This window comes from Lasioglossum baleicum, chromosome 1 (genome assembly GCF_051020765.1).
Source record: "Lasioglossum baleicum chromosome 1, iyLasBale1, whole genome shotgun sequence".
Classification (NCBI taxonomy): Eukaryota; Metazoa; Arthropoda; class Insecta; order Hymenoptera; family Halictidae; genus Lasioglossum; species Lasioglossum baleicum.
In genome coordinates, this window is record NC_134929.1 from 6,636,555 (window position 1) to 7,771,507 (window position 1,134,953).

At 41.0% G+C, this 1,134,953-nt stretch overlaps 31 protein-coding genes, 4 long non-coding RNA genes and 3 other non-coding genes across 97 annotated transcripts; 15 read left to right on the forward strand and 23 right to left on the reverse strand.

Moving 5' to 3' along the window:
* Positions 1-256: 256 nt before the first annotated feature.
* Positions 257-101,190, reverse strand: LOC143210442 (cysteine-rich secretory protein 2). The gene is made up of 7 exons (XM_076427332.1): positions 100,220-101,190; positions 65,920-65,991; positions 32,515-32,612; positions 24,886-25,022; positions 16,004-16,149; positions 13,925-14,128; positions 257-6,233 (listed from the first exon to the last, which is right to left on the reverse strand). The coding sequence occupies exons 3-7, from the start codon at positions 32,594-32,596 to the stop codon at positions 5,978-5,980; spliced, it is 825 nt and encodes a 274-aa protein (XP_076283447.1). The 5' UTR covers positions 32,597-32,612; positions 65,920-65,991; positions 100,220-101,190; the 3' UTR covers positions 257-5,977.
* A 20,138-nt stretch (positions 101,191-121,328) lies between these two features.
* On the forward strand, positions 121,329-121,401 carry Trnat-ugu (transfer RNA threonine (anticodon UGU)). Its single transcript has one exon. It is a non-coding gene; the product is annotated as a tRNA-Thr (tRNA).
* A 5,767-nt stretch (positions 121,402-127,168) lies between these two features.
* Trnat-ugu (transfer RNA threonine (anticodon UGU)) lies at positions 127,169-127,241 on the forward strand. Its single transcript has one exon. It is a non-coding gene; the product is annotated as a tRNA-Thr (tRNA).
* A 5,681-nt stretch (positions 127,242-132,922) lies between these two features.
* Positions 132,923-139,677, reverse strand: Dnaaf6 (Dynein axonemal assembly factor 6). 2 transcript variants are annotated; one of them, XM_076427342.1, is made up of 5 exons: positions 139,318-139,677; positions 139,030-139,157; positions 138,068-138,270; positions 135,688-135,815; positions 132,923-135,544 (listed from the first exon to the last, which is right to left on the reverse strand). In XM_076427342.1, the coding sequence occupies exons 2-5, from the start codon at positions 139,142-139,144 to the stop codon at positions 135,415-135,417; spliced, it is 576 nt and encodes a 191-aa protein (XP_076283457.1). In that variant the 5' UTR covers positions 139,145-139,157; positions 139,318-139,677; the 3' UTR covers positions 132,923-135,414. The 2 variants fall into 2 exon arrangements, with proteins under 2 accessions (XP_076283457.1, XP_076283466.1); XM_076427351.1 differs by lacking the exon at positions 139,318-139,677 and having other exon boundaries at positions 139,030-139,308.
* On the forward strand, positions 139,443-142,297 carry Lysrs (Lysyl-tRNA synthetase). 4 transcript variants are annotated; one of them, XM_076427123.1, is made up of 10 exons: positions 139,443-139,535; positions 139,602-139,782; positions 139,870-139,934; positions 140,012-140,150; positions 140,219-140,668; positions 140,748-140,993; positions 141,073-141,495; positions 141,576-141,769; positions 141,850-142,012; positions 142,084-142,297. In XM_076427123.1, the coding sequence occupies exons 2-10, from the start codon at positions 139,777-139,779 to the stop codon at positions 142,201-142,203; spliced, it is 1,806 nt and encodes a 601-aa protein (XP_076283238.1). In that variant the 5' UTR covers positions 139,443-139,535; positions 139,602-139,776; the 3' UTR covers positions 142,204-142,297. The 4 variants fall into 4 exon arrangements, with proteins under 4 accessions (XP_076283238.1, XP_076283221.1, XP_076283244.1 ...); XM_076427106.1 differs by having other exon boundaries at positions 139,602-139,934; XM_076427114.1 differs by lacking the exon at positions 139,602-139,782 and having other exon boundaries at positions 139,452-139,535; positions 139,807-139,934.
* An 8-nt stretch (positions 142,298-142,305) lies between these two features.
* On the reverse strand, positions 142,306-144,530 carry LOC143210434 (deubiquitinase OTUD6B). The gene is made up of 4 exons (XM_076427319.1): positions 144,094-144,530; positions 143,486-143,897; positions 143,199-143,418; positions 142,306-143,113 (listed from the first exon to the last, which is right to left on the reverse strand). Exons 1-4 carry the CDS (start codon positions 144,161-144,163, stop codon positions 142,928-142,930), a joined length of 888 nt encoding a protein of 295 aa, XP_076283434.1. The 5' UTR covers positions 144,164-144,530; the 3' UTR covers positions 142,306-142,927.
* A 128-nt stretch (positions 144,531-144,658) lies between these two features.
* Positions 144,659-149,749, forward strand: LOC143210327 (sphingomyelin phosphodiesterase 4). Its single transcript, XM_076427092.1, has 14 exons — positions 144,659-145,008; positions 145,379-145,678; positions 145,754-145,856; positions 145,926-146,157; positions 146,238-146,448; positions 146,513-146,625; positions 146,698-146,856; positions 146,923-147,094; positions 147,539-147,724; positions 147,788-148,006; positions 148,078-148,170; positions 148,419-148,595; positions 148,672-148,901; positions 149,417-149,749. The coding sequence occupies exons 1-14, from the start codon at positions 144,982-144,984 to the stop codon at positions 149,538-149,540; spliced, it is 2,346 nt and encodes a 781-aa protein (XP_076283207.1). The 5' UTR covers positions 144,659-144,981; the 3' UTR covers positions 149,541-149,749.
* Positions 149,750-155,039: 5,290 nt separating this feature from the next.
* On the forward strand, positions 155,040-166,418 carry LOC143213818 (adenosine receptor A2b). 3 transcript variants are annotated; one of them, XM_076434129.1, is made up of 5 exons: positions 155,040-155,262; positions 155,725-158,427; positions 161,770-161,981; positions 162,818-163,288; positions 163,906-166,418. In XM_076434129.1, the coding sequence occupies exons 2-5, from the start codon at positions 157,992-157,994 to the stop codon at positions 164,311-164,313; spliced, it is 1,527 nt and encodes a 508-aa protein (XP_076290244.1). In that variant the 5' UTR covers positions 155,040-155,262; positions 155,725-157,991; the 3' UTR covers positions 164,314-166,418. The 3 variants fall into 3 exon arrangements, with proteins under 3 accessions (XP_076290244.1, XP_076290235.1, XP_076290246.1); XM_076434120.1 differs by having other exon boundaries at positions 155,040-158,427; XM_076434131.1 differs by having other exon boundaries at positions 155,040-158,427; positions 162,824-163,288.
* A 2,811-nt stretch (positions 166,419-169,229) lies between these two features.
* Positions 169,230-206,058, reverse strand: Rdgb (retinal degeneration B). Of its 12 annotated transcripts, none has more exons than XM_076434024.1 (21): positions 185,958-186,227; positions 183,974-184,158; positions 183,470-183,806; positions 183,244-183,380; positions 182,524-182,641; positions 181,949-182,330; positions 181,293-181,468; positions 180,758-180,787; positions 180,134-180,181; positions 179,869-180,054; positions 179,632-179,794; positions 179,168-179,545; positions 178,785-179,068; positions 178,352-178,480; positions 178,011-178,273; positions 177,607-177,715; positions 177,379-177,535; positions 177,161-177,310; positions 176,733-176,913; positions 176,232-176,506; positions 169,230-172,796 (listed from the first exon to the last, which is right to left on the reverse strand). In XM_076434024.1, the coding sequence occupies exons 2-21, from the start codon at positions 184,049-184,051 to the stop codon at positions 172,604-172,606; spliced, it is 3,774 nt and encodes a 1,257-aa protein (XP_076290139.1). In that variant the 5' UTR covers positions 184,052-184,158; positions 185,958-186,227; the 3' UTR covers positions 169,230-172,603. The 12 variants fall into 12 exon arrangements, 10 of the variants coding, with proteins under 10 accessions (XP_076290139.1, XP_076290130.1, XP_076290208.1 ...); XM_076434015.1 differs by having other exon boundaries at positions 180,134-180,184; XM_076434093.1 differs by having other exon boundaries at positions 169,230-172,748; positions 180,134-180,238.
* Positions 184,916-195,265, forward strand: LOC143213887 (uncharacterized). 3 transcript variants are annotated; one of them, XR_013010060.1, is made up of 5 exons: positions 184,916-185,544; positions 185,759-185,959; positions 186,210-187,365; positions 187,443-187,711; positions 188,786-195,265. It is a non-coding gene; the product is annotated as an uncharacterized LOC143213887 (long non-coding RNA). The 3 variants fall into 3 exon arrangements; XR_013010059.1 differs by having other exon boundaries at positions 184,918-185,544; positions 186,210-186,711; XR_013010058.1 differs by having other exon boundaries at positions 186,210-187,711.
* Positions 206,059-214,675, forward strand: LOC143213843 (contactin-1). Of its 3 annotated transcripts, none has more exons than XM_076434141.1 (7): positions 206,059-206,198; positions 207,257-207,538; positions 208,355-208,645; positions 208,820-209,010; positions 209,228-209,357; positions 209,448-209,588; positions 210,692-210,731. In XM_076434141.1, the coding sequence occupies exons 2-7, from the start codon at positions 207,496-207,498 to the stop codon at positions 210,712-210,714; spliced, it is 819 nt and encodes a 272-aa protein (XP_076290256.1). In that variant the 5' UTR covers positions 206,059-206,198; positions 207,257-207,495; the 3' UTR covers positions 210,715-210,731. The 3 variants fall into 3 exon arrangements, with proteins under 3 accessions (XP_076290256.1, XP_076290263.1, XP_076290247.1); XM_076434132.1 differs by having other exon boundaries at positions 206,062-206,198; positions 210,687-214,675; XM_076434148.1 differs by lacking the exon at positions 209,448-209,588 and having other exon boundaries at positions 210,687-214,675.
* A 1,336-nt stretch (positions 214,676-216,011) lies between these two features.
* Rrp40 (exosome complex component Rrp40) lies at positions 216,012-217,662 on the reverse strand. Of its 2 annotated transcripts, none has more exons than XM_076434169.1 (3): positions 217,254-217,662; positions 216,922-217,024; positions 216,012-216,656 (listed from the first exon to the last, which is right to left on the reverse strand). In XM_076434169.1, the coding sequence occupies exons 2-3, from the start codon at positions 216,996-216,998 to the stop codon at positions 216,113-216,115; spliced, it is 621 nt and encodes a 206-aa protein (XP_076290284.1). In that variant the 5' UTR covers positions 216,999-217,024; positions 217,254-217,662; the 3' UTR covers positions 216,012-216,112. The 2 variants fall into 2 exon arrangements, with proteins under 2 accessions (XP_076290284.1, XP_076290275.1); XM_076434160.1 differs by having other exon boundaries at positions 216,922-217,440; positions 217,522-217,660.
* A 137-nt stretch (positions 217,663-217,799) lies between these two features.
* LOC143213874 (uncharacterized) lies at positions 217,800-218,318 on the forward strand. The gene is made up of 3 exons (XR_013010053.1): positions 217,800-217,935; positions 218,040-218,109; positions 218,179-218,318. It is a non-coding gene; the product is annotated as an uncharacterized LOC143213874 (long non-coding RNA).
* Positions 218,319-218,615: 297 nt separating this feature from the next.
* LOC143213811 (uncharacterized) lies at positions 218,616-220,846 on the reverse strand. Its single transcript, XM_076434107.1, has one exon. It carries the CDS (start codon positions 220,328-220,330, stop codon positions 218,621-218,623), a length of 1,710 nt encoding a protein of 569 aa, XP_076290222.1. The 5' UTR covers positions 220,331-220,846; the 3' UTR covers positions 218,616-218,620.
* A 377-nt stretch (positions 220,847-221,223) lies between these two features.
* On the reverse strand, positions 221,224-223,196 carry LOC143213883 (uncharacterized). Its single transcript, XR_013010055.1, has 3 exons — positions 222,615-223,196; positions 221,694-221,784; positions 221,224-221,619 (listed from the first exon to the last, which is right to left on the reverse strand). It is a non-coding gene; the product is annotated as an uncharacterized LOC143213883 (long non-coding RNA).
* An 18,400-nt stretch (positions 223,197-241,596) lies between these two features.
* On the reverse strand, positions 241,597-242,537 carry LOC143210570 (uncharacterized). Its single transcript, XR_013009288.1, has 2 exons — positions 242,190-242,537; positions 241,597-242,065 (listed from the first exon to the last, which is right to left on the reverse strand). It is a non-coding gene; the product is annotated as an uncharacterized LOC143210570 (long non-coding RNA).
* Positions 242,538-244,137: 1,600 nt separating this feature from the next.
* On the forward strand, positions 244,138-264,814 carry Srrm234 (Serine-arginine repetitive matrix 2/3/4). Of its 4 annotated transcripts, none has more exons than XM_076436173.1 (10): positions 244,138-244,376; positions 245,127-245,368; positions 245,631-245,735; positions 254,331-254,609; positions 257,093-257,218; positions 257,762-257,840; positions 258,683-258,738; positions 259,114-261,090; positions 261,259-261,429; positions 263,902-264,814. In XM_076436173.1, the coding sequence occupies exons 2-10, from the start codon at positions 245,139-245,141 to the stop codon at positions 264,050-264,052; spliced, it is 3,174 nt and encodes a 1,057-aa protein (XP_076292288.1). In that variant the 5' UTR covers positions 244,138-244,376; positions 245,127-245,138; the 3' UTR covers positions 264,053-264,814. The 4 variants fall into 4 exon arrangements, with proteins under 4 accessions (XP_076292288.1, XP_076292306.1, XP_076292297.1 ...); XM_076436191.1 differs by lacking the exon at positions 263,902-264,814 and adding an exon at positions 261,739-262,976; XM_076436182.1 differs by lacking the exons at positions 244,138-244,376; positions 245,127-245,368; positions 245,631-245,735 and adding an exon at positions 248,197-250,711.
* On the reverse strand, positions 263,858-267,700 carry LOC143214799 (peroxisomal membrane protein 2). 4 transcript variants are annotated; one of them, XM_076436233.1, is made up of 6 exons: positions 267,278-267,700; positions 267,091-267,186; positions 266,869-267,016; positions 266,671-266,790; positions 266,226-266,321; positions 263,858-264,069 (listed from the first exon to the last, which is right to left on the reverse strand). In XM_076436233.1, exons 1-5 carry the CDS (start codon positions 267,373-267,375, stop codon positions 266,235-266,237), a joined length of 549 nt encoding a protein of 182 aa, XP_076292348.1. In that variant the 5' UTR covers positions 267,376-267,700; the 3' UTR covers positions 263,858-264,069; positions 266,226-266,234. The 4 variants fall into 4 exon arrangements, with proteins under 4 accessions (XP_076292348.1, XP_076292338.1, XP_076292329.1 ...); XM_076436223.1 differs by having other exon boundaries at positions 263,858-266,075; positions 267,278-267,699; XM_076436214.1 differs by lacking the exon at positions 263,858-264,069 and having other exon boundaries at positions 266,109-266,321; positions 267,278-267,441; positions 267,528-267,697.
* A 450-nt stretch (positions 267,701-268,150) lies between these two features.
* On the reverse strand, positions 268,151-269,514 carry LOC143211175 (uncharacterized). The gene is made up of 4 exons (XM_076428639.1): positions 269,507-269,514; positions 269,152-269,416; positions 268,623-268,775; positions 268,151-268,486 (listed from the first exon to the last, which is right to left on the reverse strand). The coding sequence occupies exons 1-4, from the start codon at positions 269,512-269,514 to the stop codon at positions 268,271-268,273; spliced, it is 642 nt and encodes a 213-aa protein (XP_076284754.1). The 3' UTR covers positions 268,151-268,270.
* Positions 269,515-269,813: 299 nt separating this feature from the next.
* On the reverse strand, positions 269,814-270,917 carry LOC143214814 (uncharacterized). Its single transcript, XM_076436248.1, has 3 exons — positions 270,804-270,917; positions 270,162-270,518; positions 269,814-270,083 (listed from the first exon to the last, which is right to left on the reverse strand). The coding sequence occupies exons 2-3, from the start codon at positions 270,494-270,496 to the stop codon at positions 269,909-269,911; spliced, it is 510 nt and encodes a 169-aa protein (XP_076292363.1). The 5' UTR covers positions 270,497-270,518; positions 270,804-270,917; the 3' UTR covers positions 269,814-269,908.
* On the reverse strand, positions 270,909-275,471 carry Ccdc151 (Coiled-coil domain containing protein 151). Its single transcript, XM_076436262.1, has 5 exons — positions 274,208-275,471; positions 271,968-272,089; positions 271,754-271,906; positions 271,582-271,683; positions 270,909-271,186 (listed from the first exon to the last, which is right to left on the reverse strand). The coding sequence occupies exons 1-5, from the start codon at positions 274,296-274,298 to the stop codon at positions 270,938-270,940; spliced, it is 717 nt and encodes a 238-aa protein (XP_076292377.1). The 5' UTR covers positions 274,299-275,471; the 3' UTR covers positions 270,909-270,937.
* Positions 275,472-276,277: 806 nt separating this feature from the next.
* N (neurogenic locus Notch protein) lies at positions 276,278-585,549 on the forward strand. 3 transcript variants are annotated; one of them, XM_076429298.1, is made up of 14 exons: positions 276,278-276,651; positions 332,441-332,519; positions 391,785-392,056; positions 395,004-395,199; positions 415,554-415,687; positions 462,607-462,963; positions 466,981-467,136; positions 482,472-482,654; positions 576,409-576,952; positions 577,566-578,120; positions 578,646-578,878; positions 579,101-580,946; positions 581,252-583,020; positions 583,102-585,549. In XM_076429298.1, the coding sequence occupies exons 1-14, from the start codon at positions 276,534-276,536 to the stop codon at positions 584,160-584,162; spliced, it is 7,503 nt and encodes a 2,500-aa protein (XP_076285413.1). In that variant the 5' UTR covers positions 276,278-276,533; the 3' UTR covers positions 584,163-585,549. The 3 variants fall into 3 exon arrangements, with proteins under 3 accessions (XP_076285413.1, XP_076286172.1, XP_076287030.1); XM_076430057.1 differs by having other exon boundaries at positions 577,590-578,120; XM_076430915.1 differs by lacking the exons at positions 276,278-276,651; positions 332,441-332,519; positions 391,785-392,056; positions 395,004-395,199 and adding exons at positions 409,093-413,300; positions 413,850-414,493.
* A 4,368-nt stretch (positions 585,550-589,917) lies between these two features.
* Pcl (polycomb protein Pcl) lies at positions 589,918-602,231 on the reverse strand. 2 transcript variants are annotated; one of them, XM_076447365.1, is made up of 11 exons: positions 601,874-602,231; positions 601,359-601,480; positions 600,672-600,817; positions 600,140-600,340; positions 599,872-600,063; positions 599,537-599,709; positions 599,267-599,462; positions 598,924-599,165; positions 598,615-598,806; positions 598,302-598,518; positions 589,918-598,222 (listed from the first exon to the last, which is right to left on the reverse strand). In XM_076447365.1, the coding sequence occupies exons 3-11, from the start codon at positions 600,801-600,803 to the stop codon at positions 597,293-597,295; spliced, it is 2,475 nt and encodes an 824-aa protein (XP_076303480.1). In that variant the 5' UTR covers positions 600,804-600,817; positions 601,359-601,480; positions 601,874-602,231; the 3' UTR covers positions 589,918-597,292. The 2 variants fall into 2 exon arrangements, with proteins under 2 accessions (XP_076303480.1, XP_076303389.1); XM_076447274.1 differs by lacking the exon at positions 601,359-601,480.
* A 1,514-nt stretch (positions 602,232-603,745) lies between these two features.
* LOC143207536 (leucine-rich repeat-containing protein 57) lies at positions 603,746-606,022 on the reverse strand. The gene is made up of 2 exons (XM_076421193.1): positions 605,677-606,022; positions 603,746-605,301 (listed from the first exon to the last, which is right to left on the reverse strand). The coding sequence occupies exon 2, from the start codon at positions 605,220-605,222 to the stop codon at positions 604,506-604,508; it is 717 nt and encodes a 238-aa protein (XP_076277308.1). The 5' UTR covers positions 605,223-605,301; positions 605,677-606,022; the 3' UTR covers positions 603,746-604,505.
* On the forward strand, positions 605,985-722,562 carry C3g (C3G guanyl-nucleotide exchange factor). Of its 15 annotated transcripts, none has more exons than XM_076439180.1 (19): positions 606,225-606,240; positions 623,130-623,538; positions 676,122-676,172; positions 698,879-699,290; positions 700,482-700,706; positions 701,567-701,752; positions 704,227-704,534; positions 705,792-705,908; positions 706,331-706,647; positions 708,361-708,568; positions 708,851-708,874; positions 710,230-710,425; positions 710,499-710,751; positions 711,152-711,401; positions 711,497-711,511; positions 711,621-711,795; positions 712,133-712,777; positions 712,860-712,991; positions 713,514-722,562. In XM_076439180.1, the coding sequence occupies exons 2-19, from the start codon at positions 623,355-623,357 to the stop codon at positions 713,650-713,652; spliced, it is 3,837 nt and encodes a 1,278-aa protein (XP_076295295.1). In that variant the 5' UTR covers positions 606,225-606,240; positions 623,130-623,354; the 3' UTR covers positions 713,653-722,562. The 15 variants fall into 15 exon arrangements, with proteins under 15 accessions (XP_076299338.1, XP_076300793.1, XP_076295295.1 ...); XM_076437545.1 differs by lacking the exon at positions 606,225-606,240 and adding an exon at positions 606,247-616,806; XM_076436738.1 differs by lacking the exon at positions 606,225-606,240 and adding an exon at positions 606,247-616,666 and having other exon boundaries at positions 622,911-623,538.
* On the reverse strand, positions 688,284-688,356 carry Trnav-uac (transfer RNA valine (anticodon UAC)). The gene has a single exon. It is a non-coding gene; the product is annotated as a tRNA-Val (tRNA).
* Positions 722,563-722,889: 327 nt separating the features above from the next.
* On the reverse strand, positions 722,890-730,594 carry LOC143221907 (mediator of RNA polymerase II transcription subunit 15-like). Of its 2 annotated transcripts, none has more exons than XM_076447603.1 (12): positions 730,272-730,594; positions 730,001-730,088; positions 729,788-729,839; positions 728,584-728,778; positions 725,059-725,318; positions 724,804-724,962; positions 724,596-724,714; positions 724,426-724,508; positions 724,192-724,353; positions 723,822-724,107; positions 723,375-723,477; positions 722,890-723,291 (listed from the first exon to the last, which is right to left on the reverse strand). In XM_076447603.1, exons 1-12 carry the CDS (start codon positions 730,331-730,333, stop codon positions 722,962-722,964), a joined length of 1,899 nt encoding a protein of 632 aa, XP_076303718.1. In that variant the 5' UTR covers positions 730,334-730,594; the 3' UTR covers positions 722,890-722,961. The 2 variants fall into 2 exon arrangements, with proteins under 2 accessions (XP_076303718.1, XP_076303807.1); XM_076447692.1 differs by having other exon boundaries at positions 723,147-723,304; positions 730,272-730,592.
* LOC143207431 (uncharacterized) lies at positions 725,325-727,856 on the reverse strand. The gene has a single exon (XM_076420928.1). The coding sequence runs from the start codon at positions 726,820-726,822 to the stop codon at positions 725,962-725,964; it is 861 nt and encodes a 286-aa protein (XP_076277043.1). The 5' UTR covers positions 726,823-727,856; the 3' UTR covers positions 725,325-725,961.
* LOC143207054 (uncharacterized) lies at positions 730,422-733,578 on the forward strand. Of its 6 annotated transcripts, none has more exons than XM_076420288.1 (7): positions 730,422-730,886; positions 731,004-731,107; positions 731,565-732,304; positions 732,421-732,579; positions 732,790-732,984; positions 733,105-733,368; positions 733,431-733,578. In XM_076420288.1, exons 3-7 carry the CDS (start codon positions 731,676-731,678, stop codon positions 733,495-733,497), a joined length of 1,314 nt encoding a protein of 437 aa, XP_076276403.1. In that variant the 5' UTR covers positions 730,422-730,886; positions 731,004-731,107; positions 731,565-731,675; the 3' UTR covers positions 733,498-733,578. The 6 variants fall into 6 exon arrangements, with proteins under 6 accessions (XP_076276403.1, XP_076276322.1, XP_076276651.1 ...); XM_076420207.1 differs by having other exon boundaries at positions 731,568-732,304; XM_076420536.1 differs by having other exon boundaries at positions 730,422-732,045; positions 732,118-732,304.
* LOC143207316 (uncharacterized) lies at positions 732,704-736,450 on the reverse strand. The gene is made up of 5 exons (XM_076420672.1): positions 736,390-736,450; positions 735,972-736,309; positions 734,695-735,015; positions 734,382-734,609; positions 732,704-734,306 (listed from the first exon to the last, which is right to left on the reverse strand). Exons 2-5 carry the CDS (start codon positions 736,158-736,160, stop codon positions 733,857-733,859), a joined length of 1,188 nt encoding a protein of 395 aa, XP_076276787.1. The 5' UTR covers positions 736,161-736,309; positions 736,390-736,450; the 3' UTR covers positions 732,704-733,856.
* A 144-nt stretch (positions 736,451-736,594) lies between these two features.
* On the reverse strand, positions 736,595-739,180 carry LOC143207602 (mpv17-like protein). 3 transcript variants are annotated; one of them, XM_076421467.1, is made up of 4 exons: positions 738,737-739,180; positions 738,017-738,286; positions 737,318-737,449; positions 736,595-737,232 (listed from the first exon to the last, which is right to left on the reverse strand). In XM_076421467.1, exons 2-4 carry the CDS (start codon positions 738,272-738,274, stop codon positions 736,966-736,968), a joined length of 657 nt encoding a protein of 218 aa, XP_076277582.1. In that variant the 5' UTR covers positions 738,275-738,286; positions 738,737-739,180; the 3' UTR covers positions 736,595-736,965. The 3 variants fall into 3 exon arrangements, with proteins under 3 accessions (XP_076277582.1, XP_076277491.1, XP_076277424.1); XM_076421376.1 differs by having other exon boundaries at positions 738,659-739,180; XM_076421309.1 differs by having other exon boundaries at positions 736,596-737,232; positions 738,854-739,180.
* A 146-nt stretch (positions 739,181-739,326) lies between these two features.
* Positions 739,327-742,169, reverse strand: LOC143207370 (transcription factor E2F5). The gene is made up of 7 exons (XM_076420805.1): positions 741,968-742,169; positions 741,533-741,642; positions 741,150-741,420; positions 740,849-741,069; positions 740,504-740,613; positions 740,381-740,428; positions 739,327-740,299 (listed from the first exon to the last, which is right to left on the reverse strand). The coding sequence occupies exons 1-7, from the start codon at positions 742,073-742,075 to the stop codon at positions 740,190-740,192; spliced, it is 978 nt and encodes a 325-aa protein (XP_076276920.1). The 5' UTR covers positions 742,076-742,169; the 3' UTR covers positions 739,327-740,189.
* Positions 742,170-742,592: 423 nt separating this feature from the next.
* Taf2 (TATA-box binding protein associated factor 2) lies at positions 742,593-748,339 on the reverse strand. 2 transcript variants are annotated; one of them, XM_076447163.1, is made up of 20 exons: positions 748,274-748,339; positions 748,006-748,205; positions 747,685-747,739; positions 747,450-747,613; positions 747,148-747,364; positions 746,803-747,041; positions 746,514-746,735; positions 746,226-746,439; positions 745,881-746,156; positions 745,594-745,802; positions 745,279-745,518; positions 744,956-745,205; positions 744,736-744,876; positions 744,466-744,656; positions 744,164-744,375; positions 743,860-744,079; positions 743,638-743,791; positions 743,401-743,568; positions 743,140-743,313; positions 742,593-743,044 (listed from the first exon to the last, which is right to left on the reverse strand). In XM_076447163.1, the coding sequence occupies exons 2-20, from the start codon at positions 748,086-748,088 to the stop codon at positions 742,799-742,801; spliced, it is 3,675 nt and encodes a 1,224-aa protein (XP_076303278.1). In that variant the 5' UTR covers positions 748,089-748,205; positions 748,274-748,339; the 3' UTR covers positions 742,593-742,798. The 2 variants fall into 2 exon arrangements, with proteins under 2 accessions (XP_076303278.1, XP_076303189.1); XM_076447074.1 differs by having other exon boundaries at positions 744,460-744,656; positions 748,274-748,338.
* Positions 748,340-749,026: 687 nt separating this feature from the next.
* Positions 749,027-750,706, forward strand: LOC143207761 (uncharacterized). The gene is made up of 3 exons (XM_076421570.1): positions 749,027-749,381; positions 749,541-749,708; positions 749,796-750,706. The coding sequence occupies exons 1-3, from the start codon at positions 749,356-749,358 to the stop codon at positions 750,169-750,171; spliced, it is 570 nt and encodes a 189-aa protein (XP_076277685.1). The 5' UTR covers positions 749,027-749,355; the 3' UTR covers positions 750,172-750,706.
* A 406-nt stretch (positions 750,707-751,112) lies between these two features.
* LOC143207482 (neuferricin) lies at positions 751,113-752,703 on the reverse strand. Its single transcript, XM_076421062.1, has 4 exons — positions 752,179-752,703; positions 751,952-752,092; positions 751,541-751,727; positions 751,113-751,480 (listed from the first exon to the last, which is right to left on the reverse strand). The coding sequence occupies exons 1-4, from the start codon at positions 752,498-752,500 to the stop codon at positions 751,291-751,293; spliced, it is 840 nt and encodes a 279-aa protein (XP_076277177.1). The 5' UTR covers positions 752,501-752,703; the 3' UTR covers positions 751,113-751,290.
* Positions 752,704-753,338: 635 nt separating this feature from the next.
* Positions 753,339-758,377, forward strand: LOC143221851 (gametogenetin-binding protein 2-like). The gene is made up of 12 exons (XM_076447481.1): positions 753,339-753,613; positions 753,845-753,936; positions 754,768-754,958; positions 755,246-755,389; positions 755,461-755,673; positions 756,058-756,261; positions 756,337-756,505; positions 756,579-756,743; positions 756,820-756,909; positions 756,987-757,253; positions 757,336-757,737; positions 757,817-758,377. Exons 1-12 carry the CDS (start codon positions 753,565-753,567, stop codon positions 757,991-757,993), a joined length of 2,163 nt encoding a protein of 720 aa, XP_076303596.1. The 5' UTR covers positions 753,339-753,564; the 3' UTR covers positions 757,994-758,377.
* Positions 756,764-761,252, reverse strand: LOC143221993 (3-oxoacyl-[acyl-carrier-protein] synthase, mitochondrial). Of its 2 annotated transcripts, none has more exons than XM_076419912.1 (3): positions 760,772-761,252; positions 759,831-760,211; positions 756,764-759,761 (listed from the first exon to the last, which is right to left on the reverse strand). In XM_076419912.1, the coding sequence occupies exons 1-3, from the start codon at positions 760,968-760,970 to the stop codon at positions 759,019-759,021; spliced, it is 1,323 nt and encodes a 440-aa protein (XP_076276027.1). In that variant the 5' UTR covers positions 760,971-761,252; the 3' UTR covers positions 756,764-759,018. The 2 variants fall into 2 exon arrangements, with proteins under 2 accessions (XP_076276027.1, XP_076276107.1); XM_076419992.1 differs by having other exon boundaries at positions 759,831-760,709; positions 760,832-760,972.
* Positions 761,253-761,651: 399 nt separating this feature from the next.
* On the forward strand, positions 761,652-931,345 carry LOC143212692 (telomerase-binding protein EST1A). 5 transcript variants are annotated; one of them, XM_076432154.1, is made up of 28 exons: positions 761,654-761,957; positions 762,781-763,213; positions 763,295-763,583; positions 763,662-763,931; positions 764,016-764,263; positions 764,326-764,526; positions 764,602-764,734; positions 764,808-764,980; positions 765,058-765,279; positions 765,500-765,832; positions 765,898-766,074; positions 766,150-766,674; positions 766,749-766,827; positions 766,902-767,012; positions 767,096-767,107; positions 767,804-768,028; positions 768,250-768,311; positions 789,698-789,843; positions 852,215-852,396; positions 854,475-854,548; positions 861,629-861,741; positions 870,702-870,805; positions 870,889-871,062; positions 871,973-872,176; positions 906,915-907,077; positions 919,276-919,496; positions 922,197-922,281; positions 923,746-931,345. In XM_076432154.1, exons 1-28 carry the CDS (start codon positions 761,909-761,911, stop codon positions 923,880-923,882), a joined length of 5,145 nt encoding a protein of 1,714 aa, XP_076288269.1. In that variant the 5' UTR covers positions 761,654-761,908; the 3' UTR covers positions 923,883-931,345. The 5 variants fall into 5 exon arrangements, with proteins under 5 accessions (XP_076289897.1, XP_076288269.1, XP_076291594.1 ...); XM_076432975.1 differs by having other exon boundaries at positions 761,664-761,957; positions 764,329-764,526; XM_076434638.1 differs by lacking the exon at positions 761,654-761,957 and adding an exon at positions 762,140-762,164.
* Positions 931,346-1,134,953: the final 203,608 nt, after the last annotated feature.

Consider the following 1,134,953-nt stretch of genomic DNA (forward strand, 5'->3'; position numbering starts at 1 on the left):
TTCGTAACAAAATTAAGTAAATGTTAAAAGGCTTTGATCTTGCGTAAAAATGATGATTCAACTGAAACCCTTTACAATTTCAAATCTGAAATAAATAATAATAATAAAGAATAATTTTATAATCTCTAAAAACATGCTCGGAATTGTTTTAGCTCCCTTCGTGTAAAATGCGTGTGAATGTGGTAAAAATGAAAATTATTAAAATGATCGGAGAACAATAAGCTGTCAGCCACACTGCACACATTAAGAACAAAGATTAATATTTACAGGATCTTTATTTCGGTAAGTGAACAAATTACGACAGCTTACAACGTTTCTCTTTAAGTTGCGTAACTCCGCATTACATGGTTATGTGTAACATTAACCTCTTAACTAGTACTTAACACGATTAAGTGTGTTCTATTATCCGCAGCTTTACGTCTCGCCTTGCATATATTGTTCTGATTTAACAGCATCCGTTATATGTGTACCTTACGTGCTAATCTGTTACTCTGCACCCACACAACGAACAGGGTAAAGTGATCAGCTCTATTACTTTCTCATCCTTTCAATGAATCGATCAGAATTGTTTATTGACCATCTGACAAAGAGAGAGAGGGAGAGAGAGAGAAATCTGCAAAGTTCCAACTAAGATTACATTTAGGGTAAACTGTACAACGATTGGCACCCTGAGCCAAAATCGTGGTAAAAACATTTTTATCTTTTTACGAAATGTTTAAACGAGCTTCACTTTCTATTATTATAAATAGACTGCGGATTTTATGCATTTATGACAAAAATGGGCACGTGTAATTTAAGCAGAGGACGAATTACGAAGATTTAAGGACATCAGTGTATGAATTTCAGCTTGATAAGACATTTGAATGAAAAAAGAATTTTCTATTTCGCTCCTGTGTTTTGCAATCAATTCAAACATTTTTTATTTTGCATAAAGATCCGCAGTCTAATTATAAACCAATAGAGATTTTTGGTTATAAATCTTTTACTATAAAATATATTCAGTGGAACTCTGTTACGAAAACTTACAACGTTGCTTTGAAATATAAATACGAAGCAGTAAAAAAATGATTTTCTATACCAGGAATTCTTAATATTTGCCGTTTAAATGAAAATTGCCAATCACTGTGCAAGCAATAATACAGTTTACCCTATTGTGAATTTATATGAAACATCGAATTTTTTTAGACAAATTCAGGGAACCCCAAATTAAGTAAAAGTATACATATTTATAAGTAATTTAGGAAAAATCTGAAATTAGATTATTTTCGTGTCCCTTTTGATAATTAATTCTCGAACTTACGAAAATATAAATGATATAGATTTTAATATGAACTTTAAATTATAATATTTATGATAATTTAGATTGATTCCAGTGACACGAATGGAAAGCATCAATGTGTTCGCATTACCATGTTCACCCTGTATATTGCACACACCCTGTTCTCGCTCGTGATTCGGTATCATTTCTATCCGTTCCTTGCTGTAACGTGACTTTTAAAAGCCGAAAACTACTTATTATTCCATTCATACTTTTTGCATCGGCTTCTCTGATTCGTGTCGTCACATTTGCACACACGAGTTACGATTACGAGTCGAAACACCATAAAATGCGATGAAAAATATTACCTCTGGAACGCGCTGAATAATAAATGAACTCTACGAGGATACAGAATACATTTCCGGGATCCGACGATATATTAATTACGACTTCACGCTAGACGACCTTACAAACAACGTTTCGTTCGTTCGGTAAACTCTATTTACTCGATCTTGTCGAGCACTTACGAATGCACTGACCATTTCGTGGAATTATTGTTCTCGTTGCCGGTTCACTCATTAACAGTCGATATTGCTTACTAGAATGAAGATGTTTGATTAGTAATAAACAATCGTTTCTCATAAATAATACTTCTGTAATGTAACTAATACTGAAAATAAAATTTAATTTCTATATTAATTTGCTTCACAATTAATCTTAAATGATTATTTCGTTTCTATGTAAACTTATTTCAAGTACATCAAATCATCTCTCATAAATAGACTGCGGATCTTTATGCATTTATGAAGAAATTGGTTGGGTGAAACATAAAACAGGAAAAGATCTAAAAAATTCAAGAATGTTGTATTGTTGCTTTTAATTTTTATGTTATTCCTGCTTCCCACAATCAGTGAAAAACATTTTTATTTTGCATAAAATTCCGCAGTCTACTCGTAAATAATACTTCTGCAATGTAACTAATACTGAAAATAAAATTTAATTTCTATATTAATTTGCGCTTCGCAACTAATATTAAATGATTATTTAATGTCTATGTAAACTTATTTGAGGTACATCAATTATGAATCACTTTAGGCAGGTAACAAAAATTATGTAGCCCTTTCGCTGTTAGTATACTCGCGAATTAATAAAATTCTGTGAAACAATAACACAAAACAACAATAATATAAAATTTGTTTTAAAATTATGTAAGCCTCTTTTGCGAGATATAAAATTTCTCAATTATTCTCACATAAATATAATCAAACACTGATTTCGCGCGATGTTAGAAATTATAATTTATTATAGCACTGTTAACGTTAAAATTTATATTTTCGAACAACGCTTTGTTCAGATATGTAAGAAGTTTCGCTTTATATTCTTCGTTGATTTATAATCCATTAAATGATTTCTTGTCATAGAAAAAGGAATTATTTCCTGCGTCTGTGTCCAATGCACATGCATTCGTATGCACTCAAATAGTCTCGGGCGACATCACGGGAAAATTGTTCAGCGTCGTGTTTTTTTTTTGTGCATACACTGACTGTTTTAGAACTTACATCTCTAAACACGTTTTAGATAGAGCTTCCTCTTACGTTTATACATTTTAGTCCCAGGTTTAGGCAACACACGATACCGCCAATAAAATCTTTACGTTTTTTCACAGTAATTCGCCTTCGAAATTCCGAAATGAACATATTCATCTATGCTTGCATTCTCGACTAAATAATAACACTGTCCAACACCAAATTTGTTCCACAACTACTGTTGGATGGTTCTTATAGAGTTGTTTTTAGCGCTGATTCCGAATCTGTTTTTAATTTTTTTTTCCTATACGCACAGTTTTTGAGAAACATGACTTTGAAAAAAACCACATTTTTTAACTTTAAACAAATATTGTGGTGTTATTATAAAAGATATTGAATTGTTCTTTAGAAAGATTCTGTAGACTGTTTGTGTAGACAATATTTGTTTAGAGTTGAAAAATATGTTTTTTCTCAAAGCCATATTCCTCAAAAACTGTGCGCGTATAGGGAAAAAATTAAAAACAGATTCGGAATCAGCGCAAAAAACTCTGTACGAAGGACCCAACAGTAATTAGGGAACATAAGAAAAGTTGAAATTTGTTGGACAGTGCAATTGATAGTGGCAGAATAGATCTTGAAGAGAATGTAGAAATTACCAGAAATTTAATTGGCTGCTCTTTACTTTACCGGACTCAAAATTTTTGCCTTTCTCCTACGAATTATGATGTATTCGGTATGTAATCCCGTAGATTTGTACCCGGCGCGGATGCAGATCGAAGTTTCGAATCTCTAGGATCAATAGTTGAGGAGTTATGGTCGCTTAAAGTTGAGCAATCTGCAGTGTTTTTGTTTTACAATGTGTTTCCCTCACCTGTCAAAAATGCTCAACTTTAAGCGACCATAGTTCCATAACTATTGATGCTAGAGGATCGAAACTACGATCTGCATCCGCGCCGGGTACAAATCTACAGGATTACATACCAAATACATCATAATTCGTAGGAGAAAGGTACTAATTTTGAGTCCGGTAAATCAAAGTTTACCCATTCAATTTTGTAGAATTGTAATATGAATCAGGAATTAAATCCATACTTTTAGATTTTCTAAATGGAGTACAGTCGACCATTTTATAACACGTTACTCTGAGAACATCGTTTCGACGTAACACAGTGCAGAAACTGCGCCAGTCTTTCTATAACGCGATATTTTTATAACACGGTTTCCAAATAGCACGATTTACTACCCTTCGACTACCCTCGTATAATACGAATGTCTCCGTCACACTGTTTCCCCGACGCGACATAAACAGAGAGGAGTTTACAATGAACAAAAATACTTATACCTAAATTCTTTGGCTTTGTTTCATTTTCAAGTGTCACGCGAAACACGATTTCGAGGTAGCAAGGCATTCTGGCCGATATAACATGAAATCTGTTTCCTTTATTCGTATTACTTTTTGATTTCGTTAAATACGGCTTCGATAGAACACGATACTCAAAAACACGGTTTTATTAGAACACGAAACACAATCCCACGATTTCTGTGGCCCGTATGGTGTGTCCGCGCGACGGGGGACTCGTTTGTCGATCGATATGATCGATATAATCTTAAGCATCATTAAAAAGTTCGTTTTTGTATAAACCCTAATGGAGTTTAAGAAACAGCACGTTCTACACTGTATTCTTTTTGCATTTGAGTCAAAGAAAAATGCTGCTGAGGCTACGAAAATGATTTGTTCCGCATTCGGTGAAAATGCAGTAACCTATAAAACACGCAAGAAGTGGTTCCAAAGGTTTCTTGGTGGAAATTTTGATCTCGGTGATGGAGAACGCAGTGGAACCGAAAAAGAAGTGCAGAACCAGGAATTAGAGCAATTATTGAAAGGGAATCCTTGTCAAACGCAACAGAAACTTGCCGAGGAACTTGGTGTAAATCAACAAGAAATTTCCGGTTCGTGTGTTCCTTTTTTTATAAATAAAGATCAAAAGTATGCTCAAAAGGCGCCGAACTTATTCGTACGCTTAGTATAAGACGAAGACGGGTCATAGTATTATTATCATATCTGTGTATTCTCTGTTTCTTCTGATTTACTGACCCACGATTTACATTATTTCTGGTTCCGTTTAACACAGTTTCGGCACGATGCGGAACGAATTAACCGCGTTACAGGAAGGCCGACTGTATTTTTAGCCATGTTGTACAATTTTAATACAGGTAAGATCTGTTCAGGTCACCGGTTGACGTAAAAGGATAATGTTTATTGACGGTTCGGGAGCGTCCAGAATGAAACGGTGATGAATACAGCACCCAGAAACACTCCGTCTACATACACCTTCTCTTACTTATATGTATGTACACACTGCATGCACATTTACATAGACAACACTCTTATCGTTTAGAAATATCAAAAGGATTCGCCCCATATTCTCCAAGCGAGGCTTCGTTACATTTTCCCGAGCTCCTTAACCACCGAGAACATAGGTCGAAAGGCGAACCACGAGAATGTTCGCAAAAAATAGAATCAATTTCCGGGGCGACGCGACACGTTGCGTTGTCGAGAACGATTACCGAGCAAAGGGAAATCCTGTTCCAGCCACATGGTCGACCACAATCACACTGCGATCATTTACGTGAATTCACATGAAATTCTTTTAGAAAATTGTTGTCTCCTTTGGAACCTCATTGTTAATACTAAACCCACCACTACTGGACAAACCAAGTTATTTGTTTGGAGAATAATTCATGGAGAATAAAAATGATCTTTTGTTATAGGAATATCGAATAAGAATATGAAAAAGTGAAAACCACCAGCACAATTTATGGTGACACCATACAACATCGATCATCCAGCAGGAAACCAATATAATCAGACTGCATTGGTGAAGGATTAATGCAGATCAGTATGCAAAAACAGTGTCGGAGAACGCGGTGGCCTTGTAACAGTGGTTAGAGAACGGATTTCCCTTCGACCATCGATGGAGCTACGAAATGCGTGTACCGATGGGATAACGATCGGCAAGAACCAAGAAGTTTCTTTCCATCGTATATGGCGCGACGTAATCTTTAAAAATGATTTCGTACCTTGTAGACACGCCGATGATGGTCTGCTGTGTGCAGCCGCAGATCCCACGTGGATGCTGATAGATCAACGAAGAAACGGCGGAACGATCGACACCGATGCGATGGTCGTTCACTACCAGTGACGGTAGTAGATTTTGCCGTTGCAGTTGCAGGTGGCACCGCAGGATTGTCGCCGTTTGTGTCCCTCTTTCGTGTGCGTATCACAGACCCAGGTAGAAAACGATTTTTTCAGATCGGCGCAGTTCGACCATAAATCATTAAAGTAGCAGGCGTTCGTGCAGAGCTTGTTGCGTGAGCAATGGTTCTTGCACATGCTGCATGGCTCCCCGGTCTCGTACGGACGACTCAAACCATGCACGTAATTGCCGCTGCAAAAATTCGTTTACGATTCAGTGGTCAGCAAGCACCGCACACCCACACACGTTTACTATTTAAAGGTGGGATCTCCTTTGCGTGTCTGGACGCAGCGCGTTTTGTTATCCCAGCGCCCCTTTTATATGTACTCCATTCGTTATACTTCATCGTGACTGTGCGTCTAGACGCGTGCATCTACGCCAAGAAACAATATCACACTATCCTCTCGAGGAATATTCTAGGACGGAGGTTCCACTCAACTGTGGAACAATTTTCACGTTAACTTTACATCCCCCAACTTTTCGCTTTTATTCAAATAACTCGTTTAAGAAAAATCCTATATGGTCAAGACTTTTCGCGTATTTGTCGTTACTTGACTATTGGGTTCGCAAGAAAGTAATTTCGATATTATAATAGAGCCGAATTTTTGTATTCAAGCAACGAACTTTAATGAACCAACGAGTATATGGATAACAAAACGCTGCGTCCAGACGCGCAAAGGAGATCCCACCTTAACGTTTACACGTTTTACGATTTTACTATTTAGCCGGTTTCTTAATTAGTCGGGAATTTGAACCAAGAGTTCAGCGTTTCACCTTCGCCGTTCGTTGGTTTTGCAACATAATTTTGTGCGTTTCGTGCCAAACTCGCGAAGCGGTGGAAAGATAAATGCAAGTAACCCGAACATAACTTGGAAATTTCTGACATTTAACTGTTTCTGTCTGATTGTCCACTCTGGGGCATCACTAAAAATTATTATTAAATACGGGAAATACGCGTTCTTGTTATAGACCATGTATGGCAGAACGAAGTATTGAAATTTGCAGCATATCTTTTTTAACAAGTATGACTGATTGGATGTACATGATTGGTGCGAGAAAAGACTAGCGGAAGACATAAGCCATCGAATAATACGACGATTCTCAGCAACGACGCGATTATTGCTGCCTCTGGTGTACACTCGCCGGGAAAGTTTCTCCCCGCGGTCGACGGAGATGTGTACACAAGCGGATCATTGCAATCGAAAAGTTTGTTACACGAATCGCGGGATTCGCGTGGCCGAGCTGGAAGGCCGCTGGGAAAGCATAATCCGGAAAATTGCGGCGGGGAAACAAATTTATGACGACACTCGACTCGCGGGAAAGAGAACAAGGAGGTTGCGTAATTTAAACTCTCTCCGTTCGTCTTTTTTCCTCGGCGCGGTATCGTGCCCGGAGAAATGCAGGGTCGCCGAGGTAAATCCGGAAGAGTCATTGAACAGAGGGAAACAGTTCAAATTCCAGGAATATGTCGATATATTCTATTGCCAGTTTGCGCGAAAGTAGTGAATGATATGAAGAATGGGATTGCTCGATATAGCCTCAACTAGCTGCCGCGACCTTCTTGAGTTTGTGTTATTGGGAGCTGAAAAGAAATCACTTGGGAGGAATGCGGGAAGGGCACGTAACTCCCCGAGTCACACGTATTTTCGACTCTGGCGAAATATTGGCTAAACGGTCACACAACTACGCAGACACCTGTGCCCCTACTTCCTTGCTATGTACACAGCGACGTAGGGGAGCGATCCCCACCACATCGATCACTTTGATCGGAGGTGGCGTGCTTCTTCTCTCTGCCGATTCCCCCATTTAGCTGCTGAAGTCTACACTTTTCTTAGTGGGGGAAGTGGCAAAGTGGCAAAGTGGAAAAGTGGAAAAGCATCTTGTGCGGCAGAGTTGGGCAAAAATCAACCAATATTTAAAAATGACTAATAGTCCGATTGATTGTTAGTCAAAGCTTAAAAAAAGTAGGTTTAATTTTTTTTATAAAATTTTTTTTTCAGTAAATCATCTAGTAAGTCCTTCCAACTTGGATAACAGAAAAACCGAGGTTAAGTTTGGCCTATGTATAAAAAAGAAGTTATTCCGATTTAAAGTGTGTGCCATCAATTACGTGGCTGACTGTATGTAGGTACGTTCGCACGTGGCCGGAACAAGCCGAAAATTTCCACGATAAAGTACGAGAATATTCCCGGGAGAATAATGTCAGGACAAACGAATGATAATGCCGGGGAGGAGTGTTATCGAACAAAGTCGAAAAGTGTAAAGACATTTCGGGTCTTCTATTTTTATCTCCTAAGAACTTCTGTAAACTTCGGGAACCCTCTCCCTCCGTGCGATTAACGCTCGCGATATATCAACATTGACCCGAAAAGTACACGAGAGATCCTCGTGTAACGCTTGAAAATTCCCCACGAAATACTACATTTGACGTACGAGTTCCGCGATTCATGGCAGCGACTATGCGATTTTATGGGAGCACCAGTCGTCCACCACCGGATCGAGTATTAAATCCATTCGGGAAGATCCATTGTCCTCAACCTGATACCCCTGGCCGGCGCGGCGCAGCGGCTTGTTCCGCCACTTTATCGCTGGTTCATTTTCTCTATTTGTAGTTTTCCACATTTCTCACTTTCATTATACCGTATTAAAAGGTATCCGATATCGAGGCGATCCTGCTTGCAGGAATAAATGGATATAGTATATCCGTAATCGAAGCTTTCCAATGGGATCAATTTCGTGAACGAAGATTCAGAACTGCGGTTCATAATTGATCTATTACATTACGTTACGTCAGTGTTTTTCAACCTTTTTTGGTTGACGGCGCGCTAAAAATATTTCGAATTATTTGCGGCACACTTGAATGTAAAAAATGTAAAAGTTGTATTGCAAAACAAAATATTTAATTACAAAATTTATTCGATGAGAGGGCTGAGCCTGTTTTCTTGAACAAATTAAACCGAAACGAGGTTCTAAAGTCGATAGAAAAGTTCGCATTTCATCGTCAACTTTTAAAAGTCTTTCTCGCTTTTTCGACTTGATTTCTGTGAATGCTGAAAAATCCAAATTCACAGAACCATGAAGATGCAGAAGGCAGAAGAATTTTAATAGTTTTCAAGCTAAGTGCAGGGTACAAATTTTTGACAGAAAGCCAAAACTGATCCATATTTTTTCCGAAGAATTATCTGTCAAAAATCCTTGCGACACATTTGACAATCTCTCGTGGCACACAGGTTGAGAAACAACTGCGTTGTGTTGTAATGGAATTCTGAATCAACTAAGTTTGTGTCGTATTTGAATTTTAACGTCAATCTTCAAGAGAATCTCTCGAAGAGTAGAACACCATACATTTATATACACTATAGCACATGTATACGATACTATAACAATACATGCTCAACACTAAGAATGAGAGTCTAAAAAAAAATGTGAAATTTTATTCTGCAAAATTCACGAAATTTTAAACTACTGTAATCCATAAAAGACGCTTCTACAAGTGATCGTTTTGCAATGTAAATTCTTTTCCCGGTTTTCCCAATCAGAAACCAACCACGAACTTGTATTACTTTAACTAAGGCAGGCCGCGCATTGATGATTTAATTGTACCGTGATTAAGAAGTTTTCCGATTAAAAAGTTGCCTACAGCTTCGAGCAACGAGAACTGCTGTTAGTATGGAAATGGTTTTCATAGAAACCGTATACATCGCGAGGCTCGCCTTATCAAGATGAAAAATAGCAGTTTTGCTATTAGATAGCAACTTAAAAACTCTTTAATGCTCAATTTTACATAGAAATTCGGTAATGTCGGAGAAGAATAGATTTTTCTACTATTTTTATTGTCTACACAATTAAATATAATTCTCCGAGCATTTAATGACCAACCGCGCAACAATTCTGCTTACATGAATTCCAGTTCACAAAAAAATTCTTTTACAAAGTAATTTTTGTGTCGCAGAAACAGTGGAATCCGCGTTTTAATTTAATATGCAAATGGCGATTTTCGTTTAGAATTTTCATTCGTTCGAGCCCGATGGAATTGGCTGCTCTACATGCAACGATCCATTATATTCTAACACAAAATTAATTAATCTACCATAGACTAACAAAAAGAACTTCTGGGAATATATGTGTTTACCGTATGCACTCCGGTCGCTCGAGAACAAACTCTCATCGTCTCGGACAGCTTCTTTTCCCCAGGGGCCGTTTAATTCTTTTAATTCGAATCGCAATGCCTCCTCCGCGAATAATAAATAAACCACGTCACGTGGCGGCGTTCAACTATATTTCTTTTTTTTTCGTTCGCGCGATGGCGGGCACGACCTCGTAATTAATTTCGCGAACACAACCGCAGCGCGGGGACCGGCCATTTGAATTCAAAACACCGTACGATGATCGCGGCCGGAATAGCAGAGTCTACCGGAAATACTCTAAATGTAAATTAATTGTAGCCGCGGATCCGTTTGGGTATCGGCTGAAGACCGTGGCACTTTGGCGACGCGGGAAAAATATGAGATGCGATCGAAAAGAAACCGGATTCTTGAAATTTAAGGTCAAGGATGATTTTCAAGGACGAAGATGTAGGATAGGCCTATGGCAGCCAAGACCAAACAATTCTTTACACCCTGCACTTTAGAAAAACGAAACTTGAAAGAATAGTGTAATAACGTAACTTTTTTTATGTACTTCTTTAAATTAATGAAATGTCAGAAAAACTTTTTAAATGTATAATGCTCATAATATCGCGTTGGATAAACACGAATGATACTTCTGTTTCTACCGCGAAATTGTCCTTTGAAACCTAACATTTTTTAATTACATAACATTAATATTTCGTTGCATTTCCTTGAACATCTATATACAGCGTGCAGACACTTACAGAAATGGAATACACTTGTAGTGTGTTGTATTATTCGCGGAAGCTAATTCCCCCCGAGCTCTCGGTTTTGACGCAGTGAGAAATGCGGGAGTAAATTAATTGACTTGACTTAAGAACCGCGTTTCGAAACTTCTTTCAAGTTAAAACGATCGAAAGGGAATCAGACCCAATCTCATTAGACGCGTACAGATTCGCGTTCAGTCTTTAACTAAGCCCGTGGTGGCCAAGCTCGAGCCCTTTATATACTAATGAAATTGCTCAGAAAATGGTAGTGGGGGGTAAACGGAAATCTGGAAGATTGTCTATGTTTCCCAGATGTATGCACTTTCTCATAAGGGAAAAACTATTTATTTGGGCATGCGAGCTGGACCTCCTGCATGAACACGTGGTTTCAAGAAAGCAGCAAAACTCACGTAGGCAAAGCCTCCGTACGTAACACCGTATTCGTTGCGATTCCGTATTTAGCTACGCCGCTCTTGCATGCTGTTTGACCATTATCCATAATTTCGGCCACGTCTGAAATTTGAAGACGGTCATTGCGTTCAGGTTGAAAGTCGGGCAAATTAAACGAGCGTTCGCGGTGCCCGTAAACAAAATAAAAACAGCCAGCCGGGTCTAGATGTTTCTGAAATAACTAAACCACGAAAACCAGGGAAAATAACAGAAATCCGGAAATTAGAGTGCACGGTACGTACGCGGGTAGCTTCGAAGGGAACGCACGGGCAAGGTGCTCCCAACTCATAGATGAGTGTATTATTGCCGCCCTACATTGTATCTGGCTTGCTTTACCGGCCCGCTTTCTGCAATCCCTTTGTTCCCTGACAAGTTTGTTCCCTAATGTGCTCAATCCTGATAACGCCGATCAATCAGTCGAGATTTATTTATTAAATATTATTTTCTCTTTGTTTTCTGGGAAAAATATAATCCACTATCAATCAAACTGTGTTTGATTGCGATGGAATATCACTTGTGAATAACGTGTCCATTTGTTACGTATTATTTATATTTCAATTTATCAACGTTAACTGTGCCGTGCCGCTATCTGCTTTTCACAACAATTTCACAGATTGATGGTTAAGCGACAACGAAATCGATACGAGACAAATAATGCTATCGCCGATATATGTTCAGTAAGTAGAGATAGCGTGCAATGGTCAGACATGCCAACCAGAGCATGAATATCCCATCATTTCTAGGATTCAATTGATTTCTATACGGAAGTTTTCGAGCGGACCATGTTTTAAGAATTATGCTTTGAAATATTTTGCAACTTTTTATTTTTAAAACTCGGAGATTGATATTCGCTTGAAAAAATTGCATGTTCGACATTTTTCGCTAAATTGTCAACTTCACTACACGATGTCCCCAATAATGCCCCAATTTTCATTCCAGAATAAAATTTTATTTTTTATGAAATTTGACTTCTCAGTCTATTTATGACATGAGCCATTAATTTTCCAAATCGGTTAACTCCATGAGATAGAAGGTAAAGAAAATTGATGAAATGTTACACATGCATTTTTAAAAGTTGCTTCAATTTTTGTTATTAACGCGTTGATTGCTGAACAATCACCCCACAAAAATTATTATAATAAAAACTGTCTTCACCTTTGGATTTGTTAAGAAAAAAAGTATCGCATAATTGACCTTGACCAATTTTCAAACTTCAAAGTCGTTTTCTAACCAGGGTTCCTTCGAGACCAATTTTGACTTCGAAAAAGGGGCAAGAATAATTTTACGGTTCAATTTTTTAAACAGATCTCCGCTGATCCAGAGGTGCAGCCTGTACGAGAATCCCAAATATTAATTAACTAAACAATTAAAATAAATTTAATGGAAAAAGTGAAGCATCAACCAAACGCCTTGGCTTTAAAAATTTTTCTCGAAAGATGAATTCGCTTGGCCTTTGGACGGCTGACACCCCGTTCGAGAAAGTTCAAACTTGTTGGACAGAGGAATAATCGAATTGATATTATTTCCAGTTATTTAGTATTCTCGCCCTGTGTACGAGAACCCACGGCGTTCGAATATACGACCGCGAATTCCAAACCGAAAATCCGGAAAGCATTCTGACTCCCAAGAACGGGAAAACTGCATAGCACGGGATTAAAGCTGCGCTTGCACGGAATGCCAGATCCCGCGAACGCTTTCGGTCGTTCGAAGCACGCTGAGCATTCACCGTTGTATCTTTCAATAGCGAGATAATCTTATAAAAGCTCGCGTCGCGATTGTTATTCTCCCGGCGAGGTACTTTCCGCCGAAGATCTCGCTTAACCGTCATAAAGCGAAGTTCCCTCCATGGGGAAACAAACAGGGATACATACATAGAACGATGCGAGGCAAACAAAGCAATAGAGATTGGTTTCTGTTGCATACAGGGTCACCTGTCCAGTGAATAAACGTTTCATATCGGTGTATGAAATAAACGCTTAAAATAAAGCTAATTTCGTAACTGTCACAACTCCCCATCACCAATTGTTTTAGGAATTTCATTGTTATGTCACTAACCAGACTGCAGATTTTATGCTTTCACGATAAATGTGAAAAAATATATAAAAAAACTTTTTGAAAACCACGCTTATATTAAATTGCACTAAAAAGGAGAAAATAATTTTTTTACACATTAGCAACTATAAATAAAAGAGTGGAGCGCTAAACTATATTGACGCAATCTCTGTGGGCGCTCCACGCTTTTATTTATTGTTGCTAATGTCTAAAGAAATTATTTTCTCCTTTTTAGTGCAATTTAATATAAGCGTGGTTTTTGAAAAGTTTTTTTATATATTTTTTTATTTTCTACTATTTAGTCTTTACATATCTTGTAATCGATTTTAATTACCACTTCAACCTGTAAATTCAACCATCTTTTGTAAAAGGAAAAATATTGTGTCATGGCGACTGTAAATCGAAATTTCCATTCTGTAGGATCAATAGTTCAGGAGCTATATGCAGTGTTTTGATGAACCAACACGTTCTCTGGATGATTGTCTCTTTCTTCTGGTTCACTCACCTTGGCGCGTAGTTGCAGACGTAGAGGAAGTAGTCTTTACCAAGCGGACCGTTGCTGTTGGTGCAATGGTTAACACCGCAGCCGACAAGATGCGTCGTGGCCCACACGACTTGAGTATAATGACCGACCTTGTGTACATCCGTCGATTGGCTACCGTATTCGAAGTCCTTGTCCTCCATGGCCCACGCCCTGACGGCGAATTGCCTGAAAATAAAACGAATTCATCGAATAACTCTATGAAGGTCATGTGCAACACGAATATAGGTTGGCAACTATGTTCTCGACCTCCACATTTTCCCAAACAAAGTGATTTCTATATATATTTTTAAGCACGTGTATTTTATATCAAATTAATCGCAGAATTCCCAGCTTCCCGATGATAAACAGTTCAGAATGGTCACTGAATGAGGTTATATGTAATGATACAATAAAAGAATTACGAAACAAAAGATCGCGAACAAGTTGTCAACCTAATATATTGTTAAAAAAAGAACATATATCGATACCCTGAAAACTACCAGAAAAAAACAACATTTAAATAAAATTACACAATCATTTTCCTATTTATTTTCCACAATATGAAAATTCAAAGATCTAACATTATATAATAATTTTGAAAAAATTAAGTTTTAACTGTTTTTAGCGATTAAACTATTAATTTTTTCGGGATAACGAAGGTGGATTTTGCCTCATATTTTCGTTCAATTCTTTTTCCGTCTGTTCTAAAAAAAATTGTACATACAACTCTAAGGATTTCATAATTTTATGCAAAACTCTAGATCTTCTGGGAATAACTTAGGGGGATTTGAACTTCCCAATGTGGAAGCTTGAAGATCTAATAATTTCGAATTTGAGACAAACTTCCCTGAAATGCGAACAATTTATGGAGAGTCATAAACTCGCTCTTCCGGAAAATATCAGACTCTCAGAGGAGCTCGACCTAGACTCGAAGTGTTAAATAATCCAGGAGATATGTGCTCGAGTATTGTTGAGCCACGTAGCGAGGAGGAGTAAATTTTCATAAAGAAAAAAGGAAAATGTCTATTTTCCATAAAGATTCACGGTTTAATGAAGTAAAAATCCTATAAAAGTTTCTAAAATTTGTTAACATGCTCAAAAATTACATAATCATATGCGTTATGAACGCATACAATAATTTGCGATGTAATGATGGCTTCTTAGCAATTGTATATGAATTTCGTTTAAACTACAATCTAGATTTAAATGAATTTTTGAGAAAATTTGTCGAATTCGTGTAATTTATTGAGAAATTCCTCTTGTCCATGTTTTATCCGCTCTGAAAAGATCAATATCCGTACAATCGTTCGAGGGACGAAAGCAACCGCATGGAACGCATTAAAAACGGAACGCGGTTGCTTTTATAGCACCGTCGGCATTGTTTCTGCCGCAAGAAGACAGGAAAGTGACATCCGCGACAATTGTTCATTGAACATCAACAGGTGGCTCCCAGAAGAGAGCAACGCACGTGAAAGCAACTTATCGTTACACAGAAATAGAACAATAGCTCAGAATTCTGACTTTAGATCAAACAGAAGTTCCGTGTCAGAACAATGCTAGCCTTTTCTACTTACCAGCGGAAATACCTAACAGAACCGGCTTTAGAAAAACTGACTTTGACAAAGTACGTACGGATAGTCGTCAGAATAATATTTGTGATATAATAAAAACGATCTACAAAGTTAATAAATATTTTATAGATATTTAATAATATTTCACATAAATATTTTTTATCCAAACTGCATGGTTTAAAAGATGCATTAATATATCCAAGATTCAAGGTCTTTTTTTAGAGAAATTTTCAGTAATTGGTTTTGGGAACAATTAGTTATTTTAATATTAATAATCATCGAGTTTTTGCTTCCTTTTACTTCATGCAGAGAAAGTAGAAAGAAATAATCTATTATTAATGAACTCGACTGAAAAAGTCACAAGTCGTATTTTATTATTTAATGATTATTTTTAATAATTTCAGACGCGTTGATTCTGTAATTTAAAAAAGTAATAGTATACGTGATTATAAGTTTCGAAATATGAGAAACCAATTTTGTCATTACTCACCAATATGTTCGTTCCGTCGTCATGAAAAGATTCTGTCCAGCGTTGCCAAGATCATTTATATATCGATTTGTCGCGTTATCATGAACCAAGCCGGGACATTTATTGGCCCATCTCTGCGCTGCTTTGGCCAATCCAGAGTGCCATGACTGAAAAACCACAATTACGTTACAATTAGTTCAGTCACCGATCCTAATCACATATCGTAACAGTCAGTGGAATATTGTTAAAACTATATTCGAAAAGAAATTGGAATTCACCGTACCGAGAAATAGTCTCTAAACCGAATGCAATTAGTCTAATTGTCCCGAGGTCGCGGTCGTTTCGCTGAAATAATTACATCGTATCGCAAGGAGGACGTGTTAACAGAACAAACCGGCGCGGCGCGATTAATAATCCGCAGAGAAATCTAATTCCGCAGTGAAATAGTCCACTTAGTCAGTATTAGGCAGAAATTTCGAACGGAAGTTCCATTAAAGTCGACTTTGACTGTCATCGCGAAAATTACTGGCGATCTCACTTTCATCGTTATGGTCGTCTATAAGTGGCCTCGGGGAACAAAACGAAGAAAACAAGAGAAAGGTAGGGCCGCAAACGAAGTATAAGAGACTGGAAAAGGGAAGCAGGTGGTGAAGGGTCGAAACGCGGAAAAATCAGGAGAAAAGTTCACTCTTGGACGAGGAAACTGATCCTTTCTAAAATATACGAAATACGAAACCGACTAAATTTGTGTCAAAATCAAAGAACTTTCGATAGAAATGAGATGGGGCGATGAAATCTTTTTCAAATTAAAGCTGAAACTTTGCAGAATATGGGACAATTATGGAGATTGTGGTACGAACGTTTTTTAACCTTGAAAGAATTCGTTAAACTTGCTCAATTTCAAGAAAATTGTGGTTTCTCCACTACCACACGCGGAATCTGAACACTCGAAATAAAAATTAGGAGCAATGTTTTTAATTCATTGTTTAATGTAATCCAGTTTTTTGATAATAAATGTTGCATTCTATATTTATTTTCTTTGGCTACTATTATTATGGGACAAATTTCATTCATCAACTGCTACTATCATTATGGGACAGCGGGGTTTACAATTTATGAAAGTATAACAGAGATAGTGGACGTGTATCACGGAAGTGAAACTCTTTTAGAAGGATTTCTCATTGGCTTTTTCTCTTCGAGTCCAAGGACATTTTTATCCTCGAAGACGAAGCGGAAGGTGATATTTTGACGGGAACGTTATTTATACAATGTCGTACACCAGAAAATACAAATTTAACCCGCTTCGATAGGTAAGGCGGGAAGTTGCATTTTAAACGCCTTCATAAAAATGTATTCACGTATCGCCGAGTGCACACAGAATCCATCCATTAAATTCATCCCCTGCGGAGACGTACTCACGCTACGAAATTTCGTAACCCCGAAAAGCGGAGGGGAAAATTATGCCTGCGCCAAATATTCAGACGAGTACCTTCGAAAGACGCAACATCCTCGTTCTCGAAAAATTCAAAACATTTTTGGGATGTCGTGTACCTGACACGTGGAAATGATGCATCGTTCGAACAAGTTCTCGGCAGTAGTATATAATTTATTTAAGAATACTAGATTATTCTATTTTTTCTGCTCATAATTCTACATATATTATACTTCATTTCATTTATGAGAAATTCTTACTTTCTCGCGCAGATAGAAGAATTTTATTCTGCAGAAATGTCATGTATTTTTCGATGCATTTATAATAGAGTTCCGATGTTTTCGATTTTATCGTAGAAATATTGGATTGGCAAGAAAGTGATTTCGGTATTTTAAGGTGAATAGAGCCCAAAATTTTTTATTCAAACAATGATCTTTAATGAATAAAATATGTTGCCTTTTGTTCGATGATCTTCTGCCGAAAAGAATAAATAAGAAAATATTTTATTGATAAAAGTTCAATGCTTCAGAGTTGGGTATTAATCGATTAAAATTTCAATCAAGAAACCTAGGAGATTAATTGTTAATTGCGATTAATGGTTGAAGTAGAAATTTATACAACAATCGTTGATGAAATTTTTGGCCCAACTCTGCATCGCTTAAATAAAGAAATTCGGTTTAGTTTCACCTTAAAGTATCGAAATTACTTGCTCGCCAACCCAATAGAAGAATTTTCGTATTCTATCTACAGAAACATGTAAATATGTACATTGTTCTGTGCATTCATCGTACAGTTCCAAAGCTATGTCCACAAAATAGAGACCGTGAATCCCTTGAGGGTTGATTTCATGCTTTCGGCGAGAGTTTTTACTGAAAAAGAACACCCTTCGTGTTGTAGCTCCATATACTGTACAATCTCGCAAAGTTTCATCAAAATTGGTCTCGGGTTGGGAGTTTTTCCACGTGTCTAACGTTGAGAGGCTCGTCTAGTGAACGAGCAACGTGGATTTACTAAAAAATTATGACAAATGTACGAAAATGTTAGTGCACCTTCTTATAACATTTTTATATATTAGATGATAAATAAATCTTTTATATTATTCGTACTGTATTTCCTATTAGGAAAAGAATATGGAACACATTTTCTAGTTAATTATTTAATTACTGTCGTATCAAACAGTCAATTTATTTCTTCATTATTTATTTATGTAACTTTAATTTATACTTATTAATATATTATTGATTTGTGCTTCTTTCATTTGTGTTTATTAATGTATTATTTAAGGAAACAATCGGACCAAAAGCTGATGATTGTTTGCGTTGAAATATGAAATGAAGATTGATTTAATTAATATTTTCATTGTTTCACTGTTTCGTTAAACATTAACTGAAAACATTAGAAGCAATTAAACGTACTGTTATATTATTTTCAATCAATTAAAATGATTAAAAATGGTATATATTTCTATCAGAAACTAGTTTGATGCGATAATGTTATATATTACTAGACTGCTGATTGTTATGGAATTTTCAATTTTTATAGACAAATTTGAAGAAGTGGCATGAAATAAAATTCTATTTTTAAAGGAAACAGCCTTTGTAGATTCGGAACAGATAAAAATGTTACTAAATTCTATCGAATTTTATATTGTAGCATTTTTTGAAAATTTTCATAAGCTATAAAAATGCATAAAGTTACGCAGTCTATGGATTACATATTATTTTAATTTACTTATGCGAACGCGAGAATAGCAAAAGTTTTCCGGACACAGAGTGTTCGAATGCATCGAGCATTGCAGAACATTTTCATTATCAATGCAAGGGTTAAACTGCTATTCAACTTGAATTTCATCCTGTCAGGAAATTTTGCACATGTAACGAGGGTCGAATAAATTTCTCACAGTAGTTTCGCCGATAACGAGCTCCTGCATATCCGTCAGTTAGTTCGAATCGAATCCGTGGAATGCCGGCTGCCACGACCAGATTCCGCAAAACATTGCTACGGATAACAAACTCCCGCATTTTTGCCGTTTAATTTTAATTAAAGCCAGATTGTCTGCGCGCGGCAACAACAAAAGTTTTTCGCGCTGTCGGATTCAATACATATATGCACAATGTACACCTTTGAAGAGTTGATAAATGACGGAAATTCCACATTTTTTTAATACATATGTCGCGGCACTAACATTTTGGCACGACCCGTGCGTCCCGGCGTTAATACGTTTCATCGTCGCGTGTCGGCTGTCGAGTATTCTGACCGTTTGACTCTGCGGAGACGCTCTCGATCGTTCGAACGCTAAACAAAATCTGCCGGCCGGTCTCGGGCCATCGAGGCATCGAGGGCCTTGCCTGACCTTGCCTCGCATTTTCCCCACTCCGCAGAGTCACTCCGTCCACGTGCACGCATTCTAAAAGGGCGCCGATTTTGTTTGTCGCAGCCGCTCAAACGTTTCGGCTGCGCGTAAGAGAAACCGATCCCGACTCTTGCGGCCGATCAAACGTCTCGGCCGCGCTACAATGTAAATGCACGTGCGAGCACTCAGCAGCCAACTCCGGCAACCTACAACGGCAAATGCTCAGCCCATGCTTATCGTAAAAACATGCTTAAATCTACGACACATAAAATCATACATATTTCTTTACAAAATCATTATCTACATCTTGTTGCTTCAACAATCGATTGAATCAATCACCGATTTTTCGACGATTTCTTCATTTAATCAACGATCGATTCTTTTTTTAATCGTACACATTAATCAATCAATCATGATTAAAATTTTAATCGATTAATGCCCAACTCTGCTGTACGTCCTATTATAGTGACTTATTTATCGTTTCATTTACACAATTTAATTAGATTAATAGATTAATTGAATAAATAAAACGAATGGGTAGAGGACGTACCTGCAGCGGAATTGAAAATAGAAGAAAATCTTCAACGATTGGATTGTTCGAGAGGGCAAGTGTGAAATAAATGAATCGAAAAGCCTGGCCGTTCCAGAAGCACGCGTGAATCTATTAAGAATACCAATGGCTCGTGTGGAATACGATTATTGTCGCATTCAGCGAATTGAGGCAGGTTCTAAGTCGAGATCGCTCTGCCAACCCCGAGCCGGAACTATCGAATAGCGTTTAAGCGGGTTTCGAAAGGATCGCTGCTCGTTTGAGCGAGCGAAAATATTTGTTACGTGGGAACACCTAATGACGGTGTTCTCTTCAGCGGGCAAATTTCGTCTCGGCGACGCAATGAGCCGCACAGCCCGGCTCGTCACCCGAAAAAACAAACCGACCAGCTGCTTTTGTCGCACCAGCTAACGAACCGCGGGAAAGATACAAAGGAAATACGGCGTTCCAGTGAGTTAACCCTTTATTTGATAACGCTACTGTCCCGAGAACATCATTCCCATGCGGTTTAATTGGAAATTCCGCGTCGGCGAACATCCCCATTTCATTTCTTGCGGGTTTCTCACTTTCCTCGCCCTTTCGGAATCGACGATTATTTAAAATGTCATTTGTAGGAGTAATAAAAATGTTATACAGGGTGAGTACACATAAGAAAAGCCGCCTGAATAACTTCTACACTTTTTGAGAAAGGAAGAAATGCTTCAGACAAAAGTTGTTTGGTTTCTAGAGGCCTATTGCGAGGTCTACATAACTTTTTATCAAGTGGAGGTGCTTAGGAGATTAGAGAAGGTCAACTTGGATTTTTTAAATGGAACCACATATTTTTGTACTCCTACGATTATAGCCCATTCCGAGACAATTTCAACGATGTAGTCATTCAAGGTCGTAAACTTTAAAATTGATCGAAAACAGAAATTTGTCGTCAATAAAAATTTCACCCTTCTTTTAAATATCCTATTAACGTGAAACTTATAAACTGGTGGCCTCAAAATTTTTGAATATTTCCTCCGTTTTAAATTGTACAAAAAAATTGTATAAAATCCGCAGTCTAATTATAATAGAGGAGAAATCATATATTGAAATCTTCAATTTTAAAAATTTCCCAACAATTTTGAATTTCATCTGCTCAACTTTCCTATAAATGCATAAAGATCTGCAGTGATCATTATATATATTGCGGAGAAGAATTCTAAAATTATATAATAATATTATGAGAAGTAATTTCCACGTCACCTATTTGTAAATGATATTTGCATTGCAATAATAAATTTTTAAATGTTTTCGGCGCAACACGGTTCGATCGTTTATTACGAATTATAAAGCAACTTTGCTAATTGCCAAACAAAATCAACGTTTCGATCCTACTTTGGATCTTTCTCAAGATTTATTTGAATCGCGTCTGTAAATTAAATATGTTGTAGTAATTTTGAAAAAAAAAACAGAAATATTGAATGATTGAATGATATTTGCATGGCGTTTAGTACCAGCGATAAATAAAACACCGTGTAAAGTAGAACGCCAGAAATGAATGAACTTAACCGAGACACCCTGTACATCTGGTTAACGTCAAGACAGAAATGTATCGGCAAGATTAATCGATAGAAGGGAGACAATTGGACAGGCGAAACTGTTGATAAATCTCCTACAGATACACACTTCCGAAATCGTACATATGTCATCTGATAAATGGTCGAAGAAATGAGGTGCATATGGAAGGAGAGAACCTCGGAAATTTAGTTGAATGGAACCTGGAAATGGAGAGCCGGAATTCGTAACGTGTGTGATAGAAGTTGGATGAGGGATGCACGGCAGTTGCGATGTATTAGATCACGTAGGTAAGAATGGGAACATGATGCGAGGGTTTTATACATTAAGTAACACAAGTGAAGGATCCATCTTCGAGACGTGTGAAGCCATCCGAATTCGACGGGGAGTAATACGATTACACTCGGGCCCACGGAGTAATGGATATAATAGAGGATGGATACAACTTTTGGATATAAGTGAGTTGCGCACGACTGCACCTCTCCGGGGACATGCGAACAGTATCGCATGCGCTGTACAGAGGAACAATTTTCTATTCGTCACAGGAATAAAAAGGGCAAAAGGAACCATCGGTCAAAGCTCGATCGTTCCCATAAATTTTATTGTTGACCTTCTCAGCTTGAAATGAATTTTGCGACAGCTTAAATCAATTTCGACCAAACCGAGAGCGTAGAATCTCGTTGTGAATTTCTATACACCTTGTACCGTATAAATTATAGGATTTTCGAGGAAACAAATGGAATCCATTGAACCAGTTTTCGCAGAACCACTTTCACAAACGTGATAACTGTTAAATCAGAAATATAAACGAGTAATTCCGACTGATCTGATTATTCTACTGTTAATAATAATTAACAGTAGAATTATAATTAGTAATTTACAAAAATTCTTGGCCTGCGAGTTCTGTCTAAAACAGATGATACCGAAGATATTGAGCAGAGGTTCCGTCGCATTACCGAAACCGAGCCATAAAATCGAAAGGGGTACGACATTGTTTATAGAGAAAGTAGTTCCGGAGTCCTGATTATGTAAACTGCAGTTCCTGCGTAAAGTTTAACGTCGGTATTACTGGGATATAAACATGATCCGAAAGTAATTTCCATCCCCGCGATAAAACTCACCGACTGCTCGGCGTTCTTTTTGTCGAAGGGCTCCGGGAAATCGTGCAACTAATAGCGCTCTTTGCACAGAGTCATTCTAAACACACCGAGGTCCTTAATGGAGATTGGGAATACTTCTCCAGATTAATATCGGAGGAGTTAGAAGTAATCGAATGCAATATACTGGGGGGGGGGGGACTTACTGAAACGACGGAGCACTGTATGTATATACAGGGTGTTTCGTTTAACATGGATTCGGAAAATTGTGTCAGGACAATTGAATGAATTGAGTGAATTTTTTTCAAGGTCATCGACATTTTTTGCAGATAACATGTGTTTTTTTCATTGACTTCATGGTCAATTTACCAGCTCCCCACTCTCTGTCTATCTCTCCCTCCTTTCTACAATTTATGGATAGACCGTGTGGCGATTAACTTCAACAATTGATTAAATCAGTCTCCGATTTTTCGATGATTTCTTCTTTTAATCAACGATTTACGATTAACTTCATCGATCGATTGAATCAATCGTCCATTTTTCAATGATTACCCTTTTTAATCGAACACATTAATCAATCATAGTTCAAATTTTAATTGATTAATGCCCGACTCTGCATACAGTGAATTAGAAGAGCGACATTCATGTTTTGTGTAATCAACATATAGGGGTTGAATATTCGCTAACAATCGATCCGCCCCATTGAAAAAACCATTCGCCAAAGTATATGCGACGGAATAAAAATCTTCCACGTGAACCGATCACGTTAAATGCAGTCGAACGTAATTTCCATAAAAAGGAAGACCGAAGAATCCGGATTCGACGGGGACGATTCCATCTGGAGGAGTGCTCGAAAATTACCGACGGTATCTGCGCCGCGGGATTTCGTTCAGGAATCCGGCAAAATCGATGGAACTTCAAAGCAAGTGAAAGAGGCTCGAGTAAAGGTTGAACCGGCCGCGGCGGCGCATGGCCGATCCGCATCATTCACCTTTCAGGGTTATGAACCCGTGCCGCATTCACAGCACGCGAACTAATCGGAAGACTATTCACCCCCTGAGGAAGGTCACGTTCGATTTCGAAAAATCATACCCTCTATCGATGAATTCCAAAATCCACAAATACGATTTCTTGCTCGGACTATATACAGTAGAACAACATTCAATATGGACAACCTTTGAAAACTAAATGCTCTAAAACAGAGTAGTACAGTCAATGAATGCTCATAAGGAGGGTGTAGAGGGAAATGGAAGGAACACAATTTTTAACTATTAATTGATCGAAACGGTAGCGCCGAAAGCATTTTCAAATTTGATAACATTTACGATCGATAATTCGAATTATTTTTACAAATTTAACTTTGGGACTTTATTTGGACTAGTTAGGAGATAAACATACTAAAAGTCCCCACTCCTAGGAGGTGAGCAGGGTGCAGGGAGCACGTAGAAGGTTCCCTTTTTCGGTTTTCCGCTGATATCTCCGAAACTATGTGTCAACTAATGTACCACAACGTTATTGGAGCAAATGTAAATATGCAACCACTACATCTTGTGATCTAGAACGTACTTTTTCAGCATATAAGTCGATATTAACTGACAAACGGCAACAACTGCTACAAACATGGAAAAATTACTAGTTAAATTATTGTAACGCAAATTATGGAGTTTCCGTAGAAATATTTTTGCATTAGTTCCGATCATATTTTTGGTGCATATTTGCATATTTTTCGAGCATATTTGCATATTTTATGTGCATATTTGCATATGCTTTTTGCATATTTTACGCGCACGGACATCCGCAGTCTACAAATATGTAATAATGTTCTGAGGAAATGGGATTGATTTTTCTGTATGCCCGGTTGCATACCGACCGGATAGTCGTCGGTATTTGTAACAAAGCTACAAAGGAAGATCATGAAGCACTTACCATTTTGAGCATGTTAGCGGCGGGTGGATCGACCCGAGTGCGAAAGTAATTGTGGATATTGACGATCTTCTGCTGGACCCCCTTGTTGCTCGTATTGATTAGGTTGATAGGCACCTTGTCACCGAAGATCCGCGGCGCTGAAAGCAGAGGCAAACGATCCTCTCAACAACGTCTCGATAACCGATATTCGTTGTCAATAAAAGCCTCTTCTCCTCTCTCTACGCGTTGCTCCATTTTCTTCCCTTTCTTGCCGGGACAAGTGCCCGCTTTAAACGAGAATATCGACTGCGCCGCTACGTCCAAACGGGCAATAACATTCTATTTTCATACCCTTTACCCTCCCAACCGTCTCAAAGATCAAAAAGGGGGGAGGAGGAGGAGGAGAAGAGTCAGAGAGAATCCGTAGCCCGAGAGTACGCCGTCGGGAAAATGTGTTTTCCTTAATCTCGTATGCGGAAGCGTTTCGGGCCACGGAGATTCGTTTCTTTCGATGCCACGAGTGAAAGGGAATGCGTAAAACCCGGGACGTTCCAACTGGCCCCATTACTACATTTCCCAGTGAAATGTCTTCTCCTTCTTTTTTTTTTCCTCCTCTTTTTCGCCCGTGCGTGGACCAGCAAATAGGAATGCAAATTCTACTGTGTTGGATACGAGAAGGGACTCTGCCAGCTCAGGCCCTTCTTTTTACTGAAACGCTTTATTAGATTCTACGTTACTTTTCGAGCCTGGACTCATTTGAAAGTTTCAAGCTCCAACGTCAACAATCCGTAGCTCATTTTTTCACCATGTTTTTGAGCGATATGGCGAGTGAACATATGGCTGAGTCAAGTCACAGTGTTCCCTCAAGAGCCGAACCTCCGTCACAAGAATGGTGATGCTGCAGTCATTAAACACATTGATGCCAACCTATTTGAAGTAAATAGAATGAATATAAAAATGATTCCTCACGAGCAGTCTGATCGCCAGAATGTTTTTATTTGTTCGACAGTGTTATCGGAAATCCTGAGAAATAGGTTAAGAACAAATCACTGTATTCGACTAACTCCCAACTAAATATTGGTAATCGATAAAGGGCTGTTCTACATGCGGAAATAAGTAAAAAGTAGAATTTTCGCGAGGCCTCATATTCGAAGAAATCTAGTGCGGGATGTAGCGAAATGCAAATATTTTCGACTAATTTTTCGTTCGGTTTCTCTCGAAAACGAGATTTATAATGAAGAATTTTTTCATACAGTTCTCCGTCGAATTAATTACGAACGCAAGCTTGGAAATGATGAAACATGCGCAATTATAAATTCCAGTGGAATCCTCAATTTCATTGCATTTCACAGTAGAAGTACATAATTGTGTTATACAAAATTGTGTTCGTAATTGTAACTACATTTTCGAGGTGAAAAAAATTACAAAATTTTAATTTAATGCACAGAGTATAATAAATTCTTTCTGAGTTTCTCTTACATTTATAAACAATTAATTCCATTGATATTAACATTCTCGTTGACAGAACGAATAAGATCCAGCGTTCGATTGTCTTTGACGTTTCATGTCTTGGACTCAGCATAATCGTCGTACTTTGCATATTGTGCTACGGCAATCCTGCCGTAATCTCTATTACGGGGTTCGATCCATTGTTAGGGAGAATTCCTGTATCCACAAATCGAACATCTAATCGTGATGTCCTAACAGAGAACTTACAACGCACAGAGCAAACTAAGCAGCTGCAGTTGCCGAGTGATCTTATTCCCAAGTCCTTCATAAAGAACATTATGGAATTCAACAACTCCTTGTCGTTATGTTCACAGACAATTCAAGTCTGCAACTATACTAGACAAAAATTAATGATGATCTGCGAATGCAAAGGCTTCTAGCTTTAAAATGAATCCAAATTTACAATCGTACTACTTCTCTTAACGAAACCAATTCGATTTCATTAATAAAGCTGAGAATATTCACTGTGAATTTATATTTTTCATCCCGTTTTACGTTTATCACCTTCAATGACCCTGAATGATTATATCGTTGAAATTGTCTCGAGAACTACTATTATCGTGGAACATTTCTCAAAAGAAATTATTCAGATGGCTTATCTTACGTGGCTCACCCTGTACGTAAAACTAAAAACTTTCAAAAATTTATACAGAGGTTAAAAATGAAGGATCAAAACGGAGGTTAAAAGATATATTACGGAATCCCCCGAGTCGCAGCACCAGGGGAATCGAATATCCAGAAATAATGCTTAGGATCATGTGTGTCCGAAGTTATAAATGTGTCAAAGACGTAAACAGAAGCTGAAATGCGCCCTTAAAAAATCAATATTGCCAAAAAGAATGTGTGATGTCATCGATATTTCTACCGAACGGAAGCAGAAATTTATTGTCGAACCTGTGCCAGCGACTTGTTGCGAAATGATAGGACAAGTTTACGAGACGCGAAATACCTCGGAGAGCACATAACTGAGGGATAACATTGTTTGATACTCTTGATGGTGGAGTGTGAATTTCTTAAAAAACAGAAATAGAAAATGAAATGTTTTGTAAACTCGTATGAATTATATACGTTCTGAAAATTTCATTGAAATTGGTTAAAATTGGTTTACGAATTGTAAACGATCAAAAGTGGTGGAAATTGCAGTTTTTCATGATTTTCGGCCTTTGTACCACTTTTGGTCGTTTACAATTCGTAAACCAATTCACCAATTTCAATGAAATTTTCAGAACCTATTGTATAATTCATACGAGTTTACAAAACACGTCTTTTAACTTTTCGTTATCGGCCCAGCTAAAAAAGTTGTAAAGATCAATTTTTGCTATTGTTTATTAGACGTCATTTACTAAACTAATTCTTCTAGCCTCACAGAGAAATTGGAGTCGTTTGGTCCATCCATAAAAAAGGCTATTCTGATTTAAAGCGTGTGAAATCAGTCACGAAAGTATTCGAACGCCCTTTAAAACAGAATAACTTTTTTATAATTGTAACAGACGACCTGATTTTTTATAATCAATTAGAAGCACTGGTTTATGAAATGATATGCAAAATAGATTTTCCAAAAAATTATAATTTACAAAGTTACATGCAAAAATAAAAAAGGCATTTTTTAAACTTTTTTATTAGGGCCCTTAAAGAAAATTTAAAATATAGGTTTTGTAGATCTATGTTAGTTATACACATGCTGAAAATTTGTTCTTTTTACTAACGTCCTATTTAAAACAGATATGATTTATGTTAAAAAAATTTTTTTCAGTTACAAGGTAAACTTTTAACTAAACATTAATTTTCATCCAGATATGACAAAAGCTGTGATGTGCTTTCTGCACAACATTTACGTTTCGCAAAATATAAAATAACGTTCCGTTAGTGGATGGTGCAATTTAATAACCGCTTCACGAACGTGACACTACAATGTCATTTCCCAGCGAATTTCTTACAAAATGATAATCCAATTTCGCCTAATGGAACTACAATTTTCGTGGCAGCAGAAACGCGCGGAGGACGTACACGCGCGTCTATTTATAACCAGCGAGATTCAATGTAAACCCGGCCTCATAATTTCCTACGAATTTTTTGCCCGTGAACCTCGACGGATTCGCAGAGAAGTTCGTCCGTACATTCGCCGAAAAATGTTCCTACGGTTGTCCGGGGGGAAAAAAGAGGATCTGTCGTTCATTTCGCTCGGCGCGGCGCGGCGGCGAATTTCCCGACGCGGTACTCGTCGAATTCGTGCGAGGAAAGAAACCCGCGATTCATATTTACTTAAATGTGCAGCTGGGCTAACTACGACGACGTGCGGTGGTGAAGTAAATCCGTAGCGAGTTCATGATACAACTATGGTATCGTCGAAGGGGAGACTGTGGAATATGCAAATTTTCGGTAACATTTATTTCAACACATTACGGTCTTGTTATTCAATTACCTATTTAGCGCCGCGCACGTATCGAAACTGTCTCTTTCACATTTTCACCTTTCTCGCAGTTTAATCTTTAACATTTCCAAATTTATTCTAGCACGTGCAATCACTGTATTCACGCTAGTGAAATTAGTTCTGGATACTTCAAAATTTTTACTTAAATTTCGCATTTATTTAATAAATGATCATTTATATTTTCAGTGTTTTCTAATTTTAGGGCGCCGCTTATATTAAAATATCAGTAAAAAGATCATTTACAGCCATACTTTTAATATACAATAAAAATTACAATTTCAACACGTTTCGAGGTATTCAAAGTTTATTTAGTCGTTATTCACACGTTCAAAAACTTGACTAAGGTCCTCCTCTTCTGAAGACACAATGCCTGACTAAAACAATGATGAAACTGTTCGTAAAGACCGTCAAAGTCTTCGTGATTGGTTGTTACAATGAACCCACGTCATCCTGTGATTGGCTATTTCACATCATGCGACGTTCCGTGTTGCCAGGCGCAAAAACAAAAATGGCATCACAGTTTAGATTTTTTTCATAACAATTTTAAAACATTTACAAACCAAATCATGTGAAAATATTAAATATGAACATTACAGAGATTACAATAAATATATTATATATTATATACCATATAATATATTAAATATATTACGGTATCATTGTTCTAGACAATTTCATCTATTCAATGATTAGATTAGATTGATTGACAACGTATGTCAAGATGATATTAATAATAATTGGTCTTTATGCGTATTTATGTATGTGGCAGGTTCTCACGAGAATGTTCGTCTTACTTAGTTCAACGAAGCTGTCCATGTTAGTTCACGGCTAGGATAAACGTAGCCGAGCAATGAATAATTCCTCGAACTTTGTTTCGATCCCTAAGAAGGATCAAGCATTTGACCTCAACTTGCGAGCGGGGCTATTCACTTTAGCTCGAACCTGAGCGGAGACCGGCTCAAATGTTAAATTAGGGTCAGAGATTGTTCACGCCGAGATTTTATCAAGATACAAGTGGATAACATCTGATCCCACGAATTCGTACGGTCCCCCAATAAATTAGGGTTGCGGGTAATTTACAGGGAGATCAAGTTATCGTTGCTTACGTCCGACCGCTTAACCACCGGTTGATAATGTAGATCCGTTGATTCGTAGATCGTTTAAACGACAGATAACTTCACGTTTCCTATAAACCGGCGTGTTTACAGCTAAATCGTTGTTTATTCCATGGCACCTCTATTATAATAGTTTGGTAAACGAGAAACGGCTGGTCGAAGAGGTGGTACGGTTTAAGCAACACGCGGTGATCGAATTTCTCGCAGCGAAAGGCGTTGCTTCGAACACCTTTGGGACTCCGCACTGGTTTGAAACCAATAAAGACTTGGAAAGAACTGCGAGGAACTGTTCAATAACAAGTTTCAAGAACTTGTCCATCGTCCGGCGGAATGTGTGGTGGACGGTGGCGACTATACGCGAAAGTAGATACAGGGAATGAAATGGTAAGCAACACGCATAATTTCTGTTCTTTTATTCATTAAAGTTAACTTTTGAACGAGTTGGAAAAAATCCATTCCAAGAAGAATTAAATTTGTCAGATACTACATGTGGTAGTAGACTAGTTTTGCGACAAAGTAAATGAACATATAGTACTGAGCACTTTAACATCCTGAAGTCTATTAACATATTTTTATATTAAAAATTATTCATTCAATATTTACTACTTTGTATTTAAATAAAAATAAAACAGAGATAGCTGTGCTGTGCCAATTTTTAAAGGCGTTAGTTAGTTTAAAGTTACCGGACTCAAAATTTGTGCCTTTCTCCTACGTTTGCGCTCGAGAAAAGAATGAGATTATTTTTACTTTTTAAGGGAGAACGATAGAACGCCGGAATAGGTTTCTTTGCTTGCAGAAACATTCATTACGCGCAGCTGCTACACACACCCTGAACTTCACTGGCTTTAATTTTTGAGCCAAGGACGAGTGCTGACATAAAGTTGCTGTAAACAATGCTCCAACTTTTGCGAGTGGTGCTTCGAAAATTCTATTAATCTGCGATCGTGAGCCAAATTTATACGGGTAAACGTGTTTTTCGTCATAAAACCAGGCACAAATGTGTATCCTTTTAACATAGTATTCATGATATCCCCGTTTAACTCACTTGTTTCCACACTTCTGTGAGTAATATAAATTTTTACGTCGCAGCCGATGCTTCTCATTGCTAGTAAATGCACGCATCAAAGTGGTTTTGCAGCTCTGCCTGGAATATTCACCAGTGACTTTAATGACTTCATTCTGTCTCATCGAATTGGCTGTATGGAATAATTACTCGAAGATAATTTACTCACTTTCATTCGTTAGTATTATTTTGGGTAAACTTTACTTTAACGGACTCAAAATTTGTGCCTTTCTCCTATAAATTATGAGGTATTTGATATGCAATCTACTAGATTTGTACCCAGGGCGGTTGCAGGTCGAAGTTTCGATTCTGTTTGATCAATGGTTCAAGAGTTATCTTTGTTTAAAGTTGTGAATTTTTCAGTGTACTTGACAGGTAAGGGCGCAGCCCTTTTTTGTTCTAACATGTTTAGATTCGAATACAAAAAGATATCGACGATCTGCTTTAGTGTCTCAAACATTTGACGACCTCGTTTACTCGAACGTTAGCTTCAGCACAGCTAAATTTATTGCCGCTCCACTTTCCCCGAGATTTTCTGCGTCTCATCACTTCTTCGTTTGCTATCTATCTTTTTCATTTTTCACTGGTCGTTCCCTTTCCTCTTCTTGAAGATTTCACGCAAACTTTTGCGAGCGATCCGTCATCGGACTTGAACGTTCTCGGGTACTTGGTTTATAAACGAACGCGCATGATACTTTTATTACACGTTTATTGTTCAATAAATTCAGCGAAACTGATTATGTTGATTTCAATCATGTTAATCAATGCTGTTTATTGAAAACAGTCAGTCATGACAAAAGATCTCAAAAATACGACGATTCTAAAAATTTATACTGCGTCTTACAAGTACCACTTTAAAACACATGTCACGAAATTATCTTCATTTCGAAAATGAAGCTAACAACGTGTTCAATGCATCACGTGCTTTAACATCCATAAAATCAGGAATGTAATGCGAACATGAATACAGATTTGCGCGGCGCGCGATGTGAGTATCGCGAGCGCAACCTTTGCGCGAATAATCTGTTTAAAAACCATGAAATTACTCGAAATGAATGCATTTATTTTAAATGCTGAATATAAATTGCATTTAATTGTCGCATTGAACTCCGGCAGGGGTTTCATTATGAATCCATTGAATATTTAACGCGGCGGTTATTCGAACAGTGCCGTAATTAGTGTTTGCACAAAATGAAGTCGTACTAAGAACCGGAGTCAGCGAATCGGGGGAATTGACCCGAATTCAGGAGAAAATGTTTACCCCTCTCTGTCAGTACCGGATTAGTCAGGTGACGTTGTGTCACGTGCGAATGGCGGGAACGTGGGGGAATAGCGGGTCGTGGAAGGGGAAGGGGCGACTGTATGCTAAAAGTGCGCAATATTTTCACGTAAATCGATTCCTCGAGCAGAGTCCCGTGGGAGAACGTATAAACAAAATGGTCGAACGCTTAATAGCTTCGCGTGGCCATTGTTCCTTTAAATAGAGGAAAGAAAATGGTAGCCGCGATTGATTAAAATAAATGATACTTTACTGGGTTTGTTGCGATGCGTCTCCCGTGGCACGGCTGCCGGCAGCGCCACAGCTATCAGCACCATAATCCACAGCCACCTCATAATTTCCGATTAAGACCTGCAACACACCACCGAACATGTTATTCCACGAAAGAACACCATGAGAAAATTACGGAACCTCGGAGAGGGTGATCGAATCTTAATCAAATAAATCATTAGACTGCGGATTTTATGCATTTGGAAGGAAATATTAAAAAGATTTAAGGCAACCAGTGCGCGAGTTTCATCCTAATAAGAAAATTAAAAGAAGAATGAAATTTTTATTTGGCTCCTGTCTCTTGCAATCGATGCAAACATTTTTTATTTTGCATAAAGATCCGCAGTCTATAAATCATTTTCGGGAATGGCAAAAAAAAAGGGGATCGGAGCTATTACTACGGTAATGCCTCGATACATGCAGCTTGTCTAGAAAATGTTGTACTTCCTTGAAAGTCATTTCAAGCGAGTACTTTATTTATTTACAACCCGGTAAAAAAGAATCTCGATTACTCTGTGATCCCAATCCCGTGTAGCAGCTCCGCAGAGAGCCAACTTCCCGGAAACGTCACGCTGGTTGAATATGGTAACGCGCATTCGTCACTCGACAGGGGCGGAAAAAAGCCGAGGAATAACTCGATCAGAACGACTTCGCGAGCGAAACAATTCCATTCGTTTAACTGATCGACGAGCGTCAAATGAATCGCAATCACGCGCCCGCAGAAGCTCAATTTGTCCCGTTATTATTTAACAGGAAAAACGTGGCCGTCCTCATTTCGGCGGGCAAATCCGGTCGGGACATTTCGAGCACGATTTAAATTCAAAACACAGAGCGAGTTCGATCACTATATTCCGAATTCCGAACCGACACTGCGCACGGCGCGTAGCGAAGCGACTCGTTCGTCGGGACAGTAGCATGTCCCGAACGATATTTCCCGTGTCCAACAAGATGCCAGATTTCCGCGAGAAGAAGAGAGACAGAGCAGCATCACGCGCGGGTTTCTCCCTTTTCGGATCCGTGATGTCGAGCCCCGGGAAAATTTTTTATCCCACGGTGAAATCGGTGTACCGAGAGTCCATTCGAAGCTTTTGTTATCGGACAGGTCAACGCGTGGAGTCTGCAGTATCTGGCTGGCGACTACCCTAAAATGTTTGCGTGTAGGCCTGCGGGCTATCCATGACCTCATAAACAAGATCTCCGGTTTTTCAAGCGGGAACGGAATGCCAAGAAGCAATGCGTTCGCTTCGCCATTAACTTCGCCGCTTCTTGGTTCAGGTCAGCCTGTCAAACGATTTTTCAAACGATTTTTAGAACTGGATAATAACGCGGAGTGAATAAAAACATTAATAAGTAGGCTGCGGATCTTTATGCAAAATAAAGATGTTTCGCATTGATTGTGGGGAGCAGAAATTACATAAAATTTGATTTGATCCCTTAACGACTTTGTTGCACTAAAAGCATCATCAAATTCACTCACTGATTGTGAGTTCTTACTTTCAATAAACCGTTCTTTCAAATGTTAAGAAGTTCTTGATACAATAAATTCTGGTGTTGTAAAAAGTGTTCTAAGCGAGATACGTGTCTCGGAAAAGGTGAATCGACTTTCAGAACGTTGAAAAGAGAAAAAATAGAAGTGGAACTCCAACCTACGAAGTGCACTCAAGCGTCACTAGTCTCCAATGTAAAAGCTGCCGCTTTTTTGAAACATTCTGTCCCAATATCCGCACCACAAACGGAAATGGATATGTGCAAAAAAACTGAGGATCTATTCAAGCGTCTATTTACTAGACAAATCAACTGAACGTTGATTAAATGTCAACAACCTGGCAAATTTATTAGGCATTATTTATCCGTTGTTATTAGATTCCGGAACTTAGAGGTAGAAGCTTTTTTATGAACTAGAAGCTGAGTAAAAATGTATTTGAGTTTTATTATACGAACGTTGGTATATAAAATTTATTTGACGAGTGTACCAAATCCGCTATTTCATTTTATAAATTAATTTAGATATATTTAAAGGTCATGAAAAATACTAGATGACTCACTGTAATTCGTTTTGTAAATTAATCCTAGTTTTCGTTAGTTCAGTTCAGAAATCATTAATTAAAGTTCTAGTTTATTTATAATATATACCGCAATGTATAACTACGATTATACTTTACAGAATTTATTAAAACACACAATTTCTTCCGCACATTAAATCACAACGACAAGAAAAAAACAAAATGAGCCGCACATAAAAAAAAGTCAATATTAAACCAAGAGCGGCCATGATTATTCTTGCAAAGAGTGAAACCCAGAACGACAGAGTCTATTTTGAAACCAAACGGCGATTTTACATGATTTAAAACCGTATAACGTGGACTAATATTGACTTTACATTCTTTCCCGGGTGAAAATCAAAGCATGGTGGCATAGCAAAATGGAGGTTTCGATACGGGTATAATATTCAAAAGAGAACGTACAAGAGAGGACATAAATAATAATTTATCTACCGTCGCATCTATACGCCGAGGGTGGAGGAGGAAGGGAGGACGGGAGGTTGTTCAATGGAGAGCTATCTGAAAGAGCGTGGAAGGTTCACCGCGGGAGTATTCGATTTTTATCGAGAAAGCGATCGAGCAATTACATCGAGATCCCCCCGACTTTCCCTCGGATCGCTTCTTTAACGCCCGCCGTCGCCTGTAGGTCTTCTATATTTTCATTTCCTGCTCTTTTCTGGCAGACTGCTTTACTTTTCGTCTCAGACATTCCGTTTTCCCGCACGTACGGGGCCGCCTATCTGAAGCGGATACGAGCACGCGACGTCGCGTCGTTTCGTCGCGAAAAGAGTCGAGATAAGAAGCCCCCGTAAGAGGCTTTCTTTAATGAATACTTCGCCACTCACGAAAATATAAGCTCAATTACACGAAATGGTCTGTCGCGGCTGCTAGCCGTGAATAAGGCACGGAATACTCGGCCTTAATCCAGATATTCACTGTAAAGTCGCTGATATTATTACATATTATTAAGTTGATGCACGACGTCGCTTACGCTTCAAATGCAATCTCATTTTAAAAATAGACATTTCCTATACATGTGTTTTATAACAATTTCATACGTTCACTGTCGGGTCACCCATATTCGGCTGATGAAAGTATTTCTCGAGACTTGATATTTCATCAGTCGAAGATCATTTCGACAGTAGAAGATTTGTTAATTTTTTATTTATATTTGACAAAATAGTGGGAAAATGAATAAGAATCGATCGAAAGAAATCGAATTAATGTCTGGTACTTCTAAATTCCTCTGCCCTTTCATTGCATTCTAAAGGGAATTATGTAGAATATTATAAATGCAAGTCTGCTGAATGCTTTTATAAAAAACAATGTACAGCATATTATAAATTAGATTTGTCTGTTAAATACGTTTAATGTTTCATAACATGGATGCGTAGCATTTAATAAATTAGACTTCTCTGCTGAATGTTTCATAAAAAGGATAACGCAACGAGTAATAAAAATGCGATAGCTGCAAAGATTGTTACCTAAACAAACGGTGGTGGTGAACGTGTTAAAACATAGCATTGCTAACTTCATTTACTTTTAGGGAATTGCGAAACTGAGTGTGTGCGAGCGTGAAGGGTATGAAGGCGTTTGCTCCTTTGAAAAGAACCAGTCCGGAGGAAGTCGTGCGAGTGAAAACTGACCTGTGAGGTACGGTCAAAGAGAATTATATTGTGAATGTGTTCCAGCTTTTTCTTATTTACAATCTCTTAGTTTGAACGTATTTCTATCTCAAAATTCAGATCACGGTATTAATTCCTCCCCATTCATCGATTCAAAAATAACATTTACGAATGCGTGAAAATCATGAGCTCCATTTCTGACCTCGTACGACGTTGAAGGTCATTGCAGTTTCAAATGATATAAAAAAATACTGTATAGTATTCCGTTTAAAAAATTGAAAGTCACTTCAAACGATCGGATTTCTTTTTAGCAATTAGAAGAATTGATTTACCAGATGACATGCAAAAAAGATTTTGAAAAAATTGCAATTGCTAAGAATTACATATTATTAAACTGAAACAAAAAAGTTTCAAAAAATGCTTCTTTTATTTTTTTCATGCAGCCTTGTAAATCGTAATTTTTGGAAAATCTTTTTTGCAGATCATTTAGTAAACCAATGCTTCTAATTGCTTACAAAACATCAGGTCGTTTGGTACAATGATAAAAAAGTCATACACTTTTAAAGCGCGTTCGAATACTTTCGTGGTTCACTGTAAGCATCCGCAGTCCGATAATCACTTTCACATGAGACTTCGTCGAGGCGAGGGAGTGAAGGTTATTGAATCCATTAAAACTGAGAAGACAGAGTAATCGATGGCAGGTCGTATTCATAATCTGCTCGTTTTCCACGCGAGCTGGCGAGGTGTCCGCGCGCGCGAGAAACGTCCTGCTGTTGGAAAATTCGATTTGGCCGATCGCGCGAGAGCCGTGCTTTCCCGATTACGCTTAACACAATCTGTCTTCGTTTGTGCCATTCGCCTTTGATACTATTCCGCGGCCATTGACGACGACGCAGCCACTGCGGCAGGTGGACATTCCCGTTCCGCGTTCGAGAAATAATGAAATTTGCCGGTGAAGCGGAGAATTGTGATTAATGAGACGTGAGCTGGCCCGTGAAAACACGGACCAAAGGGCGTGGCGCACGCACGCAATTTTCCGCGCCAACGCGCTCGGTCAACTCGAATCCTATCGTTACGCGAGCTTCTTCGGTTCACGGACACGTCTGTTCAACCTTTATCACTGGCATAATACTTTTCCGCGTTGTTGGGTTCGAGCTGTGATCAAAAAGAAACTGGACTCTGTCAGTTTCCTTGAAGACGGCATCGGAGAAATTTTCACGGATTCGCCGGTCACATCTTTGTATGTCACTTCGTGTATCAGTCAGTCTTGAAATTAAAAAGAAATTGGAACACACCAGGGTTGAACTCAGCTCAGGAATTTTTGTATCAAGCTAGTAGATTTTGACGAGGAAATGCCGAAAATCCAAATTTTAATGTTAGGAAACCACTGGATCTAAAGTTATGCGTGTTTAAAGTTGAGCGATTTTAGGCGTTTTTGGCAGGTACGCGCCATATTGGAATGTACTCGGACATCGTCCAATGAGCGGAGCCGCGAGAAGGTTGGTCAGGGTGCATGGATTATGCTTGGAAATCTACGTTATCATACATACCGACATGGCGGCACCCTTACCTGCCACAATCGCTGATAATCGCTGAACTTTAAACACAACATAACTTCTGAACCAGTGGATTCCTAAGATTAAAACTTGGATTTTCTGCATTTCCCCCTCAAAATCTGCAGAATTACGGTACAAAAAGTAAACAACTTTTGGTTTCCTCAGGTGAAGTTTAACCTCCTTCCTCCTTTAATAGATCTATAATCCCTTAACTAGTTGTAGGAAAGTATTTCCTTTGAGTCTTCAATACCGAAAGATAGGAGCGGAATAAAATGTTGTTTATCTCTGTTACGATTTTAAAATGTTGCAAATAATACCCCGCTATCCCTTGTTTGAAATTATACCCACCTCCTTTCGTTATAAATGCATAAAATCCGCGTGATCAATTAAGCAACAACATCCGAAAGCATAGTATCGGTTTCTACGAAAAATTCCACTGGTTTTGTAAAAGGCAAAAATCGACTCTGGCAACTATCGATGTGGTAGTTCCCTCCGACAAGAATAGAACATCTATCTACATAACCCTGGAACGATACCCTAGGGTTTCCAGGCGACACCATGAAATTTTAATCTTGTCTAGAGGCGAAGTCTTATTTAGTATGTATTTCAAGATTTCCATTTTGTTTCTTTCTAACAAGATTGCGTGCACGGAATTTTTTGGAAATATTAAATATTAAGGTTATATAGCATCGATGACGAGCATGATGCGAAGCGTGTCCGTGCCAGGGTGAAAATATCCGGCGATAGAATAAATAATTAATTGTTGGTACGAGAGTAATATCGGCTGAATAAATATACGACTTAATTCACCGGGGATCAGATATGTATATCGTATGCGGGTAATGCGGAGTTCAAATAAATGTTATCTCCGATCACAATGATTTGATCAGCCGGGTGCAGATATTCCCCAGTTAGACGTCGCAAACATAAGCATTTGAACACTCGCAGGAGCGATTCGATGTAGAGTGAAAACAACCATGGGACCCCCATTCCCCCAAAAACATCAACCGCCCGAGATTCCCCAGTTCGATCAGTCAATATACGGTTCCGATGTTGTGCTTTACCAGTTCCAGACTGCTTATTCAGCAAACGAAATTCCCGTGTTCTTCCGAGTGTTCACCGGGTGGGGGGCGGATGTGGGGAGCGTGGGAAGGCTGAAATTCGAGCAAATATTCGTCGCTTAAGGTACTGTTAAGCATTCAGCTTCCGATACCAGAGAGCGAATGGTTCATGAGTCCGTATCATATCTCGATTTCAGGCCCGACTGATCAGAAGCCGGCAAGAACCCGCCCGCAAAAGGATGAAACGATGCGATACAGAGAGACAGAGAGAGAGAGGTAGAAAACGATAGCGAGGGGGCGCGTATATCTGCTCTATGTTTTAAACCACTTTTGCATACGCGAACTACTAGTTCGATTCCGCGACAGGTCAAATTCCGCCGGGGAGAGGAGGGGATAGAATAAAAAGCTGAAGACATAAAAGCGCCTGGCATGGTCGACGGGACAGGAACGCAGAGACGAAAAATATCTTTGACGTTCGATTCTGAGCACCACTCCGACCGGTGAACTTTATTGCGACGAGGATTTCATATATGCATGGAGGAGACCCCCCTGAAGGAGAACCGTCAGCCTGAAATTGGACGACGTTTACTTGTCGAGCGAACAAAAGCGCCTTTGTCCCTTTCACTCCTTTGTCTTTCTCTCTCTCTCGTGTGCGCGAGCGCGCGCGGACTCTTTTTATACAGGCTCGATGCCACGTCGGTCACTCGGTAATTGTAGAAATTTAGGCCACAGGTGCAAGAAGGCTGGCGCGAACCCTTCCAGATCGGAACGCCTCGCGGATGAGAGAAAGAGGAAATATATACCTAACGAAACTAATGAGAAACGAATGGAACAATTCGCTGGTAAAATCAACACACCTCCCTGCGCGAAATAAGAAAAGGCAAACGCGCCAGTGGGCACGGCCGGACACAGAAAAAAAGGAAGCAGTCACGAGAGTAACTAGACTCGCGAGGAAACATACCGAGTCGGTGTACAATTTTTATGAAGCCGAGCTTGATGAAATTTGCGTGAGAGCAGTTCTAGGGGGGACATCGTTGACACGGCATTTTTAGTTGCACAATTGTCTGGGTCGAGGGGATGAAACTATCCAGTTAGGGGTAAATTACAGCTGTATCTGCGTATAATTTATTTACAACTCGATCACCAATAGCATAGTGTTGCCAGTAACGGAGCAAGCATATATTTCGATCTTTGAGAATTTATTCCAGAGATATTTGAGTAACATTTATTTGAAACAAAAGCCAGATATGCATAAAAACAATATTGATGTGGAAATGCAAATTCTTAATGCGAGATCATTGTACATCGTGATATGCAAAAAGTTACCGCGGCTGCGAGCTATAACTCAAACGAAAATTAATTTCGCCCAGCGTTCCGAACGCCGTCGAGCGTACTCCCCTTTTTCCCCGTAAAATAAATGTACACACATCCAGCCGCGTTTTACCCGATGCCTTCATATCGTAGGTTATTTAGCCGCATCTATCCAATTAGGGAAACGAGGCAACGATGAATTACATGGGGTTACCGGTGGAAATTGTTGAATCAGACGGGAAGCGGAAACTGCGAATTATTCATAAACTCGTGTGACGATATTTACCACGTTCTCACTTAAAACACGATGAATATACAGAGGATCTCTCGAAAAATTTGTTGATATTTAAGCTGTGATCATTTCGTGAAACCAAATATGTAGTACGATAAGGCTGAACTAATTTTCACAAGTTTCTTTTCCTGTGGTAAGATATTTTTACTTGAAACTGAGGATTTTTCTTAAAAAATGTCTCAAATTCAAACGTCTTAAGAAACTTTAAAAAAATCTTAAAATACCGAAATTGCTTTCTTGCCAACCCAATAGTTGCTGAAAACGAAAAAGTTGATACGACTTTAAATCAAATCTGAGAAAAAAAAATTGGATTATTGTTAGTTTGTAAAAATATAATACACCTACGGATATGTTATCTTGTTTTATATCGCAGGCACAGCACATCTGTACACAGAAACAAGAAACTTTTATCCCATGAAGTCCTCGTGACCGAGGAAAAATAGTCATCGTGAACATGTTTTAGTAAAAAGTTTAACAAAGTTCGGCCAAGTTTTTATCTCATTTGAAACGTGGTGAAACTTGGTAACGTTACGGCCAGAAAATACATTCGCATATAAGAAAAATAAACGCGGACAATAGTTTTTACTTTACATAGGCCACACTTATACTTAATAAATCTAATCTGTTCCAAAGCATTAAAAAAAAATTGTTGTAAGCTTTTATGCATAGATTTTAATCATTTTTCTCCGTATCCTAAGATTTAATTGAGCAAGACGAATCTCAGGTGAAGAGATTTTTAATTACAGAAAATTATCAGTAACGTTAAACGAGTTTCTTTTCACAATTTAGGTTATTCAATATTGTCACTACCAGCGTAAATGAAATTGTTTTACGCAACTTTTTCACTGAATAAAAAATGTTTAGCTTTATATTTACAAATATTAGTTCGCGATTAAATAACAACAAGTGGTACAGACCAAATAAATTCATAATTGTGATGGGAGATGCACAGTAAATACTTCATAAGAAGCTCGATGCTTTGCTTTATGTTCTGACGACGTAGATTATATTCTCTAAGGTGGAAATTGCGGTGATGTGCCGCTGCGCAAGTAGTTAAAACGGAATAAGGTCGGCCGGGTCTGATCAAACCGCACCTCATCTACTGAAATACTATACGTACCCGTCAAACTACCATCAAATGACCAGTTTTCCAAATATTATAGAAATAGTAATGTAAATAAATATTACGTTGACTTTGATATATATTGTCAAGGTTATCCGACCAGCTTCCGTAATATTTACCGAATATTCACATAATGGAGATCATAAAAAATTACACAGAAGACAAAAAAAGAGACATCGTTATCAATAGCAAGAAATAGTTTGCTCGAGCGTTCCTCGAAGCACCTTCGTATTTCGATGCTATCGATAAAAACTGTTCGCTATCGTACACACCGCTGTAATTACATTCGCTGTTTTAGCAACTTCCACGAGACCGGCCGACTCGCGCCGGCATTTCCATCGATACTTAAACCGCCGGATCAAAGGGGAGGCAGTGCTTTCGCCAGAAGTCCTTCTCCGAAGGTCCTTCCCGGGGAAAAATATTAAAGTAGATATTTAATTACGGCGTTGTGCCCAATTCGACGGCGAGTCGTCTTTGTGGCCGGCTTACTGTCAAAGGCTCTCGTAATTAAGAGAATCACAAGTTCGACGGTAAAGCTCCATCGGAAGTTCGAAAATTCCCTGATCGAACGACGCCAATGGATCTCTGATTGCTCCTATCTGTGTGGCGGGCATTGAAACTCTATAAAGGGTCGTCCAAGTGTCAGTCCTAGATGTCAACACTGCATGTTTACACGTCATGTCTTTTCAAATGTATTGAGCAGACTGCGTATCTTTATGCAAAATAAAAATTGTCTGCATCGACTGCAGGAAATAGAAACCAAATTGAACGTCATTGCTTCCCTTAATGATTTGAATACAGCAGAAATCATATACTGATATCTTCAAATTTTTAAATACTCCAACAATTTTGAATTTCATCTACTCAGTTTCATTGTAAATCCATAAAGATCCGCAGTTTAGTAATGAGCCATTTTGTTTTAGTAGATGATAGTACAATTATAACATTCGAAGGTCACCTTCATTTTTCTAAATGACAGTACATATTTCTTTAGCACCAGTTTTGTGTTAAATGGCTCAAACAACAATGCTTTGTATACTTTTCGTGTTTCGACGATTTTGGACCACCGCGCGCTGTGTGTGATGCCGCGAAACGGAGATCTATTCTGCGGAACACAACGCAACTACGGCATACACGATCCAGTCGAATATCGGCGTGACTCCAGGCTTCATTTATGGAATGGAATGAAAATATTTACCAGAGGCTCGCGCGCACTCGGCCGTGCCGCGTGGAAATTCTACGCGAAAATATTTATCGCTCCGCGAATGCTGCTCCGGGATTATCAATCACGCCGCGTCGATGCTATTGTGAAATTTAGTTGATGATTATTTACTCGCGGGTGCTAACTTGGAACAGATTTAATAACAGTGCCTTCGATTATTTTGATATTTTGTTTTATAACTGCAATCACACATTTAACCCATTGCACTATCGCATCGAGTCTGATCAGTGTCATCAGATCAAGACTCGTTTCGGCACTATACCATCCCCTTCTACGACGCTATTCCCCCACATTTCTCATATAATTATTACAATATAAGTAAAAAAGATTGAATATTGTTTTTGTCTGACTTTAAATAACATAGATAATAACTATTAAACAAAATATGTTACACGTTGTATAGTGAGAGAGCCGGTATTTTTAAAATATTTTTCTGTAACAATTTTATTTCGCTATTCCTTATAGTTCGAGAGTTATGTGGGCCATGGCGTAGCCGGATATCGATAACCGGTGATACTACGTTTTTTTACAATGAATAACATAAAGCGAGTGCCATTCAGCAAAAATTTTTGAACAACATGTAGAGGTAGATACAGCAACACAGGAATTGATAACAGTACGAAATAAAAATAATGTTTCAGGACAAAATTAAATACCGCAGTGCAGTATATTCGTTTTAAACAAATATTGGCCTATGACAGCAATAACAGGAATATGTTACCTTTTCTGACCAGTTCTCGGTGCCAAAAATAGCCACGTTTATCCCGTAACGAGTTTCATTTCTCACAACACTGTGTAACGCGTATCGAAACGATTTAAATGAAATTTGTCACAGTTATAATAATGGAAATTCAATTGTGGCCTTCGGGATAAAATATATAAAGTTCGCGCGACGGTCAATGCGTTAACACGTTCGCCACCGGCATCACGTATTTGTCACGTTCACAATTTCAGGCACACTCTGCGTGGCAGAAACCATTTGATAAAAATCGCGGACATGATTGTTGAATTAAAAATATCATCGTTTGTTCGTTATACCATAGAATGGATACGAATTTCCATTTTTTTTAAAATAATTTCAAGAAGTCAAAATTCCACATCGATACCTTCTAATACTTCTAATCTCTGTACTGTTTCTTTTTCATACTCGTTTTCCTTCAATTTCTATCCATTAACTTCTTCATCATTAAAGTCCATAGACCCTCATCAAGCAGTAGAAATTGAACAAACGCAGGCCCGGATGGTTGACTTTCCGCAAAATATCCGCGCACAAAGGGCGAGGTCTGTTCGCCATGACAGTCGACGTGTTAACGCGACACTGATGGTGAACTGTTGGCTACAATCGACTTTGTCTAGACAGTCGCGGACAAAGACCTTTGTCTGGTATTTTTCTAGGCAAATCGATGTTTCCGTGACGCGGTTTCATGCTTTGTTAGCTCGTGAGATCATTCGGCGTAGCGTGGGAGCCCGGGAGGAAGACAAAGGGACAGAAATCCGCGATTGGCCACCGCCGGTATACCCGAATAACGAGGAACGGTGTGAGAAAGGGAGCTCGAATGGGCGCAAAGGGTACGAAAAGAGAGAAAGAGTAGGAAGTAGTAGCGTAACGAGAGCGCAGAGCGAACGGGAACAGGAACAATGAAAGAGGCCGAGACACTCGTTGACGGTCTCCCTTTGCCGCTTTTGGGGGGGGGGTGGGGGTCCGAAACCGGGCCACCTAAACTTTTTCCAATGCGCGTTCATTCGAGTAAAATATCGGCCAAATAACGTCCCCGGCAGCAAATGGCCATTAATTCGTGGGGAGAGGCTGCTACGGACCAGTCCGAGGAACTTCGCCTGTTTTCCGATACTGGCCTCTGGTAACGCGGTCGTCTCTTTCTCCTCTCTATCGGCCTCCATGCCTCTCTGCCACCGGCTAGCCCCGGTGTCCACTCTATTCGAACACCGAACTTCTGTTCGCCAAGTCGATCGAACGAATACCCTGACCGCTATGAATATGGAAGGGGTGAAATATCGTCCGAACTCGAATGCCCGTGGATTCCAACGTTTCTACACGACACGGCACCGCCATGACACCCGTTCCCCTAGCCCCGAAGTATTAATCTTTGAAGATTACCGACCCCCAGCGAGACTTCCATGCTGTAAATTTATTGAATTTACTGTCTCTCGAAGGAGACCGTGACAGACACGATTCCTAAAATTATCAGACGCTGGATCTTTATGCAGCATAGGTGCAGTGTACAGGGTGTCAAGAAATGATGCGTAGAAACGGCGAAAATCTGTTCAAAAAGATGACCTAATATTGCCAAATTTTTAGCTGAATCATCCTTTTAGGAAATAACTTTTCAATTCAGCCACCCTTCCCGAATACATCGGCACAGAGGTGGAATTGTATGAACGTAGCACGTGCACGAACATCAGTATTGTTGTTGTGTACCTAATTCATAGAAATTTCGGTTTCGGTATTCCTGCGGCTTCGAAAACGTGGAGAATAGTTCGCGCTACACAGGATTAATAAACTTCCCGTTGCCATGGAGAATCAGCAGGTGTAATAGAATAGGAAATGCGCAGAACTGTACAGAATTACTCGGTCCTATACGTGTCGAGGAATGTGGGAAATTACATTTCCAACGTAAACATACTAAAAATGGAAGTTGGAGATAGATTGAAACGCTAGAACTTCAATTTTAGCTACATCGGAAGAACGTTAACGAACGGCGAATTCATTTTAGCATGGATTGACGGCAGCGAAGAGAGAGAATAGTTTTCTTTGATAATTTTAGAACTTGAGAAATATCTGCCATTAAAAATATCGTTACTGAATTTTCCATGTGTGACGTGGTCAATTCCGGTAACTCTTTCAGATTTAATCGAATCCGATCTTCTTGAAATATTAATTAGTAATTCACTCTTTGCAGCAAAGATAGCCTGCTAAAATTTTCAGAACTTTAGGAATAGAATGATCTGTTGCATTCTAACAGAGTGGCAATATAAATATTCTTAGTCTGAATAAAACTGTAACACACATGTGTAATAATAATATTTGTAATATTTATAATAATATTATTTTATAATAATATAATGTTTGTAATACCTTCCAAACCTACATACAGTATTCACAGACATTTCTAAGTGAAGTAAACGATGTAACAATTCTAGTAAATTTACATATTTATTTCCACAAACCGATTCAACAAGACGAATCGCTCGACGAAGTAAAACATTTTTGGGACGCCCTATACATATACCTGTATGTTGTACATTAGAGAATGGTTTAATTGAATATTTTTAGTATTTCTACATCGCGCGCGAAAGTATGAAAGATATTGTCGACTTCTAGACGAAAAATTAAAATCCGGACGTGGATCAACTTTCACAGCTTCGAGCCGGTTGAAGTAAATGCTCGTAAATCGTGATCGCATTTTTAGAGTTTAACTTCCCTCCTATCGTAATTATGATCGTCCAAGCTGAAGGCGGTGTGTAAACATTTACGAGGTTATAATAATGAAACGGCGGAGGTAGTAAACAATTTCATGTCATACTTTGAATGCACGTCGCAAAAGTTTTACCAAAATTCCGACGATGTTTTACGAGTATGTAACAATACTGTGGTCATAGATATAATTAATTTGATTTATATAAAATATAAAATTGTTATCATTAATAAATTTTGAGCGTTCATGTAAATTTGAACGATTTCGATGCTTCGTGATGAAAATGGAAAAATTATGAATTAGTTTAATTGAACCACTCTCTTAGGTGACTTTATTGTGTCTTTCTGAATGAACTATAAATAAATTCGTTCTGTATTTAATAATAGGTAATATGTATTCAATTACTGCGATGTTAGCGTGCAGAATTATGTCTAATAGAATGGACACAGTGCTGATGGAGGATAAGGGTAAACGAAAATGGTTTTTCCCCATCGAGTCAACGTGTCGTATTTCATTTCAGATTACAATGCTTAAGAGAACTAAAATGAGAAACGCAGACTCCGTTTCGTAGTTTGGCCCGACAGCATAAATCTTCCTCGAAGAAACTAGACTGTGTGTTCGTTCGTTCCAAAAAGCCGTGGAGCTGCGAACAACCGGTCGGCGAACATTTTGTGTTTCTTCCCGACAATAATTTCATAAAGTGTCTCGGACCAAGAAGTCGACAGAGCGGAACCGTTCTGAAATTATACGAACACACGTCGCAGACTCTGCTCTTAATTTTTCTGACCTATATGTTTATAGAGCTGAACTATATTTCGTTCCTTCCAGGTCCACAAAGGGAGAGCGAGCCGAATTAAATTGCGCAGGACGTAAACACTTATTTTCTACAAACTTCGTATTTATACAGGGTGTCCCCTTTAAATCGGGTCAGTCGAATGTCGCCGAAACTGTTGATAATGCTAAAAAATGTTCCGGACGAAAGTTAAACGGTATCAGGGGGCATGAGAACATGTCTTTTTTCTGTGTGGACGCGTAGCGGTCATATGGAGGCCAACTTTGTTTATTCAATTGGAATCGTATATTTTTTAATGAAATATTTTCGCTTTTCCTCACAAAAATACGTTGCTGTTAAATGAAATCGTATTTTTAATAATTTTTCCAGAATGTTCTCTGATTGTAGGATTTACATTCATTTTTACAAAGCATGATAAACAACGTGCTACAATATGATTAATGTAAAAGTTCCATCCAGTTAATGTACACATTTAAATTTCTTATAATGAATTAAAATCGCATTAACAGATGCAATTATCCTCAGTGTGGCGGAGCGAATTAAAATTTCTTCATAAATCCAACCTGTTTAAAAACAACCATAAAAGATGAAGTCCTGTTTCGTTCTCTCTGAATTAAAAAATGCGAAAATCTTGCTTCCGAGAGATATTTAAAGTACTTGTTTAATATACAATAATATTTAACCAGCTAATGTTCAATAATTAATCTCCTACAATCTATAATTTTATCAATGAATTCATTTTGTTCTCACTTACGAAAATTTGAAAATATAACTGACTTATTGTATTCGTAATATTCAGAATGTATTTAGAATATTTCATATTAGAAACAATAATCATAATTGATGAAATAAATAACTTCGTACTCGAGCGAAGCATTCACGAAGTAGTTTTGCACGTAGAATTGTGTAAACAGCCGCAAACCAGTAAGAACGGCATACTGTTCGCTTTATAGTTCTCTACAACGAATAAACTTTATGATGTAGAGTTCCGAATCGCCCTCGTGCATGATCTGTATTACGCGTACACTGTAGTAGCAATATAGCAACAATGGCACAATTCGCAGCCGTTGATCTAGTTCTATGCGGGAAGATATTTAACGGAGTAACTTTCGGCCATAAATTTGACTACAACTTTTGGTTTCTTGGTCGGAATGTAACTGTCGGCCTCGAAGTTTCGATGGCAACTATTGGTTTCTTGGTTTAATCGCAACCAACTGTGATGTGAATAATTGTTCCCAGCGAAACTTACTCGGAAATTATCCTGCTTGAGATCGAGCCACTGAGCTGGGGCACTGAGAAATTAGGGATTTCGCTGCTCGACGATCGATTACTGCAATTCAAAATATATAGGATGTCCAAAAAATTTTATTCTTCCTGGAAATGATTGTTGAAGTCATTCGAAGTAACTTTTCACTGTGCCAAAATGTCCTCCGCGGCTTCGTTCAGGAGTTATTAAAGAAAAACGCGGACCAATCAAAGAGCGGCTAACTCTAATTGGTCTGTGTTTTTGACTAATAACTCCTTAACGAAGCCGCGGAGAACATTTTTGCAAAGGAAAAAGTTATTTCACATGAACTCGAGAATCACCTCCAGGAAGTACGATATTTTTGGGAGTATAATGTTTGTTTAACAAATTTTTATTCTTATGCGAGCACAAATAAATATATCTATATCCATTATAAGCATTTTTAAATTAAAGTCATACGATTGTCTAAATTATAGTCGCCATCTAGCGGTTCTGCTCGATATGGCGGCGCCCTTACCTGTCAAAAACACTGAAAAATGCACAACTTTAAGCAAGAATAACTCCTGAACAGATCTACTGGATTACATACCAAATACATCATAATTTATAGGAGAAAGTCACAGATTTTGAGTCCGGTAAAGTAAAGAGCAGCCAAAGTTTACACTAAATTAATCACAAATTATGTGATGTCTCATTTTCTTTTAGTGGACTGACACCACTTCGAAAATAAACGGTCCATTTCATGGTTCAATATTTCGAATTCGATCCCTTTATGGTGACTTCGATTCAACCTTCTTCCGGAACGCAGATTCGATTTTCCGAATCGCCACACAAAGGGAGTGCATTAATATCCGAAAAATTTCCCTTTATAAATAGTCTGCTACTGGGGACAGTAAGTAAATGCTGGTTTACGAATAATTTATGGGCAATATTATGGGGGCCAGAATATTAAATGTATTCCATTCATGTACGTGAAAAAGTTTGCGGAACACTTTCGAGAGCTTCGTTTCGCATAAATAACGTCGGAAAAGTAAATGAACTACGTGTCGCAGTCTTTTGCATTCGATCGACACCTTTTGAAAGTTAATGATCAAGCGCCGCGTTCCCGATTCCCTGCATTGTTATACCGGGCTCCTCTGCTCGACAGTTCTGTCTCATTTCAGACAGCGGGGGTTGCTTGGAATAGCAAAGTCTGCATCGGCAATCAATTGCATCCGTCCACTGTGCAAAGGGTGTCCTGAAATAAGCGATGCATGCTATTTCCATACACCGGAAGCAAATATGCCGGTTCAAATCGCTGCTTGGAAGTCGGGGAATATAGATCAGAGTATTGTGAAGGTCACAGTACTGTCTCGATATGTATGTGAAAACTTCGGAACCGAAATGTTGCTTATACAGTGAGCTTATACATTGAGGGGAAAAAGTAACTCTCCCTCAAAGTACCGCGCTGTGTTGCTTCGACGGCCTTCGACGATCCCGCCGCTAAGAGGATAAAAATGGTCCCTTAAATATTTTTATAAAGTTATTCAAATTGAAAAAGAACGTATATGATACAAAAAGTATTAATATATGTTTAATCAAGTTGAGCGGTGTACGAAGTGTGCAGTTTTTAAAAACGACTTTTGCAGCTTACCAGAAGGTATGCATATTTCTGTCGATTGTTACTGAAATGAAAAAAACGAAATAAAAGAGAAAATGGTCATTTTTTTAATTTTCATTTTTTCGTAAAACCGCAGTCGTTTTTACTGAAAAATATGATATTGGATTATAAAATCGTTCGTTTTTTTTTTGTTTCCAAAAAGAATTAGGAGAAACATGAAAAATCCCGTAATAAACGCTAGATAGAACTGTCGAGAACAACCATATAAAATGTTCAGTGAATCGATTTATTCATTTATTATATATAGAAGTTCGTATTTATTCAATATAACGTTCTAATAATTTTAGACTTGTTTTGGAAAAAGCTTTAATGTAAAAATCTATTTTTGATATGCGAGTGGGGTGTTGTGTACGCAGACGGGTTGTTTGATCTCGAGAAATTAGCCTTTCTAAAATTAAGCAAACCAATCGGGGCGAAAAGTAATGAAAACCAGGTCAAGCGGCAGCGTGTGGTGAAAGTTTGTACGGCGTTCAATTTTCGCGTCCATCACCAAACAGAGAAGCAATGTCCACCATCACCCCTCCGACAGCGCTTGCAGAACGCAATAAAATGGAGTGTCGTGTGTACCTGAGGGTACCAAAGCACTGGCACGGCCGACCAATTCTAAAAGCCATCTCCCTAACATCGGCCATTTTCTAAACAGTTTACACCCCGAGCTGGCCGCTCGCAGTAAAATCAAGTGAATCTAATATTTACGAAAATGTTGCGATGCTGCACAGTTGACAACAACCATCTTACAACTTAACCTAGAATAAAGGCAAATTTAGAATTCTAAAAGCTATGTCCCTGACATCAGCCATTTTCTAAACAGGAAATGGTAACCCCTGTTTCTCAAATTCTTAACCCGTTGCAAACATAAAATTTTCATTTTGTTGAAGAATTATAAACTTGAACTTGTTTGATATAATGTGGTTACATTGATGACATTAATGTGATGACATTAAGCAACATCTAGTAAGATTCTAGTTCCCTTCTAGTTACAATCCGAGCCTATACTAGCCCCTTAAGGCAGAGATGAATAAGCGAAGTTCAAGTTTGCCATAAATGCATGCAATCCACAGTCTACTGATGTAACAGCAGTGCAAGCTCTACTTATGCTAGTTTATCCCGAAGAAACAAATCCACTGACGTCAGAGATCCGACGAACGTGTTAGGTAAGACGTAACCATTACGTCCAATCCAATAAATTGAGAATTTTCAATTGAGTACTTGAGCAGCTGCTCTTGAATAATGAGGTGAGTAGTCGCTATCACGCATTTCTGCTCCAGCTGGAATACCCTGTATACTACGATCAAGTAACAACCATGTTTTCCCTCTAATTGGATGTCGACTTCGATCCAATTTAACGGAATAGCAACTTTCTTTTATGACTTCGAAAAGATATGATATGATGCACTCTTCCATCACATGTATCTATTATCGATAGCAATATTTCCAAAACAGTTGACATCCGTGTCAAAAGGTTCGATTTGTCTTCGACTTGAAGATAGTTCAGCTGAGGAGTCAACCCCCTACACAGCCAACCCTCTCGTAACAAGATGTTCTGAAAATACGGTTTCGACATAACACGATGCAAAAATTGCGACAATCCTCTAATAGTGGAAAAATATAAATAATGTCGCTCTTAAACTTGAATGGGAAGTCTGCATTTCTCCGACTGTTTTTGAGTTTTTATAACCAGGATTTTCCCAGGAGCTCCCAGTCTAGATACTGAAAAAAAGTTGAAACGAAAGTTGCATGGTACTATTGCGTCTACCAAACTGCGTGAAGAAAGTTTCTTGAAAATGCATTGTTCCAAAAAAAAATTCTTTTCAATTTTTTGGATATAGAAATCGAGTTTATTATTGTAAAAGTGTATCAGAGTGTTTCGGATGTACTTTTTATCTGCATTCAATTAATATATCCGGAGATAGTACGCTTTTGTCGGGCAAACTGTATGCAAAGCGTCTTATTATTTTGTACAACACTAGGAGGGTTGACTGTATGTACTCGCAGAAAGTTAATATTTTCTCCAGTGTCGCCAGCGTTCGATAGTAATACCTGAGGCGGTGGTACGCGAGTACTCGTATACCAGTTTCCCTCTTCCCCTTTGTTTCAGCATCTCCAGCATTCCCCCTCCGCCGGTGTTCCCGGTTTCCGCGTTAGGGAACCGTAATACCTCATCCCATTTACGTTACTGCGGCGAACCCACGGGATTTTGGTGTTGTATATGGGGCTTAGGGGAGACTCCTTCAACGGCGCGGTGGCGCGGTTCCACATGCGTGCAGCTCGCGGAACATCATTTAAGCGCAAGCATCTTTGCTCGTCGACGAAACTTTCCTTACCGCTTCTTCAAGTTCCGCCGCATTTTACTATAGACGAAATGCGATCTAATAAGTCGAGATAGACCGAGAACTCACCGGGGCTTCGCCGAGGATCTGAATTTATGCGGGTGCCACCACCCCACTCTAACCCCGCCCCATCTCTTATCCAGAAGATCGTCGAGTTTAAATCTTTCTCCGGTTCCGCTTGTTTGCGCGCGTTTTAAGCCGTTAATGTACGTCTTCCGGTAAACAGCGGCCCGCTGTAAATAGATTCCCGGCATTTTTCTTGTTAACGAACGCGCCACGAAGATCTGGACATGTCGAAGCTCTTTTCCTTCGGATGTTTGCTCTAGCCTTCCTCCCTGCCCGATGTCGAGACAAATTCTACGGATTACGCATACCTGCAAATATTATTTCGATTCTTCGCTTTCCTATTTTGCCGGATCAGTCAATGTTTAATTTTTCGGTGCAGCCGGGAATTACCGGTTTTAGAAAAATCTGAAAAAATTCTATGTCTACAACCATAACGAGATGCTAAAAGTGTAAAAATATGAACTTAGTATTCCGTAACTTCAATGAAAAATCGGCATTCCAAAATATTTCGAAAAAATTCATAGACGTGCATTTCACTAGCTAAAATGTGTCTGCTTGTTTTAGAATTTTCAATTAAAGGGGATAAGAGAAATTACGGAAAAACCGAATTCTTCTTTGTTACCCCATTACTACCTGTCGACATATGGGGATGAAAATTGGCACAAGCTATTTTCTTTGGATAAGCTATCGAATGGTGTATTGCAAATATAATTTGTACGTTGATTAATGTTCAGTTGAGTAATATTGTAAATAGTTGTGTTAAATGCAAGAGTGCATAAAGAGTGTTTTGCAACTGCATGTTGGAAACTGAATTGAGCGCCGCGCCGGTAAATATAAAATGGAGTTTGTCAGAAACTGTAACTATGACGCAGAATATTCACGATGTAAAATGATCCATAGAAATTTGTTATTATTTTAGCAGCTAAACCGTGTTACGGACGACGATGGATGTCATTTAATAATTCAACGCCGCTCTAGTAAACCTCGCGTTGCAATATTTAATTTACTCTTTCCTTTGAAAAGTTCACTGTTCCTGGTCGGAAAATTTGCATACAACGTGCTGTCGCGACGAAAATCCAAAGGACGAAAGTCGCGTCACGTACCTGCCGCACCTGGTGTCGCTACGTTTTTTAATTTTCATTGACTCACGTAACGGTAACTCTATCGTCGCGTATTCCTAATGTTTTAATGAAACAACAGATAGGACTTAACATTTAATTTCTTATTTAATGTTCATAGTAATGGTGGAAGATCTCGTTCGTGTTAAAAGTGTTTAAATTGGGCTACTTGTACATCAGACATGCTTGGAAGTGGAGGTTGCAATCATAAATTACCATCGAAAAGAAGGTTTTTAGAACTATAAAACTTCCTAACTTTTTAATGGCAATGTACGATCGGAAGTTTTATGATAAACTTTAGGTTACTCCTGGCAACGAGTAATTTAATCAGTGTTGCCACGAAGGAAAAACTTTCTACATATAATGTGGATTACATTCTGTTAATGCAATCGATAATAGACGACAGAATCTTAAATAATAAATTACATTCTAAAGAAGATAGAGACAATTACATTTTCAGGTTAAAAATCCATTCAATTAGTCGTGTATAAGTAAATACTTTTAGACTACATTCTTACTATGAAAAAAAAATACTTTAACGAGGAAACCTGTAACGCTTATTTTTACTTGCATAGTCTTCAAATTTAATTCTTCGAAAGTGCTCATGTTGCATGTGTAATGCAATAAATTTAAAAATCGAAAGTGGAACACGAGTGAAACATGCACAGAAAAATCACCCTTAAAGCGATACCCAATTTTAATTAATTTATCAGTATTACGATTTCTATCTCAGTCTATAAATAGAGTACGATGTACAGAGTTTGAATACATCTCGTGGTAAAGTACGTTTCTCACGCAAAATGTCGGCCACGGCGAGCCGGATTCGAAATATTTCCATCGGAATATTTTCATTTAACGTCGGCAAATGTTCTCGTGGGCTTTGAATCGATTTGCCGCACTGGGCGATATTTAATTCGACCCCGAGCTTTGTGAGCCCCGTCGATCGCAGAATTTCCATGCAAACGGAAAGGAGCGACAGTTTAAACGCCCCGCTTCAATGCAAATGCGTTTTTGCACGATCGGTCTCTAAGCGGAAGTATCTTCGCCGAAGCCGCGATTTTTGCCCGTCAAAGCGGGAACGAACGAGCCACGTGGTTTCACGTAAAATTATGATCCGCGAAAAAATTCCTATATAGGAACACGATGATTTACGCATGAATATTCATCCGAGGAGAAAGAATTTGTATCTTCTGGACTAATTGATCTGGACTAAGTGAAAAATGATAAACATACAACATGAAAAATAACCAAATTTGGTTATGGTTTTATACAGAAATTGTTGTACAGGATGTTGATAAGCGTTGATGTAAAAAAACAACTTTACCAACAATTTTCTTTGTTATATACACATTTTTCGGCAAGTTTCTCTTGCAAATGTCCACCGATTCAGAGGTGTAGATTCACCCCTAGGATGGATGACCATTCTTTTTATTCACCCTGTAAATACTTGTAGACGTTGCTCGATCTTTCCGAGGATAATATCAGCACGATCATTCCTAAGCTGGCGTTCAAAAGTTTCATCGATCTTTTTGCTAACACGATTCGAGTTGGCGTTTCCCGCAGATAAAGAGTCTTTGAATGCAAGGAGTTAAACCACAAATGGAGGAAACTTCTCGTTTCGAGATTATAAGGAGTTGTCCAGTAATGCTATTAGAAATTGCAACGAATCCACAGCTTAATTAGATCTCGATGAAAGTACTGTAATACCAAGACTTCCTCCATTGGATCATTCTCATCAACGGGCAGTGTTTTCCTATGATTGATCCTCAACCTACGGTTAACGCGGCTATAAAAATACTTTTATCGCTACACTATACAGGATCTTCTAAAAATGTATTTCCTTGGAGAAAGGTGATTCCTATGCTATAGTGATGATTCCTATTGGAAATAACTTTTCCCTTTGCGAAAATGTTCTCCGGGCTTCGTCCAGGAGTTATTAGGTCCGTGTTTTCTGTTAATAACTCCTTAACGAAACCGCGGAGAACATTTTTGTGAAGGGAATTGTTGTTTCAAGGTTCTGCGACATTTTTAGGACACACTGTAGCGCAAAGAATATTCAATGTAAACTTATTTCTCGCGAAGTAATTAGAATTTGTTCAGCAACTCGCTCTTCGTAGTAAGTTAGGAAAAGAGGAAACGTATGTAAAGGCGTGGTAACGACCTCAGAGACGACGATGAAGGCACAAGGTAATTTTGATAAATCGGCGGATGATTTACGGACTCGTCGATGGAGTAGCAATTTCCTTATTCCTTTTTTTTCTGTCGGGTATTATCTGCTAGCTTACTCGTTCACAATGATTCATTTTCTGATTCGTTCGGAGACGGCAACTTCATAAATTTCCCTTCCGCATAAATCCCTACATCGCATAAATGCGATCTTATCTCGGAAGCGTATCTTCTTCTAGTTACAAATGCGTATAAATAATTCAATGTCCAATCAATCCGACCTCGAATCAGTTTACTTGATTATCGAGCGTGCTACTATTATACTCCCAAAGAATGTTTATAAAAGCCTAAGACAAGTTGCAAATTTTTTCATTTACGCGACGTATTATTATGCAATTTATTTGTCTGAAATGAGACAATTTTGAGTCATTTTCTTTTAGGAAAATTATAGGCTGTTTCTTTATAAATTAAAGGGTATATATTCGCATTATATAAGCTTTTTAATATACATATATAATTATTGAAATAGTATATTTTCATAATAGAATGTGAAAATGATTGAACGTGATTCATTCTGCACAGAAAATATGTTGTTCAGATATGAAATGTTACCTTATCGGAAAATGATCTTCCTTACATTATTATCCGTTATTAATGTATGCTCTCGTATTATTTAATTAATTGCATTAAATTCATGGAGTTTGATATTCAATGATCTAATTGTTATTGATGTTGCAATGAACTCGCTAAAATAATACATCAAACAGAACATTCAGAATATAATATAAAAAACAAGTATTTTGCAGATTGTTATTAAACATTATCAACTTTATATTATTATTAGTTATTATCGAATGCCCTTGTGTTGTTTAATTGGTTGCATTAAATTTGAAGAATTTGATAATCAATAATAATACTAAATTACAATGAATTAATTACTGAAATTATAAATAATAATAATATTCAATCAACAATCATTTCTACGCACTGTTATTATATAGACAGCGGATTTTATGCATTCATGAGAAGATTTGAGAAAAAGAAAAAGAATATTTTTGTTATTTTAGACAATCCTTGGTAAAATACAGAAGATACAAGCTCAACGTTGAATATCTGTCCCGTTCAGAACTCGCAGCAGAAAGTCAACGTTATCGTAACCGTTCGGAACGTTCCGCGATCATGACTGCGAGGGTAAACAAAAAGTGTACAGCTCTAAAACGTTTATAAACTCAAAAGAGGGGCAAACAGATACCGAAAATCGAATAAATCAAAAGAAAATCCCTACGAAGAATACGATTTCGACAATCCATAAATATCCTGCTGCAGCACACATTTCGTCGTGCATGTTTCAGAAGATAAACCTCTCTCCACCCTCTTTCCATTCCCTTTCTTCCTCACTGGAACCTACGATACTTTTAACAGACTTCCGTCACGAGAGCTATTTACGATCGTTGATAAATACATGATTTTTCCTGAAACAGTTCTGTAAATAGCAGAAGGCGAACGCATTCGTCGCTGCTAGAAACGCGGAATTATTTATCGGTTTATGGAATGCTGCTGCTCATGAGTATCCGGACCTGTCGTATATTTGCACATTAGAAAAACACGTTAATAAAATATGTGCGCTGCACATTACGGTGGCTGATCAAATTATTATTAGAGGCACTGTACGAAAAACGTATCTCGCCAAAACGCGCATAAAGCCGAATGTTTTCGATTCCAACAACATTTAATGCTTGACTTTCTATTAACCAGGTTCGCGTTCAAAGAGAATAAGGGATGTTTATACGGCAGGAAGAAGACCGCGTGGTCCCGCGAAAGAAACGGCAGTCCTCAATGGTATTTGTTAATTTAATTAACGAACCGGATTCGTCGGAAACGTAAGAGGAACATTCCCATGAATTCCAAGATCCTTTGTTCCGGTGTAGCCTCCGAGGAATGTCCCTCGCTCCAAGATGTCGCGTGGTTCGCTTTGTCGAAGAATGCCCGGAAGAACGTAGCAGTCGGAGCAGCCTTGCTTCCGTGTTTGTTAAACGAAGTTTACCGGCTCGCCTCAGCTGTTTCGCCGTGTTGGGTATTTTGGATTTGTTTATCGCGCGCGATCGCGATGGAATGCGGACGGCGGAATCCGCGATTCCCGTGTGTTTAAGAAAATACGTGGGCCGGCTCAGCTTTTAAACGTGTTTCTTAATTGTTCCTCGAATGGCTGAACGCAGGAATTTAGTGGCAGAATACACTCTTCGGTCGACGAGTACGTACTACCCCCGGGAGGAAATGTTTGATTAAAACCGCGAGTATAATCACTGGATTTATGATGAAACGGTAAAGCACAAAAATTATTTTCCTTTGGTTCCTAATATGCAAGGCCTGAAAGTAATTTATAATATTTTTAAACAATGAACCTTAAGAATTTAGAATTTAGAAGAAGTTGCCCGAGCCTGAACTAGATGACTGCGGATGTTCATGCAATTTTCAATAATTCTAAATAAGTTAATAAGTTTTCCAGTGGTAAAAAATACCGTGGGTACTAAATCCCGTGGAGTTTTATATTATAGCACTGCTTGAAAATTTTCAGACGCCATAATTGCATAACAATCCGCACTCTAATAATATCCAAGTAATAATATAATTCCTAAAGAGAGACCGTTCGGTTCAAGGCATTGGTAAATAACTATTAAACGAAGAAATTCCTGCTTCTATTAATTAACAATTTTTATTTCTCATAAAAGTCCGCGGTGTAATTAGAACCACCCCCGGGGGTTCAATATCCTCGAAGAAGCTTCTCCCTCGAAAATTACATATTAGCGACTCACGTTTGCGAACCGTGGAAACCAGAAAAAAATTGCCATGAATTGGAAATTAATCGGTGTAATAGAAAGCTGCTTCTAACGAGTATGATTTTTTCCTTAACCGGAATTGCAGTTCGCGGTGGCATCGCGTGTACTGGCGCAACTATTATCGAGGGAGAGGGACCGGAGGGAGAGACCGTTTTTCCCCGTTGCATCTCGTCGTGTACCCGCGCAATTTGCCATTCAACCCGGTACCACTGTTTGCCGAATAGTTCGGTGAATACGTGTACGGTCGCGGCGGCAACCTGATTGGGTGCATGTGCAATTCCATCAGCCACTGGCAGCGCCGAAGATGCGACCGAAGCGTCCCGTTCCCCGACGTGAATCCTACAGGATATCTCCCCTCGACCGAGACGAACAGGAAACATCGCTATGTGACGAACTTCGCTGCGAAATTAACCTCTTCTTCGCGGAGAGCATCGTGCTCAAGAACACGTGTGAGCGAAGAGCATTATACAGTCGCCGCGGGAAGTACGTTGACACGTCTCAAAAATGTATATTTTCTATTTTAAATGAATAATTTAGGAATTAATCGAAAATATACATTATGTATGTTATTTAATATAGTACAAACTAATATGTGTAGCACCAAAGATGACATAAAGTTGATAATAATGACAGAAAAAATTAAATAACTTTTTTATCGATTGCGGAAAGTATGTTGACAGCATTGAATTAGTATTTGACTCTTTTTATTGTGTATCACCAAGTTAGAAATGTAAAGTAATTTGCTGTTATTTAGATCAACTGGGTCAATTGTCATAAATTAGTTATAAAGTGCACCACAGAGAGTTTATATATTCATTGTTGTACTTTTCCTTAGAAATACATATATTTTGAGTTGTGTCACTTTTCTTACGAGCAAACGATATATCTAAGGAAATGCATAACCTACATTCTCGCGAAAAATCAATCTCGAATTTTGAAAAGGTATTGTGCATATACCTGAACTTATATGAGCGTGCACGTGCTCTAGGTACAAAAAGGGGAACATAAAGCAAGCGACAACGCCAATTGGCAAACATTCGCGACTCGAAAACACCAAATGGCGTCATCCGTAATCGAATCTGTTGACCCGAATGCACACGCATTCGGGTGAAAATTACCCCACAGGCTTTTATAACACTGTCGCACGAAAATGGATATTGTCCAGCTTATCCACTTTTCAATGCCTTTCAACTATTCCTAATTCCTAATCACAGATCGATAATATTTTGAATCGCATACTTTGCTATTTTCATCAAATTTAACACAAAATAAACTTTATGGAAGTGTTCGTATACATTTAATACAGTAGCACATTCAATTCTATTTTGTGAGAAATTTACAAGAAACGTGTCATACTAGAAAGATGTAAATGAATGTTCTCGCCAGTACAAGGTAGTACAAGGATAGAAAATGGCATAAATAATGGAATTACTCGATGTAGCCTTCACTAGCTGTCACGACTTTCTCGAGCATGAAGAAAAATCCTGTAATCCTAAACAGGATTACCACCTCGTCAAAAAAGAAGTTAGCCCCTACAGCGTGTCAGAATTTCAGAATTTTCTTGAAGCCCAACCATCCAATGATATACATATATGGTTCATGGCTCGCATTTCCCCACTTGTTCATCACTGCGGATGTTTACGCAACTTTCAATTTTTGTAGGCCAATTTTGAGAAAGTGCAATTAACTAAAATCTTATTTTCAGTGGTGATAGCCTTTGTAGATCTGGAACAAATAGAAATCGTACCAAATTCTATCGAATTCCAGATACGTAGATGTAGATGCATAAAGTTCCGCAGTCTACTTATCAACAATTGCTTCGTTTACATTGGTCTTAGCCACGTCTTGTTTATGGGATTGTCCGAAAAAATTCCGGATTTATCTCGACGAGCTTGTAGCGTCAACACGTGGGCGGAGTTTTACGGTGATCCCGGCTAATAGGATTGAAGGCGAAAAGGATGGGGTTGTGCAAGAACATAGTTCAAGTCTTCGTCGAGCCGTTGTAAAATGGCGCCGAACACGGAATCGAAGTTGTCTACAGACTGTGCAGTAACCGGAACGACAGTAAACAGTTGTAGATAGAGTTATACTCGATGATGGGATCCGGGTGGGAACATCTTCGCCAAAGTTCGCCAGCGGCGGGCGGACGGCGGTATCGATTGCGGAACTCAGCCGAACTACTTAAAAGTTTGCCCGCGGTACTCTTTTACGCGACTCAACTCGTTTACAGTTACACCGAACCGCGTCCCTTTCACACGATCACGTGCCCTGTAAACCCGACTGGCTTGGCCGGCACCGAATCTTTTTCTCGGACGCGTATTCGTTGGACGCGGGATTACGATCCGTCTCGAATTCTTTTCTCGTTAACCGGGAACTTAAGCTCCCTTAAATCCAGCCGCCCGCCGAGTCCGCAAAATAAAACACTAATGAAACGGCAATTAAACGACTTTCCGGGGCCGGATCAAGGGACGCGGAACGAAACACTGTACCGCGCTTTCGTAATTGGTACCTTAACACGTTAATTAGCCCGCGGAAACCGAACGTGTGCCCGTCGAAATAAATAAATCTGACCGCGCACCCCTTAACGAAAGTTCAACACTCCTTTTATAGCGAAGACCAGGCGGACCATATTCGTTAAAACTGTTTGCATAGTTTTCAAGAAGAAAAGTAAAAGACTTTGAACGACTTCCACGGACAATGGTGGAAAATGGCCGGGGAAGATGCAAGATGAATAGAGGGTATTTGACACGTTCGTTACCACCAGTTGTCTCGCTGATAGGCTTCCGATGAGGGGAATTTCAGAGAATTGAGGAATTGGGAAGGTAGAGTGGGGACACAAGTCTTAAGGGGCCTATTCACGATCGAGCATATCGCGCAACAATTATTGTGCAGCATGATGTTACGCAAATCCACATTGTATTAATTAGTCGATCACTGTCATTCACGATCAATCGTGTTGCGCAATAGGCATTGTTGCGCAACATGCTTGATCGTGAAGAGGACCCATCTCTGAGTGTGCCAATCTCACACATCATTTTCACGTTTTTTCGTTCAATGTCTTCACAGTTCTGCATTTCTCTCATTTCTCGAATTTCGTCGTTATATAAATGCATAAAATTTGTAATGACATACTATTATACGTAGCATGCTTTAAAAAATGTGTTTCTCACCATGGCTCTAATAATTTGATCATCCACTCTTTCTGCAACGAACAGAAGTCCGGGAAGATTGCGTTGCTATATGAATTTTATAATTTAATCATTACATGTGACCCACTTTGAGAATTTTGTTGAGCAATATGAAAAAGCTAGGTATAATTGGAATACCGCAGACTGAATTGGGGCAAGTAGCGACTGATATTGAAAAAAGATTTGAAGAATTCCATTTCCTGTTCAAGTTCCGCTTCTGGAAGTTGCGGCGAAGGTATTGTGTCGGAATAGGATGCAATTTCAGGATGAAATCCAAGTTTCAGAACTGCAGCATGGCTCGGTGCAATAATGTTAAAGACGTATTGTTGAAAACGTTGGTACATTCTTGAATATAAACTTTGGCATATGTTGTATCTGTCATCGTCAAAAGCGACAGAAGACGAAAAAAGGAAATTTTACAGGAGAGCCATTTGAGAATGACCTAAAATTGCCAATTTTTTTATTGTGTATAACCAGCTGTATACATTATACATATAACCAACCAAGTACACCATAATTTATACAGTGAGCCACGAAAGTATTCGAAGGCCCTTTAAAACAGAACAACTGTTTTATAATTGTACCAAACGACCGATTATTTATAATCAATTTACACAATTTACCCTATTTTCATTCAGGGCCCAAATAAAAAAGTTTCAAAAAATGCCTTTTTCATTTTTGCATGTAATCTTGTAAATGATAATTTTTGGAAAATCTTTTTTGCACATCATTTCGTAAACCAATGCTTCTAATTGATTATAAAAGATCGGGTCGTTTGGTGCAATTATAAAAAAGTTATTCTGTTTTAAAGAGGGCGTACGAATATTTTCGTGACCCACTGTATATGTATATCTATTATTATGCTCGTTTCAGAAATATATTTTGAGTTGTGTCGCTTTTTTCTCTCACAAACGAACGATTTATGCATTTATGGCAAAAATGGGTGGGTGTAATTTCAAGCAGTAAAAACAAATTACAAGCCGATTTTGCAACAAAGGTTGTCGCATACTTTTGTTTCATGGTTTCCTCTTAGCGATACTAAATGAAATTTCATTTAACCCTTTGCACTCGAAGCAATTTGAATTCCAAAATCAATTTTTACATTGTGCACATAAAATTGAACCTGTTTCCTTATATGTGACAGTTGAGCTTTTTACAATTTATGGAATACAGACAAATTTAATAATGTTAAAACCGTTTTGAATAATGGTATGGCAATTTTTAGTGGCGCCTCAAACTCGCCGTTCGAGTGCAAAGGGTTAATATGTCAGATCCATTATGTTCCACAAACGGCATCATAGTATCGTCCGTTACGTGAAAAATGTTAAATTGACACGAGGAACGGATGACGGTTAACAAAAAGTAGCCTGAATATCCATTGAATATCGAAAACAAAACAAACTTTCGGAACAGCAGAATATTTCTATTTTTTGTTCAGAACAGTGTACCATCGATCATGGATCCTCTTTGTCTAATGAAAGTTGGGGTATCGGGCGTGCCCGAAACTCTTGTGTCCGATGCAAGTCACGTTCGCTATTCTGCATCGCGATTAGGCTGGGAACAACGAGGTACACAGAGCGTCCGTCTTGTCACGAGAGTGCAACGAGGCAGAGAGCGAGAGAGAGAGAGAGAAAGCGGTCGGTGTTGAACTATGAAACACCTCTGTCGGTCCGCACCCTTTGGCGCAAGGAATTCACTTGGAATGGATAAAATCTCTTATAAAATCCCGCTCGGCGTGTCCCAAGGCATGCATACATGTATGAAAGTGGTTGCCCCTCGGCCAACAGGCGTACTCGTGAACATCAGAATGTGAGCACAGCACTGGGCTGCGAGATACCACTTCAAATTGCTCGCGCGCCGCATCTCAAACGAGCCTGCGGCTCCGTGAATCTCCGGGGAATAAACGTTTTCGTTTCCTTCATTTGTGCGAAAATATATCCAGCTGCGGGGATCTCCCGGGGTTTTACTCGAGCGCGGCACCAACCGACCCTACGTGAACAATTTTTCCCCGAATTTTTCATGCCCCTCCGTCTTCCCGAAACGACCCCTACCGTCTTCTCGCCGTCCGCGCGCTGCGGACTCGTCGCGTCTCCCTGTGTTGCATTGTTCCAGCGCGGAATGAAGTTGCGGCAATGCTCCGGACAAACCCTTTGGGTGCATAAAAGTTTTCAACGAAGATACGAGGAACGTTCGATGCCGGAAAGTTTCCGGTGCCGACACGTGAAACCCTTGGCGCTCTCCACCACGAGCTCTCCCGAGTACTTTCAGGTCACACTGATGAAACATAAGTAACGTTTCTCAGCGTTTCTTCAACGCGATTCTAAAATCTATTGTTCTTATAGTTTTTTCAGTGATGTAGACAGGTTTTAAGAAACTGGAATTTGTAGATGAAAAATAAATAAAAACCGTATCGACTTCTGTCGAATTAGATACTCCAGCAGTTTTTGAACACTTTTGCAAACCATAAATACATAAAGATCCGCAGTCTAATTATTACTATAAAAATACGCTTCAAACAACTGTTCCACATTCTGAATAGAAATAATTCTAATTAATTCAACTCTCCATAATCGTTGTTGAAATTTCATTATATTCATCGCGGCAACTAGATGATTGAATTAAATTAATATATTAATTCAAGTAAATAATAATGTGTTCATCTAACGAATATTAATCATACCTATCATATATTATGTATATGTATGTACACTGGTGGAGTTAATTCTGGACTCTATGAATAAAAATATACTTATGTTACCTTTGTACAAAGCATGAGGGTTCATTAGATGTATAATTTAAATGTAACTTAATTAGAAGCGTGTTATAAAAATTGAATGTAATAAATTATAATCAAATGTATAATTTAAATTATTTCGTTTGATAAGCGTTTATTACTTTTCATATATTTTATAACACTTGTTTCCGTAAAAAAATATGAACGCTTAAATTCAAGACATATTATTTTAGGGATGAAAAGCAAGATTGTCGTGGAATGAAAGGCAGAATGTACGTTTGGAAAGTGCATTAATTACGTGGAACTCGCACGTTTTAATTGTAAAAGTAAAATATTTGCAGAACATTTTATCCATGTTGAACGTTTTAATCCTACGTGATGCATTAAACAAAAGAACTGCTTAACTCTCTGCTCTGCAAATTACATTTTTCCCAAAGCGCAGTAGAAGTTTTGTGATTCAGCGAAATTTTTCATAAGCGAACGTTCCGTTCAAGTACCTTCGCGTGCGTGGTAATAATATTATATTTCTATGAATATACAGTGAGTCACACGAAAGTATTCGAACGTTCTGAAATGGAAAGTTTCACGCTTCAAAAATACGAGTCGTATTACGAATTACAAAACATTTTTTATCTTTATAGTAACGTATAAGTATCAGGATTATACACAGAACGGCGCTTCTTATAATTTACATCCCCACAATTATTAATTCATACTCATGTTCAAGCGGAGGTTAGCAAAACTGGAAATAACCCGAAATAATCCTTCAAAGGTATCCACGAAATGATTCGTGAAATTTTGCCAAGTGATTGAAAATATGAAAACCAGTGCAGGCGATAAAGCATGCGTTTCAGTTAATCAAAATTCACCCCTCGGCAAAAGCGCGTACATGTGAGATGATTGCGCATAGCTCTGTTTTATGAACAAAGAAGAAGCATTGGAAACATTACGGTTGTACCGTAATTAAATTGAACATCATAACAGTTCCGTTTCATCCGGGGCGGCGCGGTTCAAAGCTGGGGAGTCACTTCGAAATATGATGCGTGGTATCTTTCGCTCACAGGCGCGCGCGGATCATTGTTGAAATGTAATATCGCTTGAAACGGGCCGTTGTAAACATTGCGCGTTTCTTGTGTCCGAGAGCTCGGTATCCCGCATAATCATAAAACGTTTCATCGTTTGGCCCGTTGTCTCCAGACAATTCTACGCCATAGCCCATTATTCGAGGAAAAGCGCGGGGCAATTCAAATATGCGATCGTCGTTGCCCGCGAATAAACGGACACGGACGAATTTCAAAAGCGTTTTCCAGATACGATCCGTCGTAACGGAGCGAAACACACATACACACACGCACGCGCACAGACAAACACCAGACCGCTTTAATCTCCGGAGTGCAATACGAGGTTACGGGATCACGATTCTCGTTATTGACGAGTAAACAACGAAATGAACGGTCCTCGCGGCGGCGGCGGCGGATGCGTAAAATATTCTCAATTAACGAGTATACCCGAGAATACGGAAACGACGTGCTTTTATTTCCGCTTAAAAATCCGCCGCCCGAGGAGAAACCAAACTGAGCTTACCGGTGAATTATCGAACGCAACCAATTCGTTTCCTGTTGCTCTCTCTCTAGCCGGAACTTCGGAGGGACCGAACTGAAACAGAAACGGACTGGTTAAAGGTCTGTGGAGATTCGCTCGATTTGAAACGCGTTTCATGCGTTTGGAGCTTTCTCTTTTTCTTTAATCCTTTTGGTAGGTTAAAAGTTATTTTCTGTACTTTTTCATTCCTCTGATCTCCGTACTGTTTCAAAGTATAAATATTGTTATTTTTCTCATAAATGCATATAAATCCGCGGTCTTGTTATCAGGTTGCTGCATATGAAATGTCCGATTTTAGAATGCAACTTTTAGATGCAATCAAGAAATGCTATCGATGACATTTTTCGAATCCGCTGTATACATATGTAAGATCGAATGTATGCGTATGAGATAATGAATAATGTAACGAGCGATTAACGATAATTTTGATTTTGAAACGCTGAATATCACTTTAACATTTATCATTCCATTGCACATTTAATTAAATATTTATACTGCATTCATTAACTCTGATACTGTCTTTATATTGACACACAAAAGCGCAGTGAATTCAAACAACACGAAGTACGAAAAAGTTGCATAGCACACGAAGTAGGTTGACATTAGTGCACAGTTCTAATCACAAGTTGAAGTACGACTGCAACTGTGCTCCGCCAGGTGGTCAAACTACGAGTTCTAATTACTAGTTCAAAGGTGTAGTTCTGTTCTATATCGAAGCTCTAATCCTTACAGTTACATTGCGCAGTCATGTACTAATGTTAATGGGATGAACTATGAGTTAAAAACAGAACGAATCGCTATTCCAAGACGTGGTCGTCGAGAAATTATGCTGACTGACATATGTATAGAGTAATAAAAAGGACAAAATTGAATTTATTTTAATTTTACTCACAGTTGTACTCTCCTTTGAAAAAGGAAGAAGTAGAATAAAGGAAAAAGTTACTTGAAACGATCTTAGGAATCACTCCTCTCAAGGAAGTACATTTTTAGGACATCAAAATACAGATACAGTGAATCCTCTATAGTCGCAAAAATATTTTTACATGTAATAAGCATGTAACCCATTAATTATTTCTGTGAAATTTTGATGAACATTGAAAGTTCTCTCCTGTTATTCAAACTTCTAATAACAGTTGGAAATAAAAGTGGTGAGCTCCTCGGGTACGTAACAAATTCTCATCCGGCGTTAATTAAATCTTCAGAATGTTGGGGAACTAATTAAGGTAAATGGCATTAATTGCTTTGTGCTTCTAGCTGACGTCCACGAGCAAGTATGTAAACAGCCGTATTATGTATTGACATCGGTGCGGGATTCGACAGACAGGAGTTCGCAAGCCCGAACTTGCTGTAATTAATTAGTGGAGCAATTATAACGCGTAATGAAGCCGCGCGAACAAATTCGGAGACGCGACACGCGTCGAATTCGACGCTCGTGATTCTGATACTAATGCGGGTGATAATCCTGCCAACGAAATAGCCCTTGGATAATAGTTCTCTCTGCTTTTTACGAATAAAGCCGGGAGGTCGCTGTATCGACAACGTTTTCAAAAAGCATAACGTGTTATTATATTTATGGGTATTCATAAACCTGACATGAAATTTCACATTGTTTTAGAAGGCAGGGAGATTTCATGTAATCCTTATCTACTTGACTTTATTCCTTCTTCCTAATTTTTATCTAATTAATGCATTTACTCTAAAATACAGGGCATCCCAAAAATGTTGTCTATATTAGTGCTTACTTTCAAGTTTGTAACCTGTAATATGAAATCTGTTTAACGCCGAGTATATTCCCACTTAAAATTAACACGACTCGTTAAATTAATTAAACAACGTTTGATTATACCGACCACTGGTGTACAGGCATGTCAGTATGTAAAATGAAAAAATTTGAATATGAAAAGCCATTGAAATGGAAATAGGCAGGAGCTTGATTACAATTCGCTTTCCACAACTGCTTCTCAGAGAATAAACTATTCAACTAAGTTATAAATGAATATTTTTGATTCTCGGTGTTTCCATAAGGATTTAAATCAGAGTTTCATATTCCACCATAAATCGTCCATATATTATACATTCGTGCAGTAAACCCATCATTTTGGATCCTGCTATATTTATTGCCGGGGGGGGTTCACATTTTATTAGACGAATTTTTATCAGCTCTGCAACTCCAGCAGACAAATAAAAACGAAGAAAAGTGAGGGGAATGATTTAGGGTGGCTCATGCGATACCCGAAGCCCTTGAGTTTTCTAACATCGACGAGGATTGTTCGCATTCGTCGTCTTGCGATTTCAATAAGAATTATACGGTCGTTAATCCCTGAATCTTACGAGAGCGCATATATTGACCAGTTTTACCAACCCGTCGCGAAACAAGAGAGCGCAGAAAATATGAACGAACCAATCTGCAGCTTAATTAGAAAGCATTAATATGGATAAACTCGGCAGCTCACCCCGAAGGATTTGCATATTGGCCAGTTGCCGATGAAGACACCTTCGGAGATTTCAAGCCGTTTTCCCTTCCTTTTCGACAAGCCTCGGATTTGCTTTAAGACCCCACGGATTATGGACCAGGAACCCGGAGATACTTCTGGATACACATATTGCCTGCCAATGAGAACATTGGGGTGCAAAGACGGCGATTTCGTCGCCCGGAAATCGCTGCCGATAGCGAGTACCATTGGATTTCGATTATTGCGAACCGATGACAGCTTTTGGGCAGACGGGAACCAGGCGACCAATCTTTTCGGTCAGCCCCAGCTAACCATAACAAAAATTTGTTATCGAATCGTATGCATGAAACATCGTACAACTGATATTCGAAGCAAATATAATACTTTGTACGATTTCCGTAACTGTGGCACCATTTCCCGAGCGACAGTTATAGTAGAGGTGCTACATTCTTTGTAGTGTGCCGAACGTGGAGAAGGATCGCGATTCAAATTCAATTCGATTGTTTTAAATTTAAAAATCAGAATTATTTTTGGTTTCTCGTCAATGTGAAACTTTTACCTTCTGTTCGTCTTGTTTTTCTGATAAAAATGACACCAAACACCATATAGTTAGAATGAAAGGGGAAACACTTTTACTGAGAATAATGTGTGCAAATTTCATGTTCATAATATTTTCGAAAAAAACAAAGGAGAACTTGAATTTTCTCGCATTGTGTGAAGAACGAATAATCAAATCAAATGGGCGATGCAATGACCTTTAAGGTCATAAAAGCTCAAGATTCAACTAAATAATTCGAATATTAATATTTTCAAATTCTTCCGACATATTCTGCTATTTTCCACTTCGAACGAGAATAACAAAGGTTCGAATTTGTCATCTTCAATTTGTTTTTGCACGCGAATTCATTTCCTCGGTCGGCGCCATAAATAACAACATCTTAATCAATTTATGGCTCAGGCTTGATTGAGGGATGCATTTTCCACGAAATCCCTACTTTAGCCATTTTCTGTGAAAGACGCGTTGCACAATGGTTCAGAGGGGATCAGAATTATACTTATTAGAGCTCGCAGACATGGCGAGCACCTGAGACAGCAACCGACTCGGTATCTCAAGGAAATCGATTGTTCCAGATCTCTTGATCGGCCGGTACCTTCAGGTGCAGTTCCCAGTCACATCCAGGTGACGTCTAATTGATCCCAAGGGAACGATGCCGGCCCGTAGACACATCTAGGCTACGATCTACGTAGCCAATTAACTAAGTCGTCGAACTGTACTGTAAATACGTACAAATGGCCCGTAGTGATTGAACGTTAAATTTAGGATGAACGAGGCGTCAGAAATTCGCTCCAGTTTCGTAGCTCATCAACTACAGGCGACAGTTTCGCTAATACGAAAAGCTACAGGAATGCAAGGAAATACAAGGTGAGAATGGAAAACTTATGCTTCGCGGTGATAGTGAGACATCTGATCGTTGACGCGGCGTGTCTTTTGGCTCTGTCTTTCAAGAAATTAGATCTAATTTCTATTGCAGTTGACCTCGAATGATCTTGAATGAACTTCCTAATAGATCATTGTATTTCTCTTCAAATACCTCCTCTACACCTCATACCTTGAATGACCTTACTTAACGAAGCGGCGAAGAACGTTTTCTCGCAAAGGAAAAAGATGCTTCTAATGACCTGAGGAACTTTCTAGGTTTCCGACCCTTTTGGATTCTGTATAACGGTCTCCATTATCAACAGACATCGAGCTATCAAGAACATTGTTCGCCTCGATTGTATCCGATGAAGGAGCGCTATAACACAGTGCCAGCTAAGAAACAGCGAGAAACGAGGAGCCAGGACTAGATGATTGGTTTCCTGGAGGGAATCGATATGACACCAAGGGACTGCTTTACAATTTATCGATAGAACCGTCCCACGAAGACAAGCGGACCGATAACAACAAATCGACGAGCCTCGAGATAACAACACTCGGCGAAGGATCTCGATGGGCTCGCCTAATGATTGGCCCCGTGGTCGAGACCCGTTCCTTCTCGAACGAGCTGCATCTTGTTCCAGCTTCCCAAAGAGCGAGGAAGAACGAGCGAAAAATCTCGAGCGCTCCCAAGATCGCGACCGGTCAATCGAATTGGCTCTCACTTCTGGCACTTTGTACAATCACGCGGCAACGAGCGTCCCCCTTCATCTAGCCGGTTTGTCCTCCTCGAACGGCGTCGCCGCCTTTGTGCTAAAGAGGAATTTTTGATTCACAAATGCGACAAATTGAACGACTGATGGAAGGTGGCGAATTGATTTTACGAGCTGCTCTTGTCGACTCGCTTACGAAGGACACTCAAGGTGACTGGCTAGTGGACGTCCCACGGTGGGCCGGAATTGTAAAAAACAGGACTAAAGTTTCTCTGTTACGTTTACATGATCAGCAGACCGCGGATCTTTATGAAAAATAAAAATTGTCTGCATCGATTGCAAGAATTACACGGGACATCTCTTTATCCATCGTATTTAGAAAAAATACTTCAAAGATTAAGAGAATTTAGGAACATCGATTTATTATTTTCAGTTTAGTAAAATGATGAAAGGAAGAAAGAACTTTTTACATGACCCCTCATTCCACTTACAATTAGTATAAAGATGACCTTCTAAAAATACTTAAGACTGTGCCTAAAATACTGATTGATACAGTTACTCTATAACTTTGGCGAGACAGACAATTAAAAGTTATGGATCTACTAGATGTGCAGTGTGGATGTACATAAATGGGAATTAACGAGGTTGCGTTAACAAAGTGAAATGGTGTGTGACTGATAAAGCGAAGGTCCAGAGTTTCGATTCCCGTTGACCCGGATTATTTTTTATTTCACGATGTTACCACGGTTATGGGATTCATGATATTCGATGGTTATTGTGAAGCACAATAAAAAAAAACTGGCAAAAAATTGAAGTGAATATGTACCCAAATAATAATAATTTTTATTTTGAAAGAAAGGTCCACAGTCTCGTAATTCCACGACACGTAGAACTTTCGAAAACTGTGGAAAAGTACGCGTACAATGAACTGTTACGACGACGGGTCAAAATGACCCGTAACCCGTCCGCAGTGCTGGCCAAGCACCCGTAGCCCGCGGGGTTAATGATCGATAATGAAAACCAAACCTTCGGAACCTCCTAGTGCCCCCAGACCGACTGTGAAATCACGCGAAACCGAAACCAACGGGATCGTTTATTAAATTCTACATCGGCAATTTGCACGGCTCAGCGGGAACACTGCAAATCCATTTAACAATTAACTCTGTCTAATTGCCTCGCCTTGTTTTCACGAGCGATTTGTCTATATCCAGCCTGACGAACACCGAGCCGTGAACGAGAAAAAAATGGTGAACAATCATCGGGGTCAGGCAAATAAAACGAAGCCTGGGCGAAACCGTGTCAATCAATCATACGTCTGTTTAAGTAACCTTTTTCCTCTATCCAAGCCGATTCCGTTGCGAAAACCCGCTCTCGCCCGTCACTCTTCCAGCATTTCAATATTGGGTGAGCAGGGAGCGTTCCTCTTAAGCGGTTGCAATCTTATAAATCATCGAAACACATCTCCGCTCGACGTCCACCCACGCCCCACTTGCTACTATCGTCGACGCGGATCCCGTTCACCTTGTTATGCTCCAAGGAAATATGGTTATCGAACGTCGCGTTCAATGGAACTTGAACACGCCGAGTGTTTTCAAAGGAATACCATTGGCTGTCAAGATTTCGACCAAATAGGCTCACTAGGGTGAACCTTAGCTATACCTGCTGAAGTTCTTTTTGCCAGATTTTTTTCACGCCGCGCCACCCCTTAAAGTTGTGTCACCGGCTAAGAAAATAATTCTTGCAGAAGGTCACGATAATCAGATAAGAGGAAGTCGTGGCACATTCGCGTTAAAGTTACGATAAATATGTATGAAATTTTATGAGAATGGGAATATATGTGCAAAAATATTTATGATCATAGTACCACAATGTAATTACCACGCTTATATTAGCTTGCCGAGTTGTCGTTATCGTTGTATGCGTCAAATCTTGTAATCGAATTTTAAATCACTTCCCTATGAGCTAAAAACTTGAAACTTTAAACATAGCTCAGAACTGGATGACAATGTAATATTGAAATACAAATTTTAAAAAAAGAACTGTGCGTCTAGGAGAAAAGAAATTTTAATATTAACGTGTGCTCACATTTCATTGGCGATAGGCATCGGCAAGTACTAAGAATAGAATCGATCAATATCTTTCGAAGTCCCTAATTATCGATGTTCGATAAAAAAGTAAATTTCGTTTCATGTCTCAGAAATTCTGTATAGTACAAGGGGTGTAAACACTACTCTTGCGTCGGTCTTAACCCCCGGGAATGAAGCACGAGCGACGCTGGAAGCGTCTAAATTGGACCGATGCGTTGTACACGACCCCGGTCAATAAATCGAACACGCCCGCGCACAGTTTATTAAAAATAATGACCCCGTGAGAAATTGGTACTTTGCATCTACTCGGACGAGTCTGAAATCACGGTCTGCCGAGACTCGAGAGGCACCGCGAGAACTGCCAATCAGTTTCAAACTGATTTTTATGGAAGTTGCCGTGTTTGCGAGGCGACCGATACCGGCGACAGACATTTATTGATTTTAGCCACGATCTCTCGTGAGCTGGAATGGAGGACTGGAAATTATATAAAATTGTAATATCTCCATCTTCGTAAGCACGCAAAGCGGCGCCATTTTTATTCCGAAATTATTAACTAGCTGTTGCTTATGAATACATCATAGCTTCTTGAATTCTTGCGTGGGCAACCAAAACGTGTAATTATAAAGTAATTTTAACGTTGATTACATTGTTAATTAAAAGTGGACATATTCTGTAAAATGACGATACGTCCTATGAAAATGTGAAATTTATTACACAATCAGGAAAGGCATATTTTATTATTATTTTCATCATTTTAATAATAATTTTAATTGATTTCAATACATCTGTGGTAATTGAGAATAGACATCGCACATTTCTCGTTTATTTACAGTGAGTGTACAAAGTACTCGTACACCTTTGAAAAACTAATAACATTTTTATAATTGTACCAAACGACCTGATTTTTTATCATCAATTAAAAGCATTGGTTTATGAAATGATGTGAAAAAAGATTTTCTAAACACTCACTATATACCTCCTCTTAAAGTTTAGTAAGCTCAATAAAACGATATAAACAACTCAACTAAATAAACGTTTAAAAGATCCTAATCTTCTCTGTTCCCAATATTGACATTGTAAAAGTGATCTGTTCGACTGATATTCAACTTTCAGAATTTCATCAAGGAGATCAAAGTGCAGTTAGACGATCAGAATCGCGGAAAAAAAATACCGGGGCGAAGCATAATCACACCAATCAATCGGATTGCCTGTCGACGAGGCTCTTTGTACAATCAGGACATGTTCTGGCCTCCGCTCCGGTTTCATCCTGCGTCCCCCCTAGTATCTCTTTCCCTTTCCATCTGCACGAGGATTGGAGAATCTTGTCCAAGATTTCTGGACCCGAATTCTCGAATGTCAGATCACTAGGCAACGTGTCGCAACTGCAAAACACGCGTCTCGAGGGGAACCACTTCATTGGTAAACAAGTTGTCAGTCGGAGATGATGTTCGAAAAAGACATTCCGAGATATTGCGGTGCACGGATCGCTGTACCTTTTTCCTCGATGATAATTAGACTGCAGATTTTATGCATTTATTTAGAATCAGCCACCGTCCACGTTTATACAATTTTAATGTTGTTTTCAACTTTAATGTTGTTTTGGTTTTAATGTGGCTTTTCTTCTTTGAACGCGATTAATACTACAGGATGCAATGAAAAAGATGCTGTCAAAGTTGTCCATTTTTTGAACAGGCCTCCGCCTATTCAGAAGCGCAGAAATGATTTTGAACACCCTGTACGCATCGCATAAAGACCGCAGTCTAGTGATAATTCAAAATGGTGGACGTGACGTGTAAACGAGAATCACGGAGATTGTTTGCGCTTCTATTTCAAATCGCTTTCGAGCCGTGTGATTTGTTTGATCATTTGAGCGCGGAGCGTGTCGCGCGCAGCTGGCGCAAACACACGGCACGAATGTCGTTAAAAAATTAGAAACCGGTCGGACCACGATGGGAATCTCGGATTCGAACGATTTTCCAGAATTCTAGGTAGATCGATTCAAACCGATTCATCATACGATGCTTTTTTTTCCCTGACGCGAATCCAATGGCGGCGAGCCAAAGTGCGCACTCGACGATCGCTACGAAGAAACAGAAGTACAGGGCCGTCGAGATAGGTCCGGAATTTTTTCAATTTTTTCAGGCTGTCTCATAAATAAGACGTGGGCAAGGCAAACATAAACAAAGCAACTGCTCAAGTGCGGATCTGTATGCGAAATGAAAATTTTAACGTGTAAGTAGTGATGGGATTCACTTCGAATCGCTTCGATTCAATATTTACGACAAAATCACATCAATCGCGGGAACACTGTATTGCAAGATAGCATCACATAATCGAAGAATTAAGAAAGTTATATAAAAATAAACCCACGACGGATATAAAAACCTGCACCGAGGGACGCAGCCGTATTAAATTGCGAAAGCATCTTCTTGTCGAATTAAGAATAGTATAATTGACGGTGGAGAGCTTCGACCACGAAATCGCATAAAATAAATGAAGAGTAGTACCAGGATGTCCCTCAGCGTTCCACCCCCGTGCGAATTGGTCTCTCGATTGAATTCGAATCGTGTTGAGCGCAATCCCGCACGTTACGTTCCCAATTAAAAATCGTTGAAAATAATTTAGTCGTCGACCAGTCGTTTCAATTAGATACAGTCGAAAATTATTTCGGAATAATCGAGTCCAGTATTTCTTGAGACCATCTAATGGAAAGGAAAATAATTAACCCTTATGTGGTACAATGTTTACTCGAAATATATGAAGTACCTTTCTAAAATTCTGCATAAATGTTCTCGGCGTATATGTAATCTCTACGCGTACCGAGACTTACAGGGTGTGGCCAGAGGGGTGGTACAGCCAGGCAGGGGGTGATTCTACACGAGAAAATAAGTCGGAAAGAAGGAATAACATTTTTTCGTTCGACGCCTTATTCTCGAGGAGAACGAGATTGAAGGTACAGCGAGAATACGCGTGGTATTAAATAGGAATCATTCGACGCGTCTGACCATGGCCGACCGATACTACTTCCTGCATACAGAGCGAGGCACCTAAGACAAGCCACCCGAATAACTTCTACATTTGTGGAAGTAGACAGAAATGTTCCAAATGAAAGTTGTTTGGTTTGGAGGGGCCCATTACGTAGCGCACGTAGCTTTTTTCAGGTGGAGATGCTGAGGAGATTTGAAGGTCAATATATGTTTTTAAAATAGAACCACATATTTTTGAACTCCTACGATTGTAGCCCTTCTCGAGACAATTTCGACGATATAGTCGTTCAAGGTAATTCAAGGTCGGTCAAGGTCATAAACGTGAAAAAGGTTCGGCCATACCTGCATAATTACAGGAGCTAAGAACACGTGTGTAAACAGACCTATGCAAGCAAAAATAGACCTCCATAGAGGTGTCCGAAATAAAAAGGATAATATTTAATTATAGAGCAGCTCGAAATTTCGTCGCGGCTGGGCTTAGCCGTGAGAGGAGGGAGCGAGAGAGAGAGAAGAAACGAGGGAAGTGTTATTAAAATCTTCATCGTCCAGCTACATCGATAGAATTTCATTAACGAGTTTCAAAGCAGACACCGCCAAGTGGATTAATTCCGGCGGGCTCCGGAAAGTTTCCCCGTCCCTCGTGGTGATATTGAAGAGAGAGAGAAAAAAAAAAGAATATAGAGGGTAAGAACGAGAAAGAGTGGATCGATGTGAATACAAATTGACGTTTCGATGCAAATTCCCGGCTCTGATATTATTATAATGAACTCCCGGGGGGGATCGACGGCTCTTTTACCGGCCGAGACGGAGCAAATAATAATAATAATGGAAATAAAGCACGACTCGCGGCGATAATGACTTCGTAGAGCCGCAAATAATGTAACGCTGAGAACACGGCGAATCACGCGACCGGGAGAGAAAAACCAGAGAAAAGAGGAGAGGGGGGAGGAGAGGAGACGCGAAACCCGGGTGGTATGACACTGCTTTAATTTTCATTATTCACGTTCACAGATAGCCGGAGCTCTACGCTCGCGAGAACAACGGGCTGCGAGGAAAGAACGAGAACAGGTCGCGGGTTGATGATCTCGATGTTACACCGCGGATAGCATTGTTTCTATTTCTTGCTTTTGACGGGGAAAGTCAGGCGACGAGCACACGGAAATTTTCATGCACTTCCGGGTCGATATAGTGCGCTAGAAAATACTCGATACCTGTGTTTTCATTGCTGCGATCGTTCGCTTTGAACGGCTCGAAATATCCTTTGAAGTCGAGAGCGAAGAATATGTTTAGTTGTTTATCGCGGAAACCATTGTTTGCAGTGGGAAAAAGCCATCTCGTTCGTGTGATTTGATCTCATTGAATTATTTTCTTTCGAGTTATTTGAAAAGCAAAGTTTATGCCAACAAACCAGCAACAATTCATGGCGTGAAAAACAACATTGGAAATGAAATTGATGAATTAAACGAGCAAATATGCCAAAATGTCATCGAAAATTTTGATGTTCGAATTGATGTCTGTAAACGTGGTCGTGGTGGTCATTTGACAGATATCGTTTGTCACACATAATTGTCGTAGATGATACGTGATAATTAAATACAAAAAACAGTCTATTTTGGATAATCATCATGTTTGTATCATGTTTGTAGCATGTTTGGGGCTCATGTTAGGCAGTATACGGGTCGAGGGACACTTTGGTGCAAACACAAACGAGTAGTTTTAAACAATAGTGCTCTCATAGTAAATAGTTTCTGTTTTCAGACGATATTATCAAGCAGCACTTTAATCAATATTTGATCGACGAAGTGAAACGCGGAGACTTCGCATCAAGTAGTGTGTAACAGAGAAACCGGTTAACCAACAATATCGTCGATAGTTCGACTAGCGAACCACTCGAAACAATCAATAGACCAATATGGTTAACCGGACAGTAAAGTTAATCGAATCGGTCAAGGTGCCAATATTCCGTTTCGGAAACTGCAAGGCGAGTTAGCCTGGCCAATGTACGCTAGCGGGAACAATGCGATGAAAATTGTAATTGCTGTAAAACCTCGATCGCGTAAATAATGTTAAGCGGATGTGTAATCCGCTTTGAGGTAATCAAAAAAATTATTTCCTTTGAACGGGAGATTCTTGGGGTTATTTGAAGTAATGTTTTGCTTTGCAGAAATGTTCTACGCGGATTTGTTAAGAGTTGTTAACGAAAAACGCGGACCAATCAGAGCGCGTCTACCTTGGACGGATTCCAGATCAACCAACGACAGCGCTACGCTTAGCGAGACCTGTGATTGGTCCGCGTTTTTCGTTGATAACTCCTTAACAAAGCTGTGGAGAATATCTTCGTGAAACTTTTCATTTCAGAGCGTTCAAATACTTTCGTGACTCACTGTTGGTTGCTATAATAAATCTTGTCTTTTCTATTTTTACATTAAGAAATAGGTTGTGTGTGGCATTCGACGTGCTAGAGAATAATAAACACACAAGGTACATCTCAGAATTTTTACTGGAAGGAAAATACAAGAAAAAACCTCGCGAAAACGGGCCGGCGCGTATTGTAAAAGCCATAAAGATTAAGGGAATGTAAACAAGTAGAGAATCCTTGAAAAACTGGTGCATAGAAATTAAGAAGCGCAAGATTGTTATTTTATAGTAATGTAAACGACCACGTTTAATGAGCTCGGCAGTGATAAAGGTACGAATAATTAGCGTGCATTATGTAAGATCGATGAATACCGCGTTTCAACAATTATTAAGACTTTTTGCGAAAACAGTTGTTATAATTACTGAAGCAAACCTGTACAGCTCTATTACTTCTCGGAGGCTGACCTCATTCCTGATTTTGAGTTTCTTATAACATGAATTTGTATCTCAATTTTCTGTGGTATTGTTGTATTATTTACTGTAGCACCGAACACATGCAAATTGACCTGGTATCCGACGACAATAAATTATTTAGAGTAGGATGTTTACGTTAACAGGTATATTGTGATATTAAAATTACTCATTGAACATTTGGACTTGCGAAATCGAGATCGACGAAAATAATTTGAAACGGCTGGCTGTTAAACAATAAATAAACTACACTGCTAGTGCTGGACTCAATCATTGAGTTGATAATTTAAATAATTTTGGAACAAACAGTGTGTAACGTTAAAACGACAAAAGAGGCGAAAATATAAAACGTTAAACAAATTAATTTACAGCCGCGCAATCTACAATAAAGGTGAATCGAAATTTTAATAAATGCACACGTGGTATTGTGTACGAAAATACACAAAGCCTCCCGTTGAATGGCCAGCACTACAATGGTATTCCACCGTGTTTGACAAATGACTGGCTAAATTTGTCTTTCTGCTCGGTCTTCGTTACGACACCGAGTTAGCAGTTTTCTTTCGTATGCCTGACAATGTATAATGTGCAAATATTAACTTAATGAATCCATGGAAAATGCTCATCCATCATTCCCCATGGAAGCCCGTTCCACACATGCTTTAACTATCTCTCTCTCTGCCGACAGATACTCCGGAAACTTAATTCCGGAGACACGAGAAAGACCGATCAATAAAGTTCTCGAAGGATTCGGTTATGCGTTTCATATACTAAACGATTTGTTTGCTTTTTAACACTGTAATTTTTGATTAACAGGTGTACACGTACTACTCTTGAACGAGACAGATGAAAATATTATTATATTATGTTCTGGCCTCATCAGAATGACCACCATCTTTGATACCTAAACAAATTTTTGACATTCTACTTTGTAATTTAATATAATATACTTTATAAAACACTACACAATCCTACACAATATAGTAACATTAAATAAAACGAAGAATTTTATAAGTTAGGTAAATAATTATATTTCTTAAACTATTTAAAAAATATGATCGTATCGAAGTTTTTCATTTTATTCTTTTCGAGCCATTTTATTTTGGAAACGGTGTAATAAATTGTCATATGAATACTTTATTTATGTCTGAATAATAAAGAAGCAATAATAAATCAGGAATTATGACCGAGGAAAAAATCAATATTTAGTAAACAGAAAATACTAAAATTATGTGAACGGTCACTGTAATGAAGATTGAGTTAATTAACGCAAAATGTCTCGAGTCATTCATTTCAATTAATTAATTCCGTCGCAGGAATGAGTAATTAGTTAATGAATTTAGAAGTTTGAATACGTTGGCATACTTCAAATAAAGTTACTTAATGTTTGTAATAATTCTGACGACGTGCAGTACCAATCTGAATATGAATATGCGTAGATTGCTTGAATGTCAGATATTTGGACAATGGCTTAATCGTTATTAAACATATGAATTCTATGTGTCAATATAACTATGTAATTTTCTATTGACCATTCAGCACTGAAATCGTTATCATGATTATTAATTATCAACCTCCTGTATAGATAAAAGCAATTACTGTACGGCATTCAGAATAATACACCTTGTTAAAGAATTTCTATCCATCTTTTGTTATTATTATTATTATATTGAGTATTATAGCAATAATTATATATATAATTATTGTATTATAATTATTTCACAATTATGATTATTAATATTATTATAATTATTTCACAAGAACTAAATTCTAAAAGATAACGATGTCTTGTTGCAAATAAATTTATAGTGACTTTAAATATGAAAATTGTAAATTAAATTAAATAAAAATCAATAACTAAATATGAAATTAAATATGACTTGAAATATAAAATCTTCTTGAATAGTTCTTCAAATTTATTTGATAAAAGTTAATAATTTTAATAGAATGAGAGAGATATTGTAAATATCATATTTAATATTAATTAAACGAGTATTCAAAGAGAATCCTTTTGCAATCAGTGCTCTACCTTTCCACGCATTGCATATGTGTGTGTGTATATGTAGAAAAACTGGCAATTTCCAGGAAATCGTGCATCGTTTGCTGCATCGCTTCCGAGGTCTTTGCTTATGTCACAGGAAATATTCTCGAGGGAACAAGTCCGCCTTGAGAAATCTCCCAGTCTCCTTTGCAGCGTGCAAATTATTAATTAAATTAGCCACCTTACTGAATTAACTTTCCAGTGTGTGTTCGAGGAAACAATTTTAGGATAAACCGCGCATCGTCGACAGCGAATTTAGGCTAGCAGAGTCAGTCTGGTCTTATCGCATGTTAATTAAATAAGATTTGAGACTGCGGATTTTATATGCATTATATGAACAATCAATTAACAAGAACATATATCGGGCAACTCCCTTCCCGTGACTTTAAATCAATCGCGGCGTCACTTCAATTGCGAAGTTCGTAACTTTAATTACTCTCGGTCAGGTTTTAACAATCTAAGTTACCGTTCAACTATAAAAGTCAAGAAAATAAAGTTTTCAACAAACTTTCACCCCCACGCGTGCCACGTCCAACTGAACCGGCTAAAACCGCTAATATAAGAAATTAAACTTTAATCTAATAATTTTTCTGTTAACATAATGTCAAAGATAATGTGGATTTTTTATGCAAAATACAATTTTTCTGCACCAATCGCGAGACATAGCAACCAATAGACAAATTAATAGAAAATAAGGGTAAACTTTACTTTACCGGACTTATTTTTGCCTTTATAAAGCTAGCATAAAAATCTACAATGTAATTACTGGAAGTTATACGAAGTATAAAATTGTTAACTAACACCTGGTTCGTTTCTGCATTGAGTCATTCATTTTTTTATGTAAGAATCAAGTGTATAGTTCAAGAGAGATAACAACGCCAGGCCTTGGAAAAATTAACAACAAACCATGAAGGTGCCTATACCCATCAAGTTTCATTGTTTTCATTATAAGTTTATGCGATTTACGACACGTTGAGTTATACGAGGTATCCGGTCGAGCAGTCAATAACGTTAGACGTACATGTGACTCATATCGTATATGTAGACAGAAGAGCATTAGGTCACACGTGACCCATGTGTTAACTCTACTTTATGTTGCAGTTTAGACTCTCCGGTTCTGTGACTTGATCGGGCTCAACAGGCTTGTAAAAGTGGACAAGATGTTATATTTACGACCGAGGCAATAATAAATATTGGGTCGACCCGTGATCCATGCTGATGTTTGCTAAAGTGGTATCTCGTCGTAACTATTATTAACGAAGACGTTGGGTTGGCTACGACGTCTTTGCATTTTCTTTTTTAGTCTACCGATGCCATTATTTACGAGAATAATTATTAATACGAAACACAAACACCGCGGCAAAATGTTTTCGAATAGAATCGGTAACACTTACAGTGACTCCCACTAATTATAATCGGACACTCTTAAGAAGACGATAACTCTTTCAATATTGGACCATACGATTCGAACTTTCTTCAGGAGTTAGAACAATTGGTTTCCGGCACAACGTGAGCAAAATTTTTGACGAAAATTCCAAGTTGTTGGAATTGCAGAGAAAATGCTAAAAGTTATATTTTGAATAAAAAGTAGCAAAACGCAACTTTTGGTATTTTCTCTACAACTCCGACCAACTGTAATCTTTGAAAAAATTTCTTTTCACATCATGTAGTAAGCTAGTTGCTCTAACTTTTCAAAAAAGTTCAAACCGTATAGTCCAATATTAAAAAAGTTATCGTTCTTTTGAGGGCGTCCATGACGTAATCATTGTTTTGTGATAGATGTAACATTTCGAGAGTTTCAATTCTTACAAACCTTCGAAAGTTTTAAGGCTTTCAAGATTTTCAAGACAGTGAAGACTTTTTTCAAGACGTCCGAGAGTTTCAAGAGTTCTAAGCTTCGAATTATGTTGCAAGTGATTCGAATATGTTGTCGTAAATATTGAATCGAAGCGATTCGAAGTGATTCAGATATCCCATCACTACATGCGGCACAATGTAACGTGACTATGTAGTCCGGTACTGGCAGAGAGAGTGTAACTGATCGATTGCTAACATACTCTGTGACTCGGACCGTTTAGGATGTATGACCGAATGCGCACTATCTTCGAGTTTTTTTTATGGTCACGGGAGTATTTATTTCTCTCTCTCCACAAACAGACTCATATTTCTGATTGAAGCTGTAAACGTGATGCGCGCTCTTTTATAGCGCCATTCCGGTGAAAAATATCCTGGTTGGAATTTGGGTGAGCTTTCAGGCGAGACGAGATCTCTAAAAAAAAAAGACTTCTCGATGTGACGGAGATCTATTCTCTAGACTGCGGATTTTTCTGCGAAATTTAATTTCCGCAGTCGAAGACCACGGAACTAAGATAAAATGGAGCAACTGAAATAAAATACCGTAAAGAAGAATGAAAGCTCTGTCTCTCATTGTTTCATAAATATCTTTAAAGATAATGAACCTGATAAGTAGACCGCGGATTTTATGCATTTAAAATTTTATGGATTTTAGACACAGATTTAAAAAGTGTCTCGACGCGACGCTCCCAGTGCTGATTTCTTCAAGATGTGTCGCATTATTAGAAGTTCCCTGAATTTCGCAACCGAGCTAGATCGAAACTGTGTCACGGGAGTGCAGTATTATTATTACACCTGTACAGCCGGTCGATTTATTTTTCCCTATCAGCGAGGAATGCCGTGGAAACGACGACGCGACGTCGACGGGAGAGCTGCCATTACAGAAAGAGATTTCCGACCGTCGAGCGCGAATAATGCGCACTCGAGCAGAGACAACGAAGAATTTTGTGTGACCATTTCGAGTGGATATCGGGTGATTGCGATTCAGAGAATGCACTCGACGCGTGAGAGCAAGGAATGCGAGAGAGACCCGAATGTGTTTCAGGTGTGTGAATGGTTGTAAGGATAAAATTGCACGGTCTCTAGAGTTTCTCGCCGGTAGTACTCGTTAGCGTCGGTGTCGTTACTCGTTAGACGTCGTTGCGTGTTGCTGTTATTACGTCCTCGCGTTCTCACATTACCGTTGAATATTGTTCAATTACATTTCAATTAAATCGGCATTCGGTTCACAACTCGCGTCCGCTCTTGCTACTTTCTCATCATTATGCAAGGGAATACAAGAAATTTTGTTGCAAACAGTAAACATTAGAAAAAGGAAAAAATAATTACGTTTTTTGTTAGCTCTTTTTTTCGCGTAAACAACGCGATGCAACACCAATATACATTTTATTTAAAAAAAGAACAAAGACCTTAACAATTACGAGAAATTACTTGGAGATGTTCTGGGGGGTCAGATTTAACCCTTCGCTGCATAGTGTATCATATCTGATACAGTTAACAAATCTGGTATATGTACAGTAAACTAAGAATGTGTTTTATTATTTGTTTTAACTTTTTAAAATATTTTTCCCTTAAATAAAACGCAAAAACTGACCTTCTTTCAACTTTTTTCATCCCAATAGAAAAGACCATGCAGTGAATGGTTAAGCGAGGCACCCTGTACACAGCATTTAAAAGTAAAAACGAGAAACGTGATGCTATTACTGGTTTCCCAGTAGAAACGAAAATACGAAAGCAGAATATCCATTTCCATTCGGACATCGGCAAAGCGAATTTGTATCTGTAATAAATGTCGTAAACAGAAGGAAAGGAGTTTCCTTTCAGCGAGAACGCAACTCGAAGAAAATGTCATTACAGGAAGCTGAAATAACGAATCCCTTTTAATTAGAGTACGCTCGATACGAAAAGAAATTAGCTCCCCGTACAATCAGTTCTGCAGACTCTCTCCTGTTCGACTGCCTTTTAAGCACGACTAACAGCAAGACTGGGAGAGATGGGTGGGAGGGGAATATTGAGAAATTAGAAGCGGAATGAACTCCCCGTGGCCACCACGATGTTTTCCGCCATGCCGCCAAGGATACACGGAAACGAATTAAAAGTAATGGCCGGGTATAAATCAAGAAGAACGTGTTTCAATCACCGTCGATAGAGTTTGAGCATCTCTGTATTTGTTTGCGCGGATATTAGAGTACCGTGCTCTCGCTGCCTTTAATTAAAAGTGCATTCCATGAAAGGCCAAACTCCGCCGAACGAACGTCTCGAACTCGATCCAAGGGACCTTAGACTTCCCCGGCAAGCCTTTCCTGTTTGCAATTTCTTTTCGATCACCACTTCAACAACTTGGCCCCCTGTAATTAGAATACTTCGCTGAAAGTAGTCGGTATAATTCTCTTTTGGGGACCAAAGAATAGTTCAAGCATTAAGAAGTTCAGACCGGCTAATTTCGTGGCTGATTTAATATTTGTGCAAGGATCTGATAATGCCAGGTTGGTTTTCACGAAACTTCAAAACTGATCTGATGTGTTTTCGTAGGAGAATTTATTATTGAATATTCGTATCCCGTTTACGATACCACAAGGTTACCCGTTTTATTTTCCTCTGTGGACATGCATTACCTTTCTCAATAATTTCATTAACAACATCGTGCATTAAAAATACATAAAATCTAACTAAATTTTTCATCTCAGCACTATAATTTTACTTGGTATTAATATTGTTTTGTTAAAGAGATATTTGAAATTTCGTTCAAAGTGAACATAGCCGCTTTTGAAATTGACTTACTTGGAAATCCCATGTTGAAATGGCTACAGTTGGACCATGTTATTTCGTTATTTGCAACCTTTCCAGAGTCAATGTTGCCAGGAAAAAATTGACAGTACTAAATACTAAATGCCTCGTCGTGGAAACGTTTGAATATTCACGAGTTAATTACACGATGCGCCTTAATGCTCTGAAAACGTCGAAGTTTAAGGAACGTAGGTTGCGAGGGAACAGAAGAAAATCCTTTAAAGAACCGATTCGACTACGTGTAAGTGTGTTAACGACGGTAAGAAACGACGGCGTGGAATAGCCGGAGAAACGAGGCACGTTTTTCCGTAACGAACCGACGGTCCAGAATTTAATTTTGAAAGGCCTCGCTGCTAAGAGACTTCCTCTCCCCCTCCACTCGACTTTATACATATAATCTGCGTTGTAGTACACTAGCATTCAGAAGTTTGGATCTTTCGCGAACGATACTGAAATCGAATTACTAAAACATTTTCTTTGGTTCCTTTTAAGATCAACAATGTACGGGGTGTCCCATTTAAATCCCATTGAAACGCCATAATCTAAAATAGCAGATATCAGTGACACCTAGAATTCTAAAGCCGCGGATGTGCGAGAACTATCCTGCGGGCAGGCCCCCGTGGAATTAAATTTCACGCTTGCTCACTCGTCCTATCCATCCGTCTTTCCTTTGCCATTTTCTTGGTGATCCCTTCGACTCGTGTGTCATCTTATTTCGCGATCGAGTAAACTGAGTTGCCCTCGAAAATAGTACAGACACTTCGCGATGATGTGTCACGATAAAAAATCAATTTCTCGTTACCGGTGTTCGATTGCAGGATAGGAGCTGCATAAAATTCATATTAACATCAAAGTAGTTTTCTAAACGCAGCCTGTGATTTCTGCCAGAGGGCGCTAGAAAATTACCGGTTTTTTATTTTTTGCAAAAAATCATATGTTAGCGACCATAACGAGATGCTAAAAAACTGTGAAAATATAAACTTAGTATTTCATAACTTCTACGAGAAATCGGCATTTCAAAATTTCTTGTAGTTGTTAGAATTCGATTTCGAAGCTGAAAATTCTGAAAAAATTTGTAGATGTGCACTCTAATAACTAGAATATGGTAGATTTTTTTCAGAATTTTTGATTGAAGAGGATGAGAGAAATTACGGAAAACCCGAATTTCCTTCGTCGCTCCATTACTATCTCCCCTGCCGAAATGTAGGGTTGAAAATTGGCAGAAAATGTTCCGTTTGGTTTAGGGCCACTTTGTGTATTTGCTCCCTGCACCTGATTATTTTGTCCAGCACTGTATAAAGTACTGTCTTGTGCGAATGGCGATTTACATCGAAACAAAAGAATATACGAAGAACGTGTTAGCTACGTGTTAAGGTACGTGTCCCGCATACAATGTGTTAAGTGAAACGATGCATGGAACAATCCCCTATAAAATAATCAATAAAACACAGCCATGAAAGCAAGGGTGTGTTCGCAGCCTATTGCACTTTAAATTGTGATTACCTCAAGACAATTTACGTTCCTTTCGTATGAGACAAAAAATCGAACAGGCTCGAATCAATGTATCAAGGCAAAAATACGAACGATGTTTCTTATCACATGGCGTTTCGCGGCAGCAAACTTCCGCCGACGTTACACGCGAGATACGCGTGCGAAGGAACAAACACGAGAATAATGTATGAATATACTTCAGCCGCAGTTATAAATTTATTTCCCCATTTTTTTTACGGCTACCCGTTCCGTGAGCACGCCAGTAAGATACACAACGGGTGTAAAGCTTTTCATGCTTTATAACGCGGCGCTCTCTCCTTCGTCGCTGGCAGGCAATAACGTCGGTTCAAAAATAAATAAACGCCGACAGTTTCCCCTCAGCCGATTAATCGAACTTGTTACGTTATCCTGTAGATTTTCGCGAGAAGATGCCGAAAATCCAAGTTTCAATGTTAGGAATTCAGTGATTCAAAAGTTATACGTGTTTAAAGTTTACGTATTTTAAGCGCTTCGCAAATCTACGTTATCGACATTACCGCTTGCTTGTGCCGCCATCTAGCGGCTCGTTAGACCACGCGTGACGCCGAGACCTCTGCCACAGTTAGGGAAATAATATTATATCTCGGAAACGAAGCAGAGACCGCCGCTAATATGCAAAGGAAAAATCGCAGGGTAGATAGCTGTTCCACGAACCCAACTATTCGAAGAATTTCTACGGTCTCACGAATAACCACGCCGAGGAAATTCTGATCCTTTTACCGGGCCGACGATGAAGTCGCGGAACGATGTCTGCGACAACGACCGGTAATCTCCAATAATCAGGATGATAAATGAAGCTGCAAGTTCTTTCAGTAATTTTTTCCACGTCCAATACCTGTCGACAACAAACGCCAAGTATCGGGAAACTTTGATCGCCTTACTGCAAAAAGCGATACGCATCGGATTACTTTCGATATTCAGTTCGCCGGCGAAATTAAATTCTGTTGGCCAACGTGTGTAATTATATCGCGCAGTTTTCTGCGTGAAACTCGATTCGCCTCGAGTGAAGCAGCCATTTGCGCCGGCTTATGAAATAATCGCGTTAGGTAGTACCTAACGTAGCAGCGTGGCCCTTAGCTGTAGGGCTCAAAAACTGTTCTCAGCGCCCCAAATTGTCACACTAAACGTTTTTCGAAGCTTTCTAATTTTCCATTATCCAATCACAACGAAATGTCGGCGAGCTAATGCGCGTTGGGAAATTCGTTTGACCGTGTGCGAGAAACAAGAATCGTGTGACCGAAAAATCAAAAAGGACCGCAAGCAATAAAAGCTTCTCGCTTATTACCATGGCGAGCGCGAACACGCACGCGAGAACCATTACAGTCGGCACACGCTGGTTGATTCACCAACGAACGCGAACGCGCAGCTCCGAAGAAATTTATAGGTCGGACATTGGGTAACACGATCCAAAACCGGCGATCTAATCCTCCCCTAAACGTGTCCGCTTTAAACCCGATACAAACAAATAAAAATTTAACAGCCGGTTTTAAACCGACACCTGGACGGAGGCCGTCGATATATCGCCACGCACTTTTACCAGCCGTTCGACGCGGATTTAATGTGGATTTAAACGGGCTAGAATATCAGCCCAGCGAAATTTCAACCTACCACCCCCACACGAATTTCCATCTTTATACTCTTTTAAATGGAACCACTGCTCTACATGCTCCCGGCCAGCCGTGGAAACGAGTCGGATGCTCGGCAATCCCGACGAACCTAATCTAACAGGAAACACAGTTTAACACGTGGCAAGCGTTAGTAACTTGTAACCAACCCTCCGCCCCAAACGTGTCCCATTCTGAACTTGCACAAGCTGCACGCAATAAATAGCGAATAAGGAACGGTTGCTTAAACGCTCGCTGCGATATTAAGTTTCACGCGGGTACCGACTCGTTTAGGCGTTTAACGGGGATGTACAGTCACCGGCAATAATAAGTGGACACCCTTGAGAATCACATAACTTTTTAGAAATTGGTCCAAAGGACTTGAATTTTTTTAAGATGTTAGACCAGCTAGTTCGCTAGAGAATAAGTAAACAAACATTTATTACGATTGAGCAACTTTTCCCTATCGATCAACGCGCTAGTCGCTTTCGGTGAATATAATCATGAAGATGCATTAATAATAAAACAATTAATTGCGAAATGCTGGTGCAAGGGCAGCAGGGATCTGGAATAATTTCGGGTGAACTGCGGACAGTCGGGCGCGCATTGGCACTTTCCCCGAAAGTCAATAAAGACGCGTACGAACACGGCGTGGAAACCAGTTCAGAAGAGTACGAGGATGGAAGTACGGGTGTAGCTGGAGGTCCTTTCACAGCCCCTAACACGAAACCGCACTCCGGCGGCATTTGCGTTTTAACGCGCAACGCTTTTACTCCGGCCAAATCGGCCCCCTTTCTCGTTCCGTCCCGCCATTGCCGGCTGATCCTCCGATTATTCGATTTATTTCAACTTGTTTTCAACTGGTTACCGCCCTCCCCCCGTCGCTCTTGCTTCTCGCCAACAAAACGCAACATCAAACAGGTACTCGTTACAGCCACCGAACGTGAAGCCTCAAAAAACCAACAGTTAACCTCATCAAACGGTGCTGCGAACACTCTTCGTACGCGCGTAAGTGTCGCATAAAAGAGTTTTAAAGTCACTTTCGAAACTGAAACCGTTCCCTTTAAAAGGATCATCTTTCTATAAAGAAAAATGAGAAAATGTACAGGACCCGAAGAAAAGTGAAGTTTAAGACTTTAAAGGGTTTGTAATACCTAACGAGATGAGAAAACTGTGTTTAATACATACTAATGGTAATATTAGTTCTCCCACAATGAAAGACGAACTAATTTTGTAGGCTACCGATCTTATGCATTTGTGATCAAAGTGAGCGGTGAAAACACAAAGCAAGCAAGAATATGTCAGAAAATTTTCAGAATTCGAATATAGTATTTGTGACTCGTTAAAATTATTCAAACGAGAGAGAAATTTCTATGCAATCCCTGTTTCTTGTAATTGATGCATTTTACCACGTTTTTATTAGCTCGCTTTCTTGTCTGTCCGTCTGTTTGCCTGTCTGTTTGTTCGGTACAAATTTTGCAATTGAGTTTAAACTAACTTCCCGGTGAGATAGAGACTTGAAGTTATACGAAAAAGTTTACCCCATATGCCTGTTTATTTCAACATAAATTGCACTTTCCGCCGAGCAGGTGACATAACAAGTTTTTCCGAAAATTCATACCCCCCCCCCCCTTAGGGGGTAAATGGAAAAACGCAAAGTGCAAATATGCAAAAGTTAGTTTTTCTAGTGATTATGGTTGTCTCTTGAGGAACCATCGCCCTCGAAAGTGAAATTGTTTTACACACATTCTATTCGCCGCCGGGCTGAGCAGAGCTTTATTTGACTAATGAACTTGCGCGGCGTACCATAATGTATAGGCATAACTTTGCGGACACAGGCATAATGAAAACAGCTAGAAAATAAATGTCGGTTTTATCTAACTTTTCCTCTATTGAAAATTATTGTATTACAGGCTTACACTGATTTTTGAAATATAGAAACATTGAGTTTCTCCCTTTGTGATTTAGATTACAGTAATTCTAATTTAATTTTGTAAAACAGAGGGAAATTAAACAATTAAAAATTACTGGACGCGCGTGATTGAAAAGAATTGAATTAAATTCGAAAGAGGAAATGTCTCGAAACGAGAAATAATCGACTCGGAGCGTATAATCGACTTCACAAGAAACAAGGAAATGCTCCTAGTACAAAGATTCTGATATTAATGATACTTCCTTGGATTGTAAAGCACGTTGAACACTGCAAGAAACAATTCTTCCTTTCAGCGATAATTCACTCTAAAAGCGTAAAATCAACCCTTAAAATTGATTGCATCGTTACTGTGCTTGTTGCCATTCTCAGTGTAGAACGTGATCGAAAAACAGAGTTTTCTACTTGTATAACAAAGGAAAAGCTTTGATAAGTATTATACAATTTGAAAAATGCGCCAATGTAAAAGTTTTAATTCAACAATAAAATACATACAATCATATTTTTCCATATTTTGATAAACTGCTCAATTTAGCGAAACGTTCAATAAAAGTCAACATGTTCATACATTCGGTATCTATAATTTAACTGTCAGAATCGATAACAGTTTCGATGAAAAGCAATTAAATTGAAACTGCTTTTTTCGTTGCGCTTTCGTGCAGCACTGTAGTAAATCGTCGGAATGCACTAACAAAGCGAGGCAAAACATGAAATACGAATAAATTATATAAGGAAAATATTTATACAAATAAATAAGCTGTCTTTTAACAGTATTTGTGAACGTGGTACTTTTTTGCCTGGATTAAAATTCGTGTACGAACAATTTTACATACGAACGTGACGATGAATACGAATGTCAAAATTCGAAGAAAAAAATGATAGTGTCCGAAATATTGTGTCACGTTTTGCTAACTTTACAGAACGTAGCTATTCTTTTTCATAACCATTTTCAAGAGAAATATCTGTTACAAAAACCAAAGTAATACTATCATAAATTATTTGGTAAACTATCGTGTGTTTCTAGTGCCGTCAATCAACAATTATTGCAGCTTGTTGTTAATATTTTTTGCACTCTTCTAATTTTTAAATAATTTTATACATCATTTACACAAGTTCAGTTCTTAATAGACTGCGAATTTTATGCATTTATATACAGGGTGTTCACACACATTTGAAAAGTATGATAGACATTAAAAAAGTGTAAAACACGTGTCCAAGGATTTCGAGGGGGAAAGAATCAGTATTTTTATTTGGGTGGCGTTTTCAAGGTCATTTGAAGGTCAACTTTGTTTTTTTAAATTATTCAACCTTATTTCGTTGGGAATTATTTAAAAAATGGCTAAAAATATAGGCGTTCTTGTTATTTTTATAAAGTAATTTGAAACAGTTACTTTTACTGCTTCGTAAACTTAGTGTTAATAGAATTATTGTAACTGCGCTGCTGAAATAAATGCCAGGGGTAATTTCCTGTTGTTGTACTTTTCTGTCGCCGACACCTCGACTATTTTTTAAGCCTGCGTTTGGAAGGTTCGAGTCTGGGACTCAAATCAATTTCGAAATCAGTTTCGTAATCCCGCATTATTGGGAAAGGAAATTCCGCTCGAAGCGTCTTGAAGAGAACGGAAAAGGTGGTAATCCGTCGGAGCAAGGTCTAGCGGACAGGGAGGATGCTCGAGGAACCTTCTACCCGAGATATTGAAGCACCATTTTTGTTAAGTTTGCTATGTGTGTTGGAGCGTTGTTGGAGATGCTCGTTTTTATTCACTCGAGACTCCATAACTTTACCGAACGCTTTATTGTTACTAATGCGAACGATACACTCCCGAAACAGTTCTGCAACTTACTAATTTGGAATTAGTTATTAGATTTTAATGTGCAATTGTTACAAGTGCTCCAATTATTTAAGCACTCGCTGCACAGTTCTGGTCTAGTAAGAGCGTGTAGAAAAACTCTGAAAAATAGTCCGACACTACAATGCAATTTAAGCACATACTACATTTTTAGTAATTATTCGGCTTTTATGAAGACAACATTTATAATCCTCGTCCGCTTGCCAAAAATAATTACACAGAGGACCCTCAAAGCGATATTTTCCCCTTTTTGGCATTGCATTTGAACTCAACAAATTTTGAAACGAATTTGTTTGACAAGAACAAAAGAAAAATCATTTATCAATTTTTTATTTATAGATCTGTATATATTATTTGTTTATATATGTATATGTATATATATATATATATATATATATATATATATATATTAGCTGTAAATATTATTATAATCTGAATATTTACCAATAAAAAAGTTTTCTCGCCAGAGTCTGACTTTATGATTAAATTTTCCACGTATCTGTCAGGCCAGCCTCGACTTCCACAAGGTTGAATACGCTACGTTGCTACATTCGCGACACGTTTCGCAGAAGTTTTCTTGTACATGCAGTCAAGAGGACCAAAAATATCGACCAGAGCTGCCGCAAAATACATGAAAAAGATCAGGACATTCGTAAGCAAGTGAGTGAAGCGATACAATGATACAAAAAGTCGTCGTTGTTCTTCTATAACGGATCGTGAATATGATTTCGACAAATCCTCGACCGCCTTTGCGTCGAGCAAAATCCGAATTGTGGAAAAAACATATAGATTTATTTTGCGAGAGCGTTTGCGTCCGTTTACGGTCTCGCAGTATCGAATTTCGAAGACTAATAAAGAATCCTTTGCTCCGGTGAGGGAGCATAGGAGAATTTCGGTCGCAGGAAAATGTCACCCGGAATTGGAATAACGTAATCTTTTCTGATGAAACAGAAGCTTCTCGGTGGGAATTAATATTAATCTGCAACGAACAGGCTTATGGAGTCGCGAAATTGTATCCTGGAGATCCGCTCAGTTTGATATTTTTTAAGAATGTATTAGTAATGCAATTTATATATATTTTCCCTTATAAAAATAACAAGATTGATTTTGTTTAGACTTTATGCGGTTCCTATTGTAATATGTGCTCTACTGAAGATATTTATACAACCATTTCTTACGAAATCATTTTTATAATTTCAATAATTGTAAAATAGACAATTTGAAACCGGTCAAATTGACCAGTGGTGGTAGGTTTAGTGTTAAGAAAGTGGAATTGAATAAAATCTTATTTTCAGTGGTAGTGGCCATTTTAGATCCGAAATAAATAAAAATCGTACTAAATTCTGTGGAATTTCATTTTCAAGCATTTTTTGTAAATTTTTGGAAGCCATAAAAATGTATAAAGATCCGCAGTCTAATTATAATGAAAGCGCAAAGTAATCGAACAGCCTAATGCATTTCCTCTAATCAAGTTTGTAATGACTAATTGACGAGAGTTTCGCTAGCGGATTAATTGGCGCGATCCCCCGGCAAAAGGTGTTACGTTGTACACACAACACGAGCCACATTAAATAGCCTCAAACAACGTATAACACAAGAGGCCGTGAACATGCTACAGGATATGTTGCATAGTCATGTTGTGCATTCGAAATTCGAAACCAGTTCAAGCTGATTGAGCAGTTTAACAGAGGCCAATCAAAAGATTTACTTTTTCAATGAAAATAAGCGTTCTAAGAAGAAATATTTCATTCATACTTCATTTATTCGTCGTAGATTATTCATATCGTTCAGAAAATTATTACATCAAAAGAGATGCACTTCTTCAATGAAAATAGACGTACTAAGAAGAAATAATTCGTTCAAATTAAATTTTATTTATTCATCGTAGATTATTCATATTGTTCGAACATTTGCAACACTTTGCATGCTCGTATATTTCTATTTAGACACACTTGAGCAGCACGTTGAGAATATTAATAAGGCAACGCAGTAAACCGAGTAAAATGCACAAGACAGGTGAAATATAGCGGACGTTATCGAAGAATTTTCATGAGCTACGCATTACAGCTGTTGGAATAGCCAGAACACACACGTATTTATAAATTTCAGTAGTAGCGCACAGTGTGCCACGTCATTAGACGAAATTCAGAATACGTCATGTACGATCCGTAACCTGGTGTTCGCAACTATTCGAAAAACGATTTTAATTGTTATGTTCCGAAATACGAGCGAGCTGTACAGTTTCACGTTTATTTGTGTTCGTTTGATTGCTTTCAAGTCGGGGAAAAATGCTTCGGTGCCGTAAGAGGCCAGCGAGGGAACTGTTAAATCTGTTCCGTGACTGTGAAACACGTTGGTCCACTTTCCCGAATAAAAATATTGTCGAGTCCCCCCTCACCCGTTAGAGCTTGGAAACTTGCAGCATGGTGACACAAATTATCACCTGGGATTTTTGCACTCGCGATTACGTCCTGGCTCCTCTCGCACAATAAAATACAAGCTCATAATAGTCGTGAATATTGTACGTATATTTAGTAACGTTATGCCCTCTCGTTATGCGACAGATTAAAATGTAAATTTACGAATATGACGAGTGTTTAGGTTAAATCCTGCAAGGAATTACAGCGCGCATTTACTAATTAATTTTATTTTACTGTGCCGTAACTTTGGATGCTTCCAATAAAACATTCGATCATTTCAGTACGTAAATTAACTCACTGACGTTTAGGATACATACATCATACTTTTGTTACGGCATTGTTGTGACTGTGGATCTGTGGATCTAGGATATAAAATATGACAGATCTGAAAGGGCTACTATCACGGAAAATAAGATTCTATTTTATTCCACTATCTTAAAATTCATCTACAAAAATTGAAAATTGCATGAACATCCGCAGTCTAGTTATCATGACAGTGCAGATGAAAGATCTTGAAAATCTTTTTAAAATTCTCGGGTAACTGATACTGCCATAAATTTAAAGACTATACCGTCCTCTTTATGACTCCATAAAAATTGATAAATTATTTTTTTTCATTCGAACAAAAATAAGGAACCAGCATTCGTAATTCAAATAATCTGTTAAAAATGGAAATTATGAATATGGGTTTGTACACTTTTAATATTGCAATTTGACCTGTAATCAGGCGTTTGAGAAAAACGTTATTTGGATGAAAAATTGAAACATTCGATCGGCATATCTGTGTAAACAGTATACGCAGAAAACGAATGGAATATACGCTGAACGAGCATGTTTTTCGTATGACCTATATTTTAAATACGTTGAAAATTTGAATTCACCGAAAGTATTTTATACACTGGTTAAAATAACATTCGCATATTGACGGACTTCAATGAATACCAAATTGCGATACGGGAGAAGGGTGAATAACTCTCTAACGAAGCAAAATTGAAATGGACGAATTATCATTGACCAAATCGTACGTTAAAAGCTTGCAATTCCATCTGGTAACCGATCGAGTTGCATTTGCAAAGGAATGTCGAATGATTTCACATTAACACTTTGACTGCCTAATCAGGCTTGGTTCAATATTCACCGAGAATCGAAATGTTTCTCGTATGAAACAAAAATTACTAAAACTCAACATTATTCGCTATTTGATTTTATTATGATTGATTGTATTATTTATTTTACGTAACATCAAACAATAAAGATAATGTCTATAATGTAACTGTTATGTTCGCAGCTTCTCTTAATATATTTGAGAGGTTCTGCGTTGTAAATTTCAATGAACGACAGCTCGACACCCAATTTGCCTTAACGAACCTCTGGATTTATTCACTATATTTACAATATCTTACACTTGTATGAACTGGAAGTTCTGTCTCGAATCGAGTTAATCTTTTGCGGAAGATTGTATATCTTCAGAGAGAAATTGTATCTGGTCGCTGTCCCTGGGTCAGCTCGTTCCTCACCTCGGTGGTGAGATTGAAAAGTGGGGAAAATGGTACATTTTTTGGGGGAAAGAACATCCCATTCGTTGACTGACCCGAGGGAGGAGCCATTCCTATGCATCCCTATCGGCGGGGGAGGACATCCCCACCTCAAGCCAATCGCGGAAAGCAAATGTACAAACAAAGACGGTACTAGCAACGGACCCAGAGTCGCGTAACAACGAAAGGCCCAAGTGGCCAACACGTGCGTTTAATTTATGACCCCTGGTCTCACGCGGACGACGACCATCGACTTCGGGAACAATGCGTCTTTGAAAAACGTACTTTCCAAGGACTCGGCAGACAGAGTTATTTATCCGAAACTCTCAAGGAGTTGCGCTTAATGATGGTCCCGAAGACGATGGTCCAAGGGTGTGCAATTTGAGCCTCGAACCCTCATAAAAAATAAGAAAGTGCTGGCCTCCTCGAGACCCTTGTAGAAGTGTCCCGAGGACTAACGGTATTTTACAGGGAATTTTCCATGCATGTCATAACAGTAACTTTTGTCAATTATATAATACACAAGCAATATCATTTTAAAACATTAATTATACTTCTTTGTACATTAATTAAGTCACGTCACTTCAAGTTTCAACCGGAGATGACGAATTAATTCGTCATTGGAGTTCACTATCACCTTTTAGAAATGTTTCATTTTCCTCTTAATCCAATAACTTAATTGTGTCATATCATTATGATTGAGCGTGGTCAAATTTTTATCGTAGCAAATTTTCTTGCGCTTCGTTACATCTTTGTATGTGTTCATAATTGCAGAGTCACTTGACTAAGTTATTCCGAGTTTGTGCAATTTTTATGCACACTGATGTGCTAGTTATTGTATTAAGACGGGTAGACTCGTTTCCTGGATTGCAAGGGTGTGGGATTCGCCTTCTCATTTCTCGATAATACGAACACGGGGTTTTTCAGTAGCCAAAAACGCTAGATACAAGATCGAATTTGCATTATTCGTTGTATTCTTCCGAATAATGCAATTTGCGCTGCCAAATAATGCAAATTACGCCTCGTAAACGAAAAAATAGGACTTTTGACGGCGATAGCGGCCTAGATCGATCTTTTATCTAGCGTTTCTGGCTACTGAAACCCCCCATTTTTGTATTATCGAGAAATGAGAAGGCGCATCCCGCACCCTTGCAATGCTGGAAAAACGAGTTTACTCCCTTAATCTGGCGACTCTAATCGTAGAGTTAAGCGCGAACGATACAATTCTGCTGTAATACAGTGTGCACAGATAAATTCGACACGTGATACGAGGAGAAACGAACTTATCTACACGCGTCTTCCCCGCATATAAATGTGAATGCAGATGCGGACGCGGTTTCCGGCGACCATGGTCGCTCGATTTGAACACCAGATGCAGGTCATAGACTCAGTCAGTAGTTAGCTACTGAATTGCAATAGGAGCTTTTTACATTTGACCCGAATCGAGCCTGGCATACAGATACGAACGGCGAACATAATATTTTCATGGAACATCTAATACGACCTACTCCGAATAAGTTATACCTTCTTCCCTTTCGGGTTCGTCCCATCACTGTTTATAAGGTCTGTTGCTTAAATTGCCGTTTATGCTCCTTGGGCTGCACCCCACCACCGCAGACCAAAAGATCTTTATTCATAGCCACAATAAAGAACGTGTACGAATGCCAGTTTTTGATGTGATAGGATAATTATAGTTTAAAAATGTTACGACTTTTTTAATCTATTGAAACAAAATTAATAGACTGTGGATCTCATGCGTTTGCGACAGACATGAGTTACTGAAATATGGAACAGTGAAAGGAATTACTTATACATGCAGTGGATGATCGAATGGTTAAGCCACTTAAACTTTTAAGAAATAGTGGTTTCAGATTTAATGTACAGGATGTACGTAATTATGATTTTTGCAAAATCTTTTCTGCATATCATTTCGTAAACCAATGCTTCTAATTGATTATAAAAAATCAGGTCGTTTGGTAAAATTATAAAAATGTTATTCTGTTTTAAAGGGCGTACGAATACTTTTTACACCTACTCTGTACATATGTATATTTTATTATTTATGTAGAAGTATGATTTGCATCATTGTACGCGTTGGTACTAGTTTTTTAATATTTCCACTACACGCGCAAGTATCCGTAAGGTAGTGTAGATAATATTATTCTTGTAAAATAATGTCAGGGGATCAATATCTACATAAAAACCCATAGCCTGGTTATCGCGAATAAATAATTCGATCTAAAAATAAATCTGTGAATGAGTTTAAATGAAATTAATGTTTAAATGAATAAAATCAATCCCACATTTCGTTTGCTTATCGCGCCATATTTCGAAGCACGAACATTCAGTAAATACAAATTCAATGAACAATATTAAACCCACAATATTCGTACTATAGATATTATAACTTACAACATACGATCATAGTAATGTTCGGACACTTTTACTTGTTGAGATGTTAGAGAGCAATTAGTTTATTACAAGACGTGGAAAAAACTTTTTGAAAAAATTGCAACTGATCGGATTTTAGAGGGAATACAAAATTTGTTGTTCGCGACTTTTGTTTATGTGGTGCTATATTGAAAATTTGAAAAATACATTTTGTAGATCTGTGTGAATTATACATACACTGGAACATTTAATTATATTGTCCATAACATTAGAGATACTTTATATATTATTTACCGTCGATTAAAAATGTTTCACATGAGTCGTGAGCTTTACTCAAACGAACCGGAACTGTATAATTCATGTTTACAGTTAATATCAACGGATGGGAAGAGTAAACAGCAATAGCTTTAAAACAATTTTGTATGCAAACATCCGCACCATGCGACAGAGCTGTATGTCCGTGTGCCGGTTGAGAGTCGAAGCATACATTCTTCCTCCATTTTGTCAATTGTAAAAGAAAAATCGAGAAATATCTAGCATGACGCAGATACGTTTTTTATTCTAACAAAAATTGTTGAAAATCGAATGACGACATTTTTGAACAAAAAACGCATAAGAAATATCAGTGAAAATGTTTATATATAAAAGACAAAGATGAAGCTAGTTTCATATTTTTATTACAAATGCGTTAACCTTCGCAAGGTAACGTGGGGTCTCACAGACCGCAGTTTCAGATTGTTGAAAAGAATTTTTATATGTATGAAATTAAATCTGTTTGTTTAATCCTGTGTTATTCTTCATCCCAAATTTATTAAAAACGAGGCTATTTATGCAATTCATTTGTCGTAATAAAACTATAGTGAATAATTCCCGTGCGACGGGAAATGTACCGTGGGTTACAATACATTTTCGTATTTTAAGTTAGCTGTATTTTTGTTTTCGAGAAAACACCGCAGATTGGGTGTGCTCGAATTATGAAACAATTACGGATTTAATACATTTGTTCCACTTGTGTATAAAATTTCGCGCGGCACAGTGTACAAATTAGTAAGCACCAAATAAAAAACATGTTTCGTTCCGCATCTGCAGTGGGTGATCAATAGCGTAATTTAATGCAGATAAACATTCCGAGGATTTAAACATACTGAACATAATAAGAAAATAATTAATTTCCTTTTTCCATTCCAATCTGTTGCAATTCGGGTAAATACGATTAGAGTCATTTGCATAAGCTGACAATTTTACTAACAATTCGTTTTTCTGTTGATAATTTTGTACTGGAAATATCAGTTGAACGATATGCAATTGTTTAAGAAGAGTCGTGATTAAAATTCGTAACAGAATGGTGTAGTAATAATTTTAATATAGCACTGTAATTTTTTCAATTTTATATGGGCCACAGATAACAGAGAAAAATAACATATTTATTAATGTGTTTAATAGATTGGAAACAACGTAACAGTATTTTGAAATTGTTTTGATGTTTTTACTCTAAACTACACCTACTCATGTTTGTCATAAAAAATGTTTCACAAATTGTTGTACGTCGTACTAATTTACATAAAATTAGTAGTTACCGATACGAGATAATGAACCTAATGACCTCGATGTTAACGCGACCGTTATAAATAGACAACCTTAAAGAAAGATCTTCGACCTGTGTATACCCTCAATGTGATCACAGAGAACCGTAAAACTACAACATGATCGATCTCCGACGCACCGTCAACGATCATTTCAGATCTGATTAACGATCCAATCGCATTCTTCACTAGCAACATTCCACGGTCCGCGTGATTATGCTAAGTAACGTGTAATCTGAAAATAATATTCTCCCGGTGACACTGGACACTCACCGTAATCCCCGTGGAAACCGTTGAAACCTGACTGACAGCCGCAAAACCAGGCGGTCGCAGTCAATAATTAGGAACAATCGTCGCGGCTTTCAGACAATTACTATTTAGCCACGCATTAACCTGTCCGATCGCATGGTCACCAGTCCGAAACTGTTTTCCGTCAGCACAGTACCGACTCGATTTTCACATTAGCCGGACACAGATTCTCCCCGACCTTGCTCAACATTTCCCCGGTCAGCTTGTGTCAACTGCGAATGCGTTTCCCGAAGACAACAATCTCGCACACCGAACAACGACTCGATACACATCACAGGAAATCAACTATCAGTGAGTTAATCCGCAACACAAACTCCACACAAAAGATCTGCCCGAGCCATCGAAAGTCTTTCTATCGAACAGACCCTGGAAACACCTTGGAGACCGAGAGGGTGTCGGTGCAGAGAGGTGTTGATTCGTGGACACCCATCAAACTTAAATGAAACACTGAAACGGAGGAAACAAGCCAGAAACGGCCAGCAGACGTCCGAAGATGCAAATTTAGGATCCTGTCACGGAACACACACAATCCTCATTGCTCCTGTGCGTCTTTGTTGTCACTGTACCGAACAATTTCGAGGATACCGATAATCCCTAAACGATACTTGGACAGTTTTCGATTGAAGATTTTTCTCCACTGGATCCGATCGTTTCGAGGAGTTTGAACACACACGAACACGGTGTCCCCGAATCGATTGGGAGCGATCGCGGTGAGATCGATCGTCAAACGGGCCAGCAGCGTGGTCTCGGCGAATTATCGGTCATGACCACCCACAGAGATGATTCTTCTCCGATCAGTTGAACGAAACTGGCACCGGGTGCTCGCGTGCCACTACGAAAAGGGTCACCTGGCCCGAGGAGCGTTCCGTTCCGTGGCGCGTCGCGTCGCGGCGCGCGTCTCTCTGTGCGACGCACACCAAACTGGCGCAAGCTCCTCCGTCGACGACGCGACGCGTTGGGGAGAAAACTACGCGAACCCTCGTGCTGTCCCGAGCGCGCGAAAACCGACGCGCCCGGCGTCGTCGGGCTCGCCAGATACCAGGCTCGGATCAAAAGCACAATGGCAGCCGGACCGAACCTTCGGAATTAGAACCAGGCACTTAATACCGGTCAAATTTTCATACCGGTATCCTGCAAAGGGGCTGTACCGAAATGGATGAAAACCGAAATCGTTAAGACACCGAACGGTTTCGGCATAACCGATATTCTACCGAAACCGAAAAAGAATAAAGGTATTTTTTCCAATGCTTAGGATGCCCCAAATAAAAAAGGAACTGCATACCTTACCCCAGAACCATCAAGGTGCACAGTCACTTACATTATTTAAGTACAGTGTTCCCGCGATTGTTGTGAGAACCTCGAGGGTATCGAGTGTCAGGTCCTTCAGAGACATTTGACGTATCTTGAAAAACAACAAAGATATTTGAGGTGGCAACGTTAGGTGACTCACCCTCCTGTATATTGAACAAATCCACAATTTTATTTCATCTAAAAAGAAAGGCATTCATATTTGTTAGACTTTGTTAAAATCTTCGTCATTAGTCTGACTCGTTTAAAATACAGGCAGAGAGATTAAAACTATTATTTGTCAATGACACATAGTATGAAAATAATATAATAATTTGTAAAGTAACAAAGAGAGGATTTTCAGTTTTCGCAGAGAATAACAAACTATACTTTAACCAATGCATGCATGTGTATGGATGCTGGAAGAAGAACGTATAACAGCCACCTGTGTTCGTTCCCTAATCCTCTATTCAGAAATCCAATTACAGTTACACAGAGAAGTTTCAACTTCAATCCATATGGAACATATGCATCATCTTATGCACAATATCAAGAATCGTGGATTCGATTCGATATTCGTATCGTAATCCACGAGAATGAAATTACGAATATACATATACAGCAGCGAAGGGGATCGGTTATGCTATAAAATTCGATATCGTGCCACAGCACGATAGGTCATGCTATACTAACACGACGAAAACGAATAAAAAAGGAAACAGTTCTGAATATATGAATATATATTTTAAGAATTTATTCTAATAGAAAATAGGGAATGGAAGAAAAAAGGAACTATTTACCAATATTTACCAGCTAAGATTGTAACTAATCACTTTATTGAAAATATTAATGGAAGTATTGATTATACAGGGTATCCCATTTAAATCGACTCAATCGAATATCTCCGAAACTGTTCATACGATACTATAAAAAAAAATTAACGAAATTAAAAATATTCTGGGGTTGACACTTGAGTGAGACACCCTGCATATGTATAATAATATAAATCGACACGTTGACTACATGAAAATAAGTGCAGATTAATATTCATTGCAAGTCACTCCCATTCCCTATCGTGATGTATAAACAAATGATTATTTTCCAAAAGAAGCCTCTGCACTGATTCAATTCTACTCTCCGCTGTGCACGATGCTGTATTGTTAAAACCAGAGAAACAAGGATATACACAGGCTTCTACTGCAGAACGGTTTTCACCCGAAATTTTTGTTATTTTAGAAAAGTTCAGTTATTTTCGCGGCGAGTCGTGCGCGCACGGTGGTCTACATAAGTTCGGGAGAGGAAGTTGCGAGGGCACACGAGAGCAAATGAAGTTGCGCTATCAAACTGTAGCCAAAGTGAAATAAAATTATCTGCGAATATACAGTGTACAAGGTGTCCACGAAACAGCAGTTTCAGGAGCAACTTGGACAGAAATAAATTGAAAGAAGCGCATCCTCCAAATGATAAGGGCTTCGACTGCGGTGCTTTTAAACTTTCGCCACCTAATCGCGCGAGAACTCCTAAATGGCCGTTTACATCACGATGCGGGGACATTTATGCTAGTGAAGTGGAACGAGTCTGATGCTCTAAAAATTGTTTCGTGAAACACGATGCATCCTGGGGATGAAACTTGGGAATTACATTAGTGTTCGTTGAGTGATGACAATGAACGTACACGAATTTTATTACGTTAATATTTTCTTAAAGTTGCAATACATATGTATATATAAATACATATAAATTTATTGAAGATTCAATATTTTTCTGCAACGAATTTTACAATAAAATGATAACTAAGATATCTTCTATTTGTCTAGAAACATCCAATAGTCTATTAACATTATTTAATATAAAACTGCGTAGCTATATAGCAGAAATATCACTTCTTCTTCGACACGAGTCTGAGTCAATGTCGCCAGATCAGGGGAATTGACTCGAATTGAGGAGAAAAAAAATACCGACTTAGTCAGAACGGAGATGGAACGCGTGGGGGAATATAAAACGTATAAGGATATAATAAATCCATGATCGCAGTACAACAGCCTACGGACTATTTATCTTGTTCTAAAGCTGAATGATAAAATAGCTATCAAAAAAGGAAGATGATATTATCGACGAGACTATGGTAAAGCACAAAGCACGATTTAGCTTGGCATTCGAGAAATCGATTCGGTCGACGGTAAAATTGTATGAGAGAACACGGGGCCGATGCGAAAGCAATTAAATACCGTATATAAATTCAGAACAGTGTTCAATTATTTTTCAATCGCCGTGCATGTCCGGATGACAAATCGCCGAGCCTCAAAAAACAGAATCCGCCCCGTTCCGTCGGGCTTGAATCTCTTAAAAATCGAACGGCGAGAGGCGTCGATTCTATTTTTCGTTTAATCTGCGAACGCGAATCGAATTATAAAAGTCGACGAGGTACTACAAGGCACCGATGTAAAACCGCATTACAAATGGAATTGAATTTTTCTTCTCGTCTCCTTGTTCGGCGCGATGCGCGACGGGCGAACGGGTGACGATATTTTCTCGCTTTGTATGACAATGCATCGCGAGAACGTTCCGCATACACGATAAAAAAAAAGAGAAAGAATCTCTGCTGATCGTAGCAAAACTTCGAAAATGACAGTCGTCAGTCCGTCGGCTGAACTAACACCAGCCTGACTGTGCGTATGGCAGCGTTACAAACCCGATATGCCCGGGAGGTACATACGACCGATATACCGAGGACGATCAACGTCATCGAATCACACGGACGTATTGCTCGCTTTTGAACCCTCCTCCCCTATCGCAATGGCGCAGTACTTTCGCGAGGGGAGTTTTCAATCGCACCCCTCTCCTCTCGTTCGACTCAAATTATCCGCGTAACGTCTCGTATCAGTAGAAAATACTCGAATATTATTCATCGTCTCGAAATCATACACAGTAGAACTTCGATTATCCGTGCTAATTAGCGGAACATGATTGTTCGGATAATACAACAATTACTACGTAGTTTCAGTGCTGAACTTAATTCCTATTGAAGCGTGCAGTAAATCGTGTAGCGTATGGGTTGGTTCAACGCAGACTGATTCTTTGTGGAAAGTAGGATAATTTCGGGATAAATGCACCATTGGCCGAGATGCACCAGTTTTTATCGTGACAATACTGAACGATTTGAAACTACTTTGATCGCGCGCCATTTACATCGTTTTAACCTATGCAAACAACCTACGACATATACATATTAATTTATGTAATCCTCCACCATGCTTTACTGTAGGCGTTATCACCGTTTATTTAAAGCATTCATCTTGATTCTCCATCACATTTTCTTATATTACAACATCGAAGTTCAAATTTTGACTCGGCGCTAAATAGATCCTTCTTTCAGAAATCTGGTGATTTGTTTTTTAACAAAATATGTATCTGTAATTCTATTTATCTGCATTCTACGTATCATTCTAGACATCAGTAACGCAAGATGATACGAGCAACATGCCGAATGAACAAGATATACATACGAAGAAACAAGATACAGTAGCAATGCTACCCGGCCCATTATGTTTGTTACAAGCATTACATCGCATGCATTCGTGAACAACGAAGCGATACTAGATCTGTTGCACACACCTGTATGTACAAGACGCGATACAAGAACGTCCAGAAAATTTCTACAGCGATACCAACATTGATACAAATTGGGAACAAGCCTTCAGGTAGCAATTTTCGTTCAACTGTGTGTTATTCATCGAACTAGAACAATCTTCCAGAAGAAAATTAAAAACTACGAAAATATGAGCAGTAAGCAAAGAATTTGAACGAGTTCAGAGTAGCGTCGAGAAAGTAAAACAAAATGAAGAAGCACATTAATAAATGTTTTTGATTAGAGTGTGCCTAAATTCTTTCTGCGTAGTTAACGAGTAAATATGGAATTATTAATAGGCTTTGCTGGTTATTTATCCTGGCTTGAAATTTGCTAGCGTTATTTGTATACGTTTCGAGAAGCTCAATAAGCAAATCTTGAGGCGCTTGGTCTCGAGTCTAACGAAACTAAGCTGCTACCTAATTAACACAAATATATATATGTACATATATATATGCATGTATAAATGATATACATATTCCAGACGCTCATTACTGAATAAATAGATCTCGCTCCTGTACATCCGTCACGCGAAATGAAAGTTTGAAACAAACAAACGACAAATGCTCGACGATCTTAAGTCTACATCGAGCAATGATAATATTTTGGTTAAATTTCGTTTGCGAAAAGAATGTGGAATTTTGTGAAAATTTTTCTTATGGTGAAGAGAGACTGACATACTAAGCGAAGGTTAATGGAGTGAAAACCAAACGTGACTTTCATCTTATGAACACGACGAATGATGTTCCCCTTGCGTTTCAAAACTTTCACTACTTCCTCACGGCTGTCGAAAAACTTTTCATTTCAAGAAGTTGAAGTGTTTTCTGCGCAACTTGTGCTTTTGCAGAGCGTACGTTCCAACAGTTTGCACCTCCGATATATGTTCATTGACAGCAGCCAACTGCTCCCTTATGCGTGAAATACTTTTTATAATGGAACATTGACAATGTGGAACATTGCGAAGAGACGTTCTGTAACGCCAGTTTGATTTTGTCTTAAATGTTTTCAGTGTTACGTCTATCTCAGAAACAATAGTTATTGTTCTTTTTATTACGCCATTTCGTTCTTTTAGCACTGTAATAACGTTTTCTGTACATGTAATTTGCTTTGGAACTAGAATGGACATGGTGTCTCAAAAATGTCGGAGAACCTTGAAAGAACCTACCAAACACTAAAAGCGATTAAAATGTTCTATCTTACAAAAATGACAAGGCTCTATTTATTTAGATTTTGTGCAATTTTTATTACAATATGTGCTTGGATAAAGAAGTTGATCGAATCAATTTCCATGTAAGCGACTTCATAATTTCAATAATTCCAAGATGAAAAATATAAAACCGGTCATTCGACCGGCAGTGGTAGGTTTAGTGATAAATTGTATCCACCATTAAAACCAATTTCCTCGTAGAAATTGTTTATTATTACAATCGTAAATAATTTGTAATATTACGTGATAATATCACAAATATAAAAATAATTCGTGAATAATATATCTTTACAATCAACACATCAATATCATGCGTCATTCAATCGTGCAAGGTAAATAAATTCGTCTTTTGGAATCAAATTAACATAATAACAATAAAAGACAAAATAATTAACAGATTGAAAATAAAATTTTCTTGAAAATTAAACATTGACATTTAAAAATGGAGCTTTTGTGTTTCACCTATTATGCAAAATTTTGCCCCTAAATACATAAACTCCGTAATCTATTATTCATCTACTGTACCTGAAATTTGTCCTCATGACTACGCAACGTTTCCGCAAAACCCAACAGCTTTGTTTACGCGTGCATACAACATAATTATATTCATATCCGTCGAAAAATTGCAATCGTTAACTTACTTTCCGCGGCGAGTGTGCGTCACGTCGCAGTCTCTAATCGAATAATCGGTAGAAATGGTTAAGTGGTCGAAAAATAGCCGTTGGAAACCTGCGCCGTAAATCAGTTTCGCAATAATTGAACGATGGACCGAATACCATTATAATTTCTAGGGGCTATTGGTGCGCGCGGAAATTTGCGGCTGCGACCACGTTTTCCTTGTTGCAGCTTCGGCAGAAACTTCATCAGTTGACCACGCACGATTTAGGAGCGGTACGCCACCCCTAGAGAGACCACTTTCGTCCCAACTATACAGAACCGACTAAACCCGGAATTTTTTGGGCGGTCCTACAAACACGATGTAGGTAAGGCAAATATGTACATACGGGGTGTCCCAAAACTCCTTCAAATCCCGGAAATGTCGCTTCAAATGACCTAAGGAACCTCCCATTTCCGGGAGTTGAAGGAGTTTTGGGACACCCTGTACAAATAAATCAATTGTTAAACAAAGTAACATTGAAATATTGCACTTCCTCGAAAGGGGTGACACCTGAGGTCAGTTGAAGGAACTTTGACCTTTGCGAAAATGTTCTCCGCCGCATCGTTTTCGAGTTATTAACGAAAAACGCAGGCCCAATCAGAACCGAACACCTTCGACAGTAGCCGCGCCCTGATTGGTCTGTGTTTCTCGTGAATAACTCGAAAACGAAGCGGCGGAGAACATTTTCGCAAAGGGAAAAGTTACTTCAAATGTCGTCTGGAATCGCCCCTTCCAAGGAATTATAACATTTTTCTCGGACGCCCTGTATACAATCGTGCTTTTACTTTAACGAGCATCGTAATTATTAAATAAATTTGTCACATTTTCACATGCGACAACCTGATACAAACTGACGAAAGAATATACTGACATTCACCTGGAATTTCAACTGTTTTTCTTTATCCAATGAGTTTCCCGGATTTACCGCCACGACCCTGTACACAGGGAACGTTTTTACTTTCTACACGCGATTCTTTGCTCTCTGATGTGCTAGCGCTCTCCTCATCCTTCCGGGCCGACTTGTTAAAAGCATTTCCGGGCGGGGGCTGACTTTCGAACAGGTCGTCCGGTTTCCAGCAAAACCGGATGTCTGCTTTTTTACCATTTCGATGGCCGAGCTCGGTATCTTACAGCGCCGTTAATTTCATTGTATTACGAAAAGGTTTCACGAGCCATCGGACGCGATCACAGCACTGTTTCAATGGAGCCGGCCTTTGTGAAACATGAAGTATGTAGTGCACATAGTGAGAACTCTATCACTCGAACCGCTGCACAGCGGGGCATTTGCAACGGAAAGGTGATCAAAACTATTTTAGCAGTATTTTAACTATAATTTCATAGGGTCATTGGATCCGTTTTGACGCCAGCTTTAACAATATGTGTGATCGAACATACATACTGACATTTAAAATATTAAGGCGACCATAATATCTTATTAAAAAAACTGGTTGTATCGAGATTCGTCTATGACTGAACTTATGACTAAAAAACAAATCTAGTTGTTCTATCGATGAAAAATAAAATATTGATACACTCACCGAAAAAATGCAGAACTCTGTTTCACTTCCCTCTCCTGAAAACGAAAATTCGATAGTCCATGTGAACACGAGAACAACCCAAATGATTTCTATGAATAGCACGATTCTTATTTATATTTTCACTTTTGAATAACAAGTTTATCAAAATTCGGACAGCTCACTTTTTATTTTGTAATTGTTTATACGAAAGCAGTTATTACTTCAGATGTAAGTAACAAAGATTATTTATATATTACTGAATTTAAATAATTTTCTTTTAATTTATGGCATAGAGAGATTTGATTCAATTATTCAGAGTTGGTATACAACTGCAATGTTAAGTGAGCTTTCCAAAAATTTGATAAATTCGTATAATCGGTTTACAGATTTTAAGACATACGTTTCTACATAGATAAAATCTGTAGGATTTTTCGTAAAAATACCTACAGTTTAAAGATGAACAAAAAATTGCGTACACCGATTTCGAATGCACTGCGCGCATTGGAAATGAAAACTGACCACTGACAAGTGACCGAGTCTAGCGTATCTTTTATACGCTTTGGAACCATTGGCGTTTCCCTCTACTGATGCTCAGCAATCAGTCAGGAACCTTGAGAAAAAGATACGAGGAAGAATATTGAGAAAGAGAAAAGGATATACTCTGCCGCTATCTATGACGTGGCGATCGGTTAATTGGATATGGACGCTTCTTTACGCGAACGTCTGATAAATTACTTATAATTGGTTGATATTTTTCTTCTTCCATTCACGATATGTTGCGCGAAGTACGTATCGCGGGCCACACATCCTTGCGGACAAATTCCGTGAATTTTAATTTGTATCAAGTTCTCTTGCAGCAGCTCCTTTCACGCAAACACAGTAGGGACTCTCTACATTGATAGCATATTAATTAATGGATTTGCGAAGTATTCCTCACATTGACTACAGCGATAATTCATATACACGGTGTCCCAAAAATGTTGTACAGTGTTAAAGTCTTTGTGCACACGCACACATCATAAGCTTGATATAAAATTGTAATTAGCAGGGACCGAAAATAACAGAATTACTAATTTTAATGTAACATTATTTTATTAGTTTATAATCCAAAGTAATGTTATTAAACATTGTTATTGAAACAGTTTTCTTACATATACCTACTTAATATGTATAACCAACAAAAATTTATACTTCTTTAAATTGATGCAATTATCACATCATTAAAATTTGAACTTAATGCACTTTAAAATAAGTATTAATATATTGCGCATAACGCGAATGCTTTTCGCGCAACAATTTATTATTATAGCTTTTCCAACCGCGGAAACGGATCTCACTTGCTTAAAAGCGATGATAAGCTTTTCCTTTGCGGAAATCATCTCCGCCGCGCGCCGCTTCCTTGAGGAGTGGTCAACGAAAAACACGGGCCAACCAGAGCGCGGCTACAGATGACAGTACCCGGGCTCTGATAGGTCCGTCTTTTCCATTAATATACTTCAAATGGCCTAAGGAACTACCCCTTTCAAAATCCTCCGACATTTTTGGGGGACCCTGTGTTGAAGCAAGTTCCGGAATAGAAGTTAGAAAAGTTGCTCCGAGTCTGTGCGAATTGTACAAACACTGGTGTGGCATAGTTCTAAGTGCTAACAATTTCAAGTACATAGCACACACTACGGCCAATTCGAGTCCATTAATTTCCCAGAAACTAATGTTGAAACTTGTAAATACAACGTGGATACCTGAGAACGGAGTTGTCAATTACAAGCTAGTTCTCTGTCTATTATAAGACCGGGATCAAGAGACGGGAAAAAAGAGATAGGGGAACGGGGTATACACGTTCAGAGCAGCCGGGAAGCAAGAGGTCTCGATACCTGCTATCTTAACTAATCTTAACTTGCCGGAAACTTCGTAACCAATCCCATAGGAACTCGGAGCCTGACTTCGCTAACATGGGAACCGTTACCGGCCGGTACAGGACTTCAAATTCAATCAGTAATCAAACTACTGGCCGATACAATAATCTGCCGCACGATAAAGTGAACCAATCGAACCTGGCCTCGATTGAAATTCGAATTTGATCGTCCGTGGATATTGATTATTTTTAGGTGAATTAAACATTTCGACAAAATAAAGCATAAAATCGCGTAGCCGCGACGAATCACGTTAATTGGAGATATCGTGGCGCGCGGTCATAGCTGTCGGAAAAATTAAACTCGGTGTGAACAATTTTTCCATATAAATATATAGAAATATGCCAGAAAATTCGGCTTACCAGGTGATTTTTATACGAAAGCCACGATCATGTACAGCAGATTTTTATGAAAAAAAAACTTTTTAGAAACCACGCTTATATTATCATAAAATGCACTAACAAGGAGAAAACTATTTTTTTCCTGGTTCTCCATAAAATACCAAAACCGGTTAAATGATTAATAATATTTTTCCCAAAAATTTTAAGCAATTAGTTCAAAATTTCTTCTGTTATAAAATTAGTGTCGGAATAGATAGAAAAATTTCATGTAAATTTGAATAAAATCATGACATTAATTATTAATAAAAGCGTGGCGCGCCCACGAAGTCAATATAGTTTAGCGCTCCACGCTTTTGTTTTTATTTATAGTCAGTAATGTCATGGTTTTATATATATTTAAATTTATATGAAATTTTTCTATCTATTCCGACACTAATTTTATAACAGAAGAAATTTTGTACTAATTGAGACAGTTAACGATTTTCGCGCAGCACGTCATCAAAGTATAGTCCTTCACGAACATTTAAAAAAAACTTCCAATTGAATCGATGAAAAACTGAGTTGTCGGCAGATTTTTGTCCAAAAAGATCGGTTTCTCGCCCACTGTTCGTCGCCTCAAAATCGTTTGCGGCTAACGGAGGGTGCGCATTACAACGCCCCACCTGCCACAGAGTTAACCACTCCTGTTCTTGGCTTTTCAATACCACGAACATGAATAGGCTAGTATGTTAAAGACTACACTAGTTTGAGGGTCCCAAAATTTTTACCGCTCGGGGGGCTTACACTTGACTTGAACCGCCACTGAATCAATTTAGTAGTAACTGCATTAAATCTGCAGTCTAATATTGAGGAATTCCTTCTCAGGAAAATATTTATATATATTTAGTATAGAGGTGTGCGAGAAAATTTTGAAATTCTCGATTATGTCAAAGCTCCCGAAAATGTTCGAGATTCTCAAAATAATCGAGTTAGTAACCAGTATGAAAATCGTAGACGTTCGAAAAATGATGTTACGATTTTTACCATAAAGCTTTATAAAGAAAATGTCCAAGGATACGGTAAATCAAATAGTAATTACGTCTATCGGTCATATTGCAGGGGAGCAATTATTCCGTGTATGTTTGAACTGCCCATTTGCTCGTTTACGCGCGTACATTTATCGCAAATACGAAACTCGATAGAAATATATATTTGGATCAACTCATCTGGGATACATAAATCAATGAGTACATTGGTTACAAGCACCAAAGCCGACTGGCAAAAGTTTGAAACACGAGCCAGAGACGGGTCCAGTGATATCGACTTTACGTCTTTGTGTACTTTTTTGCGAAAAATATACTATAAAAAGGGCCGATTCGGAAGCAATTTCGCAAATACTCTGTGTAATTGGACCGGGAAAGTAAAGAAATCTAATTCCTCACTCAATTATTTAACTATCTATCTCAGCGGTCAACAACTATAGCGAAACTGTATTATAATTGGCAATGCTTAGGACCGTTCACAGCTCTAATTAATAATTTTAAAAAATGTCTGTAGAAAAAAGACTGTAAAAAAGGTCACTCTATATATGATACACTTCCATATTTACGACGTGACAGTGGCTATTCGTATAAGCTCGACAGTAATTCTGAATTTTAAATGCAAAAATATAAGTAGTTGGCTAAAGTTGAACAAACAAAGAAATAAATTAGTCACTTCGTATGGCAAGCGTAAAATCGGAAGTCCAACTTCGAAATAAGCTGCGCATTATTCATGAACAATTTTACAACATAACTTTTTAATCTGGATTACAGCTTCGCTGCTACATACATATTTGTTATAATTACACTGTGGATTTTATGCATTCATCAGAAAAATCAATACGAGAAATTAAAAAAGGAAGAAATATTGACAGAATCAGATTTTCAAATTTTTCAAATTATTAAAGAAACTCTTGCAGCCAGTTTTACTAGTAATTTGTATCTTGCAGTAAATAAATGTGAAATGAAAATTAAAATTTATTAGAAAATGTAACGAAGAGTTTAGAAAGGTGAATAGAGAGATGAAATACTGGACGGAAATGTGTCGAGAAATGATTTTTGAATGATTCTAAAGAAGACATTTTCCGATGTGAAGATTTCGAAAACTACATTAGATCCGGATCGTACTTACACAGACGTCCATCGACGAATCACGTACGCAAGAAGCTCGAGTGCACATCCGACGAGGAGGCGAGTATGTAAATTGGAAATGGGCGTTACTCGGATCCATGTGAACGTGAGACGTATATAAATGCGTAATGTATCAACCCATACATACCCCACATTGGAGTAACTAATTGCACGATGAAAAAGATGAAAAAATAGCCTATGATAAGATAGGTTTTGGTCGAGGAAGTTAAACACTTGGAAGTTCTTTTTATAAAATTTCTTCCACGTTGACGTAAACTAGACTTACTTAGTACATTATCAATTTATATTTAAAAAGGATTATCCTATGAAACTTACAGTTAGTAATCTTATCTTATTATGTCCATTACTACGTATTTCCTTATGAAGTGACTCGGTTAATATTCGGACGCTCTAAAACGGACGATAACTTTTTTAATATTGTACTGTAAGATTTGAACTTTTTTGGGAAGCTTAGAGCACTTAGTTTACTACAGGATGTGAAAAGAAATTTTTTCGAAAATTGCAATAGATCAGAATTATTAATTGAATTTTCGAGAACTCGTGTCTCGATCGCGAAAAAAATTCTCGTCTCTTTTCGGGTTCTCGCACACCTCTACCGACTATTAATTGAGTTGACTACACGCAACTGTTCGATTCCCCTTCGCAGTCACATAACAGCCAAGTTCATACCTGTGATTACACTTGATACTACTTCGCCGTTACATAAGAGAGTCTTCAGTTTAACATAACAAAAGCGACAATCGCGGTGCCTACGATAATTAAGTAATCAATATACCACTTGATTACTCCAGAAAGAAAAAATGGCGAATCGATTGATTGATTGCGCAGCACGCGCAGGAAAGTATACAAACACCACCTAAACATTCCATTGAATGCTATAAATAATAATTCTTCGCGTTATTATCACACGCCACTCGATATAATCCGACGATTTCAATGTTGTATCCCTCTTCTATTAATATTTATACAGGAACTGCAACTGTCAGATAAACATTTCATAAATCGTGATAAAATCATTCGATCATCTCGAAAAGGATATTCCAACATCATTCAAATCGTGTTCACTATTTTTATGAAAAGCTGTTCATTTTATTGACCAATATTTGCTAAGTATTAGATATGATCAACTTACACGGAACCCGTAGTACGATAAATATATTTATTACCCATGTGATGGATAATGTTGCATATATGTACTGTTGTTAAACGTGTATTCGCATTTTAGTACTCCATAAAATAGTTTAATGTCAAATATAACACAATAAACACCTCAAATGAATTTTAAGTACATACCATTACGTTAATTTTACACACTCGTTTCTCATCCAGAAGGTGTGCCTAAAAAATCATGTGAAAGCAAATAAAATTTACAGCAGTCACGTAAGTATTCATACACCCTTTAAAACAGACTAACTTTTTTATAATTGTACCGAACAACCGGATGTTTTGTAAGCAATTAGAAGCCATTGGTTTATGAAATGATGTGCAGAAAAGATTTTTCCTACTACAGTCCATCCGACCGTGTCGATGAGACAGAACTTTTAATTTTTAACATTTAGTTTTCCTAGCTTTTAACATTTAATTCGAATGGAAGAACATTTCGAATGCGAAATAGTGCACGGCGGAGTTCTCAATTTTCATTAGGTATCGTCGTTACACGATTCGACGTGGTGCGCGTGACATGTTCGAGTCAGCTGAACCGTTTCTGCATAGAAAGCGGTAACATGTTCCTACTGATCCATAGCCGACGCAGCGTCGCGGTCTATCTGGGACGAAGATCGCGTGAAAGAAGCTGCAAGAATGAGACAGAGGTCCTAGATCACTTCTGGTGCACGGCACCATAGAAGAAGCCATCCGTTAAAGTTTATATTCCACACTCGACGCTTCCTACGCCACCGGAACTGCAGTGTTCTTGACGATATACGTACAGCTGCCGTAAGTCACGTGCCGGCACGACTTCTACCCACCTTTCTGCGTATTTCAACGGGAGTCTGTCCCTTCGAAGAAACGAACCTAGTTAACCCCCCCGAGTGCTGTGCCGGAGTCATTTTTGACCGGGAACATCCAAATTGTCATTTAAGTACTCCATTTGGGGCAATTAAACTAACTGAATAGCTGTTTCATTGAGGAAGCCCCTTATTTGTAGACACTTCATACTTAAGCTTTAAAAACAACAAAGACATTTGAGGTGGCAACGTTAGGTGACTCACCCTGTATATCAAAATTATTGTATATATCATACCGTATCCTAGTAAATTACAATTGGAAGCGTCTAATAGATCGTAACAAACTCAATAAATCTGCAGGTTTATCGCGTGTGATTCGAAAATGACTAAATCGTACTATAGGCTAAGGGTGGTGTAAGTGGAACTATACAGAGTGCCAGGAACTTGGAATTACCGCGTGCGCATCTGGTAAGGTCGCTGTGCTTTAGCGTTGTTTTACGACACGGCTATTGTTCGGGTGGACAGTTGGTGGAATTGGGGACATACGTGAGCAGCAGACCTTGGGGATCATAAACCAATTTGACTAATTCTATCCATGGAGTGTCCTTCATTTCAGAATTAATGGGCATTCGAATTATCTTCCTTTGAACTTTGTCGACAAAGTTCAATTCGATTAAACATTTCTTCCGACCTAAGAATAGTTCCTACATATACGGTTTTTTTTTGTATTTCATGGATATGAAATTGATACAACACCTCATGCAATACTTAAATGTTTAGCGATTGATTAGATACCAACTTATTTAATAATGTAAAAACCAGGGGTTCCCAACGGGGTCCAGGTGGACCGATTGCGTCGATGGAAGTCTAAAAAGGGTCTATAGCAGAGTTGGGAAAAATTTAATATAACGATTGACGAATAAATTTCTACTTCAATCGATAATTGCAGCTACAGGGGTCGATGATAAATTTTTGTTTCTGAAAAGTAAGCTGAAATGCTGAAATTATTCTAAGCTGAAACCCGATTGTTGTTCATCGAGATCTTCATTCTCCGAACAACGTGGCCCCTAGAGTACTTTTATGGTGTACTTGTCGAGCGACGACTTCATCATATCGATTGCAATTTGTCTGTGTAATCCAGACGCAGCGTGCGCGGAACAGCGGTTGTCGGATGCAGAAAGAGAGATCGGGCAGATACTAATTGCTTTTTCTGTATGAATGTTTCTCCGGCGAGTTCCTTGTTTCTTAACCGTCGCTAAAAAGAACACGGACCAGATTCCCATTCTTTGATGCTGTAATTTAAATTAAAGCCGTACCATGGTTCTAAACTGTCCATTCGCCGTCATTGGCAGGGTTCTTCAAAAGGAAATAGAGCGGGCGAATTAGGATGTTCCACTCGCTGTCTAAACTTTAAAGGGTCCTTTGAACTTTTACAGCTTTCAAATGTTCACAGGCACACAGTAGTTTTAATAGATGGTTTGTGAATCTTTTTATCAATATATCCTCAACCCCCGTTGATAATAAAGATTAAATTAATCTGTTGTTCTCCCATTTTTACAAAAACGTATTTTTATTTAATGTTTGTATACGTATAAGATAGAATAAAAATAAAATACGTAGCATTAAGATCAAAGTTTTAGCTTCTCAAGAAAATTTTTGTAAATTTTCCATTCGTCAACTTTTTATTTTCGTTTTTGTCAGCCTGGGGTACACCCTTTGCACCCTATACGCAGAGAAAAAAAAGGGGGTAATAATATCTTATATATTAATTTCTATAATCGCTAAGAGAGCCCTGGAACGCTTTTTCCTGCTTGATTACCTGCGGCTATCAATGATCAATAAAACATTTTCCTGGTAATTCCGTATCTCCGAACGAAACGCGCCCGTTTCAGAAAGTGAATGGCGGAACAGCAAAAAAAAAGAGGTTAATAAACGGTTCCGGATTTCGTAGGAGGAAATTCGAGGGAAATCAGAATATCACGATAGCTGTGAGAAAACATCGAAGCCTGGGCTAGATCGCTGGTGCCTCGATAATCCGAACAGGCGAAGTAACATGCACGAAATAGCTGGCCCGGCCCGGCGCGGCGGTCGGTAGGACAAGGAAATTCCCGCAGTAGTTCGTGTGCGGTGTCTCGACCGATAATTAGGTATCGATTTCCACGTGCCCGGAGAATGCCTGCAATAATCGACTTCGCACGTTCCACTATCCACCCCGCCGATGCTGCTGTTGACCGTGCTACTCGGGATCGAGCTATTTGCTGCATTTTTCGATGCACTCGTGGGCCGCCACTCGTGGAACTCGCCCTATCCCCCTACATCCATTAATCATGAAACACGGCCGCGGGATTGGGGAGGATCACGGAAATGAGGCAAAAATACCGTGAAAGAGGCCGTGCATAATTCACCCCCGGTCGAACTCACCCCCGTTCGGAAAATATCCTCGAAGGAAACGATTTGTAGCGCAATCGCGGATTATCGCGACCCGGTATCCGATCGGACGTCGAATTAACGTTCGTTTCCTGTGATTATCCTCGACGTTACAGGGATTCCCGCGAACATTCCTCCCGTTTTTACACAGACCATTTCTTTTATCCTGCACTTCCTAACATCTTACTGTACGATCTCCTTCACCGCTGGAATGATCCGGATTTCTTTGTCCTCGATCATTTCACTGAGGAGAAAAGACAATCTAGCTCGTCGCGTAGGAAATGTCGGACTTTAGAAAGTATTCCACGATTCGATATTCACGATTGAATCGGTAGAGTGCAAATCTGTTCTCGATTTAAGCACTTTGTTTACATTTTGAATTGACCCAGCGCGATTTCATTGATAAACCTGAGAATATCGTTTACGTAGTAAATATTCAAATTGCTAGCTTGATTTTTCTCGAAAATGGACTTCGGCCACTTTCAGAATAAACGGCTCAATTATTAAAACTGTCCGCCTCCTGAGTGTTAACGCAGTTTCATTTCGTATCTGACAAGCGGATGAAGAGACTACTCGAAAATATACAATATTTCTCCTTTTATATCTGAAGGAAACCTGTACGTCTCGACTACAGCTCCTTCCTCCCGTCACAAGCAGTCAATAATTCGCAATTATGTAACCCACTACACAGCTGTTAGGCACAATCCGGTGATCTGTTTCGCGAGGTTGCGGAACATGCTTGTTACGCATGTAACAGTAAACACACTTGACCATGCAATTAATCCAAACTGTTATTGTCATCCACCACATTGTATGACACATTCCGATGCTCGCGCTGGCGATTAAGGTCTTGCGATCGTGTAAACACATAGCACCGGAGGATGTATCGAGTTAACCATCATTTGCACTAGAACTAATTTGCCAATGATTATAGCTTGAATGTGCCTAAATGACCCACTGAGATTCAGCAAACGGACGCAAAACTTGTGTGTGAATAATTTACATCCTCGACCGTACTTGTAAATTAGCATGTGCAATTGGTTGCTTAGACTTAGAGAGACCTAAAGAGTTATTTAGATATTATCTTTCGTTTGTTTATTTTTATATTGATAATTATCTAAAAGTTCGAATGAATCGGTAATAGTATTCAGAAAGGAGGATTTTCGTTGAAAATTCGTTTCAAAGGTTCGCTTACGTTTGAATAATGAAATTATAAGTAAATTTAAGGCGTGTAATACGTATCTGCTGCACGTGGAAAAAGAAAACATTTATGTTTGTCATGGAAAATTAAAAATGCAATGCGGAAAATTTTAATTTTCCGTAAACATCTTTAAGAAGTTACAACATAAGTGTTGATGCGCCTTTATCTAATTTTAATTTACACGAAACACCATAGAAAAGATACGCAAGTCTTTGATAATTAAAAAATTCTCGAATAAATGTGAACGTGGAAAAGATAAATCGATGCGAGATAGATAAAAAATTCTACGGCCACGTATAATAGACTGACGTGGGATGAATGAAATGCTAATTAGTCGGCGATCGCGCATTCTACGTGCAGTATGAAAAAGCTTTTAAAGGAAATGTGATAAAAGCAAAAGGAGAGAGAAGGGAGAACTGCTTGACGTGCCGTTCAATAGTTTTCCCGTCTCGAAGGGTCTGTCCTTAACGAGTCGCATATTACAAAAACGGATGTTACTAACGTTATTATTTATATCGATTTTACGTTACTTTTATGACATTTCAAAGCAAACGAGATACTGCGGAACAAAATATATAGTCTGGCTGTGGAATACGTACAAAATGAAAAAGTATGACAGACTTTTCAACGAATGGAAACGTTACACAATACTCTTGCAACAATCTTTCGGAACAATTAAAAATGTTACCACAATGTTCTTGTTCCATTGCCCTTTTTATTTAAGATTATTTACAACTTCGTTAAAACGTAGATTTTAATATGATCACCTAGAATTTTGAATAAGTGCAGTAATGCCTCGATATTTTTAATTATTTCTTTTATGAAACTCTTATCAACATATTAGAGACATTTTTCTTATTACAATGAGACCAAACACGATACAACTTGCATCATATTTACTTGTTTAATTGACGATTAATCAAAGATCTGTTAAAAAAATTCTGTGCAAGAATGATCTTGATTGTATCGTGTTCTACTCGTCCAGAGGAACAAACTTCTCGCAGGAATCATAAGCCAAAACTGAACAGTTCTCTTATAAAATAGATCAATTTCCCACATTACCCCTCAACTTTTCTAACAATAAAATTAACAATCAAATTGAAACGAATAGAGAGCATTTCTGTAATCAAAATGCAACCGTGCTAAACTCCGAATAGCACCTCACGATATAGCCTCGAATAACTTTGTTTCAACCACGAACAGTTAAAATAAGAGATCTGGGAAGTTGAATTCCCGCAACAAAGCTGATATTCACTCCTTCGGAGAGATTATGATTACGGACCGTCGCGCGTCGTCGCGATATTATCGGTCTCCTTTTTCGCAATTTGCTTTTAACCGGGAACTTCGCCGAATTCCAATTATTTATGCCGAAACTGCGGAACTTCTGTATCCCTAGCGCACCGGCCCGGCTAGAAACGCGAATTTACATTCGGGACATCTGCGGCCGGTTTTTGCTGGAGATCGTAACAATTAACTTCTAATTGTAAGAGCAGACAGCGGCAGATGTCTTTGTTCTTCGACGCGAAAGAAGCCAGCCGAAGCTCACGAATGCCGATTAGCGCCAGAAATTTCGAGGGAAAAGGTAGACCGTTTCACGCATAATTTCGCGACGATATCGGGTCGTGAAACCAAGACTGTTTCACGAACCAATGCCACAGAAACCGGCAAATAGCCCCAATACTCGGTGGGGATTAAGTGTCTCCCTTCCCGCTGAGCACCGCCATTTTCGCTGATTCTTATTTTTGAACGGGAGCGAGCATTTGGAAAAAGTACGTTCTCATATACAGGATGATCGATATCTATTTATGTGTTATCATTTATTTCCGCAAATAAAACTTTAGAAACGTTCACGCATTATATTTTTTCACATTTGCGTATATACCATGAATTAAGTCTGCGATCTAATAATTAATCATTATGGACGCATTCTCCGGAAATGTGAGCGTATGTATAACACTGTAATTCGTTCAGATCAATTTAATTAGATTAGCTGCGGTTCAATATTCGTTGTATTTCATACAGGCAACATTTATGACGACGACACGATATCGCATATTGATGTCCTATAAAATATACAATTCAAGCTATTTATTGATATTGTTGAAATTATCATAAACCAAACAAATTGCTCTACAATGAATCATTTGATGGAAAACACAATTATCTCTCCGTAAAATGTTGAAAAATGTGAAAAACTCAATCTCAAACGCGATACAGATCACTAAAGCTAAATGATTGCAGATATAAACAAAACTTGTTGACTTGCAATTACTTGCTTAGTCCAAGGCAAACTAGAGGTTTATGAAACTTGATTAGCCTTGCAAAATATGAAAATTGCATAACCGAGTCGAAATAGCCAAAGTCTTCGCATCAGCATGGAATATCAACAGAAGATATGGAAATTACCATAATTCTGTGCAATGAGTTCGAATTATTCGAGTACCCTTTCATCGGAATATCCATCTGAGAAGACGTATTTAATTAAAATATTTTTATTTTTATAAGAACGGGTTCATCGTAATTATTTAAAAAGACAATTTTCAGTAAAATCGAACTAGAATATCAGCACACGAATGAATTGCGTTGACGAAGCAGAACTTAAGGTCAAGGAATTTGGTAATAATTAACATCTCTCTTATATAAAATGAATAATGAAATTGTGGGAATATAAATTACCGACAGAAATCTTTGATTTTAAAAAAGGGACTGTTATGCGGGAAAGTTGAGCAGCCGAGAGCTCGGATACATCCGGACGTGCAAAAGAAAAAAAAACCTCAGCCGCCTCCATAGCTCAGGGGTTAGAGCACTGGTCTTGTAAACCAGGGGTCGAGAGTTCAAATCTCTCTGGAGGCAAATTTTTTTCACGACCCTTCCTTTTTATACTTTTGATGATACTATCAGCCAGATACGCCTCGTGATAAAAGAACCATGAAAACTGAGATTATACATAAAATACTAAATAAAAATACACCTCTTTGTGCCGAGTCGTTCTTGCGAATTCTTAGTCTTGAAATCTTTCTCATGCGACCTCCAACATTTGTACAAATTGTACTCTTCATAATCCTGATGTTAAACGACGGCAATTATTGAAAATACGAAGCACGTATTATAAGTGAGAACAAAATCCAATCTATATATTACTACTTTGGATTTTTCCTGTCCATCTCTATATGTATATCTGTATTTTATTGATATAATTCTGATAAGTAGCAAAGAACAAATAGCAGGAATGATTCATGTTTCGCATGTAGCGTTCACTCGTATGATTCATATTTCACATATAGCAAACGTACATAGATAATATTTCTACCAAGAATATCCTACAGTAAAAGGACTTCGTTATAACTTAACAGTTAAAATTAATACGTGAATTACGTACACAAAATTAAGAGGCTAGGCTTTCTTTCCTAGCTAGTGACGACCCGGTGGTGCAACAGACACCGGCTAGTCCACGACAACCCATCCTGTGACACCCGGTTACGAAACAGGTACCAGCTAGTTCGCACGAACAAACCTCGGTCACGTAATATCCGCCCGCCCTCGGCTCGTAACATCCCATTGGATGGCAAGTGGGCTCAACATTGTTAGAAGACTCTCGACTAGGTTCCGTTTGTTCGATAATATAAAAGCTCCTTACGTTCGCCGATACGTGGCAGAAATTATTGAGAATTTCGAAACACATTGTTCCGCTTCGGATGAAGCTCAGTGTGCGCGTATTATTACCATCTTGTAAATTTAACAAGGTATGATATATCCGCTTCCGTTCTACATCAAGCAGAATTCAGACGAATCGACTTGCGTCCCAGAGATGCACTCGTATATGCATAGAAACACTGTTATTTATTAATGAAATAGATGACCGGTGCTACCGTTGGCTGTTTAACATCTGATGTTATATATGATGATATATAGCTTCTGTGTCTTGCAATTAAGAATGACAATTTTTATTTTGCTATTAGTAGAATTTATTCAACAACCAGAAAATTAAAATTCTCAAATGATTTTGAAATTGGTATTTAATAAGATTTTATTCTTCAAACACAACAAGCATTCGTGCAAGTGTTTCCGTAGCTAAGCTTTTCAAGTACCAGACTAAAAAAGAAGATCGTTTTCCCGCGGTTACGACGTTTGCTAACACGAAAATAACAAAGAATCTTAATGAATGCATGTTGAAAGCGTCGTTTCATTACACTTCACACTCTTGTGTACGCCGTTAATGCAGGAAATCCGCAGTCCGCGGATTACCGAAATGTAACTCGTTAATTGCCGTTGGCTTTTAGTGAAATGAGCTAATAAAACCGCATATCACAATATCGAGGAAATTCGTTCGAAATAAACGTGATTCATATCGGTGAAAAGGACTCTCGAGTCTTCGTTTACGGAGCGAGAGACGCGAAAATGCTGGAACTGTTAGAGTTAATTTAATACGAAGTATGTAACGCAGTTTCTAGAGAATCCAGCAGATTCGGTCCAGTTTCACCCGGCGACCCGCATGCCACGGTCTCTGATACGTGGTTAGAAATTAAAGTGAAATTCGCATTAGTTTGCTTTCCACGCCGTCGAAAACGAAAGATTCCCCCGGTTTCATCCCCTTGATATTAGTCTAACGAAGCTGTAGTCACCCAACTCGAGAATTCTCAGTGGCGACATCTACCGAGGAAAACGACTGGCCACGATCCTCGGTGAACCACTTAATTCAGATTCCGAAAGTTCCGGCAAATTAATTAAACACGTATGTAGGAACGAGATGACAAAAGAGTCGTCGGAACACTTCCGACCGCTTCTAATAATACAAAAGTTTTCGCAGGTTCTTTTTAATGAAATCATTGTTCAAGTGAACTACATAATAGTTTTGAATATGGAATGAAGTCACACGTAACAAATAAGATACCGTTTCATTGAACAGATAAGGCTATTAGAGACATTGCGATAAGATAAACCATTCGACGTAGTTCTCGTACTGTTTTATCTCGCAAACTAATTACTTATCCTAGCTATCAGTATATGCATCGGTTTAAAATTTCTGATTTACCATATTCGCTCGCAAGTTGCTATACGAATTGCTTACTAACTTAATATTGGGAAGTGGCCCATTCTAACAATAAGTAAAACCCGTGGAAAAATAATGGAAATTATCAGATCAGAAATACTGTGGAAAATTTTGCAGACTACAATCGTAACATTCCAATCTAATAATCTTAATAATAAATCTTTAAATAGAAATAGAAATTAATTTTCTTTCTCAATGCATTTAATATTCCAATGGTTTTACTATTTTACCACGCTTATATTAGCTTACCGAGTTGTCGTTGTTGTTGTTGTTGTTGTATGCGTCAAATCTTGTTTTTAAAAATTTTTTTTTATACATTTTTTGAATTATATGCATTCATGTTTGTCATAAATGCATAAAATCCGCTGTCTAGTTATTACACGGTTATCAGAACTCATTTCAACCTACTGGGAAAGACCCATTTCCTTTGAAATCAAAATTCTCATATTTATTCAATAAAAAGAGCATGCAACCAACTCCGTATGTTTTATGGTAAATTGAAACCCTCTGTGTCAATAAAGAACCCGTCGGTCCATAATTCAGAGACCGAAACCAGCCTCCATAAAAGAAAACTGTCCTCAATCTTGATTACCAAACGAGCGTTGGTTCCTCGTAAAAATCACCTAAAATCTCGATTTTTCCGCCGTCAGACAAACCTTCCCCCATCGCACGATAAAACCGCAAAGAGAAATGAACACACTTCGTGTTCTTGGACACATCGAGACAATGTCCCCCAGACGCTATATTGTCGAGGGTAGATCATGTTGGGGTGCGCAAAACGATTTCCATCGTTCGACGGATTAGGACCGAACCAGTACGGTTTGTTGATTTTACCCCCCTAGTCGAAAACGACGACGATTTGTCCGCAAACATTTGGTTTCCGAGGCTATGGCACTCCACAGATCCGTCCGTTCCCATTTTTCCTTCCGAGCTTCGCCCTACTACCCAACCGGTAGTGCTACTGCCTTTTCCACGTCCTTCGGGGACACATAAACGGGTGAGTCACCTATTTTCATCTGAAATGCAGTAGTCTTCGAGTCCATTTATTTAAATTAAATTAAGGAGGGTTAAAACTAACACGAGGATTACGTCATTATAGTTTAGCGCTCCACGCTTTTGTTTTTATAGTCACTAATGTCACGATTTTATTTAAATTTATATTAAACTAGAGGGGAGTTGTTGCTCGCTCGCTTTGCGAGCTCGTGAGAAGTTTAGTGGTACGCATTTTATTTTAACAGACGTCGATAATGTAAATTTCTATTGAAATATTGATTAAAAGCTGCGACGTTCTATTGAAATATTGATTAAAAGCTACGACGTTCGTTTTTTTGTTGTATTGAAATATGATTCTAAAAGCACTTTTAGTTTTTGCCGAATTTTCCATTTTTCCGAGCAACTTTTCCAATTTTTTTTAAATCTAAAAACCTGATTCGGACTACAACGAACATTAAAAAAAAATTAGCCAAATCGGTCCAGCCGTTCTCCCGTGATGTCGTGACCAACGAACAGCATTTCATTTTTGTTATATGTATAGAGATTTGTCTATCTATTCCGACACTAATTTGATAACAGAAGAAATTTTCAACTAATTGCTTAAAATTTTGGGGAAAAATATTATTAATCATTTAACTGGATTCGGTATTTTATAGAGAACCAGGGAAAAAATAATTTTCTTCTTTTTAGTGCATTTTTTAATATGAGCGTGGTTTTTAAAAAGTTTTTTTTTATATATTTCATTTGACCACAAATAGAATACTTTCGAGGAAAATTTTGAAGAGACCCACCCTATATAGGGAGGCCGAACGTGGCGATTAAACACGGGCAAAAATGGAACACAGGGGTGCGCTTCGAGTCCTTCCCGATTTACAGACATTGCGCAACACGCCGGCTGTTTGCACGGAAACCGGCACTTATTTCACCGATGCTTCCCACCAGCGCGACGTGCCCCTCGTACATTTCTCAGATTAAAGATTCAGGGCTCACAGCCGCCGTAGTTCGCTCCGTTCTTTCTTCTTGAAAAATCACCCGTTTAACCTGACCATGCTCTCCCTTTTCTAAGAAATAATTGAATTACGCAGCAAAGAAACACGTGACTTCCATGTGCTGCCTTTCTTCTATTCATCATAGAATTTCTTGTAGTTCCTTGCGTGGTTGCTGGCAAGTCGAAGGTTAGGGTGGAGCCGCACTTGGTAAACTGAACTTTTGTAGAATATCGTGATAACTACGTTGCGAATTTCATGCGTTTACAATGAAAATAAGAGAAACTTCAGAAGAATTTAAAGGTACATACCATTTGTCATTTTATAAGCAACAACTCTTGATGAAATTGTTTCAAAACGACAGTAAGAACATTTTCATCACAGCAATATTGCTTTTGTGTTACAAAAAAGTTTTTAGTTTTCATAACCTTTGACACGCGACTCCACTTTGGATCGGCACGGAACAATAATATATTCCATGAATTCTCAATTTAAGTAAATGTTTATTCGTATTATTTTTGTTTATTTGGAAATACGTGATATTAAACGAAGAGCTATGAATAAAAATGTGTCGAATATTTTCGCAAAGTTTATTATTTCCGCGCGAACAAAGCTAGTGTAGATCGACGAGCGATTTATAGATATTGTTTATTATTCTTTTTATTCAACTTTTAAAATCTTGTATACTTATCTATTTTATGTAGTAAATAAATCCTTGTAAGACTGATTTGTTCCTATAAATTACGATGAATCCCTTGAAATATTTTTTTATTAAAACTTAATTATTTAAAGAAATTATTTCATTAAAAAAGAGCAGTTTAAAAATTGTGGTCAGTTATTGCATTTCATTATAATCGAAGGGAGGATAAAACGAGTTTAATATTAAGTAATGTGGTTGAAAAACGTAAAGAGAACGCCTTTCCAATTCTTTTTCTGCTTTGAATGTTGCACGAGGAAAGTAAAGAGCGTCATAATTGACTTCCTGCCGCAGCAGAGATGGAAATTTCAAAAAACCTAGCAGAGGAAATCGTGGATAACGGCTAGTGTATGCATAATAAATTATGCACGACGTCGGAATTTGCTTAGATAACATTATCATCGCCGAGCGCCACTAGTAATTGCTGTGTAATAATGTAATTAGGTAATCTCTAACAAGATCGATGCACGATTTACCAATCGCCATTTCCATCAATCTATCTTACAAATGAATTATTACGAATTGTTATTGTGCTTACGGAACAGTGTTAAATTTAGAGCTCAGTCCACTTTTATTACAATAAATAATTTATGAGCGTGATCATAGCAACAATTGTATGTAAATATATAACGTAAAACAATCTGTTATAGCACGTATATACAAAGATCTATTAATTAAACAAAGACTGTACATATATTTCGTTCTTCTAAAACGAACAGAACATCATAAAATAAACGACGTTTTTTATTTGTAACATGATTGTGTTACAATATAATTAAAGAATACACGATATATTTACATAAATAACATATTTTCAAATGATTGACGTGCAACAGAATGTGAAAGAATATTTGTCAGATTCTTCTGGAGTCTGAAACGAGAGGAAGTCCGTGAGCCTCCATAGCTCAGGGGTTAGAGCATTGGTCTTGTAAACCAGGGGTCGAGAGTTCGAATCTCTCTGGGGGCAACCTTTTTTCTATCTTGTTATTTATTTTATAATTACTTTACACAACACAGGAAACTATTTCCCATGAAACAAGTAAAGAAACTAATCATTGTACAATCAGAAGTTAGCAGTTTTGTAGAAATTGCATGGACTTATCAGTTATTATCAGCAGCTCCATACATTGTGTTGTACGAGTAGACTGCGAATCATTATGGAAAACAGGATTTGTCTACCTGAAGTGCAACAAAAACTGGAGTAAACTAAAAATTTGTAGAAGTTTATAACCTAATAACTGAAATTCTACGTGCCGGTATTTAATCATTAAAACGGTGAATTCAAAATGTAATTCGCAGAAATTCATACCGTGATTTCGTATGCAATTAACGTTGTTCCTGCGTAAGGACAATCATATGTACAAATATTTGCGATGTATTGCTGAATTTTTCACTGTTCCCACAGAAATTCTTCTACCTGAATCAGCCGTGCCTCGCTATCGATCACCGGGATAAAACGTGGTCCAATCCATGTGTGAGCAATACTTTTTCCGGCATGACCGATTCAAGTCCGCCATAAATACAGGGAGAAATAGATACATCGCTCGGAAAATATTTGTCCCTCTTTGACGAAGCAAGACCGAGACATTTCACGGTGGAATCGTATCGTAATTTTCGAACAAAATGTGTATTTTTCCCAGCCTTCGTGTATCTATAATATATGCTGTATGAATTATCCATGCGTAAATTGATATTTAAAGAAGGTATTACTACGAACAGAATAGATTCCTCAATTTTTTAATTTCCCTTAACTTTTATATAAATACATTGTGGTGTTATACAGAGTGTTTGAAAAATGATAAATATTTACCAAAATTAACCCTTTGCACTCGAAGCTATTTTAACTCCAAAATTAAACCACTAAATACAGTTCTTCACTCGTAATTCTATTTATGCACCATGGATTTCAAAGTAATCAACACTGATGAAACTTTACACGAATTCACGCTCATTCAGAAATTACTGCTTCTAGAAAACCAGTTTGTAGGACTATCTTTCATAACAGACTAAACAGACTAACTACTTTTGCTGCGTATATTCACTTTTGACACGTTCGTAACAAACCTACTTCAGATAGGCATTCGTTTACAAAACTTTAGAAACGTAATTCACTAAGAAATGTATATACGATTGTGACACTAGAAATACCATGTACATACTACAACATCACAACTTTGGTTCATGCGAAATATGCTGTAAATATAATGTAGAATCTCATATGTATGGGTTGTATACTAATTTTTTACTCTCACTGTATGTATGTACAGAATTCCTGCATTGCGCTGTAAAACATCCCTAAATACATTTTCTCGTGAAAATAATTATTTCATTGCCAGTTTTCGCATCTTTTCAAAAATTCTCTCTCATTTTCCGCTTCTTTTCAAAAGTATTCTTTCATTTTCCGCTTCTTTTCAAAAATGTTCTTTCCCGTGAATTTTTCCGCTTTTCAAAAATGTTCTTTCCAGTGAATTTTTTCGCTTCTATTAAAAACGACTGTTTCATATACTCCGCTTTCATTTATCACTTTGCAAAGATTTTCGTTTGACCTTTGAAAAAATGGAGCCGTTAGCGGCCAAATCAAGTTTTTGTTTAGTTTCTTGGAAATCGACGGAGAACAAAATAAAAATTCACAGGCTCTCGTTGCTTAATTACTCGAAAACTATTCCCGTTCTTCTCTTCGGTTATATGCATTGTAATTTAGTCGCCATATTTTTCCCCAGTGCGTTCTTTTGATCGTCAACTGTCAGTTGGAAAAAACAAGGTGAAATAAATCACGGTACTAACTTTTTTAGCGCTACCGAGTCGTTCTCTTTTCAGTTAGAAAGCGCGCGCGACTCGTTTCAAAGCGTCCGCTCAAGGGACTGTGCGTCAGTGCAGCGTCCAGTTTAAAAGTTCACCAAGGCAATGCACTTCCATAAATCTAAATAAACGCCGAGAAGAAACTAGAACGCTTAACGCAACGAAATTGATGCGTGACTTCCCCACCTTTCAATTTCTCGTGGCCGCGACACTGTTTTCGTTTCACTTCTATTGGACGAGTGCGAAAGTTCGTGCCCGATTTCAAGATAAAACGGAAACGGGGTCGAAGATGAAGATAATGTTGCTGCGACTTTATATTGTCGGTAGTTGAAAAATGATTGGCTCCAAGGTAAACGATGATAGAACCACTTGTTGCCTTAATAAATCTGTCGTATAATTAGAAACCCATCTTAAAAATGTTGATATGAAAGACAATGATAGAAAAAGTTCTTTCTGTTTTGTTCGTCTATGAACGCTGCAAAAAGTATACGTGTGACCTTCGTATTGGCTTTCATTGATAAACATAGTTGATCCAAAGACAGTAATCCTGCAAAGTTGACAGGGGATTAACATAGATGAATTACTGACCAGGAACAACGAGTGGAGTTGACGAACAACGCTAGCACGCGTTACGTCTGTCCGTGTGTATTATCTGCCGGTTAATTTATCGATCCGGAGCACGCAGGAGGCTCCAGGCAAATGATAGGAAATGTGTCAAAGCAATTTCAGAATATCCCACGCGGCTGTCCGACAATTTATCGAAATGTTCAGTCGTGAATTGATCATACCTGCCGTTGATTTATCTTTCACCGATCTAACGCGCCGTTCCGGCTGTTCGATGTTAAAACAGTAATTATCGTGTGCAAATAAGAACTGTTTAGCTATTCCATTAAGCTTTCTGGACTTGATTCTATTGCAGAAACATTCGCGCGAAGGAAACAATGCCTGGCATACCGTTGCCAATGGTTAAGTAAGCTTAATCAGAGGTATATTTTTATTTTCGTAAGCTTTCTCGCAGAAATTGGAGTAGACGGCAACCATATTTGGAATTGAAAAAATATTTGTATGAAATACCTGTACATATAAAAACTATATTGTAAATTAAATTAATGGGGATTTTCGTTTCGTCACGATATTTTCACAATCGCTTTTGTTGCAACTGCTTCATCGGTTTTCTTTTTTAGCATCTTGGAACAATGGATTCTACAAGGACACGATACTGGTTCAGTTTATAAAGATACACTATTTATAAACTAGGTCAAGGAAAACACGATTTGATAAATCTTTATTCTTATTTTAGCGTCCATCATATTTTCTTAAACATTCTTCTTTAAACAAATATAACCGTTGACGGTTTTAAACCTGAACTACACTTATGTATTTGTTATAATTTAACATAACGTCGCACCTCACCACGCGAATGACACATTTAATATTTTAGCATAAAGAAAACAACTAATTGTGTTGCTCGAAAAATATTACTTCGCAGTTGTCAACGTTATGCGTATATCTTAAATAAATGACAACGAAGATAATTAAAATTCACTCCTCGTAGATTTTCATGACCTTGACAACATATTTCAAGGTCATTGAGCTAGATAAACATTTATTTCTTCTCTTAGATAGAGTTGAAAATAACACAACAGCACGTTATTTGTATTCGTTAAATGTTTTTACTGTTTTGCATTTGACTGACTCATACAATCGATGATAAAATTAATTATATCAGTGAACCGTGAGCTTCTACAAACGTTTGCGACGTGACAGTGCGTTAGAGAACAATATATTAAACATTACTCGGTGGGATACGCCTATTAGGCGTTTCGTCGCGTCGCAATATGCGAAAAGATGAATATTTAATTTGTAACGAGACCTCGCAGAGCCGCGCTGAAAGCCTTCATTAAAAGGCAACCGCAACATTATTAATTTCTCAAGACAAGTTGTGCCGCGGCTGGAACGGCGCCGTTAAATTTGTTGTCACGACTTCGCCAGTTCTATTACGCGGGACCAGTTTCCATCCTCATAACAAGACTTATAATTACCCGAATGTCACGCATCGTTGCACATTATCAGCCACACATCAAACACGATCGTCGTCTAAGTATTGCCCGTAAACGCCGCATCGCGTCGCGAGCAGCATCCCGTTATCTACTATGTTATCGTGGCAGCGATCATCGCGGTGACGCGGTATTAACAAAGAATGGATCAGGCTCTCGTTAAAAAGGACGTTCAATTACACCATGTTGCGAGAACATCTATCGTTAAATTACCCTGCCACAATAATAACATTCTTTCTATCTGCAGATAAGTTACGGTTCGTTACGTTTAATGTAACATAAAGTACTGATCGTCCATCAGGAAATGGCAGTAAGAAAGTAGGGACCGAATCGCTTTGATCGACCGAATCGCTGTAAATCCTCTATAAACGCAAAAGCCTCGAGGAGACACTATTTTTTTGAGCTTCGAAGTCCGAACCGAACGTAGAGAAAGGCAGCGCGTGTAAAGAGAGACCGCGCGCAGCTGACTCTCCGCGTTTCTTTCTTTCCCATACGCTGTCCTTCCTTGCACCCGAAACTTTCATCGTCAATTAAACCACTAAATACAGTTGAAATTATATCGTGTTTGGTATTATTTTAATCAGAAAAATACCACTAATATATTGGTGAAAATTTCATTAAAAAAAAAGTAATAATAAAAAAGATTGAATATTGGTGTTACATTGTGAGGACGCGCGGGTCTTTGAACTGTGCCGGCGACTGCGACACTCCGCGTCGCATTAGTAGTGGTTCACACCGATATACAGGGTTTACTGTAGTTCGGTTGCAAATATAAATGTGTCTTAATTTTAACGATTTAGTTGTGATTCATTGTAAATATACACAACTGTGATTGGTACAAAATATTATCAATGAATAAAAGGAGGTAGCGGATATATGTTTTAGTAATTGTACACCAGCTGAAAATAGTACAACAGTATTTTTAATTTAAGTAAAATAAATCCGCAGTCTACATATCAGCTAACATTCATCTACCCGGTGTCTTTGTCTAGTACGAACATTTCCATTCGTACACCATGGATTAAAGACTCCTCTGATCTCGCGCTGCAGTTTCGCCTGACGTATTACAGAGATGCATTCTGAAAGCTGTCTGTCCAATTATTTTCGTACCTACTTCCAACAACTATGACTACGATATCCTTTCTCTAGTCCAGGCTCGCGTGTATTCTTTTCCCTCTCCTCTCTCTCCCTTCGTCTCCCTTTCACGTGGATATCATTCAGGAAATGGGAGAACCATAATGGCTTCTGAAATGCTGCCTCAGAAAATTTCAACGGCTACGTGTCCTCGTACGGCTGCACACGTATCGTAACCCTCAGTGAGATCGAAATCGGAAAAATCCGTAGACCTTTTCAATGTAATAGGTGATACAAATGGTTCGAGGCTTTGGACATTTCAATCAAAGAAGCCTAGTAATTCAATTATATCACAAACTCATCGACAGCCGTAAAGGAACAAGATCATTCAACAGGCCAAGTGTGTAATGTACATCTTTTTTCATTAACCCTCGGACTGCTGCGAGTTCTAGGCCTATACCGGGGTCGCTTCTGACCCACGCCGATATTTCACTAATACATAAATTTTTTATAACAGTTTTTATAATTGTGCCAAATGACCTGATTTTTTATAATCAATTAGAAGCATTGGTTTACGAAATGATATGCAAAAAAGATTTTCCAAAAACAATAATTTACAAGGTTACATGCAAAAATAAAAAAGGCAAAACATATATTTCAAACTTTTATAAAAAGCCCAAATAAAAAAGTTTTAAAAGATGCCTTTTTTATTCTTGCATGTAACCTTGTAAATTATAATTTTTGGAAAATCTGTTTCGCATATCATTTCATAAACCAATGCTTCTAATCGATTATAAAAAAATCAGGTCGTTCGGTAGAATTATAAAAAAGTTATTCTGTTTTAATATTGTAATTAGACTGCGGATTTTATGCCCTAATCACAAAAATGAATAGGTGAAATTACTAGACTTTAAAGACATTAGACAATTTTAATTATCGACCTATTAGAATTAGAAGAAATTCATTTTCATTTAATCTCTGTTTCCTTGAACATTTTTATTTCGCGTAAGGGTTCGCAGTCTATAATAATGTAAAAATTATTTGAAAAGCGATGGAACTCGTTAAAAAATGTGTGCATAGATTGCGTCATTGTGCTTGGTGCGGCAGTTGACACGTTAAAGTTTTCGCTAATTCCAGTTTATTCGGAACAGATAGAATATCGGAGAATGCATAGAAAAGCGCTCGCGGACTTGGATTTTTCGAATGCAGTTTCTACGATCGATTCGCGCGGAAGAATCGTTCTCGCTGTATCGAGGACACGAGGCGGTCCCCGCGCAGCGTTGTGCATCTCTCTTCATGCATCGCAATGTGTTGCTGGACTGCATTACGCAATATGTCACCGTCGGATCATTCGGGTCGACACGCTGAGGGAGGTCTGTACCGAAGTTCCCGAAACGTTCAAATTTCCGGGGGAAATTGACTGGACGCGCGCGATGGACGTCCCCGTTTCACGGATAACAATTACGCTTTCAAATGAAAGCTAAAAATCCAATCGGCCACGCTTAATTTATAATGAATAATAGAAGAACGTGACGGAGTCGGATACTTCGTTCGGACATCCCTCGTTCAAAATTAAATACTACATATGCACACAGAGTGACCCGCGCAACTGTCGCCACGATTTTTCGGGCACTTCCGGTAGCCAGATAAAAAAATGCTTGGAACAAAATGAATTAGTTTTTCATCGGTCACAAAATGCAATATAAAAAAATTCGAAAAAGAAATTTGTTCGTGAAAAATGAAGGTCACCTTACTATTGCTTCTGCCTGGTTCTGTTAAGGTCGTGTCAAGGTCACGTCAACTCGTCCTGACATAAGGTGAACACGAAGGTGACCTCCATTTTTCATCAACACATTTCTTTTTTCAATTTTGCTTGTAGACCGTAGAAAATGGTTCGTAAAATGTTGGCGAAATTCTATCGGGCGGCTAACATTGTGTTACGGTCACTAACTTGCTTGGAACTTCCGAGCAAATTACCGGAACATTGTTTAGCCAACAGCGTGTACACGTCGATAGTGAAAATCTCGAAATACGTTCGCTGTATTTCTGGTATGACTGGATCTCGCGAAGGGATGATTGATGGGAGAGGAGCGTAAAACCTCGAGACTCGACTTCTAACCCTGTTCTCTATGGTTTGCGTCGAGAACGTTTGGCAATTGACTCGATCCGTCGAGAATCGGGGCAATTTGGTGAAGTGTACGCCGAAAGCACGCGCACGTTTCCCGACTGTTTGAACGGGCTGCAATGTCTGCATTCGTTACAGTGACTTTCTTTCTCTGCTACTCGCATTTCCTTCCGACGAACAGCGTTCAGCTACTTCTCATTTCACCACACGAACCCATCATGCGGGTGCAACCGATCGGAATCATTTTGCGTCAACACTATGGGCAATATGATCGCGGATTCGTGGAAGCGACAGATTGAGAAACTGATTTTGCCCTTATTGTTTATCGGTACCTTATCCCAGGCAGCATCGTACATCCGCAAGACGAATTTATAAATGAAACAAAATATTTTTAGACCAACATTTTTTTTTTTTTATCCTGGGAAGTATATTGAAATTATTTTGGTTTTCAACTGAACTTTATATAATCATTTGTACGTATTACAATGCAGTTGTAGATCGATAAACTTCCTAACTGTACCATTATCACGAATACAGTGCCACGGAAACGATAAAAATGTGAACGCAACAAGAAGATCGATTCTTCTTTGCCACTTACGTGCTGCGGAAAGTGTGCTACAGATCAGAACAGCTCATCTGTCACGTTTATCCCAGATCATCCGTCATCCGTGAGTTATAGTATAACGAAGAAGTTAAAAGGTTGACAAATGATCCTCAATTTCACGAATGCTTGATTCGCGATCGTGTTTCTCGCGAGCGTAAAAATGTACCAACTCTCGGCCACGTACAGTAGAGTCTCGCTGGTTGCAACCATCCCCGCCACCAGTTTCAGAACTTCCAACAACTTGTGCCGGTTCTACCATCGCCTTCCACGACGTAACTTTTTCCCCTCGATTCGTCCTCCCATCATCCGATTATACTCTGTGTATTCATCAAAAGAGAATCGACGCGCGAATCACTGTGATTGGTCACCACGATCTTTGCACGCATTTGCGGTCCCGTTCCGTGCAACGAGCGAGGTTCTATACTGTATGTGTGTACACAGAGAGAAAGAGAGTTGGTCAAGAGACAGACGGAACGGTCGATTAAAAATTTACGCCGTCCAGCTCGCGCACAAGTCTCAGCGTAACTTCTAAGGTGGAAGTGTCGCCGTGCCATTTGGCGGACGAGGTGCAAGGATCAACCGGATGCGGCGTCGCAAGGTGCAGCCGATATCTGGAAAATCGTGACTGGCTTTACGCCCCGGCAGATTTACAGCCTCGTAAAATTGTCAAAGAAATTCCGCCCCTGTCCCGAAGTCAAAGCAATGAAACTTGGCGGGAATCGCCGATAAATTCTCGCCTCCATGGTTCTCTCACCTTGGGCTGCGCACGTCGATCGCCTCGGACTCCACGCTAAGCTCGACTTTGTCCCGCGACTCCTGCGGCATCTTCACAAACACGGACAGCCACTCGCAGGACGCTGTGCCTGGCGTTTTGAAGCCGATCTAATTCAATATGTCCTCCATTAGAAACCATTAACACTTTGATGCCCGATAACGTATTACTATAACGTGCCGAAGCCGCGAGGTAAGCCAGGGAAATCATGGTGAGTACAAGCGTTTCGTGCTGGGTACGGTAGAACCTCGCTCGTTGCACAGCACCAGAAAATGCGTACGAGAATTGAACTTGTGCTCGCTCTGTTTTTCCAATTCCCCACTCCGGGATATTATGCACCCACCACAACCCCCACCACGGACCTTGTTGGAACTTCCAACAACTCATGATGAGAATCGCTAGCAGGGATGTGCATTCCTCCCGCTAAATGCTTCCCCTTCTACCACTCACGTAGCTCGACTCTCCTCGAGTGACTGTCTGCACGAGGGGAATTCATGACGTCACATTATTCCCACTTCCACAGCTAATACCTGTTAGCCAACCGCTGTCACATATTCTCCTCGCGCGGAAAGTCGCTAGAGGGGAATCTGATGGTGGAGAGGGTGGCGCAAAGACTTTTTTCTAAATTATACCTTTCTTGTACATGTGCATAATTCAGAATGACACGCCGTAACGTCAAATTAATTTTAAACATAAAGTTTTACATGCGCTTGCAAAAATTAATGTGAACATTTACTTTGCACCGTGGCGAATTAAAACAATTCTATAAAGTGTGCTAATGAACACACTCTACACGTGCACACTAACATGTTAACGTTAGCTTGCACAAACACCTTTTTAAATCTCATTCTGCTGCCTCCACTGTAGAGAAAATGTCTCTGCACCCTTGAATCGTTTCTCGCTTCTCACGTAATTTCCAGAATTCACTCTTCAACCATTTTTGATACTCCCAAATTGAACACAGTTAGGCACAGAGAATATAATGTACGCGATACGTAAAAACGTCATCAAGGAATTGCAAATGATTTCTGTTGTATGTTTAACTGTGTGTGTTCAGGTTTCCAATTATTTTAACGAAAGACGAAGCTTTTAGAGGAAAGTGTACTATGAGCTAATAATAAGAAGGCAAAAAAGTCGGGAATAAAAAATAATATAATAATAAAATGATATTTTCAATGGCGTTATTGCCTGTAGTTGAAAAAAGACCGATGAATACCAGTCGAATACCAGAATTGCAATTGCCAAGAAGCAAGGCAATGTTACTGCGATCGATTATTAATAACCCGTGCATAATCACTGGGTATTAGAAAACAGTGAATAATACTCTGTGTTGTATCATGTCATACATAACGCAGCATTCCAATCGCTAATGACCTGCAAACATCTAACGGTATTAATCACGCTGATTCATTATCGCAAACCAGAGTTTAAATACCGCTGCTGATATAATAATGTATACCTCGTCTATTATAACAATATATGCAGTTACTAAATGGACGTTGCATTAATTACAAATATCTCGAACCGCTGTTTGATCATGCTTAACCCTTGTATGTTCCATTCATGCGGTTTATGCCAAATGAACGAATATTGATAATAATATACAGACAACTTCTACTTATTCGATACTTTTACGTAATCGATGATGCAACGCAAAGAGAGATAGAAACACTATTAGCTGTTTTCTCTTTTAACTACATATTGGGTTGTCCGGAAAGATCGTGCCGATTTTCGGGAAGTGGTATAAGGACCAGGCTTGCCATATTCCGCGCGTGCCAGGCCCCTTACCGCTGCGCCCCTCGCCGCGGTACTAAGCTGAGCCCGCTCCACTCTTCCCACTACACTGACGCGTACCGCGTGGAGCAAGCTAAGTTAGCGGTACGCATCAGTGTTAGTGGGAAGAGTGGGGCGGGCTCAGCGTAGTACCGTGGCGAGGGGCGCAGCGGTAAGGGGCCTGGCACGCGCGGAATATGGCAAGCCTGATAAGGACAGGTCTGAATATATCAGGCCAGTCTTAATCTAAGCCGGATCCTCGTCGAAATCTAAGTCGGCGAAAGTCCCATAAATAAATAATGAAAATGAAGAAGTTTTGTAATTGGAATAGCAATGGTTCTTCACACCGCCATACCCGACGCGACCGAAGCAGCTCGAGCTTCTCAGTCCCTCGCGGGATATGCCCCCACCCCAAGTAGAGGAGGTAGGCGAACTGACTAAAGTCGTACAGCCCTCTGTTCGGCTTAAATCAAGACTTTCCTGTGATAGAAAAATCTGGACAATACAGTGGCAAAATCAAACGCAAAGGTGGACAGAAACATCTTGAATAGTGAATCAATTTCATGCTAGCAATTATAATAATACTAACGCCTAAGAAGACATCCTCCGGCGCTACCGCCTGCTTAAATTTCATCACATATTCCGGCACTTCTCTCGGATCATAAGTTTCGGAATTTTGTGTGGCATCTGCCTCAGACGGATGCCAAATATCATCAGTCTTTCCTTTCAGCGGTGCATGTGGCCCGACGTGTTGCTTGGACGCAGTCGTTTGAGCCCCTATATCGCCAGGTCCTTAAAAACATCTACTATCCGTAACACGTACTAACCTCCTTATTTTACATGCACGAAATCTGATGATTTCTAAGTGAAAAAAAAGACCATGTAGTCGGGGCTCGAAATAAATAGTTCTCTTCGGTTATTCAATAAAATATCTGCCGATTTGTTAACCCTACAAAAGCGAATTTAATCGATGCATTGGGCTAATAATAAATCTCAACAAACCCATAGCAAAATTACACAGTTCACGTCCATTTACCCTGTAGACTTATTCTATTGTTTATTCACTTTTGAAGAATTTCTTATTTATTTGTATTATTAATAATAAAATAAAAAGACGAAGTAGTCGGGGCTCGAAATAAACAATTATCTTGGGTTATTCAATAAAAAATCTGCCGATTTGTTAACCTTAAAAAAAGCGAATTTAATCGATGCATTGGGCTAATAATAAATCTCAACAAACCCATAGCAAAATTACACAGTTTACGTCCATTTATCCTTCAATCTAGACTTATTCTATTTTTTATTCACTTTTTAAAAATTTCTTATTTGTTCGTATCATTAATAACAGACCACCCCCCCCCCCCCCCCCCCGTATACGCATATGAATCCAATTGGAAACAAAAGTATCAGCACACCAGGCTTTTAATTATACAAACGCATATAAATAATGATATATCCATTCAATAAAATGTGATTTTCTTTATAGCGATTTAATTTATGATACATAAAATATAAATAACATTCTCGTGACTTTTTAAACTTTCAACTCACCAATCTTCTGTGCACCAGCCTGCGGTAGATCATCCTCGGTATCCGAGTCATCTTGCGTTGGATTGACTAAATCTTGCAGCGCCTTTAATTCGTTGTACCCCAAATAGCTGTCCATTCTTCTCCTAAAACTATGAAATAGCTTATTATTAATCTCTACACCGTAAGTACGTATTTACGTATCAACAGTTATGGTTGCCAAGATACTGCATTTAAAATGTTGCTTGTGACAACCGAATTAGGAGAAAATCATTATTTTCGCATGTAATTCAGGACAATGTATTTACATACCGTAATCACGCTGACACAAACATCAAGTAGACATATTAGAAACTGACAAATTAATTTGAAAAATGTCGCGCGAAGGAAGAGTTGGCTGTATAACTTGACCAAACTTGACACATGAACGTGCGTTACAGGTTCGACAACTGTATAAATAACACAGGAAGATCCTTTCTACGGAAGTTTACCAATATGGCGGAATCGGCAGGTGAAACATTATCGAAAAAGTGAGTAAAATAACGTTACTAAGAGCGAATTAAATCCACATGTTTATTATTTGAAATCTATGCCAGATTACTTCTTATCTACATCTATAGTTGTAACATAACCTATAAAGGACAGTAAACGATGTCATAATCTCGCCACCCACGTTGTTCCATGGGCAACTGCCTCCGTTGATATACAATTTTTAAATGTAAAATAAAGATATCTTATAAAAACGTATGATTATAAACTATCGCTGTACACATGTCCGTACGTATATTGTTGTTACAATAGGAAAAGTACTCGTAATTAACTATGCTGCGTAACATAACCAATACTTTTGTTGGCCTGGTACAGCCGGTAATCTCTCATGCAAAGCCAACAAAATTGCATCCAATAATTGTACGCCGTTTTTATACGAAGTGCGTACAACTTCAACAGGATCTCGCCTGTTCGTATGAATATGAAAAACATTCACGTGTTGCTATCATGATTACAGTGAATTGAAAAGACGTTTGAAGGCGCAACAAAAATTACAGGAAAAAACAGAGAATCAAGCTAAAGCGTCTACCGCAACAGCGAGCAAACCTAAATCTCGAGAGACTAATGATATCAAGGAAGAGGAAATTAGTCCGAATGTATGTAACTATTAATTATGAAATATAATATAACACGTTAACTTACATTTATAATGTTCATTTTATAGGAATATATTAAACTTAGAACCAATGCAGTCAACCAACTCAAAAGTAACAATGAAAATCCATACCCACACAAATTTCACGTATCCATGTCGTTGGAAAATTTTATCGAGAAGTTTAGCGATAACTTGAAGGAGGGAGAAGTATTGGAAAATGAAGTGCACAGCGTTGCTGGTCGTGTACATGCGATTAGGGAATCCGGTGCTAAACTTATTTTCTATGACCTCAGAGCGGAAGGGGTGAAAATACAAGTTATGGCCAATGCGAGACAGTATGCTAACGGAGAAGAATTTCTAAAAGATACGTCTAAAATTAGAAGAGGTGATATCATTGGCGTTATCGGTCATCCTGGTAAGACCAAGAAAGGTGAATTCTCCATCATGCCACATAGTATTACACTTTTAAGTCCGTGTTTGCATATGTTGCCGAACCTTTATTTTGGATTGAAAGATAAGGTACATGCGACTTATAAAATTTGCATTCTGGTACGCGTACGATATAGAATGTACAATCACATGATTTTTAAATAATTAGGAAACAAGATTCCGACAACGTTATTTAGATCTGATATTAAACGACAAAGTAAGGAAAACGTTCCATGTGCGAGCAAAAATCATTGCATACGTTCGTAAATTTCTCGATGAACTCGGATTTTTGGAAGTTGAAACACCGATGATGAATATGATCGCTGGTGGAGCTACAGCAAAGCCGTTCGTCACTCATCACAATGAATTAAATATGGATTTGTATATGCGTATTGCTCCAGAATTGTATCTTAAAGTAATAGATAATTTTATATAACCGTGCTTATCTGTTACATATTAGGACTGTACCACTAAAGTATGTGTTTCACTTGTAGATGTTAGTCGTCGGTGGGCTCGATAGAGTATATGAAATTGGAAGACAATTCAGGAACGAAGGAATAGATTTAACGCATAACCCAGAATTTACTACTTGTGAATTTTACATGGCTTATGCAGATTACAACGACCTGATGACCATTACAGAAGATATGATATCTGGAATGGTGAAAACCATACATGGCAGCTATAAAGTAACATACCACCCGGAAGGACCAGAAGGAGAAGCGGTGGAGATTGATTTTACTCCACCTTTCAAACGTGTCTCCATGATTAAAACATTGGAAGAAGTATTAAAGATTAAATTTCCACCTGCAGACGAACTGAATACGCCAGAAACAAATCAAATGCTTAGTGAACTCTGTGTTAAACATGAAATAGAGTGTCCGGCACCCAGAACAACTGCCAGATTGTTAGACAAGGTATAACTCTTGAACTTCAAAGTGATTAACATGCATTATTATGTATACACACATGTACTAAAACAGTATATTCTTAATAGCTCGTGGGCGAATTTATAGAGGAAACTTGTATCAACCCTACATTCATTTTAGACCATCCTCAGATTATGTCTCCACTAGCAAAATGGCATCGTTCTGAGAAAGGCCTTACAGAACGATATGAATTATTTGTTATGAAGAAAGAGATTTGCAACGCGTATACAGAATTAAACGACCCCATGGTGCAAAGAGAAAGGTAAGTACGATTTTTATTATTCATCCCTTCGTACCACTGTGATCTTTTAAATAAGCCGAATTTTGTTTGTACGTATACAGGTTCGAGGAACAAGCTAAGGACAAAGCAGCTGGAGATGACGAAGCACAATTAATTGACGAAAACTTTTGTACTGCTTTAGAATATGGTTTACCACCAACTGCTGGTTGGGGACTGGGTATTGATAGACTTACTATGTTCTTTACAGATTCTAATAACATCAAGGTGATTATTTGCAATAGACTGGATAAAAATGACAAAGATTATAGTAATACATGTATAACATATAATTTCAGGAAGTGCTGCTGTTTCCACAAATGAAACCAGACGATCCGAATAAGAACAAAGATGTTCAAGAAGCTGATAAAACGACAAATGAGAATAAAGAAACTAACGTAGATAAGTTAAACGAATGAGATCTTATACTTATACTCTTAATTTATGTATCAGTCTTTTCACATTGAACATAAACTGAAAAAAGAAATAAATAAATTATACTTCTAGAAACGAGTTACGTCTACGTTTATACAGTCTTTATTTCGTATGTACTTCGTATAATGTATTAGTTACCATCAAAATAGTATAAATCTATTAAGAATACACATGAAAAGTATGAATACATATTCACACATACAATCTTGATATATTTCAGCTATAATAAGTTTCCTTAAAATATTTCATTACTAAAGTTCAGTGAAAAATAACATTTATTATAAAATATGTAAGCCATAATTAAAAATCAATACATATTTACAATAGAACATTGAAAACAACAAGTACTGAACATTGTGTACTTGCAGTTTACTGGCAGCTTCTTTTATATTGTCGAATATTTAAGTAATAAATAAATCGAATTTTTATAAAAACGGTATAAACCATTCACAAAGAAAACTCAAAGGAAGACCTATGGATATCGAGTTATCTTAATAAATATTATTCACTATAATAGACGCTACTACTTTCTAAAATAATCATCAATATTTAAGTTACCAGAGAAACGTTGAAATATTAATTTGAGTTTGATATGTTTCCTGGACACTTGAATTGTGGCAGCTCTTTAAATGGTTTGTACATATTATCTTAGTAAAATGTATTATGAAATTACATACTTCGATTTCTTTAGGAAACTATTTATCTTCATCAGCTTTCTTCTTCTTGAACATATTTCGTGACAGAATTGTAATGTGCACCCAATTCGTACATATGACGGTGATAAGTCAGTGTTATCTTTTTACCATTAGTGTAGCCATCTCCGATAATGTATGGCGCGCCCGATGCTTGAATCACTTCGATCGGACATTTCAACACGTGCGAAAGAACTTGTAACTGTTTCAGGGAAAAGTAATTATGTACATACATCAAGCTTTAGAAGTTTATTGCACATATGTATATATGTATGTAGATAACTTACCTCAACTGCGCCACCCCAAGCACTTGTATCAGCCACATCATTACAATATCTTTCATACTGTTCTGGCGAAAGAAAGTCGTCAGACTCTGGATTAGAAATGAATGGTAAAAATTCATTCATATTCTCTTTCAAGTATATAGCAGTTTTTACTCTTAACTCATGAAAACTTAATGGTGCTTCCCCTACAATCTTCAGTTGATGCGCGATAGCATTATACAAACTGTAAGAACAATGCAATATAAATATTTTCAATTAATAGAAAATGATTTGACGAATAAGTAGCGTACCAATGGCCATCGCTTGGAATTTCATAAATCATTAGACCACGTTCAGAAAGAATTTTCTTTATGGTTTGCGTTTCGATATTTCTTTTACCAAATACATTCAAAGCTTCCTGCTCTATTATTCTTTGATTACGTTCTTTCTCTGCATTTGCTTTCTTGTCTCTTCTTTTCTGTGCCTTTGAGATTCTGTGCGTCGATTGCTCAGTATGTTTCTCGTCTATTTCTTGATTACTATTATCTTCGGTTTCTTCAGCTTCCGCATTATTAATATTAAGATGCGCTACTTTCCATCTAGTCAATTCCTCTTCTTGCTTTTTATCTAGAGCTTCTTCTAGCTGATTTATTTCTTCTGTGACCTCTTTTTTCTTCTTTTTGTCCTTCTTGCAAATTGACTTTTTCAAATTTTGTATTTGTGCTAAGATAGAATATGTTTCGATTAAAATAAGTTTATGTCGCGAACGGTTATTTCATACAGAACATTTTATCCGGTATGATAAAAGCATTGATAAAAGCCAATCATAATGTAAAGAAACAATATATTTTAAGAATGCGACAACATATGTAAATTAAATACTAAAATATACGAACCAACAATTATCTGGTTTAATTACCTTGCAGTTCTTTCCGTTCTTTTTTATGCTTTTGTGTTATTTCTTCTTGCGTTAACATTAACTCAGTCATTTTGAATTTAGAGGTTACTTAAGTAGACATTTATTTTAAGGTTAAGAAGAAGAGCATCGGGCATGACGGTCACTGATTATTTTATATACTATCAGTATATATATCAGTGATGTGACGGTCACCGACGATGATGACCGTCCATGACCGTCCAGACGGGTCACCTTTTCTCACGCATGCGCGTCCAAAACAGTAACGTATCTATAATCTATGATGAGGCGATGATGTAGCAGAGCTCTGAGGCAGCTATATCGGCGGGAATATACCGAAACAATCTGTTCCGGACTCCAGGACGTGTCCTACGAGTTACAAAATATACAGAAGTACACTTGTCATACATTCGTTTTTCATAATCAAATCATATCAATTTCTTAAAATTCTACGGGGCGCTCAAGGTGCCACATTTTCTCGAGAATCGTACTTTACTGAGGCTAAAATCGCCGCGCATGCGCGAGAAAAGGTGACCCGTCTGGCATCACTGCTATAATACACCATGACCATATCGGAACACTGACCTAACTCCTCATTTGCAGATAATTTATACATATTATTTTCAATTATTTTAATAATAATTTCTTATCTATAAATATCCCCAATTTATTCTTCATATGTATATTTTTAGAAATTTCATATTTCTATAGTATAACACAACCTTGTATTGGACATTTGCTTTCATTTGCTTGGTTGTACGGTTGTACTTGGTTGTGGTTGTACTGTGTTGTTCTTTGGCGCGAATCAAGTCGTGACTGGTCGTGACCGAGTAAACATTACTTACTAAATGTTGTTTCTAAAAATTCGCACAGTAACGAGTGAACATAGTCATGGCTGCATCTTCAGACGTTGCTACGGTATTGATTATGTATTATTTTTTGTATTAAAAGTCTCGATTTTGGAATTGTTACAAAAGTATAACATAACCTATGTATGCTCAATCTAATGTGTCAGCCGGTGTGTTTAAAATGTGATTAAAAATAAACTTTTTACGTCAAAGTTATATTATCAATTGTTTATTAAAGTTATATGTTAAAGTGGTTAAATCTTAAAGTTATTATATTATATTATAACTTTTTGTAAATAAACCAATTTGCAAAAAATTGTACTGTATTCTTTTTGTAAAACTACACGCTTATTGTAAATCGAAGTAGGATGATAAATAGTACATTGTTATTTAATATAATATTTTTTTTTAAATTGTTTATTTGTATATTACATGTATAGATCAAAGTTCAGAGGTATCTGAATTTTTCATTGGTTCAACGATGCAAAGAGATAGCATCGTTAATAGACGAGTCCAGTACAACGGAGTTGCAGCATGTTCTTCCGATATTGGTAGACTCGCTCTTTGGAACGATAGATAATATTGGCTGGGGCCTACACAGTATCACTTTTAAGAAGAATCCGCAAGAATACAAAACACTGTGCGATTTCCTTAATCCACAGGGACCAGTTTTCTCTTTATGCTATAAACTGCTACCAGACTGTTATTTGAAATATAATTTCCCGGTATCGTATTTGCCGGTAAGTAAATATTGTATATGTGCAAAAAAACTAACGGATAGAAAAAGTTTTAATTGTTTCTCTTTCGTACCGTAGGTAAAAATACGTTCGATGTTGGAAGAAGGTGTGATACCGCCATTTTATCTAGATAAAATTCGGGATGATCAGGGTACACGTGCTGTGTCTGCCTTAAATATGAGTATCCTTTAACTAATTTGAAATCTATATGTTCGTCGGTGTTTAGATCGTTTCCTTAACGCAAGTATAGATCCTTTCGAATATTACATTTTCCATTTTGCTTATCACTTAACCAATCCATGGTTACAAGTGCAACAACAGGAGAACGTTTGGGTCAATTGGGAAACTGTGTACGTCCAATTAGCTCATTGTTATTTATATCATTTTTTACCCACAGACAACTCGCCAGTTTTGCCAATAATTGGTCCATACATTAGAAAAACACCCCAGAGAAAGTTAGTACAGTCACCGGAAACTAAAAGGTACATTGGCATGAATATAAGCGCTCTATTCAATAAGTTGAATAATGTAAAAGCTCTAAAATCACAGATATTTATTGCAGGCTGCAAACTCCGCGACTATTGAGAACATCTATATTACAACCTGGATCTCCTAATACCACTTCTACAGTACCACAACAGCAATGTCTGCCACAAGTTTGGAGAAGCGAAACTGTAGTTCAAGTCTTTCTCGACTTTTGGCTAGAGTATACAGAAGACGATCAATTAAATACAAGATTCGGCACATCTTACTCTACATCCGTTCCATGCAGAGTAAGTTCATTTTGTAAAATATTCTCGCGACAAGCATATATTTGTATTTCACTTTATGATACAGCACAGTATTCATTCTGGAGAACACATACGCCTTGTACGAGCATTCATAAAAACGTTACACGAGTTTGCGAATAGTGCTACAGGTGCGAAGAGTGCAATGGACGAGCTAAAACGGTATTTATTAATATTACGGTAGTACACTTATTTCCGTAGTTATTTCTATTGATTAAATATGAATATTTCCAGAATAATTTTACCTTCTGTCCAAGGCAAAATCTACACATTCCTCCGAAAAGCTATACACCATTGGCCTTTAGATAGTTCATTTCGATTAATTCTTGAGACATGGTTAAGCTTTATACAACCATGGCGATATTTCCCTGGTATATCTTATACTAAGGAAGGGTAAGTATAAAATTGAGTAAGAGTAATCTATGTAAGTTCAGCTCCAATAATTTGTTTTACTTTCAGTAAATTGGAAGAAGAAGAAAGGGGAAAGATACATGATGCTTATAGGTGGATACCTTTCGTTGCAAATAATCTATTAGCTTACACAGCAATATTTCAACAGTTGGTTCCACGTTTTATGAGAACGGATCTGGTAGCCCCAAAAAATGCCTTGATGTTGTTCAGGGTTACAAAAGTATGCAAACGGCATAGTTAGTGTACAAGGTAGTTCATCCAAATGTAGCCACCTAAATATCTTCTTTATTTTGTTGACATAACAAATGTTTCTAATGTAATGTAAATGATATCGCAAGGTGAATGCTTCGCAAATGTTATTTTGTTTCAAGGTATTTTTTCCGGAGTTTTCAAGGTCGTTGGTATCTTTTCCTTGCATATCCTAGTTGACTAAAAATTGATCTCATCCTTTAATGACTTTGCTACACTAAAAATATCACGAAATTCTTAAAAATGCCAATCTTTTACTGCTTTATATTTCACCCAATCAATTTCTTATGCATAAAGATGTGTAGTCCAGTCATCCACGAATAAAGGAGACATTCAGGTAGCTACATTTAGGTGGACCACCCTGTATAGGGTTCAGATGTAGATTAATCACATTTGATTAAACTGAAATGTGCAGGTGTTTTCGCAACCACACTTAGCAAAAATGATATGCGAAATAGAGGGTCTAATAGACGACGTTGGACTTAGCAGGAGTCGAGTATCTACAAATCAATGGTCTTCTATAGTAAGACAACAGATTTTGGAATTAGAAGGACCGACATACCAATATATTCCAATGTTTTCCATGGCTACCGTTTCACAGGTATGTAAATTGTCTGATGGCTGTAATTCCATTAAACTGATTTGAAATTGCGATCCTTTTTAGGTGGTCTGTTTATTAAACACTATCAAACAAGCACATCTAACAGCGACTAGTTTAATCGACGCGTTAGAAAAGAAGAGAAAAAACAGAAAGCTTTTGATAACTGTATGGGAATTCTTTAACGGTGACGATTATTCTACAGACGATATTAGTATGGATGAGCGTCGACGAGTTCCTGTGTATTTAGCGAATGCACAGCAACAATTGATTGAAATCTTCGAGGTAACTATCCGCATAACAAACACGATATTTCTTTATGTGAAATGATGCAATTTTTTTAAATACGATTTCAGATCAATGTCGAAGATATACCTCAAGTAGCTATCGAAGCTGATCAAGAATATCACGATAGTATTTTATCTACATCCTTCTGCCACCAATCGCAGGTACCAAATTAATCCTGTGTTCATAGCAGACAGCGGATATTTATGCAAAATAAAAAGTTTCTATCTAAATTGCAACAAACTGGAATGAAATAGAAATGTATTTTCTTTCTTAATATGTTTAATAGGTTGAAAATAATATAATAGTATTTTTACCATCTATTCATTTTTCTCATAAATGCATAAAATCCGCTGTCTAGTCCAAAGGTTCTTATTACTCAATAAAATTTGGTCAATTGTTCACTTTTCAGATGGATTCAAGTTTGGACACTAGTAAGCCTGGTATGTTCGTACCGATACAGTACAACAGACAAAATTGTAAATACATTGAATATTTGGGAGATCCTGAGCTACAGCCAGTGAGATCCGACGAGTGTACTATCCTAGTTAGATTTTTGTATAATCAATGCAGCCACATAAACATGAAGGTACTCGTAGATTGTGAATATTTTTCCTAACGAAAAGTAAAGCGAATTTTATTTAATATTATTTTACTTTCAACAGTACCGGCATAAGTTGGCTACTATGTATCACCAGCAAGGATTCTTGGGAAGTATTTGCCGACAGATCTTGGAACCACCCACCAAAATTATTAAATTACAAAAACGAACGGAAGCTGGTCTTTCCAGTCAGTACGAAGAACGTATTCCACCCCGATTAAGTCTACGACCACTTGCCAATTACAGACTTCTCTCAGCACTAGCTGTAGGAATGTTATTCGCGTGGCTTCTGAAGTAAGAGATGTCACCAATGTCATTATGTTTACTTATGAATAGACTGTGGATGTTTACGGAATTTTCAATTTTTCTAGACAAATTTTAAGAGAGAGCGGAATCGAATAGAATCTTATTTTCTGGGCTCGGGACGGCTACTCGGAACATTTCGAGATTCTCGAATTTATCGGGATTCCCGAAAAAGTAGGGATTCTCGAAATAATATATTCTTTATATATTTAAAAATATACTATATATTTAATTATTATACAAAATTCTTTTTTCATGGAAAGAATGTTGTCCATCACGAATTCTTTTCAAAAGTGTCACATGTCATATTCTCGAAATTTTTCTGCGAGAATGAAGGAACACACCTCTAGTAGATAAACAATTCATAAAAATCGTAGCAAATTCTATTGAATTTCGTACTCTAATATTTATTGAATATTTTCGAATACCATAAATGCATGAAGATCCGCAGTCTTATGAACGTCAATACCGAACCAATCGCTACTAACGTGAACTTCATTTTACAGCTATGGTGTCTTTAGTTTCTTCGGATTTATCTTTTGTATATGGTTTGTATATATAATAATACGCGCAACGTTGGAGCCCTGGACTGCCTGGAGTCCATCCAGGCATAACGCATCAACATTCTGAATAAATTAAGAAGAATTTAATTGTTTGTATTATTTAAGACATATGACATATTCCACTGTATGATATGCCATGTAATTCCGCAAGTAAATTTTGTACGCGGCTTGTAATTTTTGAAAATGTTTAAATAAACCCGGTTGTGGTTTAATATAATTGTGGTTTAGCAATTTAATAAATTGATACGATTGATAAAAATGTGCACTTCCGAGATCGTAATTTTTTTACCGTAAATAACTGCGACTTTGCAGAAAATTGGCTGCGACTATTCTTTTTGTCAAAGTTCAACCTACTTTTCTGTGTCCTACGGATGTGACCCCTTAGTACATGCAATCCCTTATCTCTGTTGTAGGACAGACAGTAAGGTTGCGTGTTCCAGGCTGTCAATTTTCGCGTGTAAATGTAACTTTTCGCTAGAATGAAATTTACAACATCTTCGCACGAGGTAAAATGTACTTTTCGAAGCTTGTCGCGTAGATGGCCAGAGTGGTTATTATTTAATCGATATCGCGTACGAATAACCGATCATCTTTGTCAATCCCGAAGGACATAGATAACCATTATGTACGACGCGACGGTTCGTTAACGCCGATATTGTGAGGAAATTGATATCGAACTGAAGCGGGTTCGCTTCGCGAATGAGGAATCGGCAAAAAGGTGAAACAGATGATATATGTAATTACAATTTTTCTCCTGGTTCATATCGGCTTCTAACGTTTACATATCGTTGAACAAAAGTAAATCATTCCAGCGAACTATACACCGTGCATACGCCCTATGAAAAAAAGGACCTTTTTAATTAGATCTTGCCACCGGACTCCACAGTGCTTTTTATGTTTCCCAGGGAGACTATAAGGATACATGTATACCACGCTGAGCTAACTATTACCTTAATAAAGTCTGCTACAACAAGCTGATCGTGGCACTGTTAACCGCTAACACACATATAGTTATACAATAATAATTATACACGACGCTTTTTATTAATTGTTCGACATGATATGATATAACATTCTACACAAAAAATTTAACAGCGTTTTTGACTGCGCCACTGTTTCTAAGACCATTCGTATTTCCAATCACATTAGTCGCATTAAGTCATTAAATGTTTAATGCGATGGTCGACGGGTGTTGCGTGTTCCATGTTCCATGTAACACGAGCATGACCCGTTTTCGACTCGGAACCCTGCAACTTGCACACATCTTGCATTCTCGAGTGGCCCACCTCTATCATGCATTCAGCTCTGCGCTGCGGTTAGGCGTCCTTTTATGCCTCCACAAATGACCAGTTGTACGCCAGTTATGAACAATAATCACGTTCGAATTACCTCGAATAGGACCCGTTCACTATTCGTTAAGAGCTCCTTTGCCGACGAAGTGTCTTTTTAAGCCGGTGGACACGCGTCGCTTATAATCAATGTCTATCAGGCGCGCTGTTATTATCCGCGAAGACTTAACACGCGATCGCCGCCACCATTTCTCCCCCGCCGATTATTCGCAAATGATCTCCGACAGCTCATTGTTAAAAAATCTGTGTTTAGGTCTGTATCTTGAAATTATCAAATTAGCCCGATTCATTTCACTGCTGTAATAGATCGCGAATGTATAATAATTTTTATTGTAAAATGTATTTCTTTTTTTTCATAGTCTCAATATGTTGAAAGTAACATACAGAGTTAGTGTACAAAGTATTTGTGCACCTTTTAAATTGTATAATATATAATAATTTTTCAATTTTTCGTGGTGTTTTTACTACTCTGCATCTTATTTATGCGTTTTTGTTATAAAAGAACACAGTAGCAATCTGTTAATGGCGTGATAATCAGACTGCGCATTTTTATGCAAAATAAAAAATGTTTGCATTGATTGCAGGATATGGGAGCAAAATAGAAACTTTCTTTATTCTTTCCATTGTTATATTAAGCTGAAATGAATGCAACGATGTTCTTAAATCTTCTTAATTCGTCCACTGCTTTAAATTGTACGTGCCCATTCTTGTGATAAAAGCATAAAATCCGGCAGTCTAGTGCTAATGGAAAAGAGTTAAGTGGATTGTTAACATGTTTCAAATGATTGCGGATAGACCTCGGTGTTTTGCCTGTCGAAATGAATTTTTTAATAGAATTTAGGACGCACGAGACGTTCTAGAATCTAGAACAACTTAATACATTTCAGGGTTGTTCTCATCTTGTACCTTGTTTACGAGCTGTGTTTTCGAGTCTGATAGCTGTGCCCTAAAATACATCGATGTCATCCGGTAGTTCTCCTAGGCAAATCGAGTGGGCGCCATCGATATTTCGAAACGCAAATTATAACGGACAAGGTCATGGAAACTTCGTGTTTAATCAAATAACGCGAAGCGTAATGAGAAATGAAACAAATAGGATTGACCTTGGAACATCCTTGAACCCCTTTCAACTATTTTAATTTCATCTAGATTACTTTCCTCCACTTACTACATTGTTCGCGCACACGGTACACCATCCGAGAATGCGCACGTTCAATTAGATTGAACTAGGCTATATTATATGCCGAAGAAATGTGTATTAAAATCCGAATTATGTATTTCAATTAGCCCTCTCCCCCCCTTTCTCCTTAACGCACGATCGCGAAGTTCATGGAAGCCAATGGCTCCCGCCGCGTATCAGGCTAATTACGTAATTGCCTGCTATTAGAACGATATAATAACAGGCGAGGGTCGAAGACACGCTTGAGACTGACCAGACAATTAAACTACATCGATAATTTTATTGCGCCGCGTAATTTTCGCACCGCTGCGCTCCTCTTGTTTGTCGTTGTATCGGAGCTCCTGCGGTATCGTGACAGTACAGGTTTTGCACTCCAAATTCATGCTTTTGCAAATCAATTTCAACCAGGGACCATAACTGTTATAACCAAGAAGAAAAAAAGTCATAGGATAACAAGTATTTCATCGACTAGAATCGTAGTGGTAAATGTTATCGTTGAGAGAAATTCATTTTGATCACTCATAACAATTATCGATGAGATAAATTTATTTCGATCGCCCACAACAGTTATTGAGGAAGGAAATTTGTAATAGTTATTATTAAATAGTACAACTTTCAAACGGTAGACAATCAATTATTTCGTAAATTTTTTATCCGTAAAATTAATTGCTATGTACAATCAAAATTCAATGTGACAAACAAATACAGATTTTGTGTTGTTCTTATGGTCTGTTGATTCGTCTTGTTGTACGAAACCTTCTCAATGAATTTCACAGAGGCTTGTCCCATCCGAAAAAGAGTGGACAACTCAGTAATTAAATAAGCAACAAACAAATTAAATTTACAAAAGAGTGAAATTGGAGTGCAAAACCTATAATCGATGAAATAGAAAAAGAAGAAGTACATTATATCAAATACGATTTTCCACTTGAAGAATTATGATCAATGCGAGCACAAGATATCTCCAGTTTCCGCGAAAGGGAGAACGAAAAATGTGCGAAGTCGCTTGTCTCTGGTTCACCTTGATAGTAATTCGATCGAGGCTAGACGTCGAAGAGAGGATAACAAACACCTGTTTGTTTGCGAAGCGATCTGGTAAATAGACGATGCGGTGTTTCAACGATTTCTGTGATCAGGAGCTGCGAATAACGAATCAGAAATATTGTAATAACGACTAGCGAATCTCCAACGAAACAATTGATACCGTTGAATAATATTGATGTACGTATCTTCCGACATATTTGGAACGGGTATAAATAAACCAAGGAAAAAATAATGTTCCTTATTTTTATAGGTGGGCCATGTGGCAGCCACATGCACGCAGGACGATTAGGTACTTTCTACTTTGCACCTAATAGGAAAACATCTTCTTCGGAAAACGAGTAAGCTTCTTCATTATTATGTGTAACAAAATGAACAATAAATTGGCACAGGTATGAAATTTCAGTGAAACTGTACTGCACAAGCATTCGATCATTTTCGTACATCATATACGTACTTACGTACAGCGAGAAGAAGGAATTGAAAAGCTCAGAATTGGTTCTGCCAGCAAACAAAGTTTCTTATATATCGACGAGATCGAAACTTTCAGTGTCGGGAAATGCCACGCGAAGTTGCCAGCGGAAAGGAAGTCTTAATTTCGTCGAAGAAGGAGGACTCTAAACTAATTTCTACTACTTACTCCCGCAATAGGTGAACTTGGAGTATTTCACGCGCGTGAACGTGCCGCGTCTCGGCGGCTTATTAAATTCTCAGACACTGTACGTTCCTCCAATTACAGATACTGCCATTATTAATTCAAAGGAACGCGGATCTAAACAAAGAACAGTCCATAGTTTCTAACTATTTCTGTAAGGACGTAAAGTTACACAAGCCGTCTCACGATCCTCGAATAAAGTCATTGGAGGGTACCAAACTCGTTGTAATACTTTGTGTTCTGTTCAGTATGATGCAAGTCTTCGAAATGTCGCCCCTTAAATGATTATTGAAACAGACAACTGTACGAAATGTACGAATACCATTCTAATTCTGAAAATATAAAGTACTTTAAAATAATTATATCAACTACAACAATCTACATACTACAGTTTTACCCTTCTAACTTTAACTTCAGCAAATTCGTTAATTAGGGATGCGTAGTCTAGAGTGGCGGCCAATGTAGATTCAATAGAAATGAATGACAGATTTCTAATTTTTTGTTCGGCTTATCGAACTTCTTAAGTAGTGTTCTGTTAATTTTAATTTGAAAAACTTCTTTTCCCACTAGCTACAGAGACAGAGGGAGTGTTAATAAAATTCTCAGAGCTACAACCGTTATTCGAATACAAAGTAATTCGGTCATTTTGCAGGTATAACTTAAGACATCCAAAGGATATTCGGTAGAATATGGTAGCGTTCGAGATACATCGCGCAATTCTTGAAGATCATTTGCAATTGACAACGATTTGTGCAAAAATAATGTTTCTGTAGTGTTTTGAAAATGACTTAATCTCGCCTATGAGAACACGTAATCAAAAATATGCGTATGAAACTTTAAAAGTGACTTTCACAGACATCACTAGACTGCGGATCTTTATGCAAAATAAAAATTGTCTGGATCGATTGCAAGAAATAGAACATAAATTGAATGTTATTTCTTCCCTTAATGATTTTGACAGAGGAGAAATCATATATCGACAATTCAATCTTCAATTTGTAAAATTTTCTAACAGTTTCGAATTTCATCTACTCAATTTTCCTATAAATGCATAAAGATCCGCTGTCTAATCATCGCATACTCTTCCCTATACCTTACAGCTTTTATTTGAAACATTTTATCACTTAGAGTGTTTAAGGCGTGTAATTTTTCTCCACAAAACGGGCATTCCGCCGCGCCGTGCGGCGCAATTATTCGAATTAGCCGATCGATCGAACATATTAGCGGGTCTAGACGAATTCTTCTTCCGTGTCCTCATCCATCGCCACTATAATCTATAATCCGCTTCCATTCCACCTCCACCGTCGCCGTGTCCCCCGTGTTGTCACGAAGAGGAACTCAGTTACGCGCCACGGGGTTGAGAAGTCGGACGCGTTTCTGTCCACGGTGCACAGTTCGAATCGCGACGTTTAATAACAGCAGGATTTTCCGAAAAGCGACGCCGGAAGGTATCAACGTCGATCGTCGACCGATCCGTGACTGGTCCCGGAAACGCAACGCGTCGCGAGCTTGATTGACGTTGATTAGCGAGGGAGGAACCAGTGTGCACGTTGATTGCTTATTGGTAAAAGCTAGAAGAGAAACACCTCTTTAAAAACAAATAAACGGTAGCCCCTTGTAGTAGAAACATTGTTGTCAATCATCGCGGGAGCGGTTTAGAGATTAATCTTTTTTGCAGTAAAGATATTCGGTTATAATTATGTTGAGGGCGTGATACGCGAAGCCTCTATAAATAAAGATGGACGCAGAAGCTTAGAATAGAGTACCCAGCACGCGTGATGTTAAAACGTTATTATTTATGACGACTTTTATATCTCCCCCTCTCGACCTTCAACGCTGAACCTAGCTTTCACGATTTTTAATGGCTCGCGATAGAAAGAAAAGCAATTCGAGTTTCTAACGCACGAGGCGAAGAAATATCTAAATTCTGATCGTCTGTTCTAACTGTGATCGTCTTATACTTGAACGAGAAGCAGGAACAGATTGTTCGATCGCTTTTTAAGTACTTTTTCAATACTTCAACTAGTTGCGAAGACCGGTCGCCATTGTTTCGCTGTGAGAACACCTCACGTGGAACGCCTCGGCAAAAGTTCCCGAGCGAAACCCGGAGCAGCTCGCGCGGGTGTTCAGCTAATCTTCCTCCCGTCAGCTGCTTCGTATTCACTCTCAGTCAGTCAGTCGCGGGACGGTCGCAAACTTGGAAGTTACGTTGCGACGCAACCGCGATCGAAGTGGTCCTCGCTGATCCTCCTTTTCGAACTGGCAGCGACGCTGGATCCGTGAAATTAAAGTCTTAATCGGTTTACGCGAGGCCGGCGAAAATCCTCGATCGTCGATTGTGAAGGGAAGAAAAAGTTGAGAGAGATCTCCGTAGCTCGAGCAGCTATGAATTTTAATGTAGGCCGAAGGAAATCTCGAAGACTGTCAAAGGAAGAAGACTTGGATGTCAAAGCAACGCGCCGATTGAACCTTTTCTAGAATTCAGGAGAATTCAGGAACAAAGAGGAGTCCATCAACAAGTGTGCGATTTTCGGGAGACGAACGACGATCGATTGCAATCTGGAGAGCGTCGTTCTCTTCCAGCAGAGTTGGGCAAAATGTAATCCGATTGATGATTGAAAATTATGATTAATATAAAACCCAATTATTAATCGTGGCTACTGATTACTAAATAATCAGTAATCCTTGATTAATGAATAAGAAAGGAACCAGAAGTGCGAGAGGACCGGAGGCTAATCGAATTGTGCGGTGAGACTCGGAGGATCGTTGAATCATTCGAACGAGGCGCGAGTTGTCGGGAGAATGAGGATAATTGAAAAGCCGCTGAGAGCGGCTTGCGAGACTCGTCGATCTCGCGAGGATCAGCTCGGCGATTTATGATAGAGGAGCGCGGGTTGTGACCCTAATACCCTTGAAACGGAGGCACGCGTGACGCTTACACCAGCTCACCCTCGGATGAACATGCGCCGCAAGCTCGAGGAAGTTCGTAATAAGCTCCGCAACTACGCGGCCGAAACGTGGCCGGACTCGAAACGCCGACACAATGACCGCGGCGTCGTTTTCACTGTCATTCGTCCGCGACCAGCGGTCCGTTGGCCCATTGTGCGACGAAATCCGCGGCAGATTGCTTGAGGCCTCGTCCTAGAGCTGTTAAAAGGCGCGCGACATCTTTCAACGAGGCTTATTACATTTATGGAAGACATAACGGGACGAGACGCTCTCGCGCTGACTAGCCCACAAAAGCTGACCTTCGCCGAGATTTCCTGGTGTACATAGAGTCGCGCCGAGACGTTCCAGAGGATTCGTATGATTGGTGAAGTGACGATACACCTAGCCCATTGACTTTAATCGTTCTCGCGGAGGAGCGGAGGTGTCGGCGAAAGTCCTCGCAGATCGGTGTCGATTGCGCTGGTAGAGTGGACTATTGTGATCTAGTGTTGGTATCGAAACCAGCGTCTTATTCCTCGGATCGTAGAGATTTATGATCTGTGTAGATTTTATGATCCAGCTAGATATAGAGTCTTGTATCATTCTCGGGAAGTGTGGCTCTTGGCGGGCAACCAAATCTTTGGCTTCTCGGCGCGCAATAAATACACCTCGTGTGCAGTTCAATGATTAATGTGCGCTATAATATTCTTGAAGACGATGGTCCTGTGAATTTCATCTACGAATGGTGACGCTTCTACTTATCCGGATTAATGTGCGTCGTTGAATAGAGCTAGGACGATCGTATCGAAAGTAGAGCACGCACCGGGGCCCATACGAATCGGCAAATGCCGAACGCTTGTCTCATAGAAGAAGATCGATCACCGTGAAACGTGCCCCGTCTACCGGAAGCTACCAGCGGCTCTGCTACCCGGAAACGAGTAAACGGAAGTCGGCATTCCGTGGACACGCGACTCGAGCGTTCGCCGTTGACCACGGATGATCTATTAAAAATTGTGGCATCAGTCTCGCGTGACACGCGGCCCGTTCGACGTCACGGACGCTCCGCTCGACGAAGATTAAGGGTATCCATTAAAAAGAACGGCGAGGAAAGCGTTCGTCACGCGACACCCGCCGGATAGTTGTTCCAATTAGCCCGGGGAAAACAAATGAGCATCGATTATCAATGAGGACGATGGCAATTACCCCGATATCGTGCGCGAACGCTCGTTTGTCAAGGTACATACGGAGACGTCGGATCAAGCTGGCCGAACAACGCGATCAGAGCAGACTTTCGGTAAATTAATTAAGAGGGGAGGAGATAGGTACATAGATGACAGAGAGAACCGGGCATCAGCTTGCGTCGTGATGGAATTTCCATCAAACGCCACCGAGTTGGCCGACGATTTTACTACTCTGACCACTGTCACCGCGCCCACCAGCTCCGAGCTGAATTTACCGTACACCGTGTGCGAGATTCTGGTGGCGGTGTGCGCGATCTTTGGCAACGGTTTGGTCATCATCGTCTTCAGCAAGGAGAGGAAACTACGTCGACGGACCAACTACTATATTATATCGTTGGCCACGGCAGATTTATTGGTCGGTCTGTTCGCCATACCCTTCGCCATCCTAGCCAGCATAGGGTTGCCCACCAATCTCCATGCTTGCCTGTTCACCGTCTCTGTCCTGATCGTTCTCTGCACCATCAGCATCTTCTGTCTGGTGGCGGTGTCCGTAGATCGTTACTGGGCGATACTACATCCCATGGGATACTCGCGCACCGTACGCACTAAAACTGCCATAGGTAAGGGATGTGATTCAGTGATCCGTGTGTGACTGTCGTACCCGTAATCGGACACGCTTGTTTATCGTCTGCATCACGCTCGAGCGGAAAATCTTAGTTTTAAGGGCGATACTCCTTTTCTTTTGGGCAAAAGTCAATTTTCCCAGATTAACATATCGAACAAATTTTTCTTGCAACAAAGTAAGAACCCTTCGAAGTTTCCAAATCCAGATTATCTAGATTCTGTTATTCTCGCAGGCCGGGGTGGTACAAACAATTCGTTTATGGTGGAATTAGTTGTAATCGAACGAACAGTTTTTTGTAAATATCTAAAAAAAGAAAAAACTAAAAGAGACCGCCTATTAGTTGTAAAGGAAGAAGATGTTCAGAATGTCGAGATTTATAACATATTTAATTTTTATCAATATCTGTGAGAAAGTGACGCGTTTTGACAAGATTACTCATATTAATAATTTCCCTGGGATGAGAGAGAGATTTAGGGTCGCGATATAGTTTTGAAAGTGATAGCTTCTAACTAGACAGCGGATCTTTATGCAAAATCAAATATCTTCTACCTGAATTGAAATTTATCTTGTTTCTTAATGTGTTTGACAATAATATAACAGCTTTTTATATCAGTCACAATATTAAAAAGCTCAAACAAAATATAATTAAGGAAAGACGTCTCGAGTAGACTGAAACGAAATTAGCAAAGTCCTATTCCGGATCAATTTCGCGAAACGTGCCGCGGAACGTCTTATTTACCGAGAACAACTACCACCTGTTGCCACCGCAATTGCTTACCGTGATTCTACATCGATTCAGTCGCATTTAAAATCACTGCCGTGTTGTTTGTACTACTGACATGTACCTTCTTCGTTAAACTATTGTTATTAAGTTGTTCGGAAAGTATAATTTCGTTTTTCGTGTAGAAATGGCATTGCTTCCATTTGTTATTACTAGACTGCGGATCTTTATGCATTTATAACAAAAATTGGTATGTATATTTTAAAAATTTAAGAACATCAACGTATTAATCCCGAGTTAATGAAATAATTAAAAGAAGAAACAAATTTTTCTTCAGCTTCTGTGTCTTGGAATCAATGCAGACATTTTTTATTTTGCATAAACATTCGCAGTCGAGTTATTAATTAAAATTAAATTTTCAGAATATGTTTCATTGACACAGATTTACAAAACGTATTTTGTAAATTTTCAATATAGGTCCACATGAAGAAGTTGTATGTTAGTATTTCTTCTACAATTCCGATCAATTGCAAGTTTTGAAAAAATTTCTTTTCACATCCCGTGGTAAACTAACAGCTCTGGCTTCCCAAAAAAGTTTAAATCGTATAGTAAAGTATGAAAAAATTTATCGTCTATTTTAGAGCGTCCGAATATTAATTCGTTTCACTGTAATATTTCTAATATTGCACCAAACAAGAGACTTAGAGCCTGCAACAATACCACGTGGGAGGTCGCATCAGCACAATGTTGTCTAATCAGACACGACGTAGCGCGAAATCCCGTGTCCTGCGTTCTGAGACGTGACAGTCATTCATCATTATCGCGTGCGTTCATTGTCAAAGCAGCCGGAACACGCAATGCTACATTGCCGTCTTGCTAATTCTTGAAAATAAAAGTCTCCACGTACAAAATTGTTAAACAAAGGTTAAGCCCCGTGTGGTGTTCCTATCGTTATTGGAACAGAATAATAAACAGATCAGACGATTTCAATGGAAAACGTCCACGTACGGTGATACATGTAACAGACCCCCCCTGGGTAAACAATTCTGCAAATTATAATTTGCCCGTGAACGTTGTTTCGTCTCTGTTTAATTAAACGGCTACGCGCACAGTTCTTCTGGGAAACGTTATTACAATTGGTTCGGTGGATTGTGCAACGACCATGGTGACATCTATGCACCGGGCGATTCCGCGAATTTTTAGCTAGTCCACGATACGATTGACTCATACTACTTGCTTCGACTTCGTGTTTCGCTCCTCGCTGACGAGAACCGCCTTTGATCGATACTGTCGCCGAGCTTGCTTTCGGAATTACTAAGCAACAATCTTAATTGGATTGCGTCGATTTCTAAGACATTTCTATTGCAAAATAATTCACAGTCTAGTTAGAATGCTATTGGGACACAACTTAATTGCCAAGGGAACTTCAAAAATGTCAGGATACCTGAAACGCATCTACCCCTACGACCATTCCTTCGATTTCCCATAGGACTTCCCCTACCTCTATCCACCATTGATGGAAATCGCATCGTTACATCTCCATACGTACCTCTGAATTCAGAATATTCAAGTAACAAAATCTCAGCAGATTCGCGAACAGAACTATCAGACGATTGTAGAAGTTCGTGTCCGATTTTCATAGATAAAAGAAACAAATAATAATGCAATAATTTCTTTTCCGACAATTGTAAAAAAGAATGGTGAAAATCCTTTAAAATTTAACCATTGCATTTTATTTTCAAATCGAGCACGAACTTTTATGCTCGATCATCCGACATTTTTATCTCCACTCGAATATAATTAATTTTTCAAAGACCGAGTTGTCTGAACAATTTTTCAATACGAATTTTGCCGAGGCAAAAGTAACAGTAAATACATGTATTCTTTATTTTCTAAAACCTGTTAAGCAAACCCTTTCCCGAGTGAAATGCTTAGTAATGAACGAACGACGTGACGCGACGCAAATGTTCATTCGAAAAAATGGCCTCTGTGTTATCCCGTCACTGTTATAAATTGAAGACAGTTCGTGGAAGGATTAATCGACCGATTAGACGTTCCTCATATCGCTAACCGGATGGTCGTGATTAATTCAAGCATTTCGCCTGTTTATGGCTCGAGTGATTTTAATTACGACTAGGCTGACTGATACCATCTCCCTGGCGAACGAAAAAGGTGCGTTTATTACCCTGCTCTGTGATCGATAATGTTCACGTGCGCTGCTATCATCGATACCGTTGACCGACTTTCCGCCCTACTACTTTTTGCTACACAGGATCCTCTGTACATAATCGGTTTTTTATCAAATACGTTTGTACTCAAACTTCAATTTCGTGTTCGTGTTTTAAAGGGCCATGTGCACTGCCGTTTTCTAACGGGGGACTATACAGTTTTGCGATCCAAATTCAGCCCCTTTTAGCAGTGAAACTCACCCCTTGCAAATCAATTTCGCTCTTTTCAAGATCAAATTCAACCGTCTACAAATAAAGTATTTTTATGTGAGTTTATTGAAGCGTATTCAGTATTGGGTCTCGTTTAATAGATTTTTGTTCGACCGACCTTGAACGTAGAAAATGGCTAATCGTAAAGTAACGATACCTTTATCTGCAATGATTACAGGTATAATTTGCGTGTGCTGGATCGCCGGGACATTGGTCGGTTTTCTGCCGCTGTTAGGCTGGAACACCGGCAAGAAATCGAACGAGAAATGCATCTTCACCGAGGTGATGGATTACAATTACCTAGTGTTCCTCTACTTCGCCACGATCATCTTCCCAGCGCTATTAATTGCAGCCTTCTACGCCCATATATACAGAGTGGTCGTGAAACAGGTCAGACAATTTTCCGTAAATATACACGTTGACAGTCCGTAAACATGGCGACGAATTAATAAAGATGCGATACACGTTTGCGAACCCGTCCTCCACTTCCACCGATAGTTCTCATAAATGGAGTTCCTCGTTATTCGTATAATTCGAGTAGCAATATGTATACCCTGAGCCCCATTTTTCTTCACTCGAACTTCTTTCGTTCAGACGACCTTCCGATCGAAATTAATGACCCTAATGGCGGCTGCATAACTTACTGGAAACTTAGCGCTCCTGTTATTGATCACGTGTATTAATCAGACTTTCACGCTGCTACGGTGAAGAAACGTGTGGAGGACGGTCCACGAAAGTTTGCTAAATCATTTTTGCACACGATGATATACAGGATGTCCACCCACATGCAGCCACATAAATATCTCCTTGATTTTCTATGACATAACAAACGTTTTTAATGTCTCGTCTCTAGACGCGTGTTGGTTGATCCGTGTTTTTCGTTAATAACTCCTTAACAAAGCCGCGGACGCCATTTTTGCAAAGGAAAATGTTGCTCCAAATGATCTCAGGAACCTCCCATTTTCGGACGTTGAAGAAATTTTGAGACACTCTGTAGATACATGTTCCGATTCAACTGATAAAAGCAGTAAACATTATGGAGTTCATGTGAAACAGTTTCTCCACTTGAAAAATTAAGTTGTTTTCATGTTTGTAATTTTTGCTCACATTTCATAACAATTTCCGACAGCAGCATGTCCAGGACGTATGAGGATGAACGAATTAAAGATTTTTTTCGTTAAGAATTACAGCTCGTGTGTGTTGGTCGAATAATAATACATAAACAGTTACAGCAAATAGTAACAATGAATCCTGGTCGTCGAATCGGAAACCAAACGTCGGCGGGCCCAATGCTGCGGCTTCTCGGTGCGGCTCGTAAACGTGAGGTGAAGGCTACGCAAAATCTCTCGCGGATCGTGATCTTCTTCATCATTTGCTGGTTCCCCCTCTACACCATCAACTGCGTGATGGCTTTCTGTCCTCGCTGTAAAGTGAACGACATCCTGATGAACTTCTGCATCATCCTGTCGCATTTGAACTCGGCTGGGAACCCGTTGCTCTACGCTTATCACTTAAAGGACTTCCGGGCGGCGCTGAAGAATTTCATGTGGAAGCTTCTTTTCCCTCACAGCGATGTCAAGTCCAGCGTAGTCAGCGTGATCCATGAACGAGGATCTTTGGTCGGTTTGCAGAGGCAGTTGCAGAGGCAGGCTGGGTTGTCTTCTGCGAGGAATCATCGTTCCAGCTTCCTGCACCAGGTTGGCTGCCATTTAAACTTAGCTATGAATGCTGGTTGCAAGTAGAGTTTGGAGTTATACATAGAATTGGAGTTAAGTAGTGTTTTGCTACAATTTCAACTTCAATTTCAACTTTCAACTTTCATTTCAATTTCCATTTCAACTTCAATTTTAATATCAATTTCAATTCTTTATAATTTCAACTTCAATTTCAACTTCAAATTTTTATTATTTTTATAGTGATTTTAATTGCAATTGTTATTTTTATTACACTTTTTTAATGTCAATACCACATGCGTTCTCCTGATGAAGCTAGGTTTAACTTTAAACTCGTTTCTATCGAAATCTATTTTTACTCTTCCCTTCTTTTAATTTAATTAACATTTATGGACCTACGGAACACGTCTTTAAGACGCGTTCGTGCTATCTGGGACATGCTAAATGGTCCAAGGTAAAAATTGTTATAGTAGTGTCGTTAAACTCGATCTATCTTTAATGATCCCGCGGCTATCGGTACTCGACAGCTTTGTCCAGCTCCGGCAGACAGTGTGGCTATTTATTATCAGTTCCCACTGTTTATTGGAAATGTATATGTCTTATCTTATCGATGCATAATAATGCGTGTTTCACATATTCAGGTGAGCGACGTCAGATCGAAACTACCAGCTCTGTCGAAGAATGCGTCGATTCGCGAAAATGAAGCGAACGAGGAAAATGGATCGAGTTCGTCGCAGAGCGACAAACAGGAGGCGGATGGCTGCAGCAACGGTAACACAAGTCAAAACAGCAACGAAGATCATCAGAGCGAGAGCGACAATTACGTGAACAATCGGTTCGACTCGAGTTTGTTGAGAACACCATCTTGTGTGTCCTCGATGGAGCTTCAGACCTACAAGCCGATGGTGCCGCTACTTCCGGCGGAAATCGATCGCGTCGAAGAAACACCACCCGCGTCAATATTCGTGATCGAGGTGGACGTAAATCATGTGGATTCGGTTCGCGAGGTAACGGACGAAGGATCGATAGAACGCAAGGATGAAGGTTGATTATCTCTTCCTATCGTTCGGAATTGATGATCGTTGATAAGAATTCGTGCATGCCCGAAATAGACATCGTACGACGAAAAACGTGTTTTTCGATGTTTAGCGTTAGTTCGACGTATGATATTCCGAGACCTGATGTTAATACTCATTGTAAATCGCGTACAAATTATTCTACGGATCTTATCACACTACATAGTTCGCAGTAAGACTGCGAACATCCGACTGAACACGATTTTTGAGATTATGTTTCTCCGCGCTCTCGTCGCTATAATGTTATTCTCACAATCAGTGCTATGAGTGTACTGTGTACAGCTGTAATGCTATAGAATAGCGGGACTGATTAATTCACTTTTTTACCGGGATCAAGTAATATTATTTCGTGACTGTGTTTTAGTAAGGCAACTTGATTTCTGTCGTTCACACATGGACAACTGTAGATTCGTTAATTAACATATCTCTGTAACGTCATATCTGTAATATAACGAAAGACAACGATCTCTACGCGAATTATATTTGATCCTGATATAGAAGTCGAAGGATATAATGAAGAAAGACGTGTTTCGAACTAGAGATCATTCGATGTGAAAGAATAATGCGTATTTTTCACAGTACCAGAGGAATTTGCCGTGTATGGTTGTTTGTATGTTTAATCTTCATTCCGTATGCTGTATATTATGTACAAGCCAAGCAAAATAAATGTCACAAAATTGTCACCCATATGTGTTCGATTCAAACATTTTCTAATTACTAATTGGTAGACTGCGGAACTTTGTAGATGTCAATATACATGATTTCTCCTCTAATAAAATCATTGAGGGAAGAAATTTCTATTTCTTGGAATCGACGCAGACAATTTTTATTTTGCTTAAAGATCCGCAGTCTACTAAATAGTAATTAGTAATTAGTGATAGCACCTTAAATAATATATTTTGTTCTCAGTTGTTTCTTACATGTAGCATGTGTTACATTCTAGTATACAATATCAACGCAAATTCGAAGTATGCAGCTATTAGCTCGATATTATCCTTTATTCATAAGACACTAGAAGTTCTTACAAATAAAGGATAATACCGATTGCCCAGGTCTCACCACGAGGAGGTTGCTGCACAAGAGACCCGAAAGGGAGTCAGAACGAATGCAATATTCCTTCTGGCTCCCTTTCTTACAACGACAAACTTATACTAAATTACGCAAGTATGTCGAGTAATTATTGCGGGGCAAAAGGTGTGAATCGGAGAAGAAGTCTCCGATCCACGGGGGGATCGAAGGCGAATCAGGCAGAAGGCTCTGATTCTTTCAAAGTAAAAAATAAGAGCGAACCAGAGCAGAAGGCTCTGGTTCGAAGGTGACGCGGCGCGTACAATGCTTGCAGTGCAGCTCCGGTCAGAGCCGATACCTGACGTGTCCTCACCAAGAGGAATGGACAGTGAGAAGTGTTCAAACGTAACACCATCTCTCTGCCAACTACCTGCCACCAGGCAACGCAATGCATTGAGATGACGTGGGTAGGATGACGAACAGAGAATTTCTCTGCCAACTACCTGCCACCAGACAACGCAAAGCATTGAGGTAACGTGGGTAGGATTACGAACAGAGAGAATGGCAATACGAGTGAACAGGTCTCAATGAACCACCCCTCTCAATGTATCGATGCCGAATACCGGCTCCAATCGGTCTGGTACATACAAGCAAGGTCCGACACAGCAGAAGGCTGTGTCGGAATCAAGAAAACGAGTAACGTGAATTTAAGACAATAATTACTCGACTTACTCGGGTGCGGCCTATCGGCGATTCGGGTACCCCGGGGACGCGACTCCCCGTACTCACTCACGGATGCGGCCGTGAGTGAGCCCCTGGGGGACCTCCCTCGGCGAATAAAACTACAACTTCGTGGTACGTCCTCTTCTTGGTGTGTCCTCTTCTTGGTGTGTCCTCTTCTTGGTGTGTCCTCTTCTTGGTATGTCTTCTTCTTGGTATGACTGCTTCTTGGTGTATTCTAGCTGAAACAGACTAATAATATAGTTAGACATAACAATACATAACCCTGCACACGAGTGCGAATCTAACCAGCTCACGAGAGTCAAACAAACCCCGCACACGAGTGCGAATCTAACCAGCTCACGGCACCATCCGTGAGTGAGCCCCTGGGGGACCTCCGATCGGAGGAATACCAATTTCAGACAAGATATGAAAATGTTTCGAAGCGGGACTTGTGAAAGTTCCGATGCAAACAATTGGAAATTTAATTCAACAGTCAGAAGACCAATCATAATTCTGCACATGAGTGCGAATACAACCAGAGAACCAGTTCATGAGAGCAAATGTAATCCTGCATACGAGTGGGACGCTCAAAATGTAATTTTTATAAAGAATAAAATTGATAAATTTGAAGAGGACTCAATAGTCATCATTGAAAGTCTCGATAAAAATTTCAAAAGTATGAAGGACGAGTTTAAAAAGACAAAAGAAGTTTTGAAAAATATTAGTAATCAAACTTACCGTTGTTCCTTGAATTGACAGTTAAAGGTAGGCCAGGGTAACTGTAGATGACCTCTAGTCCACCTCTGGTTCACCTCTGGTCCACCTCTGGTCCCTCCGGTTCTCCTGGCGCTCCTGGTCCCGCAGCACGTCCGCTCACGCCGGCCCCCCCGCCCCGACTGACTGACTGACGGAGAGCTCTCGCCGAGCCGCCGAGCTCGAGCGGCGTCCCCCACTCAGCCGAGCTCGAGCGGCGCCCCCCACTCTGCCGAATATCGATCGATGTCGATCGCCGTGACAATTATTGAAAAATTTATTATTTCCAGCTGGTTAATGTTTATAACAATTCTATTTGACAGCGATGTCCACAAGCAATCCCTTGGCTATCTGACCACCTAATTTTTTAGTCAAAGTGGCTAATAGTTTTCGTGATACGTAATAACTTTTAAACCATAACATTCGCACGCATTAATTTATTCGATACAATTCACAGATAAATTTATTATATCTGGCTGTTTAATGTTTATAACAATTCCTTTTGCTAATGATGTTAACGAACACTCCTTTGAACACCTTGCCATCTAATTTTTTCGTAAAAATAGGCAATAAAACTCGAGATACAGAATAACTTTTAAACCATGAACATTCGCACGCATTAATTTATTCAAAATAATACTATGAGACATTTATTGATTCTAGCTAATTAATGTTTATAATAATTCCTTTTGCCAACGATGTGGACAAGCACTCCCTTGACCACCTTGCCATTTAATTATTTACAGTAAAGTCTTTTCAACATACTTCTGTTCTCACAGATCGATCCTTGGAACATTTATGTATAAAAAGGTGTAAGATAATAATTCTCGTTTATGAAATATTTTGAAATTACAAATTGAGGTGCCTCGTATAAAATTTGAAATGGGAATTGTTGATTTTCCTAAAATTATGCTTCAATAATATATATTTCTAGGAATTTTTGTCCTTAAGTTTTGCTTTTAATATTGAAACCAACATCGTCTGAAATATCTGCTCGGTACAGACTGTAACAATTCATGATGATCAATATGGTTCCGTGACAATTTGCCTTCTCACCGACGAGAATCTCCTCAGTAGCCTCCTCAGCCAGAATTATTTTCGCCTAATTTGTCGGTAATTTTCTTACTCTACCTTATCCCACCGCAATAGAGTCAGAATGTTCTGAGCGAAAATCAGCTCTTTTTATTAGGAGCACAGAACAACGATGGAGATTCAAATTTTATCTAACGACTAGGATAAAAGATATGTGAGAAGGATAGGAACTCGTTACCAACTTTGGTTATTGACTCTTGTTACTTTAGCCCGAATATTATTAGGAATATAGAATGACGGTGGAGCTTTTAGACAAAGAGGAGTATATATTGCGCGATAAGAATAGACAAATGGAGTTTATCAAGTTGATTATCAGCTCCTGTTACTTTCGCCCGAAAATTATTAGGAGGATAGAATGATGGTGGAGCTCTGAGATAAAGATGATAGATTGTGGGATTCCGATTAAGCATATACTAATGTGCTACCAGCTTTGGTTATAAAATCCTGTGATTTTTACTCGCGAGTTATCAGGATCGCAGAATGATGGTAGAGGTTGTCTAAAGACAAGAAAGACAGGCTTTTCGAATTTAATATGAATAGAAGATTTACAATTAGAAGGATAGATAGTAATATTGTAATATATTATGTAATATATAGTAAATATATAGTAAATTTGTTTTGCGCCGGAGAGAATAAGGGTTTATACTAAAATGAACGTAACAGATTTCAAACGACAATGATTTATCATTTATTGCAATACCCAATGAAGAAAGGTAGACTACAGTTTTCTCAGCCAGGCGTTTTGTTCAGAAATCTCGAGATCCAATTCCACAGCGGCCGATTTTAAAAAAAAGGTCACGTGTCAACGGTATATAAAACAATCGATTACGTTTAGAGCGAGGTCGCATAATATATATAAAACAATGACCCTTGATTAAGTATTACAATACGTCATTTAAGTTACGCTAACAAAAATATAACTCTTATTACCAGTGAGAATAATCGTTCATCCGTATAAGTAAAATATTTTCGCAGTCACTTATACGCCTACGAATATATATATATATATATATATGTATATATAATATATCTTAAACATTTACGTCGTCGTATACATACATATACAGGGTGTTCTGCGGACAACGTCATTGGTTCAGCAACAAATAACGCTTTTAATACTCGAGTAAAGATTATTATCATTCTTGTCGATATTGGACTGCACAGTGTAAAATCTAAGATATACGTTCTATGACGAGATCTCTGCTAAAACTTTGTTACTTAAATGTTGCTCCGACATCGTCGATGACGAACCAACAAAATTGTTCGCGTCTCAAACACTCCGTACATACATATATACACAGTTTATATACACACATATGTATACATGTATACATACACACGGTCAAATTCTGATAGACGCATACGTATACATATAAATACACCGTCTCGTTATATTTCTCTGTCTGTGTATATATTATATAATAGAGCTACGTTCATGCCACTTTACAACGATACAAACAGTCAATATAGTTCAATAATTAGTCAATTAATCTGTTTCGTGTACCACATCACAGCAAAGACAGCGCGGATAAATAATATACACATGGAATTCTTTTTCTTCTTTTTACGCAAGGACTAGATCAATGGCAGATCTTCAACTGGCTACACAATATACTTTTGAAACAGTCAAGGAACAATGATGGCACAACAATGAGTTAATCGATAATATTTAATCTAATCCCGTCTCGGATACCGAACCACGCAGAGAAAGAAAGAAGAAAAGAAACCAAAAATAAAGAAATAAAAGAGGAAGGATAGTTGTCCGTCGTTCGAGATAATCCACGGGCGGATCGTCGCTGATCTACGTTTCCTTTTAGACATCGTTGCTTAAAGTAGTTGAAAAATTCCTTCCCCTATTGCTCTTGGAGTAACTATATATCGTCGTAATGATAATTAGTAGACTGCGGATGTTTATGCACTTTTTAATTTTTGCAGGCAAATTTCAAGAGAAAGTCGGAACGAATAAAATCTTATTTTCTGTGGGTAGGGACCTTTATAGATCCGAGATAAATAAAAATTGTATTAAATCCTGTGGAATTTTATATTCCAGCATGTTTTGAACATTTTTAGAAGCCATAAATGCATAAAAATCCGCAGTCTAGTAATTAGTCACAGTAATAAGCGACGCGTGGCGATTCGAATCGTGACAGATTTACAAAAATTATAGATATATATACTCTTTCCCCGGTCCTACCAACGATGCCGGACGATAATTAATCATCTAACCACAATTGTTTAAGCGTACAGTTCTCAAGAGAAACGCATCGGTAACTAACGGTGAACGCCTACTCGCCAAAACCGCCATCCGGCTTTATTATCATCTGGACAGCATGACCGTCGACGCGAAGCGCACGGCTAACTAGTTAAATTATACACTATATGTATATCGTTACCCATGAACATCGTAGCTACTTATTATGTACACTTTCTGGTTATTATTTACATTGCCGGTGATGCCGCCGGCAACATGGAACTATGCGGTAAGAGGGAAGCGTCTTTGTACCAATGTTTTCGGAAATCGCCCCCTTGGGCCTGCTCAATAAACAACATACAAAACGGTGTTACACTCTTACTATAATCTTCCCCGCTCTTCTTCTTCTTCTTCTTCTCTCTGTTCTCCTTAGAAATCGATATGAAGAGATACATTGAAAGTATGACATAGCACCAGTGGTGAGATTCAAAACGTTTGCAGACCGGTTTCATACTTTAGCGATTTGGAAAACGACACAGTACACGCATATTTGAACGTAAACCAGCAAACATCCTACATTATACTTAATGCAAATATTACGAGTTTTAAGTAATACGAAACTTTAACTTTGTTCACGCCTTCTGACAATTAATTTGAATTGTACATTCAAAATGCAATCAATTTGAACGAACCTAGGCATCGTTGTCTATAATGTTTAAAACTGTTCGTCTTCGAATGGTTTCGAAAACCGGCTGAATCTCATCACTGCATAGCACCGAAGGAACTTGGCCGCGACAGTATGCATCACTATAGTTCCTGGTAATAGAGTACTAACAAGGCTTACAGGCTAATCGTTAACGCTAACAATGTAACGATGAATGTCAGTTTCCCCTCGGCTTGAGGGGCTCTCAGGTAACAATTTCAACGAATTTTTATACTCCTTACGAACTACCAACAGAGGAGAAGTTAACGCTACGGTAAAAGATGATTGTACATACATACATCCTTTTTTTGTTCGCTAGACTGAGACGGTGGGTATACTCTTCTACAAACCGTGCCTCGCCTCTAAGGAAACGTGCCCACCCCCTCTCTCATTTTATTCGTCATTCACAGTAGGAACTAAGTCGCATTCACTCGTTGCACCGTATTATCAAAAATTTTGATCATGTTCGATCACGGTTTGCAAAAGACTCGCTTACCGAAACAGTATATTTCTTCATATACATATACCGTGTTTCGCCGCAAGGTCCCTATAAGAAAACCAAAAGCCCCGATCGCTGATTGAAGAACGAATTGCAACGTATGAAGTTCCAGTTTTATCATAACAAAGGGCACCGTGTGATCGTCTTTACGCGGGGGCGGAGGTCCTCGTACGTTCGAGCCGTTCTTGCCAGACTGCGAATCTTTACGCGAACGGTACTTTATTTTATGCAAGGCCAAAGTGAAAGAAACAGAATTTTTCGCCAATTCACGTTCTTCATTTGCAAGATTGTCATCTTTATTTTAGAGTTCTTTCTACCATCGACAAACAGTGCGTTCATTTACCACCGTATTTTGAAATTCACATTGAAATAAACTTGATCTAAATGTACAGTTAGATATCTAAATAAGAATTCTAGATAAACTTCTTCGTTAAAATATTCTACTAACAAGTATAACGTACCTCTTTTACGAAATCTTAAATTTAAATCAATTTAGCAGAAGCAAATCGTGAATTCTGCGAATACTATGCTATGTACAGCTTGTCAAATCTAGCTGTGCGGTTAACCAAAACTTAGGAATGCGCAGAAAAAAACAAAGACCTCACTCGACGAGAGAAGGATGCAACATTTGAACGGTAAGGTACACACCTCGTCGAAAGTGCGTACTGTCCATTATTTCTTGCAGCAGTAAACATAAAAAACAACTGTTTACATGTTTGGCAGCGGGGTCATTTCCCCTCGTGGGGGACATTCAGCCGCACAGCTAGATTTGACAAGCACCTCTTTTACGAAATCTTAAATTTAAACCAATTTAGCAGAAGCAAATCGTGAATTCTGCCAATACTATGCTATGTACTATGACTGTAAATAACAAAGTGTATAAAGTGAATCGAGTAAACTGCGAGATTGTGGTTGTCGCATATCGCCTGATAGTGGTATTTTAGAAGCGTGTGTGTGCACCGTAATCGCGCATAAAGATTCGCAATTGAGCGGTTGCTATCGGAGAGATTATGCTTGCCCGGACGTTTTGTAGCGCGCCTCGACTTTCGGAAGCCTCGGATCTGATCATTTCCAACGACCCCGGATTACAATTTACAGGTATAGATAGTGGATATAAAAGTGGAGTAACAAAGTTAGATCTTCTTTAAATTGTTGAGCATGTGTCGATTGAAATGTACGAGGACTTCTTCGTTCGGTCCGCACCGACTCCGTTCCAGGGAAGATCCTCGCGAGAATACAATAACAATACCGTTCACCGCCGGGATTCGAAGAACGACCGGCAGCGAGCGAACCGTCAGAGTTTCTCCGGTGCCGTGGATCTGATGGCTGGCGCGGTTTGAGGTGAGATTGGAGGGCCGACGCTCGTCGATCGTTCCAACGGCAACGTCATGTTGCTCGGGATCGGCTGGGATATCGCACGCTTCGCCAGTCTGAAAGAGCTGTCAATCATCCAGGTTAATGCCCGAGCAATCCGCGATCTCTTTAATCTAAATAATTTGAAAAAAAAAGACTGCGTGTTAATGTATAGAGCGTTAATTCACTTGAGAGACTTGTTACACTGATCAGAACAAATTAGGGTAATCCTGGAAGCGTTAGACTAGTCCCAATTGTTCTGAGCATAGTACTCTGCACACTGACCGTCGATCATTCGACTCTGTTAGGCTTTGTCAGATCGGATTTTTTGTTAGACGCTGATCTGATTCATCTTATCGCCGACAGTCTGTGTGCCGAGTATATGTTATTCTAATGTTAAGAAGACATTGAAATGGTTAAAGAAATTGGCAAACAGGGTAAGCATCAAGAGAGTTAGATATACTATCAGCCGCAGGGATTCATGAATCATGCCTGAAGAATCAAATCGTTGTTAAGTCCTATATGTATAGTTTTGGGGATACTGAAGCGGACATTGAAATGTCTCGGGGCACGAGGTCGAATAAAATCTGTCCGTTTGAACGTGGATAGAAATATAGATCTGTCTACTCTCTAAGTCTAGATCTAATCGTGAGATAGGTGAACGTTCCATATAACCTCTTGAACGTTATCGAACTTGTAGCAGAGATCGTGAGAAGTATGCTGCATCTATCAACGAGAGACAGGTGTAGATCGCTGGTTGTGGAAGCAGATGAGAACATGGATGTATTAGCAGCGTAGTAGAACTAGCAGTGTGTTTGGATTTTTATACTGAAAGCGTGACATAAACATCTCCGTACATAAGAAGCACTGGTGAATGATCGGATGGCGGTGAAGACGAATGGCTGTCCTGCAAAGACAGTGGTGTAGACTGGGTCAGTTAGTCGTTGCTCAACACTCCGAGTGCCACACGTCGGTTATGTATAAACCATTCCTTTTTTACCAGACTTGGAAATCAATTTTTGGTACACTCGAAAATGTTGGAACAATTCATAGTTATGATGAACTTTGTTCTGATCTTGTGTAATGTTTATGTGGCACTCAACGTGTTAAACGAAGAGACAGAGGGACGTCCGCATCCTCCATTGTGAGAATGAGCGTTCAGATTACGTTATACATTTTTCTTGGCCGGACAAATGTCCCGTCGTTGGCTTCAGGCCAGTACAAGCAGCAATATACTTCTTACAATAGAAGTTGCTTCAGTCCAAAGTATGCAACAATGTATCATGAGACAAGAAAAGACAGTACAGTTTGATCTGAACAAAGCTGGTTGACTCTGTGTCAATTGCTGCAGGGTCTGCACATCTGCTCCTGCGAGGGTCAATAGCTAGAAAAGATGCTGGAGTACTTGCGAAATAGACTGTAGAAGCTTAAACGTACGATCACTGTGCGAGCCCTTCGTTCTATTCCACTTTCAATAAATTAAACGTCTACAGTCTTTGTACGTCGCACAGTGGATTGAAAACCTGTTTTTTATTAACTTTTTTCTAATAAAAAATCGAGGTCACCTTGATTATTTAAATGTTGATATGTATTTTCACCTTTGGACCTTGAAATAACGCTGAAATAATTTTGACCACAGTGAATCGGGTTTCCAGCCCACTGTGCACCGGTTAGGTCCGTGAGTAGTGTCATTCGAAATGGCATTCGCGTGTAAAGTATCAGTAAAGTGCATCGTGTCAGAGCTTTGGTCGCATGATAGACGTGCTGTTAGTCTTTCGTACAAGCAGATGTCTTCGTCTGATCTACCACCAAACCAAAGATTTAAACAGACTTCCATCGAGAAGAAGAAGAAGAAGACGAAGAAGAAGATAGAGAGAGAGACTACTTTGATGGTGGTGGATCTAGCTGAATATATATGTATGGTATTTTTTCCGCAACACGCACGCACGCACATTCACCTAACAGATTTGAAGCGGTATAGGGCTCTGTGGTTTACCTTGGTCGCTATAGTGAGATCAGACCATTTCACGGGGTAACGAAATAACGGTTTTTTTTGTTTAGGTTTCTCTATATCTAGACACTCATACGTTGATTTAACCGCAAATTCTGGACATATGTACGGCTGACAGATAAAACATTAAGTTTGAGCGTAGAACGGCGGCGGATGTCGCCGCGTAACACGACGTATCTTCATAACAGGTACCTGGAACGAACAGACTAATAAGCTTCAAACATTGTTCGGCTGAAGAATAAGGAGAAACGTATGGAGAAAGATAAGAGACAGAGAGAAAGAGAAAGAGAAATAGAAAGAAAGGGGAAAGATCAGTTTCTGAAAGAGATCAGAGAAACAAGACGTTACTTCTATCTGTGAGAGCCCAGCATCACTCTAACACAACAAGCAAAAAGAAGAAAAGGGAAATGACGATGATACGAACATGAACGACACTGTACATAGATCATACATAAGCTAGGTGGAAACTACAGAAGACTTGTTTCGAGACGAAATCCGATGCAGTCGCGAAATCAACTGCTGCATCGTTCAGGCTTCACGTAGGAATGATACCTATGCATCCAAACATACGATATAGACCAGGCTTGGGCATTGTACGAATATAAAAATGATTTTTCTCTTGATTATTTCATCGTGTTGATATCGAATCGTTTTACTTTTGCATTCAAGTAAACTTTTACTAGTGATCCACACAACTGAATTGTAAGAATTTGAGTAATTAAGTTTTAATACTCTGAGCCGATGGATTAAACGTAACACTATTATGCTATGGTCTGTTTCTACGTAATGGATGTGTGTATTTAATATAATTGAGAGAGAGAGAGAGAGAGAGAGAGAGAGAAGTAAAGTTAGTCAAATAAAATAAATTCCATCGCAACGTTTGATGCCAAATTATTATTTATTTTATTTGAGTGGTTCGAGTGATTCAAATAAGGAATTCTAAATGAATTCAAATAATTCATTTTTGCAAATTGTATAACTGTGCCCAAGCCTGATGCAGATTAACATTCTACGATGTAACGACAGGAGAACCGTTGGTTCGTCAGTCTATATCGTTTGCCAAGACTCTTATGGATTATACCATGCGACTACTTAGATTATTCGTGGTTTATGTACCTTGTTCTCGTAGTTACGATTGTTTTTACAAATCTCTCGACTATATTGGTTTAGTTAACATCGATTCGGGCGCGAGTACGATGAACGCACCGTCGTCGCTTCTGAAACAACTACTTTTTTGCTTGAAACGTTGTCTTATATGTATAACGACGTCACAGTACACAGTTTATAAAAATACAGCATTATCTATGTACAGATAACAGAGAGCTTTTTGATTATGATCTCCGAAATGCCTTACGCCCACTCTGCACACGTCTTCTCCGTCTAGGAGACAACATTTATCACGACACATCCGCCGTTCTGCAGCGATCGAAGCGTCTGAACGTCGGGGTTAGCAAGGATCGAATGAATTATTACCTTAAAAATGTCCACATCACCACAACATGTAATCTGATCGGACAAATAACTGCGTCGAACGTGCATCCAACAATTGATTGCTCACCTTCTCCGCCGTAGCGAAGCGTTCTGCCCAGGTAAACCAAACTGACCCCTTGGGATCACCATACGAGCGTTACCCTGGGCGGGCCTCGAGCCTCCATGAGCCTGCAGCATGGTCAAATGAGCGGCATAACCTTCATGGAGGATCGTCGCCAGAAGGTGGTGCTTCTTCGGCACTTTACCGATGATGAATATTTGACTCGGTTTAAGATTGATCGCCGTGTACACACTTATGTCTTTGCTACTGCCGTATGCGTGATGGATTATTACACCGTGTTCCTAAACGGAAATAATAAAGTTATAGTTTTCCACTTCATGGTAACATAAAAGCTCCCTTAGTACACTGGCGTGCAAAGTTAACACTAGATTTACGGGACGCGTAAAAATGACGCGTTCCAATATTCTTAATTTACGATTCTCTATTACTATAAATTCAGTGATCCTTTAATTCTGCACGCCGGTGTAGTTATAGTTGCATAAAATGTATCTGTAGCCAATTGTTTACCTGGACCAGTCTGTTCAAGTACGCAGCCTTGTGGCCCAGAGGGTCTGTCGAAAGGCCATCCGCAAAGGACACAAGCCCGTGAGGGAAATTATGTTGAGACAGCCAGGAAACGACCTTTTGTTGTTGCATGTCCGGCCTCGCGGTAATATAAATAATTAAGTAACCCAGTTCTTGCCAGTGCCTAAATCAACCAAACAAATGTTAGCTTGTTATAGAAAAAAGGAGAGGGTACATAAACGTGGTCATCCGATAACTTTAATATAAAATTAGCAATTTTAAGTTTCTGAAGATTTCCGAAAATCGATTTTCCGGTTAAAAATTCGGAAAAAATGCACAGTCATGTGTGCAAAACAGAATAAATAGAGCATAATTCATTGAAATCACGATGTACCCTTTATCTTAATCTTAAGAGGATTGCAAGGTAGTACCTGACAACATCCACAGCTCCCGCTCTAACTTTTGGATCCTTCCCGCTGACAGACATACTCGCAGTGAACGAACCGTCTATGCTAAACACCACGCACTCCGTTTTCGGTGGAATCACAGCCATGAAAAAGTCTACCGATGTATGATCACCTCTAGAAGAAGAAATTCGTTCGTATCATCTAGTACACCTTCTCAATACTCGCTTGATTGGTAGCGTTACCTGACAATCATTTTAATAGGATGCAGTCCATAGCCCAATGCTTTGTCGTCCGGTATCCTATAAGTTATTCTACCATTTTTGTCAGTTGTCTCTGTGGATAAGTACGTCCATTCTCCTGCCGGAGAATCCTTCATGATGTGGATGTCCACTTTCTCGCCTGAAAGAATCGATCGCAAACGTACAGTGCCTTTGTAGTATGTAATTTATGTGATACAGTATTCAACACACCTTTCAATGCGATAACGTCTATGGGACTGTACATGAATCTAGCAACCAGCACTTGTGGTGCTCCTTCTCTAACAATTACATCGTTCGCTCTATGATTGGCAGCAACATTCTAGTTTAATAAAGAGAAACGTGACAAGTGATTGCGGATTTTATCATAATTTTAAAAAACCAAAAGATTACAAGAATTTGAGAGTATCAATACATTTGTCACAGCTTAATAAATCTATTAAAGAAATGCAGACAATTTTTATTTTGCATAAAGATCCGCAGTCCAGTAATAAGTACAACGAAAAAATATGTTTAATGATTGGAGCGTGGATCTTTACACAAAATAAAAATTGTTCGCCCCAATAGAAATCTGAAACGGAACATTTTAGTTCGTCTAGTGGTTCCAGTGTGAATACCTTCAGTTTAACGGAGGTACGTTTCTTGTTCCATTTTTCTCTAGGTTGACCTGGACGGAAGGAAGATAATTCTTTCTCTTCGTTAGAGAGTATCGGCAAATCGAATCTGCCCAATTGTCGTAGAATGAACGCTATTACGTCGTACGATTCCCAGTAGCTGGCGTGGAAAAGATGAGGCAAAGCATTCGTAGGAAAATTCGACAAGCCTTCTGGACAGTAAAGCGCGTAATCCAGTCTTTTTGCACCCCACCATTTTTGCGTCACTGTAACAAGTCGTCGATTACAAAAATAAAATATTCCTGTCTGAAAGATTCAGTAATAAAAATTTGCTTTTTACGTACAATTGGTTACTACTTGGATATTTTCTACCATACCGGACATCGTACTGTGGATCGATATATCAGATAGCCTTCTTATATGCGACACATTCATATCCGTGAATAATTGTGCATTTGATTGAATCGCCTCCACTGGAAGCAACACACGATATATAACATATTTCTTCGTCTCCTTTATCTGTGCAAGGAGGAGAATTTAAAATAGGTCATTTGATGAATATCTCGCTTGTTATTGATTATAATTAGACGGCGGATCTCTACACAAACTAGAAATTTTCAGCCCCAATTGTAAGAAATAGGAGCCAAGTAAAAAGTTCTTTCTTTCCTTAAATATATAAATGCATAAAATAATAGCAAGCGAGATATTTGGATAACTTATTTCAAATTTCCCACACTGTATAGAAAATAAAATTGTGCATGCATATTGAATACATACAGAGATGGTAGGGCTGACCATTCCCAAGTGGATACTTTTGATACCGAGCCACGTTAACTGGCGGAAGAAGAGAAAATCTTGCAGAGATCAGCGGCTCTAATCTAGCAGCTACAGGATCAGTAGGATGGAATAAGTTGTACAGTTGATTCACCGATGGTCTCCTTATGTTGCTATTCTTATCGCCGCTCGCAGAAATTTTTCTATACGCCAGAACTAAAGCGAGTGGAGTACCGAACATAAAAAATTCGCCTACGTCAAAGTCCAGTTTAGAATGTTGGAGATCACTGAAACAAAAAAGAGAGAATACATTCGCATAATCATTGAATTTGCACACCGTCTCGGCAGACATTGACACACGCAAGTCATGTTTCCCGGGCGCTTACTTTACACTAGAAGATTTTCTTCTGGGAGAAGGCGCTGCCAAGTGTCTCCCATCGTCGTTACTATCTCCTTGACTATCCAAAATATTATTTTCACTATTATGTCTAGAGTGTGTTGATCTACACAAAGCGTCGAATGTTAAAATCGCTCCTACTGAGTCTCCTATGAAGGAAATTTGTCCAGTAAAGCCGCGACCTTCATCGCTCCTTAGAAACTCATGGTACACTTGATTGGCTCCAGTTATGACTCGCGAAACAGCGTCCTGGTATTCAGGCGTGGAACTAGCAAGCAGCGGAATCGCTCCAATCGGAATCGTGTCGTTGGTAACTGGAGGTGCATCCACACAAGAAGGCGATATATCAAAGCTGTATGGACTTAGACTGAAATTGAATGCATTATGACACTGTGAACACTAGATTGCGACACAGGAACGAGAGATCCGTAAAAGATAGAGCATCAAATTTACCTCGATAAAATACTAAGACCTTCGGTGCAGATCGAAGGGCAGGAAACAAACCTAATAGCGACATGACCGACCATGCTAGGATAGTGTTGTCTCATGACCGACTCGAAGGCCCCTTTGAACGTTGTTATGTCCGATTTTTTCGCAGTTAGGTCCACGTTAGCGTCTGAAATATTTCGAAACGTGTGTTATTTTTAGACCGCGGGTCCTTAATGCGAAAAATTGGTTTCTGTCAATTACCCAACACGCTTCCAGCGTGCATCACTATAAGGAGCACGGTGGTCTTGCATGGCTGATGGGTCGGGGAATGTTGTGGCGTAGTTGGACACGAGACGTCGATGCTGGTTGATGTGGAGATCTGCAACCTTTTGCCGCTATATTCGGAAGCCATTCGTTGGTGGTAAGAAGACGAGAATATCGTGTCATCTGCGAAGAGAGATTCAATCGTGAGTTTCACGATGATTGAGAAAATAACGGTGGTAAACTGAATGGATCGTGGTGTTACCTTCTTTGTCTGCGGTAGCGGACGTAGCAAACGTGTTGTCCTCCTCTTCTGCTAGAAGATCCAAAGAACTCCATTTAGCTAATGAAGAGTTATCGCCAAAGTCCTCTGTGCAACCAAAAATTTTAACATTGCTTATGCATTGTGCCTTTTTAAACGTCTGTGACACGCGTCAACAAAAGAAAAAAAAGAATACGAATTCAAGGTCTCGGCTCTCTCAGAACAGGCGGTGACAAGAAGCAGAAAATAGAACTGTAGTACTGCAGCATTTAGTTGCGTTAGATACAGGAATGGTATCTCTTTTAAGAAAGAGATCCATTACTCTTGTGATCTACAGAGTCATGCTGATTCCATGCTTTCAGAATCGTTGTTAGAACTTCCATGCGTAGAACTCTATGCCCATGTCTGCCTATAATACAACTGATCAGACTTTCCATGGGTATAAAAATTTCTCTAAATTATAAATTCGCTCTCCCCAAAAAGGCATAAATGCAATCGTACAATGTCATAAACTCATACACAGAATACTAACACTGGTGTCAGTGTTGATCTTTATCCTTGACGTGAATGTCATCCAACAGTCACTTCAAAGCGTCGGTAGTTCTAAGATTTATCTACATGTCCTACCTGAACGTATAATAGGTATAATGAACCCAGCTGCAGTGTCGAGTGCAAGTTAAAAAAACAGAGAGGGTACACATAAACCAAATAGATGTCGAAAGATACCAGCACATGCTGTATTATCTACTGGCCAAGGTGCGAATCTCTGAAAGACTCTTTGCGCTTACGTTTGCGTTTGTAAGTAATTAAGGTTGCTAATTTCTTTCAGTTCGGGCCATAAACACGTTCATACTAATTAATAAACAGCTTCATTCTTTTTCAGATCAGCAGAAAGAGCGAAAGCATTGCGGTCGTCGACCCATGTTTTTCAAAACATACTGTATAAAAAGCTTTCTGAAAATTCGCGCAAAAACGGCCTCGAAAATAAGAATAACAATCCCCTTGGAGAGACAAGAACGCAGCGTCCAAGAAATTCGCCGAGCCACGGCTTCAAAGTTGAGTATCGTCAGCCAAAGTGTTACTTGTATGCAAGTATCATAGATTAGAGATTATTGAAAGAGTTAAAAGACACCATGCTAAACAAGATGAATGGACATTTCACCTTGACAGTCGAAGAACTCTTCCTCGCTACCGGACTCCGATTCCCTGACGATACTCTCCATCCGCCAGTTCGCGATCTGCATGTCAAAACTTTTGTTCGAGGAAGGCGAGTGAATCGTCGCTTTGTTCTTTTTCCATGATTTCTTAGGATCCGCTTTGTCCTCAGCTGGAGCGCTCCTGAAACAGATACGGTCACCGTAAATATCGTAACAACACCGGACGGATAAACATTAGGGGGGTACTTATTTCTCCACTTTCGATTTTTTCTGGTCAAACCCCCCTAAATTGTGACAAGTGGTTTAAGGGCTGTTTTTATCACCCTTTCAACATGGCCGATGGCCAATATAAATATTTTTCCGTGAACTACCTATAGAAATTTAAATACAAAAATTTTTTATATATTCTAAGAAGTACTTATTCATCTAAGACATTGACCTCATTTGAAAACGTTTAACGATACTTCCTAAATAACGAAATACAATTAGGTTCGAAAATGAAACGAAATCATTGAAATTGCTTCCATTGTTTTCTCACCAAGTGTCACAATTTAGAGGGGTAAGACGAAAAAAATTTGTTGCGCCTTATAGCATAGCTAAGGACCACCCTAATAGACATCCACCAAAGTAAAAAGATTTCTGATTTTACTTCGAGTTTTACCTAAGTTCAGGTACTTCGGTTGGGGAGTCCTCGGGACTGATTTCGCCCTCGGAGCTGCCGGCCGTGTTCGACATGCCTATGTCGGAGGATTTCCTCATGCTCGGTGGACTCTGAAGATCTTCGTTCTTCTCGATGCTTCCGAGGGTAGCCGCCAAAGTAGCCGCAACTTGCCGCTCTGAATCTTGAGGAGTCGTGTTGGAGGTTGCATTGTCCTGGTTGTCGTCCGTGGACTCTTCGCCTCCTTCCACGGCGCCCATTCTCTTCTGCAATGCCAGCTGAGTTTGCTTCTCGATCTCCCGGATGTCCTCCATCGTCAAACCGTTCCACTCGTCTTGCCAGGCCCATGCTTGCTTGTGCGCCCGCACCATAGTCTTCCGCAGAGCTGGAAACATTCTCAGTGTACTATTGACTGCATTGCCAAACGCTTCATCTCTACTTCTTAATTCCGACTCTATGTAGTAGCTAAAAAATGAAATAAATGACTATGTATTTGGCATAAAAATCTGCGGTCTAAAGGGTTAACATTTCTGCGACACTGATGAAAAATACAATACGCATGATAACACGATACTGACCTATATCGTGTATAAACTTTTCCAACTTGGTCTGCACGCCCCAATAACGAAACTCTACGCGACAAAGCTTGTAGGCGCACATTAAAGACTTCCCGGACGGCGTTGGCTGTTGCTTTCCCTAAACAAGAGTCCTAGCGTATCAGCATCGTTGATAAGGCGAGTTAGACGGACGTTACAACGTGCACTGTTGCGTTAATCATTTTAACACATTACCTACCGGTGATTATTCCATAATCGTTGAAAGTCTATGGTTCATGGCTGAGGATTTTTTAACAGAATCCTTCAATAGCCACAGCAATTTTAATCACAAACCAACAACTCACCCTCAATAACAAAATCCAATAATTTCCTTCGGGATTATTGTGTAAAAGAAGATTTTTAAGATTCCGTTTGGTGCTGCACAATTATTGAAAAGCCTATTTATAGGCTACCGGCAGGTAAAGTGTTAATATGCCGATAATACCATGTCTTTACATTCTTCTAATGTCTTTGCAATATTGTATTTGACCTATTCATTTTTACCGTAAATAACGTGCGTCAACATGACGTCCGCCGTAACGTCCGCCGCGTCAACGCTCGAGTGAAACCGGCTTGAGAGTCAATTGACCATTTAATGTCACCTCAACAGATATCGTATCAGTTGGAGATAGTTTCCTATCGAGTGATTTAAACCGGTCAGCTGATTTTAACGTGACTACGCGCACATAAAAGTGTATATACTTTCACGTCTGCCCAATAGTCCTCCAACCATGATTCCGTCAGCGGTCCCCTTCCGGTTTTCTCAGACACATACAGTTTTGGATCTTCCTCCTTTACGTAATCACCAACGTATTGGTCCTTGACGATGTCGATTACATCTAAAATTCAATAATACAAACAATCTCACATATGCAATTTAATATCCGTATTACGTTATATCTTTCAATCACAAGCTACATGTATCTACCAACGATTCTGTTCCTCAGGTCACTGCCACTGAGCTTGAACACATTTTCCTGATAGCCGTTATCAGGGAAATAGTACGTTTCAATCTCGATGGAGAATTTCTCCACGAAAGGACAGGTGTAACGGGTCTTCGTGTACGGGTAGGCATTCCATGCTTCCTCTTTGGCGATCAACGCCGACCTGGGCAGCAGGCTCTTGAACCATTCTGGAAGATGACTGCCCACGTGGTAGATCTTGTGTGTGTACTGTCCGTTCCCTCCTGGACCGTTGTTGTACGGTTCGTTCACTATGATCTCGACACCGCTGCCTGCTCCTTGACTCTCTTCCCGGGACTTTTTCTGCAGGAAGACAGATGTTTCAATCTCTTCGCGGGAACTGATTTATAGATCGCGGATTTTATGCGCTCGGGACAAAATTCGGCACAACGAATTTAAAGTAGCGGACATCATTGATCTTTTAAAATTGAGAAAGAGAAGTTATCAGTCAGGTTGTTTATTGCCGTTACCGATATCATGTACAGCTGAGCGATTCGGTATTCCTCCACTGTGAGAGGCAGCGGTATCCGGTACTCCTTTATCAGCATTTTGCGGTCGTTGTTTATCCTGTGGCCGACCTGAGGAGAAGCTCGTGTCGTTCCAAGGTCCCTGCTTCCGCTTCAGCGTGCAACCTCATGGTACCATAAGCACCGCCCTGCGAAAAGAAAGAAACCACAGTCAGAATACGACCGATCATGATATACAGCTCCTACGATCGAAACGTTTCATAAAACGACCGATGACCCCTCGATAAGTGCCACCATGATTAACGACGGATCACAGGGAACCGACGGTACAAGAATGTTTTTATCTGCGACCAGATGGGAAGATAAGCAGTGGGAAAAAAAACACGGACGATCGCGTGCTATGCGAACAGACAGGGCCTTCCCCAGCCATCGACTTGCCTGTTTTTCTCAGTCTATAATTGAAGCACATCAAATGCTGAATCGCCGTGTTTGTACCGCACAACTCCACGCAAATCCCCGCTCGGGGTCGACCGCAAGTCGGTTCGGTGGACATTAATAATGATGTTCTAATCGATTTCGGTAATGCAATTAACAATTAACAAATAGACCGTAACATCCTTCCCAGCTACATTTTTATAAAACCTAAACATTATTTTCCGTATCAATATACCGCATAATTATAAACATAAGCGTACACGCGTTGATGCATGGAAGTGCTTGGCAACGTAAATGCTGTATGCGTTTCATTTATATGAAATATGATTCTAAAAGCACTTTTTAGTTTTTCCCGAATTTTCCATTTTTCCGTGATACTTTCCCAATTTTTCTTATCCTATCACCTAGTTCGGACTAATACGAACATTTTAAAAAAAGAATTAGCCAAATCGGTCCAGCCGTTCTCAAGTGATGCGCTTACCAACGAACAGCATTTGATTTTTATTTATATAGAAGATTAATAACAGGCCTCGTTAACTTGTTTATAAATATATTTAATTCGTTTATGTAATTTCTACGCCGGCAGCGTGCTCATAAACTATTTGTTTGTAATTATAATTTCTCAACTAAAACGTAGATTTCGTATGCATTTAATTTGCATCTTCAATCACAAATTCGTATATGTAATTTGATTAGATGCACGAATTACAAATTACACGCACATCGTTGAAATATGCAAATGCGCGATTTGTTCGATAAAAAAAATAAGGTATGTGATCAACGTATAACGTAGTCAAAACCGGAAGTCATCTTGAGCGGACAGGAATCGCGAATCAATTTGCCAATAATAACAATACGTGACGTAAAATTAGTCGAGGCCCGATTCCCGGTCGAACTCGCAAGCGATTTACAGGCCGGGAATAATAATGCCTGACGTGGAATCGAATTACTGGTCCTCGTCGAGGCGCGGTTCGGCAATAAACAAATTATTGCGTAAGCCACTTATTTATATACCCACCTGTGCTGCGTTGGTTATACGCGAGCGAAATTGCTGGTTTATTGCAATTTCTGACCCGATCCTTGAAAGTTTGAACGGCAACATCATCGGGAATAATACGTCTATACGTTTCGAGCCGTAAGTAAGTACAACAACGATTAATGTATTCACGTTGAGACCACGATTCTATCGGAATTCGTGGAATCGGACTACCTTAACCTACGAAATTGCAATCCGACGGGAATCCACGATTCGTATTTATAACCGTGGAATCCCAATAGAGCTTGTATTCGCGTTTAATGTCGCGACGCACGTTCTAGGAGCATTGGAATTGCATTTGAAAATATTGTAATCAGGTTCACACAGTCCGGGATAACGGTCGAACCGGGTGCCCCTATTGGACCGCAACCTGTCAGATCCGAGCCAATCGTTTCCAGCGTAAAGACTCCAGCTGACAGATTCCCTGCGAGTCGAGGGGCGGTCGGGTCTTCTACACTCGCGGTAATCGGACAGGGACTTCGAGAACAGATTCGACGGCGTTATCGACGTACTTACAGGTAAAGGGTTTCCTTAACCTTGGGGCGTCACGGAAATGGGGCAAAGCGACGGACGAGAGCTCGTCCTATCCCCTGGTCCGCCGTGTGCTTTTCGCGCCACACCTTTGCGGCCGAACCGCGGGAAGTCTACATGCACCTGGATGCACCTCTCGATCTCGATGAAAAACCGGCGACCGGCAATGCCGATAAAACAGTCTACCAAGATTATCTACCGAGACAACCAATGTGTCCCATTTATGAAATCTTTCAGACGTCACACTTCAGCCTCCTCGAAGAAAGGGAGCACTTTCTCTCGCACTTCCCACTTGTCTCACGTCGTCCGAGTGACAAGATGAACTGACAGTTCCAGACGCATGGCATACGGGTCAACCGAATCACACCTGCGACAAGATGACGCGATATCAGGCAAGATTGAGTGGATACAGGTGAGGAAAATGTTGCAGAGGATGTTTCGGCGATGGTTTGAAGGCGGAAAGAAGTTTATTGAGTCGACCAGGGGAGGCACAACCAGAAAATCGTACGATGTTACGTGGGCAACGCGCGGCCACTGACTGACGGCCTGGAGGTCGCTCCGATTGGCGGGCCCGTTAGCACGCGCGACTTCTCGAACCCGCGAAATCGAGCTGGACCAATCGGAGCGCCCCCTCTCTCTCTCTCTCTCTCTCTCTCTCTCTGCTGCCCCCCGTGACCCGGCAGTCCTGAGCCAGGGACGGAATCGTGGGGCGCGAGCCCTCTCTCCGGGCCACGTCGAGGTAAATATTCAATTACCAACCCCTTATCGTGTGACAACTGGTCTGGCTCGCGATTCAGATTTCTAAATCTACTGTGGTTCGTTTCTTTTAAGCTATTCTTCTGTTGGCAGTGTTTAAGCTTTAGAGCGTGCGTAGATGCACAATAACATTAAATAATCAGGTTGATTATCTACAGACTATCTCAGCAGAGGTTAAAAAAAATTCATTTTACGTATACACAAATACAATTTCTAGTTTCTATGAATGACTGATTAATCTTGGTTATTAAAAGATAGATTCTAGGAATTATAATTTCCATAAAGTTCCACAGTCTAGTCATAAAAGTGTGATGTTACGTCACAGTCATAATAGCTGTCCACCCCACTCCGTGTCACAAGCCTGAACCGAGAGGAGTGGAGCGGACAGCTATTATGACGACCAGCGTGTCCCGAGTTTACTAAACCATGTCAGTCTAAAAATTCTGAAACGAGTTACGTCAAACGAAATCTTTCCAGCCTCGATTTCTCGGACATCGATAACAATCTCAATTACGAAATAAAACAGTATTTCGTTCGGTATGGAATAAAGAAACTGGTACATTCTTCATCCAATGATTGGTGAAGGCAGTTTCACAGGGCGAGTGAAATCTCGGTCGGTTCCGCGTAGGATAACGTTGTAAGAGCGATTGGATGAAGACGCTGGAGGCGTCGCCGGGAGTATTTCAAGTAATTCCACGAGCTTCTTAATTACAGGCGATTAGCAATGCAAATCGTCGGAGCCGTCACTGGACGGACAGCCGCCCGTTAGCCGCCTCCGCCGCCTCCCTGGCCTATTGATCGAAAACCCCCGAGCGAGCAAGAAGACGCGAGACCAGATGCGCCACGACACCAGAGAGAGACTCTCTCTCGGAGAGAGGCGGCTCTCTCTTTACGACGTAGGCTGGTACACGCTGGAAAATGTGCGACGCTTCCCCCCGTAGCGGCTCGCGACGCTAGGGGGGAACGTCGCCACCCAAACAACGGTAAAAAATGTTGTAGGCTTGAGATATACCGGGTGTCTCGAAACAGGTGACAGAAAATCTACGGTTCTCGATGTATGTGCACAATGAGAATTCACTATAATTTTTGTTACTTTAAATTAAACAAAAGAAACGTTTGGAACAACATAAAGCAGAAAACAGGTGGCACAAAATCTAAGTGAACATACGAACAACATTTTATCAATTCGCGCCTTGTTTTTGAGAAAACCGAATTTGATTGAATTAATGAATACCAGCGGTGAAAATACACCTATGTATTGACGTGGTATGTACGTACGATGTAGTACGTACTGATTGTATACAATTCTTTTTTATCAAAATGCTTCGGTGCAAGGGACTTTTTGTCACGTTCAGGCCGCTTCGAAAGCAACCCATTAAAGCATGCAACCGTTTGCACAGCGGAAGATACCTTGCAGCGTCTTCGGCTGAATAGTTTAACCCTTTCGCCACTGCTAGGTCATGTGCAAAGTACCAACGGGGCTAGTAAGTAAAATCTGTAGTTTTTCTTCTCGAAGAAATTTGTCACTCCAGTGCCTGCACAACTAATTTCTTGAAATAGAATATTTCAAAGTGTTTACGAAGGTTAAAAGAGTTCAAATGTTTGCTCCCTGTGAACTGAGCTGAGGATCTTCTAATGTAAATTCTCGTTAGCGACGGCAATTTAATATTTAAATGAATATTGCAAGAAATGTGATCTGGTATTTCCTAGCATTTGCTGAAGTTGTCGAACTTCTTTCTAAATCTGTTGATTACAGTATCTTTTTTATGAAATATGCAGCAGATGTTGCCACAGAAAAATTACAAGTTTCAAGGCACATTACAATTTTAAATAAAGTCATTTAAAGATTTTAAAGTACTTTCTATTATTAACGGAAATACATGATGCATTTTTACCATGTTTCGATGCACTTTTAATGCACCGTGGACCGGGAAAAATGTGTTATCAGCTAGCGACACCTAAATACCTTTTTTCTAACGAAAGTTAGAAGTAGTGGGGGTAACTTTCTCATTGACCGACCTTCGTACTTTCGTTTCTAAAGAATATTCTCGGTGCAGGAAGCAAGAGGACACGGATTTTCGAGTGAAAGGAAGCATTGTTACTTCGAGAATGGTTCCTCGGGTCTCGAGTGACCCGGTACTCTTCCTCGCCGAGGATCAGGCAGGAAAGCCGCACACTCCATTCACCGCCGAAGTGGACGAGCAAGAACGAGGCTTGTTTATTCTCGCTCGACACCGCTTTCAAACGCCCTTCCGAGTATCATCTTTTTATAGAGGAGAGAAAGACGCCTGTTAAGGGCCGAGGGAGGATTACCGGTAGCCGAGTAAAAATAGCGAGCACCATTTGAATTCTTTAGGTTCTAACGCGACGGTAGCGTGAGATTAGAAACGACCGGGCTCATTAATAGATAATTCGGTCCCATTTGAAGTTATTGCTCGCCTGAGTCTCAATTATTTAAACGACGTGGCACACTTACCGTCGCGTCGGACAGAAAATTCATTGAAACTGGAACGGAGAGTGCTATAGTGGAATTCAAACCTTACAATAATAGCATCCGATTTTATTATGTATTAACAAAATTATAAGTTAGATTGAAATGTGTTTCTTCCTCCAATCAGTTTCAGTAAGCGAAAAATATAGACATTCTTAAAATCCTCGAAACGCCTTCAAAATTGTCTTCTTCGCTCATCTATTTTTGCCATAACTTCATCAAATCCGCAGTCTATTTATTCACCCCCTGCCATCAAACGACGTCTCAGGGACGTCATGGAATTCGGACGACAAACTTGATTATTTTTAGCTGTACATTATAAACTACATAGCATACGTGATAGAAACCTAATCATTTCAAACCAATTTAAAGCGTCTGATAAAATGAGACATTACGTTCTAATCTGAAACCTCCGAATTAAATTGTGAGGCAGTGGGATTCGATTGAATCTGGGTAAAGCCTCTGTTTCGAGGATTTAAATTCTGCTTCTCGTCCGAGCTCTGCGATTAGATCTAAAACTTTGTTGCGAATGAGAAAAACACGTTTGTATCGCTGATGAGTTGCTTCAACAACGCGCGAGGTCACAGATTTATCCGGGCATCTGAAAACGTGGGATTGTCGCAACTATGCGCGGCGGACTTCGAGCTTGTCAGCAGGAGCAACACCGAAGGCTATATTTATTCAAAAGAGTACGGAGAAAAAGTAACACGGTTAGTGTACAAAGTGCAAGGTTTAAGTTGATGAGAGCCGGATGATGAAACGGCGGTATATCAGGCGCCGCCGATGCGGCAAGGTGAAATGCATTCGCGCAAATTGAACAGGTTAGAATGCGCGAGGTTACGTTGAAATTTGTATCGAGGCGACCTGGTCTGCCGCGCGTATGCGTCGCTGATGAAGAAAACTGACCTTTGACATTAACGGAGAGCACAACCTGCCAGATAGACGTTCTCTCTCTCTGACTCTTACTCTTTCTACCACTGAATATTCGTCGACGTTGGATCCACAATGTTACCGTTGCAGGGCCGATGAAATTCGGCCGATATACGGGCGGCGAGAGAGAAGAATGAAATTCTCCTATCAAAAGGACAGAGATTGCGGAAGGTTAGCGACGGCGTTCCCTGTGATTTGACACAAAAGCCGGCGAGGGGGTCGCTCGATGGACGGTAAATACCGTTCTCTCTTTTGTGAGCCGGGGCGCGATACAAGGGACATTTTTATGAATAGACAAGCGCGGTTTGATTCGCACAAAAGGCTCAAACGCCGCGCCGGGACCAACAAAATATTGCTCCCGAGGAAAATGCCTTTGGGTCGTTTCAATGGTTTCGCGAAAAACGGGGAGACGTAAGGCCTGGTTCATAAACAGACTCGGTGCAGTGGTCTACTCCTTAATGAGTATTAACCCTTTGCCGTACGATTTTCTTTGGGGCTACAGTCAACGCAACATAAGACACACAATGTTTACAATCTTTTAAATTTATTTTTATGTTCTGTTTCATCGCTTCTTCCTTCAGTACATGTATATACTATGAAATAGCGAAGACATTAAAAAGAATTTTAAATCCTGTTATTCTTCTTTCAACTGATTACGATTTTTAAGAAAACAAATAAATGTCTGTACGACTCCTGTATCTTGCAATCAACGCGAACAATTTTGATTTTGCGTAAAGATCTGCAGTTATAATACTAGTACATAGCGCTGTATATCAATTTATTCGTTCTGATTTTAGTGTAAGGGTGCAGTTATAGTGGAGCGGCGAGCATCGATGATAGCGGCGCGGTGAAAACAAACCAACATTCGTGACAACATTTCGACACATTCTAAAGAAAAAGTACATATGTATTTTCTTTGTTATCCGTTTGTGTTCACCGCACAGCTCACCTCGCTGCTCCACTATAATTGTATACTAAGGTGCAAATTTCATTTACCAAGTAACTGATAATACAGTATATAATTGTTATTAACTCTGATCGCGTTCATACTAATGAAGTAAGCTTGTGCAAAACACTAAAAATTCACGGGGCGATCAGCGTGTTAAGGATCGCGGCTTGTCCCAGATTAATGGCGTCAAGGACACGCGAAGGTCGCCAAACTCATTCAGAGGCTTCGAGATCCCCGTTGTCCACGATCTCATTGAACAGGGCGGGTGTCGTTTAATTAACCCGAACTCGAGCTCGGCCGCTAATTAGTCGGCTCGCAGCTATGGAATCGCGATGGCGACAGAGGCGGCGGTTTCGCGGCTGATTCCGGCGGTTCCGGAGAGAGGAACGGACTCTCGAAACCATCCGTGACGGCCAACAGAGACGACGTCGTGACGTCAAACCACATTAGGAGGTATGCACATGACGCAAAACGAAAGATTTCTTCGGGCAACAGAGAGAGGGGACGATGCTCGTTCAGCGGTGACCTTCCGCCTTCCAGCCTCGAGGATCCACTCTTTGTCAACCGTAATGTCCCATAGGATAAAGAAGATTGGTGTCTGTTTGTACAGGATGTCTGAGCTAAATGTGTCACCTAAATAACTTCCCCATAAACAGTGAAGAGTAGTAGTGAATTTGATCTTTCAGCAATACAGGGTCCGTCCGGAAAGTAATGCAACCACATCTAAAAAAAAAATCTATTAATATATGGGTACAAACCTTTAAATTTCTGCAAAGTACGACCCTTGGGCGTCGACACATTTTTTCCAGCACGATTTCCATTCTTCGTATGCTCCCTAGAAGGCGTTATCTGGAGCCTCTTGTAGTACTCTCGTCGCAGCCTCGTCGAACACTTTCAACCAAAACTTTTCCGTAGATTACGGGGAAAACAGTAAACGGTACTTCTTAGTTGGATCACAACACTTCCTCAACCCCCGTACAGTCCCGACTTGTCTCCCGCCGACTTCTTCTTGTTTCCAAAAATTAAAAATGTGCTAAAAGGATGCCATTTTGAGAGCGTGGAACGCGTCAAAGAGGCTGCGACGAGGGTGCTACGAGAGGGGTTCCAAAAAACGCCTTCCAGGGAGCATACGAAGCATGGAAATTGCGCTGGAAAAAATATGTCGACGCCCAAGGGTCCTACTTTGAAGAAATTTAAAGGTTTGTACCCATATGTTTAATAGATTTTTTTTTTTAAATGTGGTTGCATTACGTTCCGGACAGACCCTGTACACTGTGGATCTTCGCGCGAAATAAAAATTGTCTGCATTCACTGAAAAACACAGGAGCCACTTAGGAATGTCTTTCTTCCTTCAATAATTTGAGTAGGTTGGAAGTGATGTATTGATACTCCTCGGTTCTTGAAATCTTTTTGCCGCCTCAAATCACGGTCATAAATGCATAAAGTCCGCAGTCTGGTAATAAATAAGGTGGGGTGATCCCAGTTTATTTGGGTACACTGCAGAAAAACTAAGGATGACTGTTTATTTGAGTGGTCGTGTTCAAGCTGCTATTGGCCTTCTCTGTGAGCAGAGGGTGTAATAACACAGCAGGCTCGTTAGATCCCCAACACCACTTGTTTCGTTGTAACGACGTCTCGAGAACAGTTCCAGATGTTTGTGTCTCGTGGCAGCAATCGCTGTGCCAAGTTCTTTTCCTCGGGTTTAACTCCTTCCCCTGAAATGACGTCGCGGAGACGTCATCGGTATCGTACGCCACACTTGCCTATTTTTAGCCTACGTCATAAACCCACATATCTACACAATCTAACCAGTATGGCAACCTAACCGTTTCACAATGGCTTTAACGTAGGACCTATCGTCACCGGATCATCGCATCAAATGAACCGGGTTTGTTCATTTTATTATAATATAATAAATTATAAATAGTCCATAGGAATAAAAATTATGGAAATTTTTGGTAAATCCAACCTTGTCATTTTTATAGGGCAACAGTTGCTTTCGATGCTCGATAGGTTTAGAATTAAAACAATACGGATTATTTTATTTTAGGTGATATGTATTCTAATTTCAGCATTACCAGAGAAAATCATGATTTTCTCATCAACGTGATTTTATTTACAGAAAAGGTTCCTTTAACCGGTATAATCTGCGAGACCTATTATTTCGGAACGAAAAGAAGAAAAAGTAATTCAGCGATCAGTTATCCAGATCCAGGTATAAAATAAGATGAAAAGTAGCAGCACCGCACGATTTTCGACGGAAAGTTAAACAGGATCCACGAGTTTACAATACTGTTCCGCTTACATTTCGCAGATGTTGACTGAATTTAGAACGTCACACGTTGCGTTAATCTTCTTTTTCTTCGCCGGTCTTCGCTGCGTACGGGTCCGGCACTTCGTACCCGTGCGGCGATATCGGATTTTTTACGGGGTTGTGGAAAAACGAGTGCTTGCCGTCGCCCCACGGGAAAGGCTATCGAAGGAACGTATTTATAAATTACTCGGCAAGGGACAATCGATCCCGAGAAAAAAATGTAATATCATCGAACGGAACGAGAACGCAGAAAAAGAGGAAGCTAGAGTGAGGGGGAGACGGAGAGACGATAAGGAAACGCGGAATTCTTGCGGCAACGGCGAGCGAATCGGTAAGACTTCGTTAATCGATCGCTGGGACGTGCAAATGGATTAACTCCGCGCGGACAGCGTTGCGAAAACGAATCGGTGGAAAGCCTGCGCTTTCCAGACGGAAATGATTAGAAACCCTCCGTTACTTTTATAAAATGCGGACTCCATTTCAAGGAATCTTCTACGGTGAAATTAAACTTTGTTTTACCAGTTCCAAACTTCGAACACTTTCACGAACTATGATTGAAGACCGTGTTTTTCGTTAATAACTCCTTGAAACATTTTTGAGGCACCCTGTGCTCAGATACAATTAACCCTGCATTACTCACACAGAGTATCCCCCGTGAGTTGAAGATAATTCTTAGCAATCTGATTATTTTTACTGTTGAACAATCAACTAATAGTCTGGAACGTCTGATAAGATTTTCAAGAATTTGATATTAAATATTTCTCGCATGGGCAATGCAGAGTTAAAACAACTTTCTTGCATAAAATAAGCACTGTGCCTAATTTCAATGAATTAATCAGCGTGGATGGTCGTTTTCGTTAACTGTCGAGGAGGAAGGCAGCGCATAGGAATGGTAAAAATGGCACACCTTAACTATTCGCCGCAAATACGGGACATCAACGAATTCCTGTCTCGGCTGCTTCCTTTTGCGGTTCACGTTCGAGAATGTGAGGGCGGACACGACGAGCAGCACCGGGAAAGCGACGAAAAGCACCAGATACTTCCAAAGTCTTTCGTCGGAGGTGTCTACGCTCATAGAAAACCACGCACCGTGTTGTTAGACGCGCGCGGAACTGAAGCATCTTTCGCTATCTCTCTGTGTATAGCCAATTTTTCTAAAACCAATTTATCTGATACGCTATCTCCGTGCATCGTTTATCTATGTTATTCAACACTTTCGTGCAAGTCGGGAGTAGGGCAAAGGGAAAAAAACGCCTCCGGGGAGATAGCGTAACAGTCAAATTATCGATTAGGTATCGGGAGCATTGGTGATAACATGCGACGCATTTTATCTGTGTGACACACAAAATTTCCCAAGTAACTTTCCTAGACCGTTCCTTAAGGAAGAAGGTGAATGCATTCTGCAAAATACACTGTCGTGACGTAAACAATTTCCTTTTATGTATTATCGGTTTTGTTCATCTAAATGATATCTCGATCGGTTGTGCTTGTCGTCATGTACATGCAATGACTTGTTGCTACTTATCGAGTTGCTCGGGAGTGATGAATCACTCGAGAATGATAAATGCGTCGCCACCATTTCTCTCACAAGAGTGAAAACTATTTGCGAAACTTTGGCGAACATATTTCTGGCATTTTTCTGATTAAAACGAGTCCAAACATGACATAATTCGGACCATTTTTGCATGTTCAATTCTTCTATCGTGGATTAAACAAACAAGTGAGATCCTAATGGTGTCGTGTTTGGACTCGTTTCAACCAGAAAAGAGTCACAAATATGATGATGACTTTTACGAGCAAACATAACTAAAAACAATTCAGTTTTATAGAATAAAAATTACTATACAGGGTCTGTCCGGAAAGTAATGTAACCACATTTAAAAAAAAATCTATTAAACATATGGTACTCATATCGTTCATGTTCAATAGATTAAAAAAAAAATGTGGTCGCATTACTTTCCGGACAGACCCTGTATTTTGCAGAATGGTCCACAGTCTAGGAGCAACAATGTGTAATGAAATTTTACCTATGTCGGGGCAATTGAGACAAGGTGAACAATACTTGGGGGGCTCAGGTTCTTCGACTTGAGGAGCGCATGGTGTGCAACAAGGATCGTCGACAGAAGTCGCGCAAGGACCCGAGGGCTTGGGGTCGGCTAGCGCAAGATCCGAGGGAGGACAGTCCGACAACTGATCTTTCGAACACTCCTGCACCTTATCGGAGCAGTCCGACTCGGATTGTTTCTTTTTGCAGGAGTTGTCCTCGGAGGATAGGCCACGAGCGTTTCTCCGTCGAGATTCTCTATCCATTCTGGCGAAATCGATCGTGGAAGAGTAAGATAACTTCCTCGCGAATGGAACGGGGCATCGAGTTGAAGGACGAACAGCCTTGGAGAGGTTCCAAGTATCGCGAATCGTCGCCGAAGCGGATGCTACGGGAACCAACGAGCTCCTACCAAGCGGCAGTGCCCTTCTTCCGGGCTGCGTTTCAAGGCGACGTTCGTGACCCTCGGTGTAAACATTGTTAGACGATAGCGTGCTGGATCCATCCTTCTCTGAAAACCACTTTTGCAGTCACGTGAACCGGCCGGGATCGTGAAACATTAGACTTCTCGAGATCGTTTTCCTAGCTGCTAGGGCGAAACCAATTGGAACCCGAGGGTCCTGCAAATGGTGAGGGTCGAACTTTCGTGTGGGAGAGTTGGATGGAGCGGGTTGGGTCCACTGACCTTGGACAGTAGATTTATTATACCTCGACAAGGAGTGTGAATATGTCGAAACGAAATTCTGTATCTGGAGATTTGTTTGATTCTGATCCATTATTTTAATGGAAACGCGTCTAGCTACTTAGCTCGCGATGGTTAATTTAAATTGGATGCTTTCTTGTGCCCTTGACCAGTAAAATTATCATCTGACTTAGAATTTTATGCACTTTCTGGTAAAAGTCGGTAGGTATTTCTCACCCAATAAGATTGTTGAGGAAACAGATGTCTATGTAGTATCTTGAAAGTAATTTATTATACGTATCCTATATATCATACTTCAACAAGGAGTACGAACAGCTAATTGTGTCTCTGAATAATCTTTCAGAGTTTCAGCGAAATTGTCTAGCTACTCAACTGCTGAAGGTTTAATTCAAATTGGATGCATGTACCTTAGCAAATCTGTGTAAAAAAATTAATGAACAATTATTCAAGCGGATGGAAACATCGTGATGTGTGCGATCTCAGCGGCTAGCGAGCTTTTACCGAACACGAGTATCCTAATGATCACGAGCAGGTTAACCAAGGGATCTCGCGTACCTTCATTTATCTTCAACGATCCTCTCGACGACTTGTTTCTCGAGAGACTCGTAATCCCCTTGAGGATTGTATTTTTCTTTTTTGAAGACGCGTGATGACTTTTAATAATCCAATTAGGAGACGCTTCCCTCAATAGCCAAACCGGAAGCAGGATTCCGGATCCTCGAACAAGAACAGCCATCATCGACTGACATTTTTCTCCTCGTTTTGGGCCGAGGTCATAGCTACTTTTAATTCATTTTTCTCGAAAAGAATCGCGCGTTTATCGGATCGGTTATGTGACAAAAGTCACGCGTCCTCGCTCGCTATTGTTCCTCTGAACATAACTTCACGTGCACGGATGTTCAGAGAAGTTTTTCTGCGACGCACACACGATAAATGCCATTCGTCACGGATACCGAAGTTTCTTATCTCTTTTTTATCACGCGATAGAAGGAACGAGAAAAATTCTCATTGGAAAGTATATCGAAACCAGTGTAATTTCATTATTAACACGATGAGCGACATGCCAGCAGACTCCAAATTCCCGATAAATCTAATCGATTCTTTAATTGAACTCGCAAATAAAATGCCGTTATGTCCAGGTTTATTATAGTCATACATATCAGAAAACGGGGATTCGCGTTATGTCCGTTCCACAACGAGAGCCGTGCTTCCGGTGCATGAATGTACCTCCCATGACGTTCGCGAATCAGACGTATTTATAGAGATCTTCCGGCTCTTCCGCTTTTATTTGCTACACGGTTCCCATCTCAGTCTCGTGGAAAATCGACACGCACCGTGCAGAAATAAGTGAGTACTCCTACTCTTCAAACGCTTTCACAAATCCGATCGAAAACTATACTAATCCAATAACATCATTTTCTGCTTTTTCATTGTTTCTTGATGAAATCATCGCCAATATATTCGTGACATTTCCCTGATCAAAACGAGTCCAAACATGGCATAGTTCCGAGTGTGTTCACTTGGTAAGATCATGGTTACGATGGAGCCCCGATTATGCGAACCGGTGATGTCTCGATTAAACGGTTCAAACTGCTTCAATTTAAAGTGATTCGTATATTTAATCTAACACTAGCTAAATAACTTATCTATCATTCGAACACTCATGCACTTCACTGATTAATTCGCATAATCAAGATTCCACGGAAGTGATTCAAACTGTGTCGTGTTTGGACTCATTTCAATCGGAAAAATGTCACGAATATGGTGGTACAGGTTGCATTCATAATTTGATCACTGGATCAGTATTGCCTTAACAATACACTTGCGAAGATGTCTCGCTTACTCGGTATTCTTTTCTGTGAACGATACATATAAGCAATTTCTCGGTGCCGAATTTTCTACATTATCGGGACATTACTAACACGAGGATCATTGTAACGCTAAAGAGCGTTGTAACGTTGAAGGACGTTGCAACGTTGAAGAGCACGAGATCGCACAATCAATCAATTCGGCTAGCCGATCTTGCGCGAAAGTATCATCGGCTGTTCATCGTGAATTTCTATCGCGGAAGATTAATGGCGATGGGACACCTCGCTCGGATAAATGTACAGGCGGGATAAATGGGACAGCGCGTAGCTGAAAATGTATTTTATCGAAGCGCCAGCGTGTCTGAGGTCAGTGGAAACCAGTAAACACGAACTCGTCCGTATATTACATTCTAGCTGGCTCCGGGAACATCATTGTCTCATTAGTTTTTGTTCCTGAGCCCGGCTTTCGCCGAGATTTTGGCGTTGATCCGCGAACTAACGAAAATTCGGAGCTCCACCCCGTGTGAGCTAATTTAATGTGTTCGCTGCCGGCTCAGCGTCCACAAAAATTAGATAAAAGCGGAACTAGCTTCTGCCAGACAGTTATTTAGATGCGTAATATAATATTTCTACTAGGACTCACGGTTAGGTAAAATTTGGTTTTATGCATTTGTGATGAAAATGAAAATAGAAACATTTTCATCTGATTTCGTTTTGCAGTAAAATCCGGAGTCTGCTAATGATACAAATAGACTGTGGATTTCATGCATATTTGAAGATGAATTGGTCAAATTCAAACCCAAGGAAACATCAGAAGCGTTTAAAAATATTGTTACACCTTTAAAAATAAAGGCATTTTCATGAAACTTCCATCTGGCACGATCGACTCTGACAGTTTATATTTTGCATGAAGATCCGCAGTCTATTACATTTGATTCCCGGGCATTGTGCGATTCCAGTTTGCTCGGTTGAAGCACTTATCGAACCAACTCCATCGACAGTCTATTCTCGACTTCTACTCCATTCCTCCGGCTCTATTGTTAGAGTGCAATTGTTGTTTCGCGTCATTCGGTAATTTCCGCGCGTTCTCGCTGGCCGACTGAATTATTTTCGTGAAAAAGGAACGACGCTGTCTTTCGCGGGAAGACCTTTAAAAAGAAATAGAACAGCATCGAACGGTTCTCTTTAATTTACGATCTCCGACCTTTTTTTCGTTTTATTTCAGTCCAGGCGAAATAACTTCCCAAATATTTACGGTCCTTGAAGCACGATTTATTGCGGCAATTAAGAATCGATAGAAATGATGTTTGCTCGCGGTAAACGCGGCCAGATCCGTTCCGGTAGCCCAACAAAAAAAAAAGAGATTAAATTACGGCAGGTTTTTTCAAAGCTTGTTTTGTAATTCTATTTTTTCTCTGGCTTACGTACAGGTCATTTATTAGATCTTTGCGCGAGCTTCCGAATTATTTGTGTAATACACTGCCGGACAAAATGATAACACGTTTGATGTATTCGTACATTTCATACAACACAATAGGAGATACTAGTAATGAAAAGAAATTAATTTGGACGGTCCCGATGGCTGGAATTACTATTTCCACGATCTAAGGAAAGAAGAGCACATTTAAGCCGTCGACAAATGGGTGGGTCGACGAAAGTGTCATGGTGTGGGCTGTTATTGGATATCGGGGAAAATCTGACATCAATTTTTTATCAGGCCATGTAAACAGCAAAAAATATATTGAATTAATAGACGATCAATTAAGTAAGCACGCGACTCGTATTGCAGGCAGTACGTGCGAATGCGTTAATTGAAATATTGCATCTATTTTCATATTATTTCCTTATTAACCTCCGAAAGCGATTACTGCAATAAACGCTAGCAAACGCGTAAATTATTTAACTCCCGGACAGTGCTCTTATCGCCGGTCGAAAGCTGCACAGTAATTTTCGACGGAGGGGAAGCATACACATCGAAGAAGCCTAGCAACCATTTAATGCCGGAGGAAGGACTCGAGAGATCCATTTTTGCCGACATACACATCCATCCATCCTCCCGTAAAGTTCCGAGCCTTCGATGGAGCTCCTTTGACATTCCACGAGCAATTTCCTCTCTTCATTTTAAAATTTTTACGACCGTTCTCCAAGGCTTGAAGTTCAAGGAATACGCTCGCGTAAATACCATCTATACGGAACGACGCGACGACACCGGAGAACAATTAAATAAACCGCGGAGGACAAAAGGACGATCATCGTCTCCCAGATGGAAGATCATAAAAGAGTAACTCCGGCGTGTGTCTCGGTACACAGAAACCACCGCGGGCGATGGCAGCCATTAATTCCCGGAGGAACCACTTCCTTGATGATATTCGATTGCGCGGCCGAACCGAATGAAAACAGAGTAATTAATCTCCGAGCGATTCACGGATTCCGCGCGGTTACGTTATCGAGTGCACGCAAGCCTGCAAATGTTTGTGGATCAAACAAAGTAGAACCCTGCTTCTGCAGTTTATGGGAATTAATGGAGCACTTCAGCCTCTGCCTGAGGTCGCTCGATGATTCCCAAGGATATTCGGGCCTCCGACAGTCGAGTCATTAGTAGACTGCGGATCTTTATGCAAAATACAAACTTTATGCATATCGATGAAATGTATTTCCTCTCTGAATAATTTCAACGATCTGGGAGTCCTTGAATTTTTCGGATGCGTCAAATCCGCATCAGAGACGATTGTGCGAGATCAAAAATGGTGGATGAAGTCGCCGAGAATTTTTAGAATAACAATTTGAACAAGATGTTCATGTCACAAACCATTTCCACCTATCATGTTCTGTTAAAGACGTAGAAGATAAATCAAAATTTTACGAAAGTGAAGAGGTGTCTTAGCAAGAGCCAAGAGGCATGGCGTCACAACGATTAATAAATAAAATAAATAGAATATTATAGGACAAAGGGTGAAAAACGAGAGCCCATTAATCTTTTGATGTGTATACTGAACCCTACATTTTGCGAAACGCGTGCTCCTTGAGGTATCGAGGCTCGCCGAGCAATTAAACACCGCGAAAGAACGCGATGATAATTATTCGCCGACGATAGAGCAGGAACAATGGGATCGACGAGTTTCGTCTGGGCTCCTGGAAAACGAGGATACGTCGATGCGCCTTGCGCGGCAACCTTTGACATTTCGAGAGGACGGGTCGAAGTTTCCACCCTCCTGGCCTAGACGCCTTTTAGGTACCTACATAGCCAGCTGCCTCTCTCTCTCTCTCTCCGGCAGCCAAACATCCGAAATTCGCGTAGGTCCAACAGCGAGACGCCTCCGAAAAACGAGAAACAAAAGGAATATTCAAGTGCAAACTTCCCTGGGAACAGTCTCCCTCCTTTTCTCTCGCAATCCGAAGTGGTCAGGGATTAATTGGAAAGTTCCACGGAAATCCTTCGGCTCCCAACCAAATTAGGGACCCGGGGCGAAGCAACGAAACTAGGTCGATAGAAACTTTTTTTTCCTCTCTCTCCCCCGTTCCTTTTCAGCAAATGCTCCAATTTAAATGTAATTGGACGACGGTAACAAAGACTCGAAATCACGTTAGCTCATCGAATCTGTCCTCCGCCGCGTCCTCGTCGCCAACGGACCATCCGAAAGTCCTTCTTCTCTCGGGCAATTTGGTTTTTACGAGTCACGGACCCTAACTTTTACGACTGCGTCTTTACTTCGTCGCGATAGCGGCTGAATGTTTAATTTTCTTGCCTTGTTGATGTGCTCGAATGTTTATTTTCCTGCCCGCCGGTCGCTTTTCGTTTTTATACGACGATACGATACGATGAACGATGCCGCGTTTGTGGGGGAAGTGTCTTTCGAAAATGGCTTCCTGTTACGAGGTACCGCGGCGATGTTATCTACTTTATTGTGCACTTTGGTACTTTGCTGTGTACAGAAACGATATGCTCGGTTAAAAATATTAGCAATTTGCTGTTCGAACGTAGTACACGTACAAGAAATAGGAAACTCTCGTAGTCAACAAGTTTACGTAGTCAATTCGAATGTACACTGGCCATTTGTATAATAATTATAGTGTAGAAGTGACTTTAGAAGCGTCATGAATCATACGAAGTTTCAACATGCTGTTTTCGTGTTATGCTATTTACATTCCTGTCTAAGCATTTTTCTCTATTTGTATTGTAAATTACGTGTTTTCATAAAAATTCTTCGTCCACGGGGGCGACTTCGTAAGACGAATTCCTGCGAGGATATGACGGATACCGGACGGGTACAAATCGCCTTATTATGAGTCGTGGATCATGCAGACGCAGTCTTCCGGGATCGATAAATTCCTTGAAACTGGAGCGAGAGCCGGCTCTTTGAAAATGTTGCGGCGCGTTTACATTCCGGCCGCCGAGTATATCGTTGATAGGTCAAAAGATTGGATCAAGATCTAATTTACTTTGCCGCGTCGCCGCCCCCGCGAGTTACGTCTGAACGAGACATATTTTCGCCTCTGTTCTCCCAGGTACCAAAATGTCAGGCACGTGCAGAGCAGCCTTGTATATCTTTTCTCTGTTCGCGGCCGGTAAACCGTATCAGGCTCAAAGTGTTTCCACGCGTTTGAACTGGAGCGATTCTCGGTTTGAACACGCGGCGGAAAGGTGACGGACGAGATAAAAGATAAAACTACCAAGGCTCCGATCTGGATGGTCGAGGATCTTTCAATCTACAGCGGTGCACGGTTAAATTTCATAAAATGAAGTATGGGAACATACTCGCACGCATCCCCTCTCATTCCTTGGAGTTCGAATCGCGGACGCTTAACCTTCGCAAGGTAATGTGGGGACTCGGAGACCGCAGCTTCAGATTTTTGAAAAGAATTTTCATACGAATCAAATTAAATTGTTTACTTTTTATCCTGTGGTATTCTTTATTCCAAATTTATTAAAAACGAGGCTATTTATGAAATTGATTTGCCTGGGTCCGAGAGACCCCACCTTACTAATTATTTATGTGTTATTAGACCTCACCTTGCGAGGGTTAAGTGTGCACTATTGTGAACAACAGTCAATTCTTGGAAAAGAAGATGTTCTACTAAATTTAACCGTGCACTACTGTATTCGCCAGACACTGTATCTGTATCGTTTCAACTCTGCGACGCTCGGTTAACTACCACGTGCATTTGTTCATCTTCACTGACCCGACTCGTTTTTTCTCGTATAAGAAAAAGACGCACGTACGAACACGTACAAGTAACGAGGCATCGATAAATTATTTTTAGACACGGTTTTCCGGGACTAACAGCCACGAGGGTTCACCGAACCCGCCGATATTGACTCGGTACAAATTCTATAAGAGGATTACATTACCCTGATTACGCGCTATCGTATGACTGCCTCGCGTTAACTGCTTTTACAGTTCATTATCGGCGGAGCGCGTTAGGCTGACATTGAGGTGCATTGTGGGCTCTATTCTCGGGCTGAAGTCTCCTGGGCTGCTTAATGAGCAATAAGCTTAACGAGCAACGCACCAGGTAAAAACGAATCGAATTAACGCGTTCGCTGACAACGGGGTCACCGGTGACCGGCGGGAGACCTGATGGAAGTGAGTCTTCGGTGACCGTGTCATAATTAACAAAATTACACGAGCTAGGTGAAACGAATCAAATTACTACGTTCATTGCCAAGGAGGTCAACGATGACCGACAGTCTATCGTTAGTGATCGTGGCATAATAAATTAAACTATACGTGCTAGGTAAAATCAATCAAATTCACACGTTGGATTTCACGGAGATCGCCGGTAACCGTCAGTTAGTCGTTGACGACAGCGCCGCCATAATAAAACAAAATTATGCGATCCAGGTAAAACGAAATAAATTCACTCGGTGATTTTTAAGGAGGTCACCGGTGACCGGCAATCAATCGTCCGTGACCGCGCCGTAATTAATTAAATCATACGAACCAGAAGAGAATGAATCGAATTATCGCATTATGTACCTACAAAGGAGGTCACCGATGACCGGCAGCCAATTTGCCGGTAATCGTTAGAACGCGCTGCAATCAGTTACGTTACAGTGTTTGCAATCTGTAATGCATAGTTTCTTTCAATGAATTCACAACTATGTAGATTACGACTGTTACGTATTTGTAACGTTTCGAATGCATAATACGCTTTGCATAATAACCATTCATTATGCAAATACGCAAAGTATGTATATCTGCATGAGAAATCTATAAAGATCTGTAGTTTAAATTCGAACACCCTTCCCGCCTCTTTCTCTGACAAATGGCGGAGGGTGGTGTCTGCACTGACTTTCGATTTCCTTCGCGAAATAAAGTACAATTGCTAAACAATAATACTAAACATTGCGAAGCAATTAATATTTCTATTTCATAGAACCTATGACATAAAGTTGTTCAAAATTCGCTGAACAGTCGACGCGTTAACCTACGGTACTTGTACATGAATAATTGGCATGATCAAGCAATTTTGCTTGCCGGCAAATAATCTTTAATCGTCTAAATAGTAGTGTTTTATTGAGCGATCAATCAAGTCGGCCGCAAAACCGTCGTAAAAGTAAAAGTTTGTGCCACGAAGTTCGAATTCGATCGATCCCCCAATTGGTTGACGTCACTAGTTACGTCATATAGACGAAGATGGAGAATGGCGGGCACAGCGTCAGGTGCACAGCGGGGTCCTCGAAACCCCCCCTCGAATAATGACACACCACAATGAAAATGGACCGTCATCTCGATAAAAATATATCCTTCGCTACAAACATTTATTATCGCAATCTTTTTACCCTGATTTTTCAATGACACTTTAATTGACCTTGAACTGCATCTTGAACTAACGATCCTACAATTTTCTATCAAGCGGTAAATAAAAATACGAAAATCAAAATTTTCTGCGTCAATTGCTAGACGCGGCAGCTAACTCGAAATGTATATTTCCGCTTTTAACAATCGCAATACTTGATAATAATAGAACAATAATCTTCGAATACACTGATACCGTGCTGTCTTTCGTCTGCTCGGTTTTGTCGTGCCGTGATAAAAGCAGCAATCTACTCACCATGTTTTTATCTCGATTGTCACGGTGACACGATAACGAATGCAAATAATTACAAAAGAAAAGAGCTCCAATAAAAATAGCCGCGAAATGACGAATCCTAGAAAGATCACTACTATCTCAACAGATTTGAGACATTGACGAGTGTAAACACTATATGGCGACACGCTCTAGGCTAACTGCTCACTTCTAAAGCACCGTCGAGTATTCAAAGAAATTAACGACTTTCAAGTACACGTACGAGTCGAATATTAATTTACCAGAACGTAAACTGAAATTACACTCGACTGTTTTCATAACTTATAATCTAATAATAACAACAACTCTGAACCTAGCGTTTATGATAAAATAGACACCGGTAAGATGCGCACATACTTTTTCCCCTTACTGTGCATCATGCACATATAGTACCTCGCAGAAACATTCGCACACAAGAGCGAAGATTATTCAATAAGATTATCCTGCTCTTAAAAATTCTTAAACCTCAATTTTCTCGGCTAAGAAATCCACTTTCAGCCAGGTGTAACTGGTGTAACAACGCCGTGCAAAAATCAATGAAATCAAACCGAATTAATATGATATACGCGTGCACGAACACTTTTGCGGTCCGCTGTACATTTCCCGTGGAAAATAGCGGACAAAAGGACTATCCGAATAGTTACATAAAACCAGGATGTTCGATGCATGAAAATAGATAATCTCCAGCAGCATCTGACCGGCGTTTTTGTATAACCGGAAGTACGTAGTTGGTAATAGATCCGACTACTAAATTGTTTGAAAAAAACAAATCGATCGTGGTTACGTTGTTTCCGTGCATGCACAAACATATACCTACCAACTCGCCGTCAGGATTCAATCAAGTCCTCTTTGTTTCCTTGGTTCTCTGGTACAATGGTGTTTCACGTACGCACGCACACACACACATACACACGCGCGCGCGCCAGCAATCATACGCAACTACCACGATTATCCCATTGCGAGGTGTCTATCGTTTTTGTCTAGTTAATCCTGACAGAGATAGCCAGACACACAAAGAGAGACGGAGAGGAAGAGAGAGAGAGAGGGAGAGAAAGGACGTAGAACGGCTCTTCCTCAATCAGTAAAGCAGATTCAACCAGTTCTACGTTGCGAGTATCGATGCACTTGTTCCCGCGTGTGCAGTGATCCAATTTAACAAGGTAACTAGTCATTTCTAAACTTGTCGAGTCGTCCAGATTAATCGACGATTTCGAGTACGTCGATATCGGGGCTGTCTCGATCGAACATCTCTTTCTCTTACTTCGAACGTTCGTTTTGCTATTCGACGGAGCGAATTCGTTGTCACGAGAAAACGCGTGCCATAACCCGAACAGCTGTTACGTTTGTTTTCGCTGCGGTTGCAGGCCCTGATTTCTGATCGCACTCGCAGGGTCGCGATGTGACGTCTCAATCTAGCGGGATAAAATTGAATTTCGATGTGCGGTGCGTGAATAGAAGCTTGATCCAAAAAGCAGAATCATCGAATTGTTTTATTAAATAAAAGTTGCTTCGATAATGATACTGCTCAATGCAAGGGTTGTATTTTCGTATACAATGAATGTTGTGTTATTTTATAGTGCTCTGTGTCATTATTGAAATTCAATTTTGCACCGACAGCTTGCTGAAACATCGCAATCGGTTAACGTGTCGATTGCTATGTTAATCTCTGGGGACCGACGGTATTAAATTTAAAAAATTATTTACAATGTGTAATTCATATACGCAGTATACAGTAGAAGCATTTAACAAAAAATAATTAAACGTATTGTAAAGATACATGCATGGAATTTTATTTAACAGATTTAAATATTTCTTTGAGCATATATTATAAAAAAGATTTGGTGTTAGACACATTCTCGTTATTTTTATAAAGTAATGTAAAATAGTCACTTTTAGTGTAAGCCTTGTGTTATATGTATAGAAGATGTCCCAAAAATGTTGTACTTCATTGAAAGGGGTGATTCCTGAGGTAATTTCCTGAGGCCAATCAGAGTTCTACCTGAATTGCAACAGACTAGAGCGAAATGGAAATTGATTTTCTTTCTTAGCATGTTTAATAAGCTGAACATAATACAACAGTATTTTTAAATTCCTCTAATGTCTCTACTGTTTTAAATTGCACCATGCATCAAATCCGCAGTCTAAAGATGACGTTTCAGACCGGAAGAGCCCGTCCAGATCGGAACAGCTGTTACGTTTGTTTTCGGTGGGGTTGCAGGCCCTGTTTTCGGATCGGATTCGCAGCGTCGCCGCTAGAGCGCGGCCCCGGCAACTCAATAAAATCCAAAGAGCGCCGGACGGGCGGTGTTCCGCGAAGCGTGATGAGTTTGACAGCTCCCGCGTACCGTGGTTCTCTCGAAAGCGGAAAATAGGATCGATCGGGGAAAAGATGCGGCCGCGACGGGATCCTTAACAAGCCTCCGTCTACATCCACGCGAGACCGTCTAATATGGCAGAATGGCTGAGCATAGAATCCTCACGCTGATGCTCTTCCTGGCAGGTGAGCAACCGAGAGACAGAAAGCGAGACAGAGAGAAATCCGCTCGCTTCTCGCAGCCGTGCGAGCGCACCTGCCGATCAATGTGACACACACCGAGCCGTCCCGTGCTGCGCCTGTATACGTGCACACCGTGCAAATCGGGCCGACCAGCACACGATCGTTACGATTCAGGGTCGAGTTATGCAAATTTCACTAAGTATCTTGTTTTTTCCGCGGTCCGACACCCGCCGAGATCCTCGCTCGAGCGCCTTCCGGCGAGTCCATTGATCGGCAGAAACGTCGATTCTTATATTTTCGTACTCGATCCGTCAAACGCATGTCTCATGTATGTATATATTTAGACGGTTAATTCGTGTACAGGATGTACAGTTTGTTTATGCAAAACCGTACCCCGCGCGTCGTGAACATACAAACGATAAAGCGTCGCGTTTCGATCGACCTGCCTGTCATTCGAATCGATTCTTTCGAACACACATGCTTTCCGAAAAAAAAATGAATTGACAGATAGAAACTTACACGCTGTTCGTGTCATTCTAATTGTATACTGACTTTTTAGTATGTTGACGACTACGAAACATTTTTTGAAATTATTGTTCTTCATATCGTAGAATTTTAGATAATAATCGAAGAAGTTTCGCACCGTGTAGATTTTTCAATGTGTAATTTTTTTTGTATAAAATTTGTAAATAATTGTTCTTTTTACTTGGTAGATTTTGATATTAACGATGTCGATTATTGCAATTTTTATTGTATTCTTGTATTTGCGTGCGTAACGCGTATAATTATGGTAGTCAAAGGACTTGTTGTGATCTTCAGCATGGCTGGAAGCAGTGACTTTGGTGCCAGTGCATTTTGTCGCTGTAGATGTTGGTCAGAACTTGACTGTACCTTGTGCAGAAGAAGATGCACCACCACAGTCAGGCGGATCTGTTGGTGTGTTGTGGATAAGAGAGGGACGCGAGGACGAACAAATCAGACGACTAAAGGTTGAGTCTAATGGAGCTTTGGAACTTATCAATGTTAGCGTGGACGATGCTGGGAACTATTCGTGCAGCTTAGACGTTGATCATGATGCTGTCAAGATTAGGATTAATGTACAAGTTAGAAGTGAGTCATTAAACATCCAACAACATCTTCGACACTTTATGGACCTGTCATTCTGAATATATGTTTCAAGTATCCTTAATTTTCTATAGTTTAAATATATAATCGAAATCGCTGGGCCGTAAAGTGTTCAAATAATTTCCATACCGACATTACCATTGTTATATTGTTCTTCAGCTCCTCCTCCAGCTTTACATAATGTATGGGTCAAACCATCCACGATATTGGCAAATATTCTTTGGGAAGTAGTCGACACAGGTGGTTATCCTATCATAGATTTCACTGCCGAATATCGTCTTAAACCGAATGTGGGTGAAGAGCCAGAAGACTGGAAGCCTATTGTTCCAACGCACATTCCACCAAATTCTGTAATTTACTCTGTGTCTCTCTCTCTCAAAAAAAGTATTCATTTCACGGGTATTATTGAGAGCTAAAAAGAAGTCTTTGACTTAGCCAATATTTCGTTACAACCGAAAATATGTGTGGCTCGGAGCATAGCCTCCCGCATTCATTTCAAGAGACTTCTTGTTAGCTCCCAATAATAGCGATTCTTAATTAATTTGACTTGAACCGATGATTTTATAGAGGCAAATTGATGTTTATCACTTGGTGCCAAACACAACGTATTCGTTCCGAGTATGGGCAACAAATCAGCTGGGGCGAGGAGAGATCGTCGAAGTCGAAGGTCACACGCATCACAGTATCGAGGAATTAGGTATAGAATTAGAGCGTTTGGCGATTGTCTCAGAGTACGAACTCTGCATGTACAGAATGTATCGTTATTTATAATTGCCGATTATTTCAGAACTTGCAAGACATCTCTTGTCGGGTGTAGAAAATTTTGACACTCGTGTCTGGGTGGCAGCGGTAGGCATAGTTATGGGTACACTTATGATTCTTGGTATAGGTACTTGTTACCTCCTCTATCGTGAGTGCAAAGTACCCTGTAAGCATTTCCTGGTAACTTTATCTAAGAGCTTTTGCTTCTACTCTTTCTCTTTCATGCTATTTATTTCTGCTGAGGAAACTCACTTTCTTCCGCACGAGTAAAGCCGAGACACGATAGAATAATTCATCGTAACGTTGGGTTAAATCCACGAGCAAGTGCGAATGCGTGTAATGCATTCTATCTAGTGGAGAAGATCTGCAGCAGAAACGATAGCATCACTAACCACTTGACTTATCTATGGCCCTGATCTCTAGCTTTTTCTTTACATCAGCCATTCTCCTTTCAATCAATTTAGTGCTATTCTAATACAGAACCAATTATCTTCCACTGATATTTCCCTACTGCAAGCGCTCTGCAAATTTTATTAGTATTTAACAAATTCTCCTAGTGTTTTAACTTTTATGAAACTTACTAGCATCTTATTACGAATCTTCCATATCATGTACCAGTTTAACAATAAACACTCTCTTAACTTCTGCACCGAACACATTTACAACATAAGGCACTAAAATTAATCTGTAACATGTTTTTTACCTTTTTTCTATACAGTTTGCCTGACAGTAGCACCTTTTACACTCCTCATAGGAATGATACCCGAATCTCTTACGAATAGACTACATCAGCCACCAAACTTACTATCTTACTTGTTTACTAAGGAACTTCGTTTGTCCTACTTCTTCTTACTAATTCTTTTTTCGTAAGATACTTTACGTGTCTGATTATTAAGCTTTGGTGGTTTGTATAAAATTTTTGTATGCAGAATGATTAGTGCAATGAATAGAAAGTATTGTAATAGTGATAGAGCATTATGGCCTAGATAATATTATGTGCTATTAGTGGAACTTTGACTGTACAAAATATAGGTCAAAGGTAGCACATACATTTGCTGGGTAAGCAATGCGTTCACTGTACAGAATGAACTCTGATGTTAACTTACAAAATTTGATTCGTTGATGTATATATATATATATTTCGAAATGTTTCTATAAATGTAATATATGTAGCCCAGCAAAATATTGGTAAAGGGAGAGGGTAGAAGCTAATATAACTCGTGGCCTAGACCAATGAAAATTAATCTCCGTTCCCGAATTGCAGCGCAGCTGGAGGAGCAGGAAGTGATTGAGCTGGTACCCAACATCATTCTGAATCCAGGATTTTTCGACGAAAGAACAGAGCACATTCCGCAAGACGAGAACTTCAACAACCAAACCACCACGCGTCTGAACAATAACAGCGTCGTGCAACCTAGGCGACTCTAGTAACTATAAATACTTAGGTTTTTTGTGGCTTTTTTTATTAACAAGTGGCTTGAGCACAATTTATGTGTCACCTTAAACGTAAGTAAAACCGAGAATTATCGGAAACGATGGCCTCGAATAAAATCATTGGTGTATATCGATGACAGGCACTATATATCTAAAAAGATCAGGTAAGCGATGAAACTTATACCATCATCGCGGACACCTAAAACACCTGTTCGTGTTTGGAATCAGTACTGTCGAGGAATCGTAGGGATTATTTGTACGCTCTGAGCGTGTAAGTCGTTCGCGTGCGCGAACAAAGAAGTTAAATTTTTCACTTCACAATACAATGTAAAGTGTTCAAAACGCGTACGTAAGACTCTGCTAGGTTTTGTGAAAACGGAGTAGCACATTTTTGAGGAAGTTTACTGGGACGTTCCAACACTGAAATTCGATAATGTTATTGCTCATTGGTCGAGCTTAAAGTAAACGAACTCCTGTAAGCCAAAAGGAATATTCTTAGTAAGACTGTAATTCTAAGAACGAACAAACAAACAAAAGAATCGTTTTTTGTGGAAACTGAAGTCACACGCTAACATTTAATCGTAACGTCGAACGAAACGCATTCATCTTACATTCTGCATGAAAATCGAAACGTCTTTTGTACGCAATTATTTTTAGCCGTTACCACCGAGAGGAAAAAAAATGAAATTTTCAATGGACAATATCATGCAGAAAGTAAGATTTTTGTCTGCAATACAAATCATCCGATCGAAACAGATTTTCGTCGAGTACGACGAAAAAAAAGGCTTGCTTACTGCCGTTTTAAGGTGTGCAGAAGTCGTTGGGTGGAAAAAGTTCCTTTTTTGTGTCTTTCTAAAAAGTTATCGTTTATTTATTGTTGTTGTAAGAGCGCGTTTGTTTTTCTTTTATTTTTTTGTAAGGATATTTTAATAATTTCTTTCCCGACAGAGAGCTTAACTGTCGTTGAGATCGAGGCACACATTGTTGTATGTTCTTTCTAGGGAAAATCCTGTGATTCAGAGAATGTGCAATTGTAAAGACCATAGTACTCTAACTGTAAAGATAATTCTACTATGTTAACGGTTATTTATAGCAGTACGCTGTTTCCCATACTTTTAACTTTGCATGTGATCGATCGAACATCGTCTATTGCTTCGACATGCTTTTGCACCACCTTAAGAACAAAATGCAATACTGCTATTGAATTATCGATAATGTGTAAAATCAAATTGTCATCAAAAGAAATTCATAAACAGATAGCACAACTCCATAACGAATAAGTTCCAGTATACAGTGTTAGGAAGAGAAGCGAACAAAAAAAATCCATTAGTCTCCGTGATATCGAGCAATTACACTTCGGACACCGTGTATTTCGGTTGAGTGAATCATTCCATTCGTATTAGCAGTAAATATAGGGTCAGAGAGGTAGAATAAGTTAAAATATTTTGGATATATCATCTTTGATAGGATCACGTTTGATAATCGATCATCGAGACAAGTCTTTTCAGAGAGTATTCATTTGTAATGAAACATATAATATCATCCTACACACGAATCACATAAACGAAGAAAAATATTAACGTAGTCAATCAATAAGGTTGATGATTTCAATAAGAGTTCTTCCTGTACAAACAAATATACAGTTATTTTCCACGATTTACACGTAGCACCATATCAGATTTTCTCGTTGTGTAAAATTCAGTAACGAAACAAGAATTATGTGACGAGTGCTTAGCGTGGAGGCTCCTTTTGTTAAAAAGAAAGGGAAAACAACAGTATTATTTGATATTTATTTTGAACAATTCGAAAGACGTTCTTCGCGAACAAAAATAAGTCGAGTAGTGTACGATCGTACATTTTTGTTTCATTCGCTATTCGCTATTGAAGCACTCGTGAAGTGATAAATACGGACATGGTTGTGGAAATTGATTCTTGTCTTGATTAGTCTTTCATCGGTTATTAGTAAAGCTCATGTTGTCAGAAACATAATACCTTAACGATTCTACTTAATACAAAATATGTAAGTTACAAAAAAAAAGGTCTTGCTTTCGTCGACACGAGGTGAGACGACAGAAAGCAATTTGGTGCACGCAGGTTGTATAAAAATTGGTTGTGTATTGTTACATTGAGGCTTCGTGATCTGTTCCTCCCTTGTACGTAATCTGATTAGGGGTGAACAGATTCAGTTTGGCTTCGTACTATGCACTCTGTGTTGTGAATGGTATATATATATAAATATTCTATGCGCTAATGAAAAAAAAAAAAATAATACGATAATAAACAATAATGATAATGATATAAATATATATATACATATATATATTTATATAGCCGAGGCATCATAATATTTTAGCTATAAGCAAAGACAATTTTTTATATAACTAACGATTACGCCGGAACGCAATGATAATATTTATCTACATATTCATACATAGGTAATTTTGTGCTATGATATCGAGCTTGAAGAGTGATCTGGTAGGTTTGCTCGTTAAGAAAAGAAATCTCACGTAGAGAATCATGTTCCTCTTTCCTTTTAGACGAGTCGTATTTCGCATTTCTACTTTGATAGAGTTTTTTTTACAATGCAGACAGACAGATTGTTTTTTGTCAAATTTTTCAACAGCGATGTACGCTTTTTGATAAATCCGTAGTAAGACACGTACCGATCGGATACGGCCGGTTTTTGTTCCATGTAAAAGACGTTAGCATTGCTTTACAGAGATTTACAGAGTTTAGTATCGACGATTTAACTTGGTGACTCGAAACTTCATGTCTCATGCACATTTTCAACTATAAATATAATCAATGATTTCTGCTGACATATATAACAATAGGTGTACCCGTAAGTTAAATGTTTAACTGTCTCTATCAAAGCTATCTGGTGAAGGCATAGGTTTTACATTTAGTGGCATTAACACGATGCAGCCTGATAAAAAAGAAGTATAAATGTAACTTGGTATATAAAGCGAAAAATTATTCTTATAACTACCAGCTGCTACAAGAACTAACAATAATGCTTAGTCTTCTGTGTTTAGAGGTCTGCCATTGCATACCGTAAAAAGATCTGCATATCTACCTATGCAATATAGGATGTTCACAAAATGACTTTTATCACGTTAGGAATACAATCAATAAAGTAATATCATTAAAATGAAAAGCAAGATTATATAGTAAGGTAACGATCACGGTTTCTTTCGTAATAGGGTGAATAGTATTTTTTTAAAAAAATCACAAGAAACAACTCTCTTTTCGTTATTTATTACTAGGAACTCCAAATTGACATTTGTATTCAAATCGAAAGCGCAACTCTGAGATTCATTCATCGCGATAGAATGTTTTCTTATCGTTTTTATATCGAAAATGTTGTACCGATGTCCTAACAATGTAACATAGATATATTTTTATGAGGTAGATCAAGATTATATAAACCGAAATCTATACCTACAGTGATAATGGCAGATATTTTGCGTTTATACCACAACAAAAGATATTTGTGATCTGTCGAATTATCAGTTTAAATTTCTACTCGATTTGTTCGATTCTTTCCTTCTGTTGATTGTGTTTCCTGCATCTACAATCATACATTTCTTAAAACTGAGAAGCTATGAAACGCAACACGTGCGTAGCATTCGTCATTTTACATCTATAGTTAACGGTATTGCATTAATATATTTACTTCACATAGCACGCTCATGTGAAAATATATACTAAGTAAAGCACTAGACCATAGAATAGTATAATGGTTGCCAGTAGCACCATGGATCGTCCCTAACATACATATTACCTGCCTATGACATACCAGAGAGAGAGAGAGAGAGAGAGAAAATAACGCAACGTGGTTTTTACAAAAAGCTTCTGCTCTTTGTGTTCCGCATGTAAGATTTTTATATGATACGTATTTGCAAACGGAAGCAGTTGTAAATACCGACATGATTTGAAGAAAAAATAAACCCACTTTTTGTAAAAACTACACGTTTGTCGCGTGTCATTGTCTATTAGAGTAATAATATTAGTTTTATACCTTTAACTTAAGTGATAGTAAATGATATTTATAATGGTAATTGATTGATGGTACTCATCATCTTTGTATTAATTCTATGTATACTCGGTTACGATGTATTATGTACGATCTGCGATCTAAAGCGTTTTTGTTTTGTTGTTTCTCGAAATGATTAAGTTAATTGTTTATCTTCTTAAAAAGAGAAAGAAAAAAAATGTGAAAATAGATATGAAGCAAAATTTGTATATATATATACTGTCCGCGCATTATTGTTTCGTTTCTATATTTTGTATAAATTGTTAAAGAGGAATGCTTCATTATATATATATACACGATAATTTCTTTTATTTATTATAAATATACCGTGTCGCTTTATTGTTATTTAATATCTAATAATACTCCACATACATATAGTATTGTTCACACGCTGAGTCAGTGTTAATATTAGTTTTAAACTATTGTACGAATTCATTCTATATAGCCACTAGACGTGGCTATGGCGTTTAGAGAAGTGTTTTCCTGACATGTTCACAGTTTGTTTTACAAACTATATACAATGCACATTTCATCACGTACAAATCCTGTATTAGAAAGACAACAAAATATGGAAAAAATGTGTAACAATGCTTGATTTAAGAGTTGTTTAAATATTTTTGTGGGAAAAAATAAAGAAAGTCAAGATTGTGCTTGAATATCTGATACTATCATTAGTTAGAGTATAGCTTTCACACTACAGGTAAAAAAGACATTATAGTTACATATCAGAGAAGTCATTTTATTCACTTCTACAAATTACATCTATACGCTGATTGCAACAATGCTTTAAAACATTTTGCAGAAGAGTGACTTCTGTACTGTCACTCTTCTATACGAATACTGTTATTCATTCTGGATCATTTGTTAATTTGGTTTCTTCATCTCAAATAATGTTCATTATCAAACTGCAATCCGAATGAGAAATACAAGTAGTACCAGAATTTAAGTATATACATATATATCTTTATTTTCGTAGATATTTGCCGATTCTTTCCATTACGTCACTATAACAGTGTACAAGACCAATATACTTAATGGTACTCTATGTACTACATGTAGTTCTAATTCTACATTTTTATCACGATGGTTGTCAGAATGGTTGTCACTATAATCACCGCATTTCATATAAGAAATCATACAGATTTATTTATAAAAATCATTAATAATATTGGTACAATAAATAATCATTCATAACAGCTGGCTCTGTCGATTTACATTTTTTACTGCATCTCTTCGTCGTTACCCGACTGTGTTAACAGCAAAGTTTTCTCGATATCTGCGCATATCTTCTTTATGTTATTCGGAGTAGCATACTCCGCAGCTAAAATAGCATTAGCTACTGCTATCGTTTCCCGAATAGTCCTCGCTTTCACCCACACTCTACCGTTCATTCCAGCAGCTACTTCGAATGCCTGACTACGTGCCAATGTATTAAACAACAGAGAACTAGGATTCAATATCTTCCTAATGAGGCTCAACGAACACGTAAAAAGCATGCCATCGGAACCCAGAACACCCAATTTCTTTTCTTTGCCATGAGAATCTACGCATACAAGTTCCGGTTCCATATCCTTGCTGGCAACTACAAGTTTCGCAAAGACAAGGTCCCCCACTTGAAGATCAGGACGGTTCTTCTTGGTGGCACCTTCGAAAGCAAGATACGAAAGAGATGCCTGCTCGCTGGCCCCGATATCCACTTTAAAAATATCGCCACCCTTCTGCACGACTATACCGACTACATTTTCTCCACGATTTGGTATGTACCTTAAAAAGAAGCTGGAATTAGTAACATAATCATTTGGCTGTTTCGTTAACATTAGATTTACGAGACTCGTCAAAGCGATGGGTTCTAATATTTTTAATTTATACGATTAGTGAGATTATAAATCAGCATATACATTCAAAAAAAAAAATGGCAAAAACTTTTTACAAAAATATAAACGATTTGTATAGCGTTAGATAGATATGTACAACAGTATGAATATAAACAAGTTCCGCGGAAATTATCTAAACAATGAATTGACATTACCGTTTCTGATAACTATCTACATAGTACACGGCCGGATTCGTTTTCTTTAATATTCCCGCCTTGTACGCAAAAACCATGTCAGATTCGCGTCGAAGACCAGGCCCTAAAATGATTGTCTCCTTCTTATTAATTGTTGCAATATCCTTCATAATATCGCCGGGCATAGCAACATCTCCCACGCTAACTTCCATTATCGCTGCAAGCTAAACAACTATTTACAAAAATTCACAAGCGCATACCACTCATCAATTATAATCTACAACACTACACACTGCACATGCCAATATAAATTTAATTCAAAATAAAATCGCAAAGATAGAGTTTTTGGTTACATCGTATCGCACCACGTGCGTTTCCGTGTGACAAGCTTTCTGCTAGCGTCCCGCGCGCTCGTTCAAACGCGAACGCGAGTCGTGGCTGCGCGTTATACTTACATGACTTGCATAAATTGATGTAATTATATAATGGTGCAATCCTTTTGAGGGAACATTATAAAGCTGCCGTTATTTTGCGTGACGGCTGTATAACGTTCGAAATAATTTATTTGGAGAAGATTCTTTTAGATGTAGTAAATCAGGGATACCGGTGAAATTTTCATACCTGTATTATTCCAAGAGGCTGTACCGAAACCAAAATAATACCGAAATGGATAAAAACCAAAATCGTTAAAATACCGATATTTTTTTTATTTTTCCAATGCAAAGGATGCCCCAAATAAAAAGAAACTGCTAGCCACTTTGCACTTACCCTACAACCGACAAGAAGCACGCAGTCCATAAGTATGCACCCAGTAAGCAAAATGCTCGATTTTGGACGGGCATCTACGCGCACATAAGTAGTGCTTTCTGTTGGCAGAAAGACCAGGCATCTGCCCGACAGAAACTGCTCGGGTACAATCAGTACTGCGATCAGACTATCAGACTCTGCTGCGATACTGCGATATGGTGCAACATTTCACGCGCATACGCGGCGATTTCAGCCTAAGTAAAGTAATAAGATTCTCGATAAAATGGGGTAAGTACCTTGAGCAACCCGCAGAATTTTAAAAAGTTGGTATGATTTGATTCAGAAAAATGAACGTATGACATATGTATTTGTGTATATTTTGTAACTCGTAGGACACGTCCTGAAGTCTTTTCGTCCAGAACAGATTGTTTCGGTACATTCCCGCCAAATAAATGCCTCAAGGTTCTGTCACCTCATCATCCTAATATACATAGATATATGTAATAAGTAATATGTTACTCTGCCGGGCAGACGCTGACGGCAGGATACCATGCAGCTACCATACCTAGCAGGGTGTGCCCGGCAGAATCAAGCAAATTCCGAGCATCCTATGCTTCAAGCAGCTCGAACGTCGTTCTGACAGGATAATGCCCGCTATCTGCTCGCCAGGTTGTGCTCGATTTCTGCTCGAGACAGGCCTAGCTGACTGGGTAGTTAGTTACTCGATACATATACTATGTCTTAATTCTAATTAGGTATATATAGAATAATAAGTAGGTATAAGCGGTACATAAAAGAGATATGAAATAAGATTAAATAAAGAATAAATTTAAGTTAGAAATAAGGTTAGGGTAGGAACGGCGTGAGGAGATTGAGGAGATAAGGCGGAAAAAGGAGCAGGTGTTATAAGAATTGTAGTCCTGAGGACAATAAGAGTACAATAAAGTTATATTGTATATTTATCGAGAATCTCTCAAGTCACTAATAAAATTTTTAAATCTTTATCGCTTAGGTAGCTAAATATTTTGTCAGCACAAAGAAGTGGTAATTCGGGAAGCCTTCCGAAGAGAGAATGTAAAAACTTTTTCCTAACTTGTTCCAGTAATTTTTCTCTTTTTACCTCCCTTCTAAATCGACTATCTATCATACTAGCATATATTGGAAATTTTGTCTTATAATCATTTGATCTCAAAGCCCGTACTATACTTTTATTTTTTGCTAATTGACTTGTATTGTTTGTCAAAATATCGTAAAAAGAAGCACAGCTATTATCAATCTTCTCGCTTTTCATGATTTCTATTTCTGCTTCACATTTGTTCAGAAAATTGTTGATTTCATCGTCATTACTAATCCCCAGCAAATTTCTTTCACTTATATGTAAACCTCCAGCTTTCATCTTAGCTATGTGCTGTTTCAGTAGCTTAGTACTTGGAGAATTATTGGTATAATAACGTGAGTCGTTATAATGACGCACACAGTAATTATAATCATTACGATCCGTAAAGTCGACAGTAAGCCCACCATACTCAAGTGGTGTATGATTCTTTATACTTATAATGTTGACATCAGAACCATATTCTAGAAGAGTCCTAATAATCTGTTCGTGTTTTCCTCTAAAAGCAAAATGAAGCGCTGTTCTACCATACATATCTCTAGAGTTAACTTCAGCACCAAATTTTAAGAGAATCTCAACAATTTTCGAATGACCTTCTACAGCAGCAGCATGAAGAGGTTTTATATCTTCTCCAGCTCCAGGATCACATTCTGCACCATATTTTAGCAAGATTCCCACAATTTCTTTATAACCGCTTCGACTAGCAGCAAAAAGTGTTGTCATACCACTTTCACTTTTGACATTCACATTAGCTCCCTTACTTAGAAGCAGTTCAACAATTTTTTGCATACAGCGCCTGTCATAGCGTGTTCTGTAGCGTGAGTCGTAGCACGAGTTGAAAAAAGACGTCAACCTGATACATGTACAATTATAGCAAATTGGATTTATAACAGAATAATGTAGTAAGTTAGGATTATTTTTCACATCAACTCCATTAGCGACAAGCAGTTTAGCCATTTCTGTATCCCCATTTTGAATAGCATAAGCTATTGGAGTTGTTCCCCAACCATCTGTAACATTAATATTTGCTCCATATTTTATCATTACTTTGGCCATTTGAAGTTGCTTCCCTATGACTGCATGATGTAGAAGCGTCTGATCTCTATAATTTGAATTGTCTAACATGTTAACATCAGCACCGTACTTCAATAGGTCTTCCACCATTTTTAGACTTCCCATCTTCACAGCAGTACATAGTACCTTAGGATCTTGTTTTATATCGGCTCCATTAGTTAAAATCAGCTCAGTCATTTCTATATCGTTATTTTGAATAGTGTTAACTATTGGAGTTGTTCCCTCACTATCTTTAACGTTAATATTAGCTCCATAGTTTAACAATAGTTTGGCCATTTGCACTTGCTTCCCCTTCACTGCACTATGTAGAGGTGTGAGACCTGTACTATAGTCATCGACTAACATGTTAATATCTTCTCTATACTTTAACAGATCTTCAACAATTTTGAGACTTCCTTTCTCAACTGCAATACTTAGTAAACCAGGATTATCTACATCATTAGGGTTCACAATAAGACCATGTTGTAGAAGAGTCTCAATCATTTTTTTTCGCATTTTTCCTCTGCAGGGTACTGTGGTTCTGTTGCTTTGATTATTAATATCAGGACAGTACTTTAAATGACTTTAAAACAGGCTTGAACAAGCCTCAGAATTAAGAGCAGTGCTGCTGCTGCATTGTACTGCGTGCTGCGATATGGTACAACATTTCTCGTGCATGCACGGCGATTTCAGCCTCAGTAAAGTTAGATTCTCGATAAAATGGGGTATCTTGAGCACTACACAGAATCTTAAAAATTGTTATGATTTGACTCTGAAAAATTTTTTGCGTATATTTTATAACTCGAAGGACACGTCCTGAAGTCTTTTTGTCTGGATCAGATTCAATTGTTTCGGTACATTCTGACTGATTCTGACACATTCCCGCCAATATAACTGCCCCAGGGCCACTCTTGGCCGCGCATGCGCGAGAAAAGATGGATGCACCATATCCAACCATACCCTGATAGCACAATTGACTCCACGGGGAGTGACGAAAACGCGCATAAGTTGACTCCACTTGGACAACCTGGAACCGTCTGGATGCAGCCCACGTGAAATGCAGCTTCTGCAGTCTAGCTGGAACGCCACTCTATCCTGGATTCCGCTTCCCCGCAAGATGGCAGCACGGTCGCACTGATTAATGCGGCGAATGCCGTTATACAGGGCAGCGCCGTCGGTAAGGGCAGATCGCACTAATGTGGCAGATGTCGATAAAGTAGATTTCTATTGTACAAATACGTAGCAGTTTCCCTTTTTACCGACAATACTGATTTTTGAATGAATATTCAGTCACATGCAAGGAGAGAAAACGAAAAAAAAATCTGTGCAAAATAAAAATTCTCTGCATCGATTGCAAGAGATGGAAGCTAAGATTAAAATGTCAACATGCAAAAAAAGACAAAGTGTCGTACAAGGGACAAGAAAATTTACTTTTTCTTATTTTTTAATACACCGCAGGGAGTTGGTAAAGACACATGGACAATGACACAAGGAATATATATATAATAAATATTATAATTTTTTATTATTACTATGCTTTATTATTGGACGAACACCTAAATATCTCTTCAGGTTATTGTGATGCAAAAAATATTTGTTACGTAATGTGCACGGTGTGCCAGATATTTGGTCCATTGACACCATGCACATTACGTAACAAATATTTTTTGCATCACAATAACCTGAAGAGATATTTAGGTGTTCGTATTTAAACGGAACACCCTGTATATTATGATTATTACACGTTGTTGCCTCTGCTTCCCAAAACTTGTGGCCCGTAGCACGTTCTGGCATAGGTGGGATACCTAAAAAATACAAAGAAAATCAGTAATGTACAATATATGCATGTGTGTTGAATGGCATAATTAGATATACGTACCACGTGAAAAATTAGAGGTCTTCCTCTTCCCCGGTTGCCGCAGCTTCCTTCTCCTCCTTCCCTGGATAGCACATTATATTTATCCTCCGTTCTGTAAATTAGATTTTTAATTACACAGTGAGTAAAGGTGAGTATTTAATCTTCTTCGCTTATTGCTCATCTCAACGAATTTTCTAATTTCTGGTGCTACAATTACAAAAGGTCTTCTGACGTTTTTCATCAACTAATATACCTAACTGATTCAAACATTGCAATGATATTTATAAAAAATCGATTAAAGTTGAACTACAAACAAAAGAATGTACTACCAGAAATAAAAAAATTCGATGATGAGAAGCAAGTGAAGAAGATTAAATATTAGGTTGTCCCAAAAGTTCCTTCCGCAATGCCTTTCTTTAATATTGCTAAATAAATATTAGGTTGTCCCAAAAGTTGTTTTTCGATGCATGCACATAATGCAAATTCATATTAAGAAGTACTAAAATATTAACATAAAGATTATCGTATTGTTTGTATTTATTTAGCTACATTAAAGGAACACAATGCGGAAGAAACTTTTGGGTCAACCTAATACTTGCCTTACTGAATTGGTTTAAGCCATCATTTTGCCGATTTAGAATATTGCTAAGCTAATTCTAATCTGAATGGGCCAAAGCTGAATTGTGTTGGATTTGTTTAAAGTGATAAATGATAATAATGATAATGAAAAGAGAGTGATAAAGTGATAAAGAAACAAACAATTTACTATTTTGGACTCTACATTGAAGTGAACATACTCGCCCCGTAGCACCTCATACGTGATGGCAAATGGCACTGTCGCGTGGTGTGCCGACAAGCGTTCTCACGCTTTTTCACGCGAAGATTCTGGGAGACATTTGAGCAAAATGAAACCGATCAACCAATATAAATATGTACAAATACCTTCCGTTCTTCCTTCCTTCCACGTAGTGCACGTAATCCAAGTAATCCACGTAATCACATAATCCAAGCAAGTCAATCTAATAAATAGTCAAATAGTCAAATGCCGCAACGCAGACCGCACCTGCGAATGTAACGTGTAACCACAGAGCGAAGCTATGTAAATATATCTGTGATTGTGTCAAGAAAAACGCTGCATGTCACAATTTCAAAAAATTTCAGTTTATGCATTTATTGAACTTTATAGTGTAGGATTAGGTATTTACCAGAAAAAACGTCACGAAAATCAATTCAAAAGGCTCGAAAAAATAATACAATTTAACCAATGTCCTTGTCAAAGCATTAGTGATCAAAACTTTAAACGACAATATCTCGAAAGTGAAAGTACAATGTGACATGCGGCGGCGTCCTCCTGACAACCACAGATATTACGACCGAGCTAAGCGAACGAGAACTTGAGAACTGTTGAGAGTTGAGAGAATAACTGAAAACTGCTGAAAACTGAACGGCAGTTTCCCCTTCCCTGACGTATCGTCGTATCCGTGAGCGGTGTCGACCGCGCTTGACCGTGTTGGTGCATGTTCGATTGCACGCGCGCTACACAACAAACGTACCTCTACCATGTCCGTGTGACTACCTGCTCGACCGAACGCGTCGGCGACGCGTTCCTTCGATTTTCACGTTGCCGAAGTTTCGGAAGCATGAGGCGAAAAGTCGGAATCTGGAGACGGCGCGCATTTGAATCTCGGGCACAGCACGCGGCGCGACGCACATTTTGCTATAACTTTTGATCTAAAAGAGATATCGAAGAGAAATTAGGCCTAATTTTTTTTGAAAAATCGGTTTTAACGATGTAAAAAGAAATATATTTTGTATTTTTTAAATAATGTTTTCGTTGATTCTTAAGGTATAGCCGGAAAAGATGGTCAGAAGTATCCAACCAAATTTGTTTTTAGTCACGTCATGTTCAACAGAAAATTATGAAAAAATTCATGAATATTCTACCGAATAGCATACACTACTGAGATTTTTTTCAAAATTTTTGGTTGCAAAATCGATTTTTAAACAAATCGGAAAACATAAAATTGCCGATTTTATGTATATACATACATCAAAGTCTTCAGTTGACCACATTTATATTGTTACGTTAGTTGTGTCTCATCCTGATTATTAATGTGTATTTTTTCAGATTTTTCGGATTACGGAAACATGTTTTAAAAAATTGAAAACCTCCAAAAATTCCAAGAAAATGCATGTTTTGTATTGTAGTGTTAGAGACTCCAGTTTTATAAGAATTCAGTACTTGGATATTATTGAAGCAACCGTTCTTAATTTTTTTATAATTTTTTAGAGGTTGGGTAGCCGTTAACAAAACAAGTACATATATACGGCTGGGAATCTTCTGGCCCCGAATCGAATCCCGCATCTATAATCGTTTTGTTCGGTAAATACTTATTGCTTCGAGTTTTAATGAAAAGTTTAACCAAAAACATTTTTTAATTGTCTACATTTATTTTCAACTTAAAGAATTGATGCAGTTCGCGCTGTCGACTTTCGCTGTCCACTTTCTGTAATTGAAAAAAAAGAAACACAATTTAAGTTATGATTGCGAAGTGCAGAATGGTTTCGAGGTATTCGAAAATACCGCTACAGGTGGTCCCCTGTGTATCTATATCTTCGAGTAACTAATTACAAATTATGTATCTATTATTCGTGATCCGAAATTTGTATCTAGGAGAAAAATTAAGGGCAGATTCGGAATCAGCGCAAAAAACTCTATAAGAATCATCCAACAGTAATTGTTGAAGAAATTTGGTGTTGCGGAGACTGTAAATCAAATGGGAAACTTTCTTCCAGCAGATCTATTAATGGGTCTATTAACTTTTTTCCGTGTAACATTTTGTTTATTGTCTCGTTTCTTTGTTATAATAAATGGAAGCTTATGTTAATTTGTTGTTCTTCATTCTTTAATAAGCCCCTTTTAATTTCCCATCAGTTTCAACTCCATAAAGTAATAGTTTTCTGTAAAATCCGTATCAATGCCTCCGGATCGGAAACTTTCTGCCAGGGGTTGTATTAATTCGAGTAAAAAAGTTATTTTTTAATGTTGGACTATATGGATTTGGACTTTTCGTGAGAAGTTGGAGAAATTAGTTTACTGCACGATGTGAAAAGATATGTAGTGGACATGGCGCGTTGGAAAGAGGGACTTTCCGGACGCATCCTTCTCAAGTGCGCGCTGTGGACGGTTGCGTTGAGGGTTCGGTCGTAAAAGTGACGATTACCAGAACCCTGACTCAACCGTTGCAATGTCCTTGGCAGCGACGACTTTGAATTGTTTTGGGGAAGGAAACTTTCTCCTTACTCTTGAGGAACGGAGAATTCCTCCCCTTATTTTAACGGTCTTTCTCACGTTGCTAATCTTCCCACCAAAACGGATTTTTACCAGTGGAAAAAAAGCTTGTGGCACTCGTTGAGAACGCATCGCTCTAGAGTTGCCCGCGCTACGTTAATTTATATCTCTGTACTTTGTTAGTACTCGATAGTCATTAACGTTTATAATCTAGTTTTCTCGTTATTGTTATTATTATTACATCTTGTTTTGTTATTGTTACGTGTTATTGTTTTAATAAATATCTATATCGTTGTCTGTTAACCACGCGAAACATCATAGACACTGAATTACCCGTCATCCTAAAGATATTTTTCCAGAAATTGCAGTTGGCCGGAATTGTAGAGAAAATAGGTACTAAATGTTGCATTTCACAACTTTTTTATGTGGGGCCTATATTGAAAATTTAAAAGATAGTTATAATAATTAACCATTTGCAGCTGTTTTAATTTCGAAGCTGTTTTAACTCGAAAATGAAACATCTCGTTCTAGGTAGAATAATTTCGTTCTATACGATTCTTTTCATTTGATGGATATGAAATTGATTGTAATACCTCATACAATAATTAAAGGATTAGTAATTGATTAGCTACCAACATGTTTAACAATGTAAACAATATTTTGCATAATGGGACAGCAATTTTTAGTGGTGATTTCGAGTCACCACTGGAGTGCTAAGGGTTAAAGATGGTAGAAATTGCAGGATATTACAACAATGACAAATATTATAAAGCAGATACGCTAACGTTACCGTTATCGCGTCAGAAGGAATAGCTGCAAGCTGCAAGTACAATTGTATAGAGTATAGAATTTCGGGGAAAACTAGGAAGAGAGGGAGGGTTGCCGGAGGATTAATTATGGCGTGGAAGAACCGACGCGACGGTGCCCGTAAGGATAATCACGGTCGCTTAGAGTGGCCGGACTATGGCAGGGTAAGACGTGGTTTCCCTCGGGTCTCAATTATCCATCGGGCCTTAATTGGTCCGGGCTGTTTGTCTCTCGATCAAGCCGGTTCGTCGAGGTCCTGGTACTGTACTTTGGAAATGAAATGGATGATTATGTGAAAATTTGCTTGTCAAACGAACATTCTGGGAAAAGGTTCAGGTAATTTCGTGCAGAAAATCCAGAGTTGTTTTGGTAACTACCCAGGACTTATTGGCCCTCGCGACGGTCAAAGTAATTGCCCAGTTTTATCGACGTTTTATTACTTCGTCGCGTACCCTGGTATAAAGCAGCGAAAGCAATTTAGATATCGTGAAACGGTTCGAATTTCTTTTCTTGCTGTTCTTGGAAATTCTGAAATTGTCAACTCAGTGGTCGGCACGTATGAGACTTTTCAGGCCGCCTCCTTTCACCGGCCGCACGTCTCGTTCTCCGTAACGGCCTTTATCCTCGAGACAGCTCAGGCCCGTATCTATCCCAGACCGTGCGAACTGCGTACAAAATTTCTGTTTATGAAACATTAGAAATTCCATTTCTTTATACACATATTTTTAGCGTGTCTTTCTTAACATGTATGAATTAAATGAAACGAGGCTTCATTAACTGATCTATTTTTATTGAATGGAGTAGAATTACACTGTCCAACAAATTTCAACTTTTTTTATGTTCCCCAATTACTGAAGGGTCCTTCTTATAGAGTTTTTCGCGCTGATTCCGAATCTGTTTTCAATTTTTTTCCTATACGCACAGTTTTTCAGGAACAAGGCTTTGAAAAAAAACATATTTTTCAACTTCAAACAAATATTGTGATGTTATTATAAAAGATATTGAATTGTTCTTTCTGGCAAAAGATTCTGTAGACTTTCCCGAATACAGTGATATCCAATATTAATACATTATGATTGATTAAACATGTTTAAACAATGATTAAATACGGAGAGATTTCGTCGCGTCGGCGCACAGTGGAAAATTTGGACCAGACTCGATTCAAAATCAAAGAACTTTCGATAGAAATGAGGTAGAGCGATAAAATTTTTTTTAAATGAAAGCTGAAACTTTGCAGAATATGGGAAAAATAGGGAAGTTATGGTACGAACGTTTTTTAACCGAGAAAATTCGTTAAACATGTAGAATTTAAAGAAATCGATTTTGCAATGTCCTGAGGTCGTAGACAAATTTTGAGACCAGATTTGAAATCGGCGTGAAAAAATCTACGGGAAATGATATATAGCAAAAATTTTAAAAAAATTTTCCGCGCGTGGTATTGGAAAAACCACAATTTTCTCGAAATTGTGCAAGTTTAACGAATTTTCTCAACGTTAAAAAACGTTCTTACCATAATCTCCCTATTTTTCCCATATTCTGTAATGTTTCAGCTTTAATTTTTAAAAAATTTCATCGCTCTACCTTATTTCTATCAAAAGTTCTTCGATTTTGTCTCCGATTTGGACGAAAGGTCACACTGTGCGCCGTCTCCAAATTCTGACTTTTCGCCTCATGCTTTCGAAACTTCGGTAACGTGAAAACTCAGCCCGTCTGAGTGCCTGTTCAATTGCTTGCGCGCTACACACAAGCGTACCTCTACTCTGTCTGTGTGAACTACCTGCTCGACTGATCGACGCCGACGCGTTCCTTCGATTTTCACGTTGCCGAAGTTTCGGAAGCATGAGGCGAAAAGTCGGAATCTGGAGGCGGCGCGCATTTGAATCCCGGCACAGCGAGCGACGCGGCGATAACAGAACATACGGACAATAGGACGTCCTTATATTAGGGTATGTATTCGGATAATGGGGGTACGGATACGGGAGTCTCTACTGTATTCAAAGAACAAGTAGACATAATTGAAATCGTAATTCTAATTGCAATATTTTGTAGGACTCAATATAAATAGTACCGTATACTCATCTTTTTTTATCGATGAATATGATCACTAACTAAAATAAATTCCTAATAAGAAAAAAAAATGTTAACAACCCATTAAAAAGTGTTAAAAACGCGACTGAACATGTTGGTGAGAGTCCCATTTGGGGGTGAACGGAACTTTTAAGCTAGTGCTTGAAGCGGACCCTGGGATTCGGCAAGACCGCAGATGTGGCAACCAAACCTTGGGGTTTTCCAGCCATCTGGAAACTATCGAAACGGTGTAGCTTCGAATAATTTTCTGCCAGGGCGGCGAAGACTTCGGTCGCCGTGGCCAAGTGGTGCAATAAACACGGCCAGGTAACCCGACGCGCGTCGGCCAGCCAGACATATCGGCATGAAACCACTAACAAGTTAATTGCAGACCTTGTTTATTTTTCGTAATTGTTTCATGTAAATGACGCTAGCTGCTTCGTGTGGCGTTCTTCCGATTAAAAAAAGACTAATCTCAAGATAGAATTTGGACTGTGGATAGTGGATTTATTCAAAGTCTTCGAATAACGGCACAATCAATTTTCTACCGAAACCGAAATAATACCGGTATTCTTTCGGTTTTTCCAATGCTTAGGTTGTTCCAAATGAAAAAGGAACTACAGGCCACTTAATGTTCCGTCGTAAAACCCTCCGCGCGAAGGAACAAGCGCGAGTCCGAATTCACAGGCGAGGCCGTCATAAAACATTCAGCTAAAGACCTTCCAGATGTACCTCCCAACAAAGTGATTTTTAGCCAGCCGAAAGAAGCACAGCCGATGTAGCCAGATGTATTTGGACCTTTTATACCGTTAAAGTACTAAACTTTATACCGTAGCTACCTGCAACCGAACATACTCCTTGGTTTCAAATTCTTGCTTTAGTTTATTAAAAGGAAGTAGACTCGTTTTCAGGATTGCAAGGGTGCGGGATTCGCCTCTTATTCTCATCTCTCGATAATAATACAAACACGGGGTTTTTCACTAGTCAAAAACGCTAGATAAAAGATCGATCTAGGACACTATCTGCCTCAAAAGTTCTATTTTTTCGTTTACGAGGCGTAATTGGCATTATTCGGCAGCATGTAGCTATGAAAATAGCTTGTATGCTTCCGAATAATGCAAATTACGGTGACGACTAATGCAAATTTCGCCTCGTAAACGGAAAATAGGACTTTTGAGGCAGATAGTGTCCTAGATCGATCTTTTATCTAGCGTTTTTAACTAGTGAAAAACCCCGTGTTTGTATTATTATCGAGAGATGAGAAGAGACGAATCCCGCACCCTTGCAATCCTGGAAAAAGGCTATACTGGAACTGCAATTACTCGAATTAATATTCGGACGTTCTAAAAAAGACGAGAACTTTTTTAATATTGTACTAAACGATTTGAACTTTTTTGGGGAGCTGGAGCAATTAGTTTACTACAGGATGTGAAAAGAAATTTTTTCAAAAATTGCAATTGATCGGAATTGTATGAAAAAATACTAAGAGTTGCATTTTACAACTTTTTTATGTGGGCCCATATTGAAAAATTGAAAAATACGCTTTGTAGATCTGTGTCGACTAAACATATTTTGAAAATTTCGTCAAAATCGGTTGACGTTGCAATGAGCTACAAACGTTTGAAGATGGTAAAAATCGCAGATTTTCAGCCTACATCGAAGAATTCTTACATCTTTCAAGGCCTGTCGTTTTTTCCCGCATCAACCGATTTCGATGAAACTTTCACAGTGCACATTATTTACGCAGGCCTACAAAACGTACTTTTTAAATTTTCAATATAGGCCCGCGCGAAAAAGTTGTAAAATGTAACTTTTAGTATTTTCTCTGCAATTCCGACCAAATGCATTTTTTGAAAAAATTTCTTTTCACATCCTGCAGTAAACTAATTGTTCCAGCTCCCCCAAAAAATTCAAATCGTATAGTACAATATTTAAAAAGTTATCATCTTCTTTAGATCGTCCGAATATTAATTCGTGTAACTGTACGTATTAGGGGATAATTAATGTATTACTAGTTTATTGATTTATGTGTAGGTTTACTCTTAATGTAACTGTAAAGAAAATTACGGCGAGGGGGGAAGAACGTAACATTCAATTTGTACATATACCCAGACAACCAGGGCTGCACCGGGCAGCAATGTCGCGTTTTGGATCCCTGCTGCCGCGAGGCTGCACGGAAAACGGTGGGGGATTTTGCCTCACCGTAAGAGGGCAACACAGTCGCGCCAATGTTTCGAATGACGTACGCAGCGCCATACAGGCACGTACAGGCCTTGTACTAGGGAGCAGGGGGTCTCTCGCCCCGGTAAGGTGATACAGAGCTGGTCGCGCTGATGTGGATCTTCCACATTAAGATGTCGGTAAAGTAAATGTCTATTGTACAAATGTGTAGCAGCAGCAGCAGCAGTCTTTCTTTTTACTGACAAAAATTAATATTTTTATTTAAATTACATACTATATACTATCAGGTCGTTCGGAAAATAATTTTGTTTAGCGTGTAGGGATGGCAATGCTTCCGTTTGTCATTACTAGACTGCGGATCTTTCTGCAAAATAAAAAATGTCAGCGTCGATTACAGGAAATAGAAACTAAATTGAATTGAATGTTACTTCTTCAGCAAAGGAGAAAACGAAATGACTTTCCGAACGAGCTAATACATTAACATATTACAATAGGAGAGCTGCATAAAGTCTAAATAACATCAATCTCATCATTTTCATACAAAGAAACATTTACCAGTTACTTTTAAGGTTCGGTAGGTGTAGAGGGTTGAAACGTCTTCGTGCAAAAAAAATGTGTCGTAGAAGGGAAAAGAAACTTAATTTATAATTTTCGGCTCGAGCGCGTTTCCAGCTACCCGAGTGCATCGGGCTGCCCGGGAGTGTCTCGATCTCGTCGGGCGGGTTCGGAAAGAATCGGACAAGTTCGGGCGAGCGAGTTTTCGCGCTACTCGAGATTCAATTCTGCGTTCGCACGAACTTGTCCGCTTCTGTCTGACGTCTGAACGCGCTCGACGAAGTCGAGCCACTCTCGGGCCACCAGGCCACCCGATGGTGTGTCACGGATAGTCTGCGGATCTTTCTGCAAAATAAAAATTTACTATATCGATTGCAAGAAATAGAAATCAAATTGAATTGAATTGTTTCTTCAGCAAAGGAGAAAACGAAATGACTTTCCGAACGAGCTAATACATTAACATATTACAAAGAGAGCTGCATAAAGTCTAAATAAAATCAATCTCATCACTTTCATACAAAGAAACATTTACCAGTTACTTTTAAGGTTCGGTAGGTGTAGAGTGTTGAAATTTATAATTTTCGGCTCGAGCGCGTTTCAAGCTACCCGAGTGCATCGGGCTGCCAAGGGGTTTCGAGCTGCCCGGGAGTGTCTCGATCTCGTCGGGTGGGTTCGGAAAGAATCGGACAAGTTCGGGCGAGCGAGTTTTCGCGCTACTCGAGATTCAATTCTGCGTTCGCACGAACTTGTCCGCTTCTGTCTGACGTCTGAACGCGCTCGACGAAGTCGAGCCACTCTCGGGCCACCGGGCCACCTGATAGTGTGTCACGGATAGACTGCGGATCTTTATGCAAAATAAAAAATGTCAGCGTCGATTACAGGAAATAGAAACTAAATTGAATGTCATCTCTTCCCTTAATGATTTTAATAGAGGAGAAACCATATATTGACATCTTCAATTTAAAAAATTTTCCAACAACTATCAATTTCATCTACTCAAGTTTGCTATAAATGCATAAAGATCCGCAGTCTATTCGTGACATATCAAGCGGCCCGAGAGTGGCTCGACTTCGTCGAGTGATTTGAAAATTACAGTCAAAGCGTGTTGGTCGAGGAAGTGTCGACTTCCAGCTCAATAGTAATGACCTGTCATAAATCTCTCTGTAGAGAACAGCCCCGGGAACGGCACTGAAGAAATCGAGTCTACCGGGTTCGGTCTGCCTGGGTCTGCCTAGCCCGACCCCAGCCGCGCGCCCGTAGTCTCAATGTGTTGACTTCGATGGCGCACGCTGCGTAGTATGTGTGACCGCTGTAATAAGTATTTCAATACAGCCGAAAATGCGTGTGAAACGAGTCCTGCCTCCTCCACTCTGATCCAATCGTCCGCGCATTCGCACCTAGACACGTCACCGTAATCCTGCCTGGGAACCTTCTTCTCAGGCTTACACCAAGTACAATGTCACCAGTTCGAATCCATGCGTGTTGGCGTCTTGCCGCCATCCCCTACAATTGCGTAGTATGTAGTGGGCGGTAACGGTATCGTATCCTAACCCACTGCTGTTCCGCTATCGCTCGTACTTACGAGGCAGTGTATTGGATCACTTGTTGGACATAGACAAATCTAAAATGTTTTTTCACTACGTGAATGAATTATGTAATTTCAGAACCGACGCTGTCGATCCTTACGTCAGAAAATGTCTCTTCCAGGGTTTTTCCCCGTCACTTAAAAAGGCATCGTTGGTCAAGACTGGTTGCTAATATTATTCTCGAGGTGTAAATGGGGTTATTTAGTCGTATACAGCGTCCGTTGCCAGCTCCTTGTGACGCCAATTTTTATATCTCCATTTCTTTTGAAGGGCTCATTTTACAGTGGAAACTCCAAGGAATATAAACATATTTTGTTCAAAATTTAAATCACTGACGCACAGTGGTCTGGATTGGAAAATCGTGTGCCATTTTGTTATAACTTTTGAACCAGTAGAGATACTGCAATGAAATTTTCACTAAAAATATTTAAAAAATAGTCATTTTTAACTATAGGTAATTAAATATTTTTTGCATTTGTTAAACAATAATTTTTTATAAATTTTCATTGATATTTTTGATTTAAAAAAAAATTTTTGGAATATAATCGTACATACTATTTTTTACTTTCTAGATATGTATTTTTTATATTTATGTTTCACACATGTGTAACGTTTTATGGAATACGTAAAATATAAATTTGAGAAGTCTTGTTGCAATCAACATACACAAAAAAAATTACCGTAAAGGTAAAAACGCATTACAAGCGTGTCAAAGATATTTTTTATAATAATTTATAATGATTAAAAAACGAAACGAGCCTACTACCTTATATCTTTATTTTACTAGAGGTGAGCGAAATATCAGAACGAAACAGTATTGAAAAACTTCTATTATATTTTAATACTAAAGAATTACCTCGGATGCAATATTTAACACTAAAATCTTACATTTTTCGCTATGTGAAGTCATCTGATAATAATTTGTACCAACAATATACCTCGCAAACATTCTATTACCAACTTTAATGGCTTTAAACAATAATAATTTGAGCGGGCGGAGAGGGGCGGAATTAATTTTTTCATGATTATTTAGAAGGAAGGTGTACTAAAAATATTCAAATTAATTAGAAAGCTAAACTCGGCTAAACTTTAAAGATATACCATCTTAAATTGAAAGGACTTCACAAATTTTTCTTACGGCATTGAGCATTATTATATAAATAGAGTATTTACGTTAATAAATAATAGAAAGATATGATTTTTATCACAAAAGTCTGCTCTTCAATATAAAAAAAAAGCGAGAGATAATATTAAATAGGAACGTCAGGGCACCGCATCACAGAGAAGCAATTTTTCTCGTGAAAAATCCTCCTCTTAAAATGTCCTATTTTCACTGTTTATTGCAACTATTATATTTATTAAATTGTACTATTTTCTTCATTTCCGAGGTCTGTGAACATTTGGGAAGCAATGTTTATAGATATCGATACGAGAAAGTTCGTTTTTGGGCAGAAAGGCACACGATTTTCCAATCCAGACCACTGTGTTACGGCTCATCGAAAAAGACGTAAAAAACGAATTAGTTTAAATTTTTCGACTCCATACAGTTGATGGTCGAGGTTAAAAAAATAATTTTGCAATAGCCCAATCTTTTCCTAATAAAACCACCAAAAAAAAAAGTGTAGCTCAATCGGATTTCAACGAAAATATGATTTCATTTGTTTCGTTGACAAAAAATTCGATTTTTTGGAAAATCCTGAGGTGGTAGACAAATTCTGAGACCAGATTTGAAATAAGCGTGGAAGAATCTACGGGAAATGATGTACAGCATGTTGCAAAAAAGTTTTATTGAAATTGTGCAGGTTTAACGAATTTTGTCAAGGTTAAAAAACGTTCGTACCATAATTTCCCTACTTTCCGCATATTCTGCAAAGTTAGAGCTTTAATTTAAAAAAAAATTCATCGTTCTATCTCTTTTCTATCGAAAGTTATTCGACTTTAACACAGAAACTTGCGGCGACCCGTGCAGCGACCCTTGCAGCGACCCTTGCAGCGACCCAATAGCTGCACGGGTCGCTGCAAGGGTCGCCGCCTGTATCGCGACGGAATGGCCAAAAAAGGTCTGTCACAGCTCTGACCGACCAGTCCTGAACCGCTAGAGGAGTCATCAGTAAGGCGGGCCCTGCCCGAGACGCTGCGATATCGGAAGGTGGTTTAAGACTGTATATATAGAGATCGGTGACGGATCAGGTAGCAGCGAGAAAGGTCTTTCTTTGACTATCTGTCCATCTTGTGGCAAATGTAGGAAATTAGCTGCCACAAAAGAGAGCGAGTTATTATTGGCCGCTTCTGTCCGAACGCGCCCGACGAGGTCGACCACGTTCGGGCCACCCGCCCGATGTGTTACGGATAGACAGCGGGTCTTTGTGCAAAATAAAAAACGTCAGCGTTGATTACAAGAAATAGAAACTCAAAAGAATGTCATCCCTTTCCTTAATGATTTTAATAAAGGAGAAATCATATATTGACATTTTCAATTTTAAAAATTTTCCAACAACTATCAATTTCATCTACTCAATTTTGCTATAAATGCATACAGATCCCAAGTCTATCCGTTACACATCGGGCGGCTCGAGAGCGGCTCGACATCGGCGAGTAATTTGAGGAGTTGGTGACTTATGGATAGACCGTATGGCGATTAACTTCATCAATCGATTGAATCAATTCGATCAAATTTGTTGCCGGTCAAATCTGGAGTCGGTGAAATGTCGGCGAAAACCGTGTGCGCCGTCCGGCGCAATGTTCGTCGAAATGTCATAACATCTCCAAAAATTCAAGTCTTTTAGTCTCGAATCTAATGTCGTTAATGCTTCGTACAGCGCTGAACATTTCGCTTTGAAACTTTAATTCACTGTGTGAAATTAGGGATTTAATCCCGGTAAAATATTTATACATACCGGACAATACCGGTAACGGTACTATGCCAAGCGGCTGAAATAACACCGAAACCGTTAATATACTTTTTCGAGCAAAAGGTCCTGAAAAACGAAGTTTGGGCTTTTGTTGTGCCATGGCCGAACTGCAATGTGCCACCAGCCGTACCCTTAGGAGTTAATAGCCGTAATAACCATAAAGACATTAAAGACCAAATCGGTCTAACCAGATCCCTTGGGGTTACCGTGCGCTCGCTACCCCCGCCATATAAAAGATTCTGTAGACTTTTTCAAATACAGTGATATCCAATATTAATACAGTATGATTGTTTAAACATGTTTAAACAACGGTTTTGGAAACAGCGGGACAAACGATTTTTTCGAATCCATATTTATTAAGCTTAAGATTTTTAAAACTAAGAAAATGAAAAAACTCTATCCGATTACCCGAAATGTCATCGAAAACGGTCAACACATAAAACAGATATACATAGTAGGCATTGAAAGATGTAAAGAAAAGAATCTTTGAATTTTTCTGCTCACGATTGATCTAAATCGCAGTTTCTTATAATTGTTTTAATTTTTAATTGTTTTCGAGTATCCATATTTCCATGCGAAATAGAACTACTGTTTCGGATTTTGTTCAAATTTGGATATGTAGCAGTCTTTAGTGAAATATGAGAAAACGTATCTCAAACAATTCCTTGAAGTCTTGAAAATTGTTGGTTTTACGGACGTGTAATATGAGGTGTCACAAGTTTTTCCTTAAATTATAACGGCCAAACTAACTGTTTACCCCGACACGAGCGCTTCGTTTAAAATCAGGTATGAAGGGTTGGATCAGTCCGGTAGTGGAGAAAGTGTAAGTGGGTGAATTAAAACCACTGGTTTAAACAGGGAAGCCGGGTTTCTGCGACTTCGAGATCACTTTTAATAATAATTTTAAACACGCGGTACAAATAACTGACAATTGAGATGTCGTTTCGGGACTCACGGTTCTCGTTTCGGAGATCTCTCTCAGTCATCAATCTCGACTGTTGCGGATCGGGGTCCTCGCGTAATACGCAGGCATCCCCACCATACTCTCATACTGGGGAGCTCGTTAGAAATCGTTCAAATTGAACGCGAACGGTAAAGACAATAACACGGGACGAGACGGTAGCACAATGCTTTGAACGTATTTACAATCGCGTGTCAAACACTAACAAAACGATGAAAATTACTCGCTGATGTCGAGCCGCCCGATGTGTAACGGATAGACTTGGGATCTGTATGCATTTATAGCAAAATTGAGTAGATGAAATTGATAGTTGTTGGAAAATTTTTAAAATTGAAAATGTCAATATATGATTTCTCCTTTATTAAAATCATTAAGGAAAGGGATGACATTCTTTTGAGTTTCTATTTCTTGTAATCAACGCTGACGTTTTTTATTTTGCATAAAGACCCGCTGTCTATCCGTAACACATCGGGCGGGTGGCCCGAACGTGGTCGACCTCGTCGGGCGCGTTCGGACAGAAGCGGACAATAATAACTCGCTCTCTTTTGTGGCAGCTAATTTCCTACATTTGCCACAAGATGGACAGATAGACAAAGAAAGACCTTTCTCGCTGCTACCTGATCCGTCACCGATCTCTATATATACAGTCTTAAACCACCTTCCGATATCGCAGCGTCTCGGGCAGGGCCCGCCTTACTGATGAGTCCTCTAGCGGTTCAGGACTGGTCGGTCAGAGCTGTGACAGACCTTTTTTGGCCATTCCGTCGCGATACAGGCGGCGACCCTTGCAGCGACCCGTGCAGCTATTGGGTCGCTGCAAGGGTCGCTGCACGGGTCGCCGCAAGTTTCTGTGTTAAAGTCGAATAACTTTCGATATAAAAGAGATAGAACGATGAATTTTTTTTTAAATTAAAGCTCTAACTTTGCAGAATATGCGGAAAGTAGGGAAATTATGGTACGAACGTTTTTTAACCTTGACAAAATTCGTTAAACCTGCACAATTTCAATAAAACTTTTTTGCAACATGCTGTACATCATTTCCCGTAGATTCTTCCACGCTTATTTCAAATCTGGTCTCAGAATTTGTCTACCACCTCAGGATTTTCCAAAAAATCGAATTTTTTGTCAACGAAACAAATGAAATCATATTTTCGTTGAAATCCGATTGAGCTACACTGTTTTTTTGGTGGTTTTATTAGGAAAGGATTGGGCTATTGCAAACTAATTTTTTTAACCTCGACCATCAACTGTATGGAGTCGAAAAATTTAAACTAATTCGTTTTTTACGTCTTTTTCGATGAGCCGTCACACAGTGGTCTGGATTGGAAAATCGTGTGCCTTTCTGCCCAAAAACGAACTTTCTCGTATCGATATCTATAAACATTGCTTCCCAAATGTTCACAGACCTCGGAAATGAAGAAAATAGTACAATTTAATAAATATAATAGTTGCAATAAACAGTGAAAATAGGACATTTTAAGAGGAGGATTTTTCACGAGAAAAATTGCTTCTCTGTGATGCGGTGCCCTGACGTTCCTATTTAATATTATCTCTCGCCTTTTTTTTTTATATTGAAGAGCAGACTTTTGTGATAAAAATCATATCTTTCTATTATTTATTAACGTAAATACTCTATTTATATAATAATGCTCAATGCCGTAAGAAAAATTTGTGAAGTCCTTTCCATTTAAGATGGTATATCTTTAAAGTTTAGCCGAGTTTAGCTTTCTAATTAATTGGAATATTTTTAGTACACCTTCCTTCTAAATAATCATGAAAAAATTAATTCCGCTCCTCTCCGCCCGCTCAAATTATTATTGTTTAAAGCCATTAAAGTTGGTAATAGAATGTTTGCGAGGTATATTGTTGGTACAAATTATTATCAGATGACTTCACATAGCGAAAAATGTAAGATTTTAGTGTTAAATATTGCATCCGAGGTAATTCTTTAGTATTAAAATATAATAGAAGTTTTTCAATTCTGTTTCGTTCTGATATTTCGCTCACCTCTAGTAAAATAAAGATATAAGGTAGTAGGCTCGTTTCGTTTTTTAATCATTATAAATTATTATAAAAAATATCTTTGACACGCTTGTAATGCGTTCTTACCTTTACGGTAATTTTTTTTGTGTATGTTGATTGCAACAAGACTTCTCAAATTTATATTTTACGTATTCCATAAAACGTTACACATGTGTGAAACATAAATATAAAAAATACATATTTAGAAAGTAAAAAATAGTATATACGATTATATTCCAAAAATTTTTTTTTAAATCAAAAATATCAATGAAAATTTATAAAAAATTATTGTTTAACAAATGCAAAAAATATTTAATTACCTATAGTTAAAAATGACTATTTTTTAAATATTTTTAGTGAAAATTTCATTGCAGTATCTCTACTGGTTCAAAAGTTATAACAAAATGGCACACGATTTTCCAATCCAGACCACTGTGCGTCAGTGATTTAAATTTTGAACAAAATATGTTTATATTCCTTGGAGTTTCCACTGTAAAATGAGCCCTTCAAAAGAAATGGAGATATAAAAATTGGCGTCACAAGGAGCTGGCAACGGACGCTGTATACGACTAAATAACCCCATTTACACCTCGAGAATAATATTAGCAACCAGTCTTGACCAACGATGCCTTTTTAAGTGAAAGGTAACAACCCTGGAACAGACATTTTCTGACGTAAGGATCGACAGCGTCGGTCCTGAAATTACATATTTCATTCACGTAGTGAAAAAACATTTTAGATTTGTCTATGTCCAGCAAGTGATCCAATACACTGCCTCGTAAGTACGAGCGATAGCGGAACAGCAGTGGGTTAGGATACGATACCGTTACCGCCCACTACATACTACGCAATTGTAGGGGATGGCGGCAAGACGCCAACACGCATGGATTCGAACTGGTGACATTGTACTTGGTGTAAGCCTGAGAAGAAGGTTCCCAGGCAGGATTACGGTGACGTGTCTAGGTGCGAATGCGCGGACGATTGGATCAGAGTGGAGGAGGCAGGACTCGTTTCACACGCATTTTCGGCTGTATTGAAATACTTATTACAGCGGTCACACATACTACGCAGCGTGCGCCATCGAAGTCAACACATTGAGACTACGGGCTCGCGGCTGGGGTCGGGCTAGGCAGACCACGGGCGCGCGGCTGGGGTCGGGCTAGGCAGACCCAGGCAGACCGAACCCGGTAGACTCGATTTCTTCAGTGCCGTTCCCGGGGCTGTTCTCTACAGAGAGATTTATGACAGGTCATTACTATTGAGCTGGAAGTCGACACTTCCTCGACCAACACGCTTTGACTGTAATTTTCAAATCACTCGACGAAGTCGAGCCACTCTCGGGCCGCTTGATATGTCACGAATAGACTGCGGATCTTTATGCATTTATAGCAAACTTGAGTAGATGAAATTGATAGTTGTTGGAAAATTTTTTAAATTGAAGATGTCAATATATGGTTTCTCCTCTATTAAAATCATTAAGGGAAGAGATGACATTCAATTTAGTTTCTATTTCCTGTAATCGACGCTGACATTTTTTATTTTGCATAAAGATCCGCAGTCTATCCGTGACACACCATCAGGTGGCCCGGTGGCCCGAGAGTGGCTCGACTTCGTCGAGCGCGTTCAGACGTCAGACAGAAGCGGACAAGTTCGTGCGAACGCAGAATTGAATCTCGAGTAGCGCGAAAACTCGCTCGCCCGAACTTGTCCGATTCTTTCCGAACCCGCCCGACGAGATCGAGACACTCCCGGGCAGCTCGAAACCCCTTAGCAGTCCGATCCACTCGGGTAGCTTGAAACGCGCTCGAGCCGAAAATTATAAATTTCAACACTCTACACCTACCGAACCTTAAAAGTAACTGGTAAATGTTTCTTTGTATGAAAGTGATGAGATTAATTTAGTTAGACTTTATGCAGCTCTCCTTGTAATATGTTATAATGTATTGGCTCGTTCGGAAAGTCATTTCGTTTTCTCCTTTGCTGAAGAAACAATTCAATTCAATTTGATTTCTATTTCTTGCAATCGATATAGTAAATTTTTATTTTGCAGAAAGATCCGCAGACTATCCGTGACACACCATCGGGTGGCCTGGTGGCCCGAGAGTGGCTCGACTTCGTCGAGAGCGTTCAGACGTCAGACAGAAGCGGACAAGTTTGTGCGAACGCAGAATTGAATCTCGAGTAGCGCGAAAACTCGCTCGCCCGAACTTGTCCGATTCTTTCCGAACCCGCCCGACGAGATCGAGACACTCCCGGGCAGCTCGAAACCCCTTGGCAGCCCGATGCACTCGGGTAGCTTGAAACGCGCTCGAGCCGAAAATTATAAATTTCAACACTCTACACCTACCGAACCTTAAAAGTAACTGGTAAATGTTTCTTTGTATGAAAGTGATGAGATTGATTTTATTTAGACTTTATGCAGCTCTCCTTGTAATATGTTATAATGTATTGGCTCGTTCGGAAAGTCATTTCGTTTTCTCCTTTGCTGAAGAAACAATTCAATTCAATTTGATTTCTATTTCTTGCAATCGATATAGTAAATTTTTATTTTGCAGAAAGATCCGCAGACTATCCGTGACACACCATCGGGTGGCCTGGTGGCCCGAGAGTGGTTCGACTTCGTCGAGAGCGTTCAGACGTCAGACAGAAGCGGACAAGTTTGTGCGAACGCAGAATTGAATCTCGAGTAGCGCGAAAACTCGCTCGCCCGAACTTGTCCGATTCTTTCCGAACCCGCCCGACGAGATCGAGACACTCCCGGGCAGCCCGATGCACTCGGGTAGCTGGAAACGCGCTCGAGCCGAAAATTATAAATTAAGTTTCTTTTCCCTTCTACGACACATTTTTTTTGCACGAAGACGTTTCAACCCTCTACACCTACCGAACCTTAAAAGTAACTGGTAAATGTTTCTTTGTATGAAAATGATGAGATTGATTTTATTTAGACTTTATGCAGCTCTCCTATTGTAATATGTTAATGTATTAGCTCGTTCGGAAAGTCATTTCGTTTTCTCCTTTGCTGAAGAAATAACATTCAATTTGATTTCTATTTCTTGCAATCGATGTAGTCAATTTCTACTTTGCAGAAAGATTCGCAGTCTAGTAATGACAAACGGAAGCATTGCCATCCCTACACGATAAACGAAATTACTTTCCGAACGACCTGATAGTATGTAGTATGTAATTTAAATAAAAATATTAATTTTGTCAGTAAAAAGAAAGACTGCTGCTGCTACACATTTGTATAATAGACATTTACTTTAGCGACATCTACCACATAGCACGTCCTACATTAATGCGACCTGGCGCGACCGTGTTGCCCTCTTACGGCGAGGCAAAATCGAGCCCCGTTCTCCGTGCAGTGGCGCGGCAGCAGGGATCCAAAACGCGACATAGCTGCGGCGCAGTACAGCTGCAGAACGGAGCAGTTGGTTGTCTGGGTAGTTTCCATCTCTCTTGCGATCAATGCAGACAATTTTTATTTTGCACAAAGATCCGCAGTCTAGGAAAAATAATATAGATATAATAGAAATAAATAAAATTTAATATTTTTTTATATCGGGTTTATTATTTCGTTTTCATTCAGAATCGGTATTTGGAATTGTCGGTAAAAAGGAAGACTGCTACATATTTGTACAATATGTAGAAATTCATTTCACCGACATTACCAACATTACTGACATAACCTCACCGACGGTGCTGCCCTGTATAACGGCATCCGCCGCTCCACGCAGACTCCACCAGGGGGTGCAAGCTGCCGTGTTAAAGAAGTGGCCAGTATTTCAGCGCCACCTCAGTAGTAGGGCCGAACTGGGCCGAACTAATGGCAGTATATATAGATATAAAGCGGTAGACGGTTGTAAAAAAAACTGTTTACCCCAACAGGATTCGAACCTCGGTCTACCGCTTGGTAGTCCAACTCTTTAGCTGATTGGCCCACCGACGATCTTATAAAAGCATTGAAAATTTTGGTATATGTATCGCAAAAACTGCAGCGACACCAACGCCACCTCAGTACTAGGGTCGAACTACATATACTGGACCAACTATTTCCTTGGCTGTGGTTGGCTTCCGCTTGGTGACGTCACGTCGTTCATGATCAGTGCGCATGCGCTGGCATGCCATCAACGCCACCTCAGTACCAGGGCCTGCTAGGGCCGAACTACATATACTGGACCACCTATTTCCATTGCAGCTTACACCCCCTGGACTCCACGAGCTGCCTTCCATTTGGACGGAAGAAGCTGCCCTCTAGATGCTGTGACGGCGGTGGACGGCGGACTTTGTTACATCTATGCGCATTTCTGGAAGCCCAGGTGGCATGAACTCCACACTCTTTCTAGATGTACTCCAACCGTTGCTCCGAGCAGCCAATAAGCGGCGTCTGGAACCATACTGCCCTCCAAATTCACTCCACGCTCTGGACTATTCCTGGCAGTTCCAAACTGTGCTATCAGGGTATCATATCGGCCCAGCCAACCAAAAATCTAAATTTGGTCGACCTCCTGTGCGCGCATATGCCGAGCTAGTGTCGACCGTAGGACCAGAGTTTGGACATGGGCATGAGGTCGGCATCAGGTCGGCACGAATCGGCCGAATGTGCCTTTGTGGCAGCACTGTCGCACTGATGTACCGCATGCCGAATATCGTTTTACAGGTGAAACAAACAATTCCAATGCCGCTTTTGCAAAATTCACATGTTTTTCTATAAGCGAGGGTGAAACTAATATCCTAATCGCGATATGGAGCAACAAAAAATGAGTATACACATTCGGAGCTAATATCCCGTACATTACTACCGGGCCGGTATATAAGAGAAATTGGCGAAACTCGGTCGCTTTAAAAGTTGAATATTCTTCTATTGGCCTCGGGCGTCTAGAAAAATCAGATGGACAGTACTTATCGAGTACTGCCATTCGCGCGGAGATGATAAAATCATTTTTATTTATCATCTTTAAAATATAAGTGTATTCAATTAGTTGAAATTGAACTGTAAAGAAAATTGTACGGCAATGCAAATTTTAGATTATGTCTCTTGCAATCGATGCAGACAATTTTTATTTCGCATAAAGATCCGCAGTCTAGGAAAAATAACAAATGTGAGAAATAAATAAAATTTGTATTTTTTTTTTCGCCAATTTCTCTTATATACCGGCCCGGTAGTAATGTACGGGATATTAGCTCCGAATGTGTATACTCATTTTTTGTTGCTCCATATCGCGATTAGGATATTAGTTTCACCCTCGCTTATAGAAAAACATGTGAATTTTGCAAAAGCGGCATTGGAATTGTTTGTTTCACCTGTAAAACGATATTCGGCATGCGGTACATCAGTGCGACAGTGCTGCCACAAAGGCACATTCGGCCGATTCGTGCCGACCTGATGCCGACCTCATGCCCATGTCCAAACCCTGGTCCTACGGTCGTCCAAAATTAAGCCAATCGGGACTTGAGCACCTCCGAGCGTAGATTGGACAATGATTTGCCGATCTGTGCCCTAGGCACGGCTTGCCCAAGGCACGCCTGGTTAGCTGGGGGAACAATCGGAACACTGAACCACTGAACCAGGCGCGCCTTGAGCCAAGCCTGCCTCAATTTTGGACGATCTCCCGCCGGCGCATATGCCGCGCCTGTGCCGGCTGTAGGACCAGGTATTTATTTAAAAATACGAACATCCGCCACATCAGTGCGACCGGGCTGCCTTCAAAAACAAAGGCAGATTCAGGGTCCAGCGGCCGGCATTGTGCCTTCGTTCTGCCTATGTCCAAATACCTGGTCTTACGGCCCGCACAGGCGCGGCAAATTTGGTTTTTTGGTTGCTGGGAATCTATACCAGAGAGTATATGAGAGTGCTCACGCCCGGGTTTTGCCCGTGCCCATTATAGTGCTGCCCCCTACACTAGTGCTAAAAGAGATGATGGCAGCCAAAAGTGGCACGGCCATAACCCGGGCGTGAGCACTCTCATATACTCTCTGTCTATACCTCATCTGTGCTCTTACTTCATGGTTCTGATCGTGACTAGGGGTCAGCACTGGTCAGCACCAGTCAGCACTGTAGCGGGGACACCGAAATCCCGGGTGCGAGTGCGAGAGCTCTTTCATTTTCTCTCTGTCTCTGTCCTACGCTCATGCGAAATAGTAGCGCCACCGCACTACGTCGCGGGCAGGCTGTCGCGTGAAACGCTAACGCCACGGAAATCGCGGGCGAACTTGTGTTTTTTTCATTGATCAACCCATCCGAAGACAACTCGCGAAATCGACGGTCCTGTGGATGGCAGAGCGAGGTCTTCGCAGGTCTTCGCTGTTGACACTGATGCCAAGGTAACGTTTCACGTTCACGCGAGATCGGCACGACGAAATATTTGCGCAGCACTCGCCGGATCGATAATTGATTTGCGTGCAGTCTATTCTAACCTACCTTCCCGCTCCCTCCGGAGTTATTAGTTCAATCACGTCATATTACCGATCGATTTGTTCGTGATTTAACGGAGATTCGATGCTTGGCGCGAGACGAGATCTCGTTGATCTATTTCACGATCCGGATAAACACGATCTTTAGTGAAGTTTTCGAACGTAACCGCAACGGCTGTTGTCCGCTTACTGTCATCCGTTGTCGATTCGTTCGTAAATGACCTTTGCCGTTCTAAAGAAAACGAACTGTGTGTCTTACAATCTTAGATACTTTGTCGAGGTATTCTGTAATCAACAATAATTTTAAGCTTACGGGTCATTCGATACGTGATAGTATTGTTATTATTTGTATGAAAAAGTGTGGGACATCTTGTATGGTATGTTTCTATGAAGTTCGAATTAGTTTGGTCCCCATTGCCAATATTTTTTGCAAGAGCGATTCTCGTGATGCGTGTAAATAAAGCTGAACTCACTTGCGAAGGTTGCTTTTAGAGAGCATAACAATATATTTAGAATATTTGCGAACAAGTGTACACGCTTCTGCAAGTTGGTCTTGCGAGGAAACGTTACAAGTTACTAGCTGGTGTATTCGCACCTTAAACAGACCACAGAGAGTGCTGTTCTTTAACTTGCTAAAGGGATTCGATGGTGTTCTTGCAGGGGTGATACAAGATGTACAATGGTATCGGACTACAGACACCACGTGGATCAGGTACAAATGGACACGTCCAAAGAAATTGGGCAATTGTACGCAAAACAAAAGAGAAGGTCACCTACAAGTCAGACGAAGGGAAACTAGACCAGCTGAACAAACAACCTAACAAAGAGATTCTCGATCATGTTAGGAAACGGAAGGTTGAAGTTAAGTGTGCAGAGTTCGCTGACATACTAGAAGAACAAGGGTAAGCATTATTGTATATAATTATCATTACCACAGAACATTTCCAATATTCAATAATTATTTCTCTCGACGAAGATAACGCATAGTAAAATATGAAGCTTCATTGATCCCTTGAACCCAATACCAAATGGGATTCCAAACTCCAATTGGATTTAGCTTACTACTGGCTTCAATGTATTCTCCTAACCCAATATATTGCTTCTGCAGCTTATAGTACCGCCGATGCTAGAGCAGTTATTCACCCGAAGTTTTATGTTTTGTAGTTTTACTACGGAGGAAGTAAAAGAGAAAGTAGAGTCATACAGATGTATGCTAATGGGAAGCGAAGCCAAACCGCCGGTACCCAGAGACGAATTTGGCCGTGTAAAGTAAGTACTATACATTTTATCTGCTTCTTTAATTTCACACTTTCGTATTTGTATCTTGTACAATATTAAAATGAACGAAAGCACGGGGAATTAAAACTCGTTAAAATCGTACGGGGTAAAAATACAGAGAACACCACGAATTACATAATTAAATTGCATGTGCAGGCGCGAGTTAGAAAACACGGAGAAGAATTATTTCTGGTGACTCCTCTAGTAATCCAGCATAGTATCTATATATAGCACCTAGATGATAGAAGGCCAGCATCTATATCTTGTGTGCCCCCAAGCTTTCCTTTCGAAAGGCTGAGATCTCTTATGAGAGGGAAGCTTCAGATGTTTGCACGGCGACGCGAGGATAGAAGCATCTCAACCCTTCGTTTCTTAACGCAACTACAAAACCAATATCCTCGTTTAATTCAGTACTTTGTTCATTGCCAGCTGCCTGACAGGTCTTTTAAAATTAGCAAGATCTTTGCAATTTCATTAATTGTAAAAGTCAGATCTGAAATGGATTTACTTGTATGGTAGATCGATAGTGTTAATACTCTTTTCTTACAGTAATAATAATATAATTTTTATGTTGATACTCTTTTAATACAGTAGAACTTCTATTATTTATTTCTGTTGGTAATCAGAAAGGAGAAATAAATATCGTTATTTTTCGGTTTCTCCAATGTAAAGGATGCCCCAAATAAAAAGGAACTGCGTGCCACTTGCCCTATAACCGTCAAGAAACACAGCCACCTAAATTAGTTAAATATACGCGATATATATATACGGTCCGTCGTAAAACCTTCCGTACGAAGGAACAAGTATCTACCGTGGCCGTCATAAAACATTAAGCCAAAGGACCTCCCAATTTAGTGATTTTCAAACATATTTAATAATTATATTTGATAAATAATATTTTATCTCTATATGTATATAAAAATGCAGTCCTGACTCATTCACTCACTCACTGATCAACGCCCAGGCTAAACCCTTGGACCTATACAAAGCTGAAATTTTGCGCAGAGATTTCCTTTATGATCTATACAAGGGATAAGAAAGGATATTTCGAAATTCAACCCCCAAGGGGGTGAAAAGGGGTTGCAACGTTTGTGTGAGGAATATTTTGTTCGTGGTCGGATTTGCTTGAAACTTCGTCTTAATGCTCTTTGATATAATTAATCAAACACCTGTTTCGGCATTTTAAAAAATTGATCCCCTAAGGTGGTGAAAAGGGGTTTTGAGATCTAAGATGGCGGCATGACAAAATTAAAACTCTATAGGGGTGAATGGGGGTTTAAAAGGTTTTATATCGAGAAACAATATCAATTTCCGAGGGCATTAAACGGTTTTCTGTGCGAGCGAAGCCGCGGGCAAAAGCTAGTTATCTATATAAATCAAATTCACTAAAAATCACTAAAATTGGTATCAACATTAATTATTAATACATGTGAGTCGCGGAATACCTCGTTTATGATCGTGAAGCAGTTAATGTATCCTATACATTGGAAAAACCGAAATTATTACCGGTAAATATGTTAATAATAAATATGAGTATGACGTCACATTGGTATTCTGATATTTCGGTTTTTATAACGGTTAGGAAGAAATAACCGAAGAATACCGGTATTTTACGTACTGGTATAAGTCCCTGTTTGTAACCGAGCATTTATTATCTATTTGTCGGTTATCAGAAAGGAGATACTACTGTAATTAGTATCGCATTAATACAACATTAGTCATTACTCATTAAAAGCCTGTTCATAGACTGTCTTAAGCCTGTTAATGGACTATATACTTAATGCGAAGAATAATCTTTAAAACTTTTATTGCAATTACTAGACTGCGGTTCAATTGACCATTTTAATAACCAGCTTTCGTCTTTGCTTAAAGATCTTTGCTTAAATACTCTATGCAAAACGCTCTGCTTATGGAATACCGAAACAAACGATTTCAAGTTAGAAATAAGAGGCACATTCTTCCTCCCGTAAGGTCGCACGACTCGGTGCTCGCTCCGACCCATTCCAGAACACCAACAGCTATCCCAGCTTCCATTCGTTGGCCGTTAACTCTCAGCAGCTTCGCGATTAGCCCGCCTGACGAGGGGGTGGTGGGCAGTGGCGTGACGCTATAGGGGAAACACAGTTTTCCGCGTTCCGAGAGGGAGACAAGCGATTGTGAATTATTTTCTAAATCCACCCTAGGGGTCACGAGACCGAGAGATAAGGGCAGAGGACATTATATGGGGTGGCTAGAACTTGTTATAAAAAAAGCTGTTCTATATCGGGCACATGGAGGGTAGGAATTCCGAGGCACCCCCGTGAAAACTCCGCGTTTCCCGGTAAGCCCAATATTATTGGAGGGCGGAGACGGGCTTTCCAGGGGTGTTGCGCGGCCGATATCGACGTACCCCATGGCGCCGGCGCCACCCACGAAAAGGAGGGGGGTGGGGGACGAGCGGAGCCGCAACGGGGGGTGGCACGGAAAGCGAAACAGAGAAGGCGGCGCGCGGGGCCGAGGGTGAGTTTATTCCAGCATCTCACTCGACTTTTCCGCCTCAGTGCGAGGATGGACCGGCGTTGCGACGCTGCGCGTCGTCGGCTCTCGTCGGGTGCACGAGTCTCGAACGAGAATAATCTCGATATCCCCGTGTAGAAGGGACGTCGGATCGGACGAAGGAACAAGGGAACATGTAACGATCTCGTGATACGCTCGTAAAGCCAAAACAAAATCACAAAAGTCTTCCACTAGCGCGTAGTTCTTCGATATTAGTCTATAATCGTATAAGTAATCGCTACTCTCGTCGTCTCTAAACTAAGTGTTAAGTACCCGGGTTCGTAATAAGTGTAGTTCTGTAAGCAGCAGCCAGTTATAAGATTCCAGAGGATCTCGCGAGCATCGAGAGCAACACGATTCCGCGACACGTTGCGGGCTCGAGAGGTAAGACGAGAAGAGAAGAAACACATAAAGAAAGAGCTTTACGTCAGAGTGAACGATTGCTCCGAGAGGATTCTGCAGGCAGCCCACGTGTCCGTGATCGATCAATAGAGAGAGAGAGAGAGAGAGAGGGCGACTCGCAACAGATCCATTCTTCCATAGAAAAATCCATGTGTCTCCAGGTGTCGGCCGACCTCGACCGACGATATATAGTAATCGTTAAGGATTATCGAAGCATCGTTGCTTCGCGTACGACGATATAGTGTGCCTCTGATCCGAAGTCTTCCTTAGTCTGGCTAAGTTAGAGTAAGACCGATATATTCTTCCTATATTCTTACACGAGATATTCAGAGATATACGTACAAATAATATATATATATATATATATACATACACACATACACAAGCGGTGTTAAAATAGATGAGAGTATAAACGTTGAGATTTATCGAGTGTCCCGCTGCATGGAACGATTCCAAGCGACACGAACGGGCCGCGGGGGGTGATTTAGGAGAGAGAGCCTGGCCGTGTGTCTCGGCGTTGATTACTTTCCGAGGAGAAACAATCGAGACCCTTTCTTTCGGCCCGCGAGAAGACACGCGAGAGCACCCGGTTACGGAGAGGGGAGGAGAGAAGAGGGGCACACAGAGGCGACGTTTTCATCATCTCTTGCCGGATGATTGTTCTCGCGTTGGAACAACAGAAATTCTGAACACAAGGGGCTGTCGTAATCGGGGGAGGAAGCCATTACCTTCGCCTCGAGCCTCCAGCAGCCACCCCCGCAAACCAACCAACCGACCAACCCCCCCACTTCCTCGCCCCTAAACTATCAAAGCCGCCCTCGAGAAGGGATTAAGCCGCGTCGGAAGCTGCTTGCACACCGTCGCACCGACCGGCAGAGCTCCTTAGCGTAAATTAGCAGCCGATCGCGCTTAATGCCCGACTAATTACTCGGGGGTTAATTATTCAGACCCGGAGATTGCCCCGAGCCTCCGAACACCCCTCCCCCTCCCTCTCTGCAGCCGCCGACAAATTGGATGCTGAAGAAACGAAGTTTATCGGCGACCGATACCGGGAAATTCGTCGACATGCTCGGCTCGTGAGAACGCACGAACCTCGGGGACTCTGAGAACACAAGGCGGTGTCGCTTGATCGAGGATTTTTATCGAGGATCACAACCCTCGAGGATCGAGGATTTTGTCCGAGCGACTGGGAGGAAGGAAGTTCGTTCAGTCTCTGGATAACTGTTGTCTTTTTTAAGCGAAGACATTTTGTAAACGTCTATTTACCGTCGGAGATTGAATTATTACCTGAAGATTCTTTTTTCATCGGAAAATCACTACCTTGAGGAGAGGGGGATATTTCGAACCGGAAGTTGAGGACTCGGGAGCTACATATACATTGATTTATTATTTTAGAATAAGCCGTGAGAAAAGGAAACAAGGAAAATTTAATTAAATCGCACTGCGAGGAAGGATATTTATTTTCAACCGGAAGTTGAAGATATTACGGAGCTGTTCAAAGGGATTAAATATTGGTCTACCAAATTACTTTAGACCGAATTGTACGAGCAGAAAAAGGATAGAAAAATTGCATCGATCTGTTCCCTGAAGCGTGGAAGAGTTATTTTCAACCGGAAGTTGAACAAGGAGCCAGTCCTAATCAAAGGAATTAACAGTTGGGTTACCACTTGACCCCAAGCTGTATAAACAGGAAAAATTGGAGAGGAATAGTATCGCAGGTGGAGGAGGAATTATTTTCAACCGGAAGTTGAAGACCAAGGAATGACCATGTCCGTGACAGTCCCATCTCCGCTGAAACCAGCGCGTGGACGCGGTCCAGCCGACGGCCGCGCCTTTTTCGAAACTCTCTGGCGTGGAAACTTCTTCCTAGATCGGCAGAAGGTGATGAAACGGTCCCGGAAACGTAAATTGCAAGCGGCGAACGGAAAGAAACGTGCACAGCTGCAGATGCGACAGCACTGCTGCTGTTGCCAGCGCATACAACTTCATTTGCTCGCCGGACGGCGAAGCAACATGCGCTCCGTTGTTAGGTGAATCTCTTTGCTTTTCAGTCCCATTCTCAACCTCTCACCCTTTCAAAAACGTATATAATGCCTCAGAAACGTTTCCTTAACGAAGTAGATCAATTCTAAGATCAGACAAACTCTGAATAAACGTTGGTAAAGCTATTAGGTCAGTGCAAAAGTACGTGCCCGATTACGTATTAATTATTCGTTTATTATACAAATTTATATTTAACCCTTTGGTAGAGAGAGCTTGAAAGTTGACTTCAAAGCTAAAGTATTTCTTTTCTTTTTCTGGATATTATAACGAACAGCGTGCGTCTGTATCTACTTAATGAAAGTCAGAGACAGAGTCAAAGGGTTGAATTGAAAAATTGATTAGTCTGCGACTCCTTATGCAAAATAAAACTGTTCTGCATCATTCGCGAGAAAGAAGAATCGAATAATTTTATAATGAATTTCGGTGAATCGTTTTTGTCATAAATGCATAAAAGCCGCAGTCTAATCGACGAAATATCCTCGGTAAAATCTATCATAGCACATACGTACGTTGCTCGATGACCCTCTGATTGATTAAAAGGCAGCCACTAATCCCCGAATAATTAAAACAACGTCACAAAACGGAAACGTTGATCGGCTCCATTGACGAAACCCGGGCAAATTCTGCGCATTAGAAGGGCGACAGGGGGAATTGGATTTCTCTGGCCGCAGATTATCCTTTCCACTTGTCCTGGCAGGATATCTGATACGGTCGGCGGCACTCACTCGTACAGCAATCAAGAGAATGGTCTCTCATGTATCTGTTTCTAGCTTGTTTGCCGGACAGCCTCGCTTACCGTTTTCCCTCGCGAATGAATTTGCTTCGATCCCACTCTACCATCTTGTCGGATCTCGACTCTGGGACACCTCGAGGAGGATACCATAAAAGATTTCCGCCGATCCAATTTGCGACAGCGCGGTAAGCCTCCCGTGTAATTACTCCGGGCACCGCCGCGCCGGTACACGTGTACTTCGTTTAAAAAGCGAAAATTCGTGATCGATCCGCGAGAAAGACACATAGGGGATTAAAAAGGCAAACAGTCCTCCTCTGCGCGCCGAACACAACGCACAACGGGGGTGAGTCACCCCCGTTCACTAGCCAATCCCCCGCAAAAGAGAAACATTTACGCGTGAACAACCGTTACCCTTTCGCACGCCGTAATCTCGCCAATTAACCGCAGTTTGTACGCTTTTTTTCCGTCCCCGTCGACTGCGAGAAACGAAAACTGAAACGGCTGCGCCACTGGTCGGCGGAAATTAGGGGTGGCGGCACGTCAAAAATGGGAAACGTTAGGGTGAACTGTAGGGTAAACATGCTTCTCAACCTGCTGATTGTAAATGCTTGAAAATCGAGGATTGTGTAGGAGGAATATTTCAGGACTAATTTGTCCCTTGAAACAAATTCGTTAGATAAAAAAATCACGAGCCTCTGCAACCAGCATAAAAATTTAACAAGAATGTAACTCTCAATTTTTATCTCAAGATGTAGATTCCATCCCAACAGGTTCGAATCGAGTGAAGCTCGTTAATCGTAGTCCTCTAGAGTCATTATAAAATCAGGAATAGGACTTCCGGAGAAAGTTCGTCATCGGAACAACGTTTCTAATCTTCATCCGAAGCTGCAGCCTTTGTATAATTCTCCGTGTCCACTGAAAAACAGCATCCCTCTTTGGCCACCCACTCAGCAACTCGCCATCAAATTAAAAACCAATACTCCGCTAACACCACCATAAAATCTAAACCGAAAATCAGTCCATACGAGCTGGATGTCCATCCCAGTATCAAACTATATGGATGAGGGGAGAGGGGGATGCTAGGCAAGGGGGATGCTCATCAGATAAGCGATCGAAAGGTTATTGAAAAATAGAAAAACGCGGGCGGTTCGATCGATCCTGCGACAACGAACGACGACGGTACGGAGGGTGTGTGTTGAAGGGTGAAAGAAAAAAAGAAAAATTCTTTTCCCGTTGACCCGTGGCGCGGGGTAGGGAGAGGAGAGGGGGTGTTGGTAAAAGAGGGTGACTCGTGCAAGAGAGTGGTTGCCTCCTGAATTTGAGCGTGTAGCGGGCGAGTGGCGCGAAAGGGATATACCAGAAAAGAGAACAGCTGGATTGTATTGATCGGCGCTCGAGCGTTGGCGTAGGGGTGGCTCGGCCGACCCCGGCCTGCCTGCTGGTTTTCACTCGCGGGGAAGAACAGGGGCCGCCACGATATTTCGCCTCGCATAGTCCTCTCTCTACGGCGTGTTATGTCACTGGTTTGCCGCATTGTCCGGACGCCTGGAGCTTCGTCGCTACCACGGGACGACCGGCGTCGTCACCCTCCGACACCCTCGGATAGGAACGTACTCGCGAAACCGCCTGCGATTCCCGGGACCCAGTGAATTCCGTTTCGCGAGACGATGACTGTGAAAATCTCGACGCGGTACGACACTCCGTTCTTTTCCCGAGACAATCTACTCCGAAATAGGTCATGGTGTACCGCCACCCCCTGTATATTTATTTGTCTTCGACACGTATCGCATTTATTTCGTCGGAGTGCCTCGTTCGAGAGTCTGGATCCGTGCGTGGACCGTGGATGGAAGAAACATAGTGATCTTGCATTAAATCTAGTATATTCGATTTTCATCCCCTTCTCTGAGAAAGAAAATGCCCTCCCTCTTAATCTGTGCTTCTTTGGGTGTACTCGTCTTCTTTCTACTTTTTTTTGCTGTCGAAGTGCATTGGATCATTTGTATGCATCGCGGGTGGAAGTGACGCAATAGTTGTAGTAGATCAAATCTATTTTCAATCGTCCGGTTTAGTTGTTTCTTTTTTTGATTCGTAATCTGTTTTGTTCTAGATGTACTCTGTACGAAGGAGATACAGTGCAATCTTCATGTTCATTGATCCTCAAGTTGTTTCTGATCGAAGTGCATCGATTCATCAATTTCTTCTTTAAATACTGTTGCTGAAGTCGTTTTCTTTGGGTGTACCTCACGTCTAACAAACACAATGATCTTTGGGACCATGTTCAAACTTCAATTTCATTACTTCGTAGCCCCCGAGCGGCGATTCTGAGGCGTCATTAAAAATTGTTGTATTGTTGCTCAAAATATTTCTTATCTTATTCAATTTCATATGCATAAAATGAAAAAAAGTCATATAGAATGGAGAAACAGTCGAGGTCGGAAGAAATGTTTGGTTTCCGCGGGAAAAGGATTAATTCTGAAATTGTTTTCGCGAGTGTTGTCGATAGAAGAGCTCTTACACCCTTGGATCAATATTCTTCTCGATTCTAAACTGATTTGCTTCGGTATATTACGAACAGAAGGATCCTCATTACTTACATTTTTCACTCGCCTGTAACTCGTGCCTTTGTGGACGAAACAAATACAGTGAGTCCAGAGTGTCCATGAGCGGAGGCCGCCAAGAGTGCCGCTCTTTCCACCTAGCCGACTCTGAAGTGGCCCTATATTGTTCCACCCACAATGCCTCATGCAATTCAACGCTTTTGTGCTGTGTCAATGAATTTGTCTGGGGGATGATCAAACGCCTGGCCGATCTAGAATTTAGCTTGTCGTAACTGCGTGATATCCGAGAGGACTAATAAGGAATCATTGTTTCAGTGTTCGCGAGACACATCAGATTGCCGAGGCGCAGCAAGAGAAAAATGCGAAGCTACGCGAGGCATTCGGTATATCGGAGTTCTTCGTGGAGGGAAGTAGCCTAGATCCGGAGAGACACGCGCGAGAGGCCGAGGCGAGAGCTGCTGCGAGCAAAGTGTACGAACTGGTGAGAACGCCGAGCCCGGCGCCGGACACCACGTCTGCCCCGGAGAAGAAGAAGAGAAAACGCTCCGGTAGCACTAGCAAGAAGAAAAAGGGGAAGAAGCACAAGAAGGAAAGGTAAAAGACAACGTAATGGTGCACGGGTCAGTGGAGGCTGAATTCTCGGTGCTGCTGGTTACTATTCGAAGACGATTGCGGCACTCTATAGTAGTCGTATCACTTTATTGTGCTATGATATATTGTATAATACTGTGGAACGTACAGCTGAGTGTGTTACAGTGAAACAGCTGCGAAGTAGTCAACCCCTTCCCTTGTGGCAACGAGGTCTAGCTAAATGTTATGCCTTTATTTTAGGTCGGCATCAAATTCTATTCTTTTGTAATCCTTAAAAGGGGTATTCTTATTTTCGAGACCGTTCTCGCGCGAATATTTAGCAATTTTTCTCGGAATAACTATCAAACCTTTAGTACGTGTCTGATTATTTTTAACTTGAAATCACGCGAGTTATAACATAAAATAAGGGTCGACGGTTGCCATGATTCCGGCCGAAGTTGTTTATCAATCGGTATGAATGTAATTATTGCCCGAACTGAAAGAAATGAAGAATCTGGATTAGAATTGGAAATTTCAGTTCGCGCGATAACAGGTTATGTGCCTGATTTTGATTTTCTCAAAATTTCAAGTCAATCAGTCAACTAGAACTTTGAGGTATCGGTGGCAACCGTCTTTCGAGAAGAACGCGTTTAAAGACTCAACTATTAATATCTCGTAACGTGAGAATTCGAACAAATCCAAGTAACTGTAGATATAGAATAAATGATTATTTTCGGAAAATCATAAGGCAAGGGATTGAACTTCTGGTTTTTGTGATGTACATATGCGAAGATGATGTGTACTCTTGCCGATCCGTTGATCTAACCCAGACTGTAACAAGCTTGGCAGTGTACTATAGCGTAGCAGTAGTACTATCGTGTTATACTACAGCAGACTATAGTTATGATAGTATCACGATAGAGAGTGTTATATTATAGTACAATGGTGTAATACGTGTACCATAGCGAATGGATTGTGCCAATCTTTATTGTTTACGGTGGAATACAATTGAAGGTGTACAAGAATCCAGGCTCCAAGACCGAACAAGCATCCCCCTGTAGTAGTTCCTCTCCTCCCCCCCCCCCGAATTAATTATTCATTTACCGCAAGTCCACACTCGTTCATTTGCTTACTACACACCTCTTGTCAGATACTGACTCATGACTCACCTACTATTTCATGTCCCATACACCTTTCTCTGTTTCAAACAGAACTGAGGAGGACTGAGTGCCTACCCAGTAGGCTCAGTAGGTAAGTGTGGTCGTCGCGTCTACTATCCAAAAAAAAAAAAATCAAAACAGAAAATAAGAAAAATTAAAACACTCTCGAAAGCAATCCAAAATGAGAAAAGAGACCAATCCAGTCGAGTCCGTTCGTTGCCTTAACGTCTTTTTTAGGTATTGTCTCTCTTAGGCCAAATAGAGGGTAAATGTTTGCTGTACCGTGGTTTACCGTGAACACGTTCTCAGTGATACGTTTCCGTTGCTCCGAATAGAACAATGCTGGTCTGCACCGTTGCAAATAGGCAAACATTTACTTGAAACATGTAAAACAAGATATCGAAACGCGGGATTTTTTGAACAAATAACATAACAATCTGATGCGTAAATCATGCATTTCTATCTTTGTTGTTGTTATCGATAAAGCTTGTTGTTAATGTCATCTCTCTATTTTTTTCTGACAAGTCCGTCCCTATCGATGGTTATCAAGGTAATGCTAATCCCATATTATATCAATACTCCTCATATTTTGTATACTTGTCTTTTGTGACGATTTGAAAGATGTGGTTTTTGCATGTATGTGCCCTGATCGGCTGGTTACCATGAACATGTTAAGCGGCTATGAGAAACCAGATCTTCCAAAGAAATAATTATGTAGTCGGTTTGTTAGCTATAGCCCAATCTTGTGAGTTTCACCTGTATATGTATCGTTGTACTTTTTTATATATATATATTTATACATATAAATATTACTTTTTCTTTTTCTATTACTTAATTCACTTGAGATTGCAGTGAAAGAAAGAAAAAAAAACCGGGAAAAAAGAAATGCCTTTTCGTTCTTATTTGATATATACATATATATAAAATGTCCACACACTGCATTTCCTATACATATACATGTACGTGTAAGTTAGTTATCTACTTTTGAACTTACGAATCCTGATCCAGACGCTGAAATAATTCAGTCCGATGCCGTGTTCTTCCGTCCGAGTAACACGTTCTCTGAATTATTTTCAAACCGTTTGTTCGTTTTACTTTTGATCGAGCTCATTGAAAGCAGGTAGCTTGTATCATTAGAATAAAGTATTTGTTTCACACACGGATACATTGTACTACAGCTTTCTTTATTGTCAGCACAAGGTATGCACTTGTCGACAGGAAGACGCCCACTGCAAGAATTAAAATATAAATATTATATTAAACAAAACGAAAAAAAAAGACAAATATAAATAAACTAGACACCACACACGGTGAAACACTTGGAATAATGTCGATGGCGTTCCCTAGGTCGGAATCTCCAAAGGCCAGCAAGAAAAAAGAAAAGTCGAAGAAGAAGAAAAAGGAGAAGAAACACAAGAAGGCTGAGGCTAGTTCCTCTGATAGCGAGTCCAGCGATGCTTCGGATGATAGCAGGTAACAATGCCCAGCATAACAGAAATTTTCTAAACTAAATGATTGCGCAGGGTGTCTCGTTTAACTTTACGAACAAAGTTATTAGGTAATAAATTTTTTAATGTTTTCGGCGCAACGGTTCGATCGTTTATTACGAATTATAAAGCAACTTTGCTAATTGTCAAACAAAATCAACGCTTCGATCCTATTTAGTTTGGATCTTTTTCAAGATTTATTTGAATCTCGCGTCTGTAAATTAAATATGTTGTTGTAATTTTGGAAAAAACAGAAATATTGAATGATTGATTGTAAGAAAAATTGTTCATAAAGACACACTTACTTGCTTTGGGGAAAATAAATTTATGATAAATGTGCGACACGTGTGTTGCGTGCGTCGTACATGCTTGTTGTCAAGATACTGATGTACGAACGTATTTGAAACCGATCTAGGTTATATCAATCGATGTAAGGCGGTAAATTTAAAGTTATTAGGGGTGGAAGAGTTAAATGAGACATCCCGTAGAATTCATTCATTTTCTAACACGATGTAATTGTATTTTACAGTTCGTCAGAAACTGAGTCAAAGAAGAAAAAGAAAAAGAAGAAGAAGAAGTCCAAAGCAGAGGCAAAAGAAAAGCATGAGGTAGGAAAAACAATAGGAAGGACATAGATATCGAATTTCTATCTTCTTGTCTATTTCTATACATACATATACATATTTATAACTATATATATATATATATATATATATATATCTCCATATATATACCTTAGCACGTGAAGCAGGAGCATGTGACATCTACTTTGCGTTCATTTTTCTTCCCTCCCCCCTTGATTAGTTTGTCAATTAACATTGGAATTATCAGAGAATTTTGTGTTGCTGCCTATCTTTGAATAAGCATGATTCATTGCTTGTTTCTGTAAAGATTTTTATCTGATTTCAAGTTAACAGTCATTATTTCAAAAGTGTAAATCTCAGTATTGTTTGTAATTATCAGCGCCATTTGACAGGATATATTCCCTGAGTGAGTACCAGATATGCCGCTACTCAATGTAATAATAATTTGTGATTTATATTCGTACAAACTTGCGATTGTTGTTGCCTTTCACTCGTTTTGTGTCAAGCACCATCACATTTACGAGAGAGTTACTTAACGGGAGACTGCTTGTTCTTTGGCATAGGTGCAATGCGAATAAATTAGTCTAATAACATTGAGACGTTTACACGGTTCACCTGTGATATATCTCTTCTCCGTTCTCGTCAATAATTCTTTTTGTTCAGCGATCGTTCGCGATACAAACTATCGATTGGACGTACATTTCAAATTTACTCACGCTACATGTGTGTTAGAGCGAATGAGCAGACTCCAGGACAAATTTTTGAACATTTGCAACATCTTTTTTTATCCTACAAATACATATGCATGATTGATGTTCACTATCCAACCTTATCTAATTTAGTAATCCGTACTGTTTTTCTTTTAGAAGAAAAAAGCAGCTGTCAAGAGGAAGCATCAGTCATCTGAGAGCTCGTCCGACAGGTAAATGAATTTTAAATATGCAACAAAGGATCACTACGTTTTCGCTAAAAAATTGTGCATATTCAGTGTTTGTAACAACTTCATGAGAAAACATTGTAGCAGATTCGTCTCACTACATTTCTTTTGTGAAAATGTAGCTAACCTTTAATTATGCACGATAGTGTAATTAATAGACTGCGGATCTTTATGTATTTATAGCAAAATTGAGTAGATGAAATACAAAATCGTTGAAAAATTTTAGAGAAGAAATAACATTCAATTTAGTTTCTATTTCTTGCTATAGATGCAGACAATTTTTATTTTGCTTAAAGATCCGCAGTCTGGTAATTAATATTCATATTTACCCAAATCTAAAATCAAACTTGATACTTCCAGCTCCCCAGAGAGACCCAAAAAGTCCATGAAACATGACAAAGTCCTAGAAAAATCAAAGAATGACGAGCCCGAGACCACGGCGAAAGAACTCCGATCGAACCGATCGCCGAAAAAACAGGAGAAGGGTCGAAACGAGACTCCGCCTCCGAAAAAGAAAGATTCTCCAGTGAAAAAGATAATTCCGGAGAAGAAGGAGAAGTCACCGGTTGCGCACAAGAGTCCACCACCACCGAAGCGTCACAGATCACCGTCGAGAAGCAGAGTCGAAAGAGGAAGGTCTCCTAGGAGGTATTCAAGGTCGCGCCGAGTGAGTCCTTCGCCTAGACGGAGAAGAGTGTCGAGGTCGCCTAGAAGATACACAAGATATTCGGTATCCAGAAGCAGGAGTCGGTCGAGGTATGATCGCTATGGATCTCGGCGCAGACCGTCTCCTCTACCTAGACGCAGGAGATCCGAATCGAGAAGAAGGTCAAGATCCCCGAGAAGACAGAGGGAGAGACGGGAAAGGTCTAGAGAACGTCGCAGAAGCCGTAGCAGGACTAGGAGCAGATCTAGACGGTCTACATTGAGCTACTCCCCTGTAAGAAAGAACCCGGAACGATACAAGCATATTCTGGAGGACAAGAAGAAGCGAGATCAGAAGAAGACCAACGACACCAAGCGGAAGTCTCGATCGACCTCGAAAACCAGAAAGATTAGAACTATAACACCGAGAGTGAGGCTTCGCTCCTCCAGCGAGGATGAGACCGACATGGCTGACGACGAGCCGAAGCCCGAAGACGAAGAACGGCTGAAGGAATTGCACACCTTAAAGCGTCTACAAAGTGGTCTAGCAGCTAAAGCTAGGGAGTCTATAGGGAAGAAAGTGATCAGTCCCGTGAAGATAAAGATAGAGAAGAAAGAGGACAGTGTCCTTGATATCGCTCTACCGAACGATCCACCTAAAATGGTACAAAACATTGTTGTCGGCCCAGTGCGGGAGAAATCTAAGTCAAAGTCGCCCATCTCGCATCTACCTGCTATCCAATCACCGGTGTCTAGCAGGTCACCCTCGCCAGCATTGCCGCTCACGCGAGAAGAGGCAGCTATAAAAATAAGATCGCCCAGTGAATCTCCTCCTCCGTTGCCGCAATCTTTGAATAAGATAAACTCTACCTCGCCAAATCTGGCTACCAAGACGAATCATCGTCCCAAGTCTCCAACCGATGCTAAGAAGAACTCCCCGGTTCGGTTGAGGAAGAACTCGTCGGAAAGCAAATCATCCTCGCATTCTCCACCAGTCTCTCACAAAGAAGCTCCTATAAAGCTGCGTTCTCCCAGCGAGTCTCCGCCTCCGATACCGACAATTACGACCAAAGCGAAACGGTCCGCTTCTCCGACCATCTCCAAGAAGACCTCACCAGCTTCCAGGAAACACTCTCCGAGACAGAAGTCCTACTCCAGGTCGCGGTCCAGATCCTACACGAGATCAGTGTCCCCGGAGAAAAGGTCTTCCAGATCTCCCAGACGCCACTCGAGGTCACCTTCGAGAGAGAAAAAGTCACGTTCTTTATCGCGAAGTAAGAAATCAGCGTCCCCAAGTCACAGATCGCCGACATCTCCGTCGAAGTCCAAGAAGTCACCCAAGTCTCCGGCGAGGACGAAGAGGGTGACCAGATCAAGGTCTTCCTCGGAGTCGAAACACTCAGCGTCCAGGTCGCCATCGCGCTCCAAGAAGTTTCCCTCTCATTCGCCAGAGAAGTCGAGGTCCAGGAGCAGGACAAGGTCGTTGTCGAAGAGGTCCAGGAGTCGGTCCTTGTCGAAGAAGTCGAGGAGCAGATCGTTATCCAAGAAATCTCGCAGCAGGTCACTGTCGAAGAAGTCCAGGAGTAGATCGTTGTCGAAGAAGTCGAGGAGCAGGTCAAGGTCACTATCCAGGATATCACGGGATAAAGAAAAGAGAAGTCGCAGCAGGAGCAGCTCACGGTCTTCTTTAAGGTGATCCTCGATTAAATGCTGAAGCGTGGGATCAGAGCTGGGTAGAATACTATTTGAAGTAGTAAATAGTCTATTTTATATTTGAAATTAGTGTTTTAATTTTATCCAGCTCTGCGTGGGATGATTTCTTGCGTGAACTTGTTTCAAGATGATTTGTTTCTGTTCTAGTTCAAGGCACAGTCGTAGGAGTTTTTCTAGTTCATCAAGATCATCCAGCAGCGTCTCCAGTAGGTCCTCTCGTTCGACGTCAAGCTCTTCAGCTTCCAGCAGATCTCGATCCCCGTCTATACCTCGACGCCACGGTTCTCCTAGTTTCTTAGACAGGCGTCGAATCACAAGGTAGGTAGCCTGATCGGTAGCCTCGATGTCGTAGCCAGCTAATTTCTCCAACACACCATGGCAAATTTTGTAAATCCACTGCATCGGTCGTAGACACGTACATATCTCTCTATCAATCTATTCGGTTTCTCCTCCCTTTTTATTTTTGCATTTTTGATTTGATTTCTCTCATCAGTTGTGTCGCTATGTCGTTATTCTTTTTTCACGTGGTCCCGTAAAAGACGTCGGACGATTACCGATACAATTATCAAACCCGATTTGTATTAATCTTGATTGTTTAATCTAATGGCATTTTATGTTGTCCTACAGGGACAGATCAAGGGACAGGCATAGAAGATAAAGTTACGGCTTCGCACAGATGTTTCTATTACTTTCCTACAGTTCACACACGTAGTTTAAATACAGACGCATATCGAATTTCGATTTCTTTTCTTTCCTGTCAATACAAATAGCAGATATGCGTGTACAAGGCGAAGCAGTTCAACTGCTGATGCGAACATTAGGCTAATCAATGAATAAGTGCAACCGAATATATCGCACCCCGGCAAGAATAGTGATATAACTAAAAGATGCAGTATTCTCACAATAACGATTTTAAGAAAATTATCAAATTTCCATCGACATTGTACAGACCTCTTTAATCTTTCAGAAAAATATTTTTCCAAGTAAATCCGACTAGGCTCTGTAAAATGATATTACGGATGTCTTCATCAACTCTAAAGTGACACTGTTCCTGTCACTACAGATATGAACTAGCTCAAAAAGAAAACCTGACGTAACTGCCTTCTAGCGGTTCAATTAGCAGTTAGAAATATGACGTTTTTCTAGCACATAGAGGCCAATTAAACGCTTCTATCACTGTTCCAACTTCAAAATCGTTATTTTTCGAGTTGTGTCATTGTTCTTGCCGGGGTGCGATATGTCGTTTTATTAAAAAATATCTCGTCGATTCGATGATTATATATTATAAACTCTATCAGTGTAACTTCACGCGGACGTTGCTAACACGTTCCATCTGTAAAACGTAATCCGTATAATTAGGGAAGCCCGGTATTATTTCCGTTTCACAGAGTATAGCTATACTTACTCTAACACATCGAGACATACACTGCCCGAAATTACCATAAAGCCACCTGATTTTTTGGTGAAATCTTATAATTATGTCATAGCAATGAGAAGCTGATGCACGATAGCATTTTAGGATTAATAAAAGGAACCATTTACACGATTACATTAATAATATATCTATGAATGTAATCATGTAAATGGTTTCTTTTATTAATCCTAAAATGCTATCGTGCATCAGCTTCTCATTACTATGACATAATTATAAGATTTCACCAAAAAATCAGGTGGCTTTATGGTAATTTCGGGCAGTGTATGTACACACACACACACACATACAGATTCAATTTCGAATACACTTACGTTTGTATGATTTCTTTTCCCCCTACCTTCTCTTCGTTTCTTTTTATTTGTATCAAATATGCTTATCGAATTACCGACATTAAAGTAGACGTAGCATGCGTGTATCCCCCCCGTATAAATTATTGTAAATTAAGCGTTTACAGTAGAAGTCCTCTTTTATTTTAATGTCAGTTCACAAATAAAATGTATTTACCGCTACCAAAAGCAAGCCTGATTCTTTAGTTCGACGTTTCTTTTTGTTGTAATATTTGCGAATCGTTTTTTCACCACTGCCTGCATTGATAAGACAAGGTAAGTGACACCATTTTTATTTTGCATGCCGGTCCATAGCATGGTTTATTTCGCACGCTTCTATTCTGATGTTAGTATGATAGTGACAACTAGCGGTATCAATGACACTGTTCAACTATCACTTCGAGTACAATGTTCTGTAAATTTGTTTAACTCCCGTGTGAGAAAGCAAATTCTCAACTTTGAGAACGTCTTGTGCTTCAACGGTCATATTTATGCAACTCGAAATCGCACAGTAGTATTCTGTAGACCATCCTGTATAAAGTAACGTAGTTGTAATATTAACATTCGGTTTATGGAGCATTAAACATTACTATTTTACGTTGAATTTCTCGTACTTTTTTTCTATTATAAACTACTGAAAATTTTCGAAAGATAAATCATTTCTTTTATTACATAATTGTCGACTTGTTAAGGTTATCGAAAGAAGAAATACATTTCCATTTAACTTCCGTTTCCCACAATTGACTTGGAAACTTTTCTATCTTGCATAAATCTCCGCAGTTGAATTATTACCGTTAAAGCACAGAAGTCTTCGAATCCGAACATACGATTCCACACACGAGAATTGGACAAATTCACAGAACATTTTACTCAGAGTCGAGAAAGCGAAGAAAAAGCTGAAGTTTGCGAAACAGTGGACTCGCTGAAAGTGCTCTCCGACGACTAACAAATCGCGTTTGTCTGAGCGAATTGAATTTCTAACAAATGTTGTTCTCGAGTTGCCAGAATATTGACGTCGACTAATTTTAGTGCCAGGAAGCGACCAATTCCATATCACCGACCTACTCCGACACCACCTTCTTCACCGAGTAGCTCAGATAGCAGCAGACATAGTAATTGGTCAAGTCCGAGTCACCGATCAAGTTGTTCCCCGAGTCGGAGTCCATCGTACACGCGTTGAAGCGGTCGCAGCGGATCCTTAAAAAACAAAAAGAAAGAGAAAAAACTAAAAAAGACATTCGACGTTCCTCTCACGTATCAGATTTGGAATGGTGCGGATCACCAAAGATTCTCTGATGCTTTTTCTAAAAGTTCTGCATCGCTCCGAGAGTCATATGTCCACGAATCGAAACTCTGTTCAACCTGCGGTAGGAAGCATGATTTTAAATGGGGGATGCAGGCAGGGGGGCGCGCCGGCAAACGGCGGTTCTGAGTTTGGTGCATGATCTTTTAAGTCTGTATAAAATATTAATACGCATTTACACCTCTGATCTCATGACTAAAAGTAATACTCATCGATGGTGGTTCACCTGTTAGTTTCAGTATTAGTACATGTATCATTCGAGAATAGACTCTTTTCTTGTCGGCTAACTAAAGCTACATTTCTACAGGTCTTGTTTCCGCGTAGAAATTCAGATCGGAAACGTTTCACCGATTCGAACTGTTAGACATTCTCTCTCTCTCTCTCCTTCTCTCTTTCTCCAGGACACCGGGAAACGAAGTCAGATTTTAGTGTCAATTAATCGTTCTTTTGATTTCACCGATTCGCAACCTGTACAAGAAAAACCAAAGAGGATATTTTACTAATAACTATAGCGACGAACGTTTTTTCATACGGTCGTTTTTTGAGAAAGGATATTTATTATTACCCCGTGGCTTTACGTTGTCCATGCGATCGTTGAGTTTTTTAGAAGTCTCTTTACGCGATGATGTTCTTTACAAACTTACATCCACCCGAGTACGTATAAGCAATAAGAAGGCAAGGATTATTAACCGCGCGCCATTAACTCTGTTGATTACAGCTTTTTCAGATCTCACATTAGTATTATTATTATTATTATTATTGATTCGGTAGCTATTTATTTAACTACTCATTTAAGACTACTCTAATAGTTCCATGTGCACGTGATTAATTAATCATGTAATTGTTTGTTATACAAACATCAGCTAGTCGAATTTCTAGACATTCCATTAATGGTGAGAAGAAGGGAAAAAAGAGCACTAGCATTCTTTTTGATCGATCAGTTTCTCGAGGGATTAGCTACGGAAATTTTAGTGCAATGTTCTACAAACCTGTTCCTTTTGTACATAGATATATATTAATGTGCATAACGATGCTTAGTACTTTGCTCATATTTACTTTTCATTATTTATATCGCGACGTCCAAGATTTATTGTATATTTATTTATACACATATTTATTTTCTAATTTATTTATTTATTCATTTAACGATATATTTTCTAGTCATTTGTCGACTTTAACGACAAGAAAGAAAGGCGTAAAAGTGATGTTGAACTTTTAAACTTTCCTTTACTTGCAATACTCGATTTTACCTAACTAAATACTAGTCGGAAGGTTTTTATTTCCTTGGCCACAAGGCCAGGCAGCATACAAAAAGACATAATTAGACATAATTAGTCTTGATTATTCGAAGTTAAGTCTTGAGAATGTATGTATAGGGTTACAAGTCATATTTGGAAAGTCTACGTTGTTTATAATTAGAAAGGGAAAACTACATAGAACCTAGCTCTCGCATAATGACTGAGTCAGTTTTATTGAAACGAAGTCGTCAATTGCTATGGTGTCGCAATGTTCACCTTGCATCAATGCATATCTAAAATGAAAGGAATACTGAAACATAAATGCATACTTATCACGGAGTATTTGTTTGGTAGAGGTAGTAAGCATGGAGAAAAATGTCATGCATCGATCCGATCGCGTGACAAATTCCAAGTAAAATTTGTTGAAACTTGCTCACCATGGCTGTTGACTTACTATTTATTATTATTCATAATTTACAGTCATCGAATGTTACCATCGTTGAAATGGAAAAAATTCTGATTATATCTGTAATATACTCTGTATTGTTGTTGTGTGATTAAATCAAAAAGCTTGAAACAACCGAAGTTATTTCGCCCCTAACATGTTTCCGGCATTTATTTTATACTTGTTATTTATTTCGACTCGTCTAGTAGTTCTAGTGCTAGATGTGTAAAATAATATAAAGATTTAATCAATATGAATATCTTTCTATATTAATATTAACTTATATACACTATGTTTCATACAAAATATATTTCCTTTTAATAAATGTGGTCCCTTCCGACTCCGCCTTTAAAAATGCCCAACTTACTTTCATACGTTACTTCCTCTTTCCTTGCCTCGACCGTTTCTGCGCAAGATATATAACCCAGAAGAAGCCGATCAAATTTACAACCAACACACGTAACTAAAAATTTAAATATTAATTTAGTATACACAACATACGAATGTCTAAATAATTATTTAACCCTTTGCACGCCGAATTATTTTTCAATGTTGTCGCCAACAACTCCCTGCTATTTTAACTGTTCCTCGACTGCTACTTATTTGAAACAATTTTGTTTAGTAATTATATTAAATATACCTCTCAAACTTTGTTGTAATTTATATTTGTCCTTAACTAAAAAGTACGATTTAAATATATAAAAGAAGAACCAAATGCATATGAAAAAACATTCCATTTACATTGTGTTTTCTCCGATGTCGAGTCACACTTGACGAAGGAGTGCAAAGGGCTAATAGAGATTGTTACATACCATTGGCGGGACATATTTCAAGTTAATAAACTGTAGCAGCGTTAAATATTTTAAATTTGCATTAAGTACTGGCCAGTACAAATTCTTCGCTTGTTTGACTGCATCTTTGTGCGAGTTACCCTGAAAAGAATCAAACTTAAAAATTGATCTACCAAGTAATCGGATATTAACATTGGCATGGAGAACGAAAGATTTTACCTCGAAGAGGGCTAACATGTATAATGTTAAAGCTTGATATAACGGTGTGTACAAACATCTTTCTATTAACAAAAGTGCGAGAGGGCTCCTCGCGAAAGGATGTATGTATTTATAAAAGTAATGTGGGACCGGACCTCCAAAGAATAATCTATAAAAATACGATATTATTCAATATAGAATTGGATGTAAATAAATTAGAAATTACAATTGTATGGAACTTACCCGAAGAGACCATAAGCCAGTAAGCTATCCCCATTGATGACTTTTGCTCCCGCGATTTTTTGCGATAACAAATTTCCTAGCGACGCAATTACGCAGCTATAAATAAAGGAACTCTCGGTAATTATGTGAATGATTTCCAACTTGTCATTTACTCTGCGTGATGATAATTCGGAACATTAATATATACCTGGTGATTGCTTTTGTTTTCACTGGATTGGTGTACAAACGTTCGAAATAACCACTGGTAAGCTGAAGAATTAGATCCATCGGTTTTGACAGCGCCATCGTTATGGTTCTATTGTATTTACGTGTATCGCACGATTAATTCGAAAAGAAAACAATAAAAGCTATCTGCACAGTAAATCACGAATTAATGTTGTACACAACGCAGACAAGTTTAATTGAAATCGCAAGTCATTAGGTTAATCTTTGCATACTCCATTCGGTGATAAAATTGCCAACGATTTACCCCGTCTTTGAAAGTATTATCGTATCGAGCAATACCCGCATTATCTCACAAGTTTTTTTTTACTATGTAATTGGCGAGTTTCAAAATTTACTTGCACTCTACCACATACGTTCGATAAATCGAACGTAGCGATAAGAAGGGCCGTGGAAGGAGAACTATCGATAGTTTTTGCTGAACCATCGATAGTCGGCGACAGTTATCGATAGCGTGTAAACACAGACAGAGAGGATATGAGAGTGCTCACTGTCAGTATGTAGACAGAGACAGATAAGCATTACCAACAGATGGCAGCACGTATCTTAGTAAGTCGTCAACTACAATTTGCCACTTTCACTTCAGATGGCTCTTCGATGACGAAATTTGTCTCTCGCAGATTTGGAAATGGTATTTTCAAAATGGCGATCTTCATAATTTGAATGAAGGGAATAATATTTCGATATTGCGTCACCAATTAACGTTGAAGATGATTTTTGATTGACTTGTCTGTTATAAAAATAAATTCACATAGGTTCTTGATCGTGCATGACATCGTAATTGTAATTATCTGTAATTTTAATAAAAAGAGTTTTAAGTTTATTCCATATCCTGTAACATAATAAGTACACTGTTTTTAGATATAATACAATACGCAAAATATAACATACATTATTATACCGGAAAATTAAGTGAAATCAGAAAACCGCTAAAAAGATTATTTTTGAAACTAAAAATTCATCTTCTAAATGTAAATCCTTTTCTACGACTTTTAATGTCGACTAATTGTTGTGCTTGTTTTTTTAGAATACTCCTAGACGGTACGTCTTCCTCATCCTCGGACGGAGCCGCGGCTGGCATTGCCGATAATGGAAATCTTGAGAAAAGCTGCCCTTCATTTGCACGTATTGCCTTCCCTTCTGCTGACGTGGTTGCGATTGATATTGTCTCTACCTAAATAAATGTAATTTGTCAAATACTCTTCAACTTATCATATCATTATTAAAAGAATACCTTATTCAAAGAAGCTATTAAACACTGTACACTATATGTAATAGCTGCATATGCACTAACAAATTCGAAAATTTACCTTATCGATCAACATTTCGTTCAATGCTTCGAGATACTTATCCGGGCCGCCCAAGGTTTCAATTATAGTGTTGACCTTATCATTGATTACTTCTACAAGTTGCAATGGATCTTGAATATCTTCTTGATCTTCGGGTAACGTTTCAAGTATGTCCTGTAAAAAGTGAGTGAGAATAGAAGTAAGCAGAGAGGAGAGAAGGTATTTCCGAACTCGTGTCTCTTCAAGTGTCAGATTCTTGTAGTCTTTATTTTTTCTTGTGTTTATAGACACGTAGCAGCGAAGTGAAAGAAGAAATAGAAGAACGAAAAGCGAGTTAGAGTGGTCGGTACGGATTCTAGGGATCGATTGAATCAATAACTGATACTCTTACGCCTCGACGTGCTACCGAACTATTTACTTTCGATCAGCCTGGCAGGTGTTAATGCGCAGGACAACGGCTTCTACAGGTGATAATTACAAGCAGAGATTGTTGGAAGATATTCATTGGTGGATGACCAGAGAATAGGATACGGTGTCAGGGGTGTTAAACCTCCTGAGACAATATACTCGGTACGAAAACTCGAAGCGGTTCCATTATGGCGGGTCCCATTGAACAGAACTTCTCTAATTTAATTAGGGATTTACATGGTATTTCCATCGGCCATTTTAACATGACACCGGCCGATGGGGTTTGATTTTGTGAACTCTTCGCCTTGGGAAGTGTTAATTGCGATCTCTTCGGTTTATTGAATGACTCCATGTTAATTGAAAACTCCTGTTGGGACGAAAGCTGCATATCACATTTTATGGAGAAACTGAACAATTGCCATAACATTAGTTAGCATTATATCTCACAAGTAGGGTGTAAGTTGTTTATATTCACAAACTTTTTCTATGTTATGTACAGGGTCATCCGTTTTTAAACGGCCAAACGTTAATCAGCTGTAGATGACCCTAAATGGAACAACTTTTACCCCTATCACTTTTTTTTTATCCGAAGGTCATACAAAAAAGTTTATTTAATAAAAAAGATGCCCCTACTTATTTTAAACTAAACAAAGGAAAAACCATCAAGATTCATCATTGGAGTCCTAAGATATTTAATTTTATGTAAACTCAAAAAATGATGGTTTTTTGCAATTATCTGGAAATCAAGGCCGAAACAAAAAAAGTGATAGGGGCAAAAGTTGTTCCATTTGGAGTCCTCTACAGCTGGTTAACCTTTGGCCGTTTAAAAACGGATTACCCTGTATGTTACGCACAGGAGGTATAAGAATTACACGCGCTTACTAAGAATTTCTAATTGGTTAGCGTGAAATTTTAAAGTGACGTCTCACCCGGAATTTATCGCATAAATTCCACAACACGGAGCTGATCTCCTGAAGAAGTTCTTCGACCCTCCGCGTTTCCTCTTCAGCTTTTAATTGGCGCGCGCGTTGCTCATCGATACTACAATTCAATTTTTTCACTTCTTCCGCGTTCCTGAAGCATTAGATTGTACGAGATATACTGGGAATAGATGTGTTCATCTTTGGTACTATAACGAATCAGACTACCCACTGCTCCGCATTCTTCGTTTCGGAGAATTTTCTGGTCTCCATCTCGGCGATAAACTCTTGCCTCTGCTTTTCTAAGGTCATTTTCTCCTGCTCGGTAGTCACCCGCATTTTCTGTAGATTATCCTTGGTCGCCCGCTGACCCAGAAACCGTTTCAGAACGTCCTCGGACCTGGACACTCCGGTGGCGCTGCACAGCTTAGCGAACGCCACCTCCAGCCGTGTCACCTCGTCCTTGGTAATGTCCTCTGCGGTCTGCACACGGCTTTTCCCACGCGTGTCGAAATCATCTCGCAGACGTGAATGGAATATCATTTTTTCCAGCCGCTCGAGCTCCATTTTTCGTTCTAGCACACGCTGCCTGGTTCAACGGGGACGTTTCATATACACGGTGTCAAGAAATGATGTGTAAAAACCGCTACAGCGTAATTCTACAGCTTAGAATCGGGGGAGATCTGTTAAAATAGTTTTCTGCGAAATTCACCTGGACAGACTTGTTCGAGGTGATACTTTTTACAATTTTGTCGCGTTCTACAGTTGAAAATTGACGTTGAAGTTCAAGCAACACATACACTTACTCGATTCAGAATTTCATTACAACATAACGTAGTATGGCTTATTTGAAGAAAAATCTATTTGTTCGAACCTGTATTCTTCGAGAACGGCATTCCGCTCTTTGCTGCAGTTGGTCACTTCGATTTCTTCTTTGATCAACGTCTCCTGCGTGCTGTTCCTCAACTTAATCGCTTCTTCCCTCACTGCCTGCGCATAGAAGTAAGTTCACGTCGATTTTATATGTTTGCAAGGCATGCACATACATATAGTCCAACGATCATGCCTTGCCTGCAGACGTTTCACTTCGTTTTCTTGCTCCCTTATCTCATCTTCCAAGCTCTTCAACGACGAAGCGTACGACACGGACTTTTCTTTCAAACCGGAACGTATCGATCGGTACTTCATCCGCGTTAGGTTTGCCTTTATTTGTTTCATTCTAATGTGCTCCAAGTGCACTTCCAACTTGACGATTTTCTACGAAAGTACGCAGAAACTGAAGGGGGTAGACTCTCGTTTTCAGGACTGCGATGGTGCGGGATGTGCCTCCTCATATCTCGATAATGCAGAGATGGGGTTTTTCTGCAGTCAAAAGCGCTAGATGAAAGATCAACCTAGGCCGCAGTCGCCCTCAAAAGTCCTATTTTTACGTTTACGAGGCGTAATTTGCATTAGTCGGCAGCATGTAACTGTCGCAGCTTGATAATAAATAATGCAAATTACCTATCTAATTAAATATCTTTTATCTAGCACTTTTGACTACTGAAAAGCCCCAACTTTGCATCATCAAGAAATGAGAAGGCGCATCCCGCACCCTTGCAATCCTAGAAACAAGTCAGTCGCGGCAACCTCATTCTCGCTGTTCAACTCACGTTTCTCAACGGGTTATCCATCTTTCTCTTGAACAGTTTCTGCATTTTATCGTTCACTAATTGGTCATACTCCTCCGACAGCGATCTTAATTTTTGCTGTCGCTAAGGGATATATGTTCGTGTTGGAATATTGTGTTACACAGTCGCGCGAGATTAATATCTAGCTACTTACCTTCTCGCACTGATACTTAATTAGATCGTGCTTCTTTCTTAAGCGTACATTGTCCTCCCGCGCTTTAGCAATTGTCTCGGTTAAATTACGTTTTTTCCCATAGGCCGAGGACTCGCGACTCATGTGAACCTTCTTCTGCGATTTTCCCTCGTTCTGAAACGTATCGCGTTAATTCCAATTTCTCCCGGGCGAATTTTTGAGTTTCTGCTATTACGTTTTTCGTTCTCGCATACTCCGTGTACAATTCCCTGATGCTCTGCTTGAGAGTTGTGATTCTCTCCGCGTACTCATGCTTCTTTGTCTCGTACTCTTCGAAATTCGCTTTCCTTTGCCCCTCTGTGAAAAAATGTGTATTCATAACGCGGTTGGTTTCAACCATGTTTCAATGCAGGAAGAAACGGTGATAAAATCTACATATACTTCCACGGGAAACATTTATGAATAAAATTTTCCTATTTAGCCTTTAGAAGTAATTTACAAAGTCATTTATTCGATGAAACAAAAACTGAAATGTTAAGATTTGATTCTGATAAAATTGTAGCAATATAAAAATTAATTGTTAAATCTGGATGAATATACTAGTCATTGACACTTTTATACAATACATTATTTCTGTAGTTTTCATTGTTACGTAATTAGGAAGTTGAATTTAAAGTCAATCTAAATTATTAGTTATTGTTCCACTATTAATATTATACTGAGTTGAATTTAAAGTCAATCTAAATTATTAGTTATTGTTCAACTATTAATATTATACTGCATTGTACACAAATATGGCAATCTCAACGAAATCAAAATTGTGTTTTAGAAATTTTTATATTATTTTTTATCCAGTTTTATAATTTTTATAGTATAGTGTTAAGTTAAAATCTTATAATAATAATAATTATAAAATTTATGTAAGTTTGTATGACTAAAACAGGTTCCATTACAGTTTATTGTATGTAGAATATAATAAAAGACTGCAAATTATAATAATATTGATGATAATACATGTTGGAACTTCACGATACTCTTATCCTAAGAGAAATTAGGTATTTATTAAATAAGTAGAGAATTCTTTACAAATGTAGGAAATATGAAAATTGTTAAACTTTCATAAAATGCGGTTAGCTAGTTTAGCCACTAAAAGACTCAATTAGGCTATGAAATACGAAAAAATGATTTCCGTAATAATAGACCAAAGTATAAAATGAACACAAGTCGTGACTGTACTCAAGATTGCGATGGAGCGATCCTCATAACCATGATCATCGTATTTTGCATGAACACCTTGAAAAAAACTGAATTACCTAGATTACTTAAATTGACGTCACGATTTTCCTTAAAAGACCAGAACGCTTAAGGAAATTTACTAATGTCGGGTTGCTGGTTGTCCTTTTAGGCGACTTCTAGAATGAGGACAATGTTTAGATGTTCGCGATGTCTCCCCGGTGATCACTTTGTCTTTCGCGTTTACTGAAGGGTATTCGAATTGCAATACATTCTATTAGCTTAGGATATTAAATTAGATAATTAATTAGTTTTTAGTTGGCTAAGAATGCAATAGAAAAAATATAATAAAGAAATTTATTCATGAAGGTCACCTTCATTTTTTTAAACGGCAAGACAAGTTCAACGGCTTACAATTAGTATACTATAAGGTCCTAAAAGTAAGGCAGGCTTGTCAGTAAGGATCTTCATTTTTCATGAACTAATTTCTGTTTTGAATTTTCTCCATTGCATTTTGTAGCCGACTACAAACTAATTAATTTTGTTCCAATCATTTTTTATCTGGCTACCAGAAGTGTCCGAACAATCGTGACGACAATTACGTAGGACTGTAAATAATTGATTACTAACCAATAAATATTAATTAATATTACTCGAAACGAGTTTCGATTTTCAATTCGTAATTTTAATTAGCAAGACGCTCGCATTAAGTGAAGAATTATTCATAAACGATCTAACTCATTTGTTTACATGTAATATATTAGCAAAACCTATGTTACAAAATATAGTTTATAAATCAAGTTTGCATGTAGAATATTAGAAATCATTCTCAAATGGGAAGTATTCAATCTTCGCTGGAGAGTGTAACCTAAAACTTGTTACCTGCCGAGTTCGGAATCGAAAATAGAAGCACTCGTTGGAATATCCGTTTTATAAGTTACGTTTTGATAGCAACATATCGATAAACCAGCGGAGATTCTCTTTTTTTCTGGAGGGAACCACTTATGCGACACGAACATTTCTTTCTAGACTCTAGTCTTTCCGGTTAAACGTGTTCTTATATATCTTCACGTGTAATCAGGAACTGGCTTGGAAAATAAATGTCCGTGAATTTTCGTCTTTTTCTCGCGGTGTAATCTCTTCGTGCAGCGATCAAGCAAACATATGAATATTAAACTATGATTAAGAAAACTGATTACTGCTTTATTACTTTCGGTGGTGTCGTTCCGTGCGCGGCTTTACCTGACAGCTGGATCTTCTTCTTGATTTCCGCAATTTTCTTGTTTAATTCGTTCAGCTTGTTTTCAACATTCGGCGTTGAGTGGTCGGACATCTTGTCTCGATTGTGTTCGAAACTCCAGGTGGCGGTTATTGACTTAACAATGCGTTGTCAGGGCGACGAGATCGTCCCGTACGATGGTTGATTGTTGTCGATATATCGAAATGAAACATGTGCGAAAATCAACATGTTCTTAGAATCTATTGCACCAAATATTTTTGTAATCTCAACTCTCTATTAAGAGGTATACAAAATTTCATTCGTAGACCATATACATCCATGTACAAGGAAACATTTTGTATGAATAAATGTCATCAGGAACACGAATTGTTCGGAAAAATTTTAATAAAAACTCGCAGTCTAATAATAAGTATTTACAGACTATAATGAAACTAGATCACGGATTCTAAGAATTTATAATAAAAATATATCAAATACAATTTCGAAATATTGTTCAAGTCATAAAACTGATTAAAAAAGGAAATTCAACTTCATATATAACTATTTCTTGCAATCGCAATCTAATGATAACGAACGCCCTTATTCAGGCATGGTATAAAAATATATGATTGTAATTAGCACTACAAAAATGTAGTTAATAAAATTACAGATGGTTACTTCAACGCGTAACGGGTCTAGAAAATTAGTTACCGGTCAAGAAATCGATAATTCGAGTCAGCGAAAAAGAACATGTGCTCTCAGCTATGCAACATTTCGCGCGACAACGCCTCGCCCGCAGATGTTTGCGGTACGATGATAGGGTTAATAGTTTCATTAATAAAAACTAACGACCGCCGGGTATTTACAGTTCCGTGCCTTGTGTATCCCGTGTTCGGGGCACAAAAGGGAAAGCAATTCGTAAAGCTTCGTCCGTTGAATGGTCTTAAGGAGAGGGCACCGAATTATAATTCCGCATTTGTATTCGTTAGGGCAGTAGCCGCGCCTGGCGGCCGGCCATGCCGGCGATGAATTTCGCGTTACACGCAATCAACCGCTGGAAGGTTAATTAATGATCAGACATGCCCCGCCAGTGCTCGACGAAGTTCATACGCATCGGCGTCTTGGTACTTTATAACTGACCACGTTCGCTGTGTTCCGTTTGCCGGCTGAATTCTATGCAGAGAACCGTCTCTCGCGACGGTGTTGGATTTCAATCCCACGTCGAATCGACGATGCCGCTCGAATTTTGCCAAACAATGCCGGATTTTATGCGTTTATCGCGAAATCGTTTAGCTGCAATTTGAAACGGAAAGATTAAAAGAATTGAACTAAAGAATTGATCTAATAGTTATTTATTCATTGGTTTATTCAATAAGAGAATATGTTACTGAATAAATATCTTAATTTTATATTTGAATTTTAATTGAGAATCGGTACGAAGATATTTTATAGGTTTATTCAATAAGTGACCTCAGAAATGATGAAAAGGAGTAGAACAGAATGGAGAATATGTCATTAAATAAAAGATATTTGTTCATAAGTCTATTCACTAACATGTTAAGTAACCTCAAAATGTCAAAAAGTAACAGAACCGAATGGAAAATATGTCATCGAATAAATATATTAATTTTATCTTTGAATTTTTATTTGCAAAACTACGTACTTTCGTTCCACAAAACATAATATACTTGTGCTTCTTTTGTTTTCTGTATTCCAAAGGACGTAACATCTCCCGCCAACCTGATTGCAACAGTAAATGTAAATCACCCATTGAGACTTGAAATATTCTTATTACAAGTTGCATGCGTAGATTTCTGCTCGAAATAAATTGAATGTGTCTAGAATAACCTTATTTAGTCGCAGGTATTCATTAATCTCTACAAAACGCTGCGTTTACAATTTCTAATAAAGAAATATCCTGAAGTTTCTTCGGAAGAAGACGATTTCATTTCCAACAGTGCGCAAGCGGCGTTCTGCGCCGCCGTTCTCTTAAAGCCGCGCTGTGATTGGATCACGTGGTCAGCCATCCCTTGCCGGCGCATTGATACAGCGACGGTAGGTAGGTGCGCGCGCACCGGGGAACTACTTTCAGCGCGTTAAGCGAACAATAGGGATCCCAGAAGTGTTTCGGACGCGGTCGTGTTCGTATACGGTTGCCGCATGTTTTTTTCTGGTTCTGGCTCGCGTGTACGTGTATACAGATTAGTTGGACGTATTCGGAGGTACCTATAGATCTCGGACGATGTTTGTGGTCAAGTGACGGTACGCGGATTTAATACTGAAGTGTACTAAAGTGTTGGTTTCTCTCTAGTGTGTGCGCCCGGGCCCCGATGAGTGTGTGTCTGCTCGATGTGTGTGGATAAAATTCACGGCATCATGTTGTTGCCACGCCGAAAATTGGATTACGCATCGATGGCGTTTCTCTCGCTGGCACTGCTCCTGTCGGTTTCCCTGCCTACGGTGTCCGGTGAGTTTACTTTCGTTTCGTGTTCGAATCCAGCAGAGTCTCTCTCGGCTAACGTTTGAAGTCGTTGTTCGCCACATGCCGCTGCTAGGCAACAGGTCACGAAACAACGCCAAGCGCCGGCGCGTTGGACGCTCGCCGCGTTAACTGACGTTCCGCGTCTTCTTTGAATATTCTCTCTCTCCGTGAAATGTCGTCGGAGCTATTCGAGGTCAACGCGTCCGAAGATTATTGAACGATTTCGGCTCCGTGCAATTGGTATTCCACGACGCTGTTTCGGCATCGGCCTGCTCGCTTTCAATTACTACCTGTTTCGAAAATATTCGCTCCTCCTCCTCGATACACGACGCTTTAGACCAATTCAAAAATTCTCTAACAGACGCTTCTTTAATCTCGGACTTTATTAAGAGGCAACTTAGGCAAAGGCAGTGGGTTTATCCGGCTGAAGACGCTTTCCAACAAAATAATTAAGTCAGAATATTGGATTTAGACGGTTCAACGATGTTTGTTAATGAAAAGAAGATTTATTGCTGTTGTCCTCGTGATAGTCGCATGCTAGTCTCTCGAACACACGTGGTTATGTTACTGTCACAGTGGTGCTCAATTTCGATACTGCTGTCGATACTGCTCGCGCGGAGGTTGGCAATCCCTGAAGGACAGGTGCCCAACCCTGCTTTCCAGGAAACGAGCCTTTCTTCCCTCGTGTGCACGTAAACATTCGAACCAGCATTTCGCGTCCCCGTTTCCTCCCGACATTGTGCACAAATAACAGCTTAGTTTTCCTTTCACGATAGCCATTTTTATTTTTTCCGACTATTTTTACTTGGTCGTTACGAAATATAACGTGAATTTTTTCTCTTCGCCGAAACTATTCCAGTTTTACTAGTTTTCTTTCATTCGGATAATCATCTATCTATATATATAAAAGCGAAGTCCTGACTCACCTATCAACGCCCAGGCTAAACCCTTGGACTTAGAAAGCTGAAAATTTGCACAGAGGTTTCCCTTATGATTTATACAAGGGATAAGAAAGGATATTTCGAAATTCAATCCCCAAGGGGGTGAAAAGGGGTTGCAACGTTTGTATGAGGAATATTTTGTTCGTCGTCGGATTTACTTCGTACTTGGTCTTAATGCTCTTTGATATAATTAATCAAACACCTATTTCGGCATTTTAAAAAATTCAACCCCTAAGGGGGTGAAAAGGGGTTGCAACGTTTGTATGAGGAATATTTTGTTCGTGGTCGGATTTACTTCATACTTGGTCTTAATGCTCTTTGATATAATTAATCGAACACCTGTTTCGGCATTTTAAAAAATTGATCCCCTAAGGGGGTGAAAAGGGGTTTTGAAATCTAAGATTGCGGCATGACATAAAATTAAAACTCTATAGGGGTGAATGGGGGGTTAAAAGGTTTTATATGGAGAAACAATATCAAGTTCCGAGAGGCATTAAACGGTTTTCTGTGCGAGCGAAGCCGCGGGCAAAAGCTAGTTCTCAAATATGAACGTATGTATATCGCAAACGGACTGCGGATCTTTATGCGACGTAAAAATGTTCTGCAGCAATTACAAGGTACCATAAGCAGAATAAAAATAAGAATTTGCTTCCCCCTTTTAATTCTAATAATTTTTACTGTTTCATGTTTCACCTAATTAATTCAATTTAACTTCCTATAGCTCCGTGTAACTTGAAAGTGATGTATCAATATTTTTCAGTCTTATTTCTGTTTTCAACCACAATGTGATGCAAGTATATTGTTTTATTATATATTTGCTGTTTTCAAGTTACAAAAATTTGTTTACATTCGCAGATGAATATTAAGAGTTATCATTACCTTCTTTTGGACTTACTAAAATTATTGAAAGAAGAAATACATTGTTATTTTTGGCATTTTATATTTTGCATAAAGATTCGCAGCCTGTTCATAACAAAATTCTGGCTATAGAGGGTCAATTCATAAGCCTCACTTAAAGAATTCATAAAATAGTAGACGTTTACATAATATCCTGAATTTGTACAACTCGTATAGTTTGTCAGAATTTGAATGAAACATTAACAAATTCAGCTGGTTGTTAGAAAGTCGGTAAAGATTTTTGTGTACGGTCGTGTGGAAAGTGAAACATCGGTACTCGTACTTATTTTAGAAAATAACATGGCACTTTATGACCTCGTGAACGCTTTCGATCGTGAATTTTCATTTTCACTATTCCACAACGCATAAATCCACGATGGATCATGACGTAACGCTGGTTCGGACCAATGAGTACTTAGGCGGGAAGAGCGTGTAGCCGGCACAAAGCAGTTCGCCGAAGAAAGTTAACAAAACTGTACATACATATATAGGCAAACCTGAACTTCAGTCTATTTCATATTATTGCGCAATAAATATCAGAAACTTGCTGATAAAACACTGAAATTAATCAAAGTCTACATTTTTATCGTATTTTGCATAGATTTTTCAAGATGATTTGAGTTTTTGAATTTTTTGGTTGAAGCCAATACTTTCTTCCGCGTATATTTGTTCGAAATAATTTATACTTCTTCAAATAGAGAGAATGATAGTTACGTAAGAAACATGTCTGGGAAGAAGAGAGACAAATATAAAGGAATTTACATAAATTATGGACGGAGTAATAACAATTATTATCGCTGGATATTTCTTCTCCCATCAATAAACTACATTATTGAAAGTACATGTAGTCGTTAATCACGAAGACAGTTAAGGAGACTTCGAACGTCTACAAAAAGTCCTTTTATATTTTCAATCGATGTGTCACGTGACGGTAGTGGATAAAAATTTTATGTTACAAGCTAATATAATTCCAATAATATGTACTCTATAATAATAATAATAGTGTACATATCAAATATAAAAAATAATAAGTTTATCGTTACTATTAACAAGTTCTGAATGTACCTTTAATCGATTATTTGCAACTTTTAATTGTTGTTACGTCAACTGAGGGGGGAGAACAATGCTGTCAATTATTTTCCATTGTCGATTTCTTTCGCAGAAGCAACGTTACTGAGAATGGTAGGAAAAAAGTGGTTAATGGCTGATATCTTTCGGAATGTTCTTCGATTGAGGCGGGCTGACAGTCGCTTCCGAGAGTAGATCGAGGTCCTCGCCTTCGACTCTGTTACTTTGCGTTGAGATACTCTGAATGCGGCATGGCGGCAGTTCTCCAGACGCTCGCTGTTCTTACGTTCTCAGGCTTTCTCTTCTCTCTCTCCTTAGGAAACGATTCGCCCGGACTTAACGTGCTTTCACACAAAATTACGCGTCCCCTGCGCGCCAATATACGTATCGTATTTATTTTCGCCAACTCAAACCGCAACGGACTCTGGAATTGTTCAAATTGTGAAATTAATTTACGAACCACCAGATTACTCAAAAATATTCTCCACGTTACAATAAGCATCAAGTTTCTTTCTGGCTTGAACTTATGAGATTCAAATGAATAATTAGAGTAGAGCATTAGATTTAGTAACATTTTTCAAAGTGCTTTTTTAGGAAACCGAACGTAATCTTATGATAATTTAGAAATCGATTCTCTCGCAATGCGGATATTTATGCATTTAAAGTATTTTCACATTTTTACATGTGTAGCAATAAACATCGGTGACGTTTTCACTCTACGCTTATCACATGAAATTTTCTAGGAGAGATAAATTAAACTTGTTAATCATTGATCATTTATTTCAATTAGCATTTGAAGAATCCGACATTTTGAATTTCCGAACTATGTATCGAAATTATCATTATGAATACTTTATAAGTAGTTTTTGAAGTACATTATTTCACTAGATGCATAGTCTCATGACACTGTTCAAATAAAAATTTAATTTTTAAGGAATGTTAAGCTGTGTATTTTTGAAAGTACTTTCGAAATAGTTGACCAACAATTCTTCAGAAATTCCGTTGCTCTCTATCATTCTCGTACCCAAAGACACTTGAAACTGGCATGACTTAGAATCCGATGTACGACCGACCTGCAACCGGTTCCTCGTTCCCTTTCATCGATTCAGGGGCCACACGAGCCTCCCGTGCATACGTGCATGCACGCCGGTGCAACTTGAGAAACGCGTGCTCGACGATACCAGTCTGCCGCTTGTCTCTCTCGCCGTTCACCTGGAGGGAACGCGTTCCCCAATAAAGGTCACAATTCGACCATTACCGGATTTCGTTCATGGCAACATCATCAAGCTGAACGTTCGTCTTCTGTAAACAAATTCTTCTCGATCAAAATCTTGCGATCGACAATTACTCAATAAAAATCGCACAGAATCGAAATAAATGATTTTATTAACCCTTTAACTGCGGGTGTGGTTTATCAACAACATACTAGAATTATAGCCAGAGGCGAGTGTGTGGCATACAGTAAACAACATGTTAATTTTTGCTAATATGAAATAGCGGCTGGGGTTATATATCACTAAAATAAAAATATAATAAATACAATAAAAAAATCTTTTAAAATAGAATATCACTTCAGTAATCGTCGCGATCTTTAGAGCGATTAGGGTTGTGCTAAAAGTACCCGCAGTTAAAGGGTTAATCAGTTATTACGTTGTCCTAAAATTGACGTTGTCAGGCGGCCAACGTGACTATCTTCTTGCTAATATTTTATTGGTTCTTACGCTGCCGTTAGCTTGCTCAAAAAACCACTCAAATAGGATTAAATCACGTAAATAGGGTCCAAACTGTGTCTTGTTTGGGGTAATTTCGATTAGAACTAATAAAAACGTGGTAAAAATGCCACGAATATGTTAGTAAAAGTTTCATAGAAAAATATTTAACACTGGAACTACCAGACCAGTCAAAGCTGGAAGACTACTACTACATAATATTTTCAAAGACATATTCGGGCCCATATTCCTTTTGTAAGATAGTAATATAAATCAATAAATATAAAAATATTCTATTATTACATATTCTTTAAAGACCAGTCATTTTGACTGGTTTTGGTAGAACTAGCTTGGTCTCAACCTCGGTAGTTCTAGTGTTAAAACGCTAAAATATTTCGAGGCTAGCTGCAAGAGATGAACGAGTCCACATGGGAAGTTTGCCCATACATATATCGAGACATTAGTGTGCTCGAGTCCATAGTTATGGCGCATCTGCTTCCTGAAGCCTCGCTTGCCCCAAGCCACGGGAGGGGTTGAAAGAGTACACGAGTCACTTGTAGTCCTGGGATGGATGGATGCCAGTACTTTTCCCCGGTGCCTCGATCCTTCGGTTTTCTCTGTCAAGAGGTAGATTGAGGGAAGACTAGAGATAGTTGGTATCTCGCGGCATCTGGTAACTAAAAGGGTAAGATCGCCGTCTCCCCGTTGCGCATGCTGACCTGGCCTATGGGCCACGTGGACATTTGCATTCGTTTTAACCCTCCAGTCCCTTTTCATCCTGTTGTTGGCGCATTGCGTAAAACCGCATAATTAAGGACCTTCGCTACCTTTACGTATGTCCATCCGTTCCTTCTGTTCTTTCGTTTCCCTCAGCGAGTTACGTCGTCCCCGTCGTACAGAGATCCGCGGTGCTCCTCAGTATCGCGCAAGGATCGAGGATTGTGCCGTCAGTCAACGGCGGGACAGCCTCGAGCCCTTATAAAGCACGAAAGGATCTATCCTGCGTGACAGTATGTAGATTCCATGAAGCTCGCGCGGAAGAGGAGCCTTTTTTTCCTCCGGCCGGGGATAAAAAGAATCCTGCGAGAGAGCTTGCTCAAGCATCCCTTCTAGCATCCAGTTAGAGGTGCACCTTGGCAAATAAATTGCGCCGAGGGAACATGTTTATTTAATAACTTCTGCGTCGCATTTTGCGTCCGGTCTCCGCTAAGCTGGCATAGAATACGGATTACCGCCTTCTATTTTTATTACCGAGTCCTCACCTCAACCATGTTTCAACTCGAATCTGCAAAATGATTGTACACTTCCCTTTCACTGTGCAAGATTATACAGCTACATATTTCGTTTCCAACGATTCGATACTTCCTCATTGTATGTATCATATTTTTCGCATTCTCGCACGTTTTCGAAAGATATTCGAAAATTCTGCATGCTAATTTCATCATCGGACTGCGGACCTTTGTGTGTAAAAGACGTAATCTGTTCATAATTCGATCATACAAGCACACCTACCTTCCCCTGGTCTAATCCACATCTATCTACGTAATCTACTGGCACATCAGGCGACTCTGGTCCTCGGTACAGCGAACGTACTGTATTCCTTTATTAGTGAATCGCAATCTTTTAAGGTGCAGCTTATGGAACAACATTGCCCCCATTAGTTTAAGTAGAATACAAGGAGCACCGCTACGATTGCAAATCTCCTCTCGTACGATGATTAAAATAAATTTCGAAACCTATCCTGAATCTTTCATGCGCCTTTCATTCACCTCGATACTTCTTCGCCGACTGACTTCGCGAACGAAGAATTCCGCTGTCGCGTTCTCACAAGCATTAAGCGTTCCCCTCAGTGCGGCGGATTCATTTCAATTCGCGATCGCTGCGGAAGATCTCTCGGAAGAAGCGAAAAACACGCGAAACGCGGTAGCTACTGGTTGGGGAAAAAAGTGAGACCAAAGGGGACGCGGGCAGACCACCGGGGAAGCTGCTGATCTCGCAAAGACACGTGGAAATGATTTCACGCAGGTCGGACTCTGAATCCGTTTAAAGCGATTATTCATCGCGACACAGCCGTGGACAATGATTCTTCTTATTCCGACGACGTCGATTGCGACGTTCTTCCCAAGGCGCGTGGGGGCACGAGAGGGACCCGCGTGTTCTATCTTAGGTCAATGTGATCGTATCTATTAATCATTCGATTCTGCCTCTCCTCAACTCCGCGCCAGCGCAACACTGTGTACACGGTCGCTCTTTTCCCTGATAAATGGAAATGAACGCCGAGGCTAATCGCCGACTAATAACTTTTCTCTCGGCGGACGATCATGGGAACCTCGGCAGGACCTTAGTTCTCCTGTTTTCGGGAACAGGTGTCTTCCCTGACAACGATCAGCTAACTGTTTTCTGCGCGATTAACAGTATGTTTCGTGCATTGTACGGCACGTTTAAGATTTCTACAAAATTTTTACGCAAACTGTATTTTGTTTGTCTCTACACTTAGGAGCATAACTGATCACTAGAGTGCGGGTTTTATGCATTTATAGCAAAATTGAGTAGACGAAATTCAAAATCGTTGGAAAATTTTAAAAATTGATTATGTTAGAGATAACATCGAATTTGGTTTCAATTTCCTGCAATCGATTTTTATTTTGATCAGTTGTGCTCCTAACGAATACCCAATATGTATCTGAGAAACGCGCGGACACGTGAAATTCGACACGCCGTTTCTAGAAAAATGGAATTGTAGTTCGTTTAATGGAACGTTAGCCGCGTAAGTGTGGCTTTCGATTGTTCCGTCGTGCGAGCATGTAATACGAACCAACAAGCGTGTCTGCGAAGGGGTTCTTACTTTCAAACGCAGGCTTCGCTGACCGCGTGAAAAATTAATCAAGGCATCGTTCCAACACGTTAATTGCTAAATATTCCACCTGCCTGCGGACCTGTTAATGCGTACACCGTCGAGTAAAATAAGTAACGAATAGGCAATGTCATTACGCAACTTTCTATTCCTATAGATTACTCCATACGACTCACGGCAAAAATAAAGGAAATATTTTGTTCAATTTTACACGCACCCATAAATTCCACAAGTGAATTTATCTTATATTTAACTCGACAAAACCTGAGATCTGTGAGAAATCTAATTAATCTATCACACAAGAGATTAGCGAACGTGGAATTTTCAAATGAAACCTATTGCGGAGTTTCCGAAATATTTTGATTCAATATATTTAGATGTACAAGTATCTTTTCATTGGTATCTTTGCGAGATCGTAAAAGTAAAAATTTATAACGTGTCGAGAACAGTCGAACGTGTTTTCATCATTTTATGATACGCAATGCTACGCTGAACATTGTACATTCATTTTCGATATTAGTTTGTCGGTATTAATAAGATATGATAAAAAAGACACCGGGTGGCTGTAAAAGTCCATCTGCTAGGACGCTGGACGACTGAAACAAACCGGATGGCAGATATACATACATATTTCATCGCGCTATTAACCAACGACAACGACGCCAGACGGTTCATAAATGCCAGCTCGTTAAACGAATAAAATAAATAAAATAAAATATCTTGCATATAAAATCTCGCATTACAATCTTATTCGCGAACATCTCAATCCTCCTCTTATATGTAGCTTGCTTTTCATAAAGGTAATCAAATTTCAGGTTACTTATCAGTGGACATTAGAATTTCTAAGATTGTGTTCTTTCTTCTAACTAATTTTATATATTTATAGGCAAGTTTTATTAAATGAGAGTCTAAGGAATGTATAAATTTATTGAATTCTCCCTTTAAGGTTACAATTCTTCTACCATTCTTCCTCTATATCCGCTCAGTCATTCTTACAAACTATTCTTACTTCTAACTAACTTATATCTATCTTAACCTACGATATAAATGAGTCTAAGGATAAATCTCAAAAAATGGGTTGTTTCACAGTAACTCAATGTTGAAGTAATATCTGTTGTTTTATAGATATTCTATTCTTTTTGCAGCATAACGTATTTCTGTATTATTTTATCTTAAAGCTGCGATCTACCCTTAATCGATATCGAGGCAGTGTCCCCAGATCAAGACTTGTGTCCTCACTCTACCTTCCCCCTTCCCCACGTTCCCACCGTGGCCCGGTCACGTGACCGAGTACGGTAGTGGCAGAGGGAGAGGGTAATACTCCCTGTCATACTTCTCGTTCACTTTTCAGGGAAACATCATTTCCATAAGTGATTACATATAGCAAACTTTGTTTATCTAGTGTAATAGAAAACATGATTTGATTTAGGAAAAGTTTCCAACAAAACAGGCTTTCGATCCAGTAATGTTCTCGTCAGATCAGTTTCGGTATTATCCATGCACAAACAATTAGAGAAATAAAATTTCGTCGAAGGCGTGGCGTCGGAGGTTAATTGCATCCGAGGCGAATTTTCCGAAAGTTAGCCTGAGCCGATTCGTTCTCGAGTGTTCACTGTCACTCTTCCCGTGGAGTTCGCGCGCATAACAAGGAAGGATCCGCGGCGGGTATAGAGTCTTTCGCAATTTGTAAGTGAGAAACGGCGTTCTTGCCGAGTCCCAGCGCGCGGTACGAACCTTGCTTGAACTTCGTCGATCGTCGCATGCTTGTCTCTCTCTCTCTCTCTCTCTCTCTCTCTCTCTCTCTCTCTCTCTCTGTGTGTATGCGCCGTGCACCTACGACCATTCACCGGAGGCCCTCTGTGTCGGCGCGACCACATGCAACCACCATGCAACCACATGCAGCCAGCCTCGCCGCGGATTCGTTTGCGTGCACGGCTGTCGAGCATCGCCGGCGAGTTATCAACTACCGTTCGCTCCCACAAACTGGTCGCTCGTGATTCTTGCGAATGATAACGCATCGCTTCGCGCGTTGTCCCGCACTTTCACGTTGATTGGCTGTGACTTCGCTCTAATTGGGTCCGCGTGAACCGACCGGATCATCCATTTACCTTTAAATTCGTTCATCAGTCGGTTCGATATTCCTCGTGACGCTGTACGAGATGGATTTTCCATTTGCAAAGGTCATTCCGATGATGGTTTCTTGCATTCGGTTCGGCATGCGAGAGCTGCTCGTCACGATGAATGCGCGCTAACCCTTCAGATCTGTTTGGTGGTTCAGTTTTGTCACCGCCAGCCACTCGGATTAACACCGAACCTATCACCACCGGTCACAATGACCGGTGCCAGACTTTTTATTTTACAATTATTGAAATAATAAAAATGATATAGTAAGAAATGATTGTACAGATAGTTTGAGTGGAGCAGGTATTACAATAGGAGCCGCACAAAGTCTAAATAAAATCAATCTTGTCATTTTTACAAGCGACTTAGAAGGAAGTACATTTTAATTTAGCCATAATTAGTTACAACGCTGTTTCAATAAGTAAGATCACAAATGACAAATTAATTATGAGAAATTTAATATTTGTAAACACGGTGTTATACCGAGGTAGGTACAGGTACAAGAAGTATGGTAAGAACGCTTAGGAATTATCCACGCTAATCACCGCGTCGCGAAAGAAATTTCTCTACCTGTTAATTGGATACACTCGTCAGCTGTAGCCGGTACACGGGGCCGTGCCTACTTCAGTTTTCCGGGAACGGTGATCCTTCGTCTTGTTTTTTTTTTCGTTTCTTGTACAAGCCACAGATTCCACGGAAACGTGGCTTTCTCGGCTAAAATCCACATTCATACTGTACGTTGCTATTGTGTAATGGTCCTTGAATCAACATCCACCGGCGGTTGGTCGACGGTCTCCCACGCCCTGCTACCAAACGGCACGAGTCCTCGCATGATTCCCAGGATTTAACACGCTCGTGTCGAAGCAATTTGTTCGTGATTTTTTCGCCCGTCCGTTTGATCACATTGTGATTCGAATCCTCCGCGGGCGAAGCTTGTTTCTTCATCGAAGCATCCTGTCAGTCTCGCGTCTATTTTACACGCGTCTCAGAGTTAATTCCTTTGTAAGCTAATTCATATCTTTTACGCGTTAATTAGAATTGTGTCATCGTCGTGTCCCGAGTTACTTCACGCTTTGTAATTAAAGCTTCTTATAATTTATTATAACCTTATTCCGGACCACAACATCACAATAATGCCTCGCCACATACAATTTAGATCTGTAAACTTCTCGAATGCGTGCAGCTAACTGTAGAAAAATGAAGCAATTTCTTTCTAAGCAATATTTTAAGCGAGAGCAATTTTTCATAGCTTACAACACCGGTGAACCTGAGAAACCTCACCTCGTAGTCCTCGTAAGATTGATGCAGTGATGATGTGCGCTCCATGATCTCACTCGTGCTTCGAACAAAAAAGGGATACGAGTTCGAAACCCGACGAAAACAATTTTTCATTTCCCAGCCTACTGAAGTGGTAAAGACGAATTGGAATAGTAAGAACTCTTCGCGCGATTTATCACTTCCGTGGATGCTGAAATATCCGTAAATTCAATTTCGAATTCAGGATCGTAAATTCATCGCGCCGCCGCCGCCGCCGCGTCGTGATTCAATTTACGCGGGCCCCACAATTCGCTATGCAAGAATACACTCGTATGGAATTCCGTGTAATGACGGCGGCGAAAATACAGGCGAAAGAAAATCCCGCAAACGGTTTCGAGCCGCTTCATCTTGTTTTTCCGGTAATGATCATGCGCGACGCGACATCAATCATCACGGCCACTCGTGCATCTCCTTCCTTCGTGCCTGGAGGATCTACGAGTGGCCGGATCAACGATTTTGGGGTCGATCATATTCCCCTCCTTCGCGGGCTACAGTCCCGTATAACCAGAATCGCAAGATTAAGACTCGTCCCCCACTCTACTTTCCCCTTCTACTCCGCGCTACTCCCACACTTCCGCTACGGTCCGGTCACGTGACGCGGCTCATCTCTGCACGTGTCCGGTACTGGTAGAGAGAGGGTAACTTTTTCCCCTGAATTCTTGCACCCTCCCCTGATCTGGCCACTCTGTAACAGTGTTTTCTTAGTGTTCTTTTCTCTCGCCCGTTACCGTGGTGCACGCACCGTTAACCTTTGAATTTTCCTATCGACGATCGCGCCTGTAATTACATTGATAGGAGTGCGTTACGCCGTTTGATCGTGGCCGTGCGCGCTGACGCGTCCAACCGTGTAAGCGCATACTGTTCGGCGCATGTTGCGGAAAGTGTTTACACTATAAACGGGGAGCTTCAACACGGAGGATTTGTGAACGTAGTTGTCGTCAACCCGACAGTTTCATTGCCTTAAAATATGATAATAAATAAGAAGCCATTCAGCTTCACCAATTTTCAGGAACCTTTTTCAGGAGAACAAACCCACTTGAAATTTAATTTCAATGAAATATTCCTTACTAGATTTAACTATCGTACAAATTAACCATATTTTATTAAAAGTCACTAAGAATATAAAAATTTGAAGGAAATTTTATACTAAACTTTTTGCATTAGGATTTTGCACATGTTTATGGCTATTTACTACCTAGATACTGGCGATATAACGACCGTGACCGCCATAAAGGACGAAAGTCACCGTGGCTTAAAATATTCGACAAACCGTAAGGACACGCAGCTGACGAACGCATGCGGAACCGTTTTAGCATTAGTGTGCCGAGGTTATAGCTGTAGCCGCCCGTAACCGAATGCACCTCTACTTCTACTCTTCCGAATTTTCCACTGCTTCCACCGCCGTTTAAAACACACCCTCCAGCCAATCATATCCAATTTCCCATGACCAACCCTGCCTTCGAGCTTTCCTAATTTCTACGCGATCACAACAAGATCAGAACTGTTTCGACTACCGATCCACTAACAATCCCAAAAGCACAGCCGAGTCTTGTAACTAGCAAAATAAAGAAACGTGTTCTCCGGAGTTTGACTACACACTCAATCGCCGTTAACCTAGTCGTGATACGACCTCCAATTTTGAGTTCGACCCGACACCACACCGCTTTTTATTCATTTCGCTGTAACTTCTGTCCGAAGAAGTGTAAATTGTTGAACTTGTTCTTCCCGTACCTGTCTGTTGAAACTTCTGAAAAATCCTGTTACAGTTTACTCGCAATTTTGTAAAACATTCCTCCCGAATTTGCTCCGTGTTTCGACAAACGTGCCAAAGTTAGCACCATCTTGCGAACTGGAATTCCCGGTATTAACGTTACACGGATTGGATGAAAGATTCCGGGGCTTGTGGGCTGAACTTCAGGAAGTCCTAGCCCACTTTAACCACCGTTCAGTGTACTTATCAATTAGAGACCATTTTTCTGGTTAGTCGAGGAAGCGTGACTTATCAATTAGCGGGGCATAATCTAATATCTCCGTGTGTCTCATTGGTTGATTTTTTTTGAAAATGGCCGCACGTACTTTGCATGTCGATGGACCATCCATGTTGCTCATTTTGGTAGTCTGAACCGTGTAAAAATCTTTATCTTCTTGATTTTAGTTATGTTCTTAACTCATTGTTTATCAATTTCTATGCTATTTTCGTACCTCTGATTTTCCCCTGTTGTTCTTTATAATATGTGAAATCTCACCAGGGCTTTAATGTTTATTATCATATCAAATTGTTGATAAATGATCGTATTAGATTATAGATCGATGAGCAGATTTAGAAGGGTACTCCTTAAATTGATCTTAGACCTCCCAAAATTTTATTTGAAAACAAACAACAACATTTTTCAAACGAGTGGTGGAACGTGTATCAAGCCACAGGATGAAAATTCACGTTAAACGTGTAACAGTCGTAGAACGCTATACACGTGGGTACAGGCTTCACCCTCCCTCTGGATTCCCGGTTGTCCGTTTTCGGTCTACGGGTACCTTTGTACCATTATCGATTGCCAGGTGCGTCTCCGATAGGTCTCGGAGCGTGACTGAACGCGTTGCAGAAGGGTGCCCGGTCGGTTTGCAGGGTGAATAGTATGCCGAGGCGGTCTGAAAATGCAACTGCATGCCAACGGCGAAACGTTGCTCGGTTCCGATGCGTTTGTGCGACACGAATCTTCGGAGAAAGTGGCAAATGCAATGTAACCGATAAATTCCTGTAAAAAGGACGAAATCTTCACGAATTCTGGCAAATATGCCTGATATCGCGTGTATGCACTGAACACGCGCGATAAAATGCTATCTCAGATTATTGATAAAGTTGAATCATTTAACGGCGAAGATAAGAACGTACACTTGAACAAAATTTTAGGCTCGAACAGGGTTATCGTAATTTTGAATCATACAACAGATGTGTGTTTTACAATCATTTCTGTATATCCAGAAGTAACAATGCACAATATTTTTGCTTCCGACACTTATTTGAAATATGCAAGAATGGCGATATGAGAAACAAGTGAAATTTTCCATCTCCCAACGAATATATAGTATCTCTGAATGTTTGGAAGTCTCGGAAAACTTTAAAGAGCTGGACGGCTAGATCAGGTTTGACGACTCCTCTTCCTACTCCTGGGTCCTCCCCACCAAACTCCTGTGGAGTGTAGGAGGAGGATGGCAAGATTAGGAGTTTACAATTACATATACAAGGAAGCCGCGAAGCACTGTAGAGGAAATAAGAAATATAGTTGATAGTAGGGAAATAAAGTTGCTTGGACCTAGACCGCAAGTTCTGGCCAACGGCCTGCAGTACATAAAATAATCGATAAATCTGAATGGCTATAATTATGAAAGAGTCGAGGAAACAACTCCTTCAGCTTTCGCGTTGATTGCTCGAAGCGATTGAATATTTTCGAGCGAGGTTGTGCGTGTCCGATGCAAATATTTTCCTCGGCAAAAATTAATTCGAATCACAGCGTTTCGAAAGGTTCGGCCACGTGCACCGCGCTCCACTTTTCCACGGGTATTACTACCAGTCGAGTTCGGTGTAATTACGCACTGTTAGTGCCGGTAATTCGAGTCAAAGGACGACGCAATCACGTCGAAGCACCTTCCGAAAATTGATGGTTTTCGCGCATAAGGAATCGCAAGCGCGCGCGTGTTTGCGCGAACGATGCTCGCTCAAACCGGACGTTTTCTTTTACTCCCGGGCAACGTGCGAATACGAATACACATACGCCGGTAAGGCGCAGGTATCAAGAAGATCGATCGGCGAACTTCGCGGAATTCTACGCCGGTTTTCGTAAGGTGTCGCAATCAAAAACGTTAATTGTGAACATCTATATTCGACACGAGGCGAATTTTTCCTCACCGAAGGAGGAAGTCGGCTGGAGGATATAATTGTCCGTCGTAATTCTCGAGAAGGAAGTCGTCGAATTCCTCGCGCATCGGATTCTTCGAGTTCCTCGGGGAACTTTGAATAGTACATACATTTTTTCCATCGCGGCAGGCGCAGGATATGCGGGCTACGCTATTTTCGTACGTCCTACGTATCCCAGCGAATACCTGTGCATTTATTTCGCTCCGTTTCTATTTTATCATCGAACCCCTGCATCCTGCTCGCCGCTAAAACGACCTTTCTTTGCCGCGACACGTAGGTACTTGCCCACAGTGTCACCAGATTAGGGGAGGGAGCACGAATTCAGGGGGAAAAGCTACCCCCATGCAGTAGAGAGGAAGGTAGAACGGGAGGACCAGTCTTAATCTGGCAATTCTGGTTGCATTGCATCCAAACTAGTTCAAATGCAAAGAATTTTGATTTTCCATGAAGATCAGTCTAGCCATAAATAAATTTCAATTCAAATAATATGACGGCTGTCTCTGTTCAATATGTTCAGAACGGAAACTCAGGGGATCGTTTAATAGTTTAATAGAACTTCGGACTAAATGAATAATTGGAAAGAAGCCTGCACGTGCAATCGCGTGCGCAAAAAGGAGAGAAACTGGCGAGTGAAAAACCGTGGAATATCAGGTGAATGATTTTCAAGAGATATGTGCAGCCCGAGGCAAGGAAAAGAAAACAATAGAAGTGCCTCGGATACCGCAGGGGTAACGTTACACCAGACTCGGTTGCGAAAACTTTCCATCGTCACTGGATACCGGATGAAATAATATAATAAGAGGAGAAATACGTGCCAGGGGTAATTATCCGCGTCATCAATTTCGCCGGTTGATTTCTTCGCGTCCGTTGATTTATAAGTCGGGTTCGAAGCGGTAATAACGGGCCAACGCGTCCGATAGAACACACTGGACCCGGTGAAATCAGTATTTAGAGCTCGTTAATCGCACGGCACCGAACACACCGTGCCCCGTACCATTTTTCCTTCGTTTTTGTAGCCGTTATTTTGATAATTTGTCCCAGTCTCGTTATTCCTACTGGTTCTACGGCGACCCCGCGTATATGGTCATCGGCGAATTATTGCGGCAACCCGTTGCAACGGCCCGGATTGTCCCGACCGGGTGGTGGCTGGTGCACTCTCGATCGGCGCAACAGACGATGCTGCGCAAAAACGAAGCTGACCGCCGTCGCCGGAGAATACCTCCGCGTTCTGGTAACGGCAGGTGCGAGATACGAAGGTAGCGGACGACGACGTTTTCACCGTGACTCGTCCCATCCGGATAACCCGCGTGCCTCGATATCCGATGCAACACGGCCGAGGTGTACGCTGGACGAGGCCGAAATGCCTGGCATCTCGATTTACTCGGCTCAACTTCGCTGATCGATCGTACAATAATCACTGGCCAGTTCTGCGTCGTTATCTGCTACACGCACGGTTTTCAAACTGAAAAAGTGTCCACCGCTGTCTCCAGTTGGCAACAGGTCACATTTTACCCCATTTCTGCATTTTAAACTCATCTTTGCATACGTGGCAAACATCACTAGGTGAAAAATTAATGTAGTACGGTAAAGCTTGATCTAAGAAAAAGGAAACCGTAGGATCTACGGAAAACGAATATCCCCTCCACTAAGAGAGAAGCTGCCTCGATCGCCGAGCAGTGTAAAATTATACAACTTCTTTATTTTTCATTATTTTTCTACGGGACTTTCGCCAACTTTCTTCTGGCATTTTTCTGATTGAAACGACACCAAACACGACCTATATTGGATCACATTTACCTGTTTAATTGACGATATACGACGTACAACGCGATTTACTGTACGAGTCAGTAAAGATGTAATCAGATAATCAACAATTTTATGATATACAGTGTTGAAAATCAATGGTTTTGTTTGTTATAAGAGAATAGAATTTACAGCTTGTTGTACGTCCACATTTACTGTCAATTTAACAATTGAAGGGGTGGATGGATAAAGGTATCAAGTTTTGTAATTGATTTGTGTTATCATCTTTATTCGTCAAAAAAGGACAACATACCTCGCTAAAGACTCTTTTACAGAAAACAAACAATTTGTTACTTGTTACATTTGTTGTTTGTTACATCCACCCCTCCAATTTATATGCTGAATGCACAAAACGTTTTCTGCGATGTTTTTGGAACGGCTTGAACTTGAAAATATCGTGTTCGCGTAAAGGTGCATCGAGGCTTGATATCGTCGATTCTTAATCGACGCATTATCAACAGGACATTTGATAATGCAATCGGAGAAGTAGACGCAACTCGTGCCAGACCTTCTGCTTTGATACGTAGCTGAGCTGGTCTCGGAATACGATTCCTTGTATGAACTTCAGAATTCGTAATACCCTGACAACTGCATAATTTTATCGTCTGGTTGACAACATTATGTAAAAAAACGTGTTCGTGCAAGATGTGCATATCGATGAAAAGGATTTATTATTTTTAACTGTTTAAGATCGTACAGGCTCCGTCCGGCGTAGATCAAGACATAATTAATAATGACAAGAGTCCAGCAAAAGTATATTTTTTGTTAATAAATATATCAACATTGAAGGCAAACCAATACAGAACATAATTCTATTCCACGTTTTAGTTTCTCTCATATTACAGAAATATTGAAAATTGGGTATTCAAATATAAATAAATTTAGCAGGTCTTTCGTTAACGAACAGCTTGTATGATATCACTAAAAATAATGTATTTAATCAATTCTGGTGGTCATCGTTACCGATGCGACGCCTTTCTCTTAACAAAGCAACGCAAAATATCGAAAAGGCATTTCGGACGCGAAAATATAATAATTTCTCGGCGAGCGCGTTACTTTCGCCGAAAATATGTGTTTAACGACAACTTTCAAGACCGTGTGATCGAGACAGTCTGCGATAAATGAATTCCCCTGTTCCCTCCGCATTAATGAACTGCTCGCGCGTTCATTCACGTTCGTCAACTCGGCGCGGACCGGGACCGGCCGAAGAGAAATTCACGGGATAACTTGTGGCGCGGCTCGGTCCTTGCTCTTTCTCTTATGTCAGTGCAATTGCTTGCCGTCTTCATTCGCATACGTATGGACATTTATATCGCGTGGCTCTCGGCGGTCGCGCCGGTCACGAAAGAATTGTCCGCGGTTAATAGCGCGTCGGTATTTGGGGTCAACGAGACCGAGCGCCGATAGAGAAAACGAGTACAGTAATGTCTTGAAGTCTTGATATGTTGGACACAGATGTACACGATATTTGCGAAATACTTATCCTAATTATAAATAGACTTAGGGACAAACATTTTTTTTCTCATATATACATATAGGGGATTTTGTACTACAATAAAAGAGATACTAATCCGATTTTTGCTATGAAACGTTCACCAACATGTTTGCGACATTTCACTGATTGAAACGAGACTAAACACGACATAGTTCGGAGCATATTCGATATACAAGGTGACGCAATATTTGCACACAAATGTTTCTTAAACTGTTTTCAATTCAATTGTATTGTATTACATACTTCATGTTTATAATATTAAAATGGGAAAGAAAGAGTCCGCGGAGGGGGAATCAGTTGTCTCGCGCTACAGCAAACTCTCTGCACACGTGTATGGCTATTGATCCTTGAACCATCTCTGCCACGATTCAGTCTATTCGTACCCGACACCTTTCTCTCGCGATTTCATCCTTTTTCTTCCCCTCGGTGGCCATCTCGTTTCTCTCGTAGCCTATCCGCGATAATAAAATTATCCATTCGGGTCTGTTGCCGCAGTCAAAGTCACGAAGTCTCTTCCTGCCGCTTCCTCCGGCGCTCGCAATCGAGTGTCGAGAATTACTTGCCATCGATTACCCCTCCCCTTTATCGTCCCCCCGCCCCGCCACGTCTCCCACGCTCTTTTCGATTAATCATAACCGGGTTTATCCTTTATTTCTCCGCCGATCGCTGAGGTTGTTTCGATTCAAGTTGTTCACCCTTGCAATCCCGGGAAAATGAGTCTACTCCCTTAAAAAGTTGAAAATAACATACGTTTCAACATCTGTAGTTTAATACAATGAAGTAAAGGACAAAATTCGCTTCCACCATTTCGATAAGCTAAACGTCCAACGTCGTAGTTACTAATTCCCATACACTTTCGCCATTTTGTGGACTATCAACCATGTTTTTGCACGCTTCGCTGACGGGGATAAGCAAATTAACTGACGGATCCGGTTCTTTTACACAATTGCCACGTTAGTATCAAAATTTCTTGTCACACTGTGTACATACGTATGTATGTACAATGTCCGGCTGCGTATTGTCTACGCGTTGCCCGCGGCAGTGTCCGCGCGTTTTCTGCGCGCACGCTGGTACGTTATGTTATACGTACTTATTCATAACGCGCGCCGACTCGAACCCGGCATCGACTTTATTATCATGAAGCAAGAACACCGAGGGGTTACTAAGTATAATGGCCGCCGGGGTACCTTGTAGCAACCTAGAAGAACAGCCCTTCTAGCCCGAGATATTCGCATCTTGTTCGAGGCTACTCCCCGTTCACGGTTAACGACGCAAATGATTATGATTCGCCATTTTCAGCTGATCTTTTTTTCCATCCGCGGTCAGGAAGAAGAAGAAGAAGCCACAGTCGTAAGCCTGGTAAATTACATTACACCTCGAACACGTGGATCAGTTTTTTCATCGACGCGGATTTATTAGCGCGTTCGGTTGCAGCACTACAACTTCTTTAAAATATCAGCTCACTTTGATCTGCGAGCGAGCGAGCATCTCGCCGAGCGATCATTTGATTAATGACGAGTTACACGACCGGCTTTATCGGCGAACAAAAATATGTCGATGGGAATAAATGGGAAATGGAGATCGCGACGTCGATTGATTTCCGCCGGGGATCGATGAAAGCCAACCGTAACGAGAGTCGACGCGCTGATTCCCGGTTTGTGATCGATAATATCGGCTAAATCTTCCTGTTTGCGGATACTGTACTATTACACACCTGTTGCTACCCTAGCGTTAGCAGAAAGTGCTGATAAATAGTTGAGGTCGCAGGAGTTTAGATCAGCCCCGGGAAAATTCTTTCCCGCTGTTGTTTCACGACTCCCACCATCGTTGTAGAGGTTCCCCCACTATCCTCCTTTGCCTCACGTGACTGCGAGGACACGCCGTCTCCCCAAGCTCCTTCTGCACTTCACAGGAGTTTGGTGGGGAGGACCTAGGAGTGGGAAATTATTGTTTTTCTTTTAAATTTCAGTTACATTTCCTGCAGCGTTCTTTTTCCTCGGACAAGTTTTCTCAGCGTTTTTCGAATCAAATGAATTTTTCTGTGAAATCGAGTTTATCAACAATCGTGACCACAGGCACGATAGTGTTCGTGACAGCAAGAGATATACAGTATTACCGGCGTGCTCTCGTTGGATTTATGCCCGACAATTTTCGAACATGATAAGTAGAAAGCATTATCACTTCAGCGAATTGCGGTGGGATCGTCTGTAAGAAAGGGCAAGACAATTGATGGACTAAATCCACTGAAAATAAATAATTTGACGTGTTCACGACGGCGGACACAGACGATGCAAAATTGCTGCGCTCTATTTTAATTATGGTTCATAAATCAACTCGCGAGCTCGCCGCTCTGTATCTTCATCGGAAATTAGCCTCGCAGTGGATTATTTAACCGCCTCGCCTCGGGACGCGAACTTTCTCCGCGGCAACAAGACACATTTCAGAGCAAATCTATTGTTAGAAACTCGCGAAGAGGTTTACGACATCGAACCACTGTACATGTATAACCGATTGTCGACAATGAGGCACTTTTTTTGTACATATATGCTCCTAACTCTCAGAATGTTAAGTAGACTTCGAAAAATTAGATTGCATAGTTGAAATAATAGAAAATATGTATACGATACCTCAACGCAAAACAGTCGTCTGGTTTCTTTACAAACATTTTCAAAAACGGCCTACAAAATGACGCTTTAAGGTGGAATCTCCTTTGCGAGTTTGGACGTTGCGTTTTGTTATCCACACTCCGTTCGTCGTATGTAGCTGTTTTCTGTGCCTCTGGACGCACATGTTTGCGTTCCTATGATGCGATTTGGTATGTCTTTCCTCCAGATCCCACCTTTAGGCTAGTAGAGCCCATTCATTTTTTGTTTTTCGAAATTAATTTCTGAAACTGTACATTCGCATAAAGATTTAGAGTTTAGGTCTGGGTTAGATTAGGACTGGAGAATATACTACAATATACTAGAAAATTCCAATTTATACGGGAAAATTCAGACTGAGAAAATACGGGGGATTGAGAGACACTGGCAAGCGTCGGTATTTAATAGGTAGGCCGGCATGGGGGCTGTTACGCAGCCAGGCTCCCCCAGTTTCCGGTGTCGATGATGCACTCTAGCTCCATGCTGCGGTTCCTTTCTGGCCTCCACGCACACGCACTTATTTGAATCACACGCGAGGCCTTTCGTCCGTGTCTCTGTTTGCTCTCCTCCATGTAGCCGAAAGGCAATGTCCTTTCCTGTTGTTAGAGAGGAACGTGACGAAGATAAGCGGTGACGATATTTGACAATAGTGGTATTACGAATGTACCCACATGTCGTCTTTTGTATTTGCTTCATCGACTTCCCAAGAAATTCCCCCGGATGTAGGAGAGATCTGACGCTGCGACGCCGGCGCGGCGTGCCGGCGCGCTCGTCTTTGCAAAATCAAACAAATCTTCAAAATACGAGCCCTTGTTAACGTTTACCCGCGTTATCTCGTCTGTGTTAGCTTCTCGGAACGATATGCGGTTTAACAAAAATTTCCAACTCTGGAGTTTCCACTCTGAAAAAATATATAAGATAATTCTACGGAAAAATAGTAGGGTGGTTTTTTAAAATTGTGCATAGTAATGTTTTGCACTTATAGCGAAGAGCGAGCAACAATTCTTTGAATTTCATAAAAATACACTTGTCTTGTGGCTCTAATCTTCTTTCACATAAAATTACTTATTGAATAGAGATTCAAAGAATTGCTCTTCACTATAAAAGAAACTGTTACAACACTTTGAGGAATTTGTTCGTACGTAATATTGAAAGCAGATTTATGTATAGGAAACATGATTGCTCGAAACTAGTGAACAACGACGTAGACGATCAAGGAGAAAAACGGTAGGAAAAATACGTGAACCCGATTCGAGTGTGGGAGGGACACGAATCCGTGGAGCCCGGGGAACCTGGCCTGTGGAGGGTGGCTACAATGAGAGAGGATCCTGCAGGCGAAGGATAGTAGCGCGATCTTGAAGAGATAAGGTTCGCGAAGATGAAACCGGATAACCCACCTTTCTTTTTACAAACATCTTCTCGCCGAGAGAGCGAACGAATTTCAGCCGAGGGTGCACCTATTGTACTGCAGAGCATATCCTGGTTGAGATACATTGCCTGACATACCGTTTCCCTGCGATAAGGTTAACAGTTTCCGAACGGAGATTTAAAATATCGTCCAATATACTCGCTTGCCCACATCTTCACTTTTCAAGAGCTGCAATGGACTCCATAACCATTATGTATCAAATGGCCAATTCACTGTGTGGGTCGAGCAGCGATAGAAAAATAGCATAATTAAACTGATATCTCACTACCTTTTTCTTTCCTTTTACAAAGCAACGTTACTACTTTTGGAAGAAGTTATTCTAATCTTTCCGTTTTTCATTTGATTTTCTATGGAACCAGAGTCACCATTAAAAATTGCTGAACCATTATTTATCTAATCAATTCCTACACATATAATTTATTTAACTACATAGAATTTTATATTTATGAAATTAAAAAAATCATACACAATGGAATTATTCTAGATCGGAATTAAAATAGCTCCGACTGCAAAGGGCTAAAGGTTTCGATATCAAATAAAATTCGTGCTGCTTCATCGGTGCTTCCATTCATCATTTTATCATTTTAGAAGGCACATAATGTTCCGCGGTTTATTTATCTAACTAATTCGCGAGTCATATAAATTCTGATTTATATAAATCATTTCACAAAAACCCAAATTAGGAAATCATTTTATTCTATTAGGTCTTGTTAATCCAGATGAAAACACTGGAAGTAGAAGGGGAAGGTAGAGTGAGGGCACAAGTCTTAATCCGGCGAGTCTGCGCAAATTGACGAGTAATCGCGACTCGAAAGAAAGCCCAGCGTTCGTCGGAGGCTGCGCAAGAGAATATGTACTTTGTTGCGGAGGATTAGAGGCTGCTTGGTCGCAATCAGGGGTGTATGATCTTCTCCTCACAGTTTCGCTGTGTCATTTGATTACCATATCGGCGGATCTGTTGGCTGGTCTGTCGCTTAATAACGATTTCAGAAAGATGCCGGTTAGTTTCGCCAGGGTATCTCAATCTGGGAAGGTCAGCGCACGGAGAAGAAGAAGAAGAAGAAGAAGACGAAGAAGACACCTTTCGGACGTGCACGCTTAGCCATCGGCATCGTTCGCGCATTAACTTGTTTCCGTTTACGAGGTGGATGTCGATCGGTCGCGAGCGAACGCGAACGATTTGCCGCCGCGGTGTCGAGAGATCCCCGGCTGAATTTATGAATCGTTTTCTTTACATCCGGGATCTCACGATACTCTGGTTAACGAAATTTATGCGGAATCTTGTTCGCTTATCGTCCGAACACCGTCGGCTCCTAATACCAGCCTGAAGGGGAACACGCTCGCTCTCGCTGTTACTTTCGGAGCGGTGCGGAGCGGTGGTGGAGCGGTGCGGAGCGGTGGTGGAGCCGAGCGGAGCGGTGGTGGAGCGGTATCGTTACCACACACGTAATCTCGGGACACAGTCGAAGTTGAGGTTACGCTTGCATAATAGCACGTCGCCGGTTCGTTACCGACGAAACGGCCGCAGCCATGTCATCCTCTCTACGGTTCATGTCACCTCGGTACGTGGACGGAATTCCAAGCAACCAGACGCGACGCTCGATCAACCGCATCCAGCCTGTTGAATGTTCCGGTCGCTCCAAAACTCGATTCTATTTCGCCGAACCGCATCATGCCGTTTTCCTTTAGTCTCGTCGTATCTATTTATCCGTGCCGGCGGTACACGTTCTTTAATTCGATTTACGAACCGCCTCGGCGTTGAGCTGTCATTTGCCTCTCGGTTTACGTAAATGGCTTCCGATGCATAACTCTCGTTCCCAATAGAGCACCTGCGCCCATCGCTTCGCTTATTAGGCGCACGAGATTAATCAGCGGACTGCGTGTACAAACGTACAATTTCAAACAGTCGAAATTTAATAGAAATTCGTCCGCCCCACATGCACGAAGTCAGTGTCGTATGAAGAATTTATTATATCCTCAACTGTGTGCATCGCTAGCTGCTTGTTGAATAGTTTCAGTGTTGAAGAGCAAGTTTAATTTCTTCAGAATACGAAGCTCGGGATTATTCCTCTTTCTTCTTTCGTTTGAATCGCACGCAATCGATCCAGGATCTGTATTTCCTCCCTTTAATATTCGAACTCGGCCACACGTCGTATTCGAATCGTTTCTTACAGTTACGTGACGAAACAAATACGGGATATTCCTCGGGATCAATTTGAGATGAGTCTGCACGAGACTGCACCTGACTTCGCGGTGAACCTGCACGCCCGAGCTCCTCCGAATAACTGTACTTTCATTCTAAAGATCCTCGAAGATACTTTTAACGCTTCACCGATTCTCAATTGCCAATACTATTCTTGCACTCGACGTGTAAGTCGCGCGGGCGTTTATTAAGCAGCTGACCTCGTTGCGGTAATTTGTATATCGCTTCGCTGTGCACCTTACCATAGTCATTGAAACTCAACGGACTAATAATAAAATCAAACCGCTAATTAATACGAGAAACGATTAACATTAATATATTTAATATATCAGTAAAGCCTTGATTCAAGGAAATGGAACCAGACCACTCTCGTGGATTCTTTATTATTAGACTGCGGATTTTTATGGAAAATAAAAGTTCTCTACATCGATTACAAGCCACAGGACCCGAATAAAAAAATTCTTCCTTCTTTTAATTATCTTATTCAGCTGAAACTGATACACCGATGTCCTTAAATCGTTTTAATATGTCCACTGCTTTAAATCGTACGTATCTATTTTTCTTATAAATGCATAAAATCCGCAGTCTATTTATTATACATCGAACTTTGTGCGAAATAAAAATTTTCCACCTGAATTGCAACGAACTGAAATGCATATTTTGTTTTAAAGGGTGTCTACTCATTTTCGTCATAAATGCGTTAAATCCGCCGACTATTAGTACTGATCGTCCATCATGGCAGTGAGAAACTTCTACGGACCACGTGATATCCTCAGTCCGCGCGACGCATCTTCCACCTGGCGTCAAGAGTGGGTTCTCGTCGAAATCACTAGCATCTCCTGATGGACGATCAGTACAAATATTCCCGCGGCGATACAGCTCGGCGGCAATAATGCTTCAAGAAATCAGCGGGACCTCTTTTTCGGTGTGCACAACGGTATTTGCATGTCCGGTCCCGATGTCATTAATCTTCTGACTCGACGGAAAATTACTCGGTACATAATTCTCAATTCTAATAAAACGCGCGCCGAAGGCGTATCCCGGTTAGCCGGAAGGGCGACTCGATACAAATTAAATCGTTAAGCGCCGTTTATTTCTGTATTTTTTGGGTCATGAATGGCCGAGAAATTGATTTCTCCTTTGATACTTTCGAAAAAAGAGTAACCCGAGCACCGAATTACTGTCATCTCCGTCGCAGCCCTAATTACGAGCGATATTAATTCAACGAGTAATGATTTCGCGAGATTGCTAACTGTAAAGCGCTTACTACAATGTGGTCGTGGAAAAACAATCCACTGGGGTATAATCAGTTTTTAACGTCGACGTATTTTCCTAGTCGTAGCACTGCAATGACCTCCTTTCCTGGTGATTTGAATGCCAGCACGTACTATACTCTCCGCCGTCGTCGCCGTGACAAGAGAGAAGCAGAGACAATCGCCACGACTGATTTCCTCGTCCAAAAACATATTGGCTATTGTAGTTACTGTTAACCCTTTGCGACGTGATTTCTTTCGTGACTACGACCCACACTGTTATCTTATTGTTTATAATTAGACTGCGTATTTTATGCATTTATGGCAAAAATGAGTATGTGCAATTTAAAGCAGTGGACAGATTAAAAGGATTTAAAAATATCAATGTACTCGCTACAGCTAATTAATATCATTAGAGAAAAAATTATATTTCTATTTGGCTCCTATGTTGTGCAATTTATGAAGACAATTTTTATTTTGCATAAAGATCCGCAGTCTATTTTAATGTATTTGAATTTTATACTGAATGAACACAATTTATCTCCGCAAATTGAAATAGGTGTATTTTCTTTAATAATTAATCAAATACTGACTTTTTCAGTAAGTAATATACATTTTCTTACGTATAAATTCGTCTGTAAAAATATAATATGATTCATAGAAATATGCAGCTTTTCAGTATTGCTTAGCTGAACAGAGAAATAGTATGTTGTCAAACTCATATATGTAGAAAATAGGATTTGCAGTTTAGTCCCATAATATTTGGAATGTGGTGGATACAATAAGTCGAGCTGCCTAAAAACTGTAAAACAGGCAGCCAAAAAATGTGCAGAAATTGTTTCGCGTATTAAGGACAGAATCGCGAACAATTCCGAATGAAATTTTGAAAAATTTTACGAAATTTCTTCTTCCAGCTTATAATGTTTTCGTAGTTTATTTCAAGCTTAAAATAATATGCTTAAGATAAATTGAAATTTGTGAATTCTCTTCCTCGGAAAAAATGTAGAACTATTATGATTTAGATAACCTAAGACTGTTCTATATTTACAAAATATATTTGTAAAATATGGATCAATATGCTTGATAGTTTTGCACGCGAATGACATTTCTTGCGATACACCTGCTAGAAATGAGAGACAGTATTATTGTATAGTGAATTTGAAATTAAAATTGAATTGAAGTTGAGATTAAACATTTTCATACTTGAATTTGGATGATAGAATTTTAGTTATGTACCAAGTTTTTGGGACGTAATGAACGTTTCAGTTGATATAGGAAATGTGTTTGGGAAGGAAAAGTTCTAGAGTGTAATCGAGATAAGTCAATGTCGTCGACACAGTTAGTACATCGTTAGCCCCTCCACCGTAATAAGTGCAAGGTGGTGGTGTTTGGAGAAGGGCCTCGACCATCGGCAGATGTTCCATTCACTCAGCCGCCCGCTACGTGGGCCCCTCGCAGGGCTATACAAAGTTACGGGTACATACGGCGCGTCGTCACATGCAAAGAAATCATCGATAGCATCGAAGGGAGCAGCTGCGTTTTTCCGTCGATCGTTCCTCAAGAAACCATTATTTTCCTTTACCTGAGTCGTCGCCGGTTTTCCGAACGCTCTCCACTTACAGAGAAAAAAATTATCCTCGCCCGCTTTATTATATTTGAATCAGTACATTCCATTTCTCTCGTTCAACTGTTATCATTATTTAATTATTGACCATCTAAACAATTTAGCACTGAACCTACCACAGTTAAACATTTTTTTTTAAATTACAGATCCATATTGGAAATAACCGAATCAATCTCATTATCACAGTAAATTCAATTTTTACAAAAACTTATTACTTTTTCAATTCATTCTTCAATTCCACTTAAAACTCTTTTTCATTAATGTAAAGCAGGGGTGGCCAACCTGTGGCGTGTTGAATCCTTGCGCCTCTATTTATTCTTTTGAAGTAGGCGCGATAAATAAATCCATCTTCATATTTTCAACACCTGAGAGCTCTCGGTTAAATTTACACAGTCTTCTTACTCATCAATTCGTCGCAATTTTTTGACAGTTTACAATTATAGGATAGGAATTAGAGTGTTCATGACAGCGATCGCCCTCGCGTCCAAAAGATCATTTCTCACTATTGTAGATTGGTGCTCCAATGAACGTGTGTCTTTTCAACTGACTTAAGTTAATTAATTCAGTTGCGTGATTGAGTTATCCCTTTTCCTCCCCTAACCGAGAAGCAGATCCTACCCCCATTCCTATTTTCCAACCGCAACAATGAACGTAAGAAGGTAGAAAAAGTGCTCGAGTTGTATGGAGCATCTGAACTCGTATGTGAAAAACATTTACGCATGGTACGCAGAAGGTTGGCCACCCCTGATGTAAAGCAAGGACACCTGAATTGAATTTTTATTTATTCCCAAAATTAAGTAACGCTTTAAACAGATAAGAAATATAATGAAAGTAAGACGATAACGTGTACAAAGTTTAAACTCGATAATACCATTAACGACAGGTGGTTCTGAATGGTTTAAAAATGGCTGCAGTACAAAATATATGTTTATTTGGGCTATGAATAAAATTAACGTTACCGATACAAAAACCAGAAAATTGACGCGCGAGGCCAACGTGTTAATTATACACAATCTTGCGTGCACTGGAAGATTTGTACTTGTAGCCTTGGTACGAACTCGATTGCTTCCAATATTTCAAACAGTACATTTAATTAAGATCCACTGATCAGATAAATGTCATCGATCTATTTGCACTGTTCAATATAGCCCGCTCTGCTATTACTTGTACACACACACACACATGTAATACTTTTTCTTATATCGTAGCGTTTAAGAGAACGTTGCTTCATTCATTTCCCGATAAAACCTGTTTCACTAAATTTTAATCATTCGCGAGTGGAAATAATTTTTACATAATTTAGTTGCACAAGATCAGGCGTCTACCATATTGATATTTTATCGGTATTATTAGTCAAGTCAGATAGCCTCCATAAGATTTGCACCTACTTCTAAAGCTGAGTTTAAACAATCTTGTTTAATGACAGCGATAACGTGACTTAAAACTGGAGAGCAGTAACGAGTTTATCCGGTACAGCATAACTTTGTCACTATCACGAAAGCAAAGATGTAACAGAACCATCAGTGCTAATGGTAATTCGTGCCAGAACTTGTTCTCCAAGTTTGGCGTCTTAACGCGATAATAATTCCGTAATACACTAATCATACAAATTTAAGGAGCTGCAACGAGAAAGTAAATACTGTTTTGAACATACGTGATGTACAAAAACATTCGTGTTATTAATAGAGTGCGGATTTTATGCATTTATGAGAAAAATGGGTACGTACAATTTAAAACAGTGTACTAGGCCACCAGTGTACTAGTTTTACCTTGACAAGATAATTAAAAGAAGGATGACATTTTTATTTGGCTCCTGTGTCTTGCAATCAATGCAAACATTTTTTATTTTGCATAAAGATCCGCAGTCTAGTTATTAAAAACTAAACAAGCCTCTAGCTCATCGGGAAGTTAGTTTAAAATCAATTGCAACATTTGTACCGAACAAACAGACAAACAGGCAAACAAACAGACCAGAAAGCGAGCTAATAAAAACGTGGTAAAAAAAGAGGTTCTTCCCTTAGTTTAATTTATAATAAATAAGCTATAAAAGTGAACAATAGAGATCTTCAATCTACTTGAGGATCAACGAAGTATACGATATCAAAAAATAGAAACCTCTAAATTGTCTAATGGCGAACATTACGTGAGAATAATGTTTAAATAAAATCGTGGGAGCCAAGTGGCTAGGGCCGTGTAAATTGTATCCGAAAATGTTACGTATAGGACCACACAAGCCAGCGCGTATCGGGGGCTACCCTCTAAAAACAATATGGACGACTAACGAAGATCCATAAATCGCGCAATAGGACTCGGGGTACGAGCCACTTAGGTGAATATCCGTAATGCCCATTACAATACAATAGGGTCCCGGGTCCGCTGTCTCTTCCTTCTTCCCTTTCTCCGATCGGTTCCTCTCAATTCCCGAAAAACAATGGCGACCGAGCGTCTCCGTTCCCGGTTCCAGGCCTCGATGCTCGAACGTGTGTCGTTCGATCGTTTGAGGCTGTTGGGCTGCCGAAACGAGACCCGGGGGAGACCCCTAAAGCACCAACGAGAGGAGTCAAAACAAAAGCCAGATATACGACCTCGTGACTCGGTCCCGCATACCTGGCCCGTGAACCTTTTTCGGGTCCTCTGCTGCCTTCCCAGGTTCTACCCCAGGGTCAACTTTCTGGCTCCTTTAACGCGTGAATCGTGAACAATGAAAATTGGATAATTCTGATTTACGAGCGTCGCGGTCTTTGCTCTCTTCTGCCCCCGTTGCCGGCAATATACTTGTCCGCATACTCCGTTATTCGTGTATACGCGAGTGTAATAGGATTACCTGGACAGGCGGCCACCTATAATAGCTGTGTATTTCTTTCTTTCGAAAGATCACGTCCTTTTAAAAGATCGTGGACAACCGAGGCTTGTGGTAGGTGTTCAATATAGTTATTAACCCTGGAACTCTGCACTGTGGGTGTCAGAAACCCAGGGCGTCACATTAATAGACTGCGGATCTTTATGCAAATTAAAAAATGTTCGCATTGATTGCAGAACACAGAAGGCAGATAAAAATTGAATATTTTTAACATTAGTCCAGTCGATAAATGCTCATAAGGGGTGCAGAGGGAAATGGAAGGAACACAATTTTTAACTTTGGGTCTTTGTTTGGACTAGTTAGGAGGTAAACATACTAAAAGTCCCCACTCCTAGGAGGTGAGCGGGGTGCAGGGGGGCACGTAGAAGGTCCCCTTTTTCGGTTTTCCGCTCATATATCGGAAACTATGCGTTCTAGCGATAAGACCATTCTATACAAAATTAAAGCTGACAATATGTGCCATAAGATTGATTCTATTCAGTTTTTCGCTATCTCGCATAGTTTCCGAGATATCCGCGCTCAAAGTTCTCTAATTGTGAAAAAGAAATGTTTGCCTCACGTGTTTTGCCTTATTTGACTAGCTAACCCTTCAACACAATTAGTGCACTTTGAGCGCGAATATCTCGGAAACTATGCGATCCTGACAAAAATCAATGTACATATAAGGTTGTCCAAAAATGTACTTTCTTGAATTCCTCAGGTCATTTAACAAGTGTCTCTAAAATAAATTGCATTCTTGCAAGATTTACATGGATTTTCATAGAACAAATAGCAATGTAAATCGAGGAGAAACATGTCTGCCTTCGTGCGCCGTCCTTCGTAGCGAGTCGTTTCGCCGAGGGTGATGAGGTAGGACAAGCGGTCAACAATGCTGTAAGGAAAAATAGAAAAAGGTTCGTCCGTGGTCTTCGGTCGGGGTAGCGGTAGCAGAGGCAGAGGTCCGGACCAGTTAGGTATTGAGTGTCGAACGCAGGTATCGAATACCGGAGAAGATACCTCTGCGCAAGTCGCAACCGAGATTCCTTGTGCACGTCGAAAAGGCCTCTGTCTTTTTGAAGACTCGTACAACTTTTTCTGACAATCTGCACACAGTGCGGTCAGGATTTTTAATCGCGTGAAACGTGCGCTGGCTTACGTTACAGGATCCCTAAGTGATACCCAACACGGCTTCGAATGCAGCTTCAGAAGCTTCTATTTCCAAGAAAGCCAATGTAAAACTGTCTACACGATTCGGCTCGAAATCACTGCCGGTCTACTCAAGTAACACTTGGCAGAGAGTATTGAAACTTGGAAAAAAACAGATACACCATGTAGGATATATTATACATTAGACTTCAACATACGTCAACTTTATGAGTATGTACATATATATTTTACTTGCAATAAATTCGAAAAAATAATCAGTAAGATGACGCCAGGAAGTTCTTCCTTCAATCATATGTGCAACATATCTGAAATCAATATTATGAGTACAAATATTTTACTTACAGTAAATTCGAAAAATAATTAGTAAGATGACGTCAGGAAGTTCTTTCTTCAATCAGATGTGCAATATTTTATTATGTTCTAGACGTGAAATATTTTATCTGTTTTTAAACAATACGATTTTAGTCGATGAAATACTTGTTATTCTATGACTTTTTTCGGTTTGGTTATAACAGTTGTGGTCTCTGATTAAAACCATTTTGTTCAATGAAATATCAAGCGAAAATAAAAATGAGTCGGAAAAACAATAAATTCTTCTCATGTCTTCAATTTAACAATTAATTCCTGCCATAAATGCATAAAATCCGCGGTCTAATGATACACTCCGTGGCTCCAGGGCGGACAGAAAAGCAATATACATCGAAGTTATGCTAACTTCATGTCTGTTCACGGCGAAAGGATCAACAGGTTTGGTTTGCATGCGTTTTTACGTTGCCCGGACGGCTAGAGGCTCGCCACGGAAAACGGGCGAACTCGCGATTATTATGCGCCGAACCTGGAATTCCCGAATAATGAAACACAATGGCGTGTCTCGAGGTAATGGGAGAAAAAAGTGGGCAAGGTAGGAACGGTATGCGGACTCTTTTATCGTTTATTGTCTGGCCTCTGCTGGTTCGTGAACACGCTGAGACAATATACGTACCAGGATTTCTGAATGAGCTGGAGGGAGTTAAAGTATCGGAAATAATGGGATCGATTCGTTTGACTACCCGATTTTTATTATTATTATTTACTGCTCGTAAATTATAGATGTTTACGTACATTTTTATGTTCTGATAGCATTTCACGTACACGAGGATGAAATATGTAGAACATCTACGGGCAACTTAAAAATGATTGAGATTTAATGTTTATATTTTGTACTTATAGTGTTTCTTAGAATGCAGCTGATTCATATAATATTTTGTTTATGAACAATAAGTTTATTGAAAATCTAGAAAGTTTAATTCTCAGTATAATTATTGGACTGCGGATTTTTATGCTAAATAAAACATGTTTGCATTGATTGCAGGACTCGGGAGCCAAATAAAAATTGTATTCTTCTTTTAATTATCCTATTAAGCTGGAACTAATACATTGATGCCCTTAAATATGTTTAACATGTTGAACATGTTCACAGCTTTAAATAGCATGTACATTTTTGTCATAAATGCATACGCAGTCTAGTAATCATAAAGAAAATAAGTTTCATGTTATTTCAAATCTTTGTTGTGCTCAATCAGATATAGAGGTTTGAGAAAAGAATTCATTTTTGCTATAACAGATATCAGGGAAGCTTTAAGTCAAGCTAAGTTCACTGTATTAAGCAGCGAGTAATTAGTGAATCAATTAAATGAACACGCTACTCAATGCATTCAATTCAATTGCATAATCTAGCTCGTGCATAAACGGTTTCTAATTGCTGTCCGCATTAAAACTGGTTTCAAGTACACCGCCTCATTATCCTATTATCAAGTCCATAGAAATAGAAATCGATTGTTTCGCAAACAGAATACGAAAATGATCGTCGAGTTCGAATTTCCGTGATCTCGCACGCGACGGTTCCGGTTATTTCGCGTTCGCGATAATTGAAAGTCCCGCGCGTGAATTCGTTAATTATGCGATCGGAATAAGAGTACGGGCGGGGCGGATCGGTGTTCAGCTGAAAGAGTTAACGAACGAATAAATAAAAAGAAAGAAAAAAGAGAACACCGTATCCCGTGACCGGTTCATAAATCGTAATCACGCTGGCTGCCAGTGGAATTCACGACAATTTAACAAACGGTTCAAAGGCCCAAGACGAATAGTCGTACACGCGGCGGGCCACCTCTTGTCGACCTACCCGGCTTATTAAAAAGGCTGGTACGTTTCAGCGTAGCGAGTGCCCATTAAAATAATTCCGTTCATCATGCCCAGTGACACTCGATAATGAAATCGAATTTATATCTCGCGCTACAAAGTAAGTAAGTATCCATCGTGAAGAACAACAAAAAGAGATCGGTTCGACGTGTTTCTGCGGATCCGATCTCGCGCGTTTCATTTATCACTTGTCAGTAGGAGGGAATCGACGGGCACACGCGATGCAACTTGGCTGCAACAGAATTTCCGAGCAATTTTTCCGGCGGACAAAGGAACACGGGGCGAAAGCGGAGCGAAAAGTAAACAACCGTCGTCGTTGACGGTGTGCAAGGGAATCGTTGATGACGAGAGATCGACGGAAAAATGTAGCTGAGCTTCTCGAGGTGAAACCTCGCCTATATTTAAGCCGGGGAAATATATCTTCCGGACAGTTTCACTGCTGCTCGAAGCTGGTCTGACAAGGGTGTACGAGGAGAAGTTGCAACGGAGAAGGGACGCGCGTTCAGCGTAGAAAACCGAGGAAGAAAGAGCGTAATCGTCGGGGCGCTTTACGAGTGCGCTCGTCAAAGTAAACACCGAGGACTACCGCGGCACTCCGGCATGTAATGAAGGAAAAGGTGAATTTGTGCGATGCTGCCCGCAGCCTATACGGATACACAATGGAACGCCATGAGCGGCGAACGTGTTACACGCGGTTGCAGCCGAGCCGGGAACTCTCTCAGCTGCATACAACACGTGCACTCGCGAGGCGATAGCGGAGATGCGCGCTCGTGAACTCCGATGCTTCTGTGGAGCTGTAAAAGTTCACCGACAAGCAAATACTACATACGTCTTCGACGCCCGCTCAAACTTCACCTTGTGCAGACCGGGCTCCGCACTTTACACCTGCGGGGTGCAACTTATCGCCGAGATAGGCTGCACTTGGAAATTTTTATCGGGCTCTGATGGTCGAGGAACATAAAATGACAAAAAACAAAATGAAATTTAGACAATTTTTTGACTAAACCAGACTTTGTTTTATCATGAACAAATCCAGTTTCATCAAATTTTTTAACCAAATTTCGAATTGTTTGAAAAAATCTGAAGAGATTTGCAAAATAAATTTTAATAGTTTTAACACGCTCTTCAGTCGTATACGTCTCCATTGTTAAAATTGTTTATCAGTTTGGATCATATTATTTGTTTAGTATGAACACGTTTAAACATGAATTAAGAGAGTGAACATGTGTTTTTATTATTACTTTATACATTTCATCAATTATTTGTTTAGCGGCGCAAAAGAAATACCTTCCGAAACGTTTTTATCCCCATAAAACAAACAGGATTCATAAAAGAGAAACGTATCATTGGAGGGAAATACTAAATGAATATGTATGCCTTAAAAAAAAGTAAACGCGGTTGCAAACTTTCCGAAAGCAGCGTAGTACAATCCCAAGACGTCTTAAAAGGCAATCGCAGTTTTTGCGTGATCTTCGTTTTATAGAGCCATAAATTCCAGGAATATGTGGCCTGTTATGTTAAAATGGAATCAGCATTCGATTTCCATGTTTTTATGTGTATTTTATAATTCTATCGATTTTAACAATAAAAGATCCACGAGGTAAATGAGATACCTGTGGAGATTTTTCTACTTATTTGATATAACTTATTCAAGGTATTGTTGGAGAAATACACACATACATAATTAAACAAAATAACAATATTTTTTGTACGCATTTGTTCATTGCCTTAGCGATTTCTCGACGCAATCAATTAATTATACATGCATCAATAAAGAAAACTATGTAGCTACCTTGTTTCAAAATAGACTTATTTTACATATTCAGTATTTCATGAATACACATTTTTCTACTAATCTTTACAAGACACATGCAGGTATAAGTTATTTATCAATGCTTGCTGAGAAGTGTATAAGCTCTACATTCTTGGATAATTACAAATTGACGCTAATTATAAAAACTACAATTCTGTTAAATTGGGGTTAACATTTTATCTACCGGAAGCCTATTAATAAATTCTTTCACAACTGTGACACGTCAAAAAAATATTTGGGTAAACTTTACTTTAAGTATGTCGTTGAAAATAATTTGTTGATTTAAGAACGGAATTGCTGTCGCCATTAAAAAATTGATTAAGAAGCCCTCAATTAGCAATCCCCGATTTTTAGAAGACTATTGAATCATCCCTGGTAGATAAATTGTCATCGTGCAGCTGTAGTATTATTAAAGATATTTGTCGTCTGCCATCTGTAGATTCGTGTAAAACCAAGAACACGACTATATTCGTTACGCGTCAGTCGAAAATGATCGATGCGATGTCGCAAAGGTAAAATTCTGATCCGTGAAAGTGTCGTCTCGTTACAGTAACGGTCGCAGAAAATTATCGAGCGATCGAGTTCGGTCCACACTGTTCGTTTCTTCTGTTTCATAAGAAGTCGCGCTCGTTTGCGCCATATTTGGCCGAGGAGACGTTTTCCAACTCGTCTTGCGTCGACGATAAGTACATACCTACGTATATACATACAACGTTTCATGCTAAAATCGGAGAAAATCGTCGCCGGGCAGATCCACAAAACTTCCAAACGAGTTTTTCTTGTTTGACTTATCTGGATGCAGACGCTCGTGATTTCGAAAGTTGTTTGTTGTCGCGTGGCGATCACGTTTAATATATGAATTTAACGAGCATATTATACGGAGTAATTTTTTCGTTAAACACATTTCAAGCTGCATCGAGTGTCTTGGTCGTTAGCGACTTCGCACACTGTCGTTCAAAAGTATCCGGACACTACTGTGAGTGTAAAAAGTATTCGTACGCCCTTTAAAATAGACTAACTTTTCTATAATTGTACCAAACGACATTCAAAGGTCAATTCTTCTCTTCAGATATGTATAAAATAATTAATAAAAATACGATTTTGTGTGTGTGCATAGGGCTTACAATGTACCAGAGAAATGACTTGTGTCTCGTCTTTTTTTTGTCTCATCTGATAGTTTTACGAAAGTCTGTTTAGAATCCAGGCGCACAAGGAGCTGTTATGCGAGTGCAATGGGTGACCGTTCGATAGCGTCCTTCAGGTGGCACATTCACGCCGCTATTTATGCACGGCAATGTGCTATAACATTTATCATGCGGCTGTGACTGCTCGGCTCTTCATTCAGAACTTTCATTCAACCAAGGGAATAGTTCATTCTTGGGGTGCGTTATTGCGCATTGTTATGTGGAAGAACGTATTTACCGCTTTGTACAGCGCCGAACACAATAGTGGAGTACATTCTAGTTTTGAAGGACATTTGAATTCAATGCCAATATACATCTATTTTTAAAAAACCCATTTGTTCTTATCAATTGTGCTAGGATCATATACTATATTTTGGGTTGGCAAATAAGTTCGTTCGGTTTTTTAGAGTGGAATAAATCACAAAAACCAAACGAACTGATTTGCCAACCCAATACAATCATCGTCAAGTAATTTACAATTGGCACAATTTGAAATATTAAATTTTGAAATGTACAACAGCAAAAGATGAGAAAAGTCGGAGAACATTGTAATGTTGTTTTTAATACGACAAGATCATTAAGGGATGAAATCAATTTTTATATTCCTCCTGCTTCGCACAGTCAACACAGAGAGCATTTTTATTTTGCATGAAGGTCCATAGGTTAGGTATCACTTGACAAGTTACTGTGGGTGCTCAAATGATTAGGACAGCTGTGTAAAAAAATGTATTTTCTGTTAAAATCATGATCTAACATCAGTATGCTGTACTGATCGTGAGCAGAGTCGCCCAGAGGAGGGAAATACTAATCACCCAGTATTTATTGTGATCCGAACAATTAATAAATAGTGACGTCACCGAAAAACACAGCTTCCTTTTCAAAGCAAGCAACGACCCTAAGAGAAAATCAGCCCAACACGGTGCAACGTCCATGTAGCTCGAGAGTTTCACAGTTCGGTGTCCGGGGAGCTAGAGGCGCTATCTCCTAGCGCAAAGCTTGTTCATTAAATCGCTCGGTTTATCCTCCCCGGATTAATCAGTTCCTGCATGGCTAAGATTCTCGAGTGGTGTAACAAGAAGTAACTTTTAAAGGCGCTGCGGACTAATGAAATATCGGAGCGAATTTCAAAGCGTGATACGGTATCGGTGGGTGCGATGCGAACAGGTTTCCTATGCTGGCTCCAGGAACCTGTTGCATCGGCCAGCTTCTCCTATGGCGCTGGGTTAGAGTCCCGGAGTGCGAATCCCCGATTCGAGGCAAAAACACGCGATGCTCGCCGGGCATTCGGTTAATTTAACAAAACAACATACTGGATAAAGCAGAAACGAACAACAAGTCGCCGGTGGAATGTCTCGCTGAACGAAAGCGAAGTGTTATAGGCTCTACTCTGGGCTTTAGCTATACCTAGTGAAAGTTTGTTTGCGAAATTTGTTTTTTATTTGATCATCCAGCTCGCCTCATGCCTCAAAGCTAGTTGCGACTCCTCAGAAAGTCGATTTGCAACAACGAGCAATTTCCAGTCGATGCTGCACGTACCTGGAAAAGCAGGACAACAACAGGCGACGAGAAGTCGCTCGACGTTGCTTCGGTGTGGACACAGCTTCAGCTGAACAATTGGTAAACCGGCGAGCGCTGATGAGAATTATTTCGTTGGCCGGAGGATTCCGTGAGCGGTCGTCCGGCGCGAAAGCGTCCGAGCAGAGAGTCTTCCTGTCCCATCGAAATTCCACGGTGGTCGGGGATTATCCACCCGCTGCGAAAACGACGACAACAGGGGTTTGTTGCCGGGCATCGGCCCGGTGGGCGGTATTTTTACCTCGGTGACTCGTGCATTTCTGCAGCTCGGCTCGTGCATTCTACGGCACACTCGTGCATCGCGCCACCCCACGCCACGCCACGCCACCATACGCTAAGCCGCCCCGGACAAATCACACACGCACGAACGCCGCGCGCACGCACGTCGTGCCAGGACCTGAATTCACGTAATTGTGATTAATGGGCCCGCTAATGCGAGCCGGTCGCCTCGAATCGTGTCGGCGATGACGTCGAACGGTTTTGAAGAGATGTCGACGTGATTCCGAAATGCAATACGTGTGGGTTTGAGCGTTGCTTGTGAGAGTACGCTCCGTCAGCTCGATTTTAAATCACCTGGGCGACGAAGAAATACAATAATTTTTTCGGAAACTTCAGGACCAATTTTGTTACTTACATCGTGTAGTAACCACGAATTCCTTGATCTCTTACTGCTAGCTAGTTGGAAGGTGATAGTGGAACCTCTTTGTCTCTAATTATTTAATTATGAAACTTTCCTTATTCAAATAATATCAAACATGACACAATTTGAATTATATTTAATTGTTTAATCCTAGTTGTGGTCTAACCTAGTTCATCGCAGTATTTTGAAACTATCACGACGTCACCAGGTTAAAACTTTTGTCCCCACCCTTCCGTCGTGCATGTGTCCAGTTAGAGGGCAGCTTTTTCTCCTCAACTCGTGCTCCCTTCCCTCATCTCGATTACTTTTCACTTTATCGTATCGCGGGACCCGGTCTCGCCCTCTCCCGTTGCCGATCGGCGTTGTCAAGATCGCAGAAAGCCAGATGAGAGGAATCGTCTCCCACACACCTGGCGAAATTTACGTGTTTACAGACAATAGCGGAGCCGATTGACGCGCACGATAAGTGCGCTCGGTGATTTGTTTCCTGACCGGCGCGCGATGCGTCGAAAGCCACGTGGTAGGCGTTTAAGTTGTTGCGGCGTGGATAGAGGATCGTTTTTAACACGCCACTCGTCAGATAAGTTTACTTATCGCGTTGGAATTTTGCTGCGGATATGTTGCTAAACTTTTTAAGAACTTTATCCTGTGGCTATTTGAATTCAATGTGTTCTCGTGATTGTGCTTGGATCGTGCCAACTCCTACGAATATTTATGTAAATGTATTTGACGAAATAGGTGTCCTTTCGGTTTTATTGATATCTGTATTTTTCTTTATTTTTGTAGTTCTCAGATATGTTTCTCAGCTTTCACTTTTACTCCTAACTTCGTGCGGAATTTAAAAGATTTACTTGCATCATAAAAATGTCTATTTTGTCATTAATCGTGTCGAATCGTATCGACGAATATTTTCCCATTTGACGCGATTGCCAGTACCCTTTTCTCACGAGGGGGCAGCGCACGTCCGCAGGAATCGGCGTGGGAGTACATATCCCGAGTGCAAGACGCTGTGACTTGAGCACGTCCAGCTTTCAGCGAATAAAATCGCGGGTCGAGCACGTAATCTTCCGTATTCTGCGTCCGCTCGTAGAAAGGGTGAGCCTAGTAATCGCGATTGCACTGCCGAGATAGTGGTTATTTGCAATCATAACGGGGACACTTTCCCGTCAAGTATTAAACCCCATTAGCGGAAGTGAACCGTGCTTACAATTCTGATGTCCGACACTAGAAACGTGAAACAAACCTCTAATGCCTAAATTCACGCAGGCTGTGGGAAAGTTGTGGAGCTTTTCGAACGCTTCGGCTGTGTCAAATAACTAGTCTAACGAGGACGTTAATAAATGAGTTCGACTAGCTGCGAACGTAGCGAGATAAAGAGACACAGGAAGCAATATTTAACGTTGAAACAGTTCAAGATATCCGCGCCAACGTGAATGGTGATACCAATTAGTGGACTACTACACAAATTCCCACTTTTATGGGATATATTATTTAGTTCATGACTCCCACTACCAGTGAATCGGTTTCCCCACTCTCCAACCTCCTGCTACACTGTGTAATAGTTTGGTAAAGAGGACGCAGGACTGGAGAGGGGAGTCACGTGGCTGAGCGTGATGGAGGCGTGGGGGAACAGCGTGGTAGAAGGGGAAGAGGACGCAAGTCTTAATCCGGCAACTCCGAGTCTACCAATTATTGCACGTTTTCGCGGCGAGTCAAGCGTACAAATGTTTGGACGAAATCACTGATATGAAATGCACGTAACAGGGAAGTCAACGCGAGGATGTTGAAGTATGGCGATGCTCACGGTTACGGAGCAGGTTAGAGTCATGTACCTGGCATCGGCGCCCTGATTTGTTAGGAGCGATACCGGGGTCGGCGGCGAGGCTTAATGGGTTATCATTTATCGCGTTCCATATTCCGCGTTGCCTAGCCGTCGACTGATCGTCACTAATTTATTGGAGCCTGAGTGATGGAGCACCTGTGTGCTCGGGTTAAACGTGTCTTCAAGCGTTCTCCGAGCCACATCGTTCGCTAATAAATAAGGGTGAACAACGTCCCAGCACACCTTTCGGATCTCTTCTCTTTCGACGAGGTTTCGCTTATCTGGAAGAAAGCATGTGCAATCTGCAAACATGCCATTGACGTTTTACATCTCGCCAGATGAGGGGAGGGAGCACGAATTGAGGGGTTACCATCTCTCTTACCATCAACGGAGGCGACACGTGACCCGGCCGTGGCGGAAGCGTGGGGGCAGGTAGAGTGGGGAGACAAGTCTTAATCTGGCAACTCCGTACAGCCTAAGTTTTCCAAGTTTTATAGGTTTCTACCGAATGGATATGAGCGACAAGGTGCAAGAGCCGCGAAGCGCCCGTTAATTTACGATCATTCTGCGACTTGCGTAGGCAGCTATGAATAATTTAGCACGGGAAAAAGCTGGCATGTGGACACACTTGCTTACAGGATGAGCACACTTGCAAATGATAATGCACACCGCGTTAACTCACCTACCCCGGTGTACCAGGCTGATTAAGCCTGAAATAATTCCCGGAGATAGCTGGATAACGGATTAATGATTTATCATCATTTCGAGCGGACATTACCGATTGCTGTCCATTCGCCGAGGTAACAGAACGCCGTAAATCAGTTAACGTTACTTTAGACCAGTTTACGAGCGCCAACGGACCGCCGCGCTGCGCCGCATCTGCTACATTTCATTCATCTCTATTAAACTGCCTGTGCAATGAGAGCTCATTGAAATTACTCTATCGAGTCGTGTGGTGAACTCGGAAAAATTGCTGCCTCGGAAAAACCGTCTTGAATAATAGTGTCTCGGAGATTAGTCTCCAGTTGTACGGGACCGTTTCGCGCAGAAATTGCGCGCCGAGTTCGTAGGCCAATGATTGAACAGATGGCGAATAAAACTTACACAGTAATAAATGTGTTTTCAAGTATCCATGCTATGACTCGTATCTACTGCTGAATATGCAGTGGCTGATCAATTATGTACCGAGTTAGCTGTTTATTCGATGTTGCTTGGGAAATATTGCTGTTTGTTGCTGGGAATGTGATGTATGCAATAATAATCATTCTTTTTGCAACTCGTGCTCGCAAAGACAAGGGTTGAAGTAAATTTTAAATTAAGTTAGATACAGACCATGTTTTTTATTACTGCTTCAACAAGTTGTTAGCATTCGACGATTTATTGTCAACATGCTTCCCAGCGTTTTATCGCTAGCAACTCGGTTCTTAGAAGCATAACTTTTCCACCTGATCGTTCCACGAAAGTTTATTGCGAGCAACAAGGAGCGTAAATTATTCTAATGAAGAGCCGTTTCTGCAATTATACTTACCTTTCGAAAGTGAGCATAAAATCTCTGCCATTTAAGCTGCACGTCTGCGCAACCTTGGCGCAATCTCTTGTCAGTTCCATTCATGTTTCCAGCGCACCGTGAATTAACCAGATCGAGCGGTATCAATGATGCGAAAGTTCAAATGGTGTCTCGCTGAGGAGCGAATCTCGCTTCGCAGGGAACGCGAGGCAGGCTAGTTAGGAGAACTAGTCTGAGAAACTTTTCTCTCTCCATATCGCGTGTCTGTTCCGGGAACGCATACCAATTGCAACGGCAGGCGACATCCTCGCGGCTTCCACGGTCGTAAACTCGATTCCACTCGGCGCCGTTTTGTTTCGACGATAGCGCAAACTCTAAACACCAGAATTTAGTTCCGCCGTGACCGTATTTAATATTCCAGTCGTTTAATCCAGTCGACTGATCGAGTCGAGCAAAATCGACCGGTCGGTCCAGTTCGATACATTTTATCTTGCTTCATGATATCGATGGAGATATTTAGTCTGCTAAATATTTTGAATAAATTTCAAGATCTTCATCTTGAAACAGCATTGAGCTCGTACAAAGTGGGGGTAATATCATCTTAGGAATATTGAATTTGAACAGTAAATGTATCTATCCCCGACGAATATATAATTTCACTAAAAAATCTTCAACGATTACTTCTATATTTATTGGTAATTGCTTCTTACATAGTTCCTGTTTAGTTTTGTGATTATAAAGACAAAGAGATTTATGTGAATGTATAAGTATGGATAACTTAGGACCCTGGGATTGTTTTAGCAGATAAATCACGATTAGCAAAGTGGATCCTCCACTTGTCGAGGGTAGCTATCTCGAGAACAGTGGATTCGTTCACGAGGGGAAGGGTCGTCCGTACTGTTGCAAAACTGGCGGAGGCAAATCTGTGTAAATCGGGGAGGTATCGTATCGGTGTTCCGATACGCGCACACGTTGCAACCGATTACGTAATCCACGAGGTCACGACTTGCACTACCTACCTCCATTAATGCACACACTGCGCCAGATCTACGTGTAGCAACGTGGAGCAACCGTGCTCGTGTCGTTCAACTGGATCAACGGAACACTGTTGGTTCAGAAATCATTTTGCCGAAACATTCGCTGCAGAAGTATATATTGAAGAAGTCGAATTTTTTCAAGATCTTTTTTCCACGTCACTTGGTAAACCAACTAGCTTCCACTTGCTAAAAAGCAGGCCAGGTCGTGGTAGTCCGGTTTGAAGAAAGTTCTACGGTTTCAAAGGGCGTTCGAGCACTGTCATGAGCCATTGTACGTACCAACGAGTTCGCAACTATGAACTCTTATCACAGAAAAGCTAAACGACGGTTTACCTAACCATCGATCCACTATTTGCCGTGGCAGAAGCCGCGATAAACCCAGCAATATGCACTTCATCGTCCCCCCGTAAAATCGTACTAAACATCAAAGTCGATTTAGCGTTGCTCATAATTCATTGAATGGTTCATTGTTGCGTCCGGGTGATCCGACAACGATGTAACTGATATCAATGCATATAAAGTCGAGGGACGACGGGGCGAAGTCGTCTAGCTCTGAGAATAGCTCGCTCTCGGCACGCCCGCATCGCTTCTGATTTATGCGTGGGCGGTTCGAGTCGAGTTCGCGATGTATCGCGCAGCTCGCCGTAGCGAGAAATCGTCGCCCACGCTGATTGAGAGTACATCCTTCTTTGTCGAAGTTCATCCTCGACGAGGGCATAGGAAACACCGGCCGCCTGCCCCAACGCCACAGAAAGAGAAGAAAATATATTTCTTCGTATTAGCGGCGCGGCGCGGCTTCTCGAGAGAACTCGAGGCAGCGTACGCTCTCGCGGCATTGACACCGTCGTTGCCTCGGCTACATCGCACACGAGATTCAATTCGGGATTTCAATTAGCTACAGCCCACTGAGAGTACTTTTCAAACAATTCCTCCCTTGTACTTGGAAAAGCCAGGACATCCTCTCAGCTAAGATCGAAGGTCAACGAGTAGACTGCCGGAGGCGTTTGCCAGTTTGAAGTCTTCGGAAAGTAAAATATCAACTTCGAAAGAATTTTACAAGTTCTGCGTTAGTGGCTCACTAAAATGATTAGTTATTTATTATAGTTATTCTTTCACAATGGTTAGAACTACCGTCTCATTCTGCTACGCTATTCCTCCACCCTTCCGCCACGGCCTAGACTCACGTTTCTAGGATTGCAACGGACGCGGGTCAAAAGCGCTAGATGAAAGATCAATCTAGGCCGCGATTGCCCTCAAAAGTTCTATTTTTACGTTTACGTGGCGTAATTTGCATTGTTCGGCAGCATGTAGATGTCGCAGCTTTATGAAAATACACAGTGGGTCGGGAAAATAACGGAACTTCCTTAATTTAAACTACTAACGCCATCTATTGAAACAATATATGAATAATCTGAAAGCTCTACGTTTCCTCTACAAGACGAGACCACTATCACTGCAATCGATCAACGGATTGGCAAGTTATAGCGCATAAAGCAACCATAGCTCCTCAACTATTGATCCTAGAGGTTCAAAACTTCGATCTGCATCCGCGCCGTCTGCATAATTCGTAGGGGAAAGGCACAAATTTTGAGTCCGGTAAAGTAAAGAGCAGCCGCTGCTACCAATATCATCTATGTGTCAGGCTACGAACTTTCTGAATGACCTAGTAGATTGATCTTTTATCTAGCGCTTCGAGAAATGGAAAGACGCATGCCGCATCCTGGCAATCGTGAAAACGAGAATCTACCCCCTTCAGAAATCCACAACTGTTGGACCATTACAAAATGAATGACATTACAACGTGTCTTGAAGCGTACCGTTCACCTGCGTTCACCCGGACAATCGGACGAACAGAAATCAATGAATCTTCCCGTATGTTCGCTGTCAATGGAGTCGCAAGGTCCACAGAAACGTCAGTGCCGCTGCAACATAACTACACGCAATTCCGACAAGAGGCGTGATGGCATGCACCCGCACGCAGCCGATTCGAATCTCCGATTGTGCACCGTACGTTCATTATCGCGTTATCGCCGCGGCATAGTGCAACTCCGTTGCGTTTCAACGCCGTGCGCAATCATTCAACCGCGCCGCGATGATAATCGGCCGGCTAGTCATTAATGAGTCGTTGAGCCGCGAGGATCGGTCGGTCGACCGCGAGATGGATCGGTTCCGGATAGATCTGACTCGCACATATTTTTCTTGTATTGCTTTCGAATCTCACTTCCTCGTTGTCAATGATCGTGAATAAAATTAAACTATCATTAGCGGAAATTAAAGCTACGTTTGCTGGAGCGCTGTTGGGCAATTCAAAGTGCAATCCGTGGGTGCTGATCAGCTGTACCGTGATCGACCGCGGTTCATTGGTTCTACATTTGATAATGTTATGCATAAATCTTGGAAATTTGTCAATTTGAAGCATGAAATTGTAAATTTCAATGATTTATTATCTCTAGTTAAAATACATGAACTCGATATATAAATAATTATAAATGTATTAAATAAGCATTAGGAGTCTGTTAGGCAATAAATATAATAAATCACTATGGTATTAGATTTTGATTTCCTACGGTAAGTCATGCTCACACCAATAGTCTTTTCCAATTTCGATTTATCGCTGCGCAGAACTGCAACCTGCAATGATGAATTGCATTTCATAGATTTGATATTAATTTCGTATATGTTGGATCGAATGCAATTTTCCGAGTCATCGTTCACGAGTTTCTGTGTTATCGGAAGATTATTTTGTACTGTTATGAGTAGACAGCGGATGTTTATGAAAAATAAACATTTTTACCTGAATTATCATACAATTTACAATCTGAAGTGGAATAAAAATTTTACTGTTCCAAATTACTTATTTTCGTCCTAAATGCATCAAGTCTATAATTATTCATAATATTGTTACGATGAAGTTGCCTTTCCCCTGTGATATTCTGAAGTTATCACAGAGATCGAGTGAAGTCGCCTGTCAGATCGATATTGCGGTATCCGGACAACGAGTTTGTTGATAAGAAGAAGAGAGATGTTAGATCCTCTCGAGTGATTGAGACGAAAGCACACATTATCGATTGTTCTCCTTCTATTGTACATTTAATAAAGTTATAGTTTCGTTTATTATTATTATGTGTTCTCCGGCAAGACCACGCCGAAGCCTTCGCAACATTGGTGTCAGAAGTGGGATTACGGGAGATAGCACCGCAACAACATCCACTTCGGGAGTAGAAGCGATGATGTTGCTGACGCTTTTCGAAGCCCTCCAGAGGAACATTTCGGGGCAGTTTCAAGAGCAGCAGAAGATCTCAGAACAGAGATGGGAACAGGAGAGGACCCGGTTTGAAGAGACGGAAGCAGCAAACAGGGCCGCTCAAGCTGCGAGGGAAGCTGCCTTGGAAGGACGTTTCGGGATCCTGGAGGCTCAGTGTCAGGTGCTCTCGCAAAATCTACACACGCTTGTACAGCCGCGATTAATTAACTCTACCGAGAACCGTGAACCTCAAAATGAAAATATATCTGTTCTTAACGGGTCTACGTTTCCGGTTCTTCCGCTTTCGCAGCAGGATCCTCCGCGCGATACGGTGGGCGGGTTTCGTAGTGTTTCAGAGTTAGGATATACCGTGAAACCGCCTAAATTCGACGGTAAAGCTTCGTGGGAAGAATATCGGATTCAGTTTGACACGATAGCTCGCGCGAATAGATGGGATGAACCGAGGAAAGCTTTGGCCTTAGTTGCATCTTTGGAGGGCCCTGCTCGAGGAGTGTTGACTTCTCTTTCTGTGGATAAACAAAATGACTTCCAGACGATAGTTTCGGCATTAGAGTTCCGTTATGGGATAAAAAATTTTCGAAATTTAAGTTATGTGAAGTTTCAAAATTACAGGCAACGGAAAGGGGAGTCGATTTCTGAATTGGCGGCAGAAATTGAGAGGCTTGCTCAAGCTGCATTTGACGAATGCCCTTTCGAAAGTAGGGACAAACTCGCGGCCTCTCAATTTGTAGCAGCATTGGCCAACGAGGAGATCAAGCGAATATTGAGACTCGGTGGTTTTACATCTCTGAGGGCAACGGTTATTAGAGCCCTAGAGATTGAAGCTGTTGAGTCCATTACTGAAACCTCATATAAAAACCGAAACGATCGCTACAAACCTTATTATTTTCCGGAACGAATTATCCCTGGACGGAGTTGGAGAGAACGGGAGAGCGATCGAAGACCGGAGGAGGCGTTTCGTCCGAACAGGAGCTACCAGCAGAGGTCGAGTTTCGTGAATCGGAATACAACGAATATTAACAGTAATAGAGAAGATCGACCCAGGGAGTGTTGGAGTTGTCGGCAGCCTGGACACTTTCAGAAGGATTGTCCGAAGAGGCAAACGCAGAAGATGGGAAACGCAAAGAAGTCACAGTAGAGGGGGAGACTGTGACTTCTTCTTCTTCTACCCCCGTCGTGCTGAAGACTTACTTGAAGAAGAATTGTACGGCCATCGAGGGATTCATCGATGGAGAATTGACTTCGATAGTAATTGACACAGGATCGAGTGTGAATCTTTTAGGGACAAATAAGTTCAGTCCCAAAAGTAAGCTTGGCGCGGCGGAGGGACTTCCGGAAATGAAAATTGTGTCCATTTCTGGAGAGAATTTACCGATTCAAGACAGGTGCAGATGTCTGGTTAAAATTAACAGTTTTGAATCGGAGGAAGATTTCTTCGTAATTAATATGGCGGAGGAGTGTATTTTGGGAAATGAATTTCTCCAGAGACACGCGTGTGGGCTCGATTATTTGGCAGGAAAATTACAAATAGCTGGGAAGGAGGAGGTCAGCTTTATTGGTCGAGGGATGAAAAATAAGGCAGAAGTAACTTTATTGGCGAAGAAGAAAGAAGTTACTCCGGAGGAGGAAAAGATGGTTTCACTTGTGCCGAAGCATTTAAAAGATCTTTTCCAGCGTTGCTCTACCGTCTTATCTCCGCCGCGGAAGATGGCGTTTGCAGAAATAGCACATGAATTTCAGGATGTGTTTGCAGAAAATCCTGAACATGTTGGAAGTTGTGACGTTGTCCAACATAGAATTGATACAGGAGATTGTGTACCAATCAAACAGGCACCACGTCGCCTTCCTTTCCACCGACGAGACGAGGTTGAAGAGTTACTCGCAAAGATGGAAAGGCAAGGAGTAATCGAAGAGTCGAAAAGTCCATGGTCCTCTCCTATCGTTCTTGTGAAGAAGAAGGATGGAAGCACTAGATTCTGTGTGGACTATCGCCGGCTTAATGATGTCACGAAAAAAGATTCTTACCCATTACCGCGAATTGAAGACACGCTAGATGCCCTAGCTGAATCGTCTTGGTTTTCAACGATAGATCTGCAAAGTGGTTATTGGCAGATTATGTTGCATGAAAGGGACCGTGAGAAGACCGCGTTCTGCGTGGGTAAAGGACTCTGGCAATTCAAAGTGATGCCCTTCGGACTTTGCAATGCCCCTGCCACGTTTGAACGACTTATGGATACGGTATTAAAAGGCCTTTGCGGAAAAATCTGCTTGGTGTATTTGGACGATATAATTGTTTACGGGCGAAGTTTCGATGAGAACATAGAAAATCTGAAGATTGTTTTCGTACGCCTGCGTCAAGCTAAACTGTTAGTGAACCCGAAGAAATGCAATTTCTTCTGTAAAGAGGTGCGTTACCTTGGACACATCGTTTCCGAATGCGGAATAAAAACGGATCCGGAGAAGATAAAGGCAATCCAGGAATGGCCGGTCCCGAAGAATAAAACGGAACTAAGAAGTTTTCTTGGGCTCTGTACGTACTATAGGAAGTTCGTCAGGGATTTTTCTGCCATCGCTAGGTCACTACATCGTCTGACGGAAGAGAAAGTTACCTTTGGATGGTCAGAAGAATGCCAGGAGGTGTTTGAGTGGTTGAAACAACGACTCTCTGAATCTCCGATACTGGCTTACCCTTTGGTAGATGCAGATTTCATTTTAGATACTGATGCGTCGAATTTTGCCATTGGAGCTGTTCTCTCGCAGGTTCAAGATCAAGAGGAGAAAGTTATTGCGTATTTCTCGAAAATGCTAGGAAAAGCTGAGAGGAATTACTGCGTGACTAGAAGAGAACTTTTGGCAATAATCAAGTCTATTGAACATTTTCACCACTATCTGTATGGTCGAAAATTTTTAGTGAGGACTGACCATGCTGCGCTCAGATGGTTACTGTCGTTTAGGAATCCAGAAGGACAAATGGCTCGTTGGATAGAAAGACTGCAACAGTACGATTTCGAAATTAAACATAGGGAAGGAAAGTTGCATATAAATGCAGACAGTCTGTCAAGAAGACCATGCGAGGTTTCGCAGTGCAAATATTGTCATCGCCTTGAAAAGAGAGAGTTGAGAGAAGAAATATGTAACAAGGAAGAACACGTTTACAGGTCGATCTGTGAAGATGCCGGTTCAGAAGAATGGAAGAGAGCACAAGAGGACGACGGAGAAATTAATTTCATATTACAAGAGTCAAGAGGAGTGGCGAGGATTGGGCGGAGTAGCTTCATTAAAGAATTATTAATTCCTCCTATCAACGTCCTGCTCAGGGTTTTTGGGTGGTTTTTCCCCTGAGACAGAGGACAAATGTCGGGACGTTTACTGTCTGACTGAGGCCACCAGGGTAAATCACTTAAGTTTTCGGTTATTGACTTTTCAGACAGTGGTTGACATGTCAGGGAGCTGTCATTCTGACGTGAAAAGGTTAACGACTACGTATTGAAGATGCTGGTTAATTAGAAGCGTGAAGGTTGAAACATCTACAGAGGTGAACCTAGTCGCGGACGGGACGCCCGCTTTCTTCGAAGGGGGGAGTAATGTTACGATGAAGTTGCCTTTCCCCTGTGATATTCTGAAGTTATCACAGAGATCGAGTGAAGTCGCCTGTCAGATCGATATTGCGGTATCCGGACAACGAGTTTGTTGATAAGAAGAAGAGAGATGTTAGATCCTCTCGAGTGATTGAGACGAAAGCACACATTATCGATTGTTCTCCTTCTATTGTACATTTAATAAAGTTATAGTTTCGTTTATTATTATTATGTGTTCTCCGGCAAGACCACGCCGAAGCCTTCGCAACAATATTTAATTTTGTAGAGAGCGATTGTAGAAACAGGAGCACATACTCCTATAATGACAAACAATATCTTCATGTAGAAATTGTGTTGTACAAAGATTGATTTATTGCATTTAAAGTATTAGATAATATCCGCAATAACACATATTCCCAGAACTATTTAATTAAACAACGGAATCCTTCTTCAAAACTTATTGTGTTCTTCTTCGATTTTTTACGCTTTTCTATTAAACATGGCCGGGAGCTCCTTTCTTTTGCACAGTAGTGTACATGTGAGGTACGACACGGAAATAGAAAGTGAAGTGGACGTGACGCGCTGCTCCTTTTAATGGTCTTACGATTCGCCTGATGACGCAAGACCGCTAATTCTCTCTTTGCTTCTGCGACAATTTGCACGGGGTTTCCATTATTAGCGCGGGCGCGCGCGAATTAATTTCGCGGACGAGCAGGAAGGAAGGCGTAATTCACCAGTGGCTTTCTACTGGCGTTGCAATTTACTCCGAAATTGAAACAATTAAAACCATTTTTTCCAGCAAGTGATGCAGATTACTGTGCGAGTGTTTGCTCAGGCGGTTCGGTTTCCCTCCAGAAAAGGAAATGCCTGACTGGTTACGACACCCTAATGACTGAACCACCACTGGATTTTACCGGGACTTATTTACGGAACAATTCATTTCCGCGCATTGTCGAAATCGCCATTATTTCCTTCCACGTCGCGAACCGTTTCCTCCTTTCTTCCGTATGCTTGAATCATACGTTTTACGAAAATCATTCGTTTTCCTGCAGTGAATCACTTTTCTAGCTTTTTAGAGTGCAACCTCTTCCTCGATGTCGCTATTACTAATATATTATTATGATCCGACCAAATGACCTGACGTTCTTTGAGCAATTAGAAGAATTGAAGATTATTGTTCAGTGGAGAGACTTCGGTGTGCCACCGCTTTGCTAGCAATCAGTCCGATCCAAGTCGTAGACGGAAATCCTGAGGAATCACACTAAAGCCGGTCGTCCTACATAGAAATTACCACGATAGCCCGTGTCAAGGCGTGCGTGTGCAAGCGTACACGCAACTGCGTCAACGACAGTAAAACGGAGTCGCGAACCGACAGAGGAAACGGAGGATTTGTCACGAAGGCAGTTTGGTTTAACTGATCTCATCCGTCTTGTCGCGGACGTTGCTACGTTCTGGCAGCTGTCTTCGTCGTTGTCTCGACGACAACGTTGCCCGACTTTCATTGTGTGCGACAGCTTGATTCACCCCTCCCACCCGTCTTTTTCAAAGTGAATTGAATCGTCTCGTCGATTCGAACGGGCCTCAGACTTTTAATATTCGACTGTGGTCACCATACTTAGACTGTTGCACTTGAAGAAACACTCACGGTTTCAAGGTTACGCTAACTGTATAGTTAGTAAGACAGAAATGAACAGTATTGACGAGTCCTTTCGAGCGTAAAACAATTTTTGAGATGTTTAAACATTTACTCGATTATTAGATAAGTAACGTCCATACGTTTTGTTTATGGTTAGCTTATCATGGATTATTAGACTGCGGATGTTTACACATTTTCCAATTTTTGTCGACAAATTTTTAGAAACTGGAATGAAATAAAATGATATTTTTAATGGAAACAGCCTTTGTAGATTCAAAACAAATGGAAGTTGTACGAAATTCTATCAAATTTTATGTTCTCGCCTTTTTCGAACATTTTCACAAGCCATAAATGCGTAAAGATCCGCAGTCTATTGATTATTAATGACTAGACTGCGGATTTTTATGCAAAATGAAATTTTCCTAAGTCAATTGTAAGAAATGGAAACTATATAACAACGTATTTAATCTTTCAATAATCTTAACAAGTCGAAAATAATGTAACAACATCCTTAAATTACAATTTTGTTTTTCACCCATTCATTTTTACTATAAATATAATGTATAAAATCCGCTGTCTATTAATGACAGACACTAGCAGTGCCGATTAGAAGGTTATCTTTTATTATACATAATAATGTGCGCCTCGAATAAATCAATTAAATTAAATTATTGTACATGAAAGAAATATGAAAGAGATAACTCCTTTAGTCCTTTTGAGTGTATAGCATTCATTTTTATTGTAGAGTCAGCACGAATGAATCGACCACCTCGGATATTTTTAATGACTGTAAAACAAGGAGTTCACTTAAAATTGACTTACCTTCGGTCCTGTAACAACGTCGAAATATAACTCTCGTTCCATAGTACGTATTCAATATGCGTGAAACTCGGTGAACTCACGCGTGTCATAAGTGTCACGGTTCGCCATTGCGTGTGGACGTGTCCAAGTCAAGAAATGTGTGCCATTAAGATGACATTTACAAACGTTAGAACCACGTTCTGCGTCCCACGCGTCACCATCAAAGAGTTCTGATTGTTACGTCACGTGCTTTATTCTATTAACATCCTTTTTTTTTTGTGCGTGCTGATATTAATTGCGGAGCATCACGCAGATCGATATATCCTTGTCTCCCATTCATCGTTGCGACACATACCATAACTTGCTTAATAATCACCGTGTAATTAGCGGAGAAATAATCAACGAAAGTAATCTCCGCGTCGCGTACCATTTGCATATCAGAGCAACTGCGTCATTTAATACGAAATTTAATTAAGGATGGGATCAAGTTCGATATGTACTCACGAATCCGAGTCAATTTCAATAACCAAGTTTTATTTCATGGGTTTCGATCACTACTTAAAAGCAATAATGTTTCAATGATCATATTTGAAAAATATTCATTTCATACAAACTGACATGGAACCTCCGAATGAGTACTTACCAGTTTCTACGCGTAGTTACATCTTCAAAATTTCGTAAAAATATATACTTTATCACAAAGAAATTCCTAAAACATATAGTACCTGCAATAGATTGAAGAATGATGAAATATAGGAGTTTCACATGATGATCTTCCAATCAATCGCTTGATCGGATCAGCATTTGTACACCGATTACAGAGACCTTTTAAAGCGCGCCAATACGTCACGTGCGATCCATATTGTTGAATTACGATCGCGAATTTCAAGATCGTTATTCATTATTGCTGTTCCGAGCTGAATCATTAAATCTGCCTGAACAGAGGAGAATATTACAGGAAGGACGACGTGCATCTTTGCATCATGCGGAGCTCTGAAACGAAAGGTCACGTAGGATAACGCGAATCCGTGAGGCCTCCGCGTTCTGTGATAAAACATAAGTACATACACCGGAGAGCTGGTCTTGTTGGTTTCCTCTCCATCTATGTTAAACAGTTATTTGCTACGTTGTTATGGTCGTGACGCGGTATGTGTGCACCTCTGCATTAGTTGCTCGGTGTACTTTACGCTGAGCAGGGCACGTTAATCGAACTTTAAGTACACGCTAGGCCGAGTGTGTGATTGAGCACGAATGTTGTTTGAGAATCGACATTAATGATTCCAACGAAAACGAATACATTAACGGTGAGATATACAAATGTATGCGGAATCGAGCCTCGCCGGAGGTTTCCTCTCGTTGCAGTAAATACATACAAAGTCCTGAAATACATTAATTAGAATTATGTAATGGCGGCGACTCACCGCGCCGGCTTCTAGTTTCACTTCCCAATTTATTATTAATTCATGCAATTATCGAAAAGCCTTTCTTTCGAGACAGAACTTTATGTGACGCCACTTTAAAATTTCAGATCATTGCATAAGTTCGTGCCCGATTTTCATAGATGTCCATCATTCATAGATGATGTTCTTTTCTAATTGTAGAGAAGAATGGTGACCATATAATTTTATTTTTCTAATTGTAGAAAAGAATGGTGACTATATAATGTTTTTTTTTAAATTAAATTTATTTTCGACCCTATGATTTCATCAGAAAATTTTCTTTCTTGCATTTCACCCAGCCAATTTCTCCACGAACGCACCAAAAAATCTGCAGTCCAGTGTTACAACTTGAAAGTTCATCTGCGAAACAGCATTGCGTATCTGAGAGACCTTTAGAGTCGCGCGCATAAACCACCACGTAACAGGCCGGCTGATAACGTATAAGATGAGATAGCAAGATGAAAACAAATGCGGTTATTGTGTAGAGGCGGCGGAAAGCATCGGCTCTCTTGGTCGAGGTTTGTTTTATTAGTAAAAGGTCTTCTGTTTTATGCAAGTGACGCACGTGTGCGGTCGCGCTCCTCGGGCTCGTGTGAAATTATTCAGACGCCGCGCGCCGGTTCCGGCAAATGGTTGAGCAGGATGTGCACGGGTGGTTTCGCCCGGACCCGGTTCTCTAGTTCGGTCGCGTTTACACCCGAAGCGGGTAAGGATCTCCGATATTTTCGCTCCCTTAAAGGTGCCTCCTTTTTCCGTTCCCCTCGGTCTATCCTTATCTCGCCGTATTCTTCGAGGGGGATACACGAAAGTTCACTTTGCACGGCGTGTCAAAGGTTTTCCCCCCCGGGGATCCGCCGCGCCGTAACCCGCGTTCACCGTTCTCCAACTGGGCTTTAATTGCTAACACGATAAACGGACGTCGGGTTGCGCCTCCTCCTCTTTTTCAGCGGAAGAGCCTAGCGAGCGGATATTCTGCGTTTTCGACAACCTGACTGTCTTGTCCGGCGAAAGGAGATATTACTTTCCACTCCTCGCGAGTCTCACTTTCGTTGTGAGGACACTTTCGTTGGACACTTTCAGAACAAATGTACCATACAACTATGTACCGAGTGGTGATTAACTGACTAAAACCGACACTGCTGGCCAAATGACTAGTACAGGGTACAAAATTAATTTTAATTCTTTCTTTTATTGCACCGTATTCTACTCATCACGAGGATGAAAAGTTCAAAGGAAAAATTATGGGTCAAAGTTCAACCGTTCTCTTAAAAAGTTATGATAAAATTTTGATCAAACTGATTTTACGTGTTCGATATATTTCACGCGCAAGGAAATAATTTCCAAGGGCTTAATAAGAGCTTAACCCTTTGCACTCGAACAATTTGAATTCCAAAATCAAGATATTTGTTTCAATCCAGATCATTTTTGTCCTATATAATCTTTTTTGCATTGTGCACACCAAATTGAACCTGTTTTCTTGTCTATAACAGTTGAGCTTTTTACAATTTATAGAATACAGACAAATTTAATAATGTTGAAACTGTTTTGAATAATGGTATGACAATTTTTAATGGCGCCTCAGACTCGCCATTCGAGTGCAAAGGGTTAATATTATATAAATTCCATTGATAATGTTGATAACTTTATCATAATGTTTTAAGAGAACGATTTAGTCCGATGGTTGCACTTGGTGGATGGACTACGATGTAGTGAAACAATTGTTGACCTTTCGACCTTAGAATTGAATATTGGTCATTTCTAATTAGACTGCGGATGTTCAGGCAATTTTTAATTTTTCTAGACGAATTTTAATGATCTTCTTGATACAAAATTAATACAATAGCAATCGTACCTAATTGAATTTCGTATTGTAATATTTTTTAAAAATGTTAGTACTTCATACATGCATGAGAAGATCCGCTACCTATTATGTATTCTGTAAAAATCGACTCTCATCATTTTCCATGAGGATCGTTCCCCACCTCATGCATACATAGCTGATTGCGTTTCTTTGATTGTTTCAGGTTTTGTCTCGTGTTCGCCGAGCCCCTGCAAAAACGGAGGAGTGTGCGTGTCATCGCCGCGCAGCGAGTCGCATTGCAAGTGAGTGCATATATTTCACCATTTCAATTATTATAATAGCGCGTTGTCATAGCCCAGCCCTATGCGACCTCAAGGATCGTTTGACGCGCGTGTCAAATGGTCGTGCGCGAAACCGTTGAGTTCGCCGTCTTGACGATTGGCGAGTGTCTCGAACGAATAGAAAGAGAAAGAACGTGCAAAAGAGGGAACTAAAGATAACGCGCACTCGAGGGCGCGCCAGGGGGTAACGGCGGCGGGGAGGGGGGAATAAAGAGAAAGAGAGGGCAAGAGAACCGGACGTCTCGTTGCGTCCCACGCGGAAAAGACGAGAAACAGAGGAAACACCGGGAAAAGGGATGTCGTGAAGAATGGGAGGCAGGAAGATAAATGAATTTAAAAATACTTTAATCGAGATTAATCTACCTTTTATCTTGTCTCATTTTTTTGCTCGAGCTAAACCCCTTCTGAAAAATTAGTCATAATTAGACAGCGGATTTTACGCATTTATCAAAAAAATAACTAGACTGCCGATTTTATGCGTTTATGAAAAAAATGGGTACGTACAATTTAAAACAGACTTAAGAAAGACTTCGAATGATCTGGGAAATCAAACCTTTCAAGATTTTCCGACATTTTTGGGACACACCGTGAATATTTTAGCAAAATCGGTGACGTGAGAAACAATTAAAGGTAAAAGTAGGTTGCACGCGGGACGGTTTAGCAATCATCGATTTTTTCCGAAAGGGAAATCAGTGTGTCCCCGTCCCCGGTCGCGATTGACCGCACGATTCGATCGCGCGAAATGACGCTCGGACTCGCATCGATAGAACATAATCCCAACAGAATGGCGTGGGATGGTATACATAGAATGAGATGGAACGCGATGGGCCGGGATCCGGTAATAGCTGTAATAGTTGCCAGTCGTGACCCAGCAACGCATCTAAATTACCTTTATCTCGAACCCTCGTGGGTTTCACTTTTGTATCAGTCAGCTCGACACCTCCGTTGATCCGTTGTTGACCCTCTTATTACACTGCCCACGGGTATGCAAATGGTAGCAGTTGCGGAGAATTTGGGAATCGGTGATGCCACGCGTCGTAGCTGCCTCGCCTTGCATTCAATTCTTATACAAGACAATTTATAGTCCCAGAGGACCACACAACAGGAAATACCAGTCAGATTGTGAGCTAATTTATGAATCATTTTCGGTTACAAATTGCCCTCTGAATTTTCATTTTAGAGTCAATGAGACAAGCTTTCTTACACAATTGTAAATTCGAAAAATGTGGACGTATGTATGTAATTTAAATACTCATTCATTTTGTTTTAAATTCTGCATATTGTTGAAATAAATCTCTGGTGAGATTTTCCATAGAAAAGAAAAATTCAAAATGGGAAGAGAATACAAATCTTTCAACCAAATAAAGTAGCAAGTAATTCTTATTTGAACTTGCTCATGTAGAATTTCGGCTGCGCTAATTTCGAAGAATGAACAAACACAAATTCCAAAAATGAAGTAACACGGAAAGGGAATGATCTACGCAGTACAATCTCGACTACGATGCAGGATGAATCTACGGCAACCTTTAAGATACTAGGTTTAATTGCGAGTCGGAGATAATGATGCTACGCGCTCGTGACCTCGGGGTTCAATTTTTAGTCACCGTGTTCCCACTTCTATGTTCTTCTTATTTCATCTTTCTTTTGATTATACTCTTATCTTGCTCACCGGGGCCGGGGGCCGGCGATACCACCACCTTACCAGGAGGCCGCCTTCTGCGAGGACTAATTCATCTCGTTGCGAATGCGAACAGCACTAATCTCGCGTTGCAACGGTATGCTTTTCAAAGCAATTCTGGGTACGTGTAATTTGACGGGTACTAATCGCGGCGAACTGTTGCAATTCAGCACGCGTGTAAATCCATTGCCGCGTTAGGGATACGAATCTCAAACGCTGCTATTAATGGTGTAACTCAATGAAAATTTCAGACGTCATGTCACAATAATTCTAATCTTTTTCCCTACACTATTTTTATAGTATTTAATTTAATTTTATTATTGCTTTTAATAGTAATTTTCCTTTAATTAATAGTAATATTAAAATGTTTCTACGAATAATATTCTGCGCAAAATGGCGATGATCCGTCACAATAACAAATTTGTAAATATTTTAATTCCATTAATCATTTAACTGACTACGAATTGAATGAAAGAGAATTTAATAATTAGACTGCAGATGTTTATGCAATATGCAATTTTTGTAGACGAATTTGAAGAAAATTTTCAAGAGCCATAATTGCATAAATATCTGCAGTATACTATTAATAATAATAGTAAAATGCTTCTATGAATAATATTCCTCCATTGTTCCATCGAATCTGTAGTTTGAATCATGGCAATCCTCGATCGCTTTACATAGCTTCCGCGCAAAATGGCGATGATCCGACACAATAACAAATTTGGCTAGTGCCACTTGACAATATGGTGAGTTAAAGTTGCCGCTAACGGATGGAGGATCCGGCACAATGGAGTGGAAACCATCCCCCATGCGATCACGTGCACACTCGCACATTCATGCGCCCGTAAGTTCCGCGACGATAGTGAGGATACACACTTACACACGTGCCCCTGCGGCACAGCGATCGCATAGATCTGCTCGCACAATGGATCTGCACTTGCACAGTTACATGTTTACGTGGATGCGCTAACGCGTGCGTTCAAATGCATCGCGTGTGGACAGGTCACGTGTGCTGGCACGTGACCCCATGGAGTTTGCATCGGAGCTTCGACAGCTCGGAAGGGTTCGCTTGCCCGGAGAAATAATATTGTTTTTCTATTCCGATGTTTCTCCCCCTTCCGACCACAGTATCGATCTGTCAAGCGAATATTTTTTGTTTCAGAAAATTGCAAAATATAATAATAAAAGATATGATAGTCTGCTTTTTCTAAAGACTCGTTGTATATCTTTGCTACCTCTCTGTTGTAGTTTCAATCTTGTAACTGGATTGCTGATCTTTGTCTAAAATCAAAGTTTAACAATTTAATAATAATTTTAATGGACTGGAGATAATATATTGATATTTTCAAACTCTGAATCTTCCTGGAATTTTCAATTTCACGAACTCAAGAGACTCGTGAAATTACCTCATTGTTATAATTTCAATCTTATAGCTGAAATGCTGATCTTTGTCTCTGTATCTTTCTGGAATTCTCAATTTCACTAACTCAATTTTGTTTTTGTCACAATATGATTAACGCTTTCGTTATTAACTACAGTCTGTAATGTGCATTATGTTGTAATAAATCCATAGAAGATTTCCTAATAATAACAAAGAATAAGAATATGGAGATCCACAACTAACGATATATTGACATAGTTCAATATGTTTTTACATTTTCAAGTGTAATGAATAGACTGCAGAGATTTTATGCTTTTATGACAAAAAAAGAGCAGGTGTAATTCAAAACAGGGAAAAGATTAAAAGAGTGTAACAATGCCGATATACTATTCTTAACATATAAAAATCATTAATGAGGAAAATAAATTTTTACTCGGCTCCTATAGATCCGCAGTCTAGTAATGAATAATAATAATTGTACTCACGCGTTTCACAGCGACTACAACTTTGGATCCACGTTTTTTGTACTTCGGCCCGGAACATGTAGTCGCCCTTCCTGGTTATAAAGATAACGATGAGTGGTTTTCGTGCGTCCAGGCTTCATTCTTTAGTCCACCTTTCGGTCATGATTCACCGTAACTGTTTCCTCACTCTTGGTACTTTTTACTTCCTCGAGGTTTTACGACACCGCGGCGCAGACGAGATTTACGGTCCTCGGTTACAAAAAGCGGGGGAACTTTTTTTTAGGTTTCTCCTTTTTTATTGGGGGTAAACTTTTGGTAAATCGATTAATGAAGTTCCCGCTTTTGAATGCGCAGCTGCGAGACCGTTAACCCCGGGAATTTTTTCGTCGCACTAGCTCGACCTGTGTCGCGCACACGAGGAAGGGTTCGTCGAACGGAGCAACATATGCACGGTGATGGATGATGGCGTGCAAACGCATCCCCTATGCGAGTCACGGGGTGCTTTCGAACGGGCGTGTACGTTTGTATTTTGGATCGTGCACGGGTTGACGGTTCCTTTGAGAAAATTGCTTAAATTCCGAACGACCAAGGGTTGTTTCGAGCACGAGAAATCCGTGTCGGACTCTAGTTACAATTGTCGTTCGTTTGCATATTGTGTAGCATGTGGCCCGGCTCGAAGGGGTGTGGTCAACGATGTAGACATGAGACTAATTATACCGCGTGATTTATGTTCCCCGCAGGTATGGCCGTTGCATCTTAAAGAGCCGGCCGTTGTTGCGCAGACGGCCTTTCCTCGCCGAACGTGTTTCTCTTTATTGAAAACGCACTGCACAAATCGTTGCATTCATTAACAAAGTATTGCAGTGTGACGCGGTGAAAATTAATGATAAATCTGGACTCTATGATATTCGAGCCCTTAACCAAAGCCACAAGGTCACCTCGATTTTAAATGCAATTATCCATCGAAATTTGTTGGTCGAAAGAATACACATTTGTTGTAACATACCAGAAGTCTATTAATAACCTTTTTATTGACTGTGTCTAAAACAAGTTATTCCATTACATAGTTTTAGATCTATAGATGATTGCCCTCGGATGAAGTGTTAATTAATACATCTATCAGTTTCATTCGAACTTGTAATTTTTAATGTGTTCCTAGTTAAGAATGAATTTGATTCGATTTGATTTTTATTGCATTCTCGACTTCAAAATTTCTATAGAGACCTCAAGGCTGACGATCGGTAGCCGCGAGATAAGAAGCACAAATGTAACATCGAAAAGCGACACGAGTCCGACTGTAAATGTTTATCAGCTAAGTTGGAACCATGTGTAGTCACCCTCTGGAGCGACAATCAACCGGCAGAAGACGCAGCACGGTTCTGTCTTCTCTCAATGTCACAGAGATACTCCCTTGGTCCCTGCCATTGGTTCATGCAGCGGCGTCCAAGTGGTGGAACACGCCGCGAATTGATGGGCACCATTAGTAGCAATCATTGCCATCTGTTCTGTCGGGAAATGTTCTACGCTCGTTCTGCGAACTTATCTGTCTGACGCGCGTTACATCGAATGATTTAGATAGACTACGCGCTCGCGCTCTTATCGTCCTTTCAAACGGGCTATTCGCGAGCAGAAGTTTGATCAGCCTTGAGCCAGCCACGGGCTCGAATTAGAGGAACACTCGCATTGTGCGAAGATAAATCACAAAGTCAGACCGCGAGGCCTTTGTTCCACGAGTGAATGGACCCGGAGGAGACACGAACCGATCGACAGAGGATGACGAAGGTTGCCGGGGCGCTGTCAAAATACCCGTGTTCCTTTTTTTTTTTTCGTTAGTTTCCCCGTGGACGTGCACCCCGCGGCGATCGCGTCATCGTCCGTTATCGTGCGCTTTAGGGGTACACCTCGCGGTGTTGTCGGTACCCGGGGTCTCCGAAGCGTGTGCACGCATCCACATTCCGGCGGGAACAATACGCGTGCACGTACGTGCAATTTACTCGCGCCGCGGCGCAACGACGCCCTATCGCCGGAGTACATCGGCTACCGGGTACTCCCAGTTTTTCCCGCTTTGCCGCGAAGATCGACGCGCATTAATGGCGGGTCCCGATACGCATCATGGCGTCTAATTTATTTCCCAATTACCACGGCCCGTCTATTCCCAACTTATCTATCGTCGACCGAACTCTACGCAAGTCGGAATCGTTGCAACGGGAACCCCCGAGCCGGCAATCGGATCACCGGCATCGGCGACAGAGCCTGTATATTTGCGCACGCAGGACCATTTCGCGGCGTGGCGGGGCGACCGAAGTCCTCTCCCCCCATTTGCATTACCGATCACCCAGATATTGAGCACCCCTGGACGAATAACTAACTTCATGCCCGCGGGGCCTTGGATCGTGGCCACTCGGCCGTGATCGGCGATCCTCGTCCAGACGTATCCAGACGGAGCGAGAGAGACCCGGGAGCCTGTCGGAGCGAGAGAACGGAAGAGAATCGACGGGGAGGGGAGCGAGAGGAGCTCAATGGAGAGAAGGGCTGAGCGAATGGAGCGAAAGAGAAGGAGGGGAACACCGTCTGAACGTGAGCGCGCTTTCCCACGCCCGCCGCGCATGCGCCGAGTATCCTGGCCCCTCGTGGACCCCTCGGCTCCCTCCGCGAGTAATCGGTTCTCTTGCACTTCCACTCCTCTCTCTCGGACGGAGAGTCCGAGGGGACGTCGACGTTTCACCCTCCTCGTCTCTCTTTCTCTCTCTCTCTCTCTCTCTCTCTCTCGGGCCACGTAACTTCTTCTCCCGCATCGGTTCTTCTGACTTTGTTCCTCGTTTCGCTTTCTTCCTCCTCCTCCTCCTCGCTCTCCCTCTCTGTCTCCGCTCCGCCCCACCTCCCCGACCCATCGACTGACTCCCCTACCTCCAGATATCCGCATAGATTCAAGTGCGGACGTCTGCCGTTCTTTCTCTCCACCACGTTCTTTCTCCGTACACCTCGTCCGTCCGCGAACAATATTCGCTTCAAGTGGTGGAAACCACTTGTCTCCGGCGGTGGCCGGCTCCCTCGGCCCAGCGCGCTCACCTTCTCCTTCCACTTCTTTCGCCTAGCAATAAGCTGCTCTAATTATCTTCGACCTGTTTGTCAGCGGATGCCGCCGATCCTCTATGCGACATCGGGCCCGATTGAACGCGCCGCGCCGCGCTGCTGTTTTCTACCCGCTGACTTCTTCTTGCCCCTTTTTCCCGTGGGTGGCACGCGAAGTTAATCGATTCATTGGTTCGCGGAACACCTATGGAAAATCTCCGCGTTTTTTAGCCTCGACCACGACGACAACTACGTCCACGCGTTTCTCGGAACATCCGAGGCGATAGATCTTTACCAGCGCACCGCTGCTGCGTGAAGCAATAATAATTATCTGCCTATCAGCATATTATCATAATGACCGGCGACTTACAATAGCATCATCCTTCAATGTAGTCCTCCGAGTATCCAACGCTGCTTTGTGCACTCCGGTGCAATGCTTTTTGCTGAAATAAGAACGGAGCAAGCGGAGTTCTAGGTTCTCTTCCGATCGTTAGGATAATTGTCCCGGCAGTCGGCCATTTAAGGCCAGTAGTCGGTCATCTTACATGTTGTTATTATTAATATGATGTTGTCCACGTTTTTTATGCGAGCAACAATGTTTTACTTAGAAGGAGTGATTCCTGAAGTCATTCGAAGTCACTTTTTCCTTCGCGATAATATTCTCTGTGGAATTTGTTGATGAGTTATTAACGAATAACAACGACCAATCAAAATCATCCCTCTCAATGAAATATGTATAACATTTTTGAGACACCCTGTGTAGGAATTTGTTAGTAGATATCTCATATTCTTAAGCAATTTAGTTTCGGGAACAACAAATAATTGCCCCACCCGCAGATGGCAGACAACGACTTTAAAGTACTTAACACTGTACAAATTAGAAGTACGTGAAACATTATCCGAGGTTTACTAGGTGGTTTCAGCTTCGATAAATTGAATGTGATTGGCCGATGTTCTCTTCTATTATGGTTCCACATTGTAGACTATTAACGATTGTTATTGCGCGTATCTTGGACATTGGTACAGCTTTGACGTTCCGTATTGCTAGACTTGCATTTTATGTGTTTATAGTTCGCATGATTGTTTAAATGTCGACATTGTGTACCTGAGTACTAATCTCGTCTTAGCATAAACGTAGTATATTGTAATCAATCTCCCTATCGTGTTTCTCGTAGTTCAACCTAGGTTTCAAGTGAGTAGATGGTATTGCTTTTTTGAAAATAACAAGACTAGGAACCTGAAATCGGTCATTCTGACGTTTTCGCTCGTTCTAGTGTTAATATTTATTATTAGACTGCGGATTTTCTGACAAAAATGAATAGGTGAAACACAAAACAGTGAAAATATCTGACGATTCGAAAAATACAATCATATTGCCTGTGACTTAATAAATTATCAAGAGAAGGAATAAATGTTTACGCATCCGACTCGGAACATTTTTATTTTGCATAAAGATTCGCAGTCTATTTATCCTACACAAGAAAAGCGTAGTTTCCGAATACGTTCGAGGATTCTTGAAGACCCGGGAAGAGTGGGGTTAAAATTGGAGACGAGTTTCGCAGTTGCGGGGCGCAGAATCGTGAAGATTTCGCGAACGTTCCAGGAGCTAGGGACTGAATATTTGCAGGAAAGATTTCAATGAGCAGGCGTGGTCCATAAAAGTAATTCCGAAAGAAACGCGAGAGACGTCGGGGGGCAGAATGAGAGAGCGGTGGTGCTGGGATGTTTGCAGAACCCGGGGAACCCTTCCGAACGTGTTATTTGCGAATACCTACGGAGAGACGGTTTCGCTCGTTCTCGTGAGAAGTCGGGCTTACGGTGCCCGGCAACTATTTCCACCGGAGGGTAACAAGATCTCGTGGAGAGCTCTCGATAAACCGATAAGTTCGTTCGAATCGCTCTCCCTCGTGTCGAATCGCGGCTGCTCGAAAGGTCTGTTTGTTTTAGTCGAAGCGAGGCAATTAAACGATCACAGCTCGAGTTCACGGAAGCATTAGTTCCGCCGGAAGGTACAGCTATTCTGCAGGGTATCAGTCATTTGTTTGTGCTCCGGCCGGTTTTGCTTTACGATGCTTTCGTTCGGCTCGACTCGCTTATCGCCACGGATCACCGACTCGTTTCAGTCGTCGAACCCAAACATCAGAAATCCGATGTATTTCCAACTCAAACACACTTCGCCTCGGTGCTCGACACTTGCTTTTCAAATGGTGCTTGGTGATTAATGTTGTTGCAGATCGACTCGTTTTCATTTCACCCCCTGTCAAACTGTGCTACAAATAGATTACAGATTTTATTCTGATTAACCCGGCGTTGGCAAGGTGGGAAAATGTATCGTAAGTGGTAAGGTGGGGTCTCACAGATCCAAAGAAAAAATATATTCTATTATAGAAATAAATACCTTTTTCATAAATATGAGATTAGGTATTGCTTAAGAGGCTTGTAATTTATCAGAGTAAAAACGTAGATCCGTGAAATTAAATTTTTATTATTCAAAAATACTTAACAACTGTCACGCGTTGTTACAATGTAACAATCAATCTAAAATCTCTGGGGTCTGTGAGATCCCACCTAACTAACGCCGGGTTAACTTTACACGCTTTCATTTTTTCGAAATACAGTCTAGTTCTGAACCGTGAATTAGCCAAGTAAATGTGACCCAAATGTTATCGTGTTCGGTATCAATTTAATCAGAAAAATGTCACGAATACGTCGGCGAGGGTGTGAAAAATACCTAATTCAAGATAACGGGTGTCTCATTGAATTAGTATGGTCTTACCGCTGCATCTAATCCTCGGAGGGATACGCCCTGTGGTGGTGGGGCAAAATTGTTCGCAACTATCGTGCACATCTCATTCACGTCGAGACATTGCCGTGGTTCTTCCTCGCATAATGGAAAAGGTATTCCATTCTCGCAGCTGCGTATGCAAATGGCAATCTCTAGGCAGTTGGTTTATTACTAGCCGTTGTTTGGTGGCTGGGAACACGGTGGTAGCGTCCGACATACTAGCGGCCAGAACATATACGGTACACGTTAGTGTCTCGGTCAGAGAGGCGTCTTCCCCTCGTTAGTGGCCGTAGGAGACGTCTTCCGTCGCGTTCGTCGACGCGGTACATAATGAAGCTCCTGCAAACGGAACCGTTGTGCCCTCGCACCGACGTGCTGATTGCCAGTGCGAATATTGTCTTACAGTAATGGGTCTGTTCGAAGAAACCCGTCGACAGGAGACTCGCCGGAGCCGGCCGTCGAAAAAATGATTATTTAGCGCCAATTAGAAACGGGCGCCTAACGATTCGAACGGGCCGTGTGTGTAATCCTCCCCTTTTTGTTTTTTCTCCATTGTACCAGCGAACACGGTGTTTCCGATGCGAGGCCTCGTCTTCCTGGACTGATCGTACACAACCACCGTCGTTCGATTCAATGGAGTTGAATAACCGATTCCGTCCGGTTCACTAAAACGTGACTCTCTGCACACTTATCTCGCTTCAGCGGTATTAACACGCGACGCACCATCTCGCATACTGATTCGCCTGTATTCTTCCCTCTCCTCGGGCTCGACCTCACGACCCGTTCCGAATTTAAGGCGGTAGACTCGTTTGAAGAATTGCAAGGTTCGCGAGGCGCCTTCTCAATCCTCGATAATGCAAAGATGGGATTTTTTAGTAGTCAAAAGCGCTAGATAAAAGGTCAATCTAGGCGCAATCGCTCCCGACATTCGTATTTTCACGTTTACGAGACGTAATTTGCATTATTCGGCAGCATGCGCCTTCTCATTTCTTGATAGTTCAAAGATGAGGTTTTTCAGTGATCAAAAGCGCTAGATAAAAGATCAATCTAGGCAGCAATTGCACCCGACATTCCTATTTTCACGTTTACGAGGCCTAATTTGCATTATTAGCTGTCGCTGCTTTATGAAGAAAGCAAGATGCGCAGTTATCTGCTTCTGAATAATGCAAATATCGCCTCGTAATCGTAAAAATAGGATTTTTGAGGACGATCGCGGATTACATTGACCTTTTATCTTGCGCTTTTGACTGCTGATAAACCCATCTTTCCATTATCGAGAAATGAGAAGGCGCATCCCGCACTCTTACAATCCTGGAAACAAGTCTACCCCCTTAACCAGCCGTCCCGAGGAAACTGGTACGCCCGGTCGAAACATTAGGAATTAATTTCAGGTAATTGAAACGTCCAGTGAACCGCTTATTCCTGTCGACCGAAGTCCCGTTGCCTAGCGTCCAACCATAGACTCGGCCGGCGAACATGATTTCTCGGCACAAGAAGAAAGCACCGGTGCCGCGAGATAAATTTCTTCCCCGGGGTATCCTTGTAGTCACACCCGCTTTCTCTGTTATCCGTGCGCCGCGCCGTGGCCCCGGTAGCGAGCGTTACCGCCGCGCGTTTTATAAATCTGCACGCCCTACATCTTGAAACGTCCGTTACACGTCTGCCGTACACGTGGTCGCCGTGTATTTACAAGCTTTTTACCTTAGGCCGCATACCGTCTTTGCAACACGCGGACACGGACGTACGGTTTTCGAGCGCATTGAAGTCATACGCGCGCGCCAGCGAGTTCTCGGGTGAGAGCGACGCGCGTGTGTTGGTACGGCGCGGCGCGGCGCGGGACGAACGATCGGTTCTCTTAATTACGATCGGCGCGATCGTGCGTGTGCAGCCGAGCCGAACGAGAAAAATAACTAGTGCCTCTCCTTTCTGGCGAGCCACGCGAATTTTATTCCTGTCGTCGTTCGCATACACCGGCGGCTATTAACGACTCCTGTCGAGATATACCGATGCGCGCGAACCCGCACCGGCATGCGGCATCTCGCCGCATCGGCTCCACTTAGATACCGCACGATTCCAGAGTCAAACGCCCGATTCGCGTCAACGATTATCGGGTCAATTCGACAAACGGTTTCTGCTCGCGCCAAGTATGTTCCTGGCTTAGGTTACGTCGCTTTTAACCCGTTCGGTTAAGACGCGATTTCCACAAGGTGATCTCCTGAAGGTGGAATACCCTAGAGGTGGGATCTGCTAAAGGTGGGATCTCCTAAAGTTGGGATCTCCTAAAGATGGGATTTCCTAAAGGTGGGGTCTCCTAAAGGTGGGATCTCCTAATGGTAGGAACTCTTAAAGTTGGGATTTCCTAAAGGTGGGAATTGCTAATGGTAGGAACTCCTAAAATTGGGATCACCTAGAGGTGTGATCTCCAAAGCGCGTCTGGACGCAGCGTTTTCTGATCCATACTCCATTCGTCATCTAGACGCAGACGCAAGCGATTTTATGACTTACGAGTAGACAGCGGATCTTTATGCAAAATGAAAATTTTCCACCAGAATTGCAACAAACCGGACTGACATAGAAATTTATTTTCTCTCTTAATATGTTCAACCGGTTGAAAATGACATAAAAGTACTTTTAAATTCGTGTAAAATGTTTCAATGTTATAAATTACTCCACTTATGAGACTTCTATGAGCTCCTTGCGGAAAACAAGAACGCTTCAGATCGTGCCGACCGGATCTCTAGATCTTGATTGGACCACCACGCTTGATCATACAGATCCATGTCACACGCCTCGAGTCTCACTTGTGATCGGGCTCGAGTGAAAAGCTAGTCGCGACTTCTCAGAAAGTCGATTTGCATTGCGCGACATTGCGAAATTCTTGGCTGAACGATTGCTCGTAAAAAAGTTAATCAAGGAAACTGCAAATCACACGCTGGTAATGCGGTACACCTTGAAGTAATGGGAAAGTGAACTAGAGTATCCTATTGACTCGGCCATTCTTCGCGTATGCGTTGTTACAAGTAGAATATGCGTAGAGATAATCTCCGCTTAAAATTTATTGTCTCTGTAGGAATGTAACTCGGGTGGATAAATTAATGAAACATGGTCGTCCTGCTCGGTAATTGAAATAGCTGCGATGTAACGATTGTTAGTACGACGAGATAACGATACAACTATTTCGTCCTGGGAGATAGAGATCAGGAGAAAGCGCAGACACTTCTAACGACTCGCGAAGCCTGGGTCCGGTTCGACCTCTGTTCGACTTTCTTTCTAAATATGCTTCGGAATGCATCTCTTATCGGTGGATCATCGTCTTCGATAAATCTTCGCAAGCCGAGAAGTTGCATACCGTCTTTGAATCATTATGGACGAAGTTTCGGTGTGTTCGACCATTTGCATTCTGTTCTACTTATCTTCAAGGAGAACACCGACAATTATTCGCTTATTATAAAGCCATCACTATCATTTCTCGTCAGGCCTGTATCAAGTTCATCACAAGAAATTTACTTTTTCCTCTCGATTCTCCTGAAATTTTTGTTAACCCTGTCTCTGTAAGCCCTAAAATTTTCGTCGGCCCTAGGCAGCGTGCTCCGAGTGCTTAACGAACGAGGCGTTCCCGTTTCCAGGACATAATTAGTTCGGGACGACATCAGAGGGAATCGGATGCAGTTGACGCTCGACGGGTAATAATTACCGACGGTCGATAAAGAACACCGATTTTCTCGACGAGAACGATGCTTTATCGAGCAAACCTGCATATCCCAGAATTTCGCTAATCACCACGTGCTTCGCGTTGATGCTCCAGTTAGGTAGCCCGAAAGTCCTTGCGACCAACCACCTGCGATGTAATTGTAGCCTCCCGTGGCTCCTTTCTCTCGATCTCTTTTTCTCCGTCGGTAATATCCTGACACTGGTGCCAGGAGAGCAGGGTGTTGTCCCCCGCCCAGCTGCGCGTGTAGACCCGGTAGGGTCCGTATAGCATGGCCCTTCGTAGTGGCAAACGTTTCAACTCGACAAGGACCGGTGGACCAGGATCACCGGTTTCTATGTATGCCAACGTCGATCGGCCATCATCGGATCCACCACCTTTACGGATCAACGCGCATTGTGCGCTGGTATTCCTCGTGCATGGCACATCAGCACCATGGCACACACGGCCGGTGTTTAAGAGCCGAGGAACGCAGATTATACGGCACTAACGCCTCCAGCTACGGTCTGCATGTTAAACGTCTCTCTCCCTCACCTCCCGTGATTAGGCTCGATCCCCCCGGACCACCCCTTCCTCCGTCTTCTTTCTTCCCGATCCTGCGAGCCTGCAATCCCGATCCTGTTGTTTTTGCCTATTCGATGGCCGCCTGCCTGTCCCTCGATTCCTTTCACTAGCCAGCCAATTATTTTTTGATGACAGTTTCTTCCTTCACCTGTGCCGCTCAAACCTGCTTTCCTTCGCGACAAAACAGCCGGACGTTAAATAAGCGATAAACTTTAATGGGTGTAATTAAATATATGACCGGAATTTTCTTTTAATCTTTTATCTTCGCATTGCTGTTTCCTGTTGCTCTACCTCAGAATTTCATAAATTTCGGTAAACACATTACGGAATTGATTAGCGCAGTATGATCTCCGTTGTCCGGACTAATTGAACGGCTATTGATGTTTGGATCAAAGTGTCGCGATGATCCAATTTACAGTGTTCCCGCGATTGATGTGACTTTTTTATCCCCACTACACTGTACTCTTAGAACCTCATTCTAGATTGAATTGTAGCCTGGAATTAGAAAAGGCTGCAAGTGCTATTTCTTTGAAAATTGTTTTTTTCCGTAGAATCGGATTGAATTGTTGACAGCAATGCAACGAAATGAATTGGTTACAAGAGGATCTTACAAGTTTTACGTGGATTTTGCATCCATTTTTAATTCCAGTCTCGAGGTTACGTTTGTCACAATGGGAGCGTAATACGCAAGTAAATTTGCAATTGCGTCAGAGACAAAAACTTGTCAGGAATCCCTCCCGTTTCCGACCCCCTACGTCGTATCAATAGTCCCACCCCTTCGCGTTCCATCTCCGTCGGATCGTGCGTCCCTCTTCCTCCCTGTCTGGCCTTCATAAAACGATTAGTATGCCCGTCGGAGCCGGTTCGAGCGTTACTTTCTTCGGAGTAGTATCGTAGACGAGGGTCCAAGCAGTCCATTTGTTATTCCGCCCCTGGCCGAGACCAGCTTTTCTCCAGCTCCTCGGCAATATAGAACACAGACGAGACCGGGCTCGAACGCGCAGCCTCCGAACCACGTTTTTCTCCTCCGGTTGCAGTTTCAATTTCCTCGGCAAAAAGCTGCGTCTAGCCTCGTTCGTTCTGCTATTCATTTACACTCGGAAGGTATAAATTAATGGAAGCCTGCGAACAAGCGCGCGCCCGGTTTTGTTGGTCATTGTTTCACCCTGGCGTTCATTAAATCATTGATAACCAGCGGCGCGACGTTACACCATATCTACGCGGTAATTACGCGGGGTTATCATTTTCCCGTGCAGCACCATGTACGGCCGGTTGTAAATTAATTTTCCCCTCGCGCGCGGCGGGATAGGTCACCTTGCAAATGGAACTAGTCACCGTATCAGCTGTCGCGCAAATAAAACTAGACGCGCCACCACGGTCAAACATATCGAACCAGATAATCCGTATCTACGATCGGACATTGTTTACACGATCACACCACTCTGCAAATCCAACAAGCTCGCTTGCGAGTCCGCGTCGACTTTCTTCCGAACCTCGACGGAGAAGAAATTCGAGCATTTTTAAGCCGGAAGTTCTTTTACAGCACCCCCGGGATTGTTCCAATTAATGAAAAAAATCTGTGCAGAGTTTGTGCTCGATCGGGTGTGCCCTTAAACGTTGAAATAATTAATTGAATGCTCATAAAATAGTTTTTCTCGAATATCTCTTTTAGTAAAACAACAGTCTTTTTTAGTAAAACAACGTTTGTTTGTTTTGTTTTCGAGAAAACAACGGATTTCGGACCACAATCAAACAATTTTTCCTGAAATTTAAAAACCAACGTGTGTTTTCATTGCCTTTTCTCGATTAACATTAACGAAAAATGTGTATTTTCTTTTATCTTGCGGAACTTTTAATTGCATATTATGTTTCTATTATTAAAAGTGAAAAAAATGTTCTGGTTCCACTTCATCATAGGGTAAATGTCTGAAGAGAACTACCCTCTAAAGTCGGAGATTAATTTCCCAGTAGAAAAATCTAAATTTCTTTGCGTCTGTTTCCGTCACTTTTTTGCAAACGACGCGCGTTCCCTTTCTTTCGCGACGCGAATAGGAAAGCACGTAGAGTCGCACGCACGCACGCACGCACGCGTTGTACGCGTATCGGAACACATAAGCGTTCAGGAATGTGTCGGTGCATAGAGTCTGGACGTTGTATCGGCTAGAGTGTATCGAGAGGGACGGTGTTATGGCGTAGATTGCCATGAAAGAATCAGGTTTTCGAGACTGTAGACGATTTGCTCGCCTCGGGCTCTGTCTCGCATACCTGAAGAAGAACCTGCGGCCCCGCCGTGTTATTAAAGAACCGGAGGGTCTCCTCTTCTTCCTCTTGCTTCTCCTCTTCGCCTACCGTATCGTTCCGTGCCGCTTCGCGAGCCCTCGGACCTCTGTCTTCAGCCTCCAGGCGCGCAGAATCATCCCATACGCGAAATTTTACTTTATATCTTTTCAGACTTTAATTACTGCTCTTCGGCTCGTTCTCGTAACGATATTGATGGCTGACCGACTTGTCAAATTTCACCTCGCCCTTTCGCCGAGTCTCGGCAACGAATACGTCGCTATGGGACTGCTCATGATTTAGGGGATGGGGAATCGGAAAACGTTTGTCTACACTCTTTGTAACTGGTCACTTATATTCGAACTTGAAGTGGTTAGCAGGTCTAGAAATTTGTTTAATTTGGTTATCTTCATTTCCAACAATTGTGTTTTATATCGCATATATTTTAAATGAACATTATTTTATACTAAAATAGTTTCTTGACAAGTATCTTGACAACAAGCATGTCCGACGCACGTAACACGCGTGTCACACATTTATGAAAAATTTAATTTCCCTAAAGCAAACGCGATTCAAATAAATCTTGAAAACGATCCGAAATAGGATCGAAACGTTGATTTTGTTTGACAATTAGCACAATTGCTTTATATTTCGTAATAAACGATCGAACCGTTGCGCCGAAAGCGTTTAACATTTATTAACAGAAAATACGATCGATAGAAGAAACATATTTATTATCTTATACTGATCGTATCCGTGAACCACATATGATGCACGAAATTTCATCTCGATTTAAAAGAGACGAATGACATCTGTACATATATGGTAAAGTCATTTTTAAATGTTCATTACGAGTCGGTTTTGTTATTATGTCGAAAGGGGTTAATGTTCCTTTAGTTTAGTTTTAGTATGATTGTTCCGAAGTCGAAGCAATTCCATTTTTTTTCTGGGAAACGTGCCCCACGATTTCCCTTTTCTCTATTGTAATACCTCCAACAACTTCCTCTCGCAGGAATGGAGCTGGCAACGATTGGTATCCGATAATAATCGGCCGATACGTGGCAGGACTGAAAAGCGTTCGATCGATCGATCTGCCATCTCGAATCGAGACGTTTTCCGTTTCTGCGGTCACGAGGCGATTCCGGGCCATTATCACGATTAAGCCCCCGGTACCCTTCTAAACCCCCCTCCTGTGCCTTCCACCCCCGGTCTCTGCCATCTTCCATATGCCGTATTGCTGCCGATTATGGTAATGATACGTTTGCGCGTATCGCAACTTGCCACAATGATACAGATCCGCGTACAGAATCTATAAACCGTTCCTTTGATGCACTTCTTTTTTTTTTAATTCGGGGAACCCCTTAAACTGTAATCCCATAAATCCTGCACCACAACCCTAACGCAACTCTAATGCGAGCGAGGGGCTTTGCGGACCACCAGTCACGAAAAATTCAATATTTATTTTATACTGCAGAGTATTTCAACAGAATTATTTTTGCAGAGAAGTTAGCTGTAGTTTTCCAAATATATTGTTCCTGTAAAAATGTGTTAAAAATATATTATGCAGTGCATATATAATTTTATATTTTAAACAGAACTTTCGAATAAAAGTACAGTATTAATTTTAATAGAATATGTATTTATGAAATGACGGATTTTTATGGGTTTTAAGGCTTACGAAAATGTTCAAAAAATGCTAGAATATAAAATTCGATAGAGTTCGGTACAATATTTATTTATCATGGATCTACAAACGCTGTGCCCACTGAAAATAGGAACATAAATCCAAGGTATCGAGTACTTTCCATAACTCAATTTAAAAATCTGATGTTCTTAGGACTAGGGATGGGATCAAGTACCTCGCAAACAGGTTCAAACTTTGATTGATTGAATTCGAATTCTCTTTAAGTACTTCGAAGAACAGAAATAGTTTTCCTGAGTATACTCGAACCTATGCCAGACAATTTCGAGCCTTTTGCAAGTACTTTGGTAAACGGAAATAATACTTGCAAGTATATTCGGATCTCGATCGAACAGATTCAAAACTTTTATGAATATCGTACTTAAAATCAATTATGTTGTCCTCTAATGCATAATTTAATTCAACATGTATAACTACATCTATCTGAAATATTATTCTTAAATAGTTACGAATTTAATAAAGAAAGTTTAAAACCTACTACATACTATGCAGTTCTGATTTCCAAGATTCGAGTACTACTTGTGAAAGATTTGATAACTTTCAACATCGAAGTACTTATAAGTATCTTTTCGAAACTTGTAAGTACTCATTCCGAGGGTCGATGTCAGTTTGTATAAAATGAATATTCAAATATAATCATTGAAACATTATTGCTTTTAAGTAGTAATCGAAACCCATGAAATGAAACTTGGTTCCTGAAATTGACTCGGATTCGTGAGTACATATTGAATTTGATCCCATCCCTACTTGGGCCTCTCCTGTAATTCGAAGCACAATATCAATGTGGTGAAAAGCACACAGTACAAAATCGAGCCGTGATTTTACGAAGTTCCCCGAGCGGTCTGCCTTGAAATTCATCGTTCATTATCGGTAATTGATTTTACGAGCTACTGTGTAGGAAGGAAGGTATTTAGAAATTCAATCACGTATTCACTTGCACTCGTGAGGCTCGTTCGAGTCCGCCGGAATCCTCCACAGCAAAAGCTGGTGTCCTCGGAACGGTAATTCAAAGGATCGAAGGGTAAAATTTCAAGGAAGCGAAGAAAGATCTTTTAAAGGGCGCATCGTTTAGAATTTTTAATTACTATGCAAAATCAGCAGCGGAGGAGTTAGTATTACAATACAGCGTGATTGGTGGCTGGGTATATACTCATCACTATTCATAGGACGAGCACGTCCGGAGCTGCAGGTTCGTTAGAGCTATCCACCCTGTTCCGCATAATGACGTAATTAGCGCGAACCCTTAGTCCGAGGGCTACCTGTAACCAACTCACCCTTCTCACGCTTTTGTAATGGCTGTTGCACGAAGTCACCTGAAAAACTAGCGTCACGTGCACCATTAATCCCCGCGCGGCGATTAGGGTATCTATCCAGAAGTATCTGCACTCAAACCCTTGTCCCTTATTATACGATAGAGCTACTATACTGGTTACCATATTTAGCAAACCGCGATTATGCTGGACCGTCGATTCTGCGGAATACTCTGTCCAGTCAGACTTCTAGCTGCTTTATTGCCTCTCTGTTTCAAGAAAATTCTCTTCTTCTTTGTTTCGATGAAAGTATAATCAGACTTTACGATTAATTACGTTCGAATGGTAAACGAGGGGTTGACATTGTTTTTAATATATTACCTGGAGAATAGTTTTTCCGCGTCACGCGATGAGTCAGTTTAACAGCGTTTTTAGTAAAGGATTGTTTAATCGAACAATTTATCTACAGCTTGACCTTCCATCTTTATTTTAATTATTTATTGTCGCATCAAGCTCTTTCCTATCATTGTTTCGACCACTGCAGTTGCACTCGGACATAATATTGCCAATTAAAGCTAGTTGGTTCTTTAGCTAAACTGTATTGCTACGGATGGAAATGTTCCTTTCGACTCGCCAGCTCTCATTAGACGACGCTTGTCGCGCCTAATGGAAAAATTTGTAACACATTTGACAAGGATATTATTATCCAACAACTAAGTTAGAGAAATGAGGATCGATGAGGGAAGGTTGTGAACACGACGATTACAGCTGGAAAGTAATTAGACGACTTACTTAAAGGAAATCGCGTGCTCAACACCCTGTAACGAAACGGCGATTTTTCCTCGGCGTCATTGTGCAATTCTGTAAACGACCTCTCGTACACATGTCCAAGAGGCAACTCGGGCCTCGAATATACCGCCGCGTCGGTTGGTTCCTTTCTCATTAAGTCGAACACTCGTGAGTGGCGCGGGTCGCGGCTTAATCGCACGTAATCGCGCCCGCGGAGAAACGCTCTGTGTAGCGGTTTGATGTCACTTCGCGCATGGCTGGTTCGCAAAACCGCGTTGCAGACCCGATATCTGGGCCCGGAGTCACGATTTTCTTCGCTGCGTGTTCTTATCGATAATCGAGCCACTGGGCGAGCCGGTGAAAGTTTGAGAAACCCGGCCGGACATTAGCTAGAGCTGAGAGAGCCAGAGCCGGGGCGTTGTTGAATCGAGGATATGTAGAGTGAACTTTCCGTCGAAATGGCACTCACGGTAAATCCGCGAGCAGATTAATGACTCACCGTTTCATTGAAAGAGAACGGCGCCGCCTCAGCTTTTCCCCCCTCGCGCGTTTCCGTTGGCTTCGAGTTCACCGCAAGTCGCGATAGAGATTTCAACGCGTTATCGAAGGATAACTGGTTACCCGGTTCCAGCCTGTTACCCGGACGATGTCACCGTGTTTTCTGATAAACTGCGAAACACCGTCAAAACTCGAGCTATAAATCTGCTTTGAACGCAGGATACGCGTGGGATTTTATAACCCTGTTGCCACTCGCCAACAGATTTATGTCGCGAAATTGTATCCTATCTTAGAAAACCATTTTTTCATGCGATTCGACGCATTAATCACCAAAACACCGAAGGTTCGCGAAGAGATAATCATGCAGATTTTCACGAGCGCATTTTATCGCAGTATGCTAGATCATCAGGCCTTTTTTCGTTAAGGGTATGGTACGAAAAGATACATTTATGTACACTCCAGAAGGGGAAGATAGAAAATTACTTTGTAAAACTAATAAAATGTCTTGCCGCGATTCAATCTAGAAATATAAATCAGTGAGCAACCGTTCCGTATATTTTCGCCTTTGGAGGCACCGTCGACTTTCTCGTGGATCTATTTTGTTTTTCACCAGCACCGATCTACAAGACTTGAACCAGGCTACGGTCTTGCATCTCCGCGTTTGGCAGCGCGTTTTCTCCGGCGAGTGACCGCGGTTAATCTTTCAGAAATGCTCTGTCGAGCGTCGACGTTTTACAACCGCGAAAACGCGATCGATGAACACACGGGGACCGAGCTCGGTCAATTAAACGGTGATCTATTTCTTGCTCGGCGAAAAACTCGGTCGAGGAAGTGATCGTACGCCGAGAGCTGATTCACGTGCGGAGCACACACGCGCACGCATGCAATAAGAGTTTCGAACGTATAGTCGTCGGATGAGGGGAAGAAGTTGCCCTCTCTCTGCCAGTAGCGGAGTAGTCGCGTGACATTGACCGCGTCACGTGACCGGCCGCGGCGGAAGCGTGGGGGAAGGTAGAGCGGGGACACGAGTCTTAATCTGGCGACTGATCTAGTCGCCTTATAAGTACATTTGCCAGATATGTCCTTCGGCAAACGTCAACTATCTCCCGGCGATTGTATTTAAAGGAACCGTATTACGCGAACCGGCGAATCAATTAGACAATTGACAGCCGACCGATTTATTAACCATTCCTGGCGGTAAATAATGAGACGACACAGGGGAGGACCTCCTAATGGGCAGCCGTAAACGGTAACACGTGAGAAATACGCGGATCGTTAAGTCCTGTTCGGGGGGATACGCGCCGGAAAAAGACGAGCAGGTTTCATTAGAGCGTTATTACGTTCGCGCCTGCGAATAAGCTGCTATTATACGTAATTATACTAACTGGGGAAAAAATGGAGGGCGTGCAAGTAACTCCGAGGGAAATCAGTGTCGAGGCCCTTCAGCCAAGAACGGCGAACGGGCGGAATCGGAAGCGAGAGGAATGACTCGCAGCTTGCATCGAAGTCATTTTCTTAATTAACCACCGAGTTTCTTATTCTATTAACCCATTCTACGTGTCGTTGCACGTCCCCTCCGTGTAGAAAATTGATGTTCCCTAATTGCTTCTGATCCCGTTTAGCACAATGGAACTTTTTGCCGCGCTTTGCTTAGTCACAGCTGGTAATTCATGTTTCCCAACGAAATTCTGGCGCGCTCTTTCTTCTCTTTTGATTGTGGCATTACGTAAGGTCTTTGATTTTGATTTACATGTTCATTGCTTTTTGCTTGTTTTTCTTTCAGTCCCTTTGTAAAACAGTGTATTAATTGTGTTAATGTTTAATACAATTCAATGATATTAAGAATTACGATCAGATAAAATAATCAATAGAAAGATTTATTTTTCGTAGTTGAAAATGAATGAATTTGTTACCTATGAAAAGTTGTTGTTTGTGCATCAGCAGAAAACATCCATGGAAGCGAACCGCGGTGTTACACCTATGGTCGCATATGTTTCTGTTTGTCAAGTCATCTAGCGTGCCCAGTCAACGAGGTCAGAAACACGATGGTGTTGCGATGCTGATGACCTCTAACCATTCTCGTACCTTTCTACCAGCTTCTGGAAAGTCGCGGCCGCATGTTCTTCCTCGCCCCAACATGCTTCTTACGCGTGAAGCTTTGTATGGTCAAGCTTTCGTTCCTCTTTAATCAGATATGGTACCGCTTGAAACATTACGCATAGACCGCTTTGCGGAATACGCTTTAATTAACTGTACATCTATGCGGTTGCATCCTTCTATAGAAAATGTGGTCACGCTGATAGGATTTTTCATAATAAATTAGGGGACTGCTAATGCATGGAAATATTTATACGTAAATATTCATATACATTATTCTTTGGGTAAACTTTACTTTGCAAGCCCATTTCTTAATTGTCTAACGATAGTTATTCATCTAAACTTGATTAACAAACTTTTATAGGGTGTCACTCGCAGGCGAAGACATGGTTGAAATTGATTTACTCGTAGAGTTAATATTAATATATAATACATCATTTTTTAAATGTCCACCAATAGTTATTTTGTCTAAACTTGATTTACAAACTTGTATAGGGCAAGCAATTGTACAAAGTATTTATTAAGAGGCCGCCTTGTAGCACGATTTTCTACCCACCCTGTATAACCTGAAGGAAAGGCTGATCGAGCGGGTAAACCAACATAATTACTTTCAACGCCGCTGCACGGATGCACCGAGCCGAATGTCGGCTGTGTACACGAGCAATGTTGGTCGACGGTGAGATCACTCACCGGAGGAGAAGTGGTCAAGAGACATTAACAGTCGGTAGCCACGCCGGATCGCCATTACAATGTTTGCTCACGTTTTCGAGGCGCGCACGAGCGAAAGGAATACTCCCCCGCCTCCGTTCTTCCTCGGCCCGGTGTGCGGTTCTCAAATATATCAATGATAATCAACAGAGCATACCCCGAAACACGTCAAATATGGACACTGCTCTCGACCGGCGTAGGAAGTACAAAAGGAACCCCATGAAATTTCGAAATGGCGTACACAAGCTCTCTCGGGAGAGCTTTTAAAGAATTTTCAATGACTTATTATCCCGGGGTGCTTTTTTCCACCCCGAGGAAATGGAAGCTGCGGGACGCTATTACAGAAAGATCTGTCCGGTAATTAAGTTGACGTTAGAGCCAGGTGCAGAACTGCAGAGGCATGAGCGCGGTTACGCTAGTATGCAAAGGGGATACGACTCGTCTTCGACAAGCAAGGACCAAAGTGTGATAAGCCTGTACACTTATTTATCAGACACTTGGGGCCGGGGGTGCGCGGATACACTATCTTCATGCATTAATGCATGGAACGCCGGTTGACAGTACCACTGTCCTCTCCTCTCGAATAATGTCGGGAAACCGAGTATAATGCGTTCTCGGTTGGATCAGTGGCACGTACATCGAATGAATCCGTCGATAGGTATCAGTCTAATCAGGTATCTGTCAGTCCGACAGATAAATGAACGCGTCTTGCACCCGTTTCCTTCGCACGCGAGTCCAGCCTGCAGAAAAGCCGGTTGCATATTCAGTGATCGCTAATCGTGCGAATTTAATTGCTCGTTTCCACTTTGATGAAACGATTCAGGCACTTGGACATTTCGGGATGCAAACCAAGCAGAGTTTTGCAATATTCTCTCCGAATATTGTTTTTAATAAAATATATATATTAATGCTATCGGCGCACTGGTTCGATAGCATTAATATGTATACATATAATATTTTATTAACAACTCTACGATCGATATAAGGAAATATTGTTTTTAATGCTGAGATATTAATTTTTCTTTCTTTTCTTTTCAGGTAAGTGAACGAACCTTTGATCCAGCCTTTGTGTGAGTTCTACTTCAGGTCAGATCAAACTCGTTTCAAATTCAGACACGGAATTTCAGCACTCTATGCTGAACTGTGGACGATTATGCCTTTGCTCCAAATTATTGGAGCTACCCGTTCTTCATTGCTTCCAGCATAACTTGTTTTTTCATCTTACTTTTACTTCGGGTTGATATTCAACTGAAATAAAACAATTGACTTCGATCAGCGGATGAAATTAGAAAAATAGTTATATGTGTAATTCGTAATAATTGGGTTAACCTAAAGATTGAAAGATGTGTCAAAACAAATGACAGATGTCATGAAACGTAACTTACAGCTGCACTCGCCAATAATTCTCGTTTAAATATTCACTCGCTACTATTATTATGGGACAGAGGGAGTAATAATTGAAAGAGTTCAAACGCGAAATCCAATCACACACGTAATTTGAAAACAAAAGACAAGAACATTTTTGTCGTCAATATTGGTTCCCGCACACGCATACCTGTACAACATACTCGGATCTGCATGTCTGGCTAATTGTAGATGAACGATTAGAATGTCTGAGGGAATAATGTTGTTAGCACCGCTTGGAATACCTTTAGAGCGTACCGCGATCATGCGCGAGGGTGCGAGAATAGCCGATTCGCATATACACCCTTGTTAGTTAGCACGGCCGCTCGTTTTCTTCGTTATTATCGCGTAGGCGTCAAGGTTGTCGGAATTTCCGCTTATTAAGGGCCTGCCGTCGGCATCCGGCGCGCTCGCATAGAATTCGCCGCGTCAATGTGAAACTTGAACTTGAAACAGCCGGTGTTCGCGCTTGCATGCATTTGCGAAGCTCGTTCGCCGGTCACGTGACCGCGGGATCCCCGGAAAGCGTCATCTTCGATCTTGATTTCTCGGTTCTCGAAACGCCATTCTCTACAATTCACTTTCAGTTGACGGAATTTCACACGGTCGATTCGTAACGTTAAAACATTTATTTCAGACTGCATTATTTGAATTTCAACGCGAATTTTCAAGAGTACGGTTCATTCTTGCCCGATGGTTTCTTGGAGAAGTTTGTCCCTCTCGATGAGTAGAACACGATAGAACCATAAAACAATTTGCACAAAACATTTCTAACAGATCTTTGCACTAGACTGCGGATTTTATGCAGTTATGACAATATGGGCACGTGCAATTTAAAGCAGTGAACGAATTACGAAGATTTAAGGACATCAGTTTATTAATTTCAGCTTAATAAGACAATTAGAAGGAAAAAGAATTTTCTATTTGGCTCCTGTGTCTTGCAATCAACGCAAACATTTTTCATTTTGTAAACATTTTATTTTATTTTGTGAACATTTATTTTATAAACATAAAATCGTTAACAAAAGAGCTGAGAACAGAAATTATATCGGGAAAATTGTATGTCGCGTAGAAACTTCGTATTTTCTTTACGCTGAACTTGCACAGACTACGTACGAATGTAGTAGGAAATAAAAGTCAGTGAAAACTGGAAAGTACAGTGATTAAACGGCGAGTTCGGCACGTTCTCATCTTCGATTCAGCATACGAATCCTTCGGGAGACTATCCGTAATGCTTTTGCCAACTGGTTTCTATCACGGTGGTAGTAGTGGCACGAGCAATTCGTGGGCCAGAGATGGCCAACGAATCCGTAACGAGCCTATTGTCTTTGTCGCCGATTGCTGCAGTCGCGACGCCTTCCTGACGGCGTCGGTCGTCTGCAAAAACCGCGATTGTAACACCGGCTGGCCAGTACATAATTAATTAAATGGGCGGACATCGGCAGCTGAACGGTAGCTTGGCCTTTAGCTGACTATTAATTAGAGTTACACAGCCGGTGTACACCGAGGGATACCATACTGATTTTGTTCTGCGTCGCGGATCGTCCCGAGAACAATTTTTCTTTTTCTCTACCACCAAACAGGATCTAACTTTGATTCCCATATTTTACATAACATTTCGCGCTAGGATTTCCGCATTCCTTTTTGTGTGCTCTGCGTTGCACAATTCAACCCTCGATCATTTTGAATCTTTCGATAAAAGCTAGACATTTTATATAATTTTTTCCTAATTTCTTTTTAGTCGTGTAAATGAATGTAAATGTAAATGAATCGTGTTTGACTCGATTCAGGTTGGTTGAAGTTACATGGAATATATCAACATGAAGTTACATCGATTGAATCAATCAATCTTGATTAAAATTTTAATCGATAAATGCCCAACTCTACCAACTATACCTTATTTAACAATTGAGTTTGTTGACGGTACGAAGTTAATGTATTTATTGATGCTGATTTGCATTTTGCCCCCTCGACGCAGCAGTGATACAGTCGTAGTAGACGCAGTTGGTATTGTTTATCCTCGAGTACACACCAACACGTCTCCCACCACTGACTTTCCCACGCGTGCTCCGACTCCCTTAGCAGTGTTTTTCTGCTGTCTCGGCTGTTGGCAGCGACTTGCCGTCTGGGCCAGTTCGAGACGCTTCACGATTTCCCGAGAAACGTGGTTGCGCGTGCTTCTTCGATCCAGTCGCAGCGATCGATCGTCTTTTTCCTCGATCCCTCGACGACGTTGACTCTTGCCACGATCGCAGATTGGATAGACGACTACCAGGAAAATATCGATCTCGATCGGGATTCATAACGGAACTTTCCGCGACGTCGCTGTTTCGTAACTTCTTTTTCCTTTCCTCCAGTTGCATCACTATTTAAGTAAATTGTAATTTTTCGCAAATGTTCAGCCCCACTGCAAATGGCAGTACATAGTACGTGTCTTTCTGTGATTTCCGCCGCGGCACCCGTCTCTGGCTTCGTCTAGACGAGAATCCTTTTTTGATCCTTCTTAGGCGATAGTCGGCACGCTCGCCTACAACATCCCATAGAAACGCGTTGTCCGCCATAAAGGTTGCGGCACACCTTGTGCCTCTTTCAAGGCCACGGCCGACCGTCGCACAATTTATGCTTCGGCCCTTTTTCCATTTTTATTGTCGTAATCCTCGCACAGACTCCACAGTAACCCTTCAGGCTTAGAACACAAAGGTTACTATACATATAAAATACATTGTATAAAAATGGTGTCGATTGTTATTCAATCATTAGGTTCCTCGAGTTGTTACACAAGCAAATATCATCGGAATTATATCATATTTGGTATCATTTTCATTAATAAATGCCACGAATATGTTGAAAAATATAGATTTTTGTCATTGGATTAGTGGTTTTTTTCTCACCGATATACCACTTGAACCCGCTCGAGCTTCTTGGCTCCTCAAGTTTCTTAATTATCGAAAAAACCAGACGACGTAACTAATTAATTTTCCGCATTTTTCATCCGCCCGGTCGAACTTCCTCGAACCCGATGTAGGTTGTTGCTATTTCGCGGTTGAGAAGCAGTTTATTAACGTCACTTAGCAGACGTGTCAACGTCAGTCGACAGTCCCGCTCCCCCTTTCGAGCCGGCTAAATCGGAAAATGCCTCCGAACGTCATCGCAAACCGTAAATTCGATTCGTGAAAGCGTACTCGCGTCGATCACCGGGCGGATCAGAAAGGAGGGACGCGTTCTGGTTGATCATTAACGATCTTACGATCGTATCGCCGAGATATCCTATTAATTACGAAATTGCTAACACGACAGCGAGCGCGGATCTCAGTCCCCAGCCTCGTCGCAACAACATAATTCGATGAAAGTTGACTTCTGCCCGCGCGTCGTGGACCTTCTCTATACCATTAGGCCCGCGAAAAAGTATTTTGCGAACGCGATAATTGGCTGAAACCTCTTCCGCGTTGGAAAACTCTAACCTTGATGTAGCGGCGCATGCCTCGACAAATTATATAAGATGTAAGTATTTACGGACACGTTATATTCTTCGCAGTCGAGTGCATTGTCGAGCGTGAATTAATTGGGATAAGTCATTGCTGTTTAAATTTAAAAGGCTGGAATACAAAAAAATATATAGAACTTCGTTCATGCATAATAACAAAGTAAAAAAGTAAAAAGTGAAAAAGCACGCGATAAAGATTGCGCGCTCAAGAGAAACCGAAAGAAAAAAATGTCCGCAACGGTTCTGCACCGGTTATAAGGTCCTGTATGGTAATTTTCACGGGAACGAGCCTGCTGCGGATCAGCTTTCATTCAAAACTGGCAAGTTCCAAAGAGAATAACCCGAAAAAGACGGGGGATGGTTAGCCCGGGAGTATAAACAGGAAGAGGAAGGCCGCAGTTTTCGAGGGATTAGCGTTCTTCCGTGGATGCGGCGGCCATTTTTGGCATTTGGCAGCGGAATAACAGACAAAGGCCGAGTAGGAAGGGGGAGAGGGAAGGGAAGGCAGGGTCGGACAAAAGGAAACCGTAAGACGACAGGAAACGATAAACTGGAACATCCTACCGTGAGCATGCTCCGGGAACCAGTAGCGTGCAACTCCTCGTTCGGTACGTCGATGATGGAGAACTTGCGCAAAAAGTGGAATCCTCTCGAGACGAAGCTAGTAAGTAGCCTTATGTAGGCTGACTCAGGAAGGTACCTGGAAAGCACGGTGCAAGAACAGTATATCGGCGTGCCGCGCCGGTCGTAGCCGGTGCGCGGTGCTGTGTTGCACCTCGGTGCATCGACGGGCAGAAACGCCGGGGACCTGTTCTTTGAACACCAGCCTTCGAGAACACATTGCTGGAAAAAGTGGATGAAGTAACGAGGTGAAATTACGTCTTGTTATGTCCCCGGGATTCCGTAAGGATCGATCGAGCTTTTATGACCCGCGTAAAAACGTTCGATTCCGCGGGCCCCCTCGAACCCTGGAAGCTTCGATCGCAGCTTTTTCAGAAAAATCCAACGCAATGTACATACATGGTGCCGCGGATAGAAAGAACACCGTGGTACGATTAACCGGGTATTTTACGTATGGTGCTCTCTTAACGATTCGATTGCGCCGAAAGAAACGACCGTTTCAGCACCTTCGACGAGCCGGACTTGTCCTCCGCTTCTTGCCGCCGCGCCGCGCCGACTGCGCATTCACGAATGCGTCTTGTCATTAAGGCCGGAATACTACGTCGCGATTTTTACCTCGCACGGTTTCCATGTTCCAACTGCTCGAGTTGGATATTGCGATGTGGATCAGACTTTACATAGAACATGCATACAGCGAGCGGATATTAAATCCTCTAAGTGGGTTTAAAAATATACTCGCTTGGATGAAAATGCACATTTGTTGATCGAATTTATTGTTGCGGAGGCTTCGATCCCGTCTTGCCGGAGAACACATTGCAATTATAAACGCACAACACTTTTTGATTCTCTATCAAACGGACAATGTCTAATAACGGTGCAATGGCTGTCGTCTTTCTTCTTGTCATCAACAACCTCTCGATCTCTGTGATATCTTCGGAATATCACAGGGGGAGGCAACTTCATCTCAAGCCGTCGTAACAATATACATAATACTCTATTTTACACTGTTACTGGGAGTCATAAAGCGGCAGCGGGGAAGCCGTTGCCTTGATCTAGCAAGTGAGTTCAAAAGAAGCAAATTCAATATTTCCCGACTTCTATATCGTTTTATTAAAATTACAAAGGGTGATTTGGCCAACATCCCCCGTGAGATCGGCAGCATGGATCACCGCGTGACGCCACCGCGCGCTGGGATCATTTCGAAGGGGGCGCATGAACGTTTCTATTTACGACTCCGTATTAGCGCTCATCGAAGCCGTTCGGTATCTATCTTAAATGTACACATCCGATCGGCATCGACAAACTTGGGGGCTCGGGCGGAGGGGAAGTGCACGAGGGATACTGGCTAGACACACAGTCAAAGGCCACAGCGAAGAGTTACACCCGCGTGTACGTGATTGAACGTGGGCCCGCGATTTACATCGCAATCGGAGTCGTAATCATCGTGAAGCAGCCACACGGTGTACACGGCTGGAAGAGAGACGGAGAGAGAGTGCAAAGGGCCGTGGACCCGTAGAGGATAGCTTTTATATGTGGCCACGTACGAGATCGTTAGTAAGGGTGGAACAACGACTACGTGGACGACGGACTTAGAGGAAGAAGACGAGTATCTACCGACGATTTAGCGCGCCTTTGCATCTCCGACTTTCGTCCTCTCTCGTGCCCCTTTACCCCTCCTATCCCCAATATCCTCTTCCTTCTCGCTTCTGTTCTCCTCGCGTCTCTAATACCTACACGTCCGCGTTCATTCGTCTTCGCTGCCCGCTTGCCCGTTCGGCTCGTGTGAAGCTAGGAAGGATTTCTTCCTTGGCGAGGTCCACGGTGCATTGGACTCGCGAAATTTAATACTTTTTTGTTCAAATGATGTTTAAGGACGATTCCTCTTTCCTGAATTTCTTATTTTGCCTTTGCGCCGTTGCAATTGGTTCAGGACATTTTCATTTTGCGTAAACATCCGCAGTGTAATAATTTCCGTAGCCCGGATCTTTCCATAACGCATGTAAATCGTGTCTTGAATTAATCTTATGTTATTTTAGACTAATATTGTGTGATACACATGATTATTGAATTTCGCTTGGAATATTTGTTAAGATTTACTTGCGTGATCCAAGTTAAGGGTGGTCAAGAAAGTGAAGTATGATATGAAAAAGAGATTGATTTAAGACACGAAAATGTAGTACTAATTTAATAGATCTACTATTCTATAAAAATAAGTAGATGGAACTAGGTACCATTTAAAAAAGAATAAGAATTATTATACAATAATCGAAGAATATCGACGTATTATTTTCAGCTTGTTCAAATATTATTAGTGTCTATTTGGCTCTTGCCTCTTGCAATTGATGCAGAGAATTTCTATATTTCATAAAAATGTTCAGAGTATTTCTGGATAAACATAAGATTCGTAAAAGATCGAAATGATTTTTCCAGAAAAAGTATTCCAGTTTGAGGATACAAGAGCACCAGTGTTCCGCGCAAACCAATTAGCCGTAACATTTAGAGCGCGCTCGCGGAGTCTCATTGAGCATTCAGCGAGCGCGTCGTTAAATTTTCGCGGCACTTATTTCACGGTTCTTCTCGGCGCCTTTGAGGGGGTCGTAGGTGTCTATCCGTGGCGATGATTTTTGCGCTCGTTAGAGCATGAAAGTGCACACCGGTGAACATACGTTTCTGTCACCGGTATCGGCGCGATGCATCACCGGACCGAAACGCGTGACTCGATAAATCGCGGCGCCTTAAGGGGCCCGGCTCTACGTTTTCTCCACGCTTGGAGCGTTTTCCGTCTCGCCGCCATAGATCGCGCTAATTTTCGTGAGCATTAAAGTCGCGGAAGCGTTCAACCAAGAACTCCCTGGCGATATTGCCCTCTGCGCGACGACGACGACAACGACAACAACGACCACGGTTGCGTGTGTTTCACGCACGCATGCACCCGATGTCTGCAGAAGAACCGTTCGAACCATTAAGTAGAGTTCTACCGCATGCCTGCTTGGATTCCGCGAACATAAAATCCGCTTCTGCCATTATGAGGAAAGGGGAGGAGGGCGCGCGCGTTTCGCTAAGCTGAGGGCCACATCTGCAATCCAATCGCGCATTTTTGTCGCTCTAATGACATTAACTAAATTGCGGTCGGAGCTCGTTCCTGGACAGGCCGACCGTTTTTGCGACCGGTGGACGTTACTGCGGTCAAGCTTTTCCCGACCGATCCGCCATTTGTCATTTCGCTCAATTTTTTTCACGGACCATTTGCTCTTCTTCTCGCCGCCGCGATTTTCTTTGCCAAGGTCGGCACCGTCTTGATGTCTCTACTTGCCCTCCTCGCAATTCTTCTTGGTTTAATTCTTACACGGATAACACACACAGTATTCGGGCTGTAGGTAATTATCGGGGACAGTTAATTAACCACACTATTTAACACTGGAGCTGCCAAGCCTTAAAAGTAACTGGTACTTACATGTTCCCTTATAAAAATGACAAGATTGATTTTATTTAGACTGTGTGTGGCTCCTACTGTAATACGTGCACTACTAAAGATATCTATACATTCGTTTCTTATGAAATCAGATTTATTATTTGTCTAATTGTAAAATAAAAAATCTGGCACCGATATTTTGACCAGTGTTGGTAGGTTTAGTGTTAACACATTACCGACCGGTGATTATTGCATAATTTTGAAAAATCTGTGGTATGTACATGGCTAAACATTGTTTAATGGAACCTTCAATAGCAACAGCAATTTTCATTGTGAACTAACAAGTCACCCTCAATAACATCATCTAATACTTTCATTGAAGATTGCAATGTAAAAGAAAATTTCTATGCTGTGAAAATCCAATTCTTTTAAAATTCTATTAAACAAACAGAGCACACTGTTCCACAGAATTGTGTAGAAAGATGTATAGACGGACAAGAAAATGCTGGTTTTATAGAATATATCGATAGTTTGTTGCGAAAAGTCTCTCGAAACTTTATCGAAGCGAACATGCATGCTAAGCGATGTCTTTATTACACCGATGAACGTCCTCTTCATGTGACCTACGACAATAAGGTGAACGTTCGCCATGAAACATTACCATCGATGTTTATATCCGCGATATATACGCGAGCCTAAACGCAGCTTTGATTTACCGTCACGCGAACTCGTTACCCGTACGAACAAACGTGCGTAAATATTGCTTGTATATATCGTGTATCGAGGGACACTTGTTTATATCCACCAGCGCGCACGGATACACGTGGGCTGACTGATCACCGAGACCTTAATGATCGAACATCCTCGCCGTAAATGAATTACAGGAAGCGCCTACTTCGATTCCTAATGTAGCGGAATGGATAACGACGCGATTTATGCGTTGCATTTCGATGGGATTTCAAAACGATCAATAAACGAGAACCGGTGATTACCATGGAACGGTGTTACGCGTTTCGGTGCCACGATACATATTATTGATAAACTACTCGCGGCCAGTTGTAACGGAATATCGGCTTTCGTAGACAAATCTGACGCACGGGTGTTGACGTGTTTATTAAGACGTACGAGTGTAATCAACGTAACAGGTGTAAAACGGCGGAAGACGATCGGGAGATGGGTTAAATCGAATATGCAAGGAACGGATTGAAATGATTATTTGCATCGACATGGTACACACGTATCGTTGCGAGTAGAACGTGTAGAGTGATTCCGAATTACGACTTGTCCCCCCACCTCTACCTTCCCCTTCTACTTCGATATTCCCCCACGCTGCTGCCTCAATGTCACGTGACTAAGCAGAGAGAGAGAGAGAGAGAGAGGGTAACTTTTCCCCTTCGATTCCAGTGAGTTCACCTGATCCGGCGACTCTGAGTCAAAATAAAAATTGTCTTCCTGAATCGCAGCAAACTGGAGCCAATTAGAATTTTATTTTTCTTCTTAACATGTTCAATAGGTGGTAAATAATATGACAGAATTTCTAAATCCTTCTAATATTTATACTTTTTCAAATTGTACATACTCATTTCTGTCATAAACAGATAGCAGACATTTTTGAAACGTGCTCCATAAAACTGTCATAAAATATATTTAGCTCGCCAAAAGAGAGAACCTTCGGACACTTCTGAGAGGCCCATCAAATTCGAGTACCCAGCAGGCCGTCCTCAATAGCTGATCATTTTCGCGGTAACCTGTAGCTGGATACCTAGCGGATTCGTAGAATTTAATCGAAGTGATGGCACGATTTGCACATTTGCCTGGTATATTGTTCCCGGAGCGATGCAGCGACTACGAAAAGGATCACTGTCATTATCGACAACTCGCCGTCGAATGGCTATGCGAATAAATGACGAGGCTTGTGCTCGCGAGGTCCGCGCAGAAGGACCGCAGTTTGAGCCACTTTCCATCACTCTAGGTGCTCATTTGCCTTCGGCCAGCACCGGCGAATCTCATCGAACGCTGTAATCGAACGGCAAGTTGTGTTGCACGTCTCCCCGATCCACACACGCACGGATTGTGTCAGAGTGTCAATAGCTCATGGTCGGAACGATTACCAGATAGGTAGTTCGCCGAAGCAGGCGTTGCATTTGTAAACTTTATGGAAACGTTCGATAAACACCTTCCGCACGTAGCCGGGCACAAACGCTGCGTTGTACCCGCGCAGATAAATGTATCAGCTATTCTATTTGCGCAAATTTAAATGCATCGTACGATATCAATATTTGCGCGGTTTCTTTTCTAGTTTCACAAGATAGTTTCCGATTTCCGATCTATACTTTGAGCCACGATTCATGTCTTTAGTTGAGCATATCTTTCTTCTGATAAATCTTATTGCTTATATTACTCTTGTTATATATCAGTACAAAACTTATTTCTAGCTTAAAACAATTTTCTAATATAAATAGTCTAAAATAACTTACTGGGATTTTTAAACATTTATAGTGTTTACATTTTTGGGCTAAACTTTACCTCACGGGACCAAACATTTTGAACCTGTTTCTATATCTATGGTTGTCAGGAAAAACGCCACATGTCAAAATTTCAAAAAATTTGTATAGGATTTACGTATTTACCAGAAGAAAGTCATGAAAATAAATTCGTCAGGCTCAAAAGTATAGTGCAATTTAAACGATGTCCTATGTCAAAGCATTAGTGATCAAATGCGTTCTTCCTGACAACCACAGATATAATCCTGTAGATTCTGACCAAGTTTTATCGTCAGGAATTCACCGGTTCAAAAGTGATGCGTGTTTTAGACGAAAACGAAATCGAGCTTCACTGGGAGAAGCCGAGTGTCCTAGTAGCGTCCCCAGTGATTACGCATCTGACCAGGAAGGGCATATCTTTCGGCGAGGAACGGGCTGGCTAACTGAAACCGCAAAGACAAAGCACGATCCAGCATGACCAAACCGGGGGAGGAGGGAGAGGGAGAGATGAGATGAAAGAATATTAGCGGACAGCTCGAAGGAGAGCCGGTACTATCCTCTTTTTTCCCCTGGGGGTTTCGTTTCTTCTGGTCTGCCGTCCTCTCCTTCGGCTTCGTCATCTTATACTTTTAGTAGGAGAAGAAAGACGGTCGCTAATAGAATCCGCGGTCCTTTATTTACTCTGCTGCCCGGTCGCAACCCTTCGCCTGCTCCACACCAATTTTCGGTACTCCTTTTTCTCTTTCGCTCGCCTCTTATCAAGCCGGTCCTCCTCCCACCGTTCAGAGATTCGCCACGAGACCCCGTGACAACCTGTCTTCTTCGCAGAAAATGACAAATTCCTTTCGCGTCCCCCCTCTATTATTATATTAGACGTTTCTCGGGTTCTTTCTTCTCGTTTGACGACCACTTTGCGAAGGGTGTGCACCGTCTTCTCTCCTCCTCTGCGATGTAGCGTACCGCCTGTTGCAAAAACAGCGTTCTGCCATTTTAGCTGGTGGATGATTCCTCGCAGGAAAATATAAATTAATGGTTTTTCACTGATTGTCGACGGTCTGTTGACACGGACTTGAGGGGTAGACTCGTTTCCAGGATTGTAAGGGTACGGGGTGCGCCTTCTCCTTTCTCAATGATGCGAAGATGGGTTTTTCAATAGTCTAAAGATCAATCTAGGCCGCAGTCGCTCTCAGAAGTCTTCTTTTTACGTTTACGAGGCGTAACTTGCATTATTCGGCAGCTTTATAAAAATAGCTACATGTCGAGCTGTATGCTTCCAAATAATGCAAATTGCGCCTCGTAAATGTAAAAATAGGACTTTTGAGGGCGATAGCGACCTAGATTGATCTCTTATCTAGCGGTTTTGACTACTGAAAAAAACCCCATCTTTGCATTATCGAGAAATGAGAAGGGCTACTACCCCCTTCATAGGCTTCATTGTCCGAGACATCTGACGCTCGCGGGAGAGCAAAGCGAGGAGCTCGTTAACAGTGATTTTAGCCGGTGGACGAAGCGTTCTGGCCTCCGGTGATCCGATAATCGTGTACGTAGGGTTTTTGACGAGACGGTGAGCAATGGGATTGATTCCAGCGGCGCGCTGGGACCGCTGAAAGAGGAAACGAACCAGCGCCACGGAGCGAAGCCCCTGCTAGAGCAAGGAGTTAAGCTCGTTGACATCGCACTCGTGAGGTCAGCCAACCAGAGTTCGATTCCCACCGATCTTACTTTCGTACTTTGCCACTCACTTACTCACTTGGCCGAGGCTCGCTCGAGAGCATCGAGGGTATATACGCGCCGATGTGCATCGCTACCAGGGGGTCACGTGCCGGGGTCGGATACTTGTTTCGCCGCTGTTACCACGTTTATTCGCGTATTATATTGCCACTTTTACGCGCAAATATCTTTTATGCTCTTGCCACCGTTCGAGCTATCGAGCCGTCACGCTAGCTGCCGCGAAAAGCCGGTCGACTGCCCTCGAAAATAATAAATAACCTTGCTAATAAACCACTAGGAAACGCGAGCACCAGTCCTTTCATTTACACTTTTTTAAATAGAAGATGGTAGGGCAAATATTGGTCTAGTGATATTGAAAAATGAAACAATGTATTCTTCTCGCTTTTCGAAATGTACGAACGCATAATAAAAAACTGTAATAAGTCGACTGCGGATCTTTATGCAAAATAAAAAGTGTCTGGATCGATTGCAAGAAATAGAAAATAAATTGAACGTTATTTCTTCCCATAATGATTTTGACGAAAAAAAACCAATGTATAATAAGCATCAGCACATTTTCCAAGGAAACGCAGGAAATCGCTCAACTCTAAACACTTATAACTTAACACCCATTGATCCTCCAGAATCGAAACTTGGATTTCTCGCATCTTCTCTTCCAAATTTACTGGATAAGCTAGGAAAAAGCAAAAATTTATAGGAGAAAGGCCAAAATTTTTGGTTACGCAACTCGCAATGAGTGGATTCCCCTCATCTGGCGACATTGGGTCCACGCAACTAACCAAAGCGTTCTATCGGTGTGCCGTTCGTCATTTCCATTATGTCCGTCGTTCGAATGTATTTACGAAGGAAATCCTCGGATGTCGATATAATTCCTATTAAAATGCCGACGTCGACCTCGAGGGACTTTCAATACTCGCGCGCGCTCCGCCGAATATGAAAATTCCGACAATGGCTCGGCTCGTAAAGATCCAACAGGAGATGATATCGGCGCCGGCTCTCCCGGCACCGCCAACTGGTAATTAGTATTCGTGCGTATCTATTTCTCTCGCGAGCGTAAGGTCACCGGCGATATTTATCGTGTCGTGAGTCGAATATGCGAATATGCTAGGGTGACTAAGATTGTACAGTTACACGCCCGCAGTAGCATAACTTTTGCCGCGGTTGTTCGCTTATATTTGCGAGAGAGGAACGCACGGTATTCGTACGTGGTTGGTTGGCGACATTAAAAACGCATTTAACGAGCCGTGCAAAAATACTCTTTTATGCAGTCGAAGTTTTCGAGCAGTAAACTCTGTTTCTAACCTAGACCTTCTAGGTACTGTACGCTACTATAGTGGTTCTCGTCGATATAATTCTTTTTGAATAATACAATATACTGGCTCGGTTGTTGGTCTTGCATTAATAATGTTGGTTTATTTTCTTTGGAACGATTTAAAGGAGTAGATTAAATTTTTTGGTTGTACAAGTCAACCTTCCTTTTCTTTTTCTACGACGATATTCAAGCACTACCTAGAAGAGTGATCTGGGAACAGAGGAGGAAATTGAGTCCCACCTTGATCCAAATCGGTCGGACATAGATCCTGAGCATCCATCACTGGCTCGAGGGAGTTTCGCATTGGCGTAAACGCGAATAAGCGGCCTCACCGCGTAATCTCCTCGCTGCGGTTTCACGTTGCCCGGTATTTTCCGTTAAAGCGTGACCGAACCCCTCTGTAACGGATGTTCGTATTCAATTTTCAAATAAGAGCCGTTCTTCCAGCGGAAAATTAAGAGGCGTGATCGCCGCGACTTTTTGCATATCCTTCTGTCGCTTTTCGTCCCGGCATGGAAAAGAAATAAGAGGCTGGAATAACGGACCGCGAATGGAATTGTCTAAAAGTGTGGAATCGTGACTAGCTGCAAATTGTTTTCCTTTTAGGTAAATCAAACTCTCAACAGTATATAGTATCATTTCATGTTAAGACACAGCTCTTTGCAATTTTTTATTTATTCTAATTTCTGTTCGCACGGTGTAGTATAAAAAGCATGTCGGGGAGGGGGGATATTGTTTTATTATTCAAACCTGATCGTAAGCTGGATCGTAAGAAAGTGTTGATGACCAAGAGAACCAAGAGAAATGTTGTGCATAGTAAATTGTAGATTTTACGTGTGTACAAACTTCAGGAGCAACGTACGATTCTGAACACTTGTGTTGTCCACGTAAAATCACACTTCGATATCCCGGGTGTATTACAACCGCGTATATTTTCGTCGCCGTTGAAAAAAGGAAGAAGATTTATGTGAAAAGGAGACTAAGGGGTCGTAGGGGATCGCGTATGAATGGCGGCAAGGAAGAAGAAACGGAGGATGGTGTCAGAGAAAAAAAGGTCCGACGACCTGTTTGCCGGATAGCGGCAGTAGACGGAAATGTCATTGCCACGTTCCGGCATAAAGGGGGGACGAGAGTAAATTTTTTTGTGGAACAGACAGAAGGGGAAAGGGTGATAGTAGTCGAAGGAGACAGCCACATGGCGCTACGCAAACGTTGGCGTCGTAAACTGACAGCGATATGAGCTGTGTCCTGCTAGCGAGAGAGCTCTCCCCCCTCTTCTTTCTTTCTTTTTCTGGATCTTCTTGAGCCGGTTGCTTCTTCTCTGCACTGACTTTTTAGCCGGCGACCCCTTTCGTAGTACATACGCCGAACGAGACATCTGTGCGCCAAATTGGTCGCGTTTGCGTCAAGCGACATTGACGTTCACTCTGATAGTCGAAGGTTCACGGACAACATCGTCAACCCTCGTGTGCACTTTCAAATTTGACCTCGAAATGTAACAACGCAATATATCTAATCGGTTAAATTTTAAAGGCAAAGGATATGCAAATCATCGACAAAGCGCAACGCATTTCAATGTTTCTTAGACCGAAAAATATTTCAGCTGAATTCCTGTGTCACAGAAAGTCGCAGATCGCGTTCGATCAAAGTAATTATGCGATTTATTCGGAACTGACGTTTCATAGATTAAGTAGCGAGATTGTATTTCTAGATCCAACGGAATCCAGAGTATCGTCGGCATTTCTTGTTCATGAATGGCCACCCGTGTCCCAGCATTCGTCCCAGCTTATGGCGAAACCAAGAGGCTAGGGCTAATTGGTCTCCCAAAGCCGTTTCGGCTACATTTTTGACGATCGATTCGGTCCCTACTATTTTTCAATCATTATCCCTCCCGTCTCGAAGTCGAACTCCCAATCGATCGAATTTTTACCCCCACCTCTGCTCGACGCTTCGCTCCCGTAATTCCCCGGATTTTGACCCGCATCCCCCGATTAATGGAACTACTTATCTCGAACGTGGGCCACGTTCAACTATGTAATATCGGGGATCATCTGTGGAAAAATGAAATAAAAGGGGATATTAACTGTGGAAGAACGGATGCGCAGTCCGTTTGGACCGACCGTATTATCCAAATTTTTCTTTATTACTATTATTAATATCGACATTGTTCGTTATTATTATCATTAAACTTATTTATAATGCAATCTGGTAGGTATAATGTATGCGGAAGACGGTTACAAAGTGCACACGATGGACAGCTGATGCGCTGCAGATGTTTATGCAATGCTTCGGATTTCACTGAATTTTTCGCTTCAATAATTTCATTATATTCTTTTGTGCTTTTGCCGCAAGTCAATTATTATTCAGAAGTTGTTCGATCATGCTTTCAGCCTGAGTCAGTCTACTCGCTCCCTTCGGTGTTTCCTGAAGCGTTAGTCACCTGTGGTTATTCGGAAAAGTCCGTTTGAATCATTCTGCATTCTCGTAATTTAATCAGGACGTCCGCAATCCATTTTGAGACCTCCAGGATGTTCGAAAAATATTTATTCTGCATAAAGATCCGCTGTCTAAATATAACATTAAGATTTTTAAGATATTACAACTGTTTAACCAATATGTAACCTGATTTGCAACCAACTGGAATGAAATAGGAAGGGATTTTCTTTCTAAATATGTTTAATTGTTTTGAATTACAATGTTTTCATAATTTGTTTTTATAATTCAGAATTACACGTACTCATTTTTGTTATAAATTCATTAAATCCTCAGTAGCCCGCGATTATCTTCTGAAGGCGAAAGATACTGATTGAACGGAAGAGCAATTGTCGATCGGCATATTTACTGGCCGCTGAACGTGCACGAACACAGGAAGCAACGTGCACCGAAATTTTCACACGAAATTTCTCTCTCACGTTTATGTCGTTACGCCAATTAGAATCCTCTTTACAGTGTATCCATCAACGGACGCGTCGCGTTCCCAGAATGTTAAACTGAACGACGTATCATGATCCCATTAGCTTATCAATGAGCAACCCTTGAGTACGGGGGAGTACGAAAATAAACTGTGCGACTTGATGTGAACCGAACCACCACCTTTCTCCGACCCCTTTTTCCACGGTGTTACATACCTTCTCACACTTAGCCGCGTTAAAAGCGGACAAGCTGGGCGTGTGACACATATGGCACCGAATGCCGTCGACGACGTCGTCGACGACGCCCAAGGACGACCGACAAAAACACGCACTTCTCGTACTACGATCCAAAACATCGTGTGTAACGTATAGTAGCGTGCTTGCGGACAGCGTCGAAAGTTTGTTGCTAGAGTAAACAGCGCGTTATGTCACGTGTTGCGTTGCCACCTTTTTCGATGGTGCGTGGAATCTGTTTGTGATTGTTTCGCTTGGTTCAACGAATTTCATCCTGTTTATAGAGCACTTGTTTAACACTACAGCTACCAAGATGACCGGTTCCAGGTTTTTTATTTTACAATTAAAAAAATAATCAAAATGATTTCATAAGAAACGATTATAGCTTTAGTAGTGCACGTATTACAATAGGAGCCACACAAAGTCTAAATAAAATCAATCTTGTCATTTTTATAAGGGGATCTGGTTCCCGCCAGAACCTAAGCGCAAGAGTGGGGTCTCTCAGATCTCCCTGCACCCCACTAGCATAATCTGTGCCAACTCTCGTTGGACCGACAGTAGTAGCTTCTATATAAATGTTGTGATTTCTTTGTTAAGTCTTGAGGCTTGTTTCTCCATGGTAACAGCGTTCGATAGGAAGGGATAGTGGACGCTATGGTGGGGACGGTTTTGCCTCAATTTAGGCAAATGTGCCCAACACTGGTGGAGATGAATAAATCAAACACTGCTCTTACCAAGACCGGGTTCACAGTCTTTATTTTATATTTATAAAAATGAAAAGACACTTCCATTCGAAATTACTAAATAAAGTTATTCATTCACGCGCGTATTGTTCTAAAAATTGCGAGGAAATAATTTCACAGTCTCGTAATTTTTATAAAACAACGTGTACCAGTTACATTTTGTGCTTGGTACCGTTAATGTTAACACTAGGTTTATAAAAATATAACAAGAATGTGCTTACTTAGATTTCTAGCTAGTTTTATGGTAATATATGCTGAAGGAAATCAATCCACTGAATAATTAATCGGTCGATAAAAATCTTAGAATCCGTAATTTTGAATTGAAACATAAAATTTCTTTCTAAAATAAAATCTAAAATAAAATATAGAACGAAACAATCCGTTCTCTATCGCACGTCACAGCACCTGCGTGTCCCGAACGGGTCGAACAATAATTAATATTTCCTCGGTTGATTTCGCAACGATCGTTGCTGCTTGATATCCGCCACCCTTGTTCACACGGCCGGAGTAAAACCAGCCGAAGGCTGACGTTTCTATGTATAGCGTTATCATGCACGCCGAGTACATTATAATTTTCGATCGCGTTATCTCGATCGGTATCCGGACAGGTCCTACGCCGTAGTTTTCCATTTTCCCCGAGCGTTGATGCACGCGAATGCAACGGTTTCTGCTGCAGCTGCGAAAGAGACACACACGAGGGTCGCTGCAACTGCGGTCATCCGCGACGTCACCGCAAGTCGCGTGTTTAAAAAAAGAAAAAAAAGAAAGGAACCCGCCTGTACACTCTGCACTGTTCTTTTTGCTCGTTGCAGCTCGTTCCGAGATGACGAGGAGCGACATCGACGTCGAACTTGCGTTTACGATCGACGATCGCACGGGCCAGCGGACGAGTGTTACGTTTCAAAAACCGCAGAGCACACTGACGCGGCGTTCCACGCTCCTGGGAACACGTTTCGTTTTCCCTTTATTTGGTTTGGCATTCGATCTTGTCCTCGTGCAAAAATACTCCGATGATCCCCAGTTAGAGCCTTTGTCGAAGAGCTTGTAAAAGACGTCCGCAGATTTCTTTGTCACTGAGGGATCTTCATCTTGTGTCTTGAAATGAAGATGAACTTTATTAAATGACGCGATCGTGTTAGATACTACTGTGATATGAAGCGTTTGCGGTCTAACGTGTTAGTCGTCGTATTATAATGATGGATTAGTTTGTTGTATCAGTCATGATTATGCGGATCTTTATGCGTGTGAATTTCGCTATGCATCATTGTTATTTGTTTTGCATCTAGGAAGGCTGTTTCCACGAAAAACAGGATTGCTGTCTTAAAATGTGTCTATAAATTATATAAACATCCGCAGTCTAATGATGAACATTAAAGAAAGATGAAATTTATTGCCAGAAGTGTTAATAAAGGGTTTTACTCGAACTCCCTGAATGTCCAAGGCTATTGATTTATCGTTGAATTAAGAAATCCAATTTCAAAGCCGAAAGGGATATCCGTGGTCCAGGTGGCACGATCTAATTAGGAGCTAATGAGGGTTCACTGGCCTCCCCGGTAATTCGATATCCAGACAAACAAGGGTTTTCCTCGAGCACCGCGTGCTCGTAGACTACAGCTTACCCCGTGAAAGAGAGCAGCCCCCAAGCCCGCAGTCATACTATCCACGTGGGAAGCTCCGCCTCGCTCTTTGCCATCTTCTCATTCATGGAGGCTCTTCGCTGCCTTATCCGTCCACTGTCCTTAAGAGGCTCGCGATTGTCCTTGCTTTGAATATCAAATGGTCATCGATCCTGACAACGACATCGGACGCTCGCTCTCTTTTATTCTTGTAGGCTCGCCTAATGAGTTCATCATTGAACGACACGTGCTGCTCGGACACTTTCCTAGTAATTAATGTCATACCTTAACTGCCTTTAATTGCTCGTCATTTTTGGTATCTATGAACGTTACTTCATTCATGATTAGACTGTGCAATTTAAATGAAAAGAATTTAATAATGCCGACACATTATTTTCGAATTGTTAAGGTTATCAAAGAATGAAACAATCTTCATCAATTAAATCTCTTAATAATAAAAGTTCGTCCATAGTTCTTGCTGGAAAATGAGAGTATAGGGCATAGGGTAAAGTGGCCTGATAAAAGACCTCTCAGTTCATTATTAAGGAATCATTTTTAGTAATGTTTAGTAAAAATCTTATTCATTTTATTTCACTACTAAAGAACCATTTTTACTGTGTTTCCAGTAGGTTTCGAAAGAGCACGTATTATATCTTGTAAAATGAAATAAATCTGAATAAAAATAGAGTTATGATTATTTTGAGAAAATGTCTCCGGTATTAGAGTACTATTATAGTATATGCATAGAACGCGGTTCAATTAACACGCAGCGTCGATTGCTCAATCAAGACCGCTGGCCAGCTCGCAAGGGCCAATCCCTACACGTTGGTCAGCGCTCGGTCACGATCGAATCGCGACATCTTTCGGCTCCCTCGGATTCTTATCTCGGTTCCTTAATTGATCGCGTCCGTTGACCCTTAATTATTCGACGAACCAGCGTTGACCCTGACCAGGCAGCCACCCTCTCGACGGCAATCCCTTCGAGCGACTCCGCATCGAGTCCTCCTACACCTTGCCCGAGGGACGGCTCCGTTTTCAGTCGGTGACGTTCCCGATCTTAATGGATGCTAATTCGACGACCGTATTACGGTGCCGTTTCTTAATTAGCGGTCCTCACGAGCGCCGGCTGCGATCAGTGTCCCGAGCTAATTACACGCTTCTAGATCTCCGTCGAGGAGCAGAGGGAGCACCGTCGTCGGAACTCTCTCTCTCCCTCTCCCTTTCTCTCTCTCTCTCTCTCTCTCTCTCTCTCTCTCTCTCTGTTGCTATTCTCGGCAATTTTTTCGCGCGACGTCCACCGCGCCATCGGCGTCGAGACGCGGTTATGGCAACCACCGCAAGACGGTGACGGGGGCCAACCGGACGAGCGAAGAGATTTTTCGAGGGGCCAAAGAAACGTCCGCCGGAGAGTCAGTCCATTAACATTCGGCGCGGCAAATTACAAGCCGACACACTAATGGACCCAGCACGGGCGGTCGAGCGACCATTGATGGTGGGTGGTGATGGCGATGCCGAGCCTGATGGCTCACCGTGGTGGCGCTGACGACGCTAACCGACCGTCTCTATCATTTCGCGAGACCAACAGCGAGATGAGCTCTCGCGATATCGCGGTTGGAACCAGCCCTCCACAGAAAAATCACCAACTGAATCTATTTCGCGCGACATCGGTCGAGCCTTGTTCCGCCCTTTTTTTCACTTTTTCGGAAACCCGCGTCCTCAGTTCTTCATAGTCGAGGATGCGGTTTCGACCGTCTCGCGTCGATTCCTTGACGGGATTTCGAGGGATCTCGAGGTCGTTGGCAAGGTCCCTGCTGCTGGATAAATTCAACACTGGAATTTAAAAAGGCTGTAAGTGGCAGAATGAAAATTTGTTTTAACACTAAAACTACCGAGCACTGAAAGCGATTAAAATGTTTCAGCTGATAAAATTGACAAGGCTCTATTTATTTAGATAATAATAATTTCAATAATTACAAACTTAAAAATGTAAGACCGGTCATTTGACCAGCAGTGGTAGGTTTAGATATACAATTTTTGGAAGCCATACATACATAAAGATTCATTAGCATTAAACCTACCACGGTCAAATCGACCGGTTTTCTATGCCATAGTTATTGAAATTATAAGAACGCTTTCATAGGAAATGGCTGAATTGTCTTCTTTATTTAAGCACGTATTATAATAAAAACCGTACAAAGTTGAAGTAAATCCAACCTCCTCACTTCTATACAGTGTTTCACGTTTATATGTTTTGGGCTTGGTAGGATTAGTATTAATTATGTAGTTGTAACATCAAGACTGAATCCAGTCTATATGCGAATAGTCTATTTGAGTTACTAAAGTATCCACAGACGGCGTGGAGTTGATTGGAGCGCTAAATAAGTTGCTGCGAGGATACGATTTTGCAATTTCAGTTTCGAAGCGATCGAGACCCGTTTTCGCTGATATGATCTCGTAAAGAACTGTCGCTGCTTGCGAGAATCGAAAGCTGGTAATCAGCCGGAGTGGTCGAACGGATACATTTTCACACGTCGTTCGTTAAGTCTGGTTAATTGCGACACCTTCCCCCGAGCCACTTTCCCGCGGTTGATCCGGTATTCATAGGACCTGTTCGACGTGCGAATTTCCAGCATCGCGGATCGGTGGCCGGTTTTTCTTTTTGCCGGGAAACCAGAACCGATTAAATTCACGGCTTCTCGCAGCGATGGATCACCGACGACGCGACGGGGCAAACTCGCAAGGACATGGGAGCATGCGGCGCGCATAATCGTCGAGATCGCACTGCAGGGGAGTGGCCTGCAGATATTAATCCGCGAACAGGGAAATGTAGGTCGATGCATCCCGACCGAGCATGTTCCGCGACGGGTTGCGTAAGGCTGCGTGTATTCCTTTCATTGATGAGCGACGGTCCATTAATATTTATGGCCGGTTCTCTTCGTTTTTTCATTCTACCACTTTTTTTCAGACATTTCCCTATTTTATAACGATTAAACCGCCGATTTTATGCTACAGACGATTTTATGCACAAGACGAATTTCTCTCCGTAATTATATAAATTGTTTATGTATCGGTTAATTGCTTTACGAGAATGCGAATCTGCATAAGCTTGCATAATAATTGCATAGTTTATTGGCTGCAGAAACGGTTTTGTAAAAATTTATTACAGCCGTGTGCATGGAAAAAGTTGCGTCGTCGAGGCAAGTTTTTTCTCGACGGAAATAAAACAAAGAGGCTACTGCTTCTCCTTAACGTTATCCATTTCCCGCTTTTAATATACCCGCATGCTTTACGTTTGCGTCTAATTCATTATCTACTTATAATCACCTATTTCATTTTGCCGTGCAGCCAGGTGTTCAAAATTCCTTTTTTTTTAAACAAAACTCAACATCCGGCTCACCTGCAATGCGTGCAACAGTCATTTAGAGAAGTGTTAGTCACACAACTAATTCTTAAACGGTCACTACTAGACTTAAATATAAATTTCGATAGGACACAAAATAATTTTTCAAAAACTCTGTAAACGCTCTGTAAACGCTTACGAATGTCTGCTCGCCCGATTTTGTTGGGCACAGGGGTGCTTCAATCAGTGCACCGATGACATTGATCGATCAGCCGGCGCGAAAAAATTAGCGTCATTTCGGCGAAACGAGCGGGGATCGCGCGGACCGCGTTTCACGAAGCGCAATTGGCCGTGTTCGCGGTGGTTGGAAAAACTTGGTGGTGCAGTCGCGGCTCGCAAAAAAGCATCGATATCGGGAGCGGACGAGCGGTTAATGCGAGCGACGAAGCGTGTTGCTTGGCCTAAGAGCCACCAATAACAGGCTGGCATCGGCTCTTTCTCCACTTGTAGCCGTTCGTTTCCTTCTCGTTCTCTTTACGTCGCGTTCCTTTTCGTCGGGCCCGGGTCTTGCTTCTTGCGCTTCTACTTTTTTCCAACGGGGGGCCCCTCAAGTAATTCGAGCTCGTGCCAAAAGAAGTCGGGGAATTTGCCGCGGTCGAATGCGCTCGAATTTGATGGTTCCGGTCCCAAATCCGACGATCCCACTGTCTCTACCGAGCAACGAACGTCGTTACCTTTATTTACTCGACTTCTTCTCTTTAACCCCGACGAGGACTCTTCCTCGTCCTTTGACGCCCGCGGCAGTTTCATCAGGCGCGCACATCTTCTTATCTACACGCGCAAGACCGCCATCGCTAGACTGCGGATTTTTCTGCGTTTATGGCTTGTAAAAATGTTCAGAAAATCCTGGAGTCTTCCGAGGTTATATTACTAGACTTTATGCATTTAAATATAATATATTGAAACAAAATTGTAAAACAATGTTCAATTCAAAAACAAGTTTCATTTTATGTGTAATGGAACAAGTGTTGTAATGCTGGAACATATGTGAGCAGCACTCGACACAGAACATGACTGCACAGCTAAATTTTATACATTTCAACATTTACAGATGTGTAAAATTTATCTCGCATTTTTATACAAACATCAATAATTTTGTCTTTCCTCGTAAATTACATGTTACACGACACTGCTCCTCTCATTAAAATGCCTCGGCTTTCTTTAAATTAAATTTTGGATAAACAGTGCCTTACAGAAAATTGTCATAACGGTTATTCAATTAAAAGATCCGAAGTTGCAGAACGAAGATTACAAAATTACAAGAAAATTGGGACTCCGTAAACTTTCGAAGACACGGCATTATTTTTAATACTTTTTCAATCACCTCGCAGCGTTTTTCAATTTGAGTGATTATTAGTTATTATAACGGAAAATTACGGTGTCGCAAGTGTCTCGAACGGTGGCCGGGGAACTGCACGAAATTGTGGTGAAATCGTCGATGCAAAATCGACGACAGGATTCTACCTCCGCAAGATCTTCAATTTGCAATGGCGGTGGTTGTTTTGCTCGCGGTTCGTTTTCCGTTCGTCTGGGACTGCGATGTTATTACCGACTAAGTGGACGATTCGTAATGACACCGGAGGCTGCCATTTTAGTGCTAAGTGCCGAGCATTATCGGCAAGGGATGACGGTAGTCCGTTTTATATTTTTTCGCTACACCCCTCCCCTTCCTCTCGTGCCCTACTCCGTGATCGTATTTCGATCGAACTTTCGCGAACCGGAGAGAAAAAACATCGATCGTTCTCGCAAACTCGTGGCTGTCGATCGATCCATATTTAGGCACTCCGATTACACAGTGCTCCGAATAATTCCGCGAAATAAATTTCAAAGATATAATGAAGCAGATTGAACATTTACAGTCTCGCTTCGAGTATTACAATTTTGAATTAAGGTTCTCCGAAGTAATTGAAACGGAATGAGATATTTAACGTTCCGAGAAAGCAAATTTTTCAACATTTATTATTATTATCATAAATTCATTTTGTATTTTTTCTAATGACATCTACATTTTGATTCTTTCGAAGAGAAAATAGCTGCAATAGTGTTACTAGCTATTTTAATCTAGTTTCCACTTTCTACTTCGTCATAGGAAATTTTAATATTGCATAAAAATCCTCTGATTTTGATTTGGTTCAAGTAAATGTTTTGAGTATGTAGGGGAATTAAACGTCAATGTTATCTGCACTCTAAATCTCATACAAAATTTATTATAATTATATATGATATTTATTATAATAAATAATATAATATTTATTATGATTATATACAGAGGATTTTATGCATTTATGACAAAAATGAATATGTAGATGCAATTTAACACAATGAAAACATTAAGAGATTTAAAAAATTAAACATATTAAGAAAGAAATTTCTATTTCATTCAAGTTTGTTGCAATTCAGGTAGAAAATGTTTATTTTGTATAACGATCCGCTGTCTAATAATTACCGAGATACTCCATTCATTCTGACGGAACACCTCCAGAGGATTTCGACTGGAAATAAATAATTATTCGAAGTCGATGGTGGGTTTTGTCTTTCGAGTTTCCCGGGTGAATTGTGTTTGCCGGCCAATTAAACGTCGAACGATCGGCAAAGGCTCGCGTCTTAACGCGTTGCGCAAAGCACAATTTCAGATGCTCGTTTAGATAGCGCGCGGCAAAATCGCGCAGCCATTCGTCATGTCCCACCGGAGGCAAGAGACAGTGAGAAGGTGGGGAGGTGGGCATCCTCTGGATTTACGAGGCAATTTCGGCGGCCGATCCGTTAATTTCCGGACGATACGACACGATAATTCCGAAGAAATCACGGCTATCGGCCTTTTTTTCTCGGATGCCTTTCGCGCGGCGTCGAACCTCAACGAAAGGATCTTATTAATTGCCTGCGAATTACCTGAATTTCTGCACCTTCGGGCGCAATGAAAATTTTATCGGGCCTTTTGGACATCGTTCAACGAATTCCACTTCTCCGCCTCTCGCGACTTCGCCAGTCAATTTTTAATAAATTGCGGGAAGAAAGAAGCATTGTACTTTCATTCTAAGATAATATGATAAAAACGCAGTATTTTGTCATTTGTTACATTCAGTTTCTGTTACATTCTGAACAACATTCTCCTTTAAAGTTTCTATCGGTCCGCCTTAGTTTAGATATTCGCTAAAAACTTGTAAATCCATCAAGTCAAGGTCTGAACAACATTTCCCTTTAAAGTTTTTGTCTCACGAATTCTTTAAAATAGCGACAACTTTGATGTCTACAATATTATAATTATTATATTCTTCTCGGTAAAAGAACTTCAGGGAGGCAATTATAAAATGATAACTTTATAGTGGCGATTAAAAGAGATTCTACCAAAATTTCTAATTCGCTGAAATCAATGCTGGTAAAATAATGCTGAAAAATTTCCATGGAGTCTAATAGGGAGCCAAATAATATTCTATATTGTGTTTCGCCAAAGAAAATGCATCCCTACGCGAAAACATGAATGGTTGAGAAAGAGTTGCGCTTTTACGTTCCGCTTGCGTACTCTATTTTATTTCTTCTTTGCTTCCTACATTGTGCACGTGGCTCGTAAAGACCATTAACACCAGAAAAAAAGGCGGGAATATTTCTAAATACTCTTCCGTCCAATTTATCGTGTGAAACAAGAACTAGGAAGAGGCCACGGAAATTGGCATGGAACCGACGCAGAGTTTGCACTCCCACGTAACCAGAAACATGATTCATCGGCATCGACTTAATTGTCTTGTTTCGACGAGTGAAAGTCGCAAAAATTCCGTCGCGACTCGTCACGTCAATCATTCGTGTACGATTGCACGGTTCATTTGTGTTTGAGCAGCTTGCCACGTGGCTACACCTGTCACGGTGTTTACATAGAATTTCATATTTTACTGCCCAATTAGAGGCTGCCTATGAGATATCATAACGCGTTAAACCCTGAAAATGGGCTGAACAGACACGGAGAACTGGGAAGGGTTTATTTGAGTTATTAGTTAACGCGACTAACGTCATCTTGACGGCCACCGCCTTCAGGAACTATAGCGATCGCCTATGGGGGACGTTAATTAATTCGGAGCTACTGTTCGTCTTGAAACCCTCGAAATTGATTTACACTGCAGCATACTTCGACTTTCGTAATGTTACTATTAATTTTAATATTTTATTCAATATTTCATTCAATGTTCAACGATAGTTACTTTGTCTAAACTTTCTTTATAAACTTTTACAGGGCAAGCAATATAAATATTTATTAATGGAACTCATTTAAAAACGGAATGGTATATTAAGGTTAATTTATTCACATAAAATGGTCGGCTTTATATTTATTTCTTTGAATTTATTTTTTTGGACTGCATGAAATTGCAACATTTTTGGTCCGAGAAAGAATAGCCAATTAACGTATCACACAATTATGTAAATATGTTTCGTAAATTTGTTTCGCCGTTCCACATACATATACAAAAATTAGCCCACTATGTTTTGATGTTCAGTGGGATAGTTAAATAACTTGACGTTTATATTGAAGACATTAATATCTTCCTAAACGGAGGGACAAGTTATGTTACATATAAAAGTATAACAACTATAGTTTATAGTTTGGCGAGCAGTGTTTCAGTCTAACAAGCCTGGGTGAAACTTTAAACGCTGCCCAGTACATTGAAACGCTAAGCAGCTTTGTAATTGAAGACCGGCACAATTAACTGGCATCATTGGCCGAGCTACTTCGTGAAACCGGGCACTCTTTCTTCGCGTGCCTTTAGGACTATCTTACAGAAGAGAATGCCACTAAATTGTATCTGCCTCGCACGAATTAGAACAATGAAAAGCCTAACGAGCTCCGCGACTTAATGACGCCGTAATTTCGGAAAGCTAAACATGCAAGAAAACGAACATTTATAATTAGATAAGGATCGGCGTTCCAGTTTTGATTACTGAAATAACTTTCGTTCTCAGACTTCAATTGAAATTAATTTATTATACGTGGACCGCCATTATTCTTGGAAAAATGTTTCCATTAATTTTTCTGTTGACCAAGGTCATATCTCACGGTTTTTACCATCTACGTTGAAAACCGGCTGTTTAATGTTCAACCTAGTTAACTCGGCTTATTAATCTTCAGTGTCAGATCCATGTAGCCTGTGGAGCTCACTTTTCAATTTTTCTCGCGCGTTTATGTTTGTGTGTTGTTTTTTTGATATTGGTCGTGTAAAACTACGATTTTTACCATTTTTAACCGCTTGTAGCTCGTGATTTCGATAAAATTTTCAGCATTTGTATAACAAACGTAGATTTACAAAACATATGTTTTAAATTTTTTTTAAGGGCCCGAATAAAAAAGTTTGGAAAAATGCCTTTTTTATTTTTGTAACCCAATGCTTCTAATTGATCTTAAAGAAATCAGGTCGATTGGTAGAATTACAAAAAAATTATTCTATTTTAAAGGGCGTACGAATACTTTTTACACCCACTGTATGTAAAAATGACTATTGTTTGATTAATTCAGTGATCAATCGCTTACATTAATGATAATTCAGATGTCAATTTGCTTCAATTAGTTAAGAAAGTCCATTCATTAAGATAAAATAAAGTAAAAAGGGAGAGGGTGATACGTACCCTTCCTATCATTGCATTACGTCCGACTCAGTATTGTGAATTGAACCGTCTAGAAAACAATGAACAAGTTAAGCGACACATTGCGTTTCGCCAATCGCGATAAAATTAGTTCCAGGCAATTTCCATTGAAATACGAATTGATATGAGAATATGGACGCTGGGAATGCACCTTGTTGAATTCGCAAATGCGTCTGAGGTTGAGGGTGTGCTGCCTCTGGACTCCGCGGTATCATTGATTCGAGATCTCGATCGCGTGTATGTCGATCAATTTATCAAGCTTCGAGCTGCGAGAGATGGGTATATACCAGTTACTGACAATAACAAACGATGATTGAAATCGTACGGCCTCGATCACGATGAGATTCGAGGGTATTATACGTGCAGCAAGACCCCTTCTGATGATCCTCCAACCCTCGATTACAGATCGGACTGATAATGCAACATACGATATTATTTTGTTGCAAAAATCAGATTCACTGATCCATCGGCGTATCCTCGCCATTCGAGGAACTTCTGTGTCTTCACCGGTGGATACAGCCTACCTTCTTGCAAATATAAATTCCTGTGAATTTTTCGAAGATTCGTTGTGTTGTAAAGTTGTACAAAATTTCAGCGAGATGTAAACGCAATTAAAAATACGATTATAGATCTGTAGAAAAGTCGTATAAAGAGGATCTCCTATTCGTGAAAGATGAAGGCTTTATGGGTTTATTGCTGTCATAAATGCCGTCAAGAAATGTATTGGTTAAGCTCGCAGGCGACGAGTCACGTGATAATGGATCCTTTAATCCTGTTAAATGTTCGATTTAATGAAGAGTTAATGACGTGTATTAAAAACTGGTATGTCGCTTGCGATGTGCTAATATTTTATACTGTACCTGTTGACAGCCGGAGAGCAACATTTTCAATGTTCTCGTTCAGGATATCACTCAGTACATTACAGTAAATTACATGTTTTCGTTGAACTCCATTTTACACTTTACACCACATATAATGAAACAAGTGCTTACATACAGTTACACACAGTTTAATCGAAAAAATAGAACTTTTGAGGGCGATAGCGCCCTAGATTGATCTTCTATCTATCGTTTTTGACTACTCAAAAACCCCATTTTTGTATTATCGGCAAATGAGAACGCGATCATTGTAATTTTACGGAAGACTGAACGTGTTAAATTTCTTCGTACTACATAAATTGAATGAGACAAAATTGGAATACAACAAAAGAAATAAAATGATCTGGAAATTTGAGAAACTCCGAAACTTTTGATCAGACCGGTGCTGTATTCCTGTTGGATTCTCCGCGGTGTGAGCTGAGACGCGGGTTGCAGGTTTTTGCGACATGTACGTCCGCGGTTGTCCGGTATTTTTGCGCAAAAGTCGGAGGTGGAATCGTTCTAGTATCGACGACTATTCATCGTGTCCGCGGCATAATTCACTGTCACTCGGCTGTGCGTTGCGTCGGCGAGCGACAGCGGCGGATCGGTCCCGCGACATTCCGGCCGAGTGTTTACAGACTGATCGAGAGTCCTGGCAACGATCCTGCCCGCAAATACAAGTCGTCCTTCCGTTCTTCTTTCGGCGGGATTTTCTTGCCCTCTCTCGGCGAACGATCTATCCTTATAGACCACGCCGCCGAGCCGCGCCGCGTCCGTGTATACCTATAGAAACCCGAACAGGAGAGTCGCAGGGAGAAACTACACTTCGGTCACGAAGAACACCTGGGTATGTCGCATACGGTCCTCGTCCGACTGAAATTCATTATTTTTGCGTGCGAGTCAAATGATCGTGAAAGCATTTGTACGTTTGCGTCGCGACCGATCTCGTGGTACCATTAACACTGAACCTACTACGGTCGAATCATCGGTTTTTCTTATTTTATGCTCCCTATGTCCCATAATAATAGTAGCAGTTCACGAATTTAATTTGTCCCATAATAATGGTAGCAAAAGACAAGAAATATAGAACGCAACATTTATTATCAAAAAACTAGATTACATTAAACAATAAATGAAAAAATATTACTTCAGATAGTTTGTGGATTTTACAATAATTTCGTTACTGCATTTTAAACTTGTATTTTGTACTTCATTGCTTCCAGCATGACTTGTTTTCTTTTCATCTTACTTTTACTTTGGGTTGATATTCAACTGAAATATCTGAATTCAACTGAAATCAAACCATATTTTCTTTTTAATGGAATGCCATGTGTTGGAAAAGCATGAAAAATTGGCTTGTCCTCGTATGCACAACGGAGATTCTGAGATCAGCGAACTAGAAATCGCTGCTTACAGTTTAACGTCTCCGCGAAGTACGGAATGTCCGTGTAATTACCTCGTGTTATCATAAGGTTATTAACCGTTTCCACGTTATAATGGCGGATCAGACAACGAATATAGCGTGATTTGGCGACTACGGTGCGCCGAGTTCGTCAACGGTAGTTTGATAGCACAACGATAGGATTCAACGGGCGTAGATCGGCATTGATAGTCGCGATGCGCGAGAACCTCGAGCGAAATAAATCTTGGCAGTGTGTCCTGGAACCGCCTCGAGGTTGTCCATTACCAGAGAGAATGGTCAACCATAAAGTGGCTCCGTTTCTTCTTCTTTTTAAAATAACGTTGCTCCTCGACCGGCAACAAAGCAGAATGATGATGCTACCGGACGGAACTTTACTGCCCGTGAAGTCCCTGATTGATACATGCTGCGCGTACAGCACACTCCTTGATGCAATCATATTCGCGTGCAGATGAATACACGGGAAGCAACAGTAGCGTACACGCTCGGAACAGCTGTACGTTGGTGGTCCTGGCTTTCCGAACGATGGTTCGTAGAAACCCAGCAATGTATGCGAGTTTGGCCAAACGGCCTGGGTCGCAAAAGCGACGCACATATAACAGTTCCTGGACAGGTTTTTCAAAAGTGTGGGTTCGTTGATCAGGGAACGCAAAGATCAGGAATGAGCTCAATTTAATTAACCAAATAATTTCTTACAGTAAATATAGAGTGGAGATGTCGTTAATATTTAGTTGAGAACAAAGAAAAATGGATAAAGACTCGTGGTGATGACCAGACTGCGGATCTTTATGCAAATTCCAATTTTTCTAGATTATTTTACAAAAATCAGGAACGAGCTCAATTTAATTAACCAAATAATTTCTTACGGTAAGCATAGAGTGGAGAAGTCGTTCATATTTGTTGCTATATTTTCTTGTACTTCACTGAACACTATAAACGCCATGAAGATCCGCGATCTAATGATTACTTCAAACAACATCTATTAAATACGAATGTTGCACCTCGCCTTTAGGACGAAATCAAATTCTATTCTTTTGTAATGTACATTTAAACGAATAGTTTGAATAACGATGACGCTGTTAATTTTTTGTTTGCGCCGCGTGAAAAATTGCAAGTCTGAAGTGCGTTTTGATTGAATCATGCGACGCGTGTCCCGCATTTGTCAATAAAATTACTGTTCGCTTTCATAGAGCGACGCGTACGCGATGGTATAATTACGGTGTACTTGACACGGTATCATTGTGAGATGGCTGCGTGCGCAGTGGTTCGTGGAATATCACGTGAGCGGTCAATTTCGCACAATGCCTCGTAAAAGACTACTCTATAATTCATTGTGGATCATTTTGATTTTTTTTTCATATTCATTATTTTCTTGATCTCTGGCGTATAATTTACCGAATAGTCAATTTTAGTAAAAATATTGTTCAATTCAGTATCAAATGCTTTTTGACCGCTCATTTCGTACAAACAATGTCGATTTTATTCTTGGAATATAAACGAAACATTTGAAATAGTGCATCTGAGACGTTTTTGTATGTCAAGGGGTCAACATCAATTTCGTAAAATTGTGTTAAACAATTCAAGAAGAGTTTACAACAAACCTATATTATCGTGAATATTAGAAACGGTAGTAGCACGTTTGGTTTTCCGCGAACGAATTTAAATGCAAGAGCGGATAACACGTTCAGAGCGGAATTGCTTCTAGACTCCCGCAATTGTTATTTTCTTGCAAATAAGCGGCCGCAATGTTGCACCGTTACAAAATGCAGTGCCGCGAGCGTGGTTTCCTCTTGGAACCGCTCGTTTCATGGCTAAAATAATAGATCCCGCGGGTGGTACACGCGCATAACGTCCGTACACGCGACACTCAGTGGCACCGCGGTGTATTCGTTACGTCCCTGCGGTGGTTAGAAAGGAATATTCACAGATAGAAGTCAATAAATCCAGCCGATGGTGCTCAACGTGCTCTCAAGCTGGACTGCTAGTCCAAAAGAAACCCGCTGCCAACAAATAATGGCCGTGGAATCGTCGCTTCCGTTTATAGAGATACCGGCTGCGGCTTTCTAAGCGCTCGCATACTCGATATCCACGCCAGAACCCAGAACCAGCCATGAGAGAAGCTGCGTGAACTAACTCGGAACCAGCTGTGTTCACCGACAATGGCCTGCAGCTCTCTTCTTTTACCTTGCTGCTGCGGCCATCGTTCTGTCAATGTTTATTCATAAACAGCGTTCCGTGAATTCATCAATTTTATTCGGAATGCAAAGTAGAAGAGAATGTTTCATTTGAAGAATACTATGAATAATAAACTTCGGTTTACAGTATTTCTATTTAGCTGTGCAGCAATATTTCCATAATGATTTTTATTTGAAGAATACTGAGCATAATTAACCTTAATGTGCGACATTTCTGTTCAGCCAAACGACATAAATTTTGAGCAGTGTATTTCGTTTATAAAGCAAAGCCTTGATCTAAGTAAAACCCTCCGGTCCGTGCTGTTTCTTAGATCCTGTGGTTCTACTAAACACGAACCTCCCAGTGAAGAGAGAGGATATTCGTTTTTCGTAGATCTTACAGTTTCCTTTTTCTTAGATCAAGCTTTACTGTACACACAACTAGTTCTCTTAAAGTAAAAATAAATTCAGCTTGCTAAATATAAGAATTTCCTGAATTTAGTTTTATTGTTAAGAAACAGATAAGCTAAGATATTATATTTGGAGTGAAAGATTAAAGTAAATGTTCCTTTTTACACATTTTTCTTGGAGTGTTGAAAGAGTAATACAATTACAAGTGCTCTAGAGTGTCCAACTTGATGACTTCATTATTTTTAGGTGTGAACGAACTCGGCTACTGAAAAGTTAATATACAACTTCTATAGTTACCAACAAAGAGTTTAATTATTTATATAACAAGAACCACATACTTTTCTGTTTTCCAATATATGTATGTATTTGAAGCTTCAATATGTAATGAGGATATGAATGGTATTTTAAAAAATCCACATTCGGAGAATGTCAAGCACCCAACCTGCCAAAGTGACTCATTTTATCGCCATAACTGGAGATGTCCAATTAACAAAAAAGAAGTTCTTTCGTGCCTGAGGACCGATGACGCCCTACAAAGGGTTACCATAACAGGTCCACCGAGCGTTACGAAAATAGACCAGGCTTCCGAAGTAACGTGAAATCAACATCGTTCTTCACACGCAAATTACTGTGACTCATTCCAGCGCGAACACATTGTATCAACGTGTCTAGATTGAACAATTTACGACTCGCTCGACCGAGCACACATGAAATTCCACGTCGCGGGAGACACTATAATTCCGTCGCACTCGAGAGCCGAGGTGAACGAGTCGTTCTAGTTAGTCGATTGTCATTAGAAAATATCGAGAGGGAGTATTCGATGCGGGATGTCTATTAGAATAGGCGTAGTGAATCACGCAGGCTAACCACACGGAGTCGAAGGATACCTATGGTCACGCAATCGGAGGAAGTTGCCCTTATAGAGACCCGTTTCTCCCGAGTTTCTTTCGAGAATCGACCGCTTCCCGGGAAAGAGAGGGTGATCGATCAGGGACTACAATACGAGTCCTCGAACCTAGGATCATTAGGGCCCATTAGAAAGTAGCTTTTCTTTATAAAGGCCCGGCAGGGCGCCTGGCGTTACCTTTTCGGAGGACGCAGCAGTCACTGACCCCTCGGACATTTTTCTAAACGCCCTGTGCTAGCGATGGAACTAACCACGGCCGGCTCTAGTACAATTCGGAACATGGTCAATTTAGCAACGCTGTCTCGGTCCGATTTTAAGTCGTGCAGTAGCTTTCGGACCAGCTGATCGGACTGATGCTCTGTCTGCATGCGATTCTGAGAGATTGACCGCTTATGGCTTCTTCCGAAAAACAGAAAAAATTCAATTACTACAATTGAACTTATTCCTTTTCATTTTAACCAATTTATATATTTAATATTCTTATTCTATTCTGACTAATTTTACGTATCTGATATGATATCTAATTTTGTATCGCGGAAATTGAAACTCCGATATTCATAGTTTAAACCTGTATTTATTTTATTAATATAATTTATCGAAGCCATGTCTTGCGGTTTCGTTCGGTCCCCGAGAGTTTTCCAGATTTTTACCGCGGACACCTCAGCGTTTGCGGACGGAAGTGACCGATTACGTGAAATAATAAAGAAGAAGTTTAATTAGAGGGAGAGCAAAGCTCCAGCCGTGTAATTGGAGAGGGTGGATCGTTTCTTTGAATGGGCTGTGCTTCGATCGTTTAGCAGCCCGCCGAAATACGGCTCGAGAGAGAGAGAGTTTCTCTCAACCTTGCGCGGATAGAGTACAACACGAATTTTAGATACACACTCGAAGGATATAATAACACGTGTTGGCAACCTGGCCACAAAGGATGGCGTCTTCCGCTTTCTGGGCCTTTCGTGGAAACCTTGACCGCAACGCGATCGCCGTTCCATTTCGCGAGAAGGCATTAGAGGTCTCTTTGAGAACGTCTAGATGGCCGGAAAGCGTTTTAGAGTTTGCTCCGCAAAGATTAAAACCGAAATGGTGCCACCACTGAATGGCCGTCCATTTTTAAATAGAACCTCGCGTTACGCTAACTGTATGAAACGTCACTAGTCTCACAATGAAACAGGAAACCACCATTTGCTTGCAGAAAATGTAAAAAATGTTCAAATTTGTTGACGCTTCAATGTCAATGAATCTTATTCCGATTTGAAACCTCTTTTTATCTTGAAATAAGAGAAAATCGCTATCTCCTTCCTTCTTTTGAAGTTCCCTTGTGAAAAACATCTTTAATATTTGAAAAGGTCTCATCCGCAATAGGTTAAATGCAATTCAGCATTGTCGTAGCACTAATAAATGAATCGATCAAGTTGATGTATATAAAATATATATAAAAATCTATTTAACTTAAATATATTCTACCAAAGTATAATGTTAACATTGGATTTTTTATTTTTGTTCCAGTTGTACATCAAAATACGTGGGAGAGTACTGTCAACACCTGAACCCTTGCCACACGGGGCCACGTTGCCAAAATGGCGGTTCCTGCAGGGTGAAAGAGATCGACGGGGGTGGCACCCCGTCTTTCACCTGTTCCTGTCCAGTCGGTTTCACCGCGAGTTTGTGCGAAATTCCGATCGATAACGCGTGTGACTCGTCGCCTTGTCTTAATGGTGCCACATGCCATTTGAAATCACTCCGAGAATACATTTGCACCTGCTCCACTGGATACACAGGTAAGAAACATCTTCTCTCTCAATAAGGTGCTCCGATGTCGCCGAAAGGTGTAAACACTTTCGACAGCGAAGATAAAAATTCTTGAGACCCGAACCGAAAGTCTCGCCTGCCCCACAATAAAGCGATCGAGCTTACAGTTCCTTTAAAGTAATAAATTGATCGAGTTTATTTTGCGAAACTGAACCGCATATATAATTAGGTGGTACCTGTCTCGATCACCTGTATGTACATCGTATACTTGACAGAAGTGACATCGCGAGAATTAAATTATCTCGAGTTTTCAAAATTCGTTTACACGTTTAACGCTAAACCTGCTGCCGACCACTAAAAGCGATTAAAATGTTTTACGTTACAAAAATGACAAGGCTCTATTTATTTAGATTTTGTGCAATTTTTATCGAATCAATTTCCATGCAAGCGACTTCATAATTTCAGTAATTGTGAAATGAAAAATATAAAACCGGCGGTGGTAGGTTTAGTGTTAACGGTTTAATAGTCTACTCATTTATTTTTATAGTGGCTTATTGCCTGTATAAAATTCTTAGTTGTAATTATGTTTCATCGCGTAAAGGTTGTTAATATACAGGGTGTCCAAAAAATGTTCCATTTCACCCTGTACTTAACAGTAGATTTAATTGCATAGCTTTTAATGCGTACATAAAACGATCCTGCGCATTACTTCACGGGAACAGGATGTTGCATAAGTGCTCGCAGCCATAATGCAAAAACAATAAAAGACAATTAATATCCGCTATACGAGATCCCGAAATATGAATGGCGCTCGTATCAATTCGCATAGGTCGAGCGGCAAGATCACGCGATTAGTGGAGTGATAGAACCTCTGACTGTTCTGGTATTTTCATTGTTTCGCTCGTAAATAAGATATGATCCCGTGAATGGAAAATTAAGCACGCGATCTCGTCCGAAGGATTCATAGCGACCGTGTGGTGACGCATTCTGCCGAGAATGCTGAAGCTGAAACTGATCGGGCAAACAGAATGGCAGAAACGTCGACCATAAATCGATCGATCAGAGAGATAATCGTGAACATCGAAGAAGGTCGCTTCTGACTCAAACGGGAAATCAGGGTAGCACTGTATTGGTAAAATGGCCAAAAAATTATTAAAATAACTTCTACATATGACGCCTGATTTCTTAATACATCAAAATTGGAAACTCGTCAAGTACAAATGTTCATAAATATCGACGACGATGCGTTACACTTTATTTTCTAGTATTACATTTTCGTGGACGGTAAACTCTTTTTATAACCATCTAGTTTTTCCGAAACAAAATAAAAAGAGGGACTTTTTTGTTAAATATTTCATCGAAAAAACTACTCCGGAACGTGTTAAATATCATTGATTTTCATATTAGATAATGAAAACAATTATAATATGTTACAACAATTATTGAAACAATTAAATATTGAAACAATATTTATTACATTCTCAAAATTTGTCTTTTTCAAAAGAATAATTTGGATTCTTTCGTAACTGTATCGAACCTGATTACACCAATGGCTAAGTGGCTAACTAAGCTTCAACCCTTATCGAATGTTCGTTTGCACGAATTTGTTCGGCTTGCGGAAGTTACGAGCAAGGCTAAACGGGTATTTTTTATGGGCTGGTTTTACGCACGGGCACGTGCTGCCTTGACAAATAAATCTAGGGGTAACAGGAATTTGGCGGGAAAGGGGAAGGGAGAAAGGACGTAAGAGAAGAGAATCTACAGGGAAAGAGAGAAGTTGGTGGTGGTGGATAATTGGCGGAGAGCAATGTGGCATTTCGCTGTGGCGGTACCTTTGGGCCAGTGGTTCTCACATTTGCATCCTTTTCTTTGATTCCGGCGAACGTACCAAAAGAAAGAACAAAATTAAACACATGGATCATTCCGTATTCATTCATCAATTAATTTATCAGTCAGAATTTCTAACGAGTTTCAGAATCGTAAAATATTCGTTTGATGAACTTTCTTAAGTAATTGCTTTGTTACAACCTTGAATTTATTACACCTAACACTATGCTATTGTATAATACTTTATTCTGTTTCTATTAAAATAATATAAATTAGTAATTGTACCTATTTAAAAATGACGGAGTCAATATTAATAAAACAACTTCTAGGTCGACAGTATTTGTTAATATGATTCCGCATAAGGTCGTGAAAAGATCGATGATAAGATTCTGGATAGCTGATTTTTTCGAAAAAATACTTTCGTCACTCGAGATTTACTTTGAGATCTGAGAACCACTGGCGCGTAGCGGGTGCAGTGCACAGATCGAGGAGCAGAGACATCTTAGATCTAAGGGACCGAGCAGCGAGTCCAGTAATTAGTTCCACTAATCAGTGACCTGGAGGAGGATAGGGATGTGACTTTAGGTAGACAGAACGAGTTGGTCAGTGTTGCCGCCATCTTAAACGATACTTCCCTTCGCGATGGAGTATAACCGAGCACGAAATCCCAAGCAAATTCATTCTCGGTGATCTTAGCACTGAAATACTTGAACGAACATAGCGTCACAAATTACAACACGGTTTGTTAATTGAAATTTTTAATTTCCCTCGCTAGGGGAGAGTTACCAAAATCGTACTACCTAAGGGATTTTCGATATATCTAATAAACAATACACATTTTTACTAAAATTGTTGTTCGTAATTATACTTTGATCTTTGCAGGAACCTTCTAAATAAACATTCTGCGTATAAAATAAAATTAAAAGAGTGATTTGAGTAATTTTACCCTCCTAATTGTATTCAATTATCCAATCAGTACTTTTATAATCGATTCATTATTTTATTATTTCAATTTTCAATGTGGAAGGTTAGTTGAAATGATCAGTGTTTATGAGCTCCACTAATTCAACCGACAAAAATAAACATTTACTCGCCGTCGAATCGCAAGACCACTCGTCATATAATTATCTGTTTTCCGCCACGTTCCAGGGGACCACTGCGAACGACAAGATCACTGTGCCTCGTCGCCGTGTCGGAACGGGGCCGATTGTCGGTCCCTCGAAGACAGCTACGAGTGCACGTGTGCACCCGGCTTCACGGGTCCGAATTGCGCGGAGGACATCGACGAGTGCGACAGGGACCCGTGCATACACGGCTCCTGCAAGAACATTCACGGATCTTACAAGTAAGTTGAACGACATCGTTAACGGGCCCCTTCCACCATTTTACATATCTTCTGCGGACGTAAATTGCGCTCTCACGTCGCGTCGTTTCCGATAAAACACAGCGCGACTCAATTTCACGTGGCCAACATTTCGAGGCCGAGACATTTCCTATTCCTTCTCCCCGCTCTGCGTCCTTTGCAGGACGTCATAGTCCCCTTCTACGCTTCCACCGTAGGCCGGTCACATGATTGAGGGGAATACAGTTACCCCCTCTCTGCCAGTATCAGATTAGTCACGAGTAGAGACGAAACGCGTCACGTGACCGGCCCACTGCCAATGCGTGGGGGAATAGCGTCGTAGAAGGGGAAGATAGAGTGGGGGACGAGTCCTAGCCCTTGTGTTTTAACAATTTGTTAATGTTCCTCTACAAAATATTACAAAATTTCTCTGAATATATATTCTTTACTCGCTAATATATTAATTTATTGCCTCATAATGGGAATTTGTGCAAACATGTTAAGTACAGAATGGTTTTTAATAATCTATACATTTCGGTTGACTACGCAAGGGTTAATCTGGTGACTCTGGTTGGGGGTCTCGCAATTGTCTCGCACTTGTCTCGCACTCTCCAAAATTTTTCTGCAACCTCAGGCATCATGACCGATCGGATAAGACGATCTTGATCCCCGCCGGTCTTCCGACGGAGAAACAGACACGCATCACGGCTACTTTGTACTTAACATAAATTTTGATCACCGTCTCCCGGGCAGATTTTAATCTCGTCAGTGTCTTCCCGTCTGAAATTCGGCGCGTACGGACGAGGGTACCGGCGACGGAAATTGATTGAAGTCTTACATTTGTGCGAAACACGTAACGCAACATGCAGCCGCCGTAATGTATTCGGTACTTTTGCGAGCTTATACTCTGTTATTAAATTCCTGACAGTGAAACTCAGTTGCCCCGGCAAGACAAACAGCTTTCCGATGGCTTCGACGAACCCAAATATTATAAATTGATGGCCACTTGTACTGTCGTCTTACCTTAATGCTACGGACAGTATGATTTCGATCGTGGCAGGCGGATGGGAGTCCTGGTGGATTCGTTTTTCTCACAGATTTTCAGGCTGCTTTCATTCTACGGATGGAATTTTTAACGCGGAGAAAAATATGGACATTTAATCAATTAAATAAAGGGCATTGCTGTTTTATATAACAGCATGTTGATTAACAATGTTTTACCGTTTATCACGAATTAAGAAAGACTTATTTTAAAATCCAGCTACTTCATTTTGGAAGTAGCTTCTAAATAGAATTAAATAGCTTTTCGATTTTCACTTTGTACATTGCATAGCTAAATACAATTCACTTTCTAGAGCACCATACAAAATCAACGAGAGATAATATTCTTTACAGTGCTGCTAAATGTATTTTAGCAAACATTAATACTTCAAGCAACAGATAAACTTACTTGATTCAGAATTTCATTACAGTGAACGTATGCTAACGACTCTAATAATTTAATCACCTACCGTAGAATATACATAGTCACCACGGTCGGACATTTTATACGAACGATTCAATGTTTGCGTGTAAACTACAAGAAGCCTGGAAAGACATCTTTTAGCAGTATGGTAGTCTTCTCCCTCGAGATACTTAAGGTTTCCTCGTAGCCGAGGATTTCGAGCGGTCATCAAACCACATCAAAGGCAATATAAGACCGGAATTACCGTGAATATTTTCCGAGAACGCGTGTAAACTGTTCCATTAATTGCTTAATCGTCCGAACCCGACGGGGAGAGGCCGCGAGAGAGAGCAGATGCGCTCGATTTGTTCGCGCCAGAAGATTCGATGACGATGAGACTCGCGTTGGAGAAAGAACGGGGGGAATGGTCATGCACGTCGCGTCGACCTCTCGAAATATCGTTGCGGCCCAGCGAGCCTGGTGATGAGGGTGCAGAGAACCGCGGTAGTGTCGTTCGTCTTTGTCGCAATTACCGATTGAGCACGGACGCTGGAACGTGAAGCGCATAATGACGCCGAACAACGAGGATCCATCGAGTCGATCCCACGGCCCATTACGGATTTGCTCGTAATTCGACGTTCCGACGCCTCAAAAATCACTTTTGTAGCAAGAGCCGCGCCTTTTTCGACCGATCTCGTACGCTTCCCCCCCCCCCTCCCTCGCCACGACTGCCAGCCTCTTTGAAACAGTTGCAGAAAGTGAAATCGCGCGTTCGTTACGGGACGTTCGTTGCACGGAACAAAGGTCTCGAAACTCTGAAATCGAAATTACGAAAGCTCGCTCTTCGGGGGGTGGTTTCTTCTATCGCATTCGTTCACGTAAATATCGAGTCGTTGCACATAAAATATTCGATTTCACAGTGCGTCTCGAAAATGTATTTCCTACAAAGTAACTTTTTCCTTTGCGAAATTGTTCGTAAATGAAGAACGCGAACATAAAAAATATTAATCTTAACCCGATGTTGGCAAGGTGGGAAAATGTATCGTAAGTGGTAAGGTGGGGTCTCACAGACCCACCGAAATGATGTATTGTATTATAGAAATAAATACCTTTTTCATAATTATAAGATTAGGTATTGCTTAAGAGGCTTGCAATTTATCAGAGTAAAAACGCAGATTCACGAAATTAAATTTTTATTATTCAAAAATGCTTAACTAATGAAACAGCTTTACAATGTTACAATCAATCTAAAACTACCGCCGGGTTAATTCATTGTAAAGGGGAAGCTGTAATCTTAAAATCTACGACGGCTTCAGCCACGAGAAAAGTTTGTCAATATCTTTTACATACGTTTCAGCTTGTGAAATTTTGGACCGAGAAAGCGAAATCTAAGGTCTTCTAAAGGAACCACCTTCAATCGCGCAGCAAAAACCTACAACATAGAAGATTTAACCAACAAACATTGAACCGAGTATCAGAAAATTTCAAACGATCAACATCGCTTTCAACTACCCCCCATACGATGATCACGTGATCGCAACAAATGTCGCGAAAGGAGCAGGACCACAGCACTGTGTGCCGCAACGGACAGAGGGGAGGTCCTTAAGGAAGGCCAGACCAGGGGATCCCTTTGTGTAAAAAAGAAAAAGGTAGAAGGAAAACCGAAGGGAAGGGGGGGGGGGTGAGCCGCGTAAAGGAAACGAGCTCGCCAAAAACTGGTTCCAACGGGGGACTTAAGGGCGATCGGCGCGGAGAACATAAATCGGCGCTTTGTTGAGATCGAGTCGAGATTAATCGGGGCCCGAGTCGAGCTGACTGCACGAGAGCAGATAATGTCGCTGGGTCCTATATTATATTGAATTATATCGGTTCGGCGTCGGTGGGTGTAAGTGTTCACGTACACGATCGTCGATTCTTTTTGTTTCTGCGCTCGGGAGCCGCGAGAAAGCTTTGTCGGCCCTGGAATCGGCCTCCCAGCGACTGCTCGACATCTTCATTTTTCTATCTTTTACTTTCCACCGTCCGTTCGTGATAAGTCCTCGAACTGCGTGTCTTCCGACACTCCTCCCATTTTTTTCGTCGGTCGCCATAACCCCCTTGAAAATTCAATCGCATTCTTTCTCGAATGTACCAGAGTGTACGAGACTGTACCTGAATACACTAGGAGTGTACCAGAATATACTTGAATACACTCGAATATACTAGAATGTACTAGAATATACGAGAGTATACAACAATACAGCAAAATAAAGCAGCATAAACGACAATATACACCCACTTTTAACATGCTACATGAGGATACATATAGGTTCTGTTCCATGCAAAACCTAGGTATGGTCTCTGGCTATGCTGACAAAACTAGTCAAGACCCAGGGCACCAAGAAATAGGTTCGCGTTACAGATCACTCGTACACTGGAAGTTTTATAACATTTTGAATTTCCGGGTACCACAACCTACTCGACAAGATAAAGGAAAATGGAGAAGTCCGGCACGCATCGTTAATTGAACGGTATCCGGTTGACGTGGACGAAGCAAACTCCGGACCGTATAGGAGTAATCGAGGTTTAGCCGGCTAATAAATATCGGCGAAGGGTTAATCGCGCTGCTACCCAATAATTCCCTTTAACGCTGTTAATCCGCCTCTGCCTCTGGACCCTGTAACCTCTCCTCGGCCGCGTAGTTAACGCGCGTATGCATCATCTTTGCATCGACGTACGCGCATCCCATTTCTGAACCATTAAGCATCGTACCTAGATGCGTGTGCCTTCCTTCACCTGTCCCGATACCTGGCGGCGTAACGACGTCTCGAGACGATAGTCGACCAGCCGACCCTTCCCGCCCTTTCCCTTCTCTTCCCGGTTTCGCCGCCCGAGGAGCAATAATGTTCAATTGGACCTAATAAAGACTTTGATGTGGCATGCCTGACCGCCAGGTGGTGCTGCTACGAGCCACTATGTTATTAAATAGTTACCGAGGCGGTGGCCGAGGCACGCTGTCGTGGTGGGGACAGAGATCTTTCATCGATCCCTCCCTCGGATCGAGGGACAAATAATCGAATACTTTGTACCGTCGATGAGATCGATAATCGCCGATAGTTAACGGTAGTCGTCGTCGTCCGGCATCAAAAGTCGTCGGATAGCAATTTTCTGATTGCTCGGTGCTCCATTTTTAAGGGCATTTAAGTAAATGCACGCGACGTGCTCGCTTTAGCATACTTTCGTCGTTCGAAATTATCGACGGACAACCGTGTGGCGAATGCGAAATTGGTGTTCATCCGGCTCTGCACTCGGCCAGTCGATCGGTGGAGACATGTTCTGGCTGAAGTCGCTGTGCATCTTTTTCGTATTTACGATCTGATGACGACAAGGTCGAGTCAAGGTGATATAGCGGCAAAGATTTTATTAAAGGGACGACTACAAAAAGATATTTTAATTATTTATCTGAAGCATCGATTTAAACTTAATTGATTTCGCATCATGATGAAATTGAATACAACATCGTATTTTGGAAACTTGTTATTAATTATTTTATGATAGCTACCGTTTCTTGATCTCGGATAATGACTTTGCCAACTTGAAGATTCACTTATGAAATCAAACATGAAATTAGAATATATTTGCTACGTTACTAGTTATTATAGCATGGATTTGTAGACGTTTTTCAAATCTATACGGTTGACACAATTTTATTTATTAATGACTTAAACATTTCTTTTAAGTATCTCTGTTGCATCCATCAGACTTAATTTAGTCGTCAGAAATTAATCCAGTCACTGCAGTTCAGATTCAGCTAAAATGCCATTAAAAATATGTTTGAAAAAATCGACGAACAACAGTCTAAATTGTGTTAAAGATCAACATTCGCAACATTCATATTTTTCGCGGCCGGGAAGTCGACGTGAAGAACAAAAATGAAATTATACGGAGAAGTGCACGTGCATGGCGCGTGTGTGTCCGGTCAAGGATGTGATTTATAAAATGATCTCCCCGGAGTCGAATTTAATTGAGCGGAGGCAAGAGCCAAAAGGAAGAGAGCGGTGTTTCTTATACCCCTCCGTTGGATTCGCAACGGATCTTGATAAACCGTGGCCTCCTCAGCAATTTCGGACCTCGCTGTGATTGACCCCGCAGGGTCAAATTCTTCTCGGCTTCTAGGCAAAACTCTCTCGCACCTGATTCATCGCGAAGGTTTCCGAAAGCCGTGTTCACACCTGTTTCATTCGCCTTCTGCTCGACACCGATGCGGCTTCTATTGCGAACTGTGGATTTCTCGGACACTTGTCCGGTAGTATCAAATTCGCCTTCTCCTCAAATTCTTAGGCGGTTCATACCGGTCAAACTTGCTTGAACGCCGCTTAAGAATGTGTAATCTGTTAGCTGTTCAGTTATGCGAGAGCTGGTGTGCCCGCAACATTTCTTTCACTTCAGAAATTGTTGCACGAAAGATACCGTATGTACTAGAATACATAATGCTTTAAATCAATAAATTTAAGTTTAGTGGAGGATATTTCGTTGTACAGAAACAGGAAGAAAATATAGATTTTACAATATCCAATATTAGTCATTTTGCTCACAACATTAATGTTTTCTTTTTAGTTTAAAAAAAGTTCTAATCTACAATTAGAAAAGAATGGTGATTAAAACTTAAAATTTAACCATGGAATTTCATCTTCAAATCGGGCACGAACTTATGCAATCATCCGACATTACTGTAAGAATATTAACAGGGCATTTCACCACACAGGAAAGTTGCTAAACTAATTACCCGATAAAAGCTTGAATGAAATTAGACGGCGCGGCGGTGGCAGCGCGCCCTAACGATCGCCTGCGCGCTCGTTTTCCCCCGGTGGCAGAAAATTTCAAGGCGGCCACGATCGACTTATGTATGTTAATGCTATCAAGATCTGTTGCGCAGCCGCGGTTAACCTTGACGTCGAAGTAGAAGAAAGTAATCTAATGAAGAGCGTCGGGCGTTCTCACAGCCTTGCGGCTCGCCGCGGTCTTCGTCAAACGGTCTCCCGCGTCTGGATGTCGCGCGTCTCTCGCACGCAATATCGTATTCATACTTGTACGAGGTGTGCTAGGAAATGCGTCACGTCGAGCCGACTAGCCGCCTCGTACACACACACACACTAGCAGAACGATTCCTTAGATCGTAGATCGGTCGACTTTAAAGTCGTTTCTACGCGGTGAGCGAGGCCTAGACGACGAGGTCAGCTGGGTCGTCGTGAAGCGGAGCCCGTTTCTTCCATCATCAGGCCGAGGAAAAGACCTAGGGACAAAGGGGAAACAAAGATCTCGAGCAATTCGAAGAACCCGTTTCTACGGCGCGGAGTGACCGATAACTACGTGCCGTGAATGCCGACCGCGAGATTTTCGAATTTCGTCGGGCAACGCTTTCGCGTCTAGCCACACCAAAGGTACAGCGAACCATTAAGGATCTTCGTTTGCACGCCACGAATACAGAATCCTCCGCAGGGTATATCTGCCTTCTCGCGTCCGATCCCGATACGCATCGGGACCTCGAACCTTTGAATTATCGTCGAATGCTCGCCGCAAGATGGAGGCCCCCTCTACGTGTCCTGAATACGAGGTCGGGGGTGAAGTCGGTGTCGTTCGGGACAAGTGGCGGTGCAGGTCACGCTTCTAGCATGATCCTCTATCTACCCACGGATTTTTAACAAGGGGAAGATCCTTTTTACCCTTCTAAACATTTTCAGCTTGCACGTTGGGGCTCTGAAGCACTGATTAGGTATTTTTTGGGTTCAGAAACCGTCTAGTTATGTGAAAGGGCGATGCTTTTGACGATTGACAGTGTCAGGTCTACTCTTGGATTTGATTTGATCAAATGTGCCGTTTTAGCGTCGCGTTTTGATCCTCACCACCTCGTGGGGCAGCCAATTGCGAGGTAGCAGAGAGTCGCTAGCCAATGAACGGTAACGAAATCCCCTCCACTGCTTCTGGAAGGGAAATACTGTTCGTTGCAAATACTTGAGTTGACTGAAACAAAATTTTTCTCCATGGCGTCTATGCGATTAAGTATTAGGTTGATAAATGTCTTGTCGCATCTTTTAATGATTACCATTAAGCTCTACCTCATTAAATTGAAATTAATGAAATATAAATATTGTTTATACTATTAGAAAACGTTCTGCCATATTGCAGTAGTTTTGTTTCGTTTAAGTATATTTTTGCCGCAACCTAACATAATAATTGAAAATAATATGTTGATCCCAGAAACTCTGCTTCACGACTAAAAATAGTAAATCAGAGATTTGGATAATCGTTATTAATCTGAACATGTGAAATTGTTTTCGATCAGCATTGTTGCTTCGTGTTATTCGCACAAGCCTCTCGGAGAGCATAATAGATCACGGATCCACGGTTGATTAGAAAAAGTAGTTAGACCTTGTCTTCGCTGAGAGCGATCCAGCCGCCCACAGTATTCGACTGGATTATAAATAGTAAAAGCGCGACGGGCATTGCGTAAGGATAATTAAGCGATTGTTAGGCAACGACAGCCTGCAGACTATCAATTATTCCTCCTAGCGACAGTGTCGAAAGGTGTTGATTCAGGTCGGATCCAATTTGATCAAATTATTAACACGGATGGTAGAAACTCCGTGCGAATGGCTTCCCAGTTTGTCCATGGAGATGTGAAGCAATGAATGGGCGTTTCATTTACATCGGCGTTTCTTCATAGAAGTGTAACGGAATGTAACCTTGACAGCTCTCGATCTCGATCAGCGGTTTTGCCGCATTAATCACTACCCTTTACGCATTCGATTCCCTCCGTCAGTTCGCGTAAATAGTACTTATGCGAAATACGTCCGGGAAAATATGTCGCGCGATATGACACCGAGAACAGATCGTTATGAAATCGAACGTATCCTTTGCATATTGCAATTAGAAAGAATGGAAACTGCATACTTGAATATGTTATGTGCTACGGTTCAGCAGATGGATCAACGCTCTGTTCAAGTTAATCAATTATTTATGCAAACGGTTCGATAAACATGGAAATATACATAAACTTTTATCCAGTTTTCAGTTTCTAAAGTGTGAGATTATTCGGTAAATATTAGTAATGGGCGGGTGCCCGAAAATTACGGATTTTAAAGTCATCAAAAGCCGAACCGAGGCTAGTAAATATGCCAAAATAATTAGATTTCACGACACTTTTTCCTGTCACTTATATGTACTCAATGTTCTTTTTATTTCCAATAATTATTAGCAGAACAATTTATGTACACTGACTGTGTAATGTATACCTTTACGTATATATTACCTTATTTCACAAGTTTAAATATTCAGCATTAAAAAAATCAGAATTTAATTCTGCAGCCCCTTGTTATTTCGAGATTGATCACAATTAGTCTACCATTATAAGTAATCTCGCGTGTAGTTGAGAAATCAGAGTCTGATACAGCAATTTAAGAAGCACATGGAAACGCGTTATGCCTCGGATGACGAAGCCTATGTCCCTCGAGATAATTTCACGGCTACAAAAATTAGAACCCCTTCGGTTTCTTAAAGGAAGAAAGAAATTTACTTAAATATTGGTTACAAAAAGCAGCGCCGTCAGATTAAGACTTCGTGTGACTGAATTCGTGTGTCCCCTCTCCTCATCTGTCGACTCCGCAAAAGAATAGAATTTTATTTCATCTGAAAAGAAAAATATTCATATCTGACCCGTTACTAAACAGCAAAATAGTTCTCAGCAATATATTTTATTCACAAAAACAAGTAGACTTCAAAATTAATTCACAACATAATTACACTACTAAAATTGAGCTTGAATTACCTTCAAGCTAAACTTAAAAAATTGTGCTCTGCATATTTCATTTGATTTAAGTTTATGCGAGTATAATAATGAATAATGTACTTTGTTTACAAAATGTTTATAATTAAAACAAAACATTATACCACTCCGTTTCCAATAGAAGTACGTCTCAAGCTGATTCTTTGTCCACAATAAAAGTAACGAGGACGGACAAGTTGTTCGAATCTCGTTGCATAAATAACTATCACAGAGCAACAAGTAGCGTTCGGTGGTTCGGTTATATCTGTGCAGCGATCTAGAATTCCCGGGACATCTGTGGATCTTCGACTAATTAATTCTCACATCCGGACTATCCAGTTTGTCACGATTCGGACCTCTTCCGATGGATCGTCGCAGATTCCACCGGCTTTACGCAGTTTCGTTATCTCGATCCGGTCATCGACCGGATCTAGGAGATGTTTTTGCTGGTCTTGCGCGCGACCACGTCCCCCAGCGGAAGGGACTCGATCCTACAAATGGAAGATATCCTGACGTACACGCGTCCTGCGTATGCGAACGTAATCCATCCGGACGTCATCCTCGCGGGGCAGAATCCCGGCTACCTTCGACCAGTTAAGCGAGCTAAGTCGCGTGACAATCGTTTTTAATCTTAATCCTGGCGAAATCTTATCGCACGCGATGCCAACGGCTGCTGTTACAGTTAAATGTCGCAATTCTTGTATTGGACAGTACGTCAGCCTGTCCGGACGATTAATCTGACACGCTGATGGTATAGCTCGCGTTCAAAACTGCAACATGTGATTGCATACCTGAACAGGTATCTCGAAATCATTTGCTCCTCTTCAACATTGCAACCTTCTGATCAATCGTGTCCCTCAGATTTACTTTTATTTCCATTCCAAATGGCGACCTCGGAATTTTAAACGCTAACGCGAACTAATATATTTTTTATCCATACTGACCATCCAGTCCAATATCTTTGAAACTGTTAATGTGTAAAGTAAATATGTAGGTAGATTTAGATAAACAGGAACCACTTTGTTTTTTAAAACGAAATCGTATATGTTTTAATACACTACTCGATGCTACTCGTTAGTCCTTGCAACTGTGATTAAACTAGTCGGTGAAGCTTCGAAATACCGTTATTAGGATGCATTTTTGAAGAATATGTAATATAGAAACCTCTCTCCAATGTTCATTTAATTTTTACCAAAAAGTATAATTGTACTACTATAAAAATATGTAACATTTTTGGTTGTTGGTTTTGGCACCTCGTCTCTACACTAGTTGTGAATAGAATGTAGCATGATTTTTTGCGGTTCGCCTGAGAACGAAATTTCGCGAGTGTCCAACGGGGAAGTTGATCGTCAAGAATCGTCTGACATAACGATTATCGAGTCCAACCAATTTAGGCAATTACGACGGTGGGAAAGCGTCCTGTACTGGCGTTCCATTAGCCGCGTTAATCCGGCATTATGCTCCTTACTTTACGCGCAGTGCATCCGTTTACGTCATGGCCCCGGACACACAACACCCGACGCGGAATTAATTGTTGCCCAAGTGTACGATTAATCCGGTAAACTGGGAGTTCAACCGTGGCCGAAAAGCGGATTCCGCAGATGTGTCGCGTTCACTGAAATGCTTAGCTGACTCTTCCTCCTGCGAATTTATTTTCCATTGAAACCGCGGCTCCAAAAAAACAATTCAAACAATTGTTTAATTAATATTTACCCTTCTTATATCCTGCAATCCTAAATAGTCTAACTTTTATAAGTATTTCATTGTTGTTTCAACACTAAACCTACCGTTCTCGGTCAAATGACCGGTTTTATATATTTTTCATTTTACAATTATTAAAATTATGAAGTTGTTTACATGGAAATTGATTCTATAAATTTCTTTATCCAACCACGTGTTTGAATAAAAATTGCACAAAATCTAAAGAAATAGAGCTTTGTTATTTTTATAAGCTAAAACATTTTAATCGTTCTCAGTGCTCGGTAGATTTAGGGTTAATATCACTATTTTTCTATAATGAGAAAACTGCAGATCTTTTGTTAAATAAAAATGTAACGTCTCGAAGATAATACAAATTTCTTACATTTATGAACACTGTCGCAGTTTTATGTTCCTTCTATTTATTTTTACAGTAACGGCATAAAGATTTGCAGTATAACAATGATTTTAGTAAGTAGACTAAACATACCACACAATCAACACGCTCACGAACCATCTTTTGCAAGTCCAGGGTCTGGAATCAAAGTCCCGTAGGGTAGTCTCGTTTCCGTCTCGTGAAACGTAATCGCGTAACGGAGTCTCCGATGTATAATCAATGAGATGATCTAGATCTGGATTCGGAACAATGTTGTGTAGCAGCCCCGTGCGAAAGGAGAATGAAAATGCGCGGGAACCGGAATCCACTTGCGAAATCCGCCATGTTTATCGCGACGCGTGGATCATTCTTCCTCGTGGGTTTCGTTCGATTTCGATATCTGCTTTCCTCAATATGTACCAGCAATCCATCGACTATGTTCATTTTAAATATTCTCATTATTTGTAACCATCTCAAAAAATGTTATACAGGAAACTTGAAAACATGTATTCCTGTTTTCATAATTTTAACAAGTCGAATATAACATAATAAAATTTTTTAATAGTTTCACAATTGTATTTTGTAAGTGAGAAATAGTTATAATTCATAATAATTAGGTTAACCTAAAAATTGAAGATGTGTCAAAACAAATGACAGGTGTCATGAAAGATTTTGATTAAAGGTTTCGCAATTTGGCGCTACGACATAACTTACAGCTGCATTCGCCAACAATTCCTATTTGAATATTCACTTGCTGTATTATTATGTGACAGAGGAAGTAATAAATAAATGTATCTTACGATCTCAATAACCGCAAATCAAGATCGAAAATGGGATGCTGAATTTTTTGCTCACTGTGCAATAGTTGATGTTACAGCGATCTAACAAGCTGTCATTACAACTCATTTGAGCTCGGTTTCTTAAAATGAATATTTTTAATACTCAAGGCGAACAAAGTTATGCTCCGCCTTGTTTATGTCGAGTAACGTGTTGACACGGAGCGGCAATCATCAGAATCTGCGAAAGAGACAGAGAGTGGGGTGGAGGCAAACGTGCTCGCTTTGCAGACGTATAATTGATCGGATGATTGGTACACCGGGAACACTTGTTTCATCAACGGCCCTGTACTCTCTAATGTAAAATTCCTCTGTAATTGTACCGGCGCGTACGACTTATGAAGCCTCAATTGCGGAACGCGTATCAATAGCTGAACGAGAGGAGGATTATCATTAAGTGTTCTTAATATTCCGCGAGAGAATGTTTTCATCGCGCTGGTTGATAGCCTCGTAAACTTGATCAGAAACAGGCGTCCCGAGTCTCTGTCCCTTTCCTCGTCAATCAGCTCGATCTTCGCCGATTTCGATCTCCACCGGCCGTTCCAATTTGGCGCCAATTAAATCCTCCGGACCTGGTACCTCATAATGGCTTCTATCAATTTCTGGCAACTGCTAACGACAAAACGGGCCCACTCGGACGACGGAACCGTTCGATCTTCGCGAACCGTCCGTTCAATTAGTTCACCACCTACTTTCCTTCTCGAGCTTGCGGAGCTATTTAATTATTGTCAATTAAAATTATCTCTCATTAGCCGCCAGATATAAGGAATACCGATTTTTCGAGATGATTACATGCGTTAATCGAAAATGATTTATTGGAAGTCTCGTTACGGCGTTGTTAAAACTGGGATAAACGGAAGAAACTAACAAGCGATTTAAAATTTATTAAAAAATTAACTTCGTTACATGAAAGAATTACTTATCTATTTAATTTAAAAGGAGAAGTGTGAAGAAGCAAATGGAGACTACTTTCCCGATTAAAACATACTTGTATTTTCAGTAAGAAAATATTGAATTTGACGAAAAAAGGCCGACAACTGATTTGTACACTTAATAAATTGTACCGTGTTTAGTCTCGTTTTAATCAGAGAAATGTCATAAATGTGACAGTGAAAGTTTCACAAGGTAATAATTGAGAACCAAAGTCGAGAATACATCGAGACGCGACTAAATCTCGATGAACACGTCATCGACAGGATCGAAGTTCGAATCGGGAACGGTGAGCACCAGGCGTACGTCCTTTTCTGCGAGTTTCGCCGGAATCCATGAAAAATGTACATTGTTCTTCTGCTGGTCCTCGTCCCGCTGCTCTCCCCCGTATTCCTCTTCCTCTTCGTGGAAGGCGGTCGTTCTTCCACGGTAGCTTTTATTTCGTCCTTCGAACTGCACGAAATAACTGGACGTCGAAACGAATGGCGGAATTATGCTACGGAGGATCGTACGGCCCGGTTCTTCCCGCGGCGAGCGCCGTAAAAACCGTTTCGGACTAGATCCGTCGCGGTGGGGATCGTGTGGCGATCGGTTAGCCAACCGATCTTTTCGTCCGAGCAGAAATAAAAGGGCGGCGGGGGACGAGGCCTGTATCGAGCCAATGATAACTAGCCGGGGACCGATCGGCGATCGTGACAAACTGCGATCGACTCGCTCGCTCGGATCTGGTCCCATTAGTTTCGAACTGGGCGCGCCTTTTTGCATTTGTCGCGCGAGCGCACGACTCGGCCTCCCTTCTTACTCGCTGTTTTGCGAGCATGCTTGCGCGCCCTTCCGAAATGACTTCATTTTGCAATGTTGTTGCAAGAGAATGGTCTCTGGAGGATCGGTCCGGCGAAAGAACGAAAATTGAATTTCATTGCGAGTCGCATTAATTACTCGGGATTAATTGCTAATCACTTGGAGAGCGCTGTTCGCGAATCGCAGAAAATAAACCTCGCCGTTCTGATTTAAAGAATATTCATTGCTCGATGAATTATGGAGGAGAATTGTTTCTAAGAATGCTTCTCGCTCCGCGTGTGTGTCGCGTCGCAATAATTCCACCGGCTGGAACACGTTCGGTGTTGGACGGGTCCCTCGAACACTGAGATCTTAATTGCCAGGCGAATTTCAATGCCTATCGTGCGCCTAATTAATTAGCCGGCCGAAAAGCGATCGCCGTAAAGAAGCAACAACCGCGATCTGATCTATGATACGACACCGATCTTTCCGTCTTCCTTCGGCGGTAGCGTAACAGTACAACAGTGCTGGGACCCTCAAACGCTAGCTTCCCCCACTATCGGTTTCTTCGGCGCATCTTCGTTGCGTTCGGTGGGACTCGTCTACGGTGGGGACGGTTGGTTCTGCCTCGATCGAGGCAAATGTGGCCATCGCAGTACAACATTCCGCGAAGAATGTCGGCCCGCGGGACAGGCCACGAAAGGTGACTAAATTTCGATTCCGGTTCCCCGTGCACACCCATACCGATCAAATTTTCACCGTTTCCGTGAACCCAACGCCTCGGAGGTTCGATAAAATCGAGCCTGGGGAATATACGATCGTGTTCTCCGCGGTTATGTTTGCCAGTAAATTGCCGAATTTGTCGAAAACGGGTGGGACAAATAGAGAACGTCCGTCGAAGAGGCAACTCCCGGCTCGTTTCTTTCTCCGCGTGTTCTTTCTCTCTCTCTCTCTCTCTCTCTCTCTCTCTCTCTCTCTCTCTCTCTCTCTCGGGGTCCGAGCCACGGGGAAGCGCGTGTTCGACGCTGAAAGCGCTGCGTGTCGGCCGTTCGAACGTCGGGTTCCCGACTGGTTCCTGGATCACTTCTGACATATTTTGTTCGTTTGACTGCTGAGAGGCGAGCTGAAACTTCCTCCTGTCACGGCGCTCGCCGCCGTGGCATCCAATATGAATCATATAACGGAGACACATAAACATCAACGTGCCTAACCCCCTTCGGCCGTGCTCTCGACTGGCCGGGAATCAAATGGCTCTGCGGGCCCTCGATGATTTATACACGGCGCGGCCTGTCCTCTCGATATTCGGAGAGTCGCCCCGGACAATCGCGAAAGACAATGCTCGTATTCGTAACGGGACAACACCCACCCGCGCGAGATATTAAAGTCGTTTTCGTTTTAGCCGATCGCCGCGACACGCTGCGAGAGAGGTGTACCCACAGCCTCTCCCGCCTCCTCGGCTCCGGACCGGAGCGATCCAGCTTTATGACCGGCTTGCGAAACCGGGTTTCATAAGCTGGCTCTCAATTTAAATATTCCGAGGAAGTAAGCAAGCTGTAGCTCTCTCGAACGGGTCACAATTTATTCCGGCATTGTTCGGTATGGCGGCGCTGTTTTCCATAAAGTAAGTGGAGCGAATTTCATGTTCTCGCTGGACCATTCAGCCATTCGGCCCGCTCGCGCGCTTCTCTCCCCTCCTCTCGAGAATCGTTGGTAATCTACGTGCGATCGGAGACTCTCTCGAAAATCGAACGTATCGGAGATCATTGCTAGCCGCCGATGCGGAATAATGGATTACACCGGGGGGCTAGATTTGTAACGTGGGTCGGGTCAGGAAACTCGAGGGCCGATGGTGGCTCGTCTCCTCGGGGAGAGGGGGAAGGGGATGGGGAAATCCGGATCATCCCCTAGTCGGAATCCTAGTCGGAAACCCCATCGACGGGTCTCGAGGATGCCCGCAAGCCATACCGTTCGCACAATGCGAGTAAACAAGTGAAAATTAAATTTGAAAATTGCCCACCTTCAGCCTGTTGTTCGAACCGCCTAAGCGGGCCGGTCAATACCGTTTAATCGGAATCCTCGGGCCTACGGCACGCTTCTGCCCCGCGGTCTGTTTGCTCCGGCGCATAAATATTCATATGAAGAGATTAGCGAGATTTTTCGGGTGTCGTGCAAATTTACACGAGCCTGAAGTGCTCCCATGATAATCGTCGGCTCGGTGATTAAATAAAATACGATTTCCCAGATGTAATCTGTTTCTCGGTTTCTCTCGTTTTGTAATGTCGAATGTCACGTATAATAATCGTTTTCATAAATTGGGGTTCGAAAAAGCCCTTTCTAATATGTATTGTATGAATAGAATTATTAATATAAATATCAGTATCAATATAAATGAATTAACATAAATAAATGATAAAATATTCAATAACCCCTTACGTTGTAACATCGAGTCAGCCTCGCGATGAAGATTTCCAACAGTACTTATTAAATACGCATGTTATTAACACTAAAACGATTATAAAATTATACCAAAACAAACCAATGCTACCAATTGATTATAAAAAATCAGGTCGCTTGGCACAATTACAAAAGAGTTATTTTATTTTAAAGGGCGTGCGAATACTTTTTACATTCACTGTAGGCATTCAATAAATATAAACTTGCCTCTTCTTCTAAGAAACGATGAACGACAAAAAAGTTCTAATCAGTCGCGTGCGGATTTGATATATTTTATGCATTCACGATAGAAATGAGTAGCAGTAATTTAAAACAGTAGAGAAACACACATCGAACTTAATAATTGCTTGCAACAGATGCAGAAAATTTTGAATCGCAGTAACCGTAAAATAAACCGCAGTGGTCAAAAATCTGAACTCCCACAGCCGAGTTGAAGTGTCAACGAGCAAAGCAGACTTGGAAACGCGTTTCGAAAGGTAAAAGTTCACTAAACGAATCGACCGTCGGTTTCAAGAAATGTTCGGAAAGGTAAAAGTTCACTGCACAAAGCGATTCTATTTGATCGTTGGACGGAGCGTACACGGCGAGAGAACGCGTCGAGCACGCAAGAAATTCGTCGTTCTGTTGGTCCTTCTGTAGAACACGTGAGAAATATCGTGTGACTGTCGAATTAGCAAAATTCTTCCATATAGAATCGGCAAAGAGTAGCAGCGGTGGGAGGGTACAGGGGCAGGGACCTGAGATGCACGCAATGATTCCGCATCGTTTCTACGACCTAGGACCCTAGGTGGTAGCCGAAAAGAGAGACGCGGTTACGGGCGTTCGGTTGCGCGAAAGTAGGATAACGCGAGACGTGGTCGAAGACCAACGAAGGGTGACGGAACGAGCCGAGGGGACTTTGGTTAACGAGTGCGGGCGAGAAAGAGATCGACGAAATTACGGGGCGTCGCGGAAAGGGATGGAAAACGGAGTCACGACAGCCCAATGGGGGGGAACCGAGTGTGACGCCAGTAGAGAGAGAGGGTCACTGATCACGGTGGCGCCCCCTTAGCGGCCCAAGCCAGAAGGTAAGGTTAGTCAGTCGCCAGCCGTCCGAGGACGATACACGTTCTGTTCGCGTCTCTGCCGATTTCACCCTTACAGTCCACCGACGACTGTGGAAAATACGCGCGAAAACAGGTGGCATTACGCGAGGTGACATTACACAGTGTTGAAACAGTGTGTCGGAACTGCAGTGAACACCGTTTACCAATTTCCTTCGTGCGCGGTGAGATTTTCAGTGGCGTGCGCCGAAAAGACCGGCAAGCGCGCGTGTTCCGATATTCTTCGAGGAATTTTGGATACTCTCGGCCAACTGAGTGCAATTAGAAACGATCGTCGAAGGATTTCCAAGCAAGTGTTTCCATCGGGGAAATGCATCTGGGGAAATTCGTGTCCTTGTAAGAATCCCATGCTGAGGTCGTCTCGAGGTTTGGCAACGCCTGCTGTCCCTCCGGTCGACCGTCATGGGTAGCTCGTCTGTGAGCCGACGTAATACAGGATAGAGGCAATTTCAGCGAGTTTAAGAGAGTTTAAAGCACGCTCGGCGCATTGTCACGCGGAACGGAACGATCGGATCGGATCGGATCGACGCTGCAACAAGCTCTCGCACAGATTCCAGGCCAGACGGTCCTGGCGTCCAAGTGAAAACACTCGGTCGCGACGAAAAGTGACGCGAGCGAGCGTGAGAAAACACCGGCTACGTTCCTCTCCACGCCGAGGGACGCCGGAGATAGTACACTCACCGTACGTTCTACTCGGGCCTCTGCGTGTCCTGTGCACAGGGTGCCAGGAAATTATATGTCACGACCACCGTGGTAGCGTCGTCCTCCCAAGATCCCCGGGGATCTTGCAAAATTGCCCTTGACCTTCAAATCTAGCTTCAAAAGTCTGCGTCTCATGAGCACCGATTTTGTCAAACTTCACCTTTTTCTCAAAAACTTATACACGAGGTTTGATCAGCTCTTAAACTGCTCCTATTCGCCACGTATTTTTGTAATGCTCATCGCGAGGATCAATTTTGTCAAGTTACTTAAACTTTTATCAGTTCCCAAACGGATTTAGACTGCTATACAGAAAATTTTCTTTCGTTGTTCTCAGAGTACATACTTCTATTAAGCGTCTTTGTATCATTCATACTTTAAAAAAGGGCTACGTTCTATATCGACCCAATGACTAGCGACTGGATCAACAATTTAGCGATCGAGAGTTGATACAGTTATTTCCAAATCGGCAGGATCGCGCTACGGTGGTTAATTTCCTCGCGCCCTGTCCAACGGCTTATTTTGTTACCAGTTTCACGCATCGTCCTTCAGTCCAGTTTTCATCGGACTTTAATTTAATTGACCGGAAGAGAAGTTTCTCGACGAAATGTCGCCCATGATCTAGAACAAAGGGGAAAATCGACGATGGAGGATTCGAAGACAGTTTATGGTTCTCAGTCAGTAAAACGGCATACGCTCGTGTCGGAATTGAACCGGTGACGAATCTCGATACGGGCTTGAAGAGACTGTCGAGTCCGCCATTTCTCTCGACGTTTTTCCCGTGAATCTCTGCTGCGTTATCGACGATTGGATACTTGGTTCAACGACTTGTTGTTGTTTTTGGTGATACGAAACTAGTGTGCAATTATTACCGTGTGAACTATTTGTGCATTACTTTAGGATTACCTTGTGAGCATCAGTGTGAGGTGTACCGTGGCTGTGTTTATTTTTCTCGTGATAATTAACCGAGAGAATCTTGAAAGATAGAGAGAGAAAGTATAATAGAGTCGTTCGAGAGTTGTTGATGATGGTGATTCTCGCAAATGGAGTAAATACACTGCGTGTTCCCGTCGAAATATGAGGAGAGCGCCTTTCTGCGAGCCGAGGGAATTGATTTCGAGCGAAAATGTATCTCACGCGTGTGTTCTTGGTACTCCTCCTGGCTGTGAGCTCGAGGTGCGTTTTAAATTGTCCCGCCATTTTCTTTCTCGAAATAAGAGAATCGTAAATGAGAAATATTATTGACTATAGTTACTTGTAAAGTTACATTCTGATTACAATCTATTTACCCATAACTACTGGGAATGTCATTATGCTTTTTTTTCGAATATAATTGACACGCATAAACACGCGTGCAAAAAAATGTTGCGCCAAGCGTAAAAACACTGCGGCATATTATAAGAAACCGGTACTATAAATATTGATCGTTCGAATGGGTATCCTTGGTTCATTGGTCCCGCGCTGCGCCTTGATGACTGTCGATGAACGGCAGAACTGTGAGAAATTCATTGAAATGCATCGAAATGTTTACAATATTCAACGATCGCGTTTTCTTGGAAATTTAAACGCCACTTCGGATCGCTTTACGACGAGACACTGCTACTCAATTTATCTATTCAATTGGAAATTTTAGTCGCGCATTTCGGATAAATGTTTTCGATTTTTGGCACACGATTAATTTCATTTTATTCGATCATATATTAACCATTCTTAAAAGAGTAGATCTGATTAGAATTTTCAGATTTTTGGAATAACGTCAGTTTTTGAGTAGCTTCTGTACTTCTGGGGTTTAATCTACACAGAAAACGAAGACTAAAATTGTTATATAAAGTTTGTCAGGGAACGCTTTGTTATAAACACATAAATATTGTATAAATATTTCAATAGATTGAAGGTTTAAGTTCGGGGCACCCTGTAGAATTATTTTCGATCGTGAATAGATAACAATCCAATCGCAAGGCCGCTGTCAAGATTCCAAAGTATACATTTAAGATGATAGAATGTGAAGCGATCAGAGAGTGCAACGTTTCAACATTCCAAAAGGATGGTCCGACACTCGCAATTATCGCAGTACGCAACCTGTAATTAGCGTCCGGTGACTGGACCACGCAGAAAACGCGAACGTTAACTATTTATTTATCGTCCGCGTCGATCGCGATTTCATCAGACCGTTTAATCGATCCACATCGTATACACTTTCGAAGCTGGTGATTTTAACAAGTCGTTACGATTGCAGATGCATGTGCTCGAGCGGATACACCGGCCAGAACTGCGAGAACGAGTATATTCCCTGCAACCCGTCGCCATGTAAAAATGGGGCCACGTGTCACGACATTAACGGTTTGGACTACGAGTGCAAATGTCCCGAAGGTAAGTCCTGAATTCCTTCAACTTATTAGCCACATTTCGTCCGTGCATACTTCTCTCGAATTTGCCTAATCGCTGGATGCTGTTCGAATACACGATGTTTCAAAACTGACAGAAATGTTTACGAGTTCCGATTTTGCAAAGCAAGTTATTCCGATCATTTTATTGTCCCATAGAACGTGTATTATAGAACCCTTTCGATGATGCATAGTTTTGAAACATCCTGTACATCCGAAAGTATGCACGTTTTCAGTAGTGTTAAATTATAACTGGATTGCGGATCTTCATGAATTACTAACATTTGCAAAGTGCAATTCATGATGACAATCATTAATGAAATTATAAGAGGATCCAAATGCGACACTCTTTATCGCATAAATTAATACAAATTCTGATCTAACATTATGATAACCGAGCTTTTACTGTACCTAATTTTGATTCTAGTCTTTTAATTCGTGTAATTCAAGTCTTGTAATTCATGCAATACATTTTCCTCTTTTTCTGTTTCCTTTTTAATAATTCATGAGGATCCGGCGTCTAGTTATGATTATTATTAAAGGAGTGACTATTTCGTAGTCATTTTTATTCGCGAGTAATTTTATATCTCGCGTGCAACAGCGACAGTCCATCTGCAAGACCCCAGCGGACCCATAAAAACCCGATTAGCGCCCCGGAGCAATGCATTAAGACGTTTTTAACGATCGTTACTGCGAACGGATTGACCCGCCCAATCCAGCAATTAAAATCACGAGCACCTTGACAAAGACCACCAGAAGTCATTGCGGCTTGGAAGGAGCGCTTCCCACAGGATTGATCGGCGACAAGGTTCTCAGTTTTCATGAACCTTCGCCTGCAATCACGGTCGTTCCAGAAAGCTGGTCTTTCTCACGAATTGAAAAGATCGACAGGGCCTCTCCGGTGGACTGGTTTCGTCGCGAAAACCGCTTGGAATGCGTCCTCGGACAAAGGGTTTGGCCGATTACGGGCGCGACTCGGCATTTCGGCGTAGGAGGAATCTTTCCGAAGAAGTCGCGTTCCACGTTCCACTCTGTTTAACGCGGGAAGAAAGTTTTCGCGTTTGCCCGTTGCGCAACCTTGTCCCCGGACGAAAGAAGAGGGTCCTCGTGGAAGGGTGGGAGTGAGCCTGGACGCGGGAGGAGGGGAGAGGAGGTAGACAAAAGACCGTTCGCGGGGCAATGATTAGTCGGCGCAACAGGTACAACTTAAGCCAGGGGTGATGGCCATTTACGTGCGTGTGTGCACGGTGGATGGTTAATGTAAAGCCTAGGGTCAGCCTAGCGTGGCCTCCTCGGTGCTCGGATCACAATGCGTGGTCCTGTCGTTCCCAGGCGGACCACAACCATGGCGACCCCACCTTCTTTCGCTTCTTCCACAGGCCGACCTTCCGTCTTTCACGCCGCTCTGCCTTCGGTCGCGCGCCTTTTCCCGTTAAAGAAGCCCCCTCCGACTTTTCCGCTGTCTTGCTCCGTCGATGAGTATCCGTCCGTGGCTCTGACACGGTTCACACTATCAGCGCTTCACCCGAAGCCTGAATAAGTAGGCTTGTTCGGTTCAGGGGGTAATGCGGTGTAACGATAAGCGGTTGGTTCCCTTTTTACCCCTGCGGTTTCTCACAGCTTCGACCTCTGGAACCATGCTTCTCCGGTCTTATTAAAATTCGTAAAATTAAAGTCAACCGATTATTTCGAGCAGAATCTGTTCTAGAATAAATGTCAACGCATTTCATCCCGTTGCAAAGGTGTGTCTGTCTTCGCATACCCTTTTCTTTTTACGAAAGATGTCAAAAAAATGCGTTTAACATCGCTGAAGGGGGTAGTGTGGGGCTAAGGGGAAACATGTGGTCGGTTCTCCCACTATCCACTAAAAATCGGCTGATAAGACGTTCCGTTTTCCACATTTCTCGCATGGTGCAATGATCGGGTCGAATCCACGCCTGTTCTCTGCTCTTCTGTCTTCGCATCCCTCGCGACACGAGATCACAGGGAGGGGTCCGAGTAATTCAGGCCGTCGGAGCGCACCGCCCAATTCGCTTCAGCACCGGTGTGCCCGCATTACTGTAAGTTCCTCTAATTTCGGCGAGACGAAATGACAGGAAGCTACCTTGTCGCTTTACCCCGGAGCACCTAGGGCCGGTGCGTGCTCATGAATTTTACGGGTCGGCCATTGGTACAAATAACCACGTTATGTCGCGCGGTCGCGTTAGGCGTCCATTTAAAACTGTGGGGGCCGGTCGCGCGCGCAGCGGTCGAGGATCGAAACGAGCCGAGGCCCAATGCGACGCGCGTTTTATTCCGATCTACCCTCCGGCGGTTTTCGTTTAACGAGGCCGCCGTCGAATTGTCTGCAATTACCTCGTTCCTGCTCGGGGCGACGACGCTTTCTTCGCGGCGCGGCGCGCGGCCCGTTGCGTTGCATTCCCGAGGACGCCCCGTGTGTTCTTTCCGCGTGGTTGCTCGACGCGTCCGCGCAACAACCAGAGTGAAAATCAAAACGCCACGAACGGCGTATCTCGATCACGTGCTCGTAACGGCCACATCTGTGCTCGGGAACGGTCGTTCTGGTTGTTCCTTATACAGAGAGGCCGGACGAGAAACGAGGCCATAACTATTCCAGAATCCGAGCGTTACGGGGAATCGTCGAGACTCATCCCCGACGAGTTTATCCATCGATTGTTTGACGTTATTGCTGTAGCTGTGGCGTTTTTTTCATTTTGTCGACCGGTGATGCGTGTACCAGTGTCCCTCCGTATAAATACTCGCCCCAGACGTACGCTCGGCTAGTTATTACCCGAGCCTTCGAAATTTATTCGTCTGCCCAGCCGTAATCTCGCCGACGATTTTCGTTGCTCCTTTTTCCCCTCCCAAGAGGAATAGGGAACTCTCCAGAGGCAGGTATTTACAACAAGCTCGTAACTATTTCCTACGAGCAGCCGCGCGCTCTCGAAATGATTTGCCGGTGTAGTTAGTTATAATGGTTCAATTTGCAACACTGCCTCTCGCTTCCACCACGCTCTTAGCCGCCCCGTGTCCTCCTCTCGTTTCTCCGCCGTGTTTTTTTCCGCCGTAGACTTTTCTTCCTGACAGTGGACGGTTCTCGTCGGAAAGAGAGGCGTTTTTTGCTGAAAGATTATTTTCCGAAGAGGAAGAAGACCCCTTTCAGCTGTTCGGACGAGGTTGTAACTATCCCCCTGGCGAGCCGCGGGACTCCTCCGAGCCTAGCCTCTCTCGCTTCCCGTCGATTTGGTCGCATACCCACTACCGCCTAGTCGTAATGGTTCAATTTGCAGCATCCCGGTTTCTCGGCTCCTCCGTTCGAGGCGTGTTTCTTTCCTCTCTTTCGCGCTGAGCACGAGCCACCTATCCACCTGACCCTCACTCCCTCTCCCTCTCCCTCTCTCTTTCTCTCTCTCTTGTTCCCTACCCCTTTGGCAGGCTACGTTTCCTCGGCTTGTGCAACACACGACGCCGATCGTCGTCCCTTCGCCGAGGACGACCTCGGGCCGGCTACAGATTTCCCTGGTCGACGATCCGATCACGCCTCCTCCATTCCATTCCGCTAATTAGAAACTGCTCTATCGAGCGCCGGTTAAACGATTAACCGCACGCCCATAGATTAATCGGTCGCGCGAGGGAGATAGCGAATTAAACGGGGACGAAGCGCGCGCAGAAGGATAGGCGTACCTTCTCTCTACTCGTTCTCTAGCCGTATCCTGATTCTATTTCTCGTATTACCCTCTAAATTGAATACCAAAGGGGGGGGGGCGAGCGGGAGGAGAAACACGACGCTTGTCCGATCTTGATACCGTGAGCTTCAACGATTAAATCGTTCTTTTTCTTTTTCCTCGTTTTTTCGGTACAGCGCCGAGAGCACGAATTCCACGGTTTTATGGAGTTGTACCGGGGGATCCGTTCGTGCATCTCGGCTCTCCAATTTCTCTCGTGGCCGTTCCCGCCTTTTTCCGTTCGTAGACCAGTCTCTCGGTTCAATTAAAACGGGTACGATTCCGTTGGTAGCCGATCGGCCAGGATCGATTTTATTGCGATCGGCGACATGGACATGCGCACGCGCTTACTCTCATCGTAGAGATCGCGCGCTCTCATAGCGCTTTAACGCGTTTCTGCTCGCCGTCCTCCCAGTGGCGGAACACGTCGAGGAAGAGAGGCACCGGACGGTTATACGCGATCGAGCTGATTTATGTCAACGCGCGGATATAAAGTGTTGTAGTGTAGCCGGGAGAGAAGCACGGTGCCGGAGAAACAGCCGGACAGAGACACCCGGGCTGGGGACGTACGCTCGTTTCGCAATTCCGGCCGACCCCTCCTTCCCCGCTTCGACTATTACGCAAACCGCACGAGGGTTGCCGAGGATGTGGATCACGAGGCTATCTTCACGCGTTCGGAAAAGTCGTCGGAATTTTTAACTTCGTACAGTTTTATTGGGATAATTTCGATCGGTTTCCGTGTTCTTCGTTTTTTAAATATTCACCTGAGCTGTTAGTTCCTAACATCTTTATTGTACACCTTCGGTTTGACGAAGATTGATGTAAGAAACCAAAATTCATTCCAACGTCAAAAGGACAACAATCTTTTTGCGTCTTATTCTACTCATCATATGGATAAAAATTAAATAGCTGTGTAAAGCTTTTTCATTATCAAGCTGATTTTGTTTGTATTATGTTTTCGATGTACACGCTGTATATGCATTTAAACTCCATCTGGTTGAGGAATGAAAATATAATATAAATAAAATCCAGTTTGATAATGAAATTACTTTAACATCATTCTTTAAGAGAACTACATATTGAGTTTTGACCAGTGATTCCTTTCACACTTTGCATTCTCGGGATAAATACCCGGAATACGATACCATCGAAAAATTGTTGACTTTTCGACCTTGGCATTCAAATTCAAAGACTACTTTTCACATTGAAAATATGTGTAATGACTAGACTGCGGATCTTTATGCAAAATAAAAATTGCCTGCACCGATTTGAAGAAAGAGAAACCAAATTAGATGTTATTTCTTCCCTTAATGATTTTAATAGAGGAGAAATCATATATACTGACATCTTGAATTTTCAAAATTCTCCAACAATTTCGAATTTCATCTACTCAAACTTTAGTATAAATGCATAAAGATCCGCGCAGTCTAGTAATGACAATAATAGAGGCCTAATTTGTTTGATCAAATCATTCTAGCCAGAACTGACTTCAGCCATTGTACGAGTGTTTCCCATTGGATTCAAGAAACAATATTTCTTCTACAACACCCATGCTCTAGAATAAAATTTACAGAAGATAACACTCGGCACAAACCCGGTCACTGATCGGTTTTCTACATCTTCGATCACGCATTATCCGGGACTCATATAATCGGCTTGATTCCGTGGGAATGCCTAATGAGCACAGAGTCCAAACACAGCGGTGATTAACGGAGAAATCTGCGTGCGTGGCTGGCTAAACACCGTTGTCGCCAATAGAAAATAATCTATCGCCATTTCCGCAACGGTACTCGAATTTTATCGGCGATCCGTGGGTCCTGGCTCGTTCGACGCGCCTGCCCACGCGTCGATAATTCGCGCGTTCCTCGTTGCGAGACCAATCGAAGCGACATCCCGCCGAGGATTTATCGACACCTCCGCGTTACATTGTTCCCGCTCGCGGGGCCACGAACGAACCAACGGTTAATTAAAATTTGCGCTTCTTTCGCTCGCACGAAATCTCCCGAGTCATCTCTCTCGCCGCGCGTCCGGTTGCCGCCGCGACGAATAATTAATAGCCGGGAACATCTGGACACAAAGGAAGCGCTCACGACGACATCTAACAAGTGTCCTCGCGGCGTGCCTCTATTCTCGCGCATTGTCAAGGCTCGTCTAACTCTATCCCGGCGCACGTCGTCACTCCATTCCCGACACTTCGCCAGGCTCGTTCCTCCAGCTGTTCGCCTCCGCTTCGTAGGTGGCTAGCACGCACCAGGTTCCTCGTAAGTCACCGGATACTTGCTCGTTTTGGGAATAAGTATCCGCGGTAATGTCTTATTCCTAGACGATTCCTTGCTGTACGGTACTTCATTGTCAAAAGAGGAACCTGTTTTTCTATTAACGCTGTAAACCTATCGTGCACTAAAACGGATTAACGCTTATACGAGCCTCAGGGTAAAAATTCACCCATTTACTATTTTCACATACTGTAAAATCATTGATCCCTTTATGTCTATGTTGTGAGATGTATTTCTTTAAAATGTGACGTTACGAATGGAACATAATTTGTCGATATAATTTGTTAATATGTTTTAGCTTACGAAAATGACAAGTCTCTATTTATTTCGATTTTGTGCAATTTTTATTATGATACGTGTAAACAATATCATCGTTTTAATAATTGTATGATGGAAAATATTGGGTTGGCAAATAAGTTCGTTCGGTTTTTTACATTGGAATAAATCACAAAAACCGAACGAACTTAGTTGCCAACCCAATTGTATAAAACGGGTCATTTGACAAGATATGGTAGATTTAGTGTTAATGTTACAAAATAAAGAATAAATAAATGTTACAAAATTTAATACACCAGGTCAGAGGTTATCAGAGGTGATGCACTTTCATGCATTTACTCTCATGGTCACTGGACCTTCACAACGTCGTCCCTGAAGAGTTAACTAGAATTATAAACTTCCAGTAAATGCAATATTTCGTATAAAATAGTATAAACTGGCTTCGTTACACGGTGAGCATGTAAAGCAAAGTATACTCGTCTAAAGTTAGTCAAATACGAAATTGATAAAACTGAAGAATGTAAGCACATCGTTCTATGATTGAAAGGATATTACACTCTGGACGATTGTTATTCTGCACGAAGGTCCGCAGTCTAATAATGGCAACTTTCGCTGCGACAAATTCAGAAATTCCAGCTTCATTTCACGACTTACATATATGTCTCGTTCTACATGCACGGCTCGGGTATCCATTGGCTTGTGGGTAACGAAGTAGGTGTCCGCGTTACCGGTGTCGTAATGTACTTTTCTGTGGTTGGAAACAAAGCTCCGGTGGCCGTTTCGCAGTCACTGTATTAGTGGGTTTCGATGCAGGTGCACGGATAGAAATTGAAATTTTGCGTGGTCGAAGGCAGTTTGTCCGCTCGCGGATGTCTTCTGTGTCACTGATGGTGTCCGCCGCGGATGAAATCCTCGTGGAATTTCCTTGGGTGGATAGGATGAATAGTAATGGAATCTGCGTAGTAGGTGGTACTCTCTAATGACTTCGACACAAGTTGAACGCCTTGGACATTCTTTGATCCACAAAATCATTTCGTACGTTCATCTTCACTGACAATTTGCCGTGTACTTCTATAATTTCATTATTCGTTCGTAAGCATTTTCCATCTTCACAGTTTGTACTTGAAATGCCTAACAGATGAATAAAAAATGAGTATTTAAAAATGTACAGTTATTTTATTGCCAACCTATCAAGCATATCAAGAAAGAAAATAAATTTCTATTATATTTCTCTCCAGCTCGTTGCAATTTTTATTTTGCATAAAGAAATTCCTTTTTCCAGGTGCGATACACTACCATGATTTAATGATTGGCTAAATAAAATGATTGTTTAGGTCTCCGTCAAGCTATTTGATTTACTGTAGTGATGTAGAAAATTCCGCTCCAGCTGTTCTGTTTTCAAACTAGCAGATCCAATTGTTATGGTAGATCAGGTTCGCAGAAGGTACGGAGCAACCTACGTGAAGCGTCTCTGAAAAGGGTACCTAGAGATCGCTCAGAAATTTGATAGCCTGCCGCGAGAAATAGTTCTATTACGTTTACGAAGTCAGGTACAGAGACTCGAATAACCGACGCGAGACTTTGAACTGGAAGCTCTAGCTTGCGTAGTTCCGTGGCTCGGACTCATTTATCGTGCCCACGCCACCTTTTATGAGAACGAAATGCCACCAGTATACCGATACCCTTAGCTGGAAGCAGCCACGGACTACAACGACCGGTATCTGTCACTGTCCGGAGCCGGTGCGAGTTCAACCGTGGTGATACTTGTCCCTAGGAAGCTTCTGTGACTCCTCTATTCAACCGTTTCATTCAATTATTTTACGGACGACCTCGAATTCACAAAGTCGGCTCCGCTTTTCAAAACCCTTACCCTGCTATTTTTCTTTCTATTATGCATTGAAATGAATTTATTTAGTCAGTCATAATTAAACAGCGGATCTTTATGCAACATAAAAATTTGTTACCTGAATTGCAACAAATTGGAGTGAAATAGAACTTTATTTTCTTCGGTACTATATTTAATAGCTTAACTATTGAAAATAGTATAACAATATTCTTAAATTCTTCTAATTTCTTTACTATCTTAATTTACACCCACTCGTTTTTGTCATAAATGCATAAAACCCGCTGTCTAGTCGTAATCTTGTTATTTAAAGCAACCTAGTCAGGTTAGTGTCCAGTAGCTGTAAATATTTGTCATAAATGTTTGTTCTAAATTATGGAACTTGCAGTTCCATGAAAGATTACCAAAAACTATATACGAGTTGGATGTAATCTTGTGAACAGATTTCTATAGGATTCGCAAATTAGCTGACAAAGACGTATATTTATGTAAACACGCGCACAGTCTGACGCCCGTCGTTGAAAAGGCTCCAGGGGAGGACAGTGGTCGTTTAATGAAAGGCACATCGCCCTCGTGTCATCGAATATCGACGAACAGTTGCGAACCTGCGCGACAGGGCCGGCTTTCCCACGATTTCGGTCGAATCGGCACAGATGCAACTGTGAACCCTTTTCGTTCGTGTTCGGGGGTCGCGAATATTGCGGTCCTCTCCGGGGAATCGGTTGAAAATCGGGGCGGGCGGTGCATAATACGGAGTCGTAGCCCGCTCGTAAAACGCGAGCGGCTCCATTATGCGTTCCGGGGGAAGGTGAGTCGTGACAGGGCTGTATCCTCGAGTGGCACTCGACGAGGATACAGGCCTCTCGGAAGTCTCTCGCAGGGGCCCCGGGAGAGAGAGAAAACGAGAAGCATCGTGGTCCCTTTTGTGTCCGGATCTCCACCGAGGAATGATAAATCCACACCCACGCGGTGTAAACCGAGCCCTGGACATCGTGGAGTAGCCATCGAGCAACACAGAATCGGCCGCGCCCCGAGCCCGAGCCTGCCAAGGGTACTTGCACGCGTGTGTGCCCGGCCGGGATATAAATCTGGATTAATTTAATGCATCCGTTGAATCTCAATAACGATCGGCGGGGCAGACATGACGTATACGCAAGCGTACTCGGACCTGGAGCCAGCCTGATTCGATCGGGAGCGACGATAGACGAAAAAAGTAAAGAAACTTCGAATCCGCGAAGATACACCGTGCTGATTTGTCGAGCAGTCGAGGATCATTTGTCCTGGAGAAATCCGTCGAGTCTTGTCGCAATCGAGCGTTTCCTGCGAAATGTAATACGTAATTATACGTCGGCTCCTGTAGTTAATTTCCTTTTATGTTTCTGTAATCAGATATTACTGTGCCGCTCGATACTCGATGAATATCGGATCGCGTATGGTAACGCGATAGCATCAATATTTATGTACAAAAGTGGTACACGTCTAATTGAGAAATACACCTATCGTTCATATTTACACTATAAACTCGGCATGCTCGCTTCGGCTGTGAAAGTATGAGAAAGTAACTTGCACAACCATCTCCAAGAAAAACACCTCGTTCATATCAAATTGCCACGAAGACTGCAAGTCCCATCTAGCCTGTAAGGCATTGATCTTGTGTGGCGTAGCAAATCGACTCGATCGAAGGTTCCCTCCGAGACAATATCAATACGTATAAAAGACTGGACCGTTTGGCGGAGTAACTCGGCGATCGACGTTCGAACGGGGACTGAAGGCTAGACCATAAACTGCGGGACTAGAGAATACGGGAGCCGGGACGCAAAAAAGAACGGTCTGGTTCGAGTTTGCACACGATTCGCCGGCAGTGATGAAACATTCGGGCCGAATCAAGCAGATGCAAAGGATTCCCTCGGCGAAACAATGGGGCCCCGGATCGATACAATGGGGGTGGAGCGGGGAGGCCGATCTCCATAGAAAGGGGACCACACCCCGTAGAAGGAGAGCTGCGTTCGCTTTAGCGGCTCGCTGGAAGTCGTTCCAGGGACCCACAAAGACCGTATAGAGTCATTGACTTGCTCGTAAAGCCCGTAGCGCGGTGTGCCAGTACCTTATTCTTGTTTCTCCTCCTCCTCCTCCTCCTCCTCCTCTTCTGCCTCTTCTTCGTCTTCGGGACTCGCGGGCCCCCTACACCCCACCCTATTTCTTCGTCTGCTCTTTTTCCATCGGTTCTTATTCCCCGCTTTCGATACCATCTACGAACTCGGCAACCCTCTCCTCTCTCTCTCTCTCTCTCTCTCTCGTACTCTTCATATTTTACCATTACCATATCAGGTTCTACTCCGGGAGAGTCTTCCTCACCCTCCTGCTGCCCCCCTTTCTCCTGTAGTCTATCCGGTTCCTTATTAAATATAGTTACGTAGATGCGCTCACGTACCCGAGCCACGCACCTTTGATCGCTGCCCTGATGATTTCTATATGCTCGCCCTACCCCACCCCCCGTGTACCCCTTCCATCAGAGCCAGCCTCGATTATCTTCCGCGTTTAGATATTGAAGCCACCCTGGGACTTTCCAATTCGCGAAACAGCAAAACCATTGCAAAGATTCACAGTATTCGTAGTTGAGGTTTTGGAGACCTACCTTGCTCATCGTCGTACACTCTGAACTGTTGTCACCTACCTGGACTGCTTATCAGATGAATCAATTCTGAGGAGCCTGACTAGATCTTTGCGAAGACCTCGATCGAGGTTTTCGAAGGCCCTCGTTATCCTAAAACTTTAAAGCATCAGTTCGGAAGATCGAAGATATTGCCAATCTAGACCACAATGTTTATTTCATAATTTATTTCATAACTAAAACCCTGACCTAACCCTCCTATGAGAGCTGACTGTGTTTCTGAGGACCTGGTTTGATCACTTTCGACGTACTAGTCGCAAAGTATCTATGCCCGCGAATATCTCCGACCCCTGATGAGTTCCACAAATGGATTACCCTCGGCCAGGATCCAGCTATGGCTGCAGTCGCAAACGCACGTCCTGTCTACCCTTTTCTTTAGAGGACGAAGGAAATTCATCTTCGTGTTACACGGTGACACGTATACACTTTGAATATATTAGAAAGGGATACCGGAGGCTGCAGCGAGGAACGCCGGGGCGTTTCGCATACGCTACAGAAGATCACGGCTAGCCTCGCGAGAGACCGCTCTTGAATTCTCACCGAGAGAGAGAGACCTGTCTTCCTCTGAATGCAGCGGAACTCCGTGCAAAGGGACGAGAGCGCGTACCTTGCACCGCGGCGCTGCGCGAATATGCATACGCAACAACGGAGAGATGCACGCGGGTCTATATGTAGTTGGTGTGTTGGTGCCGCGTGTGCGTGCACGTCGAACGCGTAAAAGTTCAGTAAACCCCGGGATGGTGTAGCAAGGATGCGAGCGTTGTTTCCCCGAGGTCATCCCGGTAGAAGTCGCTTGACCCTCGACCCCGGGCGCCTCCGTGTTCCCATAAAGGTGGCCACGGGGTTACTTTATGCCCCGCCTAGCGTGTGTGTTCACCCTGAATGTACGGCGTTTCCTTGGCTCGCCGTCCCCTCGGTTTTACATAACTTCTCATCGATTTTTAGCGATCGGCAAGAACTTTGAGCTGCCATCAATCTCGGGATTCCGGAGGTCTATTTTTCTGATCGTGGAACCAGTAACAGGGCTAATCATCTGCATTTTTACACAGGCACATTCGCTTAGCATATCGTCGGCCTCGTATGAAAATGGCTCAAGTTCAAAAAAGTAAATTTTACAGGAGGCGAAGGAAACAATTTAAAACGAATTTTTTTTTTTTATTGATTTTACGTCGTTTTCTTTACTGCCAGGGTTATTTCGCGTCGCTATTTTTCTTTGCACGGAGATTTTCTTTCAAACTATGCTCCTATGCCACCTTATCAACAACTTATCGCTGAACTATTGTTCGGTTCTCAAACCGTAGAAATTGAAATACATAAGAAGGCGAAGCTGAAAGCCCAATTTTCATGAAAAATGGACGTAGGAGTTTTCATACGAGGCCGACGATATTCCTCGAAACCTGTAGGAAGAATCTCTCTCGGAGTTTTATCATCCACTTTAGTACAATTACCAACCGCCTTTAAATGTCAGTTACGCAGATGCGCGTAAAGGGTAGCCGGAGATTAATATCGGTTGTAGTAGCCTTCTTCCAGGAGCAAGAAGAAACGCCTCTCGAAATCGTCCGATTTGCTGGTCGAGATTTGATAGTGGTCCGATGGTCAGCAAAAAATTCACGTAAATTTAATGAATCTGTCTGCCAGTTCCTGGGAGATTTACGGCGAGCGTTATCCGCGAGTACTGGCTCTAATTAGCCGAGGGTAGTCTTCCATTTCGAAGAAAGACCGGGCGGGCGGCGGGATGAGGGATCATTTCCGCTGGCGCATGGCCTCTGCCGGTTGTATTAATCGTAAAAGGATCATAAAGGCCCTTACAAAGGGAAGCGCGCGGTTTTCTCTCGTCCGTTCGTTCGACTGAAAAGAGAGCGGGTCTCCTCCGCCAGGCATTAAGCCCGTATCGCAACCAGGACGATCTTTCCGTTCTTAACCCGTCCGAACGGAATTATGCTCTCCCCGAAACAGGAACTCCTCCTGGCCAGTCTTCAGCGTCCTCCTCTTCTTTCTCCTCGCGATTATCCGACTCGTCATCGTGGAATGCGATAATTCTCATCGCGACGACAGACCTATGTACCCTCTCGCTCCCTCTTCCGCGAAGAACAGGAGAACCTTCAGCCGCAGAATGGTTGTGCAACGATTCGCGCGTTGACCCTTTGTTTTTGCCGCGCCAGATTCACCAGCCGGCTCCTCCGCGATGCTCAAGTGCTAAAAGTCTATCGCTTTTTGCGTCGCAAGTTTCGCTTTTACCGAGAACCGACTTCGGGCTGAGCTGTCCTTTTCATTTGGATCATTGTGCCGCGACTACGGACTGATCAGATATTCATTTGGGCATCTTGTTTCTCACTGATTTGTATTTTAGACACTATTTTTTTGGTACAATCTCTATTTCACTGAATGTTCTTTGCATGCTCTTCGGAAGTGTGAGAATAATCAGGGGAGAAGTGGAAATCCAGCAGAAAATATATTCGCTACCCTTATAAACTACATATTACTTGTTTTAGGAATATATTTTGAGTTGTGTCACTTTTCCTATGAATGAACGATACAGTTTCCAGCAAGACTAAGCCACGGCGCGCGCGAAAAAGAAATTTCAACAAGCGACTAATAAATTATTATTAGTTGTCCTCTCTCTCGAACGTTATCAGGCGAATTTCAGAAATAGAGACCGACGAAAATGTTTTCGAAAAGCCTGTTTCCCTCGAACTTCAGGGCACGCGGAAACTTTCGAGAGTTGTGCTGGTTGTTTACAAGAAATGTGTAAATGCATGAAACTGGCAGTGATGACGTACGAAGAGGATAGCTATCACGTAGGCCGCAACGATTTCTAGAATTGCCGAGATACCAGAGGGCATGATTCGAGCGGAGCTAACGACACAAGGGGAACAAAGGTTTATCCGCACATAAAGGTAGCTCGTGCCAGATCCATTTCTATGAACACGGCGTCGTTAGCATCTGTGGTCCGGCAAAAACCGGCGGAGCACGGTCCTCGATGTACCTCGACGTCCCTTTTTCGCGTAATTTCATTATTTCGCGATGAACGAGAGATAGGGGTCGTTAGCTGGACAGTAAGAGTATAAGCAGGAAAAAGGAGGATGAGGAGAGAGGTAGGTTGAGGAGGAAGAAGAGAAGAATCCCGAGGCCTCGGGGCGCGCAGATACAACCAGCCGGAGGAAGTCGCGAGTCGCAAAGATTAGAGAGGAACATGTGCACGAGAGCGCATCTCGAATGATTCGTCGTTTCGATATCGTCCCACAAACGTGACCGCCTCCTCTATTTTTTTTTTTGTTGTTGTTGTTCCTCCTAGCCCGGACCGGCCAACCGGGTACGCGAAAGTAAAATTAATTGGCGGAACTTTAACCTTCTTATGGGTTTAGCTCGAGTCGATTGCTAAACCGTTTAGCGTGCTTAGCTGGTCGTGCGCGGGTGGCTGAATCATTGCCGATACGTGACAGATTATCTCGCGGGTTGCGCAACTTCTCATGTTTATTTCAGATTATTCTTCACTCAGATTCGATGTTCACTTTGCTAGCCGTTTCAAATCGGATTAGACTGCGGACTTTTATGCACAATATACTTTTATTTCTTTTCCTGAATATCTTACTGCGTTTGAAACAATGTAGATGTTAAATGTTTTTATCTAGATGTTGACGTAAGGGATAGTAACGAAAATTGGGATTTTCGAACGCACATCTACGAAGTTTTTCGAAATTTTTAGCTCCAAAACCGAATTTTAAGAAATAAACAAATTTTTAAAAGTGACGATTCCTTTTAGAAGTTATGAGAAAGTAAGTTTATACTTTCACGGTTCTAGTATCTCGTTATGGTTGCCAACATACAATTTTTCAGATTTTTCAAAGTAGGGGTACATAGTTGAAAACATTAAAAACGAGGTTATATCGCAATGTGACATTGACAATGAAAGAAACAAAGATTTAAAGATAATTTGATTGGTCAGATGATTGATCTTTTACAGCGTCGGTCGCGCATAGTAGCTTGACCCACGATTTCTAGTATAAATTCCAGAATTATAGAGACACTAATCTTCCCAAGCTCTTGCCAGTAGAAATGGCGCGCAACTCGGGTGAAATCCTTATCCGAGGTATTATCAGCCGATGTTCGAAAGCAGGAATTCCCTGGGATTCCACGGAGTCGCTAACCGCGGCTAAACCGAACGGCAGCGATCACACATTATACAGTCGCGACTGTTAATCTTTCAGTTGTTCGCTCTCGCGGAGGACCTCTCGGACGGTTTAACAAATTGTCATGGCGGTAACGTGTGATTCATCCGCGCGTTATGTCTGCCGGCATGCCCGGGGAAATCATAATTCTCTTTAATTGCAACCGTGTAGTCAGCTTGCTACGGATTCACGTTATTACATTTGATTTTCATTTATCTTGGTGGCAAAATGACTTCTCGATTTTTCCACCTCGCTATCTCTCCGTGAATCGTCATTTTTCTGCTGTTTGACATTTAAACGTTACCGTGGAAAATTGCAATTTCGACAGTGTCTACTTTAACGATGTTAATTACACTGCGGATTTTATGCACTTATAATAAAAAGGAATAGGTCCAATACAAAACAAGACATTACATAATTTCATTTAATTTCTGCTTTAGACAATTGACTTGGACAATTTTTATTTTGCATAAAGATCCGCTATCTACTAATAAGTTAAAATAAATTTTCAATTTACTCGAAGACGTTTTGCTAGTTTACAGTGTACTCGCTTACTAGAAAGCTAATTATTTGAATCTTTAGATAATACAGTTTACCGTAGGCTGCGACGAATGGTTCTATCGAATAGATCGATATTCAACAAGTTCCTGATTTCCATACATCACAGAGGAGATTATGCGTTTCTAATGTATCCAATTACAGGGACGATGTCGGAATAGATGATAATCGCGGGTTGATGCACGGTGACGCAGTATCGCATCCGAATCGCATGCTATCATGCCTTACGCAACCCCTGGCCTAAACACATTCCTTGACCATTTCCTTGCGCGTAAATTTCATGCCCGCGACCGAGACATTTGAAGAAGGTCTACGCTGCGAAAACAATCAACTCTTACTATCATCTTTATAAGAGAACGATTCAGTTTTGACCGATGATTCGACGATGAGTGAATAGAATACGATAGAATGAAAAAATTCACCTTTCTTACTGGATCATTCAGAAAGTTCGTAGCCTAACGATGAAATGACATGAAATAATGAGTCAAGATACATTTATTCTTCGGTATTCATCATATCATCAAAAATTTCCTTCCGCTTAATCCTTCTTTATATAAATATTCAATGACTGCACGATTTCTCAAATTTTCCATTTTTCTAACCAAAGCAAACACGTCTACTTTAATCAGCTGTCTGAAGCAAGCTATTTGACAGACCGATTTCACATCAAGGACGAAATGTTTTCTGAATGACCTGGTACATTAATTTCCACATGCAATTTCTATGCACCCTGTAAAATCGCATGCGATCCGAACGGTTCTAGATCAGAGAGGGTTCTCAAGAGGTCAAGTTCTCCAGAGATAGAGGACACAAAGAGCGGTTTAACGATTTTTGAACGGTAAAGAATTTTAAAAGCTCCTTTAAATTGGACAGCCGGTTTTTAACGCGGAGGTTGAAAATCGTAGCGGCGAACCGATTCAGGCATCGAACGGCCGAGCCCGCGTTCATCCTAGGTTAATTGAACGATCGGCAAGTGTCTTCCGGACGGGAATCTTAATCGTCATCGACCTGCACTCTCGGTCGGTGGATTAGATCGCGCCAACGAGCGATTTCCTGCCGTCTAGAGGAGTCTTGGCGTCTAATCGCGTCGTGGTCACGGTCGTCGACTCGTTAAGGTCGACCATGCACAGCCAGACGAGAAAGAAATAACAGAGGGCAGTTCGAATAGGATGGACAGAGAGGATTTTCGATGAATAGACTCTCGACCACCTTCCTTTGTCCATTCGTTGTTATTGCTTCTGTTTCTCATTGTGACTCGCTTGAAGATGCGTTTCTCAGCTGCCGCCCACTCCCCCCTCATTTATTTTACTGAAATCTGATTCTATCGACTACTCCGTCGATCTCGCGTGTGTCTAACTACTAGACAGCAGATTTTATGCATTTATAACAAAAATGAGTAGGTGTAATCTAAAATATTATATACATTGGAAGAATTTGAGTATACTGTTATGTATATCATCTTCAACTCGCTAAACATATAATTTCTATTTCAGTCCAGTTTGTTGCAATTCAGGTAGAACATTTTTATTAATTACTGAACTCTATAGGGAAGGGGACGAGCCTGAGAATTTTCGCTAAAACAGGAAAGACCATTTTCTAGATCAGTGTCAAGTTAGTTATTTGGTTTAGCAAAGGATGGCGAGAGTGTCAAGATTTATCTTAGTTGTTCATTCTTTTGATTTAGTGAATGCATAGACATGTGACGTGTCTCCTGCTCTACCCTTCCCCTACGGTTTGCCACGGTCCGGTCACGTGACTGCTCCAATACTGGCAAATAGAGAGAGAGAGAGAGAGAGAGAGAGAGAGAGAGAGGGATCCTCTGATCTGATTATTTTTACCGATTAAAAGTCTTCAAAACTAATGTCCCCTGCGTTCGATGGATCGCGACCATATTTTTCATTGTACAAATTTTTGGATACAGATTCCACATGAAACAATACCGCGATTATTCACCGAAGTGTTTCAACACGCTGGAAACACGACAGTCCCGAGCAGTTTGCGAAAGCGGCACGAGAATATCAATCCATGTCGAGTTTTTCACGCTTTCATTGTGTCTTTAATGAACGGTGGTTTCTTTCTTGCAACTGCCGATATTTGATTAATTAGTAATGGTTGTTCGTGTGAATTGAGTCTTTGAAAAGGACTCGGCGCTGCACCTAACGCAATAGATGTGGGAAGAGAGCCTCCGTGTAATTGGCGAGCAGTGGCCGTGTTCGACGCCATCGCTAATTGGTGGATCGCAAACGGTGAAAATCGTTCGCGATAATTACGGACAGGGAAATTGGGCTCTGGGATCAATTTGTAATTTGTTCGTCGCATATTTATTAACTGCGATTCCATTCAACTGTTCCCATTCACGCGTCTACTTCAGTTTTCTTCTATCTAGAGAAAATTGTGCGTATAATATTCTTCTTGCTCATTCTTAACGAGTATTATAAATATTGAAACAACGTATTTGGGATTTGTAAAACAGAATTGAAGCGTTTCGTGTGAGAAAGTCGCTGAGAAACAGCTGAATCTATGAAATATAGAGGTTCGTCGCGCGGAGGAACGAACGGAAGCGAGTATAAAATTATGGCTCGACTAATTAACGAAATCATTAAAGAAGCTCGATTTAGAGAATGGGTATTGTCGATTGCGTGCGCGCGCTGCCGAGCTTTCACACGATCTTCTCGAGCCCAGACACCTGGTAAACAGACAGCCGATTCATTGTTTCGCAAACTGGATCAGTTCTCAAGACACACGTGAACTAGGAATTTTAACATTTTTGCGGTTGGTGAGAATTATTCCCTGATTGGTGTACTTTGGATATTAGAACAGAGTTCCCATGGGTTACTCCCGATTGCATTCGCTCCGAATAGATACAATTTATGAAACTTGATGGACTGTCCTGGGAACTAAATATTTGTATCGTCAAATTGATTATTCATAATCGGCTATAATAGCGTCCAAGATGAACTTTCCACCCTTAGCATTGGGGGTAGATTTCATTCTTTCAATATCTTCGTCTGCTAAGTTTTATTATCAACATTGTTAGAGTATTAATGTGAAAATGTTGCTAAATTTACAATTTACAAGCATTTCAATTTAGAATTTCTCTTTAGCCATTCGATCACAAAAGTTTCAAGTACAACATTTTTTGGGACACTCTGTATTTCACTTGTTTCCACGAAACATTATCTGATCGTGAATTCCAATTACAGCGATTTTTGTAGATGAACGATTAATCTGTATTGATCGTTCGGGAGACTAGATAATCGCATGTCCAGCGAAAATTCTCGCCTCTCACATGTTCCGTGAAAAGGTAACACCATCGTGGTCGATAGTCATCTCGAAATTAATATTACCAAGCTAATTACGTGTCCCTTTTATTTTCCATTGCTCGGTCCTATCGGCAAGGGTCCCTCTCGAAGCTCGCAGTTCCACGGCCCCGGAGGCACGCTCCTAATGACCGTGACTACCGCTAAAATACATGCTCACGTATTTGCCACGATGCATTATATAACGTGTATACGACACGTATCTCGTTTTATAAGTCTGCACGGACCGCGGGTCCCTATTAGAAGCAGAACTTGGGCTTAGGGAGACCCTTCGGGGTGGAAGGGTTGCAGACCGGGGGCCGAACGGGACGGAGAGGGACCAGCAGAGGTGAAAAATGCGCGGAGTCTGGTCGAAGCATCTAATTGGAACACGATTCTGACCCTGAAACCCAAGATAGGGGAATATTCCGGCTTCGACTCTCTCTCTCTCTCCCCCTGCTCTTCCTTCGCCCTCTTTCTACGAAAGCATCGGGAAAAAATAAGGCAACAAGCTCTTCAGATGGCGAACAACGAGAATATCGTTAAGGGCCCCGCGTGAAATATTTCCTGCGCATTCTTTCACTGTAATTGACGCGTCACATCCTAGAGTTATCCGTACGGGTTCAGTTTGTTCAGTATTGTTATTTTAAACATTATATCAGTTTCTTACCACCACTGATTAACCTTAAAACTACCGAGCACTGAAAGCGATTAAACTGTTTTAGCTGATAGAAATGACAAGACTCTATATATTTAGATTTCCTGTTTGGAGAGATTTCCTGTTTGAGACCCCAAACTGTGACATTCTTATGAGACATACTGTTGTCGCGAAATATTCGATTCAGGAAACGATTTCTTCATTGCAAATCTACACGTTCGTGCTAAACATTAATATCGAATGTACTAACATAATTTATATTGATCTCACATAATTGTACGATGTAGTAGTCCTTTCCAAAATTTTCAGAACATTAGAAGAATGTAAAGATGTTGTTACATTATTTTCAATCTATTAAACATATTAAGAAATGTTTATTTCACTGCAGTCTAATTATCCCATTACTGTCATCGAAATGGTTAATGGACATTTAAAGCACACTTCAAATTTCCGAGATGGGTGCAGTTTCGCGGCTGCAGTAACACGGTGCTGTCTAACCCACGCAGAGATTGGCTGGCAGGTTGCGAGGGAGGCGGAACATCCGCGTTTACATACTCGACATACTGTTCGAATGATTCTTGCCGGCAGTGGCTGTGCTTACGTGCGACCTGAAAGGCAGGAATCAATTAGCTCGTATACTGGAAGTCGCTTCGGTGCATCTTGACGACGGTACTTAGGCGGTTAGCGGTGGAACGGTGGGAATAGCTTGGCTGTAAATTTTGTGCATTTGTTGCATGGCAATTCAAGCGGAACAAATGATTCACTGAAATTAAAACATAAATCTCCTTCTATCGCTCCGTAAGTCTCCCAATAATGAAGTAATCATTTACAAGGTACTGGAACCAAATACAAATTATTGTTTCTTCCTCCAGTAATTTTTATTTGTAGTTGGCAATGTTCATCTACTCATTTTTGTCATAAATGTTAATTTTGTCCCAGTCTAGCTGTGATCATTGTTGCAAAGAACAGTTTAGAATTCTCGCAGTAAAAATGTAATGTTATTGCTTCGCAGAGGATTCTATAATGATGTTTTCCCATGTCTGAGCGGCGATTGCACACATAAACTTCATGTTACAGAAAGTCTTTGGTTTGCAGGGATAGCTTCGCGCTTAACAGTGTCTTTTTCTGGATGTTGGGCCTAACTAGCTCTAATAAAGTTTGAAAGCCTTCTTCGTCCATTCGAAGAAAATTTTTGGAGTCGTCCGGTTCTGTAGAGCGCAAAAAATTCAGTAAATGTTCGTGTGTAAAGCAATGAAAGAGTCAACGCTAGAAAACCCAAATCCGAACTGGTAAAAATTTGAAATTCACAACAAAAACACCACTGAATCAGCCTCGACCATGCAGCACGAGTATTTTTGCCAGAATGAGTATTGGTGAGAATATCGATGCGTTTATATTGAAGCTTATTGATCGTGTAGGGGCCACTTAATGATTGCAACTAGACTGCAAAAAGCATTTTACCATACAATTCCAATTCTCGAATGAAAACGAATGTCGCCGAACACATTGATCTAAACTTCGGGTAGTGAAACAATTGCAAAGATTAGCGGCCAGGGATTTTTTAACGAAGAAAGTGGTTTTCGGCGTTCCCGGTATAAACAAGCGACAGTCCGCGCGATCTGATTTATTCGCCGTACACGGAGGACAGGAGCGACCACTTCCGAGATGCAGATATCTTTAGCAGCGGCGTGAACAGGCATCCTTGTAGAGATGCACCGCAAGGTAGACGAGGAAGAGAGGAGGTTGTTATCCAGCAAGAGGTTACTCATGGCGGAGGTGGACTCTCCGCCGCGGCGGTTAAGAGCGATTTAAGAGGCGATTCCTATCTTCCTTAATTACCGTGCGTTTTTTCGTAGTCCTACCATATCCCCCGGGGCAGGCGAACAGAGAGACGGTACCAGCGAAAGCCTGACCGTGGGTTACCGCGCGTATATGGGCTTCCTCGTGCGGCCTTTCTGTTTCTCGATTTGCGATCCGCGGTTTCGTTTACAAGTTCACGGAATGGACCCGATCTTACGTTCACTCTCTCTCTGGCTTTGTTCCTGTGATCCACTACTTTCTTCGGTCCCTTGCTTTTGCAGCTCGCTTTTCGGTCGTCCCTGCATGGCTAAAACTTGGTCATTAGTAGACAGCGGATCATTATGCAAAATAAAAATTTTCCACCGGAGTTGCAACAAACTGGAGTGACATACAAATTGTATTATACAACTGTATAATACAACAGTATTTTTAAATTCTTCTAATATCTTCAGTGTTTCAAATTACACCTACTCATTTTTGCCATAAATGCATGAAATCCGCTGTCTAGTTATCAGATAAATGTACGTATTAGCGGCTTGTATCAGGAGTAAGTTGTGGCACATGTTCATAGCTTGAAAACTGTCATGTCTGCTGATGCCTCGCGTCTCGATAGCCACTCTAGCAGCTATTAGCGAACCAGCTCTGCCCACGTGTCCGCATCATTGTCAGTCCCTTGACCACGTGACCGTTGAATCCTGTCGAATCATCGTAAAGAAGGATCATCCGAAACACCCGCGGCGAGCACGGTAAATTCGGTTGGAACGGATCGAGGAAGCGATTAACATAATCGCTCGTCTCCCAGCGCGAGTTATCGCATTGAATATGCTAATAAGACTGCCAGGATATCTTGGATATTATGTACATAAGTAGGAAGGCGCGCGCGACTTCTCGAATGAATAGATACTGGGCCGGCTGGCCGCAGCACACAGATTTGCGCACACAGATACTGTTCTTCCCTAGACGGATCTACGTGTGTAGGCTTTTTGTTTCTTCTAGCGAAGGGTCCGCGAGCATAATTCGGTAGCAGAGGAAAATAATAGTGGTGGACCGGCTAGAAATTTCCATAAAGCCGGCCGCATGCGTCTCCGGGACAGGGAGAGAGAGGAAGAGAGAGAGCGAGAAGGAAACACAAACGACGACTCTTCTTCCTCGGGACCCTTCTTCCCCCCCGGTGTCCTTTCTCTTCTTCGAAACCGTGCGCGCGCGTTCCTTTACGCATTCTACCGGGGCCCCCAAGGAACTCCGATCGATCCCGTCATCGTCTTCGGTATTCAGACATTCTTTTCGACTATCGACGCGTCCGCTGGAACTATCGATTCAGCTCTTCGGCGTCGAGCGGTTTACATACTTTTATTTCCGAGGCTCGACAAAGCTGCGTTCAATTGCAACCCTACGTTTGCAACACGGTTGCTATTGAGTCGTGAATGAACACATTTTAATTCATTTACTAGCTCATGTGGGTAGGGCAAGGTGAGGATAACTGTAATACCCTTAATTGAGTAAAGACGCTAGGACAAACATTTCGAAAATTGTTTAATTTGTTTTTCCTTGAGGAACGAGCACGACTATCCAGTAAAATTGGATCTCGGATCGAGCAGGACGTTTCGGAGCGCGTTCCTCGAGGAGGTTTCTCGCAGAGACACGCGCACCATGAACTCTCTCGAGCGGCGAGTATAGGGCGGCATTAATCACGGTCGCCTGACAGCGGGAACCGCGGCGTATAATGCGTTGCATAGATTTATTTATCATGCGCGAACGCGTAAGTCACTCGTAAATGCCCGCGGGCGGCACCATTAAGCCGCTTTGTAGGTGGAACCACCGTACACCACCCATTACACACGCCAGCCCGTACGTTTCGGCCCATTCTTCCCCCTTCCCCCTTCATCCCTCCTCTTTTAATCGGCCGACGTTTTGCCATGGGGCTCGGGACGAACTTCCTTAAATGTCTCGTACCCGAACCGCGCACAGGGTGAACAAAACGTCGATGACGAACGCGGAGGCCTGGGAGATGCCTTTTACGACAGTTCGACGCGTATGACGGCACGTACGTGCTCGACAATCGCCTTCGGATCAATTTCACTTGATAACAAATACCTTCTATATTGTTTCTCATTAAACACCCCTCCCCCCTGCTGTGTTAATGTCTTCGCGGCTGCCATGCTAGAAGTTGTTCTAAAACAATAATGGAAAAAGAATATTTATATTTATTTTCATCGAAGGTCACACGAGACCTTTTCATAATTGAATTTGTCCAATTCAATCCTAAATTTCATGTAAGGAAGACTAATGTGATATTATGTTTTCTTTTCATTTTGATAGATACTTGTTTCTTTTTTTGATAATTTGACTGAGCCGAAAACAATACAACAGTATGTCCGAATTCTTCAAATGTTTCATTATCTCTCGTTAGCAATTTTGTAAGAGACGATAAAATTTAAATGGCAGCTGAATATTAAAAAGAAAATTCAGTAAAACCAAGTTAAAATTCCGTAACAGGTAGTAAAAGTAAGTTTAAAAACCAGGATCAGCTTCGTTCGAATATAGGACATTTACATGCACAAATAGAATTGAAAGTTGAAACCGTTCCACCGTCTTCCGTCGCTCGTGTTTAATAAAAACCAGAGAACATCGGAGTATCGACGCAGAAATAAAAACATGGTCGCGCACAAGTCCGGAGGATCGTTGGAAATAAAAAGCGAGAGCCGGAGAGTTTCGTCAGAGTTGTTCGGGCCGGGACACATCCCGAAACAGTCGCGACAAGCGACCGCCATTAAGGTTTCAGAAATCCTGGGGATGCTTGCACGTCAAAGCGGTCCTGGGGATCGGCGGATACCGGTAAAAAAGTCCTGGTGCGAGGGCCTTCGAGAGTTCGATAGTCGAACGAGACAAATCCACGCCTACTTCGAGAGACCTTCGCGCTCCTTATTAAGGGCGGATTCGGTCCCTGACCACGTGCCTGCGAAAAACGAGAAACACGAAGGGCCCGTGTGGCGAATGTATCGCTGTGTGTGGACCCGGCCTGCGGCTGTCTATGTGTGCACTGGAGACTGGAGAGCGTACGAAGGGGTGCGGCGTGGTTCTATGCAAATTTATGCGGGTCGAAGTCTCTGCATCTCCCGGGAGGAACGCTCAGACGACGACAACCCACTCGGATATTGGGTTATCGGATACACGAGTGTCCTCGGCCGGTTCCCTCGGCGAGTACTGCATGCGAGTCTGACCCGTCTGAAAGTGGAACTCGGTACGCGCGATCCGCGTGCAACGGCATTGTTGAAATTCAAATCGAGGGGAAAATAGACCGGTCGGTCTCCGGGAGATACGGACAGCCTCTACGGGGGCTGGCTGCGCTGCATAATGCTTGAATGGCGTTTGCACCGACACAGGAACCGAAAATTAGTACATAGAGCGTTACACACGTCGTTAGAATCTAGCTATCTGATATGCTTCCTTGAAAGGGCTGATTCCCGAAGTTATACGAAAAATCTTCCTTGAGGTCCTTCGAGAAGTATCCTCCTCTCAATAAGTAGAACATTTACCTCGAAAAAGTCTGTCGAGGTCAATTTTCCACGACTCTTTTATGAAAAAGAGTGTCCGCTAAAAATGTCGAACGGCAAGTCAAGAAAGAATATTAAGATTGAGCACCGACGCGTTAATGCTGCTCGAATAAGCCAATCAGCTGTGTAATTCCGCGATCAATCGAAAAAGACGCGGTTAAATGATTAGTTGATTTATTTAATCCACACGGTAGGAAGAGGTCCGTCAGTAGCGCCATAAATTCCCGAGGCCGCGGAATCATTAGTATCCACGCTAACGCCGCCGAGTATTCCATTGATTATTCAGGCGACCGGCATCGCGTGTCGGCGTTTCTTCTCCCCGATCATTACGCACCCGCGTAAGAAACGTCATTACGCGAAACAATAATGCTCCCGTCATGATAATTTCAATAAATCCGGGAACTGTGCGAGAGACAGCCCCGGTAAAGCCGGCAATTCGCGTTTTTCGTCCTTTGTCGGCTGGAAGGTACGATTCACTCTGAACGAATTACTTAGCGCAAATACGTTGCATGGTTTGACGGTGCATATCGAACGAGGGATAGAGAGAGAGGGTTCCCGAAGAAGAAGAAGAAGTAGGAGAGGGAGTAGAAAAATCGACGTAGACAATTTCCGGTTGATTCGACACGCTTTTTCCCGTATCGACGAGGACTGGTGGTGGCGCGCCTCGTTCGCCGTCTTCGAGGCTTGTAGCCTCTCTCTCTCGATGGAGCGCACATACGGCCTAAGGTTGGTTTACCTTAGAACAAAGTGGTTTTTGTTCGGTCCTCGGGCAACTTGTGCAAGTCACCGGGGTTTTGTTGGCGTCGCTCTGCCACGGCGAGGGGAGGGGCGCGGGTGCGAAGGGGGAACCAGACGACCGGAGCAACAAGAGCAAAGCCGCGCCACGCGTTGGAGGAGAACCATCCTCTCCGCTGATCTTCGCTCCTTCCTCGCCGGTCCCGCTTCCCTCTTCGGCTACGATCGCTCTCGCCATCCTTCGACGCGTCCTGCATGACCTTCGCGTGTGTACACGTGAACTCGCCTTTAGAAGGGACTCGATTTCACATTCTGACGCGTTGTCACCGATCGGAAATTTAGATGAGCGCCGCAGCTCCATACCGCCGCCGCGGTACAACCGATTTTGCTCGGCTCGGTGCACGTGCAACAATGTTTTTCTCGTTATCCATCATCCGCTGGCCTTTGCAAAATTCCCAGAAAATATGACGCTCTTGCCGATCGAGAGAAGGGAACACGAACGACATAAGGGACTCTTTATGGTTAGCAAAACAGATGAAGGAAAGCTTCTCGCAACCTTTTTTCACCATAAATGTCTATTTCTTTCTTCCCTCGACGACCAAAAAGAGTCTTTATTATTGGTTGCATTAACTACGAAGTCGTTTGCACCTCAAATAGGAGCACGTTTCCAACGTTATCGTCTCTCTTCATGAAGAATCGTGTTCACAATTCACAAATATCTACCAGTCAACGCTCGTTACCGATTTGAGAAGGCATTTTTGCAAGTACGGTTCACTCGCGCCCCGTACTGCAACAGGAGAGTGGAAAATGATTCGCGAGCGCAACGAACAGGTAGTCCGCGGGGCAGCTGAGCATTCCAGGTCGCGATTGCTATAATTTAGATGTTCCTGATAACTGCGTCCACCTTCGAGCCGAAGTTCCCCCAGGCTGGTCCCGCAGTGATTACGTTTTTTGTCGGGACACGCGATCGAGTTGCTGCGGTTCTTTGCCCCGCTTTATCAGCGCATCAGATTCCCTATCTGGAATCGAGAGAGTATCTCGTGTAATTGCTCCCCGTGTACGTCTCCGCGGGACTCCGGTTTTTGCTCGGTTCCCTAAAGAGTCCGAGCTACATGCAAATCGGTAAGAAACAGATCAAGATCAGCGGTCGTCTATAAGGTTCGATCCTCTACGCTCTCGCTCCGAGGATCATAGATACAGGACCGTGGACTCTCCCACCATGGTTGGAATCTTTGAAATTGCCATAAAGAAGAAGCATCTGTGCACTTCTGCCGGAGCAGATCTTCCGTAGGAGATGCTTATCCTCCGGAGAAAGGAGAGAAGGGGGATGGGAGACGGGTCTTGGAGGGAGTGACCGATCCTTGTATGGGATTTAATTAAGTATTGTGTGATAGACGCGTGACACTGCAAAGTAGACATTATCTCGTCTCCGTAGCCGAGTCGGTTCTAACGTCTCGAGTCTCGTTGAACGACATCGATTCGATCAAAGGGGATCCCGTCTCCATTATTTCGATCCGCGGAACTGTTCGTTTCTGCGACCGAACAAAATCCCGAATGATGACGATCGAATTTGCTTAGACTGTGGCGGAGCTGTCGTTCGCCACACGAAACGAAACGAAACGAATCTAAAGAGAACTGTCGGTGGAGAGAGAAAGAGGGGATGGGAGAAGGCGGAGGCGCGGAGGCGCGGAGAGAAGGTAGAAGGTAGAAGCACGAAGCGGAGGGTCCCACCCACTAGTGGCCCTCCGCTTCGAGTTCAGGACTCGTGACCACCTCGGGCTGATATGTCGAACCGAAACCCTTCGTTTCTTCTTGGCTGTTGTCCCTCTCACTCGGCCTCTCTCGCTCGGTCTCTCTCCACCACCGATCATCCACGGGAACCGTGGTCCCCTCGTGCGCTCCTTCCTCCTCCCGCTCTCTCGCGGACTCGCCATCCTGTGTGGCTCTCACGAATACTCTTCCCATGATTTACTCTCGCGTCTCGAAAGAGAGAACTATCTTTTTGCCTCGCTCTCTTACCTCCTCCACCCTGTATCTCGCCGATGGAATCTTTCGCGGTTTCGAATAGGAAACACGGTCTAGTCCACCTAGCCAGCCCCAGACTCTCCGATGCTTTTCGGCGATACCAATTGAATGATCGCCTCCCGCTTCCACAAACCACTGCCAATCCCGACTGCGCTCGCCAACACTCTTACGAACCATCCAGTTGATAGCGGTACTTACGGATACTTGAGCCCCGTTCAATTCACAAGTAAATCTATATCTGTCTGTGGACGGTTTAACACCGCATCTCAAGTGGCTTTAACTTTAGCCTGGCTCGCTTTACTTCGTTCCCTTGTTATCCAATTACGCCATTTTTGCATTAAAATGTCCATTTCAAATATCTTTTAGGGAACTGCCGGGTGCTCCTGCAATTTCATTTTTGATCCGTTGAATCTCATTGCAAAAGGAGTTCAACGTTTCTCAACCTTCTGATATTGATACGTTAATACTTAGGAACTTCTTCAAATAGTATTCTTGTGAAACAGATCTTTCAATATAATAATTAGACTGCGGATTTTACGCATTTATGATAAAAATGGGTACGTATTATTTAAAGCAGTGGACATGTTTAAAATATTTAAGGACTTCAGTGTATCAGTTTCAGCTTGATAGGGTAATTAAAAGAAGTGTTCTCCTGTGTCCAATATCCTCAGTTTAATAATAATAGTTCTATTCAACAATAGAACTACATGGTTCTGCTACAGTCAATTCAAATCAGTAGCTAGCTATATTGTGTTCAAAAATATGCAAAAAAATTGAGACATGAGGATTTGAACGAATCCAGCTATCATGAAATCGTTAAAAGGCATCCGCTTTCCCAGTGTTAATAAAAATATGACAAGTTCCAGTAAAAAGACCTTGTCGAAGGCGTTCGAAGAAACCTTGCGTCGGAATTGATGCCTCGTTTCCGACACTATCAGGGTTAATTAATATCGTTCCTTTCTTTTTAAAATCGCGAGAGCAGCAGACAAGTTCACCGAAGGTCTCCCATGTAGTCAATTATTTTCACCATCTAAATGTCTTCTCCAATTTATTAATTATCGTTCGCGTCAGTCATCGCTTCAATTACCACCGATCCGTCTTTGGTGCTGATTACACGGGCCCCAAAGGTAATTTGTCGTACTGTCATCAAACGGATACGTCCGACAAAAAAGATGGACGATCGTAGCTTTCGGCGCTCTTCATCTCGCGAGGCAACCACTTACAACAATTAACCGAGAACAAGACCGTATGTGTCGGGTGTGTAGGCTTGGGAACCTCCTTGGCCCTCGAAAAACCTGACAGTCGTCAATTATCTCGCAATCGTTCGGTACCTGCCTCCGTGGCGTTTCTCTTCCTCGAATTTCTTCCGATTCTTCCTTTCTGGAGTTGCATTATCGATCTTAAAAGGAATCGGGAGAAGAAGGACACCGTGACGATTTTTAATCACCATTTTAGTAACCATTTATTGGCCTAACCTTGCTTAAGACCACAGCGAATCACAGTAACATTCGTCACTTTTAAAAGAACGATTACTTTTTTAATATTGGACATACTTGGCATTTTTTGAGAGGTTAGAACAATTAGTCTACTACGTGACGCGAGAAAGAAATGTTGAAAAAACTGCAATTGATCGGAATTACAAATAAAATACTAAAAGTTGTTCTCTGCTACGTAGGCCCTTATTTAAAATTACATATACATATTCCGAAAGTTTCTGATGGAATTAATCTGATCGGAATATCCGCATTTTAACGAACGCAATATTCGTCGGACCGGAGGGGAAAAGGGGGGAGTTGAAAAATTTTCATTCGGCGGCGCAGTTTGCAAGCTTCGATTGCCTATCAGCTGATCAAATTAGCGGCGGGAAAGGGCCGAAGAGCAGAGACGATCCCCCGCATTCTAATTAGCGTGAAATTCGTCGGATCGAGGCTACTATCGAGTCCGACTGATTTTTTTCGTGGTTCGGTCGCCGGCGCGGCGGACGCGGACGGTGCTGCAATTAAGAGGTTAAGGTTATCTGCCTACGTGCAATATTTACGGTACCGGCGCGATGGCAGCTCGGGGCTAATAGACGAGGAAACGTTCTTCTCGCTTTCTGGCGTCCTTTGTTTTTCCCTTTTCTGCCTTCGGTCCGGTGTGTTCCCTTGGTACAACCCACACGCGAGGAGATAAAGTGGAGGATGATCGACGCAGTAAATAAGGTATAGAATACGCATATGTAAATCACGAAGGGCGCACCCACGCCCCCTTACTCAGCGGCCGCGTTCTCCTGTCCTCTTCGTCTCCCTTTCTTTCTTTCTCATTCCCTCTTCCTCCGTCTTCTCTCGCCATCCCGTGTTCCGTATCTGGTTTCCTCCTCTTCCCTCTGCCCCGTTCATTCTCCATAAACCTCTCGGGGAGGAGAGACGTCTGATGAACGAAGAGGATGAAAAAGGAGAGTGATCGAAGGAAGAAGAAAGACGGTGCGTGTGCACGAAGGTGGCTCTCTCGGCCTCTCGGTCCCGCGGCACACAATGCCCTCCACTTCGCGTTCGTGTGCGCCGAGTGCACTTCAACTTCTTTGCGGACTCCTCAACGGTGAGATAAAGCAGCCGTGATACCTTCCGTTCTTCCCTCTCTCTCTCTCTCTCTCTCTCTCTCTCTCTCCTCTTCTCTACCCGTTCACCTCCACCCTCGTCACTTCAATCTTTTCCTCCGACGTGCACTTTTTTCGTCGTCCTTTTAGCCCTCCCCTCCACTCCCCGCTCGTCCACCAACTTCGGATAGGTTCGTCAAGGGGGCGGAAGAATTTTCGTAAGAATGTTAATTGCATCGTTTGCGTTCGACCACTGTACCAACCACTGCCAGAAGAGCAGTCGACGGCTAGCGACAACCGAGTCGCTCGCTCACTCGCGCCGACTTTCTGCTGAATAATTCGTGGCTATCGTTTAATCACGGACGCGTGCCACCGGTTGTCTCTGTCAGTAAACTGCTGCGTAAGTGATAAACGCGCGTGGGTAATTGCATGCAAATACGGAGCGTAATTAGTGGGCAGACCGCGCGCGCGCGAGCGCGCAGCACTTTGGATTTTATCGGCCGCGGTGGACCCTCGAGGACGACTCCAGTCCACGCGAGGTGCACCAGATTTTATGAATGAAAATTATAAACAGTGGCTGGCCAAGTGAGAAGCGTAGGTGGTGAATTACTCTGGAGTCAGTCCGAAAAGCAATTGAGAACTAGTTAACTTTTGTTTTTCGTTTGCAATGTACCTACTTCAAGAATTTTTATTTTGCATACCGATCTATACAGTCTAATTGTGACTTACGAAATTTATTTGGTAATGAATGTTTAACGTACGTAATGTGATTAATACAATGTTAATGGCATTATTATATAATAAATACAGAAAAGCAAAGAGAATCGTAAGCATTCTTAATTTTCCTCCTCAAACGAAATTTTGTATTTTGAATTTTATAATTTCATCTGAGGCGTCTGCAGAAATGATTAAACTATAATTTAGAACAATTCCAACACGACTAAACGTCATTGTGTTTAACAACTTGCTGGATATTCGTGTTCCAGACAAAATGAAAAAGGTGATGATTGATAACATTGTTCCTCTACCGCTTACTCCTAATCATCGATCCACAGAAGTTCACACGAAACAATTTCGCCGGCGGATAGCCGAAGTTAGCGATTTTGTAGCAATGCGACTGGTTAAACGGGAAAGCTCGGTAAGTGGGCATTAATGGTGGCTCGTAAAGTATTTACGGTGCGCCGTTCCTCGGTCGTATTCTTACATAACGCAGCATCGAGGATCCGCCATAAGTTAGACGCCCTAAGAAGACCAGAAGGTCTCGAGCCTTCGATCCGACTAGTAGAGATGCTGGTTGCGGCGAATGCCATCGGTATCCCAGTAAAACGTGTGCTGCACCCGACAGAAGTCAAAACACGAGTCAACTGCGTTTAATCATGTGGCTTAATCTGCCTCGGTGGAGTTCTCCGTGGTCCGACCGCATAAAGAACTCGATCGTCGTAATTAATTTCACGGATAGCCGCCGCTGCTTAATGTTGTATCCCGAAGGAGGATGAGCTGGGAGAGTAAGTCGGGGTTCCGGGAAATTTATGCTCCCCCCGTGGAAATCCCATGAAAAATTCGTGTTGGTGGGCGTGCTGGGCCCACGGTTGCCATATAAACGGTCGGCCTCTGATTTTCGACGGACGACCCCGTCGCGCACGGAGCCCTATAACGTGGACCCGGGCTCCGGGGCCCCGAGCATGCGACCGGTGCGACAGAGAGAGGAAAAAGCGAAAGAAAGGAGAATCAGGAGAAAGAACGAGAAAGGGAGGAGAGCTGGCCAAATCGTAAATAAGAAGGCGATTGTCCTTTTAAGCGGCATGGGGCCCCGTACCGGACTCGGGTGGGGGCAGCCCTTCGAGAAGGAGGCCCCCGCTGATTGTCCCTAAAGAATGGTAGCCGCATGACGGCCCCATTGTTCGAGTGCCGGTACCTGTATTCCCGTAACACGTGCACGCGTGTGTATGCGCGTGCGCGCGCGTTCGCCACACACGCTCGCATCGCGTCCATGGGGAGATCCCCTTTCTGGTTCCTTCGCGAGGGATAAGGAGAGCCGTGTATATCTGCGTATCGTCCCATTTTTGCTTCTCTTTCTCCACGTCTTTCCATCCACCGTCCTCTTCTCTGCTCGACGGACTTCGTTCCCTCGCTCTCGCAAGGCTTCGCCGCTTTTTCTCCTGATCCCTTCAAAGCTGCACAGAGCTAGGCACAACAAGACGATTGGCACGCGAAACAACCTGTTGATTGTCTTATACCTGTTGCGCCCGAGGTTCTTCGACCGGCATTGTGTACTCTCGCGAAACTTTCCCGCGGAGCATTGGTTTTTCATGGGTTCGGTCTGTGTGTGTATTGCTGCGCGGTGTTGCGTTCGTCTGCTGCGATTCATGCCGCTCGATTTTATTAGTTTATTTGGGGACATTCGTGTTCCCTAGTTGTTAGTTTATTTTTTGTAATTCTTTAATCAGCTATATTGCCATTGTATAAATTCTCCTACCAATGCGTACAGTGTATTCGCATAGCATTAATTTACAAGAAAAGACACACCTTGTTTATTTACAATTTTCACAACAATAAGAAACCTCATATCTCACATGGATACATAAGATACATTCAATTATAAAAATTATAAAATTGAATAGCATGACGAATAACTTTCATCGAATTCAAATTGATTAAATTATTCTGGCATTCAAAAAAACAGAATATACACAGATCATTTGATTATGAGTTCAAGTAATAATCGGACGTTTTAACATTATGTATATTATATATTTAACCCTTAAATGCGCGATATTTTGTTTGCAGTTTCTATTTATCAAACATTACTAAAAAAGAGTGTATATTAAGGCCAAAAATCTCATCTTTGTGAAAATATTTTGATTACAAAATTATTATATGTTGCCATATTTGAGGGTAGAAAATCCACGACGCATGAATGGCGCGCACCGTATACAAATTGTACATGTGAGCGGTTTGTTGCCTTGTGGCTACAATGTGTAAACAGCATCCAAACGTTCCTGCAGTGAATGTAGAGCCAGAACAGAATGTGTAGCCAAACGGCAACACACAATGCATTTAAGGGTTAATATTATATTATTATGTAAAAATTGATCCGAATTGAACAGCTAAACAAACTCGAGCACACGTATACAGTTCCGATCAAAATAATCGTCGATTCAAGTGGGGAGAACCTGCGAGTACGGTCGCGCCCGTTAAGGTGTTATTTATCTGAAACAGTAACCAATCGTTATCTGCCTCCGGTTCGTCGACTTTGATTTGACGCGAGTTAGAGCCACCTGTTGAATAACCGCACACCTGTTGCTTCTCTCCTTGTGCACCGCGTTCCCCGGCCGATTCGGTCGCTTTTCTCAGCGTCGTCGATCTAATTGCAGCCCTGCTGATCCCGCGTGTAATTTAGCAGTTTGTGCGGCTCTGTTTTTATTATTTTCTCCTCGAGCAAAAGCACACTCTCTCTTTTTCTCTGGAGCCACCGTTTCTGAAGATGGCGTGTTACAAAGTAACCCCTCGATCGACCGGCGGCTACTTGTTGATTGTTTTGTGGATACCTGTTGCACAAAGGGTCCGTGCTTCTTCCGTTACACGCACACGTCACGTACACCATAAAGAAGAAGAAGAAGAAGAAGAAGGTCTCTCTCCCAGGAGATTGAAGAATATCAAAATCTTCTTCCCAGGCATTATTTCGTGCACGATCTACCACAGAGTCGTTGCCTGTCTCCGAAAATAAACGAGCGTGTTTGCACTCGAAATTCAGAATACATACTAGAGGCGGTTAATGAGACGTTAGAGGGTCTCACGGAGGCACTCGTCCACCGAACGTTTATTTATAGAAGACTCGGAGTCGAGCGATCGAAACGCATCGCCCGAAGGACGAGGAGGAGACTCTCGGTTGTGATTCGTCTCGGAGCTGTTATGATACAGCCACAGCTGGCCAGAGCCGAGCTTTTCACGTCGCGTAGCACAGCGCCACAGCTACGTTCTCCCCCGATCCTACGAAAAGACATCCCCCGACCGGTATTCCGTGCCGGAACGTCGTTCCATTCCCAAGGATATCCTCAAATTAGACACTTCGGGAGCGTTCGGCGCATACATTATTCATGATTCCTCAACGGGGTTCGCATAAATTTTCTGCCAAGAGTTTTCGAGAAGCCTCCCGTGAGAGTGGAGGTGGAGAGCAGCAGAGCTCGCGTCGTTTACCTGTCGCCTGGGTGTCTTCGACCCGTTCGGCCCAGAGCGCCGGGCACGTGGTTCAACAAAATCATTAAAGGGAAGGTGGCTGTGGCGCGATCACGAGGTGACAGTGCCCGGGCTTGTTCGCGGGTGCAGCCGCCGATTTGCATTCCACGCGCGGGAGAACGACGCGAAGCAGCCTTAGAGAGACGATGGAAAAGTGGATCCGGTTTGGTAACGATAGGGTTGCTCGCGGTTTCGTGCCTCGTACCCGAAAACGTCCCTCGATCGCGATCGAGAGGCCGAGGAGGAAGCGCATTAAGGCCTCGGGGCTCTCTCTCGTTCCTCTCCCTTTCGTTCTCTCAGCCCGTCTCTTCTCATCCCGTTGGACCCGTCATTAACCGGGGACCCTTCTCTTGGTGAAGCCATTACCCATTCAAATTACGCTTATCGGTGGGTCCTCTCTCGAGTACATGCACCTTTTAAGGTCCCAGAAAACGGACGCAGCCCGGCGAGAGCAGGGCGGCTGATGGGGGCCCCGACCACGAAAAAAAAAACGAGCAGAACACCAGAAATGGGGTATTAAGACTCAGCCAGTGTGTACAAATCGCCCCGATGTGCATTATTGCTGTCCAACGGGCGGCAGAGGTCGCTGGACAACTACCTGCAGATAACGCTCCATTTCTGTGCCCCCACGCATCCGCCATTTCTGTCTCTTATGAGTTATTCGACTCCGCGGACGCTCTATCTACGTCGCCTCCGAGCAAAGTGCTGCTCTCCCGACCGCTCCCAATCCCCTATCCCCCACGTCCGGTCCCTCTTTCGATGGCCACTCGTTTCGGCCGAAGTGCTTCCAGCCTGACAAATGGACCTGGAACTTGGAAAAAGTCATTAGGGCATTTAGTCCCACCGGATATTTATCTCCATCAGGTAATACCCGCCGCAGCTCCTCGACTGCTCTCGTTTTGGTCCTGCAAAAATCGAGTTCGAGACAATTCCAATCGTCGATGATGAAGTTGAATTTAAATTGCATCCATCCGTCCCCTACTGAGTTTGATGAAACCTGGACTACGAAGCAAATATTCATTGGAAATGTTCTGCCGCGGTCATCATTCATGTTCGGAGGTTGAAGTCCTCTAATGTTGGCCTCACCAGGGTTTTTATTGTCTGCTACCCCAAGTTCGAGGCTACGATTGATCCGGAGTTGAAATTCAAGTGTAGGTCGTCAAACTTTCGAACGCTGTGTCAGTGATTCGGAGGTATGTACCGTCCGAGAATGACGAGGCCCATCTCCAGCCCTGAAGTAGAATTAAACTGATCTGTAAAACTGACAGACTCTAGCATCTAACTGTTGGAATGTAGCATAAACGGTTGTCGTTAGAAGGATGATTGAGGTATGCAGAGGAGCCGAGCCGAAGGTGAACGTGAAAAGTGCGATAACGATGGCTGCTTGTATTCGCTCCACCAAGACATGGGAACATAATAGATGAAATCCAGGTCTCAGGCGATTCATGGATCGGAACGATGCACACGCTGGATCAGGAATTGTTATGGCATACGGGTTTCTAAGGGCCCTCTAATCATTGCCCCCCTTACCGTTGGCTGTTCGGGAATTCTAACAAGCGTGCGATGCATTTTAAAGGCCCCGTATTGGTTCGTTAAAGGTCTAACGAGGGGCGAATCGCATTGCAATAATTACTCCGTACATGGCGACGAATGTGCACCGCTTGTCGGAGCTTGCGAGATGGATAGCGATCGATGTCCATTTGTAAAGTAGTGCTAATCCACTAATAAGCCGCGCGCGGCTGTATCGCGATTGTTTTCCACGCTGACTTCGTTCCTTTTCTCGGCTGGCCGACCGACTTCTGTCGGCGCTCACTTAATTGATCAAGTTGGGCTACTCTTACGTAAATATAACAGCACTTCTGATACATTTCTTGCGGCTTGACGCCGCCACTGTAAATGAGACATTCTTCAACCGAACCTTATGAAGAGGAACGCAAAAAACGAACGCACACTTCTCAGTTATAAAATTCGCTTGATCGATGAAGTACCCAGTTCCTAAGTCACGTGTTTGCGACACAGTTCCTCCGGATAAAAATGCACTTACTGGTTTTACGTACTGTGGAGTCTCTATCTTTTGTGCAACAATTTCTGGATGATGTTTCACTGGGGATGATGTTACCAGGAACTGCTGATGATTTAGATTGGTACCTTCAGGTTCTATGAAAGCATACCACCGCTAATAATCTGTTCTTGTTGGGATTATCGTCCCAGAAGGGTTGAAGAAGAAAATAGTAACGCATAACGATTGTTATTACAGTGAACACTGTTGAATATGTTGGAAGTTCGACGATCTTGCATCACTCGAATCTCCAGGTTTGATTGGCGACAGGTGTATTCGCGGTTCCGTGGCGGCGATATACCACGTGGCCCGAATAATTATCGCGGCAGCAGCGCGCTTACGGCGACGGACAAATAATTTTTCCATAGGCACCCCCGTGGCGTGCTCGTGGCCACCCGGTGCCAGCTATGGTTTTTGGTGGGGAGGCACGGGCCGCTGTTAACCTTCCTTCTTCCCGCTACACGGGCCCCGGTGGAGGACAGTGTCTCTCATCCGTGATCCTTCGGCGAACACTTCCGAAATTCGAGGGCAAGGACACACCATATGGTGAAACGAGATGCGTCACTTCCGTGTGTGGAATGTTTTCTTTTCTCCGGGAAAGGACTGCCCCTTACTCGAGACAACACGATCCTTCGGCGGTCTCCTCTCGGCTCTCCTTTATTCTTTTTCGTCTTTGGAAATCTCTAGACTTTCTCTCCGTCTCGGAGCCACTCCGGCTGGTTTGATCTCTCGATTTATCGGCGACGTATCGACATTTTCGACATGCTTTCATAGCTCGAATCACTGCTAGCTGAGCCTGGCGTTTGTTTGAATCTTTGCTGGTCTGTGGACATTTTAAATGAACCCGAGGTTGGTTTAGATCAGCCCTTTGGCGTATTTTAACGAGTCACACTCGCGATGAAGATTTTAAACAAACTCAAACAAATGTGAATATCACGTCTTCCTTTTCAAATAAAATAAAATTTGATTCCTTTGTGCCTAATCAATAGACTGCGGATTTTATGCATTTATGACAGAAATGGGCACGTACCATTTAAAACAGTGGCGGTATTAAAAAGATTTAAGGCCACCAGTGTATCAGTTTCACCTTAATTAGATGATTAAAAGATGAATGAAATTTTTATATGGCTCCTGTGTCCGGCAATCAATGCAAACATTTTTTATTTTGCATAAAGATCCGCAGTCTACTAATCAATATTCAAGCATTGAAATAGATGTAGCCATACGAAAAGTAAACAATTTTCTCTTGTCTTCTACGACATTTTTCGGAATAAAGACGTTCTAATCGCTGTAACTGTAAAGAAAATGATACAGCAAGGCTCTAATAGAGATTCTTAGAAATTGTTCACTTCCAGAAATCGATAACTAGCCATGAAGAGTATCAGAAAAGAAACTGACGTTAGAGAATGATACTGGTAGGACATTCCAATTCCGAAAAGCATCGATCACGCCGCTGCTGCTATGATGAAAGACTCAAGTTCGCCGAGCTGACAGTCGCTAAATCAAGTGATCTTCTGGTTCATAACCGTTGGCCCAGAATCCTCGGTTCGCATCTCTCGAGCAGCGTCGGCGTCGTTTCACAAGTCGATCGGCCGTCCCGATAGAGCAGGTGTCTCGCCAATAATTATCGCGGAGTGGCGAGAGATCCTGAAAGGCTAACACCTTTCCGAGGCGTCGTTGGAAAGCTCTCCCCGGTGGGACGCAGGATTTTCTCGCGCGACGCTTCTAATGATACCTTTTTTGCGTGCCCGGTGAAACGCTGTTGGAGCGTGAAAGCAGGAAGTCGAGCAGGATTCCTCGAGCTCTTCTCGGCAGGGTAGCCGAGGGTTGAGGGCCACTGGCACCGACACACTCGGCGGCATGAGAATTTTCCCACAGTCCCCACCACATGGCCTGCGGCCGCGACGCACACCCGCTCTCGCGACGTTGCCACACCTCTCTGCCCAGGCTGAGAGGCACTGTGTTGCCTGTGCTCGAGAACGGGGCAGGGAGAGTAAGCGAGAGAGAGACAGAGAGAGAGAGGTTGAGAGAGCTGTGGCGCAGAGGGAGAAAGGAGGGTCGGTGGAAAGAGAGAGAGAGAGAGAGCGGGAGAGAGACAGAGATCTGAGAAAGGAAGGAGTGAATGAGGATCGGAGGGTGGGGAGAGGGGATGGGGGTGGATCAGTGACAGAGGAAAGGAGGAAAGAGAGGTGAGGCTGAGAAAGGAGTGCGTGCACGATTGGGAGATTGTACGGTAAATAGAGAAACAGAGACGGAATTCTGGCACGGAGAAAGGTGAAAGAAAAGAAACGTATGAGGATATTAAGATGGAACTCCTTTGTGCGATTGGAAATGGCAAAGGGATTTTCTTGGTCGCCACCGTCACGCTCGAAAAGCCACAATGAACCGACCGGACGCGTCCTGTCACCGTGCGTACATGACTACTCGAACACGCTGTAATTTATTCCTCTGTGTTTACTCTAATTAAGTAAATAAATAAATGAACATCTGGCGGCGTTTCGGAGCGCCGCGATTGCGCAACAGTATTACGGAATCTGTATCCCGTCGAATGAAAGTTTGCTGAAACACTTCATACGCTAAAAACTAAATATAAATGATAATCTCGAAGGTGTGTAGAATTCGAATTTATTTTTAAAAGAATAACCCTCTGCTGCACAACTAAATTATCTCGGAATTCCTTAATTAATTCTGGTTTCACCGGGAGACAGTTTTATGAAACACAACAACAATAGCATTATGTGAGAAATGGAATAATCGACAAAATGGGTACTTTTAACCCGCGTACTGGCGGGTTAAAATGGTCTAGTGACTTTTGAAAATTACTACGACTGCAAGGGCGAGATTTTGGTTTGTAGCAATGTGTAAGAAGCTCGATCGTACGCCGCGACGTCCAAAAATGTGCCGGATCACTCCCGATCTCGCTAGGAAACGGTGGCGTTAAGTTACAGATCGGAAGGACGCTTCCTAGTTCCCCGCGTAGGAAACAGAAGAATATCCTCGTGGTAAAGAAGCCACGGCGGTGCGCCGTGTGTCAAAGGGTTTCCACCTTTTTTTCAACGTGAGAACGACGCTTCCCTTTTCCTTTTCCCCTGACGGCGGATCCAGCGAAACAGGTCGAAATCCTTGAATTCCGCTAAAACGATCGGAACAGGTCTGCGAGTCACCCGGCACGAGAGCCAGCCGTCGTTCGATCTCCTTTTTTCTCCCTCTTGTCCCTACCTGGTTCGAAGCTCTCGATTCCGAAGGTGAATGAAATCATTCCAAGTACCCCGAACCACCGGCTAATTGCTAGCGCTTTACAGGATTCCCGAAATTCCAGTTCCACGAGTGTGTTCGACCTTGCTCCGCAGACGCGCGGTATCCTCTACGAAAAGGATCCTCGTTTCCCATCATTACGCGAACGGACTGAAAGCAACGAGAAACGGCCGCCCGGTTTTTGTGTCCGGTAGTGTTCATTAGGCAAAAATTACGGAATCGTGAACGTAATTGACCGTGTCTAGTTGAATTATAGTCTTTGACCTATAGCGGCGCAAGCAGCGAAGAGAAAACGAAGCAGCACACCGCGGCACTTTGAAAATTTTCAACACATCGGCCGTTCGCTCGCTAATAACTCGGTAAATACGCTTCCTAGCGATTTGTCGTCGCGGTGTAGGCTGTTTAATGTCGCGTTTACTCCGTAAATAACGTAAAAATAGAAAAATATTCGTCGAAGAGCCGTCGAACTGACACAACGCAATACTTTGACTCGCTCATAACGGGAAGAACAAAGAGAGAGAGAGAGAATGAGGGTGGAAGGGAAGGGCCGATATCCTAGCGGCGTTCGAACCGCCGAAAAAGACGTCGGAGAAAAGGAACAGAGTACGCAGAATTTATACCGGTGTTCCGCTCGTTACGGCCCTGCATCTGTAACGAAGTAACGGATACGTATCCTTCGTCGAATAGGGCCCCGGCTCCACACGCGTGCGCGCGCGTTCTCTCCGGGCCGCACGGATTCGCACACACACGCAGCCCCCGATCGTTTCGATCTGGGGTGAGGCTCATGAACAATTGCAATTATGGGCCTTCGCCCGAGTTGATTTATAAGTGGAGTCATTCCCTCCTCGCCCGTCGCACCCACACGGTCGACCAGCAGCCCGCGTAATCTACCGACGAGTTTGCTCCTTTCGTTTCGGCGACTGCGAACCTTCGCGACTCGTCCGGTCTTCTTGTCTCGCACCCGGTGTATGATTACGTGCTGTTGATATTTTAAGGATTGGTCGCGTCATCATGAAACCGTAAATAAAAAGAATATCGATATTGTGTATGAAAGCTTCCGGACCGACCTGTTGCTTATATCGTGTACAGACGCTATTCCTGTGATCAAACAGTTTTGTCTAACGATTTTCCTTGCGGAATTTTTAGAAATATATTCGTGATGCTTTTCCGAGTGAAACGAGAACAAACACGACACCATTTCAAGCATATTTACTTGTTGAATTCGCGATAGAGTGCGACCTTAGTTATTTGAATTAATCCAGAATTGAAGTTGAATGATTGAACAATTACTGAAGTGATAGAGTAAGTTTTTAGCAGTTTATACAGTAAATTACTTTAGATCAAACTGTTTGGACATTCAATAATGTTTGCTCTCATTTTCGTCAGGAAAATTTCATAAAAGAATAATTGAATAAAAAAGTTTCGTCATTGTGGCAGTGTTTCCTGATCGATGCGCCTAACTGGGTATCGTATTACCCTCTTCGACGCGATCCAGGTTCTTAGATCAGTTTAGGATTAGGGATTGTCAATAACATTACTTTCGCTTTGAATATTGACAGAGCTCTCGATCTTTGTCTTGTGCTGGCTGGAAGAATCGCTCCCTAAAATATCTGTTACAGCTGCAGCATATTGGTTGAACACCCTGTATAAGCACACCATCACAGCTCGCCTAGGGGTACTAACTGAATTCCGGGAAGAGCGGGATCGTCCCTTAGGGAAATAAGTCCTTGTTAATGGGGGGATGGGGACCCTGCTTAAACACATACAACGTCACGAAGGGTGGCGATGAGTATTTGTATGCATTCCTGCGTGCTGAGATTTTCTTGAAGATGATGACTCGGATTTTCGGGGCTGGGTTTATAGAAGATGAATTTTTAATTCACATTCCATTCTGATGATTCCGATACGTAGAGCGTGTACGTATGAACATAAATAAAATTGAGAATCGTGTTCTAAAATAGTAAATCATTTGATTGTTGCAATTTAATATTAATGGAAGTTTTATTGAAATGAAAATAGGGGTAAAAATAATTTCACAGAAAATTTTCATATTAAACGAGGAATAACAAAAATTTCATTCAGATTTTATATTTCTAAGTCTTAATAAAATATAGCTGATTTATATAATAGTTAAATTTGTTAAGGAATATTTTATTGATTTTATATTTCATATTTAATTGTATAAAGTATGTGTGTGTGATAATAGCAACTTAATTGATGCAATGAAAAGAATGAAGAAATCAAGACACCACATTACAAAAGCGTGTATCGTAGCTAACGTTTTATTGCTATTTAGTAAGATAGCGAAGAAAAGAATATTACACAATGGGAGAATTGTGCAATTACCAGCAGGAGAATGGAAAGTCGATTAAATTTTTGTAACATGGGTGGCCAGGATGTTTTTAAATGTCTTCCTTTTTCGATCGCGGATGAAAAAGTAAGAAACGAACGACGGGGATGCAGGAAGAACGCGAATATGATACCGCGACGAATCGTCCCGCAAATACGTCGATTTTTTAAGATAGTCGGGAAGGAGTCCCGCTATTGTCCTCTATCGATATTAACGGCAATCGATTCGACCCGGGTCCGTGACGGCGCTCGTCTCCTGGCTTCTTGTTCCTCGTCGCTACCGCCTCAACATGAATAGCCGCAGTTTTTCGTCTGGCTCCAGGAATTTCCTTTCTTGCCAGATAGCCGGGGAGAAAATGAAGCGCCAGTCGATATTACGTTGATTATCTAACGCTTTTTATCGAGCCATTTTACAAGCCTTTGTACGGCCATTTTTATTTACAAACCCGAGGAGGTTCTGAAATGTTCTGCGATGTTTCTTCACGTTTCTGAAAATAGTTGCACCAAATATTCGATTAGATTGCGGATTTTTATGCGAAATAAACATTTTCTGAATCTGTTTATTTGAAGAAATGAGAATGGGTGTTCCAAAAATGTCGGACAACCTTGATTTGAAATAACTTTTTCTTTACTTATAAAAATTTTAATAAAAATGATGCTTTTCCTTATCCATACGTTGCAAACTTATACAAATGTGAGTTCGCATAGAAGCTCATTCTACAAATAATAAATATATTGTCCTGGAGAACTAAACAAAGTTTTCCTTATGCTCATTGTACAATAAGTTCTGTCATTCGTTTACATTATTAACACTAAAACTACCGAGCACTGAAAGCGATTAAAATGTTTCATCTGATAAAAACGACAAGGCTCTATTGATTTAGATTTCGTGCAATTTTTATTGCAATACGTGCTTGGATAAATAAGTTTATCGAATCAATTTCCATGTAAGCAACGTCATCGTTTCGATAATTATAAAATTAAAAATCTAAGACCGGTTATTTGACCGGCAGTGGTAGGCACGTGTGTAGATGCCCATCGACTTTCGCGCGTTTCAAGAAAATTGAATCGACGTCGAATCACGTGAGAACGTGCAAAAATAATCGAACACTTTATGAACCTTGTAAAGAATTGACTCAATGGCAGCGAGCAAAAATGGAGAAAGCCGGTGTGTACACGAATCGTGTTCCGCAACGCGTACACGTAAAAGTGTAGGGTCCGACGTAAAAGTCGTGGCCTGGAAAGTACTATAATCTGGATTTTATGACCGAAAAGTCGCACGGTAGCGTGTAAACTTGCGAGCCCGGGTCCCCGGTAATCCGGTAACTCAAGACGGGAAACCTCGTCGAAAAATTCCAGTTTCGAATCTCTACCGAAATTCGGACTGGAAGCCCCTCGGAATATTACCATCTGTTGCGTCGTGAAATCGGTTTCGGTAGCAATTTCGAGAAGAAAAAATTGAGAGGTATGAAAAAGGCTCGTGTACCCCGATACGAATGCACCTTGTAATTTAGATTCTGGTGGGCTCGACTCGGCCGATCATTTCGCGTGAAAGCGCATGTAAAATAGCCCAAGATATAAGTCGCATTAGCGATGCAATTACATCAAGTTACAAGGCCTTAACCAGCTAATTAAATAAGGTGCCCGTTTTTTCACGTTGGTACTACGTAATACGCATTGATAATTTAAGAAGCAATCATCTGTTCGTAACAGAGAGGGGAGGGAGCACGGATTGAGGGGAAAAGTGACGCCTCTCTGCCAGTAGCGAATTAATCCTGTGACATTGTGGCGCATATATTTGTACAAACTAGTAAAACTGCAAAAATAAAATAGATGAAATTCGATACAGTATTTCAGAGCACGAATTAAGGGATCGCTTAGATCTTTTTCTCCCGCGTTTCATCGTATACTTGTATCAGAACGCGCCGGCTAAAATCGACTACGAAATCGTTTCTTAGAACCGGCTAGAAACCCCGCGTTCCATTCTCCAGCGAGATAATGGCGCACGCGAAGAGGTCGCTTTACTTTTGCATCACTTTAATATTAATGTTACTGCCCCCTTGTGCTGTATAATAACGTCGTGGCTGGCGTTGTACATATGTGCGCCGGCTGCTCATAATTATTCCGAGTTTAATATACGAGTTTAAATAGTCCGAAGAATGCTGCACTTGAGACATAAAGTCACTGGCAACTCTATAGATCGGCATGCAGAATAATTATTTATAGTCTTATTTAATTCCGTTGCTGTTCCACGTGTTCAACCACTTCTGCTAATATTTTTACCGATACTTAATTGTCTGTTTTAATCATTATTGTGTGTACTTCTTTTGATAAAAATTTCGAATAGTTTCGATAGTGTCATTTCAATTTATACTGTACGATTTTTATGTGAAATAAGAACGTTCTATCTAAATTGCAACAAACTGGAGTGAAATGGAAATATATTTTCTTTCCTAATATGTTTAACAGGTCGAAAATAATGTGACAGTATCTTTAAATTCTTTTAATGGTTCCGCTGTTTCAAGTTACACCCAGTAATTTTTGTGATAAACGCATAAAATCCCGCTGTCTAGTTACGAACGATGGAGGATGGAAGGATATTTTTTGCTGGCCGCGGAACGAAATTCTAGCTCACGTCAGCAGCGACGTGTGTTCTGCACGGTTCGCAAACGAGCCCGGGGATACATAGGAAGTTTAGATAACCGCTCTATCGAGCATAAATTATGCGCGCCATTAGAGTTGGTAACTATGGTTCACGGGCGAGTATGCATCGCTGGACGGCAACTGATACCGATAGATAAAGGCGGAAGGAAAGTGGACGGGGAGGGTTCAAATCGCGAAACATTACCCGGATTTCCGTGTTCGGTTTTGCTTGAACATTGAACGCTATGCAGGACGCGCAGCATAACCACGGCCACCATTGTAACGTTAAAAAATAACTGTTACCATGGTTTTACTTGAACATTATAGTTTATGGAAAATGGAAACCAGATGCGATCGAACTTTACGCGATGATGGTCTTTACCCCTTCGGTGCAAGTATTGTAAAAATGTTAGCGGAAGATGAGACCACAGTGTCTGCGAAATCAATCAATTTTAATGTACCGTATCAAGTTTATATGAATTAAACTTGAAAATAAAGGGTCAATCGCACTAAAAGGGCTGAACTTTACCCGAGAAAACCAAAAATTTTTTAACTTTTTTCAATGTAATCCTGTTAACTTTGAGAAAATGCTGCAAATCCAAGTTTTAACGTTAGGAATTCACTGGTTCAAAAGTTATGCGTGCGTAAAATTGAACGATTTTAAGCATTTTGGACCACGTAACTACGTTATCGACATCGTGCCGAGTTCACACACAGTTGCATACGCGTAACTTTTGAACCAGTGACTTCTTAACATTAAAACTTGGATCTCCGGCATTCCCTCGGCAAAATCTAGAGGATTACATTTGAAAAAGTTAACAATTTCTGGTCTCCGGAGGTGAAGTTTAACCCAGATTTTTCGCTTCCAGTCGTTTTATAAGAAACACAGTCTCGCTGCAGCAGACAGTTTCATCGTTCGCTGTCGACGTTCTGCAGCTCGAGGTTTTTGCCCTTTCGACGAAGTCAGTTTCCGAGCATATCGAACTCGGCAGCGCACTCCGAAGTCATATTATTCGCTCGACTTGCAAATACCCGGCGTCATGCTACGTCGATCTTCTCGATAACCTAGCCCGCTTTTTCCTACGCGCTGATTCTCGCAAACGCTCCGGGATGCAAAGGCGGTTTTCGTTTTAATTAAAGCCCATCCTCGTTTTTGCATCAGCGCCCGGGAATTTTTCTCGAATATATTTCCCTCGACTGAACAGTTAGGATTTTGTTCCGGCGGACACGGTGTTGGATTTGTGCCGTTTGTTTGCTCACCTCCTGTAGCACGCATCGCGGACGATAGAAGTCGATCGGTGTACTCGGAGTCATCGATTTCACGGCTATCGAGTCTCTATCGCTTTATCTTCGCTCGTTTTTCTTACGACTGTCTACCGATATCCTGCCTTTCCTTCCATCCGAGCATAAATTCAACGAACAGTAAACCCTCCTCTATCTGTAGATTCACTTTAATATAACAATCCCCCCTTTTTTCCCTCCTGCCGAAGAACATACAAGCCGTACACGGAATTGTGCCGGGGTAATGAGTTCTCTTTACGACCGTAACGATCATCAATATAATCGAAATGGTATGGGGCGATCGCGAGGCTCTCCTTCGTGTTTCTGCCTTCGTGATTCTCTGTTTGTCTTTCAATTCTTCCCTTTTGATAGCGGATCACGTCTAAATCATGTTCCGCAGCCCAGTCGTAAAGCGATACGCTGCTCCGCTACGAATCCTGGACCATAAAGTCATTTCTTTCGAAGCTATAAACTTTATCCAGGGACATTTTATTGAACCCTGAACCGATTTTCATCCGCTGAATCTTGCTCGCATTGTTAAGCATGTTAATTGTTAATTGTCTAATTCGTAGCCTCGAAATGGCAACTTTATTTCAAACCAAAATCAAAGATTCATTAATTATTCGAATTACTCCAACACTGTAATCACGTTCTACTGTCCCAAATTTCCGGTTAGTTCGGATAAGCGTGGTTCCACTGTATCGTGGATTGCGCGAGTAAATATGATCCCGAGTGGGCCGTGCTTGGGCTCATTTTAAACAGAAAAATGTGACGAATATGTTGGTCAAAGTTTCATAAAATAATCTATGTACGCTGGGGTCGTTTACTCGCTATTGAACATGACGATCGCGAATCGGCCGCGGAGATTGAATGGCTGGTTTCCTTGCATGATTCTAAATAAATATATTTTTGTTGCAGGTTTCCGTGGCGAGCAGTGCGAGGAGAACATCGACGACTGTCCAGGGAATCTCTGCCAGAACGGCGCGACCTGCGTCGACAGGGTGAACGAGTATTCCTGCCTCTGCCCTCCGTCGTACACGGGCACGCAGTGCGAGCTAGATGTGGACGAATGTTCCATGAGACCATCGGTGTGTCACAACGGTGCCACATGCACGAACTCCCCCGGAAGTTACTCCTGCATCTGCGTGAACGGCTGGACTGGGCCGGATTGCAGCGTGAATATCGATGATTGCGCTGGCGCTGCTTGCTTCAACGGCGCTACCTGCATCGACAGAGTTGGCAGCTTTTATTGTCAGTGCACCTACGGAAAGACTGGTGAGTGTGCTCAACTATCATACTGATCGTCCATCAGCAGTGAGAAATCATCTACTCATGGACGATCAGTATACAATGAACCACGAAAGTATTTGAACGCGTTTTAAAACAGAATAACTTTTTTATAATTGTACCAAACGACCTGATGTTTTTGTAAGCAATTAGAACCATTGGTTTACAAAATGATCTGCAAAAGAGATTTTCCAACAATTACAATTTACAAGGCTGCATGCGAAAATAAAAAGGCATATTTTAGAACCTTTTTATTTGGGCCCTTAGCTCTCATACGCTCCTCAAGAATAGTTGCATGAAAGAGGCTAGGATAATAATTTACCCATGTTTGCTCTAAACGTGAAATCAACAAATTGTGTTTTATTTGTAACGTCACTTTTGAAAGAAATACATCTCACTACATAGACATAAAGGGATCAATGATTTTACAGTATGTGAAAATAGTAAATGGGTGAATTTTTACTCTGAGGATCGTATGAGGGTTAATAGAAATTTTAAATATATTTTTTGTGGATCTAAAATAGTTACACACATGCTGAAAATTTCATCGATATCGATTGACATACACATAAGCTACAAGTGGTTAAATGTGGTGAAAATCATTGTTTTTCGCGACTTTTGGTCAGTTTCTGCTTAAAATCCACAGATTCTTACATCCTTCGAAATTTTCAGCATGTGTATAACTAACATATACATCTAGAAAACGTATATTTTAAATTTTCGTTACGGGCTCTAATAAAAAAATTATAATACATCATTTGGTAAATCAATTCTACTTATTGCTCAAAAGAAGTCAGGTCGTTTGGTCCGATCATAAAACAGCTATACTGTTTTAAAGTGCGTTCAAATACTTTCGTGGTTCACTATACATATGCGTAAATACATACAACTGATCGATAATGTTTCCATCGTTCTCGAATCGATTACTGTCGTTGCTCACCTTGAAAGCTATACGAGCAGGCGAAATTATATTTTTCGTATCCCCGGCGAGGTAATCGCTAATTGCTCCTTTCCCTCGAAGACCAAATTCAATGGTAATTGTCAATGCGCAGTCGTTATCATAACCGGCGGATACGTGGCTCGAATTCGATTTTTTTTCTTTGCAGATAGTCGTTCAGTAATTAAGGAACATTTTGATACGATACAGTTTACGTAATTGTGCAAACAAGAATTTAATTTGAGACGTACGTGGATCTTTATGTAAATTGAGTCTGATCACGCAAATTGGAATACAGTAATGCTTCAATCTTATCTTTATTTCTACCAATTCAGTTTGGAAAGATCTGCAATCTAGCTAAAAAAAATAAAATATTGGAACGCGTTTTACAAACTCTGCATAGTAACATAATAATTTCTGTTCTTCCATGCAAACATGCATACTAGAAATGACGTGATGATTTCATTCACAATCTAATATACAATAAACGATAAAATTATTAGATACATGAAAATCGTATTTATTATTAGTAGACTGCGGATTTTATGCATTTATAACAAAAATGGGCACGTACAATTTAAAGCAGTGAACGAATTAAGAAGATTTAAGGACATCTGTGTACTAATTTCAGCTTAATAAGGAGACGATTAAAAGAAGAAACAAATTTGTATGTGGCTCCTGCGTCTTGCAATCAATGCAAACATTTTTTATTTTGCATAATGATCCGCAGTCTAATCATTAGACTTCGGATTTTGTGCATTCATAACAAAATTGGAGTATTTAAAACGATGAACAGATTCAATGTAAAATCGTCCACAGTATTACGGGTTGTTCTGGTTGTTGGCAATTCTCCTGCTGCACCGAAAGATTCAGAAAAAGTTTGAACCGACAAGGCGAGAGCGCGCTTTTCAGCGAATCGCGTCGATTAGCGTGGCAGCGACCACGTCCGATAACAAGGTTGCGGCTCAAGCCCGTGTCGGTGTTATGCGTCGCGAGTGCATCGACAGGCAAGTGCATCTGCACGTGCAACAATATGACGCAGCTTCCCCGCGGACGCGCGCAGCCCTCCCCCGGAATCCCGGGATTCCGCAGGTTGGAGCCTAGCCTTACCGAGTGGCGACCTTGAGGACTGAAAACGAGTTTCTGTCCTTACTTTCCTACCCGAGGCCGAAGGAGACGGTTTTCAGATCGATCGTTCCGACAGCGATCGCCAAATACAGGCATCCTTCTTCTGTCCCGGCATTATTGCGATTCCTGCGGTGCCCCGGACCCGACCGACAACGACTTTTTCCAGATCGCAAGCTCGGGAAATCTTTAAATGAAGGAATTCGCGCCGCGGCAGCTTGCGGCGCTGCTCGCGGGCGGATTCCTGCGGAGACTTCAACGCGTGGTATGCTGTCTTCGAACGATCTTGAATCCGAAACTTTTAACCCTTACGCGCCGTTCGCGAAATTCATATTTAACTTCCAACATTCTTTCGCTTCCTACACATTCTCGAAGAAATTTGATGCAACTTTGTTGGAGTCCTGTGCGGTGCTGGGCACATATTCAACCCTCATTATTAAATTTTGTGGCAAATTCACACGAGGGGAAAATATCAAATGAAATTAAATGATAAATAACTAACTTTGCTAAGTATTTTCATTGAGAATGCGATAATAAAAATTTACAGAGTATTTGCATTTTTATTTAAGTCTTTTCTACCACAATTTTTGAAGATTGTTTAAACTGTAAAACTCCAAGAACGTTCTTCGTACCATGTGAAACGTCCTGGTGAAGTTTCGAAACTTTCACGAGGAAAGTATAACGCCGATTGGATCGTAGCGGTGTAGAATTCCCTTACTTGAAACCAAGTTCCAACAATGGCCATAGGTTAACGGATTTACAATACGCACGTAGGCATAATGATGGTATCTCGAGGCCGTTTCTTGTACGTACGAACGCGGTTACAGTTAGTCGCGGGTGTAATCGCGCATCTGCGTGCTTGTTTACTCTAGTTTATATACGAACATTCAAGACATCGTTCCGTTATCGAGAACCGTGCGCTAAGAATGTACAAATTCTTAACGCTTCTGTTCTAATTCGTAAACTCCGGATGTTATCGCAAATTTTCTTCACGTAGGAAAGATTATTTCGTCATGATTGACATTAAAATCACGTAACTATACATTTTATAAAATTATATAACAGTAAAATTACACGGATTGGTAGTCTCCTATTTTTACATAATATCAACAATTCTAATAAATTTCTTAACAAACGATTTTTCTTACAGCTGCGATATTTAGAATTCCTTCACAAGAGGAAACTATCATTATTTTATTGACTGCTTAAATATTCGCAACGGCAGGACGGAATTATATAAAATGAATAATATTCACATTAAATAGAGTAGATGCAATTTAAAGTGAGGCGAAGGGATTAAAGAGGACTCAACATATTATTTTCAAATCATTGAGACGCTTAAAAAAAGGGAGAAGCTTTAGATGTGACTTGAGAAAATTAATTTTTACCACGTTTTGTCTGTTTGTTCGGTACAAATTTTGTTTTATTGTGTATCGACTCACATTGTAACTTTGTAAAATGTCCGGACGAAGCAATTACCAAGTTGCAAAAATTGATTTCTGAACAACCGTCTGCCACGGCGCGGAAATTCCGCGAATTCCTCGGATTTCGTCGCGAAGTTCGCTGCAGGGAGCAATTAGACCGGCTCGGGCCGCGTATAAGCCCGGCCCGGTATTCCGAGTAATTTACTGAATGCGAATGTCGATCGTGGATCGACGAGTCCGAGTCGCTGGGATTTGTCACCGTTCTCTGTCCCGGCTCTTCTACGATTCTCTCGAGCGCGACGTTTCTAGCTAGGTTACGCGAGCCGAGCGATACAAGCCTTAATGATGTCCATCTTTGGCGGTTGCCGCCATGTTTGGCATTTGACGATCGACACTTTCGTCCTAGAAACGCACGCAATCCAAACCGTCTCCTTCGGAATTATAACCGTCCGCGCGTCGTTGCGCAGACTTTTCGTTCGCCTAGGAAACAATCAAACGAGAAACCTTCGTTTTTTCCAGGACTACTTTGCCATCTCGATGACGCCTGCACGTCGAATCCCTGTCACGAGGGTGCGATCTGCGACACCAGTCCTATTAACGGGTCGTTCACATGCTCGTGCGCGACCGGATACAAGGGGGTGGACTGCTCGGAGGACATCGACGAATGCGAGCAGGGTGAGTACTCATTTATTTTGACTCGTTGCGTGATGTTATTACAACCTGTTGATCATTTTAGAGTTTTTCATATTTTTCATAATTTACAGAGACACATAGGCTCAAGGGTTAAATGTTTAAATTAAGTATTGCTTAGAATGGATTGTAGAGTTCTATTTCCTTGAGAGGAGTAGACTCCTTTTTCCAGGATTGCAAAGGTGCGGGATTCGCGTTCTTATTTTTCGATTCCTCTCAGGGTTACAAATTCATTTATCAATGTCCCTCTTTCGCCCTTTCCCCTTCCTCCTCTCTTATCCTAAATACTTAATACTAAGCGACTTAACACTACTTAATACTATATTTACAATATTTCGTGAGACAGATACCTCTTATCTCTTAAATACTTAATCTATGCCATTCCTCCCCGGTCGCCTATTTCTCAATAATACAAAAATGTTTTCACTAGTCAACAACGCTAGATAAAAGATCGATCTAGGGCACTATCTGCCTCGAAAGTCCTATTTTTTCGTTTACGAGCCGTTTACATTATTCGGAAGCATACAACTGCGCGTGTAGCTATTGTCATGAAGCTGCGACAGCTACATGCTGCCGAATAATGCAAATTATGCCTTGTAAACGAAAAACTAGGACTTTTGAGGCAGATAATGCCCTAAATCGATCTTTTTTCTAGCGTTTTTGACTTCCGAAAAACCCCATTTTGTATTATCGAGAAATGAGAAGGCGAATACCGCACCCTTGCAATCCTGAAAACGAATCTACCGCCTTAAATTCAACCGTTCCTTTGACACTGTTTTAATTCTATAATTATTTTTTATATAAAGTTCGCTTTATATTATATGTATGAATACCTTCGGTTTTGAGCGTAAATATATTCGCTAATAAATATATCTGAGCTAATAAAAAGAAGAACTTTTTAAACAAGCAAAAAGAAGATATTGAAAATAATCGAAGAAATTCATATTTACCACCGTCACAATTACATGCAGTACAGATGCAATCTTACTACTCCATAAATGTCGTAACTGTGTTACTAAATTAATGTCCGGTGTAACGTCTCGAAAGCAATCTTGCCTCGAAACAAATTCGCGCCAACGCCTCGCGATGCTCCATCGGAGATGGTTATTAATGATTCTGCTCGGCCGCTTGATGATTTGTCTCATTTTACTCGGCGATGATTTCGCGCATGAGCGGACCGCAGAAGTATATCGCGGAGGAGCTACCTTATCGATTTTATCGTACTAGATCATACTTATATGCATAAATTATGGTCGTAATAAATCATGGTCGTATACGGAGCACGACGTTAGAAAGGCTTGAAAGGTTTAATCAAAATTATATTCAATTTTCATAATGTAGCATTGTATTAATATTTAAACAATATAGATCCCAACGAATTTATTATTGGGACTATTGTTTAAAAAATGATCTCGATGCAGAATAGCGTGATTCAGAATCCTAACAGAATAAAATCAGATCCAGTTGATGTTAAAACGAACTATAAAAATTATATGACAGATTTAAAAAATTGGACTACGGATACTTCATTGTCGATGCAGCTTTTGTTAGTTTTAGTGAGACGATTCTTCTTTGTTGTGTTCGAATATTCGGTTTCGGAGATCGAGAACAGCTGATAGTTATTAGATTAATGTTCACAATCGTGCGAGGAAGCCCCCACGGTTCGGGCAAATTGAAATCCCACGCGTGGTATATCGTCGGACGGGAACCGATCGATCGCGATCGATTAACTCGGTTCTGAACGCGGTTCATTCATTCTGCGTGCCTCCATCTTGTTACCTCCTTCCCGTTATTGCAGTTGTCGCCGAGCGTGATTGATCCATCATTGAACGGGGAATTCGTGATCGTTACGCTGCGGCAATCCTGTTTGAATACATCCGACTGCAAAATGATGTATCTTCGATTTCGAGTGCGAAAATATGCAACTCATTCAGGACGTATGCGATACCGCCTGATGCGTTTATTATCAGAATATTGCATTATATCAATTCCATCAGAGAACTACATGTATACTTCAACCAAGAAACCATTCTTCCCACAGTTTGTTTAAACCTAACCAATTTACTATTTCTAAAAAATCACTAAATTGTACATTAAACTCGATGCATGTCAACAGAATTTGTTATTTTAGAGAGTAGAGATTATTTTGCCGTTAATGCGTTAATAATTTCAACAAGTTGATGGTAATATGACGACACTATTGAATTCTTTTAACTTTTCAATTTCATATTTTACCTTATTTTTACTCTGAAAGATAAAATAAACAGTAATTTATTAAAATTATTAAAGGAAGAAACGTAACTCTATTTGGTTCTAGTTGTAATTCATACAGAAAATGTTTGTCAATAACAAGTTGATAAAATATCGAACAATTTACGGTGCAGAAATATTTCGCAGTGGAATCCCGAGGTTGAACATTTTATGGTGTTTTTCGATAGCAAGGCGAGGAAGAGCGTAGCGAGGAAGTTCTCCCCAAACAGTTCAGATCTCTCGTTCGCGATCTCGTTCTCAAAGCATTCCACTCGAACACCTGTAGGGTGCACTGCACCTTAATAAGTATCCGACATCTTCTTCTTATTTCCATTTCGTATCTGCGGGCAAACTTGTCATTCGTAGGCCCTCTCAGGCTCTTCCCCCCTCCGAGGATGAGTTACCCCGATGCGTGGCCTGCGATTGGAAGGCTCGATACGATGCATCGAGCAAGTCCCTGCTGCCAGAACAGCGAAGATTATTAATAATTCCACCAGGGTAATTGATGGTCCGCCGGGGATTTATGTTTCGAACTGAGCGTTACACGGCGATATCGATCGATCGACAGTTGTCTCGGGTGGATTTCGTCGGGGTCCTTTGAATCGTATCGGAACATGCTCGGGTTGACTGTACGCATTAGAATTAAGTATGCGTTTTACCAGGAAACTCCTCGATCCAAAATGTACGGACATTTCGATGTAAAGACTAATTTCGTGGCAGAGCCTTGTTGTTATTAACAATTTTTATATAAAATTTCTACCATCGTATTGGCGATATTTTCCTGATTAAAACGAGTCCAAACACGACATAATTCGGATCGTAGTTACTCGTTTAATTCACGATACAGTGGGACCTCGATTATCCGAACTGACAGTGGAACGCGAGTGTTCGGGAACTAGAACAGTTATCTAGCTACAGTGTTAGATTCAATCTTTACTGTTCACCTATGAATCAACTGGGTAATGCAGAATGTAGATATCATGGGTTCGTATAATGGAGGTTTTACAGAATCGTCGGTTAAACAAGCGAATGTGATCCGAAATATGCTGTGTTTGGACTCGTTTCAATCAGGAAAATGTGACAGATATGTCGGTGAGAGTCTCGTGAACAAAAACTGAAAAGCACATTAAAAGATTTTGAACTTGTACAATTTTTCAATCTCCAATTTCTAACTTTGTAGTCTTTGTAATGAAACGTGCGGTTACACGTCGACGGGAAGAAAGTGTCGAAGCCCACGGAAATGCCACGAGGTCAAGGTAAATCAGAAGCGTCGGAAATCGACGCGCGTTTTGCGCGAAACGGTAGAAATTTAGCGTTCGTTCCGCATAGGCACGCGGGTAATGGGTTTGCAATTAACTAGCTGGACGGTCAGTAGTTCCTATTTAATTAATAGTCCTGCGGAGGATCGGGCCCAGCATGGGGCCCACACACCTCGACGATTTTCTTCATACTCGTTGGCTCCTCTCGGCGGTTTATCGCTGCGCACTATCAGTCGGAATTCGATTTATGATATTGCAGTACGCCGGAGCTCGCTGTCAATCTACGGCGGGGCATCGTTGACATGGAAATAAGTAGAAAACGCCGGGCGCAGTCGTGCTCGATCACCCGTGAACCAGGAAAAATGGTAATGGTCATGGTAACGAGAGAGAAAAGAAAGGATGGGAATCACCGTTAACGCAAAAGGAAATCGATCCGGGACTCTGTTGCGCGCTGCGAAGAACGGGAAAAAAACAACTTCGCCCCGAGAGAGATCCTTTTTTCTTTCTTTATTTAATCCTCCACTTTAATATCGGCGGTCTGCTTCTTGCGAAACTCGTAATGGAGTTGGTCAGAGCTCGTGCTCGATACTTCTAGCGCATGGCAATATGCCAATTTTCATTTCTCGGAACCGCGTATGAGGCGTCTCACATAAAGAAAATATTGCTTGGATAGGAATTATCCTTAACAGTGTTTCAATTCCACTGGATTATTCTCATTCCGCTTTCCAACGAGCGAGGCATCTGCTTTGCCACTCCCTGTTCGGTGTCGGCAATCAAATATTAACCCTTCGCACTCGGAGCTATTTTAACTCGAAAATTAAACATTCCTTCCGACCTAGAATAATTCTGCTCCACATGATTTTTTTCTTTTCGTGGGTATGAAATGTTTAGTCATTGATTAGATGCCAACGTATTTACTAATGTAAGCAATATTTTGAATAATAGTACAGCAATTTTTAGTGGTGACTCTGAGGGGCACAGTTGATCCTCAGCATAATGTTCAAGGTCGAATTGTTTTACAGACCGTAGAGCTCCGCGCAAATGTACGAATGAGTATAATGTATTCCACATAATTCCAGTGGAATAAGATCAAGAAAAAGTGAAAATAAACCTGGCACGAAGATAAGAGCGAAACAAAGTAGAGTCAGTGAAACGTGCGCGAGCTGGGGAAAAAGGAAAACACGGATACCAGCAGAAGGAGCACTGGGAAACATAGCCGAGTAAACCCTTTCATTCGCTTGATAATAAATACGCGCCGCCTGCCGTAGGTGAGCGCACCGGTTAATACGTTTCGTTCCAGACAAAGACACTTCATTAATAATCAGAAACACTTCTTTTGTATCGCGTTTGCGGGCCGACTGGGCTCCTCTGGTTCTCGGTCCCTCCTGAACGGTAGATGGACTCTCGTACGCATTCTCTCTCGCATTAGTAACTCCGTGTTCCCTTGGCGCAGTAATCAACCACGCTCGGGAATTAATTGGATTTCGGGGGTGAACGTTACCGATCGAGAAAAGACACTGTTTAGATCATCCTGGTCATTAGAGCCGAGTAACAAGCGGCCATCCATTCGGTCTCTCGATTTCGTTAAGACACCTCGTACACTAATTTACCAAACATTCGACGATATCGGACGACTGATGCGAGGGAATCTGTTACTTACGGAGATTTATGCGGTCCCTTTTTGTATCGCACTGTTTTTACCACCATTTTCGGTGTGGTCATGAGTTCTTCGTTCTTCGTAAAAGAATCCGAATTTTTTAAACATTAGTAAGCTGTCTAACTCGTCATGTTTTTGCACAATTCAAATTTGTTTGTTAAAATGTTCATTCCTAAGTTAGGAAATCCAATCACGTCGGAACAATTGTTATGTAGAAATATTAATTAAGTGGATTTCATTTTTTTATTACTTCTGTACAATGCTCAAGGTTTATCAGAGCCTGACAGACTTACAGAATAAATAGAACGTAACAATTTTAAGGTTAGCTTAGTTCTTCGCGGAAGAAACGTCGAAGAAATCGGTTTTTATTTTTTTTTAACAACGGCGCACCAAACCAAAAAATCTGAAAAAATTCATGAACAATATTTATAAGAATATACCGCTACTGTAAAAATGTCAATGTTGTCACTCTAGAACTTCCATGTGAAATCTGCATTTTTTCAATTTTTTTGAGGTTTTTGATTTTTTACAAGCATAATTTTCACTTTAAAAATCTGGAACCAATTGCAAAGTATGTATTTGAGTTCTTGGCACGTGTCAGATTTTTCTCAGAATTTCTAAACGTCATTAACTAGGGAAAATAGGCCAAAATCCGATTTTTCGATTTTACTCTGTAACTACCCTCCAGATCGAGATACAGGGTTGAAATTTTGCGTGGTATGTTTTTTCTTGGTGCTCTATCGATAAAATTCGGTTCTACGGCATTTTTGACTATCTTATCCGGCTATGATAAAAATAAATAATGTGTTTTAGACTTGATGGAAGTACCTAAAGAAAAAGATCATTTTAATTTAATTGCAGTTTCCTGCAATCGACACAGAACATTTTTATTTCACCAATTTCATAGAAATCATAAAGAAGTATAATCTCATTTGCATTATAACCATTGTGGCCAGATCATCGACTAGGATTCTGAGGAATACAGTTACAATGGCGACACTGACCGTCGACATATTGCTCCTACTTCTCCGCTCTATTTCCGCAATAAATTAACATCGTCGAAACCGTATTTCCAAAAATGAACTGGATAAACTATTATCCCGAAGGATACTATCACGCCTAACGTGTTTCAGTCACGGTAAAACAGTCGGCCCAATTGAAATTCACGCGTATCAAACCATGAGAGAGCTTAGGTTCTCGCGTGCCCTTTTTTTCGCGGCGGAGCCGCGTTTTATTCCCCGAAAAAATTGACGGGTTGCCATGAATAGTCCTCGGGATAGTTCTCTCCGGGAGAAAGCGTTCCGAGAGTCCTGGACCGAACTCCCCTGCACGAGATTTCAGCCGTTAAAGTTTTTTATAGCCGCATAATGAATTAAGGATCCCAGTTTTTCTGGACCCCATTCGAGAACCCGTTCCCTTCGGCTGGTAGACAGTACCCGTGTGTCATGCTTCGAACGCGAGGATTGTAATTAGGAAGACATTACTCAAAGAGAGCCTTTTCCCCCCGGGGACCAGAACGATTCTTCCTGGCTGTTTTCTCTTCTTTTTCTTACGCTCGGCTGATGGCCCTCGGGCCCGTTTCGGGGGCGTTGGTACCACGCTCCTGGACAAAGTCATCGGCAATTTAGCAAGAATTTGATTTTACGATCGATACCGTTCGATATATTGCAATAACGAAGACATTGGTAAAGATTCATGAATATCCAATTGAATACTAATCGTCTCGGACTAATGAAGAGTAATAGAGTAGTAAAGCAGGAGCTCATTAGCGGCGATTTTAGGGGATTGATGTATCACCTCATTGGGCTACATTTTATTTTATAGTCGATCCTTGCAAAAGTGGTGTAAGTCAATAAGTCAAGGGTTTAATCATTATTGAATGAAATATTTATTTTATTCATAATATTCAATAATGATTAAACTCTTGATATGTGGTTTTAAACCGAACAGACAAATATTGACTTACACCAGTTTTATATTAGATGGCTCAAATATGAAATAAACTTTATATTAATTTAAATATCAATATGAATAAATATGAATTCACAGTTTAGAAACGATCTTTAAAATTCGCGCCCTCCGGGAACGCAAACCTGGGATTCATTACTTTTTTGCGGGGCAGGGTATGTTTTTTTTCTTTTTTGAACGGCATCGAATTTATCCAGCGGGATTTCTGCACGATCATAATCCATCAACGGGCCGATTTTCCAGCAGCCCTGTTCCAGTTTAAGATTTTGAATACCGGCCGCGAGTGATTAGTCGAAGCTCACGCCCTCCCCATCTCATTTATCCCACTCCTTTGTTTCTCTTTGCGGCCTTTCGTTGGTACCAGTCATTAAATCCGGGGGAACGTCGACTTTCTTCCTGCCCATCTCTGCTCTCTACCCCCTCTCCTCTGTCTCCCTCTATCTTGGAACGATTGCTAGCGACCTTCTCCGATGTTATGGCCCGATAAACGCGACAGCTCTTCTTGCCGCCGGCATTGAAATCACCGCGGAGTAGCTCACCGATCGGCCGACGCTTGTAATTATCGGTCGGATCGATGACGCTTCCGAGATCGTTCAACCCCGGGCGCTGTTTTCTAATATTTTCGATTACTTCTTCATCTTCGGCCTCGAAATAAAAATGTCCGTTTATTATCTCGGTGCGGGCCCTCGGGGACTCCGTTCGCAACCCCCTCGCGTGCTCGGCATAATAATTCGAGCGGTTTATGGCTCGTGGCAAAACCAAAGAAGAGAACGCACACACGCTTGCTCGTATTCCGCGTTCGTTTAATCGAGATAATCCGGGGCCCGAAGTCGCCCTCGAGATCGCGGATTACTCCGATAATTCCTTAATTACCGAGCCGCGTCCGCTTGCTACCGATCGAATTTGCATTAGGGGATCGTAATATCGAGCTCTCCCTTCGGCGAATAACGCTAACTCGTTTAATTGATATTTTAACGAATCCGGAAGATAAGCGCGCCGCGCGCACTTGTTAATTAACCGTTCGTTTCTTTTCACCCGGGACCTCTCGGCCGTGCGCGAATTAAAAGGACCCGAGGACTTCTCTTTTTGTCGACGCTCGTCTTGTTAATCCTTGTATTATATTGCTACAGTTGGCGCTGAAATTATACTTTAATATTCACTTTCAATGTTAACTAACATCTTTTTGTGCTGTCGGATTAAAACGCGGTATGAGAATGTATTTTTAGTTGAAACTATATTGTTAACGGAACGAATAGTCAAGCTGTTTCTTAAATATTTTAGTGTGTAAAAAATGTTGTAGTTCTTTATTAGTAATTTTATATTCGTATTTAGGAAAATCGAGTACACACCCTCATCCCTTAAGAAAACATTAACTAGACATTACATTAGCTAGATTTATTAATTGATCGAAACGGTACCGCCGAAAGCATCATTGAATTAAATATTGAACATTTACGATCGATAATTGGGATTATTTTGAAAACATTAACTTTCGAACTTTAAAAAATATCACTTATTATTTGAATAAAGCATTCAGATATTGCAGGTCCGGATAATCGAGGTTTACTATTTGGATTGTCTTGAATATAGTTTCTATATGGCGCAATTCGTTCCCGATTCAATAACTAAAAGTAAATACGAAGTTCTCGCTGCTCTATAACAAAGAAATTAACTCAACAAACGAATTTGCATTGCATACATTTCGAAGACGTTGTTATCATAAACGCACGAAGCATCCAGCAGTCTATTCCTAAACGAAAAAGGAAGAAGACTCGCCGAGAGATCTTTCCAAGAAGCAAAAATCTCGGCTGCGATCTCAGTTGCACGACGGCATATTAAAAAGAGGAGAATCGAAAAAGTGGTTTCGCGACACGCTTTCATTTCGCTGTTACAAATTATGACGTCTGGACGGTGTCACCTTCGCGGGAGAATTTCAGGACCCGACAAGATGGCCGATGTAACTCGACACCGGACGGTCGCGGTCGACCCGGTTTGCGGTGGTCCGTTCGCTGCAAATGGACCGACGTTTTCAGGAATCCGGCGTAAATATTTATAAGTCCCGAGGGACCGAGGGAAATTTCTTCTTCCTCCACGCCGCGCGGTTCGCCTTCGTCAGACGAATTGCAAGAAAGAGCAACGAGATACGCGCGAGACAACCTTATCTCCTCGGACAGGCATCCCTCGCGGGAACAACAACGAATAAATTGCTGCGTTCCGTGAAATTAGCCGAGTCTACTTTTCCTTTGCGGGGAACGAGATTCGAAAAACTACGTTGCCACGAAAACGGAGTTTCTGGCGCTCGTGGAGCTGAATAAAATTGCAATTAACGTCATCGGGAGACACGAGGCCCCAAATGAACGGTCTGTGTTTTGTCCGCGGGCTGCTTGAGTCGTCCATCGGGACACTCGATGACTCGAACATGACTTTTTTCAGCGGTATCATTCGGTTTCGCGCAGTGGATAGAGACGTGCCACGTGTTCACGTATGTACAAGGTGTACGCACAGCAAGAAAGTTGCCGTAAAATTAATTTCAAGGTTAGAAGGTCATCAATTTTATAACAAGTGCAGAGGAAACTCAACCGTTCTCTTGAAAAATTATAAAATTGATTTGCATAAGGAGAGAGGGACAATCTATATGGTTATTAATTAAATTAAAAATAAAGCTCTGGTCGGATACTCTTCTTCGAGCAGACAATGTTTCCAGGTTGACTATGTTTAATATTGTGGAGTAATCGTGATCAAAGATTGACTTTTGACCAATGGTTGTTTCTGTACTTTTTATCCTTGCGACGAATAGAATGCGATGCAGTAAACAAATCATTGACTTTTTGACCTTGAAATTCAAGATGTTCTTAAAGGTATCTGAAAAGAATTTGTACAAAATTTTCGAAACGTGCTAGGATGATAGTTTGTACTGTTTCTATTGGCTGGGATCAGTTCGACGATCGAGCACGAAATCCGAAGTCGGTCGGATCGAGCCGTTCCATAAAAGTGTCAATGAATCCCGGATGCCCTCGGGTGGAGCCGTCAATAAGACAGCGAATTTCCCCTTATATTAAATTTCTCGTTTTTTCTGGAACATAACGGGCTTCGTGTGAGTTCCGCAAGTTCGCTGATTGCGTGCCAGCGCGAACAACGCGGCGCAACGAGTAACGAAATCCCTGTTCCTCGGGCTTCCTCGCCTCCTCATCCTTCGTTTTCGTGGCGAAGTTGACTCGAGGCCGGATCCTCCCGTCGAAGGAGCACGGGCGGCTCCACCGTTCGCTACCTGCCGGCTAAACAAAGACCCATTGTTACATCGAAATTTGACAACGTTGCCCTGACAATGGTAAACCGATACGAGCACAGGCAGTTCGTATACCTGGCCGGGACGCCCGGCATACCTGCAGCCACCACCTTGGAAATCCGGCGCTACCGCTGGATATTACCAATGGGACGCATTCGACTGTATCCTCTTGCCTAGGAATCGGCTACCATCGATTTTTCTACGATTATCGACGACCCTCTACGCTCTACATTCTCGAATCATGAAAATTCGTCGACCATGGCAACGTAGGACACCCGCATCTTCACCGAATAGATTGCGTTCGTGCGTAATTATTGCGCGCGGCTTTTTTTAAACAAATTTTATTCAACAAAATGATATTAGGTGTGCAAGTAAGTTCCTTCCCCCCCCCTTTTTTCTACGATCATAACTTCTGATTGAATACGAACAACTTCCCGATTTTGATGCCATCTGAAAGAGCGTTCTTTTAGTTTTAGGAAGAGTCACGATGAGCACTCTAAAAGTTTCGAGTCCTATGCAATAATTTCTTCCTGAACAAAGAATCCTGGTTATTCAAACTTCTAAATCTCCAAGAGCTCTCTTCACAGTCGTTACTCTTCGTTCTTCGAGGAAATCCACTTAAAGTAGCTCGCTCACTGACGTTTCGAATAGTTGAGCAATCCAAACAGAGGAATGGAAACACTTGGAAACGTCGGGACTGCAAAACAGGATGCTGTTCTTAATAAGATTTTGACCGGAAACGAAGGCTTCGGGAGAGCGCTCTTTGTCCGATTCGAGGCGTCTCCCCGAGAGTGGCACAGTGGTACACCGGCATCTAATTAAACGCTAAATTGTTATTTTAAGTTTAATAACAACCATAATGATCTCGCGGCTCGAGCCCGTGCTCTGTTATTATCAAGATTGCATATTTTCTGGTAGATTAAATTCCCTAAGAGCGGTCCGGCCCGGCTCGGCCCGCAAGAAACGCGAGACGAGATCGAGCGAGATCAGCTCCGGCGCGGCGCGGCGGCTACCGACCATACGAAACTCGCAAACTGCGCCTTCGAGGGAATACGATTGATCGATTATACGCGATATTACGTGCATCGATGCGCCTCAAGTATTACGGAACCGGCAAAGAGCGGCGCGAGTTGGCCGCCGGGTAATTCGTGCTCGGAAATTTCTGTATCAAGGCACGCCGGTGGTCTCGAATAGGAACAATCGCGATCATGCGAGTCGGGGAATTCGGTAGCTCAAGCGGATCATTGTTTCGACTATTCTAATTGAGATCCAATTTTCTGATTCGAACGAGTCCATTTTAACTAGACAAATGCAAAGTACACTACAACAAAGTGCACTAAATCAACAGTTATTCTTTTCAAATCTTTGCACATGTTTCACAATTATGACTAGATATCTGATGTGTAGACTGCGGATCTTTATGTATTTATAGCAAAATTGAGTAGACAAAATTAAAGATTGTTGGAAAATTTTTAAAATTGTAAACGTCAATATATGATTTCTCCTCTATTATAATAGTTAAGGGAAGAAATAACATACAATTTAGTTTCTATTCCTTGCAATCGATGCAGACAATTTTTATTTTGCATAACCATCCGCATACTGATATGTGTTGGTGAACTGTTCCATGTAATGGAATTGGATAATTATTCAATCTTTTTCTTTTCAAAACGTTATGCTGTGTGTCCCAAAAAGGAATCCCTGAGGTCATTTGATGCAACTTTTTCCTTTGCGAAAATCTTCTCCGTGGCTTTGTCAAGGAGCTATTGACTGAGTCCGGCACAGCGGCAGGTGGCGCTGGCATTGCCGAGCCAGACTCCGCCTACTGTAACCGATCGGTCCGTTCTTTTCGTCGATAACTCCTGAACGAAGTCGCGGAGAACTTTTTGGCAAAGGAAAAAGTGCTTGAGACGACCTCAGCAATGCTCTAGACTTCGTCCACATAAAATTTTTGAGTTATTATTTGACCTTGACATGGAGTTTTCGTATATTTTTGATCGATATTGATGATCCAAGAATACTTTCAACACTTTACTTACCGGAAGCCTACTAATATGATTTTCAATAATTGTGCTGTACCAAAAGAGAGCATAGAAATTTTCTTTTACATTGCAATCTTAAATGAAACTATTAGATGACGTAATTTTGGGTGACTTGTTAGTGCACAATGAATATTGCTGTTTATATTCAAGTTTCTATTCAATACTGTTTAGCCATGTACCAGAGATTTTTAAAAATTATGTAATAATCACCGGTCGGTAGTTGTTAATACTGTAATAATAGAACACATTTGTCTCTTTATCTGTCAGAATTATTCAAAAACAGTTAAACTATTTACGACACTGTCCGAAAATGGTCAAAATACATTCAACCTAGCTGAAAGTTGCTGAAGGGACTTCTTTTCGATCCTTAATTTCCCGAAGATCGGGATGTCGGGATGAAGGGGAATGTCCTTGAGGATCCCCGGACAACCGACATCCCAGCCGATTCGTCATCTGTTGGTCGCCTCGCCGCTCGATTGCGAACACGACGGAGCAATGCGTTTCTTGCTCGCCCCCTGGCTGCCCCGTAACACACATACAACCCCCTCGGTCGTCTTTTCTACCCGGTTTCGTTTCTTTCAGCGGGTTCTTCCACGCAGCGGTCAAACGTCGCGCGCGGCGACAGCAATTACCTGGCCGGGGTCGGAAAAACAGTCGGCGAATTACACGAGGCCGGTATGCGAGCGTGCCACGGGCTGCGCCGACGACGACGACGACAACGACGACGACGACGCCACTTTATAAACGGCCCCGGCGAGCTGCTCTGTCGTTGCCCTTAGAAAAGTTCATAAATATCGCGGATAATTGTACGCGTTGTCCTGGGAACGAGCCCGCGGCTCGCTTACTTTCCCGTTCCCTCTTCCTGTATCTTTCTCCTTCGTACTCCCCGGTACACCCTTTTTCACCTTCTATCGAATAACGAATAAATCAAGTTGTTCAGTTTTATTCAGCGGGTAACATCAGTGAAATTTCTTGCACGCAGTATGATACGTAGTATAGCAATCGAAGTGTTGTCGCTTCGCGTGAATTTATCTAGGGAAATGTAAATTTTCGAGTCCAGTGGGACACGTGTTTAGAAATCTGAATGAAAAATTTTCCTGTCGCAATTGTCTCATTAACACTAAACCTATCGAGCCTTAAAAGCAACTGGTACACATTTCCCCTTATAAAAATTACAAGATTGAGTTTAATTAGACTTTATGCGGCTCCTATTGTGATACGTGCTCTACTAAAGATATCTATAGAATCATTTCTGATGAAATCATTTGTGTAATTTCAATCATTGTCGAACGACCGGTTCTATATTTTTCATTTTACAATTATTGACATAATGAAATCGCTTACATGGAAATTGATTCGATAAGTTTCTTCATCCAAGCACATATTGTAATTAAAATTGCGTAAGGTCTAAATGAACAGAGCCTTGTCATTCTTGTAAGCTGAAACATTTTAATCGCTTTTAGTGCTAGGTAGGTTTGGTATTAATACAGATTTTACTGCAATTTAAAAAACAGAAGATACATTTAAAAAAGGTTTGTCGATTCCTTTTTACCTATTAAATGTTGTCTCATTCGACATTATTATTTAATTCACAAATTTCTGAAATCTCGATTGAGACTTTTTGTATTATGGAGAGACTACATTATAAGGGTGAGTATATAAATGAAATCGAAGTACATAGTAATATGTGGTGACCCACCCTGTATAACGTTTCCAATTATTTTCCAACTTTCCAATTACGCGAGCCCCGCCATAGAACGCGTGTGACCGGTTTCAAACCCGACATTTTCGGGAAGGTTTAAGCCCTTAATGAAACGCTCATTTCGCGAGCGACAAGCAGCCGGACAGCTGTCAGCCGTAATTATCTTATTGCAATTAACGCGAATCGCATAGCTCAGGGAAAAGAGAGCCGGAGACCCCGCGACTCGGATTCTTGGCCAAGAGAGGCAATTCTCCAGGAGAGAGAATGGTACCCGGTGGAATCCGTGCGCGGCAACGCTTCCTTCTTATGGTTGCCCATTGCCCGAGCTTCTCCCCATCCCTTCTTTCCCTAATGGCAGCTTCTTCGAAAAAGTGCGCCGACTTGGCCAATTAAGGTGCACTAGCTCTCGTGTATTTGTCGTCCGTCCCACGGGGGATGCACCTGCGTGCTGGACTTTGATTCTTGCACGGCTATTAATTATTATGCGCCACGCGTTCGCCGCTGTTCGCAGCAGCTTTAATTATCGGCCCTTTCATGATCTAGCGTCCTACGGTCGCGTGAACAATTCCCGCGGGAGCGCGGGACCCTCTGCCCTTATTTTCCTGGCGACTGTGTCTGCCAAGTCGGCTATAGTCCCGATTATGAACGTCGAACAATGTTCGTGGTTCAAATTCTTACCTCCGCCCTCAATCTTGCAGCTTATCATCCATTTCGCAAGAATTATTTCATCGTTGGTCCTTTGTAGACTTATTAGTTAAATAAAAATTCATTTCACTCCTTAATAGTCGTTTTACGTTGAAAACAGCATAACCATGTTCTTACATTTTTTATATTTCCCACTGTTTTATATTTCACCCAGTTAATTTCTTCGTAAGTGCTTCAACATCCGCAGTCTAGTAATGTACTAACCGGAAATAATTATACAGTCATTGTAGCTTAATGGGTACCTGCAATTTTTCGCGCCTTCCCCTTAATTTCGTTCTGTATCTTCTACCTGAAGTTTTATTGTTAAGCTTAAAAGAAAATCTACAATCCATTCTGTCAACTTGTAATATTATTTCATTTTTGGTCTCGATTCGCATCGGAGATAATGATCGTGTTAGTTAATGGTTTGATAGAGAAACATTTCATAAGACTGTTTGTTTATTCTGCACAGGATCCCCATGCGAACACGACGGCATCTGCGTAAACACGCCCGGCTCGTTCGCCTGCAACTGCACGCAAGGATTCACCGGACCAAGATGCGAAACGAACGTGAACGAGTGCGAATCTCATCCCTGTCAAAACGACGGCTCCTGCTTGGACGACCCTGGAACCTTCCGATGTGTCTGCATGCCTGGTAAGCGAACGGTTCATTTTATTTTTCGGCATCGAGAGTTTCTAATTCCGTATCGATGAATTTGACGACACTTTGGATTAACCCTTTACACTCGAATGGCGACTCTGAGGCGCCAGTAAAAATGGCCACACCATTATTCAAAACAGTTTCAATATTATTAAATTCGTCTGTTTTCTATAAATTGCGAAAAGCTCAACTGTTACATGAGAAAACTGGTTAAATTTCATGTGCACAATTTAAAAAAGATCACACAGAATAAAAATGTTCTGGGTCGAAAGAAATGTTTTTGAGTTTCGAATTAAAATTGCTTCGAGTGCAAAGGGTTATGGCTCGGTAAGTTTAATGTTAAGTAAGTAGAACGAGTATATTGTGTCAAACATAGTGTCCCCAAATTCTTCGATCTGGATCACAACATGGCGGAATTATCAAGGTTCAAAAAAAGGATGCATAGCGAACACGTCCTCGAAAAAATATTCACCGCAGGGGAACCAATAATTCGTGATAGCTCGCGTGATCCTGAGCGTACCGTGTCTGAATGCTGTTGCTTCTACAGTGATCGGTCAAACTGCTTGATGCATGATTGTTTTCATGCGGCTATTCATCGTGCGAGGCTTCTTGCGGTTGTCGTCTTTTCTGTAGCCTTGAAAGGTTTCACGGAACCTACGTCGCAAACTTTGTCCCAAGATGCGTTGCTGGCTGAAACGTTGCAACGATAAACATGTAGTGATTTTGAAGATTTAATTGTAATTAGACTGCGGATTTTACCCATTCAAAACTGAAGAATGTCAATGTATTTGTTCAAACTTATTCTAATCATTCAAAGGAAGAAGGAGTTCCTATTTGGCTCCGGTTTCTTGTTGTTGATGCAGACAACTTTTATTTTGCATGAATAATTGCGTAAGACTCAATTTGACTTGCAAAAGGGTGAATTCGGAGTGCAAAACTGATATGGCAAAAATGAGTCGATGAAGTTGAAAACGGTGAAAACATTAGAATAATTTTCACCCTGGTAAATATACTACGGCTTTTAAGCATTTATAACAAAAATGGGCACTTAGAATTTAGTGCAGTGGACATGTTAAAAATATTTAAGGACATTGATGTATTAGTTTCAGCTTGATAGGACAATTCAAAGAAAAACACAATTTTTATTTGGCTCCTGTGTCCTGCAATCAATGCGAACATTTTCTATTTTGCATAAAGATCCGCAGTCAACTGATAAACATTCTAACAGAGAAAATAAATTTGTATTTCGCTCCACTTTCTTGTAATTCAATCATAAAATTTTTGCATAAAATCCGCAGTCAACTGATAAACATATTAACAGAGAAAATAAATTTGTATTTTGCTCCAGTTTCTCGTAATTCAATTATCAAATTTTTGCATAAAATCCGCAGTCTAGTGATATACGGTTGGATTAAAAATCATTCCGATCTCGCAGTGCCAGCTAAGCGTTGATATTCTTCGGCCGGTAAAAGCATCTTGAAAACCGCGGATTCGCAGCAGATTACGAACAAGCCTGGGACTCGGCGTGCAATTAATCTGGACCGCGGCGCACGCTTCCTCTCGGAGAAAGTAAATTCTCGTCACCTGTGGCGGCAGTTATTTATGACGTAAGCGGAGAGTTCTTTACGAGCGCGCGGGCTCCATAAAAAGACAGATAAGTACGTGAAGCAACGAAAGCCGGCGCGGCGCGGCTCGGCGGAAAAATCGCTGGTATCAAAAAACGAAACAATTCCTGCGCGTAGTTGCCGAGGTACCGGCAATTAGCGGGCGATCTCGAGTTTCCCATCTGCCGGAGAATTCGCGATCAAAGCCCGAAGCAGCGTCCCGAACGCGAGGAGAGGGATTTTCGTGGAAAACCCATTCGCGCGCGTACATAGAGAGGCGGCAAGGATCAAGATTGAGCTCGCACGATAGAGGGGAATCCGCGGGACTCCGGGGCTAACTTCTCTCGCTAACTTCTCTCGCATGGTCCTCTCCGGTGTCGCCGGTAAATTCTTCCGAGATGACAGGGCCACGGTTTGCATTATCTGATGCTGGGGGCCCGCGGAAAGATGCCGGCCGGCAACTCGTTTGCTCTTTTAACGCGGCTGGTGCGCGCCTCGGCCACGCGCGTAAGTCAGCCTTAATTGTTTCGAGCCACGTAAGCCGAGTCCTTCCTCTCCTGTGCCTGGCGAGCCGTTTAAGGGCCTGGCATTAAGCCCCGGCCGAGAGAAAGAGAGAGATCCTGCCGATCGATAATCGATATAATCGACGGAGAGTGACCTGTACGTCCGATATCGCCAGGAATCGCGTAAACGCCTCCTCCGTACCGAACGAGTAGGCTGTGCGCGGCTCGAAGGTGTGCTGGCAGGTATTGCGGGGTTAGATAATTCTGTGTGGGAAGCCACGCTCGCGGACATTTAGAGGAAACTGCTCCGCGTATAATCCCAAATACTTCGAACGCTGCTTCGGCGCTTCAACCTCATGCTGCGCCATTTTCTTCGCAGTTACGATCTCAATTTCATTATGCGTACGCCTACATTGCGGTCGAACTTCACTTTCTGGGACCAAAAATTTTGCAGGTTTTGCACAATTCTGTAGATCTTGACGAGGAAATGCCGGAAATCCAAGTTTTAATGTTAGCAACTCACTCGTTCAAAAGTTATATGCATGTAAAGTTGAGCGATTTCAAGGATATCAAGAAAGATTTAAGGACATCCGCGTATCGGGTTCAGCTTAATCAGATAATTAAAAGAGATGTTGCATAAAGATCCGCAGTCTATAAACTTCGTACATGTTCCTGCGATTATAATAGACATGTTGCTGCGTGTAAAGTCGAGCGATTTCAAGGATATCAAGAAAGATTTAAGGACATCCGCGTATCGGGTTCAGCTTAATCCGATAATTAAAAGAGATGTTGCATAAAGATCCGCAGTCTATAAACTTCGTTCACGTTCCTGCGATTATAATAGACATGTTGCTGGCGATATCTGTAGTTAATAAAAAATAGTTTCACTGCAATATGTACAGTACACAAGAAACAGATGGCACCATTGTACAACATTGCACATGAATGGGTTAAAGAAAGAATGGAAAGAATTCAGACGTGCCTGCACCCGATTTCGATCTACATACTCCGCACAATGTTCTCCCGAGGTCAAACTAATATTCCTCTATGTATTCGACGCGGTATTGATTATATTGTGAGCTCGGTGTATCCGCGAAATGCTTTTCTCTCGAGAGCAATTGCCGGCCGCGGATATCTCATCCATAGAGGGCCGGCTCGCCGAGCGTTCTTTGCAACAAATAGAGCGTTAAGATGAACGGAAAGCCGGGGCTCGAAAACGCCGGCCATCGATTACGGCCGTTCGAACGCTATTTTGCCGTCTCTTTATTCCCCATTCCCTGCCCGTTCGTTTCTCCGTCTTCTCCACCGGCTTCTCGATTTATGGCGTCGATTTACAATTCGCGCGACCTTTGCCGCCGCGATCCAGCCCCGTCGCCGCGTCTTCGGCGTCGTTGTTACGCCTCGATGTGCACGCTATTTAACGAATCCACGGGAACGATAAATCGAACGGCTAGCGACCAAAGATATCGCCCAATTAAGGAAACACGCCTAATATCCGGCCCCAGAGGTTCCGTGACCGACACGTCCAGTCTTTTTTCCAGAAACCGGAGAGACAATGAACACTTCCCCTCCTGGGTCACTGACCACGGTTTTTGTGAGCTGGGAAAACCTTTGAGTCTCGATTTTTGTGCAACAAGTTGGAAAAACGAGGATATCAGACGGAGTAACCCTTTCCCTTACTTTATTTACATCTTTTAATGATCTTATAGTTTCAGTTGTTTCATCCTGATTGTTATAGAAAAATGTATAAAAATGAAGATATCAAACGTACTAGACGGCACCGTTTTCTTACGAGTAATTTATATTTACATTTCGTAATGATTTTGTGCCTTTCATTGCCCTTGGTTCACATGGAAGATGGTAGATTAATCTTCAATTTCTGTTAGCCTTTTGAACCCTCCTATGTTAACAATCAAGTATAATAAACGTACACAGTACAGGCCTGATTTAGTTAATCGAATTATACGAACTAAATTTGAAGCGATCCTAATCTCTCTGATTTCATTTCCATTCGGGGAAGTAACAATTATATTAGATGCCAATGATATTTGAGTAGCGTAAACACAATAATAACGCGTTTTACAAACGCTAAATTGAACACTGAACCTACCATTGCCGGTCAAATGACCGGTCTTACATTTTTAATTTTATAATTATTGAAATTATGACGTTGCTTACATGGAAAATAATCCGATAAATTTCTTTATCCAAGCGCATCTTGCAATAAATATTTCACGAGATCTAAATAAATAGAGCCTTGTCATTTTTATCAGCTAAGTGTAGTAGTTTTAATGTTAACGTTCGCTCACTAACGCTTCCGAATTCGAGTTATCGACCGTGCGCAGCCCCCCGGCATTGAATTGACCAAAATATAAGGTGCATCTTCCGGTTATCGACTTTCGCCGAAATTGCCCATCAATTGCTCCCCACTTTGAGGTCGTTTAATCATTGCGTTAACATCCTGTCCTCCGAGAAGATACCCGACACAGTACCACAAGGAACGAATGCTGCTGTAGCAAGCCGCAGCGAAATTAAATCGATCAACGACCGTCTGACAGCCGCCGGCTTATTCAGAAGTCGGAAATTACTTTTTCTGAATTTCATTTGCGTACTGCGATAGATTAATTCGCGGCCGGTTGTTCTCGGATTTAATCTCCTCTCTCGTATTACCGAATCCCCGCCCCATCCTCGGTGTCTCCCGGACGGATTTCTCGGGGAAGATGGACAGGGTCCAACCGGTTTCGGAAGGATCCCACCGAAACGGGGACGAGCAGGATTAAATTATTGTCACCGTGGACGTTCGGCCCCCGCTGGCTTCCTGGCTAAACTTTTGCAAACGCCCCCCTTGATTGACGCGCACCATGGAAGAAGTTGCCCAATTTTATCATTGACGAATCTCGCTGGATAACGGGCTGAATTTCGTTTTGTGATGTCGCTAATGACTTAGCACTTTATGCCAGAATTGCGCAAAAATTTTATTCAAATAAAAATTTTTGCCCAACTTTGGTTGATACGACACAAAACTATAAAAAATATATCAACACTAGACGTGCAGAGCACTAAGAATTTTACAATATTTTATGGGAATAATCAGGTTTTTAGGTAATATTAACCTTCGCAAGGTAATGTGGGGTCCCAGAGACCCCAGCTTCAGATTTTTGAAAAGAATTTTTATGTGAATAAGATTAAATCTGTCTACTTACTTTTTATCCCGTGTTATTCTTTATCTCAAATTTATTAAAAACGAGGCTATCCACGAAATTCATTGGTCGGGGTCCTTAGACCTCAGGGTCTCTTAAGACTCCACCTTACTATTTATGTGTTGTTAGTAGACAGCAGATTTTTATGCAAAATAAACATTTTCTACCTGAATTGCAACATACTGGTATGAAATAGAAAATTATTTTCTTTCTTAATATGTTTAATGTATTGAAAATAATATAACAATATGTTTAAATTTTTCTAATGTGTTTACTGTTTCAAATTACATGTACTCATCGTTGTCATAAATTCATCACATCCGCTGTCGAGTTATTAGACCTTACCTTGCGAGGGTTAATAGTTTTACACGAATGTATTTGTCATAATTTCACTGTGGATCTTTGTGCAACATAATAAATTTCCAAATCAATTACAGAGAACAGAGATTGAATAAAAATATGTTCTCCCTTTTTGACGGCTCGTCAGGGGCGGATGGGTGGCAAATGAACACACCGCGAAAAGCCACCGCCGGTCGGATTAACCCTGTAGCGAAAAGGCGGAAGATAAAGGAGCGTGTACGAGCGCAAGATAAACGCGAGTGTGCATGGACACGATCGAATGATAAGATTCGCGAGCATAAGTACGTCGAAAAGCGGCCTGTTAAGTGTCCGGCATCGGACAGAGAGCCAGAAATTACGCGTCCCTTCGTCGCGCCGTTGTATTTACATAATTTATTCCGTGCCGAATCGGCCAGTCCGCGGCTCTACTCGGGACCCGCGGGTACGTATAATAAATACAAAGATGGCGTAAGAATGAGGCTACGGTGGATATTCATATACACGCGAAGCGTCAAGGAGCGATCGAATCGAATGGACCTAGAGGAACGGACAATCGAGGTTCGGGGTGGTTGGAGAAGCTGGGCCGAAAACCGAGCGAGCAAAAAATCGGAGACTGGCCCGAAAAGAGGGGTACCGAAAGGGGCACGAGGAGGTAGGGGTAACCAGTAAAATATGATAGCGGGATTCGCGAAATATGAGACCGAAACGAGGGGATCCGTTGCCCCGGGCCCCGTGCAGACACAAAGGGCTTATCTTGTCCTCCTGGACCGGTCAACCGGGTACCTCCGCCATTTTGGTACTCCACCTCCGCTTTCTCGTCGTCTTCTTCTTCGTCGTCGTTCACCTTCCTCTTCTTCACCGGTTCTCTACGCTCTTCGAGGTTCTCTCTTTCTCTCTCTCGAAACTCGTCTCTTTTTCGCCCCCTTGTTTCGAGGCCCGTTCGCTGCGCTTTCCTTTCTTGTCGGGACGTACTGTCCCGTAAAAGGATCCGCTAAATAGCGCTAAGAGGTTCGAGGAAAGAGGATACTCGAGCATTCAGGATTTCGCAGACCGGGTGCGCAAGTCTCCGGCTCGCCGTGTATACGGCCCTTTGTAATTGCTCGAGGCCCCCCTGCACGGCGCAAACTTGCCCCCCGGTAATGAGATCGATTTTTTGTGACGAATCGGGGCCCCGGCATCTACACGGTACAGGCTCGCGGGGTGGTTCGGAGATCTTGCCGAGAGAAAAATCGAACGGGGTCGAAGCGTTTGCTATTGGGCACGCTGAGCATTTCTTAACGGGGTGTTTCAGGGACACAAAAAGTATTCGTGGCATCATTTAAATGGTATCGGAGGAGGAATACCATGGAAGAAAACTTCATTTTGTCCATCTTCAGTTTTTATCAGGGAAACTTGTATTTTTAATACATCTTGCATAATACATCTCAAAATTACATTTGAACGATGACTACGTGTCAACTTACTGTTTATTTTACAAAGTGTTCAAATTCATATCAATTGATATGTGAATTATTTATATTCAGGTTCCGACGGCAAACCAGTTTTATATCCATCGATAAATTCTCCTTCAATAAATCATCTTCAATCGAAACATTTAAAGCTCATGAATATGCTGCGGATTTTGTGCACTCATGACAGAAATGAATCGGTCAGATACAGAACTATGACGACATTAAAGGTTGAAGTTGTAGGCGTGTTAAAATTATTAGAAAAGGAAATGAGTTTCTATGTAACTCCTGTTTCCTACAACTGACGCGAAGAATTTTCATTTTGCATAAAGATCCGCAGTCTGCTCACGGAACTTCAAGAGATAAAAGTAGGCGGTTGACCTAAATGATATCGACAAAAGGAAACCGTCAACAGCGGAAGTGACACCGAATACGCAACGCTAACAAAAAGAGTACCGGTAGCGGTTCCCTGTCATTGACGAACGATACCAATTACAACGCCGTTGCGTTTTCTACCGGCCCATCTGATAACGCAAGTGTTCCTGGCCCCGTGAATGCTCACACGCCGGGTTCCGTGTTCCATTGGCGAAAAAGGAAGATTAATAAATCGGTAGCCCCAGCGAGTGTATGCTGCAGGTTGCACGGGACGCTTATTAAACGCGCACGTCACGAAATCGGTTTCTTGTGAAAAATCGATTAGACTTTGGAGTCGCAACTTTGCTCGGTTATATTTAATATCGCGAGAAACGCTGTCACCCGATTATGGTAGCACGAGACATTCACGTTTTTGCGGTAATTAAAGCTTGACTTATGCGGATGGTTGGGATTACAGAACGATCCATAACTTTATTTAATGATGATTGGATAATAATTACGTATCAGCGGTCGGCGTAGTCGTGACAAATTTGCTGAAAGAATATTTACATTCTTTGAGAGAAGATTGAGATAAGCAATATTGACAGCGGAATTGCTAGAACTGTCAAAGTAACATAATTTCTTGTGGTAAGTACTGTGATGCAGAGTTGGGCAAAAATTTAATCAACTATTGACAATTAACTACATCAATCGATTGAATCAGGTCTCCGATTTTTCGATGATTTCTTTTTTTAATCGTGCACATTAATCAACCGATCTTGATTAAAATTTTAATCGATTAATGCCCAACTCTGCTGTGGTGTGATGTCCAATTTATTTTTTGGATTAGTTCACAGTTTTCTGCCTCAGATGTATGAGTGAATTTTTATAAACGACATCCTTTTAATTGATAGGATTATATATTTCCTGGAGCAGTTAATGTCCCTTTAATATTGGTAGTTATATCGTGCAACGTCGCGTGAAAAATAAAATGCGTATGAAACTGTACTGACACAAAGATTTCGATTATTTCAGTAAATTATTTCAGTGAAGTGTGTAGCGGCTACCTGGCAACGATAATGATATAATAGTGGTGTCATGCGAAAGGTGCGATAGATCGGCCCGTTGGCCACCGCGACAAAAGACAAAACAATGTTATCTGCGACGCCATCTTCCCAGGTACACGTCCAGGTGTTCACACGGAATGGGAATTCGCGAGTCACCGTAGTCGGGGTTCTTCCTGGACTGTCATCGAAATGACACTTGATATATCAAATTTCGTGGGACGATGTTGAATTTTAAATCCACCCCTGTTTCGTACATGAACGTGTTGATCATTATTCCGATAGAAGAATAAATGAATTACTTACAATAGTTAATTTAAAATATAACCATTGAATTTGATTTTCAAATCGGAGCAATCATCTTGTGCAATCATCTAATATTTCAAGACAAGTTCGAATTGGAAAAATAATTGCAATATATAAAAATAGAAGCGCTGTACAATGGCTCTATAGACTTGTTTACCGTTCATTTATGAGAATGAACTGGCAGTTCAATGATAAGGGGCAGGCCGGACCGCAAACAGAAAAGTGGGATAAGTCGATGGGGGTCGACAATGGGTCTCCTTATCGAGAGGACGCATCGTCTTCGGGCCGCAGGAAATATTCGAATTGAGATAACAAAGGGTAGGCGAGCGTCTGTCCGCAATCGGCGCAATTGTGCGGTAACTATGCTGATTCTTCTACAAAGATTTATTACGCACTGTATCTAGCCGCGTGTATGCAGAAGCGACGCGGCGCAAGGACAAGCGAGAGCGGCGGTTTCGCTTATGGCACTTTGAAGAAAAGAAGCGAGGAAGGGAGGGTCGAATAAGGGGTGCGCGAGATCACTGAATGCGCCTGGCATTGTCCAGCCTGGACAATGCAAGGCTGTTGGATTATACTAGGAGCAATCTACATCTTCAGTAATGTATCATACCACGCGTGTCCCGAGATGCGCTCCGGAGACACGGTGCATCTCCTTCCGATCGCGGCCGAGAGCGTCGCCAGCCATTATTGTTGCATTCACTGGCGAATATTGAGATATCGCTCCACTCGATGGTCCCGCAAAATGCTGGCTGCAGCAGGGTCATTGATTTTGCTCAAATTTGAATATGCCGTGGTCTCCGGTGACCTGTAAACAAAGGATTCTTCGATATCTTAAAAATTGTTGATTTTACAGACGTGTTGGGCGTTTTTCATTAAATTATAAGACTGGGACTAACGGAAATGAGGAAAATGAGCTTTCAGAAGCTACAAAATGTCTTTTCGCCATTCAGTTTGGAATTGTTCTAATCAAATGCAATGTTTTCGTAGAAGGGAACTTTTTAAAAAATGAGGATGTGGCCCCAAGTGAAAATTGACGAAATTGAAATGATTTGTTGTGAACGCTGCACCGAAACTATCTGCATTAATAACAAGATACAGAAGGCATATGAACATTGAATTAAATGTATAAAATGCGCAGTCCACTCGCGGTAGACTAGAATTCGCCTCAGGTTGGATCGGAATGGCTGAAATCGATAAGAAATCGATGGAGCGAGGCAATAATTGCGGATAAGCGACGTCGCAGGCCGGTTTCGCGATTTGTAATTTCAATGGGCCCCGATACCGGCGTTATTCTCGGCAAACCGAAGTATCGTGTGGACGGGGCCGTCTCGCATATCGGCGTCGGTTTTCCACGGTACGAGCAATTTATCAGAACAATACCGATATTATTCTCATCAGTCAAGAAAGACCGTACTCGCTCTGTGGTTCAATTGACATATCCTTTCCCGTCGGCGCGTCGCTGCAACGATTGTGTCCCGTTCCCCGATCTCTTCTTTCCCCTTATAAATTATGCTTTTGTTTCTTCATCGGGCCGGACAAAGACGGGCGCTCGCTGTCGAACCCGGAGAAAAGGGTGAGGCGACTGTCAGGAATGACGGCACCCTCCCGAGAGAGGAGACGCGAGCATTTATTGTCCGCGATTCGAACTCACCTCTCCGCCGATTTCGCGAGCCGTCGTCCTCTTTTTCTTTTCTTCGACAATCCGCATTCCGTTAACCAGATCGTGCTCGGAAATATTCCGTGTCGCGAAATCGTACCGGTTTCGATTGTCGGTTTTACTTTCCAGACGTATGTACCGGCTTAATTCAATTCCGATCGGTTAACGGTCCCCGCAGCGCCGCCGGTACCAAGCCCGAGCAAATAATCGACAAACTGCGAATTACGCATGCAAACCGTAAAGAAATTAAAGGGGACTTTTATTTACCAAGTTGAACGCACCCTTGTACCGTTCGGATTTACATATATCAGGCCACCGGATACCTTACTGTTCACATTCCTTTGTTTGCTCGATCGGTATCCGCAGATTTATGAGGATTTCGGGGAACGAGCGAGTTCGAGACCTTCGGAGAATTCGACGGAATTTAATTGAATTTATTAATTGAAATTGTACGACACATTGATTCACGATTTCTAACTGTTAGAAAATGTAAATTTGCCTAGAAATCGCTGGGCTATTTATTTAATAAGCAGTCATTGCATTTTTGATTGAACTTCTTTTCCTGGGACCAAAAATTTTGCACTTTTTTACACACTTCTGTAGATTTTGACGCGAAAGCTCCAAAAATGCAAGTTTTAAAGCGCGGAGTTCACTCGTTCAAAAGTTCTACGCTTATAAATGCTTATAAATTTATTGACACGTTACCTAGTAGAATAATCTTCTTAACATCTGTAAAAATAACTGAAACTGTCCAATTTTTACCGTATATAATCTCAATACACAATGCGTCGATGTTTTTGGAACGGCTGGCTACTATCGACTCCGTTTAGCTACTACGAGGAGGCTAAAGCATACGTCGCCATTCTCGCTCCGAGTTCGATGAACGTGAGCCCGCAAAAATCGCGCAAAATCAAGGGAAGTCTTCCCGCGGGACACTTCCATAAATACAAAGCAGAGCGTCGACAGGCCAGCGCGAGATACTATCTGGTTTACCCAACACGCCTGCTAAGCCTTCTAGCGGACTTTATCCGAGCTGATCAGCGCTCGCGCGTCTTTCTTTCGGCCTGTCGTTATCCGGTCTTATCTCACCTCTCTCTTTTCGTCAGTCGCGAGTACGAGGAACTCTAGACGAACACTCTGGACACGCGGCATCTAAATTGGTCCAGATCACCGACCACTGATTACGTCCGCCTAGGCCAGAGAAAAAAGACGAATCCCGAAAAACTCGACGCTCTCTGGCCACGGTTTTTCCTCCCGCTCGAATACCTTCGCCGGGCTCCGTCAGCCGTGAAAGAATTCTCCGGCTCCGATTACATTCGAATCAACGGAAAACCTTTCCGATCTCTAATCCGTAACGGTTTCACGACACGCTCTTCCGAATTTTAAGCTGCCCTTAAAAATATCACCCCCTACCAGCTTCGTTTGTGTTCTTGGTAGACGTGCAAGAGGACTTATCTTCATTTCATAATCTCTAATAATCGCTATACTAATCTTTAATCGGATTATAATAATTCTTGTTACTAATTACTGGTAGTTTGAATAAGCAGATATTTATCTTCGAGTTCAATAAACCTGTATCGTATATACATATACATATTCATATACGAAATAACAATGACACGAATATGATTATAGTCGTGAAAAATGCACCACAATGAAAGTACCAATGTTTTTCATTTATCAAATCAAATTCGGCAAGGTCACAAAGAGATAGTGGAACTGCAGGATCTAAGAAACAGCACGGACCCGAGCACTTTTCTTAGATCAAGGCTTTCCTGTACTTCCAAGCTGCTCAACCTTGAGAGGGATGAAAAGTGAGCTTGACTTTGACAGTTCTTAAGCAGATAAACAGAATTATGTAGACTGGTTATACGATCCATTTAAAATTGTTCATTTTCAATTACTAAATTAATAAATAAATTCATTTATCCACGCACATGCTGCAATACAGCTTGTGGAAAATCTGCGGATGTTTATGCAATTTTTAATCTTTGTAAGCAAATTTTGAGAAAATGGAATCATGTGCAAAATAGTCTTCGTATTTATGAAATATAAATCGAATAAATACATAGGACATATATATAAATAATTAAAATATAAATAGAATACAAATCGTACTAAATATTCTATCATTGTTTTTTAATGTTCAGAAGCCATAAATACATTTATGCAGAAATTAACTGGTTGAAATATGAAACAGTGAGATTAGAAAAATCTAAGAATATTGTTCTAACGTTCCCAATGCAAAATATTTATATTTGTGTATGGAGATCTGCAGTCTACTAATGATCATAATGTATAATAATATCCCGAAGGTTTAATGACAAATCGAGTGCTGGCGGAACACGTATTATTCTTTCATTAGCCGGGTTGTTATTGTAAAGAGGCCGTGACAACAGCGCTGTCCTCGTGGAAACGTTCCGAGTTTAATAAATCCTGGCCATTCGTCGCCCCCGCTCGAGGGCCATTCATCAGGCTCGCAGACGGATCTATTAGATCGCGGAACGACCGTCGGGAAACACGACGCGCCAGCAAAACAAAGAGTTCCGCGAACCAGCCCGGGAAAAAATGAGCCAGGAGGAAGACCACCTTTGGCGCTCGTTGCTAACAAGCTGCGTTGTCGCTCAGCAAGACGCCCAGGCCCGTTCTCTAACGCGTCTTCTTTTTCGCGGCATCAGTCACCGGCTCAAATCGGCCGGGGACCTCGACGACGACATTATAGGGAAGGACGAGTCGCGAACTTGTCGCGAACCCCTTTTTACGCGGCTGCTGGTGCATCGTCCTTCGTGATATATGGCCATTACGGTGGTCCTTGGTAATCAATATTGTCCTCGAGATTTTTTGGTCTTACCCCCTTAAACTGTGCGACTCGGTGAGAAGACTAGGTTCGCAAAATTTAAAAGCAGTCGGACAGAGAACCTGCATTTGCGTCGGTTTTAAAATTTTCATGATCTCGTGCTATTGTCGGAACGTAATTGTGTGTTCGTTATTTTTGGAAATATTAAACATTTTTGCGGCCATCATCTGAAAGGGTGAGAACCCTCAAAGTTGTCGATTTCCATTTATTTTTGTGGCCCTGTTTCGCAACCTTAAAAAGCTGCGGATCAAATCTAGCATGGCCAGTTCTTGTTGCTTGAAAGTGCATACAAGCCTTCGCAGAGAACTTGTGCGAGTTACTATTCGTGCGACAAGTTCTCGTGGAAAAAGTTCTACACGGTTCTTTGGAGAAAGTTGCTCTAATTCTTTGTACCGTGACCATTTCAGAATCTCTTAGAACTTGCAATTCTCACTAAACTATCGTATTAAGGCAACGTACTGATGTTTACCAATTTTCCTATTACCGTCGTCGCGAAAATTGGCAATTTAAAGGTGCAACGGGACATGCGCACCGACCGTTGCATACAAATGCGACGTTAAATGTGTCCCGCGTCGGTACCATTCTCCTCGCGGAGGTGGACCATTTCCTTCGGCTCGCTTTCAATCCGGGCCACATGCATCGGTGGTGGCCCTTCTTCGCCTCGCCGAGAGTCGCAGTCGTAAAACAACGCCCGTCGCAAATCCAGAACGAATCGAAAGTGCTCTCGGGGGTTTCGCCCACCTCTCTGCACTTACCTGTAGAACTATTTGTTAGTTGAAAAAATGTTTTATACGAAACTCGTTCTTGTATGTCGTTTGTTTTCTTCTTTATTTTTTCCCGTGCCTCTCGGTATTCTGAATAAAAATGTGTGAACCCATTCATGTTGAAAAAGTGTTACTTTGGGAGATTATTTCAATTGTAACAGTGAACCTACCGAGCTACCGACCTACTTAAAAGTAACTGGTGCATGTTCCCTTGTAAAAGTGACAGGATTGATTTTATTTAGACTTTTTGCGGCTCCTATTATGATATGTGCCCTACTAAAGATATTTATACAATCAATTCTTTCGTGGTAGGTTTAGTGTTAATATTGCGAATTATTATTAGAAGACAACAGATTTTAAGCAATCATGACAAAAATGAGCACGTACAGTTTAATCAAGTTTAATTAAGTTACAATTTAAGGATATCAATGTATTAGTTTTAGCTTAGTAGGATGATTAAAAGCAGAATACAGTATGTAGTTATTTAGCTCCTGTGTCCTGCAATCAATATGAACATTTTTTATTTTACATAAAGATCCGCAATCTAATTATTAATCCAGAAAAGGACATTCAGAAAAATTTCTAGGATGGGAAAGTATGTAGAAAATGCCTCATGCACAAGAAAAACGTGACAACTCAACATTTTCTGAGCTTTCGTTTTATCGCATTAAACTACTCGCCGGAGTATTAATACATTTTTATGTTAAAACGTACTTATATAAAACTAACCCTATTAAAATAGCCCTATTAAGTTTTATTTGTTTTTACTTGCAGCCGCATTTTTATATTTGTGACGCTTTCCTTGTGAATGAGCGAAACGTTTTTGTACCCGAGATAGTAAGGTATGCAAAAAATGTTAATGTCTTGCTGATTCGTAGAAACAGAGGTACCCCGTGGGCTAAGTATCGAGCTTCGAGATTTGCTTCACAATAGGAGCCGATACAGTCTCGTGTAAACCGGGCTTGAAACACGAACTGCGGAGTCCGAGAGGCGAGCTCCTTTCGCTCTTTCCTTGGCTTCATAACTTTTACCTGTTATTCTTTTCCGCGGCGTTCTTTCCGCCGCGGCGCATGCTCTCGAGTGCAACGATGGGCGTAGAGACCCGGCGACAGTTCGAGATAAATAACGCTCGCGACAGGACAATGTGTCCGGCGTCGTTGTACCTTTGCCTTTGCTATCGTGCGAATCCGGCTTAAGGGCGTCTCCTCCTAGCAAATGCGTTAACCTTTTCCTCGACGCCGCCGCCGCCGCCGCCGCCGCCATAGAGGCAACCCGTTTCGTTACATAATTCTCAGCTGTTCTCAATCGAACGGAGAACGGAGAATCGAGCGGAGAATTCGCTTCGGACAATACGTCGTTGATATCACATTTTCTTCAAATATGGACAAAGCGATTAGAATTTATTACGGAAATCGTAACACGGCGGGGAAGCTGTTATGGCTGCGTATTACAATGGTTGTTATTGATCCAGTCACGCGCTGTTGGTGGTACGAAATATTTAACACTTGGAACCAAGTACAGTAATATCAAGATAAATACATGTGAAATATGTTCAACACAATTATTATTTATAATTACTTTTTCGCGAAACTTTGGTCATCGTATTCGTGATGTTTTCCTGATTAAAATGAGACCAAACACGAAACTAGAGGGTTATTGTTGCTCGCTCGCTTCGCTCGCTCGCGAGTAGGGTTGTTTTTGCTCGCTCGCTTCGCGAGCTCGCGGATAGGACTGCTCTTGCGAAAGGGTTAGTGGTACGCATGGCTAGTAGTACCTATAGCTATTAATGTTTTTTTGATTTGGTGTGTGACTCTCCACGAGTCACACAAAGAACTTCCCGATTCGTTAGTTGCAGTATATTATTATCATTATTTTTAGTACGTTTTAAGAAGATTATACGTTTTCAGGGAAATTCAATAGTTTTCTACTTATCAAGATGTTTGCTATATGGCGTCGCCTTAAACGAACATCGTAGACTCGTTGCTCGCTTGGTTCCTTGTTATAGCGTACTGATGTTGCAAAATAAATTGTCTTAATTATTATAGTTTTTCGCAAACGATACGACTCCTCATTATCCGGGTTAGCAGTATTGACCTTGGTTTTCTTCGATACTGTTAATTTAAATTGTCCCAAAATATATAAACCGCTCAATTTTGAAACTCTGCTCAGTGCTACATACAACATGTGTAAAGTTCGTTTTTCTGATGTTTTAAAATTCAAACATACTTTTCTCGTATGTTTGTCCCTGACTTTTATGAATCGTAATCGCTTCAGCAGGAACCACTGGAAATTGACTACGTGTGATTTGATATTTTTCCTCACTCGACATATTTACTTGATTCGATATTTTTATTATTGGTGGCAAATTTTGATGAATATTTGCATTTTTCATATAATCACGATAACGAGTTCTTACTTTCACTCCTACTCTGGCCAATTGAAAATCTAACCACAATATAGACGGAATTTTAGTATTTTCTTGAAAAGTAATAAATTTTAATATTCCGCATGTGTGCTCCATTAACCAATCCGTTTTCAACATTAATGTTATTAATAATTATCATATTGTTTATATTAATTTTCAATTTAATCTCAGTTAATAATTCGTTTTGAACTGATTGTTTTTTTAAAGATTGTAATATAAATTTTTTTTGTACTTTCATCGATATTCTTTGAAAATGTATTCTCGGGAGTAGAGATGATTAACTCACTCTTGCATTGGGATAATTTTCGATTATTGTAAGCGGAAACATTAGCGTAAGGTACAAAAAAAAATTTTTTTTTAAATTAAAAAAATTTTTTTTAATTTAAGAAAAATGAAAAAAAAATTTTTTTGTGTAATTACGTTTGTTTCTTCGGTGGAAACTTTCCATTCTCTCGTATAAATTGCATTGTAGAATCAACTCCGTTCGAAAAAAACTAAAAATCTAAAAAACTACTTGACCAATATGGACCAAAATCTAATCAGCTCTAAGTTACGACGGGGCACATCGATTGCATCATTCATCATTCTGATCGCGTTGTTACTTTTTCAGAAAACGTTAACGAAAAATTTGATACCATAGAAACAGACATACGCACACACACACACACACACACACACACACACACACACACATACGAACATTTTGCTTAAAATAGTCTAGAATGACTGCAATGACCATGAAACGTGAAGATCTGCTAAAAAATCGATTTTCGATTTTCGGGGTCATTACAATAACTTCCCTATAAAATCGGGAAGTTAATAATTCGGAGCATATTTACTTGTTCAATTGAGGATTCAGTAGAACGATTCGATTTGGAACGATTCGATCTAAAGCGTACAAATAATTCTCAATCTGGCAACTAGGTAACTGTTCGATTATGATTAGACTGCGGATTTTATGCATTTCTAACAAAAAATTGGCACGTAAAGTTTAAAGCAGCGTACATATTTAAAAAATATAAGAACGTCAACGTATTAGTTTCAGTTTAATAAAGTAATTAAAAGAAAAAAGAAATTTTTATTTGACCTCTGTCTAAGCAGTCTAATTATGATCAATCGCGTCCCATTGTGATCACTTCGGATAATCGAGATTCTACAGTATTGTGATTTAAACGAGCAACTACGATCCAAACTGTGTCGTGTTTGGACTCTTTTTAATCAGGATAACATCGCCAACATGATGATACAAATTTTAAGTAAAAATTGTTAAAACCAACAATCACGGGAATACTTAATTCCGCATTTGAGTGGGGAGTGTATGGTCAAGGACGCAACGGATCCTGAATTTGTTAGCAGCAGGCATTTCAATCGAGAAAGTAGAAACTCCGATGAGATGTAAGGTCTATCGAGAGCCTCGTCAGCGTTGGCAGACGGAGGAGCCGAATCTCCTGCGGATCTGTCAGGGCTGCCGAAGTGTTCTCGGCCGGGCAATATATCGTCTGGCTTCAGACATCGTTATACCGTTAGCCCGGCGTCCGATGTGCGACGGTCCTGTAAAAGGCCGGGGACAATCCCAGATCCTCGAGGACGATAACCGGATGACGAGAGCGAAGCCCGGTAGAAGAGAGCATTTGACGAATAGACAAGTCGGTATAAACATGACCGTATATACCGGCGGAGCCCGTTTTGCTACCGGCCAGAAGGAGATAAGCCTGTTGCCGTGGTCGTCGTTCGTCTTCCCCTCTTCCTTCGCTTTCAAGCGCGTTCCCCCATACGCCGCTTCCTTTTTTTCCTCTTCTTCCAACCGAGGTGGAGCCTTCTGCCTTTTAGTTAACCCCTGCGGAGGACAGGCTCACCGAAGAATTCGATCTCGGGACAGGGAGAGAGAGAGAGGAGGGGGAGGAGGGTTGTTCATGGTGTTCGATTTAAGTCGACGGAAGTCGATGGAGACTCGACACCAGCGAAAACGTCCGGCGAGCCTCGGCCGACGGTGTTTGTTGCTCGATTTTGCCAGCCACGTATTTATAATTCAATCCTCTTATCCGAGATTCGATGACACCGACACGCTGCCAGCCCGCTTGAAATCTCAATTTGATTTACGGCGCCGCCAATGGAGGCGCGAGTGGCACTGAAATCCGCTCGCGGGGTCCTCCTTGCAAATTGCTGGCGCGTGTGGGATCCAAAGTTGCCGAAGAAAGCGGTTGCAACTCGCGAACTGCTTCAAAATGTATGTTTTTTAATTTTTTTAAATACTGTTACAATGTGGCCCATTCGATTTGACTGACTCTATTCCTTGCCATGTGTCCCAAAAATGTATTTCCGTGGAAGAGATGCCTCCTGATGTCACTTGAAGTAATTTTGTCCCGTTTCGTAAAAGAAACGGTCCGTGTTTTTCGTCGACAACTCGTCAACAAAGCCGCGGAGAAGATTTTTGTAAAGGACAAAGTTACTTGAAATAATTCCAAGATGATCCCGAAAACGATTGAACTAGGGTCCGAAGGAAACCGATCAGGATGGTAGCCATGTTTGCTTAGCGGAGGCTCGCCAGCGCGTTTACTTTTTAATTAAGCCTACCGGCGAAATACAAACGGGCTTTTGCACGCGCCTTTAATGGAAAACGATACACGCCGGGGATGCGAGAGAAAGAGACGAGGCTTCGAACTTCGACTGGCAATTAACTTCCGCCAATAAAGCGGCGGCTTGTTTCGCCGCTCAAATTAATTTCCCCGGCGCGATAACGACAGCGCCTCCGCCCGGCTACGCGGCTGATCGATCGCCGGAAAGATCGAGCGGTACCTCGACCGTTTTTGCGTGGGTCCTTTCGCGAATTTAATGAACAACTCGCCGAAAAAAACGCGAACCATCTATCCCGTCGGCGATGGGACGAGGTACACCGTACGTGACCGATGAACACGTGTGCTGCCAGCTTCTCTATCCTAACAATAATTGCGAGTAATCCTGTGGATAATGACTGGACACATATTCGAACCTGTGGCCTCTTAATAGAATGAGTCTTTAGAATGAGAAAATTATTTTTCAATGCACGAGGGTGTGGTTGAACTTGAAAAATGCTGTGTCGATATAAATCATTATTTATTAATGAACTGCGGGTTTTATGCATTTAGGATAAAAATGGGTAGGTCTAATTTATGACAGGGAAAATATTTAAAGAATTTATATGTATGTACTAATTATCTTCAACGTATTAAACATATTCAGCAAGAAATTAAATATTCACTTCACCCCAGCTTGTTGCAATTCGGGTAGAAACTTTTTATTTTGCATCAAGATCGGCAGCCAAACATGTTCTTCTGGAAGTGGACGCGTAGAGGACATGTGAAGGTCAAATTTTTGAATGGAATGATATATTTTTCAATGTACTATCTGAGTATTTTAGGACGCACACAATGATCTACGACTCAAGGCCATTCGAGATCATTGAAGGTCAACTGCGAGGAAAATATTTTACTTTATGTTGACCTTCATATGCCCTCTATGCGTCCACGTACAAAAAACTGTTGATGTGATCCGCTTCACAGAAATATTAGAGCTCTGGTAATCAGGTGGGGAGGAATAATTGAAAATGGATTTAAGATGTGGCTACGAGAAGATATTGTTTATATAATTTCTCGTACCAGAAAATATAATGAGCTGGAATGGAACTTCAGGTATGGATCAAAGGTGACTCGCTACTGAAAGGGAACACTCTGAAATTGCCTGGCAAGAAGGGCCGAGATTTGTTAGGGAAAGTTCCAAGGCCCCTCCGACAGGAAGATCGCACTCGCTTTAGCATTGAGAAAGAAAAACGCTGAGGCTGCTTCCTCCGATCTGGTATAGTTATCATCGAGACCAAAACGTAGTTTCTCAGATCGATTTCCTCCCATCGATTACCATCATGATCAGCGGCAGCAGCGGCAGACGGCCAATTTCATCGTTCGTTTCATTTGATTTGTCGACGAATCGTTTTTCCCCCCTTTTTCGCCTGGCGGTACATCGAGTCCCTTGAGCCAGAGCATGATCAGAGCATGAGCAGAGGCCGGCTAATGGCGGATCGGCCAGTAACGAGAGCAAATGTAGGACGAGAACGGAAGGTGTAAGGATCGTGTAACTCCCTGTATCCCTCTTCTACCAGTCGGTTCCCTTTGCCCCTGAAGAGAAACGGGCCCCCTCCCCGGCTCCGCGAAGAAATCCCGAGGCCCCAGAACATGTTTTGCTACTCGCCTCGTTACCGTAGAACAATAATAGAATCCTGGTAGGGGAAAATCGAAACGCCTCGATCCTCCGGGCTCTGCTCCTTTTACGAGGCTGCTTTTGATCGAGGCGGCACTTGTCCACCGCAAAAACCAACGAACGAAAATGGGAATCGAAGGCTGAATGTCTCTCCGGCGACGCTGTCGCGCCAATTACGTGACACGCAGTTTAATGAAAGAAGGATCGAGGGCGGTTTTTGAGTTTCAGATTTCGCTACCGACCATTCGCCCCACACACGCACATACTTCTGCCCGAGAATCGTCGTCTGTTATTTAACCCTTTGCAGTCGGAGCTAATTTAACTCGAAGATTAAACATTTCTTCCGACCTAGAATAACTCCATTATATATTTAATATTTAAATTTAAATATTTAAATGTAAATAATGTAAGCAATATTGTGAATAGTGGTACAGGTGTCTGACAAATTCGATCTCTTGAACAAGATTTGAGGGTTACAGTTAGCATAACACACGCCAGCGTGAAAAATGGCCGAGAAAATGCAAAAAGTAAGATAATCATCAGTTTTTGACGTCCGCAATTTAGGTAATCATCCTCAAAAGAACCGTCAAATTCCTTAACGGGCTCTCGTCATAATTATCAATCAAAAGTCCATAATCACCTTGACGATTATCCGATGAAGGCTCCATTAGAGCTAACAGTACATTTCTGGACTCGAGTGCCCTAAGTCCTTCACATCAAATCTTCCAATTTCTTTTTTTCATGAAGTAAATACATCTTCCGTGTTGCACATATGTAATTATTGAAACAGTTACAATTCGTTTTCAACCCCCTGCAATTTTTTCGTGGTTACAGTAAGTAGAACTTCTTTATCTTTAATCATTTCCTTGAAAAAAAATATTATTAATGGTTTTATTCATTAAAGAATAATAGAAAGTTAATTTTGACTTGGAAGAAAGGAGTACTTTTCATATTTTAATATTTACATATACAATTATCGTATTTTGCATGACTCGTTTGTACAATAAGGGGTTAAACTTTCAAATATCGTTTATAAAAAATTCTTCATTGTAAGCTGCACTTGTCCGCGCCGCAAGCTCGTCTACATTTACATAGATAGGAAGACGCGACTCTCGAGATCCGCAGGAACGTCGACGTCCGATCGAAAGGCGCCAATTGGGTTTCGTTAATTTGCAAGGCATTAATGGGGAACAAATTATGCGTGGGCTTCGCAGCGATGCTGCACGTCCGGTACGACTGATCGATGATATCACGGTATTTATTATTCATTACCGTTAAGTCAGTCACTGCTACGCCGCCATGTAATTAAAGTGATTAATGTACGGTTTAATTGTCGAATTCGGCGAAAGAGACTCTTCCTGTAGTTTCATAAAAATCGACAGGCTATCATTAAGCGGACCGAATTTGTATTAATTACTCAATGATATATCGGTTCGCGTTCATGTTCGCTTTTGGCGATCTTATTCCTTGCGGTATGTTCGCAAAATTTATTGGAGTTCACCAAAAGATCTTTTAAAATTGAATTCTGTATAAAATTTTATGGCATCAGCGTCCGAAGCCGACATGTTTACAGCTCCTGGAGGGGTATTGCATATTTTGTACTAAATACCGTAATTATTTCATATCAAAGTAAGTTACTCGGTACGACGTAATAATTAGCGATGAATTATTGGATTCCTATTGGCAATTAATTCTTATTTTATTTATTTATCCATTGTTTAACTTCGTGAAATTTCTTTTTATTTATCTAATCTGTGCATAGATGTAATATTCATTTACTTCCGCGGAATTGTAAAAATTAAGTGCTACAAATCTCGGAAGGCGATCGATTCAGATGCAAAATGTTCGCATCATTTTAGTAATCTCTTTAGTAATCTGTAAGGAACGCGTCACGTGACCGGGCCGCGGCGGAAGCGTAGGTGTATAGCAACGTAGAAAGCGCTCGGATTTACTTACTCGCGACAGCCGAGTTTCGAAGGCAACGCCCCCTCCTAGGCGCCACGAATAGCGAGTATGAAACGCGCTTGAGAAGCTGCGAACTCGCCGGGAGCGAGACGCGCGGTCGGGTCGAGGGGGCGTAGCCTTCGAAACTCGGCCGTCGCGAGTAAGTAAATCCGAGCGCTGTAGTAGGGGACAAGTCTTAATGCGGCGACTCTGGCTACATGAGCAGATCAGGGTCGACACAGGGCAACCGTCGAATCACAAAAAGGTCTCGCGATTAAAAAAGAGTCCTGTTTCTCGGTCTTCGTTACTTTCTCCATCCACTTAGCATCCAACGAAGGGTCCAGCAATCTGTTTTCCCCGGTATCCTCGCTACAGGAGCGCACACACATAGAATGCAACGCATGCAGCATGTGTCTACGCGAGCGGTGTCGCTTTGTCGGGCACGCACGCAATCAACAGGATCCGATCATGTAGATCCCGATGGATCCTGATCGTGTACACGCACGTGCACGTCGGTTAATGCCGGCCTCCGGTTCGCGGTGAATCCATGAATCTTTGAAAGCTTCCCATTCGTAGACTCTCGCGCATATATGTTTATTTGATGGATTTGATCGGGACCCCGGTCGATTTAAATTGAAAGGGAGACGCGGACCTGCGAGGAATCGCAACGAGAACGGCGAAATTTTACGGACTCGGGGAGCTTCTAAATTTGCTCTCCTCCGAAGATGGCCATTTAAGGGCATCGGTGGAAGGAAAAGTGAATCATGTTTATATATCTTTGGATTAAGAATTAATTTTGTTGTTTTCTATCCTAATGTTTCATTTACAAGCATTAATAGAGGCAATATAGGTTTATCAGTTTTTGGTTTTTTAACAGGTTTGTTTATTTTCTTGTTTAAGTTCCTTGTTTAAATTTTCTATTAAACGCCGCGTACCCTCTGTGGGAAATGTTAAAACAATTTAGCAGATGGTAGTCGTGGATTCTCTGAATGCTGTGCTGTGCATTTTGACTTTAAACATGAACTTGATCACAGTTAAACTTGATCGAAGTTAAATTTGATCGGAGTTAAGTTTGATCAAACATGAACTTGATCACAGTTAAACTTGATCGAAGTTAAATTTGATCAGAGTTAAGCTTGATCAAACATGAACTTGATCCAAGTTAAACTTGATAGTAAATCTTGATTAAATTCGTCCGTGAAAGTACTCTGTAGACCATTTTATAGCATCGAAGTAAGGTGCAGAAGCTGAAATTTGTTAGTAAACGGAAACTAGTGAAAGATCCGTGTTTCGTGTTTTCAGTGAAAACATTCTTCCCCTCTTGTTTACTGTGATTTATATAAAGCAACGGTTAACTTAACGACAGCCATTAAACGTCCGAAGCGTGGTCTCCGGTCTGCAGCAAAAGGATCAAGTAGATTTCATTGAGATTCACGAGCAGAGATACAACAAAATCTCGTTTGATTTTATTGGAACAACAGAACAAGTGTTATCTTGATCCATAAATCAGGATCTACTTTGGCGCTTTGATTTTTCTCTGTCCGTAGAAGATTATAGGTCACTTCGCATCGATGCTGTATAATTTATGACCCGAGTCCGATACAAATACACAAAACCGAAGTGTGAAATGAAAATAAATGATGCATTACAATGTCAACACGATACAACAAATAAATGATTGGAAAATCCAGCGATTATTTAAACATTTTTCTAACTATCTAAAGAAAAATCAAAGTTCCTGTCTCTGTCGTGCATATGTCGCAATGTCACGTGACTAATCCGGCTTATCTGGTGAAGTCTGGTTTACCGATATCGACAGGCCATAAAAATATATTTGTAAAATAACGTGTAAAATCTTTCGTCACGGTTTTCTCCCGGATGATCGGCGAATGACCACGTCGACGAGTAAAACCATAATCACCGGGCTGACGGATTAACACGACCCCCGAACGTCACCCGTGAAATCGGCTCGCCGAAAAACTCCGCTCGTTAGCTCCCCGGAGCCGGACCAGGAAAAAGAGACACGCTAATCGCCCTTCTCCTCGATACGCTTACCCGAAGAAACGGATGAGAAACGAGATGAGAGAGCTCAAGGATATATATGAACAAAAAAAGAACGAAAAAAACAACAAATCAATTATAATTTGATGTTGAATATATGGACTGCCGGAAATTGAAAAAGATTAATGTGCTCTCGCGTATTCGTTCTGTCCCGCTCTGAAGCACGCTGTTCGCGTTCGCCGCCAGTGTATATTAAAATAATGTTTTCCAGTTCTTTGGCACACATAAAAGCGAACACCTGAATCCGTTGTCCGATGAAATTTATTAAGGAATTTTAATGCTAGTTTGATTGGGATTATTACACGGGACTCTAAGGCTAATGACTCTAAGCCCGCCAGTCGCTGTCTGCCGCGCATTGAAGTCACTCGAATGATTGAAGCCGGCTGCGTCGATATTGCATCCGCGGTCTCATTGTGCGCGTTTCAGTCACCGCTAATGATCCCAATCTTTTTAATGGGTAATCTACAAGCGCTCTGAGTGTTTGGAATTTCGTAACTTCAAAATTGATGGACGCATTGCTCCGAAATACTTCGAGCCGTTTCACGCAAAAATGGGTGCGAGCCAAAACGGTTAATCGTTGGACAATAAATAAATGTTTTGTCTGTGGCCAAACGACAATATTTAAGTAAAAGAATATATTCGACATCTTCCACAAGCTAGGTGATTCATTTCAGGGATTATCATATTAGTCTATTTAGACAAATTTTCAGATTTTTAGCTCGACCTATAATATTTTTAATCCGGAGAGGGTTAAAATCAAAGTTCTAATTGTCTACCTAAATTTATTGGACTTTGCGAAAGCTTTATCTACCTGAAAAGAAATGTGACTTTGAAGTCCACGATCGAGGACAATTCTGCGACAACTTGTTTCTGCAGATTTGATGCGAAAATGTAGAATATGGCAGCCGATACCAAACATTTCTTTGCTCCCTGCACATGCATGGAAACGCGACAGAGGCTGGTCCAGCAACGGAAGCGGCCTTAGCAGATATTAAAATACACATTATTCAAATTTCGTCGAGGTGTAGCCGGTCTCGTCGCTGCCACCCGAAAAGAAATAAGCGGGAGCCGAGATAAGAGCTCTCTGGCTGGTGGACGAAAAAGACGAGAGGAGGCTGCGGTGGAAGGAGGAGGAAACGGTCAATTTGGTCGGTCGCGACGATGTCGAGCGTATTTAAAATGCAAATGTCGGCGCGACGCGGTGGTTCTTCCTGAAAAGCCGATCGTGGATGTGCCCCACGTATGTGCCCGGGCTTCTTCATTCCGGCGGCTACGGGTTCCTCTTTGCCGTTCTCTCTCGGCTTCAGCTTCGCTTGCTGATTCGCGGTAGCCGCGGCTAAAAGCACCGAACCTCTGAAACCGTTCTTCTCGTCGCTCGAGCATCTTATTGAGAACGCGCATAAACGATTCGAGCGCGATCGGGAATGTCGGGGCCCGTCGTTTAAATGCGATTCGATCTCGCCAGGGACGGAGGAGGTGGCTTACGAGCCAAAAAAGACCGCCGCCCGCGTCGGGGCCGCATCGAAATCCACCAGCTCCGTAACCATCTACTAATATACTCTCGGCCGAATGTTAATAATGTATGAGGACCGCCTCGGGTCGAGGCGACCACCGTTTTCGAAAAGGAAAGGAAGGGCCAGCAATCACGCCGACGCAGTGTTCTAATACTTCTTTAGATCAATTAAAGTGATCATTTTTTATTAAATACAAAACTCTTCTTGCTTATCTTTTTATTGCAATTTATTATCGTATAATTACTGACCTGCTTTTGTCTGAAAAAAATTATAAATAAATAAAATCGCTACTTAAAGTATGTACAATGTGTCCAGAAGTAGTATGCAAGGAATCAGAGAGGTACACTTTCAGGTGCACCATTTATTAGTTATGTTCAATAGATATAAGTATGTAAATTACATTGCTAATGTTTCCCGACAAAAATTTTCAAATAGTCTCGTGCCAATACCCAATTCGCCACTAGCGGTCATTCAGGACGTTCGTGATCCACCGTCTCTTGACAATCTTCCTGGACTTCTCCGCATTTCTGCCCACTGACTGAACGCGAGAGGCGTTTTTGGAGCGATTACTCCTTGATTGCTGGTATCGAAATGTTCGCCCGCTGTATTACCTGCCGGGTAATAACAGCTCGCGCCATAACTTGATTGTTAGATTGCAGATCCCCACGCCTTTATTACGCCTGGAAATTTATAGAGCACGGGATCGTCTGCATTGATTAAAGCCTTTATTTTTAGCATAGAGAATCCTCTAGTCGACGATCGAAAATTTTACCACGTTAGAATACACTTGAATATGCTAGAGAATATACAAGGATATACTAGAATCAATATATTGGGTTGGGAAGAAAGTAATTTCGGTATTTTAAGGTGAAATAAAACCGAATCTTATTCGTTAGAGTTCATTGCTTGGATAAAAAAATTGGGCTGTATTTCACTTTAAAATACCGAAATTACTTTCTTGCCAACGCAGTAGATAGACAGAGACAGAGCATACCTAGGTTTGGCATGGAACAGAACCTAAACCCATTTTTAATCTGTCTATACCACGATATTCCTCTCTGATAATAGCGTATCCTTCGAGGTCCAGTAGACCGTGGCTCTTCGAATTCTCGTTTATACAAGAATCACAAAGATTCTTTTCCGTAGAACGTGTGTTCGATTCCCGTGAATGGTCACCTTGTGTTTTACGAGTTCTCACGTGCCGTCAACGCTTCCTCCTTCCACCGACGACAGCTCACTAGAAAGTCTCCTCTCAGGAGCAACGTTGCAGCCACAGCTGCGCTCACCGCCGAAAAACAGCGGAATTCGAGTTTCTACCGCGGTCGGTTTTTCCCGCGAGGTCTTCATTGTCCCGCGACTCAGTTCCCAGGGGAATAATCTCCGGGAGTTTTACGCAATTACTCCCGGGGAAGTCGAGCACGTCTCCGAATTAAGATAAATTCGCATGTTCCTCGCATTCCGATCAGGGCGAATCATTACCGAGTCTCCTCGATTTGGTAAGTCCTGCATGCATTCGTCCGGCATGCATGCATGCATGCGTGTTAGCAGAAGAAAGACGGTTCGTTATTCCACCGGGAAAGAGGACTACGTGACAGGAGCAGGCGAATGGAGGGAAGAGAAGGAGGAGGAGGAGGAGAACACAGGCTCCTTCTTCGTGGGACGACACCTTCCGGGTGGAGCTTTCGAAAACTCTGAGGGCCGAGAAAAAACTTATTAGCAGCCCGGCTTTGCGTAAAAGCCGGCAATTTTTCGGCGCGCTCTCGCAGTTTTTGCCGTTTCTCTCGCACTGTGTGGCGATTCGACACGGCGAAACGGCCGCGCAAGAAACTTCGCCGCCGGGACCTTATGCAAGCTACGCAGATTCGAGAGTCGATAGGTGTCCCGCGCCGAGTTCGACGCATTCAGCCTCTCGACCGTTGAAAATCGCGACCGGCCAGCGAACACTGCGAGTTTCGAGACTGTGGACGACGAACCGCATTCGTCTCGCTTCCACGAGCCGAGCATCTTTTGCTACACCTCGAGGAATCGCTGCTCTGTGCTCGTTCGTTTAACTCGCGGCTCTGCAGTTTACTCTGCCATTTGCGCCGTGTTTTGTTGCGTTCCGCGCAGATTATTTGCGATGAGTCTATTTCCTCGTCCTCTTAGCCGCGGCTTGATCTACGATACACATTGGCCTCCAGCTGGCGCTGCTTTTTAACCTCAATTTTTCATTACTTGCGCATAAGCGGATTTCGCGGATCTTCATGCAAAATAATATGTTTATGCATCATTTGCATATGGAGCTGAATAACATTTATTTGTCATGTAAATAATTTTAATTGCATGGGAATAATGTCTCCTGTATTTATATTTTGGTGGTAGGTTATAACTAGACTGCGGATTTTATGCATTCGTCACAAAAATGGGTTAAGAGAATTTAGAAACACTCAATGCATTATTTTCAACCCACTAACACTTTTTAAGAACAACAGAACTTTTTCCTTAGCTCCTGTTTTTTAAAATTGATGCATGACATTTATATTTTGCACGAAGATCCAGTCTAGCTAGATTAGATAGATTGGACAGCGGATCTTTATGCAAAACAAAATTTTTTTACGCGAACTACAACAAACTGGAGTGAAATAGAAATTGATTTCTTTTGTTAATATGTTTGACGGGTTGAAAATAATATAACAATATCTCCAAATTTTTCCAATTCTTTCACTGTTTTAAATTACACCTACTAATTATTGTCATAAATACATAAAATCCGCAGTCTAGTCTGTTTGAACGATTGAAATAAAACTTCTGCGCACAGCTAATACATCAAAGTCAGGCAGGTGATTTAATATAAATTGATATAGGGGTTAAAATACCGTGAATCAATCGGTCGGGACAGTTTTACTGCTGCGACAGTTTCAGCGTTTTTTTCTGGATAAAAAGTATCGGTAACGGGTCCCAAGGAGGTCGGTATATGTGTTCCACCGAAAGTAAGACGCCTCTCGCATGTTTAAAAAGACAAATTATGTTCGCCCGGCTCGGTGGACAAGTTCGGCCGTTTAAAACCGACTAATTAAGGCTGCACGGTGGCTTCGGCGGCGTGGTCCGGCCCGGATTTTTTAACGCGAATCGACGTTATCGGAGGATGTTACTCCTGAGGGAGCCGATTAACAGATCCGGGCTAGTTGGCCGCGAATTTCGTCGGCAACGATCATTACGTCGTTTTTACGAGCGACTGGGACAAGCAGTTTCGTTTGGTAATGATAACTACTTTTAGCCACTATACGAGCACCGCGATTTTTATGAACATTTCGTTGTAAAATAGAAACGCAGGTAACTCCGGCGTACGCATAAATTCCGAGCTCTCGCTGCTGCCGTCCGACTCTGCTTGCGGACAGTCGTTACGCGTCGCTTTTTAATTTCACGGTTCGTTATTTATGATTGGCCGAGTCAATCCCAATTTTTTTGCCTCTCTCGTTTTTGCCTCGAAACAGCTTACTTACTCGCATTGTTTATTTTCTGTTTCAGGTGAGTCCGATTTTTATGTAACGCTTTTGGCGGTCGATCAACCGAGAGACCGTGGAACGTGACATTTCGCTGGAAAAGTAAGTCGATGTCCCATGGAAATTATAAATGTTCCATCTCAATTGCAAGGAACGGGAGCCAGATAAAAATGTTTATTTTTTAATTTTAATAAGTCTCGATTTTAATGATCGATATTATGAAATATTTTTGTTTCTGCATTCTTCTATTATATACATTCATTTAACATTTAACATTTAACAGCTTGTATCTCAATAACTATTTGTTTGCGACGTATAGCTCCTTTCAAACTTTTTCTCTTCTCGATTAGTAAAAGCTTTTTTAATGTAAAAACAAACTAACAATTTTCTTTGATATAAACAATTTTGCGGCAAGTTTCTCTTACGAATGTCCACCGATCAAGAGGTGTAGATTCACCCCTACGACGGATGACCATTGCTTTTTGTAAACCCTGTACATGCGTTACAATGTAGTAAGTAGAGAAATGGCGTAGCTCACGGGGGGCTCCGGTGGCGTCCCGATCAAGTTAGGGATCCAGTCGAGTGCAACAGTTTAATGGCATAAATCTTGGCTCCCAACCCTCCTTACGCTCAGGATGTCCGCCTGATCAGAACCGAAAGCTGTCCGTCCGCGCACGAAACGATCTTAGGACGCCTCGTGGTCGCGCCTCGCTTCAATAAACGAGCGGCAATGAACGCGGGCGTAACAGGCGTAATGCTCCTCTTAGGATTCATTATCGCGATTGTGCGAATACGTGTCAGTCTGCTTTCCCATCCGTCGTCTCTCCGGCTCGCAAAAACCTGGCGGCCGATCATTCGATTTCCCCGGGGCCTCTCTTCGTAATGATCACGTGTGCGTGGCCACTTGTTTCGTTTTCGAAAACCGGAAGCAAGGGCCGATTCACAATGGCGCGAGAGCTAAATCAGCCCTTTATATCCTGGAAGCATAAATCAGGCAGGATTCACGCCGCCGCCGGAGAGGAGCATGATCTCGGGGGTCCGATCGGTCCCGCGGAGGAACAACGATATTCGATTTCCTTTGCAGATCGTTCTCGCCTCTATCGGCCGCTTCCTCGCGTGCAGCCTTCACTTCCCCCCGAACGTTCTTCTGCTCCGATTTTTTTGCCAGGCTTCTCTCCTCTCCTCTCCTCTCTTCTCATTATTCGCTCTCGCCGCGACGACCTCATCTGCGGCCAAACAGTTTTCTCGATGGCTACCCCCTTCGATGCCGATTTTTTACCGATCCGCTTTCCAGACTCCGGTTTTATGGCGTTTAACGGCGAACGATTCACTTTGGCGACGTGATTATTTCCACCAGCCGTTTTCTTTCCTGCCTGGCTACACACGCCAGTCCGAGAGAGCGTTATAATCTTCTTTGTTCCTCGAATTAGCTCCGGTAAAAATGCACGACGTTTGTTTTGCTACCTTTCCGGCCGTACGTAGAATGTTGAGACATTAATCACAGACAACGAGGATGTCGTTCCTGGGGAAGACAAAAAGACGCGTCTCGAAACTAGTTTTCAGAAATTTTACGACTTCCTGCGGATCGGCTGCGCCACTGGTCGCGATTCAAAGACACGCTGAAATTTATACGGTATGCAGTTTCTCGAAAAATATTTGACACGCATTTCGTTCTTAGTCTAGAATGTAGTCAAAGAGATTTTAGAAAAAATTATTTGTTCGATCAACATTTTAAAAATTCATCTTCTTTTAGCTGTAGCTTTGTGTACGAAACTTGTGCCCATAATTATCAAAGTGATCTAAGTTTAAAGTTTAAAAAAAACGAGTCTATCAGTTGTTTCAAAAATAAATCGTTAAATAGTGCGTGTTATTTCAACATTATATGTCACAATTCATAATTCATTTAGTGTTAATATCCTTTCCCTGCGAAAACAGGTCTGTCTCGCACAATAAAATCGCGGATTCCGCTCTAGAATGGAAAAAACAGATCGTCTTGTGTTTCACGTGAACCTGGAGGACACCTGCTGTCCGGCGGCCGTCGGTATCCTGATTCTAATCCTTGCGTAATACGTACGCCAGTCCGAGGGCCGCGATGGTTTATAGACCCCATAAAATTGCCTTTAAGCCGGCGACTTTAATGGTTCACGACTTTTGCATATGCAGATTTCGTGGCCGATAATGCCTCTGCCCCGGTGCTCCGACCCCTCTCGATCGGGAGAGGTATCCTTTTGGTAGACTTGGTCAAGAGGACGGCCTTTCTACGAACTGTCCGCTTCCTATTCGACGATCACGCGAATGTCACGATGAAATTAATATACCGGCTAATTCCAACGAAATAGTTTGTACCCCGTCCGCGTTCCGTAGATCCGATTTCATTGTTACCGCACCCGCCATTGCCGTTTGTCTCTGTCCCCTGGACCCCTGCGAAGCGGATAAACTACTCCCGGAGAATTAATATTCATATTCCCGGCGAAAACACCGTCTCAATTTGTGCTAAACATCGACTCGAGTACATTTAAAATTCATTCGTTCGATAAGCTACACGCGCGTGAAAAAGCTTTGCATAATTCCGCAGTTTTTAGTCGGACCTCCGGAATTTGTCACGGAAGCGGCTCCGAATTCGATTATTCCAGCGGCTATCTTAGGATTCTTTAAACTGAATTCGAAATTTGCATTTTCGGGACAACTCTGAACTCACTGTTCTCGGAATTACATTATCCTTGAAATAATTTCTCGGAAAATTTTTATATTGGACCGAATTTTAATGAAATATGGTTAACTAGCATAATAATTACATTCAGTGAGGAATTTTTTAAATTATTTTTTGAATTTTTGGATAAATATCAAAATTGAAGACATAATATAATAATATTTAATAAAACAATAATAATTACTTAACTGTGGCAATAGAAAGAATGAGGAAGCTTTTTCAGAGAATATTTTAATGAAATTATCCATCTTCGTAAATTGCTTGATTATTTCCCATCTCTATAATTATTCTCCATCGTTGAAATAGTTGAATTCGAGATAAGTTTGCAATTAACTGTGAAGGCTACGGATTAATTGAAACACATAGGTGAACTTTTAATAGTAATAGCCTAGGATATTTTTAGTTTCGTTTAATATATTCACTTCAATATTCAAATGACTTCGCCCACCTCCTCCAACCAAGAACAAATGTTTCTAGCCAGTCGGTGTCGTTAGTTATTCTTAATTTGATCGTCGAAAAACGGGGGGGATAAGATAAGCTTCGAAATCAATTTCCTTGGGCGAGCAGCATCATTACGAAACCTCGTGTCGCCCATACAATTTTCTCGCGACTTAACGAGCATCCTGGTCGAAAGCTTTCGAGGGTCGAGAGCTGGATGCGACGAAGATCAGGTAGACATTCCTGTCCTATCTTTTCCCGGTAGCCTGATATAGATAGAACTTCACGGAAACGAGCGTTAAGGTGTCCGCCTATTATTCGCTCGCTGCGACCGGTATGTCATTGTCAGCCATTTTTCATTTCGATGTGTGTTACTCGATCGATCTCGGATAGACATGGCGTCACGGCAGGCGAAAAAGAATTCTTTACCAAATTGGATTATTTTAAACATTTTCAAATTGCTATAAAGCCACATTATTACTATATTATCATTATTGGGAGTCAGTTCACCACAAAACCTCTTACTGTATCTGTATTTATATTCCCAACGTTTAAGTGCCGGAGGATACAACTTCCGGTGGGGATTTCTTTCTCACCTGTTTAGCGCGCCGCGTGACGAATGCGAAATTCTTTAAAAATAATACGAAAGTTAAACGAAGTTTTAATAAGTTTTTCGTTATATGCCCTACAGAATTACCTGGCCTTGATTTAAGGGGTTCTTAAAGATACCTAATTACATCCTAAAGCGCCGGAAGTGCTCGTTCTTGGCCGCATTACACATTATCTGCCGCACCTGGTCGCCTCCGCGTTTCACCTCGGCATTGAATTACCCCGAGTGATTATTGCGAAACTCGCGTCACGTCGGCCAGATTTTCAAACGGTAATTCGTCCGAACTTCCGATCTGCAAATTGAAACTGGAATCTCTGCGAAAACTCCACTGTGGGGTAGGGTATCATTATTTTCTTGCACATGAAAGAAGATTTCTTTGGAAAACTAGGTACGTTATGTCAAAAGGTTCCTCGGTGGTTCGTCCTCCTTTTGAAAATTAGTTAAAAAATGTGTACATCATATTTTATGGTGGTTAGTCTATTCTTTTCTCAAGCAGCCACATAAATCAAGCAATTCAATATTTTTAAAATAGAACTTATTCTTAATTCATTGTTTTGCTTTTATTCTAAAAATGATGATCGAAACTTCCTTAGCCATTTTTGAAAATACGTGTCAAAAGAAATACATTTGTTAACTAATTTACAATCTCAATAATCGTAAATTAAACCCCTAGTGTTAGGAGACATGGTCGATTGAAAGACAGAACTGCAAATATTTTCTGAGGCACACAGAAGCAAGGAAGACCGACTGACTGGCCTTCTAGATCATTTTTCTGGGAGCGTTGGCGAGTCTTTCCATAAATTCCTCGCGTTACGGGAGAGACGTAATCTACGAACAGGCGGTGCCGATTCATCTCCCGACCGATCTCGCTTCCTCGATCGGGAATGATCAACGGCCGGAGATAAACTTGTGAAATCGCATTTCGACGCGCGAACTTTTTACCAATTACGATTTCGACGCGCCTTCGCCGCGAAACTTGTGCAAACACTTTCCTGCCCGTGGCAGCCGATCCCGCAAAAAGGTCCCGCGCCGCGCGTTTTTGCTTTTCTTCTTGCTTGCTCGCGGTAGCATCCATCAATCGTCGACGCCCTATGATTTCCATCTTCGGTCGGTGCTCTGAAAAATTCGATATTGCGCTACTTTCTCACGGTAATAACGTTCGCCTTTGATGTGCCGAAAAATGAAATGTCAAGGAGACAACCGAATCGGAAAGAAATAATCCTGAACGGTCAAAAAATAAATTGAAGAAATTCTGCGGGATGTACAAATGTTTATTTAGCATTGACATAAAGCAAATTCCTTTTACCACTTTGTACTTTCCATGCAGTTTCATTTAACATGAGTCTGAAACAGTTGAGAAAAAAATTGAAGAAATTCTGCGAGATGTAAAAATATTTAACATTGACATAAAGCAAGTTCTTTTTACTACTTCGTACCTTCGACGCGGTTTCGTTTAACATAAAGAAGTAACATGGATCTGGAACAGTTAAGAAAAAAGAATTGAAGAAATTTCCTGAGAAATATTTCAGAACGACATAAAACAAGTTTTAATTATTACTTTTCAGCCTCGCGCGCGTTCCCAGCCTGGCGAAGCTGTCCGATCAGAGTTCCGCGATTTCATTTAACATTGTGTTCGCATACTTTCGAGTTTGCAGAGAGAGTATGGTCGGAGATGTTCTCGGTAACGATTCCTCCGATGCGAGATGCAAAGAATCTCCGGCAATGGTCTCGCGCAGAGGTTACGCTGTTTACCGGGCATTAAGGTGGAACGCGATCTCGGGACGATCTTAATTTGCCTCCGTTCGGGATCGAAGATTACGCGGCCGCTAACTGTATCGAGACTTGTACTCGTTAGAGCTTGTGCTTATCGCGATGTTAACCAACAAGTGTGCCGCCGAACCGAATCAAAACGGACCCCTGAGAATCCTGATGTTATTCCGATCCTTTCGGTGCCGAACAGTAGAAGCATGCGTTAACTACACCGTAGATCTTCGTGGAAATTCCGAATCAGAAGGATCGAAGAAGTTCAATTCTATGTTCGTACATTGGCTCATAGTTTGTGATTTTTCATAATGATTTTAGCAAAAATTAGCAAAAATATTTGAAGAATTTAAACACATTCAGCAAGAAATTAAACATTTATTTCATCCCAGGTTGTTGCAATTCAGATAGTAAGTTTTTATTTTGCATAAACCATTGTGCAATATAACCAGTGTCACCAGATGAGTGGAGGGAGCTCGAATTGAAGCGAACGAGTGACGAAACGCGTCACGTGACCGGGCCGTGAGAATAGTGTCGTAGAAGGGGAAGGTAGAGTGGGGACACAAACTATTCTAGTAAGCATAAAAATGAATTTATAATAACTTCAATGACTCTCTAAAATAAAATCAAGATTTCATTGCATTCATAAGAATATTTATGTAGCTACCGGAACCTTTAAAATCTTAATTATACCGCATTCCACCAGTCACGACATTTTATAAACGCATAAACATGCAGAGTTTAATGCTAATCAAATTGCAATAAGCACTCAAATTATGAACATTTAATAGAGACGGTGCTTCTTGAAATAAAAGAAATAAATAAGAACTTGTACGTCGACAAAAATTAATATTTTCAAATATGCAGCAATCAACACAGTTCTTCCTAATCTCTTGTAAAATTAGTTTTGTGGACATCTGAGCAACTTTCGCTGTAATATTAGTTTAACAATCGAGATTGTTTTGTAAACTACAACTTTTTAGAAACTAATGCATGGCATTACAAATCGTTATTGTGGGAATAATAAAATAGTATAACATTATGATTAAGTAATAATAATTTACTGTGGTGACAATGGGTCACAAAATATCTCGCTGACTTCCCCACTCGTGAAATAGTGGGCCCGAAATGTCGATTTCTTTGGAGCAAAAATCGTGAAAATTTTCTTAGGTGTAGGAACAATGCGGTCGATGATTCTCGAGGTAATCGCGTGACAAGCTCGCGCGACGAGCAAGTTAAAGGCACACGTGGACTCGGCACGCCGTAAGTTTGTTCTGACACGAGCAAAACACGATAGATAACGAACGGTCCGCCGAACCGACGCGACGACGTCTCTTTACGGGGCCACGAGTGCAGACTTTTAATGAGCTACCACGACAGCCGGCCACACCGCGCATAGACGGCTATTCCGCGTTGATAGGATCTCCGTCCACTGAAAACATTGTGGCCATTGTTGCGAGATACCAGCAGAACGACACATGGTCTCTGCTCGCGCAGATCTCCTTGAATCCGAGTCGCGTCCCGAGCCATAACAATTGCAAGAATAGCCCAAGATCAAGGCCCGGGGAATAAGTTGTACCAAGAAAATTGCTTGGGCTACGAGCCAGTTCACTGCGAGAGCCAAGAAGCACAAAATGTGCACACAAAATGTTGTAGGACTCGGAGAAAATTGTTCCATACGTAGAAGTTCTTTTAAGTGGACGTTCTTTTAAGATATTTATCAATCAAGCAATTACTTAAAAAATTAAAACACGACGTACAGAAACGAGTAAGAAACATTTTAAAGTGTAAACATCCAATAGAATAATCGATTTCATAGTTGTTTATACGGTACTATGTCAATCAAGTCTTGATATATATATTAGCTATACAAATACTGAACAAATACAAATACTTTTTACTAGCTTCATCAATCACGAAATGGTCTAACTGTATAGAGAACGATGGAGATGATTTTCAAAACTTGTGCACCCAATAATTTGGCTAGAATGACTCGATACTTCAACTATAAAATTACAATCAAAAGTTATAATAGTTCATCAGTGTTGTACATGTACTATCAAAATTCTTACGAGGTTGTCAAAAACTTCCTACGACCTTGAATATAACATTGTGCTTCATAGTTTCAGCACATTCATATGCCTGTAGATCAATTTGAAATTTATTTTTCGCGTTAATCATTCCAACAATATTGACATAGTTATTGGCAAATGTTAAGGTACAATTTCGAAGCAAGAGATCGAAAGTAAGAGTCAAAGTTGCAGTACATAAGAAGATTCCAAGCCGAAGTGATTTCGCTGCGTACAAGCATCATCGGAGCTCGTTGATAGAGAGTCAAAGTCCCACTGGGGCAATAAAAATTCTTCGGTGTTGCCCCGCATTCGAAAGGAATTTCCAACGCGCCGATTCCACGGTCGAGAATGACGTAGCGAGGAGGTCGAACCGCGGAGAATCGCGAAGCTGTGCACTTTGGTCCGTCCTGACATTGTCTGTAGCGTTATCTGGCTTCTCAAGCGAAGAGAAGCGAGAGAGAGAGAGTACCAGCGACGTCCGACGACCCGTCGCCATATCGCGTTTCAACTCCGGTGGCCTTAATCTACCTACCGAAGTATCGTCCCCGAATCATTCGTAAACGTCGTAATCGCATTATGGCATCCAAGTTCACATTCCCCCCTCGCTTGCCACCCTCACCGCTGCAGTCTCCCGTTTCGACTCTTACTCGCATTTCACACCCTCGGCTGCGTCGTGCTCATGATTTTCGCGGAAGGCGCCAGGATGTCCGTCAAACTCCCGGATCATATCTCGGAACGAGTGGTTCGATAGCACCGTTGCTCCCACAGAATCTTCTCTTGCTAGAGACGACTGCAGGCATCCTGCGATGAATCCTCGCTGTGTGCTAGAACGGTGACAATCACCTTTAAATAATTGCATTTAGAGCATATTTGTGACAAATTCATCCCCACTACATTAGAGTGTATCCCTATTGAAGAACCCCCAGCTTGATAAAATAATTAACTGTTTTATTTTTACTTATTCGTGTCTATGAATCTTTTATTGTCATATTTCTGACGTTTTTCCGGTTAAAACGACACCCAACACGATACAATTTGGGTCAAATTCGTTCGGTTGATCCACAATACAATGGAACCCCAATTAGTCTAAGGTCTATTTTGTGAGAGCGTCACAATCTTTATTGAATTACTTTTGGCAATTACATTATATTACTACTTGTTACATTAGGAATTTACATTGAGGATATTATTTAAAACCACACCCACCAACTTGTGCTACAGACGGATAAAATCCGCCGTCTAATTATATTAAAAATTGATTTTCAAGTTGGGTGGAAAAATTGTGCTGGTCATACGTGACAGTCATTATTTCGAAGCCAACCCCCGAGTCTGTCTCTGTCGAGTCCCAAGTGTCGAAGTATGCGAGGCCCGTTGCAGGGGGGGCGGGTTAGCAGATCGATCCGCCGAAAGCAGCTCCCCCATGAGAAAATTAATTTTTCGTCTAAATAAAAGTAAGCGGGCGATGGAAGGGTACGATACGGTGGTCGAAGGAAGAGCGAGAGAGATCTTTATCCTTCTCCGGGCAAGGCGAAGTCAAGGGAGAAACCGGTATATAATCGAGCAGTCACCTATGCACCGGTTCCTCTGAACGCGCGCGGACGGGGCGCAGTAATGCAGCGTGGTAAGAAAGGTACGTGACCCGCGCGCGAGAGAAAAAAAAGAAAAAGGGTGGTGGTGGTGTGCCCACGGCCTTTGGAGGAGGCCCGGAGGGAGAAAAAGGGGCGCTTTTGTCGGCACGTAGCAGCGTTAAACTTTTATCTCGCGCTTCATCCGACTTCACTTCCGCACTATCCGCCTCCGGCCCACCCGTCCCCCCCTCGCGCGTCCCTCGCACAGCTATTTCACAGCGAATCGTAGATCGCAATCGTATTAGGCTGTGTTTGTTCTTGCCCGTCATCCGTGCAATTAGGAAAAATGCCGCGGCGAACTCGGTCGACGACGATTCCTCCAACATGTCCGGAACTCGTTTGCGTTATCTGAAACAGCCCTCTCGGATGCACGCGTCTTACTCCGAGCGGCACAATTTTAGCAGTTGCAACAGTTAGCCACGTTTGTGGACTTCGTGAATTCTTCTGGATACAGGTGGCCCTTTGTAACGATTCGTTTAGCCCTTTGCAGTCGGAGCCAGTTCTCTTTGTTGGTAGTAAAATTGTCTAACCTGCTTCAGCAGCGGACAAAACCCTACCGCCCACCATGAAACCAAACCAGGTTGACCATCACTGTTGTAGACGATACTGTGGATAGAGCACCGGACTGACTCTACTACAGTCCGGATGTGGCAACACTGCATACAGACAGAGCAATAGAGATAGTCGATGACGCTGACGAACTTCAAATCGGATTGAGACAGCGTTGTCAAATTTTCCATGTTCCTGTACTAGAGACAACCCTGACAACCCTGACCATACGCACTTATCGCAGCTATGACAAACAGCATGGTGTACAGATCAAGTTGGAGAAAGATGAAACAAAGAGTCTCACGAAATAACGGAGCCGAGTGTGCATCAAAGAGCGATTTAAACCGGCAACAAAAGCGGCGGAGAGTCCTCAGCCTGGTGGAAGATAAACCGGTCAGCCCTCCGATTATTCTCATTACGCGTCGTTAAAGGTTTTCTCGTCGAACGGTACTCCGGGCATTCAGGAGATCGGTTTTTCAGCGGCGCGAGGAATATCAAATTAATTCGATTGCTGTTTAAAGCGCGTTCCGGTTCGCAGAACCTTCGCAGCTAATTTCCGTGAACTTCGACTTTCGAAATTCCGGGCGGGGATCGGTATCGTATCATCTCCGGCATCGGAGATCCTGCATTAACGAAGAATTCCGCAAAGCTCTCGAAAAGATCGATACGATCGGTGGAATATACACATACACAGAGATAGAGAGGGAGGGAGGAGAGGGGAGATACTCTCTGGAGCACGCGCGAACGCGGTCAGCACGAAACGATTTTAGTTCCTGCGCTCGTTGGCTGCCGCGCCGCGCCGCGGCACTTCCTCCTTCGTGTCTTTCATCGTTCATATCCTCCTTTTTGCAGACCGGCGACTGCCAGGATACTGGCACTCGCACGGATTCGCAAGATCGTATCGTCCAGCTCGCTTGGATTCCGGCTTAGTAGCGATCCACTGCCGGATCGTTTATGGGGTTTTGACGGGTGTCGAGATCGCCGCCGCTGCGCCGAGATCATCGCCGATTCGAAGATCGATAGCCCTAGAACACGATCCCGGTACGCGCAGTCCGCTATCGGCTCGAACGGTTTTGACCAAGTCCATCGGCACAATGTTGTCCCTGCAATTTATTCACAGAGTCACTGAAGACTTCTTTGAATTATCAATGAACATGGTTGTCATGTACCATTTTTAAGTATATTGGTAAATTGCAGAACTTCGGGATCAAGCAGAAAACATATAAAAGTGAAACCCCTTATACAAGATTAAATTTAATTAAACATTGTACGGCTTTCACATGCGCTGAAATAAAGAAGTCAATTCAATAATTTCCTATGAATTATAAAAATAAAGAATGTCTATATAAAAATTGGCATACTGATACTCAAGGACTTACAGGAGTGACCTGCGAAACCATAAATCTTGTATCAATACCTAGAATAGTATTGTCACCATAAACGCATGAGCCTCGGGGGGATTCGTTTGCGTTCATCGTAGACGGGTAGCTATTTTTTTCTCTGCTCTTTAAATCTGCCCCATTAAATATTCTTGTCTTAAATATCAAGTCGTAAATTAATTTAGAATTGTCCAAGAAAGTATGGCTTCAACATTTGGCCATTTGTCAACAAGGTAGAGAACCAGTTTTGTAGACAAACTACCCGAGTATTCACCATGGGGTCTGTTTTGTTTATTTTCCGTGGGTAAAGAATTTTCGCGAGGGATCGAAGCGAAAAACGCGCACGAGTAACGAATGCGTCTCGAGTGCAGGCAAGAACGAAAGGAAGGAGAAGAAACACAGAGGGACCCGTGGAGCAGCGTGGTTTTCAGCTCGTGATGTCCCGAGGCTACCGCAGCTAAACACGCCCATACCGGTCACCGGTGAAGCTCTACCCAACGGAATTATTCGCTGAATTTATTTACTCCCTCGTGACCCCGAGAAAACTAGCTACGAAGGGCCGCCAGTTACCCGGGAACCGGTCGAACGTATCGACTACGCTCGAAATTGATACCCCGCTCGCGGGGAAACGTGGATTTTCGTGATGAACGCGATCCCGCAATATTTCTCGCGGTCCACGGCGCGGCGGGGCCGAGATTAAGGCCCCCGGGGCCTCGCAGATCTGAACTTGAGAAAGTCGCTTAACACGCTCGACGATTTCAAAAGTTTACGGTTTAATCGCCCCGCTGCGCTGTTGTAAACGGCAATCCGTGAACCCACTGTTAAAGAGACGACAGAAATTGAAGCCGCTCTGTGATTTATACACATTTTACCCTCTATTGTTCTTTGGAAAACATTTATGAACGCCATTAGGCGAACACCGTTTCGGTGCTCTGATTCATTAGACTTTCTATTTGATATTTCAAATAGAAGTTCCTTGAGCGAGGATAGAACTATGGGATCCACGACGAAAATTGTTATTATGTTGTTTAACAATTTCTTTGGCACAGACTTTCCTAATTATACATCGAAATGTATGTCAATGAACTTTTACAGAATTTTTAGAAAGGCTCCAGTACGATTCTCTCTAACCTGAATAAAGATGGTACTCAAGAATTCAATTTTCATAAGCTGGTTTAAATAAATTTTTTTGTGTAGTAGTTCGTGATGACAGAGAAGTCCTGCGACCATACCTGGACGCTGAAATTTTCAATTATCGGCGGTCGTTAGTCTGTGTTCGGAATTTGTTCAACTTCCTTCACGTTTAAGGAGCAATATACGTCGACAATCCATATATTTGCAACGGTGCACTAAATATCAATAAAATACGTAATCATAATATATTTATAACTTTTATGCGAAGCAGATGAAACTATATGCCCCGCGATATTGACAGTAAATTTACCTCGCATCGAAATCACCGAGCCCGAACCTGTATCGGGTTATATCATAAGGCTTCTTTATGCTGCCATTATGTCCACATTAAATATTCTGGTACACGATATAAGAAGGTCGTAATTGGTTAACATGCTGGCTGAAAATAAATTATTTTTTGGAAATTAAAAAGCGGTACAGACTCGTGACATAATTTATCACGTGTGAGAATAATTTCGTACAAACCGGGACAAACATGAATCCATTCTTTATCAACTTTTCCTGCTTCTCGGACCTTTGAATAAATTTCGCTCGTTAATTTTCGCGCTGTTTTTTATTTGTGAAGATTAGAGTTGTCACTCTCTGACACGTGATTAGTAAAATTGTAAAAAACAATTAATAGTTCTCAATGGAACATCCTGTAGAAATGTATTAGTTTTGTTCAGTAACTTTAATAGGTTGATAATAATGTAACAGTGTTTTTCAATTCATTGTTTGGTACTTCATTTGCTTGCTATTTTGATGAATGCACAAAATCCGCAGTTTAATCATCCACAAATTTCATAGTTCATTTTTTGCGTGCAATTATGGAATGTATTGCTGTTAGTATTTCCTCGTTACGATTACTACTCGCCTAACGTGTCCGGCGCGTCGGTAAAGTTAATTAACGCGTCTTCACGCTCGAGAACCCCGCGAAGGTTCATCTTTCCACGCCTAACAAGCATTCGATGGCCGTTTAACCCGAGAACGGGGATCATAGAGCACAGCGGAACGATCATTTCCATCGCGGCACGCTTACGGTAAACTTTCGATCCTGTTCTTCTGTTTCTACTGTGTCCCCCCCTCTACCTTCTACGACGCTGTCCCCCACGCTGCCACCAGGGCCCGGTCACGTGACAATTCGAGTCAATTCCCCTGATCTGATCCGATAACTAAATTAATGAAGCGGCGAATAGGTTATAAAAAAAGGATTAGATCTTTTTAGCAGTCATCTGTGAACTTACAATACAATGACTGCATAAATTTCAACGGGGGATTCAACATAAACACATAGACATACAAAATTTGAATATAAATGTTGTTTTGTCACCCTACTCGTCTCATTAATAATTTATAAAATTGTCTGCGTCGATTGCAAGAAATAGAAACTAAATTTAATGTTATTTCTTCCCTTAACGATTTTAATAGAGGAGAAATCATATATCGACATCTTCAATTTTAAAAATTGTTCAACAATTTTGAATTTCATCTACTCAACTTTCCCATAAATGCATAAACACCTGTAGTCTACTGCGAATCTTGGTGCAAAATAAAAATTGTGTCTATTAATTGCAAGAAATAGAAGCCAGATACGAATTTCCATTTCTTTTTTAAGTAATTTCAAGAAGTTGAAAATCACGCATTCATATCCTTTAATTCTTCTAATATCACGTGACTAATCCGCTACTGGCAGAGAGAGAGGGTAACTTTTTCCCCTCGATTCGTACTCCTTCCCCTCCTCCGAGCGAGAGAGGTATTGTACCGTATGAAAAGAACGAAAAAGTCTCGGATCGATCGTGATAGGGCCCCGGCGCTTCCCCGGATTCCTCTACGCCGGGGTAAAAAGCCGCGGGTCCCTTTGGGGACCAACGTTGAATAATTTTAACGAGCCACCGGCTCTTCCCGATTGGCCGAGATTCGACTTCATAACTTTAATTGGCAGCCGAATATTTGCATGCCGACTCGTCGACTCCCTTCCGTTTCTCTCTTTTTCGATCGGGCCCCGCGGCGACCGTTTCCCCCTTTTTCGACTTATCGACTTCGAACCATAATTTATGAAACGTCGCTTGACGCAACGGGGATAAGTTCACATTTAGATGCGAGTTAAATGATCCACTTGGCGTCGGGAAGAGTGGGGAAAAGTCACCTAACGCTGGCATTTAATGGTGTGCAGTGGTGTCTTATCAAATAATTGAAACATAACGAATTGATTGAACAAAATTGGTGGCAGCAAAGAATCCGATAAGACAACCTCCACAAAATGAAGACCACGAAAACTGTGAAACGAACACAGGACTTAAAAAGCATCCTGACAGTTGAAGAAGTTGTATGTGTAATTTGCTTATAGAGTAATCTATAAAAATTTATTAATTTTGAAAAGCAATTTATACAAATAATACCCTACGTTGAAGTCGAAATTATATGTACGATTTAATTTACACAATGTTTCTAGTGAATTCATTTAAATAAATTACAAAATCATTCTATTCGTAAGCTAAGGACTAAGATTATGAAGGAAATAAAAATGTGCAAATAGATAAAAGGAGGGGATTAACAAGTAAATTTAAAGTAGGTAAAATAAAAATAATTTCTATATGTATAAAAAATTAAAAGCATAGGCTAACCTCATAAATATTTTTCTTCTGATTATTTCGTTTATTTAGCTGAATACTCAAGAATAAATATCTAGAATGTAGAATTTTAGTATCCCCTATATTCTATATGTTCAGAAAATTTTTTCCAGACTTTTTTTGCTGCGCAAAATTTGCTACGTAATCAACGACTGTTCAGTTGCATGCGCGCGGGTCCATTATTCGGACCTCAACGAAACTCGGCATGATTTACCGACATCGGGGTATATTAACAACCTAATCACATACAATGAGATACACGATGATCCTCGAACTCGATTGTGGGATCAGAATGACGCAGATTTTGAACGTACCGTGATTTTCTTTTTTATGACTCTTATTGTAATGGTAATCCCCTGGCCTGCACGAAATGCATTTTCTTCGAACAGCTGTCAGAGGATCGGCCAATGCTCTTTCTCTATCTCGTTCTCTCTCTCTCCCTCTCTCTCTGTCACTGTCTCACTCGCTCTTCCAAGTGCGGTCGAATGGATACTTTGGGTCAAGCGAGCCCTGCAAAAAGGGAAGGAAGAGAGAGTCTGTTGTACAAAAGGAACAGACCAACTGTCAAAAATCCCACGAGGAATCTCACAATAATATTTGCTCGTTCTTGCCAACTGAAAAAAAGGGAAACCATAATACATAGCGATAAAGGAGCTTTTGATTATAACGATAATAATTATTAGTTATGAAGCGATATGTTATGAGCGATCGAAATGAACTTCTCTCATCGATAACAGTTATCGAGGAGGATCCAATTTTTTTAACGCTAATAACTGTTATTTGGAACCAAAAAGTATAAAAATCGGTATTTTTAAATCATTTTCATCGTAGAAAATTTTAGAACAACAGTTATTTTTGGTCCGCGATTTTAATTCTATTAAACAACTGTCTACCTTGCATTAATAGAGAAGATATACATTGTTACCAATTTCTATTCGCTCACCTTCGAACGGCTGTTACAGAAACTTATCGAATGAAGATGATAGGTTTCCGGTAAACGGTATATCGCCGTAGGTCCATTCGAATATTGAAAAAACGGATTTCAGGCAAGAAACGATAGTTCTCGGGGTACGTACTCGGATCGATCGTTCGAGGTACCGAGAGAGCCGAAGGTACTCGTTTCGCAGTCCGGCTATCGCGGATCGTGCGCCCCCGGGGGTGTCATGATAATTTTACAGAGACAATGGGCCACTTTCTTATTCGCTGCCCCCTTGGAATCGAAGATTATTACACGTTGCTTGGATCGCAACGATCACGAATTAAATTTGAATCCAGGTAGGATTTCCTCCGTTCCCTGCTTCTTGCGTTATTCCCTTGGGTAATTCAATTTTTATTACTTTCTTGCGTCACTGTTCACTATCACTCGGCAAATACCAAACAGGAAAGGACATTTTCAATTTTACAGAGTCATTCATTATTTACAAGTGAATTAAACCTATCTTTAAGTCTTTTATATCTTCAAACGTATAAGATGAGCAGCTAGATAATAATAAAAATATTTGTCGAGTTTTAATAGACTTCTCAAGCACACGATGTAAGATTGCTTATTATGTTCGTTATGCGGATTTGACTATCCTGCAGAAGACACACCTGTTCAAATCACAGTGTAGTAACAAGTTTAAGGCCTTGGGAAACGTTGTTCAGAATGGCGATCTCGACGACATATTTGAAGCTCATTGAAATCGGAGAGTCTTCGTTCGTCCCGGAGACAGGCGAAATTGACTTCGCAGCTGAAGCGACACTCCTCCTATCAATTTTCGCCTGCATCAGCATTCTAACGCCGAAATAAAAACTGTATCATCTCCGGAATCGGATATTAAAAGGGACTTGGAGGAGCGTTAAGAGTCGTTTAAGCAGTGGCCGAACGATCGCGGCGTTAGTGACGGGGGCGAGCGTAAAGATGTCCGATCGACATACTTGCGGCGCATTATGTAAATCGGAAGCTGCCGAGGAGGGATCTGAAATCTCGACGATGATCGTACGGAGGCATCGATACGATATACGCGATTCCCACGACGGGACGCGAACGGGATCCGCGATATAAGGCGAACGGTGGCCGCGAAACGAGGGAAAGGAAGCGCCTTAAAATTCCGGCTAACGAAGTCAGCGGCGAACCCGGGGTGTGTGTATCCGCGCTAATGAGAAGAAGTGCGACCATTCGATCCAAGCCAGGGAAAAAACCAGACCCTCGTTACCGTCAGACTAATTACCTTTTACGTTTCTTTCGCCACTACCTCATTTTCTCGTCATCTTTGTCGGGTGGCCGCCATTTCTGGACTTATTCGGGCCCGGGCCCGTTCTTGCCCCGCATACTACCGTCCTCTCGGGGAAGAGAATCGAATCGGGAGAGGCAATTAATTGATACACCGACCCCGTGTATCGTGCGGTGTCGTTACCGCGAAACGAGCCGATTACAAGCGGATTCTGCACGACCCGTTTAATGCTCGCCGTGAAATCGTACGATCTGTCGATCGGAGAAACAGGCCTGGATCGTTTCGGACCAGGTGACTGCTACTGCTCTGGAGATAGCTTCCCTGGAAACTGTTCAGACGTGTCCGAGTTTAGCTGCTGGTGGGGTCCGCCTGCTAGCAGGTGAAAGATGCAATTTATCTGCTCGATATGAAATTCGGACCGAGCTGCCAGGATTCGGAGCTCGGAATAGCCTCCGCGCGAATGGACCAGTCCTTTTTAGGGTCCTCTAGTGACGGACAGCCGAGATAGCGCAAGGGAGAAATGAGAAACTCCTCCGTCATTTGTTGATTACTCTCCAGATATCTTCGGATTTGCTCCTCATTTTAGAGATGTTTCTTCCTCAAAATGTTCCTCGAGAAACTTCGAAGTATTTCATTGATTGTGTGATGAGTGGACTGCGAGTTTGATGCGATATGAGAGAAATGGCCACAGACAATTTAAAGCGGTGGACATGTTAAAAATATTTAAGGATATCAATGTATTAGTTTCAGCTTAATAGGATGATTGGAAGAAGAATACAATTTTTATTTGGCTCTAGCGTTCTGGAAGATGAAGATCCGCGTCTAGTGATGAGTAGACAGCGGATCTTCACACAAAATAAAAATTTTCCACCTGAATTTGTTTAGTGGGTTGTAGAAAATAATGTAACAGTATTTTTAAATTCTTCTAATGTGTATTTCAAATTACGACTACTCATTTTCGTCATAAATGCATAAAATCCGCTGTCCAGGGGATAAGGGATTCGAGCTTACAGTTAGTTCCGTTACGACCCAGTACTTGAGATAGACACGCATGGAACAACTAACCCTTCAATCCGCGAAGCTGGTCCTTCAAGCGTACCTCTAAATGATCGAAGCGCCCTTCCGAAAAATGGACCACACTGCAAGAGAACAGGCTAGTGACAGAGGATACAAGTGATAAGAAAATCTGCAAATCTGCCGAAAACCGTAGAATCCGTGTAGGACTTGGGCCAGGTCCGCGTCGCGGCGTCGTGAGTCTCACGGTTGCTCGATGCTGGAGATTAGTCACGACTTAGGGAACGGAAAGTAAATCAGGCCCTCGCTCGTTGACATGTTTAGCCAGGTCCAGGATTCTCCTCGAGGCCTCTGATGCTCTCCGTGGGCCTTGCTGACGATGATGGCGATGCCGATAGCGATGGTTATGCCGCCGGTAATGGTGATCTCAGCCGGTTGCCGGCGACGATGGCGGCGCGGCGGTGCCGGTGGTTCCTCGCGTTGCACCCGTGATAAATCACCGGCTCTACCGTCGTCACAATCCCGCGGCCATTAATCTCGATAATTGAATCAATATCTGTGATATCTCCTTGTGTATCCGGGCCGGCCTCATGGTAATTAGCCGGCCCCGTCATAAATCATGCCCTCCGGGGGTCGAAGTGCGCCATGGAGAAAGAAGGGGAGGGCTACCGCCTCTTTTCGGACCCCGTGTGTGTAACCACGGTGGTGAACCATGCTTATTCCGCGTTATGGAAATAAATCGGTTTGCGACCGACAGACCTCATGGTCAACTGCTGGTGTACTCCGTAACATTCGAGGGTCCCGGTTGCTGCTACCACACCAGGCTGTTATTATAAACCTCTTTCGAAGCCGGGACGTAGTCGATGAATCTTTCCTGTCCCAAATCAGCTGCATATTTACCGCCGTGAGAGTACGTAACCGTAAATGGTACCAGGTCTCCATTCGTTCTTGCGCGCGTCGCCTTTAATTGGTATACTCCCACTTTACACACCCCCAAGGAAAGTGGTGCTGAACAGGACTTCAGGAAGTGTAGAACACAGTTTGGCTAAGGATCTATGCCATATTGGCCTCGAAACTTGACTTGATCATTTTAGTCACAACCAATGAAAGCATCATGATATACATATTGTCGTGTGTAGACTGCAGATTTTGTGCATTCAAAAGAAAAATGAGCAGATCAAATTGTAACAAACATCAATGAAATTGAAGACCATTGTCCTATTACTTATTTTTATTTTGCGTAAATATCTGCAATCTATTATATTTATGTGACATTTTTAATTGTTCTCTCTCTCTCTCTCTCTCTCTCTCTCTCTTCATTTTCTCCCTCTTCTCGTGCTCAAGCACTATAAAATCTGTTATGAGATGAAACCATGAAAACAGGATTTTTTAATAAAAATTGCAAAGTTTGGTTGTCGCGACGCAATCTTTCATAATTTAATGTGGATCAAATTCGTTCAAATGGTTCTCTCGCAGCCATCGCTACCACTGGATCGGATCAGGTCCGTCTCGAAGCCATCGTTGGGCAGCACCGGTTCATCGAGAGAAGCACGGTGATTCATAATAAACCGCTCAATGCCAGCAGAGTTCACTGTTTTATCGAGCACGTATAGGAATCCGCCGACGTCTCGGGCCAACGTGGGTCACGTCGGCTTAATCAACCGATCATTATCACGGGTTTGCGCTATAATGACTGAAAGAGCCGGCGTTGTCCGCGCTTTATCGCGAACAACGGTTCAAGGCGTGGTCGTTCGCCAGCTGCGACTTCCATTATTCGAGGAATCGATTAATTAACGGTCACCCGCTAATGATCGACAATAGCGCTGTAGATTTTGCGCGCACGCGAGTTCCTGAAACCCGTGGCCGCGATAAGTCCCGTCATTCAGCATGCAAACTGTTGCACAGATTATAACGAACTATCTCTCACGTGCTCGGTAATGACTGCGGAGCGAGTTGCCTCGAAATGCTCGTAGCGGAAATTATTCGTTGCTTTTAATGATCTTCAGAATTTTTCTTCTAAAGTCTTGCTGTGATTTGGAGTGATTGTCCAAAGTGGGGACTTCTTTTCTTATTTGCACAGTAACGTGTAACGTAATACATGAACAATGTATTTATTCGTATCTTTCAATTTAGAGTATATTGTTAGCGTTAAATTACGTGTGACTAGCTGAATACCGCGCTGAAAGAACAAGCGACTTTTAGTTGATGTTGCACGTATCTTGAAGAAGTCGCTGCTGTTACCAAATAAAAGGAGAAGAAGATGTTGCTTCAGTATGGCGGTTGTTTAATGAAATCATTCGCGTCGATTTCACATAATCCTGAATTCTTATGCAAACCCTCTCGTCCGAAGTACTCGCCACAAAAATAAATGTCGCGCGAACTTCCGGAACCGTATCGCCGAGTTTCGATCAGAAAATTGCATAATTTAACTAATTCCTGTGTGCGAGTCGTCGACTGGCATTCCGACGACCGCCATAACGCCGTAACAAGTACGTTCCGACGAAACGTACGACCGATTGGCCCAGTATTCGGTGGATTTTTGCGAAGCTCGGCACAACTGTAAACTCGTCGATGGATTTATCAGGCTTCTGGACCGGCTGACTAATTGACGGGACAAGATACGCGACTCGCCGCATGGTCGCTTCTTCACGTCCTCGTTATCTGCTCGCGAAGGAAATCGTTTCCTCCGGAGAGGGGGGATCCTCTCGAAAGTGCGCCCGGGACCGATTGTGGAACAAGCCGCCGTCTTAATGAGCCAATTATTTAATTGCTCCCGCGCTCCTCTGGCCCCCTCTCTCTCTCTCTCTCGTGCGCGCCCTCGCCTCGCCGAACACGAACCCGTCGTGTTTCTCGAAAAAGTCAACGATCCTCTCCGAAATTGTTTCGTCGCGTTTCTGGGCCCGTCTCCCGTAGCATCTCCATCGAGATTACTGGGCCCAGCGGAGGAGCTAATCGAAATTCCAGGCTTACTCTCGCCGAGGAACTCGACCGGCCAGTTTCTTCGAGAAAAACGGCGGACACCCTTATTCGCTAATTACGCCGGGACGCGGAAGTCGAGAAAACGAGGATTTTATTCCGCCGTTTCGACGGTAAATTATACTATCCCGTCGGTGTATACTAGGAGCACAATCGCCAGTAGTAAAATCGTGACGGTCCTTTTTCCGGCATCAACGATATGAAATATCACGTCGTAAACCAATTTACGGGACATTTTCCAGGTAACTGTAATACGCAGTTTTATTTTTATTTATTTTTCACGGAGAAATATTAAAGGAGAAATTGCCAGATAAACTGCGGAGCAGTTAGAACCATTATTCTTGGTAATTAACAGTGACACAGCTGTACTGGTTTGCAGCAATTATTTTAGTTAGTCGTCCATCTCGTATCAGCAATGGATTATGGCTTTCTGACTCGAATCGAGGGGAAACGTCACGTGACCGGGCGAAAGCGTGGGGTGAGTTAATCTGGCGACTCTGCTCACGCCTTCGCGTGGACGCCATTTTTAAAAAGCTATTCTCGAATATTCGTAATACACGGGACCACCCAAAACACCTAAATCATCCATCTTCTGTTTTCTGCTTGCTTTGCATAATCGTACGTCTACATGTCTGACTTTTTCGTCAATCAAGGACAACCTATTACAGCAATGGCTGCGTGTTAAATCTGCGGTTGTAAAAATAGATTTTACGACGAATACGAGCACGATCATGTTACGGTCCTGTATGCAAAATAGAATTTGTCAGCGTTCCTGGTTTCGCTTGCAAATGATTTTAATATATTAACGTCGAGGGACAAACGATACTAAATTCAATAGAACATTCATGTTTCTCGTAAGAAACAGATTTAACATTCTATTTTTAATTATTATTTTTATTATTATGCATGTAAATTTTCTCTTAAAAGTTAATGGAGACAATTCTACTCGTTGGGTGAAAAAATCTGCAATATTAAAATCATTTGAAATGATAAATATTGCTGTCAAAAATATTATAATTTATTGTTCCTTTTTATATCGATCGTATAATTGTTAATAAAAGACGTACTGATGCTCTCGGCGCACTGGTTCGATCTAATTTTACATCGAAGCAATTTTGCAAATTTAATTTAATTTGATTTAACGTCGAAAATTTAATTCAATTTGCAAAATTGCTTCGATGTAAAATTAGGTCGAACATCAGTACATCTTTTATTATAATTTATTATCAGGAATATCTTTCTTTTTAAAACCGAATTTATTTAAATGGCCGTCGAAATATTTCTACCTTGTGGTACCGGTATAGTGGTCTAATTTCTGTCGTGATCACGCACATGGGGCAGGAATATTGTTCATCAACGGAATAGAAGTAGCGCGATGAGGGTCTGGACGTAGAGGATCTGGATGAACTCATCAAGGACACGATTCGGTAGAATCTCAATTAAGGCTAAATTGCCCCCACGCGGGGAGAAAATAGAGTGTGAACGGGCCTGCATACTGAACGGGCGCGGATAGTGTAGAAATGCGGAGGAGGATGAAGGGAGAGGAACATGGAGGAAGGTTCTTCGAGTTCACTCCGCAAATGGAAGTCGAAGACCCCGACTGCAAAACGGCATTCCAAACCGTGCTTGATTGGTTTTGGCCACGTTGCGCCGCCTTTCTGGGGGTCAGGTCAGGTCTGCCTCTTACGTGACTCTTCCTCCAAGCTGAACATGTCGGTCGGTTACGCTAGCACTACCCTAATGTAGGACATTGTCCCTCCTCATTACCACTTGGACCGTCCACCCACACCTTTCAAATCCTCGGTTTGTTCGTCAAACGGAACGTTACAATTTTTATTTAACGAATAATGCATTTAATGCATTCAAATTGTGCATTTATGTCAAGATTGGATTGGTAAAATTCAAAATAGGAGCATTAAAAATATTTAAGGATTATGTTAAAATTATTAGGGAGAGAACAAACTTCCCAATTGTTTAAATTCCGCCATTCGACTCGTTTGACGCTCATTTTTTATTTATTTTTACAGATCTTAATAGATCCCTTCAAATTAAACCAATTATCCCTATTAAAATTATTGATATAAGCCCTTTTAATATTAAAATTTATGATGATTTTTCAGGGTTGAGATTCACCCACTTTCTGTTTCTAGATGCTGTAAAATATATTTAATTTTTTTCCTGTATCTGTTGCCTTATTTTTTATAATATCAAGTTACAAATGAACCACTTCAAAGTATATGTTAACGTGCCAAGCATCATCCTTGAATCTTTCGTACAATTATTTTCGAGTAGCATTTTATTTTTCCTACATTTAATATTCTTGTTCAGGCAGTCTCGACTCAAAACAAAATCCGGTTGACGTGATAATAACACTCGGCAACAACTCGAAGAAGAGTATTTCTTCGTGGACGTAGCCGATTGTGTTCGTTGCCAGTTTCGTAAAATACTTTATGCTTCACAATTACCATCGAGGAGGATAATAACCGATAATTTCTCAATGAAGTCCGGACTATTTTCATTCGACTGTGGCCGCCGACAATTTATTGATCGATCAAGCGACTTTGTGTCGGTCGTTACTTTAAGCAAATTAGAATCGCACGAGAAGGCGTTGCGTTCCTCGGAGGACCGTGATTTCGTTACAGAGGATCGGAGTCGCTCGTCAAATATTCTCGAGAGGTGATCTTAACGCTACGGGGCTTATGTTTATAAATTGCCTCGGCGAGAGTCATTGTCATCGGCGACACCTGAGACCGTTTCGCGCGGCGCTTTACGGACGAACACGTGATTGGATCCAGGATCGTAAAACGCAAATCGGAGAAAGGTCCTGATCTCGCAGGAAGAGCAATAAAGGAGCTGCGCGGTCTCCGATATCTCTAATGGAAAGTGACATACAGGGTGTCCCAAAAACTTGTTTCCTCGAACGAGGTCATTCCTGAGGTCATTTAAAATTACCTTTCCTTTTACGGAAATGTCCTGCGCGGCTTTGTTAAGGAGTTATTAACGAAAAACTGGGAGATCAACAACTTTGGGAATACCTCGAGGAAGTACAACGTTTTTGGGACACCCTGTATACTCGGGGCCTCGAAGAAAGAAATCTCCTCTCTTTGCATTCGATACTTCCTATCTCACCGGAGTCCATCTTGCCCGATAAATCCGCCGCGACTCTTCTTATCGGCGAATAATTCTGCAGGATTTAACGGTATAGCGATCGCCTGGTGCTGAACAATTGGCTGACTTTCACGCCTTCTTCGCCTGCTTCCACGGGAAAAGTGAAATACGTTTTTATCTGCAGCCACATTCCTTTGGCTTTTTACTTCACGGTGGCGTGGTTATCATTCAATGGCAAAAACCGATACTTTTGCTTAAAGTGAAGTTTAGCGACAACTTGCATTGATCACTAAATTTTTAAAAATACTGGAATTTTTATATTTTCATAAAGTGTTAGTCCTCTAGAGTTTCTACAGTCAAATCAGCTCATAGTTTTAATACTATACGTATGCGATAATGTTAAACTTTGATACATACCGAAGAGTGTCCGTGTCAATAGACCGTGTCTGATTATTGACCGACTGGTTCTACTTAAAACTTAACACAGTCATTGATGTCGAATGGCGTTCTACTTTTCATTCGTCGAAGCCTACATTAAAGAAACACTTGCAGAACTGTCAATTGAATTAAACGTCGATCGATCTACTGTTGGAAAACGTTTTCACGCTATGGGAATTGTTGATACGCTTCTTTTCAACAGAAAGGGGCGGAAACTTATTCCCATACCCAATACAATCAAGGAACTTGCAATTCTTTGGTGGATTATAACGGTGTTTGTTTAACGTTGCTGTTACAAATCGAGCATTTCACTTCACTTCACGTCAATTGTAAGATACAGGAGCCAAGATCGTAATTCTTTAATAATTTTAACAACATGAAAGTAATACCTCTATAAAATCCGCAGTCTACTAATATATTATATAAACCCGAACAAAATAACCAACAAACTTCAGAGACAACCAGCCAGGCAGTTATATAAAATCGGAATCACATCGCGAGGATTGTAGAGTCTCCAGCGAAATAGGATTGAAACAGTTAGGAGAGCAAACGTTAATTGCCGGCGGCGAGGCGTCGGTGTTTTCCGGGACTAATTAATCAATTGGATTGGAAAGTTGATCGGCGAGATTTCGCCAGTCAGCGCCGGGCACCCTAAATGACACCTTGCGGTGGCTGGAAGATCGCAATTATAGAAGCGGGAAAATAATTTACAGTGATTCCCCCGTCGACCGTAGCCAAAGAGTTAGAGAATGGGCGGAGGTGGCCTCTCGGCTGTGTAATTATCCCTCATAGAACGGAACGCCATTACGTCGTCCGAGTGTCGGTGAACGCTTTCGAACGTTGGATATCGGTCCACCGAGCTAGCTCGTTATCCCTAATTTATGCTTGGTCAAGTCACTTTCACGCGTTGCCTCCCTGGAAACGCGTTCTTTGCTTTCTATACCACACTTTTCGGTTTCGACGAAGCTTAATGGCCACTTCGGGTCGACGAAGAATAGGACATACCTTCCACGAAAGTATTATAGCGTCTCACTGGACTGCGCTAGTTAATTCCGGTTTCTTTATACAGGATAGTCGTGATCTAAGAAAAACCTTGAGGTCCGTGCTGTTTCTTAGATCCTGTGGTTCCGCTATTCTGTAGAAAAGGACAGCGTACTCTCTTACTTACCACGAATATCTTACTTTCACTACTCGGGCGATGACTCGTAATGACGGAAGTGCCTCGGACGATCAAACCTCAGAAACTGCTTAATTAATTATTATTTAAACGTCTTGATAAATGTGTGTATCTGATCGTAAGTAGTTACGACTCGGCTGTTCTGTATAATCAATCACGAAGGCGAGGAAAATTCTTACGCAATGCGGTGTCATAAGAACTTCTGCGTGAGAAGGAATCTCGCAGGATATTTTCTGTACCTATATTTTTCATTGTTTAATTGTTCGCATAAATGAACAGCATAGCCTATAAACGTAGCTAAATTTTGATCGACAGATTATTGTCTTAATAGAAACAATAACTGTTGCCAATTCATGCAAGTGTCTCTTCTAATTTCGCCTGAAGTCCGCCGATAAAATCATGATCCAAAGCACACGAACAATATTCAATTATTTTACAAGCAAGTTGAACTTCCGACCCCGCGATCCCAGCCTCGGCTTCCGCATGACAATTTCCTATGAAATTTAATCACTGCATCCTCGGCGATAGGCAATACCGGCGAGTAACATAGTGCGCGATCGGTATTAGGCGGAACAGCGATGAAACAGTACAAAACTCAATTAACCGATCCATCGTGGAATCACGTCACTCGTCGGGTCGTTCCTCCGTGTACCGGCAATCGAATCTCGATATATCCGTGTTGCTGTTTTTCACGGTCCGCTACCTAATTACCGTTGCACCGATGGCAGCGCACGGCAAGAAGGCACACACCCCCTTCAGAATCCTGCTGACCGAGCGTGTTTGCGGTGTGTATGGCGTATATATATACGCGTCACGTATCTAGGAACGGAACCGAGCCGTCCCGAGTCCGATTTCAAGACAGTTAACTTAATTATCGGCCGTAGTACGTAGCAGGACGCAGCACAGCGACCGATGGAATCTCTTGGCCGATCCGATGGTTGGCTGATCGGCCCGAGGAGTAGAAGGCAGGACGAAGGATAACAGATACGATAACGAAGGATAACAGATACGTGTTCCAACGGAGGAGGAATCGGCCCGAGGTAGGTCGTACTCGGGCGTGTTCATGTCCGATGCGACCTTCGCCCTCTTCTATGAGGCTGGTGCTGTTGCTGCCTCGGACTGGATCTCCGGTACCGCTATCCAGCAGCTCCCTGTGGTACTGCAGTCGTATAAAATGGCATTGGTACCCTACATACCGGCTACGACCGGCCACTGCCTCTCAGAGTTCACTGGAAATCTTTGTTGATCCTCCGGCATCGCTGATAGACATTCTTCCGCCGAGGAAATTCATCTTTGCATCCCGATAGACGATAGAACCTGCCAATCAGATGCTGATATTCCTGCGTTGACCTGTACACGATTAGGATCTCATCAATGTTTCTTAAGTATTTTTAATTCGGATGTTATGGCGGCTTTAGAAGTGTTGTAAGAATACTGCGGATTTTCTGCATTTGACAAAAATGGGGGAAAATGAATTTAAAACAGTAAAAATATATACTAAGACAATTTAAGAACGTCCACATGTTATTTCCAATTTGTCAAAATCGTTAAAGATAGAAAGAAATTTTTGTATAGTTTCTGTGTCTTGTGATTAACGAAGAAAATGTTTATTTTGCATAAAGATCAGCGGTCTAGTTATAAGTGTTAAGTAAAATGAAGGCTCCTTCCAAAGTTGGATGGAAGCAAATATCACATTTCGCCACCTGACCAGTACAAGACGAGACGAACAGTTCGATTAAAGTATTGGTTCGTTTCCATCCGTCATCCTCCGGGAGACAGAGCCCATCAACTCGATATTAGTCAAGGTTACGCTCGTCACGTTCCCGCTACTTTCCACAAAAGCAATACGAATTTACCACTCTCTACACACACCGTTCCAGTTGTCCAGAAGCCGTTTCGCCTCGAGACATCTCTATTCGGACGAAATTGACGTTGACCCACACGCGTCCAGTGTACACCGTGTCCTTCGAGACAAATCGATCGGTTCCGCCATCATTCCCATCTCCGACATTGAGCCAAATCATGAACATTGACGCTTTTTCCAGAGTAACCCCTGCTGCAACGTTTCCCGGTTCAAAATTGTCGAATAGACACCTTAAGTAGTGGACCTAGGGCTCGTGTCCAATTTCGGACTTATGTTAAGACAATTTTGATATTAGTATTAATTAGCTGTCTTGTCCAACTAGCAGCTCACAAAAAATTATACTGCTGACATTTCTAGTTGAAAGGTTCAGTTCGGCACATTCCAAACGAGTCGAGACGCTTCCATCAATCTCAATGGATATTTTTTCGAACCTACTCCTCCGATAGACTGCACATGTTGACAGAATGTTCATCATATCATTTCCTAGATTTTTGCTATGCTAACAAAACAAAAATCTGAACTCGAACTTCTTCTTAAGTCGGTAGACTCGTTTCCAGAATTGCAAGGGTTGCGCCTTCTCATTTCTCGATAATACAAAGATGGGAATTTTCAGTAGCCAAATTAATATTTTTACGTTTACGAGACGTAATTTGCATTACTCGGCAGCTTGTAACTGTCGCAGCTTTATGAAAATAGCTACATGCGCAGTTGTATGCTTCCAAATAATGCAAATTACACCTCGTAAACGTAAAAATAGGATTTTTGAGGGCGATCTTTGACTACTGAAAGAAATAAGAAGGCGTATCCTGCACCCTTGCAATCCTGGAGAAACGAATCTACCCGCTTAAAAAGTCCTGAAAGAGCAGTTACCCCATCCTGGGATCAGTTACCATTTCGCGGCGTCTTGAGCCAGGTCTATCACCAATTTCCGTAGCGTGGGAGATCGATCAAGATGGATCCCGTCGCTTCTCCCAGCTGAATCTGCTGTACCGCTATCCGGTGATCATAATGTCACTGGTTGGTGGACGTAAAACGGAATTGGCGATACGTGTAACCGAGTCTAGTCCTGGCGAAGCCATCTGGATCCACCTGGGCGGATGATAATCCCTCACGCTTAATTTTCGTTGACCCTATCGCGACGATGCGCGGATTGAATCGCCGGCGAACGAAGCGGGCATTAGTCCGAGGGATAAACGGGATCCCGAGAGCCTGGAAAACGAAACGATGATCTCGTTGGCTGTGATCGCGGAACCGGGCCTCATTAGGGCTCCCTTGATCATCTTGGCACTGTTCTGAATCGCTCATCAAGCGGGAGGAGTTGTTACGCTCAATCAGGTTACCGGTCTTGGCTCATCTTCTAATGACCTGTTACGCAAAAAGATCCTCTTCCGCGGCAATTTACTTGCTTTCTTTGTCACGTGGCTCTTCTCGCGCGGCGACTCGGTTTTCTGGATGAAAATTGTTTCCGTGGACGAGGCGTGAGAACGTTGAGGATCGCTGCGAGTCATCGGCGCTGCTGCCTCCGGGGCAATCCGCCGGGAATGATTTTCTAAATGATGTCGCTTCGGTGTTCCCCGTGATCGTTCTACATAAGCTTGACTATCTCCGAAACACTTAAAACGCTATTAATCACTTCGCGTTGGCGTCGCACGTGGAAGAAGGTGCGGAGTAATCAAAGCATCGTCTACGAACAGTGATAAAACTTTCTCATTTTGAATGACTGCTTTATAAAACTTCCACTGGTGCGTTCGCGACACTTTTCTGATTAAAATGATACGAAACGCGACACGGTTCGGATCATATTTGCTCGTTCAGTCCGTGAAGTCTCGTTTTAATCAGAAAAATGTCACGAATGCGGAGAGGATAATTCTGTTTGAATTTACGACGCTTCTGCCAGCCCGGTGATCGTCCAAGAACGACTATGATTTAATTAGAGAAGAATAAGAGAACGTAAGAGCAGTAGGCAACCGAAAAAGAGGATTCATTGTTTACAAAAAAGGGGCAGACCGTCAGATGAGAGCATTCAGACTGCCCGACACGTTTCACAATGAAGCATCGAAGCTCATTCTCCGTGCCCTGTTAGGAGCGTCGTTGCAACCCCGTTCAGAGGATCTCTGCCGCTCGTTTGCTGCAGCGTGAGTTGCACACGAATTTATGTGGCACGCGTTGCATCGATTGGTCGCGAAACAGCCACACCAATAAACATCTTTATCGATCCATCCATCTCTGGTTCTTCGGTGTTCTCCTTCGCAGCGACATTCTTTCCGGCGCTCTCGGGCCTCGCGGTTTCTAATCGTCGATTAGCAGCCGGTCGGCATCTCGTGTATCGCGAGCCTCTTTTCATGGATTCGCCGGCATTCCTGCCTTTGTTCTATTCTACCTCTGTCGGGAAATCCTCGCGCCGTTTATGTCCGTATTTAGAGCTACTAACTGGCGACCGCTCGTCCGAGATCTAGCGACTCCGCTCGTACAGATCGAAGCAAACTCATCTTTTGTTTCTAACTGTGGAGCTTAAAGCAACGTTGCGTTTAGAGATTTCCTTAGACAGTGCTTTCGTAGAGCAAATATTTTCGAAACTGCATAATATAGGCGAATCCATACTGTGCTTCCTCGAAGGTGAAAATCTTCTTTTTATTTCCAAGAATTTGTGAATTTCCGTGACTCTGGTTGTCACTTTTCCATAATATTAGAAGAAACGTCCAAGAAAACGTCCAAGATTTACATCGTTATTCGGAATTTTTGATCTCGCGCTTTGTCGGTTCGATAAATCGATGTAGAGATGCGAAAAATATTCTAGAAAGACGGCACTGAACGCAAACACGAAACGCTAAGATGCAAAGTTTATTTACCGATTGCACAGCGTCTCAACTAAATGCCAAGGCCGGCTTAAGTTTCTCCTTCATTTCACACAGCTTCCTGTTCTCCGTTCGAGCACGGCGAAATGTCACGCTTCCTAAGCGAACTCGTACTCGAAACTGAAAATTGTTTATGTTATTCTTACATTGTTCTGTTTCCTCTGTTTCAGGTGAGTCTCCATTACAGTGTACACATTCCGCGTGTTCCTCGGCGAGGTAACGTAACGAAAAATCTGAAATGTATGCTCCACACCACACACCGAAGATGAGTCAAAGTGTCCTCTAACTTAATTAACCCCTTGCCGTATTTTAACGAGTATACACATATGGATGTTACGGCTTTCTTTCTAAATAAAATAAAATTCGATTCGTTCATAATCAATATTTAAGCATTAAAATAAACGCAGCCATGCAAAGAATATAAATTTTCATCTCTATTAATCGCTGTAGCTGTAAAGAAAATGGTACGGCGAGGGGTTGATGACTACATTATGTAATTTTTAAAAGTGTTCATGCTTTACTCAACTGGAAATTTACTTATTGTCTCTACAGTTGATAATTTTCATTTTTGCGAGACATTAAAAATCAGTAATTTTTTCTCATTGCAACGGCTGAACAAAGGAAAGAGTAATGAAACGGTTCCGACGGCTTCGGAACTGTAATTCGATAAGACGGAGAAAGCTAATGACTAGACACTAGACCGTAAAGAGCACAATAACTCTAGTCGTCATAGATTGGTTCGCGGAAGGGTCGTTCTTTCTCCGATGAAATTACAGCTCCGGCCACATTGAAATCGAACAATTTCCCGCTCGCGTGTACCGTTTATCTCGCAGTCCGTCTGTCAGCCGTCGGCATGTTGCTGCGAGTAACGTAGGCAGCATCGTTAACATCGCGTTGACCCGAGGGTATACGCCCAGCGCGCGCAGCGGTCGTTGCATCCGATAGAGGCGTCATTCCCATTCTGTCAACCTGACGTTGAGGTGAACGAGCCGCGCGGAGAGATGCACGAGGAATTCGCTGACTCGCCGTCTATCGATGTATCGGCCGTGAAATATTGCTGAACAGAACCCAATTAACCAACAAGTCGTAAAAATCCCGAGTTTCTGCCTCTCGAATCTTCAACCTTCGCGCTTGTCCATTCACTAGGATTCTTTTCACAATTTCCTACAAGTTCTGAACATATCCCTCTGAATTCTTTCGACGCCATCTTCAATTTACATTTTGAAGATTTAAGTGAGGGCTACATTATACTATTTTCGACTGATTCAAGTGATTGAGAAAAGAAAGAAACTTTTACGTGGAAAAATGTGTAGAATGTGGGCAATTATTAAACTTATAATTTATAATCTTTGTAACGGTGCGTAGAGCAAAGACGTTTGAAGAATTTTCTGGCGAGTCGTCGGAACAATATGGCCGCTTTCGAAAACGGAAATGAGAGGAACGATTCGAAAGGAAACTCGTCGAAACGAGACGTTTTAATAGAAAAGCGGCGTCGAAGGTCGTCATAGGGTTTTTACGCAACGTTGACAATCGTCGATATTGTGCGAGCGTTGAAATCCCCGGCCGAGCCATTTAACGCGTAAAGGGAGTCCCCTTCTTCGTTGCCTTTTTCTATCGACCACCGTGGTAATTTCGATGACGGGAAAAACTGGAGCAGTCCGACGAATGTCTTCATAATCGAGGAAACGAACGAAAGGCAAGGCTGGACGTTCCACGTTCACCTTTTTCCGATCAGTGCCTCTTTTTACAGTGGCTTGTTGCATAACTCTTAATTCACAATGTAAACTGTCGTCCATAATTATTTGAACGCTCGAAGTAATCAGAGGCGCGAGCGCGCGGCTCAAATGGATAAGTGCTCTAATAGGCTCCACCTATTTTCTAAATATGAGCATGCACATGTCGGAGCAAGTCGTAATGTCGCGAATACCAGACTAATTATAGAAAAATGTCTACTCTTGTTTTCTTTCTTCGCCATTTAATCATATCGAATGAAAGTTGCATCAAATTTTGCGTGTTCTAGTAAATTGAACCTGTGTTCTAATAAATTTACTAAATGGAGACAGTTTAACCAACCCGACAATTACTATACGCAACAAAATGCGGTTGATCGCGCATTTGTTGTGTCTCGTGTTGAATAGAAGTGTCGGCGGGGGAACAGTTAATTGAACACTGATAAACGCAACCTACTTGACGCGGGTCGAATTATGTCCGAGAAAGTCGCGCGCAATCACACCGGTGGAATCGCGCCTTTCTATCGCAATGGTAATTCTTCGGGTCGTTTACGACGCTCCACCGTTCGGGAGATACGTTGCTGAATTCGTTTGAGAGATGATTTCTGGCCCGAGACTTATTGGCTGGCTTCGGGAATTCATTCGCGCCGTTCGAATATAAAGTCTGTCTCAACACGGAGACTTTGGAATGTTGGAAAGTGTTCCTATCGGTTGACCTTAAAATTTTATACAGTATATTATCTTCAATAATAACTTCCTACGTGTTTACGAATGGCGTTCCTCGCAATTACGACAATGACCGACGATTTTAAACATTTATGTTTAACGCACATTATGCGGAAAACTGGAACTTCACTTTAATTCATGGATTCAATTAAATGCGGGACTACAACTGCTAGGACTGCAAGTCTCTAAGCAAAATACAGGGTCTTCCATTGAGGAGTGTCACTTTAGACTATAAAAGAACTCTGTCTTACAATTTTTTATAATACAATTTATTACAATTTATTAGAATTTATTAGAATTTGATTGACCACGTGAAGGTTCATGTAAAAAATACACAATCAGTTAGGATGAAGACGTGCATGTATACTGTATTAATTAATAGTATAATTGTGTGTGATGCCTTTTGAAGCAACGACGCAGAGTCTCGCATCAGAAAACAGTGTGTTAAATACGCTAGTTCCGTCGGTTCCCGCACTGTTTCGAATGGAAAGATTTTGGGCGTCGAGTTCGATGTTCGATGTTCGATGTTTGACCGTTCCCATTTCGCCGGCTCGATTATGATGCAGAGAAGCGTGTCAGAACGTAGCCGCGGCGCGAGTAAATCAACTTTAACCACCTTTTGCCCCCGATCCGACTTCATAATCGAGAGCTGGACCGAGTCGACGCGTCGGGCAATTATGCACGGCAGACCTCTAGCCTTGTGGCTACTTTAAACGGCTAACACTTCTACGTTTACACTTGCATTCTAACCACACTGCAGAGAATTCTGCGTAATTAATCCAAACCACTCCGGCGGTGTTTTACGAAGTGATTGACCAGGCTTCTTAATTACAGATCGTCGGGGACCGGAATCGATTAAACGGGAAACGATTTATGCTACCGTGCGGGTCTTTCTTAAAAATCGTTGATATCATAACAAGTGACGTATCGTTTCATCGTCCGTCGGGGTTGTTACCTAATGAAAACCTTCGGTAAAATATTTTTCTGTGCAAAGGAACTTGCAAGAAAGTTTTACATACTATTCAATTGTCGCTCGGAAGTGGCTACTCCAACTTGGAAAACTGAGAAATTCCAAAATTCCAGAGAAAGCGCGATAATATATTAACAGTCGAGAGTCATGATTAGACTCTGGATCTTCATGCAAAATAAAAAATTTGTGCATCAATTTTAAGACACAGGAGCTAAATAGAAATTTGTATCTTTCGCTAATAATTTTACTATAGCGAAAAAGAAAATATTAGTATTCTTAAAAACTTAATTTTTTTCATAAAATTGGAAGTCATCATCAAGGTCCATTTCTCAGCTCTACCAAGCTGTTCAATTTAGAAATGAAAACGACAGATTCGTCTCATAGTTCTCAACTTAGACCACCAAAACGGCAATAAACTCGTCGAGACAGGCGGTGGCGACGGGCCCAAAACTTAGTATACCGCGTTACGCAACAGGTGAAAAAGGTAACGAGGTCCCATGACAATTCGAGGGTCCGATCTGGATCAAATGAAACGGTGGTCGATTCGATCGGGAAAGGGAGCTAACGGTAAGCCGCGGGGCTGACACAGTGAAAAGGATGATTCGTGTTTGATTTGTCGATAGGATCGGCCGCGGGAGTAGCCAATTATGGTCGGACCAGGCCCGGTTAAAGAAGATCCTGGCCCGTCTCGTATCAGTGTGCCACGGTGTGTTGATTAAACTCGGGATTCCGATTTAATTGGATTAGGCTGCGCCCCTCTCTCCTCTATTTTCCATTCGTCATCCTTCGACCGTCTCCCTTTCTCTCGTTTGCCCTTTGTCGTCGTCGTTCTATCGCTGTTCCGCCTGTTCCCCGTTTACCATGCTTTCCGCGCACACTCGATGCCAAACGGGGACTTGCTATCTGCCGATTCACGCTGCTCCTCGTCTTTCGATTCGCATGAAAGACCAGCGTCTCTCAACGACCCTCTTCAGGACGTGCACGTCCTTTGAAGACCTTCGCGCTCACTTCGGTTTTCATCCATCTGACGCTCCTTCGAATCGGCGAACCTAATCACCCTCGTTTCCTGGGTCAACGAGACATGCTGGTCAAACACACAATCGCAGAAGTCTGCACTGGCAGCGGTATGTGGGGCTCCCCGGCAAAAGGCCAGGTATAACCACTAACTCCTCCGCGCACAGTGGGAAAAATGGCCAATCTACCTGGACAATAGTCTCGTGGAAGAGTTTATAGCCTCTTTTCATTTCGTATTTGAAATTTTATTGTTAAAATATATATTCCTTTATTATGAATGGATTAGGGATGAAAGCTTTATAACACAAACGATGTTTTCATGTAGGAAATAATTAAATGCGTTAGGGTAGGTTCGTTCAATTTATATTTAGCCTGTAATTTTTATTCGAAACAGAAAGGTACGTATTGGTTTTCAATTTACATACCTTGCATCGTGCTATACACTTCGCAAATAATCACTTCACTTGAGAACTTCGCGATACTGTCGATTTGCAGTCCACGTTCCGAACGACGTTTCATGCATTTCGTTAGTTCCTACTAGATATAAAAAGGGCAAAAACAAGTATACTCCTCAAAATCACGATTGGAATACCTGAGAAAAATAACTTTTGTCGAGCTAGATTGGGCACAGCCTAACAATGAGAGATTGGAACGAAAGTTGTAGTTATAAATAAGGTCTTTCATCAGAGACCACTTGGAAAGGATTCAGGCGATTGGTCATTTGTTGTCAACAGCAGGTTTGGTTCTTACTGGATCCTCTTGAATTGTTATCTCTGTCTGCGCGATGACTGTCCAGAGGCTCCGGTTGAATCGGCACATTTTGTTTTAATAATACAGAACCGGGGGCTAGGTGCCTAGGTTAGCTTATGCTCAGAAAGGGTAGGGCTGTCTGAACTCCTTATTTCAACCGTTTAGGTCAGAATCGATTCAGATTTGCAGCTGTTCACCGCTGAACCTTAAGTGCCATTAGATGTTACCTCGGGACTGGATTTACGACGGAAAATACGATCGCTCGCCGTGTATGGCGTAATTGCTAGTATTTTGTAACATGGTCGTTGTGTTGCACGTGGCGCGGTACACTCGCCCGAACGACTTAAAATAATATCCCTAGCTATTTATAAAACCGTGGCGCGCATTATCTCTGATCTCGCGGTAAGATAATTACGAAGGCGCTGGCCCATTTGGAAAGCGTGTGATAAATAAATCGCCGGGATTAGGTGGTAGGAATATTCTTAAAAAGGGCGCTGTGCTACTTTCCTTTTCGTTTTTGAAGACGATAATAAATTTCCCTGGCACGCCAGTCGAGACATGTGCTGTCGTTTTCGTTCTCTAGATCTGATTATAGTAGCTCAATAATTATCTAAGTCGTTGGAAATGGTACAAGGGTATTTTCTGTTTGCTTTTGAAGGCAATCGTAAATTTAATAGTAATTATTTAACACTAGGACTACCGAGTATTGAACGCGGTTGATAATGCTTTTTCAAGTCTCGCGAATAATTGTGAAAATTATATTTTTTTGTTGACTCATCCAGCGAAAGAGGAGTTTTACTCGCAGCTTTTCGGAAATTCGTGTAACCTAAATTCCACAGAGACCTGCAGGCTACCCGTTACCAATAAAAGCAACGTTTCCACGTGAACAGCACATCAGAACTCAATCAGAAAACAGATAATACGCTCCCAGATACAGTTAATCAAGGTATCATAGTTAGCCCGGAGTTCTTAACAAGGTTCTCTCCTCCTAAAGGAGGTACACAATCAGTCTTACATCATTACGACGAAACCGAAACGAGATCTTATTAGCAGACAGATTGATGGACTCATTTCTCTTGAAATTTGTGAAATTCGTACATGATACATCATTGGGACCGCATACCAAATCATTGCGTCTTTCATTTCACCTTTTAATTGACTTGCAGCAGAATTCATTCTATTTTGCAGAAACAAATTAGGAGTTATCCAATGAAACGTGATTATTAAGAATACATTCTTGAGTACTTTCAATCCTGAAACAATTGAGCAATTTGTCTGTATTTAATATCGAATCATTTAAATTCTTCAATATTAGATTTCCAGGTTTTTAATCCATCATTCGTTCATAAGTGTTACTCATAAATTAAATTATTGATTAAATATATAATTCTATAAAATATTCCTAAAGTTTTTTGCACCTCTAAACATTAAGTATAGAAATGGCTAAAAATTTTATCAAAAAACAGTTGGCAAATATTTACGAGTTCATGGTATTTACACATTTTTAAAATGCTAGGAAGCACGTGTTTCGTGTTGAAACAAACATTAATGAGACATCTACTGTGTGCAAAAAAAAGATCTGAAAGGAAGTCGTCTAACTCTCTCAATGCCTGCAATTAATCTCCACATGAAATATGTTGAAATATGTCAAAATGAATCTATTGTTTCACTCAAGGAACGATCGATTTAATATTTGTATAGTTCAGTTTATTTATAAACCCGTTAGTTATTTGTTCGATGTATCGTTCTATGCTTTCTAGCCTGAATGATTCTCAATTGACGAGTGATATTTAAATCAAATAGACGTGTTTTCTGTGTGCTCATAGTTGTGTTAATAAAACTTCAATAAGTTAATTTGTTTGATTAAATACATAATCTAAAAAAAAAAAATTAGCCAGTGGTCGAGTTTGGCCACGAGTTCCCAGAAAAGTCTAGGACCGATGCTCGGGTGGATCGAACGAAAATGGTTCGTTGCCCTGTCGTCGTCATTAGACGGGGACAGTCGGACGGGTCGGGGCCCGAGATCAGTCCGCGGGGACAGCCGAGGGGACAGTCGAGCGGCGAACGGCGGCCACACGCGGTCAATCGAGATTCCAGATGGAGCGGAGAAAAGATGTACTGGCGAACCGTTAGGCTAGCGAGAGGAGAAAGAGGGGCCTCTCTCTAAGCGTGGCGCAGCGCGGTGTAGCGCGCGCCTCCGGCCGTCCGATAGAGGTCACGAAGCGCAGGAGAGCCAGGATGCAGGAGTGCATTTCGCGCGGGGCCCGATATCTTCGCGACCACACCCACCATCGCGCTCTCCTTCGAACAACGGAGACGGGGAACCCTCGCCGCCGATGCGGAGAGAAACGGCTCCGTTCTCAGGTATCGCGGCACCGGTAGATCGCCGCATTTGCATCCACGTTTGCTCCACTTGTACGAGCAACTGCGCCGGCTGTGTTGCACACAGCCTTCTTGTATTTTATTAGCTAGGGTAAACGTGGCTTATTTTGGCCCCTGCTCGGTAGTCGTCCTTCCTGAAAATAAAAGACATCTTCTAACAAACTCCTGTTGGATTCAGTCAGCACAATAGTCAGCCTGTTATATACTCACTTCCAATGCGTAGCTCCATAAATTTTTAAAATTGTTCATCTGTAACTTTAGTATTATGTACTGCATATTGTTCAAATACTACAGGGTTTTTAAAGGGAACTTTACAGGAGAGCCATTTGAAGATTACCTACAATTGCCAATTTTTTAATGGGTTAACCCTTGGTTAACCCTGGGTTAACCCTTTGAATGGCGAGTCTGAGACGCCACTAAAAATTGCCATACCATTATTCAAAACAGTTTTAACATTATTTGTATTCTATAAACTGTGAAAAGCTCAACTTTTATATAAGAAAACAGGTTCAATTTGATGTGCATAATGTAAAAAAGATTACATGGAACAAAAATGATCTGGGTTGAAACAAATATCTTGATTTTGGAATCCAAATTATAAAGTACACGACTTGTGTCACGTTTCTTGTGAACGAACGATTATTAGAATTACTGTTTTATGAAGAAAGGGTTTAGTTTAGACGTTTTGGGCTGAGCAGACTGGAATTTGTATAAACAAGTGAGATTTGCGAGAAGTTTCGAGATAGGTACTCCTTTTCGATTTGATTGCACCATTGTACGACGCCGAAGGGGTAATCATTTTGCAACTTCTCGAGAAGAAAGCCGTTAATTTTCACAAGAAACCACGCCGTTTCGTTAGTTTACGATCAATATCCGGTTAGTAGATACAAAAGCAGAACGGCACGATACTGTGAACGAAGAAAGTAATGAGTTCCCGGCCTCGCATTAAATGTTCTACGACGTCTAACCGAGAGAAAAGTGTTTTCTACGTTCTCCGAACTCGCGCGGCATTATGGCGGCTGGAAGGAAGTTATAGCGCGCGGAGTGGCCATGCCTGCGGAAATATTAATAGAAATAACTTTGATTGATCAATAGAAAGAATTACGCTTTTAAAACTTCACGGTGTATCATCTTTCCATTTCGTTTCATCAAAATAATATTTGGATGCCATGTAATGAATATTATTGAAGTTGCATAGCAACAAATATGAATTTATTAAAAATTATTTTACATATCGGAACGTGATTGTGTGGATTGAGTCCATTTGACTATTTATTAATGAATACATCACATACAATAATAATTACAACAACCGCATGTTGTTTAACTATGTCGTTAACGTGTACATGAATTTATTTTATTCATTGAATCTATAAATGCATTATTGTGTATTTATTGAATTTATGAATGTGTTATTTTATTTACTAATGAATCATACAAAAGACAATTACGACAACCAGTTTCTTAATAAACCCATCACGTACAAAAAATTGTCACGAAAGCCACATTGACTATGTCGTCGACAACTATGAATTTCGATTGAAACAAGTTGGATGAACAAAGAGAAAAATGATATCGAAAGCACCGTTACGCCATTAGCAAGCGATCGAGTCGCGGGGATAAATCGTGAAACGGACGAAAGGACGAGGACGCATAGATTTCGCAACGAGCACGGTACCATAAATCCTGGTGAGAAAAACACGCCCATCCTTCTTCATTATGAGAGGATAAGGAGTATTCCACTCGGAGATAACGCTGATCCTGCGGAACTCCTTCTCCGTTAGTTCGAAAGCGTCTTCTCCGTTGGTTGCTCGTCTAACCTACGACGATTACGGTGGTATTGGCATCGATCAGAGAGCCTCTCTAAAACATTTCATCCTCGTCGACGCGACCGATCGAAAGGCTCGATATACAGGTTGCAAAAAATATCGTGACGTGATCGATTTCTTATAGAAAAGCAAGCGGCAAATGCTGAATTCTTATTGTGAAATATGAGGAACTTTATCCACTAAAAATGATTGGCTATGAGCTAACCACATGTTTATCTTTTTAGTAATTCATTGTTGAAGTCACAGTGGCACATTGACAGACAAATATTTGGGGTTGTTTTTAATAATTAATTTAAAATGAAAGAGAAAGTAATATTTATCTTATTCACTTTAATGCCTCAAGATTGATTGCAGAGTAGAATTTAATAAAAAAACCTAATACAGAAGGGAAGGGGTTAGGAGAAATAAATTAACAATTAAGTAGCACTTGACAAACACATTTGTTTAATGGCAACGCGTGAAAATATGCAGTTGAGAGGCAGTTTAAAACAAGATTTCCTGTAATTTCTTTTTATAACGCAAGGTGTCGTCCATAACTCATTCATAACTGTATGGAACACAGGCAATGGTACGCGCAATCACATTTTCCGCTGCAGGGGAAGTGGAGTATGCCCTCTTTATCCGATAGCTCGTCTACAGTATAGTATACCTATGTGTGAACGGCGCCGCGTCGAAATGTTAGAGCCGTGGTAAAGTTTATCCTTCGGAGGAGACGCCGCTTGCAAAAGAACTATTTACGATCGTGGATTGTCGAGAAAGTCGTGGATTATCGGGAAACTTATCGTGGCAATCGGAATCGGTATCGATTTACTCATTTGGAAATCTAGATTCCGCGAACAATAGAAAAATATCCTTTCATCTTGTCCCGGTCTCACGCGCGTCGTGAAAGTTCACTTAATTAAAAAATAATTTTACTCGTAACGCACAACACTTTGCTTATCCATTTTCTTTCTTTGTCAGCACCTTTTCGTTATTGAATTAGAATTAAATCAATCAGCAACGATTAAAAATCAAGTGTTGTCTCAAATGTACTATAAATTGACGGCCAATGTTCGCGACAATTAACTGTTACATTGAAATCTATATGTTTCTTACTGTTCTAGTCGTTCTAGCCGTTCCTGCAACAGCAATTTACATAGAAGTAATAATGTTCTAATGATACAGTGAAGTTATAAGATGAAGGTAGTTCTAGGAACGGCCTCTTTATTGCATCGAGCATATTAAACACGCAATGCTATCTACTGCGAAACCATCGTATTTATTACTGGAAAGCAATTCCTTTTAGCACCGAGTGCATTGCCTCTTTCAATGAAACAGGATTCACAAAAATATCAGAATTCAAAATTAATTCGAAAATCACTGCGCTATTTATAAAATAATGATTCTTAAATAAAAGACCAAGACCGCACGACCAAAGTGAAAATTTCTATAGCGTTTCACCTCGGAGCGTGACGAATCAGACTCATTCACTGCCCAGCCTAAAGAAGTTTTCACTTCAAAAATAGAGCTGGTTCCTTCACTGCCTCATTTATTTCATAAATCCATTTCACGAATGTTGAACGCTCCGAAATATTCAATTTTCTCTGAACTTTCGACAATCATGCGCGCCATAAGCGCGCCACAAACGGTCGAATAATAAAATGGTACACAGCGTAAAGTCGCTATTACAGTGCCTACCGCTTGCATAAACAGCGACGCGGTTAGTTTCCAGGCAGCATTCGAATTTATTTCCCCCGTGAATGTGGTAACAAATGTTCGTCGAGTCGATTTGATAAGTCCGGGGTTTTTTTTGCGCGCGAACGAACGGCTAGACAGATGTAGACGTAGAAAACGCTCACATGGCGCGCGGTGATTCAGCCGCGGTCGTGACTCTCGGTTTATTGAAATTAAGCCCGTCTGTGCGCGCCGGCGTCGAATCCGCCAGATATATATCGATAAGTCAGCGGCATTCACGCGTGGGAGATCGCCGCAATGCCGGTAACACACGGCCCGCCACGCCCCGAACAATTACCAAGAAGTCGTGGCGGTAAATCAGCCGTGAAACCGAGTCTATGAGACCGGGACGCGTAGACACGTATCATAGACGTCGCGGATTCCTCGAGGAAATTGGGTCTCCGATTCCTAGTTGCTCCGAACGGTGATCGCGTTATCCGCATTATCCACATATTCATGTAGTTAGTTTTTCATTGATCAACTGATTTTTATGGAAGTTACCGTTTCTGCAAATTATTTTGTAGATTAAAGAAGACACGCCCTCGGCGACCAGAATCATTCCTGTAATTTCCTTTGTAGGGTAAATGTACCTTTTAGATTAAAACACGAAAAAATTACTATTTTGCGAGGCATAGAAAATTACCAATCATTCTCTGAACTGTTGCATGGGGGAAAGTTTTATTATTATTTAGATACTTACTTCAATGCAAAGAAAATATAAAAAGAAACTTCTCTTGCCTTTTTAATAAACGCTTAAGTAAAGGAGGAATTAATTACTGCGGCACAAAAATCACTAGGAACTAATTTCCAATTTAATCATCCCATGAAATTAATCTTTTTCCTCAATATACAATTAGACTTTACTGAAAACAATGATAACGGAAGAAGAATGAGCTTCACGAGAACACACGCACAGAGAACACGAGCTTCTTCATTTTCCGTAGGAATAAATTCGAAGGTTCGCATAAATAAATAAAATTTGTCGACTGCGCCGCGTATGTATTATAAGAAAGAACAATTCGCAAGTGAAAGGACGATTAAGGTGGAGATATTAGAATTTTTGCACCGGGAAGAATGTGGAACGCATAAATTCGCAGGTAACGGCGTGACACTTTGTTCATAACGGCGAGCAGCTAACAAACGACCCGCTAACAACGAAAATTAATTCCACGGGGCGAGCCAGTGTCTTCATTATCTCGCGCGGCGAAGTGGGTGTTCAATTTACCGCGCGGCCATCGATCATCATTTTCAGATTGTTTGCTCTGACGAGCGTTTCGACATTAGCGCCGTCTTTCAGCCGGAATATTTTTATTACGCCGCGGATTATCGATCATCTATCGCCCGCCCGTACGAAACCTGAATGCCTCGTTTCAAACTTATTCAGTAGATTGACGGAAGCAAACAATGAAATTAATCAACCAGCAGAAAAATCCCCCACCGGGTGTCTATTCTAATCTCATAACAAACCTCGATTCGCTTCGAATCAACCGACTGGATTAATTAGAAGCTAGATGAGAAATAATCGCCGTGTCTTCCCGCAGCTATCGAGAAGTTGCTCCCACTGACAGGAAGCTTCGAAACAAACACATCTGTAAATTGCACGCAGAGCTCGTCCGAATGGCTTACGTAAACAATAGACTATATAAATCCGCAATACAAATCTGCATAATCCAACATTTTACGAGGCATTGTTCCAATCCCGGCTTATCGGAGACTACCGTGCGGGCGAGCAGCAATCAACAAACTGATCCAAAGAGGTGGATTCCTGTCGTCGAGCGCAGATCACGCCTCCTATACAGTGTGTCGTTAAAAGGGGCTGATTCTACGTCGAAAATATAGCAAATTTTTTCATTTGAGACTCCGTTTTCCAGAAAATCAAGTCTCAATTCGACGGGTTTCACCGCAGTCAGTCCTTTACGGCAGTACAGAAGAACCTCGCTAGTTGCAACCTCGTTTACTTAAGACTTGCCCCCACTCTACCCTTCCCCTTTCACCGGCCACGTGACCAATCCGGTAGTGGCAGAGAGAGGGTAACATTTTCCCCTCAATAATGATAGAAGATCTCTTTCCCTGCGCAATATCTTGCTGATTTCGCTTTTCAATATTTTCTATGCATCTGACCTCCTGCAATCAAGTTTGAAATATTCCTCAGAGGGGTTAGAGTCGATTCTCTCGAGAAATCGAAGTCTGAGATAAACAAGTCTTATTTTATGTATATTTCCGACTTATTTTATACACGACACCGTGTACGAGACAATAATGATCGACGTTGGATCGTTTCCCTCGGAACGCTTTTAATTATCAGCTGTTATCCCGTTCGCCTTCGCGTGCTCGCCCGTTAAACGGCGCCGATCCGCACGGCTCCGCTCCATTCCGCTTAGCTCAGCTCCGCGTCGCGGCGTCGCGGCGGGAACAGCACTCCCACACATCCACCGAAACGTTCCCCGACCGAGAAAAAAGGAAGCAAAGGGGGATATACACGACGATTGCATAACGTCCATTCGTATTTCTCATGGATACCCATAAGCCGCTGCTGCCGGTGGTGTTCCCTCCACGCTCCCGGACTCGGTGGGAGCTCTCTCTTTTCCGCGCGGGCCGCTCGAACAGAACGGTTACACATATGCGAGAGATCTCCACACGTCGGCCACAGCCACACCCAGGTCACAACACCACCGGTGGAGCATTTTTCCTGTGGCCGCGAGACAGGGAGTTCCCCGCGGAGAGAGACCCTGATACGCTATCTCCGAGGCTGCGAACACGCCGCTGCTGTCGAGAAACCTCTTGCCTCGCTTTTCTCTTCTGTCCTGTCCTGACCATTTCAAGGCTTCTCCCGATCCCTTTGTTTCAGTTTGTCTCTTTTCGCTCGGCGAAATTGTGTACTACTTCTATCGATCTTCTCGATCCTCGCTGTGTAGAAAGGTGACAATCACCTGTTAATATTTTACTTGCAGTGTCTTGATGTATGCGAGATAGGCATCGTTATTTGTGAAGAGTTTACACCCACTACTTCAGAGTGTACCTCTTGAAGGTCCTAGCTCGATGAAATAATACTAATGCAATGGTGCTCTTTTTTTATTTTTAATTATTTGTCTGTCAATGTTTTACTAGACTATATCTGAAGTCCACGTTGCTCAGATACCATTACGCACTTTTTAGATACGAAAATTGGGATGTAAAAATTGTTTCGGGTAAACTTTACTTTACCGGACTCAAAATTTGTGCCTTTCTCCTATAAATTATGATGTATTTGGTATGTAATCCAGTAGATTTGTATCCAAACTTTAAGCAAGAATAACTCCTGAACCATTGATCCTACAGGATCGAAACTTCGATGTACAGATTCTCTGGATACAAATCTACTGGATTACATACCAAATACATCATAATTAATAGGAGAAAGTTTCAAATAATATGGTGGAATTCGCTATAATCGAACTAACAGATTTTTGTAAATATTTAAAGAACTAACAGAGACCACATTTGTATAGGAGAAAGTTTTTCATCAATTTCATTAAAATCCGCGAAGAAGTGACGTTTCGACAAGTTTACCAAATAATACTGTGGCAATTTTTAGTGGCGCCTTAGGCAACAAACAATGCAATCATCATGTTTATAGATGATTTTCCAGATTTTCCTGCAGCCAAACATTATTAACGAACAAGAACAACAACCGCTTATTCGATGTGTGTTTTAATTTCAAAAGTTGTTTCATAATTTCATGATCCCAACCATCGAATATTGCCGAGAACAGACGCCAGCTAATTAATCTAATACCGCGGCCGATAGCTAAACCGTAATGGCAGCAATGTTTGCACCGCATAATCCAACCGGATTATGCAAATGCAGACTGATTTTTCAGGGGCACGCTAATTATCGCGGCATGCGAGCATCCAGGTATCCTGTAACCGGATTCCTCCCTCGAAGCTCGCGATCCTTTCCACGGTTTTACGATTACTGCCGGCTCGGTTCCACTTCGAACTGCTCGCAAATCGAAGAATCGTGGAGATTCCCGAGCTTGCCATGAGTCGAACTTTGATATTGAAGAAGGACGTGTTGTCAATCGTCTCTTTACTTTAATCCTTCGATTTTATTTGATCGATAAACGGAGTGTCTGTGAAAGGTTTTTGACAATTGCGCGTTTATACCCTAGTGTGCAAAGAAGCGAACTTAAAAGAATTTTAATAACCCTGGCAGAAGATCATTAGCCTGCAAATGGAATAATATCAACGCTAGAGTATCAATTTTATCTGTTTTGCGCATTGATAACAATTCTTTTATCTATCGATGTTTTTAACACGATTTATTAAATAGTTATTTATTCATTTCTTCTGGGAAATTATGAACAACAAAGAAATTCTGTAGCTATAAAATGAATCGCAAGACAAAGGATCAACATTTGACTGTGAACGCACAATTCTAAGCAAGCATAGGTAATTCGAACAACTTGTAGACTTTAATAATAGTAGTAGTCGCTGAAGCGCAGGCAATTGGGCTTCATAAATATTTATTAATCCGCATTACAGTGAATTGTGGCTGCCCCTTAAATCAAGCTCCCAATATTCAGGACTTATTGCCGGCGTGTTAGCAGGTAATTAGTTGGCAGAGGGATTTACGAGCGACCGGGGGCCGAATTCGAGGATGAACCCCCGCGTCCCGCTCGTAACCACGATTAAAAAAGTTAAAACAGTTAGTTTCGCGTGTAGTTTGACTCGGATCGAGAAAAAAGGAGGAACACTCGCGTCATATTCCGTGCCGGGGCACCGTTCCACGCGAACGAAGCGATACCTACGAGCGAATTGAGAAGGCTAACGATGAAATATACCGGTGACGTTCGACGAGGACCGTCCTCCTGATATCCTCGGATGCATCGGAAGGATATCGCGTGCGTGCGTGCGCGCGTACATGCGTGCGTGCGTAATATTCATTAAAATATGGCGTCGCCCGCCAGGAAGCCGATGAACCGGCTACCACGCAGAGGCGGGAGAAATGAGGAGCCCAGTCGGCATTTTTCCAACGCGAAACACGAGACCCGCAAAGGGAATGAGGCCGATTGCATCGGGCATCGACATAAGAGGTGATGAAACGGGCGACCATCTGCAAAAATGTCGATGGCCGCATTCTAATTCAGAAGAACTGTCCGCGTTTTCTTCACCCTTTCGCACTCGGTTGCCTACTTACCGTTTCCCTTTAGCACCGTTCACTGTCACGCGAATTTTCATCGAGTTTTATCAACTCATTCAGGCAAAGATTGCCTAGACGCAGTCAAAATTCATTTATTTATGCGCTATTCATTATACAGTAAGCTATTTTTTTGGTTCCGGAGTCGTAGAATCCAATTTTGATAACGACCTTTATATAAAATAATTTTAAATAATTGATAGAAATATATTAATTCTTTACATACAATTGGTTGTCATCGAACTGGATATACTGTAATTTACTATATTGTACAACAGTGTAATTTATGATATTAAAATCAATTTTTTCATGGGGATAAAATATGTATATCTTAATAATGGTTACATGAGTTTACAGCTAACAGCATACTTTTCTACGCTGTGTAATTAATAGACAGCGGATCTTTATGCAAAATATAAATTTTCCACCTGAATTGCAACGAACTGGAGTGAAACAGAAAATTATTTTCTCTCTTAATATGTGTATTATGTTAAATATAATATAACAGTATGTTAACATTCTTCTAATGTTTTTACTGTTTTAAATTACACCTACTCAGTTTTGTCATAAATGCATAAAATCCGCTCTTTAATAATTAGTTTTGGCTAAATTGTTCTCTATAAACCGATATAATTGGACAAAGTTAGATCAGAAAAAGAGCTTGAGCTGCATTAATGCATTTATCGAGTATTCGGGTTTCGAGGCAGTTCGATGTTCGTTCGTTCGCCAGACGCAACCTGGGGAAAGGTAATTTCAACGGTGCGAGTTTAAGGTCGATTATACAGCAGTCGGTGTTTAGGTCAGAGTTCGTTGCAGCCTCGCGAAAGGTTCCGCGGGATAACGTTTATAATTCGCATGCATCGAAGGGCGGCACAATTTGTCCGCCCCTGGCGGGGCCGATTTAACGGAAGGCAAAATTCTGCTTCCCGAATTTTCTGAACTTGATCGGAATTGATTTTACTTGCTGTTTTTCTCCGGAAATTGTCTTACTTCAAAAAACTGAATTGTCAACTTCAAATAACTTCAACAGCTGTATGCAATTTCGCTGATTAGATCACTGCAGTCTAATTATAGCACCAATCGAATAGACAAAATTAACTCGGTGATATCAAATTAACATTGACCTAAATATCACGTTCTTAACGTTCAGTAAATTACTCGACAAGTCCAGCGCTCTCAAAAAAGAACTAATTACATGTACAAAATAAGTATTACTATATACCAGAATAATTGAAATAGTCTATACCTATTTCTAAAATTATCTACAGCATCTCTAGCACAAACGTCTAGGTACGTTTCTTGCGCGCAGCCTCGACGATACTTCTGCAATTTAAAATTTACAGCGTTTACACCCATTAAGCGAAAAAGTTGTAAACGCGGCATAGCTTCTCTGCCTAATAACACAATGTCGGTACTGAAATGGTAACGCTCCTTTAATCGACTTCTTGTCAAACACATGCAAAAAGATCATCTGCCCAAAGGACAGGATATTCGAAACGAGGTAAAATTCCGTCGGAAAGCTACACGTTGCCGGCAACATTAAGATAATTGGAATTTCTTACAAACTCTCCGCTCTCATTCACGGGAATCGTGTCGAATCGAGACACAGAGAAAGATAGAGAGAGAGAAAGAACCACTCCTTAGACGAGCCTCATCAGCGTCTTCGCAGAGTCTAATCAAAGCTAAACGAACCGAGAAGAATGTTTTGAAACCGGGATACGAGGTATCCGACGGTGGCTTCGACTTCGGTGTCGGTTCACCTTCGATTCCATTCTCGCGCTAACGAGATTCGCTAAAATGCCAACCACGATCAATTGTTAAACAAACCGTTTCGAGCGAACAAGCAGATACAATGTTTCCTTCGGTCAGCTAACTTCTGCGTGAGACAGGAAAAATAACATCGTTCAATAAAAGCATTAACTGTTGTTCTAGGAACCAGAGACATTTAGTAAATAAATTGTGGAACGTTTGTGCAAACATATTGGGACAATTATGAGCAGACTGCGGATTTTTATGCGAAATAAAAAATGTTCGCATTGATTGCAGGATACAGGAGTCAAATAAAAATTGTATTCTTCTTTTAATTACCTGATTAAGCTGAAACAAATACATTGATGTCCTTAAATATTTTTAACATGTCCACTGTTCTAAATTGTACGTACCCATTTTTGTCATAAATGCATAAAATCCGCAGTCTAATTATGAGACACAAAGTTCGATAAAACTTGGTACGATCTTCTTGATATTTCTGATTCGCTGAAAATGTCACGCGAAGATCAGCTAAGGAATATCAAAGTAATTGTTTGTAAGTTATTCAAAATTGTAACGTGCAGCATGATAGTTGAAATAATATATTTTTTCAGTTTTTACTGTAGGGCACATTGCATTTAATATAATATTGTAACAATGGCGGTTGTTGCTGGAACGAATGCTGATAGCCCTTGCCTTGTAATTAAATTATAAGAAAAGGGTCTGGCAAGAACAGTGTGACTTTAGGGTCAATGGAGGCATCCATAGCATTATTTTATAGAGCCTAATCGAATTCACTTTGAAAAATATTTTTCTGAAAGATTAAAGATGTCTGTAAATACCATTTCGATTATAATTTTCTTGATATCGTTATAAAGTTTGGCGTTCCAAGCCCATAACGTTCCTGAGACGTCGTTTAAAAATAAAAAGTACTCTCAGGAGAATATAATACAGTTATACAGAGAATATAAACAATACAGTTTTATGTTAACTCTTGCTGCCAGACCTGAAGTTGCAGTCGGACCCCCGTTCTTGAAATTTCTGAAGAAATTTCTTGAAGATCGGCAAAAATGGCGATCCGCACAGGCGCCTGGGCTCCGGCAAGATTTCGCACGCGACACAGAGGATGGGAAAGGGTTGGGCGTGCGGAAAAATGGCGATTCAGGTGACAGTCGCGAGTTTTCTCGGGCCGGGCTCCTTTCCAGTCACGCAACGGGGCCGGCCAATTACGAGCGATTAATCAAGCGGCCTGGCGGTGAAAAACGCGAGCCCGGGAACTCGTCCGCGAGGCACATCGCGAACCACCGCCTTGGGAATCGCGGAGCCCCGGGACCCGTGGAGTTTATTTTACATCGGTCCTGAACGGTGCGCGGCGCGCGGCGACCAGTTCTCGGCCTTATTCAGAGTTTCAGGAAGCTCTCCGGCCGCTGGCAGAGGGACATAGTTGATTGTTGCCATTCGCGGATACTGTTGGCTTGGGATATCGCGGATAGCAGTTTCGTCTCTTTGCTGCTAATTGCTGGCTTTCTGGTTTGTGGCGCGCACGGATCTCGCTGCGAAACCACCGTTCGAATACCTTTTTACGATTCCCTCCGCTAGATGAAAGGCAAAAGTACGGATTACCGGCCCCCGGAGCGGCGCTACTTATAGTTATTACCCCCAAGAACTTTCGTAAAACCTTCTTTTTTTATGGAAAACGTAGGCACTGAATTTTACTGGCAATTTAGATGTTTTATGCGACCGTGGTTTCATGGTTTGTTTGATTGCCCGATAAACAGATGAATTGTAAAGCCAACATGAGAATGTTGGGATCGTGCTATCCGGGTAACAAGATAGAGTACGGATACGTCGCGTATGATGACTCCCGTGGTTCGTGTTCGTCGAGTAATGGTGCAGAAATAATTGACATTGTTGCTTCAAGACGTCGGATAGGATCTGTGAAGTTTAAGTTCAGTCATTCGCGAGTTTAATGCCCGTACAAATCAGGTGATAGTCCGAGTGCCGAAGTTCCCGAGCTCTGCATCGAATCAACAGATGCTCATTCATCTTTTTTATTGAATTATTTATTGTCACTGTACTTACCGGTAGAGATACAAGAACAATCGTAAACCAAGTGACCTTGACGCGACCTTGAAGCCGAAAAGATCAATATCACCTTGATTTTCTCCTCGAAGCAGAAAAAAGTCAATTAACTTTGATCTCACTTAAACAATAAATGTTTAGTGTATGTGATCATTTGATGAACAATGCACAAGGACTAAATAGCCAAAGGACCCCTTCAATTCGTGAAATAGTTACAGAAATGAGAACAATGCAGGATTGATGCTACTCGAGGGACTTTTCCGAGGGTTCGAGGAAAAAGTAGCTGTATGGACATTAAACTTGAGCAGCAATGTAATCTTTCGCATTCGATCGCGAGGAGGCAGCGTACCTCGAACGTTCGACGAGGCATCGCCAGGGTCTGCGGGGCTATACGATTTCAGTTCCCGGAAGCTCGGTCCAATATTTCACGTCAACCAGATAACTTCTCCAATTCATCTCGACAAATGAACAGCGCTTCTGGCTGGGCCGGTGGCCGACGGTTCCCATCGGCTGATAAATTTTCCGCAAAGTGGCAAGCGCCGTCGAAAGCTGCAGGACGCCGTTTGCCGGCCGGCCATCTCGAAACGAAAGTCCTGTAATCGTTGTTGCGATCGCGCGGAAACGCAGGGCCCGGCCAATGCTATATATCGACGAGGACGAGAGAGAGAGAGAGAGAGCGAGGGAGAGAAAGGAGGAGATGGAAACACCACGAAGAATCTCGGCTAGGCAATATTCCTGGCCGGAGCGAGCCTGTAAACGAAATTCAACCGGCGTTACACGCGTAGCAGGAATTCAACGGGGGAATTCCAACGATGCTCCGCGGTTTGCAGAAACGCAGTCGGGTTTACGAGCGCCTTCCGGAATTTTTCTAGTTCTTCCGGCGAACCGACGACCCCAAGACGCGCCACGCCGCGCCGCGCCGCCACCGATTTACAGTTAGACACTCGGACGTGTATAAACGACAGGGTGGAGTTCACTTGGAAGCCGGAGACCCAGAAGTTTTCCGATTCCCCGCGATTTTTCTCTTCGCCGACCATCGAAGGTGCGGCAGCTAATCGAACAAAAAACCCGCCATCCTGGAAATCCTCGACCGTTATCGTTATTACCAATTTATTTCGCGGCAGCAACCCAGTGGGAACGTAAAACGAAAATAGTAACGGGTACATGCAAATGAACGGCAACATTATGGGCGATGGCCTGCGAGCCTCAATTATCAGCCATTCAAATTGCCGGTGAAGAATAACGTCGAAAGCTTCATAGACTTCCAGATTTACTTCAGTCACGATTTACTTTATCGCTACTGGCTAATCAAAAGTTTATGTACGTACTTAGCGTAAAGAAACGTTCGGTCTTGGCCGTGTTACGTCCTAAGCTGGACGTTTCAAAGATGAATAGTTTGATTTCAAGATTTGAATTGAAGATGAAACACAGTTTTGAACCTAGCTGCGTTCACCGGGAGGTTTTTCTCAAAACTAAGTGACCTTGTCTGAGGATTTGGATAGTTGAAATCGAAGTTGGGTAAACTCTTTCATAAATGATTTGAAATTTCTCGTACAACATTATTAGAGCAAGTATAAAAAGATATTTAGATAATGTATGTCATGGATTATACATGATTGATTTTATCAAGTCATAGGCGTATTCTACATCTTGAATTTCAAGGTCTTTGTTTTTCTTCTTGCTTTGAATTCTACGCATCGCGGGGATGAAAAGTGTGAAATGAACAATGAGGCAAAACTCGATAAAATAAATGTTGTTCCTAGAAGCTGTAGCCTCGTAAACGAACGGATTAATTAAATCCAGTCGAAAATGGATTCAGTACGATGGTTCGCCACGATAATTGCCGGTTTCAAGTAGCCAATCTCAGATTAGAAATCACGGGTTCGGCTGTGACAGGCAAAAGGAATAAGAGCCTCGGCTCCCGTCCGATCGTGTTAATATCTCGAAATCCATCGTAAACTCCGCGAATATTCTCGCGAAAGACACACAGACGGAGAGGCTTGCCCCCGGAAGGTCTCCGAGGATTTACAGTTAACTTCGGCAGATATACAGCAGCCCCGGAGGGTTTTTATGGAAATAGAGGCGTGGGTAATGCCGTCATTTTCGTGTGCAACGCCGCGATGATGCATCCTCCCCAGGCGTACAGTTTTCCACGGTAGGCGTTGGATTAAGTTCCAGAAAGAATTCGCGAGACCGAGTCCGAGGGACGTTGAACTACGAGGCGTGCAGGAATGACTTTCGCAATTTTCTAGTCTTTAGCGATTCGCTGCTCCCTGGACTGACACAGTTCTAAATATTCTGTGGAGTCGGAGAACAACTTATTCATTTTATTTAGCATCTTCAATAGTAAATACAGTTTACTCGAGCTTTTTGGAGAATTCATTCTTCGGTACTGCATCGTTTAAGCATGCGGGAGCGAGAGGGCGTTTATTGATTCCTTGGCAGTATAATAACTAGACTTTTGGAAATCAGGAATCAGAAAGCGCTGTAATATATTATTCTTCCACAGAATTTAGTACGAGTTTTATTTATTTCGGATCTACAGAGACTACTACTTTCCACTTTCGTAAAATTTGCCTACCAAAATTGAAAATTGCATAAACATCCGCAGTCTAATAATAACGAGTCAGATGACGAACATCGCAACCAAAATCAATTAAATACGAATGTTGTGGCTTTCTAGGACAAAATGAAATTCTATTCTTTTGTAATCGATATTGAAGCAGTAAAGTAAACGTAGACATTGTGTGTCCGCACTCTATCTTCCCCTTTCTACGACGGTATTGGCAGAGAGAGGGTAACTTCTTCCCCTGATTGGGCGATTCAGAAGACTCGGTTTCCTCCGGGAAACAAGGAGACGCTCGGCAGCAGTATTTCTTCAACTAAATTGACGAGTCTGATCAGACACATCGTCCGCATTACGATGCGGTCGCGGAACCCTTTGAGGATGCTACGTGATCCTCCGAAGGGATTCGGACCCTTGTACCGGTCCGGATCGAGATATTTGCACGGAATCAGGAGCGATCGGATCGCCTACAGGCCCAGCAATCGGCCGGCTCGTTGCAGAGATCGCCGACGGTAAATGATGATGACTTCATTGGGCGTATTTAACTTATTTCGGCTGGATCATTTGGCACGGCTCCTCTCTTCGGGGACAGGCTACCCCGATCCTCTCTAATTATGAAAAAACGAACCCGTCACGGAATTCGCGCATTAACGGGAAGCACAGCCAATCAACTTCTCGAGGCCTGTCTCATTTGCAGGAATCTTCGCGTAATTCAGCCGTACGGCCGAACCCGAAATCTCGTAAGGAAAGTGGTTTTATTGTCTTCGTGCGTCTTCAATTTCAGCCGATCTCGAAGAAACCAGATTCCCAGACCGCGTTATCAGCCCGTGAATAAGATGGTGATCGGAGAGCTCTTTGTGTGGGTGATACAACGGTCGCTTTCGCCATTTTGTTAACGGTGTAGCAGGTGTTCTCTGGTGTTCACTAAATTTACAGTTACACGATTTAAACATTTCATTCGACACGAGAAACAACATTTAGTTTAAGATTCTTGTAGCGACACTCAAAGCGTGTTCGAAATGTTCGAATCAACGTGATCGCGTAAGGAACATCTAGCTTTAGGTTTAAGGTGTGTACACACTGAAGTAACAACTTTCTCCTCACCTCTTTTTGCTGTACGGTTTTAGACATTTCTAACAAATTGCGATTTAATTAATAAGTAACGCAGTCTTTCTGTCTTCGTCAAGCGATTCGGCCAATTGCGGAAGAGGTGCACCGCGGAGTGGGGATATCGCGTGATCCCTACAAGTTTTGGACGATCAGTACACGACTACGTGACAAGTAGACTGCGGATCTTTTTATGCAAAATAAACATTGTCTGCATCAATTGCAAGAAATAGAAAGTAAATTGAATGTTAGTTCTTCCCTTAATGATTTCAATAAAGTTGACATCTTCAATTTTGTAAATTTTCCAACAATTTTGAATTTCATCTACTCAATTTTGCTATAAATGCATAAAGATCCCCGGTGTAGTGATAAGACTTCTGAAAATTATGAGAAGATGCTAGAACATAGAATTCTACGTGGTTGCACTTTCTTAAAATTTGCCTACAAAAATGAAAGAAGGGGGGGTTAATATTCGATTTCGCTGGCCTGAACTATTAACTGTTGCTCGGGTATTCCGATTAAACGCGGTACGTGCCAGTCTAGGAAAGCCGCCTATAATACCGGCGAGTATAATAAGACGAGTGTTTCGAGTGATCAAGGACTGGGCAGGGGCCGGTGGCCGCGAGTCAAAGGTCGAGCAGCGCGGAAGAAGACGAAGGTGAGAGAGGCAGACGGTGCACCTGTGCCCGGATGATTTTCGCGATTAACGGTCGCGGATCACCGGGGTTGCTACCTGAGCAAGCAGAATTCACCTTGCTTGTCCGTCGTGGTCGTCCCTTTCGGCCGGTTGATGACGTTAATACGCGCTCAGCTACGTAATGGCGAGTCGCGCCGAGAGCCGAGAGAAGTCGAATCATCGGGCAACGGGTTGCGGTCGCCGGTGTGTTATTCACCGAATCGAATGAAAAAGAGGGCCTCGTCAGGCCCGTAGCCGTGGAAACGAGGGGACACACCGCAAGATCGAGCCTTTCTCTCGTTATCGTCTCGAACGCGAGCGAGGTCGTTAGTGAAAAAAATCGCCGCGATGCGCCAAATAAATTCCGGTTATCTGCGCCGTGTTGCGCTGTAATTGTGGCAATTAGCCCGATCCCGCCGGGAATTATCCTTTTCGAAAATCGTTTCGGATTGTCTGCTCCGCTTCTCGCCAGCATGATAATGCGAAAGAAGAGTCGTGTTCTCGCAGCTTTATCCGAGGGAATTCGTGTTGCTCCGTTAAATGGCGCGATAGGAATCTGAAGATCGAACAAACTGCGATATGATCAAGACTTTTTATGTTATTCTTAATTTCCTAAGGAAAAAGTTTACATCTATTGTACGCCTGTATGTTCTCCGATAGCTGTACATTAACAAAAGCAAAATAGAATATTATTCCGATTTAAAGGAAATTAATAGCATACATATTTATTAGACTCCATTTAGAAACTTCATCACGAGTCTGACTCGATATTGTAAAGCAAGGGGTTAATGTTAATATTCTGCCATCGCTTTTGTCTAGACAGACAGCATATCGAGGTTTATACCTTGAATTTCATTTTATAAAATGCAAGTATACTTGCAATTCCACCAATTAACCCTTTGCACTCGGAGCTACTTATCTGGAAAATTAAACAATTCTTCCGATCTAGAATGTTTCCATCCCCTATGATTTGTGAAATTTGATGGATATGAAATTGGTATAATACCTAAATGTTTAGTAATTGATTAAATACCGATATATTTAATAATGGAAACAATATTTTCAATAATGGTACAGCAATTTTTAGTGGTGTCTGAGAGGGGACAACCGAGTGCAAAGGGTTAATACCAAATTGCTACGCAACAATGAAGAAATAACAAATCTTACTGTGAACTTGTTGAAGGTTAACTTTAGATTCTAGACGGTACTGCGAGTTTCCAGAAATTATTTTAAATGAAATAATGTGGTCAGCGAGGAAAAATGTGTGAGAAGATGAGATATCGCCGGAACTAGTTTTATCGGTGTCACGGAACTAGTTCATTCAACTTGTATTCATCATGAATCGCGAATTCCACGTGGGACGTAATTTATGCGTGAAGCAACAGAGTGCATCGTGCACATTGTTAATCAACATCGTCGCCACCCATCGAGCGCACGTGCATCCTACGCGAACACACCGCTTTCCATCGAACACTCCGCTTCGAAATAGATCGGTGGTCTTTAACGAGATATTGGTTTTCTAATTTGAATGAGCCAGGTCGTCGTGCGCTTCCTACATACGGAGCGTGATCCGAGAACATGATACCGGCATCGAGTGATTATGATGATCGGGAGAAGGAACGCTGTACTTCAAAGACACCGCTGCCGATTCAACCGATACGACGAATCAAAATAAATCATTATAGATGCCCGACGGGGAGAAAATGAGCCCGTTCTTTTCTGACTTTTTTAACAAACCGGGGACCATAACTGTTATAACCAAAAAGAAAAGAAGTCATGGAATAGGAATATTTATTCAATAACACGGTTACCTCGTTAATGTTAAAGTAATGTTAAAGTTACCTCGAAAATGGCAAAAACTAATAGAACAGAATGGAAAATATGTTATTGAATAAATCTATGAATAAATATGTAACTTTTACCTTTCAATTTTAATTTACAAACGTTACGAACTTTCGTTCCCCAGCCCGATATCAGAGATACGTTAAATTAAATGATTTTTTGAAATTCACTAAAAATATGAAGCATCAAAATATTTATTAAAGACATGAAAGCAATATTAAAAATGTGCATATGCATGAGAAGAATTGACTAAACGAGGATTTCTGTGTGAGACGCGCCGTACCAAAATGGCGGCGTCCGTCGAATGGCTTCCACCGTGCTGGGATCGCCTAAGACCCGATTCATTTTCCTTTAATCGACTTCGAGGCAGCTCGAAACACACCCTGCGCACAAGAGAAGTGCCGCACACGTGCTCAGGCTCGTTAGGCTCTCGGGTCCATGGGCACACAGACGTGCCGAGCGTCGATGCGAAAGCATGAAGCGAACGAAAGAAAAGGACGGGGACAGGTGAGAGGCGATCCGAACGCAGGAGAGGAAGAAGGGGTTGGAGGAGGACGGATCCCGGAGAAGAGTGCATCCGCGAGCTAGGTTTCGCATAGTTTATCAATGCGCGTAGGCTGGTTCGAGAACACTGGCGAAGCAATAGATTACAATTATACGAACACGCCTGGCCAAACGTGGGAGTTGGCTGCGCAGACACGAGCAACGACCACTGCGGATACGATTCTCGCCTCTTCCGTTTCCCGCGAGACTGCCCGCCATTTTTCCCAACGGCGAAATCACGCGGAGGAATTCGACCATCGATGAATAAAAAATCCTCGATCCCGTGGATTTTTATTCTCGCGAGTTTCTACTTATATTGGGTTGGCGCACAAATAATGGCGGGATTCATTCGTGTTTTATAAATGATTTTTCTGGTAAATCTTACCACCTGTATCTAGATTTTTACACCAATCGTTAGATACTTCTTTCATTCATTTTTCGCCGTGAAATAATTATTCCAACGTTTATCCTAAATAAATATGTTTCTTCTATCGATCGTATTCGCTGATAATAAATTTTTTAATGTTTTCGGCGCAACGGTTCGATTGTTTATTACGAATTATAAAGTAACTTTCCTAATTGTCAAACAAAATCAACGTTTATCCTAAATTGTTCTTTTTCCCCATTTGTTTAAGACTCTTTATTAAGCCTGGCTTGGAGGTCCTAATCACTCTGTTCAATAAATAAGACTCTCTGTCAGTCGGGAAGCCTATCTCCATTTTGTATTATGTCCGTGGCTAGAGGTACAAAGTATCTTGACTTTTGTAAATGTGTTTTCTCCGGGAAGATCGATCATTTTTCACGGAATTTGTTTTGTTACGTTGATTTCGTTCGACTTTCGAAGGCGGCTTTACGCGAGTTTTATTTACGAACTGGAAAACCGGCGCCGTTGCGCGATCCACGAAGGAGAATTTCGTGATTGTACTTCGGTGTCGTAAATTTCTGGAATAAGTGGGTAGCTTTATGGGTGTCGTAAACGTGTGGCAGTATACCCTTGAATGTCGATCGCAGCATGTTCTTCCTGTGGCTTCGAATTTCTCGGATGGGAACATTGTCACACATTGTGCACGGAGTAGCGGAAATCGAAGGGTGGAAGAATCCTGTTTGGTTTCGAAACTCATTTTATAGTCTTGCTTCATTCAGAGAAGCACACCTGACTGCGTACATTTTTATTGTTCGTTAATGGAATTAAGACATTCGACGAAGGATCACCGATGACATCTGGCGAGCTTGACAATTTCCCTCCAGTCAGTTCTCCAGATAAATAAATAATCGAAGATGCAGGTTAAATCAAATTGGACGATTTAATTTCCCCAGAAGTTGATGAATAGACTGCGGATCTTTGTGCAAAATAAAAAATGTTTGCAATGATTCCAAGACACAGGAGCGAAATAAAAATCTCTTTCTTCTTTCAATTGTCTGATTAAGCTGAAGCCGATACGCTCATGTCTTTAAATCTGTTTAATATGTCCACTGCTTTGAATTGTGCTTGAATTTTTGTCATAAATGCATAAAATCCGCAGTCTATCGATGAACAAAGAGAACGGCTTCGTACCTCGGTACTGTTTTCAGTGCGGAGATGCAGCGGCGAGATTGTTTGCATTGGAAGATTATCTGAAGCACAGATCCCACAATCTGTAGAGACAGTTTACCAGTAAACGGGCAATAACATTCCACGGAGTCAACCATCGGACCTAAACTATTAATTCCTGCGGGCCCGCGGTGCACCGAAGTCCTCTCGGAATTCTTTCGCATTGTTCCGCAATCTTCGGTCCCGTTATCCGCCGCCATGGTTCGATTTCTGCTTGATTCGTTTCCGTATCGCGATCCCAGGACGAAGGTCTAGGGAACGTGAAAGCCACGAGCAGTCCGGCCATCATCTTCATCATCGTTCAGGCACACGTGATCTCGGTCTCTTCGTGCTCTCCTACGCAGGTCCTCGGGACCTTCGGCAGCCATTGTTAGGCCGTGTGAATTATGGCCGCGTTCGAATCTCCATTTCGAAATCGGGATTCGAAAACGTTCTTCATTTTATCTGCTTACTGGTACTTCACGTTTCGACCTTGAAATCTTCTAATTTACAGTAACAAAATTTCGTTTTAACCAATATAAACTCCAATAAATATGTTTCTTCTGTCGATCGTATTTGCTGATAATAAATTTTTAAATGTTTTCGGCGCAACGGTTCGATCGTTTATTACGAATTATAAAGCTTATTTATAATTCGTTTATAATTCGTATAAACGTTTATTACGTTTATTTAATATTTCTGTTTTCTCCAAAATTACAACAACATATTTAATTCACAGACGCGATTCAAATAAATCTTGAAAAAGATCCAAACTGGGATCGAAACGTTGATCCTGTTTGACAATTAGCAAAGTTGCTTTATAATTCGTAATAAACGATCGAACCGTTTTGCGCCGAAAACATTTAAAAATTTATTATAAACTCCAATATTTTCAATATAATTCTTGTTATACTAATAATTATTGTTTATCTATTGGTTAAAATATATAACCACATAATTAACATAATTAAGATCGATTATTTATGTAGTAATAATCGTTAGAAAACGCTAGAAAAACAACACTTGTTCTCTCACGCAGTTATAAGAGCACGATGAAGAAAGACGAATAAAAGAGCATCGAATATTGACGGAGGCACTGACAAGCATAAATTTACGACTAAGGTGCGTTGCATTTCGTGACGTTTATCACAGGATGCAGCCATGTTTTGAAGGATAATACCAGTGGCTGTGTTATTCTAGGTCAGTCTGTGAGCGCATTCGTAGGGGACGTTTAAAGAAGGGTTCTTTGCTTAGACAGGGGCCCGTAGCTCTTTTTAAGTGTAGGGTTTAAAATGCGCAGGACTTCGAAGTCGAATGGAGATTCGGTAACGTTTGCAACTAGTAATTAAATCCTTTAATTGAAGCTTTCTCAATCCGCAGTATATATTTATTCATTTCTCACGAGAAACTCTTCGCAAGATGCAGCTTTAATTCTGTCACTCGGTTGAAATAGAGTTGTCAAGTTTTAATTTACGCTTCTTCTGGAAAATAAAGTATTGCCACTTTGCTTGAGGATTCGCTGATAAAAATGCAATGAAAACTGTGCAGAACGCATAAAGGAGCAGGTGGCCAGTGATCGGTGTATAAGTGCCACGCAGTTTTTCCATTTCTGTTCGCTCGTAGGTCGCGGATAAACGAGACACCGGCAAAAAAACTGTAGGGAAAGACAATGGCGTGTTAACTCACCGGCAAAAAATGTTTCTGCCTTCAACCCCGCCTCGTGTGTCCTGAGACGTCTTTAATAATTCAAACGCCACGCGTTTCTACGGGCGTATTCGTATGCTAATACGCGGACGACGACGGTCTTACATTGATAGCACCGGCGAATGACTTTACGAAAGCAGACCGATTGTTTCGGTCCAAGAAGAGGTTCGTCGGTGACTCGGACAAAAATTTCACTCGCGAACTTTGGCTCGACGTATTTATATACTCGCGTTGCAAAATGCTGAACCGAGACGATCACGAAGTTGAACGAATTTTGCTGCATGTTTGTAGGATCGGGTTTTGGTGAATTGATTAATATTCCTTAATACTACTCCTTAGTTCTTTACTATTCCTATTAATTAAGATTACTGTTCCTTGATTCCGAAATTCTTTAATCGATAACCAATGTACGCTCACCGTGGCTTAATCATTCTTAAAACTATATTTTCTTCATTTAATATTGTGTTATTCTTCTTCATTCTTGTTCCACTATCAAGAATAATAGAGATGTGCAATGGAAAACTGAAATTAATTTGTTTTTAATTCATAGTGTAATATGCAAGCAAAATTAGCACATTCTTTTTCGGAACCAAGCATTGAAATATCACTTTAAACACCATTGAAACTTCTTCGAAGGAAGAGCAAGGGAATTTCTTCGAAGATGATAACACGTTCCTTGCCAAGGAAAAGTATTGCTGCACGCTGCTCAATGGTTCATGCGATAAATCCGTTGTGTACGCAGCCCTTAAGATTCGAAAGGAAGCGACAGTGGTACGTCGCGGCGTGTTGTACGTGCGTTCACAACTGAATTAGCTGGATCATTGTCTGAATGGGGGAAAAAGAGACAGAGAAATATTAAGTGAATGCAAATATGGTAAAAATCCGCGCGTCATCCGGTTGACAATCGTTGATGTCTCCGAGGATATCTGCCACTGTCACCTCCGCCCAGAGAAAATCTATCTGTCCATAATGTAATAATAATTTGTTTGGAGTAGTCTTAAAAATGTCTTCAACATCCACATTTATTTATTTAACCCATGCCGTATTTTAACAAGCCACACTCTTCACGAAGATGTTGAACAAAGTCTAACAGACATGAATGTTGTGCCTTTCTTTTTAAACGAAATTAAATTTGATTCGTTTGTCGTCAATATTTAAGCATTAAAATAAATGTAGCCATAGAAAAGATATAAATTTTCTCTTGTCTACTACATTTTTAGGGATGAAGTCGTTTTAATCACTTTAAGCGTAAAGAAAATGGTAGAGCAAGGGGTGAATGTCAGCTCTTCGGTAACATTTACCACGTTCTACGAGGAGCTAGCATCGCTGGCCGCATCCGAAGCCGAAATAAAGTTTCTGGGTCCACGACCGATTGCCGGTTGGATCAGCATGGAACCTTTATAACGCGGAAGGCCAAGCGTCCTGACCGATAACTTTCTCTCCATTGAGAAGTCCGCCATACACGGCTAAAGAATCTATCGATAGTCGTGCCTCGGTTCTCGTTACGTTGAATTCCCCGTTGTGCTCTTCTTAATTAGTTTTCCTCCAATTACGGGCATTGTCTCGGGCTCGCTCGGAAGCAAACACGTTCGCCAAATTAGCGGATGCGGCCTAGGCTTATCTACGAATCAAACTCGATCGACTTTCGCGTACCCAAGGATTCCGTTCGGCCCCCTCGCACCGCCCCATATACTTCATTCGCAATTAATTCATACGTTACGTTTAATTATCGCGAAACAGCCGGCGGCTGCTATCTTATTCAGCAAAACCCGAAGATTACCACACGCTGGCAGGATACTGGTTGCCGGGCCGACTTCAGAGAGCTTCTCCGCGGTTCCCAGAAGATAAACTCCGCATTTAGTTGACCCGTTTCCTCGGGGACCACCTTTTCAATGAATAATTTAATTCGATCGTAATTAATGCAATTTATTTCGCCCGGGACAGCGGTAATTTAATTAGACCACCTAGGGGGAGGACGCGTCGCATGAAACCGAGACTGTTCACCGATAACTCTTCTTCCTCTTTCCTGCGTTTCGTCTGGCTCCCGTCTAGAAGTTAGATCACACTGTTAACACACCGCTGAGAGGTCAAAAAACCTTCTGCTGCACCCGAAGAGTGCACTGAACGACTAGTAAAATTGGATTAGCGGATACTCAACGTAATACCGTTTGGTTCATGAATGAAAGCACCTCTTTTGGAACACCTTGTGTATAAATGCTAGTCGAAACAGTCAGAAATTAACGATTGAGTATTTCAACAACGAAGAACATTTATAAAATTGCAACGAACCCCCTACTGATACTTTCATCGTTGAAATTAAAACTGGTAGTGTAATAACTCAATCGTTTGGTCAATTATTTTCTCAAGCGATCTTCAAAACAGCCAAAAGTTTCAGGTTTCTTGTCAGCAATGTTGAGCATTGGGACCATCTGGTCTGGCAATTTTCTGGCACAGATAGCGATCTGTAGAGTCTAATTACTCCCGATAATTGGCGCTATTATCGCCGTCCCCGGATCACTGTGCAACGAAGATGAGAACACGGTGGGAAAAAAGCGCAAGGAATCGATCGATCAAAGATGCAATTAGCTGTGCCACCATCCGGACCAGTTTTGTTCTTCCTCCGCGCTCCTCTTGTGTATGCGTCTAATTAAGGCTAATTACGGTAGCCGCCTCTTTGACGACTTCATTCGCCCCTGAGAATGTTTGTAATTTTCCGAGTTACGCGTTGTAACACGGAGAGAAGCGATCGCGATCGCGGATGATTGCGGCTGGACGACCGAAAATGTTCGATACCGTTACAACTTTCACCTGGTCCGATCGATAAACCGTACTTTTTGTCAGGAACTTCTTAATCTCGGGTAATTGTGCGCAGTTCGGGCGAAAACTGCAGATATTGCGGACTGTAGGAAATTTCTTTGTCGAGGAAGTTCTTACCGGTAACGGAGAAACCACATTTTAAATGTAACCCTTTAGATTTTGGCAAGACAGCGTCGAAAATCGAAGTTTCAATGTTAGTGGATGGATTCCCAACATTAAAACTGGGATTTTCGACATTTTCCCACCAAAATCTACAGAACTACATTTAAAAACGTTAAAAACATTTGGTTTCCGGAGTTAAAGATCAACCAATACATCAAATCCGCAGGCTACTTATAATTTTAATAGAACAACTCGAACAGGAAAATAAGATTCTATTTAAGCCCCATCAGCCAAAACTTGTCTAAGCATTTTGAAGAGAATGATTACTTTAATGTCGCCGTTTCTTTGTAGGTTTCACCGGCACACAGTGCGAGATCGACATCGACGAGTGCGCAGCCAAGCCGTGCCTGAACGGCGGTATCTGCACCGACCTGATCAACTCGTTCAAATGCACTTGCGCGAACGGTTTCGCGGGTTCCCATTGCCAGATCAACATAGACGACTGCGCATCATCACCATGCAAGAACGGCGGGATCTGTCAAGACTCCATAGCGAAATACACCTGCGACTGTCCGCCAGGGTTCACCGGAGCTTCCTGCGAGACGAACATCAACGACTGCCAATCAAATCCCTGTCACAGCGGCACCTGCATCGATGGAGAGAACAGCTTCAGCTGCAACTGTTTCCCAGGATTCACCGGGAAACTTTGTCAAATACAGATCGACGAGTGCGAGAGCAATCCTTGCCAATTCGGCGGAAGATGCGAGGATCGTATCAACGGTTATCAGTGCATTTGCAGGCCGGGGACTTCCGGGACGAACTGCGAGGTGAACGTGAACGAGTGCTACAGCAACCCCTGCAGGAACGGAGCGAGATGCATAGACGGCATCAACAGGTGAGTAGAAGTTCGTTGGTCGGTGATTTGGACTTGTGAGTAACCATGAGAATAAGGAGGACACGGTGTTCCTCCGGCAAATAATTTGCATCTTATCGAGCAATTATTTGACGTCTGGTGGGAAGCAATCTTCGAAAACAAGCTGGTTGCAAAATGCAGTGTGCAATCGAATTGTAGATTACCATATGATGTTAATCTTGCAGAGCTGGGTAAAACATTGCTTTCAATAGTAAATGATCCATTTTATATATTTCGTATTTTATTCAAAGGCTAACAAACGTGTACTTTATTGGAATGATGTACATAGTCGCAGGTCGAACAAAATATTTTCAATTCCAATTTTACCCAGTACTGTCGAGAAACAAGTCTCTCTAACGACGTAACTGAACTCCGATCCAAAAATGCCATGACCTACGAAAGACTAAGAATTATTAAAGCAATCGAATTTGCGGAAAATTAGCGACAATCAGGCAAAATTGATCTCCCCGACTCGTTCGTTTACATGAGAGAGTGCTTCTCCCTTTTCCGAGGGCACGGAGCTCTCCCTGCGCGTCGACCCCTAATCAGGCAAAATCTTGGTCTGGTCTAACGTTATCATTTCTTCCATCCTCAGTGGATACGATGTCTCTTCTTCCAGGTATTCGTGCGAGTGTGAGCCTGGCTTCACCGGGCAGCACTGCGAGACAGACATAAACGAGTGCGCGAGCAATCCTTGCGCGAACGGAGGCCGTTGCATCGACATAACGAACGGGTTCCGGTGCGAGTGCCCTCGCGGCTATTACGATGCTAGGTGTCTCAGCGACGTGGACGAATGCGCCAGCAACCCCTGTGTGAACGGCGGCACCTGCGAGGACGGTATCAACCAGTTCATCTGCCATTGCTCGCCCGGTTATGGTGGCAAGAGATGCGAGGCCGACATAGACGAGTGCGGCTCGAATCCCTGCCAACACGGCGGCACATGTAACAACCATCTGAACAGCTACAGTTGCAAGTGCCTAGCCGGTTACGCGGGCACCAACTGCGAGACCAACATCGACGACTGCGCGAACAACCCCTGCCAGAATGGAGGGTCCTGCATCGACCTTGTCAACGACTACAAGTGCGTCTGCGAGCTACCCCACACTGGCCGGAACTGCGAGGACAAGCTGGATCCTTGCTCGCCTAACAAGTACGATCATTGCATTATTCTGTTACGAATTCCTGTATTGCTTCGTGTCAGTTCAACAGAACACTTTACGCGTCTGACTCGAGACTCAGTCTTCGCTTCTGTTACTTGACAACCCCTTTTCTCTGCTGATTCTTAGGGGTTGTTCTTCGCCGGGCTGTTTCTCTTCGCGGTGATTTTATATTGAACATGTAGTCGCAACAGTATACTTGACTTTAAGGGATGATCATAGCTTTCTGAATTAACACTCCTCGACATTCGTATGATAGTTCACGCTCGCGAGAATACAGGCAGCCATCGAAGTTTGATTCGGTCGAGTTGAATTCAACATAGATGAAATTTTCTTAGGGGTTGTTCTTCACCGTGCTGTTTCTCATTGCGGCGACTTTATACATATTGAACATGTAGCCGGAACATTATACTTGACTTTAAGGGATGATTATAGCTTTCTGAGTTAACACTCCTCGATCAATTTTATCAATCTATCATTCGTATGATAGTTCATGCATTGGTGATATTTTGTTCCAGATGTCTCCATGGCGCCAAGTGTTCACCGTCATCGAATTTCCTCGACTTTGCCTGCACCTGCACGGTCGGTTACACGGGTAGACTCTGCGACGAGGACGTCGACGAGTGTGTAATGACGTCTCCGTGCAGAAATGGCGCTACATGCAGGAACACTAATGGGTCTTATCAATGTCTCTGCGCGAAGGGCTACGAGGGTAGGGATTGCGTCATCAACACCGACGACTGCGCTTCCTGTAAGTATAAATGCCGTAACCCCTAAAATACTATCTTGTTTAATCCATGTTTTAGTTATATTTGTAAAATACAATATGGCACCTGTCGAAATATATTGACTATATTCGATCAACATAGTTTCGCTCCGAATTATCGGTAACCAAGTAAAAGTTTGGTCAAATATTCCCCAGCCTCTGTACCGTCCTATTTACAAGACAATTAATTAATCTTATTTATTTCAGTCCCCTGTCAAAATGGCGGCACCTGTTTGGACGGCATCGGCGACTACACTTGCCTCTGCGTGGACGGTTTCAGCGGCAAACACTGCGAAATCGACGTGGACGAGTGTCAGTCTCAACCCTGCCAGAACGGGGCGATTTGCAAGGAGTACGTCAACTCGTACACCTGCCAGTGTCAACTCGGTTTCTCGGGTATCAACTGCCAAACGAACGACGAGGACTGCACGGACAGCAGTTGCATGAACGGCGGCAAGTGCATAGACGGGATCAACAATTACACTTGCGTGTGCGAGCCAGGTTACACTGGTTCGAACTGCCAATACCGGATCAACGAATGTGACAGTTCCCCCTGCCTGAATGGTGCTACGTGTCACGACCATGTTCAATATTACACTTGTCACTGCCCTTACGGTTACACTGGGACCAGATGCGATCAGTTCGTCGATTGGTGCGCGGACAATCCCTGCGAGAACCAGGCAACCTGCGTCCAGCACAAGAACAAGTATCATTGCAACTGTTCTCCGGGATGGACGGGAAAAGTTTGCGACGTCGAGATGGTGTCCTGTAAAGACGCTGCCATCAGAAAGTCCGTTCCCGAGAAGAACCTCTGCAACAATGGTACTTGCGAGGATATCGGCAACAGTCATCGTTGCCATTGCCTCGAGGGCTACACGGGATCCTACTGCCAAGAGGAAGTCAACGAATGCGACTCTGCCCCCTGCCAGAACGGCGCCACTTGCAAAGACTTGGTCGGCTCCTACCAGTGTCAATGCACCAAAGGTTTCCAAGGTCAGAACTGCGAGCTCAACGTGGACGACTGTAGGCCGAATCCTTGTCAGAACGGCGGCATTTGCCACGATCTGATCAGCAACTTCAGCTGCTCCTGTCCTCCCGGCACTCTCGGCTTCATCTGCGAACTGAACGTCGACGACTGCGCCGTTGACACTTGCCACAACAACGGAACCTGCACGGACAAGGTCGGAGGATTCGAATGCAAGTGTCCGCCAGGTTTCGTGGGACCCAGATGCGAGGGAGACATCAACGAGTGCCTCTCCAATCCGTGTGCCTCGCCGGGAACTCAGGATTGCGTGCAGCTGATCAACAACTACCACTGCAACTGCAAGCCTGGATACATGGGACGCCACTGCGAGGTCAAGGTGAACTTCTGCGACAGCTCACCCTGCCAAAACGGTGGAGTTTGCACGGCGAAACAGGCTGGCCATAAATGTCTCTGTCCCAACGACTATTACGGAAACAACTGCGAATTCGCTGGCTCCTACTGCGACAGACAGCCCTGTCTAAATGGCGGCACCTGCAGGGTAGCGGAGACAGACGTCGGCTACAGATGCTACTGCCCTCCTGGAACCACCGGCACACACTGCGAAATTGACGCCAGAGACGAATGCGCCAGCAATCCTTGCCAACAGTCGAACGCTGTCTGCAAAAATCTCCTCGGCGACTACGCTTGCGATTGTCCTGCCAAATGGACCGGGAAGAACTGCGAGATTTACGATCCCAACTATGGAGGAGGCATCTTCGGAAGGACCAGTGCGAACATACCGAAGATCTTGAACGCTTACGAGCAGGATCTGGAAATGGAGAGGAAGAAGTGCGTTGAAAACAGGTGCGAAGAGAAGTCCGGTAATCGTCATTGCGACGAAGAGTGCAACACGCACGCCTGCAAGTTCGACGGAAACGATTGTTCCTTGGGTATCAATCCGTGGAGGAATTGCACGGCTCCTATCAACTGCTGGGATGTGTTCATGAACGACGTTTGCGACGACGAATGCAACAATGCTCAATGCCTTTTCGATGGAAGGGATTGCGAGAAGAAACTCGCTCCGTGCAAGTAAGTAGTCGCACAGTTTTTAATCATTAATCGTAACGGATGTCGAAGTGAAATTGTAATTTAATCCTTGTGCTAGCAACCGGATGGCCATTCGCTATAATTACTGTAGCAATTTTCTACGTTCTTCTAAACACATATCTTGAAACTGCTCTGAATATTCATTCTTTGGACACTTCTTAATATTCATTTCTTTTTGGACACAATTCCAAACATTATTATTTGGTTGCCATCATAAGGATTAATATTATTGCTACACTTCGGTAATATCGACAGATGAACTAACTTGATCTACTCTATTGTTATAGTCCAATCTACGACGCCTACTGCCGCAAACACTACGCCAACGGACACTGCGATTACGGCTGCAACAACGAAGAGTGTAACTGGGATGGTTTGGACTGTGACGGAGAACCTCCATCGCTGGCAGAAGGTGCGATCTCGGTGGTAGTCAGGATGGACATGCAGAGCTTCAGATCCCGCGTGGTAACCTTCTTGAGAGACATCGGCCACGAACTTCGAACCACCTTGAGAGTGAAACAAGATGAACTCGGCAACGAAATGATCTACCCTTGGAGAGAGCCCGGCGTGCAAACAAGTATCTTCGGTCGGCCAACAACCATGTACACGAACACCCAGAATGGAGTGATCGCCTATTTGGAAATTGACAACAGAAAGTGCACCGGTACTCAAGGAGCGGTGTGCTTCCCTTCAGCAAACGAGGCTGCGGAATACTTGGCAGCCACCGCGTCCAAACATTCTCTATCCGGAGGTTTCCCTATCGAACAAGTCCGAGGTGTCGTGGGGCCACAAGAGTACCCTGACACGCCAACTAATTACAAGTATGTGTTCATCGGCGTTGTTATCGTGGTGCTGGGTGGAATGTTGGTCGGTGTGCTGGTCACTGCGCAAAGGAAACGTGCAGTGGGCGTTACATGGTTCCCGGAAGGATTCCTGCGAACCAGCAGCGGAAGCGGACAGCGACGAAGATCTCGCAGAAGAGGTCCGGATGGTCAAGAAATGAGAAACTTGAACAAGCAACCATCTGTGAACTGCATGGACCTGGACGTTGGGAATGGTCGAGCTCAACAATGGTCGGACGACGAATCGGATCTACCGCCTTCGAAGAGGATGAGAGCCATAGAACCTGGATACGCCAGCGATCATACTGCCATTACAGACTACGAAGAAACAGAGCCTCGAATGTGGACGCAACAACACTTGGATGCCGCCGAGATACGCAGACCGGACGCTGGTGTGCTAACACCGCCGAGCTTGGAACATGGACAGGACGTCGACGCCAGAGGACCTTGTGGAATGACGCCGTTGATGGTGGCCGCGGTGCGCGGTGGAGGATTGGACACTGGCGAAGAAGAAGATGAGAGCGACGGCACAGCAGCTGTGATAGCCGACTTGGTGGCCCAGGGCGCGGACTTGAATGCCACGACCGACAAGAGCGGCGAGACATCTCTTCACCTGGCAGCTCGTTACGCTAGAGCCGACGCAGCCAAGAGACTCCTCGACGCTGGAGCGGATGCAAACTCCCAAGACAACACTGGCAGAACGCCTCTTCACTCCGCCGTTGCTGCCGACGCTATGGGAGTCTTCCAAATACTTCTGCGAAACAGAGCGACAAACCTGAACGCTCGTATGCACGATGGCACCACACCTCTGATCCTGGCAGCACGCTTGGCCACCGAAGGAATGGTCGAGGATCTCATCAACGCCGACGCCGATATCAACGCTGCCGACAACAGCGGCAAGACCGCGCTTCATTGGGCCGCAGCGGTGAACAACGTCGACGCTGTCAACATACTCCTCGTTCACGGAGCGAACAGAGACGCCCAAGACGACAAGGACGAGACACCGCTGTTCCTCGCTGCTAGAGAAGGCAGCTTCGAGGCGTGCAAAGCGTTGCTGGACACCTTCGCCAACAGAGAGATCACTGATCACATGGATCGGTTACCTAGAGACGTAGCTAGCGAGAGACTGCATCATGACATCGTGAGATTGCTTGACGAACATGTGCCTAGATCCCCGCAGATGGTGACCGTCATACCGAACGGTCCTCTTATGGGTAAGTGTTCCTTTTCGTGTTCCCCTTTCAAGAATTCTACTTTGTTCGGTAATATTAATGTTCTTACGTTCTCCGTTGCAGGATCTCCGAACCATCCTCAACTAATCACACACCCGACGGTGATCGGTTCCGCGCCGAAGCAAACCAAGTCGAAGAAGCGACCGAAGACAGGCACCACCGGGAACCCAAACAGTCCCGAATCGGAAGGTGGAGTGGTAGTGGTGAGGCGAAAACCGTCGGTGAAGAAGCCGCCGGCGAAACGCGGCGCGCAGCCCCCAAACCAGGAGATTCCTCAGGGAGCGGAGGGTGCAGAAGGAAATCTGCCAAGTCCCTATGACAGCGCGAGTTTGTACAGCAACACGCAGCTAGTGGGTCACACGGCTACAGCGAAACAGCCGCCTCCATACGAGGACTGCATAAAAGGCCAGTCCATGCAGGGTCTGCAGCAGCTGGGGCTGGACACGTTCACGACCAATTACGGGCTGCCTAACTTTCACGACCAGCTCCTAGCGCCGCACCAACGGCAAGCGCAGGGCATGGTGAACACGTTATCGCCGCCGTATAGCAATCAATCTCCGCCACACTCGGTGCAGTCGAACATGACGTTGTCGCCGCAGGCCAGCTACATGGGCTCACCGTCGCCTGCCAAAAGTCGGCCGTCGTTACCGACTTCGCCCACCCACATCGCTGCCATGAGACAGGCGACGCACCAAAAGCACGGCGGCATGCCTCCCGTGGGCTTCGACTTCGAGAACCTGCCGTACTCCTCCAGTCAGCAACAGCAGCAGCAACAACAACAGCAGATGCAGCAGACGCAACAGCAGATCCAACAGCAACAGCAGCAGCAACAACAACAGCAGAACACGCAACAACAACAGCAGCAACAGCAGCAGCAGCAGACGCAGCAGTACTACCAGTACTTGACACCGCCGTCCCATCATTCCGGACCGGATGTAACGCCGCAGCATCTCATGCAAGCGCCAGAGAGCTTTCCAACTCCGTCGCCGGACAGTCCAGGCCACTGGTCTTCCAGCTCGCCTCACTCGAACAGCGACTGGTCCGAGTGCATGGCCTCGCCGAACGCGTACAGCGCTGGAGGCGGTCACCAAAGCAACAAGGGCTCCGAGGCGATCTATATATGAGGCCAGGCGATGCTCTCTTCCTCGCGCGAGTAGGTCGTGTAACACACGAGAACTGTGATTGACTCGTCGAGAGTTCGAGGGCGATTCTCTCTGGCACACATATCTAGGGACTTCCGGTTTACTCCGGTTGGGTCGCGAGCAGAACGGTACTGTTTTTAGCCTTTACGTCGGCGTACACTGATGCAGTTGTCATGATCCTTGGATTTCTATGTGTATACATATAGATCTACCTGTGAAACGTATTCCTCTTCACTTTTCTCGTTTCGATTTCGAGACATTATTCGCGTACTCGTTCAATGATTGTGCCTTCTACTATCCAGTATGGTGAGAGAATATTAGACACGCGGTAATATACGTATCTCTTTTTTTCTTTTTGTTGTATCAACCGATCATCTCAGCTCAATGAACAATGGTGCCTTCGACTTGCCACAGTGTGAAGACCCGATAGGTAAAGTAATAGGGAACGAGACCTTGCTATCTACAATAGTATTGTACATAGGACAATATAATACAAAGGCGGAGAATCAGCTACCAACGTGTGTATTCGGCGAGGACGACTAAGTAGAGTGTAATATGTAATATTCTGATTAACTATGTAACGCACAGTTTATAAATAAGAGCGGAAGAACGACGCGTCTAACGTTCGAGCATTGCCCAGGCACTCTTTGTCTATTGTAAACCGTAGTGCCGCCGCGCATAGAACCGGAAGGGAATCTGTAATCCGCGTAGAGAACAAATATGGAGAATCGTGCCTTCGAGTGTCGTAGAGTAAGGATGTTCGATCGTAGATAAATCTTATTAAATTATGTGTTTTCCCTTCGAAGGAACGCAGCGTTTCCAAATGGCCTTTAACGATTATAACGTTTATCACCGATTAGAGGGGCGAATTTATAATGTAAGATAGAGCGAAGGTAATTTGTTTTTGCACGGTCGACGAGAGCCTCAGAGATATCGTCTTCACCCCGCGAATATAATCGTTCCATACACAGACATTCCATTCGCACGGCGCTACTTTTTTATACTTTATAGCCTCCTCTCCCGTCGATTCACACGGGAAATGTCCGCCGCTTGCTCGACGAAACTTTTGGAAAAGGAGGCAAACTAAATAATTGCTTTTTAGCGTACATATTTATTGCAAAGAATGCACCCGCAAACATTTCTCGAAATAGTCCAAGTTTTTATTTAGATGAACGTCTCAAGTAACCATTAGACAAAAAGCTTTTATTCTTTCTTCGATGATTCTTTACATTCCTAATTTTCTGCTCATCTTTGTTCTTACATCATTCAAGAGTAACATATTGTACAAGCTTCCGTTCAATCTCTTTTTAGAGCAGCCCGCTATACATCACAAAGTAACTATCAGACAGTACGAGATGTCTAACCCTAATTGTTCTATATTCTAATAATGCACCTCAGAGCACTTAGTTATTTCAATAGCCTTAAGCCGTTCGCTAGTGTACAATGGTAAGCACCATCTTCATAGTACGACATAGTGATAATTGTACAGGGTTCCACATAATTTAACATAGGCTACGTATAACACGATATTCACAACACAAAAATCATTAGGCCTTAACAATACGTTCAATTTTCTATGTCCGATGTCCATCGTCGTCCATTTGTCCTTTCGGTGACAGATTCTACGCAAAGCGTATCGAAACGTTGAGCGAGGAACATTTAATATAAAATATTTCGTATCACTTTTTACAATTGTATAAGATCACACCCGCCGTTTTATGGTGATAGTTTTTTCTCTAATGGTTTTGCACAGCCAATGCATTTTACTCGACAAGCTAGGGAAGAGCTTTTTAGAAGAGCATCGTGGAACAATTTGGCAGAACAGTTTCGTTCGAACCGCAGCGGTCGCGGATGTTCCCCGTGAATGTATCTTTAGAACTTACTACTAACAATCTAGCGTAATTGTTAGCGTTAATGTGTACGTTTATGCGTAATAGAGTCTCTTTAAATTAAATTAAATTAAGTACGCGACGGACGGGCGGTAAGACGATTCGCTGATCTCTCATCTACCAAAGCCAAAAGAGAATTCTTAGATAACACGACGTAATCCGGCGGCGTGGCTGGACGGTGGTATGTACGCATAATAGGCTATAGGATCATTAATCGTAGGATTGTTACGAGAGAAAAGATATCTAATTATTGTGGTCGGTAAGACGGAGTTAATCGTACACGCTTGCAATAATGTTCCAACAGCGATTCATGAAAGAGAATGTCTTCATCTTTTCTTTTTCTAAAGAGGAAATTTGTAAATACTCTTTCTCTCACCTTTCACCTCCTCCCTCCCTCCGCAGACACGTAACGAGACACACAAACACACTCACACACGTACACATTATTCTTTGTCCGGCTCATCTTGCGTACTATTCTAGTACTTTTCGATTTTTTTTCTTTTTTTTAAATATAATTATCTTTTCTCTCGATTTTGTACAAACTGTTTTTACATATTTTTATATTATGTAAGCTAGATACTAATAGCTGTGTAAGACGACTTCCCCATATACAGTAATAATGTTTCCTTATCATATTATATGATCATAGAAGAAGAAGAATATAAATATATATATAATTAAACGTATATATATATATTTTATGTGTACATTATATAAGGTATATAAAATATATTTTATATATTTTATATATGTGTTTTGTGTAATTGACTGTTGCACTGGGGACGGATATATATTCGTCGGGGGCGTGTCCACAATGCAATTTGAATTACACGGAGCTATGTGATGGAGCTTCCCGGATTCCGGAAGACGAGGGTCCAACGCAATTTCTATGACTAATCTCGCGAAACCTATATATATGCTCCTAAGGAGAATCACTTTTTTTATTTATATATAAATATATAAAATATGATTGTGCGTGCGTGAGAGAAAGAGAGTGAAAGAGAGAGAGAACGAGATAGAGTGTAAGAGAGAGAAAGAGAGAGAGAGATTGTGTGTGAGAGTGTGAGCGAGTGAAAACTTTTGTAACGAATTAAAATGTATTTCTTCATGCGACTGCCTATGCAACTGTTAAATGCCACGAAAAAAAGTCTGCCAAATATCGAGCGGCGAAAATAGCACGAGAAATGTTAATATTTTTTTAAATAGATATATTGTGAAAGATCTGATATACGAACGAGCTCAATCGAATTTCAATGATGTGTTCGTCGGAACACGCGTTCGCAAGTAATCGAAAGATATTTTCAGTCGGTGTGCTGCGATCGACCAATGGAACTTTTGTTAATTGGTATACGTAATGTAATCCGATCGTGTGAACCGAGCGTAATCGAAAAAACAACAATGAATTGATGTGTTCAAAATTAACAAGATGGTAACTGCTCTCTGATGCACCGATATTCTCTGTGTTAAACGAAGACGAGAAAAAAAGACGATAGATAAGCTACACGCTCCAATTTATACAGTTATCTATGGATAAGTTAGAAACGAGAAAAACTTCCGATTATTAACGATAAGTCTTGTTATTCCTTGTAACTTGTAAAAAGTACTGAGTTTTATTAGTATTAACGATTCTGTATTGTAAGGATTTGTTCGATTCTATTGTACCCCGTCTCCTCCCGATCCCCGATGTTCCCCCCTTCACTTCCGGTACCCCCAATCCTCAATATTTTTATAAATAAGTTATGTCTTTTTAAAACAGATGTAATAATAAAGATAATCTAACATTCACAATAGGGTTGTTGTTCTGTTCTATTGTGCTATGCTTCCGCATTCTTATTCCTTAATCATGTAAGCATAGATACTTTTATCTAGTATATTACAACACAGATTTTACACAACAATCAAACTGTATTATAGCAATAAAAAATATAAAGAAAAACTGAAAATTTGCCGAACATACTTAGCCTGGAATCTTTCTTTTATTGCGGCCTGTATATAGAAAGAACAGTTTCTCAACTCTGAGTATACGTTGTTAACGAAAATCGCTAAAAATCTCAATGAATACATTCTCGTTATTTCTGTAAGGTAATGCAAAATGGACGTAAAGTGAACCACGAAAGTATTCGAACGCACTTTAAAACAGTATAACTTTTTTAAGATCGGATCAAACGACCTGACTCTTTTTGAGCAATTAGAAGAATTGATTTACCAAATGACATGCAAAAGAGATTTTGAAAAAATTGCAATTGCTAAGAATTACATGAGAAAGTCAAAGAGGCACCATTTATAAGTTTTTTATTATACTATCTCGTCGGTGACGGTGGTTCAGCAGCCTTTACCTAAATAGAACCAGAGAATATATGACAGTGTTCACGCCCGAGGTGAACCAGCTTGAATAATACATACATTTTGTTCTGAAGGAAGGTGAAATTGCAAAATGTTATGGAAGACACACACACACACACAATAGGTATAGGAATAGAATTTATTGAAAATCAACAAAGTTAAATGTGCAGCTATTAGCTCGGTATTATCCTTTATTCATAAGACACTACAAGTTCTTACAAATAAAGGATAATACCGATTGCCCAGGTCTCATCACGAGGAGGTTGCTGCACAAGAGACCCGAAAGGGAGTCAGAACGAATGCAATATTCCTTCTGGCTCCCTTTCTTACAACGACAGAATTAATACTAAATTACGCAATTATGTTGAATAATTATCGCGGGGCAAAAGGTGTGAATCGGAGAAGAAGTCTCCGATCCACGGGGGATCAAAGGCGAATCAGGCAGAAGGCTCTGATTCTTTCAAAGTGAGAAACAAAAGCGAACCAGAGCAGAAGGCTCTGGTTCGAAGGTGACGCGGCGCGTACAATGTTTGCAGCCCATCTCAGGCCAGAGCCGATACCCGACGTGTCCTCACCAAGAGGAATGGACAGTGAGAAGTGTTCAAACGTAACACCATCTCTCTGCCAACTACCTGCCACCAGGCAACGCAATGCATTGAGGTAACGTGGGTAGGATGACGAACAGAGAATTTCTCTGCCAACTACCTGCCACCAGGCAACGCAAAGCATTGAGGTAACGTGGGTAGGATTACGAACAGAGAGAATGGCAATACGAGTGAACAGGTCTCAATGAACCACCCCTCTCAATGTATCGACGCCGAATACCGGCTCCAATCGGTCTGGTACATACAAGCAAGGTCCGACACAGCAGAAGGCAAATAATAACTCAACTTTTTATTTAAATAAAAATTATATAAATAATTCCAAACATGATGTATTTATTATTTCTTATTTGCAAATAAAAGATTATTTATTATTTGGACGGAGGTGGAAATCAATTAAATAGTTTTTGGTCTTCTCTTATTTCTTGTATTTTGTATATGTATACAATAAACACGTGGCGAAATGAATATCGTGATTACCTGTATGTATTACATATTATGTATGTATTGGTACAATGTACAATTATTAAAAAAGTTATACACCGTTTTAAAGTGCGTTCAAATACTTTCGTGGTTCACTGTACATTGAGGATTCTTATCCGATCTTTAGTTGAAGCTCCTGTATAAAAGAAAAACGATAAAATTTCAGAAAAAAAACGAAACTTTCCTTGAAATTTAAAAATGGTTGTCGTAATTGTATTTTTGCAGTCGGTGAATGATGGTAGTGAATGGCTATTGTCTCCAAAATTTTGTTAGCGTTTTTAATGAGGAAATAGTGTATAAAAGAAAATTAAAATTAAAACAATGTCATATCCTCTGTCTATGTTCTCTGTAAATAAAAAATTGTGAAAATCGCAAAGGATTGGGAGAGCGAAGATGGTTCTGATCAAGCTCTACAAAGAATTGAAGAGGTCATGAAGAATTCACTTTATTAAACGACGAAAGGAAACAAAACTGATCGCTGAGCACAGCGACGCTCGCAATATTCGTACAAAGTGCAGGCGGTGTATATACAGACTCCCTCGCTACTAAATAAATCTTAAGAATTGGAAATGTACTCGGAAACGTAATCAAGGGATCCTTGAATCAAGCGGTTTATCACACAGAAGTCGTTACTGTTCCCGAAGGAAGAGGCGACTTCACCGTAGCATTTCCGGCTCGGTTGGCGTAGTTTCGTTCGGTCGAGTTGATTCGCGAATCGTTGATGGACAGTCGGTAAACAACTGATTTTCGACCGTTGTTTTTGTCTTCTCTGTTCATGATTGTTCCGATTAAAAAGTTTTCTCGTCACAGAACCGGTCAGACAAAAGATCGCTCGCTTACGTTTTTTCTTTTAATTCTTCTCCCGGATTTAGTGTCTACAATCATACGCATTCGCACGCAATGTCAGACATTCTCTTTTTTTTCTCTCTCTGAAATCCGCACAGTCACCCTTCGCACACGTAATCATCCCTCTCCGTGCGAAGAAGCACAGAGTTACATTCCTCGTATACGAAATCGTTCGTTTCGTATTTATAAAAATTAATAACATTGATTGTAAATCCCTAATCTCAGGGAAACGGATATTTGAACATCGATTACAATTCTGGGGGACACGGAAAAATTGTTAGCAGTCGATTGGCACCTAATTCCAACTTCGTTAAGGTACTTCGTGAAGCTTAACTCCTTCCGATGTGTAAATTGTTAGAGAAAACTTGATTGAACATTTCTAAAATCCTTGTGATCATGAAAACAATCAACGTAGAATAAAAACTGCAATTGCAAATGACTACAACACTACTGAAAATAGATAAGTATTTAAAATACACGAACAAGTGTAAGTTACAAAATTGCGTTCTCCATTTCGATCTGTTCTGACAGTATAAAATCTAGGACACGAATTTTCTTTAACAATCTGCACAGTGCTATTTAACTAATCGCGATACCGTTGGCTGAAAATTAAATATCATTTTTCTTCAGAAATAGTGTCTTTATTAAATATATATATATCCAGCATTTCCGAACAATTTTCAGTATAAAAGTAATTCACGGGGCGGAGACCGTGTATTTACATAGGTCTTCGAAACTACCATTGATTCGTCGCGTGCTGCTAATAATTTTTCTTTGACCGATCCTCGTTTTTTCGTTTAAGAAACGGGGCTCAACAAAATGCACCTAACTTGCGGTGAAATCCGCCATTTTGGTTCCACCTATCGTAAATCCGGGTAGTCGAACGACACCTTCCATTCCCCGTGTCATTCAACCTCCGATCGATTGCGAAAAAGAAAGAGACAGACCGAGTTAGTGTTACTGAGCTTATCTTATATCGAGAACAACGAAAATGTTACATTGCTTTTACTAAATGGGCGGTCCTAGGCAGTCGAAAGCAAGATAATTCTCATACAATTGAGAACGAAAATGCGAACCGTTACAAAACGCGTCGATACAAATATCTCATGGAGAAATCCGTTTTCTCTCTCTTCCGAGGAGAAAATCCGAAAAATAGAAATAGTAAAATTGTACAAAAGAGCTTTCGAGAGCTGACTTCTAAAAGTTGTACAAGAGTTGCTGGTGAAACTATGGTTAAAGCGTTTCTATAAAATAAACTCCTAAATTATTTCAGCTTTCGAGACGTGTCAGACGTACCTTTGTTCACTCAACGAATTAACCTTGACCACCTGTTTGGTAAACACAATCGAATCTCTTTCCTTTCCAGGAAAATGCATTGGAAAACGGAAAAAGTGTTTCAACGAAATCTCACAGGGAGACGATGCATCCGAGATACGTAGACCGGAAGTGGCGCGTCCGTGTCCACGTTTGTAGTCATACGAACGTGTATCTATGAACATTCTTGACGTACTCGAGTGAAATATATTTGCGTTAAAAAACTGGGGAGGGACTGTATCTGAAGGGGAGAATATTTACATACGATACTGGCAGTACATCTTCAGTTTTTCGTCTGCTCGTTGCGTTCCGGGAAACGCGAAGTCGAGGCGCTCTGACCCAGCACAAATTGTTCGATGGAAATCGATCATTGGTCGTGATCAATGAACTAATCTATCGTCTCCTTGCTGGCTGCACAAGCCATTCCATCATTCTTTGCTTTCCTATCGATTCCATTGACTTTGTACAGGATTCTACAATACGTTCAACGCTTTCGTTCCTCGTCGCCTTTAAAACGTTCTACATTCGTGTAAAATCGACTTCGGGCTAGATAGAGCGAACAAGAATTTTCTGCGACGTCGTAACCGGAGCCATAGAATTTCTATTTATGATCGACATAATTCCTCGCGAATGGCACAGCTTTTCCTCTTTAGTAGTAGATATTATTCTACTAATTAATGAGTCGCTTTTGTTTGACTTTAGTTTTGTTTCTCGAAGCCTTCAGACAACTTCCAAGTTTCCGCTGGTTAACCCCTTGCCAGATTTTGACGAGCCAGACTCGTGATGAAGGTTTTTAACAAAGTCTAACAAATATAAATGTTACGCGTTTCATTTTAGATGAAGTAAAATTTGATTCGTTTTTAATCAATATTTAAGCATTGGAATAAATGTAGCCATACAAAGAATAGAAATTTTCTTTTCTCTTCTACGACATTTTTCGGGATAATGACGTTCCCAATCACTGTAACTGTAAAAGAAAAGGTACAGCAAGGGGTTAACGTAACTTGGCAATAAATCTAACATATCTCCGAAAGATATGTTGAAAAATATGAATAAGAAGATCTGGAAGAACTTAAACGAACCGCTTATGAATTCGACAAAGATAATAATGTATTACTGAGGAAAGCCAGCACGTATAAAGCTATTGATCAATGTAGTCTGTAATGTAATCGAAAGAAATACAATCGGACACGCTCAAGTGTATTGGAACGCTATTGACAAAATATCATTTGGCTACCTTGTTACCCTATCTTTCCATAGCTTACATATTTACACGCGACAGATAACCGTCCGTTCTTGGTGCAAGGTACAAGTCAGTAATTTCTTCACCTTCGCTTTTACAGCAACTAGAATTCCATTAACATTCTGAAGGAAAGTGCAGAGTTAGAGACATTTGAGTATTCGTAAGACAAAGGTTCAGGAGAGTGTACCTCTACGTGTCGCAGGCAGATGATTAAATGTTAAGTAGTCACCGTCAACGCGAGGTGGGAAGAGTTTGTGTGGTGTCGTTAAAAGTGCATGATTTTGGTCCTGTATGAACTGTTAGATTGTTAGCTCTCTTGGTCCTGTTAGTTCTTAACTATTTCGTATATTAGAAGTGGCATTGAGCAGTCAATTGATCTCTGTTCGATTGCAGAATACTTGAATAATAATGAACCAATCTTAATCCATTTCGATTCGCCTCTCGACTGTCGCATTCTTCCACGGTCGTCTTTAGTAGAGGCCGGAACATGTGACGTGGCAACGCCGCATACAGACGGGCCATCAGTCCGATCAAGCTACAGTAAAGTCGCGATCTAACTCCAATTGCCTGTTCCGAGCAGGGACAGAGATCGTGTAGGAAAACTATGTTTTTATGACTGCGTCGACCGCGCCGAAAGCAGTGTCGCCAGATGAGGGGAATCACGGTGAGATGATGTACCCCCTCTCTGATGACCAGTCCAGTCTACGGCACGGGCACCGTTGTCTACGGTCTTAGTGGGGGACGTTGGAGTGTGCGCATGGTGCTGGAATGGAATAGTGGAAGGGGAAAAGGAGGAGAATGTGTGAGAGCCGTTTGGCTCTCAACTAGCGACACTGCCCAGTGGAAGGGGTAGGCGAAGGGACAGTGATCGTGGAGATCCTCAGGGAGCTAGAGCGCGACTTTACTGTACTGCGTGATACAACGCAAATTGACCATGTTCCGACTTGTACCAGAAACGGCCAGCTTTTCCTTTCCGTATTCCTCTATCTAGTCTGAACTCCGCATACGGTATACCTCGTCGAAACGGGTCACCCACACTCGGCATGAAAGACAGTCACCTTCGTAAAACTTAGACCGCGCTACGAAATGCAATACACCAAATAAAAAGAAATGAAATGGATTCGTTTAACGATACAGTTCGGTGACGCGCGATTAAATGAATGCACGATCAACTTAGCAAATACGTGCGTCGATACTTCGCGTTGCACTATCCTACTTAAGCACTCGTGTATGAAACGATTGAAACGTTGACGATGCTTCGATGATGCTGATCGGTAGAAGACGACCGTTGGCTTCGTAGCGTCCGCACGAAAAGAAATGCACGAATCTGGAGTTTGTCGGTGTTCGAACGCAACTTAGCTGCGCAAGCAAACGGTTTCTTTACGCAGAAACTCGGCTTAACTTGTACTTAAGTCCCCCGGTTAAGGCCCGTTCGGAAAACGGACGCATGAACGGGGATCAAAACTAAAAGTAAACGGTCGATTGACTCTTTCGGAGCCCGTGATTCGAGGCACGCGTAGAACACCGCAAGGCACCGAAAGGGTCAATGCGAAATTAATATATCATAGCACAGTATATTGTCTAACGTTGTTTATTAAATATACCTTAGAGATGCTTGGCAGTGTACTTGTCCAATACTATCTGTACCATTCCTTTAGAAAAGCATGGTTCTTCGCTGACACGTTCGAAAAGGATGTCTGTGCTATGAGTATCTGGCGCAAAAAGCAATTACAAATGTTTCGTATTGAGAGTCGCGCGAATGCATTACCGTCTGAACACATTTGAACACATTCTTTCTATTATTTGAAGACGATCGAAACAATACAAGATATGAAATACGAGGTGGCCTGAGATAGTGCAATTCGAAAGTAGAGTACTGTTTTCCGATGGACGAAAATGAAGCGTACATGTTCGAATTTTCACGGTTATTTTCAATAATTTTCGATAATGATATGCATATCTTAAGATAATGATAACCAATTTCAAAGATAAAAATAACTTGTCGCAAGTTACGGTGTACTCGAAGGATCGAAAACAAATTGCCCCGAAATCATTCGTAATTCTACATTTAAACCGTACTTTTTCTAAAGAAAAAAATCGCCGTCTTTCGAATTGTACTATATGTTAACATATTTTGGTATAAATAAACTGAGCACAATCGGCGGAAGCTTGTACGCAACTATTTGTAAAAATCGAAGATCGCTATCACTAGAGTTCATGTACTGAAGTCGTCGCAGTTTCGTGGATCTCTAAAGGAGACAATGCAAATGATCATTACACGTAGTAAGTTTAAATAAATAATGCTTAAAATACCTATCTTAGGTACGCCCGCCTAAGCATGAATGACTCGCACCCAGATTGCGGAAACCTCGTGTCGCTTGCATCGGGTGTAACAAAACGAAACGATCGAATTTTTGTTAGCAATATCGAACGTCGCAAAACAAATGAACGCGAGATGCTATTTAACTTGTACCGAACGACATTTTTAACGCGCGGATTCTTCTTTCGGATCCTCTTTTGGAACTTTTGGTATACCAAGAAAGACTGATAATTCGATAATTTCTCTATCGCGCTAAAAATCGTCAATAGTTAGCGTTCAAAATCATCGATAACCACTTCGTTCGCGATTATTCGAATTTATGGAAACTCGGTAGTCCATAATGGAACGCAGTGATACGTTTCAAATAAATTTCTCCGCTCTTTTAATAAGCTCTTTTGATCCGAGACCCTAGTATACTCTGATAGCTACATTTTTCCCACGGTTTCCATAGACGTCTACTGATTAGTAAGTTCTGACCACAAGTTCTGTGCAGTGTCAATGAGATTTAACGCAAATCAAATCGCTTTTAGTGTCGAAACGAACTTATTTAATTTTCGTCGGTAACCATGAAATTGGAGAAATTGTCCGAAGTGCCGCAAAAACGTCTATCACACACCAATGAATACTTCTCATGCCCTACAATTTTTATATAACAAGAACAGTTCATAAAGATTTCCTACGATCTCGAGTCCCAAATTATTCCACTGCTCGTAAAGCCGTGTAGAGAAATTTACAACGCCTCGCCCTTGCACAGATAACTTGGCCAATCTCTTACGTACTCAGCTTCGTGGCTCTTTAAATTTTATACGAAATAGGTATGCTGTTTTCCCTTAGTCTTGTATAATAGTGAGCAATGCTAAAACTGTATTTTCATCGTCTTGAACTGTTAGAATAGAGAAACTTCTCCGGAAGCAAAACTGATTTCCCGCCCCAATTCCCCGTTAATTTTTGAACTTTAAGATTTTTAAACGCTACGTCTGGAATGTTCTGTTTTTTAACGTAAATTTCGAGAAGCTTGTACTTGACGACGTTGATAGGACGGCTTTTTAGAGACGAAAAGAATTGCAGTAACGAATTACGAAATTGCACACGCGCGCGACGGTAAAGATTTTGATCGTGAGCAGTTCAGGACGATGAAATCACAGAAGCGAATGTCTATCTCTACGATTGTATTGAAAAATAACCTTTGCAGGATCATCTGCTCTTTTACTTTTTTGTTTTCTTCTGTTTTATTCTTTAATACTAACCACTAACATTCGCTAGTACGTTAGCTCAAGTGAGAGGAACAACTGTCAGTTTCAATTCACTTCAATTCGCCATTGTCGTGATCATGGTCTGCTCCGCGATTCATAAGGAGCGGATTGGCCAATCTCTAATGAATGTAAAGTCGGCGTAAAATCATTTTTTCTTTCTCTCGTTACATGGTTTAAATTCATCCATTTCTCTGCGAGACTACTATGCTACAATATGTACAATTCATAAGCAATGTATCTGATTGTTCTTGTAAATGTTTCTTCGTGCGTCTACTCTTGTCTGCTTTGTAGTAAAATAGATGTAGAAACATTGATTGAATGTTTTGTGTATGCGTCGAAGGTAATCATGGACGGTACATTTTGAATGTAATGGGGGGAACTCAATTGTGAAAGCGAAAGTTCTTCTTTCTCCGATGCACAGAACGAAATGAGCCAGCGACAAGACGTGGAGATTTCTTCAAACAAACAGTGAAACAAATTCATTGTCCAGCAATGAAGTTTGTTGCTGATGGAACCGTGTCTTCACAAGACTCTAGGGCGTCGTCAATGGACAAACGAAACTTGACATTCCCAAGAACAGTCGTACATTGTATACCAATTAATACGTACTTATTACATAAACATATGTAACGAATGGCAGTGCATGTGACACAGATCAATTTGTCACTAAGGTTGCTCCTTTCTTTAAACGTAAGAGAGTTACCTCGAAAAAAGAAAAGAAAAGAAAGAGGATTAGCAGTTGATCGCTGCTTCTCGCTCGATGCCAACAGAAACTGTATACGATCGCAATACATTTAACCGTAAACAAATTTCTTATTGTTAAGTATTAAGTCCCTCCCACTCGATGAGATACTGAGTCTGGCCGTTCGGGCCTATCCTCTTCGCTTTGATGACAAACTTCTCGCCTGCTGCAATTCTGTTGGCTGCTCCAAAATATATGTTCACCGATGACTTTAGATCATCCAGGGATATGTCGGGCGCACTTTGTTTCACTGGCGAACACTTTGGGGACGTGGGCACGCTGCCTTTCTTCTGTTGCTGCGAATCCGGCGGCGACAATTTGTCGTTGCTCTGACGTTGTCTCAGTCTCCTACCGTTTAAGGCATAATCAACACAATTTCCAATTTGACTACTAGCACTGCTCGAGGCACCGTTAAACGAACTTCTTAAATTCCTTGCAAATTCACTTTTAACCTCGTTGTTCCGCGGCGGTAAAATGGTAGCCGTTTTACTGCCAGTGTGTTGAAACTGTTGTTGCAGTTGCTGTTGCGACGGGCGACCCCTTCGATGTTGTCGTCTACGTTTCACTTGCCCGTTTCTGTCTATGATGATGTCTTTCTCTGATAATTGCCTCTTGGCTGGCCGCACTACCGGCGGCTGCGATATAACTGGTGTCAACGGCAGTGGCAACGTGATCGGACATGGATTATACGGTGACGGTGTACTCGAATTCGTTTGACTGAGATTGCCAGGTGTACCCAATAAATCGCTAAGATTTCGAAACGGATTGTTCTTGCCTTCGAAGTCTTTGGGCGGTGGAATAAAGGAATCCAGTGTTCCCCTTGAACTTGTCTCGTCCCCGCTTGTGTCCGCAGAGGTTGATGGTGGTAAAGGATGCATCAATTCCACAGAACTAGGCACAGATAATTCAGATATCCCTGAAGTCGTAGCCGGCGGTGTGGGGGGCCCAGAAACCGAAGTAGGCGGCGTCGGTGGTAAATCCGATGCTTCTGAACTTCGAGACTTGCTCTACAAAAACGTGAGAATAAAATCGAATTATACTTCCTTCGATGAACGTTTGTGAACTAAAGAGTTTACGGATAAATACCTTGGCTATAGCATTTTTCAGTAGTTTTCTTGCTTTCCTGTATCTAGCTTCTCTAACACCCTGTGCTTTACTTAAAGATCCGTCACCTTTCTCTCTTTTCTTGTGTTTACGTAACATTCTTTCTCGAGAACTGCCCAACGCCATCAAGCGTCTTCTTCTTTGTAAACTCAATTTAGGGAACGGGAATGATTTCTTCACGAAACCACCTCCGCTGTACCTGTAAGCAGAAATAATTGTTTTAGATATTGGTTATGTAATTGGCCAAACGAATATTCAACAGATATTCCTGTTTTAATGCAATCAGGTTTTGTACCTTTCTCTTAAAGATTGTGTGAACTGACTCGGCGGGCTTGGACTTGGACAAGAACTTTGCTCCGCTTCAGAATTTTGATAAATTGTTCCTCTCATTACCACATCTGATGGATTCACAGGAATTTCTACATTCTCTGCTGTGCTTTGTTTTAGTGCAGTCAATTGTTTTGTACTCTCTGGTAAACTTATCGGTCTAAAATAACATACTTTGTTTATGACATAAAAATCGGAAATTTCATATGCGACAACCAAATATATATGTATATATATATTTTTTTTATTAATGTTGCTAACTATTAATATTACTAACCCTGAAGGTGGAGGAAGGTATTGCAGTCTTTTATTAGCACCCCAGCATCTACGCAACACAGAATCATCTATTACACCACTTGCTGGAAGATTAACAATTGGGCATGGTGGTGGTAATCTAACTCTAAGTCCCCATATTGTGGTACGCTTCTTGATTTCTCTGCCACATTTGAACCTGTTCCTATTATTCGTCAGTATTGCTAATATAGATTCTCTGCGTATTTGAGCACTGACATCTCTGATCTATTAGCGAAAAATGTTCGTGTATACGTTTGTAGAAAGTATCATTTCCACATATAGTTCTATTATTATTATTATTTATAAAAATACATGAAGATCCTCACCCGTGGTGGAAGCTGTAAAGTATTCCAATTATCATTGGCATAAGGTACAATAACAGTATCCAAATCATAATACTTTTTAGCATTGTAAACAGTCAAATTGTACAACATCAGGTGCACCAGATCTACCCATTTTAATTCTAGCCGCCGTACGAACTCTTTGCCATAATTGCACATTGAACAAACAAATACGTAAAACCTGCAACAATCGGCTGGTGTAAACTATACAGTCTAGAAGCTTTCTCCGTGAACAAATTTGATGTTTACACTCACCTATCTCCACTGTATAAAGGATAAGTTAGACAACTGACACACTTTTCATGAAACCACTGTTTGCAACGAGCACATTGTAACATTTGCGTGTACCATTCTCCATTAAGTCCACAATAACAATAAATCTGTTCAGCATTTACTCTATGATGTGCATCCCAACTTAACATATTAGGCTGTAACAAAATAGTAGTTATATATTGACATTCCAGTCAATAATTATTTACCAAATAATAATAAAGGTATTCGAGTGAGTTGCAGTTTCATAAACAAGTTGTTACAATTCGATTTCACTTTTTACACACAATTCAAAACAATGTATAATTCGAGATACTTACATCGTACGGCAACTTTGTCATATCATCTGGTGGCGGCTGAGGTTGGTCTCTTCCACTGCATACTTTTCTGATACTTGCCTTTACCATAGAAGTTTTCGGTTCCACAAGTTCACGTGTCCGTGGTTGACTATCCACACATCGTTTACACATCCAGTGTGCCTCGACTGCAGTTTCTTCTTTTATTATTTGAGGCTATAAATGAATTATTCCATATCCAATATTTCTATTCGAATCATATCTTTATACTTGAACAAAAATAATATACTACCTGATGACAAAGCTGATGATAACCACGACCGCATTTGTCGCAAACAATAATGTCGTTATCAGTCTTAGGCTGAGATTTTTTACACAGAACACACATAACATCGGTGTCTGGCATTGATAACTTTGTCAGCTCCTTGACCGAAGACCAGGAGGAGGTATTGTCCATAAATTTGACAAGGCATCTTTCCCTTGCCAAGTCCACCTACATTTACATATGCAATATTAAAATCTATGTTAAACAGCAATACAAGTGCCACGTTCGTAATAACTCTGAAGAAAATTGTATTATAGCAAAACCTATATACAGTTTTCTTTCGAAATAAGATGACAATGTACTTTTCATCTTTTAAAAGGTATCGCTACTTGGCCAAACACTTGTAGTTTGCCGTTACATTCTCGACTCGCTCAGCAACAAAGTAAAGTCGCATAGGTACCCTCGTTTGTAATAAATCGAAAGCTGTACAGAGCCATCGGCTCGTAGCGAAAGAAAACTGTATCGGAAAACTGCTTGCAGTATCATTTAATAAACGTACCTCGACAACTGTTCCGAGATAATATTTTCCATCCTTATGTTGGAGAAGAACGTCGTCCCCATGAGAGAAACTCAACTTTTGTTCCCTCGTAGTGCTATCGGGCGCTGCCAGACTTTCTTCTGGCTCTGACATTTTCTACCCTGTTTCTAAAATTACAAAAACAAAAAATAATACATTACATAGAAGGAAACTAGGTTGAATCGATAAATCTAATGCAAGCGTGACTTAATTCGGTTACAGCGAAGATTATTATTAGAATGATTTAGTTATCGTTAGACTTGTTGCGTTTCGATTGTTAAAATTCGATATAATGAAACATTTAATGAAGTTTCATAAAGTTTATATTTTATTTGGCACTTGGTAGTTCCTTTATATACAGATTACACTAAACAAACGAACTTAGTTTAAGTAAACAAATTTTCAGTTTGCCTCTTACATTTCCATAAACGTCTAAAATCTAGTTACAATGTTTAATAACAATTTACATAACATTCAGTGTCCGAGTTGTAAATGTGTTTTTACATATAAACAACTGTGACAATGCATTTCCACATGCCAACGTATTCTATCCGACTAAATAGGCATCCTGGTGAAACAGATTTACTCGGAACAATGTTAACACACAATGTACTGTCTTCAAATGTTTCGTCGAGATCCGAAGGGAAAGCAAGTCTTACATGCACGTACACATAATGCTTGATCCACAGAAATGTGCGAAATAGATCGTCGTGTCCGGCGAATCATTCGTTTACATCCATTACGATCGGCGGTAAAGACGTTAAAAGACTCGAAAAGCGTATCGCGAGAACCTGCGAGAGAAATAACGACCATATGATCGGCATCTCATTAAAAACCAGTCCGCGCGCTCTCGCTCTCGTTAACGAACGAGAGCACCTACGAATGCCTGTCCTAAACAAGACAAAAGGTCGCGGGGCGCTCGGCTAAGGTGCACATTCAAGAACTTTAGATCGTCGGCGACGAGTGTCGAGGGCTCGAGGCGATCGTTTTTTCCCGATGATCGAGAGATTAGAGGAGAGACCTAAGACCGATCACTTGACGAAGACACTGGCGATACGATGGATACGAGCAACCCCCGGGACAGCTCCTAGCACCGGGCGGTGCTTGGGCCCGGTGGTGGTGTTTTCGGGACAGAAGAACGCGCGAACGTCGTTCGATCTCCGAACACCTTTACAATGTCGTACCTCAGTGTCTTAGCCGTGGAATCACACGCGACGTACGGGCCTCATTTTCCGATTCCCGTCAGCCATTTACAACCATGGGGGCCCCGCCACGGTCGGTCGCTCCGAACACACACACAATCGCGGCGCGGCAAAATTCTATCCCGAGAAGTCAGGACGACGACACGCCGGCATGCATGTAGCCGTAACGATCACGCCGCCGCCTGGGCACCCACGTCGGCCACCCTCAGGATCACCACACGCCCTTAGTCACGGACATCACCGCGGCGAACTCGGTGCACTTTCATTGTGTCCCTTGAAAATTCGAATGAGCACCGTCCGCCATGTTCGGGGAAACACTTGCTAGAGACTACGCTAGTCAAAGAACTTACTACGGTGGCAGTGCTCCCTATAGGGATGTCTAACGAAATAGAAACTCCCACTTCTTCACACCGAGAAATTTTACCTCCACAATAACTAGACTGATCGTTATGCATTTATAGGAAAATTGAGTAGATGAAATTCAAAATGGTTGGATAATTTTCAAAATTCAAGATGTCGATATATGATTTCTCCTCTATTAAAATCATTAATTGTAATCGATGCAGACAATTTTTATTTTGCATAATGATCCGCAGTCTAACAATAACCCTACAGGAATACCCACGACAATACCAAATAATTAACCCAAATTAAACAAAAGTTTAAGCTTTCTAGCTTAAAGATATTTGCTAAAGATACTTCTTTAAATTCTTCTAATGTTTTTACTGTTTTAAATTACGCTTACTCATTCTTGTAATAAATGCATAAAATCCGCTGTCCACAAATAAATCTTCATACATATATATTTTCGATGTAAATTAGATCTCGGTACTTTGCACGAGTTAACGATCATTTTAGAAACAAATAGATTACATACAATTAGAATTCATATGACCTGTCATACATAATGCGGTTTAGAATACGTGCGAAAATGTAACAGGGCCCGTCAATCTTAGTGTACGGTTATGGTCGTTAGCTGGACGACCTATTGTGGTGCAGGCATAATATAAACAATTCGTAATAAGATAAATACAAATCCAGCTGTAACACGATAATTATTCACGATTAATGTAATTAATTTAAATTAGCAGTTTTTCTAGTATGAACATAGTTTTGAAAATTCGGAGTCTGTGCAAAATTAGAGCAGTGTGTCTTCCATGCACAAGATTATCGTCGTCTGTACCCTAGACATGCACACCAGTTTTGCTAAACTTCAAATCGCCTGAAACAATGTTTAAAATACAATAAACGAAAATATCTTCACTGATGAACATCGAACAATATCAATGAATACGACATTTTTACGTTAAATCTAAGAATGTCGAACATTACAAACAATTAATTATGCATGACTTGCTGTCATTAATTTGCAAGCAAATTGCATATTTGTCGTTATAATAAACTTCTATGCGCAAAAAATGATTTCGAATATGTTGAAAGTGCATATTCTTCAAGAAATTTCGTCATTAATTATTTTAATATTAATGGATGATTGGTGCTCAATGCGCTCTAAAATTAGCCGTAATTGTTCAGTCGGGAAAGAGTGGAATACAAATATCTTATGCCTAATGAAGTAATTCATAGTCAACTCACGTATCCGCAAGCGAAGGGTTGCTAACTTGAAAGTTAACACATGCAACTATTTTTACTATCTGTGCAACTCACCTGTAGCTTATTTTTTTCATTTAATTTTGGTGGCATTTTCCATTAGAATAGCGTATATGGTACCCGCTATTTTGGAATACAAAGTACACATCTCATTTCCGGACGAAATAAAATAAAAATTAAATTTTACATGCTTGTATATTGTTTGCATTTTGGCAGGACATAGAGAAAGGGAAAAGGACAATGAACTAAATAAATAAAGTATTTATTTCCACAAAATTTGAATCGGGATAATGTGATTATATGTACATATAACAATGTCACAAATGGTTACAGTAAGTGATTACAACATTTTTTAAACATTCGAAGCACAATTTTTAGTGATGTAAGATTTATTTTGTACCATATACATTCATTACGAATGTAACACTATTTTTGGCATTTCGTAGATCCAATGAATATCGTATAATTAACATAGAAAATTGTTTATAAATTTATTTAGTAATACAGCAGGAGATTTGTACATTTTGTTGTAGCTATATGACTGTGCATAGGAATATTTAGTGAAATACAAAATATGAAGCCGAGTATTGTTGTGCAAGTCGTGTAGTACAAAATATACAATATACATATAGCACACAATGTTGTATTAAAGGAAATATATTTATACAATCTCGACACTCAGTAAATTACGGTATAAATAAACGTTTCGTGCGAAAACGAAACTTGTTCCAAGTATTATTTATTAAGATATGAAAAAGTAATATATATATTTCGGCTTATTAACACATCTAATAGAAATAGTTTGTACAATTCCGTATATTATATAGCTATAATGTTCAGTACAATAATTGCGCGAATACCATGTAATACCATTGGAAAATTACGAAACAATTGTATAATAATCTATTATCAAACATGTTGTATAATTTACATTCTATAGAATGTGTATACACGCTGATCGATCAGTATGTGAACAGATTATCCTCTCGTAATAATGATTCTCGTTTTAGAACATTTTTTTCTTCACCGCGGTATATCTTTCCATATAGTCGTCGTAACAGTCGAGATCAGCTAACTGTTTCATCTCGAATAAGTTCCCTTCGAGGGCTAGCACCGAAACTTTCGAATCTTTTAAAATCTTTCTAGGTACAGCGTTCAACTGCAAACAATTCTCTTCTAATCTTAACGTTTTCAGACGCTGACATTCCGCCAGCTTCTCGGAAATCGTCGATATCTGATTCTGATTGAGGTTAAGTTCAACCACATGCAACGCTGCGGCCGCGTCGGGAATAGTTGTAATTCGATTCTGCGACACGTCCAGCACGTCTAAGAATTTCAAATCACAAAACATCAGAGGAAACTCGGTGATCTGATTATTGGAAAGGTTCACCTGTTTCAAGCGGGTCAATTTTTGCAAAGAGAAAGGAATACTTTTGATTTGATTCGACGACGCGTTTAAACATTCTAATTTGGTCAGCGCTCCGAGAGCGTCGGGCAGAGCGGTCAGCTTATTATGACTAATGTTTAATTGCTTCAGCAACGCGAAGCTCCCGATATCTTCAGGTAGACGAACGAACTTGTTCTCCGATAGATCCAGCGTACGTAACAGCGGCGCCAAGCTGTGCAGATGCTGTGGGAACTCATCTAACTTTCTGTTGGAAATATTTAATGCACCGGTTTTCTTCGCGGTTTGATAATGCTGCTTCAAACCAGAGTTCCCCATTTTACGCCGGCATCAAACGTCTGTCCCATTAATCGACTGAATCTCAAGAATTTCTCAATTCTTGAAAGATGCGACAACCCTATGTTACAAGCAATGCGTTATTTTCCAAAAATGACTTTGCCATTCATAGTTCGGCCGAACATTCACTCGGGGACCAAAAATTTTCAACTTTTCTGAATGTAATATCATACAAAAAATTCGACGGGAAAATTATAGAACTTCAAATTCTAGCGCGAAGAAGTCCAAGTTTCAGTGTGCGGCGTTCACTTGTTTACAAGTTCTACACGAGTAAAGTTGCTCGATGTCTAGGTTAGATTTTGGATTCCTCGCACTAAAATTTGAAGTTATCTCGTCGAATTGTATAATAAATACTACATTCAGAAAAGTTGAAAATATTGGGCCTCCTGAGTGAAAGTTTAACCAATAATTGTTCTCGGTTGTTCGCACTACTCACATCTCTCGCACAGTTATTGAGAATCGTACGAATATACTCTTGCGACGGACTGTACGTCAGATGCACGTCGACTTTTTCCCGGCACTGTACTGACGTATCCGAGTCAGCCGTTGCGCCGCCACTGCCTCCGATTAATTTTCACTACGACGCCCGTGGTGCGATGGTTGCGGAAGGCTAAAAAGTGTCGGAGTTCACGGGGTTACGTACGTGGCCGCGGAACGCGTTCCGCTGGTGAATATCAACGGTTCGCAGGCATCCCTTCTAGGCGAAAGATTCAGTGAAATGTCACCCGATTGACAGTCGGTCGGCCATATTGGCCAAACGGTTGTGTTCAAATCTCGGCCGCGCGATGGCGGTTCGCGCGCTCGCGCCCCGAAACATGGCTGACAAACGAAGATGTAGCGGTGCACGTCGGGTTTACATCAGACTGAAAACGCCGCGGCAGCCACTAGTGTGTAGTTTACGATGCGGTCGTTCGCGGAAATGGTGAGATAGTGTCGCGGCCCGAGAAGACATATTACCGGCTAGCCATGGCCTCGACGCCGAAGTCGGAGAAGCACGCAGGTGAGTGAGAGTGATACTCTCTCCTATGTACTATGACCTACGATGAAAGAGAACGTACGATGTTCCGTGACAACGACGGTACCCGGGTCCTCCTCCTCACCCTTTCTATTTTCTTCGCCTGTCAGTCAAGTTTTTTTTACATCGCACCCGAGGAACAAGCATGCCCATGGGATTCCGTGACAGTGTACAGTGTACCCTATCGAACGCCACTGTCGCTGGTACCGTGATCATCAAAACGTTAGCGGACCGATCATTGACGGACGCTACCGGACGCGAAATGTCAAAAGCATATGCGTGTGGACCGAGACCCGCTCGAACCCTCTAATCTTCAATTTTTCTGTCATGCCACAGATCATCGATCATACGAACAGAGGTGCATTCATTTCTGCAGGGGTGTAATATACCCTTTCGATGCACAGGCTCGGTGAATGTCAATCGCGAATTGAGCGGCTCCGTGCGAGAGGGAGCTATCCCACGAAATATTAAAAATATGAGAGTTTTGTGAATTCTCCTACCTCCCGGTGTTATTATCCCGTAATTTATACCTACAGTGACTCCCATTAATATTCGGACGCTCTAAAAAACGCGATAATCTTTTTAATATTGGACTATACGATTCAAACTTTTTTCGGAAGCTAGAGCACTTAGTTCACTACAGGATGTGAAAAGAAATTTTCTCGAAAATTGCAATTGGTCGGAATTGTAAAGAAAATACTAAAAGATCCATTTTACAACTTTTTTTATGTGGGCCTATATTGAAAATTTTTAAAATACGTTTCGTAGATCTGTTTCAATTAAACATATTCTGAAAATTTCGTCAAAATCGGTCGACGTTGCAATGAGCTACAAGCGCGTTTAAAGATGGTAAAAATTGCAGATTTTCACGATTTTCGGCCTATAACGACAGTAAATCTAAGAATTCTTACATCTTTCAGTGACTGTCAGTTTTCCCCGCATCAACCGATTTCGATGAAAGCTTTCACAATGCATATAACCCACACAGATCTACAAATCATATTTTTCAAAATTTCAATATAGGCCCGCGTAAAAAAGTTGTAAAATGCAACATTTAGTATTTCCTCTACAATATTCCGGTCAAATGCAATTTTTGAAAAAATTTCTGTTCACATCCTGTAGTGAACTCATTGTTCTGGACTAATTGTCCAATATTTTAAAAGTTACGGTGTTTTTAAGAGTGTCCGAATATTAGTGGGAGTCACTGTATATGGCGGAATTCCTGCATCTACTGTGATTGTGTATGTGAATCATTGTCCTCCCTATGTGTTACGAGACCTGTGCAATGATGGCTATGCCGCACTGAATTCTTGTCTAATGTTCGTAACACACTGCAGCTATTTAATTCATTTAATTCATTGAGCGGGGATGGCTTTAGATAATTTTCACGAAAACACATGTTTTGGTTGAACTTTTATTATAGTATAATTTTTGCCGCGTTATTGAATATTATACGATAATTACTCATTTTTAAACATATGTTTTGTCAAGTACTGTGCTTCTAAATAAAATACCAAAAAAATAAAATATTCCTCCAGATTTATTAATAAGTTCGAATAACAAGTATTGCAGTGTTAATTACGAGATTAAAACTAATGTTGTGGCATAACTCTTGCTAGGAGCTTCAGGAAAGGGGTAGTGTTCGATTTCGTCTTGACATACCGGAGTCATTCTGCGGGATTAGGTTTAAATCGGATTGGTCAGGTATTGGGTTGGTCAGTTCAGAAAATTCTGTGTCGAAGTTCGCGTGAAAGACGGGAGAAGGCCGCGAAAGGTGGATGCATTGTTGATTTTCCTCCCTCTCTTTCGTGGAACGTTTGTCTCGATGTTGCACTGTTTCTTGAAAAAGGCGGGTCGCGCATTTCATCGCGAACGCGACGACACTGGTAATAATACGCGGGTCGCCTGGAGTGTATGTCAATAAACCGTCCACGCGCCAGGGGCGAACCCAATGTAATTCCAACAGCTGCCCGTATCACGAGTCCTGTTGCCCTGCGTTCTCACCCTCCAAACAAAGAGTTCTCCCGCCATCGCTGCGACACTATTTCCACCGCGGTCGTATCAACCCCATTTACGTAGACGTGAAATAAGATTCTTTATCGCTACAAAGTAATTTATTGCGAGCGGAGAATGTTGCTGACTGATTAACGTTGAGGTTAAGTTTAGGAGCACTGCTAATACCTTGGGGGAGAGACATAGATGGTGGCTCAATACATTCCATATTTGGATGACATTCTCTGTTACTAGAAATGTGTTTGTAGAAGCCAATACCGATCGTCGAGGTCATTGCTAGACAGTAATGATAAGGTTACATTTGTGATAATATTCTTATGAGGGCTTATAGAGGGTGGCTTATGTAAATCATACATGTGTATGATATTCATTGTTACTAGAAATTTATTTATAAACGATAAAATTTTCTGTTGACTGACTATGGCGAGATTACGTTTCTAAGCATTGTTGTGCTTTCAGAGTTAAACCTAGAGGATGGTTTGAATAAATTATGCACAGAATAATTTTTATCAAAAATTTGTTGAAGCTCATTGTGAAATATAGATGGTATTAATATGATGGGGTGGGCGTGAGTAATGCAACAGGAGATTGTTTTTGAAACTTTAATTTATCAATAAAATATAACAATAAAGAAAGTTTTCGAAAAAGTCACTGTCTTTGAAAATTTGGATATCAAGTAGATGTTCAAAGGATAATTCTTGTGATAGAATAGTATTGTTCGGAGAATTTGCTTATAATTTTCGTGGTTCTAGTTTTCTATTGTACATTAACAGGTGCAACTTATCAGAACTGATACGTGCGGCCTCGTAGTGGTGCTGATGGACAAATACACTTAAGTAAAGGCAGTTTGATCAATTTGCTGGATAACGAGTACCAACTAACTCAGCGCCCTACGTCATCTGTCGCTGGTAATTGCGTTTAATGCGAGTTGATTTGTAGCCGGTTGAAATCGTTGCGTGTTCGTCGTTCTTGTCGGTTGCCCCTAGAAAAATAGAGCCGTTAACAGGAAATTTTTACCGGACAAGAGCGAGGAACGATCAGTGAAGCCGACTTGTAGATTAGACTCTATTTTCGGACCTCGGTTTAATGAACGAAAGACGAGAATAGAGCGAAACCTTAAGGAAACGTAGCGTTGGCCCACGGTTTACAATTATTTTATAAACCAAATAATTCTGCTACTAATTGTTCATATAATTGGTTGACGACAAATAGGATACTAATTATTTTATCATAATTCTTGAATAATACGTCACAACTGCTCTAATATTTTTGATACGATCGTGAACTCTTTTATGGAGGATGAAAAATTGACCGACTTTGAACAATTACCGTCTCAAGTGGCGTTAACAAAAACAGTGTAACAAAGCACCGGGTGACTGAGTCATTAAAGGTTAGCTGTAGTTAAAAATAGAAATGTAGGTGCAACAGTATAGAGATCAACCTTTGTGAGCGAGAACTGCTTTTAATGTCGAAGATGCTTAGCCACAACTGAAAAGAGATCGCGTAAACACGTTCAGTCGCACAAATGCTTAAAGAGGATCTTACCTGGACAGAGATTTATAAAACGTGACGTGCTGAACCGATAAAATGATCTGCCAGAGAGATGTTAGCTTTGCAAGCGAAAGCCTTACGAGTGAGAACTAAAAATTCCAAAATTTTAAATAAATTGGGGGATGTTTTGCAAGAAAAAGCCTTACGAATAAAAAGTAGAAGCTCAGAATCAAACTTTCCTCACTCACCTACCAAGTGATTTGTTTAATACAGCACTGCTAAATTAATAAACTTCAGGGTAACATCCACATTCGTGTTACCCGGTAGGAGTCAAAGGGGTGTGCTCAAGCTAGCACTCTGGTAGTCTTGCAAGCAACAGTCTTACGATTAAAAACTGGAAACTCTGAATCAAAATTCTCTGACTCGCCTGTCAAGTAACACAGCGTAACACAGCGGAGCTAAATTGCCGATTAACGAACTCCACCGTAACATACACACTCGTGTTCCTGTGGAGAACTGATGGGGATGCTCAAGCTAGCGGGCGCTCCAGTGGTCCTAGATATCCCAGCACTCAGCTGCACCCTTCCGAGAGTAAATAACTCGAGCGTTCGTTTAGTGCCGGGAAAACACAAGAAATCAAATCCCTGGCCAACGAGAAGCCGCATCGTCCGGGCGCTGGGGCCATCCACTCTAGTAAATTACGGCACCGTCTTCAAAAGAGAGTTTTCCGTGCCGGCGCGGTGTCGTCGTTGATGGTTACATTCGAAAGAATCTCGTTACCGAGAGGAGTGTACCCGCGGATGATCGAGTTTCTCCACGACGACGACAACATCGCGACATTGGCGGGAGCTGAAATGTTCGTGGGCCGGTTAACGGTAGCTCTCGAACGTGGGGGGTAGGGGAAAAATTGTACCATTCGTTCGATAAACCGAGTCGCTACCGGTTCGGTCAATAATATATCCGCGTCGTCGCCGGGGGATTTCTGTCGGCTGGTTACTGAAAAGCGAACTCTCATTAAATTTCCAGCGCCGGGCTGGGGGTTAGTTCATTGAAATGAATCTATGGCGTCGACCGGTGTCGTGCAACGCCGGGTAGAACGCCCCCGCTCTCGGGCCTGCGCCCGTGGAGATTGAACGTCTTTGTCGGTCCCGTAAGGAACAGCCAGAAAAGAAAAGTGAAAAGGCGCGAGATCGAAATATGATTAAATTCTGTTCGGGCTTGCCACGGGATCCGTTTTCCCTCCGGTTCTCTCCCGTTCCTGGGCCGCGGACATTGTGTCCATTATGGGCTTTGTCGGAGTCCGGCCGCCTTTATCCGCTTCGGCTTCGCTCTGGCTCTCTCCCTCCCTCTCTTTCTCTCTGGAAATAGGACAACGGAAAATTCGGGAACTTGTTGCGAAAAAGAACACGATGAGATCTACTCGATAGGAACTGGAATGGAAGGTTCCAGCCTGGTCCTGGGTACTGGTGATCAGCAAACTAACGATGCTGTACTCATTGACCTTCTCGCCACACTTTCAGTTCACTCCAACATTTTTAAGGCCACGATGGTGGGGGCGTCTTGCGCTTACTCATAAGATAAATGGACGTTGCTTACCTATCAAGCTAACTATACGAGCAGAGACGTTGGACCAACAGACTCGTTCAAGCTGGAAGCAATTTCCCTTGTATCTCAGGAACTCTTCGTTTTTTTTCGATCTTTATGCAAAATAAAAATTGTCCAAGTCAATTGTAGAAAACTGAAGTTCAATGAAAATGAATTTTCTCTTTTGAATCGTCATTTGATCACTCAGTTTCTACACTCGTGTTCCAAGAAATTGATGATCAATTATATGTATAATTAAGAGAATGGACCGCTTAAGTTCTTCCAGTGTCTTTTTCAGTTTTGTATTCAATGCATTTCCGTCATAAATAATGGACAATATGAGTTCATCCCCTTGCGGATATACGTCTTGCGCTGACTCAGATTTATACATACAGGGTGCAGTTGGTGGATGAAACGGGAGTTTGATATCTGGAAGCGTTGATTAGCTAAGTATCTTTTGATGTACCGATAGCACAGTATCATGGAATATATTCCCTCCCCATAAACGGACTTCGTCGTCTTCCTTGTAATCGCACCACCATGCACCACTCTGATTACATGATAGCTCTAGCTGACAGTAGCTGGACAAATTATCGCGAAATTATGTCTACTGCTCTCCGTAATTACAGTGCCAATTCCAAGTGGTGCGGTTACAGAGAGGGAGCCTGCTATACCGTGGATTTGGCAACGTACTTGAGTATCAACTGCCGTGTGCATCTAGAGATTTATTTAGTGTACAGCTGAATTAAAGTAAACATTGTTCGATGGCATACACGTGGGCTTGGAGAGCAGTCACGTGTGTATACGTATAGGGAGAGCTTGACTCATTGAAGAGCATGCGGTATTCGATGATTTAGATTTAGATTATTTTAGATACATAGGAGAATTTCTTGCTTCGGTTGCTACCATTGTCTGCTATTGTGATACAAATATTATCGTAATTACTAGACCGCGTATTTTATGCATTTATGTCAAAAATCAATTTCCATCTTAACGTCAACTAAATATGTTTCTTCTATCGATCGTATTTGCTGTTAATAAATGTTAAATACTTTCGGCGCAACACACGGTTCGATCGTTTATTACTAATTATGAAGCAATTTTGCTAATTTGATTTTGCATTTGATAATTCGCACCTTATTAATTTCCAAAAGGTTAATTTCATATGAACTTTATCATTTAACACAATCAAAGCATTCACGTTTTAATCGAAATTTTAATATTTCATGCAAGCATGTAGTCGTATGATGGAGAATGTAAGTGTCATGGGTTCTGTTAATCGTGGTACATACATATTAATAAAAATGTATATTAACAAAATTTGAATAAATGTATTCTTGCTGTTGTTATAAAGTGACGCGTATCACATGATTCTATTATTCTGACGTATTTATACATTAATAGAGTCAATTAGCTTATCTGCTACGCCCCTGGATTTCTGTGGAGGAAATACGAGCCCGCGCGCAGATTTTCTTGCTGTTCGTCCCTGTCCAGTATCAGTTGGCATAAGCCACGGCCAAATGTTACCCGTTCTGCATCAAGTAACGATGCACTGCCAGGAACACGCACGCACGTTGACCCGTGCAAGGGTGCATCCCGCATTCACTGACAATTCATGAATATGCATCTGTTTTCACGTTTCGCCGGGCAGATACGTGCGCGTGGACGGATTAGATCGTGGTGCACGTGCGAAAACCGGTCGTCGCACGTGTTACCGTTGATCCCTAATTTAACTGTTGATCCGAGGGATGGTAGCCCTTTACCTTGACTCGGCTTTTCCATGGATTTCCTTATTCTTCGATCGCATTCTAGCAAATTAGACACCGTCATACATGTACACTGCTTATCACCCGTTATCGTCCGGCATTATCGCTCGGATATTTACTGGAAGTTGCAGTTAATAATCCGAAGCACCAGGCTAGAGAAGTAGTTTCGCGTTATCCCAAGCTCAACGCGGAGAATTGCGACAGTGGCGACGACTTGTTAGTGATATTAATTAATTCGTTCTCACCGACTGGTCAACATGTTCCTTGGATATAATTTAATCTGGAGTGAGTCTATACGTTCATTATTTATTTGATTGCCACTAGAACGGTATTGTGAATATTATTACATGAATTTTCTTAGCCTCCACCGGCGAATGATTATTTTGCTTCATTTGTTGTGAGACATGTTCATAATTCTAAAAGAAACAATATAAATATTCAATATATGTATAAACGATATGCACTACCGCTGAATATTTTGAACTTTCTATTTCAAACTAGAATGCTAAATTTTTTAATTTGGGATTATAAAGATAACTTTATGAGCAGTTATTCAATAAATTTATTTCTTTGGACATATAATATTGTTGTTGATACTCTTGTTGTTTATGCTACATAAACCTTATTTCGTTTAAAGCATTAAATGAATAATAATAACAATAAACACTTCCTTGTCATTTTTATAAAGTAATGTGAAATAATAACTTGTAGACAAACAGTGAATAATAATTCTGGGATACTCGATATTTTTACATTTGTGTATATATCCAGCGTTAGAACGTATGTATCTTGTTTTTGAATACTTTATCAATTTAAGTGCGTGGATAGTAATCTCAAGATAATTGTAGACAATACGTTCGATAATGCTATTGATAATAACATCGTATTACGAGTAGCTACTATTGTATTGGTTTCAAAGGAAATGCATTTCATAATGGACTTGGAAAATTAATTTGAGATAGGTTCATTGTAGAAGTTTAATAAGGTACAGTAGACTGATTTAGATAGATCAGTCACGTACAGAATCTTCTAGTAACGAAAATATTTCACCTTATAAATAAACAGGATAAGTAAAATTTGAAAATTACATTTCGTATTGAATTTACTAATTGAATTTGGACTAATTTTCTCCACCGGAGACGGTACTTCCAAACAACTTTCTCAGATTTGAAATGATCGGGCATGTTTGACAGTCGAGTCGTTGACTGGAAGATGTCCACAAAAGCGCCGAGGACGTCTCGTGAAAAGAGTTGACAGTCATCAATGGAGCATGGATCGCGCACGTGACCATGACCATTCGAAAGAGCAGGGAAAGCTTTGGCCAGAGGAAAAATGAAATTTCCGCGGTCGTTTTCTTACGCGGACCAATCCAATCTACGGGACGCGATGGCAATGACAGTGCCCGTTGCATCGGCGGCAGAGCGAGAGGGTGGTGTCAGCGTGGAAGGGGAGGAGGAAAAGTAGTTCTTCTAGCCGTCGCATACTAACACAGTGCTGCAAGGGTCCGCAAATAAATTGTTCCTCCTCCTTTGCTTCTCTCCTCATCCTTTCTTCTCTCAGTTCGTCTCTTTCTTTTCATCCTCGTTGAAATAAAGAACGAGCGTAAGTGTCTGCCTCAGTGCGAGGTCTTTTGTTCCTGCTCGTTGTTAACCCTCTAGCTGTATACAGGGTGTCCTAGTTGTCGTGACCGGTGGCCATGTGTCTGTTGCATTCTAAGTGCATGCGAAAATAGTCCGGAGAAATGTTCTCACTCAGATTTACTGTGTTACAGTCATGGAAGAGTTATGGAACTTTCCAATGTACATATTCCGTTTAACAGTAGGACTACCGGACTTAATCATTGCTGAGATTATACATATATTTCCGTTAGAAATTATCGAATGCACTTCTTTATCGAGGCACATCTATGTAGTTGTTATTAGGTGGGCAACTAAATTCGCGACCTTTTGCTTCGTAATTCTTTTATTGTATCATTATATCCTGATTCAGTGATCGTTCCTTTTGAACTGGATATCATTCGAAAGCTCTGAATTTTGCGGTTAATTCGATATAAAATAGTCGTTTGAGAAAACTTTGTTTGAGAAAATGTGGCGGTCACGAACTTAGTTGCCAACGTAATATTACAAAGAAATGTACGATTTATTACCAGATTGCGGATTTCTATGCAAAATAAAAATTGTCCTCAATTGCAAACCTTACATCTACATAGATATGTATTTCTTTTCTTAATGATGTTAATAGTAAATAATACAACCGTATTTTCAAACAAAAAGTAATGGCTGAGTCTGCACATTTAAGGAACTCTATTGGCATAAATCTAATTAAATTATATAATGTATAATTGGCGTAAATATAAACCTTTGACCAATATTCGTAAGAAGCGCGGTATCGAACGCGTTCGCCGGGACACCCTGTATCTATCTGCCCGCTAGGCACCACCTATCTCTCCTACTTCTACGGCCGTTCTCCTCTCTCGCAAACTTTTGCTGGCCTGCTCCTCTCTCTGACCCGTTAAAATAGACAAGCGAGCCTTCTTTCCCGGCCAAAGTCACAGATATCACCGGCCGATTCTGCAAGCGGATGGTCCACGAGCAACAACAGTTCACCTCCGATCCGCGAGCTAGCCGCTTCTGTCCGGCGTGTGCACGCGCCTCAGACGGAGGGACCTGCTTGGAACTCGATCCGTATGGACCAGATTTACGCTCGGTGGTCTTCGTAGACGAACCAGCCGCTCGTTTAGACGTCGTTTCGCCACTGTCGGGAACCGTTGCTCAATTTCTTTTTCGCGAGATCTCCGTTCCGGGTCCAACGGATCGGTGAACGCCGTCCGGAGAACAACGCCGCGCTTAATGGACCGGAATCGATCCCGGCCCCGGATAGCTACCTTGCTACCTTTTCGTGCGCGCAGTGCTCCCCATCGATCGGTGTCTTCGGAAATCGGGCAAAGACGGACACCAGCCGACTACAGTTTCCAAAGTTCTTTCGAGGCGCAAGCTTGTGACTGTGCAAAGCGGTTCGTCATCCGGTTTTCGCTTTGAATAAGCTCACCTCTTCAGGGTCTGATTGCTGACGTATCTAGTTGGCTTCGAATCTGTTTGTGATTAAAGACAGTGGCTTGAACAACAGAGACTCAAATTTGGAGCACCGTGATTGACAATCTATCTCCGTGACTGAACTTCGCATTGACCTAGGAGTTGCTGAATGTACAGTGGGCCTGTTGTCGATCCTTCTGTGATTGCTAACAGTGCGATGGACGATTTCTATCGAGGTTGGGAACTGTGTTGACGATGCTACTTCGACGTTTCTTCAGATCGGTTTTCTGCGATTGCTAACAGCGCAATAGACTGAACGATTCATTGGCGATTTTTATCGAGCTGAAGCTTGTTGATCGATAGAAATGTTTTAGAACAGAATTTACAGTGTTGATGCTACTTAGACATTTCATTTAATGTGACCAACCGGTGTGGATGCACCAGTATGGAATAATAAATGTTTGACAATTCAGTGAAGTCTAATGAAACGGCTGATCGAATAGATCGTCTATGTTTAGCGATTTAGTAAGTTCCTATGTTAAAACTGAGCAGAAGTTTGTGAGAAACAGAGAATCACGTAACTTGTAAAATTACACAGTTAGTCATTGCTTCGCGTCTCTGTGAATCTGTGAGTTATGGAATCTTTGATTAATGCGAAGCAAGAAGTATGTAATAAAAGATAACTCCATTGTGTTGTAATTTATCGGGATTATCAAACTCTCTGTAAATTTCATTTGTTTTCAATGGACACCACCACGTTTCTTCCTGACACATCTTATCACCGAGTAAAAAATTTTGAGCAAACACTTTGAAACTTTGATTTCACTATTATTTTTATTTAATTTAATTATATCTGCAGTCTAATTTTATAATTACTATCGATTTATTAAGATTGCTAGAAGAAAGGAATATATTTTCATTTAATTTCTGGTCCCTATAATCGACTTGGAAAAATTTTATTTTGCATAAAGATCTCTAGGCTAGTTACAAAACTGGTCACGTCCCTCAGTCATCAAACAAACAATTTACTATTAATGTTTCAAAAGTTATGCATAAAATATTTTCCAATTTTCCTGTGCGTTGTTGACAGTTTAAATATTCAAAAACTGAAATTCATTAAATATCGCAGATTGGTTCGGACTGACCGTAGTTTTTGATATCGCAGTTTTGACACATAGGCGCACCATAATTGCGTTCAGGAATTGAAATTGAAAACACGTTTCATAGCACGCACTTTTGATTAGAACACAGGCATTAATCGTTTCGTTTCCCCGGACCGATCGCAATTTTTTGTCGGTCGCGAGATTAAAAGATCTCTTAACGACCTAGATCACGACACGTCGGCCGATCTGGAGCGAACGGAACATAGACGCTGCGTAATAAACGATCAAGGCCCGATTAGTTAGCGGAACAGAAGTTAGACGACGCGTGTTAACCCTCGCGGAGGATTTTCCGCGGTCAGATTCTTGTGAACGGTTCATAGAAAATATCGCAGATCGTATCGCGTTGTGGTTGCTGGAAATATTTTTCCGTGTATCTTACTCTTTCAGTTAGCCTTGCACTGCAAGTAGCATTTCGATTACGCGTGTAGCCAATGCGGCATTGATGTTGTCGAACAGAATGTTAATTACGTAGTTTTGTAATTCGGTAAATCAAGTGCGTCGATAATAACTGTTTAAGAAAAGGAGGGAATTATTGAATAGTTTTAAAATTGTAGTACATATAATTTAACTTGAAATATATGTTTACAATTTTTGCTTATTCAGAAATTAGTTAACACGTTGACAGTCAAAATCGCAGATCTTTGTGCAAAATAAATATTTTCTATATTCTATATAACACAGGAGCTAAATAAAAATATATGTCTTCTTCGAATCGTTTTAATAAGTCGACATACACAAATGTTCTTAAATTCGTTCATTCATTTTTGTCATAAAAGCATACGATTCACAGTCTAGCCACAAGTGTTCATGAAACAATGAGAATTTTATTGTTTCTTTAGAAATGAGTCCTAAATTGTTCCTGAAATGTTCATTAGAATTAATTCTAATTCATTATAAAGTACGATGGCGAAAAATGTTCAAGATTCTGATTCCTAAAAATGAATACCTCATACCTTACAGACGAATAGCCATAATATAGGTCGCCTGTTAATGTCATGGAGTCGCTTACGAAAACACCAGATATAAAATTATGACGTTGACTTTGGCCGCAAGGGAGCCCGGGTTATTTCACGTTTTCTTTCCTTTTCCCCTTTCGCCGACTCTGTTTTCAGACCATTGGATCCGTATTTGATTTAAAAATATTCGTGACTTGCTCAGGTACTATCCATGTAGAATGAAAAATCGCAAAGTTCATGCGTTCAAAAATATTTAAAAAGTAAAACCAACCCCGCGATTGGAACCAGATTTGCCAGATTGAATCTTGTTCTCCCACTTCTCCGCCACGGCCCGGTCACGTGTCACAAAGTCACGTGCTGGAGACGATACTGGCAGAGAGAGAGAGGGAATCATGATTATTCGGCCATGTTTAGAAACACAGTATGCTAGTTTACAAAAAATAACAACACAGGTTTCCCCGGTAAAGTTCACCGCGCTCGCTGCACTTAAAAATGGATAGCACGAAGCACACGGGAACCACAAAAAACCCCGGCCCCGCGTTGTTTAATTACGATTCACGTTTATTAAATATTTTGCCCCTCGGCCCGTGAAGTTCAATTACGCGACGCACGGAATTTCGCCAACGAATTTCCTCTTCCTTTTTCGGGCCGTTTTTCCTCGTTATCTGTTGCGTCCACGCAATGGCGATCGATATTAAATAAGTGAACGTGCGTGGTATCGCGATTACTTTCGGTATCATTCCCGACGCGGACGGGTTGCAAGGAAGAATGAGGGTGAACATGCGGGGGATGAAAGGGTGGTGGAACAGACAGTGATAACATTTTACACACGGCGCGGGCAATTTATTTTCGGAGATGAAATCGTCCGTCACGACGCGATTCCAGATGAGGGGAGGGAGCACGAATTGAGGGGAAACGGTTACCCTTTCTCTGCTATGTATGTACAATTAGCCACGTGACTGGGTCGCGGCGTCAGCGTATTTCTACTGTTTCAATGATTGACGAAATAGTTGAGATAAATAAAAAGTTTCTGCAACAAATTGTACAAAATAGGAATTAAATATATTTTATAGTTTTAATAAATTCAGGGCAACGTAACGATATTCTTAAATTCTTCTGATCTTCATTACTGCTTCATTTCACTTAGCCATTTTTGCCATGAATGCATAAAATTCGGTGTTTATTAATTAGCTTATTTTCCATAGTTTCCATTATTTAGTGACGATTGGATATTATTACACTGCGGATTTTTATGCGATTAAGGCTTCTGAAAATTTTCAAAAACTGCTAAGATATAAAATACAACAGAATTTAGTACAATTTTCATTTATTCCAGATCTAAAAAGGCTACTACAACGGAAAATAAGATTTTATTTGGTTCGAGTTTCTCTTAAAATTCGTCTGCAAAAATTACAAATTGCTTAAACATCCGCAGTCTAGATATTACGTTAGATATTGTTTTAGGAAAATTTGATTTCGATATCCCTTATGGGTCGAAAGTTGTAGCAATACGTCACTAACTGACGTCAAACCGGTCACTGAAATGAGGATTTCTTAAATCTCGCCTCTGCACCCTATCGGACACCGAAAATAACGTGCACCGCCTTGCGCCCGACAGGAAGTCGAACGTAACTGGGTCGCAAGTTCATCAGTGTTAATTATTATTAATCAGGAAACCTCGGACGAGCACAAAATTCCTGTGGATTTGCATGATTACAAGGTCGCCGGTGTACACTAAATAACTAGCACCGCGCAGAACCTGCAGCGTCGAGCCTAATAATTAATAGGAAACTGTTCGGGATTTTATTTACACAACAAGTCTAATTGATATCCGCATTCCAATGGCCGATTCGTTACCAGGTTTATGATTGGAGGTTCGTTTCTCTTCTGGACACTTGATTCTCTAGATCTATTAATGAATAATTGACAGGCTAGTTTGAATATTTATAAATCCTGTTCTGTTTATGAATATATATTACTTAAAATCTGTTTTAAATTGCGAAGGATGTTGAAGGAGGATTATGAATGTGGAGTAATGATGAAGGAGGATCTTTATATTGCGTTCTCGAATAAATAACTGGTTACATAATTCATGCAAAATATGAAATTTACATAATCCGACTATGAATTCTGCACGATGATTTATAACCTACTAATCATTTCAATATATGTTTGTTTAAACGGGACTGTAAACTCGTACGTTGCATTAACAATAATATTTGAGTTATTTGTTTATTTTAAAGTAAAGCAACCAGACGCCGCAAATGTAAATGCAATTTGTAAATATGTTGGATTTTTCATCTATTTTTCATGTCGCGGTCATATTTTTATTTTTAGGTAAATAAAGGTTTTTTCAAGTCGAGTAAATTTAGATAGATGAAAAGATTTCATGTTGAAATTCAAGGTCTAGGACAATTTTGTGGCATCTTTCTTTTATAGATCTTCATCGATCCGAAGATGTAGAATACGCCTACTGAGAAAACTACTGAGAAAATTGATATAAAATTTTAGAAAGAGGTCCTAGTACGATACTTTGTAACCTAACATTGTACCACTTAGGGGTGAAGAGATTGGGATAAATCGCAGAAAAGGAATGACAAATTTTTTCCGCTAGACGATGTTTTCTTTAAAGCCAATAAACCGTCGCAAAAAATAAAAATCCGTATCGCCTCACATCTCAGTGAGCAGTATCACGTTTAGGGAGCAGCGCATGTATTTTTCGGTGTTCATCGGACGCTCGTTCGTTTCACCGTCGGCCCCCACAAAGCCACGTTTCATTTCTTCGACAAAGGCGGGCAAGTCACGGGCAAGTGTGTATAAATATTTCGAGAAAACTCGATAATTTTAGTGATCGAGCAAACAAGCCAGAAAAACCTGGTCCTTGTGTTCAATCCACTGTAAAACGAGTTACACGATTGACCTCCTGGTCTGCTATCGAATTATACACATCGTTCTGGAAAGTAGTAAAAGCGACGTAGAACCCACTAGGGGTAGGTGGTCGAAGGCGGAGAGGAGTCGGTCGACTTTTCGCTCCAGTAATCGTGAATCGTTTGTTGTACAAACCAATACAGCCTCCGAGGAGTCCTGTGCTCCTTTGACCCACCTTGTTTCTTGGCCGATGCATTTTTATCAATGAATAGCTCGACGGTATTCTTGCGACCCTTCGCAGAACTCCTCTCTGCCATATTTTCCTTTATTTTTTTTCAAAGTCGCAATTTCTTCCGATTTGGCGTTCTTTACATTTCGGAAACACCGTAGGAATTAGTTAACAACTTAAAAGGTGATCTTATAGTCTTACAGGATCCTCGGGTCCGTGCTCCTACATAGATCGAGTAGGGCTTATACTTTACACTATACGAAACTTTAATCATCAATGGATAAGCCGAGGCATTTATGATATTCCGTAAAAGACACGGAAGCGATGGAAAATGTAACGGAACGTCCACCGCATTAAAATAGACATCCTGGAAGTGGTCTATGTCTCGGTACATACTCTACTTTGGTATAATACACTCGAGGCCGCTAAATGTATCGCGCTATATTTTAGGCGCACTGTCATCGGTTTTGCTTAATTTAAATAACCGCGCTTTTCTCATTCGCAATTATTACATTCGATCATTTCAACGACAACATCGAACAATTGCTATTCCTGGCAGCGAACCGACTATGTCTGTATGATCTTTGTTTCTAGAGAAATATTAAAAATAGAAATAATCCTCTTCGGTTTTTTTTCTAGTGTTCATTGTTTACGAAAAGAAACGCTGGTACAAGTTATCGCGAACACCCTGTACGTGCATATACAGGGTGTCGCAAACTGTTGACCCGAGAGCGATCTCTCATCGTAGCAGCAAACACGATAACGTAATTACAATGTGTATATCATTTATTATGCGCGAACCAGTTTGCCCGCCAGGAATTAAAGTTCAGCAAATAGTCGACTGTCAACCAGTGTTATCTGTTTACCCGCGTGGTTCGGTGATCACTCGCTAAATTTACTGTCTATGAGATCATGCGTGTTTACACGTGTTCCGCGGGCTCATCACGCGCTTTTCGATAGCCTTTCCATCAGTTAATATCGCGTGGTGTTTCTGTGAAAATGAAATAATTAAGTGCCCGTCTTTGAATCAAGATTTTACTTACACGTGGCTTGGGATGGTAATCAAAATTGTTCCATGCAGCATTTGAATGACAGTAATTTGTTTCGGGGAAAAATTTAATAGGATTGCGTCGGTACAGTGAACTTGTTGATTATGATCAGAGGTCTTAATGACCAGTTACGCGATTATGTCTTTTAAGTGGAAAGTGATGTAATTCAGCTTGGATTATAAACTCGGATTATCTAATGATCATTATGCAATAGTAACATCGGTAATTACACGTCCCGTATAACGCACTTTGGTCGTTATTTCGATTGCAGCACCGGTGATTGATAGAATTGGTATATTTTTTAAATTAGGTATTTATATCTGCATAAAATATATACTACCAGATCTCAGTTAATGTCTGTACGACCATGTTTAAATAGAGCAACCCATTTTTTACCATTGCATATGAAGGAGCACTGTTCCCTAACACATTCACCATATCATCAAAAATTTCCTTTCCGCTTAATCCTTTTTTATATAAAAATTTTCCATTTTTGCAAGCAAGCAAGCTATTTGACAGATCGATTTGGAATGTATGGTATGTTCGCATCAGGGACGGATCTTTTTAACAGCGATATGTTTTTGCTGCTACCAATATCATCCATGTGTCAGGCTACGAACTTTCTGAATGACCTAGTATATTGTACTATCATGACGCAGCCTTAAATAGCTAGTGCACACTTCTATTCTTTATGGACACCTAAACGAAAATGAATAATTATAGTTGACCGTGAGAAATCTACGAAAGCAACACCAGTTACATTGTTCGAACACCCGGTCTGTGCGAATCGGTTCTGGTTTCGGTGAAAGTGCAACATGAAGAAGAAGATAGTAGCCAACAGACCGTGTTGGATCACGGCGATTGGACAAAGCGATGCGAACAAGAGAAATCCGAATGGTGGCTCGTGCGTGGATGATCGATCGTGTTTAATCGGGACACCATCGTAAGATGCCGCAGTACGACGAGAGTTTCCTCGACTCGCCGATTTTTCGGCGACGCACGCGTAGCTACGCGGTGCAGAAGGAGTTCGTGCCGAAGTCGAGGAGCTTCATCACGGCCACACCTTTGCTGTTGGCCGTGACCAATCACGCCAGGACTCTTTCCGGTTCCATATCGACCTGCAGCTTGAAAGGTAATTGGAGGAAAAAATTCAGGTTAAGGGCGTGAATCTGTGTTATGCTTCGTTAAATAGGCTAAAAGGTCTTTTTACCTCCCCTCCGGCCCCGTCGAGAGCAGACGCGAAGCTTCGCGGATTTCTCGATTGCTTGGAAAACCGACATCCTCTCCTAGAACAAATACTCCTTTTGAAACCACAGCTGGTTGGCCGGCAGCAGAAATGTATGGAAATTTGCATTTACCTGGTCCAATTTAATGAAGTTGCAGTAGGTATTTAATTATTCCTTTATAAAATTCTTATCAATATATTTGTGGGATTTTCCTGATTCAAATGACACCGAACACGATGAAATTTGGATTATATTTACTTGTTTAATTCACGATACACACACACACAGTAGAATCTCGATTATCCGAACTGATCAGTGAAGTTTGAGTGGTCACATAATAGAACTAGCTACTTAGGTCAAATCTTTTACCGATTTGTATACAGAACTATGCTGCATACGGATCACTGCCGATTGTTCTGTTTCCATTCGGATAATAGAAATCATTTTACTAGGAAAAGTGTCCTCTCCGATTTCAATGACCTTGAAATATGTTGTCAAGGCCACCATTCAACGTTTTAGGTCACGAGATAATTGCTAGACAGTTTACCTGAAAATCCATGGGATGACTAAGAAATATTGTAACACTTTTCATCCGTTTTGTTCCTTGTTTGAAGGACGGGGGCAAGTTCGACGCATTCGCAGATTAATCGGGTGCGGCGCGAGACATTCTTCAGAGAATAGTTGGCAGTTCGCATCAAGTGTCGCGTACACGCGCGACCGAGCGTTATCAGCGTTCCTAAAATATCTGTCAGAGTAATTAAACTTAGGATAACCGCGTTATAGAAGCAAGTCTGGCCGTACTAAACACACCCCCAGTCGCCTCCGCCACGCCGCGCGTCGTTGACTCGCGCGGGTTGCACATGAAAGCGACTCGGTTGTTAATTACCCATTCGTGCTGTCAATCATATTAAGTACCGAGCTCACGTCGGTACTACCACTAGCTATTAACACCTCCCCGTTACTACAGCTTGCACACTATCATCCCCCTTGGCCGCCACGCGCATAACGTATACACAAGGCTCGGTGATTTCCCTCTGGGCAAGCAGCGTGCAGCAAATTGCTGTGTTCGCGTATCCCAGCTTGTATTCTGCGATTGAAGCGTCCGAGGAGGAGAACGTGATCTTAATCTCGAAACAAATGGTCGAGACGTTAACGGACCAGACCTGGCTGGACGCCCCGGGACAGAAAAAAAACTATCGATTAATCTTCGACTCCGGGAAAGAACCACCCCTGGAGATGGGAGTGGAGCTGTTCGTTTTAAATTAACTCGAACGGAGAACGTCTTGAATAACTCCGGAAAGCGTTTCGCGATATTGTCATTAACCCCTAGAGGGCATTTTTCCATTAGAAACTTGAAATTTATATACGCAGAAATTTGCCATAAATACATAAACTATATACAGTGAGTGTAAAGTGTTCGTATGCCCTTTAAAAGAGAATAACTTTTTTATAATTGTACCAAACGACCTGATTTTTTATCATCAATTAGAAGCATTGGTTTACGAAACGATATGCAAGAAAGATTTTCCAAAAATTATAATTTACAGGGTCACATGCAAAAATAAAAAAGGCAATTTTTACTCTGGCGATTCGGCTGCCGAGTATGATCCAACCTGTATATTATAGTTGTCCTGGCTACTACAGATGTGACTTTTGAATATCGTTTTGTAGTACATGTCGAGTGTAGAGGATAAGTGGGATGAAACAGGGCACGTATTGAACATTAAAATGCTCTGGAAGATGATCTTCCCACGATCTACCCACGGCGAAAGTATTCTTGTTTTGTATAACATGTTTTACATAACAGTAATGCATATCCATCTACGTCTAACTTGAAACCACTGACATTTTCAAGAATTTTTTTAATCGGGTATTTATTCAACACAGTAACGCGACACGCTGGAGGTAACTTGTTTCGATATTGCTACTACAAAATTTATAGTCGTCAGTTTATCTCCAAGATGCGTAGGAGTAAAAATTTATGATAATTAAGAATTTATATAGTTATTGTTCTAAACCGCGTATGTTTACCTTCTTTTAATCAGACGGTAGTCTTTTTCTTTTAATTTAAGTTTTACTATTCAATAGAATTTTATAAACTATAAAAGATAAAACAGTAAATATAGAAAAATGTTCTTATTATTATCGCTAACCGTTGTATTATAATAAAAAATCTGAGTTTTCTAATGCTGGAAATCAGAAGTGCCTCGATTTTTTAGTTGTTTGACATATTTCCATTTCATAATTGTGTGTCTCAAAAGATAATTATTCGTATATGTTTCATTTTTGTATTTATACAGATTTATACTCGTTTCCAGGATTGCAAGGGTGCGGGATTCGCGCTCTCATTTCCCGATAATACAAAAATGGGGATTTTCAGTAGTAAATACGCTAGATAATAGATCGATCTAGGGCGCTATCGGTCTGAAAAATCCTATTTTTCGTTTACGAGGAAATAATTTGCATTATTTGGCAGCATGTAGCTACGAAAACAGCTACACGCGCAGCTGCCGAATAATGCAAATTACGCCTCGTAAACGAAAAAATATTTTTGACTACTGAAAAACCCCAGTTTTGCAATCCTGGAAAAAGGAGTCTACTCACTTAACTCTTGCTATCTCACTGCTACATTTGCGGTCCCCATTTATTTATAGCTCATGATTGCGATGCTTGTGCAGATGATCCTTTACTCGTCATCGCACAATGCTCGTTGATAACTTAATATAGTTGAACTAGTTGGATGTAGATCTGATATGATGACTGAATTAGGCACTTGCAGCAGTAAGTAAGCTTTAATAAATATAACAAGATTTGATGTATGCACGCTGCAAGCGGTAGATGTGGCTTACATGGGTAGGGAAGACCGTGGCTAATTGACTAACCATTACCATATTTAATTTTTACAAATGAACCATTAGTATTTTGCTGACTTGTTGTGCACCACAAGTTTACACATTCATTTAAGTATACAGATACAATTTTGAAAATTGCTTTGAGATTGAACGTAGTTGTTACAAATATAGAAGATTCATATGAAATATAGAAGATCTGGCAACCCTACGTGTGATCGGACTATAATGACATTCGTATTCCTCTTAACTGTATGCTGGTGGTAAAGTCAGTCGGAAAGGAAACTCTCCGTTAAAAAAACAATTGTGTGCAGCGTCGTTGAACATTCTGGGCATTGACTGCTGGATAATAAACATGAAATTTATTTGCACGTGATGTGCAGGTGTCCAAGAACTCCGTTTTATGGTTGCTTGACCCTGCATGAGCGGATCTGCGGTGCTGATGGTGATGATCGTTGCAACTCTCGATTACCTGCATTGAACCGCAATACCAACATTATTTATGGACTGGGTCGAAAGTAACCCGGTATTTGCAATGCAATACGTTTCGCTTCATCAACGCGACAACCGTGGAATTATTGAGAAAAACTGTTAGAAGTGAAGCCCGCTTTCCAAATTTTTATTGAACAAGTGGTACCCTACGTTATTAAAAACATTAGTATTCTGTAAATTTATATATAATAATTATTATAATTTTTAATTACGTATATTATTAATTGTTATTTTTGAATAACATACAGTGACTCAAACAATTGATCAAATATTCGAACGAAAAGGAAACAAGTCACAGTATACCTTTCTCAGAATCTTGCTTACGACTGTTGATATATATACGAAAAATGTAAACATTGCGTCGGTACTTCACGACAGTTCAAGCCCTGTAATCGTACAAAGCGGACGTGTATTACGAATTTGTATATTCTGTGCATATTTGATCAATTATTTGTGTTAAGCTCAATTGTGAAAAATTCTTATATTTTTGGCATTCCTTAGCACAAATATAATTACTGGTAAGTCATAACGTTATTTTTAAACATTCGAGAATACGTTTGTGATAAAATAATTAATAAAAACAAATATTTTTAGTCATATTTCATAATGAGACCAATACAAGCAAGTAAAATATCAGAAATTAAAAAAGTATTAATATCTGAAGTTTGGCAAAATGGAATAAGAACGCAGAAGAAGTCATTTTTCAGCACGATAATGACCCTAAACACAAGGCAAAAATCACCAAAGAATGGTTAACAGCTCATGGTTTACTGTTTTAGACTGGCCCCCACAGTCTCGCGATCTGAACCCAATAGAACACCTATGGGGTTTACTAAAAAGAAGAGTTGCCAACTTCGATCACAATTCAAGAAGTATTATTGAATTGTGGTCAGAAGTTAAAACTGTTTGGGAAAATATTAAGGCTGAACAGTGTAAAAGTTTAGTAGATAGTATGCCAAGACGCATAGAAGCCATACTGAAAGCCAAAGGAGGGTATACGAAGTACTAATATTTCATTTTTACAAATACAAAAATTTGATCATTACATAATTTGTTAATTTCATTTAATTTTGTTTACAAAGTGTAATATATTTACGTTAATTCTGTATTATATGAACTACGAAAACTATGTATATATTATAATAAAATATTTTGTTACATATCTTAGTAACACGTGTTCAATTGAATAAAAATTGAAACAAAATTAAACATTTGATCAATTGTTTGAGTCACTGTATATAATTTATCATTATATTGTAATAATTGTATATAACATATAAGTAGATATCTGCAATGAAAAATATAGTTGTCATAGTAAATAATAAATATACGGGAATTATAATATCCAGATAAAAGAAAAAAGCTGTTATAGATTTTTTCATAAAAAAAAGAGTAGTAATAAACTCATCAACGATTATAACTAAAATGTAATTAATTATCGGTATTTAGTAAGCATTTCGACTTTTTACACGAGAACAACATCAATGTTTATATTAAAAAGTCGTGAAGTTCTGAAAGCGGCCACGAATTGAAAGTAAAGCGACCATAAAGTTTCACAAAGACAAGAAATGCGCGAGCCCCAACTAGAAGTCGATGGACACAAAAGAAATAAAATTGGATAGGCAATTACGTTCGTTTGAAAGAGTTACCCGGCTTTCTTCGGGGCGCAAAGTTATTGGTGTAACGGCCTGTTACCATAAACTCGGACATTAAAGTTACTTCATCTTGGATCGTGATTGCATAATACAACGCCGCATTTCTGATAGTATTATAGGCGTATAGATTAAAGCTATAATTACCGGATCCTTTGAAATGATTCAGAGTCAAACCCTCGGGCTTCTCATCTACCTCTAGCCATTAAACATCACTAAGATCTTCTGTGAACCTTTTACAATGGATAAACAAAAAAGAGCTGACTAACGAAACGGATAAATTGTATTACCGACTGACCTGCTGCAGGCTTGCCAATAATTAAAAGTAATATATTAGGTATATTAAGGCATATTAAGGTATATTAGGTATATTAGTAATATATTAGGAAATAAGGAAAAACGACAAAATAATTTTTCAATTTTGTCCCCAGCATATCAATCAGTCCACTCCCCTACTACTTAAGACTTAACGCCACGTGACCAAAACGCGTCACGTGGGGGAATCACGTTGTGGAAGGGGAGGGTAGAGCGTTCACGTCTAAATGTTAATCTCTCAGCCGCTACTTTCAATTGAAGTATATATATATTTATATTAAATCTACTATAAAACATCCAAATATGTGAAATAATATTTTCAACTAAAAATTTGAGTGGGTTAAGCAACCATACAATCATAAAGATTGCCTACTTTACAGGGTTAATAACGAGTAATAGTGATGGACATTTAATTTTCTGAAAATGACTGCATACAAGTTTGAGCAACTCCGACAAACATTGATAAAGATCTAAATATTTACGATGCTAAATCTGTATCTTCGGAAGCCAGACAACTCTCGGCAGAACTCCAGGCGCGCCGAATCTTTTTTACAGCGCTGACATGCTCGAAAATGAAATTTATATTCATAGATGATCTCGTCGGATCGCCCTTCTGTTCTTTCTTATGCGTTCATTTGAAAGTCAAATCGTTTCTGCGCGCCGTCAGCCCGGCGAATTGTTTAAAGAACGAGCAGCAAATAGTGGAAAATGTCCTCGACCGGCATGAATGGGGCACAGAAATAGAATCTTGGCAGAGGCTCCACGGGTTTTCACAGAAGGGAGCCCCGAAACACTGAAACTTGTAATTAATCGGCATTAAACTCGGCCCGGGAATTCATTTCGACCTCGGATCGTCTAGTTTTTCTCTCGCAGGGAACAGGGGGCGGAACATTGGATGGTTGGGGACTTCTCATAGTTGTTAGCTTAGGTGCAATGTGATGGTAAATCGTTCCGATCATACTCGTCCATGGTTCTCCAAAATGTCTTTAGTCAGCAGATTTTCTAAAATTTTTATTGCTTTGAAATTGTTCAGCTCAATATGACTGCAAATGTAGAATTTGTTAAGAAATAGCGGCAGGGCATTGGAGTATTTTTAGTTGGCCTAATATCGTTTCCAAGAATATTTCAAAACATGTCCTCGACAAATAGTCTAAATTCAATTTTGTGGGGAATGAATGGGTTTACAAACAATGCGTTCTGCGTCGAAGGTAGAAAACCATTTTTTAAGTTATTGTGTATGATTTTAATAACGTATTATCTTTTACAACTACGATTATATCTGATGCAATTTTACACAGATATAAAGTAGAAGTTTCAATTGTAATGAATAGACTGCGGATTTTTATGCAAATGAACAATGTTTTGCATTTATTGTGGAAAGACTTCACCTGTTAATGACTTCGTTACATTAAAAACAACATTACGGTATTCTTAAATTCTTCTAATCTTTTACTGTTTTACGTTTCACCCAACCAATTTCCTCATAAATGCACAAAATTTCAAAACACTTGACCTATAATAGCCTAACCATGTTCGATATCGTAATCTAAAATGTACAGCTGTGAATACTCGCTTAAGATCCCAAAGAGGAAAAATAAATGGTCTTCTGTAGCTGTCGATGTCAAACTCGGTGAATCGAGAGGCACTTCTTTTTCCATTGTCATTTGCCTCGAAACGATGCCCCAGAAGGGCAATCTAGGGCGATCTCGGGGCAAACAGCTCTTCCCCATAGCCAGAACGAACACCACGATACTGTCCCGGTGCAGGTGAGTGCTCCAGTTTTCTGGACGAGGGTTAGAATCGTTATGGAACCTGGAACAGGACATGCGAATCAGAGGGAGCTTCCAGATCGCCGGGGGTTAGTTTTCTAACTTGGTCCGTCACTGCCACGCGCATGGGGGTACACGTTACACCGATTCTTCACACTGGGAAAAGAGTATGCCGGCCGGGGCCCCGGGCAATATCCGGTCGAAATCGGCTTGTCAGTTTATTGCGGAGCAGGCTCTTTTGATATGAGAAATTTACGGGGAAATTCGGCCGCGTTCATACATAAATACGCGGATCCAGTGATTATCGTGCGACCACAACGTTTACACGCGCCGGCTCGGCCCGGACCCGGTAAACACGCGCGCACAAGTCAACATTAATAAACATGAGCTACGACGCGCGTAATTAGTGCGTCGATATATAGTTCACCCACGTTGCCACCCTCCTCCGAAATTAAACCGAACCGGCCAAAATTTGTTTTGACTGTGCCGGACAATGATTTGCGGCAGCTCGCGCGTTACAACTTGCATCGCAATGGGATTTGACGCGGTGCGCTGACCGGAAATGACGGTTTTCAACAATTCTCCGCGGACCGGATGCATACAGTAATAAAAAATTTTTGCAACGGAGATACATTTTTTTTTAGGAAACATCATTTTTCAGTTGGAATGTAGAAGCGACGTTTGTATGTTTACGGGATCCGTATTTTTGTAGAATAATTTACCAGGACAAAGATAAATGGATAAGAGCGTGTTGTTTTGAGGGGCGTTTGTTAATTTGAATTTGTTGCATGCTACAATTTCTGTCTGGTTACAATTTCCGCTTTCTATTGGTTGGAATTTACTGCAGGAATGCATTCTCTGTAATCAACATGAGCCCCTTAGTTGACAAGTGAATCAAGTCCCTTTTCTTAATATTGTAGTAATTGGACTGCCGTGTAATATCGTACAAAAAATTAAATACACAATGTAACTTTATTGTAATGACTAGACTGCGGATTTTATGCATTTATGACAAAAAGGGGTATGTACAATTTAAAACAGTGGACATATCAAAAAGATTTGAGGCCACCAGTGTATTACTTTCACCTTGATAAGATAATTAAAAGAAGAAAGACATTTTTACTTGCCTCCTGTATCTTGCGATCAATGCGAACATTTTTTATTTTGCATAAAGATCCGCAGTCATAACTTAAAATAAAATCCAGGTGCACGATAGTGCACCAACCAAGTTCTCGCTACAGTCCAATTACAATTGATGTATGTCTCACAAATGTTTTATCTGAATAGAGATCAAAGAAATGATCTGCAGCATCTCGATTCCTCTTTGCATCAATAACGATGTATAGCTCCGTATAATCTAGTAAAATGCGGATAGTATTCTTTTAATGTCGGGTGCAGTTTCATGCTGCGGCTCGAATCGGTTAATTTGTATTCATGGCTGATAAGAATAAGGAGTGCTGGTTTATCAAGACGCCTCCCCGACATTCAGGATTATCTTCCTACTTGAAATGAATGTATTCTTCGAGAAAAGAACCGCCCTCCCGACTGTGTAATCTGCATCAGAGGTGCTCGTTGCAGCCAATTCTTCCCTGAATGGGAAATTCTTCCCACGAAATAATAATCGCAGCCGCCGCCGCCACTGCTGCGAAAGAGGGCCGAAAGTCTTGCCGTTTAAACCTGACGAATGTTCACTCAGGGGACGATTGCTATGAATAATTCGATAGGATTCGTAAATATTTATTCCCATACAGGTTTGTATTTTCGTAATCTTATCGGAGTGGCCACATTAAGACTAATATTATTATGTTACGGTCAAGTTTGAAGCATCCCTTGCAAAGAGGAAAAATTTTCAATGTTTTTACAAACGTTCTAAATGAAACATTTTAAAAATAAAAGCGTGGAGGTCCCACGAAGATTATGTCAATATAGTTTAGCGCTCCACGCTTTTATTTATAGTCATCAATGTCTAAAAAATTATTTTCTTCCTTTTAGTGCACTTTAATATAAGCGTGGTTTTTTTTAAAAAGTATTTTTGTTTTACAAAATGATCACAGTTCGAATATCGACAATTTCTCAGGGAATTTAGCGTCCGAATATCATCGAGATCTGCCGTAAATCACGTGTTTTTGTCGCTCGAGAGGCGTTTAACGCGTCGACTAGAATCATGGAAGGGCGAGGTTGTTTTACGAGGGTGGCCCTTACACACAGGAGGACGTAAACCACTACTTAATCAAGACATTACACGAGAGTTCTCAGCCTCTGTTGCTCCGGGCATTTAGTCACCCCTTTTAGTGGCATCGATCCCCGATACATAAAAGGTTTGAAACTGTTTGAAAACAAGTCGCCATTCATCCGGTCTCGCGATAGAAAATCTCCGTCGTCGAATCAGATTTCCAAGTGTCCTGCTTTCACCGTTATTTAGATCTGTCCGATCATGTCGCTTTTATTGTGAACGTCTGATTCGTACCGCAACCACTGTGCCATTTTTATTCATTTTCTACTCTCAGAAAATTCTGGACGACAAAGACATTCTAATCAAGATCATCGTAAATCTTAATGGTTAACCCTTTGCACTCCGAATTAGTTTTCAATTTTGTTGCTAACAATTCCCTAATATTTTAAGCGTTTTATTTGAAATTTACTTCAAACGACAGCTCCTGTATCGCTGCTTATTTCAAACAATTTTGTTTACTAATTGTATTAAATATATTCATATTTGTTTTTAACTAAAAAAATTTGTATTCATCATTTTAAACATCGTACAGCTTGATTTATATTTTTCTTTCTCGAATGTCGAGTCACACTCGACAAAGGAGTGCTAAAGCTTAAATATCAATTCTCAAATACTAGTAGCTTGTCCTGAAAGTGTTTGACGTATCCAATCAATAAATTGGGGCATATTACTTTTCTCAATAAAATATTAATTAAGTTAATTATTCATCGGTTTATTTCATGTCTTACCATTATGCCGATTTGACACACGAGGGACACATGACGTAGCTAAAATGAAAATTAAGCGTACACGTTGCGAAAGATACTTTTGGAACAGCCTATCAGTATCGCCTGATAAGAGGACGGAAAGCGAATTGAGGGGGAGAAGTTGCCTCTTCTCCGCCAGCACCGGACACATGCACGACAGAATCGTAGAAGGGGAAGGTAGAGCGGGGCACACATGCAGCTTAAGTGTCCATTCACAGGACAGATCTCTCTGCTCACAATGGTGTTCACAACGACCAATACGTTTAGAAAAAAATTCCGTTTGTTCAACGTTACCAGTCGCCATTTAGCATGCAACAACACAGCAGGAAAAGCACTCGACCAAGCAAATCTGCCGTTCGACATACACAATCGAGAATCGAGACTCTAGCAAGCGGTTTTGCGGACTGTTACGCCGCGGCCGTTCGCGGCGCAGTTACAGTCGCCGCAAACCGGGAATTAAAAGTGAACTCATTAAAAAATTATTCCGCCACGGAGGACGGGGCACAATGGAGGCGAGCCTCGTGCCGAGCAATCAAATCTCGCTCGAGGGGTGGGAGGAAGTGGGCCGTTTAATGCACACCGTGCCTCCCTGAAGGCGAATTTGACGTTGCCCTGCCGCCGGTCGGTACTTATTCCGAAAGTTTCGCTCGTAAATCCCGAGACACGGATCGACGCGACTCTTTACAACGCGGAAAAGGGTTCCTCCAGCTGGCGAAGATGACAAGAAATCCGCTTTCCGCGTGAAAGGGGCTTAACGTAGTACCCGCCGATAAATTTCACCCGGCGAAGAAGAGAATATTTCGCTGGCAAAGTGCATTCACGCGCGTCCCTTTGGGGGTGCTTTTGGTTCGGGAGGGTGCGCAGTGGTGGCGGCTTCGACAGGTCGCACGTGAGAGACGAAGGGATGGGAACAGAGCCGCGAGTATTATCGCCTCCGGTCTGTATAGGGTGGAGCGGTAACTATTCGTGAAATCGTTAGGCCCTTTAACGTCGCGCAGAGACGTCGGCCATTTTCTAAAGTTTCGATCTCGCACGGTGATTCCTTCCAGATCAATTGTAAACGTTTCTGTGAATGCTCAAGGCCATGACACAATTTTCAAGGTTAGCTTTACAGGGTTAGGTCTGGGGGACCTTTTCTTCTTGTTTAAGGGCGGTGAGGAAATGCCATTATGCACACCCAGTTGTTGGAGGAAATGGGACTTTATTTCTTACTATGTAGTTTCCTCCTCCAGATCCTAGAATAAGTGCAGACAGGGTCCCACTTCTCGTATTGCGCCTGAAAGCACTGTAAGGTTCTTGGTGACTCCACGCATGTTCTTATCTAATAGGTCTGCGGGATTTTGATAATTTTTTGTGAGCTTAAAGATATAAACAATTGAACTTCGAAAACTTGAGCTGCAAATCATGGTATGTATATCAACGAGGTATAAACTTTAATTGTTTATATCTTTAAAACTATTGAGTAACAACACCTAATATTTTGCATACATAATAAGGGATCCATATACCATCATCTCACAAAAAATTATCAAAATCGAAGTCGGACACTTGGGTCCTTCCCTTGTAAGAGGGTCTTCTTCGGCTCCACTGATTAGTTCGGATAATCGAGATTCTGCTCGATCGTTTCAAATTGTGTCGTGTTTGGTGTCATGTCAATCGGAAAAATGTCACAAATATGTTGCTTAATGTTTCATTGAAGACATAAGCAACAGTAAATAATTTTTTAAACAAGACTGAGATTGTACTACACTGTATAAAATGATTTGATGTTTGTTATATTTTATGTGTTATTATTTATTATTATTATATTCGATTTAGTTTGTTATTATAGTAATAGTTGCTGTTAGAGAACTAGTCAAGAAATCCTCAGCTGTTAATAATTATTTTCCAACATGTATTCCGGTCGTAGATTGAACGTATTATCGTCTGACCATGGAGTTTGTAACAGAATTCATTAAAACGATGCCTTACAATAACGAAACCAGATTATAATGCAAATTACAATTATGAATTTAACGGCCATTCAATATTACTCGCGCCATGCACGTTCGAGTATAATACCGTTACAAGCTATGAATTTAATGAACATTCAATGTTACTCGCGCCACATACGGCGAGACGTAGTACCGTTCGATTGCTATTAATTATTAATTTTCATTGTATGTAAAAATATATGGTAAATATGAAGAACAGAGTGTTATGCCTCTGATAAAAGGTTCACGATAAAGTAATTATACCTAACACGCGTATGTGCCCCACGCTGAACTTACCGTTCAGGCCGATTGGAATTGTCATTGAAAAACGAACGTGTTTGTTAAAATAATTCCATAAAAATTTAATTTATTGCTTTGTTGTCTAATGTATATTAAACTCTACACTCTTTTCCTGATAATTATGGTATTGCACTATTGAAAAATTGTAAGGCATACGTCAAAAGCAAGTTTATTTAATCGTAAAGTTGTGGGTCGTAAATTAAATTCCAAATACTCGTATATAATGTTATTTTATCTAAATACAATATCCATTGCAATATTTTTTGGAGTGTCGCATTATAATTTTGTCTACTAGTGTCGATCACTGCAGTGACCAACTTCCCTTTCTCAGCCGATTCGTAATTACGTCATTAAAAAGTTAGATGAAAAAGTCTCCAGCGGTATTCACGTTTCACCGAAGCAATTTCCACGGGACATTGCAACATCAGTAAATCACAGGAGCAAATATATAAATGAAGGTCGGATAGTTTCCGTACAGAGCTCGTAGTTATCGCGCCACCCTGTATACTTCGTCTACGAGGTCTTGGGTCGCGTTCGGGGCCGAAGAAATGCGAAATTCCTCGTCAAGGGAGAGGAAAATGGGAGGGGTGGAGGTGGTAGTGCTGCGACGGCGGTAAAAATAAATGGAAAAAAGAGTCTGGCTGCCTGCATGTCCTTTCCACCATTTCCTCTCACCCCTTTCGTTTCCCGTGCTCCTTTTTCCTCCCCGCGTGCCTCTTCCGACGCTCCTTTCCCCCCGAGCCTCTGGCCCGCGGTGTCCTCTCGAACTTTCTCCCTTTCTCCGGGTCTCGTGCGTGCTCGATTCTCCGGTCGTCGATTCTCATTCATGCAGGAACTCTTCCAGCCAAGTGAATTTTGATCCGTGGGACGCGGAACGATATGCTAGATGATACAGAGCAGAGAATCTTCGTAAGAAGGTGAAACTCTGATACCGATGGAACCTCTATCGGCTTGCTCGCCTTTTTCCCTCCGTTACGTCCACTCCCACACTGTGAACCAGGTCGAACATGTGCGGACAGTTTTCTAAAGGATCCATCATCTCGTATCTATGACTGATAAACTTGTGTTGCTTCTCAAGCATCGCGAGGCGGATGTTTCTGACGAGTTTATGGGCAGCCGTGGCTAGGTCCATTCAAACTCTTACTTGCCAATTTTATTGTGCATATTATGAACTTATTGATTTATAAAATACTAGAGGGGAGTTGTTGCTCGCTCGCTTCGCGAGTAGGATTGTTGTAGCGGCTGTCAAACTACATTAAGCTGTCAATCGACATTTGCGTACGTAACGAAATAAATTCTAATCGAAATTAACTAACTGGCGCATTTTTATAATGTCGATAATGTAAATTTCTATTGAAATATTGATTAAAAGCTACGACGTTCGTTTTTTTGTTGTATTGAATTATGATTCTAAAAGCACTTTTAGTTTTTCCCGAATTTTCCGTTTTTCCTATAATCTAGTTCGGACTAATACGACCATTTTAAAAAAAGAATTAGCCAAATCGGTCCAGCCGTTACATTATCCCTTCAATTTTAAAATTCCGACGAAAAATTAGATTTGGAAACAATAGAATATTCCTTCTAAATTCAATTATTATACAAATTGACTATGTTTTATCCACATTCACTGATAACGAAAAAATCAATGAAATTTTTATTGATTTTATCATGTATAAAACATGATAATCGTTTCCGAATTGTTTCGATCCGATGTTAGAAAACAAATATTTCCCAGAGCTCAAGATTTCATTTGAATTCTCCCTCAGTTCAAAAGCTCCACCAAAATGTCCCGAAATGCTTCGATCCGCGCCATTGTGCCCCTCCTCAAATAAAGTGTCCCGCTCGGTTGGCGTTAAGGATTGGAGCCGATTGTTCGAACCATTATTTGTAAAAACTAATTAAAAGTTTCTCGCGGTCAATAAGGGATGAGAGGGAGGGAGGGGGGCAAAACCAGAGGAAGGAGAACGAGTTTGCGTAACTCGGTTGCGCAAAGTGAACGGTGCTCGTTAAAAACAGGGGCGACCAAGAGGTAAAGGGGTGGGGTATCAAAGAGGCGTGAAAGAAAAATATCAGGGAGGAACGCGTGTCGTTGCGCGAGGGCCAAGATCGTGCGATGGCATCTCATTAGTCCGCGAATCCTCGCGTCGGCTGCTAATGAGATTAATTATCACGGCCCGTTGTCTCTGTCTCGCGAGCCACAAAGACCAGGCTTCGGTGGAAAAAAAAACGTTGAACGTAACAGTGTCCGTTCGCCGACAGTGCCAGGGACGCACTAATTTGACGAGCTCCTCGATTAATTGCTCGCGGGTCCGCTCGTTTGATCCACGGCCCTCGAAATCCGGGAATTTCGCTACGCGCATTCGAACCGTGGAACATTTTTTGCCAACGAAACACTTTCAGGGTTATTGTAGTTCTGGTTGTTATTTCGAACCCCATGTCGAGTTATAAATGAAAGATTTTAGTCGCTTCTCGAGTGGTATTTAGGGCTAAATTTCGCCTAACGGGACCAAACATTTTGGACCTTTTCAAATTGAATCCTGTAGATTTTGGCTAGAAACTACCGACAATCCAAATGTTAATGTTAGGAATCCACTGGTTGTAAAGTTGAACAACTTTAGTTTACCCGTCCACAATGTGTGATTAAAATCGCTCAACTTTAAACACGCATAACTGTTGAACCAGTGGATTCCCAACATTAAAACTTGGATTTTCGGTAGTTTCTAGCCAAAATCTACAGGATTACATTAAAACAGTTAAAAATTTGTGGCTTCCTGAGGTGAATCCTAGGTAATTTTAGGAGTAGCTGAATAAGAAAAATATTTGTATAAAAATACTTCGTAAAGAAGCAGGATGCATGAAATGCAGCAGCGATTTCTCAGCAATCAACGGAATACCGTATGGTTTACCATAAAATCGATGGGCATAACTTGGGTTCGCACGTGCGAACAGACAAGCCAGGAATATTGCACCGTAGCGTTGCTGTGAAACAGTATCTCGTGGACATTGCCCACGACCAGTATATTTGTATAGTGATCGGTAATGACAGTGACCCTTGGACAACCTAGCCGCTGGGAATTTGCATAATTTCTGCAATTCAACCGCGACATGCCGCAGATCGCGACCGGTCTTTGCACGGTAGGTGGCGGCCTCTCTTATGAACAGGTGTAGATTTAGATTGGCGATACTGTCTCTCAAATCTTGCACTTTCCTCTAATTTTACATAACTAATTCTGGTGCATAATTGTAATCGTTGGTAAAGTCAATTTTTATCAATATATTTGTGACATTTTTCCGATTAATTGATAAGCATTTGTTTAATTCACGATTCAGTAGAACCTCGATTATCCGAACCAATGATGTAATTCTCCATTATCAGGATACAAAGAACAGTTCAATTTATAGGGACACATATATATACATATAAATTTAATGTTCAAATCAATGAAGATTTAATTAATCACTGCAGCTAAATAACTGTCCACTTCGGATAATCGAGGTTCCACAATATTATCGATAAAACTAGTAAATGTGATCCAAATCGTGTCGTGTTTGGTATCATAAAAATCAGAAAAATATTATGAATATATTATTAAAAGTAGGCAGTTGCTCAAGAAGACTCGCAAGTTGTTTAATTTTAAAGTTTGTAGGGAGACCTTTTCGACTGGCTATCCGTGCAGTTTTTCACAAAGCTGTTTGTCCTGCGAGAACAGAATTCTATATATAAATATATTATTAAAAGTAGGCAGTTGCTCAAGAAGTCTAAAGTTGTTTAATTTTAAAGTTTGTAAGGAGGCCTTTTCGACTGGCTATCCGCGCAGTTTTTCACGAACCTGTTTGCCTTGCGAGCACAGAATTCTATGTACTTCTGACCGGTTTTGAGTAAACGTTTTACGACTCGATCAGCAACGATCATTTCCGTGGGACGCAGACATCGAGGGGACGTCGGGAAATCGCTAACTATTGTTAGCGGTGATGCAGACAGCTATGCGGGGCGCATTGGTCGGTCGCAATTACAATCAATCCTCCCTATACGCGATCTCCAGTCTCCTTTCACTGATATAAGAGTCGTACACACCGGAAAATGAGGGGCCGAATGTCGTTGCACCCTTGCGGCGCAATGCGATACGTGGCCCTTAAGGCAAGTTTCAGTTTACTAGACTTCTTTACGACGCCGTGAACGGCAAAGTTATTTTCGCGCGGTTTTTTACACAGGCTCCGCTAGGTGTTATCACCGTCGAGGCAGCAGAGTGCCGTCTGATAACGAGCCGGAGTGTTTATAGTTTGCATGGAGGATCGTTTCGTCTAGCCGTGGTTATGTATTTAGACCGCCGATAAGCGGTCTATACTTTCGTACTTTTTAATTATTTCCCCGCAGGTTTCCTGTAATTAGAGGCGGTCTGATCTGGATAGCCTGTGTAGCACGAAGTTTTTATCTTTCTGCTTTGACAGATGTTGAACCGTTGCCATTAAGGCACCTAAACCAATAAGTATCGGTGAAGCAAAAAATTTTCTGAGATATTCAAGCTCATGTGGGAAAGAATATTTACCCTTGATCTCGCTTATTATTTCTATTAGGTTGTCTCAAAAGGTTCTGCCTGGGCCAGATGCAAATTAGGAACCAAAAATTTCGGATTTTTCTATATAATCCTGTAGATTTTCAAAAGTTACGCGTGTTTAAAGTCGAACGGTTTTAGTTGAGCAACTTTAAACACGCATACCTTTTGGATATCCGGCATTTTCTCGCCAAAATCGACAGGATTCAATTTTAAAAGGTCCAAAATGTTTGGTCCTGTAACAGAAGTTTCGCCTTTCCCCTATGTAACTTATCTAAATTTCTCGAAAGCAAGTAGAACTGCAAGGAAATCATTATTGTTGCACTAACCTGAACCAAATAGGTGTACAAACATGAAAATACTGAAAATCGTCACATTGCCCTGCATATACATAGGTATCTCGTAAAGGAGCGACGTTTGCAACATCATAGTAGCAATCAGTCACAGATGACAAATTAGGCTGAATCGAGGAACCAGTCCAAATTAGGCTACCTTCAGGCATGTACGTTTGACACAGGCCTGGTAGAGTACACGAGACGTTTATCGCGGGAGGGAACGCTTGGATCGCAAGTTGTCCCGAAGTTTCGGCACGCTTGACAAACACGTCCCCTCTCGCGGAGAACGTGAAACGCGTGACAAGCTTTACGAGAAAGTTCCATCGCGCTTTCGCGCGATAATTAAACCGTTTTAATGCCCGTGCACGATGCAATTCCGAGCAGGCCGAGGCTTTAATCTTCCGACGCGTCCTCCAACTATCATTAGCTAAGGAAATGAAAGATAAACAGGCGTGGAATAGAAGTCTGAGGAAAGACGCGGCGAATTAAGGCAACTAACGAGAGCGTGGCTGTACGAAAGAGAAACACAGTCGCCACCGTCGTTGCTCTGTTGCTCTCTCCTCTCCTCTCTGAGAAGAGACCAGCTCCCCGTTGCTCTAAGCGTGCAACTAAAACTGCATTAATTAGCGAAATGGTCTCCTCCCTCTAGCGCAACAGAGCTTTCCCGCGGGTCGCGAAGTCAAGAAAACACGCGGCCCAAAGAGAAACGTTCCCTTCAACGTCATTAGGCCAGCTGCGACGCTGCTCGCATTAACTCCAGCCCGCCATTAAAGCGCTTACCACTCTTCTTTTGCTCCGTCTCGCTTTCATTTCGAACCATTCGTGCATTCCCTTTGATGCGTACTGTTGCAACGATTAGCGGAACAATCGATTTCCTTCTCCCTCCTGCACCGTGGCGCGAGAAACGCGACGGGAACGGAAATTAGTCGTACAAACTTTTTCTAACTGCCGCTCTTGCTTTCTGAACCCCCCGATGAATGAAACGCGATCTTTCGGGATTCTTTTGATCTCCCGTTGGCTTTCTGGGGGATGTTTGGCGGCTTCCGGCTCGGTGACGGCGATTTAATCAACAAATGTAGCGGTGGAGGTGGGCTAAGCCGTCCAAATTTCATTTCTGAAAGCTTCTTTAGGAATTACGCAAAGATAAATGAATTGTGCAATCTGAAATGATGAATCTAATCGTTTTGAAAGATTAATGCGGACGATCTGCGAACAAGATATTCATGTTGCAATCGAACACACACGAGTGAGATTAAAGTAATATGTAATGTAAAGATGTATAAATTCTTTAATATTAGCTATCAAGAGTTTCCCATTGTTACACAATGTCTACTTTAAGCGTTCGAAATTTTGGGAGACCTTTGTTGGAAACGGAACGCGTCCTAAACTTTGTTAATACATAGCAGTCTTTGACTATTATCCGGAACGCGAAGGTTCATTGACTATATTACATTTTCGAAGTTCAATATGATCTAATATGAAGTTTCTCTGAAGGATCTGCTATGTATTCCGTGTCAGACACGGTGTTTAAATTCTCTATATTGTGGCTATGCTTTCGAAATTTCGAGGGGAGACATTTGTAATATCCAGTATCAGAGTTCAACAAAATGGTCGAATATTCTACCTTGCTTTTTAAATTTTCTATTCCAATGAAGATCGAATCACTTCGCCACAATTCAATTTATTAGACAGAGAGGCTCTCACTCGATGAGATAATTAAAAGTCGTATTGAATTCTATTGAATATCGAAAAATCTGCGGAAGCTGCAAAAGCATTATAAAGTCATAATTATAATTAGACTGCGGATCTTTATGCAAAACAAAAAATGTTCGCATTGATTGCAGGACATAAGAGCCAAATAAATATTCTATTCTTCTTTTAATTATCTGATTTCTTGTGACAGTTAACGATTTTCGCAGCACGTCATCAAAGTACACTCCTTCACGAACATTTAAAAAGAAATTCCAATTGAATCGATGATAAACTGAGTTGTCGGCAGATTTTTGTCCAAAAAGATCGGTTTCTCGGGTGTGGAAAATTTCATTATCTCCCAATTTGTACCGCGTTCTTCCGGTGCATCAAATTCAAGCTCCGATATCAGCCGCAGTACCATTTCCTGAAACCTGGCCACAGCGTTGCTTCAGCTTCTTGGACGGCACCGTTATCTTAACGAACGTTGCGGTTATTGTTTTCCGGAGAGCAGATCGTTGACCGATCAGCGTGTCCCCGCAGCAATCCAATTTAGCTGGTACAACGTTGAAACGCGAGGCATCTGGGCCGGAGTATCGATTCCTCGAGTGTCCTCGAGATACTCGAACGCAGGCTAATTAACGACATTCAGTTGCTGTGCATTTAGATCTCCATTTAATATTAAGACGGCGCAAGAGCACGGAACACCCGTGTGGCTCCTTTGTTTCCGCTTTCATCGGACGACGACGCGACGTCGGGGTTTACTTTTGTTCTTGTTGCTCTTCTTCCTCCTCCTCCTCCCACTTGGCTTGTCCGTCTCGCTTCCTCTGGCCCATTGTGTAATTTATTTAACGTGTCTAAAGAGACAGCATGTCTTCTTCTTCTTCTTCTTCCGCTCGAAACAGCCCGAAGTGATTTCCCGTCCTTTGAACAGATTCTAAGCGAAGGATACTCTTCCTGAAAGTTCCCCGCTGCGGAACTTCCAAGAGAAAATGGAATTTTTCCTCGTGGATTTTGCTCTAGATACTGAAGATAAAGAGCGCCACTTGCGGACTGCGGATATTGCACTGTCTGCGACGACGCGAGGGATTCAAACGTCAGACAGAAACATTTGCGGCGCGGTGTAATCACGTTGTTGCTGTCGAGTCGGAAAATTGCGGGTTACTTTACTTTGCTCTTTTATTCAAACGGGTGCCGTGTATATTCGCGCTTTCGCTGCTCGTAAAAATCATCGAAGACGAGAGGAAGCTTTCACAGGATCTCTTGTCCCCCTTTCTACATTACTTTTAAATATTATTCAGAAATTGTTGCACGAGAGATCCTCAAATCTCTAGCCACTTATGCTGCCCACTTTAAAGCCACAAATCATTCTTCATGTATAATACAGGGTGAGTGACCTAACGTTGCCATCCCAAATATCTTTGTTGCTTTTAAAGCCTAAGTATGAAGTTTACAAACAAGGGGTTTCGAAAATTAGTGAGTGATTACCGAATCGACTGCGAATTTTTAATGGTTCATGCAAAATAATAATGTTCTGTGTCTGTTATATGGACTGGGAGCTACTTAGAATGTTTATACGCATACAGTCATTAATTATAGAATTCCTAATGAAAGGGACTATCATTGTAGGTATTTAAAAAAGGGTCCCATTTAAAAAAGTGAAGATGACTTTGATATCTCTAAAAAAATCACATAAAAACTTAGGACTTTTGACGTATCTTTAAAAACAACAAAGATATTCGAGGTGGCAACGTTAGGTGACTCACCCTGTATAATTAGCAGACTGCGGACTTTATAACGAGAAAATCATGAAATGTTTTCCACTCATATCGATACCACCGACGAGATACTATTAAAGACTGCCAGCCCCTGTGTTATTCAGCGGGACAGTAACCGGGCGCGGGGATAACGTGGAACTTACAGTGAACTGAAATACCACATCGCTAAAAGTTCTACCACCGACGAGATACGCGTTCAGTATTAGAAGAAGAATGATATAGTATAGAATGCTCACATTACCCATTCTGTAATTGCCTTATAATACTATCACCGACGAAATACTATCTCGTCTCTTTACCTAAATAGAACCAGACGATATATGACATTGTTCACGCCCGGGGCAAATCAGCTTGGATAATACATATATTCTGATCTGAATGAAGGTGAAATTACAAAATGTATGGAAGACAATAGGTATAGGGATAGAATTTATTCAAAAATCAACATATTCATTAAATGTGCAGCTATTAGCTCGATATTATCCTTCATTCATAAGACACTAAAAGTTCTTACGAATAGAGGATAATACCGATTGCCCAGGTCTCACCACGAGGAGGTTGCTGCACGAGAGACCCGAAAGGGAGTCAGAACGAATGCAATATTCCTTCTGGCTCCCTTTCTTACACAACGATGGACTTATACTAAATTACGCAAGTATGTCAAGTAATTATCGCGGAGCAAAAGGTGTGAATCGGAGAAGAAGTCTCCGATCCAAGGGGGATCGAAGGCGAATCAGGCAGAAGGCTCTGATTCTTTCAAAGTGAGAAACAAGAGCGAACCAGAGCAGAAGGCTCTGGTTCGAAGGTGACGCGGCGCGTACAATGCTTGCAGTGCAGATCCGGTCAGAGCCGATACCCGACGTGTCCTCACCAAGAGGAATGGACAGTGAGAAGCGTTCAAACGTAACACCATCTCTCTGCCAACTACCTGCCACCAGGCAACGCAATGCATTGAGGTAACGTGGGTAGGATGACGAACAGAGAATTTCTCTGCCAACTACCTGCCACCAGGCAACGCAATGCGTTGAGATGACGTGGGTAGGATTACGAACAGAGAGAATGGCAATACGAGTGAACAGGTCTCAATGAACCACCCCTCTCAATGTATCGACGCCGAATACCGGCTCCAATCGGTCTGGTACATACAAGCAAGGTCCGACACAGCAGAAGGCTGTGTCGGAATCAAGCAAACGAGCAAAGTGAATTTAAGGCAATAATTACTCGACATATTTAAAACGACGATATACAATCTTAATAACTAACGCACGCAGGTCGATGGAATTATACTAAATTACGCACGCAAGTCGAGCAATTATCGCGGAGCAAAAGGTGCGAATCGGAGAAGAAGTCTCCGATTCAGGGGGGGATCGAAGGCGAATCAGGCAGAAGGCTCTGATTCTTTCAAAGTAAAAAATAAGAGCGAACCAGAGCAGAAGGCTCTGGTTCGAAGGTGACGCGGCGCGTACAATGCTTGCAGTGCAGCACCGGTCAGAGCCGATACCTGACGTGTCCTCATCAAGAGGAATGGACAGTGAGAAGTGTTCAAACGTAACACCATCTCTCTGCCAACTACCTGCCACCAGGCAACGCAATGCATTGAGATGACGTGGGTAGGATGACGAACAGAGAATTTCTCTGCCAACTACCTGCCACCAGGCAACGCAATGCGTTGAGATGACGTGGGTAGGATTACGAACAGAGAGAATGGCAATACGAGTGAACAGGTCTCAATGAACCACCCCCCTCAATGTATCGACGCCGAATACCGGCTCCAACTGGTCTGGTACAGCAGAAGGCTGTGTCGGAATCAAGAAAACGAGTAACGTGAATTTAAGACAATAATTACTCGACTTGCTCGGGTGCGGCCTATAGGCGATTCGGGTAACCCCCGGGGACGCGACTCCCCGTACTCACTCACGGCCGCATCCGTGAGTGAGCCCCTGAGGGACCTCCCTCGGCAAATAAAACTAAAACTTCGTGGTATGTCCTCTTCTTGGTTTGTCCTCTTCTTGGTGTCTTCCCGTCGTAGTGTGTCCTCTTCTCGGGGTGTCCTCTTCTTGGTGTGTCCTCTTCTTGGTGTATTCTAGCTGAAACAGACTAATAATAGTTAGACATAACAATACGTAACCCAGCACACGAGAGCAAACCTAAGACCAGTTCACCAGAACCAAACAAACCCCGCACACGAGTGCGAATCTAACCAGCTCACGAGAGCCAACCTATTACCAGCTCACGAGAGCCAAACAAACCCCGCACACGAGTGCGAATCTAACCAGCTCACGAGAGCCAACCTAATACCAGCTCACGAGAGCCAAACCTAATACCAGCTCACGAGAGCCAAACTAACCCCGCACACGGGTGCGGCCTATAGGCGATTCGGGTACCCCGGGGACGCGACACCCCGTACTCACTCACGGCCGCATCCGTGAGTGAGCCCCTGGGGGACCTCCGATCGGAGGAATACCAATTTCAAACAAAATGTGAAAATTTTTAGAAGAGGGACTTGTGAAAGTTCCGAAGCGAATAATTGGAAATTCAGATTTGAAAATTGTCGTGATTACTGACTGAATAAGTGCTTCGAAATAACGAACTGAAGATGGGCCAAGGGTAAACGAAGAAAACATTGATGTACCCTTGGCTGACAGCAAGCGACCTGAGATACGAGTCGAGCAAAGTGAAGTTACGGCAACAATTACTTGACATATTTACAACGAAGATATACAATCTTAATATGTAGATTAAATAATATGACTAACTTTATAAATATACTGCAGTCTTCTTCCTCTTCGTTGGTGTGTCCTCTTCATTCGGTGTGTCGTCTTCGTTAGCAGCCGGCTGAAGTAATCTAGCTGAAACAGACTAATCGTATTTAGAAACAATGCACTTGAATGCGGAATTAAATCACGCACGCGAGTGCGAATGTAACCAGCGAACCAGTTCAGAAGAACAATTGTAATCCTGCACATGAGTGCAAATACAATCAGAGAACCAGCTCATGAGAATAACTATAACCCCGCACACGAGTGCGAATACACACACAACCAGCGAACCAATTCACAAGAACAATTGTAATCCTGCACATGAGTGCAAATACAATCAGAGAACCAGCTCATGAGAGTAACTGTAACCCCGCACAGAAGTGCGAATACAATCAGAGAACTAGCTCATGAGAGCAATTGTAACCCCGCACAGAAGTGCGAATACAATCAGAGAACTAGCTCATGAGAGCAATTGTAACCCCGCACAGAAGTGCGAATACAATCAGAGAACTAGCTCATGAGAGCAACTGTAACCCCGCACAGAAGTGCGAATACAATCAGAGAACTAGCTCATGAGAGCAATTGTAACCCCGCACAGAAGTGCGAATGCAACCAGCGAACCAATTCACAAGAACAATTGTAATCCTGCACGTGAGTGCGAATACAATCAGAGAACCAGCTCATGAGAGCAGTTGTAACCCCGCACAGAAGTGCGAATACAACCAGCGAAACAGCTCGTGAGAATAACTATAACCCCGCACACGAGTGCGAAAACAACCAACAAAGCAGCTCACAAGAGCAATTATAATCCTGCATACGAGTGGGACGCTCAAAATGTAATTTTTATAAAGAATAAAATTGATAAATTTGAAGAAGACTCAATAGTCTTCATTGAAAGTCTCGATAAAAATTTCAAAAGTATGAAGGACGAGTTTAAAAAGACAAAGGAAGTTTTGAAAAATATTAGTAATCAAACTTACCGTTGTTCCTTGAATTGACAGTTGAAGGTAGGCCAGGGTAACCCCAGGATGACCTCTAGTCCACCTCTGGTTCACCTCTGGTCCACCTCTGGTCCACCTCTGGTCCACCTCTGGTCCACCTCTGGTCCACCTCTGGTCCCTCCGGTTCTCCTGGCGCTCCTGGTCCCGCAGCACGTCCGCTCACGCCGGCCCCCCCGCCCCGACTGACTGACTGACGGAGAGCTCTCGCCGAGCCGCCGAGCTCGAGCGGCGCCCCCCACTCCGCCGAATATCGATCGATGTCGATCGCCGTGGTGTTCACCTCTGGTCCACCTCTGGTTCCTCCGGTCCTCCTGGCGCTCCTGGTCCCGCAGCACGTCCGCTCACGCCGGTCCCCCCGCCCCGACTGACGGAGAGCTCTCGCCGAGCTCGAGCGGCGCCCCCCACTCCGCCGAATATCGATCGATGTCGATCGCCGTGGTGTTCACCTCTGGTCCACCTCTGGTCCACCTCTGGTTCCTCCGGTCCTCCTGGCGTTCCTGGTCCCGCAGCACGTCCGCTCACGCCGGTCCCCCCGCCCCGACTGACTGACTGACGGAGAGCTCTCGCCGAGCCGCTGAGCTCGAGCGGCGTCCCCCACTCAGCCGAGCACGAGCGGCGCCCCCCACTCTGCCGAATATCGATCGATGTCGATCGCCGTGACAATTATTGATAAATTTATTATTTCCAGCTGGTTAATGTTTATAACAATTCTATTTTACAGCGATGTCCACAAGCAATCCCTTGGCTATCTGACCACCTAATTTTTTAGTCAAAGTGGCTAATAGTTTTCGTGATACGGAATAACTTTTAAACCATAACATTCGCACGCATTCATTTATTCGATACAATTCACAGATAAATTTATTATTTCTGGCTGTTTAATATTTATAACAATTCCTTTTGCTAACGATGTTAACGAGCACTCCCTTGACTACCTTGCCATCTAAATTTTTCGTAAAAATAGACAATAAAACTCGAAATATAGAATAACTTTTAAGCCATGAACATTCGCACGCAAAATTTTTGCAGGAACGCGTCGCAGTTAAGAACTCGATAAAAATGGATCTTCATTTTGCTGCAGAGACCTCGATTCTGCTCGAACCACCTCGCTGGAAATTTGCCCAAGTGTCTGTAATTCGATAAGTTTATGTTGCTCTTCGTTTGCTACTGAAACTCCCGTTCGCATTTTTTCGAATTCGAATGTAACTTCGAATTTCGTTTCCTTCCACAAGATCCGGTCTGCTATGGGTCACCGTCTAAAGTGTACTCGCCGAAGTTGTAACAGTGTAATGGCAACTGCGGGGTAAGACGATTCCATCGACTTCGCTGCAGACTGTTTCCAAAGAGATTGAAATCGATGGCTATGATTTCCTGAAGTTCCATACCTTTCCATTCGAAATAACGTCGAGCGCTTTCCGACCTTCTTCGATTAGGTCATTGCCGTGGATAGGAAAGCTTAGACCATTGCTGGCACGTCCAGCTCATATACCCTTTTCTAGCTGATCGCGTCGAATCTCGCGGTCCCTCTTTCTGAAAATGATAACTACTTGTTTCAGTGAAGTTTCAACGGTAGTCTACAGTCTCGCGATCTATGCGACTCTAATCTTTTCACGATTCGCGATTTTACCAAGAATTTCGTGGTTACTTATAACTAGACTGAGTAAATTGAGTAAAATAAAATTCGAAACTGTTGAAAATTTTTAAAAATTGATGATGTCAATACAGTAAGTCCACACTATCGACGCAAAAAGGTGCTACACGATAGACGCAAAAAAGAATATCCCCTCCACTGTAGTTATCTGATCTCGGCTCGGGTATATCGGTGTGAACCACTACATATTAATGCACAGTTCAAAGGCCCGTGCGATTAATTGACGATGAATGTTTCGGGCGCAAGGAAGGACAGCGTATGGGAAAGAAAGAGACGCGGAGAGTCGCAGTTTCTCTTTAGACGCGCTGTCCTTCTCTACGTTTGGATCGGCCTTTAAAGCTCAAAAAAATAGTGTCCCTCTACGATCGATGCAAACGAACCTCCCCGAGGCTTTTGCGTCGATAGAGAATTTACTGTATATGATTTCTACTCTATTAAAATCATTAAGGGAAGAAATAACAGTCGATTTAGCTTCTGTTTCTTGCAATCGATGCAGACGATTTTTATTTTGCATAAATATCCGCAGTCTGCTTATAATATTGGGTTGGCAAATAAGTTCGTTCGGTTTTTGTGATTTACTCCACTCTAAAAAACCGAACGAACTTATTTGCGAAACCAATACTTGGGGTTGTGTTTTTGAGGTCACTATAACTCTTACCATTTAACGTGGTGTCCAATAAAGTTGTCGGACTTTACTCAAATAGGATTCAATTTATAATTTAGGGATCCTTTCGTCTTGAAATTTTTGTTAATAAAGCCAAGATAATCTCACGTCTTCTTTACTGTATTTATGCGTTTAATTTAAATTCAAAAACATGGCCAGGAGTGGTTCTTCATTAGATAAGAAGTAATTTTTTCTTTTACGAAAACGTTTTCCGCAGCTTCGTTAAGAAGTTGTTCACGAAAAACGTGAATAAAATACCATACAGTACACTCAAGTACAAAAGAGCTTCATCACCATCATCCAATTGTTCCAAACATGAATTTCTTGTCGCGTTTTATCGTCTCGATTATGTACCCTAAAACGTCCAGCATATTACCATTAGCTGCGCCGATATCTCGTATGAATGATCATGGACCCATGAGTTGCTTTCAGTGGTAATTAATGATTAGACTGAAAGTTTCATGCATTTATACGATATGTAAATGTGGCGACGCTAAAAGAAGTGTGCATCGCGATAAAATTTGTTGAAGCCTTTAAGTTCTTGCGAGCTTAGTAAATCCATTAATAAAGAAGAAGTTTCCCCGTCATACTTCTTCTTGGAAGTTCGCTTCTTACAACTTTGAATTCACAATTAGCAAGTCTTTATTCGCCTTGGAAGGAGTCGCTGTAATTAGCTATAATTCAAAACACCAAACAAAGAGTAATCAATACACCGCGGATTTTTATGTATTTATACCAGATTGAGTAGATGAAATTCAAAATTGTAGGAAAATTTTAGAAATTGAAGATGTATATATAGGATCATCTCATCTCATCTATTAAAATACTATTAAGGGAAAATTTACAAGGAAAAATAAAGGGAAATTATTAAGGGAAGAAGTTTCTATTCCTTGAAGTCGATGTAGACAATTCTTTTTTCTTCCAGCAAGAAAATATCTATAATTCTTTATAATTAAATTCAGTTTACAAAAGCATTACTAGTTACGCAAAAAATACCACTTTTTGTTAATATAACGAATAAAGCCACCATTTTTATATACACAGTTGAATTTTGTCTTGCCAATAAATTTAAATAGGACATATAATTAAATTGTACTGGTTATACTGGATGTTTTACATCCAATGAATATCTTTAAATGCTTCTAAATTAACTGAAAACACTACCGAATATTTTCAACAATTTTGGATATATGGAACCGTCTAGTTTGAAGATTCTTAATTACCATCTTCACAGTCACGTTTCCTGAACTCTCTTGGCTATCTTGAACCATTTTCTACGAACCTCTTTGACCATCTTGCTACTCCTAGGTGACCACCGGATGGGGTGAACTCGGAGGTAGTCATTAAAGAGCCTCGGAAGCCTTCAACGACCTGTATGTGGATCTTAGTCCCCTTGATAACCTTCAGAGACTACTAGTAGAGCTACAAAGACCTTTAATGGTCTTTAATTTCTCATGGCACTTGATATCTCCATTAATGAATTAAGATTCGGTACACCCTCCTTGAAATCGATTGAAATCCAGTATTACCACAATAAAAACTGGTGCATCTATCCCGAAATTACCCTATAAATTTTTCGATTTTTCTCCCAAATCTTCATTTAAATGTCGCACTGTGGAACGTTTCGATATATACATCATACATAGTATTAGACAATGAATCTCCATGCAAAAATGTTCCATCCGAATTGCAGCAAACTGGAGTGAAATTCTTTTTCCAGTAATAAAGCCACATTATTATCGATACGTTGATGGGAGTCAGTTCAGCAAAAGCCGATCCTACAGTTAATGTGTATTAGAACCTGCCATAAGAAACAGTGTAGAGAACTGCAGGGCTTTTCAAGTGAACATTCCCGAGTGATTTTCCACCGTTTTAATCTCGCGGCAGCGATCGTTGCTCTGTGAGGATCTAAAAACCTGTCGGCGGCCGTCTCCGCGCTTTTTGACTCTGACACGTTGGAACGTTAAAGCACGCTTCCTCTCCGCGATTCAGAAACGTTTTCAGCATGGGTTTTCCAACAAAGAAGGGCGTGCATGCTTGCGCAAACAAGTCTCGGCGCGGCTTTCGCGTGCAGCAGCGTTTACCCTCTGGAAAAGCCGTGAAAGCTCGTTCACCGCTCGCGGGCAACATCTGCCGCGCGATTGGCTTGGAAAACTGGAGGAGGTAGTTTCATTTTGCAAATTGGAAACCGAACACGCTGGAATAGACATCAAAAGGTCCTCTACGTTTGTCGTTCCATCTTCTTTGGTGACCCTTTCGTTTTCCTTCGCTGCGCGCTACACAGAGACGGCCAAATTTTTTCGTTTCGTGTTTTAGCAACTCCTCCATGCGTATACACGAGGGGCGGAATTTCTGCGAGTACAGAAGTTGAAGATTTCTTTTGTCCGAAGACACGGATTCAAGAGATTCGAACAGAAACAGATTTATCAATTCCGACAGTTGTGTTCAGTATTCGCTATTAATTACTAGACTGCGGATTTTATGCATTTATGAGAAAAATGGATGCGTACAATTTAAGAGAGTGGAGGTATTAAAAAGATTTAAGGCTACCCCAGTGTATTAGCTTCACCTTAATAAGATAATCAAAAGAAGAATGAAATTTTTAGGTGGCTCCTGTGTCTTGCAATCAATGCAAACGTTTTTTATTTTGCACAAAGATCCACATGCAAGATGCAGTCTAGAATAGCAGTCTATTAATTACTGTAGACTTTTTCCAAAGAGTTTTAATAGTAAGCTGCAATCTTCATACGAAATAAAAATCTTTTATTTCAATTGCAGAAAACTGTGCCTTTTTCTAACAATTTTAGTAACCTGAAAATAACAGCAATATTCTTTAATTCTCTTGATGTATGTATTATATTTTGTTTACCACGCTTATATTAGCTTGCCGTGTCGTTGTTGAACGCGTAAAATCTTGTAATCGAGTTTTAAACCACTTCCCGATGAGCTAGAATATATAAAAAAAACTTGTTAAAAACCACGCGTATATTAAAATGCACTAAAAAGGAGAAAATAATTTTTTTCGTGGTTCTCCCAAAAATTTAATATAAATTTAAATAAAATCATGACATTAGTGACTATAAAAATATAAAGCGTGGTTTTTAAAAAGTTTTTTTAAAATATATTTTTCTATCTATGTACCTCATTCAATCCATATATGTATTCTTTTCCAAATATCCCCTTCAACAGAGTACTAAATAATTTCTCTTGATGAAAAGAATAACTGGAATGTACATTCACTAAAAGTGTTTACATTTCGTTCAACTATCCAATCGTTACGTGTATTTCGCTACAGCATTGTTACTCTCACAACCCAGCGTTCATATTTGCTATTTTACCCCGGTTTTAAACAAACGAACTTTTCGGTAGTTTTCAAATCGATCTGTACTGAATATCGGATGGTTTAAATTTCAATCCTGAATGGAATAAAAGTTTTGCTTGCTTCGAGTGTGGATACAATAGCAATTGTTAGTGGTGGTTTGTGGAATACACGTTGCAATGCAACACAGTAATGAATACGTGTTTCACATGTAAATATTTCAGTCTAAATTGATCCATACACAGTGACTCATAGAATTGATCAAACGCACACGCACACACTTCATAACATAGATCTACAAAACATATATTTTAAATTTTCTTTCTAGGGCCCAAATAAAAAAGTTTAAAAAATACCTTTTTTATTTTTGCATGTAACCTTGTAAATTATAATTATTTGGAAAATCTATTCTGCATATCATTTAGTAAACCAATGCTTTTAATTGATTATAAAAAATCGGGCTGTTTGGTACAATTATAAAAAAGTTATTCCATTTTAAAGGGCGTACGAATACTTTTTACACCGCAGTAAATCCGCAGTCTAATCATTCGAAACACGAAAGTTCTATCATCGGATTACTGTGATTCATTGTATGTGGAACATTACAGCATAGAATTGGACAATTTACAAATCGTCCTGCATCAACAAGAACCGCATGTTGTTATTGCAGGAGGTGAACGTTCACAGCAACTCCACGGGTAATTGTGAAATGTATGGGTTTAGCTTGTTTGAGATATGGGTGCGAATGAAGAGGGTCGAGTGTTTAGCCGATGGGTTCGAGTGCTCGGGATAGATGAATGGTTTTGGGTGACCGAACGGTTTCTGGGAATGCATGTGGAGGGCGTGGTACATGAAGAAAAAGGGAAACAGCGGTGGTTTGCGGTGCACGCGGAAGAACTGGCCGAGTAAAAGTTAAATGAGCCTGTCGGAAAGTTTGAATTCAGTGCGTGAACAAAACAGAATAAAGTTTCTGGTGGACAATAATTTTCAATCATTTGTAATAAGCTCGCGCCGATGTGTACAAAATCATTGTCGTGAAATGTACGTAATAAAACAGTGATAATAATAAATTAAACTTTGTGGGGTCGTTTGAATTTGTAAAATTTCGACCGAAGTAAAAGCTTGATCATGTTCCCGCACTTTAGCACAATTTTTATAATAAAAAGGAGACTTTGCAGGGTCCAGGAACGTTAAAGAATTCCGCGTTTAAATTGAGCAAAGGTACAATATAAAAGAATTACTTCACACGGAATTACAGGAGCTCAGTGTTCCTCTAATTTCGCGAAGTACATAGTGAGGTTGCGTGGTAGCATTTGAGCGACAGGAAAAACGCAAGATCAGCAGGGGATGGAGGGTGCAAAGGGGTAGAGACTTTCGGTTTCCTCGAACAACATCGTTGACGGTTCCATTTACCGTCGGTAAATTTCGATAAGTAACTGGACCACGTCAGATTTCAGCGATGTCGCGCCGGGTTATTGAACTTGTAGAGGGCCGCGAACGAAGTGAAATCCGGAGAGGAAAAAGTATAAAAGGGATGTCCTCTCAGGGACGCTTTTATCGGAAACGGATAATATCGTCCAGGATATATGCGACAACGAAGACCCAGAAAAAAAAAGAAAAAAGTTTACCCACGGTTCTGGCCTTTTTGCCCCGTGTCTTCTCGCCCCGGCCTCATGTTCATTACGTCGGTTTTACGACAACATTTTTCTTCGGCAACGTCCTCTCTCGTGGGGCCGCGTGCTGCTACTCGTCGACGCTGTATTTTCGCTTACAAATGCTCGATACACCCCCGTGCACCACCAGGATATTTTTCCGGCGTGAATTTATGTTTCCCCTTGTCTTCCCGTTTTCTGGTACCCGCTCCGCCACATTATTTATCGACCCCGGCGTCATTGCTTCTGAACGGGACTAATTAATTCTTTCCCGACCGAACGGAGTCGTGTGCCATCCTATTCAAACAAATGGGGTGGGTACTTATTTCTCTGGCGGGGTCAACTTCCAATAAAATGTCGATAATTGATTACTGCAATTTTTAGCGCTAATTTGACGCTTCGTTTTCGAATTTCGGTATATATCATATCCTTAGTTTTTGAGGAATTCAATGTTGAAGAGGATTCGAATTTTCAACTTTTACTATTTGACGTATAAAGAAAAAGAAATTATAATTATGTGCATGAAAACTTCTTTGTCGGTGTCCATAGAAAGCAACAAATTGGAATTGTAAATTTGGGTTCCCGCCAAATTTTTTACCACCTGATACTTGAGGAAAGAAAGTCGTTAATATTCAATGGGAGAGTCAACATTCCACCCATCCACAGAACAATAAAACACAAGGGTGCCTTTGAATTGCTCTTATTGTTGAAAGCAGCTACGAAGCATTGTTCGAAGTTTTTCGATTAAAACTTCCTCGGATGTCGTTTTCCCATTCTTTTGTCTTACACCCTAGTGCGATCATTTACATTCTTCCCAACTTTGGAAATATATTGATTCTACAGCAATAAATTAGAAAATGTAATAATATTCGTGATATTAAAAGAAAAGCAAACACACAGATTAAAAGGATCGTGAATTTCTCGAGAATGAGAAATCTTCTGTTCAAACACTATTCGGATTCACTGTATATCGCTCGATGTGCTGAACACGACTGAAACCGTTGATTTACGGAGCAAGGAGTGAAAAGGTTCGCTGAAAAAATAAACCGGAAAGAAATTGACTTCCGTATTTGACTGATTACGTTTGCGTACGGCGTTATCGATTGCGGAGATAAAATTGATCCTCTGGGGGATGTCTCGGAAAATAAGGAGCGCTATAAATTGTATTTCCCTGACAGCGCGTAATAACCTCAATAATACACTGCTTCACGGTAATTTGGATCCTTAATATCTGTTATGGGAACTTTCATTCCAGCGCCTGAACAATAACCTTCTTCAATTTTCCCTTGACGAATTGCCCGCCGTGTTTATCGACTTTCCACCTAATCGAATTCAATTTCCAACATGTTAATCAATCTTCAGACTTTTCTTCAATATTATCGTGGCTGTACATAATTCCTGTACGTATTTTATTAGACTGCGGATCTTTGTGCAAAATAAACATGGTTCCTATCGATCGTATGATGCACAAGTAAAATAAAACGGTCATTCTTCCTTTAATAATCTCAACAAGGTAAATATAATAAACTCTTAGATTCATTTAATGCTTTTACTAGTTTAAATTGCATCTACCCATTTTTGTAATAAATGCATAAAAATAAGCAATGCTCATGATCTACTTTGTGGAACGTACTTTAGCGTAGTCGTTAATGGCTAGTGAGCTGATGTGACTCTAGATAAATGTTTAAAATTCTAATTTTAGCGTAAATAATTATATTAGTTGATGTAATTCACGATCTACTGCGTGCAATAATTTCTTTGTGCTCGCTAATGGCCAGCTGACGCGATTTTAAACGAGTAAAAACAAAGCGAAATTAAAGTAGCGTAAAATATTGAAAATTGTTCATCTAGCAGCACGCAGTTATGTCGCAGTAAAACTTAATTTCACACTTCAGATAGTATTGCTGTTTTCAATAAAATAAAGCTTCCCCTTCGCGAAGAGCCCATTCCTGCAATCGTCGCTCGTGATCCGGGCTTGGCTAACAAAAATGAAAATGATATCCGCCGCCGTTCACCGTACCATTACGTTTTTATTTAACGTTGTCGGTGGCCGCGATATCGGCGCATCCGCACGGGGTGCACCGGTGTTTTACCGTTAATTGCAACGCCGGAGAAACCGCTGCGGGTCGCAACCATAAAGTACGTTTATCACCCCCTAAAGTAATGGCGCCGCTGTCTCCACGGGACCCCATTAATACGCAAATTGCAACCGCGAATTCCTCAGGACGACGTAAACTAATATGCAAGTCGATATCGTTCCGGAAAGTCATTAGGCATTTCTATTATTCCGATTCTCTATGCCAGACAGGAGATCTCGGAAATATATTTTTCTCTTCAATATTTATTGAACTAACTTATTTGTTTCCGTGTAGACGTTTCTGCAATTTTTTAATTAATCAAACCGGTGGATAGATGTATTAACTAAATTATTTACTGAATTAATCCATACCTGTAATATTCTGTCCATATTCACGTAAATTTATGTATAAACAAAGTCGCTCTACTACAACATCTACTCAATACAACGTTTACTTAATTTTTTTTACTGCTGTACTAGTTTCGACAGCGGTTTTAGTAACATTACAAATGCAAATTCTTCAGCGTTGCAATCTCTAAAGAGTTACGAATCACTAAATCCTTCAGCCTACACCTTTAGCATTAAATATGCGTGTCTTCTGTCAAGATAATTAACGTAATGTGCAATTACAGTGTTTAGTGTTACATCGTGGGGGATCACGAATCGTGCTGAATTTTTTATAGCGTTCACTGGAGCTTGCATACTAATAGCTTGATCATGTTACCGATGCAATCTCATTTCCCTTGTTGCATGTTTTACGCTGTCCAATCTTGACGAACTATCTACCAAAATCGCTATAACGTTTGCTGGGGCGATGCATTCTTCAACAGTTACGTGTAGTGGTTGCAGCATAACGTTACTAATAAGTGATCAAATTGATATTCATATACAGTGGGCGTAAAAATTTTGTATAATCAATTAGAAGCATTAGCTTACGAAATGATATGCAAAAAAGATTTGCCAAATAATTACAATTTACAAGGTTACATGCAAAAATAAAAAAGGTATTTTTTAAAACTTTTTATTTGCGCCCATACTGAAAATTTTATCGAAATCGGTTCACGCAGGAAAGAACGACACGCATCGAAAGATGTACGATTCTGTGGATTTTAAGCAGAAACAGATTAAAAGTCGTGCATTACATTATATACATCTTGTTTGCATATCATTTAGTAAACCAATGCTTCTAATTGATTCTAAAAACCAGGTCGTTTGGTACAATTATAAAACAGTTATTCTGTTTTAAAGGGCGTTCGAATACTTTCGTGGCTCACTGTAGCACCCTCGTAATTAATTAATTGTGAAACATTTGACTTCAAGTACAAGTGCAACGAAGTAGAAAATAACAGTTATTAAATAAGACGCTAAACAGTTCTACCATTTGTTACTCGATATCATAAAACTTGCAAAACTACGGGAACGCTTGTTACATTTTCCTGGCTTCGCTATCTGGCAAGGCGATTTCCTTTCGATCAAATGGACGAGAGAGCTCCAATTTTAACTTTACTTTGGCTTCGATCTTTTTGCCCGATGATACAGCGTTCACGGAATACCACTTTTCCCGAATCGAACTTCAGGAACAGATCTCGAAGTGGAAGAGAGAGAGAGAGAGAGAGAGAGAGAGAGAGAGAGGATTCTCTTTTTTCTGGCCACGCTCTCGCAAAGTTTTTCTTGGTATCGATTGATTCGGTCTCGAGACGAAACTTCCTACAGTTTTAGTAAAACTCTACTTTCAAGTCTACGGGTAGTCTCGGCAAAAGTTCAGACAAAAATTGAAGAATCTGATAATGACTCTGTTACAAGATTTTACTCTTTACGAACGATTACCGCCGAAAAAAAAACAACATTCAGTTTCTCTGCAGAAGTTTGGTAATTGCGGTTATGGTGATGTTCACACCAGTTTGCAAATTATTTCGCATGAAGATCCGCTGTCTATTCATAAGAATTAATTTTATCACCATTTTGCAAACAATTTTATTCCCGTGTGTACGGAACACAATATCGAAAAAAGTCATGGAAATAGCATAAATAATATTAACTTATATCAAGGAAAATATAACCACTGTTAACAAACGCAAATAAGGCATATTGTACCTGGGGTAAACGAACGAGTGGAGAATAAATAGAATTCACAGTGCTGCAAACTGAGTAAAACGAAGACAGAATGTAATGGAATAACTAATGGTATGTATGTAGGAACAGGATTGGATGAACTGACTCCCAACAACGTGTCGGTAATAATGTGGCTATATTACTAGCTAACGATATGGGAAAAAGAATGACAGTAAAAAAATATGTACGTTGATCGATAACCGATGTCTAGCTACGACTGCACACGACTGGCAACTCTGGGTTTACAGTAATGAGCACAACTGATTCCACACACTTTAAAACAGAATAACTTTTTTATGAATGGACCAATCAACTTCAATTTCCCTGTAAGGTTAGAAGAATTAGTTTAGTAAATGACGTCTAACACTAGAATGTAATCCAGTAGATTTGTACCCAGGGCGGCTGCAGATCGAAGTTTCGATCCTGTAGGATCAATGGTTCAGGAGTTATGTTTGCTCAAAGTTGTGCATTTTTCAGTGTTTTTGACAGGGACGGGCGCCGCTTTCCGAACAGAGCCGCTAGGTGGTAGTTGGTTGGTGATTAGGACGGGAGGGGGCATGGTAAGCGGCTCGTCACTACAAACCAATATGGCGGTGCCCTTACCTGTCAAAAACACTGCAGATTGCTCAACTTTAAGCAAGCATAACTCCTGAACCATTGATCCTACAGGATCGAAACTTCAATCTGCAGTCGCCCCGGGTACAAATCTACTGAATCACATACCAAATACATCATAATTTAAAGGAGAAAGGCACAAATTTTGAGTCCGGTAAAGTAAAGTTTACCTTAATGTTTAAATATCGATTACAAACGAATAAAATTTTATTTCATCTAAAATGAAACGCGTAACATTCATATTTGGTAGACTTTGTTAAAAACCTTCATCACGAGTCTGGCTCGTTAAAATATGGCAAGGGGTTAATTGGCTTTCGGCAGATAAAGTGTTAAAACTATATCTTCGCCTGCGCTCGACATCTTTCGTGTATCTTGTTTGTTTATCTCCAATGCCTAAAATAATAAACACGTTCTTAGTAGCTTACGATTTGCATAACGTAAGCCTGCGATGGATAATAACACTTTATATGTAAAATATTTTTAACGACTGTAGAGGTTTTCCTGAGCGAAAGGTTAACAAGAGGACACATTCTCGCGATGAAAATTTGTATCGTTATTTATCGTTCTCTCCTGCCTGCTTGCAATAGGGGATTGTTTGCTTAACAACACGCCAGCCAAATTATCGCGGTGCAAAATGTTTGCGGAGTTAATTAAAAGATATTTTAGCTCGTAGCCGGTTATATAATACGTCGGTAATATGATACCGCACATTCTACCAATTAAACGAATGAATTTTGGAGAGGTTCGGCTGCGCCGCGGAGCACTTTGATTGAAAAAGTAGCTTTAATTAGGGAGAAACCGAGTACTGTCTACTCTTACGGAATTCGACGAGGAATATTTTAAAATAACTTTACGACACAATCTCTCAAAATGAGGCATTATTAATTTGTGTCTTCGCTGCTGTACATTATTGTGAAACCTAATTATTATCACGTTACTTAAGATCAGAGTTGGGCAAAAATTTTTATTTGAATACAATTTTTTCCCAACACACTGCTTGAGGTGTTTTATTATTACACTCAGTAAAATAAGTCTCCGTACACCCTTTAAAGCAGAATAACTTTTTTATAATTGTACCAAATGTGTCCTGATGTTTTGTAAGCAATTAGAAGCACTGGTTTACTGAATGATGTGCAAACAATATTTTCTAAAAATTACAATTTACAAGGTTGCATGCAAATATGAAAAAGGCACTTTTTAAAACTTTTTTATTTGGCCCTTAATGCAGTTTTATGTCGTTTCTGTTGTGAACAATTGACTCGGAGAATTTTTATATTGCATAAATATCCGCGGTCTAAGTAATCAAGTGTCCTAGAAGATATTTGTAAAGTCCCAAAAGCGCGATCGCGATGAAGAAATTGTTGGAATTCATTGCCTACCAATAAATACGTACATATAAGGTATCCCGAAAATTTCAGCCAATCAGAGAGCAACGCGGGTCGAAACGCATAAGGATCGTGTTTTTTACGGTCATCCCACTTGTTCCACGGGTACCCAGAATTTTATGATTGCGCCGGTCTGCGAACTGGTCGTGGAAATAACACAAAAGCGGTCGGTAGAATGTAAAAAACGTTCCGAAAAAAAGACTGTGAGAGAGATTCCAACCTTTTATGGACAAATCACAGCGACTGTTGCAAAAAACATCTGGCTGATATGTTCACCAATAAAAAACCTCTACCTTTTTAATATACGGCGGCCGCTATTCAATTTCGCCAACAAAGTGAAAATCTAATTGGCTAATAATTGGAAATTTTAGGATGCGGAGAGAATAAGCAGTAATTGAAAATACAATGCTTTTATTTAAACGTCGATACGTATTCATTCGTATTTGAAGAGGGAAATTTTGTGCAGTGTATTGCTAATTGAACAAAATAAAAGTACGATTCAATTCGATATCGAAAGTTCAATCATTCTACTGATATTGTCAATAGGTACATTTATTTCTGAAATCATTAAAATAAAAAGAGATTGATTTTTTGGTAAACGAGACTCCGTTTTTAATTTATGTTAGAGATAAATTCTATGACGGAAATGGAAATAATACCATGGAAATAAATTTCAGACGTTTCTCAGAATGTTTGACTACGAAAACATCTAATACTTCGAAAAGGAAAAGCCCGATTCCTACGGATGGTTGCATAGCATCTCGAGAGTGGGAAAAACTGAAAGGCTTTGGCGTCACGTTCCAGAGTCGAATATCAAGAAAGAGGAGGAGGGGTCTCGACTTCGCCCACGAAAAGGGCGGGAAGCCTGTTTTCGATTTTCGTCACGGGAAAAAGTCGAGAAGTTTAGAAAACCTCTTGCTGCGCTGCATTCCGAACATAACAAGAGTTCCAGTTATTTTAAACTCTCCGGATTGGATGACGTTACCATTTTAATTAGGAGGAATACTTTCTTTTATTTTGCTTACATAAACTGTTTTAACGATTTAATGTCGCCGCAAAAAGAAGGAATAAAATTTGCATTAATCCGATTGCTGCAGCCTTGAGATAAAGTATACGTGTACCGGGTGAGTCATGCCGCATCAATTTATTTATCAATTACTTTATGGAGATACGTACAGAGGTAATCTTGGCTGTTTTGTAGCGTAATTATTTGGCCTTGCGATTCGAACCAGCAGTGAATACTGAATAAGAACGAGTATTGAGGGATATGGGATTAAAAACTAGTCATTACTAGACAGCGGATTTTATGCAGTTATGGCAGAAATGAATAGGTGCAATTTAAAACAGTGAAAATATTCGAAGAATTTAAAAACACTGTTACATTATTTTCAACCCATTAAACATATTAAGAAAGAGAATCAATTTCTATTTCACTCCAGTTGGTTGTTGGTTGCGCAAAGCAGGTAGAAAATTTTTATTTTACAGAAAGTTCCGCTCATTACAGACTGAGATACTCGTGGTCAAGTTTTCGTTTATGTAATTCTTGAAACGCTTCTCTCCGTTGCATCCAATAGCAGCGCAATCAATACATACAGTCGGTCAGAAAATTCTCCAAACACTTTATAAATAACTAGCAAAAATTACTTTGTATTATTGAAAGCGAACCTATTAGGCGTAGAAATTAGTTCGGTGCCTTTTTAAAACAAATTTAGTATTTATTTATAATTTAATCGTACATCTGTTATTTTTCGAAATAGTCTTCATTATTTTCGATGAGTTTGGTCTTTTTTTTATTTAAACATTTTTCTATTTTATTCCAATTAATTGATCCGCTTCACCGATACATTTATTACTAGTTTAAACATAAATTAATATCGCTATGAACGAATCCTATTCCTACACGTTAAGACTATTAACGGTAGCTTAAAATACGTCAAAATCGTCACGTCTATGATTTACGCCGCGTATCAGATTATTATCCTCTCTGGGAGTTAATTGCAGGAATTAATGGTCCCGTTTTTATAATCAATCCTTCAGCTGTAAAAATAACAATAATTATGTTATGTATTCTATTATACAGTTGCCAAGGTACACACATCTAATCTTAACGGAAAGTAATAATAAAATATCATCCTATAATTTATATGTTTTTCTAATCCTATAGTGGAAGGTCTCCAGCATATCTGTTATCGCAGTCTCCTATCGCACATCTAACCTTATTTAACCCCGATCTGTCCCTCATTTCACGAACTGAATTCGTTCCTCGCTGTCAAATTGACACAGTGATAAAAAAATCGACAAAATGACAAGGCAAACAGTTATTTTTCGATGTCTTTTTAGTCAAATTGATGAGTTAGCATTTACCTCTTAGGTTTTCCGGTTATGTGTTTTGCATTAAGAAAGTAAAAGTCACGAAGTTTCAGGAAAATTTACCTACAAATAGCAGAACAGTATAACTTACTTCGGGAAAACTGTGTCCGATTGACACGAGGGTCGGATGACGGTTAAAGAAAAAGTAAAAATTTTCGAAGAAAAGGAAAATAAACTAATAATATCAGTAGTTAAGGGCTTGGAGTTGTTCCACCCTCGCTTTCCTCCTCAAAAACAGGAATGGAAACGCGTATCATTTAGTCCGAGTTCAAGAAAAACGTAACAACTCGGAGAAAATTCCTATACTCAGGGCCCTCCGTTCGTATTAATTTCGTTCGAGGGTGATTGCGGTCTGGAGTGATCTTTTATCTGAACAGAAAAACATCGAGAAATGAGAAAGCGCATGCAATTCTGGAAAGACAAGTCCAGCCCCTGAACGTTTGAAAGAAATTGCGGGAAATAAGGGGCCGAAGTACCGGGGATCCGAATAGATCTCGATCGCAAAAAACCCACATCAGGCTTATTCGCAGGCCATTGAGTACAATGGGCCGCTAATTTGAAATCTCGAAAATAGCCAAGTATTGTACTAAATGGGCTGCAAACACGACCGATGCATCTTGCTGTCATCGTGAGAGTGCGAGCGCGAAAGACACGGGGGAAAGCTTGCTCTCGTGATCCTGCGTTCGAAGCGTGCGAGTGCGACAAGGACAGAGGAACGATAAGAAGAGATCGAAGATCGTTCGTGGTACACGCGACGAGTGCGAGTGAGAGGTCGAATCGTAGTTGGCGAGTTAGAAGGGTACGGGGGGGATAGGGTCGAGGGAGAGGGAAGTAGAAGACGGAACCATAGGCGGTGATAAACAAGCGGAAGGGAGAGGGGAGAACAGGACCAGCACGGGAGTGGGACAAAGACGGGAACAAGGGATCGTACTCGATGCTCGTCGGGTGAAGTTAGTTAGCAGTCGATGCGCACACGCCACGCGCTCCGGACGTACGTCGTTTCATTCCTGTTGTGTGTCGCGCGGCGCGACGGTCCGTTCGTTCCTCTCGGTTTGTCAACGTGTCCGGTTCCCGTCCGCAGCTTCCGTTCGAAAGTCAGTTTCCTCGATGATCGAAGGAACTCGGCCGGTCGATGAAGATCGAAATAGATCCCCGCTGACCGAAACGTTTCAGTGACAGATTCGCAAAGTGGAAACTCGCGGCTCCTCTCCCAGTGATATTCGAATTCGACGATATGCTGCTGTGGTGATTCGTGGTGGATGTTAATTCACTATTCGATAGTTTTCGAAGTGTGCACTGTGGGGGCACCGTTAGGTCAAATTCGACGCTCGAAGTATTAGTGGTTCCCGAAGCGACCTCGCCGACGAGAATGGTCATCTCGGGCTGGCGCTCGAACGGAACGCAAGCAAGGGACGAGTAGGGTCGAAGAAAAAGGCGGAACGCGGTTGGATAGTCTTTGGGCTCGTTACCAGGTACAGATTATAAGCCGGACTTAAATTTTTCGGACGACAATAATTTGTAATTACAGTAGGACCACGATTAACCGGTTCTCGATTATAAACAAATATTCGTTTAAACATGATTATATAATATTATGCAGGGAAATCGTTTCGAAAAATAAAAAATTTATTTTGGAGTATAATGTACATTTTTTAATTATTTATGTCCCTCGGGTCTCTCGATTATCCATCGGGCCTTAATTTATCCTGGCTGTTTTTTTTCTCCCGATCAAGCCGGTTAATCGAAGTCCTACTGTACATATTTAAAATGAAGTTTCTGGATCTTGAAGATTTGAAATATTCCCTTGAAATTCGACTTACCGAGGTTTGATTGTAATGTAGTCGCACTTTTCTAACTGTTTAATAGAAAGTACATATGTACTACTAAACCGAATCGTTCGGATGATCGGAAGTGGATGAAATGATTGTTTTTGCGGGGGCAAATTTAATGGGCGAAAATACTTCCGTCGGGGAGGTCGAAAAAGAACCAAATAAATGAATAATATACAAGATTACAAAAGTAAAGTTTACAATAACAGGTTAGAATAATAATTAAATATGATAATAGTTGTATTAAAAATGTTCGAATGGAATGAGATCCATTACAATTAAAGTTTGGAATTACGTGTTCGGGAATTACACAGGATTGGAATGGAACTTGGTTGTAAATAAACCATAGCGAGTATTACTCTATAACAATTATTTTAATTTTATTAAAACGCAAGAGAAAAATTATGTAAATGTTGTGTCGTAAGTAGAACTAGTAACAGAATGAACTAAAACAATGTAATAAATGAAGGTTCATTGAATAACGTCTTGGACTGGCAGGAACATTGATGAGGAAACCGGAAGTCGTTTATAATTCACCGCAGAATTGAATATTCTAGAACGCAGCCTTTCATTCGACTTTCTTGAAATAGTTTACCGTCTAGAATATTTATATTTTTCATTTTTGTATTACCGGTTATACAATTATTTCTTTTTTTTTTTAACTGAAATGGAATAAAGAGACAGTAACATATCAGTAGGTGGCGTAGACAATTTTCGTATTTAGAGACGCATGATAGGATGACTGTCGAAGGTCACGTTTCATTTAGTATGACAGGCTGTCGATATGTTGGACAGGTTTCCTCAGAAATTATAATTAGAATGTGTGACTCATTTATGCATATTTCTATTGTTGCACAAACTAATTTATTTAATATTCATTAAACTTTGCATTTTATGAGTCATTGTTACATCGCATAAAATGTTATATAGCACACGAAACTTTTTGTTATTTATAAAATTTGTGTTGGTAGTTTTCCCGATAAAAAATAACGATGACCTTGAAAAAACTATGATATTCATATGATAAAATATTTTGTTTGTGCCATTAAAAATAAAGGAGAGAGAGGAGAGATATTTAGGTGGCCTCCTTCAGCTGAGACACCCTGTATACCCTTGTAACTAATACAGTGCTGGAGTTGTTGGTTTACTTTATGAATCACTAGGCTGGAGTTGCAAAGGGTTAAAATAGTAGGGAGTTGTTGGCGACAAAATTAAAAATACTTCCGAGTGTAAAGAGTTAATTACTAGGAATGGGCGGATACCTGAAAATTCGGGTTCGGGTCGGATTTGACACGGTGCCAATGACCATATCACAATGCAGTCCTAACGCACCCCTTTTCGTAATCGAATAATTTTTTCGTGGTCTCTAAAATTTGCTTCTAGGAGCAGTTTTTTTACCGCAGCATTCTAGGCACCGTGCCTAAGATGCTTGTGGGACTAAGACGATCCCAGGGATCAATCACCGTGACACGGTGGCAGTGACAGGGTGGCGTTTATTAATAACTTCGTGACAGAAATGACGTGTCCGTCCGTACGAACGTCGAGCTTTTCGTGTTTTTTTACCTCGTAGCGATAAATCACGTTGGTTCTTCGTTCACGGCAAGCCGAGCCGGCCGGCTAATGAAACTTTTCCGTTTCCACTATTATATCCGTACGCGAGTACCCAATGACTCACTTTGCGGGCGTGTTTCGTATTTTTCTGCGCTCGGAAATAGTGCGACGAGATCGCAGGAACGGTTATTATTGCATCCGCATTCTGTCTCGATGCGCCTGGTATCCTCGAATTTTACATCCGACGAAATTGAACAAGGCACCGTGAAATATTGCTATTAGGTTCATCGACATGGCCACGTGACTGCAGATTCCTATGCAAATTTCCTCTTACACAAAACGCTCTCGATCGTTGTCGGAAGCCTCGTTTAGTTTTATGATTACAATAAGGATCTCTATGCATTTATCTTAGCTTATCAAGATTCCGCTAGAGAATAATATCAAAGCTTTCGTACTATCTCCTTTATGGATTATTGTTCGAACAACAGAACTACTGAAACAGTCGAACTTACCGGTTCCTAATTTTTTCTTTCTTATTTTTTGACCTCGCAAGGGTCAGTGGTAACTACAGGTTTATACGCGAGGGGTCGTTTTAACCCTTTGCACCCAGAACTATTTTAACACGAAAACTAAACATTTCTTCTGAACTAGAATATTTTCATTCTATACGATTTTTTTTTTCATTTTACGCATATTAAACTGATGAAGTTTTCATCAACAGCTTTCATTTAAAAAAAATTTCATCGCTCTATCTCATTTCTATCGAAAGTTCTTTGATTTTGACACAGAATTCATCGGTTTGGCCCATAGTGCGGCGCTTCAGTGTGGCTACTCGACTGTAAAGGGTTAAATAAAATCGATTGTGTATATCGTTCGCCTTACGACGCGAAGAATATAAATTTTTATGAAAATTCGTATCTTTATTTATGGCACTAATTTCCGTATTTTCTAAAGCAAGCTTTATCGAACGCCTGGCATTTATTTGCGACTTCGTTCCACGACTATGTCATTTTTCAGGTGGTTTCATTACTCTGTCCTTGAGAAACGTGTAACCATCCGCGAAATGGCTTTGTGCTTTATGAAATACTTAATCCTCGATGTCGTACGTAAATTATGCGACGAATGAATCGTGTGAACACATGATTTAATCCGAGGAAAACCGTAAATTTTTTATCTAGTTATAAAGAAAGTAATAAGAAAAAATTTCACTGAAATATTTCATGGTCCACAAGGAAAGTATGCATTTTTTGTAAACACTTTTGCAGACAATTTTTTAAATGATCGTGTATATAAATATCTTAAAATTCCTTTGGCGCTAAAATATTCTGAAAAGACCAGCTATGTAGGAAAGTTCTGGCTCTCTCTCGTGGTCAGAAACATTCCTCGAGTGTACTCTATTAACACTTAAGTGATCATTGAATATGTTCCGTGGTTCTCGAGTGGGATTCTAATGATGCTACAGCGCAATATCAGATAAGACGTGACATTGACTATTCTCGGATACGTAAAATTTATTGGAGTCTCCGCCGAGAAAGCCACACGAAAACAAATCAGTGAATTTATGTTAAAAAGTGAAACATGCTCTGCATTAACTGTGTGAATTTTAAAATTACCATTAGCTCCACGAGTAATCGAAGGAATTATCTAGGAATTTTAATTAAAATAGTACTTCCTGTTACTGGAGGATCTTAAAATCACTAACCGTATTACCGTAGTTAATTGCTGGAACGTGGATGCTTATGCAAATTGCATCGTTAAAAGCGTATGAAAATTATTTCGACGTTTCAGCTAACAATGAGTTGCAAATACATAATTTTTTATGCAATGCGGTAACTACTAAATAACTTTACTGCACTGAAGTGTCCGACAATTTATCGAATCCAATTAAACTTAATGATATTGAAATTGTTTTGAATGTACGGTGATTATTCAAACAACGAAATGAAAATGGTGTCCACCGTCTTCAGATCAAAAATTACGATCATGCGCATCTGTAACTACTAACTGCGATTCGTAGCCTCTCAGGAATGTCTGGAGAGCATCGATATTCGTGGTATAGTGCTCGCTTCAGACATTATTATACAATAAAGCGCACCGTATATGGGATTCAGACATGAGATCATTGCAAGTGCACGAAAGTAGGCGGGCCGGGCCGGGCGATTCAATAAACAGGAGGACGAAGGTCAGACTTAAGTCATCGAGCCTGTTAACATTTTTATTTTCGTGGCCGGCCGTTCCTGCTGCTAATAAGAAAGAATTTTTTCAATCAACCGGCTCGAAGGAACGTCTGGTTTGATCATCCGTAAAAATAATTCTGTCAGTCTCCTCCTTCTGGTTTTTTTTTCCTCGTTTGCATTAGCAGCCTGTTGCCTCGAAATTCGTCTTCTGTAATCGCGGGAAAATTTCGAGGATAAAATACGAAAATAAAGCGCAGCACGATGATGAATCGTAGAGTACACGGGTTTTTGTACCTCGGTGTGTACATGTGATTAATGAAGATCTACGCTTGTACGGACCGCGGGTGCACCTTGAGGAAAATGAAGAATCCTCTAAGTTCTTATCCCGATGAATGTTTCGCATCCATCCTTTATCTTCGTCGCGTTATCTCGTCGAAAGAGTAGAGGAAATTTAAGGTCTCACGGTGCAATAAACTTTCGTTTAAAACTGAAGTTCGCCATCGAGTTCTGGAAATATTGTTCCACCCTATTCACTTTCCCTATTTTCCTGCTTTATGAGGAAAGTTGCTCGGATCCTAGCCCGTATCTGCAGGGAACGGGTTCGCAAGTAATTCTATAGAATTTGAAAACTGCTGCACAAATGTTTCCCCGAGACGTCGAAGATTTTTCATTCTCGCCAGTGGTAGCCACAGCGTGCGAATGATGTTCTCGATATGTAATGATAAAGTGGACCTTCTTGTTTTCCTAAAAACTTAACTTCCACATGGGTCACACGTGGGTGACAGTAATTTAAATAGTGAGGTCTCTTAGACCTCGAAAAATGAATTCCATAAACAGCCTCGTTTTTAATAAATTTGGGATAAAATGAACACAGGATAAAAGGTAAACAAGCAGATTAATTTTAGTCATATATAAAAATTCTTTTCAAAAATCTGAAGCTGGGGTTTAGAAATTCATTTTGAATTTTATAAGAGTTTTTTAGCATGCAAAATGGTTAAAGTAACATCCACTATGACAAGTTTCAATTTTTTAATTCTCTCAATTTTCGGTTTCATTAATTATATTATCTGGACACCTGAATCTTCAATGAGAAATTATTTTGCGTAAGTCTGATTTACTTTTGTTCATCTTACTATGTATCTCTTTGAAACTCTCATTTGCAAATTGCCGGGAACAAGAAACGTGATATCGAGTGTGTAACACGATATTGTAATTTCTTACTGAACGCAAATAAAGAATTTCGAGACAGTGTTTCTCCGGTGTGGAGGCAGCGTCGTAGAGAATTTAATGTCACGGACATTGTAACAAGAGCCTCGTAATTAATTAAGCGTGGTAACGTTCGCGTGGCAAATGTGCGCAGCGAGATAAGATGAATTTCCATCGGTCGCGATGTCGAGAATTTGATCTAGGTTCACGTGCCGTTTTATCTCGATCGGTTTGATAGATCTTCTACATTTAAAACAAACATTGCTGAAATAGAACTGATATACATATTAATAATTATTAGAATGCGAATTTGATGCATTTATGACAAAAATGGGTATGTACAATTTAAAACAGTGAACCTATGAAAAAGATTTAAGGCCACCAGTGTATAAGTTTCTCGTTAATGAGATAATTAAAAGAAGAAAGAAATTTTTATTTGGCTCCTGTGTCTTGCAATCAATGCAAACATTTTTCATTTTGCATAAAGATCCGCAGTCTAATAATTATATCAGTGGATAGTCAATATTATTCTCGCGCGTTGTCCGTTCAAGAACAGCAAAGAAAAATCTCTGAAAACACAGAAAATAAAAGTAAACACACCCAAAATAATATTTGTTTATTTTCTGTGTTTTTTTCTGAGATTTTTCTTCAGAAGTAAATACATCCAAAATAATTTTTAAATTACTAGAATATAATATGATATACTAAAAGATTGTGTGTAGAGATAATTGTATAAAGTTTCAGTTAAAATTGATCATAAATTTCACAGCTCCCTTTATTGCCTTCTTTTCGCCTACGAAACGCAGATAAGTTCGACAACAAAAATCCTCGGAGTACCTTCAAAAGTCACTTATCGTTCCGAAGAGATCTCGAAGTCGATTTATCACTACGCAAATCGAGCGTGGCGAAGCCTCCTCACGGCAAACTTGAAATTGCAAAGTGACTCACGAGAGTAGTAATAAACACGTCATGCCCGCAAAGAACGCGTATAAATAATTAATCGTCTCGAAGATGCAATTTATACTCCGCTCGTTGCGTGGGTGAGTTCGAACGGTTTGCTCAGCTTGGTCTGTCGACGTAGGACTTGCAATCTTCCTTCGTTAATTAATCAACACGATCGATAGGGAATCCTGGTATCGTTCTAATACATCATTCTGGGGAATTGTACACAGGTAGAACTTTTAATGTCTCAATCTTCTACATATAATAAAACTCTCAGGGCTTACAATCTGTGAGTAATAAAACTATCAAGGGCTGAAGTCGTCTACTGATGTGTCTCTGAGGGGTTGAAACCTCCCAGTGATTGCACCCTCGAGGACTGAAATCTTGCGTTGATAGAATTCTTGAGATCTGGAACGTTGTATCGGTGGAACTCTCGAGTGGTAGAATCTTTTAGAGACACAAATATTAAGGCTTGAAATCGCTTCGTGTCAGAAACCCTCAAGTGGTAGATAGAAATATTGAGGGCTGGAATCCTTCAAGCGTTAGAACTCTAAAGAGGTGCACTAGACATTTTAAAGAGTTCTATCTTTTTTCTCTTCCCGTATTTTTATAAACAGGACATCCCTCAAGTATGTCTTTCATAAATAGTCCACTTAAGTTAGTCCACATAACTCCTTTTCAGTGAAGCCACTGTCTATAAAAATATGGACTTAAATTTCCTCTTGTTTTTATTTCTTATAATATGTTATTATTGAAAGTTTTGTCCACATTTGGAGCTACAAAATCGTTTATTATCTTTAAAAATTTTAATAAGCATTATTGCATAATAAAATTTAACAGGTTTATAGTGTTAAAAACATCACACGAATTGATTATATAACGTTTGCCAATATTTTTAAATTAATTCAAACGCAAACCCCTTCGAGATATTTCTCGATACATATATGAAAAAATGGACTTACACCACTTTCAAAAGTAGCAGCTCATATATTCTTTCTGTAGTTATTTCCAAGAAGTTGAAAATGATCTTGTTTTAAATCACTCACTTTTGTCATAAATGCATAAAACCGGCAGTCTGGTGATCACATTAGGCAAACCTGTCTGCTAAATCCCGAAAATTCTGTGAAAACAATCGCAGGAAAATCTGCGACGATAGTTTCGTCAGGAAAGATTGCAGACGGTAAGCGGGTGGCCTAAAAGGTTTCTGTTTTCTCCATTTTCTTCATCTTCGAGCCGTGTTACACGGAGGAAAGTGTTAGTAGGTGGAAGAGAGCAGGGATAGGTGGAAATTGGATTCTTGTTTGTAGAGTCTTATTTGATTACAGAGTTGGGGTAGGGCTGTAGGAGAGAGGAGGGTTAGAGCGATTTTGTATGGTGGGTGGTGCGTTACAGGTATACCGGGCTGCGATCTAGATAAAACGGCAGGGATCTCGGCGTGAAAGCGAAATCGGGATCCGCCTTATTTTGCAGCGAGCAAATTAAATGCAAATGAACGTGACGGTTTTTCGCACGGTCGAATAGGGCTCTCTCTCTCTCTGGATGCCTCCGAGTGATGCTCCAAATGATTCGATTACCCCGGAACGAAGCGTCAACAAAAATTGTTCCTGCGTCGACTTCTAGGGAATACTGACGTTTATCAAGTCTCCAATTACAGCGTCCGGTCTGCCTTTTGAAAGCGGATCCCGAAGCATGCTCATTTTATAGCTCTCGACTATGTATTGCGTCTTTGCCGACCGATAAAACAATCACTTTTCTTATTTGTTACTACAATGACGTTCAATATTGATCACCAGACTTGATTGTTTCGTCATTGGACTGCGGATGTTTATGCAAAATAAAAATTGTTTGAATAATTTTGATAAGTCAAGAATATCCATCAATTTTATATTTGACCTATTCATTTCTGTCAATATTTTTATGCCTTAAACGTAAATTATTTTCAAATTACCCACACAATTTATAATATTAGTTCGGAAAGAAAGTTCTTACGGTTTTTGTTTTATTTTGAACCTTTTATTAGGGTTCTTTCCAACCTAATAACTACACCGCGGAACTTTATGCAAAATAAAAATTGTCTGCATCGATTGCAAGAAATAAAAATTGAATCGAATGTTGTTTCATCCCTTAATGATTTCACTAGAGGCGGAATCATATATTGACATCTTCAATTTTCAGGATTCTCCAACAATTTTTTATATCATCTACTCAATTTTTCTATAAATGCATAAAGATCCGCAGTCTAATAATAACTCTGTTTCGCCTGTAACAAATTTTAAAGGCAATGTTGACGTACTCCAGCGTATTCTCGATATTTTTCGCTACCTCACACGGGCAACCTTTGCAACAGTTACCAAAATAAATTCGTCTATTTATCCATCCTTGAACTTACATAATACTCCGCAGCATTAGCATCATCTTCGCGCCAAGACACACAAACTGTCGAAGTCTCCAGGCGCCTCGACAAAATGGCCACTCGTGGAAACGCGCGCGTTACGGTTTCAACGCTCTCGCAATACATGCAGCTTTCTTTTTGACTTGATTCATGATCCGACGAGTAGGTAAATCCAGTGTTGCACGGGGTGGAAGTGATACGATCACAGAAGCTAGCGTACACGTTCAGGTGGGTATGTACAATGCTGAAAATTCAGCAAGGGGCTGCAGCTAGGCCAGTCGTGCATTCTTCCGCACTTCCGCTGAGTGCACTCCTCGTCCGCGTTTCGTCAGCCACTTTTTCCCGACGGCTTTTCACGTCGAAAATGAGCACAGTTAGCGTGTAGCGGGACTTAGAAAACTCATTCACTCGGTCCCGACGATTTTCCCTCGATTTCAACACTTTTTCACGCTATCCATGCGCATCTTCTTTAATCCCACGGGTTTTCCAGGCTGATCCTTTAAAGGGGACATCGTTGGAATTTTTAATGCGACAGATAAACCAAGAGCTTCGCCAATTCAGGTCGTGCACGATGAGAAAGCGAGACTGTTTTCTGCATATTCTTCAATTCTAATTTATGTGTTTCTGGGTTTTACCAGTTGAATGATACAATTATCTTAATATTGTTAGGAAGCTATTGATTTAATGAAAATCATTTTCACAGCCCACAGTGTTTTATTTCTTCTTTTATTATTTTAGATAGTGTAGTCACAATACGCACAATACAATGAGTCAATTTTATTAGAGTCACAATAAAGTCAAAAATTTAAACATCAAAATAAAATACAAACCCTTCTTGCAAACTCAGTGCCGGTAGGCTTCCATTGAAAAAATTGATCGTTTCAAATCGCCAACTTGTGCAACCGTAATTTAATTAAAAAGTTTAGTTGGGAAAAATTCGGAATGAAATGAACGGTACCGTGGACACGGAATAATTTTATATTCCGGGGTCTTTTTTAATGCAAACGTTGCTCAGCAGCGTCTTCAGTTTTCAGTCGGAGACCGAAATTCCAGGGAACCGAGTTCCACCGGACTCGGTCCATTATGCTCGCGAACTTTCCAGCTGGAAGAGCTGCGAGACTGTGTAAAGAAAAAAGACGATTCCGCTGGTATTTTGTCCTTTTATCTGTTCACTGTTTGAAAGCATTCTCTTCGGACTATCTTCAAACATGATAAGGGCCTCCGGATCCTCGGCCCTTAATGGATCTACTGTTTGCATCCCGGAGAGCATCAGCAGATACACTTGTCTTGCGACACACCCCTCGCCCTTTGAAAATCAATCTCTCTCCCTCCCCTACCATCCGACTTCGTCGTCGAGATTGTCTCTTGTAAATTCGATTCGGCTAAAATGGAATAAAGCTATTATCATTTTGAACGATTGCTTGCGTCGGGACTCGACGAATCGGCCGAGCTTCACGGTTCGTTCCCCGGAAAGATAGAACACGGGACAAGAAGCTTCCCTTTTACCGGTTCCGTCGAACCCGTCTCTTACCCCTGGATTAAATGCTGACGGTGTATGATTGGTTCCTGTTCTTCCCTGGTTCAATTGTTTATAGCGCTAGATTCGAATGTCCAATTTTTAGTGGTCACGTTGTTCAGCACTTCTTCTTGTAAATAAATTTTATTCGTTGATCTGGCACCAATGTAATCAACTTTGTCAACGAGTTGACAAGTCTCTCGAGTGTATCGCGGTAGAAATTGAATATTTTTACCATTAACCCTTTGCACTCCGAATTATTTTTCAATTTTCTTGCCAACAACTCCCTTAGATTTTAAGCGTTTCATGCCAAATTTAATTCAAAGGACAGTTCCTTGACTGCTACTTATTTTAAACAGTTTTGTTTACTAATTATATTAAATATTACTCAATCTTTGTTGTAATTTACATTTGTAAATTTGTAAAAAATAAGACAATTAAATACATAAAGGAAGAAGCAAATAATATAAAAACACGTTTTTACAAACACTCGACAAAGGAGCGTAAAGGGTTAAAAATATTGATATCTTTACCATTAAAAATATCGAATATTTTTACCATTTTTAATGTTTGCATACTTTTTTCAGGTAATGCTTATTCCTCTGGCATTTGGAGGACTCCGAAGACAATCAGTCAGAGTAAGTCTCTCTGTGCATGAAAATTAAGATAATTAAGTCTTTTGAAACTTTTAATAAAATACCAGTGCATGTTAACTGCTAAGGTTGAGACGAATATACGATTTATTTTATAATCAGATTCGAAAGAACTATAGTATCGTTAATTAGCAGAAAAATGAAATGTATATTCATTGCGGACGAGCGTTTGTTATAAAAGTTCATTACGTATGAGCCCAGAATAATGTACCCTTTTATATCATGTGAACTGATAAATGAGAAACATTTATATTAAATTCAATTAAAAACCCTCTCGATGTATCTGATCCGATATCGTAACGCAAGGGTTATGATAAAATTACCTGGATGCTTCTGTATCGACGATTTTCATTCTATAAATAATGTTTATTAAAAGAAATAATGATTTATTTAACGCAGACTTGTCTGCGAGGGGTTAATGGTTGAGGGAGAAAAAGGTTCGTTCGCCTAATGCACTCACAATACAGGAGCTTCCATTTTTCCAGGGCATTGCAAATGTGCTCTGATTCGATTACAAGATGCTATAAAATTTATAATTGCACTCACTGTTCTGTGTATTTTCGTATTACACTGTCGTCCAATACCAAATTTGTTCCCTAATTACTGTTGGGTCCTTCTCATAGAGTTTTTTGCCCTGATTCCGAATCTGTCCTTAATTTTTCACCTATACGCACAGTTTTTGAGGAACATGGCTCTGAAAAAAAACATATTTTTCAACGTTAAACAAATATTGTGATGTTATTATAAATGATATTGGATTGTTCTTTGCAGCAAATGATTCTGTAGACTTTCCCGAATACAGTGATATTAAATATTAATACATTATGATTGTTTAAACATGCTTAAACAATGATTAAAGACGGAGAGACACCACTTTTGCACCAATTCTTGAGGATATTTTTCAATTTATCTCAAAAAATAAGAATCTAGCGGAAAGTCGAACTATACGAACTATAGAAAAGTCTTCACATTTTGTTTAATTCCAGCATAATGATGACATAGTTCAAAATTTTATTTATAAAAAAAACAGTTTTTCAAGAGAAATAATTTCTGAAACATACATATACACTTGAAGGGAGAGAGAGTGGGGGGGGGAGACCACAGTGAGGTATCGTTCGGTGATTTTATATTTTATTATAACATTTCTGCTCGCGGAACACTGTAGTCCGATTTATTTGCGCATCAATTTGTTCTTGGAATGCTTTCGACGATAAAATTGAATAACGCAATCGACGTATCAAACGATTATATTTGTGCCGAAGCTCCATGATACGTTCAACATTATTTATTATCGACGGAACGGTTGAAAAGTTCTTCCCTGCAGGGCCGGGCCAATCAAATTTATTTGCACGTTGATTTCAACCTGCAAATAACTGCGACGTTAATGTTAACGAAGCGGGCATTGAAAATCAAATTTGGCGGATCACGGGCTTTCGTGCGTCCCGGTCTCATTAAAATTAACGCCAAACTGAGTTTCGAGTGTCACTATTCGGTATTGCATTGTAAATCGATGCGATTCCACCGAAAAAGAAGTACATAACGAGCAATAAAAAAAATAGTACACCATTTTACTAAACGAACCGCGCTTTCGAAAATTTTCAATTCGTTTACGCATTCCCTTATGTTGTGATTTTAAATTCATTTACAGATTCCCTTGTTTCATTTCAGGTAAATACAAAGATGTGGTATCGTTAAATATTCGATTAAAGCTCTGCCACCGTCTAACGATAGTTCGTTAAACTCGATTAAGAAGTAAGAAGCCCGCACTTCGCGAAGAACTTTTCCATTACTTGGCCGCAATGTTATTTGTAATTTATTCTTAAGTAACGAGCTTCCTCCCGGTGCGTTGGCACTAAAAAGTTTCCTTGAACTTTTATTCGGACCTTCCTTGCGAAAAGTATTCAATTAATTGGTATGATTACCTCGGACACTAGTCGCAGGAGCATTAATGAAATAAATTAGAAACCAGTCATCAGTTATTAAAAGAAAAACAGTCTTTATTAAGGAAAAATATGTTAAAAATTGCACCACTATTATATGTGCCCATAATTATGAAAGAGGTCTAAGTAAAAATAAAAAGAAAAGAGTTTATCAGTTATTTCACATCACATTATTTTACACTAAATTAATTTTTACGATATTGCCAAAAATGAACCGTTAGATAGTGTTCGGTATTTCAACATTATAAGACACTAAACACGATATAATTTAATATTAATTTACCTTTCTACTTTTCTAATTTAATTATTGATATTAATTTACTTTTCTACGTTCGCCACGGTCGGTGGGATCACACATTTCTGTTGTGCACAAAAATCCACATTCAACGAAACCTTGACCGTACGCCAGCGTCGTAAAGAATGAATTTCTGTACTCGAAAGATTATTTGCGATAGTTACGAAATGGTGGAGACAACGGGTAGCATTTCGACGGAACATGATATAATTTCGGTGTGCGTTCATCCATCTTCTGGCGGCGGATAATTCATTTGGACGTAGCCGGAGTGGCAATTACACGTATTACGGGATATTGATGGGCCTTGTTTAATTTCTCTCGGTTCAATCAACGGTTTAATCATACGGACACGGGCAAACAAACCGGCGAGGCCGGGCCAATTTGTTAACAAGTGAAATTTTATGCAGGAATAGTGGCCGTGGAAACAGGATACCGATGATCGCCGCTTCTTCTCGGAGAGAGCGGAGCAGCGGCGCGACCATTTCGGTGCAATTCGCTCGCAGCGATGCAATTACGGGGCTTTAATGTTCACGGAATACCACGGACCGTTTCCAGCTGGGAATTTCATGGTTCGATGGTGATATTAGTGAGCACACGGGGATTGGTAGCTTGGTCGGGAGTAATGTCGTTCCCTGAATTAAGAGATCGAATCGATGTTTCCAACCCGTGCACGATTCTTCTTGCGAATATTCCCGTCGAGAGTGGATTTTAAAGCGTTCGGACAGTGACGGATCCTTCGATTTACTGGGCGGATTATCGGGACAATTTTTTCCCGAGCTCTGGATATCAGCAGTTCTTTTTCCAAACGTGACAGTCGAATTTTTAGCACATACAAATCGGCCGGAATTAAATGGACCGCATTTTCTCGCGGAAAATACATTGCGGATTTTATGCGTCTCTTAATCTCCGCAACGAAATTTTTCTGGATGCTCTAGTAGTTTGTATTTGTAATAATCACTTACGATCTAGCCAAAACCAGTCTCAGAAAATTGTTTCTAAAACCAGATACCACAGAATCAAATTGTTCTTACCCCTAAAATTATTTATGAGGTGTTTATCATTGTAATTATTCATATTTTCAATGTGGAAAATTTTCTATTAATGGTGAAAGTAAATAAAACTTATATGTAAAGAATACAGTAATACAAAATTGAAGATGTTTATTTTTTGAGCAAGTTATGGATAAGATAAGATGGAGATATTACAAAATAATGCTTTATCGTGCTTTAACCTCTGTGAGAATATTTGATAGTATTTCCGATTACGCCCATGCTCAGAATTGGATGAAATTGTGGAAATATGTAGGTTCTTTTTTTACTGAAATGATAATTGTCGGGAGGATTTTTGGCGAATCGAAAAAAATTTTTTTACCATTTCAATGTCACTCTCTATCTTACCGACTTACCGTCTCTCTAATTTCATTGCAATCCATTCCAGTCCATTCCATTATATTTTATTATTTTTTGCCATGCTTATATTAGCTTGCCGAGTTGTCGTTGTTGTTGTTCTTGTTGTTGTATGCGTCAAATCTTGTAATCGAATTTTAAACTACTTCCCGTTAAGCTGGATACTTGAAACTTTAAACATAGCTCAGAACTGGATGACAATGCAATATTTAGTCGCCAAAAATTCTTCTGACAATTATCATTTTAGTAAAAAAGGAACCTATTCTCAAAATTTTTATTCAACTTTGAACATGGACGTAATCGGAAACTTAGCGTAATATTTATTAATTGCGGTATGTAATAATATTTTGTTTTCCAACCAAATGCACGTAAAAAGTCGAGGAGAGATTCGGAATAAATATCTGAGCGTTTGTTAAAGTGAAAAACGTTCGCGGGAGCGTGCAACAAATTAATACGATTATCGCGGAGCGATGCGATTAAACGGAGCATCAGTGTAAAGCATAGTCGAACATTCGCTTCCTGGTTTTCGTTGCAATTTACTCCCGCGCCATGGCCACGCACCGACTATGGCAGTCTGATTGTCTGCAGCCCAAGAGAATTCTCGTCTCCGCCCAAGCGTTCCACGGTGTTTCATCGTATTTTGGCTGCCGGTTTCGGCCTCGCTCACTAAATTTAGTTCGTTGTCCGAACCCACCATCTTGGAATAATCCTCTTTCGGCGTTTAAGCTATTTCAAAAGCGTTCTTCATATTTTCCCCGAGGTTGTTCTACTGCGCAGCTTAAAAGTGTCGACCGAAGAATCTTCAGCGTGATTTATGATGGCCCTTTGAATATTATTCTTCCGAGAATACCTTCTTGTACCCTTCAAGGGAAAACGGGATGAATAGTTTTCCTACCTCTTTAAAACCTGAATTATATCATTGTGTTGCTGTCTGACTTTCATTTTATATACTGGAAAATAATACATTTTAAGTAGAAATATTTTTTACAACCACTGGTATATACATACAGTGAATTTCTGGGAAATAAAATTCAGATAATCCTACTCGAGTAATTCCTACTTATAGTGGAAACGTTTTTCACAACCATTGGGATATGCATGCAGCGTTTCGGAAACGAAAAATTCAAATAATTCACATTATTCTTTCTAAAATTTATTTCACTTATATAGTGGATGTAAAAAGTATTCGTACGCCCTTTAAAGTAGAAGAACTTTTTTATAATTGTACCAAACGACCTGATTTTTTAGAATAAATTAGAAGCATTGGTTTACGAAATGATATGCAAAAACGATTTTCTAAAAATTATAATTTACAAGGTTACATGCAAAAGTAAAAAAGGCATTTTTAAAACTTTTTTATTTAGGTCCTACGAATACTTTTACACTCACTGTATTTATTAAAAGAAACTGACGATGCTCGTAGGCAGTAAAAATTCATAACAATTGAAAATGTTTTGATAAATTTAAAAATGTGCTTCAGCAAAATGTGGATGAGTATAGAGCATGCAGTTGACAAGCGTTTTTTTTATCCGCGACAGCGTTTTGAAATGTATGGAACTATGAAGCACCGTCAGGAGTTGAAGTGGCAAAATTTTTAGCATATACACGTAGCTACATGAAACTGATACAAATCTGCGGAACATATTTTTGGAGTTTTCGTCACAAGTACGGATAAAAAAGCTGCAAAAAGTAATATTAACATTTTCTTTGCAATTCCCTCAGAATTTGTTTTAAACATTATTTAGAACACATTTAAAAAATACTTTTTGTAGATTTGTATCAATTATACACATTCTGAAAGTTACAAAGTTTATGGTTGTGAAAATTGCAGATTTTTCAAGATTTTCAGCCTCTAACTATAATATCAATGCCCAATTTGAAAATAAAGTTCCATGGTTAAATTTTAAAGATTGGTTAAAGATTGGGTGAAAGATTGGTTAAATTAAAATTAAATAATGGTTAAATTTTCTACAATTAGAAAAGTAACTACAATTAGAAATAGTAACTATACGATGTATAATTGATTAATAAAGTTGTATTCATCAAAATTTAACCATTGTATTTTATTTTCAAATCAGGCACGAACTTATAAAGATTCTTACATCTTTCTTCAATATAATTCATACTACAAAACATATTTTAAAAAATTTTCCATATAGGCTCACCTAAAAAACTTGTAAATATATTCTAACTTCTAAAAAAAATCCAAGTGGTCCAATATTAACATTTCACCTACCGGAAGCCTATTAATAGGATTTTCAATAATTGTGCTGTACCAAAGAAAGCATAGAAATTTTCTTTTACATTGCAATCTTAAATGAAACTATTAGATGACGTTATTGAGGGTGACCTGTTAGTTTACAACGAAAATTGCTGTTGCTATTGAAGGTTCCATTAAAAAGTGTTTAGCCATAGATATAGTTGTACCATAGATTTTTCAATATTATGCAATAATCACCGGTCGGTAATGTGTTAAGAAAGTTATCGTCCATTTAAAACTGTCGGAATATTAATGTGACCACAATTGTTTACGCGGTCGAAATAGTTTCGACCACTCTGGACAGCTAGTAGCATACCCTCCCCGTATTACGGGGCGGTGCAACAACCTCGCGGTTATTTTCGGGGTAGCTCGTGTCACGGAATGCACTGTGCAAACCGACTGCTGTGCCTTCGGGACACGCGTGTCCTGGAAAATTAACGGATTATTTGCCTGGAGCACGCAGAGATACACCGGCAACACTCTACCTGTCCGGTATGCTTGATCGCCTGCCGGACACCAACAGCTCTTATACGTGATGCAACCACCCGAAAACGCATTTGGCAAACACAAGCCCGTTATCTCTCCTGACTGTGTACTCTAGATAACTTCCTCCTGCTGATCGACCGAGCAGCGAAAGTACCCGGCAGTATTTTATTCTCAGACGTGATAACAATTTTCTTCGAACCGACTTCGTCCGCTGCTTCTTTTTTAGTTGCACCTCCTCGCAAACAGACTGCTTAACTACACAGTTAGGCATTTCGTGTTAGGGTGCATTTATAGTGGAGCGGCGAGCATCGATGATTGAAAGTAGTAAGATTCTGCGATTTTATCCCTAAATTCACAGATTTTTACATCTTACGATGCCCATAACTTGTTCATGCGTCAACCCATTTCAATGAAACTTTGTACACGTATATAATTGACTTAGACTTACAAAATACATATACATGTTTTAAATTTTCATCACAGGCACAGATAAAAAATTTTAAAATCGTGACTTTTTGATGATTGAATTTTGAAAAAGTTATTCGGTTTTAAAAAGCGTACGAATACTTTGTACACCCACTGTAAACATCTGAGAGAAGTAAAATATTTGTTGTTGTGTGCAATCAACGTCGCTAGTATTTCAATTTCTCTAGAACTTCGTGCAAGATTGCAAACAGGAAATCGTAACGTACAGTGGTACGCTCGCACCGGTTACTTGATCATGTTCCCGTCGTAATCACATGGTTAATTCACCCGAACTGCTCAGAAACATGATACCCTAATTGTTTCGGGCAACGTATTCCGACTTCGCTGCAACTTGCTCGGTCTCAACTGCGTTCATTGTTCGTCATGAGAAACACAGGCTGCTCCAAAACCATTTAGTCGAAATAACTCAATCTACCAAACCAGTTTAATCAAGAGGAAACTCAATAAAATAACGATGAATGGATTGTTGACTTCGTTTGCTTTGATTCTATTTCGTTATCTATTTTAGTAGCTTCGAATTTATTCGAATTACAACTCAAGAAAGAAGAAATGTTCACTTGACTGCCGTTTTTGACAATCGATGCAGAAAATGTTCGTCTGCTTATTATTGACCGATCCACTAGGTACAATGCCATTGCGCATCGCCTTATCAGCGAGTTCTGTGAATACCTGAGAATATTCTGTGCATCGTTCCATCGAATCCTGACCGTGATAATAATTTCACGGAATGATATCGATGATAATAGAACGGCACCCTCTATGATATCGACTCTCCCATCGCATCCTTCCAATCAAGGAACGAGCTTGCAAAATCGCACACGATGTACCCGAGAGAAACTCGACACCGTTCGGTTGCGGCGTGTATGGGTACAATGCAGTGACTATAACGGTGGCGAATGCAAAAATACAAGAGGATGTCTGAGCAAAGTACAGGGTGTTTCATCAGACTTCATCGTGCCAAGTGTTTCTGCTACATTGGAGATATCGTAAAAGTAAACCCTGCAAAAGTCGCACACCGGTGTCAGTATGTGGCGAAAACCAATCTTGTCTCTCGTATCAATACGATCAATTTTGGGCGATCAATGTTGTTCTACATAGAACAAGAGAAAACAACGTAGAATAACGTAGAATACCGAAGCGCGATTTTATGTAGATTTTCTACTATTTTTGTTACAATACATGTGTGTGTTTGGATAAAGGAATTTATAGTTATTTTTTATAAATGCATTTATGTAATTTCAATATTTGTGTGAAGAAGAGACTGTCGGAGGTTTCACCTTAAACCTCCGAGATCTCACCTTGAACCCCAGAGCTTCATTTTATACTATTAAAAATAATCTAATAACATAATAAGAATACTTTCCACTTCATGTTTTCACTGTTTTCTGTATCGTTTATTCATATTTTTGTCTTAATCCCTTGTTCTACAATACATATCGTGCCAGACTCGTGTTGAAGATACAGAACAGAGTCTGATAAATATGTACAGTGACTAGGATTAATATTCGGACGCTCTAAAAAAGACGATAACTTTTTAAATATTGGTACTATACGATTTGAACTTTTTCGGGAAGCTAGAACAATGGCTCTGTTTCACCTTAAAATACCGAAATTACTTTCTTGCCAACCCAATAAAATGTACTGAAATCTTGTCTGGTGTGACTCCCAATCTTTCTGCCAATTCTTCTCGCGTCTAGGTCGGATTTTCGTAGATCAATAGATAGAGAACGTAGAGAACGTGTTTCCAGAAAATCTCCAAAAACCGGAGGAAATATTGCAGTCGGCGATGATAGGTGAAGCACCCTGTACACGTCGTCGTCGCCGTCGTCGTCGTCTAGAAATAAAAAAAATGTACACGGGATAAAAAGGGAAATGAAAAACGGGAAAAAGTATTGTTCGCGACAGAGGGGAACGCCGAGGCAGGTACGCGGTCGCATGTATCCACGCAGAAACACATGAGCGACACGAGACGCCCCATGGTTATCGTGGTCTGCGGTTATCGGATCTATACCTACCTATCTACGTGCACCTCTATTTCATGGCGCATCGAACCTAATACAAAAATGCGGATTTTCCGGGATATTCGCAGGATGGATCCGCGGGGACTCAGGATAATCCTGGCCTGCGGAGAACGGTCTATTAATCAATCTGCATCTTCCTGTTTTGTATCAACGCGAAGCTGTACAGGCGATCTCCGAAGATTTATCTTGATAACGGAAACCGACATTGAATACTGACAAACGATGCCAACACCAACATGAATACTATGTATCTAGATCTTCTTAGTTCGACATACTTAAAACGTTGATATCACATAATGCAACTACAAAAAAGTAAAGAAACATCGAAAAAATTGATCCCCATTTTTTTCAACAACATAAATGCACTACACAAAACATTCTGACAAAAATTGTGAACAATGATTTCAACAGTGTCTCGTTATTGAATTTTTTGAGATTCCCAATCCTTTTAAAACTGTTCGAAAAATCCGAAAAAATCTGAAAAAATACACGTCAATAATAATCTGTAGACTGCGGATCTTTATGCGCTTATAAAGATAATTGGTTGTGCGAAATATAAAACAGTAATAGATTGTAGAAATTCAAGAATGTTGTAATGTTGCTTTCAATGGTGAAAACACCACCGCCCAAGGGCTCGCAGCCGTTTCCTCCTCTTAACAATCAGAGATGAAATGTAGTGAGGAACCCACTCTTCGTATTACTCCTGACTACTTATGTTCACCTGGTAACATCACTCATGTTCTTATCTATAACTCTGTAAGTATATATACCCCTCTGGTAGGAGTACCGATTTGAAAGTAATTTAGTAATGTGAATGTACTAGATTCAGCTGATTAAGGGAGTAGACTCCTTTTTCCAGGATTGCAAGGGTGCGGGATTCGCGTACTCATTTCTCGATAATACAGAAATGGGATTTTTCAGTAGTCAAAAACGCTAGATAAAAGATCAATCGAGGCCGTGAACGCCCTAGAAAGTCCTATTTTTACGTTTATGAGGCGTAATTTGCATTATTCTATATAAATAAAAATCAAATGCTGTTCGTTGGTAAGCGCATCACTGGACAACGGCTGGACCGATTTGGCTAATTCTTTTTTTAAAATGTTCGTATTAGTCCGAACTAGGTTATAGGATAAGAAAAATTGGAGAAGTATCACGAAAAAATGGAAAATTCGGGAGAAACTAAAAGTGCTTTTAGAATCATATTTCGATACAACAAAAAAACGAACGTCGTAGCTTTTAATCAATATTTCAATAGAACCTCGCAGCTTTTAATCAATATTTCAATAGAAATTTACATTATCGACGTCTGTTTGCATTATCGACATTATAAACATTCGCCGGTTAGTTAATTTCGATTACAATTTATTTCGTTACGTACGCAAATGTCGTTTGACAGCTTAACGTAGTTTGACAGCTTGTTAAAAATAAAAATAGAACTTTTGAGGGCGATCGCGGCCTAGATTGATCCCCATCTAGCACTTTTGACTACTGAAAAACGCCATCTAAAATCGCCATCGAGAATCCCGCATCCTTGCAATCCTGGAAACGAGTCTACCGCTTTAAATTATAAAACGAAGAATGAAACTTCCATGTGACTTCTGCTCAGTGCAAATAATTTTCATTTTACCTAAAGAGCCGCCGTCCAATGATAAGATCCTTCGTTTCCAGGAATGAAATATCGGACTCCTCGTGACATAATTTTCCGTTTTTAAAAGGCATTATTCCCGGTTTGCGCCGGTTCAATTTAATAAAGTTCATCCACCCCCGCATACATAGTTTCTTGGTTGCAACCGACCGCGAGATGATCGTGATCGTACTTCGGTTCCATGAGTAATCCGGAATCCATTAGTCCTGGTCGGGATAGTCGTTAACGAACTTGCGGATAATGAATTTCCAGCCGGCTAAGGCAATTATTAGCCTTACTCGAGCGAAACCTGCGTACGTGTACTCCCATGTGTTCCCGTGTGCTCGCGTGTTCGTGCGCGTGTGCGTAGGCGTGTCCGCTGTTCTGCATTGTCAAATTGCTTAACCAGAGTCCAGCATCCGCGACTCTACCGTGGTCCTGACATTTATAACCCCAAAAATTTCATGCTCCGAACGTATATTCGTCCGACGGCAGCAAACAAATGTTCCGGTGATCTTGAATCTCATAAAACGAACTGGCCAAAATGCAAATTCCCGCTACATATAACCATTAACCCCTTGCCGCACGACTTTCCTCTCGGCTACGGTAATTAAACCTTCATCTTTAATCAATTCTTATTCTATACTCTCTTTAATGTTTAAATATTGATCGTGATCAATACCGGACGGGTAATTTAAAAATTTGTTCATTAAACCGTGTCGCATCTATTCGATGCATTAGAAATTACTTTCTCGTGCTATTTTAAATATTTTTATAATATTTACATAATGGTAAGTATGTAGAGCGTTAATTTGAGGCAAAAGAACAGAAGTATTTATCAGTTCACATTAATATTTAATCGTTTTTGATAAACGCACAATTCTTTCAACAATCATATTTACGATGTTGATAAAACGTTTTCTGTCAGGGGTAATACAATAAAGATTTTTTCTGTCAATGAATTATTTGAACAAGCAAGCTTTTATTTTCATGAATTAATCTCGACAAACGAGGAGGTTTTTTTACGGGCGCAAGTAATTTTCCGCCAACCGAGAACCGGAGAATCTCTCGGACCGATTATACACGCGGAACTCCTAACGAGCCGTGGCCGTATTAATTAACAATTACGTCGGCAAACGATGCCCCAGTAAGCGCTAATGGGACCGGGATTCGAGTTTTGGGCCGTTTACACGTGTACAGGACGCATTCGAACGAGTTGACGAGAGGCCGTGCTTACCGAGTGTGGTAAACAACGGAAACTCGGTTTAATTGTTTTATGGAAATTCACGGAATTTGCATAACTATTCGGACGTCTCTTTGGGCGGTGTTCGTCCCGCGAGATGCTTCCAATCGATTCTGTCAAGGTGAATTTTATACAAAACTGCTTTAACAGCTCTTCCCCGATTCTAAGACGTAGAATCACGCTGTTTTCACAGATAATTTCTTGACACCCTGTACAACTTCGGATAAAGATGCGTGAAAGCACTAAAAGCGGCAGATAAAATGAAACTGAATAAGTTGGATGACATAGATGTGGTTAACGTGTGATTTTTTAAAATTTGCGTCGTAAAAAAAATATGGTTCCGGCCGGGATCGAACTGGCGACCTTCTGCGTGTAAAGCAGACGTGATAACCGCTACACCACGGAACCTCGATACTAGATTTATGCACTAGTAGAGTTTATGGTTTGAAGGATTAATAGAAAATTAGATGGGAGCCTCAACAATTTAAAAAATGATTATTCAACATTTTTCTTGTTCTGAACGGAATTATACGGAATATAAGAATTTTTGTAATAGTCTTTTCGAGTATGTACCTATATTTTAATGTGATGGAATCACACGAATCTACAAATGGCGTCCATACTTTCTACTCTATACAAATAAAAGCTAGAGAAAGTGCAGTGTGTTTAAAATACCGGTTTGTTTAAGTTGAATAAAAATCTACAGCGATGGATTCGAACAAATCAAAGTGCATAACATTATAGAAAACATTCAACAAATGCATTCATATAATGTTGAATATATTTGACGAAAACACGGAGAGGGTTAATAATAATATGAAAAAGACAGAAAGTATCTAAAACTATTAGGTCGGAAAGAAAGTTCTTGCGCGGTTTTTATTATAAAATCAATATAACAAAAACCGTAAGATAATGTAACTAGAAAATAACATAAAAATATTGTTACGGGGCAGGTGTTTTGCAGTAACAGTATTTCAATTGATTTTTACTATAAAAATTAAGAAAACACGTATGTCAAAATAAGTAGACCGCGGATTTTATGTGTTTACGGCAAAAATGAGTAGATCAAAATCATAATAATGAAAATACTAGAAAAATCTAAAAATACTATTTCCTTATTTTGGACTTCATAAAATAATTAAGAAAAGAAAAAAATGTGTATGTAGCTCCTGTATGTTGCAATGAATGTAGACAATTTTTATTTTGTACATAAATCCGCGGTTTAGTTATTATTGGGTTGGCAAATAAGTTCGTTCGGTTTTTTTAGAGTGGAATAAATCACAAAAACCGAACTTATTTGCCAACCCAATAGTTAACAGATCGTGGACTCGTACTATTTGCGGAGCTACAAATGAAATAACGGTAGTAGTTTTTCGGCCATTTCGGTTATTGCAAATTGTTGACGGCATGCGAGAAACGCTGCGCTCCAATGAAAAGTTGTTACGGATCGAAACCAAAAAATAGTATGTAATTTTCGTAACATTGTAACGATAACAATGTGTCTAGCTCGTTGTGATTCTTCTGCCGCTAACGACAACAATTCGACATTTTGGAGCGAGCGCGTGTCACGTTCGAAAAAAAATGAACAAAAGGGTGCACGCACCCGCGAGAATTCATCGGATCAGTTGATTGCACGCTGGCGGTTCGTTAGAGGGTTTAATGGCTCGTTTTGGGAAAGGCCTTCGGCGGATAAAACGGAATCAAAGATCAGAATGTAGAATATACATACATGTATGTATACCGTTTTATGTACACAGTGTTTACGGGAATAAAAATGTTTTTCATATCATCCGGATGCAAGATACATGGAGCATTAATCGGAGATGGGGGCATGATTCCATAATAGGTTGAAAAATATGCCTGAAACGTACAATAAAATATTTTCGTATCATTTCATCCATATATGAAAAAAATTGAATATGCAAAAATTTATAGAAATACATACATAGTATAAAACAATATGTATTGAAATACAGTACTTATAAAAATATATCGAGTACTCTTGCACCTGTCCAGCCTTCGGATAAGTTCGATAGGAGCTTATTTTATCTGTGAAAATAAATTCAAACAATGCCAGATGAAATCGTTCTGCTCGGGACGTTTCGAAAAATCAAACTTAATGATTCGTCAATCACACGCCTGCATCTGGCTAGATTAAAATGAGATATATGTACAGGGTGCCCCAGAAAATGATCTTTCTTGACGAGGGTGGTTCCCGAGGTCATTTGAAGTAACTTTGTCTGAACGCGTCTTAATATTAACTAGAATATATGCAGGAGAAAAATATACATTTATAACAAAAAAAAAATATCGACGACCTTGTAAACGAAAGAAATGACCTAGAGATTAAAAGGCTGTATTAACCTTGTGCCGCGATTTACGTTAGAAACATTTGTTATGTGAAGACAGCTATTTAGGTGGTTACATTTAGGTGAAGCACCCTGTGTATGATTATATTAAAAATCTGCAGAGCTTGCGAGATCGGTTCAGAGTCGGTCAGACTAAAGAGCTGATATTTACTGATAGAGCAGACATTCCAGCAAACAGCGTTTGATTAGGTGGAGCGGCTGAAACAAGCTCTCATCGGACATCCCGGTCCAATCCACTTTTGGCTCGGGCTTTCGGGCCGTTCGGAGCCCGCGATTAGAATCCCGAACAGGTGCATCTCGCGTGGATTCGACGCAGCGATTACGATCGGCGGCCGATGCCTTTATGGCGGACGTTCGCATTCATCGTGGCCGTGGCGTGGCGCACAGAAGCTCTCCATCTATTTAGGCGAGCGATTGTGCTGGTGCGGGCGCGGGCGGCGAGAAGCTTTCACGGTGATGAATGGCTGGTCGCGGGCGCGATTAAAGGGACATACGTGGAAAGTTATCGCAGCCACCGCCGCCGCCGCCAGTGCATTCTCGGCCACGCTGCGCCGTCATGATAACGATGAAAAGACGAGCCTGCACCTACGATGACAGCTCGCGACGACGTTCGCGCCACACGCACTAACCCTGCTCGTGATCGCTGGTTCATGAAAACCCACCCCCTTCGCCGCCCGATTTTGCACTCTAAATTAATCCTTTTGCAGATTCGCGTTCACCTTTTTGGAATTTTCAGGTTCTTGCAAATCAAATTTATCCTTTCACAGATTCAATTCACCACTTCGCAGCATTTCTACAAATTTGATACTTTAAAACTAAACCTACCGAGCTCTAAAAGTAGCCGATACATGATGTCTTATAAAAATAACAAGATTAAATTTATTTGAATTTTATGCGATTCATGTTATAATATCTCCGCTATTAAATTAAATATTTAATCATTTACCACGAAAGCATCTCGTGCAATAAGTATGGTTTTTAAAAAGTTTTTTTTATATATTTTATTTTCTACTTTTATTGTCATCGGAAGCAAGTGTGTATACAAAATTTCAGCAAGATTGGACTATGGGAAGGGGTTTAAAATTCGATTAGAAGATTTGACGCATACAACAACAACACGGCAAGTTAATATAACCGTGGTAAAAAATATGATTTATACAGAGATAAAATGCAGTAGCTGATTTTGAGTATCTCATTTACGTATACCGTTACCTGTAATTTGTTTCATGTATATGTAGATTTCCCAGTTTAGTTTGAGATATACCTAATTAATCACGATAATTAGTCATTTTCCTGAATAAAGATGCTAATCAATATAGGGGTAAACAAAACATGCAACGATGCAACAACCTAATAATTCCCGAAGCGCGATGCTTGTTATATTTTATGAATAATTACATTGATCAACATTGAATCTGAATCTCTGCTTTAGCGAACTGAATGTTTGATTTGTAACATCGAATTTGAATTGCAGATTGGAATATATGTATAAACCGGTATTATATATCGAACACAATAATTCAATAAATACGATTCCGTTATCATTACCAAATTTCTGTCTACCTTATCTTATCTACCGCTACAGTGATTAAAGGTCAACTCTTTCATTCCAATTTTCGGCAAGTATTGCAATTAACACAGAAATTCTTTCAGATAATATTTCAAAGTTTAAACACCGATTATAAATAATCAATACGTTTTCCATAGTTCTGTAAAAATAATCCATTCTATTTTTAATTTAACATTTTTTTTATGTATGCTATTTGCATTATTTTACTTTACATTATTGTTAGCTGTTTCCACTTTTCTGTTCTAATTAGACCTAACATATTTAGTGTACACGTTTAAAGACAATCATTTTTAGCTTTTCCCATTTTGTGTTATCACTAGATTTGATATGTTTATTTCAGACATTTAAGAATGACCAAATCTCACTTATCAAAACAAACTAGAAGGAATTCATCAAATTCAGAGCCTAACCATGGCCCCGCTATTAATTAAAAGTACCGGAGGTCCGCAGCAACTGAAAATAAACTTTCCAGAACAGTTTTCGCGAGTTTCGTGGGTGAACCCTTTCTCGCACCTTATTGCAGTTGTTTTATTTGAGTGTCACGCTTCGTTAATTTGCAATGTCGCGCACAGGCGACGGCTGTGATTTGGTTTAAGGTAAATGGCGCAGAAAAGCTTAAAGTTGTACGCTGCAATTGTATTTACTTAATGTGCCGGACGCGGTGAATTACTCGGAAATATTTTATGAGGAATCAAAAACTGAACAAAAATTGCTCGGATGCGTCTCATTCATAAACGTCTATATAAAAAGTGAAAATACTGCAAGTTTCTGAAATTCCTTTAGAAGTTGTATGTGTTTGACATTTAATTTCTTGAAACCATATACAGCCTATTTAGTCATTTTTTCTTAGCTTCGTGCTCGAATTAAAACGAACACCCTGTATTTATATTTGATTGTTTGTTCGTAAACGAGCAGCACGCGCGCGAACCTATAAAGAATATACGATTAACCTTTCACGAGTCTTCAATATTTCCAATATGTAATCCGTCGAACGGTGTACGAAAAAATTGAATGAATAACAATCGAGCCGTTCGATCAGCATGTAACACTCCTTTTATCTCGTGTTGTAGCCTCAAGAAAATTCTTGTTACAGCGCCGGAAACACAGTCGAATAAATCGGAATAAACGACGTTGTCCTCTTTCCGTGTTTGTGGACGTTCCCGTGCACGCGTCGCCGAGTAAAATTCAAATCGAATCTGGCTCGAGCGCGGAGCGGGGTTCTCCCCCGGATGTGAGGATACGGGGGCTGAAAAAAAAGTCTTCCCGAGTCCGTTGATCGGATGGTTTGCAAATAACCGCGCGTACGATTCGATGGGGCGAGGTTGCATCGCGAGGCTCTCTCTCCCATGGAGAACCTATGGGAACCGAGTGTGTTCCGTGAATCCAGTCAATCACGGCAATTTACATCCGCCGGGTTCCCTCGGTGTGTCCTCCTCCCTCTCGTATCCTACGCGTTTTCTATTATCTCTGTCGGCCAGCCGAACCGTACCTTTAGCGCAAATCACGTCTGATTGAGGTTTCAATCGGAATTCGTGAATAGAACTTGATTTACTGGCGCGCGTACATAGCCCGGTTGCTTGCTCGGTTGCTTGTTCCCCATTGCCGCACCCAGCCACCGAAGATCACTGTTCCACCCTCCCGTATGTTTACGTTGAAATAGCTTGTTAATGAGTCGAGGACGAAATTATTAATTGTCGGCTGAGTGGAAGGTCCTCAGGACGGTTAATTAACAGATACATCGCGGATCCCCATGTAGAAGACTGACGACGTTATCGTTCATGTCTATGGAAACGCGACCTTCCGAATCGGGTACAAACGATCCCCTTGAATTAATCAAAATGTTCGACAAACATTTTGGAGTTGCCCGACTGGATAATAAAAGCGATTGCATTTTAACACATTGCACTCGACTGTTCCTTCCGAGGCGTCACTGAAATTATTATAATACTGAAATTCCAAAAAATTCTTGTACGATCAAAAATCTTTGTAATCAGTACATTGCTACCAGAGTTGGACAAAAATTTTATACAACAACAATTTTTATTTGGCTCCTGTGTCTTGCAATCAATGCGAATATTTTTTTTTTTGCATAAAGATCCGCAGTCTATTTATAATATTGTTTACATTATTAAATATATTATCATTTAATCAATTACTACACATTTAAATATTAAATATGTTTCTTCTATCGATCGTATTTGCTGATAATATCATAATTTATCATAAATTTATTTTCCCCAAAGCAAGTAAGTGTGTCTTTATGTGAACAATTTTGACTACAAAGGGTTCATCAGGGACATCATGGTTCATGCTAGCTAATTTATGATCTCTAGATCGCCGATGTGTTGCATGCTATCAAATTCATGTTTCGACGAGAAATACCGAAACCCTTGCTATTTTCATTCAAATGCCGATACCTGATGAAAGCTGTACATCGGGATTACGCAGATCGTAAATCCATTATTGTAATCGACGTGTGTGTACACGTGCCGAGGAAAAATTGCGTGGAACCGGGTACGATTCGCTCGGCGTTTAACATCGTTTGCCAGCGTTGCGAATCGAGCATTATGAAACGCACACACACAGAGAGAGGGAAGAGAGTATTTCAACGTCGAAGCACGGGACACAGGAGAGAAGTAAAAAATATTTCAATGCCGGACCGGTTGCTATCGAGACTCCCAGGGCACGCCTCTCGACAAAGGTTCGGGCTTTGGCGAAATGTTTGATCAAATCGAATCCACGGTACCATTATTAATTGGGCAGTGTTTGGCGAACTCGTTCGATACGCCTGTACCCGGCACGTGGAAAACGTGAAACGAAAGTTTGTGCATTGTACCATATCAGAAACAGCGAATGCATAATTAGTAGAGGTAGACGGGAACCCGAAAATGTCGGGTCGGAACGAAACCCGAAACACATTCGGGACCCGTCTGATCTCGAAATAAATTGTCCCGACTCGACCCGATATTTTTGGAATCTTGGAATCTAATAATTATCAAGCTAATTATTAATTTGTCGTAAGACAATAGAGTTTTTACAAAAATGTGAAAGCCCACAGCATTTATTTTTACCGTTGAATATTTGTCCATTATTGAATGTGTCAATTTACTATAAAACAACGAAACATTTTCCTCAATTACGGTGACTAAGGAATTTCTATAAAAATATGAGAATCGACAGAATTTTATTTGTACGAAATATTTATTTGAATTATTACTCTCAGCTGTTGGATATGTGTCCATTATTGAAAGTATCAATTTACTATAAAACAACCAAGGGAGTTCTATAAAAATATGGAATTCAACAGAATGAAGCTTTTACTTTTGTGTTTAAAATTGTTACCATTGGATATTTGTCCATTATTGAAAGTATCAATTTACCATAAAACAATGAAACATTTTCCCCAATTATGGTAATTTAATTATTACCCTCAGCTGTTACCATTGGATACTTGCCATTATTCAAACAATCAATACGTCATCAAACAGTCTCAATGGAAAACTTTTCTCACTCGCGTCGATTAACAAATTTCTATAAAAATATGCGACTGGACAGAAACGAACGCTTTTGTTTTCGGAGAAATCCCTCTGAATTATTGCTCTCAGCTGTTACCATCGGATATTTGTTCAAGAACAGGCGGGCCGCGTCCGGCCGGGAAATAAAAAAAAGAATTGTTTCAATCGCCGCCGACAAATCCGGCTGCGCTGTATCTCGGAAATTATTAAAACCATCGTACCGACGATGGCATTTTTTAGTATCAATATTTACCCGTGTTGTTTGCCGTACTAGTGATTCCCCGTTTCGTCCGAGCGATCGCGATGAAAGGATCAGTTTTCACCGGAATTTTATTATCTGCTATTTTTCGGTAGCAAAATTCGCCGGGGCGGTGTCTGACAGTCAAGTCAATTAACGTGCGCGCAAATTTCGTGGGTATTACAGCCCCGTGTCTGCGCACACATTGTGCGTCAACACGTATTCCCCTGGTCTCGCTCGCGGAGCGATATTTTAACGAAAGACTCATTAACTAGTCGTTTCTATCATTTATTACGGAGCCTGGCATATTGATCACGCGGGAGATCGTTTATAGTTCCGAATATCAACGTTTGAATAATTACGCCCGAAGTGGGCGGACCGTCGAATTTTAACGAATACATACCTTCGAGTTTCACCCGCGAATAATAATTATCCGACGCGGATAATTTGTTCTTGCCGAAGTTGATTACCATCGTATGGAAATCCTCTGTAATTTGTTTGGCTACGGGTAACCGATTTTCTGTAACCCGTTAATGGGTTGCGAATTCGTGTAAGCTGCTTGGGAATCATTAATGGAAATAATTTGACGTCCGAGTCGAAATCTAATTACACAAAAAGATCCTGGAAAACATGAATGAAATAATGTATTATTCATATAGGTTGGCAACTAAGTTCGCGACCAAACAAAGTCATTTATATATATTTTTTAAGCACGAGTGTTTTATTATATATCAAATTAATCGCAAAATTCAAAGATTTCCCAATGATATACGGTTCAGAAGGAATGAGGTTATAATGATACAATAAAAGAATTACGAAACATTAGGACGCGAATTTAGTTGCCAACCTATTACATTTAGCGAGAGACAAGCAATACCGACTTTTATATAAAAATCTTTTAATTGTGAAAAATAATTGGTCTGGTTGATAATGAGGGCCTCCTGGTCTCGCTAAGGCTTCAATTATCATTACTTTCTCTACCCACAATTATTACTTTAAATAATTAAAAATTGTTCAAATAATTATATTTTAAAGCGGGGTCACGTTTCACAATTCTTATGGAATCTGTACCTACAGATAATAGTAACTTCTCCACCGCCGTTGCTGCGCTACCCCCATCTTTAGTTTTCTGGTCTCCCATTCTTCAGCACCATTCCTATATGAGGGTCGCCTTCAGTTTTTTCAATGAAGTATCTACTATTTTTCCCCAAACCCGGATAAACTATGAAACTCTGCGCAAACAGGAAACGCAGTATGTGCCGAGGAGGTACCGTTGCGTCATAGAAGGAAAAGGAGGCGAAGCGGGAAAGGGTAAAATTGTACAGAAGAAAGGCGTGTCATTGTTCGGCGACAGGATTACACGCACCGCCGGACACGACAATAAACCGGAAGAAAATAATGGCACTTACGATTTACTGGCTGGGCAACGATAAAGGAGAAGCTACGGTGCTCGTATCGCACGTCGGACACACCGGTGCGCCATTGCAGTTTTAATTTGTAAGCGTGCGCCCGATATGAACCCAGCAAAACGAAGAAAAACGAACAGGAGGAAAGAGGAAAGGCACGTCGGCGTGCGCGGCGATATGCAGCACGTGCGCATCGACGTGTTCTTAAGAGTGCCGCGGGGAAAACTCGTTCGGAACAATGGCCAGGAGAAGTTCGTATTTCTTCCTGTTATCGGCTGCAGTCCGGGACCGTTGCACCGTTTATTGCACTCGGACTAGCGACCCGATACCCGAAATCGTGCTCCAAGTTACGACCGATGGCTATGATCGCTGTGTGATCATTCGACTGCGGATCTTTATGCAAAATAAAAAATGTTTGCATTGATTGCAAGACACAGGAGTGAAATAAACATTTCTTCTTCTTTTAATTATCTGATTAAGCTGAAACCAGTATGCTGGTGTCTTTAAATCTCTTTAATATGTCCACTGCTTTAAATCGTGCTTACCCATTTTTGTCATAAATGCATAAAATCCGCAGTCTAGTGATCATCGATCTCGTAAAAGCTTTAGAAACGCCTTCTCGCATTTGAATACATTGAAAATATTGGGTTGGCAACTAAGCTCGTTCGGTTTTTGTGATTTATTCCAATGTAAAAAACCGAACGAACTTATATGCCAACCCAATAGTATTTTAAATAGTAAATATAGTAAATAAATCCCCTTTATTTCACAGTGTCTGTACTACTTTGAAAATAAAATATTTTATTCGATGCAGTAATTTTTTGAAAGTCACGAGTCCCGAGGAAAGCTACAACAGATGCTAAACCGTACCGTAGCTCGGTCTGCGTTGTCACTTAACGTTAAACCGAGTTAAGCGAAGTTAAACCCTGAAGATGAACACGTTTACAGAGTTGGCCGAGTATAACCCCGCAGTGTTTGTTCTTCGCCTGCAAAGGATTTCGAAATTGAACCTCGCATAATTCCTCGAGGGCGCGCGCGAATAACTCCTTCGCGCCTAAAACCAGGAAACTTCGCTCGTTATTGCCACGGAAGTCAGACCTTTGTTGTTATCCACCGACAAAAATAGATTTTCCGGGGAAACACTTAACAGCGACTTATGCGAGCGAATACCTAGTAGTATCAGCAATGAAAACAGATTGCGAAATTGTTTCGAGCTGCTTCAAACGAACACCGAGCAAAACAGACATCTACGAAGTTTCCAAATACATAAATGAAAGTGAACTGCGTGTTCGTGTGTGTGTGAAGCTGTAGATTTTTCATTTATTTACAACATAATGAATGGGATGATGATCTTGTCTTGTCTTTGATGATCATAGTCTCTCTCATTTAACAGAATACATACTACAGACTTGTGTCCTATCGTTGCACAATTTTTCTAGCATTATCTCACCGTATCCATTGCTTTCCACTCTTCCCCTGGCGACAATCCCATCTTTGCATTATCGAGAAATGAGAAATCCTAAAAACGAGAGTCCACCCCCTTAAAACAATTGACCAAGAAGCAGAATTTTTTGTAACAAGAAATCCATAGAACTTTCTGAACAACCTAACACACACATGCTTCGCCCCGTTAATGAAATGAAAATTAGAGCGAAGGGAAACCGAGATACGTATTATGTATCGTGTTGCTTGAGCGTCTTGCGCAGAGACCCGTCTCGGAGCGCGTGTGTACGTTCAGCCGATTTCATGGTTCCATTGTAACATATACAGCATACACGAGGTAGCAAATATTTACGTTCGCTAACGAAGCAAATACCGGTTGGTTGTTCCAGAAGTAGAGGAGCGGTCCGGCGGGAAGGCGCGCGGCGGTAAACTAGCGCGTCGTGCGCGCTCCTTCAAGGAGGACTTCCTGGAGAAGCTCTCCCAGATGCGTTCCCCAGGCAGCGGAAGCGGGGGCGGAGGTAGCGGGGCAGCCACGAGGGCGGCTTCGCCCTCCTCGCCGCGAACGCCTAGGGATAAAAACGCGCCCGTCTGCACCACCGACACCGCGACGGCCGCCCTCGACAAGAACCCCATCCGAGACCTGCACATCCACGTGCGACAGGTGCAGCTGGCGCTGCTCCACTTCAGGGACGTTGTCTGGAAGAAGAAGCTCGAGATGCTGCCAGGAAACGGCACCATCGTCCTCGACACCGTCACCACGATACAGTCCGTGCTGAAGTCCTATCTCCTTTACGAGAATAGGTGAGAATCGTTCGTCTGGATCATTAGGGGAGAATGGGACAGTGACGGTCACTTAACTCCCTGCCGTATCATTTTCTTTACAGTTACAGCGATTAAAACGTCTTCATCCCCAAAAATGTCGTAGAAGAGAAAAGAAAATTTATATTTTTTACATAGCAATTTAAATATTGATTACAAACGAATCGATTATTTCATTTAAAAAGAAAGGCGTAACGTTCATATTTATTACGCTTTGTTCGACCCTTATGCAGTCAATCAAAATGTATAGATTATTTAAAACCTTTCAGTATTTAACATGTTTGCGCGAAGTCTCATTATGAGACTATAAATTAATATATTAGCGAGTAAAGGATGGACATTCAGAGAAATTTTGTATGACTTTTTAGAGGAACATTAACAAATTCTTGAGAGAACACAAGGGTGAAAATTTAAAATCTCCACGACGAGCGTGACTCGCTAAAATACGGCAAGGGGTTAAAGATACGTTCCGTAAATTCGAATCATTCGTTTATTCGTAGGGTGACCAGTGTCCAGTAAATGATTATTAGTGGACCGCTCAAAATTTTGTTATTGGGACAACTCGCACACATTATTCGTACATTCGAACCTCTGTAACTCGAAAACCTCCGTACGACAACAATTTTGTTTATTCCCGTCCTCTCCTGTTCGAGAACCTCTATTATTCGAAACAAAACTTACTTTCACTCGAATTATTTACCTCTTGTCTAAATTATTTTATATCTCTCTAGAGCAACAACATTTATATTTTTACAGTAGCGGTATATTGTTATAAGTATTGTTCATGAATTTTTTCAGATTTTTTGGTTTGGTGCGCCGTTGTTAAAAAAAAAATAAAAACCGATTTTTTCGACGTTTTTTCAGCGAAGAACTAATCTAAACTTAAAATTGTTACGTGCTATTTACTCTGTAAGTCTATCAGGCTCTGATAAACCTCGAGCATTGTACAGAAGTAAATAAAAAATGAAATCAACTTAATTAATATTTCTACAAGATAAACATTACATCTAGAAATATCAATCGCGTTTCCTTGAAGATGTGAAATATTCCCTCGCAAATTCGACTTACCGAGGTTGGATTGTAATGTAGTCGCACTTTTCTAACTGTTTAATAGAAAGTATGTGCTAGGGTACTTATCTGATATTATTGTTGTTTTGATTATTATTATTATAGCTCCGCTCTGGGTTCAGCGACGGATCTAGTCTATCAGACACTAGCGCAATTGTTACAGCTCTGTGATGAGGTATTGCTGCAGGGCGATCAATCACCAGCGTTAGACACGGAGCACGTGACGCACGTGATAAGAGTAGTTGAAGAAGCTGTGAAAAATTTGGTTGCCCTGGCGAATGAGAAGATCGCCAACAGACAGAAACCTGCAGCTGTCGCTGCTAACAACAGGTATCAACAGATCCATCTTCGTTTCACTTACCAGTGAAGGATCCCAACGAAAAGACTTCCATTTTAACGAACTGTTATGCTGTGACAGAATAGTGACAGGCTCCTAATGATAAATATGAAATATTGTCCGTGCACACAAGTTCTTGTAACAGAAGTTACTAATAGAAACAAACCTATATGTAATAATATTGAATTGTATATTTAAAACTATCGAGCAGCTATGGCTAATATTTCATGTATACTAATATGTATTTCGTTATGAATAGACAGCGGATTTTATGCAGTTATGGCAAAAAGAAGAAGAATTTAATTAGAAAGAATTAATTTAAAAATACTGTGTTATATTATTTTCAACCTATTGAACATATTACGAATGAAAATAAATTTCTATTTCCCTCCAGAAAATGTTTATTTTGCGTGAAGATCCGCTGTCTAATTATGAACCTCTATGGTACAAAATCTTGTTTAAATTGAAGTCGGTCAGTTGGGGTTCTTCCTTTGCTAGAAAAAAAAATAGACTACTGGAAATGTTTATTGTAGGACCTGAATATATGATACAAAAATTAAAATGATGATTTGTGCCTGAAATATATGAATTTATTCATGGAAGAAGCACCGAAAGCTTTTCCTAAATCAAAAGAATCTGTAAGGGATTTAAACATCAGTTAAAAGCAGGCTAGCTATGTAAAGATCAAATATCTGTTTGTAATGAAAATAAATTGAATAGAAATTGTTGGACGCCGACAACGATCGAGCTAGCATGATACGATAAATATTGCCAGTAGCGTAAGAACCGTTTTGATATTTTTTTGTGTCGTCATGTACCAATGAAAACTTGACAATCATTAAAATGTTTTCAGAACGTCGGGTTATGGGTCGGAATTGACGCCACAAAGAAATTCCTTACCCGATATTCCGCTAACCCCGAGGGAACGGCAGATTTTAGAGCAGACCGCTGCGACTACTAGTCTGGTCCGTAGTTCGCATAGTTCCGAGTCGATTTTAAGGGATTCTAGTCCACCCCCAAAACCACCACTCCCTGAGAGGTAGTTTCCTAAGCTTCTCATAGTAGCGATCAGTGTGAGGCAAATTATGAGCGGAACGAAAACTTATTGTTATGACCTTAACTTTATTTTCACGAAGCTTTTGCGAATGCAAATCTTTAATACATGTTGTGAAATTTGTATAAACATTATAACGGCTGTGGATTGAATGAAATTATTGATTATTTTAGTTCGTTCCTCGAAAGAAGACATTCGAAATACTCCCACAGTCATAACAGCTGTCCACTCCACTGCTACTGCTTCATATCTTTGCAATATGGGAGTGGAGTGGACAGCTATTATGACACTGGGCGTATTTCAGGTGTCTTCTTTTGAAAAGCAGTGCATAGTAATTAATAATTGCGGATAACAATCATTTAATTGATTTAAAATACCACTGTAGACATCATTCGGACACACACCTGTTGTTTTGTTTGGCAACAATTACTTGAAGTGCAGATCAAATTATTTTTACCATCATCTTTTAGATCATATCTCAAAATTAGAACAGGGCATGCTCTGAGGGGCGCCATTTTGGCTGTAACTGTGAGAAAAATATTGATGTGTTAAATACCCAATTAATAGAAAAATTGCTTTTTTTAAAATAAATACTTTTATTAAAATTTCAATAAAATGATTTGATTTTTATTGAAGATAAAAAATATGTACCTCTATTTAAAATAATCTTGTTGTCCGGGGCGACGTTACCGCTAGAGCGGGTGCCGATTAAAAATGCTGGAATGAAAGAAAGCACTGCTTTTTGGTTATTCGAATAATTAAATCATTCGGTCGCGGCTTTATAAATGTATTTTTTCTTGCTCGTGCACTTCAGAGAAATGTGTAGCAGGTTATTATAAATAAATTGGCGCTATATGTATCACAAGCAACCGCCACGGATGTCCAATTCAATCCTGTTTGGTTTGCAAGGTCCAAGATTGACTCGTCGTGGGACGCGTTTATTCGGAGTGTCACCAGCTAAATTAATTTTGAGTGACTGATTCAAATATAGAATAAGTGACGTCCCATGATTTATATTGTATGATTTGAGTCGTATATGTTTAACATAATAAAGCCGACACTTGCAGAATTTTCAGAGTTAAACGACTGTCGTTCTTTGGAGAAACAATCTCTATTTCTTTTCCTGGGGTTGTGGTATCGATTATACAAAAATTAAGAAATGTTTTAATTAACGACAAAGCTTATTGAATGCCTCACACTGACAACATGCATGTACTGTGTATGTAGTATTAGTATCATTTTAATTCTACGCTGAAACGGATCACTATTTGAACACGATGTTAAATTCGAATAAGTTTAAGGATTGTGAGGATTTCCAAGTTATTATTTTCGTTCAAGTTTGCATCAAAAGCTTTTTAAAGTAAAGCGAACTGAAGAGCTGATTGCTTTGATTACCTTTGAACTCCGGCAAAGTTTTCTTTCAGAATATTCTTCGATCAAAAATGTTCAACAATCCACGTTTTTTGGAATAATATTAATAATTCACCTCTTCCACATCTCTCGTCAGAAATGTTCTAAATCCTAAATAACGATGCCATTTAAAATAATCCATTAAGACTCGTTCAACCCCTTTCGATGGATTTGCATTATTAAATTGCATTTATATTTCAGTCGTGAAAGAGGATTTCGCGGATTTGATTAATCTATTTTCCATTTCTGTTTCCGTCTGGATCCTAGGGTATTTTGAAATTTTTAGATTAATTGAAATATTTATGGCACTGCGATAAAAGAAAGATTTACCGTGAGTGTAAAAAGTATTCGTACGCCCTTCAAAATAGAACAACTTTTTTATAATTGTACCAAACGACCTGATTTTTTAGAATCAATTAGAAGCATTGGTTTACTAAATGATGTGCAAAAAAAATTTTCCAAAAATTACAATTTACAGGGTTGCATGCAAAAATAAAAAAGACATTTTTTAAAATTTTTGGTGTTCGGGCCCTTAAAGAAAGTGTAAAATACACTCCTCAATAATAAAATAACTCCGTCAAAAATTGCCGTATCGATATCGTTAAACAATGGTTTGAAAGCCTGAAACCTCTAGTTTCAAATGGTCTGTTTCAAATTGTTGCTATGTTGGTTTTTTATAAAGTTATAGCGAGATGAGAGAGAAGACAACATTGACGGATAACAAAAATATTGTGCAACTTTGGGACATCACACGGGGAGCAACAAATTTTTTTGATAAATCGCGTTAATATCATTTGGAAGGGCTATCTTTGTTTGGTACAATTATAAAAAAGTTATTGTATTTTAAAGAGCGTATGAATACTTTTTACACTCACCGTATGTGTAGCTTTGTTTTATAGTGGGCTTTATATGGCGTGGCACAGAATTAGAAATAAAAATTCGCAGAAGACAGCTAGTGAGACTTCGTGCACTATTGTTCAGCGTCCAGAAAGTGATCCGTTTGGCGTCCAATGAAATTCTTGCGATTGAGATCGGCATTGATATTTCAGAACAAATGTGTGTCTGTCGGAGGAAAATAGTTCTTCCGGGACACCGCCGCCGTTGCCCCCGAAACGGAGAACGCGGGCTCAGCAATTGTTGGAGGAGTCCGAAGGTCTTTTAGCGTCTAGTCTTGATAGGGTCTCCCTGCGAAGTCGATCTCCAGAGGATTCGTCGTCACTTTTAAGCGCGTCGGCTGGAAGTTTGGATTCGGCTCTGAATCATTCTCGCGACGAGGACGAGATTAGAGCGATCATGGGACCAAACGACGAGTCTCTGAACGACAGTATGGATCTCAGCCTAATGGCTACTATTCAAGGTAACTGATTTTCTTTCGACCAATGCTTCATTGATAACATAATCGGTAGCATAACACTGGCAAGGCAGGCTTGAGCTTTTGATACTACTCAAGATATTATATGTATATTGATTTCTCGAGAAAAATATCAATGTTATTACAAAGGTATTTGAAACTGCTTTCCTACAATTTTATAATTAGAGACTTCTATTAACCCCTTGCAAAAATATCGCGTAGATGAGAAAAGAAAATGTACATGTTTCGTATGGCTACATCTATTTTAATGCCTACACATTGATTATTACTAGACTGCGGATCTTTATGCAAAACAAAAATTGTCTGCACCGATTGCAAGAAATAGAAACCAAACTGAAAGTTATTATTTCTTCCCTTAATGATTTTGATAGAGGAGAAATTTTATACATTGGCATTTTCAATTTTTTAAATTTTCCAACAATTTTGAATTTCATCTACTGTATTTTTTTATAAACGCATAAAGATCCGCAGTCTAATTATTACAATCGAATCGAATTTTATTTCATTTAAAAAGAAAGGCGTAACATTCATATTGGTTAGACTCTGTTTAAAATCTTCGAGACAGTTCATAAAATCCCAGAACACTCAGATGATGAGGACTAAAAGCCCCCAAGAAGGTTGTGACAGAATTCCACAAGTACATTCCCATATGTGTCCAGAAGAACTCGGTACACACACCTCTTACTCAGCAAAATGATTCTGAACCGCGTTTGACTTAATCGTCGAGAGCCAGTCTTGCTAGGAAAGTCCCAGAGTACGGATCACGCAGACCTGTTCGTTAAAATAGACAGTTGTTCACTAAAACAAAACAAAAATCATACAAAAAGGTAAAACCCTCTGTACACGATATCATCGAAAAATCTCATTCTTCAATTATATACATTAACACTTTGACTGCTACGTTGGTCATGTATGGTCGACACAATTCTTCTGCCACAAGCTTGAATTTCAATTTTATTAGGATCACTTAAGGAGTTGATTATCATTAGACTGCGGATTATTTGCATATATTGCAAGACCTAGAAGCCAAATAAAAACGTCTTACTTTTTTAAACTATCTTAGTAAGCTGAAACTAATAGACTGATGACCTTAAATATTTTTAATATGTCCACTGCTTTATATTGTACGTACTCATTTCTATCATAAATGCATAAAATGCGCGGTCTAATTGTCATATTTAATATTTCATCCACTTGTGTATTCAATATAATGTTTCCTTACGTATTTCATCTCTTTTACAGGCATGCAAGTCAATGGTACTTCAAACTGTAGCTGCTGGGACGGTTCCGAATCCAGTATACCAAGCACAATGCTGTTGGGTCAACAAACTCCCCAAGAAATGCTTAACGCGTTCACCGGTATGCGACAGAAAACTTCATTTTCGACGAATACCGTAGCACGGTAACGGGAACGAGTGACATCACATATTTATAAGCGCAAAGAAAAATGTATGAGCTAAAATTACGCAAGAATTCCTCAAATAGCTAGTGGAGCAAGGTAGCGTAGGCGTGTCAGACCTTCCGACCACGCGAATAAACAGTATCGTATAGATCTTCATCGAAGTCGGTGTAATTCCGTTAGCATTCTTTTTCTCGATCGTCTCGAAAGATCAGTTGGATGAAAGTCAGAAATCCATGATGCCCGTCGGCTGGGAAACTGTGAAAGCTCTCCTCCGTAAGAAGGATCATTCTCATAAGTTTTTGCCAACGCAAAATTGATCCTTAAATAAAGACATTCTCGACACCGTTACTGGGTGCGTGATACGGCAATCGTGTTTCAGGTATAGAAGGGAAACTGGAACGATTATCCACCCAAACGCAAGAGTCCGGTGTGGTATCCATGCACTCACAACGAAGTTCGTCCCAAAGTTACACCGCCTCAAGCATCGCATCCAAAAGATCATCCCAGCAGAGTAGCATTAGTTACAACTCCCAGACGTTTAACTCGCAGCAGCAATCGTTCTCCCATACCAAGATGTCTTCTGACAGTAACGGGTCCATATTCACCCAGAAGACAATGAGTAGTTCGAAAAGTACCATTAGCGCAACAAATATGACTGGAAACGGGGACCCTGCGTTGCTGGAGAAACTGGTAAATGTGGGTGTTGCATGCTCGTCCCTGTTCTCTTTTTAATAAGAAGCTCAGTCAGAAGTAGCGCGTCGCGCAATTTCTAAATTATTCTACAGTAGACAAATACACAGTGTCTCCCACTAATATTCGGACACTCTTAAAAACACCATTACCTTTTCAATATTGAACTATGCGATTTGAACTTTTTTGGGAAGCTAAAGCAATTAGATTACTACAGGATGTGAAAAGGAATTTTTTCAAAAATTGCATTTGGTCGGAATTGTAGGGGAAATATTAAAAGTTGCATTTCACAACTTTTTTATATAGGCCTATATTGAAATTTTAAGAAACACGTTTTGTACATCTGTGTAAATTATATGCACAGTAGAAGTTCCAGAGAAATCGGTTGATGCGGGAAAAAACGACAGGCATTGAAAGACGTAAGACTCCTTAGAATTAGAAAATCGTACAAAAACTGCAATTTTTACCATCTTTAAACGTTTGTAGCTCATTACAACGTCCACAGATTTTGATGAAATTTTCAGAATATGTTTAATTGATACCGATATCTACGAAACGTGTTTTCTAAATTTTCCATATAAGCCCACATAAAAAAGTTGAAAAATACAACTTTTACTGTTTTCTCTGCAATTCCGACAACTTGCAGTTTTTTTCGAAAATTTTTGTCACGTTCTCTAGCAAACCAATTGTTCTAACTGCACCAAAAATTTCAAGTCGTATATTCCAATATTAAAAAAGTTATGGTGTTTTTAAGAGTGTCCGAATATTAGTAGGAGTCACTGAACGTTATCGACAGTTATAAACTTCGTGTAAACTTCGTCAGTTTTCCATTAATTGCGCCATTTATGTTTCTTATTAATAGCTTTGTACCGTTTCTCTTTTATTTATTATTTCTGTAATTCGTTGTGAATAATTCATACGCTAGAATACTATTTTCTACGCATAGTACTGTCATAACTAGACAGCGGATTTTATGCATTTACGACAAAAATGAGTAGGTGTAATTTCAAGCCGTTAAAACATTAGAAGAATTTTTCAATTCTCTTATATTATTTTCTACCTATTAAACATGTTAACCCTTTGCACTCGAATGGCGAGTCTGAGGCGCCACTAAAAATTGTCCATACCATTATTCAAAACAGTTATAACATTCTTCAATTTGTCTATATTCTATAAATTGTAAAAAGCTCAATTGTTATATATAAGGAAATAGGTTCAATTTCATGTGCACAATGTAAAAAAGATTACGTAGAGCAAAAATGATCTGGGTTGAAACAAATATCTTGATTTTGGAGTTCAAATTGCTTTGACAGAGTGCAAAGGGTTAAGAAAGAAAATAAATTTCTATATCACTCCAGTTTGTTGCAAATCAGCTAGAAAATTTGTATGCATTAAAGCTCATCGAGCGCCCTTGAAAAAGAGTAAGATCAAATTCTATTTCACTTCAATCTCACGATTTCCAACGGTGACAAAATTGTGTAGAAATCCGCAGTGTATTTATAACTAAACTGCGGATTTTCTGCACCTATTAACGAGTACCTTTACGATAGTTTGAACTGATCGAAGCCGTTAAAAGAAGAAATACATATTTATTGAACCTCTGTTTCCTGCAATTGATGCAGACGACTTTTGTATCTTGCATAAGGATCCGCAGTGTAGTTACGACGTTCGAAAAGTTCTGTATCAACTTCGAACTTACATTGTTTTTGTATTACGTAGGAAGTAGAGTCGATTTCTATGTCAGACACGAACGGCGTGCCACCGGCATTGCCGGAGAAACGTTCGAAACGTAGAAAAGAGCGTCAGCCGTCGCAGTACGACAATGTACCTGAGAACGAGCATTTATCAACCTGTAGTTTACATACCAGTAACGGCGACAGTCCGGATGCCAGTAAACCACCGCCGCTTCCGCTCAAAAAGAGACACAGTAAGTCGAACTGTAATTAACAGCGAGGACAGTAATAAAGCAATTAACGAGCAGCCCTCTCGACTCGACGCTGTGTCTGCTTTATTACCGTCCGATATATAGATCTTAGATTATAATTCGATAACGGTAAACAGTGAGAATAGATTTTATTGTCGAGAAATTGAGTTGGCGGACAAAATTGTTTTAGTAAAATTGGATAGATTATATTTTAGAGTAGATTGCTCCGAAATCTCTTTCCTGGCAGTAGGTTAAAACTGATGAAATATATTTTGTATCCCCCAGTGTTCCAATCAGTGGCATATTCTGGTAAGTGGGGTCCTGCCCACACAAAATCAGCTATCCCACAGCAAACACTTTCACGCTAAGTTGGAATCCTTCGTTTTCACGCATTAATACACGATTTTTAAGCTCCTAGCTTCTTTGCGGCATGTTTATAATCTTCCATTTATTCTCTCATTTTTATGAAAATGATTTTGATACGCGTCATTTGGTTTTGATACCGAGCTTGGATATTTTATTCATGGGTCATTCCATGCCGAATCGATCACTTTTCGCTACCATCGTAGATTTTGTACTAAATGTTGTAGTCCATGTGAAATTAGGGGGGGTTTAAGTCATCACTTTGCCGGTTTCGAATTTTTTTAGAAACGGCAGGCCTTCCGAATAAAACGAAATGGGCAGAAATTGAAAACTTTGAAGGCCTGCCATTTCTAAAAAAATTCAAAACCGGCAAAATGATGACTTAAACCCCCCCCCCCCCTAATTTCGCATGGACTACAACATATTTCGTTTAGAAGAAAATCGACGATGGTGCCTGCAAAAAGTGATCGATTTGGCATGGAATGACCCTCATATCTTTAGCTTTCTTCGTGGCTTATATTATTGATTAATGTGACATTAAAACCGGACGATGATATCTCATTTTTCTTTCTGTGTATTGATATCGAATTTTCGAGAATTCGTTACAACAAGAGAAGCAACATTCTCCGAATTAATTAATTAATTATTCGTGTTTAAAGCACATTATACTGCACTTCTTTCGTTTGCTCATAATAGCTCTGCTGCGAGTTCTAAATTTCATTAACAATAGAAACTAATCTTGAGCTAGCCGCGTGGGCGTCGACATTGTTTCACTAATCGAGTTGACCTTTTCCGGCTAATAGTCAGTTTAACACTTACGCTTCTTCAACTGGAACAGCTCCAGAGAGTTCAGTTTCCACCTTCACGATTATGTGTGAAGAATCGGCGAAATAGAACGATTTTGCTTCTAACACCGCTAGTTTTAGATATGAAAGCATTCGTGCTTGTGTAACATCTGTTCTGTATAGTGTTTGATCCCGAATTGATCGTCTATGCGAGAAATGTTGTTCAAAAGATTGCATTCACATTCCAGTAAGTTGGTTAGAAAGTTTGCGTGCTCGAATTTTCTCTAACATTTAAATGAAGATACACGCTTGTGCATCAGTGTTTTTTCTGTATTTTTATATTCACCTGCGCTTTTAATACGTTTTATAACATAAATCATGCTTGTATCTACCATATGTATTATACATATCATGGAATCACAATTTTTATTTACCTTTTTTATGTTATTACACCATTTCGCCGTTCAACGTATTTATTATAGAAATTACTGAAACCCCTGGTCGTGTCTATTTCAGTTATGGCGTACATGGAGATGTTTGGGAACTGTTCCCACAGTAACAATGACTTCATCTCTGGTCTTGGGACTCGCCATTCGGTGGCAGCTTATAATTCAATGCAAGCGGAATGGCAAAAACACGAGATGGCCCTTACCACTACCCAGTCGTGCTCCTTCATGGCGCACACTATGGCTACGTTACATGACAATTCAAAGTATGTGATTTAATAATGTACAGGTACATTATGCGTTGTGACACTGCGTACATACATTCCGGTTTTCTTTCAGTACCTCCATAACTATGACACCGCCGGTAGCTGAAATAACAAATAATTCTAGTCTCCCACCCGCATTGCCACCAAAGAGATCCCGTTCCATTAAATCAAACGCAACACCCCCGCCTATATCACCGAAACCTACTGTTAGCATGCAAAGTATACACACAATCGAACCCGTAGTCACTTCGACTCCAGTGAAAACAGAAGAAACTGTGTCCACACATGAGAAGAAGGAACTCGCACCTTCGACGCCGGTAAAATCGGTGAGTACCGTATCGGTTCTCAAAGTGTACCAAACATACAGTCGAGGGCACCCTTGAGAAACTCATAACTAGACAGCGAATTTTATGCATTTATAACAAAAATGAGTAGGTGTAATTTAAAACAGTAAAAACATTAGAAGAATTTAAAAATACTGTTATACTATTACTTTCAACCTGTTAAACATTGTGAGAAAGAGAATGAACTTTTCTTTCACTCCAGTTTGTTGCAATTCAGACAGAACATTATTTATTTTGCATAAAGATTCGTTGTCTACTAATAACTTCCGTAAAATTTGACCAAACACGACTCGATGACTGGTCAACACAATTAGTTTTCAAAGGGTGTCCCCTTAAGAGGGTAGACTAATTATTCTTTAATTGTGAATGTCTCGCTTTGCAGAATAATATTACCTTAGAAACAATATTGCCATCTTCAAGACCCGCGAGCAATGCTCTGTCGTCGATATCGGTCGACGAAAACACTCTTGAACTGAGAGACGTTGACCAGGACAAGTATTCTTCAAGCATTCTCGAGGAATTGGACGTCACCAAGTATTTAGTTTTCAAGAAGCCTGACGAAGAAGGACCAGACATACGGGGAGGACATCCAGATGCACTGTTGATCCATGCAACCAAAGCTAATAAACATGGTAAGCTTGTTTCCTTCATCGTTCTAAGTAAATGCATTATTAATAAATGTTCCTTAAAGTATATAATCATTGTGGATTTCTTTCATGCTTCTTAGACGAGAAGGAGTCAGGTCAGTTAGTACTCTGTTCGACATTCGTTATAAAATGTATACAACATTAGCAGTAGCAATTTCATGAAAAATTGGACATAATATTTTACAGATGCCTATCTTTTTACAGATTTCCTATATCAAGAAGCATTCTTAACAACGTATAGGACCTTTATGCAGCCACTCGAACTAATTCAGAAATTACACAAACGTCATCAATCATTCTCTCGCTCTGCTGACGTCGCTGAACAAAGGACAGCTCGTGAGGCGTTTGCTTTACTAGTTAGAGTTGTTAGTGATTTAACGTAAGCCACTCTTATATTGATCATGTATCCAAATGTACAGGGTGCATTAATAACTATGTCCACTAATAATATGAAAAAAAAATGTTATATAGAAAACTGACAACAGTATAGAGGGGGGCATATTGTGACACAAACATTTTCTGCGTGGGTGGAGGCATACTCCTACTCTTCCTACCTACCTGTCCTACTTTTTATACCATAGATCCATAAAAATGTTGACCTTCATATGTCCTAAACCTAATAGTTAACGAGATACAATATTCCAAGTGAACATAGTTATTGCCCGACCCTGTATAATAGTAATCAGAAACAGCTAAAAAATATTGTATTCCTCTAGCATATCGGACCTCGATGATACTCTCCTGCAGACCTTAATGGAATACGTGCTGCAACTAGTATGTAACGGTGACCTCACCATGGCGAAGGCTCTGCGAGTGAAAATTTTAGAGAAACATCAAGCGAAACAGTTGCAATCAGCACAACCAATCCTCTCGTCACTGAGCGTGTCAACGAAGCAAGCTTCTCTTCTCGATTTCAAGAGCGAACAGATAGCCGAACAAATGACGCTACTAGACGCGGATTTGTTTATGAAAATCGAAATACCAGAAGTACTGATCTGGGCCCAGGAACAGAACGAGGAACGAAGCCCGAATCTAACCAGGTTCACGGAACACTTCAACAAAATGTCTTACTGGGCCAGATCGAGGATTCTGGAGCATAGGTTAGAGAACGAGGCGAAGGATAGAGAGAAATACGTGGTTAAATTTATTAAAATAATGAAGCACCTTAGAAAGATCAACAATTTTAATAGTTATCTAGCCTTGCTTTCTGCACTGGATAGCGCGCCTATTAGAAGGCTCGAGTGGCAAAAGCATATTACAGAAGGCTTGAAGGAATATTGTGCTCTTATCGATAGTTCTAGCAGTTTTAGAGCCTACAGACAAGCTCTGGCTGAAACGCAACCGCCGTGTATCCCATACATGTGAGGATCCATTTTCAATATTATTTGATTAACGATATACTACAGAGATTGATAAACGAATAAATATTCTGTCTGCTTTCAGTGGTCTCGTGTTACAAGATCTTACGTTTGTGCATATTGGAAACAGTGATTTATTACCTGATGGCACTATTAACTTTTCAAAAAGATGGCAACAGTTTAATATCGTCGAAAATATGAAAAGGTTCAAAAAAGGGTATGGTCATCTTCCTGTTTTATACATATATCATTTGCTTATTTTTGTTAAAACATACAGAGATGATGAACACTTATTTATAGACAGCAGATCTTTATGCAGAATAAAAATGTTCTGTCTGAATTGCAGCAAACTGGAGTGAAATAAAAATTCATTCTCTTTCTCGCTATGTTTAACAGGCTGAAAGTAACAGTATTTTTAAATTCTTCTAATGTTTTTACTGTTTTAAATTACACCTACTCATTTTTGTTATAAATGTATAAAATCCTCTGTCTACTTATTAGTTAATATTAACCCTTATTATTCAAAATATTGTTTAGATTATTAAATATGTTGGTGTCTAATCAATTGCTAAATATGCGAGTATTGAAGGAGGTGTTACATCAATTTCATATCCATAGTAAAATGACAAGAATGTTTACTTTTCGAGTTAAAATAGCTCCGACTGCAAAGAATTGAATATACAGTTAATTTCTTCCGAATGCAACCTTAATTTACGAACCTGGTAATTTTTTGTTGCAGGAGATACTCGTTCAAGAAACACGAACGTATAATAACGTTCTTCAACAATTTCAGTGATTTCCTCTGTGAGGAGGCGATGTGGCAGATTTCGGAGAGCATCAAACCGCGCGGGGGTAAAAAGGCCCAGTCGCAGAACTAGAATATATCTAACCCTTTCACTGCCTGCGTCTCGAAATCGAAAGGCTGAACCAATGAATTAGATCGTTTATATTTATGGTATTTAGATAATCGCTTAATCGCAAAAAACCAAAATCGAAAATTATACAACACACCGAAGGCAGTGAAAGGGTTAGCTCGGTCTACCCCGTTTCAACAGCCTCTGTGAGGTTGTATTTTACTTTATGGGAATTTGAATATTCAGTCCATAATTGTGCAGAAGGAACGCGAGAAAGCTAAGGAAGCATGTGTTTAGATTAAATTGAGACTTGATGTATTCATTTCATTTAATATTAATCGTATTGTGCGAATATCGATTGAATCGAAACGTGTCGAAAGTTGTGAGAAGTTAGGGAGACTCTAAATGAATTAGATAGATCAAATAATGTCTCAAGCGCATTTTTGTAGATATTTTTTCCTTTTGCCATAAGATAGTGTGGAGAAATCACGCGACATTTACTTAAAAAGAATACTAAAACGATGCAGCTGTAATGATGCTTAACATAGCACAAAGGGCGAGAGGCCCTCACTTTAAACTATTCTATATGTATGTCTATATGAGAACTATTTATTTATTTCCTTTTAATCAGCAAATTGTAAAAAAGTAGTGGATGTCCTTCATTTTTTTTAACTTATTTAGATACATATATATATATAAACGTCCATTATATAGCTTTAACGTAGGTAGAAGAACTTTTCGAACGTCAACAGTCAACTGTTGACTGCGCAAGGAAGAAACACCAATTCCGTTAATTAATGTAGAGCCATCGTGGCCTCAGATAAGCGCCTGATCGTCGCGCTTTTCCGAGCACATGGTACGACTCCGATCGTAACTGTTACATATACTATTGTATATGATTATATAGAAAACCACTTTTTGTTGGGAACTTGTTAATAGGTATCCAAGCTTTCAGCTTTAAGTCGAGCGGTTACCTAGAGGTATAGGTAAATTAAGTATGAAAAGGAAAAAAAACCACAATCGTAACGGCAGAGAATTGAACTGAAAAGTTTTCAACATCACCTTCTATTTTATCGCGATTCGAAAATAAAAAAAAGACATTTTGTATCTTTTAATACTAGCAACGCTACGTTTGAATTAGCTCTTTCAACTGAACGAAAGTGAGAATTCTGTTTTCTTAAGCGGACCCTACACGGTCAATCGGAATGACAGTTTTGTCGAAGATTGACATTCGGATTGATCGTGAAAGATTAATACTGATGTACTGATGAAATGGACTGACGGATTTCCAGATATTTGGAAATCCGAGCTTCAATCACGGGAAGTGGAGGGGAGACTAAGGGTGAGCGCATACTAGAGGGTCTCGAGAAGGCCGCGGATCGTTTCGAGAAGGCAGGGGCCTTGGAGGAAGGGAGCAAGGAGTCCATGCGGCAACAAATCTCTAGCAGGTAGACGGAGAGCAAAGCTCCGCGGCCTTCTCGAGACCCTCTAGTACACTCTAGTATGCGCTCACCCTAACAGGCTTTCTCTTTAAAAGACATTGCGACTTAGTTATTGGTTATAAAATTTCAACACTCAATACTGTCAATCTGATAATCAGTCTGTCAATCGTGATTGAAGTAAGGATCAGTCAGGATTGGTCAGGATTGACAGTCCGACTTGGTCTGACTGTTCAATCAGACTGTCATTCCTGATTGACCATGTAGGGTCCGCTTTACATATGTATATAATACATTCCGTTAAATCGAACGAGTCTGATCCGAGTCGATTTATCGTTATTGAAGAAACAATTCGCGTCTCCGTTCAACTTATCAGAACTTAATAGAGTGCATCAAGTTTTAAATCTTCTAAGAACGACACCGCTGTAACGATAATGGCTGTCTGTGTGCCTCATATTATAGGGTGAATGAATATCTGCCTATTAATTCATATTTCTCCGGTTTCTTTTTCTTTTCTTTTTTTTAGAAATAAATGTCTTGTAATACAAAACACTCGACGACCGAAGATGATAACCGGGCTTCAGGGAGTGGACTGGTTTTTCCAGGATTGCGAGGGTGCGGGATGCGCGTTCTCATTTCTCAATAATGCAAAGATGGCGTTTTTGAGTAGCCAAGAGTGCTAGATGAAAGATCAATCTAGTTCTATTTTTATTTTTAACAAGCTGTCAAACTACGTTAAGCTGCCAAACGACATTTGCGTACGTAACGAAATAAATTGTAATCGAAATTAACTGACTGGCGAATGTTTATAATGTCGATAATGTAAATTTCTATTTAAATATTGGTTAAATGCTGCGACGTTCGTTTTTCAGTTGTATCGAAATATGATTCTAAAAGCACTTTTAGTTTTTCCAGAATTTTCAATTTTTCCGTCATACTTTTCCAATTTCTCTTATCCTATAACCTAGTTCGGACTAATACAAACATTTTAAAAAAAGAATTAGCCAAATCGGTCCAGCCGTTCTCAAGTGATGCGCTTACCAACAAACAGCATTTGATTTTTATTTATATAGAATAGAATGATACAAATTACGCCTCGTAAACGTAAAAACAGGACTTTCGAGGGCGATCGCGGCATCGATTGATCTTTTATCTAGCAATTTTGACTACTGAAATGCTCCATCTTTGCATTATCGAGAAATGGGAAGGCGCATGCCGCGCCCTTGCAATCCTGGAAAAGAGTCTACTCCCTTAAGAGAATTTTAAAGAGTACATACTCTGTCATTTGCATGTCAACGCGTTCCGTGTGTGCGACGGCAACAGGTGTCGCGCGGATTTATTATTCACGTTGGAAAGGCCTAAGCAGTTGATAAATTAGTGTCGGTCTATAAACATACGCAGTTTATTGAAATACTTACACAATACTTAAACCGGTCGTGGAGAAAAGCAGAATAGCCACGTCATTAGTCACCAAGGTGTAGTTAGAGAAGTTTGCTATTACAATATTAAATATGATATAAACAGTTGTCAATTTTCAGGACATGCACCAAATATACATACGTAACGTTAGCTTTCAATATCAAAGTCACCGGGATGTAACAGCCGATGAAAATTGTGATTACTATAGATGCACTCCGTTAATATCGATGGTAAAACAATGGGTAAAAGAAAAATCAAAAAAGAGAGTCAACCTTAGTTACGAAATTTTTAACGAACCGTAATTGTTGCGCCGATAATTAAAGCGAGAATCGTATACACATACGACGACGAACGAATTTCTTTCAACGTGAATCCATTGCTGCGTGGTCGTGAGCGAATGTGGGTGATAAAAGAAACACATTTCTGTTCCGAATAGCTGATACGTGTAAATTATTCGTCTTATCTAATGCTAAGAGGACCTTTAATTAACGTTGTACATAGTTTTCGATTGTACTCATAATTTCTTGTACGTACGCCAGTGTCTTCTGTTATATCCGTAATTGTATATATATACACAGTGTATTATCTTTACATTAACTTATGCATGACATAATCAGCTCATACATTTCTTTGTTAAGTTCATTGAAAATCATTGTAAAACCACGTTTCGCGAAATCATGCAACCAGCAAATTTTTTTACGACAATCAAAATCAAAATGTCTCTATTTTGTAATCTGACGTTTCATTCTCGAGAAATGATCGAAAATAGACCGATCAATCCGAGATACTGTTCGTATCTCAGAAGAAAACTCAGATTGTAAAATAAGAAAGAAATTATTCGATGATTATAAAGAATGAGTATGCTTTACTTATTAGTTGATACGTGATTTTGATGTACATCTATTATTTTCGATTTTGTTCTTTTTTTTCTGTAATTTTTTTTAATACAATCATTGTGTCACATTTTTTCCGAAAGCTGAATGCACTTTTTCTTTCGCATCGTACCACCCTTAAGGATCCCTGACGTAAATGTATACGTAATTTAAGTTTCTTCGGTGCTTTTACACATTCACTTCGATGCGAGTTCGAGTGAACTGTATAATTATGTTAAACTTCTAGTTGATTCTTCCTCGACTTACTGTGAACAGGATTTTCTTGTAAATTTCAAGTAAATATGTAAGGCATTGGTTTTAAGGTAACTTTAACGCTAACCAAACATGAGTGAGATAAAACAGTGAATATGCAACGAAAAATGTAGTCTCAATCAGTCTATTAGGTAGGAACAGTAAGCTTCTTCGCGGTAGGCAATAGCGCTGTGACGAAAAATGGATTAATTTAATAGTCGTATTGATAATAAGATATTTTTGAGATTTTATTGCTTCAAGTTCCTTGTCACAAAAACGTAAATATAGCCGTGTCTGTGCTACGAGAGTTCAAATACCTGTACTTTGTGTGCTTCAAGGACTTTTTTCTAAATTTGATCTAGCATTATTATTAGTATAATCAAATTTGTAGAGCAACAGATTACCAAATGAAATTATTTCACAATTTAAAATAACATAGTTATCGGTTTTATGTACATATATGTAAACGTACTAGTTAAGCGGAATAAGGCAACTGCGCATTGCTCACTTTTTTGTTAGATAGCAAAGATCAATGTTCATGGAATTCCCTTCAAAATTCAAGTCCGAGTTTGTACATAATTTTTGAAACGTGCGTTAAAAACTCCTTCGTTTCTAATTAAAAATATAAGCGAACAAAAAGGTAGAACGTTTAAGAAATTGCATGTACATGGGCAGAGCAAGCTTTCCATTTCCGATGTGACCCGTAGCGAAGTTTAGTTTTCCTGTGACAGTCATCGATTCGTAGGTCTCTGGCAAATATATCTTATTATCAATTATCTAATTTACGTTAAGGGGGTAGACTCGTTTCCAAGATTGCAAGGGAGCGGGATGAGCCACCTCATTTCTCAGTAATGCAAAAATGGAGGTTTTCAATAGTCAAAAACGCTAGATAAAAGATCAATCTAGGCCGCGATCGCCCTCGAAAGTTCTATTTTTACGTTCACGAGGCGTAATTTGCATTAATCGGCAGCATGTAGCTATGAAAATCAAGGACTAAAAATAACAGTTGATCTAAAAAATTTTGTACGATAAAAACATAAATAAAAAGTTGATTATTATTGAAATTTAAGATAATTACACAAAATACATATAAAGAAAAGAATTCGAAGAACAAAACGATTAAAAAATACCTATCGTTTTTTATATTTTTTGGTTACAAATAACAGTTATCGAGACGTAATTTGCATTATTTGGAAGCATAAAGCTGCAACAGCTACAGTGACTCCCATTAATATTTGGACGCTCTAAAAAATACGATAAATTTTTAAGTACAGCTTGTCAAATCTAGCTGTGCGGCTGAATGTCTCCCCGCAAGGGGAAATGTCCCCGCTGCGCAATGGTGAATAGGCGGAACCTTGAAATTTGAAAGAAAAATTTTTTTCACACTGCGCAGCAAACCGATTGTTCTAACTTCCCAAAAGAGTTCAAATCGTATGGTCCAATGTTTAAGAAGTTATTGTCATTTTAAGAGTGTTCGAATATTAGTGGGAGTCACTGCACATGCTGCCGAATAATGCAAATTACGCCTTGTAAACGTAAAAACAGGACTTTTGAAGGCGATCGCGGCCTAGATTGATCTTCTATCTAGCGCTTTTGACTACTGAAAAACTCTTCTTATTATCGAGAAATGAGAAGGCGCATCCTGCACCCTTGCAATCCTGGAAAAACGAGTCTAGCCGCTTAAGCGAGTAGATTGATCCCTGCGATAGTATCCTCTGAAATCTGATTAACCAGATCTAAGCTAGCTTAGGCGTAAATATAATGAATCTATGTTTTTTCTATCTTCAGCTGAACGTAGATAGTATAGCTTCTAAGGAGACAGTCTGTACACGAAAATGGACTCTAAAGCAATTGCTGTTGAACTTACTCTTACAATGCAAAGGAACTTGCACATCGTGCAACACAGTGAACGATGCTGTTTGATTACCACATAGATCAGTACTTCCATGGCGAGGGATATTTGCACTTTTAATGATAACGTTGTACATACATGTATACATATAATATTACGAATTTAACGATCGAATGGAACCATCGATCTCTTACTAATATATTTTCAAGATGAAAGAATGCAAGAATTTTAAGACATGGGGGGGGCTAAAACTCGAATCAAAAGGAAAATACATGTGAGCGGAATAATCTCGATGGGAATATATATATGGGAAGTTTGTTTAAGCGTTTTGAGATTAGTACAGAGAAACCGCACGTCAAATAACTCTCGCCGAAATTGAATTTAACGATGTTCTGAATGTATCGTTCTAACAAAGAAACAATAAGTAACATTCTTAGCGGATATCGATAAGCACACACATCAAACAAGTAATAATTACTATTAATGTGTTACTGATCTCTTATCGCAAACAAAAAATATACGTGTAACTTTTAACATTAAATAGATATGGTGGTAAGTATTAAACAAAAAAATAACGATACCGATCAAACAAATAATCATAGCGATTATTGATGCTCTGGCCGATGTACGTTCGAAGTATATCAGTTTAGGGTGTCAGTCATCATACAAAACAAAAACCAACATATCCACATGGCACAGTATTGCTGTATAGAAAACAGTCAAAATGAACAATTTTACTTAGAATGGAGTCTCAGATGCAGTAGTTGGTTTCGAAACGTCGTTTATAAATACCTTTCAACTTTCATTGCTTTCTGAACGATCATGTAATTCGTTCGTTTGTTCGACAGTATGCGTATAATTGACATGATCAAATATACAATCGAAATATGTATTTATAGAGTTGCAGCATTTTTCAATGCACATCTTATTTATATATCTGTAATTTGCGCCAAGAAGTTGCAAAATTCACAATGTTCAACGAACTTAACATTTCTGATCAATGTGCCCGTACAATTTGGACATTTATAATCTTCGAAGGGACTATTGTCATAGTTACTACTAGGAGTGGGTGGGTACCCAAAAATTTATATTGTCGCCGGTCGGGTCAGTAGGGCTGTTACTTTTCCGAAGCTTCGACTCTTCGAAGATTCGAGGGAACGAAAGGAACTTCGAAGTATTGAAGCTTCGAAGCCTTCGAACTGCACGAAGTTTCGAAGTCTTCGAATCGTATGAAGTTGTAACTTAATCAATTTTTTATCTGTGGTGGCGTATTTTTTTCAAAATGTAGGAGTGTCTGTAATTGTATCAAATATAACTTAGCAGCGAAATTTCGAAGTTCAAAGCTTCGTGCTCTAATAATTTACTACGGAGGTTCGAATTTCGAAGCTTCGAAAATTCGATTTTCATCACCTTCGAAGTTCCGAAATTCGAAACTCCGAAATTCGAAACTCCGAAATTCGAAGCTCCGTAATTCGAAGCTCCGAAGCTCCAAAATCTTCGAAGGAAAGTAACAGCCCTAGTCGGGCGGTTTCTCAATCTGATTTTATATGAATTCTTTCAGATCTTTAAATGTTTTCGTATTTTATGTAAATGAAATCAAATTTTAAAAATCTATATCAAGAAAAGAAAACAGTGCATCGCATTGCATGGAAACTATTTTAATTTGAATTTCTATAAATGCGGGTAAAAATTCGCTAAAAATGAACGAAAACGAAATTTTATTATTAAATGCAATCAACCATATAAACAGAACGATGCTTTTCCGTGATCGTATACTTTTTGAAAAAGTCATATTAAATGCGTTGTGTCAAGCTTTCCGAAAGAAAATGGTTGAACTTATTTAGCAATCCGAATATCGTCAGCAGAAAATTGAACGATTTTAATAATCGTCGTTACAAGCAAACGAATTGTTATAATCTCAAGTTTGGAAACCAATCTAATAGGTTCAATCTGCGATTCATGGTACTAACATCTTCGGGGATTCATTCCTTAAATAAAAACCAAAATAATTGAGCGATCTTTTACTTGAATCTTCAGAAACGTTAATATCACACGCGAAACAAATGTTCTGTGCATTATTTAAGGGATTAATCCTGTTGTAGTACATGTTCGAAGCGTTACAACTGCGAATCGAAATTTGTATCTTCGTCCCTCGCGGAGATAGCGACAAATTGATATCGAAAGACATTTATATATTATATGTGTCTAATCTGTAGGTATTTATATAGTCGATAGAACAGGTATAGATCGTTGATATTCAATGACACTAATTGCACTTTGACTTCTTGATTAATTATCCCCAGCCCCAAAGTAATTTTTACCCTTGGGGCTAGAAATCGTCTCTAGCCACGAACCGATAAGAATTTGCGTTTAAATATATTCTTCCTTAACTCACGAGTCACAGTTTTCTTCCTCTGGCTGTGAGTATGTCAGAAGATTAATTATCAGAAATAGCAGAGTATAGTCAGTGGAAGAAATTGGAGGAGGCAAAGCGAATGAAAAGAGAAAATCAAAAAAAAAAGAAGAGGATGAAAATTTCCGAACACAAGAAAAGTTCACTATATCATTTCTACCGACTATATCAACACGTAATCGTGAAACGTATGGGAAACGGAACACAATTCACTGAGCATATCATTTGTAAGCGAGCGATTACTACATATAATTATCATTGTACCCCGAGGTTCCCTTCAATTATTCTCCATGACGAGAAAAAAAAGAGAAGTTCCGACGATTATGCGACGAGGAAAGATACACGTAATGTTATGCTCACGCGTTTAATTGTGCGATTTATTGCGTATACCAGTCATATTTTTCTATGAACATTTTTCTTACTGTGCTGCAAACACGCGCCGTTTAGAGCCACGCGTTTATTTCGATGCGATTCACGCACGATTAATCCTAAGTATTATACGTATATCTATACGATCATTGCTTACTGATTACCGTGGAATATATATTTTCCTTCTGTTTCGTCGGTCTGCAACTATTGCGTATGTTGGACATATGTTTGTATGCGTATGAACGTTTTCGAACGAATGGTTTTGCTTCTTTTGTAATAGGTGTACGAAGAAGTGAAATAAAAATGTGTTAAAGTCAACGTGCCTTGTGATTATACCCTAACGAAGCGGGAGAAACAGATAACACAAATGAGAAGTTATTCAAGGAAACAGTATTATAGATGGAGAATGTATTTATGTATTCCGGTACGAACTTTTGTTCTTGTCAAAGCTGAAAATAAAAGCGATATAATGTTATAGCAGTGGAACAATTATATCTTTCTAACCGAATAAAAGCTATGTACATGAATTAGAATGAAATGGGTATGAATGTTTACATGTGTTAAAATTTAATTAGGATAGAGTGGCTTTCGTTTAAATTGAGGCAGACGGATTTTCGTCAGGGAAGAATTAAATAGATAACGAAATATGTGGCAATATGACGTTTTATAATACTTAAAAATTTATAGAATAATTTACACATAAAGTACACTATAAAACTATAAACCCATTAATACAGTGCTGGCGGTAACGGGTGTTTGCGAAGGCGCGCTAGCTTGTCTTACACTCATCTCCCAAGTATCCAGCAATTGAGACACAGAAAAACGACGAGGAAGTTTCGTTATACGCGCATTCAAAGCCTTCTGCACGGCACAAAGGAATGTTGTAGCATATTCGTGAGGTGCCATCACACAACGCGGTGGTGTAAGAGGGTAATCTGCTGGAACTGTAACCGATACTGGCGGTACACATGGAAGATGACGATCGTCTAGCCAACATATTAGCTGAATACATTTAGATCCGTTTTGTTGCGCTGGATCAAGACTGACCTGGATGCAGGTACTTGTATCAAATACACGATACAAGTATAGTAATTAAATTACACAGTACTATATAAAAGTAGATAAATTACCTTGAATCGCTGATCTAGCCGAGCTATTTCTCCCTGTAATACATCTGGAATTTCACTAGGAAATTCTTCTATTTTTTGTTTCTTCAATGGTGGTGGTAGATTTCTATTTACACAAAAACAGATTCGATTAATAGTAAATATGTTTCTTCTATCGATCGTATTTGCTGATAATAAATTTTTAAATGTTTTCGGCGCAACGGTTCGATCGTTTATTACGAATTATAAAGCAACATATTTAATTTACAGACGCGATTCAAATAAATCTTGAAAAAGATCCAAACTAGGATCGAAACGTTGATTTTCTTTGACAATTAGCAAAGTTGCTTTATAATTCGTAATAAACGATCGAACCGTTGCGCCGAAAACATTTAAAAATTTATTATCAATTAATAGTATCTCGAAAGAAAAAGATAACATAGCTAGCATATAGTTTTGAATATTACGCACTTTATCTCCGGACTAAATAAAGCTTCCAAGCATGGACCGAAGGTTCGTTGTAGCGTATGATTCACCACTGGGCTTTGAAGATGCGTGCTTACTGCCTCCAAAAGCGGACTAAAGAAGTGATGTTCTTTAAGTGCCGCTGGAGGAGGCCCGACACTTGCATCGCTACGTTTAAAATCTACTTTTTCAAGAACCGCCTCGCACTTCAACAGTGTGTCCATTGGCATGCGTTTGCTGGGATTCGATAAGATTTCTAGAAGTTTCTTCATCTTGCTTAATTTATCGACATCTGTGAAAAAGATTCGTACGGTTCGTGTTACGCGTATAGAGAGCAACGATTTTATATTACCAACAGAACATTTAGAGCACTTACTTCCTTCGTTACCCATTTTAGCAATCATTCTTCGTAAAGGTTCAATATATTTGCTCAATTGCCTAACTTTATCCCTGTATGCCTGATCTTCCTGTTGTGGACTTGGAGTAGCACCCACACCTCCAGGAGTGTTCAAAGAACTGCTAGGTGATGGTGCCATACCTAGGTTAATGTACACCATGTATTATTTTCATTCATTCATCTAGAATTATAAAAGAAATCATTTTAACATACCGACAGATCTGTTTTGACCCGCCATTATAGGATGTTGAGGACTTGGCGATGGAACTAATGCTGGAGATGCCACCATCTGATTACTGTAACACATATTTTGTATTGCTTAATGTTTCGAAACATGTACGAGTTTATTAATGTACATGTCAAAAGTGTTTCAGAGTAACAACCTCGAGGGTGCACCCAAACCAGCCGGACTTGGAGCTGATGGAGATGGACTTTGCCGTAAAAATTGATTCGCCGCGATGTTTCTAGGGCCAGGAAATCCAGTATTGATCATTTCACCAGGCTGGAAATGATAACGTATATAAATGTCTCGGATAATTATACATATAGCATTTTTATTAATCCAGAAAAATTGATATTCCACTATGATACCTTTCTTTGCATGTGATTCAGCTGTTGCTGCATTTGACCGGGACCTAATTGTCCCGGGGCAATTTGATTCATCTGCTGCGACATACTAGTTTGAATTCCACTTATAGATCCACCGATCTGATTGCTGATTTGATTGGATAATTGATTTTGCATTTGTGTCTGAAAAGGAACTTCATTGCTTATCTGTACATTCATTGTAGAAAATAAAAATGCACAGAATGCTTTTGTAACTTATGGAACTCGCTAGGTACGTACTTGCATATTTTGTTGCATTTGTCCGGCAGCGATTGGTCCCATTTGATTGGTAACAACCTGATTCATTTGTTGAGGCATATTCCCTTGTCCCATTGGATTCATTTGTGTTAACATCGAATTAGTCTGCATCGTCTGAATTGGACCCATATGACTCATTGGTCCAGTGGCTTGAGCAGACATCATGCTCATACCTGGCATTTTATTTTGCATACTTTGCATGGCCATAGGTTGTCCAGGGCGTTGATTTAAGCTTTGCAGTACTGGCAGAAATAAAGAACAGAAACAGAATTGCTGTAGATCAATTTAGAGTACTGTTATCTGCTAAAATTCATTGTGCTCCCGACTGGAAATACACCAATTTCCTCTTTTTAGGTACTTACAGTTAGAAGCACTTGGTTTTGTTTCTGTTTGTGTTGTAAAATATATTGCTTTCGAATGTAACAGTATAATCGAAACGTAATTTATTGATTTGAACTTTTACAAATCTATTTTTGAGAAGCATAGTACGAGGGTTAATGTGTACTAAATAATACATTGACTACATTATTTAGAGAAAAGTATATTATTGAAATTTTTACATAATCTTTTAATTCACAATAATCTTATAAGAAAAATGTTAATTATACTGTAAACAAAAGATATTCTCTTCTTATAAGTATAAACACAAAGTTATCTTTAATCTCTCTTTTTACATAATCTTCTAATTCACAATAATCTTATAAGAAAAATGTTAATTATACTGTAAACAAAAGATATTCTCTTCTTATAAGTATAAACACAAAGTTATCTTTAATCTCTCTTTTTACATAATCTTCTAATTCACAATAATCTTATAAGAAAAATGTTAATTATACTGTAAACAAAAGTGATTCTCTTCTTATAAGTATAAACACAAAGTTATCTTTAATCTCTCTCGGAACTCTCCGTAACAGAAGAAGATTGGCCATTCATAAATATAACGAATGCTTCCTTTAAATCGGAACTAAAAAATATTTGTAACTTTTTCTCCAGTTCTCTTAAATATATCTTCATTTCTCTTGCCGGTACATTGTAACTACATTTGTACTCATATGTAAAACTAGCAACAGATAAATTGACATCTAATTCTAGCTCAACAGCTAGAACACTGTCGGGTGTGATTTTCTCTAGGTCTACAGGCCAACCGCTTCCTTTGAACTCTGCTCTTAAACTGGTCAGAGATTCATTCATTTCAAATTCTAAGTCTTTGTATGTCTCTTTCGTTCCATTGATCAATTTATATATGCTTATTAGTCTCCTTGAATAGACTTCCATTAAACTGTTGCATTTACGCACTAGATTGAGTACTCTTTTTCCAATCGGATTATCAGTACCTTCCCTTAATTTATTATGAATATTTACTGTTCCTGGTACTCTACTACGTCCAAAACTGATATACCATTTGCGTAATAGTCTTATATACACAATTGTTATTTTAAATTTGATGTCTGGAATATAATTGTCATTATGCCTATAAATATAACACACTCTATCGTTTCTTAGATCAACCGACATGCCACAATACTCTTCGATCTGGTTTGCCCAATTTCTTTTCTCACTAATTAATTTTTCCTTCCATAATTCATGGTTTAATTCTTCATCTTTCCTACACTTCACGTATTCTAGGTATTCAGCATGAGTTGGTGATTGCTGTAAGGAATCTAAGTTATCCGAATCATAATAAGGCTCACTATCCATAAAACTGTCGTATTGCGAGTAATACATATTTGTCAACCGCTTTTCCATTTTGTTCAATTTGTCTACAACTCTATTACAGAGATTCGAGAGATCACTTGTATTTAGAATATAGCAGATCGCCTTTATTTATATTCCGATCACCTTATGGCGCGACCAATCAGTAATGAGATATGAAACGGTTTTTGTTCGCGCATGCGCGTCCAAAAGCGGTAGACTCGTTTCCAGAATTGCAAGAATTGCACATTTCTCGATAATACAAAAGTGGGATATTTCAATAGTCAAAAGCGCTAGGTAAAAGATGAATCTAAAAAAGTTAAAAGTGGGTAAAAGTTTTGTTCCATGCTAAATCTGTTCTATCTTTATCTATACTTCATTGCATTCAATGAAATTGTCATATATCTCATGTATTGCATTCAAAGCTTTTGTACTTTTCACAGGGTAGAATTAGATATATGTATTTTGCAATGTAATTTGTTAATAGTTATTCTTTTATTTTCATCATTCATCATTCTTCATTATCTTATCTTCGTATCCTATCTTCATTATCTTATCCAGTGTGTGAGAGAAAGTAACAGAGACTAATAGAAATATTACATTATTGATAAAATAATGTACCAGTGAAGACTTTATGTTCACGGTGCCCAGGGATCCATTTTTGAGTCCCTATCTCGCATCTGATAGTCCAAAGAGTTGGGTATAGAAAGTGCAAGGTGTCCAGTGGAAGACTTTATAAAATAATGTAATTGTATATTTCGTATACTTTCTTCCCCAACATCCACTGATAATTGAGATGCCACAAGATGATACAGTTAGAAATTATAGATAAATCTTTGCAAATTTCATCCCTAGCGATTTTTACTCAAATTATTCAAACAATTGCCAAAGTAGAACATCACCCAAGGAGAGAATAAACTAACATATCACTGTCTAAGATGGTTCATTTGTATGTGAAAAGGTCTTTTCTCATTTAAAAAACAATCTTAAATTATACAGGATGTTCCAAAATTCCTTCAACTGCCGGAAAAGGGAGGTTCCTGAGATCATTTGAAGCAACATTTTCCGTTGCAAAAATGTTGTTCGCGGCTTTGTTTAGGAGTTATTAACGAAAAACACGGACCAATCAGAGCACGACCTAGACGCGAGTTGGGACAGTCGGCCAATAGACAGTTGGCGCGCCGGGCCGACTGTCCCAACTCGCGTCTAGGTCGCGCTCTGATTGGTCCGTGTTTTTCGTTAATAACTCCTAAACAAAGCCGCGGACAACATTTTCACAAAGGAAAATGTTACTTCAAATGACCTAAGGAACCTCCCATTTCCAGCAGTTGAAGGAATTTTGGAACACCGTTCATACATATATCCTATCATAAAATGTTCTCCTCGTAACATAGTAACTTCTATGTCAGACATGCTGTAGCAAGTTATGTAGTACGTCATAAATATAGTTTTCTTTAATCCTTTGCACTCCGAATTGTTTTTCAGTTTAGTTGCCAACAACTCCCTACTATTTTAAGTGTTTCATTTGAAATTTACTTTAAAGGGCAGTTCCTTAACCCCTACTTATTTTAAACAATTTTGTTTACTAATTATATTAAATATAGCTCTCTCAAACTTTGTTGTGATTTATATTTGTGGAACTTATATTTGTTTTAACTAAAGAATATGACTTAAATAAATAGCGGAAGAACCAAATACATATAAAAACACGTTTCATTTACATTTTCTCAGGAGTCATAATTGAAAAATTCCCTTGTAAACGAATACTTTCATTTAAAAAGTGTATAATGTAGCTTTTCAGTTGCGTGTACTCACAGTTTGTAGCTGTATTTGCAGGCTGTTGTGGAATTATTCCCTGAGGATTAGGGCCTGGTCCATTAATGTTAATCATTTGATTATTCCCGGTTCCCTGACGTGCCAGTGTTTGCAATGCCCCAATTGGATCTGGCATTCCTTGGTTTCCAGTACCTGCTGCGCCTGGTGCAGTAGCTCCTGCACCTTTCTTGGCATCTAAAATAGAATTGCAATGTACAGAGTAAATTAAGAACATTTAAATTTCATTTATACTCCCGCTCAAAAGTATGTAGACACTTTGTTGCAAATATATTATTCTAATAGTACCAAATTGTATAATTTAATTATTGAAATCTCTTGAATAAATGAAAGTTTCTTTGGTAGGGCTAATACTGTTTCAATCTACGATAATTCTCAAGACAATAATAATAATTGAGTGAGATATCTAATGAATTAACTGTGTAAATTGGACCACATAAAATTGCGGGAGAATATATATATTTCACACAAAAAATAATGTTTTAATTTATCGACAAAAAAAGTGGGTACCCGGTTGTCGACATAAGGGTTGAAAAAACATTTCGAAATACGAAACTCGCATCATTTTTATTCAAATATATATACTCTAGTACTGTGTAAACTAGACCGCATAAAATTGAATGAAATTCATCAAAGATTCATATAAAAATTCAACGTGTTGTCCACATACTTTTGAGCGGGAATGTATATTACTTACAGTAGCGGACGAAAGTTTAAGACCGCTCTAAAGAAGACGTTAACTTTTTTAATATTGTACTATACGATTTGAACTTTTTTGGGAAGCTAGAGCAATTAGTTTACTAAAGGATGCGAAAAGAAATTTTTTCAAAAATTGCAATTGATCGGAAATTGTTGGAAAAATACTAAAAGTTGAATTTTTAACTTTTTTACATGGGCCTATATTGAAAATTTAGAAAACACGTTCTGTAGATCTGTGTCAATTAAACATATTCTGAAAATTTTGTCAAAATCGGTCGACGTTGCAATACAAACATTTAAAGATGGTAAAAATTGCAGATTTTCACGATTTTCGGTCTATACATATCTAAGAATTATTACATCTTTCAATACCTGTTGTTTCTTTCAAAAGTTCAAATCGTATGGTACAATATTAAAAAAGTTATCGTCTTCTTTATAGCGGTCTTAAAATTTCATCCGCTACTGTATATATGTATATGTGTATTACTTAGTTCTCTGACATGTAGAATCAGTCTGGCTACGAAGCCTAAATATTCTTCCTGAAATAAAAACAATTTCACTATAATTAATTACTGTAATGTTTCAAATAAAAATGAAAAACATAAATTTGGTATTTGTCATTATGCAGAAGAACATTTACGAACAGTTGACAAAATAAAATGTTAACAATCTACTGATATCAACGAAAATTATAACAAACCTTAGTTTTTGCCTTTTGGAAAACATGATTTTCCATATCAATACTATTTCTTGAAATGGGCATTCCAGACATCTGTACAGCTTCATCTCTGTATGGAAAATATTTAATAAATATATGAGTATTTATTCGTGCAGACGATTTCTTGACTGTCGTAGAAAAATTGTACACTGCACAACTCTTTTGTTGCTCTATTCTTTAACGCACACTATTAGAATCGTGTCGATCAAAGTATTTCATCGTTATTAAGATATTTAAATGTACACCAACTTACATTTTTGCTATTACACTTTGCCGAAAGTTTTGCGTTCTCCAAGAATTTTCGTCTGTTGCCATTTTTATTATTATTTAATAATTAAGTAAATAATTAAAACAATCACAGAACTTTCTTTTATCAGGGCAGCTTAACGACTGTTAACGACTGAATTGTCTATATAGTGAACTACATACATATAAGTGCGCTTTTCGAAGCGTCGTATAGATACAGATACATGTAAAGGTATTTATAAATAGCCTCTTTAATCACGTTTCTATGAGATCGATAGCTACATTATTCCAGCTATATGGTAGACACATTGTTCAGAGCATAGCACCAGTTATAGAGACACATCTTCTCGAAACGTTCTATAAAAATATGAAAAGCAAACTCGGAATCGAAATGTTTAATTAATTTATTCAAAGTTATTAAAATAATGATATAGTCGATAATTCTTAGATATTCGGCTTAAGTCCTAAGTAGTTACCTAATATCACATCGACATCGAAACGGATTGATTCATGAAAATGCAGTGGAACAGTCAATTCCCCTCATCAGCTGATGTGATGTGATGTGCTGATGGTATTAGCGCGCTTTGTTTATGGGTTTATTGTCATGAATTTGAAATCTTTGGTAAGAATGAAAAATAAAAATCAATAAACTGAAAAAGTTACATAAAATAATAAACGAAATCGATTCTATGTCCTGCTGTACATAATAGCTGTGTATACTATTTGTACAATGTTGTAGGTAAATTCGTACAATAATACATTTCATAAATAAATAAATAATTTCATAAAATATATAATAAAATCTCTATTATCTACTTTCTTTCATCACTGTTAAAAGATACAGTAAGTACCACTCCACTATGCGAAAAAGACTTTCGATTGTAGCAAAAAAAGTGACACATTTTATAAAGCACACTAAGAGTAAATATATGCACACTTTATGATTTCTCGATGTCTTTGTGTTAATAATGTAATTATAAATATTTATGGTATGTTTTTTCAAATGGTTCCAATGCGTTATATTCATTTTATATATACTACAAAAACTTCTATTTACATACAGCACATTATGTTATTATAAAATACAGTCTCAGATGATTGTTGCTGATGATTTCCCGATGAGTTTGTGTCGACAATAATTATAAATATTTACGATATGTTTTTTCAAATGATTCCCAATGTGATATATTCATTTTATATATCTATAAAAACATTCGACGTATAGCACATTATGTTATTACAAAATACAATCTTAGATGATTATTGCTGTACAGTAGGTTATTAATATAAATCTTTTAAGCAGGCAAGTTATTTTGAGCATACCCTGACGGTTTGTTGCCAACCTCAGAAATTCAGAATCAACTTCTTCAATTTAATATCTGAAAGCTATTTTGATTAAATTCGTTTAAACATGGACTCAGATTCCACAGAAATGGTGAACGAAATCAAAAGCAAGGTAATATTGCATTGGAATTGTCGGGGTCTCGAGGAATTTCCCGAAGCAATAAGGTTTTACGGAAGCCACATTCAAGAAATATATTTGAAATGGAATAAACTTTCGACGTTGCCCCCATGGATCATAGAACTATTCAATGTTACGAATTTGTACATCTATGGAAATTTGCTCAAGGAACTACCTCTACATCTCTGTCACATGAGTCAACTATCGGTTCTCGATGTAAGCGCTAACAAGCTAGAACTGATACCTCCGTGCATTAAAAATCTAATCAATTTGAAAACCCTTGTGCTAAATCAAAATTTTATAGATAAATTACCAACCGGTAAGTTTTTATACGAAACGCAACTGTATTTTGAAGTTCCGTTTAATTTCATTCTATATACAACCTTTACAGAAATGAATCGAATGCATAACTTGGAAGTTCTATCTATTTCTGATAATAAATTCACCGCATTGCCAGAATGGATTGGTTCGTTGTCTAAACTAAAGGAATTAAATGCAGATAAGAATTTCTTGAAGGAGTTACCCAATAGACTCACTTTGTCACCACAAATATCGCTAATCTCTGTGTGTTCTAACAGGTTGTTACATCAAATGAATAGTTATCATTCTTATATTTGGATAATTTAATTTATTACAAGTACTTTTGTTAATGTTCTTAAATGCTTCCATTTTACGCAGAATAACTTTTATATAGGCTAAGGTATTTACCACTAAACGGATTTGTATCGTCTCCTTGCATTAGATTCGAAGCGAACGAGTCTTTGAATTATTTATCTTATCCGCTCCTTTATCAATTAACTTCTCGAAACCAAGACTTTTATGCGCGCGATCCAAGAAATATTTTAAATTATGGGTAAGTGAATTTTTTAACCGGCATAGAATATACATGTTTTGTATAGATGAGCGTAAAGTAACACTTTTTAGTCTTCATCAGGTTTTTGTGAAGGTGTTTAGATATTTTATAATAATCTAGTGCATAATACAATATTTTTTTATTCTATTCAAATTTCCAATAAGAAATTCACGCTTGTATCTACAAGTACATAAGTATATACAATCACAGATGTTTCAAATCGCATTGTGATAACACAGTATTACGTACAAATATAAAATTGAACATAAAGATAAATGCATTGCATGGAGAGGATACTGAATTTGCGATTGAACTACCACGCCAACTTTTGAAAGTTCATAATATCCATGAAAATACAGTTGTTTCATTGTGGGAATTAGCTTTGAAGAAAGCTTATACTGAAAGGTAACTACCACAGTTTTATACATCACATATTTCTCACGGAATGTACCTAATGTTCTTCAATACTTTCATAAACAGAACCATTGATATATATATATATAATTTAGGTATAATTAATTTCAGGTATAAGCACACGCTTAATATTTCAACGTCGCCTATAAATATAAATATTCGTTATGAATCAATTGCAACGAATAATCATCAAAAACCTGACTTCAAAACGTATCCTATCAACTACGGTTCATGTAACTTATTGATGAACGGGCCTGTTAGCATCTGTGTACATTCTCAATGTCAACAGCCAATCTTCACAGAAGCTTGGGTTATTATCGGTATCAGCCATTATGTAGAATTTATAACAACAGTCGCACTGTGTTGCTGTAAAAGGTAAGATAAACATTATCTACGCGTTTGTATATAATATCAAAGATTTCACCTCGATTTTGCAGATGCGCTTCTGAATTTATTAAATATTCCAACATGACAGTCAGCCATGATTGGTACCACGTTAATTAATGAGACTTATTTTGTTTAATAGGTAATTCTGTAAATACAATGTACAAAAAGAGAATAAAAGAATTCCATATTTTTAAATAAGATTTAAAATTTTTGCTACACAACCTCTGGAACACTTGAAACATTTCTTAGCAGCAATTATGTATATCATACAAATACACGTATGTCAATCATATTTTACAATAATTGGAAATATCAGTTTCTATATTATACAATAAAATAATCGGCGAATATGTTGTTTTAAAATAGCATGACTATTAGTTTATTTACATTTCAAAGCAATTTCTATGCCTTTGTGCAGTAAAAAAATTGGCTTTAGACCACTCGTTTCAAAATGATATCGTATATAATTTTGCAATTTAAGCGATAAGGAAATCTAAAGCTCTATCGCGGTCGATATTGTATTTTAGAAGTGCAGCAGACGCTTCTTCTTCGGGAAAGCCTAAATCTTGTAAAGTACATAGATTCTCATAGTAAGCTTTGGCTTTGTCTTGATTGTATTCTGTAAGAGCAAGGGCCTTTTCTGCATCCTCCCCTGACATTCCTACCTCCTCCAAGGACTGTACAGCCAACAAGTATTCCACTATCTTCTTATTATCATGACCACCTAAATTGCGTATAGCCCGAGCAGCTCTCGATAAAGGAAATCCCATATCACTTAAGTGGCGAGCTAACTTTTTGTCTTCCTCTGACAAGTCCAATAATAAATTCATAACTGTCTCTTCATTCGTTACTACAGGTTCATCTTGTTTTAATGTTTCGTGCGGACTGGCGTTAGGACTTTCCAAGTTTGGCCAAGGTTTCCAGTCCTGTTAGAGATAATATATATATATATATATAGTTTGTGATAATACCTCTGTTATCTTTATAACAAATTATATTACCTCCACAAGACGCCTCTCCAAGTCCCTTTGTAATTCTTGAACAATCGCGGATACACTGCGGTGATTAACTATTTCAGTTACCGTTTCCTCTTCCTGATCACTTGTTTCATTCTTAATATTATCATTTTTCTCATCTGAGTGAACATCGGACTGATCGTTAACAGTTAAATCTTTCAATATACTTTCTAATTTTGCCGGCGGTGCCCATTGAAATGAGGGTTGTAATACCTAAACGAAATAACAAACAAATGATAATTTCATCGAGAATATTACAACACAGATATGTACAACAATTACGACTGATTTTGTTTACCTGAGCAAGTTCTTCCATATCATTTATCGTTTTTAATTCCATGTTATCGAATGGACTACTCGTGTCGTTATCGAAATCAGCATAATCCAGTCCATTTGTTTTCACATGATCTTGAAGATCATTGGCTGGTAAAGACAAAGGCTGTGGGGTAAGAATTGTAGTCTCAGGCACGGGTGCATTCACTGGCAATTGTTTAATGTTATCAGGAAGCGGCGGAGGTGGAGGTGGTGAACATGCTTTCTTTTCTTTCTTTCTCTTCTCGTCTAAGCGTGTGTGGCGTGCTTTGTTACTCGCTTGTCTAACTTTACGCCATTCTGTCATCTGTAAATTCAATATTTCAACTCAACGTATTCTATAAAACATTTATAAATTTCATTTATTAGGTCGGTGGGAAAGTTCTGTTGTATTTTAAAGAAAATATTATTCAATGATATAATTTCTATTATTTGTAACAACTTAGGGAAAGATGGGAGCCAATGACTACTAGCAGAAGCAAGAGGGGGTCACTAGAAATATGGAATAGATATTAGGAGAAAGAGGAGAGTCGGAGAGTTATGTGGGGATACCTTCGGAAATCTTGAACATAGGGTAAGAGAATGTAGGGAACTAGATTCGTTTCCAGGATTGCGAGGGTGTGGGATTCGCATTCTCATTTCTCAATAATACAGAAATGGGGTTTTTCAGTAGTCAAAAATGCTAGATAAAAGATCGATCTAGGGTAGTAATTTGCATTATTTGCAAGCAAACAACTGTGATGTAGTATTTCATAGCTACAAGCAAAAAAATAGGACTTTTGAGGGCGATAGCGCCCTAGATCGATCTTTTATCAAGCATTTTTGACTACTGAAAAACCCGATTTTTGTATTAATTATCGAGAAATAAGAACGCAAATCCTGGAAAAAGGAGTCTCCTCCCTTAAGCGAGAGAGGGTCAGAGGAAGCGGTAGAATAGCTGATGAAGCTAGGGAGAAAAAGGAAAGAAAAGAGTAGAGAGAAAGATAGCTCAAAGCAAAGTGTACGAGTGGGTACAAGGATTTGCGGGAGGATGTGAGATTTAGTAGGAATTGTAAACCTAGTCCCTTTTTATGGCCACAAGGCTAAAAAATAAAGCATTTCTATTCTATTCTATCTACAAAACTACCTGTTTATTTAAAACACGACAGAACTTTTCCTCCAACCTAATACATATATTATTGTAAAATACAGATAGAATTACATTTACATTTGGCAAGTAGGATAGATTGAAATTCGGTGAAGTAATAAAAAACAATACTCAACCTTTTCAAGCACTGACCGCTCCAAAGTAAAATTATATGTTAATTTTGACACGTCAGGCAGCTTATTGTTATACACAGCTGGTAAACACACTTTTCTCGGAGGTTTATAGGCTTCTGCAATTTTAACATGAACTCCATCCATGTAAGATGCAACTAAATCACATTGTGCCGATACCGACGAACGTGCCATATTTCCAAATCAAAGGATAATACAACAGAAAATGAATATGTCAAAATTTTCAGACACAAAAGACATCGGCATCATAACCTCATAATTCTATGTACGTTGTTTATTGTCATGTTGCAAGATGTCTTCTCACACTTAATACTGTATATTTTCTGGAATATACACGAAAGTCAACATATCTCTCACTTAAACAATTTATACTACGTATAATGACCTGTGTTTGACAACTTACAAATGTTTTGGACTTTTAATGACTTTCAACACAGCCATATTGAATTTTGGTAAATATACATATGTACAATCGATACCATACAATCGATGCAACGATGAATCGATAGTGTATTGAAATTTTGGCTGTAATATCACTTTCGCGCGAATTTTGAAAAAAATAAATAGGCATATGAAAGGATGAGAATTTGATCAGATAAAGAAACAAGTGTTTATCAACAATTAGTCGTTTTTATTAATAATAAATATCATTTATTGTCAACAATAAGATCACAACAAATATATATATATATAAATATATATATACTAAATTTATAAATAACGAATACTATGTATTTACTTTCATGATTTTATAGTCACAACAATTTTAAACCCGCCTATTATAATACATATGCACAATATACAATAGTTATCGATACCATGTACAGATAATATCTGCTTGATTTTCTCACAATATTTTGTACTTTGAATGACAAGTATTTCTTCGGTCGCCACATTATATGTCAATATGATAAATTTTATAACACAGATATAGTCATACGAATTATTTAATTGAACTAAAAATATTTCCTAAATATCATTATCGTATAACAGATTCCTTTTTACTTTTATCTGGTGTTTGTGCAATACCATTCACATTCTTAGTTCCAGGAATCTTTGTACCTTTCACAATGCTGCTAGGACTAATCGCTATACCTTGCTGTAATTTCTGACCCTCTATTGCTTTCATATATGCAAGAAAAGATGTCCAGATTAAACTGCAGAAACTTACATAAACTACTCGGTTGTGTTCCGGTACAAAGAAAAAGTTGATAGTTTGTAGAATGGGCCACACACAAACACCAACCTGAAAATATATAGTTATTATTTTCTGCGTTCTTATCCTGTTATTTTGCTGTGCATATTCAACATTTATAAGACAGAAATTTTACTTTATACGTGGGCCAGAACTTCTGTTTCACTTCTTCAACACATTCCGAGACCGGTTTCAGTTCTAGAAGATTTATACCGAAGAAGAAACAACACATTGCAGCGGGGCCATAAGTAACTTGTTCTACTAAAGCCTGTGAAATAAATATCACAGTTGTAAATATTGGTAAATTGGTAAAGGTACCAGAGTTACCATGCCTTATCCGGTTATCGGAAACAAAACAAACTTTCTAGAAATTAATCAAAATAACATGAAGTACCTAGTATTACCTTATTTTGAAAAATAAAATTGATGTTTTCCCTTTCGTTAATAAATCAAAACTATTACAATAATTTACGTTTAAGATATAGAAAAAATATTAGTTATATAAAAATCTTATTCCCCGAGACAATGCAATTTTTCGTTTCCGACTATAGAAAATACTAAGAAACTGTGATACACCAGAGGATAATAAATTAATGATTTTGAAGAGGATTAAAACTTCATTGATATTTTTTTTCCTTCTTAACAAAATCGTCCAGAAAAATTTATCAATGCAGAAGAAAGGTTGATAATCATTCGTTTATCACAAATAATGCAAAATAAATTACAGAATGCCTTGAAATTAATAAAAAAACTTCCAAGTGGTTACTAAATATCTGGTAACTGGTACGTTTACCATAATATTGATTATGTTATAGGTAATTTATTTAATATATACTTTGGTAATAGAAGATTTAATATCCGACTTGGGCCAAAAATATGAGGAACATCTTAACCAGCAGTAGAGGGTTGGAGCCACGAAGAAACCACCATACAAGCTGAACCTCAATGCTTGAATGTAATTTAATTCTTCACTTCCTGAAATTTTTTGTTGTAGCAAACTTCCGGTAGGCCATATGACCGTATAAGATGCCATTCCCCGTACGATCGGGTATTTTTGCGACACTTCGCGGAGTTTTCCATAGATAACACGCATTTTTTATCGTCACTGAAATATAAAGGATCGTTATTACCAAGAGAATTCAATAATTACGTGAACAGACAAGCGTGAATATAGAAAATTCGTAACTGTTACATATGGAGAAAGTATATAAATAAATCGAAATTATACTTTTAAATTTTAGTGAAATCTGTATTCCTGAGAATTGAATTAGTGTTCATATCTGTATTACATCATTATTTCTGTTGAATATTCAAAGAACTTTTGAATTGCACATCGTGCTTTTTGTGTAGCACGTGACAAATAATTTCAGAGTAAACGATGCAGCGCGCCAAACAAGAGAGCGCGTGCAATCGATTGTTCAAAAATAGAGAAGTTGCACTTTCTATGTGTATATGTACGTTGTTGAAAAACATTTACCCAAAGCTTTGTTGGTGACTTGTCATTAGGCCTGATTGTCTCGAAATTGTTCAATTCGATAAGAAATCGATAACCTACCGAGAACGTAAAACCACTAAAATTCATGATGTAATACTTTCGTGGAATGTGTGAAATGTCTTGTCTTTCTTTTTCTTTCGTTTGGTTTCGCTGGCACATTTTCATCGTGCATCGTACCTTCTTCTGATCAAAGGACGAAATGTCGACTGCGTTACCGCGGTTTGTTCGAACGTGACGCGAGAAAACTCGCTGTACCGCGGATTTGTATGAAGTAGCAATCTCGCGACGTTGACACATTTGGAAATGATTCGCTACTACGGAAACACACGCATACTGACTGAGGTGAGACATATAAGCAACTCGGCTACAGACGATGACGAAACTGGTCGATCCATTCTTATCTGTCCTTGGTAATTTCGTGTCTTTCGAGTGCAGTTTTCCCCGTTAGTTTGATATATCACATGAACGACTACACGTCGTTCCTGATTACGTATAATGCGATGATGTCGATAATGTACCCGATATGTAATAAAGACGAAGCAATATTTGCACACGTGTGACGTCAGTGAAATAAATAAGGTATAGACTGGTCTTTAGTCGATGTGAATTAAAGTAGGGCACGATAAGGCATAAGAATTATAATACTGGTGCCAATTAAAAATTCTTTTTTTTTCTTTTTTCGTAATTATACAGCACATACAACAGCATCAAAAAAGTGATCTTTTTTCTATACAGTGTAAATTATAGATTCTTGGTCTTTTTCGCTTGTACCATATTTTTCACTTCTTTGTATTTTTTCCTTAAACAACTACATATTCACAAACTTAAGTAAATGTCATTGAATGCAATAACGAACATATAATATATTGATATGGAAAGTATATTATAAAAAGAGTATGAGTACGCTGGTATGTACTTATACTATGTAATAAACCTTATACGTCATTATACGTGTTCTACAGTTTCAAATTTATACGTATAAATTATACATAATATACATTTATGTTTGATTCGGACGATTTTAAGCCAAAACTGCGAACGTACGAAAAATTACGTGGTTCAATGAAATATATATGTACTCAAATGTTACTAAAAAACATCGCTAATTGTAATGCATTATTTATAAAATTATTTCTCTTATATGCAACAATCGCTAGTAAACAACATTTTTCGCTTTGCATGCATATAAAGTTAGTTTGTACGCAGTTCATAGATTACAAAGTATCTGTTAAGATTTCTTTTTTTATTACATCATCCAATAAAGATTCAACAAAAATCGACCATGTAAATACCTCTTTGTTTTCTTTTTATAATTCTGTTCTATTTTCTCTACTTCTAATAATAAAAAAATACTGCATGTATCCAATGATCGTTATCCACATCCATTCTATAAAATTATATACATAGAACAGCCTTCAGAAATTGTCAACAAATTTTTTTCTGTGATTTTGCACATTATTGGCACTGTTCGATTCGTGAACCATCCAGCCATTTAAACTGTACAACTTATGACTCATTTCGCCACGATATCGAACAGATCACAAATCCCTTCATTTTCGCTAAGGTTGAAGTGATAATCCTTTTCACTAGGTGGTGGACTTAATCTAACTAGTGGTCCGAAAACTGTAATTAAGAATTATAAAATTAGAAGCGCATTTACAATGGCTTACAGGTTTATATATTTTTCGAAATTTCTTTACTCACTGTCTGAATAAAACTGATCGAACAGTTCAAGGTCTTTTTGAGCAATATCTGAAATTATAATGCACGGTGTGACGATATTTAAGATATTGTATTTACCCTAGAAAATAATTTGTATTATCTTACCCGATGTACTAACATCACGAAGAACAATTTTTGCTTCTATTAATTCTGCATCTTCTTCTTCGTCCTCATCGGATATGACAGGATCTGGTTTACTAGCTCCTTTCGGTGGTCTAAATTTGGAAATTACTTTGTAAATTTCTATAAATTTCATGTATTAAGAAATGTATTGAAAATATTACTGTATTGTACGATCTATACCAAAAAAATAGATTTTTCCTCGATATCTACTTTTCCCCAAGAAAGATCAATTAATATATGCTCTTTGCAGATCAAAAATATTATTTTTCTATTTTCAATGCGAGTAGAGCAATTATTCTTTATATACTGCTACATGATTTTATTTACCTTCCTACTTTCCTCTTTGGTTTAACATTAGTTTCCTCTTTCTTTTCTTCCTCTTCTTTTACCCTTTTAGTACCTTTCGCCTCTTCTTGTAATCTCATTTCTAATATTTTACTATCGTAGGATTTAGCTAATTCCGGTTGAATCATATACACTTTAATCTCTCCCGAACTACTTTTTAAAAACATTTCATAATTTATTTCTTTCTCCTCCTCCTCGGATATCTAGAAAATAATAATATAAGTGTGCGATAGAATATTATGTAACCTAGATAAACGTATAATCCAATTAGAAGACAAAATACCTGCGATATATTTGGTACAGTTAATTCTGTATCAGCAGGTGCTTGGATTCCTAATACAAAATCATCGGGGAAGTTTTCCTTCACATCTTCGTAAGTGATGTACGCATATTTTCTATTAATTAAATCGTTTTCTATATTCTTTATACTTTGTTGAATCCATTGAGTGTGCATATCTAGCAATTGCTCGTGATCTTCTAGTTTCCTAATTTCATCTTTTAAATCTGTTAATTTTTCACCTACTTCTTGAGTGTTACAACCTGGACCCGCACCTCTATTAATACATTCGAAATATTGTTATTTACGAAACGTGGCAATCTATCTTGCAATTTAAAAATGAAACGTTAGATCAAATACTCTATTAAATAAACAATAAAGAAACCTACTTCCATTGAATACTATTCTTGCTTTTCTTCTCTATCAGTCCAATGCCTTCCAAGACATTTGTGATGTCATAAATACGTCTTTTTTGTCGTACTTCTAAAATATCAGCAGCCTAAAATACAAGTTTATTATCACATTTTTAGCTGGTAAACTATATAATCAACATCGAACGTTCTATTTCCTTTTAGGTTATGTAGGATAGCACGTTGAGATATCAAAATTTACAACCTATTCGACCTAGAACAACAAATTAGAATATCCTGCAGAGCGAGCGTTATCTTAATTGAAAAAAGTATTCGATTGGCATCAGAAATACGAGTTTTTAGTGTTGCTTGTTTCAAAGTTCCCGCAAGCTAGAAATGGCGTGTACACCCGCGACAACTTAACCTAGCAGGTAGGTTAACTTTTTATATCGGAACTTTCACGAATTTACTTACTACTTTCAAGTCGAGGACACCGTCCTTTGCTTTCTGCAATAAAGTAACAAAACGAGTTGTTAAGAGGCCGAGGGACTTTTCAAATCGACTTTGTTGATTATCTGCCATTCTCGAGGTCGTTGTCAAAATTTTCAAAACTCACTATTCCCTTCGAAATTGCCGCAACACCACGGACGCCATCCTAGCTAATACGCAGGAAGTATTTAAATATGAGCGCGTCTCTAGTGTCGATATACTGTACTCAATGTAACTGAGCATATACATATATTTAGTTGATTATTATTCTTCTAATTATTTAATTATTTCTCTATATTTAAATAATAAGAGTAAAAGGAGTTTTACATTTTTAGTATTTATATAATGCTTTCAATAAAGTCGTTATTATATCTGATAACTGTCTTGATAATTATGTCTACCGATTTTCCAACGTAAATTAAAAAAATATACAGTTACCTACAATACGCGCGGAGGTGTCTATAAAACAGCTGAAACGTTTGCCCTTAAAATCTCAAATGTATAAAATCTTTTGTTCTTCAATTATCGCGTTTACAAAGCATAATAGTTGAAATGTCATGCGTAATCGCAGACAATACGTTATAATAATTCTGGTATGTACACCAGCACATAGTTTTTTTATCAATTTTATTTAACAAAATTAGAGAAAAAACATTTTGTATCAATATATTTAAAAAAGTTTAGTATTTACAGTAGTTTATATCAATATTCGGATTCATGATATATTAGAATGTGGGTCTAAATTATATAAAAATTATATAAGATATAAACAAAAATAGTCTTAGCAGACTAGCAATCTTGTGGTTCGTTTCTACACTATGGAAAACTGAATTCGTTAGTGACAGTCGCTGCGTCAGGACTGAGACTGGAACTAGCCGAACTTAATGTCTCTTCTTTGATTTTTAAGCTGGACGAATCTTTACTCTTGTCCTTCTCTTTCTCCTTTTCTTTCGCTTTGTCTTTATCTTTATCTTTCTTCTCTTTATCCTTGCCATGTTTGTGATCATGTTTATGCTTATGTTTATGCTTGTGTTTCTTTTTATCTTTCTTCCTTTTCTTGTTCTATGAGATATAAATTTCAAATTTTAATACATACACATTACACACAAATGATGTAACTACACTATCAATAAAAGATTATCAATAATATCATTTACTTTGTTGGCAGAGTCATTTTTCTGCTTGTGATCGTCCATTTCTTTTTTAAACATTCCTGGTTCAAACCCTACAGGTCCTGGTGTTCCCGTAATTCCAGGTAATGATGCAGAATTATCACTGTAATATTCTGATTTGACTTTCCCGTCGCTAGTTACGGAACTCGCTCTTTCATCCTATTTAACACGGGAAAATGCATATTCATTATAATAATTTGGAAACGGTGTTTGCGTAAAGCGTCTAGCAGAATAAGAGTGTCTTACATTAGGAGTTAGCTTTTGTCGTTTTACTTCCTGGCCATATTCCGCTGAATTTGAAGGCCCTGGTGTATCTCGACAAGGAGAAATCTTCCTTTTACCTGATCCGCTTGTATTGTCCATTTCCACTATTGGTGGTTCATGTTTTATATGCGGTATATTCGGTGGTTTCGTCTAAAATTCATATCGTCTATACTATAATGTACACTATGTTACATAGATTATTGCTACAGTGCTACATACCTCTTGTTCTGGACTTTGTGGTCCTACCTTCTTAGGTTTAGTGATAGCAGCAATTTCAGGAATAGGCAGACACAATGGACGCTTAGAGCCGTATAAAGTATAGTACAAGTCAACCAAATCACAACGTATTTTGGGATCGTGAGAAAGCATACCACTGAAAATGTGTACGAGAAGTTACCGTAAAAGAAAACCAAATTACATGGACAGTAAATTTGTACGCACTTTATTAAGTTCCAAATACGATCAACCAATTCGGGACGATCTAAACGGTGTTTATGAGCTCTCTCGAACGGCGGATTTTCAACCATAAGTCTAACCAATCTATGTCGTACGCCAGGGTGTGGGTCCATTTCTATCATATCCAATAAAAATTCTAGATCGTCCCACTTGCCATCCACTTTTGTAAAATCGACTAATGCTTCTAATGCTGCGATCCTAACGTCTGAATCAATAGGAAAAGGTAGTATGTAGGTAATAGTTGTAAGTATCTACTGATAGTTGTATGTACATGTAATACTTTATGTACCTATGAATTGTCCATATGCAGCATATGCTCTGAAAAGATTGGGATTGCTCGGAAGATGACCGAACTTTTGCAATATTCGTATAACCTTCAGGCAAGAAACACTGACAGTGTACTTGTAACATGGTAATAATTTCTCCAAATTCAAATTTCTAGTGACTTCTTCTAATATAGCTTTAGTATCGACCGACAAAGATTCGGCAGTAATAGCTGTCCTGAAATAAAAAAGAAAAACAACACGTTACATATGCGATTAGAGTAAATAATGATATTTTAGCTTTAGTGTTGATTCGTCATACCCATACCCTTGTTGAATACTAATTACTGGAGTGACAGTAGCTCCAAGGGCCTCGATTAAAGCAGCTCTGTAATAGTTATCCGAATATCTATTTTTACTGTTGTCGTTGTATTTAAATAAATCCATTAAGAAGGCTAAAACTTCCGGTGGACATATACCATGAGCATTACGCAATCCTGCCATTGCTACAGGTATAGTCTAAAATTATAATAAGGGCATTCCGTAAAATATCACAAGTAAATACTTCATTGATATTAGAAAATGTTATTATTCTAACCTTCTGGAGAAAATAATGTTGGAAATTTTGGAAATTATTTTGTTTAATTATGCGCCTACACGATGCTGACCCAAATAATTTCCTAAATATGGTTAACATTGCCGGTGGGCCTGCCCATGTTGCAACCATAGCATTTGCTACCTATACAAGTATGAATATTTATTGTAAAGTATACCGTGCTATCAACTATGTAATACGAGTGATTTGAAATTGAAACCACCTTAGTTAAACAATGCGCAGCTCGTAGTCTAACTTTATAGTAACAATGTTCATTTTCTATAGTATCGTTCAACGCTAATCGTGTAGGAGGTGTTGCATGGTTTTGCAGCGCTTCTATAGCTTCCAATTGTGCAGTGACGTCTCTTTCATGCCTTAACTGATATTGCCATTGGTAATCAGGTTGTTCAATTTGAGCAGAACGCATAAGCGTCATCTCAGGGTCTAATCTTATCCATAACACCGGAGAGTCACTATAAAGAAAAGAGCAATATTATCGTGATAGCCTTAATCAAATAATCTTCAACACCGTAGAATAATATTTACTCCATAGCAGAAAGATCCATGTCCACTTCTTCCCCAGTACATAGTGGAATTTTCTTCTTCTTATTTCTGCGGCTTTTACTATGACATGTTATGTCTGCTTTTGCAACTGTCCCTTCGATTTGTAAAGTATGTTTAAAAGTACCATCTAACTCTTGAATATTCACTAGAAGTGGTCCCACATATTTTCTTATTCCTCTTTGATTTGTGGTGTCTTGCCGAATTTCTAATTCTACCGTATTCCTATAAACTTTCTATTAATAAGCGAGTACACAGAAGAGCTAGATACGTTTAATACTTAAGAATTGTTGATATTACCTTTTCCTATTAAATACAAAACTTAAACTAAATTTCGCATGTCCACCAGTCCTGACCCACTGATCTATAAACACTGCCATATCTTTACCTGTCACAGTAAAGATCGCTTTAGTAAATACATTTGTACTAATTAACATATGAGACCAGAGTCCAGAATCAATCTTTTGTTGCGCAGCATTAGCGGCGAGAGACAGTTGTTTATTGAAAACCTGTAAAGCAGTCAAATGAATTTCCAAACCAATTTAAAAGAATGTAGGGGAACAATTATAATAAAAAATAAAACGTACCTGTAGCAACAATTCTTGACCAATTCGATGTTCCAACATCCTAATTACTAAATGCGCTTTTTTGCGAAGCACTTCTATGTACTTTGGGGACATTGTGTGCAAATTTCTTATTGGAAAATAGAAACCAGGGTATATAGGAGAAGTAGAGAACGGATCTGGAGCTCTTGGTGTGGGTCCTGGTGTGTTCGCTGCAATGGGTAATGGAGCTGGTGGTTGGGACGGATCTAATATTATACCTCCGAACTGTTCTTCATATTTTACAACTTCTTGTAGTTCCTAAAATCCTCAATAACATTAGGCTAGAAAATTTTATTTCAATAGTTGAAAATAGAGAAATCTATTTACCGATTGAACCCATTCTCGATATTCATTATTTCCAAAACATTTTTTTGCATATAAACCAGTCAGATATGTCGAAATACCTTTAGGTAACCACGTGTCCGACCAATTTTGCATGGATATAAAACAACCGAAAAATTGTTCAGCCACAGCTTGAGCCATAGCCTTTTTTGTAATATAAACTTGGTCAATGATTGCGGTAGAGTGTAGCAGATTGGTGCTATGAATGAATAACAGTTTACATTATTCAATGAAATATTTAATCTTGATATATCATTTATTAATTTTACTAACTTTAGTATACTCATCGTGGCGTATGCATTAATATCTTCGTCTAATTCGTCTACAAACACTTGCTTGTAACAAGAATATGGATATCTATTTGATAAAGTTTCTTCATAGAATTCAAATGCTTCGTGCATATATTTCGCAGACACTTTTAACGATGGTAATAATTGTGGTAAACAAAAATGTGTCACTTCGTGCATGTATGGATCCACAAATATTTCAAATGGTCTAAGATATAACATAGTAATAGTTATTACATTCATTTTAATTACATCTTATTAACTCACAAACTTACCCGACTGCAAGCGCAATGTTCGGCGAACATGCTGGTGTGTTAAGAACATAATGAAACGTTTTCCTTCTCATGTCTGGAGTATATACAACTTCTAAAAGATCACCGCAAGATATAGCTGTCATGGAATCGTCAACAGTAAATTCTAATTTCCATGTACACGGTTCAGCGAAACTATCAACACAAGGAAACCACAATCTTGAAGAATTCTCATAACTGTACGTATACATATGTGCACCCCTCTGAAAGAAATATGTCCATCTAAATACATGAAACTGGCTGTTGAATAAGTGTAATATATATTATTACTATTATATATTAATATTATTATTATAATATTCATTGTACCTCCGCCAAAGTTCCTTCGCAGTTTGGTACAACAAAATGTACCCCTCCCTGAGGTTGCTCCAAGGAAAATTCAATACTAATTCTCAAACTTCTACCTTCGGCAACTAAATGTGCCGCATCAGGTGGAATTTGGACAACTAACTCTCCAGCATTATTATCTGGGTCTACTCTTTGCGCTGCCGCTAAATGCATAGTTGAGAAAAAGTCCAAGGATCGTCTACAAAAATAATGTGAATATGTTACAATAAATATTTATAATAGAGAAGTATTATTTATATATTTTTTCAACTGTTTGTACTTACTGTTTGCCATCTCCTTGACAAATATCCAGAAACGGATCAAAATATTGAAATGGTGCTTCGTACGTGTCATTTAAACACACTCTATAAATTCTGCATTGTTTTGCATTCAGTTTCACGAGTCTTAATGTGTCACGAAGTGGAACAATTGTTAGTTCAACAAAACCCTGTACATAAAAGATGTATTTACGATATAGTAGCTCGAGAAAGATTTTTCAGAAACAATCATGATACTTACAATGATACTCTTCCTTTGAAAACTTATGCCTGTAAGGCTCAGTATTTGGTGAGCCGTAAAATAGAAAAAAAAACACTGAATAATCACTAGGTAATATGTTGTTAAACAAGATAGAATACCAAGAATAACAGATATTATAGTTTTGTAAACATAACCTAAACGTATAAACAAAACTACATTTAAACGATATATTTATGCATTATTAATGTACCATATAGCCTAGTATAGCCATAACAGATTATATTCGTATAAGCGTCAATACTAATTAGCAATTATTGTTTACAATGTGAGAGAGAGAAAGAGTTTCATGAAAATACTTATAATTTATATGGTCGGCTATTATCAGCTGTTCTTTCCTTCTTCATGTTTCCATTTATGTTTTTTTTCTTTTTATCGGTTTCCATTTATGTGATTTCATCAATTCGATCTTATTTGCGTGCTTTGTCAGAATTCGTTCCATATATAAATATTATTTTTAATATTTCACCACACATTTACGAATCAAACTTCTCTGCCGAACACTACAAATACAAAAGCAAGCATTCAAATACATGTATTCAACCATTGGATATACGGTCGCCAGACTTACCCCCTCTCTGCCATTCCCGGGTTAGTCACGACCATAGAGTATAGGATATGCATATATAGGACGCAATTCATCTTTATGTAAATGTAAATACACATAAAGTAAAGAATAAAGTAAAGTAAAGTATACTTGGCCCCATATATATAAGAAGATATGTATATACTTGTTTCGTGCATGTCGTTGCGCGTCAACCTTGTTGTAAAGTCTCTATATTCTATATATATAGAGCGTGTTATTTAAGTATAGAGCGGGAAAACTCGCGCATGCGCGACGATTCTAGCGTCACTGAAGTACAAAATCGGGTACCTTGATCGCCCCGCATAGCCGTATAGCTTCGCAAAATCTTTTGTTGTACTGTAGAACGCAGATACGTTCCTGGATTCGCCGCGCATGCGCGAGTTTCCCCGTACCAGTTCACGTTCACAACCACGGTGCATTATACAGGTGTGCCGACTTCCCTCAAAAAACTGAGGCAGATGAGTCGTAATTCTCTGGCCGCCGCCAGACGGCGCATGGTCCCAGGTACTGTACATGTGCGAATGAGATTGCAATCGCGGGGATTGCGGGCGCGCTGCTGAATACACACAATCATACTCATTCGCACATGTGCGGTACCTGGAACCATGCGCCGTCTGGCGGCGGCCAGAGAATTACGACTCATCTGCCTCCAAATTTCAGCATTACAGAGATGCTAAGTCGGCACACCTGTATAATGCACCGTGTTCACAACCATTCACAACAACACTCAACACTGCCCTCGACGGCGACAGGCGACAGGCGACCAGACCAGGGGGTGTAAGCTGGACAGGACGACGACGACGTCGACGACAGCGACAGTGTCGCTACCATCGCTACCAGTCGCTACGACTGGCTACGACCAGCTACGACACTGTGGTTCACTGTGGTTATCAGGTTATGGTTATGTATGTTATGTAGCGATAGTTCAGGACTTGTAGGAAGAGTGGGAAGAGTGCGTCGTTAGTCGTTACTCTTCTTGGTGTACACAGAAACTGGTGTACAGCACAATCGGTGGAGTGAAGTGAAATTATTGGAATAAAAACCGGCCAATACATGCATACATTCAAATGGAAGAAGCGCAATCGAACCTAATGTAAGTTATTTAAAATATATTATTATGCTCCAAGGAGGTGTCAGAATATAAAATTGAAGTTTAAGGATCATTAATTCAATAATGTATATTGTTTGTTTTTGTCAATCGTGTGGCTCTTGAAAAATTAGTTTGGTCTCAACGCACATTACTATTTTTCAGACAAGAAAAGCACGATACAGATGATATGAATTTACCTGCTGTAACAGCCAGTTTAGAAATGCTTACGGTAGATACAAATTTTACACATACTGGCAGAAAGAAGGCGCACAGACGAAGAGCATCTTGCATCAATCCTACTCAAACTCTTAGCGAAAGTCTTAATAGAAGGTATAATTGTTATTTGTTATAATGTATCTCCGAGCGTTAAAGCACTTTAATGATTCTATTAGATAAAATATTTATATATGTCGTTAGATGCAGTTTAAGACCAAGAAAACGAACTAGCACAGAAATGGAAAAGAACGATAAACAGAACAAAACACAAGAAGGAGAAGATGCTAAAAATTATTATTTACATAAAAATCTGAAACGCAAATTAAATACTCTGGAAACGATTTATGAAGAAAAAGATGATGGAAATGAAAATAGTAAATTAATGAGCGTAAAAAGATACAAACGTATGATACAATTTCAAGATAAACCTTCAGATTATAAACTAAAGAAGAGGAGAGCAAAAATTAAGAATCTAATTAGTTTCAAGCGAAGATGCGCATCTATGCAGACGTTGCTTGATAAACTTAATAGTATTACAGCAGAATCCCCTGCAAAGATTAATAGCGAGACAAAATGATAATGATATACAGAAGTATTGAAATACAATGCAGAATGAGTTGTGATGAAATCTTATTTATTGAAATAATCTTTCTTTTCGTAATGAAACTTCACTTTTAACTCTGTTTTTCAATTTTTTGTATAATTATATTAATATATATTGCGTGAAAAGTGCAAATAAAAGTACTGTATACGGGTGAGAAGAAGGCATGCAGAATGGCACAGGTTGTCGACATTGTCAGTTCGAACACTAGCAAAATTAAGTACCTAATAACTAGACTACAGATTTTTATGCATTTATGAAGAAGTTAAGTGGATGGAATATAAAACAGTGAATGTTGTTTTAAACGTAAACAGATTATTAAGGAATAAAATGAGATTGTTTTTATTTTGCATAAAGATCCACAGTCTACTAATAACGAATCAGGCCCACATTCCTTCCAGCCGTGGACGACACTTACCATTGTATGTACTAATGAAAGAATCCACTTTTACAACGTATTTTTAAGTAAAGATGTAATATCATTTGTGTTACATATATACTTACTCTGTAAGACAGGTATTATTAAAAACATAATTTTCCTCATTCATGATGATTTATACAAATATGATATTAAATTTCTTTTTTTTACATATAATATCATCTTGATTCAAGTATGTATTATATATTTGAATTTGCTCTCTATTCGCTTATCTACGAATTTACTTAAATTGTACTTCATTTGATGCATTTATATGATCTTATATTTAAATAATAACTTTTTAATCACATACAAATGTGCATCTTCTAAGTGCAATGAAATACATCTTGAATCACAATAACGAAAATGTTCAACAAACATGTAAAATTACATAAACTGAAAAAGACTGATGGAATAAACAAATGTTCTAATTGTAAGTATGTATTCATTTAATGTTTTACGTCTATTCGAAATGAGAACAATAATAATTACGATGTAGTGTTTCTTATAAATATACTATATTTTTTATCATAAATGATGTACAATTGTATTTATAGTGTCGAAATATTATAGTTTCGTAAGTGCACAATATAAAAAAATAATAAAATCTAGTAAATATTTACATGGATGAAGTGAATATTGAGGTATTACTATATCGTCGATAATGCTATGTTTAGTTATGTATTATCTATCTTTACAGAGCATTTTATTGAAAGTTTGTCGCATCCGACATATTCTCTAAGCATACCTTTAGCTTCCTCATACTCTTTGCTATCGAGCTTAACACACGCACACCTAGATTGTTGCGAACCAGGAGATTCGAATAACATTCTTGGTACACCAATCCAATCTCTTGCTATTCCCCCACTAAAAAGAATCGATTAAAAATGTTTCGACAAAAGAGATTATTTTTGCAAAAAGTTCTACCTCTTTTTAGTACACCATACTAGAGTTCCAGAGTCTGGTTTCCATTCTATATTGCATGGAGGAAACATCCTTTTCCTATGTTCCTCGTTTAATTCTAGTTCTTTAGATTGCTTTAACATTCTTTGTATGTTATGCATTTCTGCGGTCGGACTACCATCCTCGTGGTAGTGTCTACCACTTAGTTTGCCTACATCAAAAGGAATATGCTTCTGATGTCAGAAATATTTATGAATATATTTGCGGTTCTAAGGAAGAACGCTACATGTCACAATTTTAAAAAATTTGAGTTGATGCATTAATTGAACTTTAGAGTATAGGATTCACGTTTTTACCAGAAGAAAGTCAAAAGTTAAAGTATGTGACATGCAATGTTTTTCCTTACAATCACAGATATTACGAATTATAGCCAACCTTTGTAGATATAGTTCTCATTATAAAATTTTACCCAGTCATTTAATGCTTTGATTTTCTGCAAAGACAGTGAAGAAACATCATCTGTTAAGCCTTCGTCATTAAATTCACCTGTGATAAAAGCTAATGATGCATCTCGACCTACAAACGCATGTATTTAAATATACATGACAAATTATTAACAAAACATGTATATGTGATAAATATAATCGTATCATAATTTATACCAGTAAAGACATGATAAGTAGCTCCAGGACCATAATGTTTTGCACCTTTTGTAACATCGAAAACTTGCCCTAATATCGAGATATATAAACCATCTTTCAAGTTTGTATATTTTCCAAGTTCATTCTGTGCGAATACTTTCTGATCCACATTAGCTTCTGAAATTGAATTCGGGTTTCTATCCAAACTAGAATAAATATTACCAATAATATTTATTCCTTTTTGCATAAAATCATCAAATTTTATTTTGTTCAGATAATCGTGCGTGTATAGAAGATATACAGATATAAACAGTGGAAATAACCAAAGATACTTGGAAAACATAATTTGATTAAACGCTTTATTCGTAATCAACTTTCTACATTCACAACACGAACTTATGTGTCGTGAATATTGAAATCAATAACTGAAGAAATCAGCAACGATACAATTCATATAATTGTATAAATATTTTGAACAAAAAACATACATAATTCCTCGAAGAATGCTCTGTGTACGCTGGTGTACGCCTGTATATATATATATACATTGATATACATATCGGATCGGATCCAATCGGATCTCGTCTCGGATCCACAGAACGCCGCGTTTCGAACGCGAAAGGCGGGACATATAAATACTTTTGAATACATCGATCATTATTTCTCTACTCATAACGTAATATTACATCAAATTCTCATAACTATAAGCGTGTATATATATATATATATATATGTATATATTTAATAATGAGGATTACGATATAAAAAAGAGAGAGAGGATTATAATATAATATAATGATTCTGTAGCGAAATGTATTACCGAGAAGGAAGTTTGAAATATATAGTGTTTAAAATGGGAATATAAGGTTCATTTTGAATTTCTGAAGTACAAAATTTCGAAATTACAACGCGTAACGTAGACAATATACATATAACGTAGAACAATACGTGTTCATATATGTTTAATTTCAAAAATATTTGTAAAGTATTATAAACACTAGTCTTTGTGAAATATTATACTGAAGGGGAAAAAAATTGTGGAAAAGATGATTTCATATATAACATTCGAACATATGAATTTCACCGCCTTCTGAGCCTATTACGCTAGCTCCTCTGCCAAGTTGGCAAATATTTTATCTTCTCTTTTGCTTCGAGTAGTCGGTACGTGCCCTCATCAATCCTTAACGATAAATATCATTCTAATATAATGCGCACTGGCATGCGCTCAGGCGCGTACCACCTTATTTTTGTTCTAGGTTCGCTGGAAAAAAAATTGCTCAAATTCTACGGTCCTACTGATACAGCTTTTCGTTAGCGAATAACTCGAGTCTTTCGCAAGGAAACAATACACGTAGAATACGTCGAATTTTTATTCTTTTATCAGATACACAACAGACAATTCATTCTATGGGACTTTGTACCAAAAGCGGCTTCAAAGGAAAGAGATTAGGGACAGGTATGTGCAATTAGAATAAGGATAGCGCTCGGAGAGGGAAGCGGGACAATGCACGCAGGGCGGAAGTGAGAAACCACTCGTTGCAAATGGCAGACGTATGATACCGTCTACTTATTTTTCTGGTGTATCCGTGGCAGTGGATTAACGATTCGGAGCGTGTGTGCATTGTGTCGTTCGGCAAGATCGGACGTTATTGCATGTCGAATCGTTGGTAATAAAGATATTCAACAGCGATGGCGAAGTTGGTGAACGTTTGGCGGGACGATGACCCGGTCGATTTGACGCGAAGACAAATGCCGTTGATTGTTGATGAGAATCTCACGGTGAGCACAATTCTCGTCGGTTAACATTCTCAAATACATATATTCGTTTGTCGAAAACTAACGGCTTAACAGGACTTACGTAATGGCATTCTATGATATTTCTGACTTAACCTAAACGTGGCTATGAATGCATGCCTATGGCATAACTAATTAGGAGTATACTGTGTTTAATATCGGTACTCCGCTTAACAATCGTTGATTGCTGGCAGTCGAACGTCGAACGTGATTCATGTTCCTATGAATCAATAGTCGCCTCTCAACTGTCGGTTGTTCTATTATTATGATTTTAAACTCGCTTGTTTTCTTGCGAAAATAAAGAATGTCAAACGTCGCTCCTTTTTTCTTTTTTTAATTCATTGATTAGATACTATTTATGCAGCGAACGAAACGAAAACTTGAACAATAAAATTATCAAATATTGCGATGTATAAATAGTAGGTTCTTATATTCGCATAAAATAAGTAGAATCGTATAATTCTGATGAGAACCATTTTAGTATTTTTTTTATATTCGATATATGTATAACTTTTTGTTATTCTTTTTCAAAATAACATCCGAATATATCGTCTGACCGAAATAACATCGGAGTTTATAATTTAATATCATAGGAATAATCTTGGCTTCTTCTATAAATGATTATGGATGTAAATTAGTTATTATATTAGCATAAAATAAGAAAGAAATAATATTTTTTTATATTTAATATATATAACTTTTTGTTATTCTTTTTTAAAATAACATTCGAATTTATCATCTGATGTATCGTCCGACCGAGATAACATCAGAGTTTATAATGGAATATTATAGAAATAATTTTAACTTCTTCGATAGATGATTATGGATATAAATGGTCTGGGAGCAATCTGTGATAATCCATTAGTACGTGGTAAACAGCTTGACGAATTCACGAAAAAATTGGACATGCTTACAAAGGAAGAAATCAAAGCATCGTTTAAAGTAACATGCAAGGATATGCTGGCAATTCTAGGTCAAGCTGTGCCATGTATTGGATGCAGGAGAAGGTAAAAAACTATATGATATTGTACTTATATGTGCTCATAATTATGAAAGTGGTCTAAGTCGTATATTTCTTGTTCCAAGATATTTAAGAGAAAAGGATATTAACACTAAATGAATTCCATATAATGTTGAAATAACAAGCTCTATCTAACTGTTCGTTTTTGACCACTTTCGTACTTATTCGGAGCTGAATACATTTCTCTGTATTATTTGGAGCTGGAAAGATATCTCCTGAAACAGGACAGGGGCCCAATACCATGTATTGAATTTTTATATTTTATGTATTTAGCGTTGAAAGATTGTTCTACGACCTCATGAAATCAGGACACCCGGCATTAGATCCTCTGATTATTACACCTGAGGGTTTACTATCGATAAAAGATGACGTTTTAGGATCACCGCAATTATTATGTACAATGTTGCAAGGACATAGGTAATGACATTCACATTGTAATGTATTTATTACGAGTATGTACAATCTAAAGCAATTTGGTTTTTATACAGCACAAGGTTAAATAGTTTAGTTGAAAGACAACCTAGAAGTAAGAAGTCACGAAGATGTGTATTGCATTCATTGGAAATTCAACGTATGAGGCCACTGCCGAGTGCGTGGAGAGAAGTATGGGATTGTATGGAACTCCCATGTCGACAGGAACTTGCTCTGATAGAAACTGATACTCTCGACGCCACCTTAGACACATATTTACGTAAACATCGGTAAGATCATAAGTAGACTCGGACTGCAAGGATGCAGGATGCGCCTTCTCATTTCTTGATAATATAAAGATGGGGTTTTTCAGTAGTTAAAAGCATTAGATGAAAGATCAATCTATATAGGCTGCAGTCGCCTTCAAAAGTCCTATTTTTATGTTCACGAGGCGTAATTTGCATTATTCGTAAAGCTGTGACAGCTACATGCTGCAGAATAATGCAAATTACGCCTCGTAAACGTGAATATAAAACTTTTTGGCTACTGAAAAACACCATCTTTGCATTATCGAGAAACGAGAAGACACATCTCACACCCACGCAATCCTGGAAACGAGTCTACCTCCTTAAGTAATTTGTAATTGAAATTTTCTATCGTGTATGCTTTTATAGATTCTGTGGAGAATGTCGAACGAAGGTGATATTAGCATCTTCCTTGTTAACAACAGAACCGGAGCCAGCGAAAGAAACAGGTTATGTTGCCGCCCTATACTCTGGAATTAAACGTTGCATACAAGATAGACATGTACATTTACCTACTAGTACAGATTATATTAATACCTTAATTGGTCGAGCTCAACCAGAACTCATGGGAAGGTACGTAGTTGCGGACGTTTATTATCACAAAGTTTGTGTCAGGATTTCATCAGTACAGGACACATGAAATTACAGGGAACGGCATGCAAAAACATTAGAAATTGCTCAGGAAGAAGTACTTACATGTTTAGGTATATGTGTTGCCGAACGATTGCATAGAGTTCATCGACGATTAAGAGAAGAAGAAACTGTGTGTAAAGTACTAGCTGCTGTTGCAGTTGACGCATTGTCCAGGAACTTTGAAGTATTAATAGTGAAATTAATGCTCAGTGCGCACTAGCAAATGAATTTGTACATGGTTAAATGATTCTTTATAGATGGCTGTAGAAGTTAAGCAGGGTATTTCTCAATTAGAACTTCTATATGAAGAATTAACGAGGGAAGAAATAGCGAAGAAACAACGGCGAGAAAAGTTACGTTTAAAACGCAAGAAGAAGAAAGAACGTCGTTACGAAACGGAAGAAAAGGAAAATACGTGCGAGGTAAGCTGCTCCTTAGCATCGAAATTTTCGAAATTAACAAACGTGTTTAGTTATTCATTTAATTGTATACATATAGTGTTTAAGCAAAAGGCAAAGTGGTAGCTGCGAAACACAGTGTGTTTGTGCAGATTCAAAACCCACAACACAGAATGTAGATCGACATAAGGTATTGATTCAACGTTGCTTAATTATTAGAACGGCTGAACTTCTGAAAATTTCAAAAACGCTATACTCCTTTTTCAGTTACAAGTATTAGATCCTAAAAACGAGGGACCACCTACGTGTAAATGTCCAGACTGCACAAAGAAGTCAACGTCTAGTATATCGCAATCGCAAAGTCAGACGCAGCTAGCATTCCCCAAAAAAACGTCGAACCTACAAAAGAATGGTTTTAAGAAAGATTTGTCTGAATCGAAGTCGAAATTTACGACAAATCAAACGAAAAAGCATAACACTCCCGTTAAGAATCTTTCCGAAGAAGAACTATTTGAAGCTTGCGAGTCGTGTAAGGTAATAATACAATGTATCAATACATGCATTCTATGCATGTATTAACGTTACTTGTAAGATTTATATGTCGTTCAATACGCAGGACTGTTCGGAGAAAATTGAAGATGATGATTGGCATAGTCTGGAAGATTGTAAACACTCGATGACGAAAGACATAGTACATGGTTGGATAGGAAAACCAAGCAAGAGATACATGTGGATAGAAATGAAAAAACGTTTCGAATTATCGATTTCAGAGAGGAAAAGTCGTTCTTCGAGTGAACAATCGTCGCAGGATTGTGGTTATTCTTCGGAACACAATATTAGTAGTTCTTCTCTTCCTAGTACACCGGAAGGATCAGAAGTAGCCTGCAGTGATGGATGTTGTAACCATGAAAGAGATTGTCATGACATACGATCATCTGATAAACTTGTTCATTCCAATTCTAGCATCTCATTATTGAAGGAAAAGGGCGGCGGTCTAACGCTTACGCAAATGTTAGAAGTAAGCGTTTAATGTTCTACATTTCAATTTTGATGCGTTTATTCTTTTTCCATTTGTAACATGGCTTATTGATTCTCAGGAGTCCCATTTGTCAGATGACGAAGAAAAAGAAAGTTATATTCCAGCGGAGGAAGTGTTGGAGTTTAAATCGCGAATGTGCCAAGTTCTTGAAAAACGACAAGAACTTCGTCAAACGCTTAGAAAACGTTTCGCTATCTTATGCAGCCATCATAAACCCTTTACCATTCCTAATTAAAAGTTTCTACTAGGTACAGTTACTTAATAGAATACAATCTTTCTTTTTTTTACATTGATTTACTGCCAATAGAAACACACGAATGCAATAGATGTATTTTGGATAATTGTTATTATTGGAGGACAACCTTCCTGTGTGAATAAAATATCGTTGGAGATGTACATCGTAAGAACGTCATATGATATATGGTTTATTTGCAAGCAGTAAACTACGTCTAATAAACTAGAGGTGTAATGAAAATGATTATGCCTTGAATTTTGTTGTGTTCTATGCAGCTCAATTCAAAAGAAATAAAAGACAACTTTGTAGATGAAAATATGTAATTATAAAGGAATTAGATTGAAAATATAATGTCGATTAATTCCGACAACTGGTTTTCAGGAATCATAAATGATCAAATTAATGCATAAATAAGAATGTATTACATCAGTGTTCAGAGTTAAATGAACCTTATTTTTCTTTATAATACATAATTCGTGTGAGCATGTATTAGCTAGAAAATTTTTAAATCAATTGCACGTAATAAACAATTGCGTAGATGATCTTCATTAATTACTACATACTTTATATGAGTTTTATTTTTCTGGAAGTAACTGTTACGCGCACACGCGCGCGCGGCTTACTTTCTAACAAATTGAACGTAAATGTTGTAATAATTATAATATATTATATAAAAATCATTGTAAAATAGACATTGCATTCTACATTATTTCAAATTATATTCTCTCTTCAATCTTATATAACAAATTTAATTTTAAAAGTCTGTTTTTTTTTTACAAGATATATATTACATCAGTTTCGTTTTATATTATATAAAAATATGAATATTTAAGGCATTGTAATCTTAGCATAAGTCAACAAACGCTATTCTAATGTAAATTAACAGAATTATGCATATACGTTCGACTCCTTTTTGTAGATACAACGTATGTATTAATTAATGTACACAAGGGAATGACTAGTTCATATTATGTTGGGTGTAATTATGCTTCTTCTCACGATATATATTAGTTCAATATTTTCTCTCATTCTTTGTAGTCTGCAACGCATAAACATGCATTCGTTCCACCAAAACCAAAAGCATTTTTTAGAGCTACACGTCTTGATACTGGCTTCCAATCTTTTTTAGCATTCGGGGCAAAATTCAAGCATGTTTCTGTATCCAGATTTTGTAAATTTAATGTTGGTGGTATTACACCATGTTTGATGGCTAAAACAGTGAAAGCTGCTTCTAAATTTCCTGCTGCGCCTAATAAGTGACCGTGAGCCCCTTTTGTACTAGAAACAGTCACATTCTCGCTATGTTGCCCCATAAATGATTCTATAGCTTTTAATTCGATAGCATCACCCAAGGGAGTGGAAGTCGCGTGCGCGCTGATGAAAGTAATTTCACTGGCGTCTATACCAGCATCTTTCACAGCTCTATCCATAGCTAATATGGCACCGGTACCATCTTCGCTGGGTGCAGTTAAATGCACCGCATCGCCAGACAAACCATATCCTAACATTTCTGCATAAATTTTAGCATTTCTTGAAAGTGCATGAGTTAATTCTTCCAATACTAGTATAGCAGTGCCTTCTCCCATAACAAATCCATCTCTTTCTCTGTCAAATGGACGTGATGCTTCTTCTGGGCAATCATTCCTCGAAGTACTTAATGCTCTAAGTCTACAGAAAGCAGCTATGGCAAGTGGACTTATGCACGCTTCTGCTCCACCGCAGACCATTACAGATGTTTGTCCACCACGGATGAAACGAAACGCATCGCCTAAATATTAAGCTAAATATTAGTTATTTATAGTTGAAGTGAACTATTCGTATTCATTAAAATGTATACCAATCGCGTGCGCTCCAGTTGCACATGCTGTCGATACAGAATGATTTGGTCCACGAAAACCATATTTAATACTAATTTGTCCTGCAGCCATATTAGGCAAAATTCTCGGTATAAAATAAGGATTGACTTTGTTGTATCCTTTCTTTAGCGCTTCGTATGTTGTACACACGTCAACTAAATCTATCATTCCAACACCTACTGCTACACCTGTATCTTGCTTGTCTATTTCATCGGTTGGTTTCCATTTTGCATCTTCCAACGCCATTTCTGTGGCTATTAAAGCATAAGCAGTGGCAGAACACATCGTACGTAACTCACTGCTCGAGAATTGAGACTGTATGTTGAATTCGTTGGGTCCATTTCCTTTAGGTATTAATGCTCCTATCCCAGAGTAATTAAATATATTTAAGGGGGTAGTCTCGTTTCCAGAATTGCAAGGATGTGCCTTCTCATTCCTCAATAATGCAAAGATGGGGTTTTCCTTCGACATAGTTTTTCAAGGTCAAAAATTGTTTATGTTTCTTCCTCTATAATTTTCTCTTATTCTTCAACATTTCAGCTTTAGCCTCGTCGAAGCCTTTGCAGATCTCAAAAAAATAAAAATTGTACTAAATTCTGTCAAATTTTATATTGCACCCTTTTTTGAAAAATTTCAGAAGCCATAAATGAATAAAGATCCGCAGTTTACTCATGAGATACTTGGGTAAAGGTACTACATAGCTCTCTAATGTAAATTATGCCTCGTAAACATAGAAATAGGAGTTTGAAGGCGACTGCAGCCCAGATTGATCTTCTATCTATTTAGTGCATTTGACTACTGAAATACTCTGTCTTTGTAATATCGAGAAATAAGAAGGTGCATCCCGCACCCTTGCAATCCTGGAAACGAGTAGAATTACTTTAATTATTGAAAGAATACGAATATTTTATTGAAATCTTACCAATTTTACAAGGTAATTTATCATAATCTGGCTCAGTCAATTTGGTAACACCAGACTTACAGTTAATAAGATTATTCCAGGAATTTTCAACACCTACTCCTAGCGGACACAATATTCCCATTCCTGTCACCACAACTCGCCGCTTGCTTCTTGTAGCGGTTGTTAATGTACGATTAATAATAACAAGTGGAGCTAACATTTTACCGGTAAGAATGTTTGTTAAAAATATTATACTTTGAGGTTATAAATTGTTAAAATATCACTTGTTGCAAACAAATATTTGGCCTTCTACTTAGGATAGAAATGTCCTTCGACTTCATCGTGAAAATAATAATTAAAAAGAACGAAGTGATTTTGAAACTTTATTAAAAAATCTGCTATGAAAACAGTTCTATTCACTTTAGTTCACTCAAGACCCGAACAAATAATCTGGCGCTGCAACTTTCAGTTTCTCAGTATGCACTGTACTTTTCACTGTGGCTTTTCCATAAGCTCTGGCATAAGTTCATAATTCATAACATTAATTTTTATATATATACTTATGCTGACTTATGCGTATTCTGGAACGAAATGAAAATGATTTATGTTACTCGTAAGAAATCTTCAGCGTGTTACGATAATTCACAAATTATTTACTTTTGAACATAATGTTCTTTATCATCGTTTTCTGTTTTCAATCAAATATTATTAGAAATTATATTACATGTTCTTGTGGTTGTCATATTGGCACATCGAATTGCATCAATTTACTATTCGATTTCGTAAGATTTCATTAATAGTTCTAAAATAGCATTTTGTCCAATTTCAAGAATTTCTGATGTTTAAAATATATGCATTATAACCAAACACCATTATATATGTGTTTTTCAAGATGTACAAGAAATTGTAGTTACTAAAGAATATTTTAGAACTATATTTTCAAAATTTTCGTTGATCAAATATATGATCAAAATTTTCGCACGTTTTATTTGAAAAATCTGACGGCTGATACGACTGAAAGGACAAAGACAATAGCGTGTGTTCGAATTACTTCTTTGTACCTTTGTTGATTCTGAGTTTCATTTATCGACTGGATTAGAAGTACATACAATCGTATTCCTTGATTTCATAAAAATTTTGATATGATTGTACTTCAATATGGCGAACCGCGACAAAGGACGCAGAAAGTGGGGAGAATTTTTACAAGGTATTTTCGAAAAAATAATATTACTGAATTATATAAACGTGTTAATTTATAATTTCAGGATTTCACCTTGTGCGTGTATAATTAATATACATGTATGCTTTATCGTAATTTTGTTGAGTGTATTCACAGAACTAACCTCACCAAACAAGCTAACCTAAAATACTGCAGGAATTATTGTGCTGTGATATATTGTGAAATTTTACCACAGTAAGAAATAAATTCAGTGCGATCAACATTTTCAATTGAGCTCCTCTAAAAGATGTGAATTTACTTAAAACAGATATAGATTATATAACAATTACATCGAATTTTTAAGAATTGATAGGAACTGTAGTTACTGTCAAGAGTGTCAACAACCACTATCGAACTATTATACTTAACAAAGCATTCTATCTAACTAATGGTAATATTTGCGAATTAGGTATAAATAATCTTTTGTTAATTTGCATGGAAGATACTTTCAACAACGTATTACAAAAAAAATGTTAAAAGTACATATACTTTAACACGATTTGACGCAAATTGATCTATTGTTTAATAGTATTCGTAATAAAAATTGTATAGTGAGCCATATTTGTAATTTACTTACAGAATTTTAATGTGCTTATTTCGATAGATTATGAATTTTTTTCCGAGTTAACAGTGTCTATTAAAATTGATGTTTTTGTTATTTAGTATAATCTATTATGACGAAAAATCTGTTATTTTTTCTAGAATCGATTTACTGTTTGAACATTGTGTTTCGATGATATTCAAACGTTATATGCTGATATATTTCTTTGTGTATGGAGCAGTTTTTATAATATGTTATACTAAATTTCAGATAATACAAAATCAGAAAAGGATAGATCAATAGGAATGCGTGGTGGAGGAAACAGAGCTCCCCAAGCTTTGTATAGGCCAGGAAGTGGACCTCTTCGGAAGTCGGGTAGATCCACAGATGATTTAGAGAATGAGAACATCTCGCTGGAGGCAACTAAACCAAGCTCCGTCCAACATCGTTTGAAGCAGTCACAACTGAACAGATCCAATCAAAGTTTTAATAGTCCACCATCGTCTCAAGTTGAACATGCGACAGAGAAATTGAACGATTTAAACATAAACTACAGATCTAATGCAGACATCGAACAGGCACAAGGTTCTTCTCAAAATAGCAACTTAGGAGATTCAAGGAGGAAAACCAAGAAACCGGAACAACAGCTATACGTTCCCAAGAAAGTAAAAGAAGCATTGGCCGAACAGGATATCTCAAATAGGTGAAGATTGTGAAAGTGTATTTGTTTCCATGTTATCAAATAATTGTATGGACATTAATCAATATTTTCTGTACCCTTTAGATCACATAATCAAGGGGTTTGGGACCGAGATCAAGATAGAGAACGCAGCGAAGACCGTGACTCTCATTCCAATCGCAGCCATAAAAGCGATAGTCATCATAATCGTTCGGGTGGTCGTGGTGGTCGAGACAATGATAATGGAAATAGAGGCAGAGACGATCACGGAAAAAGATATTCAAATCGTCGGAATCGACACGGCAATGAAAATGAGGAGCGTTGGCGATCTGATTCTCCTCTATCTAACAGAAGCTTCGGAAATCGGAAAGATAATTCCCGCGAAGTTAGACAGGTCAGGGAAAATTGCAATGTAACATTTAATGCTGTATAATTAACATTTCTTTTCAATTTCCGATGTTCGGTCTTTCAGGGTTCGGAACCACTTTTTGCAACAATGAACCATGTAAATGATTTCAATCGTACTAGAGATACACGTAGCGTAGAACCGGAGAAGTTTCAAGGGAAACCACCTTCAGGGAAATGGGGTGGTCCAAAAGATAGTTTACCGAAAAATATAAAGATAGAGCACTTACCACCTCGGTTCCAGAAAAAGTATCTGATCGATAATGGTTTACCGTTACCACCAAGCAATCCATTGCCTGCAGAAGACACATGGAATGGCAGTAGTATCACATTTCAGGTATGTCGTAGAGTATTTTTACATTCGCAGAGATTGTATCGAACTTTTTATCGAAGTTGTAAAATCCATGTATTCTCTTTAAAGGGATCAACAAGCTATAATTATCCACCTGCAATGCAACATTCTCAAACTATGCAGAATTTACCACCATCTGGCCCATTACCTCCACAACCTAGCTGGTCGAACACAGTTCCAGCAAGAAGTAGAGGTAGAGGGAGACTCCGACCTGAAGAAATAGAGAGTTCAACAAACATGTTCAGATGTGTTACACCTGATCAATATTCAGCTCCAAGTTCCCGGTCCCATACACCAAGTCAAGAGTACATGCAAAGGTATATAAATATATATAAATCTTTTTAAGGAACAAATATGATGTTTCGTCCACTTTGAAAAGCAGGTCTTACGATCGTCGTGGTAGCAACAGCACTATGTACACCAGTATGGAAAGTTTAAGCCGTGCTGACAGTTCAATGATGTTGCCACCACCGTCAGTGTCGCCTGTAACTTCAACATCCAGTGTGAATAAACGTCAGAGTTCGCCCGACAGTCATCGCCGGGGAACGTCACCGCCGCCAGCTTTCCACCGTACTCAAACGTAACGATCCTTTTTAAAAGTGATTTGTCAACATTCCTGTCTACTATCATTTCATTTAATATTTTCGTTTTGAAGGCAACGACAAAATAGCAGTGCGCCGGACCGTAATACAGCACCGGAAAAGAAAACTAATCCACAAAATTTAAGCATTAGTCCATCGAAAAGTGAATCTCTTAATACCGGATCGAATACAGTTGACCATGTGTTTGTAAGTATCTTTACTGAAAATGTGAATACACTTGATACTAATGTATACATCGCATTTAAACAATAATATTTAGGATTGGAATGAGGAAGTTGAGTTGCATGAAAAATTGGAAGCCGAGCGCGCAAGTCGTAGTTCTTCTGTATTAAGTTTGCGTGAAAATGTTAACATGTCTGGAAATGAAACTACAACCAGCGGTTACTCTCGACGTAAAAAAAAAAAGCGTGAAAAGCGACAGATGGCGGATCGGTAAGTGTACTTCAGCAGTGTAAGCAGTACTTCAGCGAATAGTGTATTGTGAATATAATGCTTTGAACATGTTTCAGGAGCAGCAGCAGGGACAAAGCTCGAGTTAATAGTCGTGATCGGCAGAACAATCAACAGAACAGAGAAAATGATAACTACAACAACAATCAGAAGAATAATAATAGCAGTAGAAGATACGATCACAGAAGACCACGCAATATCATACAACATAGCCGGGAATCTAGTAAAGATAGAAATTATCGTAGTAGTAGTAGAAATTTTGATGATCTTCACAGACATAGGTAAAAACTATTTGGTTAAATATTACTGGACTGCGGATCTTTATGCAAGATAAAAATTTCCCAAGACAATTTTAAGGAATGCTAGTTCAATGGCAATTGAATTTCTCTTTTGAATAATTTGAACAAGTCCTGTAATATGCATGCATTCATATCCGCAGTCTGCATATTACATTTCGTGTCAGATATGTGCTAGAATTAGAGATAAATGTTTGATTTTTAGAGCATCGGATCGATATTTGGATGAAAATTGGAGAACAGGAAGAAAAATGTCAGCTTGTGAATCCGACGACGGACGACACACGCCGAGTGTTGCTTCTCACTCTGCCCCTGTGTCAAACACCACTTTGAATTTATCATCGCACCAAACATCTTCTAGCGGATACACCAATCCTCAGCCACCGGGTGTATTGGTATTACCAGATACTAACCAATCTCCGCCTAATCCAGTTTCAAGACAACAAGGGATGCAGCAACAAAGAACATTATTCAATCACAACAATCCCAATAAACCGATTGTGGTTCCTTCGCCCAACAGCAGGGCAGCAGTACAAAGGTAAAAATAACTTCTTCTCATTTTTATGTTGAGTTACGCGTCTAATAAAAATTGTTTCTTTTCAGAGAGAGCGACAGCTCGACACAAAGTTCCACTGTCCCAGTGTTCCAATCTCACGGAGGTATTACTTCACCACATCATAGTTTTCAAGGAGCACATTTGGACGGTGTACCACCCCCATATATGCCGAATGACCAATTTGGAAGTACAAGACCTTCGTGGTACGATCCATACTCAGATAGGTATGTAACAATGATACGCTACCGATTAAAACTAGAAATAAATCCGTTTCATCAACGTAATTTCTTATTCAACAGTTTTCGATCAGCTAAGAATCCTTACTTACTTCTGGACATAGAACGCGCCGATTTAGAGTTGCAGTGGATATTGAGCTCTGGCGGGTTCACGACAAATTGGGAAAGAGTTTTATACATAAGGCACTTCTTGCAAGAAAGTTTGAGAACTCTGCTCGAAACCGACATCAAATTTTGCCAAGCCGAGAACGTTGAACAACACTTTTGGAAGATACTTTTTTATAATATGATCGAAATGCTTCGGAAGGGCATGCCTAAAGAAAGTTCTGAAGGACGGGAACATTACAAGAAAATGATGTTGAAGATCATTGACGAAGGCACTGTATATTTAGAAAGTTTGTTAACAGTCCTCGAAAGCAAATACGAATTTAAATTGGACATGTTTCTTGCGTCGTCAACTTTGCCTAAAGGCCTTGGAATCTTGGGTTTGGCTTTGGTAAGCGCGCAGAAGATATACTTGTTTTTGGGCGACTTGGCCAGATACAGAGAACAAGCAAACGAAACGAATAATTATGGAAAATCAAGACAGTAAGTGCAAATAAACGAATGATAATGTTTTTTCGGTCCGAGAAGCTGAATTTAACGTTTTAATATTATCTTAGGTGGTATTTGAAAGCGCAACAACTTAATCCAAAGAATGGTAGGCCCTACAATCAGCTTGCCTTATTAGCTCATTATGCTGTAAGTATCGCAAAGTCAAAGCTAAATAAATAAATGATCAGAAAGTAAAAACAACTTCCAACTTTTCCTTTTAGCGACGAAAATTGGATGCAGTATATTATTATATGAGATCTCTCATGGCATCAAATCCATTTCAATCTGCGAGGGAGAGTCTAATTGGGCTTTTCGAGGAAAACAGGAAAAAGGTACGATAAGCGTTCAGACAATTTTTGAATACGGTTGTATTAATACTAACTTTAATAATATTTTGATTCTGTTTTGCCGCCAGTATCTGCATTACGTAAGTAAATTTCGATACTTGGTGTGATTTATTTAGACATCTTAACCCGATGCTTAAAAATCAGTTCCTCCATCTATGCGCTGCTTAATACATACTACAATTTGTCTCGCGCGTAATAGAAACTTTTCATCAATTTTCTTGCGCATCATAGATAGTGCCGCACGCTTATAGTTGAACATATTCTATTGATATTTCCTAGATAGCGATGATGATTTCAAGTAAGATCTTGCTATGTTTGAATGAATTTGATTGTGTCATTCATAGCGATCTTAAATGGTAATAATCGTGGTGACAATCAGTTCTCTCGGAAAAGAAAAATAGGAACATAGTTGAGAATATAGTACGCTGCATATACTGCTATAGATTGTTAGCTGTAAATGAATGCACCGTTTCTATTAGTTGTCAGCACTACATTGCACAAGATGTTAGCATGCATATTTTATAGCTGCCAACAAAAGGTACAAACATTTTATAAGATTCCAATGTATAATGTCTGTATCTTGGTATTTGAGAGATTTTAGGGGCCATTGCCTCCCCGACCATCGAGTACACCTCTAGTCGTTGTATACGAACATTAGATAGATCTTTCAAGAAATAAATAATAGAACGAACTCTCATTTACATTATGCACAATGCTGTTTCTCAATAGAATTACGCGTATGATAGCTTTATTGACCGTGATACGTGTTTTAACAGTACGAGTCCACCGAACGGAAACGAAAAGAAGAAAGGGAATGGAAGGAAAGGGCTAGGATGAAAGAAAAAGAAGGTGCGAACAACGTTGGTGGTGGATTGAGAAGGGAGATTTGGATTCACCCTGGTGGTAGACGAGTTCGTCGTACAACTACTGCAGCCACTGCCAATGAAGCGAGATTGTCCCATAGCGATTTAGAAGAATTGGCACAACTAAGTAGCGTCGAGGTGAGTTTTAAAAACGAATAACTTCTTCAAAATTCGACCCAACGGCTTGAGTTCTTGTTTTTGAGACGTTAGAAGGAACAGTTTACTAGCTAATGTGTAAATAGTTTTTAAAAATTATTATTAGTTGCAACTGCGAAGGAAAAAGTGAAGGTTTTTTAGATTTAAATATTTTAAGGATGATTCGAAAGTGCCATCATTGACGTACGTTATTTTATTTCCAGGTGAACAAGAGGTTCGTCACGTCTTACCTACATGTCCACGGAAAGCTGATCACCAAGATAGGGTAAGTAATTCATCAGAATTGCATACACCTTTGGCGGTAGAGCACGTTTCGGAAACGAAGTATTCTTGCTATGTATATCGGTTGTCGAGCGTACATTCAACGGGCCAATATACTCGAAGGAAACGATGTGCAATTCTCAGCCGTGTTTCCACTGAACAGCACATTTACACGGGGACCAATGAATCGCTGGTAACTGTGTTATGTTTCCTTGTGTAAATACCTGCGGAGGCTGCGCGCACTGTTTGTTTAACGCGTTTCCGTGAAGCATCAGCGTTTTCGTTACCTGGCGAATTGTGCTGCTGCAAAGTTGAGAATTTTCTGAAACTGCATATGCAATAATTGTTTGTTGTACTGTACAGTAAGTCCTCGACTTACGCGGATTCGTAGAGACGCAGATTCTTAGAAGCGAATCAGAAAAACCAATTCCAAACTGTGAAACTCGTTTTTTAATAACCTTTCAGCGGTGGCGCACAGTGGGACCTTTCGTCCAAATCGGAGACAAAATCAAAGAACTTTCGATAGAAATGAGATAGAGCGATGAAATTTTTTCAAAATTAAAGCTGAAACATGGCAGAATATGGGAAAAATAGGGAGATTATGGTACGAACGTTTTATAACCTTGAGAAAATTCGTTTAATTTAAAAAAAATTTCATCACTCTACCTCATTTCTATCGAAAGTTCTTTGATTTTGTCTCCGATTTGGACGAAAGGTCCCACTGTGTGGCGCTCAGGTGCTATTCGACTTACGCCGAAAGCGCTGGAACGAATCAACCGCGTAAGTCGCGGACTTACTGTATTTTAGAAAGTGAGATTCACACGACACTATAACATATGAATAGGAACATCCGTTGATCAGTTTCATTCATGAAAGCGTAATGCAACAAGCAATATCATTCGTTCAATGCATAACAAACCTAACGGTACGTTTTATAAGTTTGCTCAAGAGCACTTACTCGCTATACGTTCGCATTACGTCACGATATTACCGTGTTCCGTCGTTTATTATGCAAGCAAAGTTCTAATGGTTCCCAGCTGGGCTATAACAGGGAATTCGTAACTCAAAGGGCTCACTGCGTGTGTAACTTTGCTCGCTATATAGATCTCGGTTCTATTATTAATTGCACCGTCGAGATTTCAGTGCTGCCGATACGTTACTGCCTATGTACTTCGGAAACGTTACGATGGACTTATCGATGCCGCAATAATGACCGCACAGTCACTTAAATAATGTTCACTTTTAATTCGACGTTCGCCGCCTGTCTTACTTACTGTGCTAAACTTAACGATACGATTTTCGAGTCAACGACTCCTGTCGTCAGATTGTCTTTTTCCCGGCAGGATCTTGCTCACCGTTCGCTTGCTTTATTTACTAATTCGGTCAGTATTAAACATGGAAGTCCCTGAGGATTTTCTAAAATTAGTCCGGCAATTAATCACACGGAGCACCGCAGAAAGCTCGTTCGTAGCATCTTCATCAATTTTCTTTCTTGTCCAGTGCTTCGGCGCGCTTACCACGGTCTTCTTATAAGGCGAAAGGTCGCTCATAGACAAGGTGAACTGCTCCGGAAATATTCCTCGGTAATTAGCGTTGAGCAATTAACAGTCGCAGAATTACAAGCGCCGCGGCGCGAGGTCGAACTGTTCATCTTTCTTCCATTAAATTTGATTGCTTAGTAGTCGCCTCGACGAGTTTCGTCGGTTTGCTTGTTTACTGAATCATTATTGTGGAAAAATGAAGAAAAGAAAAGCAGATCCGGCCGATCGAAGGTTGTGCCGTGAATCAAGTCCAGCGTCTTTCGCATAATGCAAACGTTGGTACGTAACACGGTTGCCGATGCACCGTATCGCCTCGCGTTGCATAATGATGGATTATTCTTCTTACTCGGATCAGAAACCGTTCGCAGCCTTGCCCCCTTGAAATTACTTCCGCTGCGCCGCGGTGCACTTGAATCGGCCTGCATTGATTCTACCTTGTTCGAAACGGTTTTGCGGAACGACCTCGATCAATCATGCCTCGGCCCTCAATTAATACTAAACGTCCTGCGCCACGGAATCCTTCGATCCCAGATCGCAGACTGTGGTCACCTTGGTCGCAAGTTATCATTCGACGTTCTAAGAATTTCGAAGATCTTGTTTTGATAGAATCATCTCGACAAGGAAACGTCGCCGTACCCACAGTTTCAAGAATTTCGAAAGTTTGAGAGCATCTTGCTTCGATCGAATCATATCTGAGGTGTGGGGATCATTTAAAATCAAACCCGAAGGAAAATCACTCGTGTTCGACTCATGTTCGCGCAAAAAACCGAGAGGATATCGCATATATTTCTTTGCAAAGGGGATCGTAGCCGACACCGGCTTATTAGATGTAATATTCGAAGGTACGGCAGCCAAGGTGATATTACGGGCTCCATAAGAGCGTCGTGGAATGTAATAAAGATCGAGTACATTCAACATTCTCGCCGTATCACACCATTTCGAGCAGTACGTATCGCCGACGCGACGGTGCATTTCTGTGGAAGACAACAGGGTCGAGTATGCTTCGAAAAAGGGCGAAGCAACCGACACGAACGAAAAAGCTGAAGAGATGAAAGAAAACGGGGGAGGGGAGGGGTGGAGAGGGAGCAAAACGATAGGTGATGTATGCTAATAGTACTAATAGAGTCTCGTCTTCGGTGTATGCTCGTTGCAGAAAAGTTCAGCCGTTCCCACGTGTGAAAAACGAGCGTTACAGGTTCGCTGGTAGCAAAGAAAGAAAGAAAGAAAGAAAGAGAAAGAGAGTGCGAGGAGGCAGAGAGGCTGGACTCGGCGCGGTCAGGAGGCGCTTTACGATTAGCAATCCATTGCGCACATAATCATAATGAAATGTATCCTCTCCGATTCCTTTTTAGCCCTCTCACTCTTTTTTCTCCGGCGTTTCCCTCCGCGCCTCGAGTCTCTCTTCTTCTCTCGAGCGATCCATCGATCGTTCCCCCGTTTTCTTCGTTCCTCTCTGGCCAGGCCCGACTCGGCCCGGCCTGGGCCCAGCCCGGCTCCCGGCCCAGTCCAGCTCGTGATCCCTAGAACCCTGTCGAGCTCGCCGTGTGGCCACGTACGCCGGCACGTAACTTCGTGTTTTCTTGCACGGCGGTAAAAATGTTAATTGACAATTGCGTGGCGCCACCGGCCACCGTCTCGCCTCATCCTCGGCCAGGACCTGCGCCTCAGATGCCGCGGCCTGTAGCGATGGGACCAAATCCTGTCCCTCGAACAAGTGCCGCTCACTTTTACATCGGTACCTTTTCGCAGCAGTGCCCGATTAAATTTACATCTTTCTTGTCTCCCCTCTTTACATTATATTCATTCTCCAGCCACGGCTGTTGACGACATGATTAAAAAGAATCGTTTACGTGTGTCGGGAACATGTACTCTGTACATGGTTCAGGTTCGATGCTTTGGGTTAGGTTTCAAGGGCGTTTCTATACGGGTAAAATCGAGTCAACGCAGTCTGTTGACCTACCACTCACAGCTCTCCAGAACAAACTGCTTTCCCACACCGAAAAGCAGTTTCCGCAGTTTTCTTGAAAAGATATCTTCTAAACCATGCACGGGTGACAGACGTTCTCTGATACGCCCTGCTAGCACCATTGATTCCCCTGGGGCTTCACAGCAAATAAAGGGACGCCTGATTTTGTGAGTTCGGCATACCTTTCTCCGTAGCAACAGCGGTGGTTGTTAAGATAACTACTCGTTTGGGTATACAAACAATTATCAAGCGGGCGGATATCCTCGTCATTCGTTTGTTTCCATTCTGCAGTCAGAATTACGTGAGTAAAGCGTGCGAATCGAGGTTCTACCGAATCGTTCATTGTGCTCGGAATTATGTCACGTTTCAGCTCATCCGAAACGGAAAAATGTCACAAATATGTTGGCAAAAGTGTCACGAGAAAAGGATCGAACACAAAAAAATGACTTTCTAAATTTACAAATTGTAGTTCAGTTGAAAGATCGTCGAGATTATCGTTCACAGGTGATTCTCCGCGAAATCTACGGTTTGCGAAGACGTCGAACTCAATCCCATCACTAGCTACGCGTCATCCTTCTCCGTGTACCCGGTGTCTTGGTTGGTAACGACCTTGCCGGTACCTTGCAGGTACGTTTAATTGTAGCGACGCTGACTCCATGACGCGTCATACCCAATAGTCGTAAAATCGGTATCGATATACTCTCGGCAGCGGATCGTCGCCGGGATTTATGGTCGCGGCCACGCAAAAAGGTGTTCCCTTATAGTTCTCGCTGTTCGGCCGGGTGATTTATTCGCGCCGCGCAGCCGGTTCTTGACGGAATTTATCGGGCTCCGCTCGTTTTGCTTCGATCGGACTGTTGGCTGTCTGAAAAGAGTCGCGGATCCGTCCGTTCGCCGTTGTCGCCGTTTGCTCCTTTTGTAACCCGTCCTTTCATCCTCCTGACGTGTCTTTTTGAATCCGCCGAGTTTTCTAATTTATGGAACCGTCAGCTTGCTGCGAACGGTTTACAAATGTGTTAAGAGCGTGTTCATAGAGACCGAGCGAAAGAACCTCAGTAACCGAGCGGTATCTTTTACCGAATCCCGATAAATTCGAGAATCTCGAAAGTTTTGGGTACCTGTCCCATATTTCGGGTTTTCGCACACCTCTGAATAGTTACCATTCATGAAAACAATTTTCTAAAAACAAAGAGAGAAAGATAAAAGGTGCGAATCGATTCGTAGTGTTTGGAAACCCGAAAACGTCGCATCAGCAGCTTTCATTCCGTCTCGTTAGCGTGCGGATCACAGTTCGGCGAAAACTTTTCAATTTACCCTCGGAGGTTCCGCGCGCATAATTGGTTTCGCAATGCAGGAAGCGAAAAGAGAGAAAAGGAAAGAGAAAGAGCGAGCGAGACAGAGAGATAGCGAAGCCAATGGGTGGAGCGGCATAGATAGGACGAGGGGGCGTGAGAGGGGGCATGTAGGAAGGGATGTCAGTTCGCCGGGTTCCCTGGAATATACTTACGGATCTATAATTGGAATTGGTAGTGAACTGGTGCCATTGGTTAGGTGGTTGTTACCGGCGCGATACGTGCGTGGCATAGACACGCGTGTAGAGCCCGTGTCCTCCACGGGGAAGAGAAAAGGAGGTTGACCGAAGGGTTCCAAGGGGGAGGGGATCGGGAGACGAAGAGGGATCAGTAGGGGAGGGTAGAAAAGGTAGTCCAAGGTAGTCCCTAGGCAGTTAGACCCCGTAGGCTTCTTCGGGGCCTGTCCGACGGTGTTGCTATGTTGCGTTGTTGCCTGCGAGTGCCGTAATGGATTTGGCTCATTACTGACCGAGCATCGTCCTGCTCCTTTAAGTTATATGCCCTCAAGGACGACTTCCATCGCAACATGCCCTTTCTCGAACTGTTTCCATACGCGTCGAGATATACTCTTCGTCATATCGCCGGTCGCATTTATCATTAGGCCCTCGGATGCGTCTTTATCTGGCGCTCCGGAACGCTGATGATACTTCGCCGGACAGCCGTCGACGGTCCCTAAGCTGTTCGGTAATTTATGGTGCGCTCTTTGCTGAATTTCGCGATTGTTTAAACCCCTTGACAATGACCTCTGTTGCAAACAAGGCTTCCACCAAAAAATCGCCATCCGACCGCTCGCACCGTGATTTCGGAAACACCTTGTATGAAAAGGGCGTAGGGGTGCGAATTAACGAATAGGGTAGTTGGTACAGGGGGATGAAGATCGGCGGAAGATTCGTCACAGGTTGGTCAGCCGTGGTCTCGCCGGTTGAAACGGCTATCGGGGACCATCGACAGGCAACAGGAATCCAGATAGTCATGGCACGGTGCATACGTGCAGTCGGTCGTTGAAGATGGTTGGGTTCTGGTCCGAAGCTGCGGTGTCCAAGGGTGTCCTTGAAGCGGGCGGGGTCGTCACTCGAGGGCCCGCAGGTAAACGACCATCAGAATCCATGTGTGTTAGCAGTCGAGGCCTTATAGCGTATCTTACACTCGTACTACTTAACTTTCTGCATCTGTATATGTGACGTTGTTCTGCCTCCTTCCTTCTTTCACCCTCTCTCCTCCTTCCGATCCCCCCTCTCTCTCGCCCCGCACTATTCCCCTTCGTTCCTCGTCTCTTTCTGCCTCGCGTCGCGGATAAAAGAGGCTACTGGCTTCTCTTACTTTACAAGTGTTATGAAATGGCAATCCCTCCTCCTTCTTATCCTCGTTCCTCCTCCATTCCCCTTCCTCCTCTTCCTCCTCCTTCTTCTCCACCTCGTCCCTCTCCTCGTCGTCAGCCGGCACCAATTTATAGGTTTAATTACCACGTCGTTGCGCACGTCGACGCTCGTTCGAGATTACCAGAAGTAATCTCTACGAACCGGCGAGAGGGAAGCACTCCAAAACCGAAACTTTATCTACGATCATCGAAATGATAGCCGCGGTCGGACGAGCCTGACGTCGTTGACTCTTAGCGGGGCATTCCCATTTGGAGCCGTCAATTTTAGACAATTTACGAGATCAAAGATGGTTAGGTTATTAGCGGTCAAGTGTTTACAACCCTCATTTTCGTAACTCAAGCTGGCAGAATGGTGAAACAACGAAGCTGAATGAAACGACAAATAATGAACTTTGCTGATTACTAGACACTTTCTGTAAATTTTATTTTTAGTGGCCTTTGTAGATCCGAAATAAATAGAAATCGTACCGAATTCTACCGAATTTCATGTTCTAGTATTTCGTGAAAATTTTCGGATGTCGTAAACGCATAAAGATCCGCAGTCTACCGATTACTTTATTCAGAATAATGTAATAAATATTTACACAATCGGTTACACAATGTTAATCTCAAGTGATATGCTGCTCTGGAATCATACAATAATTTAAATAATATTAATGATAATTGCATGAAAATATTACAATGTGAAACACTCGGCTTATAATCACTAGACTGCGGATTTTATGCATTTATGACAAAAATGGGTACGTACAATTCAAAACAGTTGAGGTATTAAAAAGATTTAAGGCCACCAGTGTATTAGTTTCACCTTAACAAGATAATCAAAAGAAGAATGAAGCTTCTATTTGGCTCCTATGTCTTGCAATCAACGCAAACATTTTTTATTTTGCATAAAGATCCGCAGTCTAATAATATTTGTAACATTTCAAAAAACTCCTCGGTCGTCCTTTACGAACGTTTCACTTCACAGAAAGTGGTATCCAAAAAGCTAGGCCCTGCAAATACTCTCCCGATCCTCTGTGTCGCTACGAGTGACGTGTTCGAACAATCGAGGAAATTCCACTGTAACCCTATCGCGAAGGTTTCTGGCGAGTTTCCTCCGTTTGCAGAATGTTCGGACGTATTTGTTTTTCGCAAATGCGTATGGTACATGCCCATAGGTTCGTGTTACCTGTTCCGCGCGCATCATTCTTCCAGGGAGAGGTGTCTTTGCCGAGGCGGGTCGAGCCCCACTCTATCACCGGTTCTTGACGTACTGGATAATGTACTCGGTAGTAATAATGCCTGCTCTTAACTCTGATTTATGGCGGTCAATAAAGAGATCATCCATAATACCGTGGGCTGCTTATTAAGTCCGCTGCCGTGGCCGTTGATGTGTTTACGAACTCTGTTTGCTCGTTCAGGCTCCCGTGCGCTTCGTTCGTTCGGTTCGGTTCGTTCGTTTCGTTTCAGTTGGGTTCGGCATCGCCTGCCCTTTTCCCTCTTTCGATCCCCGAACGTATCGGTTTTCTGGATGCACGCACTAGCCAACCGGGACCAGCCCCGGGATCCCGGGATGGCCTAGCCGTTGATTAAACCACCCGGCCGCTCTTTCGAGTGCATCCGTTTTAACCCCGTAATCTCAATTCCACCGCTAAAATTGCATAGTCACCCGGTCACTGCTCGGCCGCTGCACTCCGGATCGTTGAACGGTTGTTCGGGATACGCGATTGCTCATTTTTCCACCGCGAATTCGAGGCTACTTTGGCTCGAGCTCGAAATTGCCCCGGAGAAAACGATTTCCTGTTGCGCGCTGCGGAATCGGCCCCCGGGGGGCGGGTCACTGTTTGTTTCAAACGTGTACAGCGGATTTTCAATCTGTCAGCTGGCTGCGACGAGCATTCTCGTCATAAAGAGACGGTGTCTTGCGTTACGAGGGGGCCATTGTCCCCGCTTCAGATTAAAACAGCTCGTACCACAGGTTCTGCACTCCCATTCAAACTCATCTTTTCGTAAATCAAATTCTTTCGCACAAAATCAATAGATGGTAAACTTTTCGGAACGTTACTTCCTCTCTTCTTGATTTTAATGAAATTAAAATACGTTGTCAGGATCATAATTTTAAACAACTTTTTCCTATACATTTAATAGCCGGTCTCTTTCAGCTTTTTAGATATTCGTGAAAATATTTTTTAAGTTTAAACCTGTGTCAGGTTTCATATAAAAAATATAACTGCACTTTTTATTACACATTATTCCCAATTATTGTTCATAGAAACTGGAAAAGTTTCAGTCATTATGTCGAAAAATTGTCGATAAATTCCATCGCTCGGCCTTTGATTTCGATAATCGAAATAAATAGACCGTAACTTCATTTGTTGGGATGTCGGAACGAAATTCGGGCCGACCTCTCAAAGTATAACAATTAGAAACAAAACAGTGCCCCCGGCACGCCTGTAAGCGTTTCTTCGAACAAGTAGCACCTGCTAGTGACGGTCAGACACGCGAGCCAAGTTTGTAGAATATCACGTTAGCTCATCATTTCTAAGTACCTAGCATCGGAACGTCCAGAAAAATGAAGTTCACGATTCGTTCAGCACGCGGTTACGGTTCCGAGAAAGATCCAATTGATTCAAATTAGATGATCCATTGAGAATGTCTTGAGGGGTATTCGTGAGGTCGATGTATCAATCATGAAATATCGATATCTGACGATATCAATCAGCCTTCAGGGTTTGACACCTTATTATAGGCTTCTTTGGCTTCCTCGTACTAATGGCAAGCCTGATTTGCATGAAATACGTGTCATTCGGCAGCAATTACCTACCATTTCTACTATTTTGGTAGCCGTATCTTCATGCAGCGATATGAACGGTAAAGGTATCGGTACCCTATGTATATGTATTTTAATAATAGAACTACCGGATTCTCGGGATGATGGTTTGGATTCTAATTTCACGATTACTCAAATTGCAAAGACGTATTTATGAGAAATTATTGGGTATTTATTTCGAACCGTTTTTGTCTGTTTACAGAGTAGTAGCCGAACGGATACCTATTTTTTTAAAATCAATCTTCAATCTTTAAATCTGTGGCAGATCCACACAGGAAACTTTTAAAAAAATGCTTTTACAGACGTTTGAACCTATAGAAATTTTCTAGAGCGAACGAGTCCTGAGTTTTCCACCTGCCATGTCTTGCAAAACTTTTCTAGGAAAAAATAAATGATGAGTCAAGTTGATTGTTGTACTGTTTTTTTTCAACGAAGTTATTGCCACAATTTTTCTGTACATCGGCAGTTTCAGATGGGAAGGTAGAAGGGAATTGATTGAATGCAAGAGAAAATTGTTGTTATCGACAGAACGGTCGCAGATTGAAAGATGCATCGAGCTTACGAGTGGAAGATGGTTATCGGGTGGCACCCACGCGAAATTGAGGCCCTGTCAATTCAATAATGTGAACAATATCGATGATAACGGGGCTGATGTACGATAAAAACGTGCATCGACAAGGGGAGATCGCTCGCGGTGTTCGTGAATGGTTGCCGGTCAAGTTATTTAGATCCCGTGATCGAGATAAAATCCGGCCGCATTATATTTCTATCGCGCGTGGTTGTTATTGATAGCCAATTAATCATCGGCCGTAATCACCCTGCGTCGATTGATTGGACGTCAGGGGGCGGCGGGAAACTCGAGAACGTGTAGACAATTTGTTTCCCAACGCGACACAGTCTTCTTGCTTTTATTTTCGCGAAGATGGCAGCTGAGGGGAACTGGTCGAGAAAACGGTCCAACCATCTCTTGATTACCTTTTTGTATGAATATGTTAACATTTTCGATGGCTCATTAATGCCAGTTAACTAAAATAGCGACGCTGCTATTACTTACTAAATTTTCACGCTTACTTCCCTAAATTTATTTGTATTTTATAAATTAGAAGTTGAAGTTCGACGTGAATAAATGGGCTGTACGTCTACTTATAATTAAGAAAGTCAAATTTTCGACTTAGCAAATGTTTCTTCAAGAGCACGATTCTACAGATCCTCCAGAATAAGATTCCCAACTCCAACATTTAAAACGAGACTGCACTTTTACACGAGGTTTTCGGACGTTTTCAAATCGGTTGGGAAACTACGAGCTTATGGTAAAATCTAACTACTACGTGCGATGATGCAAACCTTCCTCATGCGGAAATCATTACAGAAAATTGCCCCAGAGATTTTGTTTCCAATTAAGAAAATAAAATTATTCCGCAAGACACGAGGTTCACCAGTGACTCTCAACGCCAACGAACGTTCCACCTTGAAGAAAACATCAGATTTCATATGATTTTATTTCCGAAGAACGTTCTTAAGGCGGTATACTCGTTTCCAAGATTGCAAGGATGCGGGATTCGCGTTCTCATTTCTCGATAATACAAAAATGGGGGTTTTCAGTAGTCAAAAACGGTAGGTAAAAGATCGATCTAGGGCGCTATCGTCCTCAAAAGTCCTATTTTTTCCGTTTACGAGGCGTAATTTGCATTATTCGGCTATGAAAATAGCTACATGCGCAGTTGTATGCTTCCGAATAATGCAAATTACGCCTCGTAAACGAAAAAGTAGGATTTTTGAGGGCGATAGCGCCCTTGGTCGTTCTTTTATCTAGCGTTTTTGACTACTGAAAAACCCCGTGTTTGTATTATCGTTGTATTATCGTAACTCGTATAGCTTAACACAACTTGTATATACCTTGAGGAGTGATAAGACAAATGAAATAGCTCGTACATCCTTCGCGAATCTGCATAAGATATCTAAAAATGATTTTGAGTTTCATCAACACGATTGATCAGACGTGCTTCATTTGTAGTAGACATTATCACAGAGTTTCTCGATTGTACCGTGATCGATGTTGAAACTGTTAATTGCCGTCCACGCCCCTGATGATACGCAAATAATTAATCAGAGCTCCAGATATTGATCTTGGGAATGGGATCTGGTTAACCGGTGGATCTAGTTAATCTTCCAAGGCACAACCGACCGTGATCTTGTTTACTTCGATCACTTTTTTTCGCACTCGAGATAAGTTCATTAAAGACACCGTGAATGAAAATTTCGTAGACGCACTGCGCGCGATAAAAGTTTATTGCACTTTTTTCGTGGAAATTGTTCGGCAGGAAGCAAGGGAACGCGCTCGCGAATTAGACGCTCCGTGTTCCTTAACAATGGGAATTCTTTCACGAGCAATTAATTATACGAATGAATGGAAATTTATTTCTCGTATCTGTATCGGGAGAAGAATGCTGTATCTTAATCTACGCTTTCGTTGCTTCACAAGCTATAAAAAGTTAAATTATTAGTTCCGTTCCTTCTAATTGCCGCTGAATGCGGACTCGCTAGTATTCCCATAGAAAAATTCAGTTTCCCCACGGTGTGCCGTATCTATCCTGATAAATCGCGAATTCTAACGAGCAAATTGATTTCTGGTACGGTCAAGGTTAATTTCCTAATTGCGAACGAATAGATAACGTTTCGAATGATATTTTAGTTATTTCCTATTCTCTATCATATTAGCGAATGTCAGCGTTGATCGAAAGACCGGGTTTCTATGGGAAATGACGTTGTAATGAAAATCAATTCGATCTGATCATTCTTGTAAAACAACACACACCAATCATCGTTAATGTCACCAGTCAGATTTATTAACTAACTAGCTCTAATAAAGTTTGAAAGCCATCTTCGTCCATTCAAAGAAAATTTTTGTAGTCGTCCGGTTCTGCAGAACGCAAAAAATTCAGCAAATGTTCGTGTGTAAAGCAGCTTCTCAGCTTGTACCACTCTTTGGACCAGCGTCTATTTGTCTTTCTCTTTGATTTTCTTTTGTTCGCACAGTGAAAGAGTCAATGCTAGAAAACCCAAATCCGAACTGGAAAATATTTCGAAATTCACAACAAAACACCGCTGGAACAGCCCCGACCATGCAGCACGAATATTTTTGCCAGAATGAGTATTGGCGAGAAAATTGATGCGTTTATAGTGAAGCATATTGATGCGCACTTCAATATTGACGCGAATATTGACAATATTGTTGATCGTGTAGGGGCCACTTTAGATCGAAATCTCGTTGATCTCTCCGATTGTGGGATCTGCTCAAGCTAAAAGTAATTTCGAGAAAGTTAAACGAGGAGAAGGATAATGACATTCTTCATGGGGTCCCGTGGGCTTAACTCGCGCACTTGAGCCTGTCAGACGATCCTCCGGGCTGTTGGCGGGATGTTAATGTCGCGAACGGTCTCACGGCAGGTCGATTAATTGCAGGTGATGACAGACCGTGCAAATTGACATCGGCAACGCGCGACTCGTTCCAATTAAGAACTTTACGCGGATCCAGGCGTGTCGTTGCTGGTCCGTGGGAGATCCTCGATCTCGATAATGGGATAATAGCCGGCGGAAGATGAAAAGATCGCTGCTCGATATTGAAATCCAGAACAAAGGCCTCTTCCTTGCCATAAGTCGATCCTGTGATTCGATTCCCCTAAAGGATCGTCCACGGCTCCTTTATCCTCGCGCGCATTCCCGTTACATGACATGTAATATGTAAAAATGAAAATATTAGGTCGTTCGGAAAGTCATTTCGTTTTCTCAAGGGAAAATGGAAGCCGATTTTTTACCATTTAGAATAAGTTTCGTGACACTTTGTTCTATGATCTCTTGCGATTTGAAACAAGCGAAAAAATGGCAAATGAATGGCATCTCTGAAGGGTTAAGAGAGATATTGCTTTTCAATTTAAAAAGTGTCACGTAACCCTAACATGTAACCACACGTAGCATAGTTATGACAGCTAACATGGCACCGACAAGGAAGGCGACACGAGATTCTACACTCCCGAAAAACTGGGACAAATCCGGGAGAACCGCGACAGTTCTATGCATACATATACATAATTCATCGGTGCGCCTCGTGCACACAACAGATGCATCGGAACAGCGCATAAGAGATCGCTCAGCCTCCTGTTGAACAGCTCTGGCCCTCTCTGTTCCGACACAATTGTCACGTTGCTCACGCACCGGTAGGAATCACGGTGTAACTTGATGAACCTTCGAGCGGTTGTAGTCGAGGCATTGGCGAGAGGACGAAGAGAGAGGATCGGGGCTGGTTTGAGCGGTTGGAAGAGAGTGAGAGAGAAAGATAAAGAGGTGGAGAAGGGTGTAGAGAGAGGAAAGCAAAGGAGGAAGGAGAAGTACACTTTAGGGCATAACGGCATCCCCGCGACCCACGGTCGCCGTGTCACGGAGATGCGGTCTGTGTTTCTGTGCCGCGAAGTCTGTGTGCATGCGGCTGGCCAGGCGGCGATAGAAACGGATCCAGAAGAGGAGGAAGAAAGAGGAAGAAAGGTCGGGATTCACCTCTCGCAGGAGAGAGAGAGAGCTTTCTTCGTCTCGGCGCGTCCCGGCGCGTCGCGTCGCGTCGATGCGCGCCGGCTGTCGAGGGCACGGATAGCGCGCAGCCCGCGTTGTCTCATCGACATCGAGCAACTCTCTATGACTAACAAGTTTGCACTTTAGCGCATAACGGGGCATACTCGGCGAGTTCCATAGATCATGGTCCATGACCCACGGATTGCGTGGGCCGGGCACAACCATAACCATTCCTCCGCCAATATAGCGACGGCGTGGCCGCGCGGTACCACGAGCGTTAAGTTTCCAGCTTCTTCGTCTTCTTCCTCCTCCTCCTCTTCTTCTCTTCTGCTTCTTGCTTCAGCTAGCCTGTCCTCCGACTCGACCCACTGTTGTCTGTCCTCTTCGCCCCGTCACGCTTACAGACCTTCTGGTCTCTCTTCTTCAGGTTCTCCATGCCCGCGAACCCGGACCGACTTCGCCGCCTTTTGATCGCCAGATAATCGCGCTAACGGTGCCTATTCGAACTTTCTTCTGCAAACGATTTTTCTTGAACCCGATCTAAGCGGATCATGAAGATACTCGGTCATGGGAAGCAGGCTGGGTTTACTTTCGTTCGAACTCCGGGGTCAGGGGTTCTCAGGGCCACGGTCAGGTGGGAGCGGATTTCTGGACCTGTCTTATGGATCGCTGGATTGCGAATAATTCGTAAAAGTCGCAACCAGAATTCGAAGGACACGAAACGACGGGCTCCTCTCGTTTTCTTCTAAATCAGAAAAGTCCGTCTGGCCTCGGAGAGTTCCCAGCAGGCAACGAGCCCGTGTATAGGTCCGCTGTGAGTTATGGGGTGCGAAATTCTGACCCTTAAGGTGTTCAAGGTCGTTGACGCCATCAATTCGCAGCGGCGTGTGTCGCAGTGATAATTCTGCCGCGTAGATAGCGGTACAGCGTTATCGGCGACGTTCGCCAAGGTTCTCGACTCTTCAAGGTGCTCACGTATTCATCATTGACGAAACCCCGCGTGTCCTTTTCGTCGTCGGGGTTATCTTCTCGTGTCGCGTCGTCCGTCGCGTACGCTGAAAGAGAAAAAGAGGGAGTTCGCCTAAAATTTATCCCCGGCAAAAGGTCGGACCGAAGAATGCTATAAATCCTCGTCGCTGCCTCTCTTTTCCATAGCGGCGCGGCGCTGCCCAGTTCTCTCAATAAGTAACTGGTAATGTCAGAGGAAAGCGTACATCAGGAAATCACCTTAGCACGGCGAGGTCGTCGTGTAAGTAAGAGCCTTAGGTCAGGATGCCAACGCTACCGCGCGGTCTCTTACCCCACACAGAGAGACCTTGTGTGTTACTACCACCTAACCCAGACGTTGGTGTGCCGTAACGAACCGTCGGAACACACCAGCGCAACTTGGCACACCGACCTGAAAACCACCGGTCATTAGTATTCTTTTCGAGTACTTGGCCGTAATCGACCCGGTGGCTCCTCACTTCTTCATTACACTCTTTCATTGCAAGATCTATCCCGCTGCATTTCATTGCGCGCTTTGTCTGTAATCACGGTATTGATTTATCTTAATCGAATTACTTCGAGAGGAACACTCGAATCTCACAAAAAGGCATACGGAGATAAGGGTATAAGAGCAATTTTGATTATGGAGATTCGAATCCTACCGAGTTAGAATCATTCAGCTCGCGTCTGCCGAAGTAATAACCGCGAGCCAAGTTCGAAAAGACAAGATGCTTCCAAGAAGTTTCACTGTCTCGTGAGAATGCTCCTTCCATTCCCGGCGAGGGCGTCTGGTAGCGGTCGTTGACAGTTGTTGACTATCGGACGGCGCCGTGGACGTGAAACCAGTACGCATTTATCGCAGCTGGCACTATTCACCGAGAGCTGTGTTGCTCATCCAACCTTTCTAAGAACTTCAAGCAGCTTAGCGTTTACAGAAATAGGCCATCTCTCAGAGCCCTTCTTCGAGTCTCGGAGGATCATTAAGTCGGCTTCTTTAGCGACTTCTATGAATCTTTTTATCTTTCTTTCCACGTGGTTCGGCGCTCATTCAGATATTTAGAAGCTTCTTTCGGCCCCTTGATGTACGAACGCGTCTCGGACATGTGTTTCTTTCTCCATTGGACACTTTGAAGTAGGATATTGTTTAACATGAACAGCAAGTACTGGATGCATTCACGAAGAAATTGGTTGGGTGAAATATGTTATAATGTTACTTTTAATGTAACAAAGTCGTTAAGGAATGGAATCAATGTTTATGTTCATCCTGCTTTCCAGGATCAATGCAAAACATTTTTATTTTGCATAAGGATCTGCAGTCTACTCGTGAGAATGGTAAATTAAAGAATCGATGGCGACATCTTTATTTAATCCGTACGTCAAGGAGTTGATACTCGAGTTAGCCGAGAGAAACTTCGCTTATTTTTAAGGTAAAGATTTTCAGTATATCGTTCGAGCAACGTCCCCAGTAGCAAGTTCGCACCTCCCGGACCAGGTTCTCTCAAAAGGAACAGGTGGCAGGCTAAAAATAAGCGAACGAAGCGTTTGTAAGGGACACCAGGAGCGAGCACGATGAAGAATGTTATCCGGCAATAATAATTACAGCGTGTTTACGACGTGGCTAAGAAGTATGAGCGAGAATGTAGCACGCAAACGTGCTAGAAGCGGCCGAGAACTAGTAGCTGGGCGCATCGCATGGCATTATGTGGGCCCCGTGTAATAACAACCTGCACAGTGTTGTGTACAGGTTGCAGTTCGTCGACTATGTTGAAAATCGAAGAGTAATGACGAAGGTAAAGTGGTCCGAGTTGACGAGAAAAACGGTGGAAGTCATCGAGACGAGCCCTGCTCTCGCGCGTCGGCTATAACATCAGCATGCGCAACACCTCTGCAGGGTTAAAGCCCTTTATTTGAGAGAATTAACATTGTCTAAGTGAGATTTCTCGCGGTACAATATTCCTCTAATTGCTCGGGACTGCTAAAGTGATTATAACGAGCTGCAGACACGATTGCATGATCGTTCCATTCGAGCGTCTCTGTTTTTCTCTAACTCGACGCTTGCGCTGCGCCGCCGTTTCGCTGCGCTGTGCTATGCAAATGCGTACTTTTTACAATTTGCAGTTTGCGGTTCTTGTTCAGTGAAAATTATCGTTCTCTATCCCTTGCGTCACAAAGAAATAGTGGAACTACACGATCTATCTGTCTATCTTCACTGTATTTTGAAAATAAATATTTTAGTTTTATCTATTCTTAATAATAAAATATCAAGATTCCTTTTAAACCATGGTTCGAATTTTCAAAACTCGAATGAAACCTTAATTGATAGGATTGAAATAATTAACCTCCGTGCTCGGTTCACGAAATTACTGTCTCAATCACAGCGATAAAAATGTTTAGCTTTGAGGAATTGCAGATCCACACGATTGAGAGAAATTGAGTTTTACGAATTTCTTTCACTACTGGAACACCGACGTGTAATCAGCCGACCACGTTTCCGCGTTTACAGTGTTGTTCTTGTTGATAATTCCACTGATCCCTCGTTAGAATTATGAATCACACGCTTCCGGTCGAGTTGCTTCGGAGCTGTTGATAAGACCGTAAATTACCTTGCATTAATGCGCCGCTCGAGCAGTATTATTACGATTACGGGAGCGAAGACGGTTTTATTATTCTTGGAATAATAATGGGATTATCATCGGCTCGCTAACGAATATAAACGAAATCGTCGGGCAATTATTATCGTTAGGATAACGAACGGTGAATAGCAAAGAGCCTCGGATGCTCCCTGATTATCCGATGTCTGAGAAACGCGATCCTTAAATTTAATTGCCAGAATTACCTCTCGGATGTGTCAACTTTTATCATTCAACCGACGCACGTACTGTTACTTTATATTTGAACATTAAGTAACACTCGAATAGCCGGCAAATTAAAATTTTACTAGTCCTTCAGCCATAAAATCTAAATAATCGCCTTCTTCCGTATACTAATCGACTTTTATGTATTTCGCGTGCTGATGTTTCTCAGTGTACCGAGTAAAATCGAGATCTCGAGATGCCTTCGTAAGCTAATTAACCGGCGGAGAGTCAATTAAAAACAGTCAATTAGAAACTTCAACAATTATAAACATCATATAACATTTCTTTCATATTTTCACTTGTAGATCATGCTCCTACAATCTGGCCGGAAAAGTAGGAAACACCCTGCATAATAAACGTAAATACAGTCTTTTATTTTGTGCAATGTTCAAATTACGTGATCCACGAGTGTTACTGCAGCTTGTCAGAACAAAACCCCTTCTAATTCAATTCCAATGTAAATTCAACGCAGGTGGCTAGACGCAGGTACTACTTAAAGCGTGCACAAAGGTTAAGCTCGCAGTCTTTCTCATGGCATCGATCGATTTTTTTGCAGAAATTCCCAACATGCGATCGGCCAATTACTGTTTCCGTGTTTTCGTTGGATCGAGCATGGAACACCATGGATAAATAAGAGCGAAACAGAGCCGGATAGGTGTCTGAACTCGGTTGCGCTCGCTTCCTGGCCGCGGAAAAATAACGCTTACCTACCCCGGTATTAACATACCGCGATATCGCTCGCACTTATATACATGTATGTACATATACGCACGGTGTATCTGATATTCGCTTGGTTTTGATGAATCTCGCAAGCTGCGGATCGAGCTCGAAGAAATTAATCGTCCCTAAGTCGGCGTTAATCACGGTTCGTTCAGCCCGAATGATAAAGGGGAACGCCGGGTGCTCCCGTGAGACCCACCAAACAGGCATCCTCTCGTAAACATGGTCCCGAGATCTCACGTACCGAGGCGCTATCTTTCCCACAACCTCGATCTCTCCTGTTCGTGGCGCCGTGCTCCACTAAACCGGTGCTACCGCCTCCCCTGGGCTCGCGATCTAGGGAATTTGTAACGCGATCCGTCTTCCAACCCTAGACTCTATCCACCATCTTCCATTAGATCATCCTGATCGGACACGGCGGCAATGGCTGCAGCGCGGACGCTCGTTCAAATCTTCCTGGACTGTTCCCCAGGGGCCCGAGCTGACAGTTATCTGTAGCTTCTAGAAAAATTCTGGTCGAACTTGGAAATTTTCCAGAACTTGCCTTTCTTATCGACACTTCTAACGATGGAAGATTTTTTCAAGAATTCTGTGTTGATCCCTGACTTTCTCTAAAGCAGACCTGGGCGACCCTGGCTCGAAAAAGACATGTTGATGTTTCTCTCCTTCTGTTGCTCGGTAAGACAGTCCCAGAGTAGTAGCAACATGTGTTTTTTGAGCCAGCGTCGCCCAGATTTGCTCTAAAGGATCGTTTTTCAGGGGGTCTAGCAAACTAAGAATGGTCCAGCCGCTCCACCCACAATTTTTATTGATATTGTGTGGAAAACAATGGTTTCAGGTTGAAAGATAACCCCCTAAAATTTTAGAGTAAATACCTTTAAGTGTATCATTTTTTTCAGTTGTTAATTAAGATATTATTTCCACACAATATCAATAAAAATTGTGGGTGGGGCCGCTGGACCATTCTTAGTCTGCTAGACCCAATTTGGAAACTGTGATTCACGGACTGCTAATTAAAGTTCGTATGCACCGATTTGCAGATTGTTCACATTATCAAAGATTTTCGCTCCGAATGATGTATGTATGAGTGATACTTGTTCCAAGCACATAAGATCCGGCATGTATACACGGGTTCGAGACGTTTATAGTCGAGGGCAAATCGTTGTCCCATTAACGCCACGCTCGTTCGCCGCGATCGATTAATTTACCTAGAAGAAGCCTAATTGCGTAGACGAGGAGGGACGAAGGAAAAATTGATCGGCGGATACCGGCTTCGTAGATTATACACGGAATCGGATGATTCGGTTGGCACGAACAATTCATCCAATTAGGTGAGAGGAGCCTATCGAGCTGATTTGCCGGGCGACCGGCGCGGCGCGTCGTAATATTAAGTCTGTCTTCCAATTAAAATGATCGTAATTGCGAGGTTCCCGCGCAAGGAGCCAAGGAGATCCTGCGAGGAACCGTTACTCGCGAAATAAATTTTCCCCCTGCCGGAAAAACGGCGTCGTTGGTTAATTAAAACCCCATACGCCGGGTGCATTCCCCGTCGTCCGGCCGGGATGTTTTCACCGAGCGCCACGCACCCGTCTTATCGAGGAATTCGCAAATAAATAATTGGATACTCTAATTAAAGTGGGCCGCGACTCCACGTCCGGCTCGTTACCGGCCGCGCTCTTGGACAAGCAACCGCGATTTATTGGCCGATGTCGATCTAAAGAAAATGATGGCGTTATTGGGCGGGTCCTGATAAGTCAGGCCCATTGATAACGCGAGTTATGGCTAATTACGCGAACACGAGCCCGTGACATACCCGCAGAACTACCTTTCAGTCGGGGAAAGCTTTTCCGATGACTCCCGCAGTTGGCCGAACTTTTTGTCAAACGGTGAATCGGTCTTCGAGATTTCTTCTTCAGTATCGAACCTCGTTACAGAATCACTAATTCAATCGATACAAAATTTGTTGAAAAGATTAACCTTTTATCTAATTGTAAGTGCATCGATAAAGTCTTTAAGGGTTCAGTCAAGAAAATTTTGATTTTTGTCAAGATACTTTCTTCAACGTATCCTTCATCTATCTTGCGCCACTTTTCGCAGAATTAATAGTCGAACAAACATTCCGGATCTTTCTGATGACTCAATATATTCTTTCCGCATTTCTTTATGCATTTTCTGCATCCGAATGTCAGCTCGTCAGCATGCAGGCGGCTCGAGATCACGGGGAAAAAATGCATGTTTCAAACGGTACCGTCTCGGAGTCTCCGTACGCAGAAGATACGGGTGTGTTCGCTCTAATTTATAACATCTGATACATCTGAGCTCGATTCAGACTTGGCAGAATGCAGCTCGAATCGTTCTGAAGCGGCGAGAACAAGCGTCAAAAATGTTCGCAACGGATACCGGAGGAGGTTCAAAAGCGCCGACGAGTGTTTTCCTTTTCGCGAAGATTTGCCCGGCGAAGACAGGTTTTCGTGCGCCCGTGATGAGATTTTTGCCACCGAAGCGATAATATTCTTTCAGCTTTCGGTTCCCCGCTGGCTTTCACAGCTGTGGCACAAAAGTGTACAAATAATTCGAGCGTTAACAAGCAATAATATCGTGCTCGGCGACTTTTAGTTATTTTAAGATCGCGCAAAACTGTTGGAACGACTGCGTTGCAATTTATTTTTATGAAGAATACCATATTTATTGCGAATAAAATTTTACTGGCATTTCTTTTCTCGTCAGACGTACTAACTCGGCTCGAATGTTCTCAAAGATTACTGTTTATAAAAGAAACTTCTGCTGCAGAACACCTGATTTTTCAGTGATCAATTTTTATGCTACACCTGAAAATGCGCACAGGCATTTCTAAAGCTTAGGCAATTGAGAAACATGGTGGTTACCAGTTAATTTCGCGAGAAAATCGAATTCTTTAGACTCGCCCATTGTTTCGCAAAATTAGAGGTCGACGTCCTTATCCAGACCGAAATCCTTGAAATATGCAGGATCTCGTCGAGTGACTGATACGTGCCACGGCTGTCTTGTCACTTATTCATTCTCCCTTCCCGTCCCACTGGATCGTCTGTCAGCCAACACGGCAGAGTTTGCGATACTATTTTAGTGATCGAATGAATCGCGCGTCTGCCACGTGGACGATCCTTTTGCTCCAGAGAACATTCAGCGCCGTGATCAAGGTGGTACGGTAAACGTAATCGAGAAATCGGTTTATTTCAGAATGGAGACGTTCCAGGAGGCAGGGGTGCAAATGCTGAAAGAGTTCAGAGCGTTGCTGCAACATTCGCCGTTGCCGCTTCCAGGGACGCGACTTCTTCAGCTTCTGGCTCTGAACATGTTCGCTATCGAGTCGACGCAGCTGAAGGGTAAGTGGCAAACTTGTTACTAGACTGCGGATGTTTATGCAATTTTCAATTTTTGTAGGCAAATTTGAGGAAAGTGGAATCGCATGAAATCTAATTTCCAGTGGGAATAGTCTTTGTAGATCCAAAAATTCAATAACTTTTTTGAAAATTGTTATAAAATGCATAAAGATCCGCAGCCTGCTTATCACATTCAAGGATAATTCCGGCGAAATTAGGGCAAGTCATTGTTTCGAATTTGTTAGTGAGGGTGAAGCAATTAATTGCGCGTGTTTCTTCTTTTATTCTTAGAGGAACCACGTAAATAAATGTGTTTATCTGACGAAAGTGATTTCTACTACTTGGGACATATAAATAAGTTCTCATTTTGCGATTGAGATTCATTCCATCGTCTAAACAACAGATCAAGTGAATTACTTGCTAAGCTTTGCTGAATTGAGTCGAGCTTGCAATATAAGCTGTTCTTCTCTAGTAAAAAATTGCACTTTGTGAGCAATTTCAAACTAATTTCACTGTGAAAACCGTTCGGTGTTAAAAATCGCGAAGTTCGTCCGTGTAAGAGCTTGTCCATCGAATCGAAGGCGGAAGCTTTGACGTACGACCGCGAGACGGACCGAAGTAGTTTGTAACGGAGCGCCTCCGGATCAGAAACCGCGCAGATCTCCGGGGACGATACGTTGGATTGAATTCGAATGGGTTTTGGCAGCAGGCGTAGTCGTTATTCTGATTTATTGCGGCGGTTCGCGCTGCCAGCGCCGACAGAACGACGTGAAACAATAAAGCCGGACTCGGAGAAGCGGGGCTCTTCGCGTAGTAACATTAAATAACGAGACGGCCGTGGCCGTGAAAGAGATTCGATCTAAAGTGCCGGTTACAACGTTGTCGTAACAACTTTCTTCTTCTCCTTCTACCGCGGCGGCCTATCACGCCCGCTCGAAACGCACGCGAGAACCTTTTATCGATCTATCGCCGCGCTCGCGATCGCTTGAGAGACCGCGCGCGCCGCATCGCATGCCCCGGAACTAAAGCTTACCTGTTCTTTACCCTTTAAACAAACAGAGATACCCCTGCCCAGGAATTAATCAGTTCCACTACCCCACAATTGGTCGACCACAAAGAAGCAGTTTTAATTTGTTCATTTGTACAAATTGGTGATTTTGAACTTATTTTTTTAAGCAAAACGTCGATTATTTACGGGATCTTGTGGTGCAGCTCTTTAGACATGTCTCTGTACAATGTTAAGTTGTAATTCGTTATTCTTTCGAAATTATTGTTACAAGTATGGACGAATGTGTAGGTGTAATTTCAAACAGTAGAACCATTAGAAGAGTTTAGAAATATGATTTTCTACCTATTAAGTATATTAAGGAAGAATTTATTATAAAATAATTCTTCGTCGCTGATTGTAAATCAACGATGTACAAATGCATTCATTACTTCAAACAATGCATCGACAACAAAATTAAAGTTTCACTGAACCGCGAAACTACAGGGTGCGGCTCAAGTTCGGAAACTTTGTTTGTCGTGAAATATTTGCGAAAGAAATGTATCTTTTCTGTATATTTTTATAATCGGGGCGTCCGTCATTCAATTTGCTAGTTCATGATATAAGTGGTCTATTCATTTGTTTTAAATTAAAATGGCGGACAAGCGCGAAGAAACGCGTGCTTCTGTAATTTCCTTACATTTGAAAAGTAAACGTCAAGTTGAGATCGTTCGTTGGATTATTCTATCTGGGGGATTCTTCAGGCAAAAGCTTGTGCTAAACCTCATAACTCAGTAAAGTCGTTGAAGCATGATTTGAAATTGACGAAAATACGCTGCGTGCCGTGATTGATGAATTTCCGAAGCGTCTCGAGTCCTGCATAAAAGCCAAAGAGACGCCATTTCGAAAAAGACTTTGTACAACATAAATTTTATTGATTTCCAATGTTATTATTGTCGTGTTCGATTTAACAAATAAAAATTTGGTTGCACAGTAATTATTAGACTGCGGATCTTCATGCAAAATAAAAAATGTTTGCATAGATTGCAAGACCTAGAAGCCAAATAAAAATTTCATTCTTCTTTTAATTATCTTGTTAAGGTGAAACGAAGACATCGGTGGCCTTAAATCTTTTCAATACCTCCACTGTTTTAAATTGTACGTAGTCATTTTTGTCATAAAAGCATAAAATCCGCAGTCTAGTAATTATGTACATATGTAAAAAGTTTGCAAACTTTTGCAGCAGCCTGTAGTCGATCGAAAAGAACACCCAAGTAGAATAAAGTCTTTTGAAATCCAAGGGAGAAGAAAATAAAATCGTGCAAAATATTTCTGGTCAGTTTCCTACCTTTTTACGATGAAACTTGCGTATCTTTTATAAATATCCGCAAGTTCACGACGCAACGAAAGTAGTATCGTTGCGGACCGAACGAGTCGCAGAACTTTTCCGATTCGGACGTTCGGCGGGAGCGCGGACTCGTAAACCCGTCGTTTAATTTCGCGAATACCCAGGAACTGAGCCGGGTACTTCGAGGTGAGCGAATTTAAGCGTAAAATGGAATTCAGAAGCAGGTGGGTGGCACGTAAAAGGAATTGCGGGAGGCTGACCAGCGCGAATCTCTTGCCCGTCGAGCATCGTCGATAGCGATTTCACGAGGCCCGGAATTTGTTCCCGGTATTGAGTCGTAAACGTGGCATTACCGTCGAAATTTACGAACGCGCCGCCTTTCGACGTGTGTAAATAATACATCCGAGCCGAAACAGCGGGACCGTTTTCACGCCCACGCGCCCTCCTCCGAATTTTTTAACGATCGCAGATTCGGAAATCTTTCGGCCCGTAAATAACCGGTCGGGAAGCATGTATGAATAGGTACGGAACTGTTCGGCAAAGCTCTCAACGCGAATAAACGAATGTATAAATTTTAAACTTTGAACGAACATCCCCACCGTTTCGACGTGGTAACATTGTACGGTAATTGGCATCCGGATGTTTATGCATTTTTGTAGGACACAAATTCAAGGAAGCCAATCTCGGTGAATTATGCCGAGGATGTCAACTGTGCACGGTATTTCGTGGTCTAATAATAATTTAATTAAACAGTAAACACGAGGAATGATTTTCTACTTCTTGTGTATACAGCGAATCTGTGTATACTACACGATCTAAGAAAAACGCCTGAAATAAAAAATTCTATGGTGTTTTTAGATTTATTTTTGCGTGCAAAAATCTTATAAATAAATGCCACTTTGCTGAAATATAATAAATGGTATCAAAATAACTCAACTAACGCAGCTGTCGATGAATAACAAAATGAATGAGATTGTCACTTTGATTTCGGTGAATTGCTGTCGATGAAAGCGGTGTTTACGAAACTTCCGATTGCAAGTTAACCCGTTAGAACGGCGAGTCGAAGATTGCAGTGCTTGTTTCCTCGCAACTGCTCATCTGATCTGTTTTATGCGGCTCGCTGTTTAACGAGATGACTTCATTCAAACGAAATCGTGGTTAACGAGCGCGGCCCAATCGGACAGAAAACGGAAATTAGTAGCTGAAACGGTAACAGATATGTGCATTGGCATTCATGCCCCGCCCTTGCATCAAATTCCCGATATTCCCCGGCAGTTCAGCGTTTCTTTCTGCTTCCTGCTATTTCTCCGCGATTTTAATCGGATTATCGTGCGCGATTCTATTTGCTTCGCGCCGATCCGATGGTATGTCCCTCGTTCACGGAACTTCGGTTTAAACGGAACCTTCCTCGATCGTACCCATCCCCGAACAGGTGTGCATAAACAGTTTTAACTGCACCTCTCGAAATACGGAAGCTCGTAGCGTCGGCTCTGTTGGACCTTCAGAAAATCCCGACTTACTTCTACAGCATGAACTGTGCGTTTACAAGGAAATCATTGTAAAGTGATAATTACGTATGTTGGAAATTACTTCGAAGTAATCGAAATTAACACGTTAAACGCTGTATCATTTGTGGATCATTTTTATTCTACTGCATTCGAGTAAATCAATTTTTTCTAGGACTTGTAAAATGTAGAAGGGCGAAGAAGACTTTCTAATTAGGCTCTGTCAGTTAAATTAGTTTTGTGGGAATTTTTGGGGTAGATATTCAGGATTGACTTTTGGAATTGATTGCTAGAAAATGTTTGATTTGCACGATCACTCGCAGCCAGGTAATTAGCATTCACTGGGCCTCGCGACCAGCCATTAGAAAATATTAGAACGATGTTAGACGATCCTATGCCTCTCTCTCTCTCTCTCTCTCTCTCTCTCTCTCTCTCTCTCTCTCTTTCACCCTGAGTCATCGTCGCGCCGTGACTGACCGCCGCGCGTTCGCAGCGGAGAAGCAACAGGCGAACAGGGCGTCCTGGGTTTTTGCAGGTGCGTGCAGGTGCTAGCCCCATATAATTATCACTAATTCCTATACGAGAGCGAAACCCTGGTCAAGGACTCTCTCTTCTCAGGATGAAACCCAGCCTCGTGAGTCATCGGCGAGCCGAACGGGAACTCTTGCTCTTCTATTTCCGATGTAAAACTGTCTGCGCGGATATTTTGCACCTGCTCCGCTGCTTTTTTACCCCCCTGTTCGCCATTTAACTGCACAGTTTTCAGGGCACAGATGGGAAAGGGAGGTCTCAGCCGGACGGTTAAAAGTCATCCTCCTCGATCCTCTATCACCCGTGGAAAGCCTCTCCCGGTTGTTCCATTGAAATCGTTTCCGTGTAAACTTATGCTTCCTCTCCGTGCTACTTTTTTCCCCCCGACGATTTTTCTACCCGCCTAGACTAGTTTTCTCCGGTGATCTGTGGGATGCAGGTGTTCGAGCGCGGCCGCGTTTTTCGAAATCCGTTTATGAAGGTCGCCATTAATTGCTTGTTTACGTTCCGAGAGTTTTATTACATTGCCGGCCGGTATTAAAGGGTCGTTTTGCTGTTCTTTGTACTTATAGACATTCATTTTCATCGAATATTTGTGTCCGTAATCATGAAAAAGTGGTCCAAAATTTAAAAAAATTATTACATATTTTATACTAATTTAATTTAATGTATTTAATTGTTACAATATTGTGAAAAATGAACCGTTAGATAGTGCTTGTTATTTCAATATTGTCTCGAAACAAGAAATATATGACTTGGACCACTTTCATAATTATGGGCACATTTAATAACGTGATTTCTTATTCAACTTGAAATATGTATGTTGAAATTTGACTGTGAATATAAATATTTAATTTTGTTGTGGAAAGATGCGATTCATTTTTGTTTATTCGACAAAATTCCCACGCAGCTGTTCTTCCATTTGTACTTGCACTGTAAATGAACGAAATCCGCATGGTGGTCACCCCTTTCAGGACGAAGATAATCTTGCACGATTACAATGTTTTAGTAACTACCTTAGGCCTCGAGCCATGCTCGCAACGCGTGCTGCACCTGACGCAACGATGCACCACACGCGCATCCTAACGCCCGGTAGTGTACCCTACTCTCCGGTATAGGTTTTTGCGGTCGGATTCCTCGTATGGCTGGAAGGTCATTTTCCTTTTATTTCTGACGATTACACTGTTGCATTTCTATCCAGTTATTAGAAATTTTGCTGATTAAATTTGAGCAAATTGAAACGCACACTTAACATCCGTTTTCGGCTGAGAAAACAGCAAGCTGATTTTACCGACTTATTTCTACAAATTTGATTGTACTTAAAGATCTGCAGTCTGCTGGTGAAGTTGGTAATTGGGTAAAATTTGTGGTAAAAGAGTTCATAATTCCCGGAGATTCTGAACTTCAGAATCCTCTTTGCTGAATCTGTAGATGGAGAATCGAGTCTGCAGAATACGAGGTCGTTTGAATTTTTAAAGTAAATTTTAACATTTTGAATCTTTCAATCTCGATATAGGAAATCTATTCGTTCGACGTTCGCTCTGTGTGAATTTTTCAATCGGATTTATCGTCTTTTACAAGAGACTTCATCAATTTTGCATAATTTACATTACCCATTTTAGGTTACCGTCTCTCTGGTCTAGATGAAATTGTCTGTTCAAGAGAAACCAATTTTGAAGTAATTCTACAGTAAAATAATATCAATTATCATTCTATTAAATCACCATGAACGCAAAATCCAAATGAAGGGGCAAAACACGAAGATGCAGTGGTCCAATGTCGATAGATCAGGCGCACGCATTGACATAAGTAGAAAAACCTAGCAATGGACAGACACGCGACGGAAGCGTTCGCGGCGGCCATCTGAAATGAAAAGAAACGCGGGCGGACCGATTCGAATGAACATTTCCGGTTGTTGTTTGCGGAAAGCATCACCCACTTTCCAATTACACAATTAATTACGAGACACCATGTGTTTTCCTCGATGCACAGGGGCACGGTTAGTTCTAATCAACGGAGCGATCTCTCTCCAGCTAACGAACCAGTTCAGCCCCCCCGTCCTCGACGGCTGTTCGCTGTACACTTTAATTATCCCGGCATCGGATGATCGAGCATTCAGAATACTTCCTGATCGTACAACCGATAGGGAACGACTGTGGATTGTCAGCGCGACAACGCCTTCGCAACGGCCGCGAACACTTGCTGTTCGCAACGTGGAACGTTATCCGTGACACGATGATGACCGGCTATCGAGCGGCCCAGTAATTGAAATCGTAAACACTGCTGGTAATGACCCATTGAGTTTATGCGTTCGCGTCGACACCGTCTGCGGTTGACGTACTGGACCCCGAAGGTCCTGGCTTCATCATCCTTAAACCGCCGCGCCACGACGCGATCATGCGGTTTCACCTCGCAAACTGGCTAATAATGGAGATGTTCCTTCGGGAAATCAACTGCATCGTGATACCCACATTTTTATGCAGTCCTCCCCTTCCACCTGGTTACGTATGAATTTTTGAAGTGGAAACTTCTTTAGGAGCACCGCGTACACCATTGCTGGACAGCGAATGCGTCTGATCCGTCACGCCTCGAGGTGAAACGCAACTCGGGGGAGTCGAGCGAGAAACAGACAGGTGTGCCAAGCGCCATGGAAGTGCGCATAGAACACCGCTCGGATTTACTTACTTACTCCTCAGTTGCGTTCTATACTCGCTATTCGTGGCGCCTAGGAGAACTAAGACCGCCACGGGGAGCGAGACGCGTGGCCGGGCCGAAGGGGCGTAGCCTTCGGAACTTGGCCGTCGCGAGTAAGTAAATCCGAGCGCTGGCATAGAAGTACGCGCGAAATGTTTTCTCTTCGGTCGTACAGTCTTCGTTTTCTTTTATTTTATTAACTACGATGCACTTGATAAAGAAATCTGATAAAAATTGGGAACATTGCTTTCGACGGTATCTCGCTACTGGATTTTTATAAAATTGCTACCTCTACAACTTCTACAAGAAATATGCATTTCTTAGGATTTTTGGAGATTTTCCATTTTCTCAAACATGTTTTCCAAATACATATAAGCGTGGTCATCCGATAACTTCGATGTGAAATCAGCAATCTTCAGATTGTGGAATTGTTTAAAGATCGACTTTGCAGTAAATAATTTGGAGAAAATTGATATTTGTGCGTGCCACTGGGTAGACCGTTCACGAATGTTTTCATTTTATTTTTCTCGAAACTCACTCTAAACAGTGCACAAGCTATAACAAGCTCCAAACAGGTGCAACACAATAACGAAGTAACGAGGTTCGCAGTGTGTTGCGAACATAAAAAGAGAAGGAGAAGGCGGGTGATTCAGAGCCGGGACTTTTGGGGTGACTTTAATCCTTCTCTGTAGGGTCTCTCGGAGATCCTCTCTTGCGCTCCGCTTCTGCAATTTATTTCGCGCGCGTCCTGTCCGCGACGAAAAATGCGATCTCCGGCCTCGTCCGGCCTCGGAGCAGTCGAGTCATCCTCGAGACATCCATCAGATCCACTTTGTCGACGATCGAATTGAAAGCACTCGAGAAAGTCACCGAGCTGGCGGCAGCGGCGCGGCGGCGACGGCGGGAGCAGTTGCCGAAGATATTGCACACGGCCGGCAAGAGATAATCCACGTCCTGCCGGCTACTTGACGATGAAGAGATTCCTCCTCGATGAAGAGAGGAGAGAGAGAAGAGGGTAAACGACCTTCCTCGCCGCGGGTACACGGCTCGGAACCATGGGGTTCGGTCGTTACCAATCATGCCTAGGATCCGTCTAACCAGCGGCAGATTACAGGATAGCCGTTCCCCGGCATCTGTACTTTTCGATGCTTGATTCGTCTTTTGATTCCATTTGGAGCCTTGCCCTCTACTTTGTTCAGCGTTACGGCCTCTCGCGCGCCACAACCCTGCGCTGCGCATTCCGCGCACCGCCGATTTGTAATTCGCGGATACGCTTTTCCGATCATTTTATTGCACGAAACTGCCGATCCTGCTGAGATGCTGCGCGATATTGAATCGTCCAGGTACGTGCCCGCACGAATGGCCGTTGACGGTATTTTCTGGTCCAGAGTGCCATTTTTTCGAAACGAATCCGCACACTGTTTCAGACTTCATTTCCATGCCAGAATATATGAATCTTCTTTGAACAATGTCTTATCTAGGAGTGCATAGTAGTATTTATTTATTTATTTCGGCCTCGCGGCCAAGAAATTGGACTTGGTTTACAGTTCTCCTATGTCATCCATCCCTCCATCCATCAATCCATCCATATCCCATGCCACACTCTATGCCTCATTGCCTATAATCAATGTTAATCTATCCTAATGTCTTACATCCAATATTACATCTTTCCTTTTTTTCTCGATACTCCTGAGCCAGTCTACTATCTCTCCCACTCTTTTATCTTGTACTATCTTTTCTATACTTATATTTATTCTCTCTACACCTTCACAGTCTTTTGCCAGACGCTTTAGCTTCCCCAGGTGTCTCTCGCATATCATGCACATTCTCTTTTCCTCTTTTCTCCGATATTTATTCCCTTCTTCCATATTTCCACATCTTACTCTAGCCATCAGGATCTGGCTGTCTCCTTATCCTTTCTCCTCTAGGTACCTTTGTACTTCATATATGTATTTATATTTATCACAGAACCTAGATGCCATTATTTTACTGTATTGCCACTGTCCCTGAGTTTGCCTATCCCTCTCCTTAAGAGCCTCGCTAATTTCCATAGTTTCTTTTCCTTCGCTTCTTTCTTTTTCTATTCCCGCTTGACTGTATCCCTTGTTGTCCAGGTACTCCGTCCTCTCTTTGTTATTTCTTGTTCTTTCCTCCACCTTTCTCTTTCCCTCAGGCATTCCTTTACCAAAACTTTTCCCTCCGATCTCTCTTTCCTCAAATCTTAACGATTTCTCTCCTGCTCTAATTCTTACCTTCTCTCTCACGGTTTCGTCTTATCTAGGAGTATTTTCTAGTCTAGTGTGCCAGTTTTTCTACACAACTCATTGGTCTCATTTCGTACAGATATGTTTACTGCTGTTTGAAACATGTGGTACATTTTTGAGCAACTTTATCTTCAGAAATTTTCACAAATTTTTACAAATTTTTGTAACTACTTCTTTAAGATCAACATTGATTGTACTATGTTCGAGCTCGATACAAGTGATGACTCTCGAACCAGAAAATTCGAGATTAGAGAGAACGTTTACGTTGTCGTGATACAGGCATTGCAGAATGCATGTAAAGGTTAAAGACCTAAAAAAAGCTCCCAGAAGAAGCGGGCGAAGATGCAGATGAGAGGAAGAGGCGAACGCCAAGGCCGAGAGTGGTGGATAGACCGGGGCCGATCGAAACGGGAGCGAACAAAGGTAGAAACAATGAGGCAATTTAATAACAGCGGTGCGTGCGGTTAGCCACGAAACTGCGAAAACGTTCAAAGCTGTTGAACCCCGGGCGTGGTGCTCGGGGAAGGTAAAAGCGAGTGAGAAGATACCGTGGAGTACCTGTACTTAGCGTCGAGAACGTTTGCGTCGAATAACACCGGCGTCAAAGACGAGTACGTGGAAAAGCAGTCGCGCGGAGAGCAGAGAGAGAGAAAGAGAGAAGGAGAGAAAGAGCAAAGCCTGGCTGCGCCGGTTGCTTGGATGCAGATGATCCGAGATTATAGACATTAGGGACATTAGCCTCGGCGCTATACGATTCTCGAGCTGCCCCGCGGTGCACACTCTCGGCTCCTCTCAGCTCCGACTTCTCTCGCACGTACACGCGTCCGTTTCGTTGCTTCGTTTCTCCGCTCGAGCGGCCGGGAGGATCGTCGCCGCTTAATATGCACCCTTCGCGGCGAGTAAGTGATTCGAAGCGAGTAATTTGCGAATTTCAGTGCGCGTGTAAGTCGCGAGGGCTGCTGTCGCGGTTATTAATGGACCGCGGCGCCCTTGCACTCGCTGCGCGAGCCCATCACCAGAGTTACCCCGAGGAAATCGGTTTCCTCGAGATGCGATCATCGAGCGGAGAGATGCGAATAAGGGCGCGTTTATGTTGCAGCTGCGGCAAACCATCGAAAATACAATGTGACCGAGATATTCTGCATTATTCTGTCGTTTCACGATGGAAATATTAGGTTCGGGGGAAAGTTCTGTCGTATTTTAACCGTCCGTACACTGTGCAGGAGTCTATTTTGACCGGGAACATCCAAATTGTCATTCAAGTACTCAATTTGTGGCAATTAAACGAACTGAATAGCTGTTTCATCGAGGATATCGGAAAGAGATATCATCAAAAGTAAATTTTTAAAAATTATTAGAGCTATAAAAATCGTCCGTTGTCCGAGGGTTAAACAAGCAGGTAGTTTTGCGTTTAATTTGCGTATAATGCGTATATATTTTTATAAATTGATTAAAATGTTTTCCTTTTAAAATACGACAGGACTGTCCCTCCAACCAAATATTTGTTTCTCGTTCACGAAATGAGAAGTACCGTAAACTTCCACAGCTACGAATTACTATTTGTCTCCTGCCAAAAGAAGGATTCGTCAATTTACACTTTGCCAGACAATCACCGGCTCCCGGTAGCTCGGTAAACAGCGGTGTTCTACCGGAAACCCTATAGAGACAGCGATAATTAGCTTTCCGTTTCTCCGCGGATGACTCAGAACGCGTCTAGAAGATGTCAGCCATTAAAACGGGTTGTCCGTGAGATGGACTGACAGCGGACCAGTTAATTCGAAGTGAAAACGCGAGTGTGACGAGAGTTGGTCGCATAATCTGCGTAACGCGGGGTGTCCCTGAGGAGAACGGTCTTCTTAATAAACGTCGGTGCGGAGGAAGTGAAATAAAAAGCTCCGCGTATATCCTAGTCTGTTCAATTACGTCGACGATTACAGTTAGGATTCCTTCTAATACAATTTCGTAATTGACAGTCAATATTGCGACGATTTCATCGGTCATTCGTAGTCGATAATTAGCACCGGTTCGGCCGGACCGAAATAACTATTCCGTTCACCTAATAAGGGAAGCGAAGCGTGAAGCAGCCATAAAAAATCGATCAACCGGAGCGAATTAGAAGATGGCTCTCTCTCTCTCTCTCTCTCTCTCTCTCTCTCTCTCTCTCTCTCTCTTTCTTTCTCTCGGAGGGTCCGAAGGAAATTTAAAAATCTCGGGGGAACCGTGTGCAGGCCTCTCGGTTAATTGCACCTAACTGTACCGGATATCAAACAAGTATTATTTGCGATAATACGATAGACACAGCCGGCTAATTCCCTCATCATTTTGTAGGTAATTCCCTGAACCCTCCTTGTTATCTTCATCATATTCTTATCCTCGTCCCGCCGCGTACGATTCTCGAGCGGTCCTCGCCACCCGGTGCAACTATATTTCCCATGGAGCCACGGGATTGATGGTATCGTCCGATTCACTGATAGAAATAAGGGAAGATGAGGGGAAAGATACGACGAAATCGACAAGAACGCAGGAATTCAGTTATTCAATTATTGTTCATCCCGGCCCGTATCCTGAGAGCGCCGCCAGCTCGTTTCAATCTGCACGACGCTCCAGCGACGCGAAATATTTAACGCGTTCGCCGGTGATTGACGCGAAAAAATTGTCAAGAAGTCACAGCAATTCGTTTTCCATTTATGGAAGATGCAAGTAGATTATAGCTTTAAATTTAGAAGAATCAAGTGATGAGTGCGAAATCCTTATAAAAATGTTATTCCAAAATTCTTAAAATCCTTTTCAGTGGTTCTATTTCTTTTCTAAAATTCATTTTAGACTGCTTTTTCTCCTCAGATTTATTAGAAAAATGTTTTTTGGTATAAATTTCTCAAGGGATTCATATCTTTTTTTGGATAATTTTCGACCGAGTTCTTCCCTCAGATTTATTAGAAACATTTCTCTCAGGTATCTGAAATTTCTCCGTGTCCCCCAGTCTTATTACACATTCTTCCGTAGATCCGTTTTACATATTCGCAAGGTTTTCTTCAGATTTATCATCATCTGGCTGACAAAGGTTTCCAAGGAAGCAGCAGACGCGAACATTCACTCTGCCCGTGTCATCCGAACGCACGACAGAATTTCGTGCACGGAACGTTCGCTTCGTGTTTCTTCATTTGCTTTAGGATCCTCTCTCTCTTTGCCCGCCGATTCGTGCTTTATATGCCGAGCGAAATCGCGCAAAATCGTCCGTACGAACGAAAGTTGCAAATTTCCAGGAATTTATCCCTCTCACGTATAGTTTTCGAAAACCTCGCTCGCGGCACCCATCGACTTTTCGCACGACTCGAACCCCGAAAAATCTTGCTGGTCGAACGAGGAATACCCCGCCATTATTCGGTATGCCCATTATTTCTGTACGCTCGTTGTAATTTTATACAAACCGATATTGTAATATCTCAAAAATTTGTTGTTGGATCATGATTTATTTGTAGTATTGGGTTGGCAAATAAGTTCGTTCGGTTTTTAGAGTGGAATAAATCACAAAAACCGAACGAACTTATTTGCCAACCCAATACCACAAATAAATCATGATCCAACAACAAATTTTACAGATATTACAATATCGGTTTGTATAAAATTACAAACAGTTCGTTCGGTTTTTGTGATTTATTCCACTCTAAAAACCGGACGAACTTATTTGCCAACCCAATACTTGATATTTCACAATGTTGGTCTCGTCTTTCTGATAAGACGAGCAACGTGTAATCTATTAGAACAATGAACAAGCTACAAGCAAGACATGAAAGGATAGAATTTTAGAGTAAGCTGGATCCTCGAGTCTGTAATTCGACATAGACCACGTATAACAGTTTCGAGACACGAAATGTAAATTATATTTTGTGCTCCTTCTTTATTCATCGAAGAATATACTCGAAGAGTTTTTCGACTGTGATATATGTATTTCCCAAACCGTACATTACGACTCGAACCGTACGGTCCTCGACAATGGATTATTGATTGAAATGGATTATTAGATACGTCAGAATGGATTCAAGCACAGCTGCCGGAGGGAACAGAGGATTGAACTGTATTCTTTCGAAAATATGAACGTCGTTTCGCGCTACGACCACGGATGCAGATAAACCAGCAAAAGCGGCGCGAAATATGTAACCTCTCTCTACTATCACATTTTATTCCGACCCAGCAGGTGTTCTGATACTTCTGAGCAGCATTGCGCACGTTTCCGCTGACAAAGTCCTATCTCTTACAATAACTTACGAACGTGTTCCCCGGAATTGTTCTCGTTAATACTATCCAGAAGTACCGTGTTCGCGTATGCAAAATTCGAGGCTGTATAAATGGACGAGTTACTTCTTCAGTGGAACGAACAATTTCATTTTATATCACCTTCCCTGGAGATTGAAACTTCGCTGAACTTCCTGTATTTACAACGCAGTCGCACGTGAAAATGAACATGTATGTTTGCTCGAAAAATGTACAGGGTGTTCGTGGTATAGTGGACCAACGTTTTTCTCGTAAACAGTCAGTATTTTTATTTTCTTCAACTGTTTCTTCGGCACAGTGTCTTCCAAGGTCGTACAAGGTCAGAAATAGGAGAAATATGTAAATCGAACATTTGTTAAATAATCAATTTATCGCGAGGAAAATTTAAGTTTTGGAAAAATGCCAAATAATGTGTTAAACAAAGAATGAGATTGCCTAGGACCGTTCGAAAAAATCATTTTCGCGGATATGCAGTTCAGAAACGAACGATGCGTTCCCACGAATCAGGTAAAAAGATAAGGGAATGTCTCTCCCGTTGTTCTGGTACACAAAATTCGAAGCCGAACAAGGGATCGGGACTCGCGGCGTTGAAGATGCGCGCGGGGCGGAGTGGAGCAGTTCCCAGAAACCCGCGGAGCCTCGTTGGCGTAAATTATCGAAAAGTACAGCCCTCGAAAATCCACTGTTCGTGTGCGCGTACTCGACTCGAAATTGCCTCTCTAAAACATGAGAATTATTGCCGCCGGTTGCTGCCGCTCCATCTCTGTCCGGCGCCGTTTCCTCTTCTCCGCGCTCTTCGAGGTCCGCCGTGCTCTCCCACACGGGACCCAGCTAAGTCCCGGCTTATACCGACGCCGAGAGTAATTTCATTTCACGATGGAACGCTAAACAAACGAAAAGAAAGCCCTCTTTCGGTGCTCGCCGCGCCGCGCCAGCGAGATTTAGCCCCCGACTTCTTTCTCGCGACAGACAATCGCCTGCAGTCACGCGGACCATGGTGCTCTCGAAACTCAAGATTGGTAATTAGGGGTTTCTAAGTCGCTGATAGCTAATATGTCGATCTGGAAGACGACATTTTATAGATTTATGACGAAAACGAGTTGGTGCACTTTAAAACAGTGGGGACATTAAAAGAATTCAAGGACGCCAACATATTGTTTTCATCCTATTAAGATTGTCGAAGAAGAAAGGCTATATGATTACTGTTTCTAGCAATTAAGTCGCTGATAGCTAATATGTTGAACTGGAAGACATTTTATGGATTTCTGACAAAAACGAGTTGGTGCACTTTAAAACAGTGGAAACATTAAAAGAATTCTATTAAGATTGTCAAAGAAAAGAAGTCGGATTACTAGACCGCGGATCTTTATGTGAAATAAAAAATGTTTGCATCGATTGCAAAACACAGGAGCGGAATAAAAATTTCTTTCTTCTTTGAATTATCCGATTAAGCTGACACGAATACTCTGACGTCTTTAAATCTTTTTAATATGTCCGCTGCTCTAAATTGTGCTTACCCATTTTTGTCATAAATGCATAAAATCCGCTAATAATTACTGTTTCTAGCAATTGATCCACGGTTTATTCATAATATTTGTGCCCTAAAATATGTAAAACATAGTTGAAAGAGTAAAAGTCGTACGTTTTAGGCTTCTGTCAGCGGATCACGACGGTACTTTCCAGCTTCTCTCCTCTTCCTCTTCGTCCGGGCCGCTCGCTGTCCATCTATACGCGTGACCCGTTCGCATGATTGCGGTACAGTGACCTTTGAACTTTGCATCCGCCCAGACGCGGCCACATCCGAATATTATCGTGTCATTAGGACGGATGCGAATCCTGCTGGATCACCGGCAGATTAAATTAATCCAGTCTGCCTCTCTCTCTCGGCCCGGTAGCCATTATTCGCCTTTCGACCTGACGTGTTCCCATGTGGCGGAAACGATACCCGGCGATCCTGTTCCCGTCGCCATGCGAAATTATTAACACCGTCGGAACCATTATTTCTATAACCAGACGGCCGCAGACGTCCCTGCAACTTCATGCCATTCTAAATTCATTCGCGCAACTCCGGTTTATATAGAATTTCACTTCATCAATTAAGAGTGCTGCTGACTTTTTAAACAGAACTCCACTTCTTCAATCAAGAATATCCCCACTGGTTTTTGTATTCGCATTAGTGTTTCCTTAATTATACGTCTTGTATCCCTTAATTTATTATTTCCTACTATGACCACAGAAATTCATTTGATTAATCTTCTTTTTATATTAATTTTAACGCTACAAACTGATATAAAAATAATGGTGTTTCATTAGATATACGGAGAAGAATATATTTATAAATAACATTCGTATTTAATAATGTACTGCGAATATCATATTATCCAAACAAATAATTATTATAAACATGTTGTTTCATAGAATATTCTCACTACGGATCAAACTGTAGTCGTGGCTGTAATAAAAATTGGAACGATCACTTTATTTATGCAGTCACGTAATCTCAGTCGATCGTAATTGCACGCAACGCAGACGCGTCAATGATCACTCTAATGCCGTACACGATGATGGCCTCTGTGTTAGGGTGCAGGGAAAAGAATAGCTTGAGCTATCAATTCATATTAACGCGAAGTGAATACAGATGGTCATTAAAACGGGGTAGTGAATTATAGCGATTCGAGAAAGGTAATTTTCAGAAATTTATCTCAATATTTCTCTTTTAGCGTGGCGCTCGATAATGCATGGTTTATTATTATGGTAAATTGGCGAATATTAATCTGTCAGTTGATATGAAAATTGAACGTATAGAGATGTTCAATGGTGAATACACCGAGAAAGCTCCGATCCGTTAGCAAACATGCACGTAACAAAAGAGGTTATGGTGGTTTTACTTGGACTTCATTATTAGCACGTTGCTTACGTCTTTATGCCTTTCGTAATAAAAACCACTAAAACGCCGATAATGTTTAATTTCACTCAATACATATATGTGTATTTTTATAAATTTACAAAGAGTTCCTCACGTGCTTCATTAACTAATTTAACTAATTTACTAAAATCATGTGAAAGAAAGGATAAACAGTAACACAATAAAGTTTTATTCATTTTGTATTTGTATTACATTTTTTAAAAGCATGTTTACAGTGGCCCGTGAAACCATTTGGACTGGCCAGGCCTGTATTAGATCATTAACTTTTTACAAAACAGTCTGATATAACTTGTGTTCGAGTCACCTCGTTTAAACTTTTAGCTCCGAAGAGTTTTCTACGTTTTATAGGAATCTTGAATTGGTTCGGAAGTTCGTGGATGAAATATGAGAATAATCAAACTATGTTAATGCCGGAGCTGCAGTGGCCGGTTTGAATACTGAAACCGAACTCGTTCTGGCTCGTTTTTTCAAACAACTCGGTCAACTCGATTTATCACCGACAATGTAGAAGAGAGGGCGATCAAAGAGTCCGCGCAATAAGTCCTAAGGCCGATCGCGCTGTCACGTCGTTCACGGGGATTTTTGCTGGTCGCTGCCACCGTTTCCGAGAAGGCGACAGCCTTGGCAAGGCCGCTAAAAACTGACTCCAGTTTCTTTCGTAAATTCTTGCCACGCCTGGGGCTGCCAACCGATGATGCTGCTGCGATCATTCTCTGCGCGCGAGTGTGTAGCCTGCTTAAACGCATTTTCAACTATACATTCAAAAATATACGTCTACACTAAAATAGGATTAAAACAGACTCAAATATCAAACAGAAATTCTGATACAAAGCTCTAATAATTTTATATAACTTTTCAAAATAAAGCTTACTTCATTTTGTAATTCTTATCTGTTTGAAATTTCGATTTAAAGTTCATCTCTGAAATATATTAATTATATTCTTCCGGACCGTTAAACAATGTTTGTCAAGTTCGATTTACATTCGCGATATTCCCCCTTGAAATTTCATGCAGCCCTGCGCATGAACATGTTAATGTAGCATAACGGGAAGACTGGATCCTGGCGAATCGAAATAAATCCCGGTTCCCGGTTGACTGCTCATTAAATTAATCGCTCTTCCTACGATTACCCGTGCGAGTTCGATTTCACTAAAGAAGTGTAATTTTTAAGCTAATCCCTCGGAGGGGTGTTATCAGGCGATTAATTTCTTGTTACCAGAGATGAAGCTTCTTTTTCATTCCGTTTGAAGAAGGGTCATCGATTAGGATGAATTAGTTCACCGGATAATCTAGAAGAACTCTTCTCAGCATTTCCTTCGCTGTTTTTCTTGCATGATTACATGCTAGCCGTATCATTAGATTTAACCTGATGAGTGATAGGACTATGGTGTCCAGAAAATGCGGTGTTTGGCGGCCATAATGTCTGACCGCGGTCGGAGGTAGGCTTATCGAGTTCCCATATAGCGACTTAGGGTACGATGCTGTACCCGATATCCCGAACCGATGAATAATCGAACGTTCCTTTCGGGTTCGACGCGGTCTCAGCGGGCCGCGACGCCTGCTGGCCGTATCTTTTTCGAAATCGGTCGGCGCACAGCAGCCGGCCCGGCATTCTAAACAGTGGTTTTTCAAAGTCGACGGGGCGAACGATGAAAAACGCGCGTTCGGGGCCCCCGTCACGGTATAGTAGTCGGAGAGCCTCCGCTCGAGATCACATAATCTCTGGGCCGGTGTACGCGGCGCCGTGCCTAATGTAGTGACATTCGTCATTTTCCCACCTGGCGTTCCACGGGCTTCTTCCCACAACCATGTGGTTGTATGCGCGACTCTATGGCGGTTCTATCGGCTGTACCCATACACATGGACAACGAGTCCCCATAGGACACACGGGGAAACGCTGCGAGGAGGTTGCGCACCTCTGCTCGACCGTGTTCTCGTACCGCATGTCGCCGGAGATAGATGAGGGACTCTATCTTCGGCACGGAACCAGTTACGGCTTGACGAGCTGTGTGTTTCGCGTAATGCTTCACGATCTTATCGTCCTATTAATAATAAACCGCGAACGACGCTACAACGCGCGCTCCAGACCTCGCGAGAGGGAAATGCCTCGAGCCACCGCCAACCCGAGCCTCTTGGACCTTGCTTGTTTCCTCGCTCGGACGCGCTTCGTAGCACGCGCCTAAAATTATATCCTGGAAAACCGAGCGACGCCCTTCCGCGACAACGACTTGCCCTTTCCACGGCAACCTTCAAACCTGTCCCCGAAAATGCTACCAGGAAATGTCCATGAAAATGCTATCATCTTCTTCGATCTTATTCGATGTTTTATAGAACGTTTCTCGACGTGTTCGTGACACTTTTCCGAGTCAAATGGTACCTAACCGCGACGCAGTTTTCAGCTTTAGTTGCGTCTTTAATCCACGATGTAACAGAACCTCTAGTGTCCGAAATGATTAGGGAAACATTCGATGATCGACATACGAATGGGTGTTCAGAAGAGGAGCCTATGTCAGGTTTTTCAATCTTAAAACAAACCGTAAAATATGTCTTTCAGTTTTCAGTCTTTTCCATTGGAAGAAGGGCCTATGTATAATAGTTTCCAGCTGGTTTTTATCATTGCTTTTCACGTTTGAATTCAAAATTGTGCTCCTATAAAATTTCAAAAATCTGACGCTGGCCTTTCGTTCAGACACCCATTCATACATCAACATTTAGGCGGGAGCAAAGCCTTTTTATCTGTTTGTGTCAATTATTATGACTTGTAATAAATACTTATAGTAAATATAAGTGCACCGGGCTGCATACAAGATTTTGGCTGCAAAGAATCCATTGAATGTGCGGTTACAAGTGAGACGAACAATTATATTGGAAGGGTATAATATAGCTGGGCGAATGTCCGGACAAATTGTAGTAATTCCAGTCAGTTCATACTGAAACTGTGCTAGGGACGGCTGCATGTCCATATTTCCCTACTAGCCAACCGGAAGATCGATTTGCGTGCATGTGAACGTCTAGTCACGCTGTGGTTGCGTGAAAATTGGACCGCATTAGCCCGTCTAAGGAGCGACCGTACCGTGACCGGCCCGCTGGCGTAAATCAACCCTAATTAAGCTTAACATAGTAATGTACGAGCCTGCTTGGAGTCCGCTCTCCGTCGTAGGTTGGTTAGTTTTTAAGTAGAATCTGTCCGTGCTAGTCGGCCACAGCTGGTTTCTATTATCGTCGGCCAGATTGCTCAAACTGAACGATGCTTATTAATAATATCCAAAGGTGTGCACATATTATAATATACAGTAAAACAAGCTATACATATTTTAAAACGTCATTGTGTTGTGCCCGAACTGTACACGGATTTAGTAGTTTATCTCGTACATTTATACACATAATTAGATTGCAAATCTCCATGCAAAATAAATATTATCTGGATCAATTGCAAGGGACTGGAGCTAGATAAACAGTTTATTATTGCTTCAATAATTTTAACAAACTCTGACTAACCGATTGGCATTCTTAATTCACTTTGGCCATTCTACTGTCGTAACTTGCACCTATGTATTCCTTTTTGTCATAAATGCATACATTTTTAAGCATAAATTAGGCATAAATGCATAATTTTATTCATTATCAGTAGACGGCGGATTTGGAACAGTAAGAATTCAAATAATATTATTTTCAACCTATTAAACATTTTGCAACAGTTAAAGATCTGTTGTCTAGTGATCAGTTGTCCGAGTAAAATTTTGTCCGACCCTGACGTGCAAGTTCAATGACCTCCAGAAACGGCTAATTGGCACGCATTGCGCAATCCTTTTTTCTCGACCCACCTGGAGCCGACGTTTCCGTGGGCCCCCACGAGAAAACGGTGTGTCCAGGTGACCACTCGAGGATCGATGGATCCCTACACCCGGAAAAGACGTACCTTTTTTTACGAGAGGCAGTTGGCGAACGTCGTGAACGAGTATAGCCGGGGGCAGGCAGGCAGGCAGGCCCACGGGGGTGCCGCTGCCGCCTCCTTTTTGCGCGTTGTCCGCCGCGAATTAACGCATACCTGCGTAAACGAGACGTAACGTAGGAACATGGAGGGAGGGGGAGGGGTTGGCCTAATGACAGTGGCTCGTCGGGAATGCCGAGCGAAGAATCCGAAGCGACGCCCCGAATAAAAGGGTATGATCAGCTGTTATTAGTATGAGCTGCGAACCGCGCGTTCCACGGTCCTCCGTCTTTTTTTCCTCTATCCACGAAGGAATTCCATGGTGTCGCCCCCCCAGAAAATTATGCACCGTTCCGTGTTTCCCCCTTCCCACGCGAGACCGCTCGACATTTAATTGTTCCGGGGGGAGAAAAAAATGCGACCGCCCTTCCTTCGGCCCGGTTGCAAATCAACCGAAGTTTCGGCCCGGGCAAATATTGCTGGCGAGCATACAAAGTCCCCCGAGGCGCCCCACGCGTGTTTGAAGAATAATTCGAAGAGACCCGGGCCCTGCTTCCCATCGAGATTATTGACTCTCGAGTGCACGCTCTCGAGAGCAAATAATCGCGCGCGCTCCGCGGAGAGCACGGAGATTTGTCGATAGGAGCGCGAGCGGCGGGGAGCGGTGTATTTAAATTGAGCACTTTCCGTCGAACGTTCGGTACTCGAGGGTACTCATCTCCGGATAAATGGCCCCGCTGCCCCTTTTTTCGGGGGACCGACGCTTCCCGGAATGACTACGGGCGCTCGTCGAAAGCGAACGTTTACGGGCCGCAAACTGTTTCTGCTCCCTGAGCGTGGCTCCTCGACTAGAAGCCCAGTTACGGATTTCTCGAGAGACTGCCTTGTCTGCGATCTACGAAACGTGGTGTCTTCGAGAGTCGCTGTCCCCTAAGTTGGGACGTGTCCCAAGCGCGCTCCGCGTTAGAAGAGATTCTTCTAATCCATGTGTTGTTTTAACTCATAACTTCCCATTATTGTCATGAAGGGGTAGAAACCGTATTCTGTTTGTCGCCACCGAGCGCAACAAAATGTCCGCAACAGCCGCAATTGGCTACCGGTTCGTACCGGAACGGAACACGAAAACGAGCGGAGCAGGGCAGCATGCAGCTCTGCTATCCGAACGATCTTAAAACGGCGACATCATCGAGCTCCCGTAGCAGAAGACAAATCGGTGCTCTCGCCGAGAAAACGATTACAGTATCAGCGTGTTGGTTCCGCTCGGGCTGAGAGACCGGTACCATCCACCAGATAGTACACTTTAGCCTAATATCTTTAAGACCAATTACGAGTTTTCCCGTTTTTACCGGGTAATTTCATCCGCGGTTGAATGATAGGTTAACCGTGGTTATCGAGGATCCTTCCCCCTGCTCGGAGTCGGGGTCATTAAATGATAAACGCTCGGTTCCCGCTGCGCCTGGAGGCCTCCGGTGTACGAAACGAGTCTACGAATGAGTCGATGATCGATGCACTTTACCGATGGTGCAAAAGTCAATACCAGGCTGCACGGTTCCTCTCTTCTACATTTTTCCTTTTATCTCTCTTTCTCTCGTGGTTGCTTTCGCGCATCTTTTTCCTGCAAGTATACGCAGAGCTAGCCTCTCGGTAGCGGTATTAACTTCTAGTTGCACGCGAGAGGAGCGTTAATAGTCGCGAATCGATACTCGATCTTATCTCGAAGCACCACTAAATACCTGGAGATAGTTATCCCTCGGGGCCTCCGGCTCGGCCAGCTTTCGTGGTAGTCTTGAATTAAGCGCAGTTTATACACCAGTTTATCGCGCCGTACTAATTTAATGTTGTCACACAAATGAACGCTTATACAGAGGTAGTACTACAGGGCCTCTCTCTATACACTATAGCAAACACCTTCCGGGCTACTAAACGCTAAGGGACAAGCTCGCGCTCGGACCATTACCCGCACATAAATTGATTCCACGGTCTATGATCCTCGGACTGCACACTTCCTCCTTTGTACCCTGATTATTGGCCACTTATCACCGCTGCTAATTATTCCGCATAACTTCGGACCGCTACTGCTCCCCGATCTCATCAATATTAAACGACCTGTTATCTGCTACCTTTGCTACTACCCTCCTCCCCCCTCCCCCCGTTTTCTTCTTCTGTTATTTCGACAAGCGATCCAGACACTCGATGCCTGGGAACTGGATCAAGCTCGATTTACTTTGATATTTCAAGCAGCCAGGGTCGTTAACCTCTTGCCCTATAATGTCGTGTGGGACTCGTTTATGGGTCAAACGCGAGAATTATGTATCAAGCTCGTGGCCAGCTCATTGGATCAATCGTAATGGCGTCGTGAATTGAATCGCGGGGCAAGGGGTTAATTAATTTGTTCTCGTTGCTAGAATACTCTCGCTAAGAATTATTCATGGGTCATAATTAAGTCTTATTTCGTAGCATCGGAGTTACGAAGATGCCTCGTTGGGACGTTGTTAACTAAATTCATTTACGTGTGTATTGCGATAAGTAGACTGCGGATCTTTGTGCAAAATAAAAAATGTTCGTATTGATTGCAGGATACAGGAATCGAATAAAAATGGTATTCTTCTTTTATTTATTCTATTAAGCTGAAACTAGTACGTCGAGGTCCTTAAATATTTTTAACACGTCCACTGCTTTAAATTGTACGTGTCCATTTTCGTCATAAACGCATAAGATCCGCAGTCTAGCGATAGGAAAATCATCTTTTTCATATCAACATCACGAAAATTGTTCTACAGCAATGTCTAGTTAAGTGAATCTACAGAAAGCGTAGAAAAACGGACAATGAGGTCGGTATTTCGAGCTGGAAGTAAGGTGTACAGGTATTACGATCACCACGAGGCGTCGTCGAGTCAACGATAAACCGAAAGACCACAATGCAATGTAAATTGCCAGCCGGAGAACGCAGCGGTCAAATTCGAAAACCGGCGAACGATACGTTCTGACAAGTGGACTGGTACAGTCAAACTGGCAGGCTGGCAAGAGAGGTGCACGCCTCGCGAAGTATTCGAAAGGCAAAAAGCAAACAGAATCCCTCGAAAAAAGAGTGCTCGTTGCCCGGCGGAGCAGGTCGCGTCCGCAGCTGGAACGTTTTGGCTGAAACATTGATTTCGCAGACACGCCTCTACCCGCGGCTGAAAACATTCTTACGTGCCTTTCACCGGCGAGCAAGAACACTCTCAGTTATATCCGTGGGCTTGTAGGTACACGAGCTTACAGCCCAGCCACTCTGCATGCCTACATAAATTTACTGGCACGTCAGGACGTGTTAGCATTATTACGTGTGTCGAGGGAATACCGATCCGGCCGACACTTTTTCCCCGTCCTTGCGCCTGCCCGCGCTCGTGGATGTAGGAAGGTGGCCCGACCCGGACCGGCCCTACCCGACCACATCTATCCACCACCAAGAACTGCAACGCCGTCCCGATGGCGACGCGCCGAATGCCCGCCGGTGAACCTCTCGCGGACAGATGGTAGCGGAATCGCGTTACAGAAATTGCCAATTACCTATAACATGCAATTTCTACCTGCCTGCTCTCTCCCCCTCTCCCACTCTCTCTCTCTCTCTTTCTCTCTATCTGTCTCCGCTGGTCCACTATCGTATTAATCCTCGACGCCCGGCCCTTCGCTGCCCTAGCTACACGCACCGCGATGAACCTCGCGGAGCCATCATAAGCGGCTACACGAGCTTTCCGTAGCGATTCCAGCGATCATCAGTGCCAAATTTACCTAAAAAGAAACGCGCAACATTCATATTTGTTAGACTATGTTAAAATCTTCATCACGAGTCTGATTCGTTAAAATACCGCAAGGGGTTAACATCGAACACCGCCTTCAAAGATCGACAAATCCTTCAACAGGATCCCGCAACGTTTGTCTTACATTCAATGTCAAACAAATGCAAATCTGAACGGACAGTCCAGTCAATGCTCATAAGGGGGTGTAGAAGGAAATGGAAGGAACACAATTTTTAACTTTGGGACTTTGTTTGGACTAGTTAGGAGGTAAACATACTGAAAGTCCCTACTCCTAGGAGTAGGGTAGGTAGAAGGTCCTCTTTTTCGGCTTTCCGTTTATATCTCGGAAACTATGTGTCCTAGCGATAAGATCATTCTATACGAAGTTAAAGCTGACAAAATATGCCATAAGATTGATTCCATTCAGCTTTTCGCAATCTCGCGTAGTTTCTGAGATATCCGCGCTCAAAGTTCACTAGTTGTGGAAAAGAAATTTTTGCCTCACGTTTTTTGCCTTATTTGACTAGTTAACTTTGAGCGCGGATATCTCGAAAACTATGCGAGCTAGCGAAAAACTGAATCGAATCAATCTTGTGGCACATTTTGTAATCTTTAATTTTGTGTAGAATGGTTTTATCGCTAGGACGCATATTTTCCGAGATGTAAGCGGAAAACCGAAAAGGGGACCCTCTACGTGCCCCCTGCACCCTGCTCACCTCCTAGGAGGGGGACTTTTAGTCTGTTTACCTCCTAACTAGTCCAAACAAAGACCCAAAGTTAAAAATGGTGTTCCTTCCATTTCCCTCTATAACTTTTCGATGACTGGACTATGATCAAAACGACTCAGGGTTAAAAATAAATTCCATAATCGCTAATAAATCGATCGTGGAACGAGGATAGACAGTTTGAACAATTTCCAGAACGAGCGCAGGGCCGCTCCCTCCGATAAATAAGCGGTCGCGAGTCCCCTCTTTCTCTCTGAACGAAGGAACGATCGAACGAACGGTCACCATTCTTTCCTGCCATCTAAGGCCAGCCAGGATTTTTCCGAATCCCCATCGATTTATGTACGGCTGTTGGTACTCGCGTAATCGTCGTGCAATTGGCGTACCATAGGGAGGACACGCCGACCGAGAGTCGGGCCCGTAGTCGGCGCATCGCGATGCACAGGCCTTAATGCACCGATATAAATGCGCGTCCGGTATCTGGTTCTCCGCTCTTGCTCTCCGTCTCTCCGAGCATCGCGTAATTTAACGTTCCTACCCGTCCCCGTCGATATCGCAATCCCAGGAAACTCTGCCGCGCGGTGAGCGGCCTTAATGAACGGCTTCTGCTCCATTTCCGGCTAAGGCGGTCCGCTGTTCCAACCGCGGAGGAAAAAATCGGACGGGCCCCTGACACGGGGCCCTACCACGCCACGCAGAAAATAACTTCGCTTTTACCCCCGGTGCCAGCCCGGGAATAGACACACGCGATACATCGCGCCGGACGATAAAGTTGCTGGATTGATCGAACAATGCTGACACCGGTGGCGCCGACTCTTAATAACGGGCCGGGCCGGGCCGCCTCGCCGTTGCCAATCATAGACAATGGAACTTCTGGCTCGGGCAAAAATTTCGTCAGCTTTTTTAAAGCATCGTACTCCTGCGTCTCGAGTGTGACTCGATTTCAGTTTTATTAAAGGTGCAATTCTTGAACCTCTGAAAACGAGGACTTTTTAACTCACTGAATTACGAACATTTTTCAGGAATGCTATCTGTGATTGTTTCAAAATTTTTAAGTATTGTATACTTAACTTTCAAAACATCAACCAAATTTCACAAATACTTATGCGGACAAATTTTTCCTTTACATTTTCCTCAAAAAATGTGTGGGGTCCAATGACGCCCCTGTACACGGTTACCATTAGAATAGCAGTGCACTGCTTAAATTTGTTGAAGTTAAATTTGTAAGAGACATCCACTTTTTCAACACTTTTCTGGAGATTTTAAACAGCAATACGAAAGCCACCACAAAAGATGTCTGAGTTAAGTATTCTGCATTACATCTAATCTAGTCTTAGGCTTTAATAAAAGTGGAAAAATTATTTACTTCTAACCCAGTACTGGTACCTAAGTACCAGACTTAAACCACTTTCATAATTATGAGCTCATATGTTCATTTTTGTCCATCGTCCAATTGCGGATCGGCTCGAAACAACAGAGGCAGGCAATCGAAAATGAGTACCTTGCAAGAATGCACGATTCCGGTGGTCCGGAAGAATGGAGCGGACGGCCGCGCGTTTACGCGGCAGGGTCAGGGGGCGGGCGTTAATTAAGGTGACAAAAAATCGGGCGGAGAACCGTGTTACGAATGTTATTAGCCGGACGACGGTAATATCGAATGGTGGACGTGGCGCGATGAGTTCCTGCGGAGGCACACAGGAAACGCCGCGCCGCGCGGTGCCGGCGGACGGGCCACGGGAGAGGGTGTCGGGAGAATCTCACCGAGAGAGGGCTATTATTAAAATTGATGTTGCAATGGTAATAAGCGGAATTGCCGGGTATTAAATTAAATTATTTTAATGCTGCGATCCGGGACGGCCGAGGGGGGTGGATCGGGGGGACGGGGGAGGAGTGCGGGGGATGTGCTCGATGCCGTCGGAGGCGCGGCTTGTAATATCCACCGCGGATACCAAGATTGAGCGTGCCAGACGCGGATGAAAGTGCAACAATTTTGCGCACAGTTTTGATACGGAATGACCTTCGCGACCCAGCATCGCGCCGCGCCGCGCCGGGACCGTGTACAACGCCGATCAAAAGCGCTGGCCGCAGCGGATCGTTTCTACAGGCTTTGCACTCCAAATTCACCCTTTTACGAATAACGTATTTTTAATTCAGTTTTTGCAGAAAATCAAATCAAATGTAAATTAATTGTTAAGAAATTCAAAATCCTATATGTTGCAAAGATGTACTATCAAATACTTATCACAATATCACAAACTCAAATACTTATTTACAAGTAATTACCAATTCGTTAACTTTGTAATGTATGGAAACTGTGTGTAGATATGTATGTTTATTGCAGCCATTTTTTGATTAATAAATTTCAAAAAAAAAAATGAAAGTGATCAACAATTTCACACGTACTGATAAAGATCGTTGTGATAAAAAAATCCGCGTCCCTGCACCGGTATCGAATCCCGAAAAGGACAAAGACAAACGTAAAGTGGATGAAAGAGCTCGCGATACCTCCGGGATCAGCGATTTTCCCTGAAACCGCGAACAAAGAGGCGTTCAGAGCACGCATTAAGCCGGCCGGGCAATAAACAAGGAATAAATGGATTCACAAGCGATCGTATCCACAAGTTAACGAAACATTAAGCATCCCTACAACCACGGGCGAGTAAAGTCACTTCCCCGGTAACAACGGCAACAGAGGAATCGAGAGAGTGGTCGAACGCATATTTATCTTTTTCCCACGTGAAAAGCAGCAGTTAATGGCTAATATCAATAAACCGGGGTCCTGTTGCGGCGCGATGCGCTCGCGATAGTGATTTCCGAATGCGGCGGCGACACGCGTTAGTTAATCTTAATTGTAGCTATCATCGGCCGCGATGCGAGGCCGCGAGGCTGGCGTCGATGCTATCGTCGTCCCCTAATTATTCGCAAAACTTTCCGAGGTCTCTATTAAACCTGAGGGGGGGAGAAGTTAATTAGCCCGTCGACCGATTTTTCCGATCGGTGCCGCCGCCGCCGCCATCTTGTCGCTTCACGTTCGAACCGGCGGCGACGGTTTCGTTCTTTCTTTCCGCGGATGGCTTTTATCGTAATGCCGCTCTCGCGGCCTCATTATCGTTAAACATTTAGTCGCAGCATGTAACCCTTTGCGCCGCGTAGTCACCGATGAACACGTTCGGACCCCCCAAACCCCCCTCCCCCCTTAGTGGCTCTCGAGAGCGTTTTCTCGGGGTTCGAGCAATCTCCAGGGCCCCCAATGTATGTCGCGTGTAGTAATTACTTCTAATTAGTAACGTATACTACGTTTTAACAAGACGCTCGCTTGTACCGCGTGCACACGATCCACTGTGCCTCCCTCCCCCTCTTCTCGCCCCCTCGCCGACGAGACACTGGTTTTTAATTGCCGTAGGATAATTATCTGGAGGCTGTGCGTGACCTTTAATCGTGCTTTACTTCTATTCCCGAGCGGTGCACGTGCACCTGCACCTCCGGTGTCCGAATTATTCGGATGCAGTGGATCGCAGTTTATGAACACAGTCCGTCACGAAAGTTTACCGACTGGATCTCGTGCTTCGCCGAAACACGGCGATTTAGAGGAATTTGTTCACTCGTTACATGCAATTAATGCTCCTTTCGTTTTCCTGCATGGAAACGTTAATTATTCTGATAAACAGACTGCCGGTTTTCGTGTGTACGTGTATTTGTTAATAATTTTGATGATTTGACCTACTCGTTTATTAAATTCATAATATCTGCGGTCTAGCGATGAATAATGTCTCGAATACATTCTTGGCTTGTTATCCTTGTCATTGTTGGAATGGAAAATTCTGCTACGTGTGAGCAATTTCCACGATTAACTCTGACGGTAGATTAATCGAATGAAACGGACACGAACTGGCGCGGACAGCAGGAGAGCCGAATAATGTCGAGACACATCCTGCAGGACGATGGTAGGATCGAAAATTGACCGATGAGACGTCGGAGGAGCGATTGGCGTGGAAAAGGGGACCGGCGTTGACGGACCGAGGCTCGTCCCGCGATATTTGCGCCGGCTCTTTGCACTCTCTTCCAGGCGAAACGGATCGCCCTTGAAGTGGGATCTTTTCACAGCCGTGCACGGCCCTCTATTTGTCCGCGAGGCGCGAATTACGACTCCCCTGTGTCAATATGTCAGCGCAGACATTTCGTGCTCGCCGGCCGGCCAGTCTCGGACCTACATATATGTGTATATATATCCCTCTCTTTCTCTTTCTTCGTTTCTCTCTCTCTCCCTCAGCTCTTCTTCTTCGTCGTCTTCTTCTTCGGCTTGAGGCTTGTGCGCGCCACTTTCCTCGCACGTTACGCCGCTACTTTTATCGAAGCCGGCCGGTCGCCTCGCATAAACTTTATTTGCCAACGTGGCAGCGCCCACCGGCTCGCGGAATACCGATGTACCTCGAGTTTTCCCTCGTACTTCACTTGCCATCGCTGCACGCCCCGTCGCTCCCCTCCTCGGACATGGCAAACAGCGAAATTTACTTTTCGAGCGAACGGTTACGATCGGCTCGGCCGACGCGACGCCTTTTCCTACGACGCTCCACGGGCACAGCGAAAAGTTCGGACTACGTATGTACTCGCTATCCGAGAAACTTCAGTCCTCGGGATTTCGATCGTACGCTGCCACGAGTCGAGTCACGCGAGAGTAATATTGTTATTCCCTTCTTCCTGTTTTATTGTACACCGGTGTTCTCCGGTAGCTTGGCTCTCTCGGCAGCTTCCGGTGTCAATTTGATACATTGTGCGCCGCTAACTGCCCTGGACCACGCAACAGACACGATCAATTTTCTCAGAGACTAATGTTTATCAGGAAGCAGGTATAATGTGCCAGTCACGTTTCGAGCAACGCAGAATCATGCAAACGACAAGCAAAAGTTTTTATTTTTCGGCTTTTTGAAGTCGCTAATGTAGACAATTTTTATTTTGCGTAAAGATCTACATTCATAATTTCGCAGTCATTTAATTTTGAGTATAAAACACCACTACAAAGCCTTGAGAGAGCGGAGGAAGTAGTATACTAATGTTTGACGAACTAACGAAACAATACTGTACTATCGAACAACGTTTCTACTGATAATTACTCTAAATCTCGGTCACTGTTTCGCAATCATTTAATTTCGACTATAAAACGCCACTACAAAGCCTTGAGAGAGCGGAGGAAGTAGTATACTAATGTTCGACGAACTAACGAAACAATACTGTACTATAGAACCACGTTTCTACTGATAATTACTCTAAATCTTGTTCACTGTTACCACTGACGACGACACCTGAATCGCTGTGAGCACAGCCGGTCTAGAAATGCTGACAACGACGGACCAGTACCGAAACAGTACCGTACACCGGTGATTAGGTGGGCACCGCGCGTGGGTACGTTTACACCGGTGAAATTTATCGTCGGCCTCAGCCGCAGACGTAGAAATGTACCGGGCACCGATGCGATATTTATCGCGTGTATTCGCATGAAAACCGACAAGCAATCGACGATCTTTAGTTATTTATCAGCTGTCGCGGTTATCGCATCGTTACCCGACATCGAACCCGGTTCTCTGTCGGCATTGCACCGCTACATCCTCGCTTTACGATTTCCTCGTTCGGACCGAATGTTACGACACGGGCCCGCATCGGGTACCGAAGGATCGACAAATCATTTTGCCCGGGTATCGTGTACCCGGCGACTGTCAGCATGCTCGCGTGCCTCGCTGCCGATTAATATGGATCATTTCGACGCTAATTTATGTCGAGACCTTGTAAACGATCCTCGCTGATGCAACGAGTCGTGTGAACCACTCGCTCGTCGTTCCTGGTTATTTACCAAATCCCATTTTCGGATGACAGAGTCGCCAGATTGAGGGGAGGGAGCACGAATCGAGGGGAATACGGTTACCCTCTCCTCTGCCACTGACGGATCAGTCACGTGACGTCCTCACGTATGCACATCACGTGCAATAGTGTCGCGAAAATGTTTACCTCGACACTATTCCCCAATATGTATATTTTACACCGAACAAGCCATTTTATCTTCTCCATCGAAAGAAAATTTCTTCGAAGAATTTCTTCGAAGATGGCTGCAGAAATTGGATGAATATAAACAGCGATCAGATATACAATTCATAATTCTGTCACTTTTAAATGAAACATATTCACTGAGAAGGATTAAATATTGATCGTGATAACAGGACGAAAGGAGTGATCCCTTCATTAAACCTTTGCACTTCGAATTATTTTTCAATTCCGTTGCCAACGACTCCCTATTATTTTAAGAGACAAATCAATAAAGGAAGAATTATTATTTACATTGTTCTTCGAGTCACACTCGACAAAGACGTGTAAAGAGCAAAATTCGTACCAGCCGCGGATTGCTAAGATCCTGCGGTAAGAATGATGCGAGCAGACACGCACAGAGATGCGCGGAGAAGCAGAGAGATGCGAGTTGTTTTCCTTCTGGCCCAGCGTCGTCTGTCATCGCGATTTTTCCGGCACCCCCGCGAGAAAACTCGACAGGCCGGTGTGTTATCGGCACGTGAATCAATTTCCAATCGGTTCCCTCGGTTCATCCATCCCCCTCGGACCCCGCCCCTTCTGGAAACTGCCCCCGACCATAAACTATTCTCCTGTGCAAGATCGCGACGTCATGAATTATTCCAACGACTTCTGGAGCCAGGCGACTCTCAGGGACGATCTCGTTGTCTCGCTGGGAGAAGGACAGGGCGAGGGGGGCACGGAATAAAGGGGACTCCCGCCATTCCGCTAGACAAAAGGCCTCCGCTACAAAGAAGATACTGATCCGCGAGGATATCGATTGTCTTCGCTCGGCGTATTTTCCAGATAACTCGCGTCGCTCCGTCGCCGTAAGAAATGTGCATTTCAATGGGCCGATCCCGGTGATTGGACGCCGCGACACGTTCGAGCTCGACTCGCGACCGGGTCTCTGCCGATTGCCCGGACGATTTCCTTCCGATCGTCCCGTTGTTCGTTTCGTCTGCGAGGCAATTGTTAATCGGCCCGTTTTATTAACACTAAACCTATCGAGCTAAAATGTTTTAGTTTAGGAAAATGACGAGGCTCTATTTATTTAGATTTTGTGCAATTTTTAGTACAATATGTGCTTGGATAATTTCATAATTTCAATAATTGGAAGGTGAAAAATAAAAAAACCGATCATTTGACCAACAGTGGTTTAGTATTAAAAAGAACGACGTAGCCGTGTTTACTCAAGTTATCAGTTGCTGACCAGTGGCTATTGTAAATTTGTTACATTAAAAAACATCTTTACTTATTTTTTTCAAGAAGTTGCGAGTACACAATTTAAAATTCATCTTCATCTCCAGGATGGCGATCTTCTTCTTGTCCTTGTGTCTGAAACATGTCAATGTCCTGATAACAACCGAACTCCCTAAACTCGAATGTCCGCGACAGCAAAATTGACATTTCCCTTACTTCGACTTCACTTGACTTCGAGCAACCTCCGAAGAGCCCGTGAAGTGCGTTCTAAGAATTGGATAGCGTGCAACTGGCAACTCGGCAGGAAAAGCGAACACTAAGCAGGTGCCATTGCACATGAACGCTTCAACCTTTCGACGACAAGAGTGTTACTACCTTGCGAAGATCGTTGGTTGTCTAACACCTGTAAATGATGTATTATCGTAAACAATCTGGTAGATGACGATATAAACTGTCTCGTTATAAGCAGTCTAGTAGATGAAGCCTCTCGCAGAGGTTAACACCCTCTAGACCAGGGACCGCCAAACTTTTTTTATCATCGACCCCTTCTATAAAAAATTTTTAAAAAACTTATGTGTTTTTTAAATGATTTATTTTATTTTGACAAAATCAAATTTTGACATGAATCAATGAGAAGGATGTGCTTGATGACGCTTGGCAAGATTAGTTTGGTTCGAAATATGTTAGTTTCAATCTTAAATCGCCTCGGGACTCCACATTCAATTTATTTCTCTGCTTTGTTTAAATAGAATTAACATGACTGAAGCCAGATTCAACCGTATACGAGCTTGGGAATACAATTAAAAATCGAAATGCCGCATTACAAAGTTTTGGATCTTTTTGCGTAATATTTATATTCGTCCAAAATTTACTCATAGTTAAATTATTAAAAAGCATCTTTGCTTCAAGGTCAACTAATAATTCAATGACTTCACCCTGCAAATGACTGTCGATGTTTTTAACTTGAGCAGAAAGTGGCGCGATAATCCAATCGGGGATATCCATATTTTCAATATCTCCAAAGCGTAATTTAAAATCATCGCTTAATTTTTGAAGATGATTTGTATATATTTCCAATTTTTTAAACTGTACTTACTATATTGTAATTACAAATGTCATTCCAAACAAAAATCGTATACACTGCGTTGCTGTCAATAAATTTGCGATTGAATAGCATTGGTATTCATCGATCACTTTGATGATCCCTGCTCTAGACTGTTTTCCAATCTCTGTATGATGCTATCATCAATATACAGCGGATCTTGCAAAATAAAAATATTTGACCTGAACTGCAACAAACTGGAGTGAAATTACACCCGCTAGTTTTTGTCGTAAAGTCATAACATCCGCAGTCTAATCATCAAATACCAGTTCAAAAGCTTCTCGACTCTCCGCCGCACTTCTGAATACCCTCGAGCAAAGCTTCTCCGACAGTAAATTTCAGGACCCGGTGAAAGCGTCCATAAAAATCCGAGACCCGATTCCCGATGATCCAACCGTGGCTGCGAAACAGCTTGGATCATCTGGTGCCAAGTTACGCAATCGCGGTCGTTTCGCCGGCTTAGGTTCGCGATTGTGTCGAGCGAGGTGTGTGGTGTAATGGCCCGGTTTCGGATGGGTTTGGAGTGCGGGTAACAGGCACGTTCGACATAATAATACGCGAACTTCTGGATGGGCGCGGTTGCTGGTCCGGGTATCGTCGCCGCGGATGATGCTGCCGGGCAGTCAAGGTGGAGGGAATAAAAAGAGAGGATTTCCCTTGGGCGGTCGTCCTTGCCCTCGCCGGTCGGCCCACGTCAAGGCCACCTCGCTGCAGGCGCATTGCACCCGTTTCTATCTCGTTCTCTCCCTCGGCTCCTCTCTCTGTTCGCCTCGGTGGTCTGTCTTCTCCTCCGCCTGGCTGTTTCGTCCCTCTTCGTCTTCCTCTCGTTCATTTAATATACTGCATCGCTCCACTTGAACCACCCTGCGCAGGCTACGGGCTCTCGCAGACTGCTTTCTTCGTGTTCCCCCCGCGCCATGCCGAGAATGATCGTCGTAGCGCAGGTTGCACAGTTACGGGCGTCCCTTTTTACTCCTAACCCCCCGCCAACCCCTTTGCTGCCTTTCTTACTCTTCGATTTTCTTCCCCTCTTCTCTGTTCCCGATCTGCATCCTCTTCTTCTTTCACTTCTTCTTCGTCTTCCTCTTCTTCTGCTTCTTCTTCGGGGGACTTTTCGCGCGACAGATATCGCCTCCGATCTGCCTCCTCCTTCTACTCTTTCTCCCTCCTCCCAGCGTGTTTTGCTACGCGTTTCTACTCGGCCCCTCTCTTCTTCTTCATCATCTTCCTCTTCTTCTTCCTCTTCTTTTCCAACTACACCCTGCCCCGCGACTCCTGCACGCTATAAATATCTGGCGAGGTGTTATTTTTAACTCGGTATCGCGCGACACGCACCAGCACAGTAGGAGAACATGACCGGCAGAGGAGGGGCCCGTGAGGTCGAAGGGTTCGATACTTCTTGGACGATCGACGTAAACGGGTTCCACCGGATACCGCGCGTAATACCGATCGTTGCTGCCTTTCGCGCCGCTTCCACAACCTATGACAATGATAATCACTGGATCGAGCATCCTCGCGCGCTATTGCGGCTGGCTTGGTGCCTCCGGCTCTAGCGTCTGGCTACTGCGAATACTATCTGTGATACCTTCGAGGTTTTAACGCTTTTACGCGACCCATCGATGGCTTCGATACTTGTCACATGATGTAACTGGTGAACTGCAGATCTGTATGCGAAATAAATATTCTGTCTGTGCATACATTGTATGACGCATGAGTCACACAATAAGAAATGCCACTCTTTCTTAACACGTTGATTTTGTGGATGATTTTCAGAATTATGATTCGGAAGTTAACGCACTAATGATTTCGCCGTTCAGTATTATATAAATATCGCGCGCATGAATCACGATCATCAAGCTAGAATAAAAGGGGTGTAGAAAAATCGAAGCAATAATTTCGTCCGGGCACGATGTACCTCGAATGCTATAATAACTCCCGGAGTTTTACGAAATAAATGGGAAACGATTTTCACATAGCTCGCGGTCGGAGGGTTAATGGTTGCAACACTTTGAGGCGCGATAGTGTTCCAGGAAGTTTTTACTATTTTAACTGTGAGATTATTCCGTGCTAACTGCGGATTCGAAGCGTCCGGATAATGGCGTTGATGCTTCCCTATTTTATGCCCGACGGATTCTCCCGGCTGCACAACCCGAGTACACACAATCCCCGATACATTACGCCTGTATACTTTTCCTCCCACAATATCCGCTTCCCATCAGGCTCTCCTCCGTTTTCTAGCATTTACCGAGTTCAAGATTGCGCCGCGCATCGCTAAAAAGCGAATGTTATTTTGATTCCCTTTCGTTAACTGTCGAAGCGCTCGATATTATCCGAAGAAACCGACATTAAAGACACGCCCAGAGGCCAACGGAGGATGCTTTCCAAGTTCATCGTACAACCGCATTGCAACGTGCAATCTAGGTGCATCTCGCGAACGAGAAGTCGCGGGTAGGCGTGTACTCTCAGCCTTGACTAATCGACTTGTTCCTCTTCTCGGCCTTCCGGCGGGGACATGGTGCCCGGTCGGTTGATAAAATGCTCCGCCGTAAAAAGATTAGCCACGGATAGTCGGCGTTCCAGTCGCATAGTCGCCAAAATTGCAGTCCAATTTTTCTGGTGGTAACAAAAAGGATATTCTCCGGGGAAAATGAAGGCCAATTTTTTACCATTTAGTATAAATTTTATGACATTTTTTTCTATGATCTCTTGCGAATTTTCAGGCAACTATAGGCTCGTAGAATTTCTGTTTTCTATTAGCAAACAATTGAGTTACACGACTTTATTTGAAATGAAATTTGCACCGCAAGCTTAACACGTTCGCTACCAGCATTTGTTTCGTCGCTTACCTTCCTTGTTTGAAAGTTTTGTTAAATGCAACGTACCCAATTTTGAATTACTAAAACAGTTTAGCAGAAGAAAGTCACAGATTCTCTGAAAATTATGCGTTCTACTGTGCCTTTAAACAACGAAGTGCATAAAATTTATTTTATGCGCACATCTTTTTCTTTCGTGCACTGCATTTTTACCATTGCGGTAATAAAGAATCGAAAAAGGTGATGAAAATGCGTACTTCGATTTTGGATATTTGATGCTGGCTCCCTTGTGACTGATGCAGAAAAATTTTATTCGGCACAAAGAGTCCGCAGTCTAATCGCGATACATACACGTATTGATCAAACCGGTAGCAGGAGAGCGGGGCAATTTGACCAGAGACGTATTCGGCAGCTGAAAGCGTGCGGTACACTCGAATCGAATGATTGGACCAGCAAGAACGATCAGTCAAGGTGGACTACTGTTGGGGCCGCGTTCATTCAGGGTTCGATGGCTACCGTTTGACAGCGAGAGATATTCGAGCAGGTCACCGCATTCGTTCCACCGAGTATAGATCCAGTTTCTTCATCCAGTAGCTGGCACCTCATCCACCGTTTCTTCTCGGTCGTCCCGATGCTTCGTCGATCCTGCTCTTCTTTTCCCGTCGCTTTTTCTCCAGGCTCGTTCTCTTTCCTCCTTTTTCCGCCTTTCCTTCGCGTGGTGTTCTCTGGAGCATGACTCCGGGCGTTGATTAGACCCTGCCCTCTTCCTCGACTCCGCCGAACCTCTTTCTCTCTCTCCTCTCTCCTCTTCTCCCCACCTCCTCAACAGCATCGTTCCTTGCTCCCCTTTTTTTTGTTGTTGCTACTCTAGCTCCGTGACCTTGCGAAGGTCGGGTGAACGAACAGTTACGAAGGCAGCGGCTACGGTCGTTGATGGCGCGCCGGTGTCTCGATGTCGGTACGTGGAAAAGGAACTCCGCGCCGACGGCATTACGCGATACGTGTAATAATAAGGTGGTGCACTGGCCCGAACGAACTATCATTATTCTTAGGAGCCGCACGCCGGAGAGACCGGTCTCTCCCGAGTCATTTCGTTATCTTTCCGATCGGACGCGGTTCCGTTTCCACGCGAAATCGGTTTCGAAAGGACCGCCCTTCGAGGTGGCCGGCATCCTCCAATTCTAAGAAACGATGCTGCACAGTCGCTTGGAATCGCAAATGCCTGCGACCAACACGATCTTCCATACGATACACATCGATACGAAACTGTTTATGATATAAAATATTTCGATAAATTATTATTAAAGCCGTTGGGATGATCTCGATTTTAGCATTTTCCAAAATATCACATATACCAGGTCTGTAAATATGAATAGCTGTCAATAAAAACTGCATCAGACAAGAAAGACTCACCTTTACAGTTTGAGGGTACCGTGAAAGCGTTTACAGTCTAGGGATCCTGAATGCATCGATGTTTCAACAAATTATCTGTCAAAATTGCTGTGGTAAATCTCGATTTATAATCGATTTATAAATCTCGACTATAATTATTCAAGTCACCCTGCATATAACTTTTTTCATCAAACATGTGAGACCACTTCTACAGTCCAAGGGTCCTAAACTAAACTAGAATAAGGGTCTGTCGCGTTAGCTCATTCAATGAATTAGGATGGATTTATAGTGGAGCAGCGAGGTGAGCTGTGCGGTGAAAAAGAAAAGAAAAACAAAGAAAATACATATGTACTTTTTCATTAGTATGTGTCGAAATGTTGTCACGAATGCTGGTTTCTTTTCACCGCGCCGCTATCATCGATGCTCGCAGCTCCACTATAAATCCACACTTAGGGTACCCGGCGAACAAAAGATTAATTCGTGGGTGCAGATTTTATCGAGCATGAAATTCTGTCATTCGGCAGTTTCGTCGGGCGGGCTGTTCGGAGCCCGAGGTTCGCACGCGAGTGATTAAAAGCCGGAAATGAGAGGGCGGGCCGAATCGCCGTTTCATCCGGTGGACACCAGCTCGCGACACGGAGCAGAAATCGCGCGGATTCCAACTGCATCCTCCCGGTGCAGTGCTCCTCGTCCCGGTGTTATCTGGAATTTCAATTGAGAGACGACGACGATCCACGTGTGAAGCGTAGATTGTACAATCGATGTCGGCATCCGGCATTGGTTATTAGCCCCCTAAACACGCCAAGACTAATGATTTACTCGTCCTTGGGGTCCGCCGGGATCGGAGATTAGTATTTACCCGGTATTTTCTCTAATGGCCGCTCGTGTTCTTCCGCAAAGCGTGCCTGAGGATCGCGTATCGATTCATTATCGGCTCCACTAATGAGTCGTTCTCAGCCGATCACTGACTGACGTAGGTACAGTGGACCCAAGAAGTAACACGAAATTTCTGATCCTCGAGAAATTCTCCATGTTTCGACCATTATCATTTCGCGAAAAATAATTAGTACCACAATGAACCTGGACTGAGGTGTGCCTTTTATTATTGCAAAGTTGACAGTACACCTTTCATTCAAAGCACATACAATTAACCAATTTCAATGAAATTTTGAGCGTATATAATTTATACGAGTTGACCAAACACATCTTTTTAATTTTCGTTATTGGTCCAGCTAAAAAAAGTTGTAAAAATAAATTCTTACTATTGTTGTTCACATTTTTCATATTTTTTAGACGACATTTACTAAACTAATTCTTCTAGCCTTTCCAGAGAAATTGAAGTCGTTTGGTGCATTCATAAAAAGTTATTCTGGTGTAAAGTGTGTGTGATCAGTTTTGCTCCTAACTGTACGGTAGATTTAGTTACGAGAACATTTTTTTAAAGAACATTTTCCTCCGGAAACGTGTCTTCAGTTCCTCAATCGCCAAATCATGTGAAAAGTAGAGGCTCGAAGGCTCATTGTTGCACGATTTTAAATATCAATAATTTGTTGAGAATGGGAAATTCAGTGGTGGAATACTTTCTGGGTCCACTGTACTACTTAAATGGTATCGGAGGCTGACGGCACATACTCGGACCACCGTATGATATACTCACGTCTGCTGAAACGGTATTCGTAACTCGCTGAAGGGCTTATGTGTCTATTGCGTGCAGGGAATACCTGTAATTCGACAAAGCGCAGAGAATAAGCTCGCTCGAACAGCTTCGCTCATTCTATTTTCCATTGAATAACCTCAGGCTCGACTAATTTCACGGTTCTACGTATGAATATGATCAGGTTGAATTTTGGACTTTGCTATTTACGAAAACGTTGCCGCGTAAGTCACATGCTGGACAATCAACGCACATGTTCACCCTCGGCGCTCGCGTGCGGAATAATAATAGTGCGTTTCCTGGCTCGTAAGAAAATTCCTTTCGGAGGAGGATGTTGCGTGGAACGTGTTACGTTTAGCAACCGGTGAGCTTTCCAAGATTGCCCCTCTGGCTCCCGGGGTCATTTGGGTCATCGTTAAGGGTAGATCGTGAAGCTGTTCGACCGCGGTTCCATAAACGCGTGCAGCACGTGTGCGCGTGCGCGTGTTTTACGAATTATGCCGCGTGTTCTCGCTCCGCGAAAAATGCACGTCGCCCTTTACCTCTTGATGAGGTCCTCTCCTTCCCGGGAATAACCTCAACTGAAACTTCAACTTTCGAAAAATTTCCCGGAACCGAAGTGAATTCCGGCTGGAAAAGTTTCGAGCGGGAAATTTACTTACCAACACGTAACTTTTTAATTAGAATTAAGGGTTACACCGGCCGCGGGATTAATCGAAAATTATAAAGCCAAGATTTAACTTTGCTCACCTAGTTCACCGGTCCTCCGCAAGTTCCTTGCGAGTTTTAATTAAACCTCGAGGTTTAGTGCGAGCTCTGCGGAAAATACTTTTGAAGCTGTCATTTTAACGTAAGGAGCCTTTTACCTCGGATTAAAATTTAGTTACACTAGAATGGATGCGGTCTTCGAAATTTTTATTTTATCCTTTTAATGAACCAGGACGATAATGAATATATTTGGTGTGCAAATAAGTTCTTTCCCCTTTTTCTCCAAATTCAGTTTTCAGAGTCTGGTGACTCCCAATCTTTCTGCCAATTCTTCTTGCCTCTGGGTCGGATTTTCGTTGAGCAATTCCCCTAACTCGCCGTCATCGAACTTTCTCGGTGCACCTGAACGATCGTCGATTTCCAAATCAAAATTTCCGGCTTTAAATCTTTGGTAGCACTTTTTGCATGTTCTGTGAGATACAGCGTTCTTTCCCAGTGCCGCACAAACCATTTCTGTAGTTTCAACAGCTGATTTCCAAAGCAGTGACGCAAATGATGCTTCTCGCACGCCATATTGCTTGAAATTGTTGCATAGGACTGGAAACTCTTGGAGCGCTCATCACGATTCTTCTTAAAACTAAAAGAACGCTTTTTCGCGAATTCAGTCAGAAGTTATGATCGTAGAAAAAAGGGGAAGGAACTTATTTGCACACCTAATATAATTAATCAATTCTTATAGCCTTCACTGAGATTAACTGTCTCTATCCTAATTTTCAAGTTCACTTTAACGAACCAAAGCAGTGAATCTCAAGTACGCAGTTCATCTCCTGATAATTTTTGCATGCCGTTTCTTAAACTGAGATATTGACGAATACTCAATATGGCGAACAGCGAAATGTTTCTGGGAATCCAGAATCTGTACAAAAGGCTCGTCGACCAGAAGTCGGAGCCTCCGTAAGAAACGTCTCATATATTCGTGTCGAAACGAGCCGACGGGAATAAAAAGAAGAGTTACACCCGTCTCCGCGTTCCTAGGAAGAACGGAAGTCTGTGACTTGTAATATCTACTTTCGTCTTGTTTCATCTCGCGCTTTCTTCCATCGGCCAAAAAACAAACGAACCGCCGCTGCGAACATCAGTCGTAATTCATCCGAGTAAAAATAATCGCCTAGGGAATACCCGGAACCTAGAACATAAATCCTTCTTTTTTTACTCGTCAGAAGTCGTCTTTCATTTTTGCCGACAGCGGGATCAAACGTGGCCCTCACTAGGGTGCTGCTTCTTCTGTACGGTTTTGTCAAGGTGTCTGCTGCTTGGACGAGCGACAACATTTATTTAATCGATGAAGAAAGTTTTGGATCAGAAATCATTTTTATCTGAAAATCTGATTGCCACAATTACGCAGAAAACACTTCATTTTCACCTATTTGGTAATTCCAATGTTAATTTTGATTAAAAAGCGATTTTTAGGGGCTTGTATTTTCGTAGGGACTTGTTATAGTTTTCTCAACAACTAATAAACCCATTTTTTTTTAAATTTTGGCTTAGACCACTTTATTATAACCAAATTATAGAATATTCTTTACCACTGTCCACGGATTATGGGGAAGACTGTACATATAAAACATATACTTTGTGCATAATCTCTAACAAGTACCAGTCCAATAAAACCGGCCGTAGATATCCAATTGATTGATATTTACGAGACCATATTAAATTCACTCCTTATTATCCTCCGTTTATAGACAGTACCGTAGTAGCTAACAGCTACAGGTACGTTCGAACAGTCACCTTCGTCCCACAGCGTTCACTGTCTGTCAAGCCACTGTCAGAAAGCGGCAGGTTGTCAGTCCTGGTTTCTCGCGGGACTCGAAACTGCCCCGTAAATCAAGTCACACTATTCTAGTGTGACAGGCGTTCTTTTTACGCTCTGCTGTCATTTTTTCTACAGAAATTCAGCAAAATTAACACTTGAGCTTTATTCCCGCATATTTTCACATTTTTGAACGGCGATTTTCATTGGAAAGCAATTCAATTCGACTGCAAAGATATACGTTAATGGTTGTCCTAGTTTGATCTTGATTTTGCCTATCCGAAATAAAAAGACTCCGATTGCTTCTTATTCATTGTGTCCTGATTATTCGGAAAGTTATTGATGACTCAAACTGTATATTATAAGATCCTCTATATTTATAATACATTTAAGATTTAAGACTGATTTTGCACGGTTAAATTATTAGACGCGATACACTTTCACACTCCTTCACAGTAACATTCCTAACATAATACGACATCCATTATAGAGAAAGAAAATGACGATCGCCGTCGTCGTCGAAGGGTTAATAAATTGGGTCTAGCAGGATAAGAATGGCCCAGCGACCCCGGCCACAATTTTTATTGGTATTGCGTGGAAAAGAATGGTTTTAGGTTGAAAGGTGGTCCCCTAAAATTTATACGAGGGTAAATACCCCGAGCTATATCATTTCTTTCTCGGTTGTTAATTAAGATATTTAGATAGACGAAAAACGAAAATACTCGAACTTACCTCCTTCATATCATATATTTTTTTCATAATTGTGATCAAATTATTAAGGGTAGAAACAACCCTTCGAGTGACTACTTCCAAAAAATTCAAGAATATTGTTCTGTTAATTATCTAATATACAGCCGCTATAAGATGGAATAAAAACAAGTTTTCCCGATAAAAAAATAACGATGGCCTTGAAAAAACTATGAAAAAATAACCGGACGAAAGAAATTGTTCTTCTATGATATTCCTCCTTCGATACCATTTAAATTATGCCATAAATATTTCGTGTGGCATTAAAAATAAAGGAGAGGTGGCCTCCTTCAGCTGAGACACCCTGTATACAAAAGTTTCAAGATGGTCGGATTGGTGGAACATAGTTAAATATTGAAAAACAAATGGAATTGCGTCATACAATGGCAGTTCACTGTCTGCCGTCTTTGTTGGTTTGAAAACGAAATTTGTCCAGCTAATCGCGGAGACCAATCCGACCAATTCTGAAGTTCTGGCCCGTCTCAACGGCGACGCACCTCCTGGTGACAGTTCTTGGTGAATAGCCGCGTTGTCGAGGCCCGGAGAGGCAGATCTGCAAGCCCCGTCGCAGAAAGACGCGTTTACCTTTGTATTTGCATGAGCACTTATACCCGGCGGGCAAACAGCGTTTGCGAGGCCTCGCGCCGGAGCCTTTACGACCGTTAAAATATAACTTCCTGCGAAGACGCGGATAATAACTATGAATACCTGCCATAAGGACTTGATCTGCCGCGGTGCCATGGCCGAGGCATTAATGACGCATTCCATCTACGTACCGGCCGACCGGCCAACGCGGGTTTATAACCTCCGCGATTCTGACCCTCCTACTCCCGGGCTGCACCCGCGGGCCACATACTCTTCCTACGGGTTTTATCCCGACATTGTGTCCATCGATGATGGATAACTGTCCGGTACCGCGGCCGACTCACAGCGGTCGGAAATCGCCAAAACGTGCCCGAAATAGGAAGGAGCACTCCAGTTTAGTTCAAAATTGATACTCTGGGGTTTTCTCGGGTCGCTGATTATGAATCTGATGTTAAAATTAAATTTCCCTAGCTTGTATTCATTAATGTATAATAGTATAAGTTAGTATGAATTATTCTACGTAGATGACGTCCAAGAATACAGGTGTTTTCCTCGTTGATTTAAATCAACCAATGCCAAATAGTCACGTGCGAAGTACACGTACAACTTTGAGGTTACCTCAGGGTTCAGACGTGCAATAGTTTTTACAAGTTATTTAATATATTCTGTGTTAGCAGAAACTCGCAATAATGTTGATTCGGTCACCGGAGACCGTTTCAGCCCCAGTTCCAAGCGTGATACGAAAATGGGACGTCATCGGAGGGAGGGTCTTCTGATAAGTCGGGGTGTCCAGTCGGTTTCTCGGACCTTGGGAATGAATGTCAAAACGGACGCGTAGGGGAGTATTTGCATGGCGGACGACCAAGAGATTATTAGGCATGCAGATTACCTGTCCGTTCATCGGCCGCAGACTGTCCTTATCCACCGGGACCTCGTTCTCTTTTTGCTCTTCTCCCGTTGATACCCTGGATTATTCGCGGACGGGTTCGCGAGCACTGCTACTGACGCTGGCCAGGAGCATTAGGACGCTGGTTTTTCACACCGAGTCGAGAGATTGACAGGGAGAAATTGGATTTGTTGGAGCCCGAGGGTCGCCGCCAGTAGGACAATCTTCGCTCATGCGAGAGAAGAGTTGCTGTAATTGAGAACTTTCGGTATCGAGACCGGGGATCCGACCGATTATCATAGTAGCCGTTTCTCTCTGTCAGATCATCGTTAGAAATTCAATATTCCATTAGCTGAAATGCTTTGATGATCCTCGGGAACGAAACCCATTGATGAATTGGCATAATTTGGTAGCTCAACTTGCTGTGCCATTATCTTCCTAATGGATCTTGGTACTTGATCAATTGCATGCTTCATATTTTCTTGTAAAAATTTATTCAACATGGCAATGTTGGTCATCAACCAACGAGACACCTGAGTCTGATTAAATCATACTAAATAGGGTAACCAAAGTCTCTTCGATCACTTGGAATAATTAATTTGGTAGCTCAAATTGCAGTGCGACTGTACTGAACCTTCATAATGCATCTTGATGCTTGGTCAATTGAATGATTCACATTTTCTAATAAAAAATGTATTCAACATGGCAATGTTGGTCATCAACCAACCAGACTCCCTCAGTGTGATGAAATCATACTACACAATAAGCTTCGAGTGAATAAGTAAGTCCACCAAGGGTGAAATTCTTCAGTCACAAACTCAGTCAAAGTGCAAGTTATGGGTAATTGTTACAATAACAATACCGTTGTTGCTCAAGATAGAGGATCGGTTAGGTATCGGAAGCGTGATCCGCGAATCGGCTTAAGTACCGAATAGTATAGCGAATTGACTCGGGTAGATCGTTTCGGATGAATATGCATGAAGAAGACAGGCTGTACGTAATACTACTCTGCCATACATCAACGGCAGACCACCAATTTACTTTAGCCACGTACCACGACGGCATGCGCGACGCACGTATCGACCAGTCGCAGCTCTTTCATTCTCTTTCGTTCGCGCTCCCTCTCTCTCTCTTTCTCATCTTTTCTCTCTTTCTCGCCTGCGGAGCCTTAAACGCGTATTTACATAACGTTCATTTGTGGCACGTGGATATATCTTCGACGGCGTCGCCCACTTTCGCGCGCGATATACTTTACGAAGACACTTTTTGCCGGCCGGGTACGGACGCCGGCCAAAAGAATTATGGTCATGACCGAAGTACCCTGAACCTCTCCATCTCTTTCTTTCTCGCGTGTAGAGAATCGCGTCGACTAACGATTCATAGGGGCGATGGGCGGAGAACCGCTTTATTGCCCCATCGAACGACGACTTATGATTTTTGCCCCCATTTCCGGCGTCGATGAACTGCTCCGCAGGTGTTCCGACGTTGTACCGCTCGAGGATCACCGCGGTTTTATACTTTCGACGCGAGGATTGTGTGGGAGGATCTACTAAACACAGCTTTGCCGAGCTGATTCTTCATTCGCGTCATTTATGTAACGTAGAAGTGTTTGATTTTATTACAATTCCACTTGTGAATGTGAACCACGCGATGTTTACAGCACTCTTAATTTGAAATTGGGATTAGACTTCACCTGAGGAAAACAATTTTTAACCGTTTTGAATGTAATGCTATAGATTTTTGCGAGGAAATGCCGAAAATCCAAGTCGTAATGTTAGAAACTCACCGGTTAAAAACTTATGCGTGTTTGAAGTTCAGCGATTTTCAACGTTGAGGCTGGTAAGGGCGCCGCCATATTGGTACGTACTCGGACATCATCCAATGAGTGAAGCCGCCGGGAGATTGATCTGAGTTAGGTTCGTGTAGCGAGGTGGAAAGCTACGTTATCGACATCATCGCATACTTTTTGTGCCACTTAGCGGCCCCGCTCGTTAGGTGGCGCCCCGGCACTGAGTACATACCAACATGGCGGCGCCCTTACCGGTCAAAAACGCTTAAAATCGCTGAACATTACATAGGCATAACTTTTAAACCAGTGAGTTTCTAATATCAAGCCTCGGATTTTCGGCATTTTCTCGTCAAGATCTACAGGATTACAACGGAAAAGGTTAATTGTTGCGGATCGCGCGAGCTACGCGGCTGCACGCGACTTACTTCATATAGAACAGGGGAGAGAGAGGTGACGGGGTTGCCAAAACCATAACAATGATTCGCTATAGAGGCTCCTCTTCACACTACCCCCCACATTCCTCTTCACATTACCCGAAGAGTCAGTTGCTTTTCGAACTCCCGCTTCACTTGAGCGGTTAACACTTTGCGCTTAAAACTACCGCTTTGCTCGAGCGATTAATCTTCGTTTAAAGCTTTAGCTTTGCTTGAGCTAAACCTCGCTACCTCGAAAGATCAAGGCTCTTGCACTTCTTGGGTCTTCTGTTTTGTCTTTCTTTTCTTCATTCTCGTTATCTCTCGTTTTCTATTAATTGTAGTTCTTCTTCTTTGCGTTCGATTAGTGTTAAGTGGTGTCGGGTTCTTTAGTTCAATAAGTTAGATTCTTAAGTTTCTTTTCTAATAAAGTGAACGTATTGACTTGTGCTTTATACACTAAACTAACAGTGCTAGTGCCGTTAATTTTCACATCCTTCCACGACACTGCTATTCCTTTACATTAAACAATTTTGGTTTCCCGACGCGAAGTTCAGCCGAAGTTGAAATACGTCGCCATAAACACTTATATTCGAGTGCATGAAAAAATAAAGAAGAACCGTTGCCGTGCGGACAGTATAAACGGAGCTGAAGCGTTCATTCAGTGGACAGGTCAGCCTAGTGACCCCAGTTTCCCATCGACGGGGCCGCGTCGGCAATGGGAACGGTCGACGACGTGGACAGGTAAGCGATCGTCCACCTGGGCGACCGAACGTGTCGTGTCGCAGATAGATAAAGTTAATAGCTCCATCTATTCAGCGGTGCCGATTATTGTTAGCACGCGCAACCGAGGTAAACCGAAGGGCTTATTACTCGCACGACACTGTATGCCGTGGACGTTCGTCGAATTCCTTTGTGTCTCTCTGGCTGTTCATCTTCCAGGAAGATGCGAGCGTGTTGGACGGCTCTGTCCCGCGAGGGGCGGAAAGAGCCTGCTTCGTGACTTTTACCAATCTCGGCCGGGCTTAGCTTAGAGTCGATTGGAACATTGTTGCGAGTCGTGGGAATCCCATTATGCCTCCGTTGCTACAAAGAAACAGCACAATGAAGCATTTCGGAAAAAAGGAAGGGTTTGGGGGATGGGTATCACGAGAAAAGAAACAGCCCGAAGAAACGGTCTCTCCGCGCACGGGCTCGTTCTTTTGCCAATGGAGGAGCTTATTTAGCCCTGGCCGTTTCTGCACGAGCGGAAACCATGATGGGACGTGACCAGCCGAAACTATCTCACGCACAGGACTCGTGTTGCTCGCGGGATCTCTCGATGAAAGAAACCGAGCGGTGGCGAACGTCGTCTTCGAAAGGTCTTCTTCTTTCTAGGAACCGCGGTTGCATCCTGACTACACCGCAGTTGAATAACAACTGCAGCGATTGATACTTTGTTCTCAGCCTGACTTCTTCTGCGATAACGTGACCGAAGACTCGGAGACCAGCAACAACATCTGCGTTTCGAGAAATCAATTCCACCGATCGATGCGCAGATATAGGTATATTCCTGCTGATGTACATCCTTTTAAGGGGTTGTCTGAGTTGTCTGAGAAAAACGGACTTAATTGAGGCGGTCATTAAAATATTACTGGACAGGGTTGGAAGTCAACGTTGAAATCGCAGGTTCGAATAAAGCTCGGACACCAGCAACAACCATAACGTTCAAGAAATCAATTCCACCGATCGGTACGCAAACGTATTCCTATTGATGTAAATCCTTATAAGGGGTCTTCAGGGCTGGCTAGACTTTTAATAGCGGCTGTCAATAAAATCTTGTTCGAGAGGGTTGGAAGTCAAGGTTGAACTCGCCGGTTCGAATGAAGATTACGAGAATAATAAATGTTTTTGTCGCGTTGGCTTCTGATTGGATGCGCGGGGCTGATTAAGAAAAAGGCCCGGTAGTGTGTTCCCCTGCGTGCAACCAATGGCGATGATCCTGGCTGAACATAGTCCGCGTCCGTTGCTATTAATGTCAGGGTGCGACGTGCATTTTGATCGGAAAGATTAATTATAATCGAGACTGAGATCGATGACTCCGGATTTTACGTCAAGTGCTGTTATTAAGCCTAACGAGGTTCTCTAAGGATCGATGGGCTCCGAGCTGACGCTGTAGCCCATCTCTTCTGGATTCCAAATGGACGACCAGAACGTTCTGGCGCCGCTAGGTTCTTAACCTAGATCTAAAAAGGAATATCATCTACCAGACAAGCGTCCTAACGTACATGTTAAGTATACTGATTCGATTAATGTTCGGTCTCGGGCAGACCGAACATGAGAATTAGACACGGTCATCAGTAGACTGCGGATCTTTATGCATTTATGGCAAAAATGGGTAGGCACAATTTAAAGCAGTGAACATATTAAAAAGATTTAAAGACATCAATGTATTGTTTTCAGGAATTGTTTTCAAAATATATTTAAGAGTGTTATCTGCCACAATTCGAACTTTATTTCAACTAAATTTACGACGCTGCAATCAGCTTGAGATCGGCGGGATTCAATCGTAGGCGACCGAGGGCTCTAGCACAAACTAAAGTACCTCGGTATAAGGGAAGACGGATGGGCCCCCATCATTCCTATTTCCAAGGTTGCACAGAGTATTCCCAGTCTGCTTTTATTGTTCAAGAGAACGCGAATTAGAGGGAACGGGGTTGGAGGTTAGGGGTATTGAGCTCGGGAAAAGGGAACTATCCAGGGTATTCGTTGGCAGAGCAAATTTTACGGCTCCTTCAAAGCGGCCCTCCATAATCACGAGGTGATATTTCACGCCTCTCAAACATGGAAACGGACAGCCGTCAGCGGGAAAAGAGGATTTCGCAGTGAAAGGGGAATAAGAGATTAGGTGGCTATGGCTGGGAGTCGGCAACCTATTGTTGGATCCGTTTCGACACAGAAATTTTAGCAGTATTTATTGTACAAGCTGTTTGCGGGCTTTCTTTTTCGTCGAGCTCTGTGCTGGAGAGATTTATGGTCGGAAATAAGAATAAGACGTCGCGTGGTTGTAAAAAGGACCCGAGACTTTCAGGGGTCTGTAACGGTTGGGAGGACGAGTGAAGTGACGTTGATCCTGAAATCAGTTGTGTCCATGAAATAGAGTCTATTGTGTTGTGTTATAAATAGACAGCGGATCTTTATGCGGAATAAAATGTTTATACATCATTTGCATGGAAATATGATGCTGAATAAAGATTTATTTCTTGTGCGAATAATTTTAATTGAATTTTAATTTTAATTCGCGTTTTATCCGCTGTCTAGTTATAAAGACTGCATTCTCTTCATATTATATTCGTAACAAATGTACATATTAAAAAATCAGTACATACATTCAATAGACTCCAGTATGTATAACATGCGCGAATATTTTAGTCATAAAAGGATGTTAATCCTCGTGCATGAGGAATGGAGTTCCTCGGTAGCGGCCGAACATCGTACGCACAGGAAAAATGGCGACGCCGTGGACGTTACACCGCCGGTACATTGTACCTCGTGTAAATGCGATTTTTTCGTAGGACAAAGGCTTTGAGCGAAATGATGGCTCAATCTAGCAAAAAGAGCCTGGCGTATATGACGCCGCGTTTCTGTCCGGTGTATCGTCGATGATTTATCTATCTCGTTAGACCCGTGGGATTTTGTTTGTTTTCTACCGTGACATTTGCCACCGTCTATGATGAATAATACGGCCGAGTCCGCTTTGAAGAATACGCAGGCCTCCTTTGAAGGATCTATGTGTCTGGATGTAAATGTCCTTCGATCAGTCAGCCGCGAGTGGATACAACCGCCAGGAAGAAGGGTAGTATCATTGACTTCTTGCGCTCGACAGATCATCGTACCCTTAGAGTTCAATGGTTTCATCTTCTTGCGCGTTACCTCGTCCCTCGTCGTAAAACAACAAGTCAATTACCGTCGATTTTTTCAAAACGCTGTCTCCCGACACCTCGGCGCGACAGGTCCCCGCGGTTTCATCCGGCGAGGGTTTTATTTATTAATCATTTTTACGAAGCGTGTTTATAAAGTATCCGCGTGCGCGCCAGGCGTAATTCGCGTGAGTTACGTGTCGGCGTGGTTCGAGAAAGAGAGTTACGCTGCGTGTCCACTCGAGATTCTACACCGGCGAGATTTATACCCCGTGCCGGCGTGACGGTAGTAGACACCTGCGAGATTTAACCTGCGTCTGCATCAGAATAATTCCTCAAAGTCATGTTACGTGTCTACTTGAGGGAGAGAGAGATTACAGGTGTCATCCGCGAGGAAGCAAAGTATCATAGAGACACTATCTGATCCACTAATGGCAAAAAGTGTTTGATCAATGGAATGAAACAGGACGTAGTTATTTGTTTTTATTCTAACACTAAACCTACTACCGCTTCTTTATTTTGCAATTATTGAAATTACGAAGTTGCTTACATAGAAATTGATTCCGTAAATTTCTCTGTCCAAGCACATGTTGTAATTAGGGCTTGCAATCACACAAAGTGGGATCCCGCTAAATTACGCTTGCTCAAATCCGCTGTCTAGCTATCGCAAGAATGAAAAAAATTGATCTAGGAGTAGCAGTTAATGATAACTTTCGCCGAGTTTAGCAGACTTCAATGTCCGCGACTGATTTGATCGTTTCGTCGAACGAAGTGTACGAAGTCGAGGGAACGGGCAAGGAATTGTCGATCTCGTCGAAGAGGATCGAAGAGGATCGACGCGGGGCCCGGCTCGTTAGTTCCACGTAATATCCACGATCATTATTATGTATCGGAGTATCATTTCCAGCGATGATTATAGGAAGCTGAAGCTCAGTGCTTCCTGCTCCCGCCACTGTATCTGCGCGAATTAAAAGTCGAGGATCAGGACGTAGCCCCTAAAGAGGGGGGCGACGAAGGGGAAAACGGGACGGAAAAGGGGGTTGAAGGGATCCGCAAGAAGACTGAGTTTGCGTGCCCCGATGCCGTGTCGTCTGATGCAAAACTGTCGACCGGCTTCTTTTTCAGTTTCTTTTTCCGTTCCCTGGCAACCTTAAGCGTCTCCCGGGTGTATAATTAAAGTCAAAATGAGATTGTTCGCGGAACGTGAGGCTTCCAGGCTTTCATTTTGTCGATGCTCGGTCATGGAACGACGCTTCCTCCTCTTCTACTTCTTCTTCATCTTCTTTGGGTGCCTCTGTCCTGAAGATGCTGCGTCTTCGCCGGTTCAATTAGCTTTCTCGATTGTGTCGTTTCATTCGGACCGCCGGAAGTTTCGATGGACATTCACGCCTTTACAAATTATTGATGAGATGACAAGTTTAATCGAAAAGCCAGGTGATCTCGCTCGAACAACTTCAATTATTGCGTTCGTAAAGAGATTCGTTAGACTGAAATAAGAGAAGAAGCTCTCCAGGGACACAAGATCACATTCGAAACATCGTGGATAGTCGACGAACGATCAGAATCATAACTGGAGACGACAAGGCAGGCATCCTCGGTTCCGCGAGCGCAAGGATCAAGTATCCGGAGGACAGGATCAAGCGTGAGCTCGATCGACTTGGTTTCACGGAGCTCGTTAGAGCCCGGAGCTCTCGTCGTCAACCTTAGATCTGCGTAAATTACGTATTTGCAGGATGTGTGACGGGTTGCCGGATAAGAAGCGAAGGGTTTCAGCTAGCTGGCGGTGTCCCGATAAAAATCTGTTCCCTGACAGAGGACGGTGTGGATGATAAGAGAGGTGGTGGCACCGTCAGCTCGTTCCTCTCTTCGGTCTTCCTGCCTGGCTGCCTTTCTCCCTGCTTCTCTTCTAATCCCAGCGATCTACCGAGTCCGTGGACAGGACGGAATCATGTCAGCGACCTCGCAAGGCCTCGCCAAGGTCGTACGTTGAGCTCTCGGCTTGCGAGAGCAGAAGCTATTCAGCCACCACCACCACCACCATCACCACCGCCGCCACCGTTCGTGGCAGCGCCACCACTATATCCTCTGGTTTCCATTGCCACACTCCGATCTGCCGACTTCGTGACTAATTTGCAGACGAATAAACGTACCTCTCTCTCTCTCTCCCTCTCTCTTTCCCCTCCCTCGCTCTTTCTCTGCTTCTTCTTTTACGTCTTCCTGCTGCCGCTGCTGCTGCTTCTACCCTCTTTTTCTGCCGCTGGTTTCTTCTGGTCGCCTCTTCGTGTCCAACGCGAATAAAAGTCCACTGTGACCGAACGACTTCCACCGGTGGCCGGAGTCAGACACGGGACATTTTTGCCACGCTGAGTGATCATCTCTGATTTTTATGGCTTCAATACTCGCTATACCCCCGTGCCAGTTTTATTTCTTCTCTGCCCTCCGCGGAATTTTCATAATTGCCGATATTCCCCGTTGAGACAGTAGGTGATACGGTTTGATAAGACCGCGTCGTTTTCAGTTACGCGTTCCAGTCGCGGCTGCTTTTGATCGCTCTCGACACTCGATCTGCCGGGTATTCAAGTGACCGTTTCTCCGCGGAAGCAACGAGAATGTGTTTATTGCTTTTTATGTTCACACGCGAATTCGTTGCAGATACAATTTGTAAATTGATTCCTCGTCGCGATGTGTTGCTGTGCAGAAAGAAGTAGAATTGGTCAGCCACGGTCAGACGCGTCAGATTTCATCAGAGAATGTTCAGACTCGATATTTTTTTGACTCCAGTGGCGACTTTGAGGCACCACTAAATATTGCGATATCGGTATTGTAAAATAATTGTCACATTTTTAAGTTATTTTATATCAAATCAATTACTGAACATTTAAGTATTGCATGAGTGAATTGCATCAGTTTAATATGCATAAAATGAGGAAAATCATATAGAATCAAAATATTCTAGGTCAGATGAAATGTTCAGCTTTCGTGTTAAAATAGTTCCGAGTGCAAAGGGTTAGATTTATTAATAACATATGTTAATGTTTCCAACGCACTGGTTCAATCTGATGCTACTACTTAAGGAATTTTGCAAATTACCACGAAACTTTCAACGTTTCGGTCAACTATTTACTATATAATTGCGTTTGCTAAGTGAACAAATTATTTTAAACTCTTTACAACTTCATAACACATGTTAATTCCATGCCTGTGATATACGAACTGAAAATTGCTTAAGTAGTAGCGTCAGATCGAACCAGTGCGCTGAAAACATTAATATATGTTATTAACAAATTGTCGATCGAGATCAAGGAAAAAGTTAAATTTATTGTTGCAATAACCCGATGCCTGCTTGCACCGATGCGCCCTGTACAAGTTTCTGTTACCAATATAAAATGTCTGTCATCTTCGTTCGTATGTTGCGCATCGGTGGGACAATTGACTAATTGACTGGCCTCCTGTAAGTGCTGGTTCCATAAAATTTGTGCATTTCCAAGATATCCAGTTGGCCGGCGTTGTTGCGTCCTGTCCGGGTTACATCGTCGCCGGGTTATCGACACGAGCTACCGTTTCATGCGGAATTTATCAGCGCCACGGGGGGAAAGGGATATCGTAATCGGATATCCAACTAGCCGGCTGGCGCCATTTTATTAAATCGTCCTCGCGATCCGCGCCATTCCGACCGGCAAACCAGTTTACGATAACTTCACTCGCGCTCTTGTCCCGCTCTCGGTTCTCTTCCTTTCTTTCCCGCTCCTCGCGCTTTTCCCCCGCGGCCTCTGCAATTCGCGTTCCTTCGGCTTATCTTGGCACGCGGGCCGGAAAAAAGCCGCGTTGTCAAGGACGCCGCGTATTATCTACGCGCGTGCACGATGTGGACGGGGCTTTATGGTTCGTCGAACGTCTCGGTGGACGCTGGTGGCGCCAGGCGCCTTCCACCGACGAGGTTCTTTGCGTGCCGGGACTAGCGATGGCTCCAACTACTATGCGTGCTCGTGAATCATCGGCTCGATCCTTTCACCCTTGCAACGGCCAATCTCTTTTCGCCAAAATGTACCGCGCGAGCCAGAATTCGAGATGTCGCGTGATCCTGCACCCTCGATTTTGGGAATGGTCACGTCAAAATGTTGCACCGAATTGTCCTCGATTGTTAAAACTTAACCATTCTCATAAAAAAGATTAAACCGACTTCGAAAAAACGCACTAAAAAGTATGAAATAATTTCCATTTAATTTATGTGAATACACACGAACTTAAATACCATACAATCTTTTCGAAGGCGGCGCAAAATTGAAAATTTTCGACACTGGAAATTACGAAAATCCTTAAATTCTTCTACAATGCTTTCACATGTTAATGTATCTTCTCTTCCCACCTACTGATTTCCAAGTTCGCCATATTCCAATGAAATCATAATCAGCAACATCTGTCATTTGGAAAATTTTCAATTTTGCGCCGCCTCCGACAAGATTGTATTGTATTTAAGTTCGTGTGTATTCACATCAATTAAATGGAAATTATTTCATACTTTTTAGTGCGTTTTTTAAAGTCGATTTAATTAAGAAAAGAATTTTTTTTATTTCACACTTTTTAGTGGTACGAGCAGAATTTGTAGAACACCGTAGGATGGTTTTTCGGTCTTATTGGTTATTTGCGATAAAAATCGCAAAGAATGAAAAAATGCAAAATTTGTTTGCAAGGGACCAATCAGGAGACATACTCTACAAGATGCAAAAGGTTTCGTTCCAATTGGTCCATCCATCTCGGCGTAATCAGTGAACATACATAGAAAAAAAGGCACATACAGATCGAATTGAGTAACCTCCTCCTTTTTCGAAGTCGGTTAAAAAGGTTGAAATCAATGAAATCAATAATTCTGACTTCATCTATTCTTAATGAAGGCTTTGTGGAACTTGACCATTTTCACAAAAAAGAATCCCGAAGTTTCAAGACTTATTACACTCCACAGTTACGTTCAAATAAATGATTCAAGTCAATAATTCTGACTTTATTTATATTGAAGGAGATGCTTGATGTTGGGGGTTGAAGAAGTCAATTTACGTTATCGCAGTCAATAATTCTGGCTACATTTATATTGAGGGTGGGCTTCATCGAGGGTGTCGGAAAGATCGACCCCTCTTTGCATAAATTGATAGTAGTCCATCGACAATATTTAAATCTTCCACAAAATCATGGACCAAACAGTAAGAATATTCACTTCGAAGAATGATCATTTTGCAACCCCATTCAATGTAATTGCGTGTTCAGCAACTCTTATTCTTGTTCAACAACTGTATCAACGATGCAGTTGGTCCCATCGCTAGCCAGTAGTCGCCTCCACGTTGGGTACAAGAGCCCCCCTCCTCATGGATTGATGCTACTCGTTATTTTATCGGTCGGTTGAAGTATGGAAATCATAAATTTCGGAAGTACTTAAGCGACGAACGGATAGCGTGGCGATAATATCTGCGCGCGAATGTCGTGAATACCGTATTAGCCCGGTAATTCGCGCGATAGCGATAATGATAATGATGATGCTCCCATAATAACTCTCGAGACACTGGCTTCTGTGCGACAGCTTGTTTTCTTATTTGTCAGGGAATTAGTGTCGTTGATCGTCGGACTTGGTTATGCCGCGCCGTGCGCCGTGTTGTCGAGTGATATCTCTATGATGTTTTTATCGAAATGGCTCGCACTCTATGTTACTATACTCATACTTATTCGATTCTATGGGCAATTGCGAATACGAGCGGCGAGATAATTTTTGTTTAATGAGGCCTAACCATTTTAACGACGCGTAAGTCTTGTTATCTAATACAGCATATCTGGACCGTGTTTTCATGCAAATTTCTCTCTTCATAGACTGTTCTACCAGACATCGGAATCGGAATCTTCTTTATTTTACAATTTCTATTTTGTAGATACGGTTTAAGCATTTTATGGACTCCGTAAATTTTCTTAATAACTTACCTTGTTTTCTCTCGTGTGTAATTATTGGACATATTTATGGAAATACATCAATGTACCAGTTTCAGCTTCATAGAATAATTTAAAGAAGAATACAGTTTTTATTTGGCTCCAGTGTCCTGCAATCAATGCGAGCATTGTTTATTTTTCATAAAGATCCGCAGTCTAGTAATTATTATTCCGACTCTTTGCATGACCAGACAAATTTTTCAATCTTTTCAGTATCCAGTCACAACAAAAGTGATTTAGCTTAAAACAGTAGACATATTGAATTAATTTAAGCATATCAGTATATTCCTATTTAATAAAATGATCGAAGATGAAATTCTTAATGCTTTATTCATTTATCTTTCTTTTTCAATAGAATAATATAAATATTTTTGCTTCACTGGTCGAGTCAAGTACATTTACCGAGAAATATTTTACTAAAAGAACGATAGAGCTTTTTGCCAGAAAAGAATGGTTTGTTAGATTCGCGTGCATCCGGGAATTAGGCGCAACCGCACCGTATCCAGATTTGTGCGTACCCGCGTGAGCGATGGCCTGGCGTTTATGCGAAAATTTAGCGTCGTCAGAATAGATCAGAACAGACGGACGCTCCGCAGGAAGTCTTCCTCGGATAATCGCATGACCGAGGCCCATCGTTTCGTTTCGAGGTTCCAGTCGATCAATCTGCACTCGTAACATTTTGTATTCAACGTCACGGTTCTAGCTCGGGACACGATAGGTATCTGGACCGACCACTGTCGGCATCCCTCGCTTGGAATTCTCTCTCCTCCGTTCTTTTCCGTTCCTTCTTCTTCGTCTCCTGTTGCTTATTTCTTGGCTCTCGCGTTCCGTGCTCGCGAACCTGCAACAAGCAAGAAATAATGACTGCACGAATTAGACGTATGAAGAACAGTCGTTTAGAATTGATAATTATCATATTCAACGGCCACTCGGTGTTCGTAGATTATTCACTCGGATCCCGTTCGTCACGTGGAACTCGTCGACGTTTCGAGAGAAATAAGCTTCTAGCATAGTGGGCGGACTTACTCAAATGACATGAATCTTTCAGTGAAAGAGTGCCTAGCCGTAGAAAAGATTTTGTGGAAGGTCTGTAGGAAAAATTTAGGTTTTGTCAATTGTTCGTACAAAGTTAAACGAACATTTATTACGAGACAAATTTCCGTTACATTACATGGAAATGGGTTAACTCTGCGAGCCTTAAAAGCAATTGGTCCGTGTTCTCTTGCAGAGTTGGACATTAATCGATTAAAATTTGAATCAAGATTGATTGATTAATGTGTAAAAAGGTAATAAACTTGTTCCTGATCCCGAATTGATCGAATAATCCATGAAAATTGGGATTTGCGTAAAGATTCTATCGCTCACAAAAGAACAGATTGAAATACAAAATTGAATACCATTCATATCTAGTATGGACTGGCTCGTTATTACCCTGAAGGTGGTCGGAGGTTGTGTTCATCGTTTTTCCCGATCTATTACGACTGAATGGGTCTCCCCTAATCCAAGAACCCGAGTGACACCAGTCTAATGATAGCGTTGCGATAGGCAGCCGGTATAAGCGAGGATGTACGACAGGTGTCTCCTTTCGAAAAGCGTGTCTTGCAAGGAGAAAAAGTAACCGGCACGATGCTCGGCGATCGAAATCGAGCTGTCCCGGTGGCTGTTGGACAGGAAGCCCTCAGAAGTAGCCGGCGAATATGACAGGCACGTCGCAAGCCAGCTTCAGCCATCTGAACGGCGAACGAGCGTTCGTGCGTGAAGATCCAGCGAAGGTCGTGACGAAATTCCCGGCGTTCCCGCGTTACACGTCGTTCGCGGACGTAGGTGTGAACAACACTTTACTTCGCGCAGCCCACCGGCAATTTGCTGGATTTACGATTTAACTTTCGTCCACGACGCGACGATCTCGCGCGGGACGATCTTCCACTTCAAAGCTGACGATCTTCCTCTTCAAAGCTACCGTTCTCACGGCTGATGATGTTGATGTTGAACAAGCGATCCTGTGATCAACACTGAATCCTAGACCAAGTGGTTGATGGTTCATATCGCACCTGAGTGGATTCTGCGGATTTATGTTGCGAGAACGAGGAAGAAACATAATGAGTGAGAGGCAAAATGTATGAAGTGAATTTGGTTGAACGAGATAAAGAAATGAGGGAGCGTTTTGTTTGGAAAATTTGTCAGTTGTTTCATTAAATATATGGTTCGTTTATGAACACTGATAATTCCATCCACTTCTTCAATTTCTTCATTGATCTCAAAGAAAATTGCTGCACTTTCATAAAAACGTCCGGACGCGTTCGCCGGATTAATTTTGAGGAGCACAAATGAATTCGTACGCTTAATATTCACGTTTACGTTCCCGAATAACGTTCGTACGATATAGTATTCGAGTAAGGATGCTGTGCAGTTCGCGGGATAGTTGACGGGTCGATCGATCGGCCCGTAAAAATGCAAATTCCCAGCAAAGAGCCCGCGGGCTTTCAATTAGTTTCTCGGCGCAGTGCCGATCGCAACGCGGCCAGCCAAATGCGATTCTCCCATCGAATTCCGGAGCGTCGCCCGCGATTCCCAACGGTCTGCGTCCCGTTCGCGGAGGGCCATTAATTCGACAATGAAAGACTTCATCCGCGGCGACACAGCGAATTAAGCGTCTCCCGCGGAAATTCATTATCGGCGGGCACAACGAGTCAGAAACTCAGCCGTCGGAATCGATGCTAATGGAATTATCCGAGGCAGGCCGACTAACTCGATTCCCGTCCGTTTTCGCAAGGGTAATCGCGTTAGTATCGGTTCTGGAAACAGCAAGGCTGACCTCGCCCTCCCGAATTTCATTAAACGGCACACGACGCAGCGCGACACGACGAGACGCGACGCTCCCGGAGTTTTCACGGCGGCAGACTGTGTCCTCGCGTTCAGTTCAGTTCGTTAGGAAAGAAGGGTACACCTTGCCGGGTGACTGCCTTTTCCAGCCTCATTGACAACCCCGTTTCCATCCCCTATTCAACCATCAATCGAATTACCCTGCAAACTGTTGCAGGCTTTCGGCTCGTGTCTCGTTTCTCGCCGCTTTCGTTTCCTAGCGATGCTGTATGCAACTGTTTAGGCTTTCACCGATTCGGATGCATGTGTTTTTAACCCTTTGCACTCGAAGCAATTTGTATTCCAAAATCAAGATATTTGTGTTTCAACTCAGATAATTTTTGTTCTATGTAATCTTTTTTACATTGTGCACATCAAATTAAACCTGTTTCCCGATATAAATGTTCAGCTTTTTACAATTTATAGAATACAGACAAACTTAATAATGTTAAAACTGTTTTGAATAATGAAATGGCAATTTTTAGTGGCGCCGCAGACTCGCCATTCGAGTGCAAAGGCTTAATACTTTATTTTTCACTCCAAAAATCAACAGCTGAGGATCTCTCAATAGATTGTAATTTCATTCATAATTTAAGCAAATCAAATTAATGTAGTGTAACAGCTCGTCTTCTGAAATTATTATTTAAAAGAAAATTACTGAGCTTCTTTAACGTTCCCTGATGCTACTGTTAAAATCGATATTAATCGTTAGATATTACAAATTAAAAAAGACCGGTCCTATAAAATAGATAATAGTACAATGAAGTTGAAAGACCCGCTGCAATACAAATTATAGATCGTTTAGTAAATGAACTAGGCAGAAAGATGCATTGGTGGCGAGTCGTTTAGCAGGTGGAGTAACAAAGTCTCTATTTCAGTTAGGGGTTAAACGCGAGGGGTTAAGCAAGTTCCTCCCCGAAGAAGCCAATTATCGCATCCCCGACAAAGGTCAGTCGGCAATTAAACCCTGGCCATTCTCTGATCGACGGTATCCGCAATTAATTGCCGGCCCGTCAAAATGCTAGAGCCAGCGTGGCGGTATGGCGAAGAGTATTCTTTCTCTCCTGTGCGCGATTGAAGGCGATAAGGAAAGGTCTATTGGTTGCCACGCTGACAGTTAGAAACGCAGAAACTCGCCACTTTGACGGTGAATGAAACCACGGGGAACAGGGTAAAAGGTGGTGGAAGAGCTGGCCGGAGATAGAGGGAGTCGAAGAAGGAAGTTGACGTACGATACGCGTAATTTTCGCTAATGATCGCATTGGCAATTTGTTCAGGGGGCCTTTCTATAAATCTTCCCTAACTAATTACCCTTTACAATCCCAACCCTCGCAAGGAGACCACACGGGCATTCGAGCGAACCTCGCAGTTAAACGCTAATTATTATCCTCGTCCGCGATAAATTAAACTGCCAGACGCCATGGTATCGTCGAGTGGGTCTCGCGTGTGGCGCACGTTGCCCTACGCCACGGGGATATATGGAATATTCGCTTGTTTGCCCTTGCCTTATTCAATTTGCTGACCGTAAGCGACTGTGCTCCCCATTTGCCGCCATCTTTGTTCCTCCGCATCTCCGTCCTGGCTCACTCGGCTCTATGGGACCCCATCACCACGCCTGAATCGCGCGAGACTCTTTTGTGTTAGCTAAACTAGTATCGACATTGCGAAACTGTCACTCCCAAATTGGATAGTGCAGAATAAGACACGTTCACCTTCTTGGTTTTAATTATTTTCTCGTGAAATATTTACTAATACATTCCTGACACCTTCCTGATCGAAACGAGTCCAAGCACGATACAATTCCGAGCATACGAAAAAATGGCGACACAATTTAACGGGTACACCCTGTATAAAGATAAAAATCTTTATTTCGATAAACTTTCGAGGCCAGCCAACAAGAAATGTGTTCGAACACGGTACGAGGAACATTTCGGTCCTCAAATGTTCATAAAAATGCAACATAAAATCGTTCTGTTTTGAAGATAGCTTCACGGACCACGTTTCAAGCAGAACCCGTTTAAAATTTCCGCAGCTCTGCGAATCCCTGGCTGAAATTCCGTGGTAGCTTACGGTCTGATCAATAATGAACGTCGTCAATGGATGGTTCACCGTGGTCAGAGGAGCTCAGGGGCCAAGGCAGTCGCGGTATCCTAGATGAAAGGTGCCGCACAATGTCGCCTTCGTAAAGTAGTTAGGCTTCTCCCCGCTCGTTTCGCCGATCAACTGCACGGTTTCTGTTAGTCTCGTTCCCAACTCCGTACGATAGGAACGACGTTAAAATGTTGGCTATGCCGATTACCCGCGATGGATATACGAGATAATGAAAAGCCTCGTCTTCCTCGGACGGGGATGCGCTTCCGCGTCTCGTCGCCTCTTTCCCCTCCACCCTTTTTCTGTTTATCCACCTGGCGCTCCTCTCGCAGGCCAAACCATTCCAGAGTTCGGCCTTAATCGTACGGTAGCAGCCGATTTCTTCAAAACCAGAAGTTCTACTGTGCCACAATTGCATGGAATCATGCGACAATCGCAACCCGTACCCCGCGTTTACCGCCCTGTGGCATCGTCAACATTCACATTGATTTTTATTATTACCACGCTTATAATAGCTTGCCGAGTTGTTGTTGTTGTATGCGTCAAATCTTGTTATAGAATTTTAAACCACTTCCCGATGAACTAGAGACTTGAAACTTTAAACATAGCTCAGAACTGGATGACAATGCAATATTAAAAAACAAATTTACGACGCTCGGTAGTACGTCATCGCGTTCAGCGATCCCCACTCCGCGCGACAACGCTCCCTACTCCACTAGGCGTTGCCACTCCGACTCATCTCCACTCCACTGACCCATTTCGCACCGAAGGAGCTTTATTTATAGTCACTAATGTCTAAAAAAATTATTTTCTCCTTTTTATTGCATTTTAACATAAGCGTGGTTTTAAAAAAGTTTTTTTATATATTTTTTTTATGTTAAGAGGCACTGGTTTTATGAATTTAAAATTTTTGACAAAACATGCTGTTCTATTGACCCTCTTATCACTTGAATGGTTTAAAAATGTAAAGTACACATGTGCAAAAATTAATCGACATTCCAGCACAGAAAATTAAGTGATAAAGACCCAATTATTATATTACATCCAATTTCAGTTAAATTATTAAAATATTGCATCTATTGCACACAAGATTCTACGACTAATTAGATCAAATGAAGATACTAATCAAGCAGAAGTAAATATTGTGTTGTACCTACACTTATCGAAGTAAAGAAAACTCCAAAAGACTGACTTTCACCTTAGAAGACTTGTAACAAGTTCTGGTAGCGCGCGTCCTCTCAGATCATCACCGAAACGAGCGAATTGCAGCATTCGGTTAGGTTCAAGTAGCATAGGAGGGTTTGCGTTGCATCAAATTGCGAATTCCCAGCAGAAAGTATAGAATTCCGCGCGGTAGTAAGCCTAACTGTTTAGTAGCAAGCGTTGAAATGTCGCATTCGTGTCGCTAACGGTTCGATTTTTCCCTCTGTTTGTTTCAGATGCCCAAATGGAGCAGGGGTACCGGTCCGAGGTCCAAGAAAGGGCACTGGTCGTATCCTTGCAGATGTTCAATCTGATTTTAGAACGTGGCGTGTCCTTGCTCAAGTCTCAGTTGGACAGCGGCGAAGAGTCGAGGATGGTTGTTAGCGAGGACATGCAAGTCCTTTTACCAGCTATCAAGGTATTTCCGTTATCTATGGCATATCTAATGGGACCCCCCTATCAAGATCTCCTTTTTCCGAGAAACTTTCACCGTACCGGGAAAAACCGCGTCATTTTAATTGCGCGCGGGCTAATCGATCGCGGAATCTCAAAATATTAAACTGTCGAAAGGTTCCGCGGTCTTTCGTGGCCAATTCATCAAAATTAGCTATTTCAACTGGCAAAAATTTGATCTTCACACGTAACACTCACGACAGTGGACTAAGTCAAAATTAAAAAAAGAAAGACTTCATCAGTAAATTAATTCTACTTATTAATATTTTAAAGAAAACATTTGAATTAATTTATAATATAGTTATTTATGATATAGTTTCCATTATTTTTAACAACTTCGTGTCTCCCAATGACTCACTAGCAACACGTGTCTTTCATTTACAAGCCAAATTGTAAATTTTGTAAAAAAAATTATTTAAAATACGACAGAACTTTCCTTCCAATCTAATAATTTCTAAAAGAATACGGTTCAGTAGGATAGTAAGTGGAGCGCTTGAAATGAAACCTAAAATTGATCGCACCCTGCAAATATCGACAATTCGGAATCAGTCGAATCAGTCAAAAAATGATTTACCCTGACGGAAACGGATTGCATTCGAGCTTCCGTTTGGATTCGCGATATTTCATGAAACTCGATCGGATCGTCATGGGCCTCGTCATCGCCATAATCCCATCGCGCTCGCTCGCCTAACCGGCCGAGAATTTATGAAGCATCGCGCTCGGTTCGCACCCACGCAAGGTCTGCCGGTGGCCGTTGTCAAGTCCCGGGCCCTGGTCCGTTCGTGTCTCGACTTATTATGCAACCCAGCGTTCGCGATTAATGCACCTATCGCACGTAAGCTATGCACGCACGCTCTATCGATAAAGGTCAGCCTATGACAAGCTATTGGAATCGCGGCGGCGTCATCGGCTCTTCCTGGTTTCGGCTCGTGCGGAGTCGTCGCGGATTGTTCTCGCGTCTCACAATGATGCGCAGACACAGTTTCCGACTGTTCAACAGTGTTGAGTCGGTCCAGAAATTTTCTTAACCCTTTGCACTCGAATGGCGAGTCTGAGACGCCACTAAAAATTGCCGTACCATTATTCAAAACAGTTTTAACATTATTTGTCTGTATTCTATAAATTTGTATAAGAAAACATGTTCAATTTGACGTGAACAATGTAGAAAAGATTACATAGAACAAAATTGATCTGGGTTGGAACAATTATCATGATATTGGAATTCAAATTGCTTCGAGTGCAAAGGGTTAACATCTCCATACATCATTTCTGTTTCATTGGCACGCTTTTCACAAATTTTTCTCATAAATATGGAACCCATCATCACACTGCGGATCTTTATGCATTTATGAAAAGATTGGTTGAATGAAATATTTATAAAACAGTAAAAGATTAGAAAAATGTCATTAGGGGATAAAATCAATTTTTGTTTCACTTCTGCTTTCCTCAATGCAGAACATTTTTATTTTCAATAAAGATCCGCAGTTTACTCAACATTGAACCACGTCATTGAACTCGTCTTGGCATGAGCTACAACTCTATGAAGTTTAAAATATATTTGCATTAACAAACATTAATGGTAATTTTACTGAATATTGATTTTGAGGAAACGTTCATTTGGGAAATGAATTTTTCCCACGTCCACGATTTTATGGGATAATAGATTTGAAGAAAGATCGATGGTCTTTTATAAACGATCAGCCGCAGACTGATGATGACGTTTAAAATTTTGTGAATCGTATGGTATGCGGTGTATTCAGCAACAGAATCGCCAGAGCCAAGTGGACATTCCTCGAATAGTGCGATAGGTATCGAAACCACAACCTGGCCATGGGAATAATAGCGAGTTTTGCTCTTGTCCTACGCGTGACCATTAATATTGCCGATAATGTAGACGCGATACGAGACGGCAGAAGTACGATTCACTTTCCAAAGATAGATGAACGTTGTCTGCGGAAAATAAAATGTCTCCTAGCCTTTCTATAAATAGGAACTCTCATTCCAGCCGGGGCTATCGTTCATCCTTGGAACTTTTTGTTCTAGATCTGGTGCGATTGGATGCTCTGCCATAGCACCGTTTGGAACCCGCCGCCATCTTGTACGGACTACAGAGTAGGGTAAGTTCTATAACATAGTTGCTAACATATTTTCAATTTGCTGCGATCTCCACTCGATCAAGGATCCAACCGTGTTCAAATCAACAATATTTATATTATATGTAAATAACAATTAACTTTATTATTCCAAATAAATTCGTTTAGACTTGCTCAAATGATAAATAATTATTCTTGCGTTTTATTTGAATATCCGAGTAACAAATAATTTATTGTTTAAATTTCTATTTAAATAAATTTATTTATTGCCCAACACTGTGTGTGGTGTCCACAGTAGTATCTCTAAAAGTCTTCACAAAGTAGAATAATGGAAAACATTCAACTTTCATATAAAAATATTACACGTTTTTGTTCGAAAAGAATAATTTCTGGTTCGAAAGGATAAGAGTTGCCATTCGAGCAACCGCTCCCCGGATTAAGCGTGCTTTATTGAATTGTTCGAAGGAAACGTGATCGCACAATCTTGTCGAGCGATTCTCTAGGTGTTTAGGTGTCGCATTCGGTATGTTGCGGCAATAGGGGATTTTTCGGTAATCCTTGGCGGTTGGGTAAACCCTCCTATCCTGGTAGAAGAAATGAATTTTCCCGGGCGCAGACCCTGCACACGCGGTCGCGTATATTAGGATCAAGGAGTAGCAAGGGGGTTGGGAGAAAGAATGCTCGATATCTCGAACTCCTGTGATCCTGCGGTTTTGCGGTCTGCGGTTGGAATCTGGCTCTTAACTCCGACGTCCGGTCGGTAACTGTGCGCGATGCATACACTCGCCAGCAGATTACGCTACGGCCACAAATTATTCATTGAAAGAATTTCTTTTTTCTCAACCCTCCCGCAGGCGATAATTCTGCATCCTTCGACTTCATTCATCCCCGGGATTCGGGCCAAAATACCGACGTACTTGATCAAGTTTCGTATCACTGATTTTTAGACTGCAAATTTTTATGCAGAATAAATATTGCATTCATAGACCCACATAAACATTTTTTTTTTTAACACGTTCACTGTTAAATTAAGTCTAAAAATTCTATAATTTCAACAGCACAAATTAAGACTGAATCGACCACTACGCGTCGAATAACAGGTTTCAGATTTTTCATTTTCCAAATTTTGAAATGATAAAGATGCTTCAAGATGTGATTACTAGACTGCGGATCTTTATGCAAGATAGATATATTTTGTAACGAGATTGTGGGCAGCAGGAGTGAATTTGGTTCAACATGTATTATGATAAAAATCATACAAAATCTACACAAGTACGGTCGTATAATTTTTTTCCAGGCAACTCATACCAGTCACTTTTAATAAACACTGTGTGCCACTTGCTCGCGCCACTAGACATCGAGAAAGAGTTAAAAAATAACCAAATTATTCATCGATCCCCTACACACAACAGCGTATAAATACAAAAATGATGGTATATAAAATTTTTCATGAACACCACAACTTAAACATTGTGACTCCCACCCATACTTACTGGACTAAAGGGTTAAAAGATGAACAAATTATTCATCGATCCACCTGATACAAAAGCGTCGCCGGCCCCGGCACGACGCAGGATCACGTTGTCTCCTCTCGCGAGTATGCCCGTCTCAATCCCAGGAACAATTAGGCGGTTTACACGGGAAATTTCGCGTGTTATCGGCTCGATAAATCACGGGGACGCCGGCGTCGCGTCGCATCCTATAAGAGTCCTCTAGCAAACGTTCTCCAGCTAGGTCTCGCGCGGCATAGAAGACCGTCGAGCATCGCGGGTGATGTCTCTAGCAGGGACTCCGAACTTTCTCAGCCTGAGAAATTGATGCCCGGGCGAGAATTAATAGTCCAACACAACAGTCATAATTCAAAACACCTGAAGTGTCAACCTGAATTAATAGTGGCGCGCAGCTGCGACAGAACCGAACGTTCCTTGTTGCTCGGGCTCTCTCGCGGCTGCCGCGCGAGCAAACCCGCCAACTCCACAAATCTCTCTCTCTCTCTTTCTCTGTCTCGTTCTCTCTGTCCGGGGCTCTCCTCGGAGATTAATCGGTTCGACAAAAGCGGGCGTGGATCGTGAAAAAACTGGACGGTAGGTGGAAAGAGGCTGGAAGAGGATCGAGCCGCGGTGAAACCATCCGACGACGTTTGCACGCACGTTCTTCGTCAAATTAGAAGCCGTTCGTTCCCCGGCCGATAATTGCGCGGGATGGGCTAGGTAAGGATCGACGAAGAAGTCGGCCCGCAGGAGTCTCTCGCCGCGAACCTCTGCGTGACTGTAGATCGAGTTTTGATACGATACAGCGGTTGACCGTGACCCGCGTCACACTTCCACCGCTGCGCTTCTTCCAAGCCGCGCTTTGGTCATACCACCTCCAGCGAAATTCAGGCTAACTTCACCGGACGACCCGATGTTTTAGGGTTATTTTTCGTGTTCTAGCTGGAGGAACAGGCTGGGTTATGACGCGCGAGCTGTGATAGGACGTTAGACGTATTTGATCCTTCGGAACGATGCCTGATTTGATTGGCGATTGTGCGATCGATGCTGTGTGATGTTATGCATCTTGTAATCTGTTGGTGATACAGACATTTTGATATTTTTCAGTAGACAATTCTCCAGCCTTAGTTCATTTTTTAAAAATTGAATTCAGAGGTGAAACGAATATTTCGTAAGAATCGACTGCCTCTACAAAGAAATAGGCATTCATTATTTCAGATACTCTGTGAAACGTGTCCATTAAGGAATGAAGTTTGTCCAATGCACTTTGTGCATCTACAGTTGCAATGAATCGGTGATCGTTTCAATAGATGACTATAAGAACTGATATTACGTGAGCCATCACTTCTTCAACATCTTACATTACCCTTTCAAGCATAGAAATTTATATTAATTCGCCATTGGTTACTCTACAAAGTCGCTCTATTCAGGAAACAGTTTTTTCCCCAGTTGCTAATTGAACACATTGTTGTACACATTGAAAATGAACACAGACAGAGAACCTCAAGATTTACAATAATGCAATTTCGTATCTCATCTACTCAATTTTGCTATAAATGCATAAAGATGCACAGAGATGTCTAGTAATAACAAATGGAAACAATGCCATCTCCACACGAGAAACGAAATTACTTTCCGAACGACCTAATATAATTTGGTGGAGTGTATGGCAAAGGTGCCAACGAATATCTCGAAACGGAAGAGTCGGACGGGGGGGTAGGAATGCGCACGGTCTCGCAGCGCGCATTGGCCGAACCACGCGTTGAAGTCACTGGCTCACGAACCTGTTCCGTTCTCGAAACGTCGAGAGTGTGGGAGTGACTCATCGAAATAAAAGCATCCGGTCGTGGTGTGCGACGGCGATGCAAAACCACAGGGATGTTCGAGGAATGGTCGATCAACGTGTAATTATCTTCTTACGGTCTTCTCGATGATTGACAAAGGAGCCGTGGCCGCGGGAATCGCTGGAAAAGATCGACTGGTCTCGCTAACGACGCTCGAAAACGGAGGAACGAGCCTCCTTTAGGAACGTCAACGCGGAATAAAAGATATCCGAGTCACTCGCCGCCGTACTAGACCCTGTATGGGATCCTGAAAAATTCTGGAAGGCCAATTTCAGTGACTAAATTTAAGCACAGCCGTGGGAGTCGTCATTGAACGTCGCTGAAACTGATCTATCCTTTCTTGGAGCTGCCAGCTGATCTGTCGCGATCCATTCGAAGAAATAACTAGAGCAGAATCATTATGAAACAAGCACGAATCCAATAAAATTACAGCGTGCCAGATTTACGAAGAACCAACAGAAACATTTTCCGAAATGGAAACCAATTTTTACATTCTCTTTTTCTTTATTTCTATCTCTGTCGGCTTGTTCGGTTCTTTTGGATCGATGCATTTTATTTATTCGCTTAGTCTCCTCTATATTGAATTATTTTATAGTTCGATTCATTCGGTTTTGTATCATTTTTCTCATTTTGTGGATCTGAAATTGATATAACACCTAATACAACACTTAAATGTTTAGTAATTGACTAGACACCAACATATTTAATAGTATAGCAATTTTTAGTGGTGGATACTCCGAGTTAAGGATGAATTCATCGAATGAAGTAGTTGAAAAATAAGCTGGCTGATGTTTCTCATTGAATCCTGCCGCGCGCTGATAGCAAGCTTGTTTGAACGGATGAAACTATTATGAGCGAGTGCGGAGTTGATTTATGCTATTAAGGGATTCCGAGAAGGTAAAACAGGTAGAAAAGAATTTTCTCGTCGGCTCCCACGGGACGCCGAAGGGTCGAATGGATTGCCGAAGCCCGTCGGAAGAGGGGTAGACAATGGCGGTCCTTAGAAGCGCGTATTTTCGTCGAATATTCGAGCGAAAGATCGAAGACAACGATTTTTGTCCGGCATCGCCCCACCGCCAGCGGCGAGCTCTCTCGGCACCGAATATCGATCCGCTGGATCTTTCTAACGAGACAGAAGAAAAAGAGGATCTCGCGGTAAGGCGAAAAGAGAGAAAATGGTCGTGGTTGCCCGACTGATGCAATCTATCGTCCATTAAACGAGTTTCAAGGCCCCTTTAGTCCCGTAACTGCGAGGAACGAGCGCGATCGAACACCTCTTTGCGCAACCAGCTCGCACAGGGGCCCTGGCTATCCGGCTGGATGAGTTAATTATTGTTGCTCGTTAGCGATTAACAATTATGCGAGCGCGAGCGTCGCCTTGGCAAGGACGCGGCAACATAACGCCGCGCCGCACCAGTCTGCATGATAGCGCAGCATCTCCTACCCCGATCATGCTCAACTACGCGAATAGAACAGTCTTTATTTATAGAAGACACGATCGCCGATTAATCTGCTGTTGATCGCGAATTCTTCGATCACTGTCCGCCCTCCTACCCCTTCCCCCCCTCTCTCTCGTTTTCACATATTTTTATCACGTGGAGGATAGCAGGTTGGCTCTATCAGGCGCCGCTCGTGCCCGGGACCGTATAATTGCGATCAATCAATCAATCACCTTCGCGGAATCCTCTTTTTCCACAGTTCTTTTTCGATGCGGCTGCTGTTCTGCCTCTGGCGACGCCGTTGGCTTGTACGCGATACTATTCTTCATTCCCGACGACCTTTTTTCATCGAGTGATGTATTAACTTTGCCAGATTTGCTTATTCCCGTGGTTCTGTTCTCTCTTGATTGGCTGTCGAAACAAACGAGCGTCTACGAATATGGACGATGCCCAAGTATGGTGGTACGCCTTTCCGCGGATTTTTTCCCATTATTTTTACATGTTCTACCTTTGTTCTTTCAAGCCGAACAATAAATCCCACAGCCACACGAACACGACTTAATTGCTTGCAACTGGACTACTGATTTTTGTCATAATCCTTGCTCTATCCGCTAATCAATTAATATTCTGAGTGTACGACTCGGAATCTACTGGACTCGTGATGGCAAACGTGAAGCGTGTAAACGTCACTCAAATCTAACACAAACGAAACTCGCAGGCTTCTTCGCAACATCTTAATTAAATTACATTTATAGTGTATGCATTTTGCTAGATGTTACCGATACAGTAAATCCTCGACTTAAGGGGGTCATGTATAAAAATGGATGTAAGGTATGCTTTCATATTTTGCTAATTCAAATTTATGATCCCAATGGGCAGGGAGACGATCACTTGGCCTAGCGACGAATGTCCCTTTAAACTTCGTTTGGCTTAAGGCACGCACACGATCATGTCTTTCTCATCGACAGGGTCGTGTGGACTGTAGTAGTAGACTTTTGTCTATACGTATAACAGTGGACGTGTTAAAAATATTTAAGGACATCGATGTATCAGTTTCAGTTCAATGGGATATTTAAAAGAAGGACACAATTTTTATTTGGCTCCTGTGTCTTGCAATCAATGCAAACATTTTTTATTTTGCATAAAGATCCGCAGTCTAGTTATAAACTATTTTGCGGAAAGTTTCCTTTACAAATGTCCACCGATCCATTTTTATACACCCTGCACAAGTATACACATATGATAGACGAGGGTTCAGCACCGTCATCAAATTTGATTTTACACCTTCCCAAGGCAGCTGACACAGGGTCCGGTTTCTTTTTGATCACACCTCGTATATAAGACGTGTGCCGACGCTGTTTATCCTGCCGGCCACTTCCGTGTTACTGTAAATCCAAAGTCGTCCGTTTAATTATTTTCACCGCGATGAATGGCAGCGCGCGCGGGGGATCATTTTCCAAGCTATCGATCATTCGATGGTATCGTTGGCTCGCGCGCTCGCCCGCGCACACGCTCTTCGCAGCCCCCGAGGCGGCGATAAAGAACTGCAAAGAAAATCGCACGACGCGTTCGACCGGCGATTAATCGATCCGCGTCATGAAAGGTCATTCGTTAATTGCGCGCGGTTCCATTCGTTTAATCGGCGAGGACTGTTTGCGTGTAAATTATTGCCGGCCGTTCTGACGCCTTATTGAAAACTGACATCCTCGGGCTGATACTCTCGAGGCAGTTACAGCTACTCAAAAGAGTCTCCGTACAAGTCTCAACACTTTGATTGTCAAACTAACAACCATAAAATCAAGGTGTAAAATCCAAGTTTTCGAAGTTAATTGCTAGGAACAGAAGTTACATACAAATGTATTTCTGCTCTTAATAATTTCTCTGTATCAAAAATAATCCAAGACATTCAAATGCAAAGAATCTAGCGACGGGTATCAATCCCAGAAATTCCCACAAAATCAAAGTAATTTAACAGTAACTATGCCACAATCGGTTAGTGTTACATTTTTATCGATAATTATTGAAAATTCTAATCGAGCACGCGTCATAAAAATTGCGAGAAGTCTAAATAAATTCGGTCTCGTCATTTTTATGAAACGACGTGTACCAGTCACATTTTCTTGAGCACTCGCTATCGATTATAGCTTGACTCGCATCTGAATCATTCAGGCAGCTCGCTGAAGCAAAGAGCAATATTTATTGTGCGAGGGAAGAGCCATTCGCGGTTGGATCCTTCCGGTTTCTGATTTCGCGATCCCGGCTGATAGTTGAACGGCTGGGGCGATGGGAGTTCGATTCGTTCCGTGGAGATAACGTCAGTTTTCGTTGCAGCCCTGCTGGAGACGCCTGGAGCAGGCTGGCCACTATGGTGAACCTGTTGGATAAGGTGTGCTACTCGAATACGATTTTGATCCAGGCCAAGGACGCGGAGGGACGCGAGGACGGTGAGTTTTTAGCGCAATTTAGCGCAGTTTCGGCATCAGTGTTATCATTAGGTGCATAACTTTATAAATTCCTTGAAACGATTTCTATAGAGGATGTTCCTTCTCTGACGAACGTCCTTCCGCCTGGCTAAGCTATAATACATTTTGAATATCACTGAATGACACTAAAGGTGAGCGCATACTAGATGGTCGCGGGAAGGCCGCGGATCGTTTCGAGAAGGCAGGGGCCTTGGAGGAAGGGAGCAAGGAGTCCATGCGGCAACAAATCTCTAGCAGGTAGACGGAGAGCAAAGCTCCGCGGCCTTCTCGAGACCCTCTAGTATGCGCTCACCCTAAATTGACCATTAATTTATGTAAAGGAATAGCAGGGTCGTGGAAGGATGTGAAACGTAAAGGTACTAGCATTCGAGAGATTTAGAGCGATAGAGTCAATGTCCAGTTTATTTAAAACTTAAAGCTAACCTATTTAAACTAAAGAAACCCGACACCACTTAACACTAACCGAACGCAAAGAAAAAGAACTAGAACTAAGAGAAAACGAAAGATAATTAGAATGACGAAAAGAAGGACAGCAGAGAAGGCACAAGAAGCGCAAGGGCTTTGATCTTTTGAGGTTGCGAAGTGTAGCTCAAGCAAAGCTATATTTTTAACAAAGATTAATCGCCCAAGCAAAGCGGTAGTTTTAAACGCAAAGTGTTAAGTGTTAAGTGACCTTGGAATAAAAAAGTATTATAGGTCGGCGAATTCGTCTCGGGCTAGGCTAGACGCTTACGTAAACAGAAACATACAGTTCCGTTTAAAGAAAACAAACAAAGGTCACCTTGAAACCTCTGAAGCACCACCACACCACCACCATAACAATAGATGACCATCAGAAATGGACAATATAACGTTTGTTTGAGGCATCTTCCTCTTCACTGCCAACAGATACGTTTATTCGTTCCGTTTCTCATGACTCATCGAGCAGGTCTAAAATATAAATTCATATAATACATATACGCGCTTTATCAAAGCCAGCTCTCGCAAGAAATTCACACGACGGGCCGGCGCAAGCCTAACAGCCTGTAGATTGCCCTGATTTTCACGGTCTCGGCTGAGACCACTTCATCGCCGCTTGAATCCGTCACTGGTTCTCTCTGCGCAGACCCATGCCAGAGCCTTCCTCGGCAACTTGTCATTTCGACGTTAACCACCATTACTGGCAATTCTGTTGCGTTCCTCCTCGAATAAAAGAAGAATCATCGCGCAGGTACATTCTCGTTTGCGAGCGTTCGCAAAGGCGGTAGCAAACGGTCACACGAGTCCTGTAAATCGTTTCGATCGCGATTACCAGCGCAGACGGTCCTCACGATCGCACGATTCATCCGTAGCGGATCGCGACGGGCAGTCGATCATCGTGAACGAGCATCGTAGAAACGTTTGTTGCGCGAGCTCAGCACGAGTAATCGAATGTAAGTCGATTAGTAATCATAGTAATCCGCCGTCGATCCCAGACGTGCATACCGATCTAGAGATCTACACCCCCATCACAAACGGTAGCACGTATAGTGACTCGCAAACTATTCGAACACTACAATCGCGATTTTTGAAGGTTCGTTGACGTTCAGTATTTGTGTTATCATACAATATACGCAAAAAGGACACCGATATTCACCGGTCCGGATAATCGAGGCTCCACTAAATCGTCAATTGCGTGAACAACTGTGCACTGAAGTATGTCATGTTTGGTACCATTTTAGTCAGAAAAATGCCACGAGTATGCTGCGAAAGTTTCATAAAGAAATAATTGGAATGAAGAAAGTTAATGCATTTGTTGCTGAATCTTTTTAGTACACCGAAGAATGTTAGCATATTTTACGAAGACGAAAATATCCATGGATTTTCGTGCAGAAAACAAGCGCCGCGCGGCGCTGTGCATGATCGAGAGGACTGGACTAATCACTGTAATCGAGCCCCAGAGAGATGATCGATTTGCCGTTAGGCGGTGGTCGGTCCTCGGGGATGCAAAGTCCAAGGAACATTTCTCCCGCGGGATGTTGCGGCCGGCTTGGCTCATTAATGCATAATCGGGATGCGCCGGGACGCGCCTAAAGTGAACGCGACGGTCGTACTCTTATTTCAGATTCCGCGATTTTAATGAGACGTTCGGGACGGAGTTTACTGTAACTGCGTAATGACGCGGCTCCGGGCGCATTGTAAATACAGAGTGGTTCGAAAGTCCGGAATCGGTTCGAAGGAAATGGTTTCCAATTGCAGTTTAATGTACATAATGTAATGTATAATGTTACTGCAGACAATTTATATTTTGCATTAAAATCTAGTAATCATTAACTGTGGATATTAACAATGTTTTTAAAGCGAAAATGACTTTCATCGGCGTGAACAAATTGTTGAAGACGTAGGATTTGAATTTACATCGAATCAATCAAGTTTTAAATGGAATTTTTAATTTAAGCACACCGCGAGCAACATTATCATCGCAACTTGATACTTACGGTGCCATCTTCAGATTGAGCACCCTGTATGTGCATATACAGGGTGTCCCATCTGAAGTTTCGCATGCAATTATGCCTTACACCGTTTTGAAGGTCGTTTTCCACGATTTCAAGGTGACCTCTATTCTCCTTTTGTGCTGAACTATTTACTTTTGTTTAAATAGGTGTGCAGCCCGATTTCCATAATGAAGTTTTATTAGACCCTTCAAGTTACCATACAAAAGCCAACCACAATAAATTTCTTGGTTCACGTCTCATAAAGGGGCCCTTAGACGATCAATAATATTGTCAATGTAGGTTGACAATAATATTGCAGCTCCCGAATTAAGAATGAATGAATTAATTGACCCCTGCTAAACGGTCAATATGCCCTTTCAATGCGCCTCGACAATATTATTGATCGCCTTTAAAATAAATTATACACTTGGAATTCATGCACTTCTACTATAATATTCAACAGCCAATTCAACTATTCACGGTTGTGACCTAATAATTCTGCAGACTATATTAGTATGTCTAGATCAGAAGGCTTCGTTAGATTCGTATTGAAAAATCGGACGTTCCACGCGCAACAACGTAACATATCATCGAGTAACGTAGCTCCGGCGGGGTAATAGTGTCACCGTAATAATTCTCGATCAAACAATACCTGAGCGGACGTTAATTACAAGCTGTCCGGCAGCCGGCTGCCGTAATTCCTGTGCAAATATCCCAGGCAGCCGGGACGCGCGCGACGATCCCCCGCGATAAACAGCCTTCTCTGGGATATATCCTTCTCCCCACCCGATCCTGGACCAGTCCTCAATCGAAAAACTTAAGTTCCTCGAACGGTGAAGCCTCTGGCCGTCTGTTGACCCGTGGATAGCCGCCGGTTACGTAACGGTGAATCCGTTCTTCGATGTGACCACTGCAGTGCCATACGCTCGGGCCGGAGCCGTTTACAAGTCGCCAGCCAATGGTCTTGCAGCCTGCACCATGAGCCACACCGACGGTGTGTGTGCTACTGTGCCCTCTGCACTCGATCTCTTTGTCCCTTTCTGCTTGCATCCTATGAATACTGAAATTGCCGCCCCGGCTATCCTAGGCCTGGCTCATTTGCGCGGAATCGCGACCGACTCGCGACCAGTCCACGCGAAGAGCATCATTGCTACCGTTGCACGCCGCTAACAAGTCCTTTATTGTTTAATTCTAACGAGAGTGATGCTTTTGTCGATCTGTTCAAAGCCTTATACATTATTTTTTTACGTATTTTTAAACGTTGTTCTTTTAGATTAATGTTGGTCCTCTTCTGGATCCCAATGGAAACAGGTATTTGTTTGGATTTTATTGTTTAATTCTAACGAGATTGATGCTTTCTACCATCTCCTGCCAGTCAACGATAGATCTGTTGAAATTATTATGCATTATTTTTGTTACACGTATTTTTAAACGTGGCTCTTTGAGAACAATGTTGGTCCTCCTCTGGGTCCTAATGGAAACAGGTATTTGTTTGGACTTTATTGTTTAATTTTAACGAGATTGATGCTTTTGATGATCCCCTCCCAGTCAAGGATAGATCTGTTCGAATTATTATGTGTTACTTTTGTTACGTATTTTTAAACGTGGTTCTTTGAGAACAATGTTGGTCTTCTTCTGGGTCCTAATGTGAACAGGATTTGTTCGGACTAGTACGATCCAACCAAACCATTTTTTTTGGAACATATTCGTTATCATAATTTTGTTGTTAACATTGTATTTCGCTTAATATTATCTTCATAGAAAGTATGATATATAGAAACATGAAGTATGTTCTACGAGTAAGAATGTCGATCGCTTTCCAGAGTAAATCTTTACCTGAACTGCGAACGCTGCTACGTAAATGTTCAAACAAGACCATTTAAGACTTGTGATTTAATGGATCAACAACACGGTCGGCCTTGTTTCGTCGACATATTAAATGATGAATTATGTACTGTTATCGTGTACAAACCTGTCTGAAAAGTAAGTATAACAAGATCAAGGACGCGGCTCGAAACTAGAACAGGCATTACCAGCTGCGTGGGTCCGTTAGGATAGATCTAGTTCTTAGTCAAAGGACTCGGCGACACGAACAGTACTACTCCAATAACAAAAAGAACGACAATGAGTAGATGCAATAAGTAAAATATTAAACAGTATTTGAAATATTTGTTTCGGCAAATAATGCCCACCTCTGATCGGACATCTCACATGCGACGACCTAATATAATTTCAATAATTGCGAAGTATTCGAAGTGAGCAATTAAGGTCGCGTTCACAAGCCAAGTTCGCAAAAACAAATGATTAACGGATCGAAATTAATTATCCGACGGCGGCAAAAATATTTGACGTATCGTTCCCATTTTTCTTGGTCGCACTTAAAATTCAGCTTGCCGTGCACGTGACCGATCGTGGACCAATCTGTTTCCTCTGAATGGAAGCTAAATGAGACGAGGAGAGGCAAAGTAAATGAAAAAAGTATCGAAATGCTAAGCAGCGGGAATGTCCGGCTCGGAGCGATCGTGCGCACGCGAGAACGCAGCGAGCGATACGATTCGAAAAAGGAACCGAGACAGTAACGGTACCTCCGGGTAACGTGTGCCGTAATGCCAATTTGTTGGCTCCGACGGTTCTGGCGTTTGCTACTCTGTTCTCTGTTCGTTGTCCTCGTCGATCCTCCTACCAGATTTATCCTTACGCACGAGCGAGAACACGATGCACTCTCACAATGGTAAATTGAACAAAAGGGCGCCGGGGGGAACGGCCGAAGAGGCTGCCGAACGTGCTCGAGGAACAATCTTTTATTGCAAAGATCAACAGAGGATCTCTTTTTTTTCCTTTCCATTTCTTTCTTGCCGCCTTTTGCCTCTTGGTGCGCCATTTTTACGGGATGCTTCAGTCCAATTGATTCAAAAAAGAAAAGACAGATTCGAAGTACTACAAACTTCCTCAAGTAATACAAAAATCTGTAGTTCGTAAACAAATTCGAAACTAAATGCTCATGAAGTACATCACGTCTCGCTTTAAATTCGTCGATTTATAATTAGCAGTCCAGCAATTAGACTGGGCGCTGACAGACTCTAATTAAAATTATACACGTGTCTTTTGCACTGTGTTCATTTGATACTAAGGGGCCAGATTCAATTCGTGAAATGAGAAGCGGATGAGGGTTAATGAGTCCAGTGTGCCGAGATAGTCTATTACTCGGTGGTACATGAAAAATCAGCTCGCAGTCAGAATTATAATACAATATCTTGATTTATGCTTCCAATTGTAACGAAAGGCCCGAAGGGACACCGTATCCTTCTTAGCTGGGATTAGAATTGAAGAGGGAACGATCCTGTTGCCCCGTCTACCGATTTCAAATCTGTGTCGGCGACCGACCGCCATTAATATTCGCGAGCGTTGCGCGAATCGCTTTACAACGCCAGGATACATTTATCGCGAATATTACACGAAGTTCAGGGTCACTACGGCCGGGAACTCGCGTGGAACGTGAGGAGGGTCGTGTTAAGCTTCGTATCGACTTGGGAGCTTCACTCGGAACTGTGTGTACGTGCCTTGATTTCCTGTTGCATAATTAAAACACGAAGTACGATTCGGTAACTCGACAATTGATTTCAAACATTCGCTATTTAATTAGCGTTGAATCGGCTTTTGGATATTAAAAGTGCATGAATTCGAAGTACATCATTTATTTTATGAGACGTGAACTAAGAAATTCGTTGTGGTTGGCTTTTTATGGGATCTTGAGGGGTCTAACCAAATTTTACAAATTTGATATAGTAACAAAAGAAATAATTGTGAAATCTGTGCGGCGCACAGTGGGACCTTTCGTCCAAATCGGAGACAAAATCAAACAACTTTCGATAGAAATGAGATAGAGCGATGAAATTTTTTTAAAATTAAAGCTGAAACTTTGCAGAATATGGGAAAAATAGGGAGATTATGGTAAGAACGTTTTTTAACGTTGAGAAAATTCGTTAAACTTGCACAATTTCAAGAAAATTGTAGTTTTGCTGTACTTCATTTCCCGTAGATTTTTTCACGCTGATTTCAAATCTAGTCTCAAAATTTGTCTACGACCTCAGGATATTGCAAAATCGATTTCTTGAAATTCTATGTTTAACGAATTTTCTCAAGGTTAAAAAACAGTCGTACCATAATCTCCCTATTTTTCCCATATTCTGCAAAGTTTCAGCTTTAATTAAAAAAAAATTTCATCGCTCTACCTCATTTCTATCGAAAGTTCTTTGATTTTGAATCGAGTTTCGACCAAAGTGTCCACTGTGCGGCGCAGATCGCGTGGAGACGCAGCTTTAGCAGGATCAGCGTCCGAGGTCCGCGATTGATCATCCGGAGGACTTCGCGCGAGGTAGATTAAGTCCCGGTTCGTCCCCGCCGTGGGTAAAGAAATATAGAAACCTAATCGCGCTCTCTATTTCGCATGCACGTGTTGTTAATGCGAATTCCGAATCGGTGTCGTGGCGATCGCGTTAAACCGGCGTCGGTTAACGATCGTTGTGCTCGTGACGCGATACCCGAGATCCTTGCCCGCGGTCACGTAATCCTGCTTTTCTTTTAACGCTCCCCGCATTAACTATCGATTAAACATTACAGAGTAAATATTAGCTCGACGCGGCGCAACAAAAAGAATCGCGCGAGACTCTTCGTAAACCTGCTTCCTCGATCATATATGTATACAGCAAGAAGTTACGAGCGACTTCTATTATTTCTTTTCGACCGAGCCTGTTTATGCTCGAATATAGTCATTTGTATACTTCGGTGAATAATTCGCTGTTTATATCGAGAACCTCTCGTTTTCTCAATTTTCACATGAGAAACGAGCACACTTTTAATTTATGTGAAGGAGAAACATGTATATTGCTTTGTGTATTATTACAATGCATATCCTACAGCTATGGAACGACAGAATGGAATTTTATTTCGGTCTACAGGAAATCAATAGTTTTGTAAATTTAAATTTTATGTGAAAAATCTCATTTACGAATAATGAAATCTATTCTCAGAATTCCAGTAAATTTTTTGCATGTCATTTCGTAAACCAATGCTTCTAATTGATTATAAAAAAGTCAGGTCGTTTGGTACAATTATAAAAAAGTTATTCACTCCTTTCACTCACTGTATATGTATAATTCTAGAGTTAAAATGGTTGGAAAGAAAACGATAAACAACGCGACAAAAATATTTCGAAACTGAGCAAACACCAAATCGTATTTGCAACATGATGTTCCTGATTAGGCTGGAACGCGAAGTGATAGTTTTGCGATGTTTTCTTAACAAGTGAAACCTCGTAGAGCACGCAATCATTTTCTTGGTGTTCGCTTTGATCCCGAACAGCTCTCACTTATCTGTTGGTCGTTTATTGAATGCATTCGCACGATCAGCATCCCCGGTCACAGTCGATCGATCTTCCTTGTCAGTGAAGCTCATCGATCGTGCAACTATGTCATCGGACAAGTTGAATGTGGTCGATTCTCGTTTATCCGTTCCCGGGACCGGGACTAACCGGAACGCCCTGCCACTCCCCGGTAGTTGTTGCTGAATGTTCATCGGCGATGCATTGGGTATCGCATTTGCATGATAACAGGCTGCGTCTGTCATTATCTGTTGCTTCGATTCGTCACTGGTGCATAATTTTCGGGAGAGGATTCCTAACCGTCCGTTTACATCGAACACGTAAAACTTGAGAACCGCTCTCGGTACAAATATATAAAATGTAGTTTTCCAACGGCACCGCGATTTATATAACAAGCTGCTGCCGTGGGAATTTGCCGAGTAAAAACTGCGAACACTCAGATTCGTATTTTACCACGTTTTTATTAGCTCGCTTTCTTGTCTGTGTGTTCGGTATAAATTTTGCAATTGATTTTAGACTAACTTTCCGACGAGCTAGAGACTTGAAATTTTAAACATAGCTGACAGAATTGGACGACAATGCAATATTTTAAAAAACTTTTTAAAGAAGCCTATGCGTTTGGGAGATACAAACTATTAAATTTAACCGTTACACCTCCCCGCGCGACGCTCGGTAGTACGCGATCGCGTTCAGCCATATTTTTTAAGCATAAGTATTTTATATCAAATTAATCGCAAAATTCAGAGCTTCCCAATGATATACAGTTTAAAAGTAATGGCCACTGAACGAGGTTCTAATGATAAAATAATTACAAAACAAAAGGTCGCGAATTTAGTTGCCAACCTAATACTTCTTTTCGCTCCAAACTCAATTTTATAAAGGAGATCAAAATTTAGCTGTTTAAATGTAGAAGTTGACAATTTTATGCATACAGTAAATGTTCGATCTAAGAAACTGGGAACTACACGATCCAAGAAACCGACGGTGTTTCGGAGATCGAATCTTTACTGTAGAATTAGGTATCTATAAAATATTTGGCGATTTTTCCAACGCACAAGATGAAGAAGTATGTTTAATATTTGTTCCAGAACTCGACCTGGTGAAACTACAGGAAGACACAACCCTGGCAGGGTTTACGCCACTAATGTCGAATCCTCAGGATCCTATCTACGCCGAGAGGACTGAGGATATGGTAAAACTACTTTTTATATAGCATATATAATACATTTTACTAATATCGAAGAATTGTTTCTATGAAATATTTACGTGTTTTAGGAAATAGCCCAGGTGTGTCTCAGGATAAACAAGATTTTGTTCTTCGGGCAAGTATACCTCTGCGGCTTGGAGACGCCAGTGTTGAAGTTGCAGAAGAGTGCAAATGGCGAGATTGAATATGTGTCTGTGGTCGAAACATCGAGCATTAGTACCCCGAGCTCACCTCCGGAGCAGGTGAGTTAATTGGTTAATTCAGATTTATATGAATGAACATGTCAAGTGTCGAATATCTGGCATCGAGCAAGGGATTTAATTAATAAAACCGAAAGTAGAACGTTAAATTTGATGATAGCGGATGGATCCTAACATATATCTATATATTATTTTTCAAATAATAAATTTCATTTACTTAGGCAGGCTTTAATATATCACATAAGTAAAATGGTATTCATAAAATGGCATGGAAATTTCAATATGGCTCCTATTTGCAGTTGGACCAGAAAACTTTTAGCAGTTTATTAATTAGTTTCAAGTCAGTAACAGTCTATCAGTAACAGCCCCTTCACCATATGCCGCACATACCATTTGACTGGCCTCACTCACTGATTTTCGGAGATTAAAAGCGAATAAGAGGCAATGCCGAATATGCTCCTTCGTCGGTGACATTCTTAACGATAATAAGGAAGTTATAATGTGAAGTTTGTTGCATTGCGACAATGTTTTGTTCCTTCCTATGTCGGTATTGCAGATTGCTAAAGTAGTGAAAGATTATCTTGCAAAAAATGATCATAGCAGACGATTGAAATTCGACGGAAAGAATTTATTTCTACACCTAATAAAGTGTCTACACAGTATCCCGGCTCAAAGAACTACATTGCTGTTTCAACCCTTTGTACAATTTTTCACCGGTTCCTCGATAATCGCGTTCGCGATAGAAGTTAAATTGGAATTAGCCTCCGCTCGACTGCTCAAGTGGGACACGTGCGTCCGCGAGCGGCCACGGAGAAGGGCTTGATTAAATTTAAAAATCGAAGTAACAAGCCCAACGAGAACGGGGTTGTTACTAAATACTGTTAGGAAGTCCCGATGACTTTTCACAGCATCGGGGTAATTGGTTCAAACGAAGCTCTAACTCGCTTTGCAGAGCGACTCGGAGCTGCTGGTCGAAAGTTACAGCGAGGACGAGGACGAGCCAGTATCCACCCTGAGGAGATTACCCTCGTGTTCGGATGTGCCTGATGATACCACCGCGTCAGGTGCCACTGTCGAGATAAGATCGCTGATCGAGAAAAAAGAGGAACTGGAACGACGACAGCTGAAGCAGGATCGTCATCGGCAACGTGTACAGGTGAGTGCCTAGCCTGTAATCATTTTATCTTACCTTCGGAATACAGTCATTGTGTGTTTACTCTGGTTCTTCGTTTTTTCTTCCACAATTATTCGACTTATAAAAATGTTTTGATCAGACATTTTCGAATGGACTTCTTTATTGAAGATTGGCAGACTATCACGTCCAAATTCACCCTTCTGCAAGTAAATTTCACCTTTTTGTAAATCAATTTCACCCTTTCGCAAATTAATTTCACCCTTCTGCAAATTAATTTCACCCTTTTGCAAATCAAATTCAAATAAAGTATTTTATAAGTAAGTTTTTGCGAAAGAAATCGGATCAAATGTAAATTCATTGTTGAGAAATTTAACATTTTATTTACTGTAAAAGAGTATCCCAACAAAAACATCCTGTAAATAGGAGCCAAGTTCCTATGGCCGTAAAAAGTTGCGAGATCAAACAAAATACGGCCAAGTTCGTTAGCTTAGAAATTCCTCTTGCAATACTGAAAAAAGCGTTTGTAAAAATTAGTTTAAAAGAACGCTATTTAATGTTTAAAGAGTTACATGGAGGGCTAAATTATTCAAACTCGGACGTTACTTTTTAAACCAATGGCCGTGTGTTTGACATGCCTGGCATAGAGAAATGACCAGCAATTCCAATTTTATCCGACACAAAACAAATTGTATGAAATATTTTCGAAAAATAGGAATTCGTGCAGGAATCCTCAGTTCAATATAATCGGTACAGTTTTACCCTACCTCGATTCTCCGCTCGCCTAAGTTCCCCTTGCTGTCTCGCCCCATCCGCAGGGGACAGGCATCTGGTCGACCGTAAAACAGAATCGACACCACCGAATTTAACCTGGCGTGGCTCGAATTTTTCTATAAATAGAGACGTCAGTCCGATATCGCGGTTCAATGATTCTCCACCCGAGATATCCGGACAACCGTTCCCTCGAGCCCTTTATCTTCATCGTCCCTTAGGGCTCCGCCGAAAGGGTCCCGGGCAAAGATGGTCGCTGGGCCAAAAAAGAAACGATTAAAAAAGGAGGACACGTTCGTAGCACTAAGTCGAACTAAATCAAGAGATTACCGGGACACGTTGCACCGACGTCGGCGCATACTGTTGCATCTTACACCCCCTTTTTAGACCCCATTCGCGACGCTGTTCTTTCCTTCCGCGCGTCCTTTCTCCCTTTTTTATATTTCTTCTCCTTTTATTTCGGAGGTCCTAACTCCTTCGGCGACGCGGCACGCAAACCCCGCCGTTTTTATTTACGGGCATCGACGATCCTCCTTTTTGCATATTTATTATCGAACCCCCGTCAGGGACCGGATCGCGCGTACTATGTGGCCCCGTGGGCCCTCCATCTTCACGCCTCCGACTCGCCGAACGAAATTTTTCTCTCAAATGAACCGCGCTAGGAAGAAAAAAATCGCTGGACCCCACTTCTTCTTCTTCTTCTTTGTGCAGAATGTTTTAGAGTACGCGCTGGCTCTGTTTGATGAATACTGTAAGACCTAGGGGACCGAAATGCCGGTTACATCGTGTACAGACACTTCTCTTTGATGTCCTGCCGCTGGGGTCCTCCATCTACTAGGTTATTTATAATAATATTGGGTCGTGTAATAAATTCTCGCGTTTTTTGTATCGTATTTCTTCCCGCAAGTTTGTGTTTTGTTAGGTGAAGTAAAGACTTCTTCTTCACTCCATGGTCTTTACTCAACAACTTGGAGCTTCGGTGCCACACAACTTGAGTGAGATGTCGCGCAGATGTCGAAAATTAATTTTTCTGCCTACTGGAACTTCCATTGAAGAAGCCTGAAAATTGATTAAAATTAATTAATTCGAAAAATTGAAGCAGATAGGTCTGTAGAGCAAGAAAAAGGCTTTGTTTAATCCTTTTGTTTAGTCCTTCGATTCGGATACTCGAGGTTCTGCTGAATCGTCGATTAACCAAACAAGTATGCACCGAACTATGCCATGTTTGGACTCGTTTCAATCGTCAAAATGTGAAGAATATGTTGTGAAACGTTCCGCAAGGAAACTGTTAAAAAACCAATATGTATATTTTTTCACAAGAATACAATAGAATAGTTTGCTCAAGGAAAAATTGGCGTACAAGCCCAGATTCCCAGGGTTCACCGAAATCCCATGTCTCATTCTTCTCGAGATCGCCTTAAGAGTCGGGCCCGTTCCCTTCTTCATCGGTATCATTCGGATTATCCTCTCGTTCCACTTAGTTTCCGTTCCCGTGAAAGGGGAGACCGAATAAATTCGCCTGTATCTGTTGAATTTTTGGGCGAGACGGCTTTATTAGAGGGCGAGAGCAGGTTTCAACGGATTCGGGGGTGGGAAGAAAGGGGGGTGCGGTGGGTAGAGGAGAAGGCAGACACGGAATATCATCCCGAGTATAAAGTTACCCCAGCGGACGTGGCACGATAGAGGGTCGGCTGACAAGTGTGCTGTGTTCTCTCTCGCCGAAATAAAGGATACTTTTGATATCCTGTCGCTACATGGTCCCGGTAGTCCGTGTTCGATCGGCTCGGACGCCATTGTATCGCTGCCCGTTCTTCTTTTCTGTACTCTCTTTCTCTTTCTCTCCATCCTCTTCTTTTCACGTTCGGGGATGTTCCCTACTTTTTTACGAGGCTTGATAAGCAGCGTCCACCTTGTACCGCGATACCGACAATACCAGAGATATTCACTCTTCTAACGATCCGAGTAACGTAACACCTCGCGGGGTGGGAATGTTAGCATCCTCCTACGTCGACGTCCCGCTTGGATGTCGTGTAGGGTTTCCAGTTGGAGCGAGTCTTTGTTGTTCTGCCGAGATTTTTAGACCTTTGTGGTGCTGTTTGGTAGTTGTTTATTGAAGAGATGCTGCTACTTGTAACCTGTTCAGTTAACGGACAAGTCCCAGTGAATAAATATTGGGTTGGCGAGAATGTAATTTCGGTATTTTAAGGTGAAATAAAACCGAATTTCTTTGGTCAAGCGATGAACTTTCATCAATAAAATACTTTCTTATTTATTCTTTCCAGCAAAAGATCATCGAACGAAAGGGAAAATATCTTATTCTCTAAAATTCATTGCCAAGATAAAAGAGTTGGGCTGTATTTCACCTTAAAATACCGAAATTATATATTTTCTCTTTAATTAAAGGTAATGATGCAAATAATGTAATGTTTCCTTTTTTACCAGATACAAAACAATCAACTATCTACTTTCAGGAGAATATTATAAAGAGTTTAAACAGCTTACAAAACACTTTAATATTTCTAAGGGCGAAGATGGACGTTGCTATAATGTTCCGAACGTTTCGGGGTGGTTAAACCATCCCTTAAATCTAATAATAAAAAGCCACGCGCGGCAGAAGTGAAACTTCTTGCAGTCTAGTAATGTTTAGAAGTAAATTAAGATTGGAAATGGTAAATAATCCTGAATGAAGCTATAACAAGGTCAGGAACAACTCTCGATGCAGTATTTTCAAGACATTTAGACAAAAATTGAATCAAGAATATTTATATCATATTTTAGCTATCACAAGCCAATTGTTTCAATGATAGAATCATAGAAAATCATAGAAAAAATAATGTACGATCAAAATTTGCGATGCAAAGACGGAGAGCATGTGGGAAAGAAAGAGACATAGTTCATTTCGTAATGCTAGAAAATTGAAGCCCCCGCAGTAAAGAAGTTTCACTTCAATAAATCTAATAAATAAAATATTTCTATTAACGCGAACGCTAAATACAATAATAAAACTGGTCACATGTCAAGAATTAGACAAAACATATCAAGATTACTTTTCTCATAACAAATAGTCACTGATTTAAGAGTTCATGATTTGAAATAATTTTTGAGGGTTGAAATGACTTATATTTAATTGTCTCGATCGAATAATTTTTGAGGTGGCATTATCCGAATCTCGTGAACCACAGTATGGCAGTTGGAGTCATAATATTACAGGACTCGTTTGGTCTGACCGTCACCTAGATTTCCCCTTCAATCTCAGCCGCGTCGAAACGATCGATAAATCACACCGCGGTTCTAGTTTAAGTTCGCGGCTGTGCGTCCGTTATCCCGTTGAAAACCGCTTGCGAAAACGCGGATCCCGTAACTGTACCGAAAAATTAATGGCGCACGCATGAACAATTAACCCGTCCCGTTTTGTCCCGATTTAATTTGGTCGCGAGACACGGGAACGGTACTTGCTAGATCGCGAGTTGGATTCGCACACGGAACCGCATTGTAACGCGTCTCTGCCGTGAATTCACGCGGTCGACGGGTCACCGGGACTCGGTGAATTAAAACGAAATTAGGAGGACGTGGCCTGGCGACGATTATGCGATTTTGCGACCGGTTTTTGGATCTGGGAACCTACAAACCGTTCGCGTGATTCAGCTTTAACGAGTCACGCCTTGTTCCGACAGCGCTGTCGCTCAAACATGGTACCGTTAAAAAGAATAGTTAATGATTTATTCGGTGAGTAATGACCCTTGCCTCTTCAACGAGCGACACACGCCAATCGGATTTTTTAATTGTTCCATTGGTTGAAATTGGCTTCCACGGTTTTTACTGCGTGAGCGTAGTAAGCAATTTCTTTTTAGAAAAATGTACATACAAGAATGAAATAATTGTACACATTGTTTGTTCAAGCTACATTCTTTTCTTCTACTATTAAAATTGTTAAATATAATAAACGAAGTTAGACATCTTTCAAGAAGTGAAAGAAGTTATTCTTTTTGTATCATGTTTTATTTCATAATAAATTTTTAAATGTTTTCGGCGCAACGGTTCGATCGTTTATTACGAATTATAAAGCAACTTTGCTAATTGTCAAACAAAATCAACGTTTCGATCCTAGTTTGGATCTTTCTCAAGATTTATTTGAATCGCGTCTGTAAATTAAATATGTTATAGTAATTTTGAATATTTCTGTTTTTGCAAAATTACTATATGTGGTCTCGCTACTGTTAGTATCAATAAAATAATATATTTTCTAATATATTAGTACATATACCTTGCTTATCGTTGCAAGGAAAACCGAATGACTCTGGTTCGCGAGCGTGAATGACCGATGATGTCTAAAGGGGGGAAGGCGCGTCGCGAATCAAGTGGAATTTTAGGGCCTCCCCTTGACGAGTGACATAATTGAAACGTCGACACACAGGTGGAACTGGTTCCGCGTGACGAGGAAATTGTTCCGGATGCGTGCGAACAGGTTCGTTGGTTTCGGGCCGCGATAATTGACACGCGAGGCATGCGTTATATCCACGTGTTATCCTGGGGCTGGGTCGAGAGATTACGAGGATGGGTCATGGGAGGATGGACTCTCTGTTCTCGTTGCCATTTTCGCCCGAGTCGACTGCCGGATCGCTACGAAAATGGCGAATTAAAATTTCATTTAATTGGAGATCAAGTTTAATTGGAGACAGACGTCGTTTTACTGTTACGTCGCCTTGGTAATCTCATCTATCGTGTCCAATCCCCCAGTAACGTGTCGCACGTCACGTTTTCATAACCATGAAACGCAGACGCCAAAAACATTAAAACAGGCCTGCTGTTGGTGCTACTCCTCTTCGGGAAGGAGAGAAGCAGCCACACCTTTCCGCGAGCCAGCGTCGCCCAGGCCTGCGTTAAAATCACTATTAATTAAAACCATTAAGATCACATCGTTTCTAAACATAGATGAATTAAAGAATACAGTAAAGCCTTGATCTAAGAAAACGTTAACCGTAGGACCTAAGAAAAACAAAGATTACCTCCTCCACTGTGGGGCATACCCCGTGAGGGGTCCAGAAGCTTGAGTTGCCTCAACTACACAATCTAAGAAATAGCACGGACCCGAGGTGTTCTTTTGGATCACGGCTTTACTATATCTTTTCGAATTCCCATATTATTATTACGAGGTCCTTTTATACAAATGTATACAGTTTTTACAGTATAACTGATAAAAACGAAAAGACATAACAAAACAAATGGCTTAACCTAAAATTTACATAAGAATGGACTGCGCGAAACTAAACAAACACAGGTATGATTAACAAATAGTATTGCGCAATTTTGTTTCGAATGCCTGTAACGTGCCATTAAAAAAATCAATATTGTTGTAAAATATGTTAGAGCTAGCAATAATGCGATTTAATGAATTTATTACTCCATATGAGGATTTGGATTTCATTGTTTGACATCCTGCTCTCGTTCTCAAAACACGTTCAGGTACGTAGAAATTGATTTGCCTCAGGAATGCGGGACAATCTATATTATTATTAATCAAATTGAAGATAAAGCTCTGGTCGGAAACTGTTATTCGATCGGATAATGTTTCAAGGTTGACATATTAAATATAATGAAATTGTTCATCTGACGTATACCCTTATATTTCTACAAAAGTGACGTGGTTCCGAGATTAAAATAGTTACGAAGATCGTTCCCGAACTTTTTTGAGCGCAGCTTGTACAAAGACGATCGTGTAACAGTTCCGTTGGGAACGGTCTCCCAAGGAGCGATGTGTCCAAGGATTTTTCGTGAAGTTCTTCCTTGAAACAGGCCACATAAGGCCCCGAAGTCGTTCGTATAAGTCGGGTTGCAAGCGACCGCGTGAGACCGGTCGCTCGAAATGCAAATTCGACTCGCTGGAAAGGAGACGTGCCCGGCAAAAAGCAGTTCCGTGTAATGCGGCCGCGGGGATTAAATACGCTCGGAGCATCATTTAGGTGCCGAGATAAAAACGCGCCTCGGAACCGTTAATTCGGATGAGCATATCGTTCCTTATGAGACTTGGCTCGTGGCCGTGCCAACGTCCCCGGACGAAGTCCGTGCGAGCCTAATGTACATCACTAGCAAAACACCGGCAACAAACCTGACTGCTGTTCCTTTTTGAAATGTTTGTATATTTGTGCCCATAATTATGAAAGTGGTCCAAGACATATCTAAGACATCTTGTTTCGAGATGTTTAAAGGATTAAATTTGAATAAATTAAAAAATATTTTTATATCATGTAACATTTTAATTTAGAATTTTATTAATAACTGTCTAAAACAGGTTGACTGTACGAAATTTGCTAATGACCTGCGAAATTGCAGGAGTAATGAATCTGTTGAATCCAGAGATAAAAAATAACAGTTATTCAAAATATAAAGAAAAAAATTCGAAGAACAAAATGATTAAAAAATATTCTCGATAACTGTTATCGGTGAAGAAAAACTGTTTCGATTGCTCAAAGCAGTTATCGATAAGAGAAATTTATTTCGATCGCTCAAAATGAATTTCTCTCAACGATAACATTTACCAACAACAGAAAAAATATTCATTATAATCGTTACTTGTAACCAACACGATTTTAATCGAAGAAATACTTGTTATCCCATGACTTTTTTTCTGTTTGGTTATAACAGTTATGGTCCCCGGTTGAATCTCGTCTCGCTAGTTTATGTTTCAGGAAATAAATCGCCTCGATTTTGAGTCAGCACCGGACACGTTAAAAATCGCGTCGAGCTGCGTTGCGTGTTATCTTTTGCGAACATTGAGCGAGCCGGGGAACGTATAATTTGAAAACGGCGATAAGGAATGAAGGGTTATGATCGCTGTTTGTATCTAACGATGTTTAGAGGTCGTTCTGTTCGGGTACGTTGAAATATTGGACGGGTTTCGCTCGTCGCGGTTGAACGACGAAGGTGATCGGGCGCAATCCGCAGGCGGGTGGAAAAAGAACGAAAATGAATTCTCCGTGGCAATCGCAATCGCAAGGGCCGAGTTAACGGTAATACGCGATGATATGAAGGACGTAGCCACGAGAAGCAATTTATTCTCTCATCCCCTGTGTCTTTCCTTCTTCGTTCTTCTTTTCTCTTTCTCTCCCCCTTGTTCGTTTTGCCCTTTTTATTCGCCGCGACCGCCTAGAGTCGAGATTATTGTACCGCGCGTTCTTCAGTCACGTTCTTCTTTGCCCGATTTACATTTTTCTCCCCTGTCCTATGTGGCGTGAATACCGAATCGATTGTTGCTGCGAGACCGCGCCAAGGAAATTGTTATTGTAATTATGCCGGCGCTCGATTCGGTTGCGGTGCTTCGCTGCCTGTGCGAAAGTGATTTGATGTGTTTCGGATAGTTGAACTTTGAATATTTATGAACGGATTTGTTTATTAATTTCTGCTTGATTTTGTGAGAACACTTTCACTGCTTCTTGTGGCATCATTTTCGTAATTAATCTAGGAATCGCCATACGGGATTTTTTGTGGCGAAAACAAAGTGGAAATGTCGTGAATATTTATTATATTCTACTTTGAATTTAATAAATATTCTTTTTAGTTTTTATTATTCTATATTTTCAATCATAAAAATTCCAAGCGTTGTGGCTAACGGATATCCGAAAATACTGTTCTCAGTATCTAATTAATTTTCAAGCGGAGACAGATAAATGAGTTTGCAATTAAAAATTCCACGATAAATGGTTGCGTATAAAGAAATGTAAAATTAAAATTTTCCGAATAAAATTGGTCTGGAATTTCGTGGAGCATACGCGTGCTCTTTAATCATGCCGACTAATCTGTCTGCTCATGGCTAACCGTTTCTACTTGCCGAAGAAATACATATACAATACATATAGCGGGTCGATACCCTTTGTAGAGATGTTAATGTTTTCGTCTGTAGCAACTCATATCACTTCATTGTGGAATCCAACTGTCATCCTTTATAAATATTCGTGAGAGTAGTATTGTCCGGTAATGATCAGACACAAAGGCAAAGTTTACCGGACCATTATTAAATTGAATTCTCTCGACAACGCATCTCCGGACAATGGAATTTTGTTCTACCATTTGGATCCGCTTTTGTCCGTAGATTTGTCCTTCCGGCTGCGTCACTAATTGCGAAAAATCAACGCGAAACGGACGAATGTTCGAAAAAATTCATATTTTTACATCAAACGAATATTTATCGCGTGTGTTAATTTTCACTTGACCAAAGTCAATGTCACATTCGAGGAAGCGCTTTATAATTGCTTACTAATTTCAAATGAAAAATCTGGAATCCATTACTTTAATGAGCTTTTATGAAAATGAATGACGTTAAAATATTCGTTAAAATGTTTTAGTAGATATCACAAAATTCCTCATCTTTAATATTGTACAGGGTGTTTCGTTTATCTGATAACCGAAATATCTTGTGACGCACTGATGTTACGAAGATATATGAATGGTACAATCATATAGTCTAATTTTTTTGAGAATTAGAATGGTGGGAGGGGGAATTTCAAAGTCAAATTAAGTTTGTCCTATTTTTTTATACCATAGATCGATAGAGTATCAAATTCCGAGTATAATAGTGTTGACCTTTATATGTCCTAAACCTAATAGTTAATGAGATATTATCCAAAGAAGAAAGAAAATTGTTTCGATAATATCTCGTTAATCTCGTTAACTATTAGCTTTAGGACATATAAAGGTCAACACTATTATACTCGGAATTTGATACTCTATCGATCTATGGTATAAAAAATAGGACATCCCATTTAAAAAACTTAATTTGACTTTGAAATTCCTCTTCCCCGCCATTTTAATTCTCAAAAAAATTAGACTATATAATTGTACCCTTCTTACCGAACAATTTTTGTAAACAAATTTTTGTCGCAACTTATACCCGTCACTTTTAGTGCTCGGTAGGTCTAGTATTCATCAGAATACTTTCAGAAACATGTTTCACATGGAACAATAATCATTTTTTGAAATATTGCAATATTATTGGATTTCGCTGGATTGCGAAAATATCACTGCTATCGTTACCCACGTCCCTAGCAGAATTCTGCAACGGGAAACACATGTTCAATTAGCGTAATGCGACGATAATGTGGCGCGTGTGTTCGCTGTTAATGCGATTTGATAGGTGCGCACGCGCGCATATTATCATCGGGGACCGGCTGGAAACCTAATTGCCGATCCCGAGTTCCCGTATATGCTGATTCGCGGTTTCGGCTCGCGATCGTAAAATTCTGGGAATTAGAGTAACTCCGAGCCCGTTCGCTTCTATTTAATGCGTCCCGGGGCCTGATAAGGGCACCGTTGCTCGAGTTTCATGGCGCGCCATAAAATCTGGGTAAAATACGAGGGGTTCGTGCTTGCAATCAAACGTGTTTAACACTCTAATCGATCACGATTTTTAATTTTACAGATCTATCTTATTTCACACATTCCGTGAACACGTGCCGTTAAAAAAAATCAATATTATTATAAAGCATGTTTGAGCTTGCAATAATGCGATTCAAAGGATTTATTACTCCATATGTGGATTTGGATTTCATTGTTTGAAATCCTGTTCTCGTTCTCAAAACACGTTCAGGTACGTAGAAATTGATTTGCCTCAGGAGTGTGCGGGACAATCTATATTAATATTATTTATTAAATGAAAAATAAACCTCTGGTCGGATATTATTCTTCGATCAGATAATGTTTCCAGGTTGACTATGTTTAATATTTTAGAGCAATTATGATCAAAGATTGACATTGGGTTGTTTGTCTTATATGCACAAAAATGATTTCATAGTTAACGCTTTTCGGAGACCATATAGTTTATGGAGACAATGACATTTTCTGAAAATATTTGGAGAATTTCTCGTCCACAAAGAACTGATATTTAACACGAGGCGAACATTTTTAATTTACAATTATCGAGATTGTAAAGCGCATCCTTGAGAAATGATTGAACAAACGTATTTCTTCGGGTGTATATTGTTAAAAACGGCTAAACATGTGCAGAGACACATTCTTGTTATTTTTACAAAGTAATGGGGAGTACGAGAACCAGTTCTAAGCGGACAATCATTGGAAAGCCGATCTTCCTCGAAGGTCGTGTCATGGGAAGAACGGGTCTAATCGATATGGCAAGCAACCATAGATCCCAGCGACTCGGCTAGGCGACACTCTGTATTTTAACTATTATTTCGAATTAGCGCGGATAGGGGTCGTTCACCGACTGCGTAGCGAGAGTGGAGGGAAGAGAAAGAGAGACGAGTGGTTTAATCATTTCGAAACCGAGCGAGCGAGGTATAAGTTAGCACGAGGCTGAAAATTAACGACGAGGCGGAAACCGTTTCCGCTCTTTCTCTGTTTCACCCTGAATATTTACACGATGAGACGGGGCTCGTCGTTTCATTGGATAACATTAGCCGATACGTGGTTACTCGTGCGTAACGTTCCGCGGCCAGCAACTCTGTAATCCCGCAGTAAAAGCTCGGAAAAATCGCTTCGGCACCGTAAAAGGTGACAGGACAACAGGACACTTCCAGGACAAGGGCTTTGCTACTTGCACTAAACTACTGGAAGTTTTCCATTGTGTACTTTCTTTAGGGTCGGCTTTTCACTTTTCTCAAGGGAGTTACGGATATTTCATAATGCTGTTTCTACATTTTATTATGTAATTTTCAGAAATGCTTTAAAATAAACGTCGTTCAAGCATTGAGCACATGCATTTGAAAAATGTGCTATCCGAAGCGTGTTAATTACGACACTGCTTCACTGCAGTAATAAAAAAATTGCAGGAGGGAATTGCACGGTTGTTTCAGTTACTTTATTGCCTTTTATTGCTGCGCAGCGTATGTTCGTCCTTGTACACCGTCTGCTTAGGATATTCTGGAAACTGTAAGGATTGAATACGAGTAGAAAAATATAAATCAGACAATCTCATAAAATTTTTCTCAAAAAACATCTGTTAAGCAAGAAAATCATTGACTAATTGTAAGAAACTGAGGTTAAAAATTTATTTTCTCTTTCAAACAATGAATAAATATATCAAGTCCGTCGTCTGGTAACGATAGACTTTGCCTTTTCTATTCTTGTATCGCTAAATAAATCGTTTTGGTTTTGCGTGATTTTTATGAACATTACAATGACATCGAAACTCCATCGGGCCGAAGGTGTCGTTGTCGAAGCCCAAGCACAGCACTTCGATGCGAGAAGTTAATCCCGAGAGTCGCGAAACAACAACGGGTAGATCTATTTACATAAAACAACGCCGGGCTACGCGCCCCCTTAAAAGAAGCCTCCAGTGTTGGCTGTAACTTAGTTCCGAGACATTCTATTTAATTAAACGGGCCGGAATAAAGGCGTTAATTAAAGCTTGGAGTCCATTATTTCCTGAAAAGGGACGTGTCCCTCGTCTACGCGGTGAATCTAGAACGTATCCGGCACTCGGCAACTAATCGCAATAATTTACAACCTTCCCTTTTAGGCGCCGCGCGGCTGTATCGTATCGAGGCCAGACGTGTTTTCGGAACTTTTTAAATTAACACCGGCAACCGTGCACAATAAAACGTCTGAAATAATAATTAACGCGCTGCTGAATACGCCGGCCTCGGCTGGACATTGAATATTTATGCGGAAAGAAATTTCTCGAGTTGAACATATTCATTGTTTTTAGATGGAATTCCGCGTAAACATGGTGTACGGATACCTCCACAGTACATCAAATTAAAATGTTTCAAATAATTCTACTAAATGACAAAAATTGTCTGTTTCTTTTACGAACATTTTCGTGACATTTTCCTGTGCAAAATGAGCCCAAACATCGCATCACTCGGAGCATACTTGGTAGATAAATTGTCGAGTCATTAGAATCTCGATTATAAAATTTCGTTTCGCACTGACTCTTCCACTGATTAGTTCGGATAATGGAGGTCCTAGTAAATCGTGGTTTACGCAAGCAAACATGATCCAAATCGTGTCGTGCGTGGACTCATTTCAGACAAGAAAACTGCCACGAATCTACAGTTAAAAGACTCGCGTACAAAAATAACAATGAATAAAAATGTTCTATCTTTGGATAAGTGTTGACGTTTAGTCCTTATACTTTTCCGCCAGCAGCAAGAGATGGAACAATAATGTCTGTGCACGATATAAACGGGATACTGCAGCAATAAAATAATCCATCCTTGAGGTATAACAATAAAAGAAGAAAGCAGCCGGCCGAGGACGTCCATTTCATAGTTCGTCGAAACGCGCGGTCTCCGTAGAAAGTAAATCGGCTTTCCGTGTCACGAGATACGCTATCGTCTCATTAAAAGACAAGAAGCGTGGAACAATTGTGTTTCACGGACGGCCGTGCGCTCACTTTTGACGACGAGAGTAAGGTCGAAAGAGAAAGAGGGAGATAGAGAGACGAGCGCGGCGGAGGCTGACGAAGACGAGCGTGAGCGGAGCAGCTAATTACTCTAAACTAATTACATTTTGTTAGCGCCGCGCCGTGCCAGCAAGCGTTTCCCCTTAACCCGCGGACCTTGAGAAACGTCGGAAGAAAAGAGTAATGAACGCGATAAACCGACGATTCCGCACGGAGAGGAGACCGTTCATTTCCGAGTAATTATATCTGCAGGATTTTTAAGCGACGGTTTACCTTGCGGGAAGGAAAGGAGAACGAGAGCGTTGGTACGCGACCGGAAAAAATATGGCGGTGCGTGCGGTCGTTTTAATGAATTCGCGCTTCCTCGGCGAGAGTATGCCGGGAGCCTTCGTTCCTCGAAACGAAAGTAATAGCCACCGAAAGGGAAATTCCAGCAGTCAATCGGGCGAGCGAACCGCTTCACTTCGTGCAAATTGAAAACTTTTATTCATACACTCGGGGGAATCGGAGAATCGAATATCTCATTCTCTTAAAAAGAAACTTCAAGTGAATTTGAGAGGAAATAAAATTGCATTCAATTTTCTTATACTTTCATCAATCTTTGTTTTTGTAGATTGCGCTTTTAACACGGCTAAACTACATGTCTAAACACTTTTTAATGGAACCTTCAATTGCAACGTCAATTTTCATTGTGAACTAACAAGTCACCCATAATAACGTCATCTAATAGTTTCATTTAAAATTGTAACGTAAAAGAAAATTTCTACGTTTTCTTTTCGGTAGGTAAAGTGTTAAGACATACAATTGCCAGATAAATATTTAATTTTCTGGGTGATTGTGGACATCAATTTTGTTGTGCTGAAAACATGGAAGATGCAAGACTTCGGAAGCTAAAGTGTGGGCCAAGTAAGGGTGAATCTGGAGTACAAAATCTGTACAACCCGATTTATTATACAATTCAACAAAAGACCAGATCTCGTGCTGAAAAACTGAGTAACAATTCCATTATCCGAACATCCCTCCGACGCATTCAGCAAACCGAGGTTCCGCCAAACTCGTCTGCGAAGAAAATTGGGAAATAAAACTATGCAAAAGGGAAAGGGTCGAGGCACATGAGCGACGTCCGTTAAGCAGCAATAAAAATATTCATGTCGCAGTTTTTCCATTAGGGGAACCATCTCGATCGGCGAAGTCATAACATCATCGCCACGCTTTCATTTTCGTAACGTCGAAAACGTTGGGGTTGAACCTCGTGTATAATAAACAAACGAGGGTTGGTGGTGGTGTAGCGCGTCAGAAGGGATGACTGGGGAAGGATGAACTTTCACCGGGTGCGCAGGAAAGTGCTTCATCAACGACGGAACGGCGCACAATACGACATAAATCACAATAAACCGTATCGTTTATTAACGATCTCGTTCGGCTGCGGTGAAATAACGTGATGGGGGAGCGAGGAGGAGGAGGGAGACGGTGCCCCATGCATTCTACCTACATGGGAATCGCGAGTCGCCATTTATATTCCGGAACGGTGCGCCCGGGCCTGCCTAAACAATCGCGCGGAAACGCCGAGCGGACGATAAATTATCCAACGCGGACGACGAACACGCATCGATATTGACTCGTGTGCCCGCTGCGTTTTCGCTGCAATATGCGCCGACAACCATCCGCTACCGTTCCCGAAACAGTAATAATAATCGATGATTATAGGAGCCGGCTCGCGGTGACACTGGGGACCGTAGTGTGACCGTTTGCGGTCGCGAATAATTCGCGAGCTCCATTCGCGGTACGAATCCCTTTGTGGATCGAATGTGATAGCTCTGCTGTGTAAATAGATTTTTGAATAGTGAGCTATAATAACTAGACTGCGGATTTTATGCATTTATGACAAGAATGGACACGTACGATTTAAAGCAGTGGATATGTTAAAAATATTTAAGAACATCAATGTATTAGTTTCAGTTCAATGGAATAATTAAAAGAAGAACACAATTTTTATTCGGCTCCTGTGTCCTGCAATCAATGCGAACGTTTTTTATTTTGCATAAAGATCCGCAGTCTAATAATAACAGTTCGCTAAGCGCAGAGGTGAACATTTTATTTATCAGTGATAAGCTATTAGATGATTATCTGCGGATCTTTACGCAAAATAAAAACCTCGTATATCCCTTGCAAGAAACAGGAACTGTACGATCTAAGAAAAACGAATATCCCCTCCACTGCGAACCAAAATAGTATACATCACACGATATCTAACAAAAACATGGGGCCGAGGGTTTCTCTTAGCTCAAGACTTTACTGTATCTATTCAAATTGGATCTTCGCTTGAAAACCGAAAGGTCGTGTTACTCGCCCTAATGTTACACCTCTGAAAAACTACCCTTACTAAATTCTCTAGACGCATGAAAAACAATTTTCCCATTCCGCGCATGAAAATCCGCAAGAAGCCGTACGCAGCAAACCGTCTTGCAAAAAGGGAGGCTGAAATTTGTTGAGAGGTGTAATTAGGAATCGCGGGCACCAGTTTTTCGATCGTGTAATTGTCGGAGGATTGCCACGCGGCCGCGTAGAGATCTCATTAACTACATGGTTACGAGCGGCGGCGCTACGGATCGCATCGTGCCGGGATCGTATCTTATCGTACGGGATCGATAACATCGTTGCAAACCCGGTTGTTTCGGCTGGGAAACGTATAGCGTCGGTACGGGATAGGGAGAGTGAGAGATCGAGAAATGTCGGGGAAACGTGAATTCCCGGAGCGCGATCGAAATAATCCAAGTTAATCAAGGGGGGCTTGGAGGGGCGAGAGCTTGCGCGCGCTCGTGCAACCTGTTGTCGGCGATTCTGTTGCACGAGCTAATTTTATCGGCGCCGAACATCGTTGCATCGCTGGTTCTGCGGCTCGGGTCCCGCCTCTCCTCTCTTCCTCTCTCTCTCGCTTCTCTTATTCAAGATAACGAATGTTAAAGGCGTTATCGCGAAGGAGACGCGATCGTGGCGCCGCTAACGTATCCATTCGCGTCGGCGATATTATTAACGACTTGTTCGCGCGATTCTTCGTTAGGTAAACGAGATACGCAACACGCCGCTATGCAACTTCGTGCCCACGGGTTCTGGAAAAGCGGGCCGAGCTGCCCCCGGTTACATCTCAATGCTCCATTACCCACGGACAGCCACGGACGATACAATTAACCGATGAACCGTCGCGAACAGAGTCTCTCGAGTCGCGTCGAATCAAATAAGGCTCGGCTACGATGATCGTTCTCCATTTTTGTCTTTTTCTCCTTCCGCGCGTCGCGAGAGAGAGAGAGAGAGAAAGAGATAGAGCCAGATAACGCAAATGCGACTGGATTCTTGGATGATAATTACGCGAGTGGATCGATTTGTAAGCAGCTCTCGATGGCTGCCCGGTTAGTTAGTCAACAGCTTTTTGCGCCCGACCGAATGGAGTCTGGAAAGTTGTTGCACACGGTTTTCGAGCGCGCGAAGATGCTTTTAATGAATTCGAGGATGACTCGGGAAATGGTGGACGATTCGAATTAATATCTTCGTGTTGCATACTATCGGCCGATTGCAGATGTTTATGCAAATTCGCCGGAGATGTTGCACGAAAGCGAAGTCCGGGGAGTATCTAATTTCCTGCGGTGGTGGCGAGGATGGCGAGGAGCGAACGAAAAGGTTCGAGAGTCGCTTATGTTGTAAAACGAGGACGTCAATCGTGTAAATGGCGGTGGTTCAGTCCATTTAGGAAACATTTATTCAGCTTTCTCAGAGATACTTGTTGGTTTATCGCATCTATGAACGAATAGATGTATCATGAATTGCGAACAATGATTTTTGTGGCAATACTAACGCCAGTACCGTCTTTTAATGCATTTAATGCGTTCATTGCAACAATGAGTAATTATATTATTTTCAAGCTGTTACGTCCCGGAGTCTGACTTTCGCGAAAACTATCGTTCCGCGACCCATTCCCCTTACTGGACGCTCTCAAATGCGATACAACCTTTTGTCCACGCGGCACGTTACGTCCGACGTCTGACTGGGAACCACGACTTTCGCGAACATGCGTATTCTACTTAACGCTTACAGTAGATTCGCCCCAAAGCGGCGGACGAGAACAGAGATAACTGAGACGGCACGAATCTTCGCAGGGAAATATCTAGCAACTTATCGGACAGTTGAGTATAGCGATCGGTGAAGACAGGCAGGCTTCCTTTATGCGAACTGCTTCCGTTGCTCGCTGACGGCTGCAGTCGAATCAGGCTGGATCGTCGTAGGAAGGACGATGATCCTCACTCGTCCTGGGAAGATCACGTCGTCGGTGATCCTCGGTTGGCGGGAGATACCCCGCTGTTGTCCTCCGTCTCGCGTTCGTTGACGCGCACGAGCTTTCGTAATTGATAGCGACGAACGCGAATTGAATAGGAGAGTATTGCAAGCGCGAGGATGTAGGGAGAAGAACTAAGCGAGACTCACTTATTAAATTAATAACTGGGAATATATTTGTAACGTATGAAATGAAATTATAATGAACTAGAAGCGCGTGTTATAGCAGGACCGCTCAAAGGCGGATGAGAGCGAGGACTCGTCGGAGTCTGGACCGGGACATCCAGGAGGCGGCGAGCCTCGCTGGAGTCTTGAACGAACGTGTCAGACTGGCTGTCCGAATTGAACTGAACTGAACTCTTTTTAGGATCGTGAGGTCGAATACATAGGTGTCTTATTTTCTACCGGATGTCTCGTTAGACATAACGCTATGGATGTTATGAGAAGCGCGCGATTAATGATTACGGTGAATGCTACGTGATACTGCTACGGGGAATACATTAAGATATGATTATTATACAAGGGTTAAGATAAGAATGGGTATATGGTATGAGGTGAGAATCGGATCTGATGAACGGAGCGAAGTATGACTACTTATAACTAATCAATATTCTTAATAATTACGGTTACAATATCCTACTCTTATTGGCTATGCTTATAACCTATGGCAACACGTCGGCAGACGTGACACAAGCCATGTGTATTTCACTCCAGTTTGTTGTGGTTCAGGTAGAAAACGTTTATTTCGAAACAACGGTGATCGCAGCTCTTGAGAACGAAATTAACTATCAAAATTTTAGTGAAAATGGTGCCCGAACGAACCGCCAGCTCGCAAAGGTTCGCGATGCAAACAAAAGTTAATATTTTCACGTGCAGAAACATTCGAAACAAACGACAGCATCAGCTCTCAACCATGCACTCATTCGCGCAAATGCGCCGCGCGTTCGTTAAAAATGAAATGTATTCTAGACCAAATTCTATTCACCGGTTTCCCGAACAATAACTAAACCGTAGGGTGTAGCGGGAGAGGGGAGAGGGCGTAGCACAGCCATTGTATACGATTTTCCCATTATTTCACCGCGTTTCTGGAGAATTCAACTGCGGCTCCACAATTGTTGCAACCGTTGAATGCCAGTCCGAGCCGTTTTAAACAAGATCGTAACAGCCGGCACACCGGGCAAACCTGAGCTCGCTGCATTTGAATAGAATGGCCGTATAAATACGCGACAAATATATGCAATTAGGGTCGTCCTACGGGCCTTCAGTTATCACCTTTCGTCACGATCGCGGCTCGATGCCGGATTGGGAACGATCCGCCGAGGATCGAGGATCCATTATCTGTAGACTGCGGATTTTATGCATTTATGACAAAAATGGATAGAAAAGTTTTAAAAAATGCCTTTTTTATTTTTGCTTGTAACCTTTAGAAAATATTTCTTGCACATCATTCAGTCAACCAATGCTTCTAATTGCTTAAAAAACATCAGGTCATTTGGTATAATTATAAAAAAGTTATTCTGTTTTAAAGGGTGTACGGAGACTTATTTTACTAATCGTAAGAGTACCTGCCCAAAGAAATAAACTCGTAAATTAGAAAATTCGGCGCCCACTGTTGTTGTGTTGTTGCATGCTCGGTGCTGAATTATCGCGCTGCGAGTATTTTGGATTCGCCCCAACCATCGGTGGTGTCTTTTCATGAGTGCAAACCCCATTATCCGTATCATGTCAATTTTTCACCGCGTCATTCAGAGCTCGAGCCGCGGGACTCCCCGCGGTGTTCCCCGGTTAAACTTCTCATTCAAGAAGCCCGAGGCCGAACACGGCGAAAGAAGGAAAAAAAAATGAGCACACCAAGGAACCCGTCACGCGTCACGCCTGTCGGCAACGTTCAAAGATCAGCTCGAAAAGCCGGGCGAAAGGAGAGGGTGGCACATTCTCCGGCTCTAAAAAGAGGTATCCTCCGGAGCCTCGCGACAGGTGTCCGTCTTTCAGCTTCTCTCCGTGCTCTCGACCCTCTCTGCAATTTATTCAAAAAATTTCTCACGTCGCCCACGTCGCAATGAAAAATGCAGCCCGGCTTTCATTAGTTGGATTAATTCGCTTCTTACGCGGGCTCGTTCTTTCTCCGAGTAAATTTCGCAATTCAACCGCGAATTCGCGAAATGAGAATCTCCAATGAAGATTCAACGATATCAGTATTTTATTGCGGCGATGTTATCACTTTTTCACAAAATATTTCATACTTGGAACTTCATGAAATACTGTATGCATTTGCAGCGCCCAAGTTTGATCAAGTTGTTACAATTTGCAGCGTCCAACTTTGATCAAGTTGTTACAATTAGCAGCGTCCAAGTTTGATCAAGTTGTTACAATTTGCAGCGTCCAAGTTTGATCAAGTCGTTACAATTTGCAAGTCCAAGTTTGATCACGTTGTTACAATTAGAGTATTGGCCATACTAATGTTTAAGGGTGGCGCATTTCGTTACACACATTGGTAACATTTTTTAAATACTAAAACCGACCGACGAAAAGGGAAATGTTTAGAATGGTGACCTTGACAATACATTTCGAAGTTATTGCAATCGAAAAGGAGGACCCTTTTCTACAGCTTCACTTAATTTTTCACTGTCTCTTGAATATTAAGAGCACATCAACATAAATTTTTTGCATTTTTAACAGTCATCATGTGAAGCCTGTCAACAACATAGTCAATTATTGATGCCATTCTTATGAACAGGTTTATATTTAAAAAAGAAAGTACGTATAGTATATTAAATATTTCTTTACAAACTTCCTCATATATAAATTACACATCAGACTCGATCAACTAATCTTGTGCACGTCATCATTAATCCTAATCAGAGCACCTACACGTCAAGAACACCTAAAACCAGCTTCCAACATTTCGGTAAAGCCGGGCAGCTAATCCGCCAATTAATTCGGTCCACTCCCCCATTAATTTCGGAAAGCATCGGTTCCACGGTGGTCTCTCTCGAAAAATCTCATCAGGAGCACACCCCATGGAGCCCAGTGTGTCCAATGCTTGCTCTGAATCCGTTGTATTCACCACGGGCTCGTTTCGAACGCGCCCTTGTCGGCTGGTGGCAGCGTGCTGTCGCAGAAAACCCCATAGAGCGTAGGCCATGTCGTATTCAAACATTTATAGTCGAAATATTACGAGGCCCCAGCTCCCATGGGAGAGAGGAACCAGCCGCCCAGGCTCACCCTCGCATCATCTGCAGGGCCGAGATAACGTTTCCGGCGTGTCGGCCCCGAAGTAACGGGGGTCTGTCGACGACGAGTACGACATTGTCCTGCTCGGAACCCCAAAGGTGGCACGGGTAATGGCTGGGAGGTTGCCCAGCCACCAGAAATCTTTAATTTCCACGACATTAAGAGACACTCGTTGTCCCATGGGCCTCGTACACGCAGGGAGCCGGGCGCGCATGCTCCTTGTTCCGCTCAGCACACCGCCAACTCGGTGTAATTTCTGCTACGGGGGTTGATTCACGGCGACGCGTCAACTAACACGAGGGAAAGGTCGTGTTCCGACCTTATCCCCCTCCCCAGAATGCCTAGCTTTTTCAGGGTCTGCCTGATTGCAACTGGCTACGGTATTTTTCTTGATCGTTTGGTACTGGATTAGCGTCCAGAATCGCCAGTAGAGGGGAGACAGCACGAATTCAGGGGAAACGCTTACCCTCTCTCTGCCAGTACCGGACACGACAGAGATGAAAGTGGGGACACAAGTCAGAGTTGGGCATTAATCAATTAAAATTTTAATAATGATTGATTGATTAATGTGTACGATTAAAAAAAGAAATCATCGAGAAAAAAACATAAAAGCACGTAAACAGAGTTTGTATTATATTGTATAGACCGAATGACAATACACCTAAACTCAGTTTACATTTTTTTCTGTATTCATACAGTTTTGATTCCGTATTTCATTTCGAAATTTCAGCAGTTAATCATCAATCGATCATCCGATTGACGATTAATAATCGTTAATCGCAATTAACGACCAAAGTAGAAATTTAATCGATAACCGCAATTAACGATTAATACGTATTTAATCGTTAATCGCAATTAACGAGTAATAAGTATTTAATCGTTAATCGCAATTAACGAGTAATAAGTATTTAATCGTTAATCGCAATTAACGACTAAACTAGTAGATTAATTGTTAATTGCGATTAACGACTGAAGTAGAAATTTAGTCGTCAATCGTTGATTAAATTTTTGCCCATCTCTGACACAAGTCTTAACCCTTATACGATCCTCAGGGTAAAAATTCGCCCATTTACTATTTTCACATACTGTATATTCATGCATACCTTTACGTCTATGTCGTGAGATGTATTTCTTTAAAATGTGACGTTACAAATGGAACATAATGGAACATAATGGAACAAACATTGGTGAATTATTATCCTAGTCTCTTTTATGCAACTATTCTTGAGGAGTGTATGAGGGTTAATCTGCAATGGCTCTGTTATCGTTTGGATACTCGGTCACATATTTTAAAAGACAGAGATTTTCATGATATTTATTATTGTATAAACAGTCTGAATATTCAGTTGTTGATATTTGTCCAGCGCCCCCGACACAGGTAAACGGTGGAAAGCCCAAAAGAATCGATCGTGAAACGCGATCTCGAAAATCGTGCGACTCTCCTGTCTCAAATAACACGGAACAACAGCGTCGAATAACACAAAGTCAATTAATGGTGTTATTCGAATCTCGTCTCCCTTTATTTTTGCACACGAGCGTGTGAAGTCACTTTCCGATCTGTTTTTCCGAACAGTTTTGACGATAATTGGTAAATACTACTGTAATTAATCACTACAGACATTTTTCACTGTTGTTAAAAGGTTTCATCAAAGCGAGTGGACAAAATTTTATTATTATTTATTTTTAATTTTGACCACTTTTATAACACGATCGAAAAATTTGAAATATCTCAAGTTAAAATGTCACTTTCTAACCGATACGTGTACGTGTTTCATTTTCTACGTGGAACTCGCAGCATTCCTCAGTTTTGCTAAAACACCAGTCCCCCATCAGACCACACATATTTACTCAATCAGCGCAACTGCAATACAAACTCTCTGCGTTCCAATCGTGATCCACGATTCACGGAAATTCAATCAAATTTCCTCGTCACAAGGTGAACAAAAACCTTCGTTTCCCGTTGCTGCTCGGTGGTTTTCAATAGAAAAAGGCTGGGCCCGTCTAGGACGCGTTCGAAGGCTCTTTTTCTCTTCAGGTTTTTCCTCCGACCCATTCAAGAACCCTTCACCCGTCTCGCCAGCTGGCATCTCGCTTGTGTACATAGGTGACGATTTCCTTTTTCTCATTGTGTCGCGCCCTCGATACGGAAAAACCGCGCGGGAAACTCGCGTGGCGGTCAATTTACCCGAAAACCTGCACGAAATTGAAAATAAACAATCTAATATTATACAGGATGATTCTGAGACAAGTCCCGGGACAAGTTACTTCTGTATTTGTAAGTAAAAATAGAAAATAATGATAGAGGAAAAAATCATATGTCATAATACGTCCTCACTTCCTGTATCCACTATATCGTGAATTACGCGAGCAAACACGATCGAATTGGTATCGTGTTTGGCATCGTTTCAATCAGAGAAATGTCACGGATATATTGGAAAACGTTTCACAAATAAAATAATTAAAACCAAGTAAACTATAAATGATTTATAAAAAAAAAAATTAAATACATTTTCATTAATGTTTGAATCCCGCCGCGCCGGCACCTCTGGAAATATTCTATGTGCCATTTTAAAACTGCGGTGCCCAAGGTGGTTCAGAAGTATTCAGAACTCACCTTATAAAAACTGTATGTCCCGTCGCGAAATAACCACAGCAGTTAAATATAAAGCGACGTAAAATAAATAAATAAAAAAAAGAAAACATTTTCATTAAATTTTGGTTTCTTACGATCGACTTGGTCAATTTGAGAAGTTCAGTATTTATTGGGATCGAGCTGCTAATAATATCATCTAATTCTTAAATTCTAATTCTTAAATTTCTTTGTATGATAGAGATATCATCGATACATCAATGAATGAGCCTTTTCCCTCGATTTTATCCAAGAGTGCCGGTCGATTTCCGGTCGGCGTGTGCCCCGGGGTGGTGCAGGGTCGAAATCGAAAAAACGCCGGGGCCGGTATGCGGGTCTCGACTGTGAAAATGGTGGAGGCAGCGCGGCTCGCCGACACCTGGAATTCCTCTTGGCCGACGGTGAGGGATCGTTCCGCGTCGTTTCTATTAGTTCAGTCATTGACAGTGCAAACACTCTTTTGTGGCCTTCTTCTCGGGATGCACTCGAGACTGCGCGATGCGCCGTCCTCTTTTCCCCGCGATATTTCGACGTGTCGGTTAGAGAGGGAGGAAGGGAGAGGGGAGGGGAGGGGCGCGGGGGTAGAGACTGTTAGGCGGAATAAAGCGAGACAGAGGATGCTGGAAGAGTGGTACGACTCGTGACAATGTCAATGTTTGCGTCGTTGCGCCGAAGCACTCTCAGAACAGCCGGAGACTGAGTGTCTTCAGGTTGTACAGGAAGAATGAATTCGTGTCGAGGGTACGTAGAACTAGTCGCTCTTTGCCGGGGACTACCTCAATGAACCTCCATTAATTTCCAAGCTTTCCCCGGGAACTCTCCGGGCCCTCTTCTTCCTGCCGCGGACACGTCAACCCGACGTCTGCTGCGCTCACCAGCCTTCCTCTGATCCTTCCTCCTCGTCTCTCTCTCTCTCTCTCTCTCTCTCTCTCTCTCTCTCTCTCGCTCTGTCCTTATTTGCGTCGGGCTTTTCGTTTCATCGATCGAATCCCGTTTGCCCTCGCTTCCTGCCGCCGCGTGGAACCCGAATAACCGTTCGGATTCTTCTTGTTTCGCGTCCTCCAGCCGGAGGGATGCCTTTCTTGCTACTGGAAATTTGAACGGGGACCGTCTGGATTCTGTTCTTGTTGTTGCGGTCCAGTTTCGGTGTGCAGCTTGACGTGGCGACGAAGGAACTGTCCGGAGACTCGCTGTCGTACACTGTCTGTTAACACGTTGTTAGCAGATCCTAGTAGAATTTGGCTGACTTAATAAATCACAGTAAAAATTGATGTTCAGGTTTGGTAAAAATTGTGTCAGCCATATATGATGGATGTGGCTGTCGGAGTGTTAACATTGAACTACTTTGATTGTAGTGAATTTCGTTCAACGAACTTCGGGTACAATGTTGAAGGAGTTGAACTAGGTTTTCCAGGACTCCGAAAGTCTCTTACCGAATTAAGGATGAAAGTAAATGTTTGGAAACAGCCTGTTGGAGCAAAATGTTGAGCGAAATCCTTTCGCGGATTACGTCTCGCGACTTTCCGTAGTTTTTCCAGGTGGCCGCGCGCCGCGTTGTCTATTCGACTACATAAATTAGAGTCTTGTTCCGCGCAGGGTTCGAGCTTTCCGCGATACCGCCGGCGAATGTACGACCCGGAGGATTACACTTTGACACGACGGGATACTTGTTCGTGGTGTAACAGGTTCCTCGGTGGAGGTGGCGTCGGCCATCAGCCGAGCCCCTCCAGGTGTTCCGGTATTTGTCGTCGGGCCGATCTTCATGTGGGTGTAGTTTATGGTCGGAAAGGGGGTCGTGGGGGCACGAGAGGGGGCCACGATCTGATTTGCGAGCGCCATTACAAGCGGTCGGATCGTTGTAGCCGCAACTGTTGCATTTATGAATGCGATTACCCTTAATATATCGTCCGTGTAACTTTGCTCGCTAATTCCGTCGGGGTGGAGGAGGCAATAAAATCAAGACGGACTTACGAGTGGTAATTTCTTCCCCCTCCATCCTTCCTCTCACTCTTCTTTGACTTTTTCTCCACCGTTTTTCTCTCTCTCTTCGCTTTCTTTTCTGTTGCCCGTTTTTCTTCTCTCTCTCTTTCTTTCTCTGTCTTCATCGTTTCTGTGCTCGTGCACCGAGACCCGGGACCGATCTTTATTTTTCTTCTTCGCAGCTTTCGTGGCGCGTGAGCGTCTTCGAGCCTTGTAATCGATTAATATTGCTCGCGTCGGGCTGATTTAACCGACCCGATGTACGCAGCCGGTTAAAGGAATATTTAAGAGCGAGACTTTTATGCGAACGCGTCAAGTGCTCGTGCTGCACTCTCCTCGATGTACAACCAACGTACGCTGAGCTACGTTCGACTCTTTGTGGTGCTTTCGGAAAAATATAAACGTTGTGGTGCAGCCACAGTTTGTAGCATTGCAATTGGTTATCTTCGTGCAGAATAAAAATTGTCTGCGTCAATTGCGAGACACATAATTTTATGTGAGATGATGGTATATGGATCCCTAATTGTGTATGCAAAATATTAAATGTAGTTATTCAATAGTTTTAAAGATATAAACAATTGAAGTTTGGAACTTTGAAAACTACAGTTCAATCATGGTATATCAACAAGGTATGAAACTTTAATTGTTTATATCTTTAAAACTATTAAGCAACTACACCTAATATTTTTCATACATAATTAGGGATCCATGTACCATTATCTCACAAAGAATCATCAAAATCGAAGTCGGTCACTTGGGGTCCTTCCCTTGTTAGGAATTTCTTTCTTTGACAACTTAAACAATTGAAAATTCTCTCTCTAATTTTCTAGTTCTTCTTTATTCATCAATTATAGTCACCATTCTTTTCTACAATTAGGAAAGAACATCATCTATGAAAATCGGGCACGAACTTATGCAATCATCTAATACAATGATAATATAATACATTTTGCTTTTCAATAATTTGAGTAAGTCGCGATTTTTGCAGGTTCATATTTTTATTATAAATGCACAAGATCATTAGTCTAGTACAGAGATCAACGTCAAAAGCGTTTTCCCCGACAATCCGCGTACGAAGACAGAAATCATATTCCGATTCGGTAACTGGGTCAATATACGACTCGACTCGTGTTATATGCCTATGTATATGTACATGCGAGCATAGACTGCGTCGATATTTCCGGTCGAATCGGGAATGCGAAGCTTACGGTGCCGAGATTATCGAATACGACATGCGGATAGGATAAATATGCCCGGAGTCACGGCACATTTCCAGCTGTCTCGAGATGATAAATCACCGACCGGAAATACACCTAAGGCCGAATAGAAAGAAGACCGTTCTCGAATTTACACGCTCGAGATCGCACGCTCTGTTCGCGGTGACGTATGACCGATTTTATTTTTCTTTCATTCCACAAACGGAAAAACCTGTTGAGCCCCGAGTGCATGCACCGGTGCAATCGATCGTCTGTTTGACCCTTAACCGGTGGGACCTGTTTCGGCGAACTTTGATCATTTTTTCTTCGACCTGTAAAATTCTTTTTAACCCCTTGCCGTATTTTAACGAGTCAGACTCGTGATGATTTTAACGAAGTCTTCTTTTCAGATGAAATACAATTTGATTCGTTTGTAATCAGTATCTAAGCATTAAGATAAATGTAGCCATACAGAAAGTATACATTTTCTTTTCTCTTTTACGACATTTTTGGGGATAAAGACGTTTTAATCAGAGAGAGACACCGCATACAATTATTTCGAAATTAGTATTTGTATGAAATGGCGTTACTTTATAGGCTTCACGTTTTCTCAAAAATGTTGTACTTCGTTAAAAGGGAGGATAGCTACCAATCAGAGTTGGGCAATAATCAACTAATATTTAAAAATGACTAATAGTCTTTTTGAATGTTAGTCATAGCAAAATAGTCATTAGTCAAAACTTTTTGATTAGTATATATAACATAACTAAATGGCAAATACTTAATCACAGCTCTAAGTAATCGTTAGCTATTGCTTATTAGTTAATTAGTAGTTGGTGATCAGTCATTTTATGCAAAATGAAAATTGTTTGAATCAACTGCAACGAGCAAGAGCCAAGTAATAATTTCTTTCATTCTTCAATAATCTTCTTCAGCTGCAACTAATACATTACTGTTTTTAGATGTTTTTCATTTGTCCACTGTTTCATTCAACAACTACTACAACTACGCAACTACCCATTTTTTCATAAATGCATAAAATTCGCAGTCTAATCATCAGTCATTATTGTGCGATTAACATACATTCATATTATTAATTAGTTATCACTAGACTGCGGATCTTTATGCAAAATAAAAAATGTTTGCATTGATTACAAGACACAGGAGCCAAAGAGATATATCTTTCTTCCTTTAATTGTCTTGTTATGCTGAAATGAATAAACTGATGTTCTTAAATCTTCGTAATTCGTCCACTGCTTTGAACTGCGCGTGTCCATTTTTGTCATAAATGCATAAAATCCGCAGTCTAGTTATCAGAAACTAATCAAAACGTTTTGACTAATGACTATTTTGCTATGCCTAACATTCAAGAAGACTATTAGTCATTTTTAAATATTATTGCCCAACTCTGCTATCAGTAGACCTTTGTTATCGGACCACGGTATATCAAAAATATTATCCCGGCGCATTTTCTGCTCCCCATTCCGCTTATTGATATATCAGCCGCGTTTTCGCCATCCGGAGGCTCGTCCATCGGCGCGCAGGCAATTCCAATCGCGTGATACCTTATCATCGTGGGGCGCAGGGTGTCGTTCTGACGGAATGCGATACCGTTAATTGATTCTCATCCCGTGGCAGTTGAATGAAATTTCTTACGGTCGCGGGAATACGCTGCGAACGCGTTCCCATCGCGCGATGCTAATTCGAGGCGAGATCCGAGAGTACTGCCCGGGCGTCGTACGCATAACGTTCCTTGAAAACAAAAAAGAAAAAATATCAAAGTAGCAGTTTGTAAGCCGATGGTTTTATACCGTTTGATGTTGGTGAGATGGTTTGATTACGTTGCCCGTCATGTCATCGTAACCAGATTCTGCTAATTAGCAACGAAACTTCCGCCGAATTTGACTCGGTGACGAATCTCGGGAAGACGATCTTGTTATAGAATGTTATATTATTATTCAGGATGTGGCATGACAGAATTTTTACGTCTTCGTAATTCCAACTTTGGTTAATTAGGCCTTCGAACCTCGTTCTGCTGACTTTTACAAGAATGTTTCGTGAGCGAAGAATTTTAATTGTGTTTCTCCGAAAGGCTCATAATTAAAGACGGCTGTTTGATTGTTTTATTCGTTCTTTTTGAAATGACATTTTAAAATATATAGATTTTATGCACTTGCGACCAAAATAAGAAAAACTGTGAATGCCTTAAAAATGTCGCTATACGATATTGAACCTGTAGAAAGAAGAGACAAAATATTTATTTGGTTTCATACCCTTGCAATCGATGCAGAAAATATTCCTTGAACCTTTGCACTCGAACGGCGAGTCTGAGGCGCCACTAAAAATTGCCATACCATTATTCAAAACACTTTTAACATTATTTAGTTCGTCTGTATTCTATAAATTGTAGAAAGCTCAACTGTTATATAAGAAAACAGGTTCAATTTGATGTGCACAATGTAAAAGAAATTACATAGAACAAAAGTGATCTGAGTTGAAACAAATATCTCGATTTTGGAATTCGTATTGCTTCGAGTGCAAAGGGTTAACTATTTATCTGAAACACAAAATCCTAAAATATTATTATATAAATAGACTAAAATATTTGTTCAGAAACTTCCCAGATAAAAATTATATTTTTAATTCAAAGTAACTTGAACAAATCCAGGTTCCTATGAGCAAATATGTAAGACAGTGTAAATTGTTATAGCGGTATCTCACACAAGAATATTTTGGAACTAACTGTTATTTAGGAGCTCTGGTGTAAAGTAATCGCATGATCGTCCGGTGTCAAGGTGTTCCGTCCACACGCGGTGCCCGCGCCGCGCCGTGAGCTGTGAACCTGTCCTTAACGTGACGCGAGTAGGTTTCCGCGTCACCGTCGAACATTTACAATGTTGCTGGAGGCGCGCGCTGTTTGCACGTGTCTGCGTGGCCGTTTAATATGCGTGGGCGTTGGAGCCGCGGTGCGTGATTCAAGGCGGGTTCTCACGAGCCACTCGTGTGGCTCTCTGGTCGTCGGGGGTGTCAAGAGGGGAGGTGGTACGAAAAGGGGGGACCAGGTGGTTTTGTGAGGTGTGAGAGACGGAGGAGCCGAGGAAAAGCGACGAGGACAGACAAGAGGCGAGGCAGCCGGAACGCGCGCAACGGTACGCCTTCGGTCGTTTAGGAATTCGCGAATACTTTAAACGGGAGTAAAGCACGGCGGAGCGGTCGCCTAACCGCCTGCTTGCCTTCTTACATACTCGCTCTCGCTGGTATCCACCACTTCTTCTCAGCCTCCTCTCTTCGTGATAGCACGCGACTGCACGAAGCCCCAGACGCGCGGAAAACGATGCTTCGTACTGCACCGTGGTCCTGATTCAGGAAGTTGCTAGTGCAGCACTAGCACAGTAAGACCTCGATTATTTGAACCTTCTATACCTGAAGTCTTTAGTATCATGCTTCAGCTAGTATCTTTGGGTCTTTTTTTCGGGTTTGCCAAGCGACAGTTATAGAAGAGTTGCTATATTCTTTGTCGTGTTCCGGAAAGTTATTATTTTTTGCACATCTTGTAGAGTCTCTTAAAGAATTTTTCAGTTCTTAAAATTAAATCTGTTTGTTTTCTTTTTATCCTATGCTATTCTTTATCCTAAATTCATTTGTCGGAGTCTAAGAGACCCCATCTGACTATTTATGTGTTATTAGACCTTACCTTGCGAGGGTTAATGCGAGTCTTACTAACTAAGCAATAAGAAGTCACCGAGATCGGTTAAGTGTGAGTATGAATGAAGCACGGTCGTTCATTTCCCACCAGTCCATCGTATTCCTCGGAGACTATTAGCGATTCTGTTAAGATGAGATCGCTAACGTCGCAAGTCACCGTTTCTATTTTATTGGTTCCTACGCGTTCAGTTTCGATAAAGGCTCGTCCGCGGCTAATTATCATGTATCGCGAGTGCGTCTCCAGGCTCAAAGAAAGCTAACATTCCAGAATTCACTGCCGCTCGAAATACCTACGAATCCGTAATAGACTGGCGCGCGACGATTTTTAATGACGTTCATTATGCACCGTCGCGCAGACACCGCTCTCCGCTACGGTGAATAATTTTACTTTCCACGGTGTGCGACTGCGATCCCATTGACTCTTCATTCTCTTCGCTGATTGATCTTCGATTATCGCACAGTGGAATTAAATGTTTGTTCACAAACTTCCCAGATAAAAATGTTATTATTCTGATTCCATATGATTATTCTGATAATTCAAGGTAATTTGAACAAATCCACCAGGTTCTTTGGAACAAATATGTAAACTGTAAATGGTACGAATCTTTGATTGTCGTACAGTGGAGTCTAATATTTGTTCACAAACTTCTCAGATAAAAATGAAATAATTTGAACAAATCCACCAGGTTCTTTGGAACAAATATGTAAACTGTAAATGGTAGGAATCTTCGATTGTCGTACAGTGGAGTCTAATATTAGTTCACAAACTTCCCAGATAAAAATGAAACATGATTATTTTGATAAATCGAAGTAATTCGAACAAATCCACCAGGTTCTTTGGAACAAATATGTAAACTGTAAATGGTACGAATCTTTGATTGTCGTACAGTGGAGTCTAATATTTGTTCACAAACTTCTCAGATAAAAATGAAATAATTTGAACAAATCCACCAGGTTCTTTGGAACAAATATGTAAACTGTAAATGGTAGGAATCTTCGATTGTCGTACAGTGGAGTCTAATATTAGTTCACAAACTTCCCAGATAAAAATGAAACATGATTATTTTGATAAATCGAAGTAATTCGAACAAATCCACCAGGTTCTTATGAACAAATGTATAGAAGACACTGTAAATGGCGGAGAATGATTTTTGGAGTACCGATAAAATATTGACGAAACGACTTTAGCATTGTGAACCTACTTTTCGTTGATGGTTCTTTAAGTGGCCATTCTTTCAAGTATGATATCTCTCCTAACGAGAAGGAACAGTTCCCGCGCACGTGATTACGAATATACCTGACACACGCACCTGAATATAAAGTCAGGTGTCCTCATTCATTCAGTGAAGTCGCTGTCTGGTCTGACGTATGTACCTCGCATCGAGGAATTTCAGTGCCTTTCAAAATGTGATTGACTGTCATCTAACAGTGACATCTCCGATAACCAGCTGAAAATTGATAAAAAGATTGATAGAATCCGTATAATTGAAGATCGATAGGCGAAAGATAGTTAATCATCGATACACCCGAAGTCCGATAGTTGAAGATTTATAGTTGAAAATCCGTGGCTGAAGGTCGATGGATGAAGATTGATAATTGATAGCTGATAATTAAACATTGACAGTTGGTGATCGATAATTGAATATTGACAGTTGATGGCCGATAACTGTACCGGGAAAGCTGAGTCGATAGTATATCTGTAATTGGTGGTTAATAGATCACTGATAGTTTAATTGCAGTTATATTGATATAGATAATTCTGTATAATTGAGATAAATTAAGTTGGTTGGGCTAATCGAAGAATATACAGTCGTGGACGAAATGTTAAGTGGACACTCTTAAAAATCGCATAACTTTTTTAAAATTAGTCCAAAGGACCTTAATTTTTTGTTAGACCGATTAGTTTGCTAGAGAACGAGTAAACAAAATAGATTGCAATTGGTAGGAATCGTATAAAATTTTAAAAATTATGTGTTTTCAACTTTTTTGTCTGAACCTGTAACGATAATATAAAAAATGCGTTATGTAGATTTCGGTAACTTGTATGCATACTGAAAGTTTTATCAAAATCGGTCAAAATATACGTTTAACGTTTAAACATACATTTTAAAATCATCTGAGGGCATCCGAACATTTTCTGCATTTCATTACTTATGGAAGGGGTTGCAGCCTTAGTGGTTTCTAATAACAATTTTTATTATTAACGAGAGGGTTAGTGGTACGCATTTTATTTTAACAGACGCCGATAATGTAAATTTCTATTGAAATATTGATTAAAAGCTGCGACGTTCTATTGAAATATTGATTAAAAGCTGCGACGTTCGTTTTTTAGTTGTATCGAAATATGATTCTAAAAGCACTTTTAGTTTTTCCCGAATTTTCCATTTTTCCGTGATACTTTTCCAATTTTTCTTATCCTATAACCTAGTTCGGACTAATACGAACATTTAAAAAAAAAGAATTAGCCAAATCGGTCCAGCCGTTCTCAAGTGATGCGCTTACCAACGAACAGCATTTGATTTTTATTATATAGATAGATAGATTATTTGAAAAAAGTATAAGTTTTCTTGAAGAACCCATTCTATCAATTGGAACCTTGTTATTGTGTTTCTTCGCTCCTAATTTCTTCCTACAACTCCAAATAAATAACCCAAAAACGCACTGAAGAAATTGAGCTGGTTAAATTAATTTTAATTTAATTTCAATTTGTCATCTGTCAAATTCGTTAGCTCGATTGGTCGAGAAATCAGTGAAAACCATAATGGTGTTAATGTCAGTATGTACCTCGCAATGATTTTCCAGTGGCGTCGATTATGTGGCCAGTAGGTATCGACATGTGTACGACATTTGAGCCCGGTGACGTGACGGAACGACGTACAGGCTCGCCGGACTTATTTTCGCATTCCGTCGAAGTACTCCCACGAACAATTAGGCTTGTCGTCGGATTCCTCGCGCGCTTCCCGTCTGCCACTGGCCGATGTGCGAGCGCGGGAACAATGAACGATATTCCCGTGACTCTTGAATAATCGTTGCCAAGATACCGTTGCACAGAGATACGTACTTACATTGAGTTATCCCGGGTTCTTCTTCTTCTCCTTCGCCGTTTTCCCGGCGTCGTCGTCGGTACACCTTTGCACACATTGTCCGCACAGGTGCGAAGTCGCGATTTTAATTATCGGACCGGCGGACCTCGTTTACACAGAAATGGACGCGATCCACCAGCTAATTGTTCGCTGAATCGTGATTTATACCGAGTACGCGCACACTTAATCACGCTAATTGCGAACGGACGCTTCGTTCGACTGCGGAAAAACCTTCGATGGACTATAATTGATATGTCTTTGGAACCTGAATGTTCATTAGACTTTTCTTTTGGTAGTTACTTAATTTTACTTGTTTATTAAAGAATAACTTTATAATAAATTACTTTCTTGCCAACCCAATATATGAATTCGTAATTTATTCTTTAATGTTTTTGTCAAGAGCCAAGTTGAGTGACGAAATTATTTCTTTCTTAGGAATTTCAATTTTTGTCACGGTTCTATGTCAGTACATAGAACTTCATCTTCTAATAATTTTGTGATCATCCGCTCGTAATAAGTGTTGCATGAAAATTTGTATTTCCACGGACCAGTTTGAAGAACGAGCAGTGTAAGACATTATAGTATTCGTCTTCGCGTATTGATCACCGTCCCACGAGCGAAGGGTAACATTAGGGGGTTCATTACGTTCGTATCCTTTGCTGTAACAATAGCTACTTGGCATTCGCGTTATACCGTCGAGTCGACATTGTTCTCCGCGATGTGCGCAATCGTTTCACGGAACAGACCGTGCAGCATACGTGGGATTCAATTGGAGGGCAATGCGTCTTCCGCACCATCCTGCGTCCTCCTCGTTCCTTGAACAAGTGGACTATATTCTTATGGAAAAATCCACAAACTCGACTTCGTTTTTAGGAAGTCTTTATTCAACGCGAGAGAAAGTCTGCAGCCATTCTTTAAGGACTAAACTAAATACAGTGGCACCTCGGTATACGACCTTAATGCGTTCCTGATGTTGGACTTATATCGAATAGGACGTATACCAAACCAATCTTTCCTATAAGAAGTAATGTAAAAATTATTAATTCGTTCTCATGTAAAAATAAACTCCTATTGATATTATACCTACATTAATGGGATTGTAAAATAATTTAAACACTGTTAAAACCAGAGTTGTGCAGAATTACAATTGAATTACTCCAGGAATTATAATTACAAAGTACAACTGTAATCAGTACAATATTCAGTTGAATTACATTGTAATTCAGTTATATAATTTACAGCTTTTACTTCATCACTAAAAATAAATGAAAAATGAGTGTCTCAATTTTTGTGTTCAATTGTGTTTATAGTTCTGTCAATAAAAATCGAAGATCCATTTAGAAAATTCTTCTTATTTTCTTTAGAGCAACAATCTTAGACGTCCTAAATCCGTGGAGTCTGTACTATCCTTTATGAAACACTATTATGAAGTACTATTCCTTTATGAAATTATTAATTTTTACTCGATGTTCCTGTGTTCCAGCAAATTCTGCAAAATTCATCAGTGTCCGTGGAGATCGAAGTAAGACCAAGGCAGCTGGTACCAGACACTAATTGCTTCATCGACTACCTATCACAGTTGCAGAATATCACAAAGGCGATTTCCGGCGCGCAACCGATGTACACGCTTATGGTGCCGCTAGTGGGTGAGTGGGAATTTTTCAAACTACTCTTCAAATCTCCATTCAATAATTTTAACGCTACAAAGAAGATCGTGCGGTAAGGCATTAGGATTGTTGGTTCGGTTGATGGCCACTACTATTATTATCCCCGATAAGCGTGGAATTAATACGTTACTTCATAACGCGCGCGCGCTCGGAATACAAGGAAGAGATTAAATAATTGTGCACGGTCGCCAGAAAAGATGTTCGAACAACCGGTTGACCCCCGGTCCCGGCGGGCATTTCTTTCGGCCGAAGGTCGTCGATTATCCCGAGCGAGAGAGGTGGGCAACGCCGTCCGAAATAATGCCTCGTTCCGGTGGAAAAAAGTAAAACGTATGAAATAATCGGCGATAAATAACGACGGAGGAGGTCGTGGCTCTCTCCGCGTAGTATCCCAAGACCTCTGTACTAAAGGCCGAACAAAAATGAAGGAGGGGCGATGCGAATCGATCGAGCTGAATATCGTAAACCCGCCTCCGCGTGCTTCTACTCTTCCTCTTCTTCTTCTTCTTATTCTCCTCCTCTTCTTCTTCGTGTTCCTCTTCTTCTCCGTGTTCCTTCCCATCGGAAATATTCACCGAATTCTCGGAACCGACCGGGGAAGACACATTTCCGATTTATCAAACGATTTGCGCATCATTCACGATAACTACAGCCTCTGCCAAGAGTGTCCTGCTCGAAACACCAGTTAAACGTTCTTTTGCTTCGGAGGAAAATGAATTTGCTTCGAAAATAATGATGTCTTAATGTAAGAAAGCGTGAGCTCTAGGATCTAAGAAAATTGCGCATCCCCTCCACTGTCCCGTCACTATTAGAAGTGTTTAGGATTTATGGAAAAATTCTAGGACTTCTCTGAAAAAATTTGGACTACACTCGTATATGTAATCATTGTGCATAAAGTTTGTATGTCAAAATCGAAAGGTTAGTTGTTTCTCAAGCAGGAGACTGTTCAAGTTACTTTGCAAGAATATCGATAAAATCATAATTATTTCATTAACGTTGTAGCGCATACAGGAATTTTGCACCATGGCGCAAGAATAGCGAAACAGTTTCATATACACTTATCCCATGTCCTCGGCTTTAATTAGCATACTCCACTGTCACCAGACCTAATTGAATTCCTTCTCGTTGATCCGTTGCTCATATCTCGTTAACACCATTCGCGTATTAGTCCGTAATTAGCGAACGAGTAGAATTATCCATTCACCTCCAGCCTCGTTTCGAACTTCCACCGTAAAGTGGTAATAAAACCACTGTCATCCTCCGCCATATTTTCCATCAGTTTATTGCAAGCCTGGTTCAAGCAAGTTTTTACACCGCTCGGATCTTTCGTTCTCTAGGAAAGTGGTAAAAAGTGAAAAAAAACTCCCGCGCTGTAGGGCTATCTCGTGGTAATTATCTGTTGAAAACTGCCTGTCGTTTCATGGAAACGGTGAGAACGACGTTGTTACAATGTATCGATCAGGGCTGCATCATCATGTTCGCAGACCATTTCCTCGCCTTTTTATGGGCCCTGAAAACTTTTCTCAGATCCCACAATTTTTTCACGGGCTCTGCAACTTTTTTTGTAGATCTCGTAATTTTTTTACCGGCCCTACAATTGTTTTGTAGACCCTAAACACCTTTTTATAGACCCTACAATCTTTTTATTGGCCCCACAATGGTTCCTTACGACCAAGAACTTTTTAGCTTTTCACTGGCTCTGAAATTTTCCCGCAAATTATAAAAACCTTTTTACAGATTTTGTAATCTTTCTATGGGTATCATAATTTTCTCCACGTCTACTTTATTACTTTTTCGTAGGTTCTAGAATCTTCAGTAACTTCTAAACACCTTTTGACAGACCTTACGCTCTAGCCCAGGCTCCGTCGTCTCTTAAATTTTGAATAAGTCCATCTAGAAGTTTCTAAACAGATTAATTGCAGGCTATAGAACTTCCGCGCAGAAAATCGAGTTCTTCCATTTGCGAAATTTGTTTGTCAAGCGTTGTGGCTAAGCTGTCGATTGACTAAGACGGCCCTGGTGTCGATCCTTACGAAAAATTCTCGTCAGGTTTCACGGAGTCTTGATCCTTGCATCGACATTAAAAGTATCGCCGCAGGGTGATCGTGTCATCAGGAGAATATCATTAGCGGGTCACGGCGCGGGTCAAAATGATGCGCAAATATCCGACTCACCTTGCGATGACGATCATCGTCGTCGTCATCGACGCGTTCGTCGTCGTTCGTTACACGATCCTCGATCTTCCTTTCGCTTCCTTCGATCTGTCAAAATCACAATAGTTCGCAATCGGTGTCCGCGCGGTACGTAATGACGATTGCGAAAGTTGTTTCGAGCACTTGAGTCGTGTATTTTTCGTTTTCGCACAGATTAACGTTCGGGCAGCTTCGAGCTCTCGTTGTGTACACAAAGAGTTGTTTCAACAAATGCCAAGATTACAATTGCTTAAGAAAAATGGAAATATTAGGTCGGTCGGAAAGTCATTTCGTTCTCTCAAGGATAAAAATGAAAGCCAATTTTTTTCCATTTGGAATAAGTTTGTGACATTTCGTTCTATGATCTTTTGCGGTTTTTCAGGCAACTTAAAACAGAATATAAAATACTATTAATATTAATATTTTATTTCATCCATTTTTGTTATTACTTAACCTTATTTTAAATCATGAAATCGTTGTATATCTTGACAGCTGACATTTCGGACGTTATTTCCGGTCTTGCAGTGCTTTCGAACCTTTTATGCATTGTTTCGTCATCGCATCAAACATGCTGAACCAAAGTATGCATTTCCATTAACCTTCGGTTTGTTATTATCACATCGGTAAAAATGCAGTGCATGAAGGAAAAAATTATGTGCTGTTTCAGGAGAGGATGTACCATGGGACTACCATTTTTTGCACTTTTTTTCAATACGTTTTATGGATCTTTAACTTGTCACAAATGTCACAAAACTTATTCCAAATGGTAAGAAATTAGCTGTCATTTTCCTTGGAGAAAACGAAATGACTTTCCGAACGACCTAATATTAAACAGAACCTTCCTCACAATGCATTGAAATAGTCCGTTCAGCAATTTTCCACCAATTTTTAGGAAAAATGTCTCGTTATTGACGGTTTCATCATCGTTACGAGGGAGTCTCGTTAAAACACAAGCAGCAAATGAAAACATCGATCGAAAACAATCCACTTGTACGTTCGAGCCAAGAGTTTCGCTTTTTACCGGTAAAAGCGACAGTCCGTTAGCTCGAGCATCGACTGGCCACGGTAATTACCCGTACACGCGAGTATACCTTAGCATAGCAATTACCCAATTACCGAGCTGCATGTTCCTGTCGAATTGGTGTGGCCAGAGGCGATCGTAAATGCGGTTTCGGAGGACAGGATCGACCAGGTGTCGTCAATCGAAGTGGATGAGTCGCTGAAAGGTTCTTCAGGCGGAAACCGTCAGGTGTTCACTCTTGAAATTGTCAAAAATGTTGAACAGTATCTCCGATGGTTGTCGGTCGATGATTCAATATATAAAAATAAATTGGACAAGAAAGAAATAATATTGTTTTTGAGAAAATCAGGTTTGAATGTCCGTCAAAAATGCACCCTATTAAATTGGATGATGTGTCTGTGCATGGCAGACCACTTCTACTTCTTGCAAACACGATGAGTGGCCAAATTCGAGCCACTCGCACAAATTGCGTCGTTTACATTTAAATACTTTCTCAAGACTTTTCGCCTTCCAGAATTATCAAAAATTTTTTCATGAGATTCGAAAAATTAAGAATATATTTTTTAACCCAGTCCCACTACATCGTTAGTTTTCCATGGAATAATTTGATCACTTTACTATTTTGCTATTTTAACCCTTTACACTCGGAGCTATTCCAATTCCAAAAACCGAATTGTTCTTCCGGCCTGAAATATTTCCATTTTATATGATTTTCTTAATTTTATCGACATGAAACTGATATAATACCTCGTACAATACTTTCAGTGCTTTATTGAAAGATTAAATACGTTTAGTAATTTATTGAATACAAACTTAAGGGTGCGCGGGAGTGGAAATAGTAACTTGAAAATGATCAAAAATCACAATATTTAGAACGCAAAGAAGACCCGTTATTATTCTGGCGTGAAAATTCAATGAAGTATCCCATTTTATCAAAAATTGCACGGGATTATCTTTGTATAATGGCCACTTTCTCTGTACCTTCAGAAAGAGTGTTTTCAAAAGCAGGAAATATTAAGGTACAAAAAAAGAAATAGGATAAAACCAAGTATTGTAAATGAAATATTATTCTTAAATAGTTACGAATTTAATGAAGAAAGTGATTCCTTTCAACATCGAAGTGCTTATTAGTATCTTTTCGAAACTTGTAAGTACTCATTCCAAGGTTCGATATCAGTTTGTATAAAATGAATACTTTTCAAATACAATCATTGAAACATTATTGCTTTTAAGCAGTAATCGAAACCCATGAAATGAAACTTGGTTATTGAAATTAACTCGGATTCGTGAGTACATAATATTGAACTTGATCCCATCCCTAGTCCAGAGTACAACGTCACAAAAAAAACATTAGTTGAACTGTCAGTGTTCGAGAATGATCGAATAATAATGAAGGAAACCGTTCCTGGTGAGAAGACTACCCCGATGAGGGGACCAGGGGTTCAAGGCCGTTTGAAATGGAAAGGTCCATCGATCACTGTTACGTGATTGCGAATTAGCAGCGATTGGCTCGATAATTCAGGCGAATCAGTTTCGAGGCATCCAACCATTACAGAGCGAGAGCGGCACTCGGTGTTTCAACAGACTCGGAAGCTAACACTGATCTCCCCGAGAGCTGTTCGTTAACCGTGACCTAGGTCACTGGCATCGCGATAAACAAGGACGAATATTCCACCCTTGCGGATTTCACCATCGAATGTAGACACGCCGATGTTCCGCTCAATTAGCCTTTAGCTAATAGCCATGACTAACTTCATCTTCACATCTTTAGATTTTAATTCGAGGACAATTTGAAAACGTCACGGCAATTATTGTGTCGTTAAAATCACCGCGTTAATCATTTTAATGTGACAACCGGATTAATGGTCTGCTATTGTTTTTGCGATGGAAACGATCAATCGTGCGGTAATCACGCGGGCTTATTGAGTCTTCATTTATCCATTGCAATCATGAAATCAGGAGTTGATTAACTTTATTGTTCCACAGTTTCTTAGATTCTACTTAGAAGACACTTTCAATCAATCGGGTACATTTTTTCAAAGTGAAAGATTCTCAGGTTGGTTCGTGTCTGATGAATCTAATAAAATCGAAGCATTCTGGTATAATATTTCATATTTAAAAAGTTGGGGACTATTTCACAAACAGTAATCTTCTTTATCTGATTTTAATTCTTTTAAATCAAAATAAAAAAACCAATATAAATGGAAAGATATACTTAATACAAACATTAACGTTCTAAAATTTTTGCAATTGAGAATATAAGTATTCCACTGGTAGAACCACGTTCGCATTAGCACCGCGGAATTCTTTATAGAACGAGGACGACGGTAGAATAGGATTTGTCATTCCGCAGCCGAGCAGAAATTCGCGAATTTTCAGGAACGTCCTTCTCGCGGCGGGTTCAACGACCGAAAAGATCCACTCGAAAATGGCACAATCGGTCTTCCCTATCGAGGAAACCTGCTTCGGCAACCAGCATTCCTTCACGCGCTCTATAAATCCTCTCCCCGTTTACCATAGACACGGTGTGCGCGAATTTCGGAACGCGTGCCTGAATTCGATGAAATTTCCTATTCCGCGTTAAATGGTATTCAGCGCGACGGTGTGCGTAACGAATAACCGACGAATCGATTTGCAAGGGAATTACTCGCGGTGCCGGTCCCCGCTGGGAAATGCATCTTCGATTCTTATAGACCTGCATTCGCACTCGCGTTGCCTCTCTCTCTCCCGTTTTCGCGGTCGGCTTTTACTTTAATCCGGAAGAATTGGCCCGCGATTGGCGATTCCGGCCATGGAGCCGTGGAAACTTCCACTTTACGCCAGGTACTCGAGCTTACGGCGTCATTTATCTTCGGCCGGCAGGTTTCCGTCGATCGGCAGAGCCACGGAGCTCGAATAGGGGAAAAATGTAAATACGAGAACGTGAGGGGACGCTCGATGGAAGTTACGATGACGAGAGGGCAATATTCTGAATGGATGGTTTAGTTCCTGAACTGTTCCACTTTGAATTTGAACCGCGGTCGATCTTTTAACTCTGTCAGACTTTGAACACACGGAAATGTAATTACACATAGCAGCATTAATACAGAGCTGGGGAAAATAGTATTTTAAATAGTAAATAGTAAATAATCCCATTTATTTTACAGTATCTGTACAACTTCGAAAATAAAATATTTTAGAAGCTAAATAAAAATGAAACTAACACGTTGATGTTCTTAAATTGTTTAAATATATCCACTGCTTTAAATTGTACGTACCAATTTTTTAGTAATCAATTGTCTAGTTTTATGAGCGATCGAAATAAATATCTCTTATCGATAACTGTTATGAATGATCGAAATAAATTTCTCTCATCGACAACTTTTACCAACAAGAGAACAAATTTTCGGTTACTTATAATCCTTATTTGTAACCAATACGATTTTAGTCGATGAAATACTTGTTAATCTATGACCTTTTCTCTCTTTTTGGTTCTAACAGTTATGATCTCTGAATACTTCTGACATCCGTATCCCATTATCCGTCTACCAGCTCAATGCATATTTTACGGCTGAACTTCGCGCGAGGAAACCAGAAATTTCTTACTTCTTTTTATAGAATCCTGTAGATCTTGACGAGAAAATGCCGAAAATCCAAGTTTCAATCTTAGCAATCCACTAGTTCGAAAGTTTTGCGTGTTTAAAGTTTTACAACGCTTGGAAATCTACGTTATCGACATCGGTCGCGCGACGCTCACTACATGCCAACATGGCGGCGCCCTTATCAGTAAAAAACGCATAGTTCCTGAACCAGTGAATTCCTAACATTAAAACTTGGATTTTCGCCACTCCCTCGTAAAAATCTACAAGATTGTACAAAGAATATTCAAAATTTCTGGTCCCGCAAGGTAAAGTTTAACCATTAAATTGAATGTATCTTGAATATCTTGTAGTAATATCTTGAAGATTGAAATGAAATAAGCAATATTAATGCTAGAAAACCATCGGCGGTGGCATCCTGTTTGTGAATATTTGCGCGGGTACACAATCAGCCCAGTATTTGCAGGAAAGTAATTCCGTTCTTCGTTCCGGTCCTAATCCGAATTCCGTCGGAGATCGAGTAAAACGTCGCAAATCCGTATCGGATTCCGGTGCTGTGTTTACGAGGGGGTTGGGGTTCTCTCGGCTAGACTAATGCATACCAAATGTCGTTGAATCTCCAATTGAAAGTGCTTCGAATGGGTCCGGCGTGTTTGCCGTTCGAGCCGTGTCTCGGGGTATTTCTGGAGGCGAAGCTTTTCGTATATACGCTAGTCGATTATCGGATTTTCAAGGGGAGGGGCAGCGGAATGAGGGGGTAGATAGACGAGGGGGATGAAAGAGGCACGTACATGTGGACGACCGAGCCAGAAAAACACGTCTGCCGGTGAATTCCTCTAGGAACTTTTGGCGGTCGACCGTCACTGGATACAATTTATTCGAGGAAGCACCGAGGGGTTGGTGTTCCACCACCCTATCGCGCGCACGAGTATGTATCTTCGAACTTCGCTTTCTTACTTTCTGTCGGCCGAGCCTGACAGTGGGTTAATTTATCTGAGCGAGGGAAAAAGTTTCTTTCGTCGATTCTCGTTTACAGTGTCGCGAAATGCGAAACATGTTCCGCAACTAAGGGGTGGTCGGTTGTTCCAGTCGAGCTTTCTTCGGGGGCAAGTTTCGGGGCATGAAGATATGGTAGAACTCGAGGTCTGAATAGAAGGTTTCAGTGAAATCGTAAAGCCGGGAATTCTTAAGTTTTTGGGGGGTGTTCGGGGGATGCGGTGGGGTTGGTCCATTATGGAGTTGTTGGGTAATCGTTGTATCGGTATGAAGAAAGTTTTACGCGCGTTGGCAGATGTTGTTAAAAGTACCGAATAGCAGAAATCATATAATCCTATCAGTGTGTACATGTTTTAGCTTTCTTACCGTTTTGGAAGATATTTCTAAGTTAATCGAACCCATAGCAATCGAATTGCGACTCTAAGGCACCACTAAACTATTCAAACACTATATCAGTAATGTAAAATAATTGTTACGTTAGTAAATTATTTTATATCAATTAAATTACTAAACATTTGAGTATTGCATGAATAAATTGCATCAGTTTATTATACAATGGAAATATTCTCGGTCAGAAGAAATGTTTAGTTTTCGTGTCAAAACAGTTCCAAGTGCAAAGGGTTAAGAAAAACTTTTAGTAAATACTTTGTTGCGGAATAAGCAGGAGTCTTTTATCAGGCAGCTTTACCCTACTGTCTGTCGCAGGATACTCTTTCCCAGCGCGGGTTTCACGCCTCGGACCAAGAGACCGTGTCGCAACAGTGACCTACCACCGGCGACATAAGCAAAAAGCGTGAAAGTACCAGCTGCCAAGACGTATTTAAAGTTATCCCGCGTGGTTTACGGATTCCCCGGGTGTAGAACGCAGGAGAGAACCGTCGATATTCTTTTGTCTCGTCGGTGCTTCGGCGGTTGTTCGTTTTGTCATCCGCGGGGCACCGAAAAACGAAAGTGCGCGTTCATGCAAAATCGACTGGCGCTGCCCTTTGACCCCTGTGCCGGCCAGAGAGCCACGGTCCGTCTGGCTCCGACAACGGGCTACGTTCACAGTTAGGTTCTCACGGCTCATACATGAATGCATGCATACGGTCTGAAACGGACGGCGATTGGCCGGGCCAGTACGCCGCCGTTGTCCAGGCACGATCGGTACGTGGGCGATGCCCATGGTGGTCGACAGCCAAAGGGGGAACGGGCGCCGAGACTGTTCTGGGCGCCTTTGAGCCCGTCTGCCAACAACCTCGACACCCTATTTCCCTCGATACCCGGTCGCGCTCTCTGGTCAACATTCGAAACCGCTTGCTCGACATCGCTGTTCTATCACGATGCTGACTCCGACCATAATTGAGCCCCCCGGTAGCCGAAAGTGATCCGCGATACGCTCGGACCGGCACCAAATTGATCCTCCTCCTCCTCCGGACTCCCGGTTCTTTATGGTTTAATTGAAAATCTCCGTTCGACCGAACGACGTACAGTATTCTCTCCGTAACATGACATTTATTCGTAGCGAAGAAGAAGAGAGACTGAGGTTCAGACGTTCTGCAAACATCAAAGGACTCGGGCCAGCCTTTTAAATTCAAAAATAAAAATTTCCTGTTCTTGGTTTTTCGTCAATGAAACTTTTGTCATCGTATTCGTCTCGTCTTTCTGATTAAAATGACACCAAACAAGGTGTAATCACGATCATAATTACTTGAATAATGAGAGATTAATGAAAACTTCACAATTACAGTAGAGAAACACGAATTCTTAACTTCGCCTGTTACACAAGTCATTATGATCGTACCTATATCGTGTTTGGTGTTATTTTAATTAGAAAAAGGAGACGAATACAACTTTCGAAAAAATTCTTGTTTTTTACAACCTTTTTGTGAAAAATTTCATAACAATATGAATGAGTTTAATCTTTTCATTTTTACAAGAAGGTTTAGTGTTAATTCTATGAGTGGAGCGACGTGAGTTTTTCCGCTTTCAAGCTTAGATAAAACTTTTCTCGTCCTGTTTGTTAAGACGGAAGTGTGTCGAAATGGAAATTCAGGGCCCCTGTAATAAAATTTCCGACGTCGACTAGGAATGTTTGGATTATTTAAAATCGGGCTGCAAGCTCCGCGGCGAAACGCTCGGAATTCTGTCACGTACTTCTGTCGACAGTCCAATTACCGCTTGTCAGAGACACTCTGCAATTGTTTCTCTGTGCATCGCGACTTCGCTTCCGGATTATTACTAAATGTCGCGCAACGTCGTGACGGAAAATCGGTTCGCGCTGGGAAAAACCGCGGACAGTAAGCAAATCGGATAATGGAGTTGAACGACAACTATTCCGGTAATGTAATTGTAATGCCATTGCCGACAAATTTTCGCTTCCTCATTATGTGTTACAACTACACTGCGGAAAAGGCATTAAAACAATTTAAGCATAGTATTATGTTATTTTCAGGATGATTAAAAGAGACAATACATTTTTAGACAATTTTTATAAAAATCCAGTCTAGTTACAATTCTCGGGAACCGATTTTTCAAATCGTTTTTTAGAAAATTCTCTTTTTAAAATAATAAAAAATGTACCACTGTTGTTAGAAGATTTCCTGAATTGCATAAATCGTGTTTTTCAAGTTTTGTAATGAAATATAAAACAAATTGAATATTGTTTCTTCAATTTGAAGCATTTTAAATTATATCGAATGGACTTGGGCGGTTTCAAATTTTATGACAAATCTAGTTGTCAATTTTGAAAGTGGCTGAAGTCCATTCTTGGTAAAAAGACACATAGTATTCACTTAATAATTGCTATTATTTTAATAGGGATTGTAAATTTAACTCTCTTAGATACACTTAAGGAGTCTGATACATTGGTATATATCCTATACGTATATTTTTAATTTCATTGAAATGCAAACTCTTAAACATCTCAATTGGTTTTAAGAAAATGCATAATGAAAATGAAGCTCGAAGTAATATAACGTGTCGTTTCCGGTTATTTTCAGCTCCTTACGTAAATGTGTAGAGTACTCTCCGACTCGGTTGTACTCGTGGTCCTGACCCAGACTTTACGTGCAAGTTGCAGTATTATCGCACGAATATCCTCCAATGGTATCACGATACAACCGAGTCAGAAATTCCTCGTTCATTACTTATTGACTCCTTCGCTTCCTACTGGATTCCTCCGTGTACTCGTTCTTTTTCTCCATTTAGAATGACCGAAATCGTACCGTTACGGGTTCATATATAATTCGCGAGTCGAAGCGGAGCTGGATTTATAGATCCAGCCGAGCTACGCGAAAGTGGAGCTCCGATAAACTCGGGAGATGCGCTCTTAAGAGATGAACATCTCTTTCCCGAGAAATCCCGACGGAAATAGATCCCGATAGAGACTGTATTCATTCGCTCCATTCGATAATACCGGGTTTACCAGGCAATTAATTTGTGTAATCGTGCTATGCCCCGTTCCATCATTGTGGACGTATACCTAACAATTTCCTAATGAATCATTAGTAACAATTTATAATTATTAGTGAAACACACAATTAAATTACTTTAAAATGTTACGTCAATGCATAAATTTCGCGAGCGAAAGTTTGTTGATCGGCAAACAAGTACAGTTTGCTGTTCAGGATCATTCCAAATTTTCGAAGAAATTAATCATTGATTATCATTAGTAAATTATATTTTGCTACTCAGTTGAACGAAAGTTTGTTGATGAGAAAAAAAGTACACTGTACTGTTCAGTCATTCCAAATTTTCAAAGAAAGTAAAAATTGATTATCATTAGTAAATGATATTTTGTTACTCAGTTGAACGAAAGTTTGTCGATCAGCAAAAATGTACAGCGTGCTGTTCATGATCATTCCGAATTTTCCATCGAGAGCGTACGATCAAATTTTCATCGCGACGCAAGCAAGAAAATCGCGCGGCTCCTCCCAGGTGCTGCTCGAATGGGAAAGTTCATTAACGGTGTTTTTACTTCACGAGGGTTGACCGACGAAGTTTGAATAAACACGGTTAAGCCTGCTTCGTTGAAATTCTGTGTTGGCGCTTTTCCTCTGGAGACCGCGGTGCCGATGAAAAAACTTTTTCCACCCGGCTGGGAGAAATCCCTCTCTATTAGACCGTGAACGGGTTCTCGTTTAAAGTTGGTGATTTTTAAAAGAAAAAGTCAGTGACTGTATCGCCTGGTGCAAAATTATTAGCGTGAAACTTTGTAATTTTCATTCATTGCTTCATAAAAATCACGATAAGGGAAATATCACTGGAGAGAAATACTCTGAATATGTTGTTAGCATTTTTAGTATCAACATCAAATGACTTGTAGTCAAAGATTTTACGATTGCTCATTGAATAATCTAATATTTAAATAGAAGATGATCTTAAATATTCGATATTATTCTCGTTTCAGTTCTGAACGAGCTCGAGGGGTTAGCTAGGGGCGCAGATGCGAGAGACTGTCCTCCAGCTTCGAGGGCAGCTCTGGACCCTGAGCACGTGGCCAGGGTGGCTGAGAGTGCGAAAGCGGCTCTGTCCTTCGCCAGAAGCAGAAATCCGGCTATCCGGTGCTTAACCACAAGAGGAACTGTCCTTACATCTAGCACTTTCACCATGGAGGAGGATGTTGACAAGGTAAGTCGTCGTTAGTTCTCAAAGTAGACTTACAACTTCGCAATAAGGCGATGTTCGCTTTCGAAAGCTCTGGACCAAGCAACTTCGTGTTTTTTCAATGGAAATCCCTTTAAAAGCATTCATAAAATTGTCTTTCGCGAAATCAATGCTGTTGGTAGGCCCTTAGACCATATGTATACTTTGACACCCGGCTTCAGATAACATGCCGTGTTTCAAGATTAGTACATCGTCTACTAGATGACGGATGTGGGCAAAGTGTCTGTTGAGAAGTGGCAGTGCCACCAAACTTAACCCTTTGCACTCGGAGCAAAATGTTTTACACGAAATATTATTATTTTTCGATGTAGAATAAGGATATGAAACAAAAAATATGGGTTTCATTCATTTCCATTATGGAAAAATGTGCATAGCGCCATTAAATGTGCCCCTTCATATGAGGAATATTTTATATAAAACATTTCTTCATATTCCTGCTGGTTTCCGTAATAATTGACTGTCTCAAGATAAATGGACCACCCTCTATATGCATTAGCAAGTCTTTTTCTTGCTCTAGAAACCTATCTGCTTCAATTTTTCGAATTAATTAATTTTAATTCGAAAAATTGAAGCAGGTAGGTTTGTAGAGCAAGAAAACTTTACCGTACAAAACACAAACTTGCGTGGAAAAAATAAAATACAATAAAACGCGGATATTTATTACAGAACCAAATGTATGTACGTGCTCTAAGGGTAGGTCCGAAGCTCTCGCACAGTGAGAGACACGAGCAAGGATTGACTGGCGCGCAATGAAGCATGAATGTTATGATAAGAGTTCGAGTATCCGAGAACCCCCACGTGGCCCTTAGATAAAGTGTTCGCGCCGGCATAGTAACTTCTGGCGCAGCACGCATCTCTTATCTGGCCGGCAACATGCAGGATACACGGGTCGGATAGGATCGTAACAGGGAACCTTGATCTGTCAAACGATAGATAACGCCTCGGTTCCGAGCTCGTTAGATTTGATTCTCCTGCGCCTCGCGCGCCTCGGTGTCTCATCTTTTCCTCTTCCTTGTCACTGTTCCCCTCTTCCATCTCCGCTCTCACACCCGTCATCCCACCCTTCCTTTCTCCTTCAGGAAGCTAAAAGTTTCCCAGTGGACGTAGAGAGTCTACGTCGTAGACGATGCATTAACGTTCGCGAGACGACTCGAGGGACAATCAGACCCCCATTCTTCAGAACCCTTGATTGCCATAAATAGTCATTTGCCCAGGTTCCCTCGCGAGCGGCGCGGCGAGACGACTGACCTTGAGCAGTCTGCCAAGACAGCTGGCAACCTCTGAGTTTGGTAATTGTCAGTTTCCCAGGGGAATACTAATTCGCGGATTGTCATGCAGAGTGGGTTGCAAGTTTTTCGACAGTTGACTTTTGAACTGGCGCCTCTCTTAGTCGGTGCAAGGGGTTGGGGAGACCACAGAAGAACAAACTTTTGTATTTTCACTCATCTGACCAGCTCAAAGTTTAACCATGTTATTACTAGAGTTCGGATTTTTTGTGCATTTACGAAAAACATTGGCACGTACAATTTAAACAGTGAACATTTGAGGACATCAATGTATTAGCTTCAGCTTAATAGGGTTATTAAAAGAAGAACACAATTTTTATTTGGCTCCTGCGAACATTTTTTATTTTGCATAAAGGTCCGCAGACTGACTGCTCACTGACTGACTGACTGACAGTTCATCAAAACCTTTTGGGTACTTCCCATTGACCTACAAGCTTGAAAATTGGTACATAGCTCCACCATAACAAACACTCAAAGGAATAATTATCAAAGCTTGAAATTTTACACCTTAAAGGTGTTGTATTGAAAAAAAAAACATTACGAAAAATGTATAAAGAGGTAGTAAAACGAAGATGCATTTATTAATTTACTTAATGTCCACCTTAAAGATAAAAAATGTTTAGGATTTAACGAATCAGGGATAAGAGTAATACCTACTTGATAATTGATGAAATTTCAACAAAAATTGATGAAATCCCAACAAAAACATCCTGTAAATAGGAGCCAAGTTCCTGTGGCCGTAAAAAGTTGTGGGATCGAACAAAATACGGCCGAGGTCGTTAGCTTAGAAATACCTCTTGCAATACTGAAAGAAGCGTTTGTAAAAATTAGTTTAAAAGAAAGCTATTTAATTTTTAAAGAGTTAACGGCTAAGTTTGAATAATTTAGCCCTCCATGTAACTCAAAATCAAAATGTCCACAAAAGCATCTTGACAATCTGAATAATTGTAAAACAGGTCAGATCTAGCGTTAATAATACGTAACAGAATACGAATCGACTACGTCACAGCACGTACTTAAATGAAAAGTCGTGCAAACAGAAAACAAGTAGAAGGAGGCAGTGTAACAAATGTTCCTCGCACACCTAGCACCTTCAGAGGCAGGAGGTTCACAAACGAGCACATCGCAGACACCGCAAAAAATTGTTCGTGCTATAAATACTGAGAATCCGCAATTTGCACCCAATTGCAGCGCGCAAATGGCGTCGCTTAGTCAGAATTTCAGCGTACGTCGCCCCCGAAAAGGTAACGCGATGCTTGCCCGGATTGTCTCCGGAATAAAAAGAGTCGCGGACAATAAAGTCAGCCATTAGGATTCGCGCAAAGCCGACGCGTGCCATTTCGCAAATAATAAAGCACCGTCTGCGATTCTGTTGCAGGACGGGTTGACAAGAAACGATGACAGAATACTGGCTACGTGCTTGAGCCTCTGCAAAACGGGTAACAAAGATCAAGCAAACGCAGGTAGGTACAGAAGGGGAGAACGGAGCAGCAACACGTTTCTGGCCGGTGTACGACTGCCGAGCCAACGTTTCAACGTTTCCTACGGGCTTTGATAGTGATTAATACCGGGCCGATTGTAATTCTCGTTTACACGGAGATTAACCGTTATCGGGCCGAGAGGGGTATCGCTGTGTTACCGTGTTATAGAGTCGATGCGTTCGCCTTTTATCAACCGCCTATCGCGGTAGCATTTATCAGCTAACGTACTACTAATTATTCGCTTCTTCCTGACCGCGAGAACGACACCTAATGGAATTAGCGTTGCTGGGAGCCGACGCGCTAATTGATAACGCGTTAATCGACTATTTATTCGCGATTCGACTACTGGCCGGTTGATTAACGTTGGCTACCAATGCTTGTGGGAACGCGCGATGAATTAATTTTTGTTAGATTAATAATATTCTACGTTGAGAAGTAGATTAGACCTTAACAGGCACGAACACACGATGCATCTTAATTTCTGTCTTGGAGTTCATTTCGGAGTGCTGAGAGTGACTCCCAACATATTCCACTCACGAGAGTTTCAAATGGACTCCTAGCTTTAGGAAAGTAAGATGCAGATACAGTCGGTCACACAAAAATATTGAGACACAATATAATTTTTGATTCTAAGCTGTGTATTTTATGTACGAAAGTGTGTTTTTTTGTTAAAGTACAGTATAAACTATGTATTCTTAAAAAACGGCTTGAGGGTCCTCTGGGAAGTCAAATCCGAGTTTTCGACCTCGAGGACCCTGTGCTAACTTGGGGAGGGGGAAAAACTACGATTTTTGTTACCTGTTTTTGGTATTTCGCGTATAACTCAAAAACTATGAGTCCTACGAACTTTTCCTTTTCATTTTTGAAAAGAGCATTAAATTTCCTTCAAATTTCACTGTTCCAACGTATTTTATGATTCAATAGGTACCGAGAGACAGGTGTTCAAAATTAGGAAATGTTTCTCAAAATGACATTTTGAGCCTTACAATGTAAGGGGTATACATAGTATGTAGATTATATGTAGATGTGTTGAAAAACTAAAATTATGAGGCAACAACTTGCAATTTCCTGCTAGAAGTCACGATGTGTGGCTCAAAATGTTATTTTGAGAAACATTTCCTAATTTTGAACGCCTGTCTCTCGGTACATATTGGGTCAAAAAATACGTTGGAACAGTGAAGTTTGAAGGAAATTTAATGCTCTTTTCAAAAACGAAAAGAGAAAGTTCGTAGGACCCATAGTTTTTGAGTTATAGGCGAAATACCAAAAACAGGTAACAAAAATCGTGGTTTTTTCCCCCTCCCCAAGTTAGCACAGGGTCCTCGAGGTCGAAAACTCAGATTCGACTATCCAGAGTACCCCAAACTAGTAGCTAACGGGCCTAGCACAGCTCGTTCGCATAAGAAGCGTTCGGTGTAGTATGATCCCCGATTTCTCTGCCAACAGAAGAGGGCCAACCGAGGCGTCTGCGAAGGGAGGTGGTGCTGCTGACAGAGGATAGGAACCTCAGGGTGAAGGCTCTGGCGAGAGACGTTCCCGTGAGAGAGGTGCCAGATTTCATGCAATGGGCCGGCCTCGGCTGAGACATTTCATCAATCAGACCCACCCGTTAACGAAAAATCTCCCGTTACCCCCGCCGAGAATATTTCGACCAGCAAACAGCAGCCCGCAGCAGCCACCGCCGCCGCCGCCACCGCAGCAGCAGTAGCAGCAGCAGCAACAAGAACCAGCAAGACCAAAAGGAAAGCGCGGAAGAGAGTGGCAGAGAAAGCAAGAGATACAGAGAAGGAAACGAAGAAAGAAAAGGAGGATATCTCGTGAGTAGATATGTTCATCGTACTCTCCAAATCGCGGCGGATCAGCCGTCAAAACGTAAGTTCGTCCTGATCGTCGAGGTGGCGAGCCTCGTTAACGATCGTGCGCGTGTACACTTCCCAGCCAGGGATGATGATCACCGAGGAGGACGACGACGATGATGGCGGCGTCGCGTTTTTTCCACGACAATGTTACTTACTTTTCGAACGAACCACAGACACGGATCTTCGAAATTGACAGGCGGTCAAATATGTTAGTCTCTTCCTCCAAGACGAAAAAACGAGAATCGGCTCGAGGGAACACCTCTCGGACCACCTCCGAGACCGGTTTTCTCATCCCTCGAGCAATTTAAATTGCTGAAGATCTGTTTTCGATCGAGATCGAAATTTTGGTGACGAACGGAGGAACGGATGTTAGTTAAATGATGTTTCCTCGAAAGACGGCGACTAAACTGATGGATTAAAATGGCGATCGGGAAAAAAGTAATTAGAGGGAGGAGAGAGAGAGAGACAGACAGACAGAGGTGTCGGTATTTTTACACGTAACGAATATTTTTTGGTTGATTTTTATCGACGACGGTCCGCACTCCCCCCTCGCGGGCCCGTCCTTTTTTTGTGTACCTTCCTTTTATCACGTTTGTAACGAGCTATACACGTATACACATATATATCTACATGTATATATTTGTACGCACTTTTGAATATTGTATAGGCCGTATGCGGTCGTTTGAGGATGCGCACGGAATCCGGTGTACGTCCGCGTGTTGTTTGCCCTTTCCTTTTGTTCTCTTGTTTGTTTTTTTCTTCTTCTTCTTCTACTTCTTCTCTTTTTTTAAAATGCTGTCCTTAGCGAACCTCGTACCGAATGGTTCTCGGAGATATCAACCGTTCTTCTTTTTTTCGCTTCCCTTTATCCTTTTTACAAGACCGGTCACCCTTTTTCGAGCTCTCCGAAGCGTTTTCCTTGTTATCAGCGAATCTATATCGACCCGTTTACCTTCTTTTGTGATCAGTTTCTGTTTTGTGGATGTTCTTACAATTTTTTTGACATCTCGTGACAGCTCACGCATCGATTGCCGCGAATTCCAGCTGTTCCACAGTTGAGTTCGCCGTTCCCGAAAAACGTAGGTGTTTTAATCGACGAGGCTTTCAACGACGAAGTGACTTTCGTCGTGCCATTTGATGTTGTGTTCAAGCTAGACGAGAGTCAGCTGCTAGATTGAGTAATCCGCTATTTTTATACACTCAGTGTTTGCTAGGGGAACATAGAAATTGATTGCACAGTTTGGTTCACCACTTTTGCGCGAAAGGTGTGTTGAATTTGATTATTGTTGTTGTTCGAAATAATAGATTACTCGTTGGTATATATACTTAGCACTAGTTAGTATACTTGAATTTCCGGATTGATGATATCAAGCTGTTACTCAGGGTAGTATGAATGGTTGAACTTCACCCGAGGAAATCAGAGATTTTTAACCTCTTTTTTGATATAATCTTGTAGACTTTGAGGAAGGAATGCCGAAAATCCAAGTTTCAATTTTAGAAATCCACTGGTTTGAAAGTTATGCGTGTTTGAAGTCGGCGATTTTCACCGTTTTTGACTGGCAAGGGAGCCGCCGGAAAACGAAGATCGCTGAAATTTAAACACGCGTAACTTTTGAACCAGTGGTTTCTTAAGACTGAAACTTGGATCTTCGGCATTCCTCGTCAAAATCTACAGGATCGTATAAAAAGAAGTGAAAATGTCTGGTTTCCTCAGGTGAAGTTCAGCTGGTAGACACACAAGGGGAGGCCAATATAACGGGACACGGATGTCAGTAGTATTAATGCTACTATGTTTAAGATAAGAAAGTTTCCCCAATCGTGTTTACCAACAAGAATCTCCGAAATTGCAACACAATTATAATATAGTGGGTCTACACGACTTTTTAAAATAAATTGATACGTAGTTAATATTTTTAACAGCCAATTCATCGAGATTTCGCACTACCCGCAGTGTAGACGTTATACTGCCATTTTATTCGGTTTTGTGTCAATGATCGTTGAATACAAAAGCTGACACACCTTCGATCCGTGAGCCGTCACGAGAACAGTTTTAATCCCCTTTTATAGTGATTTATATGGTCTTAGTGTGAACGTTGAGGAGGATATACCTTTTTACTGCACAAAAATAGAGTGGCACCATTTTAAGTGAGCACGAAACATGCATTCTAAACGGAACCTGGCCGACTTGTTGCAAAAATGTTGCAGAGCCATGCCGTACGAGGTCCGGAAAAATATCCTCGAACGTTTTCCAGCGATTGCGCGCGTGTCCTTGCCGCGTGAATTTTTAATCATGACACTCACACGCGTCAGACACGGGAACGTGGCTACTGCGAAAACGAAATGTCGCTAATTACCTCGTACCTGCCGCGAATCACGGTTCCTCTTCGTTGGTAACGTTGCCAACTTGTCGCACTTGACGTTCATTTATCGATTAAACTTTGATCACTTTCTTTAAATCGTCACACAAGTTTAATTTTATCGATCAAATTAATTAGAACTTAGTCAGATTTTATCTCATTTTGGTGTACCCGTAGACAGAACAGCGGAACATGATTTAATAATTAAACCAGTTACATTTATTATATTTCAAATGAATTTAGATCAGATCGTTTAATCAAATAGCATTGCTCGGATTAAATTAGTGCATCTTCGGAAGAACCAAAATGGTGTCCGCGCTATGAATACAGCCGTCATTTTAACGCTACTCCGTCAAGTGTGACGCTCTTCCGTCGGCCATTTTGGTGTCCCCGTAGACAGCACAGCGTAACTTGATTTCATGATTAAACCAGTTACATTATACTGGTCCAGAGTGTTTTAAATGAATTTAGGTCAGATCGTTTAATCAAATAGCATTTCTCTGATTAAATTAATGCAACTACTACTTTGGTAGAACCAAAATGGCGTCCGCGCTATGAACACAGCCGCCATAAACGCCACTTCGCGACCATAGTTGGCCAGTTTTCAACGATCCAGCGCAAGTACGAGGATTAGCAGAACCCAATTAACGTGTAATAATCAAGATCAATGATTATTATCGTTGCACGGCTGTCCTTTCGCGGAATAGAAAATCTAAACACACTCTTGGCAGAGTTCTCAGACTTCAGATCAGAGATCGTAACAAATCCTCAAGATCGAATTTCCAAATGCCTTTTCGGATATTTCCGGCGACGAACACCGCGGTGCCGTTTTCCCCTTCATTTCTTCGTCCTCTGCGATCCACATTTCCTCCGTAACCTTATAGAGTACGCCACTTCTAGCAATTGCTGCCGAGTATATTCTTCGAACTCAAAGAACCCAGCGTAGAGACGATACAGCACTGCATAACTTAATTACCATAAATTGTCCGAAATGTACATGCACGTTGTAGAGATACCGTTTTCAAGGTCATTGTGGATCACAGAGATCACCATTATCGATTCTGCCGTGGAAAACACATTCGCGAATCGGTGCCATCGAAACCATCGAGTGTTAATAGGCTGTTGCACATTCAGTGATCATAGCAATATAAGTCTTTGTGAGCAATTGAAGATTTTCGTTAATTTTAAAATTTAGTGTGTATTGCTCGATTTTTAACCCTCGTCCGTCCCTGATTTCACGAACCGAATCTGTCCCTTGGTGTCGAATTGACACAGCGGTAAAAGATCGATGAAATAACAAGATAAACAGTTATTTTTCGACGTTCTTTTTGTTCAAATTGATGAATTTACATTTACATCTTAGGTTTTCCAAAAATACCAGAACAGTATAACTTAGTTCGGGCAAACTGTGTCAATTCGACACGGGAGGCGGATGAGGGTTAAGCTAGCACATCAATCACTTCGATTTTCGTATTAATTGTTGTTTCAAAACCGTTGATTAATCGTTGAACTTATCCTAATTATTTTCGTTCGTCAGCAGCTTCTTGAATATTTCGATCAATGAAAGTTTCACGTGCAACAGTCCTATAGTCATCGACGGACTGCCGATGTTTATGCGACGGAGCTCAAGATCGATGCAAACAAACGTTTCCTGCGAGATCATCCAGAGAACAAAATGAATTCGCATAAAGATCGGCACTCCGACGTGTCCGCTTCACGGATCGCGTAACGTTGCATCGTGATCGATCGACGATCGATGAAACAGAGGAACGAAAGAGTCCGCATAATCATTATCATGCGCGCGTTATACCGGGCCTGCGCTTTCTCATTGTTGCCTGCGATTTTGATGAATTTCCCGGAGGTAGCTGTTGAACTAGGAGGTAACAGAGATCCGTTGATGCTTGCGCCCGTTGATTTCGTAGGATCTAGAATGTTCCGTCTTGTAAATCGGAGCTTGTTACACGCGTATCGAATCAGAACAATGTTTCAGTATCGTGGAATGGTTTCACTGCTGAGATCTGCTTTTAGTTTAAAAACAAACTCCGATTGTTCGAGTACGGCAAAGATCGCAGAGAACGCGCCAGTAGATTCGGTACGATCAAGAACATTCCGAGTAGAACGATCGATAGATCGAGCCTGTAACGGGAACACGGAGGCTCTGTTCGCGAGCGAGCTTTCTTTGCGATCGACCAGATGATTTTTCCGATTTCTAAGCGGAATCGATTTCGAATCTTGGCCGTGGTTTGTCGGACAAATTCTCGACGAATTGTATGCACGATCATTCTTCTTCGATTATGGTTTGATCAACCGAGTGAGGGCCCCAATAGGCAGATGGTCAGACGAACGAGGCGTACTGTTGAATGTGGGAAACCGGTAAATATTGATATAATATTAGTAACTTAACACTTTCTAGTAAATTAAAATTGATCAGTTCAACAATATACCCTTTATTCTTCCGACTTGCTCTCAATGGCGTGTCCTATCGGTCCCGAGCTCGATTGGCCGAACTGTATCATAATTCTTTCACGATTATTAATCGTTAGTCGTACTAGTCCTCGTGATCTTCAATTTGTAAAATTCTAACGCGATCGTAGTCGAGGACTCGCGAAGTAATTATTCGATTAAGCACTCGGTATCTTAATTTCTGCGCCACTGTGTTCTTCGGTTCGCGGTACACGCGAGACTTCGAACAGTTGATTTTTTATTCGAAAGATCATTGAACGAATCGAATGTTTCATCAGCGTCGAAATGTATTCGAGGAGGATCTTTTCGTTGTACCGCGGACTGCGAACAGTTTTATACGAGCGAGCGAGAGTGAAAATGCGCGGAACGAGGGACCGAGCGACAAAGCTGCGACGTGTTCTATTTTGTTTCTCCGACAAAGAGATGTAGTTACTTAACGATCCCTAGCGAGTAATCCGTTCTGGTGCGAGTGTGAGAAAGCGGTGAAATACGTGAGAGAGCTGGGTGGACTGAGAAACAGATACACCACGAGAGAAACGTATGTATAGGTGTCTAACTTAACTCTTTCTTGATCGTGCTTCTTCTTTTCTTTCCTTCCTTTTTTTTTAATTTCGTAATTTAGTTGTACACCACTGCTATTATTAATATTATTTTTTATCATATAGGACGTATACGTTAATCCATTATCACGTACGATTGGCTGGCCGCTATACGTGTTCGCTCTTATTCTCCTTTGGTCAGACATTTCTTCGCGAGACGAACGTAGAACGAAAGTGGAGGTGCGCGAATGGATTCAATGATACCTAAGCTCTTTCACTATACTACTCAGAAGAATACCCAAACTCCAGAGAAAATACCAAAAAATAATACACATGCTCACTTTGCTAATACTTTCCATACTTGTTCGACAACGTATTCCAAAAGCAATTCACTTCTGTCTGTTGTATTCTAGATTTTAAATACAGTGTGTATATTTTCAGTAAGTACTATTGTTAATTTTAAACACGTTCTTTTGTCTAGGGAAACATTAATTTCTTTCTTCCAGAGATGTACAAAACTATTTAATTATCCTTGAAAATTGATATAGCATCTTGTTCGCCGTCTACATTTATTCTAGTTAGTACGTTAGCGAATATTTTATCTAGTTGCACCGTATAGTGTTCCATACCGCATGTAGTGTACATGTATTTTTGCGTACAGTGTATTCCTAACGATCCTTAAGTGAACGATTCATTTCTCTTGTAACGTTTAATATAAAATATCTAGCGTCAGTCACACAGTCTTTTTCACAGGACGTTTCGAAGAGCGAATTCCGTAGGAAACCATCGAATGTGAAGTTTCAGCGATCATTGAATTCATGTCGATCCCACCACCGATTGTATCCACGCGAGCCTTATTATTTCCGTGCGAATCGGTTGAAAAATGGCGATCTAACAACGAGGGCAACGGGGGGCGTGAGTTCTGGATCGGTTTTGCGTGCGGAAACGAGGGGAGAACACGAGGAGAGTAAAAGAAAGCGACAGTCAGCTAGAATCAGTCGCGCGCCCGGTGGGAACGAGCACGATGACAGCCGCGATGCAATGATTCCACAATCCCATTCCCGTCGATCTTATAGAAATCACTGTGTCACATTTCCCTCTCTTCACATAGTCGCAATAGTGCAATACACGCAGCGAGATCGTGTCGTTTCCATCGACCGACTCGAGGAAAGTTCATCGAACTCGTAACAATGTAATTTCTCTGAACGAATAGTCATTTAACGCGGGGAGTTCCAACTTGTTCCCCTCCGAGAGCCGCAAGGTCCCCACCATTGCTTTTCCCGCTGCTACGTACAGCGGCACGGGAACAGGGACGAAGTTCTACGGCGACGATGAAGTCTAAGAGTGGGGGAAGGAGCCGCGTGTAGCTCGCGAGCCACATGTTGGAACTCCCTGATCGAACGAATAACGAATCAACCTCCGCTCGTAATCTCGTAGGCGCGCAGAGACACCGAAGGAGAGGAAGTCGAGCTAGTAATTTCGAGAATGGTACCGTAGGATTAAGTAGAATATTTTTAGAGAATGACGTATGAACATTTCTATAATCCATTTGTAATTTCTCGACGCTCAACACTTTTCGAAACGTTGATCCTTGGAACGAGTCGCTTGTCGCGGATCGATCGCGACGAGTCCGGGCAACTTCTTCCCCACCCCATCAACTGTTTATCCCCTCCTTACACCTCCCCAGGAGTTGAGTGGGAGGGGACCCAGGAGTGGGAAGTGTTCCAAGTTGCCCAGGCCTGGATCAAAAGCAATAATCGCTCGATCGAGAGAACCACGAACGTTTATCCCTTCATTCCTTCGTGAATCTTTTTTATCGAAACGTATACACGACTAATAAATACTTCACGATCATTTTATCGAATATATTCCTCGTTCTTCTCGCAAAAGAAAAAATCTATTAATCGTTATTAATCACTTCTCTGAGAAACCGTTTACGATTCTCCGCTCTAAGGAACTCCCGTTTACCAGGATACATTGTATAAACATTCTATAAACACGAGTATAATGTCCTTTATTTCCCGAAGAGTCCATCGGCGAAGGGATCTTCGAATTCTTGCTACTTCGCCGAATGAACGATTTCTTAATTAAGCGGAGAACGGTGTTCGAACCGTTCATTAGCATAAGCTGTTCTTCGCTGATCTACGAGACCGCGTTGGCGTCTCCCCGAAGACGAGATTTTCTGTGTTTCGCGTTCATCCGACTGATTCTAAGCTGGCCACGTAAAAGACAAACGATCAATCGAACCGCCTGACGATAGATAGACAAATGACGTAGAATGTAATTAAACGTCGACAATGAGCGTCGACGTCGCGATTTATACGTCCCGGGATAGCGTGCCTCAGGGTTGCTATTCCCGGGTCCACTTTACACCGTAAGTGTACCCATAAGTGCATATAAATATACATACAATTATATAAAAATACGATGAAACACGTACACACTCGTCACCGATTTTATTCACGGTTCTCTCTGCGACGGTAATAAAGCGAGCTGATCGTCTCCGGCAGAAGAAAACGGTTTGTATTACATCTCGGGAACCGAGTTTCGGCGGAATGACCATCCAATATGGCGGCGATGACGACAAAGACGACGACGACGCGGCGGTAGACTTTCTAGGCTAATCATTTATTACAGTTACGAGGAATGTCGCTACACTATAGTGTTACCACTTTGATTATTCAATAAAACGTGACGTTGACGGTATCGCTGTTGAACCCGTGTGTATTTTGTCTGACTGCGTTCGAGGTGAGTTATCCATTTCCGGAGAAATCGTCGAAATCTTGTTCCGGTTACTTTGACAGGGTGACGAGAAATAACGGAGTTAATATCATTTCTTATTATAATTCTGTCAAATTGACGAATTTCGAAGAACCAAATAATAACAACCATAACATGGACCTTTAGTATTCGTATATTTAAGAAGTTTCGAAATGGCCACCCTTTGCGCCGACACAGAGGCTCAAAGGGTGGCCACTTCGAAACTTCTTAAATATATGAATACTAAAGGTCCATGTTATGGTTGTTATCATTTGGTTTTTCAAAATTCGTCGTTTTGACAGAATTATAATAAGAAATGTTTAAGTCCGTTATTTCTTGTCACCTTGTAGAAACGACAGCGGCACGTTTTGCCATTTATTTGCCCGTCGATAAATAATGCCGATCAAAAGATGCGATAGCTCACCATGAATATCTTTTCTGTCCCCTGCATGTCACCGATCGCGCCTCGGCTCACAGATTTATTTCAGACGAGAACCGTAGAGAGAGAGAGTTTTCGATACGATTAATCGGATAAAAGGTATATAAGACAATATTGTGGAATGTCGTTAGAATTTCCTTGCATTTTTAATTAGAGAGAAGAAAAATTGTATAATTGTATACTTAGAGAGACGAATTATAAAATTAAGCACTCTGAAATTTCGAAGAGAATGGAAGCAAATAAATACGAGTTTCTTTCACCGATAAACTGAGTACACTCGCACATGGCACACGATCATTGATCAAACCTCCCCTATTATTAGAACGTGATCCCCGGAACGAGTCCGCGGCGTTCTTCCCATTTTGAAAGGAAAAGAGAAACGGTGGTTTATTACAGTGTTCGAGTCATTACCGTAATTACCCGGACGGAACATTAAAAGTTACGCGGATGCTTAACATATCGATCGATCCGCATTCCACGTAGAAAATGGCGCATCCTATTCGAGGTTTTTAGATGCAAATGGCCACACGCAACGCTCTCGGGTGTCCGCGGCGTTCTTTTCTAACGAGGATCGCGCAATATTGTCGATAAACGATCGAACGGTTGCGTCATAACGCATCAAACTGCATTCCAGGCTACCGGAGAGCTGTTCACTGTTTCCTCGAGCGACGCACGCGGTTGCAGAGACCGCGGTCAAACGCGACGGGGGGCGAAAGTGTCCGGTTGCTACAGAAGCTCATGCGTTAAGCGCAATTTTATCTTGGAAGTATACTTTTCTTGCCATTTTACAGCCCCGCTATCTCGGAATTTATTTATTCGGTTACGAGTTTCATTCACTTCAAGTCAAGGTGCAGCGAAAAAATTTTATTCCAGTGACGCTGAGGAGAAGGAACATTGAATACGAATAATGGCCAAAATGACGGAACTTATTTGCACACCTAATATTTTTGCTAAACTTTGTTACCAACTTCATTGTTGAAACATTTTATTCGACGCATCTCTTTCCCGAAAATTATTAAAGCAATTTAACAGAAGAGCTGGCTTAGATAAGATTCATTTGGCGCGTTTAATTCATTTAGGTCTTAAGTAAATTGCGAGATTATGAACGTCACATGTGCGTGGCGATGGCAGCGAACGCGATCGTAACACTTTCTCCGCGCCACCATGTTTCATCAACGATTGATTTGAACAAGATGTCGGTTAAGAATGTTTCTCGTAAACGTAACAGTTCTCGCGCAGTATTAATCCAAAGCGATTTCCAATCCCGGTCTCGCTGCTGCTTCCGCTGCGGGGTACCGTTACGGCAACCCAGAGCCGCCGCGGCTCTCCAATCACTCAATTTACCCCATTCACACATGATTTATCTCGGGGCTGAGCTTTGTCTGAATCAGCTAGCTGCTCCGTAGCCAACGCTCCGTTAACCCATCGATTCAAGACCATCCTGATCCACCGCGAAGCATTATTTACCTTCGATCCGAGCGTCCCAAGGTATACCGAGGTGCCATTTTCCCAGAGACCACTCGGGGAAACTGTTGAACCCCCCTGTCCTTCGAGGATGGACACGATCGATCATTCGAATCCGCTTGGTACAGTGACGGACGGACAAATCGCGGAGCTATCTTCGATAAGAATCGAGGGAATCCTAGAGGACCTATCCGGGATCATCGTCGAACGTGGTCTGAGACTCGTAGGGGATATGGTGTGTTGGCCAGGACAGTAGATTTCCGGTCGACTTTAGCAGGGAGCTGCGATCAGGGAGCTGCAAGTGAGAGTACGCCAAGCTGGTTATTTTTAACCCGGCAACCTTGAACTTGCTGCCGCTACCGGTGCTGCTGGTCGCTGCTGTGATCCGATCACCAATAAAGGGACTTATCTAATTCTGAGAATGGCGATCGGCTGCCTCGGCTAAAGGTAAGTACCCACGCTGTATTCCCACCAGCGGCGTGCACCTCCGTACCTACGCTATACTACATCCTGGGCCCCCGAGAAGCACGTAGGGAGGCACACGGACGGGGTAACGCTTGTAAGGGACTTTTAACGTTCGTCAATATCCTTACCGTCTCAATGACTGTATTCTCTCCTCAATAAGAGTGAGGTAAAGGACTTAGGTATTAATTTCTCCTCAACCTTGAACTTTTCCAAACATATTCATAACATTGTTAATTCCGCCTCAAGAACACTCGGGTTTATACTACGCTTTTCTACTGATTTTCACTCAATACACACAATTAGATTGCTATACAGGGTGTCCCAAAAATTCGTGAAAATCCCGAAAGGGGGTGGTTCCTGAGACCATGTCAAGCGACATTTTCCTTTGCAAAAATGTTATCCCCGGCTTTGTTTAGGAGTTATTAACGAAAAACACGGACCAATCAGAGCGCGACCTAGACGCGAGTTGCCACAGTCGGCCAATAGACATTTGGCGCGCCGGGCAGGAACAAGAAATCAAGAATCCTTATCGACAAAACCCAATAACTCCGATACTTCATCCGCCCCGTACCATTAAATTTGCATGTCCCAGCTGAGTTGCCGACACTTCTTAACCCGAAACCTATTCAATTGGTAATTCTCAGGGCCAGATTTACAGTTTAAAATTTTGCGGTTTATGGTTTAGGGTTAAGAAGTGTCGGCAACTCAGCTGGGACATGCTTTATGGTATGGGCGGATGAAGTATCGGAGTTATTGGGTTTTGTAGATAAGGATTCTTGATTTCTTGCGACAGTTAACGATTTTCGCGTAGCACGTCATCAAAGTATAGTCCTTCACGAACATTTAAAAAAAAATTCCAATTGAATCGATGAAAAACTCTGCAGATTTTTGTCCAAAAAGATCGGTTTCTCGTCCACTGCGCGCCGCTCCACTATAATCTCGTACTTAGAGAAGCAGGTTAGGGTACAAGAGGCTTTAGATATCAGAAGTTCGGCTAATCGAGGTCCCACTGTAGGTACCTGGGTACCCGTATAATAGCACAAGGGTCAACAAACGCTGATAACGTTTGTGTCACCATTAAGATCGCAGAATTTCTGCGTTGTCCTCGAATCATTTCGGCGCATGGTAGATCCGCAGAAGGATACCGTAACTCCTGCGGGTAACCGTTTAACCCGTCCCGTTTCACCCGGAAAGAGGAAACGAGTCGCGCGACTATGCAGATCAGGGAGAGGCATTAACACACGCGAAATGAGTTCTGGTTCGCGGTCCCCCTGGCCACAACAGGGCGAAAGAGAGAGAGAGAGCGAGGCGAGGCGAGACGAGGCGGGCGCGCAGCAGGATGAGGTATCTCGGTATGCAGGTCACCTCATTCGTGAGTCCACAAATCACCAGATGCATTGTCTGATCAGATAACGCGCGAGTTTATGTTATCTCGCGGCGGCTACCGCATAACTCTCGCCGGAGTTATCACGAGCATATCCACCAGAGGGGAGCCCCATAGACGGACATGCTGCCGGCGTTTCTGACGCTCCGAGGGCTCGGGGCTCCTCTGCGCACGAAACACGCGCGAACGCAGTTTCGTTGCGCTTCCATCGTGAAAAATGGCGTGCACGGGACACGTGCAGCTACGTGGCTGATCGCCGGACAGATAACCGCGATTAGGAAGCCTTAGATCTGACCGGTCTCGGGCCTGGAAAACCTGATATGCGTGCGCTCTGTGCCGGAAACGGTACATTCCCTGACCACGAACCTGCTATAGTACCATTGCTGCTCTCTCTCTCTCTCTCTCTCTCTCTCTCTCTCTCTGTTCCTGCACTGCATCCACCGAGCTCCTCGAGATCTTCGACGAGCACGTGGGAGCAAGACTATGGCACTAGTAATGAAAGTATTCGAATTGGGTTCGATAACGATCAATGCATTGTTTCAATCTCTTTCAATCTCGTAGTAGTCATTCGTGAAATGTGTTAAGTTGCTCTACACGATCAATAATACATCAATAAATATGCTTCAACATAAACGCATCAATATTCTCACCAATACTCATTCTGGGAAAAATATCCGTGCTGCATGGTTCGGGGCTGTTTCAGTGGTATTTTGTTTGATCGTCTAGAGGCCACTTTACACCGATCGCCCATCAGCTTGGGTTTTTAATTCATGCTTGCTGTCATACCAATCAGAAGAGAGCTAGAAATACCGGGTGCTTCATAATTCATGGTAAAAATTAGGTCGGGTCGATTCTATGGCTGGAAATAAGACGAAAATCGAGAATAACGAAATTGCGAGGGAGGCTTCTCTCTCTCTCTCGCTTATTCAAGATAGTTAAATTTAAAGATCAGTCGAGTACACGCGTCCTTAACCCTTTGCACTCGGATATATATATATATTTTAACTGGAAAATTAAATATTTCTTCGGACCTACAATAATTCCGTTCTATTGTATAATTTCTTTTCATTTTATGGATATGACCACGCCGCTTACTGAGTTGGCTAGGATTAGATCGAGCCCCCCCCCTCGACCTCGTGCGGCAAGGTAAGCTGCTCGAGGTTGTCACTACAAACCAATATGGCGGCGCCCTTACCTATCAAAAATGGTCATTGATCCTAGAGGATCGAAACTTCGATCTGCATCCGCGCCGGGTACAAATCGACTGGATTACACACCAAATACATGATAATTCGTAGGACAAAGTAAAGTTTACCCCAATCTCCTACTACTAATTATATCATAGCCTATAAAAATCCTGTAGAAACTGAATGAACCGTGTGTTCCGCGGGTCGCAGCGTGCAGCACCGGCGCAAGTGGGAAATTCATATTCAGGAACTGCTAATAAGCTGGGTATAATTCATTTCAATTAAGCGAAACGAACGGACTACATAGTGTAGCGGCGATTTCCCGCGGAGCCGTGTACCGCCGCGCGGCCTCTGGTATCGCCGGTTGCCCGGACATTACGTTTATAGGAGCACGTAATCGCATTCGCGGAGCAGTCCTGCACTCGTCCGACGGGAGTATAAAGCCGCGTGTGCATCGAGAGAAAGAGAAAGAAAGAGAGAGAGAGAGAAAGAGAGTGAAGCCGGCGTGCGCCAGCATAAAGGAATCGCGCACGCGTCCTCCCGTGAATCTAAAATCTAGCTTGTGCGGCTAGTTTCGAGGAGCCGGAGCCTAGGAACACCAAGGCAAAGCACTTGCGCGCAGATCCGGCCAGATCCTGACACGCATGAAGGACCGTATGTGTTCGCGAGGCCAACAGAGCGCCGCCGTTTCCTGGTAGCAATTAAAATCGCGCGTGTCCACCATTTTCCCTCCCCCCCTTTTCATTTCCAACGCTCCACTCTTCGTCATCCCGCTTTTTGCCCCTTTTATCTCTGCTCGTTCGCCATTTCTCTACACTCGGACGCCTTTCTTCTTTCCCCCGGGGCCACTCTTTTTTCCCTCCCCCGTCGTCGCGTCGTCTCCTCGGATCTCTACAGGATCTTTCATAACGTGCGACACATTTCCAACGAATTTTTCTTTCTCTTATTGTTTCAGAAAACTCCATTTTCTTCTGACTTCGTACCTCTATTAAAAGAAAATCCTTTCCTTTCTTCAGGATATACAGGCTGATTCATAATGTGTGGAACGTTGTCAGTCGATAGCAATTTTTAAAATATTTCACCTTGTTTTATTTTTATTCTTCTTATTCGTTTACTAAATGAAAATCCTTTCTTTTCTTGGGATGTACAGGTTGCTTCATAATGTGTGTAACATTGTTACTGGGTAGCAATTTTTAAAATATTTTATCTTGTTTTATTCTTATCATTCATTGTTTGAGAATAATCCATTCTTCTCTGCCTTTATTCTGTTATTAAAAGAAAATCCTTCACTTTCTTGAGATGTACGGGTTGCTTCATAATGTGTGGAACCTTGTCAGTGTTTCTTATTTTTCTCTAATGTACAGGTAGTTTCACAACACGAACCATCGAATCTTCCCTAGCACCCTGTTTACTCCTTCTTATATTCTTTCACCAAGAGCAGCTCTTCTCCAATTTTCATGAACTGTTTATTTCACAACGTTCGAGATATATGCAGTAAGTAAAGAGTTCTGAAATCTACTTTTCCCATTCGCGTCTGGCCGGTTGCCATTTCTTTCCACTCCGCCACCTACTCGCCAAAGGAGTCTATTTTCCTAGTTTATGACTTCCTCGGATGTACAGGCTGTCCCATAACATGTAAAACGTTCGTCCAAGAAACCTCTGAAATTTTCCTTTTCCATCACTGAGCAGTGACAGTAGAGATACTGTGCTTGTCTTTTTATGAGATTATTGGCTTCCCCGGACGCAGAGGATGTTTCATAATTCACAGGACCCTAGATCTAGGACACAACGAACACTGGGACCTTTCTTTGCTCTCTATTTTTAGTAGCTCACCCTTTTTCTTCACTATTTTCATTTTATCTTGCCAGGACAACGTTTTCCTCTTCTGGTCTTCTCGAATGTACAGAGTGGTTTATAATGTAGTACTTTCGTGACTGGCAGCGGATCTTTCTCGTCCGTTTCCTCCTGCCTTTCTCCTTTCGTCGCAAAATAACGATTTCCGTTTGCTCATTTTGTCGGAACCACAGAATGTTTGATAATGCATAGGATTTGAATAATAAACAAACACTAAAATTTTCTACCACTTTTCCGTGGTCGTCCCTCCATCTTCATCGAAAATATCCTTCTCCTTTCCTGGTTTTCTCGGAGCTGCAGAGTGTTTCATTATGCATGGGATTTTAATAATAGACAGGGAACACTGAAATCTTCTCGCCGTTCTATTTTCGTCATTCGCCGTTTCTTTCTATTCCGCCGTCTCTATTCTTTCACGTAAGTCGACCATTTCCTTGCTCGGTTTTCTCGGGTCCACAGTATTTTATAATGCAAATGATTTCTGCAAGCGTCAGCGAATACTGAAATCATCTTTTCTCTCCTCTTATTTTTGTCTTTTCTACCTTTTTTCTACATTACTTACAATAGCCATGTTTTAAATTTTCGTTATATCATAGTAATTTTGCATTAATTTTTTCAATATATTACCTGGCAAGAAAACCTTCTAATATCTTCAAACAAATCAAGTTGTTCGGTCCAATTTTTAAAAGATTTTTAAAGTTTTTTTTCCACTTATATTTTTCCTAAATTCCTCTTAACGATAAACCTTTATAAAACCTTTATAAAAATTACAAGATTCATTTTATGTAGACTTTGTGTGGCTCCTATTGTAATACGAGCTCTACTAAAAACATCTATACACTCATTTCTAATGAAATCATTTTTATTATTCCAATAATTGTACAATATAAAATCTGGAACTGGTCAAAATAACGATGGTGGTAGGTTTTGTGTTAAATAAGGTCCGTAAATTCCTATTTGGTTTCCATTTTTATTGCATTAAATATATTGTTTAGTTTTATAGTCACCCATACAGTACGCACTTACCCCACCGTGATAGTACGCACTTGCCCCGTGTGGTAATATTTACGGGTCAAGAGCATCTTAGTGTTTTTCTCAATAAATTTTGCCCCGTATATGTATATATAGACGAACTTATCCCACTCCACCTTACCTTATTTTGTTGTATATTCGCTTTCTACGTGTACATATGTACAAATGAATGTTCATTGCTAAAAACCTTGAGGTGCCTTATCATTTTGATCTGGTGATCACATTGGTATGTAAATTTATCTCGAAATGGTGAAGGAAATGTCTGCGAAAGTTTCTCGAAAATGTCAGAAAACGGCGAATGGTTACGAAAGCGGCAGTATTTCGTCGAACGAGCCCGCCGACCGAAGAATTACGACAAGTTCAAGATCACGGGGTCGTTGCACGTGTACCAGCAGTCTGCGGAGGTGTAGTCGTGAGTTCTATCGCGGAGTCAGCTGGCCACGAGCCAGATGTGCCCGCCGTTCGCTACGCTGAACGACTTTCGATCCTCGTCGACGGCTGGGGAACAGTAATCGTTACGGCACAGGGGATGCAGAGAAATTAGGAGAGGATTGTCAGGACCGAGGGTCGTTTCCTGTAGCCTTTATTTTCGGTGGCTTTGAAGGGGACGAGATTCTCTCTTTTTTCGTTTCACCAAGCGCCCCTTGGTCTTCGTGGTCTCGCTGCTGTAACAGCATCGCGCTTAAGGGTTGGAATTTTCCGGGCAAGTCTCAAAGCAATTGCTTTTTTAATTGGTCCTTGGGAAAGTCATATTCCCGGAGCTTCTGAAACACTCAGGACTGGTAACGCGATTGTTGCGTCATTTATTGCCATCCAGTAGCTGAAGACGTCTTTCTCATTGATTGATTACAATTGCAATTAGTTCCTCGATTGTGGTTGAAAATGTCATTCTGCAGGCGAATTGAACCGTGGAATAGGGTTCTTAACCAATTACTTACCGCCGTCTATTTATAAATTTTATGTTTATGATTCGCAGCTGAGAATTCCTCGGGGAATTATTCGATAATAGATGGAGGAGAATGCAACGATATTTTTAAATTCTTCTAATGTTTTAACTGTTATGCAGATTATTAAAAATATCGTCGTGTACTGGGAACAACTGGACAGCTGAGTTAATTTTATAGGAGGACTAGTTTAATGGACATTTTCTTTTTATTAAATATCCGATACCTCTCAGGTGAGATTCAAACGAGAAATAAAGTAGGAATTTATCAATTTTTATCTCTCATAGTGTTCACACCTGTGGTCATTAGAAATGCATGGAATCCATGATTGACTAATAGTAGTAATCAGGCAGTCTGTAGCACAGAGACTAAACGAAGCATTAGGTTGACCCTCTTCAATCACAACTGTCCCTGCTTCAATTACACCTTAATGTCTGATGGTACACTTGACGACTTTTCATTACGTTCGTTTCCCAGAAGAATTTGTAATTGAATTCTTACTATGACTTCAATTAAAACTTTTTTTGAAAATAAACGGGTCAAGAAAATCCGATGTGTTGCGGTTATCGAGCTTCGCATTTCATTCCTACTTGCAAGAATTGGGTTAGAGGAGCACTGACCCGATTTTTACACCGTGTGAATGAAGAATGGTTAAGGATATCGTGTAATAAGAGGTTTAATTTGTGATTAGAGCGAATAATTTGAGGTCCGCAGTTTCCTTCTGGTTCGTTACCGCGATCGGATCCCATGCGTTCCATTTCCGAAGTGTTGCGTAAGAGCCGGCGACGCGGACAGGTATACCGGGACGCGTCGCGACTCCCGGACGAGGTTCCTAACCCTCCGGTCACTCGGATGCGTTTTCTGTATTCGTCGGAGCGCTCCAGCCTCGTCTGGGTTACGAAATGCAGAAGACGTACTGCGCGAATGCGGTAATCGCATTCCCCTCGCCGATTCGTGCTGAAAGCTCCGCTCTTTCGGGGAACATGTCTCTTCGCGGAGTCGGCCAGCGACGTTCGATCTATAGGGTGCTCCGAAAGTTATGCGCTCGACTATCAATATAAGTCAAGACCGATTCCCGACTTCTTCTGTTTTTTTTGCCGTTGCAAAACTGCGCCGCACTATGGGCCAAACTGACGAAATCTGTGTCAAAATCAAAGAACTTTCAGTAGAAATGAGATAGAGCGATGAAATTTTTTTAAAATGAAAGCTGAAACTTTGCAGAATATGGGATAATTATGGAGATTGTGGTACGAACGTTTTTTAACCTTGAAAGAATTCGTTAAATTTGCACAATTCCAAGAAAATTGTGATTTTTCCAATACCACGCGCGGAAAAAGATTTTCTTTAACGTGCGACACATCATTTCCCGTAGATTTTTTCACGCTGATTTCAAATCTGGTTTCAAAATTTGTCTACGACCTCAGGATTTTGCAAGAAAAATCGATTTTTGTGAATACAACTTATGAAATCATGTTTTCGTTGAAACGATTTGGTAACCCACTAGTTTGAAGGAATATTGTATTCTTACATATAAAACACATTAAAAATAATCATAATGAAATATTTGAACGTTTTAAACGTTTAAACACCACCAACACACCACCTTTGCTTTCCTCCAATAGAATAGCACTTGGCATTTTTACGTATTCAAATCCGAATCGAGAAACGTTAACTGGTTCATATCCGAATCGAAGCGTTTTATGCCCTACAACATAGCTATATATAGTGTAGAATTTGATCGAGCCTGAGCGCCGAAAAATATTACTAAGTTTGTTTCAAACAAATATTACTATATTTGGAAAGATTGACGAAGCTGCAAAGAAAGTGCAAACATATTAGTCCGACCGCGCATGTCGAGCAATCTAAAAACCCCATTACCAATCCACCAGTAAGCCGCTATCTAATTAAACACGCAACGTCAGCGAACTTTTGCTATTCCAGCTTTTCGGGCTGATACTCGCGACCGCGGCGCAGCGGAAGTATGCGCGAGCATCGTTAACAGGCCAGGGAAATTCGTATCGGGTTCCGCATACTTTTTTTTTGCATAATAAATATATCGGTTATCGGGAAATAACGTTCCGCGACGTAAATTTCAGCAGGAGGTTTGTCTAAGCAGAAACAGAGGCGACCTATACAGTTTGTTGGGGTTGTAGAGACCAGGGATGAGAGAGAGAAAGAGGGAGAGAGACGTGCACCGCAACAAACTGTGAAATATAATAGGTCTGAGTTACGACCGCGACTGTGTGGTCCTGGTTTGACCACTGGTCGCGCAGAATAGTTAGCTCTGAGGATCACCGCCGGATGACATACGCAACGGGAACGAAGGGAAATGGCAACTTGCCTCTGCAGTTCCACGTGGAGTTTGCTCATGCCAGTTGGATTTCATCAACCCCTGCTATTCTGAGATTCAAGGCCGTCATGGCTCGTCATCGCCCGTAATTTTTACTGCTGAGGCTTTTGGGTGCTAGCTGTGTGCTTTAGGGCACACTGTAAATACTTTCCAGCTTCAATTCCAGTCTAGCCAGTAGCTAGCTTTATCAGACGTCAAAAGACATACTGATATTTAGTATCACTGACAAGGAACATCACTTAAGTGCGACACTTAAGTGCAACACACTGGGAGCTAAAACCGTCCTTAATGATAGGGATAAGAAATATATTTTTTAGATATCTTCGAGATTAGAGGACGTAGGATAGAAAATGTTTTTAGACACCTACTGAATCTCGGAAGAATCTATCTAAATAATGAATGAAAAAATGTTTTCTTATTTTTAACCAGTTCGCTGTGATTGACGAGTATACTCGTCATGGAGAAATGGCAGAATTTCGTGTCACGACGAGTGTACTCGTCATGCGCAAAATTTATTTAGCATTGGCAAATAGCCAAATAAATTAAATAATAAGTAAAAAAATAATATTATATATATATAATAATAAATAAAAAAAAAACAAATTAAATAAAATTGCAATTTTAGCGAAAACTGAAATATATTCGTAAATTTCAATATGTTTGAATATATGGAGGTCAATACGAAATAAAAAGAACAGATAAAAATTATAACTAATTTGAGATGGATTCATGCTTCCCCGTATGCACTGGCGTCTTCGCTTGATTTTCGCGATACATATAGGCGCGCGCTCTGAAAACAGGTCGCCACAGTTAACACACTTTACCTATCGGAAGCCTATTAATAGTATTTCCAATAATTGTGCTGTACCAAAAGAAAGCATAGAAATTGTCTTTTACATTGCAATCTTAAATGAAACTATCAGATGACGTTATTGAGGGTGACTTGTTAGTTCGCAATGAAAAATTGCTGTTGCTATTGAAGGTTCCATTAAAGAGTGTTTTAGTCATGTACCATAGATCTTTCTATGACAATATACTTATATAATTAATTGATCGTACAGAGCATTATAATTGTCGAGAATTCGTAGCAATTTTTGAGGATAGATATTCTTCGCTTCGACATCAGCAACGACTGCTAGTAATGGCACCTACTGATCTAGGTTACTTGCATGCACACTTATGTTTACTACATAGTAATAGTGGCGAATGGTATGTGTTTTATGCTTCTTTTGTAGCAGCTGGCTGATTTAGCTGTTTCTTCTTGTGCGCTGTACAGGTGTCTAGGCCCTTCCTCATTTCTTCATTCCTGATGTACCACGGTGCTTTTGCAATAGTGCATAGGGTAATAGATTGTGGGCCTTAAGATTGGTCATATGTCTCTTTGCTGTTCCCTCGTGGTAACTTGAATTTTTCACCATTTAACCATCACATTAGTTTCGCTTTTAGCTGAATTTGTTCCATTCCTGCAGCAATAATGTTCCCCCGGTGAGTATCACGTCAACGTCGTCAACAATACCGTGGCGCGAAGAAGAGTGGACTGCGCAGGAGCAAGAGGAGTCTCTATTGTTTAGTCCCGTAGTCCCAATGTTTAAGCTTGACGTCACACACAACGTAATGTTATTGGGAGTTCCAAGAAAGTCACCGGGACATTGTTATTAGGGTTGCCAGAAATATTTCATCCAAATATAGAAGGAGTAGTGAAAACTGCAATTATGTATATATGGGATAGGCTCAAAATATAGGAGTTCAAGTATAAGAGGTACACAGTACATTTTAAACCTTTTTTTATTCAAACAAAGATTTTTGAAAATTCCTATAGGCACGTAAAGATCAAGTTCAAATATAGAAGACTCATATCAAATATTAGAAGATCTGGCAACCCTACTTGTTATCATCCCATGGTGCAAGGCTCGAAAAAGGAATGTTAGTGAAGCTAATGGAGACTCTACCCTCTACATTCTACAGTACCGGAGATAATTGAAGAACAGCAAGCTAGACAGCGTAGTACGAGTAGGTTGGGCTAGCAGGAACTCGGAAAAGGCCCCGAGCGATTAGGGAAACCTAATCCTAATGGACTGGGAAGGACTGGTTGACGTAGGTAGCATGAAGATCCTGTTCCCGAAGGAGGCGTATCGGAAAGCAGGACGACTAATTAGCCAGTCGACGGAACACCCCGCATAAACGGACGTCATCCTCGCATCAGCTATCAGCTTCAGACCCGTCCAACGCGTTAGCACTGTTGATCCGGTGTTGGCGATGAGCGGAAGAGCAGCGTACCAGTTTCCCGTGGAGACTGTAGTCGCGGCTTCCGTCGACTTGGACGAAGTTAGCGGTTGGTAGACCGCTAACGCTGGAAGAAGTCAACGGCACGACAATATGCGTTTACCTCAGCTGGCTGGAGTATTACCTAACACACACGCAGCCGCTCACCCGGACAGAGAAGAGAAAGAGAAAGAGAACGGCTCTGGATGACTTCCTACATAGATAAGAATCGCCGCGGACGAGTATCTTCTTTAAGCGACGAGGTCGCCGGTTCTCTATAACCGCCATTATGCAATTCCGTGAATCCACCCGGACGTATATCGATGTCCTGCTCGTCTTTCGCTGCGCGGACGGTGTACCTGCTGTCTTGTAACCGTGCCCGTGATCCTGATCGTCAATCCTCCACAGACAGCCAACGAGGATAGCGGTCCGACTTGCGTCGACCTGCGCAGCGTGAATGGGTTAGTTGGTAACGGAGGTTCCGGGCAGAATGATCTTCGATTGGCAATTGGACTCCGGCGATGTCTCGGATGTATCTTCAAACGTCTCGACCGAAATGTCACTTATATTGTGCGCAGGCATGAGTCATCGATCTCCTGTTGGTAGAACGTAGAATAGGATAGTGAACGAAACGTCGCAACGCGTCGGCAGAATACTAATTTTAGTGACAAAGCTTTCTTGTATTTCATGATTTTCATATGGAGCTTTTACCGACATGTTCGTGAAGTTTTCCTCATTGAAACGACACCAAACACGGTAGGTTAAGCGACGATACAGTGCAACCTCGATCATCCGAACACGCACGATCCACTGGGTCGTAGAACATTTATGTAGTGCGAAAGAAATCACCCATTATACCAGACTAAACGATATTAAAAACCACCTAAATGAGATCTTTAGGAAACAGGTATTTGACAAAATTAAAAGGAATTACATACAAAAATATCATAATGAAATAGCTGATCTTGAAATGGCAAAAATTTCCAAGTCCAGTAGACCGTAAAATTCTAACTTCAATTCCTAGAATCAGAATTGGGCACTCCGAAATAACCCATTCATTTTTGTTAAACAAAAAGAAAACACGATCTGCGATATATGTAAAGCACCAGTTAACATGAATCATCTAATAATAGAATGCAAAAAATATGAGAATGAAAGAAAAAATGCTAAGTTGCCTGGATCCTTGCCCATTCTGTTAGGTTCTGAGGAGTATATCGCCGGTCTTGTCCAGTATATCAAAGATACTAATATGTATAAAATATTGTAAGAAAATGTACCGTGTTGCTAATGACCTTTGATGTTGAAGCAACATTAAATAAATAAATGTATGTATGTATGTATTAAATCTGTACTTTTTTGTACGGTGAATCGTGTTGTTTGTGGAGTCCAGATATCATCGGTTCGGATAATCGAGGTTCTACTGAATTGGTAATGGGACGTGTAAATATACACCGAATTGTGTCGTGTTTGGACTCATTTTAATCAGGATCAGGATTAAGATCAGGATCAGGATCAATCTGACTCAGAGTTGCAAGCGTAAATTCCCAATTTTCTAAGAGACTGTACATCTTTGCGCAACATAAAAATGTTCTTAGTCAATGATAAAATAAAATTGATACGTGCAAGGATTGAAATAGATCTAGCCATGTCTGCCATGAAACCATCAAATACCAAAGAATGTCGAGTCGGGCCGAAAGTCGTATCCCAAAAGTATCTCGCAACACGAGAATATCGGGATTCCCGAAATTTCAAGTATCCGAAGCACGTTCCGTTACAAGCTTCGCTTAATATGAGTGAATACTGGGATCTTCGACTTCCGAACAGTTCCCGGGTCTTATATATTACGAAATTATAAAACAGAAAACTCGGTGCGAATTTATATTGCGTCGGGCTCGTTTCGTTTTCATCGTGAATCCGCAAACGCAAGGGTACAGTTTATTGGTCGTTCAATTTGTATTCGAATGCACTGACCGAAAATGGTGCAACGAAACATTCGCTTGTAAATCGCTGTAAAGAATTTTGCAATGTACCTCCTGGAAAATGTCAATTTCATGTATGCTGACATTTTTATTCAAATGGAATGTATTTAAAAAAGAAATAGACCAATACTGTGTGCAAAAGGCACGTCCGTTTCTCACTCGCTCGAATAAACTCGACTCCCCCGAGTTTACCCGAATAGCGTTTCACCTCGGAGCGTGACGGATCAGAATATGTTGTAGCCTTAGTGGCATACCAACGAATCTCGAAGGATTGTTCGATATCTTAAAAATTGTTGATTTTACGAATTTTTCGAATTAGTATAGCTTCGAGTGCAAAGGGTTGACGCTTTACACTCCTTTGTCGAGTGTGACTCGACATCAGAGAAAGAAAAATGTAAATAAGACGATTGGAAATTTAATTCTCTACAACTTTTATATTTGACACATTTTTCTCCGAAGCGATCTAAGGGGTCATGCAGAAAACGATTTAAACTCGAAAGTGTTGATAGTTTCGCTTTAAGGTATTTTCGGCCGTAACTTTTGAACCGTTTGTTGGAAATAAGTTTTGAGCAAACAGGCTTACTTAGCGTGCGAAAGTCTACAAAATGAGTCTAACAGTTTTACAGAAGTTGCAAAGGGTTAAAATATAGATTGTTATAGACGGCAACCCTAAGTCTGGTCTTAGCAGAAGCAAGGCTGGATGGTAATAGAATCGCCTTCGCGAGGTTTCGCATCTCGAGGATGGACGCTGGAATTCTTGCCGTCTCTTTCAAAGCATCTCCTCCCACACCCGCGCCACCCCCAATACCAGCCCCTCCGCCGAATGGTCCCACGGACAATTACTTGCGGGGCCCTTGGGCCCTCGGGTACGAGGAGCAGCACGGCGGACAGGGATTCCCCGGGCTTTCGCGATCGTCGCGTTGATTCACTGGAGCATTGTCTCTGGACGATACGCATACAATGGCTCAAAGCGATCTGAATCTAATCTATGACTTATGGCCGCGGCGCTCGCCTCCTGAATGAACAATGTGCCGCGGCGCGCGCCTTTTTCCTTTTCTTCCCCTTTCGATCAGGGTCCCCCATGCGCTTCCTTTCGTCCGAAGGGATTCCAGCACGAGGTCCGCCGGACATCGTTCTTCCGGTCGTGCGTGCGCCGCCACCGGGAACTTCATTACCGATTCCTCTCAGCTTCCCCGATAGAGTTAACGATGGTGCTTATGCTAATTCGACCGCGTCGCATCTTCGATTTCATCGGTTCCAGCTTCCTCGCGCACGAGGAAGCTTACTGTCCTCCGGGGGACAGTCCGTCCGCCGATCCCTTTCAACGCTGTCACACTGTCTTCCGTATAAACGACATGGAAAACTGTTTAATAAGAACCTTGTTTGTAACCTGGGTCTGGGTTAGGTTGTTTGTAACGCTTGTAAGCTGGGTCAGAATCGATCCATGTCGATGATCCACACCTCGGTCACATTTTTCCGATTAAAATCAGTCCAAACACGATGCATTGTCTGAATAAAAGTTGTCTTCATGGAAATAAATTCGAAAGGCTCAAAAACATAATGCAATTTAACCGATGTCCTATGCCAAAGCATTAGTGATCAAAGCTTTAAACGGCAATATCTCGAAAGTGAAAATTCCTGACAACCACAGATTTATGCACAGAGAACTCCTATACTCATAATACGAGCCGAAGATTTTTCTCAAAATGTGATCCACGTTTTCGAGCAATTGAAGTGCATCGGTGCCCTCGATACAGGTCACCACGGTCCCCCGTGTGGTTCGTGCGACAGCGAGTGGCCGCGACGAGACATCGTTGAAAAAGGAGAGAGAGAGAGAGAGTGAGAGAGAAAGAAAGGAGAAAGAAAGGAGAAGGGAAGAGGCGGGGAACAATTCAAGCAGGTGCTCGCGATTCCCATGGCCCCGGCAGACGATTACAGCCGATTACCGCCTACACGTAGAACGACGACGCCCGCGTCCGTCGATCGATCACGTAAGCGGCTAGCTCGCGTCCCGCATACCAACCGGCATTATTTATTTATATTGACCAGCTGGTCAATTCGTTCACACGTGATGGAATTGCTCGCGCGAGGATTGAATGCTTGACCATGAGCGAAAACAGCCCCGGCTTCTCTCGCTCTCTCTCTCCTCTCCTCGGCTTCTTCTTTCCTTCGCAGTCCGTTTCTCGCATGTCTGACTATTACTATTTAACGTCGCTCTCGCCTGTCTCTACCTGGCCCGGCCCGACCCGGCCCGACTTGACCATTCAGCCGCGTATAGACGGATGCAGCTACTTTACATCCATCGAAACGCGCGCACGAATGGATTCCGGTGTACGAGCTCTGTCGAACACCGTTTAGCCGCGACGTCAGGGGACCACGATGTGTTTAATAGCCGGTACACCCATCGACACGTGTGCTAGCAACTGTTTCGAATCGCTGACACGGTTCACGGGAACGGATAAGGGCTACGCAGAGACTGGCGAAGGTCTGAACGGTAGCTGCCATTGTCCATCTTGTTAGGTCCGTCGTCGTTGTTGTTTAACAATTCTTGTAAACGCAGTTTCAACCCCTTCAGTTTCGAATCGCTGACACGGTTGACGAAGGCAGATACAATTTTTCTTGCATCTTAATCAGAAGACTTCAAAGAATACAATGGCATAGAAATGAACACCGAGACGCACCCGGAAGTATAACAAAATCATTACCAAAGTCTTAGAATCATCAAGAAAGTGACTCATCGTTGGTTATCTTTAAGTATTAATAATTAAAAACATATATATGGTACAAAAGTGAATTTCTCTTAAAAGTATACCCTATACTTAGCCAAAAAAACTTCTACAAAACAAAAATCTGTTAGTTTATAACAGGTGAATTCGTTGAGAAATGAAAGCGGGTTAACGGAACTTCAACTTCCGACAAATTTCAGTGCTTAATGGATACATGAATGGGAAAATGAATGATGGGAGATTGTTCCTCAGACATTCAACTAACTCAAGCCACAAAAATTTTACAATTTATCTAAAATTTTTAAAATTGAATTTTGACCGCTGAAATCGGGCGAATACCCCACTGTGCGCCGTTGAGACACAGTTGACCCGAGCATGATCGCAGCACGGTTCGCGCAGTTGCCCACGGTCCCATCCATATTCATAGGCAGGAACGAAGGCATCTCGAAGCGCCACGATAAATCGATTGCTCCGGTGATCACCGAGCCGAAACGCGGGTTCGCGTATCTCGATTTCCAGCCGCGCGTAGAGAACGTCACCGTTTGATACTAGCGCGGCGCGACGCGACGCAACGGAAGAACTCGTTCGGTGCGTGTTTTACAAACGTTTCTTGCCGGGCGCTCGCGCGCACGTTGGTGTACGAGCTATCCAGTTACCGGGGCATAAATTTGTGCCGGGATTACAGTATATCAGCTGCCGTTGAACTTATCAATAATCCCCCAGGGCTAATGCCGCATTCGTTAGACGTGTCAGCCGCGGTCGCGCGATCCGGGAAACCGATCGCCGGAGCAGAAAAGCCCCGCTATACCTATGCGCTCCCTTATCGCGGCATCGAATCGGCTTTATCGGCGCCGATCGACGATCCGCCGACACTCATCCTTTACCGAACGCGTAATCTAACCGTTCGGACGACCATGCTGATTCGAGACGCCATTTGTATACCATACTTCGCGGACCGGCACACGCAAACCTCTTGCACTGGGCCAAACCTCGAATCCCGCCGTTTCTGCACTCTGAACCGGAACGGCAAGAGTTTATTAAATTATTTCAAGCATCAGGGAATTTTTGTGGAACGAACTGCTACCCTTTGGCTTGTTCAAAAAGTGTTCGAACAGATATTTTAGAATCTGTGTGCTCTAAATGTAACATAAAAAAGAAATTTACAATGTTGAGAATGTACGAAGTGCACTTTATAAAAATGTGTTCATCATGAAGTATATATAAGAAGGTTAATAAAGTCAACAATTGACAACGAAGTAGTGGATAACGTAAAATAAATTCACAATGTAGAAAATGTACGGTCGATTTTAAACAAATCTGTTCATAGTGCAACGCGTACAAAAATGTTAATAAAGTCAACAATTGACAACGAAGTAGTGGACAATGTAAAATAAAATTCACAATGTAGAAAATGTACGTTCATTTTTACAAAATCTGTTGACCATGCAGCACGTACAAGAATGTGAATAAAATCAACAGTTGACAGCAAAGTAGTGGATATAACGTAAAATAAAATTCACAACGTAGAAAATGTACGGTTTACTTTATAAATATCTGTTGACCATGCAGCACGTATAAGAATGTCAATAAAGCCGACAGTAACACAGGTTTTAACATGCGACTGGCTCGGGTACTCGAGAAGCAAATTAATAGTTCGACGGGATTTACAGTTTCAGTCGGGTCGATCGACTCGTCGATTTTCCCTTATTCCCATGCATTCAGTTCCCCGACTCAGTCAGTATCCTTGGACAATGGCATACGCGACGAGCAGTACGGAAATTTGTCGCGTTCCTTCTCCCTCCCCTTCTCCTTTCGCCGTTGGGCCCCGATGTCCCCGGCCGGGCCCAGCGTCTCTCTTCTCGCACACTCGGCAAGTTTGCGGCGTGGCGCCAATAGAATCGAGAGAACGCACGAGCGCTGTTCTCACGAGACGTGCGTGCGTGCGTGCCTGCGTAAGCTTGTCTCGCGGGGCCCGCTCGTGAATGGAAGTAGGGGGCAGAGGCCCTCTGCCAGCGATGGGTATTCGTCCCCCTTTATTACGAGTCTTTGAACAATTAAACCTTGTAATGTGCCGAGACCATTCGAATTTTATTTACCCCTTCCCCGATTCACTTTGGGCCCATTTTAATCAAGCTCTCATTTAGTTCATCGGGAGTTTCGAGTCTCCTTTTATTGGGAGTCTGTGAACAATGAACCTTACAACGTCTTGGGCGCTTCGAATTTTTTTTACCCTTGCCCCGATTCACTTTAGGCCCATTTTAATCAAGTTCTGATTTAGTTCATTTTCAGTTTTGAATCTCCTTTTATTGAGAGTCTCTAAACAATTAAATTTCAATGGTAAAATTGCCCATTTCAATTTTTCGTTCACATGAAGGATGTTCAATCTTTTGACCCCCATTAGTATATCTCTTCTCTCCTACTTGTTCTCGTTACTAATGTATGTTATAATTTGGAATTGAACGAATTCTGAAATTTTCGGAGCGTTTCGTAGCTATCGCTGTCTACGGGGCGGTAACGTGTGTAGTCACGGACTCGCGGGGTTCGCATGACAACGCGCACGGAGACTGCACTGGTTTTAATCGACCGGCGATGCCGATTCCGTCAGCGTTCTTCGCTCGGAATTTACCCGGCTGGAATTAGGAAGGAGATGACGACGAGGAAGACTGCCGCTGCGGATTAGAAGGTGCGACGGTATTGGTCTCTTCGGGGTTCAACCCTGTCTACTTCGGTGTACGGTATCGCCTGCTCGCTACTGTCTCGCCAGGAATAGTAAACGGAATCCTTTGGATCGATTCTGAGAAGCTGAGAGAGCCCGTCATTCTCCTGAAATACTCCTCTTTTAATCTAATTGGCCGCCGAATGGGACAAAAGCGGACACGTAGTTCATTCTCAGCTTCCCGAAAGATCTACTCAATAATTTCACTAACCATGAATTACAACAGTATCCGAGATATTTTAATCTTGGACATTTCCTAAGACCGGCTATCATGCAGGTTTAGCAAAAATTAATGTGCCTGATTGAATCTTGTTGATTATATTCATATTTTTATTATGAATTTCCTTTTTGAATTTTCTGCTCTTATTTTGTACTTCTCACTTTCGTTTTGTATTCTCAACTGTGTACTTAAAAAATATGTAAAAACAACTTTTTAAAAACCACTCTTCTATTAAAATGCACTAAAAAGGAGAAAATAATTTTTTCCTGGTTCTCCCAAAAACTGAATATAAATTTCCTTCGGTGCGAAGTGGGTCAGTGGAGTGGGAACGCGTAGTGGAGTAGGGAGCGCTGGCGCGCGGAGTGGGGATCGCTGAACGCGATGCAGTAATATTTAATATAAAAATTTTTTTCTCCTTGTCGCACTGCTTTCTTTTTAAATTTGTTTTTCAATATTGCATTGCCATCCAATTCCGAGCTATGTATAACGTTTCAAGTCTGTAGCTCATCGGGAAGTGGTTTAAAATTCGATTACAAGATTTGACGCATACAACAGCAACAACGACAACTCGGCAAGCTAATATAAGCGTGGTAATCAAGGAGTGTATAAACGTGTTAATAAAGAATACCTGTGAACATAAAGGTTTGAATGACTCCGGATTAAAACGAACACCCAGACAGCTATTACGGGTAGAAAAATGTTCTAACGTCTGTGTTCCCCGACTTTCTTTTCAGGACGGTCACTTCATTCAACCTGCGGTCGCGGATCTGCTTTGATGTACGCGATCTCGTTACCATAAATCCATAAATATGAAAACTCGTTACCATCAGAATTTTTAAAATTGCTCCGGTTCCCATACGCACTATGATTGGTAACGTATGCGCCTCGGTATCCTCGGAGGAGATACGGGAGCTCGTAACCATAAAATCCCGAGTCAAAAATTTATTATTTCGCCGGTGCGCGAACGCTCTATGTTTTAGTTATGAGCAGGATTTCTCTGTTTATCGGCATCCATCTGAGTCCGAAGTCTTTCGCCGATCAGCACCACATAGCGGCACAGTCAAGTGCATTCGAAGCTTTTCGCTGGCATCAAATAATTCAGTATGATGCTAACTTTATATTGTTTGAAATCGTTGCCATTCAATTATTATGTGTATCGTTGCTTAACAAATTGTTTGGCATTCATTGCCTTCAGTAATGAAGCTTACCCTTTCATCTTAAAATTTGTATTTTTTCTAACACAGTGTGTATAATTTTTTAATTGCACCTCCATTAACTTTTGAAAAATTCTCTATCTCTTCCTGGATGAACATAAAAATTTGTATTCATTTCATTTCTATCTGGCACAGTGAGTATAATTTTTTAATTGCAGCTCCATTATATCTTTTGGAAACTTCTGTGTCTCTCTCTCTCTCTTTCTGGATAAATATAAAAATTTGTATTTATTTCATCTTTTCTGACCCAGTGTGTATAATTTTTTAATTGCAGCTCTGTATTTACTTTTAATTGCAGTTGTATTTATCTAATTTGCATTATTTAAAAACTCCACCTTTCTGGATGACAGGAAGTCGTGGAAGATATGTTAGTGGCTATTCCCCGCAGTTTTGTACTGCCTGAAACATTGTGTTTTGGAGTATTACCAAAGGGATAGTATCGATCGATCGATCGACCTGTACAGCACGGTATCATGGAACGCCTGCGTGTCTCGATGCAGGGATACATAATTTACGCTTCTGCGGAGATCCTTATCCCGTCGGATTATTCATTCGGCGAAGAAGTCGAAGTTCGTGACGCGATACGATTGCGAAGTCACGACGAAGCGAAGCTGGTTTACTTCAGCGTCGCTTCTACTTCGGTTATTGATATGCATCGGGGGTACTCCACCCGCTGGTGTCCAACACCATGGCGAAACCTGGCCCTCGTCGACTTCGCTGTCGATGTTACGAAATGTTACTCGTCTCAGATATTTCTCGGCGAAGTACATTGCCTCTGCGAGGTATTCGATCGCTGGCAGCAGTCATGGTTCAAGGTAGAACAGAAAACAATACAAATAAATCGTCGGAATGCGAAATTTCATGGTGAGCTACACAGAAAGAAGTTACTCCGATTTTTGTAAATCCTTCCAAATTTTTCTTCGTATCTTTCAAAAACAGATCTTATCAGATTCGACCTCAAAAACTATAGAAAAAGACAAGATAAACGTCCACTCGAACCGTGGATATAAAGACGTTCAAAAGAGGCATTCAACCAACCGAGCAGTACTTTGTAAACAAGTCTAACAATAATTAATTGCACATTGAAGATAAGCGAGACGCAACAGAGATTACTCAGCAATCCAGCATCTCGTAAATTAATCTGTTAAATAAATGTACAGTTTGTGCTGGAGTATGATCGATGCAAGTGAGCGCCCAACATGATGTCCGCGTTTATCTCTCGTTAAATGATAAGATACATGTTCGAATATACTATTAGGTTGGAGGGAAAGTTCCGTCGTATTTTAAATAAACAGGTAATTTTGCTTACAGTGTTCCTCCGACGAATAAATCCAGTTTTCCTGGACATTCAACCCCATCTCCGTCAATTTTCTGGAAAAGTTGTATCTTCTGATTAGGAAAATGTCGGCCAGGGTTGCTCCCCGTTGATGCAACGTTGTGTCGAGAGTCCTGGACGCAGGATTCGTATAAATTACAGCAGCGTAGGTATCTCTGGACATGCAGTTTCTGTTCACGGAGGAAGATCTTCCGGGCCATCTACAAGGCCGGCATTCTCCCACAGCGCGATTGCGGTACCGTTAACCCCGGCAAGTTTTGCTGGTCGAGGACGAAACATCTATTAACATTAATAAGAAGAGGCGACCGTAGGTGGTCCTCTATCCAGAAGAGGAAGCTTCACAAGGTTCCGTCTGATCGGCCGAGCTTCCTGGCGTTTTCAAGCGTCGTCGTTTCGCCAGAGCTCAGTGTGCATCCCGTCTGCGGCTGACAGCCATGCCAGCTTCAACAACGATCATCCCCTGAAAACCCGTGTTGCGGTCGTGTCGGTGAACCCTTGATCACGCCGATCGTTCTAACTGAAAAGCTGGGTCCTCTGATCAATCGTCGTTGGTCGATTGCACATCTAGGGAATGTCACGAATATTTCTGTCGGAAGTCGAGGGGCCATTTTTTTCTTCTAAGCAGTGCTCGTCGAACTTTAATCATTAAATTCACATTAGGTCAACATATGAACAATGTCGTTTTTTAACACTAAACCTACCGAGCTCTAAAAGCGATTTAAAGTGTTGCATTGAAGATTGCACATCTAGGGAATGTCACAAATCTTTCTGTCGGAAGTCGAGGGGCCATTTTTGTCAAAACGATGGTCAATATTTCGACAAATTCTCGATATGAATTGTACGAACTAATGTCGTGTTTTCTCCGACACAAAATGTCAAATATCTCGTGAAGTATTGCCATTTCGATGACCTTGGGTTACTACTTTTATACGTGGAATAATAAAGGGGATCGATTGATTAAACACAAAAATTGGGTTGCATTAAAGAACAAACTGCATCCACATAAAAAATAAGCTCATAGAAAGTTAGGACGTATTATATATGACATATGATTATCTGCTGTATCATTCTTTTTCTATTTTACCTTGAAAAAAGAGCAGTAACAAAGCACTGGGTTGCCACTTACATCACATGTACATAGAAGTCCAGTGCTAATAAAACTTTCAGGATCGCCATTGTAGCGGCCACAGGTATAGAAGCCGTTCCTAACCTCAAACTTCACTATTCAGACGCGGGGTTAGAAATGACCTAACATAGTCAGATTGGGGGTTAAAGGTGATGCTCCATATCCATCTCGCAGAAGATGCTGCGGGATGCTTCGCAGACGAGGGAAAGCGTATTAAGATTCAATTTGACTGGCGGGAGACCCTTCTCAAGGTTTCGTATCTGGTGCCGGGGGATAGAGACGCGATCTGTATCATTCATAAATGGCCACCAGACGAAATGGATATTTATTCCCCCGACGAGATCGTTGCCGCCAGGTCGCCGACGGATCGATTCGAGGGTAGCGATCCCTCCGAGAGGGTTGGGAACGTCTTGGCCTGGGGTTTTCGTACGATAAGGGGTGAGACAACCCCGAAGAGGGCGAGGATCGCCTTCGGCCTATCCCCAGAACGCCTGCGAGGCTCCTTTTCGACGATTTACCCCGTCGCGAACCGAATCTTGCTCCGTCTCGAATCTTCTCGGCAGAAAATATTGAACCGGCGATTTAACGGCGCGTAAACACGCCGGTTACGGGGCGCAAACAGTCTCTGATTTATCGTAGGGGAACGGACGTATTTGCGGAGGTTTTAACGGGTTATACGACTGACTAAAGAGACCGTGGAGGCAATCATTCCGGCCAAGATATAGTTTTCGTGGGAGTTACTGCGATGTTGGATTATTTTGATTTGTCATTTCTGAGAAGGTGGTTTACTGTGACTGGAGATGGTGGTCCTTAGGAGAGCAATACAGTTCGGCACGGTTAAATTGTACTAACAGAGGTTCTGGCAACTGATTGCTCGCTACACACGAGTATAGTAAGCAGTGTCGCCAGACAGGGGAAATTCAGCGCAGAGGTGGGTAAAAATTTAATCAACGATTGACGAATAAATTTTTACTTCAATCGTTAATCGCAATTAACAATTAAACTCCTACGTTAGTCGTTAATTGCGGTTAACGATTACATTCTTTTCAATTGTAATCGTCAATCGCATAATTGATTAATGATTAACTGCTGGAATCTCGAAATGAAATACGAAATCAAAACTGTATGCATACTGAAAAAAATGTAAACTCTAAAATTTTTAATAGCTATGAAAATACTTCTAAGATTTAAAACAAAACACGTGGGGGTGTTAAATTTTAATTTAAATTATTTTACACTTTTTAGTGTGTTTTAAAAACGTGATATTTTAAAAAATTTATTTTTATTTAAATAATTATTCCAAGGATTAAACGCCAATTTATATTATCTGGTAGATTCTTTCTGGCTAGTCGAGGCCTTAAAAACTTTAGTTCCAGGTAGTAACAGTCGACTTCAAACGTAAAAAAACCCAAAATAACACGTAGCAAAGTGTTTATTAAATTAAAAAACCGGAGGTGGATACCCGGGTATTCCGGTTATTGACGAACATAGTGAACTTCGGTTATTGACATAAGGCTTAAATATTGTATGAGGTATTAAATGAACTTTATCTCCACAAAATGAAAAAAGATCATACACAATCAAATTATTCTAGACTGAAAGTACTGTTTAATTTTCAAGTTGAAATGGCTCCGACTGCAAAAGGTTGAAAGACTAGCTGTGCACTCCACCAAAAGCGATTGTCCAAAGCTGACCTGGAACTATGTCACCGACACACGAGCGTGATAGCAGTGGGCAAGCGAGCGAGCTTTCTAGGCCACACGGGCGCCTAGAATACCATCGCCTGGGTCTCGCCGAGGAAAAACGGCTGGGCAAACAAATTAGGTCCCGCGGTAAACTAGCTAAGGATATAGACATCGTCTGGCTCGGTCATCGATGCGTCCGATAGACGGTCATCAGGCCGGTTGGTGCCCGTCAATCATGCAAATGGGAGTGAGCGTACCAGAAACGTAGGAGTCTTCGTCGTAAGGTGGGGGTCTCTCTATCTTAGCTCGGAGAACGGCAGGCTGGCTCTATGGAAAACCTCTGACCGCAGCTTCCCATGTACCACATAAGATAATGACGCATGATTCGTGGCATTGTAAACCAATAACCGTGGTAGGTACGCCTGGTCCCGTGCACCTTGTTCGGTTCTGAGGCCACGGTCGACGGTGTACAGCGTATACGTGCCGCCGCGCCGCGTCGGGAGGAGCAAGCCTGGCCGATTCCTCCTCGAACGAGGATTTTCGAGCGGGAAGACTCTCGGCGACGGAGACGAAGAGAGAAAGAGCAGCAATGATAGTCAAGAAGAGAAAGAGAGAAAGAGGGAGAAGAGATCGGGCCCAGCCGGTACCCGGAGCAACGGGGAAAAAATCAATGGGAATAACGGTGACACGCATGGGTCAGTGCGTTTGTAACCTTTAAGTCCCTCTCTTAGGGAGATAGAGAGAAGAGAGGCGGCCCGGTCGAACGCGAAACGGTAAACGCGCCAAGAGTAGGATATTTCCCTTGACGTAATTCCATTCGACATTCTCGCGCGGTGATACAAACCGCGCACCTTCGCCTTAAGGGTCAAAGACCTCGTCACCGCGGGAAAAATCCGCGACGTTCGGCCATTTTCGTGCCATTATTCGATTAATTGCCGGCCACGACGCAGAGACTCGATGCTGAAGCGCGTGGACGCTCGATCCTCCGACCTTTCCGCGAACAGATTCAATGGGAGACAAGGGAGAAGACTCTCCGTTGCTGTTCGGTGACTGCTGAGCTACCTTTTTCACGGGATCTACCCTGCGGCCAGCTGATCTCGTAGATATCCTATCGGCTGAGAGTATCTGGACGGTTATGCTGATGGCTCAGTGCGCGGGGACACTTGGTTGCTACGGTCAATTGGAATATCGTTATGAATTCTTTAGAGATTTCCGCGGTAAATAATCATTTTATGCTGTATCAGTGAACGACTTCGCCGTTCGTTAGAGCTTTAGGAAAGGGAAACCAATCTCAGCAAGTTCTCTTCTATTTGCATTCCAAAGCGTGCTCGACTTCCAACGAAAGCGTCAGTCATTTTCACTATTAGATGTTCATTAGCTTGCAAAGAGTGGACGTCGAAAGTGTACTGGGGACGCGGACTAATCAAGAGACAGTCTACATATAACGTTCCTTTTCCTGCGAACAAAGGCAACGCGTTCTTTTTAATATATCGTTGTATGCTGAATTTCATGTTTGTTAGATAAACATTTACATCACGTTCGGCCAAAACGTTAATTTATAATTTGTCAGATTTGAAGGAAATTTAATCCACTGGATACAACATTATAAAAAATTGTGCCAATATATTAAATAGTATCCTTATCCCGAGGAACAATTAGTAACAAAAAAATGATTTGATACTAATAGTTTATATTTTAGAATTTTTCAACAAATATGCGTTCCATTGAGCAAGTTTCTTCAGTCGATTACTATAGAAATTACGAAAAATTTCAGTGGTAAATTCAGTCCAGTATAATTCACAATTAAATTAGAAGATTTATATTTCTCATAAAGAGATTGATCTTTATTCTCGTTGGAATTACTCCCCGAAAGTCCTCGTGCAGGGAGCTCGACCGAAATCGGAGAATCTCGTAATTTTCGAGGATTGCGTCACAAGTGGATGTCCGATCGAGTCTAATAATTATAATCGAGACAGCCGGAGCGCGAAGCAGACGAAATGGGAAGAAATCGACGAATCGTGACAGAATTTCGATCCACGTATTCACTGGGAATATTCGACCGGCCGGGTGATCGGGCTACGGTCGTTCATTCTCAGCAATTCCTTTTCATTAAGTATGTGCGAGAGGCGACGTTATGTGATCACAGGCGGGAGAGAAAGAGAGAGAGACAGAGGAAGGGAAGATGGAGTCGTTCTCCTGTGACATCGATGGTTCCGTGGGACATCGGTTCGACACACTGCTCACCTCGTTTCGCGAATTCGCTCGCCGATCACGATCGACGACACGTCTCCGTCGAATTATCGAAATACCTCACGCGATTGCCGGGTGAATGTTAATCCGTGCTATCGTTCGGACAGAGTAATCCCGCTATTTCTGGTCAGCTCCGTGAAATTTGAATGTTCTAACCAAAAAAGTATTCGTGCACCGACGTGCCACGATTTTCCAACAGCGACGCCGCTGCCGGCGACTTGAAAGCATGAATGTAAGTAGCCTTCGATCTAGCCGAACGGTTTCGAACGGTTCCTAAGCACAGTGCCAGCTGGAACGTCACTTTAAATAATAAATCATCGATTTTGGCACAAAGTTTTAATAACCAATATGGTCAAACTTTTTTTAAAAATTCTTTAGACCGAAATGCTCCAGTATGCATCAAAATAAAGTCTCCGAAAGTTGTTCTCCAAGTAGAAGACACACTGGAGTTATTCAAGAAATCTATGTTCGGCACACGTAAAAAACCGTAGCACCATTTCGTTTTCCGAGACTCGATACCTCCGAGATTCTCACAACAATCGCGGGAACACTGTATTATTAAATTCGCCCGAACAATTTCCGTAACTTCAATCGAGGGGTACGGAATGTGTCGTTTGAACGGGCTCGGTCGTCCAAAGCGTTCATTTCCCAGTAAGTATCGCTCTTGAACGCTCGGCAAATTGCTTCAACCTCCGCGGACGCAAATTTTCTTCTCACACGTTGCAGGCGAGGCGCGCGCGATATTAAAAGCGGTCTGTCCCCGCGCGGACAAGTGGTCCCGTATAATTAAACGTAAGATTTCAGCCGGATCCCCCGAGTTTCGTCCCCGCAATCTTCCCTATCGGCCTCCGCAATCTCCACGAAAGTGTCCTCCTCGCTGCGTTTTATTACGATTAATAAATTGCCGGCGGATCGTTTAATAGCTCGCCGGGTCATTTTTCCACGCGCCGCCCGCTCCACCGGACCGGATCACTTCCACCCCATACGTCATCGTTACGCGTTGCCTCGATAAATTATCTCGATCCTCGCAGGACCGGATCCCGACATTTTGAGCCGGTCGGGTTTCTATCTTTCCTCACTGTTGCGAATTAAACAAATGCATTTTTTATGTCGAATGAGAAGCTTCACTATTTTTAATAGATTACCGACCGGTGATTATTGCATGATTTTGAAAAATCTGTGGTGCATGGCTTTTTTAATGGAACCTTCAATAGCAACAGTAATTTTCATCGAGTCACCCTCAATAACGTCATCTAATAGTTTCATTTAAGATTGCAATGTAAAAGAAAATTTCTATGTTTTCTTTTGGCACAGCACAATTATCGAAAATCCTATTAATAGGCTTCCGGTAGGTAAAGTGTTGTTAACTGTCCTCTCCATTATAAACTGACATGTAAAATGGCGTCTATCTTAAGATTTTAGCTTGATCGTAACATTGTAACAACGCGTGACAGTTGTTAAGTATTTTTGAATAATAACAATTTAATTTCGTTTTTACTCTGATAAATTTCAAGCCTCTTAAGCAATACCTAATCTTATATTTATGAAAAAGGTATTTATTTCTATAATACAATATACATTATTTCGGGGGGTCTGTGAGACCCCACCTTACCACTTACGATACATTTTCCCACCTTACCAACGCAACGCCCGGTTAAAACGATAAAAATTTGTTTACATTCAGGAGAAATGAAGTAGTACCGTTCAGCGTGGAACCTCAGAATGCAATTGTAAGGAAAGATGTTATATAATCGTGTATGGTTTAGAGTATTTTGCTGGAATCATAATTTATTAGAAAATACAAAAAAAAACCACTGCATATATCAGTGAGTACTGTGCAGTTTTTCAGAAACAAATTATTGCATGTTCGGTGAAAGAAGAATCCGTCCCGAAAGGTCAAGAAGAGTCGAACGAGGACAAGCCGAGGGTGCATATCCCTCGAGAGTGGTCCGGAGTAAATTCTTAATTTTCTGCTTCTATTTTTCCAGCGCGGCGCAGCGGTAAGAAGAAGCATCCCGTCGTTTCCCCATTGTGCAACCGAGCGACTATTATTTCTCGTTCACATTGCAGCAGCCGGTGCAGGAGGCGAGGGGAAGGCAGTAGGAGGACATGTTAGTCCTCGCGTTCAAAACCCGGCTGAAAGAAGAACGAGACCCGTAGACCTCCCGGCAGATAAACTTCGCCGGCAACAATACCGACTTCCCCGCCGCCGCAAATGGCCGGCATACATCGTCCCATGGTATTCCCATTGGCCTGTTTCGATGCTCTCTCGGTGCTTCGGCCCGACAAACCGCTCGGCAATTAAAACATTCCTGCTTAACCGTCCGAGACAAGATGGCGGTGGCCTGGCCAGGGGCCTTCTGGGAGCGATCAAAAGAAGCGTCCTTAACCGCGGATCTTCAGGAAGACAACAGGAGCAGAACGACGAAATAAAAATCGCGCGAGAGAAAGCCGGGGCTGACGGGTACACACCAAACCCCACTATAATGGGCGAATATCGCGCGGCGGGCGTGATGTATAGCGCAATTGCGAGTTTCGGATGTACGCGGGGGGATGTTCGGGGATGTTCGCAAGGTAGCCATTGAGCCACGGGGAGAAAAGGAGCAAGACGTGTAAATGGTAGGACCGGTCGAATCTCCACGACCCTCCCCGAATTCACCAAATAATTGATGCATGTTCGTGCCTCCGCGGGATTCGACGGGTAATGACAGGGGGTTTCGGGCTTCTCTCCCCGTTCCATACACGCCCCCCTTGCTCCTTCGATGCACCGGAGAGCGCCCTTGCATCACGCGCGCTTCCAGCACCGTGTTAAATTGGATCGCCGTGAAAAATGAACGGCCCGCGAAAGACCCGGCGATTGTGTCTCGGATGTCGGCGTTTAGGAGCCTCTATATTATCCCGGCAAGAACAAATTAACTACCCCCAAGATGCAGCTCGGCCGAGCGCGATGGAAATCGTTGCGCAAACGAGATGCACGTCATCGTTCGTTAACCCTTCAGGGACGATGAATACTTTCTATCCCAAAATTGACGTTCTATTTATTACAAACCGCGCGAACGTGGTTAAACAAAATCGCACGGAAGTGAATAAACGTGTAGAAAACCATATAAAGACGGATAAAACATGGTGAAAAATCGTGTAGAAAGAATCTCTGTTAAACCAAATCGTACGAGACTGAATAAACGTGTAGAAAATCATATAAAAATGGATAAAATGTGATGACAATCATCTAAAAAGAATCTCTGGTTCACTTTGTCCTTCATTGACCAAGTGGACATTTTATTTATTGAGAACCGCGCATCGTGGTAAACCAAATCTCACGAGAGTGAATAAAACGTGTAGAAAACCATATAAAAATGGATAAAACGTGGTGAAAAATCGTGTAGAAAGAATCTCTGGATTACTTTGTCCTTCATCGAGCAAATGGACATTTTATTTATTGAGAACCGCGCAAACGTGGTAAACCAAATCGCACAAAAGCGAATAAAACGTGTAGAAAACCATATAAAAATGGATAAAATGTGTTAAAAAGTCGTATAAAACGAGTCTCTGGTGTCCTCTGTCCTTCATTGACCTTTCCCCATGTATATGGCGGTTGAAGAACGATGAATAGTGGCAGAACGAGATCAGAGGCGAAAAATTCGTTTCGAAGAAGAATAAAAACGTGGTAAAAATACGAGTGGTTCGAAACGAGCAACGTCGTAAGTGATTCACTGCGTAGACGGTCGCAAAGGGATCCTTTCGGAGCTGAATAAGGGAGCTGCTCCCTGTAGGAAATTTAACGAGTAGCGTACGTAGCGTTGTTCCCCAATGAAATTTGAGCGTGCCTCGGGGTCGCAGTATTTCCTGAGTTTCATTAGACACCTGGTGTCGTCTCTGGAATTCACTTGCGGGTTGTCGACCGAATCGCGGGCGTACAACTCGGCGACTTTTACCTTCCGTTCGGCTCGCAATTCCTCCGAAAGTGTATTATCGTGGTCACTTTTATGACCACGGCCGATCTTAATCTTCCGCGATACATACTAGGGAACGGAATATTGCAGCTAGGCTGTAACATTATTTCAAACGCCATGGGTACTGGACTCTCGTGTAATTACTTTTCACCCAGTAACAATGCATTCGTAAAAATGCTTCCGGAAACGTTACCCATAATTTTATGCGTTTATGGTGAGAATTAATAGATACGATTTAAAGCAGGAGATAGAGATCGGAAGAATTTAAAAACTTCAATGTACATATATCAGTCCCAGCTAATCAAAACCCAACAAAAACATCCTGTAAACAGGAGCCAAGTTCCTATGGCCGTAAAAAGTTGTGAGATCAAACAAAATACGGCCAAGTGCGTTAGCTTGGAAATATCTCTTGCAATACTGAAAAAAGCAAGTAAGTAATTGTTTGTAATTTTTCATATTTTATGTAGTTTCCCTTTTTTCATCGTCAAGTATTGTGGACGATTTGTCTATTCTAAAAACATTACCGTTATTTTGTTTTTAGCTATAAACATACTGGGGTCTCCAGCAGACTCCATACGATTATAGATAAGATAAGATCTAGCGACAGAAAAATAAATATTCTTTGTGAAAGAATGTCGAATGTTCATCTGCAAAGATCATAAAGTAGAAATAATAGAGAAGAAAACTGCTATTGTTTAGAATCTTGATGTATTCATTTTTTTGTAAAGAGAATAAAATTAAATTTTATGTTTTTATACCATAATTATATCAATAAATACATATATTAAACATATCTATTTTTTAACGTGGGGACCCCACATCGTTATTAGTGTTGCCAAAAAGTATACATCATTTTAAGGGTTAATGAACATCTAAATACACTTCTAGCTTATTCTACGTTTATCAACAATGTGAAAATTGTATAAAACAGCGTTTCTCAACCGTTCTAAACGGGGTTGAGGAGAGTTACACGTGAGAATATAATGAAATTACATGACGTTGGAAGTTTGATCTGCCAGTTTCCAATTACAAAGGGTTAGTTCCTCCAGGTTTTTTCGACGTCTAGAGGTTTTTCCTCGGTGTCTAAAAATCAGTGGAGCCTGTAAAAGATCCGTGGTGGAATTCCAAGGATCCCGGTCCGTGGCAGAAAGATCTCATTTTCACGGCTCGACGACAAGCCTCCCGTAAAATTCAATGAACCCGCGCGGCTCGAGGGTGCTTCGCTCTCGCACAAGAATGCGTCGGGTTAATGCGAAAGCAAACGAGAGAAGCTTTAGCGCGTCGTGTGTCACGCCGTGACGTCACGCTGGCATGAATGACACTAGTGTTTCCCTCCTCTGCATAATACAGAGTCTGTTTACACGAAATATTTCCATTACTTCGAACGTGTTGCACCGCGAACGGCTCTGTTGCGGAAGTTTTCGCCTTGCGGGTTGTCCCTCTGGAACCGTCTGCCAGCAGATCAACGCTCATAGTTTCACGATGATCGTTCGCGAATTTCTCCTCGTTGTAAAATATATTACAAACGGAAAGCTGTTTGCGAATAAAGTGTGTTACTCAATGGTTATACACTGCAGGAATTTTATGCATAGGTTAGGAACACGTAATTGTTAAACTGCATGTGGTTGCGCAAATTTGCATTTTTATAAGGAACGGTGGAATAAAGTTTAGAACCCTCTGCTAATGGCTTCAGTGGATTAAAGGTGTAATAATATTTTTTTTTATTTTCGTATGTGTACAGTGGACCTGAAAAGAAAATTTCTCGAGAAGGAGAAATTGTCCTGTACTTTTTGGATCGACTAAAAACTAGAAATGTACAAAGGTAGTTTAGTGCTTTTAATCTTCCTCTCTCTCGAATTGCGGTAATCACAAAATATGTAACTGCTATTCGATAAAGAAATTTTATCGTTATTGCCTGTAGCGTGCCTGTGGCTTAATTGTTTTTACTTATTCCCGCGGAAGTTATTTACGACTCGACGCAGTCAGTTTTTCTCGGAATCGTAAACTATTTAACACCTTTACCCGTGCAGACTTGAAATGTTCGTGCCGAACGTATCGTAGACATAAAAATTCTTATTGAATCACCATCAACGCGATAACTACGCCTACATTACAGTGATTAATAGTTCGACCGCGCGGAGCTTTATGCATTTACAGCTCTCGCGAATCTATAAAACAAGAGAAAACAGTTACATTATCAAACGTTAACGATATTTTTTTTCGTTCACCACCGCCATAAGAAATCTTTCAGACGTCGAGCGAAACTTTTTCCTTCTTTTAGAAAATAATCTACAGCTGCGGAGATTAACATAAAAATTTGACGTTTAATTGCAGTACGTCCAGATTGATTCATTCACGCTGTAGAACCATAAAACTAATGGCAGCCAGCAATATCGGAAGATAATCTGCGCGGATATTGCAAGTATTTAAACATTTATGGTGCGCTTGAAGAAAACTAAAGTGAAACGATAAACATTCATCCATAAAGCTATCAGTCAGTTGAACGGGGTAGACAACCTTGACTTCGGGAATTTTTTTATAGGACAATTAATAAGTGGAACATTCCAGTTTGTATAGTGACACTACCATAACTCTTAACTGTATTCTCCATTTTTTTCAGAACGGAATATTAAAAAACGGCAGAATAATTCGCATTTATCGATACATCGTTGAATGACCGGCGTTGTTGACAAACATTGAAAGAAGAAAAAAGAAGTTCCAACTTGCCAGTATTATTTTTATTACGCACGGATATCGCATAAAGGTTTCAAATGGTTGAAAAATCTCTTCAGTGCAACCTGGACAAATTTTAAATATTTTTCGCGGAATTGTTGTGGATCTCCAACGGCGCGAGCGATCATCGAGTGTCAGCGCTCTCGGTGATTTCAACGCCTCGCGAATTGCAGAGACGATGACGCGGCGCGCGGGACCGTTTAAAATCCCGCTGGCACTAAATGGGCGTCCGTTAAGTAAATGCACGCGGCTGGTTGAATAAATTTCAAGGTCACCGAAACCATAACGGATATATAGGTGAAACTGAAGCGAATTATTATGCAAACGGTGGCGAGATGCGAGCACATATGCTCGGATCTAGGATGCGCTCGACGAGGAAACGTTGCTATATGAAATAAATAGCGAACGATCGTTTGTTTGTGCTGATGCATTTCAATCAGCCGCGTTTATGCGATCGTGGGTACTCATAACGGGGGTCCTCCAATGAAAAATGAACGGAAAACCGTGGCAACGGTAAACGGTCGAGCATTCCTGAACTTGGAAAAATTCAATGCCGATGCATCATATTTAATAACTGCTTCACACTGCTTTATAATATTCTTCTTTTATATATTTCTATGGTGTTACTATGATTAGACTGCGGATTTTATGCATTTATGACAAAAATGGAGAGGTGTAATTTCAAACAGTGAAAACATTTAAAAATACCATTACATTATTTTCGACCTATTAAATGTATCAAGGAACAAAGTAAATTTCTATTTCACTCCAGTTTATTGCAATCGAAGTCTAACTATGATATTGTTGAAAATATAATTTTAATATGATATAAAAATTCTTTGGTTGAATATAGCAATTTCTTTTTGCATCGTGTAATGATCTATGAATTGTTAGTTTCGCAATTTATCTTATAACTCGAGCATACCTACGTGAAATTCTTCAGCAAAATGGAAGCTGCCCCAGTGACATTTTTGAATTTATGAATATATTTTTTATAAATATGATACATCACGCAGTGAAATATTGCTTAACGAATGTGACAGATGTGTGATGCAATGTTGTGGTTGTTTATTTATTGTTTAGAGTTGTAAAGCTTGTTCGAAGCTCCACCCGCAGCTGGTGGATGAGGGTCCAAGTCAATGGCGTCGGTAAACATTGCCCAGCAAAAAGAAAGGAATGAAAGTGGACCGATACGAGACACAGAGAAGGCTACATAAGCTGCGGACAACGATTATGCGTTTCAAGGCCGGCGTGTTGTATAACAACGCGCGTTTCACCCGAGACGATCGCGATATCGACCTCGTATGGAATGCCGGACAGCCGCACGTGCGACCAAAAGGAATTCGTTTAATTTCACGAGGTCACATACTAATTCACCGTTCGCGAATAGTTAATCAAGTGCGCGAAGGTGTTGAGTGAATTTTTTACTAATTTAATTGCTCGTGCGAGAATAAAAAATAATAAATCTGCTTGGTAATTTCTCATTGTCCGGAGTAATTGCGAGTTGGACGTGCGAATATTTTTATTGTAATCTGTATTAAATTCTTACAGCGTAACCAATTAATTTTAACTATATCTAAGCGCATATAAATTCATACCATTGTTTAATTTCTTTTTACGTTTATTTTTAAGTCTCATCAATCCTTGGCTTTTAGTAACTACGTTTATTTTATTATTCACTGTTAATATAAATATATTGCTTCTAATTTGCTTCTCTCGGACCTTTTCATAGGTTTTCATTTTGTCGAATATTTTATTTAATCCATAGTTCAGAAATGGCTCCGAAACCATTTTGTCATGGTCCGTAGTTTTAATTACACTTCATATAGATGCTGATAGTTCATTTAAAAAAGTAGGTAGTTATTGTTCTATCTATATGGTTCGAAAATGTCGAAATGCCTGGCAGGCGTCATTCCAACTCAATGGTTAATTCATTTTGAACAATCCCGAGTGCTAAAACGAACGTTTCGCATTTCTATTAGAACTCGGTGTGTACCCGACTCTACCGTTAGACAATAAAGTGTCAATCACAGTGTCGACGATTTATAATTACGATACGGCGAATGAATGCTCGATTGTGAAAGATGTAACACGTCGAGGGCTCGTCTGCAGCAACATCGATCTTGACTTCACCAATCTCTTCATCAATCGGGGAAACACTATAATTTTCATCAAAATTGTACTGGTCCGACCAAATGACTGCCACGTTCCAAGGAATTCATATTTTCCGAATAAAATCTCATAAAAATGAGCTATTAATTTTTTATTGGAACTTGTGACATTTATAGGTGGAGCTACATAAATAAAATGTCAATTACTACTCATTCTCAAAATTATTTTAGTCCCTCAGGAGTCCAGAAAAATTATACTCGGTCTCCTCTATGACATATCAAAAGAGATCAAAATTTTATTAAACATTTTTAGATGTTTTGCTACGTCGATATTGATCAAATCGACCAGAACTGTGCACGAAATCCATAATTTATTGAGCAGACTTTCACGGGGCATCATCAATATAATTCGGACAGCATAGTCGTACGGCAGAGCGAAGCAATTAAACTCTGGGATTCTGGTAGTGATTGCGTGATGAAAAAAAAGAACGCGACGAAACGAAGACGAACGAATAATGAAGGTTCACGAAACGCTGTCGAGGAGAGGTTATCGTCCTCGTGGATCCTTGGACGAGTTTGAGAGCTCCTTCGCTCGATTACGGTCAACCTATTTCGAGGTCGATGCCTGCCGGACAGTGAATCCGATAAATCTGCTCGAAATTTTTCGAATGGATCGCCCTGCCTAGCGAATTGACGGCTGAGAGACGTGTAATTGCAGTCGATCAATCGAAAACGTGAATGGAGGGTGTTCCAGGGACGAGCGCATAAATGTAAATCATTTCGTGTCTAAGACGTAGCCATGTAATTACTAGACCAGTGGCATTCATGCAAATTTTCAAACTAGAACGCTTTTTTCCTGCGTAACGACTACACTATAATAGTCCTTCTGCTATCTAAAATCTGATCGAACGGAGAAAAGAAATTGCTGAGCTGAATTTTGGATACACTGATTGCAAATAATCAGAGCAATTTATATTACAAAAAGGGGACACAACATTCTATTTCTGGGCAGAATTGCTGTATCACGAGAAGCTTAGAGTGACCTCGTTCCATTGCAAATGGGCCACGGATTTTATGTATTCCTGGCGTACGTTCTGCTCTGAACGGAATAAGACTGCCACATATTTTAATGAAATTGTTACAGTCGAAATTATAAGTGGATACTTATTTTTGGACAGTGGTTCCAGAGACGACCACATGTCTGTTAATTATTCGCGGAATCTGAGAGAGCTTTGTCAATTATAACTAGACTGCGGATCTTCATGCATTTATAACAAAATTGAGTAGATAAAATTCAGTAGATTGAAATTATTTATTTTTTTGTGCGAGTCGTACGGTAGAAATGGACCAATTAAAGTCGAAAGGTCGACGGATCCTCGCGATCCCGATACGCACAAGCAAACAGGATTCACGGAGTTTCGAATCCCCGGTGACATGGGAGCCGACGATAACGGGACGACGAAATTTACGCGACGGCGAAGTTCCTGCGGAATTATATTCTCGGCGGGGGTTTTACGCTAAGGCGTCGCGACTATGGTGCCGTTAGAAACATTTTCGGAGAGTTACCGTTCCCGAGCGAAAAGGAATTTCTCGGAACGATTGTTCGATCGTGAATGGATCGTCGTCTTGTTCGGGTGCGTCCGTTCACTTAGTGAACATGACCGTGAAGAACTATGTTTGCAACCGTGTTGCCATTGTCGACTGGTTGCTTCGCGCGTCGCGTCGTTCGCTTTGTTCGAAATTAACCTTTGTCTTCACCTTTGAATTTAAAGAGAACATAGGAAAACATATTTTTCAACAACAAACTGCGTTTGTTACGCGAACATCTCTGTAGAAGGATGAGATAATTAAAAAGATTGAAATTATAATGTTCAATAAACAATTCAGGCAACTTCGCACAATTTAAAGAGAACGTTCAAAAATGTTTTTCAACAACAAACTGTGTTTGTTTAGCGAACATCTTAGCAGAAGGACGAAATAACTAAAAATATTGTAATTATAATGTTCAATAAACTTCTCAGGCAACTTTGCACAATTTAAGAAGAACATACATTTTTTTCAACAACAAACTGTGTTTCTTTAGAACATCTTTGTAGACGGACGAAAGAACTAAAAAAATTGTAATTATAGTGTTCAATAAACTATTCAGGCAACTTCGCACAATTTAAAAAGAACATACAAAAATGTTTCTCAACAACAAACTGTTTTTGTTTAGCGAACATCTTAGCAGAAGGACGAAATAACTAAAAAGATTGTAATTATAATGTCCAATAAAGTATTCAGGCAACTTTGCACAATTTAAGAAGAACATACAGCTATTTTTTCCGACAACAAACTGTGTTTGTTTAGCAAACATCTTTGTAGGAGGATGAGGTAACGAAAAAATTTGTAATTATAATGTTCACTCTTTTTTGGTCTGCTTGTGTCGTGCGATCGTCAGGGCTTGGAGGAAGAAAGAAGTACTTCAATTACCATAATCTCCGTGAACTTGACACGCGGATCCACAGTAAAAAAGGATGCAAATGCCCGTGGGATCGAAGGTGCACACGTCACCTTCCGGCAGAGGCCGAAACCCGGCTTCCGGAAGTTACCGGTACCGTTAGATTGGTGGTACCATTAATTAAGTCTCCCAATTACGGCAGATTCGTTCGAAGATAGAACGTCGGCCGCCGCCGGATGCTGTTGAAATGCTGACGTCGTCGTTTCGTTTCGAAGCGACTCTTCACGGAGACTTTATGTCATCGATGGTAGCAGAATCACTTTGTACTTAACTGTTCTTTTTTAAATAAAGTTATAATGGTTTCTGAGCAAAATGTCAAACTACATAGAATCCATCGGAAAATATAACGAGTTCAAAAAGTATTTATACAATCATTTACTCTGTTGTTTCTTTTTTAAACAATTTATATAAAAATATGCCACATTGTACCATGTCCTCGAAAATTTCAGGTATATGTAAATATTAGTTAAACATACTACTACTACTATTTGTGGCCTCGCCGACCAGGCTGAACGTAAAAAAGGAAAGCGGGGAGGGGATATTAGTTTTTCATAGATTGTGTACACTTCCCGTTTTCTTAGATCCAGGCTTTACTATATGTTTCAGTTGCATTCTTTCCATATTCCCAAAAGCATAATCTACAGATTGAACTGATATTTAAACATTTTTGGGACCGTCTTTAAACATCGAATTGCCGAGTTGAGATGTTAAAGAGATAACTCGGTGTACGAGTGCTTCCTCGAGCCTGAGTTTCGACGGGGACCGAGACGGGGGGTGAGTTCTGGCGTTAAGGGCGTGCTAAACAGGACCGGGGGGATGGGTCGAATGTTTTCGCGTGGATTTATTATCGGAACCGGTTGTCGATTCCTTCAGGTTTCATCGTTTTGTCGTTCATGCAATATTGATGAGCCCGCGCCGGCCGTCGGACACGCTGCCGGAGGACCGGGTTGAGCCTCGGTTTGAGTAATACCGTGATTTCGAGCATCCCTTAACGCCGCTACAATATCGTTCGTTTAATGACTAATATAAATGCAAATGATCGGGAGGGGAGGCCCGGGATCAAGTTCTGGAGGCGCGAGGGATACTTAGAGCCACTGAGTAAGTAGCTCTCGCTCTCTTCAGCTGGATAACGGGGGATGCGTTTGAATATTCACGTATTTGAATAATCAATAATACGCGGAGAACGTCTCTCCTCTCCTCTCAGCTTCGCACAGCTTTGCACGGAGCTTCGCTCTGCTCGTGATCGCGCGGAATACGCTCGCTCTCTCTCTCGCGACAGATTAATCTAAATGTAAATGATCGGTAATGTCCGCGTAAAATTTCAAATTACACGTCTCTCGTATTCGGTGTACGTGGGCTAAACCGGCCCTGGGACCTTTATGTCGTTCCCGTACACACGTGCTTTGAATTATCGTCATCTCGAGAGCACGTGCTTGAAATTGGATCGCTCCGCTTCGAAATTGCCGCCGGCCACGCCGAGATATTGCACCTTCCGGCGCGGCGACGGTATGCACGCGCGAAAAGTAACCGAATCTCCTACCGGAAATGTTATCCGCGTTTACTCGCCTCGGATATTCCTCTGGTCCACAAATATCGAGCTCTCGGGCTCGGAAACTTTCCATTTATTTAGAGTACGGGGGCGCGAGAGGTGAATCCTGATAGGGCATTCAGCGTCCAAACCCTTGTTTCATGCGAGAAATGATCCTGCTTCTTATAATACGGGAGATGGAAGTTTTCTACAAGATGTCGCAAGCATAGTAGACTGTTGCATATGAAACGCCCGATTTTAGAATGCAAATGTTGCAAAGCGCTTCGCTGAAGAAATATTATCATTGGACTGGCGATTTTATGCATTTATGATGAAAATAGGTGCGCACAAATTAAAGCAGTGGTCGCGTATGAAACTTTAAGGACGTTATTATCTTTTAGTTCAGTTTAATAATAAGATTTGCTCCCCTTATCCCTTGCCTTAGAATATCGTGTCTGACTCGTGATGAAGATTCTGAACAGATTCTAATAAAAATGTATGTCAATAATTTCCTATAACCGCAATAAAATTCAATTTATCGCAGAACATGTAGGCATACAATAGATATAAGTAGACTGCGGATCTTTATGCAAAATAAAAATTGTCTGCATCGATTGCAAGAAATAGAAACTAAATTGAACGTTACTTCTTCTTTCCTTAATGATTTTAATAGAGGAGGAATCATATATTGTCATCTTCTATTTTTAATATTCTCTAACAATTTTGAATTTCATCTACTCAATTTTCCTATAAATGCATAAAGAGATCCGCAGTCTAGATATAAGTTTTGTCTATTTGGCAAGAAGTTCTAAGTTAAGAGAAGAAAACATTTTTGATTTGGCTCTTGTGTCTTGCAATCGATGAAAAACATTTTCTATTTTGCATAAAGATCCGCAATCATTCGATCCGACTCTTTTTCTATTTGGTCATAATATGCTGATTAAAAAATTTAATTTTGGATAAATAAAAAGTCTTTCTTAATTCCACCGCACGCGCAACAAATTCGTAGATCTTACCTTGTGCTACAAGCAAACACGTCTATTCATTAAACGGCGAAGACATTGTGCAAAAAATGAGACAATGGAGTTCCCACGTAATGGCAGCGGCAATTATCGTAAAAGATATCTAAAGAAGATCCTCTTAATCTTTTTTGTTCATTAACGCATAGTATCGTAAAACCGTGCACCACCAGAGTGTATTCCACGTAAACATTATTACTTACAGAAGCCATGAATAAATAATTCGATATCATTAGAGACAGGTTTTATTATCTTCCTCCGTCAATAAAACCAATGTTTGCATGGCAATCGTTTACAAACTAAGATCGATAAATAATGAGATTTCCTCTCGGTGGTTTTAACGATCGCATCGACATTGCAAAAAGATTGAAACGTGCCAACAGTCGTGAGTGCATACATTGTCGATAATAGAATCGGCTACATTTTATTGCTAACTATAACTATTTTGAGACAATAAGCTCATCATACGTGAATTGTGGTTGACGTACATCCACGTTGACACAATTGTAATAATCTTCATAGAGGTTAGACATTTTGAGATGCTAAGAGAACCGGTGAAAAATCAAAGCAAGGAATGTAGACTGTCTTCACGTGCTCGCACTAGAGAATGCGAAGCGCTGCAATCAAATTGAACCCCTATTACTCTCCCTCTGAACAGAGGGTGCACTGATTCGTGTCGTTCCGGCCGTAAACCATCCTGTCAGGAACAGCATGAATCATTTAAGGTGCGTACACAACTGAAATTTAATTAATTCTACTGTTTCGTTTCTAATTTCTCACATTTTTCCAATTTCCAAGGGATCACTTGTACGAACCTGAAAAATTGGTCCCACTTTACGTGATCATAACACCGTCAAAAATTACCGTATCGATATCGTTAAACAATGGTTTGAAAGCCTGAAACCTCTAGTTTCTGATGCTCTGTTTCAAATTGTTGCTATGTTGGTTTTTTACAAAGTTATAGCGAGACGAAGACAACATTGACGGTTAACAAAAATTTTGTGCCACTTTGGAGGCATCACACGGGGAGCAACACATTTTTTTGATAAATCGCGTTAATATCATTTAGAAGGGCTATCTTTCCTGTGTAAATTGTGTGGTTTTTGAATATTGTGCGATTGTTTTTATTCGAGTTATTCAACATTGAAGTAAATATGGGCTTTTTAACTTTAACTGGCTGCAGAAAGCGAAAAAATTATCGTAGAATCTTGTGCAAAAAAGCAATAGAAAGAGCGTTTCTTTCCCTTCAAGACAATTCTTTTGTTTTTTCAATTTCATTAACATTTCGATATACCAGGTGTTTCTGAAAATATGCTTAAAAAATGCACAATTTCCATTTTTCCTTTAACTAGCTATATCTCGGCGAGAAATGATCGTAATACCTAGATCCGAACGTCGGATTGAAGCAGAGATTCTGCCGATTCGATTTAGTACCCCATGAACTCGCTGCGACAATTTTTTACCTATTTTACCGATTTAACCGACAACGACTTTGGTCGACGACAGTATTATCCGATAGTAATATTGTTCCTGAAGATGGTGCTAACATTGTTTTCTTTAATTACTGAATTGACTTCTTTATTTAAGCACATAGTGTAATCAAAAGCGTACAAAGTTTAAGTAAATTTAATCTTCTCAATTTTATGAGGTGTTTCACTTTTCCACATGCTTTGAGCTTGGTAGGTTTAGTGTTAAACTCAATCTAGTCATCTTTAAACTCAAAAAAGCCCACGCAAATCTGAGCAAAATCGAACATGTAACGTATAAGTGTCTCGATCGAGAACAACACAGTTCGTGTTGGACCTGTCCTCTCATAGCTTGATCCCAGGGTAGGGTTCCCGAGGATTTCGGCGGGCGGGAACTTCTCCCACGGTGGGTCCGTAAACTCCCCAGGTTAAGGCACCCTGGGTGCAGGGTACAAGGGGGGCCCGGGGCCACGGGAGGTCAAGTACACCGGGCTCGGTCGAGCAGCAATTTCGGTAATTTCGCGGGCGAATCTTCGGTTATCGAACCCTCGGAGAGGGCGGCCCACGCGATGCCTACGCGGTTAGGTGGACCCCGGCCCTTCGCCCTCCACCCCTGCGATCTTCGAGATTGACGGAGCAGCGGGAGGGAGTCGAACACAAGCTAAGAGAGAAAGAGAAGGAAACAGGAGAAAGGGGATGGGATAGCTGGAGATCGTTCCCGATACACGTGCTTTACCCACCCAGGTTTCACAGGCCGTGGGTCATCCCGAAGTTCGACGGGAGGTCGACGATGTAGAGTGTAGAGAAAAGAACCGAGGATACGTCGCGGAATTTATGGCGAGGGCTTCATAGCTCGCGGACCGACGCACCATAGACGACCTTCGATCATAAAACGGATGTTTGCGTTCCTATACTTTCTCCATAGATTTATTTCTAATGTTTAAACGACGTTAATAATTAACCCTTTGCACTCTCAGCTATTTTGACTCGAAAATTAACCCTTTGCCACTCGGAGCTATTTTTAACCGACTTCGAAAAAGGAGGAGGTTACTCAATTCGATCTGTGTGTGCCTTTTTTTCGCTTTTTTTCTATGCATGTTCACCGATTACGCCGAGATGGATGGACCAATCAGGACGAAACCTTCTGCATTTTATAGGGTATGTCTTCTGATTGGTTTCATTTTTTTTTAATAAAATTTTTAACTTGAAAATTAAACATTTCTTCCGATTTAGAATATTTCCATTCTTTATGATTTTTGAAATTTTATGGATATGAAATTGGTGTAATACCTAAATGTTTAGTAATTGATTAGATACCAATATATCTAACAATATAAACAATATTTTTAATAATGGTACAGCAATTTTTAGTGGTGCCTCAGAGGGGAAAATCGAGTGCAAAGGGTTAAACATTTCTTCCGCGACCTAGAATAATTCCATTCTGTATTCACTTTTTTCTTTGTATGAATATAAAATTGTATGACTACATTTAGTTTAATACTTAAATATTGATTACAAATGAATCAAATTTTATTTCATCAGAAAAGAAACGCGTAACATTCATATTTGTTAGACTTTGTTAAAATCTTCATCGCGAGTCTGACTCGTTAAAATACGGCAAGGGGTTCATATAATTAATACTAAAATAATCTATTGCTATTAATGTAGCTCTTAAGATTGTTATTTCGAGGACTGCCAAAATGATTTAAAAAACATTCAGACATCCAAACATTTTTGAACTTCGACAAAAGTATATTTAGACGGTGAGTCCTTCTGCAAATTTTAAATTTCATGGGTTTTTTGATCAAAATAAGGATGAGGAACAAGTTCACAATGTACTACTTAGAAAATATTTTGAAAATGTGCTAAATTCTGATGTGGGACCACTGTGCTCCCACAATTCGCACCGTCCCGGTAAGAATAAAATCGACCCAGCACCGAGAACAACATTCCAACAGCAAAGAGGATTCAGTAGAGCAACGATAACATCCCGAAACATATGCGCCACCGTGCACGAAAGAACTTAATGACTATCGTTAAATGTAATGATCCCTGCCATCCCGCTGTGACCAGGTAAATAGTTGGTCGACCAGCGAACCAGGACGTGGGAGGGGATTCGCATAAGAGGGGAGGGGGACGACATCCCATATCGCGAGTGCAGATCTAGGGTGAAGTTTATTCGAGACGATATTTTTGCAGAACAAGATCCACAAATGCTACAAATTGAACGTTCGGCGAATAATGCGTTTCAATTACTTTATTTGCGTCACCCCGACCCTTATACGGACCAACCGAACGGAGAAAATTTATTCTATTACGGGGAAAACAAATGGAACCTTCCGATATGTTTATGTTCAATTTTGCAGCGCAATTTTGTTACAGTCGCCGATTTACGAAATGATTTGCGCTGAGATATGATGATTGGATGGAGTTTACGCGTTTATGATACAGTATAAGAGATTTGTAGGTTTTAGATACTGCTGCAATGTGCAAGATATTGCTCTATTAAGTCGCGAGAGCGGAATAAAATTTGTTTAAAGAGAGTAAATGGACACTGAGAATAAATTGCGACTGTGTGTGAAGTATAAATGATATTATAATTTCATATATTTTCAAAAATACTTTAGCAATCCATAAGAAGCTAAAATTTCTTGAGGGGGTAGACTCCTTTTTTCGGGATTGCAAGGGTGCGAGATTCGCCTTCTTAATTCTCGATAATACAAACACGGAGTTTTTCAGTAGTCAAAAACGCTAGATAAAAGCACAAAGTTCTATTTTACCACGTTTTTATTAGCTCGCTTTCTTGTCTGTCTGTTTAGGCCTAATTTGCATTATTCGGCAGCGTCATATTCATTATTCGGAAGCAGACAACCATGAAAATAGCTACATGCTGCCGAATAATGCAAATTACGCCTCGTAAACTAAAAAATAGGACTTTTGAGGGAGATAGCGTCCTAGATCGATCTTTCATCTAGCGTTTTTGACTACTGAAAAACCCCGTGTTTGTATTATCGAGAAATGAGAAGGCGAGTCGCGCACCCTTGCAATCCTGGGAACGAATCTATCGCCTTAAGTAAGAAAATTAATAATTTCTTTCTCAACCAGTTTATTTTTAGGACGCTCTATTTGTGCATAATTTCATTTCCGAAGGATTTAAACATATAATGTATTGTAAATATTGTTAGCTGGAAAATCTTCGTAAATATTAAATTCTATTTAGATTTCCATGTAAATTTTATTGTAAATGTTCATTGTGTTTCGCAGTCTTAGCAAATCGTTCCATAAAAATTCGTATTTGCATAAATATCTACAGACAGGGGTACCGAGCTATTAAATTACGCTCGTCGAAAGGGATCAGCGCACGGGCCCCACGAAGAAAAAGGTGCCTACACCGTACAGGTCCGAAATACTTCGGAACCGCTCCAACCCGTTCATTAATAGATTTCGTTAACAGTCGAACCATTAAACGATAATGGCTGGGGTAGCTCTGCTGAGAAAGGAATAATATACTGGTCCTGTTACCAACTGAATTGAAAGAAAGGGAAGACTGCCGGCCGCGAGGAAACTGAGATTCGGTTGAAAACGAGTCAGAAAATCCGGGAGTTTCATTGCCGGAAGATATTTATTGCGGGGGTGCTGCTTCCTCGGCAGAATTTCTGCGAAAGTCCGAACCTTGATTTCTCCAAACTTTCGGTTGGACCACCATTTTATAATGTATTCTACTAGAGTTTTCCTGTTGACCTCTTTCTCTAGCTAATTTTATAACTCTGTATAACGTAAAATACAAGAGAAATAGAATTGATGTCCCAAAAATGTTGTACTTCCTTGAAAAGGAGCAATTCCTGAGCTCACTTGAAGAAAGTTTATCTTCACAAAAGTAATCTCCGCGGCTTCGTTCAGGAGTTATTCACGAAAAACCAATAAAATCTGCTGTCTACTTATAATACACCATTAACTCCTCCCGGATGAAGGCTTGATAAAAACATTTTTATACATTTTCACACTGGAATTGCTCCTTTTTTAACGTGGGACAACCTCGGAAATGTCCTAGGGAATTTTCCTAATTAAGAGAGAGAATCTAATTCATTTCATGAATAAGACAGTGGCACTTAAAGGCTGAACACGTAACATAGATTACAGCATCGTGTAATCTTATTTGCTACTACGACGCTTGTACACGCACTTCCGGCCGGTCGCGAGTCAGAAAAAGAACATAATTCGTCTCGAATTAGGAGGAGCAAGCTGAACGATGTTCACTTAGCCGCTTAATTAACATATCTTATTTCGCGGCGACAACTTTCGGAAATGTTGCGATAGGTCAAACATCCTGCTGGTGGTTAACGACGCATTCCCATTCCGTTAGAAGAATACTAAAACGTTGTCTTCGCGGGCGAACTCGCGAGAGAACTGTTACGGGACCGTTTTTCTCGTCGGGATTTAAATACAAAAGACTCTCCGAGCGGAAAGTTATGGATCTAGCGATCGATCTCACGTCGCGCGATTTCTGATCGGGCGATTTCCGCCGCGTTCGCCATTTTCTGTTTTCTCGCGCGCTCTTTCTACGGGAACCGTTCTGCAACGGTTCCGATTTTCAATCGAGATGATAATTATTGGCTGGCCGTTAGATTCTAACCTTCGATCATCGCTTTTTTCAGAGCTCGACGATTTCAACGAGGAGTTTAGTAATTAATTTTTCTGAGGAAAAAGATCTGTTAATTTTCTGCTGGCGGGGAATTTTTGAAAAAATACATGAGGCTGATGCTGCTTGTTCGCACTGCTTATTTGCACTAGAATGGCGACGAAAACGCAACACGTCAAATTGTTGGACACGGAAGATGAATATTAAAGTCACAGATATGCCAATCTTAAATTTGAATTGCCTCCACAAAAAATAGTCAATCGACTGTCAAGCTAAAGACTACATTAGCAAACATGACTCAACGAAACAATATTTAATAGTAATGTCGGCAAAAACGTGGACACGAAAAAATCACGAAAGTGATCGACAGACTGCGGATCTTTATGCAAAATAAAAAATGTTTGCACTGATTGCCAGACACAGGAGCAATAAAAAAATTTGATTCTTCTTTTAATTATCTTATCAAGGTGAAACTAATGCACTGGTGGCCTTAAATCTTTATAATACCTCCACTGTTTTAAATTGTACGTGCCCATTTTTGTCATAAATGCATGAAATCCGCAGTCTAGTGAACAGACTAAGTAAGATTTGTTGGTTCATAGAAGCCCGATGGTGAATAGGGCCATTGACCTCGTCCGCACAATTAGGCTGCTTTCCGCACGAAGTTGCTCCCGAGCGGCCATTGTTATTCCCACATTGTAGCTCGAAGAAGGTTCCCAATGTCGGTCTAAGACCTTGCTGAACATTGTTGGCGGAATGAATAGCATCTCGGTCTCTGTGGAATGGATCTAATCAGAAACAGTGATTAAGCAGAGAGATATTAACAAAACTCACGAACAATGCGTTTAATGATCGGCGATTTGCATTTTATCTAGTTCTACCCGCTCGCCGTTTGCAATTACAAGCTATCCGTCGAGGAAATGATTATCACTTCATTGCTACTTCCGGTTTAATTATGACTCAATGTTTTTTTTATTCGATGCACGTTTATGTAAGCTCGCAGTGTTGAAAACCATTCTTACTATACTGTAGGCTTTATTTCGTTGGAAAATTAAGCAGAAAATTTATTTATCGGTACTGACTCGATAACTTTATTCAGCGGGAACAGGAGATTCTGTATTTTGGGATTTAAGTGGGGAACCTTGTGTAAATGAGCTGATTTTCAAGAATTTTTTGAAAAATGTAATGCGTAGATTGATTTCTTTGGGATAAAGAATAACACAGGATAAAAAGTAATCAAACAGATTTCATTTTATTCATATAAAAGTTCTTTTAAAAAATCTGAAGCTCGGGTCTCTGAAACCCCACATTACCTTGCGAAGGTTAAGTAAAAGAAGTAAGAAGAAACGATTTAATACATCGTTTTTATATTTTACCACGTTTTTATTAGCTCGCTTTCTAGTCTGTTTGTCTTTTGTTTGTTCGGTACAAATTTCGCAATTGATTTTAAACCAACTTCCCGACGAGCTAGAGACTTGAAATTTTAAACATAGCTCAGAACTGGATGACAATGCATTATTTTTAACAAAATGTTTATAAAGCCTATGCGTTTAGGAGATATAAATTATTAATAAGTTTAACTGTTATTATTAAATCATTTTGTGCACGGCGAGTACAAAGGCAGCTGCCAATGTGAATTTTTGGCACAGCAACTGTGGAAGTGGATCTTTTTCATTTATGATACTTTGGGATTATTCATCCCCTTATAAGTCCTCGATATTAATTGATAAAAAATTGATGTACCTGCACAGAACCATCGAAGGATAACGCAATAGTATGCACGCTAAGCGGGACCAGGACGCGCCCAGCTTCGACGCATACAAAACCGCAATTAAACGATCGCATCCACCGTTACCCGCGCTTTGTTTTATTGTTTTATTTGATTGCATCATTAAAACGGACGATTACGCGGTGTTTTTAAGGCTCTCAATCCCGCGCGTTCACGGACGCGTCGAGGAGGGGAAGAAAAAAAAGTAGGAAGAAAGGACGCGGCGATGGAAGAAAAGTACAGAAGAAGGAAGGGGGAAAGACGGAATCGTTAACCTTCGTGATTCAGACAACCTTCCCGCGCCGGGCGTAATTAAGGAGTCTAATGCCGGTTGTGATTGCGGTCAAGTCGTTAAGAGAAACGTAAGTGTCATAATTTCGTGAAATTAGTCTCGCGTTCATAATTAACGCTCGGACCAGCGCGAGGGAAGAGTGAACCGCGCATACGTTAATTTAAACGATTGCTTCGTGAAAATCACAATTTTTTCGATTAGCGTGACGAAATTTCTTGGTGCCCCGAGAGTCGATGACGTGGAACCCCCACTATTGCGCTTGGGGACCTGTTCGTGGACATTTTGAAGAATTCAATGCGTATTATCATGTTCGCTACCACCGTCACAAATATGTGACGTCCATATAATCTGACAGTTCACTTAAAAACAGTGAAATTACATAAATTTATGCACTTCGTTGTTTAAAGTCATAGCGGAATGCATAATTTTCAGAGGATCTGGGTACGTTGCATTTAATAAAACTTGCGAACAAGGAAGGTAAGCAACGAAACAAATGCTGGTAGCGAACGTGTGATTCGATCATGTGCAATATTAAATGATGCCAATTAAAGAGCGTGTACAACGGCGAAGAAAACTCGCAATCCGTGAAGAAAGAGGGGCATGATTTATGTCCGATTATTTATGTTCTTCGACGATCATCGGGATCCACGTCCCCGACCGATGCAAGTGCGCAGAATCGACGAGCTTATCGATACGCGATCGTAAATATATCGTTGATCTAACAACGTTTTTCCTCGGGTGGACCTCTTTGTTCACCACTGGCCAACGCTGACGTAACCACTGATTCTTGATTCTTTTTTTTCTTTCTGGATTCTTTTTCCAGGGAACGTTTAACGATCACGTGTAGCCGTGTGGTCCTCGATTCTTCACCTCGATATCTTAATCGGATAATTAATCGGTCGAGTCATCGTGCGACGGTGAATCAACAGAGATTGAAGTAGATCGAAAACAACGAGTTTTCGTTTACACTCGAGAAACTATTCTGTGACGTATCTTGGAGAACGTGTAAAAGGAAGTAGACGAATCAAATCGATTAATCTTCAGATAGGGTTACCGAGTACCATTTGAATTGGAACTAGATAGTGCTAAGGAATTTTATTTCGATGTCTGAATAATTGCTTTGGATGGCTAAGTAATAACATAAATAATTAGCGTGATTGCATAATCGATTGGGTATGTGTATTCTCGATTATGAAGGGCAACTAGTTCCCGTACGAAATGAATATCCCCATATTTATTTACCGAGGTAACTAGTGTCTTATTTTTCATTCTTTATATGATGTGCGATGAAATTATTTCTATTTGTTGTAATAAATTTTTTTATTTGTGCTTTTCAAGTTATTAAATGAGTTGGAATTAATTTGAAGTCTTAAGTCTTCTTCGTTTAACAATTTACGTCAATATAATTTCGACGAAGAATATCTAAAATGTCATTCTGCTTAGAACATTCCAAAACGCATAAGAGAAAGATCGTAGAGACTCCATAACCGAGAATGGGTACTCATGGTGTTCCAATGCTGAAACTTCATAAATAATAATTCTAAAGATAGCATGTATAGGATTATAAACCCTCTATCGATTCTCTGTCATTGGTTTATGAAATATTCATAGCGGCGAGTGTATATTGAGTTGTACGAGGAAACCTGTTTTGAATATTGGCAATGAATGAATGTAATAGACGCGATAAATATCGTGTAATTGTAAAACGAAAGCAAAATCCCCACAGGAATTACATCTTGAAAATAATAAACAACGAAATTCAATTTTTCTTTTTGCCAACGACAAGTAGGATCAAAATTCGAACGAATAAGGATTATTATTACTGGACTGCGGTTCTTCATGCATTTATGAAGAAATTGGTTGGGTGAAATATAAAACAGTAAAAGATTTTAAAAATTCGAGAATGTTGTAATATTGCTTTTAATGTAACCAAGTCGTTAAGGGATGAAATCAATTTTTATTTTATTCCTGATTTCCACAATCCATGCAAGACATCTTTATTCTGCATAAAGATCCGCAGTCTAATTATTACTATAATGAAAACAAATAGCATTAAAGATTTTCCAACGTATTGAACACGCAAATATCTATTGTCTAACAAGCATATAACAAAGACGGGTAATCATTACTAGCACACGATGAAAGTAAACACTATCGAGACCCCACCTGTCTCCGATTTCCTAGCAAACAAATGGAATTTGACTTTCGGAAGAAAAAGCGGCGGCCAATCTCCAGAAAACCAATTGACCTCATCGAAAAACAAATAACATTATCAATCGCAAACCGCTTCATTAATACAGCTCCCCCGTGACACTGGCGACGAACAAAACCAGTGACGGACCAACGTGTAATTAATAACTCCACTCTCGGATCAGTCAACAATTTGTAAGCGCGATTTTAAAACGAGAGAGAGTCTCCTTCGCGCGGCTCTTAAGCACTGGCTATAGCGATTCAATATTTGAATTGCAATTAAAACCAATGACACCGCAGTCCGCTGGTCATTTTATCCTTCGGTGAGCCTCTACTTTGGTAGCCGCCGATTACTCGGCAAGAGAACGCACACCGTTTTTATTCCCAGACCCTTTTTCCCCACGGCTGTTTCCCTTTCTTTCGCGAATTCGTTTGCGATCTTAAGCGCGCGTTTTCCTCCGCGGGGGTGAATTTGAAATTCAAATCTGAAACAATTGAATTTCCCCGAGTAGACACCCTCCCGGGGAATCCTAATGCTGTCAATGAGCGTCCACGGGAGTCGTTGTTAGAAGTTCAAATGGAGTGGCAGATGAAAATATTTTTGTTGTGCCACTCTCTGAGGAAACACTGCGACATACAAAATTAATTAATCAAATCTAGAAAACAACCACTCGTGTATAAACCTGTAGTTGCTGATGACCTCTGTGAGGTTATATGCAACCAGTATGCAACTTAAAAATAAATGTAGAAAAAAACAGACCTTGTGTTTACCCGAATAGCGTTTCACCTCGGAGCGTGACGGATCAGACTCATTCACTGCAGAACTAACTTCATTTATTAGACCATGAATTTTGATGTATTTACAGGGAACTTATAAAACATGGGAAGTGTTAACAAGTATTGATACTATGTTTCTTTTAATTTTCCCGTAAGAATATAAACTGTAATAACTAGACTGCGGATCTTTATGCAAAATAAAAAATGTTATCATTGATTGAGAGCCACATGAGCCAAATAACAATTTCATTCTTCGTTTAATTATCTTATTAAGGTGAAACGAATACACTGGTGGCCTTAAATCTTTTTAATACTTTCACTGTTTTAAATTGTACGTACCCATTTTTGTCATAAATGCATAAAATCCGCAGTCTAGTAATAACAAGCTGAACCAAAGTTTTTTGTCAGCGTTGATCCCGTTGGAAAGTTTATCGAAAGCGACACTTTCGAGTCGACGCGCAGCCTAAGGAGGGCCACGAGGCGCACGCACCCCTATGTGCGAATTCCACTCGCTTTCTGCAAACACGGTAAGCTTTCGAGCGGCGCTTAATGAACGCCCGCGCGCCCTCTCACGCGTTATTACGCGCCCTGCGATCAAAGACCGTCGGGGGAACCAGCTTCCGGGGCAGAGAAGGGTGCGGACTCCATTTTTGTTTGCTGCTCACGGGACGCTTCACCGTAACCGATTGTCCCTGCTCTCTCAGAACGGGGAAGTATCCTCCGGGAATAATAAAAATGGCCAATTCGGACGCACGCTCTCCTGATGCGTTCGATAACCGTGACGGAACCGGGGGTGAGTTATTAACTGTGTTCGTCTGATACGTCTCTGCTGCTCTTACCGTTTTAACGTTCAAACGCTGATGGAAATAACCGGGGTGTAGAGGATGAGTCACATAAATCGTCGGACGTTTTCTTTCCTATGATGCCCGAGCAAATATTGATTTTATTTTATTTTCATCCCTTAATTGGTCAGATGCTATCTGCGAGACTAATGGAAAATTCTGTGGGCTTGAACATGTTTAGTAATTAGAATATAACATGCAAATTGTAAGTTGAACACCAATTTTTATTTAATTTTGATTCTATTTTCGGAAAATATTTCAAGATGGATGATTGCATAAAATGAAAATAGAAATTTTTTCTATTAAATTAAATTTAGGTATCCCTTTTGTACTGGAAGTACAGCAATTTGTGATTTATATCTAATGAATATTTTTAATTTAACGCTACTCGTTGTCTGACCAAAAATGTCCAAACCTCCTGTACAAGAAATTGGAAAAAAATCGATCTTTCATCGAATGAAATTTCCACACCGATTTTGAATAAGAAAATATTGAAAATGTAAGACTCGCCTCGTGAAATAACTCTGTTAAATGAGGATTTTAATTTTTTTCGTGGCTAGAAGACTTCACTCGAGGCTAAATTGGAATTCCTCGTTCATTTAGTGTCCAATTAACTGATACCTATCATCGAACACAGCTCAATAATGTCAACTATTCCCATAGTATGCGGCTGCGACAGGAATTCGTAAAATAGAATGAATGTTCATCGTGCTTGCGAGCATTTCTTACCGTATCGAGAAAAAAAAAAGAAACGAACAGAATGCTGTCGAGCGGCGTGATTTATGCCAGCCTAAGTAATTGCGATGCCAGGTCAAGTATGACCGCTGCCTTAACTGAATTCTAATTTGTCTGAGTAATAAACAGTCTGCGAAGCGGCAATTTATTTCGCTCCGTTCACTTCCGCCAAGCAAATGTCCGTGTAAATGCCTAATACTTCAAATCTGCCGAGTGCCTGCCTCGCGGTCCAGAATTTTCACCAAAATTCCTCCATCTATGATGGTGGACCATCACAACAAATAACAGTGTATGTATCACTAAAAGTCACCAAAGAAAACATGAACAATAATACAATTTTTTAAGAATATATTATATAACATTAACGAACATGATTACTTTATTCATGTGAGACAATCACATGTAGCAGCATCAATCTTCCAATCTTTACAAGTGTCCTTTTCCTTTACTGTGTTTACAATTATTGAAATATAATTATTTTCAGAATATATTATACAAAATTAATAAACATAATTACTTTGTTCTTGTGAGACACTCACATAAATTTACTTCAATACTTTAAAACACATTAACCCCTTACCATTCCAATTTTCATTACTGATACAGTGATTGAAACGTCCTTATCCCCAAAAATGTCGTAGAAGGGAAAAGAAAATTTATATTTTTCATACGACTACATTTATTTTAATGCTTAAATATTGATTACAAACGAATCAAATTTTATTTCATCTAAAAAGAAACATATAACATTCATATTTGCTAGTCTTTGTTAAAATCTTCTGACTCGTTAAAATGCGGTAAGGGGTTAAAGGAATAGGACAGTGCTACACCGGATGTATTAATTAATGCATTCGCAAAAAAGTAAGAAATGATACGACACAATGAAAACATAACTTTTATCTTTTCGATTTCGCAAAAAATAACACTCTGCTCGATTATCGTTTTGCATCTACATTTGCATAAAGATTTGCAGATACTGATCCGGTAATCGCAACGATAAATCCGAACTGCCCGGTTTTGGTTCCGTCGAATAGATTACATTAATTTCGTGGGATCTTTATGGACGTTGTCAGCCTGTTAACAGCGACAGATTCGAAATATAATGCAAGAAGATAAGGAGAGAAATTACCTGGTTTTCGGGTCTCGAGATTCGAAGATAATGAAAAAAATTTCTCCCACACACACACGAAGGTATCGCTAAAAGGCTGCTGCGAATTGTCCGAGACAGTTACATATGCGTTTCTAACCGAAGATACACCGATGATCAATGATTTGAGATCAACAGCTGGTTCTCGGTAATAAACTGCGGATTTCATGCATCCGCGAGATCCTTGACATTTGAACATTCGGCACAGTAATATGTTTAAAAATGTTTATATATAGAGAATGGTTTCGACGCTTTAAAAATGGTGATTTTACTGTGAAGGACAAAGAGCGTTCTGGACGGCCACGAGTATTCGAAGACGAAGAATTGCAGGCATTGGTGGATGAAGATCCATGTCAAACACAAAAACAAATTGCAGAAGCGTTAACTTCTGCTCAATCTGTCATTTCCGATCGTTTAAAAGCCTTGGGGATGGTCTACAAGGAAGGAAAGAGGGTCCCATATAAACTCAAGCCAAGAGACATTGAAAAGCGAAAAACCATCTGCGAAATTCTGCTTGCGCAACGTCACAAAAGTTGTCAAAGAAACTGCAGAAGCATTTCGCTGGGAAATGCTACCCCATGCGGCTTATTCGCCAGACTGTGCCCCTTCTGACTATCACTTGTTTCGGTTGATGGCACACGCACTTGCTGAGGAACGATTTAATTCTTACGAAGATGTCGAAAAATGGATCCCTGTCTGGATAACCTCCAAAAATGACTCATTCTTTCGTCGCGGAATTCGTTTGCTGCCCCCAAAAGATGCTAACAATGGACAATATTTTGATTAATGTACTTTTCATTTTGTTTCTTGAATAAAGCTCTACTTTTTGTCAAAAAACGGACGGAACTTACCGATTGACCTAATATATGCTTCGATAAAGAAGTGTATTCCATTATTTTCCACAAATGAACTTCTATAATTTTGGTAATTGTCAAATGTAAAAGCAGTCATTTGACCATGGTAGGTTTAGTGTTAACCTAAATGCAACGGCTTGAAAAACGGCACGAAATTATGGGATGATCTAATACTTGTCCCGCGTTATTTGTGCGACAGTCCGGAAAAAATTCCGGGTTCATCGTCAATGAAAATTCACGGCTGAGATAAAGACGGTAAAAATGGCATACCGCGGTGGCATTATCACCGTGCGGAGAGGACGACTACCGGCAAGGTGAAGGGTCGTCCCGGGTGATTTTCGATAATCGAGCTGACAGCCGTATCCCTCCGCCCCCGAGATCGTTACGGGAGCCGCCACGCTGCGCGCCGCGATTAAAACGAACACGGGGAATCGCGAAGAAATTACGGAGAAGCCAGCAGGTGTCTTCGCGATTTCTATATATAGAGATTACACCGCGCGCGATCGCGCCGGCCAGATAGAGCCGGCAATAAATTCGATAAATCGATCTGTTCGAGCGACCGCGACGACGAGGCCGTGGCTCGCGACCAGTCGGACTCGCACGAACAGATATTCAAGGATACCGATCATTTTTCAAAATTCACAGTTTTTTTATTTTCATTTCGTTTCACTCGCCGCAGAATCCGCCGATGTTACCAACAGGAGAACGAAAGTGTGCAAGAATCATACTGTTTTGATTTTTCTTGATTTTCTTTGACCATTCAATCATGTTAACAATCTGAAAAGAATGCGATCTTTTGGAATTTCTTCTGGAAAAATGAATAGACGCTTTTTTTAAACGAATACCTTATATAAAAAGTACGTGTGTGTCGAACAACTTGAAGTAATTTTTTTGTTTTTCCAAATCTTGAAAAATAAGAAACACGATCTCATAGAAACATTCCTGAAGAAGGTTTCTGAAAAAATGTTGCGTTATCAGATTTATCGGAAAATCGTATTATTATCAGCATATAAAATGCGTAAGTTATATATAGATCCTGTATTTTACCACCGCCCCGAAGAACCATTAGCGAAGAACATAAATTCGTACTCAATGTCTATTTTTGCGAATTAATCTCGGCTAATGTATATTTACACAAATGTATGTAATCCACTCATTCGCTCGGGCCTCGGGGCAACGCGCCTACAAGGATAGATCGCTGTAAATTGAACTGTTTTTTCTTCCGCTGTTAATTACACCGCCGAGGAAATTAAATATACAAATTGTACACTCGGCTTTGATTCAGAGAGATTCCTTTCGCCAACGCTTACGCGAAGAAAGTGATCGCAGCAGCTCTCGCTCGACGCCGTGGAGAAGATTCTTCGGGATGATCTAAATGCCCAAGATTAATTATTTCGTCGCGTTTAATTAATGTCCGCCACTCGGGACTGTAATTACCGTGCTGTGCTCGGAAGGCGGCACTTTGTCAGCTGTTTACCCGTTCGAATCGAATCGCGATCAATTATCGATCGCCCCGGGATTAAAATCTCCGCTGTCGATTCGCCTGAACGGGAGCTGAGATCTGGTACACTCAATTAGACTTCGATAAATGGCTATGGATACTTGCTCGGCACCGAGTACTCAGAAACAATTACCTCGAGCGATCAAATGTATTTCAAATACGCTGCTGTTAGATACTTGGTCATATTCAAAGAAGAAATAGATGGTCAAAATGATAAGGCACCTCTATGGTTTTTAGCAATGAACATTCATTTGTACATATATACTCGTAGAACGTGAATATACGACAAAATGAGGTACTAACTTTTATATAATATACTAAAAATTAAATAACTCGTTCGAACCATTTATTATTTAAAAAAAAAAATTGACCTTTAGTGTGGGCCAGGGACCCAAAATGACAGTTATTCTAAAATTTTATACGATAAAAATCAATAAAAAGTTTGAAAAAGCGTGAAAAAATCTACGGGAAATGATGTGTCGCATGTTAAAAAGAATTTTTCTCCGCGTGTAGTATTGGAAAAACCACAATTTTCTTGAAATTGTGCAAGTTTAACGAATTCTTTCGAGGTTAAAAAACGTTCGTACCACAATCTCCATAATTATCCCATATTCTGCAAAGTTTCAGCTTTCGTTCAAAAAAAATTTCATCGCCCTATCTTATTTCTATCGAAAGTTCTTTGATTTTGACACAGATTTCGTCGGTTTGGCCCACTGTGCGTTGCGCCGGTTGTCGTTTTCTACATTCGGCGCGATCACAAAGAAATGGTACAACCCCCAAGCTCCAAGAAACAGCATAGACCCGAGGGTTCATTCTCGTCAAGAGATTTTACTGTATTTTAATTTTCTAACGCGACGTCGAAACGTACGGGAGTTAAAACAAAATGTCCCACTGGAAACAGTTCGCGCAAAAGATCAGTGGTACCGGTGCAGAATGATTCGGAGTACGATGACGACCGGGAAACGGTCCGGTCAATAGGTTAACGGGGAACACCGATACTTTGTCATTCGAATGACGACTGTAATTCAATTTCGTCGAAACGATCGGCCAACTGGCCTCGGTGATGTGTACCGAACTCGGTCTCCGGGGCAAGCAATTAACCCTCCTGCGAGGGTTAACGGGTCTAGCCCGAAGGAGCTTCCGACGTTGATAATGAACTCATTGCGTGAGCATTGCGCCGGATGAAATTGTGTTCCCGGCCGGCACGACTGATATCCTGTAAATGGAAATTGGTACAAGGCAGGGCGGCGATGTAGGGTATGCGGCAGGGCCCGGTGCCATACGCAGCCGATCGATCGATCGTCACGTTCGCAGGTGGCTCGCGAGGCCTCTACCGCCGCACGTAATTAATCGCGGTTACAATCGAGCAATTTACTCCGATCAATCGGAACGCGCGCCACCGCTGCCCCTCGGGGATCGAATGCGCTCTGCGACAATGCTACAGGGCCGTCCAGAGAAATCCGGAATTTTTTCGGACAGTACCATGTAGGTTTGATCACATGCACTCTCTCATATACCTCTTCCTTTTATTCTTGTCATTAATAAATAGACTGCGGATCTTTATGCAAAATAAAAACGTTTTGTATTGATTGTGGGAAGCAGGAATAACATAAACATTGATTTCATCCCTTAATGACTGTGTTACATTAAAAGCAACATTGCAACATTCCTGAATTTTTTAAATCTCTTACTGTTTTATATTTTACCTAATCAATTTCTTCATAAATGCATAAAGATCCGCAGTCTGTGAATAAATATGTTTCTTCTATCGATCGTATTTGCTGTTAATAAATGTTAAATGATTTCGGCGCAACACGGTTCGATCGTTTACTACTAATTATGAAGCAATTTTGCTAATTATCAAACATAATCAACGCTTCGATCCTAGTTTGGATCCTTTTCAAGATTTATTTGAATCGCGTCTGTAAAAAGTAAATATGTTATAATAATTTCTAAAACTAGGAGGAAACCTTCGTGTGCCTGGGAAAAAGTTTTTAGTCACTGTCAGCCAAAGCTGTTGAACTGTGACGAAAACCGTTTTTCACTGGCAAAATTGCCAGTGATGAAAAAAAGAGGCTGAATCTCTTAAATACGGTGCAATAGGTTAATAGAAGCATGATCGAGTAAACAAAAAGTGGAAAGAGAGAGAACAGACATCGTTTAAAATAGATCACAAAAGAGACGGGAGCAATCTGCTTATATCGGATCAGCCACGACGCTTTTTGATCAGCCTTTTTTGGAGTACCGTTTTAATTGAATCGATCATGATCGGATGCCGTTGATTGAACATGTCAAACTGGCCGGGAACGTCTTGTTACCGACAAAGAAGATCGAATCGAACATCATGGCGGCGACGCGGTGGTAGCTGTAACCATCGCGTCGATGTATAAAATATTTTTTGATTTCCTTTAATATTATAACATTTTCCTCGGCACTTTATTTTAGTATCATCTATATTCCAGTAAGGTATACTGTTTTATAATCGGACGAAGTTTACATCCTGGTACAGGATGTGCTTCGAAAAGAAGATAAACGAGGTAAAATGGCGGCGAAGATGCCGCGGCATTTTGACAAAATTACATATTTAGTGCGACAAATGTTGTTAGATTGCTGTCCTGGTTCTCGTAAAGCGTCTTCGGCATGTTTCAGAATGAATTTGCATTATAAGAGACGCGTCTTCCGACAAACCGGACTCCTCGAGGAAAATGGCGACCATACTAAAAATGGCAGCTGCTGCTGCCGTTTCTGGCATCTATAACATTTATTAACGGTTTATGCCATTTAATGTTCTTTATTACACTCCTATATAATAATGTTATTTTCCGTTTAATTAAATTCCATAGTTAGGTAAATATTCTTTTATAATCTCATATACATATTGTGGAGGTGTGAGCGCTGAATCACCAGGCGTTATACTAACAATGCGATATTTTACCCTCGAGCGTTCTTTACAGTACTTTGTAACTCCCGTTACTTAATACCATTTTCTTCTTATTATCGGCGCTTGATTAATTAAAAACCTTTAATAACTCCTAAATGTGCTTTCACCGTCTTGTAATACTTCCTGCGACTCGAAGCGCTTCGCTATTGGAATATTTAATCAAGGGTTCCCTTTCTTCATTTACTTTACACCAGTTTCCACGACCAGAAATTTCGTTCGTTACATTGTCCAATATTTTCCAGGGCTCCTCTGTCACTTTATTATTCAAATATCTCACGGGCCGTTCCGTAACTCCCGCCGTCAAGTATTTTCTCATTACCTCCACTCGACGATCTCCTTCTTTGTGCGCTTTATTATTCCCCGCGTTTAATAATCTCGCTTCGTTTAACAGTTTACTACCCTTATCAGAGCCTGCTCGTTACCTTATCCGCGCCATTTTACATTCGGGGCTTTGCCTTAATCCGTTCTCGCTTTACTGCGGCGGTCTTTGCTCCAGCAATCTGATTGTTCGCGAAAGATTTTCAAATTTCAAACGCTAACTTCGTAACATGCAACAAAAATATTTCTGATATAATTATTTTCAAATTGGTACACAAGTAAGTGCATCAAATCCGTAATAATTAGTATTTCAGATTGAATAATGAAAGGATTATTCTAGAGAGAATGCAAATCTAAAAATTCCATTGTAATAGACTTATTTTATTACCACGTTTGATCTTGAACGACCTTGAGCAATAACTCGCTAAAATCGCCGGATGTAGCAAAGCAATAAAAATGGCAGTGCATCATCCCATTTGAATAATGAAAACGACCTTGAGATCTCCTCAATGCCTTCACCTACGCAAAAACTATTTACATCGTGTACCCTCGCGCCGCATAGCAGGTTTCATTTATAATATCTTTTTCCTACGATTAAAGGTGACGAAGTCATTTAAGCCGGACAAAGTTTTTGCCGGATCCTGTACAGAGCAAACGTTGAAGAAGTCGATCTTCATTGAACGAGCAGCTCCTCGAGAAACCCGAAGACTCGGAAGATCGTTCTTCGCGCGATTCTCTACACCGTGTCCCGCGAAACTCTCTTTCCTTGACAAGCATCCTATCGATATACCGGTTGTGGTGAACCCTTTTATTTGGTCCGCGCGTGTGTGCACGGCTCGGCGAACTTCTCCCGATAACCACATCCCCTGTAAAACGCGACGATCGAAATGAACGGGTCGCGGGATCGGAAATTACAGTGTTCCCGCGAGTCAGGCTTCCGTGGCTCGTTTAACTCGAGGAGCGCACAATGTTGCATCCCTCGCGGCCCGATTAAGATACAGTGGAAATTGTTTATCAGCGAGACGCGACCGCGAGCTGTATGGATCGCGTGAGATCGACGCCACCCCCTCGATCGATCCGTGTTTGCGTTCGTTTAAGTAGGTGGTGCCTGCTAGAGATGGGAGCAAGTATATTGGAATCATGCTGAAGCATTTCCAACTTATCATCGGTACTTCGGAAATAAAGAGCTGTATTGCTAAGTCTTACGGCCCGCTGTCATGCAACCGTGATTCCGATGGGCTTCATTCTGTCGTGAGAAGCGTTCATTCTAAACGTTTTGTGTTTATACGAGAACATTTGTGAATAGTGAAATTTAATATACCAACATTTTCTGATTTTTGCGATATTGTTGATCAAATTCGTTCAGAGTTTCGTCCGTAAGGTGGCTTAACAATATTAAGAATTCTCGTAAAGCAATCTTTGAATCCGTGATGCTGTTGAGCTTCATTCTGTCGTGAAAATCATTCATGAAGAACGTTTCGTGTTCATATGAGAATATTTTTGAATAGCGAAATTTAATATTCCAACATTTTCTGATTTTAGCGATATTGTTGATCAAATTCGTTCAGAGTTTTGTCCGTAAGATGGCTTAAAATTATTAAGAATTCTCATAAAGCAATCTTTGAATCCGTGATGCTGTTGAGCTTCATTCTGTCGTGAAAATCATTCACGAAGAACGTTTCGCGATCATGCTAGAATATTTTTGAATAGTGAAATTGAATATTGCAACATTCTCTGGTTGAAATATTGTCGATCAAATTCGTTCAGAGCTTTTCTCCGTAAGATGGCTCAACAATGTGAAGAATATTCATAAAGCAACGTTTGAATTGGCACAAAGATCCACATAGTGGAGGGGACAGTCGTTTTTCTTAGATCGTACAGTTCCCGTTTTGTTAGATCGAGTATTATTTCATGTTTTTCCATGTTGACTTTCATGTTTTGGGAACACTGTTCGGAACTTGAACTTCGTACAGATAGAACTTGCTCCCATCTCTACTGCTCGCGGAACCAAGGAAATCGAGCGGAGAACCACGCGACGTCTTGTTTCTGTTAGGCGACTGATGCCAAACGACGCGGAAGAGGAACGAACTTCGTGATACCGTTCGTAGGAAGAGCGAGCACGGGGTTTTCGAACTCGTTCTGCCGCGGGATACCGACTTCGGAAGATATTATATAGGATCTGGAGCAGAGATACAGGGGCCTCGCTCTGTCGGACACTTTAATGTCCAATAATAATCGAACGGTTACAGCGATAAAGAGGACTGATGATCGGGGTCTCGAGACGTTCTGTAGATAGACAGAAAGAATGCAGACACGGAAGTTGTAACGGGAACTTTCAGAGACCTTTGTGCTCACTCTCGAACACTTTCTGCGTTACGTATTCGCTCGATTGACATAACAGTGACGCAAGCTTTCGGTCATCGGTGAACAGTTTGTAAAGTGTTTCTGAAGGTTCTGTGCAATGTTTCTTGAGGAATGTATATAGAAGCGTTAAAAATTTTAAAACTTCTGGAAATATTTTGTATTCTGAACCGAGGGTAGTCCAATAAGTTATCACAGTATTTCTCCTCTTTTTTTATATCGTTATACAAATATTACATTGTTTAAATTATTATTGGAAGTGTGATATCAAATTTGTATCGGAAAATTGCGTCGAATTGATTCGGTGATTCTTTGATATCTGCGCGGCCGACTACATACGGTACTATTCTACTTAGAGTACAACCTCTTGCACCACGAATTACTTTTCTTTACACAAAAATGATTGTAGTGATTCCTAACTTCTGTATAGTAACAGCAAGCACATTTATCTCTCTGAACGATGTGTATGAAACATCTAGCTTAATATTAACCCTTTGCACTCGGTTGTACCCTGTGAGGCACCATTAAAAATTGCTGTACCATTATTCAAAATATTGTTTCCATTATTAAATATATCGGTATTTAATCAATTACTAAACATTTAGGTATTGCATGAGGCATTATACCAATTTCATATCCATAAAATTTCATAAATCATAGGGAATGGAAATATTCTAGATCGGAAGAAATGTTTAATTTTCCAGATAAATAGCTCCAAGTGCAAAGGATTAAAACCACCGATTAAAAGATTATATGATGACGCGTTACAATCATTTATATCTATAACATTTATTAAATTAATATGAAGCATCCTTTTTAATCAATCTTTTTCAATACAATCATAAAAATATTTTTAAGTCGAGATGTTATTATTGAGTCATAAATACTGCAATTATTAGACATCGTGACGTTTATTATATGTTCATCGTGAGGTTGAACATTTTTCTCTTTGGTATGAATTCAACTTTTCAGTTGTTCAATTTTATTTTCATTAATTCGAATACTTTTGACACTTTACGTTACAAAAATGACGAGGCTCTATTTATTTAGATTGTGTGCAATTTTTATTGCAATATCTGGCTGGATAAAGAAATTTATCGAATCAATTTCCATGTAAGCAACTTCATAAGTTCAATAACTGTGAAACGAAAAATATAAAACCGGTCATTTGACCGTCAGTGGTAGCTTTAGTGTTAAAAAACTGAATCGTCTATGATAAAATAATGACAATTGAATGAAACGATGCACCTGACCGTGATTTTTCACGGTTTACAATTTTTCTCGTTTATTTCCCATTTTTGAGCATGAGATTCATTTATGAGAACCTTGGCCAACTCGATTATTAACTTCTCGGCAGTTTCATTAACTTTCCTCGACAGTATCATACAAAATCGATACTCGCTGCGACGCACAGTGGTCCAAACGGCCGATTTAGGAGTGCAAAAGTATAAACGCTTCTAATAATCGATAATTCTGTGTTACATGTATTCTATACACATTAGGTAAGTATAAAGAAGGCTAATAGAGTTCCGTAAGTTTATTGAAATATTTTTTTTTCTTAAAATATAGCAGAGAAGTAACATATTTCAATTTATAATGCCAGTTTTAATGTATAGTGATAGAAAAGAGAAACTTGTACACAATTCTTCGTTTTTTACAAAAGTATAATTTTCAGAAATGAAATTTACGTCAACAACAATAATAATAATAATAATGTGCATTCTTTGCACATTATTGCCTAATACGTCTATTAATCGTCTATTATATATTATTTATTATAATAATACGTCTATTATACATATATATGTAAGTCCCACGCGTACTCGTCATCGAACTCTACCAGAAAAAATAAAATAATTTGCTAATCTGCATTTTTCTACAAATAAATTTGATGAAACCATAAACTACATATTTCATTCCTAATATTTATGCAAAAATTAACGCGAATACGGGCGAGCATCGTTAGTATTTCCTACTAATTTAAGAAATGAATTTCTTAAAACCTCTTCGTTCCACGCGTACTCGTCATCGAACTGTACCAGAAAAAATAAAATAACTTGCTAATCTGCAATTTTCTGTAAATAAATTTGATGAAACCACAAACTACATATTCCATTCCTAATATTCATGCAAAAATTAACGCGAATACGGGCGAATATCATTAGTATTTCCTACAACAAACTTAAAAAATAAATTTCTTAATACTTCCTTGAGGAACATTATTTAAACATTTCCGAAAAATTGTTTTATATTTTTTTTCATATCTTCCTAATGCTTCTGAACACGGCTGTTATAATTAGAAATCAATATTAATGTTCCAAACAAAAAAATAATAGGTGAAAAGGATGTCCTTTATATCGATGTACTTTTCATACTGCTACTTTCAACCTATGCCACACTTAACAATAATTGATTTGAGAAGTAAAATTGTTGATTTCAGCTTCTACAGACATGTGTGTTGATGTAAGAAACAGTATTAAATGCCTACTTCATGTTTGGTTTTTTGACTTTTGCACTCCTAAATCGGCCGTTTGGACCACTGTGCGACGTTGGGATAAACAAGCTCATAGTGCGCGCGGGTTCCGTTCCGAGTCGCAAAACTTCGTGCTTCACGCAGATCTACAGCGAACATTAATTACCGTTGGCGTAAACAGCTGTGTAAAATTGAACTTTTGATGTCTAATTTGACGCTATTCCCATCCGCGCGACGAACGTTCACGTCGGTAACATCGTTCCGCGTTAAGACAGTTTCGTAAATACGCGGAAACTCGTTTACGGTTGTTCCACGGTTGTCCTGCTCGCGACTTCCGTTCAGTGACTGTGATTTCTTCCTTGAAGAGTAATTTGTCTATCGTCTAGCCGTGAAACATCACTGATCAAATTATATTATTATCGTTGACGACATTTCCAATTCAAGCTATGTTATTATTAGACTGTGGATTTTATGCATTTATCACGAAAATAGGCAAGCACAATTCGAAGCAATGGACATATGAAAAAGATTTAAATACATCAGCGTCTAGACTTAATCAGAAAATTAAAAGAAGAAAGAAATTTTTATTTCTGTGTCTTGCAATCAATGCAAACATTTTTTATTTTGCATGAAGATCCGCGGTCTAGTTATTATCCTCGACGACATTTTCTATTCTCGATTTACCGCAAGGACAAACATTTCAAAAAGTAATGCATTTCGAATAAAATTAAATTATTGACGGTGACAACATTTTCGATAGGAGTTTTAACAGGAAAACAAAAATTTCTAAAAGTAGAAACAAATTAAAAAACCAATATACTGTGCTTGTATAAATTAAATATGATTATTGATCGTATTTTTGGTAATCAACTAGTAATGATCTCGGCGCACAAGCTCGAACAATGATGAAAACAACAGCAATTTTGCAAATTGTGCTTATAAGACCGCATAACTGTCTGTTTCTCGCTCGCTCGGCTAAACTCTTAGCGTTTCACCTCGGAGCGTGACGGATCAGACAGATTCACTGTGCAGCAATTGTGTGCGCGGTGCGTCCAACGAAGTTTTCACTTCAGAAATGTGAATATGATTTGCAGAGCGGTGAATTGGGGTGCACAAATTCTGTGTCAGCTGCTGTTTACCAGCAAAGCGATTACGGCGTGGTTTAGACCGCGCCTGGTCGGAGTTAGTGAGCTTTCGGAGATTCCGACGGGATTCGTGAAATCATAGACGGATAGGTAGCAGGGTTTGGACTGTTGCGGGTTTCCGCAACGGCGTAGTTTCCCGTCTACGGCTCGGGGTTCAACAATCTCCGTGTGGGTTCGCAGAGGGAATTCACAATTAATGGATTTCACGGCTGTCGGCCGGATTCTGACTGGGCGACAGCGGTGCTCCGTTGTGTCTCGGGTGCCGGTGAAAAAAACAGGAACGACGAAAAACCCCTGCGGGGAATACGATAAAAAAGAGGGGGGACGGGGGACGGAGACGATCGTGCGGAGGACAAGAAGACGGAAGGAAAAAGAAAGAAGGAGGCAACTATTCCGGGTAAGAATAGGCGTTCTGCCTCGACGCTGGTGGCCGAGAGCTCTCTCTCCCCTGTCCCGTGATCGATGTAGCTCGTGCGAGGAGGAGATAAAAGCCGATCGAACCTCGTCGAATCGATCTGGAACGAACTGCCGTCCCTAGGCGATCGCGGGAAGGGAGCCGGCCGGGGGCACAGGAAAAAACATTGTGTTTCTAGAAACTGGATTTCTGCATTCTTTGTCGCTAAGGACGACGGCTCCCGTTCGCCCGCGGAATCCGCCATCGTCGTCGTCGTCGTCGTCGAGGAAGAAACCGGTGGCATTGAAGCCGATGCGCCGGCATTGTTGCCTCCGACGACGATGACCGGGAACAATCGGACGCATAATCGTCCGTGAACCGGGTTTCGTAATTTGGCCAGCTCCTTTCCAACAAATCTTCCATCAGTCTCTACCTGTACCTTCGAAAGGAACTACAAATTAACCTTCAGAGAGCTGGCATTTAATACAAAAATTGACACAGGGTGAAACGAACTTCTGTGGTTCCGAGGGTGGCATAATTCTATTTTATTACTTCTTTTTGTGTAGGTGGGGACGTAGATGAGATATGAAGGTCAACTCCGTTTTTTAAATTAGAATTTAAGACGCGTACAGTGACCTACGACTCAAGGTCATTCAAGATCGTTGAAGGTCAACGTGGAAAATACTTTACCAGTACCTGCAAGACTCGCTTTTATCGATCGTTCACGCGTTAAGAACAACGAAGAACAATTACAATTGTTGATATTAGCTTAACATAGATTTTAACAGGGGCGCGCCATTGTTCGAGGAGGCGATCGAGCATTTTCGACTCCGGCGTCCTCACTTTCCTTTTTCCAAGATGGAGGATCGATCGGTGATTGATCGCGCGCCATCCTCGTTCCATGTCTCGGTTCCGGAACGCGAGGAGAGTGGAAGACGCGGGCAATAAGGATCCAGGACGATGACGAATCGCAGGACACGATCCTGCAGACGGTGGACAGTCCGTCTAGCCGCGAGAGAGGAGTGACTTACGCGGCTCTGCCCACGCCGCGGAACAATAACCTGTCGCCGATGACGGGTCCGATCGATAACTCATCCGGCGGACACACGATTTAGCTTCGACCTCTGCCACCCCCGCCCAGAAAGAATCCATCCGGTTCGGGATTGTGTTCTGCACGCACGAATAACTCTCGGCTCTGCCCCGTTTCGACCCCTTTTACCCGGACACTTTTATTTCATCGAACACGAGCCGCAGACCCGGTCGACTTTCATTTTTCATCGTTATCCGATCCGATAGTATTTGCATGTTTTCCGGGCCGGCGAAAGTGCTCATCACGTAACGCGCTGATCTAACCCCTTGCGCTCGATCCGCGACTCCTAGGCGCCACACAGTGGGACCTTTCGTCCAACTCGGAGACAAAATCAAAGAACTTTCGATAGAAATGAGGTAGAGGGATGAAATTTTTTTTAAGTTAAAGCTGAAACTGCAGAATATGGGAAAAATAGGGAAACCTTTTTTTAACCTTGAGAAAATTCGTTAAACATGTAGAATTTCAAGAAATCGATTTTGCAATATCCTGAGGCCGTAGACAAATTTTGAGACCATATTTGAAATCAGCGTGAAAAAATCTACGGGAAATGATATATAGCATGTTCAAAAAAAAAAATTTTCTCGCCCAAGGTCGTCGAAATGTCAATACTTCGCGAAATATGTCCACCCCCTTAAACCAGTGAACTCGCACCCTGAAACTTGGATTCTGCGCACTAAAATTTAAAGTTTTATCATATCTTGCGTCGAATTATAAAGTATCACGTCACGAAAAGTTGAGAATTGTTGGTCCCCTGAGTGAAAGTTCAGCCGTAAACTGGCAAGTGCTATTTAACGGTGGAATGGCCGGCGAAATTGCCGGAAAATTCGCGACGAGATGACGCAAATCGGTCAAGTGCACGGACGATGACTACTCGACGAGAAAACGAGAGGAATCTCGACGGAGCCCGAGTAAATAGAATTACGTCGACGACGATCGATAAATCTTCGGGGAGGACGCGGGCCGTGTTGCCCCCAATGCGAATGTTTACTCGTTTGCCAGCGTGGTAATAACGGTACGTGGAGTACTACCGCGCGCGTAGTTAGCGCGGCGTGTTAATTTTATGCCTCCCGAGCATAATTAAAGTCCGCGTCACCGGCTCCGGCCCGCGATAATCCTACTTTCGAGACGGAGGAATTGGAAAGACCGGTGACGGGGCTGGCAATGATCGTTTTGATTGATGATAAGCTCTCTGCGCTGATGGCGCGATGGGTCTCGAATCTGATAGACGTATCAAGGACAATTTTGTGAATCCTACAAACACTATGCACGTTAACCTAACCTGAAGAGGTGGCGTGTGGTTTGTGAAGTGTTCGGTTAGAAATAGACTACGAGTTTTTATAAACATTTATATTTCTGGTAAGTCAACTGCGGATTTGATGGATTTACGACAAAAATGGGCACATACGATTTAAAGCAGTGCACATGTTAAAAATATTTAAGGACATCAATACAGTGCTCCAGCGATTGATGTGACTTTAAATTGAAAGTATAATAAATTTTATGATTGCGGCGCAAGATTCGATCATGTATATCTTTTTTTTAGATCTACATTTTACAAATAAATGATCGAACCTTGCGCCGAAATCATAAAATTTATTATATATTTAATTTTCGATCGAGAAGAATTCACCTTCACATTTAAAGTGTCTTATTCCGTCTCGGAGGGTTAAAAGAAGAATACAATTTTTATTTGGCTCCCGTGTCCTGCAATTAATGCGAATATTTTTTATGTGTATTGTGTCTCATGTAACTCTGCTACCCCTAATTAACTTCGTTATTTATAAAACAAAATTTTCGAGAAGTTATCATCTCTGGAGGACAGAAGTCTGTGTGGACGAAGGTCACTTCAAGGTCATACGTACGTTGTTTACAGTGTTGGGGTTTCTTGAGTAACGCGAGCACTAGGTTGTGGCTAGGCTTGCGCGAGGTCAATGGCGGCTTTCCTTTGGTAATAACTTCCAAGATGACATAATTGGTGTCATAACTAAACTGCGTATTTTATGCGTTTATTGCCAGGGATTAGAAAGTTCAATAAAGTCCGAGAAAGCTTTGATTGTACTCGGAGTGTGACAAGGTTCTTGGAAGAGGATTTGCGTAAGCATTGGCAGTCTAGTCATAACAGGGGACGTGAGTTCGCTGAATACGTGAAGGATGGCTGTAATAAACATTCTCGTGTTTAATAACAACAAAGAATCTGTGATAAGTAGACTGCGGGTTTTATGCATTTATGACGAAAATGGGTACGAACAATTTAAAACAGTGAAGGTATTATATTAAAAAGATTTAAGGACACCAGTGTATTAGTTTCACCTTAATAAGATAATTAAAGGAAGAATGAAATTGTTATTTGGCTTCTGTGGCTTGCAATCAATGCAAACATTTTTTATTTTGCATAAAGATCCGCAGCCTAGTGATAAGTGATAACTGACACTGATCATTTGATTGACGGGAATTCGGGGACGAAGAGGAAAATTATTCACTGACTTTTGAAAATTTTGTAAATCCCTTTCTTCTTGATTCTTAAAATTTATTTAGTTAGCGGTTTATATACAACATTTGGTACTATTCGAAATTCAGAACCCCAATTTATTATGTTCTCTTTGTAATATATATTGTTAAAAAGATGTTAGATGTAAATAATCTGTACTATTTCGTTAAAATAATATTTATGTTAAATGAACATGAAGTCGTAGTCAATTCTCAGCACCATTTTTGATCAAGAAGGCACGGGGAGACTGTTTTAATAATTAATTTAGCGTTTAATAGCATCGATTGAAATAATTAATGTAATATAATGATGTTTTTTAAATACATAGTGTGCGATTTTTAAAGGATAAGCGATTAAGATTTTCTTCTTCTCTTGTGTCGAACGTTGAACGCATTAAGAAGGCACGAGGCAGCATTAAACGCTCGCGACTAACACAACGCGTTCTCCACCGTGCAACTTTGTATCGCTATTATCGATTAAATATAGCCAGCTTCCCTGATCGTAAAGATTATTCAAAATTCCCGCGTCTCGAGCCGCTCGGTTCCCTCTTTCTCGGACGAGTTGCAACTTCCGACATGCAGCGAGCGTAATCAAGATTTTAGATAACATCGACACACTCGACGAAGATAGAAAATACCGTCTCTTATAACCATATATTCCGAATAGGTTAACAAGAAGATTAACCTGAAGAATTTTTCAAACTCTGGGATTATTAGTCTGACACGAAATTATGATGATCCTAAACAGCCTGTAATACTTCGGCAAACGAGCTATGTTTCGATAAATTCCAGACTACGTTCATAAATTGATCCGGGGGGGGGGGGGTATAAGTACAAATCCAATTAAAATACCATTTAAATGTCAATGCTCATTATTTTTACTAACACGATGTACATATCTCCCGTATACTTTATATTATTCTTCTTCCTGTCATCACGAGTCACTTGTGCCAATTGTCTCTTGTTTAAATAATTACCTACATTTAAGTAGAACGATCTAATACCTCGCATAGTTAGAAAAAAAAATAGAATAAGATAGAAGAAAAACGGTCTTACTTTATCTTTTATGAGGATGTTTTTTGAATTGAACTCATTGAATTGAACAAATGTATTCAGGGCAAAATATTTCTTTTTGCGAAATATTTATTGTACACCCGCAGTAATAGGTACATTTACCCTAATCAGCAGTTAGGACAGTTTACTTTGTCTCTGAAGGGTGGAGGATTCATATCAATAGACTGCGGATCTTTATGCAAAATAAAAAATGTTTGCATTGATTGCAAGACACAGGGGAGCCAAATAGAATATTCTTTTTTCTTTTAACTGTGTTATCAAGCTGACATTAATACACTGATGTCCTTAAATCTTCGTAATTCGTCCATTGCTTTAAATTGCACGTGTCCATTTTTGACATAAATGCATAAAATCCGCAGTCTACTTATCAATCACCATCAACATCCATGAATTGCAAAGAAGAGAATTGAAGAGAAATTAGTTAAATCTACGCCAAAATGTCTTTAACATTCTAGTATTAATAACAAGAGATCAAGCAAATCTGAAGAGCCGTCTATAAATAGCGAGTCGGCGCGATGTGCAATCAGTGGCATCATCGTCAGTCGATTTCTTCGTTTGTCAACCGGGTTCGTTCGATTTTCCTTTATTTTTTTTTTGTTCACTTGGCAAACGATCGATAATCCCATCTGACCGTTCGATCGGCGATAGAAACCGGCTGAAATTAATCCCCGGGCATCTGTCATCGGCGTCGTCGTTGCGCCGCGATAATAAGGGGAGTCGACTACGATCGGGACGCCAGATAATTAAACGGGCTGGCGCGAGTTGCAATTAAGTATTAATTTTTGTACGCGACCGACGCGATGCGTCGCTTTCCGCGCATGGAGGACGCGTTTCGCATTTTCCATCCGTTAAGTCATATTAGCTGGCATAGAAATTAACGCATTATGTATAAATCGGCGAGCATAGCGGCAACTATACGCGCCGGCCGGAGAGAAAGGAAACTTATTTGCCGCATGATCCGACGGCGAAAGACAAACGTTTTTAAAACACAGCCTTCCGGCGCGGCGCAAGTTTGCCAAACAAACATCTAAGCAAACAACAACCGCGTCGGGACTCTGGAAATGGCGGAGCTGTTTGCGTAGCAGCTTCGGTAAAGTATGGAATCGTTTTAATTGGGCGTATTCTCGAAAAATTATTTTAGAAGAAAATACGATCAATTAAAGTGTTTAATTTAAAGAAGGAAACATTAAAAATTTTTAGAGATGAAAAGTCAACATTCTATTGGCAAATTGAAAATTGTATTGTTAGTGAAACTTGTATTATTATACACTAATAAATAGTTGAGCATAAAATATATATGATCTATCCATAAACTCTAAAAACCAGATATAATTTTTGAAAAATATTTGTCAAGAAGAAAAACAACGCGATTCGAGCAGAATCAATCAATTAATCAAAAAAAGTTAATGCACGCAGATCCGCCGAGTAATAAAACTTAATGGCCGGACTTAACAACGTGACCACATATTTACACTATAATAAACCGAGAAGCTGAGATCCATTGTTCGCGAGACGAACAATTTAATAAAATTAGCATCGCCGAACGCTTCCAGTTAACGATCCCTGAGTGGAGTGGTAAACGTTTTTCTTGCGATTTCGACGGTAATCACGGTCCATTATATCTATCGATCGACTGTGAGATACGAGCATTCTACCGAAGTCAACTTGGCAGTCACGAGGAACGAGGCTGCAGGTCAAACATTTCGATAATGGAATATTGGAAATGTCAAGTCCGCTCGAGCGGATTGTCTTCATTCTTCATCGGAGAGAAACTTCGTGGAAGCGTGTGGGAAGGTAGAGTGGAGAGACAAGTCTCAATCTGGCGGACGTATGATGGTTCCTCCAAACTTTTTGTCTTCTGGATGAGTATAAGTGTTGTTGCAAGAAAAATATTTGACAATAATTATGCGACATGTTTCTTTACACTTGTTCCTCATGTTTGTTTCATAAATAGACAGCGGATTTTGTGTATTTATGACAGAATGAGTGGTGCAATTTAAGACAGTCGAAACATTAGAAGAATTTAAAAATGCTGTTATTTTCATCCTATTTAACCCTCGCAAGGTGTTTAATAACACATACAGTGAGTGTAAAAAGTATTCGTACGCCCTTTAAAATAGAATAACTTTTTTATAATTGTACCAAACCACATGATTTTTTATAATCAATTAGAAGCACTGGTTTAGGAAATGACATGCAAACAAGATTTTCCAAAAATTATTATTTACAAGGTTACATGCAAAAATAAAAAAGGCCTGTTCTAAAACTTTTTTATTTGGGTCCCCAATTAAAATTTAAAATATATGTTTTATAGATCTATGCTAGTTACACACATGCTGTAAATTTCATTGAAATCGATTTACATACGCACGAGCTACAAGCGTTTAAAAATGGTGAAATTCGTAGTTTTACACGACTTTTCATCAGTTTCTGCTTAAAATCCACAGAATCGTACAGTTTTCTATGCGTGTCGTTTTTACCTGCGTCAATCAATTGACGAATGAATTTCATGAATAGCTTCGTTTCTAATAAATTTGGGATAAAGAATAACACGGGATAAAAAGTAAACAAACAGATTTAATTTTATTCATATAAAAATTCTTAAAAATCTGAAGAAGAAAGAAAATTAATTTTTACTTCACTTCAGGTTGTTACAATTCAGGTAGAAAATTTTTACTTGCATAAAGATCCGCTGTCCATTTACAAAATCCTCCCAAAAAATTCAATTTTCAAATCTAATAGAACAAAAACATTGTTTGATATTTCACGGAGTTTCATTGTGAATCAGAACGTACGTCCAAAGTGAAAAGTCGAAATTCCCCTCAGCCTTCGATAGTTTGACAGCTAATCGTGCTGGGAATTTCGAGGGACAGGAAGAAATGGAATCGATGGATCGTTAGATCGTCGTTCGGCAGAGTCACGAGGACGAGCAGACACCTCAAGGATCTGTGTGTGGTTCTCGCCAGTGGATAATCATCGTTCGCGTGGGTGACGTCACTTTCGGTGACCTCGACGAGGATTCCGAAGCCTCGTAATTCCGATTCCAATAGAACACCACGACACGGGCATTAGCGTTTTATCGCTTGTCGTGTTTCGTCGACGTCCGAACAGTAGGGAGAGATCGTGCTCGACGACAAGGTAAAACACGTCGTTACAGATATCGTAAACGCGGATACTGGTTTCGAGGACCGCCGAGAATCCTGCGTTTGACGATTCGATTTTCATCCGAGATAAGTCGATTGAGGTGTTCGCGGGGAATATTGAACGACAATCTTCATCCGAGATCGGATAGTTGCGTCGATCTGATAACGGGTAAACGGAGATGTGTTAAATTGTACAGAAACAAAAATTTCAAATTGTAAATATATAGATTTCGTCTGTGGAAAATGAATATAGAAAATTTCATATGAAACATCAAATTTGAATCAAAATATGTAGTACTAAAAAATCATCAGACATATATAACGAGTCAACGAAGCAGTTTTAAATTGTATAGAAACAAAAACGTCAAATTGTAAACATGTAGATTCCGTCTGTAGAAAGTTGAAAAAGAAAATTTAACATAAAACGTCAAATTTTAATCAAAATATGTACTACTAAAAAAATGATATCCTAAGTATTAAGGAGAATGTGTATCGTCAAACAAAAATCAAGAAAAATTAATCGAAGATTTTACAGCGCACGAAGGATAAGTTTTCGAAGGACACCCGCGCAGCCTCAATTTCGAAGCCAATCATCAAACACGCCTTCGGAAGACAAATAGCTGTTTGATCTCCGCGTCATCGACAACGATCGACGCACGCGTAGACCCGCGATGACGATACCGGCCATCAAACAAATTTTATTTCTTCAGCAACGTCGGGACAAAGCCGGAAGAGTCGGCCGAAAGTTCCGCAAACACTGCGGAGGTCGCTTGAAAACAGAGCCTAAGGTTTCCGACAGAAAGCAAACAGGCTGTGATCGACGTGTGGTCCCTCTTTGATTTCACAATGATGTGGCACGTTAATTTCGACGGGATTCTAATCCGTCTGCACGGTGATTTATTCCGTAGATCGCATCCTTGATCGTTCCGGGAAGAGCCGAAGGCGCCTACGCAGCTTCCCTTCGTCTCGGCCACGAAATTCGCACCTGAGACACCTGTAACAAGCACGTGGGAACACGAGGCTTGTCCTCAACCCGCCTACCATTCGGATCCAATGACGCCAACGCACCCGATGCACTTGCGATCGTTAATCTCCGATCTGTAACGAGCTGTCGCCCCCGGAATGGTAAAATTCTGCACGATTGGGTCGAGGTTCCCGGAAAACTAGAAGCCGGTCGATTGAGAAGAATTACTTAATTTGATCCAACGAACAGTCCGCTTTTCTGTCCGCAATGTCTCAATTCAGGATGAGCTTATTTGGACGAACCGATGGCTTCATTAGGCTACCGTCGACTGCGCGGCATTCTTCGCGAGTAGGGCATGGATCGTTTATGGTGTCTGTTCGGTAGGACACGAGAAAACGTCGGTGGACGTTAAAAACTAGTTGAAGGTATTTAAAAGGTCACAGTCTACGAATTATACTTATCAAATTGAATATTCCGATTTCTATCAAATTATATACGAAAATGGAGTTTTGCGATTTGAAATAAGGCTAAGTAATAATTAGACTGCGGATCTTTATGCAAAATAAAAATTGTCTGCATTCGTTTGTAAAAAATAGAAACCAAATTGCATGTTATTTCTTCCCTTAATGATTTTAATAGAGGAGAAATCATATATTGACATCTTCAATTTTTAAAATATTCCAACAATTTTTAATTTCATCTACTCAATTTTGCTATAAATGCATAAAAATCCGCAGTCTAGTAATAATACACGAAAAGCGAAACTACTTTCTGAACGACTTAATAATACCTTGACGTTCTGAAATAAATTCTTAAATTGTACTCGTCCATTTTTGTCATAAGTGCATGGAATCCGCAGTTCATTCACCAGTATTGTTTAATTTCGATCTTCTATTTGTTCTGGGAATTTATTGAAATTTATTCGAGATTGATGGAAGTATTACAGATAATGTTTGTCATATACATGAGAGAATGTACTTCGCGTGTACTTCAAATGTACTCCTCGGTTTACATTTCAAACGCGTGATCTTCCTGTTCCGCCCACGCGATAAGAATGTAACTTTAACCCATCCCTCGGTTCTATCTTCAGCGCGTTGTTGTATCTTCAGAGCTATTTCATTTCGAAGTCGAAGAACTGTGGGAATAAGAATGTTCGCTAGATAATCTTCACATAATTAAACAGTTGGATTCTGAAGTGCTGCGTTGTGTGGGACTCGAATTGCAGTGCGATGTGAAGTTGTAAAATTATCAAATGAATATAACCAACCGTTTATAAAATGTGCAAAGTTTGTTACTGACGAAAAGCTGATGATAAGTTCGTTCGTTGAGCAGATTTCTAAGAGACACTTTATAAATTTATGGTAAAAATGAGCAGGTACAATTTAAAGCAGCAGACGGATTAATTCAACAGATTAAAGTCATTAAAAGAAAAAAAGAATTTCCACTTGGCTTGTCGTGGTTGTAATTGATGCAACCAATTTTTATTTTGCATAAAGATGTTATACCTGAATCGCCACAAACCGGAGCGAGGTAGAAATTTATGTTCTTCGTTAATACGTTTAATAGGTTGACAATATTGGCTTGGCAAGAAAGTAATTTCGATATTTTAAGGTGAAATAAAAAGTCAATTTTTCGATTCAAGCAATGAACTTTAATCATTACAATATATTCCATTTTGTTCGATGATCTTTTGCCATCTTTCTCGTAGCTTCATAATTCCGCACTCAAAACTTTAAAATTTGCCCAAAATTGGGTTTTATTTCACCTTGAAACACCGGAATTACTTTCTTGCCAACCCAATAATATTTCTTAATAGTATTTCTAATTATAATTATAACTATAATATTACAATAGTATTATTATAATTATAAAATCTAATTATATAACAGTATTTTTAAATTCTCCTAATGTTCTCACTGTTTTAAATTACACCTTCTTTCTCATAAACGCATAAAATCCGCAGTCTGGTTATAAGAGGGTAGATCTCTCTAAGATCTGAGATATAAGATGGATGATCGACCAGGATCTACGTTTGGCGAGTAAGCATAACAGAGCGAGGGCGATCGAACGGTTCATTTGCCGAGGCTTATCCCGATCGCCTAATCGCGGATCGCCGTGGGCGCCACAGCGACCCATCAAGTATCTCTGGTGGGGCATAAATTCAGCTGCCCGTATCCCTTAAAAACCGCCTGGAGGAGGACAAAGAATCTCTCCGGAGAGATTCTGCGGAGGTCCCATGATTCCGCGAACCGGCCGGGCCGTAGCGCGAGAAAAGAAAATCCTTATCAGATCGCATTCAGCGTCGATGACAAACGTCTAGGTGGAAACGAACGACTCCGTGTGGCATTCCCTCCGGTCTTTGTGTACGTACACGAGAGAACACGCGGTGTTCAGCCTCATCCTTGCAAGGACGTTCAGCGTGCTCCTCCTCCTCCTCCTCCTCCTCCTCCTCCTCCTCCAGTCTCTCTCTATTTGCCGCAGCCGCCCTTCCAACCGATCCAGGTTGGCCGGTCGTAATTGCCGGCGTTTAATCGCGCATAATCGTTACTAATCGACCGCGAACGCGATTGCGGCATCCGACGCTTTATTATTACGACAGCGGGGATAAGGTTCCCGTCCATTTGTTACGGGCTGATTGTGTCTCGGGCCCGGGGACCGAAGCCGGGGCCCCGTATCTTGTCGTCGTCGCCATGCAACCGGACAGCCGCGGGTTTGACGCTTGGGTGCAACCGAGAGAGAGAGGCGAGAAACCCCGCAAAAATGTATATCAATTAATTTTCTCACGGCGGGGCGTGACTCTCGACTTCTTCTCGGCCCGCGTGACTCGTTACACCAAGGACGGGGCCTTCGGGCCCATCGTCTGGCTTAATTCCCCGCCACGACATTGTACACCTAGCCAGCGATCCTCCTTTTGCTCCTCGCCCAACCCCTCCGATCCTTCACGTACAGGGTGGGAAGAAATTAAAGGGAATCAGGCAGCTTTGTGCCTCCTCTTCGGACATTTCTTTGGCGAATGTTCATGAAAAGACAGCTGGTTTGAGATACCTTGTCGAGGACATCGTTCTGAATAGGGATTCGCGGTTTGTTAAAAAGTTTACACGTAGGTATTACATCGTTTCTGGGATACGATTTCAGTGTTGTTAAAATGAGCTCTGAGTCCTGAGCTTTGAAGGCTCGAGTCGCGACTTCAGTCGTAAACGCTGGAGCCTTCCAGCTTTGAAACTTGAGCTGTGAGAAGTGGAGTCCTCAACGCTTGAGCTTGGAACTCAAAGACTCGAGTCTTCTGTATTACCTGGATGTGTTTGAATGTTTCGACGTAATAGAATATGTATACACAGCCTAGATGCGGCTGTGCCCTCTGTGACAAATATCATAACATAACAGCTGAGAACTGAGCGTTGAAGCTTTGAGTCTTAAAGCTTTGAAAGCTTAAATTTTATTGTATAATCGTAGCCTTAGAAACTTGGTCTTTAAGACTGAGCTCTGGAGCTTCGAAGACTCGAGCTTTATACAACACTATACGATTTACGTTTAATCCTTCGCTGGCGAACACCGGGTCTCCCGTGACCCCTTTGCAACAGAAACTCGATTGTACCAACTAAACAGGGGAATATGACGGATTGAGACTCGTGATTTCTTTACACCCTGTGTACACAAACACTTTGAAAGGCTCGCGCGGGTGTCCTCTTAGAAAAGCTTGTGTGCTACCCGTAACCCATCAGGGACGTCCATCCTTGCGGCGGCTTAGCTCACGAGGACTCATTCTTCGCGGGACGTCTTAACGCGCCACCTGTGGGTTACCTGGCGTTTCGCCTGTCGCTATGGGGTGTCGTGGAACCGCGATTTTTTATGCCACCGACTACGTCTCCGGTTGAATACCCTACTCGCAAGAATTCGTTTGGATGCTTCAGTGGAAGGTTAGGACGTTGAGTCGCTCGCTATGGCCGGTGGAAAGATGAAAATGGCGTTGTCTGAACGTAAAATTAGACTCCTTTGAAGCAAGCTATAGCAAGATGGAGCTGAAATGTGTCCTCCAGTGGGCTGGAATATTTTTTTATTTAATGTGTGTAATTTAATGTGATTTTTACTCAATGTACCTTAATGTCCTTTTTACTCAATCAAACAGAACGAATTTTTTCCTCAATGCAACTCAACGTAATTTTTACTTAATGTAAAGTAAGTAAATGTGATTTTTACTCGATGTAGCTTGATGTCCTTTTTACTCAATCGAACAGAACGAATTTTTTCCTCAATGCATCCCAACGTAATTTTTATTTGATGCACAGGCTGTAAAGAAATGTTTGGCGGGTATAGGTGTATTCTACAACTTCGGAACAGTGGAATACTGTAAAAAGAAGTTGTCGCAAAATTGTCCTTGATCTTGAAATTCAAAGTTAAATTTTTTTTATGTATTGTATTCTACGTATCATGTATTACACCCTGTAGCCTCATCTAATTCCGTATAATTGACACAGCTCTATAAAATGTATTTAAATTTTCGATATAGTTCGATAGAAAAGTTGTAAATATCAACTTCTAGTGTTTTCTCTGAAAATCCGACAAATTGAAAATTTTTTCAAAAATTTTTATCACGTCTTATAGTGAACTAGTTGCTCTAACTTCTAAAAAAATCCAAGTCGTATTAAAAGTGTCCCAATATTATCGTGGTTCACTGTATACAACCCGAGGAAGTAATGCGAAGAGCAGTTCCCTAGGGTTATAGTCAGAGCTGGGCATTAATCGAGTAACATTTTAATCAAGATTGATTGATTAATGTGTACGATTAAAAGAGTAATCATTGAAAAATCGGCGATTGATTCAATCGAATGATGAAGTTAATCGCCATACGGCGATACGTCATGAAGATTTTAAACAAAAGCATTGGGAATCCATCAGGAAACGTCCACTGACAGAACACTGCCAAACGCAAGTGGCTCCCAAAAAGGTGGCTGTAAGGCTAGGCCAAACGATCAGGACAAATTGCACGTATGGGAGCCGGAGGGCGGTAGCCGTAGGGTCAGGATGGAGATAGGGAGGGTCTGTCTGGTTCGACACCCCCGCGACAGCAATTCTCACGATCCAGGAGCATTGTGTCCAGCGGAGCCGGTATCGCTCGTGCTGGCCGTATCGAATGGGCTCGATTTTTCCTGTGTCGGACACATCCACGGCGTTCGCCTCTTGTGGTAACGGAAGTGGAGCCGTTGGCTCGCGCGCTGACGGCTCAATCGCGGTTCCAAGCGGCCGAAGAAAATGATGAAGGCCCGCGATAAAATTCATGAGCCGAGCGGGGGCCCCGAAGTAGCGAACACGCGAGCGATTAGCATAAAGGAGTCTCATTAGCAGCGGCACTCGCCGCCGAAATGTCAGGCTCGTCTCGCCGTCCACCCGGAACCCAGTGTAACGTCCCTCTCGACCTTCCAACGGAAAAGGGCCCCGCTTCGTGGTCAATCCGGGGAATATCGACGAAGACCATCGTCTCGGTCTTGTCTTCCCAAGTGTCGTGCTCGTTCGTTCCGAACTGCAGGCCCGCCGCGCCACGATTTCCTGCAAAAGCGAGCAGTATCACGAGCTGCCGACCCACGGGGATGATTGCGAAATATTGGCAGCGATATTGGAATCGGGATTGGAACATTCTTGCTGGAAGATCCTCTCCAGATCGGAGATCGCCTGCCGTTGTAACTCCTGCTGGAAATATTAAATCGTTTCATAGCTCGTGTCGTTTCTTATTGCGCCTCTTGTACACCCCCGCCACGGTTACCGGACACTGATTTACGGTGGACGTAAAATGTGTGCGTATTTTATTGTAATTCGGGTTAGCGTTTATTTTATGTTACTGTTATCTTAATATAATACAATTATTTCATGGCTGGATGAATTGACGAGCTGTCGACCTGCGATTGTAAAATTTTCTGCGTTTTATCTGTGACAGTACAAGTAATTACAAGGGTCTTTTTTGCATGAAGACAATGATGATGCAGTTTGCGGTATGCAGCATGTCCCATATTGCGCACCGCTACTCACGCGAATATACAGGGTGAGTCACGAGTTACGACCTTACCAGGTTTAATTATTTTTTAACTTAAATGAAACTCGAGAACTTCTTTTGCTAGATATTTTCAGAATCATGCTGTAGAGTAAAGAAAGCTTTGGGTAAATATTATCCAGTTTAATAGAACCTGTCCAAATGAAAAAATTATACTGTACCATTTGAAGCAGCTGCTGCTTAAAAGTGTCCTGCCTAACAAGTAATAAGCTTTGTCTCTTATAATATAAAATAAATTAAGTGTATTGCTCCAGAGGAAACGGCTTGTACCAGTTTACCTAGCTCACCCAGTATAGCAAACGAATCCTGCAACGGTGAAGCAGCGTACAGCTGTGAATTAGTTGCGTTTCGTATGAAAACCTATAAATTTCAGACCTGTCCGTTTGATCGTCCAGCAAATATTCATATATCATCGGCTTACTTCAACTTCTTCGCAAATGTGAACCACGGCCGCTGCAACTTCGTTATTTTCAAGTTCCTCACTTCGGCGTGATTAATACAAGCAATTTAGCGTCGATTAAAATGTTGTATTAAAAATTGTAATTACTGTTACAGCGTGCCATTATTTAATTTTCCTGCAACTAATCATGCCGATAGCATTAATGAATATTTATGTCGCGATACCTAATAGCAAGCCTCTAATTATTAATTGAACATGTACAAACATATTTCCGCATTATATCGAACGTAATGTGGATTGTCAACAATTATCCGAGAAAAATATTGCATTACCTAAATTTATACTTCAATACCGAATATCACGCGTCTAATTATTAATTGAACATGCACATACAAATCTTATTTTCGCGTTATATCAGAAATAATGTGGATTTTCAACAATTATCCAAGAAAAATTGTAAAAGGAAAACGAAAATAACAGATACCTGTAGCAATTCTGCTACATATTTGTCAATGTGAACACAGAGGAATTTGTAAAGATGCTTTATAATTAATAGACTGCGGATCTTCATGCGTTTATAGCAAAATTGAGTAGGTGAAATTCAAAATTGTTGGAAAATTTTAAAAATTGGAAATGTCAATATATGATTTCTCCTCTATTAACCCCTTGCCTTACCTTATTAACCTCTTTAACCTTATTAACCCCTTTATTAACCTCGTGTCTGACTCGTGATGAAGATTCTGAACAAATTCTGATAAAACTGTATGTTAATAATATTTCCTTTAAACCGAAATAAAATTCTATTTTGGTTTTCTTAATGTACAGCTATCGGAGAACGTATAGGCATACGATAGATATAAATTTTCTCGTTTTGTAGGAAATCATGATCTACAGAAAAGTACTAATTCCTGAAACCGTAAAATAAATTGTAGGGCAAGGGGTTAAAATCACAAAGGGAAGAAATAACATTCAATTTCGTTTATACTTGCGATCGACGCAGACAATTTTTATTTTGCATAAAGATCCGCAGTCTAACAATTAGATACCCAAGAAACTAAATATTCTTGCAAGAGTTACTCCACTTATTTTTTATTATTACAAAAGTATTAAAACATCGCGAAAAAGGTCGTCCATGAAACGAAACTCACCGATGTTCTGCGAGCGTGCTGGTCGGTCGCAAAAATGTCTCCTGGTCTCGGCAAATATTTACGTCCGCTGTGTATCAGCGTGGAGGGCGATAATTTCTATTATAAATTACGCGAGTTTGACCAGGACAGAGGGGGAAGAGGTGCGATCGTTCGGCAAAGTGAGTTACGTCCTGGCTCGGCGATGAATCAAACAACAGCCTCATCAGGATTACGCCGTAGGGTACTTACGATTAGCGTCCATTCGACGCCGTCTTAAGGCCGCCTTTTCCCATGACGACTCATTGTTACGGTACTCGCGTGACTTTTTCACCCTCAAACGTTGCCGTGAATGCACATGCATGCGCGAGAGACGCTCCGACACGCGGAACGGAAACGAGTTATTCGAATGGAGCTTTGACGGTGACCTTTTCCAGGTGGCGGAATTTCTTTGCCATCGGTGCGGGACACATTCCGCCATTTCTCTCCAACCAACGGCTGGAAGATGCATTAGGTTAATGGCGAGTGTATCGAAAATAGCGGGACCTATCCCCATGGAGAAATGATTCCCCCGGGAAAAAGTGTTAATCGAAAATGTTCCTACGCGTCAGCGACTCCGACGCCGAGAAAACTGAAGCATGACAGCGTGCTGGGATCTCCGAATAAATAAACTGCACCTTTAATATTATGAATAGACCTTATGCAAAATAAAAAACTTCAGCCTGCATTGCAACAAACTGCAGTGAAATAGAAATCTATTTTCTTTTTTAATATGTTTAATGGGTCGAGTATAATGTAACAGTATTTTTAAATTCTTCTAATGTTTTTACCGTTTTAAATTACACCTAACTTTTTTGTCATAAATGCATAAAATCCGCTGTGTAATTATGAGTAATGCTACAGCAATTTTTAGCGGTGACTCTGAGTCACCCCTCGACTGCTAAGGGTTAAAAAGTCTACATTCGAGGTGCAAAGGGTAGCGGAGGCGTGCGTTTCCGAAGATCGGTGGTGGATATTGCAGAAATTCGATCTGCGAGCCAGCCGATTACGGATTCAGGAATCCAGGACACGGGGGGGCGCCTTCGGTAGCGGCGGGTACGGCGTTCTTTTGTCGAGTGCCGTGATGTATCAGAATTAACTCTCTCCCAGCAGCGTTTTCGTTTATTTTCGCGAACGGACGGCGGCGAAGAGGGCGGATGGAGGATCGTGGCAGGAGCCGGGCTCGAGGCGTGTTTATATTATCGCGCCGCGACACCCGCATCCACCGGCGGCCTGTTCTTTCGTTTTGTCCGGCTAATCCTCCTTTTCTTGCCCCCAACCTCCCCTCCCTCGCGGCGAGCCGATTCAACCGGCGAGATTCCCGGCGTACCGCGGCGGGAGCCTCTGGATGCGGCCATAATGACGCGAGATTTCCGATAATTTAACAATGTTCTCGTTATTGCCGCCGCCGGCATCGCCGCCGACGCTCGCTCGATCCCCTATCAAGGAAATACCGGCGCGAACGGTTTTCTCGCGGGCGAAGGAAATACGCCCGGGGAAAAATCGGCGACGATCGTTAACCGTGCCGATACACGGGGATTTTCATAGAAAGCAGGCGGTTCTCCTAAAAGTATTTGATGGTCACAATGTGGACACACACTTATTCAAATTTGGATGCGGACGATTTTTTTGTTATTAAAGGATTTATTATGGAATAAAAATGTACTCACTAAGTTTCTTTATACTTACTATTTTGTACTTTTTTTGTGCTTATATTTTCTAATTCTTCAAATTTAAGAGAGGGTAAATTGTTTTCCAATTTGGCTTCTAGAGCTTTTTTCAACATTTATTCAAATAGTATGGTATATGTACAGTTACTCGAATTAATATTCGGACGCTCTACAAAGGACGATAAATTTTTTGATATTGTACTACACGATTTGAACTTTTTTGGTATGCTAGAGCAATTAGTTTACTACAAGATGCGAGAACAATTTTTTTCAAAAATAGCAATTTAGTGAAATTGTATTTTCAATATAGGCCCACATAAAAAAGTTGTAAAATGCTACCTTTAGTATTTTTTCTCCAATTCCGATAATTGCAATTTTTGAAAAAATTTTTTTTCACATCCTATAGTAAACTAGTTGCTCTAGCTTTCCAAAAAAGCTCAAATCGTATAGTACAATATTAAAAAAGTTATTGTCTTTTTTGGAGTATGCGAGTATTAATTAGAATAACTCTATATTTATAATTTTGCATTGAAATATTATCGTGTAATAGCTACTGCTGATCAAAATAAAACAATAAAATCAAACTGGAACCTTGTATTCTTTAATTACCATTTTACATAATTATGAAAGTGTGGTCTGTCAAAGCTAAAAAAATTAGTCAATTATTTCACATTACATTATTTTAAACTAAATTAATTCACACCTGTCGATGACGCCGCATATAAACAATAGTGGCGAAAGGAATCTTCTGCATTGTTTTATTCGATTAATCTCGTACGTCCTCAATGATCGATTATGCAAAACAATTGATTTTTATTACTGTTCCTGAGATAGTAATCTTTCCCGATGGGATTAACGGCTGCGAACAAAGTGAAACAAATTTGTGCACCTGCGAGCTTGCGCCGCGCCGCTTGAGCACGCGTCATCGCTAAAGCAGACGCGCGGCAATGATTTATTCGCGATTGTTCGTCGATCAGAGAAAGGGTTAAGGTCGAGCCGACGCAACGGAATGTCACACCGTAATCGTAGAAATATTCTTCGAGGTATATTGTATTACGTCACCGGCAGACAAAATCCTATTTTTCTGACGGCGAAATTAAAATCCCCTTCTTCTCTAGCCGAAAATCTTCAAGGTCTTCGATCCCTAATTACCTCTGAAGATGATGTATATCCTTGACATTATAAATCATTGCAATTCGTCAGATGTCCGAGGTGCTTCAGATTTTTTGACGATCTGACATCAGTCGTAACTTGACTATTTTTATACCAGATCGAAACTTTGGAGTTGTTGGTGGAAATGGAAATTTGCATCGTGAGATATTGTAGCGATACAATCATGAGAAATGATTCGACGAATTTATTTCATTAACAATAATGGCTAGGTACATTCTTCTCATGTCTACATTTATTTTAATGCTTAAACATTGATTACAAACTAATCAAATTTTATTTCATTTAAAAAGAAAGGCATTACACATTCATATTTGTTAGACTCTGTTAAAATCTTCGTAAAAAATCTTAAATTCAAATCGGGACTTTGAGGAGGCCATGGTGACAATTGAATGTCATTTTCACTGAAATATTTCGTCGCTGGTTTGCATTTATGTTTGAGTTCGTTATCTTGCTGGAAGATACATTATAATCACCGTGGATGTTCATATTTATTATTGAACTTGTAAATTCTGTTGCAAAATATTTACATACCCTGCTACTGTTAATATCCAGTCTATATAAATTGCCATCATCATTTGTAGAAAAACAACCCCAAACCCGTACTGATCCTCCACTGTGCTTTGCTGTAGGCATTATCACCGTTGATTTAAAGCATTCACCTTGCTTTCTCCATACATATTTTGTTTAAAAACAAATCATCAGATTTCTGGAAGAAGGATATATTTAGCGACGAGTCAAAATTTGAAGTTCGATGTTGTAATAGAAGAAAATATGTATGGAGAAAGCAAGGTGAATGCTTTAAGTCAACGGCGATAACGCCTACAGCAAAGCATGGTGGAGAATCAGTATGGGTTTGCGGTTGTTTTTCTGCAAATGGTGTTGGCAATTTACATTTTATAGACGGGATATTAACAATAGCAGGGTATGTAACTATTTTGCAACAGACTTTCATCACGAGTCAGACACGATATTGCAAAGCAAGGGGTTAATTTGGTGGAGTAGAGTATTTGAAACAGGTAGCGGAGCTTGAAGGGGAAGCAGAGAGAGGCTCGAAAAGCTCGATTGACCATAAAAAAACGGTTTGTCGCGCGTCGAATGGCAGAGCGACGAGTAAGTAGTTGATGCAAGGGCTCGTGTAGCGGCGATGATCCGCTGATCCTCCCGACAGGACCTCCAGGCGCGACGGATCCTGCACGCGATCCCTCGCAGCGATGCGCCATAACGTGTCGTTCACGATGCGCCCTTCTCTTCTTTCGCTTCCACGAAAGACAAACATATGTATGTTTAACGATCCGATAAACGTCAGCGAGATAAACGCGGCCATTTTTGTTGCTGCCGCGAGCTACGGTGGCTCGCCGCATTTGCATTCGTTTCGAGGGCCGAAGGGCAAAGGGAGTGGCGGATTCTGTTAACAGAATCAGGTGTTCAAGACCAACACAAACATCCCCCATTATCTCAATTTTAACATAATCCATATAATAAGTAGAAAGATAAAACAATAAAAATCGTATAAACTCACGAGCCTCGAGATAGAGGCGCTGGAGAGGCGATATGGCTGCTGGCAACGTCCGCCATGTTTCTCGGGGAATATCATCACTTCGAAGTTTTAAATCGTGTAAATATTTTTTAAATAACTTCCAGCTATGGTTTAAAGTGCAGAATATAATCCTCCGAGTTGAATTTGACGTTTTCATAATTTATATTCTCGCTGAGATGAAGTTTAGTGTTTTAATGAATGATGCAGCATTATTTATTGATTGTTACACCAACGAATGATTCGATTGCGAGTTGAATTATTCCGATACGACCTAACGGAAGACTAGATCTGCAATTTATAAAGTAATTACAGGAAGGCACTGATCCTTATTTACGAATTTGATTAGAAATGGACGTAAACGGACGTAACTTCTACCGTTTATGACCGACAGCTGGCGCTAATAGGATTAACTAGGATTCAATCTAAGTTAGCACAGACTGTATATCGAACGCTATGGTGAACTAGCCCCCGATACACCCGATAAATTCTTCTCGGGAACCACGTTCGCCACGTTGCCTGAAAGCCGTTGGCCGCGGAATAAATTATTTCATAGGAGTAATTGTCGAGAAACTCGGCAACGCGCGCGCACAGCCAATATCTCAAGCGCGTTAAACTTCCAGACATGCGGCGATGGCGGATAAAAACGCACGGTACCGTTAAACCATTGATATCGAGGTCGTGTAAGGATTAAAAGGCGCTGCGCATTTATCGAGTAGGATGCAGTTCAAACAGGAAGGGACTGGGTTATTCCCGGTGCATACCGATGTCGAAGTTCGAATAAATGCATACGCGATCGGAGGCCCGTGCGTTACAGTGTGCAGATCTCGCCCACGCGACCGTGGGTGTTCGAAGTGTTGAATAATTTTGCGTGCACTCGTTACTTCATACGCAGATTACTCGGATAAGCAACCTGAAACTTCAGTAGCCGAGGGAGCACTAGAAGATCTGCGAGACGAGATTCGAACAAACGATCTGCGGACCCGTTGTTTCAACGGAGCCAGAGAAATCTAAACGTGAAGAAGATGTGTGGATTCGTATTTAAAAATATAAAATATGCTGTAATAATTTATTCTAAGTCACAATCACAAAAATAGCGAAGCCAACAGACATGAATAAGATGTTTGTCACTCAATTAAAATGCTAAAAACATCCATATCATTTAAAAATAATGCTGTAGTAATTGATTATAAAACTCAATCACATCAAGAATAGTGGGGCTACCAAACATCGGTGTTTCCGTGAAAATCCTCGGTAAAATGGTAGCAAACGACCGTTAAACGAATGCGTCCGTGTACTAGAAATGGCAGACGGTCTGCCGGTGAATTGAAACGCTGAAAACATCCATAAACGCATATATTAACGTAAGTGAACGCGTGGATTCGTTCCGCTCGCCCTTCCACGGTAGCATATACAAATAACGCCTTCAGCGATCCTTGCTAACAACTTTGATCGAACACTTTCTGCCACGGGATGGTGGATGGTAGCGTATGCAAGACGCACGGGCAGCAATAATGGATGAACCCGGCGTCAGCCTGTAAACTCCTAGAGGAGCAATGGCGTCTATTCCTCTGACACGGAGGGACTTGAAGCGTGTGGCTCTGGCGTCCCTCTCTTCGCCATTCAACTTCAGCGGCCGAAGACCGGCCAGATTGAAGATAGAGGCGATCTACAACCCAATGGAACAGTAAACACTCCCGGGCCCGGTCCGTGGGCTTGGGCCTTCTTCTTTGCGCCTATTTATCCGGTTTCTTTTCGATCGGTATCGAAGGGCCCGCATACCGATGAAAGAACAACGGAGAAACGAGCGGGGAAAAGATCGAGCGCGATCGCCGGCTGCGACAAGTGGCTGACGACTTTATTTTTAGCGATTTTCGTACACCCTGGTCCTGCCCCGTCGCACGATCGTCGTCGGGAACCATGTGACAGTTTGATTCAACGTTGGCGATGGTAATCCTCCTCGTTGATTGGGTCTTGTTAACCCTTTACAGTCGATTCGTAATTTTAATCAATTATTACACATTGAAGATTTTGTATGAGGTATTAGATCAATTTCAAATCTATAAAATGAAAAGAACATTTACAATGGAATTATTCTAGGTCGGAAGAAATGTTTAATTTTCGAGTTAACCCTTGTGTAGTCAACCAAAATGTATAGATTACTGAAAACCTTGCTGGATTTAACATTTTTGCACAAATTCTCATTGTAATACTATAAATTAATATATTAGCGAGTAAAGAATGGACTTCAGACAAATTTTGTAATACTTTTTAGAGGAACATTGAGGAACAATTGTTGAAAGAAATACAGTTGGCAAAGGGTTAAATTAATTGATTGTAAATCAATTATGAATAAATCAAGACATATGTTAATGTTTACTGGAAAATTTCCGAATACCGTAACATTGGGTTCGGCGACACTGGCCGGCCCGCAGGAATTTCGTACGGAATAAAAACCGGTATAATTGAATCCGATCGCACGAACGGGCCTGCGCAACAGAAAAAACTTTTATTTCGCTTGCATTCTGTGGTACACCGTGTCCATCTCTGACAATCCCTTCTTCCTTCTGTTGTTCCTCAGCTGACGCTTTCAGAAATATTCGCTGGCAATTACTCCGGGACTTTAAGTGCTACGGAAGAAAGAGGAGCAAGAAGAGCGCGGAGGAATTCGCGTGCATAACACCGACAAGATTTATTGTCACGCGGACGGATTACGAGAGATGCCGGCTCGTAATATAAATCGAAGGAACCGTTACTCCCGCCCCAAAAACCATTTGTAAAATTAACGGCCCACTCGGTTCGCCGAAATAAATCGCGCCAGGTAATATGTTTACCGTTTCGATAGTTTGTTGACGCCTGTGTTCTCGCGCTGGTGCCGTTTCGATTATCTTTTTGCCGGTATCTTGCGAATATACTTCGATTATCTAAAAAAGTTGTTGTTCTGGTGATATGCTAATTTGCTCATTGTCTGTGAAATATACAGAAATTGATCAAAAGATAATTACCACCATAGACCATGACTAGACTGCAGAGTTTAATGCAATATAAAAATTGTCCAACTAAATTATAAGAAACCGAAGGTTAGCAGAAATGTATTTTCTCTTTTAATCGTCTTAAAATGTCGAGAATAATATAATGTTATCCTTTTAGATTGTTTTAACTCTTAGCAACCCTTATAATTCTTATACAATTCTTCAAAATATGTGTTACATTATTAAATTTGTATTCAATGAATTACTAAACGTATTTAATGTTTTAATAAACTACTGAAAGTATTGTAGAAGATATTATATCAGTTTTATATCGATAAAATTAACAAAATCATATAAAATGGAAATATTTCAGGCCGGAAGGAAAATTCGGTTTCCGAATTAGAATAGCTCCGAGTACAAAGGGTTAAATAACATTTTCCTTGTTCGTGGTTATTAAAATTCCGGGAGAACGGTGGGAAACAAAGAAATCCGGGGATTACGATCGTATTCTTCAGGATGCGGCAGGATTGGAAGGTTCCAGTTCGCAGATCGGCCTCAGGGCGGCGCGTCTTTCCTTTATCAGGCTGATGGCGTTCGCTCGATAGTTTTCCCGGTGATCTTATTGGCGGCGTTTAGCCGGAAGCCACGGGGCACCAGCAGCGGGACGATTTCCGCCGTGGGATCGCCGCGGCGGGTGACATTTCACGAAGTATCCGCGAGACGGCCGCGGATTCCCCCGGCGAATATACGATAACGATTCCAATGACTCGTAATCGTTATGGGAGGACAACGGAGAGACGCCCGTTATCTTTACGACTCGATCTTTCGCGCAGAAACCACGAAGTAGAGGGTGGCCGTGGCGATAAGAGATAACGGGCCCCGGATCCAAAGGCGAGCTCGACTTTATTTATCGAGGCGGTGTTCACCGCACCACCGGCTATCCCGGAAGACAAGGTCCAACACATTCGCATTCCCCCTTGACAAACTCATGCGCAGAAGAGACCGGAAGTGGGAGGAGCTCGTGGTCGAAGCGATTTCCACTTTTCTCGATCCGAGGAAAACGCTGCTCAAGATCCATCAAACAGGTACTCCGCTTTCGAACGCCATTTATTAACACTTTCAGAATTTTTTTCGGAGGAACTGTTCAAGATTCTGTACTAGGATTTTGCATACACATTTATGGGCAATTCAAGTTCATACAGTATTTGTTTAAAGTAAAAACCATTGAAATTGCATGAGCTGTACATTTTTTTATAAATATATTCTTTAGAAGATATATGATGAATGTTGCCGTGACTCTTTCTTAAATAACGTAAATCCTATGCTTAGTCAAGTAGCCCCGTACGACATTTTAATTATTGTAAGGGTCACACGCGCATAACCTCGATGCATCGGATAAAATAAAATACCACAAATTATAGTCAATGTATCATATTTCCATAAACTAATCATGAAAAAATATGAAGCAGTACTTAATGAACAAAAATTGATAAATAGTCGAAAGAAAAATATTTATGTGTACTTACCGCCGATGTTTTTAGATTTTTTTATTCTTATTGGTATAACACGCAACTTTCAGGTGAGCTAGTCGTTCTTACGTTTCAATATCGCGGAAAGCAGCGTTGTCCACTTTATAGTATCACAATTAGAATGAATTAGTCGACTAACCTCATTAGTCAACTAGCCCCGGTCTCCCCTAGTCATTGGAGTCCGAGAGCCACGGTCGACTATCTCCGGCGCAGAGTGTCTCGAATGGGCGTGGCTTGATTGCTCCCGATTCGAACGAAGTGAAACCAGTGCCACACAGGGCAACCTGTGCTCGCTTCTAGTCTGACGTATGGGATCGACACATGGTCCCGGCCGATTTCTGTCGGCGATCGGACATTATCGACGCGGATAGATCGCGACGGGCACAAGTGCGTGCAGAACCGTCCTGCTCCCGCCACGTAAACCGCCTCTTTACGACCTGCCAAGACCTCGCCTCGCCTCAATCATCCGGTTACCGGTAATTAAGATCGCCGGTCGTGCGGAACCCATTACACCGCGGATTTTTATCGACGCGCCGCGAGTGTTCACGCGACCCGTAGCCAATAACTGACACGCTGTTTCATTATGCCGATCGACCATTCGATCTTCGCGCCGGGGACATTCTACATAGTGACCCTCTCCGTGATCGCGTCGTCACACACGGCGACTCTCATCAACGCGTTAACTGCCGAATCACAAAGGCAGACAAATCGTAAACGATCAAAATTGACGTACAACATTTTTATTTCACATAAATATTCGCAGTAATGTTACTTTCATTTGTCAGAGATGTTAAGACCCCGTTCAGACACGGCGGAAACCGCGCGTTTTCGACCGCGCAATTTTTTGTTTTGATTGTTCGACCGCGCTGTTGACTGTGAACGAATACGTAAACACTAATGTAAATAAGGTCCGCGCGGTTGACTGTGAACGAATACATAAACGCTAATGTAAATAAGGTCCGCGCGGTCGAAAACGCGCGGATTCCGCGTGTATGAACGGGCCCTTAATGTTAAATATCTGCTCGACGCCAAAATAACAATACCGAAGCGCGCTCGAACGAAACAATTTGTTGAATGTGACTTTTCAATTCTTTTCTGCATGCGAAATCACGTTTCCGCGGTTTCGCAATTAATTGCGAACGCAACCGGCCGTTTGAACCGCAACAAAATTTTCCGCGTGTATTTTTACGAAAATGGGGGATGCTGTGCGGCCGGGGTTAATAGTTAAATTGATTGCTGATCGATCGATTGGGTTCGAATAAAGGTCACGAGACAAATATTAAATGCAAATTGCATTGGTCGGGAGGACAAGAGGAGGACGGAGGGGGGGTTTAATCGATAATCGCAGCGCCGTGAGAACCGCCCGGAGGACAAAGCGAGCTGATGTCCTGGCCGAGAGGACTCGCAGCCGGGTTCTCTCTGTTCAAGTACCGCGTTTAAACTCCCTTAAATCGGGTCAACGGCATTCGCACGAGCCGAGAGGCTGCTGATTCGCGATTCACTGACCTACGCCGATTTACGGGAGTCGCGGCTAACGATCCAGCTGACCTTTGGTAATCGCGCTCCCGAGCCGTCGTCCCCTTTCGGGGTGAAAAGTCAGCGCTACGACTCGCCAACGATATACAGGGACCGTTATGCCAATGGACGACAATAAGTCATTATCGCGGTGAAATCTCTATCGACGATCCGACGCGCACCGCCCCGTAACATCTGGCGTATCGCGGTTCGATTATTGCGTTGAGACGAGCCTCTGCTGTCCTCGGTTCTTCAGCTAATTAACACTTCTGAATGAAAATCTGCAACTTTTACCATCTTTAAACATTTGTAGCTCATTGCAACGTCGGCCGATCCTGACGAAATTTTCAAAATATATTTAATTGCCGCTGATCTACAAAACGTATTTTTTAAATTTTCAATATAGGCCGGATAGGCCCACATAAAAAAGTTAAACATTCAACTTTTAGAATTTTTTCAACAATTCCGATCAATTGCAATTTTTGAAAAAATTTCTTTTCACATCCTGTAGTAAACTAATTGCACTAGCTTCCCAAAAAAGTTCAAATCGTATAGTACAATATTAAACAAGTTATCGTCTTCTTTAAAGCGGTCTTAAACTTTTGTCCGCTACTGTATATAATATCATATATTATATTATAATATATAATCATATAATCAATAATCAGTAAATGATCAATATTCGTAGTAACTATTATCAGCAGATTGCGGATCTTTATGCAAAATAAAACCTGTCTACATCAATTACAATAAAAAAGGAAGCTACATAGAAATTAATTTGTTCTCTTAATAAATCCAACAGTTTCTAAATATCCCCATTAGATTCTTCTGACGGTTCAGAAAAAATTGTGTTGAGGTAATAAAAAATAAACCAAACCTCACCAATTGTCAATATTAAACATTTTCAACAGTTTCGTTCAATTATATGGTAAGAGTTAAAAGTTGTATTAATGACTCAATCCACGAAGGTACATTTGCGTCGACCATATCGTTTGCACTAAAAGTGACAGCTTTCACTGCAAACATCTAACGTTTGACTGGCAACATTCGACCAAAGTATTACGCAACGAAGTCGATTCTAATGTTCGATTAGCAGGCCCATAAATGGGATTCCATTGTGATCGTGATCGACTGTCAACGTTCCCGGAAACTTCGAGGACAGATGGGCCATGGCCCGTATGCTATAGCAAATATTCCTAACCTCCTCCCTGGGCCACGTGCGAACGATACAAGCAATCGTTGCGAAATCTTCGTTCTTGAATAATAATATTGGCTCCTCTTTTACCCGAATAAAGGATTATTGCGTGGAATCTTAAACGACGACAAATACTCCATTCGCCGAGAATAATTCGTATTCAACGCCGTCCGAAAATGTAATTGCTTCTGCGTTGACTGTCTGAATTTCTATATATTTGCGAAATACATAGAATCCTGAATTACTGGCCATATAGACTTTCGCGATTTCTAAATAGACTGAAACCAAACACGGAGAAGTCGTACAGGGTCTGTCCGGAAAGTAATGCGACCACATTTTTAAAAAAAATCTATTAAACATATGGGTACAAACCTTTAAATTTCTTCAAAGTAGTATCCTTGGGCGTCGACACAGTTTTTCCAGCGCGATTTTCATGCTTCGTATTCCTCGGATTCGTGCTGTTTCTTAGATAGGGTAGTTCTATTATTTTTTAAACACGTGTATGCTCCGCAGTGGAAGGATATTCGTTTTTCTTAGATCGTGTAGTTCCCGTTTTCGTAGACTTTACTGTAAATTCAACTGCAATTAGGATCGTTCACAATAACATTAGCGCACATGACCTTCTCTCGTGTAAAATTTATACAGAAGCACAAACAATCATTTGCAAATTTGAAAAATAATTGAATATTTCTACAATGAGATGATGATTGCGTCCACCTTAAATTTGTACGAATCAACGATTTGAATGAACGGGCAATTGAAAGATTCTTGCGATCGATCAGGCAGATGATTTCATTAGTCAAGTATTCATCCGAAGATAATTTCTCCGAATTACAGGAAGGTCTGCAATCAGCACAGAAAACATTCCTACAGTATCCTCGCGACGGGATTAAACAATTTAGCAAACTGCCTTCTGGTTGGACCACAATCCGGCCTCGGGTTTTTCCCCTGGAGCAATTGGGTCAGCCGTGAAGCCATCTTCTCTTCGTCTTCACGCCCGGGGCGTTCGAACTGAGGCCAACGGTCTCGGCCTCGAGGAACTAAAAGGAAAAATAGGACCGAAACCAGGAAAAAAGGAATGGATTGAAAAGGTACTTCGAGGCCTTACTACCATGATTCCACAAAACAGTCACTTTGTGGGGTGCGAACTTCCCATTGGAGTCGCCTTCCCTTTCTTCCAACCATGATTGGCTTCTCTGAATCTTCAAGGACCAGGGACACTAATGTAAGAGTTAACTACAAACGTTCCTCGTAACGTTTCAGGTTTGGTTCACGGTTGGTTTGCGTTTCTAGAAGCAAATTAATGTTCTTTCTTGCGTATTTTATTATGTCTGCGTAGATGTTCATGTTTGATAGGGTTTGCAATCCCGCGGCATAGATTTCGGATTTATTTCAATCACGCGGGACTAAAGACTTCGTTTTTCAATCTAATGTATATCTAATTAAAGGATTTAATTAAAGAAACGAATTTTACTTAATGAGATAATCATCTGTAATCAAAATTTATTAACAAAATACAAATAAAATCTAGATCTACTTTAAAGCAAAACAAATCTTTTTTTGGAAAAACAAACTATAATTCAAATATGTACATATACGTATATATCATATATGTATATGTGTAATAATGTGAAATATGTAATATATTATAATAATTATATATAATGATTCGTTACATCTAATAATTATTCAAAGTACGATACGATATAATAATTGCAGGGGTTAATCGAAAGGATTTTTTCCTGTATCAAAATGTTGGTTAAACATATGAAATATTATATGTTTTTAAAATGAATTTTAAGTTAATGATTAACTGAAAAAATACAGTTGAAACTACAATTTCAAAATGGTCTAATTTTTTCGTTTCACTTTCGGAACAGCCGCACTATGGGCCAAACCGACGAAATCTGCGTCAAAAAATCAAAGAACTATTAATTATTAATAGGATTTTCAATAATTGTGCTGTACCAAAAGAAAACATAGAAATTTTCTTTTAAATTGTAGACGTTATTGAGGGTGACGTGTCCAAATGAAAATTGCTGTTGCTATTGAAGGTTCCACTAAAAAGTGTTTAGCCGTGTACCATAGATTTCTCAAAATTATGCAATAATCACCGATCGGCAATGTGTTAATAAGTTATTCCGAAGGATTCGGTGAGGAGCATCGTTGTCTCCGTTTCCGGAGTGTGCCGCAAGCAAACAGAAAGATGGACAGGGTTCGTGGGATTCCCAAACGTGATGAAACTGGGGGGCATTGACATCGGGCTGGATGACGAAGTCCGGAGACCTCCTCCCGCCCGAAAGCCGGAGGAAATGGAAGCGGTGAGCGTTTGACGTTCGACGGAGCTGAAAAGCGGCGGGCCGTTAGGTCCACCGACGAAATTTGGTGAAGACGGGGTCGCGAGAGGGGTCCGCAGGAAGAAAGTGTCCCGAGCGAAAGGTTGGGACGAGCCCGGGAACAGGAAACGGTTCTCATGGGCTGCGCCAGTTCAATTATCAGCGCCGGCTCTCGGTTAATTAAGTTTCGTTACTATCTCGCGTCGTTTCGGAGAGTAACGAACTCGGGCCCGGCTTGGAGAGGAACTAATGTTTCCGGTAAATCGCGGAAATGTTCGATGGAACTCCGTTGATCAGCTTCCTCTTGTTCAAATTCTTCACAGAACACGGCCTAGCACGAGAACGTTCTCACTTACAAGGGATTTCCAACTTGAAAACACTTCATTGCTGTAATGTTGGCTGTTAACTGATGTGATTTTTAAAAATAAGAGCTGCTCTAACTTTTTTTCGATGTTAATCCTTATCGAGATTATTTTGCTTGTCCCAGTCTCGCCGATTAGATGACGTTCTTAGACCCGGATGAGCTTCTAGCTTCCCGTTCGTTCGAAAAAGAGGACAAAAAATAAATTCGACGCGCAACATCGATAAAAATTAGGAAGCTGTGGTTATCGGAACGGTACACTAGGTTTAAGGAACTATCTGAGACACAAGTAATGCATACCCTTATAGATTATACCGAATGGTCTAGTGAAAAGCCTGCCGAGCGGTTTCCCATTCCTTGAAGACACCTCGATCGATAGATCCCCAGTTAATCCTGGACACGCACTCCTCTCATGGACACGCGAGAGGGCCTGGCCGATCGTGGCGTCAAGCGATCACTATTCCGGACTCGATGAATTATCGATTCCCGATGGGTTCTTCTATTTTCGAAAGGCTTAGGCGTCGTGCACACGCGCTCTCTCGCGCGCGCCGCTCTTTCCTGACCAATACATTCTCCGTTTACTCTCCATTGTATCGGCGGCGCATATCGCGATACGGTTATCATTCATCGGTGGCTAACAGTACCCCGAGGACTGTTGCCAGGATAGGAGTGCCTGTGCCAGGCCTGCGCTTATATACCTGCCTCCTTCTCGATCCTATCGCGGCTATACTGACTAGTACCTGCTGATATTTTACTGTCAACCAATGCTTCCGAACCGTTGTGCCGGGATCAGATTGCCTACCGACACCGGCTACCGAGAATTACGAACGATACGGAGAGGAGACTTCGGGGTCTTCTTCACTGCGTACCCCGTTCTTTTCCCGTTCCCTCTACACCGTGGCCACCTTTCCCCGACACTATATTCTGCTCGATAGTGCACGGCTAAATTTACATCGATTCAGGAGCCAACACTTAAATTCTCTGTAACGTGCGAGATCAACATAGTGCGTTGAACATTAGCAAAGTGAGACCCCGAATAGAAAATATAAACAATAACGGAAATTTCGTTTTCAGTAATTGTCGTCTTATCTGTATAATTGCAGTGCCAACGGATAGCCGAGATTTTTCTGATTCAAACAAGCCCAAACACGGTGCAAGTCGGACTATTTTTATCGATTTAAGTCAGGCTTGGGGCAACTGGCTGCTCGCGAGCTACCAATGCCGATACCCCCACTACCAGTATAACCCCCATAGTGGGGGTAGCTGCGTAAAATTAGTCTGATTTACCTCGTGTTTGGACTCATTTTAATCGGAAGAATCTCCACCGTCCATTGGTGCCAAAATAAAGGTAATACGACAATTACTGAAAATAATATTCTTTTTATTCAATGCTAACTATTCCAGCATTACATACAGTGGATAACAAAAGTAAGTTAACACTCATATTTTCAATAATGAAATCACGATAACAGTAATATTTATTCACTTATAAAAATAAACAAGTTGATTGCATATTTAATGGTACTGTTGAAAACAAAATTTATCACGATAATCACAGTGATCTGAAGATTTATCAAGATATCGATCTTTCGTGCCAAAAGTGAGTTAAAGTATCGTTTAATAACAACTGTCCAACACCAAATTTGTTTCACAATTACATTGTGATGGTGGTTCTTATAGAGTTTTATGCGCTGATTCCGAATCTGCTTTTTAATTTATCTCCTAGACAAACAGCTCTTGAGAAACAACGCTTCGAAAAAAAAATATATTTTTCAACTTTAAACAAATATCGTGATGGTATTATAAAAGATATTGAATTGTTCTTTACAGCAAAAGATTCTGTAGACTTTCCCGAATACAGTGATATCTAATACTAATACATTATGAATGTTTAAACATGAACCAATCGCGGAAGACTGTCGACATATCGGAGACATCAGAACTGCGCATCTACCGAGCTCGAACTTGAGGATTCGATTGTTCGCATGATCGCGACAGGAAACGTTTCCTGAGAACAGCGGTGGTGTATAGTCACTCTTATGATCGCTGTCAACTGCGAAGGAAGTAAACAAGAGAAAAATAGACGGAAAAGGGCGAAGGGGAGGACCCGTTTGTGTACGGGCCGCGCATAATTACAAGATCACGTCTATGCGAGGCGTCTTCGTCCGTGTCTCCTTGCACAGTCTGTTAATGTTACCTAAGGGCTTTCAGGTTCATTGTCGCATTGTGTGAGAACTCTCCTTTGTTTACACGAAAGCGAAGCGCGTCCTATCCTGGAACGTCGACTGCGCTTATCACCACTCGATCTGTGCTCGTCTCTACAACGACGTCTGGTTAACGAACTGAGCTCCGTTGCCCGTGACGAGCCCCGTCATCCTCCTCTCTTTCCGAAAACGGTACCTTTAATCAACGTCTTCTAATCAAATCCTGTGCTCCGTGATTGAAATTTCGAGGGAATTACGAATGACCCAAAGTTGGGGCTCCTAACGAAATCGTCTAACTTCCGTGGACAACGCGAAACTTTCGAATGAAGTTACGAAGTGACGAGGAGGAGACAATCTTCGTGTTAATGGCACTTCGTTGGGTTATTGATTTAATAAGACGTGAACGTAACTTTACCGGCAACCTCCAATTTATCAAATATGTTTCCGAGTATACTATCCAAAGAGGAAACAAATGCATAAAAAAACCACTAAGTACAAAATTGTAAAAACAAGAATTTGAAAATATCAGTGACTGTGGATTTCAGGCAGATTAAACAAGTTTGAGAGCATCAACGTATTGAGTGCAGCTTGTGAACGTTATCAAAGCTTGAACAAAAAGTTTTTATTCTTCGTAAGAATCTGCAGTACAATTACACTGTGTTCGACTTACAGAATTAATTAACCCTCGTACTGTTAATCAACCTTCTTACATGCTGTAAAATAATTCATCTCTTTCTGTTTGCGTTGCGAGATGTGCTTCTTTCAAGTGTGACGCTATAAACGAAACATAATTTGTTGTTGTCAACTGTAAAATAAAATAGGTGAAATATTATTCTAGACTTTTCTATGCAACTATTTTTGTGGAACGTATGAGGGTTAAAAGAAGAAATACGCTTCTCTGTGTTGCACAGTTAGTATCAGCAATTTTTATCATGCATAAATAATTGCAGTTCAATGGTAACATAAAAGTAGGAAGAGAAAGTGAAGAAACGCAGTGCGTCTTCTGCTTGTTTCGAGTTCACAGTGGCTCGTCGGTAACAGGAGCAAGGCAGAGGACAAGGACATTTACCTTGGCGACTTTTAGTGGAAAAAATGTGGCTGTTCCAGGCCGATATTAGTATGAAGGTCGAGTGCATCTCAGGCAGCGTCCCTAATGTCGAAGCGTTTTAGAAATGCGCGGAACGGCCTAGATTTGATGTAACGGGGCGACCAACCGTGTTCTATTTCTCTCTCTCTCTCTCTCTCTCCCCTTTTCTTTCTTCGACTCTCCGTCATACTGCTCGAGCTCGTGATATCTAACGGGCTGAGCGTGTTGATTGCACACGAGCGGAATAGAAGTTTCTACACCTACGGCATTCAATCTTCGCGCTATGACTGCCGGGACGCTCGATTAACCGAGAAATGCGTGGACACCACTATCCTCCGCGACTTTATTGACTATGAATATATAAACACCCTCGGGAACCAACACCTGAAATAAAGAATTTATAGATATCTGCCGTCGCAGTGACGAGTGCGATATTTTATTGTTATGTATTGCACTGCGACTTTGACTTTAGCAGCTGCTTTTTAAACGAATCGCTAAATGACCTGGACAGACTCCATCCAGAATAACGTAGGAAATATTAAGATCCATATTATCGAATAATTGAGACAACACAAAATAAAGACGTGTGCTTCGCTCAATTATATATGCAAATAAAACTTCTTCCGTTTCGGGGGAAACATTTTATGGTGGTCATAAATCTTCTCTAGATGGACGTGTTTCCGTATAGCTAAGCTGCATTTCGAACGGCACTGAATGACCTTGAGTGACCTTGGAAGACGAAAGTGAATTCTTCTCGGGATAGGCTGCACGCTCGCCCAAACAGAAACATGCAGTTTCGTGTAAAATACACAAGCTATTGTTTAGAAACACACGCCCAGTAGAACAATGTTTGATAACAATTCCTGCAGCCTCTAATGGCTGTCCATTTATTTTGAAGCGCACTGTACACTGAAAAACGATACGTCTGAACGCAGAGGTTGATATGTAGCAGTGCAGAAAAACTAATAGCAACGATGCTGATGGTTTTTCCAGTCCGGGCCACCTAATTTTGATGGTCGTGTACACGAAATACGGCTCGAATCAGAATCTGTTGATCAAGACACACGGTGCGGCGGGAGTAGCGATAAATCGCGGATTAGAAAACACATTGACACGTTTGCGGTGTCCGGCACCGGACACCGACGGGGGGATGGGAACTAGCCGGCGGTTGAAAGATGAAAACGTTAGTATCAATTAACTCGTAATCGTCCTCGTTGATTTTAATGTCACCGTGGCAGCGTTCCCTGGCGGCCGCGGCCTGCAGCCGGCTCTCTCTCTCTCTCTCTCTCTTTCTCTTACTCTACGCGCGCGATAAGCTGCGCGCGGCCTACCATCGCGATTAGCCGTGTGTTTCGCGAAATTAATTACCGGCCGTTTACTTTATTGATTTTTCGGATCGCGGATAATTCATCGTCTAAGCGCGGCCGCGATTAATCTCGCGCACGGCTAATTCATCGCGTTCCCAGCGCGCGCATTAATCTTCAAACGTTACGAGCAAACGGAACGGCAATTCCGCAAACGTAGGAGGAGCTGCCGGCCATTAACGTCCAGAACCAGATCACTACAATAACCGTGCGATCGTCTGCAACATTAATTAGCACCGGGGATTTACTTCGTCGGCGTCGGCGAACTACAGTTAAGGCGACAGTAAGTAGACGAATCAATGAGCGTGGTAAAAAATCGATTGTATTCGTTCGAAGTATGGATTCGGAAAAATATTTGTCCAAAATTTTACGGTTAAATTCATTGAAATGTCTAGGCCCAGCGGGTTTTACGACGAAAGAATATATACATCATATCAATGGACAAAATTATAATGTAAGACGCACCATCGCTTTCACAAACCTTCACGAAGATTGTTGAATTATGCAGCGTTTACACGAGACTGCGGAATCTACACCGCTGCGAAAATGAAGTGCGACTTCAGAGACTCGACGAAGACTATACGAGGACCATTTGTCAGCTTGTAATCGCTTTCCGTTGAACACGATGGAAATGAAGACTCCGCCGACATGGGAATGCCATTTGTTTTACCCGTGGGATTCCGAAATAGTTGGATTGAAAATAATTGCGTTTGATTGCGTCGTGTGCGTCCTCGAACGTCCCTGTATTTTTTTATTATGGCATTTTTATCGGTGGTAATCGAGGATGGTAATGACCAAGTTGATCGCGTGTAATCATGCTGATTTTTATGGGCAGCTTTATTTTTGTGATTTATTTTGTACGAAGCACTGTTCGAGTAACTATTCGATCTAAGAAAGACGAGTATCCCCTCCACTTTCATTGATTTTATGCATTGGGGTGTATATACAATATATTTGGGGTAGATACATAATAATTGACGTAATAATTAACATAACTTAAAAGTTTGATGCAAAAATTCGAATTGTAGACTTGAATTTTATAGTTCGTGAATATGCACATATCGCAATTGCCACGAAAATTGGCACACCGCGGCTTAATACACCTGATCATTAACTTCTTGTATCGTATACAGGCTAGTGTATCTGCAAATGAACATGTCAGCGTTAATGCTTTTTAGATGAAGTCGTAGGTGGATGGAGAGGAGCAATTCCGCCTTCGAAGGATTTATGATGGGGTCTTAGCCTGCGTGCGTTCTTGAAAGAGGATAAACGAGGCTAAATAAATATACTAAATTTAAGAGAGTGAGAAAATAATAATGCCGCGAATAAATCTGTCTTACCTACGCGTATATTGAATGTGTAAATTCGATATGTTTTTCGATCGTAATTTTGATAATAATAGGTTCGATCATTGATGTAAACACAAGCGATTTTGCAAATTAACTCAAAAACTCAACGTTTCGATCCCGATGTGGATTCAGTGTCTACCGGCATGGAATGTATCGTATTTCTTCTGATATAGCAAACGCAAACTTGAGAATGATCCACATCGGGATCGAAACGTTGAGTGTTTGAATTAATTTGCAAAATTGCTTGTGTTTATATCACTGATCGAACCAGTGCGCCGATACCATCACACATTTATTATTGAATGTGTATTTTGTGAATGAAGGCACAAAATAATTGCACGGATAAACGTAGACTAGAAATTATTTTCACGTTCGAATAATTTATTAAGAAATACATGTGACATATTTTTCATCCAATCGTTTTCATTCTACATGTTCAAGATCGACGTGTTACATTCAAACGATGCCCCATGAAAGTATAAAAATTCATGTCAGGTTCGAATCACTTCGCCGAAGATTTTTCCGCAGCGAGTACTTAATATTCCCGCAGAACTTCGTGTAGCACTGTTAATTACGTATCTCGCAATTATTTAACGTCATTCGGAACTGCGCAGCGACCAGACCAGTGTCCCGAGTTTCCCACCGGTTTGTCACCGTACCAGAACCACCATAAAGTATCCGAGACACGCTCGCGGCTTCTCTTCCTGAAGGGTCGAACTTGTTGTTCCACCGCCACCCCAGGCACCGTCTGATGAATTAATCAGCGAGACTATCGTTTAGCGTCAACGCGTCTCCATCGATCGAATAGGAAATTTCAGCAGCGAGATTTTCGGGATTCAATTATTGCTGGCTTTTAGCGAAAAGTGTCGACGTTACTGTTACCGGTCAGACCGGTATGGAAAAATCATACAGCAGGCATGTGAATAGACTTGACATCCTATCTATTTTTGTATGATGATTTTTTTTGCTAGAATGTGTTAACGTTTCATTGCCATGGTCACGTGTAACATTATGGTGAGCAACTTTATGATCCGGTAATCACGACATTTTTATACAGATCATTTGCATGATGACTCACAGTCAACTTGATGTGAATGAAATTATATGTACTGTTCCATAGATGCCATCTATGGAAGTAAATGATGTTCTAATGAGAAGACAATGAGGCCCAGAAAAAAATTGTAGGAATCAAGAAACTGTAATAGGGCTTTTTAAAAAATTGTAGATCCAACGAGAAGACAGTAGGACCCAGGAAAAAATTATAGATTCCACAAGCAGACGCAAGAGCCTGTGAAAAAAATTGTAGATCCAATAAAGAGACGATGGGTCTGTGAAATATTTGTAAATCTGACGAGAATAAGGCCCACGAACAAACTGTATATCCAATGAGAAGACAATTAGGCCTATGCAAAAATTATAGATCCAACGAGAGGACAATAGGGCCCAGAAAAAAATTGGAGGGACGCAGGAACTGTAATAGGGCTTTTTAAAAAACTATAGATCCAACGAGAAGACAATAGGGCCCAGAAAAAAATTGGAGGGACGCAGGAACTGTAATTGGGCTTTTTAAAAAAATTGTAGATCCAACGAGAAGACAATAGGGCCCAGAAAAAAATTGGAGGGACGAAGAAACTACAACAGGGTTTTTTAAAAAATTGTAGATCCAATGAGAAGACAATTAAGCCTATGCAAAAATTATAGATCCAACGAGAAGACAATAGTGCCCAGAAAAAAATTGTAGGGACGAAGAAACTGTAACAGGGCTTTTTAAAAAATTGTAGGTTCAACGAGAAGACAATAGGGCCCTGGAAAAAATTATAGATTCCATAAGAAGACGAGAGAGCTTGTGGAAAAAAATTCTAGATCCATTGGGAAGATGATTTGGCCTATGTAAAAATTGTAGATCGGACGGGAATACAGTAGGACCCAGAAGAACAATAGGGATTGGCCGGAGACAATGCTGACTGGTATCCGATGCCCGGAAATATTCGAGCCGAGGAGTAAGGTTTGAATAGATTCGACTGTCCATCGTCCGCGTCGCATAGAAACAGCGTCCTCGGATAGTAACCCCGCTGCATAATAAACGTAATTGCGCATTGCCGTGTGCGAGTGCACGGAAACGCGTAAAGTACGACGTCCCTGCACGATACTCGCTCAAGTCCCCGAGGGGTCCCTTAAGTGGAAACGTGAGAAACAGGAACCGTCGGGATGCGCCTTATCGGCGCGAGAGCAATCTCTGGCCGCGTTATCGGCGAAAAAATAATTGTCGTTCCTATGCAGGACTCTGCTCCCTTGACATTAGCGATCGCCTGGAAACCTAGCGACAGTATCGCCGGGCCGAGCTCTTATCGGGGATAATTAGCCGATCGAATAACAAATCAGTGCTTGTTATGGTGTTATAGAAATTTGTAGCTGGTCTAGTCCTATCCTACTCCAACACGCCATGTTCGATTGATAATTATTTTACCACGCTTATATTAGCTTGCCGTGTCGTTGTATGCGACAAATCTTGTAATCGAATTTTAAACCACTTCCCGATGAGCTAGAGACTTGAAACTTTAAACATAGCTCAGAACTGGATGACAATGCAATATTAAAAAACAAATTTTTAAAAAACTGTGCGTCTAGGAGAAAAAAAATTTTTTATATTAACTCGGTGGTTCGTCATCGCGTTCAGCGATCCCCACTCCACGCGCCAGCACTCCCTACTCCACCACGCGTTCCCACTCCGACTAATCCCCACTCCACTGGCCCACGAAGATTACGTCAATATAGTTTAGCGCTCCACGCTTTTATTTATAGTCACTATAATGTCTAAAAAATGATTTTCTCCTTTTCAGTGCATTTTAATATAAGCGTGGTTTCTAAAAAGACTTTTTTTATATATTTTTTTATTTATCGATGCCCCTACGGTTGATCCGCAACCGTGGCGACTATATTTCTCCAATGCTCGCTGTCTCTTGTAAATATTTTTATAAATCACAGGAAGCTGGTAAAAGCTTTGGTAGAATTTAATTCTGTTTTCAAGTTATTTATTATTTGCTGAAGCCGCAGCAGGATATCGAGTTTCACTTAACGTCACTCCAAAGGGAAACCTCGCAGAAACATCTGCAGATTATTTATAAATATTGTGTATTTAGCACGATTGCTTGCAGAACATTATTAACTGTCTCTGTGCGCGACCTTAGTCGCCCGGCACCATTGTCGTCAAAATGGCCGCGCATTGTACTAATTATTACCATTTGTGGCAGCTAAATATTGCGCTCGCGTGGTACCGGGGGGAGAAAAAATAAAGAAAGGGGAACTTGTTGGCGGAATCCCACGAGGACTAACGACGCCTCGAGATCCTCCGCGTCCCCGTTAAAACGGCTCCACCGGCGAACTTATCGAAGCCGGTTTATGAGGCGTCCGAATCGAATTTTTCCGGCAACGACGGCGCATAATCATTATATCAGACGCGCCGGTTTAACCAGTCCCGATAAAATCTTTCCCATGCTAAATATACCGCAGCGCCGGCTAAATCCGTATCGCTGATTCGAGGCGTTAAATCGTGCGGCACGGCCGGTCGCGAAAACCGGGCTTCTGGCCCCTTGCGAGCCGCAACAACGCTGTAATTAATTTTGCCGTTCTTGTTGGACTCGTTACGTCCCGCGGAATCCGTGTCGTCCGGTCCCCAAGGCTCGCTGCACGGATTACTGAACCGATTTTTCTGACAACCGTTCCGATCCTCTCAATATCATTCGCGCGCGGTTACGTTGTTTGAATTTGCCGCGCGGCTTTGCCACAGAGGGACTGCGAATTACATCAGTTTACAATAAAATCGGAGGGGCGGTCCTTAACCTGTTGGTTACTGATTTCCTCTTTTAAAGTTTTAAATAAAAATTTACTGGTTCAATAAGCCTGTTTCTTCGAATATATACATGAGTAGTGGTTACGAAAATGTTTATATCCTTGAAAGGGATTCTTGAAGTGATTCGAAGCAACTTTTTCCTTTGCGAAAATGTTCTCCGCGGCTTCGTTCAGGAGTTACTAACGAAAAACGCAGCGTTTGTCGTTAATAACTCCGGATCGAGGCCGCGGAGAACATTTTCGCAAAGGAAAAGATTATTTCTAATGATATATCCTCTCCTTTAAGGAAGTACAACGTTTTGGGACACGCTGTACAAAGAATTGGTCGAAAAATAGAAAGAATCAGAATAGTGTAATTGGAATTCATCGATTAAATTCCAGCCTAAGTGCGTAATTCTGTCGAATATTGTAAAAGTCCGTCCACAAGCATCGCGTTACCGCAAGCGACCAGACGGTTTCTCTCCCCCGGCCGGATCGATCCAGTTTTTCAGGCTCCCGAATTCATTATCAATATCAATTTTTGCCGGTCGGCGTCTCGCCAGTCAGTATCGATCTCCTTAATTCGTTACGATCGTCTTCTTAACAGAAGGTTCAGCCCCGTGGCCGTGTCAGGCTCCCCGTCACGTGACGCCGGTCGACCTGGCGGATTAGTGATTACACACCCGAGGCTAATTGATTTTAATTTCAATCTCGCCTTGGCGATCGTCCCTCGAGGGTCTCTCCGAGGTCTCTCGGTTCCTCGGGAGACGCTTGTACCCTCTTCTTCTTCCTCTCTCTATCTCTCGCCGTTTTTTCAAGCTCCGCATGTCAGTCAGAGTCTCTCCACGCCTCTCTCGCGCGGGTCTCTTTATTTTTCGACTTCACGCACGCACGCTCGTTAAGCGACCGTTCTCCCGGCCCATACGCCGCGAGAGGTGACTGGAAAATCGTCTCATTAAGGTGCGTTTAATTCGTTGTTGGTGCCCAGGGTCCGATCCGAGGAAGATGGCGATAGAGGACGGAACGAGAGCAAATTGCGAGCGTAGGGAAAAAGACGGAGAATGAGGACAGAAAGGAGAATACGAAGATGGAGGAGTGAGGGAGAGAGGGAGGGAGAACCGCGTTATTTCTGATAATTGCACTCGTTACGTCCCTCGCACCGTGCAGCATCAATTTACCGGATAATCGACTGGGAATCGGCCATAGACGCCCGGGGTGGCCCTGGGGAACGTTCTTCATCCTCGAAGGCGCCGAGCCTCCCCGTCCCAAGACACATTTCGTCGAATATTAAGTATCTTGTCAGCGAGATTAATTTCCCGGTTGATCGAACGTCTTCTCGCCAGGATCGATCGCCGCGTAACGGGGTCCCGGATGTTCAGATCGTCGGAAGTCCGACGGGATCGCGGTGCCGATACGATCCGTGATCGATCCTAGTTTTTGCCACGCGCATATACCATTCAGCCTCATCGAAATTCCTCGGTACGATCGCGAAGACAACGCGAACGTGCCCTCTTTTTCTCATCCACGACTTCTTACTGTTCCTCTTCTTCTCCTTCTTCTGATGTGCTTCGACGCGACGCCGTCCTCGGCTTCTGCTTTTTCCGTCGGCGCGTACGCGCCGCACAACTATGACTCGCTGTATTGTGAGAAACAGGAAGCGGCCAGGCAATTGCTGACCGGTGGAATACTGAATTAACCCTTGACTGTCACCGGCGACGATTTGACACATTTTTCTTGCAGACAAAGCGTGCTGTTGCACGTTGCCAGGCACTCGAACTGTTCTTGCGGAAATGTACGTTTCGCTGGAGTTACCACGTTTATTTATTTACGACTATATGAAGTTGAATTGCTAGATTAAAGTCCAGTTCTTAAGATGAGAATAATCTAGCAACGAGTCGAATTAAAATTTTGTACTTCAGTAAACGTTTTATTAAAATGATTACCTTTCTCCATTTTATTCAACAGCACTCGTTTTTTTTTTATTTTATCAAAATATGATACAATTGATTAAATAAAAAACCATAATAAATTGGTTTATACCGCAGTGTAAAACAGGCCAATGTTCAAACAATTGAAACATCAATTCTTTATGGTCAAGGATGTTTTAAATAGGTACTAAGAATATTATCCTTAGAGCATCAGATTATTAGAACTTTCAATACTGTACAAAATAAAAATTGGTACCGATCTTTTGCTGTGTATATATTCAAGTTATTTGTTTACAATCTTAGAAATTAGATGTATGCACATATATAATCTTTCTCGAAGGGTGTACCCTGAAAAGACAGTGCTCGAGAAGCAGATCCTCAAGAAGTACTTCAAGTATGACCCTACTCTTGTCCCGAACACTTCCAAAAAGATTACGCAAAGCGTACTCTACAAATTCCATTTACTGAGCACGTTATGCCTGAACGAAGCGTGGGAAATAAACAGTTGCGAACGGCTCCTCAAAGACATAGTGTTGCGAAGGTTAATATCCGAGGATGTTTATATTTAGCCGGAGAGCTCCGCAAATAGCGTACAACTGGATTCGAGTCGAATCGCGGAATCGTGTTGTGTGACATTATGCGCAACAACCTAACCTAACGAATCATCCGTCACCGTTGTGTACGCAGGCTCGTCAAACATTAGGTATTAGTGTGACGCGCGGTAATAAACTGTCAAGATTATGACGTTTCATAGACCGCCACGGGTAATGACACTTTAAAAACCGTGATTATCATGTGATTAATCATTGACTTTCGTCGGAGAGCTTGATGATAGACTTAATGATACATCTCGCGACCAATTAACAACAGTAGTATACAATTTTCGCTCATAAAAGCGCGGCCGATGCGGACCGATTTTGCGAGTATTTTGCGCGCGGATCAAATTGAAAAAGATCGAGCTGGTAGCGAAAGAGTTCAGTTCATTAGTGGCACTCGGGGACACTAATTACAGTAAATGAAAATTTATTGACCAATCTGCCGCGGCCTGCAATTGATCTAATTTGATATGGCGCATTAAAAACCGGTTATATTATAATCGAATCAATTAGAATCCAGACTGGTCAAATTAGATGCTCAGACAGACAGACAGGGATCGTATGCAAGCATGAACCTCCAAGTGAACGTTCAAAGCTAAAGACGTCCACATCCAGCAAACCAGAAGATAATCTCCGAGGCTGAAGATCCAAAACCTCAAGATCCACAGACCCTCGAAATCAAAGGCAACTTTCAAAGCATTAGGTTGCACTGGTTAATAGCCTGCTAATGATAATCCTCAGGGATTATCTAACAGTTTCCCAGTCTAGACAGTTTTAGTTCGATCCGTTTAGCTCAATAAAATACAGATTTTACCCATCATTGTTCCATTTATATCGACAAAAATCGATAACGTCCGGGTTCTTCAACCTAGATTTGATTGAGCTCAAAGCTCTGGAATATAGGAAGTGATCTGATTTGTAGGTTCACCGGCCTGGATGAAAATAGGCTATAGATTGATCTAATTCCTGCCTATTCTGGAAACTCTCCTGGAGTCTATGACCTCTGAATTGGTCGGGGATTTTATTCCGGTATCGAAAGGTATTCATAGTTTGTCCTCGCATTTTTGCATCAATTCTTCTTCAGGAAAGTTTGAAATTTCTTTAAACAAATAAAAAATAGATAAAGCTTTGCTATACAAGCAGAGTGGCTATTAAATACCAATTTCTTAGCTGAAGGCCAACTAGAATTCATTGTTATATTAGATCACAGAAATCATCTACAAAATTAGACCCAGCTTCAGACTTTTGAAAAGAATTTTTATATGAATAAAATTAAAATCTGTTTGTTCACTTTTTATCCTGTGTTATTCTTTATCCCAAACTTATTAAAAACGAGGCGATTTATGAAATTCATTTGTCGGGGTCTAAGAGACCCCACCTTACTATTTATATGTTATGTTACCTTATAACTTATAAGGTAATATATAAGTTATAAAAAGTTATGTTACCTTTTGCAAGGGTTAAGTTCGTTTGATGCAACGGCAGTGAACCAAAAAAATGATAAAGCTGTTGCAATACAAGAAGGGTCGCTATCAAACGCCAATTTCTTAGCGTAAGGTCAACCAGAGGTCATCGTATATTAGATCACTGAGATCGTCTTGAACTCCCCAAGAAAATTACACGGTCGGATATACGCATTGTCAAGTTGGTCTGATGCAACGGCAATGATTGCACCGTGAGTCGTGCAATCCCCATTGCAGTTTCGTTCTCTCCGACCTGATGCCTCCCCCTCGGGCCTCCCTTCGGGTCTCATTTTCTGCGGACTTTGTTTCATTCGCATCCTGTTATTCGCTTTTCTGTTTCTTAATTATACGTCGTGGCTGTTCTTCATCCTCTCCCGGTGTTCTCTTTGGCCTGCTCACCCCGTCATTCCCGTCATCTAATTTTTGCCCGGCGGTAATGATCCGTCCCGGCGAGCGGCAACAACGATCGGCGCCCGATTTTTCACCGATTCCGCGTCTAATTCCATCTGCGAAATCCCTTCTAAGACAAGTATCCGGTAGCTGATTACCCTCCGCGAACCATAACACGCACATCGTACATAGAACTCGTTTCTGAACGCCTTTAAGTCGCTCTCGAAGAAGGAAGAACTGGACGCTGCTGCTCGACGATACGGGGCGTGCGGAGGGGGAGTAAGGTAGGATAGGGGGAGAAGAAACGATGAAGAAGAAGAAGAAGAAGAAGAGGAAGAACAAGAAGCGGAGGAGCCGAGGCGGTCATGGTCCGATAAGCGGGAATCTACGCACGCAGAAGACACTTTGCGCGAGGCGATCCGATCTAAATATAGCTCGGCTCGCTTCTAAAATTATTACGTTATCCTAGTTACCTGTCGTCCCGTCATACCCGGGGTTCGTGCACGCTGAGAGGCCACCTCCTGTTACGAGAAAGGCCCGTGAAGTTCTGGGTAATGCGCCGCACCGACGCGACGCGACGCTCATTTTCGAACGCACTTGCCGGCGCAGCGTGTCGAATCCCTTCTGCAATGGGCTGCCTTCTCATACAGGGTGTTCCAGTTGACCTCAACGTGTCTTGGTTATTCGTTACCAAAAAATTATCTGTTTAAGCTCATTCTTTTTCCGAAATTTCAAGGTCGCCGCAGATTCCATGATGGGACTGCATGTTTTCGTGTAACCACGGTCAATGTGAACCCCATGTGACCTATACGATGACCGTCAGGTGACCTTGGGAACAAGATAACTATTGTCCTTGTACAGGGTGTCCCGCTCGACTCGCACATCCTGAATGGAAAGGACAACATCCACCAAAAATGTTCCAATTAAACTGTTACAACATAATTTTTCGGATCCCTCGGCGCACGGCGGCTCGCTAATTCAAAATCAACACAGTCCCCTGCTTCATAAATCATGCCGGCATATCCGCCGGATCCGATCGGTAGATCCAATTACCATTAGAACAACAACAGCTGTTATGAAAGCCACCCATCACGAGTAACAGGCGGGTAATCGTTGTCATCGTGGACACGTTCGGATGCAAATGCGGCTGGCTCGCGGGTCCGCCGCTCTAATTAACATACGGTAGCCACGAGTAGAATGATTCTCGAGGGAGGAGGAGGAGGCGATGATTCTTCCTGGGAGAGTAGCGGAGGAATGATTCCACGGGCCGCACAACGTCCTCAGATATCCGGCTGTCACGTTATCGGCTCGCTAGTAACGGTAACGATAAATAGATTTTCGCGACGGCGCGGTTGCCTCGCCTCTTTAATTATGATACCGCCGTATTCGCAGCCGCCGCCGCGCCGCCGATATTCCCGAGCGCAGCGTTTTTCACCGATAACGAAACGCGACGCGCACACCGGCCGGTTGCCATTCATCAACGATTACGCTCGAATAGGTAAATCACCCGGCTTGGACGCCTCTATTAACCGGCCGGCGATTTTCTTTCAGCGCCCGGCTGCTTCCACGGACACCGTGGAACGTCGCCGAACGACAATTACTTATTCTGACGCGTCAACCACCGGATAATTAATCGTCGTCGTCTTCGTCGACGAAGACGACGACGATCGTCCGCGGCGCGGCGACTCCGAGTCAATCGACGACGACTACGCACTCCTGGTGCACCTAATTGCACCGGCAATAATTATCCACCGCGGCCATCAACGTCCGTGAATCACGGTGTTCAGGTGGAGGAGCACGTCATCGAGAGTATCTCGCGGACGTAACATGCACACGGAGATTTACGCTCCGCGGGACCAAAACGAACCGATAGCAGCACTCGCTCGGCGAGTTTGGATTTCCATGACACCACGGTACCACGATCTTCGAACGTTCGATTATACTTTGATAGCGCGAATCGGTATTTTATTGCCGGCGAGCTGCAGTTTAGCGACCGTGTTTATGGGAGAGAGGTGCTACGATGACTGGTTCGGAACGTTTGTTTCTAGTGGGCACGGTTCTGTCGAGCTGTGTTGCCGCTTTCTAGTATATTGTACTATCTTTTACCGTACTACTATATTATATTCTAGGATATCATGTGCTATATTCCGGTATTCGCGTTTCACATTATATGTATTTTATTATGGGATTATACTGTACGTGAGCCGTTTATTTTGAAAGTGGCCCAAGTACATTTTATCCATAAAAATCAAGCTAGCAATTATGATATTTACATTTCTACGGTATCTTTTCATTCTGAAGCAAATTGTAACTAATATATTTAAGAAGATTTTGGCCTCAGTGACAATAACTTTGTCAGTTGACAAATGGACCATAAATTCTTAGTATTAGGACATTCGTTTTTACCGAATGACAGTTCTAACTTTGAAGTAAGTCCATTTTCGAGAAAAATCAAGCCAGCAATTATAATATCTACATTTCATTTACATTTCTGAAGCAAATTGTAACTAATGTATTTAAAAAAGATTTTGATATTTTTAATTTCATTGAAACGCAAACTCTTAAATATCTCTATTTAAACTTAAATGGACTTAGGCCATTTTCAAAATAAACGGCTCACATACACCACACAACGTACATTAACACAAACTCTGTCGGACAGTGTGTAACTAACAATTCTGTACTGCGATGTATTATTTAAGAGAGAGCTTGTACACTTTTAATAAACAATAAATATCTATCTGTATACCAACATCATAGACTATTTATTTACACCCGTACCCTACTATTAAGTTGGGGCAATTTCAGAAATGTAAAGATTTGGAGTTGTGAAAATAGTGAAAATTCTAAAATTTTCGGCCGTCTAACTTTTCGTTGAGTTGAACCACTGATTTTCGTGCCACCTCCTTAGATATCATGTTCTCCTAATACAAAACTCAATTTTCGAGATTTTCGAAAATTTTCGACCGTCCGACTTGTCGTTGACACATACTACTGAAATTCGTGCCACCTCCTTCCATATCATGTTCTCCTAATACAAAGTTCGATTTTTCTAAGAATTTTCGAAAACCTCTAAAATTGAGTTTTGTATTAGGAGAACATGATATCGAAGGAGGCGGCACGAAATTCAGTAGTGCAACTCAACGACAAGTCAGATGGTCGAAAATTTTCAAAAATTAAGTAGTGCAACTCTACGAAAAGCCAGACGACCGAAAATTTCGTAAAATTTTTCAAAAAGAGACAGACAACCCTATCTATAGGTAAATTTATAAAATAGAGAATCGCAAAGAACAGAAGAATTGTAAAATTACAATCGCCAACGAATTGTAAAGAGAAGGCAGATCGAAACGAGCGCCCGCGACAAAAACGTCTGTCAACGATTGGTTATCCGTGCGTCTTACGGTTTTACAAATAAATACGGTTCATTCCTTACACTATGAAGAATATTACTGAAGTATATTTCTATACTTACGAAAATGTAGTAAATTGTATACTCGAAAGTCCCTTCACACCCCTCTCCGTAATTGTTAGCCCTTGCAACTGGTGTTCGTAATTTTGTAATAAATTACAGCTACATAAAATGCAAAGTTGATGACATATCTCGTGCGCATATTATTCTAGAAAACGTTCGAATAGTGTATATCACCGTGCCGTTATATTTTCCCAGTATGTATTTACATACGAGCCGACTGCAATCGATAGACGAGGAGCTGGAAAAACAATGTTCGAGCGGCAGAAATGTTCTGCAGTGTACAAACAGAGACACGCGCGAGGGAAAACATACCGCAAAAATTCACCCGTAGCGCAGAGACAACAGCCACCCCTCAATCTCGTTTCCACTCTCCCTGTTCTCTGATATCCGCCATTTGCCCGCGGCGTTCCATCGTTTCGTTACGATTATGTCCCAGAGGTTTTTCGTTTGGCTGAAAGAACATCAGCGCACGGGGGGTGAAAGGTATATACGAAGATGGAGAGCGTGCTTTGGGGGATGAAACTCGATAATGCGTTCCACGGGGTGAATCATGGAATTATACTCTGTGTATAGACCATTCGGACGCGTGTGTGCCTTTAAGTCGGTTGACTAGTTCTTTTGTGTGAGTTTCGACGAGATATGCCACCGTGGATTTACTGTCGATGAGAAAAACCAACAAACAAAATAATCCGGTAGCCATAAAACACTGTATTGAGGCGCACTGAAAAATTGTCACTACCGTGCACTATACGTAATTGATATATGTGTGTATTGCTTTTTACCAAATAACGGAAAGTATACAGATTTGTAAAATACACAGGAACATATAAATTAATGGAGAAAACAGTACTTTTATATATAGAATACAGACAAATTTAATAATGTTAAAACTGTTTTGAATAATGGTATGGCAATTTTTAGTGGCGCTTCAGACTCGCCATTCGAGTGCAAAGGGTTAAGGTTAGGGGTAGTGCCCATAATAATGGCCGAGTCCCGTGGTTGCCATGACGCGGCCCCGGAACCGGCACGCGTGCCTTCGACGTGAAAATTAAAAGTGGCTGCAGGTGTTTAGCCGACGCAGTGAGTCGCGTCGATTATTTATAACCGTTGCGTAGTCCCCACGAATAATCCGAAGTAAAAGCTTCTGCAATAAGATAATGGCCAGTTAACGATGAACGCGTTAACGTATCTACCAAGCGATGAGAAATAGTCGATGGCTGCGTGACTCACGGAGAACACGCGCCGCGGATTCCGGATCCGGTTTGCCCTTTTTCGAGCTGGTGAATTTGCGGTTGCGATCTTGTTATTGCTAAACGGAGCCGACATTAGTTCAGTTGGTAGAATACTCAAATCTTAAACCATCAAATCGTTTAAACAAACTGGAAGGAAAACAGGGTAATAATGTCTATATCTTTTAACGTCTCTATTAAAATGTTATAATTATTTGCATAATAATAAGAATTATAATATCAGATGATTGCACAAGTTCGTGCCCGGTTTGAAAATAAAATTCAATGGTTCAATTTTAAAGAATAGAGCTTTATTAATCAATTATATAGTCACCATTCTTTTTTACAATTAGAAAAGAATGGTGACTATATAATTTTTTGTTTTGCCCTCCGTCGTGCAGCACAGTTTGACTTTGTCATCTAATATTTTAATATTGAAAATATATCAAAATGAAATTATGACGACTATTACAACTGTACAAAATTTTTAAACTTGCTAACCCTTTGAGAACATTTTTCATTCCTCTCAGTTTGTATAATCAGAATGTTCGAGGGGCTCGACGAATTTTTCAGTTCTCAGTTCCACTCAAAATTATTTGTATACCAATATAGAAATAATTATAACTAGAATAGAAATAGAATAGAATAAAATAGAAACTAAATTGATTGCTATCTCTTCCCTTAATGATTTCAACAGAGGAGAAATCATATACTGACATATCTTCAATCTTGAAGATTTTTCAACAATTTTGAATTTCATCGAGACGATTTTGCTATGAATGCATAAAGATCCGCAGTCTAATTATAGCATTTCAAGTGACACATTAAAAGGTAAGAAAAATGTGAACTCCTCGAAAATATACTGCTTTTCTTTCTTCCATTATAGTTAGGTTTGTGACAGGAGAAAATCGAAGCAAGGGACGGAGAATGTGGCGACCGATGGAACCGCGAAAAGTTGATCAAGTCCGACGATGGAAAAACGAGACAGTGAAAAACGAGTGACAGAGAGGAGAGCTTTCGGTTCCCGCTGGGATATCGAAATAACCTCGGTGACCAGGGATACGTAGACTCGTTAACCCGCACGATCCACGAACGGTAACGACGGGGCAACGCTTCGACGCTAATCATTCTGACGCCGGACGACGGGGATCAAGCTAATGACTGGATTCATCATCGGGCATGGAAATGGACGCCTGCGAACCAACCTGTTCGTGATCGACACGGTCAAGAGGTGTAGAAAATGCCCGATGGATTTACTCAGACGACATTAGCCTGATGAAACCTCCATTATGCTACCTGCTACCTCTCTAACCATAATATACAATCCCATAATTATATTAGCGGACCGCTTTTATGAAAAATAAAAATTTGTCCATCAAATACAAAACAAGGAAAATGAATAGCTCTGTCCCCCTTTAATCATTTGAATACGTTGAAAATAATGACACTTTAAAATAATGAAAGTTGATTATATATAAAATAGCTGCACTCTACAAATTATTTACATTATCAGTCCACCGAAAACCAAATGAAACCACTAAAAAATATACATTAGAAAAGCTTTTTAAAAACCACGCTTATATTAAACTGCACTAAAAAGGAGAAAATAATGTTTTCCCGGTTCTTCCAAAAATTTAATATAAATTTAAATAAAATTATGACATTAGTGACTATAAAAATAAAAGCGTGGAGCGCTCACGAAGACAATATTAATATTAAAAATATTTTCTTCTCCTGAACGCATAGTTTTTTTTAAAAATTTGTCTTTTAATATTGCATTGTCATCTAGTTCTGAGCTGTGTTTAAAGTTTCAAGTCTCCAGCTCCTCGGGAAGTGGTTTAAAATTCGATTACAAGATTTAAGCGTGGTAAAATATGAAACAATGTAAAAATCCACTATTCCAAGAATAATATGAAAGAAATAATCAAAGAAATAATCAAATATTTAAAAGGGTGAAGAAATTACAAAAATTAAAGGACGGTATTCAATTTTTAAAGGGAGTTACTAACGATAATGAAAAAAAAAATGTTGTTAATTTTCTCGTCATTCACTACAGTCTGTAATGTTCATGATGGTGTAATAAATCTCATAGATTTCCTAGCTATCCTCTGACTAATTATAACTTCTCAATAGTGGCGGGGCACGTCGGGTAACGGTGGCAGTTATCATAAGTGGAAGTAGCTCGGTAATAAAATGATCTTTCCGTTGCGTTGGTCAGCTGCAAACAACATCGTTTTACGATGGGAATTCGCTGGTGATACACGGTCCCGCATGAGTTCCATGTGTAGCACGTGTAATTACAGTCAACTATGAATAGTCGTGATTGTGAACGATGCAACAGCGATCCTTACAGTACACTGTTCATAAATTCTGAACGACATTCCGTCGACTTGACGGTCAAAGCCTTGACAGAGCGGCTCCGTGCGAACTTGGACAGGTATGATTTGCGTAGTCAGCGCGTCCGTGGATACTCGATTATTTTATGTACACATATATCACGGTATTAGAATCATTCGCCACGGTCTCCATAAATTAATTAATCCGTTTACTGGCTGACGCGAAGCATTCGGAAACCGTGTCGCACGTAGTTACGAGTACGTTTTACTGCCTGACGTGAAGAGTTGATTTTACTGCGATGATGCATAAATCTCGGCATGAGTACAACGAGAAGAAATGCAGTATTATTTTTAATCCTTACCAGAAAATAATATGTGAAATTAATATTCTGGGGAACTATTTTGGGGAGCTGTTGCACCTACCATTGCTTAAATTATTCCCTGAACTCTAAATTAAAGGAGAATTTTTAAAAAATCGATTTTTTTTAAATCTCAGGGTGGCGTAACCTCTTAAGAGAAATTTATTTTTTAAGAATTAACCCCTTGCGCCTTAAAATATCGTGTCAGACTCGTGATGAAGATTTTGAACAGAGTCTAATAAATATGTATGTTATTAATCTCCTTTAAACCGAGATGAAATTCTATTTTGGTTTTGCTAATCTACAGTTATTGAAGAACATGTAGGCAATATATACATATAAATTTTTTCCTTTTTTAGGAAATTATGAACTACCAAAAAGGTTCTAATCACCGAAACCGCAAAATAAATCGCAACTGTAACGGGTTGAAGTCGCTATTTGTTTAAATTGTTTGTCTGCTTGGAGTGAATTGGTAAATCTTGTTGGACAAAATTTTCTGTATTCCTCATCCATCAAAATAATATTCGACAGCCCCTCTGATAAACATTGAGATTTTTAATTAGAAACGGAAAACGAATAAATAAAGTTCGCACAATGAGAAAGCAAATTTATTAATACACCAGGAAAAATTTCTTCGTCGCCGGAGTAAATACTTATGAGCCGCGACCACGTATGTTTACCGTGTAGTTTCGTTCATTTGTGTAGTATGAATGCCATAATCGATATCTGGACGTGAGCGTACGGCCTATTGGCCGATCGTCCGATCGAACAAGAACTGGCATGCTCTGCGAGACGTGACTGTCCTATTCATCAGCGTGAATCCACTCTAAACACGCCCAGGACAGTTTTCTACGGTGCAGACTATTTCGAGAGATCGATACCGGGAGTTCTTTTCTACCGGCTTGGCTCCTGGAAGTCCGGAGTGTGGGATCGCAGTGTTCCTGGCGATTCGCCAGGAATCAAACGGCGCCTACTTTCTTCCAGTCGTGATTTTTCCGAGTCGTTCTACGAATCACAATTGTGAACAGTCCATTTCACGCGCCGGGGCTCGATTGCCGCTATAGATCGCAGCCGGCAATATCGAGCGGAATTCTCGAACTGTATTAAACGTAACGTTGCCACTTGTCCTGTCGTTCCAAGACGAAAGAGGTGAGCAAGAATTACAGCTGACACTCGACACTTCATCCTAGTGTCTGCTTCTTCATCCATTTTAGTTTTTACTGGATCTATTCAAGGATGAACGTCTATGTTGTTGAGCTTCTCACGTGACAATTTTTATTCCGTATTTCAAGAAATGGTTTTAAAACCGTTTGTGGAAATATCGAATTTTTATAATTAGTAAAATTAAGTCTGAAGTGAAACGAATTCCAGTTAGACAATTTATTCTAGTGTTCCTAGTTTATTATTTCTAACCTTACTCTCTGTACTAGTTTATTCACAAAAGAGGTGGTAGGAGATGAATGGATGGTATGTTCACATCAAGGATGGATATTTTCTACAACAATATGTTTTTGCTACTACCAATATCATTATGTGTCAAGCTACAAACTTTCTGAATCACCTAGTACATGAATTTTTATATATATGCTCCGCACTGGAGGGGATATTTGTTTTTCGAAGATCCAAATCCGACCCGTCGCTCGTTTTTCATCCGGCCCACGGAATGATATTGTTTTTTACATGAAAATGAAATCAAATTACGCGCTATTATGCAACGGCCGATAGTTGAGTTGAAATTTTGTGAATAATGATCGCGAGTGGTACTATTGTCGTATCCTCTCGTTTGTCTTTGTTTTTAAAAGAACTCGCATAGTTCAGTCAACGAAAAGTTATAGAGGGAAATGGGAGGAACACAATTTTTAACTTTGGGTCTTTGTTTGGACTAGTTAGGAGGTAAACATACTTTTCGATTTTTCGCTTATATCTCGGAAACTATGCGTCCTACCGATAAGACCATTCCATACAAAATTAAAGCTGACAAAATGTGCCACAAGATTGATTCAATTCAGTTTTCCTAATAAGTGTAAAAAATGTAATAAATGTAAAATCTGAAGTCCTGAAGTGGGTCATTTTGCTCTGGTTCTAGATGATTTACGAAAGCCAAAATCCAGGAAGATAGTACGGCAAACGATCTCTCCCCGAGCGTTTTTGACTTTGACGAAACCGTTGATTCCGCCATTTCTTGTTCCACATACTGGTCATAATGAAGCAGCGGCTAGTAAAGCCGATGGTAATTGCCGGGGCGATTTTTTCCCGTCGTGAGGAAACCGCGAGTTGTGTATACGAAAGGAAAATATGCAAAGTCTCAGTAGTCGATCCCAGATTCAGCAGTGCCGCCGCGTTGCTAACGGGACATGTATTTAAGTCTCCATTCACAGGACGGTTGTCCTTTCAGCGGAACAAGCGTCAAGTCTTCGCGGCGTTAACCTCCGCGAGCTATACTCATTAGATTCTATTAAATTTTACCGAACCTTCCTGGAATCCCCGTACGCTTCGACCGCGCTCGTGCAATTAAAAACCCTGTCTGTTAATGGCTCGTTAAGCTATAGCGAAATAAGATAAATCCTCCTGGCAGGTGACAAGTCGGCCTCGCTGAAACCGCTTTGTGCAGGCGAACTACTGGAGCGAGTAGTCTATAAATTTTCGTGCGCTCGCGGCTTGCACACGCGATTGTCTAAAATCAGGATCGAGATGAACAGTTATCCTTCTCGTTTTCAAAAATGTTCTGCTTGAAATTCACCTGTAAGAAAATATACGGCCCTGTGTGAAAATATACAGTCTTTAAAAGTGTTTTTGCAGGAAGGATGCTGCAGAATCTGTATAATAACTAAACAGCGGATCTTAACTTTTGAAACAGTGAAGTCCTAACATTAAAACTGTGAATTACATTTAAAAAAGTTACAAATTTTTGGTTTCCTCAGGTGAAGATCAGCTGCATCTTTGTTATAAACGCATGAAATCCACGGTCTAATAACATTTTTGTAGGAAGAAATTATTTAAGAATGTTTATTAAGAAGCAACCGTTAAATATAATTTAGATAAATGATAATTTAATTGAATAAATAACATATGAGTTCTAATTTTCTAACAGCCAATTCGTATTATTAGCTATATTCAGATCCAACAAGATCAATGTAGATTTCATAAATACGTAAAGTTGGTGACTTCGAATGGATCTCTTCAGGATTTCCACGAAATCGTCAAAATCAACTGCCTTGTGAGGATCAAAGGAATCATTTACCGCGCCGATGTACATCCAAAACTTAATTGGAACAGCTGATCCCCGTAGAATACGGTTTTCCCGCGCGATTTCATAAATCCCTGTGGTACACGATCGAGAGAAGAGCTCGGAGAACACGAAGAGAAAGATCGACCGAACGACGAGTGCTCGATGTACGCCTGTGTTCGACGAGGAATGCCGAAGCCGGTCCTCAGTTAACCTTCCGATTACCGGTAGTCTTCGGTGTAGCAGAGGATCGAAGGAATTTAATGGACACCGGTGGTTATAGCTCCGAGGTTAAAGACTCGGAAGAGTCATGCGCGTTCTTTTTCCCCCTTCTGAATTATGTAACTTATTAGCTGGTATTGAGCCATCGGACTTATTAGGAAGTCCTTGTACCTGGAATTGTCCCATCGGCTGGACACTGGTGAGACATCGTCGTAAAACACTGGTCTAAGCACACGGGGAATCTCCTCCTCAGCAAGATAATGCGTATTAGATGCGATTATTCCCAATAAATAGCTTCGGGAATGTTTAACAAATCTATGAAAAATTATAAAGCGAGGTAGTTACATACATACCAAATTTGTGCGCCTTGAATTTCAACTTTGATGGTCTGTATCTCGGTAACAAATTAATATATTTAAAAAATTCAAGCTGCATACGATGCACTGTTCTGTATACAACAAAATTCCTGTTTACTCCAAAGGTTGAATTCTGGCTGGTTTTGTCGCTTTTTAATAAAATCCAACCCTATTCAGGTTGCCTTGAATTTCAACTTTGATAGTCTCTATCTCGGTAACAAATGAATATATTTAAAAAATTCATGCAGCATCCCATGCACTGTTCTGTATACAACAAAATTTCTGTTTACTCCAAAGGTTGAAATTCTGGGCAGTTTCGGCCGTTTCCGTGGAAACGCAGCCCCGTGCAACGGTGATGGATCTCTGGTGGTAATCGAAGCCCGTGGCGGGCGCCTCCGTTTTGTGGCCGTGCGAGAGCGCCCACTCGTTGTAATTCGATAATTGATACGCTCTCCGTTGCCTTCATTATACGGGAACGCGTTCGTAAGTAACGCCGGCCGAGCGTACAAATTACTCGACGGGGTCGGGGCGTCGCGGATTTTCCCTGTTGCGTTGGCCCGCACGCGACGACGACGCCGGCAATCTCGATCAGGAAGTGGAAACGGGTTTCGCGTGGGCGGGTACACGCAACAGTTGAGCTAGTTATGCGAGGAATCGGCTCCGGCGAGTTCGACGGTAAAATAGAACGACAAGCGACGGAGTTCCTCTTACGCCAGGGGGTTCGGCCATCTCGCACGAGCGGCCAAACAATCGCGCATCTTCGCTTATCAATTTTCATCAACGGTCCTCTGTTGTGCCGGATAATGTCATGTACACGGTAGAGAATACGCCCGACTAATTTTTACACGACGATGTTTAAACAGTGGCGAAATATTTTTCAAAATTTTTGCACTCACCCACTGCTCAATTTACGGAACAGTAAAAATAACATTAATGAAAAAGAAAAAAAGAATTCATTCACAATTTAGAGTAAATTGAAATTACTTGAATCGAGACATCATTGCTTAGATCGCGTGCACGACGTTTACTTAACTCTTTGCCGTAATATTTTCTTTAATTTATGGATAAAACGTGTTTGTCCCCAAAAATGTCGTAGAAAAGAAAATTTATTTATTTTGTATGGCTACACATTTATTTGAACTGTTTAAATATAGATTACAAACGAATCAAATTTTGTTTCATCTAAAAAGAAACGCGTAATAGTGATACTTGTCAGACTTTGTTAAAATCTTCATCACGAGTTTGAGTCGAGAAATATGATTCGTGGAAGATCCCATGTGTTTTAATTACAGGAAGTGTTCGGACAGTGAACGGGATTGGTGAACGTTTATTTGCGTTGAGAGCCACTGTCGCGAAACATCCGTTCGCACAATAACCGCGGCCGCAATAATTCATCGACCAATAACATTTTTTGCGGGTGCAATTAAGCGACCACGTTAATGTCCAATCGCCGGGGACACTCTCGATCGTGTCCGCGGACGTATGATTAATACACGTGTACGGAGCCAGCAAGAAGCGTCTTCATCCTGCTCCGCGCCGGCAGGATATCCCGATTCCTGTCGATTTTTCCAGCCGGCCGTACAACTTCATCGGGACAGTCGCGATTATCCCCCCCGGCAGCATTATCTGAAAGCAATCTCTGTGGACCGTTATCGACGAGTAAGATCATCGGCGTTTTCAATAACAGCGCCGCGTGCACACCGTCACACGTCCAGTTGTCATTAAGCTTTCAGAATCCTGTTCCCCCACGGCGGCGCACCGAGGGTCTTTAGCTTTTAACCTCCCGTCGAAAGCTCCGATATGTTCCGCCGGGATGTGTTCGTCCGGTATGGAAATGCAATACCCTTGGACGCCAGAATCAGCAGATGCAAATGTACATTCTGTCAAAAATGTACCAGGAATTGGTCAATGAAACACAAAATATGTATCATTCATCCAAATTTATTCTATCGCCTTCAGAGTAGGCCCCTTTCGAAATAATACACTTATGCCAACGAACAACCCAATCATCAAAACATTTTTTAACCGCATTTTTTGGAATCAACTTCAGTACTCGCCGCGAATTCTCTTTCATGTCATCTATCGACTAAAAACGGGTGCCTCGAAGTGGTAATTTGAGTTTTGAAAAAAGAAAAAAGTCGGCCGGAGCCATATCAGGGGAATACAGTGGCTGCTCGATAAGATTTGTCGAGATTTTGGCCAGAAATTCCGTTCACAATGATAGCCTTGTGAGATATCGTGGGAACCAGTAATTAAATAAAAATTAATTTCACCCCTTAATAGTCTTTTTACGGTGAGAACAACGTAACGATATTCTTGGATTTTACATATTCTTCACTGTTTCATATTTAGACTGCGGATCTTTATGCAAAATAAAAACTGTTTGCATTGATTGCAAGACACAGGAGCCAAATAAAAATTTCATTCTTCTTTTGATTATCTTGTTAAGGTGAATTAAGGTGAAACTAATACACTAGTCGCGCTTAAATCTTTTTAATACCTCCACTATTTTAAATTGTACGTACCCATTTTTATCATAAATGCATAAAATCCGCAGTCTATTTAAATTTCATAAAGATCCGCAGTCTACTCATCACTGATTTAGATTACGTCAGACACGTTTCCTGTATTTTCAGAGTTGGGGGAATTTTTTAAGCGAAACATCCTGTACGAAGTTTAGCATTAATCATCCTATAACCGAGGTTCTGCGTCGGATTTTGTCCGCAGCGACAGCCGCGAGATTCCCACCGCACGTCGCGTCGGCGCGGCGGCGGCGGCGAGTGCTTTCGGAATTTTTGTCGCGGGTCGTTAGCGTTTTTACAGAAGCGGGCGATACGCGGCCGGGGTTTTTATGATTTTTTCCCGAAACGTTCTGAGAGCGCGCCGTTTGAATTCAAGCGAGGCTGTGCCGCTTGTAAAAAGGAATTGGCCGCGGCGTGCAACGAGAAAGGAGAGAGCCCGGAAATCGCCGATTCCCTCCCCGAAGCATGTCGTTTCCATGCAGCCGCGGGTGAAACACGGAACGAAACAAGTTTCGCGAGGGGGCCCGGCTGTATTATGCGTATCTTGATGCCATTTCCATGCAGAATTTCGGGGGGGTCCGGGCCCGAAAGCTCGAGATCGCACGCGGGCTTTTTGAATGCGTGCGCGCTCGCCTCGCGCATCGATATTTCTGCGGGAGAAAAGGTGGAACCGGGCTTGACCAGGCTGCGCACGATCCACGCGGAATGGGCCGTTAGCAAAAATATAAATATAATTGAACGACGTCGTTTAGCGCGAGTTGTCTCGTGAATCAGCGAGATTGCTACGCGGACTGTAACCAAATACGCGGCCACGAAATGCGTAACCGTGAAAGATATATCGTCGCGATCAACGGTATTTAATGGTACCCGCCGTACTCCATCCGAGTCCACTGTAACGTAAAAACGTCGTTCCGCGAACGAAACAACGATTTTTATTGGTCCGAAGAGAAATTTGGTATACCCAGCCTGATAACGATTGTTCGCGGCCATGCTTTACGATGCTTTCCCTGCTGAATGCTAGTCGCCCCTGTTCGTGCAATTTCTTTCCTTCCATTGCCAAATCCTACTATTATTATTATTATACAGTAAATACCCGATCCTCGAAAAATTGAATATATTTAAAATTTAAACCATAATAATTTCGTAAAAAATGAACGCCCCGCAATGAAATTGGACTCATTTTATAGCTAGAAGCGTCTAGTTTCATAGACCCCCGTTCGTTTTATTCCAAGATTTTTTTTTATAAGGTAGCGAATCAGGAACCGAAGACGCGTTTTTCTCGAAAATGCTATAAATATTGAATATAAATTCAACAGTCTGCGAAAATTATGAGAAATTTTGTCCGTCACTGAAATTACCATAGATTTGGAGATCGAAGCTTTTTCTTCACAACGACAGAAATCAAAAATAATTTTCAGGCCTCTAATATCTAGATTAGCAGAGTGTATCTACTATTGTGATTGAGTAACTGTCCTGTTGTGCTAACACTCGCGTTTCCTTGATTAGTTCGGATGATGGATGTTTTGGCTCTATACGCGATAGTTTTGAAGCAGCAAGACAAACCGAGGCATCGAATACGCTCAACTCCGAGTAACACTTTGCCCGATTCCGCCATCTTTGAACTAGTTTGCCTAGGAGGCAGCGATGTAGATCATTTGCGACAAACCGGCGCGGCGCGGCGAGAGGGATTTCTCGACTTCAAAGAAGGTAATTGGCCCCATGCCATGTGGGTTCGGCCGAGTCACGTAGTTCGGGCCTCATGAAATGGTAATCAGTGTCGGGTTACCGCCTTTGACGGATTGGCGAAGGCTCGTAAACTTTCTTTCGCCGGTGTGACACGCGAAGTTAGGGTCTCCAGTCAGCCCTGACGAAGTCCCCGCGAGAACCACCCACCACGAGAAACCGAGACTCCAATGTTTCTCCCTTGTATTTATCCTACTGTTGATTAGCTTCGAAAACAGTTCCTTTTTAAAGCCGCTGCTATTTTTAGGATCCAAATAGATTGCTAGGGAGGGACATCCTGTAACGCAAACAGCTGTCTATAAACAATTCAACGTACCGCTACGCGACAGAGAAAATATTGAACCAGTCGTCCACGATTGTTGTTTTTAACGCACGATCGGTGCCATCTGTACGACTATTTTAACCATACGTCTCTACATTTCTCCCATAGATTTCTATATTTCTGAATAATTATATTGATTGATTGCAAAAAGCCTATGCCGAGTCGTCAGAGACTTTAGGGAAAACGAATTAAGCAGTTTGGGAGACAATTGTATAGGTTCTGCACTACAAATTCACCCTTCTGCAAATCAAATTTGCAAACCCTGTAGAAAATAGTAGCGACAAGAAGGGGTAACTAGTAACGTCACTCAGATTCTAACTAATAGCGTTTGCCCCACCATTTTTCAGGTTATGGTGCGAACACTTTGCCTAGCTATCGTCTAACGGACGGATAGTACAAGATCTCGAAAAGCGTGTTTCGCACGGTTGCATAACTTTCGCAACAACCTGGCGAAAATAATGTCCGACCAGGTCCGGCGCATAAATAAATCGCCGTTGGAAAAACAACTAGTAAACAGCTCATAGCGCAGAGACGGTTGCCGTGCTATCCGCGGCTCAACCGGGGCGATAAAGTATGGCAATGGCGGCGCGCGTCGCGTCGACGAACAACGTTTCTGAGCTATGATGTCCACCACCTCGGGGGTTAATAAATAAAAGGGGACTGTCTCTCTATCTCTTTCTCTCCTCGGGGGTCTGGGGTGTCCACGGTTTCCCGCGACTTCTCCATAATTCATCGGGCAATAAATAAGCGGCGGGAGGGGGATAACAGGCGAAACGGGGCGACGAGAAATATTTCAATTACATTACGATTAACTTATTTCACGAGCGCCGGCGAGCGCGTCTTTTTCATCGCGGATTTCACGGAACCTAACCACGAACACCGTCGTCGTCGTCGTCGTCGTCTACCAGCCGGACGTAAATCAAACACGACGAGCCATCGATTCCCGAGCTAACGGTTAATTTCTCTTAGGAGACAATCGCGGTCCGATCTAAAGGACACCGGTAACAGGAATCACGGACGCTCGATGCAGCGATGACATCATGCCTCGAGACAGCGATTACGATCCGTCGGCGAAATCGATTTTTACCTGGCCGAGGGAACACGAGAACATCCGATCGATCCCGTCTGAATTCCTAATTCAACCTCTCAGGCGACACTCGAACACGTTCCTGCGTCTACACGACGAGATTCGGCGCAATCACGTCTTCGACGACCACGTCTAACAGAAATGTGAGGCAAAATAATTTGCCCGGATTTATTAATTTGGTTGGAATCTACAAAATTTAATTTGGTTGAGCACTAGGATCAACCAGGGTCCCACCATTTAAGGGATCAAATAATTTGTAACTCATATATTCTATAAAATTTATTATCTATGTATATAAATAAAAATCAAATGCTGTTCGTTGGTAAGCGCATCACTTGAGAACGGCTGGACCGATTTGGCTAATTCTTTTTTTAAAATGTTCGTATTAGTCCGAACTAGGTTATAGGAGAAAAAAAATTGGAAAAGTATCACGGAAAAATGGAAAATTCGGGAAAAACTAAAAGTGCTTTTAGAATCATATTTCAATACAACAAAAAAACGAACGTCGTAGCTTTTAATCAATATTTCAATAGAACGTCGCAGCTTTTAATCAATATTTCAATATAAATTTGCATTATCGACATTATAAACATTCGCCAGTTAGTTAATTTCTAACCCTATCGTTGTTTATAAAATATTCTTCAAAAAGAATAAGTAAAAAATAATGTCTTTTAGTTTCTAATAATATTGTGAACAGAAATTCATTGTGTATTATAAACGTGTCAATGTTCCCGCTAGTCTCAAAATTAAACTAACGTTTGGCAGACATATTCTTACACACTAAGAGCAAAATCAATGAAATTAGTTTACGAGATTGACTCCGCAGCTAAAGGAACCAGTTCAGAAGAGAGTTTAGAAGAGACTTTCATCTAGTTTTCCCCAGTCGTTGACCTGAGGACACCAGGGATTAAGGAAGATCATGCAACCTTTAAAAAAAGAAGAGCCATCATTCCGGTAATTACCTTTCTTCCTGACCGAGAACTTGCAAGCGGCAAGGTAGATGACCCTTTTCCCTCCTCTAGATGTGTCGAGAACGAGGCACACCGAGCTCACACACCTCCTTTCGATTTCTTTCCACCTGTGCGTACCTAGAAGAACGCCCGTGGTCTCGGCCAGAAAGCGAAGGGACCGTTTGCCGTGGATTACTTAATCGGTCCACCGGGGTCAACGACATTTACTCAACGAAAACCAGGAGAGGAAAAGAACTGGCATTCCTGGAATCGATTCGAGAAAGCGTATTGGTGCAACGGTTCCTTCTGTAGCGTCGTTGACCTCCTGCTTTTAGGACGAGCCGCTCGTGGGCGCCATTTTATCGTTTGTCGAGAGGACCAGGTCTCTGCTTCGTTCTCTGTAACGTTCAAGAAAAATTCCGTGTTGAAAACATATACTCATTTTCAAATATCAATACGAACAACTAACAATGAACATTTTCTTTCGGTTATTCATCTTTGTACTGGAAAATGGTACTTGATTAAAAATAACAAACATAAATATCACCTGCTTATTTTTCTGCAAATCTGTAGTCTCTTGACAAGCAAAAATTGACATGCAATATAATGTACAATTTAGAATTTAAAATTAGCAAAAATAAATTTCCCCTACTACGTTTTTCAGAAATAAAATCCGCAGTTGTTGATAAAAGGAAAACTTGAAATGCATAGTAATATTAGAGAAACAAATGGTACCATCAATATTAGTTTTATCAATACTTGTTCATGAACAAAGCCTAAAGCTCAATGGGAAAGTTTTCAATCAAATGACTAGACAGATCTTTATGCAAAATAAAATCTTTCTACCAGAATTTCAACAAACTGGAGTGCAATGGAAATTTATGTTCTTTCTTAAAATGTTTAATAGGTTGAAAATTATACCAGAGTACATTTAAATTCTGCTAATGTTTGTACTTGTATCCGCTGTCTAGAAATGACCAATTCAGATTCATAAAATTTAATTCTTCGGAAACAGTGTTAGTGTAAGAAATACGAGAGATAATTTTTTCCAATCAATTTTTCCGCAGTTATATTTGAAAATTGTAATTATTAACAAAAATGGTTGAAAACCGTGTTCGACAGCACAGTTTTCGTAACCATTCTCAACGTTGTATTCTTCCGTGAAACGGTTCACGCTTCGAGCACGGTAATAATACTAACCACGCGTTGAAATCACCAAAGCGCCGAGAGCGTATTAATACTTTATTTATGAGCTGATTAGGAGGATACCTCTGCGAGCGTTTATTTACAAGTTTCTCAACCGAAACTTCGAGCGGATGCTCGGCGCGTTCGCATGCGAGAGGAAACATCGCGCGTACCTTTCTACCCTGGGATACGATAATCGATGGTCTTGTCATGTTGAGAGGTGACTAAACTTTACGTTAACGAGCTAATATTTGGGTTGGAACTGTTCGGTCGGCTTATTTTTACCAAAGTATCGAGCGAGGTGTGTTCGAACAGTGACGAAGTGTTCACGCTGTCGAAGGAGAAGATAACTTGAGGGTTGATACGTAACCGGAGATCACGTGATCATCGTTTGACAGGCCAGAGTCACTCCCAGGGGGCCATACACCATTTCTACTTATGCTAGATTACTTCAGTTTAGAAAGAAATTCATTTCACCGTCTGAAGAATTTTTATTTCCATATTGCATCCTATGAAAGACGTAAAATAATTTTAATTATCTAATATAATTAGACTTGTTCTATTTTCCATTTCATTCTTTCTTTAATAAGTTTAATAATATCCTTCGATTAGTTTAATTTTTGTACTGTTTTTAATGGCAAAAAATGTTTAACTTCCAAAATTAAAATCGCGGAATAGCCCTCGCCAGATATGTTGGCCAAAAAAAAGATCTTCACGCAAAACCTAGGGCTGGGTTCAACTCAATATTCAAGATTCAACTCCCAAGATTCCATCCTGGGTGATTGCATCTATTTAATTTTGTTATAAACCCATAAAATCTCAAGTTTACTAATAACAAATATAAATCATGTTCATGTATAAAATAGTACTCGATAATTTGTACTGGTCATCACTTGAAAACCAGTATCTGGAGAAAAATTAGAAAATATTTCAATGAATTCGCATGTCTCGCGGGTTGTACACTGTACACGTTATTATAAAATGGCCGTGAATCATTAATACACAGCCACCACTGCTTAGCAACGTATAAATTGCAAACGGCTTATCATCGTCATGAAGATGCCAGTATCACAAATCGTTACATAATCGGACGGGGCACGGAGAATAATGATATCCTGGACTTTACACATATTCATAATTAATTGAGTGTAGAAATGATAAATTAACAAATAAGCCGGACTAAGTCCGAGATAACATGCTGGACACTATAACCATGTTGCTACCTCATATCTTATCTGGCTTGCTACCTCAACATTGTGGGCGAGATATACGTCAGATGAATAGGATTCGCGAGGTGTATTGCATTTATCACGCCTATGCAACATTAACCACGCATGATCGTACATGCTCGCGTGCAACCTGGTATGCCGCTGTGTAGGACAACCGACTATATTTGTAAAATTGTCATATTTTCGTCGTTTCCACATTGTGTACGAAATGATGAATCTTCTGTGAAGATACTAGCACGATAGTATCTCTTGGTGGGTGTACAAAGTAGTCGTACACCTTCTAAAAACGAAGAACTTTCTCAAAATTGGACCGAACAGCTTGAGCATTTTTGAGAAGTTAGAAGGGCTAGTTTACTAGCTGATGTGTAAATAATTCTTTTCTAATTGTTGTTGGTCGCAACTCTGCCTGTAATGAAAATTTAGGAGGTGCCTTTTGTAGGCCTAAGTAAGTTACGTACATGTACAAAGCTTTTTGTACACCCGCTGTAATTTTTTATATATTTTATCATGCTAAAACTGCCAGCTCAAAAGACATTTTTATGGAGCCAAGAAATGTTGTTTTCAATAAAGGTGTTAAAAATAATATTTTAATTCATCGGGATAACTGTTTGAACCAGAGGTGGGCATTATTTGGCGAAACAAATATTTCAAATACTATTTAATATTTTAGAATTTATTTTGCCTAAAGAAAATAGTATTTTAAACAAGATATACAATTTCGAAAATAAAATATTTCTATTTTAACAATCTGTACCTCAACATAAAATATTTCTATTTCAACAATTTGATCCAGAAAATATCATAAAATATTTCTATTTTAATCATCTGAAACATAAAACAAAATATTATACTTTTTGCATTGTTATAATGCTCTGAGAAACCGCATAAACATATGCGGTTTATGTCTCACGATTTACACTCTTAAATGTACTAAATCCGAACCATTATTCTCAGCAATAATATTTATAATTAAAATTAAAAATAAAGACGAAATACAAATATTTGCAGTATATTCTTCAAATGAAATACTATTTTCAAAAATTACTGCCTCTCTCAAATAAATTGTTTTATTTTCAAAAGTTACTACATCAAATAAAATATTTTATTTTCAAAGTTCTACGCATACTTTAAAATAAATATGAATAATCATATATATATAATAAATAATTATTATTTACTATTTAAAATACTATTTTCCCCAGTTCTGGTTTGAACGCATTTTTGTTGTAATGTTCAACACGAAGGTTTAAACAAAAAGTTGAATAATTATAAGCAGTCATATATCTTCGAATTAGGATTTAATCTCGACAATTTCACAGAGGAATACGATTAACTTAACTGTTTCTGATAATTGTTAATGATGAAAATATACACAATTATAGATAGCAATTTGCATTGCCCATTTAAACTTATCGGTTAATTTCACCAGTGTATTAAGCGGTGATTAGATTCTTCCGGATCTTAATTGAAGTGAATTGAGTGATTAGAGAACCGTCAGCGGCTAGATAATTCCGAAAAAAGACTGGTATCGAATATTAACATTTAAAGCGCGTTAACCATAGTATACACCTTGTTCGAAATGGCACTTAGTACCCATTAATCGTCCGCTATCAGTCCCACGAACGTATTCATCTCCTAGAAACACTTTCTTATCGTTAATTCGCGATTCAACTCTAAAAGGATATCCGTCGAACCGGTATTCGAATCCGGATCAATGCGAACTAGCAGAAGTAGAAATTCGAAAGAAATGTCAGTGAACTTGCGAGTTGATCGTCTTCGCAGTTCCCTTATCTCGGCGACGATAGTTTCGTCGAGCGCGACACGGTCGACGACCGAATATTTAAACGTGCAGATTCTGCCAGGGAGACGGTAAATAAAACGATTTCGTAATGGCGCACCGGCAAAAAGACCCGTTCACGCGATATTAATATTTATGCGCGCCGGCCAGTTCGACGAACGATTATGTCAGAAAAACTGCGCGTGAAGGTGACGGCCACGTTAACCCTCCTTACGAGCTGCATCAATAAGTCATCGGCTAATTTCATTCAGAATGGGAGGACACTGAAGTGCGGCTTTTCGTTCGGAGATGTGTAGTCGTATTCAAACGAGGATTAGATTAACATACGGAGCACTAACAGTGGCGACTTTATGTTATTTTCTGTAAATGACAAAAGAGAATTTCTACGTACAAAAATATGTATAGTAGAACTACGCGATCTAAGAAGCAGCGCGGACCCGCGGGTTTTTCTTGGATTAAGACTACACTGTAGTTCGTAGCATTTTCCATACGCTCTCCTTCTTTGCGTCGCAAATTTTGATCGTTCATTATTTTTTCTATGATTTTCTATGATTCTATCATTGAAACAATTGGCTTGTGATAGCTAAAATATGATACAAATATTCTTGATTCAGTTTTGTCTAAATGTCTAGCAAATACTGCGTCGAGAGTTGTTCCTGATCTTGTTGTCGCTTCATTAGGATTATTTACCATTTCCAATCTCGAACTTTGAAGAATTTTAAAGGTTTGTACTCACACATATGTTCGATAGATTAAAAAAAAAAAATGTGGTCGCATTACTTTCCGGACAGACCCTGTATATTTTAACTGCTGGCCCTAAATCACATAGATATATGAATTATATTGATCGTAATATTGACAAAGAAAAATTTGTGAACATGTCACTAAAACGATTCTGAAGTGCCTGGAATCGAGACACACAGCACTAAAATTTGAAAATGACACAATTGAATTTCCTAATGAAAGGGCACAGGTGGGAAGAAAATATTTGCAAGCTCTGCACTACGATGTGCCTATCAGTAAGCTATCGATTATGCCAAGAAACGACTGTCTTCCTGTATAACAGAATAGTCGATTAATCGATATAATCTCTCTGACTGCGCGCGTCCACCGTATTCGTTTTTCACAATTTGTGGCTTGATGAATGGATCGAACGGATCGGACGCCATTCGTATCCGTTCCTCGCTCATTCAATGTTCCTGGAAACGCGGTTATTACGAAGCAGGAACTAACCGACCTCCGATCGTAAAACGATTTAATAATATTTAATCAAAGAATTAATAAATAGCGAAAATTGAAGGAAACTTAAAAGTTATTTCAATCTTCTTCCTGCTCCCACTATTTCTGCGCGAGATCCAAGGTTAAGATAGATAGATGAATGAACGAATATTGGGTGGGTGGGGGGATTAATGAAATACACGAATGATGGAAGAGGAAAATTTAAATTTTGCACGGCTGGGAGACAGGTCCATTTGGTAGGAAAATAAAAGTTTAAATGAAGATGGATCGCTAGAAATTAGAGTAGCATGATTTTTGTTATTGTAAAAATTAAATAAAAAGTAATATGTTTGAATTATTGTCAATTTGGATGGATTTGATAATTGACGATGAGATATAATAATATAAGCGAGACTATAAGTTGGACGATTTTATTAGTAATAAATTAAATATGATTATGGATCGTAATTTTGGTAATCAACTTGTAATGATCTCGGCGCACAGGTTCGATCAATGATGAAAACAACAGCAATTTTGCAAATTAATTAAAACCTCGACGTTTCGATCCTGATATGGATCTTTTTCACGAGAAAACTATTGCGTCTGAGAAGTACTTGGAATATAATATATGTAAAAGTGAAAAATACTATGGAGGTACTCAATAAAACTATTTTTAAAATTTTTTTTAAAAAAGTAAAAGATCCACATTGTGGAAAAGAAAGTCCACTCCTGCAAAAGATCCACATCAGGATCGAAACGTCGAAGTTTTAGTTAATTTGCAAAATTGCTGTTGTTTTCATCGTTGATCAAGTTATTTATTAGTAATAATTGGACCGCAGATATTTATGGAAACTAAAAACTGTTTGCAAGCTGAAGAATTTTAATTTTTAAGAATTTTAATAAGCTGAATCTAATACAATGCTGTCCTTAAATTCTTTTAATCTGCCTATGGTTTTAAATTGCTCATTTTTATCATAATTCATCTTAATTTATCGTATCACTGGAAAAATATATATTAAATAACTGTTAAGTATAAAAATATAATAAAAAATTAAAGAAAAATTGCTATCCGAACGAAAATTATGGGTAGTTCTAAAAAAATGTGAGATTGATCGATTGATCCGTCGCTGAAGAATCGAATTAAAAAATTAAATGAACAAATGAAGTTTGATGAGAGGAGCGGTGACAGTGTGCAGTGACAAAAATGCAACAAGGTGAAATAGTGCAGCGCCGTAGTGAGAGTGTTCATTCAGAGGCAACGAAAGGTCAATAAAAATGGCATCCAGCGGCGAATGCGTCACCACGTAAAAAGAGTGGATCGTAACTCCTCGTTGTTGATGTCAAGAAGTTGAAATATACCCGGTGTGTTGCGTCAGCGATAATAAGCGACGTTAGCAATCGTTATAAGTAATTCACGGATCCACGCCGATGGTTCTCGGTAACGGCGCCTCTTCTTTGTTTTTATATTGAACCGCCCCGACGACTCTTATTGTAAAAAAGTGTCATTCCATAAATAGTAGAATCGTCGTTCAGTAAATTATGCGATTAAAATTCCCAGGCGGATTGTTTCGCAATCACGGGATGATCGAGCAGGATAATCATTAGAGGATCAGAAGCCACCTAATCAATAGTTTCTCCAGTCGTTACGCGAACGAAACATTGGACGTTACATGCTTCGCGTGTGTTTGTCTCAATTAGGTAAATGAAGTCCTTCGGGGCTCAATTTAATATTACAATTTAATGAAATATTTCGCAACCGCGAGTATATTTGTTCAAATACTTCGGAATGATATTTTTACAATGAGTTGGCGAGGCATTGCGAGTAGAGAAATCCGTGATTACAGGTGGCCATCTGCAGTCACTGGTGGTGAAAGGTAATCAAAGGCGGTCACGGGTGGCCAAAGGTGGTCAGAGGCACTCGCAGCCAGTCAAAAGTGATTAATGGTCGTCAAAGGTGATCAGAGGCGGTCAAAGGTGGCGAGAGGTGTTCAGAAATCCGGAAAATTGCCGAAGAAGCTAAAAATAATTAGCTGTGCTGTAAGGCAAACAGACGGAGATTTACTAAAGCTCGAGGAAGTTTGACGAAAAAGGGTAACCAAAAATCAGTAAATTGTAACTTTTATTTTCAATCAATTTTTATAATGAATTTTAATAAAAAATGTCCGCACATATATTAAACGAAACAACAAAAACATTGCAAAGAACTCTAGTATCAACCTTAATTTGCTTAACCTTAATTTGCCGAGATGAAATAAGTACATCAAAATCCGCAGTCTTTTTATCGCTTCCTGAGATCAGGAATCTACACAAACAAACGTTAATTACGGCACTATCGCAGCACGAGGCGCGAAGCTCCACCATCTACGGATCATTTCACCGTAAACCGTAAACCATGAACAACCTGCGAGCGCAATATCATTAATTCAACTCGCGCGTCCAGCGCAAAATCTCACGCAACAATGTCTCTAATCGTCTCCGCGATCGGAGGAAAAAAGGAGCAAGAATAGTGTCGGCGGAATTGATCCGTTACTCCGCCGGTCTGCAGGTGAATCGACGACGAACCATGGATCCTACCGCCCCTTCCATGTACACGTGATATTCCTGGATCCATTATCTACGGATTGCATCATCAAAATAGAAGAATCATTCTTCAATGCTGTCTTCAATGCTGATCTTCAATGCTGTCCGCGAAACGTAAAAACTTCACAAAATGTACTTTCCATGAAACATGTGATTCAGTGTTTCCAGTTTATTTATTCAAATTTTAACTAAGCAAACATGTGCATAAAAAATTTCTTCAGAATTTGCCGACTTTAACTGGCAAATTAACACGTTGACTACCAGCGTTTACAGTTTACATTGACGACAACTTTTCAGTCGCCAGATTATGGCTTGTCTCTTGTCTCCAACTCTACCCTTCCCCTTCCACCTCGCTATCCCGCCACTGGGGGTCACTTTTTCCCGTAAATTCGAGTCAATTCCCCTAATCTGGCACCACTAGTTGTAACATTCTAAGAAATGCAACGTATCCTCTCGTAGAACGTGACCGAGCGTACTGTTACAGGAAAATTATCAATTCACCGAATACCATGCTTTGTATTATCCTTTTAAAAATGACTTCTCAATCTCCAATGCAAGCATCTCTGCGATTTCAATGATTATAAAAATAAGAATTCTGAATCCGGTCAATGCTTGATATTGAATAACCACATGCACGAAGTTCATTTCATGTTTGTTTCGCATAGGAACTGATGGTCAAAGTTGTCGATAAAATATAGCAAACCGTTCTTTCTTCTCCAAAACAATTAAAATCGAGGTAGATCCTAGAAGAAGATGCTGGCAGGACGCCGCCAGAGTGCTGCGAGGAAGGATCGCGGTCCGATCCTGAAGTTCCCGGTGTGATAGTCTGCACTATTATTCCCGGGATCGTTTTTCTATTCCGGCGAAGACGGCAATTAGCTGGATCGTCCGATCGGCGCACGTCGATCCGCTCGAGGAGGTCAGCACCGTCGTAAGACGATCGTCTAGGATCATTCCCCGTAACCAACGACGTCCTTGCCCGAGGCTGCGCGTGTATTTATAGGCGATGATATCCTAGACTCTTCTCCACACCGCATATCCGTGGCTCCTTTCCTCCTCGGTCGTCGTGCTCATCGGCGCGGCGTCGTCATCGACGCTCTATCCGAGAGCTTCAACCACCCGCCGAACCCCTTCTTCTTCTTCGTCCTCTCCTCATCCTCGGTCGGCTCTCTTCACTCTTCTCTTTTTCCACCTGCTATCGTCCTGTGAATCATCGGCCGGTCCGGCCGGACGACGTTCGTCGTCCTGCGTGCGCCAAGACACGTCACGCGACAGCTCCTTCTCGTTTCATTCACGCACCGGTGCCGGTCGCAGACCGGGCAAGATCGAGATTACGACGCTTCGATCGTTAATAGATTACCAACACCGAAGACGCCGCGCCGCGCCGCCTTTTTTCTTGAGCGCGGATACCTGAAGGACGCTGCGATTAGGATTATCCACTGGTACAGGATGTTTCGCGCCAGTTCAAACTAGAGATCACGAGTTTGAATGTGTATTGAATATTCACGTGTGCACGTGTAACACGAATATATACGTGTTTAAGTTTGTGTAATGTTTAACCCAACAAAAATATCCTGTAAACAGGAACCAAATTCCTATGACCGTAAAATGTTGTGAGATCAAACAAAATACGGCCAAATTCGTTAGCTTAGAAATACCTCTTGCAATACTGAAAAAAGCGTTTGTAAAAATTAGTTTAAAAGAACAGGCTATTTAATTTTTAATGAGTTACATGGAGGGCTAAATTATTCAAACTTGGCCGCTACCTAACACCATTTATCGCCATTGGTTTAAAAAGTAACGCAAAGAAGGAGAGCGTATGGGAAAGAAAGGGACATAGTTCATAGCATTTCCCATACGCTCTCCTTCTTTGCGTCGCAAATTCATTCGATAGTTCATTATTTTTTCTATGATTATCGCACCGATCTTGTACTCCCACATTATGTTACTTTCCTGTACAAATGAATGTCATACAAAGGAACAAAATTGCTGTTAATATTCGCAATAAGATTCAAACTCATGCCCCTAGTTACACATATAGTTTGTTAGTTGCAAAATTAATCCCCAGCAGTAAATTTGCTGCATCTACATACATATGTAGGTATTGGAAAAGTGAAATTAATAGCCTAAGAATAGAAAATAGGTGATACATGAGTGATGTATGTGTAATTCATAGATCATCAGTATTTTCAAGATTAATGTACAAGATAGAATTCTTCGGAGTCCTTCATGTTTCCCATGCGTCGCGATTCGATCTTCGAATGAATATATTTAGAAGCATGTGATAAAATTGAAAACGTTTTATTTCCTAATCGGATTACTTCGCGTATCGGTATTCGATCAATTACTTCTTAGTACTAGCAACTGCAATCATTGATGTCATTGCTGAAATCTTGTCGAAGGAATCATGACGTTCAGAAACGATAGTAATGAGCTAAGAATGCCAACAGGGAAACTTTCTTGCCCGTTCTTTTTTCCGCTATTGCATTATACCGTTTCTCAATGAAAGTTTAATCGAATTCACTTGTTCTAAACGACTGTTACCTATTACATAAAATCATTTTTAAATACTGAGTGGTCCACAATAAATGTAGCCACCCAAGTATCACCTTTATTTGTGATTACTAGACTGCGGATCTTTATGCATTTGTACCAAAATTGAGTAGATGAAATTCGAGATTGTTGGAAAATTTCGACAATTCAAGATGTCGGTATACATCTATTAAAATCATTAAGGAAAGAAATAACATTAAATTTTGTTTCTATTTTTTGCAATTGTTGCAGACAATTTTTATTTTTTATTAAATGGTATCAGAAGGTGAATTTTGTTCTTGTAAATGTATAGTTTTCTCCTCGCTTATTCTAGTTGACATTAAAACGCATTTAGACATATTAATGACATACTACTATTTTCGTTAAATAAATTAACTTCTTGCTGATTATTATATATCCGTCCAAATAACTGACTACACAGAGGAATTGACTTTCCAAAATACAATTTCCTTCAACAAATACAAACTCCAAAAAGCTTGTGATTGAGAAACAACAAAGAACAGCGCATGGACGGCAGGGTACTCAACGAAGAGGTAACAAAAATATCAATCTGTGTGGTCGTTTTAAGTCGACCAGATCGATACCGTCGTCGCCGACGTAATAAACGTCGCGATAAAATCAATCAAGGAGGATGTAATCGAACTTATCCGACAACTAACGGCAAAATAAAAGCAAGTAGAACGAGCGCGTCACGCGATGCCTGCAGCGGAACGAAACCGATCGGTAACGATCTCGCTTTTTCCGCGGGGATCGATCGATCGATCGGCGACGATGCACAGTGATCGAAATGAGCTTGCCAGCTGGACGAAGCTGGTTTCATTTCACCGAACTAAATAAATTACTGCGAGTAGACACATATCTGTTCGATGAAAATGGAATGTAGAAAAGTGGGATTATGATAAACCGATTATAAAAATGAGAATTAGGTTAAAACATGACTAACAACGTTTTTAGTGCTCGGTAGGTTTAGTGTTAAAAATATTAGAACCCGTCATTATATGTATACTGGCTGAAGATATAGCTGTATTGAAAGGATCAGACACTTTCAATTTTCAGGTTTTGTCCAATTAGATTTGAACAATTGAGCGACGCCAAAATGACGCGCAGCGTCGTTTCTCGTCACCGGCGCGGCGCGGCGCGCGGCGGCGTTTCCTCGCGCGTGGAAACGCTCCAATAATGTCGGCGGCGGGCCTTGACATTGCTCTCCGCGCGGCAGACAATGTCCTCCGCTGTCTTTTCCCTCGATCCCACGGCAAGAAGAGGAAACAACACGAGTGAGACGACATCCGGTCCCGGTCCCGGGCCCGGTCTCTCCTGTGTCGTTCAACTCTCGCGGGTTATCTCACAGGAAGGCAACCGGCCAGCCGTTGCTTCGTAACCAACGCTCTCGCGGCTAATTGACAACTTTGTTTTACGAACCGGGAAAAACGTTCGGGATCTCGCCGACATCACACCGTGTATCCGTAGATCGCCGTTCGAGCACGCTGCTGAATCCGACGATCGATGCACGGTGGCCGATCTACCCGAAAACATCGACGACATTCGTATTCTCGCGGCCAGGGATCGGATAGTAAATAATAAATAGTCTATTTTATTAAGAAGCAAATGTTTTAAGAAACAAATGTTTTAAAACATTTGGTTTTTTGTGCGGAATGCAACAGAAATTACACATATTATATATTGATTTAATAATTTTTTAGAGGCGCAATTTTATACAAAATTTTTCTTGAAAATGGTCTGGAAATTGACCGAAACGTTGAGAATTTTGTGGCAATTTGCAAAATTGCTTAGTTAGTAACATCAGATCGAACCAGTGCGCTGAAAACATCAATATACTTCATATATGGATAATATTAATATATGCATATATATTATATTATAAAACTGCATTCCGCAGTGATGTGCACCAAAGCCTGCCCGAAATATGACTCGACTTCGTCGCATCTCGGGAATCCCCACATTCTTATGTCGTGAGAGACTTTTGGACACTCCACACGCCACAAGTGTCAGATGTCCGAAGGGATACAAGTTCTAAACAACCCTGAAAATGTGCACGCCGTAATTTCAGAGAAATATTTCCCACCAGGGTTTATTCATCCATAGCCTTCCATTTTTGAAGTTTGAAATTAAACATCAGTCACATAAAAACTTTATAAAATTGTATATTGTATAATAAATCCAGCTTTTCAAGGAGAATCTACAAAAATTTGCTCAAGTAATAAATTAAAACACAGCACATTTAGTTAATTCTTTCTCTCAAGCTATTAAATTTGTAATATCAAATTCAATGAACGAAATATTGTATTAAAAATACATTTGTTGTTCATATTTTAGTCCAAATTATTCTGCCAGAGGTTGCGTTTACGTTGACAGAGATCGGAATTGAATGAAACTCCGTTTTCCCAGCGACTCGAGCTGGAGAATGAAAACAGAAACGAAACAGTAGCTAATTGTATTACATTTTCCATTTTCATACGCTGCAAACGCTATGAAGTTCCGCAGTTTACTCGTGACTCAACCGAATATCCGCAGATTTAATTCCGCACGGTAATAATAACAGATAATATCAGAACATCCGAAGCCTCTCTTGAATTCCAAGAGTGGGAAACGTTCCCGATCCCTTTCACTAATTACAAGTTCCCATAAGTGCGTGGCCGTGCGGTTGAGATGCTCGTAAAGAATCTTTGAATATGCACAATGTAGGCTACCGCAGAAAAATACTTGATTATACCAGTCGAATAGCGCGCTCAGCTGATTCAGTGAATAAAATGCAGTCTTATCCGCTTCGAGTTAATCCATGCAGTTAAAAAGAAATAATAAATTAACAGTTGCAAACAGGCGACCCGTGCAACAATCATAACTGACCCTTTCAATATTCAAACATACACTTTACATTTTATCGGTCTCGGTAATAACAATCAACAGAAAATTCCTTTACATTTAGTTAAACTGTATAGTTTACTAGTTTCATATTTTTCCTCTCAGAATCATTGAAATTACAAAGATGCTTCCATTGAAAGCGGTTGAATAAATTTCTTTAGTCTATCACATATTATTACAAAAATTTCAATCTTTTTATAAAGCAAATACATACCTAAAGCGCACGAAGTTCCTAATGACGATTATTAAAACAGAGATTTCAAGACATCAGCGAGGAAACTATTTTTGAGAAGTCGCTTTCCCAACTGTTGAGAGGTCCCACGATCGTCAGGATAAGCGTAGCGAAGTCCCTGGGTGTAAATAAACTGTCCAAACAGACTGGAATCGCAGACGGACCGGTTCGCGATGATGTCGCCGGATTTCTCGATGTTTCTTTAAAAGCCTGGTAGTCCGAATACCCGACAGGGATTAAACTCGGAGGATAATCACCTGGAACACAATATTAAAGGCATCCTGCGCCACGTCACCCTCCCCGGAGCATTCAATTTTAATAAGCGCACCGGGCAATTACCGGTTTACCCTTCCGGCCTGCACACTGCCACCAGAAACAGCACCCCCCTTATCTTCCACGACCTGAAATGTCCGCGCGCGGTTAATTGAACTCCTCAGCATCCGAAACGGTCCGCGCCACGGGAAAAACACGCGGTGGATGACGTCGCCGGGGGCTTTGAATTCCATTGACGTCATCGGGTTCGTCGAAAACGGCAATACATCGAGTGACATCACCAACCGGTCAGAGGCTGTACAGGTCGGACACTGAGGAGGTTCTGCAGGAGATGTTGTGGCGTACCGGGCCGATTGCGATCTCCGACATTTCTTTTCTTCTACGAGCTTGTCTTCGTTCAACGAATCGCCCTCGGGCCTCGATGATTAAACAGCCAGGAGGATCTTTCTGATTCGCTGCCAACGGTCAGGGACGATGAGCATTGCGTCTCTGAATTGATATCGAAAGTGAGCATACACGGTTCATGTTGTTTTGGGTGGACATCTCAGGTTGTTTTGTGATGTTGTCGAATTTGTGGGTTAACACTAAACCAGGCCTGGCCAACGCGCGGCCCGCCATGTTAAATTGTGCGGCCCGCCAGGCAATTTTATATTTCTATTGAAACTTTTGTTTCTTGTTGTATGTATAGAAAAAATATTAAATGAACGAAATGTCATTGTTATAATGCGCAAGTGCGACTATATATATGTATTATTATACTGTTGGGTGGTTCTTGCAGAGTTTTTTTTGCGCTGATTCCGAACCTGTCCTTAATTTTTCTCCTAGACGCACAGTTTTTGAGAAACATGGCTTTGAAAACGAATCATATTTTTCAACATTAAACTAATAGTGTGATGTTATTATAAAAGATATTCAATTGTTCTTTGCAGCAAAAGATTCTGTAGACTTTCCCGAATACAGTGATATCCAATATTAATACATTATGAGCACGTTTAAACATGTTTAAACAATCATTAAAGACGAAGAGACTCCACTTTTGCACCAGTTTCTGAGGATATTTTTCAATTTATCTCAAAAAATAAGGGTCCAGCAGAAAATCGAACTATACCACGTGATAGAGCAGACTTTAGTCTTGAGAAACCACACTTTCAAGTTTGGAACGTCGACATTTTTTTTCGAACCAGAAAGCAAAATATCTTCGCCCGACATGAGTTGCCGCCAGTGGCATTTCTGAGATAAATTGAAAAACATCCTGAACATGTTTAAACAATCATAATGTATTAATATTGGATATCACTGTATTCGGGAAAGCCTACAGAATCTTTTGCTGTAATGAACAATTCAATATCTTTTATAATAACATCACAATATTTGTTTAAAGTTGAAAAATATGTGCCTTTTTAAAGCCATGTTTCTCAAAAACTGTGCGTCTAGGAGAAAAATTAAGGTTACAGGTTCGGAATCTCTATAAGAACCACCCAACAGTAATTGTGGAACAAATTAGGTGTTGGACAGTGTTATCAATGGATACCGAGATAGAATTAAAAAAGCAGTGACGAGGTGCACGCACAAGAACGATTCGTCAGAGCGGACCGGCGACAAATTGAGCGACGTATCCGTTTCATCGGCGACACTCTCTCGCCGCCTTTCTAAGCGATTCGAGCAATGCGAACGCGCCCGCCAGCAAATTGCTTTATAACTATAAGTGAGTTGTCTCGTGCCCGGTCCCAACGGTGCTCTTCCTCTCGCGTTTTCCGTTTCGCGGGCTATGATGGATGATCGACCGTGACCAATCGGATCAGAATTACATCCGCGATTTTCGCAACCGACAGGTGACCACCGGCGAGCAATTAGCGGTCGATCGACGCGACGCAACCTGCCAGAAGAAAAACCCCTTACCAGATTTCATTTCAATCATACACACACACACACGCAGGCGCGCCGATTCCGTGAACTGTCGGCGCTGTTACACGTATGGAAAATATTAACGAAACACTGGTGGCGTAATTACTCGCTATTAACGCCCGATTAGCCAGTTCCTCGGATAGGCGTTTCCAGAGAAAATGTAATTTACGACCGGCGCTGCGGAAGCGAGAACGTTATCAGATTAACGATCCGTATTAACGATTTCTTCGTTGTGAATGGAACTGTCGAGACTGGCTAACCGATGCTTAATAGTCCCAGGTGAGAATGCAATATTGATTGCATCCAGCGATTGCGGTTGGGACGACGCCGGGTGACATTGAATGACCTTGGCTCTAATGTGTTTCGATTGATTCAGTGACTCGTATAATTGTTTTTAGAAAAATATAATCGAAATTTAATTAAAAGTTTCTCTACCAACAGCTATTATAGCTGTACTTTGCTCTAATGTGATTATTCATATTTTAACGACCCAACAAGGATACATTATTGTTGCCACTGCCGTGAACATCGGCTGGCTAATGGATTTTCAGTGACTTCTATACAGAGTGTCTCAGCTGAAGGAGGCCACCTAAATATCTCCTTTATTTTTAATGGCACAAAAGAAATATTTATGGCATAATTTAAATGGTATCGAAGGAGGAATATCATAGAAGAACAATTTCTTTTGTCCGTTTATTTTTTCATAGATTTTTCAAGGTCATCGTTATTTTTTTATTATCGGGAAAACTTATTTCTCTTTTATTCCATCTTATAGCGGGGCTGAAAAATACATTTGAATATGCTTAAGTTGTTAACAAGATGGAATAAAAGAGAAATAAGTTTTCCCGATAATAAATAACGATGACCTTGAAGAAACTATGAAAAAATAACCGGACAAGAAAAAATGGTGGCCTAACAGGTGGAAAGAAGTTAAATATAAAAGGAATTTTTTATCTGAATATAATATGTTTCAGACAAGATTTGTTCTCCGAAAATGGTCTCGTCGCCGGCGCATCAGGATGAACGCGGGGATTAAGTCAGTTACTATGGCGAATTTAACAGTTCCTGTTAACAGCGGCCGGCCGTTTTTGCAGCACTTAGTCGGCGCTAGGCGCTCTACACGAATTCAGCAAAAAAGAAATCCTGGAATAGAGGGGCGGATTGGGGAAGACACGGGGGCCACCCTCGGAGCCCCTTTGATCCTGAAAATTAGCTTATAGTTTATTGCATTTTTTATGCCGCCTTTCATCTCCAGGATCTCACGCGCGCCGGCTAAAATTTCTCTCTCACTCTCTTTCATCAATATGCAGGGTGGCCGAGCACTGGAAAAAAAGATGGTGGAACGAGTATGACCCGGAGAAAAAGAGTCCCTCTATCCAGAAGAGAACAGACAACTTCAGAAGAAGGAGAGACAGGCCGCAGTCGAACGAAATCCGACTTGATCCCAACTCATCAGTCAGGCAAGAATGAGATTCTTTATTAAATTATTCTCGGTCGTGTGCTCTTTCGAGGAAACGTCCCGGATCATTCTTGTGAATGAAAAAAGGTCTTCGAGTACCTACACCCTGAATACAACAAAATGTATGCATATTTTCAGCTAGTTTTTAAATGATTAGGCTTAAAGATTATATTGTTCTAGGGGTGGATGTTGTTGAAGATTTACTTCTAAGAAACCTATCTTTATGCAACATCAAAATTGTCTACATTTGTTGTCAGCTATAGGCTCCACTTAAAAATGTTTTTCTTTCATAAATTATTTCAATGAAAGTGGAAGAAAACGTGGTTATTGAAAATCTTGTACTTTGTGGTTCTGTTTTTGAAAACTCTCGAATATTCTTGATTCAACAACGATGTAATCATTGTTACTGTAATATTTTCATTTAATTTGGAACTCGTTCGATTTGTATATTAATTATGCAGTGTCTAATTGTCAGTAAAATCGTGTACAATTTTTGTGTAGATACAAAACGTTTGTTTATTGTTCGTACTTGCCAAAAAATCAGTGATTATTTTCAAAAACGGCTACATTGATCGGCAACGAAGAAGACGATCGACCCGATGGATTTTCAAGCGGTAGCGACGAACGACACAGCCGAGCGAACAGAAATTTCAGAGAGGAGAAAAAACGGTAAACGGCAGAGCACCGTTGAACGGGCCACGAAAGGGGTATCAAATTCTCAGAGAGTCTGATAATTACCTAATTACGCCCGTACATTCCCGGAACGAAGTTGCCGCCTCTGTCTCCCGGATTCTCACGAGCCGGGGGAAAAAAAACAATGAGCCGCTTTTGTACATGTGGCGGCGAGCCTAGGGCGGCCCGAATATCCGAGGGAATATTAGGGACCGTCGGCGATGGAATACGAATTAAATCTGATGAAATCGTTCCAGTCGCGGTCACTCGGTCCGTGAAATTAATTCGCGTTTAATTGTTTCGAGGGCGAGACCCCCCAGGGGAACGATTCAATAATGCCGACGTACTGAATGTTGCGGCGATCCCATACGAAAACATTTCCACATAGTGCTGTCTTTGAATAATTATCAATTTTACCGGAAAGGAGGAAATTTCAACACACAAAATAAAAGTCCTAGTCAATTGTACGAAACTGAAGTTGAATGTGAAAATGTATTTCTATAGTCGTCTTAAAACGTCGAAAATCATATAACGATATCTTTGAACTCGTCTGATGTTTTTTCATTTTTCTAATAAATTCAGAAAATCCATTGGTCTTTATTAATGCACCGAAATACTTCGAAAGAGGATCTATGGTGGCTTTATTAATGTACTGAATCAGTCTGTCGGCCTCTGTATACTCTACGAAGAAGTAGAAGACATAACCGAAATTCTCGAGAACGATGAGAACAGCAGTATTCCGACGTGTTCATAGAAACCTGGGAACAATCGTCCACTGTCGATGGATCTCGAGAGGCTGCAGATGTTGGTCAAAGATTTCGGCGAATGTTTGAAACTGGAGTACTATAGGGTAGCTATTAAAACCATGTGCTTTTTAATGGTGCATACACAGACGGCCTAATGGGATGTTTAGCGTAGGGTGGTCCTTCCCCATGACGAGCGAATTTTTTCTCTTAGACAGAAACAATGAAATCTATACAACAAACTCGACGACGAGAATTCAACATGGTGATTTATTGAAATCAAAAATAGATTCTTCGAACACATTCTCTGATCATTAGACTGCGGATCTCTATGCAAAATAAAAATTTCTTATCTTAATTGCAACAAACTCGAGTGAATTAGAAATTTATTTTCTTCCCTATTATGTTTAGTAGTTTGAGAATAATGTAATAGTATATATTTAAATATTTCTAGTGTTTTTGCTATTTTAAATTACACCTGCTCATTTTTGTGATAAATGCATAGAATCCGCAGTCTTCTGTTCATTTTTTCCTTTTTTAATTGACTAGCCTATTAAGCCTTATACAATGAGAGGCAGAGACTGATAGATGAATTGTCCAAGTGAAACTTGTCTCGTCTGTGAAATCAGTGTCGGCGATTTCAATCAAACGCGTACTCGCGCATGTTTCGCCGATCGTTCTCCATAGGTGGACCCTTCGTCCCTCCAGGAAGGGTGGAAAATCAATTATCTAAGCCGGCAATGAAATTTCCACGATAATGATAACGATTTCGCCGGGCGATCTCGTTCGGGTTGTTATCGGGACGCACGGGAAGAAGAATCCGATTATGTCTCGTAACAAGATTAATCCAGACCGTGTCGGCCGAGGGATACGACCGAGATGAAAGTATCAAGGCCCGCGGACCCTCCGATACACGAAGGGAGAAAGTTATCGCTGGGAAAATGGATAAATTAATTCGCTTAGGGATGGTCCAAGAGACGGAGAGATTGCTGGAAATACGATGCGACGTGTATTATGCCTGGATTCTTCGGATCGTCTCGATCATTTTGCAATACGCTGGTCTGCGAATACACCTCGAATGCGTGGGGTGTCCAATTTTTATTTGCAAATGCGAATTACGTTGGGAAACTACCCTTCACGCACGTGTATAATTAATAGACTGCGGATTTTATGCATTTATGACGAAAATGGGTAAATGCAATTTAAAGCTGTGGACATGTTAGAAATATTTAAGGGCATCAATGTATTAGTTTCAGCTTAATAGGATAATTAAAAGAAGAATACAATTTTTATTTGACTCCTGAGTCCTGCAATCAATGCAAACATTTTTTATTTTGCATAAAAATCCGCAGTCTAATAATTAATATACAGTTACTCGAATTAATATTCGGACGCTCTAGAAAAAACGATAAGTTTTTTAATATTGTACTATATGATTTGAACTTTTTTGGGAAGCTAGAGTTACAATATTAAAAATGTTATTTATCTTTTTTAGACCGTCCGAATATTAATTCGAGTAACTGTACGTATAAACACTCGTTCATATAGGAAATTAATTGTTTTAAGATGGTCTATTATGTACTGTAATCACTTTTGCTCATCTAGAGGTAACACACATTTCTCAAATGGAATGATATATGTATTTCTTAATCCACCAGCAGACGCAGCTATTTATTTTCTACAATATTGGGCTACAAATAAAGTTACAACTTAAAATTGGACACTCTGCATAGTTTGGAAGCAGAAACATTAGAATTCTGATTTCCAGTCATGGTCGGACAATTTAATAAAATGTCAAACAATAGAAATTTTGAATAGAGATGCATGTGTTTTGCGATAGATAATTTTACATAAATTCTTTTGATCTTGAAAAGGTTGAAAGTAGAACATAACAGAAAATAAACTGCCCTAATCTCGCCATAAAATGGCACCATTCGAATCTTATCCGCCATAATGGGACACCGGTACACGCCAACTTTTCTCGCGCGCCGCTGTCTCGCATGTAACGTTCAACCAGGCACACTTGACGTTCAACAAAAATAATAATAACGGTGAAACACGGTTTTACGCGAATTATCTTATCTTCCAGTTTTACGGGACTATCGTTTTGTGTATGCCGCGAAGGGTTTCAAGTTCCATTAGAATGCGAGAGCGCGCGTACACGTGAAACATCCGTGGCCCCATAATTAGACACTCTGCCCGACATTGCAGCTATATTTTGATAACAGTGCCCGATAACTATAACTCCCGGCCACGCCCATCCGGCAGCCTTGCCGAATGATCACCTTGAATCTGTATCGAAAGCCGTTATTTAACAAACTTTTCCCTTCAGCTATTTCGAACGGAAACGCGCTGCTGCGCTGTCGAGCACTGTAGATTCGAACTTGGTCATGTTCCGACTCAACTAGGTTACCATCGTAACAGCTATTATAGCTGTACTTCGCTCTAATGTGATTATTCATATTTTAACGACCCAAGAAGGATACATTATTGTTGCCACTGCCGTGAACATCGGCTGGCTAATGGATTTTCTGCTGGAAACTTGACGTGTAAATTACGGTTACTGTTTTACATTGACCCTGGCTGGTTCGTCTGGATTTTAGCACTAATCTGCAGTGCAGTTTAGAGTTAAATGTGTGGGAACATGGGTCACTTATCCATGGCGAAGTTTCTGGAAGATCAACACGGGACTAAATGGCAAATGTTTGTACACAGTCGTGGATTTTTCTTAGCATCATAATAATGTATAGTAATATCTTGATTTAAGAAAAACGGGACCTTTACGATCTAAGAATATTGCCCACCCCCTCCACCGCGGGACGTACTACATGATCTAAGAAACAGCAGGGACGCGATGGTAAATTAACCTTCATCTTTATTGAGTCATAGGACTTTTTACGACTTTATTTGAAATGAAAGAAATGGTAACCGATGGCCTTAAAATCCTCTCCTTAAAGAGCACACAATTGTTTCTGTCGTGCTCTGCATTTTTACCCTTGCGGTAATAAAATAGCAAAAGGTGATGGAAATGCGTACTTTGGTTTCGCATACGTTTGATGCGATGACAAAAGAATAATTGAAAAGTTAGGGAGCACTACGAGGCAGGAAATGATATACCATGATTTGCGATTTAAAATGAGGATAAGTAATAACAAATTTAAGCAATACCATCTTTATAAGGAAAATCGAAGTTACCTTTCGAACGACCTAATCAAATTCGTAGCCAGCGATTTTCTACGACCAATTGTGTGCGACCAGTGAAAGCACGAGTCGGGTTCACTTACGCTAGCATGAGCGAGCATAGTTCGGCGTGCACGACGACCCGATACGCTCGTTTCCACGGTTCAGAGTCGCCGTCCGCCGATAACCCCGATGACCACACCCACGCGTCGTTCACCGTCGTCGTCCAATTATCGTCCCCTCGGTGTGCGGAGGCCTTTCGAGAGCTGACCTTGACCGTGAGACCGGCCTGCTCGAGGCTAGAGCAGTATACTGTCGCAGGGGCTCGAACCAAGCGGAGTTTACCGGAAGTGCGGGTGACACGCTGCACTGGAATGGAGTGGGCAGAAACGTATGCTAGCCTTGCCCCGGCAATCTTGCGTGGAATCTGGCGAACGGTCCGTTCGAAAACGATGTACCAGTTAGATAGGAGGCCCGGTGGTCTAGCGGTTTCTTTTTCGAAGCATTGTCGGGCCTAGCGCGTGCCGGTTTACCTCGCGACAGACCGCCATCGCCGTTTAACTAACAGACCCGTTCAGAAAGTTCGATTACTTACTGGACAAAATTATTCACCGACGTTTGAAGATTTCCATGATATTTCTGTCAATTGTGACGATGCGATCGAATCAGTGCCAACAAATCCGTAATCAATTACTCCCTCTGTCCCATAATAATAGTAGCAATTGATGAATTTAATTTGTGCCATAATAGTAGTAGCAGTTGATGAATTTAATTTGTCCCATAATAATAGTAGCAGTTGATGAACTTAATTTGCCCCATAATAATAGTAGCAGTTGAACGTTTATTATCAAAAAACTAGATTACATTAAACAATGAATTAAAGATATTACCCCTAATTTTCATTTTGAGTGTTCAGATAGTTTTTCTGGACTTTCCAATAATTTCGTTGCTGCATTTTAAATTTGTAGGATCCCTTAGCTGCAAAGCTTTGCATTCCCTATATGCTCGAGCTTAAAATTATTGGAGCCATCATTCTTCATTGCTCATCAATGGATTGATATTCAACTGAAATAGACAATTGATTTCGATCTAGTAGCCGAATTCTGTCCACCTAGATTTATGAAATTGTTCAGCCGAACGTTTCCAGGAAACTAGGTAAATGGATCTGGATAATCGGAGCAAGTTAACTTGGGGGAGCGCCTCGTGCCACCAGCGAGTTCTACGTACGTCCTAGATATGCTAGAACGTTGTCGCCGATTGTTTTCTGCATTTCATTTATTTTCTATTCGTTCACCGTTGCGAGATATCACTGAAGAAATATTTTAAGAGATCGTAGACTTCAATAATGGTTTCGAAATGTATCTTCCAATTTATTATTAACTTTTAGGACATGCTGAGAATATTTTGTGATTGATGAATTAATTTGAAGAGTATCTACTTTGGAAAAATTTGAAATTGAAAGCTTGGTGAACGTATACATCCTTGAATATTGTCGATAGTTCGTCTGATTAAGGTTGTCTGATTTCACTAGAAAATCTAACATTGTAGCGTTGATTTGACAAAAGAAGAAATGATTGTTGGGCACGAAAAGTGACAGAAAACAATATCGAACAGACCATTTTTACATGACATTTAATAATAAGTTTGATCGATGTTTGTAATTAGCAGAAACAGTCATTAATGGACAGACAAGCTAGCACGTCTGTGTTCAATAGCAAGGGCATTGAAATGGTGTACATTGTATTTACTTTAGCACATCCTGCATTTTCCATTAAAACAATTTAATTGATTCGACGTGTTTCCTTGGAAATGACTGGATGATTACGTCGATAATGATCTGTTTATTTCATCGTAATGTTAGGTTGTAAACCGAGTCTCTGTGCTTTTTAAAAATATTTTTTAATCAATCATACAATTTCTGTCACTCCACACTCCGCACTGAGAACAAATGACCACGTAATGAGAACGTCATCGAATAATTCACGGTGGGTTTTTCCCGGAGGCGTTGACAACCGCGATGACAATTTGCAATTCAACATTTTACTGAAAAAGATATTTAAAACAAATTAAATCCGAAGCTATCAAAATCTCATTACGTGCATCAAGCTTAAAAATTGTTTCCGCAATTGAATGAAAAGTTATTGAAACAATTAACAAACGCAACGTTTCCCCACCTAAATCCACCCTTAACCATCCATGAAGAACCAAGGTGACAACTGCAGTAATATTTTAATCGTGGTCGCGTGTTGTGTAGTGTCCAGTGATTGTGTAGAAGCATGGTGTTTTGTGCTTCATAGTTAATAAGATGTATTAGCGAAAATGGCAGTGTCCACTTCGTCCGACGACGGAGGAACAGAAGATTCTGAAAAATTTGTAAGTACCTAATAATAATGCTCAACTTTAAGCAACCATAGCTCCTCAACTAGTGATCCTAGAGGATCGAAACTTCGAACTGCATCCGCGCCGCGCCGGGTACAAATCTACTGGATTACGCACCAAATACATCATAATTCGTAGAAGAGAGGTACTAATTTTGAGTCCGGTAAAGTAAAGTTTACCCTTACTTTTTATACACCCTGTACGACGTGCGATCTTAGCTGTAATTCTCTGTGCAAATCAAAATTTAAAAAAAATTTACGGACCTACAAAACGGACCTCTACAAAAAAATCATAAAAATAGCGTGCAGCTAACCTGAAATGAAAAATTGATCGAAAACAAAAGCTCTAAAAATTTGCTGCTGTGAGTAGGTTCCTAGGGAACATTTCTGTCGATTGTCTTATTGCGAGAAGGATCGACAACGCGTTAACAGTCCCGACAAATGATGCAACCGCGTATTAGCGTTACCATTATCTAGCGGGTCTTTATTGTTAATTGCTGTGCAATTTAATGTAGATATCAGCGAAGATGGTAACTGTTGCTTTCCACGAGCATGGAAGACAGCGAGTTAGTCTCTCCGTGACGCGTCTTCAGCTGACAGGCGCAGCCTCGCATGGAAACGCGCGGACACTGCAATTTTCCGTCAGGTTTCGTTTAATGTGCTCCTTAATGTCCACGGAATGGGTAGTCGGCTATTATCTTTGAAGAGCGAACACTTCCGTTTAATTGACGCAAATCATACGAATTAAATGCCGCGGCCGAAGAACGCGTGTCATTTTTTCGAGATTCCACGTCCGATCGATAATGACGCACAATTAATACCGGCAACAGATATTAATTAAGAGGGTGATTATGAAGACGTGCGCAGTCGAGGTTTTTCGCCGACGTAGAGACCGTGTTATTAGAAACAGTTATCGGCAAACTCGCAATAATTACGGCACGCACGGGGTTCGCTCAGAGCACCGCGAAAATCATAGTCGTCCGATGAATTCCGCGGTTGTTTCCGTGTCTGTAATTTGAATCACTTTGTGGCGCACTGTGACGGGGAAGAACCGTTCTAAGCGGCTCACTTTTCCTTTCGTTTCTTTACTTACACTGTTGCCGATACTGACACTAGTTGAAAATTTGTGTCACACTGTGTAATACGTTAACACCCTGGACTTGGGATTTTATGCGTTTATGGCGAGTAGGTATGAAAATCGAAGAATGAAGCTTCGACGTTCTGATCGTCACCATTATTACGTACAATTTTGATTTGCCTCCTATTCTTCGCAATTAATACAATCAATCTTAATTTGCCTCCGGTTCTTTACAATTATTACAGAGAATTTTTATTTACGTCCTGTGCTTTGCAATTAATACAAACAACTTTTATTTTCTTCCTGTTCTTTACAATTATTTCAGAGAATTTTTATTTACGTCCTGTTCTTTGCAATTAATACAAACAATTTTGATTTGCCTCCTGCTCTTTACCACTATTACAAACAATTTTTATCGACATAGAATAAGCATCGAGAATCATAGTAATAGCTGTTTACGTTTGCATTGATGCTGTTGGGAAGGTGTCTGGCCATCGCCTCCCTAATCTACTTACGATGGACGCTCTGATGAATTGCGAATTCAGTAGTTCTTGCCATTACTGTGCGCTTCATCATGAATGAATTAAGTTGTCACTATAATAGTGACTACGCTAATCCACGAAATATGTACTCTATAAGGCTACGAACAATATATTTATTTCTTTATTATTAAGATCGATATCCAAGACTGATTTAGAATGAACTTAATATACATAATATATTATATGTAAATACAATTTTTTAAAATTTCATTTTTGTCAGTTTTTCGGGAAAAGGGTTCACGGTGCGCGGCGGCGCCAGACTCTTGCCGAGTTTCTGCATCGCGGATCGGCGAAAACCGTTACGTTGCATCCCGGTTACGCTGCATCCGGTCGGCACGTGGGTCAAACCGAAGATTAATCAGGTCTCTTTGTCTTGGTGAACAGCCAGAGCCTGGCGGAGATAACATCGCCGATAGGCCCGATGGGAAAAGCGTCGTCCCGGTCTCGGTCCGCTTCGGTATCGGTCGATTTTATCCCCTGGGGCCTCGTGACACGGTAGTGCGCCCAGAAGAAAGTCTTGTAGTCGATCCATTTACCCACGATACACAGTGGAACAAGCGGCCGTGTGTAGACGCGGCATAACGAGACACGGGGCCTACGCTCGCGCTCTCGAGCCGCGATGAAGACGGTCAGCCAGCTTGTAAATTCTGCGATCGAGGACGTGGCAAGGCTAGGGCAGCTCGCGAGCTATGAACTATGAAGTGTGCATCGCGTGCCCGGCAACTTTCCACCAGGTTACAGTGTTACGTTCCCGTATTTCACGGATCAAGTCACACGCCTCGGCCCGCTCGTTAAAATATCGAACCTGTTACGTGCTGCCGGACGATCAGATCCAATTTCGACGTGCGCCCCCCCCCCCCCCCTGGGGCGGGGCAGCGACGACGAAATATCGGCGAAAGGTTATTTTCTACGCCACTGGTTAAAAATGGACGGTCACGTGACTTCCGCCGGCTAGCATTATTAGACTACGGAATTTCATGCCGGGGAATAATCGTCTTTCTGTGTTCGAACAAATGGCAAAATGGAAATTTATTTTTGCCCTTTTCCGTCTATTTTACTTCGCTTATATCTGTGGTTGTCGGGAAAAACGCCGCATGTCACTATGTCCACGCTTTTATTTATAGTCACTGATGTCTAAAAAAATTATTTGCTCCTTTTTAGTGCATTTTAATATAAGCGTGGTTTTTAAAAAGTCTTTTTTATATATTCTTTTCGTTAGAGTTCGCAACGATCAGGAATTGTAACAATACTGGATAAGGTAAACATGGGACAAAGAACATTTTGATTGTCAGTAACTGTCGACTTTATAATTTTACCGATTTAACATGGACCTACTTCTTAAATATGTACAGTAGAACCTCGCTCGTTGCACATGAGCGACTCCCACCACGAGTTGTTAGAAGTTTGTGGTGAGGATTGTGGTTCAAGCAGTTTAGGAATTGGGTAAACTAATCGCGTGATTGGATGATTTCTTCGTTGCGCAGCCTCAATGCATTCATTACCGTTAAAGAACGAGGTTTTACCGTTAAATTCATACCGCCAGACCTGTTTAATTCTCTAAATGTTTTTACTGTTTTGCATTCGATCTACCGATTTTTGTCAAGTGACAAGTTCGATACCTTGATAGATATGAATGTAGAAAATCGAAAAAGCAGTGAGTAGATGGCCGACACCAGAAGGCTTTGGGAAGCTTCGAAAATCCGCTTCCGCTTGAGTCAGCTCCGTCGAATTCGGAAAATTCGCGGCCGCGTTCCAGGAAATTTTCGTGGACACGGCGGAGGCTCATCGCGCATGCGACGGGCGTGCGGGAATATAGGGATTCCTGGTCTGTCCGAAACGAGAATTCCGTGAATTACGTCTAGAATCAGAGCTACTCAGAAGGATGCCCGAGGAATACCAATGACCGAGGACTATGGGTTCCTCGTGCCTGGGACCGGGCCACGTTTGTCGTACACCGATGAAAGGGAGCTTTCCCTTCGTCGTCGTGACCCTTGGTCGTCCGAGATTTACTTTTTTAAGAGGTGCTAATCTGTCCGACAACGTCCATGATGGATAACCGGTGGTGCTACCGGCGCGTCCAGCATTGTTAACAACCTCGTCTACCGTTAATTAAGATTCAAAGGACTGGCGCGATCGAAACAGTAGCCGGCTGCATAAACTTAATTACGATAAACCCTGCGGAGAAAGAGAGAGAGAGAGAGAGAGAGAGGGAGGGAGCTCGCGCACGATGTTTATCCGAGTAAATAAATTCCCGTTAACTGGATTTATTAATCAGCCACGCACATACACCGCCGTGACCGTTAGCCGGCAATCCTCGGCGGTATAGTACGCGCCGCGGTGTACGCCGACGGGACCCGCAAAACCCGCGCGAATAATTGCCGTTTTTCCAGGATATTTACGCGAGCCATCGCGCGACATTAAAATAATTGCGCCGCTCATTATCGGCAATCGTGTTCCCCGCGGAACCAACGCGACTGGAAGTCACGAACGACGGGCCTCGCGTGATGCCGGAAAACGATGCCTCGTGACTTCGATGGCCGGAGCCGAGACCACGGGGATAAGGTCCTTCGTCCTTTCCAAGGATTTCGTGCGCGAACGGATAGTGAAAGAGATAGCGGGTCGCGCGGCCGGGTACTGCTATCAAGGATCTGCCGGGGAATTATGTATTCGGGGAACGCTCGGCCGAAATCTAGAAACTCGTTGATTGCCTGTAACGAGGCTCTGCGGACATGCAAATTTACCATTTTTGGCTGTTCGATAATTAAAAATTAAATGGCTGGGGAAAATACTGGAACTTGATGCACGAAGATTCCACTGAATCAAGCTTTGCAAATCACGCGGGACTAAGGATTTAGTTCTTCAATCTAACATACATATGTATATTTAATGAAGAAACTAATTTTACTCAATGAGAGATAGTCATCCATAATCGTAGTAATTGACAAAATGCAAACAAAATCTAAATCTACATGAATTTAAATTAAAATCAATTTTGATTACACGCATAGTCTTGATTACACGCTATTTAAGAAATGCGGGACTAAAAAATGACGTGGATCCTGCGGGATTGCAAACCCTGCACCGAATCTACCCGCGGGTACCACGAAGGATCGTCAAAAGCCGGTCCACAAGGGTTGAAGTCCCGCCCAGAAAGAATAGCCCCTGTGTCCTCTTCCAAAACCCACAAATTGAACTAATCTTCCGAGAATACGGGTCCGATACGAATCGGAAGGGGGGCAGGAAGAATGGGGGCGCTTGTCCCCGGGTTTTTCTGACGGCAGGATGCCGGTGCCGCGTGTTCGCAGCCGAGAAAGAAGACGTACGAGGCGCTGGCGATCCTGTCTAATTGTGAGGGGATCTCGGTGGTCGCGCGCGACAGATGCCATGAAGAGGCGCCTGGCTCTGTTTTCTGGGAAGGAGGAGAGCGCCCTTTCTCGATTCCGTGGTCCTCTCTCTTGTCCGACGGATCGACGACGACGACGACGAGGAGGATGGCCACGCCACGGGCAAAAGGAGCTTCGATATATTTATAGTTTTGTCGGGGTTCGGGTCCGGGGGAACCTGCAAAAACTGCGGCCGATCCGCGCGGTCCTGAAATAACAGGTTAGCTCGAGCGGGCCCCGGCTGACGGAGGCCTATCGTGTAGGGATACGCAAGAACCCCTGAAGAGGACGAAGGAGACCGGACACAAGTGGAAAATGGGGAAGAGAGGAGCGGGGAGGGTGGCCCCGAAGTGCCGGGGCAGAAGAAGACCAAGAGAAAGCCGAAGAATGTGGAAGACGACGCGAGGGAAAGATGAAAAAGGTAGAAGAAGACGATGAAGAAGCGAAACAAGAGAAGGACGAGCGGAGCCAAAGGGCGAGGAGGAGCGAGAGGACGAGTGGTCCAGCTTGTAGAGGGACCGGGTTTCTATTTATATCGCGTCACCGTGCATCAAAGGTCCTGCAAGTACGCCAGCCTGCGTCAGGAAGCCTCCTACCCTTTTTCGTCCTCTTCTTCAGATGTTTCCAGCGGTTTTCCTTTTTTCATGGTATTCGATGATCCCCAGGAATGTAATCTGGCTACCGTCCGGCCGCGAAAATCGCTCGACCGATCGTTTGTTCGGAAAACGACTCTGTTCGACGTCTTTCTGATTCGATGTCGCCGAGAATGCAGACTGAATTTTCAGAACTGGACTGTGTTACCACTGGGCAGATGATTACGCAAATTCGTGTTTTTAGAGATAAACTAATCAGGGAGAAGCTCCTGTAATTTTTTGTGGTTCAGGATTCTTTAAATATTGAAAACATGCACCTTAGAGGGGTTGGACAAAATGGAAACGCCTCTTGGACTATGACAATTTTTTATTAGTATGTATCCACCAGCTTTGGTATCCTTATACGATCTTGACAATGAATCACATCAAATATTGGAACATCCAAATTGCCATTTAAGTACTCAATTTGTGGCAATTAAACTAACTGAATAGTTTCATCGAGGATATAGGAAAGACTAATGTGTCTTCACGAGATATCATCAAAAGTAAATTTTTTAAATTTATTAATTGGAGCAGTGAACGGTCCTAAGAATTGCCAATTATATAGCTATAAAAATCGTCCGTTTTCCGAGAGTTAATCAATTTCTCTGTACTCTGATTCAATAGTAGTTTGCCCATAATTTTATAATTTAAATAAATACTAAATGAATTAGGCTAATACTTCAGCAGCATTCGTGTTTGTGGAAATGAATTTATCAGAAACAAGCTCTAGTAATAATACTTGCGTGAATTTTTTTAAAAAACTTGTCAGAGTACATAGTACGTCTCAGCGTGACGTTATCCAGAAGAGGTGAGATGAAGAGGACCCCGAAGAGAGGACACCCGAGAACACGTTAATTCAAAAGCAGCTGTATAATGTATAGATTAATCTGATCTCTTCGGTGTATTCCGTTTCATCCGGCCCGAAACCGGATAGGATATTGAAATTCCACGAATCTCCGAATCCTGCGAGTTCTCGAGAGCCGTTCCGAGCCGTGGTTCTCGCCGAACCGAGATCAAGCATCCGAGGCATCGATCGCGATCCATTCATCTCCGATCCCGTGTCTCAATCCGCGGAGGTCCTGGTAGGAAGGTTCATCGTGCGCCCGTCAAAACTATACGGCAATAAGTCTCTGAAAATCACGGCAGCTGCACGGTGCGCACCGCTGCCATTCGTCTTTCACTCACGAGAGAGGGCACGGTTGCGCGCGGTCATTGTGTGCAAATAACGACAAACCACTTGTTTCTTTGGATCGTGCCGCGCCGCGCCAGTCCCATTGGCTCGCGTAGCCAATCTCCTGCCTCTCTCGTTAACAGTTTCTTCCGATTTCGTGCTTCTATTAACAGGAATCCGGACGGGGAACGTCGGACTCTCCTCTGATCGATCGGCTTCACTTTCCTGGATTTATTGCCCCCTCTGCTTTTGCTTTCTTCGTCCCGATAATGGAGGAAAATAAATATCCCGTTTCGTCGATCGTAACGAATTAATAGAAATCAGTTTATGTTATCGGCGAATATAATAATTATTTGGATCGAACCTGTGCGCCGATAACATAAACTAATTTCTACGGAGGACAATACTGGTAAAAATAATGGAAATACCTTTGTTGTTTAACCCTCATCCGTCCCTACTGTCAATTTGACACAGTTTTCCCGAAATAAGTTATACTGTTCTGTTAAATTTGTAGTTACATTTGCCCGGAACTTCGTGACTTTAAAATAAAGTACTCTCTGAATTTTTAATCAACTTTCTTGTAAAATATTTCATTCAATAATACTTTGTTCGTGAACTTATACTCGCAACAAATGTCACATACATAGAATAGTGTTTTAAAGCGTTCCTCCAGTTCGGATAATCGAGGCTCTGCTATATCGTGGATTACACAAGTAAATGCGAACCGAATTGTATCGTGTTGGGTATCATTTTAATCGGCAAAACGTCGCCAATGCGTCTGTACAAGTGTCATTTGAATAACAATGTCTCTACCTAATGTAATTAACATTTTAGTTCCGATGTTTTCACGTTGCCGCGTGTGGCTTCGAAGTTGCACGGAGCTGTAGAGATTGAATGTTGTGAATTGATGATAAAAATAGTGTTTCTGTGTAGAGCCACGAACGAACAACAACAGAACGGGCCGAGTTACCATTCCCATGGCTAACGAAAGGTACGTCGCGGCATGTCGAATCCGCGAGAGCATGCCGTGACAGGTTACTTCCGTCCGGCTAATCATTAGCGTTTTCTAATCGCGCGAACGTGACATTGGTACTGGCAGTCGAGCAACCCGGTGCGTGGTGAAGTGTTAACACGTAGTCTGCGGCGCTAACAATGGGTTAACTGTAACCGCGAACAATAAGCGACACGCCGCACGTTTCCTCTCGTTGTCGCAAACGCGAAACGAGTGGCTCCAGGTGAATGCGCCCCTTACGATTTATTTTCGCCAGGCTAATAGCAGAAGGGAGTATAATGCGCACACACCTCGCAACCAGGAACAGCGAGTCCTCGATCTCTTGTTCCTGGCGACGTTTCCACAGATACTTGAATATCTGTGTTACGTGAGAAACACTACCAACAAAAACATCCTGTAAACAGGAGCCAAGTTTCTACGGCCGTAAAAAGTTGTGAGATCAAACGAAATACGGCCAAGCTCGCGTAAAGCGTTTGTAAAAATTGGTTTAAAAGAACGCTGTTTAATTTTTAAAGAGTTACATGGAGGGCTAAATTATCTACATTATATAAGTTAAGCCTCTAAAAAACGGCTAAGTTTTTCGTGCAAAAGGGTGAATTTGGAGTGCAAAACCTATATTGAATCAATTTCACATCTATAAAATGAAAAAAACATATACAATGGAATTTTTCTAGGGTCCGAAGGAATGTTTGATCTTCAAGTTAAAATAGTTCATCAACTGAAAGTCTCTCAGTTAATCCACTGAAAACATTTATTGCGAACAAAATCCTAATAATTTATAAATAAAGACAATGTGTGTGAAAATTGTCCCGTGTGAAAATCAAATTAGAAATTATAATTAGAATCCACCTCGGAAACGAACGATTAAAAATACACGAGTTAGAAGCAGAGTTTAACGACCTGCACTTGTAGAATCATGTTCGTTAGAAAAATTTTATGTTCTTATATCTTAATTGAAGCCACCGATTTAGATTTTCCACCATCTTGCCGCGACTCTGAAGCAGACCTGGGCGGGACTAGTTTATCGTAGGAGAATATTCTTCCTGATCTCGAAAAAGCTGAAGTGTTATACCGCAACGGATATGAGAACGCTTCTATTAGTTTCTCCATCAAATTTTATCGCCCGACAGTTATAATGAATTCCGGCGAGATTTATCGCCCAAAGAACTGACCGTTAAACGCGAGCGCAAAAAGCGAGAAAAAATGCGAATATTAATGCCCACGTATTTCGTAGAATTTTTCGCGCGCGAACCGGTGCCTCCTTGATCAACGTTTACGAGCCGGCGAATAATCAAAATGGAGAACATAGAGAAACATCATTAGAAAATCACGAGATCGTGCATTATTGAAAATAAATTTCCATGTCACTCCGGTTTGTTGCAATTCAAGTGGAAAATTTTCACTTTGCATAAAGATCCGCTGTCTAATTGTGAGATATCGAGGATTGTAATAGCATTCAGTAGTTAGAGATGCATTTAACGATAAGATATCGATAAACTGTATTCATCAATATACAATACACTGCTGTGCGAAAGAAAGAAGCACCCGGCCAGATTTAATAGAAAAGCGTAAAAAATCAAATAAGAACACTGTCAGTTTTGAAGAAGGATTCTGCTGTTTAACCCTCGTACATCCCTTATTTCACGAGCTGAATCTGTTCCTCGGTGTCAAATTGACACAGTGGTAAAAGGTCGATGAAATATCAAGGTAAACAGTTATTTTTCGATATTTCTTTTATTCAAATCGATGAGTTAACATTTACATCTTAGGTTTTTCAGTTGTGTTTCGAATTAGACAAATAAAAGTCACGAAGTTTTGGGCAAATTTGCATACAAATAACAGAACAGTACAACTAATTTCGGGAAAACTGTGTCGACTGACACGAGGGCCGGGTGATGGTTAATTGAATAGTTTTGAGAATATGTGTTATTGCGGATTATCTAATACTTTACATGCAATAAATCAATCATTGTACCATACAATTTCTACATAAAGATAATGTTTGTCATCTTATAATTATACTGGGTGCTTCTCTTTTTTTTACACAGTACTTATCTTTATTTTGCACACTATTGTCATCAGTAACATCATATAATTATTTTATGTAGACGTAATCTATCTATATAAATAAAAATCAAATGCTGTTCGTTGGTAAGCGCATCACTTGAGAACGGCTAATTCTTTTTTTAAAATATTCGTATTAGTCCTAACTAGGTTATAGGATAAGAAAAATTGGAAAAGTATCACGGAAAAATGGAAAATGTTTAGAATATAAATATCAATATAGACTGCTCTTTGAGCTCTCACCTACATTTCGAATATAAAAATGTTGTGTATTGCCGTAAGGGCTGAAGTGTGGCACGAATTTTCACGTACATGACGAATATGCTGAAGATGTACTTGGAAAGGCGGTACATTAGAGCACATTTACGGGGATATCGTGTTTGTAGATAAATGGAACGCGAGCGTGCGCCTCCGTCGACCAAACCGATTAATATGGGAAACGCGTCAGCGTGCTTTCGCCCATTTTTAAGCATTCTCCGGTCAGCTCGACATGGCCGTTAGGATAATAATTTCAAAACGGACATAATGACATTCCGGTCGTGCCGGCTTTCACTGACAATAGATCCTCCGGAGAACGTTAACGGTCCTAGAATGCGTCGGGCACGTACCATCCTCGATTCACCGTTCCATCTCCCCCTGTTTTCTTTTACCCGTTATGGCGATTGATTGTCTTCAGTTATCGATTCGACAAAACCCAGAAATCCTCCTAAATGAACGAAAATATTGTCAATGACGTCGTTCATCTTCACGAAATTAATAACAGCTTTCCACGTCGCTGGTCTACCCCCAGGATGACGTTGCTGGTCAACATTCGTACCAAGAACAACTTGAACCCTTTGCACTCCTTTGTCGAGTATGACTCGACATCAGAGAAAGAAAAATGTATAGGAAACAAGTTTTTATATGTAAGTATTTGGTTCTTCCTTCATTTATTTAATTTCTTATGTTTTAGTTGAAAACAAATATAAATTCCACAAATATAAATTACAACATACAACATCGTTTGGTACAGTACAATGATTGAAACTCCTATTAATATCCTTTCGGTAGGTAAAGTGTTAATAAGCGATCGATTTGCTGTCGGCTGTTGTCCGCCATCTTTCCCGAGAGCAGTGTTCTCCCGGTGCTATTTAAATGGTCATTTTGTCTCATCGAGTGAGTAATCCAAAGCGACACAGTGTAACAAAACCTAATAGACATTTAATAACCGACGTCCCCATAAAATTATCATTCCCATCAATGTATACAACGTGTTCTTCTGACTTCTAATTTTCACGGATTATTAAAGTGGGGATCGGAGCGAGCGCTAATCACTCTGTTGAACGCGGCCCATGAAATTTATCACCGTTTAAGTGTACAGGTATCGTTACATCTTAATTTATAGAGCGCATTATCGTTCCGACAGGATGCGTCGCCGTATTTTCTATCTAATTAAATAAATCCGTCCCGCGGTGGAAGGTGTCTCGGCAGCCATCGAAAGAATCCACCGTTGGTTTTCACGGTCGAAAGGAACGACGGTACGCGGGGAAAAATTAATTAACGGTAGCGAGTCGAATAAATATATCAACCGAGCGAATATGCAATAAGTATCGTTCTGATCCGAAGTATGGCTGGCTGGTGGGGAGAAATTGGAAGACTAGAGAGAGAGAGAGTGGGGGAGATAAAGTTTACAGTTCTGTGTAACGTTACTTTAATCCCGGCCGGCTATAAGAGATGTTTGCTCTCGATAAGTAATTAAGCAGCCGGACGATCACCGGTCGATAAATTGTTCATTACGACAGATTGCTCGGACGACCATCGGGTACCGTACGTGTCAAAATCCTAGCCGATAGTTCATTAACACGTTTCCTCCGTGGACTACAGTTACACGGATGACGCGCTGCTGGAGTGACTCGCCTGGAAATGGAATTTCCGCGGCCGAGATGGCCGCTGATGCAATCTTCTGTCCGATCTAATCGGATGCACCAGAACCGTCAGACGATTGAATCTAATTTAGAGTCGTCTTCGGACAGGATCGATACCACAATACCCGGGTATCCATTACTGACAAATTTAGGATGTCTGCGCTGTCGAGCCTCCCCCGTCCCACGAGGAACAATACCTTATTCATTTCCGACTGAAGTGTCATTGTTCTCCAACGAGCATTTTAACTATAACTTATTATTGCTTTCTGTTATACGTCCGGTTTTAGTAGAACAAGCGGAGCAAGACTCTATATAAGATTGTAGAAACTATTTATTTAATTTAATCAAGTTTTGTACAGGGTGGTCCATTTGACGATACAAAAATACCTTGTATAGAATTTAGATAGTATGTACTAATGGACGAAAAAGCTCCAAAACATATTCTTGTGTCAGAATCATTATTGATTTTATGCATTTGACTGCGGATTTTATGCATTTATAACAAAAATTGGTACGTACAATTTAAAGCAGTGGACATATTTTGAACATTTAAGAACATCAACGTATTAGTTTCAGTTCAATAAAATAATTAAAACAAGAAAGAAATTTTTATGCAACCTCTATGTCTTGGAATCGACGTAGGCATTTTTTATTTTGCATACAGATCCGCAGTGTCGCCTCTGGCTCCAGCAGTTACAATTAAATATGAAATTCGTTCTCGAAATGAAAATGAAATGGTTGGAAGTTAAACATGAAATTCAATTGCAAAATTGAAATGAATGATACATACGAGGTTCATTTGCAAAGAATTGAAGAAAAATATACTGTTCAACGATAAAAACTTGCGTCAAGTTAAACAACTTTTCCTGTTTTCCTTAAGGGGAACCTACACTGCTTCTTAAGAGGCATTCGTATGCAAAAACCCATCGAGTTCTGTTTTCAGAATCGGTGAATAACATCTAGGTGGATAATAACATCATGGCAACCTTCCTGTTGACGTGTTCCGATGATATTAGCGGAACACAGTCGGGGTTCCCTTAAGTTTCATTTTATTCTCTTGCATGCGTGAAGTACTCCGCACTTTACGTGCTGTTTAAATGACTATTAAAACTAAAAATATTTTCGATGTTAACCTCTCAGCTTCCTTCCTTATACATAGAGTGAGTCACGAAAGTATTCGAACGGCTCTGTAATGGAAAGTTTCACGCTTAAAAAATATGAGTCGTATTACGAATTACAAAACATTTTTGATAAGTATTGTTTATGTTATCAATAGAATGCGGATCTTTATACACTCATAGAAAAATTGACTAGATGAAATTAAAAATTGTTGGAAAATTTGAAAAATTGAAGATGTCAATATATGATTTCTCCTCTATTAAAATCATCAAGGAAAGAAATAACATCCAATTTGGTTTCCCTTTCTTGAAATCGGTGCAGGCAATTTTTATTTTGCATAAAGAACCGCAGTCTAGTTATCAAAGACACTTTAAATTTAACACGTATTTTATAATCCGTAATATGACTTATATTTTGTAAGCGTGAAACTTTTCATTTCAGAGCGTTCGAATACTTTCGTGACTCACTGTATACGTATGTCGTACACTAAATGCAGCCCATACACAGAGAGAAGGCTAAAAAGAAGCTTACACGAATGAGTGAGCCTATTCCCTCTACCTTGAAGACCATACCTTTTTATCAAGACCTGAATTGATCCTCTTCCCAGGCAACCAATCGGAATCGGACTCTGCGGAGCACGTATTTTTCTCGAGAATTGACACAATGACCGTAGGAGGCTCTCGAGGAACGCGTAGTGCTGCGGCCGTCGAACCAGTGACTGTAACTGAATTTTCCGTGACGTTATTCGGTGCATGTAACGCGCCGGTATCATTCATCTAGCACCTGTTCGGCCGTGAACGAACGGCACCGGCCAGCAAAAACGGAATTGGGGAAAGAGCCTTCGACCGTGACGATCGAAGATCACTCTGCGGGCTCGGCCTTCACTAGGACATTTGGGATCGATCGTCTCTCGATCACACGTGATCCCTCGCCGCTTCGGGACCAGAGTCCTTTTTTCCGTTTCACCGTAACGACTTCCAATTAGAATCTAATCTGAGCCGATTAATCAGCAGTTAATGCCATTCCGGTGGGCCCGTAGCAAATGTTCGACGAAATTGAAATGGCTATGTCCGCTCCCCTAATCCTCGGACGGTGTAACGTCCTTTTCTTTTTTCGTCCAAGCTGTACACTCGTACGCGCGAGAATCCATTGAACCTTTTATTAATCCGTAACTTGGCAACGAGAGATTGATTATTCGGTGGAATGTGTTTTTGCGTCGCAAGTGTGTCGCAAAGTTCATATAACTTCTCCGAGTGGCTTTTAGCGACGTTAATTATTTTGGTTCCGCCGGGAATTAATGGGTTTAACGGTCCGTGCTACCTTGCTTCATTAATTACTCGTAGACATCAACTTCCATTCGGAAAATGTTTGTTTATCATGCTGTTCGAATTTTCAATGTAACTTTTATGTGGGCGTGTAAATATCAGAATTTTTACACATTGGATATAAATAGAATTTATTACGATAATTTCTATTGTATGTGGAGTTAACATTTGATTTTATTTTAGAAGTATTTGTCTCATTATTATTAATATTAGATCAACAGGTTTGTGGAACTCTTTGTACTTTGATTAATAGTACGTTCGAGCTCCGAAACGTGCACGATCAGCAAGATGACAGTTGTTTCTTACATTTCTCGCTTACAATTGGTGGTATTCACTCTTTTCAAAGCTCGCCGCCATCTTTAATCCTCGTGCGCCGGTCTGGTCAGTTTAACTAAAAAGCAAATCATTGCTTTTAATCGTATTCTTCGTTACAGAAATGTGGTACGAGAATTCTGGGTCAATATAATTCACAAAATAAAGGCAAGTGGAAAAATATTTATAAATTATTATCTATATTACCATTTTATCGAAACCGTATTGAATTACTGAATAAATGACTATCTTGTTTACGTAATATTATTAGTAGACTGCGGATTTTATGCATTTACGACAAAAATGAGTGGATGTAATTTAAAACAGTGAAAACATAAGGCGATTTAAGAATATCCATATGTTATTTTCAATTTTTCAAATTTTTATATGGTTCCTGCATTTTGTAATTGCGAAGCAAATTATTATTTTGCATAAAGAGATTCGTAGTCTAATTATCACTAACCCATTAAAGAAAATTTGGATAAACTTGCACCTTTATTCGAAATTGAAGAAGCAGCAGTCCCCGAAGATCGGTCGAAATGTCGAAAATAAATTATGTCGATTGAATACCGGTATTCCAGGTCCCCTGGCAGAATTATAACGGTGTTCCTTAAAACGAGAAAGGGTGGGGGAGATAAAAGAAGGTTGTATGAAAAAGCGAAGCATCGCTCATTACGTGGAACGCTCGTGCTTCCACAAAAACGCAGGATCAAATTGCCTCACGTAGACGTATGGTACCATGACGCCGAGTATCTTCGCCTTTTTTGCCGACTGCTAGCGGTATGGAATGTTTCAATACAATGTACTCGGCTACCTTCGAGCGAAACATGATTCCGAAGAGAATCTCTGTTTCCGCTAAAGCTTAAGAGCTTGCACAACAATAATAAACAAATTTTCTCTACAATTACGTACGTACACATTTTCTAGAGCAGTTGCTGTTGCTACACTCGATCAATGATTCCTCAAAGCGTACCAGAAACAACTAAATTGTACTTTCAAAACAAACAAAACAAATTTTGTCGAAGGATACATTTAGCTATTTAGCAAATTTTGTTGCTACACATACTAGTTTGTACTATATTAAATAACGTACACATAATATATATTTTCGATTAGTTCCTATATTATTGATTTAAAATAGAAAACATGCATTTTTGAGACGTGTCACCGTACTTTTCGCGGCGACTGTGTACATTAACCTAAAAATTATTTTGCGTGCAATATATCTCGGACAACAATATACCTTGATTAAAAAGAGCGTCCGCGAAGCTCGCAAAAATAATCGCCCCCGCAATCAGAGGGTTGGCGAAACATTGTTTTCATTTCAGCATCTTTGAATTCATTCAAGAAACTGCAGAAAGTTTCTAATGTAGTCATTGTGCAGCGCAAAACCCTGGTGTAACGTTGAGCATATATTTTTGCCGGGCGGAACACAGAGAATGAAAAACGTCTTGCAATTACCAAGGCGCTGTGTAATAAGAGTCACTTTTACCGGTGTAAAGAATGTATAATTTATGAAGACTGAGGATGAAGTTGAACTTTCGTGAAGAGAATATTCAACGACGAAAGTTTTTGTTTATGTTTATTATGGCCTCGACTATCGACGTTATACCGAGGCTAATACTGCGAAATGTCTAACCATAAAGAAACTCCCACGTTGTATGTACTTCTCCCCGGATGCTAGGCAACTTCTTTGGGATGCATCTTTTCAAGATAACAAAAATATTCCAAGTAGTTACCTTCGGCTTGCTGGAAACTTTTCTCGCACGTTTGAAGGATGAAGGAAGTTTGTACAAACTATGTTATTGCGATTCGCAGGTTCGAAGGAAAATGCGAGAACTGTAGGAAGTTACGTTTAAACTCAAACAAACGATTTATTAAACCGTCTTATGGAAATTCCTGCTTTACGTATAATTTTATAATCATCTGCTTAAATCACAGAAATCCATTTCATTTGATAATACATCAATAGACTGCGGATTTTTATTTAAAATAAATTTCTTTCTTTAATAATTTCATAAAATTGAAAATAATATATTGATACACTTCCAAATTTGTAATATCTTCCTGCTGTTCTGAATTTTCTCAAAAAATCTTCAATTTTCATAACGTGAAATTAATTTTAAAAATGTTATTCGAAGAATAAATTAAAAAATTTAATTTTTGAAGTTGAGCTATTGTGGGTTGTGGAGACTCCGTAACGAGACACTGCGAAGCGTTAACGAGACAATTTTTTATTGCAACAAAATCGTTCGTTCGTTGGCGGAATGTCGCAATTACGCACCGCGATTTTTACGACTCCCCGATTTCGGTGGAGTTCGTTATCCAGGAATTGGCAGCCGAGGTCGTTTAAATTCCCATCGGTGGTTGTCGACAGTCTATGCATATGTAACTAAGAAAAATGTATAGCGTACAATCACGAAAAATTTGGAAATAAACTCCCTTTTATTTCCAAAGAAAGAAGCACCCTTTTTTAAACACCTGCAATGATAGTCCCTTTCATTCAGAATTCAGTGTATAATTACCCATGCACGTGTAAATTTTCTAAGTAGCTCCTAATCCATATAACAGACACAGAACATTATTATTTTGCATTGACCATTAAAAATTCGCAGTCTACTCGTTAATCACTAATTTTCGAAGCCCCTTATTTGTATACTTCATACTTAGGCTTCAGAAACAACAAAGATATTTGAGGTGGCAACGTTAGGTGACTCACCCTGTATATTAGATGTTGCATCTAATTATTGTTACAGGGTTAATCAATCTATAGAGCCTTCTTAATCCCCTTTGTTTTATTTTTCTTCCAAAATGGAATTTTACCTAGAAGTTGGAAACGTACGCAGCTGTCCAATATTGATCGGAAATTTGAAATTGGTCGGTTTCAGAGCTCTCCGTGTCCAGTGTCAACGAGGCCACCGATTTTTCCGTACCGTGACCCGATCGAACTAGATTCCGGCGACTTTGCAGGACAAGGAGACCAGGGCAAGGGAGAACGGTTCTGTTCGCGGAATGGAGAAGGGGATGGAGCACCGGCTGGCGCCAAGGAGGCACAGGATCGGCTGAGCGTGACGGAAATATGCGAGACACATTGCGCTCGCCAACGGTGCGTCTAATCCGATCGCGATTGCCGTGGTATGTGTGAGGCCATGCAAAAGCGGTCGGTCCGCTGTTTCGGGCCAACTTTACGACTGCACTGCCGCGCGCACTGACTACTGTCGGCTGATTAAAATCCGTCGACTGTTCAAGGTCGCTCACCATCGTAACTTACCTCGTCATTCACGCATTGATCCTCTGTTCGCGGTGCCTGGGTCGATCTTGACCCACGCCAAACAATATTCTCCCATCGCTACAGATAACCGTTTGCGATATTGTATGTACAAATTCTTTATAATATTTTTTGTTAGAGAAACTGTAAACTTATACAGTGAGTCTAAAAATTATTCGTACGCTCGTTAAAACAGAATAACTTTTTTATAATTGTACCAAACGACCTGATTTTTTATAATCAAATTAGAAGCATTGGTCTACGAAATGATATGCAAAAAATATTTTCCAAAAATTATAATTTACAACGTTACGTGCAAAAATAAAAGAGGCATTTTTTAAAACTGTTTTATTTGGGCCCTTAATGAAAATTTGAAATATGTATGTGTTTTGTAGATCTATAGTAGTTACACACATGCTGAAAATTTCATCGAAATCGATTTACATGCACACGAGCCACGAGCGGTTGAAAATGGTGAAAATCGTAGTTTTACACGACTTTTGATCAGTTTCTGTTGATTTCGATGAAATTTTCAGTATGTACGTAACTAACATAGATCTACAAAACCCAAATAGAAAGTTTTAAAAATGCCTTTTTTATTTCTGCATGTAACCTTGTAAATTGTAATTATTTGGAAAATCTTTTTTGCGTGTCATTTCGTAAATCAATATTTCTAATTGATTATAATAAAACAGGTCGTTTGGTACAATTATAAAAATGTTATTCTATTTTAAGGGGCTACGAATACTTTTTACACTCACTGTATTTTGTATGTAGTTAAAAATTTCATTGAAAGCCTCTCTTTACGAAACATGCCTTTCTATGGTGGTGTGCATTGATAAATTCTCAATTTGTTAGAATATTTGCAAATGTTTATGGAAATTCCTATTTTTAAGGATAAACCTCGAGGTAGCATAATGTAAAATATTCTCTCCTGCTTCACTTAAAATGTTGTGCTTCAGTGTTTTCTATTTTTAATAATAGAATAAGAGTTCTAGTGATATAAGAACAGAATAGGGAAAGTAATGGAGGCAGAACGATGGTGTCAGGATTTAGGAAGCCGTTTAAGCTCCAAAGCTCGTGTCGGACAACACCAGACCATTGCCAGACTCGATCGACGACGATCAAGAGCGCGGAACGATCCTGTGATCGACGTTCTCGCGGAACAGTGCCAGAGATAGCAGAATCGTCGCATTCTTCTTGGCTTCTATTTTTATCAGTCTCGCCCCGCGGAGCCACTATCTATTAAACAATTCAGCCGTGTCGCTTCCGCGCGACTTGGCACGTATTAAAGAAAAATTGGCAAACCGCGCGCCGTATTTCGTTAGGAAGCTCATTGGAATTTCGTATTATTGTCCAGGATTCCGTTGACACTGACATTTGGCAGACACCAACCGATTCTATGGGGGAGAGAACGAGGTTTCTGACGTTCCTGCCGGCCATTTTGCGAGGCTACTCCCAAAGTTCGAGCAGCGGTTTATGCACATACTTTTTCAACCAGGTTTGCAAACACGAGAGCTGAATAGAAACCTGTTGGAAAATGTAACACGTTTAAATAAAATTGTTCGTCAGAAATTAGGACGACGATTTTACCAGATTATGCATCACACTTCAAATCTATCAAGATTACTTCCAAATGTCGTATTATAGATAGGTTATGTTAATAATACGTATTATGCACGTATGCATTTTTGGAACCATGTTTTTTAGAGGCAAGATGATTGATTCCGTATTTCATTTCGAAATTTCAGCAGTTAATCATTAATCAATCATTCGATTGACGATTAATAATCGTTAACCGTAATTAAAGACTAACGATTGAAGTAAAAATTTAGTCGTCAATCGTTGATTAAATTTTTGCCCAACTCTGTGCATTTCGAAACTTCCACGCACAAATAGTGTGACAATTTAATTCAAAATGTTGTCTTACACCGCTTGTTGGTTTTATCTTTCCCGGAATAATTCTCCGAGAAGACAAGAAACGCGCGAGCGGCGCGGGAAGATTTACCGGAAATTCGATGGCGTGTCCCCGCCGTCCCCTAAAAACATAGTCCCATAAATCCTGCATCGAGGACGTACAGAATCGCTTCTTGGCCGAGAAGGTGTTGCCATCCGCATTGCCATAAATACAAACATCCGCGTTGCTCGAACTCGATTACCATTCGATTCACCGACTCCATTTTCGCCGACTGTTTTCTCGCCTTAAAACCGGCCACGGTGTCACACGCCATGGTGATGAATGTCTTTTCGGTAATATCGTCGCTGTCGGGAAAGGGGCGGAGGATTTGGACCCGAAGTTCCCCCAAAATCAATACTCTCGTTCACCCCCGCGACCACCGTTGTCATAGGTCCAGACCGGGATTATCGTTTATTTTGGTATTTAACGGTGGCCCCGGCAAAATAACGGACCGGAAAGACCCTTGGTCCGAGGGATTAAGCGAAAGCCGGACATTTATTAGGCGACAAATTAACGTTCGTTAAATGTTTTCCAGGTTCCCCATTCAATTCCGCCTCGACGCTCCGGGAAGCAATTTCGTTCTGTCGATAGTTTTCTTATAGTTCCGCGGTGCAGTTGCCTCGCTGATGCATTCATTCCGCGGACATTAATTAAACTTTTTCACCCCGATAATGGCCGCCTTTACGTTTTTTCTTTAGTATTTATACCAATCCCCACGATAAACATTCCTGCTACCGTTAAAGTAATTTAAAAGCACCTGAACGATTCGATCTCCTTCGGTTCCTCGGGGAGTTCGTTTTATCTCAACGATTTGTATAAACATTTATGGAAATCGTTTCCTCCTTCAATTATGAACGGTTTCATTCGGAACTGCTGAATCAGAGTCGCCAGATCAGGGGAATCGATTCACATCGAGGGGAACAAATTACCCTCTCTCGACCAGTGTCGAATTCGTCACGTGATACTATGACACATCGGGCCGGAAGCGTGGGGGAATGGCGTCGTGGAGGGGGAAGAGTAGAGTGGGAGACAGGTGCCGAATCAGAAGAGACAGTAGAGCACATTTTGCTCCATATTTTCGCATTACCGACATGGTTAATTAGATATTAATCGCAGAGTTTTCCAGACGTAGAAATTGCATTCGGAATGTCTATTGAAGATTCATGGTGCTGACTATGAACTTGTTTAGGGCGCACATCGCGTCCATTATTCAAGAGAAGTAATGGAATCAAGAACAACGCTGAAAGTTCATCAGGCTGGACACATGCGGCTACACTTTTATGTACCACTTTAGTTGAATAATGCAGCGGACGAGTCTCGCGTTCCTCGTGCTCAAACGTATGTACCTCCTTTATTAACCGTGACGCATAACTGTTACATCAAATGGAATCTGAAATGATTTTTTCGATCCACCGTGCGAGAAAAAATATGTGAAACTGTGGAAAGACATTCGATATGACGCGGTCCGCGTATCGCTCCGTCCTTCTCCAGACGTTTACCGGTCCGTTTGAGAGAACTTATTACGGGGAATGCAATATTTGCACATCTCCGAGCTTAATTATGCCGTCTTTGGCATCCGTGGAATAACGAAACACGCTCTACCGTCCATATTTTCACGGATCGCCGGTCGTGTTCCCAGTGCCGCACCATGATGTTTGTAGACCATCCTCCTGTACCCCTACCTTTCATTTAGTCACTCTCTCGAATTGCACTCTATGTTATTTTTGTAGGTTCAATAACATCGTTGCAAGCTTTGGTAAAACTTGTTTATAGATTTTTTAGAACCTGCCATTTTTCTGAGGATCTATTTTAACAAAGATTAGCTTCAACGTGTTTCATAACTTCTACAAACTTTTCTGCGAGCTTTAAAATTTATTTCTCTGGATTGTAAAAATTCTTCCTGGATTCTACAATTTTTTCGTAACCCTTACATTTTATTTTTCCACAGGTCCTACAATTTTTCTCTATTTTATTCCCATAGGCCCTACAATTCTTTGGACCCTAAACATTTTTTGTAGATTCTAAAAATTTGCTATAGACTCTACAATTCTTTCGTAAGCTCTAGTACACAATTTTCAGTGGCGCTAGAATTTATTCTTTAATACATGGTATTTTTACCACGCTTATATTAGCTTGCCGAGTTGTCGATGTTGTCGTTGTCGTTGTTGTATGCGTCAAATCTTGTAATCGAATTTTAAATCACTTCCCGAAGGGCTAGAGACTTGAAACTTTAAATATAGCTCAGAATTGGATGACAATGCAATATTAAAAAACAAATTTTTTTAAAAAACTGTGCGTCTAGGAGAAAAAAAATAATTCAATAGTACGTCATCACGTTCAGCGATCCCCACTCCGCCCGCCAGCGCTCCCTACTCCACTACGCTCCACTACGCGCGTTCCCAGAAAATAAAAATATATTAAAAAAACTTTTTAAAAACCACGCTTATATTAAAATGCACTAAAAAGGAGAAAATAATTTTTTTAGGCATTAGTGAGTATAAATAAAAGCGTGGAGCGCCCACGAAGATTACGTCAATATAGTTTAGCGCTCCACGTTTTTATTTATAGTCACTAATGCCTAAAATAATTATTTTCTTCTTTTCAGTGCATTTTAATATAAGCGTGGCTTTTAAAAAGTTTTTTTTATATGTTTTTTTCACACAAATCCAATAACTTACTCCTTGATCCAAACATTTTTCATTAACCCTGTGACACTGCTGGTCCAAAAATGTTTAACAGATGATAAAGTTTGTTGCTGGTTCCCACAATTTTTCAGCTGGGAATTCTATATTTAGTTCAAAGACCTTTTACTTTTCTCGTAGGTTCTAGGCAGTGAGATGGTTCGTTGACAAGACAGCCGCGTGCATGTTCCCCGTTCCATTCCAGTGTACACAACGGAGGGACGAAGTCGCGCCGTGCGTGAGCGCAATCTTTTTTCCGTGTGCGCCGAGGAGGCCACGGAAAACGCGCGGAACTCGCAAGGGATTCAATGCACTTGAAATTAGCTGGCGCGGGTGCGTGTTGCGCCGTCGTGCGGATGAATATTCCACGCGGAACGAATAATTCAACACTAATTATTTGCGGCGTTATCGCATATCTATGTCCCATGAATGTACTACAAGGTGCACAATGAATAATAATCCGTGGACACGGCCCGCTGACGGCGTTCGGTGTATTTATCAATTATCCACGTGCCGCTTTTCTTCGACCACGCTGATTAACGATATGGGACTCGATCGATTTACTATGGCATTACGTAAAACCCGCTCTTTGCGAGAATTTCTTCTGAAGTCGGCTAATTCGAAGCTAAAAATCTTCCGAAGTTCAATGAAAATGTATTGTGTCTTTTAATCATATTAAAATGTCGCAAATCATATAACAATATCTTTAAACTGTTTTATGCCCCGATAGTGGGGGTAGTCGATTCACGTCATCAACTCTCGGAGCACCAGTTGAATATAATAAGTAGACTGCGGATGTTTATGCAATTTTTCATTTTTGTAGACAAAGAAGAAAGTGGTCTCTGTATTGGGTTGGCAAGAAAGTAATTTCGGTAGTTGAAAGTGAAATAAAACCGAATTGCTTTATTCAAGCGATGAACTTTAATGAATAAAATATTTTCTTATTTATTCTTTTTGGCAAAAGATCTTATTAATTAAAATTCATTGTTTGAATAAAAAACTTGAGCTCTCTATTTCACCTTAAAATACCGAAATTACTTTCTTGCCAACCCAATAGATACAAAATTAATAAAAATCGTAGCAAATTCTATTGAATTTCGTATTCTAATATTTCTTGAAAATTTCCATACGCCATAAATACATAAAGATCCACAGTCCAGCAATAAGTTTTGCCTACGTTCGAGGTCACAATAAAATAGTAGAACTACACGATCTAAGAAACAGCGCGGACCCAAGGGTTTTGCTTGGATCAAGAGTTCACTGAAACGGTCTATTGAAAGTACATGATATTATTCCACTCTAATCAAAGTAATTATTGTAATTTCGAATGGAGTGCATATAGATTTTCTCTGCCTACAGAACACTACATAAATAGCTCTGTCTCAATTAGTCAGTCACTAGCATCATTTATCATAAGAGTAGTTAGTATAATTTCTGTGCTTATCGAGTCGCAGGATTAGCTTTGTCTGCAAGCAACAATGTGTTTATTGGCGTAAGTAAGACAAAACGCATTGTAAGGAATAAACACTAGTATTCAATATCGCCGAGGGACATCGGAGTGTAATCACGTCTTCGATTATTCATTAGCCGCCACGACCGGTTGCCCTCGATAGCGGTAAATTAACGTAATCGCAACAATAACAGCCTTGTTAAGTCGCCTTTTGCCCGGTTATAGCGCGCCATAACCATAATTCAGCAATGCACGGCCGGTACGCCTTCGTAAATTCGTGCATCAAAGTATAATAACCGCGATCCGCGCTATTCATCGTGGAAAAACATCCGTCTCCGCTTCGCGTTAACATTTTTCTCGGTAAACATCCTTTCTAGCATGAATGAACACAACGATTAAGAGCTAGTCGCTTCACCTCGCCATGGAAATTATATGGCGAGATGCAAAAGGAACCCCGTAATTTACACCGAAGCTGGTTTAGGGTCATGGGATTGAGGGGTTACTTTCCGCTCGCAGAAAGATTTTCAATCTTCCCCGTTGCTAATAAGAAAAATCCAATTTCGCAACGGGCGCAAAAAGTTCCTACAGTCGAGAGTTATTATTACGATCGCCGTCATTGAAGGTCTTTAATATGCAGTTCCCGACTGTGCATAATTGTCGGTGTACAAATGCTTCTTGCATAGGAGCGTGATTTAGCATATAATTGCTGTTTATAAACATTGACTAGAGCGTCCTCATCTCTTCCTTACCAATTGTTATCAGTAGACTGCAGTGTTGGGCAAATTTCATTTTAAATAATAAATAAACGTGTGATTTTAATTGCAAATAATAACTAAATTTTGTATTTGAATATAAAAGAAATTTAAATAATTCCTAAAGTGATCTATTTATTATTTTTTCCGGCCCGTTCGGAGGTCCCAGCTGCCTATAAAAAAATACAATTTAATTTATTATTTGTAAATACAAACAATAATTGAAATTGTATTTGTAAATAACAATTAACTTTATTATTTTAAATAATTCTATTTAGACTTTCTCAGATAATAAATCATTATTTTTGCTTTTTATTTCAATATCCAAATAACAAATAACTTTTTCTTTCAATAATTATTTATTTAAATAAATTTAGTTATTGCCCAACACTGATAGACTGCGAAGCCTTAGGCAAAATAGAAACTATCTTTAAACTAATCTATTGGGTCGTTCGGACAGTCATCTCGTTTCCTCAAGGGAAAATGAAAGCCAATTTTTTACCATTTAAAATCATTTATATCGTATTTTTGTGATCTTTTGCGATGTTTCAGGCAACTTAAAGATCCCATGCTCGTTGAATTTCTATTTTTTAGTAGGAAAAACTTGAGCTATATGACTTTTTACGACTTTAACCGAAATAAAATGTATTATTCCTAGTAATACGTAATACTAGAATTTGAAATTGCAATAATAATTATTACACAATAATAGCTCTCTCCTCATCCCTCCCCGTTAGCAAACACACGATTGTGAACTTATAACATGGACACAGGACCAATCTCCCAGCAAAATTGAAGTATTTATCAATCATGGCCCCCGCGACCGCGTTATCAAACGCATTGACGTGGAAAATGGCAGATCGTGAAAATACAACCTCCGAAGGTAACGTACCTCGATAATCGTGCTTCGAGCAGCTTTACGAGAAATATACCTCCTTCAAGGACATTGAGAAACCGTTCCACCGACTTCTTAAACCGAACGAGCCGTGTGATTGGATTGATAATCTACGGAGACCACATGGGGCACAAAATATAATGGCTTAATTCATGCAACGGACGGTCCGATGCGGCGAAACCCATATACGGGGGAACTATCGATAACATAAGCGAATCTTGCCAAAATGGTACCGTTAGCATTCGTTCTGGATCGAACAGTTTATCTTTGGATCTTCGATTGTCTACTCGGGATGGGAACCATTTTGTTCGTCGTTATCGGATAGTCTTGAAAACACTTTGATTCGTCTTTCACACTACTGGCGATCGGTGAAAATCTTTATTCTATTTATAAAGTTGTGGGAATTTTTTGACATTGTATAAAACTACAATAATTACTAACATTTATTATAAATGTGTTGTATTAATCATATTTATTATAATTATTGTTCTAGAAATAATTTGTTGTATAATACTTGAGTCTTTACTAATATTTATTGCGATAATTACTCTACAAATAATTAAACGCCAATTTTAATAGAATTTGTAATGATCCGAGATTAGAGATTCCATTTATTTAAGGTTATGTTTTTCCTCAGAAAAATAGAAACACTTGGAATAGTAGTGAAGAAACAGAAACATGACCTTTCCATTGTAAAAATCCGCGGATCTTGGAAAAATTCAATCCATAGCACTTACATAAAATTATTTTTATTCGGATAACCACTTACACCGTTCGGCTTAAAATTGTTTTCAAGTATGAATGTTGATACGACGTTATTCTGCTAATGATGCTTCTCAATTATTTTTCTTTTATGGGTTTCTTAGAATCCTGCAGCACCCATTAGAATTTATACAACTTCCATGGGGTTCGAACGTGGCCATTACATGGATAGTGCTTTGACATTTGTCGAATAAGGTAATCTTTCAAGAATGCACATTTTTCCCGACAGATTTGTTTCCTCTAAACTTACTCGTGTAAATATCGAATTTTTAAACTTTTGATTTTCAATCAACTTCTTTCATGTTATTCGACAGCCTACGCCGCCATCTTGATCCAGTAGTACATTAAAAAACTGCTTCGCGAGAAAGTGACGAATTGAGAAGAGAAACAGAAATGTCTGAAATAAACTAACAAATATTTTGCGAGTCTAAAATTCAGCATGTATATTACGAAAGTGAAAAATCATGCAGGTGATCTTTGACGACCTACACCGCCATTTTGATGTAGCAAGTTACGTTTGGATATATTTCTCGAGAGAGCAGTAAATCGAAATTTTATAAGCGCAACGTAAAGATCCATGATCACCTTAGATCTCGATCTACTCGACAGAAATTCGAATATAATTTCACAGTCGAAGCCTGTTCGTAGCGGCAGGGATCGGCGACAGGTTTAAATTTAGAATACTGGGAACGACGCACAAATAATCGGCCGTTTCTTCTAATCCGTGTTCTAAACACAGCCATTTGAATAATATACAGACAGTGAACGTCGCTACATCAATTCTTGATCCTCGTAGAAATTCCACGTGCTGTTTTACGCCGCGTTTCCACTCGCGCTACCACGTTCGAATCTCATTTCCTTCGGTCGGCGTCGATGACTCATTTTCCCGCATATACGCCACGGGATCGTACCTGCGCGATAAAACTGAGAAACGAGGAACATCAAGATCCTAAGTCCCAGGATATCAAGATCCTGAATCGTAGCTTCTAAGCCGCTGAAGAAATTTATGTCTCACGGCTACGCGCGCGCGCGCGGTACCGAGGACCGCGCAACCATTGTGCCCGCTCGTTGCAAACTGTCGTTTTCTTTTCTCTATTAACCCTAGGACTTAGTTTACACTAACTTTTTAATTACTGCGTCGTTTAAATGATTCATCATCTTCTCCTTCCACTCCTGCATGCGATCCTTATCTTCTCCTGGCCAGCTGGCTCGCGTGACGAATTACTTCGAGTGCGTTCTGTACATTTTAAACGCGTGACAATTTTTTAATTTACGCTAGATCTACCGGGGAGAATGAATTACTTTAAATTGAGCGTTCTATCAACGCTGAAATCGTGAATGTACTTTTGTCAGAAATTCTGAAGTAAAGTCATTTAAGAATGTTGATATTCTCTTCGAAATTTATGACAGAAATGAATAAGTGAAATTAAATAATGTTGATATTCTTTTCGTTCTCCTAAAATTAATAAAAGAAGAAGTCCATTTTATCTTGCTTATGATCAGACTGTGGATTTTATGCATTGATGACAGAAATGAATAGGTGAAATTAAAGAATGTTGATATTACTTTCGTTCTCCTAAAATTAATAAAAGAAGAAATCCATTTTATCTTGCTTATGATCAGACTGTGGATTTTATGCATTCATGACAGAAATGAATAGCCGAAATTTAAGAAGTTCTATTAATATTATTAATAGAAGAAATCCATTTTATCTTGCTTATGATGAGACTGTGGATTTTATGCATTCATGACAGAAATGAATAGGCGAAAATTTAAGAAGTTCTACTAAAATTATTAAAATAAGAAATTCATTTTATCTTGCTTGTGATCAGACTGTGGATTTTATGCATTTATGACAGAAATGAATAGGCGAAAATTTAAGAAGTTCTACTAATATTATTAATAGAAGAAATCCATTTTATCTTGCTTATGATCAGACTGTGGATTTTATGCATTCATGACAAAAATGAATAGCCGAAATTTAACAAGTTCATGTACATTGTACACGCGTGACAATTTTGAAATTCACGCTGGATCTCTACCGGAGAGAATGAATTACTATAAATTGTTCGTTCTATCATCGCTGAAATCGTGAATGTAATTTTGCAAGAAACTCTGAAGTAAATTCATGTATTCGTACTCGTGCCGTGTTAAAAGTTCGAGGAAGTCTTAAGAAGCACGCTTTGTCATTCGTCTAGAAAATTATAAACGTTCCGCCTAGTTTACTCTCCGGCAATTCTAGTGCTGGTGAAGAACACTTCATTTAACTCTTTACGAGCTGACAGTATAATAGATTAAAGCACTACGTAACATGGACTAAATGTGCTCGATTTTTTATTCTAGTTTCATTCATTGAATTTATTAGTTATTGCGTATTATAGTATTTATAGTAATTGCGTTCAAATACTTTCGTGGTTCACTGTAGTTAAAATTGATCATAAGAAATGAGATTTGGATAAAAATGTATACTTTAATCATTCAATTAAGCAATAATGCAACAACATTTTTGCCCCGAAAGCATGAAAAACGCTCCTAATAAACAACTTTTATAATTTTCCGTCCAGATTCGCCCTCCTCGACCTTCCTGCGGTGTCTCTGGAGGACGAGGAGATCCGCGATCGTTTCTGCGCGAGGCGAGGCATCTGAAACGTAACCGCAGACGTCCATAAATACGGTGGTCGGGGATCGCGCTTATGCTCGCGCGTGCATGGAGATATCCTGCAGGTTGCCATCCCGCGGATCGCCCCGGAAGGATCGTCCGTTTCCAGGGTAGTTTCGCCTGCAGCGTTCAGTGGATGGCTGGAAAAACTGCTGGCAATTTCGCGTTCGGCCGGGGGATCGTGTTTCTCGTAATGACGTTACGGGTGCGAGAGCGCGTAGGGGTCCGTGAACTCGTTCCCCGGATCGATACCAGCCAGGAAAATCGGCCCCCGGGAATTTCTCATTTATCAGAGCATCGTCTCTGCACACCGCGTCGATTCAAACCACAACAGGAAGCGATCGAATGTTCGGCCCTTTCGATTCGCAACAACACATCTTCTCTTCTCTCTTCTATTCTCTTTCACTGTCCTTCGTTGGTATCCTCTTCTCTTCGCTGCTTCATTCTTACCTCGTGCAGCTTCCGCGAGACGGTCGGCACTTATTAATGATCGTAAATTCGAGTCTTCGCTAATTATCAGCGGTTTTAAGACGTTCGGCCGTGTGTTTCTCGGAATGCGTACATGCTGGAGTGATGGTTCTCTGGAAGGACACGTCTGCCAAGGTCGTTTCGATCCTCTTTGTGAGACTGAATCATCCGCGGTCGCAGGAAATCCCGGAGATCTGAAGCAGAGATCCTTCGTGTTTCCGAAACAAAGGGAACGCCGTGCTGGAATTCGAATTTTTATAACTCGGGTGAGCGAAGCAGCAGCTTGAAAAAGTTATCCAAGTTCCTAATTGGTTCTTAATGGGTTCCTGTTAGAACGTGGACCACAAACTTTTCTTCAAAATTATTTCCACAGAGATTTTCAATGAGAGAACAGGCGAAGAAAAGTTTGAGCTTTAATAGAGCTCGCATAAAAATGGAAAATTTTAACTGGTAACTGGAACAAGTTTCTTTCTCATTAATATTAACGATGTCCTCCTCTCTATTATAAATGGAATAATTTTATAATGAAGCTCTATTTTCAGAATTTCTACAAATTCACACTTTTCTCGACTAATCTAATAAACACAAGGTTTGTAAATTGAAACATGGAGAACCTCTTCCTTTGATTACGATTACACCCTCTGAACATTTATATTAATGAGCAGTTGAAAGAAATCTGAACAGGTGAATCAATTATTAAAATTCATTCATGAGAATCGACACTATCTTTCGCATACATAAAAAATAGACCATAAAGACACGAATCTGCATATATACTCTCAGCTCTCGATTATAATAATCAGTTCACAACTAATTAGTTAACGTAATCCGTAAGAAGAAATATTAATTGGGATCCATGTCCGATTAGTTCTACAGGAAAATCTTCTTACATGCATATTTCGTACATATTATACGATTCTTTTAATCGAGCAATTACTCATAGTCAGTTAATGGCGCGCGAATAGAAGATTAAAGTACAATCGATCGTTCCGCGATCGATTGAATGGTTGCCAGCCGATTCATTCATAAATAGGATAAAAAAGCCACAATAGAATTATCAGCATGTTTCGAGAATCATTAAACATTAGTCATTCAGTTTCACAGAAGTGAACAATAGAAGCTCCTGGTAATCTCAGCGTGGCGAATGCTTGTGTTTTTTCGATTACATCAAGCAGGATGTTATCATCCGCGTCAAATCAACGCGGGAAATGAACGTTGCTTCGAGTTTCCTAGATATGCAGCACGGTGTCCCAACAGTATTAACTCGGCCGAGTCAACTCGGGTTTAAGGAAACGATTTTTTTCCGCGCGCCCGAGTTAACCCGCGAGACTTACAGTTTTGGTTTTCTATTGTATAAATACAGCCGAAAAAACTCGTTGGAGTAAAACAAATTTATGGAAAACGAACGCTTTTGAATAGTTAATTGATGCGTTCAGTGGTTAATAGCAATTTCGGCAACCTCGCGTAACCGTGAAGTGCGGAAACAAGCGATAAACCGCGAGTCGGGCCATTCATTTTACTCTCTCGAGTCTTATATACATGCTGGTTCACACTGCTTTCGTATTTATGAATGCAACAAGATCAAATACCTCCAGAAGCGATCGCGGAAGCGATATTGCATTGAAATCTCAAAGTGTTCCGTTATCGGTATAATAGATTACATTTAAATTACAAATGAAGATACAAAATGTGTATCACGGGAGAAGCTAACAGACATCGGAAATAAAAACAGAACTAAACTTGTTGGAACAGCTATTAGCCGAGTGATCAATCGATTACGTTTCTCGAAATTAATAGTCTGATTTTAACAGAAGGAAATGTAATAAACCTTTTTCCTCGTCGTCTCTTTATTATGCACATCGCGGCGCAGTATATACTCTTCGTTCATTACATCGGTCTGTCTGGTAATGGAATATTTTCCAATTAAATAAATACATAAGATTAGATACTTAATTATTTGTAGGAAGCAAACAAATAATTGTCAACGACGATCCATTTGGGATAAAGTATTCTAAAATTAATGCTGACGTTTACAGGCAGTTTTAATCTAACCGAGATCATTAAAGTAATTATTCCCATTAGTTCCCTTATAAAAATGACAAGATTCATTTTATTTAGACTTTGTACGGCTCCTATTGTAACACGTGCTCCACTATAGATATCTATAGAATCATTTCTTATGACAACATTTTTATGAAAAGAAAATAAAGAATGTTCGCATTATGAAATGATAGTAAAAAATTATTCTTTTAACACTAGAACCACCGAGCACTAAACGCAATGGGCATAATAACGACAAAATTGCATTTATTTAGATTTCGTACCAGTTTTGTTGAAATATTGGGTTGGCAAATAAGATCGTTCGGTATTTTACATTGGAATAAATCACAAATACCGAACAAACTTAGTTGCCAACCCAATATATACTTCAATAGAGCAGATCACTAAAAAACTGTCTGAGAAAAACATATTTATACTTTAATATCTCTAAAAGAACAAATCAGCGACAAGTCAATTTGACTCATCCGGTAGTTCTAGTGTTAATTATCCTATTAAGCTGAAACTAATACGTTAATGACCTTAAATATTTTTATGTGTCCTCTGCTTTAAATTGTACGTGCCCATTTTCGTCATAAATGCGTAAAATCTATTTTTATCACGAGATTTGTTGAAATACCGTTGAATTTTCTGCATAAAAGCGAGCGCGATAGGTTTGATAAAAGCATAGTACAGCGCATATAGAGGATCTCATTACAGTATTCGACGAGATCAATTCCAATCCCCGTTTTAATGGTACCAGTTGCCCGGTGCTTGCTAGGAAATCTAATTTCCTACTGTTTTTAATAGAACTCGCAATCGGTCGACGCACGAGAAGTGTCCGCCTTATCGGTCGTTTTCAATTCTTCCCCGACAAAAATCTGTCCGACGCCGGCCGTCCGCGAGGGCAATTACGGCTTTGTTTCTTTGCACGGATTCTTATTCAGCCAGGCGTGCATAATGACGCTGAATTATGTTGTTCGGTATAATTGTCAGGTGAGGCGCGGCAGTTTAACGGTCATTAACCTTGCAAATTGTATTTATCGTCGAGTTGCAATTTGCACCTGTAAACTCCTCGGGGTATACCGCCGCGGCGCAGCGTGGCTCCGCGGACGACCTTATCGTTGACAATTGAATTGCTTCCATAATTTGAGACAATGAATTTCATTCAGTGAATATTGTTCCCCCCCCCCCCTTCCATCAAGACACTGCTGCCGCGACGTGTATGAAAGAAATAATAATATTCGGTGGAGCTGTAAATGACTTCCGGTGCACTCGACCCTAGAAGGACTCGCCGACTCAAGGACGAGGAATTTCTCCACGACACATACAGTGACTCCCATTAATATTCGGACGCTCTAAAAAAACGCGATAATCTTTTTCATATTGGACTATACGATTCAAACTTTTTTCGGAAGCTTAGAGCACTTCGTTCACTACAGGATGCGAATAGAAATTTTTTCGAAAATTGCATTTGGTCGGAATTGTAGAGAAAATACTAAAAGTTGCATTTTACAACTTTTTTATGCGGGCCTGACTGAGTTAAAAGCCACAAGTGAAGACTCCGAGCACCCACCGGCTGATGGCTTCAAGTTCAAGGCACCGTAGCCACCGCCGCCGATCGATATTCCCAACGAACTGGAGACCCATTGTCCCCGAACGACGACGGGATGACAAACGGGACCTCGCGTTAAAGTCTCATCACCGCTCGTTTCGCTTGATTTATTTTATGAGCCAGCAACATTTCCAAGATCGAGCCTCGTCAACAGAAAAAAAAAGAACGATCAGGAACGAACGAAAAGAGACGAAATGAAGAATAGAAACTGTAAGTAGAAGAAGGAGAGGCGACGGCTATTCATAAAGATCGAACGGTACCGTGGTCCGACGAACATCAAATTACGAAAATCCAATGTGGCCGCAGCGCCGCCATATTGAAAAACATCGGCGCCCCAACCGAGACGCATCAGCAGGTTTTTATATAAAATAAAAACTGTCTGCATTAATCATGAAGAACAGTTTTCTTCAGTCCTTCCAATCAGTTGACGACAATATATCGACGTGCATAAATATTCTAAATCTTTCCTCTGCGCCCTAAATGCATCAAATCCGCGGTCTGTTAATTACTTCCGAGACGATGGCCAACCATTGGCTGTGCAAACCCACACGAATAATCAAACGATGAATGAAACTGTTCGAGTTGATACAGTTTCGTTCGAGCAACGGTATCCGCATGGATAACTATCCGCCATTTTTTTGTCCGACGGTTTTTCAACCTCTCGGCAGAGGTTGCTCCACATCCGTTGCTCGCCGATATTAAATGGATAATTACAGGGCACGACGCGGACTTGTTTTGAGGCTTTTTACGGGACCCGTTCGCAATGTTGTTTTACGCTCTCGTGTTTTTGCCGGTGGTGAGAGACAGCGATAACGCGGACGTTTTCAGCCGATCGACCGGCACGACGTTTTTCTCTCTTTCTCAGCTTTTTTTCAATCGTAAAATTGCACGTATTAATAACTTTGTGTTATTTAGTGCGACCGGCACCCACCTCTTACAGTAAATATAATAACAGTGGTTCACGGTCCCCATTACTACGGAACCTGTGCTCTTTGGAACCGCTCGCTAATCGCATGAACTCCGATCGGCGCTAACTCGATCGATTCTTTCATCGATGGAGACGTCAGTCGTATATGACCGTCAATTTTAATTTCAACGATTATTCGCACGGTGGCAGGCAGACTAAACCAACATTTCATTGATACCTACGAAGTATACGAAAGTTAAATAAATAAATCTCTTGACTTATCAGTAGACTGCGGAACTTTATGCAGAATAAAAATCGTTTGCATCAACTGCAACAAACAAGGGCCAAGTAATATAATTTCTTTCATTCTTCATTAATGTTCATAAGCTGCAACTGATGCATCGATGCTCTTAAATTATTTACATCTGTCCACCGTTTTATATTGCAACTACCCAGCTAGGGTACATCAGTTAGGGGTTCAAGTTAAAAATTGATTAGAAGTTTTCAAACTTTTCAAGTGTTGTTCTTAGATCGTACAGTTGTGCTCTTTTGTTGTGAACTCGCGCAGTGGAAGGAATATTTGTTTTTCTTAGATCGTGCAGTTCCCGTTTTCTTAGATCGTGCAGTTCTCGTTTTCCTAGATTGTGCAGTTCTCGTTTTCTTAGATCGTGCAGTTCTCGTTTTCTTAGATCGTGCAGTTCCCGTTTTCTCAGATCGAATATTTACTGTAAATCGGATAACGTTCGATTTTTGTGTCGTTTTTATAGCGTTTTGGAGGTTAGACTTCGAAGATCTATCGATCTACTATATTGAACCATGATACCGTATCGATGCGAATGAGAATGCCAATCTAGCCGATGAAAGTTTTATGAAGGAAAATTACTGGCAACGAATTTCCGCTTGTACATTATATAAATTAACATGTGTTCTCCACTTATTACTGAGCGATCAGTATAAATAGTCAACATTGTTCATATCTAAATTACAGAGATTGTAATTTCTTGTCGTCAGCTCCTCTATCCTTAAGCGTGCAAAATGACAGAATTCTAATTCTACAAAATTCAAACGTGCACATTGACGATTTTTAGTAGAATAAACTGTTACGTAATGATAATGATCAGTGCATGATTGCCGCGAGGAGTGCAAGGACGATCCCGGTAGACTATTATCATTCCGGGACAGGAATGCCGATTTTTCAAACGGTCCCGCGATTTACTCTCCAACACATTGTGGCGACGATCTACGGGCGTAACAGAACGACTCGATCACTTACACGGGGGATTATCGGTCTTTTCCAAGAATCGAAACCGCGGTCGAAGTTGCGTGCCGATCGAGATATCGAATTTCCGGAATCAGAAGGATGAAGTTGAGAGCTCGCGGAGCCGAACACCCGTTTCATTTGATTGAATGCTCGGAGCTCGATGGCTCTGCTAAATGAATGCCAGATTCACCGATATGAGTGCCGCGCGATAATGGTTTGAGAAAATGCGGATGCAGTTATTATAGCAACTGTTATATCTTGCTTATGCTCAGACTGTGGATTTTATGCATTTATGACAAAAATGAATATGTGAAATTTAAGAATGTGGACATTCTTTTCGCTCTACCAAAATTATTAAAAGAAGAAATACATTTTATCTTGCTCACATGATCAGACTGTGGATTTTATGCAATTATGACAAAAATGAATATGTGAAATTTAAGAATGTGGACATTCTTTTCGTTCTACTAAAATTATTTAAAGAAGAGATATAAGTATTTTCATTTAATTTCAATTCCTTGCAATTACGTTGATCTTTAAGCAAAATAAAAATTATCTGAGTTGATTGCAAGAATCAAGAGATGGATAGAAATGAATCTTTTACTATAATTTTATTAAATTGATAATAATGCATAAAAATTAAAAACAATTTGAGCTTCTCATGTTCGCCATAAATGCATAAAATTCGTCTGTTTAAATTTAAATAATTACAGAATTGCTACAAAGATCCTGGTGCGAACTTTTTCATAATCTGAGAAAGCAGGACACCCACTAAAATGTTAGAATAATAAACGATAAAAAACATACTTAAAATGGTAAAGATGCACTAGTCAGCCAAAGACAGACTACATAGATCGCCATACAAATTCAAAGAATAAACGAGTAACAATGTCGGAAGAGAAATTAATGCGAGTACAAGTGTCAGCTCGCCGCGGACAAAGGGCCGAAGAAACCAAGTTAACGAGAAACCGTGGCGCTCCTCGGGTTTCGCACAATCGAAACGGACGGGGGAAAAAAGACGTCAAGTTCGAAGAACGAGGAGCGGCACCACCCTCGTCGGCTTTCTTCCCGTTCTTTCACCGTCGAGAAATTGATTCGTCTTTCGGAGGGTGATTCTGTTTGCAAGGGGGGCCGGGAGCGGAAGGACGACGGGGCGAAGGTTGATTACCGAATAAAAGGAGCGAGTCGGAAGCAGAGGAGGCCTTTGACGTGAAGTGGATGCTGAAGAGAGGCCCACGGATGCGTCCGTGGTTTGTCCACGCGCCGTCGTCGTCGTCGTGCCACTCGCGCCTCGTTTCTGCCACTGCTCCTTGCACCCTTCGTGTGCCAGCAATACAGGTTGCCGTTTGATTTCGACGCGTTTCCGCTCTGTTATCGTTTAAGCCGCCGTGCATGTCCGTGACAAGGGAAAAGGCCCTCCTTCGTTCCCTTGTTTAGCTCCGAGTAATCGTTTAACGATCGCCGCGTCGTGACACGGCACGCAGCGGCTAATTCCGTTAAGGGGCTGTCAAGTGATCACTGATTTTCGGCGAGCTTTTGTTACCATGCAAATCTTGTAATCGAATTTTACACCACTTCCCGATGAGCTAGAGACTTGAAACTTTAAACATAGCTCAGAACTGGATGACAATGCAATATTAAAAAACAAATAGGAGAAAAAAACTTCAGGAGAAAAAAAATTTTAATATTAACCGTCGCACTCGTCACGCAACGCTTGGTAGTACATCATTGCGTTCAGCGATCCCCACTCCGGGCGCCAGCGCTCCCTACTCCACTGCGCGCTCCCACTCCGACTCGTCCCCACTCCACTGACCCATTTCTCACCGAAGGAGCTCAGTCAGTGTGGTGTTCCATTCATTCAGTTCTATTTCGGACAATTTTGGATGCATTTTAATATAAGCGTGGTTTTTAAAAAGTTTTATTTTATATATTTTTTTCTCCAACACTGTGAGACCCCATTGAAAAAATATTTATCAATTACAGAATTGTTCCTAACCTTGTGGAGGTCCTGCTAAAATATTCTGTAAATTTTCATCCTGTTAAAATGATTTTCGAGAATTTTTTTCTCAATAACCGTAAGTTTTAATAAAAAAATATTTGCATATTTGAAACGATATATTTTCTAAAGTATACCACAGTTTTTCTATTTGAGAGCATTTATCAATCGCAGTATTATAGCCTTGTTAAAAGATTTTGTGAATTTTCATCCTGATAAAATGGTTTCCGTGAATTTCTTCCTCAAAAAATATTTTCGTATTTGATATAATACATATGTTGGAGAGTATACCAAAATGTCTTAAGTTTCAGAATATTTATTAACTGCCAAAGTTAAAATCTTCGTAAATTTGTTTTTAAAAAGCTTGAAATGAATTCTTGCCAGTGATTGAACTATAAATGGGGATCTCATTGCAGAATTGGCTAATATTTGCGAGTACACGGGACATGATAGGCGCCCAGGACTTCGGAGTACTTCAATAAGAACTTCTTATTAATGTCGAACAGCATTTAACTTGCTTCGTGGGAGTTGGTTCACGTGGAAAGTTTTATTACGACGAGTCTCAAGGATGTTCTGTTTATCGAGGAAGAAAATATTTCATGATGCCGGCTGTTGACACGAGGAGAGGTATTAAAGCGCAAAGAAGGGAGCGCTAGGTTCTCCAGTTAGGCCGAACGAGTCTGGTACATCAACCCCTGCTTCCGTCCCTTTTTCATACGAACTTTATTGTATGCCGTGGTTTGATGGAGAGCGCGCGAGGGGTATTCCTCCTTTCATATTTTTCGAGTCATATTTCATTTATAATCTCATCGTTCCACGTCGATGAATAATACATTCGCAATATTAAAAAAAAAATCAGAGAAAGAGAGAGAGAGAGAGAGAGAGAGAGAGAGAAAAAAATACAGTAAACATCGATCAAGTAAGGTGAACAGTGCTCCGGCGCGATAAATCACGGTATGATCGACAGCCAGTCATCGTGTAATTCCAATGGTGGTTCGAGTTTATGGTAGGAGTGTAAAATGACGCGAAATTACCAGGAGTCCGGGCGTTAGCGGGAGTAATTCCCTCGTAAACGTCGAAATGAAATAGTTACACTTGGCCGAGCGACTAAACCCAGCCTCGAGAACAGGTAAATACACCTAATTTCGAGCGTTCTCCATTCAGGAGAACCGGAGACGAACGCTGCCCGTAATTTACGAGCCAAGTTCACGGCTCCGCGCTCGCAGGCGTTGAAACGGAAAACACTCGGTTTTTCGGAGCTTCGTTTAACCAGCTCAACCATAATCCCCAGCGTCAATGATCGAGATCATCGATCTCTGCCACGAGTCCCTACGCAGAAGATCACGTCATAAGCGATTCAATGATTTAACTTATACACTTATAAAAATTATAGACCATCTCAATTGGTTCATATCGATGACAATAGGACTACGTATCTAATTTCTGAAGTTGCGAACATACAATTTAATTATGTATATCAGGTATAATTTATTTCTCTGACGAAAATATTCGTAATAATCAAAAACACCCTTGTTCACAAAGATTTTTGAATACATTTGTCATGCAAAAAATTGGTCTTCTAATTTTGTTTAGTCTCTAGTAAAACGGTCATTTTTAAACAAATACTCGCTTACAGATTCCATTTGTTCAGGACAAATATATGGATAAAAATATACACGCATTTTGATACACTTTTAGTATCAATATTTGACGTGTACTTCGTTATGTCTACATCATCCATTTTCGGAGGGTGGAAATATTGCCTACGGTGAGGGATGGAAACCATTTTTGTGACCAAATATATCAGAAACCGTCGTAGCAGAACAATTTCTGGTACAATATTAATAAACACTATTCGATAAAGAATTTATATATCCATTTCAGATGTGACAGATAATATTGTTTAGTTTATAAATTTCCATTGATGAACTATTGAACCTACTTCGGTAGCTTTATGCATTTATGAAGCAATTAACTGGGTGAAATATGAAACAGTGAAGAGTTAAAAACATCTAAGGATATTGTTATGTTGTTTATTGTTAAACAACATAAATAAACAACATAAAATTAATTTTGAATTAACTACTACTTTCCGCAATCGATGCAGAACATGATGTAGCAAGTTTTGAAATAAAACGGGGGGGGGTACACTTTATCCGGCAAAGGGTTAAGCGTGGAGTAAACTTTTATCAGTGGTGCCGAATGGGGTGCAATCCGACACTTAGCCGGCTCAAAGGCTTCCGTTCGGTGGAGCCTAATTTCCAGGAGCGTGCGTTGCGTAATTTCTTCAATGGTCATACAAATCGAGCGAATCGAGCCGCGTGAATGCGCCTTTGCAACTGAAACGCTTTCATCCCTCGCGTCGGCGTCGAATACGTTCCAGCCGGATGACCGTCGAGCCACCGCACAGACAGATACCGATCGATGGAATTAATGAGTATAGCCGCGCAATTAACGCGTGACGGGTGTCCCCAGGGTTTCCCCTAAAATCTGACGAGCACGCGCGCACCGTTCGAGGAAAAACTCGGCCGATCCGCGAACGATCTCCTCCTGTTCCCTTCACGATTTTGCGATTGAATACCGGGCCGGGCTGACGTCACCGTATTCTGCTCGCACATGTCACGGGAACACCCCCGCATTTGGGGAGGTCCTTTTGTGATCGAGTCGCTCACGGATTAATCGGGATCAATGAGCTGATGAGACAGCTGCGAGAGCTAAATGGGATCCGTCGTCGTGCTCACGGATCAGCCCGTGGATTTTCGGCCGCGTGTACGTGGCAGTTGCTACGGGAATACGCCGAGAATTTTCCTGGGAATTAACGGCGCCGGGACCTCGCAGATGGTCCAAACGAAATTTTCGCGGGGGACAGGCTACGGGATGGTCTGATTGTGCGGGCGGATTTACGTGACACGACTTTTGTTTGAGCTTTGATCGATCAGCTGCTCCGCGAGCGGTGGGAATCGCGCAGCTAGAGCTTGGCAGCTCCTACACCATGTGACAAAACTGTAAGACGCATAAAATGAGAAATGAAAAGTGTGTTCTAGTCGGAGTTGTCACATCAGGGGAGGGAGCACGAATTCAGGGGAAAAGGTACGCTCTCTCTGCCAGTACCGGACACATGCACGACACAGATGGAACGCGTCACGTGACGCAGCGTCGTGACGCGATAACATTAACTTGTTTCTGTTAATAACTCTTCGCATAATATGATATACCCTTCACACATCCGCTCATATTCAAAAAACTTTTGTGACGAATATTCCCTAAATGAAGTTTCACCCTAATCTAGCCATTGACTACGACGACTACGTAATACGATAAACCCAATTTTTCCCTAATTTCATCTCCCCAAACATCCCCTTATAAAAATCATAATAAAGAGACACCCATAACAATAGACGCAAGCGATGATGGACTTTCCTATTCAACTATTTAACGAGCACAGTAGTCTCCGGTGTCGGTAGAAGTAATTTTTTCTTCCTATCCCAGCGTGCCATAAATTGCCAAAAATTTCGTACAGTGTTATTGTCACCGGAAACTCGAGGCCAGACTCCACGGACCCTCCTGTTCACCCTCGCGAACACATGACACGCGAGAGCCACCCCTTGAAATCGACGGCTCAGGTTGAGATTAAAGTCGTTTTTCATTTCGAGGGTGTTGTTTTGGCTGGTGACACTTCAGAAATGGGAGACGTCATCGAGGGGGGCAGCGAGAGGCATAGGAAAAGTCGAGGGTCGATTTTCCAATTACGCTGGCAATTAGGATACGGAATTTTGACTGGCCAGCGACCATTAATCCCACTCGGTCGAAAAGAATCCATTTATTTTACCCTGTACTTACACTTTACCGTTCGTTTTTAATCCAACCCTTTTACAAATCGAATATTTTCGTTCGTCGTCCATTTTTATTCAATTTACAGCAGTTCGGAAGATATTGTAAGAATTTCGTTCATAGATCATTCTGATTTTATCATGTATAAACGATTTTAAAAAATTGTATACGCAGATTTCTATAGTGCACAATGACAACTAGCATGGTAAATAATTTTAACCCTTTGCACTCCGTTGTCGCCGATAATGCGACATTTGAAATATGAACTTTATAAAATTTTCATTTTGTTGAAGATTTATAAACTTGAACTTGTTTTATATAATGTAGCCAAGGAATAAATATTTTGTTTTATTGCAACAACTGTATTTTTTTATTATATATACACTTGTAACTAATATAGTGCTGGAGTTGTTGGTGTACAATATAAGTCACTAGGCTCGAGTGCAAAGGGTTAATTTATAATAGTAGAAAAAATGAAACATTAGACGAAAATTTAATGTATAATACAGGCGTATACACTGTGTCCATAATTATCAAAGTGGTCTAAATCATATGAATATTTCCTGTTCCAAGATATTTAAAGGAGAAGGATATTAACAGTAAATGAATTCCATATAATGTTGAAATAGCAAGTACTATCTAACAGTTCATTTTTTTGACAATATCGTAAAAATTACATATTGAATTAATTTAGTTTAACCCGGCGTTGGTAAGTGGTAAGGCGAGGTCTCACACACCCCCCGAAATAATATATTGTATTATAGAAATAAATACCTTTTTCATATTTATAAGATTAGGTATTGCTTAAAAGGCTTGCAATTTATCAGAGCAAAAACGCAGATCCACGAAATTAAATTTTTATTATCCAAAAATACTTAACTAATGAAACATCTTTACAATGTTACAATCAATATAAAATCTCTGGGGTCTGTGAGACCCCACCTAACTAACGCCGGGTTAAAATAATGTGATGTGAAGTAACAGATAAACTCATTTCTTTTTGGACTTAAACCACTTTCATAGTTATGGGCACATATACAAGCAGAAGCTCGCAGAACGCGTCAGCAACCCGTCCGTTTTATCTCTGCCCGTTGTAGAGATTCCGTCATCGTTTTAAAATCATGCATAGGAGCCCATATCCTTTCATAATGATTGAAATTGTCGCGCTCTATCATCGTAATAAAATCCCGGGGCCAGTAATGAAATTTACGGTGTCGGCACGAGAGGACACGCGTAATCCCGTGACAGACACAAAAAGGAATCCAAGCGAAACGGTCGCCGCTGTCCCCTGATTAATGCCGATTTTATGGAATTACATTTTCCCGGAGCAGAATATTTGAAAGGAAGGCATCCCGCGATGTGCTGTGTGTTAAGAGCATTCTGCGTATACAGAGAAAGAGCGAGAGAGAGTGGGATGAGAGAGTGAGAGAGAGAGAGCTCCGGATGCTTGGGCTTTAAAAGCATCATCGTCCCATACTCTCCGGCCAGCCCTAGCAACGCTATTGATTTCCTTCGTCCCCCTTGCGAGAACTATCTCGCAGAATTTACCCTCTTTCGTGGAAAAGCGTCCTGAAAGTCCATGAAACTGCGTCACGTCAGAGGACAAGACATTTGCTGCGCCTCACGACCCGCCGTGACCGGAAGGACCCGACGCAGATTGAAAAAATAAAAGAAACGTGCGACAAGATGTTACAGGACTTCGAATGGGTTCAGCTTGTCCACGGTTGACTGAGATGTCGAGTATATCTATTAACCCTCGGGACCTTTTTCAGAACTGTACCATTCACGGTGCTAATGCACACCTTTCGCAACTTTATTATTAATTTTTTTAACCCTGAGATGGCGCAATTATTTTCGCTATTACACGATAATTGCAAATATGACATTTTTTTAACCTCGTCGGAACGTTTGGATTATTAATTCTTAAATGATACGTGTTAACCCGTTGCACTCCAGTAGTGACTCGGAGAGAGGCGTCACTATTAATTCTTGTACCATTATGCAAAATATTTGTCGCATTATTACATTCGTATTCAATAAATTACTAATACTATTTAATATTTTAAACTACTGAGAGTATCGTGCGAGGTATTATATCAATCAGGAACTAAAAATAACAGTTATTCTAAAATTTTCTACGATAAAAATCATTAATAAAAAGTTGATTATCATTGAAATTTAAGATAATGTACACAAAATATAAAGAACAAAATTAGAAGAACAAAATGATTAAAAAATATCGATTTTTATACTTTTTCGGTTACACAAATAACAGTTATTAGTGTCCAAAAGATTGGATCCTCCTCGTCTATGACTTTTTTTGGTTATAACAGTTATGGTCCCTGATATCAATTTTATAACGATAAAATAAAAAAATCATATAAAATGTAAATATTTCAGGCCGGAAGAAGAATTCGGTTTTCGAATTAGAATAGCTCCGACTGCAAAGGGTTAATAGTATCTTAGAAAATTTGTACACGATTTTAGAAAGCTCCGAGTTCGATACTTCGTAATCTGAGTAATCATTGTGCCACTTAAGGGTTAATACCATATATTTGTTATTTCTAATGCATACAAGCGGGTTTTTATGTTCTGAATGTTCTTAATATTGTTATTCTAATCTTTTACTGTTTTAAATTACACCTACACATCTTTGTCATAAGCGCATAAAATCCGCTGCCTACTAATACATAAAACAGTTACCTATTCGAATCGAATCATTGATTTCACGAAAAGGAAATGTTTCAAAGTGTTAAAAACATTGTTGCTCGACACCGAGAAATTGTTCTTCTCTCGTGTAAGAATAATTCATGAAGTGCTTCTTTTAAATGCACATTGTGTCTGGCATATCTCGAGGTACTAAACACCAGGTTTGTATCCGGATGCTTACAATCGTGTACACGTACCTTGATTAACGAACACTCCCCAATCTCGACGCATTGAATAGCGCTTTCCCAACGATAGTACCTTTCATAGTGTATTACCGGCAGTATGTTAATCGATTTCCGCGACATGGGTTTCAGAAGCACTCGACATTCAGTGAAGTTGCACGACAAATTACGGCATCACTCCTTTCCTAGGAAATACTGATTTTCTGACCAAATAATTTGTTGTACTAAATATGCTAGTAATTAATCGAATGTCTGAAACGTTCATTCTATTATGCGAATCGAAGTTTTCAGCTCAATTCAGACAATTGTTCATCAAGCTTCTCACACAGATTTTTAATCTTACTCTATCTTCATGCATTGAGCCTCTTAATTGAACAACTTTCAATTATAATTAATCACCAGGAACTGAGTAATAATAAAACAAAATTAACATAGTAAAAGCAATATAGTATATTCGAGAATAATAGAGAATATGATTAAAAGAAAAAATCGTGTAGCGTTTACTTGTATGAATAAAGCTACTAGACTCGAAAGGTCATTGCACAGCTCATTGACACAGATGATAAAGAAACTGTTACGTCTCCGTGAACGATCACATTTGAATAAAGCAATCGTAGCACCTTGCCATTCCCCGTTACCTTCACCTATAACTTCCAATTCAATGTAAAAAGAAGTTAATGAAAATTACAATACATTTGCATAGTTCTTCCCAGATTCATGAATGCTTCTCGTGTGCGCCGCCGGCTGATTCTTCATTTGAATATGGCTGTTTACGGTAATGACTGAATACAGTTAATAATCGCCATTATTAGATCACCATTTCTAAATTAATTGCCCCCGGCAAGTGAGAAAGTTCTCAGAATTTAGCGGTGTTATTGATGTAATCAACAAAGCGATTAGGAAACGGTAGCTCGGCCGGGAGTGTACAAATAAACATTCCATGGAAAGCGTCAAAGAAGTCTTGCATAAGCTCGACGATGAATGAATTCCAAAACTCACAGACCTCCATTCAATATTTCATCGTGGATTCATTCAGATTACGTCAATGTCGTAGGCGTCACGTTAATAGTATAGAAAACGATATTAAATACGTCACAACTTCCTAGTTTCACTTCCGGTTCTCAGAATAAGAGCAGGATATTTCCTGTTACGAATCTGCGCCCGTAATCGAACAGATCTATTTATGCTCGAACTGGAAATACTGGTAATCGTATTTTCAACTACTTCCCGATGAGCTAGAGACTTGAAACTTTAAACATAGCAATATTAAAAGAGAAAATAATTTTTTTAGACATTAGTGACTATAAATAAAAGCGTGGTGCGCCCACGAAGATTACGTCAATATAGTTTAGCGCTCCACGCTTTTATTTATAGTCACAAATGTCTAGAAAATTTATTTTCTCCTTTTTTAGTGGATTTTAATATAAGCGTGGTTTTTAAAAAGTTCTTTTAATATATTTTTTTTTATTCGAAAACGATAACGCAATGATAAAACGATCTACAACGTCGTTGTTGTAATAATATAAATCCGTAGTTCGGTTATTTAGGAAGAAGTTGTTCGCCCACACACAAAGATACTTTTAATAAAAATTTATGTCCTCTCAGCAATCAAGTTGCTTCAGTTAAAATTCCATTAAAAAGACTTGTGAAGCCACTAAAAACTTGTGAAACAGCTTCCAGAATTTCTTTTTTCTAAAAAATAACTGTCCTAAGTTATTTATGCTTTCATCACGATCTTAAGTGCCATTGTACAAAAATGGAGAAGCTGTTATAACACGGTATCTTCTTCGAGCGTAGTCTAAAATTTAGTTGATAAACGAGCGCTCAGCAGCGTGCAATTAAATATACCGTCGATCGGATGATGCCGACGAGATTTCGGATCGATAATATTCTCGGGCAACGGAGCGAGTGACGTTCTGTCGCGGGGAATGCAATTCGCAGACGCGTGAAACGTCGCAAGGTCGGTCGTCAACTCGCCGTGATCGCCGCCATGTCGGTGCACTTCGCGCGAAAAGTGGCGTGCTCGAGTGGTGCACTTGCACTTGTTTAAGTTGCATTCACGGTTGCTTAATGCGCCACCCACGCGTTTCGGTTAAATCACTCCTCGCGTCGCGTTACGTCACAGCTTTACGGGGGATTGCACTGCTAAAGCTCGAGATTCCAACGACCAGACGAGCTCTCAAATGCCTGTGTTTCTCGATTTTACCTTGGCTGACGCGTGCACCTACACGCACACCTGCACCGCACAAAATAATGTTGCTGGTTACGTTAAATGATGTACAAATTTGCAACATGTACATTGTGGTTTGTTTGTGTAAAATGTTGTCTACAAATGTACCTCTGACTCTTCAGAATTCATTTCAACAATGTCTTCTATTCATTCTTTGTTTGATTGAATATCCCTTATGTCTGGACTGTGGATTGACTGTGGAATACTCCAATATATTATTTGTAACTTATTCAAATTATTAAGAGAAGAGCACAACATTTATGTGAACGACCAAAATGTCCTACGATATTCAATTAATCCACTTTATAATTGCAATGCATATATCTATGCCTCAAATTAATCTCATATAAAAGCATGAAAGTAATTTTGTTGTTTGTCAACCAAAATGTTTAAGAATTCATAAAAAGAGATTAAAACTGGATACCCAGGTACCTGATTATCGTTATAAAATCTAAAGTGGTGGGGATGGGGGGGATGTAGGTATCCTGATTTAAAAGATTCTTAACAGAAGAATAAGAAAATCTGCTACACATTCGACCATTATGACTCGCTTCCACCGCTTTCGAAAGATCCGTACTCCAAGGATGACTCTCACTAACAATCAAATCAATCGTACACTATTCATTCGAATGACACAACCTGCCAGACGCCGAGCGACTTCCGGTCGAGTCGCCGGAAGTCCCTCGACCGTGCTTCCCGGCCATCGTTCCCCGTTGGAATCTCTCTGCCAAGGGTAACGTCAGAGGCGAGTCCACGCGATCCAGTCGAAAGTCGCCCCGTAAAACCGATCGATCGTGAACTTGCCGCAAGGCTGAGGTCATTGAAGGCCCGGCCTTGACCTGCGGAAGAGTCACGTAACGATGGACTTGGCCGCGAAAGAGGAAGAAGGAAGCCGGCGTCGACGACCTCGACGAAGGCAGCAGCAACGATGGGGAGAAAGTGTAACCGATCCCAAGAGCTCGAAATCGAAAGTAATTTCCTCCATCCCGCTCTTTCTCCTTTCTCCGTTCCGTGAGAAGGAGAGGCCGACGACGAGCGATTCTTTCTCCCGTGCACGGTGTGCGGATCCAGGTCAAGTTCACCGAGTCTTGTCCAAGACACTGTCTCTCCTCTCTTTCTAGCCTGTCTCCCCTGGTCTCTGGTTTTCCCTCGGCTTCTCCGGATCATTTTCCGCGGAACGATGACCG

What these genes read in the sequence shown, in the direction of transcription:
- LOC143210442 (XM_076427332.1), bottom strand. Translation starts at nt 32,596, where the DNA reads ATGAGGTGGCTGTGGATTATGGTGCTGATAGCTGTGGCGCTGCCGGCA. An exon ending in GACGCATCGCAACAAACCCA is followed by an intron (nt 25,023 to 32,514) that starts GTAAAGTATCAT and finishes CTCTGCTTTCAG; the next exon opens with CGCCGCGGATCTTCGGTGAC. An exon ending in ACGACGGAACGAACATATTG is followed by an intron (nt 14,129 to 16,003) that starts GTGAGTAATGAC and finishes TTTTATTTTCAG; the next exon opens with GCAATTCGCCGTCAGGGCGT.
- Dnaaf6 (XM_076427342.1), bottom strand. Translation starts at nt 139,144, where the DNA reads ATGGACAGCTATTTGGGGTACAACGAATTAAAGGCGCTGCAAGATTTA. An exon ending in GGCTGGTGCACAGAAGATTG is followed by an intron (nt 138,271 to 139,029) that starts GTGAGTTGAAAG and finishes GATGTTTTTAAG; the next exon opens with GACCTGGCGATATAGGGGCT. An exon ending in ATCGACGTGCGCAGCCCAAG is followed by an intron (nt 135,545 to 135,687) that starts GTGAGAGAACCA and finishes ACGATTTTCCAG; the next exon opens with ATATCGGCTGCACCTTGCGA.
- Lysrs (XM_076427106.1), top strand. Translation starts at nt 139,828, where the DNA reads ATGCTGCGTAACATAACCAATACTTTTGTTGGCCTGGTACAGCCGGTA. An exon ending in CTCCAGAATTGTATCTTAAA is followed by an intron (nt 140,994 to 141,072) that starts GTAATAGATAAT and finishes TTTCACTTGTAG; the next exon opens with ATGTTAGTCGTCGGTGGGCT. An exon ending in CCCATGGTGCAAAGAGAAAG is followed by an intron (nt 141,770 to 141,849) that starts GTAAGTACGATT and finishes GTACGTATACAG; the next exon opens with GTTCGAGGAACAAGCTAAGG.
- LOC143210434 (XM_076427319.1), bottom strand. Translation starts at nt 144,163, where the DNA reads ATGACTGAGTTAATGTTAACGCAAGAAGAAATAACACAAAAGCATAAA. An exon ending in AGAACGGAAAGAACTGCAAG is followed by an intron (nt 143,898 to 144,093) that starts GTAATTAAACCA and finishes ATTCTATCTTAG; the next exon opens with CACAAATACAAAATTTGAAA. An exon ending in ATTCCAAGCGATGGCCATTG is followed by an intron (nt 143,419 to 143,485) that starts GTACGCTACTTA and finishes TTGTTCTTACAG; the next exon opens with TTTGTATAATGCTATCGCGC.
- LOC143210327 (XM_076427092.1), top strand. Translation starts at nt 144,982, where the DNA reads ATGGCTGCATCTTCAGACGTTGCTACG. An exon ending in ATATCTTATACTAAGGAAGG is followed by an intron (nt 146,857 to 146,922) that starts GTAAGTATAAAA and finishes TTTTACTTTCAG; the next exon opens with TAAATTGGAAGAAGAAGAAA. An exon ending in CCTTCTGCCACCAATCGCAG is followed by an intron (nt 148,171 to 148,418) that starts GTACCAAATTAA and finishes TTCACTTTTCAG; the next exon opens with ATGGATTCAAGTTTGGACAC.
- LOC143213818 (XM_076434120.1), top strand. Translation starts at nt 157,992, where the DNA reads ATGGAATTTCCATCAAACGCCACCGAGTTGGCCGACGATTTTACTACT. An exon ending in ACAGAGTGGTCGTGAAACAG is followed by an intron (nt 161,982 to 162,817) that starts GTCAGACAATTT and finishes ATACATAAACAG; the next exon opens with TTACAGCAAATAGTAACAAT. An exon ending in GTTCCAGCTTCCTGCACCAG is followed by an intron (nt 163,289 to 163,905) that starts GTTGGCTGCCAT and finishes TCACATATTCAG; the next exon opens with GTGAGCGACGTCAGATCGAA.
- Rdgb (XM_076434005.1), bottom strand. Translation starts at nt 184,051, where the DNA reads ATGCTGATAAAGGAGTACCGGATACCGCTGCCTCTCACAGTGGAGGAA. An exon ending in CCTATTAAAATGATTGTCAG is followed by an intron (nt 177,311 to 177,378) that starts GTAACGCTACCA and finishes TTCTTCTTCTAG; the next exon opens with AGGTGATCATACATCGGTAG. An exon ending in GGAGCTGTGGATGTTGTCAG is followed by an intron (nt 176,914 to 177,160) that starts GTACTACCTTGC and finishes TGGTTGATTTAG; the next exon opens with GCACTGGCAAGAACTGGGTT.
- LOC143213843 (XM_076434132.1), top strand. Translation starts at nt 207,496, where the DNA reads ATGGCTGAGCATAGAATCCTCACGCTGATGCTCTTCCTGGCAG. An exon ending in GCTGATGCTCTTCCTGGCAG is followed by an intron (nt 207,539 to 208,354) that starts GTGAGCAACCGA and finishes TGTGATCTTCAG; the next exon opens with CATGGCTGGAAGCAGTGACT. An exon ending in CGCACATTCCACCAAATTCT is followed by an intron (nt 209,011 to 209,227) that starts GTAATTTACTCT and finishes ATGATTTTATAG; the next exon opens with AGGCAAATTGATGTTTATCA.
- Rrp40 (XM_076434160.1), bottom strand. Translation starts at nt 217,112, where the DNA reads ATGGAAGTTAGCGTGGGAGATGTTGCTATGCCCGGCGATATTATGAAG. An exon ending in GTAGATAGTTATCAGAAACG is followed by an intron (nt 216,657 to 216,921) that starts GTAATGTCAATT and finishes CTTCTTTTTAAG; the next exon opens with GTACATACCAAATCGTGGAG.
- LOC143213811 (XM_076434107.1), bottom strand. Translation starts at nt 220,330, where the DNA reads ATGCGAAAAAAAATGATTGAGACTCTTCTACAACATGGTCTTATTGTG.
- Srrm234 (XM_076436173.1), top strand. Translation starts at nt 245,139, where the DNA reads ATGTACAATGGTATCGGACTACAGACACCACGTGGATCAGGTACAAAT. An exon ending in TCTGAGAGCTCGTCCGACAG is followed by an intron (nt 258,739 to 259,113) that starts GTAAATGAATTT and finishes TGATACTTCCAG; the next exon opens with CTCCCCAGAGAGACCCAAAA. An exon ending in AGCTCACGGTCTTCTTTAAG is followed by an intron (nt 261,091 to 261,258) that starts GTGATCCTCGAT and finishes TTTCTGTTCTAG; the next exon opens with TTCAAGGCACAGTCGTAGGA.
- LOC143214799 (XM_076436233.1), bottom strand. Translation starts at nt 267,375, where the DNA reads ATGGCGCTGTCAAAACCGATGGATCTAATTCTTCAGCTTACCAGTGGT. An exon ending in AAAACAAAAGCAATCACCAG is followed by an intron (nt 267,187 to 267,277) that starts GTATATATTAAT and finishes CTTTATTTATAG; the next exon opens with CTGCGTAATTGCGTCGCTAG. An exon ending in TGAAATATGTCCCGCCAATG is followed by an intron (nt 266,322 to 266,670) that starts GTATGTAACAAT and finishes TTAAATTTTTAG; the next exon opens with TTACGTGTGTTGGTTGTAAA.
- LOC143211175 (XM_076428639.1), bottom strand. An exon ending in CGAGTATATTGTCTCAGGAG is followed by an intron (nt 268,776 to 269,151) that starts GTTTAACACCCC and finishes CACTTTTTACAG; the next exon opens with GACATACTTGAAACGTTACC. An exon ending in ACGAAATGTTGATCGATAAG is followed by an intron (nt 268,487 to 268,622) that starts GTAAATTTTCGA and finishes ACATTTATTTAG; the next exon opens with GTAGAGACAATATCAATCGC.
- LOC143214814 (XM_076436248.1), bottom strand. Translation starts at nt 270,496, where the DNA reads ATGGAGCTCGAGCGGCTGGAAAAAATGATATTCCATTCACGTCTGCGA. An exon ending in GAAACGAAGAATGCGGAGCA is followed by an intron (nt 270,084 to 270,161) that starts GTGGGTAGTCTG and finishes CTAATGCTTCAG; the next exon opens with GAACGCGGAAGAAGTGAAAA.
- Ccdc151 (XM_076436262.1), bottom strand. Translation starts at nt 274,298, where the DNA reads ATGTCCGACCACTCAACGCCGAATGTTGAAAACAAGCTGAACGAATTA. An exon ending in AGTATGCGAGAACGAAAAAC is followed by an intron (nt 271,907 to 271,967) that starts GTAATAGCAGAA and finishes GATACGTTTCAG; the next exon opens with AACGAGGGAAAATCGCAGAA. An exon ending in TGGATAACCCGTTGAGAAAC is followed by an intron (nt 271,187 to 271,581) that starts GTGAGTTGAACA and finishes GTACTTTCGTAG; the next exon opens with AAAATCGTCAAGTTGGAAGT.
- N (XM_076429298.1), top strand. Translation starts at nt 276,534, where the DNA reads ATGTGTGTGGATAAAATTCACGGCATCATGTTGTTGCCACGCCGAAAA. An exon ending in AACATTCACGGATCTTACAA is followed by an intron (nt 395,200 to 415,553) that starts GTAAGTTGAACG and finishes TTACGATTGCAG; the next exon opens with ATGCATGTGCTCGAGCGGAT. An exon ending in CACCGACGACTGCGCTTCCT is followed by an intron (nt 578,879 to 579,100) that starts GTAAGTATAAAT and finishes TATTTATTTCAG; the next exon opens with TCCCCTGTCAAAATGGCGGC.
- Pcl (XM_076447274.1), bottom strand. Translation starts at nt 600,803, where the DNA reads ATGTCAGAGCCAGAAGAAAGTCTGGCAGCGCCCGATAGCACTACGAGG. An exon ending in ATCATCAGCTTTGTCATCAG is followed by an intron (nt 600,064 to 600,139) that starts GTAGTATATTAT and finishes ATTCATTTATAG; the next exon opens with CCTCAAATAATAAAAGAAGA. An exon ending in TACCTTCCTCCACCTTCAGG is followed by an intron (nt 598,807 to 598,923) that starts GTTAGTAATATT and finishes ATGTTATTTTAG; the next exon opens with ACCGATAAGTTTACCAGAGA.
- LOC143207536 (XM_076421193.1), bottom strand. Translation starts at nt 605,222, where the DNA reads ATGGGGAACTCTGGTTTGAAGCAGCATTATCAAACCGCGAAGAAAACC.
- C3g (XM_076439180.1), top strand. Translation starts at nt 623,355, where the DNA reads ATGCCGCAGTACGACGAGAGTTTCCTCGACTCGCCGATTTTTCGGCGA. An exon ending in AATGCTTAACGCGTTCACCG is followed by an intron (nt 705,909 to 706,330) that starts GTATGCGACAGA and finishes ATCGTGTTTCAG; the next exon opens with GTATAGAAGGGAAACTGGAA. An exon ending in TGCTGGAGAAACTGGTAAAT is followed by an intron (nt 706,648 to 708,360) that starts GTGGGTGTTGCA and finishes TGTATTACGTAG; the next exon opens with GAAGTAGAGTCGATTTCTAT.
- LOC143207431 (XM_076420928.1), bottom strand. Translation starts at nt 726,822, where the DNA reads ATGGAAAAGCGGTTGACAAATATGTATTACTCGCAATACGACAGTTTT.
- LOC143221907 (XM_076447603.1), bottom strand. Translation starts at nt 730,333, where the DNA reads ATGGCAACAGACGAAAATTCTTGGAGAACGCAAAACTTTCGGCAAAGT. An exon ending in AAATGCAACAAAATATGCAA is followed by an intron (nt 724,963 to 725,058) that starts GTACGTACCTAG and finishes GTTCCTTTTCAG; the next exon opens with ACACAAATGCAAAATCAATT. An exon ending in TAAAATGGGTAACGAAGGAA is followed by an intron (nt 724,108 to 724,191) that starts GTAAGTGCTCTA and finishes TCTTTTTCACAG; the next exon opens with ATGTCGATAAATTAAGCAAG.
- LOC143207054 (XM_076420120.1), top strand. Translation starts at nt 731,676, where the DNA reads ATGGACTCAGATTCCACAGAAATGGTGAACGAAATCAAAAGCAAGGTA. An exon ending in AGAAATATTTTAAATTATGG is followed by an intron (nt 732,580 to 732,789) that starts GTAAGTGAATTT and finishes ATACAATCACAG; the next exon opens with ATGTTTCAAATCGCATTGTG. An exon ending in AAGAAAGCTTATACTGAAAG is followed by an intron (nt 732,985 to 733,104) that starts GTAACTACCACA and finishes AATTAATTTCAG; the next exon opens with GTATAAGCACACGCTTAATA.
- LOC143207316 (XM_076420672.1), bottom strand. Translation starts at nt 736,160, where the DNA reads ATGGCACGTTCGTCGGTATCGGCACAATGTGATTTAGTTGCATCTTAC. An exon ending in AGCGGTCAGTGCTTGAAAAG is followed by an intron (nt 735,016 to 735,971) that starts GTTGAGTATTGT and finishes TTGAATTTACAG; the next exon opens with ATGACAGAATGGCGTAAAGT. An exon ending in TGGAGAGGCGTCTTGTGGAG is followed by an intron (nt 734,307 to 734,381) that starts GTAATATAATTT and finishes TATCTCTAACAG; the next exon opens with GACTGGAAACCTTGGCCAAA.
- LOC143207602 (XM_076421467.1), bottom strand. Translation starts at nt 738,274, where the DNA reads ATGCGTGTTATCTATGGAAAACTCCGCGAAGTGTCGCAAAAATACCCG. An exon ending in TTAAATCTTCTATTACCAAA is followed by an intron (nt 737,450 to 738,016) that starts GTATATATTAAA and finishes TTTATTTCACAG; the next exon opens with GCTTTAGTAGAACAAGTTAC. An exon ending in AGTTCTGGCCCACGTATAAA is followed by an intron (nt 737,233 to 737,317) that starts GTAAAATTTCTG and finishes ATATATTTTCAG; the next exon opens with GTTGGTGTTTGTGTGTGGCC.
- LOC143207370 (XM_076420805.1), bottom strand. Translation starts at nt 742,075, where the DNA reads ATGGCAGATAATCAACAAAGTCGATTTGAAAAGTCCCTCGGCCTCTTA. An exon ending in GTGTCCTCGACTTGAAAGTA is followed by an intron (nt 741,643 to 741,967) that starts GTAAGTAAATTC and finishes CTTGTATTTTAG; the next exon opens with GCTGCTGATATTTTAGAAGT. An exon ending in CTGTACCAAATATATCGCAG is followed by an intron (nt 741,070 to 741,149) that starts GTATTTTGTCTT and finishes ATTATTTTCTAG; the next exon opens with ATATCCGAGGAGGAGGAGAA.
- Taf2 (XM_076447074.1), bottom strand. Translation starts at nt 748,088, where the DNA reads ATGGAAACCGATAAAAAGAAAAAAAACATAAATGGAAACATGAAGAAG. An exon ending in ATGGATCTTTCTGCTATGGA is followed by an intron (nt 745,206 to 745,278) that starts GTAAATATTATT and finishes TTTTCTTTATAG; the next exon opens with TGACTCTCCGGTGTTATGGA. An exon ending in TGCATATGGACAATTCATAG is followed by an intron (nt 744,080 to 744,163) that starts GTACATAAAGTA and finishes CTATTGATTCAG; the next exon opens with ACGTTAGGATCGCAGCATTA.
- LOC143207761 (XM_076421570.1), top strand. Translation starts at nt 749,356, where the DNA reads ATGGAAGAAGCGCAATCGAACCTAAT. An exon ending in GAAGCGCAATCGAACCTAAT is followed by an intron (nt 749,382 to 749,540) that starts GTAAGTTATTTA and finishes ACTATTTTTCAG; the next exon opens with ACAAGAAAAGCACGATACAG. An exon ending in AGCGAAAGTCTTAATAGAAG is followed by an intron (nt 749,709 to 749,795) that starts GTATAATTGTTA and finishes ATATGTCGTTAG; the next exon opens with ATGCAGTTTAAGACCAAGAA.
- LOC143207482 (XM_076421062.1), bottom strand. Translation starts at nt 752,500, where the DNA reads ATGTTTTCCAAGTATCTTTGGTTATTTCCACTGTTTATATCTGTATAT. An exon ending in TACTTATCATGTCTTTACTG is followed by an intron (nt 752,093 to 752,178) that starts GTATAAATTATG and finishes ATGCGTTTGTAG; the next exon opens with GTCGAGATGCATCATTAGCT. An exon ending in TGAGAACTATATCTACAAAG is followed by an intron (nt 751,728 to 751,951) that starts GTTGGCTATAAT and finishes CTTTTGATGTAG; the next exon opens with GCAAACTAAGTGGTAGACAC.
- LOC143221851 (XM_076447481.1), top strand. Translation starts at nt 753,565, where the DNA reads ATGGGACTTTGTACCAAAAGCGGCTTCAAAGGAAAGAGATTAGGGACA. An exon ending in TTGTTGATGAGAATCTCACG is followed by an intron (nt 753,937 to 754,767) that starts GTGAGCACAATT and finishes CTTCTTCGATAG; the next exon opens with ATGATTATGGATATAAATGG. An exon ending in ACATATTTACGTAAACATCG is followed by an intron (nt 755,674 to 756,057) that starts GTAAGATCATAA and finishes ATGCTTTTATAG; the next exon opens with ATTCTGTGGAGAATGTCGAA.
- LOC143221993 (XM_076419912.1), bottom strand. Translation starts at nt 760,970, where the DNA reads ATGTTAGCTCCACTTGTTATTATTAATCGTACATTAACAACCGCTACA. An exon ending in TAAATTACCTTGTAAAATTG is followed by an intron (nt 760,212 to 760,771) that starts GTAAGATTTCAA and finishes ACTCTGGGATAG; the next exon opens with GAGCATTAATACCTAAAGGA. An exon ending in AACTGGAGCGCACGCGATTG is followed by an intron (nt 759,762 to 759,830) that starts GTATACATTTTA and finishes CTTAATATTTAG; the next exon opens with GCGATGCGTTTCGTTTCATC.
- LOC143212692 (XM_076432154.1), top strand. Translation starts at nt 761,909, where the DNA reads ATGGCGAACCGCGACAAAGGACGCAGAAAGTGGGGAGAATTTTTACAA. An exon ending in AGTCAAGAGTACATGCAAAG is followed by an intron (nt 764,264 to 764,325) that starts GTATATAAATAT and finishes CACTTTGAAAAG; the next exon opens with CAGGTCTTACGATCGTCGTG. An exon ending in TGTACGGACTACAGAGTAGG is followed by an intron (nt 854,549 to 861,628) that starts GTAAGTTCTATA and finishes TTTTCGTTGCAG; the next exon opens with CCCTGCTGGAGACGCCTGGA.